Source organism: Rissa tridactyla, chromosome 16, assembly GCF_028500815.1.
Source record: "Rissa tridactyla isolate bRisTri1 chromosome 16, bRisTri1.patW.cur.20221130, whole genome shotgun sequence".
Lineage (NCBI taxonomy): Eukaryota > Metazoa > Chordata > Aves > Charadriiformes > Laridae > Rissa > Rissa tridactyla.
The window spans coordinates 1,109,303-2,193,957 of record NC_071481.1 but is presented as its reverse complement, the minus strand read 5'-3'; the positions used below and the strand labels follow the sequence as shown (position 1 = coordinate 2,193,957).

Here is a 1,084,655-nt window from a genome sequence, read left to right as displayed (position 1 = left end):
CCCTGCCTAGCAGATGGGAAAATCGTCAACCTGGTTTTCCACCGTGTGACACCCTGCATCAGCATTTGCGTTTATGCAAAATGAGGATTCCGCAGGTATAGAATGCCACCGACTCTGGATTTGCCAGACCAGTGCGCTGCTGGTTGAGTCTGACACCGGTTTGGCGTGGCTTTGTATCCCCCGGAGCTGGGAAGCAGCAGAGATGCTCCCGCAAGTGCTCGACAAATAAAGTTGGTGCTTTACTGAACAAGAGAAAAGTGATTTTCACCCGTAAACACTCACCTCTGACACACTCAAGCTTATCAGCATGAAGTGAAAATTTGATCTGGGGCTGCAGACGTGCCTTCCAGCTCATTTTTCCTCTCAGCATCTTATATAGGCAATGCTGACACTTTTTTTACCTTAAAGAATAAAAAGAAAAAAAAAAAAAAAGAAAACCCTATGCATCATCATACACAGAAGTTATTCTAAACGAAGAAACGTATTTCCAGTAATCTTTATTTGCTTTTGGACATTAATGCAAACTACATAAGCTTAAAAATTATTTCCCAGTAGACAGAAAGCGGCTTCCAATCCTAAAATTACAGTATTTACTTACAGTACATTAGAGAGATTATTTTTTTTTTAAACAAGAGCTGTTTGCTTGAAACCATTATAATAACCATTATAATAACTGTGAGCATTAACAAAGAAGTTCATATATACGTTTTAGGTACAAAAAGAAGAAATATGAAAGGAGTAGAATTACTGGGACAATGTCAAACTGTTGGGAGCAAGAACCAGTTGTACCAAGTCAATCAGAGGAAACTGGCCGTTTCTGCAGGGCTGTGCCCCTGCGTGTTTGGGATGCTGGAGACTGAGTCTAGAGGCAGATCTCCTCTTCTAAAGTGCAATGCAAAAGGAATTTTGATTATGCTTAAGCAGGTTTTTTTAATGTGTTTTTTTTTCTTCTTTGTATGTTTTTTTCTGCAATTATTAAATCATATGCATGGAATTAAAATCTCTGCCATACGTATATTCATTAATGGGCATTATTACTGTCTTATGTAAAGGGTTTATTTTGTTATGCAGTATGCATAAAAATGTTCTCAGCCTTATGATTTCCAGATCTGTATTATTCACTTATTTCTTCAAGGGAAACTAAATAATTTTAGCTTCAGTTGATCATTGTGCATTTCAAGCGTCTCATGTGCTGTGCTGCCACGTCAAGAAATTACACATAGAACAACCCTATTCCCACCCCCACTGCCAGCTTCTTTGAAGCCTTACTTTTGAAATTTTGTTTGTTTGGGTTTTTTTCTCTGCTCTTTGATTGTGCCCATCCCCTTATGACTCAGCAAAAACCGGCACCATGCGGAGCTCTGGTTTTTCACAGGAAAAGCGTCCCACTTACCTGTGGCACACGACCTGGTTTTTCTTTCCTGTGTGCCCTGGGAAGCACTCGCGTTCGCTGGCACAGTGGCTTCTGTGCGTATGATGCTTTTATCCTCCAAAATTCATGAAATCTGCATTTTTTTTCAAAGGAAAAAAAATAGAACAGAAAATAGTCTTATCGATAGTAGATAGTCTTGTCAAACACCCAGCATCACCTCTGCTTCGTGCGTAAATGGGGTAACATTTGCAAGAAAGAAGCCTCCAAAATGGAATCACAACTATTGTTACAGCGCCGTGGTTTCTTCTTTTGCTGTGCACTACGGTCATTCTATAAAGCATAATATACGGCAAATGAACTTCACAATGGTCGAGGTTAAGACTCAATAGTATTTGATCACGGGAGTGAAAACATCCCAATAAAAATGGTTCTGTCAATTAAGGTTTTAAATCAGGACGAATAAAGAAGGTGCAAGAAGACTGGGAAAAAGGTTCTACACCAGCCGTTAATCAATGGGAGAGGTTTAAAGGATAGGAGTCTATCTCAAATAATTTTGTCTTTCCTAAATACACTTTAACAATAAAATATGAAATATTTCTGCAGAGTATATAATTTGTTTCTAATTCAGCATTCCTGTGCATGTAATTAATCTTAAAATTGCCAGAAGACAGACACAGAGACACTAAGTTTAGAAAAGGGCTGTCAAAACTGTGGGAATCTTCAGAGAAAAAAAATGTTAGTGAAGGTGCTCGAGGTGTGGGAGTTCTGTGTGTAATTTCTGTGTCTGCAACACCTGAAACAATCCGTAGTGGCCCCGTCAGGCGGAATTGCTTTTGTTTCGACTTACTGTGGAGTCCCTGCTGCATTCCAGTCGCACTCCGGCCCGTGAGTGTAGGAATTACAGAGTCACATCTTCTCATTTCATCTGCTCTTTAGTTTCCTTTAAGAAGTTAAAAGGGAGAAGAGGTGTTTCACATACAGGCTGTTGACTCTCCCTGTACTTAAAAATATATTACTTAATACTTGTATATTCAGTTTAATTACTCATTGTTTCTATTACTGAAAGAAGACTTAACGAAGGGAAAAAAAAAACCAACAGCAATAACATTCATATCTATGGAGCAGCTAACTAGTATACATAATATTCTGCTTTTCAAACAGAACTAGCCAATGTAAAAAAAAAAAAAAGTTAAAAGTAAATTCAACATGTAAATACTTTTTTTCATTTTACACTGTTGTATTATAAGTGTATATGGTGTTTACTTTTTCAAAACTTTCTTACCTGGTAGTTGTCTTGTTTTATGAGTTGTGTTTTTAACTAAGAAGAACCTTTGCTGTCGTTAGGAAAAACAAAACAAAATCTTTTTGCAAGTTTTAATGTGGGTTAACCTTTCTCCATCATTTGCATTTGAATTGTCCTTATTTTCACTGTAAAGTATTTTATTACCAAAAGGTAGATTTTCTTTCCATTCTGCCCTCTCATCAGTCCATGTGTTTTAGAGAGAAGTTTTTTGTTGGTTTGGTTGTTTCTTTTTTTTTTTTTTTAATCAAAAGAATTCACAGAAATGACATTTTTTCAATTGAAGAAAAATAAATCTTTACATTTATAATAGCCAATAGCATTTCAGCACATTTTTGTTATCCTGGTCTCTCCTATGCTGCTGCTAATGACAATATTATGACTTACTCTACTATTCTAGAACTATTTTTATGTAAGTAATGTATGCTTTCTTGTTTATAAATGCCTGATTTAAAAAAAAATAAGAAAAAAGCTTGGCATATTTATCTATTTCGCTGTGTACCTTGATAGTCCTTTTCCACCCCCTTTTCCACATCCCCTCCCCTTGAAGCAGATAATATTGTAAAATAAAGGACTTTATGAGATTATGTATGAAAATAGCTATGCTTATATACCACAGTGACTGAATGTACAGTGTATAGACGCATTACCTAAAATAAAATTGTTTGTCCAGAAAAAAATAAATAGATATGGGATGTTTTTTGAGTTTTGTGTGCTCGCAGCTGTGGCTGAGTTGTTCAGGCCAGGTAAAACGTCGGAGACGTGCAGGTGTCTGAGGAAGCACCAGGCACCTCTGCTGGAGGGGTCGGGGCTGCCAGAAGGACTTTAAGTTAAACACCACAAACTTAGAGAAGCTCTGCAACACGCATGCACACACAGAACCCTCCATACTGTCATTTCCTGCCATCTTTTATCTTTTCTGGCATACCAAAACCAAAAAATGCCTTAGCACTTAACGACCTGAGGCTGGAAACAGCACCTTCCTCACGTGGCTTCCCCGAGGCCTCTCCAAGGCTCCACTAAAGCGCCGGGCGGTTTCAGGGCTGCACCTGACAGTGCTGTGGGGAGAAAGGAATTTAATTGGAAACGATGCACAGCCCTTTGTGGGGAAATTCTAACAACGGAGTGAAATTTCTTTTGAATAGTGAGAATTGTAAGCATATAAAAATTTGTACCAAGTCAAAGAAAAAGAAATACAAGAGAGGAAAAATGCAAAAAGCAGAAGATGGAAACATATGTTAAAGTAATTCTCTCATGGTTTTCTGAGAAATGGCTGCAGAATTTCCACAGCTTTGGTACATTTCTTAACATGCCCTTGTAAAACACTGGAAAAGCCAGAGAATGAGCGGACAGCTTAAAAAGAAATAAATCTCTACTCGTATTTCTGACTCATTGCCGCCGTGCTTTCTAAGGGCTTGGTTTATTTCCTGTTTCTGCCACCTGGGCATCAGCAGTGGCAGAGCCGGGCTGAGCCGCTGCCGCTCCGTGGAAGGTGAGATCTGTCAGATGCTCCCGGCCCGGCGCACTGATGGAAAGCTCTCGCTGCATCCCCCAGCTCACCCCAGAGTCACGCCTCGACGGGCTGCTTCTCCCCTCGCCCCTGCCTGACTGGGAACTGCAAACGCTCACCAGTACAGCCAAGGAGCGCACAGAAGCTGGCCAGCTTTTTCAGCCTGCGCTTGTATGTTTGGCACATTTAAAGCCTTAAAGAACAGGATGCAACTACATTAGTAACTTCCACCCCCAAATGCCAGCAAAATGGGGATTCCACCCATTTTTGGTACCAAGTGGAACCAGTAAGGTTTTAAGTCTAAACGCGGGGCCATATCGTTCGTTCACTTGTAAAAAGATCTTGTGCCCCCATGTCAATTCATACACGTCCTTTCACTTGTACATCTGGTACTGTGATTTGGTTTCTAAAATTAAAAACAAAAGTTCAAATAAATTTCCTCTATGTAGTTAAAGTATACAGCTGATAAATCTTTTACGTTTTCTGATATACTTAAGAGATACACTTCAAGTAACTTTGTTCCACAGATTTTGTACACAAAGAAGTAGGTCTGAAGAGAGCAGATTGCCAGTCACTTTCAGGCAGACCAGCTGTGTTTCTGTCAGCACATCTCGTTGGCGTTTTCTTTCAAATTTTTCGTATCTTTGGAAATACCCCATTTTGGAGCAGAATGGCTTCAAAGAAAGGAAGTTGTTCTCCTGTCACAAGGGGCAGGAGCCACACTCCCAGCTCCGTAAAGAATTTACCAGCTCATTTTCTTAACTTGAAATAGTAGAATTCCTTTCAATTAGCAACATGGGGAAAAATTTCAACTTCATTTACCATTCTACTGCAAATCAGTAAATCAACCCAAATTCCCATAGATACAGACCCTACTGCCCCCACGCTGATAAAAGAACACTTCAAAATTATTATGCAAGGAGACAAAGACAAGAGACAAATTTTTCCACGCCATGAAAATGGCTTCAAGCTCACTCGACACCCAGTGCTGAAACAGCAAACGGATGGTTTGTCCCAAAGGAGCCCTTCCTGGCGGGAGAATGACGATTCCCCCAGAGAACGCGTGGTAGTTTTGCCGTTACAGACAGAACCGCACCTATCCCAGCCCTGGGTCAGTGCCAGTTGCCAGCTCAGGTAAGAAGGACACACCACTTCTGCAGTTTTCAAAAGAACCTGGGAGTAAACCTTGTTTGGTTTAGTTTCCTTCTGAAGTTAGCTGAGGCTAACTTGGAAAATAAGGCTTGGCCTGACGTGTGGAATCTCTGATGCCTGAATCCAGCTATCCAGCCCTACTGGACACCTTCTTTATTCTTGGACTATCCCTTTTCAGCTATCCCAAATTTATCTGGCTACTGGGCATTCTAGGAGCTTTCATTTATCTGACCTAGATTACAAGAACAAACACACAAAGCAAAAAACTATATTTCATTTGCCTGTCCTGAACTCAAGTCTTTCAGATGGGAGCTGTGCACTCGAGATGACTGTCACCAATCCCCACGGAGCTATGGGTTAAATTTTGGCAAATCTTGAAAAGACACATAAAATTACTATCAATTTTATTTTTTCTAACTGGCTTATATAGAAAACCAAATATCACACAAAAAAACCCAGAGCTTCTAATCTGCCAGCTACAGCTGTGTATCAAGGATGCCAGTTTAATTTGACATTGTAAATTAGGTGTTCACAAGTGGTTCACGAGTCTAAGAGACAGCTGGGGACGTACTGAGAAAAGCCGTATTTTCCGAAGGCACTAAGTCAGGTGCCTGTCAGAGAGTTTCTCACTGGGCAGCAAGAAATTGAGATGTCCAAAACACTCATATGGGCACTTTTCTTTTACTCCGTTTTCCTCACCTTTTCTGGATTTTTATAGTCTTTCTTTGGCATCATGCCTGTACCAATGCAGCTGCAGTTCACGCAGAGGCCATCGCTACCTCTTAACTTCATCCGTGTAGCACCTGAAACGCCCGTTTGCAGAGACAAACCAGAGCTGTCTAAAATACAGGGCAAATTACAGAGAGTGAAAATGGGAGAATGAAGCACATTCTTCGACGTTGCTTCAAATTCAACAATTAAACAAGACTTAATGAAGAACTGTTTAGTTCCATAGACATTCTTACTGCCTAACATGTTATATTAGAACACACAGCACTTGTCACCATTTGAGGCACCTGGCTATGTCTAAAGCAGAACTTTGTGAAGAGATGAGCCACCTCTCCTGGTGTTACTTCTCAAAGTGACTGACTTTTCATGCTGTTCCTGGTACGGAAGCAAAATAGAAAACCAGATTTGGATTGATAGGTGTTAAGAGCAGAGGCTGAAAACATTATTATATACTCTGTCACCAAGGAACTCTGAGTGCAACAACACATACTGGTAAGAAAGACCAGGCAAGCTGTCTTGTGGTTATGACTAAAGGGGTAACTGGGTTTTGAAAACTCCAGTTATTCTGCCAGAATAACTTTAATTTACTTAATACAAGAACCAAAACACTAGGAATCAGACATGAACCTACTCAGTCGAACACTTCTGAGTACCTCCAAAACCAAAAATGCATTCACATTATCAATTGATACTCTGAGTTCAGCTAAAGCTGGCAATGCCCACAGAAACCTGACGCATAGAACTTGGTATGCTTAAGTACCCCTTAAGTTCAACTTAATTTCACAAAGTGGAAACAGTTAAAAAGTCTAATAGAGGCCCCACTCCCCTTTCTGCTCAGTTCTCCGCAAATAATGAGCTACAGCTCCTACCCCAAACAACCTTCATTCCGAACAGGAACAACAAAGAACGAGGGGAAAAAAAAATCAATGGCAAAGTGAACTGAACTGACTGAAGCTCGAACTGTCTGCTGGAGATCAGAAACAAAAATCAGATTTCCTGAGGCCTGAAGTAAAAAGTCTTCATGTCTTATTTAACAGCTTATGTTATTCAGCCACCAGGTAAAATAGCCAACCAAAAACCCCACCCAAACCACCCCCCCACCCCCCCCCCACTCCCACTCTTGGAGCCGCTCACTCTCCACGGGGTGGACACACAGGGAATGCCAGTGCTTGTATGGAGCACAACTCAAAGAAATAGCTACAAAATATCAAAACTACGATTGAACAACAGCTCAGGGCTGCACCTCAGTCATTTCCATTTCGCTGTAGGCAGCACCCCTTATTTATACCTAACAGATGGAGCAAAGGGAAAACTTAACACATACGTAGCAGAGTGGAGGTTTGATAGGGATTTTCGGCAGAAATTATGAGAGCCCTTGTTACTGCCCATGGTATCCAAACCCTACTTTTTACGTGCTCCCACCTTCATTTGCTGAAAAGATATTAAAGAAATACATCTTGGCACATCTGCAAGGAAGGGATAAAACTTGCAGAAGATGATAGGAACCAGGGAAGCAGTAAAAACCCAGGAGTGTCAGAGTTAATGATGATATGTGAGTAATCCAGTTATAACGGCACTGTCAGTAGGAAGAGAGCACAAATATAATAAAACACAGCTGTATGACGTACACTCCAGTGGAATTTTTATTAGATGGCTTATGCGCACTTTAAGTATACCTGACTGCAATGCAAATTCCCACACACTTTTATTTGGGAGGGAAAAAAGTTTCCACAGATCTCTGCACTGAACTGATTTAGGTGAATTGTCCCGTACAGCATCCGCGAGTTTTCTGGCTCATCTTTTTGAATTTACTTTTGTATTTGTTTTCTGCTGAATCTGCTGAATTATCTGGAACCTTGAGAATTTCTTGCTTTTAAGTACTTCCCCAGAGCCCATTCTAAGCCAGCTATCCTAGTGCTCTGGCCCGTCTACCACTTGCCCAAATGACTACTCCCGTATCTCCCAGGTGTATGAACTGTAAGAGAAAAACCCGCAGGACAAGAGGAACCCTACATGGGTCAAAGGCAAACGAGGTTTTACTGCTTCAAAGGAGGACAGATTTGTTCAAAAATCTGCTCATTTCTGTAAACACCATAAAGACTATAAGCTTGAGTGATCATCGTTGCCTTGGGAAGAAAGCTTACAAACAGAAATTTATAAACCCGGTTTACCTACATGATGTTTTGAGTTCATGAAACAAGAGTGGCTACATGTGCTGCCAGTTCCAAGACCTGTATCACCAGATGCTCTTGAGCTGCAGAAACTCCTGTATTGGCTAGTTGTCAAAAAGTGTCATTAAACCCCTACATTTATGTGACCAAGGTATAAAACCAGGTACTACACAATGCATTAACAAAGCCGTTGGCCACACAGCCCACAGATTAAACTGATTCAACCAGTACACAAATGGATGCTTTTTTGTAGCATCCCAAGTGACAATCTCCCTGCTGTCATATATATGGATCTATGTTCTTATTTGTTCATATACCAAGTAGAAAGCACCTACCAAACATCTCCATAGATGTACTGCTGGCCTTTGCAATGTTGATTGCAAGCCCAGTAAGGGCAAGTGTCATTTTACGGATGGTAATACTGTTGTTAAGCACTCCTAAAACTAGCTCCTGGATTTCAACATTGCTTTGCAAAATTAGTAACCAGTTAGACATATAGAAGTCAAATTTATTTTACTTACCTTTCTAACCCGTAAGGTAAGTGAAGTGAGAAGCAGATATACTAATGAAAGAAAACACCAAAACCCCATAGCAATAAGCTAAATTTCCTTGTGTATTAAAAAACCCCAACCAAAACCTCTGTAGGTGTTGCCCCTGCCCCTGAACTCAAGACCTTCAGTAGATCTCGGTACTGAATAACATGTTATGCAGCACAACTGCATTGCCAAAAGATTCAACACATGCGTCATTTTTAAGCAACAGAGTTCTACTAGTACTGCCTCTGAAGTATGCAATTACTGTATCTTTGCTTATGACATCATAGTTGCTTCCTTTACAGTCCTTTGCATGTAAAAATTGGGATGTGGTGAGTTATGAGATACTTTTGGCTACACCAAAAAAAAAAAAAAAGGGATACATTAAGACCACAAGCAGAGACAAGTCTCACAAGTGGAACTGGTGCGGTTAGGTTAAAGGTTCTGTACGCTTTTAACCTCTGAACTCCTTCTGCACACGAGTCCCACTGACATTAGTGGATGCCCAAGAAACAGCAAGCGAGTGGAAGCAAAGCACCTGCCTTGCCCATGAACTGAGCTTACTATAAACAGATTCTTTAAGCTCTGACTCTCACAGTGCGTAAAGCAGGGATCCCATGCTGCTTAATTCAATTTGGCAGATAACATTGGTGAAAGGCATTGATTTCTTCCCTCACTCCCCCCTTCTCTTCCATCAATTTTCCCAGATAAGAAGCCTGTGGCTCAGACCCTGCTGGTGACGGATGCCTTGTAATTGCTTTGAATGGATTATCACCAGACATCTAGCAGGCATTTACAGTGCTACAGCTGTAATCAGAAACAGAGTCTCACCCAGCAGAAGGACTCGGAGGAAGAGACAGCTGTCTCTGTTGCCTCTGCCTGTCTCTCTGTTCTTATATTAGGCCTAACTTTATTTATTTATATTTTTAATACAGTAATATCTAGGGCATGCAAGTGAAGTCAGGGTCCAGATGGGCTAAGTGCCGTTCAAACCCTAAGAACCTATCTCTGCTTCTGACAATGTGAGTACAACTCAGGCTATAAGAGGGCTGTCCTTCCATGCTGCTGAAATCTTGCTTTTGGCTAAATAAGTATCCACCCATTTCAACGGGTAACGTTACCAAAAAATTGGGAAATCAAAAAATACATGTTCTGTTCTGGCAATTATTGGCTGAAAGACATTAGATAAGACACTTCTCTTCTTGCCTTAGCTTACTGCTGCTTTTCTCATTCTGCTAGACAAAGTTGTCAGTAGTTTGGTTACAAAGATCACAGTGCCATTCTAATTTGATATCTGGAATTCAATTTGTATGGCTGGGGGGAGAAATAACATGAATAAATAAATGAGACAGACTGTTACATAGGAACAAAATTAAGCAATTTGATCTACTGTATTTCATATTAATTTTGTACAATTATATGTAGCTGCCCAATACTAAGAGGCAGTAGATCCACGTCCCTGGTGCTTAAACTGAAAATTTAATCAACAACAACAAAGATTTTTGCCCTGCAAAGTTTCATTAGGGATAACATAAGGAATAAGCCTCACAATGCGTATCTAATTGTTCAAAAATTCACAATATCTGCCCAGGATTGTAAATACCCATCCATCCTGCACCACGAATATGCCATTCAAACTTGGCACAAAGATACTTGCATTTGGCTCTCTTTCCAGGGGTTTCTTCAGAGAGGCGAATGCCACAAGGAAGGGTCACGTGCCTCTCCCTGTCACTACCTCCCTTTCCTTTAGCAGACCTTCTCCCCTGATCAGAGAAACACGCTGGGACAACTCAACAGGGCAAAACAGATCCTGTTCTACATTTCCTGGCACTATCTGGAAGGTCTCATTCACCAGGGTTTCTTCCTCCAACAGGAGTTTTACACTAGGATTCCTACGGTATACAACAGAAACCATGCATTCTCCTCCTCAAAGAAATGGGGCTCAAACACTTTAATCCCCTTCATTTTCCTGATATGTAATTTTTTTTAGTGCTTGCACCATGCTATCAGCCCTGGTTTTAATTCAGTCACTCATGCAGCATCATAGTTTGGTCAGTCTATATAGGACATTTACATGGGCAACGGTACCTTGATAGGAAAGGTTTTCATGTTTAGTACGAACAGTACAAGCTTCACGTTTCCAATCTATAATTCTAACCAAAAATCAATTCCACTTTGAAACAAGTTTCATCTGTGTTCTAGCTTGAAGCTCCCTCTGCTATCTTCGAAAACATGAAATCTTCCTTGGAGCAAATGAAGAGTTGCTGTCAGTTTAGTGTTTGGATCATCAGTGAGAATCCTTCCCTGCATACTCCATACCTACTTGTCTAACAAAACACTGAAAGCCTCATTTTAAGTGATGCTAATTTCCCAGAACTCCAGTGAATGATAACTTACAATGTTTCACGCTGGCTTATTACATGTGCAGAAGTTGACTAATATAAAGAGGGAGCTTTTTAAAAAGTCATATGACACAAAAAGTAATACGAAAATCCTTTACAATTTTTGCACCTTGAAAAGAAGAATGAAGGCGGGGGAAGAGAGGACAGTGAATTTGCTACCACATATGTACAAACCAACTCTGTAGGGCTTGTGCAGCTGGGAGATAATGTGCTTTGCAGGTCACTGGCTCTTAAGCGCTGTGTTATCTCTCTGTAACATACACCTTGTTGTGTCTTACTGCTTAATTACAGCTGATATGCAGGCCATAATATTGCTTATCATTAGCCAGAGGATGACAATTACAATTTAAGATTAAACCGTTTTCATTTTTTCGTCAGCCAAGTCTCTGTATGACACTTCCTCAGCCCAAGAAAAGATTTCCACATGCAGAACAAATCCATATACTAATTGGTTATGTGCCCCTCATAATGAAGTATAATTTAGGAAGCATGCGTTGCATGGTGAACAGTACCCAATATTGCATAGAGCCTATATCTGAGCTTGGAGGGTCAGCCGGTCAGCTACACGTGCCTGAAAAATCTCAAGACCACAACAGACAATGAAATGCTGTGATCTTCTACGTGGGCCAGGTTCCAGCCTGGTGACTGTCAAGAGCAGTGCCTCAACTTGCAGTAAGCTCAGTCCTTCCCTTTAGCCATCACTTTTCAGCTTGCCTTCCACTCCATCAGCTTCACCCTCTCTTCTTCATTCCTCTCCTCCCTGTTTTCTACAAAGGCTTGCTAGTGTTTTAGATGACATCTGTCATACAGGCAGAGGAGCAGCTGCAGGCATCCATCCTCCCCCTATTATTCTCTTGCATTATGATGCACTGCAGAAATCCAGGGCTTAGTTCAGCAGAACACTGAAGTATGTACTTGATTTGAAAACAGTGTTTCATACATCCCAAAGCCTGTTTGCTTTATCGGGGCTTTTGTTTCAGAAATGGACACAGTTAGAGATCCTAGAGTTGGGAAGTAGTTTCAAAGACTGGACTATTAAAGGATCAGCAAAAAATGAGGAGTCTGCACAAGCTGAACTGTCATTAAGTAGCTACGCCCTTTTCAAGAAACAGACATGTGTTATTCTGCACAAACAACCCGAAGATTTAAAGATTGCTTACAAATATTCTGCACTAAAATCCACAATGGCCTGAGAGATTTAACTACTGATCACCAACAATAAAGCTTAAAGTCTGAATAAGAACTGTGCTTCTGTACCTCTGCTAAGCATTTATGAGATTCCCCCAGACCAAAGCCTTTAACGCCTGAACATAAACGTGATAACATACAGTTCTGATGACTCTTAATGTCAGAGGTCGATGGTTTAAATCTTGTATCCTGTAGTTTGTCAACTCCCATTTATCCTATCCAGCACAGCACAAGGGATAAATCTTCCAAAAATGCGTTCTGATCTTTCACCTACAGTAGATTAAAAATAGCCCAGAGCAAGAGCTTTTAGCATTCTGTCATAGCAATTTTTCTGTCAAATATGATAGATAGCCAGCTACATGGAAAAGAATGAACCAGCTCAGAAATCAGATAATGAAAAAGTCTGAATTACACCTCCAAGAAGCAGGAGTTTTACTCATGGTGGAAATCCCCACTTAGCTCACCCCGCTGAGCCTGTGTTGCAGCACAGAACATGCCATAAGACTCATCCAGTAAGGCATTTTTTTCCTCCCTGCGTATTTTTGATTTAAACCTCCTAACACTTTTGGGAGCTAAAGGAAGAGCCTTGAGTTCTGTTTTGGATTTTGCAGTCTTCTAGCATGATCTTGGGCAGAATGCCCACTTCAAGTTTTATTTAAATATAATAATTTAAAGACAGGTGCTAATTTTGGCTATCCAACATAATTATAAGAGCTTCAGCTTTCAGTTTCTGAAAGCCAGCTGTTTACAGTGTCTCAAGTTAAAAGCCAGAAACAAAACATCTTCCTCTAATCATCTTGCTGAATTACACTGTTGTTAAGCCTTGCAACTCTTCTAGGTATCTTCTGGTGACCTTGCAGCAATGAGATATATATCACCATTATTGAAGCATGTAACACCTCTTCACTACCAGTAAAAAGAGAATCTTGACAGCAAACTATCCTGATCTATTACTCCTAGGTACTAATGGTTTCCTTCCAAAAAGAAAAATCAAACTGAGATTTATACACCTTCATTTTCACTAACCTAATTTCAGACAGTTTTGACAATGTGTTAAATACTGATTTTACTGGAAGTTGCTGGATTTTGTATCATCAACCCTTTTATGAAACCCTCCCAAGAAGATTTCTACTCTTGTTATCATAATGGTTTTTACAGGAGCTAAACTAGTAAGAGAATGCCACAAAATGTACTCAACTGTCAGAAGACTACAATAGAGAAGATTCCTTCTGAATTATGTACATTCATTAGCAAGGCGCAATAGTTGAAAAAGTATTAATAAATCCAAAGAAGGACTTAATGGCCTGAAAGTTAATCTATTTTTCTAATGTTATCAGTTGTTTTAATAAGAGATACTGTCTATTACTGTAAACTATGCTTTACTTGTATCTTTAGATCACCACGGCCACAATTGCCAAAGTGGAATAGATGTCCAAAGTATTTATTCAGGAAACTAAAGCTTCCAAAGCTGCAGCTGCTTCCATATTTATTCAGAATGATGCACTTTCACAGCAGCTTATAAAGACTGGAACATCTGTTTACCAGACACCTTAATGACATTCTACCTCTCTGAGTAGTGTGGTAAGATTTAAAGAGTTATCACGTTAAATCCTGCAGAGGTGCTAAATAAACTGCACCAAAAAAAATGCACAGTATTGCTCATAACCCTTCCCTCCCTTCCTAGCCTCCATTCTCCAAAGACTCAGCAGCACAACAATCCAGGTATTTATCAAATGTAAACCATCCAGTAAAAACAGATACTAAATCATTTTGGCATCTCTGTTTCTCATAGATTCTACTGTGTATATGGTGCAGCACAGAACATCCATGTGAGCTACCAGAAGTTACTTAGACTGAAAGACAGAGAAGGTGGCCTGGGGGAGACAATGCACAGAAGAACAAACCAAACGAACCCCAACAATGCTTTGTACCTAGGAACTCTAGAAATGAATGAGAAGCTAAAAATTTGCACACGCTCTTCAACAATTCGGGTCCCAACTTTCAAGTTTTCCAGAGAGGTTGCCCTTTTACTTCAGACTGAACTCAGATTCCATCTTGTTAGAACTTAAGTAGACACAATATACTGTATTATATACAGTAACAGAAAAAAAGAAAACCAATTTGGGAAACCCTCAAAATAGCAGCTACATACATAGCATAGGTCTTACTCATGCAAGTAAGTAAATTCCTTATTCAACAGGAATACTACTTTTCAGAATCACATGAGATTAAATGTAAAACTGAGTTTCATCTATGAATCACAACTGAGTAAAGTTCACAGAATTTTACCCATTACCTTAAATTGGCTTCACTTTTTCAGAACACATTATCATTTTAATCAGACTTTACCTTTGCATCTGGAAGCTAGAGCCTGTCTGCTTTGTCTACCACCATCACAACCGGAATAACCCACGAGATCAGAAATTTCCACACTTTTCTAACTCATCAAAAAAAGAGACTTCACCTTGCTCTCTCTTAAATCCACATGCCGTCTGTATTTAGGGTTTGGACTAGGTGATCTTTAAAGGTGCCTTCCAACCCAAACCATTCTATGACGCTCCTAGTATTTGTGTTTATGTTTTTCCATAGGCTTTTTATATGCCTCATAAAGGCATTTGCAGGGCCAAAGTAATGCGTTCTTTGCATGATGGTATCACATGTTCATCTTGGTTTTGAAGCCTGGATCGAGAGAAGACAGCCTATGTTAATTTTATGCCTATGTTATATTTATGTTATTTTAGCCCCATGAATGGGCCTGTGGAAGGAAAAGAGTCCATGAAAAACAAACACAAATGCCAGGACACTTGTGTTAATTCAGATTTAGCTGAAGCCTACAGTATTCTTCGAGCTAACTCCCTTCGAGCTTTGGAGTTTGGAGGAGTGGGGCAGGGGGTGGCATAGGCTCTTCTAGTCCCAGACAATAACAGTACAGATTTCTATTTGATATTGCAGTGTTTTCTGGCTAACATAGTCACGTAAGAAATTGTCTATCATGCAGAAAGCGGCAATTTCACATAACTGCAGCAGTGAAAGAGAACACATTAAAAAAAGGTACAGCTGCTAAACTTCACACCAGAAGCCAATCCAAATGGAGGAAACATGGGTGATTCAAGCCAGACACAAAGGTATCATTAAATGAAAGATCAAAAGAGAAAATAAAAGAAAACATGTTTATCACAATTATACCGAAAGATATTTGTGATTTTTATTACTCATATTTTGTTGATTATTTATATTTGGGTAGAATTTAGAGGATCAAATAGAGTATGAGATTCAGAGTCAGGCCCAAATGATTTGTGATGTAGATAGATATGTCAAACAAAGTAGCTGGAGAAAGAAAGGCACTGAGAAAGGAAGGAACTGACTCTTCCAACACCATACAAGTCAGCAATGAAAACGCAACACATCTCCTCCGAGAGCCATCCAGTGCCTTCTAGTGAGTGCCAAAACAGGCAGCACTTCCCCATTTTCTCCCAGCTGCCATTCATCATAATACCTTCTCATCTGTATTCTCAAGATAAATCCCATATGCATTAGAAACCAAAGGGCTCTGACAAATTCTAGCTCGTGTACAGTAAACAGCACAAGTGCTAAGGGAAACGATTTTCTGCCTTTGCTCATAGAGCTACATAGGGTCTCACATCCCGACCAAGTCATGAGAATCCAGTGGATCTTAATAACAGAGACCAAACACCCTGCCCTGTCGTCCTCTCTTCCTGTGCTTAAGTCACACGTCATACTAAGTTTCCTTTTATAAGCACTTTATATGGAGGCAATAAACTATTCACAGATGTTATAAACATTTTACAGATTGGGGCACTACACATGCTAGGGTTAACAATTATTTACTAAAGCAGCTATTAACCATTTACAAAATGTATATGAATTGAAACTCGGTATAATTCATTACTATGTATAATGGCTGTTATCTTGGCTGACACACTGCGGATCGGTCCAAGGATCTCTGCAGTTCAAAGATTAATTGTACATCTAAGGTTAGAAACAGCTAGGATTCCCAACAAGAAGCTGTGACAGGCTCACACCTATCACAGGCTGGATTCACAAAACTACAACCAATATGGGAAGTTAACTAAGACTTTTTACTGAAAGAACCAAAACATTGCTTCTTCAAGAACACATCAAATTTCTCGGTCCTGATTTTTTATTATCTACAGTTTGGATGATGAAAGCAATCAGATGCTAACCACCCATTTGTACAGATATAAATGATTGCACTGAAGTTCATGGATGGCAGGGACACTCAAGTCCCCTGAATTTTAGGCATCCTGTTATGACTGGTGCTTTTCTTGAAAAGCTGGGAGTACTCCTTCGGAAGGATACAAAGGAATAGCATTCTTTCTTTGGCACTTTTATTGGGATGAATAAGAAAGTTGTACGCAAACTCAAACTGAATGTACTGCTATTTTCAGACACCTCAAATGCTTCTCTATGCCATGAATGATACACCTATCTCTTTTTAGACAATGCTATTTATCTGTCCGAGACTTGTGTTCCAACCAGCCACGAAGCAAGGCAGCCTATCCAGGGAAATTTTTCTGGGGGAAAAGAAAAAAAAATAATTCTCCTCCCTTTTCACCAGAGACCCGCTTTTATCTCTTGCAAGCAGCTGAAATTCTGGGGAACCAAAGCCCTAAGCCATCTGGCAGAAATCACCAAGGCATGTTTTCAACTCACTGTCGCAGGTCATGACCTACAACCATTGCCAGTGTTCCAGGGCTTTTTTCTCTCCCCCTTGTCTTCCCCAAAGCAAACTCAATTACAAATTGGAAAAATCCTGCAGTGCAATTTTCCCCTCATGGGGCTGAATGTCTGTCACCTCTGTAAGAACACACTTCGTAAGAATTCCACAGTTGTTGCTTAGCTGTCAGTCCCAGTTACATCAGTGATTACAGAAATATTGAGCATTTCAGGTTGGAGGGCAAAAGAACAGGTGACCTACTACTCCTTCCACTAAATTTATGCCCTGATTGCTAACTGCGCAGGCTGTGTTGGCAGTGAGCATTGGTGTCACCTCTGGGTTTCTACAACCCAAGACCCTTATAAAATATAAAATGTCTCTTTACTCTAAAAGCAACATTACTTTGTCCTGGCAACAACCTGCTCATTGATTGGGTTTTTCTGTGGATTTTTGTTTTTCCTCAGCATGAATTCAAATCATGTGCACTTGTGCCACATTTCTATTATCCGTTACATAAGTGATCTTCCTGCATTAAATCTGATTTAGTTAGAGTTTACAATACAGTGCATCTGTGCAACAGCACTTTTTTTCAGCACAGTATTTTCCTCCACCAGTATTTTTCATGCTTCAAAACTACTTGTGTACTACCAGGAAAACTGATAGTTCCTCTTCCCGTAATGCCACATACTTTTCACATTTAACTATGCAACCTATTTGCATCTTGACAATTATATCCTTTCTGCTCCTTTACAGAAGAATACTTATATGATAAGACAGCCAACCTCAAGCTCTAATTCAAGGAAACATTTAAGCATATTCTTAACAAAGCAAAAGAGTAAATGTATTACCACTATATGGGACTATTCACTTGCTTAAGCACGTGCTTAAACACTTCCCTGAATAGAGACCGTGTTAACCTACAGGGCAGACTAGTCTTTAATGTAACCCTGGAGATACAAGAAGAGTGTCCAGGCTGCATTTGTGCAGTCTGATAAGCACTAATCTGATAAAGACTTAACCACACAGGCTATATGCGTCAATGAAGACAGTGTAGCAAGTGGATATTACAAGGATACTTCTTATCTAGCTGAGAACAAATGAAAATTAATTCAAAGAACTTGGTGCTTTAAAGATAAAAGCTGGGGAGGTCTTGTAGGGTGGACACTAGAAGATGAGGTTATCAGAACGACAGGCAGGCTTAAAAAACCCCATCTCTTTATTACAGTGGCAATTAAAAGATAAAGTTGCAGACCTTCAAAAGATATAGAGGTGTCTCATTCTAATTTAAATCATTGGACATTAAAGCACTCAGGAGTCTTTAAAATCTGGATCCTAATGGCACTGATTTTTAAAGTGTGGTCAAATTTATAATATACTTTTCCAAGAAATTGTCTGCTCTGAATTACTTCATCGTGAGTTGTTGGAACAAATGAATCTGCAAATATATGTTATAACAGGAAGAATCATAAGGGAAGCATGCTCCATATTTCATATTGTCCCACACACAGAGAAAACATCTAGAAAGCATATTGTAATCCTTAATTTGATAGTGCCACTGACATATTTCAGGAAATTGTTTACATGTGCTCAGGGAGTCTGCATATGTAGCAAAAAATACAAGCTAGTCTGGTAAAAGGTCCATTATAAAAAATATTTTATACAATCTGAGAAAAGGGACACTGCATGGCTATGTGGCTGCCTGAAGTTAGATTTCTTCTAACAAAAATTCAAAGCACCATCTCTCTGAATGCTACTCAGGTGGACCCTTTTACTGGGATGCAAATCTGCTGTGATGCAGGGAAAGAACGCACTGTCAACTGTCCAAGGCTGGAGCATGAATTAGTGAAGAAAGCTAATCTCACAAGTCACTGGGCTCACAATTTGCAAGTATGTAATTATGCACCATATTGGCATCTATATTCCTTGAATTCATTGCTCCAAGCAAAGATAGCTTTGGTTACCTGAGAAACTTTAAAAGAGGGGAAGAGTTATCGTTGGCTTCTGTTAGAACTGGTCCGCACATGACTGGGGAAGTTCAGGAGCTGCAGGCTCAGCTCTACAATGCTACTTTCCACGGAATGCTGCACAGAAACATCTTTCTTAGATTTTTATAACACACATCTCCAGTTTCACACCACTGTGTAACCTAGTGTAATAGGGCAAAGACACAGAAAGGGCTAGTCCTCCTCCCATTTGTTAAAACAAAGTGGATTAAATAAATGTCTGTAACATCATAAATGCTTTATAAACATACTTGTGTTAATTTTGGTTTCCAGGTCATATTTCAGGCTTTTTTCTACACCAGGATCTCCTAGTTTCACTGACAGGTATGAAAAGTCTTCATGTACTTTTGCTTCTGTAGTAGAACACCAGTTCCAAGCAGGATCCCAGCACTGAATATGAGCCATTCAGTTTGGAGTGTGACAACAATTAAGACATCTTTGTTCATTCGTCATATGATGAACATCCATGTCTCTCTCCAGCTGACTCAGTGGCAGCCACAGGGACCCAATGCTTTCAAAAATCGTGCTAAATGTCTCTCTAAATTAAGCCACTGACAATTAATTCTGAAATTTCAAACAAAAATATTTCCCTTCTCAGACATGCCAGGGCTAAAGGAAATTTAAAATAACTCTTTCTTCTTCCTATATCTTGAAAACTTCTCTCTAATGAAGTCCAAACCATACAGACAGGCCTGCTTTCTCACCTAGTGAAATAGAGCACCAGCCAGTTTCATTTCCCCAACACTGAATGCTTAAATTCCCTGCTTTACAGAAGAATTGCAACTCTGAGCTAGACTCAGTGGTTTCAGTTCTCAGGAGGTTTGCTTCCCACAGCTGCTCTTCAGCCAAGCTGTGAATGAACCTGAAAATTCATTTGAAAAACCCTCTATGGTTTCTCATGCTTTCACAATTACATTATAGCTCTTTCCTCAACATTTACCACCACCCCCTGCAGGGAATTCCCCCAACACATGGGTAAAATTTACCAAGAAGGCTTGTAAACCTTGATAAGCATTTCATCTCAAACAATGCAAAAACTTGGTTTCAAATGAGTCTGGGAAATTTTCTTTTAGAAGCTCTGTGATTTTGGTATGGAAGCTTGGACTTTTAAAGTTCTGTTCTGTGACCTGGATTCAGAGCCCACTGAAGCAACGGGAAGGACTCACATTAATGTTCATGGGCTCCAACTTTTCAAACTGCTAATGTCTGTCACTTTGTCAGTGACTCAGTAGGAAAGTACTCTGTGAACTAAGGCTGGGGACAACCATCCTCTCTCTGATCAGAAGTTGAGTTAGTGGCTGGCGTATTCTATATGAAATGTCAGATGACCCACTCTCCGGGGGTTAAAGTTTCTTCCCTTCCGCAGATAAGAACGGGGCGTGCAGGTCTCAGTGCAACAGTGTCAGACCTAACTCTTTACCAATTTTACTTATATTAGTCCTCAAGTGATCACCGAGGTCACAGCATTTGCACATCAGAGTAGCAGTCTCCATGGAAACCAGTAAACTGGCATCTGCTTGATGTCTTGTTTTAAAGGAGCAGTGAAGCTGCTTGCACTTGGGTAGGAAAACCTCCTGCAAGCGTGCAGCTCCCATCACTGGAACGTTTATTTCTTTCATATCTCAATTACACATTCCACTTTCCAGCCTTGCCCTATTACTGGTACATTGTTTATTCTAAATGCACCAGACGCTCTCATTCACCAGAATCACTCAGGCCCGTTTACAACCACTTCTTTGTTAATGGGTTAAGATTCTACCAGAAGCTAACATGGAGTCAACACACAAATTCACACCACAGAACCTAAGGACAGAAGCACTCATTTTTAACTGATATTGACAAATCAAGCAAATTTCAAATTATTCAGAATGTGTAAGCAAAAGCTTGATCATCATCATCTTATTCATTATAATTATACACTATATATAAAAATCTATCTTATCTATATTATCTATAAATCTAGCTATTTATAGTCAAGGTAATAAATTTAAACAATTGTAACATGAAGAGCCACAGTAACTGTTAGTTTCTGATGAACACATTAAAAAAAAAAAAAAAAAGATGTCTGCAGTCTATATGTTGAGCCCAGACCTATTTCACATTTTCATTATTACAAGATCCTGAATTTTACATTAGCCACTACCCTGCATTTCCTGGACCCTCAAATAAACAAAAGACTGAACCTGAGATGTTTCTTTTGTAGTATTAAACTTAATACTTAAGTATTAAAACTGTAGTATTTTGGAGGTGGGAACTTCCTACTACATATGAACATAGCTCTAGAAAAGTACATCTTTGATCTTTCTTTATAGCCAGCACATCACAAAAAAAATAATATTGTTCAAAAGTTTATTACATATTCACACACACTGCTGCATAAAGTTCATGTCCATGAACACCACTTTAAATCACCATAAGTATTTCTGCCTGATCAAAGGAAATAACTGAACAGAGAATCAGCTCCAATGATACCCGCTGGAGCAAAATTTAAAATAAACATCATGTAAACAACCTCCTGAAATATGTTCAGCAGTACAATCACATTCTTTAAAAAGTAAAGATAACATGAAAAGCAAAAGGGGAAAGAGGAGGGGCTTGCCAGATTTTAACTTCATGTAACAGATAGTTATACTAGTAAATTAAATGTGCATAGGAATGTTCTCAAACACAAAGGGCAGTTGACAGAGAATGGATCATGCCCGTATTAGAAATCTCTTAAGTCTCTGAAACAGGGTGACTGCATATAAACTACTTGCTGGAATGGTCTCCAACTTCAAACCATACCTGGGAACCGTTTAGAAAAATACTAGCTGGCATGGGCCAAAATTCTGCCAAGAAACATTCCAGCACTTCAGTAGTACAGTATCGTGTTCCACGTTTGAGGAACGTTCCTGGGAACATTCCCAGGCATCCTTGATTTTACTAGTATGGACACAGCCTAAGATTTCCAGATGCTTACTAGAATAAAGCTTTGCTACTTGGACACTATCTTCTGAACAGAAAACCCATGCAAAACAAAAAAAATAAAGGCTTTACTATGTCAGAAATGAATATTACAGTTAACAATACTTCCTAAAAGGGATTCCAGGTCCAGTTTGGAACACGCACCATTTAGCACTTGCCAGAAAGCTGTATGCTCATTAGACCTTTATTCTACACCCTCACTCTACTATTGTCCTGGAATAAACAATGACTACAGTACTTTAGACAGACAGCTTGCAGATTCAACTCAAACACCACACCACTGGCAGAAGATCCTAACTTTGTAATTAAAAAAGGGAGCTCAAAGCAGGACGAATCAATACCAGTTATAAGGAGAAACGTTAAGTCTCTGCTAGTGAAAGCACAAACAAAACAATGCTTCCTGCCCACAAGTCTCTGAGACTTCCCTTTTCCTCCTTTTCATCTCCTTCAACCTCTTAGTCCCTTTTGGTAAGTACAACAAAAGGGTAATTTTAAGACAGAGAGAGAAATGAATTCTCGCTGCCATGCAGCTACATCACCTTGTAACAAAATGTTCTGTGAAAACAGCATAATACTCAATGATGTTCAGAAAGGCAAACAGAATGTGAGGAGTCACTAGAAACATTTTTACATCACTAGGTAAATTTACGATTATGTCCACATTCGGATTCGTACTGCCCTCTTTCCCCCACTTTTAAAAAAAAAAAAAAAAAAAAAAGAGAAAGAGAATAGTAGAACTGGAAAAGGTACAGAAAACGGAGCAAAGGATAGTTAAAGACACACAACAATTTCTAGGTGGAGAGCAGTTAAGTAAACTGAAACTCTTGCCACAGCATGTTGCAGATGCTAAAACTCAAAAAGCAATTCGACAAACAGAAGAAGAAATATCAACAAACCCTACATACAATAGCAGCACTTTTGGCTGAAGACCTCGAAACACAGAAACTGGGAGTCCATACTGGGTAGGTATCACTATAAATTTGCTCTGTTCTGCTCTTCCCTGGGCACATGACCGGAGCAATTCTCTGAGACAGGATATTGGGCTAGGCAAATCTTTTGCCTGATGCTGTATATTTGTTCTCATGTTGATTTAATTTAGCCAGCGTGGAGAGACACAGTGGTAAGGAGCTGGTACCACAGGCATCCTCACAGCTTGCCGAAGGGAGTATCCTGTGTGTTGTCCCCCCAACAATGGGTCTGTATGCCAACAAGGTCTTACATACTTCCAATAAATTTTACTACAGTCTGGTAAGGGAGACATCATTATCATTCACTTCACAGCAGAAAATTAAGGTAGTTTTGGTTTTGTGTTTTTCTTGTGGTTTGTTTTTTTTTTAACATTCCTTACCTAATTTAGTTAAAAAAATCACGCATTTGAAACTTATGCAAAAAAGGACTATCAGAGAAAAGTATTCAAAATAATTAATCAGACCATGAAACACTTTCTATATAGAAATATTTTTAAATGGCTTAAAAATCTTGAGAGTTATTTGAAACAAGTAAACAAAATTTTCATTTGCTTCCTATGATTTCTAATTCTTGATGTCTTGGGATCGCATTTATGTTTGTTTTTTTTTAATCAAACTTCAAAGCCATAGAAACTCAGCTTTTCAAACATCAAGCTAATAGTTGTAGGACATGAATCTAGAGGTGGGCTTGACAAAAAACTTCCAAGTATCACAATGTTAAAAATCAAAGAGTTGGCAAAATACCTCAAATTTGAAGAGGTGAAGAAACATGAGTGGCACTAGACGGACTTGAACAGCTGTACATATTTCAGCCCAAGATTTTAAAATTTCTGTCAAAATATTGCAGTGAAAAGCTAACATTCTCCATGGAAAGCAGCTATTTTTGGTGAAAATGCTATTTTATCGAAACTCTATTTTCCATTAAACACAGTTTTGACAGAAATTTTTCAACTATCCTTATTCAGTGTTATGCTCTGTCGTTGAAAATGTTAGCAGTTTTTTTAGGCTGTCTCTACAACTGCAAAGATTTATAGGGACTTGGCAAAGATGGAAAACAGAAAAAAAAAATCTGATTTAAGAGTAGTATCTCTGTCCCTGCATATTACACACATTCCTAGAAATTATTTTTACTTAAGTTTAATATAATACATGAGCAGCATGCATTAACAGCATTGCAATGCTACCTCAACAAAACAGTAATCCTTCCTTGATTTTTTTCCACTAAATAGTACTGACAAAGCATGTTTCCTCTATTAGTAAAGCACCGGAGACTTTCATTTTGGCTTAACGAAGTAGGGGGTAATTTTTCACCTAGATAGGTCCCGGGACCACTGGTCAGTGTGTTGGGTTTGGGAGTTCACAGAAAAGCATTCAGGGCAGGACTATGCAGCCATGTCTGCTGGAATTACGCAGGACTCCCTAGGCTATGCTCCGAAGGCAGGCTGGCCGCTGCTGCCTGGTTGTATCATATTACAGCTCAGCCTGAAGTAAAACTGGGGGGAAAAGATGAATCAGAGGGTGCAAAACAAATATATTTGGAAAATCATTAACCCACTATTGGAGAAAAGGAGAAAGAAGGATAGAGAACTTCTGAGTATCAAATTGTATGCAGCTTTTTTTTTTTTTAAGCTTTCCAAAATGTATTTACAAGGTTTGAACCTTGCCTAAACTAGCTAGCACTTAGGAACAAGGTTGATCTCGTTAGTAATGAGGTGAAATGGAAGCTATAGCCCTGACCTTCACACAGCTTAGTCCTGGCCTTTGCCTGAGACTGCAAAGGGAAGATTAACTGGCAGAGGCCTAGACAAGACTTACAGCTATTCCATCCTTGGTGCTCCTGATGGGCTGCTTCTGTCGTACAGAAATAAAGTGCCGGGATATCAGCTGGGGTAAATCAGTGTATCTCCAACTGAAGTCAGGGGCCACCTTCATAGCTGCTATGAACTACTGAAACATTAGGGTCCATGGAGTCATATGATGTTACAGCAACTCAAAACATGACCTGGATTTTCCTGCCAATATTAGAATACATAATTCTCATGCCCCTTCTTCCTCTTCATCCCCTGCTCAGATGAACTTATGTAATCACAATTATTAGCAAAGGTACCTAAGCTAACATTCAGTGATTGCGTGACAAGAGGCCGTCTGTAAGATCTTTTTAACCTGACACAATTACTCATACAGCCAATCTGCGAGATATGCGTATGCCAGCAAAAGGCAGGCATAACCCATATACAGAACACTTTGGACCTAAGGAAAAATTAAAAAAAAAAAAGAAAAAAGAAAACCAAGTCTGAAGGTGGATCTGAGAAAAGGAATGCTTCTATATAACGTCTCTGACTAGACTAACTAAAAAATGATGCAGGGAAACAACAGCCTATTTCCAAATCAGAGAGATGTGTACACATGTACACATACAGACACACAGAGTTTTTTTGCTACTTGTCTCTATGGAACCCCTAAATATCCACTGACATTATTACAAATCCTTCTTCCTTCCTGCAAGCCAGCATTCCCCAGCCCATTCCATCTCTCACTTCCCCCTCAAAAATGACAGACTGACTCTAATCTCCCACCTGCATAAATCTCCTACAGACAACCACAAATATTTTAGCTATGCTGATTTATGGAAGCACAAGCAAGACTAAACCAGGAGATATATCCTCCATGCACAATGACTGATGGCTTGCTGCAAATCTTTCCATTTAAAGCGCTGTCACTTTTGCAGTTCCACTGAGAGAAAAAAGAGGAATAAAATAACATGCAGTAATGCAACTTATGGCAGCTCCTGGGAAAAAAAGCATTTGTGCAACCTGATTTCTTCCAAGTTTTCCTGCATAAAATCCTTGCTACTAATTCAAGAAATTCTATTTGACGGAGGATATGAAAACAGCTGCAAGACCCCGCAAGCCCTCCTCCTCTCCCCCAACCATCCCATTTTCTGACTTTAACTGACCATGGCAATCTTGATCTACAGCCAATGGGAAGTTGTCTTTTTAACCAATGCTTTGCAGCTGACGCTGCCTGCTTTAGTACCCATGGACTGAAAGAATGAATGAATATGAGGATTCCCTACTCAGATTTAACTACAGCAGTAAAAATCAGGCTGTAGGTCCTGATTCCAGAATAGTTAATGGCAAAGACATCCCTGAATTCAGTGGACTAAGCTTTGAAGGCCACTAGGCACAGGCAACTCCCCTTGACCTCAGAAAATATCCATCACAGACGGGATTAGTCTGACAAGAGCAGGATCAGGACCACTGAGTTTACTCACGGCAGACAAACAAAAAAGACACAAACTGTGCACAACGAGAGACCCGTCAGCATCTGGTTCAGTGTCTCCATGCTGTGTAAGGGCCCCACAGAGGCAAGAGCTTTCAGAGGAGATTGAATTCATTTAGCTGCTCTGAGCCATGCTGTTTTAAGATTTGTGTTTTGCATAAGGACGTCAACAGGGACAAATAATGCTGTTGTGGCAACACATTATTACTCTTCTGCTGAGTACTGACAGTTGCAGTTCCAAAGAGCTGGGCTAAGACCTGAAGTCACAGAGCAAATAAAGGGGTTTCTGAATTCTAGGCTCTACCAACAACATTTTCCCAGCACTCTTTCCTCCTCTGCACCTTCCTTGCAGTGGGCGAAGTCTCCCCTGCTAGCCTGTTGAAAGCCACAATTTCACCTGTTGTCACAAGCATATTAGTGGTAATGTCTGATTGAACAGCTGTATGCTTCCTGCTCTGCTGCAACTAATTGACTAGTAAGTAAAGCCTTACACAGCAGGATCACTGATCATACTCCTTTTGTTCAAGTCTAAAATTTAATTGACTTACCAAAAATTTTGCCGGCGCAAATCATCTGTGTTTTCACATCCTGGCTCCACGATATTAGCTGGAAGAAAGAGGCACAGTTGGTTAAAAAGAAGAGCAGCAGGTATTTTATTTCTTCAGAATGCAGAACAACACAGGCATATCTGAAATGCAATGGTTATTTTAGGGCATGTTACATTGTCTACATGGTCTATTATACAGAATTCTAGGCTCAATTTCCTCTCCAGGCTCTGTGAATAATCACTTCCTTTCTCTAGACCTTAACTTCCTCAGTCAGTGAAATGGGGAAAATTATATATACCCTCCTTAGCAATGCATTTAATGACAAACCTTTATGTAACAGCTAATTGTCCAATATCATTAATAAAGGAGGAGACCAGCTGCCAAGTATCTTGGGACATACTCCCATCCATATCAGTGACAAAGTTATACACATTTGCTTTAGGTTTCTCATCCAATACTTACTAGTGAAACCTGAGAATACCTTTTCTAACAGGAAACTTTGCTTTCTCTTGCTATGAATAAAAAAAGAAGCAAAACAGTGGTAACATTTTGTACTTGTTTTCACCATCTTGTAAATCCAACTCAAAGACATGAAAAGAAAATCGTTATTTGAGAAGGAAATAAAAAAAAACAGATCTCAGTGACAGACACTCCAGTAAGGCCCTAAGACTTAATTGCACACGGATTTTCTGTTAAATATCATCTGGATTTTGCTCTAAAAGTAACTTTGTGGACTGCTTGAAGATTTCCTTGGGTCACTGCTTGAAGTGCTGAAATAATACTGGTATTAAGCAGGATCTTAATAAGAAACAGTATCAAAATATTTTAAAAAAAAGGTAAATGAGGATTTTGAAAAGTTTGGCAGTAGGGCAGACTGATCGTCAACATGAGCGTAGCAGAATGTTCCCCACCTTTCCACCCCAACTATCTTTTAGCATGAAGAACTTTTCAGTTCATGTGTCAGACTGACAGCAAGTGACTTGGACAATTTTGACAGCTATTTGAATTTGTATCATCTAGCGTGTAACCTAATAAATTCTCAAATCTGCTCAATATGGCAGATATTGGTGAACAGCGCTATTACAAAGCAGGTGCCCATATAAGGACATAGAAGCACGATAAGGCTTAAATTGATGCTCCCAGGGTGACACTTTGTTCCTTACATCCCAGAATCCATACTGTCTGTCTCTGTGATAGTCTAGTTGGGCTAAAGAAAAGATTCATTCTGCTAAGGCAAAAAACCTGAAGGCACAGTCTTTGACAAGCACAAATTTTAATTAATGTACTCGCTGTGAAGTAGCTGCCGCCAGGAAAAAATGAACAGGATTTTGGCTTAAATAGCCTAGACATCAAAGAACAGTTCCAAAGAGGTCTACATAAAAAGCTGTATGGTAGCAACTCAAAGGAAAAAATAGAAAGGTCTTAGCCAAACCATGAAACATCAAGGAAACGGAAAAGAAAAAAAAATTACATTGCTTTTTTATTTCTGCTAGCCTTCTTTTGGACACATGGGCAATGATTTCAAATAATTGTACATAATACTACTAAATCCTTGGGTTATGTGTGAACCCATACATTTCAGAACAATAGACAATAGTTACACAAGAAGATTATCACTATGTGAGAAATGCACGTACAAAGTACAAATAGGTGTTATGGTCAGGGTTCAGGACTGAGCCTGCCAAATATAACTAAGAGACAGAATACCACTGCTAACCCGAGTCTTACTTCAAATTCTGTCTATTATTTGGAATGGATCTGAGCAATTTTTGCTGAACATTCTTTTATTTCCCCAAACAATATGCTTGAGGTCCAAACTTGTGTGCAGACACACACATACACAAGATAAAACAAAGGACACAACATTTATTAACTTAAAAATGACTTCAACTGACAGCGCGATGCCAAGACATATAGATGAAATAAGTTTCCATTATAATTCTATTCTGCCTGCAACTAAGATTGTCATAGACATTCAGCCTCTTGATACCTAAAGATGATTCTATCACTGATAGAATGAAAGGCTAAATACAGCTACATGAGACGCAGAATATAGGATCTGATCACTTAACATACACAGAGCATGGAAGTAAGCAACATGCTGTTGATAGTAAGGTTAGAGCATTATTTAGGTGGTTAGATCACATTCCCACATCGTTCGCAATTACAAATTGACAAGTCAAGACAGACGCTCCTAAAAAGAAGTTGTTTTGAACTTTTCAGGAAAAGTTCAGTAGTAATTTTTAGAGGCGACAACAGCAGCTGCTGTCAGGCTTCCCGCAGTTTAGACAGGAATTTTTCAGTTGCATGCAGTGGACTATTAGATGGCCATCAAGCATAATCAATTATAAACCAATTCTAACATAGTATGTAGGAATGAAATTCTTCAATTTTTTCCTAAGAAAAAGGCAAAGCTGTTCTTCAATAGCAGTAACAGTGTACCATTTTATTATTAATACTTAATCACGTGGGTTATTTGATTGGCTTAGTTAATGAAAGGGTGTTGTCCTCCAAGATTAATCCATAATTAAAAGTAATAAACAAGGGTTTTGCCTTATCAAGATGCACTATCAACAACATTTACCCTTCTTTAATTTTAGAGAACAATTCAAAAATAGAGCAGAAAGAATGTATTTTTACCCTTGTGGCCACTGCTGCCACAAAATATTGAAACGATCCTCCACTACATAGCTGAGAGGGGAATAAAACACTGTACGTTTGAATTGTTTGAAGAGAGCAGTGAAACCAATTAGAAATATCTATAAAGGAGAAAAGCGTATTACAATTTTATTGTCTGAAGTTCTGAGTAAGTAAGCATTGGTTCACAGATGTACAATAAAAATTTGAAAAATGTGACTTCATCCAAAAATTAACTGAAACTGAAGATAAGAATGTGCACAGCATATCCTAACTATGGGCACGGCTTGACTATCCATTGTTTCCACTCAGGCATGACCACCTTTACCATCTAGACAGAACCTAGACCATCAAACAATCAAACTAAAACAGAATCACAGAATCTTCATGGTTGGAAAGGACCCTTAAGATCATCGAGTCCAACCAAACAACCTACAATCTCTGTCACTAAAGCATGCCCTGAAGTGCCACATCTAGACGTTTCTTAAACACCTCTAGGGATGGTGACTCAACCACCTCCCTGGGCAGGCTGTTCCAGTGCCTGACCACTCTTGCAGTAAAGTAATTCCTCCTAATATCTAATGTAAACCTCGCCTGCCGCAACTTCAGACCATTTCCTCTGGTCCTGTCATTATTCACCTGGGAGAAGAGGCCAACATCCACCTCTCTACACCCTCCTTTCAGGTAGTTGTAGAGGGCAATGAGGTCTCCCCTCAGTCTCCTCTTCTTCAAGCTAAACATGTCCAGCTCCCTCAGCCTCTCCTCATATGACCTGGTCTCCAGATACAACTCCAAGACGCAGATGACAAGTTGCAATGCATAAAGTTAAAGCACCAATTTAGAAGATGAACGTGGAAAAAAAAATTAAAATAAAAAAAATCAAAGTTCATATTCAACCTTCCTCAAATGTCAACAATTTACTAAAAGAAGCAGTAAGTCAAAAGCTAGACTCACGCTTTTCACTGCACGATAGTTAAAACTGAAGGAAGTCGGAGGAAGAGCAGTTTGCTTTAATGAGTTTTGAGGAAGGTAGGTAGAGGTCCATCTGGTAGTTGTTACTTTGTTCTGGTAGAAGACGCACAATTTACCGGTCATTGTGTTAGATGCTGGACAAACATGTAACGGAGACATGCTCAAAGGACCCTGAGTATTTCAAATGGGTCACTGAAATACATTTAATAAAGATCTTACGCTACAGCTCTGCACCCTATATTTCTCCTTGGTAAGGAAAAAATAATTATATTTTTTGTTTAATTGGGTTAAATAATGATACTGCAGTTCTAGTACATCCAGGTCAGCGAATGAGGAGATGCTGTACATCCTGCATCCCAGCTAGAAACATGCAGATGAAGCCAGAGACATTTTCAGTTACTCAAGCCTTTACAGGATTTGTCTACCAATGACCAAAATATACTGGAATAGTCTCCCTGTCTCTTGTCTCTGGTCTCCTTCAACCTGATTCCACTGGCACCTTTGTGCTCCAAGCAGGCCCCCTCCGAGCATGGAGCCCCAAACAACTCTCCCGGATACAAGGGTTTCTCCTGTAGCTATGCAGACTGAGATAGCCCTAAGTAAATCCTTAAATGTGGTTACACAATTTACATACTCTATTCAAAGAGGTGCTACAACAGTAACACTTCCAGAAAACAAAAGAAAAGTTAGAGAAGAGGAATGGAAAGAATAATTTGTAAACAACTGAATGGAAATTTCTCTTTTAAGAGCTTCCTTTTGCAGATTATCCTCTTCAAGCTGAAGTACGATGCTACTGAGAGCCTTTCTGATTTAGGCCTAGCATGTACTACCTGTGTTTTCTGCACCTAAGCTGCCAGTGCTAGACAGAATGAAGTAGGTGATCTCTCCACTCTGCATTCTGGAAGCTAAAATGGTAAAATAAATGGGGGGTCCACAGAGTCTTCGCAGTTCATAGATTTGACCTACTTCAAAGAAAAACCAGGAGGGGCAGTGTCAGGTTCATGCTGTGAAGAAATTGTTGCTGCTCCGACCCACCACACCAGACTGTAGGATGCTGCTGTGAGGTCACCTGAACAGATTCACTACAGAATTCAAAGCCACAAAGTGACCTATTTTACGTCTGATAATGAAATAAGATGCTAGGAATCATTTCCAGAGAAGTACCTGGTCACTGACTGCAGTAAAATCTCTGTGTAGTTAGCACAGCCTTCTCTAGCATTGCCTGTACAAGTTTGTGTTAGAAATTTGCTAAACACTCAACCATGCTCACTTTTAATACATTACTTGTTTACATGAGAGACTGACAGAGCACATATAATCAGAGACAATCCATACAAGGACAAACATTATCAGGGTCAGTTTCTAATCTCAGACTCCTCTAAGTCCAAAGCTTTAGCACTGTTTTGTTAGCACATTTTTCTTATGCTGCTGGGTGCACTTCTCTTAGCATCCAATATTTTTGGTTTTGCCTTTAAAAACAGGAAGCGTAACAGAGAGGTTGGGAGTATTTTTTTTTTTTCCAGAGGAGAGGAAAATGTATTTCAAACTGAGCAAGAAAGCTGCCATTCCAAACACTAAGAGGAAAGTTTCATGCAAGAAAACTGTGTATGCTATTTTGCACTTGTAAGAAAGTTTTGACAAATTGAGGGAGTCTGTAAGAAAGTTTTGACAAATTGAGGGAGTCTGTAACTTTGCAACGTGAATTTTTACCCCCCATATAGGGACCAAGGGCACCGCTGATGTGCTCCAGGTGTGGATCCTGCATAACAAGAGAGACAGATTTGTTAAGTATCAGCTGAGTATGCATCTGCCTGCTCCTTTCGCTGCAGGTTGCAGAGTTGACGTTGTAATAGGCAGACTTCAAAACGGCAAAGAACACTCCTTTAAACACAAGGGTCAGATGGTTCTGATCAAAACAAAATAAATCAGAAAAGCAAACAAATGCACTCAGTAAGCCAAGTTTCACCATGAAAGGCAAGAGGGTCTTTTTTTCTTTGCCTGCTATTGCCCTTATTATCCTTAAAATAATGGTTCTGGGAAAGAGATCTCAATATATGCCATAAAAAAGCTGTGGCCAGCCTACAAAGCATGTTAAGCAGTGGGAAGGGTAAACTGCTCTGGATGTTCTAATGAATGAAATGATTTAATAACATCAGTTGGTATAGCTCACTTATAAAAACTTTCATAAGCTTTAGCACTGTACTTTACTCACTTGAGAATTCTTGACAGCTGCTAAGACACTTTCCAGCTATCCAATTAGGGCAGAGGAATGGTACAGTTCCAATAATTAATTTCAGAATTTGTCAGAAAATTAAGAGAAAATTATGACGACTTTTTTTTTTTCCTTTTAAAGAAAAAGGTATCTGACAACTAAAATAGTTCTTGAGGAGGGGTACTAAGGAAATATTTGCACACGGCAAACAGGCTGAAATCTGGGCAAGAACAAATCCACAATGGTTCACAGGGCTGATGGAAGTACTTCTCAAGACAGTCACAGACAACTAGGAAGGTCTGGTGCAGGTTTTATTTTTGGCTTGGTTAAACGTGATATATAATCTTATCGGATGTACTGCAGAGAGATAAAACAGTAGAGAACAGAGACAAGATCTGGGCTATTTAATGAAACACCTTCTGTTAAAAATTCAGCTACATAAAAGGGCTGTATCCTGCAAACCTCTATAGGCCAAGCAGAGGGTCTGACCAGCAAACTGTTGTTTGTATTCAGTGACGAGTTTATCTAAGTACAAACTTCTTCCCATCTTTGGATAAAACTGGTAAGCAGAGGGACCTACGACACTAAAACCTGGCCAAAACAGGGACCACCTCTCTGTCTTACTACCAAAGGCAGTTTATGACAGCTTAGGAAAGACTGACCTCCAGACCTATTCCGCACAATGAATTGCCTTGCACCAGGCACACGGCCTCGTCTTGAAAAATATCAAAAATAGATAGTTTGGGAAAGATGGAACTACTACTACTACTGCGATCACAAAGCCTGATGTAGTGCTTACATCCAAGTTCTTGGCCTATGTATTACGGTCACCAGAAAAAATGCAGTCTATTTCTCTGCAAGGTAAGGCAACTCTGCATAATGTTGTAAATGCCAAGAAGGGTGAAGGTACAGGGCCTGAGAAACAGAGAAAATATTACTTCACTGTGCAGACAGATAACCCAGAATTGCTTGCAGCAGGGCAGGAAATCATATCCAAGATTTCTCCATGATATTGGCACCTCCCACACAGATCCTCATCCTTCCTACTAATGCTCATGGAGCTGGAATATTGCAACAGCTCCTGCGCTTGTCCAGTGGGACAGGGAACAAAAGCCTTGAGCAAAATGATCATGGATGTAAGTTGCTGATACTGTCTATGTGGTAAACTCAACCATTTCTCTAATGTCTCAGCTTAGAAACAGTCAGCTGTTCTCTGTGTGGCCGAGATAATGAATCTCGCTCACAATGCAAGGCAAACAGAGGCATTCTGAAGAAAGAACGAAGTGATATGAAGTCAAGATACATGTTTTAAAAAGATTGGGCCAAGTGGCATATGCCTGTCCGGTAATTCCTTCTGCCTTCATCTTCTGAACTGTGTAATAGCGTGTGACTAATATCAGTCCTCCCACTTCTTCAGCCTAGTCATTTCAGCTGATATTTTAAAGTGTACCACACTATGTGCTGACATGCCTCCACCCTCTGCTAGCTTTCCTGTGCTAGAGAGAGACAGAGAGAGAATGACTCATGCATCTCTCCTACTATTCAAGCCTTTTAAGCAAATTCAAAGGAAAGTTTTAAAGGTGCTCTCTTGATTTGGGAATGCCTGGGTGGGGTTTTCTTTTTCTGTGTGTGCTTGTTTTGTCAAATTATATGTAATTTTCCAACCTCTATGATGCTGAGACATTTTAATAATTCATGAACCTTTCTGACACTGTCAAATTGCAATTTGGAAATGTCAGAGGTACCCACTGGTATAGGCATTTGTGGATGCCTATAGGAAAGGAAATGGAAAAAAAGAAGGATGGTGGAATTAGGTTGCTAAATGCCATGTCTGGCTTGTACTTTATTTGACAGCCATAATTAAAAGCTGAGGTGGTGGAAAGAAGAAAGTGAAAAACCTGAAAGTGAATGCATTTTAGACGTGATACCAATGCTAACTGACTTCAGAATGTTCTGAGAAAAAGAAATACTGTAGATTTTTATTTAACTTACAGCATATTTATGTCAGATTTAAATGCAAAGTATTTTATCACCAACTCTAGGCATCTTCAAAAGACAACCATATGATGCTTACAAAACCAAAGGTAGAACAGTCATCAATCCCAACTGCAAAACGAGCAAAGAAACAATAACACCGTCAGGAAACATGGACTTGAAAGTACACCTCTAACTTTCACAAAACTTGAGCTATTTTGAAGGAGCAGGCTATATTTCAAGAGCAGATTAAAATCCTCATCACTAAACTGCCTGCCTGCAGATCCTGCTTGCAGCTTCACCCAAACATGGCTGATTATAACAGTAATGGGATCATACAAAAAAAGGGCTGGATCACAACAAAGGCAGATCCTCATCCCTTATGGTTTTACAGGTCAAACTGACCTCCATCTGGGAGCTCGCATGCAGCCAGTGGATGTGCTATGGTCATGTGGCCATAAGGAAACAGATGAGTTGACACTTTGCTTCTTTATCGTGTAAAAGTATAATAAAACACTAATAAAACACTATTTAGTAATAAAGTTAACTCATGTTAAGAACTCTTAAATAGAACAGAAAACAGCCCTCAAAAGCAGCTACTTAGAATCAAGAAGCTAAAGAGAAAATACTGACTTTGGAAGAACCGTGTTACTTTGTTTTTAACTTAGACCCCCCTCAAAAAAGGGAGAGGAGAAAGTCATTAGGGAGATTACCAAGAAAACAAGTCAGCTCTGAAATTGTCTCCTAGACTTTTTTATTCCAGGTCAAATCTTGACCTCAGACATGATCTAGAGAAAAGGACAATCCATTGATATAAACAGCTTGCTAAATGGCATCTAATGTTGTCCCCAGGAGGACTCTACCTTAAGATACCCAGATGTCTTCCTGCTCTACCAGCAACAAGCTCCTAGGAATTGAGATGTTTGTTCTTCTGGAACCTGAACATCTAGGAAAGACCTAGGAGGATGAGGAGACAGGGGCGTAGGGGACTGATATTGGATAACTTGCTTCAAGTGTTGAATATCCACATTCTTAGTTGAGATGATAAACTGGGAGGTACGGCATGCTTTAGGGGTTATGTCTGATCTTCGAGTACATGGGCAACCTCTGCTATAGGGAAAGATGCAAGTGGCTGAAGAACTGCTGAGCTATCTCTTGCTCTAGACATAAAAACCCACTGCCTGCCTCTAAAACAACCCAAAGGTAGATTCTAATAATATACTTCCTGTCAGCCTCACATCTTTTATTCAGTTCCTTCTCTTATGACAAAGAACTTCCATAAACTGCCCTGAGGAGGAACAGGTCAAAGCACCATCCTGTGGCAGACTGTACAGTAGATGGCCCCTTTGTGGGGACAGCACGAACACCCACGGCACGGGCCACTGTCACCTCAGTGGTGCTTCCTTCTAAACTCGGCACCACACGCAGCAGACCTCTCAGAGAAGGAAGTTCTCCACTTTGCAGTTGGCTGCTCTCGGCTCTAGACCACATGCAAGTGCAACTGGGACTCCCTCGCAGGGAAGGGCCTTTTTAACTGCTCAGCTACTTTCTTTTTACATAGCTTTCCACACACAGTTTCCAAACACAGCTGCCGTCTTCCGCCACCTTCACACCCCTCAGCCGCAGCAAGACGAAACCCTCAGTAGACAAGAAAACCAGGCTGCTTCTGACAGGAGCGCCAAGCACAGCAGTGGAACCAGGGCTCCTCCAACGCCTCCCCACTGCGGGGCGGGGGTGGGTCCCTCCCTGTTGGGAATGACAACGGGCCCTGTGCCCAGCCGCGGCCTCCGACGAGCACCCGCGCGTGTGGAAGCCACTCGGGCCCAGCCGGGCTCCGCTCGGCCTCCGCCCGGGGCGACATGGCGGCCGCCGGCGCTCCCGTCGCCTCAGGCCTTTCCCGCGCGCTGCCCCTTTAAAGGCCTCTGCGGCGCCCCCTGGCGGCCGGCGCCCGCCCCCCGCCGCGGCCTGCCCCGCCGCGCCCCGCCCGCTTCCCCCGGCGGCGGCGGGAGGAGCCGCGGCCGCGCCGGCACCCGGGGCGCGGGCGGCGCCGCCGCCGCGGCCGCAGACGGGCGGAGGGAGCGCGGTGGGGTGACAGCCCTGCGCCGCCTGCTGCCGCCTCCCGCCTCTCCCCCCTCGCAGCGGTGGGGCTCTGCCTGGGTGAAGCCCGCCTGGGCTGACAGCGGGCGAGCCCGGCCCACGGAGCGTTTTGTTTTGGTTTTTTTCTCCCTCATTAAACCCGGCGCTCCATCAAACGCCGTACCTCCATCTTAGGCCCGTTTCAAAACCGAACGGGTGCGGGAAAAGCAGCGGGGCCCGACCCCCCGCACGGTGCTGGGGCCGGTGCCCCTGGTAGGCCTGGCGCTCAGCCTTGAGCGCAGATGTAGGGACCGGGACGGAAGCTATTCCCAAACAGCTGCCTGAAGAACCAGGACAAACTTCCCCAAAACCTCTTTGCAGCTAGAGCAAGGGAAGAACGGCGGAACGCTTTCCAGTTCACTCTCCCAGACCCTTCACGGGGCAAATTTTTTGTTGTCTCAGGGCCACAACTAAATTGTTAAACACACGTTCTTCCATTCTGAGGTTCTCATGTCAATGGTGCCCAGGAGTAGCAGCCTCTCCCAGCGGGGCTCTGAGCAGACATATGTCAGTGACTCACCCAGGCGCTTGCCAAATCATTAGACCATGAATACCTCTTAAAAAAAATAAAGAAGGGACACCGATAAACAAACTGCATCAATGCCCAGCCAGCCTCCCCCTCCTCGCGGGCCAAACTATTTGTCTGAACTGGGAGGCAGCGTTTTATCACTTGGAGATTGCAAGTTCGATTGCGAAGTCTAGTCTGATGGCTGGCTGGATAATTTGTCTCTCAGCTTGGAGAGAAATGATGGAAGTCAATTTGACAGCTGCGAGGCTCCCCAAGGATTCCAGACCCAAAGTGCACAGAGCAGTGACAGACACGGCGATGCTCTGAATATCAATGAAGCTCTGCCTGGGAATAATGCTGAGGCAATACAAATTGCACATGTTCAGCTGGAAGGTTATCACTATCATTATAGTTATTAATTATTGTTATTATTACTTCTATTATTAAGACATAAGAGAAGCCAAAAGCTCTTCTTGGTCTCATAGAAGACAGATGAGTTCCCGATTCTGACCCACATGCTTCCCTCCATTTCATGCAACCACATCAATGTAAGTGGAGCTACAGAGGGTTAAGAAGATCCTGCACCATAAAAAGCTGTGAAGCTTTCCGCTCGTTAGAGAAGGCATGGGACTTAGTCTGAGGTCAGGGAAGAAAATGACTCATTTGGACCTAACTTTTCTGTGTCGCATACAGGGCGCTGCGAGTGGAAACATATTGCTGTCTCTTCCCAGGGAGCTGGGAGCTGCCCGGCGGATCTGTATTGACGAGACAGGACGCCAGGTGAGGAGCATCGGAACCGAAGCGCAAGAACCAAAGTATAGGCAGTTCTCCTGGTGTGCCTTTACACCAACAACACAAATCTATTGAGCTGGTAACTGCAGAACTTACAGCAGAATTTGGCCTTCAGTATCTATCAGACTTTTTTTAGCTTTTTTAGTTTATTAGCTTAAAATAATAACATGCAGGTCCCTCTTGCTTGGTTTCTTGGATGGGCAGCAATAAAACTGAACATTCTTTTCTGCCACTTGCAAATAAAGGTGATCTCATGTGAAAGCCAATTTAAGTTCTTGGCTTATTGTATTTTCTTAGGCTTTCTTGGGAAGACTTGGGCAGTTGGCTCAAATATCTTGAAAGTTGCCATCAAATGCAGCATTTAAAAAAAAGAAAAAAAAAGAAGGAAAGAAAAAAACCCCAGACCGCTAAGCAAAATGGCTTTTGTGCTCATATTCAAAACGGTTCATTTTGCCATTGGAGAGAAGAGAGGTCAATTAAAGCAATATACTAGAACCTGCTTACGTAGCAAATTTATTCCTGAAAAATAGATTTACAAGGGAAACTAAGCTCAGTGGCAAGACCATCAACTCAGTCAGAAGAAGCACAATTGTTTGGCTAAAACTATGGCAACTGTACAGATACTAACATGCAATCCTGCTTTATTAAATCAAACCTCTAGTGAATCTGTTATCACCATAGTAACACTGTAGTTATTACATGGAAACATGTTGAACTACAGTTTGATATTAGCATCTGGTTAGCATCTGCGCAGTTTCTTATTCACATTACTAAAATTATAGTCCAGGCAGAGAAAAACTTAAGGAAAACTATAGCTTTAAGGCCAAATCCTGGTCTCAGGTGCATTATATTTAACATACAGGTCCGTGATGTGTACCCTATATCTGGATTTATAATTAGGGTCTTGATGTGGTATTCAGAGGTTAGTTTATGTATCTCCTAGGATGCAAATACACACACACTGTGTGTTTGTAATAACAGCCATGCAAAAGAATTGCAAAACCATATGATAATTGTCACTGACCTTCTCACAAGTGCTCTCCAAAGCAACCCAGGTTTGCAGAGACCGCTTCGAACATTTCAAACCTCCAAGCGGTTTCAAACAGAGCTTGTTTTATTCTTATTTATTTTAAGCCACCTGCCACAACATTTTTCCTGTCTTCTTCCTCCCACATAAAGTGTGGCACTTTGTATTCAGGCCAGTGCCATTTTGTGAATAAAGTTAGGAATTTTGCAATCCGAGAGAAGTGATAGGTTTAAGGCCCAAAAATCTACGCACAGTTGGGATGAGAAGTGGCTGAGTTATATCACTAGAAAGATGTACTCCTGGGTTACAAAAAAATAGAAAAAAAGGAAAAATAATGGTTTTCTTTTGGGATAATAATAGATTGTGATATACTTTTTTTCCTTTGGCACCAAAGCCCATGTACTTAGACTCCCAGTAATCACATTTTTAGATTTACAGATAGAAGATGGAAACTAGTAAACATTCTTCCAATTATTAGAACATAATTTCTTTTTTGCAGGATGTGGCATATAGAAAAATATAAGATGGAACAAAATTCCGCACACTATTCAAAATACACCTATTCTTGCCAGGGCAAAGTTTGCTATTCTGTCATGCCAAACACAAAGATGGAGGAACAATTTTGAGTACACTACAATCTTAAGAAAGTCAGTAAATTGAAACACTTACTTTCTCAATGTGTCTGTAACCATGTGAATAAAGTATCAGAAGTCAGCAGAAATAATCATACAAGTAAAGCTTATAATATCAAATTAATTATACAAATAACAGGAGAGAGAGGTGTATAATTTTCACCCGAGAGTTAGATCACCTATCTGCACTCTCCATAGGTCTTCCTTCTCAGAACTGGACATTATAGCATGCGAGAAGGCAGCACCACACGGAAACATGAGTGACAGAGTAGAATACAATTTCTAGTAACGATTTGCTGCTTCAAAAACCACCGTGTAAAACTAGGTATCTTTGTCACTTGCACGTTCTAACAAACTTACCCTGTACTCCGCTGATCCCCGTTTAGTGTCAGCTGTTACTAACCACCTCTCTGCTATCCCCGCTCGCTCCCCGCCACGCAAGGCAGGCTAGCTTTTAAGGAATACGGCCTGTTCCAGGCAGAGTAAAAGAACAAACACAAGACAGGTTGTGCCATTTTCTCTTCTCCTCGATAAAGTAAAGATCTCATAAGCAAGAAAACAGCATTGCTTAACAGCTGGGTCTTACATCTACATAAGAGAATGCCTTTTCTCAGAAAAAATAAACACATTTTGGGGACTGTATATTGCAAACAACTGGAATAGGTGGCATTTCATTCCTCTCCCACCACAGAAATCTGTTACGTTACAGATTTCATTTCATGTTCTGTTGCAAAGGCAACATACGTGATCCCTGTATCATGAAGTTATTTCCATATGGATCACAAACCCATTTCTTTGAGTGCATGCAGGAAAGATGCATAAATTAAGCTAAACTGACTACATGGGCTAACTCGCTACTACCCTTGAAGGCATGTAATATAGACGCAGAATAAATTACAGATAAATAGCTGGATTAAAATAAGTACTATCTTAATATTCCAATCTTCAAGCAAAGCAGAATATTTTGACTGGGTTACACCTATCCTCCACTTCTGTAATGAGGCAGAGTACATGGCAAGTGGCACAGGATTAAGTGCATAGCTTTTAAAAGTGTTTAAGTATCTAAACCCTTAGATAATACTTAGATTTTCAGGAGCACACAGGTGCCTACCTGCCAGTGAAATCAGTGGGCAGTAAGATATCCCAAGTGGTATCAAAAATCCTGCCAGACAGAGCAGCTTTTCTAAAGAGAGAGCAATACCTTTTAGTTAAACCAGTCCTATGTATTTGCCAAGTAGAAATATATTTAAACAAGTTTTTTTAATGCTTTGCTGATTATAGCAGTCCAAGATTTCATCAGTTATTTGTTGAATATCGGTAGGATTCGTGGTTTCAATTGCAACAGGAGACAAACCGCTGTCACAGCTTGCCCTGCCTTCAAAATTCAGAAAGTTTATTCAGTTTTTCCCGTCTACTACCATGGAAGGTTTGATGGAGCTTATGGGTGACAAAAAGTCAGAAGAATACTGGAATCCATGAAATACACAGCTATGAAGCTTTCTGATCTTTCCAGAGGGCGTCTGCTCAGATAACACAGCACACAATAGACTTGCGTAGCCCAAACAAAGTGCTGTGGCTGTAGCAGCTCCGGAGAGCTCAAAGGGGCCTGCTGGGTTCAGAGATAACAAGTCTAGAGAGCATCTTCATGGGCATTTACTCCTTTTTCCTACGTAAGCCAGGTGAAGCAGTTCCAGTCAGTAATTACTGCCCCTGAAGCGGTTACTCCTCTCAGCTGTGCAAGTGAAAATGAGCAAGGCTTTGGGAAACCCTGTGGGGGGAGGAGTCCGTATTGCTTAACTATGATAGCAGGTGAAGCAATGCTGGCACTATTTTGGAATGAGAGTAACATTATTAGTGTTCTACATATACTTACTTTCTACAGTCCACAATAAAAAGCATTATTTTGGCTCAAACTACTGCCACAAACTGAGATTCAGTACAATAGGCCCTACAGTAACTAGATGCAAGCACAGAGCATCCATTGCAACCTGCAAATCTGAAACAGTGCATTTTTATTAAAAAATAAAAGTGCCAGCACATAACTGGAAAGATAGCATAACAAACACCACCACTAAGGGCAAACAAACAGAAATAATGACATTTGGAAGAGGGATTAAGACCTGCAGAGTTTTTTGTGCTTTTAGTCACACATTAAGTTTATAGATACTTTTTCTGCTTAAGTATTGGTTCTGTAACCCCCTCCTGCCTCCCACAAAAAGCAAGAGCTAGTCAAAGACACAAGCCTTCTCTGCATCCGACAAGGATGAGAGCAGCTTTGACAAACACAACAAAGTTACGCTATTAAAGAGCCAACATAAGAAAAGCTTTACTTTGGAGTTCTTTGACAACTCAAATTCAACTTCCCCAACACACACAGACTCTCTGCAAGGAAAACACATCGCTACAGACTTACCGGGAGCTGAACCTGCTGGGACTGATCCTGCCTGGCCAGCTTCATGGGAAAGCTGGAGCGCTGTGTGTTCACTGGGCTTTCCAGCACAGCTCACACAGGTCGCTTACTCTAAGGCTACTTCTTGCTTGCCGCCCCCTTTTTTTTTTTTTTGGAAACAGGAAGAGAAGCCCAACAAGGACCACACTGAGCAGTCACATCTCTCAAAGTACAAAAGATACCTCATACATACCCCTGCTTCAACAAAAAGCAACACCATACCAGAAATGATCTTTTGCTGGTTCTCCTCTCACTCTGATCCTTGGTGTTCCCTTCCCCACTCCTCAGCTCACCTTCCAAACTGCAGCTTCCAAATGGCAATTTCACAAGCACCTGTGAGAGAACTTCATTGGAACTAATTATCTGTTGGTTGTCTGGGACCTGAGGAGTCACAGCAATTACTTCAGTCAAGAAACAACCTGGTGGAGGGCGTTGCTTCTTTTCAGAAAAATGAACTAAGCTACTCCCTAAAGGAAAGTTCTTAAAGCGATGGAACCTATGAAATACAAGTTAAATACCAGTCAGTGAAATCACTGCCACCGATGATTTATTATTACCATTAATAATCACATCCCTAATGGTAATATGTATATGCTCATCAAAAATAGCTCTTCTTGTGCTAGTTTTGATATGATTATCAATATGGATAATTTTGGGCATGGGTCTAATTGGAACTTATTTATCTGCATGGAGAAAAAAGGAAAGGCAGAGGGGAGAGGGTAAAGAAAGAAGGAAGCTTAATAGAAAAGGCTGTGAGTTGGAGGAAATAGTCGTGAGCCCAAAGCAGAAAGAATTCAATGAAAACTGCAGAAAATTCTCTGGTGATTTATAACCGTACAGTTCTTGCTCTATGAAATAATGATAAGTGAAATTAAGTCCTCTTTCAACACTACAGGACGTTTCCTTTGTGATGGAGATGAATCCCTTAAGAACTGTGAGGAGGAGCAGGAGCCATAGTGAAACATTACTGTTTTAGCCAAGAGAGAGCAACATCCATTTGTAATATATGTTTGCCTGTGTAGCACAGGTGCATTTTAACCAAGTCTCCAGGAGATTTGCCTAAGGCCAGACTGTTGCTGCATAAAAATAATAGAAAAGAAATATGTTTAAGTAAAAGCAAAGGTAAATTTGTCTGGACTGCTGCCTAATGGGAGAAAGAAGGAATAATACAATTTTTTAAAAGCAATTCTCCAGAGGCTGGCTCCCCTTAGACTTCCCTGCAGCCCACGTGCTCAGGAAGATGCGAGACAGATACTTATTTTCGATTCTGTTGAAACGCAAAAAGAAAAAAAGATAGCCCCCCTGGAAACATAAATAACTAATTCAGGACAAAGCAAAGAAGTTTACAGAGTACATGGTTTTAGTAGCAGGCAAAGTAGAGGCTGTAAGTGGATGATATCAAGAAGCATTAACGCAATCTTTACACTTAGCAACTACATTCTTAAACCAATTTAGCTCTGACTTCAGTGTCTGCAGAATCAAGCAGAAGATGACCAAAGGAGGAGACAATGGTGGTATCCAGTGGTGCGAAAAAATGCCAGCAAAAGGAATAAAACTGTGAATACATTTTTAGGGCAGGAGTTGTTTTGCTGGAGGATGCTTGTGTCAGTGTTGATGATGGCTGGGTGACAACAGACAAAATTCTCTTCAGATCCAAAACATTAGCCAGAAATTAAATTTTCAGCGAACTGTGGGCAGTCCATGAGGTCTTACGCCCAACACACTGCCTAAAGCAATCGGAGGGTCTAACCTGTCTTCTTTCTTTCAAGACTGGATGAAGTCATTCTCTACCAGCTGGCAGTTGATAAGGTCCAAGAGCCCACAGGGATTCACTTTGCTAAGGAGTGTTGAAGACTTGGACTTTGTAGGTAGCTCTGAGAATCCTACCTGCTTGAAATCAAAACGCGTGGCCGTGTTTCATGGTAGACTGCATCAGTAAAATTTTTTATCATGCCTTCTGTCTGTTGGGTAATCTTCATTAAACTTGACAAAAACTTTTGATAAATTCTACACCAAGAGCAAAGAACAATGAGGAGGAAGAGAAAAGGCCAATTTTAACAGCTTATATATGACTTTCCATAAAATCCATGATTTTCCTTCCTGCGTAACTTACACAAAGACCTTGAAGATGATAAAATAGGGGAAAGGGAATCAAAAATTATTTGCATAAAATGGAAACAGGAAAAATAGACCTATACAGAATATGTTATATTCTACTCCAAGGAAATTCACAGACCTGTTTCTATAATCTTGGGAAGGAAGCCAAAGAATACTGGAAATACACAGAAAGCTTTAAACAATTGATCTTACTGGGAGGTTACACTGGTACCTTTTATCCTCCTGGTATCCAGATGTTTCAGAAAATACCCAGAAGTGAAACGCTTGTAGGTTTCTAGGAAATAAAGCGGAGAATCATTCTCATCTTCCCCTTCCAGCCTGCTGTCAAGCCATCCATCTAGGCTCTGGTACAGGTGGACAAGTTCTCTGTGATACTGCAGACAGCCTGCCTCAGGCTTTTGATCTTTGATCTTACAAAAGCCGTGCAAAGGTGGATGGAGTTAGCAGCTCAAAAGGAGCATCTTGGGGAAGAAAATGTGTGTTGCAGCAATTGCTGCAATGGTGTCTGGGGTGGCACTCCCGACGGAGAACAGTTTGTGTCAAGGAATGCTGTGCTGCCGGACAATACTGTGTTTTCCAGAGAAGAGGTAAGGAGAGCATTTTGACAATTTGCGCCGTTAATACCTTGAGTGCAGAGCTGTTGGAAATGGCTGTATTTAGCGACGGCTGATGTTATGCCTTTACAGCTTCAGACCTAGTGCTTCAGTTACAGACACTGCGTTATTGCTCCAGCTTTGCCCTCAGAATTCTAACTGCAGTGGTCCAACTGCTAGATGCAGACCCCAGTCTGCAGGATATCCAGTATCTCCAAGACAAGACCCCAATATCTCCAAGATATTATTTTAACTACAACTGCTAAGAGGTCAGCATTAGTCTACCCTACCAACTACAATCAGATGTGCCTTCTTGAGACAGATTTCAAGAAGAAAAATCCTCTGACAACCCCTGCCCCCTTCCAACGTAAAAACTGGAGCATGCCGCTTTAAAACTAGCCTATTTAGGCCACAGATGCTAAATGAATTCAGCAGACAGACGGAGTAATGGAATGTCAGTGTTCCAGTCTGCTGCCTTGAAGCAATAGGGGTTTTTTATTATTAATTTCTCCTCTCATTTTCCAATGCTGCCTCTGGGCTCTATGCTTTAGATGCAGTATTCTTGTCAGTCTCGCTAACCCAATTTGGAAATAATTAAATTTTAAAATATTAAAGGGATTATAAATACTTCCCACCCCACTTCCCCCACCTCATTCCCTTTTATGCTGTCCCTCCAAAACTGCTGAATTTTGCTTCAGGACTTAAAATGTGTTACTGCAGAATCTGATTTGTTACTGCAGTTTCCTTTGCAAAGGCTGGAGAATATCTGAAGGGAAAAAAGCCCAGAGTTAATTCCAGTAAAAGGTGCCCAGGAGCTTTATGAGATAAAGAGCTTTCTGCCATTCTGACATCTTGGAACCTGATCTCACTCCCAGATAAATTAATGTTAAGACTCTGAAATTCTTAGAATGGAAAGATTTTTGAGTCACATGTGAGTCCTCATGACACAAACAAGGATGTAGTTTATCACAGCATCACTGAGGTCCAAGCACCCTGCCCGAGCAGCGTCACCTACAGCAGTTTGCTCAGCACCGTGTCCAGTTGGATTTTGAAAATACCCGAGGATGGCGACTCCACAACCTGCCTGAGCAACCTGTTCCAGTGTTTGACCACTCTCACAGTAAAAAGCTTTTTCTTGTGTCCAGCCTGAACACAAGAAATCTCTTTCTTGTACTGGGGAGTCCAGACCTGGACACAGTACTCCAGGTGTGGCCTGACCAGTGCTGAGTAGAGGGGAAGGATCACCGTCCTTGACCTGCTGGCAATGCTCCTCCTAAGGTAGCCCAGGATGGCGTTGGCCTTCCTTCCCGTGAGGATGCATTGCTGGCTCATGGTCACCTTCTTGTTGCTGAATATCTGGACACTTACACAGGCTTATAGATTTTTAAGGCTGGGAAGAACAGTCTCCCCGTGTAGCACATCTCAGACATTAGCATCAGGTATTTTCTTCTTTTCCTGTGTCTCACAAATAGATTGTAAAGGTATGTATTTACAAGTCCCGAAATGGAAGCTGAATTATTCTGATAATGTGCCTCCAGCTCTGACTATTGGGATCTTTTAAAAGACAGTTTCCCAGGTTTAGAAAGGCAAAGTCACAATGTGAATCTCACAATAGATGAAGGTTTCCTAACTCTCAGGCTTGCCCTTTTGTGGGTCCAACACGCTGCTATTATTTTAAAGCTACATCTGGAATAGAGCGTACAAAAGAAAAGATGAGACCATTACCAGCTCATCTATGCCATCTTTGTCCCACATTTCCATCTTGAAAGCATTCTGTTTAGCTTCAGATCTTTCTGGGTCACCAGTGGTTTGTTTCAACAACTGTACTCCAGACCTCACTGAGACTCAACCAGGCATTTTTGTTTATGGTTTCTATTTCCTGTATATTCTCCTCATTGATTGCATTTCCCAGTTCATGCCACGTCTCGGATGGAAAATAAAAAGCGGGGGAAACAAAGGGAATCCAGCACGTCACACATATCATGTGTAACACATAAGCTGAGGTTAACCGGAGCATGAGGATGGCTGTCTAGGAACTTGGACTTACTTTTGCCTGGAAAGGAGTCAGTAGAATCCAACCTAGCTCAGGTTTGTCTAATGATGTAGATGCAAAATACCGACGCCATTGAGAAAAAACAAACAAACAAACAAACAAGGTCACTGGACTACTCCAAGGACTCTGGGGACATACTAAAGAGGGCAGATCTGTGGTTTTTCGCATCCAGAAAATGAAATTATAGAACATGGAAATAGTTTTATATTGAATATGGGCAGGGCTTAGTGACCTTCAGACAAGGTACCAGTCAAGATGTCACTGAGAACCGATACATAAAAAGATGTGAACACGATAATTTTATTTGAACCTGAGTTACAATGAATTACAGTTTATAGTTTATACTGGAGGAAAACCTATTTGACTTTTTTCTCTGTTTTACAATATTGAGGGAAGTAGTTTGGTTCGGGCACCAGAACTCAGAAGAATACAGTTCTGTTCCTTACTCAAGCGAAATCCCTAGGTACTATTGGGCAGGTAACATTATGCTGCTCTTCTAGAAAAGCCAGACACTGGTACGCACCATGTAGTAACCAGAAATGTTGTCCGTCCAGCACTTCTGAAGATGACACCTCTATAAGTTTGTTTACCTTCCATAAAATAACTGTTGCTTTGTAAGAGGATACAAAGATCTATTCTTTAGATTACTTGAATTTCTCAGTTCTCATAGAATCAGTGACTGTATATGAATCACACGTTATATATGAATATTTAGGTCAGAGAAAAGCGTGCAAACTGGCAACATAGTATGTAAAATTAAGGGCATTCTTTCAATTTCTCTGTGACATGTTTTTCTTCTAATTAGTAAACCTTCCTACATTGTTTATTGTTTTTCCAGAATCAATATAGTTGGATGTTAAGTAAACAGGTTTTTTAATCAGTGTAAATCCTCTGCATTTTTCAGAATAATTTCATGACATGACTTAGGAGAGAAAGAAGCCTCAGTTAAAGTGGAAGTGAAGAGAACAGCAGTGGCCGCATCAAAAGGACAGGAAGACTACACTTACATTCTTGTAGGATTATGCAGTTGTAAAAGCATGCGCTAGTCTGTCTTGAAATAAAGGAACTCCTAGCTCAGAGTCCCTGCTTAGGCGTATGACAGATACCCATTTATTCTGCATCAGGCAAAGAAGGGATCCATAATACAGTGAGCTATACTTGGGTTGAAGAAAAAAGCTTTTAAAAGATAGCAAGTGATGCCATACGTTTTCATTATGGAGCATGCTATGCAGAGCTGGGTAGTCAGCTCCCACCAACCATCTGGAGAGAGAAGTCACTCAAATTTAAGTGCTGAACCTGCTGTGGTAGACAATCGGTGCCAGTGAACCACTCACTACTCTCCCCCTGTCTGTTTTCCTGCCTTTTGCTGCAATAGAACCTTAAAATAAAATAATCTGGCTACCACTTTCCAAACACCCGCTTCCAAACACCCCAGCTTCCATCTGCAGAGTGCACTTCATTCATTGGACAAAGTGGGACACTTCCACAGAAAAAGCTATACTGCAGGTCCCACCAAAAGGGAAATGCCAGAGAGAGGAAATAACACACGAAAAAATCGCTTCTTCTTTACCGAGCTCCTCATGGCCCTGTGTTAAACCCTAATTTCTGTTTTATGTCTCCCCGATTCCTCCCCAGTGCTTAATGTCTCTTTTGACTCCTATTAAAAGCTTCCTGGGGCTGAGATCTTGGGAACCCAGCAAGCTCACTGGGTTTGCCTTATGAAAAGTGACTTTAAGTGCCAGGGAGGGTTTAGCAGCTTCGAAATAAAAGAACTTTCAACCATGTTGCCATAAATTGCTTTGTTGCCTGTAGTCAGCAAGAATCAGTTTGAAGACTTCTGGAGCCTGAGGGTATCAATTGCTTTGTTTTTTCCCTCTATCAAATCTACCCTCCAGTGACTTGTGTTACACTGCAGGCTGCTCTGGGATGCTCAGCAGATGCTAAATGGGGCGCAAGAGACACATCAAGCCCCTTGGCACGTATATATTTTTAAATCAAATAGGCAGACATGGGCAAAAGAATCTGTGATGGTGAATCGAATGTTCCTGGCTTGCTCTGTTGTATACAGTCATCCTCCCTGTAGGACTAGACAGTGAGTGAGTGACGAAAGCCTAACCAGCTTGGGACCAAGTGCTATAAGCCTTAGTCTTGTAAGTACCAGTTCCAGTGGGCTCACTGGGACAGCTTGTATTATAGCAGGTCATTTCATAGATGAAGACCTACGAAGAATATTTGTAGGTGGGAATAATCTAACAAGAATAGAATAGGTTATGTCAATTACAGAAACAATTTGGTGCACGTCAGCTGTGAATTAAAAACAAGTAGGATACGGAGTGCCGTTTCCACAATAGCAGCTCCTAAACAGAAGAAGGAATACCGAGCAATTTAATAGCATTGGGATGCCCATGCTTTTTCTACTAATCAATAAGATAAAAATCTTACAAATAAAGGGGACTACTGATGGCTTTTTCTCCTTTGAACTTGCCTGCATGCATAAATTGCACAGAATTAACCTAAATTAGATGGGGGTACTGGTAGCAGTCTTACCTATCATAACTTTTACTAAAAAGCAAACAGGAAAAAAGATGAATGAAGGAAGATGAGCTTGCTTCATTTTAACAGTTGACTGGCTATCTCAATACCTACCTAAAGGTAGAAGACTAAATCCTGTTGGGAGGAAACCTCTGGTATGAATGAAACTTATTTGTGAAAATGAAGCTGACATAACGGAAACATAAATAATTAACTATAGGTACAGATGCCATATTTGCTGTAAATTATCACCCAGGGAGAATGTTGTATGGACAAAGTGAAGCATTCAAACTGCATAACATATTTTTAGAATTTGGATCTCTGCTGCTGAAGAGAGAGAGCTGCTTAGCAAAGCACAGTGAAGGCCGGTGCAATGATTACACCAGTAATGCAGCAGCTGGGGAGCTGTATTCACTCTCCTTTGTCGACACAGATCTTCCATATGAGCTCTGCCAACTGATTTAGCTTTCCAGGGTGTCAGATTCCTATCTAAAATGCTGAAGGAACAATTCTCTCCTATTTAACAAGGATAAGGAGTAGGTAAATACACTATAGATTGTGAGACAGTCAGGCACTATGGTGGTGAGCATCATCAAAGCCCCTGACACGGGCCGGGAGCGTTACGTGCTTGAGAGCACGTACTGAAGAAATGGTAGAATAAGGTTATGGGAGTCCAGCATTCTGTGCTCTAATGCCACCAAAGAGAATGTGCTTGCTGTAAAAAGTCTGAGAAGTCCAATTTCACATTGGTTAATATTTGTGGTTCTGGAGCTTCAAAGTCGACAGAGATTAGATGTATTTCACTGGTAGAAATAATAGCTGATTTAACTATGTCATCTGCCTAGAACTCCACTGAAGCCAGTACAGCTGTAGGAAATAGCTACCCTAAAAAAATGGTTCTTAGTAAATAAATTCCTGCTTGGAACAACTTCATGACTGTTGTTCCTTTTTCACTTCCATCACATCCTCACAGAAGGGCCTCAGCTTGCCTTGTGCGCTGGTGGGAAGTTGCTGCGTGACAGCAGTCAGTAGACAGCCCTGGCTTGCTGCTGCTGCTGCAGTGTCTGCCTGGCTCCGTGGCTCAGGAACATGTGCAACTCCTATTAATAAAACAGTGTGTACTGGTGGAATAATGCCAAATCGCTCTCATCTCTGTGTTTCCTAATTTCTCCTGTAGCCCTGGCCCTCCAAACAGGGACAAAGATCTCCCCTGTCTCGTGTTGGTAGCTGTGGAAAGGGGCTGTTAATTACTCAGCATGTCACTTTGATGAAGGCAGCATGCTGGGAAGCAAACCAGCCTCTTGCATGACCACTAACCCAGCCCTTCCTCTTCCTCCCTCGTCCTCTTCCCCCAGAGCAGACAGACGCTGAGTTCATGGGCCCAGGTGCACACATGCAGGAAATAGCGGCAGTCAGCGTCTCAGACAGCAGCCGCCGGGAGGTCTCGGTAGGATTAGGCTTGGTTTCTGCGTGAAACAAGAATGAGACAAGATGACAGACTAGGTGCTCGTTTCCTGTAGAAACGTTGGACAGCAGGAGTTGTCCTCAGCCCCACCAGTGCAGGGCCAGGCGCCTGCCCCGGAAAAGGAGCTGCAATTAAATAGCGGGTCCATGCTGTGTCATGTACCCAGTTCTGAACGTTGGACCTTTACTCTTTAGAACATGGAAAGTTTAAGTGCAAAGAGAAACTCTGGAAAGTTTACAGCAAGGGGCATGGGGATGTTTCATGTTTAGAGAAGAATGAACCAGGAAAATCCAGAAACTGCAAGTCACAGACAATTAAAACCTGATTTAGGCTTTCCTCACTGTTTGCTCAGGCAGACTTCCCAGCAAATCTGCCTTAGTGAAGAAGAAAGAACTACAAGTTTGACAAATGGTGACAATACCTTTTTGCAGGGAATATTCCTAGAGGAGAAGAGCACACTGTAAATAATAATAATAATGTTTCCTGAGAGGTTATTTTGCATTTTGCAGAGAGAGAAACTGAGGCGCCAAAGTGCTGTGACTTCCCCAGGGCCCCCCAAAAAGCTAGGTGTCCTAACATGCACCTCTGCATACAAGCTAGTAGTGGAACCTTTTTTTCATTTCTGTAAACAAAAGAAGCGTCACTGCTTTGGTGTTTGCATCTGATGGTGGAAACACAAATCTAATTTTCCAGGAACTGTATGTTAATTAATTGAGGAGGAAACATTATAGAAACCAAGCAGTTAAACCAACCAACCAGAGTCCCCGCCATTTGTATATAACCAGCTAAACGATATTCAACTTCTCGTATGTAATCCTGGGTTAGTGCTGGCAAGTTTTTATAATCCTAACAGGGGAACAGGAGGAAGGTGCAGATATCTGAGTGATCCCAGCAGGCTAAATCTTCTCCAGACAAGCTGGCTATCCATAGAGGAACCATAGCAAGGCAGCAGACTAAGTGAAACTGGGCTGCTGAGTTCATGCAAAACTTCATCAGCTGTAAACTTACTTTGCAGAATAAAAGAAAAGCCAGTTCAGGTAAAGATCCTGTGTACTAGATCATGGGAATATTAAGTGACATTAACTGTGTAGTTTTGGTTTAGATCCAACATATGAAACTCTGTAAAAGCATAAGAAAATTAAGTCCAGAGATAAACAAGTGGGTCAAAAAATGCAGGGTCCTAGAAGGTGTAAGTCAGTCTCTGCAATAAAAGCAATTGCAGGGAGCCATTCTAAGAGTGATGATGAGATTCTGAGCATCTATCAGAATCGGATTTTGTGTTGGTAACCCACAGTCTGTTACAGGCACAAGGAAACAAGGACCTCTTGGTAGACTCGAACCCTTAGAGTTTTTCCAGTGCTAATTACCTCACATAAAGCAGATCTGGGGTAGGCTGAAGCCCATAAGTGATTTACTAAAGGCTATGAAAAGAACCAGTGGCAGTTCTGAACAGAGCCAAGACTGCTAGTTGCCTCATCTTCGCAGAACCCCACACCGTTTCCCCCAGGCTTGTCATCTTCAAAGGGCTGTGCGCGCTGTCGGGAGAGAGGAGGAAGGATAGCAGTGCGTGTAAACTGCTTATTAATCTTTTCTCAGTTATAGAATTAGGGCTCAATGAGCTAAGTGGTCCTCAAGAGTTATGGACCTGAGAACTAGCACAATAATCAAATCAGTGATCGTAGCTAATCTTATTCTACAGTATCAACCTTGCGTGGCTGCTTGCCGCCCACAAGCAGTAGTCAGCCATGGCGATTCAATCATAGCAGCCTTCAGAGCCTTGGGGTCCATCCATGGCAGTTAATGGGGGCTCTGTGAGCAAAAACTGCATGGTACAGCCTGTGTTACTGTCTCATTTCCCCTCCTTAGTTGACAGAAGCATCAAGTGCACTTGTGCTCCGAGGTCTGTCCTATATAAATATCCCCAGGAAATAAATAAATGCCAGTGCACTTGTGCATTTCCCTCAGATATTCTTCTCCCCAGCTGCTGTGCTGACAGTACTTACTAGGAATCAGGCACTTCATTCTGGCTCACTGTTCTGCTGGAGGGAGATGGGAACAAGATGCTCCTGCGGCAGGGAAGGGGAGGGTAGCAATTCCGTTACCAGAATATTGGTCTGTTTATTTATAGATGCGCACACGCACACAAACCTTTGTAGAAAACTGGAAAATAATTTGTTCTTACCCTGCAAGTGAAGGGGATAGCTGAAGACTGAAATCTTATTCAGGGGAAGAGTTGTGAGAGAGTAGAGGGGAGAGTTCAGGACTAGGGGTTTAATTATCATGCAGATGGGTGCTGAGACTACATACCTGTTGTGGGGAGTAAAATAGAAGGGGATTGTCTTAGCGATTCCGTTTTCCGGCAATTCTGGCCACAAGCCAGCTGGTTATGATTGGATTGAGTCCCCACAGGACATTGCAGATGACAAATAAAGTGTCCCCAGGACAGGTGTCAGCCCGCCATGGTGTTCAGGAATTGAACAACTGTGACTAAGTAGTAAGCTTGCAGGCTACTCTTCTCTCAAAAGCAAGCCAGGCTTACAGCCATGTCCATTCCCCACCCACCCCGATCCAACAAAACTGTGCTAGAGAAAAGAGACAAACAAAAAGGAGAATTTAGAAGGGAAGCTGAGAAGCCATGTGGTCTTGGCTAGAGACCCAGGGAAGCCTGGTTCCATTTCCTTGGGGGCAGAGCTCTGAACATCTGTGGCTTTTCCTACCCTCTATCTTATGCTGTACCTTTAGTGAGACTGCTGGAACTGCCTTTCACTGGGTGTTTAGCACTTAGCAGCACAGCAATTTTGACTTTTTTTGATCCTTAGTTTATATTCTAATATTGTAACAATTAAATGAAACCTATGAATGGGTTGACTCAATTATTCTGTATCAGTCTGTGGCTTCATGTCTGTCATGTGTGATCCTCTGCCCCACCTTGCAGTAAAACAGAATTTACTGCCCAGAACTGTCCAGAACTAAGTACACAACATCTGCTTGGCTGTGTTTACCTGCAGAGTCACCAAGGTCTTTGGGCCTGACCCAGAGCTCTACAAATGCCATTAAATGAATTGAATAGGTATTTCTGAACACCACCAGAAGACACAGTTAGACTTCTATTCCACGCTCTATGTCTTTTTTGTCCTAGGTAAACTGTGTCACCTTTGGATGACTCCTATCTAGAGAGTAAGAATGCTCACCTATCTTTCTAGAAGTTATGAATTAAATTATTGAAATGCAGTGGAATCTTCAGAGTCCTTTGGAGCAGAGGCACTGAGAACTCAAACATCAGGATTATGCATGCAAGAGGAGCTGCGTTCCTGTGCCAGAGCAGCCACTCACCGCTGATCAGCTCAGCACAAAGTCTTTTAACCCGGAAACTCAAGAGTGACTCTGGACAGATGAGCCTGTTGCAAGCTGACAGCCCTGGCTCTTGCTTGGCTTTGTGTCTGCAGGTGGGTCCGAGCCAAGGAAAAGCCCAGCCAATGAGGCTGCTCTGGCATTACCTCTTCACAGTTGGTCACAAATGACCTTGCAGTGAATCTCATTCCGTGGAACAGAGGCATTCCCGCTCTTTCCCTGGAGACTGCCTCTGGGCAGACAAGAAGTCACATTCCACCAAGTTCTCACATCAGTCTGGGTATTAAATACAAGGAGTGCAAATGGTCTCTCCTGCGTAGAGCCTGCAGGATACATATACTCGGTGAGAACAGTGAGGTTTTAGGGATGGTTCTCCAAAGGGAGACAGACCTTCTCAATTTAGCTCCCCATTAATTATTGTCAGGTCATCTGGTTAAATCTCTAATAATAACAGACACACACTGTTAATTTCTATGGCAATCTGGATTCTGCTGTCGACATAAGTTCACTTGCCAGTGTTCATCACTCCCCGTGGCCCTCAGACTGGGCTGAATTACCATTTTAGCTGGAATGTATTCAATCAATCAGAATCGATGGAGACCGCCCCAGAAAACAGACACTCATTCACAGGTGGGGTCTGCAGCGCTTTCTACTCTCTGTTCCACACATCCTGCATTGTTGCAAAACTTAACCAGTATCAGTTTCACTAGAGAGTTATGCATGGCAAATTATTGCTGTTTGTTAAATTTTTTCTCTTCTGTCCAGTATTGTAATGTAACGATGCACAAATATCAGTTTATCCAGTGGACTAAAGTCTCTTCATTTTGGAGACACCTATGAATTCTGTGGTTTGGTCCTGGTAGTTAACTGTCATATAATAAGACTGTCTAGAACACAAATCACCACACCTCGATATAACCAACAGGTTTCGATCAAAACAGGTCTAAGGTCTAGAACAGCAGGAAATACTCCAGCCTGGGATGAAGGCTGAAAATAGCTGGACAACAAGACCTAGGTCAATGGGACGGCCAGGAAGGGGCACCAGTACTGGAAAAGCAGATGGTTAGATCTGTGATGCAAACATGGAGGCATCTGTGTACAAGTGTGGGAGTGCAGGACTGCTGCAGGTCAAAATCTGTGTGCATTAATAAAGTTCTGTGTGTGTGAGTTGAAGGCAGATTTTAAGTGGAGTAATAAGGATATAACAGATCAGAGCTGAAGTGTTTCAGAAGAATTGTGTGGCAGCTCAAGCGGAGATAGACGATTCTGCATACCTGGTTAGGACTTGATGGAACCAGCCCACATACCCTGCGTCTACCCCTTGCTGTCCTTTCCACTCATAATCACTCCCAAAGCAATCACATATAAAACCCGGGCCTCTTTGGATTTCTTTTTGTATGTTGTCTTACATGAATGAAAAATGGATGCATAAAATGCTAGGGAACATCCCCTCTGATATGATATAAGTCAATATGATTTCAGTGACCTGAGATGACGATTTTTGCCAGAAGATCCCACTCCAACGCTGGAACTGCAGCACAAGATTCTCTTTCCTCTTTTTCATTATCCTTTCGCTCCGAACCTAGCCATGTCCTTCTTACTTAAGAATTGACCCCGGCTCAAAGACTGACTGGTGGAATGAGAAAAAGCACTTGGTTGCTGACCTCTCCCTCTTCCTGAGTCTGTCTTTACACAGGGATCTATGTGTTTTGTCTAGTGCTAATGAGCCGGCCTGTGTTATCTCTAATGTCATTTTAAAATTAAATTAACCCCAGACTGTGGGTGTGTGTTTGCATGGCGATAGTAATACGTTGGGAAGGAGGATGCCTTGGGCGCACACATGAAACCTGCAAAGCTTCTCTGTCGGCTTTGGCTGCTGTGCCGACTGGCACCACCCCAGGGGAGAGTATGCCCATGCATCACAAATTTGCTTTTTGGTTCCCCTTCCACCCACCCCTGAGCTGAGTTCTCTGCCAACTCAGCTTCTGTATAAATCAAAGGGAAATATTCTCCCCCTCCTGTTTTTTTCTTTTCCTGAACAGATTGGATGTCATTATGTGCAGCTGAGCTTGCTGAGGCTTGGGCGGGGGAGGGACAGGAGGAGTGATGGAAAGAAGAGACGGGTTTAGAAAAAATGCTTACAGTCCATCAGAGGGGGAAAACAGCCTCCAGCTACAAGTAACCAGCACTTCACACACACACTGATTTACTAGGGAAACCCAGAGTGCTTTAATATTTAAAAATAGAATAGAGAGTCAGGAAAAAAGAACTAGAAGGGAAAGGATGTTATCCCTATTGATGGAGCAATGAGATAGACATCCTGGGGTTGTGATGGAGGAGCTGAATGTCAGAACACCTTCCCAAGCTGCCTGACATATTGGGCGTGCTCAGGTGGGGATTTAAAGAACGCATGCAATCTTACGGACATTAGTCCACAAACGGACTGCGATGAATGGTCTCAATCATTATGTAGAAAGGCTCATCTTTTATGAAGTGAAAAGGAAAAGCACCCTTTTACTCAGTTTCCCATCATTATTGAGGGGATCACTACATGAGAAAGAGGGAAAAGAAAGGGAAAGGGAGAGGGGAAGGGGGAGGAAGAGAGAAGCGGGGCAGGAGGAAAAAGGGGGAAGGGGGCAGGAGAGAGAGGGGGAAGGGAGAAGGGGGGGAAAAAGAGGAGTAAGAGGGCGAGAGAGGGAGAGAAAGAGGAGGGAAGAGAAGGGAAAGGGAGGAAGAGAGCGAGAGAGAGACAGACAGAGAGGAAAGGAGGGGTGCGAGCCAAATGCATGGCATTCAAAAGAAGCAGCTTTCAAAAGCTTTGGCTGGGATGCAGATTTGCAGAATCTCTGGACCCATAATTCCCTGGCATACAAAGCTTGCTGGAGGCATCAATGTGCCCAAAAGGGGCTTGCAGAATAAACAGCAGATAAAAAAAACCAACACCCACAACAAGCCTATGAATTAAAAATGAAGGCAAGGGAAACAGCTGTACTTCCAAGCTGCAGGTGACCTCATTGTGCAAGCTGCGCACTGTGAGGCATGACCATGTCCAGTGGCTCTGAAATAACAGGTATGGACAATAATAGCTGGCAGGAAGAATACGCTCCCCATCGATATTAAAGAGTAGGTAATTGCCCTTCTCTCCTGCCAGCTGTATTTTAATCCAGAACTAAATTACTCTGAACATTCTTATAAACTTTTATGTTACAGCATCTCCTAAAGCCTCAGTTGACACTACTAAAAAATACTGTTCTCACTTAAGTTAAAACAGCCAGAAGGATGATTATCCACTAAGATTTGCCCAACATCACAGAGTCTGTGACAGTATCAGGAAGAGTCCACATTTCCTCAATCTCAGCCTTGTGCCTTAAGCAAATAATTACTTTCTCCCTGTTTTTAGATGCTTATTCAAATGAGAAAAGCTTGCATATGAGAAACAAAAAGGACCCCTACCCTAAAATTCAGTTCATAGATGCAGTTCTCTGGTTAATAATTATCCTCAACTTCAATTACTTTGTACTGCAGCAGAGTGGTATCCTGTGACATCAGATAATTAAAAATAAGGTAACGGTGTTGAATAAATACTGTTGACTCCACTTTACAGATGGGGAAACCAAGTCAGAGGGTAGAATAATTTTCTTCAGTGTTCCATAAAATGTCAAAGGCAAAAGACAGAAACGGGTGTTATACATCTGTGTTACGTGCCACCAAATCAGAATTTTCCATTCACCAGTTTCACTGGTAGTATTATGCAGCTGGTAACTGAGGATGGAAAAGGGTGGACAGTTAAGCGAAGAGCCATGCTAAATTGAGACATCTTTGTACTCTGGAGAAAGAGTCCAAAGGAATGCACTCTCTAAAAAGACCATATCACTTCCCAAAGGTTGCCCTTAAACTCCAGTATTCAGGTTTGATATAAAGATTAACAGGCAGAAAAGTCCTGAAATATTTCCAAAAAAGAGACTGCTAAAACTGTGGAAGTGATTTTCTTGTTTTTAAAGAACAACAATTTTCCTGAGTTGCTGGATAGAGAAGATTGACATTCGGAGTGGCAAATCCGGAGGATACTGGGTAAAAAAGGTCTAATATTTCAAAACTTCAATCTTCCGTCATTTGCTATGAATGGAATCGATTCCACAATGAACTACCGTGGATCAAGTAGAGCAGCCCGCACCCTTGTTGGGTGGCTGCACTGCACTGAACCATCTGTGGAGATACTCATGGCAACTGACGGTGTAAAAGCAGCAGACCTGTGGCAGTAAATTTCCAACTGTTTTTGCCTGCTGGATATAGGAATGCCTGAAAATGCATAAATGTTCAATAATCACCATCTTCCTAAGCACATACTAAGTCATGACCAACTTTCGAATGAAAAAAAAGCAGGATTTTAGAAAGCACATTCCTTTATTAAAGACGCAGAGCAATGGAGGATCAAAGTCTTCAATTTTTAGAGAAGAAAATGACAAAGAATAAGAAACCCACACGGGAATATGAAACAAAAGCAGTCATTAAAAATTGCTTCTGAATCGGTAGGTTTTTGTTAGAGAGAGATAATTCCAGAGCTATTTGAAAAAATCAATTCCAACTGCAGTTCTTGTTTGCTGTGCAGAGAACGGGAATGGTGTAGCTACAAAAGGGGCCTCGATCCCTTCCGCAAACGACCGTCGGTGTGCACTGGGTGCACTGGGAAGCATCCTGCAGTTCTGTCACAGGGGCATTAAAAATAGTCAGGGATCATGTACCACCAAGTAACAGTAATTTGCTGCTACCAAAATAGTTTACAGTATTTAAAAAAAGCTTAATCTAGAGATAGTTCTCTTGGCAGCAAAAATCTTTCTTGTGCCAAGAGAAAAATAATTTGCATCCCTGGTGTCAATGGTAATACTACCATGTTGCCTTAACGCTCCAGGAGACGCAGCCAGCTCAGCACTGCATTCAGAGAGAAAATCTCTGAAAATAACATGCAGAAGAAAAGAAATTCACATTGCAGTTGCATCAGTGATGAATCTGACATCAGCAGGCGATGAATCATTCTGTAGCCGAAGCATTTATCTAATGAAACATAACCCCGGTGTTTGGGATTGGGGTTTTTTTCTTCATTTCAGTCTGCTGTTAACAGCCTCAAAGAGTTAAGTTTTCAAGAATATGGTTGCCTTGGTATTATGCTCTCAGCTGTGATCAGCAATATGTAACAAACAAAACAGTACTTAAGTGGATTTTTTTTAAAGCATTCCCCACTGTAAATGTGTAATTAATTAGCCTTCCCCTTCCCCCTCTGCTCACACGCTCAGACCCGTAGGGACCCTCCCCTTTTCTTCCTATCAAATTCAGACAGTGACTAGGATCTGAATTATTCATTCAGCTGTAGGTGTAACACATCCATTTAAGTGATTTAAAGTTTAAGCAGTCTTGCTGCTGTTCAGCAACACAAAAAGTTTAAAGAGAAAAGTAGAGCCCAACAGGAATTTGGAAGGTTCTTTTTTCTTAAACCACTTGTTTGATTACACAAACAGCGCACGTTTTCGTGAATCAACCTGCTTGAATGAAAAAGTTTGTGAGAATGGCAGGTAAACAAGAGCACCTGTCACTCATTAAGAAAATTCCACGATTATATGCATTAGTTACAGCTTTTGTTCCAATATGTTGACTATTCTTTGCTGTGATAGTTAATTTATGCACGCTTTGCTAGAAATACATGGCAAGTGAATTTCACATTGACAGTCACAGAAAATCATATTAAGATACTTATTTATTCCTCATTATCATTGTATCAGAGAACCTCATGCTAAAAATTATGTACAGCCAGTCAAAGAACAAATTAACCATAATTAACAACACTTTGTAGCACTTCTGATTAGATCTCCAAGTGCTTCAAAGTCTTTAATTTTCTGAACATTTCTGTGACAAAAGGCAGTGCTGTTACTCCTATTTTAAAGCTGGGGATGTTTAATTTGGGGCAATTTGGGAAAGTTCCCTCATGCCCATAGCAGGCAGCGTAGGGGGAGTTATGGCACACCCTGATCTAACTGAAGAACCAAGACGTGCCCCCCAGTTTACACGTGTTCCACAGTTGAGGTTGAATGTTGATTTTCCTCGAGGTAACACCAAAAGTCCATGACAAAAAGAAAAGCCAGATGTAAACAGGAGCCTTGTGTCATAACCACCATGAGGTGCCCACTAGGGCACCGACTAGACTTTGTGTGTTAGATGTACTTGCACCCAACGTGACATGTCAGTTCACCGTAATTCAAGGAGTGAATACAAATTCTGAAGACTGTGATTACATGAAGTACTGTGTTGCCAGTACTTACAATTTTATTAGCAATACCATAATATGTGCTATTTCTCTTGAAGATGCAGCTGCTTGAATGTCATCTGAATACCTCAGCCTTTATGAAAAAGTGTTCTATTTTTAAAGTCATAATTATGCCACTCATGATTTTGAAGTACAGGCTTATGCCTTTATTAGTATAAGATTGGCAATACTGAACTTAAAAAAAGCCCACGTCCTGAAATACCTGAAGGTATTTTAAGCAAAGGGAAAGCTGGAAAGAAACAGGTGACAGGCTTCTGCTCCCGGCTCTTGCACTGCAGAGTCCACTGTACTCCCATTCAGGAAGGAAGCCACAGGCTCTCACCAGTGAGGGCATGTAGAAGGAGCCCCAAGAAGCAGCAGCAGCCTTCAGCAATCCTGTGTGATGCTTAGTGCTTTGGGCTGCTTTACATTAAGCAACTACTCAAGGCTGCTTAAATAAGTCCTCTGGGTTCTAGACCGCAGGATGGATCATTCTGGTAGAAAACACGGGTTGCTTAAAACGACTGTATTCCCACCATTGTGAAGAGAACTGGAGGTTGCATAGCGCTAAAACACATCACCAGGAGCCAATAAAGATGTGTGACGGATCGCACGCACCCGCGGCTCAGTACTGCTTTGCATCGCTACAGCTACCTTTAGGATTCCGCCCGGCAATTGGTTCTACCCACACAAACTTCATTGTGGAAGCAAGTCTTTTATTTCTGTGACTCTTTTTTGATCCAGATTTGAGTGGCATCGTCTTCTTGATTAGAAGCCCCACTTGCTTAGAGCGGAGTTTTCCTGATAGTTTTCTTTCTATGAATTGCTCCATCAAAGGACTGTCATAACAGACTGTTTGCCAATTTGAAATCCAACAGTTTGTCTGGTGTAAGTGTTAAAAATGTTGTCTTGGCAGTTGGGTTTTTTTGGGGGTTTTTTTTGTGCATTAAATGACTTGATTTTTTTCTATTTGCTTCTACAGTATGTCAAGGAAACTGGATCGTTTTAGTAATCAAACCTGCTTTTTTTCTTTCACTTCAAGTAAAACTCAACACTTAACCTACGAATTCAGGGAGTAATTTTATTTTAACTATATAAACTCTGAAAAACTCTGCACGTTTTTTGCTGAAACTTATAGTCATTGCTGGTAAAATACAGTAAATTGTTTTAAAGTGGGATTAAAACCAAAAGCAAGATAGATGCGTGTTTTATTTACTGAGAATGAAAGATTTGAAGCTAAGAGTTCCCCTAGACTTCAGTCTGTGAGATAAGGGTCCTCTGTGATGACTCAAGTCAGATTTTTTACCAGTTTACCTTTTCATTCATTACAATCGTTAAATGACTAAAGCTTTACTATCTACTTACGATGCAAGAATACTCACTTTATGCTCATGGTCTCTAAACCCTCTAAAAAACCCACTGAACTTGCTTCTCTGATGGCCCAGACTGGTCCTAACTAGAACAGTGCTCGATTCACAATTTCAATTGCACATTCATCGCTTCAGGTGGAGGAGTCCTATGTGGACCCGGGTGGCACCAAATGATTATTTCTAGAGAGGTTAATATAGTGTGAATTTCATGAAACTCACAATTTGTTCAGTACCTGAGAAAATATCAGATAGGCTACAATAGAAAAGCAGCAACTATTCAAAATTAGTAATTGGAATTAACCCCTGCTAATAAAGATGAAGAAATGCTTTACAATCACCTGCAACGTCTGAGTAACTCAGCATCCAGGAGAAGCCATTTATGTGGGAAGAAAGCAAAAGGATACCTGTACAGGCTACCATACAATCAACAGGAACCCCAGAACATACTTCAGGACAAAAAACAAAGTTCAGAAACCCCTCTGCTCTGCTCTGGGGAGACCCCCCTGCTGTCCCCAGCTCTGGGGCTGTCAACATCACAAGGACACGGAGCTGTTGGAGCGGGGCCAGAGGAGGCCCCGGAGATGCTGGGAGGGCTGGAGCCCCTCTGCTGTGGGGACAGGCTGAGAGAGCTGGGGGGGTTCAGCCTGGAGAAGAGAAGGCTCCGGGGAGACCTTCCAGCCCCTTCCAGTCCCTAAAGGGGCTCCAGGAAAGCTGGGGAGGGACTCTGGAGCAGGGAGGGGAGCCATGGGACGAGGCGGAACGGTTTTAAACTCAAAGAGGGGAGATTGAGATGAGATCCGAGGAAGAAACTCTTTGCTGTGAGGGTGGTGAGCCCCTGGCCCAGGTTGCCCAGAGAAGCTGTGGCTGCCCCATCCCTGGAGGGGTTCAAGGCCAGGTTGGACGGGGCTTGGAGCAACCTGGGCTGGTGGGAGATGTCCCTGCCCAGGGCAGGGGAGTTGGAACTAGATGATCTTTAAGGTCCCTTCCAACTCTTACGATTCAAGCATGGGAGGTTCACGGTGATGAGGCAGGTCTGAGATCAAGCCAGGAAGTCGCTATGAGTCAGGATACATGAAGGTCTGCGTAGGTCCACAGCCAGGCACAGCTGTGACACAGCTGAAATCAGGTACCCCTACACTGCAGCTCACGCACAGGCTGGGTGCCTGGCCCTGTGCTTAAATGGCCCCTCTGGGCCACGGGTATGTGGGTGAGGGGTGCAGGTGGGGGTCCCAGAGGCTGCTCAGGAGCTGCTCAGGGTGCTTGGGGCACAATGAGGAGTTTCAGAGCTGTCCATATAACTGTTACCTTGTCACCCTGTCTTAAACAGTTTATCCCCCTTTTACAACAACAAGTTGCAACTGTGTAAGTCACTGAGGTCATACTAGTGTAAAAGTCATGAGAGCAACGTGAGAATCAGGCCTCCAGAGACTATGCAAAGCAGATACAAAAGGTTCACAGCAGAGGATTGTTCCCACCTCCCGGGAGCGCCGTGTGGGTGGCTGCAGCCCAGGGTGCGCAGCAGCAGAGCGTTACGAGCCTGTGTGTGCAAGAGTACCTGCATCTGCCAAGGGTGTGGGTAGAAATTAATTGAGTATGTTACAGAAGTCCTAATTTCAAGTTATGAGGACGGTGAGTGAAAGGAAGTGCCTGTCTCCACTTCAGGAAGCAGGTCCCCTCCCTGTCTCCTGCCCCGCGCGGTGGCGGCTGCACTCACCGGCTGGCAACGCTCCCGATGGTGACGCTGTCATTCTCCTTACAGTGGGCTCCGCGTGTGCTATTTCTTTTTAAATGATTCATGACTCCCACTTCTCACTTCATCTGCCTTTGTTTTCCTCTGCAGTGCAATGTGTCTGATACATGGCAAAACGCGCTGCGCTAACGCCAGCACTGTGAATGGTTATACATTAATGTCAAGGTAACGACGTCTGCAGATAGAGCAGGGTGATGTAAATGGGCTTGAGAGGGTTTGGATTCCACTTCTTTGGCCTTGTAAAATTATACAGAACAGGAATACAAACAGCCTCCCCACTGAATCATTTTTCTTTGGTGCAGTTTTTTTCTTTTTCTTTTACCGGTGTCCTTCTGAACTCATTTTTAGCAAAAGCCCTTCCTAGTACTTCACCAAATTCCTGTTTCTTGTGACAGTAAAATCCAGATGTCAACCAGTATTTTCCTACACCAGTTTTCATACGTCTTTACAAAGAATCAGCAACCCTCTATAATGATGGAAAAACCGAGTCACCGAATCAGAAAGTACCTTGGCTAAAACCATTCAGCAAGCTAGTGGAAGAGCTAAGAATATAATTATGATTTCCTGATGTTTAGTCTGATGCTCTATGAATTGGACTGCCTCACACTGAGAAGGTGCTCAATGATCAACTTTATTTATATATTTACTATTCAAATATGGCATGTTCTCACATCTTTTATTTTCACATTAATCATGTTGTGGATCTTCTCCACCCACCCCCCATTTCCTTTGGTACATTTGTTCTATAGCTATTTGTGTAGAAACCAAGCAATTTCTGCTCCACCTGCTCATAAACACAATGAGAGAGAACACTATGTTACAGCACAGCCACTGCCTTAGCAACAGATTACAGCATCGCTGGGAAAGGAATAGAGACCTTCTGGAGAGGAGGAGTGCCCTTTATCTCCCTGAAAAGCTACAGCAGGCAAGTTCTGCCGTTAATTATATTTCCTGCAAGCCCCCCTTTAGCTTTAAGCAGTAGTTGTAAAGAAAGAACATAAAAACGGAGCACAGAGTTTGCTCCTCGCACTCAGAAAAGACAAAGTGGGGTTAGTGAAAGATTGTGAGCAGACTGGCTTCCAAGCAGAGTATGCAGACCCATATTGAAGCACTCAGCTATGGCGAGGTGTAAATAATTCATTCTGTTTAGATACCAGCCCACTGGTATCTCCGTGTCTGGCAGGACAGCTCTCTTACGGAAGTACAGAAGGGAAGTAAAGCAGAGCCCCCAGCCCACAGCCTTTGCTGTCAGTTTACTAGAAGCTCATCTATCTGGAATCGCTGTCATGAACCCTCTGCCCTACGGAAAGATGCGTTTCAGGTAGCAGGCATAATGGGAGAGGCAAAGGCTGCTTTGGCAGAGCATATCTGACATGCAGGTCATAGAACTGGCACCCTTGATATCTCCTGTCAGAAAATTAATCACGACTTGATGGACCAGTGAGCTTAGTGGCACCTGAACGTATTTTTAGAAAGGCAACTATTTGTGTAAAAGCAAAGCTATTTGATCTTAGCCTTCTCCCAATCAATTTCAGTAGGTCATGCATTTTAGACGGTGAGCTCTTTAGAAGCAAGGATGATGTTTCTGTGTTTGCAATAATACAGTCCTGATCCTGAAAGAGGTCTCTAGATGACAAAATATAGCGATACAGTAATAACTTATAGGTAAAGAACAGAAGTATTGTCAACTACATTTGCATTGCTTTGTTAAAAGGATGACATTTGGGCCACTTGACCCATGAGGGAGACAAAAGGCAAAGAACCATACCTTCCACCTTGGATTCCAGGACCCCAAACTAGAACGATGGTATAATCATGAGCTGTGTAAAAGATCAGTAGCAACATAAAACAAAAAAACCAGACAAAACATTTTTTTCGTTGTCTGGGGATTAGATATTTCATTAAGCTGTCTGCCCATATTAGAGAATTAAGCCTATTATCTGCTGAAGGATTTTTATGCCAAAAAAACCCGTCTGGGCTCATAGCTCATCCAGTCATTATATGGCTGGAAATAGGAAGCAAAATATGGAAGAGGTAAGAGGAAATACAGAAAACCTCTGGCATGGAGGCAAGAGTGAAAAAGATTGTGGGAGAACAGTGAATTGCATGCGTGAAGGCTTTAGAGTTCTCATTTGACATCTCTGACAAAATATGGTGTCCCTACAGTATAATACAAAAACCACAGGATTTATGAAATCTGGCCACAACGCTTTTTACAGATGGCAACCTGAGGATGCCTCACTTTACCAAATGCATAGTGCAGTGACAAAGACTAAACCGTTACCTGGCGCACAAACCTTTACCCAGTCCACAGTGTCATAGGACTTCCACGTGATACGCGGATGCAGCATGAAACATCACTTACAAATCTACCATGCAAAATCTGTTTTTTATAAAGCACCTACAATCCGTTTCTGTTCACGGGCTGTGAATGGCATTGTGCCGGCTCACAAGGACATTAGGACTGTCTCACAAGGAGATGGATGTCACATGGGTAAGGATTTGCATGGGCAGCCTACATAACTCAGCAAGTGCCATCTTTCTGGAGGAAGTCCCTCCTCTGACGCATTGACACCACCTGTCTCTTTACACTTGATGGCATCTGTTGGCATTTTTTATGTGCCAAAGCATTAATATCAGAACAGTGCAGAAAAGGAAGATACCAAGTTCTTGGGTACTTAGAGATGCCAAACACCTAGGCTGTACTGCATCAGGGAACTGGGCTTCCCCTAGCGTCGCCTGTGGAAGCAAAACCTAGGGGACGGCAAGTCATGCATTTGGCTCCACTGTCTAAGGCGCCACTTAAAAAAAAATGAGTGTCAGGGGATTAAAATGGTTTGGCATGGGGAAGAGGAGGGATAGAAGACAAATTATCTTAAAAACAATAAAGAATATAATGCCAGGATCAGGTACCAGATGGGTAGTAGCGAAATCCTTGACTTGTCCCCAAAAAAGGTAAAGCAGACAAGCTTTCCTGACATTGCTCAGTCAACCACGAGGAACCACCAAGAAGAGGCAGATGGTCATTCCATCTCTGAAACTATCTGCTCCTTGGCCTCTGCTGGGAATATATGGTGACGTGCCAATTACCAGCACTTTGAATAGAGACTTTTATGATCCAGACAGCCCTTAATTTAATACTGTACCAAGATCCATCAGACTTGTTTCACAAAGAACAGGTTTGATAATCATCCAAAATAACTAACTGTAAACCCAGGCAAATACCTTTAAAAATAAAACAAACAAACAAGTGCAACAAAGTGATGCCATATAGTTGACAAGCAGTTCCAATGAAGATGTCAGATATTATTATCTGTCTCCTTTTGTATTTTGATAAGAGAAAACAGTTCAGAACCCCCTAATGAATCTCTAACCAGAGAAAATAATTTGAAGAGTATCAGAAATTTGAACAAGTGATGTCAGCTGTCCCTTTTGAAGCTGCCTCTGCATTTTCTGGTAATCCATATTAGGGCTTGATTCTAAACCCCTTTAAGTCCACAGGAGTTTTTCAGCTGATGCAGTTGACTTCTGTGAGCCCTGGACATGTCACGGCTTTAACAGCCTGAGAAAAATTCTTCTCCTGTGATTTCTGCAGGCAGGGAAGACTAACTTCCATTCATGTTCTAACCCAGTTTTGTAGACTGTGGTATTATTTAACTGCGATGAGCACCTCAGTGTCCTTAACAAAATCAGAAGTCTCTAACTGTGCTGGTTTTGAAGCATTTGGGCAGTTGTTTCAGAAGCAAAGTGACCATCGGACCGCAGTTTGTTTCTTTTTCCCCTTAAAGAGGGGCAAAGGTTGCTGGTATTCAGTTACCAAATATTATGAGCAGTGCTCTCTGCTGGTTGTGGAATAACTTTTTTCAGTCTCAGCCCACTTCTCCATGCAGAAGGGTTCCTATATGAAAAAAATATCTTGGCCCTGGCTGGCTCCCTGGCAGGGCTGTCAGTGACAGAGACACATACGCCATTAGATCTCGCTAAAACACTCACGGGCTGGAAAAGGTCATTTTACCCTACATGGCTCTGTACACATATCCTCATGAATGAGACAACTGCGTCCTCACTCCCACGGAACATCATCAAGAAGAGCTAATGCCTGTTAAGTAAGGAAAATTAGCAACCAGGTGAGCTTGCACTATCCCTTCCCATTTATATTTTCCAGACAAATAGAAGTGTTCAGCCTCTAGTGTTGGCAATAAGGTTCCTTTCAAAAGCCACTAAAGTTTGCAAAAAATTAATGAAAGAATCTGAATCAGACCTCACATTCTGGTGCTGCCTGTCAAGCCTGTCCTTGTGTGAAACTGCTGAATAAGTCAACACTCCCTAGTTTTTACTTTGACAGCGAGGCATATTGCGATGTGCTGTACTCGGGGCTGCACCTTAAATCTATCTGTGAAATGAAGCTGGTATAGAATGCGGCAGCCTGTTTATTAACTGGTTCCCAGCACGCCAAGATCTATGTTGACAGCCTATTGAGTTATATGTGGGGTTTGACGATTTGGTTTTGACCAATAGTATGCAGAAAAGCCTCATATCCGTTTGCTCGAGAGATCCTGTCTCTTCATATGCTGCTGCTACAGGTACGGATGCTTTGGGGTGACCGCTCCCTGGAAGGATCCATCCTCTTCCAAGGTCCAAAGTAATAGGTATCAGATGACCTATTTGGCATACTGGAATGCCTAATAGAATAAGGTTTAACTCGTCAGATGGTTAGTTAAAGTGTATGAGGAAGCAGTGCTGCTATGCCCTCACTGATTCTCTGTGCTTTGGGGCGCAGAGGTTGGTGCACAGGGAAGCTGTACTGGCAGATACAACATGATTTAACCAGTGGGATGTATTTCAAGTGACGGACAAGGATGGGGGCTTTTCATAAGGATAAAAAAGAATCTAAATCCCAGTGCTCTGGGATTGTCTATTTAATGAACAAATGCTTAATGTCATATAAAGGCTTGACTCCTATATAGTTTTACAGGTAGTTTTACATCAGGATTAATCTTGGAAGGATAAGCAGCGATAGTTGTGAAGGTGCAAACATTTAAGCCTCTGTACAGTACAGCTATCTGACCACAAACTTGGGGTTCTGTCAGGTTTTTACAGACCACACTGAAGTCTCTGTCACTGAACGCTCACTGTGGTTATTATTCAGTCTAATTTGATTAATGCTGTTATGGACTTGCGTGTAATACAATTTTACCTGCTTGCAATGTCACACACCTATTGATAATAAACAGAAAATAAAATGGTAATACTGGTCAATGTCCAATGTACTCTCCCACTGATGGTAAAAAAGATGAAAATAGATTTACTGGTGAGGATTTTCCTCTCACTCATTCTGGGTATCAAGAAAGTAATAATGTCCTGACTGGAGAATCTACTGTCACGCAGGGAGGAGTACAATCATATTAAAATTCAGAGAGCAACAAAAATTCAATGATACAGACGGCACACTGACAGAAAAACATTTGCCAGGAGAGTAGAGGAGAAAACCCACCCCATGTACCCTCAGTTATCAAAGGTTACCACCCTCAGCGGTCATCAGCAGTGTAATAGGAAAATCAAGCTACTTTACAAAACAGCATAAATTAATTTTGAACAGGACTCTGTAACTTCCGCAAAGACACGGGGAATATATTAATTAATGGCTTTAGTCATAGTACCGCTGTTGCTAGAAGATGTTGAGATAAATGTGTAAACAGAGGAGCCTTGGGAAAGTCACAGTAATTTAAAGTACATAAACCTTCAAAGCACTGCCTGTGATAGAGTGATACGTTGTCTTATAATTGGGCAATTGCTTTCATTCTATGATGTAATTAGCACACAATTATGGTTATGTGAAAAATCGTTCCATCTCCCTCCCTTCCCATTTGTGCCTGCTTAATCTAAGTAGAGAACGTATCTTTTTTGCTACATTACCAGTAGGTCTACTTTATTCTTACTGTCCGGCTGCAATAACAATGCCTCTTACCTGACCAATGTAATGATCAAATATTCAAGACAGAAATTGAAATCATCCTATTTGTATTAAATATTTCCTCTTATTATTTTTTCCACATCCTAAAAATATACATAATGCTGCACAACATAAAGTTAGGTGACTCATAGCGCAAGCACCAGTAATCAATGCAGCCAAAACTGCAGTAGAATTTATATGCCGCAAGCGCGCTGCATGTGCTCGCTATTCAGGCGGTGCTGGAAAGGCCAGTTTAGGCTACAACATCTTTTGCTGAGGGCCAGTGTTCAACCAGCAGTGATTTGCTCTGAAGCAACGTGAAAAAATTTGGGGTTCCAAATGGCAGAAATCTCACTTGATATACTGACTTCACACTCTTTCTGCTATCTCAGTGCATGAAAATCTTTCAAAAGCAACTCTTCTATTTCCATCACATCTTCCCTCTACCTTGAATGAAATACAAAAGGGAAGCTGTATTGCTCCTGCAAACTGATACAGTACTCGAGGTTGCATGTGCCAGAACTGAAGTTGAAGCTAAGAGCTCCTAGGTTCCAGAAAAACGCTCTACAAAATAATCTTTCCTCCAAGATGCAAATGTTTTCATAAGCCTTGTGCAAAGCATGTGTTTTTAAATCAACAAGCTATGCCCAAGTTATGGCACATACGTTATATCCTTGCTTATTCAAACGCGGGTAAAAGGTATATTCCATTGTTAGTCTTTAGGTAAGTTGTCTCTGAAAACTCTCACTTGATTCCCTACCTCAGAACACACTCTTGTGTGAGGTTTGCTCGCTGTGTTGCTGTTATCAGCAAAGGGTGGGAGTCCCTCTGGCACACCTCGGAGAGCACACACTGCAGAAAACAATCTCGAGCTTGAGTGTAGTTATTGGCTATTTCCTGCAGCTTGAAAGAAATCCCAAGAGTCCTTCACAGTGTGGAACTCACCTCTCCAACTGCCTCAGAAGGAATTTTTATCTTCAGTAGAACTGGCTGGATTACTCTCAATCAAATCTTAAAGAAAAAAATCCCTAGTGTGTCTGTTTATCCTATGGAAGAAACTAACGTTAAGATTTCTTGGACTTTGCTATGCAGGAGCGAGGGTGAGGTTATTACCTGACTATAGCGCTGAAGCTATGTATCTATAGCACGGTCCTACCTGATATCTACTGTCTCCCACTCTGGTTTTGGTACCATGGTCTCAATTCTAAACTTGTAAAACTTGGAATACAATTTCAAAAGTACAGAGTAAATGCTACAGGACAAATACTGCAAGCCATATTCAAGTAAAATTCCATCAAAGAAGTCTAGGGCATAACAGAAAGGAAAAGGGGAAACTAAAAAAAACCTTTTATTTTTATTTAGCCGTGTTTATTGACAAAAAGAAGCCAAAAAATTTCTGCATCATTAAAATATACTTTATGAAAAGTGTTAAAGAAAAAAAATACTTACATTTTAAAAGTACTTTTAACTATTTCTTTTTTCTTTAATTATCCCAAATTCTCAGTAGTGCTAGATGGAGACAATATGAATTAGATCTTCCACTACATTGTATCCCAGCTGTTGAACTATTAACTCTAATCTTCATTTTTTACTGCCCAACCTCTTCGTGCTGTTAGCACTCATAAAGTGACCATCAGTCACAAAGAAAGGGCAACGACTGGGCAAAAAGGACCCTTTATCCTTCTGGAGACCAGACCCAAGCTACCCTGTTTTTCACAGCGTGAAATGGCTGGGATATACCTTCTTACATCTGTTTGCTAATGGAGAAATCATCGCAGAAATATGAGTTTATAGATATAGCCGTGGACTTTGATAAAAAGAAAACTTATGACTCTTCTAAGGCAATTTTGTTTTGTAAGATTTCCAGTTTTGCACACTTAAAGGGGTTAAATAACTCCCGTCACAATGCCAATGCAGAGATGCTATGCCAAACTGAACAAGATCCTGTGAGAACGCTTGTCCTCTCATACTCATAAAAAAAGACACCTCTGACTTTCTGGAGATTTAAAAGTACATCTCCATTGACACTTGAAATTCCACAGTGACAGTAAAAAAGAAGCATTGTTGCAAAGCACAAAGTAAATTAACTGAAACCCGTATGATTGTATACAGGGTATAGAAGTGAGCTGGGATAAGAATCAGACCAGCATAGAACAGAATCGATTGGTACACACATACTTTTGCCCACTCCTGTTGCTCATACACACAGAAAAGTCTTTCTCCACAATGCACTATCCAGAGATTTCCCCCCAACTATCCCTTTTCTCTGCAAACACATACGTATCCATCACTAGCCACTCCTTTTTTTCCTGTACAGTTACTTCCCACATGTATCCATAAAGAGGGGGCAAGCACGGATGTGAATTTAAGGGGGGAAAACGCATTGCAGGTGGAAAAGAACAACAACAACAACAACCTCTCACATTCTCTAGAGTCAGTCCTGTGGGAGATACTTATCTACGGGAAATGCTTTACAAACTCTAAGTAAATGAAAAAAAATATATTTTCATAACATTTGGGAGGAAATGCATCTTAATGGAAAATAGCTAGAGAAAAATAATAGCAGCTAGTGAGTTGAAGGAACTATATTCTCACTGACATGCAACAACAATAGAAGCTAATGCGAGTCATTTGTAGAAGGAAAAGTGAATAGCTGTGGCATATTTGCAAAGAATATATGGCAGTTTACCAAAGGCAAAGCTCCAAGGAATACCAGCTGGGACATAAGAAGGGAGCTATCAAAGGAGGAGGGAGGTATAACAGCATCATGGAATGGTTGGCACCATTTCTTTAAAGCATTCCGTGAAACGAGACGTAGCTGTTCAGAGAGGGGAGATCAAGGCGTTGGTGCCACCAGCTCTGGCTCATGGCAGGTGGCCGAGCAGCGTACAAGAGACACACACGCACGTGTGTGTTTTTAGCGTGTTGCAAGTTGGCAAATTCACCAGTTATTGAAGCGAAGTAGTGAATTAGATTTTATTAATAACTAGACTCCTATTTTGATCAGAAAGCATTTACTTCAAATAGCATTTAAAAAATCAAATCTTTCTAATTAGAACACATTCCGTTTGTGGAAAATTACATCCTACTGACTTTGTACCTTGACCTTATTATCTGAAGACTAGGATGGCCTATTGTTTTGTGCATCAGCCCTGCATCTTAGCAACACGGCGCTAAAAAGCTTAGTAAATAAGAAGGCATCCAAAATGCCATAGTAACATACCATTTATCCTGATGCTTGCAAAAAGTTGATTTCCATGTTTGGATTTGTCTAACTAAGGACGCTGCCTCTGCAATAAAAAAAAAAGTACATCCTAAATTTTGAAAAAAGATTGATAAACTTATTCCTAGCTGAATGCAGATTTTAACCAACATAAAACAAAGTGTGCATGATTTTCATATCCCAAATAGCATTACATCTCAGTTCCTCTGTATTTTGTATTTTTTACAGGCAAGACAAACTTGAGGTGTCTTACAGTCAATCCACTGCCCCATATTCTTCACGATTGCACCTTCTCGGCAGAGTAGCAGAGACCCTGGCCCAGCGACAGCAGCTATCAAAACTCGAACGATGAGCGCACTCAAGTCCACTTCCAGAAGTACTGAGGGTCTGGATTTTATGCTCCAGGACCTCAGTGGCAGTATTTTTTGTCACTTCTTAAAGAGCATTTGGCTACAGCTCTAGGATTCCTCCTTTTCAAAGTTTCACTAAGGGGCTTAAAAACTGCAACAAATATCTTAGAAAAGATAAAAAAGAATCCTGTCGCTCTACTTATTGTAGTTATGGTGCAATTCAGTATAATGTGATAATTAGTCTCCTGGAAATCATTCCTCAAGTTCATACTGCAATATAGCATGAAACAAATCCGAGCCAACCATCCAGTTCTAATTCCAGTGTGCTGCCGTCAACTGGTATGTTAATTCGATTAACGTGAGCTTGTTGGTAAGAACAGAAGTTACACAGGTTGGGGGGAAAAAGGAGGGGATAAAGTTTGTAAGTATTAGTAGAATCCACTTTACGTTCACATCTACAGCTCTCTAAATTACAGATACAAGATCTTTGTTCAAATTACTGACAAGGTTACCAGCTGGAACTTTACACTCAATTCAATTATTTTATATTGTACCTTCAGGCTCCATTCCAAAGTGACTCTTAAAGAATAATCAGACTTATTCAATAGGCAATCAAAATGAAATTACTTTATGTAAGTACAACAAGGTTACAGACTTGGTGCAGTCTATAAGTTATATGCAACTAATCTGCAGTGCTTTAAAATTTTTACCCTGATTATCTGTGATGCATCAGCAACCAGGACAGAATTTCCTCACAGCTCAACCTTTTTGCTGTCTCCACCATATCTTGAGTAAACGGGTAGAAGCTAACAGTGCAAGCAAGGAAATGACAAAGCAGTTGAATGTGATGCTTTCTATTGTAAGTACCCGTAGAAGCAGTCGCTGATGGACACCCCTCCTTGTGACAGGCGTTACACAAATCTAACCCATAACTGTAAATCACAAAAAAGCTCAGAGTAATTGTTCTTTAGCTTAAACTTCCAGATACTGCAATAATTTGAATGAAAAGATAAAATTAAATTAAGTTTAATATAAAATTCAGGTTCAAGTCTTCGGAGTTTGATTTTGAGCCTTTTCAACTAATGTCTATGGTGAAACTCCCACGGAGAGTGCTTAGGGCGACTTCCATGAGCACACAAATTGTTATATCTTAGTTATAAAAAAATTCTAATATGATTTTATGTATTAAACCCCTTCTATCTCTTTTTGAGGCAATGGAGGATGGGAAGCCTTGAGATCTACATTCAATTTGTGAAATTTAGAGGAAATAAAGAAAACTAGGAAGGAAAAGAAAGTACAAAACTCAAGTGAGTCAAGATTAAAGGTGATATATTGATAATAACATTTGAATTCGAGCTAGATTAAAAAAAATTAATGAAAAAAGTCTGTTTGATTTTGTTTGACACTAAATGGATGTTCAGAGATTCCATTTTCATTCAGCTTAGTGGCATTACTACTGTAACCACTGACTTTTATAAGTTGCAGTTCATTTGCTGCAACCGGCACCATGACCTGCAGTGTTTGTCGCCAGCCTTGCACAACTGAACCAGTTTTGGGGACAGAATATGGAATCTGTAAGTGCTCCAAATTGAGAAGACAGTGTGGAATTTTAACAAAGCTTCGCAGGCAAACAATAGATGATACACATTTGTATCAATAGGAGATCAAAGCATTCCGGTGCACACCCTGAGGGGGTCCATCAGTCACTTTACATCGAGAACAGGGACGTGTACAACCATGCTGAGAATATAGAACTCCTTATGTTTTTCCTAAGCAACACGGATAACCACGGCCCACAAGATCTTCTGCAAGGTACTGGAGACATGTAAGTAAAATACTTGCAGGATGAGAGTTCTTTCAAAGTTCTCTATACTGTACTTCATAGCTCAGAAATCTGTCTCTTGGAAACACAACAACTCCTAACACTGTGTTTCATGGATGATTCTGAAGCAATTATAGGCCCTACAAAATTCTGAAACTGAAGAACCAGTTATATTTGGTATACCGAACGGAAAGGAGAAAGATAACCATTCTCTGTAGCGTGTGCTCCTTCCCATTTTAAATAGAATCTTTGATATAAAATAACAAACGTAACAACCCACACTCTTTCCTAAAATACAGCCCCATCAGACTTCTGAGATGCATACAGCTGATGACATATACCTTCTCCTGTACAGGAAAAGTACAGCGTGTAAAATCACATAATGACAGTCAGACACAGCCCCGATGAGCTTTTGTCTCAGGAATGTTCTTCCTGGTTTCGATGGCTCCGTTTCTAGAAGATACCAATCGAAACTCCAAAGTCTGACTTGAGCCCTGTAAAACTTGAGAAGTCTGGAATGTATCCAGACCTCAACAGTGCAAAGGCATCACTTCGGATGCCTGAACTGGGAGCACCTGAGCATCACCACAGCTGATGTCCGCAAACATGTCAGTGTAGAAGCTCTGCAGTACCTTATTCAGTGGGCCTGAGGGTTTTGATGCAGCTTTCTTTACAGGAATGTAAACAGTTCTCTTTGCAATGTCTATGTTATGTCTCTGGCTTGTTACAATTTCCTGAAGAGTGCTGCTGCCAAGAACAGGAGGAGTGAAGCCATCAGGAGGAGCGGCTCTTTCCCTGGGATCTGAGCAGGCTCTGCGGGAGCCCAGGGTCACGGATCTTGCAGGACTTGGGCCATTACTGGAGATACAGTGGGCTTTTAGGCGGCTGTTATTTCCACTGCCATTTACATACAAATCATGTGGTTGGGGTCTCAGGCTGGTGATTCTTAAAGACATTCAGAAACTTCTTCAGATGAGACAGGGCATCGCTGGGGGAGAGGCCGCCGGGCGCAGCACCGCACCCTTCGCTCTGCACCTCTCTCCGGAGGCTTCGACTGCCCTAAACTGGGCGAAATTAGCAGATCTGCTTTGTCAGGCTGGCACAAATATGGTTACACAGTATTTTGCCATTTGTTTCATCGTTTTCAATCGCACAAAAGAGATACAAGAAATGAATAATCAAAATGTGAATTTGTATTAGAAGTGGCATTTTGCATTTACCTTGACTAAAAGTAGATGTCTGGACTCAAGCAGGGGCGTAAACTACAAAAGAGGACTACACAAGGTAGTGTAAACATAAAAAAAAAGTCCTTTTTTGGATTAGTGGGATTAGAGGTTGGAATTCTTGTGAAACTTAGTAGTTTAAATGCACTGTAAAATTATAACATTCGATTAAATGCACGAAGCTTTACTAAAGCTCTCATGGCACTGAGATGCAACTATTCCCTTCAAAGGCCCTAGGATATGCAAACCCAGAGCTTGATATGGTTATTATTCCTAACCAAACTACAAGGATAATGAAAAATTATTAATTGTGCATCATTTTGATATAAAATCATTAATCTGGCTTTGACAGGGGCCGTAAATAGGCTGAACAGTTTTCAAAGACGCTGCCTGTCCTCCTACACAGTGCTTTCCTTCACGACAGCAGCTGAAAAAAACAAACTCATCTTCCTAATACATTTAGTCTTTGGAAATGCATTTTCAATTATGTATCTCATTCTTCCTGTTGGTCCACTGGTAATCAAGTTTACTGACAGTGAAAGATCCACTTTTTCATGTGACTGGTTGCCTGCAAAGAGATGGGTGAAGCTGGGTCAATGAACTGGAGAATCTGATTCTTAGGTTTATTCCAGCTTTACATCACTTTGAGAAGTTGCTCTGCCTCTCCTTTTTTCCATTTTATACAAACACCAAATCCATTCTCTGTCCTCTCATACCAAACCCCTTGGCTGCTGCTTCTGATCGTAATACTTGGTCTATAAAAGATAGTTCTCCTTAAAGACCTTGCTTCTCTCTTTTAACAGCTATCTCAGAATTCTATCTTTTGCCATTCAGCTACCTCCACAAAACAAAAAGTAAATGGCAACAACTTTTAAAATTGTGGATTTTATGATTTTATGTATGCAAGCTGATTTAGCAGGAGAATAGCAACAAATGAGAAATGGCAATTAACACTCCCAGAGTAAAGCCTGTTATTTCTCATGTTCTTCAACCCTTTTCTCACAAAATGCTTTCAGAAAGAAGGCAGCTGATTCTAGCAAACAAGACTACACATTTCATAATTCCACTCCATTGCTTTTCCAAAAACAAAAATATGTAGGAAGAACATTTCAGTATAACTAATTAGGAGGCTCTGTGTCCTCATCCTAGGTAATTCAAGGGACATCTCTGAAAGACTCCTCAGGGAGAGCTTCTGCTGTTATAATTTTACGCCCCTGCTTGAGTCCAGACATCTACTTTGAAGTTCTGCAAGGAATAATCCCCATGAGCACAAAGGGTGAATATCCAGGTGTGACTTGAGAAATTGCCCTTGTCTTCATAGGAATTTAGCACGTACTCTAAATAATAGGTCAGGTTATGGAGAGTTGCAAAGAACTGGAAAGAAACGTTCCCACCAGTCTGTTCACAACTAACAAACTCAATGTTATTGTGGCTTCATTTTATAAAGCCCAGCTCTTGTGTAATGGCCACAGAAACTGAGCCACTCAGCAACACTGTCCCTAACTCTTTCTCAACCTGTCCCTGAGTCATCACGTAACAGCTCTTTGTGCTGAGCGTCACCAGCTCAGCCGCTGTACAGCTACACAGAAACTGAGGCATCAGCAGTGGGGAGGCCCTTTGGATATTTTCACAGAATAGAGGGAAATAATTTCCCACTTTTGGAGAGAAGGTCCCTTCTGAAAGGCTTCAAGAGCAAGATCTGTCAACATGCAAGAAGGGAGGGAGTCCTGACGGATTCACTAGTTGTCTCTGTTTGGGAGGCTGGAGCCTGACACAAAAAAGAAACTAAAAGAGCATCTTCTCTGTTGATGATGCAAAGCACCTACTGATGAAGAAACATGCAAGAATCGCGCACAATTCACTTCTTTATGTTCTACTCACTCTGTAAACTTCACTTTCTATATGGTTTTATTGCTTTTAAATATGTTTTATTCCCTGATAATAGGAAAGTGTCAAATCAAAATTTCCACTGAATTTCCTTGTGTCTTCCCAACAGAAAAGAGAGATGTTCCTGACTTTTCGGTAAGGTTCCAGTAGTCATCCAAGTCTACTTCAGGTAATGAAATGACAATGTTTAAAAAATTAAATTGCAACTTTTTTACTCACTAAGTCAGAACCAAATTGATTGTGGAAAATGAGCACAGGTTCCTAGACAACGTAATTCTCTGAAACAGTTTCCCTCCATGGAAGTCATAGAAGTGATTTCCTTTTCTTTCTGTGCTTGACTAACTTGTCCCCCTTCTGCCCTGGCAGGGGGTTGACGGCTCCCGTTGCTGTTTCAGTCATCTTTGGCTGTTAGCACAGATCCACTACGGACAGAGAGTTTTGATAAGACCCAAAGAAGCTTCACTGTTGTGGGAGTTCCTCCAAATAAATTATTTGTGAATTTCAAACCTTTTGAAACTGGTCCATCATTAACCTCTGAGATAACATGGCACGGAATAATATCTGCTTCACGTACATCACACAAACGGGGGAAACATCTGTGGCTGTGTGCCTAAATAGTCTTTCTTCACTGCTATTTTGAACGGAGCTATGAACACATTCGGGTAGGAAAGAAGAACTTAGTCAAAAAAAAAGAGAAAATCTTTGGTAATGCAGAGAATTTCTGTAAGCTCCAAATCACTAGAGAGTTCTGGGGCCGTTGCTGTCTACTATCAAGCGAGCCAAATACTCATTTTTGCGTGCAGTTTCTCCCTGCTATCATAGGCAGGCCAGCCACCAGATGCTCAGAAAGACTCATTCCTCCGCAAATTAGTTCACCTCATTTCATGGCCAAATCATTCACTTGTCAATTTCCCCTTTGGCCTTTGCAGTTAATGGGATCTGCTATTACTCACTCTGGGGGGAATTTCTTGCTCCCATTATGAAAAAAAAAGCACTATGAATTCAAACGGAATTCATTTTCCTAAATATACGACCACAAGTTGCCACTCTTTTGTTTTAGACTAGTAAATTCAGGAGTGTTTTGAGTTGATTACAAATGAAAGATGACTTTAAAACTCAAAATGAAAAACGTGCTGGTTTTCATTCAAGTACATCCTGAAAAGAAATACCTTTTTTTTTTCTTAATTTTTTTTGCTTTTATCCCTCCCCTCTATATCCACGGTTAAAAAAGGTATTGTGTAGTGTGGCAGGCCGCTAGCAAATGAAAATGCAGTCTTATAGCCATTTGTAACAATAGGCAAAGATCAAACCTTTATACTGGTGCAATATATCACACTCCAGTGGCTATAGCTGGACGCCATGGACCAAGAGGTCCGAGCCCTGTAGTCGCCACTATCAATACAAATGACCTTGAGGGAGTTACTTGAAAGTATTGAACGAAGAACTGATACCCGTTCCTTCCGTTTTCTAGGCATATTTCACTCATGGCTTAATACAGTGCACTGTCACTCAGGCCTCGGTGTCCAGCTGTGTAAAATGTGACATTTGCCTTGTAAATAGAAGCCTCGAGGGCTTTGTTCAGTGGCACAGCAGCCTGCACCCTGTTGAGAAACTCTGCTACAATCTATGGCCAAGAACCCCCCCCATTTTAAACTTTATATATATGCTTTTGAACTATTTTATGAATCGGGCCCTATGTTTCATGCCAGGCATCTTGCCATGTGCCTCATTTAGTTTATATAAACCTCTAGGGCTGGCTTTAATCTGCTTTCCCAGTGTCCCTGGGTTTGAAAATGTATATAGCAGGAAGAAAGAGAAGGGAAGGAAAAAGAGAAAAGAAATCAAAGCACAAAGGGAGTTCACTTCTGTATATCTTAGTCAACACTGATATGAGGGCTTATTTGGTTTTGCCGTCCTCACCCCTTCACCTCAGGTGCTGAGATTAATGGGGGACTGTTTTTCCCCTTTTGATTGCGTAAATGAGGAAGCTGTTGACTCGCATGGAACTGGAAAGACATATGTGCTTCATTATCTGGATTCCTTGTATTGTTTCAGCTTGTCGTTGCTGGCTGGGAACGTGCAGCCTTGAGCTGTTCCCATTTTTAAAATGCACTTTTTTCTGCCCCGGATTATTGCCAAGTGGAGATTTAAGTACACTATTACTTTTATGGAGGACTATTAAGAGTTATTAGATCCCATTAGAGCAGACTATGCCCTTTAAAAAAAGAATCCTTTCCTTTATTTTTGAACAACCATTTATATTCATTTAAATCTGACAGAATGTTTGTATGAATGCAATCACAGTTAATTATATCTTAGATCAGTAAGAACGTTTCTTGTTTATTTTTAAAAAATGTTTTACTAGTCTCCCCTAAAGACTGTGTGCTTTACTTATGTGGCTTTAAAGCCAGTCTGAACCATCATGGGTGCTAGGTGCACTGGGTGTTCTGGCATGGATGGCATAAGAAGAACTGGAGAAAAGTGGTTGGAAACTGAACCCCAGCACAATCTGTACCTATCTTTTTATTAGGTTCAGATGAAGTCCTCTGCTCGTGGACACTAAAATATCAAGGGGAATCTTTGTATAGCAGAAGCAGGACCAGACCCTACACTACAGTAGGAACATGAGCTAATACTATTGGCAGAAGTCACTACCAGTAAGAACTGCACATAGCACCCATTCCTGGGTGGTTGTGATTTTTTTTAAAGACAGGCTGAATGCTTGGATTAATTGCTAGTCTGTTCCAGTTTAGTTCATGCCCACTCCTTCCATTACAGTTTACATCCAGTTCTCCAAATTTCTGTGCATTACTCGTTTGTCTCCAGTCAATTTCAAATAAAATTAAAGAAACATGTCTCAAAGGAGTAAAGAATTATAGGTGCTGACACTGTATTTTCTGGGAAACATCTGAGAGATTAGCTCTGACTTTATCCCTTCCCTTACAGCAGCATTTGTTGTAAGCAACATTCTCAGTAGCCCAGACCTACGGGTTTGATCTGCCTAAAATGTAATTTGTATAACGACTTTGGGAAGAATTATATGTCTACCTGGAAAACATTCCCTTCCCCTTCCCCTTCCCCTTCCCCTTCCCTTCCCTTCCCTTCCCTGACACACTGTGAAGAGATGACTAAATCCTGCCACAGGAGGGAGAAAAACAAACAGGAAAGAATGAAAAGGGCCTCGGATAGGGCTGTAAAGCAAAAGGCATAAATTATTCAGCTCTTCCCCTCCCTGAGCTCCCTTGCAGCAGCACATCACACCACCTCCCTTCTGGAGGAGACTTTGGCATGCCCGGCAGATCCCATTAACGCTCCATCATGTCAGTGCAGCAGAGCATCGCTTGGCAAGAGGATGCAGGCTACTCCCTCCAGACAACTTTGAAAGAACAGTGCTGCACGGCTGAACTAGGTAGTGGAGGGGAGGGAGGGAGAAAGTGGGAGGGGGGAGAAACATCTTGGTAATGTGGGGAATCATGTCTGAAACGGCATTTCAGACCATAAAGCAAGTCTAGGTTTAGAAGCAATTGTTTAAAAAACTTACAGGCTCCTGGAAAGCTACCTGTAGGGAGTTGGTGCAGGAAAGAATGCGGTTCCTGTTTTTCCTTTCCTTTCAAAGATTTGCTTTACAAAACAATCAGCCACATGAAAAGGCAAAGAGCAGAATTCTCACATATGTTGTTTGACTTTTTCATGATTATTCTTATGGCATGCTCTAAGGAAGGCAGTTGGAAGAACAGCACTTACGCCTGAATCATACCTGTCCTGCCTTAACTCCGTCCTGTCTTAACTTGGTCCTTCTGTGCTCAGTTTTTAGAGCCCTTAGGTTTTGTCTAGGCTAGGAAAAAGGTGGTTTTTTCAAGAATTATACCTCAATTGAAGTTGTTTAACTAAACAAAAGCCAGCCATTGAACAACATTTGGATCATGGATTAGCAGCTTTAGCTCCATTCAAGATGTGGAATAGAACTAAATTAGGTAAACTGTACTAACTCCTTCAGCTTTTTTCCTAATTAGACAGGCTTTAAAAGTTTGCTAGAGTAGCAGACTGAAAACCTTAGGAAGCTTCTGAACACAGCTGGGGCTGAGCATCAGCAGGATCCTTCCATCTAGTTCCGCCTGGAAGACCAGGAGAAGAAGGGAAGCAGGACCTTAGTGGACTATTCAACCTCAATCTACCCACCTATCTATCTATCTACTTGGCTTTTATTATGCAGTATTTGGATGTTGCCTGACTGAAAAAACACAGAGGAAGCAATAATATTTTTCCAGGTGATTACAAAATATACTGGTAACAGTGCTGAGACCCACTCGACTTCTGTTCTGCTGAAGTTCTGGATCAGTGAATCATTCCATTCTTCCCACAAGGAGGGACAATGCAATACGATTAGCCTTTCCTCCACTGTTCATTTTCATTTTGAAATCTCCTCTCAGAAAATGTACTAAGTAGATAATAAATTATTCTTCTTACGCCAGGAATTTTCCATTTTGACTTTTATCTGTTGCTGGGTTTTGGCACCATTAAACTGTTGAGGGTAATTTGAAAATAATTGCGAAACTGGCTTCCTGGATTGTAGTTTTGGGCTTTCCTGCAGAATACAAACACTGATTGATTCACAAAAGCGCTCTGATTTTTGATAAAGCTCACAAGTATCTGTTGTCGTATGCAGATAACTAACTCTACTTGGTTACTGATGACCTTTCTTCTGCCTTTCCATCTCTGCATCACATGTTTTCCAGTAAGACTGCTAAGATAACTTGACTGCTTTATTGTCTTTGGTTTTATACCTTTATTACTTTAGATCTTTCTTTGGCAGTTGCATCTACCTACATGGATAATTACTCTTATTAAAAAGCTTAGTAATGGTCTGAAGTAAGTGTAACCTACTTTTATCAGTACATATACGTGTACTTTGAATTTCACTACAGAAAATTGGGGGTATGAGAGTTTTTCGCTTGAGTGCTTTTTCATTTAGTACAAACTGGAAGACTCTTGTTTTCAGACTGGAGCAACCTCCAGTGTTGATCACGTTGGCAGTACTGGCATAATAGGAGTAGAACTTGGCTTGGATCAAAACCCAGCCAACATTACCTGAATCAAAACTTCATTTTTGTTCAAGTTAATAGTGTATTAGGGGTTGGTTTTGTTCAACACAATGTAGTGAAGAGAAGAAAATGTAGTCTTTGCTCCAAGAAGCCTGCCGTCTGAACTTGAATAATTCCAGGGTAGTTCATCACATACAAACTAGTGAAATATTTTTTTAGGATTAATATAGTTGGTTTTGTAAAACTAGAAGATCTACATAGATTGTGACTGTTAGAGGAGTAAGGTTTAGGAGACCATTTTAAATAGTATAGTAGAGACCTTTCAGAAGGGTTTCGGAAAGGCGGAGAAGAATTAACATGGAAAACAGTTTGAGGTGAAAGAAACGAGCAAGGGACACAGAACCATGGAACCTTCTGCATTCTGCTGAAAATCTTGAAACTGATGTTCGGTAGCAAATGGCTGCTAATAAGAAGACAGTAACCTAGTTGAAAAGCTTTGGGAAAAGACAGAGAACAAGGAATTAACACAGAGGTCAAGAGTAAGATTTAGGAGAGTCACAAGGCGTGGCAAGAATGTTGGATAAAGTAGAAAGAGATAAAAATATATTTATTTTGTATTCTAAAGGAGTCTGGCAGTGAATACATCACTGTGTGTGATAGTGTGCATACATATGACAAGAAAATTGGTTTTGCCTCAGAAAAGATTAAAAAATTATCATCTAATATCAGACTACAAAAAGATCAAACAAGTTATAGTAGAAATCTAACAGGAAATTGTACAATATAGATTTTTAATGGGTTTAAGCTTCAATTTCTTTACTTTCCCGACTAGTATGTGTCAGCTGAAAGGAACACCATCTGGACAGGTCAATTCAGCAGGAGTGGTAGTTTACAGAAACTGGAACAAATATTGGAATTATAATCTTTTTTTTTCCAAGGGAAGGAGGGGAATGGAAATGGAAAAAATGTCAGTGAAAAAAACCATATAGGGCCCAAAATTCAGAGCTGAGGAAGTCTGCAATGGAGAATCTAGTTGAGACAGCTGTGCTGAGGCTTACCTAACCTAGGGCTGACCAAGCAGCTTCCATGACGTCATATTTTGCTCTGATGGGCCATTAAATTAGTTTGTTGCTCCAGTCGTTGCTCCTGACACCTATTAAATCTACAGCTTTTGAGTTTGGAGTTGTCAAGATAGCACTGCATCGGACACTAACAGAATCCATGTGGATTTTGGGGAATGAGACAGAACCTGCACAGAAGCCCTTTGCTCTTTTCTTGGCTGTCTTTTTAGGATATTTTTTTCTATGCACATTCTAGGATTGGTTTAGAGAACCAAAGGAATAATTTACTATCTGTCCTCTGCAGGTACTCTTTAATGCCAGATGAAGCTGGGAAAGCTGGTTTCTGGGCTTGGGCCTGCACTTTTCCTCTGCAGTCCTGCAGGAAACATCCCTCTTAATTTCAAAAGAATAGAGACAAAATATTTAATTCTACAGTGTTTATATTATTAAAAGGCCACATAGAAGATTCATTCATATTTACAACAGTCACAAGAACTTGCAAGTATTTAGTGTCTTTCATCCCATAGGAACCCACAGTTACCTGCTTTACATTTGCACTGTAGGTAACAGAGATCTTACACAACATTGTGAATCGCAAGCTACTTGTAAGACATAACACTTACTGGATACAGATCCCATCTGCTTTTCTTGCAGCAGAGAATCAGGGGATTTTCTTAAGGATGCCAGAATCCTCACAACAACAGGCCAAACACTGTCCTGCCTACTTCAAAGAAACTGTTCCCAACAAATATTATGAGTCAAGAGAGTCAGTGATACAACTAGTCCTCAAGAGAACAGCTACACGCTCCCTTCTGTTCATTTCTTCCCACAAATCTAAGCTAAACATGGAGCGTGTGGCCCATACACACCTTCATCGACCACCAGGCTTAAACTGCCCGCTTCTGTTTCCAGTAGCACATCCAGATACTGCAACCTGCTACTTCGTGTGGCTGGAGAAGCAGAGATGCAGTCTTGCAATACTCATTCTTCTTGACAAAGGTCAATTATTTTGAGCAAGTCTTTTAATGAAATAAAAACTGACGAAGAGACTGAATAATAAGTTGCTTCTCGCTTCCACCAGGAGCATTGAAGTGCAGGACAGAATCCAGGAAAGATTTTCTGGAAAGTGAAGAGAGACCCAATAAAGTCTCTAAGCCTGGGCAAGTCAATAAACTGTCACAGTTGCCCAGAAGGAATTGGCTTGTCTTAGATAAACTTACAAAAGACCCTGAAAAAACAGAACTTTTTTAAATGGCAGAGATTAATTTTCTGACTTCAAAGTAGTATTAATGCAGAGCTTGGCTAAGGTTTCCTGTGCAAGCAGTTTCCCCCCGAGCAATGATTTCAGAATCCGCCTTGTTTTAAGGTTGGCATTTGCTGCAGCTGCAGACCTGGAGTATTTTCGATCCCCTCTGAGTGCTGGAACACTATCCAACAATTAAACCGCAACCCAAAAACAATCAAACATCTGTTTGGAGGCAGGCTGCTCAGTGACTGACGTTCTCCTGCCAGCATAAACACTATAGCTGCTGAGTGATTCCTGTCTTTTGTGTATGTGTGTGTATGTATGCGCTGCTTGTGTGGTTTTTTGTTCCTGCAAGCAGCGAGATCTCGTACGTGTAAATATGCTGAAGAGCATTTTTATTGCAATATATGAATGCGCCCATATAGCTTTTTTGGGGAAGTATTTTTGTTGATGAGAACACACATGTTTGAGTGTCAGCTTGAGATTTGGTCATTTGTGTGCTGGAGGTGGCTTTGCAGAAAGCAAACGAGGATGTGGACTGTGAGCCTGGAATCAGGTATGTGTTTATGCAGTGGTGTGTGTTGGTGTATGTTTACTGTACAGACACGGACTTGGTTTTATATGGGCAGAATTAGCATTATGGCTGCATGTAGTTTTATGTAGAGACAAGTATTTTGAAGTGTGTGCATATGTGTGTTCTTACAGAACTGTATCTGTTAAAGTGTTTGTGCTTTTTGATGGACACCTATTCTACACCTGATCTTCAAGTTCTGCCTTTGAACTAATCGGCTACTTGGGCCACAGGAGCTGACGTCCCTTATTGTAGGCCCAGGAAGGGAGATAATAAACTGCTGGAAACAGTTCCGAATTGGGTTCAAAAGATCAGCCAGGTCTACTCCTGATGAAATCTCAGTGTCTCTAAAGTTAAACTCCCTGATTTCGAGAACCTTCTTGGGACTATGGCAGGGAATCTGAGGATGATTTGACTCCTGGGCTTCGGGAATAGGGAACGGGGTGATGAATACTGATGTTAGGTCTGTCTGCCTAGAGGACAAATTACTCTCTTTCCTAAAAGCACTTACAGGCTCCACACAGGTAGCTGCTTTTGTCCTACTTTATTTATAGACTTCAAATAACCATGGGCTGTTGATGGCCAGGGTAAAATAGCATGCAAACAGCATTCATTCCCAACAGGAACTCCCTCCCTATAAAACTAAGACCAGCTTTCAGAAAATGCAATTGTTCCCACTCCCAGCCAAATGACAGCTTGTGCTGCTCCTACCAGTTCTCCCTGAACCCCCAAGGTCTAGAGACTGCTGCTTGCCATTTGTGGTGTCTTTATATACCTAGCAATATATGAGTCACCACAGTAAGTGCTAGCCATAGCCTGCTTGCTTGAAAACATCAGTATCGCAAGTGACAGAATCTGGGCCACCCACTGGCTGTATTTCTGGAGCATTCCTCTGTCGAGGAGCGAGCAGCTGGAGTGTTTTGCTTTAGCCCATTTCTCAAATATCCCGTTGCTGAAGTATAAGAACATGCCGTTACAGGAAAGAAAGATTTGATGATCTTCCCACCATGAGCCCCCCAGCTTAACTTGTTGTTATAATCACCTATTCTTTTGCACCAGCCTTATTTTTCTTTTTAGCAGTTTAAGCTGAGAAAGTTTACTAGAAAATAGCTTTGCCTCAGAAATCAGAGGAGGTTCTGTTGCTTCGCAGAGGGCAGACTATACAGGGTAGTAGTAAAGCACAGAGAATCAGTGTTCCTCTGTCGTGTCTGCTGCCCAGGTGCTGTAGAACATGAAAACCATTTTATCTTTGTTCGACAAAATTTCCCTATCTGTCAAATGGGGAAATGACCTACTGCGGTCGAGAGAGACTTATGCAACGTAGCATTTACTACTTTGAGATACTTGAACTCAAAAAAGCTACAGAAGAACACTATTGCTATTACATACTGTACTGACTTGTATGTACAACTAAATTGCAGACAACAGAGAAAGAAAGCTCTGCCCACAACAGAACGCAGTACCACGTAAGCTCCAGGATCTGCCTCTACCTCTGACTCCCCAGTGGTTGCCCTCCACACTGTAGTTAGACCCATTAAGATTCTGTCAAGCATAGAGCTTGCGGTTAGGCATAGTCTAGCACCATACCCCATCTATTGCTAGAACAAGCTGTGTGGTCACTGAACTTTGAAGCTCCTGTAGGTGAAGGTGTTACATTCTCAAGGTGTTACCTCACACATTGCATGAGGTATGTCCACTTGCTCAGGGACAACAGAAAGACTGCTCTATAACATGCAATGCAATTTTCACTTTTTCTAACATGAGACCCCTCAACAGGGTATAACATGATGATCTTGACAAAAAGCCCTTCGTCAGCATTAGCAGCTGCTCAATTTCTAACTCTCGTTTTCCCACAAACTCCAACTCCAGAAGAACATGAAGTGCAACTCAAGGAAGCTCTCAGCTGTCTACCACTTTGTTCATTTCCAGAACAGATGTGAAATAAATTTCGGTCTCTCTTCTATTCCTGTCTTGTCTGTCTCTAAATTTTGATTGTAAGACCTTGGAACTTTGAACTGTTCCCTCAAAGTTTATTCCTTATTTGTTGCAGGAGGTTTGAGTGATATTTGAAGCTCTGGAGCTTTGTGGATTAACATATTTACTCTCCCACTAATTAGTCCAAATCTCAGAAAGCCCCAAACTTTAACTTTTGTCTCACTATTCGGTCAACCAATAAATAATGTGAGAGACGTGAGAAGAAATGTGAAAAAAAAGTAGGAGTGGTATTGCTCAGTGAAAATATAACAGCATAAATTCAGGAGCAATGAAATGAAACAACGCAATATGAAATCTCAGAATGACGACTGGGAATAACGTATTTGAAGCTAGTAGAATAGCCTCCCACTGGAAAGGACAAACAACTAGTCACTTGAACAACTGTGGACAAACTAATAAATGCTAGAAATCTTGTGTGCAGAAGTTACTTTCACAAAACCAGGCTGCAGATGCTAAGTGTGGTTCCGAGAGTCAAGAAAAACAAGTAGAAGTTATATGTGCTACCAAAATTTTTGCTTATCAAAACTCTCTGATGTGTGCATACATTCCCAGCCACAACTGTTTGCATTGTTCTGCCCGTGTTGTACAAAATTTTTCTTTTTAGTCAATAACCTGGATCAAAAATCTGACATATATTCCTTCTGGGAATAACTCATATAAAAGAGCACCTTTCTCTTTGAGAAAGTGGAGGTTATTCAGATCTGGAAAGGTATTTGCCATGTAAAGTCTCATATAGGCTGAAAACAGCAGCTTCCCATACTCTGTCCTGGGGGGGAAAGGGGGTGTCGAATCCTCACATCTGCCATCTCAGTGCACAGCTGTGAGTTGTTCAGGGAGAACCATCCCTGCTCGCCCAGCTGCCCTTCCATTCACTGTCACTCAACAAGTAACTATTTCACAGTCCTTATGGAAAACAATAGGACCTTTCAGGAATGAAATGAGATCTTGACTCTGATAGGAAGGCAGCTGTGAGACACATGAAAGCTTCTGCTCGCTGTCTCTTCCTTGTCTCACAAGGTTCAGATTCAAAGAAACCCAGTAAAACATCCACAACCCCTTCAGAAGGTCAGTGTTGTAAAGGAGACTCTAAGCATTGGGTACCCTGCAGAAAGACATGTAGACAGACAGATAAACATCTCACTAACGATTCAGATGGACAGGGGAGGGGGATGAGCATACATGGAAATAGATGGAATACAAAAAGAAAAAATAGCCCAAGAAAGAGCATTGACTTTATTGCTTTTTCATTCCCAATACAAGATCCCATGCTTTATAAACTTGAGGCATCATTTCTCCCATCACTGATATTTAGTCGCCTCTGGGACAGAAGGCAGAAGCTTTTACCAGCACTCAGTTACACGACATACCAGTCTGCCGCAAACTCCCCCAAATTCGTCAGGGTATTGACTACTTTATAACCTTGGAGGGAGGAGCTCACCTGTTAAAATAGCACCATTATCAATAATCTCTCCAGTTTCCCTTAAAGGCTGTTTTCTCATGTAAGAACTGATGAGGTCCAACACTATTTTAGCTTTCTAATTATTGTAATTTCAGGACATTACTGTCGCTGATTAGGAAAAACACTGCACTCGGAAAATGGCTGAATTTCATTCCTAAGGGCGTGTCAATGCTGCGGAACAGCACCCTTGGAGTTCGGTGTACAAGCACAGCAGTCAGGGGGCAGGAAAATCAAGCCATGTGGAGCTTCGTGGTAACATGGCTAGATGGCTTCCAATACCTAAACTCACTTATTTACAAGCACATTGAGCGTTTACGCTTCACTGCTGCCTGTAGCATAAATTATTCCGAGAAAACCAAGTGTAGGGGAATAGCTGCTGTTCACACAGAACTACGGTCAATAAAAAGGCTCTTTTTTTATTTCAACAGAATATACAGACTACTCTTCAGAATGGTACAAAACCAATACATACACTGTTTTATCAGGGATTGGCCAGCTTATGATCTCTTTTTCTCTTCTAAATACAGAGCTGTTTCCAAGCACAGGGACAGTTCAGTGCTCACATGGCACACACAACGTATGCTTGACTAGCCTAGAGATTAGCCACGTGTTACCCTCCCCTACTGCTATTTCTTCACCTCATCCTTATTCTTGCAGTCTCTCTTGTTCTTTTTTTCTCCTATATCCTGCTTACATTCTCTCTTCACTCACCTGTCTCCACCAGCTAAGCCCTATTTCAAACAAAGGAAAAAAGAGAAAACTAAAGTTTTCTGTTCCAGGCAACACCATGACTTTAGCAAGCTGCTGTCTCTGCAGCATGACATGCTTTAGTCCCCCTCTTTTGGATACCTGTTTGCCTGTCCTGCATAGAGACGGAAAATCTTCATGGCAGGGCAGGCTGTAAAGTGGGACAGAGCTGTGATTTTACGGAGGTCCTCCAGGCCCTGACTGGTGGGAGAAGCGCTGAGGCCGGTCCCTGGAGCCAGCAGGAAGATGCCCTGCAGATGCATGTGTGATTTAAGTGTGTGCTCAAGGGGAAGGAGGTTTAAGGCCACAAAAAGGAGAATTTCTGCTGTACCACATGCAAATATCACAGCCATTCAAAGAAACCGTGAGACTATTTCCTCCCTTACAACTGGACCATTTGCTTCCCTTCATAGCAAAAACCAAAATACACATTTTTCAATTCAAAATATCTTATTTTAGACCAAGAAAAATAATGACAATGAAGTAGACATAAAGTCTCCAGAGAGATCCCAGTAGCACTTTGTAGGAGAGTAACCATATACGTTTCTCTTTTACAAGAACATACGGCAAGTTATAGAAATGAATCAGTTATCCACAAGTACAGCATTCAGCTGTGATATAGAGAAAACAAAAGGCACACCGTGTCTACTGCCATATACAAACAGCTCTTGACTGAGGTCCTTCTGAGCACTGATAAACGAAAAGAACAGAAATTATCCAGGTGAATGCTGATGGCACCTTTATAAGCAGCCTGTGTTTGACAGTGAGGTGATGGACAAATAATGCACATTTCAAACACGTGATCTGCCTGACTCCTTCCTCCTGTGCTACTTTCAGGATATGGGACAAAATTCAGAAGCCACTGATCTGCTTTCTCTGTGCAGAATACTATCCTGCCCAGAGCTAGTAGGTCACACTTCAAGGCTTATCCAGTGTGATGCCAGTTCTAAACTCCCATTTTCACACTGTCTTCCTGTCCATTACCACAGCAATTGCCAGCTCCTGCACTCACCCTGAAACGCTTCTCTGCTTCTCCCCCTGCTTCCTCTGTTGCCCACTTTGGACTTAACTAAGAGTAAGTCTGCTTATGCAAAAATGCCTGCTCTGAGTAGTTACTTATATGACAAATAACAAACATCGAGTGTTCCTTTGTCTTTCCCCTCTTTCATTTCTCAATTTCGTATTTCAGTTTTGATTCGCTCTTATATTTTGAACAGATTCCTATATTCTACTCTTGGATAACACTTCTGAAAAAGCGTCTCGTTTGTGTAACTGCTCCCTGCTCTAGCACAACTTGCAGCCTGTAGCTGCCTTACTGATACTTTGCTGACGGGGGGTAAGATTTTGCTCCTGATAATAGAGGCAAGAGCTCTTTACATCCTGTAATTCATGAGGTAAGTGTTTAGGTTTTCAGCTCTGAAGCTCAAGAGCTCAATCCCATTTATGACCCAAGGGAGGAGCTGTTATACAGGATCCCATCGCTGATTTCCATCATGCCAGCATTGCCTTCTCATCATCATCTATTTGAAATGTTACCCTATATATCATGTTTTCCTTTACTAGAGAACTCACAGTTCCTCACACCAGAGAAATAAATGTCTACTGTTTAAACATTTGTTTGAAATGGGTAGGAAAAATGTATTACAGCGAGTGATTTCAATCTTTGTACGGTCTGCTCGAAGTTTCATGCTGCCAGAAACACACAAACAAAGAATTATTCCTGTTTACAAATGATACCCATCATTTCCTCCCTCAAGAACTATTGTATCTGTCATAGTGGAATTTCTGAGAAATGGAAAGAAATTTAGTTAATAATAAAAAATTAGTAGTATTGGAATATTATTTGATTACATTTGTTTTGAGAAAATAAAGGCTGAATCAATAATATACATACTTGCTGCTTTAAAGTGGACAATTTCACTACAACAAAACCAATTATAAGACAAAAAAGCTTAGAGGGAGTAACTTAAAAGAAAAATGTGAATAATATTTGCAAACTATAGAAGAGCATTTACTTATTGGGAAAAAAATGCAATCTCACCAACAGTAAAGAATTTTAAGTTAGTTAAAACAGATAAAACCATTTATAAAACACTAGGGATGCAAAAGTCTAAGACAGCTAATTCCACAAAAAGCAGAGATGAAATAAGAGAAACTGAAAGCAACAACTATAGAGTTAGAAAGTGTAGAAAATTTATAACAGAAACAAAAGGAAACAAGGAGAACAATGAACAGTACTTATCACCTATAACAAAAAATATGAGTAGCTCTGTAAGGTTTTGTCAGAAAAAAATATTTTTTTATTGTATTCAAGTCCAGGCTTATATATTTGTAAACAATGAGAAACGGCAAAAAATGAGCCCTTAATGCAATAGAACATTCCGCTTCCAGCACCACTACTGAATCCGAGACAGGAATGAATAGAGAGAAATTACACAACAGATCATATTAGAGAATGACAACAGTCTTTTCTGGTCTTAAAATTCATATATCTATTAATTACTAGGTAGCTAGCCCGACTGTGCTGCTGCTAGCAAAAGTGCAGCTGCATCATTACTGGAAAATGGGACGAGCTATGTACACAAATAGCGCTAGCGCTCAAGCACGCCTGCCCAGATCCTCTCTGCCAGTCCATTTAGTGCATTCTTCTGCCTTTATCATTCAAATGCCTGCACTAAAATCTGCTGAGCTTCACTATGTTCTGGATCAGGGTTAATGCAATACCTCAGTTCCAATGGCAATTAAGCAGAGCACTCTTTTTTTTTTTTATACCATGTCACGCATCTGAAACGTAGCGTGCTGTAGTAAGCCCACTCACAAGAAAACCTCTCTCGTGGTTATACTGTGGTTGATAGGAGCACCATAAGAGCCCTTGAAAACCAGCTTGACTGTAAGACAGTAATTAACTTTACATTTCATTCCTTTGGCTACAGTTCATCCTATAGAACTAGTCCACAACAGTAATCTATCTTTGCTCTTCTTAAGCATTGGGGAGCATGAGGCAGATGAGAAGGCGGTTACTTGGTTTGTAAGTGAGGAAGAATTGGCGAGCAATAAGGTTCAATAAAGAGGCCACATTGGGGTCTCAAATATCCTTCTGACAAACGTGACTTTCAGTTGGTGTAAAAAAATCTGCAGTCTCACTGATGTCAATTGTTCTCATTTATTGATCTCCTGAAATTATTCAGGCTGTGGTCACTAGATGCAGATTTGGCTTCCAGACTTGCAAAGTGTGAGGCTGGGCTAGGATTTGGGCAGTGGGATGTTACTGAGAGGGGAAGCCAGAGAGACCTAAACATTTCTCCAGGAATTGCAATAAAAAGGCAGAAGGCAGATGTGAAAGCAAAATTCTTTCAATCCCGTATAACAGAAACAAATCTCTATTTCAAGAAAATTGTTTCATACCGTTTCCTTATAGCAGAGGAAAAAAAATTTCTTAGACAACTTAAGCTTTTTTTTTTTTTCCCAAAACTGCAAACTTCACAAATTGCAATAAGTCCTACGTTTTTTTAGCTAATTCACAGAGAAAAATTGGCCTTCCCAAGACCACGACCATATGCCTTGCTTGCCCTTTGCTCCTTTGGGCTTGATTACTAGCCCAGTTAAACAAGACATCGGTCAGGTTTTAACACACCATCTTACCTTTTTTTTATTTTGCTTTCAGCTTTTTGAAAGGTTTCCAAGAGTACCAGGCAAGGAAATGAAATCTTCATCCCAAGGAAAAGACCCCTTTCCAAAACTATTAATCTTTCCTTATGACATGTTTTGGAATACAAACGTACCCAGAGGGGGTTTATTCAGCAACGTGCTGTGTTCACGTAAGTGATCAAATTGGGGGTTTATTACAGCAGTACATATGTTAACAATAATTCAAACTTCTATTCCCCCCGTTTCACCACTGCAGCTGCTCTTGGTTCTCCTTATGGCCCCACCCAGGGATACTTGGAAGACAAGCAGATACGGGGATGTATTACAGGGAGTGATGCTTTACATTGTTATTAGAGAACCAGGCTTCCTTTAGCATGCAATGTTATCATAACTAACTCATAACTACACACTTTCTAACTGTTGCTATATTACATTCCATATATGCTGGAATCAGCAGAACTAGAAAGCAGATCTGGTTTGTACACATCACTTCTGATTAATTTTTTTGCATTACAGAGACTGGAGACAACTACAGAACCTCTGGATGATCCAGATTCCAGCCCTTTGCAGGTCTGTCCCACTGAGCAGCTTCAGTGAAGCCTCTTACTAAGTTAATATTAAGTGGCTTATAAGTGATGAATATTTTCTGCAAAAAGTCTTAAATAAAATTTAACATTTCATTTTTTCAAAATGTGTTGATAAAGATTAAATGGAAAATAGTTGTTGCACTTCCCTTTTCAGTCCTTTCTTGTGTCTTTCTTTTTTTACTCTAACAAAACATTAGCAAACACAGCTAATGGGATTATTGCATGTATAAATACAGAAATAGGCATTAGAAGGATGAATTTAACTTTGCATGGAGCACTGGTAATACTAGCATATCTTATAAAACTTTCTAATAACCGTATTTGAAAAAATAGAAACAACACGATGAATTAACAGGACAAAATTATTTGAGGTCTGGAGAAAACAGCTTGGACTAAGATAATTATTAGACCAAGAAAGCTATTTAATATATGGAAAAGAAGATTGACAGGTTACCTAAATACAGCACGCAAGATGAAAAGCTTAGGCATCAGATGACTCTTGAGCCTAGGAAGAAGCAATGGCTTTAAGCTGAAGCCAGAAAAATTCAAAATTTGAAATACGTTCTTTGGTTTAAGCCCATATGAGCTTACCTCTTACCCATAGCGACGCACATTTCTCCCGAGCTGTACGCTGAAATATAGGTTGTTACTTTCTCTAGTCTTTTACCTGCTCTTTGAGCCTGACAGACTTTCCCACCGGGTAAGACCTTGATTATAGTAAATAGTTTAGGATTCAGCACTTGGCTGATGGCTCACGCTTGCTGTGTATCCAGGCTTACATTCAAACTTCCTCCCACTACCATTTCCTCAGATGAAATCCCCAAAGAAACATCAAAGGAGGAAAATGTTTTTTTATTCATTCAGAAAGAGAAAGCCTTACATGGCACTTGTTTTCTGCTCAGAAAACTGAAAAACTGCAACTCATTACATGGCCAAGCATCTCCTGATGGCTCCCACATTTCCATAGTCTCATCACCAAACCTCTGCTTGCTCTCCCTGCTCCTTCCTCTTGGGGCACCCATCTTCAAACACCTGGAATGCACTTGCTTTGCATCCTGTGACATTGCCCCATCCAGAATGTTAATGGCTCAGAAATGGAATCCAAGAACTAGGCAGCATGCCAGCGCCTGAGTCATCTTCGCTGTTCATCAGCTAATGGGGCTGCACTGTACTGGGGGACGGCGGGTGCATTAATAGAGACTGAACTATGACATACGTGTCAAGGAGGGCACGTTTTACTCATGTCTTGATTCTACAAATGCTTGAGCAGTGCACAGGAGCAAGCACACAGCTGAATGGAAGTTGTGCTAGGAGTCCTTTCCATTTAATCTCAGCTTCTCTTTTCTCCCTATGACCATGTGTCCACTGTCTTACAAAAGTGTTAAATGAAACAGGAACAGAAGATGGACAGAAAAGAGATGTCCTTGTAGGAACTGGTTCATATGTAATTCTGAAGAAATCAAGTACTTCTGAATTCATGCTACGTTTTGCCCTCACTGTCCATGAGGCAAAACAGGATCAGGACACTCATATAAGACACCCAGTTCCTTGGCTTTGAGTTGGGAGAGTCTGGCAAGACCCCATACTTTCCCTACACATATGAGCAAAGCAGGTTTCATTTTTTCAGGGTCACTTCTCATTGTCTCCAGAATTAAGGGAAAATCAGGACTATTTCTGGTGGTTACGGGTTCAATGTCTGGTAAGAGCAGGAAATCATCAGCAACATCAGAAACAGAATGCCATTCCCTTACATCCTCCAGTTCATTTTGGCAACACTGCTCTCAATATCTAGATCCCATCCATTTTTTCCTGTATATTTTGAAATGTAAAATAAAAGCTATGTTCCTGCACCATTTAAAAAAAACAAAGAACAACCAACCAACCAAACGAAAAAAGGGACACATACACACTGTATAAAACAAATGCTTGGAAGCAATATAAAACATTGCTTTCATCTTCTGGATTGGAAGAAAGATGCTGCACTCCAGGATACTCATGGAATTCAGGTTCTAGATCACTGTCTCTACAGTTGCAATGCTGACGAAACAAAAAAAAATAAAAATCAAAGCCTATATTACTTGGTACTGTACGAGTACGTAAGATGACAAGATACACGATAAAAATGTTGATTTTTCTTCTAAAAATTTGATGCTAATTTAATCTTCTCAAACATTAAAAGATTCCTTTTATTATCTTCATAACCAACAACAGGTTGCTTTCATCTGTATTTGTCGTAAAGAGGATGCAGGTCCAACTTTTTAATGCTTTTTACATCTTAATATTAATTGAAGTATCTATGAAGTAGATATCTCAATTATTATAAAAGTATGGGGCTTAGCAACATGAACAAAATGCTACACTCACTATCTGGCTGACATCGCTCCTGATTACTAATAGAAAATATAGAACGCGTTACAAGTCCCAGATGAGCAGAAACTCCCACAGCTTTCAAGACTCCCTTGCTGGATGAAGGAAAACTACAGGAGGAGTCAATACTAACCATAAAAATCTGTGACTCTGCATCGGCAACTTGATGGACACAGTGCCTGGCAAACCACTATTTGTTGTGTGTGCAATTTATTACAATAATCTCATTGGTTTTGTTGAAAAAGAAATTTGGCGATGGATACGAATGTGTCAAGCCCCTTTGGGTCTTTTCATCTGACACGTGTATGATATTATATAGATAACAGAATAAGATGATACTACCTCATGAAGAGAGGGGAGTGTCCATTGGTTCGCACGCTAGCTTGTGGTTCAGAAAACGCATTTCTGTCACTATCCTGACTTTTTGGAAGCCACTTGATGAGTCTTGACAGGGACATAACAATGAAAAAAGCCATCTCAGACAGGAGAGTGTTCTGACACAAGAGCAGCTGGACTCTATGTACAGATAGCTGTGGTAGACAGTAGTCACTTGGAGAAAGAGCCCGACAAGCTTGGAAGTTCTTCCACAAATATCAGGTATTGACAGTAAAGGAAAAGGAAAATGGGAAGACTGTCAGGCTAAGTAAGCAGCCTTTTACTTAAATACTCTCTTAAATACCCATCAGGGCCCCTCACCAAAATCCACTCACGTAACTGAGGCTCACTGCATATGTTTTGGCAGGATAAATTAAAAGCAAAAATACAGATTAACATTTCTTGTTGGAGTCCACTCTGTTAGTCAAAATTTAGCCTTGATTTCGCTTCTGGTGAAACCTCTTCTGGTCTGAGATTTAAATCACATACATATAAAAAAAAGAAGGGGGGCCTGGGGGAACACATTGAATAAAGGGATGAATTTAGTCACAGATTTATTTAGCTTTGAACAGCTCCTCTCTCTGTCAGTGGGGCTGCCTTGTAACTAATTAAGATGTTGTTTGGCCTCAGTGTAATTGCCGCTGTCTGCTGACAGGGCACTTCTGCCAACCAGATGTTTTTTATTTTAAGGAATTGCTATTTGACAAAACTGTTCTTAAATCATAAATAAAGGAAGAAACTTTTGCATGGGTTCTATTTTTCCCTGTAGCAATTTAAATTATTGGTAATAAAAAAGGTCATGGATTGAATTTGACATTTATGTAAAAGAATCAACACAACATCCTATGCATCAGTTAAAAGTTTTCTGTACTTTGGTGGATCTTGCAGATTTCCTTAATGAGCACTTCTTTCTTGTTAGATGGCAAAATGGACATATCTCATGGATCAACCACTTGGTGAAAAAACATTTGTTACTGGCAGAAACTGTTTTTGTAAGCATGCAGTATAATTACAGCTATATGAACTTCAAAAGCCGTACAGGTTTAATAAACAGTGAAAATCCTGAGATCTTGACATTTATCTCATTTTCCTGAACATCTGTCTTCAGTGCTATTTTCTGTATTTCTTGGGGTTGTCTTATACTGGAAACACATAATTATACTCTCCCGTAAGACATTAATTTTTCACTTTTAGGGCCACATAATTTCCATATGTGCAAAAGTCATACAGAATATCAACTAAGTATTTTCAAAACTAAAGTGGCCAATATTGATTTGACATTTTGTCAGTATTCAAATTTGAATGAAATAAATATTCTAATTTGGCACCAGGTGATGAAACTGGAGTTTATTATTTTACATTTGTATTTGCCTATTAAGTGTCTTTATCACCCTGTTGCTATGTGAAAGACTCACACAGAGAACACCGAAAAGCAACAAGACAGAAGAAATGCTAGGTGGCTGTTCCTAAAAGTCGCTACAAGAAGATGGTAATTTTTTTTCTACCTACACACAACTTTCTTCTTGCTTTAAGCCTTTTCAAAATGCTATTTGACAAACTAATAGCTAAAAAGAATCTTTGACACTGGATGAGTGTACATTTCAGAACCAAACAAGGAACGTTACAAATTCACCAGCAGCTAGCTTTGGCAATATGAATTCTGAGAGTACCACTAATTTTTCTTTTATTCCCTCAACCCAGAAGCAAAAGACATTTTAAACCAGAACCATAACTGTTTGCTGATGACTGGGTCCCAGACAGTTCAAAAAGGCTCTTTAAAAACTTTAATTTTCCAATAAAGCTAATATTCTAAACAGAAAGGAAACATGCCATGAAAGACAAAAAACCTTCTTCAAACACAAACCTTAAAAACCAGGCTTTTGAATGCGCATGAAATCTGAACTCCCAAACGAAACTGCTTGCTTTTCTTTTGCAATAAAGAATAGCATTAAGCTGAACAATATTTGCAGGCCTTAATAATAAACATCAATCTAGGCCATTTCAAAACCTTAGAAACAATAGTTGGTAAGTGAATATGTTGCTAATGAAAACCAGAGGATGTATCATCGTAGCTATGTATGGGGATAACACGGGGATATTTTAAAGACGACAGAGACTGTCCGTCTTCCTGAGAATGAAAGGTTAAAGTTATCAGGGAAGCACTGAGCAAGGAAGCTTCCCCCTTCCTCCGAACCTGGAGACGTACAGCACAAGGACAACGCTGAGGACACAGCAGATACAGTCTCAGTTTTTCTAAGTGCTTAGAAAACACTTAAAGAAGTTGGGATTGTGTTGTGTGCAAATAACAGCAAGAGTCACGTACTGTGCATGGTTTATACACCCACATATAAACAAAAATTTTACACCATGACAGTTTAAGGAGGGTATGCAATGCCTTCAATCTAAAAGAGCAAGAAAAATTCTTCCAAGATATCCTGAAGGAGCCAGGATACCTACCGGGTGCCTAGAAAGGTGTATTACTCCTGTTTTTTCTGCAAATATTTACTCATTATTCTTAGGGAATATTACTCCACTGAAACATTATTTCACAACATACAGGATCTAGTTTGTTCTTTTCATTATATTCATAGAGAAACCAAGTAAACTGTTTCTTATTATGCAATTTTCCAGTGTCTAAGAGATGGGGTCCTGATCTCACTCAGGGTCCTGGGCTATTACAAGTAAACACTGTAATGAAACCAACTACACCAGTTCTCGTGCAGCTATTTTGCTTTTTAATTCTTAGGATCAATAACCTGAATTACTGAAAAAAAGTCAGACACAAGCTTATTTGTTTACTACCCACCATAACTGTCCACAAATTTACTATAGTCTGTCCCAGGGCAACTCAGACATGCAGTCAGACCTTTGCTGTTAGAGAAGGCAGCAATGCCTGTGGAGTCAAGAAGGACACTTAATTTTATTTGGTTTATTCCAACTTTGGTATTCTCCAAATAAAAATTAATTATGCACTTGACTGGTCGACTGTGCATTTCCTTAAACCATCTCACAGACAATAATTTCAAGAAGAGACAAAATGAAAGCTAATTAGACTCATGAATCCTAATTGCTTTGGCAAAGGCAGGCAGCTTACTGCCACAGCCAGTAAGTTGGCAGAGACTGCTGAGCACCAGCAGGGCAGTATTACTGCAGACACCTTCCTTAAGCAGTGGAGGGGAAATTCCTGCTTTTCTACCTTATCCAATCGGGCTAACCTGTGCTATCATGAAGCCCAAACTCATAAACGCAAACTCATTTAAGTAGCCTTTATTCACATGGGTAATTGCATATGAGCAGGACTAGTTCTAATGAAACGCTATTTCTAGCCTACTTCTCCTCCAGCTCTTCACAATACGCCAGACCTCATTCACAGACCATTTCAGAGCCTGGTTTCCATTTCTGTGTACACAACTTCAATTTACTCATGTATTAGCACAGCACCACTGACCTGTTGTGATGGTAAAAGTCACATACGTTATATTACAAAAATATGACAGCAAAGATGTAGAAACATACAATATTTTCAAACAGAACTGCAGAGAATAAAGGAAGATTTAGGAAGTCTCTAAAAAGAGAATTTGGAAAGAAATGTAAAGTATCAGGTTTCAAAGTGCAATCTGCAGTGACTAAAGACACCCTGGAGGCTGCCCGCTACACGCGCGCTTCACAAAATACAGGACTTTCCTAGGAGACAACCAGCAGTGGCATTCCAACTAGCATCTTACTGATAGCATAGCGCAGGCTTTCATTATAATTAGATATTTGGGATTCTAAAAAGTATTATTTCACAAATTAAATAATTTAAATTAAACTGAAGTTCAAAATAATACCCTAAAAATGTTTGCAAGTATTTGCCACCTTGAAAAAAAAAAAAAGCACCCCAGAAGTTTCAAAAAACTCTGAATGTTCCTGAAACGGTGTAATTATTCTAACAAATTTGCCTACAGAATAAACAGCTACTCAGTAGGAACTAGTGAAGCATATTATCGTGAAAAAGGTGGTTTGCAAGTATGATTGTAACGTCGTGATGCCAGCTATAAAAGGTCCACTATGCCATTGCATTGCCAATTGCTGTCCAGGGGAATTCCACATGCAGGTGTGCTGCTGGTGGTCAGAGATGGTCCCCACCGCAGGAGGTACCACACTGGCAGATGCAGAGGCTGAGCAAATTCCCAGTTGCACAAACCCATGTATAATGCAAGAAAAAGTAACAAACAGCAACAGGACCTTCTTCCGTAAGTGCAAGACCACGCATGCGAACACAGTAAGAAAGCTTTTCACAAAGAGCTATAAAATGAAATGGGACAATCACAGGAATATTCAGGTACAGGATAAGAATGACCAGTTCCCGACTCAGTAGTCAAATCTTTTAGCCTATAGAAGAAACATGCAGAAAGTATCATGTGCATCAGTAGGCTCACAATCATAGAATCTTCATGGCTGGAAAGGACCTTTTAGATTATCGAGTCCAACCATACACACACCCAAAAAAAAACCCAAACCCACAAAAAACCCACAAACAACCTACAATCTCTGCCACTAGAGCATGCCCTGAAGTGCCACATCTAGACGTTTCTTAATCACCTCTAGGGACGGTGACTCAACCCCCTCCCTGGGCAGGCTGTTCCAGTGCCTGACCACTCTTTCAGTGAAGTAATTCTTCCTAATATCTAACCTAAACCTCCCCTGCCGCAACTTCAGACCATTTCCTCTGGTCTTGTCATTCTTCACCTGGGAGAAGAGGCCAACCCCCACCTCTCTACAACCAGTAGTCTATATTCACCGAGCATACTGATGAATATGCTTTGAGGAAAGTCTTATCATTCACAAAGACGACCCAAAAATCTATCATCCCAACATTGGTATTTTCCACCTATAAATCAGTACTATTAAAAAATGACAAGGGACAAATGACCAAGTTTTTCATGAAATCTGATGAAAGGATCTACCCCTCTTGCCCAGATTCCTATTCATCAAATATCTGCCTAATTGTTTCTGTACCTCCGTATAAATCTCTGGCCCTGTGCTTTGCAAAAAGTCAGACCACATGATGATACACGGGTCCTGTAGATATGGATCTATAAATCTGAGTTTCAGAGCCCCATTTACTACAGCAAAAAGCAAAGTACTAATTAAGGTACAGTGGGTATACTATGTCTGTCCGCAACGCAGGAGTTCCGCGGCAGTACAGTAAAAGGAGTAGAAAGCACCCCTTCCAGTGAAGGAATTCTGAATATCAGGCTGAAGTTAGGAGCAGAGTTTTGCTGACTGAGATACAACACAAGCTCGTTTGAAGGATCTCCAGGAAGATCTACAGAAAGCATGTAACCTGTCTGGCAGCATCTGATGAGCTCCAAAACCAGCCAATAGCTGCAACAGCTCTGAGACAGGAGTCCCACCAAGTCTGGAAGAAATCATTACAAGTGAGGAGAGCAATGTTTGCGCTAGAGGAAACGATGGAATTCATTAGAAAGGCAACGACCGTTCATATTCCTGACAATGAGTAACCAGTAAAATGGGGGGTTTGTTTGTTCATTCATTTGCTAGAATGATCTTATAGCAAAATAAACACCAAAAATTGAGAAATAGCTTACAGTGATGAACTCTGGTAAATCCAACCTCTTTTACAAGGGAATACCAAAGCAGATTTTAAACATTTGGCAGCTTATCAGAAGCCAGAAGAAGATTAACTACGTGAGTGAAAAAATCAGGCCAAGAAACCAAAAACAGCCTTTCACAATGAAGGCAAGCCAAGGAGGAACAGTCTAAAAAGCACTTGGAAAGAAATTTTAAGATCATTTCACTCTTAGGAAATAGATCATTGAAGCAAGAGGAGTTTGAACTCCTGGAAGCGTGCAGGTATTTATTAAGTTACTTGTAAGATTTAGAGAGAGTATGGAAGTACTAACAGTATCACGACTCTGGCGAACAGGATAGCATCGCTCAGGAACAAGAAGTGTGTGAGTGCTCCCACGGGTACTACGGCTGGTGGTATTCACAGACAGCACACAGACACGAGACGGTTTCTATAAAAGTCACCAAAATGGAATGCCTGACTGACGCTCCACCCCTCTATGTAGGATTTGGCAAATCTATGCTGAAGTTCCTACATTTGAAACCATCTCTGAACTCCAGCACCAGCTCTGCTACTGACTCCCCTCTGCGGCCCCAGACATCCCATGCTGCATCTCCTGTGCTGCTTCCACGTTTATAAAAGCTACATAACATTCCTTTATACAGACTCAAATAGCTCATGGTATTGACAGCACACTGATTGTAAGTGCAACTTCAAGGTTGAGGATTATTTTGTTTGGAGTGGTCCATTCTCTCTTTCCAGGAATACAAGATGGCTGAGAATCCCCAAACATAATTTTCGTAAATATTCAGAGTTCTGTGCCATCTACATTCAAACAAATTTATATGCCAACCACAGAGAAGGCAAAACTGCAACACAGTTGAGTCTGGAGCAGCAAAAATTCTCTGTGTGGAAAGAATATAAACCTGAGGACTGCACCAAAAGGTAACATGAAAAAAGTTATCAAGAATGAGTACAGTATGCTGCACTCAAAATAACAAGTGAGTAACCACGACGAATGGAACACTGGCTTCTGTCTAGCAGAGAAGGCACCAAAAATTGTGTTTAGACTGACCGAGACATGGTATTATTAAATGGAGGCCACTCTTTCTTGCTGTGGTACGTCATACTCACAGGCACTTAGGTTAGGAAAGGCTTCCTTCTGGGTGCAACAAAGAACAAAACATTCATTACCACTTGATGTTGTTACAGAAGTGACAGCATGAAAAGTTTGGGTTTCCAGCTCAGTATTCAATTCCAAACGTAACAAACACATTCCATTTCCTACATTCCCATGGAAATGCCAAAGCCCACAGACTCTTCACTCTGTTTTAAACATTTGTGTTTGAAGTTAAGAAGTGTTTGCCTTCCCCTTCAGTGGTGGATGATCCCTGCATACCTCTCACAGGCTTCCCTGGAGGAGTTGTGGGGTTCACAACAGGCTTTATGTTTTCAGATCTGAATCGCTACAGACTCTAAACTATATCACTGTGTCCCTAAGACTGTATGGTGCATTAGCTTTTAAAGTCCCAAAGATAAATATAGGTTCCTAGTAAAACCTTGAACTTGCCGTATTCCTTTTAAGGAATTTTAATTTTTTCAGTGGAGTAAGACTAAGCATTACGCAGATTTCAGACACACTTCTTCACGTACTAGAATAAAAGAGAGAGAATGGAAGCGAAGCCAGAACTTCTCTGACTTTTTTCTGGCTGATCTCAAACCGTAGGAATTCCCCAATCATGAAAATGTTCTGCTCTAGTGAAGGAAATGATGTTGATTAGAAAAAAAAGTTCCAGATGTTAACCCAAAGCAATTTCAAGATGAAGGGAAAAGTGGAAGAGAGGGAAGGCATCCCTCTGAGGTGACCCCAGCCTGGGCAGGAAACCTGGGGAGAGCCCTACACCCTCTCTGCTTGGGATGCAGCCCAGGGCTGGAAACGCTGGATAGCTCTCACACTCCTCTATTCTCCTTCCCCCTCCAGGCAGTAACTAGAGCATTTCCAGTTTAACCTCATCAATTCTTTAAATCCTTTCTGATTTACATTATTAGGTAAACATATAAATAGATCAGAATTAAAGTTATAATAGGAAGAAGGGTTTTTTTGTTTGTTTGTTCTTTTTATTTTTTTCTTCCAGAAGAAGCAGAACAACTTATTTTTCTTCACAATTCCCACGCAATTTCTTCCTTACATCTTTATTAGGGTAGTGTCCCTGACTGAGATCCAGAAGTATCTCAAAATGCATAATAGGGTTAAAATAGTAAGTTCTTCAAGAGAAGACACTGCAGTCATAGCGAAAACAAACGTCTTAGTTCTTTGTAAAGCTAATGTGATTTAACTCTTTGTGGGGTTTGGAAAACGGCCAAAGTAAACCAGCTGCTCATTTCTCTGGGGGTGGACTACCACTGCCCATTGAGAGTTCTTCTATTCATCATGTTTGTTCTTTACTACCTGTCAGAATAATGCTACTTTAATTAGATATGTAGGGAAAAGAAAGGAAAAAAATTAAAGTACTCTGGCCATAAAAATCTACATGCGTTCCTAAGATTGAGATTTGTCTTATTTTCTTCCTATTGGAAAAACGTTCATTATAGGAAAAACCTGTTTCCTCTTGCAGAGACTACTGCACTGATATTAAGCCCAACCAGAAGCTAAGCTCCTGAGGGAAGCTCTCACCTACTTATTCACTATTTCACAATGCCCTAACAGGAGCACCTTTTTTTTTTTTTAAAAAAAACTATGACATTCTCATCTTTCCAACAGACCGTGAAGACTGTATGACATTATTATTATTATATAAATGCCCCTGAAAACTTTCTAAATCTGATAATTTACTCCTTGAAAATGAGGACATAAGGGATTTTTAATGAAATAAATATTTTATTTTATATATTGCCTTGCATTCTGCAAGATGCTCAAGTATGCTATAATGGAGGCACAAGCTTTATGACAAGGCAGTTGCTGCTGAGCAGCAGCATGGGTTTGGATTGATCAGAGACTTTCTTCCTCCCTCGCTTTCTTACTACGTACACATGGTTTCACAGAAAGGCAGGCAATGCTGCTGGCGGTCTCCCTCGACTGGCAGGAGCGCAGAGAGGAGAGCAGCTCCCGCAGGTTACCAATTACTCAGCAATCCCAAGGGCCTTCTGGAGAAATGCCTGGCTGATACGGGGACAGCTGAGGTTCACCGCAGCACTGTGGGGGCAGCACCTATTTCTTTTGTCTAGAAATTTAAAGGAAACTTATAAAATTAAGGTCATAAGTGGCAATGAATATTTTTCATGATGAGACGCAAGAGTAAAAACAATGTAATGAGGGTGTCATTCTATTTGAGCCACATATTTTAATCTAGGATCTGGCCAGAATGTTTTTCAGAAAGACAGATATAGAATATCCAAAAGTTGAAGTTAGCTGTCTTAAATCTGGATACTTCTGACCCTTTCCAAGGGAAAAATCCCTGTTTTTCCAAGTTGGGGCCTTTCTGATAATGACAAAATCATAGGAACATTGTGGTTGGAAAAGACCTTTGGAGTTCTAGTCCAATGTCCCTGCTCAAAGCAGCATCAAACAGGGGAGGTGTCTCGGGGCCTTGTCATGGTATTTTCAGTATCTTCAAGGACAGAGACTTCACAAGCAAGCTCTCTGGGCAAACTATTCCACTGTTCAATGACCCTCACCATAACAATACACAATATTCTACTTACACTTAAGAAAAAGGTATTTCAGTTTGTGTCCATTGTCCCTCAAAAGCATAAGCTTTTTTTTTTCCCCTGTCTGAAAAACTCTGACAGATGAACCCTACATTCACAGAAGTGATACACAAAGATCCCTAGGAAGGAAATTAGCATACCCTATGAAGAAAGTGTTTCTGCCCTACTCACAGAATATGTGAAAATTAACATATGGCTGCAGATTGAAACAAGGGAATTCATAGGCCTGTGTTCTCCAAGTCCCAAAACCCAGCTCCTCCATGTCTTATGGAAATCTGCTACATTTGAGTCTTCTCACATAGTCTGCTTGTTTCTAACATGCAATTGCTACACTGGAATCAAGCTCTACAGAATTTTATCAGTTCTTGTTTGAGCGCAGTGCCGTATATATTTGTATGGAGAGTTGTCAAGTATTGCAAAGTCTGATTTACCAGCACTGCAGTCCTTTGCTGGCCTCCTCCCACAACCTGGCTTTCCCTTCCAGTGGATGGGAGGGACTGTGCAATTCCACGCTCCGTGCTCTGACCTCGACGTGGTCAACACAATACAATAATGCAAACGCATTACTTAACGTGAAGGCAAAGAGAGGCGGTTCAATGCAAGGGAATGTTTGAATAATGGGCAACCATCACTTGTCAGTCTGGGGAGCAGCAGTACTCACACAATCGATTAGAAAAATCTTTCCTCTGGCACTTAAGCAGCGGAGTGGAATGTAGAGATGAAATTTTCATACCCAAATGAGTTTAAGTTATTAAACAATCCTTACAGACAATGGTGATGAACACTGTTCTTCTTTAGCACCATCTATCCAGGAATTTCAGTCTCCTAGACCTTCACAAAGGCTTACTGAGAGAGGCAACCTCACTGCCATTTCATCTGACAGTATTTACACATTGCAAGCTGTGGCACAGAGATGGAATTACTTATGATTCAATAGTGTGGCCAGGGTTAAAAATGAGACTTGCCTCCTGCATTCGTTGCCAGACACACACTTTCCCTGCTGCCACGTTTGTCACTTAAACTGGGTTAATTTTAACCTATCAGGGCATATAGAGTGTCACACGCTCAGTACTTAACCAAACCAGTTGTCACTACAGTTCTGGGTCACTCGAAGCTGCTTGTGAAAGAACCATAGACCAAGAACTATTCCTAGAAACAATTCAGCAAATTGCCAGTAAATACACAGAAATAATGAACTATTTGTAGAAGACAGGACAGGTGAAATTTACCACAGAAATTCTTAGCTGCTGTTTACTTCCTCAGTCAGTTACCAAAATCAGAAGATGCAGGTTTGGTCCTAAACCCAAATAATTTATTCAACAAAAATATCAACTGCTCTTACAGTTATTAATATTTGCATTACAGGAGTAATACAGATACAATCTGGCCCTGTCATGTTAGACTAAAACCAGACAAGTGAACGGTACTTACTGAGAACCACAGGAAAGGCTTTGCAGGCCTTTCAGAAGAACTCTCCAGAACTAAGCTGAACAACTCACTGGAGAACACGCTGCAGGGAATCGTTATGAACTGGCAGAAGAGACGGACAAGATGACCTAATAGGGTTTTTCCATCTCTGACTTCTGTGACTACACAATTCCATCTTGATATGGGACCAGAGGAGTTGACAGTTACATCTGCAGTCTCTCTTAAAATTTATTGACTCTACCCATGGAACAGATCAAAAATTTAAGGGGAAAGCATCACACATGTATTAGGAATTGAGGGTGTGCATCAAACTCTTCTTAAAAGCCAAAAGTGGAAATGAAGATGCAATGAAAGCAAAGATTGGTCTTGGTTTAAAAGCACAGCAAAGATGTGACCAGGTGATATTAAGCAGAAAAATGGCTTATTAAGTGAAGTTTAGCACTGCTACAAAGCCATAATAAAGGTTTTGAAATCTTATTTTTTCTTTAGCATATAGAAGAAAATGTCTCTTCCCAAAGCAGAATTAGTTTCCAAAATTTCAGAACTTTTCTGCTCCTGCAGGTGTCCTTGTGTAATATATTTTCGAAAGCATTTTAAAATTAAAAATAATAAAAACTCTAATGGTGCCTTCTTGGCTATGGAAATCAGAATAGTATGAAAGAGCAATAAAGCAGCCTTTCTCTTTTAGCTGCCAACAACTCCAAAAACATGTTTGCTGGAACTCTGACCCCTTACATAGAAAACATTAAAACAACTGCAACTTGATACAATTAACTGGTATTAGATTCAAAGTTTGTGAGGCCAACTGGCTTTTATGATATATTTCTTGGTACTTACATACTAATGGAAACACTCCAAACTTTTGACAAATATATTCCAGATAGGCTGACTTAACTCATTTTTTTAAAGCAACTGCTTTAGCAACTGCTCGTCCTGTCTGCAAAGAATGAAAACCAGACGGACACAGCGTTTCTACTGCTGTACACCCAAGAAACTTCTCCTATCTGCATTCAGCTCTCCCTCAGAATATATTAACAATGGCAATATTTGAAGTGTTACAGATAAAGCTTTCATTGCACTTCTCAAAATACTAGTATCACAGTTGTAACATTTCCCATTCCTTCTCTTCAGTCACTTGCTTAATATTAAAAGAGGTACCTAAATCTCATTTTAAACCAGAAAGCCTTCAGCTACAGCCTGCTCTACATGATACACTCTTTCTGTATGGGCCAGAGTAATAACTGTGGCAGAAGGATGACGGCTGGAGATTACAAAGCTCCTAGAACTGTAATTCTTGTGCATTCCTTCCACCTGTGTTAGAGAGGGGCCTGCTATCGATAGCCACAGGATTAGAGGCAGAAGGCTGAATTGGATCCTACTAGCTGAAGGACCACAATTGTATAATTGGTATTGCTGCGAATTAACCAAAGCGATTCAGCAACAAATGAAATTGGTTGGCTTTTGCTGGATATTCAGTAGATTGTTTACAATGATTTGGAAAACTCAACCCAGCTGCTAATTAAGAGGTGTTTATACCATACTGGCACTGGTAAGCAGTCTGGCTGGCAATCTCAACAGCAAAAGCAAAAGGAACTTTCCAAGGTGGAAGCGACAAGTTTATTCTGCTTCTGCTCTTGAAATCTCTCTTGAAACCGTGTACAGAGCTGTCGCTCCAGCATTACCCAAGAGCACGCATCATGTAACGCCGCTGAGCACTCCTCCCATTACAAATCCATAAACAATTAAGACAGTTTCTATGGACAGATGTGTACATTCACATTGCAATTGTCTCCTGTGCTTTCAACTTTTTTAGGCTAAGTCTATAAAGTTAAAAAAAACCAACAACTTTGATTCATTTTCTGTATTACCATAAACATCAAAAGTTTCACTTGATGTTGGTTTATTTTTAAATAAATTGAAAGAAAGCTAAGGAAATCAGTAAAGCAATAATTTGAACATTGTGTGGGAAACAACACCAAGTACTTTGACAAATGAGCAAGAGTCATTTACCTCATTGATATACACAGCACCAAAGAGAAAAATGAGAAAGACTACGCTTTAGGATCACTCTCTTAGGTACACTACTGCCACAGCACACGATCGCTAAGCTATAACAAGGTCAGCTCTATGCCCCTATTTCCATAAGGAATTAATCTGTCCATCCATCTTACTTTCTCAGTTAGTAAACTATCCACTGTTGTAATGAAGTGCAAAAACTCCTCTCACTACAGGCAAACTTTCAGCATGGCCTGTCAGAATGAGAAACATCACTAAAAATTTCCCTAGGCTAGAAAGTGAATGCTGCTGAATGCTTCAGAACCTTTGTAAATCCGTGCTGCTCTGGCCCCAGCAAGGTTTTTCTGATTTAGCTGTTAATTATCTCACCTTTTTCCTTCAGCAGGGTCCCCAGGAATCACACACAGCTCCATTTTCCATTTTCCTTAACTTTGTACGTATATTCTATTTTGCAATAGTAAGGCAGCCGAGACACTACGCAGTTCCTGCTCCTATAGGAATGCAAAGATCTCTTCAGCCTTAGCCCATCACTCAAGCTCTACTTTGAGCACCCAGCAACTGACAGCTTGCTTTTATTTTTTTGAATGCTGGATCACAGGGAATTGTTTTATATCCAACTTTCCTTTACAGTAATGGAAAGAGATTTCTCTGGACTCTGCTCTCTGATACTAAATGACAGCCCGACAGACAATGGAGTTACCTCGGAATTAAAGGTGGCGCAACTGAGAAAAGACTGCGCGCTTAGAAAATTTCTTCCCCCCAGGTTTTCCAAACTACCTGACAAATCATCACAAAGGGTTACTTTTACATCAAGTTCACTAGGAGTCAAAGAGGACATAATCTTTCCATGCGTGTTTTCTAGTACACATGTGTTTTGCAACAGAAATTCAGTCACTGAGAACAGGATCTCTCTGGTGTGCCTGTCTGTGTTGCCATGCCATGCATTAATGGCAGGCTGCTTTCTTAGCTTTTCAAAAAATTTACAGGAATGATTAGGCAAATGTTTCCATAACAAACATTTACAGAATTTCCTACAGATGTTGTAGCACTGACATAACAGACAGAAAAATCCAGGTCTGCCATGTTTACAAGTGCCATAGGAAGATTTAGATAGTAAATGCTCTAACTGGAGAGCAGGGGGCTGGGGCAGGAGTGGGATTTTTTAAAATTTTATCATCATCATCCTTTTTTAAGTCCTGAAAAATTCCTCCCACCAGGTTGAGATGATGCCAAATTTTTTGAAAATTGATTGAATTACAAGGAAAACTGATATAATTCTTTATAATCATCAAAGGAGTGTGCCTATAGCATAAGGTAATGTAGCAGTGTTGTGAAAGGCTCGCTCTGCAATTCTGCCATTGCTTACAGCAATTAAACTGCAGCGTTATGTGCTGTTTGTTAACGTGAGTGGATTTGGAGTTACTCTGACAACAGCTCCTCTTAAAGTGCAGTTCAACTTTCATATAACTTTGAAAAAATCCTGGTTTAATGCTTATATCCACACTACTACAAAACCTGACTTGTACACAGTGACAAGGACAGTCCAAATGCACAATGTCAAGATGTGCCATAGTAACATTTCGCATTCTTTACCCAAGATCTCAAAGTGCTCAGAAACGTTGAAGACTTAAGCCTTTCCATCTCAATACAGGAGATATTTTACCCTTTTCTACTGCTTTTGCTTCTCAAATATAGATTATTACTCAACAGCAGCAGATCTGCAGCAGGTGTAGGTACAAAGGTCATATATTCTAAGTTTCAGTTCTGGTCTGTGTACCCCTACCCAGCAGTCTCTCTCTTCTCCATAGGTCAGGGATACAGCCTGTGAGACAACGTTGGAAAGACAATACCAAAATCTCATTCACGGTCACTTAAAATAAGCTCAGGAGTGCTTATGATTTAAGAGAGAATGACTACGTGTGTGGCAGATACTTCCAAACACACAAAGATGGTTGTCTTTATGTCCATGTAATTTACCATGTAAATCGTCACATAAGCCTTTGTGACTATGATCAAAACTCACAATAAACACAACCAGAGCAGGATCTTCACTTATGCTTTTGGCCAATGATGCAACTATTTATAGCACTCATAACAAAACATGTACCTTACCATGGCAACCACAGCACCCGTGTGCTATCACCGAGACAAAATGCATTGCCCAATAGAAACGCAACAACTAGTGTCAAATCATGCTTCCAGAACAATTTGTTTCCCAGTTTCCAAGCACATATTCCTCATCATTGATCATTATGGAACATTATTTATTGCTTTTCTCTGTTATACATTCGTCTCTTATTTTTATTTTCTTCATAGAAGCAGAAAAGGATCAGAAAAGAAAGGATGGGGGTTTCTATTTGGCAAGCCAAGTATTCCAATCTTATGTATAATTTTCAAGTATGAATTAACAAGGTTATCTGTACCAGGAAGCGTAATAAATAGGAGAGGTTTGTATTCTGAAACTTTGTGCTATACCCGCATCTCTACCAAAGTCAGCTGAACTATGCCAATATAATCAGATGCAGTGTTGGACATTCATCTTCAGCTATTTTTCTATTTTCTTCTATTAGGTTGTTTTAACCTTAGACTTCTTTTAGAATTCTGCTTTTCTAATCCGGGATGTCCCTAAATATTTGACATTCAGGTTCATAGTATTATGTAGTTCTGGATATCATAATTTGGCAAACAAGATGCAACTTTGGTGGTTTTTTTCCTCACCTAGAATAAAACAGATCAAAAGTCATCAAGTTCACTGTATTTCCTTACCTTCTTCAAGACTTCTGAATAACTTAATAATAGGTAAGTACTTGAAATTCACAAAATGTTCACAAAACCCTACGGATAAAAAATTCTGTTCAACCAGTCAGAAGACAGTACTTAGTTGTACATAAGAGTTGTATATTGATGCTGAGACACATTGACCGTTTACATTACCATGCTCTAAAGGACACTTTAAAATGCGATGTAGCTGCGTCTCCTATGATTGTGCACTAGCAATATTCAGTTTGAGTTCCTTCTCCCATTTCATACTGAGTCTCAAAGTATACTGTGTGATAATGATCCACTCTGCACATCTACCACACTAAGAAGAGACTTGCTACTTGTAAATATTGTCAATCTCGAGAAAGATGGTAGTCAGCAGGAGATTCAGAAATTTCAATTCAAAAATGTGTCTCGATATTGGACTAAGAGCTAGCAATTGCTTCTTACCAGGGACTCTCTTGGGACATTACTCTAAGCAAAGTGCCTAAGCTTTACATGAAAACAAAATCCAAAACTTGTTGCTAAAACTGTCTGTATATTAGTAATTGTTAAAAAAGGGTTTTATAATAGTAAATTAGTACATGAAAGGTCAAGCCACTAAATACTCTTGTCTTGCAGAACTTGTTACCTCCCCTACACCCTCAAACTAAGCGTTCAAACTTAACAGATAGCAGCATGCAGTTTCCACAAGAAGGAAACCCACATGGAAATACTACAAAATATCAAAACAGCTCATTTATTGTTACTTTTTGACATTTTGAGATCTTGGATCATATATATTCTCCATAATCGTAACACACAATCCAACAAATGCCACTGGGGAAAGAATCATCAGGAATTTCTGTTTCTTTTGTTTTACTGAGCTGGTGTCTGCATGGTAGCAGGGAAAGGGATAGTCATCTAGCTGGCTGAAACAACACATTTGAAAATTAAGACTTCTAAACAGATAGCCTGAGAAAGAGCGGATCCTGCTTTTCTAAGAGACTTAGTTTGTCCCAAGAGATACGATGTCAGAGCATGTAGTTGTTCAAAATCAGCTAGCTAGCAAAGGCCTACTGTTAAAACTTGATTAAGTGAACTGAAAGCACAAGACTGATTCTTCATAGTGAAAGCTGCCATTACATCAATAGGAAATGTAGCTCATTAATCTGGAGTCTCAAAAGAATTCACAAACTGCTGATTATCAAGGTCCACTGGTACAAAGACTTCATACTCCAGGCCTTCTGTTCATTAAAAAAGCATATTTCAGAGCATAAATGAAGAGATAAAATCTGGAAAGAAATGTGAAATAACTCTAGCCCTCCCCTTTACAGATATTGTCAACCTCTGATCCATGCGCAAAGGCACTGGACTTAAGTTAGGAGGCTTTTAGAGGATTCCTGCCTTATTCTTAAAGTGAAAATTTTTTCATACAGTCAATAATATGGACATTAATGCATAGGAGCAGAAAAACAGAACTGATAAATTTTAATCTGTATCTCAAATCTCGACAGAGAAGATATCTTTTCTCTTCTAAGATGTTAATAGTAAGACAATGACCATGATGTGGATCTTTAAGTCAATTATTTTCTTGGCTATTAGAAGACTGTAATTTTCAAAACTGAAGTCCCATTCCTGCATGACAAAACCTTACAAGGGTGACTGGGATGCAAAGACCGAATCCAATTTCCACTGCATTCTATGGGAAAAATTCCATTGACTTCAGTGTCCCCTGGATAAGAGCCCTGGCTGTGGGGTTTGATCCTTTTTACTTGCTGGTGACTTTGAAAGAATCTTTGTTCTTGGTTTTGGTTTCTCTGGAAAATTCAAGAGTTTGAAGGCAGGTGTGGGAGTCTGGCCCAAGAGTTGGGGCATGGTCACTTCATGGACCATAAGCACATACTGGCCTGAAAAAGATAAGGGAAAGTTGGGAATTAAACATTTCAAATGGGGAAAGAATAAAGCAAAACCACCCCCAAACAAAAGCGTTTCAGTACACAAACAGGGAGAAATGACAGGAAAAGGTTTATCATAATAACAAGTATTAAAACAAAGTACGAAAAAAAATATACAGTCCTAATGCCAAATTCAGTTATATCTACTAAATCACAAATTGAAGCCAACTGCAATTATTGATTAAACAGCATGGCAATTTGTGCTACCAATTAGGACTACCATTTATTAGCATATACAATAAACTCCCAAGACAATATACAGCCAAAGCAGCAAAGACACTGCAATGGTAATTTAAACAGCGACTGATGATAATATAGGATTTTCATAATAGCTGGTGTATCTGTAGCATACTTTCTCTCAAAAGCTCTCAGGTAACAAAATAAACAATTGGCCAAGTCCTGTAAGCACGTATACATGTACTCCCCTTCATGCATATGAACAATGGTAACAGCTCCTATGGGACTATTCATACATGTAACATCGGATAAGTACCAACATACACACAACACCCATGAAAAGCTGCCATGACCATGCAAGACTAACACAAACAGGCCGTCAATCCACTACAAGATTTGTAATCATAAGAAAAGCAGTGAACAGAGAAAGTTCAACTGAGGACATTTATGAAAACGGCCCTAGAATCTGTAGTGTCCATGCACACCAGACGCATGAGTTCAAAATCTTCTAGAAAATAATGACAGCCTTCAAAACACTGACAAACAGACAAGACGACAATCATTGTTCTGCCTTAGCAGATGGAAGGCTAAACTCCAATAATAGAAATGCATGGTGGTGTGTAGTGTAAAGAGCCATAGCTGGAAAGTCTAAAAAATCAAAGCAGATATTACAAAATGGAAATAATTTTAAAGGAATACTGCTTTCCCCCCACAGAATAAGACTGAAAAACAAGAAAGTGCAACACCTCTGAAAGGAATATTTTTAAGACACTACATACATTGCATTGACACTAGAAAGAAAATCCTAACTTATAGATCGATCAATCTCTGACCCTGAAGTCTCTTCACATGCAAACCTTTAATGGGACTTCAGGCTGCAGCTTTGGGTGCTAGTTATGAATTACGAACAGAAAAGGCATTTCTTATGGGAACCTATGAATCTGTAGGATGCCAAGTAAAACTACCTAACATCTCCTAAAACTCAACTTCTCCTGCCTGTATTATGTGTTTCTTTGCTTTACTCTGTGCACGTAATAAGGATCAAAATACAGGGTATTTACACTACACCTTATGGAAATTATCCACTAGCTGCTCTATTTCTGGTGTAGTACATTATCCGAACAATAGTCTTTTTAAATATCTGTGCACCATGTACAGTATAGATCTTAAACTACCATATATTCCGCATATTCCAGAGAGATAAACAGAAGCACAGATTGTTTATTCTCCAGTATTTTTAAAGATAACATAGTAATTTAACTTTTTAATCTGAACTGTTTTTATTTATAGGGTTGGGGTTTTTTTGTTTGCGTGTGTGTTTGTGTGGTTTTTTAAGAGTGTAAAAGCTCCTATAACTGTTAAGCAGATGGACAAAATGAAATTAGGATCCCTCAGATTAGATAGAAACGTTTTAAACCCTTAAAGAAGTAAAACTGAATGGAATTAATGAATGAATTACTATAGCTCTTTGAGTAATCAATTCCAATCACTATTAATAATATAACTTTCCCTTCAAAGAATTACTTTCACCTTATAAAGTCAAAGCTTGTAACCTCCTTAATCTTTAATAGAGCCTGCAACAATTACGGTAAGGCATAGAGGATCTACAAATTGTAAGCCCTGTGCGATTATCTCTTTTTCCAACAGACTCTTTTGACGATCATAAATAACAGTAAAATTACCATAAAAATTAATAGTACTACAGTTAAAGAAAATCATTATGTAAAGGTTTATGAATTTTGCAGCCATTAATAGACATAAGTTAATGAGCCATAGGCTTTCCAGAATACGATATCAGATATTTTTCCACCAATGAAACTTTCAGAGTTCCAAATCCTTCAGAGGTCACCAACTTCAAAAATAGAATAGAAAGTTACTGTTTAATACTAACGTGAGTAAAAATGAAACAGAAGTATTATAGCAAGTATCATGCATGGCAATTTGAACTGCCTAATAAAAAGAGACAAGGAAAAAAAGCTTTGTCATCAACTTGAAATGAAGAAATACAAAAGGAGATTATGGAAGATGAGTAAGATGCATTTTGAACATTTTCTGCATATTTAAAGTCCTCATCTACGCAGATTCATAGCTTTAAGTTCAAAGGGAAAGTTAGGATCAGGGCTCATCAAGTGATGGAGAAATTTATCATGCCCCTTGGAAATATGTTCCAAAAAAGGTTATTGTAAAGGATGCGCATTTTGACAGCAGCAAATACAGCTGATACTCCCTTCCATTACTCTTATGGTGTATGCACAGGATGCTTCAAGCTCACAGTAACAAAAATATCAAGGAAGCATGACCTTTGTTTTTGTCAGTCATGTTTTTAAAGAAACAGCAGATATCTGAGTTCTTAAAACAACTAATAAAACTACAGCTCAAGAACCAAGTATACATCATCCACTTTAAGAAAATAAAACGCTATTTGATTTTTTTAAAATCTTTTCCCTCCAGTCAGGAGATAATACTATTTCCCCTTGGACAGTAACTGCCAGTTTCGTGAGTTAAACAAGCAGATACAACCTCACTAGCATCAGTCAGTGATATTATTTGACGTGAACTGGTGATCTGGACCCAGTGGGTAGCGTGTTGTGCTGCTGCTCCTATTCCTCCATAGCCTTAAGAACAAGCATTTATTCACACTTTCTCATGCTATTGCCGCGTATTTATTTTCAAAGTAAACTTCAGTGAAAGCTTCCTGCCGTATGTGACTTCGCTTTTAGGTGTTCTAAGAGCAAGAGACTGAAAGCTCCCACAATCTTGTTTATAAACATGTACAAGATAAATACAATCATTTTGAGAATATCAGAAACATCAGAACCCTAATTAAAAGTAGCACCCAAAGTTGTCAGATACACAACATATTAGACACTTAATCAAGACATTAAAGATAAATGTTTTGAAGGAAAAATTTCTAGGAAAATTTGACTGGTTTTCTTTACTGATCCTGGAAATAATTTAAGAATTGACATAATCTTCAAAATCAATATGTTCATTCCTGAAATTATACTAGAAACCAGCTTCTACAGCTTTTCAGTTGATGAATATGGTAATACAAACAGGGGGAAAAAAAGATCTTTACCTTGTAATGTCTTAGAATTCTTTATGAGGTGCTAATCCTTTTGTAGCTTGTATTCTTTGGATGTCATGCGAGATCTAAAGATTAGAATAAATACATTATTACTAACAATAACAATGCTTACTTACACGTTGATGAGAGCTTGCTGTTATTAGGTCATAAGACAGTTCAAAAGTCTTCCTCAAAATGTTTTGTACTGTTCACTTTAATGTGAAATACTCAGCCTCTTTTAAAACATCATAGTAACAAGCTTCAGATCACTTAGGCTGGGTTTTCAAAAGCATTCAGTATCCTGAAGCCATGTTGCCTTCTTTGTCAAAATAAGCCAAATATTACCAATTGATGTAACAAATTAAGAAGGTGTAAACATAGATTAAAAAATTACACTTCAAAAATTATAAATAAGGAAGTGTCTAACAAGTACTCCCCAAGTCACAGTCACAACCATGTTATGCTGTAGACTACAAAGCCACCTATATTAAAATATGTACATTTTTCATGTTTCATAGTATACATGTTGATACTTTAGTATTTGAAACTCCTTGTACATAAGAAAGTTTAAAACATACTGAAAAAAGCTTGTATTTAAATAGTTATCCTTGTATTCTGTAAAAATAAACACTCCTCACTACTGATGAGCAATGAAAAAGGTTCTCTCTCCTTCTACCTTCTTTCCTACTTGAAAGTTACCAGGACATACATAACAAAGCACAAAACATGATTATTAGGAAGGTACCTAATTGTGTCCCATCAAACCCAGTCTGATATAGCAACAATACACTGTACTTTGTGGGATACTGGATTTAAAGGAGATTATGTGCCTAGCTTTTTATTTAACCAGCATTTCAACATCATCCTTGAAAAACTCTTGGCAATTAAAGGATTTTGATCCTCGAGGAGAAAGCCTCAAGACTGTTCTATGACCCGTGATATGAGATAGTACAGGAATGGTATTTTTTTAAAATGTAAATAAATTTGAGATCCACTATTGAATGCAGGTAATGAGTAAGAATCATATACAAGGAAACATAAAATGGTTTATGTGACCTAGTTACTTTGTTACACTTAGAATTACAATTACAAAAAATTAGATACTACATATTAAACACACACGTTCAAACTTTACATATATTTTTTTATAGTAAAACATAAAGGACAAAAGATAAAAATGGCTTCACTTTAAACAGAAAAAAAAAAAAAAGCTGTGTCCCAAGAGTCACGTTAAAGATTCAGAAGTCAAGGCTAGGAGGGAAAAGGAAGATAAATAATTTAGCACTAAGCATAACTAAAGCCTGTCAGTCTGCCAACTTTAAGAGAAATAAAAAGGTTTACAAGGATCCTGAGAGTTTTTACAGAACCTCTAGGGTTTTGAAAAAATAAATCCAGAACAAGAAAAGAGTTCTGAAGTATTCCGCATAAATAGATTTTAAAGTCACTGATTAGACCATGAGAATAATGCTATGGAAAGATTCCTTTAGTTCAAAATTAGCCTGTTCTCTGGCGTGACGTTTGCCATCCCGTATCATCACTGACTGCACCATCAGTAGGGCTGTCTTTTCCCAGACGCATCACCTTGTCAGAAGCCAGGGAATTTGTGCTTATGGGAGACCAAAACATACCAGTATAATTTTAAATAATATGGAAAAGTCTATGTTTGGCATTAAACATACAGGCACTGCACAACATATACAAAGTTATTCTTTTAAGATGAACCACATGGTTCATGCTTAAATACCTATTCTGATTGCCTTTGAGTTGAGTAATCGATGTGTTTTGGAGTATTAATATTCATGGCTTAACGTAAGACAACTAAGCAAATAAAAATCTCAGTAAGCCTTGGGCACTCACTCTTTCATGGGAGGGGGGCAATGCAAGGGGGGAGAAAGGGGAAGCTTCACATTATTTTCTTCTACTTTAAATTTAATTTTTTGCTCTTACTTTTTTTTTTGCAATAAGAATACACAGCAAGGTGCTTTGAATTGCATAAAACCAGGAGTTGAACTGCAAAACCTGCACACATGTAGGAAATTTTAATTCCATATCATGATCACTTTTTCCTTCAAACTAAGATGTAACCTTGTACTTCATTGCTCAGACAATGTTAACTGTAGGAGAATCACAGAAAGGAACGAAGTTCGTTTAAGACATAAAGCAATTTTGAATTGCATTGATTACAGTGATCAGTCTATCACTTTAATGTCATCTCAGCTGGCATTTATTAAAAAGACATACATGTGACAACCCATTGATCCTTAACACTCTAGCTGAGATAAAAAGTCTATTTGCAAAGGAAAATTACTTCTTTAATTAGAAATGGAGTATCATTTTCTCTTTTCTTTGTCAGAACTTCAGCAGCCACAGATCAAATATATCATGGGAAGGGTTGTAGAATCTGCCATCTAGTTTGATTTAAGTCTCCATAGTTAATCATTCGAAATGGTACAAATGAGCGCTTGAGATGGGAAAGAAAACAGGAGTATTCCACCTGTATGAAGGCGCTCCAATCCGCTGCTGCTTAGGAAAGGTCCCAGAAGTGAATGCTCTCCTCTTTGGTGGACTCTGCCGTAACACTGAAGTTCAGGGGACAGAGTCACTGCTGCTGCAAGTCCCTCTCTACACATGCAGTAAGGCTGCAAACAAAAACAACTCCACTGACTTTCTGTAAGATTTTCAAGGAGTTAACTATGGCTAGACACATACCTCTCCAAATGGCAAACTATTTAATATAAGTATTTGCCGAAAAAGAACCAGCAAATATTTGCCAAAGAATATACTGTAGAAATGACTGGATCTTGACAGTCACTTAATGTATATGGAAAAAATAAATCTCAGTCTACCAGAAGATATTCCACAAGCAGATAAAAGGATAAATGTGGCTGATACAACATGCTATTATATAAATTCCAGGAGGATTCCTTGTTGGTGAACAGAATTTGAAGCCAAGTAATTTAATCTGTGGACCTATAAAATCCTATTTTTAACATTCTGTTTTCTCTTTGTACAAATCCAAAATTACATATTTGGAAAACCTTACATTTCATACAGTGTCTCTCTTTGTAGTCTTAGTACATGTTACTGTTGAAGTGGTATTCTGACTCAGAGCTATGTATTTACAGATATAAATATAGAGCCTAAATTAGCAAATTCTATGTAAAGATATCACTTTATGCCTAGAACTTGATAAAATGATTCCCAATACTTTAGAAGTATGAAAAAGTTTCTATTCAGGATAGTGGAAGGATTTGAGTTGAGCGATTTTTAATATTATGAGTTTACATAAGGTAAGTGATGTATAAGAGATTAACATGATACAATACAACAACAACAGAAACCAAGAGTCTCAACATCCAGAACCACCACTCTAAATACAGGATACAGTTGCTGTACAGAAAGAATGACTTATATGAAAAAACTAATGGATGGAAATCACATCTGCTCCAATTCCAGAATCTAGTGTAGGATGATGCTGATATAATCTAATAATATCAGGATCAAAGATGAGTGGAATAAAACTTCCAATTTTAGATGCTCTTTATCTGCAGGTGTGAATGTATAATGAATTCTCACCACTGGCTCCCGATTATATATCCAATGATTTTGTACTCTATGACAGCAGTTTCTACAATTTTCTTTTGGCACAACCTGCTTGGAATATATGACAAAACTGCAGGGTGCCAAAATGTTTTTCTAAATGATCTACTTTGCAAGACAGCTTCCAAGTGTGACCCTGATGAATCTTGTCATTACTCTTGGAATAGAATAAACATGAAAGAACCCACATATCATTTACTTAAGTGGGCACTTCTTTGTTTCTTTTACATACTACTTCACATCCATGCCAAAGTATTAATTCCAGCATACAAAGCATTTTAAACCCAGGTTAAATAAAAACACACTATTGGGTAGGACAGAATTGCAGTATGCGTATTTTTGAACCCTGCTGTCTCAGGAAAGTGTAATGATTCATTTGATGTAATCTCAATTACCGTGTTAGCTCTAATCAACTGAATTGCTCTTCCTATCCATTCCTTGTATCGAACTCTCCAAATTAGATGGCAGAGTCTTTTCCAGTGGACAAACCCATTCCCTGGCAGAGTACAAGGGTCAGGGTTTGACAAGATTCAAGCCACAGAATAAGGCTGGATCACTCCATACTTTAACTGAGTATCAGATCATTTTAACGGTACAGAGGGGCATTTCATTGCAATTTATAGTGATGACTCAGCGTTTACTTCAATTGGGAAGAACTGTTTATGTTCAAAAGCTACATTAAAAATGGGGAGGGGATCATTATACCTCTTAAAAAAAAAAAATCCCTGAATTAAGGTAGATTCTAATTTTTTCATCTTAGCATGACATGCCTTGCTGCAAACATCAAGAAACAGGCAATGAGGATTAGTAGAATGCACTAAGAAAGGTTCCTGAGGTATTCCTACAAGTGAAGGAAAAGTTAGCCTAAAGAGAGTTAACTGTGGTTTGTTCCCTCCTCCTTCCTCATTCTAGGAACCCTTCCATATGCTGTGTTCTATTTATTATTTCTGCATTGCATCAGGAGGGAAATATTCACACTGAGCCACAGGGATTAAAGACTGAAGCACTAGAGAAGTCAGATCACATCCGTCATATCCAGCTGTTTTCAATTCCAACACCTCACACCTGCTTTTATTTATTATTCCTGGGCAAGACAAGACAGGGCTCATTTTTCAATCTTTAAAAGCTTTCTTAAGACAGACACAAATCAATCTATTCCTTTCCCCTTTGCCTCTGCAATAGGCCACCAAGACAACACTACAACTACTGACACAGGGAGGACCTGACCTAATGGGAAGCCACTCCACTGCTGAGGTTGGGCAGCTCCACCTCTCAGCACGGCGACCACACGACACACTGCAACAAAAACGCCATCAAGAAACACTACAAGAATTTGCTGTTAGATTAGACTCTTAACCCCATTTACTCCCACACACTTCAATTGCCTTGTTTTTAATTTACATTGGAAATGGACTCAAGAGGTTTGGGTGGCAGTGAATTAACGAACTAATTCATGTACTACTTTATGCAGCAGGATCTCCACTTGTACTTATTTCAAGCTGCCATTCCACAGAGCCCATGTGTTGACAGTCCAGCTGAACTGCTTTCCTATTCTCTATTAGGAGATCACACTGCCTCAGCATTTGATTGCCCCTTTTTTAATCAAGTAATTTTTCCAGACAGGGACTCATAAGTCATTCTTTTTGCCATCTTCTCTCATGTCACAGGCTAGTCCTACATTAGGATCCTTCTAATTATTACTGCTCAGCATTAATTATTCAGTCACATCTAAAATGCAAACCAAGTGTACCAGACCTCCTTGTACTTACTGCACAGACACTCCCATTTGCAGTTTGTCTCATACCAGGCTATTATTCAATGGAACAAACTTGTATTTCATTTGCAATTCATTCAGTTGCTACGGGGGAGACATTCTGCTTCTTTCCTTCCTTGCAACCTGATGATCGGGATACCCAGAGGAGCTAGACCATCTGACTCACCAAGCACTATGCTTTAAATAAGGACAAGCACCAGAAAACACAATGGAACATGGGGACATACAGGTGACCATGGAAGCCAAGGAGAAAACAGCTAATTGCTTTTGAAAACTTTACGCTTGGATACTTCTTGCTTTCTTGATAAGTGAACATGGATGGAACGCTACGGAGTTGGCAGATGGAGTTGTAATACTGCTTCTACATAAGCACAGAACACAGACATTTTTGTTCTACGCTCCTGAATATAAACAAAGCCTACTAAAATGATTTTCTCTGCATTTCCTGTACTACTGAAGATTTTCACTGCTCCCACCCTACTTTCCATAGGTCTGTTTAAGTCATAAAAAGCAGTATAAAAAAAAAAAAACGTATAAAACATTTGAAACTCTTGCATGAAACTTAGCCCTGAAACACAAAGTATTATCATTTGTAATAGCAAAATACATTAGGAGATGCTGAATACATTTGCTTTAGAGGGCAACTCTGCCCCACTAGTCTTTAAAAAATAAAGGATGCTCCATAAAGAGAACAATCATCAGTCTGAATTCAAAACCAAACTGATGCATTAAAATCTGGATAGCATGTAATAAAACATACCTAGAGTTGCCATAATACTGATGTGCTGTAAATGCTCTCCAGTTTTTGGAAGAGTAATGTACACTTACTAGACAGACATCAAGGCAATTGCCCATGATACAAAGTTAAAAAAAATAGATTGTACGGTTTGCAGTAGCATCAAGTCTCTATTCAAGTGTAAAAAAATTAATTGACTCCATCTGTATTGGCCTAATGACTGATTAAATGACTAATCACGGAAGTCTTAATTAAAATCATTTTTCTGTACAGAAGAGGATGGAGGGAGGAAGGCAATCATTAATGTGTTATAATGTATGTCAGATTCCATTTGTGCCATTTACTAAGAGCCATCAAACGAGTAATTATGCACAAGGTCATTCTGTAAACTTTCTGCATACATCAGACTGATTGGATTAGGGCTTGGTGCTCGGCTTGGTTCTGCATGTGTCTGCTTTTTTTCCAATCACAAAACAGGTAATTAATATTGCTCAGAATAAATAATAAAGGATGTTGACATTTCCTCTTCCATTTTCACACCAGCCAACGCAGTCAAAGATTCCTATACAACTTTCATACGTTGTTGGGTAGAGTCCCATACCTCATACGTTAAATCAAGCCCATCCTCCTCGGCTATTCAATATTCTTCATGAATTGACAGGGATCTCCGTCACACAGTGAAATTCTGTAATATGCAAGGAATTTTTCCTGCATGAATAAAATGACCAGGCAATTAAAAGAGTCCTTTTAGAGTAAAGCAAGATGACAGTATAAAATTAAAAGATTATTTTAAGTTTTATTTGCCAGACACCTGACTACCCTGATGCATAGTGACCTTTGCTATGGAAAAATAACAAGCTGCTTCTACCTCAACAGCTGAGACCAATCTATTTAAAACAATGTATTAAAATGAGTAATGGAAAAAAAAGCGCATCTTGAGATTAGATAAACCAACTTTCCACTTGCATGTAATTCATACATAGGACCTACATTCTTGATGAAACATTGCATATAAAGTGAAGTCCAAAGTATAAATTGTAACATAGAAAATATGGACTGACTGCTAACAGCTGACTGCTGTCCTGAAATTTCCAGAAAATCTTATTTGCAGCCACAGCAAGTCTGCCATAACACTACCTGCAAAAATTCTCCATATCCCAGATGACAGTACACTATCTTGTGTATAAAACAACTTTTTAAACAAAACTAAAGTTAAATATGTCTTAATGGAAAAAAGATAAGTTGGTATAGCCCTGTCACTATTATCAACAAATGTCCAACTCTGTAAACATTGCTTTCCTTCAAAGTCCTGAAATCAAATGTGTAGCACTGATGTGAGTTACAGTTGCACAATTAGGTGCCAAAGAAGTTCCAATTCTTCTAAAATAACCAATAATCAACTTTTAACGCTGAGTAAGTTTTTTGAAGTTACTGTTGCCTCTTTTTCGCCACAGAAGTATTCTGACCAACAATCCCAATAGAAGAGATCTCTACAGTGACACTGAGAATGGACATCCCCCTGCAAACACACAATGCGTTGCTTTAAAGCGTACCCAATCGATTAAAAATAGCGCTCAGAATATGGATGGAGAAGCTAAAGGGACAAAAAAAAAAATGTAAAGAATCTTAAGTCATGACTATGTAACATTCAGTTACACTTCTGGCATGATTAAATACTGCCCTGTCCAAACTATTCAAAATCATGCATGTCACAAAAAAATTTATGTAAAGCTGTATCAGCCAGCTTCATCCAGACTTCAACTAAATACACATTTCGATTAGTCTGAATTCTTTATAACACCAAACGTAGTCAAACTTGACCCTACTTACCACATAACTGAAGAAAACAAAAATACGTGACAACAAATCTCTGCTTGCAATAACTCATGTGACACTGACACATACAAAAGAAGACTGTTTTACTAATAAAGGGAATAGAATTGACTGATAGTTTTAAAATTAAATTCAGCTATTCAATGTAATTCAGAGTTTTAAGGTGGCTCTCAAGGCTTAAAATCAGCACTGAGACTCAAATGTGCCTTCTAGAGAACTAATGAATTTTAGTTTCATCTTTATTTGAAGACACATCCATTTAAAACAACGACAAAACCCATCACCACCATACCAGAACACTCCAAAATAAACAACATACATTTTTATGGAATAATTCAACACAATCTGCACTATTCTGCTAATGCAAATGAAAACTTGCACAACTACCTAAATTACAGGGTGCTGTGCCATTCTTAATCTTCACAGAAATGTAGGAGTTCCTGTTTCAATCATTTCTATTGTTTGAAATACATCCGATGATAATGGAGTGGCTGCCACTGTAGGCAGAGACTGACTTCGAGGTGAAGCTAATTAATGACTCAATGTATGACTTACTGTAGGTTTAAAGGAATTACTAGACAGTGGTGAAGATCGATGTGAGACAACTACAAGTGCATTAAGTGACCTGTCAAACTTCAGCATTGTCTTTTTTCAACATACATTGATTATAGACGTTATTCCTGATCTTTGATTGTGTAAAATATTTAAGACGACGTGAAGCATTTCAAGTACCTCTCCAGTACTTGAAAAGCTAAGATCACCTTCTCAGCACACAAGTACATACACTTCACATCATAACACAGAAGTTCAACTAAGCTTGACTGAAAGGCAGCCTCTCTCCCTTCTTCTATTTCTTCAAGTATTAAAAAAAGAAAAAGTTAAGGTATCTTATGCCCAAAGACAGACCACAGAAGAGATGGCATTCTATGTGAAGGCACCTCCACCTATTCTAGATCCAGAAATCTGGGAATTTGCAACTCTCTAGACCACTTACTAGGATAAAGCCAAATAGCTTCACACTAAGGGTCTGGAATGCAGCCAGACGAAGCCATTTGAGGAAAAACACAACCAAACAAAAAAACCCCACTCTACACTGAATTCCCTGGTCACTGCTGCAAAAATGAAGGAGACAGTTGCTGCATGTGGTAAATGAAGCACTTTTGAAAGTGTTTTAAATACTTAGGTACATCTGATTTCTTTTATTAACCAGTGCACACTATCCTGTCTCTTTTGACATAAACATGACTTCTCATATTGGTTAAAGATGACAAAATACCCTGTCTGCTAAAGAGAAGCTACTGCAAACCAGTGGGACCAACCCTGATTAGACACTGGAATCACTGTGCCTGCTCATGTCAGCAAGCCCCATTATAATTATTTTATTCTTTACTATCAGCTGAACTAGTGAAATAGGGGAAGAATCAGTCATCATGGCAGATCTGCTCAAGTCAGTATTTTAAAAAGCCTGTAACCTATTGTACAGTAAATAAATTAAAGCAAACACTGGAGAAGTCATCAATAAGCAAGCTATAGTAAAAGTCACTTTCATCACAACCCAAGGTAAAAAAATACCTTTCCCTTACTGTTGCAACTCTCATCCGTCTCAGAGGGTATCTCCACACTCACTTTGTTGGTTAAGAAACGCAAATTAGAGATCCCCTATTCTTCTATTTGTTTTGTACAGTGAGCACAATTTCTGCATGAACGTCCAACTGTATTTCCATCCTCTTTGTGTCACAGAAACCTCATTTACTAGTCATTCTTTTCCATATGAAAAGATCTATAATGAGGAGCCTTTCTGTCATTACCCTACTCCTCTGAGTCAGGAATTTTCATTTCCCCCTAATACTTGCTGCTGTAACTGCAATTTCATTTACTGTCATCTCATACCACAGCCTTAATGCAAGCACATCTGTGGCTGGATCATGGAAGAGATTCAGTATTGCTTTCAGAGTTGTGTATCGATTAAAGGGTTAGGAGAAACCAGACTTTTTATTTACTATGTTCTCATATGGTACTTATAAAAAAGGAAAGTTTATTCACTGTACTCGAAATGACAGGATATTCTTCCAGTTAGTCACCTAGCAAAAATATCTGTATGAGAATACTGAATACAACAAGTAGGACTAGGAGGTCTACTTGCACATGCGTTTTCTCAGAAAACAAACGAAAAGACAAAGTTATCCAAAAGCTAAAAATATGTTTTTAATTCACATCTAAGCAGTATCACTAAAGAAACTGAATACTTTTTGTTTTGATGAAATTCTGTTCAAAAAAATATTTCTACTATTCTTTTCTTTTTAACACACATACAAAGCAATTTACACATGCTGAGCCGAATTTAGATTTTCTGTGCTTAAGTAAACTGTAATTTTTACATTGCCACAGTTGTTCAAATCACCCTTGCAAAACTTGATGAACCTAGTAAGCAGAGAAGTTTCTCTTTTCTATGTAATTCTTTTCTTTTTAACTATCTACCTCATATGTAATGCAATTATGGAGGTTCATTTAAACACACCAAACAGTTTCAAACTAGCAAGGTTACATATAATTACTCGGTGTAATCACAGCAACACAGAAATTGGAGGAGACCGCAAAACTACGCTGAAAAAAACAGACAGTAGATTTGATGGCAATTTTAAGGCTGTAATGAAACCTCCCACAACTATTTTATTTGAAAGAGGGGAAAAAAGGTCTAACAAAAGAAAAGCTCTTAAAAAACCGCCCCAAACATCCAAAAAACCCAACATCAAACACTCTCCAAATTGAAGGACTGAGAAACGTTGTTCTTGCAAGTACAAGCCCATGTTATAAGGAAGTAAAAGATGTATTGGCATAAAATGTAAAAGGCAGTACTATATTACAGTGGTCAGCTAAGAAAAGGACAGGGCCATTTGTCCAAGAGAATGACACCAGTCAGAATTGGTGCTTTGCAAAGAGATAAAAACTGCTTTCGGCAGACAGCGTTCTCCAGCTGAGCAGTAGGAACACTGATTCACACATACCTGCTGTCTTTCATTTTCTCCTGCGAGACTGTCATCTTCTCAGCTTTCTCAGCAGATATCCTGCCACTTGGCTTTATGCCTCCTTTCTGCAGGAAAGAAAAAAAAAGAAAAAAGAAGTATTTCTGTAGTGCTTAAGGGAAGTGCCAAAAATGGTGTAATTTATGATGTGCCAGTGTTTTCCTTTGCATTCATAAGTTAAGAACAAATGCAAAATCATCAGCACTTGAATACAGTGAATTTTGATTTACATATATTAAGACTCTCTCGTGATTTCCTATTATTTATTTCTGTAAACAAAATTGGATCCTGGTCACTAGACTATTAGCATCCCCTACAGTAACTCGAGCCAAACCACATAAAAGATAAAAGCCAGAATGTACAACTCAGTGGAAAGAATTTGTAATCAGAAGTTGTATCAAATTGTCTGATCTGAAACTCTTACCTGCTCTTCCCTTTTAGAACTAAAACCTTACGGGGAATGCAGCAAACAGTTACCTGTACCTGTTATGGTACAGGTACTTACGGAATGGGCGCATCTCACTTTCTCAGTTCAAACAATACTATCTAGGCTTTTCCCTAGAAATTTCCCAATACAGTTTCAAGCCTTCAGTTAGTACACTAAGTTATTTTCTGGACTATTTCCTGGAATTTTTAAATGCCTACAGCATTGTTTTCTTTATTTTAGTGTATTGTGTTGTATCCACGCAAATACAGTATTTTATATTAAGACTGGCTATTGCCAGTTTAATAGAAGTTTAATAGCTTTTACCTTTTTTCCTTTTCTGAAACTTTCTTCAGGATCCCACTCTAAGAAGTACTGCAAGGTCTGAGAAATTACATTGACAGTATTCTGCTAAATGGGGCTCTTTTTTCCCCCCTGTCTTTTCATTCAGGTGTAACAGAACTGATGCCATCTTGTATGGGTTTTGTCACAACCAACATAGCAATTACATAATACTGCAATTACTCATGGTAACTTTATACCAACCCACGCGGCAGCAACTCACAATTCACAATTAAGTAACTTCTGTTCTGTGAAAAACCTGCAAGAAGGCTGTTTTGGTCATGTTCTTAATGAGTAGAAACTTGAAGAACCATTTCAGAATACAAACTAAAGACAGGAGAATGCTTTGGTACGTCATTTCCCATCCTGACAGGAATATTTTGTATTGGAAAGCTATTCTTGAATAATTCAGGACAAAACCTAAAAATAGTAGCGTTTGTCTCAAATTCTGTGGGGTGAAGTGCAAAAGAAAAATAATATTCTAACTGTAATACTTTATCCTAGCTAGAATACCTTAAAGTAAGAAATTTCTAGTGGTGCAAGCTGCAGTAATCCCCACAGTGCCATAGCTATATCGTTATATGGCAAGATAGAAGTGAAGTCTTTGCCTCTGCCAGGATATTAAATAACACCTTTCTCTCCATTAGCTTTTGCTGTAGTAGCAGTATTTATTCTCTTGGTAATGAATGAGAACCACCCTGCTTACAGAATAACTCCAGGTTCCTAATGCACTAACAGTTTCAGAGAGGTTCCTGTGTCACAAAATTTAACCTTTTTTTTTAAAAAAAAATTATTATTAATTAATAGCTCTTGTGCCACACAGTTTCGAAGGAAATGTTTAACACTGGGAAGATACTTTTAACAGTGCACTACAGTCACAAGACCCTCAGGAACTGGAAATCAAGTTAAAAAAAAAAAAATAAGGAAGCCCATTCAGCTTTCCTCTTTTAACAGTGCAGAGAAGGAACACCTTCTTTCTTTAGGGAAGAAAGAAGAGATGCACATTTCTAGTACAAACATTCTCCTGTTTGACACAAGCCTTCAAGAGGTTTGGAAATAACGTCTTTATTTGCACAGTGAGTGCCAAGATACTCACAGTAACAAGTAAAGACTCAGTTGCTACAGTTGGGTGATCCACGTAAGCACTAGAAACACACAACTCTTCAATTCACGCCCCCATTCATTGTATGGCCCAGAGCAAGTTGCCCTACACTGATGCACAGGGAAGTGACAGCACACACCTGGCTTAGCAGGAATGGCAATTTAATTGTCATTAAGCCTACAGTTGTGAATAGTCTTTAAAAAGAGTAAGTGCCATAGCTGTTAGGCCTATAGAAGACTTACTGCATCACCTAATCCTTCTCTAATACACTTGTAAGTACACAAAGCAAATAAATATGCCTTCCATAGGAGATGGTAAATGCAACTCCCACCTTTATAAATAAAGTCTTCCCACCTTTCCAAGGGAGTCGCTTGTAGAATTTTGCTCCCTTGTTTATTTAAGAGCCTCTTCAACATCAGTGGAAGTCCTACATTTAGATAATCCATTTATTTAAAAAATTCTTCATGCCAATCTTTAGCTGAAATAAGCTCAAAATAAGCAGCTGTTCAAAGAAAGGTCTTTAAGATCAATGGTTTCAAGGCGCCTGACAGGATTTCACATTAGTCATCTCAGAAACCTTACACGTATATAGTTGTATTTCTGTTGCCCCGCATTACTGATAAAATGGCACAAAGAAGGTTTAGGCAGCAAATCAGATACCATTGTGCTGGGCATTAAAAACATACTACCCAGACAACTACCTCATAAGGTTTATGAATTCCAGTTTCACATGCTTTCAAAGTGAAGCTAAAGCACCCAAGTCAGACGATCACTCCTTAAATATCCCCTTCATGTTAATTTTAATTACAACAATTATTACTATCAGCAAGACAAAGATCATGTTCCACCTTCAAGGGATAAGTGCCAGCAGCATAACTACTTTCATAACAACCATTCAAGATAGGGCAGCTTGACCTCTCTGGGAGTGAAATATCAATTAATTATCTTTTTACAGCCAATTCAATTACAGCACATTAATCTCTTGTGTAGGACATCAAGCCAGAAGTTGGGGGCAGGTGGGGAAAGGAAGGAAAAAATATTGGCAGTGAACAACCCTCAGTAAGGACGACAAGGCAGTAATCTTACAGTTGCAGATGTAACGTTTATTAACATCATGCAAACGCTTATTAGCTGTACGTAGCAGACTAAATGATATAATATCATCCTCATTTAACTCAGCTTTTTAAAAAATAAAGTTATTGGTCTTAAGGGTAATAGACATTTAATTTAAAGGTGACCAGACACACTGCATTAGTCTTTAATATTAGAGAAAATTCAAAGAGCTCTGTTCATTAAAGGGGGGGGGGGAAAAAAAAGAGAGTAAAGATTACCTAATCAGCAGAAAGCAAAATATATTTAACTTTTGTTAAATAAACTAACATTAAATGAGAACTATTTCACTACTATACCGATTCCAAAGAAAATTATCAAGTGCAATATACCCACAATAATGCACTCAGCAGAATATTATACAAAACACACGTAAGCAAACAAACCAAAAATTTGAATCCATTTCATCTATAGCATTCACAAAATAAAATGGCAGAAAGGAGTACGTTAAAGGATCTCTTCTCACATGAATTTCTGCAAAATGAGTCTTGCACCATTTAGTTCTGCATAGATAACAGAACCTGAAAGAAAAGTTACCTCATCCATATCTGAAACAGCAAGGGAAGACTGCTCCTTTCAGCAGTCTTGATGGACAGAATTTGAAGTATAAAAAAAAAATAATATTTTGACAACATGGTTGCAGAACTTAAGCACCTAACAGTAGTATGCTAGAATTCTCACAGTATGGCCATCGCATAACTGACAATGTCTTTGTAGCAAAACTCTTCAGTCTCCCTTGCCAGTATGGGAACGATAGCAGTGAAAGACTTGCACGTAAGTTGAAAGAATTTACAAGGAACACTGGCAGTTTATTAGCCTTACTGCGATTCATCTTCATTATTATATTTTTTAATACAGCCTGATTAAGGCTAAAACACATATCTATGCTCCAGTGACACCTTCAATTTCTTTGCAGATAGCATACTAAAAGTCATTAGCATTTTTATTCCTAAAACACAGCACTGAAAATTCCATTACGGACTACAGATTAACTTCTGTAAGCAAAAAATATGATGTACTATGCATCCAAGGAACAGAACACAGGGTCTAATCTTTCAGGGGTCTGGATCTCTTAGGATTTTAGGGGCATCCATATTCAGGGGGTTCCATATCAAGAGAGTTTCAGAGAGGCTACGTACATAACTCTTCTGAATCTTCACAAGTGCTTTGCAAAGAGGAGGATCATATAAAACAGATGTTAACTCTGCAAATTCAAACAAAAATATTATACTACAGCAAAAGAGAGGAGCCAATGTGGATTTCCCCCCCTCCCTGTTCTGTAACATTAACAGTATGCTTTTACTTAAGAGCAGGTTTGTCTTTGCCCAGTGCTCTTTAAAAAGTATTCTGAAAGAAAAGCACTGTTTGTTCCACCTGCAGATTCATGAATGCATGAAAGAACATCCTACTGGAATTTCTCTTCTACTTTTGTCTATTCTATCCAGATCCTTACATTACAATCACTCCTGCAGTATCTAAAAATTCTTCCTTAGTATTCCAAGCAACATAACCAACATCAGTCAAGAGTCTGTTCTGTGAGTGTCCCTATTAAGAGACGTTCTCCTATTTAACACTTGTTTTGAGACAGGTTTGTACATTCTGTACTGCACCTCAGCCAGAGTTACCAGTACTTTCTAATCCAAAAGATTATTCCACACGTAGTGGTTTTTTTTTTTAATGTTTTGCAAATGGTCAAAACACGGTAAAACTGAGGAACTATGAAACAGTATTCCCATAGCGAACATCATGGCCATCAGAATTAAGCAAACTATTTTTTTTCTCCTTCCAACAGAAGTAAGCATCAACCTGTGATAATATCAGCTTCAGATCTTCTAATTCAGTTTCAAAACTTCTCTTTCCTTAGGGCCGCATTTCAATAGGTCTTAAACTAAAAACCATATAACAACATATGCAGTAATATAATTATGTCATTATTGATAATTGCATAAATATATTTTCATATTCATATTTTATATAAACAGTCCCTCTTAAACTAATGTGAAACAATGTCTGTGGCTACACCTGGCTGCTAACACAGGAAAGGCTATTGTCATCTGGGTTAAAACTTTTTTTTAGAAGAATGCTACATTTTGCCACTGTTTTGAAAGGACAAAATCCCAGTCACAGTTCAGCATCAGGTTACCTTTGGGACTGGCAACTGTTTGATACTCAGTGACCAAGTTTGTTAGCGTAACCTTTCAGAACTACAAGGCTATTTCTACACAACATTTTATATCAATCTAATATGATACCACCAGAATAAAATTTACATTTGAAGGGGCTCCGTCAGGTGCAAACTGCACAGGTAGTATAATAACACAGTATAGTTAGTGAGAATCTGTGCCTGGCTTGATAATAATGCTTAAATAGTTTTGCTCTTTTTCATCATAAATCTTGCCTGGGAAATTACTAACACCCTAAAACAGGTATGCCATTAAATCAAACCTGCATTATTTTTTTTAAACACACACAATAAAACAATTACCAGGTGAATTGATCTCTCAGTGCTGCTTTAAAAATACAGCCAATGTTAGAAAATGGTACTCAAATTACCTGTAATAAAAAGAAACCACACACAGCTAGACTGCCAGAGTTTCCATAAGGGAAACCCATTGCATGTTTCCAATAGCAAAACCCAAACTTCCCTAATGTAAAACACAGACAACATATTTAACAAATAGTTTGCTTTCACTGCTGGTTGAAAAACATGAACCCATGAAGGCAGCGAGACTGAAATCAACTGTTAACTGAGGAAACTCTGTTCCATTAGTGTCTTGCAAAGCTAACTTCAATTAACAAAAAAACCCAATAATACGTCAGAGCAAGATTTTAGGTTAATTTGACAAAACCCAAAGCATTTTAGAGCTAAGGGTTCTATACTACCCTTAGTTTATGCTGTTGAGCCCGAGCTGTCTTGCCACATGGTAAAGAACTTATTCAGCATACCCACACGCATCATAAAACTTTGAGAAGAAAAACGAACTATTCCTAGCAGCAGTATAATTGTCGCATAGGTAAACATAATCCCCAAAGTCCTGAACCAGGGAGGCTGAGTCAACAAGCATTCCAAGTATGTAGCTCCAGTCAGGGTTTACCCCCCCCAAATTATCTTCTTAACAGCTGCATTTACATTTTCATACACAGTCGACAAGCATCAGAAGAGTTAAAATCTACATTTATATGAAAAAAGCTGCATCCATTTAGCCCAACAGGCTCATGCTATCTTAGTTACACGAACAAGACAGTGAAGAAGATAAACTTATTCACCAGAAGTACCAAAAAAATCCCTGGTTCAAAAGACCCTTGGACAAGTTGAGTTTAATCACTGAAGAACAGGTTTATTATATATATGTTCAACAGGACCTGGAAAGGAAAGGACAATCTTCCAGTAGGAGCAGTAACTCCTAGGCAGAGCAGAAGCTCTACTCCAGTCAGCTTTTCACCGCTGAAGTTTTTAGCCAATTAAAGCTGAATATTCACTAAGAGATGTGAAATATTACACTCCACGCAATTTAATCTCCACTGATTTTTTTTCTTGTATTCATAATATTGAATAATTTTGCTTCAAAATAAGCCAAATTAACTATTTCAGGGTGAAGTTAAAAGAAGAAAAGTATCCAGATCGCTAGAACTTCAGTAACTACATCCAGACAAACAGTTATAAAGGGGCACGAGGAAACAGCAGTAAATCTTTCATTCTGTATCTTAATGTGAACCCGCTGGAGTTAATCACTCTTACCACAACTAGAAACTGCAAGAGTTACACAGCTACATCTCCACAAGGAAATTTCTACAGCAAGCAACCCCCGAGCCAAATCCTGCTCTGCTGAGAAAGCCACGCTCCCAGGCAGGAACTGGGGACTCTACCATTGGTCCCTGCCTTTAAACTGTTAGAACAGCTTTTTAGTTTGATCTTTGGAAATATTGAATTCAAGTGTTTTCAATTAAGAAAAAAAAAAAGAGAATAAAAATCCAAACCCCACCTTACAGTGAAGACTACAAAAAGCTTCTATTTTTGACCCTAAATTTACCTTCTTTCTCTGTATAGTAACTTCAGTTAACCAAAGATTTTTCTCGTGAGAATGACTCTCATCCTTATTAAAGCATTCTGTAGAAACAAAGGCTTCACTCAGAGGGAGGGTTCATCAAACCCTCTAAAATTATAATCATTTAATAAAAGTAATGACTACTCTGTATTTAAAATATTTTCCCAGGCAGCACTTTAGCATATTGTGTATTCCAAACAAAGTGCTATTGCATAATCATTAACTCTGCACTACGTAGATCTTATGAAGCATATAATGAAGATTCTAGTGAAATAAAGAATACTAGGTTTTCTTATGGATAGAAAAGAGATACACATACGCCAATTAAGATTATAGGACAGATTTTTGTTGGCTGTAATGTAGTTCAGATTAGATGCAATATTTTGAGATGTATAAAGGAAAAGTAATGTCATTATTTTATACAGAGAAAAGCAAGACTAGAAGGAAGTAATCTGTCCAGTATCACTCAGATGATCTAGGCTCAGAACACAAACCTCTTTTTTCCCCTCCCACTCCCACGTCATATTCACTGGATCACGATGTTACACCAGACAACCGTATTTTCGGAAACTACTAAACAAAAATTTCTATAAACATCCAAACCCAAAGGGGCTAACAGACATTTTAAAAACTGCACAATAGCTGCTGAACCTTAGAATCCGACAGTGAATACTGCTGTAAAACCATCTCGGAAATGAGACGAAAAATTCTTCCAATGTTTTTCTTTGTCAATATGATGTAAGGTTATCTTCAAATAAGGGATTTATTTTTTTAAAGTGTTCTCAAATCCAATTTGAAAATAATTGTTTGAGGCATATATGCTGCAGCCAGTCAGACAATAACAGTTCCGCAATTATCGGCACCTGCAATACAATTCAATGGATTTAAATTACCAAGGGGCCATGGCGGATACCCTACTGACAACAATTAGCATAAAAATGTTCTACAGTTTAAAGCTGTGGGTGGGACTTACAAAAGGTTAACAGACTAAATATAAAAATCTTTTTGAATATAAAATCAATGTGCTTTGTTACTGAAATCTGGGTACTGTAATTTAACCAAAATAGGGTTTAGAGTATCTGGCAATCTTCCATATGCGTGAGCTTGGCTTTTCTTTTAAGAAAAATGCTGAGCAGCCAATCAGAAAGTTTAAAACAAAACAAACCAAAGACCCAAAGAAAGGCAAGCATTTTATTTTTTTTTATTAATTATTTTCTTAAGCTTAGTACTAAAATGAACACCACTCTTACCAGGGGCTCATAATGATCCTTTTATATGGTCAGATTCAAAGTCCCAAATTATTTTATTGCGTGATTTAGAGAGGGAAATATTTTAGTGGTCAAAATAAAGTATTCTAGAAGCTTCTGCACTCAGATGAACTTTAATAGCAAACGGGTTTCTCAAAAGGTCATCACTACATTACAACATCTATATTTTCAGAAGTGGCTTCTACTCCTGTGTAGCTACCAGAGGAAATAATAAAAATAATCTGGTTTTCATAATGCCTGGGATCACAACTTTGTTTTACTTAGACTTTAGATACAAGCAGAACAGATGAAAACACAGAAATTCTGCTCAGCAGAAGCACTAAATAAAAATGTTGAATTTGATGAGAACACAGAAGTATAACAGACATCAGCAAGAAGTATCTTCAGTAAAAATACAAACTTGCTAAATCTAAAATTTTATCTAGGTTACCCTTTGTGTTTTTTGTTGACAAGATAAATCGTCAGACAGGAACTTTACATCTAGAAAAATTCAGAGTAAGAACTTTGACCGGAAAGCTTAATTCCTTTTACCATCCAATAATTTATATTTTTTAAAAAAATTAACAAGTCTTAGAATAACATAATTACCCAGGAAACATACCATAGGCTATAGAAGTTGCAATAAAGCAAAGCAGATAAGAGACTTGTACAGTTAGAGTCTAACTCCAAAGTGATGCCTCATTAAATTGAGTTGACGTGGATGTGCTTGACGCATGCTGGGATCCCTTTTATCACAATTACTGCCACATCTCCAGCGCTCCTTGCAAGTCTAATAGAATCAGCATGTTTAGGACTAGCCCAAGGTTTCTAATTGCAAAATCAGCAAACATGTTAATCATCACTTTGTTGCCCCATTGTTGTGAAATGAGATTACAGATGTGTATTAGAGATTATAGAGAGGAATCTAACAAATTGATTTAGCTACTATTTCAACATGGTACTGTAAGATGCTTTTGATAATTCCTTTTAGATATATTTCTGTAAGGCTACCAGTGTACTAACATTTGTCTAAAAGGTGAACCAGGTTACCAACTTTTATACACATTCTAGTACACAGCTGTACATACAGGACTTCACTTCCTTTTTTTTCCCCCCACAAAGATTTCCTAATATTAGAGCATACTTATTTTAATGAATATTAATGAATAAATTAATACTTTAATTAAGATTACAAACCCCACAGATGAGAAGCAACCTCCTAACTACAAAATCCTTATGGAAAAAAGAGGGGGGGTTGGGTACTGTAGGGGTGAGCAATAGAGTTTCACATGGGCTAAAAAAAAAAAAAAGTTGAATGATGACCATAGTTTGCCTTTTTTTTTTTTGAACTGCATTTTTTCTCCAACATTATCGGTCAACTGAAGTTCCCAGCTTTAGCATTCTTTTTTCCCTTTCATCATCTGTTAGGTCGTCTGTCAATAGAACAGGTTCACTCAGTCTTTTTCCTCCTCAAAACCAAAAAAATAATTATGAATAGTGGTGATATTATATCTATTCCTACTTTTAGGGACATACACAATAATTGTTTTAACATCTGGAAACAACACATTTTTCCAGCAGAGGAAAGTGAGAAAATAGAGAAGTGAGAAAAGAGAGCAAATAAAACAGATACTTAAAACACCTAAAAGCATGACATTAGAGACACCTGTATGGGGCTCACAAAACTTGGTTCTAGTTTCAGAGTCTGTACGGTTGTAAACAGCAAAGTCAGTGTACCCCTATACCTGTTCTTGTCAAACATGCAGGGTAACGCTATAACTTTTCCCTTCTAGTATTACTTTTTAAAATTTTGCACATAGTTTTGTTATGTAAAGTATCCCTCTAATTTGTCAATATTACTGTGCACATAGAGCAAATAGACTCAAAATAAACATGGTAATTTCTAAGAGTACTTATAACAGTGCTTCTGATGCCCCCTCCTACCCCCTGCTCTTTTTTTTTTTTTTTAAAGTGTTTACAGAAAACCCTGGCAATACAGCAAAGATCTGGGATGAGTATTAGTAACATTTTATTCCAGCTGCTACAGAGGCAGCTGAGGAAACATTCAACATCTTTCTTTTAGGTCCATTAAAATAATCTTTTCATTATTATTTGAGTAGTAGATTTAAAATACATGTAGATATTCAGAATGCAGATTTCCTTTCTAACTTTGAAAATATTACGATTAGTCTATCTGTGGACTTACAAACCTAACCGCTGTCATTTTATGAAGTGGAAAAGGCAGATGCTGCAATTCCGTTACTAGCATTACTTCAAAATCTCATGAGACGAACAGTGAAATACTGCATACCCACACTTTGCTCCGGCGAGCACAATCGGGATCTCTTGAGATACCACAGCTAATCATGAGACAGTGTGCTCTGGCCATGGAATTATATTGAGTCTTTTGTCCTGACGCTTGTCCCAAGGGAGTTAAATGTGTACGTTTAAATTCACAGAACTTATGTACACTAAGACTAATTTGTTCTTTCAAGCAACCGCCTTGTGGCACTAAGAAATCAATGGGAAGCAGTGATTCTCAGGAAGGGCCGCGCATCAGTGGAATGCCTAACTGTGGGCTCTAACAGGTTCTTGTTAATATACCCAAATGAGCGTCTTTTCAGACCTTTAAGAGAACTGAAGCTGTTAAGAAAATAAAGTTATTGTATAAAATTTAGATATTAAATTTACATATTGTTCCTAATGAAAAATTATTTCTCCTTAGGTGACTCTCATTTACATGAGCTCCAAACCTAATATTTCTTTTTCTATGCCATATGTAAAATCAGGCTTCTTTACTTTTGAAATATGGTGATTACTACAGTGATGGGTTCACATAAAATTCCAGATAAAATGATCAAAATTACAATAAATATCTACCGCCTAAAAGAAGCAGAAACTGCTAGCCTATATGCAGGCCAGAAAATAACAAAACTAAATAATAACATAGGGAGAAATCTAATTATAGCTGTAGTTTCCCCTTGCCCCCACCCAGGAGAACATACAAAATGACAGATTTAAAATAATCTAATTTTGCAGAAATTCTTTATTTATCAGTGCCCGCAGGAAAGAGGGGGTAGAGTCAAAACCTTTTTTTCAGCAGAATATTTGTCTGTAGTGGAAATTACTACCAAGTCTTCAAAGAAGTCTCTAATGATCCTCAGGCTACCTCTATTGATGATGTCAAGAGTTTTAGCACTAAGGGCTTCAGTGGAGAAGTAGGAAACATGGATGGGGAAGGGGGCTTTGAAGTTAGCTCAGAGAAGCTGACAAAATATAAAATAAATCATGTTAAAGCTTGATCATGCAAACACAGATGTCAAAGGCAGAACTCCTATTGACTTCAAACATGAGCAGAATCAGGTCCTCAACAGTGAATCACAAAATATAAAAAGACTGTTCTGAGGCTTCATGATTAAAAAAAAAATATCACTGTCTTTAAAAAAAAAATAAAATAAGAGGCACCTGATAGTGTCGTTATTCCATTGTTTAATGCAGATTCTGTCTGGTCAGCTGTCCAGACAGAGTATTCTCTAATATGATTAGAAGCCAAGTATTCAGAGTTGGGGTTTTTTGTTTTTAAACATACATACTTGCTGTTGCTTCCAGTAATGGACATTATCATCTACAAAGCATAATCTTATTTCTGATATCAAAACCTTACTTGTGTAAGGAGGATAAAAAAATTAAATCATTCATGCCGCCTATGGAACACGTTTCATGCCTTTTTACTGAAAACAGTACTAGTATGCATGTAACTGACCTATTACATTGCCTTTTAAGATATTCTCTTGGAAATACAAGTGGTGAGTCAGTTGTTATGGTAACTATGACAGTCTATGTGTCATCTGGTGCAGTTCCTGAATTAAGTTGAGCTTAGAGCTATGACATTATGATGTGAAGACTAGCTCTTTTTTGTTACCTTTTTTGATAAACAAACTGCCTACAACTCCATGTGCTCCAATCTTGGAAATCCAGTCTTGTTTGTCTTGTATCCTGTTTAGCTAGTAATTTTAATGTAGGTCTATCTGAATTATGATCTTTCTGCTTAAACGACCAACTAAAATTATCAGTTACTACTTCACCCAAGAGTGTTTGGTTCCTCATTCAAATCCAACATTATTAGTTGAATACTCACAATGGTAAAATAAGAAGGGAATCAATTCATCCATAATGAACCTTCAAAAAAGTATCTCAATTAGATATACTTTTAGTGGAACTCAAGGGAGTTAGTGGGTGAAGGAAGAAAAAGTATCAAATAGCGATAAACTTGAATTAGATGGCAGAATACTTAAGGCTAAGCACTTGCAACCTAAACACAGTAGGAGCCAAAACTTCCATTTTTTACAGCTTCAATCTTCTAAACAATGAACCAATGATACATTTGAGACGGCTTAATATGAAAGCTCTGTACATTCCTAGCCCTGGTTTCAATTGAAAACCAGGTCTTGGTCTTGTAAATTCCCCTAAATTTAAGACATGTAGCACAATAACGATCTTCAACCCAGAAATATGAAAAATATTTTAGCTGATGCAGCAGAAATGTGATGATATGAAGCAAATGTAAAACAGAGGGATTACAACAATCTGGACAACTAGCAACATTATGTCACTGTTATCGGTGCCTAGAGATTTGTTTCTTTATTACACTGTGATGTCTTGTAATAACATCAAGAATACAGAGAAGAACATTTTCCAACATGCACGCATTGCTTCCATTACTGTAGCAAACTGAAATAACTAAGATAACATTGCTACTCTAAGTCCATTTAGTAATGTATCTAATCCTACATTAAGCAGTCATTATTATCTTTTCTAAGAAGAGTCCTGGAAAATAATTAATACTGAAACAAAAACGTTGCAAAAATACATCACTAGTAGTAAGGAAAAAAGAAAACCACACCACAAAGAGCTGTATTGATAACAAGCTTACTTGCTTGGCCATCATCACGGAACTACTAGAAACTAATTTCTAAGCATAAGATTTATGTTACTAAATAGTAACTAAAGAGGCTTTCCTGTCAAATTACATCCAATGCATCTTTCACGGGTGTGGATCTCACTATCTATTTGAAATATGGAAAAACATCCATATTTAAACAATAGCTACATATATATTATTACTAAGCAACAAAACCTCCTGGAACTCTTTCACTGACAGCTCATCAATACTGGGTAAAAACTGGACGATTCTGCATCATTGCATGATTATATCCATACTATAGGCAGTGATGCATGAAAGCTTTGAGGATCTCATCATTTATCCATCAACAGCAGTTATTCTGCTACTCAAGGTATTTTAAGAGTTAGCCAACCTTTTTCTTCAAACACAGAGATGAGAATCAGAAGAGCAATCAGTAGAGCAATGGCCAGAGAAAAGAATATTTCAGTAGCTCTTCAAATGTCCTTCATTTTTCTCTTTCTTCCCTACTTCCTTTCTTCTAGTCTCCTAGGCATCATTTCCCACTCTTTCTACCACCTCTGCCTCACTTCATCTAGCTTGCCTTCCATTACCAATTATTCCAATGTCCTTGACCAAACACACAAGCTGTTCACCGAAATCAATGACGATCAGTTAACTCTGCAGAGTCCCACTGTTTATCTGCCATGAACACTCAGAAAGACAACACTATCCTAAATACAATTCAGACAAAAGAGTAGTGGGGTCCTCAATACTCTGCTGCAGCTGACATTTTCTAATCACTGAGCCCCAAGTACAGAAAACGTTTGTGATTGAGGGACATTTGAAAACAGACTAAAATTCTGTGTCCCAAGAAATAATTGTCACATTAAAAGACCATGACAAACAGGCATGTGTAGGGTAGCTTTGGGCGAACGCGACCTGTGAATAAGAATGAATATGTGAATAAGAAAGAATAGAAATGAAAAATACCATGTCCTAAAGGTCCAGATTTGCTTCCTCTGACCTCACATGTGATCAAAAGCACCTGAGCTTATAATCCTTCTTCCTTTCATAGAAGGCTGATTACTCATATACATAATTATACCAAAGATTTCAAGTTTATAAACACACAGAAATCAACCTGCATTGTTTTAGTAGAGAGCACCCTTGCCACAGGATACAGCAACATGGATCAACTAGCACAAGTGGATGTGCACATGCACAGAAACATGCATGCCCAAGGTGTGACACTAAGACTAGAAAACTCTGGTTCACTGCCTGTAACAACAGGATGCCTTGAATCCCCAAATCTATCTTTAGCCCAGTGAACTATGTAAAAGAACTACTGGTTTTGTTTTGAAGACCTGATATTTAAAACAAAACACATTTTCTACATTTTCTCCGCAATGCCATCTTTCCAAAACCACTGAAATGCCTCCTCTAAAAGTGCTCTTTTTCTGTTGCAACATATGGTATCCCATCCAGAGAGTCACAAGAGATTTTATTTCTAATTGATTAAATTGCATGAGTCACAGACAGGATTTGCACAGGGACTGCAAAAGCAATGGCTTGGTTTTCATGCATTTCACAAAGTAATGCATTGCTAGGACAGTTACCTTTGCAGTCCCAGCTACCAAGTCGTCAAAAAGCCCCCTCAAAAAGCATCACATTTGAAACTTCAAATCAAAATCACCAACTCTTCCGATTTTATTACGTGGCCAGCAGTATTTTGTGCTTTTTTCTTAAACCTCTTTGATGCTATTAGGGAATCAAGTGTTACATCTTCTAGTGTTATGGATACAGAGTAAAACTCTGTCAATTCCAATGTTTCAAATCTCACAATGTAAATAACTGAACCCAAATCCACCATCTTTAGAATCTTAATATAATAAGCCAAATCAGAGCTAAACATTAGTGAAGGATATAAAATCTGGACTCCAGATTCAAATTTTAGGCCTTATTTCATTCTTAGTAAATTAATTAAGACTGTAGAAATTATACTTGAACCCTTTTCACCTCAATGCACACCAGTATATTTTCCCTGATTAATATAACTGAAAAGAAACCTAGGAGGGACAGATTTCTCTTATAAAATAGAAACAAAATAATTTTATGACATTGATTCCATTTATTATGAGTAATTCAGCACTGTGCTAAAAAAAAAATCACTTAAGAACTTTCTCTTTGTATTGCAAAGGCAGTTTCTTACACTCTCAAGTTATTTCACTGCTATGCAAAGATACTTTTTCATTTTTCAGTTAGCTAAAAAGTTGAGCATTCAACTAATCCATCATCTTTACTTACCATGCTGGCTGCTTCAAACATCTCCTGCTCCATATAGCGTGTCAGATCCAGATTCCAGCTCTGTCTCCCTTAGGGACTAGTAAATCAGCCAGTGCAAATCCAGAATTCCTAACAACAGAAACAGTACATTTTAGTTCCCAGTTTCCAGATGCAACATATTTCAAGATAACTTATACACTCAAATCCAGTGAAAGAAAATAGTTTTGACATTTTTGTTTGTGCTGATAGGTTTTAAAACCTTAATTAGGTCCACATATAAGAATAAATTCACCATGAGAGCCATTAAGAACGTTTACAGCTGGGCATGCAGCAGAAAACATACATTAAGAATAATATTGAGAACTACCTCTCCAACAACTGAAGTCTATCAGATTTTGTCAAACTGGAGATACAGTTGACAAATAGGGATATATAATTCTTTTAGTTTACTCCTTGTGTTTTCCAACTTCTGTTAAAGTGCTGCACAATCTCAAAGCAGTGACTTCCCAAATAAACAAAGAATCAAGTTTCACAGCTTTAGAGAAAAATTTCACTGTAGATTCTATTTCATCTGGTACTGTACTTCAAATAATTATTGTTGAGTATTTACAGTTCTGACATCAGCTATTATCCTTGATAGGGGAAAAAAAAAAAAGGAAATTGTTGCTATAAAAATACACAGAGAAACCACATGCCAGGTGAGATTTTTAAAAGAAATTTCAAGGAGATTTAAAGGTTCTTGGCTTCTTAGAAGTACTAACACATTCAGCAGTTTCCAGGGACTTTAGTGGATTTATCAATACTTCAGAAATAAATTATTAATTTAGGATTGCAAATCAGTATTTAGGAAGATGATTTTTATGGTCCTGTTTTTTGAAGGCAGAGCTTGCTGTATTTCCTTGATTAGAGAATTCTTCATTGCATCATTGGAAGCCACCAGTTGGGGGCAGGGGAAGATGGTAAACAACTTGCACTTTTTAAAGGCTGAATATTACAAGTATATTTGACAATGACAAAAACAATTCAGCACATTAAAAAAAAGGTATTTGAAACTATTTTTAGGATATAACACTTGCATATTTGCTGCAATTTATGGAGTTGGCATACTATGTACCCAGTTTTAGATTACTGCATACACATACTAATTCAGGAAAACATATAATGAACTCTGCTCTCCCCCACACTACGTACACAGGAGTTAACAGTTTTCCTCTCAGTTTCTTCAATTAACTCAAATGTTGGTTGCAGAACTTGATGGGATTTGGTGGCTTCTAATGCCAGCCCAGATCTCCAGACCACAGCTATTCACAGCTGATCATCAAGAGACCAATAAATAAATAGCTAGTATGTCACTATTATATATTAACTATCTCTTACTGTTACTATGTCACAATGTTACAAGTTCAGTTAAAGTTTTTAAGTCAGAGTAGAAAGCACTTATTGTACTTCTTACTCAAAGAGGCAATAGAACTCTCTATTTTGGTCAGCAGCATTAAACAGTGGAAAGTCAACGGCTGATGATGATGACTAAGGTTAAACTTCAAAAGAATGTTAAAAATTATGACTCAGGTGAATGAAAATATCAACCACATCAGAATCAACTGAATGGAATAATCCATTGTAGCTTTATTTGTTGTATCTTTCACAGCATTTGTGGTGGGTTGACCTTGTCTGGCTGCCAGATGCCCACCCAATTGCTCTCTCACTCCCTCTCCTCAGTAGGACAGTGGGAAGAAAATAAGATGAAAAGGCTCACGGTCAAGATAAAGACAGCAAGATTGTTTACCGATTACCACCACAGGCAAAACAGACTCAGGGAAAATTATATATTGCAAATAAAGATAGGCTTGGATAGTGAGGAAAAGATAAATTAAAACATCTTTCCCTCTATCTCACACCCTTTTTTCACAGGCTCAAATTCACTCCCTCATTCCCAACTGCTCTACCTCCTCCCAAAGTGGTGAGGGGGATGAGGAATAGGTGGGTGTGTGTGTCCATGCGACACAGTTCCTGTCAAGAGAACCTGCTCCTGCACGGGCTTTCCATGGGCTGCAGTTCCTTCAGGAAATATCCACCTGCTCTGGCATGGGGTCCTCCATGGGCTGCAGTGTGAATATCTGTTCTGCTGTGGTCCTCTTCACAAGCTGCTCAGAAATGCCTGCTACATCATGGTTTCTTCCAAAACTTCTACAGTCTGCGAAGAAATACCTGCTTTGACATCTGGTGAACCTCCTCCACCCTCCTCCTTTTCTCACCTTGGTCTCCACAGGATTGTTTCTCACACTCCCCCGCCCCCCCCCCCCCTCCCCGCCCCATTCCTCACTGTTGTGCTGTGTTTTACCCCTTCTGAAATATGTTTGTGCCACCAGCTCTGCTGACAGGCACAGCTTCGGCCAGCAGCAGGTCTGTTGTGGAGGCAGCTGGAACCAGCTGGTCCAGCACAGGGCACTCCCTGGCCTCTTCTGTCAGAGGCCACCCATACAGCCAGCCCATTCTCAAAACCTTTTCAGGTCAGCATTAACAGTTACTTCAGTTAAAATATTATTCAGAGGGAAAAATCCATGAAGAATAAAATTTTTTGCTCATAATTTTATCTTTATGTTGCTTATTTAAGAATGGTGGACTCAGAACAGCAGGTTCTTGCATTAGTCCCCTGTAAAATTTATTCTCTCACTATTGTTGTTTCAGAGAATGGGAGAAAGTGAAGGAAATAATCACGATCTTGACTCTCTCCTGACATAACCACCGTAAAATTGAAAGCAATCATATGTTCAAGATAAATACAAATGCTGCTCAACAACTAAACAGTTCACTTATAAAAGTAAAAATCACTTGAAGCTTTGGTAGATAAGTCTGTTGCAAAGTTCCAATGGAAAGCTAGCAAACACATATAGTTAAAATGCTGCCCACGACATCCAGAGTCTCCAACCCTTGTGAAGGTGAATGTCTCGCAAAGAGCAAACGGTATCATCTGTACTTGGACACCCACGACACTAAAATGAGCTTGTCTTCCCAAACAGATGGAAAGATGATATACATTCACTCCGTTTAACGATCAGTTTCTTCACAAAAGCCAAGCTATCATTCTACCTGAACTACTTATCTAGACATTTATTTTAAACTGAAGTCCTGTGAATAACCTTAACTTCCACAAAAATGCATTTTAAGAAGATTTAAAAAACAATTAGGTTTTAGCTATAAACAGGAATATCATGCTTTCTTAATACAGAATGTAAGTGATTGCACTGCTGAGAAAAGGGAAAATTAAGTCTTCTAAGTACCCAATGAACAGGAGTGGAACAAATTTTCCCTCTTCAAATATATCCTTATAGTAATCTGAAGAGAATACTTCCATGATTGTGTAGAGATTTCTTCAAGACCTATTCAATTCCTTATTGTTCAGCTTACAGTGCCAGAAAAAAAGGCCTGTTAAAGTTAACATCTGCTAACTAATCATGAAACAGACCATCACAATATTTTATAGGGTTTGAACATAGCTATGAATTTTGATTACTACCAACTTTGACTGGATTAAAGAAGCGCTTTACTGTGAGTCTTACGAAACCTACAAAAACTTATTCCTTTAGAGGAAATGCTTCCACAAATAAACGTTTTCATTCTGGGTTCTGAAAATATGAACTAGCATTACAAGTATGTCCAATATTAAAGATAGAAATAAATCAATGAGGTGAATTATATTATTTTGATTTTTTAATTAAATATTTCATTTTAGGGTGTTAACATCCTACAGTAGAGATTCTGACATGCAAATATTCTTAAAATGGGCTGCTGCACAGATCTGTTCTTCTGAGTTCCATTCTGTGTTTTACTGCTTGACACCAAGACTACATGCATATATGCTGTATTTTGAGGTTTTCTGATAATTTCCTTTGAGGCGATACATTCATATTTGAGTAAGGCAATACAAAAATCTACTTATGAGGATCTCTTGACCAGCAGCACTCAAGCTGGAACTACAATATTCTGTGTTAACAGTCCCCTCATGCAGAAGTCAACTGGATTAGAAAAGCTTTCTATTAAGCCATTGAGTCTATACCTTTGCATTATGATGGGATTCATTTCTGCTCTGTGCTTAACAAATTAAAACCTGCTGAATAATTCTTTACTATTTCCAGTGACAAAGTTTAAACTAACTGGGATTATTCTCTTATGCATACCGTGCATGCACACACAGTTTGTTTCTTTTGCTATCTTTCCAACTTTTTAATTCAAAAATACTTTCCCTTTAAAATTATAAATCCACATTATTAAAACCAAAAACCTCTCCCTCATCACAAAAAGAAAAATCCATTACAAGAACATTCGATACCTCACAGTAGTTCCGCGTTTGATTTGAATGAACAGCTCCCTTCCTTCAGGAAGGGTCTCAGTCAAATAGCTGTCCCCCTTGCTCCACAGAACTATGCATTCTAGGAGAACCGAGTACTCAGAGGATGCTAAACACTATAGTCAGATCATATTAATCAAAAGAGGGACAACCGAAGCATTATGTCAAAGACTTGTTAATAACTGGAGAGCATAATGAATGTACGTACCAGCAGGGAAGCCATTGATCCACAGTCCATCACAGATGTCACCAGAACAATTAACTATAGCACCCCATTCATTGAATACGTCATTTCTCCACTGCCCCTTTAAACAGAAATACACACGGATTTTAAATTTCGACAACACCACAGCTAAATTACAAAGAAGGGATTATTTCAGCCAATTTTCAATAGCGAAGTGGGTGGTCCTCAAGGCTTTTTATAAATACCCTTCCAACATTTGTGTGAAAAGTTGAATAGGAGACCACACAACAACCAAGGATTATGTGGCACTCCTCTAAAGGAGAAAGGGGGGAGAATCAAACAGTTTTTGCTCAAGGTTTGTTACTGTGGGATACTATTATGTGAGGTCCTTCAGTTCATATATTACATCGCATTAAATTACATGGCAAGAATGAATAACTGCTTTGTCACATACAGAATCACACATTATTTTGCTTTTTAAAGATTGTGAAGAGTGAAATAGTGTACCAAACTCAATTCCAAAAAGCTTCAGTTAAATCTGGACTGCGTTTCACCCAAGATATACCCTTTCCATAAAATAAAAGTTTAAAGATTCCTAAGGCTGCAAAGCCAAATACAACAGAAGCTTAGGTATGAGCCAATTAAAGTTTCTAGCAACATTAAACTTGCACACGTAATCATGCAATTTAATATTACATCATGATGAACGTGCAGTTTTTCAAGTGTACCCTTTCCTACTCAATATAGTATAATCTTGAGATTATTAGTTCACAGCCACAATTTTGCTAACATTAACTGACAGCAGAGTCAACAGATTCCTCTTTGTGGTCCTATACTACAGGAGGATAGGAAAATTTGTTAGACATTTCACAGGTATTTGCTGACAGGACAGGGAAGGTCACAATCAGGAATGTTGGTTTCAGTTTCAGATGCGAGAAGAAAGTATAGTATTGTATATGGTAGTATGCGCTTTTATTCCAACATACATGTAAAAGTCATCTTGAAGCACAGAGCTGGCACTGAATATTATTTTGAATTGTTCCCGTATTGTTGGAAGAGTTTACAATTGAAACTGATAAGGAAATTATCAGGCAACGATCCAAGAACAGTCAAAAGTCCAGGTATGGTAAGTAAAACAACTCCGTAACAAATACGTCACTTGTTTTACGCAGTACTAATTCCTGTTTAGCTATCAGACAACTTTCTTTCAATGTTAGAGTACCTAGGGAACTAGAAAATAAGAACATTTAAAATCCAAAGTGATCATTCTTCTATTAAGTTGGATAACTGGCTTTTCATGTGATAACAGCAGAGGTACCAAATAAAATGCTACTATAATTCTAAAAGGTGTGCGAACCCAGCTGAAACTCCAGATGGATATAGTGGCTAAAGTTCATCACTTTGTTTACACCTTTAGCAATTAGAGATGTAAGCTAGAATATAAAAGCAAAGAGAAAGCAGTTCTTTGGAAATATCCTTCTGATACTGCTTGCTTTGGTCTATTCCTTCCATCACATTAAAGCACATGATGCTATCTTCAGCAGTTATCCCAGGGACAGCACTATTGTTGGTAACTAATGTACGCAAGCTTCAAGCTCCACTGGCATTTTCACAATCTTCTCTGCCTTGTAGAAGAGACCTTTAAAACAGTAGTCAGCTAGTCATACTCCTACATACTTCTCAGTAGAAAACTGGAAGAAGGTCTAGAAAAAACTCACTGTAACTGGAATTGTACTCAAATCATAGGGGCTTTCATCTTGCATCACTGTATGCAAACACGCAATAGGATTCAGCTGTGTCCTGCTTCCTCTAGGGAAGCAAAAAGGATGGGGGATATAAAATATGCAACCTTTCTCAGTACTTCCTTATCACTACCTGTAAAGGCATTGTGCTTGCTTTCAATCAATTCTTATGATTGCCTACTATTAATGTCACTCATTCTCTTAAGTAATTAAGCCACCTCTTTCTTAGATTTGCCTTTGTCTCTCTCTGGCACATTTCCTTGTCTAATCCTCTTTTCCAGATGGCATAAGGATGAGAGATAAGTGTTGCTAAAAGTTGCTTAGCAATGCAACACATGCAAGGTTTGGAAATGCTGACGTCCACATAAGCACTATCTATACATCACACATTTATGCAGCGAAACAAAGGCGTGAACAACCAGAGCAACATAGGGGCCTCCAGAAAAAGAGCTACCAGTTAGTACACAAAGGGGAGCAGGAAATGGAGAAAAAGAAAAAGCTCCAAGCTTCCAGTGATGGGCTGTATTATGCTGTGGGTTTTTTCTCATTTGTGTTTGTTGTTGTTTTTTTTAAACTGGAACAGGAAATTCTGCTATAAAACAAAACCCTTGAGTTTCAGTAAGGTCCTGTATTTTCCATGATTCAGAGACATACAATGCAGTAGACACAAAGACATTGCGATCTACTAATAGAGGCCAAAACAGAAAAAGAAATTCATGAAGAAAAGTAACTGATGAAGGCAAAGTTGTTTATCATCAGCTGGGCATCAACCACAGAAATCCTCCTATCCTAAAAATCAGTAATAAAGAATTTATTCTGGTAACTGCACAATGTAATTGTGGATTGTTTCTAAACTCTAAAGTAAATATGTTTATATGGAATTTATTTAAACAACAATTAAATGTTACAGGTAGTAAATAAGAACATTTAGTACATGAACAGTAATAATTTCACAAGGTCATATTATCATATTAATTCAGTTTTTCAACAGCTACTTAAATAGGTTAGCACAACTCATTTTGTGTTTAAAAAACCTGAGAGATCGGAATTTATTCATCCTGGGTGACAACTTCAAAACAACTCGTTCTAAGAAAACAGCTGAGCAGTAGTGAATTAACTACAGAAATTCGCATGTAGCTTTACTAGGGATAGTTTCTTACTAAGCAGGATTTTTCAAATACTAACTTTGATGGACATTTGTTTATGAATATACAAATAGATGTGGTAAATAGGTCATAAGTACTTACCACTTCGTTTTTATTTCAGGAAGCGATTTCCAGTTAATTGATGAGGTTTCCATTTTTCAGTCAGTGGCTACTACACTTCTTATTGCAATTAATTCTGTTTATTTCAAATTCAATTTTGCCTGCCTCTACCAGTATATGATTTCCACATGCTCTAATTTAGGCTTTTATCAATCATTTTCATTGTTTAGCTTCAACCATTCATCAAACTTATTTGCATGTGCCTGATCTTAAATATCATGTTAAAATTACTTAACAGATTCGAGTAATGACGGAACCATGCTTTCCTTTGTAAAAGTCTTTGGCATTACAGCATACAGCCTCAGTTGACACTAATTTAGACGAACACATCCATATTTAAATACACAGAATTAATTCTCCCATATCTCGACTACTTACCAGGCTGAACACGTTCAGATAGTTCATTCTATATGGCCTGTTTCAAGAACTTGGGAGAATATACATCTATTTCAAGAACTATAGTTTCAAATGTAAATCAGTTTATGTCAATACACACACGAGGTTTTATTTCCCCCTCAAACTTCAAAGAGGTCTGTACATTTCAGAAAGTTCTTGACACTCAAATAGTTTTAATAAAAGAAAACACACGGGCTTAATACACATAAAAAGACAACAACTTTTCAATGCTTTTGATCCTTGAATAAGGAAATAAATATAAAGTATTAATATAATTTTAAATCAATACATATTTGAGAATAATGTTTTGCTGGCATTTTTTATATAGTAACTTGTGTGATCTGACAGACTACCTTATCATCAAATCAGCGTGCACTTTGGAATAAGACCAAAACCTGAAATTCTGCAGGCACTTCAGTACCCACTTTAAAGAGAAGTTTCTTCCACAATCATTTTTTTTCATGGGTTTCTTTCTAGTTTGATAGTTTTCATCAAAACCTTACTTTATCCTTCTCTGAAGGTCTTTCAAAATCCATCTTCTGAAGTGAAGGTAACAAGCAAAGCCCTGATGATTTCTCTGTTAGGCTGAGTCAGGAAAGCCTTCAACAGTGTTTCTCTTTAGCAAGACAGACTACCGTAATACCAGTCTTTCAACAAATCCTCAGTGTAAAATGCTGTATATTATGGCAAAATCTAGATAAACTACAGAAATAGCAGTTTGGTTGAGATTTGGTTTGCCTTTTTTTTCCTCCCCACCTTTACTGGTCTTTATTCTTACATGAAGACTGCTAATTACATCTTCCCACTGTCTTCTTAGCACATCTTATTATCAAGCATCAGAACCATGTATCAGCTTAAGATCACTAAAAACCACTCAAGAAGGCAATTAAATATACAGATTACGCATTCAGAAACATGTTCAGCACACTTCCAGGCCACTCCCGGGACACAGTAATTTCTAAAAATTACTAGAGCTATGAGTGATGCAGTAGTCTGTGGTCCTATCCACAAGCAATTAAAATAGTAGAGCTCAGCATTTACTAGTAGGGAGACTCATTCACAGTCTTTATATCCACAATAGCTTTATTTATATTTTTATACCATATATATCATTATATTGTAATTATAATCAAGATTTGGGAAGATTTATTGCATCTTCAAAATTTGTATTATCATCTAGTATGCAGTATAATTCTGAAAAACTGAAATTCCAATAGTTTAAATATTTGCATCAGAACTGAAACAACTATAACTCTTACAAACAGGTAACTCAAATGGATTCTAGGGGGAGGGCAGGAGAACAAAAGCCTGCAGGTGAAGAAGCCCATAAGGCTTGCCACCTGTTTAGTGTGGTTAACAGGTGTATCAAACAGCAGGCCTTCCTCTGGGAAAGAAGACAAACTAAACACAGCCAAAACATATGAAGAAGTAGCAACGGGGACAGAATGGAACACAGCATCTGCTTACTGGGACTTTTGCAGCAGCCAGAAATGAGAAATCACAGAACAGAAACACTTTCATGAAGAAAATGAGTCTTTTACTTCCTTAACCTCCACAAACTTCATTGTTTTCTTTCATTCTCAAATGCGTGCACATACAAATGCACTAAAACCAGACAGGCCACCACAGGTCACTGGGGTTTTATTTGTTTATTTATTCAAATCAGCAGCTTTCAGGGGTGTTGTTTTATGTTCCCTAGTGTTCAGTTATAATTTCTATCTAGCATCTCTTGACAGCATTTTTACCCAATTTTTAAATGCTTAATTTTACATTTAAGCAGTAGATGAATTAGAGTTATTTGTTATTATTGGACTCCTCTATTGACATAGTTATAATTATTGCTTGTTTACTGGACATAAATTGACCTGAATCTCTGAAGGTTCACAGACTACAATATGCTATTAACTGGCTGAATCCACATGCTAAAAATTTATCACTTGCAAAAGCTTGATCTAAAAATCTAGCCTACAGTTAAAACTGAAAAGGTAAAACAGACAAATTCAATATTCATGCCATTATTCAATCTATCCTGTACCACATAGAAGTAATGCTAGAACAATACCCTAGAGCCTGAAATATTTGCCCATGTTCTTCTTGTTCTAGCAGATTACTTCAGTATGTCCAAGGTACTGTTTCACTAAAGGAAAAAAATATAAATCAGATTTTTTCAAAATCCCTACAGTTACGCACAGTTTACAAGCATAGAACTATTTGTACAAAGTATGGGTACACTAACTGATTAGCAATAAAGTTTAATATTCACCAAGCTATCCAACCATATGAAACAAACTTCCAGATCTCATGCGCAAAAGTTTATGTGGACAAAGCAGACAGAATTTCTAGACCTGTAATTTGAGTTTTGTAGTAACTTGCCCTTTTTTGGGCGCAGAACCAAGTCTTACCATTTGCGTTATGACTGGGTTTGTATCCCCTGCTCTGCCCATACATAATTCTTCTAATTAGTTTTCACATATTTCCTGTTTACTTCCATATTACGTAGGCGCATGTTTTGCTGGAGTTGTACCTTGATTTTTTTTTTTTTTTGGACTTCAGAGCATACTGATCTATTACCATATCTGTCCAGAATGTACTGGTATAAACTTAATAAATACTGTGTACACAAGCCCAATGGCTAACCGGTCACATAGTTTTTGTCAATTTTTCATTGACAAAAACAGATCATTAAAGCAGGTGGTAGATTCTGCTAGTTACTTGCACTATGTCAAAACCAGCTGCTGAAAAAACAAGCAGTACTGAAAATTTTATATCCATTAAGGTCATGATTATTATTCTCAAAGTACATTATTGTTAGCTTTCTAATCTGAAATACACAAAGTGACCAGGGATACTATAAATTTTGTCAGAGAACAACAGAACCGTAGAAGACTTAAGATCTGAGACAGTGTTCGGGGCAGAAAGACAGAAAGGAGAATAATATACTACCACCACTCAGGGGAACGGCTCTACAAACAGCACACTGAAAGAAATCAGAAGTGTAGAAACACGTGGCTAAATCATTCACTTGTAAGGTTAGGTCACAGGTATGTCTTAGATCCTTTTCAGGAGGCTGGTTAGCTCTTTTTTAACCTGGTAATAAGTTAAAAAAGAAATTTAACCTACTATTTTGCCTGAAAAAAAGTATTGATATGTTTTTATTGTTTTATGTTAAATTATATAACTTGAAAGCAGTACATGCTGAGTAAACAGTTGCATTAAGTTGTTGTCTTTTGTTTTCTGCATAATATAAATAGTAGCTCAACCAACAAAATACTGTTGTCAGTACTATCAGGATTTTTTTTTGGCTAAAGTACCTTGTCACTTTTGAGCACATATCTAGCATAAACTTAATTATCATACTAAATGCTTACAACCCTAGAGACAGACCAGTTACTGAACAAGTGTAAGCCTGAAGAATTTACTAATCCAGTCTTAAAACAAATGCTAGAGAGTCACCCAGTGGTATAAAACTGTGTGTGCAGGCCCGTGCACACAAATATATATATATAAAGTATCTGTCTTCAATGTCTCAAGAAGTGAGAAGCTATTATAACCTGAGCTTGTGGAGCGCTTCATACAAGCACAAGTCTGCATATGTGTGCATCTCTGAAGGACTGAGACTGTTATCAAAAACTGATCATACGTATTTCTGGTTTCTACCAGTAACACATTTGATTAACTTTCTGAGGTGACTGAAAGTTAACTCAGCCTAAATTGTGAGGCCAACAAGAAAATCCGAAAACTACAACTCTTCAATAAACACCATGAAAGACTGCCAACTTGAACTAAATCAGTTTGGATGCTTATGATATGTATTTATGTATCAGATTTTAATGAGTTTTTTTTCTTTTTTTTAAAGGGTATGTAATAGTTACAGGCTCACCTGATGCCTAGTATTGAAATCCATTCCCCACAGTTTCTCCATTAACAAACTTGCCTTCATAGTAACTTCCATCTTTAAAGAACAGCCTGTCCTGACCTGGAAAATAAAACAGTACTTCCAATCCCTTTTAACAGACAAATTTGCACCTCTGTTTTCAACTCAAGTCAAAACTTTCTCTATTTTTCTCCTTTACATGATTAAATTTATACATATGTATTGTTAGCATGTTCACACACTTTAGACTTAAGACTTACTGTCTTAGCATCTAAACACTGACCCCAGCTGAAAGGATTTACAAAGTATATACAACGCAGAAATCCTAAAACCACTAAATCAAGTTTTTCCCTATTGGCTCTAACAGAACAGAATAGAACCACAATTGTTAAAATTCTTGAAGTCAAGGACCTGACTTTCACAGCAGTCTGTAAGCTCTACATCTGTCCCAGTTTTACAGGTAATGACCACTTACTATATTGTGTAAAAAGGAAGGATCCATTTGCCTTCTTATTCTGTCTTATAGCATACAAAGAGCTTAAGATCTACAAGTGAAACTATTTTTCAAAAGAAAAAGAGGAAACTAAGAGGACTGTTGGAAGCTCAATACATTCCTGCTCCTCAGGCCCAGGCCCTGAGCAGACCCCGCAGACCCCATTTCTTCCAACAAGCCCTACTTGAGGGCCCTACGCACAGCCCTGCCCAGCACACAAAGAGAGAAGACAACTGAAATTATTTAAACAATACAGAAAGACTAGGCTGAATATTAAACAACTAGTAATACAAAAGTAAGAGTGCTAACTTTACTCAGGGATACCTATTTTAAAGTCTCAGTATAAACAATTACGTGAAGATAAGTATATTACTTTGCTTACTATTTATATTTACTTTACATTGTAACGGGAACCTGGGCTCCTAAATACCTAAAGGCACCACTAGAAGCGTTCCAGACAACGCAGAGAGCGGCAGAAGCTGAAGCGTTAGCAATTGCACTGCCCCTGCATAAACCAGGAACGCTGCCACAGAAAACACACCAAACCCATCGAGGAAAAGCATTTGTATTTACATTCGCCTCAACACCGGAGCTTTATCCTCACGAGAGGCCGGATTCGGCAGCAGCAGGAGGAGGAGACTCGTCCTCGCCCTCAGGCGCAGGGCCGGGCTGAGGCGGGCCCGCCCCAGGGAAGGCTCGTTACCACAGGCGGGGCGGGCAGAGAAAATGGCGGCGCTCCGGAAGCGGAAGCGGATTTCTCCCCGCCGGTGACGCCACACTCGGTTCTGTGGAAGCTGGGGGGAGGGGGAACGGAAGGAAGAACCCGGCTTGGGTGTCTGTGAGTAGACGGAGCCCCGCGTCGGCGACCCGGACGGGGCTGAGGGCGGCTGGGGTGGGAGCTTGTGCCTCTGGGCTGGTGGGCGGAGGCGGTGACAGTTCCCGGTCGGGAAGGGCCCCTCCGGGAGCTTCTGCGGGCTTGGCCGCCGCTGCCGTACCCGCGGCCTAGCTGCTCCGCCGGGGCCGCTGCCGGGGGACCCGTGTTCCCTCTCGTTAAGGTGCTGTTTGCTCTAAAGCCCTTCACAGGCCCTCCTCACCTCAGCGGGCCTCGCTCGGGTCCTCTCCGTTTGGTCTCTGTGCCGATACAGCGCCGTTCTCCTGCGCTCTGAGTGTCCCCACAGCGTTGCCTCAGGCCCCCCGCGTTTCTCTGGGGCCGCGCTCGGGGTGCGGAGAGCCCCCAGGGGCCGGGCAGCTGCTGCTGCTGAGGCAGCCGCCAGTTTCCGACAGGCCAGGCCGCCGTTGTAATGGATAAAATCAAACAGCGCCTTTTTTAGAGTTAAAAACCAGTTTGCACAACGAACGGATTATTTTCCTGTGGTTGTCCATTCACCCTGTTGTTGATAAATTGCTTTAGTGTGTTGCTCTTCAAAGGCGTTTCCACTGCGAGATAAGGAAACTTGCATGAGCAGGAAGGTGTTTTTGCTAGTTATGTGCTTCATTTCTGTTTTAAATTTAAGAATGATCGTGATCAGAGAGTTGTCTAAAAATTCTGTACGTCTTTGTATGTAATGAAGTGAGGCTTAAGTTAATATGTCTTTACAGCCCCAGGTCCTGTCTTTTTTAAGAACTTGGCGATGCAGTGGTATTTGTAATGATGTTACCATAACAATTGTGGTAAAAGGCATAATTGTTGAAGGTCATACATTTGCCTACTTGGTATTTTTCAGCAGAGAAAAACGTTTTAATATGGTTTAGTTTTAGTACCAGTCTGTATTCTGCTAGTAGCAAACTATTCAATTGTTATATTAATCTTTGTATATCTTTCTAATTATTGGCTTTACTGAAGTGGCTGAAGGGTTATCGTAACTCGTTATGCTGAATAGTAAAGTCTTATGTTACTTATGAAAGAGGGTTTGCTACTGTTTAGATTTAATTATTCCCTTAAACCAATAAGATCTGACTAGGGTTCTTAACTGTAAACTACCTTCAAAGCAATGCCAATGACTGCTTTTCTTGATAATAGTCTAATTACAGATGTTCTTTATGAAAATGTTTTAATGTGATAAAAAATATTAACCTAAATTCTAAACTATGTCACGTGATATACTTCAGTCTATGCTACTTAAACTGAGCCAGTGAGAGGTTTCTTTTCAGTAAAACAGACAGCGTTGGTTGTATTTCTTGGTCTCGTACGTAATCACATACAGTGTAATTTTTTACACCAAGACAATTGCCTACTCCGTCATAAAGCCATCAGTAGCCTTAGATATGTGAATCTTCACTTGATCTGCATAGGTTAACATTTAAAAGATTGTAATGTTAGGTCTACTTATAGCCCATATCGCTATGGATGTCTCTGTAAAATTAATTTTGAGAACATGGGAGTTTTTATGTTTGTGATCTTCAGAGAATTTCTATCTGATCAATAGATTGAATATATTTTTGTTATGGTTTTATACTTCAGGACATTTCAAAAAAAACCTCAAAATAAAGCACAAAATTATGCTCAGCTAATAATGCTGAGTAACTTCTTCCTTCTGCAGTGCAGTGAATGGGGAGAATAATAATTACTTCCTTTTGCCTGTAATGAAAAAGTCCATATCTATATTGTATGAGTTTCTATTTGATTTTTTTTTTTTTAGCTATAGCTTGAATCAAAGTGGACTGAAGCTCCTGAAGCCTCATAATGAATCCCCTTATCCCTTGAAGTGGAACAGGGCTCCCTTTTTCTACTTACTAATTATTCCATAGGATGTAGTTTTCAGATGTTTACAGAAAGAAATGTACAACTTCAAGGTTCTGTGCCTCCCCGGATTGTCCTCGGTCTCAAATTATTTTCTGTATTGCAATATTTAAGATAACTTACACTTTTCTCATTTAGTGGTATTTCATATATCTTTATTATCATCTGAGGCTCTTGAGATATTAATATAGAGCTGAAAGTACTCCCACTATCCCAGAGTTATGTAGTCCCACCCACAGATGGGGACTCCAGGAAGTAAAGTCAGGGATTGCTTTTGGTGATGTGGCAAAAATGTTTCTGTTGAGGATCTGTTTTATTTTGTTTGCTTTATATCTTGAAGTGAACTGTAAAACTTAGTTGAGCTTAACTGAAAAGAAAAATAAAGATCTTAAATTGGTAGCAGAAGCATGTACTAAAAAATAATTCCCTTCGTTTTTTTTTACTTGACTTCAGAACCATGGCCCTTTTACTATACAGTTTTGCTCATGCGTAAAACTTTTCTGTGACTGCTAAGCTTTTTGAGTTCAAGAGATAGATAAACTCATTGAATATTTCTAGCAGTGGGCAGTGATTTGGTTTAGGTACTTACGGTAGAGTTTTCGTCTGTAACCACTGGTGTACAGAGTCCTGAACTTAAACTTCTTCACTATCTAGTTACTCAATAATTAAAAATCCTAAGCAGCTTTTAAAAAAATATTTATTTTAGTTTTGTTCTTTGCCTCTAGAAACTGAGGTGACAGGAGGGTGGTGCTGCAGTTCGTATCTCAGTGCTTAGATGTTATAACTCTTGCCTTATCAAGGTGAAGATGTCTAATAAGGCTCATTCCTGCATTTCTGTATGGACCTTTTTTCCCCTCCCTAAAATGGATTGAGTCCTGTCTTGCCTTTGTAAAATATACTGTTCTTTGCTTTGTTCACAATATCTTTTGGAAATTAGTATCTTTGGGAAATTAGCATCTTTTGGAATAAACGTCCTCTCTTTAAGAATTAAAAATAATGTTTCAAACAAGGCAATCCGAAAGAGTATCATATGTAAATGCTGGTTCAGATAATGTGCCGTAAAGCTTCACTGAGCTTAGATTTTTGTTTTAAATGTTACCTATGTATCATGTTTTGTTTCCACAGCAACCATGTCAGAAGGGGACAGTATTGGTGAGTCTGTGCATGGAAAGCCTTCTGTGGTCTATAGATTTTTCTCAAGACTTGGACAGGTTGGTTTTCTGTAGAGTTTTTCTGACTCTATTAGAAGCAGGTCTCAATGAAACTTCTTAAACTCATTAGGTTTTGGATCAGTTGTTGAAATACTAAAATCTATACAAAAGATTTCTTTTGAAGCCTTTTGAAAATAGGCAACAGATATTAATATTATAATACATAGCTTAATGGAATATTTAATGTGTGTATATGTGACATTGCACAGTGAAAATATATGTTGTTGTCAAAAAAGAGGAGTGACTTTGGATTTCATGTCAGATTCATCTTAAGGAAAATAAACCTGCATAAAATATTGAAAATTTAAATTGCTTTACAATGCCCCAAGCATTAAGAAATTATGTTTTTTTGCCTTTGTAAAAATACAGACCTTTTCAAATGCTTGTATGTTTATGTTTAATTATTTGTTATAAAGGATATAAATGTTTCATGTTACTCTCCTTCTCGAAATACTCTTCACAAATGCCTACTATTTCTAATACTATCCTGTAACAAACAATATTCATTGTGCATCATGTATTTTACACATGTACACTTTATATTTCTTCCTAGATCTACCAGTCCTGGTTAGACAAATCTACTCCATATACTGCAGTGCGATGGATTGTAACTTTGGGTCTGAGTTTTATCTACATGATTAGAGTTTATTTACTGCAGGTAAAAAAAAAAATGGATTTATTGCTAAAGTAGTTTCAGTTTCATTACTGTTCTGTTTTTTGTGTTGAATGTTTTTGAAGTATGGTATTACTTCGGAATTACAGATGGTGTCACATCACACACAGTAGAAGGTAAATTAGTCTGAAGTAAGAACGCATCTTTTTGGTGTTAAACTTACTGCTTCAGAATGGAGAATGTGTGACTGCTTGAGGATATTAATCTGATGGCAACAAAAAGTGGAAATACTCCATTGGTTCTGATGAAATTATATAATAAACCTCTGAAAACTCAGTTGCAATTAAGTTTTTACTCTTATTTTTAAAGCTATGTTAGAACATGTTCAGGAGCCAATGGTTACCTTCTGTCATGCAAACCATAAAGAATTTGCTTTTTCGGCATTTTTATCGCTGCAGGTCAGTTATTCCCAAAACCCGAAGATTACAGATTGAATGTGAAAGCTGTGCAGGTGGTAGTAATAGGAACATTTAGGAGACTGAAGCCTGCAAAGCTTTCATATTAAATCTGTTGATAGATGAGGGATTTACACTGTTGTCATGTTCTAAGGCTTGTTTTGATTAATATATTAGGTTTACAGTAGTATGCCTTAGAAAACGTGGCTTAAAAAGGCGAATAGATTATTTTTTTATCTATATTGTGTATTGCAGTAAGTTCAGTCAATATTTAGGTAGCTTTAAATGGAAATTGTTACATTTGTTATCTGTCAGTATACAAATAAAAGAAATAGATTCATAAAGGTGCTTTCATCTTTTCATAGAGTCAGAATGCTTATTTTCTATAGTGAGAAATTTTAATATTTCATTTAACAAGTCCAGAAAAATTTTGTGCTAATGTGAGGATGTAGAAGAGCACTTACAAAGGAAACAAAAAACCAGGTTGTTTAGCCTTGTTGAAAAATAAGTATCTGAAAATGTTTTTCAGGAAGACTTTAATCTTAGCTCTTTTTCCCTCCCTGCTTCAGGGTTGGTACATTGTGACATATGCCTTGGGAATCTACCATCTAAATCTCTTCATAGCTTTCTTATCGCCAAAGGTAGACCCCTCTTTAATGGAAGATTCAGGTATGGTGAATAGTTCATTTTGCAATAACTTTGAGTTATTGAGTAGTGTAAAAATGTGTGATTTCAGCATGACATTGTATTTTTAGACTTGCAAAAAATCTATACAACTTGAAATCAGGAGTTACTATAAAATCTGTCTTTTTTTTTTCTGGACTTAAACATATTCCATATTTTGTTTTCTATGTTTTGAAAGGTTTATGTGACTGAAGTTCTCCCCATAGTAACTCAAGTGACCTGGCACTCATTTCTGTTACCTGTTTTCTTTTGGGAAATCAATGTTAAGTTACACTAAAAACAGCCACTGTAACTGGAATCTATGTGTAACAGTGAAGGTTTTCCTTTTTCTTTGTGTTTTTTTTTTTTAAGGTAAAAAGTGAAAAAAAAATCTGGAGTCTGAATAGTGTGGAAAATAAATGTGAGGGGGTTTGTGGTTTGGAGTGTTTTTCCTGTTGGCTTTTTCTTTTTCAGATGATGGTCCTTCCTTACCTACAAGGCAAAATGAAGAATTTCGGCCTTTCATTAGAAGGCTCCCAGAGTTTAAATTCTGGTGAGTGGATCCATCTGCCCATGCTGTTTTTGAAAAATATAAATATCTGCATCAAATTAGCGGTTGCCGGTGTTGAAAGATTAATTGTTAATATTATTTTGAAGGCACTCTGCCACTAAAGGAATCCTGGTTGCTATGGCATGTACGTTCTTTGAGGCTTTCAATGTTCCTGTTTTTTGGCCAATCCTTGTGATGTACTTCATTATGCTATTTTGTATCACGATGAAGAGGCAAATCAAGGTAAGTTGCCAAGAATAGATAGTAGCTCCTGTGATGTCAGAATTTACAGTATTGTTCCAAACTGTCCATCCAGTTGAGCACTTCAGAGGTGTTAAATGTATTGCACGCACTTCTTTTAATAGAGGAACTTGAACAACTAACACTTGAACATTAGTTCAAGTCCTGCATATTTGCAACTTTGAGCAAATATAGACAATGGAAAACAAAAATACTTGGTAAAAGAAGTCTTCCTACATTATATTACAAAACCTTATGCTTGCTTTCAAAAGGTTTTGCTCTTAGAATTCAGTATCTGGTTTTTATGCAGGATGAGTCTTACAATTTCTCATCCGCTTCCTTTCTTCAGTTAACTGGCTATTTTTAAGGAGGAGGTCTTGCAGGATTTCTGATGGGTGAAAAGGGAAGTTCTGACAAGTTGGTGTGAGAAAGTAGATGGAGAGAAGGGGACAAAGAACATAGGCAAGCCATTCAGGCCATTTTTAACAAATTACTCATGGTTTGTTGGCATTTTAAAAAAAGAACCATTTTTTTCCCCCAGACATGCAGAATTTTGCATAGGTACTGTTATTCAAAGTTGTAAATTAAAGATTAAAGGGTAGTAAAGAATTAACACCTGTGTGCTCTCTCCAGTTTCCTGTGATCTCACAATCAGTAATCGTCACTGCACTGTATAAGTTGTTTGATATACCCAAATTTGAGATTTGTAAGATTGGGCACACCCAATCTTATAATCAATACTGTTGCATGATCAGCTGTTTCATTACCTTCACAATACTGAAGAACTGCCTTTCTAGAGGACTTTATAATTTGCAATGTGTATTATAAAACATTTTTGTAAATATGTAAGTTTCTTGCCTCAAAAATTGATCTTTTCTCTTTACAGCACATGATAAAGTACAGATATATACCCTTCACACACGGCAAGAGGAAATACAAAGGGAAAGAAGATGTGGGAAAGACCTTTGCTAGCTAGAAGATGCAATCAACCTGTTGACCAATTCTACTTCTAACTAAAGGAACGATTTTGAGCCATTGTAACAATGCCTTTTTTCTTCATAAAAAAATGATTGAGTGGTGACAAAGCAGTTGAATTTTCATTTTAAGAGGATCTCGCTATTTTTATCTGAAATATCAGTTTCTTGAAGAAACTGGCATTCTAACCAAATTGCATTGAGTTTATTATCTTTTGTAAGAAGTTGGAGAAACTTTGGATAATCCCATGGATTTGGGATAATGTATTTTGTTCAAGATCCATTGCACTGGAGAGATTAATGGCTTAGAGTTGGATATTTTTACATAGTTCTCTTGCTCAGTATGACCCTGAAGTGCTGTGCACGTATATGGAGGAAAAATGTAAGATGGCACACATGATGCTGTTTTCTGCTTCATGGCTGTGTGCTATTTTCATAGAAAAATTCAGTAGACCTAAATAGATGCAGAACTTAAGCCAGTTTCCTAAATGCATGGTATTACTGAGTTTAACCAACCAAATATATATAGGAGTAAGAAAAAAATACTCATATAGCTTCTAAAGCAAGTCATTTGTGTTGGGTTTTAATGCCAGTTTCACCATTACATCTCTTAGCAGATGCTAAAATTGGACTCTCTCATGATCACTCAAAACTGTGCTCAAACTCTATCACAATTTCCTTTGAGGACCTGGAATTATAAAAATATATATTTTAATTGTTATTAGTTGGAGTTTCTTTCATACTTAAGGGTTTCTTCATTAATTTAAGCTGACTTTATGCAGCCTTTTCAGAATATACCCAAAGTGGTCACAGCAGACAAACCGTGTGGGTTTTAACACAGCTTTTCATTTTCTATGGGGAAAAAAAAAAGAGAGATAAATGACCTGCATGTAAACTTTTTCATGTGATACAACTGCAGTTTTATTAAGTGACTTTTTAATTCCAAAATTTATTAAAAGACAGTGTCCCCCTTTACTTGTTCTCTATCTTTATATACCTATATTGATCTAACAGTATTTATGGCTCCTTTTCAATAATGGTTACCCTCAATTTGTCTTCATGCAATGCCTTTTTCAACTCTTCAGGGAGCATTCACTTGCAGAAAGTAGGAAAAGATTAGCTCTTTGAAGATTCTGAATGGAGAATAGTGGCAACTTCAACAGACACCTAAATGGAAAATGTATGTAGGAACCCTTTCATCTAATTTTGTCAAATGAAGTCATTATGGAGCTCTGGAATTCATCCTACAGTAATCCTGGGAAAATTACAGGTAGTTTTAGTTCACATTGACCTGTTGTTTTTTGTTTGTTTGTGTGTGTTTGGTTTATTAGCAGTGTGGAAACTAGTAATGTCAAAACTTAAAATTATGGAAACACAGTATCAAGAAACAGCCTTATGAAAGGTACCAGTCACGGTTGCTTGCAGTTCATTGCCTAAAAATCTGAAAGCCCTGATTTGGAGAAGCTGTCTTCAGGTTTGCTGGAGTTTCTGAATAACATGGGAAAATCAGGGAGAAACATACGATGTTCGTTATGTTAACATTAAATTTAGCAAGTGGGATGACTCCTACTAAACAACAGAGTGTTAATGACATCCGTTGCAAATCAGACACTTTTATCTCCACTTAATTTGGAAGTTTAGTGGCTGTTTGAGATTAATGCCTTATCCTTCTTAGGTAGGTACGGATGCTCTACATCCAGTGGGATTAACAGTTTTCAAATATGGATTGTAGATGATGTTGGGACAATGGTATAGTTCCCTATCTGACTCTTGGCAACAGCCAGACAAGTTTGATGGCATTTTGTTAAACTTTGCTCTATTTTTATCACTTACGAGTGCTAAAAATAAATTACCCTTACAGAATGCATGAAAAATTTGGCTTGGCAACTTCACAGTCATCGGTTGCTTCGTATTTGTTTTTATGTGCAACTAAATTCCTTACTATTGTCTTAGTAAAGAGATCAGGCAGTGATTTCCTTAGGTAGTCATGTTTTGATTCATGATATGGACTGGTTTTCTTCTACTGTTGCCTTGACACTTTTAAATAGGTGAGGGATGCCTGAAAGTTTTCTGGTGTAAGAAAGGGATGGTATTGCAGCTCTGAAAAGCACTTTTGTACAGTAACGATGAAGTGTTCGCATAGTTACCAGCAACTATTTTTTATTCCATTTATAGATATGATGAAAAGTTAAACTAATTTTATTGGTGTTTTTATGACAACACTTGGAGATTTAATTGTTAACTGGCTAACCACAATCTCTGCAGTAGAAATAACCATCTTAAAAGAAATGCTCTTACTGTAGCACACCTCCCTCTGCCGCCCCAAGTCCATATTCAGTGCCACTTGTGAAAGATTTATTGAAACTGTAACTCATGATCCAGAGCGGATCATCTGGCTTTTTCTCCCCATCTGTATTTAAAGAATACAAATAAATTCTTCTTGTACATTTTCTATCATGTGAGAATGCCAAGATATTTTAACAACTAACAATCTTTTTTCCCTGCTGCTCCGAATACTTGTATAACTGAACTAATAATAACTTACAGGAATAAACCTTGATGAGGTGATGCTGCTGAATCCCTCCTCCTGAAATATTGGCTTAGCTGAAATAGAAATTGCCATAAAGAGCGGAGAGGGTCTTGTGGCTGAAGTCAGCTTCTTCCCTACCTGTGTTAGACTGTAGAAAACACCACACAGAGAAAACATAAGCTGTGTTATAGAAACTAAGCTCAACTACAAAGCATTAGTTTTATTAGTATACATACTAGGGCTTTTTTGAAACAACGCATCTTACATTGCTGTAGTCTAAATGTCTAGACTACTTGATGAAAAGTCTTGCTATCTAATAGTGATAGAAGAGCTTTCAGTTTGGAAGCTGGATGTTGATTGATCAGTGTGCAGAGTAGTCTGCATTACTATGGGTTTGCATTTGTTGCTTCTGTTGATCTAAGGGAAATTTAGTTTGTCAAATCAAGGAAACTTGCTTTATTGTTAACCTTGTTATGAGAACAGAATGGTATATGACATACATTTATCATCAGAACTTCCACTGCAGTTAAACTAAGGATTTGTGTACAGCTTTTGTCCTTTTCCCCTGAAGTCTACAGCATGGACTCACGTTACAGGAGAAAGGGAGTCTTAGAAATCGTAGAACTACTAATACCTTATGCATGCTATGAAATGTTGGAACACTCATTATCTACACTGACGTTTAGAGAATGGAAATCTGATTTAAATTTTTCATTGTTCAAAGTGAAGAAAACTATTACCTTTGTGTTAAGCACTTTTTAGAAAGACACATTTTTAATGTGGTCAAGAACCACGTTAGAAGAAACAGAAGGGTAGAGACAGAAATAGATTTATTATGTAAAACAGAAATGAAGTGCCACCTTGCACAGGCAGTTACCAGTTTTATAATAAAGTCTTTTTCTTGGACTAATTCAAGCTGTATGACAACTTCATAAAGGGTATGAGAGCTGAGGCCCTTGTCATGAAAGAGAATAGATTTTTCCTTTACAGTTGATAGTGACGTAAGTAGATCAGTTTCTGAGGATGAAACTTCTCTCTGCACAGTGGACATTCTGTCTACAAAAAGAAAAGAAATTAGACAGATGTACTGAATTGCTGTATTTAAACACCACTCGTTTCTAAAACAGCTGTAGTAATACATCTGAATTCTAGCACAGACATAGTCTCTTGGCAAAGATTTTATTTGTAACTTAACACCCAATGCCTCTGTTTCTGGCAAGCAGTTTTCACTCTTTAGAGAAAACAAATGGACAATGTCTTATTGCACAATGTCTATAAAAACCTTAATGGATGAAAACTATTGTATTTCATTAATCCAACGCAAAATTCAAGTTTAAAATACCACACGTAAGAGCTAACTTAGTTTGGTTGTAACCTATTTATTCCTTTTTACTGGAAGTCAGGTGAAGAAGACTTCAGAACGTTCTCACTCCCTCTTGTTTCTTTGCAGTCAGAATTATAGCCTAGGTCTGTAGACAAAGGACTTTTCTCCCTGTCTGACTTCCAGAGTAGCCCAATTGCATTTCAGTGGTTGGGACAGAAAATTGCTCACCTTATTTACCTCATCTATGTAATGCATAGTCATTCTATTCTAATAAAATATGTAGGTTCTGGCAAAATCTCATGTGGGGATTCTGGGTGCTTTAGCTAAAGGGTATTACTTCAACACTCAGGCTGACAGGTATTGTCACATAGAAATTTCATCACATTTACCCCTTCCGGTCTCCATTTGTCCTTCTGTACTTACTCTGGTGTTACACCACTCCGTGATGCATTCCCAGCAGAAGAGGTGCCCACAAGGTGTGGCTGTTGTATGTCTCCGTTCTTCCAAACACAAAGTGCAGCGGGAGTGGCGCCCAGTAGTTTTTTCCTTGGTCGTATTTCTAATTAACATAGTTATATATTACTTAATTTTATTTAGCCTGCTTGTAAGAAATATTTGATAACAGCATCTTAAGGTAAACCCCTTCAAGTATTAATCCTTTTTGTGAAGCTCTCAAAAACATGAAAGCAAAGCATGATGAAATCTATGAGATGCTTAAAACGGTGAGGAATGCAGCACAAGTTACACTGCATCAGGTTGTAACTTAAGTCAGAGTGTCACTACAGGGTTTTCCCTGTTCATGAAAGGTATTACATTTCCCACCATTGCTTCCACCTCTTTCCTAGTAAGTAAAAACAATCATACTTTTGATGAGCTAGGTTGCGGTGTAGTTTCCATTCGTGCCTTGCTCTCTGCTTCTGTTTGAAGCTGTACATCTGAACACCAATTGTTAGAAGAAGATGGAAGAGTGAAATTATTCCAAGAAACTTGTAACTTGATCGAATACTCTGATCTTCTCCTTGCAGTCCTCCAAAATGCAGCTACGTAGTTCACAGAAATAGAGAAGTTTTGTTACTGGGGTTTTATGATACTATGCCCCTCCCCATATCAATAAATTCTTGATTTAGGATTCTCATTTCTGTCCAAAAAATTGACATATTTCTAGAACTTATCAACCTGTTGTCTCTCAGGACAGCTAGTATGTCCTGGATGTGTCTCATTCAGTCAGGCGACACTTCAGTGCTGTTTGTGTAGGGATCAGTTGTCTTGAGTTAATCTGTCCACCAAAACTGCTGCTTTGATAGGTTTGGCTTTGTTATGTAGCGCTGAGCAAATACTCAGACACCGCTCTTCCACACTGACATCAGGAATTGTTGAGGAGTCTTCTGTCTACGCACATTTTTGGGCCAGTGGCTGATGTTTTTTGGAAAGTTACTTATTGAAAAGACTGTGAAATTAAGCTCTTTGTATAGAAAAATGGTATCTAAATGTGTACTGATTTTTGTTCAAAACTATATTCAAGTATTTCCCATGGATTTATTAAGCCACTTTTTCTATGTATGTAGAAGACAGACTGGACTAGACAGTGTTCTGGATGTTACACAAGGTATTAACTTCTGACAGTGCATTCACATTTATTATCCATAACCTTTCAACCACAGGGACTCGTAACCCCTCTACATACTATTAAAAATTCCCCTCTCACCCAGTCTGCTCTGCCCATGTTATAATCAGCTACAGCCAAATTCTATATCCCGTTTACACACGTGGCATTCCAAAGGAGGCCAAAAAAACTGCAGTGAACACTACCTTCAAACAAGAAATACATCCACTTACATATGTGATCCCTGTAATTCTTTTCGACAGGTGATAAAAAGTGCCGCTTATGTAGAATACTGCCAGATGTAGTCGATGAAGTAAAGGTACGCATTGTTTAAGAACATACACAATCTGTAAGACTGTTTTCTTCTGCTGTTCCGTAAGGTCCACAACTTGTTTCTGTATCCAGTTTCGCATTAAGGTCCTGCTGGATAAGCCAAGTGCCAGGTTGCTCTGTGAGGTTCTGGAGTCATCAGCTTCTCTCTGCAGCTCGCGTTCCAGATGCAGCAATCCCTTTTCTAAGCAATAGGGTACCACAGCATGAAGAGCGATGAAGACAGCCCGCCGAAGAAAAGAAGGTACCCTTTTCTTGGTTGAGTCAACTTGGACAATGTTAACATACTCTTCACCCAGAGTCTGGTATCCTAAATAACACGTGTAACAGAAAACATGCAGGGTAAGATGGCAACAGCAATGTCACTGTCATTCTCCGTACGGTTGAGCAGTGGTGACAGGCTGCTCAGGTCAGAACACATCAGCTTTTGGAGTTTCAGAAATAGTTGCATTTTTTGTGTTGAATGAGGTGAGCGTTATGTTCACATCAGCATCTGCAGCACCATATCTGCAATGGTTTTAGGCTTAAAGCAGGGATACTTTTTCATAGTGTTGTGCATCCCTTTTTTAAAAGGAACTTTTGCTTTCAAAAGAACGTGTATCTGGGTTGATAAACTGCTGCATTTGAACTCAAACTTCTGACAATTTAGTGGTTTCATATTTAATAAGAGGCATTTATAGAAAAACAAACAAAAAACCAAACAAAACCCCCACATTAAACAAATCACTGTCAAGCTGCCTCACTCCGGTTGGGGGTCGCCATCAAACAGCTGCTGCCCAGGACAGAAAGCTCACTTTTCACACTGGCCCAGGTTGCCCAGAGCAGCTGTGGCTGCCCCATCCCTGGAGGGGTTCAAGGCCAGGCTGGACGGGGCTTGGAGCAACCTGGGCTGGTGCGAGGTGTTCCTGCCCAGGGCAGGGGTGGCACTGGATGAGGTTTAATGTCCCTTCCAACCCAAACCATTCTGTGATTCTATGAAACGCCAAATGGGCAGTTTCTCAGCACAGTACCTGACAAAGTGGTAAGGACGAAGTAGGCCACATCGGAAAGCAGTTCGATCTCTTTCCTCCATTCCAGCCACTTCTTGGCACCTGCGGGACGACGGTTGCGGTCACTTGACATGAAATTCCCGCCTCTGATTTTCTCCCCGACGCCCCAACGCTGGATCAGGCCCCCCTCCGCCAGGGATAGGCCCACCTCCCTCCCCGGCCCGAGAACCGTGCGGTGGCACGAAGCCGGGAGGGGGGCACACCCGCTGCTACCGGAGCACTGACGGTGTCGCCGCAGTCCCGTCCCCCCCCTCCCCGCCACAACGCCGATGCCGGCGGCCCACCCTCTCGGTAGGGCTCAGGGTGGAGAGGGAACCCCTCCTCCGAGGGAAGCTTTACCCGCCAGCCCGTGCAGCGCGGCGCCGGCCCCGCTGCGCAGCCCACTCCGGTGCAGCTCGTCCTTCTGCCCGCAGCGCACCAGCCGCGCCGGTCCCGCCGCCGCCATGGCGGGCGGAGGGAGACGCGACCCCGCGCGGCGGAGCCTCGGTCCTGCTAAGGGAACGCGGGCGGTGCACCGCTCCGCGCGCGCGCGGCCGGCGTAGGGAGCCGGTGTCATCGCGCACCGCCCACGGGGAGGGCGCGCGGCTGAGGGGAGGCCCCGTGAGGCGGCGGCGGCCGCTTCCCGCCGCCCCTTTAGCGCCTGCGGTGAAGGTAACGCGTTAGGGCCTACGTCAGCAGCGTGTCTGATAAATTGCGTCTAGGTGCTGTTTTATTTAAGACTTGAGCTTGTTTAGGCATAAAGCTTATTGGCCTCTTGATGGAGACAGCCAGAATCCATTGCCTACTATGAGGCTGTTGCAGGTGTGACTACTGCTTAGAAAAACACAGAATTTTTTTTTCCATGTTCTCTACAAACAATGGCCTTTTTAACAAAGGTAACAGCTTTCTGAAAATGTTTACTACCCATCTTGAAGCCTGATACATTCATTTTTGTCAAAAAAAGTTTCTTAACGGATTTTAATGTCATGTAGTTATAAAATCAGTTTTGCAACATGCTTAAGTGAGGGGGAAGTTAGAGTTCTACAATGTAATTGATTTATTTGGCAAAACTACTTCCACTTGGATTAAGATAGATGTTTTCCAGAGGATTTTATGGACTAATATTGTAGTAACTCACTTGAAAGTAATGTGAGAGAGTTGGAGCTTGACTTGGTTTTTTTTTTCCTCTCAGTGCTGAGAAGCAGAAAGGTTACCTACAAACATAAATACAAGTAAACTCGATCTTTGTAGTTTTTATTAAAGTTTTCAGTAGTCTGTTATTAGCAACACAACCTGCGACATCAAAGTTCTAATTTAACTGTACCAAAAGTAAGTTGTAAATTGTAAGTAAAGCTGCGGTGAATCTTAGGGTTAAGTAATGCATTCCTACCCCTCCCTCCTTGCCCCAGGTGCAACTCAGATTTTTATTTGCTACTGTATGGAAAGGTGTATAGCATAAATGAAATTGCAGATTGTACAATCTGTAGCTGTAAAATCAGTGCAATCAACGAAAAACATTTGAACGTTTTATTTATTAAAACAGTAGGGGGAGCACCCGTATAAGAAAATATCCCATGAGAAATGGGATATTGAATGTAAAATTTTTACATCTAGTATGCACTTAAATCTTGATGTATCATGATGACCTGATATGTCCCAAGTTAAGAAACCTGAAGCTGCTACCCTAAACTATTGCATTTATTAAAAATATGAAAATGAAACCAATTGACCAATCTTTGGATCATTTCATTCAGAATTCAAATTCACCGCGTACTCCCATATGTTTTGATTTTTGTTTAAAATGACAGCTATGATTTCCATGCTATCTTATGCGTCCAACATCTCAATTGTTCAGAAAAATACCAACCATGGAAAGAGCGTGGTTAAAATTAGAGGACTTGGTAACTTTCTCACCACAAAAGTGCTGCTTGCTATTTCAACATTGCAAAGGCAGTGCAACAAGCGCATCCTAAGCCCAGTTTAATCTTTCTACTGACTGTGATAGGTAGCTTTTACTTTGTCTTGTATCCTATGATTTCCTTCAGCAATCAAGAGGTTAATTTCTCTTAAATCAGTTGCACCTGAGAAATCTAGGGGGCGTTAAGAGCAAATGGTGATATTTTGTTAGAGCTACTAACTTAGCTCAGGGTGATGTGTGCTGGGTTGTGAGCAACTGTTGGGGAAGTTGATTAGAGTGGTAGGTATAATTTCTCATTTGTGCTCTGTATGAGATACATGTTTTGCTAAGTGTGCAGGATAAATGTTTGTTGCCGTTTTATCAAAGTGGGTAAAGACTGTTTTCTTGTTTTATAGGTGAAGAAACCAAAGAAGAGCTCAAGAGACGTTTTTAGCAAAGCTGAAATGCTGGCTAATGAACACTTAATTATTAGACTGGAAACCCTTTATAAAGCTGAAGATGAGTTTAGGCTTCTGAAGGTCAGACTTTCATTCCTTAGAAGTTTGTTATTTTGTTATATTCTATTTGTTATATTCTTGGTTTGTGATATTTTGAAGGGTGGGTGTTCTGTTGAGTATGGCAATAAATGTATGTTCTTCTTTAAAAAATAGGAGAGTTGTCCAAATCTAGAAAATAATTCAAAAATATTTTTTTTGTTTTGAACTGAGGAGATGACATCATGCCAAATAACCTCTCCATTTTGGGTAGACAACTTTCATTTATATACCATTGAGGAGAACTGACCTCTGTTTCAGTTAGCTGCTTGCTTGCACTGAAAGTTGTAAGTAAGAGAGGGATAGAACTCTCTTTCCACCTCTCGCGTTGTAACTGATTATTGTAGTAATGAAACACATTCTTCATTTCTTGATTTCCAGCATTGTGAATTGTTTAGGTAGCTGCTGTGTTTCACATGAGAAGTTGTATTGGCATGTGTGTATAACAGTAATGATATTTCTATAGTTCTTTTTTTTTTGTCACTAAAATACATAATAAATCAATGTCATTATCTCTTCTTAGAAGATGGGATAAATTGAGAAACAAAGAGGTGATATGATATCTAGAAACTAATGAATTGGAAATACTCCTAGTTCAGTGTTGTGTCTCCTGGTGCAGCATTGGGCTATATTTTTAAGTGCTCTGGAGTTTTCGAGTGTGTATGTCAATATGTTGTTTATGAGAAAAAAGAAGTACCTAAATATATTTATTTTTAAACCTGACAAGCTCCTGAATGCTCTCAGGAAAAAGGAAGTCGTTTGTATCCATGTTACAGCTACTCATATGTGCTTTTGGACAGTTCGCTGTTCTTGCAGGACAAACCCTTGCTGCTGATAAGAAGTTGCAATTATAAATAGTTCTATAGTGGACAGACTTTTTTTTTCTATTAGTTCTTTATTAAGGGAATGTTCTGTAGTCTATGACTTTGCTCTTTGTAGACAAGTAACAGTTAAGAAGTGTGAATATTCAGGGAAAAATGCAAAACAGGCAAATTAAAAAAATTAAAAGCATGGGGTAGGACTGTTAGCTGAGAAGTAACAAAGTGAAATAATTTAATATTAAACATTCAATCTAGCACACTCTTGGTGAATTTCAGGATACTTGGCTAGTGAAAGAGATATTTTTCTTTGGTCTGCCTTCCACTTTTACCTTTTTTGTTCTTTCTCTCACTTTTTTCTTCTTATTAGTACCTTGGTAGTTATGCTGCCATATGTCATGTGATGAAATTTCTTCTCCTGAAACTAGACTTTGCACGGCAATAAAAACCACTGCCTGTTGAGGGCCAGTGTTGTGCTGCAGGTGTCAGTCTAAACTCAAATTTGTGTTCATTCTGTGTATTTCAGGTAGTTTCCCTTCCTCTAACAAGGTTTCAGGAAACCAGTTGTCTTAGTTTTTATTTTAGATTTTTTATTTTACATTAGATGTGAGGCTGAAATGCGTTGGTAGTGTATTGGTAGTTCTTTACAAATATACACTGAAGATGATGATGTCCACTGATATGTGGAAGTGAGGAGCACTGGCCAATTCCTCATGAACTGGCAAATGTGTGGTGTATTCAAGGGAGTTACACCTTACTTCTCCTTCCTTCCATTTTCTCACTTCCATATGATTTTGCATACTTCCTTTTTGAAGAATAATGATTTTGAAAGAGCAAGGTTGTTCTATGAAAACACATTTGTAAGTAATCCTTTCTCAATAGTCATACGAATGTGACATGAGATGGCTCCTGTTCCAGTGCTGTGCGGTGTTTCTGTGTGTTAGTGTAGCTGGGGCTCACCTCTCACTGGTATTCTGATTTATATTGGCGACTGCAGAAAACTGCCATATCTTTTAAAATTTAGCTGCTGTGTTTTGCTTAACCTTTGGCAAGGTGCATCTGTGCAGACTTTATTTCCATTGCATGCTTCTCTACTTTTCCTTATAACAGACCTGATAAGGGAGTGAGTTGTTTCACTAACGTTAACGTAAGGAAGTCCAAAATGTAAAACAAACTTGGTGCACAGCAATGATTAACTTTTCCTCCCACATGTTGCTTGTCTGTGCATTATTAAATATGGTTTTACCTCTGCAGACCTGTTAGTATAGAAGAGGTTTGGAGTGCAGCTTTCAAACGCGGCAACAGGCAGATGTTTCAGTTTCCAACCTGAAGAACAGGTTCTGCACATGGAAAAGGAACGAAATGGCTGTTCAGGATTGTTACCACCCTCTGGTTCCTTTTGCCTCCTCCCACTTTGAACTTGTTACCCTGGAGCTGAACTGTTTGAATAAGGACTGTAAGAGCTGCTTTGTGACCAGTGAGCTGAGAACCCTTAACATGTAAAATGCAGGGGCGGAGCCTTCGCGCTCAGACTTTGCAGTTCCCGCCCCGGTTTTTTTTGTCACGCTTATGGAGGTTCCGATGCACCGTGCAAAGACGCTGGGACAGCTTGTCTGCACTGTCCGGAGAGAAGAGACAAAGGTGCGTGTGGGGGGGGTGTTTGGTTTTGTTTTATTTTAATTTGGTACTTTCTCTTTCAGGAATCATTTTGGTGTACTTTTAACACTTCTGCTCACTCTTAGAACTTAGCAACAAATTTTGTAATATGCTACCGCAGGAATATATGTAGTTTTATGATTGCAGCAGTTTGCTACTACTTTTGCTATTGTCTTTTTTTAAGGGAGAGAGAGAATGGAAAGAACATGATGTCTAATGCTTGTTTTATTTTGGTAATGCTTTCTCTTGTTTATGAAAATGTTTGGGAACCTTGGAATTCTGTTAGTCCTGAGTTTTTAGATTCTCTGAGCTTGTAGAGATGAAGCAAATCACATTTGTGATTTAAGTTTAGACTTTTCTAACTGGACAACTGCTTTCTTCAACACAAGAGACTAGTGCATTCATTCTGAAATGATAACCTGAGCCTTAAGCTTTCACAGGTACGCTAAGCTAAAATTAAAACTGACTTGGTTAAGAGAAGTTGAATGTAAATAAACTTTAGATATTTGAATAAAATACTAGATAACATAACCTGGCTGATTCTGTGACTGAACAGTTGGTAAGTCTTAATTTGGAAGGAAGGACACACATGACCCTTTGAAAAGGGTATGTGTTGTTTGGTTTGGTTTTTTTGGTCATTGTTTTTGGGTGTGGAGAAGGAATTTTCGGTTCTTTCCTTGCAAATAATAAGGATGGCCAAACTGCTAGTGCTGTGTATGCTTCAAATACCTTGGGCTCCAGAGTTTAGAATGTAGGTCTTAAACATACACCAAATCCTAAGGGTGATAATTTCTAGAATCGTGTTTTGTTTCATGGTAGAGGTAGGTTCAACTGTTAAAAAATAAAGTAGAAATAGAGTAGGATGCACTACTGACTGCGGTAAGGTTGAGATAGGAAACTGATGCCATCTTTGTAATCTAGCTCAAAGTTAAGTTGTTTCTTTATTGTTCAAAAAAAATTAGTCAAAGTTTTGTCTATTAATAGAGCTTTTTCTGTTTTTACTGAGGGGGAAAAAAACTTTAGCTGTGGAGAATTCTTTTTTGCCTAGTAAGATTATGTATGAAGGAACTGTTTAGTACAAATGAAGGACAGAGGTTGTGAGGGAAGGTCAGTGACTACTGATGAAATGTGCTAGTTATCTAAATGTGGGCAAGATTGCAGGGTGTCACAGTTATTGCATTCTAATGACCTCAGTACCAGTGTGTGAAGAACAGAAGAATAAATGGTCACTTGTCTCTGAGCTCTTCAGTAGGTGGACTACTTTTTTTAGGTTGTCTGCTTCTGGGCACTGAGGGTTGATTATATAGAGGCTAGAGACCATGACTGGGTATAATAGATACATTTGACATGGCAGACCAGTTAACAGTGGGTTCTTTTATTAATAAGTAAAATATTTTACCAGATCTAGTTCTGTCATACATGCTGTATAATATAAGCCTGTATAACTGAATCTTGAAACACTAAGGGGTTGCTGATTCTTGTATGTAATGAGTACATTGGGAAGATTAGCTCTTATAATGCAGCATGTTTTGATTCTTCTCAGCCCAAAGAATCTATCATTCTGATCACCTGCCTAAGGTATTGCTTCCTGTCTAAAGCCAGGAGAACTTTAATCTGAGTACGTATTTTTTGTTAGTTTGTCTAATCCTTACATTAGTCTTGGAAAGTTAATTTTTTCTCTGATTGTCCTTGCAACTCATGGAGAGTCTCATCTTATAGAACCATAAGTCTTCTAGGGCCACAGATGCATGGATTTTTTTGTTAACTTATGCCTTGTCATTGGTAAGCAAATGAGACTTTACAGTAGAATGTCTCGCCTGTAAATTTGTGTAAAATTTATTGAATTCATGCCCTAGAGACCACAGCAAAATTTTCAGTCATACCTTGCTTTTGGTTGTTTTATGTTCTGGCTTTGCAAAAATGACGATAACTTTCTAGTTTATGGCCAAGCTCCTTTTACATTATCTGAAAAGGCTTTTGTTTTCTTCTTATGTGGCATTCATCATTTCTGTAATTTATGCTGAATTAAAAGCTACTCCGTACTTAGCCTAAATTGTCTGAGTGTATCTGAGTGAATGTTGCTGCAGGAAGTCCTTCCCACTGTGAGAGCTTGTTGGTAACATTCACATATTGTAAAAAGTTGTAGAGGTGGAAGACTGAAATTCTTTTGTAAAAGAATCTTTATTCTTGGTTAGGAATAAAAAATATAGAGTGTATGGTTCTTTTAAAGTTCTGTATTCACAGTTTTGGAACACCACAACCTCACTTTGGTTTTAAAATAAAATGTACAGAGCACTCGGTTCCTAAATATAATTCAAAAGGGCCAACTTATTTGTGAACATCACTGGAATTTGTTCTTGTTAGTCCTGTTAATTTGTCCAGAGCTGAGAAAATGATTGTATAAATACATTTCAGTGGGTAATAAGATAAGGCTGAAGAGGTTTCTCAGTAAAGAAGGTCTCTCAGTTACTATGCATCATCTGAATTTACTGCAATACGTTTGTCGTGCACCAAGATATCTCAGTTCTGCATTAGTTATGTATAAAATGACCCGCTGCTTCCCATGATAGACTTAAATTAATCTGATCTTACTATTGAAATATATTCTCCAGTGTTACACCTGAATTTTCTTTCACTTACTTCCACTGTCTTGGTCTTATTTGTGAGTTAGCCTCTGCTCTCATTGATACCACCGGCCTCGCTAAATGACAGCAAACCTTCCTGTATGTCACTTATTGTGAATAATTCTTAATGGCATATACGAAGTGAGTAGTAGATATAGACCATACATTCAGGATCAGATGATAGTGAAGAAAAGGGTTCTATAACATGAGCCAAGTCCTTTTCCAAAGGGACAGCTATTCTGTCACCCTGGCCCCTGAACTAAGTATAATGTACGTGGCCACCTTGTAGAACATCTCAGCCCAGTATTTGCTGCAAGTCATTATGAAGTTCTGGACTTCCACGTTACTGCTTAGAATACAGACTCTAAATCTGTAGGGAATTTCCAAACCTTTTATTCATTGTTTAATCTGTCTCCATTTTGTGGGCGTGGAGTGCTTGCCTTCAGCACATGTAAGTACACAGTAAAGTCATTGGATAGGTACCTGTAAACCTGCAGGCTGTGACAAATCTTTACACATGCTTAGGCAATTCTAACTTTCCTTCCTGTTGTTTTCTGTACGTTACTATGTGGCAGACTACATGTGAGTCTGTGCATTATTGATAGAAATTTTGGATGTAGACGTCAAGTCAAGCAGGTCTAATGCTTCAGTACTTTGAGAATCTTGGCTTCTGTTCTTCTGCAGGAAGTACAATGGCTAAAAAAGGAACAGTGGTAGCTGGAGTCCACGCTTGAAAAATTATTTCTTTCCTAAATAGGAATTGAACCAAAATCCTGAAGCGTTCATTAAAGAGATGAGAAAATGAAGAAGATAGGGTTCGGGATGGGGAGATGATGTTTCAGGCTACATGCCATGACCAACTTCCTCAGGTGCGAAGTGGCCACAATAAAATATACTCTTTGAGAATAAAATATACTCTTTGAGTCGAGTGCGTCAGTCTCTTTTGGTGAGAAGAGCTATGTAAGAATTCTGTTGCTAAGCCTCTAGCTGCTTGATGCTAACCTGCTGGCTTTTGGACCTCGTTTGTTAAAGAGCTCACTGTCTGATCCATCTGAGGTTGGATTTCAGGCAAGCATGAGGTAAACATTAAAATACACACTGAAATAATTTTAGAAGTGCCATTTCTCCATATCCGTGGCATTAACTGAGTGAAGTTTCAGATCCATTTGAGTCAGAAATACAGCATGCAACTTGAGAGATTGATTTTTGTATACCTGGTTCTGACCTGGCCCTGTATTTCTCTTGTTCGTCACAGCCTTGCTTGTTTCCATTTAATTAAGGAATGGCTCCTGGAGAATCTTCTGACAACTATTAAGATGTCAGGGAGCTCTGGATTGCCTCAGAAATGAAGAGGGAAATCAGGTGGGAAGGTAAAGGAGCTTTACACGTTAACATTCCTGGGAGAGATTAAAACTGCTGCAAAAACTATGTAGTTCCCATCCCTTCCAGGTGTTGTTTGCCAAAGGCCATTATGGAGAAACTTGCAATACCACTTTTTGTGTTGAATCTGATGTTAACAGGATGTCTCTTCATAGCTCTCCTTGCAGGACTAGTTATTGTAAAATAACTTAAAAGAAGCTCCTCCCTGCCTCTTCTGCCCTTCAATGTGCCCCCCTAGCTTGTTATTCCAGATTTCCTAGTGCCCTTAGATGCTGGAACGTATTTTCTGGAAGTTTTCTCTGCCTTTAACTGAAAACGTGTAATTCGTGTTCTATGTATTAAAAAAAAAGAAAAAAAAAAAAAAAGCAAGGAATGGAGCCTGAGGAAACAACGGAAGCTTGCAATTGAAGTGCCTAGAAGAAGCTATATAGCCTGCAGAGGAGAGAGAGAAAAACAGAACTTTGGGATGTGTGATGTGCTGGTATTATTTAGTGGGATTGCTGCAAGAACTAAGTGAAATATATTCTACTTGGTTTGGTGTGTCAAGGATGTGACCACATTGAATTGTACAAAGGTAGCTGGCTGTGAGTGGAGCTGAAGATAGGTTGTCAGATGACTGAAATGGCAAGAAAGACTGCTCAAACTCCACTGGCTTTGGAGTGAGTCTTTGATAAAGATGGGGTTTACCAATTGTTGTAATGCGCGCTTAGAGTCGGCCTCTGGTGTGTAGATTTGGGGTTTGTGTGTTTTGTTTACACTTAGAAACCACTTAGTGGATGTCATAGAATCCCAGGTTGGAAGGGGCCTCAAGGATCATCTGGCCCAACCTTTCTTGGCAAAAGCATGATATAGACAAGATGGCCTGGCACCCTGTGCAACTGAATCTTACAATGATGGGGAATTCACCACTCCCTGGGGAGATTATTCCAATGGCTGATTGTTCTCATGGTGAAAAATTTTCCTCTTGTGTCCAATTGGAATCTACCCTGGAGTAACTTGTACCCATCACCCCTCGTCTTTGCCATGCGACTCCTTGTAAAAAGGGAGAATCCATCTTCTTTGTATCCGCCCTTGAAATACTGGAACATGGTGATAAGGTCTCCCCTAAGCCTTCTTTTCTCAAGGCTGCACAAACTCAATTCTCTCAGCCTTTCCTCATATGGCAGGCTTCCCACATTTGGTGCTGTATGCCTTGGATAGTGAGACTGCAGTCTAGGATCTTGTTTTTGGATCATCCTTCGTTAAATAACTTAATAGGTTTTTTGTATCCTGTAGAAAAAACTGACCTTTCCCACTTATTTCTTCCCCTCCTAAGAGTTTAGACAGATTCTGAATGAGATGAGGTTATTGAAGTAATGTTATTTATTGACTAACAAAGTACTAAAGTCCAGGATGACGTGGTGAACAAAGCAGGGCTGGACTTTGACATCGATTGGATGAAGCCCTAAAGACTTGGTACCGTGTAGCACGTCCATTAGTTAGTGTGTGTATCCCTGCTCTCTGTTTGACAACATGAGAATGGATTGAGTGGTTCCCAGACCCCTTCCTGCTAACGGAGAAGGAGATTAATTAACTTAAGAAATGAGTTTGGATGTTTGGGGGGAAAAAAAAAATACAGCTTTCTCTTTAAGTTGCCAAGTATAAGTGTGTTTCTCTTATTTGCAGTATACACATGTAGCAGTCACTTTCACCAGTTCAGTTTCCATCTTATAGTAGGGTGGTGTGAAGAAAGACCAACTTGAAAAGAGACCATGCTTTTGATTCTGTTCAGGTTCCTTACTGTGGTGAATTAAAATGTTGCCAGCTGTGCAAATCCTGATAAAACCCTTTGCCCAGCCTTAGGTCCAGGACGGTGACTAAGTTCTCAAAAATGTCTGAAAGATGATCTTTATAGACATTGACATTAGGAGAGTGCACAGAAAACAGTATTTTTATCAACTCATTTCTAGGAGCATTTATTGGAAATGAAGTGTGAAATGTGAACCAATAGAATCCAATGCTCCCCAACTCAACTGTTTCTAATAAAAGGCACTTAAATATAGATCAATTATTAATCTTAACAAAGAGTAGCATGTGACCCTAAGGACAATGCAAATAGATTAGATTTGAGATGTTCAAAGGAGCATGTTGGGATTCCGAAGAGTGACCAAGACTACTAACATAATTGAGAGTATTAACATTATTAGTGTTATAGATCTCTTGATTACAAATGGCATTGGAACCTGCAGTCTGTGTCTCCTCTTTAGTATGACTCACAAATTCCCATGTGCAGTAAATCTTAGTTTTTCAGCAGTAGTCACTTCCTGTCTGTCTCCTAACAAGGCGATCTTCCTCTCCCCATTCCTTCTCTGAGGCTTTTTGGTTTTCGTGGTCTATAGTACGAAACTTGTATTTTCAAAGTACTTTTGAGCCAAGCTATTGGATGAGATTTAGAGCCTTGCTTAATTAGTTCCCATTGCTCTTCTAATAAAAATTTCTGGTTCTCCCTTGCTAATAAGGACTGCAAATGTTCTTAAGAAGCAGGAGGCTGCTGTGTGCTGTGTTTCCATTGTCATTTCAGATAGGTCTGGGAACAGGCTAGCAACAAATAACGATTATGAAACTTGAGAGGGTTTCTGGCAACTTGGGATAAATTGGAATAAGGGAAGGGGATTACAAGTCTATCCCCTGTATATAGAAATTGTTGCAAATTTCAAGTTTTGTTTTGTAAAGTAAATGCTGAATTCATATGACACAGTCAATATAAGCCTGAAATAAATTATTTGGATTTAATAAGTCATCTCCTTACTTGCATAAGAAATATTCAGTTACATCATTCAGCAAAAATGCAGGGCTCTACTGCATGTGCAGCTCTAGTTCAAGCTGTAAGGGGTGGGTGAGGAAAAGCTGACAAATGTTAAGTGTTCCTTTTAAGTGGAATAACTGTGTTCTGGGTGTAAGGTGAATACATCAGGCTGCCAGAAAGATATTCTGATGTCCTCTTTATTGCCTTTTCTGTACTCCCCCCCATATTTTTAACTGAATTGTTTGCTGGAGAACTCTGTATCACATGCCAATTTGTTCTGTGTGTGCTCTGTCCCTTGGGAAAAAGAATGTTGTATCACACCCTAAGGTGTGGGCTTACCCCCATGTTCCATAGTACTAAAACAGACTTCTTTCATTTTGCAGTTGCTTTGGATGTGAAGTAACGTGCCTGGGCGTGCAAGTTATCTCAAACGGAATTGCCCAGTGAATGGAGTTGCATTCTTTAAAACGAACAGCATGTCATAGTGAACCGCAGTAGAGTTTAAAAGCAATCCCAAGTCTCAGATTCAAATTCTTTAAAGAATTTTTTTCTCCCAATTGATCTTTTATCCTATTGATCTGCTTCCTGATCAAGCTATTCAGGTTCAAGTGATGGCTTAGTTTATTTTATGTTTCATCTACAGTATCAGTGTGTCTTTTCTGGAGGGATATCAGAATTGTCTGAGTTCTGGTGGGTGCCATGTGATACCTCCCTGAATGCAAAAGCAGATCTTTTGGGCTTAACCTTAAATACAACAGTGATATAAAAATGGCTTGTTCCACCACCTCTCTGGAATGTTCCCCTCTGGAGACATTCAAAACCCGCCTGGATGCGTTCCTGTGTAACCTGCTCTAGGTGACCCTGCTGTGGCAGGGGGGTTGGACTAGGTGATCTCCAGAGGTCCCTTCCAACCCTATGATTCTAAAGGATTGCTAATGGTGCGTACAGCTTTTTTTGTCTGTTAAGTGATATCTATCCTCCTTCTAGGGTTTTAAGTCCAGTTTTCTATAGGAATATGGAACCTCACACAATAATACTCAGGTGGGGCTCCTAACCTGAGCAGTCAATTTAAATCTTGTTCATGTGGTCTGAACAGGTACAGTTGCTCTCTTCTGGCTATTTTGTGACTCTTGTCAATGAGCTATGCTGCTCTCAGAGGCCAGAGTGTTTGCTAGTATGAGAGAGGTGAAACATTTCCAGAGAATGTAACTGATATTTTTCATCATACAATCTTCTCAAGAAATTTTCTAGGAAAGCCAACTGAGCTTCTTTCATTTACTTTAATAGGAAGTCTGGTCCCTGAATTTTGTTCTGAGATACCAATTTGAATCCTGCTATATTTTTAAGGATCAATTGTGTACTTTTCTATTGTCTGCCTAGGATTTATGGGTACATTCAGCTTGCTGTTTTGGAGAGAAGGGCTAGGCTTTGTTATTTTTCTCTTTTTAAACAATATAGGTATGCTGAAGAGAAGGGGGGGGGGGGCGGGGAAGAGAGGGAAGTCTGAGGACCTGTACAGAAGCTCTAAGAGGTGGGACTGAGTGAAAAAAGAACATCTTTTGCGTGAAAACAGAAGACATTTGGAGACCAGCTGAATGACAATAGCTTCACTTTCAGATCAGAAAAAAGAGTAAAGAACATGAATTTGACATGGCTCAAGATAACAAAATATTCAGTGAACCACATCTTCATACAATGTAAGGTCATCTGCTTAAACTGAAATGATGCCAGTATGTACCAGCATGAACATCTGTGCCCATTAAGTCTTCCTCACTCTTATGGATATGTTCTTTGGTGCATAATGAGTCACAGTGATTGAACTTCCTGCAAAGGAAATGACCTCTCAAAAAAAACCCTAAAGCAAAGAGGTGAGAGAGTCTGGCAAAATAACTACCAACGAGTTCAACTTTCTGAAAAGGAAGTGGATAGATCTTGTCTCAATGTTAAAATAGTTTCATCTGTTCTATGGGCTGTGGCTTCCTGGATTAATCTCAGGGTTAAACATTTAATGCGCATGTACCAGAAATGGCACTTTGTGGCTAGTGGGTATAAAATTGTGGTTAGGAGAAGTTGCCGAGATGACCGAAGCAGACAGATAACTCAACTGCTGTGAGACAGTGTCTGTCATCTGTAGAAGTCCTTGCTCAGAATATGCAATGGAGTATCTCCAGAAATGCTTTTGAATGCTGTTTTGGCTTTTTCAGTGGACACAGTTGATTTAACTCCTGAGATGCCTTCTAATGTTTAGTTTTGGTTGAAGCTACTTTACCTCATGGCTTTCACGCTGAAAGGCAAACACAAAAAAAGGATAAAGGATCTTATTTTTTTCTTTTTTTTCTCCCTCCTTTGGCGACTTCAACATCTGCTTTGGATTCTAGAATCCTCCAAAAATTCCATGTTTGATAGTTGGGCAGGAGAGGAGAGAGCAAAGCACTATGACTAGGTGTTGATATTTTCTGTTGTCTGTGGTGTGAGATGTGTGTAGGGATTGGATTGAATACAGGTAAAAGGTTGCAGGGTTTCTTCTGTCCTTGATTTTTAAAACAGCCAGTAAAACCATCGTAGTATCTAGAATGGGTTATAGACTTGATACTCTCAAAAGAGAATTCTGGTACTGTTAACCTTCTGTTAGAGCAGCATTTAGCAGACAGCTTGTGAGACAGAATTTGACCAGTAGCTGTAGGATGAGTTTCTCATATTGTCACCTTATATGGAATAGATAAATTAACCCAGGGCGTGGGGTTCAGTTTGCAAACTCCATAATGCTGATAAGACGTAAGTTAGTGGTAACTAGGAAATAAGTGTTGTCATGTAGCAGCTACATCTGAAAATACGAGTGAGACTGTCAATGTGCTTTTACAGAGTGGTCGAGATAGCAGACTACAGTTGTGAGTTAGTATTCTGATTATTAGGTGCTTGTTACACGTGCAGTGAGTTGCAGCAAAAGGTTGGTATCTGCCCCCAAATTCTATTGGTAGATAACTCAGGCTTGCTGCTGAGTTGAGTCCGGCATCTACTGTGTTTGACACCTACTTGCTTCAAGTACCTTGTTCCTACACCTCCTCGACATGCACAGTATTTGTTCAGCTGAACACAGGCTGCTATGCCATTCATATTATACTCATGGTAGAATACTGAAGATGTAGCAGTGGTAATAACTTCTTTTTACCAGACAGATAAGAGCTGAAAGAAACAGGTTTAGTTTCATCAGAACATCCCCAAATGAAGTGTAGCAAGAGGTGCACCTCCAATATTAAAATGGTGTATGTTGTCAAGAAAGAATTATGAGTGCTTACCTTTTCTCTGGTGTCATAGTAGATATAGCTTATGTGTAGGAGCAAGTAATACTGTAAGTCAAGGAGTTGTGGCTGGACTTCAAAAAGTGTAAGAATGACAAATGTGCCTTAGTAAAGGGTCTAGTGAAATCTATACACAGGATAGAGGAGCTTTGAATGAGCCTTGACAAGTCAGCTCTGTGTATGCATATAAATATATTTTTGGTATTAATTTGAGGAGTAGCTTAAAGGAAAAAAACATTTATTTTGGGATGCATAAAATGAATACATGGAAATATATGAATTGTTTTTGTTCAGTCTAAAGCAGAATGTTTGCTCTGTATTTTGTTAACTAATTATGTTTATGTATAGATCAGACTACATATCTGTATTTATCAGATGAAGGGATACGATTACAGAGACAGATGATAGGATGTACAAGGATGTATATTTTGGGGGGGGGGGACAGGGAATATCTTTGATAACCTATTACCTGCCCTCCCCTTTCAGTCCAGTCAGTTTGTGAAATCTTTCCTAAGTTTATAATTTTGGTTTTGGAGATTCTAGCTGTGTTTTGTAATAAACTTATTATTCGCCAAATGAATTTCACCCACTGATAATGCCCACAATTATTTCAGAGTCACAGGATACCCTTTGAGATATTTCCTGTTTAGATGAGGAAACAAGTGATTTTAATGATACTGAATTTCCACAGGACTAATATTGCTAACCACTACTGTCCCATATATGAAGTTGCTATGCATTTGGCTCCATGTATGGGTATTAGTCATTGACTGACATGCTCCCTCTCAACAGAGGAGATTTTAACAAGATAGAAAATGGAAAAGGCAGGGCTTGGTGAAAAGATAGTCGTTGAGAGGAAATGACTTCCCAAAGAAGCTGAATGAGGAACCAAAGACAAGAAGAGAGGTACAACTTCAAACTTGCAGATGCTGTAACATGGACATCTCTTAGTCATTTTTTGCTACAAATGTCTCAACCCTCCCTCTATTTCTACTCCCTGTGACTTAATAGTGATGCCTCATTGCCCTCTCTCTTTTAAAATAATGTCAAACTGGATCTGTGCTTTCACAACAAAACATGTTAGGGCAATGTTTCAGAGCTCAACTTGTAATTACAAACTGAAGGAGACTCCCATAGATTCAAACAGTTACCAGCACACGGTAGGATCCCAGGTTTCTGTCTTGTGTGATTGCTGTTTTGGAGTGAGCCTTTGACCTTCTTTCTCTGAGGAAGGTATCCATCTGAAAGTTTTGGAAAGGTGAGTCTTCTGTAGCCAGTGGGCAGGAGATAGGTAAGAAAAGGGAAGGAGAATGCCAGGCAATGATGAAGAGATACAGTATGGAGACAGTTGATGGTGTGTAAGGGGAGAAAAGAACTTTAAAGGGTAACAGACAGAACTGAATGAACAAGCCAGCATCGCAGCAGATAGTTCTCAAAGCTGTCCTTTGGGAATATAGCAGATACATTCACTTATGTAGAATGCTTGAGTTAAGTGTTTGTGTATATATTATATGTATGTGTATCTATATATATGTCTGTATGTGTATATGTATATATATAAAAAATTAAACCCAGCATGAGTAGTTTGGTTACTGGAGAAGTTGCTGCTGGCAAAAGCATAGTTTTCTATGATTATAGAAAATACCGGGGTGAGGGAAAGAAGAGTTGGTGGCTTCTGTTATGTGACGAACTATATGGGTATAAGTAACTGCGGAGATCAGTCTGTTGCATGTCATCTAGCTATGTTCCTGCAGTAAATGTTGTATAATAAACAGTTAAAGCAACTTCCATTATTTAAAAACTAATTGTCTTCTCCAGGTTTGCCACATGCAAGAGACCCTGGGAAGATATACTGAATACTTGTAACTGTTTTGCTCCTGGGAAGGGCCATCACATCCGTTCTATCAAGACTGAGCTCAGTGGTAGTTCTTTCTCCACACTGATACTATAAATTTTATTCTTCAATGCATGGAATATGTGTCAACAGGATTAAACCAGGACTGTCTCCTGAATGTGGAATTCCAGAGAAGGCACTGGCAGTGACTTCCAAAGTAAGCCAACAACATCCTGAAATTTTTGATTTTTCTCAGATACTTTTATTACTCAACTGAATATTTCTGCAGACATCTGTTCTGAAATACTTTGACTTGGAGCAAGCACTGTTGCTACGTTGATCTGAAAGCTTGAAATGGCTCTGACTTCTCCAAAATCTGTAGCAGGGGATTTGACACAAAGAGAAGAACTCATGCTCAATGATGGAAACTATTTCCATTTCCTCTCTGCAAACATCATCACAATAGGTAAGTGAAAGAATTCTGAAAGAAGGCAAACCTGCCCATTTTAAATTTGGCCATTGCGTTTTTAGCTGCCTCCCTATGCTGGTTAGCAGAGATGATTTTCTGAGAGATGAATTAGTTGGAATATCTTCAGGGGATAATAGTTTGGTGGCTTGGAACTCCCACTGACAATTAATGTAGAAACAATACATGTAGAAATTAAGCTGACAAGACATGTAAATGTAGATGAGAGACAAAAGGAACAGAAGTCTCAAAGTCTCCGTGGTTTTAAAGATAAGCACTGGAATTTAAAAGGAATGTGTATCACTTTTCTTTAGACAGAAGTTAGCCAACAAGAACTGGCTCTTGAATCTAGGTAGAAATGAGATCTACAATTTATTAAGTGGTATCAATCGTATCCATTTTTAGTGTTTAATCCAGGAACTACTAGAGGTAAGGAGGAAATCTTTAGATATTAGTAGAGATAAGGAGGAGGTATTTTCATATCTGGCACTGCAAGCTTTATTTCCATAGATCTCTGAAGCACCTTGTGCTGGTCACTGATCCTAAAATAGGAAAGACTTTGGATTTCAAATCCACTGTTCTTAAGAACATGGTTTTGAGGAAGGAGGACTGTAGGAGTGGACAATTTGTAAGAATTTCAGACTGTGGTCTATGCAGCTTTGGTAGAAAAAATGTTTGTGTCTGCTGAATTCCTCTTAAGAAGGTAGTGAGGTATGCTGAAATTTTTTTGTGAGACAGAAAATTGTTTTTCTTATCAATGCAATTCATACTAATATGAAAGAAAGAGCGGTAGCCCTGTAACTTAGAATTGTCCTTTCTGTGGGTGATTCTAGTGCAATTGCCTATCAGCTATTTTTTGGCTGTCAACCAGGTTCCTTTATTCAGCAGCACCAAGTACTCCTAAATATTTTAGTCTTTAATCTTTTCCAGCTATGTTCCAGAGTGAACCCTAAATGCTGGGGAAACCAGGAGAAATCATAGCAGTAAAACGCAGCTAGGAAGGCCATAAGAACAGCAAGAAAACCCCAAGCTCTTTCTCAAAGCAAAACATTAAAAAATGTAGATTAGTATCATCAGATGAAACTGTCAAAACTGATTGCAACTTTTTTCTTGATTCTCTCAAGTGCTTCTGGAAAATCCTTCTTGAAGTTGATGGGAGCAGGATTTATACTGCCTCAGGTTGTGGCTCCGTGCCATGAAGTTGTCTGAATTGAGCTGAGAGATACAGAGCTCAAAGAATAACTGTTGTTATCTGTTGCTCTTTTTTGAGTGTTGACAGCTTACGCAGAGGAAAATGAGCTCTTCTCTTAGGAAGCTTGGAGATTACAGATGTGATTTTGCACATCAGGTGTTGACTGGATATTGGGTGGGAAGAAGGGAATTGTGTAACTGATGTCTGTGGCAGATGAATTTGTGCTACAGGAGAGATCTGAAGGAGGAGGATCTGGTTTGCTGCATTTAAAATAAAAAAAGTTTGATTTAGCCTAAGATTTTAATTGGAACTTCATGTATTCAACACAGGACTCATTTGCTTGAAATGCATTCTTATTTACTGCCTAGAGTCATGAAGTAGATAACACTAAAACTTTCGACTGGGCTCTCACAGGAACTAATTTCATCATTTTGGCAAAATTTCCAGCAATTGTGAGATCAATTTAGCTTTCTGCTGGCTTACAATTTGGGATGATAAGTATATTTCTTACTTGCATTAATGGGGTTGAATAGATTTGTATTGTATTAAAAACAGCTTATCAATGAAAATATAATCCATAATTAACTGCCATTAACACTAGTTCTTATCTTTATCATATATTTAGTGATACTAATTTTTTCCTAGTAGAGGTAGCCATCATATGTTTGATCATCATCTAAATGTGCTTCTTAGGTTCACTGTATGCAGTAAGTACTTAAATATTCTATGTTTTTTCTTGAATTTATGCAGGTAAGTGGAGCATCTGTTCACAAATACATTATTCCAATGACTGCTTTTTTATTTTTTAAAAATAACCATAAAGCGTATTCTTAACTGAAAGGTAGTCTAAAGGAAATGGACAAATTTTTAACTTCTTACAAACAATAACTACAATTCTGCTAGTATGCATGTGTTAAATGTGTAGGCATTTTTTTCAGCAGCATTTTAGGATGTTTTTGATTCTCTCAAAAGTCTGTTCAGCCTCTATTGGCTAAATGAAGCTTGCATTGAGTGTCATGATCACTAGCAATGGAACTAAGCGTGGGCTGAAGTACTTTGCTAAACTGGGACCTTTCCTAAAAGGTATCATTCTTAGCTGATAAATCTCTTGAATACTGAGTGTCAGTAGAAGGATCTTTAGCATTCCACTGTCCTCTCTTGCCTTTGCAAAACTCTTCAGTTCTCCTGTCCTTAACTCTGCCAGCTGTTCGATTTGTATCTTGTGGTTCCTCAGCATGTGAAGATACACTTGCTCATATGCTCTGGGGAAGGTTGCTCCAATACTACTTTTATAGCATGTCAATAGAAAACCAGAAATATGTACAAAAATTGTTTCCTGCCTCTCACCTGCAGATCATACCAACAATTCTCATGAATTGGTTTGCAAGGAGTTTGAAAAAGAAAAGTGCAGAAATTTACAGGTGAAATAGGTGTATTATATCATCTGTGTGTATAATGGCACTACAGAAGTTAAGATGGTATGTTCCAGTTATTGCTATATTATATAAACTGACTTTTAGGGAACTGTTTTTATTTGTGGGATGAATTGTAATTTCTTGCCTCCTGAACAAGAATTGTCCATTATATAGTTCTGTACCTAAAGTTCTATCAGCGTGTAGGATGAAGTGCCAAGAAATGGCAGAAATAGCTGGAGGAAGAGAAAGTCTTCATTGTGCCTGTGCAGCACTTCCAGCATTCCAATGCAAGTGGGTCTCAACCTAAACAAAAGCTGGTCTGCAGTTCAGGAATCCCTTTGCAGAGTTGTTCAGAACACCCACTTGAGTTTGTTCTTACCTCCCTAATTAACTCTTTATATGACTCGGTTTAAATGCTGCGTAGTGCAGTGACAGGTTTTATATTTATTTGCCTTTGCATTGTAATAAATGCTTAAGCAATCCACATGGAAGTGGTCATAATACTGTTGAGCTGTTCTCTTGATTGAGTAGCCTATGCCTTCAAATATGACATTTCTGCTGTATCAAACCTGTGCTTTCAGATGTGACACTTCAGCTTTCTAATTTAGGTATATATCTGCAAGAAAAATTGGGAAAGGATGGAGCTAGAGATTTAAATCTCTAGTTGGAATAAATCCATGCAGTTAAATAAAAGCTCCTCAATCGATCATTTGGTCCCATAGTATCATAGCTACCTACAATTACTTCTGTACCATACTGATTAATCTCAGATGTCTTGAAACTCAGCATTCTTCTGCAGTTTTCAGACTTCTTTCATCAGTTGAGACAAACAGTTTTCAAAATGTTTTCTTTTTTTTGGAATAAAAACTCGGCTTTTCTGTGTAGGTTGTATATGGATGAGGAGTAAGATTGCTATGTAAAAAGGAAATCTGAGTGGAATGCAATTAACTTTTACATAATTTTGCTGTATAATGTGATTCAACATTGTTACAGGAGCATTGGGAAAGTCCAAAATCAAGGAGGTATATGGCAAATTCAGTAATCCTCTATTTCTCAAATATGTTCTGGCATGTCTAGACTCACTTTTCCCTTGTAATCTGATGAAAGTGTGTTGTGCACAGACATGCAAAATCCTGTTTGCTTAGATACCTAGTACATCAGATTAGCCTGGAGAAGTACTTAAGGTGGCCTTCAGCATGTGGCTCTAACATGCTGTCTGTCTACATGAGCAGGGCTTCTGTCGTGGAAGGGGGTTTCCAACCCCCTGATGACTGTTTTCCAACCAGATGATTTTTAAAGGTCCCTTCCAGCCCAAACCATTCTATAATACAAGTTTAGCGGAAGAACGGGCACACAAGTGGTGATAGGTGAATTGGCATCAGCTATTTGAAAGTAACTTGAGTTGAAGCTAGATTGCTGTGAAAATGCCCATCAGTTAAAAAAGAATGTGAACTGATAGTGTGGTTCTACTAGTTCTGCATGTATTAGCAACTGACGGAAGAATGGATACTGGTTTGGGTTTTGTTGATGCAGTTTGAATGAAATCTGAAAAGACACTGTTTATTGTAAGCGTTTAAGTTTAAACATGTCATTCTCCTTGATTTGGTACCACATAGGCAGTGGATACTACAAAATTCTGACACCAAATCCTGAAGGTTTTATGTAGTCTCAACTTTTAAGGATTATGTTTTCAACACCTTGTTTCCTTCCTGAATGGAGAGTAAGGCTGTAGCGTAACAAACATTGCAAGCTGCTGTTTGTCCTCCTTTTTGCTGCAGAGGCAGACATGAACAAATGAGGCTTGCAGAACTCACTATTGTTTCCTTTGTTGGTAGTGTCAGCCTATACTAATTTAAAATGTTCATGAGTCCATGGACTGTTGTAATAAAGACATGAATCTAAGGATGTAATACTCAACTGTCCAGCAGACCCAGAATCTGGTTCTGTTACTGACTTCTTGTTTGACTGTTTTTGCAACTTTATTTTGTCCTTGTTGTCTCTTATTTTGATTATGAATGGGAACTGCTATTCCTGCACGACACAGTTCCCAGACATGTTTGGGTCTTTACTACCTGTGATGAAATACAAATAATAATAATAATGATGTTCAACCTAAACAATTCAGAAATGAAATCACTACAGTAAGATCTTCTAGACAGTGACACTTGTGGGTACTGATATCAGCTGCTCGGGAACTGTCCTGCAAAATGCAATTTATAGACCCCAAATGAGTCTGAACCCTGGAAGTTTTGTGTACCTAGAAGTAGTGAGTTAGGTGACAGTAAGTTTGGTATGTTATTTATTCTGTTTCCCACCGAAAAAATCAACCCCCCCAAAAAAATAAAGCCCAAGCCACCCCATCTAGACATACAGCTCTCTTTAAATTAGATTTAGATGTCTTTGTGTTTAAAAAAAAAAAAAAACACAAACCAAAAACAAAAAACCAAAACAGAACCAACCCCCCATGTCTTTTATGATGAAGGGCTGCTTAATAAGTGACGTGTCTGTTGTGTAAGGCAAGTGTTCTTTTAGTGCACTGATTATGTATTCTAGGTACCAGTTGGTTCCACTTAGAGATGCCTAATCTAAATCTACGAGGGACAGACATGCTAAGAATGGGAGGGAAAAGGTGCTATTACTTTTCTCAGGTTAACATTTTAAAATGTTGGAGAAAGACCTAGAGTAGGGCTAGGAGAGCTGTGTATCTGTGAATTGTAGTGTGAACTGTACACAAGGATGGCAGTTGGCATTCTGCAGATTCTGATGCTTGCTTTTTGCAGTTATCCTAGATGAGCTGGATCCTTGCTCCGTGCCTGACACGAGTAAAAGGGAGGACAGTAAGAGACCATCTGTGTAGCAGTCAGTTATATGTGCCTGCTCCAGTTGAGAGACGTTTCCTTCTCTGGGTAGAGAGTCCCTGCAGTTCCTCTCAGACTAACATTGCACCTATATGCAGGCTTTCTATAAAGGCTATTTCTATAATTCTGTCCCTCATGGTTTCTTTGGAAGTAAACTTGTGTGTATTTGAGGGGCAGAATTTGTCCTGGAATACATAAATTTAAAAAAAAGAAGGTGCAAATAGAGGGCTTAAAACTGTTTCTGTGTGTACTGTACTGGATGAATTTCCGTTGAGGCTTCTGGGCGAGTAACAAATTAACAGTACTAGCTTCATTTGCAGAAGAGGTGTGAACATTTAGACGTGCATAAGTGTTAGACTTACGCTGTGACTGACACACATATCTGCAGCTCTGAGGTTTAGCACTCTCAACCTCAGTACCTGAGAGCTGGAACAGTAAAGCTAAATAGATCAAGATGGGTTTCTACATTATGCTTGAGCCCGTTTCAGCCTAGAATTTCTTGAGGTTAGGCTTTTAATGCTTCCTAATACAGATTCAGAATGTGACTGGCAATCTCTAGCCAGGCTTTCAGTTTTTTGAAACAAAATTTGTTCTATTTGCAGGCATATATGTGCAAATAAGGAGACAAATGTTTAGGTGGATATTTTGCCTAAGAGTTCACAAACTGATGTATTTTCATCTCAGGTGGTGGTAGTTGGGAGCAGATCTGAGAACTTATGAAACACCGAAATGGAATCAATTTTCAGTTTATGAAAAAGGCTCCACGCTCATGTAGCATTCTTTAGTAGTATTAAAGTCTTAGAAGAAAAAATGTTTGAAAGAATTCAGTCTTTGAGCTGTTTTATCTCCCATTAAGAGATGACAAAATTCTAAGAAATTCTGCCATTTATGTAATGTAGTGTGCATTGCAAAGGAGAAAGTATCCTGAATTACTTGGTGACAGGAGCAATTTATGCTCCTTCGAGTCATTTTGCATTACAGAAGGTAATACTTGACTGTAATTTAACACTAGAGGGCAGCGCTGTTCTTAATATTATCCATGCATTCATTACACAATATACATGCATGTTCCATGCATAGATATCTACATCTGATGTACAGCAGAGACTTGCAGATTATATCTGATGGAAGGTACCAGGAAGAGATGTGTCTTGCAGACAGCTGCAAATGTAGCTTACCAGAACCCTGAACAATCACTTTTGTCGTGGCTCGTTAAAGTGTCTCTTGCAAATTATTTCAGCAACTTTCACTTTAAAAAAAAAAAAAAAAAGGGAGAAAAGTCACTAGAACTAAATATTTGCTTAAGTGTACCTCCCAAAAATTAAGATTTATGAAATCATTTGAAATTTGAGTAAGATACAGATGATGACTTGGGTTATTTTTTGTTTGTTTTGAGATATTCAAAGATATGTAAAGCAGCTAATTTATATTTCAGATAATTTGTGCAAAAATTAATCTTGCTGTATCTGAAAAATTTAAAATGCAAATGGGTCTAATAGGGCTCAAAAGTTCTCTGATTTATTGCACAATGAAAATCTTTCTTGAGGCTGCTAACGTTCATGATAAGCCAATTAAAACTCATCTGACTAAGCATTTCAAGATTGCAAAAGAATAAATCTGGACTATCTCAGTCCAGTTTAATGATCTTGATCTGTGCTCCCATGATATGAAAGCAACATAAATCTCTAACCATTCTAGCTTGGGTTTAGGCTAATGCAAGCACTCCACAACCTGGATTCTTTCTCAGCTGTTATCTTCCTTTATCTATTTACAGAGTGGCCTTACAGTACTACTATTCTGGTTTATATCTATTTTGAATCCTTCTATAGGATAAATGATGATACAAGGCATAGCTCGATAGTAAATCTGGATGAAGCAGTGTATGAGGACCTTGCATTTCAATTTGACTGTGCTGAAAATCGATACTTTGTCTTTCAACTGATGTGATTCATATATTCCTTTTTCCTGTCTCTGAGGAATGTATATTTGTTTTCTTAAGGATATTAGTTTGGATCAAATGAGCTTTTTAAGCCTTGCCATTTTGCCCAAATAGATTCAACAGACAATGAAAAACTGTGAAACTTTCTTTTAATTTCTTTCTTGGTTTTAGTTGCTTGGGTTTTTGTTTGTCTGTTTTTTTAGTAAAGTGTATAGTAATGTAGTTCTTGGAGGCTCTGTGCCAAGATGCCTAAAGGTGTTTAGTCTCCTAACTCCTATTTAGGCACATTCCCACTGAAATGTGTTGGAAGTTAGGAACCTAAATATTATTGAAATTGACACCTGCAATGAAGCAGAGAGGTCTCCAGTTTGTTGTCTCCAATTCACACACCCTTTGACCTTGCATAGTGATTTTGTTTTAGAACCATGAAATATTAATAACTATTTGTCCTTGTCTTAGTGGAGTTTTGTGAGGATAAATGCGTGGAAGGTTGTGAAACTGTCAGAAATAGCAATGGGAACCATAAGCATCCTTAAAGACAAAGGTCTGATTTGTTGGTTGTTCTCTGTTGTCAGTAGGAATATTGCAGTTTGGCCTCACCTTTCTTTCCTGTGCGTGACTGAAGTCATGCGACTATAATAAAAAGGGGAGAGTTACTTGGATAGCCAATTTATATGCTAGCGCCGTTTCTTCTGTTGAAGTTAACTAGTGAAAACAAGATACAAGGTACTGACTGAACTGTGCTGCACAATCAGTGTTTTTTCTGTACTGGGGAAAAAAAAGCAGCGTACTACACATGTAGGTATAGCCATACGTTAGCTTTTAGTAGAAATCTGCATCTCAGAATTTCATTTCTGTAACTTAAAATCATCAGGCCATCACTTTAAAGGTTGAAAAGGAAAGTAAACATAACAAATGGCAGGTTTAATGGGTTAAATCTTTCTAATGAGCAAAAATTCAACATAGACTGCCTTTTTTGAGGTGCTAAAGACTATTATATTACTCTAAGACAATTTAAATCTCTTTAGAGAATCTGTGGGCAAGTTATATGGCCCTTACAGAAGTAACCAGTCTTGGAGAGGAGACCGACCAAGCCCCTCTTTACTTTAGGCTTAGATTGCAGCAACTGAGTAATATGCTATCAGTATCATAGTATTGTCTGATCCAAGCTATTGCTGTGATGTTAATCGATCTATTTTTGTGTCATGTGTGGAAGAAGTGGAATTATTTTGTTGAGGTAAAGCCCGAGGCATATTACATTTTTGGTGTGCTGGTGTTAAGAGCTTTTGTGGTTGAACATGGATTAGAAACTAGATCACCTGAATGTTGCCTTCCGATTCTTCTTTCACCACCACAAAAATCTTCCCCCTCAAGTTTTCTTGCTCTTTCTCTTGTATATCTGTTGCTGCCTGTAAAGAAGTGTGTAGTGGGAAATGGGACACTTCAAGCAGAAGAAATAGTACTGTTTGCACACACATTCCAGAGTCTACCATAAGAATATTGCTAATGCAATGGTCTGTCTGTATCGCTATTGCCATCTACTGGATGAAAGCACAAATGCTAAGCTGGCATCATGAGCACGAACTAAAAAGGAGAGAGGAGACTTTATTTTTTTATATATATATATGTATCACTTCCATGGTTATTAAACAGTACAGTGACAAAAACATGGTGCATAAATACAGCTCTTCTACCATATACGACCAGTGCTATGCAGGCTTCCTGTGAAAGAGAAAAATCACACAAGGCTGCCCTGCATGTGTGCTCATATTTACATAACCTCCAAACATTCATCCTTCTAGAATGCAGGTTTGGAAAGTTTCATGCTGCCTTGGAACCAGTTGTGTCAGAGTACTGTTATTCCTGGAGCTTTTGTACCTGGCATCACTTGATGGTTACTACCTAGGGCAACTACTACTGTGTTCCCTCAGAACTGCTGCTAGGTACAAGGCAGAATAAAAGTACTTGATAGTGTGAGTATCTGGTAGCGGGGAAGGTACATTTCTTTATAGTTTGATTCTTAGAAACTACTGAAATAGGTAAAAATAGTGCTCAGTCAGATGGTTAGAGGTATGTTTAGAGGTAGTAAACCAAGTTCTGGATTGACTGAACCAGTGCTGGAATAATCAAAAATAAAGTCTTTTTAATATTGTGAGTAGAAAAATATGTTCCTTTCATTCATTTGTATGGGGCCTTAGCCTGTGTGTTTATCAAGGATGGGGGGAGGGAATCCAGTGTTCTTTAGCAATGTTCAACTATATTGGCATTATCTGTGGAAAGTTCTTAAGATACAGCCATTAGCTGTGAATGAGTCTGTCAATCAAATCAGCTCAGAAAGATGCTGTTCTTGTAAGCACTGTAAAGAAAGATGAGTTTCTCCCTCACACAATTTATTTATTTGTGAGAAAGTGTATCTGATGACAGTTCTGATAAACTTAATCCCCCTGAAAGTCACTGAATGCAGAAAGAGCCACGTGACTCTTAACCATTCTGTCTTACAGCATGGACTATGTCTGCCTTTAATTTTGCAAGGAATTTTGCAAATGCCTTTTTAAAATCCAAGTCATCCCTGTGATGTGAAAGTGATAGTGTGAAACCTGCCTGGCTTTAGGTATTGCTTACCTCCCAAAACATTTAAATGCCCTTCATCTACAAGCAGTTTTCTTTTTATCTTTGTTCACATCAGAATCTTATCTGTTGGTTTGATCTGAGGTTAAATACTTCATCAGAGAGAGGAATGCTTTGTTTCTTGAGAGAACAAATAACTTCAGTTGTCTTTTGAAGCTAATCATAGTGATTTTCTACAGTTAATTAACTATGAGGAACTGCTTTATATGTGGCTGCTGCCATCTTCTAGGCAAATCCAGGATTCTTCAGCTGCGTCACTGGCTATATAGTAAAAAAAAAAAAAATAAAAATGGCAATACTCTACTCTTAAACCCATGACCTTGGAGATAAAACCCATGAGTTAAACTGGTGTAGCGAGTGTGAAAAGAAGCTGTTCTATTATGGACCTTTTATGCTGAAAATGCTCTGAGGAAAATAGAGGATCTGTGAATGGTTTATAGAGGAGAGTGGATGAGATTATTTTTGGCAATATTTTAAGGTTTTGTTAATTTTTTTTCTCAATGTGAGACAGACTCCTTAGCTGGTGATCAGAATGAGTCTCAAGGATCATGCTTGCAACAGAGGGGAACCATATTTCTTCTCTGAATGCTTGAGATTCTGTAGTATTAAGCCAAAAATACGTTAAATGGTTAAGGAGGTCTTTCTGAGAAAGATATCTTTCTGAGTTGGTGCAGATGCTGTTGCTGAGAAACTGATGTTACATCTAATGATGAAAGAAGTTCTTCCCCTTCCCCCCCAAATTGCTGGGAGGGTGCCTGATAGTGTTCTTTCTCTTAGACAGGAAAGAACAGTGCCATGCAACAGTATGGTAAGAGCCTCTGCAGATAGTGGACCTGCACTGGCATTCAGATCCATGATTGCAGAGCAAGGCTTTGTTCTCATCATTTACTAGTAGAAATAAGGAATAGATGAACAAAGAAAGTACTGTTTGAAGGGGGGGGGGGGCGGGGAAGGTTTATTTTTGCTTAATCCAGCATGCTGTCTTCCAAAGGAAAATGGTTAGTTAGGAAAATCTAGTTCTTTTGTCTCGTTTTTCTCATGCAGCTCTAGGTAAAAATTTGCATCAGAGTCTTACTGTGGGCAGGCATTAAAAAGTTAAAACCCTCTTGAGGGATGTAAATATCTACAGAGCATATAGTTCTCCCAGGAAAACACTAAACTTATGAAACCTTTGCAGTTCTGGTTGATTGTACTGAGCTGGCTATGAGGCGGTGTTACTAAACTGTGGGGTTTTTACTAGAACAGGTGTTCAAGAAAAGTGGAGCAAAATCATCCTTTCATACATGACTGTAAATTCACAGCAAAGGAACAAACATTCTGCTCTGCTACTTTGAAAATTTGGTGTTTGGGGATGAGGGTGGTATATACAGGTGCATCCACATTTTATTTTTCTAGAGGCAGTGAATTTGTTTTCATTGCAAATAATTTTGCTCTGTGATTTTGGATTTTCAGTGTTAGAGGTTTTAAATACTCTATCTGAAGAAACAGCAAGCATTAGCTGGTGGAGATTAAATCTCTATTAGAGGTGTTTCGAAGTTTTAGAAGCCATTAGAGATTGGGGATCACAGTAAACTTAGTTCATAGGATTTGTGATCCTAAATCACTCTGGCATAAAAGGGACACCTCATATGGTTGTAAGAATCATGGCTATGGCAGTGTCTGGCTGTAGCTCCTTGTTAATCAGTGGAAGAGAAAAGCAGAGGAAATCTTAAAAGAAGGAACATGAGCATTAAACAGCTGTCATAAAGAATTCCCCGTTGCCTTAGAGGAGTGGATGTTTTGGTGTCAACTGACACTAGAGATAGCGGGAAGGAGATGTCAGTCGATGAAGAGTTAATTGTTCCAGCAAAAAGTAGTTTAGATAAAATCCTACCTCTTTTCTCTCCCCGCTTACTTCCTCGGGTGTTGTGTACAGTACCATCGTGAAACTGACAGTGATTCCTCAGTGACTGCGCTAATAAATGGGATGAAATTTAAACTGCCTTCTCACACGAACAGAAAGAGGGACTTGCAGAAGAGGGAGCAAGACAGAGGGAAAATGCAGAGTATTTTTACATTCTAACATAGGCAATTGAAAAAATATTCTTATTTCTGCAAGACAATGGATTTAGGAAGCCCACCACAGAAGCACAGTAGGTGGATTTATTCTTTTTACCATATGCACTGGGATTTTATTTAGAGGATAAATTGTACTCATGTTTATGTGCACAGTTGGTTTTTTAGTAGTACTTTCGTAACATCACATTACTTTTCCTTTTTCTTCTCACTTGTCCAGAGGTATTTATTTAGCTGTTGTAGAGGATAATTACTTTTTTTTTCCCCCCAGACCTTATCAGCACACTGTCATTCAAAAAGCTCTTTTATCTCTAAGCAGGCATGTTTTATTAATTATGGCCATAGTATCTAGATGAATAAAATGACTGTTAAATAAATGAAAATCCATTCCGTTTGCTGGAAATGAAATATGTACTGTTTCAGGGCAATGGTAATGCTAAAGATAGAGCAATTCAGAATTCTCTGACAAATTTGTTTACTTCAGAGCAGTTTCATTAGCTATAGACGTTAAATTTGGTGTACCTTGCAAACTTTACTGATGGGGGAAATGAAGGTTGACTTTTACATAAGATGGACTACATGCAGTGTGCTAAACTCTAAACATCATTTCTTAATGTGATTAATCATTGCTATCTGGAATGGAATGCTTTATGCTAACTGCCACACACTTCTGATGTACCTGCATTCTCCCAGTGATTATACAGTAGTTTTGCTCTTGTAGGTTATGCTGATCAGTTGTGATTGTGCAGTCACTTTTACCTTTGGCTGTGGTACATAGGTCATGTAAGCCATTAACATGTTTAGATCTTAAATTTGTTGTTCAGTGTTGTGTGTTTTCTGTGGTTCTGTATATGCATATGTCAACTGCATGTTTTATGACAAAGCCTATTTGTATAGAGGATGATGTTATTTGTATCTTTGTTCTGTTTGAGGATAAAGCTGTCACATCTTCAGTGGTGGTTTAACACTTAGGTATCCTGTATGATGAGCCATTTTGAGTAGATAATTAATAAAGTAAATGACTGACAAGTAAATTACAGCTAACACATGGAATGCATCTAACTGTTAAAGCACCTGCAGGCATTCAGGTGCTGTGCAATGCCAGGTCCTCAGAAAATGCTAAACGGGGAGGTTAGCTTTTATTCTAAGCTCTATTGAACAACCACTTAACTTTTGCAGGGTGTAGTTCTGCCTTCTTGTTTTTTCTGTGCCCACAAAACCAGTGACCTTACAGATATTCTTCCAGCGAAACAGTTCTATTCTTGCATTTTTCTTCTCTCTGTGGGCTTTATATAACCTTCCCTGCTCTTCAAGCATGCATTTGCCACAGTACTATTGAGATACTTATGATTAATCCTCCACTGGGGAGAGCTTTTTTTAATAGTGCAAGTACCAGATGTTAGATTCAAGCTTCTTACAGACAGGTAGGATAGGGATTCTCTGCATTGTGTATCATGGCCATGATGTCTCGTAAATACAGTTTGGGTATCAGAGTGACTTTGCCAATAACTATCACCAGAGAGTCTGTGCTGGGTTCTTTACTGACTAGTTTAGAACAGGATTTTCTTTCCTACTGTGAATTTGGGTGGCTTGACTGATGTGCTGTGTGCAGTTTGCTACTCACTTCTCAGTAAAAGTTGCTAACTGACATCAAGTAACATCCAAGCTATGCAGATTTCCTGCTTTGATCAGACAATTTGAGGCAGTAATAAAAGGGAGAAGTGTGACGGAGTGGTGAGTGTCCCATGCTACTTTTTTGTTGTGAAACACGCAGCATAATGAGATAATTTAGGGACAAGGGATGATGCAGTGAGAGACTGTTCCATTCATTTTTATAATGGAGAAATATTTATCTGTCCTCAGCACCTGAGCAGGTGATGCTCAAGCTCTCAATGGATGAGACATGCTAAAAAAGTAAGGAGGCTTGTCAGTTTCCTGGAAGACACTAGCCTGCATTGGCACAGCGCTTTATGTCTAAGATTTATAGCTCATGCAGTGGTTTGTGCACTGAATTCTTGTGTCCTCCTATGCAGTGAAATAATTAAAGACATATTTCCAGTTTCTGTGAAGATTGAACAGTCTGTAGATGTGCCATTCTCTGTTTCTCTTCCTGCCCTTGACAGCAGTTGCACTTTTCGGGGCCAAGTCCAAGCCTGCTGGGAGAGCTTTTCTTTCCGTGTGCCAGCAGCGTGTCCCTGTGGCAGTGGGGGTGAACTGCACTTGGAGCAGCCTGGGCAGGATGGCCGGGCGGTGGAGGGGGACGATTGTTCCCTCCTGAGCAGTGCTTCTGAGGCCCCTTCCAATACTGCTTCCAGTTTTGCTTCCTCAGCACATGGGTGATGTCTCCAACTTGAGACTCTAGCAGTGCTTAATTAGATGTTATGGGTCTGGAGCATATGATGTGCAAGGGAAGAGGGTGAGGGAACTGGACTTTACTGGCTTGGAGAAGCATGCTTCTAGCAAGCTGCTTCTTTTGGGGTATCATTCTTTTCCTGCATTTCTGGGCAAGCTTTCATGCCATGCTCCTGCTGTTTAGCCATTCATGTTCATAAGAGGTTAGTTCTAACCCTTTTAAAAAATAAAACCCAGTTGGGGTCAAACCTGGTAGCAAAGCTTTGATGCTTGCTGCTGTAGCGCATGATTCAAAGTTTAGTTCCCCACAGTTCTCTCCCTTCAGAGGAGTCTCTTCATTTATTCATACATTATTTAGCTGGTGATTTGAGTAACAGATGCGTATGGGGGGGGGCATTCATAATTTATTACCAAGAATGAAGAAACCATGGCTTGTGGACAGTGAGGACAGACTACATTCAGTGGAGTGTTGGGGGCAGGGGTTTTCCTTAAAGAAAAAGTCGGGTTTTTCATGCCTCAGGGCCATTGGTCACCTTTAAGTAAGCTCAGCTTTTAGTAACAGGCTGATCCCGGGCATTTCTAAGGACTGTGCCTGAGAGGTCAGAGCAAATAGAACAGGGATACAGGACATTGCTAAGAACAGTGAAGCTGCTGCATACAGGCTGTTTTTTTTGTTGCTCGGACTGCCTAATAGAATAAACGGAACCCTGGGCTTTCATTTAATTAGTAAGAAATAGCTAAAAAGGGTGACAGTACTTTTAATTTAGCAGTGATATGTATGTCGAGACTTAATTTGCAGCAAGTTCCTGTGTTAAGCTATGAATTACAGCATCTCTGTGATAGCGACAGGACAGCCCTAAGGCTGAGGATGTGACAGGGCCTAAACTCCTGTCTGTTGAACCCTCTTATCAGCTCTCTTGGATTTTCGTTTAGGTTTATGTAGACTTTTTTTGTCTCTAGTCAGGAAGTACTTAAAAAGATCATCTTTTGTTAACTCCCAAGACTCAAACAGGTCCAAAAGAATCTTGTAGTAAACATCCAAACTAGAGATGGCTAGAGTAACTTGAATGAAATCACTTACTTTAGATCTACGGAGTTTTACCAAATGTGAAATGTTTTGTAAAACTGATTCTTTTTGTTTGTTTGTTTTTCATTTCATATTAAAAATACAAAAGTATTTCACAGAATGTTCAAATCTGTTTCTTAAGTTTTAGAACAAAATGTGCAGATTTTTGGTTGTTTTGAAACATCTCACCTCATTTAAGGAAATATATTAGTATACAGTATGTATAACTTACACATTACTTATATTACTTACATATACTATATAATATATAGTATATGTATACTTGTAATATATACTACATACTACTATCTCAGGAACTATTTTGGTGAAACAAAACATTTTTATTCAAAATACATGTATTATTTTGTGCACATTCCTTTGTACAAATCCTGAAAGAAACCCTTCCCAATTCTTTCACAATTCACTGCTGCAATACTGTCCGCTGATGTTTCTGATACCTGAAAGAAGTGGTGTGAGATGATCTAAGCAAATACAGTTGCTCCAAGGCATGAACTATGACTTGTAACAGGAGTAGAATAAATATAATTGCTAAGAAAAAAAAAGGCATTTTGGAACAAAAATTTCCAGTCCCATATGCATTAATCCTGTGCTAGCCTGCACTTGTTTCATGCCTGAGTCTTTGACTCCTTTCAGGAGGTAAACCAAAGTAAGACTTTGGCACGCTTACTGGTTCTTGGAAAAGAATTTTTTTAATTCCTCAGTCTCTTCCATTTCTAACTTAAAGCCCATCAGTGTAAGACCAACATTCTGAGTTACGGTTTTGCAACACAGGTCTATTTCTGCTTCTGATATTTTTGTCCAGAGCAAATTGTACTGGTAGCATGAGTGTGATTGACAGGAACTGAGACACAATCAGTTCTTTTACTGCTGGGTTTTATTGATAAATAACAAAGATCAAGATATTGTAACTCTTTAATTGTGTTTTCATGACAGTATGTGTGTTAAAAACATGTCACTGTGTATTTCTACTCTGGAATTAGAATTAGTACAGTATCCACACATGCATATGTGATAGAGCAGTTAACTGCAGCAGCTTCTGGTGTGAATGTTTGCCTTTTAAAGACTGAAGAAGGACACAAGATGTTCTCTGAGCAGAGCATTACCTGGTACCCGAGGAACAAAAAAATGCAGCTGAGGGGAGAAAAACACACTGAACAGGGAACTGCAGTCCTCTCACTGCCTTTCTGACAGCACAGCGGGAGCGACCTGTAAAAGGGAATGAGTCTGTGACTTTATAGGCAAGCTCATGTGGAAGATGTCACGGAGCTGCTTGTGGATGACAGGGCAAATGAATGCAATTACTTTATATAATAAAATGGACTGGGTATTTTGTGGTAATGGTCTCTGACTGACAGCTGGGAGCAGGGTGGGGAAAAGGGAAGGTGAACTAGCTTTCCGGTATGAAACAGAGCTTAAGACTTCAGCTCTGTAACACAGTTTAAATTCCACATCTCTCTGCATCTTGCAGAGAAACCTAATTTTTTAAATCTCCACAGGCTTCTCAGAGACAGAAGATGCTAATTTTAGAAATGTGGCAGCTCGTCTTCTTCCCCACCCCCTTCCGTTTGCTGCCAGAATGCTTAACAGTCCAGTAAACAAGCTGTGGAAAAAACAGGAAAAAACCTCAAGAGCTGAGGTAGTTGGCATCTTGTCAAAGGCATTTTTGGGGAAGGGCTTGCCCCCCTGCCCTATGGGTCTTGAGTTTGAAGCCAATATAAAAATAGCAGAGTAAGAGTTGAGCTGACAGTAGAAAGAAATATTTAAAGGTGTAGTAATCGGGGCAAGCAGTCTGCTTTCACTGACCTGATTAATTCTGTGCCAGCAATCAGGATAGTTTAAATTAAATCACTGCATAAGAAGAGTGCTTGAAAGTAAAGAAACAAGCCCTAAATTTTCAAGTAGGAGTTGGATATCTCATTTTGGGTGTTCATCTATACACTGGAAATTGCACCCTTTTCCCCATAGTATCTGCTTAGGGAGTATATTATCTATTACAAATCAAAAAGTACACTGGAATAACTTCTGTTTTGACATGGCTTTTTACTGTGCAAATAGGTGTGTTACTTTGTTAATTTGTGCAGTTGGTGAACCATAATTTCCACACTCTATCCTAATTTCCTGGTGTAGCTGCATTTTCATCAGTTGCTTCAATCTTGTGTGTGAAAACAAAATTTGGAAAATATTTATCCAAGTGTGTTAGAGTTGCAACTATCTAAATACGAGGCCTTATAGTACAAACTGTTATGTTCTCATTTTGGTAGCAGGTAGAGTGGTCTCGAGTGTTTTAGCAGGAATTTTCATGATGAAACTTTTTATTTAAGAACTTCCAGTGCAAAGTACCCAAAGCTCCCTTTGGCTTACAAATGCCCAACACTTCTGGAAGTCTCTTTTATTGTAACTGCTCTTGCAGGCACTTGAAGTTGTGTGTGCGTAAATAAAAAAGCTATAGGAAAATGTTTAAAGTTAGGCATTCATTCTTACTTCAGAGTATCTACATGACTAAAAGTTTTCTGTTAGACCTACACAAGATACACGTGTTTTCTGTTTAGAAAATTTGCTATTTTTAAAGTAGGAAATGTGAGGCAGTGAAGTGTTCATTACATTCAGAACACGTGGATAATAAATCTGCTTAAATTTAACATGCATCATAATTTCAAACACCCTCGAGTGTCTGGAAAGTTTAACAAAGCATAAATGCTTCATCTACTTAGTGCTTATACAGAGCAATGCATTTATCTTTTTCAATTTATTTGGAACAATGGAGCTGAGTGCAACACAGCTGCTTTTTATATATGCAAACATATGTTGTATTCTATTACTAATTAGTAATTGAGACCACCTCACTATATGCATTTTTCAGCCCTTCATAGCTCAACTGTCTGAAAACTGTATTTCTGTTCAGAAATCCAGGTCATAGTTGTGACTGAATGAATTGCAAGTTTTGATGTTGGGGAGAGAATTAGTGCAGGACAGGTTTCACTTCCAAATGCTACTTACTACACACATTTTGTCATATATGCCGTATGTTCTGTCAGCTCTCTCTTCTGAAAAATGAAAAGATTGGCTTGTTTCTTTGCTTCGTTCCTGCCTTTGGGTATCTTGTATCTTGTTCCCAGCATACAACAAAGATGCAATTTAATAACCTGAAGCAATAACATGAAGCATGTTATTACTTGTGTATACGGACAATTCATGTAGTTCAGGCAGCCATGATTCTCTTCTGATGGTGGTTGTTTTGTCCCTGTTCCACAGCTCTCTAATAGTGCTGATACTACCGTCTTACTGAGCTTTGCAGACAATAGGCTGTAGTGTGAAGGTATGTCAAAAGCAGTAACACGAACACGCACAGAGACAGGAGCTGTGAGCATGCTCTTTTCCACTACCAGCAGAAGAAAAATGGAATAAAGGAATTGTGTTGGGATGCATTCAAGCAAGAATCTTAAATTTATATTTTTAAGGGAAGAAAAAAGATGATGCAGAGAAATGAAGGGATCTGCAGTAATTTAATGTTAATCTCTGGGAGCTGTGTGTCTCTGCTGCCTGGATGCATCTGTGATAACCTGGCCCGTGCTGCAGTAGCTGAGGTTTAGCCTCTCACCTGAGAAGTTTACAAAACTAAGTAAAAAAGACAGGGAAAGTATTGGGAGGTAGGAACAGCAGAGTGACCAAGAAGCGAAATGCTCCTCGGGTTAGTAACTGAACGGGGAATTTCGCCTAATGTCCAGCTCAGTGCTATATATACTCAAACACACCCCCTTTCACAGCATCGTAGAATGTGTGGAAAAACAGTCCTTTCAGATATGCATACGTTCCCCTGAAGTATTTCTCAGACTGTAGTTTGTACTTGATATTGAATACAGTCCTGTTGTGCTAACAAAGGTCAACGAGAAGTACCTCACAACTGGTAAGGAATGCCACCTACTCTGGTCTTCCCCTTTAAGATTGTACTTGAAAGGTGTGGCTATGGAAGTAGATGAGGTTTATGTAGATGAGTATATATTTATATACTTCTTTGCTGCTTCTGGCCATTTGGATTTAAAGAGCAGGCTATAAGCCAAGAGGGAAACATTCAAACAATTCAGTAAGTGAGTATCAACGTTGCAATCCAAAGTGGCTAATACAGCTGTTTCAGTAAGGTTTGACTTGGTTTTGGTTAATGTGAATTTGAAATTCAGTTAATGCAGCTTTCAGAAAAGTATGCAAGTGGACTTTATTCACTTGATAACTGAGTGCTTTGCAATTTGCCTAAAGGCAGAAGCTTAAAAATCTCTGTTTAAGGTTGGATGGATTTTTAAATTATTTGCATTCCCAGATACAGGTAGGCAGCTAATGCAGTCTTCAGAAGTTCTAGGTGACTGAGTCCTCTCCGAGTAAATAGGAAGTAGATGCCTCTTTGGTTCTGAAAATTAGGTACTTACATACATGTCTACTGGCATAAACATCTTTTAAAATCTGGTAGAGAGTAATTAAGTGGCTTATGGCCTTTCTCAGGAAGGCTGACAGAATGAGGATTTGACCGTCTATCTCTCCCAAGTCTGTGATTGAAGCTGAACAATTGGCAGGTGCATCTGGGAAATGTCCTTCCTCTCATTTCTTCAAGGCTCTTCAAAGAGGGACAGTAAGACTCCAAATTCTGAGAGTGACCTTTAGAAAGGCTTGGTAGCTTCTAGTCTTAAATAGCAGAGGCGTGAAAATTTCACTGACTGATGCATTCTAGTAAAATACTTCTTGCTATCAGGTGGGCACTAGTGATTCTTCACAAGTATTTAGAGTGGGAGTGTTCCTGCCTGTATACTTCCGCTTGTCTGTATAACTTCTGGTAGGGACTTCCTCTTTGTGGGTGAATAAAAATATTTTGCTTCCTCTTTTTCCCCCTAAAGTCTAGACATTGGGAATACCACAGTGCAGGGTCGTACTTCAAACACAACTCCTTCCTAGTATGCCTTTAAGCTCTGCCTTCCCTTAGCTGTCTGATTCCTAAAGGCATATAAATGTCTGCCTGAGAACTCTGTTTGTACAGACTTAATACATTTTGGAAACTGCTGTGGCTAGAGGCGAGGCATGTGCATAGCCATGTAGTCACTCCCAAAGGTTGTTTTTTACTTTGAATATGGGCTGGTTGTAGTTTGTTAGGTATTTAACGATATTACGGTGAGAGCAATTGTACAGCAAGATATAACACTGCATTTGACTTTTCAATTATAAAGCCAGAAGGGACAGAGAGGAGCAGTAAGACAAAGGATTTTTATATTTTGCTTTTAATGATCTTAAAATAAGTAGCACGCGTTCCAGCAGAAAACAGCCTAAGCCTTCTATCTGTCTGTCTGCAGCTGCCACTGGGACAGATGTAGATTTTATCTCCTGCAGACAATGCAAACTACTTACCAAAGTGTTTTTGCTTAATCAAGGTGGCCCAGATGATTGTCTTTCTCTCATTTCTATATTCTTAGTCAGAAGCCTGAAAACATGTTGGAAACTTGTTTATAAGACACTGCAGGAAATGGAAGTGCAGCATGAAGTCTTGTGGTATACGTGTTACTGAAGTTGTAGTACTCATCAAAGCGGTTGAGAACTCATCAGTACTAGTTCAGTGTGGTAGGTAGTTCAGCTTTCGTTCTTAAGGCTTTCTAAGACCCCAAGATCTATTTGCAACTGCCTTTCCCTTCTTTCTCTATTGCCTTTCCCCCTTGGCTAGACACAAGCATCTTCCAACCTTGCTTAAAACAGATTTTCTTGGAAGAATGTGGGTTCCCTGACAACCTTGAATGGACAAGAAGATTTATGAGTCTTTGAAGAAAATGTGCCAACAAAGTATTTTAGTTCTTCCAGTCTCTGAATTAGAGAAGGAGCTAAGACTGAAATAATAAAGGTTGTGCATGTCATTTATTCAGACACGCTGTGGGGAAAAAATCAGGTTAAACCAGCTCAGTTAAAACAACTTTCTCAGTATTCTCTTGCCTTCTCGTCTTCAACAGAAATTTTACTTGTTAGACTTTGAAATACAGAAATACAATACGTTTTAAAAATCAGTAAGCCCACCACAGCTACCTTTGAAAGGAGTGGACTTTGCTGTCAGTACCAATTATGGAAAGATTGTGCACTTGGTTAGTGGTTCATTTTCTTGTCTGGAAACAAGAGCTGTTTGCCAACCCACAGAATATTGCATCAGTAAACTGTATTCCTACCTGAACTCCAGTGTTGTGGATGGTTACAATATAATGTCAATTATTAGTATGATGCTAAGCTAGAGGATATTTTTTTCTCTATTTTGAAAACGTCCTTTACTCATAGGGTTCCTAAGCTGCTAGCTCCTCACATTTGTGCTGTTCCTCCCTTCTCCCTGTCTCAGCACCTGATCTCTTCCTGCCAATGCTGTCTTTTATTTGCTTTGTGTGTTTCATATTCCTTCTCTGGTTGCCATTGCCAGCCTAGCAGTGGGGGTTCTGAGAAGCTGCTGGAGACTGAATGCTTACTGTAACGGTATCATTTTGCTAGTGAAACTGGTTGATAATCCAGGATTTTACTGGTGACCTAAAGTTAAATTTAAAAGCTGCTTTATGGCCTGCAGTAAACAACGTGGGTTTTAGAACAATTAGTTTTGACAACAGCTAGTACAATGGAGAAAATACACTTGCAGCAGAAATTATGAATTGTTTTTTATTCCATCTTAATTGTCAGAGGGGCAAACTGTTCTGAGATTAGCAGAACAAGGAGCTGATACATATTTTCTTAAAAACCAATCTCATTATGAGTCTAGAACATTAGAACCCCTTCAGTACAGTAATAAAGATACTGGAGCTCCAGAGGAAACCCCAGAGAGCTTCAAGTGGATGCTTGCACCTTAGATTAAAAAAGAATGATGGGTAGCTTGCAAAATACCAAATGTTGACATAAAGCCGCTGCAGCCATTACTGTCATATAAAGTCTTGTTTCTTCACCTGAAGAGCCAGTGGTACAAATCAAAGTCAGTCAATCTACTTTGTGTCTAAGCTGGTGGAAGTGGAGAAGAGAATTTGCCCTGTTGTGCCTAGTGGAGGCTGTGTAGGCATAGTTCACTTAGGCCACTATAAATTGGAAGTGTAACTGAAAAAGAGAAAGATGGTTTTGTTTACTGCAATGAAATGAGACTGAGGAGATCCATATTCCACTTCCTGCTCACTCAGTCCTAAATGAATCATTTAGAACGTGTAGCAGAGCCCATTCTCAGAAAATCCTGTTGGCTTCTGGGATCTTTGGGCAAGAGATGTATTCTTTGTGGGCCTCTATTATTTCATTCATAAAATCAGAATTGTGATATGTTCCTAACGCTTTGAAGTTTTCAGTGATGTTTGATGAAACTTTTACATGTCACATTAGGTCTGGGTGTAGCAGAGTACTACAGGGAGGTGCTAAGGCAGAACAGCTGGTAAAAATACATAGGACAGCGTAGTACCAGCTTCCCAAGCTACTAAAGGATGCAGTTAAGGCTGAGGTGCTTCTCAGAATGCTGTCTAATTCATTGGATAATGACAGTAGCCTAGAACTTGGAACTTTTTTCTTTTTTTAAATTTCTCATCTGTACAAAGTGTCTGCAGAAAAGATATGGCAGGGATTGAACATAATCAAACTAAAATTCATTTTCAAGTTAAATCTAGTGTTTATGGACTTTCCCCTTCGTCTTTCTTACTGCTTCAAGAAGTTAATTATAATAAGCCTATTATTTAACATTTGGAGTTTTAAAAAGAATCCATTTTCTGAAGTTTCAATGCATGTCATACACGCAATGAACGTAATCCATCAAGGGACAAAAAGGAAGAATCCTGACAGTGACCTGTCAGTGACTGAGTTGCTGTGGTGAGCAGAGGCTTAAAATCCCTGTGATGTGTATTTGGAGTAGGAGATGAGGATCTCAAAAGCCAAAGGAACAGTTGTTATCTCCGTGTTATAAATAGGCTGGTGAGCCCCAGAGAAATGGACCGGTTAGAGTTCCAGAGGATTTCTATAGCAGAAAGAGAAATTTACCTGTTAAGTCTAATTCCTGTCCTGCTGTCATACACACGTGATGGTAAGTGAGCCTGTAGGCAGTGGGCATGTGAATGACATTAGCTTTGTTCATCCATCCGAAAAAAAGGCAAAAGGTAATGGGCAGCACACAGTATCACAACATCTTATTCTAGTATACAAAAAGTCACAAAACATATTAATGCAAGGCATCGTGTTTTTATTTGCAGCACGTTCAATGCCAGAAAAATGTCAGTGCATTTTGCCGTCTATTTTTGTGGAAAATGGAAAAGATATTACCTTGCAAGCTGTGATAGTTTTGATAGGAACCTTCAAGAAAATTGTTGTTTTGGTTGAACAGACTGTTGGTGGTTTTTTTTTACTGTTTTTATCCTACAAAGATAATTTTATTGCAAGAAATCTATCTTGTACACAGTGTGCTATACTTCTTTACCTTTTCTCTGCAGAAAGCATATGTAAAGATGTCAGGGGGACCTGGGGAGCATTTCAAATTACAAAAAAAGAGGAAACTGTATTTCTACACTAGATTGTATAACCCCATGGCATCATCAGATGCAAGGCTGGATATTTATCATTTTACTGGATGTTGTTGAATTTACTGTCGGCTGAGTAATAAAGGTATGGAAGGATCCTATAGTTTGCTGATCTGATTGTGTTAGTCTTGTTACGTATCTGTAAACATTTGGCAATAAATTCTTATTTTGAAACTTCCCAACTCTTCCTATGTTAAAAGAATGGTGATTTTGTTCTATGTCTAGCCACCTGCTGTTTTCTCCTGTGGTAAAGTACATTGGTATCTATGGGAACAAAAACTTAAGAACAGACACCCACATGTGTTGAAGTTGATTTATAGAAGGTCTTGAAGTGATGCCACGAACTGTGAGATATGGAACTGTCTGGCTTGGAGTTTGATGGCTTCTGATGAGAGCAAAGTATTATACTCTCATAAGTTATTTAGAATGTCCTTGGCATTGTGGATGTTACATTCTCCACTTTGTCTTAACTGCAGTGTAATGTGGTTGTGCTGCATTTTGCAATTGCCGCCTTTTATCCCTAGAAGTGGTAACACTCCTCCCCTGGGTTGGGCAATAAGATCTTTTATTTCTATCAAGAAATAGGGCTTAGAATGTGATAATATGTGACAGCAGTACCTCTTGACCCTCAGGATGAAAGATGAATGTGCAGGTGAATATATAGTCAAATTTTAGTGTAAACTCACAGTGTGTAGCACTATCACAAGACGCCACCGTGGTTATTGGTTGAAGCTTTGGTAGTTTGTGCTGTTGCTCTACAAGTGCTTGGTTCCTTTCCTAGTTGGCAGCCAGGATGGTGGCCAGAGCTGAAGAGCTGTGGCTGGGTAGTAGAGATCTCTGATAACTTGTATACTATATCGACTGGGGACATTTCTCTGATGCTTTTTCTGTGACCCTTACCTTCATAGCAAAAAAATCACAGAGAAATAAAACATTTTATTTTATGAAATTGGTATGATACAGTAACAAAATACTGATTCTGAACCCATTATGGTCTCAGATGTGAGTAGTTAACATTTATTTTAAAAAAAACCTGGAAAACAGACCTGTGGAAAACCTTTTCCACAGACCTGGAAAAGCAAGACGTTTTGATCAATTTGAGAGGCTAATCAGTGAATTAGTCGGTCAGTCTTAGCTGTTATCATTTAAATTGCTCTCTCTCTTGAGACAGTCTGAAGGAAAGATGATGTTGAATGGGAGATTTGTCTCTAGGCAATGTATTGAGCCTGTAGTGTGAAAGCTTCCTGTGCCTGTGCTCCCAGAGACATCTCAGAGACAGTTTCAAGGCCTCAGCACTTGCCCCACATCTCCCTTAGGATGCAAGACAGTGATTTGTTGATAACCTCTACTTGCCTACAGGAAATAAGAGCAGTGGCACAGAAATGCTAGTTACTTTTAAGATAAACCTGGAATATTCTATTAAATGCGTTGCATGATGTAGTTGTCACTGGTAAGAGCAGGGGCTTGTTGGTCCTGTGAGTGCAAGAAACCTGATTTCTTTCAGTATAGACAGAAATGCAGTCTGGAAAGTCATTTTATAAACAGACTTTCTTGATAACAGTAGTCTGGGTGTAAGGGTAAGATGTCGCTTTCATTGTTATTATCTCTGTTTCTGATTTCTTCTCTTTCTGAAGTTCCAGGGCAGCATATGAATAACTACACAGGTAGGATTCAACACAGAGGAAGAAAGAGAAATTAATAATCAAGAAAAAAGGCAAGATAATTTGCCACACTTAAATGGATTATTTTTCCACATACCAACAAATGAGATCAAAATTTCATCATGTTTGTGCTCTTACCGTTGGATTTTGATTAATTTTCATCATTAGTTTTGGAGCTGCCTTTCCTATGGACTTAAAAAATAATCATCACATCAAAATCCGTTAGCTTGCAAAGGTGAAGTGTTACCTCTCAGAATGCTTATTTTCTCAGCATTTTGTTTTAAATTGTAACACTTCCAATACTGAAAACCTGTTTTCCTCTTGAGCACAGGATGATGCTATGTCCTTCATAAATGTGTTTTACCTGTTAGGTTAGTTTATTTAAATTAGATATGCAAGTCTAAATTGTATGGAAAACACTAAAGGAATACTGCATTCTGTGAGGATTTGGTGTAGGCATTTGGAATATATACAGCTACTGCCTATATTTTGCCTTTAAAATACTCTAAATTAGTTCTTGACTTGCTTTTGGTGAGGACTGGAGTCTTTCAATAGCAATTAATTTACCAGCATTGCTTTCTGTATAAAGAATTGCCCCTGATTATCCTTAAGTGGTGTAGTCAAGTAGACTATATATGAAATCATCATCTCTTTCAAAAGCTTGGAGGATGATGACTGCCAGAGCTCAACCTATTACGCAGAAAAAATCATTATGATGTATGCAGTATCTTTGTGCCTTTTGCTGTTGTCACTGTCATGTATATTGTGTCAGCCTCAGTTTGCACAGTGCAGTACAGCAGCAAGGGTCCTCAGTATTTGCCCTGATAAGCAATATTAAAAATGCAGTGGATGCAATAGGAATAAGACAAATGTAATGTGGTGTAAATACATGGTGCCCTGGGAGGCTCCTGGAATAAGTGCTCCTCAGGCACTCCTCAACAGGGTTGCTCAGGAGATGGTGTTTCAGGGGACATAGCCCGTGTTGAAAACGAGTAAGCAAGAGGGATAATATCTTGCTGAAAACAGGCCTGAGCCGAACTCTGAAATCATGCCTTAGATGGTAAGGACAGTGGGATTCATGCCTAAATGAAAATTGTAGGGGTTTTGTGTCAGATCTTGCGAAGATTTTGATCTGTCTGGAATGCTGACTGATGTCTAAAACGCAAAGATGATATAGAATGAAAACAGCAGGACAATTTATCTATAACAACTGGAAACGATGAATGAAACTCAATGTTTCTAGTTTGGAAAGACTGAGTGGGGTGGGAGAAAGATAATTGTAAGCATTACACAGAGCCTCGCGTATGTACTTAAGTAGGTCGAGATTGAAATGAGGTGTTACAAGGCAATGAGCAAGGTCAAACAGCACAAACGGATTGACTTCACTTCCTGCGGTTGGGGTGGGGAGAGGATCGAGAGCAGCGATGGCTGCTGAATCTGTGGGGTGGTTGCCTGCAGGGTTCTGTAGCAGAGATGACATATATTGTGAGCAGGATACTGTTACCCTTGTTACCTTGCCCCATGCAGCAGTTTTTCTTTTCTGAAGGACAGCACAATTTTTTTCCAGTCATTTATCAATCCTGTCTATTTAGATGTCAAGTACTCAAAGGCACAAATTGTCTTATCCTGTGTATTTCAGTGGCCTGTAGGACAGGCAGGAAGTATTCCTGGTTGGAACTTTTAGGCAGCACCATCATATAAAGATGCTGAAATTATTCTCTAGGATTTAGGCAGACCTCAAAGGTCTGCATCTACCTTCTCGTGCATTGTGTTTTGGAAGACAGCATGCAATAATGTGTGTTGTTTGCTAGCCATTTTCCATTAATTCTGCATTAATATTTCCTTGCAAGTTACAGAGAAGGGAAATATATGGTCTTTGCCAAGAAAAGAAATCAGAAGTCCAAAGAGAGCAGCTTCCCTATTTTTATCAGTAACTGTAGACTTGCTTTCTCAACTTATCAAGTATGGGAGGATACCCTAACCTTATGTAGGATGCTGTATGGACACAGGGGAGGCATGAAAATAAAAAAGAATTTTTTTTCCTCCTTAAATGAAGTAGCACCCCGTTGATGTTTGTTGCCTACTGACTGAAATACATCCCAGAGGAATTAAAAGTGAGTTATCTTTTGTACTTATTTCCTAACATCCACAAGTTTCCCCTTCAGTTCTTTTTCGAAGGAGTGAAGCAAAATACATCCATATATCCTGTCTGAGAGTGGGGACGCAAAGAGTTAATAAACGATTATCCCAGGTGGCTGAACACTTGAGTTGCAGTGAAAGGCTGGTAACATTCATTGACTCCTGTGCTGGTTTCTACCTGTCAGCAGCTCCTGATATACTACTATACAGAGAATAAAAAATGAGCTTGCTCAGACCAGAAGCAGCAAGCATCCTTAGGAACCTTCTGATGTTACATTAAAGACCAACGTGTAATGTTATTTTTCTCATTATTTAAAAGAGTCTTTTGAAATATCAGTGATGTACATATGGTCTTTGCTGCTTCCTCTGGTGTTTTTTTTCACTTGATTCTCTCACTGGAATATGGATGATGCAAGCACCATTAAATACCTCAGCCCAGATAAAGGTAAGGGGAAATGTTATTTTAACCACCTTTTTGAGGGAAATTAGTTCCACTATAGAAAAAAGTATAGTTTACAGAGCTTTCTTGGACACTTGTTTTCTATTATTCAAACTTAAATGCTTAAAACAAATATATAGCAGTTTCTTAAGGCAGCCTTTGCTGTACCATACCTTTTCCTCATGTTACCACCAAACATTAAATAATACATGCATCTCAAATGGCTGCATCTTCCTGCATGAGGAGTGCAAAGACGGAGTGCACCAGGTATATATTCATGTCCTTTTTCTGCTCGCTTAAGTAACTGGCTGTCACCGTAAAGAAAGGCTTTCTATTTTTAACCATAGACCTTCTGCTACCCACATTAGAAGAGAGAAAAGAGACTCCAGTACAATTGCGAGTCAGCTGTATTGTTTTAAATTTTTTAAAATACGTGATTTGCTTCTAATTAGATTTAGTTTCTTTATACTCATCAAACAAGAAGAGTGCACGGAATCAGTTCGGGTTGAATTTGTCCCTGGTGGAGTTATACCAGGGCTGAATTCAGTCCTCTCTCTGAACTGCTTCAAGCTGTTAAAACTGTGCTGCGGTTTTCTGCAATTTGAACTTGTAGGTCATACCTCTGGTACAGATGGCTTCTTAAGAAATATTCATTCAAGACCAATACTCAATAGCCCAGTTTTTATTTTTTAAAAGCTTTATATTCTCGCTGATTTATTTGGTAAAAGCCCAGAGAGAGAAACCAGTACCTATGATATATTTTAATTGAATCAAATGCCTAGTTGCTTGTCTCTATGCATTTGGTATTTTATGCCTGTCAGGCATGTGGTTTTACAATAGTTATGCAACAAGTAAAGACGTATGACTTTGGTGTGTTCAGAAAAGCTGCTCTGTGTGCACTTGGATACTGTTCTAACACCCTCACGTCTCTGGGAAGGCAGATCAGTAGCCCTGACTCCCTGTATTTTCAACTAATAGAACACTTAGTCATATTCATACCACATCTTTTGAAGGAAGCACTCATTAAAGTTTGTTGTTCTTCTGTAACATTGGCTGAAAATATCATATCTAGATTAAAATTTTACTAAACTGGAAAAATGCTTGGATCCAACTGTTTAGGTGTTGGAACCAAACCTGGTATCCATTAACTCTGGTTTTGAGTCCTCTGTGTCTTTATTATTAGCATACTAGAATAAGGTAAAGCAATGCTATTCATTCGGAAAGTGAGAAAAAGTGATGCAGCCAGGTGTGGCTGTACCTGTGTAGTCACTGCAGCAAATACAGTTCCAGTAACTGAAGAAGGATGTTAACGTGGAAATCAAAGCAAATTGACTGGGAAGGGGCTTGTTATAGAGCAGAACTGTAATTTAAAAGAAGATTATGTCCAGGGAACATCACGTAGAAAAATCTTCTATTGTAAATAGAAATGGCCATTGTTTTTTCTGTATTTTATGACCATTTTGGTAGTGATATTCTTTATTAATAAAAAGAATATCAAATCCAAGAATACTTCAATACTGTGACAGATTTACTGATTGTGAGAACTATGCAAATAATTCAGGTAAATAATGAAAGAGTCTCAGTCTACATCAGAAGAATATGAAAACATTAACCAATATTTTCCTTGAGATTTCTTAAGAATGAAGCAAAGATGGTGAGATGCCTTTAGGCGTTGTCAATATTTTTTTTTAGATGGGGAAAAAACTTGAAGCATGTTTTAAAACTTGGCGTAAGGGTTTATTTACCTGTGCCATACTGCTGGCGTAGAGTCTAGAGATTTGGAAGCATGCAAGCTTTAATTTAACAAGATGCTAAATAGAGGGGATGGTGAGAAACTATTTCCTATGTGCAAGAAATTTTCTTGTTCCAAGAAAAGAAGGTGATTTTCTTAAGCCTTCATAAACTGTAAATCCACAAATTTTGGATTGAAATCATTGAAATGGTACAGTTTGATTGAAACCTTTTCATTTAACGTATTTTTACTGATTGCATTTTCTAACAGAAGCGTTTCAGGACTGAAAACCAAAATATTTTGGTTTTGAAAATGTCATGATGGGACAGTCCGAGTATTCTTCATCTCATTATGCTGAGACTAAGATTTAAGGATGTTCACCAACTCCGTGTTTCCACCAGATGGTGTCGATCTAAGATAGCTAGTGGCAGCACCTTGAAAACAAATGGGGTAACTTAAAAGAGCATAGTTTCCATAAGCTGAAGCTACAGGTAAGGCAGTTGAATGCAGTTTCTTTTTAAAGGGTGGCCACCTTCTTGCTGTCATCTGTAGCACTAAAAGGAAATGTGATTATCCTCTTGCTTTAGGTGTAAAACAGTGGTGATGCAACTGAAACCAGTAATTCCATAGCATACAAATGCCTCTAGAGGTCTTCCTATGATGTCCTATGAAAGCATTCATAATGAGCGGTACTAACGTGCTGGCTCTCAGTACTTCAGTATTGTAGTTACTTGACATGCTCACTTATTTTTTAAGAGGTTCTGGTTGCCTAGAAGCTGAGTCATAGATGATAATCTAAAAAATTGCTTGCTGTCAGTAACTCTGAAATGTTCAGCTATCACTAAAGAAACGATTTGTACCCAATGGGCTACATACTGAGTAAAGCATCCTGTCTGGGAAAGTCCTTTACGAATGTGACAGTTGGCAACCATCTTCCAGTGTAACACCTCACAAAGCTCTGGAAGGCCTAACTAAGGCTTGTGTTTTCTCTTGCTCTGGTCAATTTGGTAAGATTGTAATTTGGGAGATTGTAATATTGTACATCAGGGCAACCTTTCTAAAATGAGAGGTTCTACATCATTTTAAGGATTTACAGCATCTTAATGGAAAGCAGAATCAGATCCACACCTCATAGTGACAAGCTGGTAATGAATATGAACAGTGTGTCTGTAGTATCTTTTATTGACACTGTAGTTACCCAATTATTTCAAAGCCTCTTTAGTGCTTCCTGTAATTCATTTCACTATACTTGATCCTGGCTGGTCATTTAGCTCATGCTAGGGGATAAATACCTTTTGTAATGTTTCATGTCCTCTTCGGTTAGTCTCCTTTACCTTTTGTACTGAGATTGCACACCATTTCAGTCTTAGTGAAATTATTTTCTGGTAAAGTTCCTGTTTGTGAGAGGGACGAACAGCTTTTCTTTCATTGATGGAGCAGGAGGTTTAGATTAGTTCTAGTTAGATCTGGAGAATAAAAATGTGACTGGAACTCAGCTGAAGAAGCTAATGTATCCAGCCACCTTTATTCGGCTTGCATCAGAGAGGAAAAATGAGCATCGTGCATCTATTATCCGAAGAAGGATCAGTGAACTAATTAGGATAAAAAGCTTATTTTTGTCTTCAGAAAACACTTCAGGCCTGATTTCTTACTGACTTGCACCTTGTGCACTCAACTGTACTTGTAAAAAGCAATAGAAAAATGTTTCCGAAGCTCACTTCTCACCTCGCATCAGTGGAAGTACTTATCAAATCCACTTTTCACAAGCAGAAATGATGACATGAAGTGCCTCCATGCTTTGGAATAGAGATCTGACATTTGCTGGAACGTACCTTCTGCCTTCCTTACACAATTCTACCTGTTTGTTACCAATAAAGTAGGGGATAAAGTAACTAATGTGAGTCTAACGGTATTAAACACTGGGAAGAAGAAAGCATGGTGTATTACTGAAAGCATAGTGATTTGATGTATTTCTCATTTAGTGAAGTCCCTAGGCAGCACAAAAGGCATCATTCTCAGGCTTTTGTCTTTTTATGTGCCTCTGGAATGGAGATTACTTACACTTCTTTCCCTTTTTCTAAACACTCTATTAACGTATTTATTGCTCTAATAAAGACCAGTGCTATTCTTAAAAAATGCACATGTGAAACTAAGTGAAAATCAAAATGTGAAACTTCACAAATTCAGTATATGGGAGAAAACTGGGCTACCACTCATCTTTTCCTGTCAGAAATTTTTGTTCTTATCCAAAGAAAAAACTTTGGCTATTTTTCCTGATGGATTCAGACACTGTGGGAAGAGCAAGGATTGTGAACGGCCTATCCAATTTGTAGTTTGAATGCATTTCTTCCTGTGGCATCATCTTCTTTGATATTGAGTAAATTGGATATTATTTGTACTACAGAGTAAAAGTTAAGGAGTGAAGTAGAAATCAGATACAATGAAATGCTGCTCATTCAGAATCATCACCCTTTTATAATAGAATGAATTTATTTTTTTAAGGTGATTGAAATTCTACACTCTGTCATTCAGTGTCCCATTAGTTGAACCGAGGAAAAAGCCTGCAAATATAGTGCATCCAAAAATAGGTTCTCTATTTCTTAGTACGAACTAATGTTCTCAGCTGTATTTCTCAGTTGAATTTATAAAGAATATATCTTTTCAGATTTTGTTCTGTAGCAATTCTAGAAATTTTAAGCAGATCAAAAAATTGCATTTTTATTTCTGGTCAGCTGAAAACCCAATAACTTTCAGTATAAATAACTTAATTGTACAATTTCACACAGGGTTTCATGAATGTAGGATTTAATTTTCCTCTTCATTAACGTTTATCTATGTGTGGGATAAACAAGCGCACAATGGAAATGGACACTGCACAACAAATTAATTTTAAAGGAATATTTTCGTTATTCTCTTGTAAATGACCAAAATTATTTCTTGTGGGACTGCTGTTGTATGCATATATTTATGTTGCAGGAATTTGTTTATTTCACAAGAACTGATTAGGGGAAAAATAGCATAAAATATTCTATGCATAACTATCTCTTTCTTGCTGTGGTTTGTTTGGGGTTTTTTTATCCAGCTAATTAGAGGCCTTCATCATATGAAAGGAAATTATTAATATCTACCTTCTAAGAGGAAGACCATAATGCTTCCTTAAAGGTACACTTAGCTGTTGTGAATCCTTGTCTAGTTTTAGGATTGTAAATCAATTTCTCAGTTGAGAAAATGTTTTGTCTTTAGTATAAACAAAAAAGTTGTTTTTATCTTCAGTAAGATGTAAGAGAGTAAGAATAGTCCTTGTTATGGCGGGATGGTGAAAGATGAGGTGCTTAGCAAGCACAGGTTTGGAACCTAAAGCATAATGTGGTTTTTGCTTCTTGATGTATTTCCGTTAATTTTCCTATCTGGCGGTTGTGACATCTTGCAAGTTCTTCTCAGGTCAAACTTCATGGTGAACAACGTAAAACATAAATCAAGATGGATCCTTAATTTTTACAGTCATAGAAACCTTAGCAAAACAAATTCACTGGAACAGCTATTTTCATGTTCACTAACATCGTGGCATGTCTTCCCCCCCGCCGTTCTGTATTGTCCCGTAGCGGTAGCTGCTCCAGACCCCGTTGCAAGTTGACGTCGGGAAACAATAAGGTAGCGGAAGTGCAGAATTTCTAAGGTGAAGGTCAGAAGCATCAGTAATGACATCATTCTCATCTCAATTTTATGAGAGTTGTTCATCTGCTGTTGTGTTATGCTAGTTTGACACTGGTGATATAAGAAGCGAGGGAGAAGAGATGATGCATTTGATGCTGATTTTTATATACCGCAACTGGCAGTTGATATTTCTTTCAAATATGCCCCCATGGTTCTTTCTCTTTCTGTCTGGGTTCCAAAAGGATTTTAACTTTGAAATAATTGCTACTCTTTGAATAGCTTGTTATAAGTTCATATTAAGGTGTCTTTTGATTTGTGGAATGATTATGGGTTTGCTTTTCAGTTATGTTTTTAGAGACTTTTCTAGCAAAATTTAAAGATGTCCCTGCTTACTGCAGGGGGGCTGGATGAGATGACCGTTAAAGGTCCTTTCCAACCCAACGTGTTCTATGATTCTATGAAAATTATTTTGTTTTTCCTGTTGTCACTGTCAATGTTAATTTTATGATGAATTGAAAAAAACAGTAAAAAGGAACCAGAATTTGCTTTTAAGGTCCTGATACTCACATGGCTTATAATTAAACTGACTTACACAGGTATGATCCACCTTCTTAGATATTATTTCTATTTCACCATTTGCAAGGGTTCTTTAAAAGTCTCATGGTGAGGAGTTGATACAATCAAAGTGATTATTCTTGGAATGTAGGTCACCAAAGAAAAATCAATACACAGGTGTTCTCTATTTCTCCAGCATCATATCTACTGATTTTGCCTTGTTACTAAAGATGCCCACACACACTTTTTTTTGCTGTTCTGACCTCAATTATAGATGGTTTACAGATGCTTCGTCTTCAGTTTGATTTTAAAAAAAGGAGAGAAACATTGCAAAGAAAATTTCCTGTTAGTGCTAAATGGACAGCTTAAAAACTGATACCTTACATGCAGATTCTTCTGATTAATATCCCTTCTATGCCTAGATAGAATCGTTTGTATGGTGAATGTGAATTTAGTTCAGCTAAAAGGGAAAGCTTTACCATTTTAGGGAATTACAGAAGGAGGGATAATCAGTATTGGCATCTGCAGGTCTAAAGGCGTTACATGGCAGAGAGCAAGTATATTTTGTGGCATGATGTGGCCTGACACAGACTGAATGCGGACCAGCCCAGTACTGAACAAAGTCCAGAAACACTGTTAAATGTGGATCTCTGTAAAATATTTTCCTGAGAGCCCATTTTCTCAGTTCAGCCAGCATGCTGACTCTTTCTCCGGCCTTCAAATGCTGTTTATCTTCTGGTTCTGAACCCTGGGGGGAAATGAATCTGTCAGACTGCTTTGTTTCAGACTGAGGTGGATATTCGAGACCATAGCAAAAGATAGAAACACTTTTTCCTGTAGGAGCCCAGAAGCAATTACTTTATTTCCTGTATGTTTACCCGAGCTATACAGAATCCAGGAATAAAAAAAAACAAAACAGGCAAAAGCTATATTGTCTTGCAGTCATTGACCTTGTTGTGGATTTCAGCTCAGCAGCCTGCACTCACTGGGCAACTCTGCTTCTTGCTGTTTGTGATCTTTCCTCTTCGGGGACTACAGCAGGTGGTTCCTGCTTGAAGAAAACCACAATTATGGTCATCTTTCAAGCTTACCAAAAGACCTGCAGTTGGTTTCTAAGATTTACAGATGCTAGCTTCTGTAGAGTGATATATTTTTGAAAGGAAAATAAGAAGTTAATGAGTGACTGTGCTTTCTTAATGATTTTGTCACAAATTTTAAAACCTCCAACTTCTTTGGAGTGGAACTTGAGGCGGTGATCTCCCATTAAAGTGTATTTGCCTTATTTTAGCCCATGGAAGATTCAGCTCCATTTTAACCTGCACCTTGCACAGTCTACATAGTTGAGCATTACAGTTACAGGCACTATTGGAAATGTCAGTGCCCTCCCTCATTTTAAAATCATGTTTCTCTCTTCATTGCTCAGTGCTTCATGCTCTCTTTTGTTCAGAATACGTGCAGTATATTGTAAACTGTGGCATAGATTCAGATTACAAAATGATTGCTTTACCTATTCGTTTCAGTTTCATGAACAGTCACCCATTAAAATGTTAATAAGGGATGTGAACGTGGCCTTCGTGTTTTCTTACAAGGTAGAACCAATAAAAAATGATTTATTTTCTGAAACAGAGAAGAATTAATGAAAAGTATATTGTCACCTCCCCGCCCCTTCCAAAGAAAATATCCAAGATGAGGTAAGTCCCTATGAAGGTGTGGCCACGTTAATGGAGTTCAAAGCCAAAAGATGGTTGTGAGCCAAATCTCATTTTCTTCAAGTTGTATATTTGAATATTGTATATTTGAATATTGTATATTTGAAAAATATTTGAAATTTAGAAATAATTCTTGTTTGTCATGCCTATCAGGAGGGGCTGGAATTTTGTAATGTCCCTTGTGATGGGGAAGGAGCATGCCTGATTATTGTAATTCACAGGAAGAAGCCATGAGGATGGGAGGTGGATACATTTCTTTATTGAAATTCCTAGACATAGGACTTTCTGGGTCCCAGATTGCTTAAATAAAATCCATCAGCTTTGCCTCACTGCAGACAGATTTCTAATTTTTTGTGTGAATGATTCTAGCATTTTGTTTTCAGCAAAGGATGGACTGAACTAGCGGCTCTAGAGGAAGCTCTCCCTTCTCCCCTGTCAGCTGCATCTTCCCAGAGTGACCCTTGCTAACTGAGCAAGCACCTGGCAGTTTCTTCTTTGTACATCTGCAGTTGCGTGCGGCTGCGTAACCTGCCTGTATTTCTAAGAGAGAGCATGACCTTCATTGTGGATTTAAACTTAATCCCACTGTTTTCTCTTGATTTACAGTATACTGTCATAAGGCTGTCTCTTGCATGACACAGAAGCTGAGGACAGCATTGAAGGAGGACAGAGGCTGGGTATTCCTGGAGACAATGCAGCTCCATTTTTTTCCGTCTTTCATGAAACTGGTATATAAGAAATAAGGAGTCTGTTACATTTTTCAAAATGTACATGGCACAAAAGGAAGGTCTAGAAGGGTTCTGAATCTTTTGCAGGTAGAATATGTTAAAATTCAGCCCAAGTATGGAAGCAAAGTTTGTGAGTTAAAATCAATTTGTGGTGTGATGCATTTCAGTAGCAGATGGCTTTTCTGAACGTCTTTCAATCTGTCTTTTTCCTGTACCAATTTTGCCTTGGATTCTTGAATTCTTAGAGGTGTTTTCATAGAAGGCGTTCAATAATATTGATGGATTTCTTCCCTCCCAACCTGCCTTAATCTCCTTTTTAGTGTTTGTCACCCATGTCACTGAACAGATGGTAAAGTGCTGAAAGATCTTTAAATGTAAAGAGTTTAAGATCTTACTTCAATTAAGTGTGTAGGGACGTTTTCTTATACAAGTCAGGGGTTCGAAACAAGGTGACCTTAGAGCAACATTTATAGTCTTAAAATCTTTATTTTATGTTGACGTTTTTCTGCAATCATAAAAATTTCATTATTACAGCTTTGCAAGAAAAAGAAGTTCAAATAGCTTTTAAATCCTTTTTACTAAAGATGTCTTGGAAATTGCATTTCCTTTGCTATACTGGCATCAGAATTCTTAGTAGAGTTTGTTAGTAGACTATTGTCGTTATACTTTAATCACTGAAGGCAAGAATTATAGAAATACCTGAAAGACGGTGCATGTTTTAAGGGAAGAAAGTTAATAATATTTCTACAGTTTCCTTGATAAAACATGACACAAAAATCTTCATATGTTTATTAAAGAGTCTTCCTTAATGCAAAACCTACTTGAAGGCTCAAAACACAAAGCCTTTTCTCACTTAATTAAAATAATTGCATAATTTTTTTTCAGATGAGCTCAAGAGAACTAAACATCATGGAAGGAGGCAGGCTAACCATTGTTGTTACGGCAGTGCTGTGGTTGCTAATAGGTCCGAGTTCCACAAATATTCTTTCATGTTAATAAAGTAATTTAAGGGATTTCGGGATCAGTTCATTTTAATAATGCAACTTTCTAAACAGTTTTGGAAAGCCCTGGAAATATTCATATTTGTGGTTGCTTAGCAAAAGCAGCTGTCTCAGGGCTTACCCATTGGGAATTCCCGTACTGAAAGGATGCACCCGGAGAGGTGATGTTACAGCCACTGCTGTTTCTCCCAGTGGAATTAGTGGCCTTGTAAGTTGATGCCTACTGAAGAGAGATGTATTTCAGTCAAACTGAATAACTTGAGTATATTCTGAGCCAGTGCAAAAATATTAAGCTTTGGAGCATGGCGGGTGAGAAGCAGAAGCTAGTAGGTAACCTGGCTTCCACTTGCCCCAGGCAAGATGTGTGGCGTTAATCTTGAGTGTGGATTACTGCATTTACAGTTGCTGTCCAGATGGTCTGCAGTCTATAGTAGTCTATAGCTCTGTGTCCATGCCAAAGGTCAGTAGAGTGGGGTTATGTTCGAATTAAGGAAAAGGCAGTTTATATACAGTTGGCATAATACTGTGGCCCAGCCAGTGCTCTGGCATTTCTGTGCCGGTGAATGAGTCATTGAGGGAGTGCAGGCAATTTGGTTATGACTGTCCATGTATCTGAATTTTTGCCTGCCTTGGAAGTTGCCAGAACTGTCTGGAAGTGATTGTTTTAGTGAAGTCTTTGTACAACTAATGCAGAAGTTTTTAGTTATCAGACAAAATTAGAAAATATAACAGATGTTGTCTATGCTCCATCAGCACATACTTGCAATATCCCTCTTCTTGGGAAGAGTTCATACCAGAAACAGGCAGCTGTTGCATACAGACATATAGCAGTAAAAGAACATGGAGCGCCATGGAAATCCGAAAGCGAATGGAAACTGAGTTGACTGGTCTTGCTGTCTAGATCATGCTGCTTTAGACCTTTAGGAAGCAGCATTTCTGGGGGAAAGGGAAGAAACACAAATCTCACCTTTAGTAGTAATGCATGAGCATCATGACTTCGGTTCACCAAGTCAAGCTTTCTGTGCTCCTGCTGTTCATGTTTGTGCTTATGTATGTTGGGTTTTGAACTGTAATTCAGATGTCTTTCTAAACTATATTTAGTGGTGTGTATTTCAACAAGATTGGTTTGCTTTTGCTATTCCCTTAAAAATGTATCGGCATTTAGATACTTCAGAAGACAGTAACAGGGCTGCTAACTCATACGAAGATCTTAGGCTGGGTTATCTAAGATGTAGCTGTAACCGTAATTTCTGCAGTTTTCCCAGGTCATCTTGGCTGGTGTTTACAGCTGAAAGTGCAATGGGGAGAGTAAAAGTGAGCTAGTGAGAGAGTGGACCGATAAATGGCAGTGTGCCAGATGACATTAAGAACTTCTGTTTCCTCCTTTTATTTTGACTTGTGTTGTGGGTAGGCAATTGTTTTCTTTTTATTCTACAGCCATTAGGAGTAAGATTTCCCTGGATGGGCAGTGGGAAATAGTGATACCTGTATTGAAGTTAGTATGTGTATCAGTAATTGCTGTCCATGTGTTTCTCAGTGTTTTAGAATCAGCTGCTTGTGATGAGGTTAGTTTGTTAATCTGGTAAACTGGGTCTGTAGTGTGTTCGTGCAAGGATAAATGGAGTGCATCGCTGTGAACCTACAAGTCTAATCCTTGTGGATTTACAAGTCAATTACAGTATCAGTTCTGTAACATTTAATGTCTCTGGTAATCAATATACTGAACTTGGAAAATCAGTTTATTAAGTACACCTGAAATATTTTCTGTGACATCTTCAGCTGGTGGCAAGCTGAAGAGTAAAAATTGTGTCTGCATGCTGGTACCTGATACGTTCAAGCTTCTTGCTCCACTGTGAGCCTCTTTTACCTCTTATGTTGCTGCTTGGTTTTGTCTTCTGCTTAAATCCTGATGTACAGAAGACAAAAGAGATCAGAGTCTGGCCTATGTATTGAAATTTCCCACATGGAAATTTTTTGTTTTGTCCTCTCTGCTTTGAGGGCTACAGCTGTTTCTGTATGTATTAAATAATTTTTAACACTTTTTCCTTCCCTCACCAATAAAGCGTGCATGTTGGAAAGTAATACATCCATCCTGATGGACTGCATTAATGATAAACTCATTTGTCTCAGGAGTCTCTCCATTTTGCTCACTTTTCTCCATCTTCCAAACTGTATGTATGTTGTGCTCCTCTATCTTCTGCAAGATGCTCTTTCTCTGTATGATGGAGTCTGGCTTTTCTGCCATTCCTGAAGCAAATTTCTTCTTTTGCAAGGCTTTTGACATTCTAGCATTGTACATCAAGTGTTCTGAGTTCCGCTTTTAGCTAAGCCACAGGCCAGCCGGCAGACTCAAACATTGTTGGTTTTCAAATCTTTTTGTGGCATCAAAAGCGTTTGTTACACTTAGAGAATAAGTTTCCAAAGTGCCATGGAAAGAAGTTTTTAATCTGCATGTTCTGTCAGGTGAGCAAGATTTTTCTGACTATGTCAAGTGAGGCAAGAATAGAAACCCATTTCAATAGGCTTATATCCTAAGTACTAAGCTCAGTACGCTTAAGAGTTGGGAGAGGGATTAGGTCACATTTAACCCTTTATTATTGCCTGTTGCTTTCCCGCACCGTTACGTAGTGTGTCCAGCTTAGTCAGTAAATAGAGGGCCTTTTTGAAAGATTTTATTTTTCTCTGTTTATGTGATCATCTTCGTAGGAGGTCTGAAGGATGGATTGATAGTGCCAACTCTTTTAGTTTAAATCCTTTTGATTTAAATTAACCTTCTCTGGGTGGGCTTTGGATTACAAATCTAACTTTAACTTGAACATTGAAGTAGTTCTTCTCTTCTTGTGCTATAAATGACTGGCATTTCTCTGCTATAAATCACTGGCATTTGTCTGTACTGAAATAAAAACAAATCCCCATTCGAAGTCCTGCTTGTGCAGAATTCTGGTTCTGAACTGTGAAACTAATATCTTGGGCAATGCTGCCGTAGGAGTTACGTTTCACTCGTTTTCTCACTTCCTTTTGTCCCCAGGTTGATAAAACATAAATGTTTAATGGAGAATCTAGGATGTCCTTGAAGAATTAATTTTTGAGTTTTAAAAGGAGTACCTTCTGCTGCCTAGCACACAGAGTGACAGCTACTGAGATTCTGTTGTAGGTACAACCTGGAGACTGCAAGGAATCCTTCTGAATAGTGCTGCAAGAGAAAGAATGGAGCTACACAGCCACAATACTTTTGGCTTATTGCAAAATCGTACCTTAACTCTGTCTCCTTATAATCAAGAGCCTTAAAGTTTAGTTGTATTTCCTCCTTTGTGACGTACAACAATGTTGTTGTGCCATTTAAGATGTTTTTTCTATTGCATGGAAATTACCCACAAAGATGTTTACAGCTTTATTTAAGAAATTCAGAGAAGCATGTGGTAGAGCAGGTAATTAAGCTCACATTTCTCAGGTCTCATTCTGGCCCATGCTAGATCTTGCTTCCTCTGAAAAAAGGATTAGAATCTTTAGAACTATACTCGATGGATTCTCGCCTTCTGTGTAGCAGTTTTCTGTTGTATGGATATATGTTTCTCAGCATTTTACAGAAGTTGCCCCTCCTCTGATGACAGTTAGTTTGCAGTCATCTCACTGAATTACTCTTGAAAGATGCCTTAGGAGTATGTAAGGCTATTGCCAAAGTGGTTGAATAAATAGCAGAATGTGACAAGAGTGTATGCAGCATTATTGCCACTGTTGACCCTTAGTGCAGACCCAGTTTGTTTTTTTCTTTGGAATTAATCTGTGGTTAAATTCTGAGTCCAGCCTAATACAAGAACTCTGGGCATAGCTGGTGAAATAAACAACTTCTAATTGAGAGTGAATCATCTCTAGAATTAACTACTCTAAAGCTTTTTCAAACTGTGAAAGGAGGAGTAGGAAGCGCTTAATGAATGTGTTTTTAATCGGGCAATTTGTGTTTAGCTCATCAAGCTAGAAGCATATTAGGCTCCTTGTACAGATCACAGATGGCAAGAGCAATTGTATATTGTACTTAAAACTTAATGTAGATTAAGAGGTTGTGATAACATACATGACAGATTTCTGTATTTGGAGTTTAATGGATGCATTTCAAATGTAATGATCTAGTGACTTAGTGCTTTTTAAAAGTTAATCCTTACCTGCTTTTATCTCAGTCAGTTTTCAAGCACCCTCACTGTTCCTGGTTTCTGGGTGCAGCATTTGTGCTGTGCCGTGTAGCTGCCTGGCTTGTGTCCGAAGCAGGCGTCTTCTGTGGGCTTGTGTCAGTTTGCAAAGACATTCCTAAATGGGTTGTCAGATGGAAAGATGCTGCTAACGTAGGCAAAAAAGAAAAGAAAAAGAAAGCGCTTTTTTAAGGCCGTTTTTTTTTTTTTTTCCCTACAGCTGTAACATGTCACCTAAATCCCTTGACTGGATAGGGCAGAACCACGGCTTTAGGATTAGTGCGTATGATGGATTTAGGATTTGAAGCAAACATGTGTTGCAGTGTTTGCATCGCATCTAGTTTTTACTGCCTACAGAGAAATGTTCTTTCTTCTATCAGTCATGTCCATTAGAATACTGAGGAGAACCTTCTGAGAAAAGATGAAGACTGGTGCAATGGTATTTTGAAGAGCTGTATGAGAAGAAAATGTGATTGTTCTTTTATTTTTTTTAGACCTGGAAAGAGACTGAAGAGCTTAAGCCCCTGGATACAGATTCGCAGTGAAAGGCAAGGGTGGCTCAGGAGGGCAGAAAGGGGAATGGATTGTACTATTAACTTTGTACTTATTTACTGCAATGGATATTGTTGGTTGGTTTTGAAGAGCAAGTAGAGCCCGTGGCAAGAGCGGGACTTGAGAATCTGTTAGTAATCAAATATATAAAAGGGGTACCTTTATTTAGGAATTGCTGTCAGAAGGAGGAAGCAGCATGGAGAAGCCAACAACTGTGAACTGGTATAATGTTTTGGTGGGTGCTGAGCAGCTGGTAAAGTAGCAAAGGAAAAAGAATATCATCATGAGGCCTTTTTGTCCAGAAATGGATTCATCTACATGCAGGTTTGCCTCATGGCCCTGTCTGTGTCCATCGTGTGTCTTCTTTAAAATGTTGAACTGAAACCCACCCAATCCTCAAAAATAGACACATAGGTACGTCACATAGAATAAAAAGGATTTTGTTGGGATTTTAATATTGTAAATCTGGACAGGGGAGGCAGCCTAAATTTACTGTGAAACTGGTCTGTTACGACCTGAAAAATACCACTGGATTTTGGAAATCACCGATTATCTCATTTTTTTCCTGACAATATTTTTATGCTAGTACATTGAAAATGTGTACTACAGAATCTTGATATCTCCTGAGGCCGTCAGTGCCTGTATTCAGTTCTGAAGCTGTCCGTTGTCTCAAATATGGATGCCTCAAAAAGTCCCTTGCTTCAAAATAAGTTCTCAGTGGCCCGTCTGGCTGAAGAGTTTTTCTGGGTTGGTGGCAGCATCGTAGCTTCTCCAAGATGGAAAATCGGCCACATTGGTAAGATGCAGGCTGAATACCTGCCACTTAGTTGAACAAGACTGTATCATCTTGAAAGCTTTAATGTTTAAATATTATTTAGTGACAACTTTGTCTAGCAGTAGTTTGGGGGAGTGGAAAAGAAGGAAGAACTTGAGGCACAGCCCTAGTCCTATGTTATTTTGCATGGCTGCTAGTGCAGTTCTTTTGGTCTTCAAGAACCTCCCAGTTCTAATTTCATGACTGATTTCTTTACATTCTTCTGGAAAAGCAAATGTGAAGTTGTACATTTTGACATGTGCAAACCTTTTGAAATTTTCGATTTCATAGATAGAATCTGTTTCCCTCCCTATACCCACAGTAAGACAGGTTTGCTATCTGCCAGAATTTGTGTGCCTCTCAACTCTTTGACTTTTCATGCAATATTTGTAGTTTTCAGTCTTTGAAATGAGCATTTAGAAGTATCTCTGTTGTCTTCTTCGATAATAAGTCACTGGACTCTTGGGAGGTTGTTTTCTGAATACTGAGATATAATGGCAAAATTCTTAGGTTTCACTAGCTGTCTGAGAAAAGTCCCTTTTGCTTCATAGCAGCCTTTCTTTTAAACAGGTAATAAAGCCAGCAAACCTGGTTGGAAATGGCCAGAGAAATGAGATGTTTCTGGTTCTAGTAAATGCATTTTAATAGCAGTCCAGTAAGGAAATCTGCGGTGGCCTTGACCAGAACCATCTGTTGCCTTGGAAGCATGTTTTTGTTCTACTTGTCTGTCAGCTTCACCAAAGATACTTTTTTTAACAAGACAGTTGGAATCATAGAATCTTCGTGGTTGGAAGGGACGTTTGAGATCATCAAGTCCAACCATACACACATAAAAAAGCCCCTACAATCTCTGCCACTGGAGCATGCCCTGAAATGCCCTGGAGGTATAGATAGCTTAGAAACTAACGGGAATTTTTGCAGAGGTCTAGAAATGTCGTGCTACTCTGCTTCTGCTTTTCTCTGGATCCAGATGGCTGATAGAGTCTCAAGCGAGAGATGGAGAGCTGACAGACTGACCTCGAATTAAGCACCCTAATTTCCAAAGGATTAAGAGCATCTCTTCTCCCATTAACATCTCATTTATTAGGGGTTGTGCGCTTGAAGGATGGATTCAGTCTTACATTATCTCTTGTACACAGCAAACACTGTCCCAACCGTTGCTGGCAGAATTATAAAGAAATTTTCTTTTCAAAGATACTTTTAAGATTTTTCTTTGCCAATGAAAAGAATAGTAGAGAGTCCTGAGATTTAGTGAGGCTTGAGTCAGTGAGAGCAAATAATGGGGAGAAAGTTCTTGCACTAGTAATAAGATGGTTGGTTTAAAAGGTGAGAACGGCCGGCTCACAAGGCTGCAGGAATGCAAAATGAAACAAATGAAGATTAATGAAGTTGGATGTGGTCTGGTTTTTAATTGGATCCTGGCATAATGATGCGAATCTGCCTGCTGTACCTGATCTATGAACCCTGTAGACAGAAAATACCTTAGGTTAACTCTTGATCGTGCCACTCACTGCATGGCAACGTCTCCTTTTCTGGTTTTTGTGTGTTTTGGTTCTGGTTTGTGGTTTTGGTTTGGGTTTTTTTGTTGTTGTTTGTTTTTTTTATTTGGGGATTTGCTCTGTGTGTGTATGAAGTAAAATCCACCCAGTAAGAACAGTCTAGTTTTTATGTAAGAGAAAACTGAACCAGTATCTCCCTCAATGAGTTCATATTGTAAGGAAAAGACTGTACTTTAAATATGTAATAATAAAGAATAAATATAAAATAAGTACAGTATAAAGGCTAAAAATAGATAAATAAATACAGATGGTTCGCCTCCATTATGAATCAGAGGATGCTAAATTCTCTGTGTATCTCTATGTACGTTTAGCGTATTCTGTATAAGGAACAAAACCAGGTTGCTGTAGGCAACACTTAATGTTAAAGCTTCTGTGATAAGATCATTACTTGAGTGAATGTCTTCAGGGTCAGAAGTGACATTCTGGGAGACTTTATTATGAGGACAGTTCTATGATGAACTGTCAGAGATTCCGCAAGCTCACAGAAATCAATTGTACAGTTCATATGCAGAATTTTCAAAACATCATCTAATTCCAAGACTTTTCAGCTGAACAGAATTCCCACCACACTGTACTGGATATACTTTATATATATATATATTAAAAAAAACATATTTTATGTGCTTTTATAATATTATATTTATATATTGATTTTTTTAAAAAGATTTAATGCCTCCTGTCTAAACTGAAACTGATATTCCTGGCAGGAATAGTTGGAGCTGGTCAGTTCTTTGGTTTACCTATTGATGAGCCAGTTATAGCTGCAAAACCATTTCCAGTGAGACCGTTTAAAAAACGTGGCAATTATTATCTCTTCAATGGATTTGCAGTGCTGAATGTATGAGAAGTGTGGGAGTCCTCTGCTTGCATGTGGGAAAGCTGGTTTTGTTTGGTAATATTTTAAGGGATCCACTTGCTCTTATAGTGCCCATGTACTGGAGGGGTTTCTCTAGGCTCACAAACATGCTGCATCTTCTGGAGGCCCTGAAGAGAAATAAGCCTCTGAAATCTATTTTTCCCCCCTTCCAGCATTTAGAAGAGGGGTTGTTTTGAAACACGCAATCAGGATGCGTCTTGTCAGAACCGTTACCGGGGCAGAGCGGGGCAGAGCTGTGTGGTGGTGGCCGCCTGACTTTTCTCAGGGGACTGGCTCAGGCCAAAGCTGTAGGACGTAACCTGGGGCTGTGCTGAACTTTGGACGTGAATCTTTTGACAAAGCTGCTCCATGTATAAAAATACTCAATGACTCAACCCTTCTAACTTCTTTTCATCCTCACATGCTAAAATACTCCCACTCCTTCACAGATTTACATCAAACCAGAAACTCCTAAAAGACAATAATGCTACTGAACCATAAATAATTAACAGACATTAGAACATCTTTCTAATAATAAGCATGAAATTGGGCTCTCTTTTTTTTTTTTTTCTTTTGTCAGGACGAATTGTTGGGATTTATGATTTGTGTAGTTTTGTTATTTATTGTTACCTTAAAACTTTTTGTAGTAACTATAAATATTACTATGAACTATGAAAAACCGCTTTGAGTCTTTTCACTGTGTCAGTCACTTTGTAAGAACACAAGAATGGAACTAAGTGTTCTCTGTTTCTGTTTCCTGCTCTGTTATGATATTCCTTTTTGCCGCAGTACAGAGATCTGTCTTCTCTTCATGTCTGTATTTTGTCCGGATGCAAATTGAGGAAACTCATTAGATCAAAAGAGAGTCGAACCCCAACTGAATTCTGCAAAAAGGTGCTATTGAAGTGCAAACTATTACTTCACCAAGAGGAAAACTTCAGCCTTAATTGAAGATAGTTAGGAGCCATTTCTTCCCCAAAAAGATTCATTGCAAGGCTGAGGGATTTTTATTTGAAGTATAGAAATGAATCCTTAAAGAAGGTATCTGAACAATGGTAAGGAGAAGCAATTATACTTGCCTTCTCCTCAGTGTGCTGTTCTCATTGACATGATGTGAAAGACTTCAGAAAAACAGATTTTATTTTTTGTTTAATATAAGTACCACCATGCTTCCTCCCCCCCCCCCGCAAATTTTCCTGCCAGTCTCTCTAGTTCTCTAAACTTTCAGTCCTGCAGACAGGTGAGGGTGTTTGTTTCAGTGCACGTACATCTGTAGAGATGTGGAAGTGCACTTTTCGCTTCTCCATCTCCTGGCTTGGTCTGGCTACCCCTAGCTGACGCCTCTGCATCACCTCAAAGGTTTTCCTTCCTGTCTTGTTGGTAGCGTCCAGAAAAGCTGTTGTTCTGACACAAGAAGGAAAACATTTCTTGCACTTTCCTCTCCTTGTGTCACCAAAACCAAAAAGATATTAACGGATACTTAAAACAGGTATTTGGTGTGGTCTGACCATTCAGCTGCCAGGGACACTGAACAGAACTGAACTCAGCTTTATGTCTGTAAACATTAATTGCAATTGTGCCTTGAATTACCAAAGAACAGTCCAGTGACCAGATCAGCTGGAACAGGCAGCAGGGCAGCTGCTGCGCTACCGTATACCCTGGGTAGGTTTGAGTGAACAATCCTGCAACAGAAACAAACAGCTGCATTAAAAAAAAATAATCTGTCCAGGGATGCTTATTAAAATTTTAACAGCTGAGGAATATATTCTTACTTCACGTAAAAGCAAAGTAAATGTGTGTTTTATGAAGTGTGCTTTTATTTTGGTGCTTCTGGTGTTGTAGTGAATTCCAGTAATGCTTCTGAGCTGTAGCACAGCATTTGCTTTTATGACTAATACCTGCTGACCACATCGATTTCATCTAAGGGCATCTGTGGTTGAAGCCAAGGTATCAGCTTTAAGAAATAAAATGTTACATGAGGGATTATCTTGTTCTTAATTTAACACCTTCTCTCCGTAAATATTTTATTAATGTAAACAATGTGCTCTACGGAATTGTGGCTTAAATTTAGTTGTATTATTAGTGATCTGCTTTCAAATTAATCTGCTTTGTTGAACTTTATTTTCCTGAGTAAATTGCCTGCATACAAGCTCTAAAGCACAGGAACATCAATGATTTTTCCATTTCTTTTACTCTACCTTGCTTTTCTTGGGTGTTTTTGCTTTTGCCCGAGAGGTAGACTTAAATTACCCCAAAGAATTGTGTGGGGTTTGATGCACTTTGGAATACATGGAATAAGTGTTTTAGTTTGGAGACTGTTTTATCTGTAATCTGTATGTACAGATTGATAAAAGCCTGAACTCAGGATTTGCTTGTGTTTATAAATCTGTACTCACTAGAATATATATTTTATATATTAGCTTTCATTCTTCCATCCAGAATCGGTGAAGTAATTTACACTACTCATCTCTAGGTCTGAAAAAAACAGATAAATACATTGGACATGGTAATAGTTTTAAATTTACTTAAACAGACCGGGCAGAAAAGCCACGGGAACACTGAGTCGCAGACTATGCTCTGTCATTATGGGAGACCTGGCAGAAAATAGGAGTCTGCGTTCATTCCTGGGACGTAGCCAGTCGGTAACGGTTTGCATTGATGTTGTCAAGCTGAGTTCCTTGCACCAGCTGAATTTCAAAGTTCTGCCTCTGCTCGGGGCAGGCCCAGGCACGGCCCCAGCCTGGCTCCCAGGGGCGTCAAACGCAGGAGCTCTTGGAGGGAGCTGCTTCCAAGACTTGTTCCTTCTAAGGCCTCTGGCTGCGCTGTCTGTAACGCAGCCAAACCCCGAGGAGGGGCCCAGGGACAAAGTACAACACAGGGGAAAGGCCTCCTCCTAGGAGAACCTGGTTTTCAGTGATTTGGAAGAAGAAAAATCTGTTAGGTTCTTGCTGCAAGATCTAGAAGCAAATGTGTAGGATCAGTGACTTAATCCATGGAAGAAACGGGAGGAAAAGCTGATAATCCTTCTTAACTTTCTAGATTTACTATTTCCAGAGTTTACTATTTCCTTTGGCCTGGATGGCAAGTAAAAGTGGGATGTAAACAGCAGACAGATGCAATGCCTTTGTGATGGCTGTGTGTGCAATGAAAATGGGCATTCTTGCTTCCAGAGAGAAGCAAATGTTCGGGCTATAAAGCTTTTGTGGGGTTTGCAGAAGTCCTAGTGTTGTTCTGTCATGCTAAAAATGTTGTATTTTTACTAAAGGAGTTTCAAAATAATGTTGCTGATAAATTTAGCTTAGCTTTGCCTCAGACTCGTTCTCTTGTGAAAGATCAAATGTTTCCTTTACAAATCTGGTTTCCTTTTTGCAGACATGCTGTGATACCTTGGTATTAACGAGCAAGTTAGGAATATTGTCTGAATTTCCTCGTGCTTATTCTAGAAACCGATACATGGTAGTAGTTTGATTTAGAGTGTGATCAGAAGGTGAATATTATTAGTTCAGCTAAATCCCCCCAAATAAGTGTGCTGCTAGTAGTTCTATTATACTCTGCTTATTAATGTGTTTTTAATGTGCTTTGTGTTTCATCAGTCATGGGTGTTGGCAAGCAGTGGCAAAATGTTTATGAATTAGGACCAAATGCTAAAATATAATTATATAGATCTGCTAGGCTTTTTAGGTCATAATCTTTTAACTGCTTTAATAGGCAGAGGTTTCTGAGTTTGCTTATTAGGATTGTTCGCAAGCTTGGGAGCAGCTTATCTGGGTATGTATTTGTAGAATTGAGCTTCTGAACTTAGGGTGCTTATGAGAAAATTACAGATCTTCCATAGTCCCAGGTTACGGCTACAGATCCAACTTTGTTAGCATTCAGTGTTTTTTCTAACTCAGTCATAAAGAACTATCGTTAACTGATATTTTGGATTCACTTTAATCCAAATATGGGGATTTACTCATAATATATGTTACAGGGCAGAAAAAATATCAATAGTTTTTTATTTATACTTTTCCTTGTTGTATTTGAGTGCCTTACACAAAGCATTGATCAGTGCAAATAATATCTGCTCAGTATTGCTCTTTCAGCTTCTTCCCAAGAAGAAAACTTTGGAATCTTTTTAAGCACAGTAAAATACTATTTATATTAAAGAAGGCAAATCAAAATAATGCCCCCTTCTACTTGTTAGGATTTTTGTTAGGTTATCTATGTTTACCTGACTGGCGTAGGATAAAATGACTCCATTGTTGACCCTAACTGTAGACCTCTTTATAAGAACGTAGCCTTTGAATCTGGCTTCATCTTTGCAGTCACACGCTGGGTTCTAATCACTATCCTGCTGTTAATTTTTAAGGCAGTGAAAATGGTTTAACTCTTAAGTCGTTTGTACATAAAAGCTTTTGAATTATTTTTAGGGTTCCTAGAATACTTCTGATGACCAAGTTGGGTAATTAAATTTTTTTCTTAATTGGATTCAATTTAATTGGATAGACAGAATGCGAACTAAACTGCTTCATAAGAAGCCGTGGTACTTCTAAACATCAATACTGCTGACAGGAACTCTAGAATTTACAAAGAGAGAAATGTGAAAAAAACTTGTTATGCCACAAGGGTTCTGTATGTTTAAGAGGCAAAAACACGAGGCATAATGAAAATAACTTTCCTGACGTGGATAGAACTGTGTTAGTTTTTTCTGGCCAAGGATCCAAACTTCCAGGTGAAATGTCATACTGTGTCCAGCACAAGTTTTACATATTGTAGGAGCTCAAATTAAGCATTCGAGTTGGTCTTAAGAAGGATATGTACCTTGCGCCAATTCCAACATAGGTATGTTTCATACCTATTAATATGGGAATGAAAACTCACATTTGCAGGTAAGTCCACAATTGCCAAGAATCTTTCTGACTTTTTAATCATACCTCTTATATTAGACAGTACAGGAAATCTTGTCCTTTGACTCCAACTGTTAATTTGGCAGCTGCTTGATATGTTTTCTTCCTGTAAAGGTGATTTTAAAGGGAGCAAGACCTGACTTACTAATATCACTTTATTTCTCTCTTCAGTGGAAAGATGTATGAGTTCCATGCAAGCTGGTACCCAAATGATCAAACTCCGTGGCAGTTCCAAAGGTTTGGTCCGCTTCTATTATTTGGATGAGCATAAGTCATGTATTCGCTGGAGACCCTCTCGAAAGAATGAGAAAGCCAAAAGTGAGTGTCAATCACAGAACCTTTCTTCTGATTCCTTCTAGGGTATTGCCCTCTTATAAACAAATGAGTATGAAGGATTTGGTTCATTCAGAGGTGATCAAGAAGAGTGTTGTACTTGAATTTAAAGGGCACTAAATTATTTTAATTAATAGTTTATGAAGACCAAGCTGCTGTTGTTAGCTCTACAGGTTGCAGTAGTGTAGTATGTTGTAAATGAGTTGCAGGGAAACCCTGTGTGAATCGGGACCTTGCAATGTGAGGTTTGGGCCCTTCCTCTACAGAATTTTTCTACAGCATAAATGCATCCTGTCTGCCCTAGGGCATGCACACAGTCATTAATGAACTACATGCTTTTGTCATTCTAGTTTCTATCGACTCTATTCAGGAGGTTTGCGAGGGGAAGCAATCGGAGATCTTTCAACGCTATGCCGATGGCAGTTTTGATCCCAACTGCTGCTTCAGCATCTACTATGGAGACCATATGGAATCTCTTGACCTGGTATCTTCCAGTGGAGAGGAAGCACGCACCTGGATCACAGGGCTAAAATATCTGATGGCAGGGATCAGTGATGAAGACAGTCTCTCAAAACGCCAAAGGACCAGAGACCAATATCCTTCTTATATTATCTGAGAGCATTTCACAGTTATGGAGACCTATCAGTGGCATAGGGTTTCCTTTAAGTATTTATTTTGCTAAAAGTAAGCATTAGGCTCAAAGCTTCAAAGCAGTTCCCATTGTATTCTCTGTTTCCAGAGACAGAGAGAGGAGTCATTGGAGAGGATTGTTCTGGGCAAGATTTGGAGATGAATGACTGGAGTGAACTGAAAAACATACAGGTATATTCTTTTAGCTCTTCCTCCCTGTGTAAAGCTGACCATTTCATTTGGTTATACAGGACAAAGTGTCATGCAGTTTGCTCAGAAGTTAGTTCTGTGCTGTAGCATGGGTAAATAGCTTGTGTTGCATGTTGAGCATAGCAAGTCTAGAAGCTGTTACTGAAATAACATGAGTTATATATTACCTTGAATTTTCTTTCATTGCTGGCCTCATATACAGTCTTTCCTAACATGAAAAAAATAATATATACATAACGTTCAGTAATATCCCTTGATATTCCATGCTGTTCCTTAACTCCTGTTCAATGTGGTTGAAGCAGACATTTGATGAGGCAGATAAAAATGGTGATGGCAGTCTGAGTATTAGTGAAGTGCTCCAGCTAATGCACAAACTGAATGTGAACCTGCCCCGACAAAAGGTCAAACAAATGTTTAAGGTAAGAACTAAAAATGTATTTTTTTCTAAAACAAGGATTGAGCTGCTGGAGGTTTAATGTGAAACCTAATAGAAGAGATGGTAAATGCTTCAGCAGCTGGTTTGTTTCCACTCTGATGAGAGATACTACACAGTCCATTTGGTAAATTGAAGAGAGCTCCAGAAACACGTCATAGATAAATTGTTGTTCATAGAAAAAGGCATTACACCAGGTACCTTCTGGTGTTACATAACAGAAGACACACACTACAAAGACTGATTTTTTGCTATAATTTTTGACCTGAAACTCAGTAGGGTTTCCTCTTCTGATTACGTTGTCTGTAATAAATATTATCCAGTAAAGTATACAATATCCTCCAATAACTGGTACTAATAAAATATCCAGTATGCAAACTTCCCTATCTGTCATGTTTTTTGCACTGCTAAGAGCTATTTGTTTGGCATTGCATTCTACTGACCTAGACCTGATTTGTTGGGGAACTGAACTATGGAGGTGCATATGCTTTTATAATCAAAAAGTCTGTTCTGTGAAGGACCTAAGCAGAAGTTGAATCAATAGTTTTCATCATAGTGAACTGCTGTGACTTTTGCACACAAAAAAACTTGTGCTTATTGGTTTTACTGTTTGTAATCAATGACAATTACTACACGTATCGGGTGCTTTAGAAATGCTATTAACAAAGAAAAATAGGTTTGCTTTTTCCACAAGCAATGCATAACTGAAAATTATTTCAGTCTCAACTGAAAATATAATTGCTGTTTGATAGCTTAGAATCAGAATATTAAGCAGCCTTGAAATGAAAAACAAATCTCTTGGTTAATGAAATAGCTACACCAAGTATTATAAGATACAGTAGGGTAGATTATATGTAGGTCTTGAAGGAAGTTACCTTGAATATTAATTTTTCTAGTTAAAAAAGTAGTGAGTTGTTTAAAAAAGTGTTGCCATAGTTACAATAGGAAAAGCCATTTTTATTAGTTCTTACTCACAAATTCATTGTTATTTTCGCCTGGCACTCATTTCTGAAGAAGCTTCTTCTATGACTTCGTGACTCCTCATTCTTCCAGTCACTTTCTCCATGGTACTGGCAGCTTCATGACACGGGCTCTGGAACTGCTGAAGTGTGAGACTGGAAGAGAGATAAAATAGTGAGGTCTGTCAAGATTAAAGAGTAGGGAGTAAGTGCAGGGTGTCCTTTGGGAACAAGGAAAGTGGAGGCTGTTCGTGTAAGTTTTTAAAAATCTCTGTGGGTGCATTAGAATAAACTGCCAGGTTGTGGCAGTACTTCGTTCTTGGGCAAATAACTGCGAATTGATGCCAGCTTGCCAGGACAGCAGGGCCTTGGGAAGGCTGCTCAGCGCTGCTGTCCGTGGCTGGGAGAGCTTGTTACCAGCATTTTCCTCAACTGATACAAGTGCGTTTCTATGGCAGTACGTGAAGGAGATTCAGTGAAAAATATGAAGATTTGGTAGAAACTTGCCTGATTTGGTTTTTAATTTTGTGGCCTGAAATGTGTGTAAAAATGTTTACAGTGACAGTGAGCAAAGAAATATGCTGATAACTCCTTTATTGAGAACAGAGTAGGGAGTGCTGGATAAGCTTTTTTTCATAAAATGGGCGAGTGTTGCCTATCCTGTTTGGGAAGCATTGCAGCTTTGCTTTTTCATACTTTCCCTTGGCAGAATTTCTCATTCATTTTTTCATGCTTCTAGGACAGGCTTTTAGGAAACACGGTAATTCCATAATCTCTCTTCCAAATAGTTACAATATTGTGTGGGTCCCATTGTGACCAGACTCTCACAAGATTTCTTTGAAGAAATTCTATCTCCACTGTGTGCAAACAGTAAGTAGGATTGCTGATACAGCTGAGGGTGGTTTGGATCACAGGCTAGGGCACCTGACCCCAAAAAGTAAAGAACCAAGAAACATGCGTGTTGTAGGGAATAGATATACCAGAGAATATAGTGTCATTTACTGATGATTTTTTCTTCACTTGCAAAATTAGTATTCTTGCAGATCGTATAGTTTATGGCTCACAAATCCTGGATATAAAATAAATTTCAAGATGACTTGGGTTCTGATGGTTTTATGAATGGGTAATTCTGCCAGACGTTTGCAGCGTACACTGTCTTACTTCATTGCCATAGACAGAAGAAATCCTTCAAGCAGGGGTCCTTGTGGAACAATAAAGACCTTAAAAGTTTTTTCTTGTCTCATGTACTAATGCATACATTTAAGAGGTTCAAAGGGGAAAGCTGTGCAAAGCATTCAAATGACAAGCATCAGCCTGATAAATCAATCTGTTGTAGCAGACCATACAGTGAGTAGCCATGTCAGGCAGCATCAGCCTGCATTTAATTTCAGTGTTGCTTTGTTCTCATGCAGGAGCTTGTTTATCCAAAGTTTGTTCAGGCTATTGCTGGGCAATTGGGTAACTCATTGCCTTATTGCTGTGTAATGCAGGAGGCTGATACGGATGATAACCAGGGCACGCTGGGCTTTGATGAGTTCTGCGCCTTCTATAAGATGATGTCAACACGACGTGATTTGTACCTGCTAATGCTCACCTACAGCAACCACAAGGACTACCTAGATACCGATGACCTGAGACGCTTTCTGGAGACTGAACAGAAGGTAGGCCCAAGCCAGGAAAAGACTTCCAGTCTGCATGCCTTTCTGTTTGCCATTGGGAATGCGTTGCCTTTTTAAAGGGGTGAGAACTTTGTTGTCATGTGTGTGAAAAATAGACAGTTAGGTCTGTCTGTACCAGAAGGACATTCATCCATTGGAAGAGGTTGCCTGCAGAGGTTTTGCAGTTTCCGTCCTTGGAGGTTTTGAGGACCAGACTAGGTAGCACCCTAAGCTAACTGATGTGACCTTGTAGTTGACCCTGCTTTGAGCAGGATTTGGGGCCGGATGACTTTGAGGTCCCTGAATGATCCTATGGTCTTTCATCTGGAGACTTGTGGATGATTCTGAAGTGAGGAAAAATAACTGGGCAGGAAGATGCAGTCAATGCAGGAACAAATGCATTGGTTCATCTTTGCCTTTTTCCTCTCCTCATCTCTTTTGAAGCTGGATGCCTGTAAGTCATAAATCTCCATCGGTGCCAAATGTTGTCTAAGAAATGAATGAATAAAAAAGCCACCTCTCTGGCACTTATCATTTTAGATAAGTGGGGTATGTTTCCATTTCATTGGTCAATTGATCCTCCAGATGGTGAGAGGAAAATGAACACTCCCCACAGGACACAAATCAGCTCAGCTAATCACTGATGTGGACAACTCATGCCTGTGGGGCTTCTCTCCCTTGCCTAGTGTTACTCTTTCTCATACAATATGTACAGGGGAAGTGTTCATCTGCGCATTTGAAGCTGTACCAGAAAAACCTGTTGTTCCAGAGATTTATCTTTTGAACCCACCAAACCTATAATGTATGGGCAAATAAAGGTTTAGGGTTTTTTTTCTTCCTCTTCTTTTACTTTTATTTATGAGGTTTTAAATTACCCCCAGAAAAGGCATTGATCTGGTAGCAGACATGCTGGTGGTTTCATTTCCCCCTAAGCAAAGACTCCTATGTTGCTAAAACAGTCATCAATTTGGTCACTTTATTGGCAGTGCCCTTTGCTGACAAGGGCTTTGCTGGACCACGCAGGACGGGAATATTAAATAATAGCAGGAATAATAATTAGAGGATAAATCAACAGTAAATAGCAGGAATATTAAATAATATTGTTAATATTGAATTATGAAAACACTGCAAGGTAAAAAAAGCTACAGCTTATCATAAATGGCCCTCTTTTATTAAATGACAGCATTTACAAACATGTATTTCCCTTTGTACTCTTTCCTTTTTCAGTTGAGAATGCAAAGCAACCTTGAAGTTAACAGATTTCTTCAAGGAGCTTTCTGAGAGCATTATGTCCTGATTCTCTGTTACCCTGCTGGTAACTGATTTTTTTATCTGCTGCATGAAGATGAGCCATTTTCTTGTTTTATTTTAAAGTAAAAACCTTTTGATAATGCAAACTAATCCTTTAATCCTACAAGACAAGAAATCCCATTGGTTTGTGACAAAGCTTGTTCTGTTTGGCTGCTCTTTGTGCCTAATAACACTCTAACCAGATCTGACCTACAAAGCAGAACTCTGTCTTTATTGGCTGTCACTGGGCAGCTGCCAATAGGGCAGAAACTTTTCACAAGGCAGTTTAGTTCTTATCTGACGTGAGACTGATTGACAGGAGTGAGAATCTCACTGGGTAACTGGAAAACCTTAGTACCACTATTGATGATCTGGACAGTTGTTAAACTGTATACGGGGAAAAGATCTAAGGGAAGATGTGATTACTACTTAACACTTCATTTTTGCTACTTTTACAGATGACAAATGTGACTAAAGAACACTGCCTGGAAATCATCAGCCAGTTTGAGCCTTGCCTGGAGAACAAGAAGGAGGGAGCTCTGGGGATTGACGGTGAGCTGGCTGGTGTAGCTTTTGTAGGAAAGAGGCAACTTTTTAAATGCTTATGAGAATATTGCATTCATTTGCATAATGTATAGTCATAGAATTTTGTCGTGTTGTAGAGTATGTTTCAGAAGGTGGGGTTTTTTTTCAATATCTATTATTTGCTGAGGAACCTAAGGGGAAATTGGTACTCTTTTGAAGATTTTTAAAGGTACATATCATGATGAAGCAGCAGTCATTGAAAGTCAGCTGGAGCTGGATGCGTCTTTATTTCTGCTTTTGGAAAATACAGTAAAATTTAGTTGCATCATTCCTGCAGGTATTTTTGGAAATCCTTTAAGTTTTGATAAGAGGAGTGATGTGATCCATAGTAAACATGTGAAGTGGGGTGATAGGTGAAATTTGTCTAGAAGTATGCTTTCCTGATTTCTGGTGCTAAAGCCTTTGCTCTGAATATAACAATGTTGTACCATCATGATGGTAGCTGTTATTTTGAAGACTGATTCTAAATCCTTTCCCCTAAATAGTAAATCTGCCAGATCTTGTTGTCTCCAATGACAGAATACATTCCTCAGGAATTAGATTCTGTGTAAAAATTCTAGGACCTTTTGAAAACTAATCTTGTCCATTTCTGTCGGTGTATTGTCATAGTGAAAAGTGGCAAAATATGAGTTCAGTTTGGTATACTGTGTGAAGTGGGATATTGTGTAAGATGGTTGTGGGGTTTTTTTCAAGAAACGATGGTTGCAGGGTTCTAGTTTTTTTTTCAAGAAATGATGGTTGCTTAGGATGGATTTGGGTCTGTTCTACTTCCAGACTAAATTTTAAGTTTATTTTAAAGTTTACACTAATGCAGAGTGAGTGTAGCAGTTCACATAATAATGTTTTTATTTACTGGTGCTTTACAGTCAGTGGCAATCACATAAATAATGAATAATCAGGTCCATTATCTTGCCTTCCTCTTAGCTAGAAAAGCAAAACTAGGCTTTCCAAGTAATTCTATTTTTTCATACTGGAAAGAAAAACTGTAAAAAAAACAGCCTAATCGTTAAAATTGCTTTGCCTAAGAATGGATGAGCAAACAGTTGAGAGCTTATGTGTAAGGACTAGAGAGCAGTCCAACATGGGTGACGTTCTGCTGGGTGTCTGCTCCAGATCTCCTCATCAGGTGAGGTTATTCTGAGACAACTGGAAAAAGCTTCACGTTAACAGGCTCTGCTCCGTATGGGAAACTTGCTGGAAGTGCAACAGAATGGAATGTATCTAATCTAGAGCTTAACCAATGCAGGAGATTCTGGAGAGCATTGACGATAACATCTGAACAGAGGTGGCTGAGGAGCTGACAAAGGGCACGGTGCTGCATTCGGTACTGACAAAGAAGAAAAAAATGCTTAGAAAACGTAGATCTGTGTCTGCATGCATATACATGTACACTTATGTGTGCACACACAGAGAGAAGTTATGCTTTTCTTGGCTTTGTGTGTAGTTGAGACTAGGTAATTTGTGTGTAATTAGGCTAAGCTGAGGTTCCCTAGGATATTGTTCAAAAAGTTTTGGCTGCTATTTGTATTTATCAGCTCTTCTCCTTTAATAAAGCTTTCATCAACACAAAATGTAAAGCCTATAAGAACAGTCAAAAAAGTGACATTTTATTTCAAATTCTATTCAAGCTCATTTTCTCTGTGTTCTGTAGACCAGTATTCGAGACTGATTTTGAGGACTGGAGATATTTTGCCTTGTGTAGCTTTAGTGAAACAAGGGACCAGTCTGTCACTGTCAGAGAAAGTGAGTTAAGACCTTTAGAAGTTTGGCAGGATTTTTATATGGGCACTGTTTTATTTATGGAATAATGAGTGAAATGTCATGAGAATTAGAAGTCTTGAAGCAGAGACCTTTTGAATAAAGACGACATCACTGTCAACAGCTGTTAAAGCCAGGATGTCAATGGAAATCTTAGTCTTTCATTGGTCGTGAATGAAAAGAATTTTTGGGAGACTTGAAATGGAAGTAACAGTTTTTAATGTTAGTCTGTCTTGTAAAAGTGTCTGTGTGTATGTGATCAAAATGCCAGGATACGTCTGCAGATCTCTGGAGGCTTTTATGTGCCATGCGACCTAATGTCCCAGTAGAGTCTTTTGACAAAAATTATAAGCCTAAAATATCAGGTTTCGGTTAAATAGACTTTTTTTTTTTTTCTGGAAAGACATAGAGCAAGGAAATGTACAAAGCAACTAGAAATTTCTTGAAAGCAATAATCGCAATTGTGATAGGATGTAGTAGTGTTATTTATTTATCTTACATTCATGAACATGTAAGTAGGGATACATTTTTAGTCTGGTTTTAGGAAGGCTACAGCAACAAAAAGAATAAACCTGTATTATTTATAGTATTATTTATTTACAGGTTTCACCAATTACATGCGGAGTCCGTCAGGGGACATATTCAACCCAGAACACTACCAAGTGAATCAGGACATGAGTTATCCTTTGAGTCACTATTTCATTACCTCTTCACATAATACCTACCTCATGGGAGATCAACTGATGTCCCAGTCCAGGGTGGACATGTATGCATGGGTGCTACAATCTGGCTGTCGTTGCGTAGAAGGTAAAGATCAGAAAAAGAATCATCCGTAAGCTCCACAGTTTTGTTTCTCCTCTGTAAAGGAAGACTCGTTACTTCTGCAGAAGACGTGGTAATTGGCTAGAGGAAAAAGCCTAGTAAAATAGTGTCTTCCTTTCATAAAGAACAACAAAATAATGTTACCATATAATGGATGAATTTCTTGAGCATGGAAATTAGGCAGACATTTGAAGAGCAGTGGTGTTGGTACTGAGGAAAAAAAAAAATGTAAAAATATTTTTGCAGGGAGGACACTAACGTTCAGTGGAATGTATTGGTGTATATGCTTTCTAGCCGAGTGTATGGCAGCCAAGCGGGGAAATGTGGCAGGGCTCCTGGTGAGGGAAGTAGGGTTCTGTTACGTGAAGTGCTGACGGCCTCTGCAGTGACCAGGAAGCCTTTATGTGAAATCCCTTCTGATGTTCGTAGTGCCTTTCTGAGACAGTACCTGTTTCATAATCATTTTTAATAATATCCTGACCATCAAAGTATTTTCACAATTTTTCAAAAGGCCCTTATTGTAGTTTGCTCAGGTCAGATTGTGGGCATGCCAGTGGGTGCTTCGGAGGAGTAAAATGTTTTGTGGCAATACGTTTGTAAACATATTAATTAATTAATAAGGTTAGGCAAAATCCAAAGAAGGCTAGAGATGCCTATGTCTCGCTTTGCATGTGGTGTGAGAAGCTTGGTGAAGATTCTCCACTTTCCTTTTCAGGTTCAGCTGTAGTGTAATGAAGGTAATGCTATGCTAGGTCATCTCTCTTCCTGTCATAATACTCTTTAGCACTTGTCAAAGGAGATCTTTTTTGCTTTTTTGCTTTCTCAAACAATGGGACCAGTCATCTGTACACAGTAGAATGTCAAGGCCAGGAAGTTTCTTCAGAGGAAGGACATTCAGCACAGTGAGGAGGGAGACAAAGATGAAGGGTGGGGATGAACCTATACCCTGCTTTGTTGGGTACATGTCTGGCTGGGTTGCTGAAGGGAATTGCAGGGTCTCATAGTCTTCCACAGATGGTGGCCCCAGATGTTACTTGTCTGACGGTTGTTGTTGTTTCTCTTCTACAGTTGACTGCTGGGATGGGCCGGATGGTGAACCAATTGTCCACCATGGATACACTTTGACTTCCAAAATTCTCTTCAAAGATGTGATTGAAACTATCAACAAATATGCCTTTATCAAGAATGAGTATGTATACACTCTGCCAACTTTTGAGTCTCGGGACCATAAAGTGGAGTGTTTCCGAGCATCCTTGTAAAGGCAGTCAGTGAAAATCTAACCTGGTTCTACATATGCCAGACAGAATTCTGAGTTGTTTTCTGTGGGAAGAAAGCCTTCAGAAAGAAACAGCAAGGCAAAACTGACTGAGTAGGGGCATTCTGCACATAGTTGTGGGGTTGTCTTTATCCCATTCATAGAAGACAAGAGGATCAACATGTTTTGACAGTGAATGTTTTTAGCGAATAGCTGGCAGTTTAACCACATATCTCTGGATGTACTGCTCTGTTGCTAGCTAGAAAAGTTTTCATGGAAGAACTAACACAACAGGTTTATTACTTGGTTTTTGGAAGTGCGAAGTTAAAGACAAAGCCCCTTTGGGGATCTTTTCAGTTCTTGGAACCTTTATTTATTAGTGGGGCTTGTACTAGATGACCTTTAAGGGTCCTTCCAGCTCAAACTGTTTTATGATTCTATGATTTACTTCTACCTGTGAGAGTACTAAAGGGCTGAAGTACTGATTGGAGAGGAGAAATGAAGGCACTGGCTATTTTGGTTTTCCTTATGAACGTCTTGCTAGAATCTCTTTGATAGGAAGTGGAGGTCAGGGCTCAGTAGTGAAGGAAGGCGAAAAGCATGCTCTGGAAAAAAAGGCATCAAATCAGATTGCAGAAGTTTAACTATCATGTGGCTGTCAAAAAGTTGACCGTTGAGTTTGCAGTGAGTAGTGGGGGTATCAGTCCTGTGCCCACACTGATTTATTTAACCCCTGGGGGTTTCATTGGGTTTCAGTAATAACCCTTATCTTCTTAATGCCATAAAAGCTAAATTTGCAGTTGATGATACTTGCTTATGTCTCTGACAGGTACCCTGTTATCTTGTCAATTGAGAACCATTGCAGTGTCGTTCAGCAGAAAAAGATGGCTCAGTATCTTACAGAAATTCTGGGAGACAAGCTGGATCTGTCTTGTGTGCACAATGATGATTCTACCAAGCTCCCTTCTCCAGCAAGTCTTAAAGAAAAGATACTAGTTAAGGTAAAAACCTCCTTTGTTTGTTCCATCCCTCTTTTTGTTTGTGATTTCTGTCTAGTTATCACTTATACCCTAACAAATCATTTTACAAAAAGCAGTCTTTAAGAACCTGGTACTTAAGGTTCTGAACAAATGTCTTCTCAATCAATAAGAACCTGGTTGCATGCTCTGAATTATTTATTTATTTATTTATTTATACTAATGTGTGGTAGCAAGAGCTGCACGCTAACCTACCTGTGTAATCATTTTATCTTCTAGGGGAAGAAACTTCCAGCCAACATCAGTGATGATGCAGAGGAAGGTGAAGTTTCTGATGAGGACAGTGCTGATGAGATTGATGATGACTGCAAACTAATGAATGGAGATGTAAGTTAAGTGACCATTTGAATGTAAATATAGGTTCAGTTTTCCCATGCCTGCGAGAAGAAACCTTGTATGAGTTCTCTGGAATGTGAACGTGGTCTAATCTTTGGGATTCATCACAAGTCTTGTAGGTTCTAAGCCTTCATGGGCACAGATTTGACAGAAGTGCATACTAGGCAGCACCAGTTCTAGTGGTTATGTTTCATGTTTGGAATTTTGGTCTTTGAATATTTTAAATAGTAGTATCTCATGATTCTTTATTGTACCATGGTATTCTTCCCCCCCAATGCTGAAGAAGAAAAGAAGAAAAATTCTACTTATGACAAATTGTCGTCATTGTTGCAGAGCACCCTTTTGGTTTGCTGAATGCTAGGTTTAGTTGATTTTTACTGTAAGGATGTGCTAAAACGGAGAATCTCTGCTTGCTTCAACCTGAAAATCTCTTATTTCTTCATCCTTTTTAAAAGCTAATTTTTTTTGTCACTTTAATCTTCCGGCAAGTGACATTGCACCTTACAGAAACAATATAAAATACACAGCAAAATCCTTTCGTAACATAAACTAGGTTGCCTTGGAGAGAGATTGCATTTTCAGTCCTCTCTCCCTCAGGCTATTTCCTAATTTTGTATTATAGATTTGATCTTCTCCATCTAAAACTAAAAGAGAAACTTCTTTATGAATAAGTCCACCAAAGGGGGAAAATAATTTGTTTAGTTTTTTAAATTATTATGGTTTAGTATTTTAAATTATTATGTTTCAGTATTTTAAAGCTGAGATCTGTGGTGTTTTAACACTTCATATTTTTTACTCTTTCTTCTTACATGATGCATGTTTTCAAAGTGGAAGGTATTGTAAAGCCAGTGGTGACACAGTTCAGTTCAGCAGGCTTTCCACCTAAATAAGATCAGACCCGTATCAAGGCATGAATGACCATTTTGAACAAGGAGAAAATGAGTTGAAAGCCAAACCAAAAACTTTTAAAACCTGCTTAGTGGCTACCTGTGCAGCTGACTGTACAGGGAAACTAGAACTATGCAAACTGAAAAAAATGAGAATTGCACTTTTCTTGACTTTGAAACTTCACTGTGATCAACAAAGTTCTCTCAGCTTGTTTTCCTTTGTTTTCTAGTTCTTCTGTCTGTATCCCAGGCATGGCAGACTGTTTCCAATATCCAAAGGAAACAAGGCAGGTGGTTTGACAACCCTGCTGAAATCAGGGGCGCTGTGGCACTTAAGATCCTGATTTTGCAAGTTTTCCAAATAATTTCTAGGCTTAAAGATGGTTTGTTTCAAGAGGATCCTAATGCAGATGCTTGAACAGGCAGAAATGTTAGCGGGTCTCTCATTGCTGGAAACTACTTTTGCCATGGTTCTTTTTGACTTCGCCCACACATACGCTATTTATAAAGAGATGTCAAATAATGTTTATTTTTCTTCCATTAAATGGATGGAGAAATGAATGCCAGTAAGAAAGGTGTCATTATTCATAATAAAATTAGGTAATAACATGTTACGGCTGAGTGTATTATCTTCACTAAAGGCTCAGTAGGCATCGCTTTGCTGACCTCATTATCTCTGTTACTAACGGTACACTTTGCTATGAGGTTTACTGATGCTTTAAATCTGAGATTTGCTACATCTGGTTTGCTTTTCAAGCCAAATTTTGAAGAGCTCAGAAAATCATAACTTGTTTCATGACAAATTTAACTGGGAATTCTTAAGGCCTACTGAGAAAACACAATCTGTCACCTCTTAAAAGACCTGGGATTGTGAATTTATGCCTAATGGATGAAAAAGAAAACTCTGTATTTCTATTTTTGTTTCCTCTAATTCCTCGCATGGGCTATGATGTGCACAGACGGAGATAACAGTTCTCTCACATTTTGCCCTTGAACTGCTGAAATCAAGATTCAAAAGCTTCTCCCATTCCATCCAACAGAATCTTGCAACTATTGTAGCTGCAGAGTCAACCTTGACATAGCACGTGAATGCTGTCCATCATCCCCAATGTGTGAGAGAAATACTGTATACTCAGAGTTTCCACACGTATCCATTACTGTTAAATTTCCATGATGAATGGCTTATTGGGCAGCACAATGGAATAGATCAGATTTTTTACTAAATATGTACTGCGAAACATAGCATATGTTAATCCAGTTCAGTATGGGGAGTCATCTCAGTAATAACTACTTCTATGTTAGCATATCCTTGGCTTGTAACAGGCATTACATCTGGGTGGTTCTGCTAACAGGCAGTCTTGGTTTAATTAGAACTGTTTTAATTAGTTTTATTCTCTCATCACGTCAGACAATCTGTTTATACTTTAGATCTAACATCTACTTCAGGGCCTCATGTGCTTCCATACCTTACATGAAGTTTGATACCGAGCTGCAGATGATGGCTTCACATTGTGCAAATGAAGAACCTCTTCTTTTTTTTCTGTGTTTCCCCCCGCCCCCCGCCCCCCATCACTGCCTAGTTTAATGATTCTGTTTTGTTTGTAGGCATCTACTAATCGGAAAAGAGTGGAGAATATAGCAAAGAAAAAACTTGACTCACTGATAAAAGAATCCAAAATCCGTGACTGTGAAGATCCAAACAATTTTACAGTTACCACTCTACCATCATCAGGAAAGGCTGGTCTAAAATCAGACAGTAAGAAGGTGAATATGTTTTACTGTACTTTTCCCTAGATCCGATTGTTGTTTTGTTTGTCTCTATAGCTACATACTACTGTTATTTTATAACAATAATGCTTGTCCTTTCAAAGGTGGGTGTCTAAAGTTGGGCTTTTAAATCTGTTTTGAGACTCCCCAGGAGAGATAGCTCAGTTTACCTGAGGTGTCTGCAACTATCGTAGTACTAATGAAACTAAAGAATGCTCAGCACTTCCCTTAAAACAAGAATTTTGCAGAGTCTATTTGCCATTAGGTCCCTGTCCCCTGTCTAGGTTAACTAGAATAATACAACTCAAGAGTAATCAGATTGCCAAAACGTTCACCTGGGATGTGGGAGATCAGGTTTGTGTCCTCAGTCAGACTAAGGTGGAACTGGGATTTTGAAGCTGTGTTTTTCATTTTTGGATGACTACCTTGACCACCACATATTTGGCTATTTCATTATCTAAGAAAACACATTCCCTTCTGTAATATTTTCTGTAATATTTTGTCATGACATCTTATTAATACCTCATGTTGCTTATATAAAAGCTATATTATAAGTAAGAATAAATTTCGCATTTATGTCCATTTAGTAGAAGCTTCTGTTTAATTTGCTGATAATGAGATTTTAACTTTAGCTGGTTTTATGATTCATGCTTGATGCAGAGGGACAGTCTGTTACTGCAGATGAATAATGAGATGTGGCAGTCCTTCAAAATATAAACTGAAATGCTAACCACTTCTTTCTCCAAAGTCCGATGACTTTCTCCTGTGACTTCGGAGAAACAGGTGTTTTAGCAATTCCATTTGTTGTCTTTAATAGCTTACTGAATAAATCAGAGGTTATTGACTTCAGATTCATAGCTGAATTCATTCAGTTAATGATGATGCCAGGTGAACATCACTGTCAGATACACAAAGCTTTTTTTCTTGCTCACACAGCAATTGGAGCATGAAATATACACCTGAAATGACTTTTCAACAGAAATAATTTTATTTTCCATTATAAAAAGTGCATATGAAAGTTGGGCTTTTCTTCCTCGGTTCTCTATGTTCTATGCATTTACATTTGTACTTTTAATTTTATATGTAACAATGTACTCAGCCCACAGACTTCATGAACTTGAAGCATTGTCATTTTAGAATTTGTAATAAGCCAGAAAAAGCTAAGGAAGATTGTTGCATGCAAATGAAAAACATTGGAGATCTGCTAATAATGAGCAGGTGTACTAACGAGGGATTAAAACTCGATGAGAACTGAAAATCAGCTTCCCAGAACTTCCTATGGTATGAGTTTTGCATGCACTTTTCAGCCTAAGGATTTACATAATGTATCGCACCGTTTTCCTTGTAAGATCCACTATGAGGCCAAGACTTCGGGAATCCTTTTGCATAGGTGTTAACCAGAATAGGCTGTGTTTTATTAATCTAGGAAACAATGAAACTGTAAAGTCATGTTAAAAACCAGTGGCACCAATGAGTATGTACATTTTTAGGGATTAACGAGAATTGTGTGTGTTTCTTACCATGAAGTATCCTAGTAAAACTGGGCAATTGGCAGAAATAAGTCCTGTTAAACTATGCTTTTCAAATACTAAGCTACAAACCAGTCTGTACCACATACAATGAACGTATGTGGTATGGGGGTATTCAAACTTTGCCTGGATGAAAATAAAGTTGGGGTTAGGTTTTTGTGTGATTTCTGCCTGCTCTGAAAGTTCCCATGGACAACAATGATAGCATTTATTGCTGGGATACAAGGCCTGGTACTCAGCTTGTGTTTTGCTTTGGTGTTTTTTTTTTTAAAAAAAAAAGTCTGCATTGGTCTGGTCCAGTTATGTCGACACTTTAGGGAGGATTGCTTCCCAAGCTAATTCTGATTACATTCAAATATGCTGTCTGTAGCACTCTATTTGGTCTGCCACATTATTCTTTATTTGGTCTCTTTAGAGTAAACTTGAAGATGATGTGGAATCTGGGGAAGACTTCAGTACCAATAAAAGGCACAGTCGGTCATTGATGGGCAGTTTTTCTAAACGCAAGGTGAGCCACTCGGTACATTAGGTCTACCCTAAGTATTCTTGGATAGGTTTTTCCTTTGCACATGGTGGTGGAGAGGTGGATCATAACTGCGTTGTCCGGCAGAGGCTTGCTGTCAGACTGTTCACTGAATAGGTAGGCTGGATAACTGGTTATAATTGTGCATAACACATATTTTCAGTTTACATCAAGGTCTAAAAGTATCCAGGATCTAATCTGAAAAACATAAAAATTCATTTGCACCTTTTATCTGAGGATTTGTGATTCGTTTATAAAAAGGCTCTGACCTTGGGCCGAGTCTTCCCCATGTGCATGCATATCCTCCTGCAGTACTGTTACAAAAGCTGTCATTTACCATTTTCTGTAAGTAACGTACTCATTGGCATAACAAAGCATAATTATATCCAGCTGCTGAAACACTGATCAGATGGCTATGATGTTACGGTTTTATTTCCTTGCGGCACAGAAAAAAGGAAGCAAATTGAAAAAGGCGACAAGTCTGGAAGAGGGTGAAGATGATTCGGATTCTCAAGGAAGTTTAGCCAGGAGCTCTGTACATTACAGCAGGTTTGTTGACAAGTAGTTTGGCAATTTTGTTTCTAAAAAAGACACCTACATAAATGTACCCAATAAATAGATCTGCTTCAGGTCTAGAAGCCAATTTGTGGAAGGCTGCAGGCACGTGACAGGAATCTGGTGTAAGGGTAGGTCTGATGTCTGCCACAAGATTTGGTTGGTTTTTTTTTTTTGTTTCATAATTTGCCAACTGAAGTTGCATACACATCCAGGTGATGATTTTGATCTTTCTTTTGAAATTGCCTCTTCAAAAATCCTGACGTCAAAGATCCTTTGCAGAATGGTTGTGTAAGCTTCAGGCTTCAAAAGTAAGAAATCAGATCAAGCAGTTCTCTAGGATACTTTGGAGCTTTCTTTGGGAGGTTAGTAGATATGGTGTTAGTTACCGCTTAACCTGAAGCAAATGAGGAGGATCAGCGCATTACTTTCTAACTGTTTCTTTGGGATTTAAAAAGTTTTTTTGTTAGCACTTGACTTGAGAAGTAAATATATATGTGAATAGATACTGCACCTTTTGGTCAAAGCAATTTAGAGTCCTTCCCACCACATCTTAGAAGGTGAATACTTATGTCTGCCATTAACATGTAAGAACAGGACTTACTCTGTATACTTTCATGCCGTTGGTTCTATGACTTCTGTGCTTTGACAATGAAGCTCTATGTGGCATAAAACTATTAAGTATCTCCTTCGTGGAAGAAAACCTTCTTAGATTTCTTTACCCTGATTTATTTTTAAATATGAAAGATAAAATTTACCCCTTAATCCATGCGAAATTATTTTTTTTTAATTTTCTTAGGATAAACCGACAGAAGAAAACAATGAAGCTGTCCAGGGCACTCTCTGACCTGGTGAAATACACCAAGTCTGTTGGCATCCATGATGTTGAAACGGAAAGTAGGTTGAACTAAAAGTCTGCTGAAAATAATTGCTGTACAGAGAATTCATTCAGAATCCACCAAGTGAGTCTAGAGTTGTGTGACATTTTCCATAAAGGAGAAACAGTTACTACAGGTAGTAAGTAGTGCACATGTATTCTTTGCTAGCTTGTATGAAAGCTGCAAACAACAAGCTACACAACACTTACATCCTGGGAAATAACAAGGGACTTAGTTATGCTCTTGGGCAGAATGGTCTGAAGAGCATTTCAAGCTTAAAGTTCAGATTTTTAAGTCAAATCTGGTGAAATATCAGCACTAATTTCTAGAATATTTCAGTCCTGTTTCTAAGTTTTCTGCATCTTATTTTAACAGGAATCAAGTGTTAGTAAAAGGTGTCAGAAAGAAAGAATTGCTTGCCAGAAAACATACTTTCCTTGAGCAAATTAAAAAAATCATACAGTATTTTTTTAAAATTTCTTAATGAAGATTCAGGTCATTCATTATATTCATTTTCCCAACCATAACTCCTCCGATAAGCACAATGATTTTGCTGTAATATAAGGAAAGCACAGTTCTCTCGGAGTGGGATGTATTCAAATGATGCTTGACAGTTATAAGGAACTAGTGCTATGTAGTTTTGAATGCTTTACCTAGATAATAAATAAATAAATAAGGAGAATTACCTCTTCCTTTCTTCTTTGTAGTCTCTTCCAGCTGGCAGGTTTCATCTTTCAGTGAAACAAAAGCCCACCAGATATTGCAGCAAAAGCCAGCACAGTATCTACGTTTCAACCAGCATCAGTTGTCCCGCATCTACCCATCTTCTTATCGTGTGGACTCTAGCAACTACAATCCCCAGCCATTCTGGAATGCAGGCTGCCAACTTGGTGAGCAGAAAGAAAACTTGTTTATTTTTGTTTAATTTTGGGAGGGAGGTTTTAATAGGAGCTCCGGAATCACCCCTTAAAATACTATGAGTTCTCTGCTCATCCAACTTTACTGACAGTCGAGTCCTCCTCGGTACTCTCTCTGTTGCTACCTAGATAAATTACCTCAAACATATGTCTTGCGTGCAAATGGAAATAAATGAATGTCATGGTTTGGGCTGAACTTATCAAATGCAAGAGGACTTCAGAGTTCAGACTCTTTTATAGAGCTTCTCTCCCTTGAAGCTCTGATTTATATGATATAAGAGAATTCTTTTTAATAAAACACTTGAGTTTTTGGATCCAAGAAATCAAATGTGAAAAAGTATTTAGTGTCCTTCCTTTAACTTGGTTCTACAAAGAAGAATGTTGTTAATGTACTCAGTAATGTACTCAGTAAGTAATATCACTTTTTTTTTTTTTTTTTTTTTTTTTTTTTTTTTTTTTTTTTTTAAAAAATAGTTGCACTAAACTACCAGTCAGAGGGAAGAATGCTGCAACTGAACCGGGCCAAATTTAGTGCCAATGGGAATTGTGGTTATGTCCTCAAACCAAACTGCATGTGTCAAGGTAAGCAAATTGAGCAAAATAAGTGGGTCACTTATTGCATGAGAAGAGTGGGTTTGGATCCTTATTATTGTTTGTTTAAAAATGCATTTCTGATGCTAGAAGCAAATAAGCCAGAAGGTATCTATAATTAAAGTCATCCCCAAAATTGCACTTACTTCACATTATGCATCTTCCCATTCTTACAGGTGTGTTTAATCCAAATTCTGAAGACCCACTGCCTGGTCAATTGAAGAAACAGCTGGTTCTAAGAATTATCAGTGGTCAACAACTCCCAAAACCACGTGATTCCATGTTGGGAGACAGAGGAGAGGTATGGGGCAATTGGTGATTTTTCTTGTGTGTTGGAGAAGGTTTATTTCCATACTGGCTGGGCTAAGGATGAGGATTTAACTTCCTGCAATTACAGCTCAGGAGACATACAACATGAATAAATTAGGTCATATAAATTAGGTAGAACTCATATGTTCCTTTTGTTTTGACCATTGCCTTGTCCATTGTGCCATGATGATTTTCTAGATGCTGAGACTTTTAACAGATGATTCTTGTTGGGATTGTTTTAATGTTGCTGCTTTAGAATATATTCATCATACGTGTCCGTTTTGAATGTATTTTAAAGCTTTTACTCAAATATTCACTAAATTAGAAAGCGTTCATATGAAGACCAGTGTTTAAAGTTCATTTTAGAACAGAGAAGTGATCACAAATGCATAAAATGTGATTAGTCTAAATTATGCTTTTAGATAATTTAGACAGAGATCTCTCATCAGCATAATAATCCGTTACAGAAAGGCTCAGGACCAATAATTATTAAGACTATAATATACAATGCTCACATTGTCAAAGCTATGTGCTTGAATTTCATCTTTGTCTCTTTTTCTTTTCAATATTTGTTACTTTCTGTTTTCCAGATTATAGATCCATTTGTTGAAGTAGAAGTTATAGGCTTACCTGTTGATTGCTTCAAAGAACAAACTAGAGTAGTTGATGATAACGGTAAGATTATGTGGGTTTTAGGGTTTTTTTATGACTGAAACATCCTCTTCAGGCAAGTTTTGTTCATAAAGATCCAAGTAGATGAAATTTGGTGCCTGTTAGGGCAAAGCACTGAAAAATTGATTTAAGTGTTCTTGATGTTAATCAGACTTGGGCCTTGAATTCTTCAACTGAGTTGGTATAATGTTGTGAAGGTCTTGGTGTAAGACAGGTCATTTGTCTGACTTCTCACTGTGTGTGAGAGAAGGATATTTGGAGCTTGCTGTGTTCAAAAGAAGGTCAGGTTGTCCTGCTGAAAGCGTGGACAACTTTAAGTAGGATCCAACTATGTTTCTTGCAAATTCTTGTGCTGTTGTGTCTCCTACTGAAGTGAGTGGGAGTGTTGGATTTTCGAAGAACAATGATCCAAACTATTAGGAAAACGAGAATAACATTGCAGTTTAAGCATTCCTTATGTAGGCAGTCTTCTTTCTTCTTGCATCTTGTGAATGAAATATCTAAAAGCTGATTCCTTCATTCCGAGGTTTTAACCCAATGTGGGAGGAAACGTTGGTGTTCACAGTACACATGCCAGAGATTGCACTGATTCGGTTTCTTGTGTGGGATCATGATCCAATTGGGCGTGATTTTATTGGACAGAGAACAATAGCTTTCAGCAGTATGATGCCAGGTAAGACAGAAATGGTGAAATCCCAAATCTTTTGGCTGGGACTTTTTTCTGTGATAACTGAAGCTGCAAATGCTGGATTAATGTGTGTGCATGGGTCTGCTGCAGAAATTTCTAGTTAGAACAAGAGACTGGGAGTTCGGGCCCTGAGTTCTCTACTTTGGTCCGCTACTGATTTATATGATGATGAAGGCTAAATCAGTTAACTCTGGGACTAGATTTTCAAAAAATGGGTTAAGCAGGATGGTTAAGTATTGTGGACTTGGAAGACTACCATACAGAATCTTTACTCCTGTTATCTAATACAGCTTTTGCCTCTGTTTTCTTCACACCAGTTTTTGAAAGACATTAGAGTTTTGATTGGTTTTATTACTATCAGCAGTAGTTTAATATAGAATAGGTAATTTCCTATTCTAATGATGGGATCCAGGTTATTAAATGCCATTTTCTGTCAGTTTCCAATTTCTGTTTTCAATTCAGTCATCTTTCACTTTAAAGCTTCTTCTGTATATATTTTTCTTTTCTGTCAAACTAAAGAAAAAAGTTTGTGTTTAAGGTTGAAAACAAACACTCGGTTTCAATAAAATGAACTTGGTTGAAATGTGTGCAGTATTAATAATGGACTGTAAGTCCCCAAGATAGAATGTAGTCAAGCTTAAGTCAGGGATTGACAGCAGTAATAATGGACATGGGACAGAAACAGGACGTGGCTTTTTTATAAAATAAAGGGGATTAGAAGAAATAGCAGTGAAGTTTGTGAGTGGTGTGACTCTCAGATCACTGACTGGCTAGGTGATGTGCAAGCCTGGATGCTTGCTGTGGGGAGAAGCTGGGAAAAAAAGGGGTTAATTTATTTTGCTGTTTATGAAAGGAGAGTCTCTAGATGCTCTTCCTGTCATCTGTTTCCGCTCCTTCTCAGCTTTGTTCTCTCTGTTTCAGGTTACCGACACGTGTACCTGGAAGGTATAGAAGAGGCATCCATTTTTGTTCACGTGGCTATTAATGACATCTGTGGTAAGGTGAGTGCCTTCAGTGTAAGATAATACAGCTTGCGTGTGTAAATGGACTGGTGGGATTTCGTATAACACGAGGGAAGCTAAGTATCTTACAGTGCCTTGAGAATCTCAAAACCAGTTTATATTCACTCGCAATGGCGGGCTGGTTTCGGTAGTCGCAAGCTGTAGTATCGGCATCGTGACAGCAGGAGGCGGCGTTGAATAGGCTGGGAATTCTGAGCTCCTTTTCTTGCGGTGCTGCTCGTGTAAGAGGAAATAAAATCATTCTTAAAAAGGAACACAGCTTTTTAAATTGCTAGATCTTAATAAAAACTTTTATGGGGTGAAACAGAGATAAATCCCAGGAAAGCTTCATTTTGTATTTATAGGAAGAAGGGCTGTTTCTGCAAAGACATTTTAGCTTAGTTCCTGCTTTTTTTTATTTGATGTCTAATGCAAAACCTTTAGGCAGATACAGCTTCATCCTGACAGGGAAAAGGAGCCTTGCCTGAAACTCCCTGTGGTGGCATTATGAATCTGTTTAAATTTTGCTCTACTGAGCAAGAGCCGTTAGAAGCTTTAGGTGAAAGAGAGGTGGTTGGTGTTGGGCCATGCAGAACACAGCAGATGAGCAGTGTTTAATTTCGGCATGTAGGGCCTGTCACAGAGAAAAGGCTGGCGCCCAGATCATGGTAAAAAGGCCATTTAGTCCCAGGCTTCAATGAAAAGTGATGGCAGGCTAAGATCTTTCCTGACTTTATTTTTGGTTTTGTATAGGATGTAAGTCATGCCTGTTTGACTGTGGGTAGGGATGTGATTGTCTCAGTTACCTTACAGACACTTGCTGGACGCATGTGTTGGCACTGCTTCAAACAGCTTTAAATTTTGTTATGAACTTCTTTGGAGTTCCTGTGTTCAGATCTATTGCTCTTTCTTGAATAGTTCTGTCAAACTCTCCATGCTTGTAACAAGAAAGTCAGATAGCTCAGCCTTGGGAATTGAATTGATCTGATTAGTGATGGTATCCCTCATCTGTGTGCGTTAATGAAAGCAGGCATCTGTTTGCTGTATGCATCCAGCAGAGAAGATGACTGCCCTGGCCAGCCCTACTCATCCTTTTTGTGAATTCTTCTTTTCTGTTCTATTCTTAGTCAAAATGATGGATAATAGGCAGCTTATCCTCCTCTTCCCAGTGTTGTGTGCATTCGTGATGCTTCATTTGTTTGCTGCTTTCAGGTGATGTCCTCTGTGCTGCTCTCTCCGTATTGTAAGGATAGCAAATACTTCACTATCCTTCATTGGAAGTCAAAGTCTGTAGCTTAGTATCCCCTGTCAAATGGGATTTTTAAATAACAGACAAACTGGGTCTGCCTGCCTTAATCACTGATTGGTTAACTTCATCAGCTTCCAAGTCACTGCTCTCAATAGCAGTGTTTCATGAAAGAGACAGTGTTCATAGTCTTTGTGAATGTTTTACGAGTTTTCACCTCAGATCACCTTTGGCAATATTGCAAGGCATTGTCTGTCTTTTATTCCTTACTTTACCTAGCTTTCCATAATATTTGCTGTCATTGGCTTCTTCATGAGTAACTGGCTGGTGATAGTTAGAATTTGCAGTAGGCCAACATGCCAATTTAAACTTTGGCAGCTATTTTGAGGACATTAAATTTTCTTGGTAAGTGTTTTGAATGACAGAAAGGCCCTTGTGTATCATGGTGTCTCCTCCCTGCCCTTATCCACTAGCTTCCAGTCTACTGCACTGATTTTTTTTTTTGATTGCTTTATTCCCTTTTCATATTCTAAGTCTATTAGACATTCCTTATTGCTTCTCATTATCATTGCAGTCTCTGTGAGTTTGCTGGTGTTAAGATGCTGGTGCTGTGTGCTGATGTGATTAAAATACAAGGATTCAGAAGGAAAGTTTGCATGTGGGATTTTTTAAAAATTTGTAATTTTTTATAAAAACTACTGAAAATATGAAACAAACACTGCACAGCCCTTTCTGTTTTGGTCTTTCTGAATCATGTTCTGCTTTGGTTTTTCAGTTAACAGAGTTCTGTTAAAAATAGAATTATTTCTCTGTTTCCACCGTCTTAATTATGGGCAGAAAAATCACCACAGTTATCAGTCTGCTTTTACCCATACTTTATTAATCCACATATTCTAATGCAAGCATTAACCTTTTGGGGCTTTTTTCTAGGTGTAGGTCCTCCACCCTCTCAGTTGCTTGAGTCTTAGATTTTTTGCCAACTTAACTTCTGTTTAACTGAAATCTCTTTCTAGATTGCGCTGTTTCCTGGAAACGCTTTTCGTTTGTCTTTCTTCTGTAGTCTATTCATGTATTGCAGAATTTCTTGTGGTTTTCTAGATGTGCATATCTCTGAGATTCTCCCTCACTGTTATTTTGCCTTTACTCTGTCTGTTTGTGATTTCAGTGGGCTTCTCTATGTCAAAAAAGTCTACTTTTAGAAGCAGAGCATTTTTAGACGCCTTGAAGGTACCCCCTCCTGTCTCAGGGAGGTGTAGTGACCACAACCACACACCTGCATGCCTCTAACTAGTTGCTTCATTATCATGAATGTTTCCTTATTAGCATTTTGAAGCTCTTGAACTCATGTAACATGAATTGTAACATTTGACTTGGTCAGTTCTGTTGGGTCATTGATCAGCCAGAAATCCCTCCATGCATGAAGGAGATCCAGGATAAATTCCTCCTACACCCTTCCTTTGTCGCCTCTTTGAGTCTCTACCTCTACTGTCTTTTCTCTGCTGTACTACAATTCAAACTACTCCTTTCACTTGGAAAAGAACATTAATAGTGAATTGTTTGCTAAATTGTGGGAAAGCCTCTTGTGCTGTTCTTCGAGTTTGCTTTCAAGAATGGAATAGCCCTGTAAAAGCTGGGCTAGAAGCTGAAAACACATGTTCTGGATCTCCGTCAGCTCTCTTTTTTCTCCTTTTTTTAAAACTTTTTCTTCCTAAGTTAACCAAATTTGTCTTTGGGTTCTTGAATCACTCCATTGATTCAAGCAATAGTGGCTAGCTTAACAGTGACGCACCAGATAAGCTAGAATGATACCTGGGGCCCTGCACTGCGTGTCACCCATTCCATCAGTGTTGCTCTTTTCTTTTCCTTGGATGTTATTTGTGTGTGTGTATGTATGGCAATTTTTTCTGGGTTTTGCAAATATTTTTGTTGTCTGATTTTTATAGCAATAAATTAATGTACTTGCCAACTTGTCTCAATTGGAGCAGGATGCTTTTTTCCCTTCAGTCCTTACCAAATGCTAGATCTCATTTCGAAGCCTTCTAGTGAAAGTGAATCCACAATGGTCCAAGCAGACTGTTCAATAGTCTGGCTTTCACAGAAGGGTTTATTAATATTTAAATTATATTTTCTCTGCCTTGTTTGGGAAAAATCAATCCCTACCTTCTTTATCTTATCCCGTATATACTTGTAAAGTCCATTTTAGGTCTCTCTTTAATCATCTCCTCCTCACACTGGATCTTGGCATGTGGTAACTAAACTTCAGTCAATTAGAGGCTGAAATAATATTCTGAATGCTTTCACTGGGCTTCGTGTCAGACAAATAAACCTTGATCCCATATGCCAGGTTGCACAGGACACTCAGGAATAAAAGCAGCTTTTAACCCAGGCTTACCGTACAGTGCGGCTAATATCTGTCCATTAAGTCCTACAAAGCAAAATTTGAAATGCATTAGCATGCACTTAAATACTTTGGGGTGAAAGATAGCCTGTTGTAATTTAAATGAGACATTTCAGTGCCATTGTTTGGCACTGCAGAAACGTGACCTCACGTGACATCACAGGGTAAAAATGGAACTGACAGCAAGTGCCACAAGCATGATGCTGAGAAAATTTTATCAGGGGTTTCTTACAATGCATTTCAGTCACAGGCTTGTGTACTCTATTTTTATGCGTTCTTTATGCTACAGCTACTAAAGAGAGTCTGATCGAACTGGGAAATAAAGGGAACAAAGGAGGAGCAGTAGATTAGAAGGGAAATACCCCTTTCTCTGCTTTAAGTGATTTATGTGTACGAGGCTCTACGAAGAGAGCAAAACCAGCGCACTCTGTCAGGCATCAGTCTGTTGCTTTAAAAGTTGGCAAGTACACCTGGAATGTTTACAGGAATGCTGAAACTCTGTTTCACTGAAATGTAAATCAATTGTATGATGGTGGGAGATTTATGATGGTGAATATATATGTTTAATGCTTAAATAAGTACTGAAGTATATGAAGTACTGTATTATCACCCTGACTAACTTCGCTTGTTTATAGTGTGTTTCTTCAGTGCTGAAAACAGACATGAGTGTCTTTGGATAAGTGTTGTATGGTAGGAAACAATCAAAATGTAGGTACACAGGTAGAAAGTGAAATATTTGATGATCGTTTGTCATGCATAGTCAACTGCTATTCATGACAGTGCTCAACTCGAGTGTTGATCTCCTAAAGAATGTAAATCCCCATTTGAACTTCCGATTTATTATTATCTGTTTTAAGTCAAGAATATTCTTTAGCTTAAGAGGCCCCTGTCAGTTAAATTCTGTAACCACTTCATGTTGCATGACAAGTAAAATTAAAATTATTTTAAAGTAACTTTTTAAAATTACCACCATTTCTATGGCTTGTTTTTCGGATGTTTTGTTGGGTTTTTTTTTTCTTCAGTTTCTTCCTCTCGCTTAGTCAGAGCATTCAGTTTTGTTCCAGAGCTGGGACCTCTGTTGCATGCCACAAATTTCTTGTCTAAAATATGAGTGCTAGTTGCTATCTCCAGTTTAAGAGACAGGAAAAATTAGTTTTGACAGCATCTGATGTCCAGTTCGGCCCAAGTATAATGTCCTGCACAAGGCAGATAATTCACCTCTGTGTTTCCAATTTAATTGAAATCATCAGCAATTCTAATTGGCCCAGTCCTAACTTATTTAAGTCTACAAAAGTGCATGTGATTTATTTTATTGAAAAACATGCATAACTTTTTTTTTTTTTGCTACTGCATTTTCCAGCTAGGCTTAATTTGGTCAAGGCCCCAAAGCTAGTAATGACACTTTAGATAACACAAGCTTGCATTATTTGTTGCTTTATTTTTATTATGGTGTGATGCAAAAGCCTTGCTCAGGCTGGTAGAGCACAGTTTGCTAGAATGTGAATTCACGGTGCAGAAGCTTGGTTGTACTCTTCCTCTCTGGCCACTCAGAGGAAGCTGTTACACGATGGATTTCAAATGTGTGTGCTTTGGGTGCAATAAATCTGCAAGTCTCCACTTACCCTTGGATTCCTGTAGTGAACGGGTGCCTCCACCAGGCTCCAGTAGAGCCGTGTCATTGAACCGTTGGGACAGAATTGTTTAAAATGTGCACATTGTGTTGGAAAACTGCCCCGTACCTCACAGAGCTTTGTGTTCAGAAAAACAGAACCAAAACCAAACAACAGAAGCCCAGAAAGCTGTATTGCTAAAAAGGAAGCACTTTGATATTAGTCTTAAAGAGTCTGAAATGAGTGGCATTATGAACACCTGAAGCTTTGTGGCTTTTAACACACACTGAGAAACTCTTCAGCTTTCAGAATTAGATCCTTGTAGACTGAAGTATTTCCTGGTTTGTTTTTTTTTTTTTACTTTTTCTTTTCAATATCTAATGTATATATTTATGTTGTAAGTAGCTATGTGCTAGTAAGAAAACTATGACAAATGCAGAGATAAGCCTGGTTGGAAAATATTACCTAAAAACATAGTTGAGCAAAAAAACTATGAACTTCTGCAAAGCTACTGTTACTGACTTTTTCCATTTTTGATTTCTGTTGTATTTCTGGTTTAGTTCCCAGGCTGATGGTAGGGACATGGCAGGTGACTCTGTATGTGCGTGCATATCTGAACTGATCATTTGTACATGACTTCCTGTGCCCAAAGGAAGAAGCTTGCATTTTCTATTAAGGGCTGTTAATATGTTTTTTTAAATTTTTTTTTTCCAAATTTTCCAGGCCAAACAAGCTCTAGGTCTAAAAAGCCTGTTTCTCAGAAATCCCAAGCAGGCCTCTCTGGACAGTCATGCTGCTGGTCAGCTCCATCGCAAACATTCCTTTAGCAGCCACATCTTGAGACGAACAGCCAGTGCACCCACCAAAAGCCAGAAGAAGAACAAGAAGGGCTTTCCTGAAATTGCTTTTGACTCAAAAGACAACAGCTCTGAAGGGGCCGGTGAAGACCATGAAGTGGAAGCTGCCTCACAGCCTCGCTTCGAGCAAGAGCCAGAAAGCGCTTCTCTGTCACCAGCTCCCAGAGATGGTGCCAGTGGGGAGGTGCATGGCAAGGGGTTGAAAGGTAAGGCCCATAGTTCTCGTAAAGCCAAAAGCCAAAGTTGTGCTCAAGGGGGTGCTGCTTTCAGTGAACCCATACAGAGGTCTAACAGGGTCCGGCTTCAGGAGCACCAGAGCGAGAAGCAAAGCGTCTTTGCACGCTGTGCCATCAACAGCTCTGGTAGGATTGGAGTGGCCACCAATTGCATGAAATGTATGATTGGTTCCAAAGAAAGCCCAGATCTAGAATGCGAGTGGAGTGACCATCCTACCAGGCCTATTGCTAAAGATATACTTCACCATGACCAGTATAGCAGTATAACTGGAGAAGAGAGGTTAGAGCTAAAAAACTGGGGTGTTAAAGATCAGCCCATGCGGCAATCAGATTTGCAGTCTTGCAGCAGCCCTGGAACTGCCGATGATCTAAGAAGGAGTACCCAGTCCTTTGTGACCCCAGGGAAGAAAAATGTTGAATCTAAATGTCATGGAATAAAGACTCATTCCCGGCAGCGGTGGCAGTGCCAATCAGGTGGCAAGTATGGAAGCACTGTCAACTTGGTTGCAGCCAGCAATGGCTCTATATCCTCCAACTCCAGCAGTCTAGAAAGCCTTGGAAGCCCAGAATTTCCCAAGCGCTGGTCTGAAACTTCTCGAAAGCAAGTGGGCACCCTACAGAGGGAAATGAACGCCTTGTTTGTTCAAAAATTGGAGGAAATTCGAAGTAAATCCCCTATATTCTTTGCTGGTAAGACCAGATTTTCTTCACCCTTCTCCACCTTAGATCACATCATTGTCTCAGCTTCTGCATAGCATCTTTACTTAGAAGTTCCTGTATGTTGTTTTGCTATCAAGAGCTCTTTATTTTTGGCAATGACAGAAAAAAAGTCTGCATAAATTTTTTTTTATTTTTTTCCTAGACGTGTCTGGTTTAGATTAGTCCTGTCCATGCCTAGTTAACCGTCTGCAGTAGTAAAACTGTCAGTAGTCCATGAATGCTTGGGTTGTTTGTTCAGGGTTTTTTGTTTCCTTGTTTGTTTTTTGTTTGTTTTTGTTTTTGTTTTTTTTAGTGAATGTGGTATGATACTAAGTAAATTTTAAGATCCAAACCAGAGCATTAAGTGGAGGTTGAACATGGGAAACCCATATTAACGAACAATATTTCCATTATTGGTATTTGTGTTTCGTTGAGAGATAACCACATCAGCAAAGACATCTAATGTGCACTCTGCTAACAAGAAAGCCAGTTCCTTCCTTGAAAAACTTGCAAAATTACTGCCATCGATTCAGGGATTACTGGATGGAATTCTCTGGCCTGGGTTATTCGGGAGATCACACTTTATGAACATAGCAGACCATTCTGGTCCTAAATGTATAAATCCCCAGTATGCAAACGTTTATAGATGTGCTTAATTTTACATATATCATTTGATTGTGACCTGAGGGCACAGTTTCACAACATAAAGAAGCACAGTATGTGACCCAATGTTACTTGACAGGGGCCAAGCTAGGTGGACTGCTAGCATTTCCCAATTGCAAAATAAAATACGCCCATTTAAAGGACGGCGGCTTAAGCTACAGCATTTTATAGCTGTTTCAAGCCAGGAGTATGCATATGGTCGCTGGGTCTTGTGACCGTATCTTTATTCGTGAACTGTACGTTTGTAAAGATGGAAAATAGGAACAGAGGCAATCAAGGTATATATTTTAATAAGGAAAGTGCCTTTTTTTTCTCCTGATTTGACAGGGAGGGGAGGGAAAGGAAGAGATTTTGACAAGATTTTCTCTGTTTCATTGAATTGTGAAGAGGAAGTAAAGAAATACAGCTTTTGTCTATGACTACAAGAGCTTCTCTTCAAATCCCTCCCCTTTCCCCTTAATTTTCCAAGGAAATTGGACATTGATGGTTACATTTTCAGGATCAGTTAAGTGATTTCAGTGCTTCTCAAGATGTAATCCCTTTTTTTAGTAATAGATTCTGACTGCCCACCTATAGTGGGCTTCTTTGAAAGCCTAATACAGAAATTTAAAATATTCTATTTATTTGATTAATTTAATCTGGTTGGGTGCTTACAGTTTCTCTTTATTTCTCTTTCTTTCTCTTTTTTTATTCTTTTTTTTTTTACAATATCTGCTTTGAGCTTTTAGGAAAATACTAGGACCATGGGAGGGTGAGGGAAGAAGTTTGCCGGTTCCCATGACTTGACATTAATCCAAAGCAGCAGAACTCTTTCTATGCCTAAATTATTGGCATTAGGCTTTTCATAAACTCTGAGAAGTGTGACATATGAAACCATTTCCCATTATCAGTGCCAGCTCCCCCGCCAGCCCCCCAAGTCACTAAATAAATATTGTGATATGCTTGAAATTTGATTAAATCCATCTGACTTCTCAAGCATGGAATCAGCAAACCTTTAAAATGGTGAAAGAGTCACTTGGACTGGATGCTGATGATCCAGGGACAAACACTGTGTTTGCACAAACAGCATGCTTTCCCCATCCGCCTGCTATTTTACTGCCTTGGGCCAAGAAACCAAGGAAACCAATAACGTTAGCCTAATATGGCTGCATTTCATAATTAACATTCTGTTGATGGGAAGTGCCACAAGGATGAGGCAGGAAACTATAGTCTCTAGTTGTTCCCTTTATGGCAACAGCATTACCGTTTCCAGTGTGCCTTAATCTGTGCTGATGGCCTCGCCTGGATGGGGAGAAGGAGAGAGCTCATTAGTCTGATCAGCTCTGGACTCCTCCCGATACCTCCCGATACCGGAAAGTCTGCTGTGTTGTGAATGGTGGATTTTGCTTATGGGCACATGTGCCTTCTTCCCTTTTAGCACCCCCAGCTAATGGAATATAGGCCATTGAACAGCTGTCTCCATTGTTAAGCTTCTTGTCACTAAGCTGGATTGGAAATACTGGTGCTGGAAGGAAAAGCACAATATTTCCTTGGCGTTTTTTGATAATGTAGATGATTTTTTTTTCCATAGCATTAGGAAAGGGTGTTGGAGAAGAGGAGGCTAGCTTCCATTCCCCAGTCCAGTGGAGTGTGTTTCTTGAACAATAGCAAAAATTGCCTTTTATTATTCTATGACAAAATAATGGATTTAATATCTGTCCATTTATGGATTCCATTGAGTGCTCTGGTTGGTCAGAAATTCTTAGGATCCTACAGAAATGTGTGAATATTTGTCTGTTTCCCTTCCCTCCCTCAGCACTAATTTATCCTGTTATCTGCACCTGCCTTCCCTACATTAACTGGATTTTTCCTCTGTTCTGTCCTATTGTTCTACATGCACACTCTCTCTCTCTAGTTAAGAACTGAAAGGACAAGCAAGTCAAAGGTAACTGTCTACTGAGTGTCACTGATTCAAGCACCTTGTTGCCTGTAGTCCTGGTCTTTTTTTGTTTCCTGCCTTATAATTGTCTGCTCCGATATTCTTGAGGTGGTTGCCTGGCTAGGCAGTGCTTTGCTAGTTCTTGAATGCATGTTTGCATTGTGGTATTGTGGTTTGGAGATGTGGCAAATAGTCTTTTTGGCATGATTGCTTTGGCTTTTAGGGTACAGGTAATAAACATTGCAGACAGATGGAGCATATTCTTCAGGTAATTTGTGGCTGTAGGGATTCTTCAGGATTGTGCTGCCAGTCTGGTGTTCATGAGCCATGCATCCCTATAGTTTCTTGAAAAAGAAATTACAAACTTTTTAAGGAAAGTAAAGTTGGTTGTCTTAAAGTTTTTGGTTTGTTTTAGAAGTCGCTTTGACTACATTCCATTGTATGTATGCAGATCATTTTATTTGTAATCTACTTCATAAGTCCCATGCTGCTTCTCTTCTGAGTACTTATACTTGGGATCTTACCTGTTGGTTGGGCAGTGGTGTTCTGATGGTCTGATTATGAACTCATATACTGACGTGTTTGAGTGCTGGAAGGAAGGAAAAGAGGAATTCAAGCAGTGCTGGATGGTGGAGGAAGAAAAATTAGTTGATGAGAAGGGATACAAGGACACAAAGAAATTGATGGGTACAGTTATTTGAAAAATATAATCAGAAAAGTAATATGGTGCTGGTATGCATGGACTGAGATTTTTTGAAAAACAACAGGGCTTTTGGGCAGCTAAAACTGAATGAGCCGGAATTTTTGCTGCCTGTAGCCAAGTGTTTGAAATCATAAAAATCATCATTAGTATATGCAACTACTACCTTAAAAACAAAATAATAAAGAATAAATCTTCGGCTAAACTGCAACTTGTAGTAGCTAATTAACCCTGTTTCTCTGTTCTTCTTGTTTCTTTCTTTTTCCTGTCTTTTCCTGTCTCCCGAGTAGATGTCCGCCATTTCTCAATACAGAGGTCAGTCACTTCTTTATGCAGCCTAGAAACTATCACTGAAGAGCCTGTTATTGCCAATGAAAACCATCATGCCAGCCTTTTCTTCCCTCTACCCGTTACTCCTTACAGTGATTCTGAAGAAGGGTCTGTGTCTGATCATTCCACTGAATCTCGATCAGAAGTAAGCAGCACATCCAACCAGCCTCAAGAATCTCTACTCACTAGAGAGCAAAGAACAACTCTGGCTGCAGAAGACCAAGTGCAGGTGGTCACAAGAGCAGCTGACACAAGTTTAGCAGTGCAAGAAGATGAGAGGACAAGCATGGCAGGATGTTTCAAAGAAGCAAATGGTTGGACACAGGCATGCAGTAAAGCTGGAGATCAGTGTGGGTTGGCAGTGCATGCTCAGAAAGCCTGGCTGGTAGTGGCAGCAGGTAAGACCACTGCCCAACCTGTTGAAAACTGCCAGAAGCAAGATGACCAGCCAGGTCAGGTATTAACAGACATGAAAAGCACCACTGACTCCAGAGGCCAAAAACTTGGTGCAGCAGCTGTTCCACTGCAGCAAAACAATGTGATTAACAGCACACAGACAACTTTGCCTCCAGATACTTTCCAGAAAGCCCAGGCTGCACAGGCTCTGCCTGTTTCTGTTTCTCAGACGAACTCTTACATGTTAGTAAGACGTTCGAAGAGTGAAGGACTGAAGATGTCAGACTCCTCAGCCTTAATAAAAATTCCAAGTAGCCTGTCTCCAGCAGCAGAAGTATACTTCGATGCCACTGTTAATGACCGGATCTGGAGCAAGCTAGATTGCAGCAATCATCGTGACAGCATGTCTTCCTCTTCCAGCATGTCCTCCAATGACACTGTGATAGACCTCTCTCTACCCAATCTAGCTCGCAAAAGCCTTCCAGATCTTGGCATCCGTCATGAAAATTTTGAGCCCCTTGCCATAAGAAAGGGTATGCGTCCACGATCTGCTACAGCATCCAGTAATGAGATGCCAATGGTGAGCAAGAGCAAATCCAATCCTAACCTGAGGTCTGGCCAGCTTCCAGCAGATGAATTGTGTCCCCGGCCTCTTGCCAGGAGCCCTCAAGATGCATTCTCATCCATTCCTAGAAGGCATACCTGGAACAGGCTGTACATGGAAAGTCTCAGACAGTCTTCTAACAAATCCAAAGCACAGGATATGGTTGTGAATAACCAGGCAAAATCCAAGAGTCTTGGAGATCTTACCTCTGACGATATTGTGTGCACTTTTGAAAGCAAATACCGTAGCATCAGCAGGAGTTTTGTCACTCGGTCAATGCGGGAGCAGCGCCGCTCTTCAGGCCTGAGATCCTCGGTCAAATCCCAGGATGAACTGACTGAGCAGCTAAAGAAGCTGACAGCCTTTCAGCAGGAAAATGATATCACTTCCCCTATTAGTCTTGATCCAACTGAATCTGAAGAGGAAGGGGAGAGCTTGGGACTCCTCCGCAGGTCTTCGTCTCGCAGTCAGAGCAGGGTGCGGTACATTGCCAATAGGGCCAAGCAAGCTCAGGAGAGACAGCGGCTGCAAAGCCTCGGCCAGCTTAGTGGGAGCCCCATTGAGGAGAGAGGAAATCCAGAGGGAGCCTGCAGCGTTGCAAAAGCAGGTTGTATGGATGTAGCTTCTCCTGCCGTGTTTACATCCCAGCCTAAGAACCAAACTGATTATAACGCTGACACAGAAGTCTTCTTTATGCTGAAACTGTAATTCTGGGGAGCACTGACTAAGGCAATGTTTACATTCCTGTCAAAACAAAACATAGTGACCTGAGAGGCACCAAATATCCTCATATGGCTTAGTGCTTCCTGGCCTTCCCTTGATTGCAAGGGAACTTAATAACATGACTCCAAAAGAATAGATGACTGTTAAATTTGTCAGCAGTTTGTGGAAACAGAACAATCGAGTGCAATCAGCGACTTACGTTTTTACAGTCCTAATGATCAGACCTCCTTTGGTTTTTTTAATTATGCTTTTCCCAGCCTCAAATTTGGCCTCCTTTTTGTGTGACCACTTCTTTGCATTTGCAGTTTGCTCTGTGCAAATCTCATGTTCTTTACTAATTTCAGTAATTGCTTCTTAAAATAGGTAAACATCTATGTGATGTTAATGACAGGGAAGGTAAATTTTGCCCTTACAAGTTGTGGATCCAGGAAAAGAGGCTGGATTTAAAATCATGCTCCCTGTTCTGTTTTATTTTTTGGGAGATTTTGAGGCCTCTGAAGTTGTCTTCTCTGGGAAGCATTCAAAATTGCAGTGTAATTGTTTCATGAATTAATAATGTACTAGATAAAGTGCATCTTCCATTGTGGACCTGTTTATTTCAGTGAAAATCCGTATTGTCTCACTCTTTGAAGAAGAGCTCTCATTATGTTCCAAAGCAATGCTTTTTTAAACCAAGCTTGTTTATATATATAAATATATATATGTGTGCGTGTGTGTCTGCAAATATATGTCTGCACATATATGTACACATGCACACACTTAAACCGAACTGTGACTGTTCCTTGTCTCAAAACATAATCTGTGGGAATGAGACAGGAGAGAGAAGGGAATTACTAAAAATAGACAGGAAATATCTTCTGAATTTAATTCAGAAATGTCTAAAAAGCATGCTAGTCTTTTCTTGAAAACAGCACTGTCCCTTCTTTATGGTATTTTAACAATGCTGCTGTACATAGCACTTTTTGGATGAATTTTACTATTTCTGTATTGCACTGCCATGCAAAGTTTTCAATGATATGTTTTAAAAAAAGAGATATTTAATTTTTTTTAGATGGACATATTTAGAATTAAATAGTAACCTAAACAGAATAATAATTTTTCCTCACCATTTTTTTACTTTTTATTTTTAGGGACATTGTCGTCCCCCCCCCCCAGTTATTATGTCATTTATTATAGATGTACATTTTATCAGTGATGGAGAAGAATGTTTACTGAAATGCATTTTAAAGAGAAACAGAGGTTTAATTTTATTGCAGGCTGCATAGAGTCCCTATTATTGAGAGGATATTTTGCTTTTGTTTGTAATGATTCTTTTGTGTATATTGCAAAACCTAAAAATTTGTTTGTAAAACCACCTTACACTACTAAAATAAACATATTTAACCTTCCAGCTGTTGACTCTTTAGCTGTAACATAATGCTTTTTCTATGCTGTCTAGAAGTTTGTGGTATACAAACATAGTTAATTCTATCTGCCTTGTTTTAAACATTCCTTAGTGGATAACATCTAATTTTACTCTTTTTCAGAGTGGTAGCCATTTCAGATCCAGCTCAAATTTCCTCAGGCCCACCAAAACACATGCAAGTACCGGTAGGGACTGGCATCCTGTTGTTGTGTCATACACAGCACTTACGACGAAGTGATGTCTCTGTTTGGCAGCCAGCAGTGGCTGCGTAGATGAAAATTCTTGAGCAACTCATGTAATTAGCAGCCAAACAGACATAATCCAAGGACCTAATCTATTCTTTTATAGCTCTCCAAGTAAGATAGATAGCCCTGTTTCATCACTGAGGTTGTTTTAAAGTCTGGCTGAAAATACAGTAGCTAAAATTTGGTCATCACCTGTCTCATGCAAAAATATCTTCTCTTCCTGTCCCAGTAAAGTGCACTGTTAAAGTGTGTGTTATTTAGTTCGCACTCTCTCCTGGAGGGTCCGTCAGCTTACTTGTGGATTGCAGGACTAGAAAGGAGTTCTGCGTTTCTAATTTTAGTATCATTTGTCCACAAACATTTAAACTCTGAGATATCAAAATGTGAGGCTAGGTGTAGCTAATGAAATCATCACGACATGAAGATTAGGGGTTGGGAGGGGTTAAATTCTGTGAATAAATCCTTTCAAATGGTCTTCAGTATGTTTTGTCTAAAAATATTCTCCCAGTTTTCCATCCTGGCTCAGATCTTCATTTCTTGTCTTCCTAATTTGGATGAGAGGCCTTTGAGGTTTGTGCAACAAAGGTTTGGAACATGCACCGAAGTAACCCTGCAATATCATTGCAGACTCTGAAGGAAAAAAGGTAAATCAGCAGCAGAATGTGTGATCTGCCAAGATTAGTCTCACATTGTGTCTTAGCACAAAGCAAATTTCATTAACATTCTCTAGACGAAAAGTCACTCTGTACTACTTTAGTCTTGGGCTGAAAAGCTGCAGGGAGTTGCTGCATTTTTGTCTTTAAAGCAAGAAAGAACATGCAACTTGACAGCTTTAGGAAGTTAATGTTTAAAAGGTCTATTTGTGTCTTCTCAAAGACCAAGTTTCACATTCAGGTTATTTCTATCTTTAATTGATTAAGTAATACATGTTAAATTAATGCACCAACACTTGTTAAATTAATGCACCTCACAGAAGGCAGTATCATGTAGCACTTCAAAACATTTTTGTTCAAATTTTTGAAAAACAGTCCCTGGATTTAACTTACTAGGGTACATGTGAATTTTGCCCTTCTGCTTCCAAATTAATAGTAACTACACTTGTGTGTTTTGTTACACTACGTAAGACGTTGTGTAGTGTACATTAATGATGTGTCCATTTATTCCTATGAATGGAATTTATTTCCTGGTACCTACACTGTTGAGTAGTGGAAGCTTACTGAGCAGTTTTGCTCTTCACTCATCGAGGAAGAGGAAAATTGCTTATTGAGATCTTCTCAGCAGGCAGGGTGCTGTCTGAAATGGTAAGGAAAGGAATAAAGAGCCGGTAACAGTGGAGAGCCAGGAGCTGAGGTTCCAAGCAGCACTGATTTTCGTGTTACGAATGCTTCATTGTTCTTACTCTCTTTATGATCTTCTCTACCATCCATATGATAATCAAAAGAAGATTCTCCCTCCTCCATGTGAAATTGTGGGCAGACACAATGTAGACACAGCTTGAGCTTGAAACCACAGTGGTCAGTGCATGCCATCTTCTAAGGTCGTGACATTCACTTTGCAATAATCACTGCTTGCCTTATAGTAGCTGCAAATTTTTAGTAGACTGGCACACCTGCAGTATAACAGACTTGGGAAGCCATAGGAGGCATCCAAATCCAGGCTCTTGCTAACACGGCACAATGTTTGTTTGCTCCACCAGGATGTCATGCAATGGAACAAAAGCCTGGCAGATGTGAAGGCGTTCAGAAAGGCAGTTGAAATCCTTGTTCTTCAAGAAGGTCAGTGACTGAAAAGCTACCGCAATAGGTCTGATCATCTGACGGTCTGACAAACAGCTGAATGGGGATAGGGAGAGAAAGGCAGCGAGGGTGGGAGGGTTCTACTAATGTGTGAGAACCTTTCCTTGGCTATTCCTCATCCATCAATCAAATCGGTAACGCTGCCTAGAGAAAGCCCATTTTCTATCTACTCCTGCTGGCTTGCACAGAGACAGCACGTATATGCCCTTGTTCAGAGCTCAGCTGAAAGGCTTTATATTCCCTTGTTCAGGTGTGAGGCCTCAGACTCTTCTCGTATATGTTTTTCTGTTCATTAAACTGTAAGATCAGAAGTCCAAAGTTTCCAAATTACAAGCAGTGTATTGTACGTGGCTGGATTTGGGATTTATGGTCTGTATTCCTCCAACATAGTGTTTAAGAACGCTAATGATGAACATTTGATTGTATCTTTAAAAACTGATTTTGTCTGTGCTGAGATGCTTTCAGCTGCTTGTAGTTGAGCTTATCAGCCCTTGTTAGCTGCCAGCTGTGAATATATTCATGAAAAGCTAGAAAATATTCATGAAAAGCAGCTGGAAACCTCAGCTTATCGGACTTTTGCAAACTTCCCCCTACATGCAACCATTTGCCAGAATCCCTAGGGCACAGCTTTTAGGTGAGAATGTGAAGAACAAACGGCATTCAAACTATCAAAGATTGCACCGGGAGATGAATCTGTAACTAGGTCAAAGCCTCTGAGAGAAATCCAAGGTGAATAGATCTTGCTGGATTCTTTTTCTGCTTTGTCCTATAGAGAGGATGTAATTATCCTTTATAACGCATCTTAGCATCTTGCCATAATTTATATGGCAAGAATGATTTACGCCATCTGGGGTCTGAAGTGCATTAGAAGTGATCTAAGGACTAATTGCAGTGAGCTGTGAGTCAAGCCCTTGAACTCTGTTAGGGCAAGCTCCACCAAATGCAGTCTTCTAAGCATTTTTTTATTGAAATTTAAGCAATTTTTTACTCTGCAGAAGGCAAGCTGTGTTGATTGTTTAATAATTGCTTTACTCAGTGGCAAGTATAGAAGAAGCTTAGGGAAGAAGGCCAAGACGTGCAAGCTGCTGGAGAGTTTTCCATCTTGAACAGTGCTTAAAGTCGAGTAGGGAGTAAATTTTTGTTTCTTTCTTAAGCATGGACATGTTCCAGCTTCCCTGCAGGATGAGCTGTAATCGTTTGCTCTGATGAATTCCTGTGAAGGCGCTTCTTTGTTGTTACAGTGCCTTGATGTGTGTATTTATAAATGACCTGGCCCAACAGAATCAGCCACTTGGCAGCATGGTACTTTTGAAGTGAAACTAGTAAGTGGAAGGAGGAAGGGGCCAGGAATTTCACTTCTGTGCCTGTGTATTAAACAGAAAAGTACCAGAGAGAAATTTAATGGTTTACCTTGAAGCTCATGCCTTCCTTCAGCTGTTTAGGCGTTGTGAGGAAATACTAGATGCAGGTAATGGTTTAGGGGTTTTTTTGGTGTTATACATGAGTCCTCCAGCTGATCTCCTGAGGCAGCCACTGAGTAGAGAAAGGCTTGAGCAGCTTACACTATGGACAGACAGGAGAGCTGGGCACAGCTTGATAGGACACTACTGTAAAGAGAGAGGACTTTCACAGGACCACACAGCAAGCCAGTAGTAGTATTTTCTGAGTCTCCATGTAGTATTCAGCTGCTGGACTAAACTGCTTCCAAACATTGTCTTTTTTGCTGGGTGAAGTCTCCTCTTCTCTTTCCCAAAACCCAAGGTGCCCCTGGAGTCCGCAGTACGAGCTGGCATGTTCTGCAGAAGCCCCTTAGCCTGGCTCCTCCCTCTCTTTTATCTTTATAACAGTGTTGGATGCCTGTGCGCGTTCAGTGTTCCAGCAGTTTCATTGTGCCTGTTCATCGAGTTGCTTCTGCTGGTGCCCAGTCAGACAAACGGAACTAGGAGAGGCTGAAGGAATTGCTGTAAGTGAGCTACTGCCTTCAATCACTGCTCTTCTTCTTCTAGATCCACGGATCAAAGCCTGTGTGCAACAGGCTGTCTCCTTCCTAGCTGGTGGTTGTTCACCTTTTCCACTGCTGTTTTAATACTGATGCCTTCCTTCAGCATACAGAAGACTGGTTGAGGAGTAATGTTGTCTTTTTCGTTTACATTTTGAAAGACTGAAAAGGTTCTGAGGAGTGAGAGCCGATTCCAGCAAAGTAACTTTTTAAATCCTTAGTTTGTTTTGCTGTAAAGCCAGCATGAGAAAACTTTGTAGTACCTCCTCAGGTAGATGGTGAATGGATATTGCAATGGTTAATTTAAGCAATACCTAAGGAATTTTTTACGCACTGGGAGGCACTGACCCCCTCTGCCCTCCTGTTATTCTCTCTCTACCTTATTCTGTTTGCCCTTAAATGATTCTAGTACTAAATTAGAACTAAGGAAGTGTATTAGTTTCTGCAAAAACTCTTTTTTGCACATATTTACACTCTATTTGTTTAGACAGTCAGCAGCCAGTGTGTTAATAACTCTTTCAATTCAAGGTGATGCAAGCAATATATTACCAGCTCCGATTAGCATTTTTTGAAGGAGGCCACTTGAAATAAAGATCATTTTGTAGTATGTACTGAATTGTGAGAAAAAAGTAGCAGTAATTTACAGGTTAAATCTACCCAGGAAAAACACCGTTCCTTGCTGGCTCAACTTGAAGACTGCTGCTGCTTTTCCTTGATGTGCTCTGGTGGGTAATTTAGCTGTTCAGTTCATGTGCTGCTCTGGCACAGAGGATCAAAATATTCCCATTCCTGAACCTTGTTTGACACTATGACAAAAAATACAATCAAAAATATTGCGGCAGCTTGAGACTTAATATAACCTGGCATTGGTTGTTTTTCATAGTTCTGTTGCTGTTTCACAATGGCAAATGTACAATATTTTCAGGCAGAAATTTTGTTGCAGAGTTTGAAATTAAAAAAGTTAATAAAATATGCTGGTTCTCACCCTCGTCCCCACTACACCTTTTTCCTTGTTCGGTTGAGAATAGGAGGTTGAGACAAAAGAGGGCTTCAGAAACAATTTCTCATGTCTTTTGATGCAGGGTGAAACAGCTTTGTTAGAGATCATTTTGGTGCAAAATGATCTGATATTTCATTTGACTCAAATGAAATAAATAGTTTGTTTATTTGTTCATTTATTTCCAAACCAAATGGAAACTGAACTTAGGGTTTTGCTTTTAAGCCCCCCAAATGAGAACCTCCTGGAGGAGGTTGTTTTATTAGTATCTCAACTGGCTACTGAAATGTCTTTAATTTCACATTTCTCAGACATAATATCGTAGCACTCGGGAGCAGTTCACTTCAGCTGTGTCCTTTCCTTCCCCCAGCCCCATGGCGGGGGGTGTGCCCCTCGTTACTGCACCTACCTACACCTGCCCCTTTCCAGAGCCTGCAGGCTGAGTCTGGCACGCTTCTCCTTTGGGGAGAGAAACAGGGCAACAACCAGTGGATAAATCCACTTTACAGGTTGGTCACATCCTTTTTGCTGCAGCGAAGCATTCACCAGAATCTTTTCTTTAGTGTGTGCTATGGCAGTGACTGTGTTTTCACCTGGAGACCTTTGTTTGAATTGGGACTCTTCAGAATGAGGTGCAGAAAATCGAGGATATGCTGATTTTAACCCAGCAATGGGGAACAGTAAAACCAGTTTAACTACTTGCCTTTCATCTCTAGCAGGAAGTTTCCTTTACAAAGTAGATATTTTTGCTACAATGGACAAAGGTCTTCACTTCACCTTCCATGTGATTACAACCATGCTGCTCCTGAGAGGATCAAGCCAGGCAGGTGAGAAAAATGATCCAAAAATGTGGGCTGCATCCAAATCTGGTTTTGTTCTTTACTGAGTGTTAATTCTTTTAGTCTTTAACTGCTAGTGCATATAGGATTTTGTCTTAATCTAAGACTTTGCTTTTAAATTGGGGTGTCACCAGGGCCTACTTCATTGTTACGGCTTGTGATTGTGACTTTATCACATTATGAGTGTTGTTACTAAGTGTCTTTGCTGCTCTAGATGTAAATCGGATGGCAGAGATCAGGGAAGATGAAAAAGCCTAGAAAAGGGGTGGTTAGGTGTTCTTGACCACCGTTGTTGTGGTTAAAGCTGCACTCTTTTGAGTCTATGGTCTCTTGAATCGCAGCAAGATACGCTGATTAACTTGTTCTTCTGAGAGTGATATTTTCCATGTTACTTGTTTAGCTCATGGCATGTTTTGGGAAGAAGGGGGGATTTAGCACATTGAAGTTGTCAGCTCTGTGAGTCCCCAGACATTTTGTAGACAAAGGGTAACACTGCATTCCCCCCAAAGTTCCGAAGGGACAGTAACAGGAGCCTGCCAGGGACTTCTCACAGTGGTTGGCCAGCTGGATCACACTGCGCTCCCAGTGTGAGGAGCTGGGGAACTTGCTTTTGCAACTGAACAACAAATGATATTGTTTCTATGTTACTGTGGCTTTTTGGTGCTCTACGCCTGGAGTCCAGACTCAGGCTAAGGAGTGGCTTGACCTTGCAGAATCACTGGGAGATGAAAATTGGCTCTCTGTTTAGAGGGTTGGGAGAGCAGCTTCCCTTCCTCTGCTGCCTCTCCTGCCCGTCTCGCATGCCCATCTCCTGCTGCCTGGAGCAGGTAATTGCATGGCTGTGGTAGCCACAGCTCACCTCGGGTTACAGGTACTTCACCCATTTGTGTCTCTGATGATGGTAAAATTCTCACATCCTGAATGTCCCAGTGTACTCCAGAACCATAACCCACCTAACCCGTCGCCACCTCTTTTTGTTCAGCTGTCTCTGCTGGTCACAAGCTGCTAAAGGGGAAATGCTGGCAAAGGATGCAAAGAGAAGGGTGCTAGCCTGGAGAGGGAGGATGGGGTGGAAAATCGGTGTGAGGTGGCCAGTTCTTAACAGTGCTACAAGATTCTCACCAGAAGTTAGGCAGGGAGCCATCTCCGGTTAGGCGGCCGGGCTTGCTCAGGGAAGGCGTAAGGACAAGGCTGGTTGTTGCAACCACATTTCCTGCAGCCACCGGCCTGTGTGGAGCAAGAGTGGAGGGATGAGCCTATTTTCTTTGTCTTATGTTTTTTAAACTCTCACAAAGGATCCTCACAATGAGGACTTGGCTTCTGAGAAGTGTCACTGCAATGAACTTTGAGTTAGTGCTGCAACTCGATTACTTATGGTCCTTTCAGGGGTTCTTACAATGGGGCTTTGAACAGCTGCATCCAGCGCCGCTGTGGGGGAGCTGAAGCCCTCAGTACAGACTGTTTGCTTCCAAGAAACCCTAGCAGGTCTTCAAAATGAGCCTCAAAAAGCTTTTACTGGCTTTAATAAGTTTCCAAAGGGAGACAAGAGAACTCCTTTGTGAAGATTTCCAGCTCCCATGGAGAACTGTAGTGGAGAGGGGAAAAAACAGGTTTTGTTCTGCAATAATGTAGAGTTCAGCACAAGGCCAGAAAATGCAAAACCAAAGGATGAATAATAAATAATGAATGAATACGTTGTTATATTTAATGAAAATCTCGCAGCTTTTGCTTGAACGAGTGAGAACACCCTAAATTTTTTGTTTTATCTTTGAGGGATTTTTGGCGTTTACACTGTGAATTTTTTGATTCCAAGGAGCAATGCTGTGCACATTCTACAAAAAACATCCTGGGCAATTAATGGGTCATATATTGACACAACTTTGGTTTTAATCTCCATCCTGGTAGTTTAGCTCTCTTGCAGCTGGGGTGGGTTTGAGGTATTCTCCTGAGTATTATGAAAAGCGAAGCTCTGGATCAAATAATCTAATGGGACTTGTTAAACGTAACACAGCAGAGCAGAGTGTAGAACCCAGAAGCACGATTAACCTCAATAATAGTACTTCTATGGTGGATCTTGGTGGTTTTAGCGAAGAGGGGAGTATCATTACCTTGATTGTACAAATGGGAAACTGAGGCACAGGAAGAAGTAATACAGGAAAGGTCAGTAGCAGGTTTGACAATCTGACGTTTGGTGTTCACTCCAGTGCTGTCTGCAGGGTTGCACTGGCTCTCATCGCGCTTAAACTCTTTATCGATTTTATGTACTTCCCTTACTCCCTATTCCTCGATGCAATACAGAGAACAGGCAACACAATACAGGCTTCCTCCTCCCTCTTTCTTTAGCTCTTGGTTCCTGGTTTTGGTCATGGCCCTCTTGGAGGGTTTAATTTTCACAGGAATGAAAAGTCAGGGTGCTTATAATTTGAGGGGGGAACAGAGTAGGACATGGTGGAGAAGGGTTTCCAGCCCAGAGGTTGCAAGTCCTTTGGCTGCTTAGACAGCAGGAACCTCTCGTAAGCAGGGGAATGGAAGAATAAGGAAACCTAGTGTCCTTGAACTTAGTGGTGATGAACTTATGGTTGTTTACAGAGCTTTTCCTATAGACAAGGTTTTGCAGGAGTTAGGGGGGAAATCTTAGTTGTGTGAAGTAGCAGGAGCACCTCGTTGGGGAGGGCAATAAGGAAATAAGGCAATGGATTCTGAGGAATCCGTTCCTCAATGTGTGAATGACAGCCATAATCATTTAGTTACAATTAGAACCTTCTGCAGCCTGAATCCGGCTGTGTCTCTTTCTGCTTCTGTTTGCTTGGCACTAACACTGGGCTGTGAGTGAGGAAACAAACTTGACAAAACTGCTGCGAGTCGACTGCGCTGTGGGCTTGTGAGTGGAGGATGATCATTCTGAAAGGAGGGGATGAAACTTCACTTTTAAGGAGCTGCAAATAAAAGCCCTGCAAGAAGTTGATTTTGTTGTTGTATTTTTTCAGGAACTACAAGGAATGATGATGCTGTGAGTAAGGTATGTGTAAGTTCGTTGGTGCAGAGCTACCAATGAAGGCATATGTGCAAAAGGTCTTATGTTTTAAATTCAGAAACAGAAGTGGTCATAGTGTGCAATGTTTTTAATCTGTGAAGAGTTATTATTTTAAATATAAGTTTCATGGCTATTGATGGCCATATTCAAGTCTATCTGTGTGCCTATGCTTTTATTTTTACTCAATCTTTTTCCCAGAATTCAAAATTCCGTCGTGCCCCGAGGAGGAATCTGCCCTGTCTTCATGGCTTATAGAATTTAGACCTCAGAATTACTGCATCGCTTAGGATCTTTATAAACTTCTTAACACTGAAGAAAATTCAGACACATGTGAACATGCAGAGATACCTTTATTAGTTCTTAAGACACATGTTTTATTTCCAAAAGTTTGCATTTAACATAAAAAGGGTCAGACTTTAAAAGAAAGATGGCAAATGTCACTTAAATTTTAACCTGCTAGAACATGTAGATATTCATATGATGCAGGACTGTATTTGTGCCAAAGACTTTCTGATGAAAAATGATGGGAGAGTTGGCGATGGTGGCACTGGGAAATGGAATTAGTTGTCCAAATGGTGTAGGTAGAGACAGAACTTGTCTTTCCAGTCTCCTCACTGCACTTTTATACTCAGTCCCTTTGGAGAGGCAACAAGGCGGCAGAGGAGGTTGCGGTCGGTGTTTTCTGGTTTCTGCTCAGTTGCTCCCGTGCAGGTTCCTCCACTGACCGCAGCCCCGTTACAGTTGTCCCTCCTCCTGCATCCCCTCTCTGCCCCTCCTTGGGGCGGCTCTTGGGCTTCTGCTCTTGCTTGAGGTGGTTCTTCTTCTTTGGCCTTTCTCCCCTCTCCACTGTCCCTCCTGCCCTGGCAGCTTTCGCATTTCTCCTTTACCCCTGTTTGGGCAACTCTCCTGACCTGCCATTGTCTTAGTGGCTCTTCCAGCTCTAGTGTTGTCTCTCATCCAACAGTTACCACCCTTTTTTAAAGACATTTTTGCATAGGCAGCGTCAGCCTGTCTGATTCATTCAGTTTTGGTGCACTGCAAGTCTGTTTTGTTCATTTCTAAGCCATCTTGAAATGGCCATGTCCAGCACTGGGCAGCTTGTGACCTCCTGCAGATGTCACTCCTGTGCCACCCCTACCCACCCTGCTGCTACCAAAACCCTGGAACTTTTACCCAATAAAACACTCTTCTGGTATATTTACAAAAGTTGTAGGGCGGTGTTGAGATTTTTTTGAGAACCACTTTGAAGCCTTAACAATTTGTGGGTGAAGCCAAGTGAGAGGGCTAGGCCAAGGATTGTTTGGTCTTATGTTTTATTCACTCTCTTGTTCAGTAGGCATAAATATTTTAAACAGACCTGAAAAGAAGTGTGACTTCTTTGCTTTTATCTGAGAGCAAGTTGTAGCTTCTGCAGGAATAGCAACATTGCTTCCAGAACACTCTGCATTAGGTAACTTCTGATCACAGCTTCAAAGGCAAAGCGCATCCCTCAAATCCTTCCATTGCAGAGAGAACTGGAACAAGATCATTCAGCTTCTGGAAGAACTGCAGCTTCTTTTGCAGATATTGGACTGCATATATATACACACACCCACAGAGACAGTCGTGCTTTCTCACTCTGTCTAGAAACATTACTGTGTAATTTTAGAATAAAGGGATACACTGAAGACCAGCAAATCTTAGAGAATTAGGCTGTTTTACTGGCAAAAGCTTGAATTGTTCCGCAGTAGTACTGATCTGAAATCATCTCGACTTGTGTGACTCTGAGGTTGGAAGATGTACTCTTGAACTCAGGGTTCTGTGCAGAAGTGAATCCATATTTCCTCTCCTCCTCCTCTCAGGTTTCCTACTGTTTTGTGTCTCCTGGAATTGCTCTGTAATGAGACCTTAATTGGCTGCTAATTGTTTTGTCTGCAGCATTAATTGATCTCTTTGGAAGACTGTATATACTGTTTATGTGAAGAATTGAGACAACATTTAAAGTGATTTTTATTAGAACAAAGTATGCTGACAACATGCAATAAAGTGAAATGCTTTGATTTGTTAATTGCTGTCAGGGAGCAGTCCGTTGAGATTGCTGCAGTTTACAGGGCAGGTTTACAGCTGGTTTAACACCTACACACACCCCGACACCCCCTGCAACTCATAATGTAACCCTTGCTACATGGGGCCGTGTCTGGCACTTCGAAATCCAATTATTTCTTCATTTTTTGATTTGCAGGGCACTGACTCAAGGGGACCAGGAGAGGGTCTTCCAACTTTGACTGTCACAACAATCTTGGTAAGGCAGTGACACAGCCACTGGCTGGGAGATAGCAGGAATTACACCTCACCTTCCCCTCTCCCCCCCACCCCCACCCCCCAGATATTTGCAGGTTTTTGGGCTTTGACACTGATATCCCTGTTCATCGCTGTGGTTTTGTAGCGCTGGCTCAGTGGTGCAGAGGTACAAGCTCTCCGTAGTTTGCAGTGGGAGGATTTGAGGGCTGTCAAGTGCATGTCTATAGATGACTGCTCTGTGGAGACAGCCAGGCCTCTTCACTGTTTGGCTACATCTAAGGGTCGTCACGTTACCTATATGTTGTTTCTGCCCTGCAGTGGGAATATGTAAAGATCACCCATGTGCAGCAATTAAAAACAGGCTATAAAAAAAAAAAGGAAAATGCATTACCACATGCGGCAGACAAGCAGGACTATTCAGAAGAAGCTGCAGCCATACATTTTCTGATTCTGATGTCAGATCCTGCACCAGCCTGTGACCCTCGTCTGATGCTTTGGTGGGCCACATGAAAAGTATTTGGGCTTTTAGATTGAGGAGAGGTTATCGCTCACTTCTGTGGTACACGTGGCTTGCAGGATGCAGCTGTCCTGCTGGAGCTGTCGTCTGTGAGTAGTGGTGGCACATGACTCCAGTGAATATCTTTCACGATTGGAAATGTTCTTCCCCCGATGATGTGGATAGAGGTCTTTGGGGAGGGTTTGCCAAAAAAATGGTTTAATTCACGATCAGTTGCACTCAGTCTGGGGGAGCGTGTAATTGAGTATTTTTCCCTCAATATGCAGGAAGATCCCTATGTCATGGTGAGAAGCGCAGAACTGGAGGGATACTGCATTGATTTGCTGAAAGCACTTGCTGCCATGCTTCACTTCAGCTACAAGGTGAAGGTGGTGGGAGACGGGCAGTACGGTGCTGTCTCTTCCACTGGGAACTGGACAGGGATGATTGGCGAGATTTTGAGACAGGTAATTTTCAATTTATATTTTTGACAAACTGCAGCTCTAGAAGGAAAGAACAGCGCTAGCGGGTCTTGGACTTCATTAGAATTTGCTCAGGGACTGAGCAACTTGGGGTCACCCTGCCTCTTGTGTAGAAGTAATGAACAGCAAGACTTCTGGGTGGTTTTGTCGTGCAAATATGGAAACTAAGGATCAAGGAGACAATAGCCATAGCAGGAAATCATTGTTACAACAAGGCGCTCCTGGTGCAGTGCTTGTCTTGTCTCAGAGGCTACCCAGTGTTTCTTTGTAGGCTGAGGGACTGTACAGGCGTCTTAGCTCACTAATGAAACAAAGGTAATGGCTTTAAGGAAAACTTACCTTGAACTTAACCAGTAGGTGAAACTGGTCTCTTTCAGAACGGTCATCCCCTAGACTCTTCAAGGAGGTGTTTGAATGCACGTCATACCCCGTCATGGGCCATTCCCTATGGCTGGCAATCTGTCATCTGTTGGTAACACTTGAATTAAACCTTCTTTGCTCCCCTGAACTCAGTACTGTGTCCAGCTGTCAGTCAGGTGGATGCTGCAGCCAGAAAGAGAAAGGAACGTGCCTTCTGGTTTTGGTAAACAAAACCAACGTGGTTCATGGTGCAGAGCCTCAGCACGCGCATGTGTGTGATGCTGTAGTGGGAAACCAGAAGCCCCAGATACCAGCCAGCACCCCACTATGAACAATGCAAAATGGAAAACTGTCCTCTTTCTTGGAGCTCACAGGCTAGGATGAGAGCTGTCCGTTGACCCAGAGAAGTGATTTGCCGTGTGGGTATCTGCCCATTCAGCCTGAGAAGCATTCTGTTTGAGTGACAGAAATCTCCAGGTAGGTTGGATGGTTGATTATTTTTTTTTATCTCCATTGTATAGGAAGCAGACATTGCGGTGGCTCCGTTGACAGTCACGTCAGCAAGGGAAGAGGTGGTCTCCTTCACCACACCGTTCCTACAGACTGGGATTGGAATCTTGCTTCGAAAGGACACCGTCTCTCAGGAGATGTCTTTCTTCCACTTCCTGGCTCCTTTCAGTAAGGAGACCTGGACTGGCCTTTTATTTGCTTATGTGCTGACGTGCTTCTGCCTCTTTCTTGTTGCCAGGTATGCATGAATTTGTTTCACAGATTTTAATTTTTTTTAATGCACAATCTTCATGGGTATTTGTTCCAAGGAGCAGCCTTCAGTCGGATATTGTGGAACAGAGCCAATATTGCCACTCGGGTGTGCCAGGGAGACTAGATTATGCCATGGCTCGGGAAGAAAGTGTCTGGCAAACCTATGACAGGTTTGCTGCTGAGCCGTCACTGCTGCGAATTAATTGAGGCATTGAGCGGGAGTGCTTTCCCTGCACTGGTTAAACTGGAACTCCGGTGAAGGAGGAGCTGCCATGGAAGGAAAGGGTGTTTCCAGCCTATCTGCATGGCTGCAGTCACCCTGCAGGATTAGTTATAGTTTTTCCCCGAGTGTCTGCTTTTATCCTGTTGTTTTCCCACAGACTGAGCCCCTGTGAATGGAATGAGCCCAAGAACGAAGAGAACCATTTTACCTTCTTAAATAGCCTCTGGTTTGGAGCGGGAGCCCTTGCCCTGCAAGGTGAGCGGGGAGGACTGCAGCAGAGCGTCTCTGGGAGCAGTACTGGGGTTTTTTAAGCTGATTGTGTATCCATCTCTCATCCGTCTGTAACACCTTGTGTGCTGTCCTGCTGAGGGAAAAGATGTTCCAACAGGGACACTGGGCAGCACTAGAACTCCCAGTTTGGGGAGTTTGATATGGACCTTTTGGAATTGTACAGATGGCTGGCTTCAGTTGAGAAATGTGTATTTTCTGCTGTAACAGTTGCTCTTGGGAATGTCGAGCTAACCATCGTACTGCTGCTTTGTAGAGTGAAGTTTCTTGTTGTTGCTTTCGGCCACTGACGTTCCTTCAGCTCCACGTCACGCGCAGTTTTGATGCAGTTCTTAGTTAGTCTTTTCAGGCTTGTGCAGTAAGTAACTGCAGAGCAAGTTTTGCAGTTTGGCCTTTATTTAAAGAGAAGTCTTTAACTCAGGCTCATGGATCTGAAGTTCTTCGGCGCTCTCTCAGAGTATGTCACCTCCCATACCTTCTATCGGCTCCTCTGGTCATGCAGGTGTCACCCCTCGGCCCAAAGCGCTCTCTGTGCGGGTCATCGCTGCCGTCTGGTGGCTGTTCACCATCGCCTTGCTGGCTGCCTACATCGCCAACTTCACCGCGCTGCTGAGCTCCGGCAGCGAGCAGCTCCCAATACAGACTTTTGAAGATCTTGTGAAGCAAAGAAAGCTCGAGTTTGGGACACTGGAGGGCTCCTCTACTTTCTACTACTTCAAGGTGCAGAGAATCTCATTGTGCACATACACACGTGCCATAGAGCTGCTGAGCTGGGGCCAAGTTGTCTGCTCATGCCTATGAGTCCTTACACCACCCCCATGGCTGTAGACTCCATCAGTTTTCTGTAATGCTTCAAATAATCTGATTGGTGTCTGTTGCTTGTTCATCTCCTCTTCCACCTTTTCTCAGAGACAAAAGCCTGCAGAGGACTATATTTTTATAGTCTGTTTTCATTTAAGAAAGCAGTGCTAGTTCTCAGGGGTTATCCTTGTGTACCTTGAATGAAAGGACTGACATAGGCAATTTCTGTGTACGTTACCAGGATGCCTGCAAAGGTTGATTTCGGGGGGGTAGGGGGGAATTTAATACTTATATCCCTGTAACACTGTGCATTAGAGAGGAAATCTGTGCTAGCTATGTGTTAGTCCTCAGTTCAGAGGGCTCACAGGACAATGGTTTAAGTACCCTTATTCTCCAAATTGTTTTGCAATCATTGCACACGTATGCAGATTTTTTTTGGATGATTGTTTTACACTTCAGTTTGACACTTGGATTTTTGGGCTGCAGAACTCCAAGAATCCCATCCATCAGATGATCTACGAATACATGGACAAGAGACGAGACCAAGTTTTAGTCAAAACCTACCAGGAAGCAGTTCAACGTGTGCTGGAATCAAACTATGCCTTCATTGGTGAATCAATCTCTCAAGACCTCGCGGCTGCCAGGCACTGTGATTTGATCCGGGCCCCTGAAGTTATTGGAGCCAGAGGATTTGGCATCGCCACTACCCAGGGTTAGTCACTGTGCACCGCTTCTGTCCCATTTCGCTTCGATTTCATGGGTCTGAAGTAGCAGATTGACAGAGCAAAAAGCCTGGTACAGCCGAGTCCTGAAACTTGCAGACATCTTCTGCATTACCACTGATAATCTAGTTATGAACAAATTGGCAACACAAATCGGTAACCCTGCTCTGCAGTTCTCATTATGTAGATGAATTGTCACTAGCACTCACTAACTCTTATTTTGAACTGTAATATGCAAAAAAATGCAGCTCTCGGGTATCATTGGTTCCTGTGGGGTGTTTTGGTTTTGCCTGTGTCCCGGTAATGCAGAGCTCCTCGGGTGGTTAGCAGCGTAGGCAGTTTGTTCTCTTGTGGAGCATGACTTGCCTGTGTTTCTCAAAGTACCTTCACTCTGTCGTTATTCTGCAAGTGTTATCATACTGCTGATGGGTAGGACAGGAATGGTCGTTACCTAAGAAGAGCACTTGGCTTCAGCTGGTGCGTTCTGCCCGCAGAATGACCCTCTGAGTTGGGAAGCAGCACCCAGCTAACCACGTGGTAGCGTAGCAGCAGATCGCTTGGGAATGTGACAGTGGCTGTGATCTCTCCCATGCCCTTCTCTCTCTTTCATTCTACTGCTGCCAGCATCCCTGTGGACTAAGAAGCTCTCCGTCGCCGTCCTCAAACTGCGCGAATCGGGTGACCTTGACTACCTGCGTAACAAGTGGTGGGAGACCAGCTGCCTCCACAAAAGCAGAGAGCGCTGGAGTCCGCTGCAGCCCCAGGCTCTGGGTGGGCTCTTCCTTACTCTTGCAATTGGCCTTGCCCTGGGAGTGATTGCGGCTGTGGTGGAGCTCTCGAATAAGAGCAGACACGCTGCTGGACACGTAAAGGTAGGAGATGGTCATCGTCTCCTGTCCTACTTCCTTGTGTCCCTTCTGTTTGGCACGGCCACGCTGGGCAGCAGCGCTGCACTGTGGCTTTCCAACAATGCCGGCTTTCCATAGTGACCTCGCTTCTCCTAAGGAAAGCGATGCAGCGTGGTGAGGGTGCGGGGGGAGACGTGCTATGGATTTACTCTTTAAAGCGCTGAAATTTCATAGCTTGGGCCGTGGGATAGTTTTGTAGCCTGAACAGGGCAACAATAACAAAATAACTGCTCCCCTTCTCCCCCCAGTATTAAGTAGAAACATTTACTGTAATTCCTGGGCAGCCAAACTGCATTTCAATATGCTGAGTGTGTACAGAGCACAGTAAATCATCAATAACAAGTTTATTCTCAAGTATGGCTGTTCTTAAGTCATTTGACAAGCAGGAAAACACACGTAAATGAAACTGCACTAGTATCTGAATGTGCACCTTGGTGTTCCTGTTCTCCATCCGCTCCAACGGATGGGTTGCGCACACTCAGGTGGATGCCGTGACACAGAACAACTCACGGCCTTGTTTCATCCCCTTTTGTTTTTCAGAAATCTTGTTGCTCCGTTTTCACAGAAGAAATGTGCACTCGTCTACGTATAAAAGAAAATACAAGACAAAGCCAGGAGACTTCAGGGAGGGCTAACGCTTAAGAAATTTTTGCTCGAGGAATGAGCGTGTATTAGGTTTATACCATATATATTTCATAGGAACTACATCACCGTAGAAAGATGTTTTTCTGCAAGTCTAGAGTGTTAGTTTTCTAATTACGAACATACACAGAGAGCACTTCTGGATGGGTGGTGGAGCTGGATACAGAAGAAAATTAAGTGTCTTGGAAGAATTTAAATTGATAAGGGATAGAGTGTAAGTGTTAAAAACAAGGGAGGTTACAACTTGGTAAAATAAAGTTGAGATGGCTAAAGTGGCGGATCCGTATTTAGTTCAGAAGTTTACCGGGGAAGTACACGAACGGCTGTAGGAGTAAGTGACTTGGGATAGGTTAATATGAAGCCCCTGCTTACTAATTAGAGTATGAGGTACAATCTTGAAAATTAAAGCTCTCGTCTGACTGTGCTAATCAAGAACAACTGCTTCTTAAACATTTTAGTTATAAATAGACTGTACTCCTCCCCTCTTCTAAGCAGAAGATGCTGGTTACTGTGAAAGTCATTTCTGAATCAGAAACGACAGTACTGTTGCATAAAGCCCAAAAATGCAGGACTTGACTGCATTCTCCGCAGAAAGCGAGACCATGCGATTAAGGAACTACTGGACTTACACAAGACACGGACTTGTCCTTTGCCAGTTTCCCATCACAGAGAAGTTCCTCTGTTCAGCTACAGAGGGTGTTTTGTCCCAGTTAACCTGATCAAGTACTTAGGAAGAAGACCAATAGCTGAAATCCGGCAGTACTAGAGCATGAAGTTTGGTAATCAGTCAATTAAAACAAAACACAAGTTCCCCAGGCAAGGGCGAGGCAGCGGGCGATGGGTGCTTCGCATGGCTCTCTTGCTCTCAAAGAAGAATCTTTGAAATTCACAGGGGACAGTTATCTCAGCTGCATATTAAATAGTGTTCTAATTAAGCTGTTTTTCATTTCAGAGCTGGAATGACTGACGCATGCACATGTTGGTTTGCAAATTCATGGTTAAATTACTCCATTTATGTACTGCACCTCTGAGGGAGAAAAAAAACACCAGCAAATTAATTTACTTGGAAATGGCTTTAACTGCACTGCACGAACAAAGAGACTAATTCTTAGCAGTCCCAGCATTAAATAACTGAAGGCAACAGAAACTAACATGCCTGCACCAGGAAAATAGCTGGGTCTTCCTGAACAGAGCACCACACATTCACTTTAAGGGTAACATGGTGAGACTCGGCCTCCACCTACTGCCTAGTAATTTAGTGGAGTTGCAGAATTCCCCTCCCAGCCAACTGGTACCAAGAGCAAACCACGGAAGCACGAGGAGTTACACGTTCTTCCAGCTGTTGGTAAACTAGTGCCGGTCGGTGGCCTGCTACGTGCGCTCAGATCACCAGAGTTCTGTTTTAAATAGGGCTTAAGCAATGGTGGTGAGGTTAGAAGGTGGATCAGTCCTTCACGCAAACTCACTGCAAAGAGCATGAAACACTTTAGGTAAGTTCAAAAGCTGCCATGGAAAATGCAGTGTCAGGTTCACGTAGCACTTTAAAAACCTATTTGGTATGTGCCATGTCATTGCTGGCAGAGTAGGCAGAGATGTATAAAAAAAGGTTTCATTGACATTTAAATATATTTCTATATGAATGTCTCACAGAACAAAAAAATAAAGTCTTTTCATCACAAATACTGCAGCATTAAAATAAACACTTACCAAAATAAACAATGAGTGATATACATATATATATTTGAGTGTGTATACTATAGAGTGAATCATATTGTTGCTTTTTAAGTCACAAAAGCACAATATAAATACGGAATTTCCTGTGAACTCTTTTCCCTGTTGTAATAAAAATACATTCTTTACAGTTAAAGTAAAACTAGTGCAAGTCCATTCTGCTGCTCCTGTTCGCCCCGTTGACCAGACGCGGATCATTTACATGGCACTTCATACTTAAAAATGACACTGAAAATTTTCCCCCCGAGACGATCAGCAAGCCAGGAGTTTTTGATGACAGCGAGCTTGAGGCTCTCGCACTTCAAGGCGGCGTAGTAGTTGGTGTGGATGGCGCGCCCCATGCCTTCGATGATAACCAAGTCTGTCTTCCGCTCTCTGACCAGCACGGCCAAACCTTTGTCCAGGCGGCTGAAATGAGAGGTCTGGGTTGGAAATGGTCATCCTTACACCCGCTATGAAGACAGGCTGTTCTAAGGGCTTTATCATTTACATAAAATGTGGTGGGATACGGAATTTTGGCTGGAATTACTGATGCCAATAAACAGGAACACTTTAAATCAAAGGAGATGCGACTGAAACATGGTTTTAAAAGTTTCATTAAATGCATGCAGAATTGGGATTTCCCAGAAAACACAGGTAAGTTCTGTCTCCAATAGAGAGAAATTAATTAAAAATAAATAGGTTAGCAACATGAAATGCCTCTTAAAGTCCCCTCTAAAAGAGGGTTTCTTGGTCCTGTGCAGGATTTTACATCATAACAAAGCTGCTCATGGAGCTGACCCTGTGTCGATCCTGAACACAAACACGACAAATAAGATGTCCAACAACTGGTAAGGCTCGATGAATATTACAAGTCTGTAAATCCAGACTAAGCAGCTCCTAGTGGTTGTGCGGAAGTGGTTGGTGTCGGGAAGGGTGGCTGAGCTACGCCAGAGCCAAGGCTCTGAACATCCTGCAGCTGATGGAGACAAGTAACAAACGGGTACTTTGCCAACGTACCTTAGATCTAGACACGGCGAACTCGAACCTGTCTGAACCAACAGCAGCTTCTCTTCCTTAAGTGCAGATCTTTATTTACAAAAACAAAAAAGACAAAAAAGTTAAACAGGTGCCTCAACAGGGTCATGCAAAGCTAGTGACGAGCCAGACAACAACAAATATCTAAATATTCTTTGCAAAGGCTTCCTTTCCTGCGAGGACATCACGACAAAACATCACGTTTCCTTGAGCAAAAGGCTTATTTAGTCAGCTACGTGCCCTCTGCTGGGGAAACTGTATCTGAAATAAACGTACTTTCCTCTGCTCTTTTTAACACAGAAGATTTATGTTTTAGTAGCTTGAGTGCTTAGGGATGACACAGACAAGAAATATAATTATGGATGTTCAAGAAAGATCTGATTTCTGAAGTTTTCACTGTAATGAAAGTAAACGATCTGCCTTATCTTACTGCCAGGTTGCAGATTCCAGACACTAATAAACAGTTAAATATGAACTAAGTATGTAACAAGGAACTTGCTTCTTCCTTCTATGTACTGTGTGATACATCATGAAGACTGGTTACGTGCTTACTGAATAACGGGATCCATTGCTGCTATCCGCTCAGTAACAATCAGGGATTCACTGTAGGTGACGTCATTTAGGGCAGGGCCAGAGTTACAAGCCAGTATAACCTGCGGTAGAGATGTCAAGAGTCCACCAATTAATGCAGTCGACGTATGATGTTAGAGCTGCTTGTCTGTTTAACATCACCATCGCTTGACTTTGCCAAGGAGGAGCCGCAAAGAGAAAGGCTGGAGCCCAGGCTTCCTTCTCCCTCGGTAAACCAGCTCCTTCAGGTCCTCTGACATTACGGACCCGTGTCCAGCAGACTTAGGGCTGACAGAGGCTCGTTTTGCTTCGCTGCCTTTCGCAGTCTACTTAAAGATAGACTTTGGAGTTCCAGGGATTTGGTTTATTCCCAATTTAGATGTTAGGAGCCAGTCTGGTTAAGTGTACTACTGGCAGGGCGTTATCATCCTTCCACTAATTACCAAAGCTCTGTTACATCGTGAATTCACAATGAAAACCACTTACCTCTGTCCCTCTAGAAAGGAGCTCTCTGACAAAAGGAAAGACGCCTAAAATTATGTCTATTCCACTGTTATCTGCGAAAATTAAGGCACATTTATGAGGGGGACCCTCCTGTAAGAGAAAACCAATGTATTCAGGATTGAGTTCACAATTCATTTCAGTGAAGAGTTTGTGTTATTTAGGACTATTCACTTTACGACACCCCCCCCCCCCCATTTTATACCCTTAAATGACTGGCAATTTTGGTTCCCTAAATAGTAGCAGCGTAACTCATCAGACATCACCTACCCTTAATCTTGCGAGCACTCACTTCCCCTGACAGTGTCTTTGCACAGTTATTTAGCACAGCCTTTAGTACGTTACTTTGTTTGAGAGGCGTCTTTCAAACTGCAGTAACAGAAGCTGCATCTGCCAGTGACGGACAGGCCCTGGCTCCTGCAGCTCTGACGGGGAACGTGGGGAGGCTGGAGCACGGCCAGCGGTTTGCCATGTGGCTGGAGAATTCCGTTCTCCGAAACAGAAGCAGCAGCGTGGGCAGCTGCCTACGGGGACGGGCCGGTTATCAGGGCAAGCCCCCGTGGTGGCTGGGTTACGCTACCGCGCAGCAGGGTGACGGCATTCCCGTCTGCCAGGCACGGGCAGGATGGGCTGCTGGGGCAGTGACCTCCTGAAGTGAAAAGGTATTTCCTGTTCTCCACTAACCTTTCAACTCGTTCTAAAGCTGACGTTATGAAACTTTGTTCGCTCTAGTTCATACCAGCAGAAGAATTTTTACAGTGAACGATGCGTAATTCCTAATACAAAATTGTCAGGCCAGCGCTTGAAGTTCCTTAATTATCACTGTTAGACCAGGTTAGCTGATACTTTCGTTCTAAGATGTAATACCTAGTGATTTGCAATAGCGTCTTCATACCAAACCTTTTGGCTGTCATTTCCCACATAGAGATTTACACAAAGAAACCAAAACTTTCCCATTAACCTTAATTAAATAGTAATTGAGATCACAGGCCAAAAAAAGCTTTGCTAATTGAGAAGTTAATTACTTTCAGCAAGCTCCTAAATTAAAGTTGGTTTTAGGTTGGCTACTCAGATGGAGGAACAAGCCAAACGTTGCACTTGGGCCCAAGTTTTCAAAGTTTGGGTGTAGCTGTAGAGAAACAAGCGCCCTGATAAAGCAGGGACACAACGCGGTTCCTTGGAACAGCTCTGACAGCGGCTGGGTTCCGAGTGCTGCAGTTTCTGAAGGAATTCAGCAAAGGAACTTGGTAAGTGATGAAGTTTCAGACTAATTCTTTTATTCCTTTCTTTATGGTAAGGCTGCTGAAGTACTGTGTTACCAGAATTTATTTTGAGTTGTCTGAACAGAGTTCTGTTAAAAAACCATGATTAATAAGGTGGTTTTATGATTAATGTTTTTCATTGATCAATGGTTAGTAACAATCGTGGTGTTGTACCTTCAGTCGCTCTAGCCACTGACTGTAGGAATCTTCTAACCAGGGCCGTTCTGTGTCACAGACAAAATCATGTTAGCATTTCCCTGAGGCAAACAGAAATTCTGTACATTACAAGAAGCAGATGTCTCGTTACAGATGCTTAAGCATTAAAGCATTTGAGCTAAAGTTTTGAATGTTAAATGTGTAGATTCAAAGAGTTCATGAGCTCTCAATTATCCTCTATTACACCAATCTTAAAATAGAATTTTCATAATAAAGCAATAAAGTCATGCAAGTTGGCTATCGTAACGACTTATCCTAGGATGGACAGTGTTGTACCTCCCAGGACAGTCTTTCCCTGACCGGGTCAGAACAGGCACGAAAAATAGCCTGGGCAAGAAATTCTGAGTATCTGTGTGGGTAAGGCTTCTGCCCGAGGAGAGAGGTGTTCAGGTTTCGATTCCTTTGGAACACAAACAGGAACATTCCAACAAGACTCTGTAGCCTGTATTTCAGATAACCCCAGCAAGTACTAATGATGTCTTGTCATCTGGGAGCAGAACTGCCACAACAAACACGTTCGCACTCTCCTCCACTCTCATATCAACACACTGTCCAGCTCCAACCACCACCACAGATCTCCCTATACCTTGTAGTTTTGACTTGGCTTCTTCAAATCCAAATTGTGGCTCAGATTCCAGAACACTGTATCAGAAGAGAAATAAAGGGTACAGAGTTAAGCAAGTTCATCTCACGCAAACAGAATTCAAACATTTCTTTAGCAGGTGGTCAGCAATTTCACTGCATTGATTGTAATGGGAAGTGTGGGCAGGCCCAGTGACTGAGAAACAAACACTTTGTGCTTATGTTAAAAACAAAAGGCGCAGATGTACATTAAATTAGAGCTCTTACGCTAAAAGAAAAAAGCTTCAGCAATATACAAGTGTCTGCAGGCACTAGACTACAGGCAAGAGAGACATCTTTTGGTCTGCAGATCACCATAAAATGTAGTCATGATCTAAAACATCTGCACAGTAAAACAGTGTTTTACAAAGTCTAATTTGAAGATTGGTCTAAAAAGTTTTTTAAAGTTGTACCTATGTGGGAATAAAAGGAATTAAAATAACCAGATACAGGTTTTAAAAGCTACTGCTATTGCTATACGTGGAGTAAAGCAGCCCCAAGGTGGCAATGGGGATTTACATGATGAGATGGATAGTTCTAAGCTGTCAGTTAAAGTATCACGCCATGCGGGCGATGCTTGCCAGGCAAGACTCCTCAAGTTCCTTAAATCTAGTTCTAAGCGACGTTTAACTCGGTCTGTGTCTCTTAGTCCCCTCCTTAAAGAGAATGAGCACTACACGTAGCAGGAGCGGCAAGCAGACCGACTGCTCTGACTGGTGTCTGTTCAAGTTTCTGGGTGTGGGCGACATCAGAAATAACACGAGACTAAGAATGCCCACGGAGCCTTGAATCACCTCGTTTTTAATGGTCTTTTTTTGATTTAATCAGAGGGAAAACTCCTCAAAAGATGTAGAAAGGGAAAGGAAGTGCTGAACAGCAGCTACAAAACAGCATCCCTCTCCCGTGCTCTTGGATCTAGATTATCAGCCCCACAAGAATAAAGTTCTAGAACTGAAAAATCAAAAATATTTAAAGCCTGTTGGCATTAATATCCTTAAATGAACTCGCGGCTGCTGACAGGACATAAGGAAAAAAGCTCTCCAAATGGTAACAGAAACATATGTTGATCAAAGATAATTAGTATTTAGCCATCGTGAGACCACTCAACCTAACGACAGCCCACTGAATACACCCTGAGGTATCAGGCCAACGGGAGCTTGCAGGAAAATCGCATGGTCTCTACGCTAGGAACACGGTACAACACATACCCAAACGCAGTGCCAACAACAACGCTACCAGCAAAGCAGCCAGACTGGAATATCAAACGCTCCATCACTTAATCCAAACAGTCACAGTGACACGTCTGCCAGATTTGAAGGGTGGAAATGTAAACTTTCCCACACCACCACAATGCTTGCAAATAAACAACCAACGTTTGATTAAGGTGAAATACAATCTACAATTAAAGTTAGATTGGTGCATTTATTATTTTTTTTTTTAAAAAGAACAATCGGATATTCTGTATCTTAAAAGGGTGCTTTTAAAATATTTAACACCTACTCTGAGACTGCTTTTGCTCCCCAGTCAAAGACATTCCCCGCAAGAAGTCCTTTCACCAGAGCAAACTGCCTCTCCTCCCAGCCTAATGAATCCAAAGATTCGATTACGCTTTGAAAACATTTTAAGGCTATGCCATTTTCTTTCTGCTTTACCTGTAAGAAAAACATGAAACATTGGATTTATAGACAAAAATTTCTTACCCATTATTGGTTGTTTCAGTCCCAAGACCACGTTCAAGCTTTCTCCTCTACGTTCATGGCCTCTAATGGACCAACAAGTTACTGTTATCAGCATGCTTAGTATCAACAAGAAAAAAGTTTCCTGGGATTCTAATAAAAAGCTTCATTAGTGCTAGGATGTCATCTGTAGCCCAACAATTACTTTTCTTAGTAAGTGAGAAGTACAATTGATCTTGAGCAGATGGGCGAAGGGGAGAGTGGATGCACACAAGGAGCTTTAGCAGTGACAGGATCCCCCGAGCCCAGGCGATTGCCGTGAGAAGGCTGACCCCGAGCAGCAATTCTAACACTGGAGAAGACTATTTTTTATTTTTGCATCAAGAGTTTCATCATCCCATCATGCCCAGAAGCTCTTGAGTTTGTTCTCTGCTGCTACCTCCAGTGAGATCAGCATTACATAGCTACTTATCTTAAAAAAACTGAAAAGCGATACTGGGGACCATCTTTACATCAAGATCTTTTCTTGGCGGTATCTTGTCTGAATTACCAAAAAGCAAACATAAGTAAAAGAGACCTCATGTATTTTATACCTCTTTCTTAGAGTGAATGTAACATCTGACAATAGAGGTAGGGAGAACCTTCTATCTATTTTGTAGAAATATATCAACGGTCAGAAAAAAGTCTCTAACCAGACACTGGCACCGTTATTACTTATATGCCCACAGGCGAGTGGTGAGGATCGGACCTACGGAAAGTTATTTGTGAGAAATACTGGCTTCACGTGTCCTCTCCCCCGACCATAGTATGTTACAGCGTAAAACACAAAGGGTAAAGAGCTGCACAATGGCAACAAACGTTTTAAAGAGCTAGAGGTTATGCATTTGTATACGCTCCAACCCAACTCTGCTCAGTTATCTCAAAAATTACAAAAGTAATCAAGAATCTTTTTACAGCACAGCAGTAAATTAATCCAGAGACAACATGCAGGAAAGCAGCACGGTTTGGTTTAAGGAGAGGCTGCCTCAGCAAGTGAGGGAATGTGTGAAGGGTTGTTTTTTTCCCAGGCTTTTTCTGGACATGATGAGGTGGGGGAGGACAATTATCTGGTTATGAACCCACCCACATTTCCTTTTCTTTCCTTTTGGGGGCGAGGAAAGAAAGGCAAACGCACTTGAAGGTAGTTAAAGGACTACAGAAATGTGAGTTCATAGCGTTGGTGACTTTGCCTGGAGCCGCTGAGATTGTTATGATCTACAAGTTAACAATGCCAAGTGTCTTTTACAACTGTCTGCAATTTACGTATTGATTGGAAAGTACTTACATAGTTACACACAGCTTTACATTTGAAAATGGTTTCCACGCCATGAAGAGAATTATGAGAATGAGGAGGAAAAAAAGAAAAATTCCTGAAATTTGCTAGACTGCAACAGTAGCCTCAGTATAAAGGGAAATAAACTGTCAGTCCTCAAAACTGAACCTCTCCACAATCAGAAGCGCTGGCTTCTGCACGCAGCTTCCTCAGTTCTAAACTGAAGGAAACGCCTCCTCCCTGAAGGAGCAGGTTACAGCAGGAGCTGACGGCAGACACCATGCGCTCATCAGGAACGGGACTGACACCGTCAATTCACCTCTCCGAAGTATCAGACAAGCGAAGCTGGTAATACTTTTGGTCAGCTTTATCCTCACCATGAGCACGTTAGAGGTCAAAGGCTTTATACCCCATTACCCGTCGCTGTTTCTGCTCAGTGACAACCACCACCTGGTGACAACTGCTGCAAGGCAGCCAGTTACTGATCTCTCCCCTATAAGCCACTACTTAGACAAAGTTTCAGAGTATGGAAAAAGTGTCTTGAACTTACATGTTGTCCGTCCTGTAAAGCAAGAACAACTTACCTTTGAATAGGGATCCGGAAAATTGAACTCGTTTAAACAGTGTTCCCTTGTATCCAAAAGGCTTCTAACTGTTAAGGTACCATATGCACTTCAAAAAGGAAAAAGGGGGGAAAAAGAGAGATCAACTACTTCAAACAGAAAAAAGTTATTTTTTCCTCTGTAAGTCATAGCACACAAGCACTTGAGTTAAAAAGCTTTGCGTGCCGCATGTGCTAAACGCTGTCTCTAAGTGGTAAATCTGCTACAGTTTATTTAAACACAAAGAGGGAAAACGTTCAGAAAACAGCTAGGTACTTGAATTAATATGCTACCATTTAATAATGGTCATTTAATATAATGATGTAACAATTTTTAGTTATAAATTTTCTGCTGAGATAGAATTTTTCTGTTACATTCCAATGTACGAGATCTGAACGTTCTGTGCAGAAGACCTGATGTTTGGCACATCAACTTCCTATTGCCTTCAGCCTACTTAGCCTTCGGTTTGCTCTGCTTAGCTTTTATTTAGCGTTTAGTTAGTTTTCAGTCAGCTTTGAACTTGCTCTGCTCACAGAAGCAGCAAGTGATGAAAAAGGCAAAACGAAGACACTTACAAAGGCTGCTGCCTGAGCGTCTGGAGCTTATTCCAGTATTTCTGTCGGAACTTTTCAGCTCTCTCCAGTGCATCAACAGAGTCCGGCTGACTGGCCGCAGCTCGCTTTGCCACCTGGTAGAGAAATGAGGCAAGGCTGAAGTTACCAAATGAATTCTTCCTTCATGTAACTGATCTGAAGTTCAGCCTCAAAAATAACCCCTCCATCTGCTACACTGTCCAGTGCCTGCATATTACCTGGTCCCTCCCACACAGCACCTTCCAGCTTTCCTTTACTCCAACCACCAAAGAATAATTTTAAATACCTCCTTTCTTCTTAAAGTTTATTTTCAAGACTGTATTTTCAGAAACTAAACACAAGTTCTAACTACTTATCAGAGGGGAAAACACACACAAAAAGAGAAACCGGCAGAAATTTAACAGTCCACATCAACCCCTTGTGTTCTTTTTTCTTTACTACAATAAGGTCAAGTCCCCGTTTTGCCTGTGTTTTTCCCAACCCTTTTCCTCCTGACACACACTCAGGAAGTTTCTGATTTGCATTTGGTTATGAAGTATAGGTAGCTCTTAAGTACTAGCGTGCACTGACTGAATCAGTTTCACAGTGCAGAAAAAAAGAACTCGTGTCTGATTAAATCGTGCTCTTCAGATGTGAAAGCGGCTGTATATTTGCAGGTGTATTTTGCAGGTATATATGCAGGTATATTTTGCAGGGTAAACATGTTGGTCCACAGAACATTTATTTGCTAAATATTTGCATCACTCAAACATATAACGGCCTAGTGACACTTACCCCATCCAGCGCCTCCTCGAAGCAGGTCAGCCAGTACTTCCTGGCCATGGCATCGTCTGTGAGGTCAACAGTGTCTGGGATATAGGTTGATGGGTCTTTCAGCAGCGGCAGGTTAACAAGTGGTCTCTCCAACCTATCCATTTCGAGCATGTCAAACTAGGTGAAAAATTAGAGAGATTTATTAGAACTTAGTCAGAAATCGATTCATAACAAATTGTACTAGTACCAGGGCTACAGAACTCCATGCACAGTTAAGACTAATAAATTAGAGTATATGCCATCATAAATAATCCACTCCCCTGCACAGATTATTTATCCATGCCCACCCTATAGACAGAGATTACCAAATTTCATGTTGAAAACTTACTATAGGCCCTCTTATTTTATGATTTTCCTTCCCTTCCTCCCCAGTACTGTCAAACCTGCCTGGCTATCAGGTCCAGGCAGGAACACAAAGCACTGAGCACAGGTTTATCTGTCAATGAATGTTGCTATCCTGCTTTACAACTTCCTTTTACAATCCTGAGAAAGTCTCCAAAACTTTTCCTTACACTTTGTGAAAAAAAAGGCTGCGGACCAAACTTCTAAGGATAGAGCCTAAGTTCATGTGAAATAGGTATAGTTACACAGCTCTGTGCATAAAGTGTGCCTTATTTCTTGCGTGTAAAAAAACCTGCACACATTTATCTTTATTTTATACAGCTATCTAATCGCGTTGCATTTGCGAACACGGCATGGCCTAGAAACGTTCAGACTAAGATTAAAGCCCACAATGTAACAAGACTTTGTGTACATAAACCAAAGTGGTTGCTATAGAAAGATTGTCTTCTGTACTAATTTCACTGCTGAAGAGCGGACATTTCTGAACCAGGATCGTTGCAAAGAGATTTCGCTTTATGCGAACAAAGTGAGTGCCAAGCAATAGAAGAATTCAAAATGGAAAAACTGTGGACAGTACATTACAGCTGGCGTGAGACTCCTGTACCACTGCCAGCATGGAAAAAAAATAACCTTTTCCCAGATTAAAGGCTTGACAAACAAGAGAGCACCATTACATCTGCATAAATACTTTTTAAAACCTGTCACATATTTTATGATTAAGAAGGATCATGTTATTATTTTTTGGTCATACTCGTAATCCACAATTTCATTACAATAATTTCAGTTATGGCAGAGCTTAAAATTAGATATATTTTTCATATATATGCACAACCCACAAAATCCATCATCTGCAGCTCATAGCAGACTTACTTATGTTAAGGCTTGGTCTGGGAAACCGTTCAGTGAGAGTTCTGCACCCCATCTTCAGGCCTACAAAAGCCTAACAACCAACAGAAAAAACTAACCACAGGCAACCCCTGCTCCTCCCCCCACACCCTACAGCAAGTATAGGAAACTAACTCCTGAAAACTGGGAGGAGATAAATCAATGATGGAGGAAATTAAAAAAAAAAAACAACTTGACATGAAAAACACTGACATGCGGACCGGTAAAAGACAGTAAAACACAATGAGCTCCACTATTCTAGCTTCTTTTCAAAAGCACTTCAGTAGATGCAATATTAGAATATTTTAAGAACCTTAATGTATTTTCTGATTCCTTACTGTATGCCAGTTTCACTGTGAAATCGGAATTACTGTATTGTCAGTGTATTTAAGAGATGACTGGGCTGATGCTCTTCTGTCCAATTATTTATTTCTCTTCTCATAGGAAGTAAATAAACGCTGCTTAAAGACAGTGGAACATCAGATTCAAAAATTCTGAAGCACAATATTTCAACTGTAGCAAAACCCAGCTACTTCAGAGAAAGGGTAAGAGATGAATGTTCCCCCCCCAGCTCTGGTGAAGGAGAATAAGACAAAGTAGCAGCCACAATCTGGTTTTATGAGACATTACATCAAACAAGACACAAGACGACATCACACATGACACAAGACACTGTATTAGTCACTTCTTTTGGTAAGCAGGAGTCTCAGGGGCAAGAAGCAACTAGCTTGAGAATAATCATCAACTTTCAAATCACCATTACTAAGAAAAGGCACTTAGTTCTAGAAAGGACAACCACATACTGTACCACTCCTTGTTCTTTGCATAGGGTAAACATCAGGTGATGTGCTCATAAGACCAGAACTCCCAGCGTAATTCTCTCCCCAGCTATACTGATTTGGATCTACAAAAGAGAAAGAGAGAGAGACACATAATCTGAAAATAAAACTGGAAGTACTCCCATGAGTGAGTCTAGAGTTAGCATCCCTTCAGAGAAGCTCTTTCACTACAAAAGCCATTTTCCCTTGTCTTTATAAGTAAATATAACTTTTCCCTCTAGCCCCCAAAGAAATGTTTTAACCACTCAGTGAAGTACCTAGCTCTAGAGAGCTTCAACCTCAATGAGACACAGGACAATTAAAGTTCTAAAATTCTTTTTTTAAGCCCTTTTCCTTGTCACTAAGGGCTATAACCAGCATGTCTTCAAAGCACTATCACTGATCATAGAGTCAATTTCTTATTTCTAAATCTAGATCCATTATTAGCAAAATATAATTACAAAACTCTCCAAGCACAATGTAAGTTTCATATAAACACTAAAGATATTTCTAGATTTTTTTTTTTATTTGAGAAAAAGTTTAATCCCGTTCAGATGTACAGTACATGCTGCAGAAGCAACATCTTTAATTCCCCAGTAGCTGGTTCCTCACCCATATTTATAAAATAGTTATGAAAATAGTTCCATATCCATTATTCTGAGGTATATTTGATGTTTACTAAAACTAAATACCATTAAAACCCTCACTATCTGTTCTACTATAACTGATATGCCGAATGGCTTGCTAGTATATCAACAAGAAAAAAGAATATAAAATTGGCAGAATTCGACCAAAGCAGCCTGTACCCAAAGAATGCTGGACAGGAGTGTCTCATCCTTCACCAATGTCTGTGAGGCTTTCCACTCTCAAACGAACACAGTTTTGAGATGCTGGTCTTCTTCAGTACATTACCTGAATTCAGAAGCTGGCCTCTTAAAGAGGGGGAAAGTTCTCAGAAACCACATTTCCCCAATTTGATTTAGAGTTACGACTGCTCTTTGCAGAAATGCAGAAAAGAGAAGAGCCGAATCCTGCTGCCTTCTCAAAGGTGAGCAGGAAAAACAGGGAGAAATTAAGATGTCCCCACCAGAATACATAAAACCAAAGCCCAGCATCTGTGTTTATTAGTGCCAAATGTATTTATTTAGGCAACTACTTACATGCAGCCTCTTAAGAGAAACTTGGACATTACACTGACATTTCAGAACACAGCATATACAGAACATAGCAGCGCTGTACTTACTGTCTTGTTCAGCTCCTTTTAAAAATGCCCCAATGGCTCCCAGGTAGCCTTCATGTCTCAGGAACAATGCCTGAACCTCTCCCTGCCACAATATGAAACATTGCAATTGGATGGTCCCTGATGGCTAATATGTACTTCTTTGTCACTAGTTTTACACTTAGATTTAATAGAAACAACTAGAAGATGGTAATATTAATTTGTGCTACATTCTAACACATTCAGTAACTTTAACGGTGCTTCTGAAACACAGCTTCAGGCGGAACCGCTTACATACATCATTCCACAATTATTAAACAGCTGGGGAAAAAACACATGCAGAAGTGGTGTGTATTCTAAGCCTGCACAACCACAGAAGCAGAGGGAAGGCAGTGCCTTCACTGGAAAAGACCGGTACATCATTCCATGAATATTCAACTCCTCTTGCTTGGGCAGGCTGGAAATACAAGGTCATCTCATTTCGAGGTCATCAGCCTATGCCTGTGCCACTGGGCACCAATGCTGTCAAGACATTTGCTCATTATCTTGATTTCCTTAAACTGCTATTTAACGTTCAACATCATACAGACATGGTATATATTATCCACGCATCGCCCCCATCAAATTAGTTATTTTAACTGTTAATATAATCCAGGAATGCTAGAGAGAATACGAACACCCTGGTCCTAGCGGCAGGGACCCTTAGCTTCCCCGGGCAAGGCTGGGTGAGACACTGCCTCCTCTAAAGGACACTCAGCTATGTCTGCAGCAGCGGCTGGAAGAACAATTAACGCTGAGGTAAGCTATAGTAAAAGACCAGCTACAATTCACAGTGAGATCTGGATTTGAATCATGATTTGAAGCTATTCTTACAAAAATCTAAAGCTGCAGTTTTGCAATAGTTTTCTTGAAACCAAGCAAGGTTTTACAGAAAGGGACTGCAATGATATAATAAAGATGAAAAGAAGTAGTATACAGGAGTCTCTTGCTTGAAGCACTGAGACAAGAAAAAAAAATGTCATCTATAAAATTGAAAAGCACAGGAACTAATCTACTTGTAATAACCATTAAGTAAGCTTTTGGACTTGATAATTTTTCTAGTGAAAAATCTTCAGTATTTTCCACAGCTTCAAAACCTGCAAAGAACTACAGCTTGGTTGTTTTTTGGGGGGTTGGTTTTGGTGTTTGGCTTTTTTGAACAACAAACAAGCAACATAAAAACCCCACAAACTACTATCTCAGCAGAACAATCCCACATTGCATAGCCTAGGGGGTGAAAAGAAATAGATGCAAGTCAGCAAGAGGAATTGAATAACAATGGTAGCTATCTAAGAAAATAGTGAAAACTCATTACTTGGCAGCTACAGGACAGACTGTCAATCAAAACAAAAAAAAAAAAGGAGAAGGAAGGAGGGAGAGAGAAAGAGAGGCCAGACAGAACTCCCAGGCAACTCGCATTTATTGTACCCCTCCCACAACAGATCTTTATAGCCCTGCCTTACCTACCTAAACAGCAGTCCTCTAAGCTAACTTTGTGTGCAAATTAATTTATTAAAGTCTCACAACATCCTAGAAAGGTACCTAAATACATGACTTTGCTATTAGGAAAATCTCTGTTTTCGTTACCTTGGAGAAGAAGTTGATACTGTAGGTTATTGTGCGCATGGTAACAGGGTGACCCCGAATAAAGAATCCTCCAAAATAGATTTTATCTAAGTTATGGAGTTTGGCATAGAGGCAGGCAAGTTGACCAATGTCATTGCTGATCATATGTAACAAACTTTTTGCCATATCTTCTTTGGAAAATTCTTAAAGGAAAGAAATAGTAAACCAAATTAAATGCAGCTGAAGAATGCTCAAACGGACTGTACTTTTCTAACAGACAGCCTACAGCTGGAGAAAAAACAAAAAAAGTTTGACCAATCTCTTTATGTGTGTAGAAGAAAAGTGTTTCCCCCCACCAAAAATCTTTCATGAAATAAGTACTTCAAACAAGAAGTAGTGTGTATTTGACTGAAGATATCATGAAAAAACCACTAAGCCTCTGTGAAATATTGCTGGAAATAAACCTGCTTGAAAGGCCAACAGCAAATGGCAAGAACTCTATTTCTTCTCTCTAAGAACCACAGATGATGATGGTTCATCCGTCCGTCTTGACCTGAGATGCACTGCAAGCATTTTATTATAATACTGAAACTAAAATTGCAAGTTATAGTCCATCAATGCCATGGGTCCTTTTCTGGACCAAGAAAGCCACGTATATTTCCCACATGCAATCCCAAACCAAAAATGTGAAGAGCTGCTCGTAAGACAGTACTATGTAGTATTTTTAATCAATAAAATGTCGTGCAGGTAAAACACGTAGGCAAGATCATGAAAAGGACCGGCTTCTTCCAGATCTACTTGGTAGATCATTACAAACATCAGATTCCCAAGGGACAGAGGAGACGGTTGCATTTCTTCTCCTCATTAGTTTCAAACAACAACTCCAAATAACTGGAGCACTCAAGCAGTGTTCCATGTCCCCTCTCAGCCCAGCATGCATAACATAGGGAAACGGATAAAGAAAGATATGGTTATGCTGATGAAGTTGGCAACTATTTTTCCATCCGTTTAAGTGTTCACAGGATGCTGGCACAAGCAGCAAATCCATTCTGACAGGCAATATAAAGTGTAAACTGCATAGCAAATCTTGGGTCAATGCTTCATATACCGATACCTTTATCTGCTGTAGTAGATTTCCCAAAGCTGCTGGCTATCAGATTTCCACTTAGCCCCAGGGTCTGGTAGGCACCTCCATACACATCTTTCACCAGCATGTCAACGTTTGTGTGCTGTCCCTTTGAAGCCAGTTGCAGCAATTCATCAAATTTCTGAGGACGAGAAGAAGAATTACTCTAGCTTTCTTGGACAGCCAGAGAACGTTGTCCATAAATTCAGAGTTCTGCAGCATCTTTACTGACCCAAACTGGGGGGTTTGGCTTGTCCTAGAACCAACCCTGTCAGCAAAAGATACATTATTTCTAATTACAAGGACTTATCCAGAGTCCATATCTTATCAGACAGACTGATCTTAAATGCAGCTCCTTTAATAATGAAAAGCACAACCGTCCTCTTCAGTTATCTGCAATTATCTGCAAATAATTTGTTGAATTTCCCCTGAAAACTAGAAATGGATCAGCACATAGTCAGAAGCCTCAGCCATCTCTTCTCTTGGAATAAAGTCAGAAACACTGTAACTATGTCTTCTCAAGGCATAAGAAAAAAATTGTTTAAAATCCAAAAGACTAAGTCTGCCTTTACTATTGCAGAAATGCACTAATGTCCCTGACATTAAACTTGCACGCAATCTGCATTATACTAATGCTTGATTTATAAGTCTGGTAACCCTAATTTCATTTTCTACAAAATCAGAGAGAATTAAGAGCAGACATTGTCATGTTTTAAGATTTCTTTTTTAAAAGCATCAAATAAAATATTGCAAGTATGAGTCTTCCCTTTGACATTTTCTTATTTGGTGCACATGTAACTCTAGCTTTTTCTACACCGCTGACATTTAGAGACACCTATTTAAGCCATCTGGATCTTCAAGACAGGAAAAAACAGCGTGATTTAAGAGCTGAGTTAGGCAGAGCAGTACTATATCAGGCCTTATTCTGGCAGATTACCAACCTGGGGTTCAAGTGATGAACCCCTGAAAGCATGATGTGTAACAAAGAGAGATAGAATCCCTCTTCTCTGCTCCCAGACATTTTGCAGTAATTGGGTGCTCTCTGCTTTTCTTCTGCAGATGATATTGCAAGAACTAGGCAGGCATTTCACATTGAAAAAGAGTACAGAAAATTAACAGACCACTTTGAGGCCTGTTATTATAGACTTTATTTGTCCTTGTCAAAAAACTCCTCGAGACCCAAACAGGATTACTATTTTGCCACTGATGAGCACCTTATCATTTTTGTCCCTATATTCTACTAGTATCTTTTTGAATTTAAAGCTTCCTTTTATGCATCGGAAGCCTTGAGAATAGGAACATAAGTCAAGGACTCGGTTTTGTTATTAACAGTCTAGGACCACAAGCACCTAATGGAGAGTATTAAAATTGTCCTCAGCATTGCAGAACTGCCGGCTCTGTTTCTGCACAAGTGTAGCAATTCTTTGAATAAAAGGTACAACCCCCACAAGAGACAGACATGATTTTTTTTCATCTTCTAATATACTAAAGTTGGACTTCTGGTTTCCCATACAGACATTACTTAAAATAACTATTTCTCCCTACTCAAAGAGTGTTCGGCATTACAACATTTCAAGCTTCCTCTTAGCATCTCATTTAATTCCACGCCCCTTAAAACTGACACTTCGATACCTTTGTTTTTGTGAGCAGTGCTCCAAGACCCCAGAAGGTTCCACCTCCAATTGAGCTCCCTCCAATCCATTCAAATTTGTCTTCTGTTTCTACCTGTCAATAAAACAAGGCAGATTTGTCTAGAAAGTCCCATAATGACTATGAACACACAGTTAGATATGAGAGTGTGGGGGGTTTCTTTAACAGTGGAATTAGTGTAGGTGAACTATTTAATTGCATAAATATCAGGTGAGAAGTTCTCCAGAGGTGCATGTTCCACATATACCACAAGCAGTTTCTGAAATCTTTGTATTTAATTCTTAGCCAATAATCCTAAATATAGACATTAAATTTGGTCCCCTCAAAACAACCAAACAAAAACAAACAAACAAATAAATATTAAAAATCACTCTGATCTGACAGCTTTTGTCCTCATCAGTTAATATAATAACTTCTCTAAACACTGAATTAAATGTGATTACAAAGAAACTATGTTAGTGAACGGAAAAGCACTCATAACTCCGTAAGAAATGGAAATTAAAAAAACCCCAAACCATTATTTTCTTTCTAAACTTTGTATTACCCTAGAAGAAACAACTACAAATCTGAAACAGTAAGATGTTTCAGATCACCTTTATCAAATTCTACAATAAAACAGTTAGCAACCACTTACCTTCACTATAGAAACCCCAGAGCCAATATTCACCAGTAAATAAGGGAAAATATTTGGGTGGTTCGTCTGAAAACGGAATTCTGTATCTGAATCTTTCTGGTACGCAAATACTTCATGGGGTATGTTCCTTAGTACGAAGTTGCATCCTTTAATTAGGCAGGTCATTACATCTTCTTTATCTACCCTAAGGGGAAGTGGGAGAAAAAACCCCTTACATAAATTCCACAGTCCTATTGATAAGCAAGTATTATTTTAGAACAGTAGTTTTTAAGGACTTTACAAAGAGGAGATAGCAACCCACACCACATGGTGAAAGTCCAGATCTCTGAAAACATGAAACCTACATCTGCCTATCTTCTGATGTTCATTTTCCACACCAGAACTCACAGTCCGAAGTTACACAGTAACCTTAGTCTTACATTAATCATGTTGTCATTGAAAATAATCCTGCTCCCCTGTTTGCTTGTTTACACTGTCTCTTTAGTGCCCTCGTGCTACCACAAGACAAAACAATTTCCTAACATGGAAAAATTTTCTATTGCTCTTCCCCTTCCTTCTCAATGAAGAAAAACACACCCCCCTCAACATTTCAGCACTCAATTATGACAGATTGAAGTGACCGCGAGGAGCCTACTACTGGGATTACTAAACACAGGGAAAAAAAGACTTCTCACAAGAATAATAGGATTCACAACAAGACATTATCATGAGTATGGCGTCTGGGAACATGACACATAATTTAGTTAAGATGAATGATGTAGTTATGTCAGCTAACACTTACTGAGTTCTCTAAATTTCTGTATCTTATGTATTGTTACTGATCGATGGTAAATTTCTTGAATCAAATATGCTATATTTCCTACATGAAATATCATAAACCTTGTTGAAAACACATAAGCAAAGCCCAAGCATACACCTCAATTAACACAGCACGCTTTATGTTTGTAAGGATGGAGAATGTGCTGCTTTTTCCATACCAATTAAGTGTGTAATTACCAAATAAAAAACAAAGAAACAAAACCCAGGTGTGCCACATGAGAAAAGCTGGAAATTGCCTCCTTGTCTTGATTAATTGATCCTTAGGAATAGCCAATAAGGTACTGATGTAGGCTGGTTTGAAAAACAGTTAACAGAATCCTACCTATCAGAAGAATGAAGTTATTTGAAAAAGTAGTATAAAAGAAGATGAGCACAGTACCTCAAAGACTGAACTGTGTGCTACACAGAACTACAGCATAAGAGGTGCCTTGATGGTCTCCCCAGTAACATTAGGTATGTTTTAAATTTGTGTAAATTAATGATATTTTTATCTCCACTTACAGCAGCTTTTTCAGCATGTGGTGTTTGATAAAGATGTTTGAGTAGTAAATTTATGATGCTGTAAATTGATAAGACTGCCCTTTAGTCTCCTGCATGCCTATGCTCCTACATGAAGTTTAGGTAGAAGCTATGCTGTTAAGTTACTATTTATATTAATTACTCACATCTTAGCGTGCACAGAAAAATGTTAGAAGCTTTTGGAACTCCAACTTGAGAACTTAGGCAACTATTGAGATTAGGTACCTCCAGGAAAAAAAGTGTCTCCCAACAATACTTTGGCTTTTAATAATAAAGTTGTCTTGTGGATTTCATCCTTAGACTTTAAGTAGAGAGACTGATGCACTTAAGCACACCTCATCATAGTGACTAAGTAAAGTGTCTCAATTAAAATTCTTGTTAGCAATGAATTTACTTAGTACTTTATTTTAAATATTACTTAGTTTTATATACCAGTTTAGGCTTTGTGTATCTGGATCTCTACTCCAGTAGAGTTCAACAGTATGTCCAAAGCATGCTATTGATAGCTAGGACACCATCACTGAAATGCTGCCAGTCATAAGGTGAAAAGTAAAAACGACTACTATGATAGAGACTAATTTAACTTAAAAAATGGAGTAGCTGCAAGTTAAATCCTTTAGAGAAAAAAAAGCTGTGATAATAGCCTGCTTTCCTCTCTTTACTGTCTTTCTCCTGAACCCTGTGTTCCTGTCTGTTTTCTCTATTCCTGCTCCTCTGCCGTGTCAGTCAATGATACGGTTATCTTTTTGCAGCTTATGTTCACTAACAAGTCAATTCAGCTGGCTCTGACCAAGACGCATGCACCCATTCTACTGCTTCACTCTTGCGGTGTAGATAGCTTTTGAGGGCAGATGGGCAAAATTGAAAGTTAGTCTACTAAAATCTATTCAAAGAAGAAATACGCTCCTATAACTAAGTTTAAACAATTCCACTTACTTCAACCCCAATTTCTTCTCAATAAGATCTTTGAATTTATAGGCACCACCACCTGTAGCTTTGATGACTTTTGTCTCTGTGTTGACAAGATGGTCTTTGATGAAATCTAGGCAGGTTTCAATATAAGTGTTTTCAAATTTAATGAAGTGAAGTCGAGCTGTAATCTCCTCCTGAACTGATATTTCATACAAAGGTTCATTTTCTATGTCCTTTAAAAGAGAAAAGAATTTCTTACAGATTATTCAGACTCCTAGGTTATATGCTAAACTACTGAACATCAATACCTGTTTCCTTTGAAGCTGTGTTAATGCTATTAAAAACATAACTTCCCAAGCCACTTTCAAAGAAGAACATAGTTTCAACAGATCTTAATATTCTTTAAGTTGAGAATATAATCAATTCTCCCATGCATTAGACATGCATGAAATATCCCTGTATGAGAAAGGGTATGTTTACATGGGAGTATGGGTATTTTACAGAAGTACGATACTTACCTGTCTAGAAAATAACTATTTCAAACACTACCTGGCAATTCAAGCACTTCCAAGAAGGCAAGGAACATAACTGAGTTTGCCTGTGCATGGGCTGCACAACTCTGAAGCCCTGCAATCAGACTTTCAGTAAAGAAAACATATGGTGTATCATCACATGAATTTATATCTAGAGCTATATTCAGCTTGTAAAGCAAAAGTAATTGCCAAACACACGCTAACAGCTACTTCCCCCTGGAATATAGCAAAGGATTATCAACAGGAGCCACACGTTCACCTGAGCTGCAGTACAAATGCTTAGGGGTGGCTGTAAGTGTCAGTACATACTAAAATGTATGTTTAAAATAAACATCTCAGTTGTGAAAACTTCCGAGTAACAGACATTACAGAATGTCATACTTCAACTACAAGACAGTTCTAGGTAAAGTTAGATGGAGAACAAGTTACTAGATGCGTTTCAGATGAAATTTCTATTCTACTATGAGAAGTCAGTCCAGTATTTCACTCTTAGGAGTTAATTACATGCCACTGATTAATGATACAATTCTCACCTTTCCAGAATGATCAAAGGATCTCACTCTTGCCACTTTGTGCTGCACAGTTGAATAATAAGCCAACTTGGTTAATGAACCACCTTTAAATAAAAAGATGACAAGATATGATTAATGCCTCACCTTAGAGCAAACAAGGTAACTTATGTTTACATATGCCTTACCTCAGAGTTCTTGGGTTTTAAGATCTCCTTAGCTAAAGCCAGATATAATTAAGCTAAATGTATAACGCAGTGAGACAAAGAACACGTGTCTGGAAACTGATTTGGCATGGTTAACTCTGAATGCACTACTTACAGGGGAAAAGCTCCACAAGTTGAGCTTATGCCCAACTGATGTGGGGACGAGTGAAGATGAGCAGAAATAAGTGGAAGTTCCTAACTGGCTAGGCTAGCACATATATCACTGTTATTTATCTTGTTTGAAAACTCTTTATAGAAAGCCCTAAATCTGCTGCTTATAAGAAGATTTTATAAGTAGGTTTTCTGTAATTGAGCAATGCATGCTATATGCACAATTAAAAAGTGTTTCATCAGGAACACTTAAGTAAATATTCTTAACCTGCTCCCAAGGACAAGCTAAAAATTCATAGCTGGTTAGAAGATGACTTTATGTACCGAGTAACAACTACTTTGCAAGATTATTCTTGGCTTTGGGGTAAAGAATGCTTTATGTTCATCAAGCATAGCAGTCAGTGATATTACCAACATGCAAGGCTGAGCAGACCAGCCCCATCACCCTTTTCTCTTAAAGCCTCGAGTCTGCTTACATCAAGACAACAAAAATTCCCACTCTCACCTTGGAAACAGAACTTAAACACTTGCCATATCTGTGCTGTCTTTGCATCTGACATGCAAAAGCGAATTTACGAAGTTACACTGAATAACTTCACTAACTAATTTTCCTTAGGACATAACAGTACCTGCTGGTGCTTCTGATACCTCTGGTATCTTAACCAAGTAGATATTTGAGTCTGGAAGTAGGACATTGTCAAAGCCTGCTTATTTTTGTTAAAACAACTCTTAAATATCCACCCCACCCCCCAAAAAAGAAAAATGTCTCCTCAACTACTCATGAGTATCAAGATCTGATTAAGGTATCAGTTTGCTTTATAAACCTCAAAGCTGCTTTGGCTATTGGAGAAAACCCCTTAATTTTAATTCTGTGTAAAAAGTACCCCGGGCTGCAGCCTGTAACAGCCCTTATCTGTACAGAAAGTCACTTCTAACTTTGCATCTGTGCTCTCAGAATAGGAGCACAAGGCAGTCAGGTGGTCTGTATCTCCCAGTGCTACAGGCCTAATGTGTAGTTGAATTTAAGCCTGCATGTGTTATTTGCCCCTTGCCAAAAATCTGGCATGTTACCCCTTTCAGCAAGTTTACCATGCACCTCATAGAACATCCTGTGTACAGGACAGGAAGTAATTACAACAAACCACTGGGTTAAAATTAAAATCCTAAAAGTAAATAAAAACCTGGCAATGTTAGATCATAGCATAATTGCTAAATTCGGTGGCCCTATACTCCGCCTTAAACAAATGTAATCAGGAAATGCAGCATTGGCAAGTGAAAAATAATCGGCTAGTGCTTATAGCTTTGTCTTCATAACAGTACTCATCTCTTCCGTAGAGCCCAAATAAACAGGAAAATTTTTACAATCTGTAGGAGAAAAATAGGTGGCTTTCTCCAGCAAAATTCAAGTGAGGTCAACTTAGAGTGTCACTGACAGACGCTTATAGTAACAAAAGCAATAAAGCTTTCCTGACCTCAGATCTTATTTCAGTGTACTAGCCAATGCTTTAAAGTTTCTTGTAAACAAAATCCAAACTCTGTTCTGCTAGCTCATTGCTTAAAGGTGAGATTTTTCTTAGCTTTTCGTTTTGTGCGTTTTGGTTGTTTGTTGGTTTTTGTTTTTTTTTTTGAAACTAAACTCAGTAGCTCTGCGCTGTGAGGGAAAGCTTCCTCCCAAACTTCTAAGTGGAAGAATCATGAAGCCTGTGTTGGAATGTCATATTGTTTGTACAACACTGATAATGACATAAGCGCTCCGGCAATTAATTTATCAACAGATAAATGGTATGTAAAGCTATGCTTTGTATGTTCTCCTCTTCCTCTCCCAGTTTTTAAAGACTTAAATCCATTCAGAACACCAGCTGAGACATGCAACTAAGCTTTATAACTAATCCCACAATTCTAATTCCACTCTGACCCACAGAAAGGACCGATTCCAGTTGTTATTTTAACAGGCATGAAACAAGTAGCTTCTGAAGGAGTTAAGCATACTTATGATATGACAAGATTGTATACTATGGCGCATATATTCTTCCCACTACACACTAAGTCTACACCACCCAGAGCAGCGTTAACCAGAGCACTAATGGAGGCTCACACAATGGTGCTGTGGCTGAAGAACACTTTCCTCCTGACTTCCCAACTAAATAGTTCCACTGACTTAACGACTGCAAAACAGAAGCAAAATGTGTGAACTGGCACTTTGGGTTTTGCAGATCTCCACAGAATGAATGCTAATCCCTGCACAGGTGAAACTATTTTTAACAGGCCCAGCTCAGCTGTGTCCCTGCATGGCTGCCCACATCAGCACCGTTCCCTGCTGCAGTGCTCAGGTGTCACGTTGATGTGCATTACTCTGTCCCTTGGTGCAGGCTGTTGCACACCCAGGAATGTTATATTTTCAGGCTTACGCATAGGACACAGTGTGTTTTGGGGGTGACCGAGGAAGCAAGTGCAGTGAGCTAATGCTATAGGCCCCCAGCCCATGCCAAACCCACTCATCTCCGCAGCCACCTGAGCAAGGGGGACGGCATTTTTCCCCAGCCCTCTTTTTTCCTTCAAGGCCCGTCTCGAGAGCACGGAGTGGCCCACGCAGCCCACTGCTCGCCGCGGCCAGGTACGAGGGTCGGGCGGAGGGGCGATCCGTAGCGCTACCCCTCAGCCGGGCCTAGTGCAGCCGGAGGTCGCTGAGGCCCCCAGACCCCGCCGCGGGCGAGGTGGGGGGGGCGGGGGGGGCGCGTGGGCCCCGTTCCCCGCCGGCCGGCCACCTCGGCCGCCAAGGACAGCCCCAGGCCGTCCTTAGTTCGCTTCCCCCCGCGGCCCGTTAGCCGCGGCGGACGGACGGCACGCTGGGCCTTGTAGTGCTGCTCGCCGCCTCCGTCTGGCGATCGCCGGCCGGCGGGACTCCCCGTCCCGTCGTGCCCCGCGCCGCCCGCCCACCGCGGTGCCCGCCGGGAGCTGTAGTGCCGCTCGGGCCCCGCGCGCCGGTCCGGGCGCCTCAGGGAAATACATTTCCCAGCGTGCCCCGCGCCCGGCAGACCGCCCACCCCGCCAGTCCCCTCAGCGAGCGAGAGCCGCCGCCCGTTCCTCCACCATGGCCCCCCGGCTCCCCGCCGGCCGCCTCCTCCCCGCGGCCCCCGCCCGGTTACCGATGTCTATGGCGAAGCGCTTGGCGTTCTCCAGGTTGCGGAAGATTTCGTCGGGCGGGAGGGTGATGCTCTTGTCCAAACTGCCGTGACCGCCGCTGCCGCGCCCGCCCCGCTCCGCCATTTTGAGCGCGACACACTCCTCGCCTGGCCTCATCGGTATGCAAATGTATGCGCATACATCTACATACTAACAAGGCCGGGCGCATAGATTATGCGAATGAGGCGGGAGCTGGGGCGGGCGGACGCCAGGGAAGGTTGCCGCCCCTCCCGCTCACGGGGGCGAGTATCAGAGCCCAAGGGGCGAGTGTCACAGCTCGGGGGGAAGCGGGGAGGTGAATGTCACAGCCCGGGGTTGGGGGGTCACTGCCAAAGTCACCCAGGACCTGACTGGCAAGGGCAGGGCTGCTGCTGGCATCCCCGGTGTTGGCTCTTCCTCACGTATATATACACACACGTATTGAGCAGCTATACATGTCTCCCATTTAGGAAAAAAACCCTACGTTTAAATTCCCTGCGTTTCAGGCTGTTCTGTGAGTAGGGCACATGCCACGAGAACATGAAATGTAACATAAAGTGCCTTGGCAAACTTTATCTATTAATCAAAAGCATTTGCTATGTTTGGGAGTCAGGCATAAATTGTCTTGAGTTCACCCTCGCTGTGACCTTCCTTGACAAGTCTCTCTGCCCTAAATTTCCCAAGAATTCATGGGTTAGGCATGCCTCTATTTTTGTCTTGCAGTGAGAGCGCTAGGGTTGGCTAATTCGGAGCTGTGTATGTGGAAAGCAGCATTGCAGGGGTTTCGAATGGACACAAAGCTGGTGAGTCAATTAAATACCATTTCTGAATATCTTTCCTTTACTGAAATCTTTGTCTCATGTCCTGTAACCCCAGGGACCACAGGGAAGTCAGCTATGCAAACTACTCAAGAAAGAATAACTTGCTGGATTTATTAAATAGATTTTTTTATTATTATTTATTTTTGTACTGTTAAAAATTTCTGCAACCCCTGAAGTTCAAGGTAACTTCTGGTACAGGTTATACAATTGGTGCAGCTCGCACATAACATATCACAGCATCCTCCAAGGACAGTAATGAATTCACATTCTCCCCTGGTGGTAGGGTACCCAAGAGTAAATATAATTTGTACACCTGCCTTTCATGAAAGACTTTGATAAATATTTCTTGTAAAATCGACAACATAGCCGTAACTTTCTTTCCTATAAGGATATCAAAATGAGCTTTTGCCTTTATAAAAGGCATACATATCCTGAACCTCACAAACAGTACTCTGATTTTGTGAGCAAGACATCCTGAGGAATTTCCTCTACGTAGTTTGAGTTATGGTTTAACCATTGCCACAGCATGCTCAATACAGTCTACAAATATCATAGAACCCATTACGGCACCCGTAGGAAAGCTAAGTTTTCAAATGTGTCCAGTTAGACTAGCCGCTCTGCGTGAGACAGCTGGGGCCCCCACAGCCGGGCAGCAGAGGTGTGGATAGCTTGGGACACAGGAGTCCCCAGTGGGGCAGGTCAGAGGAAAAGGCTCCTCCTGAACGGACACTTTTGAAAACACTAGCCCGAACATCTTAGAAGTTACCGCTTTCTCAACAGAGGTACACGTACAACCTCACTAAGGTTAAGAACAGTCAGTGTTCCTCTCTGAACAACTCCTCTCAGTCCTCCTAGCAGGAGGATTACATCTCACATTCTTTTAGAATAACTTTCTCTCCACGTGGTGGGATTGTGTCAGTCCTTCTGGAAGAAGGGAAGCGGACATCCAAGCACAGTAATGCTCTGCAAAAGGAAATCATTCTTCCCTACTCATGAGAGGAGTGGGGGGGACTTGTATAGCAAGTCATGATCTCCTCCGGAATACAAGCAAATGTCCAGGAAACACGTAAGCATTCTCTTGGCCTACCAAGGCCTCCAGAGGCTGCAGGAGGGTTTCAGTGCTGCTTGTTTTGCAGGGGGCTGGTGGGTGGAAGCGGGTGCAGAAGAAGAACCAGAGTCCTTAGGCACTGGTTGTGACCTCTGGAAATGGCAGATCAGCTTCATCCGGGTTTCTGTGCTCGCTGAATGGAGAGACAGGAATTGCAGAGCTTCCTTGAGGCACCAGGCGTAGCCTTCACAGTAATCCTGCTGCAGGCTTTTGGCAGATGCTGCAAAAGCTGCAAGGGCAGAAGAGAAGTGTTACACAGGGACACTCAGTCTGGAGTTTTGCCTAAAAGTAAGGGCAGCAAGGGTGATCGGGGGACGTACTAACCTCGGCTGTATTTAAGATAGCTGACAGTCATCTCCAGGATGTCGGCTTTCTCCAGCTTGGAGTTGGGCTGGTGTCTCTGAAACTCCTTCTCCAAGAGCAGTTTCAGCTGCTCAATGCTGCTGTTAATCCGATCGCGTCGCAGTTTCTCTACAATTGGTTTCCTGAGCTGTAACACAAAAGGAGAGGAGGACAGTTAGCAGTGAGACTTTCCCATCTCTATATAACCTGCTGCTAAAGGAGTTTGGCCCGTCTCAGCTTTTTGCTGTCACAGAGACAGCAGATACTTACTCTATTCTTCTCTTTGGGTGTTAGGATTTCCAGGGAGAGAGCACTGGGTGCCATTATCCCAAGTGCAGGTTTCGGCTTGGAGCTTGCTGGTTAGCTGGTGGAGAAGGGAGCCGGGAGTTCCTCTATTTATACGCAGTGGCTGCATACAAATGTATGGGTCCTGAGCGACTTTGAGTTTCCCACAGTCGGTAGCCAATCCATGCGTGCCCTGGGACAATAGAGAAAGCATCTATTACAGCATGGCAAATTGACTGTGAATTGCCTGGGGATAATACCCTGCTCCCAAAGGAGCAGGTGGACTGGGGAGTGTGTGACACAATAGAGCTTGGCATTACGGCACTGGGGTAAGAACGTGGGAAAGCGTTTGCCATCATTATAATCAAACTTCTGCCTGATGTTGGGAACGTCAACATCTCAATGTGCTGCCTTTTCCCAGGCTGTGGTGAAATTAAGCACAGAAGACTGATCCCAGGAAGAGATAATGTTCTGTGCCCACAACCAAAAGAGAGGTTGAAAAGGAAAAGATGCAGAATTAGAGGGACTAAAACCTTTCTTTGACATTAAACCATGCTTAGATGAATACAGTACCAGATAATTTTCAGGCAACTAAAGACTAAAATCGATGGAAGAACCTTTAAAACAATTTGCACTGAGCTTGAAATATTTTCCTCTTCATTGTTTAAATACTTAAAGTCCCTCTGTAAGTTATATTCAGAGCTCTTCCTTGCTTTTGTTTGGGTAATTTGGGCTTTCCTATGGCAACCCGTGACATGTAATGATTATGATGCCTTTCCCAAACATGTCCTATTTAATTTCATGCCACTTTGCAAATGCCTCACTGTTTCCTTGGTCCTGAGGCTCCACATAAAGTGCCTAAATATATTTTCCCTTTACAGACAAGTGAGATGCAGTGAGAAATCAATTCTTGTCTATTACTGTGCTTGTATTATCCCACTTGCAGAATGTAAATACAGGTGCTAGGATATCCTGTGACTGCTAAATCTCGGGCTTTCTCAGTGTATGTGACATGAACACAAGTAACGAAGTGGAAAGGACCAGATAGAATCTAGGATTAAAGCTGCCTGTTGGAGATATTTTTTTCAGGCTATTCTAGGTTGCCTACTCAGGTCCACTGCTCCCCAAAGCACAATCCAATACATTCCAAGATTTGTCACTCAGGCACGTGAGGCCTCGTATTGACAAATTCCCAGTTATGCTTTATGTTACATCTGTTTCAGCTGTAGCATGTGGAGCTCCATGCGTTTAAGGAGAGTTATGCATGGGCATAATTATTTTTCCTTAATGCACGTTCCATGGTCAGAGGCTAGAACAAGAAGTAAACCTAGATTGTTGCTAGTAGGCTAGCACGTTGGGTGTGTTATTTTTTGAATACCTGTTTCTTACCACAACAATATTCATGAAAACTCCACCTATTTCCTGTGTCTGCCTTTCAAAACCAGAAAGCAAACCTTTCATTTGACTACCAACTGCAGTCAGCCTGTCTCACCTGCCCTCAGCGTCCCCTCTCAGTAAGCCACCGCCGAAACCTGCGTCTGTGAGTACATAGATAGCAACGTGTTCCAGCACACACAGGGTTGTTGCATAAAAGGATATGATCCTGCAAAGGATGATCCTGTAACTAGTTATTAACCTGAGCTTACAAAGCCCCTTTTAACTTCCTGGCTTCTCATGGCTGTGACTTTCATAGGTCAGCCGTTCTCCCGTCCTCCCTTTCCAGCCCAGAGAGATTTTACATTTAGATGGATCACTGATGGTGTAACAATTCTAATTTTTAATGGTTGTCAAAAACCTATAATTGAACAGGGAGTATTCAGAATCAGTTGTCTGAATTATTTTGTCAGCTTGTAGTCAGCAGTATTACTTGGGATTGCCCTGGCTGCATGTCCTCGTGCCATTATTGGAGCCTGAAGTCGAGCAGAGGGCTTTGTGCATCTCTCTCGGGGGTCACAGGGGATGGAATGGACAGCAGGTCCTGCCACACACCGTATGGGGAGGAATATGTTTGCAGCAGCAGCAGGCACAGTGAGATGGCAGGGAAGCTTTGACCCAATTTTCAGTTCTGGAAATATGAAATGAGTGGTTTTAAATAATGCCATCCTATCCCCAGCACAATGCCCCCGGACTCCAAAGGGCTAAACCAACTCCCACTGATTAAAGCATTATCCCTTCCTTTAAGTGCTGGGCAGATGGTGCAGCAGGCGTTGGCTTTCTTCTCAGGACCCACAGAGGCACGCTTCTTTTGTTGACAGTTTAACACTGTGAATGGGGCGATGTGGGAAATCCTCGGAGCTGTGGACCCACACCATCTGATGTGAATGGTGAACCAGGCACGCTGCCTCGCAGCGAGCATGCAGAACAACAGCCTCCGGGCTCACAAACTCCCACTTCTCTCCCCCTCTCTCTGTCCGTTGAAAAGATAGCAAATCTTCAGTTCCCCCCTTGCCTCCTTCACCTACCCTCTGCATACTGTTGATGGATGAAAGAAACAAATATATCACCCCCCCCACCCCACTTTGGTTTGATTATTAAGGCCTGAAAACTTAATGGCAACGATATCTCCCAACTGACGTTTCGCAATGATAAGTTTTCTAGACTAAAGGCTGTCCCTAGAATATATTCGTTATGGAACTGGGTGCAGTATGAACTTTCTGCAAGGATTTCAGTAAGAAAAAAAGAATCCTGTGCTGTAGGCGGTCTGGTTGCTCTTTGTTAAAAGTCTGTAACTAGTTTGGGCTCTTTTAAAATTCAGCTGTAAGCGCAACAGTCTGTCCCACTGAAACACGCTTGTGATCCAAATCCTTGTTACTATCCTTCATATCCGTGGGAGGAGTTTGTGCCTGCCTCTGACTGTTGCTGCAGAGCTGGGATAAAAGATTGATTGTCCGAGGCCCAGAAGCAGGGGTTTCCCTGTTTTTGGAATGAAGGATTAAAAGAAACAAATACCCCAAATTGCCAAACATGTGGCGTTGACTAAATAACGTGACACAATAATTCCTTTCTTTGGAGGATGGTGTGAAATCTGGACCCGCTCTTGAGAGATGACAGCTATGCTGTGGGCAAAGAGACCTGCTTTCTTAGTGGCCTTGTTCCTCTGTAAATCATAGCACACTCATGAGTTGTACCATGAAGATGCAGTCTTCAAAATCACGCTTGAAAAGAGGGAGATGTCTCCACTCTCCCTTGGTATAGATACCAGAAAGTGTAAGGGAAATAGAAAGCGGGAAGCAATTGTCGATGTCTGTGCTTACAGACCTTGAGTGTCAGGCAGGAGTCCTAGCCTTTCCTAAGGCAAGAACCACCATGTTAATCGTCTCCAACCGTAGATGCTCACCATCTGACCCTGAGCTATGGTGTGCAATCCATGCGCCATAGGTTGCTTTGAGTTGAGGATGCAGGAAAGGTAATCAACCAACCCCAAGACTATCATCACTAGGCTTTTGTTCCTTATAGTCCATAAATGAAAACAGCTGGAGAACCACTGGCCCAGGAAATTCGTACTGGGCCATGGGGCTTTCTGCTTCTGGTTTGCAGGCGGTGATTTCAGCCCAGGTGCAGACTTAGTGCACATGCTGTTTTCACAAAAGCTGCTACTATTTCTAATACCAATTGGCAGCTTTCTTAGCCCGTCTGATACTGAGCTTTCCATGGAGCAGAACCCAGGGTATTGCAATGCAGCGACAGGTCTGGAGGAAGGTGGGCTATCAGAGAAGAGTACAGAAAGCCACAATTGCATTGTCTGTGTTATGCAAATCTAAAAAGAGGGCTCCTGTATGTCTGGGGCTGTACTTAGAGCGCACAACTCGATGGCTTAAAGCTTTCCTTTCTATATCACTTATAGAGCATTTTTATTTTAGACTATTTCCTACATTCATGTCAGCCTGTCTTACAAATGCTATTGATGGTGTTTTTAAAGAAATAATTACGATTTTTATTTTTTCTGAGCCTTCCTTAAATGGTTTAAAATCTTTCTGACAACGCCTCTCAAGACACCTATTTAGTGTCAAAGAGCATAACGTTCCCAAGTTTTAAAAGGGCTCTGGCATAATACTGATCGATCAATGTGCTCCTTGGGAAAATAGCTCTCCAGATGGTCTATCGGGACAGGAATTGCTGGTCATCACAATGCAGAGCCAAAAAGCGTCACTAATGTGGGCTGTTGTGAGGCACGCTTCCTTTGTGGTCCCTTTGAATGTCATAAATAGGGAAGAAAGTGTGGGAAACTCTGAGAAACTCAGGCCCACACTCTGAGGTTAATAGGGGCTTTGTCAGGAGACTATTCCTGGGCTGTGGGATCAGCATAATAAACAACATTTTCCCTAAGGGTGGGAATGTGTTGGAGCAGGGGAGAGTCACCCCAGGGGATAGAGGAGCAATAAGCAGCTTTTCGTTCAATTATTATAAGTGATAATAACTAATAAATTGTAAACATAACCTTTGCTGTGCTAGGACTGGTGAAACCGGAGGTCTGGCTTTTAGCTCTCGAGTAATTGGTAAACGAAAGCCCAGAGGGGCAAGTCTTTGGCTAGCGAAAAACAGAAGTGGTGCAATTGCACCAGCCATGGATCTGACCCCCTGCGGCAAATGGAGGCTTTTTGGTGGGGTTTGGTTTCTTCCCCTTGCCCAGAAAGGAGGCGCTTACTGCTTCACTCCCTTCCACTGCTCTGCAAACAGTAGGTCTGAATCTCCGGCACCAACAGCTGAGCATGATCCACTCCCCCGGTACAGCCGGAGTAATGCAATATGGCCTCCGTGTAAATGAGAATCAGCCCTTGTGGTTTGAATGACAGTAGCTGTGTCTCTCCAGATTTATGCCGATATGGGTGGCAGGAGTTCTGGGCTGAGGCGTCTGACTGCGATCTCACACAAGTTTTGCACAGTTGTCATTTCTACGGCCTGTTCCTGGGTTAGCCTAGACCTAGAGCAACGGTTCAAATCCAACAGTCTTCAATTTGTGCAGCTCTTTCGTTTCCTTTTCTCTTTCTTGTTTATGCTGTCAGTTTTACACAAGCTGCAAACCACATTCACAGCGTGGTTTGCTTGGGTGGTAGCACACGAGCTGCAGAAGATACCTGTCCACATTATGTCCACATAATAGCAGGTTTCTCTGTGCTGCATGTGGCTCCCTTCCCAGTCCCTGTGGTGCACAGTCAGGTTGCGGCGTGCTTTGGGCCACATTGCATTTCGACTGAGTCTGAACTCCCCCAAGCTTCCTCTCCGCAAACTGCCTTAATTAGGCTTGATTTAAAAATGCCCAGGCGTGGTTGAACAGCTTGAGTTTTGCTGGGATTCAGAAGCTTGTACTAATTGACAAAGACAAGTTGAGCACAGCAAGGTGAAGTGACTTTTTCAAGATCACTAAGCAACCACAAAATCTAAAAATATCTCTTCTGAATGATTTAGTCGTTCATTAGGAGAGCAAATCTATCTGCACCTTTGGTGTCAGCCCCTGCTGAATTTCAGAACTGTACCAAAACCCCACCTTGCCTGCATTGGCAGACAAATGAAGAGCACTCAACCAGCTCATGCGTTCAGGGTAAAATACTAACCAAAATGATCCGTGCAACCTTGATGAGGTAGGGCAATATGTTCTTGACCTGGCTGCCTGCCTTTTTGGTCCTTTCCATGTGTCTAACAAAGGGTTTCATCCCAAACCAAGTGAGCACGGGTCAGGTAGAGCTAGCAGTGTTGGAATGCGGTTTGATCTGTCAGCCGAGCAGATCTGAGTTTGCTTAACTAAGCAGCCATTTGAAAAGATCAGATATTCTAGGTTTCCTTTTGTTTAAGGAGAAAAGCATATGCTAGAAATGAAGTTTTTCAAGGGCATTTCTCCCAGGAGAGCTGAAATTGTTGAGCGATGGTATTTCATGCTGTTACTGTGTCTGTGGAAGAATGAGAGGGTTCCCTGTGATATATCCAAATCAATGTGTTACTGTGGTTAGATCATAGTTTTGTGAACTGATTATTCGTGCAGATTTATTTTACTTTGAAGAGAAGGGCAAATAAAAGGTGAATAGTCCCCACAGCCATGAATGGGAACTCTCCTAAGGAAAAGTGAGTGAATGTTATTGGGGAAAGTGCTGTGTTTTGGAGAGACTGTTGGCATTTAAGGTGCTCATGGGTGGCTTTAGAATCCCCTTCTCGTGCGTGCTTTTCTTCCTGCTTCCCCAAATACCTTCTGAATTCCTTTTTGCTTGTTCACCTCATCCATTCTGTCTTTGTGTAGCTGTGTGGGAGAAGGACAAGCACATGCTTTACAACAGGTGCTAATCCTCCTCACATCGCCAGAGCGCAGCTGACTTAATCCCCAGGAGACAGGAATCCCGTTGCCTGGTCACAGAGAATTGCAGAAGTCGAACAGGGCTTGAGCCGACACTGGGCAGGGATGCTGCAGTGCTTCTCCCTGCCGCCGCGGGAAGCCCAGGCTGCTCGCTTTGGGTCACCCAGTTGGTGCAAGCCAGGTAGGCAGGCTGTCGTAAACCTCCATGTAAGAGGATATGCTAGATTTGTTTTCTGAATTGAAATGGGGTGAAAAAATCAAGGGAGGATCATTTAAAAGATACTTGGCAGAGAGATCATCTCTGCAACAGGCTGGATAGAAAAAAAACCTCTAAAGCCAGTTGGAGTGTTGCCCTATTCATGGCGTGTTTTGGACCCTTAGGTGTAAAAGGAATAAAATGTTTGAAGAAGAGTATGGGGAAATAATTTAGGAGAGGAAATGCTTTTTCAATCTCTGCTATCAAATTAGGTATACTTTTAGCCATATACGGGCAGATTTCACTTCAGTAAAGGAAAGAATTCTGTTATTGCCTAACAGAATTTGTGTTCAGGTAACAGAAAGTGTTAAAATTAAAAAACAACAAAAACTAGTTCAGCCCATTGTAGGTAGTTTCAAAGAGGAGCATAAGAGTCCCAAGGGGAATCAGGTCCCGAAGTTATTAAGAGTTTTGCATGTTGCTATCTCCTAAATGGACAGAAAGCATAAGACTGAACTCAGGTTGGTGGGTAAATTATTTGGGGAATGAGGGGAAATAAACTGGCTGTGAAATTAGTGATTTGCTGAAGTCTGAATAGGTTGCTGTTAAGTATCTGTGTCTCCACCTCTCGGTATCTAACTTCAGTTTCACCTCCATTTTAATTTGTGATAACTTTTCTAGAGTTTGCTTCTTTGCAGGATCTGAAATCCTGTTTTGCCAAATGCATTTCACGAATATAGACTATACTGGAATGAAGGGCTCAGAAATACGACGTCTCCCGATAGTTTCCCCACTGCAGGAGGACTCTAATGCACCACTTCGTCCAGGAGTATCAGCCATTTTACTCATTTCAAACCAAAGGAATAATGACTAAAACAATTTTTATTGTATTGTACAGTGAACACACCAAAGTTGAACATCACACAGGATGAATACATCACAACTTTATAAAAGCTTTTTAAGCCCTTTAGCACCTTCAGTGAATGATTATAAAGTACTTATTGCCTCCCTTCCTCTCCCTTTTCCTTAAGGCATCACAGGCGTTTCCTTTACAAAAGGCATCAATTATCCCTCAACTGAGAGTAGCACATACTGACATTAAGAGAATTCTCCCTAGAGCTATCTGTTGTCATCCTAACTCTCTGTAAGAAGGTGTACTAAAAATAGCATAGGAACTTCAGAAGAATCAGCATTTCTTAATAACAACTTTCACTCAAAAGGTAAAGGCTCAATACTCTCTTTATGATACACAATACGTTCTTCAAAGTGCTCCTTCTTTAGGAAGGTCAATGCATTATCTAGAGATAATGGAGCACTTGAACCGGTGACCCAGGCAGTTAGCAGAAAGATTTCCACCGACAGCCACAGGCTCAACAGCCTTGCCAAGCAAAAGCGTGATGGGAACTGAACAGCATTTGGCTCTCTAAATCACCGCAGAACTTGGTCCTCTCTTTGGCCAGGAGCCACCAATAAAAGCAGCAAATTTGCTGCAAGATACAAACACATTCCTTCATTATGAAGGGAAACTACTCAACGACCCTCATTTCTTGTGACAGAAAAACAATAACCGCCCCCCTCCCACCTTTGGAAAGCAATGTTTCCTACTTTAAAGAGGAACTATTAAATCACAGGTCCCTCTAGTTTTTGTAGCAAAACATGGGAATAAAGCAAAGTTCCGCAGGTCTACCAGGGTCTCCAGATGGTAGGAGCAGCAGCCACAGTCTTCTGGGCAGGTTGCTTTCTGGCAAACAGACAGGGCGACAGAGGTGGACTACACAGAGCAGGAGCGTACAGGACATCTGCACCCATCTGGGCTTTGCAGAAATGCTTGATTAGCTGCACCTGGGTTTCCTTCTTGGGTTCATAGTAGGACAGAAAATGCATCGCTTCCTTGAGGCACCGCAGGTACCCGCTGTTAAAGTCCTGCTCTAGGTTCTTGTGAATGAATGCTGGAAAAGAAAGAAAGAAGCAAATGCAGTGGGTTAAGATCATGGGATTCATGCACCGATTTTCTTTCAAGAGCCTGAGTCCACGAGCCTTGCTCGTGTGCCTAGCCCTGGCGTGTTACAGGCCTTGCATGCCTCAGGGGCCGGGGCTACCCGGGAGGGCAAAGGCCGGTGGGAGCAGACTTCAAGTGGTTGCAACACATGCTCTGCACTCACTTTGGTGCTGCAGCTGGCTCTGCTGCTTCAGGTAGCTGACAGCCACTTCCAGGATGTCGGCTTTCTCCAGCTTGGAGTTGGGCTGGTGTCTCTGAAACTCCTTCTCCAGGAGCAGTTTCAGCTGCTCGATGCTGCTGTTAATCCGGTCACGGCGCATTTTCTCCACCACCGGCTTCCTCAGCTGTAAGAGAGGTGGAGCAGATCGTTAAGGATTTCTCATTTCCCCTGGTGATGCCCTGATGCACACATGTTCAAAGATGCTTTCTTTTGGTAGGAGAGCTTTGTGATGCTGCCGATCTGTTCCCTGCTTAATTTAATTTTTAAAAAATCTATATAGTCTCCTTTACCTCTCTAACCCATTTGCCTTCCCCCAGACCACTTTCTCCCTCCTTATCTTTTCCCATGTAGCATTTATTTGATTGAGGCAGCCCATTGCATAGAGCGCAGACCAGCCTTTCCAATCCTGTCAAGGGCTCTACTTACTTTGTTCTTTTCTTTTGGCAGCAGTTTCTCCTCCATGTGCATCATGAGAGTGTTACTGGGAGCCATTCTTAGTGCTCTCAGTCCTGGGCACGGACCCGCACCTCGGGCTGCTGTGCTGGGCGTAAGACTATGCTTTGGCACGTACCGACTGCCTCTATTTATACATCAGGGAGCTCCAGCAGATATGTGAGTCTGGGGATGGCTGGTGTTTCCCACAGCCGTTCAGCCAATCCAGGCACGCAGCAGAACAATAGAGGAAGCATCTATTAGTGCATGGTACATTGATTGCAAATGCCCCGGAGAGAATAACCTTCTGCCCACGCTGACTGGTGGAGTGTGCAGCGTGGCCCTTCAGGGCTGCCCAGGGATCTGGGAAAACACTGACCCTCCAGCTGGTTGTCTGGGATCAGTTGCGTTCCCGAGGCCCTGCATGTGCCACTCATATTTGTGGCATGGAGGAGGCACGCTTTTGGGGGGAGGTGGGAAAAGAAGGAGGAGAGCACTGTTAGGGTCAAAATCAACAGCAGCGAGGACTTCTCTCTGCTCTTTCTAGAGAGGGCACTTTGCAGCCAGCCTCCCAGGTGTGGTTTGCCAGAGCGGGTGTATTTCCGCTTGTCCATACAGTCATTGCACTTTTAATGGGTGAGCCAAAGTGCTGTCAGTGTGAAATGACAGGTTTGTTTGCATGGTATTTCTAAATGCTGTGGAGAATCTACCATCAGGATGGTGGGATGTGGACAGACAGGGTGAATAAATAGGGAACGGGAAGCAAATGGAAATGGTAACCTCTGTTTCTCTCTTCACACACCGAGGTCTGCGAGCCCCTTGCACCAGTGTTCCCGTTGCCTTCATTAAGGACAGCCACACTCCTCCCAGCAGAACCAGGCCCATGCCTAGTCACCCACCCCTGTGGCTCTTTCTTTTCCCTTTTCTGCGCTCTCTTTCGTACAGATGTTTACTTGAATGATGGTTAAGATGGGCTAAAGAACAGCATCAGAGTCAACCCAGAAGCCCTACGCCTTGGGAAGTCAGAGGCAGATCGTGAATGGGATTTAGTAGCTGGGGCCCATCTTCGGACCCCAGCAAGGAGGTCAGTTCTGCTTCTTGTCTGAGATCTCTGGTGCGCTCTCTTCTCATCTGACCAGAGCATCACACTGCCCCGTTGCAGGCTGGACCTGCCTCACTTTGCAGAACATGAGATCTCAGAGACCACGTAACTGCCTCTCTGTGTAACATTTAGCATGTCATCCCCACTCCATTTTCTTATCTGCAAAATGGGGATAGTGGTGCTTGCTTGTATTTGCATGAAAATTTCAATAAAAATTAAGCAAACATGCTTTTGTGGTAAAGGCAAGAAAAAGAATGAAGCTGTGTTGTCACTTTAGGTCAGTTCTGGTTTTGTCTTACAAGAAGAATCTCGTCCTGAATGCGGTCCTTGGGGCAGCACCGAAAATAACCCAGAACCTACGTGAGAAAGGCTGTGCCGCGTCCTGCCCTCTGAGGGTCTACAGCTTGCAATGCCGGGGCAGAGGTGTGCTGGTCTTTCCCAGCGCCCTCCTTGTGCACGGGAGCGTGGCTGAGAACCTGGAAATGGAAACGGTGGAGGGAAGTGTGCAGTGAGGTAAGAAAGCCAAAGACAATTTCTTACTTGGAAATGCTGAAGTGAAGCCTGAGTTTAACGGGCAGTTGACAGGAAGGAGGGAGGTGTCGCTGAAATAGCCAGCTTCGTGGGTTTCATTGTATGGGCTGAATGGGCTTAGCTCTTTGTGAAGGGCAGATGTTGTCCTTGGAGCCCTTTATTCCCTGCATTGTGGGAAAGCCAGGAGACAAGACATCTCATGAACACTTTGAAGCAGTCAAAGGATTATGATACAAAATAAGATAGACCTCAGAGACCATGCCCTAGCTTTTGGCAGCTCTAATAAGGTGGTGTCCTTTTTCCTGTATCCTTTGGCTGGCCTTCCTCCAAAAGCTGGTGTCCTGTGTTATCCCTTTCCTAGCAAGGGAGCAATAGTGGCAGGCCTTGAAGCTAGGAGCTGACAGGTAGGCATGTACCGAGCTGGTTGAAGAGACTCTTCAGTGTCAAAAAACATCTTTTTCCCAACTCCTGAGAAGCAGCCCTGACCTTTATTGCTGTATTATAACTGATAGCCAGATGGTCTTTTGGGAGTTGGATTCTTTCCCTTTAAATCATTCAGGCTCAAGCACCGTCACTAATGTCGTGAGTAGTTGCAAGGCACACTTCTATTGTCCCAACAAGAAATGTTATCAATAGGGGAAAAGTATGGGAAACGCAGAGAAATTCAAACCCACACAGCCTGGCGCTAATAACTCCTTTGTGGAGCCTGCACTTCTGTCAAGGCACGATGAACTCACATGGCTTTTTCACCGAGTAAGGCTGAAAAGCGCATGTTTCACCGTGCAGGCAGGGGTTTCGCAGAGATCTGTGTTTACCAGGAGAAAGGGGCAACATGGGGCAAGGGGATAGAGACCCTGGTTCCCACAGGGGGGTGGCCAGCAGGAATACCGAGCTCAGGGCAGCGCTGGCTGTCCCAGGGGGCTGCCCATTGGCTTCACCGTGCCTCAGTTTGCTCTTCTGGGAAATGGGTTGGAATCAGGAGCAGTGCCTGTGTCTGCGGTGGGGGGTAGGGGCAGGACAGTAGCAATAAGAACACCTAGCAGGGTCCCAGGTAGACCTGTTCTGACACATCTGCATGGAAATTATGTTTAAATGCTTGATGAAACTATTGGTCTGTATGTTGTGCCACACTCATTCCTTACTATTGCTGGGTGGATGTGTCCTAATGTTTAAGATTCCTGGATTTTAGCACCACAAATCCCTTCATCATCCTCATACTCTATGACTCATTCTGTGTAGGTTTCTTGGATAAGGTTTGAAAAGACAGGGTGCTGTCTATTTGAGGTGAACCCTAACGATCCTTTGACAGTTTTTAACTTATCAGCTGCTGCTTGCTTCGGTGTCACAGATGAAGATCCCTTCTCCCAGCCCTCCAGGTGCACCTAACCCTGCCTACTGTGTTCTGCTCAGGGTGTTTCAGTGATATGACATACTACACAGTAAATAGCTTTAAAAATGGCTTAGGATAGGAGGCAATATATAAAGAAATTATCCTGCAAAACTTGCTGTTCAGGATTGACTTCTTCCGCTCTCACAAGCCAGGCATAATTCTGCTGTCTGAACTAACAGAGTGGAAGTGGAGGGAAACCTGCCTCTTTCAGGGGAAAAGGTTGTGTTGTTATTAGACCTATTGTATAAAATATTCCATTAAATGTCATTAGCAGGGCATTATTTTGCCTCCTTTAGACATTACAACCCTGGCAAAAAGGGGTCTTTTATTACTGTAAAGTACATTCTTTGCAGGTTTAACCCTTTTTAATTGGTTCTTCTTTAGATCCAGAATGCTTAATATGCTGCCATTCCCAGGTGCATAGGTGAGGGAAAGTGGACTTTGATCATTAAGAAACATATGAGACAATTTGATCTGCATTTTCAGGGTTGTTGGAGGCAAGAGCAATTTCTATAGTTGCTTGTGTGGGTGACCCTGAAATAGTCATGCACCAATGGTATAGTCTTTCTGCAGTGCGTATTACCAATAATTAAAAATTAAGGAGAATTTATTATTTTTCTGCCCAGCTGAAATTCCCACAAGTCACCTCTCAGCATATTCAAGAGTGCACAAGAGGGATTTATTATTTCCTGGTATATTGACTCTGAAAGGTCTGGGGATTACAGCTGCTTTGCACATGAATAGCTGGAGTGTGTTGTACAAAAGGCATGGTCTGTGGGATAATGGGGCTGGATGTGGGAAAGCGCTGACCCTGGGGGAGAGCAGGCTGGTGCCTGATGGCAGGAATCAATTATGTCTCAAAGGAACACATTGCCCTGGGAGCAGGCTTTGCGGGAGCCACCATGTTATGTGTTTACCACCCTCCTCCTTCATAAAGCCATATAAAACAACCACAGAATATATCCTGTCCTTCTGCTTTTACCAGGGGACTCAGCTACACCTTGCTCTATAGTTAGGTCGGTCAGTGAGAAGTTTGTTACCATCTCGATAACGTAGCTGTTCCCCAGCTCTGCGACGGGGCTGAGACCCAGCAGCGTGCTCACGCGTGCTACCAGCAGGTTTTGAGTTTTGCTCTAAAGCACCCCAGATGCTGCTGACTTCGGTGGGAGCACACGCTCCCCAGAAGTCCTCTGGAAAAGGAGACCCCATCAGTCAGTCCCTGCTTGGCTCTGGCCAAGGAAGGAGAACAGCCTGTCACTAACAATGGAGTGGAGGGAGCAAACTCAGAAGCTGCTGAGTTCGGGCACTTCCTTCATTGTTTTGGGTGGGTTTTTTTGGAAGACAGTGGTATTCAGTTCTGACAATGGGCACAGCATCTCTGAGGATCTGGCATTACTGCCAAACTTTCTAATGTCAAAATTTGGACCTCAAGAAACCCAGAAATGGGCTGAAAGTCATAGGGATTTAACAAAAACATTTTGATGTTTCTAGTAGAAGTATTTTGATGGATTTTTTTTTTTTTTACTTGCTTTTTGATTATTGAGCATTTGGACTTTGTTTGGATCAATATCATTAATTTTCTCTCTTTATTGAATCGTAAGGCTTGGATGTGAAGTCTTACTGAAGGCCATAAGTATCATGAGTCTTGGGATAAAAATCACAAGACTTTCCAAATAGTGCTGCCCAGCATTTTGGCAAGGAGAAGGCATCCTGTAGAGAGAATATTTCAGAGGAGCAGGTTGAGAATTGGGCGTGTGGTTCCTGAGGTCTTGCTGTCATTGACAAGATGGGAACGGTGTGTTCATGCCAGATAGGAGGGCAGTCACCTCGCCCCTTCTGAGCAGCAATTAATCCTATCTGCATGTGTCACATATTTAACCGCTCAACCCTAGCTAGGGCAGTGCTGGAGAGGGGAGATAAGAGTCACAGACTCCCCTGGCGTCCCCTGAGCCTCATTGGATTGTTCCCTGCCTTGGGAACAAGTTTGTATGCTGAAGCTGATTCTCCCCATAGACTCTAAAGAAAACAGTCTAGAGAGGGTTAAGAATAGGACCAGGACCCCCAGAACATCTCCAGTGTAGCTGGTAGCACAAACCATGTCCAGCAGTCATCTGCAGCACTAGGTACTGGGAATCCGGCACGATGTCCCCAGGAGCTGCCGTCGGGAGACTCTGCAGACACCTTTTGCGTACGACCAGTGATCAGCACACAACACTGTAGCTGCAGATAGCAGCAGACTTGTTAACTAAAGCAGTATGGCTCCTTTCTCATTTCTAAGTCACTGGTTTTATCCAGGCCAAGCGTCTAGGGCCTGAACTTCCCTTACAGACTCTGAGAGCTGGTGTAATTCAGGGCCCACTGCATCCTCTGCTCGCTGCAAGCCCAGAATAACCGTAACCGCTGGGAGGCACCTGGTCACAATGAGATGGCTCTGACAGACAGATCTGCACAAGGACTAAGGACAGCTGTAGCTTAAGACAGGTCTTGGTAGGTCTTCAGGAGCATGAATAAACAAATAAAAACTTAGTTTACTTTCTAGAGACGTCAAGTCAATTTCTATTGAATAGATCATTAAGTATTTCCTGATCGAGGATTTAAGTGCATCTTCCTTTTCAGCTATTTCATGGGCTTGAACAAATTGTACTAAACAACATTTTCAAAAACCACTGCTGAACTTGGGTACAAAGGAGAACTTTTGCATCTGCTTATCTAGGTGGTGCCTGACTGCGAGTGTGGTCCAGGCCAGTAATCCAAATTCTCCCACAAGCTAGGGAGTTGCCCCCTTTTCAGCGATGCCGAAGCTAATTAAACCAAAAGTGGGTGCTGAGCATCTTTGCCAACCAGATGTCTGAAATAGCCACTTGGCAATAGAAGCACTGCAACCAGTAGGCTATTTGAAATATTGAAATTTTGGTTTTCTGCTGTCTGCCTCATTTTTCGTCCTTTGTAAAACATTGCTAATAATACATCCTTATCTCACAGAGGAGGTTGCTGAGAATTCATTAGCTGGTATTTGTAAAGCACTTTGAAAATGCAAAGCCAGTGCATTATTCCTAGTCTTCTGGATGCTTTCCATGTTATTAAAATCAGGATTTCAGAAAGGCTTATCGGGGATCAAAACAGCATCCCAAACTTGAAAGGAAGCAAGACTGTTAAACCATCAACTGTCGCCTCCCCCTCCAGCCAGATGTTAAGCCCTAAAGAACTGAAGTGGCACAAGGAATTACTTTCCCAAGTTCCCCCAGCTGGGCTGACAGGCCTTGATCAATGGTTTTCTCCACAGTGAGTGCTATGCAGATGGTCTACCCAAAGCAAGGTTTCTGTGAAGTACAAAGGGAAGTCAAACACCATTTCTAATTCAGCTTGTAGCATGGCACACTTCCTTTATCCTCCGCCTGAATGCAGTGAATAGGAGAGCAGTGTGGGAAACTGGAAAGAACTCCACACTCACACAGTCCGTGGGGCTGTAAGACACTCCCATCCTCAAGCCACATCTGCCTGTGACAGACAGAAGGGAAAAGAGTGACAGAACGAAAAACCAGATTATAAAAACTTCATGAAGGGAAAATGACCCCCGAGTAAAAGGGAAAAAGTGAAGGAAGCTACACAGACAAACAGAAATTGTGCCAGACTCAAACAGGGGACTGCCGAGCAGCAGAGCGAAGGGAGGGTTGGAGGAAATGGCAGGGAAAGGAGCTGCAGGAGCAGAATCTTGCTCACCCACCAGTAAGGCCAAAGAAAATTGTCCCACTGAAGGTGGCAGAGGTGGTTTCGGCTCATACTAAGACTTCTGAGCCACATACTCTGTTCGCCTCTTTAATTCCCCAGATTTGTGTATGTTCAGGGAAACACAGACCCTTGATATTAGTCAAGCTGCTCATAAGCTCGCGCAAACTGTTGCAAACAGATACAGAAGGTCTTCCAATCCCTAATTGCCGTGGCATGCTAATCTGAATTGCTGTTTGCTGTAACTTAAATATGGGGTTTAAATACAGGACTGATTTCCTCCTGCCAGCTTGGAGATCCTCTGCTGTAGGTGAGGCATTGCCTTGGTCTAACTTTGCCCAGAATAATGTGGGTTTTTGCTAGGGCTGCCCATGGAGTCACTGGCAGAGACCAAGAGACTCCACTACCGGCTGTCACAGGACAGTCAGGCTGCCCATACCCCAGGTTGCTCAGTACTTCTCTTTTGCTATTCTTTATATCAAAGGCTGGCCTGCCCAAATACAAGGCCGACCATTGCAGCACATCTCCCATAATGGTACAGCAGGGCACTGATTCCGTAGCTCCGCATGTCCGTTGGCATACTTTCCTCGAGCAAACTTGGAAATGCCAATGCAGGTCCCCTTCACAGCTGTCACTGCAGTTCTGCAATGGGATTTTTGCACCTCTTTGCTGCACAGTGCTGTTGCGGGCAGAGTGAATAACTCCACTTGTAAGAGAGTAGTGAAATGTTTATTAACATAAAACAGTGATTTAACAAAGTTAGTAGTGAATGCGACAGCGTTTTAGGAGATTCGATGCCAGGGTACACTTGATTATTTACTGCATAGAGGCCAGGGTCAGACAAGCTCTCAGGGAGACCCTCCCGTTGAGTCCCGAGGTTCAGAAAGGACCCCCTGGCTTTCTAAACTCCGTCTCAGAGAGGAGTCTGGCTGCGGCTGGATCCAATCCTAGTCCCAGACTTGGTCAACGGTTTATGTCTGAAGAATTATATAAGCGCAATCAATCCTTAGATCCCTTAGCTAAGATTTCAAAGTTTAGCATGCTATTTGTCACTTACCGAGAATCTGTTGCAGCAAGGAATCTCTCAGCCTCGAGGAGAAGAACCTTAAGCGAGCGTCCCCGCTCAAGGGGAGGTCCTGTCGTGCAGCCCGCTGCCGTGCAGGAGAGCTCAAAGGGCTCTTGGGCTGTCCACTATTTATGGAGTAAGATGATTGACCTATAGTCATATTCTCATGGGAACAAGATAGCTAGGTTCCCACTCCAGACAGTGTTTTGGTTACGTTGCCAGCCATCTCCCACAGTTCAAATGCAACTCATCACAACTCCCGCTGATGGCCACGGCTTGAGCAGGAGCCAGGGCGGGGGGAAAAGGGGAGAGCACACCGCCGCAAGTGCTAAGGGAAAAAGACAAATCCTGTGGCCCATGAGGATATTGTGATACTTTTGTATGATATACATAGATCTATAGGAACTGGGCTTGGCCTTTAAGAAAATTAGATCAGATTTTATACTAGTAATACTATGGGGACGCTTTTCTCTTCATTAATACTTCTAAACTACTCTGTGTTGCTTGGATGAAAGAAACGGGAAACAATAGACCAGATTCTGGTATTGGCATTTGGGCAGGTGACAATTCAGGCTCAAATTTTCCTGATTAGGATTTTGATAAATTCCACTGTTGGTGTAGAAGTAATTTGTATTTACACCAGTTTACTGGGCATCAGGAAATAGCTCTGGAGGTGCAAAAGCTGCAGGCCAGATCTAGCAGTCTGCTTCACCCTTCACGGAGTCCAAAGTTTCTGTTGACTTCAGTGAGGATCCAGGTAAGGTCTTTACGATTGGACCCATTTTATTTTTCCCCTGGAGCGAGCTAATTGAGTCTCCTCCATTTTGCTACCTTTCCCGTTCTCTATTCAGAAGCATTGCTCTGCCCCTGCTCCCAAGCGTTTTAGCTTTCTGAATGACTTACTAACATAAGGCTGTGGAAGTTTGTGTACCTCTGAGTTTCCCACACCATTTCTTAACTATATTCAATCCCCGTCACAAAGGAAGTGTGCCTGACTACAAACCACATTAGCAACGGTGCTTGCCTCAGCATTGTGTTCAGTGGGAAACCCTGCTCCCAAAAGGCCATCTGGGCAGCACATCGCAGGGGAGAGGCAACGGGAGCAACGACCGGCTCTCAAGACTTGGGAAAGGAGCAGCATCTCTAAGTCTTCCTAAAGAGCGAACATCTGGCAGAGATTCTGGGGGCAGCCTGTTGCTAGTGCTGTATTTCAAACATGTTATCCAGATCCAGTACCTTGGGATCCTTATAAGGTTTCTGTGCAATATTGTGGATGTTTGGAACCATAGCAGAAGGTGTGTAATTCAGAATTCATTATCCTTAGCATAAAGTCCACTGGCTCTGCTAACTTTATAACAGGGAGGGATTTTTTTTATCATTTTTCTTTAGGATTTCCAACCGAAGCAGAAGCACAGCATCTATTTTGGGTAACTGAGCATCTAATTTGAATAATTCTTCCAAGATGGTTGGTAATTGGCTATTTTTTCCCCTCACAGACTGTGAAACCAAAGAGAAAATAAAAAGCTATTTTAAATACATGTTTCTATTTTAGATGCTTTAAAATTCATGTGTGACACAGAGTGAGGAAGTAGGAACCTCAGTGGTTTTACCATCTGGGGGAGATTTTGCTACATTCACCTCACATACGTTGAATATTGTAATTTTTATTACCACACATGTTCTAAATACGTGGGGCCTCCAGCCTCTATAGCTTAGTGAATTTCTGGTGGCCACAGAAGATTATTGAGCATTCAGCCTGTTCAGTAGCAGCCTTTAGGTCAGTTTGTATCCGAACGGAGAAGTTTTGAGTGCGGACCTCCTGATTGTGCCAAGTGCCCAAGCACTACCACAGGGCCACCAGGCGAAGGGTTGGCCCAACTGTCTCCTGCTCCTTTCCATTGGGCTTTGGACTGGCCAAATATGGGGCAGCAGAGCTGTTCTGGAATCCCTGCTAGGAAACCTGTTACTGCCTTTGCAGGTTTTTTTTGAGTTTTGGTTTTCTGTTTTTTTTTGTAAGGGACCTGAGCTCACATTGCTCTCAAGCCAGCAGGAGCTAAACTGAGGGTACAGGCATCAAGGGGGTTGTCACATCCACGCAGAGTGGGTCACGGAGCGTGCTCTGCCTTCACCAAGGCTGAAAGCTTGGGTTACACCGACAATACTGACCATGTAATTACTAAACAGCAGGAGAAAAACAGGTCCACAAGCTGACACTGTAAACAGACATGGAACAGGACTCAATGCGTAGGAGCCTGGAAAAATAGCAAGTAGGCATTTTTATCCCCTACAATTCATTCCTTCAAGAAGGTATATGGAATTTACTTTCTTGGAGCAAGAAAAGAGGTAGCAGTTTTCATTTTGTTTTAACTTGAGCTAAATGTTGTAACAGTGAATTAAGCAAAATTTCTACCAAGACCAAGGAGAGTAAGGTGGTTCAGGCTAGCATGACTGTTCCCGTGGAGTTAACTTCGTAATCCCCTGGGTGCTGAGTGAAGAAATGAGAGATCCATGTGTAAGATCCTGCTGTGGAGGTCCCAGTTGGAATCAGCAGTGGGAGACACGGGGGTGGCAATGCCTGGTCTGGATGGGCCGAGGGGCTGCAGCCAGCGACAGCCGCTCTGGGCTCCTGCCTCTCTCCCTCACGTCTTCAGAACCACTGGGCAAACCTGGACACAGCCAGAGTCTGCCAGCGTGGCAGAAGGAAGCCAAAGGCAGCCCAAGTAACTCGAGTCACACATCTGCTCTGCTGCAGTTTTATCACGGAAAGTTCATTTGTCCTTCCCCCAAATAAAAGTCCTATGATGCAGGGATGCAATAATGCACAGATTTCTGAGAAGTAGGCTTGTTTCTCCTTGTGTACTGGGGGTAACTTCAGGGAAGGCATCTGACGCTTGAAACAGCTTTGTTGGACTAAAACTGGAGTGCCTGTTTTGTGTGACTGTGCTGGAAGGGGAAATTATTGCTGTTCTTATAGCTGCTTATTAGCGAGTTAATCTGGAAAACAGAAACTGTCCATCTAGCAAAACTGCTAGTGGACCCTGCCTATCATGGGACTGGCACGTTTCTTCTTCATGCATTTGATTAATGAGCTCAAGAAATGAGTTTCTACTCAGGAGCTTCTGTTTCAGAGAATCTCCCCAAGAGCGATGCACGGAGCAAAAGACTGGTTTCAGAGGTGGCATTACATGGGCTCAAAGATAATCCACAAGCTTTGAAGAGAACATGTGAAATGGTGTCACAAAAGCTTTCCCACAACTTGACATAAAAGACTCAGAGCTCAACAGCTGCTGCTCTGTACGAAAAGAAGGGAGCCTATTCAAGAGCAGTACAATGAGGATGGAAGGGCAGATCCTGGAAGAGGTCATTTAAGCCTTACCTGGTCTTACGAATAATGAGTTGCAGAGTGAGAGAGAAATGTGTTTGCGTGTATCTGTATTCACAGTAAAAGACATGCTGACCACATACATATATATTAATATAGACATGAACACACGTGAACGCAAACAGTATTTACTTACTACCTTTTCTTTTTCAGTAAGAGATTCCCAAACATAAGCCCTAACATTATTTGACAGTGATTAATCTGATTATTATTATTATTATTATTCCTGTGTTGAATCTTATAGAGGGAGATACTGATGCTCCCAGAGAAGTGTGTTGAACTGATCGGGTCATGTAGCTCACTTGGAGTAAATCTGGGACCAGAACGCGCGGTTCTAGACGTGTGGTTAATGCTGCTGCCGGCCTGCTTCGCTCTTCTCGGGGTATAAGAGGGCACCGTTGCTATCAGCCTTGCTCCACCCCATCCAGGGTGCCCATCCAGAGGATGCAGAAAACACTCTGCTGCCATTTCCTTCTTCAGCTGCTCCTGTGAGGTTAGCGATCATAAAGGCAAGCAGTACTTGCATGGGCAGAAGGCAGGATAAATGGAGGCAGATGTGGTTCAAGTTTTCCAACCTGAATCTCTGGCTGTGTGTTTATGGGATACAAATAACAAGGCTGTTAACCCTTCCAGCTGCAGGCATCTCCTGGGCAAAGGCTGTGCATCTCAATATAGAAACTGCCCCAGTGGAGAATGAGGAACCAGAAATTCGATTTCTAATAATTTTATGGGCTACGTGAATTTCTTCTGCACTCAGTTTTCCTTTGTGCATAGATTAAATTAAAATAATTAGAGTAAAACATGTTTTGGGGAGAAAGTGAGAAAGCAGCATGTGAGTCTGAACTGATCCCAAAACACTCCGAGATCCTTCTCCTTGCGGATTTATCTTGTAGATATTTGAAAACAGAAACATAAAGTGATTGTGACATAGTGTGACATAGAACGTTCTAAAGAGGTGCATAAGATATCAAGGAAGAGAATGAAGATCAAAACAGTAAATGTTTTCAATAACTGTGTGTACATACGATTAAATGTATTTATTTGCAGTAAGCCAAACTGGAAAAACTGTTTTCTCTTTCACATGGGCAAAACTCGTGTCACAGTCACCTGAGGGAGAAAAACTAGCTCTGGCTTACTAAGAAAACAAGGTGAGTGGATATAAAGAAATCCTGCTCTTTACCTCAGGCAGCCAGAAACGGCTCGTGTGTGCGTGTGCATTTGTGCACGCTGCAGCGTGTGCCTCCCTGCGTCTCTGGAGAGGAGCGCAGCCCCACGCAGCGCTGTGTTTCGCGCCATCGGCAGCTGACCTGCTCCTTCCTCCACACATGTGAACCCAAGACTGCGCCTGGAATGCTATTGATCTGTGGCATTAGTCAGCAGCCTTTTCCCATTGAAGGCCAGCTCTTTCCCAGCTTCTGACGCGTAATTCTGATCCCAGCCTTTCACGTACCACACACTCCCCACCTGCTCATCTGGGAGAAGGTCATTATCCCCAGCCTATTCACCGGCAATGGAGCATGCAAGAATAGATGCTTCTCCTTTTGTGCTGCTTATCTCCCTGATTGGCTCCGGAGTGTGGGAAACTCCACCAAGCTGGAGACCCACAGACTCTCAGGGAGGTTGCACAGTATAAATATCGGGCAGAGGCAGCTTCCAGCAACACGCTTCTCCTGGACTTCCACTCCGAGACCTTCCTTCCTCTCTCAGGACAGATGGCTCCCAGCACTGTGTTCATGGAGCCCGACAACCTGCTGACGCCAAAGGAGAAAAACAAAGTAAGTCCAGGCACAGCAAGGCAGCTTTGAGCCACGCTCTCGGCTGTTCTCAGAGCAGCTGGGAAACTGGCCCACATGGTTTAGGAACAGCGATGGGCAACAGACAGCCCTGTGCAATGGCAGAGAGAAGATCCTCCTAATAACATGTCTCTTTTCCTTTGCTTTTTACAGCTGAGGAAGCCGGTGGTGGAGAAGATGCGCCGTGACCGGATTAACAGCAGCATCGAGCAGCTGAAACTGCTCCTGGAGAAGGAGTTTCAGAGACACCAGCCCAACTCCAAGCTGGAGAAAGCCGACATCCTGGAGATGACCGTCAGCTACCTGAAACAGCAGAGCCAGCTGCAGATGAAGAGTGAGTACTGAATTTTGTTTCAGTCTCTAGCTTACTGCAAATCTGCAACAGTTTTATGAATCTCTAGCCGTAAACGATTGATCTAAACTATTTTTTCTTCCCCCTCCCTCTTTTCTTTTCTAGCTGCAGGATCCTTCCACAAAAGCTCTCAATTTGACTTCAGAGAGGGCTATTCTAGGTGTTTGCAAGAAGCTTTCCATTTCCTCTCTCTTCATAAAGTACGAACTGAGACACAGACCAAACTTTTAAGCCACTTCCAGAAGAGCCGGTCAGCTGCTACGGAGGTCGCCTTTTCCCCTGGGAACCCCAGCACCCTGAAGCAAGCGTCTCCGAAAGATGCTGGTACGCTCTGGAGGCCCTGGTAGTCAGGGGAGTCCTCACGTCGCGGCCCTTTGCCAGTCCAGAGGAAGGATCTGACTGCATCTGACAGTCCAGCTCCGGTCCTCTCTTCTGTAGGGAATGTTATTTCCCCGTGTATTTTATTTATGTGTGCAAAGAATGGCATACTTTTGACTTTTATGGGATCCTTTGGCAAAAGTGCAGGCATTCTGTGGAGTGGTACTGATGCTGTGCAGAGGCTGGTGACGACAGCCCACAGCACGCTGCCCCGTCAGGGGCGAGTGTCTTCAAAATGAAGGAGGGTCTTTTTGTAAATGTTACAGTTGTGACGGACAAGGATTGCTGTAGGAGAGATTTCTCTAATATTGCTTGTAAGAGCCATCAGCTTTGCTCTGGCTTGACTCGCGACGCTTGTTTGCTCGGTCACTCCAGAGGATAAATTTACTACTCTCTGGTTCACGCGCACTTGATTAAAATCAGTTTCCCTCTGTTTGCTTTTCACTTGTACAGCAGCAAAGATGGTTTCTGTTTTGCTTTGGATTTTCCCCCAGTGACCCTTCCATAGTCCTAGTACATAAAGTGTGGCAGATCAACAGAAGCTAGGAAACTATGTGGAATATTTCTACTATTTTGCTGCTTTTTTCAATTTAGAAAAAGAGTATGTTACTGCTTTATGTTAAAGAAAAGGTAGTAGGTAAAAGGCTTAATTGGTCAATGTTATACATTTTGGGTGTAAGCTATGCTTTTCCTAGCATTTTCATTATAATAATGATTTTTGTCTGTATTAAGTGATTTAATTCATGGTGGATAATGTATCTCCCACACCTGGGACAGCCCTATGGCTTACCTGCATACTGTGTATGCGTCTCTGTCTTTGTAGAGAGCAATAAAATGCATTTGTGTGCAACTTCTGTCTGGGTCCTCTCCCTCTGAGGGATTCGCAACCACTTGCGCCCCTGAGAAACACTGTTTGTTTTCCAAAGAAGTGGGATATTTTTGTAAAGCGAAAGGAGCTCATATTCTCGTCCACTCTGCATATTCCCGTGACTCCCACCACGCAAGTACCTTACACCCTTAACCCCAAGAAGCGAGCGAGGACTACTGTCACACAGATTCTCTCAGCTGAATCACATTGAGCTGCCCCTCAGTCCCTGCCCCTCCCACCACACAAAACCTTCTCACCTGAGGAGTAAAGCTCTACACCTGGCCGCCCGCCCGCCCTACGGGCAGCACCTGGGATCCAAGTCCTTCTTTCACATGAGTTATTTCACCTGATGCTGAGAGGAAACGCAGTCAGTGGCTGTAGTGCTGCGTACCCTCTGATGCCTTCCCGCGGTTTCTTCTCTAAGAGCTCTCATCCCGCAAACCTTGGGACAGTGCTGTAGAGCTGTGGGGGTCCTGCCACCGCCGACGGGTGAGTGCTGCCCTAGTGGGGACACACAAACTGGGCCTCGTGTTGCTGTTGTGCCCACCTGAATTAGGACGTCTTGAGTGTCCCTCAGTGTCTGTGGGAGATGTGCCTGAGCCAGCACTAAGTTATGTCCCTCAGATGTGTCCCCAGGCCAGGGAAAATACCTACAGCTCACCTTCGTATGACAATAAGCTGATTGTGATAATGAAATGAGTTTGTGCAAGCAAACTTCTATCTTTTGATAGAAGAAATGTGATTGATAGTTCTGCGATTTACAGGTGAAGTTATGGAATGTTTTGGCTAGAAATGCGTAATCCAGTTATGTTAGCCAGAAATCACACATTGCTCGCTTATGCAGGTTTTCATTTGTCTTTTGTTATGACAAAGAATGATTTTTTTCTGCCACGTTTTATCACTGATTTGTCATATATGTGCTTTTTATTGCAATAGGGGATTTGGGGTCTCTGGTAGGAGATACCATTAACTGAGAGAGTTCCTATACACGCTTCCACTCCTGGCAGTAGCGTGGTAAAGCAGTAGGTGTTTGGGGATTTGAGATGTTACTGTAATGGAAACAGTAACAGAAGTAATGACATAAAGTTGTTACTGTTATCCAGCAAATGATTTGGCTTTTGATACAGAAACCTTGCTATATAAACTTCTGTAATTATACAAAATGATTGTCAGAGTATTTAGAACGCTAAAAAGTCCTTACAGCAAACCAATATTTAGATATATACAGTTTTTTAATATTGCAGTATGAATACAATTTCATGAAGCTAAAGCCCTTGCAAAGTTTATAAATGATATTTTAACTTTTTTTTCCATTTTCAGCCACCAGGGGTCACAGTTACTGTGTTCCCCCTGGATGAATAAAGAAGTCAGTTCAAGCAGAATTTTAGGGGTTTTCAAGTGCATGCCTCGTGACTGCTACGTTTTAATGATCAGATGTCAGTCAGTGCTGGAAAAATCTTTTCCACCTACCAGTTTCTGTGCATGACATTGTAATTGTTTGTATGTGGCCAGATGAATAGGGTACCTTGATGAGGCATAAAAGTGATGTAGAGAGTTTATTTTTTCCAGCAGTATTGGAGTAGAATTATTTTAAAATTTAGTTGTCTAAGCTGATGCATCAGCTACTTTCTGTCACTTCTCTCACTAGTCTTTGAACTGCATCTGTAAAGGACAATTTAAGCAATTTCTTTATGCTGTAAAACTTGGGACTCTGCAGGTCGGTGGCTTCCATTTACACTTAAAGGTTTTGCCCACACAAAATGTTACTCAACATTTCCACACGAGAGTCCTTTTAAGAAGACACCACTGATGTATTACTGACATACACTTATGTATTCTTTTATTGTTGCTTCCTAAAGCTAGAGCTTTAGAAATAATCAAAGTTAGAAGGAACAAAGAGTTTTCTCTGCCCGATGCCTTCAATAACACTTAAACTGGAGTAATTTCATTTCACTCTATGTACCAGGGAATATTACTTTTAATTCTGGCCACGTTTTCCAGGTGGCTTATATGGGTCTGTCATGGCATTGCGGTGGGGGAAAAAAAGCACTGGGAAAAAAACCCCACCAAAAGAAATAGGAAACGAAGCTTTAAAAATGTGCAGGATGACTGGACCATAGACTACTATGCTACTGGAAACACATTTATAATGCTGTTTGCTTTTTTTTTTTCTTAAAGGGGTAGAATTTGACATTGCCTGTGTTAATGGGAGTCCAGCATTACCCGCAGCACCTTTGTAGCTAGTGGATCCTGCTGTGAAAGATGAATGTACGGTCTTCATGTGCTGGTCGGTTCTCTCAAAATACAGATAAGCTGTGTGCAGTCTGCTTGCATCAGAACCCTCTTGTTCCTTATGAATGCAGGTAAGGCGTTCAGCAAAATCTTCAGCCCCAGGCATTAGACATCTGAATGCAAATCTGAGCATGTAACAATGGGATGGTGATAGAACTGATTTGCATTCTCCAGCCAGAAAAAAGCCCCATGTGAGCCATCAGCCTACACTGAGAGATACCTGAATCATCTTACAATGCTCTTCGGGTAGAGAGCACCCTGGAAATGTTCTGTAGGTGCTGTCCCAAACCAATCATGATTATACCATGTAATCCAGAGTTAGATGGACGTTGAACTGAGGCAGATTCAGGATTCCTGATCTGGGAATCACAGCTTTGGGCTGGAACCAGCCAGAAGGTTCAGGCAGGTGCAGATGGACCGGTGGCTCTGGCCCCTGTCAGCGTGGTGAGCAAGCAAGAACAATAGGAGATGCATAAACAGATGTGCATAAACAGAATTCCTGTCACTTAGTCTTGAACTAATCCCCTCTTATCCCCTGCCCAAGATCTAGAGTTACTTTTTCCCCCTCTTCCTTTTCTCCTAACAATGAAGGCTCAGACTCTAGCGTTGGCTGGGGCTCTGCCTTCCACACCTTGCAATGCCTTTGCTGCTGGGCAAGGGCACATAGGTGAATCTTCCCAAACCTGACACAGGAATCTCTAGTTACAGGACTGCTGTTGTCCTACTTCATAAATTGAATTCGCCAGTCACAGGATCTACTGACCACAGCCTCATGTGAACTGCATAGCGTGGTACAAATAAAAAAATTGCTCAGTATTTTGGACGATTGTATGAGGAAACAGCATGCGTGTTGGCCAGTAGGAATTAAGATGTCAGCATAAATTAAGTAGGCTTGTAGTACCCTGCTGTGCAGTTGACCTGGGGCGAGGAGGAAGCAGAGAACTGTGGTAACAACTTGCAAGAGTTGGTAATTCAGATCCTCACTGAAAAAGAACACAAGAGCAGGAAAACCATAACCAATTTGGAACTGATTGTCTGGTCACTCCAGGATGCCACAGACCTCGTTTGCCTCTGGTGTGTCTAATAGAGATATCTTACACGGCTCAGTCTCACATTGCCTGCTTGGGCAAACTGAAAAGCACAATGCTGTGCTGCTGCTGCTATCAAAACAGGAGCAAAAAAACAACCGAGACTGCATGACAGTTTTAACCAAACCTAAAAGACAGTTGGAGGTCTCAGGAATAGTATGTTGACATGAGTTTGGGAACATGGGCAACGAGGTGGAGAGGGAGATTCAAATTTGCTAGTCCCTTAAGGGGAAGACAGCAACAGGAACTCAGCTTTGTTGCTGCATACTGAAGAATTCAGAGACGAGAGAAATGTTACAAGTCTTTCCGCCACAAGAAAAGCTTTGATCAGAGCTTGTACCCTATCAGGCACAAAGTGTTTTGAGTGTGAGACATAAAGCTACTGGAAACTTGTCCTTGTAAGTTCCACTGCTCACAAGCGTATTTGATCACAACAGGAAATGTATTTCTTCATTCTCAAACAGGCTGCATTGTCTATTAACTTTTTTCTCCCCCCCCGAGGTATTTGCACTTAAAGAGCACAGCTGTTACATTTCAGTCCAAAAAAGCAAACAGAATTATAAGCGGTTAAAATAACGTGAAGACTGCTACTGTCTTAACGTCCAGGCTCCCTATGTCTTCTGGCAATGACAACAGAACTAAGGAATCAGGCTGGTGGTTTCTAACCTTCTGAGAAGTGGTCGAGGGCACGGAGCTCTGGGATGCCTTTGAACACAATCTTTATAGACAGCACTGCAAAGGTAAATCCCGGACTAAGGATGCTGGTGTGTGCGCGTGTGTGAAGGAAGGGATAGTGGTCAGAAGGAGGGGGAGAAGGTCTTTGCCCTCCTCGTAGTCCTAAAAGGCTTCTCTTGGGACCTATTTTTTCTTGCATCCTGTAAATCAGTATTAAATAAGTTGAAGATAATAGCTACTGTCCTTCAGCTCACCAGAGCAACGTTTCTGTACCTTAACACCCAGGAAAGTCCTTTTGCTTGGGAAGAACCAGGCACAACCAATCTGCGGTTGTTGGAGTCTGAGGGAAGCTGGTGTGTATCTACACCAGGCTCAGGTTTTTTGCATTCTGAAATGGTGATGGGGACATGGAAAAAAAAAAACCAAAAAACCCACAACTTGGCCCACAGTTAGGGAGACAAGTCAGGAATGACCTGATTACAGGAATACTGCTGAGCTAAATGCCTACTTCCCACCCAGCCATGAACTGCAGTTTACGCAGGACAGCCCCTCGGTTTTCCCAGCTGCTGTCAGATCACAGTGGTAGACAGCACTACAGAGTTCTTGCTGAAAAAGTTAGTGCTATATTAGCGCTGAATGCTGGCCACAGCCCGAGAGGTTTCTAACTGTGAAAATCCTGCTGCAAATGTGATGATACCAATGAATTTTGACTTGTCGAACCCATTCCAGGGCAAGGCAAGGCAAGCTCAGACCTTCCCGTCACATGAGCAGCTACTGTCCTTTGTCAGAGAAGCGTGATCCTCCATGTCAAGTGAGACCTGAAGCAGCGGAAAAGAAGTGGTGATGTGTAGGAAACCCAGGCAGCTGCCGGAAGGTAAAATCAGTTCATGTCAAGAAACTGACTACATGCGGTCACTTTACAGTGGAGAAAAGTAACTAACTCTGTCCCTCAGCCACCAAATCTAGAAACCCCCACACTCTGTCATTATGAAAAAAGGAAGCTTGACATTCTTGTTTCACAATTGTACTTCCCTGCTTTTCATGTTTAAAGGAGCTTTTGCTTTCTTTCAGCCCAAATAGCTATAAAAGTTAGCACAGTCACCTGAAAATCAGAGGAAAGGTTGAGCAAACTACATGCACGGTGCACCATCAACCCAAGTTAGAGACAGGGCTTGTGCTTCACGTCCCAGACTGTTGGTCACACACGGTCTGCGTGCCACGTGCGTGCCAAAGCCGACCATTCCCGGCATCTCCAGAGCCAGCGCTGGCATCGCCTCTGTCTGACTCACTGCGTGGCCTTTGGCAAGCCATCCCAGCTCGCTGTCACCGAACACCAGCACACACACGCTGCGCAGCAAAGCCATATTACTGCCCCACTCCAACACCTCCCGTTACTGCAGGTGCCATAAGTGCTTTGCAACTGCAGAGTGCAATAGGCTGGGGAACGGAGAATTGAAACTGATGCTATAGCTGACCCTTCCACCTGCTCACCAGAATCCATTCTAGCCTCAGCCGTGTCCCACTTCCCGCTTGCTTTGTGTGTACTGGTAGTGTGGTGGGACTGGTGGAGTGGGACCGAAAGGAGACAGTCCTTGTCTTCCCGCAGCGCTGCTGTTTGGCGCCAGTTAAATGGACTGGGGATTCTGGGTGTGCTTGCCCTGAAAAGCTGAGGTGTCAGCAGAGTTATGAAACGCTAATAACGAAGTTTGACGCCTCTTAAGCTAGCTGCCTTTGCTATGCAGGCAGGTAACGGACTTTTTAACAGATATGGAGTGAAAATACGATCCCTGACATGTTCTGGTTGAGCTGTTTTCAGTTGGTGGACATCTGGGCGGAGGGGCAGATGTGCAGCTCCCTCCTCTCGCAAGCGCTCGCCTGCTCCGTGAGATTAGCTGCGGTTCTGAACCCAGCAAAGCCTTGACAAAAAGCTCATCTCTTCGCGCTGTGTCCTGCTGCAAGAGATGCTGCCTACTCGTTTTAGAAATTAGTAAAGTATTACCACTTTTTTTTTTCCCACTCCTTCAAAGAGAGGGGGAAATAGGTATTTACATAAACGGCTTCCCTGCAGTATTCGAGGAACAGCAACCCATTTCAGCAACATCTTTAATATTCGTGACAACAGCTGTTTTTTAAATACTGCCTCCGCTTTTGGTAATTCCAGCGTCTGTCGGGAGGCTGAAGCTGACTAAAATCCAGACCCCTAACTGGGTCAGCGGCCCAGCTCGCCAGCGCCGAAAAATAAACAAGAAGTGCTGAAAGAGCTTGAACCAATGTAATGGCAGATGTTGACACTTTGCTTTTAGGCCGCATAATTTACCAGTTGGGCAGCTGCGGCAGCTTTTTTCAGTTTTGGACCGTTTTTTGGTTACTCGTGTGCATTTCTGAACGTGTTTTTGGGAAGGGCGGTACAAACGTGGCCTCTCGCCCGGGTTTTGGGATGTTCGCTGACCGTGGGGCCCGGCTCTCCCTGCTCGGGGCCCGGCTCTCCCTGCTCAGGCCCCGGCCCCGGCCGCGCCAGCCCCCGCTCCGTTCCGAGGCCCCTCTTGACCCTTCTTCACGGCGGCCGCACACGGGGTTAAACGGCTCGTCCGGCCCAGCTCCTCCTTCCTGCTTCCCGTCGCCCCGTTCTTTCGCTTTCACCTTCGCCGCGGGGGCCGCGGCCCCGGCCCGGCCGGCCATGAACCTGGTGAGTGCGGGCCCGGGGGCAGGCCGGGCCTCCCCCGCGGCGGGAGGGGACGGGGAGCGGCCTCAACCCCGGTCCCCGCGGGGGCGGGCTGGCTCCTCGCACGGGAGACCCCCCCCCGTGCGAGACGGCGGCCCCGTGGAGAGGCGAGCCTGTGGCGAGCAGGCTGTGAGGTGGAATTCCCTTCTTGTCTCGCCTAAAGATTTTTGCCATGGTGCTGGTCGCGCAGCTGGACGGTGTGGAGGGTGTGAAGTGTGGGCGGGGAGAGTACCCCGTAGGTGCCGAGTGCTGCCCCATGTGTGGTGCCGGTAGGTAACCCTGGGCTGCTCGCCCTCCCTCGGCGCGGCAGCGGGCGACGGCCGCCGCTGTGCCCTGGCAGGGCCTCGGCGGCTGTCGGCGTCAGGCCAAGGTGACCTCCTCCGGGCTGAACTTACACCCCGCTTACAGCCGCGCACGGCCCCGTCCCTTCCCTTGGAGCCTCCAGAGCGGATCGCCAGTCTCTCTGCTGTGGTAGCTGGTAATATCACAGTTGCCGAGGACTTGCGCTTTGCATCTGGTTTCTGTTTTAGGCTTGTCTCTGCCGCTGCTATTGGGATGTTTCTGAGGCCCTTGTAGTTTATTTATAGCAGTTACAGGTGGTTTGATGCCAGTGTCAGCCCCTGGCCAGGTAAGCTTTCTTTTGAGGGGGGTTGTTTCTGGTTTTTAGGACTTCGGGTTTACAAGCATTGCACTGCCAGTTCCAGCACGACATGCATACCGTGTGTTGCGGATACATACACAGATCATCCCAATGGTTTAGAACGCTGCATGGATTGTAAACTGTGTGATAAAGGTAAGGAGGATGCTAAAGAAACAGTTTAAATGGATTTTTCATACCTTTCGTGTGTGCCTTCTCCCCATTTTTCTTGCTCCGTTTGCTTGATGAATTGGTTAGCATACAAAGAGCAGAGAGGCTCCTGTCACGGTGCAGCCCTCAGAATGCTGTCTGCTGGGTGATGGAAGGGAAAAACTGTCACAGATCCTCAGCTGGCACCACTGGGGGTTTGATCTGCAGCCTCTCCTTTAACGTTCACAGGCTGCTTCAGATCGCAGCCTGGTGTCTGAAGAGCTGCCTGGGAGAGCTCCACCAGCAGCGGCACAGCTCCGCCAGGGCAGCTCCTTTCAAAACGTCTGCGTTGGGAATATTTTGCTTTTGCCGTGTGAGTCACTTAGGACAGACTTAAATATGACCCAGGACGCTGTGTCTGTGAGGAACTGGGCTCTTGTCACGCGTCAAAAAAGGAGTCATCTTCACTAATCTGTTAGTTCTGGTGCTCTTCGCCAGTGCATCGAGGCAAGGCTAAATGTTCAGTTTTGCTTTTGTATGTGTTGATTGTACTCCTGTAAATACTGTGGCTGTGTGTGCAAATTTCTCTTAGGAGCCAACCTAGTGCCAGAAGTAGCATGTACCTATACGAAGAATACTGTGTGTGGCTGTCCACCTGGGTACTTTTGCAGTTATTTTGGGACTGAAGACTGCGAACTTTGTCAGCACTACACTGTCTGCTTTCCTGACAGTATGGTAAAAGTAAAGGGTAAGCCAACATAGCATCAATAACACCAAAGCCAAAGCTTTCTTATGGGGAATGCCTTCAGAGTTTGATTTTGAGGAGGCTGGCTGTCAGGTCATCCAGCAAAGATGAGTGAAGGATCAGAGTGAATGGGTAGGGCCAGCAGCACATACGAGGTGTGGTGTATACTGGTCCAGCGCACTGACTGCCTGTCAGAGCAGCAGCGCACAGCTGAAGGCTTGCAGGGTCCGAATACGTCCTAGGTGCTGAGGTAACTGATGTGGCCAAGAATGCTTTTTTTTCCTGTCTGCAAAGACAGAAGTGTTTGAAGTTTTGTCTGTTGGTGGAGGGTCTCTGCAGTGATCACTTGGTCATTTACAAAGACCATGCTGAACTGAAGCTCTCCTTAGCCACAGGTGCAGGTGGAAATCATTTGTCTTCTCCCTTATAGGTACAAAAACCACTGACAATGTGTGTGAAGCCTGTCCTCCTGGAACCTTCTCAACAGCCAACATGCCTTACAATTGTACATCACAGTCCACGTAAGCAGCTCTTGCTCTTTATGGGCACGGGATTAGTCTCTTTAACCTTTGGGTCTGCATTTTACTGCCTTTGAAGTAAGGCACTGAGTGTGGAATCCTGTTCCTGTGTCCCACCGTTCTTGGGAACAGCTTAACTTCTCTCTTTATAAACTCATTAACGTGACAGATTTAGCCTCTTGTCCTAGCTTGTCACTGCATGGGAGACTCAGACAGCTCTAACGGAGCTGGATGTGGACCCATGAAGAGCAGTGCACTCCTCTGGGTACCTGGGTTTCAGCCGACGCGTCCCTTAGCTATAGTAGAACAGGTGAGAGTTTGCTTCTGAGGAGAATCAGTTTGCATTTACAAGCATTAAAGAGTTAAAAAAGCCAGCTCCTTCTTGGATTACCCACCAAGTCAGAAAGCCCTTGGATGTGGAGGTGTGATCTTAAAAACAGTACAGCAGTTGCACTGCAAGGTCTGCTGACAGGTTCTAAGAACACGGTTCTTTCTTTTCTCACATCAGACGTCAGGAGGACGGCCTGGTACAAGGAGAGGGCAGGAATACCCCCTCTGCTGCAGTATTCGTTGTTCCTGTTGTTGTAGTAGCCCTGCTAGTTGCTACAGCCAGCCTTGCATACATCTGGCAAAGGAGGAGAAGGAAAAGCCGTGTGCCACGTAAGTACGAATAGCACGTGTATAAAGGGGTAGTTTTGTGATAGTATTTTGAAGAGTGGTCTTCGTTTTGCTAGATGTGGAGCTGAAACCTTAAAAGGCAGTTAGAGGTGATCTGCAGGGAAACACGTATGTTTCGGTGTGCCGCAGTTAATCTGTTGTAACGAAGCCTTAGGGGGTGTGCCTGTGCGGGCTCTCTGCCCACCCACTCCTACGTATGTGTAAAGACAAGACAACATGATTAGAAAAATGCATTAGTATAAAGTTCACCTTACTGCATTTTGACGGGACTGTTTTCTTTTCTTTGCAGCGGTGCAGGAATCGGGGGTGAGTATCTGCTTTTTTGCCCCCCTGCCCCAATATGTTGAAATCTGAAGTAGGTTTTTTGTTTAGTGTTTGTGTGTGCTATGTGTTTGATGGGCTCAGTGTGTACTGGAGCAGCTTGTGGGTACTGGGAGCATCTGTGAGTTCTAGAATCCCCAAGACTATGCAGTATAAACTCATTTATGTGATTCTTGTTAGGAGGCTTTGGATCTAGTCCCAAGGCCATTGTTGTCTCCTGACACTGTGTAAGACTGAATATTTAAGGGGATTTAGGAGACGGACTCCTACTAAAAAATACGAGTCTGTCTTATGTGACTGAGTTTATTTCTCTCTCCATCCTACAGTATTAGGTACCCCCTAGGAGTTCCTGTTAGTGATTTGCAAGGTCTGGGATCTGTGCAGACAGTGATGTGTTTCATAGGAAGAACGCTGAATGGACTGTGTAATTTGCACTGCTGATTTCAGAGGGGACCTGCCTTCCTTGCTCTTAAGGAAGAAGCAAAAGTCTAGCTGTTAGTAGTGAAAATAGCAGGCACTTGCTAATGAAAGCTGACTCTTCATACTCTCTGTTTTCCTTTGACATGTTTTAAAGGGTGGACAGCAGGGTCAGGCTTTGATACTAACCACGGACAGTCGGGACCAAACAACTGTTCCTGTGCAGGAAACCTGTGATGATCCAGAGGAAACCCGGTCTGAATAGCCATTTTTGTTTGAACTATTGTGGACAATGGAGATTGTTTAAAAAAAAAAAAAGACAAAAAGGAAAAGACACCTTGAAAATGAAAAGGAGGATCTGCAAGGGAGCTAAGGAAAGAGCCAAGTGGCATCTTCTGAAGCACGGAAGTTGGAAATAGCTGATTGATCAAGGCGTTGGTTGGTATCGTCAGGGGTTGCAAAGCTCGTTCCTTTTCCATTGCCGCTTTATGGAGCAGTGGCTCATGTGGTATGCCAGGAGCTTCTTTCTTACTTACCAGCTGGGACAGTTACCACCTGGTGTGCATGCAACTATTCCAACATGTGTTTGTTAGTGGAAAAAAATAGCTTTTTTTCATTTTAAAAGAACTAATACATAACACATTTTCTAAAGGCATTTTGTACAAATTTTTCCTTTTTAGAAGTAAAGATCAGCAAGTTCCAACCCCCTGCCCTGGGCAGGGACACCTCCCACCAGCCCAGGTTGCTCCAAGCCCCGTCCAACCTGGCCTTGAACCCCTCCAGGGATGGGGCAGCCACAGCTGCTCTGGGCAACCTGGGCCAGGGGCTCACCACCCTCACAGCAAAGAGTTTCTTCCTTGGATCTCATCTCAATGTCCCCTCTTTCAGTTTAAAACCGTTCCCCCTCGTCCCACGGCTCCCCTCCCTGCTCCAGAGTCCCCCCCCCAGCTTTCCTGGAGCCCCTTTAGGGACTGGAAGGGGCTCCGAGGTCTCCCCGGCGCCTTCTCTTCTCCAGGCTGAAGCCCCCCAGCTCTCTCAGCCTTTCATGAATGACTTACACACTATTATGGTCTTTTGCTTGTCACCTCTGGTCTAACCTGTACTCATGTGTTACAACACAAAAAAGTTAAGGTGACTGTGATGTCAAGAAATAAAATTCTTACTAATGAAAACACATTCTCTCTGTAAAAGAACTTTGCTGTTACCTGAAGTGAAATTGCCAAGTTCCTTGGCTGTTGGCATTATCTTGAGGAAAAGCATTGTTCTTAAAGAGCATCACGGTGGACCTAGATTTTTGAGGAAGGATTTGGTGAGGATAGTAATGCTTTATTTATCGGCTAAGCCTGAGGTGAAGAATTGTTTATAAAATGAGATGCGGAAGAAGACGGGGAGAGGCATGGAGAAACTGCAGGATGGGTGCAGTGGGAGGGCTGGGAGGAGCTGCGGGGGGGATGGACTGAGCAGATGCTGAGATTCCCTCTGGTCGTGTTGCACAGGGCGCAGAGGGAACCATTACTGGAACTGGAGAGGGGCTGACACGGGAGGTGTCTGTGCATTTCCATTCTGAATGACCCTAAGGAAGAGCAGAGGAGTGGGAGGGAGACGGGAGAGCAGCTTACAGGAACGGACACCGGTTGCCTGTGTTTTTCCTTCGTTCACGCGGTCCCTCTGAATCCATGTTCACCCAGGCCATGGATCTGGAGACTGCTGCGCTTTGACCAGCAAACTCACACGCCTCTTCCCCACAGGACTATGAGGAACGGAGGAAAATGAGAAAGGGTTGTCTTTTTGCTTAGGGAAAATATGACAGACAACCTCTTCATTTTATTTTTTTTTTTTTAAAGTCTGTCATTCTGCTCAGCAGAATTAGTTTTGTATTTTTTTTGCAGAGTAAGGTGACATTTCAGAAACTCAACTTTATGTTTTGTAAGAGTGGCTACAGGTAGCTGTATAAAAGTACATCTCTGTTGTAAAATCAAGCTGCAAGCAACACAAAGGTTTCGGAGAATGCTTTAAAATTCCTTTTTAAATTTCTGCTGTGTACGTGCAGATCTGTCCGTGGAGTTTAACCTTCTGTTAAACTTATAAGAACAGAAATGTTGTGACTTTCAGTGGTTTTTTAAAGGTCCTAATAAAAGGCATGTTTATGAAAACCTTTACATTGCAATAATTGGAGAAGGACAAACTCTACAATTTCTTTTGCTGCTAGCTATTTTTCTATAAAAAAGGGTGCCCGTGCTATTTACAATCCCAATGTTAAAGTTCCAAAAGTCTCTGAAACTAAAAGAGATAGAGCCTTTGTTGGTTCCTGTGTCTGCTGAGAGGCACAAAAAAAGAGGGAGCCCGGACTTTATTGTGTTTTTAGAATCCGCTTTACTTTTGATGGTCAAACGTGTGACAAGTCAGTGAGCCGTTTGTAACATTCGGACAGATCAGTGGCACCCAGCAAATGCATTACTGGTTTTTTTGGTTTTGCCAGTTTTGTGGCTGGTCTGATATGACTTATACGTGTGGGGTAAACACTATTTATTTTTTTTTCTGACCTTTTTCCTCTAGATTAGTAGCTCGTTAATGTTTCACAGGGTTTGATGTTTTCCAGCATGCGGCTGACTAGAATTTGCTGATTGTTAACCGCTGCTTCTTCCTCCGCTATAATTGTGTACGAAGGGTTACTGCCAGCGTTTAGTAAAAAGCTTTCTTGAGTGGTTTCAAGATAAAACCAAACCCCCAAACGGAGAGAGTTCAGAGAACAGTGACGAGGAAACTTCAGCCTTCTCTGTGCTACCTGCAGCCGTGGGGTAAGTTCTGGCTTTTTCTGATCTTCTCAGGAGTTAATCCGACTGTTGAAGGGCTCCTCTGGCAGGGGGAGCTCCTGCTTTTGCACCTGCACGACCGACGCTTTCAGTGTGGCTTTGAAGAGACTTCAGGCTTTGCAACTCCCAGCACTTCTTTAAGCTCACGGGTAGCAGGTCTCACTCAGTACCTCGCTGCCTGCCATGTACATTTTTTTTTTTCTTCCAAAAGTGTGAATTGTGCAATTCATTACCTGGCAGTAACATTCCTGAGAGGGGGGCTGGCTTTTCGGCAGGCGCGGAGATTGTTCTCAATACGGGGGGGTGTGCAAGTTTTGAAGATTTCACTGCTCTTCGTTTCTGCATGATCCAGATCTGTTAATTCTCACCTTGGGTTAATTAGAGTTTGTAAAGCGTGTTATAGACCTCAGCGGACAGGCGCGAGGCACGTGCGGACCTTGTACAGGTGCTGCAGGTGTGCCGAGGGGCTGTGCTGGACCGTGGGCTCTCTGCTTGTCTTACAGTCTGTGGTTTCTAAAGTATTATATTGGCATACGCTGGATCTTAAGTGTTATTTTTTACTGAGATGAACTTTTAATTAAACAGCTGTGAAAGCAGATGAAGATCTTAAGAAGGGAGAGGAGTTAAATATTACTGTTGTTTGGTGGTGTTGTTTGGGGGTAGGATTTCTTGTAGTGTTTAGGCAGCAATTGCTCCAAAGGTGTTTCGTAAAGAAATACCTGTCCTCCAGCCCCATAATTGCTAGATGATGGGAAGCTGGAGATGCGTATCTAAACCAGCGCAGGACCCTTGCTGTTTCATCACTGCTGAGGCTGGAGAGGCAAGACGTGTAGGAAGAGGTAACGTGGGATTAGAATTCTGGGGCCAACTCCACAGAGAACATTTCAGCTTCTATTTCCTGTTGACTTGAGAAACCCAGTTTGTCCTGGTAGAGCCTGGAAAGACTCCGGAAAAGAAACTGGTAGGCAGTGGGGCCTGGGCAGGAACTCTTGGTTGCTAGGACTCCAGTTGCAGTTGGAAGAAGACGCTGTAGGTAAGCTGGGAGCTCTGCGCCGGCAGGTAAAGAGACGGGATGCAGTGTCAGACCAGCATCGGCGATCTACCCACGCGGGGAAAAAAAAAAAAAAAGGCATTTTTTGGGTGCCTGCCATAGCAGCGGTGTGTTTAACGTCTACAGCAAGCATGTGTTTGATGGAGTCTGAAAAAACTTGCTCATGTTTAAATGTGTCTTTTGGTCTGTTTTAGAAGTTGGAGACGGATTTGTCGGCAGGTGGCAGCATGGGAGAAGGAAAGGCTGCGGTTCCTCTTCCTCTGGAAAACATGAAATCTGAATCTTCCTTGTTTTCCGAAGTATGTAATAAAGCTTCTCTGACGCTTAATTGCCTGTGAGTCTAAAATGGAGCAGCAAAACACCTCTGGGTACAGTATTTTCCACTAGGCTAAAGTCTTTTCTGCGCGAGCTTCTAATTTTTGTCCAGTTCCATGTTATTTGTCCAGTTCCATGTTATTTGTCCACTACCGTGGTCCTTGCTGAAGGGGCTCGTTGTGGTTGGGGTGAGGGCTGTTAGAGGGGGCTGGAGGGGTGTTAGAGGGGGCTGTTCCCCAGAGCCTCTGGCTGAGCCACATAAACATGTTATACATCATTTAGCCTGGGAGCGGCTGGAAATGGAAGAGCAGCGCGGTGTGTGTGAGTCAGTGCTGCTGCCCGCCAGCCTGCGGGGGTCTGGGCAGCGCCGGACGTGCGTGGGGAGCACCATGTCTGAAAGCTCTGCAGGCTGTGAGTGCGCGTCCCACTGCTGCTCAGAGTGCATAAACCCTGTTCCAGTACTGAAAGTTCTGGATTATTGAGAATTCCTTTACAAAATATTACAGACCTTGTTTTGGGGACAAACTGTTTCATTCTTACCTAACACCAAATACATTATTTTCTTGTGCAGGGGGAGGAAAAGATGATCTTGTACGGGGCTCTGCTCCTTTGAAAAGAACTAAAAAGTCATCGCAACTCTACAGCTGCTGAGGAAGGTGTGAAGCTTCGGGTAGGAGCAGGTATTGCTTGTAGCTGAAATCGCTGTCCTGATTTGAAGTGGGGAAACCAGTTGCAGCTTAAACTTCACCTGATTGTGGGATAAATGATAATCAGTGTCTTGGGAGCACAGCACATTGTCCCTGTACCACCAAAACGGGCTCCCAAGGATAGAATGCTGGTAAAGCTGTGTTCTGTCACTGCCGTTGCTGTTCACAACCCGAGTACGTAGCTGCTGCCACCAGGAACATGCAACATAATGGTCAGATGCCAGAGAGCCCAGCAGCACGGCTGGCCGGTGGGATGAGTGGTTGTGCCACGCGATACTAACGGGCTGTGCTGGAAAACGTTACCTGGCAGACGGAAGGTTTTTGAAGTTCAGCCTGGTCAGGACCTGGATCCTCCTGGAAAGGCATTACCATCCCTGCTCTGAACTTTGAATTGGCACTTGCATTAAACTGGGATGGAAGGGAAGCCTACGGATGGCACAGGTGTCAGATGGAAACTGAATGCCACGTGGTGAACTCGGTGCACAGGAACAGACCCTGCTTAACGAGCCACAACCTTCATTTCAAAGTCCTCTGCATTTCTCCCTGTAGATGTTCACGTACTGATAGGTGACGGTCCGAGAAACTCCGCTGCTGCCCCTGTCCTCAGCTTGAATTGTTTCTCACTGGTGGTAGCAGCACATCTCCTCTTCTGCGGCCCTTGTGCCGTATGATTATGGAAAAGTAACGTGGTGGTCAATAGGGAGTGCCAGTTCCTAGTTGTTTCGAGCCCAGCTCTTACTCTGTTGTTGTTTGCTGGAGGCTGGTGGCAGGAGTGCGATGGAGGGGGCTGTCCCCGGAGTGGGGAGGTGGATGCAGCAGGGGTGAAACAGAAGGACACGGGTGGGACTGTAACGGGAGGTTGCAGCTTATGCACTCGGGCTGTGCTGGCACAGGCACAGAGCGACAGATGGAAAGAGTCTTCCGCAGGTGGGAGGCGTAATAAACTTACATGAAAAAATAAAGTAACTTCCATGTGCTGTTATAAGAACTTGGAATAAAACCTCCCAGGCACGTTTTAATTATCCCTTTAGCAGTTGCATATGCCAGAACTTCTAATGGCACATCTCCGGAGCTTAATGATTCAGCGGAGTAATTAAATTGTCAGCCATGTGAACCTCCTCCACCTGACCTCTGCACGCCTGCGTGCGGTTTCCCCTGCTTGGCATATATATTCCGTTGTCACTTGCCCGAGTTCCCTCACGGCAGCAGTGGCTGCCAGGCAATCCAGTATCAGGCAGTTTCGTAGTCCCTCACAAAGTATAAAATAATGCAATTCTCAAGGCCAGAACCGTGCTATGAATACGGTAACAAAGAACAATAACTTGTATTTTTAGAGAAGGATTATATGCAAATCTGACCTCAGACTATTTCTGAGCTCTGCAGAGTACATGCTGAGTTAATATTACTGCAATATTTGTAGTATATTTCTAGCTGTTCTAGCCCAACTAAGACAGTTACTAGCACTGTGTTACCGGTCACAGCTTTGGTTGACTCTTCTTCCGTAATCTCACGCGTTTGTTCTTGTGCTTAACTCTGACCTGTCTCGCGAGCAAGGGACCTTTCCAGCATGTTGGGAACGTACCGAGCTGTAGACCCTGCTCCCCAGCCGTAATTACTTCTGTATTTCTTACAGTGCAACGAAGAGGCCTACATCTGATAACAAAACCCAGGAGCGTGAAGTAGTTAAGCAGAAATGGAGGCGCAAGGACAGTCTTTGTTCTGTTACTCCCTGTTTGCAGCGAACTTGCCTTTTGGCATTAATGGCCTCGTGCGATAGCTGCGCCACTGCAAATATGAGAGTGTGTTATATGGAAGAGATGCTGTGCCAGATTCTGTCCTTGAATTTGTGACAATGTTCATATTGGCAATCAATAGTTTGTATTTATTTCTATTTTTTCCCTTTAGATATTGTCTCTTGTATTTTACATTAAAAAGTTACTCCTCAAATTCTCTTATTTTTTCTAATATTGTGCTGCTAAAAGATGTAGCCTCCCCAATTTTTCTGTCCCTAAACAATTCCAGCTGTAGTTTATCCTGAGGTACCGTTAGTGGCGACTTAACAGACAAGCTGAACTACTGAACAGTGTAGTAGTTTAAATGTTGTTCTCTTCTTAATAGCCCTGGAATGAAAACACTTTCAGATGGCAGGCAAACTGCCTGACCTTGCGTGAAATCTGCGATGGTCAGGCTGAGCCGGACCTGACTGTTAGGATGAGTCCGAGCGGAAGGTGTCAAAAGGAATCGTACGTTCAGGGCAGAGCAGGACTCCCCCGAGGAGGCCGGGGAGAACTCCCTTTTCTCAGACCAATCTGCGCAAACAGGTGTCTGTTGCTGTGATCTCTCGGGGACAAATATTAAAGGCATCTCAGGCCAGGACGCTTTTCTTGGAGAGTCCGTTGCACTGTAAACGCCCGGCTTTTAAAGGAACGAGAGGACAGAGGCGAGAAAGGCACTTTGGCCAACTTCGCTTACGGGAAGTGCCACGATAAGACACGCGCTGGGCAAGGGGAGAAGTTTTTATTACCTGGGTGAGCTTTGCTGCGTGCGTGCAATCTGGCCTGGAAAATCTGAGTAAGTGAAGATGGACAAAATGCAGGTAAGGACGGTTTATTTTGCCTGCCACCACACACAAATAATTAAATAACAAAACCCGATTTATCAGAGCACTTGACTGTCTTGTAACCAATAATTTAATATTAAAAATAATTAAAATCCTTCCAATAGGAAACAGTAGTCAAATGATCTTTCCACAAACATCAGTTCTAGATGAGATGAGAAAGGTGAACCGCACTTAATGGCAGGAACAGAGCTTGGACAGCATTTCATACTAAGGAGGGCTGCAGATCATGTCAGTTTTCATACAGATAAAGAGCAATTTATTAAAAAAAAAATCCCTAGCCCGTTACACGTACAATTCAATCCAGGAGCAAGTACAAACCTAGTTTGTGCGACAGTCAGTTTTAACAAGGCGCATGGGACGTGAGCGTTTGGTTAATTCAAGAGTAAAACTCTCTTAAAGTGAACAAAAACCAGAATGGAACATAATTAGGCTCGTCTTCAACATCCAGTTGCAAACACCTTAAAGCACTGTTGTTCTGCGGAACTTGGTCTCTGTCATTCTCACCATCGCTGGTGGATTGGCCTCTCCCCTCTCTCGTGATGGTGGGGCAGAAAGTCATAAAATTGGCATGAAGCCTGTTAGCACATCAGGATCTCGCCTCTCACCAAGCCGCTCCCACATCCCTAATTTAACTACGTGGTTCTGGTCCTGGATGGAGTCGAGAGCTCGTGTTAGTCATAGTTTGAGTTGAACCTTGATTAACGTCTAAAGCACGGCCTGTCGGTTTGTGTTTTACAGAGCCTGTGTTGCCTCCTAACTAGCTTTAACTCGTATCCTCTTGGCTGACCTGTAAGTCGCGTGGATGATTGACTGTGATATTCTATGAAGTTGCTGCTGTTGTGTTTTAGTAGCGTCATTGAGTCTGACTTCAAAGGGTTTTGGTCTTCAGTATCAGCGAGAACTGGAACTTACCAGAACGGACAAGTATTAAATACAGAATTAGGTGTAGAAAATTCACTACTGTGAATTTGTGGGGGTTTGTATTCTAAACTATTCCAGCTCTGAGGTAAAGTGCCAGGAACACACAGGGCCTTGTCTGACGATCTCACAGGAAATAAACATCCCAGTACGTGTCTCAGTAGAACCTGAAGTTTTAATGCCTGAAGCCCTTCAAACTGTATGGAGGCGTGAGCAGGACACGTACGCGCCAGGTTCTGTACCTCCGGGTTTCCCTTAAGACAGTTTAAGTCACTTAAAGGGGAGTTTAATCCTGGTATATCGTATTTTTTTTAAAGGGCTCTCAGAGCTTGTTAGTGCACTCTTCTACTCATCTTTGTTGCTGCTGTTTTAGTGTGGGTCAGCCCTAAAGTTTTCAGGCACTTAAATATGTGAATCCAACAATTCCCACCTGAAAAACCATCCTTTCCTCCCACTTCATCTGCTTTGAATCAGAATCTTTGTTAGAATTAATGCGGTCGAGCGCAGCTCTCCTCAGGTAAGAGACACAGCTGAAATCAACCCCAAACCAACCGGGAACTGAGGCTGCGTTCCCTTTCCCAGGTCTGTGTATAGTCATCGGAGCTGCAGCATAGAAAGAATTAGATGTGGAACAGTTTGTCTATTATTATTACCTGCATTGAAAGCCAAATTCTATGCTCTGCGTAATATTTGTTTGCAGTGGGCAACTCTCCCGGTGGGTGCTGAACAGTCTCTTCTTAGTCTTTTGAAGAGAGATTAAATAAACACAGCTCCAACTAAAGGCAGTTCCTGCTCACCCTCCCTTTCTGCGCTCAACTCCAGACTGCGAAGGGCGTAGAAGAGCGGTTAATCCCTGAGGTAGCGCTGATTCTCCAAGAAAGTTATCTTCCAAGATTACTTTTAAGGTAAAAATAAAATGTAATTGAACTATATATTCTCAGCTCCCATAAAAGCGGCGATTTATCGGCAGACTGATTTCACTTTTGCAGGTAAAATTCCTGCAAAAATCAGGAAGGTTTCACTCAGCGATTTACCAGCTCTTAAGGTCAAATGGCCAGAGTAATTCAGCGGCGCATCTCTTTGGCAAAGCTGCTTCTGTTACGTGATTTTCGTTTCCTTCCCTGTTGTTTCGATAATCAAAGCGTTTGCTAGCGGTGCGCTAACGAGATCTGTGAAGCACATGAACAGTGGGATGTGGCACTTCCTAAGCTCAGCACTAGTAGTTGCTGTCTTGCCTTCCAGTGATTTCTGTGCTAGAAAGAACAGCATTTGATGAAAGAGTATTTAAAATTCACTATTAAGTGTCGTCAGTTTAAAATATTATCATTATATTGGAATGCTCACTAAGGAAAGCCACGCAAAGCTCTCTACAGTAAAATGCTCGCTGAATTGGCTACCGTGATTTTTTTTTTTTTTATTAAAAATTAATACTTGTTACATTTTCGAGTGTAAATACTGAAAAATAGCCTATGGCAAAATGAAAAGGCACAGGATTAAAACCAGCTTAATTGTTTCCATGGATACATGTTTGCTATTTGGCAAAAAGTATTTCATACACTTTCTACAAGAATAAGCATCATTTTAAATATATCTCTGAAGGGAGGGACCCTGCAGTTTTAACCATAACAACAGAATTTGCACTCCTTGAACTGTGACTTTTCTATCTAGTAATACCTCACGTGAGGGTGACGTTACGGTTGTTCTTTGGAGCAGAGGAACTCGAGTGCAGCAGAATTAGCGGCCGACGGGCATCGTAACAGAGAGCTCACTTGGCAACATCTCAAGACAAACAGCAATCTCGTACAGCAGCGGGTGAGCGAGGGGCAAGGACACAGACAGCACGGGAGTTTGAACTACCTCTAACCTGAATTTGGGAAGAATGCACCAGAAACGGAATCAGAATACTGGCAACCGGTTCAGTGAAACAAACGGGTCTGCGGAGTCTCAGAAGGCGTAGTTGTAAGACGTACTAAAATTATTGTTCCTTTCTGAAAAATAGATATATAGGTGTTTGTTGGTTCTGTTTTCTATTTAACAATTAGTCTTTGTAACCCTGATGCAGTATCTTGATAACAGTCAGGATGTCATTTGAAACAGTCGTTTCTCTTCTGGAGCACGCTGTGGCTTTCGGCACGGCCCGTCAGTCACTGAGACACCAGTGAGCTTCCCAGTGGAACTGGGAGAGCTGGAGCGCTGTAGTTTCCTTGATTCCCACTACAGGAGCTGCACCATTAGCCTTGGCTGTGACTGAATGGGAGAACACCAGGCACATCATTGGCAAGAACTGTTTGTTGCGTTACCGGAGCGTGTGTCATCCTCACCAGCGTTCTTTTTGGTTACCACACTCTGCATTTCTCCGCAGGGTGCATGGCTGTGCCGCTTTTGCAGTGGAACACCTCTGAGAAGGCTTCAAAGTTCTGCAAAGATCCCATCACCCTAAACAGAGAGAAGGAACTTATTTACATGGATGCGATGCATGGGGATTGTTGCTCTGGAAAACAGAAAGCCGTGTCCATGAAGTGATTTAGTCTCACAACTCAATTACCGTCCCAGAATACGTAATACTTTATGCAAGAACAATATAGCTAACACGACAAAGGAAATGCTAGAACAGAGCACACAGTAAGTGGGTTCTGGTCCGTTCTCTGTAGACTGGCAGATTTCCCAGGCCAAGTAAAGGAATGTACCTTCAGCAGCGTCCTACAAGCCTCGGGAGAAATCCTCAAAGTTATTCTGGCTTTATCTTGTCCGTTAGAATGCAGCTGCTGGCAAGGAGCCACCCTCCTTCTGCGCTCCGTTGGTGCGATGGGTCGAACCAAGGAAGTTACCAATTAGTAAATCAGTTCGTAAAACCCACCTGTATTTCAGAGGGCTGTGAACATCTGTCTTTATTGACTGGCTCGCGTATTCTGGTCTGTAGGAACCACACCAAACCTAGACAAGGAGGATGAATGATTAGTGGGTCAGTATTAAAGGGAATATCAATTTAGGGACCTTCTCACTGTTTTTCAAAGTTTTTCCTAAGAGCCATCCCAATTTTTCACAACACAGTTGGAATATGTTTTATAGAGGAGGCAGAAGAGATGTAATTATTTGCTAATTAGTTTTTGTTTTATTGAGTTCTTAGATCAAGATCTGATGCTTTGGGACAGATATATTAGCTCTTGATTTCACCCGTGTGTTTCCTCAACCAGATGAGCTTAAGTCCAAGAGTCTGAGGCACACCACTACGTGTGCTGGCTGCTGACAGGTATTTGACCTACTCTTTTGTTTCTGGGAGTGTAAACGCAAGGGAGTTCCTCACCCAGGCAGAAGGGTGAAATTCAACTCGGCAAACTCATTATTGTTGCATTGTAATGAAGTGGTATAGAGGAAAATGTGTGGAATCTGTGGCAACATCTGTGATCTGAATACGTATTCCTGTTTCAGGGCTGCTGGCTTGGTGTTTCGCAGGCATTCCGTTTTCTCCAGCACTTGTTAAGAAACGGACGAAACCCTGGCTGTATCGAAAGCAAAAGGAGATTTCTCCTAAATGTTAGTGGCACCAATGTTTACATGAAATGGCAAGCTCTTCAGAGCTGTCCCTGTCAGCTGCTGTCTGACGTGCCTCTCCGTTGGCAGGTGCCCTGTTTCTCTGTATCCTCACTCCAGCAGGTCTCAGTAGAGCTATCAGAAAAGTTACTGAAACCTCTTTAATCACTAAACCATCTTTTTCACATCTGTCTTGAGGTCGTTTTGATAAGCGCAGTCAACAGTGAGTCCCTGGCCAAGTGCGGCTTGGGACTGATTTTCTCTCTAACCTTTAGGATAACCTGATTTAGACTTTCATGCAGCGTGCAGTGGCTGCATCCGAGTGTTCTTACCTGGGCAAAGTTGAGGAAGAAAAGCTGTTTGTGGGACAGATTCAGTCCAGGCAACTTTGGCTCCTTCCCTTCCCGCTCCAGCCATTTTAAGTAGGCCTGGAAATGATGATAGGTTCAATTCAGAGAAGCGGCAGAACGGCCTCTTCAGCATGACGGGTATTTTGAATGGTCATTTGGGGTGAGAGGTTTTAGTCACAATGTAAATGAACCCCGCATGTCTTCCCTTCTGTATTTTTTTTAGTTTTTATCTTTCTAATACAAATAGTACAGGTAGTTTTATGAAAAAGCTGTTAAAAGTACTCTGTTGACTTTTCTACTAAAAAAATGAAACACAAAGATAATTTGCATTCAACTTGCTAAGTACAGTAATCTCTGAACGGAAAACTGCTATAAAAGAGGAAAAAATACCAAGCGTTATGGGAGCGGAGTTTTAGAGGAGTGGTTACTGTTGGCCAGTTGACCGTCACTGCCAGAGGCCAGGCGTGTTCCTTACGGAGCGACCTGGAGACCTATTCTGGATTTCTCCAGCAAGGTGGCAGACGCTGGTTTAGGCAAAGGGGTGCCGCTGCCCCATGGGCCGTCGGTCTGCTCTTGTGGCGCAGCGTGGCTGCCAACAGCGCGGTTCCGTGCAGCTGGCGGTGGAGATTAAATCAGTAACGCTACGGAGACTGAGTGCCCGCGGCTGCAGTTTGAAGTAAAATCATCAGCTTCCGCTGACTTTTTCTACAGGAATTTGTATCTGGAAATAAAGTGTTAAGTCTTCTCCACAGTTCTATAGTGATGATTTTTCTCTCTTCAGGTAACTGCTCATAAAATAGCAGATAATAACCTTGCTCAATGTTAAATCCATTACCTGTTATTGTTACACATTAATTGGCCAATTTTCTTTTTTTAGGTCTATTGACATAATGGAGACAAGTTAATGTGTCCTCATGCTGCTTAATTTCAAATGTTCTATTCCCTTCTCCTCTCGGGTGCCGAGATAGTCCCAAAGCACAGGAAACGTGAGCGGCAGAGCTGAGCGTGAAAATACAGCCAGCACCACGGAACAGAGGATTCCGCGTGCAGGCGCTTTATGTCATACCACGCTACTCGTCCACATTTGTAATAGCTTTTAGAACCAAGTACATATTCACCTTGACGAAGTAATTAATTTTAATGGAATCCCTCGGAGTCAGAATTGTCAGCTTAGATTTCTGAAAATTCAGGATGTTCTTCTGTAAACACCCTTAACTATTGCCATATTCAAAACACCGGAGATAAGAAGTTTTACCACAACGTCTGTTAGGATTATTTGTAGAAAAGAACGTTCCATGCTCACACCTGAGCTCCGCATGGAAAGAGCCTCTGTGCTGAGAAGTGCTGTGCTCCTATTTATAATGGTGGTTTGTAAATCTGGAGGATTAAAGATACTGGACTCCCCTGAGTCTGGAGGCCGACTTCCCCTGGTAGGGCAGGAGAAATAAGGTGATACGCAATAGTCTTATAATAGATAAAACCACGCTGAACAACACAGTTTTTCAACCACGGCACGGAGGTCGTGCTCTGAAATACCAGGTGCGTTCCTCTTGTTTTGACAATAACAGTGGTTGAAGCAACCTTTTCCCTTGGAAAGAGGCAGTTCTGAGATTCTCAATCCCTGCTTTTTTATTCTGCTTTCCCGCTGCATGGAAAATACATAACGGCAAGGTAGAAGGGACTTCTCTGTGTTATTTTCCTAAAGCTTATAAACACATAAAGAAAGCAACAAAAGGAGCTAGGCTTTTAGAGACGGGTATTTAGTAGATATGATCTGTATCCCTCTTGGGAAAGAGATGGTATTTCCATTTATTCTTTTCATGTCCTACCAGATGTGTCACTTCTGAGATCAAAGATGAAAAGCGTGAGAGAAATAAACTTGGAAAAAACAGTTGCTCTGCTTCATAATATCACCAAACTGTGTTGCCAAGAAATTAGCGCTCTGTTGCCATGTGACGAGCTGTTTGAAGTCTCAGCTGCCATTTTCAGATTAAGGGCTTTATAAAATGGAGGGCGTTGTACCTCCGTACCTGGCTAATCCTGTGCCCGTTTATGAATGTTGCCCTTGTTTCCCCGAGACAGATGGATGCAGCATCAAGCACTGCAGCACATCAAAGCACAGGGAGGAGAATGAGGTGTCCTCTCCCGGGTGCAAGAATGCCAGCCATCCTACAGCGTGGTTGCATCGACAGGCGCATCAGCTTCCAGATATAATTGAGGCTTTAAGTTTTTGAATATGGTAATAACATGTTAATTGCCAATTTTTTTTATGACAGAATAGGTAACGCCATTGCTGAATCCCAGGGGCAAAGTTATCTCACAGTCTATTTGAAAGTTACCTTATAAGCCTGTCGGACTCCTCCATTATCTGCAATATTTTCTCCTAATGTGCTTATTCCACTGACCTGTGAAAGAATAATCATTCATTTACTCTGCAGTCGGTAACATTAGCAAGCCTAAGAACCGCAGGCTGAAGCACAGTCATCCATCACAGCCCCACAGCCATGTCTGGAAGAGAAGGAGGCAGTGACTTGGTGCTGGGGCAAAGAAAGGGGAGTGAAAATAAAAAATTAATAGGAGAAAAGCCGTAGGTTAGAATAGAGAGAATATGTACGGATATAACCTGAACAGAATATGCGCTGCTGGGCAGAATATATGCTAGCAGGACTGGCAAAGTACAGAAGCAAACACCAACTTTCACCCCCCCTTGCAAAAAACATCTCACAGGGTCTGGCACACAGGGGCCCAGTTCACCATTAACACAATGACACACAGAGTGCTGGTTTTCCAGGCTGCACTAGAATCCCCCATTTACAAGAAACAACCCCCGTATCTTATCTCCAGAACAATTAGCCTGTAGCATGTGGGGTTTTATGCTTATCGTCTGTAGAGATTCTCCATTTACATTCATTATCTTTCCGTATTAAAAACCAGCGGTGTGGAAACGGCTGGTTTTACTTACATTTTGTCCTCCAGCAAGCTCCCATGTGTAGTTCCCATACTGATAAACCATGCAGCGAGACTGCTCCTTGAAATGCATAGCTGAGAAATTGCTCCACCAGTCAAACATATTGCCATCTTTATCAAAATTCCTACCTGTACAAAAATCCAAGAAAAAAAGGAAAGTTTTGAGCAAGGGTACGTTAAAGCAACTGTTCTTCCAGTGTTGCAACTGCTTGTTTTTAACGTTAGAGCTGCACTTCCTCCTCTTTCCTCCTCTGATTTAGATGGTCTGTGCTACAGAGATTTATCAGAAAAAGTTTTTGGCACAGTTGATTCTGCTTTGGCACACGGGAACGGACAAGATCGACTGCGATCGTTTTGTCTCTATTCTTGATTATTCCGTGATTTCCTGCTCAGCCAGCAGCCCCGACTTCACTAAGGCACTAAGGCCTAGTTTTATTTCAAACTGGATTATGCAGACTTTGTGTAACAGAACTTACCACCACTTTTGAGGTGTCTACGGTGCTTACTCTGTGTGTCCGGGTGACAGAACTGAGCTTCATACAGAATTAATTACTTTGCCACAGCAGCAGAAAGCTGGAATTGCCGTTCCGGTGTGTGTGTTCTCAGCTCTCTGGCTACAGCACGCTTTTTAGTCACTATAGATCTAGATTTCTGAGGCTTCATTGTGTGCCTGTGTGTAATCTGCACAAACTTAATTAACACAAAAAACCCACACTGAAGAAAACCTATGTATAAGAAATTACTGGCTTATTGTATCAGAAGTGAGGTTTGGCCCAAAACTAAATTACATAGCATTCTAGAAAGATAATAAAGTCCATTTACTTCAAACATTCGTGTTTGAAAAAAAAAAAGCCTCCCGTGATTTCATGACACTACTGACAGCTCTTCTGTCCCGAGACTTTAGTGCACGGATTTCATTTTACTTCAGCAGCAGCGTATCTGCCCGCATTGTGTTTCCGCTCTGCTGATGCTGTAAAAGTGACAGCTTTCCCTGAGAATTGTCATTGACTCAATTTATTTTTAACATCTGCTTGATTCTTGCGTGACCTGCTTAGGTAATGAAATATTCGCTGCCAAATGTTAACAGAGTGTGAATAGTGCGCTCCCAGATAGCGACATCTGGCGTGTGCAGGGACACTTCAGTCACCGCGCGGTGGAACTGTAATTTCTTAGAGTGCAATGAGTGCAGCTGAAAGAACATATTTTCTCCGTTATCGTCTCACCATTGTCGTCAAACCCATGAGTAATTTCATGGCCAATAACCATCCCGATCCCTCCAAAGTTCAGGGCTTGTGGCTGGTGTTTGCTGAAGAAGGGGGGCTGCAGAATCCCGGCAGGAAAAACTGCAAAGAGCGGAAGAGAGAGGGAGAGCCGGTGAGGTACCTCTGGTTTTGCAGACTTTGCAGACAGATCGTTCGCTTGGTTTAAGGATCAGGAAGGAATTTAAAATATCCAATGATGAGAAGCAACATCATGCCTCCTCATGTGAAATTGTTTCTCTCTTGAGAAATGGAAAATGACAAGTTAATAAAGGTTTAATTTAGCACATCTGCAACTACAGTATCTCCCTGTTTGAGAACCGAGCATCATTTGCATTTCAACTTCAGCCTAATTTGGTCTCTGCTGTTTGCTGCAGGAAGGCGAGAACAAAACGTTTAGTAACTGTCTTTTGGAGACAGGTACAGTTTGTGTTTTAGAGCCATTTTATAGGGGAATTAATGGATGGTTTATTGCTTTATTTTTGTTAAAGAAAGGTTAGCAATCATACGCCGATTACCACCAGTGCTCGGCATGTACCACGTGCACAGCAGTAATTCCTACAGACACCAAGTGCCCTTGGATGCTGGTCTGGGGCAGGGGGCGGGCAGAGGAGGGCTGTCCTCCTCCCTCTGCTGGCAAAAGCGCTAGGTAGAATCCATGGGGTTTAGTCTTTGTCCCACGTACGTAAGATGAAACGCATACATGCTTCTAGAGGAACTCAGACTGCAAGCAATTCATTCTAATAAGATACTTTCTAAGAAGTAAGATATTGAGATGATATAGCACATATTTCATTTAGAGAAAAAAACTTTTTTGACTACACAGAAGGTTTTATCCTTACATTTTTGGGGAGAAGTATGTAAGACACACTGCAGTAAGACAGGAGGAGGAAACCGAAAGTACCGTGGAAAACTATTTTCCTCAAACTAGAGACAGGAAGAAAGAGGATTTAACTGACACCCACACTGTTGGGGGTAGCTGTGCTTGGACTTTTGGCTCACGTATTCATCTCCAAGTTGCTTAAAGCAGTTACTGCCATGTTACTCATAAGGGCAAAGTGGCAGAGGAACCAGTGTTCTTTAAGACCCGAGTTCCCTGCCTGGGAAGCTGGCTCACAGCTGATTATGATCAGCATAAAACCACGGTGGATAAATAGGGAGCCTGAGCTCAGCTCCAAGGCTGGCTCCGAGGGGAGAGGCAGCAGTGGGCTGAAGGGGCTCCTGCTCGGGCTGGGGATGGTCGCAGCTTCTTTGAACCTACAGTATGGAGGTAAGCAGGAGCGATGCAAATGGAACCTGGTTCTTGCTGCTAAGGCTAGAAGACTAAATTATGAGTACTTTGTATGTTTTGCTATTTTTGTTTAGGTAAGTCTGCAATTATCTAAGTTTTCTCTTGTGATGGTTGGTTGGGTTGTTTTCTGACCTTTGCCCTGTGAGCAGGGCACAGCTGCTGTCTGGCCTAAAAAAGGCACGCTTTTTCCCTCTTGTGGTATTTGGAGTACTCGCATAGTAGATCTTGGTAGTCTGGGAATTTTAATAAGCACCACTTAATAGAAATTATTTGGTTCCTCTGCTGTTTGGGGTGCTTGGAATTCAGCAAAGCCTCTACAACATCTGCAGCCTTAACCTGAGCTTCTGGGCACCTGCACGAGCTCTGGGAGTACAGGGAGCCAGGAGGGTTCACTGCCTCCTAAGGCTGAAGATCTTCCCTGCTAAGAACAGGAAAGGTCAGCCTGGCAACCCTACAAAAAGGCGCAGCTCTGACGTCCTGTAGGAAGAGGGGGGTTTCTTTGGTCTGGTTTGCCTCTTACCAAGGCAGTTCCAGTACCACCTGTAGAGACAGCAAACTGGAGAGCTGCCCGTGTGTTTATCGGGAATGTGGAAACACAAGGACAAACAGCCCAGAACACGCCGTGAGCGTTCTCTGGGCTCTGAGCTGGCACTGCTGTAGTAGCAGTTACTGTCTCAGGCTTTCAAACACAAGGCTCTTCCCATCACAAACTGCGCCTGCCAAGGGCGGGGAAGCTGAATAGTGACAAAGTGACTGCTTGAAAAGAACAGCCTGTCTACCTTGCCCAGGACTTCCATCGGGGCACAAGCAGGTTTGCCTCTGGAGAGCAGACGCACACCCTTGTACAAAAAAATGAATCACTAGTTCCATGCAGCTGTTTAAAATTGTTGTAAACCTACCTATCTGGTTCCGATTGGGGGAATAGAATGCGTTCACCACTGCAGCTCCAATTATCCATCTAAAAATAAATGTTGCACACAAAGTTAGTCACGGCGTTTTATTTTTTTAGACATTCTTTTTATTGAATTTTTATGGTTTAAAAAATGCAGGCTGCATATAAGGACAGGACTGAAGTAGGGAAGAAGGGTGCCATTGGACACAGCTGGGAAGAAATACTAATACCAGGAAATAACTGGTGTCTCATTTATGGACACGTTTCATTCTGAACAATGACAAGTTACAGTAAGAAATGCTGTTGCTCTTGACTGTGGAACAGCCCCATTGGGGTGGGATGTGGTAACTGTTTACCAGCTCATCTTAACACTATCTAATCTTGAGAAGAGGTTAATAGTTTGCATTCAAAAGGAAATTAGCATTTAGAGGATATTTTGAGCAGCAGAAGGCAGTTACTCAAATTGGAAGTTTCTTGTCTCTTGAAAAATTAAAACTGAATAATCACTCAGATATATAAATGTCTGCGTCTGGAGTGAAATACTTCGTAGATAATGAGTGTTAACTTTGAGAAGTGATTTTTAAGTAGGCCGCTTCTGGAAACTTTCACCAATAGCTTGGTTAACTTTTTATTCTCTGTATGTCTCTTCCTCCTCTCCTTCTCTTCTACCTCTGACAACCACTCCTAGCCAGCCTGCTCTTGCGAACCATGCAGTACCAGTCTGAAGCCATTAACTCACGAGAAGTATTCACCAGCATCAGCCTGAGATATTCTTCTTCCCACATCTCTTGTCCTTACAGTATCTTGTGATGCCCTAGCTGCAGTATCTGTTATATTTTGACACAACTGCTTGTGGGCTGCTCTAGAACGGAAGCAAATTTCCTGCTTGAGAAATACAGCACACATCTATATCTTTCAGTTTTTGAAAAGCTGCTTATTCTGGACTAACAGAATAGAGAGAACTGCTCATCACAGCCTGGGGACAGGAATAAGTGGTAGAAATGGGTTGTGCTGATATTGCCAGGAAACTGAACTAGTATCAGCAACATACACTTTTTTTTATATACTATATATATGTTTTATATACTCTCCTTTACAGCTAACCGGACTATTTAAAGTTCAGATTGTCTAGCTCGTAGCTCTGGAAATCAGGTCATATTCCAAGGCATTTGTTGCTGAATGTGCAAGCCAGGGCTTCTGGGACATGTCCGTGACACGGACTTGGCAGGAACGCAACTGCACATGAAGGACTGGAGGGGTTGTCCTGGTGATGTGGTGAACTAATGCTTCTTAGTGGTTAGTGCTGCCAACCGCTCACCTTGGAGCGGTTAGCTAACAATTTATGAACATGCTCCTCTTATTTGTGTGTAGTTTTTTTTTTAAGACTAGCACTAGCTGAGGATTTGCCTACGAGCAGAGAATGTGAGGTATCAGCTCAGGCAATGCAGGCTCAGACCTGAGACTTGCGCAGGATGCATTCAAGGAGTCAAAGAAGGGATCAGGACGCAGCCAAACCTGTGCCTATGACAGGAAGCTCCTGAAAAGTACATTTATACTTTACTAGGTGCGGTGCGAAGTAATTGGCTGGGAATGGACATAAATTAGATCTTGTGCTCAACTTTCCCAAGATTGGGCATATTTCCAACAGAAATCTGGCCAGAATATCTTAAGCTTTTTTTTCCCCCTGAATATAAATTTTCAGAAGTTCCATGATAGTGTATATCTCATCTCCTCCTTGCTGAGTTGTCAAAGATCTGTCACTGCTTTTGTGTTAAGTAGCTCCAATGTAATATCTGAATGTGAAGCAGCTTGATGAAGAGAGATTCCAAGAGACTGGATCAATTCCTACCGCAAGAGGCAATGAACTACTTGTTTAATTCCAGGAAATATCTTATAAGATCTCAGACATAAGCATTCTTGGCTATCCATAGCACAGGACTTAAACCCGATAACCATTATGTCAGAATTTAGGTTGTGTCTGTAGCGTGCACTCTGGAAACTTACATATCTTGGTCAACTCTCTCTCGAAGTTTTTTCAAGCTCTTTTGGGCTCCAGCTCTCAGGTTTTCCAGAATATTTTCAAAGTAATTGTTTTCACTGAAGTTTACCTAAAGAAACAGATATCCAAGCATATTAGTAAGCTGTGCATGAAGAGGAATTCTTCATACCCTTGACTGTATCGTCTAAAAATATTTTGATTGCAAGGTATCACTTAATAGTTAGCTCTTTGCACTCATTTATTAAAGTGTTCAACACAATCAATTTTGTATGCTGTTGAGTCACTTGGAAATGTGAGTTTCACAGGTATAAGTATTCCAAGTGGCAAGAAAATAAGTGTAGGCTTTTACATTGAGGTATGCACTGCATACTTACGTTGGCATATTCCTGATCTAGTTTTTCATTCTGATCTTCCAAAATATAATCTGGATAGCCAATTTGTTCTTTAATTGCCATTGCCTAGAAGAAAAGAGTTTAATGTTTCCTCTTAATTGTGGTTTTTGTTGGTGTGGGGTTTTTTTAAGTTTCAGTACATATAATAGTTCAAATTCTTTATTGCTATTGTCCACCTGCTTGTGAGAAACTGGATGTAAATATTTAAAGACCGTGTTCAAATGCACCCTATCGCCTAGTGAGACTTTTCTTTTTAATATGGAAATACAGTCTTCCTCTCATCTCCTGGTGTGCAGCCATTACGGTAGACTTGCAGACCCTACAGCACCATCCAACAGGGCTCGGGCTTGACCCTCGTTTAGTAGCTTTTTTTTCCCCTTGCTATTGGAACAGTGCTGAAGGTCCTAAAGTTAATGAAAAGTTTGAAAGGTTTTCTTTGGGGGATTGCATTGTATTCTGTTGTCATTCTAGTTAGTGCATTTGGTGCCATCTTCTCATTTGTAACATGGTTCACAAGAATCATTAAAGGAAATAAAAATGTATGGGAGCCAACAAAAATTACGAAGAAAAGGACAATGTAATAGGAAAATGGGTAACAGGGTAGTGAACATCAAAGCTTTCTCCCTCTCATTTGTAGAAGAACTGGGAATAGTGATGCTACAAAACTGCGAAGATTTCATATTCATGATGGAACACTGAAATTCCTCATCTCTGACCTTCTCACGAGCTTTCTGTTTAGATGCCTCATCCATCCACTGTAACTCATCTAAAGTCTCGATGAACACTTCACGAATCTTATCTATTAAATCTCGGACCTAAAAGAGAGGTAATAAGAAATTTATCATTTATATGCTATTTTTCCCAGGCACGGCTAAGGAGGGGTGAAAAGCTTCCTACTGAAAGATGATATCCCCAAATTGTATGCTCTAAAACATGGCAGTTGGCATTTAAAAGAGCATCATAACTGAGTTCTTATGCCTTCTGACTTTCGGCTGATGGATATCTTTACCAGACAAAATAGGTTAGGAGATCAGACAGAGGGGAATGGGCACTGTAGACACATTGTGGATGTACGGTAGAATGAAGGGTAAACTACATACCATCCTCTTGCTCTCACCAGCAAATGTCTCCCTGACATACATTGCTCCCACTGCGTTCTCCATGTTGTTGTTGACGTAACTCACACACTCCCTCCAGCGTGCTTCTTCCAGCGTTGTCCCATAAAGTGCCTGCAATGCAAAATGCCGCAGGATTCATTCTGCCTACGCATCTCTCTTCTAAATCGTTGCCTAAAGGGGAGGTTAACCTAAGACAGAGGTTTCCATTGTTGTGACTGCTGTTCTTAGATTTGTTTGGGGATTGTATTGACATTGATTTGGTGATTGCGGGACACATTTCCAGTACTATGCTCTACAGTCTCTTTAGGAACAGAGGAAGTACCTTCCTGTAGCTGGCCCGGGCATCCTTGAAACGCCGACTCAAGCTGCTGACTCGATCAATTACCAATCGCCAAATGAGGTAGTTCTGGATGGTGCTGTGGGGGAAAGCAAAGCTGAGTTTAATTCCCTGTAAAAAAGCAACACTAGTGCAGACAGTCAGAGGGGATCTTACTTTTGAATGGAGGTCAGAAAGCAAATGACTGCTGCCAGTCATCAGTTTCACAGCATACAGGTGACTGTTCTTATTTAACGGGCTGGCTAACTGTAGGGGCATCCAGCCTGAGGATCTACTACCATGTCTGTTCAGGGATTAATTTCTTATTTTTTTTCTTCTAGAGTGTAACAAGAGCTAAACCTGTGACTTTTTTTTTTTCTTCCCATTTAACCTTTTCTGAGCGTGTGAGACGCCTTAGTACCACAGTACTCTGGGACCATAGGACCTTAGAAGACATTACCCATATCTTACAGAGAGGTGGTGTCCCCTTTCTCAGAGAAGCTCCAGCAGAATTACCAAGCAGGCCCAATAATTTTACATTTCCGCAATACGTTTGTGACTTTTGTCTCGGATATTGTCCAGTTTCTTTACCTTGCAGAGTACTTTGAGATAATTGCTTTCAGCTCTTGCAGATAGGGCATGCCATATACAACAACTTCTTCTTCTGGGTCAACCTGAACACTTACTGAAGACATAACACCTTGGATGAAGAAGGTCCAGTTAAATTCCTAGGCAGACAGAAAGACACACAACAATGCTGGGTGTTTAAGTGCCTTAGTAGCTGCCTGGACTTTCTACTCTCTATGGGATTGAACGTAGTTGTGGTGTTCAGTAGGAAAAAGCATTTTAAGAGACTCTGAAGACAAGATTAAGAATGGGAATCATTTTATAGCTCTCTTTGCACCACTGATAAATTCACAAAGCTGTTTCCAACTGGCATGGTGATAAAAGGAAGCCAGAAGTATTAGACTGGTCATTAAACACTTACGTTCAATGCAAACTTTTCCTGTAGCTCTCTTAAGGTCATCTTGTTGTACAACAAGGTTACATCGTGCCTTTCTTCTGCTGGGGTAGTTGCCTGAAGACATTCACAAGGTTATTACTAGGATCAACTGACATAAGTGTCAATGGCTGAAATTGCGTGCATGCATGTGCACATATGTACACTCAAACAATATGCAAATAAACAGTGTATTTTGAAAAAGAACGCTAATTTGATGGTGTCCAGTGCTGCTTTCTAAATTTCAGTACGGAACTCAGCTCTCCCGCACCCCGATTCAGTAATATGTTGAGCCAAGCGGCTCCATCTGTCGTCTTCAGAATGGAAGATTAAGATCTTGAAGATTTTTAGGGTGCTGTAGACTCCTAATGATGTAAGGGAGCTAGCCCTGGGGTTATCACAGTGTACGTTTAGCAGAAGATAGATTACCCTGCGTTAGGAGACTTCCAAAAATAAATATGGTTAGGACTAGAGCAGACACAGTAGCAGTGTGTACAGTAGACATAACTATACACACAGAAGCTCTGGTTTCTGGTCTGCTCATGGCACAAGTCATCTTCCCCCTGCTTTCTTCTAGGCCATGAGTTTTCTGCTGTATTGAAAACTGCTGCACAAAATGGCAAGAGACTCTTCCCTTGCCTACCACCCTACACCCTGAGAAGGTCTTGATTTCTGTACTCACATTTGCAATCTCTGTTTCAAGCTCCATAACCTTTGCCATTTCCTCTTGGACAAAGGAATCATCTTTAGACATATTCTTGTCTTCCCGGATCATTTTGGCAATGGTGATCATGAACTGCAGGTAAGCTTCTCTCACCTGCAGACAAGAAACAGAACGCGTGTAGCGTTGTGAAGAAAAGGTTTGCTGTTTATCACTTCTCATCCAGCAAACTGTTTTTCTTATTCCAGCTTTACAGTGTGCTGTGAAAAAGTCTGGCCCAGGGGGTCACAGCCTCTGCCCTTGTCTCCAGTGCAACCCTCCCTGCTCCATTTTTCTCATCTGTTTTTCTACTATAACATATACTACTGCAATTCCTAGGACCTCAGGTCATCCTGGAACACCTTACGCTGCAGTTGCCAGTCTCAAAATACATAGTGAAAGCAACACTTTCTGCTTCCCTATGCAATCCAACTCTGGCGTCCTGGGTTAGAATTACTACTTGAGCGAAGAGAAAGCTTTGTGCTTTGAGTTACACTGTGGGAACAGTGATCCCTACTAGTCAAAATACCAGGGGAAACATGGAAGGCTTAAGTTCTCTGAAAGTAATACCATACATCTTCTAAACTCTGCTCTCACTGTCTGAAATAAAAGCTCTGTCTTGAATGGTTCCTGGTGATACCTTTGCTTTATTTCTAATAGGAGGGTACGGCTGTGATTTATGCCTCAGAATGGTCCTTGGAAAGATATCTGGCTGCTGAGGGAGTACTGATCTCTGACATGGGAAAGCTTAATACTACCTATTTTTGCATACTTTTGTTCCTCCACAGACCTTGGAAACCAGATAAATACAGTAACTGTTGTGAAATTGAGTCTGGGCACTTACATGATGATGATTTGTGTTTTTAGGCTGAACGCTGAGGCCTTAATCAGGCCAGACTCCCACTGGCCTCAGTAGGAGTTTTGCCAAAAGATGCTGGACTAAGCACAGGGGGAGTTTGGGTCATCAGAGTTGGGTTCATTGTCTATGGGAAGTGAGCTGTTAAATAGCAAATAAAAAGGGGTTGTGTCTCCTCCTTATTCATGAAGATTAAAAACACAGCCTTAGCCCTTCTTCTTTATAGCTTCAAACTAAAACTGTATTAAGCAGTACTGGTTTTCTTTTGCTAATTTAGGATGGTCTATGTACCGTACCTGATTCTACCTCCTACAAGTCAATCTAAGTCTGACTTTCATGCAACAATGCATATATGTCCCTCTTTTCTACTGTAACTGCCTCTACATATGTGAAACTTGCAGAACAGAATCCCAACTCCAGCCGCTATCCGCAGTTCCCAACACAACTACGCGGAGATTGTTTTGTATCATGAGACAAATTAACAGAAATTGGCACTTTATAAAGTTGTCCAGAAGGTGTGGAAAAAATCTTGTAAAGTCTTCACAGGACTACATACACAAAAATAGAGTCAAATACACTGAAGTAAGAAGAAAACTAGTCTCACTGATGTTTTCATCTGCCCTTACAACCACTAGACAAAAGAGTCTAAAATGCTGATTGCTGTCTCTCTGTATTCCCTTCCGTTCCTGTTAGGAAAATTAGTTTGATGTTAGGCTGCAAGTCCTCTTTGTTAGTATAACATAATTGAGGAAAATAAAATGTACTAAAGCGGTGTTTTCACCTTGGAAAATTATCTGCCTATGTTTGTGACAGCTTTTTATGTATTTACAGACACCCTCACATTTTTGCTCTGAGCACTGGCAGAGAAAAGCAACTAGAAAATAATCTCTCACAATTTTCACGTAACTTTTGGGAAAGGGGGGGAGTAAGTGACAGCAGATTCTTACCAGCTGAGTAGCTGTTCCATTAACACAGCTTTTGCTGCTCCATGGAAAACACTTTATTTTTTTTTAACTTTTTTCCCCTGAATGAACATGTGAAAAATCCTGAATATTTTGGTATTCAACAAAACACTTTGGGGTATTGTACGCTCATATATGACCCAGTATGAAAATTCTTCTCACATATGTAGAATTCATCTTTCCAGTACTTTGTAAAATAGTAGCCAGCACCAGTGACTTTAGAAGATGCAAGCAAATCCAAGATAATGTAAACCTATCCTTCAAAATTAGACTGTTTTAAGCTATAAAACATGATGATTTTATTTTCCCACAACCTTCTCATCTGTGTGAATTGTCCAGTTCTGGGGAGGCTTGATACTTATACAGTCGTTCACTCCTTTTGTGAACTTTACAAAATTCTGGCATAATTAGGAAAAAATGTAGCAATGAATGTCACAGTCTAATTGTGATCATTACATAGCATGAAGATTCATAAATTTGACTTTTCTAAGACACGAGGATAAGTAATGAAATTGTTCTAGTAGCACGTAGTAAATAAATTACCAGGAATACTTACTCTTTGATAGTTGCCCCCATTGAAGTAGTAATCCCTGGACGGCATTCCCAAACTTGGCTGGTCAATCTGAAGGAAACGATACACAGTTCTTTAGTTAGTGACGAACAGGAATTGGTGTTGTCCAAAGGTATCCTTGAAAGGCAACACAAAATGCTGCATGTGCCACCCTTTCAGTGTTGGGATGACAATAGTACACTCTTACCAAAATATTAAAGAACTTTAGCTTTCTAGGAACTGGGGTGAGACAGAAGGCACAACTTTTGCCTCTGCATTTCCAGATATGGACAGGACGGATACTCAGTGTGGGTTATTAAGCAAAATCTTTCAGTAACCATCGAGATCTAAGAATAAATTGAAGCAACTTAGAAAAGAAGCTGCTTGACTTGAGGGCTAGACTTCATGCATAAGCATACGTGAAGTAACTCTGAAATATTATTTACATGTTTTAAAAACATTGTTTCCTGCTATATATTAAACCTCACCATCATTTTGTAAGTCACAAGAATTTACAACCCTTAAATGCTGCAAATCAGCAAAGAGCTATTGATTTTTATTTCTTTAACTGAAACAAAAATTATGCTACTGTAAAATGTTTTCCAATATGACTTTGAGGCAGATCTGCCGGTTGGGGCATGGAACTGTTGCATACGTTTTACCAGTATTGTCCATACCCACTGACTCATGGAAAGCTAATCTCTTTGCAGTGTAAATAGCTACCAGTTATGACTCTGGCAAACTAATAATTCCCTGCAATTTTTTTCTTACATAAATGATGTGTCTGCTGGAATCCCGGTCATCGTTCCACACAAACATGTCAATGAGGACACGCTTGTTAAATCTGGAGTTCATTATGGAGAGTTTTTCTTCCATGCTCCAATTTGGCTCTGGAAGATAAAAGCGAAAATACACTTTATTTATCAATATGTATCAGGACTGGTTAAGTTGTATAGTTTGTAAGCTTATTGATGAAATTGTTTAGAACCAGACTGGACGTGATATGACAATATTTGTACCGAACATTTTTAGACTGGCGAGAAATGGCCAGACTGTTCTTAGTGTCCTCATCTGTCTCAGTGATATAATGCAATCAATGAATGATTTATACATATATATCTATATGCAATTGTCTATGCATAATATAAATCACCATGCCTAGTTAGGCAGTTATGCTCCAAACCCTAATTAATATGCAAGCATTAGAACACAGCTATACTGGTTATATTGCTTTTGTTTTCATTATTCACGTTGGCCCTTTAGGTTTCCTACCTGTCTTAAAATGCACACTGCTCACGAATGAGATCTTATATATGGGTATTAAATTGATACTATCTTATTTAATACAGATCACTGCATGCTAAATAGGGATGATGCCCTGACTTTTTTTATGAAGAAAAAGTTAAAACAGGGGCTCTAATACAATGACAGTAGTCTCCTTAGTGCAGTAAATAATTCTGCCTTAATGCTACTGAACTCTTTCAGGCACAGCGTTACCTTTGGTCTTATTCCAGTCTGCAGAAGCCACTGGCCAATCTCCAACCATCGTTAAGGCCTCTAGCAGAGGCAATGAATCTCGTTGCTCTATAAGACCTGGGAGAGGAAAAACAAGTGCTATATTATTTTCATAGAAAAAAAATGAAGAAAAATGGGTAATGGGCCTAACAGTTCAAATCTGAAACTGAATTTGTCATAGCAGAAAACAAGAGATACCAGGAAATCACTTGTCTCCTACATTAGTCTTCAGAAAAGTAACGAAAATAATTCTGTTGACTCCAGTACTGATTTTGGCTGAATGTGTGTGGAAGGGATGAAACAGGACGTGTTTTTGCATTCAGAAGGGACAGCTTTGCATTGATACCAGAGGCAGATAACCAACATCCATCCTTTCCACATCCCAGAATGCCTTAAACTAGGGCATCTTCATCCATCTGAAGATTAGCTTTCCAGGCAAGGCCACGCAGATTAGACAGATATTGACTGGACTTTTGCTCAAAAGTACATTGGTACTTTTGTGCATTTGGTGTAGAACAAGAGAATCAATGGAAGAAGAGACTTACTCTCATTCATGCATGACTTGTAAAGTATTTTAGCTTTCCGAAATGCTTCTCTGTCCCCTTGATCTGGAGTCTCCAGCACACCTGGGGAAGGAACCATGGCAGTGAGGTTTTTGCCCTCGGAGAGCTTTGATCTTTTCATAGAAATCATTGAGAATTCAGAGCTATGATAATACTTGTTACTGTAGGCTTCAATTACTGAGAAACTAGAGTGCTCTTTAAAGGAGCTATTAATGGAAAAAGTGTCAGGAAGAAGGACACGCATACAGCTTGTCCTGCTCCCTTTGAAGTTAGTACCAAATCACCTGTGGCTAATTTTTTAGTGGGAACAGGATGTTCCCACAAAATGGATGTAGTAAGAGATGTAGAGATTAAAGGACTAGAATAAAAAAAATCACAATCAACGCTTCTGGAAGTTTATTTCTCTGTGCAGTAAATAACATCTGAAACTGAACACAAGTGCATAACCAAGGATATAGTAGCCACATTCCTACCTTTTAGGATGATCTCTAGCTCATCTCTCAGGATGTCAAAAATGCTGTATCTGGAGCTAGTTTCTGGGATAACGTGCCGGTTCAGCCAGCCCCCACAGGCGTACCGGTAGAAATCCTTGCAAGGGTCAGCTGTTGGGTCCATATTCTGAATTATTCTAGCAGCTGGGTATCAAAAAATTGGAGAGTTGAATTCCACAGAATGCCCAGTAATCTCTGGGACTACCAAAGACTGGCAAGAAGGCACCTTGCTTATGCTGCTTGTAGTGGATAACACTCATTCTTGTGTTGTTGTGACTCAAAGGATCCTATTTTCTGCTTAAAAATGCAAGGAAACATTTGGCAGCAGACACTTGCAGTGTAATTGTACTGTTTTCCAGGGGAAGCCTCTGAATGGCAGAGTAATTCTCCCACTGCCCAGTGCCCTGCCTGGGGCCCCGGCTCAGGCACCTACCTGTGGGCTCAGTGTCTCCAGGGGACAACTGGGAACGTCTGTGCTGGAGCCTTACCTCTCTTGATGGCATATAATGGAGTGTACAAGTAGATGCCAAAAATAAGAAGGTAAATAGCCCCATGTGTAGAATGCATTCTCTTGGAGAGAGAATTTGGTCTAAGGGGATTCTTACTATAGATACAGACTGTGTTGGTCAATCCACACCTCGTTGCTCAGGCCGGAGCCAGAGAACTGTTGACCATGCTGGCAATTTTCCTGTACTAATTCCTTTTGAATGATACCCCTGGTGACAAATGAAGTATACAATGGAGAAGTAAGAATAGGGGTTTTTCCTCAGTGTTTACACATGGAACTGTATTTCAGGACTCCTGTACTTGCTGCCTTTTGGCAGTAATAGCCATGTGTATCTAGCCCAAGGGGAAACGTCATTCTTTTTCAACTTCTTCAGTCTTAAAGCTTGAACTATTGTTTATTCAGGTTTGGTAGAAATAATAACATGTGAAACATCACCTCTGCAATAATCATTCACAGTAACAATCATTACCTGCTGTAACACATCCAGGCGTGGTACATACGTTGCCTGAATTGGTGCCAAAGTGAGAGCCTGCAGGGAGAGGAGTAAGAGAGCAGATAGAATTAGTTGTTTTGGAAAGAAATTGCTACCAATGTCACTCGCCAGCAGCCCAGCCTCAGTGACAGCTCTCTTCAGTTTTAGAGAAGCAAGTGAATATTAGTGCCAGCGAAAGATACCAAATGACAACTGTGAAGATTTATGAAGAAAATTTATTGGAAGAGTCTTGACAGTGAGTTTTAACTCTTCTGGAAGGAGAATAAGACCAGTTTTTGTTTTAGTTTTTTTTTTATTGTACATGTCAGCTGCCTCTGCAGTCTTTCTGACACATACTGAAAGTATGAGATCCCTTTCTAGACAATCTGCTGAGATGCTCTGAGTACCTGAGCTCTTTCATGAACTTAAAAGTCACTGTCATTGAAAGCTTTAAACGGGGCAAAAAGCCCATAGCTGGATTACTGCTTTCACACTGTTTTGAGCCACAAAGATCAAATTTAAGAAAAGATTCCCTAAGTGTGTGCGTGTGTCTGTGGGGGAAGATGGGTAACAGACCTGTGCTTGGTCAAAATTTCAGATATGGCCTCTAGGGTTACTCCCTGCTGCGCAGCAGAGAGGTTGCTCCCTCATCAGTAATGGTTAGGGCTGATGAAGTAGTGTATAACGAAGGAGACTGGACCTATGCTCAAGTCTGAGTTCTGTCTTTGAGATGACCCTGGAAAAGTCCAGCGAAGTCATTATCAGGCATCGCAGGACTCCAAGCAGCAGATCTGAGTAAGTGTAGGACAAGCTGTGCGAGGAGCCGATGGATATTGGCTGTCTGGGTTGTGACATGAGCACACCTCTCCAGTAAAATAGGAGTTTTGTTCCATTAAGACCTTGGCTCAGTCCTGCTGCTCGCTTTCCTCAGTCACCTGAAAGCAACCAAACTTAGGAATTCTGGGGACCTCCATTACTTGCTGGTTTCAGCCCACAGAGAAGGAGGGGTGAGTGATGTGACAAGGAATTTGAGGGGGGGTACAGGCAATGAAACCTTAGCAGAAGCATTTTGCTGTGACTTCTAAAATAGAAGAATTTGATGTGTGCCTCTACATGAGGAAATGGGACTGTATGCTCGTCCCAGCAGAAGCTGGAAAGTTTTACTCTTGGCTATTAATTTTCTGTGCACTTCTAATGCATTGGTGGTAGGCAGAAACTGAAATGGGAACAGTCTCTAACCCTTATGGCTTAGTGGAACTCTGCTGGGAGTTTGACAGCGACTACAGAGGGTCTTGGTGGAACTCTGCTAGGAGTTTGACAGCGACTACAGAGAGTCTTGGTGGGAATTCACAGCCGTAAATTCTGCTGCGGACTTACACTGAAGCCTTTGTGCATGAACGCGTAATTTTTTATGCTGAGTGCTAAAGTGAAGGTGTTCGTGATGCTGGTCAAGTCACCCTCCTCTGTGCTCTTCAGTATGGAACTGGAATGGGAGGTATCTAAGCACCCCAGCCTGATGAGTGGCCTTGGCCCTGGGTACAAGAAAATTAATTTTGCTGTTTTATTTTCCTACTTGTGAAAATGGACTAACTTAGTATCTACTTATGTTGAATAGGCGCTACTTGGTTCCACATGGAAAACAAAAATGTGACACCCTTACTTTCCAACAGGATTAGACATGCTTTTAAACTTTTTTTTATGGATGCTTACACTATGATGTTTGCAGAAAAGAGTTAGTAAAAAAAATTCCTTGCAATGAAAACAAGTGTTTTATATGAGAGCAAACAAGATTACAGTAATTCAGATAGAAATAAAACAGTAGGGAAGAAAAGAAGGCTTTGAAGTTCATCAGTGGAAGCAACATAAAAAGCCCCCACTGTGATTGGGAACGTAACATTCAGGGTTCAGCCGCATGCTGTCGTGCTGCGTGGGAGTGGATCTGCATTAGAATAACTGCATGCCTTATTATGGCTTAATTCTAGCAATCTGAACACGGGATGCGCAAAATACGTGTAACAATGGGAAGCTTCACATAGAGGGGTTTAGCGCTTTTATTTGATGAAGCTAAGCCCAATTTCCAGAGTTTCCTAAACTCTCTAATAATTAAAAAAAACCACCAACAACCAAAACTTGAAAAAAACCCCTAAAATCCCAGGGTATTTCCAGGTTTCTTTGGGGAAAAGAAACTAGTAGTTCCGAGGCACATGGAAATCTTCCATAAAGTAGAAATAGCAATGGGCAAGGTGAGAAAGAGATAACTGTACTAGAAGTATGCTATATTTCTCTCACTATTTTTCAGGGACTAGGTGAGACTCAAATGAAACCTTCCTTTTTTTTTTTTTTTTGTAATCAAAGCTTCTCTTTTTAATATAACCTGACAATGTCTAACTTCAGCTTCCAGAACCCAACCGCTTTCAACAAGATTCTAACTTCACACAGTCAAAAGCCCTTGTGATTGTGAAAATGTAATTGAGCTGTATAAACAGGGAAGCCAAATCCATTCCGAGACCTTGGCTGCACACTCAGGGCTCTGAAACTCAGAGAATTACAAATGGCTGGTGAGGGGCGCTCAGTTTACTTCTAAAAGTGGCTCCTTTGTTTTTCTATCAATTATCTCTTTTATGCCTCAGTACCGTTCCTGACAAAGGACCAAGCCAACCTGCCTCTGTACGAGATATGACCAACACTGCCCTGTTTCACTCCACAATGTATTTGTTGGGTCTTTGCTCACTTGACTGAGGCTCTGTCTGCTGCACCTCCTGAACTTCAAATAACTAGACACAACGGTAAAATGCACCTTCTAAAGTCTCAGCTAGACAACTCTGTGCTTCATTTTCTGGAACTATTTTGCTAAAAACAACTGCCCAAGCTTTCAGTATAAATATAGGTATATATTCATATTTTCTTCCCAGATTAAATATTACTGACAGGTTGAGCTATAATGATATAGAGACCCGTGCTTTGGCATGCATGGACAAAGACTGCTGCAAGTACAGATGTGGGAGGGACAACTCGGGTTAATATTCTACAAAGCCTAAAAGTTGAAACAAACCAAATGTCTAGCAGGATTTAGATGGATGTGATGGGAAACTTCTGAATGTAAAATCATACGTGGGACATGGGCTCATGTTTGACAATAATGTAAGGCATGAAGATGATGATGTGTAGAAGAAAATTGGCACAGATTGTTCAGCTCTGGATCCCATGTTCCCCCTGCTGCATAGAAAGTAAAGACATCAGTGGAGGGGTTTGTGGGGAATCAGTTCTTGTCTCTTCTATCAACCCTTACCTCCCACTTGTCTTCCCCCACAGCCAAGTTCATCTAGGATCTAGCTTCTTACAACATTTTTTTTTTTCTCTTATAAAATTAATCACTCCACTTTACTACCTCTTTCTTCTGAGATACCCTTCCCAGGGTACAACTTTTAGAGCTATCAAAGAGGAAGGTTAAAAGAACAGAAAAGGGCCAGAAAGATTTCACCACTGGAACTACTTTGTGCAGTACTAAGTTCCTTTATGGCTCACCAAATTCAGGACCTCTGCAGTATCGCCCTTGCATTTACTTAATTGAGAAAGTCATGCTCTGTTGATAGTCTTGTAAGTAGAGAAGAACCACTGAACCCTCTGCAGACTGAAGGCTTTCCTCACTTGCAGTTTGATAGAGCACCATCAGAGAATTGATAAGGGAAGGTAAGCTTTAACGGAGCTAAATAAAATGACCATAGCTGTGGGACTACTCCAGATGGAAGAAAATGAGGGGAAATAAGTACTCCAGACACTACTTCAGAGGTCAACTGCTCCCCTGAAAAATGCCAGAGCTGGGACGTGATTCAGACCCCACTGGATTCACTGTAGAGAATTCTATTATCTTAAATTGACTTTAAAAGAAGGCACTGAAGCGTATTGCATTTACTGATCAGCAGCAGGATATAAAAATAAGTTCTGAGACCTGTAAAGCAGTGTAGTCTTCTCCAGCAGTTCATCTTTTGAATTACAATTATTTTAAAAGACAAGTTGCTTTTCACAGCCGTATTAAGTTCCTTTTTAGGCAACAAAAGCAAAGCAAATCATTCTGTACAGTTTCCGAAGCAAACAGTTTGTGTTTAGTGTTTTCTCACTGTGTGTTTGGAGGACAACAGATGGCTGGGGATGGCACACATGGAAACAATTAGCTCCACAGTTGTCATCAGGCAGTCAAGTGTGAGCTTTACCTTTCAGCACCTTATCTACTTCTCACACGGATTCATCTGCAGAAGCGCCGTCAGCACTGCAGACTGCCTTTGTTGCTGTTATAACAGTGAATTGTTTGCAACAAGTAATGTAATTGCCAAATTTAGCTCTTCTTCCTCTGAGAGGGCTGCCTATACCAGATGTCAGTGTCTTCAAATGGACTCCATAACACGAGCATTTGGTTTTTATTCCACCTTTCTTATGATTTCTTACCTATAGTCTATCTATAAGCATGGCTGAGACAGAATTTCCTGTGAGAATCAGTAAATGGAGTATTTGCCTACTTCTGCAGCTCTGTATGGGCCTGTACTTCACATCACGCGTTACATTCGCACAGCTCCGTCCGAGTAGAAGCGAGAAGAGTCTTGCCACCCAAATGTCATTTCATCATGACTTTTGTGTTACTGCCACTTATTTAAATTCTCCATCTCCTTTGAATAGATGCCTCATTAATGAACATTCACAAAGTCAAAGAATGAGTAGGCATCGGTCTAGGAGACAAGCCAGACCTCAGCCACAACCTTTTCTCAGTGTCCCAGTGACCAGTTTAGATGTCGCCTCTAGGCAGCAGGTTCTTGCGAATCTATTATTCAAGTGCACATTAATTGCATTTGCAGCACAGGAAATGCTGGACCACAACATCGCTTTTTGAAATCCACTCCCAGAACAAGGTGCTGCTTAGTCCAAGAGTTGTATTTCTCTTTGTTTACTTGTTTGTAGCCTGCCTAGCAGTCTGTGTAATAGATGTGACTAGTGACAACCTGCGGGGATGCAGACGCAAAAAAAAGTATCTGCAAATCTTGCTTGTGAGAAACCCTACAAACTCAGAAGCTAAAAAGTGGATAAAATATCAATTAAACTAATAACATGACTTTTGAGTTAGTCAGGACCAGCAGTTAGGTGAGAATGTAAGCTGTTTGTAACTGTAAGTTGGCTGGAGAAGTCACTGACTGTGACTTGGTGTGTCAGCTACAGTAAGTGTTGAAATGTTCTTCAGACCTTAACCTTTCCAACGAGTGATGAGATTTGGAGTTTAGTAAATATTTGTAGAACATAGCTGAGCGAGAGCTGTGAAAAGGCTGCAAAGATGTATGTGTGGGTGTGATGGAAAGATTGAGAGCATGGTGTATTCAGATTCAAAACCGAATGATTTCAGTTCTGTCTGCCTCCCTTTCTATGATCACCCAAATATTGCTCTGCTATTCTTACTATATTTTCCCCTAGGTTATTTAGACAAGGTTTTATGGGTACGAAAACTTTTTTGGATGTCAAAAATGACCAAACTGCTTCTAGAGCTATACAACTGCATTGCTGTGAGAGCTTCAGTGTTTTTGTTGTCTGGCTATAAAAATCAGTCAGTATGAACATACATTACATGCATCATTGCTATAGCCAGAGCCCTGCTTCAGGCACCACAATGCTCTTCTGCAAGCTGTATAGAACAAAAATATACTCCCTGAACCACAAAACATATATATGCCTTCCTATATAAAAAAAACCCAGAGAACATAAGGCAAGACAGGTAATCCTTTTAATTTTCCATTAGCTAAACAGGATTATTTTGTAGAAGCCTGTCTGGGTAGAGTCAGTCTGATAAAGGACATACAAAGATGAAGTGCTGAATCTGAATCTGCTCTTAGTAAACAATCCAGCATCCCATACACATCCCAAAATTAACATCTGAGTGAAATTAAAGAATCCCAAGGATAACATTCTTGGTTCTATCACAAGAATGCTGCTGCTCAGTTACATTTTTTTTTTTCTCCTGTTGCTGTGTAGGATTTATATTTATGTTGCACAGCTTTGAGCAATACGCCCTTTTCACTTGCTAAGTCTGATACAGACTTCAGCCTTTTGCCTGGGTATGAGCCTAGATGTAACACTGAAACAGAACCAAGTGGAGTGTTTGCATGAGATTTTCAAGCCAAAAAACGTTCCTGCTCTGCAGGAACATTCACTGGTTGCACTGAAGAGCTCTTGCTTTCTCAGTGTTAGACCCAAAGAGTGCACAGATGCACTCATCTCAAAGATGGTGTAAAGTTCCTGCTGATCAATTCCTACCTGTGAATTCCTTAAAGGTTGTGGCTACTCTAAGACACGACCAGGTTGTGGTGTCTCCTGTTGCAGTAGTTCAACCATGTACACTTAAATGTAAACTAGGAGAGGGCGAAGCTGGCTCTAGGTTGGTGCTGAAAACACCCCTCCAAGGCAGGAGCAAACAGCGGGGAGCAGCTGCACACGGTGCAGGACGAGCAGCTCATCAGCTCTGCCATTGCTTTGCACTCATGTTTTGCTCAGGAATGTCTGAATCTGCGAAACATTCCCTGTGAAAGTTTAATTGCTGATACGAGCCTGCAAAATATTTAGATTTTGGAACTGCTTTCTCACAGATAAGCCTTTCATCCAAAAAAAATGTAACAGCACTTGCTTTACATGCACACTCTTCCTGTGGATTTGGATGCAACACCAACACTTGGGCAAATATTATTAATACCTGAATTCTGATGTGCCAAGAAGCAAGATGTAGAGCGGACTTCTGAAATCCGTTATGCATGCAAGCAACAAAATTCTGCAAAGCTCAATGTTTTGATACAGAAACACCTACTCTAGGACCTAGCTCTAGGGATTTTTTTCCTCCTGTCTCCTGAGCTGATAGAATAAATATAAGCAACTTTCTGATTAGTATTATGAATACCAAATACGCAGAAACTTCATCTAACGCTGGAACAAATGCTGGTGCCATTCAATTGCTGGTAGCAAAAGGAGTAAACAATAAAAAGGGTTTTCTCATGAATTTTTGCTCAGAATTGTGCAGTGTTGTACTTACAAGTGAGAGCAGTTCACTGCAGGCAGGGGATGCAGAGACAATGTAAGGAGGAAACAATGCCTTGCTTTTTAAATAGCCAGTTTTGCTATTCATACTTCTCAGGTTTATTCCCTGGTGTTTCAACAAAGCCCTGAATCCAAGAGGCATTCATGGAAATGACAAACGTGAGGCAGGTGCTGCTACCAATCATGGTGATTGCTTCACAGGATTTTTAAGTAGGATGTTGCATTTGGTGTGCTAGTGGAAAAACTTAGTTTTGAGAGTAAGCGTGTTCTGCAGTTAACATTTAGGCAAAGCACCTCAAAGTGATACGCCTCACTGTCAGGTTCCTGGCATGACATCTGCATTAAAGTCACCGAGCCAAATCTCACCTAGAAATCAAATTGCTCCCTTTCCTCAGCAGCACATTGGCTTTTTTTTTTTTTTTTTAAAAAAGCTTTCACATCATAATAAGCAATCTCCCCTTTAGATCTGCTAAGCAGCTGTTGCTTTATAACTCCCAGTAATAATGAATTTTGACTCAGGTTTCTGTAAAATAAGGAAATGTCAAGCCTTACACAGACACACCTTCCCCTCTAAAATAGTGCAACACTTTTTTTTTTTTTTACCTTTTTCAAAACGATCCTGAAATCAATAAAATGCATAGAATTAATTGAAAACATAGAATCTTACATTACATAATTTAAAAATTAAATAAAATCCAACTTAATCCTCTCTATGCATGAGCTTGGAACGAGGCAGGTGTAGCCAAGTCCCTCGCAGAGGTGACCTCATGGTCTCCCCGTATTTTTGTTTTCATTTAGCTCTGCAAAAAGACTTGTATGTTATTTGCAGAGGGAAGAGAAGAATTATTCACAGGTTCCTTACCTCGGCTGCTGGCATACAGGATCACCAGGGCGACCACTGCACAAGTCATGAGAAGCAGCAAGACAGCCAGACCGATTGCCACAAAGCTCCAGGATTTCTTCCCAGATTTTGTTGATTTTTCCACAATATCCATTTGACTTTCTGATTTCCCCATTATTGTAACTCTAAATTGAGGAGGGGAGGGTAAGAAAGAATTAACAGCACAGCTAAATCAATATAGGGATAAATGCATGACAAATCAGGGAGAAAAAGGAAGGAGAATAAAAGCAAAGAGAAAGAAAACTTCCAAATTATTACATGTATTTGTCCATTTGATTGTCCACAGACTTGCCAACCTCATTCTCCATCTCCTGTGCCCACCAGACTGCCTGCACTGGGGGTGTGCTGCTGGGGGCTGTTCTGAACTACACTACCCCAGGCTCTCGGCGGTGCCGTGTCGTAACTTCAGGAGCCCGCTTTGGGAAGTATGGAAAAGTCTCATGACCAGGTTGGGCAACTCCTTTCTCCCAAACAGGGAAGGAGGGGAAAAACTGCCTCCTTCCACTCCCCACTTTGAAAGCGTCTTGCTATTTTGAAGAATTTTCCTCTGTGGCTGCGAGTAGGTGTGCAGAGCTCTGTTAACACCAGTAGAATCCAAAAAGAGATCCTCCTTCCAGGTGCGAGTGCTTTTGAGCTGTGTCTGCTCCCTCCTCAGCAGAGATGAAGGGTTTGGGAAGTAGAAGGCTCCTAGAACACGTGCCAGCTCCTAGGTCTGCAGGAGTTTGTGACCTCTGGCTTCTCTGTCTTCTCCGAGCCATGCTCAAACTTGGGAGCTCAGCTGTGTGCGGTTCCCAGCTCCAGGCGAATGCTCCTGAGCAGCAGGAGGAGGAGGAGGAGGGGTTGCAGCACGGCAGCAGACAGGGCTGGGCGCTCGCAGCCTGGAAGCCGCACAGGCTCTGCGCTGCCGCAGCTCCTCCGAAGTTTCCTCCAGCTTTCCTGAAATCCGCCGCCAGGTTGTTTGGCTGCTGCACTCGCAGAAGGAGCGTGAAGTCAGAGGTGTAAACCCTTTGAAAGCCGCCACCTCTGAGAGTGCTGGCAGCTTTTGGGTGCAATATATAGGAACAGCTTCTTGTTTGAAAACACAGTTTTATAGCTTGTTGCAGGGTAGGCACAGAGTTCTTTTATGCTACTGCTTGGAAATCTATCTGGTAACAACTGAGAAAGGCAGTAAAAGCAAGGGCAGGATAGGCATGTGATTTCCCTTGTCTTTTATTTTATTCTTCTTTTCCAGAACTGACTTTAGAATGAGGGAGAAGCAGGTTGGTGGTTGGTTTTATTTTTTTCCCTTCTGGTTTATTGAGCTAGTGTAACTCCCTGCCAAAATTCACACTATATAAATTTTAAGGTTGGTACCTCTCTCGACTTGAGCGCTTCACCAGCACTCCAAGTTTTGAGTGTGCTCAGGAGGAAGTGCTGAGGGCAGAGCAGGGATTTCTTTGCAGTGGTCCCATTTACAGGGAACGCACACAGAGAGTGTTCCAAGAATGTGAACGCAGACCTGTTTCCCTGAATGGGGTAGGAAACAATGAAGGCCAGTTCCTTCTGGCAGGAGTCTCAGACTCCTCTTCCAGGCAGTATTCTGCCTCAAAACCCCTATGAGAATTTGCCTGTTTTCTCAGAGTGATGTTATCTTAGGCTTCTGTGAACTGTGAAGGCAGCTATTCTCATCCCACCATCTGAAGAAGAATATAAGAACACAAAGATCTGAAAGAAATGGATGCACTTGCAAATCCTGGGTGTCCATATGTGAAAACTAGCTACAGACGGGAAGGTTGCTTATAAGGACAAAGCTACACGTTTAATGATGAGTTAAGCCATCTCTTATTTCTGTTTGCCAGAAGTTCTACAGCTAGCAAAAGATTGGTTTCCAATGTATGTGAATCTCCCTTATTGCTGAATAGTTTTATTGTTACCGTACAATGTCTCTGGCTCTGAGGAAGGTCTACCTCGTTAAGGTCCATAATATTGCAATAGACAAGTGCCTCACAGGATTTAATGTAGTTATTCTTGTAAAATGGCAATAAGATACTGAAGGGCATTCTTATGCCCGTTTCACAGGTGGAGAATGAAGATGCCAAGAATCTAAGGGCTTTATTCCTCCTGCTTTCTGTGCATGCCTACTGTAGCCACCGTGACCACCATGGTCTCCGAGGCTAGGAGTGCTGCGAGTGATTTGGGCTGCCTGCTACTCGGGGTGCGGACCCTCGCCCCCATGTAACCAACAGACAGACGACTTATAAAGTCCTAAGTAACATCTGTAATAAATGATTCGAACGGGGCCTCAGGCAACTTAACTGAGGTCATACATGAGCACTGAGGATGCAGATCTCTCTTATGTCCCCAGAAAACTCATAGATTCCCTCAAAAAGCATTAACCTAATAATAAAGAAAATACTTTTTTCCTTTTTAAGTTTTGGGAGGAAGTGGGAACTATATCAAGAATCTCTTCCTGTATCTTTAATGGCTTCAGTTCCTTCTAAAGCTGAGGAAAAGGTGTACCCTTTCCAATAGGAAGTACAAGGAGCTCTGGATGGAGCAATGGCTTTGGCTTGCGTTGGCTAAAGGTTATGTTAGGCCCATCTGAATGTTAAGCTGGAAAGTCAATAGTGACAAGTATTTTGTATTTCTTTGACTCTTGCAGTTTACCTCTGAAATAAACTGCTTAGCATTTGTAATGAAAATACTTCCACTGGCAGTTCTCAGGCAGGTATCAGTGACAAAGGGGTTAGGTAGTGCTGAGCCTGTTTTGGGTTACAGAGTGTCAGAAAAGCGAGAAAATGGATTAGTAAGTTTATCGTGTTCCTTCAGGTCCTATTTCAAATGACTTCTTTGCCTGTTTTTCTACACTAAGTCAGCGTTTGGGTGAGCAATAGCAGTGTGGAGCCCAAAGCAGTCATCCAGAATTTTGCAGTTGTTGCAGAGAAGTAAAGGAAGTGTCTGAATATCAAGAGCATTTCTTATTGGGAAACGTTTTTTATCCTCTTAAGATTAAAATTTGCACCGATTGGCAAACACAGCATATAATTTAAGTGTCTTGTTCAGGCAAGTGTAAGCAAGTCAATTGGAAGGCAATAGGAAGCGCCTGACGTCGAGGCAGAGCCAATGCAGGCTCTGAATACGGTCAGAACAGCCCATAGGCTTCGGAGCAATAGTTGCAGCTAATGAATATCCCATCACGTGTCCTTTCAGACAATTAAATGATACAGAATACACAGAAAGCAGATAATAAAATCCTATGTGCGGGACCTAAAGAAGCTGAAATTCGTTGTTTTCTTAAGGTATTGGTGAAATAAACGACTGAGCACTCTTGCTGATTAAAATAGACCAGGAAAATTTGATATGGACATTCCTGAAGGGAATCCTTTCGTACCTTTGAACTCGGAAGGAAATAGTTTTTCTTCTACTTTTTGCATCTATTGGCAAATTCCCCCCTAAGGAGCAGCAAGCAGAGCTAATATTAAAGGCAGTCAAGGGAGCGATAATTATGTACGTCAGAGCAGAATTATGGCTTAGTACAGGTGTGCTGAGGGAGGAAGACTTGAATGTTTTGTAAAGGACTTTTATGAGTGTGAAAGGATCTTGTGACATGATGCGTTTCTGGTCCGTGACATGAGCTATAAAATACACAATGACAGACACAGAGATGGCAATACTAGACAGTGTGATTTTGATTTAAGAATAACATATCTTGCTTTTATTAGATGGTTTCTCTTCTTGATGGGAAATCTGGTAATAAGTATTTAAGTTGCTGTGCTATAAGAAAGTTAAAAAAACCAAAACCAACCCCACAAACTCACAAAGGTGCTCCTCTTCTGTATGAGGAGAAGCACCAGCAACTGTAAAGGACATATTTACAGAATCATTAATTTTGATTGTCTTGAGCAACTTTGTGTGGTCACTGAAATAGAGCAATCTGTTATTTTGACAGTTCTCCACTAGTGCAGCGAGGTCCCTGTTCTGTTCGTTGCTTCTACGGGGGAAGATCTATTTTGGTTTCCGACACAGTCTCACTATCACCTTGTAGCCTTTTAGGACAAAGGAGATCTAAGGATGGACAGTGGGAGTGTTTTTTTTTTACTATTTCTTTTTTATTTCCTAAATCTCATATTTGGCTAATTATTCTTAATATTTTTTTCTTTCTGCAGTGCATTTCAACCAGCAATTGCTAAAAGAATTTCAGTTCTTTTATCACCTGATGCAGAAACTGAGGCACGGGAAAGTGTTGTGACTTGTCAAAGTTACAATGGCAGCCACTGCCTGCAGCAGTTTTCTCGTGCTAGTCTTTCATCTGCTGGTCTAGTTCACAATCCATTAGACCCTTATTTTACAAACTAGCTTAAAAAGCCGAATCTCTATTTGCAATAATGTGAAGGTGAACACTGATCTGGGGATTTCTTCTTCCAGAAACTGAGAAAGAGTAGGGGTTTTCAGCTATTGGAAAACCTGCTCTTTCCCCAAAGCAATTTAGACACAAAACGTGCAAAGCGACAAGGCATTTGTTGTTTGTATTGGGTTACTTTGAAAGGATTTTTCCCTTTTTGCTTGCTTTGTAACTAGAGGAGGTTCTTCTGCTACTGGAATTTGGATTTGTAAAGAGCTTGCAATGGCAGGGCCGCAGTTTTTAAAAAGCCTCAAATCATAGATTTTTATGTGTGGATCCTGGAGGGGTGGGGAGTGAGTAGCCCCATCTGGCTGACTGTCTCCTTTTAGGATGTTTTTACAGTGAACTTTAAGACCCCACGTACGACTCTTTATTAAAGAAGTGCTCCCTCAGGCATACGGCACCCCAGACTGCACAGAACTACTGTGGCTCTGGTAAAGAGAGAGGGAGCTGGTCGGGAGGTTTTATGCAATGCTTTTCTTCTTGGGAAAGTCTTTCAAGGCTGGGAGGAATTTATGGCCAGAGAGCTTTAGTCCTGAACTGCAAATAGTCCAGCTGGTGCCTCACTTGCCTGTGAAACTGTACTTGATCCAGGGCTGGGAATATTTTTGTTTTCATATTTCCCTTGGAGAATCTGGAATAACCATGGCTATACTTGGGACGCTGTGCTGGGAGAAGATAGTATTCAAGGATACTGCTGTCTTTCTCAGAACTTTGGTTTTGCTATGTCTTAGTTGCCTACAACGTCAAACTAGCCTTCAACTCTTCATTTAGAAGGAACTGAATCTAAAGATAAAAATTTTGAAGGGTTGTGCATTTTTTTTCTTTGCATATGTTTGCTTGACCATCGGTTATGGTACCTCAAAAACTCTGGATTTGGATTATATGAGAATATATTACTTAATTCGGGATTATACGAGAATATGTTACCTAATTTAGTTTCCTGCCACCCTGAGGTTTTGCACAGTCTTCCCTCAATGCTGACTGTGACCTTCTCCCAAAAACTTATTCCGGTTGCACTAAGACAATTTCTTGTGTTTAGTATTCAAGCAACTGAATGTGCTGGGTCATCTGAATAGATGTTCTAACGGTTGCTGCTCTCTGTATACCCCGAGAAAATCAGGGACTGCACGAACAATAGGGTAGTTATTTCCCAGCCAGTGCTCTGAGGTTCTCCTGCAGGTATTAAACAGCTACATCAAATGTATAAACAACTCAGTGTCCTAAAGCAATCAAAACCTAATAGGATGTGGTGCTGTCATCATTTTTAGTATTACGTGTCTTAAGTATTGTTACCATGGAAACAAGGTCTCCATCTCTATCTGTTACACATTGCGTCTCCTTGTAAATTGATCCATACTAAGATGTGAGAGAAAATCACATACCTCTGGATGCCAAGGTTTTGTGCTTTGCCCTGAATACTTTGCCCATGCAAAAAGTCACTTATAAATCTTGATTTTTAGGCAATCACCCAAAGCCTTTAGCGTGATGTGGGTACACAACTTCTGTCATGAAATCACCTCTGTACAAGGTGGTTAACCAATCAGTTTCATACTTTTTTCATACTTTCATACATGTCTGCTTTTTCCTTTCTGATTTCTTTCTGAGCCCTCTCTTCTTTCAGTAGAGGAAAATGCAGTAATGTGGGCTGTTGTGTTCTATTTAACTTATTAGAGTTTCAAGGACTGTGTGACACCTTAGTTCTAGTGGGGTCACAATAAAGGATGTAAATGAATGTGTTAATAGGCAAAGCACATGCTTATGTTACCTTGCATTGCAACTTTTCATTTCACTTCAATTCTGTTCTTTGAATTTTGCTACTGATGGATCACAAATATTTCACACTCAGATGGATCAGTTAAGAATGGATTTTTTTTAAACATGTGAAATCTTTGTTTTTTCCCTTTCAGTCAGTTTTGTTCACCATTTATAATTCAGCAGCTGTATCTGTCCCCATGTGCCGGTAGAAGTGCAATAGCAGATGTGAAGTCACTTGCATGTGAAATATTTAGCATTTCTTCTTTAGTGCAGATTAAAAATTACCACTTCCCGTGCGTGTGTAAGAGAGGCAGGGAAATGGAGAGTAGCTTCAAAACTCTTTGAAGAGACTGCTTAAAAACTCTTTTGTAGCTTACCTCTTTGTCTTTAGTACAACAAAGAACCACAAGTCTAGAAAGATCACATAATAGATCAAAATTGCTAATTTCTGTTGTGACCTGAGTTTCAATGCTCAGGTTACACAGATACAAAGATAAATTTCTTCTGTGTATGTGAATTAATCTAAATAGGAAAGCTCACCTGAACCAAAATTTATAATTCCTGTCTAAAACTGTCAGTTTTACTATCAACATCAGTAGTTTTGTTTAGTAAGCAAAAGAGTATGCACTATTCCAGTACTGTTGAATGTTAGTAAATGTCTTCATTAACTTCAGTCTAAGCAGTTGCTTTCTGAAGAGTGAAAGGAGTATTTAAGGACCTGTGATAGAAATAAGGCTAGTGTACCCTTTTACCTTAAATACAGAAGACAATCTGGAGCTACAGAGTGACATTAAAAAAACAACCAACCAAAGAGCCTGGCCCCCAGGAAATCAGCGCAATGAACGACTCCAGGACAATGACTGGACGCTACCCTTTGATTTATTGTAGCAGGGATGCAGACTACAGAGCATAACTCATTGTGCTCAAAAATAATGGGCTTGTCTTTGAAAGCCAGTGTAACCCTGTCATCTGTCAATTAGCATAAAAAAAATAATCGGTACTCAAATATCATCTCATAGCTAGTTGGCTGCTAGATGTGTGTAGTATAAATAACTCCTCATAGATGGACATCTGAAGCAGATCAGAATGGGGAAAACCTTGAAGTTTAGATGACATTTCAAAACTCTTCCCACACCCTCCTTTTAGAGATAATGCTCTTTTGAACATCATCAGAAGAAAAAAATACCAGACACTAGTGGTATCAGGTATAAAAGGTATGCAGTGATTTCTGCAATGAATTTCTACATGCGTGCACTTTGCACAGAGAAGCAGGTAAAAATGTGAAGTTGTCTTACCTCTGTCTTGTGGAGACTGTTTTTCAGCTGCAGAGGTCAGGTGGCTTGTGGAGTTTCTGGGATGCAACTGGCAGGTCTACATTTCCTGGCAGTCAGAAACAGATGCATGTTCTTATTATAAGCACTGATGTCTCGAACAGGCTCTCCCCAATAATGGTCTTGCAAAGTACCGTGCCTGCATCTCCCCCTCTCTTTCCCTTGTACGTTCACTGTCACACACAGGTGGCTTAGAATGCCCAATGAATTAAATGCTCTACTCAGAGACTTGGCAGGGAGAATTAACCCTTTCCACCATATATGAAATTGCTTGATTTTTATATGCAGACTGGAAAATAGATTCTGCAGTAGGCACAAGCAGTGCCGTCCTTAAGTGGACAAGATGATTTCCTAGCTTGTTAGCATTTAGAAAGGTCTCTCCTATTACAGTAATTCATTCTTAGGAAAGTTCTCATTTTACATGACATGCTTTACATCTTTACCAAGAGATTTTTCAAGTATCTATAGCAGGAAGACTTCTTCTGGAAGGCAGCGTTTCATTTTCCATACACTTAATTTCAGTACAGTGATGAATATTGCAATTACAGTTTTAATGACATGTTTTAAAATTATATGCGCATGACTTAAAGGGTATATTTTTGCATTATTTTGCTGTATGGGAAGATGGATTACAAACAAAATGAATTTAAGATATTTTACTTGAAATTATTTTTGGCTATAGAACACATACAAATTTCGGCTGTAATAGCCATTAAACGTACTGTTTATGTCTTACAAATGACAGAAGATAGCTCAATTTTCCAAGGAGAGGTATTCAGATATGTTGAAAAATTTAAAGTATGTAATCATAGTCATAAATGCATTTAACCACCATGTACGTATCATTTAATTGAACATAGAAGACCAAACCATGAGATCCTCTTCAATAAATTGCTACACTTCATTTCGGCAAGACTGTCCATGGTGTAAAGTCCTGAATTATCAAAATGCTCATAAAGGCACTTAAATTCTAGCAAACTTCCCCTTTCATACCTTACCTCTTTCTTGCGTGCCCACTGACGATTAGGACACTGTTGTAGAAGCTGGAAGTTTTGCATCGTTCAGCCTGAAGCTGTATTGAGGCTGCATCCTGAATGAACAACGGGGGGGTGTGCGGGACGTGGCTGTGGCAGTATCAGGAGCTGCAGGATAAAAGAAGGTAGAAAGGGCCGGTCAGTTCTGCCACGTACTAACTGCTGGAGGTGCCTTCCATCAGGAATGGAGCCTGGCTCTGGAGATGCAGGGAGGCACCTGGCTGCCCCCTAGAAAAGGATTTGGATTCCAGATGCACCTCTGTGGTTGGAGTTTCCCTTTAGGTGCCAGGGGGCTGGCGCATGGTTCACTCTCAGCAGCAGCCAACTTGGCGTGCAGTATGGGCTGTGCCTAAGGCACGTGGATTCCAACGTACAGCAAAGACTCTAGTGCTAAAACTAAGGCAAGTATCATGTCTTTAGGAAGGTATCTAAATGTTTTTATTGTTTCTTAACCCTTGCCGTTGTAAGTAAACACAGAATCCATACCAGCAGGCTGCATGCTGTGGGATGCCCAGATGCTTTCTTGTTCCCAGTGAGGGCTGAGGCTCTGCCTTGACTTGTGCCAGAGACAGTTGTACAGATAAACAAGTGGGTATAAGACACAGAAGAGAGGGGTGACCTTTACCAGCATCGCTGATTGGGAAAAGTGTTTGATGAGAATCCGTAGCTCTTCTGCATTTTACATTATTGTAAAAATAATGTCATCTTCAAAGCACATAGTGACAAGCATCTGAAATAGAGTATTATCCCCATGGTACAGATGAAACAAAGTCACACGGATAATCAAAGTCAAGATTATATTAATAGACATTGATTCCAGAGGAGCTATTATGTCTTGCCTGGCATCTGGCACAACAGAGCAGAGAATTTCACACAGATTACTCCATGAAGTCTATAACCTCTGTTTGGGTTTGGGAAAAGACCTCCAGAGCTGACACAAAGACACTACATCGTCTATAAGTAAGTTGGTTGCAGGGCACTATTGGAAGTTTGGATCATATTCCAGTATAAATTTATTTAACTTCTAGGGCTGGTGAACCTGCCCTGTGAGGAAAGACTGAGGGAGTTGGGGCTTTTCTTCCTTGTAGAAGGGAAAGCTCAGGGGGCACCTCGTCACAGTATTCCAGTACTTATAGGGTGGCTCCAAAGAGGTTGGAGGCTCTCTCCTCGCAAGGAGCTACACAGAAAAGACAAGGGGCAACGGGTGCAAGTTGCACTGGGAAAGGTTTCATCTTGATATAAGAAGGAATTTTATTTTTATTTTTTACAATGATAACAATCAATCACTGGAACAGCCTCCCCAGGGACGTGGTAGAGTCCCCATCGCTGGAGGTTTTCAAGATAATCTCATCTAGGCTCCCTTTCCCACAAGAGGTTGGCTCAGATGATCTTTTGAGCTCCCTTCCAACCTGGGCTATTCTATGAAAAATGTGTTTTGGACAGGAATTGGCTTAAATGTGTGCTTAAAAGGTGTGTTGAATCAGGTCTTGGATACCAAATGCACCACCAGTTATAGTCAATTAGAAGTTTCTCTCTTGAGAAGTGATTTGGGTCTTTCAAAATGACACACTTTATTCTAAACTGTCAGTTCTGTGGCATTTCCCTCTACATCTCCACTTGATGTGTGATTATATTGCAGTTCATCAGTCAGGTTTATTAGGAGGCTTAATTGGATTGCATTAGCTGGCATTTAAGCCATCCAAAACAGTTGAGAATGCAATCAATTAAAACATCCAAACACATTAATGATGTAGTCACAGGGCAATTTATGTAGATGGCTAATTACCTGTTTTTTCCAGTAAGTAGATTTTATTGCCCAAGAATGGATAAATGATGCATGAGAAGAAAAGAAACAGCATTGCAAAAATACTGTTGGCAAGGTTGCAAAAAAGGAAAATGGCAAGGTATAAATATTTCTATTGTTAAAACTCTATACTAAAAGAACAAACCCCACACTGTTGCCAGCACTCAGAGGTGTTCCTAATACTGTAAGGTTTTAATGTGACTTTTAGAGAACATATTGAATATATTACCAGTGTTTGAATGCCTTATAATATGACATCTGAGGTTTCTAAGCAATCAAGATGCTCCACGAGATGGTCATTTTAAGTGGGAAAATACTAATCGCTGTCAGGTTTTCATTTCATCCACTACTGATCTGGATATGGAAGCGTGGCTCCCTTGTGACTTCAGATCCCTGCGCATCGCGCTGTGTGACACCCATGAAGCGTATTTGCTAGGTTGCATTAGGCATATGCAGCACTGGCCTGCACATGAAAGTACAACTGAGGGGCATAACAAAATGCAAACCAGGAATGGAATGGAATCATTAACATCCTCCTGTGTTTCCTGCTCCCTTCTACATTCCCCCTCTGGCTTTACAGCTGAATTTTTCTCATTTACTGTGATGCAGTTCAGGAATGAAACATGCAAACTTATTATCAGATACTGTTCTTAATTTCCGTTACAGTCTGTGGGGAAATCCTTACGCTAGTTTATTCGCTGTAACTCTTGGCTTCTTGGAATCATGTAGGGAACATACAAATACAAAAAGGCTCGGGTCGGTGGTAAGACACCTAAAGCCCCAGGTAACCTGCCAGGTTAAACTCCTCTTGCATTGCAGAACAAGTACTCAGTGGTTCTCGGGAGCACAGAGTAGACTGGTCAAGGTCTCATGTAGGTTTTGGCCATGCATCATATGCCCAAAATAAGCCAGAAATGCAATTAATTTAAAATTAAATAGTTGCACGGGTCTTAGATGCGTAGGTTATGCATCTGTATTGAGGTGTGGAACCCAGAGGGTCAGTGGCACCAGGCTGTGACGAAAGGGAAGGCCAAGGCTGGGCAATGGCAGCTGACCAGAAAAGGGACTATGTTTTCTCACTTGCCTATTGCCAGTCCATTGGTGAGAAACTGAAAATAACATCGCTATGATCATGATTGTCTTCCAAACTCTGCTCACCTATATTTGGGACCGGCTCATGTTCTCTAACCTGTCCTCATGCATTCTCAACTGCTGAATGCTACAAACAGCGACATCATCCTGTGTTTATCTTCTAACCTCCAAGCACTCTTGCGACCAAATAAGCCGCTGGTCCTGTGCTTGGGGGTGTCAGAGTCGCACACATCTGTGAGGCAGGTGCAGGCCTGCAGTATTCTTTGGCATCCTACAGAACAAATGACATTCCTGGAACCCACAGCAGGGGTAGGAGGAGAAAAAGCCTCCCGAATCCCACAGCTTTGGAGTGCTGTGCCTTTTACGTAATGAGACACTTTCCTTAAGGTGTCATTGAATAATGGCTGACTGAACCAGCAGATTCCAACATAGACCGGTTTAGCTGAAATATGATCGGAATAGCCAAGACTCCAAAGGCAGACTGTAATGCCTGTGATAACTTCACGTAACACGTTAAATTAATGGTGACAGTGACTCCTCAGAGCCCAGGCAAATTGGAAATTGCTTGATGCAGAAGCAGTACAATGATAACACAGTTAATCTTCCGCAGGGAGATGACAGTAAAAGAAATGGCTTTTAGATTAGCTGTCATTAAGGTGAAACATCTGCCTCTGCAAGTCAAGTGGAATGTCCTTACTTAGGCACACGGAAACTCATTAAAGTTATTGGGTTTGCATGGCTGTAATCCAGAGCCAAATTTCCACTATGATCTCAATCTGGGAAGCACAGTGAATTAGACTGAAAGTCAGGAAGATAGCTTCCAAAATGCATTTGATGGGTTGCTGAAGTTGGCTGATGTGTTTAGATTCTCTTAGTACCCGGGAATGCATAACTAACTGAAATAGGAAAAATAAATGGGAGTGATATGATTTTAAAGGAAATACGACCTTTTGAGATCACAAAAGTTCAAAGTTTATCTCTGTCTGAACTCTGAGGAAAAGCTTCCAGTTGAAGATTTAATTCCAAACAATTTGCCATCATTTCTAAGCTGTTCTTTGCCTGCTGGACTGCAGAGCATAAGGTCAGGAAACTTTACTTGTGTAATTGTATTTGTGATGGAAATATTCTCACATCTGATTTTCCTTTTATAGTCTTGTAAGGAACGTTGAATACTTCCTAGAGCCAAGACTGGCAGGCAATCATTTGTGTAGAAACTTTGTGAATCGTGACTTCAAAGTTTTCTTTCATTATTCCTTACCTGGTGATAATGTGCAACAAGGTGGTCTTTCTGCAATGATTACGGCTGGACTGCTACATTACTAGGGCTGCAGAATACTTTAAAGGAACAAAGTTCACAGGGATCAAAGAAATACTTGGTAGTCTCTGTATACAGCTCAGAGCTGAATACACTACAGATATTTAATCTTTCCTTGGAATGAATGTAGCTTCAAGCTGGCTTACAAATAAACGAGTATCCAATTCCACTATTTACGTAGGGTATCAGGCCATTTTCTCTTCTTGATGACATTAGTGTTGATTCGTATAAACAGACTTGAATTCTTCATGGTTATCTAACATTTACAGCAGCGTGCCATAAGAGTACGTCCTAAAGCATGTTGCACAAGAGACTTTCAAGGGCCAGGTGTTACAATACAGTTCCTTTTCTAAATAACTTCAACCATTGGCTGCATGCACAGAATGAGGGGTGCGTCTCAAAGCGCTTGGAAAGAGCTCCACAGTCCTTGACGAATTGCAGCTTAACATTAAAGAAACATACAGAAATGACCACTGCAGTTTTTTCTACCCAGATTCTTCAATCTGGAAGAAGTGGAAACAATATCCTGTTAGAAAATGGCATGTATATAATGAATTGATTCAGCTGAGTGGTCCCAGATCCTGACGTGGGTATGGCAATAGATAAGAATGAGATTTATCAGCCTGGAGGGGAGGGAGATGTTTGTTGATAAGTATTGATAGATTTCTGGTGCATAACTATTGCTGGCGGGGGAGACTGGGCTGAAAGGAAAGCAGCCAAAGCTTAGCTCCCTAGCGAGAAGAATGCCCTCTCTGCTGATTGCTGTGATAGCTTGTTTAACATAGCAGCAGTCTGGCTAGAACCAGACTCAAGTGCAGTGATCCTATTAAGGCATCTTAAATGGTCTTCATGGCCTCTCCAGCACTGAATGAAAGATCACAATTAGCCTGAGTTATAACCGAAGCCAGTCGTGGTGACTGTCTGTTAAGAACGCTGGCTACTCAGAAAGGACTCCTTCCCTGCAAACTGCAGCATGTTGTTTTTTGAAAAACACCATCTTCTGGCAAAGCGTAGGGTGGTGGAGATATGGGAACGTGCAGGCACTGGTGTGCTTTTGGCCTCTGGGTGCATGGGCTTGGCAGAAGCTGAAATAGATGGGTCACACGTAATCCTATCTGCTCCCCAGAACTCCAGAAAATGAGTGTCAGAATGGGTTGTGATGAGTGTGAAATTGTGCTAGGCATGTATAATGCAGTGACACTGCTAATCAAACCCCTCTCACTGTGACTAATCAGAAAGATCTAGTTGATATTCCAAGGAATTATTTCGAAGAGCAAGCACATATTGGAGAAATAAAGAACAAATCAGAAGCTTAGGCACAGGCAAAGATAAAGAGTTTGATCACAGTAGTTTAGTGGGCACAGAAAGAGGACAGAGAAGATAAAAGAAACAACTAAAAATGCTGATGAGAACAGTTAGGATCTGCTGAGAGAAGCAGCCATTACTATAGACCACGAAGAATAGATAAGAAGTACGTGCCTTCCTGGTGCTTAAAGAAACAACAGCTATAGGCACCTGAAAACAAATTCCTCCTCAGCATAACTCTATTGCAATCTTGCAGGGATGCATCTTGTCCCTGTTTTTAAAGAAAAGTTTCTTTAGGGGCAATAAATGCACTCAGAGCAGCAAAGAAGAACATATTACTTAAAAAACCCAAACATGCCCAAGCCCCCCAAACTTCCTAAGAGGCAGCCCAGGCCAATGGATGGAATGTTAGCCTGGGAGACAGGGCAAGTAGATTGTCTTCCCAGTGCTCTCCAGGACTTCCAGGTGGTCTGAGAAAAGCTGAGTAACGTGGTTTTACATAAAGGAGAGACTTGGGGCTTTAAGAATATCTCAGTTCGCTAGAAATTACGCAGTAAAATTCAGAAAGTTGGCAGTGCTGCTCTCAGTAGAGAGGCTACTAATCCAGTAGGCTACGCAGACTGTCTTCTCCTCTTTCTGATTTAAACTCTGATCCTTTCTTTGTACAGTTTTTGTACTGCTATTATTCCTGTCTGTCAGCATGGATAAGTGGGAGGAGAACCAGATTCATGGTCTCTCTGTAATGAAGTTATTTCACTTGAGTGCAGCTGAGCATCTGTGTGTCTGTTCTTTGCATGTCTAGATTTCCATGCTTAAATAACATCTCCAGCAATATTAATTGTGGCGAAGGAGACTATAAATTGTCTCAATTGTCTGTACAATGTGAGTATAGACGTAGGCATCTCAGATTAGATATTAGGAAAGTTTCTTTACCGAGAGGGTGGTCAAACACCAGAAGACGCTTCCTAGAGGTGATTAATCCCCCGAGCCTGTCAGTGTTTAAGAGGGAATTGGACAATGCCCTTAATAATATGCTTTAACTTTTGGTCAGCCCTGAAGTGGTCAGGCAATTGGACTAAACGATCATTGTAGGTCCCTTCCAACCAAATCTACCTGTTTCTAAAACCCACAGAAGGATCTAACTGCTACACAGAGAAACTATCAACTGACACTGAACCAAACTGCAACTAAAAGAGGTGGTACTAACAGAATAGAAACATGACACTATAAAAAGATTTATTATTCGAGTCAATCAAAAACCCAAAACAAAAATCAAGGCGGGGGGGGAATTAAAAAAAATCCATAGCCCTAAACAACTGCTCAGAAATTTCAGCATGAGACACAGAGAAATTCCTATGTGTTGATTACTATTTGAAGAAAAATTAGCAAAGTTATTTCTTTCAGCTTGCAAATGTAGCCAAAAGTTGTTTAAGGGTATAATTTCGTGCTTGGAAAGAAACTATCCTATAGCATCTTGATGCCAATTAGGAGCAAAAAGAACTCATCAGTGTCACTAGGATTAAAATCAGAGTAACTTTTCTTGAATTTGAAAGGAGAGAAGCCTACTCTTACCTGTGCTCTTAGGGAAGAAAAAAAGGAGCATGCGGAGAAGAAAAGGAGATGTAAGGGTAGAGATGGTATCACTGCCTGTTGGGTTGATTGCACGGCTGTTGAATGAAGCTTCACTCCGGAATGTTGTCTTTCAGGAAACAATGTAACAAAACAGAAAATGTTCCATTTCCCTTTCATCGTAATCAAAGCAGGAGAGCAGTTCTCAGTATTTATTTAATCTTTGTTTTCAATAGTAGTTTCTATTTTTCTCCACGGTTGTATTATCACAGTCCAAAAACATTGAGACAAATTCAGCTGGAGCAGTCAAAACAAATATACAAGTCTGTTGGGTTTGGGCCTCACCTCATTGTTTGATATTTTGCAGAGCACAGGCGTACTGCCTCCAAATTAAGCTACAGACTCCCACTGCACAGATGAAATGCCCAACCATGCAGAAATTGGGTATATTGGCGCTATCGCTGTGCTGCCCCCTAAGTAAAGCTGTCCTTACAGGTGGTGACAGCAGGCAAAGCCCTTCAGAGCACGTGTGATGTCGATTCCCATGCTGTCCAGCAGGGATGGCAAAGAACAAGTGAGAATCACTGCAGAGCAATCACATTACCACCTTGGCTGTTGCCTTCAACCCCGACCTCCTACTTTTACATTGATCACTTCTTGATTAGTTCCTGCTCCGGTGCTGTCTTCTGTGCACAAATATCCAGGAGTGTGAAAGATGACATTTGGCGGGCTCTCGTAGACACCCCTGCTGAGAGATTGTCTCCATTATCGGCACTGGCAAACTGAGACACGGGGGTCTGGAAGTCCAAGGTGAAGTCTGGAGTATAGCTGCCTGTGCGTCCCAGATAACAGGGTATTAGTCACTCGATTGGACGTTTCATCTCTGTTGAGTCTCATCCTTCATATTATCTATGTTCCCTGGGACAGAAAGAGTTTACTTGGCGTTTGTACTGCTCCTACTCCCCCATATTGGTGCTGATCACTGCAAATCCACTAGACACTGCCAAGGGCAGTCCCTTCCATTCCGGAGTGGGTCATCTGAGCAGTGTAACGCATATGGTCCTTCGCAAATATAAAACACGTTACAAATGTTACTTTTGAGTGATCCTTTCGAACTGGCCCATAAAAATAAGACTACTTAATTGAATGGTATGTGTTAAAGCTAATCAAATAAATAGCAAGGAAATACATGATTATTATTCATAAACTGCAAGCTATTAGAATGTTTTCCTTCACTATGATTGGAACCAATGGGTTAGAATTAGTTCAGTTCAGGCAGACAAAACACTTGCTTCACGAGGAATTACATACATGCACAATAATTTCAAATAATACTGAATAGTCCAATTTGCCTTTTTCTCATAGCTGTCTTGACCAGTTTTGTTTCACTACCTGAAACTTTCTGTTCCTAATCTTGCTGTACCATGTTCAGTGCTATGTCCGTTGCATCTTTATCATGAGCTTCTCATTTTTCCCTTATTCTTTCAGTCTCACAAACAATCTAGAAAGCAATCAGACACTGGAAAGTCCCAAACCAGATAAATAAAAAACATCAATGTATGCTACAGCTTGATGCGTCTCGCTTAAGTCTTGTTTTCAGCTTTTTAAGTTCAGTATTTTTATCAATTTTAAGACCATAGTCTGTGATTTTCCAGGCCTCTTCATAATGCTGCACTTCAAAATTATATTGTGCAATCTTATGAAATGTTTTGGTTAAAATTTCAACGCCAGGGCCATTCGTGATGCAGCACAATGCCATAGATTCGTCTAACTGCAGTGCCTCAATATACTCCTTAACTGCTGCTTCTTCCTCAGCCATTGACAACAGCAGGTGTCCTTTCGAGCAGTGGTCCTCCACCCGTGTTTGAAGGCTGCTATGGCCATGCTTCTGGATCACTTTCTCCATATCTTTTAAAGCTTTATCATATTTTTTCAGGTGTGTAAGGCAAGCAGCCCTCTTTCTGAGATACTTTGGATTATCTTTGCTTGTCAAGACAGCCAGGGTGTAATAACCGAGAGCCTTCTCATAGCGATATTCTTTAATCAGCACCTTTCCTTCTTGGGCTGCTACCTGTGGACAGAAAATTACTTAATATTAGTTATTAGAAGTGAAAAAAGAGAGTAAAATATCTAGTCTGGACTGGCCACAGGTGGACACAGACACTAAGAAATTTTGCATACTTTTTCAAATGTTGAAATTACATCTAGTTAGAGAACATATAGTTGGCATATTTTTTGCATGCAAATGTAAAAATCTTGGATCAATGGAGACTTGCTGTTATCACAAGAGTTTCTGAACCACTCTTTGTTTCTGCATGTTTTGTTAAAACTTTCTCAGAACGTTTCTTCTGAAGTTGTTTACGTGCCTTAGGAATGATACGTGAACTGAAAACTGAACGGACCAAACTCTAAAAGTAGACGGTGTTCCCTTCATGAAACCAAATTTCTGCCACGGTCTTCTCTAATGGGTGACTAGACGGAAATTGCATCTTCTGGTCAATAGTTAGCCCTATGTACTGCCCCACAAATATTTGCATGTGCTAATAATGAAAGTTGATCTCTACTGAAGTTTACCCAAGCTATAGGAAAAAAAGGCCAACTGATGGCTTTGATGCTCATTAATCTCAAGTGTAAGTGAACTATCTGCCCTTATCTGAAGGGAAAAACAACAAGAAAATAGAGAAAGCAGAAAGAGCCACATAATTTTTAGGTTCATAAAGGTCAATAAAGAAAACTCCATTAGAACTATTTGCTTCAAATGGATTTCTCATTATATCCCTTTATTGGTAACAAACAAAGCTTTTAACATGCTGCAGCAGAGTGAATGTTTAAGTTATAAACAAGGCTGTCCCCAGCAGCGTAGGTCTTACGGACGGCTGAGCCGAACAAGCTGAGACTTCAAGCACAGGATAAATGTTTTTATCAGTCTCATTCCACGGGATATCACACCTTGCCTTTGGATGCTTGTGGCTCCCCAGAATTCGGTTAGTCCAGCCACTGTCTCCATAGCCACGCTTGACAGCTCAGGTCTTGAGTCTCTTTGTGTGCCTCGTCTTTTTATTTTGGTTGACTTAGATTAGAATTGATTGCTGCTTAAGAGAACTAAGGAAAACAGGTTCTGGATGAAACGGATCGATATTGCAGGTCAGGTGTGAGCACCTCATCTGAGACCAGTGGCATGAAATCATTTAGCCATTCTTTACAGTTTATGAAGAATTCTACCCCAGGTATCTTGCTATAAAGGAATGTAAAATCCTTTATGTAGTCATATTTATTAGAGAGACTCTCAGCTTGCACACATAGTAATAGAGATAGGACCTCTCCCCAAATAGTGTCAATCACTGGCTTTAATAGTTCTGGCCATAAATTGTAAGGCAGTGTGTTCAAAGACATCTCGGATGTCTGTCTCTGTATACATTTAAAGAGTAGCAGATTTAGTTTGTCCTTTCAAGTACTTTTAAGGCAACTAGTCAATGCAAGTGTTTTCTCAGTGGCAGGATTTTAACAGGGGATCAAGGTGGAATTGCATCTGCATGTGAGGAGCATCCTGACGAGTTTTTTTTTTTTCCTAAAAATTCTGAAGTTCTAGCTCACATTGTTCTAAAGAGCACAGTGCAGTTCCTCAAAATACCTTGCGTTTGTATAGTTAAATTGTAATTTTCAGCCTTGAAAGTGCATTTGTTGTCTCAGTGGCAGGAGAAAATTATAATTTTTGGTGTTCTCTTGCATGACTAATCTAATGCTGAACCTGCTAGTGCGCTAACCAGGATCTTTTTTTCATTTTACTGTACCATGTACAATATTGCCACTTATTAATGGAGTCACTGCTTTGACTTCTTTGCATTTCACTGACAGTCCCCAAAAGTAAGCAAGCCACAAGATTGTGGATTTCCTGCCATACTTGGAGGAAAAAGGCACATTTGAGAATAAATGATTCTTTCTCAGCCTCTTTGCAGGTGACTTTGGAAAGCCAAGAGCAGGCTATGTAGTCCATTCACCGATGAACCGTACTCCATCTTCAGACTCATCACTACAGATTGATTATAGCTTCCAGACTGAAATAATTCTGGTGCCATCTGGAAAGGGCTTGGCAGGCCATAAGTGACTGGTGATTGGATTCCTTCATGGATTAGGTCTTTGAGTCCCTTTCTACCATCTTGTTACCTCACTGTGTGATAAGGGACCAAAAATACATGTATTTTTGTTGCACTTTTTGTTCCGGTCCCTGGTGACTAATTTTATGTTGAAATTGCCCAAGGTTCAGTTCCTTAGAAAGGAAATGAATGAGGAGTTTAATGGATGTGGAATTATGGCCAGGGGTTTGTCTCTGAGCAGTAAATACCAGAAGATAGACCGAGAAGCGTTTGGAAGAGGGCTGGATGTTTTCAGAACAGTTTGGAGCAAGTCCTTCCTTCTTTACCTGCAGACCTTATTTGGGGTCCACATACCATGAAGGCATGTGGAAAGGCAGCTTCTAGCTTGGGCTGATGGTATAATTCCGACACAGACATTATAACTTTTGAGAGCCTTTCCGTAGGAGTCAGCTCTGGGTGTCCTATGGCATGTCAACAGCCAACGGAAAGCACAGCTCCGAGGATCTGGGCAGGGAGCGACCAGTCATGCATTTAACCTTTGACATAGGAAACTGAGGGGTTGAAGCTGCACTAGCGTCAAGCAAACTCCCTTCCTCTGACCTTTTGCAGTTTAATAAATTTTTCAGATTCCTATTCCCATGTGGCTCTCCCAGTTGTTTACAAATTTCTTAGCATGGGACCCCTTAGACTATAAATAATGGAAGAATTTTATTGCTTTGTTTTTCATGAAAAAAATCAGTACATCAAGGAGCTCTCCTTCCTCCACCCTTTCCTATTCAGCTTATGTAGAATTATTTTTAGCTTTTCAGACCAGACTCCAGGGTAATTATGACACATTTCTATAATGCCTGTAATCTCCAAACACTCTAAAACAACGTGGCAGTAGTACTTTTGTTGCAGAGACCGCTGAGACTGAGGGCTGAACGTAAACGACTGAACTCTTCTTTGCTTCAGTCTCCTTACTGCTGAAATGGAGGCAGCAGGAAGAACGCCCTCCCCTAGAGTGTAGTTAGGAGCCATGGCAGAGTAAGGCCATCATCGGGGTTTTGGGCACTAATTCTGTCTGTCAGCTGTTTTGCTTTTACTGAGAAATTCCTTTCATACACAAACTGGAATAACCTTGCAGGCAAAAGGAAGTGCTACTGGAAAATCCTTCAAGACACCGGACAGGTGAATTAACCAATTCCTTTCCCCTGCCAAAGTACATACTTATCCCCTTGTCACAAAATACATATTAAAAAAATATGTTGTGATTCTGGGCTAATCAGTAATAAAAGTAAGCACACCCAGTAAATCTTTGAACATTAGAGAATACGAAAAGACTCTCAAGGTGCTGGGGTCCAAATGTTTATCCAGTTGAACAAAAGCACAAAATTAAAGATTAAAAAAAAAAAAGAAATTATTTTACTTCCAACACTGGTATTGAGTTCCAGTCTTGAAATCAGTCCAGCCCACCCCTATTCTCTCAAGTGGCAGAGAAATCTTTCATGATAAATAAGCCACAAGTAAGGAGTTTTTTTCCAGACCCTGTTCCACAGCTGCAAAAAAAAAAAGACAGAAATAAAGTGTCTCTCCTATTTTAAAGGTTTCACTAATCTGTGGCACCAGTGAGTTCCTAATACATCAGTGGAGTTTAAGCTGTACAAAAATTAGCTTGGATTTTCTTTCTTCTCTTTTTCTTTTCCTTATTGCCAGCACAAGAAGACCCCTCCTGTAATTTCTCGGAAAGCAGCATGGGTGAACTTAACCGTGAGACTTCCGTATGGAACGAGTGATGCAGCAGCAAGGGAAATTCAGCTCTAAAATGTATCTTCATTTATAGACACCTCCTCAGGGCCTCCATAGACGCATTCTTGATTGTACCTTTACAACTTTATATAGTGAAAGATTGCAAGTTGGCTTTAAAATCCTCCAGCTCTTTCCCATAAGACTGAACTTCTTACATTATTCAGAAGAGACGGGCTCTTTTCTCTGTAATGGGGGATGTCTAGGGACCGGTAAATTAATACTTGTTTACTTATATGCTCCTGCTGTTTTGCTAAAATACATACAAAGTACTCCTCTCAAGATGCATTAAGTACATCAGCATGTTGTTTGTTTTATAACCTGGGAGAAAGCACAACAATATAGCTTCTCACCAGGGTGCACACAATCTACAAATTGAATAAAAGGAAGCAAACTGATTCTCAGAGCACGGAGCTTCTGGGTAATCAGAATTGCAGATGCTTGAGTGAATGTTAAAACTCACCATCAATCTGACCTTGTCCTGCCTTATTATTGGAGATGCTTTCTCCGAGCTGGATGTACTTTGGGGGAGAAACTTGAAAAAAATACTGAAAAACACATATTTGGGTGGACTAGAGCAATGTGGCATTTTTGTGTCAAACAGTTTTAGCTAAGAAAACCGATACCAACTGAAAGGCTAGTAATTTTATAAAAATGTGAATATATTTAAAATTCTAAATGTTACACAAAAGAGCAAAAAGGATTGAAGCATGTAATGTGACTGAATCAGAACCTTGAGTTTAATTTCATCAAGAAAATGAACAAAACATGAATTCCCCTTCCCCAGAAGCCCACTATGAGCACCATGTAACTCATACCGAGTACAGTACTACCAATGGTCTTGTTAAATCTCTAGCTGCTGTCCCTCACATCTCCTGCATTTTAGTGTTGGGATTAAACAGGTCTCATGCTAGGGAGACCAACAAGAAATTCCCCCAAGGGGTAAGAAGTGGTAATGATGAATTATTAGAGACTGAAGCAAGGTCACTGCAATGAAAGAAGTTTGGATTCGGCTCCCTGTTCTGGCTGAAGTGAAGGCTGGAGGAAGAAGCCAATTTGTTTCTTGTTCATCTGATAAACGGTCTTCCCATGCCCTTCTGTTCAAGACAAGGCAGGGAAAATTTCTGCAGCCTAATACTGCTTCCTATTTCTTTCCCCACTGAATACACAGGTGTGGCATCAAAAAAAGATTGTACCTGAGCGAGATGCTGCTGTTGCTTGGCGTCTACAAAGTTCAGGAGAAACCCCAACTCCTCTTCATCTTTCTTAGCCAGGATGCTGAATGAGTGAGCTGCCACTGACACATTCCTCCTCTTCAACTGCAGCACAGCTAGTCTTGCACTAGCGAAGTCATCAGCAAAAGAATGGCCAAATGCTTCATGAAGGTGCTGGAGGGCCTCTTCATACCTTCCTGTTGGTTAACACCAGTACAAGCTATATAACCCATTCCATGTGGAGAAAGAGATCAAGAAAACTTACTAAAGCAGGACTTAGGTCGCCTGTCTGCATCTAAAGGTATTAAGTACTTCATACTCTTTCCCAAAACATTTGCAAACTTCTCTTGAAAAGTACCATACAACAATACACTTGCCATTTAACATTCACTTTAATTTACTGCTCATTCACTTAGTCTGATCAGCTATGTAAAAGAACAGGAACTTACCATTTACAATCAAAACATCTGCATAGAAGATGTGACATTGTGTGTCCTTGCAAATTTTAATTAGGGCTTTTGCAATCACAAGAAGATCCCCACAGGTTTCTTCTTTTGACAGGTCTTTAGTAGCAACTAGCTCAGTTAATGCAGTCCTGCCATGCCGAAGAAGCCATTGAGTAATCAGCCCTCGGGCTTCATGCTTTAAAGACAGGATTGCTGGGATCACTACTCCTGCCTCCACCTTCAGTGCCGAGATCAAATCTTGCACTGCCTCCTATGTAAAAATGAGACCAAAAAATGAAATGGTAGCAATAACTATGCATTGATAATGTGTTCTTTCAGGTGCTTTCAGTTGTCTGCTGTCCCACTGCAAGGTCAGCTGCAAGCTTTTGGAAGCTCTTTGCTCTTCCCTGTCCTTGTGCTGCATCTTTTCCATTTGTAAAGCTGATAGAAGAGCATAAAGACAGGTCTGAATGGCTATTTGCAAAGTGTTTTGGACTGCTCAGATTATCACTGAAAAAAAAAAAAATTCTTACAACAACAAGAAAGAGATGCTGTGAATGATTAAGTGCAAGCAGGATTTGGCTCAGCCAGGACAAACCATCACAAATCTGCACACCCAACTGGAGATGCACCATTTCAAATTCACTGCAGGATTGCTGCGGTGTGCAGGTAAGTCTGAGGCTATTGACCGTATTAGAAGCAGATAAACCAGGCAAACATCTGCCATGATTTCCAGCCAATGATACACTGCAATCGCCAAAGTCCACTATAACACTCATTGCACACGTGAGCTTTTCACAATAGAGAGGGACACACTAAACCTTGAAACTGTTCTTTCTTTTTCCTCTTGTTGTTGCTACATTTCATCTAACACAACATCATGTCATGAAAATATGAGATCAAGTATAGGGGAGAGTTTGCAGCATTGCAAACCAACGCATGGTAGTGACAGTAAAATCGATGATTAAGGTTTAGTCTTCCTCTCTCTTGACTTGGGAAAACAAATCAGTAATGTCAAGTGGACTACTTTTACACCTAGCCAAAACAAAAGCCTTCACCAACCAGATCACCAGAAAATCAATACAGTGATAATACCTTCTGCTGCTTCAGAGCAAGGTAAATGAATCCTCGTCCACTCAGAGCCTGCACGTTCCTAGGGTCCTCCTTTAGGATGGCATTATAGTCAAAAATAGCAGTTTTCTTCTGACCGAGGCGCCCATAGCATCGAGCCCTGATGAGAAGGCAATCTTCAGCATAACCACCTGGAGGGGAGAAATGCAGCCATGCTTAATCGAAAGGTCTCACGCCTACTGGTGTAACACAGGGTGCAGTAAATGCCAGTGTGTGCAGACCACTAAGCCCCAGCGAAGGGCTTCAAAGCAGCTAAGTGAAAAAGATGAGGTAAACCTACATGTTGTGTTACGGTGACTGCAGGAATGACAAGTGAGTACCACTTTCTTCCGGGCTGTGGCAAGGGTGGAATGAGAGGGGCGTGGAAGCAAATGTGCTATGATAAGAAACTGCAATCCACAGATGTCACTGGAAGAAGAATAAGGAGAGTGCTGGAGAGGCTACCCAAGGATACCAACACGAAGCTATAGAAAAATTCCACTTTGCCTGAGGATACCTGATGAAGTACGATGAGAGTACTTAAGTGGTAATTTCCTTTACTTTTGTTGCCAGTGGAATTCCTGTTGCATACTATCAGTTCTGAGTTGAAAGGTAAAAAAAAGAATCTATGTCAGGTTGGTTTCCACAGCACAGTACTGATTCAGTTAAGTGTCCTGCTGAGGCTAGCAGAATTCTGTCAAAGAATGATTTTTTTACCAGTGGAGTCTTGAAAGCGCTTTCTGGTGTGTATTATAAAGATAAGGATACTCTGATGTTCTGGGTCTTGTGGTGTACATGTCAATGTCATTCTGCAGGGAAATGGTGAGTTGTGGTACAGTGGTGCTGCTCGGGACTGGAGTTCAGTGTTTAGCTTTGCTTCAAAATTCCCATCAAACCTCAGAAAAAACACACAATTTCTTCGTATGTCATCATCTGACTTGGGAAACACATCTTTCGTGGCTGGTTGGGATGTCAATGTGTTTGACACAAGCCACAGAAGCGTAGGCACGCAGAGACAAAGCAGTTTGGGTGTTATGCTAGCCTAATACCAATGTATCCCCCAGAAGCTTTCCCACACAGCCAGCAGGCCCACGCACCAACGTGAGCGTGAAGCTGGTCTTTCTCCTAAGGCTAGCCATGTTTCTCACTTATGGATGGCTGACAGCAGAAACCAGTGTATCTTTGTACTTGCTCTATGGGCCACCAAGGAACAGGCAAACCTGGACCAATAAAAAAGTCTGGGCTGCAGTATGTGCAAAAAACCTTTTCAGAGCGTATATTTTGCTACTAAGGTGAATGTTTCAAAAAAGAAAGATTCTGCATGTTATGAAAGAACCAGTTCTGGAAATAGCGAAAGAGATGTATATATATTTATATTTACAGAAAGAAAAAAATAATTCTAACAGTGATTTACAGAAACAAAGAAAACTTTGATGACAGCACTTGCGCGGCTGCAGTTTAATTTATAACGGTAACTGTCCTACCGCGACTCAACTCTGACTTTCCAGACAGGAAGAGGAACTACACTGTGCCAGGCACACCAAAAACACAGGCCCCACTTCAAAGAGTCTTCGGTCTAGTTAAACATGCCAAAAGCACATTGTAATAAAAAATTGAATGGTTGGAAAAGGTAACAGAATTAAAATCATAAAATCACATTGCTCCTCTGGCTCAAACGCGTCCTGGTTTCTAATAAAAACAGATACACATGTCGATCAACACTGTCTCTCTTCAAATATCCATGACTGCTTTTCTGATTGCTTCAAGGTCTCAGCAAGAGTGGGTCTCCACAGGAACAGCCAAAAGAAGCAAAAAGAGTGGCGTGCAATTAAGTACTCAACCTTCCCATGCAGGTATATTTTTTTCCTACCTTCTCTGGGATACCTAGACTCAGCCAGCTGACCGTATACAGAAATTCCGTGTTTGCCAGTTGTCATGAAACTACTTCTATCTATTTTTAAAGATGTCTGGAAAGCTTTGCCCTTTGTTATTCTGCCCTAAGGTCTTCCACGCATTTTCAAAGGGAGCTCTAAAAGACAGCATTGTGGTGCTGCCCTGGAAAGCAGCAAAAGGAAGAGGAGGCAACTGTAAAAGGGAATGTCCTCATATCTCCACATCTATCCCTCCACCATGCCTTTCTCCATAAACATCATTAATGTGCAAAAAATGGAGGCAACCTACCAATGACAAGACCGTCATCTCAGGATCTGAGCTGGATTAGGATCCAATTCATTAGAAGGAACCCTTGGAGATTTTAGTACGCTGGAATAGGAGCAGCACAAATGAGAGAAGAAAGCTCTAAGGGGAAGATACGTGAGGACGGAGGCACGAGGCCATTTGGCTGTTTTAATAAAGTGCAGTCAGAAGGTACGCATTGTTTTGCATAAAACAGTAATCCAGATGGGACTGACCAATTTACTGCCACACTTAATATACACTGGGATTTGTGATACTAAGATTCTTTTTTCTCTGCTTTCAAATAAGTGCTGCCCAAATAAACAAATACAGTTGACAATGAAAATCATGGTCCATTCATTCACTGGTTGCAGAGAATATATCTTTCTGCCCCTTCCTTTCAAGGCAATTTTTATAACAATCTTAATTTGCCCAGGGTTGCCATCAATAACTGTGCCATCCCAGTGCTGGATGATAAATCACCAGTGCCACTGTAAATATTTTTTCATAGGGAGGTCAGCAAATGCAGTGTCTTGCAGCTGCCTGCAGAGGTGAGCCAGCAGGCAGGCTTCTAGCAATTCTTTTACAATAATGAGGCTTTTTCTCCCTCCTGATATGCTCCAAAACTTCTGTACCAAAGGTTATTATTGCTCTGGAGCTCTATCAATTGGATCCCATAAAGACAGTATCTATTTCTTAACAAGCATCTGTTCTAGCAGGTGGGGAGTTGATAAGCTGGAGTGCATGGGCTGTGAAATGGAACCATCTCAAAGCAATTAACAGGTGGGTTTTTTTCCATTTTCATACACCAGTCTCTCTTCTTCTCAATGCTGCTGTCCTAACATTTTCTCAGAGTGAAAGGCAGATTGCCATAAGAGCATGGTTTTACTTGGAACATTCCAGAAGCATTTCCATGTTAGCCTGATCTCTCTCCTTAGGAAAACCTAGGATAATGATGCATGTAAGTGGGTGCATTCAGTCTTTTGCACTGGAACTAGACATTCATTGGTGTGTTGGAACAAGAAGGCAGGTTGTTCGCTGCAATGACTGTATTTACAGCATGTTCATTTTGATGAAACAGGAGGTACCAAATCAGTTTTATTGGTAGGGTACTAATTGATGTAACAAACTGAGGCTGAAGCAGGGGAGCCTTCTACTTCTACACTGCTTGTCTAAAATGGCTGAAGCTGGCTCTGTTTCAGTAGCTTTTCCAAATTACCAACTAGCATCTCCTCTAAAAGATACACAAAATAAATAGGATGGAGGCTTCTTTCTTCCGAAAGGGGGATTTCATTCGTCTAGATGATTTTGTGAAGTGTCCCTTCATTCACACTCTTTCAAAGACTAACTGCTCACAGGGACCAAATTTCCCTCTCATTTATCACAAGTTTGGCTTTGATCTCTTTAAGAAACAATTATATTGTATTTTCAAAGAAGATCTCATCTCTTTCTAGATCAAGTTTAATTCTCTGGGGAAACATTCCCAAAAATATAGTCATCCAACCTAGCAGTTGGACAACAGGATCAAAAAGCCCTGACTTCTCTTGATGTTACCAGGCTTACGGCTTACCTCAGTCACCTGTGTGCGGAGTTACTTACTGAAAAATCAAGTTTTATAGAAGGAAAAATAAGCCTGTAAGATATCCTTGAGACTTTTCTCTGTATTTTGAGCATATATCTGTTGCTGTGATAAAACAGCCTCCCTATATTAAGTACAGAAGAATCCCCTTGCCGTTCTGCTTTTCCTTTACTAGTGGAAGAACAGCATTGCACTGCTTGTCCTAAAAGGGTCTTTTTTTAAACCACAGTAAAGGAGGAAAGCATGGAACATATAAAAGGAAAATAATCTAATGGATCTGAGAAGATAGCACTGCTAACATTAAAACATGTAGTTTGTTCAACAGCACAGCCGTGCTTGTGAGAAAATCTGTGACTATATGTATGAAAAAAATTACGGTTACAGATCAATTTGTCCAGACCAATTACTCAGAAGCAACCTACAACAACTCAACAGTTCATTGCAGTCTGATGTTTGGTAACAGGTCTACAAAAGACTGTAAAGGGTAGAGAAGACATACATTGTGTTTCCTGTACACTCTACACATTATGTTTCTGGAGCAGGAAATACAAGAAAATGATTAGAATGGAAATTTCAAAGCACCAGCTGGAAATAGATGGATTCAGGATGTTAAAGATCTTTTCCAAGTTATGAAGGACTTGTGGGTTCTCTGTGTTGATATGACCCGGTAAGGGTGGTTTATGCCTGAACTTAACTTTTAGCATGCAAACAATGCAATTTAAAATAATCTTCAGATGTGCTCCAGGAGGATTTCATGTGCTAAACAACAGAGCAAAATCACACTCTGGGTCTTCTGGACAAGTGAAGAAAAGGTCTGCTGTCCCTACAGAACTGAACTGAACCCGTACAACCCATTTCAAGTTCACAAGCTACTTATGGGACAGTAAGAACTGCAGTCACTGTTTAATTGCACTACTTCATGGTCCAAGATGAGTTGCTACTTTAGCAAATTTTACCCCACTCTTACTTGCCTTCGTAAGTCTACTGTTTCAGTCTTCTCCAATTGGGGAAATGACAGATGAGAACTGGTCGGACATGCTTGCCTACCCACTGATCTGATTTCCCATAGAAGTCAATCTCCTATCAGGATCTTGATAACCCTACCTGAAGCGATGATGGCAAAGGAAAGGTAGGCAATGGCCTCTTTGATGTCAGCATCCTCCTGTTTGTCCTTCAAGATGGTCAGCGCTCTGAAATGGCAGTGAGTTTGCATCAACTTCCTGTCTTCATCTTTGAAGATGTCCATGATTGGCAGGAGGCAGGAGGTATCTCCAATTTTGATCACTTTCTTTAGCAGCTTAACAATGGGAGAGAAAAAGGCAGAAGAGAAAGATTGGTATGAAAAGATAAATGAAGTTATGCTAAAGCTGGAAATATTACTGTCTCGTGAGACAAGTATGCTCTTACCCAGTGCTTGACATATGGTATCTTTGCCTCCATTCACTATTCCTTTCTCTATTTTTATTAGAGATACAGGTGTCTGGGCGCTGACAGGCAGGTGGGACAAAAACATTTTGAAATTTTCAGTGACACGTATGTTCCATCTAGAACTTGTAGCGGAAGCTGCAGATAGGAATCCAACTTCCAAGAGCAATATATGAACTCTCATAAATTCATGTTATTCATTAATAGCCTTCCCAAAGGCAGCAAATTATACAAAATTTTTATTTTTCATAGGGAGTAGTGAAGTGGTGACAATAAAACCTTTCTCTTTACAGCTAGTAGAATTTGTATGGGATCTAAAAAAATGCAATAGTTCCCTCTGATGGTAGAACTTGGTAATTCATCTTTGTAATCCTTGGTAGGAGAATCAACATGTTGGAATCTCTTTCACGGTTTCAAGCACAAGTCATTAGCCACTAAAGAAAGAAAACTGCAGACTGATATTTAAGCTTCTGGTTTTGTTTCTTTTCCCACCCTCCCCTACAAGCTTCATTAGGATAATCAGTTAGGTAGTAGTTCTGCCTACTTTTCTCTAGGGGAAAATTACCAATCCCATCAATATTGTCACCAGGGGCAGGATGCTCAGGCAAGCTCTGCCTAGTTAAAGTCTCTGATGAAAAGTGCCATTAAATAGCATGTGATGAATGGGCTGTATTTAGCTGGGAGTCTTTGTGTGGCCTGTGCTACAGGCAGAAAGTCCTACTTATGAGCCCTGTATTTACCAGTTTACCACGATTCCTGAGAAATACCTTGAAGCACAGGTTGGGGTAGACGCAGACCCACTGGAAAACCCATCACAGGTTGTGCGATGGGGTGGGTTCCAACTTTGCACCATGTGTTCAAGTGGCCTCAGTGCAGCTTGTGCCCAGAGCCTTAAAGTTGTCATGTAACACTGAGGAGCATGACCAAGCAGAGCACTGTTCTGGGAAACTGAAAGCCCTTGGAACACCCTCTGGCAAGCCTATGTCTCTAAAGCAGCCCCTCTTAAGTTCTACCACACATCTCCTGTATTAGCCAAAAGGGCTGTTGACCCTCTTCACCGTTCCATCACTGATCATTCTCTCATTCTCTCTGCTAGCCAGGTGCTCCTTACCTGGTTGCCATCATACATGAAACCCTTCTTCAGTTGCAGAAGTGCGAGTCTAGCCAGGATAGGAGACCTTTGTGGATTTCTGGAGAGTGCTAGTAAGAGGAGCTTGTGAGCTTCTTCTGCACAGCCCATCTGGTACAGGGCATCAGCACAAAGGATCTGTGACGCTTCATCAGAAGCATCCAGCTCCACCAAGAGAGAAGCCAGCTGGTAAACCCCAGGGGCATCTCTGTAGGGAAAAAAAAAAAAAAAGGGAAAGACCACCTTCAAGGAAAAAATGCTAATGAGAATAACAGAGCCTCTTTGTCTCACCTGGAAGCTAAGAAGCAGGTTATCGGTCCGATATCAAAACGGATGATACATTTTACCATATCCAGCAGCACAGATATCTCTGCCACTTAATTCCATAATCATAATCCCTCTTTATAAAAACATGTTCTTAAGCAGTTGCGGCTCTAAAGAAAGGTTAAAAAAATCATGATTCATATTTGTGGTTGCAGCTGATACCACAACAGGAAAAGGAAAAAGTAACAGTGATAGTGAAAAAACCTAAATAAAAGATCACCATTTCTAATGAAAAGCTGCGTGTTAAAATTTGCATGGACTGGAAAGAACTGTGTTTCTAGGTAGCTTCTTGTTCCAGAAGCAGTGACCTGTGTCTAAGCGGGCCTGTGTTTGTGTCCTGATCTGCCAGTGCAACACTGAATGAGTTCGCACATTTTTCTGTCCATTTGTTATCTCACTGGAGTGCAGGCCCCAAATACTGAGTGTGAAATGAGCATCACACAATGGAAGAAAAAGACCATAATACTACTAAAATTATTAAGAGACTAAATAAATGTGGGTGTCAGCTGTAACTACCTGAGATGAACTTTCACATGCTATTTCCCACTTCAAATTTTCAATTTTTCCCCTGAAATATTAGTATTTCACATGCAGAAAAAACTGAGAAAGTAACATAAAAATCCTGCTTTGGAGAAAATGGAAGACTTTTCCTGGGGTGGTATCAGACAAAACTTTGAAAATGAAACATTGAAACTTTTACGTTTAAATAGCAGCCTTTTTTGTGTTGGAAGAAATAAATACCTAATAAAGATACTACTTTGATGAGCAATCTCTGTCATATTCCTTCTAGCATTTTGCTTGCTCCTAGCTTAGACCAGTATTTTGCTGGAACAGCCACACCTATGGAATTTAATTTCAACCTGTTATGTTTATTCGGAACGTTAAACGGGTCTATATCCTTTTCTCAGTTATCTGAACCAAGTACCCTCTCTACTCCTCAAGCCACTCTCTTTCTGTTAGGAATCTGCATAGCCCTGTTTCTTTTTCTGCCCACAGGCTGAACTGCCTCCTAGGTACCTCTTCTTCTGGAGCATCTTCTGTCCTTCTTCTTGGAGAACCTTTAGCAGCAGTCCCCTTTGGTTCCACGGCACATAGGACTTGATTGTGAAGATGGTTTCTTCCATCTTTAACTGGCAAGCTGTGATATAATCCAGGGCTGTCAAGTAATGGCTGCCACCAGAAATCCGGATAAGTCCGCGCCCACATAAGGCTTTAATACAGCTGTTAGGATGTGGGGAATCATGCTCAATCACCTTTTGAAAGTCTTGCAGGGCTTGCTGATGGTCATGAACGTGAAGGGAGCAAAATCCTCGCAATGCTAAGAGAGTATTGCAGTAAGTTTTCTGCTCTTCTGCCAAGAGGTGGTCACAGATATCCAGGGCAGTTCTGATGTGTCCATGCAGGAGATGGCAGTCTGCTAGCCGAACACGGAGCTCACGTTTGGACCCTGGGGAGATCTGAAGGAGGAACTGGACTGTCTGGATGACAGAAGGGAGCAGCTCAGTACCATGACTGCTTCTGAGTTCAGTCCGAGTACGCACAGCCTCCCTGTATGCTGCAAACTTCACCTCCAGGACAGCTCTAGCCTGTTCTTCTATCCTCTCAGCATCACGTGGTGAGAAAAGCTCTTCAAAGTGTTTCATTGCCTGGGCAGGGGTTGCTGCAAAGGCTTCTCCTAAATCCTGCATCATTTCCTGCATCCGTCCACCCAAGAAGAAATATGCAGCAGCCCGTTCCAAGAGCAGACCCGAAGCTTTCTCATCTTTGAGATTATTATCAGCTGAGAAGCCCTTGAGGGCCTTGCTACAAACTGCCACACACTCCTCAAATTTGCTTTTTTTAAAGAGGTAAGCTGCCTGCACCCTGCAAACGCAGACATCATCCGGTGCTACTGCAGACAGGAAGTCATAGCAGTTGCCCAGCCACTGGTCCAAGGAACTGTGGTCTGGACTTTCTTTCTGGCACGTTGAGAGATAATTAGAGAAGGCCTGGATGACCTGTGGCAGGTGTTCCTTTTGCTTAGTACACACATAGGCCACTGCTTCAGCCCGATCCATCACAAAGGCCTGGATATAGTCTGCAACTCCCTTCCTAAGTTGTGTTCCTGACAGCACCCGTGCCAATGCCCTCAGCAGCAGCAGTTCCACTGAATACTTTGGGTTAGCCTTGAGCAGGGTATTGCATTTACTCACCACCTCCTCCGAGCATCCTCGCCTGAGCAGGGCCTCCAGTTTATATAGCGAGGATACCACGTTGTCGGGACTTAAGGTGGAGAGAAAGATGGCAGCTATTCCCACACTGAGGGAAACAATGGCCAAGTTCTTGCTCTGGATCTTGGGAATCTGACTCTTGCCTTTGCACCACATTTCCAGGGTAGCTATCACTTTTTCCCAGAGCCCTTTGTCTAAGGAGTTCACACTCTCTACCGCTGTCGGGGCGCTGCAGCTGAAGGCGGCTGTGTAGAAAGCAGTGGCTATTGCTAACTGCTGCTGGGCAAGATGGTGGTCCCCCTCTTTGCAGAGCAGTGCAGCAAGCTCCTGAGGTGACATTTTATGCACTTATATCTTCACCAAGCAGCATCACACAGGTAATGTGGTTTCTGCCTGTAAAACAGAAGATCAGCAACATGAGGGGCTGTGGAGCACAGGTTTTTTTGGCTTGGGGGGCAGCTTTCCAACTGACGGCCACAAGCAAGCCTAGGACCTGCGAAAAGCCAGCGTTTTGTCACTGACAGGCTTACCAGGGAGCAAAGCCACCAGAAAAAGCGCTACAGAGGTTCTTAGTCCACAGCCACTTAATATTGGCCAGAAAGCAGCCACGCAACCTTGCCAGTGTTCCCTGCCCCGCTGATGTGGGGCTCGGGGGCCTATCGGGCTTTGTCCTCCCTGGCTGAAGTGTCAGTTTGATAAGTTTTTAATCATCAGACAGTATGTCAGTACTGGTGGTGGACACGGAGGGGACAGAATAGCACCTTGACACTTTGCCCACCACTTGCCTTACCTCCTTTGCATTGAAGAGGCAGGAAAGCTAGGAGAAAAGGTGCACCTTCTCCCTGTTTCCACCTCAGGAGTCAGTGGGAAAGATGGGGTTTAGTGCCAGCACCTGAGCTCCTGAGCCAGTCCCCACACACCTGGGGCCTAGCCCTCCCGCTGCGGGGCCCTCCGGAGCGAGGCGGTCGGCGGGGGGCGGCTGCGCGGCGGAGAACGCAAATACCTGAGAGCGGGGCCTCAGCGGGGGCCACTGCGGGCCTGCGAGGGGACCCCAGCGCGGCCTTCTCCCGCCGGGGAGCTCCTGGGGCGAGGCGGGCTGAGCTGAGGCGACGCGACGTGAGGCGATGTGAGGTGAGGTGAGGCGAGGCGATGGCAGCCGTGGACCGGACGGGGAGTGGGGCCGGGCGCCCGGTTGCCTGGAGACCGCAAACACTGCCGGGGAGCGGGCAGCCGCCTCAGGCCTGCGCGGCGGCGGGGAGCCATGCCGCCTGCCCGCGGGCGCCGGGGGCTACCTCCCGCTGCGGCCCGTGAGGAAGCCAGGCCCGCGGCTGCTCGGGCCGCGCGTTTCGACCCCGGGGCCGTGGCGCCTCCGGGACTGGGCCCGGCGATGCGGGCCGGGCTGGGCCGTCCCGCCGCAGAGCGCACGGCGCTGGGAGCGGGGGCGGGAAAGGAACCATTCCCTCAGGGAAGGTGAACCAAGTTCCTGCCCCCTCGGTGGGACTAGAGAAAGTGAATTAAATAGTTACCAAAACCAGCAGACTCCGCCTGTGGCGTGGCCTGCGTTTTTAGCTGTATTTTTTAATAATAAAAAATGTTTTTAGCGGTAAATCACTTGTGTTTTTAGGAATGTTTAGACCCATGATGTTCCTTTAAGCCAGGCCCATTTCTGAAAGTCCAGCCTTCTCCTTCTCTGAGTTTGTTGGCATTCAAACGAGAAAAACCTTCTATGATTAATAGAGACTTTTTGCCATTTTATTAAAGAGTTTGCCTATTACTTTGATTTGATTACTTTCACTTTAATTACCCTAATTAGGCATCATGATATAATTTAGCATTGCTGTCACATCAGGCCACAGGTGATATTACCAAGAAAGACCTGAGGGCATAAAAAGAAACGGTTCTGAAGTAGAAATCCCATTAGAAGGAGCTGGGCTGATCAAACGCATGTGCCTCTTGGCCCCTCCACCGAGGTTCAAGCACAGCTTGTGGGAATAAAAACGAGTCTGGTGTATTCAATGGATTGTGATCTAGGCTGCAAAAATCATTACCCATAATTTGACTTTGCTGCATGACTGAGTGGTGTGGAAGTTGCTTCCAGCCACATTTTGCCTTGTAGATACAAAGAACGTGGAGGATGCCAGTGTCCTCCATTCATCATTTCTAGCATAAAGAGTCCCCCTTTAGTTAAGAATCCAGTGTGCTCGCTGCCATACGTGGATGGTTTAAAGGATGTTGTTACAACCTGTGCGTAGAAAGGTAGCAGCAACATGAAGAAATAATTTTGTTAATGGTTATATAGCAGGTGGTATGAATACAACCAATTTTAAGTTGTGCATCAAACTTAGGCTTGGATTAATTTAGATTCCTAACTTTGTTCCTCAAAGGAATAAGAGGAACAGTATCTACGAGAGCTCAGTGCTGATAGAAAAAGAGAGTATCTTTCAGGTGGAAAGGACTGTGGCCTGATATGATACCTGAGGTGTATGAATTGAGTCCAGTATGAAAACCTGTTGTTGTAAGTGGCGGAACCAGCGATGTAGCAGAGGCCCTGGGTCCTAATGTTTTTCTCAAGCCACCAGACAATTTGCTGTTATTTGGTGCAGATATGGCAAGCCCTGTTTCTAGGATCATAAAAACATGGGGGCGGGGGGGGTAAAAAAGTGTAGAGACGTTTATCTGAACATTAAATATTAAGTATGCTACACACTCATTAAATATTAAGTATACTACAATAGCGCCTCATGATGTCTTTGATTACTGATAAATTTTTAAAGGGAGGTGGGTGGGGAGGGAGTAAACGGCACTACAAGTGGAGGGCTTTGCAAAGCAGGAGATGCATTAAAACATGTCTGCAATAATCCCTTTCAAAGAGACATGGCTGAGAAATCTTGCACTTGTTTCTTTTAAAGGCTCTCAGTGCCTGCAGTGCATGTAATAAGTTCCTCCCCTTAGAGCTTTTAAATGCTAGATGTAGCTAGGACTGAGGGTGAGAAACCAGTAATATGTGCGTTTGGTACAGAAAATTTGGCTTAAAAAAGAAGAGAATGAAAGGACCGTAATGGGGTGGGGCATTAGTAACTGGGAAAAAATATGTGATTTATATGACTAACATTCTTCACTCTGAGCTGTGCCTGGGTTGGAGAGCAGACACCAAATTCTGCTCTCCTTTAGGCTGGTGTAAGCGTGCGGGCTAGGGAACGAAGATGGCTTGTGCTAAGTTATACAGGCTGGGTGAGTGAATGCCCACAGCAGTGAAGTCAAGAAGCTCTGGTGATGTACTAAGCCGCTAAGCCACATGATGAAATTTCATCCCTAGGCGTATTTAGTTCCACACCCACAGTCTGCCAGGAGGGTTAGGCTGCTGGTAACTCTGTTGTCAAACTGAGTTAGGATATTCTTTTCTTGTGAAGGAAATCTGCACCCCTGGCACTGTATCCCCATGACCACAGCTGCTGCTATTCCTTTGGGTTAGAATAGCAGATTTCAAATGGAGACCTCTAAGCTTTGTTATTGACTTCCTAACATTGTTTGGTAGAAAAGCATATGTGAGATGTTTCTTTTCAGGATGTTCGAGTTCTCAGCCACCCTTTTATACGTGGTTCTTTACACAATATGATAGACTGTTTGCTCAAACCTTTCTGCACCCCAGATAATCACAGAAGTATAACACGTTCTAGGAAAACTATAAGGTGATTAAATCAGTGTTTGTAAAGAGCTCTGAAACATGTGGGTGAAAGGGGGCATAGGTCAGAGAAGTGTGAGCCTTGTCATTGTATAGACTGACACAATTACTCTGGATCTTGTTGAGTATTACAAAATTTATCCCTTTGCTCAAGCTTCTCACTAAGGCCTTGAGGAAGTGACTGTCTTAACTTTTCACTTGACTTGGCTGGGCTTAAATAGAGATGTGTTAATACATTAAACATCCTAGCGTGCTCTGAGTGTGTAAAGGTATATGGTCACAGAAAGCCAAAATTATTGCCTTATGCACTGGATTATTTTCATCTGTGTTCACCCCAACAAGAATGATAATGTAAAGGATTGCAGGGCTCCTTGACAAAGAGTAGGATTAAAATGCACTTGAGCAAGATTACAAGAAAAAGGTTGTCGCTCCATTAGAGAAAGAAATAATCCCTTTGTTTATTTTCTAGAGATTAAAGCAGTAACAGCAGAAAACCCCCGAAGGTCACCACACACATACTTTGCTGTCTCAGTTATTTTTCTGTTATTTGACTGTGGGATTCAGCAGTGCAATCGCATAATTTAATCAGTTCTCCTTGTGCTGGGCGTCCTGAAGCAGCTCTCTGTATGAGGCAGTAAAGTGGATCTGCTTACTCTGCAGACAGATAGGCGTGCTCGGTTTTGAACAAAAGGTTCATGATGTGAATGGAGTGTTTCCAAGGAGTAATAGTAACTTTAAAGTTTAGTTGCTGAAACTGCATGTGGTTCTTGAACACCTGTGAGGCGTTCAGCCTTCTGCAAGGTTTCAGTTTTCCTTGTTTGCTCCTGTAGGTATGATGTGTATGACCCTCGGAAATAATTACCTTTAATAAGCTTGTGTTCAATTGAAAAACAATTGTCATAACTGAAGAGGACAAGCCAAACATTGCGTTGTTTGAGACCTGAGAAGGAAAAATTCCTTTAAAGCAGTTAGAAGTTAGTCTGCTTCCAGAGGATGTGTACCAAGTGTACCCATTCATGAAGTGTCACCTGTGTTCCCCCGATGCTCATGAGTCAACACCTCTCTTCCCTTCTAATGACACATTCTCTGATACAAAGGCTCAAGGGTAGAAATTTCTGGCTGAAATTTCCTGCTCCGAGTTATTTCACTAGCATTTCCCAGTCCAGCTTTGCAAGTACAAGATTTTCTAGATGGAGACTGCTGAAATCAATAGCAGTTGCGCTCCGTATAATCGGGGAGCAAGGCTAGCCTCTCAATAGCAAAACACTTCACCATACTACATTTCGCATCTCTTGTGCCCTAATAGTTAGCCAGCCAGGCTGATTTTTCAACTAGCTCAGCACCTTTGTGTGCAGCGAAGAAGTCATCGGAACAGGTTTGCTTGAACGAAGTCCTCAATACGCCAAGCAAATGGTGGTCCAAAAAAGTAATCAGTATCTCTGCTTCTATTCTTCCCAGTGCAAAACGGCCATTATCAAATTTCAGTTTTGCGATACGTTGTTTGCCATGTTTATTTAGGATATAAGCTTTTGAGGCCAAGGATAGTGCCTGGTATGATGAGTACGATGGGAGGAATCTCGGAAGGGATCTCCCTGCACTGCTGTAATATGAGGAATAACAAACCATGAGGTATAAAGAAGCTGTTACAACATCTCAATAGATACACTGCCAGCTCAAATTAAACAGTGTTAACCAGCCCACTTTATTCCTCCTCTGTTAATATTGAAACTTACTGCTTTTATTTCCTCTCATTCCTTCCCTACTTTACAAACAAACAGGGATAAGAAAACGTTGTTAAGGGATAACTTATTTGGTTACACTAAGTTTCCAACTCATAGTGGTTTGAACTAAGTTTATCAACCAGCCATGGAAACATTAATCACCCAGAAAAATAGCACACAGTGAAATGACTTTTCAAAATGTCGTTGGTATAATTATCATCTTGGCCATTACATTAAATGCCACCATTTATAACTGTTATGTTTAAGTATGCAAACAGTAATTAACTTGGTAATGAACTGAGGACCCCTGTGCCTCTCTTCCCTCAGCTAATTTGCATGTTAATTATCATTAGCAACCAGGGAAACAAGTTATAAACAGCTTAATTAGCAGCTTAATCATTTTTACAAGAAAACGTGCTGCACTTTGATACATGAGCAAGAGTTAGATTAATGAAGTCAGATGAGTGTGTTTTTTCAGTGTGCTGTTTCCTGGTGCAGCACTGGGCTTGTACCTGGGCGATGGGGGTGACACAGACATGTGTGCACACACACACACATATAACGTGTGTGCGCACACTCTGCTCCAGGTGTCTGTGCTTCCTTTCACAAGCAGCGTTGTTTCTGCAGGAGGCTCTGTCAGCGTTCTGAGGGGAACTGCCCTTCTCTTCCCTGCCTGGTAGCAAATAGTCATGTTAAATAGACACTAGGAAAGCTGAAATTCCAGCATGATCAACCAAAACACCATGAGTCTAGTCTAGTTTTGGTAGCAATCCTCACTTAATCCTGTTGTTTCTAGACACTTTTTGCTGTGATTTGGTTTGATTCCACTTGTAGTCCCTGCTCAAGCAAACTGTGTTTGGACCATTGGCACCATCTGGGACACGGGCAATGCCCAGTGTACAGTCCCCACTAGCTGGGGCTCTGTGGGTGCCATCGCTGTGGGCTCCATGGATGGTGCTCCAAGTGGGTGTTTCGGAGCTGATGGTGCTGTTGCTCCAGGTAGGGCTTTTGCATTTTTGTGAGCCCGGGCTCACAGTCGAGGGCTGAGCTTGGCTTCCAGAATAGCATTAATTATGAATGTCTGAAGCAGTTCTGAAGTTCATAACAAAAAAAGAATTTGCTCTCTCTCTCTTTTTTTGTTTCCTTTTTTTTTTTTGTTTCCTTTTTGGCAGAAACTTTCTGATGATTTAATGGAAAATTTAGGTACAAATTGAGATTTTATTTTTTGCAGGTTATGATCCTTCCATTCCCCAATATACATGACAATAAATAATAGCTAGCTCACATGCGTTTTCCAAGTTTTTTTAAGACTTTTTTAATTACATCCACTCTTATTACTACGAAGGATGTCATGATTAAATCTTAATAGGAAGGAGAAAGGAGAAATGCAAACTGTGGTTTATAGCTGGTGTAGCCCGGTATGTCTGATGGCAGGCATGTGATGTAAATGGGCACTGATCTGTGTGGAGTTTGGATTTCTGTGCGTGTACTGAGATCCTCGATGGGCAAGCTATCCAGATGAGCCTCACTCCCTTGCTTATACAATGGATAAAATGTCAGTCTGGGAATTATTCCACATTAGTTTGCCAAGAGCACTTTTCATTTGATCAAGAATCAATCATTTGATGAAAGGCAATAGGAATTTTGTCATAACATGAGAATGCATTGTCCAAGAAGTTGTGGAATGTCTGTCACCAGGGATTTTAGGAACGGGTTAGATAAACATCTGTAAGGGATGGTTTGGGTATTGTTGATCCTCCTCCAGGATAGCAAGGTAGACCTACGGTCTGAAAGCAGACAGTTTTCTCTGATGTGGCTGCAGAATATCAGTGATGCTCGATTGGGAGATTTGGAATCTTGACAAAACTCATTTCACTGCAGATGTGATCTAAAATCAGGCTGGCTTCCTTATTCCACAGGTATCTAGGATTCTCTCCGTCATGGTAAAGATAGTCATTGTTACGATGTGTAACGAAATATATGTTTGCACAAAATTAAACTTCAAAGGTGTTACAACCTTGATGCAGCTCTCATTATTGGTAATACAATGCCCATCCTTCTGCCATGACAAACCATTACCAGTAGAGGGTACCAGTGCACTGTTTGTAAGGATAGAAATTGTTATCTTTGGAAATCTTTTTTTTAATTATTTTTTTAATTTTTGATCAACTGGGGATAATGCAAAAGCAGGAAGCTGCTACCTTGTGAGGTCTGTGAGTTCAGCACACAGAATTTGCCTCGAGTGACTGCTTGCAATATCCTGTCTGTTACAGACAGAGCGAAGGAGTTAATGTTGGGGGCTCAAACATCTTTCCTTTTTTTCTCTCCCTGCCTCCCCCCCGACAAAGATTTTGACTCTGGACTTTTGAATTCATCCGCTGGCACATCACTAGTCCTTATTAATTCAAGATAGTTTGTAAGGATGAGAAAAATCTGAAAGTCCCAGCTCAGGCAGGCTTTGAGGTTTTTATACTGGAGAGTGAAGAAGTTCAGTGAACTCTGTGGAGCTAAGGAGAGTTGTGTTTCTGGCTCTAGATGATAGTTGAGTGAGATCTTACACTGCAGGAGCAGCTTCCTTTCAAACTAGGACTAGGAATTTAGCCAGACATTTTTCTTCTTAAGAGCCTGTGTAATTTATAATAATGCAGAACATCTCTGAGGAATGCCCTCCAGAATGCTTTGGGTTTTGTGTTTACAACTCTCCTGCCTCCTAAAAATGAAACACAGCCCCGAATCACTGTCTGTGCTGAACACTGTATTCCAACGCTGTTCAAATCAGCTTGGCCACTGACAACTCTATAACCATGTTTTTGGTTCTGAAAGTTTGTTTGTGTGGCTTTGACCCCAGCCAAAGTGAGCTCTGCTTAGCAAGTGGTAGTCCTGTCACTAATGATGGTCTACTGTGGTCGTGCCTTAATAAGCCATGGTTCCCAAATAAACAACAGCCCAGAGATACTATCCACCTTGAAGGAGTTGTCTGTTGAACTGAGAGGGTAACCCAGGTCTCACTTTTACAGTCCTGTTGCATCTTTGAGTCTGCAAAAGCCCAGAGCTGAGTGCATTTGGAGACAGAACTAGCTGCTTCCTGCTACAATTAGCCCATACAGTTCAGGGCTCACCTGGAAAGGGACGAAGCTTGCATAAAGTATTTGTTGATTTACCTTATCTCTTAATAGCCAGATGAGATACTGGCAATTCATCCCTTTTCCTCAGATACCTTGAGAAGAATTGTCACATCTTTTGCAAATGCACACACAGAAGACATCTGTTCGGGTAGCTTACCAACTGAGATGATGATGGCAGCAGAAGGGGACAGCTGAGAAACCAGAGTGCTTGTAGGTTAGTGTGTAATTTTACCAAAGAAAAGACTGTAAAGGCTGAAAGGGGAACGAATTGTTGCATGAACCAAGAGTGGCAACCAAGTCTGGAGTGCTCCGCAGCCCAGCATGGCTCAAGGAATGGCCCGGCCAGTGAAGCATGGCTGATTTACACCAGCTGAGGATCCATCCTAGTGCATTTTTTCTCCTCTGCCACTGGTCCCCATCACTTCCTTGTGAGGGGCACTGCCCTGCGGAACGGCAGCCAGTAAAGAGAGGGCTTCCTGTGCTGTGTTTCATGAATTCTTTATCAGCTCGTGTAATCAGATAGCATGGCTGGATGTTGATTTTGTTACGGTACCTGGAGCGAATCTCTATATGTTAATTTAAAGCCATAAAACTACAGCTTAGGGTTTCAGCATCCTAACTGAAACTTCCTCTTCTTGGAGGCATTCATGCTACAGCAGAATAATAATGATCATAAAAAAGCAAGATGCAGATAAAATAGAAAGTGCATTGTTTCAAGTAACCCGTAAATGCCAGGAAAGCTCTGACACCTAGTGCCGAGCGTCCTGCTGTCTGAAGGGTCTCCATTCGACTTTCTGCTTTCTTTTACCAGCAGTCCAGTAGAAGCTCCATAAGGAGATGTGTCACTGTCAGAAATGTGTTGTTTGGTCTTCCTTACCAGAGAGTGTCCTCGTTTGAACTGTCACTGCATGAAGAGTATACAGTGCTTGGCACAGTGGGGCTATCATTTCTGGTCAATGCTATTTAATTGCCCCTTAGACTTTCTGCTGTTCTGCTGTGGAGATGCTGCTGAGGTCAACAAAAGAACTGAAGAGCAAGATCTTTGTTCTCAAACTGTTAAATCTGGACCCTGGAAACACTCGTTGTCATGGCAGCCATTTACAACTGCAGATCGTGTCCTTAAGGTCTCCTGTCCGTTAGCCAAGAGTGGGATAGGGGAGCATCACGTGCTACACCCCCCAACCTCAGGGTCCTGTCTCCAAAAAGACCATTTCTGCTTAGGCAGGGGTGCAGGCCCTCATGCTTGGAAGCAAAGCAGAAAGGATAAGGCAGCACCAGGCTCCTGACTAGACTGTGAACCAAATGCTATAACAGATCAAAGGGAAAAGTAAATCATAGATTGATAGATGCCTTTAGTTTATAAGTTATTAAGCACCAGGTAACAGGTTAGATTAATATTGTGCCTGGAGGTTTCTTTTTTGCTTCTTTTTTTCTCTCTCTCCTTTTTTAAGAATTGGAGAAAACAAAATATTTTTCTAATTAAGTAAATCTACAGTGCTTGCTAATGGGGCCCGTCTGTGTGCTTGTCACAGGGCACAGAGAGAACTGGAATAATGATTTTATTTTTTCATTAAATAGAATTATAGGCAGTTACTCAAAGCAACTGTGAGTCTAATTGAAAGAAAACCATTTCTTCTTAATTTACTTTCACGGTTCTGGATGATAAAAGAGTGTGTTCACTGGAAAATTAAATAAAAAACACAACATGAGGAAGCTTGAAATAATGTTGCTCGGGCACAGGTGGGCAGAGAGAGCACAGTAGTTTTCCTGCTAGTTGTTAGTGGTTCAGATACTAGTGCTTCCTCTTGCTCCCCAAAAGGTGCATTTCTCTCTCAGGGCCCTTACCAAGGTTTTGTTTCAGCTTCTCCCCTTTTCACTTTGTGTTCCAGTTTGGTCATCCGCCACATTAACAGTGTGAGCTTGCCTCTTCCTGCAGGGATAGGCTATTACTCCCCCTCTCCCTCCATGACTGGCAGTAGTCAGATATCCTCTGTATCCCAAATGATTCCCAACAAGTTCAGGCACTGAGATAACCAGGGTCAGCAGGAAGAGATGGGCAGTGAGCAGGTTGCGTGGAGAGCTGGAGCACTAACCCTGCCGAGGGCAATGCTAGACGGTGCTGCTAAAATCCAGAAATCGCTATAGGTGAGTTTGAGAGAAACTAGATGCAAAATTCAACTTGGAGGAGTGCATGTAGAGCTACTCCAGGAATTATTCTTGATGCAGTGCGGGAGATAAGTGCGTCTAAAGGCACGTACCCAGAGAGAGGGTGTGAAGTCGCAATCAGAGTAGGGATTTAGGACTCTCAGCTCCAGTGGGTGCTTTGTGAATATGTTGCTCTGGTGAAAAGCGCAGGGCAGCGAGCTTTCCTTTCACTGGCATTATGAAGCCCTTTGGTTCCAAGCACCAGCCTTAAGCTCGTGGATCCACCTTTCTGCCTCCAGGCTCCAAGGGCACCTTACAGAGTTGCCAACATCTCACAGGTTGGTTGGACTTCTATTCTCTTAGTAGGGCTGCAGCGAGCAAGTGAGGTTTGATGGCACCTTTCTCAGCCCTGAATGGCCCCAGCAATCTTTAGGTGCCGCACAGTCCCCTGCACAGGCACATGAGGGGTTAAGAAAATGGGAACTGATTTATTCCATGGTGAGGGTCCTTATCTGGCCCTGGTGCTGTCTCTGAAACGCACACATCTGGTAGGGTCACAGCATCAAGGAATGGCTGCAGCACTGAGGCAAGGGTCTGTTTCCACTAACCATTTCTGCTACTTCTTACACTAAGTACTTCCTAAAAAAGGCACGGGATAATGTTTCACTGTGGCTGCTGTTAGATTTACGGGGATACCATTTGCTCCAACTCTTGGATTCACTCAGTCCGGGACAAGATTAAAACCAACCCTTCAATTTCCTTTTTTCTTTAGGAAATTAACTGTGGCTTTTCTGCTAATGAAAGTCCAGAGACACTAGCTTATTCAGGCTCTCTGCTGGCTCTGTGTGTGTTTGATATGTCTTCAAGGTGCACCTGAAGGAAACAAGAAGTTAAGGCAGCAAGGCAGCCATTGGCAATTAACGCTAAACATTATTTTCTGACTTTTATGAATGCCTGCATATGTAAAGAAGCCAGAGCAGGGCTTGGACTTGTCACTTCAGGAAATGCTCGGCCTTTTCTGTTTGAAAATATGGTAAAGAAAAAGGCAGTGAAAACTTTCCATGAACTAAAAAATATTTTGACTCCATCTACAGATGTCTCTGCTTCTGTGCTCCTGTTAAACTAAAAATCTGTTTCATTCCAGTTTCATCTTTTTTTCTTCACGTTACATAATAGAAAACTAAAGAAGTAATTTCAAAACAAATGTGGAATCTTCTCTTGTGCTTCTATTGAAATATTTCTAAGAAATGTTTTTGTAACTAGCTTTACTTGAAAAGAGCTGCTTCTTGCAAAGCGTTCTGTTGCTGATGCCATGAGGCATTCAAGGGAAAGAACATCCCTCTAATACTGCTTGATCAGCTGTGTCTTGGGTCAGGACAGGGCAGTCAGTCAGGATGATTCAGAGCAATGGGACAAGATATTTATATTTTTCCCATCGGTAGAATTAGTTGGGAGTTTTCTGACAAAAAGCGTTTTCACTGGAAAGTGCTGGTTCAGCAAAAATTATTTTTCTTCCATCTCATTCCCAGAAAACACTGGTTTCTTTGTTTCCTTCTGCTGCTGGAGAACCTGGGCCTCTGGGATCAATGGTTCCAATGCTGTCCCAGTGCAACCGTATCAACTCCTCCCTTTGGAAAATATGAAGCCTTCCAGGTAGTCTGGAGGAGAACTGGACACTATAAAAATCCCCATGGAGATGAGTGAGCTGTGACTCTGGGATCCAGCTGAACCCTGCCTTGTGTTGGGTTTGCGAGGGAGCTGACAAAAGAAGGTTGTTGGGATTTTTTTGTTTACTTTTCAGCAGTATCTGAATTGATGAGTTTAGTTAAAGAGCATCCCTAGTCAATAGACACACTGTTTTTTACTGACAGATAATACACTGGGTGGAATGGATGACCAGGCCCTTTAAATTAGGTGCCTTTTTGGGTCTCAAAACATACTTCCAGTCCAATTTGTTGAGATGAACAAAAGTGAAGAGAAGGTGCTGCTGAATCTCCTGTTCTTGTTAATAGGGAGGCTTCCCCCTTTCTGAACATCTGGCCTAAGTGCTGTGAAGAATAATGAACTAACTGATAAATGCTTCTTTCAAAATAAAGATTATTTTTTTCCAAGCTCTTTAATACCTTTCTAATCTGAAGTACAATTTTTCTCCTCTATAATCACTATATTAAAATTTAATATCAAGTATTAATATAACATACTAATGGCAACCTGTGTATTATTCTGAAGATAACTGCCCTGCAAAAGAGTTCCATGAGCTTGCACAGGAGAGTGTTTAACTCTTCCTGGGTACTCAGTGGGTAGCAAAGGTGCCTGGTGATAGTTGCTACCACACGGAGCAAACTTCAGTGCTGGGAATTGTGTTGGCGGGTTGCAAGTAAGGAAGGTATCCTCTTCATTTGTCTGCCGGGATCACATCTGGTGTATAAAACGTTTCTTCTGTAACCATTCTAGGAGGGAAATTTAGACCGGCAAGATGAAGGAGAGGGTGGAACCATTATGAAGGGAAGGCTGTTACTTAGGTGAGTGTGTTTGAATCACGGCAGGGTGAGGATGAATGAGTGAAGAAGGTCAGACCGTTCCAAAAAAGAGAGAACTGCAGAAACAGGAAAGGAAACTTGTTTTCTTGGTCCACACAGCAGCATGGATGTTAACTGTTTTTAGCCCGACTGCCACCTGGGTTGTGTCTCCATGTATGTGTGGGTGTGGACGCTGCTTTTATAGCAGGAACTGACCCATCGAGTTTCACTGTCTAGGAAACGTGGATATCTGGCTTTTAGGGTTTGGTATTCTGTAGTATTTGAGCATCAAACATTCGTATAATTTCCCACCAAGGAGCCTTAAAAAATAGGCATAGCCCCAAAATGATGAGGTTGGCTTAAAACCACAAGATTATTGTTGAAAGTTATTGTTTGAAATTTTGGATTTTGAAGCTTTGTATTTCTACTCTTCAAGCTGTGGACCATAACACAAGAGGTAGAAACTTGCTATAAAGGAAAACTGCATTAGCATATAAACACAGACTTGCAAAGCTCCATCTTTGTGTAAAATGCTGAAACTCGTCACAAAATCTGTGTGGCTGACAAAGCCATAAAACCTCAGATCCACTTAGAAGAATGAACACAGGAAACAGATATTTCCATGCAGGTTTGATTCTGCTGGTGCCCCAGCCCTTTTGCTTGACTGGTTTATATGAGTGTGTTCTGAGGAGCTAAAAGCAGCAAGAGTTAGTTCTTTTATAGTGTTGTGTGGGGTTGGTTGTTTTTGGTTTTTTTTTAATAGAATCACTGAGTAAAATATTCTCACCTGGAAAGAAGTCTGTGCTGAGATGGAGGGAGGGGAAAGAAATTAGAAAAAGAAAATAAAGAAACAGGCAGTGGGTGGCAAAAGGCAGAGAGGTACACAGTGGTGAGTGTGAAGGATGACTTGGAAAGTAGAGGGATGCTATTGAGGAACAGCAGTAGGAAGGAAAAGGGGGGCTGAGGGGAAAGGCAGGAGACATGGTAAGTTAAGTAAATTCACATTTATTTCTGCAAGAATTTGCTTCAAACGCTCTTCCTGCCCTTGCTGAACATTTGCTGTTTGGACGCCCTCCACTACGGGGAGGAACAAAACGGCTCTGTTCAGGCCCCGGCGGTGGAGGTGAACAGCAGGTCACTGGCAGGCTGCTGCGCCGGGCTCCGCGGGCTCCACCTGAGGCTCTCCCTGCCGCAGAGGGGCAGCCAGCAGCCTCGGAACCTCCTGCCAAGGCTCCCTTGGGTCCTGCCCGTGCCCGTGGTCTGCTACGGAAAACCAGACTCCACTGCTAATTACTGGTCATCTCCAAAAACTCCGTGGCTTTCAGGGTAGCTCGTTCCGATCCCTAGGGTGCAGTGGTCATAGTAAGGTTTATTAGCATCGTCTTGACAGTGTTTAAATGCATAATGGACAAGCTAGACCATACAGCTGAAATTCTATCCCGCGCTGCCAGTCAGATGTGCTCAGAAAGAGATGGTCCCTGTTTAAATTAGGGCCTTGAATATCAGGAGAAATGAAAGGGTTTTCAGCACCAAGGAGGACAGAATTATTTTTACCCTTAGCTAACCTCCCTCTTGCCTGCGCACCAGATAGCAGATATGTTCCAGCTTATTGGGACTACAACCAACCTATTGTTTTGGTCCAGTGTGAGCTAAAGAGAACAATGGGAGACATTGTTGGGGATCTCTTGCTGAAGGTTTTTAAATGCATGTTATGCTGTGAAGGCATAGGGCATCTGCAGCGTAACTGTCTGGAGACGTTACTGTACAGTCTCGAGGAGTCTCCTTTACATGTGAATTGCTCTGTTTTAACCAGGACTTCCCATTTCCTGTGGAATCCTACATGATTTCAGCTTTCAGTACTGTGAGTTTAGGGGCTTCTCTAGACAAAAGCTGTTAATGCTTTAATGATCATTAATCTGTTATACTTTGCCTACTGTGTACTCCAGTCATGGATGTATTGCATGGCAATTGCTGTTCACATATCCCATAGGCAAGCAATATTAGCCTAATAGGACTGTGCTTTTATAAAAGCTATGCTTTTATAAAGTATATTTCCCATTAAAATTGGCATAGTTGTTCTGGGCCAGTCTTATTTCTAGGTGTAAGATCTTTACTTCCGAAGTATGTTGCATAATGGCATTTAAGAAAAGAACTGTTCCACTTTCTGTGTCCAGTAAAAGGTACCATTTCACTCCTATATACCAATTAGTCCTTTTTGAATGAAATCTGTAATTTAAAAATATTTTAGAGACTTAGTTTGAAATCCCCTGTAAAATTTATTTGGCCTTATCACCCGCAGAGAAAGGCTCTTACAGACAAATATTGAATTGCTTTCTGAGATGGGGAATACCTTCCCTGCCACATGAGCTGGAAGAGAATGTTTTATGTAGGCCAGCATGACTGGCTGATGGTCTGACAATTGAGCAAACCTAATATTTCATCCAGTGCTAGTCTTGGTTCCTGTAATGGGCAGGTAACATGCTCCTTCCAATAGGTAACTTCTCTCTTTTGAATGTAGGATCTGCTGGTTTTTCAAACCAGATGTGGCCACCCTGTATCTCTGGCACTTGCAGTAATGGCGATGCCAGGAGTACAACAGTTGGCTAGCTGAGCTCCATCCCTCTGTGAGAGCACTAGAAACAGGGACAAGATTTTGCAATATGGTGGGTGAGGGTGTTGTGTGTTAGGGTTTTTTGGTATGTGCTTCATTTTTTCTTTCTTTCTTCTTTTTTTCTTTTGAAAGGGCGGCTGATTTATCCTTGTTCCCCACTGGCAAACAGGCTCCTCTAGCCACAGTGCTCTACGTGACTACCAGGAAACCAGAACTTGATAACCTGTTTCATTGATCGGTTATCAGTTACTAAAGGTGGAGGAGGTTGAAACAAGGGATACTTCTTATGCCATTCATCTGTAAAGTTTCTGGTGAGCCCTGGAGCCCCGATAGGTAATACAGAGCCAATCAGGACATACAGCTGGATGACATTTTACACACGTTTAGAGTGTCTCGCAAGATGTTCTCCAATTAGTCATCATCACTCACAATATGTTTTACATATTACCACACAGTTTACAGTCAGTCAGACTAATACAATTGCAGTGCAGCTGCTCACAGCAAGACACAAAGGTTATGGCACTGTGTACATAAGCAAGCTGTGAAAGTTACAGCCATCCAGCTCCTTTACCCTCTTATGCTTTTAAAAGCCAACAGAAGCAGAAACAAATAGTGAGTGTGCCTCTCATTTCAGCCCTGGAAAAACATTTGAAAGCATGGAGCGAAAGGAGGGATTTTGTTTTTATAATTTGATTCCCATTGCTGCAGCTGCAGCCAAAACCTTTGGATTCTGGAAAAAGTTCAGAAAGTGCTGCTTTTTGGAAGAGGTCGTGTTTATTGGAAAATTACATCTTGCCCAGTAAAAGCTGACAGTATAAGTACTCTAGTCTATTAAAAGCTACAGAAGACACCGTTAAGAGTTTATTTAATGATTGCTGCAGATGGGGTTTGGGAACTTGGAGCCTGGCATTGGTATATTGGGTTTGAGATTGTGTTCTGGGAACACAGACACCATCAGTGTTTTATTACTGACCCCTCTCATCCACCTACATGATTGAACTAGAACTAGCTGCCACAACTAGGCTCTGACTAGTAACTAGGTCTATTTTCCTGAAGAAAAAGAAAAAGGTATTGGAGGTCAACACAGCAGCTAAATGAGAGGAGCTGAGACACTGTGATCAAGGAAGCCCAAAGCTGGCAGACTTGGATCCTAGCCTGAAAGTAGACTCTGGCTCAGACCAGGGCTTGACCCTGTAAAGTTTCCTGGAACTCTTTGGATTATGGAACAAAAACACATTGTGGAAAGAGAGGAACCACTGCTTCAAATGTTAGACCTGATCTAAACTCCATTGGAATGTCATGAGCTATCAATAGTTTTTGAACTGAGCCCATAAAGCACAAACCTTCCTTGCCTCCGCACTGCTCTGCTCTATTCTGTTCTGTGGGCTTCTCTGCTCAGCTCCCTGGAATGTGGGGGCTTTTCTGGAGTCTGTTTAGGGAGCAGCAATAACATCTTTCAGGTGTTTGTAGTTTATTTTTTTTTTTTTAAGGAAAGAAAATGTATGAAATAGTATTATGATTTTGGAAATGTTTTGATAGACATATACACGCGTTGCCTGTTATTTTCATTGAAGAAAACAGGATAAAACAGTGACATTGATATTTATAGCAGAACGTGATGAGCACTATGAGGTCTTTACTTTCTGGAGGACAGGCACAGCCATACACACATCCTTTCCTCTTCTGTGGCTGTCTGTTTTGATAGTCCTTAATTATACATGGTGTCTTTTGTGTTTTTAGAAACACCTGAGTATCCATAAAAGAGATGGGTCAGGAGGAAGTCCCCTACCAGTAAGTAAACCCCGAATTGTCCGTAATGCGCGTCCCTGGTGCTCTGTGATAGCAGTGCAGAAGGGTGCCATGTAAACACTTTCGCATTGTCTTGCATCTTGCAAACAGCTTGCATCTGCCTCTTGCAATTCTGCTCAGTCACACTTCACTGGAAAAATGTATAAGCCTTCAGCAAGTAGATGCCTCTCCAGTGGTATCAGATGTTTGAGTCTAGTCCAACCCTGCCGATTTCCTCTTTAAATTCTAACTACTGTATTTGCTTCAGTGGTGCCCGCTCTCTTTGGGCTTTGCACCCTCAGACAGATGTATTGCCTGGAATTTGTACGGTGCTCTAAGTGTGTGGGCCATTAGGACTAAGTTCTTGTGTCAGGACAATGGCAGTGGTATGAAACTCAGTGTTACGTTTTGGTTCTGGGGTCTGTTGGCCAGAGACTGAATGAGATTCCAGGGACCCAGGTAGGCGGTTCTCCCTGTCTCTGTGATTGACCTGGTGTTGGATCATCTATGACTATCTGGAAGCCAAACTTTTCTATGAATTCTCTCTTCTCGCTTGTTTCACTGGCTCCTGAGACCTGGATAGAGTGGATAAGAGACTTCCTGTGCTTTTGAGAGGAGCTACCTTTCCCCTGAGCATCAATTGCAGTTTTACTGTAGCCAGCAGAGTGTGTGTGTGTAAAGATCCTAACGTCACAGCTGTTTAGAACAAATTCAATGTAATTCAGTTTTACAAGCAGTGTTAGGCTAAATCCAAATCAACATTGCTTTCAGCAAAATACAGTTATAATTCTTTTGGCCCACTAACAAAGTGTGTGTTGCCATATTTGTCTTTCGGAAGCAAAATAAAATATGACAGTTACTGACAGCCTGCTTCAAAAGTGGAACAGCCTGATCTCACTTACATGCTGAGACTCTGGAGGCAATCCATTATTGCTCCTGATTCCACGGGTAGGGCTGCCACCAGAACATAACCCACTGCAAAGAGGAAAACTCATCTCACAGGAGGGGCTGTAGTCTCCTGTAAGTAGATGACTTGCTCTGCTGGACTATGTTTCTTTTGGGAGTGATACTTTCAGCAGTTAGATCGTATGATGGAGCGAATTTTGAAACTTCTGTGACTTTCTGGTAGCTGGCACTGAGGCCAGCAAGGTGTTAGTGCTTAGTTCAAAGCTAGCAAAGGGGCAGAAATGCTGTGGATTTTTATCTTATGTGCTGGGCTCAAGCTACCAACCTGAAAAGTCTCGAAGGCAGCTGCAATTCTGATAGTTTTACAACTGAAAAATAGATAATTCAAAGTTAGTGATATGAAGAATGTTGTGTGGCTCGTAGGACATCCTCGGAGAGCATCCCTCAGATCCAGGGTTCTCACCATTCACTCAGCATCCCTGTCTCTGTTCTTTTTCTGCTGTGGGCAACATCTCTAGGGCCTCATTTACTCAGCTATTAGAGGGGTTCATTCTCCACTGGAAATAGCCTCGTTGGCCTACATACTTAGATATCATCTTGTAGTTCCATTTGCCTCCCCATCATTAAGCCTGGAAAAAAGAGGGAAAAACAGATGCGTGTGTGCACACAATTGTGTTCTCTGTCCCTCCTTCCCTTGGAGGTACTCCTCTTGGATGCAGACCTCTTTGGACTTTCTCCTACCCAGGCACACGCTCTCCCATAATACTTTCCCCTCTGAGCATGTGCTCAGAAGCAGAAACCCTCCTTTGCTAGCCCCACTTTACCTCTATGGTATTTGGGCAAGTTAACAGCCAAGACAATGTTGGCTGCTCTCCTAGCATTATTGTGGACCTCTTCAAATCTTGTTATGTTACTTTGGTGATAAATAGTCATAATAAATTCTTTAATAGTGTGAAGATAGGTCATTACTCATCACAGCCAGGCTGTGAGAACATCATAAATCTGGAATAAAAGCCATTCGTTTGGTTGGAGAATCCAAAGCTTCACTGTTTAGAAGGATTCATTTCCACCATCCCCCTCAGTTAATCATTCTCTAAGTCCTCATAAATATCACAGGCAAAGGAAAAGAATGACCCGTTGTTGCTGTGCCATAAAATGTATGATGTTGTGCTATGAGTTTTTACTTCTCAGCTCACATGTGAAAAATTCAGCAGCGAACTAGAGGTTGCAGTGTGGAGTTTCTTGCTGACTGTGCTTTCCTAGGCCAAGAAGGAGGTGGGCATAAATGTGTTCAAAGACACTATAATCTCCCAGGAGAAAGAAGAGAGACAGCAAGGATCACATGTGTGCATACATATGTGTGTATTGATGCATTTTCTCTTTATAAAATCTGTATTAGTAGTACAAACTTTAAAAATACTGCACCAGACTACCTCAGCACTTCCAGCAGCTTGACTTAAAACAAGCTCGATTATTTCTTTCTTTTATCAACCTATCATTCGAAACTTGGGGGGTGTTTCAAGCTTGACCCTCAACTGTAGAAGGCAGAAACATTTTTATTAATGAAGGGTGAGATTTTCAGGCATTTATTAAAAGTGTCTTATGAAAGACACTGAAATAATGACAAATGAGTCATGAAGATTTCCATACTGGGGGAAAAAAAAAACACTGGAGGAAAGCACGTATTGTATTTCCATTATAAAGAAAGATTAGGAGCACTTAAAGCCAAAGTGTGAGTGGGCTTCGCGCAAGAGTAAGTGCAATAGCTCTAGTGTCTACTCTGAGGATCTAACTATGAGTCTGCTGCAGTTCTACAGGTGGGACTGCTGCTAACTAGACCCCAGTTCATGAGTTAGTGTTGGCCAAGAATTCATTATCCAGATGTGCAAGTTATTATGTCGTCCTTAAAATGCCAGTTTTCCTTGTGGGAAAGGCTTCTGACAAATTCTTGACTCGGATTGTGTTTTGGAAAAATGCTTTGACTTTGTCAAAATATGTTATTTTGACATTTAAAAAAATGCAATTGTCATCTTTCTGGTTTAAATCACTTTTTGCTTTCAAACTTCAGTGAACTGAAGTAAAGATACTTTAAAAATGCTCAAAACGTTCAAAAATGAGATGCTTTGAAATATAGAAAAGATATTTTGATTGACAGAAGTGATAAGGTTTTTTCAAGTGTTTCCTTCAGGAATTTCCAGATTTCTAGTTTTCAGAACATTTAGTCGGATCAGTGTTCTCCATATTTTGAGATTTTTTCTGGCAAAAAAGAGTATCATCTATAGAGCTACAATCCAGAACTCCTGCAGCATTCACCCTTTCTGGGACCATTTAAAGTACCTCGTAATTTAGGTATCCTAACTCGGACGGCTGAGAACAAGGACAAGGAGCCTCTTTTCTCTGAGCTGTAGAAGAATCCCAGGGGGATTTTTGGGCTAAACCAGCTGAGCTCTGGTATCACCTCCCCTTGAAAAGGTGTTGTTTGCATCTGCAACGTGTGATTCTTCCCCTTGTTTTTCCTTCCTCTCCAAAAGGGAGGAAACAGTATGAGGAAATACAACTTCATTTAGGCAACTGAACATCCTAGATGGTTGCGGTGCTGCGTTATTCCGTTACAGAAAGGCGAGACTTCAACTGTCATCTACCTTGAATGAGAAAGGGGCAGGTTTGTGGTTCCAGAGTTGAGGTATATTTTGGTGATGTGAATATCTGCTCCGGCTTCTGGTTATGGGCAGTCATTGATAGTTCTGGTTGCTTATGCCTAAATCATAGAACTGCTGGTGATTATTAAGACCATAGCTAGTGTTTAATGTGAATGCACCTGTCTTCCCTTCTTTTGCCGATCATCAGCTAGCCCAGTACTGATGCCATCTGCACTGCCAGTGCAAGGGAGGAAGACTCTTCTATGTCTGCTGTCCTGCTTCAGAAGGAAGGTGATGTCGGGAGGGTCATTTTGGGATGCGTGTGCTAGTGCTCAGAGAAATCCAGAATGAACTTTGGGGATGGAAAGGAGGGAGGTCGCTGCGGTGGTGCTGTGCAGCCTTTCTCAGGGCTACAACAGAGAAGTTCAAATGAAATGTATTCAGGGGAGCAACCACTGTGATGGATTTATGCACCTAGCTTTGAACCAGAAACTGTATAAGCAAGCAATAAATCACGGCACTGGAGGAAAGCAGAAGCTATTGCCTGGGACTCGGCAAGTTAGGAGAAGAAAGTATAAAAAAAAAAAAAAGGAAGAGAAAGAAAATTGTCTATTTTTAATAAATTGTTTGAGCTTCAGTATTAGTGGGCTAGGCTTTGACTTGGGATTAGGAGCCAGCTTGGGAACCAGGGAGTGCTATCTTTGCCTTCATATAACCTCATTAACTCTATAATGTTAAACACATTCTTCAGCTGGGCTCCTCAGTTGTGTCTCTGTGGCCTGCCTTCCTCCCAGGGTAGCAGCCCATCTCGTAAGCATCTCTGTGAAACCCTTGTAGTAAATGTTAGCGATCCCTTCTTAGCTGTTATTGTCTCTGCCTCCAGATAACTAAGCAGGTATACACTTAAATCCAAGATAAACACTTCCTTGGCCTCTCATTTATTGCAGATATAAACTCCTATAAAGCTCGCCACTGTGCTAGCTATCATGCCCTCTATCGCCTTTTTGCAAAATGTAATCCATAAAATGCTTTCATGGTAACCTTATACATCGGCAACCAGTGATAACATCTCTAGGCCCCCGTGACAGACAGGAACTCGCAAGCATGGAGTTAATAATGCAAACTTTCAAAAAATGAAACTGGCAGAAGGAGACGAGGAGGGGAATAAAAGGGGCCGGTGTGGCTGTAATTGGGACCATGTGAGCTTCCTTAGAGAGGGATTAAGGGAAAGAGACAGGCCTCGCCCGCGAAGATTAGTTTCAATTAGACGGGCTGGAGGCGAAAGTCAGGACTTGGTGAAAGATTAAAACAAGAAGGGAGAAAGTTTCCATTGCTTTTGCTCCAGGCCTACACAAGAGGGTTCAGTGAGATCATGCTAATTGAAGGCAAAGCTTGCATGGAAGTTAGGAAGAACTCGCATTAATTGATTCGATGCTGCGATTTTTTTCTTTATCCGCAGTGTTCTTTTGGGTTGTTCTTTTTTTCAGTATTCTTTTTTTTTTTTTTCCTTTTTTTCTTTCCCTTTCAAAACCTAAAGAGGGAGAAATCATCCACAACTTTTGCTGTGGTTGAAGTGACTCAGAAGGGAGAGCAGTGGACTGTTGCCTGGTGCCATCCAGTCAGCACTGTGTTCCACCTCTGTGATGCCCTTTCAGTTTACTATCAGCTATTGGAACCAAATTGATGGTGTCGTCGTTACCACTGTACGGCTGAGCTCCTTGTTTCACAAATTTAAAATTCTGTTCTCTTGATGGATTTGTTTTTCCCACAAGAAGATGCATCATTTATAAGTACTCTCTGAAATTTACAGTATGAGAATCAACAAGGCTTGCATTTTCCTGAGCTTGAGTAGGGAAAACACATGGTTTCCTTATGGCTACCATAAAAAGGTGCTCTTCGGGAAATGGCAAAAGGTATTTCAGTCCATCTCTGGTTGAATGCAGCACTCGTGTAACTGTGACCCTAGTGAGGAAATTCATTGTTTTTCTCCTCCTGCTTCCAGTTTCAGTGAAAAAGGAAATCATGGACTCATAGAACTGAGAACTGGGGAAGATGGGCTTGTGTCGTCAGCCAGTGCAGCGTTCCTCTCTGGTGTATCGTCAGTGCTTTGTCTGGTTTTCAGTGCAGTGAGCACTGAAATTACAATTACACCATTTCCTTTAAGAGGAAACTATTCCAAATATGAGTAGGTTTCCATGTTAAGAATTTTCTACCCTACCCCCTTGATAATACTGAAAGCTATAGGAAAATGTATATCCAATCTTTCTATATTAGATCAATATTTATATTCCATTAAACTTGTCTCTGAGGGGCAAGATACATCATCTTTTGCCAGATTTCTGTATCAGATTGTCACTCTGTGGATTTTTGTTTCATAAAGCTTTGGAATTACAATGCCTAGTCAATTATAGTTAAATGCATTTTCACAGCCGGCCAGAAAAACATTAGCACTAATCAAAAACATCGCACCAACAGGGATTCCCAAAGAGATTTTTTTGTTTTGTTTTGTTTTATGAAAATGTTCTCTCAGCTAGAAACATCAAAAGACAACCATGAACGCCATCCACTAAAATATGAGAAAAAGAATTTGTGCTCTAGCTGCATTGAGATCCGTCTTTCTTGCAGATGACAGTTGACGCAAAATTTTTGCGTTTAAGCTAACATCAATACTCTGCAGGGGAGGTCACTCATGACAGCTCTAATGCTCTAATAATGGCTTGCTACCATCCTCTGTCTTCAGCTTCACATACGCACACTGGTTCATTTCAGTCTCTTGGTTCCTGCTGCATTTTTCAAATTCAGGATGAAATTAGATACTGGGGGCTAATTGCTCAGTACCTTTACATTTTTCATGTTGGAAAATGGAAACAGTCCCCTGTAGGGTCTCACCCGGCCACTAGATGACTATGTGATGTTTCGGGCACTAGCGAGAACAAGCTGGAACTCGGGCTGTGTGGAACAGTTTGCAGTGGTGTGACTGTTTTCTTTCCTAAGTATCCCGTGTTTAATACACCCACCGTATCAACACGTCACGGCATCGCGTTCTTAGGACGGTGCTGCTCAGCTCAGAACCGGGGAAGGCTCCGGCTCCATCCGGGTGGTGTTGCTGATGGTCCTGTGCTTTGCTGTCCGCAGCTGACACCGGACCTGGCCTCCGCGTCTGCCGGGTTTTTCCAGCTATGGGAATGACGCTGTGGACATTTTTGAAGTGAATACAAATGCATCTGGGGTGTAGGAGGCTGCAGTTGACTGAATATAAAATCATAAAAGTTCTAAGACTGGACTATTGTTCAGATATAAAATCGCTGAGCAGAACAAATTGACATCATCTGCTACCTGAGAATGGCACCTAGACACAAATGTTACTTTGTAATTATGATATTTCTTGTAAATGGAAACATTGACAACATTCCAATTTTTCCCTGTTAAAACCTAGTATCCCTGATTTCCTCTCCCCACCTACCTCCCCCCTTTTTTTTTTGGCCTGGAGTTGTTACTTGGAAGCCTGATAAATGGATGCTATGAATGAATGTTTTCCAAACATTGTAGGAACTATTAAGAAAGTGGTTTTCCTTCTTCCCCTTTTTCCTTCCCACACTCCTCCCCCTCGCGCCCCACAACTAATAGCACACAAATAGCACTTCATGTAATTTTGGCTACTCTCCACTATTCCAGGCGGACTTCAGGAAATCTCTTGATTTATAGTTGGGGCATCCAAAGGCAGCATGCTGCCGGCTTCCTTAAGGGATGCCTATTGGTGACATTTAGTAAGTTTGAGGTGCAGTATTTCAAATAGGCAATATCCATATTTTAGTCAGATAACTCTATGTTTATACTTATAAATTGATTTAGTAATGAAATAAGCTCCTTTCATGATGCTTGCTGGATTTAGGGTCTTTGTTATGGTATACTCGGACTGTTCCTGAAGTTTAGTTTACCAAAGTAGAGCCAAAGCTTTCTATCTGTATTCCCATAAGCAGTCCAGCCGAATTCAATGGGGCTATTCACATTGATAGGTAAAGCAGGATTTGGGACTCAGTTCAGAAAAACTATCAAGCATGTGCTTAAGGCCTACTGTCTTTTTGGTTCCCCACTGCTGCTGTTGGCTACTCCAGGAATATCAGTTCTGAACCGCTCTATTAGGTGGTTAGTGGGTCGCATATCTGGTCTCCTGCAAATGGGATGCTTGAAAAGGGTGTAGTTCAGGCCAAATCTAAGGCTACAGCTGAGTGATTTGCCCTTGTATTTGGTTTTTGTCTTCCTCTATGGATTGGTGATATTTCACTTGTAACAGTCATCAAACTAATAAATTCCCGGATACTTGTAGGGTGTTAGCACTGTGCTTGAGTTTTCCTGTTCTCTCTTTTAGTACTTTAAAAAGACCAGTTCTTTTTTGGGCATTGGGACTGCCTTGTGGCACAGGAAAAGACCTGAGATTATTTTGACTATTATTTGACTTGCATGAGCTTAATGCACATATAACATGTTCCTAGTGGCGGATACAACGATCCTAGTTGGTCCCCTTGCATCCTGGTTGCATTTTTGGGGTATTAAAATATTGCCCAGGAAAACCACCTGAGCCAGCTGCTAGCATTGTGATAGATGCTCAAAGGGCTGTAGCAGAAAAATATCCGTGCCTCAAGACAGACAGGATGAAAGAAAGAAAAGCAACATTACTACCCAGTAAGGCAACTCTTCATCTCTCGCTCCTGTTCCCATCCTTCAAGTTCAGGATTCTGACTCCGTTTCCAAGTGGGATACTTGTATGAAAATATTTTGGCTGTTCCACAATATTAAGTGGTCCTTTGAACATATCAAAATCATGCAGGTACAAAAATACCTTCCCTGGCTTTCTTAATATTAGGAATGTGAGACTCTTAATGCACTGCTAACAGGAACACAGTCTAACCAGGTAACACAGAACGTCCCTCATCCTTGACTAAATCTACCCTTGTCTCTGACACAAAAGTTATTTGGAGAGGACAAAACTTACAAGTTAATTGTGTGCTCTGCAGAAAGGTTTCCTTGTGCACAGTGATCACTTCAGATTACCGTGGATCACAGGAGGATCAGAACCAGTAAGTTGTGTTTCATTGTAATTATTTAGGTGTCTGTCTTTAAAAGACTTGCATTCACCTTGTGATATGTTCCCTAGAAGTAAAGAGTAACTGCATACATTTTAAAGGAGCAATAGCTCATCTTGTGCCAGAATGGGAAATCTGTCAAACCTTGCCGTTTTCTTTAAATGAACTGGGAGAGAAACCCTTTAATATTCTCAAATGCTTTCTACTATTTTTGAAGAATGGTTTTTCTCTCGCATTTCAGTTGTTGTTAGGACAAAAATGAGCAGAGGTCTCCAAAGAAGTCTTGAAAGCATCCTTCTTCACCTCTTCAAATTCCTTTTTTAAAATCTTATGTTTATTTTCTATGGTAAAAATGTCCTTATGTTTTTTTTAAAAAAAGCCTTCCCTACAATTCCTGTTTTCTTCTTGTTTTAACTGTTCTTTTAAACAAATTGAAGACATGTTTCAAGATGCTGAATTTTGAGTTCTGTTGTTTTAGTTCTGGGTTTGAAAAGCTAGAGTGAAGCTCAGTATTTGTGATGTTCCTCTCTGATGTAGCTCGTGTGCTTTAGTTCTGCTTGTGTTCTAGCACCTTCTACTCCACTTGCTTGCTTCAGCCAAGCTACCTATCGTATTCTCCCCTCCACTTGGACACCTTTTCTTCTCGGGATCATAAAAGGTACCTTTCCACCTTGAGAGCTATGATTTTGACCCTAATTCCTTGCAAATGTTTCCGTCCTGAAAGTACCTGTTGCTACTAAGGCTGGCACTGAACCAAGACTGTCTTTTCAAACTTGCAGGTGCCCAAAGTGGGCATCAGTGCGTGGATGTTCTGTAAAGTTTAGATGCCTCACTCTGCTACTTGCTATGTAATTTCTGTCCCCAAGTCCTGAATTAAATCACAGGTGGCATCTACTGCTTTATGGACTCTAAGTGCTACCTAAGGGTCACCAGGTGAAATATGAATAAACTTCTTGTATTTCTAGGTTCAGATGTTAGAAGCATTTCAGCAAGTGACCTTGCTGATATACCATGATGGAACATGGCAGAGATTTACCAGCTCACTTTCATTGGGGACCTGTAAAATCTTTCCAGAGGAAATGCTAGAATAAGTAAGACTTCAGTTTGGACTCTCCTTCATGTGAGACAGGACTGTCACTGTTGTGTTTGGAAGGAGTTTCTCATGACATCTGCTCCTGAGCTGGCCTAGTCCTGGCTGCACGAGGAACGTGTTTGCAGAAGGCAGACAGATTGTTTATGGCAGAGAAAGAGAGGTGTCACTAAAAGTAAAAAAGAGTTGTTTTTTAGACTTTCCTATCCAACTTCTTGCCGTGAGTGAAACGTTAATTGAAAGATGCAGCTGGATCTCACCTGAATTCCTGCAGTCCCAAGCTTAGGCGATGGCTTATGACTCGTGATCAGGGTTTCCCAGTCTCGTTTGAATTAGATTTATTTACTCCATTTGACAGTGTTGTTCCAGAATTTTAGTCCATTTTACAGATTGGACAAGTGACCAGTGACATTCACTTATTCTAGAGATGTTCTGAAGTGCCTAAATACAAGCAGTGCGCAGCCTTGGTTCTGCCGACTGCTTTTTAGAAGGTTCTCAACCTCGGATAAAATAAAGCCTTATACTGTGAAAACATTATTATGTGTTACGCCAAGCTGTGGCATCCTTGGACAATTCTGGGACATCAGCTCCCCCTGAGAGCAGCAGGAATTACCTGGTTCAAGACATGTTTGGAATTTTGCCCAGAGTTAAGAACACTTTTATTAGTTTAGACTTGTTTTTGAAGGGAAAAAGCGTAACTGCACTCACAGGTATCTAAAAGCTCTTTTGGGGATGTGGCCTCAGGTTTCCCACCAATATGAAAAGTGTACTTATCAATGGGTAATATTTCTCTTTCTCTCATTGCAATATATTTCTCCTTATATTGTCTCTTTTCTCCTTTGCCATTCCTTCTTTATCTTATATGGAAAAAATCCCACGTGAACCGTGAAACAAATGAGTTAATCTTTTTCCATGACATTCTGATATTTCGTATATCTGCATTACTTCCTGGATTGTGACAACAGGTAAAGCTTCTCCCAAGAATTAGATAAACCGTGCTCTCACAGCCATAAAAATCAGAAAGTTTTTTCAATTAAATCTTGCAGTCTTGCAGTGGGCAAAACTCCCTGACAGCTGTGCTCCCAAAAGTATAACATGATGATACCATGTCAAATTTTTTTAGAGAAGTTTGAAGAGGAAAATTTAATGAAGAAATAGAATGCAGGACAAGCTCCAGAGACTATTCCTGCAGTCTCTTTGCAGAGCTGTGTGGGACTGGGGCCTTTGTCTATTGAAAAAATGGCCCAAATAGTCCCTTCTCCTCTCCCACTCCTCCCACGGCTTCAGTTAAATTCTCGGATCGTGAGGGCATGTAGGGAACAGCTGCTTATGATCTCTTCACAAGTGCTGGGTCACTGGTAAACAACCATCCCTCCACCCTCTCGGAGAAAAAAAAATTATACAAAAAATGTATTCATTTTCCTGATGATGAAGAGTAATGAAGAGCACGTGCATGCTGCACTAAGAGAGAGAGAGAAAAAAATGACAAATTAAATCATGTCTCGTTTGACAACCCTTTAAGTGTAACAGATCTGCACTTGTGCTGTCTGACAGGCATGATTGATACCACGGAGCACTCGTCAATTTTTAAACACACAGACCGAACAAAGAGTCACTTCATCCCGGTTCTTGTAGTTTACAGGCAGCCCAGCGCTGCGCAGGGTAAGCACCCCTTCATGCAGGGGTGTTTTACTTGGCAATACACTGCATCTCACTGTTTGGACAACTATATTTATTTTTATGATCCTTAAAATATTGTAACCCAGTCAACTCAACAGTCATTTAAGGTAATTTCTGGTCTGAACAGCATCTATTTTCTAGACAACTTTACAATAATATATGTTTGCTGTGGGCCAAATTCTTTGTGTAGGTACCTCTGTTTCTGTGCTGTATTCATAGCTGTTAACTGGGAGAGAGTCACAGTATCCAGTAATTTCTAATAACTTGAAATCCAAACCTCCTAGATGTTTTTGACCAGGCTATTTATAGGTTATATTTAGCATGGCAAGACAATGTGCTTTTCTTTACATTTTATTTGTGTACAAACAAACGAACCCATCGATAAGCTATTTCAGATTTTGGTTTTTTGGGGGGGAAAACTCAGTCTGAAACAGACTTTGAAAATCTCAGTCTGAACAGCTCAAAGTGCTAAATGTAAAAAAGAATACTACTGTAAAAAGAGTCGGAGTCTCTAATTATCAGTGTTTTGCTATTGCACCGCGGTAACACAATTACTATGGGTCTTTTAAATGTACCAATAGTAATTGGAGGATAATGCTCTGTTGAATTTTACATCTCCTTCTGGAAAGCTGTAAGCATCTACACTTACGTATCTTTCATCCTGAAATGACTGTGCAACATCATGAGAAAGTTTTACACAGGAAGGCTCATCCGTCACTGGTGCTCGTACACCTCCGTGCCAGGACTTGGCCGCTGCTCTATCAAAAATGGCTCGGCAGCTCAGAGCAGCCAGTGATGAATTTGTTACGGCACAGAAGTGGAAGGGAGAGCCTCTGCGAGAGCACTCTAAATGGAATAGAACATTGGTAATGCTGAGGAAGGAGACAGAAGAGTGGAATAGCTTTGATTTTTAAGGACTTAAACTAATCAATCCAAAGCACATTTTGTGGAGCAATGTCCCATCTTACCCTAGGCCAGGAGCTGTGAAATGAGAGGAAGCGGTGATGGTCTCTCTTGTCTCTAGCTGTCCTTGACTCATGCTTTCATGTTTCTATGAAAATTATTTACTAGCAGGGAAGAAGAATCAGCGCAGCTTTTAGTGGGTGTTGTGAACTGAATCCATGGTGTCTGTAAACCTGAGACCCTCTTTAGGCTGGGGTTTAGGAGATGCTTATGTACATATCTGCCGTGTCTGCGCAGGGATGAATTCTGTCATCTAGGCTTTCATTTTCTGTATCTTTACTACTTGTCCTGGGCCCTTAACTCCATTAAGGGTAGATGCACAACTCTGTTTATTTAGGGCTTTTTAATCTGACAGTTCCAATCAAGCTAATTCATCCGAGAGAGACCAACAATCCTTTTATTTATTTTAAACTATTTTACCAAGGTAACCCAATCCAGACCATCTCCATATCTTGTTTACATGAGCAGCCTTGGTGACAACATCTGTCCTGTGTAAAATGTCAAAAAAAAAAAAAAAAAAAAAAAAGAGAAAACAACAAAATGGAAAACCTAGCAAAAATCATAGAGGTATCAGAATTGTTGCTTGGACACACACCCAAATGAGCCTCCAACATCATATTCAGAGAAGAGGGCAGAAGCAGGTATTGGAGCTGTGGTGTCAGAGCCCGTGTGGGCTGGGAGTCAGGCTACGGTGCGTTCCCTGGAATTTGTTAAATGCTGTGAGCGGTGGCTGGTCAGACCCTGGGATCTCCGGCAGGAGGCCGTAGTCTACTGGCGAGATATAAAATTGCTAAGCATGTTGTCGTAGGCTCTACCTTTCGTCTTTCTCTGATGTTTCTTGGTAGGTTTTATGTATGTTTTCAAAATAATAAAAATATCATCAACCTCTCTTCTACGCAAAACGCTGCTCTTTAACAGACAACTTCCAAATCAATACTGTGCACAAGTAGAAGGAACCTGTGGAAGAAATGATTGTTTCATGCTCGTAAAAGTGAATTGTTTATGAGGTAACAGGAGACAGTCTTTTCCTGATGTAACCGATCAGATACATCCACAAGAGAAGGTTAAAAGGAAGGAAAAATGCTGTAAAAATCAGTCTTTGGGCCCTCTGATATCTGAATGGTCAGGAAGCGGTTTGCACCATGCCTGCGATTATTTGCATGTTAAGCTACTCGTAAATTCTGGACTGCACTGAGGGGATTTTACGCCTTGCTAAGTGAAAACTGCTTATTTTAAATGACGGTACGAAGGAGCTTTTGCCATCTGATAAATGAGGGAAATTCTGATATAGTTCCGTTATAAGAGGTTAACTTGCACTAAAATGACGATTGCAGCAGGACATTTAAAAGTACAGCAGCAGTTTAAATGAGGTAACTGGCGGTAAGGGTGGCAACACTTTGTGTTCCACAGAAGTGGAGGAAAGCTGAGCAGCTCCCATTGCTGGGATGCTTTGGCAATACTCGATGGCTTGACTTGATCCTTGCTGATCCCTGAAAGCTCTTGTATTTCAGGAAGAGGTGGAAGCCTGTGGAATTTATTTGTCACTTGAGCTAGTGATGACCATCAGGAATGAAACCTGCATAGTCCATTATTACTTGCCATTGTGTTGTGGGGTTACTGTTTGAATTCACTGCTGCATGATGTGTGGTTTGAAGTGAAATTCATGCTGGTGGAATGCTCCTTGTCGACAGAGTGCAGAGCAACGTTTTTGGCATATGCCCAGAACAGGTAGTACGTGTGGACGGCAGTCGCACGCGCTGCCTCGCTGCCTGCCTTGGCTCAGATTTGACCCACTGTAGGGCCAGCTCTGCCCTTCCTGAGAAGGGAACAGACCCCGTGGGTACAGCTGGCAGAAATTTTGTGTTCCTATGTTTTGGGGAATTCCAACACATCTCCAAGCCAAGCAATAACAAAATAATTATTTTGCAAATCAAAACTAAAATACCTGTTTTGGTCAAAAAGCCATTTCTTACATGAAAAAAATACCTTTTCATGTGAATGTTGTATATCTGACAAATATCCCTTTGCTACTAAAACTGCAAAAAAGGATGGTAAATTAGAGAGAGGAAAAATTGCCCCACTGATCCTTCAAATTTCGACCAAACCTGCCAGAAATAAATCTAATGAAAAACACTCTGTACGTGTTACAGAAGCCAAACAATCATACCTGAGAAAGCTCTTTAAATGTATTGTGATTGAGACTTGCTATACACATAAATGAGCCACATCTGCTCTTGGTATTGCACTCGCATCCACGTGAAAGAAAAGATTAAAACAAGATACCAACATAAAAATAGATTGATACAGGAGAAGCGAGTGGGAACTCCTGGAAGGAGATTGTTAGATAGTGACTGCTTGGAATAAGTCCAAACCCAATTGCAGCACGGAGAAATTGGCTTTCTGTTGTACCATGTTTTCTGTAATGCAAACCAGTGTGTGTGTATTGGGGGGGGGGGTATGTGATTGTCATTATGAAAAGCTTTTGCCAGCACAGTAGCTCAGACACCAGGGGATAATGCCTTACACACTGATGCTTTCCAGGACACTGATTCTAAAGCAGTTGTGGTGGGTTGTTTCTGTCGCAGGATGTGAGTTTCTGAGCCACGGTTTCCCACAGGGTGTTATCTTGGCAGTACAAGGTTAAGATCCTTCCAGCCGAGAAATGCCCCCACCTTCCTGTAGTCCTCAGGTTTCACCTAGCACCGCTGCGCTTTGAGGTTGGAGGCAGGGGATTTGTATTTCAGACAATGGACGGAACAATTGGGAAAGCAACCCCCCCCCCTCAGTTTGTGTTACAGCCTAATCCCAGCTGGCAGAGGCGCTCACTTGTTACTCCAGAGCCACCGCGTGCTCGACCACCCTGCTGAGATTAAAGCACCTCCAAGAGGAGATGTGCCACCTGCCAATCTCTGCTGGGATGGCAGCTACTTCCCTGGCAAAAGCTTTTCTCTGTTCGACCGGCTCAGTGGGGAGGGCTGTGGCTGGGGTTGGGCTGGGGACCCGCTGCTGTGGGTACCAGGTGATGGGGGGGATGATCCGAGGTGAGGGAGCACCCCCAGAACTGCCTTACAAGCTCTGGCATTTTGGGGATCCAGTGTAAATATAGGGACCTTAATCACTTGTGGCCATCAAGGAACTCCTGGAACACTGGCTTTGCGCTGGGTAGTTCTAAGATTAACAATTGACAGAAAATGAGTAGTCACGTGTTGCTAAACCTTTACCTTCTGTAGTTTCAAATTAATGCAATAAATTTTGCTTCCTGTCCTCGACTAGTTTGCTGTATGCCGCTAGACGCTGCCGCGTTCCACTTCAGAGGTAGCAGGTGCTGATTGTTGGGAAACTTGATCCATATATCAATTGTAACACATCTTAAAAAAATTTAACTTCCAAAAATATAAAAGGGAGTCCACAGAATGAGATTTTCTTCCTTCAGACCTGGAAAACCTGATGGTGTCTGTGGTTTTGCAAAACCTCTCATACTTTATTTATTTTTATTCCTCTGCTAGCCCTTGGGTACAGATTACTTTCAAACAAGCTGGTTTACTGTTTGCATAACACAGGCTTAAATTCAGTTAGAAATAGATCATTTTTCAAGTAAAATTCCCCAGAAAATAATTACAAGTATTTGGGGGTGTTGGGGAAAACATCAGAAAACTTTCTCGTTAAGGTCTGGTGACACCTGGCAATTAAAAATAAAAATCCATTTCTTGATCCAGACCTTCCTCGCTCTCCTTGGGGACAAATTAAACTGAACTGCAGAAGTTTCAAACATACTTCTAAATCCAGCATCGTTTGCTTCTGGGTAGATTCTACATTCTACAAATTATTTCTTCCTGGGAAAGTGTCTCAGATTCATATTAATGAGGATTCCATGTTTGTGGTTAGGAGAAATTTAGTCTTGTGGCTTAAGCAGCCTCAGGACTCTCATTAAGTGCAAGAGGTTAATAATCTAAACTAGCAGTTAACTAGCTATGGTCAGCAGAGCCTTATTGCTTTTGGCTCACACTTGCTAAGCTGGTCCCTTGTCCTCTGCAGTGCTAGAGATGCAGGTGGAAACACAGAGACCAAACACGGCGAGCTGCAGAGGAGCCAGTTCTCATCTGAGCGCTGGGGGAGATGTTCTGAAATGCCGGGAGTGGAAATAAGATACTGATGGGAAAACTACTCTGCGTGCGTTTGGCTGGAGGAGGAGGCGGATGAGCTCTTCGTTCAGGTGTACTTTGTGCTCTGGTAGCTGGAGATCCTTGTCCAGCCAAGTGCGATGCACAAGCAGCTCAGGTGAAACCCTCTCTATCTCTGTGGGAACAAACGGTCACTTCTTTGCAGCACAAGAAAAATAGGCAGAACTCCCAGCTGTGCTTGACTCACAACGCAGTGTGGGGAGTCATTTCTTGTAGCATGTGTCCAGCATATCAGGCACTCTCTTAACTGGACATTAGCTGAAGGAAATCATAGAATTACAGAACACTGGTTGGAATGGATCTCTGGAGGTCGTCCATTCCAGCTTGCAGTTCAAACCAGGTCTAGTTAGAACATAGAATCATAGAATTGTCTAGGTTGGAAGGGACCTTTTAGATCATTGAGTCCAATCATCAAGCTAATCAGTTTGCTCAGGGCCATATCGAGTTGAGTCTTCAACACTGCCAAGGACAGATACTCCAGCCAGAACCTCTTTGGGCAACCTATTCTAGTACTTGACTGCCCTCATGGTGAAGAAGGGTTTCCTTGTATCTATTTGGAATTTTCCATCTTCCACCTTGTCTGTTGCCCCCATCCTATTGCCATGCACCTCCAAGAAGAGCCTGGCTCCGTCTTCTCCGTATCCTCTCATCAGCAATGAGGTCTCCCCTTCGCTTTCTCTTTATGTTGAGCAGACTCACCTCTCTCAGGTTCTCCCTGTAACTCAGGTGCTCCAGCCCCTATCATTTTGAGGGCTTGTGGCTAGACTTGCTCCAGTCTGTGGATAAGTTTCCTAAACCAGGATCCACAAACTGGACGCAGTGCTCCAGACTCAATAGGAATAGAGGGAAAAGATTGTTTTCCTGGACATGCTGGCTGCATTCTTACCAGTACAATCTGGGATGCGGTTCACCTAACTATTATCAGGATTAAGATGCTTTGTGGGTCAAGAGCTTGAAAGAAACAGTGCAGGTATTCCTGACATTGAAGAATTGCTGCAGAAATTGGAGGGCAGTCACAAATTAGCTCTATCCTTCTACAGGCGGTGGAAACTTTAGTTTTAATTGCACAGACCCCAAGCAAATTAAAAAGAAGCAACCAAATCAGTTATCAGGCTGGCTTCCTATAGTACCCTGACAGGTCCCAGAGGCCTCCGCAGATAGGAGATTTGGCTGGATTCTGCGACATCCTCTCTGCCTAGTGTTTAAAAAGGTAAAAAAAATTCTAATCTGTAAGTGATCTTTGTGCAGTTATGGAACAGACTGTTCCCAGTGGAAAAAAAAAAAAAGAAAAGGACATGATCAGGTATCTTAAAATTATGCCCCCGTTCCTTTCTCTTGTGTTTTAATTCAAGGATACAATTTACTTTAGCATGATGTCTCTTACTGGAGCATCCATGGATTTATCTTCTGGCATTTTGAAAAAGAGATCCCAAAATATCCAGAAAAGTTAATTTCCTGTAGTTTCACTAAACTTTGGTCTGAGAACATGTATCCAAGGTGTTGTCTAGAAATCCAAAACAGTATTCTGAAGAATCAAACGGAAGCACGGTGTGCCTGAATAGACGTATCTGAAAGAACAGATTTCTCTTTCATCGAGACAGCATCACGTGCTGGCCATCCCGTGCTAACATCAGCTTACACCACTCTGAAGCATGCCCTGAATTGGTGTGCAGGGAAGATGCCTGCTGTAAAAGAGGAAGGAGGGTCATTGCCGATCACTTTTGTAGAGATAGCAATGCTTTTGCTGCCTGCAGTTCACATGGGACCGTGGTCTCCAGGAGGACAGGGCTCTTCCCTGCTTTATCAACAGGCAGCCGAAGTTTGGTTGGGGCAGGAGAAGCTTCAGCTGCTCATCACAGAAAGTAGAAGTGCTCTAAATGCATGGGAGCCCCCAAGTTAATGCAGTTTGGGTCTGTTTCTGAAGCCTCTCTCTTCTTATGTCAGAAAAGCCGTCTCTACGCTAGCAGTTCCCCTTGGGAAGAAGTGCCTGGGACTCTAGCCTAGCCATACATCTCTGTCAAAATCTCTATGAATAAATTAACCTTTCTAAAGATTAGTGCACCCTAATACCTCAGGGTTTTTTTCTTGTTTTTTAACAGAACAAATGCTAAAAATGCCTTGACAGACCTCGCTAGGTTTTGTGCTGTGGATCATCTACAAAGGATTACGCTGCGAGTGGTGTTAAAGGCACAGCCTTGTGCTTATGGAGAGTACTGACTGGCCTCCTCCTTTGGAGAAAGGCTTTAGCGTATGGCAAAACATGTGATTGTGAGTAGGAAATCCTCGTTAGGGCAAATAATAAAAAAGCTAATGAAAACTCTCATGCTTTTCCTTTTAAAACACCTCAAATTGAGACATGTCGCAGTGCTTCACAACTGTTAGTTCACCAGAGCAAAGACATTACCTGACTCAAACACCTTTGAAGATTTTTGGTAGCTACGTTTAACGCTCAGGTAGCCAAAACCCTGTTTGCCGACTGACTCTGTGAAACAATGGGCTCAGTGTCAGCAGCCCAATGGGCTTTTGCCTGTTTCTCCTCTTGGCTCGAGCCCTTGCTTTGGTGGAGCAGGCGGTGGGAAGGTCAGGTCTCTGTCGCTCTATTCTCTTGCCATTGAGTTGCTGGAATTGATCTGATCCTTTCCAGGCGGCGGGGGTGGGAGGGGGGGCCCATTCCAAAGATGGTAGGGAGTGTTTTGATTTTTGATCCTTTTGAGATGAATTATGAGGAGGAAGCTGTCTGCTATCAGAGGAATTAGTCAAATTCCTTGTCAGATGTGCAATCCCATTAAAAATGCATTATCTGTTTTCAAAGCTTAAGTATGGGTGTTGGTTGAGAGTCTTTAAAATATTATTGTAAACTTTCACTGAGAAAAAGTATTCCTGAGTCTTTCATGAAGGCTAATCCCACTTCAACTACCGTAAACCATCAACTTCTGGGGTGGCCTTCCCAAGCAATACTAGGCAAGAGTATGCAATTATTCTGGGAAAATCCCCTTGGAAGATGCATACGTTTGCTTTATGACGTTGTTAGCAGCTCCCAGCATTCAACTGATTTGTTCTGATAATGATTGTGTGTCTGCAGGCTTCCTCACATTCTCCCTTTGCTTTTCTGTCTGGCATCGAGAGTTAAAATAACTATCTGAATCCAGGTCTGAATGTGTCCTAATTGAGATCCCTAACTCTGGTTCCTGCAAAGAGTAACTTCAGAATACTTAAATGTGTGTGCTCGTAGCTTGAATATCTTAAAAGGAGATGGAAGAAACCTGAGTCAAAGCTTTGAAGTGTGTATCTGTGGAGGATTAACAGGATATCCTGGAGCATGCAATATCGCTCATTCTTTGAAACACATTCCTTGGAATTTTTTTAATAAACATACAACGGTGGCATGTAAACTTCTCCCTTTAAAGTAACTGTTAGTTGCAGAATCACATACTCTTCCTAGTTTTTCTTATTTTTGACATGTAAATAGGATTTCCGGGAAAATCTCAAAGGTTTCTGATGTCTCTCACTGACATTCGCAATGATAAAATTATGGTATGGGTTTACGGTAGCCGTGGTAGATCATAAACAGCGTTCTCTGGCCAGCTGAACACCGTTCCATGGGTTATTTGCTTAGACCTTTGCTCATTTGAATTGTTAGTGTCTTAAGACAATGCTATTTCCACCATTTCTGTTTGCAGTCCAACAGTTCAACCTCAAACTTTCTTACACAAAGCAGTTTAACCCAAAAGCTTAACATCAGAGCAAGATGGGATTGTTTGTAACCGATCTACTTTGCTCGGCAGTGCATTACACAGGTCAGGAAAAAAATGCTCTCGTTTCGTATGGTCTCTTTAATACCTTTCTCGCTGCGTCGTCTGATCACAACTGTAATAGCTAAGAATCTGCTAATCAGCCTATATAATAAAGGTATGTGTTTTAGTGATAAAAAAATAGGGTGGCCACCTTTTCAAAGGAAGGAAACGGCCTCGGCTGGCAAGGGATTCTTGCTAGGACTGGGCCAGCACCGGGGGACATGTTTCATGCTGCTTTGTTTTTTCTGTTCCATGAGAGGAGTTGGCAGAAAATAGGCAAATTCCTCAGGTCTGGCTGAACGCTTTGGCACCAGACAGTAACCATGTTTCCTGCCCGGTTCTCTGGCAAGTGTATGGGTTTCTGTAACTCCTCCGGTCCCCTGTGTCATTGCAGGCAAATGAAACACAGCTTGGTGCTTATCTCTTGAAATACCAGCGAAGTTATGGGTTCAAATGGCTGTTAGGCGTCATTGCCAATCCACCTGTTAAAATAATTTTCAGACAACAAAGTATGGAAGGAGTACATGCACATCATAAATATTGGGGATAATGTGTTACATTTGAAGGGTTTTACAGTGCTTTGATTTTATTTTGATGGTGGCTGAACTCCCAAGAGATCATATTGGGACCTGCAAACAAATGCCGCAGAATTAAATAAATTGTGCGGGAAAGTGAAAACCAGCTTCTCTCTTTCTTTAGCCAATCCCTACAAAAATCAGTTTTGTGACTGAGAGTTTAAAGGGAGTTTCCCTTCTCTTCTGCTTGATAAACGAATGAGCACTAGCAAATATTCTCATGCTCCCTTCCAGGTTCGGTAAGCAGTGAATCTTGAGAGCCTGAGCTGGTCTTTATCTTGCAAAATTTCCACTACTCTTTGCAGTCTTGGATCCGCAGAGTTCACGTTGCCACAAACATCAGAGGCAGGCCCCAGCCTGACGCTGTCTAGACAGCTCTCTAACCAGATAAAACTACAAGAAAAGTAGTTTCCTTGTATTCTAACTCTACTATGTACTCGCAAAGCAAAGATAGTCCAACCAGTAGGAGCACTTCAAATCTTTTCCTTACCATTTTCATCAAAGCAGAGAACATGTGGTCCTCAGGTCTTCTACAGCCCCCTGTGTTTAACTACGGACTGTGCGAGGCAGCTGCAATGCAACTTATTGTAACGCTGTAAAGCAGGGACGGTGGCATTTTAATGTTTCCTTTGCTAGAATAGGTTTATCTCAAAATTTTATGTTATTTCAACAAAGTGGAGTGTTTACCATAAATAGCAGGGCCTGCAGAAAGCCTGTTGCAACACTCTTCCTACTGTGAAGCAGCAGTACCTCAAGCCTGAACCAATTTAGGAAGGCATTGGCCATATGATTTTAATATTAACAAGTGGAGCAAATTTGTGAGTGGGTTGTTGGCCGGTTTCATAGTGAGGGGCACCTGCAATCGATCAACACGGCTCGTACAACAAGGTGTGAATGCACAGGCAGAATAATAACAAGAATTTGGTGTGTGCAGGGATCACTCAGCTGGTGGGGAGGTGTTAACATGCGGGAGAAAAGAAAACATTATGGTGAGACATGGTTATTTGTTGGTTGGTTAGCAATCGCATAATTCTCAGAGACGTGAAAGAAGTAGGGAAGCCATTAAACGTGGTGAGGCAGGTGAAGTATGGCACACCTATGGCTTCTGCTGCCCGCTGGAAAGCTCAGAGGTCCGTAGCGTGAGGAAGAGGTAAAGCTGACAGTGGTCTAAATGCAAGTCCTCTTTAAACGGGCATTACAATCGAGTCCAATCCAAAGGCTGGTGAAAGGACCTGAGTCCCAGGCTCCTTCTCCTTGGAAAGCTCAGGTGCTCAGCCCTCAGAAGCATCTAACGTTGGCTGATAGGGTTCAGGGGAACCTATTGTTGCAGGGACTCTGCTTTGAACACAAGTGTGCTCTGCTGTGATAGAGCAGGGCCAGGAAAGAGCTCCTGATTTGGTTTCCTCTCCACATGCGTTCCCTGGCTGAGGCTTTCCCTGGGAGCCAAGCCTGCCTCTCCCGTGCTGGCTTTGTGGGGGGCGGCAATGCCTAATGCCCAGCTTTTCACCCCTGTGCCCAAGTTCCATGGTGTTTTGACAAGTACAAATGACATTGCAGGCAAATGCTGGAAAACAGATCCAATCTATGGACATTGGCTTGCCTCTCACAGGATGCGACAGAGGAGGAGATGTGAATGGGCACGTCCGTCTGCCAAAGAACAGAAGGACAAGGAACAGTCACCTCTGCAAAAAGTTTTGGAAATGCAGGAGGGGTAGATCTCTTAGCGTTGTGTGAAGTGGAGTGGACTCTCTAGAAGTCACTCTAAAACTTCTGCTCCTTAGGAATCATCCTTCCCGGCGGTGGCCTGAGCTATTACTTACATTTTTTGCAGGGATGTAATTTCTTGCCCTGTTTCATAGATTTCTCCCTTCTCCCAACATCCTGAAGCATGTTGTTATGCTCTTTCTGTTGCGTGCCAACTTCAAGTATGTATTTTCGTTTATCTGAATAAGCATGGAGCTACAGTGACACGATCCAGGATTAGAAAAATATGGACTGTCACAAAAATGTAGGCCTCTGTTTGAAGGAACACAGGTCACCTCCTGATCTCACCTTCCCCTCTGACAAATGTCTGGAGCTGCTGTGTCCTGCTTGAGTTACTTTGTCTGTTTGCCTTTACCTCTGTTGTTTTGTTTCAGTGTTGCTTAGCTAGTCTTGACTTAGCAGAATACGTATACTCCAGTTCAGGTGGTTCATACGTGCTATTGGCAACGTGTGCTAGCTTTATTGTGCTAACAGTGTGCTTTTCTGCACATCTGAAATAACACCAATCTCCTTTCTCCCTCCAAAAGAAAAAAAACTGAGCCTACATTCTGTTTTGCCAGTTGCTGTTTCCTGTCACTTGCAATGGCCTCTTCCCAGGAGGTAAGAAAATAACCTGGCGTACTTTTTGCCAATGGTAATCTGTTGTTTTGGCATTCTGTGAATGACTGGTTTCAGGCGATTCTGTCAACGTACCTTGCCAGCAACCAGGTTTTGGATGTTTGCTTTGGGAACGTTTTGTGGTCGAATGGCTGTGTTCCATTCCACATGTAAACATGGGCAAAAACGCACATTTAACAGTTCTAAACAGTTGGACACTGGTCAAAGAGGCTACTCCCCTTCTCTTTAATACATTGAGATTTTGCATAAAGTACAGAACAATTTAGTAGCAGGAATGCCCAAGTCCTGCCAAACGTATGATTTTGTTTTATTTTATTTTTAAAAATGCCTAGCACAAAGACTGAGCCTTTATTTGGAAGGAGATGTCAGGCAAGCAAAACTTAATTGAATCTCAGACTGTACAATTGGAGTCATGTCTAAAAGGAAAGCTCTCTTTTCCCTCAGCATGCACTTGTACTGGGGGCCAGTTTCCACTCTCATTTGCATGAGTTTCAACCACAGTAACTCCACAGGACACTGTGCCAGTATGGCTTGAGATTAGAATTGGGTCTTCAGCTATTTCAAGCTTTGTTTTCACTTTCTTAGTCATCTGATGGATCACGGTGATGCTGGTCTGGTTACTTGCCGTAGCCAGGCAGAAGAGCCTGGCCGCAGCAGCAGGACCTGGCTGTGCGCTCAGCGCTCTTCAAACTCCAGATCCGTGTTACTGAATGTTGTGTGCTGTGCTCCAGTGGGAACAGGAGATACATGCATCCTTTAAAAAACAGTAACCACTGTGGCACGGGGAGCTTGTGACAGCTCTTTGCTATGGGTAACTTTTTCTTTCAGCGGTTTTCTAACCGTTCAATAGAGGTATCTGCCTCAGCTCCTCAGATAATGAAGCCCGTCTTCCCTATAGAGTCATATATAAGCTGACATCCACTGTGTAATACAAAACACCATTTCCATACCTATTTTAGCTCTAAACATGTCCTCTAGGTCTCTGAAAGTAGGGCTTTTTCTCGTAAGGGGTCCAGGAATAGCATAGCTCAGGCATTTGCAGTTTAAGGGCACCTTCTGGCTTGTTGAATGTCCCTGGTGTATTCTGTCGTGGGTTTTCATGCGTAGTCTGGAGAGTACTGATGAGCTCTGGTAGCACTTGTTGGTGCTCCACAGATTGTCTGATCACATGATGCTGGCATACTGCCTTATTTCCAGCTGCTAAATTGCATTCAAAGGCCATTTTAAATACTTTCCTAATAAAACTTGCCTATAAAAATAGTTACTATAGCTGCTGCAAGGATGTTCTAGGAGCTGGTCCAAAAAGACAGTCCCTACTGAGATGAGATCCACCCTACTAAAAAAAGCTGAGAAATTTCAGCCTTAGCAGAATTCCAGCAGAAATTAACAGCAGCAGCAAAGTGGCAGCGGAAGTGTTAATCAAATTGTGTGCTTTCTTAGTTAATGCACAGTCACTCCTGCAGCTGATGAGTAAGATAGGGAGCATGGCTGGTTGGGTAGAGTTTCTAAACTGTTTAAATATGTTACAGCTTTGCTTTTAAAGTAGAAGAGCTTGGATTAATTGAGTAAGTGGCACTTAAGAGATTGCAGGTTAGGAGAATGCAGAGTGTGGCTAAATGCAGCTTGGGTGTTTGATTTTTTTTTTTTAAATTATTATTTATTTTTTTCCCCCCTCTTTAAATCAGTGGCTGCACTTTCCCTGTAGCTATGGGGTTAGGACAAAGCCGATCAACTGCAGGTTTTATTGCCAGCGAGCTGAGACATGCAGCTGTTCCAATTCTTTGATCACAGAAGATAGCAGAACAAGCAGACCCAATGCTGATGCAAACTTCTTTTTTATTCAAAATCCCTGATCAGCTGAGTACAGCTGCGTGGAGTCCCAGAAGGTGGCAGGGACGGGGAGTGGGGGCCAGGGGAGGGCTGGCAATCCACGCGTACAGTGTTCTCGTGGCAGATGGTACCTGCTGAGTTGTCTTTCTGGCCAGGTGTAACCAATCCTCTGCCATTTCATGCCAGTGCCCAAGTGTGCTGGGAATGCAGCTTTTTAAAAAGTTATTTTCTCCTTATGCAGAAGAACCTCTTGGAAGCTGGCATGCTTCGCTCTCACTGCAAAGTGCCTTGTTTCCGTTCTTATAGACGGGAAGCCTGTCTGTCTACCTCAGCCTTATCTAACCAGCTAGCTCGATGCTTTAACTTACCCGTCTGTTATCGTTAGTTCATCAAGGGAAATTCTTCCAGGACTTTCTGACTCACATCCTGGAGAAACCTCTCTTTCTTCTCAGTACTTTGGCCCAGGATGGAGACTGCTTTTTTTCTTCATATTTGGACATGCCTAGCGTATATGCCAGATACCACAAATAGCCCAATCTCTCTTCTTCATTGGGCAGTATCTGGACTTTTTCCTTCTGTGTCATTACAGTCGTAGACTTTGACCTGGATTCTCTGCTACGTAAGGGGTAAGAGCAAAAGAACGAACTGTCAGGGAGCTGGTCCCACTTCATAGCTTGTTTGAGAACTGGATACCTTCTTGTGTTCTACCGGAGGATTTAGAGGCAAACACTACAGGCGCTCTTTCTTTCCAGACTTAAGCCCATACCAAGGATATAAGAGGTAGAGGAGATGGTATTTTTCAGAAGCAGAGGGGAGTTTTCCCCCAACAGCAGATTCCCGTGTTGAACCAGCACAGGTCCTCACCGTGAGCGTGCGTTTCTAAATGGATTCACCTCGGGCGTGTCCCCACCTCCAGTTGCCTCTGTCCCCAGGACCTTTCTTCAGGGGATTGTCACTCCATTGTCACAAATTTTATTGGTCTCTGCACAGATCTGTGCACATCTCCAAGGATGCCTGTAGCTCTTAAAAGCTTTCTACTGTGCTGCGCTTTAAAAAACATGGAATAGTCTGATGATGCACAGCAGCTGCTGGAGAGTCACTATGGTTTTCCAGAAGCTCTGAATCCTTTTGGAAATGGGCTGAAAGCTTTTCTGTAGCACCCTCTTCTTGCTCTCTCCACATCTTTGCTTGTGATTTCTTGAGAGAACAAGTTGCAACGCTTTGCCCTGTGGCGGAATCAAACCCGGGACATTCTGGGTTGATGCTAATAAAATGACAGCGATGGAGCAATATGAGGTGTAGGTTTTCTGTCTTTGGAATGGTCTCTGTTGTGCTGGTTGTGTGGAAAGTATCTCATTGGGGAATGTTAAAACAACGATTTCCAGTGCTAGCTATTGCTTTCTGTTAATTTCTTCTTTTTTAAAAAAAAAATTATCTGGCTTTGACACGTTACAATTAAAATTTTTTCTATTGCTAATTGGACTATTTTAACAAAACCTAAGATTGCGTAAATGGTCTCTAAGATGGGTTTCTTCATTTTTGTTTTTATGGGAAAGCTGTAACACAGGAAGCGATGGGGTGGTTTTTAGTGAATTCTAAGTGAAATCTAAGAACTCTTCTTTTCAGAGTTGTCTAATTCAGGTGTGGGAATTTAGAATGGTATTTTTCCATCCTGTCTGATTTCTAACTGCCTTAATTTTTCATCTGCCATATGTGGCGAAACACTTATTTCATTATTGTGCATTACCAGAATATGCTACTTCAGACTTTTGGGATCGCTATCTAACAAGGGCTGTGTAAGGCTGATTATCAAAATTAGGACCAAAAATCACTTCAATAAAGCTGAAGTCTTCTGAAGTACCGTATGTGTTGGAAACGTAAGTCAACTCCTGATGACTATGTGTGCAACTGACATTTAGGACAGTCTTAAGGGTATGATTTTATAATTGCCAAGGATGGAGGTGCTCACATTGACTTCAGTGATACTCAGCCTGCATGGAAATCAGACTATGTATTTAGGAACCTCACTGCAGGCGTGGAGTTCCTAGTCAAGGCACGAGCGCTGTATGGGTTCTTGTCCTGACATTACTATAACAATCTTTGCCAGTAGGTGGGGTTCCAATCCTGTTATAAAAAAACCTGGGAAACCTTGTCTAAAAATGCTTGCTCCTCTTGCACTTACATACACAAGCTGGCCACATCTGGAAATGTTTGATTTGATATAGTGTCGTTTTACATTGCAGAAATGAGCGTAAGCGGTTTTTTAACCCACCAAGTGAGAAATGTGATCTGGGTTTTACTACCGACCCTTTAAATAAAAAACAGATCGCTTATTAAACCATTATCTATCAAGGATATGGAGAGGGTTAGAAATATCCCAGGATCAGAATCAAAATTGAAACGGACACATTTCTGTCTACTGTCCGATCCTGACAGTGTGGTCCGGTCCCGCAGAAGCGCGGAGCTGAAATACCTCACAAGAGGAAAAACAAACGTCGAGAGACAGGATAAAGAAATAAGCTCATATCCTATCCCTGGATCTGTGTTGGCTTTGACCATTTCCATTCAAGTAGAGGGCATTGCTTATAGGAAATCATTGAAATGTATTGTCCTGTGTTGCCTGGTAGCAAGATTTGGATAAAATCTTCTCTTCTGAGCTTCTTGAGCAGCAATAGATCAGGGAATGCCAACCGGGTTCCTTGCAAAAGCCACTGTATTCACAACTGCCTCCTCTGTGAGGGCAGACAGCGAGGGGAGCAAACCTCTGCCTAGTAAAATTCAATTCAGAAATACCGCGCACTTTCATGCTAGTTTTGAATGTGCCAGTTTCTAACCCTGTGTGAATTGCAGCTGATCTGTAGCTCTTTGGGTTCCAGTTTAAAGGATGGGTGCTACCTAGTGCACCTAATTCACTGCCATGCTTTCACCCCCGGCTGATGGAACGCTGCTTCCCCGCTGACGCGGGCACATCCCACTGGCTTTGATAGAGCTGCTCACGTGAGCAAAGCCAGAAGGATTTGACTCTGTGAATTATGACAGTTGGCATCTGAAATGAAACAAAGATCAGATCTGAGATGGATTTTTGCCATCATGTTGCATTTAAAAGCTCATATTACTTTGGTTGTATTACATTGCATCACACTCGACCGAGTCAATGTGTCATAAAGCTGCCTAATGTAATTGTACACTGCATAAATGCAACAGAATGCCTCCGAAAAGTGATATTTCATGCTTGCTAGCTAACGCCTCGGCAAAGATTAAATCCACAAAAAGTAGGTATGTCCAATTGTTCGTTTGGATCAGCAAATAATTCATTACCCACATTATCTTTTTTTTGAAATGTCACTTCATGTTGTAAATCACTAAGGTCCTGCTTAAAATGCCAATGCAGGGTGGCTTTTTTTTTTTAAAGAGCAAATTAAATTTTAGGGCCAATTCACACAGTAATTTTCCCCTTGAAGCAGAGTTGCCCATCTCCAAAGGCAAAATGCCTGGTTTTAGAGCATTTGCCACCTTTGTAATTAGTGATTCTCAACAGACGCAGACCATTGAATGGTCTCAGAGACTCCCTCTCCATGGGAGCTTTTGGAAGAGAAACTCTGAGCCAGCCTGAGAGGACCAAACTAGGTATTGTGAATTGTGATCTTGGAGCCCTCTCTCTGCTCTCCCTTTTTGAATTATCTTAGGGCAAAGGGCCATCCTCTTCTCTTTGTGCCTCAGTTTGCCCGTCTGCAAAAGCTCGGGAGATCGAATTCTATCTCAGCGATGTGAAGTCAGGCTTTCATAACTAATTCCTACAAGCTGTGATGAAGGTACAACGTTGGGTTATGGGTGACAAGCTGGGAAGGAGGAAAGGTGAACTAAGCAGTTGGAGTTCCAGTAGTTCTCTTCTTGAGAAGAAGGGCAGGCGACTTGATGAAATTGTTCAGAATCTCTGATTCAGGTGGGAGCTGCTCCCACGTGCGGGGAGGGAAAGGCAGGTCCCTTCCACTGCTGTGGGAATGGAGGTTCAACAAGGGAAAAAGGGATGGGAGGGGAAGAGAAAGCCAATGATTTTGTGTTGCAGTTCAGATTCCTTAAGGGCATAGGGAATGGGGGGGGCTGGGGCCAGGCAATGCCCTTCTGTCTCACTGGGGGCGGTGGGAACCACTGTGCTGGGGAGAGTGGATGTTCTGGCAGGTTCAGAGCTGACTGATGGGTGAGCAAACAGCAGCGTGACCCTTCGGGGCACCGTGGTGATTTTCAGTGTGTGCAGCAAGTCACTGGCATGGTATAAATCTGAGGGAATTGCAAAGGTGTTCGGCGAGGATCAGGGTGCAGGTTGGTGTGTTATGAAGGGTTGCTCTGTGGAGCACATTATCTTTCAGCAGAGATTTCCAAGCTCAGGATGCGTTGTGATTTTAACAGCGGGCTAGGAATTATCTCAAGAAATGAGTTTCTCACACACTGCCAAACTGAGGAAAAATATAACCCAAGTCACACCTTATGCATGAAAAGCTTTATCCAGCCCTTAGAGCCTCGTCCCTTCGTGGGAACTGGCCGTCAGAGGGCCTGACTGCCGGCCACACGCCGTGGCTCAGCTGTGTCCCCCAAGGCAGGGGCCGATGAGCCCCACGCAGAGCCAGTGACCGTCCCTCCTGCTGCCAGGCTCGGGACGCTGCCGGCTGGCGTGGCCGTGGTGGTGCCACATGCAGCATGGCGGGGGCCGGGGGGGTCCAAACCATCTGGCAGGAGCACGTGCAGAGGCTGCTGCACAGAGAACGATGCCCGTTGTAAGATTTCCCAACAAAAAACGCCCACTAAATCCGCAGGATTTCAGTACGTGCGAGGCTGGCAAGGCGGAAATCTCTTCCCCGGCATGTGCTCGCTGCGACACGCGACCTTTCAAAGCGCGAATTGACCCCTCTCAGCAGTGATAACTGAAATAGCATCTCGCTGTATTGTGAATTAGGGACATTTCAGCGACTGCTGCCGGTGTTGGGGGTTTCCCCCTGTTCGGACCAAAGGGGGGTTGGGTCCCTCCCGTGGTGTCACCCCTCCTGACATGCCCCGGTGCCTGCAGGGGATTGGCCGGGGGCAGATTTATATCCCCCTGTCACGGCCAATAGAAAGAGCGCGTGTTGTGAGTCACTGTTTAGTTACAGTGACAGAACCCTGATTGGGTGAAGCCTTGTGATTTATGGGTTTTTGCTGAAGAGTAACTGAGTTTTATCAGAACATAATGATGTGGTACTAATGCTCATTGCCAGGCAACATGGCTGACCGGTTTGGAAAGGTCGGCTTTTGACCTTGTCTGTGGTTTCAGTAAATCCCGTTGTATTGCGTGCCGGCTGGGGCTGCCTACTCACGGCAGACAAAAACCCAAATCACGTCTGTCTTTGCTGCGCCCGTGGCCGACGTCACCCCCGCCCCATCCCAAGGAATTCATCTTAAAGGTTGAAGGGGGTTGAAGCTGTTCAGGTTCGTGCCTGTGCTGCGGTTCTTGCTGCCTCCATGAGGTCAATTCCTGAGGCGAGGGGGCCGTCCCTTTCCAGAAAAAGGTTCAGCTTCCATTCTTCAGTTTAGGAGAGGTAGGAGCGAGAAAAGGAGACGTCTTGAAGAAAAGGGTGGAATCCAAGACACCCACTGTAGGAAGCGCCAGGATGTGATCGCAAGGCAAAGACCAGTTAGTGGGCACAGGTAATTAATCCCAGGATATGCTTCTCAAAATACCCCTAGGGATGAGTTTAATTCGGAAAGGAAGATGTAGACAGGTAGTTATTACTGTTTAATTGCTGATATTAGTAATAAGCCTGATCCGACAGTAGAAAGTGAACATCTCTGTGCTGTGCTGGCCTTGTTTGTTATGGCGTCCTTCAGACTTATGGTTTGTTGTTGTTGGGAATGTCGGAAAGTTACACTTGTTGTGAATAAAGCAGGATTTATTTTCTGCATTAGTTAATAGCACTTCCTTTCCTCAGTCAGCATTCAGACTTGAGGGTACAAATCTCAAGTCGAGCAGCAAAACTCTTAGTAACATTTTAACAGGATTTATTAAGTTTGTTTGCTTGAATAAACATCAGGATCCTCAAGCACTTTCTTTTTTGAAGATTAACAAGCAACCCGATTGCCTGACACTGCGATTTCAGCACGTTGTGGGTGTCTTTTTTCCTCAAGTCCCTTTACAGATCCCAATCTTATATCTTTTATTAGGTAGCACAAGGGACATCGACCCCGAAGTGTACACCTGTATTGGTGAGTTACTGAGCTCACGGGTAACACAATATTTCTACAGCTGGTTTTTAAACCATTTGCAGTCAAGTAGGTTCAAAAGATTCTACGTGCACATAAATCTCAGTGTCACCAATACACACTAGGACAAATTTGCAAGATGTTTACACAACACAAATACTGTTACATACTAATTTTATGAGTCATTTTTACATCACAGAGAGGAAAACATCACACACCTTTACTGCGAACATCAGTTTGGAAGAAATAATATTGTAATTCGTGTACATGCATAAAATGGTATAGCTATTATTTAATGTTTGTTACACCTCAGTTCCTATCTGTGCGTGGAACTTGTTTGCTCTGTGTGTTTCTACTTGGACTTTACATTCAGTTTCTGACATCTCTCTCCTGCTATTTGCCTTGCCCAGGTAATGAGCTGTTTCACATTTGGTGCCAATTAGGAGACATTCCAGGCTACTGATACAGTTACAAATGTTGATTCTCAGAAATGCCTGAAATGTGTGGACCAGATTCTGATCCATTAATTCCAAAGGAGAGCAACACCAGTAACTTCAGCTGAGTCACTCTTGATTTATAGATCTGATTTATACACAATAAAAGAGCCTGGCCCGAATTATTTCCCTCTTACAGTTCTGTTTGCTTTGGGGGACTAATTATACTGTACGCTGCAGCTTGCAGAGGGCTGACTGAGCTCGTGGACCGAATGCAGATTTGAATATGCTCTAGTAGTTACGAGGAAGCCCCTTTGGATTGGGTTTGGAGCTTGGGATTCATAGGTTGCATTCCAACTCGGAGTCATCCTAGGCAAGCTGCTAAACCTCTTCTGCTCTAAACCTATCTATTCCATTTACACAGTAGATAGAATGTTTTTTTACAAAACCCATAGGTACTGACCAAGATTCTAATTTTTGAAACAATCTGAATGCCTCCAGTTGAAACTTTCTCATTTTGAACAATCTTTTTATGCCTGTATTGAAAATATTAACAGACTGTTTGTGAAAAAAGGGTTTCCATTTCCATATGGAAAATGACTGAAGGGTATGTACAAAATTAAGGCCTGCCTGTTGAAACATTAACAGATTTGTCACACTGTTAGTCTCAGGGCTAATCCATGCGAAGTTGAGAAGAAAGCAATTCAGTGTGGATTTGGAAGCTCCTGACTGTGTGAAGGGCTGTTCAGAATGCTGAGCAGGGATGTTCCCAGTGCCTTGGAAACTGTCTGACCTGCTTATTTGCAGCTAAACAGTCACCTGGTAGGGAAATTTGCTGCATCTATGTATTATAATACAAAGGATGCACTTTAACTTCTATGTTTAACCTGTGAAGGGGTATCTGGCCTTTAAGCCTGTTTCTTTTCAACCCATCAGAGATGAACGGGATACTGGAATGTGCCACTGATGCCAGGATCCCCAGGAAAAGGGGTGTAAAGATCTCTAATGGGTCTGGAAACCTGAGAAAGGGAAACAATTGAAATAATGCACTTGCACTTGGGTGTTCACTCCTGATGCTCTGCTATTCCTACCATAGCAATGGTCATATTCAAACCAGCTTTGATGACATAACTAGACTGAAATGTTGTCCAAATTCCAACGTGTCTTTGTCACAGCTGCATATGAGGGAGACCCCAAAGCAATGCAAGTTTGATCTGCTGTGGGTAAATGTGCAAGAGACCCAGTACTTTGTACTGCCTTGTTTGACAGTGATCAACCTGGAAAATAGAGTGGTAGTCAGGGAAGAGTAGTTCTTCTGCCCTGACTTACACTGGCTCTAATATTGTACAAAGAAAGGTCTCTCTCTTAACCAAAACGGGAGACGATACAAAGAAATATCATGCACAAATATATGCAATTTCCCTATCCATATGCTGACGCTGGAATTGTGAAAACTGCCTCATGTTCTCTAGCATTGGTTAGATCCTGGTGCCATGGGCTCCATCCCTGGTTTGCAGTTCTTCTCTTCAATTGCATGCAAGTAAGCAGAGAGAGCTACCAGGGTCAAATCTGCTCGGTAGATATTCTTAGCCATTTGCTGCCCATGTCACCTGCAAAAGGTTCTGGCTTTGCCATGGTAAATGTGGCAGGCAATCCAGCAAAACAAGTAGCACTGTATGATAAGATCACTGCCACCTCAGAGGGAGAAGACTGGGACATCGGTGCGTTTTGCTGCATCTCCCACTGCATATGCATGATTAAGGATAGCAGCGTATTCCACGCTGAAGCTGTACTTTGATTTCAGGGTATTCCATTTTAATTTCTGTTTTGTTAGCTTTTATCCCCAAATCTGCCTGGAAACTGGGGTTTTATGCACACACGTAGCTTATGTATGAAGCATGGGCCAAAAGAGACAAAGGCTGAAATTTACAGGCTGCAGAAGGCTATCATTTTTCTTTTGTTTTGTTGTGTGGGTTTCAGGGTGTTTTTTGTTGTTGTTGCGTTCCAGTTCTGATCCTGTCTGCTAATATCATAGCTTGGCTTCACTCCCTCGTAGTTTGATGTCCCAACTTTTCCTTGTTAGCACCGGGAAATCATAAGCTTATAGTGAGTGATGGCCAGTAGGTCTGGGATTGATTACAAACAAAAATCCGAGATAAGATCATGAATTTAACCCATCCCTGTGATGTGATCGTATCAGGATTCAAGTACGTCTAAAAGTTGTTTCCGATTTTCAGCCCCTTCATCTGGTTTCCATACATCCCAGCTGGGAGTAAAGTACTCTTGCGGTGGACTCTAATCCATGCCAGCCTGGCTTGGAAGAAGCCCTCGTTTCTGTTGTTATTGTATTATAAAAATGGAAAGAAATGCTTTAGACAAGATGGGCATTTCAAGGAGGATCAGTTCAACCGCTGCTGAGATAAAATTGATAATACGGAAACAGGGCTGCTTTCCCACCCTGCTGCCGTCCCTCCCGTTCCCTTACTGAAGTTTAGCTGCATTGAAACAAAGTCAAAATGGTGTTTTAACACCCTGAAAGTCAGTGGGCAAACACTTGAGATAAAACCAGCACTGGATAATTGATTAAGAAAAGAAGAGCAACTGAAGCAAACCAGACGCGGTCAGTCTCAGCAAAACCAACCGCTGTGATGTTTAATGCCTGCTTCTCCGTTTCAGGAAGAGATGTTTGTGCCCAGCTCCCCATCCCTCTGGAACTACTGTTTATCTGTTTTTACGCGCGTCCTACATGCGAGCTGCCTGCTTTCCCCTGCTGCAAATGACCGCTGGGATCCCGTCCCTTTGCCTGAAAGCAGATGGAGCTTTACACCTTCTGCAGCGCCGAGGCCGATGCTCCCATCCATCCCCTCGCCCCGTGGTACCAGGTGATTTAATGTTACTGTTGCTTTAACGGCCTCATCGCTGCTCTGGCTACACAGTAGTTGTCTCCTGTGTGACTGTGCCTGGGAAAATCTATTACTGGAGTGCCATTAATCTGAGGCTGCCGCCTCTGGCACTTTCTGACTCTTCTATTTAATGGGCCTCTGCTTCCGGAGCTCTGGAGACATGCTGTTTTCCTCTCTTGATCAGCTTTGTTTAATTATCAAAATATTTGATGCAGAAAATTGACATTAGTTGTGAAGGTTTCTCCCTTCCTCCTCCTTACAGCCTCCCGCCCTGCTTTGTAGTGACATTGAGATCTTCCGCATGTACCACCTTCACCTCAAAGTAGAAAATCGCTTGAACAATCATTTGCTTCTCCGGGCACAAGCTGCATTAGCAAAGCTACAGGTAGAGCTGCAGAAACCCCTGTGCCGTAGCACGGTGCTGTGCCTCGCCCAAGCGTGAAGAGAGTCCACCAGACATGTTGGGCCTCTGTAGGACCTTTGTCTCCATGCTGCAAAATTAGCCCTGCAGCCAGCTGGCACCTCGGAAAAGCTCCGAAGAGGGGAGCCCCATGAATTCCTGTGCCTGTCTGCAGGGTGAGCTCCTCAGCAAGTGAAGGCTTGGCGAGGTTCAAAATCACGAAAGTCCCTTGGGAGCTGAGATTTCCCATCTGGCTTCCTGCTCCTGTCTTCTAAGCAGGAAGGTTTAGGTGTTGCAGGTGATTCAGTTGTACTAAGGTCTTTTGCTTACCCAGTGACCGTATCCCTTGTTCCAGGACTAGGGATGGGCCTATGTGAACCAATACTTATTGCTAAAATGGAGATCCAGGGGCAATATGGTGACCACATATAAGTATCTTCACAGGTAGAGAAGCCAGAGTCCTGAAGAAGTCCTCACAGTACCAGAAAATAAGACCACTGGTGAGGAGACCAATTCAAATAAGGTAAATTATTCTTGTCACTGGAAGTCCTTAGCTGCTGGAACAGCTATCAAATGGAAGTGGTAGGTTTTCTGTGCCTGAAATCTTTAAATTGAGACTGGGTGCCATTTTGGAAAATGTACTTTTTCCAAGCGTAACTTAGTAGGTTTAGTGCAGGGTAAGAGGAGGAAAGTGCCTGGGCTCTGTTGTTCTGGTCAGGCCGGAGGAGCTGGTGTTTCTGTTTCAGTACTTGAGTCTCTGCTTTTGCCACGCTCTTCTCAGCACCGCCTTGTTATGGAGGAAAAGGAACTTCAAAGAGGGTCCTAAATTAGTGTCCCTCTTTTCACAAGCCATGTCTCTTACTTCTGCTGCCTTTCCGTAAAGTGCAATGAATAATGAAATATGAATTACTGAGATTTGGGGCTACTGGGAGACAAAGCAGGGGAGCTGTGTATGTAACACTGAAACACACGAGTACCACTGTTGTATTCATTCCTCATACGTATGCCTGTTTGCTCCGCTGGACTTAGTTCCTTCCTACTAACATTAATGCCCTCTCTTTCTCCATTACGCGTGCTGTACTTCCCGCACAAGACACAGACAGGCTGTAAGGGAGGTGAGTGAAGTACAGATGGGGCCCATAAAAGTTATCCAGCTCACCATTATGGTGACTTTCAACAAGCAAATCGCATTCTGGCAATAATTATCCTCTTTTACCAGCAAAACCTTACACGCTGCTGTCACCATCAAACTGGGATTAATTGCTGTTTGATGTTTATATGGTTTATTTGGGTCTCACTATGTATATAAATATTTTCAATTCCACTTACTAATTCGTATTGAAGGAATGATATTTACTAATTAATTCATATTAGAAGGCTATTAGAGAAGCTGGGATGTTTGAACAAAGCACTTTATAGTGAAAGAAAAAAGATTTAATTGAAGCTAGAACGTTTTGCAGAGGGACATGGATTTTGATGAGGAAGTTCCTTGGCATCAGAGTGTATTCTCAAGACAAAGGGACACACTGAAAGCTCCGTAACAGATGACCTGACACAATTGAATTTTGCAGAAATATTCAGATGGGTTTGTTTTTACCCCCATGCAAATAGAAACAGTGTCCAAGATCTTGAATCCTTGCAGTGCTGTGTGACAGTATTGCTTTCCAGCTGTTCTTGTGCTCAGATGACCCCTACCAAAAGAAGGGAAGTGTGTGGGCCACATTCTTACCTACCTCACAGCTTAAGTAGTGAATACGATTGACTGTGTTGTCTGTTCCGTGTTGGACAGTTGTCTTTCCTTTATGGTGTGTAAGAGACACGTCCAGGAGCGTCGAGGAGATGTGCAGGCAAACTCAGAACTGTCCCTCTGCTCTGTGCATGTTCCTGCCAAATGAGCTGGTGGACTCTTTGTCCCACATCTGCCCCCATGGATGATACCAAGATAGGGCCAATGCAACAAAGGTGCACGGGAGTCTGGGAACAAGGTGGGGAGGGAATATTCAGAGAAATGCATTTCAGTTTTTCTCGCCAGCAGATCTGTGTCCGCAGCTTTGTCCCTCCTCCCTTTGGTTTGAGGTGCAAAAATGCAAAACGAGAGGGGAAGGATGCATCCAGGCTCCCAGCCTTGAGAGACAACCAAAATGTTACCCTCTGGCCTCAGGTATGTTAGCAAACTTTTCATTAGAGCTCCCATACTTCCTCAAATAAAGGGGCAAATTGATGATTCACAAAAAGCCTGACCAGTTAGCTAGCTAGTCCATGGCTGTATAATAATAAAAAAAAAGAAAACAGAAACCAGGTTTTGTTTGTTTGCTTTTTCCCCTCGTGCTTGCAAGGTTTAATCTTGTGTGGTTTAGTTTCTTCAACCTCTTATCTCTTGTACTGCTTTTGTACTAGGAATATTTCTGGTGAAGTCAGTGAAGTTACCTATATCTAATTCTGGATTAATCTATTGAAGGCAGCTATGGACCACTCAGGTAAATAATGAATGCACTGCGAGACATAATGTAGTTCAGACTCTTCTTGTGAATATCCACTGCTAAAGGATCGGTTATAAGCCTCCATGTGCTTTGGGACTCAGAAATGCAAAGCTAGTCTAGTAGTAGGTGTTTGTTGCATCACAAATTTGGGTATAAAGAAAAGGGTTGCCTCTAGCTTCATTTATGCTGCAAATGAAAAGAATCATAAAGATACAAACCACCAAGGTGCAAAATGAGTTTTCCAATTCATAAGCACAAGCCACCACGAGTTAAAATCTCTTGGTTTCTTCCCATAGTGCCCCAGGCAATAGTTTTCATATATATTTCTCCATGGTCAGAAGTCAGAGCAGACCACTGCTATCTAAGACCTTGACTTCTTTTCCCTGACAGTTACAATTATTACAGCCCGGGGGACTCATTTTCTCAGTCTGGCCACCCGCTGACCTAGCCTGCAACCAGAATACACTTTAAAACAAACAAACAACAGCTCGGCTCCCCTCTCTTCACTTCTCCTCCCCCAGCTCGGGAATATTTTTACACCGCGCCCCTTGCAAAAGGATATTAGCCACCATTGCTGAAGGCACAATCACATTATCAGCACCATTCTCTCTCCCTTTCTCCCTCTCCTCCCCCCAAAGATAAATTTTTTATGTTGCTATTTTCTTCTCTTTTGTATTTGGCATTCGATATTTACGTGATAAACTGCAGAGCTGCTACTAAATGTGCCCTGATACAACTTAATAAATACATAACAACATCCAGACTGCACTGCATTACTTTGCTGTGTCCTGGGCTGCTAAGGATCCTTGGAGATAATGTCTGTGAAATAAAGTTATGCCTTAGTGTAGGGAAAATAGATACTTATTTATTCGGGAATAATTACTTGTGCATTAAATGACTGCTCTTGAAATGAGCTGGCTGATAATCCCATCTCTCCCCGTTTGTCTTTCTGAAGTGCACACGTGCTCTCCCGCGTCCCCAGACCCTGGCTGTGTTGGAGCACCTGCACTTCTCTGGATGAAGACGTAAGTAATACGCAATGAACGATTTTTCTGCTAGGAGGTTGTCTGCTGTTCCAGCCGGCAAACGTACCCAAGCAAAACCTTGACATTTGTAGGCTGAACTTTTAGAAAGAAGTCTGTGTTTAGGTGCTGGGCTGAACTGGGGTGTGATTCATTAAGTGCACAGAGCAAGATCCAAATACAAGGGCTGGGCCTCACGAAAGAAAGATAAGGAAGGAGATATAGCAAAAAGTTACAGGTGGAGGTAACTCACTTTCATCTAAAGTGCAGAAACTTCTTTATTCTCAGTGTCATAATTAAACATTTCTAAAGCTTTTTGCCATATTTTTGCATCTTTAAGTTAGTTTTCTTTGCATATAGAAAGCAATTTAAACGGGGTAATTGCTAATCACACAACGTACAAAATACTCCTCCCACATACGCCAAGCATGGACCAACATTCCGTGAGATTTCCCAGCTGTGCTTGAGTGATAGGAGCCATCACGCAGTGTCCTGGAGACACGCCTCCGAGATCCCCTTTGCACCCAGACTGAGAAGCTGTTCCCAAAGTGCCGTTTCTCCAGGTGTAGGTACCTGGCATTTCATTAGCCTTAGCCAGCGCTGGGGTGCCTTTTTGTGGAAGCAGCATTTCCCCATTTAATTCTGTGAATAAGACGAGTCAGAGTCTGAAAAATTAGGATGGAGATAACCTATGAGAATTGTACATCTACAACTCACATGAGGTAACATTAGTTCCTATACTACATATAGTGGTGTTTTGTTATCTTTCCAGGAAGAAAGGAGAATTTATTCCAGAGTTTGTATCAACCGCAGAAAGAACATTAAACAAAATACTTCAGCAATCTCTAAAATCTATGTGTTTTGGAGATGAGCTGTTTTGCCTGTGATGACACAGACGCAGAGAATGTGTGCATGCATAAACACATGCATGGACACACGCAGAGGTACATTCAGGAATCATTCCTCTAATCTTCACATTCAGGAATCGTTCCTCTAATCTTCGCTCTCCTTTTCCAAAATGGCTGGTTTTTCTTTACCAGAGCCTTTTCCAACTCTGTTCTAATTGCTGAAGCCATCAGCATAAAGTACCATCAACCAAAATGAAGCGAGGCAGACTCACACAAGCTGCAAAACTTTGCAACACAAAGCCACTTTACAAAGAGTTTGGCTCTATAGAAACCACAGTGAATGCTAGGAGGAATCCCAGAAAACTTTGCATGATGCTTCAAAATGCACCACAGGGATCCCGTGCTTGTTACCTCCTGACACCATCTTTCTGTAAAGGAAAAAACATAGAGCGCTCTGTGGAGCGATTACCCTGGGGTGCTGGGCATTCAGCGCTAGTATTGGAAAGTTTCAGATCTCACAAAGAAGACAACAAGGACCTTTGATTGCCCCTGTTGAAGCTCCCGGTAAGAAGCAGGTCACTTCCCTCCAGCCCCTCCGAGCCTGGATGTGTGGATATTTTCATGCCCACTTGACAGGTGACTGTTTTACCAGACAGGGTTGTCAGTGCTGCTGGGGGTTATCTGGATTTAGCTGGAGGCAGGAACTGAACCACAATGAGCATTAAAAAAGCTCACTGTTCTTCGTTTGTTTAGAGACAAGCCATCTCAAACTTGTTTGAAGCCTTTTTTATTGAATTCACACTCCTGTGCCAAGCACTGAAAGATTTACTTTGGCTATTGCTGTAAGATGGAAAGCATATGAATGCGTGGCCGGCTGCCAGCTATGGGTGAGCAGTGAAAGGTCTGGTACAATGGACGGTTACATGGAACAAATGTGAATGCAGTGGGCAGACGTGACTGAAGAAAGGCTTTGGCAGTCAAAGAACTGCTTGAGGTTTAATCCAGCGACTGAAGTAGGGTCAAGAGATAACACGTCTAACCTGCAAAGCTTTTAACTGCGCAGCAGCTGAAAAGTAGTAAGCTACAGGTATACACACATGTGCTCTGAAGTAATGGCTGCGTGTCTCCCTCCCCTCGTGGGCTCCAGCTCTGCCACAGGCTCCATCTGCAACGGCGAAGACCCAGTTGGACTCACCCAGTGCAAGGTACCGCAATTGCTGTTGTATATTTCTTGCAGATGCTGCCATAATTTTGTTGTGGTACAATTTGACATACGACTCCCTGCTGCATCCGAAAGGGGCACATTATCTCAATTAATGTTTCACAGCAAACATGGCACTGATAGTATTCATGGGACTAAAGACTATTACCATTTGCATGGTGACTAGCACAAGAATTATGACTATGTGTGTTTTCTGCAGCAAAATTTGCCCTCAGGCTCCCTTTTTTTTTTTCTTTTTGGCTTGTGACAATGTTCCCTTTTTCTTCCTCCTTCTGTTTTGATTTCTACTTAAAGTTTTATGGCTCTGTCCCCTCCAGGGTGCTATTATCTTGTATGCTAATAGGGCTATGCATATTCTATTAGCGTTGTCAGTGTGAGATAAGAGGCACATTCTGTAAGGAGCACTCAGGGGGTAATAATCACAGCAAGGGGTCTCAATGTTAGTACATTATCAGTCATCTTCACATTTCAGTGGAGCCTGTTTATGCACCTCTTCAGCTGCGCAACTCAGACACTGAAAATTGCTGAATGTTTACGGAAACTGTTGTAGAGGAACATAATGGGATTTGAGATTGACTTGATAAAGGAGCCTTCTCCCTTGTTGCTTCCAGATACAAGATGTTTGTAACTGTATGCAATAAGTAGGCTAATATGTTATATGGCAGTTAGCAGCTAAAGCAGACTCAGATCTGTATTTGAAGCAGTAGAGCGGCTATCTAGGAACAGATTCCAAAAGGGTGCACACCGTCAGTGTCTCTTCAGAGATTTCTCTCTCTTCCTCACTCTTTACGTGGTAATGCGCAAATGCACGCACCTGCTTCACGTCAATAGGAAGGCTGACAATTTTTACACCCTTTAGTCTTGAACTTGACTGATTATAAGTACATAGGCCCATGGAAGGAAAATTGGTGACAGCACATGAAGGGCAAATGAGTGACTATTTGCAACACTCTTTGTTAGTTAAGTAACATTCCGTGGTTGCAGCAATGGGCAATGGCATGGGAAATAAGTGTCAGGCGAATGGTTTCTTCAACTGTTGATGACGCTATGGGCGGGTGAGGCAGAGGGGTTTCTGTTGTTGGATGTGAACTGGGAGAAACACCAGTGGGAATTTGTGTTCCCACCGAGATTCACAGGGGCAGTCACGCTGCAGTTACCATCGTAGCCATCCTATGGCAGGCATCCGTATGCCCGACTGGCAAGTGTTCATCGACTGGGGTAAGGTTCTGTTCCCACCCTCCACTGGGGCTTTCTCAAACTGGTAACCAGCAAGTCCATCACTTACAAAAATTTTGGAGAAATTTGGTCCCTTCTTCTACTTTTCTGACATCACACTTTAGAGGGAACCTTTCACAGTGCTACATTTTCAATGGAACTTGTAGGAGAAATGGTAAAGCACAGTGCTAGTTCTTTGTATGTTGTGTTAGAAATATATGCACCAAAGTAGTATTTTAATAGGGTTGCTGTATATTTCTCAGTAATTTAGTTACTTCTGTTCCAGCAGTAGCAGCATATTTATGTGCTTTCTGACACCTGAATTATAATGGGACTCAAAGTTATCATTTAGTTGAGCTAAGGATGGAAAGAAAAGGGGATTTTGTGCTTTTCGTAGGAAGGTGGAATCTGTAATAAGGTGTAAAATCAGGGACTTTGTAATATATTCAGTGCCTGATTTTGCAGACCATGGGCAAATAACCTACTGGGGAATGACAAAAAATACAGAGGTGGGGAACTAATCTTACATTTAGAATGAAGGAACAAACAATTTTTGGAGACAGGGAACTTTTACTGTTCGTACAGTAAAACTTTTCCTTTCTACAGATAGAAAACTAACCACTCTGCCATGGGCTAAGCTTTTAGGAGAGCATTAAAATGTGTCTCAGTATAAATATGCAAATTCCTAAATGCATAGGTGCCTAGTTAGGTGATCTAAAGTTAATTCCTGTGAAGTAGCAGCTGTATTCCTTGCTACAGCCGAACAGTCGCGACAAGGAGAAAAGGGCTGTGTTTTGGATCACTTCTGTAGTACTTAAGATTACACATGGATATGAACACTCCTTACTTTAAAAATATTTGTCCTTGACATTTCCAGACACATGGCTCACACCAAATGTATGCAGCTCCATCTCCTGAGGGTCTTGAGATTAAAACCCCTGCTTTCTCACCTTGTGATCTGGCATTAATAGCTGATAGAAAAATCACATACATGACTGACATCTTCCTAGAAATGTGAGACTGTGGAATTAATGAATGCCATGCTGGAAAGCAGGGGTCAGTTTGGAAATAGGATTTCTGTTGCCAGCCATCCAGTCATGAACCGGACAATCTGCCGTTCGTTTTTTTCGCTTTAGCATTGAGGAAAATTGGTCTGGAGAATAAAGCAGTCAGAAAATAAGCAGCTATGTTTCTTTGGCCACTGGAGGTTGATGGACTTTTACGGCTTGTGGAAATCAGGCTGGCTTCTGTTTTACAGCAGAGCTGTTTGCGCGTTCTTCATGGCTGCTAAGTTCTTTGTCCTGCTGTTATCTGCAGGATAAATCTGCAGATCGAGAGGCTTTGGTGGCTCAAAGGGCTGATGGTCAGGCACCATGTTATGGTCGGGCCAACAATGGTGGTGTTGGCTGAGCTACCAGCCTCTGGGTGCTTAATGAAACGTCAGGGCAAGGGTGGTGGGAGAGGGGCATCTCCAGCCTGAAAGTTCATCAGCCGATTGAGACAACGGGAGAGAATGGGCCATGGAAAACTCTGTTCTGTGTGATTTTAAATTACCTTCAGCAGGGCAATATGGGCAACGTACCTAATCGTGATGTTTGGAGAACTCCTATCGCCACAGCAGCAGTGCTAATATTTTTGTTGCCTGTTTGCTACATTTTCTGCTGGATCTGTCTCCAGTTTTGGCATCAGTGTGTCCGTGATGAAATTACATTAACATGCTGAAATAATATTATTCATTAATGAAACCCCTCTACAACTGTTTTCACTAGCGTGGATTTAAATTGCTGGCAGTTCAGTGCAACTAGTGATCATCTCAATGAAAAAATTGCACTTTTCTAGAAACTAAAATGTTTCCTCAAAGAAACAATGTCTTTCTGCGTTTTTTTTTAGCATGAGATAAAAACTTGGAACCATTTTCTTTGGGGAAGATGGATTTCCTTTTCCCTTTTATTTCTTTCCATTTTTCTGTTCCCTGTCTCTCTCCAAGAGCAAATGAAAAAGAAGGAAAAAAGGGAGGATAGATACAAAGGGAGCTGGAAGAGAAAGAATTGGAGAGGAAAACCTTTTAGGTACAATTTTTTCGTAGTAAAAAAACAGGAATATTTGAACAAAAATACAAAAATGCTGCAAACATTTCATTTGAGAGTGACTTGCCATTTCTCGTTGTTCTGTCAAGGTGTAGCTCCTGCTCCCTCCTAGCTCTGCTGCAATCGTTATTGTTGCTTCTGGGTGCGCACCGGTTATTTTGGCTTCCGCAGAGAAAATGCAGAACTCCTGAGTCTGTCAGGTAAGCCAGAAGACAAATGCAAAAGGAAAGAACGGCATATCTTCTTTTTGCTGCTCTTTCTACATCTCGTCAGAAGAAACTGCGCCCTTTCTGCATCCACATTATACATATGCGCTGAACGGCATTAACCTGGGCAAGGGTTAAACCTGGACTCCCTCTAACGGGGTTCCTCACTCTAGGTGTACTTGAAGGAAGGTTTAATTTAATCAAAAGGAGTTTGTGTTCCGCTAAAGCAATCATTGTAAATAGACTTTCTTTTTAAAGGGCCACGACGACTGCATTTGTAAGAACTAAGGGGATAAAATGGGTAAAAGACCAGAAGACATATCTATCTAATGTTTTCTGCGAGTTCGTTATTGTTTTAGAGCAACTTTGGGAAAAATAAATCCCAAAGCATCCTGTTTACCTCAGTCTGTGGGATCTTGAGGTGATATATGAGAAAAGCACAGTGCTGCCAGCATCCTGCAGACAGCCTTACCCTGTCCGAATTGTCAACACCCCCACCCCCGGCCCGAGAAACTGAACAGGTAATAGCCAGGGGCCCGGACCGATCCGCCTCCGAGAGCCCCGCAAGAGTCACGATGCGGGAAGACAAAACGGGACCCGCGTTCACTTACGTGTCTGAGAGCCATCTCACTTCCATCAGTGAGCACATGAACATTGCATGGGGAGAAATGTGGAAGCAATTACTTTAAGAGCCGTCTTTTGGGCAATTCCCAAAGAGACATCAGACCCTGTATTTATGAAGCCTATTGCATCGGGCCCTAATGAAGCAATTAAGCAAAGGGTCCTCTGTGTTTGATCTAAATGTGGTAATTTTTACAAAAACATCGCCGAGTGATAGATACCCATAACTCAGAGTCCTTAATTGTACTTAATTTGTTTGGAATACGAATGTGCATTTAATTAAGCCAGGGCTTTGCCCACATGTTTAAAGAAGGGCTGTCAAGGAAAATTAAGACCCAGTTTGTTTTCAAAGTTACTGGTTTTTATCAGGCCAGGACAGCGATCTTCGAACAGAAGGTTACAGATAATTAAGCAGAGACCTCAAGCCAAAAAAAAAATTCAGAGACACTGTACAGCTGAGAAAGCAGGAAGAAAAACTCCTTGATGAAGAAACATAAGAATCGGCTGTTCACGTAGTAAAGTCATGCATGGCTAGGATTTACCAAATGTGACCTGTTGGTTAAAATGTGTTTTGCGTTCTTGAACTGCAGCAAAGAGGATGGAGACTGGCTGTGTTTAATGGCAGAAGCAGCTGGCTCCAGGACCAGAATTCGTGCCGCCCTCAAGGACCGCTGGATACGGAGAGCTGATGGCATCTCCAGCAAACGACACGAAAGCGGAAAGGGCAAAAAGCATTTTTCTTGTGCGCCCGGATTTACTGAGTCTAAAGCATTGGCTGTGAGAGCTGGTTTTAAAAGTGTCCCTTTACCAAGCACAGAAATGCAGTAGGTGCTTCTCATCCTCCCAGGAAGAATATTACTCTGATGCATGGAAAGGGAGTTTATTCCTTGATGAGTCGTGCTTTTACTTGCTGGTACCCTTAGGGAAAGCAGCACAGTGCACTTTTTTTTCACACCCCAAAATATTTCAATAGAAGTGACGTATAGGGAGGAAAGCATGTAACCAAAAATGTTGAGAAAACTGTGGATTTAAATCTGTAATTTTTCCCTTCTTGTTTAGTGAAAAAACAAAGAATGCAGTTAAAAATTAATAATGCCTCAGCACACATGAAGAAAAGGCAATTTTTGATATTGAAAAATTAGTCTCTCAGCACAATAGCAAACAAAGTCCATGTGTGGACACTGTAACCTCCACTTTCTGTGACTCTTTGAGAATCTCATGCTGGTTATCAGTTTCTCAACACTGTCATTTTTAATGTCATGGTGAGGCATTTGTGTCAGGAGATCCTTACTGTGGAAAATAGTTGCCGTGGTGTTACCTTGCAGCCTAAGTGGGTTACCTGGCCAACAAAGCAAGCTGTGGACACGGCATTGGCGAGTGGTGAACCAAGTCGCAGAGGGAGCAACTTGTCTACAGAAAGGTGGGGCATCTGTAACAGAGCTGAAAATTGAACCCAGATTCCCTGCACTGAGGGAATGTAGGGTCTGAATCCTGAAAATCATATTTTCTTGAGTGTTTCGATGGGCTACTGTGCTGATGACAGCTGCAGTGGCTCTTAATTATGGATCACAACACGTGCGGAGAATCGGTAGATTCTTAAACAAAAATATAACTCTATGTAGTATTATCTCCTGTTTCTGGATCTACCTTTAACTGATTTGCAGCCAAATGATGCTGGCATCTCACTGTGGGATGGTACCTGGCCTTCTCTTCTTGGGTGGCTCCATTCAAAAGTTGGCAAAATACCCAGAACAGCATCAGACCTAATTTAGTATAAAATTAGTCGACTTAAAATAAACAGAATAAAATAAAATAAATCTGATGGTATTAGAGTTCTCTTGGCTGGATTGCCGCATGCCTAGCGAAGATTTATGGTGTGCTGTCGGGAGAATGTTAGAAGGGAATGTACGGCGCAGAAGGACCCTGCAAGCCCTTCACTGGGGTCCTCCCGGCTCACAACACTATAGGCGCATGCAAGTTTGGAGACCCCAAAATAAGATGCTGAAGGGGAAGAATGCTGTGGGGAGAGCAAGAGGGTGCAAAGTGGTAACGGTGAGGCAAAACCAAGGCGGGGAGGTGCCGAACTGCGGCTGATCCTGGGGTGCCATCGTGCATTCCAAAGCCCCTCCGAGGAGGGTCTCTCTTTTTTGATGTATCTGCTAAGCACATTGAACCAGTTTGCAAAGGCAAGCCCAGAACACAATTCTTCTCATGGTAAATGAGTATGTCAGCCGTTTCACCCTCTTACCGGTGTTTAAAATTTTTGCAGCAATAACAGAGAATTTGAAAGGACATCAGAGGTGGATTTACGGGACTCCTGGGAAATCAACTGTTTCCTGTTTCAACAGCTTCTTCATCATAACTTGCTTTCTCAGTCACTGAATGATGTTCTATTAATCTTGGTGCGCAGTGATTACTGTTAAATGCAGAGCTGGGTTGAACCTCAATTTTGCAAATAACCTTTTTTTGTCTCTCTGGCAAGTCCAACATAGTAAACTTTGGGGAGAGGTCTACTGACCAAGTGGATAATTGTGTTCCAATGCATCCCGTGAATAATGCAGATAAAAAAACCTTGAGTGAATAATTCATTTTGCCTCCACTCATTTTGAATTAGCCTATTCATGTATGTATCCTTTCCAGTCTGCCTGTCTCTCTGCATGCATGTATTTACATAGCAATGTTGTAATTCGCAGGTACTTAAATATCAAAGCAATATAGCTACTACTCCCTGCATATGTTCCTGACTATTCTGTGGGATCGCATATGTATAAGTAAGCATTGTATATTGTACCATAAAAGTCAGGACTTGATTTTAAGATGAAACATGACACATTGTATTTGCTGCTGCGATGGCTATCTAGGATTAATGTTAAAAAACTTGCAAATGAGGGCAAATTATTTTGGCCTGTCTATAAATTACGGAACCAGTATTTTGGCCTGTTCAATGTTCAGATGCAAGTTTTCTGCAGTGATGTGTATTGCCAAAGATCCAGTCACGTACTCACAACTTTACCTTACCTTTACCTTGGCAGTGACTTCTGGATCCTGGGTCAAGCAAAGCCTGTGAACAGCAGGAAGCACTTGCCTTTAGCCGTGGCGTTCTCTGAGGGGAATGGACAGCACTGAAATTGCCTGAGCATCGTTGGTGACATGCCTGTGGCTCGAGAACGTCTGTAACGGGGTCAGCTGAGAAGCAGAGAGGAGGAGCCTGTTTTCTGATCAGGTCAGATTTGTCAGAGAAGTTCTGAGAAGCATCTGAAAATTGCACAGACGTCTAAACTGCACATAGTTCTGGTCTAGCTCTGGAATATGTATCATTCACACTTAAAAACTGTTGCTCAGTGTTGGTGGACTCATTGGCCAGCCCGCTCAATGTATGGCTCTGGAGGACAAGGTACCGTGACAAGCAGTGGAACTGACTGAATGGCCCAGGTTTCGTGGGAATTCCAGCGTGGATCCGTTTGCTGTGCGTTCTCCTGCCTTGGACAGCCAACAAGTTGTGAGCATGCGGCTCCTAATCAGGGCTGGCAGGGCAGATGGTTTATCTTTGACTGCCTGAGAGTTCCTGCTCTGCAGAGAGAGGCAGACACTCGTTTTGATTCCTTGTCGCAGGCTTTTCACTTTCCAGTCCATTACAAGTGACACAGCCGGTAAAGAGCCTGTCTGTCAGTGTTGTCCCTGGAGGGGTGAATCTTCGTCCCGCTCTGTACTCATACCAGAGCTGTCTGCTCACGCTTTTTCACATCGTGCTGGGCACCAGGTGAGGAGGACTCTGCTGGGAGGCAGATCACAGCTTCCCAGCCCTGCCAAGCCCTGTCCCACACAGCCTCTCCTGGCACTTCACAGGCAATGGCAGCTCTAGAACAAACCTCTTCCCAAGTGGGGATGTTGGTGCTTAAAATAAATCACTGCCTATCATTTTCTGAGTGGTCAGAAGAAGACTTGTAAGGCTGTGCTGTGAAGAGCTCTAACCCACTGCTTGGGAAAGGAATGTCCCAGCAGACAGCATTGCTCTGGATCCATCACCCGTGAGAGAAAACAAGGAAACAAAAATCTGACAGCTGCGGCCAGTTGTGATCTGTTTTGTGCAGTCACATATTGGGCATATATGGCTCCTTTAATTTACAGAAAGTGGGCATCCATGAGCCGATCAAGGTCATACGCGCTTCTCGGTGGGAACTGCTATTCCTGTTTTGCAACAGGGAAAGAAAAGGGTAGATCTGCACGGAATTTGTCTGCGTTCAACGGGGACCTTGCAGACGAAATCCAAGGGGGTCTGCGTGGCAAAGTCTGTTCTGCCAGTGACTTGTCCGTGGCCAGCAGGGATTGCGCAGCAGAGCGGGGAGAGAGTGTGAGGGCTTGCATCCCAAACGTTGATCTGAGCAGCTTGGACTGAAATAACATGTCTAGATTTCATCGCTAATGAATAAGTATGCTACTGTTTGCTAGTCTAGGCCTCGCCTTTTTTCTTTCTAATTTGAGCTGAACTTCTGTACCTTTGCCAGAGTCCAAGTGTTACTTTCCAGTGCCCATTTATGAGGAATAAAGACAAGGCAGACATCTGTACATATGCGTGTGTATGTATATATTTGTTTAAGTATTCTCCCATATCACATAGTAAGCTTCCCTTTCTCGGGCTCTATAATACCCTCTTTTTTCCTTATTATATCCATTTTAATTCAGTTCATTAGTTTGGTGTCTGATATTCAAAAAATTATTTTTCTAGGGTTAATCCCTAACCCCCAGCAATACCATTAGGAAAGCTGCATGGCACGCTTGAAATAGTTCCTACTTAGAGCAAGCAGCCTTTTCAAGTCGTAGAGATCTTTAGTTATAATCACGGATTGGAGAAACTGGAGCAACAATTTCTACAGTATAATGCATTACTCTGCTATAGTTTTGTCTGACAGACCTGTGCTAATTACTCTGTGTGGTTTTGATATAGAGCCAAGAATGGGTTGTAGAAAAATGTGTATCACTAAAACTTAGGTCCCCAAAGTCAAAACTAAAACAAACAGTGAGAGATCATTATCTGCGGCAGACCCTTACTAGCTGCGTACAGAAAAAAGCCATTCCCATGTTTTGTGTTTCTTTTTTTTCCTTTAGATCCAAGTAGTATTTCTGTCTGTATTTGGAAATACCTCGAGTTTCTACAGCTAGGGCTGACAGCGCGTTTATTCTGCTCTGTCCCCTTTTTCTTCTCCGTGAAAGACTGTGGCTGGCTCTGCTGTGGACTCTTTGTGTGGCCTTCAGCAAGTCACTTAACCTTCCTGGGCATCAGTTTACTCATTTGTAAAAGGAATATTATTATAATAGATACCCCTCAGGGGCTCTTCCCGATTTAAATAATTAATGTTGGTAAAGCAGTTTGTGAGCCTCAGATTAAAGGTGCTAAATAAAGGCAATATATTAATATTTTTTTTACTCCAGCTCCTTATAAAAAGAGCAAAGCAATAGCCTGATGAGTGTTGGATTTTAAAGTTGGGAGTTAATGTTCCAGCGCTCAGAGTATATTTTAATTTCTGTGGTCCCAATCCAGCAGAGCTCTTAAATCCATCCTTAATTTTAGGAAGACCCGTTATTTCCTGCCGGTAAGGCTCCCAGTCTGGAAAGCTTTTTGAATCCGACCCTGTAAGAGCAGTGATAGAAGAGGAGGATCGGCTGTGCGTGTCTGTATCTCTGTGCGGTTATCCCTTTGCGTTTATGACCTCAGCAAGAGCATCGTTGCCACAGGAATATAACCAGGAAGTCTCATAAGGCTTGCAAAATTCATCCAGGATGCAAATCAATAAATGTAACAGGAGAGAAACTACAAGCTGTGCATTTCCATGGAGGCTGAGATTTTGTGGGATGGATAGAGGCTGCTGAGCATGACCTAATGCCGCAGGAAAAAAAAGCAACCACAGACCTCAGCATCTAACCAGTATGAATATTGAACCAGAGGTCCTTGAGTAATTGTCCTTTCTTCACTCCAGGGGTGAAAAGGGTACATTAGACATTCACTAGCAGCAAATGGCACCTGACATCTCTTTAAGTGAAAGTCAGCTCGGAATTTTTTTTAATGGCCAAGCATAAATCTTTTAAATTATAAATCAATAAATAGTTAATTCAATAATAGGAATCTTTTAAATATTTAATGAGTCATATGCAGAATGGCTCTATAACTGGATGTTGATGGAACTGTGTCAAAGGAATTTGAATCAAACTTTTCTAAACTCCCCATATTAAAATAGTATTGATTCAAACATAAACGATGAAGACTGTTGCAAAAGTAAGGGGAGGTGGAGGGCTTTGGCATACATTTTCTCATCCGAGAAAACATGGAACTAGCAGCTTATTTTTAATGATGTATTCTTGAGCTTTTCAGGTTGTGCTAATGTTCTTGCTACAAAAATGAGTAAGAACCTGTGCAGACAAGATCTTGTGTGTGCGCATTCATTAAAATCCTGTTCTGATGGCAGCTGTGCTCTTAAATAAAAGCCGTGGCAGCCGGCCTCTCCTTAAAAGAATCTGCTGACCGGCATTGACATTGATATCCTCAACTGTCTCCACCTGGAACTGCCCAGAAGTTTACATTTATTTACCAGAGTTTCCAAGGGAAAGACAGTGGGAGCTGTGTCAATGTACACGAGACCTGAATTTGTTCCTTTATAATTTTCTCTGAGGAGATCTGTAGTCCATCTTCGCTCTTATTAACTATGTGCCGCTGTAAGTCAACACTATTCTTAACTACCCTAAATTAGAGGCATTTTGTGCTTAATCCTCAGACCACATTCAGTGCACTGTTATTCCACAGCAGACGTGGCATCTTCAAATTTTGTACAGTCTAACCTTTACTTTAAAAATAATAGTCTAGCTGAGTGTTGATCTCTCTTCAGATCAGATGGTGGAAAGGATGGTGCCGAGACCAGGATGTAGGAGCTGCCTCAGCGGGGGAAATGCAGACAAACAGGTAAGAAAGGCACAGAGAGGCAGAAGAAAGGCAGAGAGTGTCTGGCAGATGAGCTGAGATTGGTTTTTTGCAGTTGCTGAATGGTACTAAGTTTGCTCTGGATATGTTTTATGTGTATTCGGTGCCACGTATTTCAGAAACAGGTCCTGGTATTCGAGGACCAAAAAAGGCTTTAATGCAAGGCTTGTTCACCATCTCAAGAACTTCCTACGTTGAAGCTACTCAGAAAAAATAATCGGTGTCTCCACGCTCCTTTACCAAAGGTAGCAATGAAGGTATTTGATGTTGCCTCCTGAAATAACGAAACTCCTTCTCGTAACACCTTATTGTACCCATTATACAGACAGGTAAACACGTTTGTATTCTGAGGGGGCAGAGGATGTCTGCACAGAATTGGTCTCGCTGCCTTTGAGGGGTGGGCAAAACTGGCCAAAACCCAGCTTCAGCAGTACCTGACGCGGGACCCGTTGTTTGCTCTGTACGCTCATCTGTAGCCAGTGGTAGTTGGTTCAATATTTGTAGCAGATTAGAGTTCCATTTGTATTCTGCACACCTCCGCTTTCCCCTCTCAGTGTGTGTGTATATATATCCAGAAAAGCTGCCTGCATATCCTTGGTTTTTTTTCCCCGGGATGACAGATACTGTAACAATGACAGTAGATTAATATCTCCTTAATCAGCCAAATGAACATGACATACAAGGGTGACAGTTCAATTTGCTGCTAACAGATTGTGCCTATCAGAGCCCTTCCATTCCAACTGATGTTTATTTCTGGCAGAGATCGTTCGGTTCGGGGAGGACCCCAGCTTCCCACCGGCTCATAGACACCCATTAAATACATCAAGTACCACATAGGTGTTACTCGCCCGCCTGTCAGGACACTGGCTGCTTGGGAAATTAAATGAGCCTTGACACACGCAATGGAGAAATGCTGTCACTTAGCTGGGCGAAGCGGCAGCATGTATTATTGACTACGCGCCGCTGCGGGTCCCTCTCTTTATTGCTTGTTATTTTTTGTTTGCTTGTGGACCGTTCGCCATTGAAACATGGATCAGACACCGAGTCTGTCTCCTGGGGAGATGCATAAAGAAACGAAATGGGGAGGAAGTGCGGGAGCGGGGGTAGAAGCCGCGCGTTAAATCTTAGGCCCAGAACCGGCTGTGCTTAGAGTTGGTTTGCAGGTGGGATTTCAGGAGGATCTGGTTTCTAATTCTGAAATTCAATCTGCAGGGTCTAATTCAAATCTCTCTTTTCCTGCTTCCTGCGGTATTTCAAATGAAGTAACCCCGGATACTGTACAAAGGGAGGGCGAGCCCTTCCAGAGGGCTGTCCCCACTCCTCCCCGCGGCTCAGCCGGGCTCCGGGCGCTCTTGGGCAGGCTCGAAACACAAGCGCCTTCGCCTGGGTGGGTACCACCACGCAGGAATGGAAGTAAAGCTTGGAATTTGCCCAGCTGTGTTTCTGCGAGGGCGGTGCCGGTGTTTGGGAGCCCGTCCCCAGCCGTGCACGGGGCGGCGAGCCCCGCACGGGGGGACCGAGGTGGCGCGTGGGGTACGGAAGGCCCAGCTTTGCCGCTGATGTGTAAATCTGTCTTCAGCGCTTCAAGGTCTGATCCTGCGGCCCTCGCGGCTCCTCGGGGACTGTCGTTGAACAGGAGAGGTTTCATTTGCTGGATGAACCCCGGTTATTTATTTTCGTAGTGACTCATATCAGCCATCTGCCTGCTTTTGTTTAGACACCCTTCCCGTGCCCTTCCCACGTACATGAAACTGCTTGACTTTGCAGTCCCACCCAAATATATAAATCACATTTGTAGACCTCTGCGAACCCCATCCACAGGCAGGGCTTGCTCCAAAGCCGACCAGCAGCCTCATTTCGTCACCCTCTGGTTTTCTTGTGGAACTTTTTTGCACAACTCCCAGCAGCTTGCTTCACAGAAGACAAGAAATGTGTTTGTTTTTGAAAGACGAAATGCAAGTAGTTTCAGTGGAAAGGTTTCCAAGACGAAATTAACAATATATTACCGAAACAATGGCATTAAAAGATATCCATATGATTGTAATTATGAAGCTAAATCCTTCCAAAGGAGGGTTCTGTCATTCCCTATACTTGTTATAATCGCTGTCATACAAATGTATTCATTATTTTTATCATTTTTTTTCTTATTATTACAGGTTTTGTCATAAGAATAACTCATCAAGGTTTTATGACTAATAAATTCTCTAAATTACAGTCCAAGGATGCATTACTTTCATTTTTTTTTCCTCCATATTCTGTTTTTAATTGCCATGCTATTTCCCACTTGCCTTTTTTAATGAGTCGTTAGGCTTAAGGGGAAAGAACAGAATTTAGTCCACCTAAGATCTTGCATCAAGTTTTGGACACCTCGGAAGGGAATGAGGAGGAGAAATGTGACTTGTGTGTCTCGAGAGAAGACTTCAGATTTCAAGTATTAAGGATATTCAAGGCAAAACAAAACAAAAATTCTTAAGAAAGCCCCAGACCAGGCATCGTTTGTTAAAGCTATTTGAACAACTATTTCTAGATAAGAAATGCATTCAAGATGTACATGATTTTTGTAAGATATAGATGTATGCATAACCTTTAATGTGGGAAGAGGTCTACTGGGATTGTTTCGGAGTTCTGAAGATTAAATTTAGACGTGTCCTTAAAAACCCTGGGAAATCAGGACCGAAGAGAATAAAGGGTGATGTTTTTGGTTACAAATTCTTCACGCGTGGCTGTCCGCTGCCCGCAGGGAGGTGTTGGCCGAGTGCCCCCGAGGGCAGCCCCAGCTCCGGACACCTCCTGGCTCCCCGCTCTGGAAGGAAAGGAAACACAACCCCTTCGGAGTGTGCGAAACCCCCTGCCCGTTCTGGCACCGCCGCGTGCTGCCAGAAATGGGCTCCAAGACACCCACCGTGGTACCTACGTGAGCAATTGGTTTACTGTTCTTCGTGTAAACGCCCACGTCTCACACAGGGATAAGAGCCTTGCCTTCTTTTTAGATATCAGAGGGGTGTGAGCCCCAGGTAAAATATTATCCACAAATTCAAGCTGAATAAAGCCGTTTATTATAGGTGCCCCTAGAGATCTGTTCTTCTGCGTGTGTCGTGGCGACAGGGGGACGCTCTCCCGGCTTGCAGCGTGTGCCCGTGTCACACTCCTGCGGGTACCCCCACAACACCCAAATACAAAATAGCTGCAGCTGAAATTTTGGCAGGATGTTGGAACCTTGCGAAATGTTGGCAGGATGACCTGGGAAACTCACTTTTTTTTCTTCCTTTACCTTGACAGTGTTCTTAAATTGGTCACTGATTTTTATGGGCCGTCATTGGCATAGATGTTTGTTGTTGGTTTTTTTTAAGGCAGTGGGATATCTGATAATGGGCAGATACAGAGTGGGAAATCCTTAACGCGAACAGTCGTTATTTGTTTCAGGATTGCAGCAGGGGCCTGGCTGTGCTGGGGCTGCTGTGAGGACACCGAGTTTGGCCACGGTGCCGTAAGAAGAGCCCGTTCTTGTGACACGTGCAGGCTCCGAGGCACCAAATATGATGGAGGAGCTCCGCTGCTGGCTTTTTTTGGCCCCGTTTGTGCTGGTGGCTTAAAATTTTTTTAGGAAGACCTAAAAGGCAAGCTAAAAGCCCATTGACCACATGCTAACAAAAGCAGAAAAATGAGTTTTACACTTGTGACTACCATACAAATCTCTCTAGAGGGAGGCAGAGAGCTATTTCTCCAGGAAGATTTGATAGTTTGTGTGCGCAGCATAATCAGCAGCAACAAAAAAGCACTCTTTGTCAAGTATGTTTCAGGTGGCAGCGCAGGTTATGCTAGTGGCAAAGTCCTTAAATATTCACCTCCATCACTGGCTCAGCAGGATTTTGCTCTTGCAAAAGCCGTACAGCACTTTTCCTGCAATTGCGGGTCTCAGATTGTAGCCCTTCTAGTGCAGAACCAGAGGGTGCTTTGAGAAAGCTGGCTCTGAATTGGGTTCTGGCTAATCAAGGCTAGAAGTCATAACGAAGTAGTCCAGCCCTCACATCTGTGCTTCCAGGATGGTGGCTAATTATTTCACGAATGTGAGTATTATTTAAATGCGCTTTGCAGTATTTTTTCCTCCCTCTGCTGATCGGGAGCAGTTTGCTGCGAGTGTCTTCCCACGTGTGTTCACCAGGCGCTTGCCCGGGCTTCGTTCACAAAATCACAAATTTTGAAAATTGCACTGGGTACTCGATGTGAGATAAAATCCTGCCTCACTGAAGCTGATAAAAACCTGCTTGTTACCTTCAGCCCAGATTTTCAGAAAATCTTCTCTTTGCTAAAACAGTTTCGGGGTTTTTTTTCCCCATCTTAAACCGGCACAACAATCTGGTTACTAAATAGATTTTCCTTAATATCCCAATTTTTGTCAGCACGTTGCGTTGTGTTTTTTTTTTTTTTTAAATTTGACTCATAAAGGATGCTACTCCCTGCAACGTGGCCATTCCGTACACCTTATGCCTTGGAACCGCCCCCGCTGGCGGGTGCTGGAGCCGGTGGAATTGGCCTGGCGCCCGTCTTGCTCCTCAGGGCGACCCGAGCGTCGTGAGATCCTGGCTGGGAGAATCCGAAAGGCAGGTCGGTGCAGCGCGCACAGCGTAGAGCTCTGCGGCTTGTTCGCTGGGAACAATCCATAGCAGTAAACTCTGGGTCACACCAGAAAGTTTGCCGGAGCGCTGCCCCAAAGTGACGCGGATGCTGGCTTAATTAAGGGTCTGAAACATCTGCATGCCTGTTTGCAGGCCGTGTTTTCTCTCTGGTAACTCAAGTCCTAATGTGCATTAACTGTTTAAAACCAATTTCGTTGCAGTTAAAATTGAATATGACTGTTAGTCTAGAAAATACGGCCTATTTCCTTTTACTAGTTAGCTTTTAAAGGTGTTTTACAATTCAAATGAGCCATGCAATTAAAGGTGACATTGCCAAAACTGGACAGGCTAAAATTAGACATTCCTGCTGTGTGTTAGAGCTTGGCCCACGTTTAGATCATGCTGTCTTTGGGCTGTACCTGTCTGCTCCAATCTTCTGAGTCAACAGGATACTGAAATGTTCCAGAATCCTGTTCTTTGTGTTTTTCTGTTCTTTCTGTCTTCCAGTATTACCCTTTCCTCCTTTCTCTATCGAGTATTTTATGCTTGAGACACACTCACATGCGCACGCTCGTGCACACACAGCAACATTTCAACATTTTAGCATTTTTTTGCATTGAGAATGAGGAAGCACTTCATTATTATTACACTTACGGACTAAAACCTGTAATTAGAAAGAACCCCTGGCCTCATGGTCCCTGAGTTTACCATGCGAATAGTGGGCGGCGGGGTGGCAGGCTCTGCTGCGGGCTTCGTGGCTAACGAACCCGGGACCAAAGGGGAGCTTCAGTGGCTCTAGATTGGGGTCACCGTCGCTTACGTGTGCTTTGATCCCCGTAGCTTTAACGGAACGCTTCAGTGATGAGGTTGTTGAGAGCGAGGACGTCTTTCCACGTGTGGACGGGAGCACGGAGGGTGTCGGGCTTCTTGAGGAACACTCAGAAGGTCACCGGCAGCAGCAGCAACGCTGCCCAGAGTTCCCGGCATCCCACCTTCTGAATAACCCTATGCATTAATTAAATACCTAATTACACACTCCCTAGGTAATCAGTGACATGATTACCACTAACATTTACCAATGTAAAGCGTTCTGCCACGGTTTGGGAACAATGTGTTAGTGTGAAGACTCCTGGAAATTTCTCTAGTCAGTAGCTGAAGGTAAATTAGAGAGTCAGAAGCGAGGAATATCTCCCAGAAAAGGCCTTTGGCTCTTTGTGGCCATAAAGAAGATTCTCCTTCGTCTCAGGCTCAGCTCAAAGGATTTAATAGTGGCACTCCTCAGGTCAGCGGAGTCGGGCAAGGCCTGATTGAGCCCACTGAAAGGTTGGGGAGCTGGAGTTAATCCTCTCCCATCAGTTTCGTATCAGTACAACTGAATCACCTGGCGTGATGCTCGTCCTTTATAGCAGGAAGGTGAAGAAAAATAATTAGTTTCTCTCTGGTGTTTAATGTTTACAGTTGTGCGCGGCGTGTGCAGATACGTGTGTGCGCCTCAAAGTCAGGCAGAGGAAGGATATTCAAGTTCCGTGGGGAGGAACGGTGCAAAAAGCCCCAGAATAGAATAGCATAAAGCGTATTTTAAGTTACCCAGTGGAGCTCCCTGGCAAGAGAAGATTGTGTTCTACAATACATAATAATGTAGTGTTTGCGTAGCGCGTATAAGGTACTAGGTGCTTTACAATGTGCTGTTTAACTTCTATGTTATAAAATAGCACATAAATATGCTAAAAACTAGCTGTATTGCCTATCTCTTTCTGAAACACTTTTCACTGTGTATTATTGGAGTGCTAAAGCCTGTCACACGGAACACGCACGGAACAACCGTCGGACTCCACGAGCAATGAACTTCTTTTAAAAAAAAAAAGTCACTTTTTTATGGCACCAGTTACGAGATCCAGCTCTTTTCCCACCGGGCCAGCCATTTGAGTCCAGGTTGGTAGTTATGTCTGTGGAGTGACCTGCATGAACAGAGCTCTTGGTTTCAATCCAGATCCCCATGGAAAGGTGCCCAGGCTGCGGAACCAGCGACAGGGAGAGCCAGGAGAGCGTCTGGAGCAGTGCCCGCCTCGTGTCAAGTCTGGAACACACTGGAGACGGTGACACGAGGTATCTGCCGTACGCGTCCGCGGAAAAAGGCTTTCTCCAGCGGTGTGCCACTCTTCCCACTTGCTCTAGAGGACTGGCAGGTTGTTGGGTTGCTGCTAGAGAGCAAATGCTTGAAAAAGTTCAGTTCACTGTCGGGTGCCAGATTCATCTCCAACCATACAGGGCTCTTCTGCGCAAGTAATTCCTGGGGTGAACGAGATATTTGTGGAGTGTTACAGCGGTGCAAAAATAGCAGAAACTAGAGTGCACATATCTGAGGATGAAGATAATTTACTGTTGGCATCGTCTCCTGAGGGACATGGCGAACTCTTCATCTCTTGCAGATCAAGACTGTTGTCTAGTTCCAGAAGAGATGCCGCAACCCAAACAGTTAGAATCACAGAATCATAGAATTGCCCAGGTTGGAAGGGACCTTTCAGATCATCGGGTCCAACCATCAACCCAACTCTTGACAAAAACTGTCACTAACCCGTATCTCTCAGCACTGTGTCTGCCCGTCTTTTAAATGCCTCCAGGGCTAAGGGTTTGACGGGGAAATGACTGCGCGGCGTTCTTTGGTTTGTGCTGTTTAAGAGATCATCCCGAGTCACCTCTTTGAGCTGGCCTTAAAATCTACGAATCAAGTGGCTCTTGTGGATGGAAAGATTGGCATGTGGCAATATTTACTCCAGAGGTTTTATTGTCAGCAGGAAAATGCCCTTCTGTTTGTCCTTCAATAGCCGTAGGCTTCGGATCTGAACTCGGAGCTCTTTTAAAGTCGGGGGTTAGTGTGTGTTAGTGCTCGGAGCGGAATTCTCTGGGCAGATCCAGCAGCCGTGCTGGCGTGACTCGAGGTTTCTAGATGCCCACCGGGCCCTTATGTGACAAGCCAGAAGGTCCCGCGGCATCTCACCCCCGCCTCTGCCATCACGTCGGCAGGTAGAAATGTATTCCCCGACAGAAAGACATGTAAATCCCGACTGTCAAGAAATAAGGCAGTTTTTAAACTTTAACGAGCAGAGTAATGGAAATAAAATACAAAGGAAACGAAAAAAAAATTGACTAAAATGTTTTTTGTTTTAGTGTTCTGCGGGAAAAAGTGTGTACACTAAATAATAAATAAGCCATGCAATGTTTTTACAGCTTCTTTCATATGCGTGAATATTTAAAACATGCAAAAATGTGGAATAGGCATTTACTGAGGACAAAAGAAGGGAACTTATTTTATGTAGAGAGAGCAAGATGGGGAAAACAGAGAGATGCATGTTTAATGGATTGCTGTTCACAGAAGGGAGATATTTCCAAGTGTGAACATATTTGTAGACAAACCAATCTGACAAGTTCGCTTGGGGATGATGTATTACAGCAGAATTGGCCTGGGAAGCAGAATTTTGTTGTGCGGGTGTTCGCTGGTGTAAACAATGCCTGCTGGGTTTTGGCAGCCGAAGCCTCGAGTCTTCCAGCTACCGTGGAATGGCTCAGACCTGGGTCTGGTACCTGAGAGCTCCTTGTCGTGTGCAGCCAGCAGCGACACGCAGCTTCTTTTCATACCTTTATCACGTTTGAAGCCAGAAAGGACAAATAACTGTGACCCCTCAAGCTGTTTTTTAGGCAGGGGAGAGCAAGCAAGAGGGAGGTGTAGGTGCAGGGCTTTTTTGGCTGATACAGACCATAAAGGCAGAGTATTTCTTTCAGCATCGTAACAGGTACCGTGTGAAGCACAACTGCAAGGGGCCAGAAGCCCGACGGCAGGTCTAGGCTCCTGTACCAGGAGAACGCAAAGGGCAAGGCCCTCGATGCTCTTGGTTTGTCTCGGTGGTGGGTCTCAAGAGGCCCAGGTTCAGCTTCTGCTTCAGCCACGTGCTGTTGCCCGAGACCTGGGGCCGGTCCCTCCCTGCACGTCCTGTCCCCTTCCCGTGGGTGACACAGGCGAGAGAAGGTTCTCCCTGCCATGAAGACCTGTTTCTCCCGGGGGCGTTCGTGGCACCGACCGCCGGGGAGCCTCGTCGTTGGCTGGGGACATCCCCGCAGGCAGAGGGGGGGACGCCCATGCGGCAGCCGAGGGAAGAAAAGCGCGTTTTCCCAGTAAAACAGGGGGTGGTGGACTGGGGAAGTGTGGCGGGGGAGTTCATCAGGGACCCGCTCCGTGGCTAGCTTGGCTCGTACCGTTGTGCTTGGAAGTCGCTGAAACCAGAGAAAGAAAGGCCTGTTGCCATGACTGGCAGGGGCTCATTATTCACTATTCCATGGCTTATGGTTTAATGCTTGTTTAACTGGATTTTATTTTTTTTTTCCTCCTGACTTTTGATTTCTTTTTGCCAACTTTATATTTTAATGCATGTTTTTATGGAAATATTTATAGTGCACATGTTGCATATAAAACACCATCATAAAGCTTTTTTGCTTCAGTCCTGTTGAAATAAATGATGTTATTATTATAATAATTTCATAGGGTTATATCTGTTCTGTAATGAAAAAGACCTGTGGCTGCTTGAACCATCAACCCAGGCAGTTTTTACAGCTTTCTGTAGCTACAGTGACCTCATGAAGCTGCTGAAACTTTTAAAATACTCCATTTCCCAGCTGAGCTGGGCATAGAAAGCAGAATGAGCAGATAGAAGAAAAAGGACATTTGCATGCTGCTGCACAGCCTGTCTGGTCCCCGATCAAGAAGCCGGCACTGGCTTAATATTGCACACAACGGTAATGTTATATTTTATGGTACTTGTTATTACAACACCAAAAATCATACTAGCTGCTTTCCAAACGAGGTGCCAGGGAAAGTCTGGCCCGGAGAGATACGCGGATGAGCTGCTCTGGTTCCCAGCAGTTTCCCCTGTGCCTGGCAGCGTGGGCATCGCTGGCGTTTCTGTTCCTGCGTGCGCTGCACCGCTTTGTCTGGGGGAACACCCAGAGATGCTGGTAACGCCCGGGGGATGCGCGCGTTTGGCAGCCTGAGTGCCAGCGCTTTTCAAATGTTACCTGCGACGTACCTATTTCAGTCAGACTGAACTAGAAAGTTCCTTAGGAAATTCCCTTCTTCTGCGCTGGTGTTGCACTACAGTAGGGATTGCAGTAAACTTCTGCAGAAAGTACGGAGTGTTCGTCCTCCTGGCTGAGCATTAACCTGAGGTGTGGGGTGAGCTTTGCTCCTCTAACTCTAGAGATAGAGGTGGAGATGATGGAGATGAGATGGAGGTGGAGATGATGGAGAGAGAGAGATAGATAGAGGTAGAGAGAGATAGAGATAGATAGAGAAGAGATAGATAGAGATGAGATGGAGATAGAGATGATAGAAGTGAAGATGATGGAGAGATAGAGATAGAGAGAGATGGAGATATTTCGGGGTCAGGAGCTTACCTAGCAGCAGAGCATTCACCTGATAATGATGGAGGACAGATCTCTGGACTTGCAAAGGCCTTATTTTCTATTGAACGGAAGTTCAGTGCTTATAATTTAAGCACTGAAGAGAGAGACTTCTTGTCCACATCCAGCTTTGCAGACTTTCAGTTGTGTTTCTCAGCAGGGATAGACCTAAGCGTATGTTGGAAGGCTGACACGCCATGCAGGGGGAGCAGGTATCAGAACAGAAAGGTGAGGACTAAATACATGAGCATCTGTTTGTATAAGTTTCTATACATGTGCCTGCACGCTCACAAGCTTTAATGGTGGATTTGAAAAAGGCTAGGCAAACAACTGCAAAGTACTGTGGATTTACAGGAGGTTTTAAAAATTAATACTCCAACATGAAAATGCTTTATAGAAGAAAGGAACCTTTTAGTAACTTCTGCATCCTAGAAAAAAGTATAATGAATAATTCAACTCCGCACCAAGAAAACCGATTTGCTGAACAAGTGTAAAATAAATCTGAGGGAGAACTAGTCCAGATCACCCAAATTGAGAATCTGGTTCGGGAATGATGAGAGTAAAGCTACATACGTAGCATGAGAGTCACAGTAATATTGTTAGTGGTGGTGTTCTTTATTACCATTAGTCTTATTTTTTATGGTAGTGCCAAAGAATCTTGGGTTTGTGGCTGTTGTGAGAGGGCCTTTAGAACCCCAGCAGCGGAAGGTGCTGCGCGTCCCGTGCTCGTGGTCCAGGTTAGCGGGACATGGGGCGGGAAGGGGGATCAAACACCGGCCAGCAGCGTCCCACGTGCTGGGCTGCTGCCAGCGGGGAAATGGAGTAACGCCGGGTTTAGATTGACTTTCAGCACAAGGAAAATAAGCAGCGAGCGAAAGTCACCGGCACAGCACATGGATTCAGCAACATTTGCAACTCCGTGTAACTTGGCCATGCCATTATCCTGAAGAACGGACCACAAGATTGCTTGTGGTCCATAGATACCACAGAAGGATGATCTTGAAGAAGGCGGCTGGCATTCTCTCATTTTTGTCACAGTTCACAGTTTGAAATAATTTACTTGAAATAATACGCAACCTTCCTCAGCAAAGTCAAGCGTAAGCTGAAGTCCCGTGGAAAGCGGTGAGGTTAAATCATATGTTAGGAGAGCTTTGCTACTTGGCACTGGTTTGCCTGTAGAACAGGACCCAAATTTTGTTCTCTTAAGAAATAAATGCCTTAGTTATCCCAGAATAACCTAAGACACAAGGCAGCAATGAGTCTCTAATACTCGTTATGTTCTGTCTCCAGAAAGGAGATGTAGGTCAATGGCTGAAGCAACGTTGATACCAACACTGGAAAGCAGAGAGGACGGTGCGATGTCTCTAACAGACCAAGGTCATTGTCCTCAGGAAGTGGTAAAGGGGATGTGGTGAGCTTCAGATCGAACAAAGAGACGGTACAGACAGAGAACAGCAAAAGAAGAAACCCAAGTTAAAGTGTTCAGGGGGTGGGTGGAGAGAAAAAGTGGAAACTATTTGGATTTGGTCTGAGCCTCCACATAAAATGTTTTGTAGTACTGAACCTGATTTACTCTCTAATTTTCGTGACTATCACATTCTGGGCATTTATTATGGGTCATTCTATGCTCAGGTATATGAATTGCCAGGAGCCCAAGTCTCCTTTTAGGAGGAGATCAGTCTGTTTGCTCCTAATGGTGCTCTGGAGCGTCCTTCTTAGCTGTGAGTGAATCAGACCTGAGTGAAGACACTTTAGATGAAGACCTTTGTCTCTAGCAAAGGCTGCTTAAGGTTGCCCATGGTTTTCTGGCAATGACGTTCCTCACTGGCATTACGGTACAAGGCCCGGGCTTTATGCAGTCACCTTCTCTTTGACCTTTCTGGTGGAACTGTGCATAGGTGGGGTGAGGAGGAATTTCTAGCAGAAAGGACTAGTGTTTTCTCACTTGTCAATTTAACTTCAGACACAAATTCATTTGCTGCCCTTGAAGCAGCTCGGTCAAGGCTGTGTGGTCCGTTAGGAGGCCCAATCCTGCTTCTGATTCATATGAGGTGCTCCGCATAGAGTGAGCCCTTTTTCTGCCATGCTATAAAAGAGCTGGGTTTTGCGTACTGCGCTTTGGAATGAGCCCCTCGGAGGAACAGGCTCCATAAAGTTTTTATAACCCATATTTTATAAGGTATAGTGAGTTGGACGAAAGGAGTTTTTTCACGTGTATGTGCGTGCGTATGAATCAGAGCTAATACACAAGTAACTCAGCCTGGCAAAGCAGGTCGGGCCGCGGTCCCAATTTCTGTGTAAGCTGAGCCCTAGGATGCGGAGGAGAGTAAGGTCTCTGGGGACGGTGTGGCGATGGTTAGGGAGGCATCACAAAAACCTCTCATTCTCATCGCAGGAGAAAGAACTCTCTTCTAGTACCCCCCCACATCCTTGAGTGATGCGGTAAGAGGATTTCGCCGGGGAAGGACCAACCTTCCCCAGATTACATTTTGTGGGTTTGAAGAATTTCTTGTAAGAAATACTCAGAAAGTGACTATTCCTTATGTATCAGGTTTTTAAACCTTACGCTCATCATGGGGGACGGTGTAGGTATATTAACGCGCTCCTGCCGTGGGGGTGTGAAAGAGAAAAGGACACAGAGGAATGCTTCTCTTTTTTTTCCCAGAATGAACAGTCACTCCAGTAAACCCAGAGCTCTTGTAACTTGGTGCATCTCTGAGTGCTGCAGTCCCTGTATTAATGCTGGGCACACGGCACATTTATGCATCTTTCTCTCTCAGGGGCTCCACAATCTGTATTTCAGATGGTTAACTGTTATTTGGTGTTTTCTTCAATCAAATATGCAGATTAGAAATGCCTGCAAGCTGTACGTAGAGAAATGAATCGTGGATTTACTGTTCAGAGCAGTCTGCCTGGCAGTTGTGGCACTGATTTAAAGCATGGGCAGGGATTTTTAACCTGTAAAAGCCAGAAAAACAGTAAAACTGTTCTTGTGATTCTTTTGTTTGAATTGGGTTTGGGCTCTGAGACCTGGCCCGTGGTTTCAGCTGTTAAAGGCAGCCCGGAGAGCAAAGCTCAGGAGACCTGGAGCGTAGGGCGGAGGGCACCCGTGACACCGGCTTATGGCACCTCAGGAGGGGAATCCTCCTCTGCGCTCGGTAAAGGGGTGAAATTCCTCCACGGAGTATCAGGTTGAGCAGTTAGAAGTTATATCTGGGGACAAGAGACTGAACCACACGATGCCCTCAGCACTGTCTGGGCTGGAGCGAAGCTCTGCAGAAAGCCATCAGTCCGTGCGCATGTTCTCAACTCTCTGCTCCATGTTTCAGGTTCTCTTATAAAACACAGATTTTGCTTGTGGGACAAGTGCCTACTGGTGACTACGCGGAAAAAGCAACACCTGATTCACATTCGCACCCTCAGCTTAGTGTAGGTGAATGCAAGCGTGAAGTAATCCTGAATCAGGCTCCGTACAATTGTGACACTTCACACATAGAGCCCCTGGCCCAGGTTGCCCAGAGAAGCTGTGGCTGCCCCATCCCTGGAGATGGGCCAGGTTGGACGGGGCTGGGAGCAACCTGACCTAGCTGGAGATATCCCTGCTCATGGCAAGGGCGTTGGACTAGATGGCCTTTAAAGGTCCCTTCCAACCCAAACTAGTTGATGATTCTATGATTTGAAACAGTTTTAGAACTTGAATTTTAAGGAGTGACGTGCTCAGCCTCAAAATCTAGCAGTGTCTCCACCCTCCTCCGTCCCTTCTGCCACAAGGACGACCACAATCCTGGTGGGACCACACGGCTCCAGCAGCACCAGGCAGAGCACAAGACGTTGGCCCACCACAAAGCACTTTGATGTCTACCAAAGGTGTAAAAAGCTCCTTCTGACTCAGCGAGGAACTCTGCTGTGGAAGAATTTCAGAATGTTGTCTGTCATGGTACAAGCTGCAAGACAGGAGAGAATTTGCTCCCAATATTCTGTAGTTTTTTTAAAAAAAAAACACCCCGAAACATCATTCTGCAACGGTAATTTAGACATGGTCAAGATTTTAGCAGTTGTAAGGAATATTACCTGCCGTAAAGTTTGAATGGTGTTGAATTTACAAAAAATGCCTGATGTAAAATCATACTGTCAGGAACAATTAGCCATGGTGCGTAAAAAACCTCTTACAGAGATTACACTTCCCAGATTGTTTTACAGAAAAACTTTGTGTTAATGTTATGCTTTGAATGCCTTTTGCCGTGAAACATTTAAGAAACAACAGTTTATAGTCTCTGATCTTTATGGTTTGGAAGAATGAACACCCTCCTCATGTTAGGCCAAATTGATGTTTCAAATTCAGGAGAAACCCCATCATGTTATAAAAAGGAGAGAATGTCCTAAGAAGAAAGTGGTCAAATCATTCCAAGATGTTATGGGTTTAAGGCTTTTTTTCAGCTTTTTTTTCCTACGGAAAAATTTTCATGATCCTGGGCATATGGTCAAAAAACACAGAAGTGAGATATTTTTAGACAAGCACATTTGGTATAAAATTACCCACTCCAGTGTGCGGAGGGACAACCTGGCCCGTCCGCAGCGCTGCGGGCCGTCGGCGCAGGAGGGTGTCCCTTCTCCCTGCTGCTGGACCGGACACGTTCCGCTGCGGCAGAGAGGTCTGGCCCAGGGAGGCAGGAGGTGAGGGTGCAAATCTTTCCCTTCTCCTGCATTGTCTGTTTTCTCTGTCGGGCCGTGTGTGTTCCAGGGCAGGAGGGACGTGCTGGCCACCTCAACCCAGAAGCAGGATGGAGAGCAAACAAACGCCCGCACAAGGCAGGACCGCTCCACCCGCCTCTCCTTCTCCAGCCCTGGCACAACAACTGCAGTGAAAGGGGATGGGGAACGGGTTGACCAGGTGGGTGAGGGACCCTCCCGTCCCCTCGCCCCGAGGAGGACAGCCCGCACCCACAGCCAGAATTTGTGGGGCGCAGTCGTCCTTCATCCCTCGCTACTTCCCAGCCTGCGCATCTCTGGGGCCCCGTCCCGCAGCTCAGACTCATTCGAGTGATTCAGGATCCAACTTTCTAAGATCCGCTTGTAGTTTTTTTTCCAGCCCTGTCAGCACCGCGGAGCCAAGGCATCCCTGGCAGCTCGGGCTGGATTCTGTTTGGCCTCACGCATCATCACCAGTCTTGCCAGTTAATTCAGGCGGAGGGTGATGATGTGTGAGGCAGAAAAAGCACAGCCTGGCCTTCAGGTGCTGGGCACAGTCACCACAAAGGCAGGCAGGAAAACGCTGTTTCCATTTGTACACTTGAGCAAGCGTGACCTGGGAATCCTTGAGGCTGGAACGGATCCTGGACCTCGGTGAGGTTTACTGCTCGGCCGCGGGTGCGTTTGGATTACTGAGAAACTACCCCGGGCGCGGGCTTGTGTCACCGGGGGCCGTGCTAACACCCGGGTAGCGCCTCGAGCCCGGGTGAGGATCCTCAGCAGAGAGAGACTTTTTTCAGCTTGGTAAATGAGTGGTGAGGCTCTTTAAGGTCTCTTTAATCCCAGCCTTCAAGGTGGGATTCCTCCGGAGTAGAGCTGGAGCACCAGGAGTACTTCCAACTTCAGATGATGTGATGTATTAGTTTGGTCTCGGAAGCCACAGCGCTTCCATATTTCGGCGTGCATTCCTGCCAGCGCGCCGGCAGCTGGCTAGCCAGCTGGGCTGAGCTACGGAGGGTCACCCCCTCCATCCCCATGGTCTGGCCCCCATGATCCCCCCTCAGGGGGGCTTCCTCGATGCCTTCAAGCTGAGATATCCGCGTTGACCGGTTGTTTTCCACTGCTGTGGAATACGCTGCATCCCCCGGCGCGGAGGGCGGCGGGGGACAGGTTTCCTGCAGCAAACCCCTGAGCGCTGGTGGATGCCCGTCCTCCGGCAATGCCTTGCCACTGCAAGGACCAGCAAAAGGGTTTTCACCTGCAGGGCCGGCAGCGGGACCCCAAACCTCTCCTCTGCTCTCCCCGACCTGGGGCCGTGCGGCCCTGCCATCGTGCGGGCGCTGCTGCGGGAGGACACGTGGGGTCGGGGACACGTGGTTTGGTGTGTGTCCCCCTGCGGGGACGTGGACGTGTGTGCCTGCATGAAGGTGCCGACGTGGAAGGTTTTGCTCGGTTTTCATTCCGTTTAAGGGATGCCCTACTCTTGATGGGCGTATGGCTATTTTTAGGAGTGGCCAGCAGGACCCTGGTGTTACATTAATAAATACATACCGAGATGAACTCCTTGTGGTATTTTCAGTTCCCACTGCCCCATATTAGGAGACATGGGACCAAAATAACTGCAAAAGCCTATAGCCATGCAAAGAACACAATATAAAATGCAGACCAGGAAACAGCCTGAGGCATGATCGTCAATAATGTTTAAAAGTCATAATCCACACAGTTTCTGGCAGGAGTGGAATAGCAAACCACACGAGATCCCGGAATATGTGTGCAGGTATGCACTGAGTTTATTCTGGCGCAAACCAAAGTATGGCCCTAATAAAAAGTCCACATGTCTGACATTGTGTGCTGTTCTTCTGAGCTGACAGAGAAAAGGTTTATCAGGACGGCGACCGCACTACGTTAGGCTTTGGATTCGTAGCTGACTAAGCCAGACACTGGTCTGCATACGTATTTTCGGGGGTTGATGGCATCGCATGCGATCGCAGCCCTGCAAATACTCGCGTGTGGGTAACGAGACCAGCGCGAGTGAAAGCAGTGAGGTTCCCTCCTGCGCCCAGTCATTCTTCTGCTTGTAGGCTCAGGTTTGCATCCGACGGAAGGAAAAGGGTGGGAAGGAAGGCATGGATCCGTGAGGAGGGTGAAAGTTGGGAGAGAGCCCTTCTTTTCTTTCCGTGTGGTATTTGGAGTGACTAAGGCTGCTACGAACAGCCGGGACTTGGTCCAAACCGAGTGATACCAGCAGCAGCCTTTCCGCCAGCTTCCAGGGGAGCTGGATCTGCATTCACTTTCTCGCGATGAACTCAGCGCTCGGGCAGAGCTGCTGTACACGCGCAAAACCAACCCTAAACTCGCCTGGAAACGCTACTGTTTGCTCCTTTTTTTATTAGTTTATTTATAGAACCTAAAAAAAACTCTCGCCACAAAAGGCTTCGCAAGACAGATGGTGGCACTGTAAAAACCAAAATACCTCAATTGTGCTTGTTTGTTAAAATACTTAAAGATTACGAAGTCAGATGTCAGTCAGGCACAATGCCTTTAAGGTGGGATTCCTCCGGAGCAAAGCTGGAGTGCCAGCAGTACTTCTTTCAACTTCAGACGATGTGATATATTGGTTTGGTCTCAGAAGCCACAATGCTTCCTTATTTATGTAGCTTTGATCTAAAAAGCTGTTTATTTATGTTTTATTGAACTATAAAATATCCAGTAAACATGCCTTATGCCTTTTTTATGTCCTACATGAATTCTGTCATGAAAACGTCAAGGAAAAATAATGAAGATCTTTATTGTGTTGCTGCTGGTGTCTTCCTTTGGAAGTTCTTACGCTTTGTGTTTCTGTTCATATGACTGTAAAATTCATAAGGCACGCAGATGTCTTGCCTGCTAAGCATCTGGAGGAGAAGGAAGTTTTCCCTTATGAAAGCCCAATGGATACACTACCGAGGGCATTATGAGAAAATAAGGATTTGACATTTCTCTTTGGATGCTGCTTGGTAGGGTCTCTATCATAATTATCTGGATGTATTAATTATTGTGGTGGGAATTACTTTCTGTGCTCGGCTACCTGCGAGATGTTCTTGCTGTAGGGCACGCTCCTTATTCGCGATATCCCACAGCGGCCAACAAACTAACGGGGAAACCCCATCGAAACCCGGGGCACAGGCTCTGGCCCTGATTGCACCCAGTCCTCCCTTGGGTAGGAGCTCCCAGGCTTTTAGAGCATCAGTAATATCCCAAATTATCAACAGTGGTTCTTTCCTAGCGATAGCGTTACCAGCGTTGTTTTAATAGAGCCAGGGTGGAAATTTGTAGATTCGGCATGGGCCTAATTGTCCTGTGCCGTGCATTGTAGTTTGATCTACCTGAGGAAGAATTAACCTTCTCTGCTAATTAACTAAGGGGAGGCCCAGGTGAGCTGCAGGTAATTTCCTGGCTGGGGAAGGCAGCTGTGGGTGCAGCTGGAGCTCTGATAAAGCCGGCGGGGGCTGCGCCTGCTCCTCCTGCTGCAGAGGCTCTGTGCTGCTGGAGCTTTGGCTGGTATGTCTTTGCCTTTCCTCTGGGAACCTGAGGGGCTTCCCTGGCTCCCTTCGCTGCCCGCCCCTCTAGCCAGAGAGGTTTTGAGAGTTTTGCTTCTGTGTCCGGTGGTTTGTGTGGGGAGGAACTTTCATGGGCTGGAGCTGCTTGGTTTGGGCTGGGAGCTTTCTCGCCATCTCGATGCAATGCTGTCTCAGGCCTTTGCCTGGGGAGTCTTGGACAGACGGGAGAAGTTGCAGCTGTGTGAGGTCTGAGGTGGGCCATGGGAAAGCGGGAGGGAACCTCTGGATGTGCCCTCCTAGGCTGGACGTAAGAGTCTCATGAAAAACGGTGCCTCGGGAGTCAGTACGCAGCCCCTTTCTCTCACAAACTGATGCTAGCGTTGCTGCGCCCTGTCTCACCCTTATTTCGGAAGTATAGTTGCTGTTGCTCGTCCCAAGCCCCCAGCCCAGTTAATTCAAGATGAGAGCCTGAAAACAAGACAGTTCTCCCACAGGAAAATAGGCGCTTACGGGGCACAGGGTTCTCCCCACAAGCAGGCAATGGGAGCACGTTGCTACTAAGTCAAAGAGGGTCTGGGCCAAGGAAGAAGTACCCTGGGTGCTGGAGGAATTACTCTTTCGTGTTCAAGTTCCCCATCATGGAATCATCATAGATATGCAAGACCTGGCAGTGCTGGAAGGCGAGCTCATTTTAGAGAACGGAATGGGTACAAAAACAGATTCGCGTTCCCGGGCTGCGTGTGGGGAGAATGCAGGGCTGGTGCAATGGCCAGGAAGGGGCAGAAAGTCGAGTTCTCTTTCCAGTGCCCCTTCTCACCACCTCTGCTTCTTATAGTAATTTTTTTTTTTTTTAAATTTAAAGGATTCTCGTCTTCCTGCCACGCAGAGGGCCGGAGAGCTGTCAGAGACGCTTGTACCCACGTTAGCCGAGCAGGTCAGTTGTGGACGTGTGAGGGGAGAGGTGAGTTATTGAAGTGAGGAGGTGTGGGAATCTGGGCGGCTTCAAACCTAAATTACTATGGCTGCGTATTTCAAAAGTGTAATATCGTGCCAGTCAGGATCTGGGTGTCACAGTGTTAGTTCTTTCTCCACAGAACGTGCTCTTCAGGCTTCTCCGAGGCCAGCGCGCGCAAGTCCCTTTTGGGGTTCTGAAGCGGGAGTGGTTCAGAAATGTGAAAGTTTGCTTCCTTTCCATTTGAAGGGAGAGCAAAAGGCTAATTCCATTTTACAGTCATCTTTGTACCAATATAGTTTGTATGTTGCGTTTGACCTCCTGTAACAAGGTTAAACCACAAGGATCCCCTTGAGAAGTTGCTATTCATCTTTTATATGTGAAGATTTTCAAGTATAGAAAGGGGATAAACCTAATACGGTGTTTAATGGAAAAAAATTATGACACCAATAACACATCTGTGTCTGTAATTTCACAGGTTTTCTTTCTGTGTATTTATATATGTATATATGTATAATTTAATATCAGCCTCAGGGTTGTGGTCTCACATGTCATCAGCTTGCAGGAAACTGGATCCTTGGACTAAGTATCAGATGAGTTGCTAATGTTTGGAAAAAAAGCAAAAAACATGTTTTAGGTCTCTGTTTTATGGCTGTTATTGAAGTAAGAGTTTGTGATTGTAACCTGATGCTTGCCTCACCAACATGTTTTCATTATTGTCTGGATAATTGAAAGTCCAGGCAAATTTGGATGTTAGGAGATATTACACGTGAAGGTCTTGGTGCTCAGCACAGCTGAATGTTGAGGTGGTTCAAATTAAGGATGACTACGTCTCACCGTTTTATGCAGGCTCAAAGATTGTTTTATTCCCCACCACCGCCAGGCCAGACGCGGGCTGATTAACGGGTTGTCAGTTTATTTCCAGCTCTGGTTATCCAGCACACCCAGGCGGGCGTACGCCAGCTCTCCCTCTGCTGTCTCGCGAGCAGAAGTAGGACTTCTCAGACTTATTTTGCAGCAGTTCAGAGCAAACTATCCCCGATAATGCAAATTATTCTATTCTCTTATTTTGCCAGGAAACGCGCAAAGGGAAGGGAGCTCCCCTTTGTGGCAGGGCTTGTTGTGGGCAGGGCTACGAGAACATTTCTGTCCGTATCTGGCCAGTTCTTGAAGGATTTCTGCTTGGTTTTGTTTGTTTATGCGAAATGGGTGGTCCTGGGTCAGTTTGTAGGTGCCAGGACTAAAAATCCCAGCACTTGTGGTTTGTTGGCAGGAGTCGATGTTTGTTGAAAATCCTCGGAGCTGGAAGGACAGATGATGGGGACCCAGCCCAAAAGGTGGTCCTCTGCGTCAGGGCGAGAAGTGATGACAGGGGCACCTCTCTGCCATGGCCCAGGCCTATTCCTGTTCCGTGGGTAAACACATGATTTAAATCTGCAGGATTTATGGATCTAGCAGTTTCCCCACTACCTTAACTCAAGAGCTGACATACACAGAAAAAAGGTAAATGAGGTTTTTAAGCTAATCCCTATTAACTGGGCATAACTGGAAAATTAAACCAAACAAAAACTTTGTGTGGCTTTGAAAAACACCATGGGACTTTTCTGCCAGATTTCTGAATCCTTTAATTAGATGCACGTGTCTCCGCTGACAGAAAAACAGGACTTGATCATTCATTAATCTTTGCGCACGAGGGGCAACTGGTTCCGTGCGGCGTTCGGCCACGGAGCAGGCAGACACTGGACAACGTGAGAGCAGCCCTGCTTACTGCCAACCCGCTGTTGGGTAAAAAGCCTTTGAACAATTGGGAAAAGCGCACTCCGTATTTGAGTTCTGCAAGGAACTAATTACTTGCCTGGACTCTACCCACATACCAGCTTCTACCCCCATAAATCCACCGAACAGCAGGCATCCAGGAAAGTCCTCCACACTTCTTTTCTGAATCAGGTTCTTTATGTATATCTCAACTTGCTCGCGGAAGATTCATGGCCCAAGCTGCCTTAAGTATTTTTGTTATGAATAGGAACCCTTAAACATTTCCTTCTCATTTAATTTATCATTTTTTTTCAGGCTTTCAACACTGGGTGCAAGCTAGAAATAATGGGAGGCAAAGTTTGTCCCTGAGAAAAGTGCCTTAAAATAATAAAATATACACTGGGAAGGAGAGGAACAAGGAAAATAAATTAGCCTTTTACAAGACGGGAAGATTTTTATGTTGTGCGGCTGCTACGTGGCATCCTGGTGTCTCTAAGTATTGACTTGATTCCTTGTCGAGTGGGCTGTTAGGCACGAGTAGGGGAAATAGTGAAAAGAACAATGACAACTGTAGCACTTGTGTTCCGAGCTCGCTGCTGGCGCTGGGGTGTGGAGGGGTGTGGAGAGGCCGCTACTGCCGACACGTCTCGCGAGGACGGCTGTAGCCAGAGATACACGCAGCTCAGTAGTTCCACTTCTCCAAGGTTCTTGTTAATAATTAATTATTAAGTACTGGTGATTTACTTACGCTCACACCAGTGGGTTGGTTTTTTTTTTTTCTGCCATGTGGGCTGGGAAGGTTAAAGCTGTGTTTTGAATTAGGGGTTCAAACAAAATCTGCTCGGCTCAAAAGGAAACAGAGTTGAAAACACTGACTTCCTCCCAGTCAGGTATCACAACAATAAACCTACTGAGATTTCACTTGAAATGGGTTGTGGAGTTGCTAATACTTCTAGTAAGTCACATTTTACAGCTTGGTATGTACACTAGGCTCCTAACAGAGCACAAACCCTAATACTAACAATATCTGTAGTGCTTAAAATAGAGTCATATTTGGAGTAAATGCTTTGTTTGCTGCATCTTGAACAGAATAAGAAAAGGCAAAATTTGAGAAAATGCAGATGAGGTATAAAATAGGCTGTTCCAAGCTATACGTAAATCCCTTCGATTATACAGTGAGGAAGACCTGTGTACTCATAATAACGTCTATGAAAGTACGACATGCGAGTCCTGCCCAACTGCTTCACGTGCAGCTTGGCCCGCAAGTGAAATAACAGACTACTTTTCTCAGCTGCTGAAAGCACTTTTTTCAGGGGCAATTTAGCTCTCTGCCTTTTCAAAGGGAAATTTTATCCATCTTATTTTTTACTGTGTTCTGTACACACGTGACATATGGACTTACAAATGTGCAAATCATCACCAGAGCAAGAATGAGCCGTACCATTAGCAAACGGCGTGGGCAATGTAAATTTTCAGGAGTTTCTTGGTTAGTCGAACCATGCTTTTTTTACAGACTCGGCGACAAACCTCCAGTTGTCTTTGTGGGGAGCGGGTCTTATCGCGTTGGTGAGATGAGTGCGTTGGGGTCGCCTTCCTTGTTGGTGCCCACCGGGCAGTTCCTCTGCGTCTTGGACGCTCCAGCGTCTCTGTCAAGCTAAGTGTGGGAAATGAGGTGCCCGGATGAAATGCGGTCGCCTTCCCAGAAGTCCAGGCTTATCACCTCCAGGGCTGCTCTGCTTTCCACTGGCTCCGAGGGAGAACATTTTTCACTGCCTGTTCCAAACCAGCCAGGGAGGTTGAAGACAGCCGATATAGTTTCATCTAATCTGATGCTGGAACTCAGAAAGCATTGCATCGGTTAGCTATGATTCAGAATGTTAACCACTAAATCAGTTAGAGGAATTTATAATTCATTTCGGCTATTGCAGGATTTAGTACAATAAGATCATTACTGCCTTGAGATATCCTTCAGGTCGTTAATTTAAATTAGAAATGCCTTCAAACAGCATATCATGCACAGCTCTTTCCATAGATTTTAGAGCTTAAATAAGCTCAAGAAATACTTCCTGCCAGATACTATTTTTGCAAATGTGAATCACGGCTTCCAAGCAGCGTAATACCTGATTGTTTACAGTTGGCAAAGGTGGTGTTGCAGTAAGTGGCAGATGTGTTCTTAATTGTGCTAATTATTACTGCTCTTTTTAAAGGACTAAATTCTCCCATAACCGAATCGCTCTTCAACGTTCTCTAGTGATTTTTGCAGTACAGAGGTGTAGTTTGTTGCTTGAATAACTGGATTCAGGCTAACAGTAGCTGTGACCTTGTAGATGAGGTGGACGTGACTATGGGGGACGACTCCTGCGTGGCACGGGACCGTGGCAGGGAGCAGTACTTGGCAGGGGAACCTCCAACAACAGGAGGCAGCAGTACGGGGTGGCGAGGTGCTGAGGTTGAAGAAAGAACTGGGAACAAAGTAGAGGTGATGGGTGGAACTGTGAATGAAGGTTGTGAAGTGCCCTAAATACCTGCAGCTGCAGAAGGCATCCAAGAGCGAATACAGGGTTGGTGTGAAGGCAGCCTTGAGAGTCAGGCAGCTGGCTTGCTCTGGGGATGGAAATATTAGTATGAAGACTATCAGGAGAAATAATTTGCCAGAATGAACTGATATGGCACCAGCCACCTGAAGGTAGAGTCTGCAACTTACGCTCTTTGAATGGGGAGGACTTATAAAATGGGAGGTTGCTCTCACCATGCTATCAACTGAGGTCTTCCACAAACCACTCTCCTCTCTTCTCCAGCACAACCCAAACAACCGCTCACTGGGGTTCAGAAGTTCTGAGTTGAGATCACTCCGTTCTTTTCCTGTTTCTCATCCCTTGTTGGGGGGTTTGGGGGAGAGTGAGGTCTTTCACTGGGAACAGCACGAGCACCTGGGGCACCTCGGCGTTCAGAGCGAAGGGACATGGTCCTGACAGCGGGGACAAGGCAAAACCACGGAGGGCACAGCAGGGCTTTGCTGCAGGATGTCACCTACGATGGCCTGTCTGTGCAAGGGGGACTGCGCGGGCTTCTCTCTGCAGCCGTCAGGGTGGAGGGTGCTTTGCTGCAAGAAGGCAGGGAACACCATCCCGGGTACTTACGCTCATAATAAATGGCAGTTTTACGTTGTTTTTCAGCATCTCCAACCAAATTGTTTTAATTAAAAATGTGTTCTCTGCAGTGGATTTTCTCCCTGCAAGACTGTAGCTGGGGCGCGGACATGGATGCGCAATGAGCGGCGCCCTGTGCCTCGGCCTTTGCAGCCAGTGTCTTCTGCGTTGCTCAATACCTGAGCAACCTGATCTTTAAAAAAATCTTGTCCCAAAACTTAGTACAAAACCGTGCTGGGAGGATCAGCAGGAAAAGCTCACCAGCATTTAAGTTAACAATTCTGTTAACTTAATTCTGTTAACAATTCTGTTCTGTCATTGACAAATTGCGGTTTCTTGGTTGTTTCAGACAACTGTTTAAGCCTGTGATTATTATTTTTTTTTTCTTTATTTCCTAGTCTGAATTTCCCATTCAGAATTAGGATTACCTCACTGCCACGGTTTCTGTTTCACCTGGATTTTTGAGCAAAGGACGGCATCGAGCCGTCAGTACGACAGGCATCTGGAGAAATCCAGCGTTTGGGTCTGAGCACCCAACCTGATGATTGCAAACGTACCTGCAGAAGTGTTTTCAGTGAGTGTTAGGAGATCACAGCACAACCGCGAGCTCGGGCAGCTCCGAAATCCTCCCAGGACTGGGGTAGGAACCCTTCACTTCTGGGAAGCAATTGCTCCCGCGTTTGTGCCCTTGTTTTAATATTTGGTAGTTTTTGGTTCTTCCTGGACATGTTACTGCTCAGTGGTGGAAGAAAGGCATTTGCTGCCTGGCCTGTGCGGCACGGTCCAGCCTGTTTCTTGGAAAGCCGCAAGTCTAAGCAGAGACGGATGGCCAGTTGTAGATATATCTGATTGGGGGTTTTTTGGGTTTTTTTCTTTTCCTCCTAACCACCTCTGCGCACCGGAGCTGCCCCAGTCCTCCCTGTTGTCTTCCCATTTCTTGGCTAAATGGGGAAAGGAAAGCTCCTTGGCGGCTTGCCACGCTGAAACCCCCCACCCCTGATTTATTATCACCGAAACCAGCTGCAGATGTCGGCTGGGCCAGCGCTCTGCTGCCAATTAGGGAGTCTCATGCAGAGATTACTGCGCGCTTTGCCTGGCATTCAGAAAAGAGCACGGCGGAGAGGGAGTGGGTCTGCGCAATAAAAGTGAATTTTAAAAAGATGAAAAATAGGTGTCACCTAGGCAGGTAGCGGCTGGAGCAGCGTTTCGTGGCAGGGGGAGGTTGGGCCAGATTTTAGGGGTTTCATGCGAGTTGCCGTTTCTTAGGTCTTTTGCTAATGAACTCTAAAATTCCACACTGAAACTCGCCCAGCCCGTGCGTGCCTGTGTGGTTTGGGGGCTTGAAATTTATCTCGGGTTCACTGAAAGTCTGTCCGAACTGTTCCTGTATTTAAAAGAAACTTTCAGTAGAGCTGGCCTGAGCTTTCAGTAGCCAACCAAACCTCACCTCAGCCTGCCTGCGTGGGGAAGCGCTCTGCAGCGCGGTGTGTTTTTGTTCTAAAGCCATTTTGCTGTGCTGCTGCTGCTGTACGTGGCAATAGAAAAAAGTTTTCAGAGAACTCTTCCACAAAAATATCATTCCTTACAGCTATGGAGAAGGGGAGAAGAGGAAGAGACACAACACTGAAAATGTTTGTAAAGTACATACCAGTCTTAAGATAGATCTCCTCTTCTGCTGCTGCTAATCCATCGTTTAAATCAAGCTGGTCACAGTTCTAGATCGTCTAATTCAAAATTAGTCTGATATAAAACATGATCTGTTTTAATCCCTTTATTCTACTTCTATTACGCTTTTGGTCTCTGATCTATTCTTGCAATTTCAACAATAACTTCATAGTACTGCATTTCCACTGCTATACGTATTGCCACGTGACCTATTGTACCAAAAAGCTGGGCTATGTATATTAACCTGATGAATATTGCCAACTTATATATTCAGTGTTGTGTGTAGCATTGCAGTTGCAGCTTCACAAAGTCAAACGCAGTTGAGAACCACGTGAATCAAATTGGGGAAAAATTTATCTGAGTTCAGAGTGACCTGAATGTATAAAAAATTGTGGAAGAGTGAAATCTGAGACAGTCTTATTCATTGATACCATTAGCACCTGTAATGGTAGGATGCTCCTTTGGGTAAAAACAGTTGTGTCCCCTCTAGCCCAAGCAACAAACTTAAGTAACTTATTTTTCCTCAATGTGGTGTTTTTGAGTCTTGCCTAAACCTCTGCAATTCAGCAAAACAGAATCTGAAAGGCATTCTGCCACTTACTTTCTCTCACAGACCTTTTTCGCGTAGGGTTAATACTTATGCTGTGTTCTATAAACAAATATTCCAGAAGAACTTAAACATGCCTTTTCCTAAATATTTACCCCTTATTGAGTGTCCTTGTGCATTGTTCTATATGCTTGTTATCATTTTTAAAGTTAATAGGAAACAAATAGAAAAAATACTGGAGTATTATCTTCTAAGTCTTGTATTTTCAGATCTTGATACTTGGTTTTAGAGGAGCTGGTGCTGACCTACGGGGGTATCTGGTGCTGACCTACGGGGGTATCTGGTGCTGACCTACGGGGGTATCATCTGGTGCTGGGCGCTCCAAGTGACACGCATAGGCTGATCTCACCACTCGAGCGATTGGAATGAATTCCGTACATGCGCGAGCGAGATCAGAGCCCATTAGCAACCAATATTAGATTAGACGAGACTAAACATTACATAGGGTGATTTTTTTGGTTGTGTTTTTTTTTTTTTTTTTACTTCTAGAAGCAGTTTATTCTCACTCTAATGCAAAGCACTTCTGCGCGGCTGGAGGGTTCGGTGTCTCCTGGGCGCTGTGCGTGGGGCGCGGGAGCAGCTCCCGCAGCCCCGTGGCTTATCTGGGAGCAATCTGATGCGCCGGCCCCAGAAGAACAGAGGGGTGAAACCTGATAACCAGGCTTTACTCAAGCTTAATAGCAACATAAAAGGCTTTATTTTCTCTTTTAAGGTTTGAAATGTATTTCGCTATGAAAATGCAGTGTTACGTTACCATAATGCACGGAAGGATTTTTGCAAGCAAAGCCTTCAATAAAGTTCCAGGGCTACTGTATCCTGGGGACAGTTGGGGTCGGTGAGGCGGGACACTTGGGAACGGCCGAAAACATGCACCTATAGTTAAACCAGGGAAATAAGTTTGGATACTGTTCAAGATTCCCTGCAGGAGAAGTGTCCTCACCACTGCTGAAATACTGTCGTTTTCGGTGTGTGGGATGGAGCACTGGAAGGATGATTATTTGTTTTGTCTTTGCTTTGTTTATTTATTTGGGAATCTGGAAATTGATTCCTTCAGTGGGAACTGCTGTTTGCCAATGGGACGGGTTCGGCCTGTTTGGAAGGCCATTGTTTTGCTGAGCGAAGAGTTGTGCTTGCAGCAGAATCGGCTTTTTTTTTTTTTATGTCGGGATGACATAAAAATTGTCTATTGGATCTCACGAGGGGATTAAGTGATGCTTGGCCAGGTGAGTTTTGCCTAGACTTCAGGAAGCCATGGGGAAACATAGCAAAGATTGACACAAAAACTATCTCTTGTTCTTTTCTGTCTGTATTCTTGGGAGGGGAAAAAAAAAAAAGAAAAAGAACAAAAAACCCTCCCCACACAACAGAAAACAACCAACCCACTCCTCTAGGCTCTCAAGATTCCTGCGATGTTGAACGTCCAGGGAAGCACTGGTGGTTCACAATCAATGATGAAAGCTGAGCAAAGCAAATCCCACATTCTTCTGAGATATATGTATTTTTTTTGCAAGCAAAATGTGATGTTGTGGTGCTAGACAGAAATGCTGCCAAAAACCACATTACGTCAAAATGCTGCATAAAGCTAAGTCAAATTTTCCTGAATTTCTGTTTCAGAAGCAAAATGTAAGCAAAACGCTGCAGCAGAATAAAACATACCATGTTCGTACTATTATCAAGTGTCACTATGGATTTTCAGTGATTTCTTCTATTTTTTTATTTTCTGTAGTAGAGAATGAACATATACTGCTAGAAATTTGAAACTGAAGTAATGTTTTGATGTAATAAAATATTTCAGCCAATCCAGGCTTTAAATTACTTAATAGCTTTTGGTATTTTGGAGCTATGCTCTCATCTAAAAATCCATGATTTTGAAAATCCCAGAATTCTTTAGGAATTGGAACTCCCTCTTCTGCGTAGACCTGATCGTCCCCTCCTTTGAGGTAGCGCCAAAGTCTCTCTTGTGGGGAGTGTGTGGTTCATACACAGCTGCCGTAAGGTGTGTGTGGAGGACGGTCCTGCAGAGCAGCACAGTCAGCGCCTGGAGTCGTGGCTCCACGGGTCTGTGTGCTCCAGAGCCAAGGAAATAGAATTAATATGTATTTAAGTAGACACGAACTGAAGGGCAATCAACCCCAACTCTTGAATAATTTTTTTTAGGATGAGGTGAATTGTCCCATCTACCTTCCCACAGGCTCGGGAGTGATTTCAGTAGTTTAGTGAGTAGCTTAGACCAGGCACCCGGTTATCTGGATGCTAATGTGGCGGGGGGATGGAATCCCATTAAGTGGTTTGCATGGGGTCCAAGGGACATCATCTGCAAAGGAAAGAGTGGTCTTGGATCTCCCAAATCCTAGTAAAGTGCCTTAACCATAACATTATTATTTCTTTTGGTAATGCTGTGGTGTATGGAAGCGTTTTATTAGTATGTGGTTTTGGACAAAACAGAAAATATTTGAGCAGCCCAACAGCAGTTGCACTTGTAGTGTTTGGTTAAACTGAAGACAAGCTTTTATTACTTAGTGAGCCTTCACGGGTGACTTTAACGTCTCCAGCTTTTGATAGAAAGTGCAACCTGAACAGAAAATCTGACAGCAGGTTGGCTTTTCCATTGGATGAGCGGGGTGGGCAGCTGCCTGGTCTGAGGGACAGAAGCCCTGTTTGCTGAGACCAGGTCCCCTGGGTACGGACGGGTGCTGCTCCCGCGGCGACGCTGCCGGGCGCACACCGGCGGTAACACCCACTGCCGCAGCCGCAGGTTGCGCGTTAGGTGGGAACCCATAAAACCATCCCTATGGTACACAGAAAGAGAGGCTGGGTGGTTAATGGTGGGACTCTCACCTGCTTTGTACAGCAATCTTTTGGTTAACAGCCTGCTACAATGGTGTAAATTCGCTGTTTAATTACAGACTGTCAGAATTCACGTTCCTATTTGCAAAGCTGGGGTAATTCTCTTTGCAGTATTTGTGCTTCTCAGTCAAAACAGGAATAACTTTCTTTCACAGCACACGGGTTCATAGCAGCGTAAGATCGATGGGTGGAAGAAGGGCACCTACTATCGGTTGTTAACCTAGGCATTATTCTGCTACTAACAATTAATTTTGGGTAGGCGTTGAGAGAAAGAGAGAGAGACTGAAATGGGGCAAATGCGTTGTAAAACAACACGGAGAAAATTTCCCCCCAATGAAGCGCTAGAGTGTAATCCCTTCTAAAGAACAGACTTAGCAAAGGCGTCACCAACAAAAGAGGACCCAGCAGAAGTTGGTGGGCCAGGCGCGACTTGAACATCTCATCAATGCACTGGCTTTAATTGAGTTCTTTCACTGCTTATACAGTTTTAATAACATTTGGAGACGTAGAAGTGGAGGCAGCGGCTTCTGTTTCTGATAGATTCCTTTGCTCTGAGATTTAATGGATTAGCCAAAATGATGTGAAAAAATGGATCTCTGATTTATTACCTGCAATTTTTCGCTTACTGCAGCATTTTTTTCCTTCAATCAGTGTTTTCCACCCTGTTAAAGTCTTGTGTGAATAAGTGCTATGTTGTGTTTCTGGATTTGCCCGGAGGGCTCATCAGACGACCCTTTGCCTACAGTCCCCACCAGGCCATTTAAACAGGAAGTTTAATTTTATAGTATTAAAAAAGAGAAAACGGTACTTAATTATCTGGCTGTGAAACAGCAGTACTCTTTCTTAATTTTAGTAGCTAATAAAATGCTGTTCCTGCAGTTAACTACTTCTGGTCCAAATGCACTACAATTTTGGCTATTTGAATAGAATATTTTATGAACTGTTATATATTGCACTACAGTTTTTAAACTCCACTATGACATATTTCTCTCAAGATTTATTAGCATTTTTTATTTAAAACAATATATTAAAGAGAGGAGAAAGAGTAATCTTAGCTAAAATTCAAATATTAGAAAAACATAACATAGACCAAATCTTTTCATTTAACTCCCCCCCCTCCTCCTCTCCCACTGTTGCTATAAAAAAGTTTTTTGGAACAACAACCCACACCTGCATCATTAATTCAATATGTCTTCCAACATGACTCAAATCATAGTATCAGTTTCAGGGGCCATTTGCTACTTAAATGACTTTATGAAAGCAGAACAATGAACTACCCCTATGCAGTCCTTACTTTAACTCTGGGTAAAATAAACTTCAAGATCTTTTATATCCCAGTACACTTACTTCTTTACTAACAGTTGCCTTTCTGCTTCTTGCCCCCTAAGCAAACAGCCTCTCATTAAGTGCGATGTCTGTTGTGCTGCAACTGTCTTTATAAACTTGTTAATGCCTAAAGCATGGGCAGCATGTCTGCGCTGGGACAGCAGCCCGGCTGGAGGTTTTCTAAATGGGAAATTATTTGGGGGAAAGGCCCTTTGTCGCAGCCGGTGCTGCTGGGGGCTGCCGGCCTGTTGGCACGGGGACAGGCGGTGTGACCAGATGGGGAGGGACTCTGGAGCAGGGAGGGGAGCCATGGGATGAGGCGGAACGGTTTTACACTGAAAGAGGGGTGATTGAGATGAGATCTGGGGAAGAAATTCTTGGCTGTGAGGGTGGTGAGCCCCTGGCCCAGGTTGCCCAGAGCAGCTGTGGCTGCCCCGTCCCTGGAGGGGTTCAAGGCCAGGTTGGATGGGGCTTGGAGCAACCTGGGCTGGTGGGAGGTGTCCCTGCCCAGGGCAGGGGGGTGGAACTAGATTAGCTTTAAGGTCCCTCCCAACCCAAACCATTCTATGAAACCAAGCCAGAATTTCATATGGAAATGCTGCACAGCAAACATGGGCAAAGGACAGGACCCTCAGCCTGGGGCTCATCTGGAGCATCTCTGCAGTGGCAATGGAAGCAAGGTTCCTGCAGAGAGCTTGCTGCCTCTTAGGGAGGAAAACATGGTTGCCCTTTCTCAGCTAGTGCTATGCAATGACTTGGGACTTGATCTGGAGGCCTCCCATGTGGCCGGCGCTGGTCACTCTCCAAACTTATTTATGTGTAGTTCTTGGGTGCCTTCCGAGACAGTAATGTGCTAACGTTCTCAAAAGTCCCACTACCATATTGGGACCATTCATCTTTCTAGCTAACATTTACTGCAATGCAATTTCAGTGGTGCATCAGCATGTGAAGGCCCTGCAGGTGCTGACTCCTCTCACAAGCTGTTGAATAGAGGAGGGCTGTTAGCTCCACTTCACCAACTACAACTGAGATCTGAATCCTCAAGTATTTAGCTCAGTAGGAACCATAGTGGTGAAAGCAAATGGGTGAGAAACCTGCTGCAAATTATGGTATTCTTGTAGACAGTCAGATGCTTAAATGCATGTGACGGACTGAGAAATCTGCCAAAGGATGCTCAAGAAGGCTGCGGTGTGGGAACAGAGTAGGAGCATGGTCTTTGGAGATGCAGGTCTGTGCTTGTCATGACTTCCTCTCAAGTCCTTTGCTATGTCATTAATCTAGGCCCGTTTGTCTCCTCTTCGTGGACAAAGAATTGCATGTTCAGTACGCAAAAGCCACATGGTCAGCACTATCCTTTCAGGAGTTTGTGACTTTTCAGTAAGACATTCTAGATGCAGGTCTCCAGCTTTTCCTGTGCCAGGACAACAGAAGTTGTTCCTGTTATCACCTCCAGCCAGGTACAATCTCATTAACTTCAGCAAGGTCCTTCTTGAGTTGTAGAGAAGTGAGAGTCCCTGGGTGTCCTGTCCAGTGGGGAAGAAATTCAGAATAGGTGGCACAGCCCACACATACGTAATTCTTATGAGTCAGGTCGCTTATGAAGGAAATTATTGTTTGTTTGCATAAGGGATAATACCCTAGTGAGCATCTGCTTAATCTTAGCTGTCACTTAGCAATAGAGGATATGCAATTCATGCTGCCTCCCACTAATATGTAGCAGCAACCAGTTAAAGAGGAAACCATTGTCATCAATTACCTGAGTCAATGCTTTAGAGAAAGCATCCTTCACAACTGGGTTTCCGCCATTTAGTTGTGTGTAGTTAGTTAATTTGCAGGCTTTAAGAGACTCGGACAACTATCAATATTAGCCTTACGAGCACGCCGTATACCGGCAAAAATAAATGAGGTTATCATTAACATACAGTGGAGTCTGGAAAGCATGCCGTACGGGAGATCCCTCCTCACGTGTGCTCTTTCATGGATACACAGAGAGGAAACGCATCCAACAGCCTCCAGCACTGCAAAAGCCTTGCTTTTTGTTAGTGATGCAGCTTCCAGACTGCCCATCACATATCCCACTATCCCAAATCCAGCTATGAATTGCTCGGGCAGGGGGGAAAAAGCTGCCCATTCAGTTGCAAAAAGCTGCTGCTTATTATATCCATTCTGGTTTAGTCACCCCTAATATAGACATATCTAAAAAATCTTCCCAGATCTATTTTGAGGACTGTCTGAACACAAAAATATTTCTTTGATGACAAAAAGTGTCTTGTTGGTATATTTAAGAGTCTTCAAGGGCTAAATGGGGATTGGATGGGATCCAGGTTTCTGAAGCGCAAAGGCATTGGGGAAGACTTTTATACAATCTGTATCAGGGAGGGCAACAAAGTTTGTCAGATTTAAAAAAAAACAAAAAAACCCACCAACCAACAACAACTACTACTACAGCCAAAAACCCCCAAATTCTGGTGGAAACTTGGAAAACTGTACAGAAGATGCTAAAGTAATTGAAATCAGAGTAATGGGATTCAAAAATGGGCTTTAAATCTGCAACAGAGAATGATACTAAAAATAGTTTAAATTCAGCGGCATTGTTGCTTGTCATCTGTGTTACGGTTGCCTTGACTTCTAGGTCTAGAAATCAGAGTTGAGAGGAAATGTGTTAATCGAGAAAGGCTCCAAAAGATGTCTCTGTGGGACAAGGTACCAGCAGACAACTGTCTGCAGAAAATCATGTGCAGCCCTAAATTGGCAGCTCTGGATTAATCAATGAATGAAACAAAACCAGAGCCTCTGACAAAAGAAATCACTCCTTGAGTGCTCCAGGAGTCTCTTGGCCAAGGGCGTTGAGAGGAGGTGATAGATCGAAGGGAACTGAAGCAGAGACCGTGGCCTTGTCAGGTGGCGTGTGGGGATCGTTACCAGCCCTCTGCAAAGTGGGGCTTCGCTCCACAAGCACCCACGGAACCCAGGCAGGAGTCTGAAGCTGTACAGCAAGCGTCAGCCGTCTTTTTGATCCGAACTCTAGGATGGCGAAGGGACTCGTTCGCAGGCGGATGGAAGCCTTTAAGCGCTGGGGTAACAGTAATCGATTTCAGAGGAGTGGAGTAAAGAGCATGATGTTAATTGGTAATGGCTGGGCTTCATTAATTTTAGACAAAATGCCTGAGACGCCATGTAAATTGTTAGTATTAACTGTTGCAGTGGTGGTTGCTTAACTTAAGGGCATAGGATAAGGAAGTCTGGTTAAGGAGTAACCCGATATTAGATGCTAGACGATAAAAATCGTGCACATCCTGCACGGGGCCGGGGGCTGGTCCGTGGTTCTTCCAGCTGGGCTGGGCTGTGTGAAAACCTCGGACACATCCTAGCACCTCTTGTGGGGGGGAATTCCTTGCTATTACCTGAATAATGCTGGAAAGAAAGATGTTTAATAGGCATGCAGTTAGAATGTAAGGCCCACAAAAGCAGCTATAAATAGATATGTAAAGAGTCCCTTGTATGGCTGTACTGGGAAAGAAAGCACAAAATCCAAAAGCTGGCCAAGTGTTCTTGAACATCAAACTTGACTGAAATTTTAACAAAAAAAAAATTTACTTACACTTCTGAAATCAGACCTTGACTTTCTCAGCAGGTTGTGGTGAGATGGGGTAGAGAAGCTTCTTGCTGAGAAATTCAGAACTTTGATTACCAAAAATTTTTTTTACTCATAACTGCTTAGAATGAACATGGTCTGCATATTTGAAGGCCTGGAGTGGGATAATTAAACTCATCGCTGTAGGTCCAGCCTTGGCTCTCCCTATCTTGTATCTCCTGCCCTCCTTGCTTCCTCCTTCCTGGACTTAACTAAAGCTGTGCCACTGGTCGGGTGAAAGGCAAGAAAACATCGCTTCTCTGCTTGTTCCATTCATCATTCTCAAATCTTCCAATCGGTTTTAAGGGAAAGGCCCTAAAGAATTTGTCACAATCAGGTTGTGCCATTTCAGTCTGTGTAAGAGCAGTGTTACAGTAGCTTGAGGCCTGTGGTGAGTCCACGGTCTGGGAAAAATCTTTCTGGCAGCGTGGATGCGGTGCTGACTTATGCATTGAGTCGTCCAGAAGGAATGAGGGATTCAGGAAGCACTAGGAGAGTTCAGGGCATGCATTTGGCAAAATATTAAACTATACAACCCTAACGAGCCTTTTCAGTGTTACTGTCTGTGACTGGACGAGGAGGTCTCCAATCCTCCCAGACCTACTCTGTCCCCACGCCACAGAAAGCAGCACACCTCTGAAGAGCAGGAGGCCTCTGGAAGGAAGCGCTTAACTCCAGTGACGCCTTCGGGTTTTGACTCCTTGTAATTTTTATATTAAGATAATGCACCATTAAGTAATGCCCTGGCCAATCGGGCGCCGATTGCTTGCTGTTATTTCAGACATCCGTCAGTGCTAAGCAGCCATTAGTATTTACCCACCTGAACCTTATCACTATGTGCACTTAGTAACCCGGATTCGTTTGCCATTATGTAGATTTCTTCTCTTTCTTTTTTCTGTGGTTGACACACTCATTCTTTAAAGCCAACAACCCAAATAAGTCTATTATAGCTGTGAGCTTGTCAGTGATCCTGCTAAGCGGGCTGAAATCAGAATGTTTGCACTTTGAATTTGCTCAATTGGTCCTTTTCCATTATTCAACCTGGATTGCTTCTGTTCGCCACCCTTGTCCACTGCATTAACTGTCTATTACCTTGTTTACCATGGTCGTGCTAAATGCCGGCTTATGAATGTCAATTTGTTCTCCAATTAGCTATGCCTTATTGACTTGCCCTTAGACTTTCAAACATAAGCTTTCTGAAGTGCCTATCGCTATAAAACTGATTTGTTTAATTTTTTAAAGGGATATAACTTTAATGTGCCCTTTTATTTTACTGTTATCTTGGTTGCCCATATTTAAAGTCTGTTTATGGAGCGGGGTTTATTCTAATAGCTTCATATCTGTGTTAATATTTTGTGACAGTTTATGTACTTAACTAGTGCAGGGGATGCATTAATTCTCTTCTCCTGGCTGTGGCACGCTAGCAGCAAACTGTTAAAGATACAAAGATTTCCTAGAGGTCTGAAAGGTAAATGCGGATGTGTTTTGTGGGAGGAAAATTAAGAAATCCATGTACTTGAGCAACTCTCAGATATTTCCTCTGCCACGTATAGGAGCGGAGGCACCACGTATAGGTGGTGGGTCTGAGGATGCCGCAGGGGAAGAAGGGCACAGAAAGCACAGAAAGGTCTGGGCTCTGCAGGACCAGGGAAAAGACACAACCTCTGCCTTCGGCCTTACGAGAGTATGAGAGTAACTCATTCCCCTGGGAAGTACTGAATTAAGAAAAGAGAAATTGCATCACGAAGCAAACGTGCTCCTTCCTCTGTCCGCCCAGGTGCAGACAGGGCTCTGTAAGATGCGGAACATGCTGTAGAGTTGTGCAGGGTTAAAAGTCCCCGGCGTCTTGGGGCACGTCCTTGCCCTGGCACATCTCGGGGATAACCGTGGTCTGTGTGCTGCCCTCCTGGGCTGGAGGTGAGGTGTGTTAGCTCAGGAACAAGCTGACTTGAGCGTGAGGCTCTTGGATGGGTTCGCATCCCCCGGCTGGAAGCAGCGGCAGAATGAGCTTGTGTCCACCCATGGGGCTCCTCGTCAGCAGGTGTGCACGCACTCCTCCTCCTCGGTGGCTGGCGGTGGCAAGAGATGCTTTTGCTCTTGTACCCCTGTCTCTGGCAAGGTGTTTTACTAATGGGAGGACCTAAACTGAAGGAGGAGAGGTGATGGCTTTACACTGGAAGAGGGGAGATTGAGAAGGGATATCGGGAAGAAATTCTTGGCTGTGAGGGTGGTGAGCCCCTGGCCCAGGTTGCCCAGAGCAGCTGTGGCTGCCCCATCCCTGGAGGGGTTCAAGGCCAGGTTGGACGGGGCTTGGAGCAACCTGGGCTGGTGGGAGGTGTCCCTGCCCAGGGCAGGGGGTGCCACTGGGTGGGCTTTGAGGTCCCTTCCCACCCAAACCAGTCTGTGATTCTATAAATTGTATCCCTTGCTTAGTCTTTTGAACTGTCTGTAAATGACCTCCTGCGTGGGCCACCAGCAGATGCTAAACTGAATGTCTGTTATCACAAAACAGTGACTGTCCCTGAGCTGTAGGAGGCATTTTCTTCTATAGAAATCAGCAATACGATGTTTTTTTCCCCCTCTGTGTACGTCGATAGCTGGAGGGACACGGGGTGTTGTGGAGCGTGACTCAGGCGTGTGCTGCTCCTGCTCTTGCAGGAGGGTGATGGAGAGCGGAGAGCTCGGGGCAGCCTGAGCTGGGGGTAAAACCCACCCAACCTGGTCCCTGAGTGGTCTCAGGTTTCTCAGAACAGTCTGCTCTGGACATCTCCGGCAATTATCTCAGTGCTGAATGTGCCCACAAGGGGTGTTTGGTTTGGACTTGCTGTTTGAGTGTTTACTGGGAATTACCTGTTGTGAGACAGAGACAATAACACGCTGGCACAAATCGTTTATTTTTCTTTCTCCGCTCTGAACTTCAAACATCATTTTCTGCCTTAGCTCCCCTACTTCCAGCTAGGAGAGGTTCCTTCAATTTAGAAAATAATTCCTGAAGAGATGACGCCGGTAACGTTTTATACTGAGCTCTTGTGGCTGTCTAAAGAATGTTTAATTGTCAGTTTTAAAGGCTGTTGACTGGAAATTCAGAAGCATTAAATTAAAAAAAAAAAAATAAATTTTTGCTCAGCGCTCTTGAGAGGGGGGCAAAATTCAGTTTCCTTGTTTTAGACTCAGTTCATGACGCCCTGAAGGAAGTAGGCCCTAGTAATCTTGGGTACCCACCTCCACGCTGGTGTGATGGTACAGAAGTTCAAGCTGTTTGAGTGACTTCACTGACCTTCTCCGTACCCTCAGCAGCGCTAAGTGGTGCCTGGGGAAGCACAGCGTTTGAGGGGTTCACAACTGTGAAGCCGCTGCTTGCAGTGTTCAGGCTGTTATTTGTGACTCCCGCGCGGCTAGATGCAGTGAGCTGCATTTAGCCATGTGATTTTAATTGCCATCAACTGCTGAGAGTCAAGCATGATGGAATATATAAGTTGAATTAGACTTTTTATTTTTCTAGTACCTCGTTTCCTCCTTTCTGCAGCAGCCTGTCTTCTTATTTTGCCAACTATTCTTTTTTTAATACTACAGTTGGTAGTACGGTTTGGTTCACTGGTTCCCCAAGCACCCCAAATATTGCTTTCGCTCGTTGGTGTGTGCATTCCAGGTCCGTTCTGATTGATTGTATTGGTGCTGCTGAGAAAAGAAGCAGAAATCCAGGTTGAATTCAAGTCAATCAGTCCAAGATTTCCCCTGCTAAGGAAATTGAATCCAGTCTCTGAAAATAACACATCTCTGAAAGTCATCCTTAGAGCTTTTCTTTTGTTTTCTTTCTTAAGCAAACCACCTAAAAAGTTACTTTAACTTTCCAAAGAAATATCTCTGGGGCAAAAGCACACAGAACTCTTAGGAAGGAAGAAAAGCAATGGTTGTGAGGGGTTTTTGCTGCTTTTTAACGAGTAGAACTGTATAAGACAAGTGGTTTTTGGCATCAGAGCAGTGTCAATAAATGGCTTTTGCAGTTATCTAAATGCTTTAGCTGTGCTTGGGCGTTTAATCTCTTGTAAAAGCTGTTTATTGCCTTCTGTACCGCTCTGCGAGGCACGTTATCCCTTAAGTATATGAATGACACAATTAGTCCTCTTAGAGACTTACCAAAATGCAGTTGATTAAAGGTCAAGCATAAAAATTCAGATGCTACTCTCCTTAATTAAGAAAACCGGCCCTCCTGCATAAAGATCAGTATCAGAAGGGAAATCATAGTGACGGGAAGAATCAAATGGATGGGGTTCTACGGTGGGGATAAATGCCCCGTGGCCATGTTTGGTTTCTAGGGAACAAATTGAAATCGCATAAGGTGTTCATAAAAGTCCATTTGACTATTAGTGATCTTCTCAAAACAGATTGTTAACTTCAATATGCTGTAAAATGTAAGTGGCATTTATAGGTGGCATCACAAATAACAGGCAATCAAACCTCATTAACACTGTAGTTTATAATTGCAGATTACTGTAATTTGTGAGGTATTCAGCATTTTGCAAGGGTGTTATTTCTACCGTTGGGAGCTAATGAACAGCGGTAGAAATTTACTCTAAGTTTAGTCTTGTATTCTTCTTTAGAAAACAATTGACTAAATAAAGACTTCAGCCTTTGGTTTGTATTCAGAAAAAAAAGCAAACAAACCAACAAGTATTGCACTGAATTTTGTTTGTGGGGAGAACCCAGACATTTAAAGTAAATGGATGCTCACCTGCTTTTAATCCCTCCTTTTGCAAGGAAAGAAATGGAAAGTAAGTAACGCACAGAGGAGCAGAGCGGCTCATGGCTGTCCTTTGGACAACTTTCTTATCTCTAGCAATTTGATGAAAGGAACTGATTTTGGCTTGCTCTTTTATTTTCCATTTTTTACTTGTAGGCAGCAAGATAAATCATTTCTTACAACCCTTCTTTGTGATGTCAACAACATCGGGCAGCTCAGATGGCTGTCTCCTAAGTGTTCAACTTCTGGGTATACATCCAAACTCTAAAGCATTTGAGGTTAGCCCCGCATTTATTTGCTTTCAAGTAGCATTTGATTGGTACAGTAAAATGCGTGACACATGTTCTAACTATAAATTAGGTAGATGTCCTAACCTTCCGCAAAGGTTAGAGCTGAGTTACCGCAAGTTTTAAGGATGTTCATAATTAGGGACTTGAGCTGGCTTTGTATGATCTTTAAGGGAAGTGTGAATTTAGGTCTTCTGAACCGTTAAATACTTGGGGTGTACGCACTTCTGCCTTGCTGCTGATGGAAAACCTTTCCTGCAAATGGAAAAGCAGCTTAGATTTTTGTCTGTGGTTCTGTTCTTTAGCACCAAGGGTTGCTTTGGTTTAGTCTGGCTATAATTGCTGAGGTAGATTAAACTTGTAATCACATTGACCCAATTATCATACAGAACACACTGTTTCCCTACCCTGACGCTTAGGGGATGTTAATAGACTTCATAGCTCCCTTCATCCCAGAACCAGTTATGTCACCGTTGCTAATGCAATTTGGTCTGCAGGGCTGCCTCTGCCTATTTTTTTTTTGGTAAGCCTCTCTGTTCCCTCCTCCCTGAGAATGCCTGACCCACAAACGTAATTCTTCCACAAACTTTCTCCTAAAGTTAAAAATAAAATTCATTTTTTCAAAACAACGCGAAGGGGCGCCGCCACGGTGGGCAAAGTGAAGGCATCTCTTCAAAGGAAGCCCACTGCTCAGCAGAGTTACAGTCTAGCAGTGGACAAATATCCTTTGATATCCAGGGCACATGCCAGCTATTTCAAAGGCAGAGACTTGTTATAAGAATTAGGCTGACTTGCAGGTTTGCTGGGTTTTGGCGCTGTCAGAACCGCTGCGGGCACAGAGGTACTTAGCCGGTTTGAGACTTGGAGGTTGTTGGGCTGCACTGGGACAGCCTGAGCATCCTGCCCGGCTTCCAGAACGCCAGAGATTCAGGCTTCAGTATCTGCCACCAATAGTAGCTGCAGCAAGAGCGAGCAATCCTCCTAAAAATAAACAAAACACCCCACAACCCAGAGCATCTGTGTACTGTCATCAGCATGCCTGAGGATAGCCTGCAATTGCTTGAGAATTTTTTCTGTGCAGCAACGACACTAAAAGATGTACAAGTTTTATTTTTTGACTGCATTCATGGTTCACAGGCAGAAATAAAAATGCAAACCCTCCAATTTAAGTCCTTCAGCCCAAAATACGTCAAGTTGCAAAGCAAAAAATAGCAGTCGCTGATATTCTTGACAGATCTAGTTTTGCTAATTTTAGGAGATATCGCTAAAGGTGAGCTTGGAAGGATGTCATATCTGACTCTTATCTTTGAATCCCATATACTTATGTTTATTAAAATCAATATAATCCATTAGCCTACATTGTTTCCATTTTTAATAATCTATTGATATATTGCCTGGGCTTTTACGGGACTAAACAAATTTCCTCTTTATGTGCCCTGTAATAGCCGGAGGTCAGGCTGGTTGAGAGCAGTTGCTGTATATAAATGTTTATTTACTGCCTGACTACTGATTGAGAACATATCTGGTCCACAGGCTTCAGATGGCTTTTAAACTAGAGATTTATGGCTTACTTCCTGTTTTCCAGACATAGTACACCATTTTTAAATAAAGTAATGAATGCAAGGTATTGTGAAAATAACAGCCAGGGATTGCCCCAAACTCCACATTTGGGAACGTGGACTGTCGGGACCTCCAGTATTTCATCATTCATTTGTTTTCTGTTGGAGTGGGTTTATGTGTGTTGAACACTCTTCTGCTTCATTTTCCTTTGTGCCAGTATGTCCTTTCGGTCCGTTGCCACCCCAGGGCGACCGAAGTGCCCACCGCCGCCTCTCAGTGGCCGAGCCAAAGCAAGTTGGAAATCCGTAGTGAAGAACTGACCGACTTGCGCATGGCAGCCATCGCTCTTGCGTAGCTTCTCTTCCCTTAGCCCCCGGTTTGGCAACGCATTTACACTTAGGCTTGGCTTTAAGCATGAGCCCAGGTCCCTTCTTTGCGTGGTTTCTTGCCTTTCTGCTTCTAGCTGACAGCGTCTTGCAGAATGTGATTATTTTTAAGTCCTTAAAAGTAACTATTGCAATAGAGTTGTTTGGTTTGGAGCTCTCTTTATGTATTTTTTGGAAGCCAAGTTACATGACACATCAAATAACTGGGCTTGTTTGAGTCCTGTATCCCGCGTGGGATATGCATCTGCTTTGTCTGTTAAATGTTAAACATGCTCTATCTCTACCCCTGCCACCTAAAGCTGCATCCGAAGTAATGAGCGCCAAGTTCCTTTTAGGCTTTTGTTCTCCAAAAGCGTGAACATTCATCTACCCCACAAAACACAAATAGCTCCTTTGTCCCTGCTGTTACAAGGGAATCACATTTTTCATTTTATTATTGTGATAAAAGCACTTACTAATATGGTATCTTAAATTGATGACAGCAAACAAATGGCTAATGTCGTTACATAGCTGTGACAATGGGATGTCTGTAATCAGAAGTTTGCGTAAGCTCTTGGTCTCTGGCTGGTATCTGCTGCACAGCCGTAGTCAGAGAATTTCACTTACAGATCATAGTTTCATACAAGAAAATTGGCCGTCATTTAGGACATTCTTGCCGCACAGGGATTCTTCCATGTGTAAATCCTGATAGTCTAAATTTCTTGGCAGCAAATTGGATGCGAGTACAAGAGCAATTGACTGTAATTGTCCCCTGGGGATGGGATCGTTTATTTATTTGTTTGTTTTTACAATTTTCATTCACCCAGTGAATATCACCTCCCTCTGGACATAATGTGGTTTAGAATCATCATTGTTAAAAAGATGCTTTACATCCTTACGGAAACCTGTCGATTTAAGGGTCGAACTACCGCTGGCAGGAGACGGCGATTTAAGGAGGCAGACGAGCAGTAGGCGCACCGCCGAGCGGGCTGGGGGCCATGGCACGCTCTGCCTCCTGTACTCAGCCAAATCTGACATCAGTAGGTGAATTTTTCTGCCGATTTCAGTGTGTGTGCATGCGGGAGGGGTTATATTTACAGCTGTGAATGCCTCTTCTCCCAGACTGTGCCTTGGCGGTGGTTTAGATGAAAACCATGAGGGGCAAGGGCTAGTGGTGCATGGGCTCAGCAGCCATGGGGTAAGGCGGCCCCTGTTTGGATGTCTTACAGTCACATCAGCCAGATCTCTGGAGGCTTTTTAATCAAGATCTGTCACAATGCTATCGTGACTGTGCAAGCTCTGAACAAGGCTGTTGTGCGTCCCTCCTGCTCAGAGGGCAAAGGCACTCTGGGTTGCTTTCTGTGGTCTGGGGTAACTGCACCCTGCGGGAAAATCACCAAAGTAAAGATGTCTCGTAATACCAAAACAGCTCGATTGCGGTTTGTTTTCCTGCTATAAGACATTGCACAGTGCGTTGCTTCAAATAAGAATAAAGCAGTGGGCCACTCGCATAACGGACCGTGGAGCTCACGAGCAACTCATTTTACAGGATTCCAGGAGCTTCCCAAGCTCTGCAAGTGTGATTCCTGGTGCTGATCTCTGGCCCCTAGATGATGCTGTTCATCTGTTGGGGAAAGCTCTCGCATTGCAGAGGTCTAAGTGTGCCTTTGACAACAATTGGGGTATACTGGGCGATGCTGCAACACGACAGGAGTTGGAACAAACTACTCACTACTCCCTTTCTTGGAAGGAGAGAAGAGTGAAGAGAAGCGGCTGCAAACACCGCGTGTTAGAGTAGCCCTGACGCACAAATGTAAGCCCTTTATGTGAGTTTTATGTGCATTTTTAACCTGTTATTCCATTAAAATGAGTCCTAATCAAAGCAACACACAGCGCAGCGTGGACTGTATCCTGCCTGGGGGACACAGCTCCTTCATGGAGAATACGCTTGTTAAAGTGTGTAATGACAAACATAACTCCCCGATATTTTGTGTGCTCATTAAATGTCCAATATCGGCATTTTCTATAATAAAAATATGGCATTCTTTATTAAGGTATTTGGCACCAGCAAAAACGTGGCAGGGAGGGGCAGGTGGCTGACTGCCCTTCTTGCTCTGCTTGCAAAAGTTCCAGGAGCGTTCTCACCGCGTCTCTGCATAGAAGAACCACAACCGTTACGGTGGGGATCTCTCTTTCCTTTGGACTGAGAAGCATGGATCCCAATACGCCTGGGTACTCACAGGACAGCAGTAGTGAGGGAAAAGTCAGAAAGCATCAAGGGCTTGATTCAACAGCCGTTAGACTCAAGTGGAGAGTGACAGATTTTAAAGGGAACCTACAGATGCAACAGCTACTTAACAGGATTTTCAAAAGCACTTGGGTGTCTAATTCCCATTGATTTCACATGAGGGAATTGGCCATCACTTATAGGACATGATTTACAAACGGAGGTTCTTCCATGTGTAGATCCCACTGATGTGTAAATTGCTTGGCAGCAAATTGGATGTGAATATGAGCGCGATCGGCTGTGATGGCCCCCAAGGCATGGGATAATTTCTTTGTTTTTACAACACCCATGATATCCAGTAAACACGGTTTTCCAGAAGGGGTGATACAAGGGGTTCCAAGGAGAGCTAGGCTCCTGGCTGCTTTTGAACATCCTTGTGTTTATTTTTAAATTAATAGCTTTAAAAATGTGGGGATCTTCCCGTTACCTTCTGGAGCAATACTCAAGAGTTGGGAGGCTGGCCTCGACTCCTCAGTTACGAAGAGTTGCTGGTAGTGACGTAGAGGAAGATTCAATTTCAGAGAAGTCTCTCCTCTGAGGTGTAGAAAACAGAGGATTTGTCTAATAACTTCCAGATTCTATCTGCTGCAAAAAAAACCCCAACAACCAAACAACGCTTAAATCTGTAAATAAGTAGAATACATATTTTTCATCAACTTCCAAATCTTTAGTTGAAAATTAATTCTTTGCAAAAGACGAGTGATTGTATTTCAGTGAATATTCTCACTGTGATTAAACTGATGCTTTGTATTACACCATCGTGCACAGCAGTTGTAGATTCCAGCTTATCTGCAGCTCCCAAAAGCAGGACAGAAAACTTTCTGTGCTGATGCATGTTTTTCACATTTACCTTTAGCCTCTACTTTATTTCAAAGTGATCAATAGTTTGAGTGTGTGGGATAGGAGCATGGATGTGATCTGAACTTCTCAAACATCTGCCAGACGTCCTTTAAAGAAGGCAGCGAGCTCCGTCTGTGGGAGACGGTGGTGAATAATCTGCTGAGCATCTTCACGTACGCTGAGCCAGTTCAGCCCTCCCCAGGTTGCTTAGGTGGCCGGAAGCTTAGCGCTTACAGTGTTTCTCTGAAACGCTGTATTAACCGAAAATAACCCTCCTTCATGGTTATTTCACCTTTTGTGAGAATGTCCCTTTTAAAGATTTTTATGGGGCGAGCTGCCTGCCAAGCGCAGCTCTGTGTGGTCATGGCAGCCAGGAATTCGCCAGCCCGACTCCTAGCCAACGCAACTGTTCTGTCAGTTCTCCAGTCTGCGTTCCAGCAGCTCGGATGTCTTCACGGGGGAAAGCAAGAGATGTCTGCCCTCGGGACAAAGCTGCCAGACAGAACGAGGTCCCTTTCCCCAAAGTAACCAATGCTCAAATGCAGGAGCTAGCGATGAATCTGAAGAGTATCAACCTCTCTCACCTAGGCTAATCCGATCAGAAACTTAAAACCGTTACATCACAGAATAATTAACAGCTGTGTAACTAGAGTAAAGCAGGTGAGACCTTACTATTCACCCTGGACATGCATGCAGAAGAAGCAAACCCTTAAAAACCTTTCCTTCTGTCTCCCAGACACAAGTGATCAGATGATGTGCAGGGAAACGTTGTGATGAAGCAGGATGCACCAGTGAAATGAAAGGCCTGAAGGAGGTGTAGTAACTGTGGTTTAAAAGATTTGGAGTAACTGGCCGCAGAGATCGAGGAAAGCTGAGAAGAAAAGCAAACGAACTAACTTGTTATGAGCTTTAAGAAGCTAGAGATGGGCTGGAGTCAAATACTAGTGATCCACCTGCAGGTCAGTCACAATGCCCACATACAATAAGCATGTAATAGGATTTCTGTAGGACGAGAACAATTCTTGCTACCCCACCAGAAATGAATAATCACTTACTGACTCTAAATCCCATCGTTTGAATACAAGAGAGAGACTTTTGTGGTCTGGTGGCCAGTGCTAGGGCACTCTGCACCAGAAACTGTCCAGCTGAGCCGCAGGCAGGCAGTCCTTGCTCCTGGAGGTTCGTGGTCTATTCTGCACATGGCTGAAGGAATCCGTGGTGGATCTGAACTGACTTTGAGGGTTTTGCACCCCAGGTGAACTTGGCTTAGAGCATTTCTAACCGATTACTTTCTCCCCTTCCACAGTCAACAAGCTGTCAAGCTTCTATCCTTTGTCTGGATGTTAATGATTTCCCTGATGACAAGATAATCCAAATTAACTTTTTATTGCCCTGTAAAATCCAAGTAGGCGAGGATTGCACCCAGTGATTTTGGAGTTCAGCAGCATGGCTGCCCGGGAGCTCCGACAGCAGATTTTGGTGCGTTTCTTTCTCCTCTCTCTCTGTTTTTGAGAAAGGTCTGGGGCTGCGGGTGCTAGAATGAACACTATCCAGCAAGGGCAACGTGTAAATTTTGAAAAAATATTAAACATGTGGTTTGTGTTTCAAAACCCGGAAAATATTATGAAAGCAATAAAATATCCCTACTGCAGGCAGCCCGAGAGGGCTCTCCCTTTGTGAGTACACGCGTTCAGATTTAGTTCTGTGTCATTCTCCAGCCAGCTTCATTTCAGGAGAGCCAGACCTGGGTCTCGCATTGCCTTCAGCCAGGCTATCAAAGAAACTGTGGAAAACATAGGAGCAGCGACTGCACTGTGTCCCTAATGGAGCCCATTCCAGACCAAGGTAAAAGGAAGGTAACGAAGGTCTATCTCCACCCATGGAGTTTGTGCGGTACACCGGTAGCTCTGCCAACAGGGAGCCTCCCAACAGGTTGACGCATAAACTTTCCGACAGACTTGTGGAGAGCATGGGTGCCTTTTAAGGTCTGCAATGTTGATAATTAGTAATGGCCACGTGGCTCATGTTGTCCGTTTTTCAATGGCTTGGTCGTCAATAGGAGTTAGTTCTCTCTGGCTGAAGTCCTACCCAATACAGGAGAGCAACACGAGAACTTCTCCAAAAGTAATCCGCACTGTCTTTGAGCCGAGCTTGGGTGGTGTCCTGGCAAATCGGAGGGATACGTTTCATTGTGGTGACTAGATGTTTTGGCCCATACATACACACAGAAATTCAGTGGCCTGAGGGACGGCTAACAGTATCGTGAAGCGTCATACGAGAACTTGGGAGAGTAATAGGCTGAGTACATTAGCCATAGGATTCCCATGTTGTTGTGGCTTCAGATTTAATCAAAGCTACAGTTAAACAAATCATTGTTTAGGGAGCATGGACGCTTTCTTTTTTTAATAGCCTGTGACCTGCGATAGAATTTAGGTTGGGTGTTAATGACCAAAGGTTTTGCAAGTAATTAAATTTGTGGAAAGCGCTATCCCTGAGAGGCTGAAGAGTGTATTTCAGAACAGGCATGCGTCTGTGTGTTGCTGGAGTCTTAAACTTCCATAGGCTAGCTGTGCCTAACTTGAATGGAGCTGATGCTTGTCAATCCAGGTGGCTCTTTCAACCTAAGTCTTGAGTTAGACATACGACTGCTGTTGTATTTCATGAACTTCGTAACGAAATTTTAGGAAACTGACGTGCACACTTAAATCACAGAATATGACTATCTCATTTTTTTCACTGGGGAAAATAAATGCCATGAGTATACATGACATGAGATATAACTTGTATACATCATAGAAAAATGTTTAATATATTCCAGTAGAGCATAGGATACACTAAGTATGTGTGTGTATATATATATCTTACTCACACTTTGCAAAGAGAAGACTGTTGTGTATGCTATTGTGCATTCCTAAACGTAGCTTTGTAATACGTGTATTGTTTTACGATCTGTGAATCTCCGCGAGTAGTGAATCTTGTTATCTTTCAACCATTCTGTGTGTTATAAAGTCACTGTCATCTTCAGCTAAGCCTTTGTGCTATCCTTCAGTAATCTGATAGGCCACCATATTTCACTTAGTGTTGTACCTGCATGACAATATTTCAAAAATGAATGGGAGATGTCGTAGATAAAATAAGAAACAACTTTAAGTTTTACCAGAAATCTCAGATCACATCCTTTTTTTGAGGGTATGAAATAATAATAATAATTAAAAAAACCATTAAATTAATTTTACTTTGTAAATGCTGGTTTATGTGGACTTAATTAGGCATGAATTAAAAAGAGGGGGGAAGAAAAGCCACAGAGATGGTACAAAGAGGGGGTGCTGCCAAGACAAGCTACGCAGCAGCCTGGGATACTATGGGTTAATTATGTAGCATTTCTGACGAATCAGAGACACGCTTGGGTTGGGTCTAATTAGCGCTGCTGAGCCCTTGCACTGCATAGGCTGCAGGAGGGTGCTGGAGGGAAGGGAATGGAGGTGACTGGGGAGGAGGGTGAAGAGTTGGCCTGTGATGGGATGTTCAAGCACGTGGCTGAAGATGGAGGGGAAACTCCAGTGATCCGGTTTAACCTGCCAACGTGTGTGACCCTAATTCCTGGGTAAAGCTGTTTGTGCTAGCAGTGGAGACTCAATTATGGTCTTATTTTTTTTTACCACTGCTCCACCTTTTAAAAAAAAAAAGTTTTAATACACAGTACTGGACGTCCTGCAGGACAAAGAACAGCAGTGCTGCCTGCCTTTCCATTTTGCCCCTTTTTTCTGAGACTATCTTGCCTAAATGTGCTTTGTATCACAGATTACATCATTCAGATTCATGTCCTTCACCCTTCTTTAGACAAGCTGCTTGAAAGATACCTGTAACACAACTATTAATTGAAAATACAGCAAAAATCAAAACCATTCTTCTTTTCCCCATACCTGCTGGGTGTGTTACAGCCCTACAACATGTTGGGTTTCCATGAACTGGCTGGTCCGTTCCCTTCATCAAACCCCCGAAGCTCAAGTGAAAGTTTATCCCATCGAAATGCCAGGGTTTGCATGGTCAAAGGACTAAAGCACATTATTAGGTTTCAGTAAAGGATATTATTAGGAATTCACAGAGCAATGCTTGTATTTCACCTTAAAGGCTAAAGGTTTGGGGATTTTGTAAGTTGCCAGTGCAAAAGCCTTGGGGTTTGGACCTAAAGACGTCTAGTGACTGGTCAAGTAACTCTCTTCTTCTGACCAGACTCCTAATGCTGACCACGAAAGGCTGTCTGTCCAGGCCCTGGCTGTAGCAGCCTCCTTAGCTGCAGGGTTTGCATCCGTCCTTGGACCCGGTTACCATGTGCTGGACGTGGGAGAGATTGCGTGTTAGACGGAGCTGGGTGCCATACGCCCGTCTCCTTTGTGGCTTGTCTGGGCTACGAGAAGTCTCCAGCAAGAACAGGAGCATTTAGAACCAGGAGGTTTTCCAAGAGAAAAGCGTGGGTTGTTGTTTTTTTTTTCTTCTTTTTTCCAGCAAGAAGGAGGGATGGGGAAAGGTTGTAAGCACATAAACTCAATGCATTTACAATGTTTTGTGCTAAAGCTTTGCATGCAAGGTTACCTACTGTGTACTGTGTCTTTAAAACACTAATGGCCCGCTGAAAAAAAAAAAAAACAAACCCCAACCAAAAAACCCCCCAAACCCATGACAGTCCACTAGAACTAGCACACTAACAGGTTCTCATCTGACACCAGTAGGGAACCGAAGATATTTTATTATTTGGAAACTCCATATAGGGAAAGCCAGCCTTGAATCTGTCATTACTCCAAGAACCGCACCTCCCCTGGGAGTTAATTATTTTCTTAAAATGCAACTTGTACTGTTAGTTTAAAACATTCCAACTGTGTTCGCACTCTTTAAATCTTCTGTAAACCTTAGAGTTTAAATCACTTGCAGATAAGAGTAATTCTATTAGAAAAAAAAAAAGTTCGGTGGAAGGGGAAAGAGAGGGAAATAAAAGGGCATTGATAGAAGCGTCCTTTGGGTGCCCATTGCCCTGTCACCTTTAGAACTTGGCAGGAGTTGCAGCCCGCAGTAACTTTATAGGTCCTGGCACAGAATGAAACAAAATAGGTGCATGCCACATTTTCCCTCAAAAAAAACACCAGAGAGAGAGACTTACCTCCTTTGTAAGAGGCTGAATATCTGAAAAGGTACGTTAAATTTAAAAAAAAAAAAAAAAGAGGTTAGTGGGACCGACAGGTCATAGCCTTTTCTGGGCTCCTATTCTGAAAGAAGGTATTGGGCAAAGGGCTGCCTCTGGCTGGAATCGCAGTTGGTAACTGAAGGGTTTGGAGAAGTGTTTAAATATAGGGCGCTACTGCAATGTTTGACCATCTTAGCTCCTCTTGCTTTGGCTCCTTTCACTGCTTTCATGGGAATTCCGGGGCATTAAAAAAAAAAAAAAAGACCTCATTGCTATGGGTTTGCCACGAGTGAGCCGGGGAGAGAGTGTATGTGTCATTTTTGGAACTGTCTGTGCAATCATTCGTATGCCGTATTGGCCCGGCTCCTAGAATTAAGGGTAATTCAGTGGTTCCAGAGCTTGGCTTTTTTTTTTTTTTTTTCTCCCTCTTGCCCTCCTCAGCCCCCCCTCCCCTTCTCTCTCCAATTTGTTTGGGCTGAAAATCAGCTTCCCAAACTCTTTGAGCACTGTTTTTCTTTTTTAACCAGTTTTCTTTCGCGAGAGCGTTACCGGTGGAGCTGTTGTTTTCATCAGTGGTGAGAACCCAACAGCCCACACCTGTGGGAGCTCTTCGTGAAAGGGGGGAGATGGGTAAAAGCCCATCATTAGTGACGCTGGCTGTGGCTCCAGTGGCACAGCTGTAAAGAAAGAAAGGTACCTCTATCTAATCTTCAGAGCCACCGTTGACTCCACACCCCGCTGCTGGGTGCTGCCTGCCCGGGGATGGACACGGGCTGGGAACACCATCCTCCGGTGCCCAGGAGCCAGCAATGGTGGTGTCCGAGTGTTGCTATGGCCTGTTGAGGCTCTCCAGTAGCTAAAATAATAGAACTCATTATTTCATGAAGCAAATTCCACGCTCCCCTCCAAAAAAAAATATAAAAATGCTGGATTTGATGGGTCTGTTAAACTCGGAGAGACCTTAAAACTGGCACCACCACCCCCAGCCTCTCCCTGGGCCAGAGCCTTTCTAGAAGGAGACACAGTTCTTACCAAACAGGGATTTCTGCAGGTAAGAGCACTGCACAGCGTTATCTTCTCCTGTCAGTCCCTCGGAATCTCGGCTCATAAAAGTGCATTGATTATTACATGCTTGGGTAACTTAAGCATTCACTGAAAAAGTACGTGCTGTTCATTTCTGACTGTATCTGAGCCCGTGTGTTGGGGGTCTACGCCAATGGGCGAATTTGAGTGACTCTAGTAACAAACTAAACCCGAAGGGCGTGGGGTTTGTTCCAGGGAGGCAAAGAAAAAAAATGTCCCATGAATTTTTGTATTTTAATAACTTGTTCTGGAAAGAAACACCCATGATGCAATACATACATTTGTCAGATGCGTCTCCTTTCGGGTCGGTGGGTGTCTTTATGTGCATTCCTAACTTGAACCAGATGGGACACCAGTGCCGAAGAAGTGAACGTGCTCGTTATGCCCGTGCTTGTGAACAGCTCTGTGCACAGTGAGGTCGTCAGGCCGCAGAAGAGGAGGATGAAGGTTACACCTCCACGCGCAAGAGGGGGGCAGGGTGATGGATCCTTGTGCGCGTTGATGTGTAGCTCAGCGTTGGCCGCACCCTGGGGTTTCCCGTCTCTGATGCACCATGTCAACAATTTATGTCTTAAGAAATCTGAGTTTTGCTGCGGCATTACCTTGGCTCTGCCAGCGGCGCCGTCGCCTACGGGCTAGGAGGTTATTTAGATTCTGCAGCAGGTTCTGGGCTGGTGGAAGGAGCAGGGAAAGAGCTGGCTGTGCCGCACGCGGGATGACACATTGGGAAGGTGTCTCCTGTGGCTGTGCCGACGGGACATTAATCTTTTGTCACCTGGAAGGAAAGCAAAGTGTCAGGCAGAAGGAAGGATCCCTCTCACATATTCAGTTGCATCTTCTCTGTTTGTTCTGCCTTTTTTTTTTTTTTTTTTTAAGTGCCCTGTTAAGTGGGTGTTAACTGAGGTGCTGCGTGTCAGCAGGGATTCGCTGCGCGCTACATCACCTGCACTGGCAGAATTGGTGAAATCACGTCCCTTCGGCTAAGTGTATTGCCTGGAGGCTGTTCCTTGGGTACGGCTCTTTGCAGCTTCACTCACCACTTTACAGAGCAACAGAGGCAGAGGCAGAGCACGGGACAAACCCCTCTTGTGGACTCGAGTGAGAATCCGCTTCGAGGGGCTTTGTGCCATCGCACTGCCTGTGGCTGAGCACAGAGAGGATTCAAATTCCTTGTGCCGCCCATACCAACGGGGCTCTCTGATTTAAGCACGTTGGAAGTGCAAGAACCTGCAGGAAAGAGAGATCGACATGTTCTGAAAAACTGATCCCGCCAAACCTCCCTTCCTGAATGAAATGACCCCAGAGTCAAACCATGGGATGTGGGAGGAGACGTCTGAGAGCATCTTTGCAATGCTGGTCTCTCATTTAAGCTGAAGAAAAAGCAGAAAGAACCAAATAATGTATGTTCCAGATGAATTTCTGGTTAGACTGCATGACGTAGTAATGAAGCTGCTGCAAGAAAAGTCTGTTTTCATAAGATTTTTTTTTTTTTTGCATCATTTTGCAAATGCCAGAAGATTTCTGCGGTGTGCACATGCAGCTGAAATTTCAGATCTCTTCTATCGGCATGCTGTAGGTCTGCACCGACCTTCTCTGGTCTTTATTCTATGACCATTTGTCTCGGAGTCTCTTGAGACCTGGGAAGGTGATTAAGTTTTGTGATGCAGATAGAGTTCTTCTGTTCTGTAGAAATAGCACTAGCAGTATAAGCGACGAAAGAATTTTCTTTTCTTCCTCAATCTAGTCTTATTGAATGAAACTTCTTGCACATAAGTTAAATTAGAAGAGATTAAGAATATTTTCTTGATATATTTGTGACTTTCTCCAGTTCACTTCAAGTGAGTAAAACATAAAGGATTCTAACATAAAGCACAGAACAGTCTTTATATAGACGACTATCAGCAGAGTAGGAAACGTAATTACGTTTTTTAGGCAGAATAAACCTATATAAAGGACAAATTTCCTCTTAGAACTGAACCGTGTGTAATGAGACACAGGAGCCCACTGAAAATAATGAGCTGTTAAAGAAATAAACAGTTAAAATAATAACAAAAGGCTAAACAGCTTCGGAAAGACAAAAAAACCCTCAAATGTGATATAAAGACACACTTACTTGCTTACAGAGAGTAAGGTGATCTGCTTGAAGTGCATAAACATGAGAAGCCCTGGGTAACATTGCTGCTGTTTGCACAGTTTACCCAGATGGGCTAAAATATCCTATTAATAATAATAATTTGCACTCAGAGCTTGGAAGTGCTTTGCAAAGTTAAAATATCTCTTTCAAATCTCCCTACGACTGAAAGCGATTCCACTTGGCAGCGCTGGAAGCGGTGCGCAGAGCTGCCTACGCTGGGGAAGGCCGTGGAGACGTAGGATGTGGTGGTGGCCACCGGGCTCCGTGGCCTCCCAGTGCATGTGCGTGTGGTGCGATGGCAAGAGATGGAGGTGACAAAAGTTTTATCTAGCATTGCCATGTGAATCCCAGTTGACTAGTAACAGACAACCTTTGTCCAGGTGCTGCAGCCGCGGAGGCTACTGAAATGACTAACGCTGTGGTGGTTTCTATTGCAAGAGATGGTCAGAGGGCTGGAGCCCCTCTGCTGGGAGGACAGGCTGAGAGAGCTGGGGGGGTTCAGCCTGGAGAAGAGAAGGCCAGGGTTCAAGGCCAGGTTGGACGGGGCTTGGAGCAACCTGGGCTGGTGGGAGGTGTCCCTGCCCAGGGCAGGGGGTGCCACTGGGTGGCCTTTAATGTCTCTTCCAACCCGAACCATTCTGTGATTCGAAGAGCAAACAAAAAAAAGTGATCAACATGCTATTTTTTTCTGTTTTAAAGCAAAATTGGAAAAAAGTGCATGTTACAGAAGATTATATGACATTTTGAAAGCTCCCGGTGCACCAAAACCCCCCATCCGAGGAGGGTGACGTGAGGATTGCCCACAGCGCCTTGGAGCCGTCGCTGCCCGGTGCCATGCTGCCGGCCACCGGCGCGGGGCACTGCTTCTGCGGCTTCCACGCGGCCTTATCGCCCTATTGATTTACAATTAATCTTTCATGCTGTTTTGCAAGGACCTTGGGATAAGATTCTATCACTTCTGTTTATCAGAAATCATGACTGTCCTTGCTGCATAGGTGAGGCGCGGAAAGTACACAAAGAGGGGGGGTTTCAGGATGCAGAATCTATAAGAGCTTGACTATGCTGGGGACGTGAATTGTGTCTGAATTGAAAATTCACTTGCCTGAATTTTACCTCTTTCAGCATGTTTATGGAATACCTTGTTTCTGCAGTAGAGGCTGTCATCAGTAGTTTCTTTCCTGTAGAGAAAGAACTGAGTCTATTATTAAAAATCTGTCGGATTTGCATTTTTAGGGGTTGTGTTCATCTAGTCAGGTGCTCTGCAAAATAGTCCAGAGGCACTGTGAGCCACCGTTGCCTTCTGAGCGTGAGCCAAACGGCAGCCAGAAAGCTGGCTGGGCCCTCGGCTTTTTATTAAAAGCCTGGTAGATGCTGGGGTGGGCAGTGAGGGCACGTCCCCCCTTCACTGTGACAATATCTGACGATGCTCACTAACACGGTGGAGCAAGGCTAAGGCTGAGGCTGGGGCAATGGGATTGCGCCCGAGAGCTTGGCCACTGAATGCTGCCTGGTTTTTGTTTTCCCACTGTAAAAGAAGTTGTCCACAGGCATTAATTCCTATCCTAACTTAAATGGAATTTCTCATCCTACTGGAGCACAAAACAAGGAATAATTAGTTTTAATGTATCTACAGCCTCTTCAACAGAAAAGAAAAATCTCATACCCTTGGCTCTCCTTGGTGTGACTAAGCCTCATTAAGGTTCTTGAAGTCAAAAAAAAAAATACAAAAAGAAATGGGCTTTTTATGAAGGAGAAAGTATTTCAGGAAGAGACCAGAAAAACCTAGAGGCTGCTTGATTACTCTCTTCATCAGTCTTTTTTACGTTTTTAATGTTAAACAGGGCACACTTTTATGCTTGGTGACCTGAATATTGGGCACACATGTTCTAGCACTCGAGTGAGGAGACAACGAAGTTGGCTGAGGGTACGTTTAGGAGTTGGCCAGCCTTTCCAGCGCTAGCACACTGCTCCTACTGAAGAGGTGAGGCATCCAGGGAAGTTCATCCTCGTGCCAGCTTTCATTGGCCATGTCTATGAAAGACATATTAAGCACTATTTTTCACATCGCATTTGCTTGTTTTTGTTTCTTTCCCCCTGTTGGTTCCGTTCCAGGGCTGTTGAGTGTATGAGGATGCAAGTAAAGCGGCATTCTCTGTTGCCTTAATTTTGTCAGTTGGAAAGCTTTAAAAGTTAATATTTACATGAAATGATCTAAAATTCGTCTAGCTTGATGCATGTTTGTTTAACGTATTTAGGTGATGGCTGTATTTATTTTTTTAAACTACTTGCACGTTAAGGTCCTTCAATGATGCATGCAATTTTAACAAAACCTATCTTTCACTAAGCCCTTATCACAGTTGTTAAAGATTTTTATGTTAGTTCTGTAATTACACCTTTTAAAAACATGTATAGGTATTTCTCACTTCAGGACAAAAAAAAAAAAAGGCATTTTAACATAAAAGTCCTTCAGAGTGAATAGAAAAATCAAACTTTTTGCTGGATTTTGGGCATTCTAATGGGTTTCAGAATAAAATACATTTCAGATGCTCCTGAAAGTCTTAGGAAATGAAATTCCATAGGCCAGTTCTTCAACCTGTAGAAATCATTGCAGCATCATTGGTTTGTACCGGGCGTATGCTGACCCAGATACGTCTGCTGAAGGCCCGCAGGCTTCCTAAATTCCTAGAGAGCTGTGCAGGTCTGAACCGGAGTTAGCTCCCTGGGCTTCCTCTGTAAGGGAGCTAGTGGTTTTCAGGATTTGCTGAGAAAGAAGAGCAGTACTGCATGAAATAACATTCTAATCAGAATTCCCTCCTCACTTAAACTCTGTTTAGATAGACAGTTAATTTATCTCTGTTTAACTGCTGAATCAATCCATCCATCAAAGCTACAAAAGCTAATTAGCCGGGGTAGGGTACGTAATACCTTATAAAATTGCAGCAGGGGACACGAGGCACATTTCCCTGCATGCGCCTTAGAGCTGCCCACGAGGCCGAGGCACCCAGTCCGGTGTTGGTAAGGACTCTGACCCGCACGGTCCCTCAAGGACCTTCTCCTGGTGGCCTCCTCCCGGGCACTTGGCCTGCCTGGTCCTCCGGCCAGCCAAGAGGGCTGTTGGCCAACACAGCTGCTCTGCTGAGCCCAGAGGCCATCCCTGCCGGTCCCTGTTCCCCCGCCAGCAGGGACCGAGCACCTTGCACAGAGGCCAAGGGCGACGAAAACTTCGGGCGAAGGAAAAGTAGCTTGTGGGCTTGGAGACTGAGCCCAAAACGTTGCGGGCAGTCCCTGTAGCAGTACCCTCACCTGGTCGGGACTGCAGCCGGGCAGTATGTTAAGAAGGAATATTGCCAGCGTGCTGTGTTGTTGGAAGTACAGCTTGTTTCTTGGGATTGAGGCTTCTTTTGGGCAGAGCCCTGATTTCTGCGCCTGGTGCCGTAGGGAATTTCCACAGGACTGCTACTGCAGTAACCCGTTTTTAACTGGCTGTAGACAATGAGCAACTATCAAAAAAAAAAAGTGCCCATTGAAGGCACAAGGCTGAATACCATGGGGAAGAATAGTCTGTGCATGACACGGAATTGTTTCCCTTGGGTGTTTCCCAGGGGTGTTTGTATGCAAGCTTTCTTTTTTATTACCCAACAGCAGACAGCAAGGCAAAAACGCGGGGACAGCTGACAGCAGAAACTGTCAGAAGCGCAACATCTCGGGCAGATTTGTAGAGGTGATCTGGGTGAAGGGAATGAGGCACTTCTGTGGAGATCCAAAAGCAAGGAACAGCAAACCCCAGAAAATCTGTATGTGTCTTCTCCTGGCACCAGGATGGGCCAGATATGTCAACTTTTTCCCCTGATAAAAATCAGAAAATAACATGTTAGCCGTCTCTCAGGTGTTGGAAACACATTCCAAAAGCAGGGCAGCTCTTAAGAAACGTGAACCTTGTTTTCGTGCCACCCATCAATAAATACCACACTCTCAACAGTTATTTCTTAGCAGAATGTCTTACGAATCTTTCTCCCTCCTATAGCCTTTCTCCACCCCTAGTCAATTAATTGAGGTAAATATGTACTGCTTATTAATATCCACTCTCATATCATATGCAATATGGTCGATTTAACACCATGTCATCTTTACTGACTATTATTGTATACCCATGTCAGTCTTCAAGCTGTCTGCAATAAATACGCACTTTGTCAAGTACAGAACACCCTGGAAAAGTCCCACTACCTGCTGTGGCCATCAGTCTGAGGTCTAAAGCTACCCAAGGCACCACCCAAAAAAGTGTGAACGTAGTCCTCGTCTGCTTTAAGACTTTGAGGGTCCTGTGTTGCCAAGCTTCAAACCATTATTTTCATCCCGTGGAAGCAGCGTGGCTCACCATTCTTGCGCATCGTTTTACACGCAGTCGTTCTAATCATTAAATATGGCGCCCATTAAGTCCTGATAAATCGCTCGATGTGCCATTTGTCATGCTCTCAGACAGCACGCAGTCTGTGTTTTCTTAACACGTGTTCCACGTTAACTGTTTTCATTGACTATGAATCCATAAAAATACATGTGGAACAGAGGGTACACAGTACAGTCATGTCTGCCCGACTCCTTCCCATTCTAATTGGGCAGCAAAGCTGTTTAATAGAGTCTGTGGAGTCTGTTTAACTACATTCTGCCAGAACAATGCTCTATTCATGTTTTCAACAGAACACTAGTGAGTGGACTAATATCTTTAAACTAGAAAACAAGTCTTAATTGGAACAGATGCTGCAAATACCGATGCAAATGGCCAGCTCTCCTGTGATCAAAACCAGGTACGGTCCATTGATTTGTTTTTAATAGCAGCTTTCATTTTTTATTAGTGTACACAAAACTCACTAACACTATACAAAAAGTCAGTAACAATATTCTGGAAAATCATCTTGTTTAAAACAGACTCTGCCATGCATTGTTTCTGGCAAGGTGCTATTAAAGAGTTTCCGTCCTATTTTGGCAGCTCATGTTACCGAAACACTCTTCTCTACTTTCCTCCCTTCTAGAATTTGAATGATCCCGGTCATTTTTGTAGAAAAAAGCTATTGCTGTTACGTTTAATAATCTGTTTAGATATTCGCTTACATTACAAACAGGCATTCAGGTTAGATTAGGCTAAACAAAGCCGCAATCCTGGTACGTATGTGTGTGCTGGATTGTGATCCCCTCGCCTTTGGTACGTGCTTTAGCCGAACACGGCGTGCATTGCCAGCGCCTGAACTTTTCTTCTGACAGCGTTTGTCCTGGAGAAGCTCTGAAATGTTAAGAATGCAAGGAGTTTCATGCTAAGAATAAAGACTTTCAGTGACTTTCTAGAACAAATTGGCTTTATCTTCAGGTTGTGTGAAATATTGGATAGTAGCAAGAATATCAAACGCCACTCAAAGTAGAGAGAGATTTATTATGGTACACCTGGCACTTAGGAGGGGTCTATTGGTCTGGTTTTATGTGCAAATATTTTCAGTTACCTCACTATCTGCTGCTTATAATTGGAATATATAGATATGTATATACGTATGTGTATACACGTATATATTTGAAACTGGCTGCCGGGATAAGATGCTGCTTCAGTCAAAACGAAGAGAGAATTTGCAAGCAAGAAAATAATAGAATATGGCTCTTGTCCTTATTTTTAAATATATATTTTTGTATTGGTTTTTATTTTGAAAACTTTGTGTCATTCAGCTTTGCGAGTGAATGTGTCGCAGAGGCTTATTAGAACTTGGTGTCTGTCCTCTGATGCTTTGGTGAGGTACAGCCGAAGATGTGGGGGTGGCGTGGGGAGAATGAGCCTAGAAAGGGGACCTGGGACACTGGGAGATCTGCAGTTGCAGCTTGTTTGTACTATAGCTAGCGAAGCAGGTGATGCAACTAAAGAGTTCCAGACTAATCCTGGAGATGACGCTTCTCTCTCTCTCTGCCACTGGCCCAGCTGGGCTGGTGGAGCTGCTTTTGGGCTGGAGCACGAGGACTTTGGGCAGTGGGACCGAAGGCCACGCTCGCTGACTTGCGAGGAGGCTGCTCCATTCATCCACCATCATCACCGCGATGACATACAGACTATTATGAGCCCTGGCTGCTGAGGTGATAAAAGAGGAAAAGCCATCCATTCGGGTATAGTTTGAGGTCTTCCACAGAGAACAAACCTGCAGCCTCGCCCCGCTATTGTCGAGCTTCCAGCAAAGCCATTTGAGTGCTCAGCCTCAGCAGAGACAGAGCCAAGGTGTGTTTTGTCCCGCCAGGTATGTTGAAAAGATATGACATTCGAGGAGGGCTGGGGATTGACCTGATGAAAAAAAGGCTTTGCTCGCTACCTACCGCAGCAGGGACGGGTCAGGAGCGGGACTGGAGGGACGAGATTTGGACGGGTTTCAGGAGGGGCGTCCCAAAAGGCAGCTGGATTGAATTTGGCCTCCTTAGGAAAAGGCAGGCACGTCAGTCATCCCCAGCTTTGTAAAGAAATGAAAGGTATTGTGCTGGGCCAGCCAAAGGCACGGGGACACCAAGCCCGTGCAGGCATTTGCAATTCAAGCAGCCGTCGCTGTGGGATGGGCAGTTCCTGCCCCATCTGCTTCGGCCGGTGGGTTTTATTCCCCAAAAGATGCGGACGGCATGGTTTGTGTTGGCCATTGCTGCTCCACGGGTAGAGGACTGTAGGTTTTGCAGGAGGGCTTTTCTAATATTATCTTTTAACGTTTACCCAAAGAAAATCCGGTCTTGTGGCTTGATACGTTAAAAAAGAATCTTCTCTAAGAGGGCTGGTACAAAAACAGTAATTGCAGCCAATAATCAAGGGGCAGCGGGTAGCTGTTTGAAAGTCAGTCTCTTTCTTGATATGCTTCTTTTGGATTAAAAACAGCTCAGTACAAAAGCAGAGAATTTCTCCTTTTATTCTGAAGAACATGTGAAAAACTATAGGCTTGTAGCCAAAGAACTGGTTTGGTTCTGGGTAACCAGTTTAGATAAATCAATGTATGTGTATATGAATTGATTAAGCCTATGTAAAATTATTCAGAGGCTCTGAAATGAATGATGATGCTTTGAATAGATTTGGTGAGCTCTGTTATTTTTATTTAATGCTAATATTGTTGTAGGTGTGCACAGAAAAGATTGCGGGTTCAGTGCTGATATGAATCTGAGTATAAGCAGCCTGCTGATGGTTGTGCTGTCACTGCCTCAGCTTTCCACTTTCTGATTTTTATGCTGAGAAATTATATGGAAAATTGCGTTCTACCACGTTTGCGAGTTCTTCATACCATGGCCGGTGACACGGGTTTTTTCCCCAATCCCTCTGATTTGTTCCTCTTTCCCAAAGATGTACTCTCTGGTGGAAGAGCCCAGCTCTGCCAGGACAGCTCTGCCGTCCCCTCCTCCTGTAAACGTGCTGCCCCTGGGGCTGGCCAAAGCCAGTGCTCCGCAGGCTTCACTTCATGCCATAGCTAATGAGTGAAGTGGCGGTCTTTCGTTTTTATTAATAATTTTCAATGTTTGGATGCCCACGCGTTTGGTCTGCGTGGAGTTCGGCAGAGATCGCTCCCAGAAGGTTGTGCAAACATTTCCTTTGGTCAAGCCGTAGGTGACGTCCTCCTGCCTGAGTTTCTCTTTGAGATTTCGGCTTGAAATTTCATCTGCGGGCCGAAACCAGCGGCTGGCGTGTTCTACAGGCTTTGAGGCACAAGTGCAGAATTTCTGGCGGGCAGATGCACAGCCTTGTGTCACCCCTGAGTCTTCAGCTGGGCTGATGTTCGTGCGGGGGGAATATTGTTGGGAGATGTAGCCTGTGGCAGGTAGAGCGAAGCTGCACAGGAAGGCATTTTAACCCTTTTTTGCTGGTGTCCGTAACTTGTGACAACCTGGGCTAGCAAAGGCGTTTCTGTTGGCTCCACACCACCTCCCGAGAAGCTCTACCGACATTCCAGGTGGGAACAGGCAGAGCTGGCACCTCCACAGGGCACCCAGCAGCTTCCCACACACACATCCCAGCCTTTGACTCTCACCAGGTTGTTCCCTACTCCAGTTCTGAGCTAGCAAATGCAGAAGGGCTTTTGCAGAAGACTTCAGAAAGCTTTTCACCAGAGCTAAGCTGGGAACAAAGTCTGATGCTAGCTTGGAAAACATGGTCTTTTTTCTTTTTTTTTCTCCAAACCCACTTCCTCCTTTCACTAGGAACTGGACTGCAACCAGCCAACCACACTCAAGCAATAACCGTTTCGAAATACAAGTGAAAGTATCAGCAATGCTGGAGAATAAAAATACCAGAGCCATGGGAAATGCTAGGAAGGTAGCCAATGGAAAGTACAGTCCCTCCTGTAGGGAGCGTGATCTACTTGTTGAATTGCTGAATTAATGAAATCTTACCAATGAGGTTCATTTCGCAGAGTGCTGAAAGGAGCCCAGATTTCTTGCGTTGTCTTAGTGGTTGCACTCTGATCCCAGATGGGCGGATAATAATGTTATAAATGATTTACTGCCGTACAGTATATGTTATGGGAGGTTTATAGAGATCAAATCGCACAGTGAGCTGGAAAATCCTCTCTATTGTTGAGGCTGTTCCCTGGCTGCTGTTGGCAGTAGGACGTTAATGGCATGTGAGGGAGTTTGCCTTGTTCAAACAATAGCGTAGGCATTATAATTTAATTACTCCCATCATTAGGCCAGTTTTGTTAGAGAGAAAAAAACACCCACAAATGAAAAAAACCCCAAACCACTGAGTTTTTTCATAGCTGCGTTTCATGAAGGACTCCCGGTCCTTTCTGTAAGAAGTCTTCTTTGCAACACTGTATTTTACTGATGGTGTAACAGCAGATTTTCACTTTCCACTCCTAACGTCCTCCAAAGGACCAAATTTCCTCCCCGGTTGTCTTAATTCCTGAAATTATTTGCCAAGGATTTCCTGCGCCAAATTTAGTAGCCTCCGATCTGCAACCTTGGGATAACGGGTAAAATTTATTCCTTGGGAAGGACAGACTCCAGACTGGGAAGAGACAACTCATACGAATGTTAAGTATGGCAAATGTAGTGTAACAAACAGCGAGCATACAGCAAGAATAACGAGCAGGAGCGAAGCGTCTCTTGACCCGTGGCCCCGCAGGCAGTAACGTGAAGTCCATCTCTGCCTCAGAGCCAGGATCCAGCGGTGCAGCTTGTGATGATGGTCCCACAGATAGTAGCACACTTTCCCTTTGATGTGTTTAAAGACTCCTTTCATCTGTTTATTTTTGCTGTCAAATTACTTCACTCAGTCCCTTGTGCACGCCAGGTACTGCAGGATATTATTACAGTCAGTAAACAAGGAAGTGGAACCCGACACCTGAATGACAGTAAATTAAGTTATTTGCCGGTCGCAAGGGGCCAGGTTACACATGTGCGGGACTTTACTCGGCGGCAGGTCCGACGCACAGCCCTTCGGGGAGAGATCCAAGCTGTTTGCTGGCTGCCCTGCTCCATGGAGAGCTTGTGCTTCCTTGAAGGCACTTAGCTCTTCACCTGCCATGGATTACACGGCATTTCTCCCGGTGAACGGCTTCACGCTTCGGATAAATCTGATGTTTTCAGGTGTCTTAGCGCAGTCTGACATTAAGCAGGTAGACAGTTCTGCTCCGTTCCAGATTGGATGTGGCTTGTCTGATCCCATTCACCAGCATTTTATTTAAGCGTATGATCTGCTAGCACCATGGGGACACGACTGACTTGTGTGGAAAATTTTTGTCAGTAAAGTATTTGTATTATTCGTTGCTTTCCACTATAATTAAGCAGCTGACAATCCTCTCGGAAGAGAACTGAGAGGAGGAGGTAGTTGTTTGGAAACCGTTTTGAGGATCCTGATTGTCATGTGCAGTGCAGGGTCAGAGTTATCATTATTGCTTTCTACTGCTGCTGCCATACTTTTGCGATCAATACTTCTGTTCCAGTAATAACACCTCCAAAATAACTTATGGCGCAACCGAGGCAGGCCACCTCTAGCCAAAAAAACAACGAATGTGGTTAGTGGTCTTGATTTTAACACCAGCATGGACCCGTCGTGCCCGTTACGTGAGGGCAGTGTCCTCCGCTGTTCCTGAAGAGGGGAGGGGGTTCTGTCACGGGGCGAGCACGGCCCTTTGGGGTGCCCAGCGCAACTCCTCGGAGCGTGGCACCGGTTTTCCTTCGCGCAAAGCGGCGAGCGAGTGATGTGCATGGAGCCGTGTGCTGATGGAGCCTCTCCCCCGATCCCCCTGCGGCCGATCCCGCTGGGGAAGGCTCCCCGGAGTCCCCGAGCCGAACCGAGCAGTACCCGGCGTGCCGGGATCCAGCGCTGGGGCTCTGCTGCCAGCTCTAATCACCGCTCTCCGGCGTTCTGCAGCGTGAGCCTCTTATTTGCTTTGTTTATTCAGTCTCTCGTCACCCTGTAGGCATTTATTCCTTGCCCCAGAGTCACGATTGCTGCTTTAATTATTAGCATTTCCTTTGCCAGCAGTTCCATAGCTTTCGTTCCCTGAGTCAGCAGGGCCTGCTGCAATTGAAAGCCTTGAGTGCTTTACCCTACCGAGACACAACCGTAACTCGACGAGCCATTTGCAATGGCAAACTCATTTTTAAACTCCCAAACCTGAACAGCCTCCCTTCGGTAAGTGCTGCTGCCAGGAGGCTTTGCAAATAATGACTTTTCATGTCAAAGACCTGGATAATTTGATAGGACAATGAGGAGTAGTTCGAGGTCTAAAGTTTGAAATACCTCAAAATTACTATAATTGGATGTGTTGCAGCGGGGAGGGGGGGAACCTCCACATTTCAAATACCTCTCTAAAAACCAAATTCATCAGTCAGATTCTGAGAACTAAGCAAGCAAATCCCATGTTTATTTAGGACCCAGGCAAAAAACCCACAAACGAGCGGGTTCTCTCCACTGGTTCTGCAACAGGGATTAACGTGCAAAGACTGGCCTGGGTTTTGAAGTCCTCGCTCAATTTGTGCTTGGACAAAACTTTAACTGAGCTGCCTCTAGATGTCTGGTTGAGCAGGTGGCAGACGAAGCCTGATCCAAAAGCCGAGAGGAGCAGAGTTTTGTGAATATATAATTAAAAGAGTAGTCTCCCGGCGGAGGGAAGACTGCCGCAGTTGCATTCAGCAGCTGCTTGGTGCTTTCTCTTTAAAATGGCTCATGAGATTTTGGTTTTGGAATTAAACGTCTTTCTCAATATGTCCCAGTCTTTAGACTTTTGGGCCGATTTCTGCAGTCACTGTTCTGGCTTCAATGATCTTTGGTTGGTAGGACAAGAATGTCAGTTGCTCCCTAAACATCCCAAGCGATTGGAGAAAAACAAATCTGAACAGATACACAAAACCTGAGAGTTTGAAAACATACAAGGGAAAACCTTCAGTGTCCATTCAGAGACTTTTTTTCAGAGCCAGTATTTTTGACTAAAGGAAGTTTTGAGTGTTTCCCACAATCCTTCTGATTACAGCATGATGAATTTTACCTAATGAAGTTCCCAATTGCTCATGATTTTTCAGTCAGGTGGATCCATTTCAGAACTCATCCATCTGCATTAGGTGCTTTTCCAGTTTCCATAGTAACTAGGCAATTCATCATCTTCAACGTATCTAGCCTTCAGTATCTTACAGAGAGAAGTCCTGTGTCCATTTTATAAATGTGCAGCCAGAGGTATAAGGAACCAAGTGATTAGCCCAGGGTTACGGAGTTCATCTGCAGCTGAATAGGGTAAGAACATTGCTTTCCTGAGTTCCAGGAAAATGCCTTAACTGCCAGGCTGTCCTTTCCCAGGGAGGTATTTGCTGTATCAGATCAGCACCAGCTGAAGGTTGTTTCCCAAGTGTTCTTTTTCTCAGACTCGGAAAAGAGACTTTCAGAAATGAGGAGGTTGGAGTTTGAGTGGTACGGAACAGAGTGAGTAATGAAACAAGAAATCAAAACTTGCAAGTAATGTATTCAGCATAAATGCCAGCCGCGTTCTTGGGATAAATAACTTGCAATGAATAATTCAACCGGCATCATCACTACAGGGCGAAGGAACAGGATTGTTTTTTAATCATTTGGCTTTTTTCTTCCTGAAAAGTTCAACCCAGATTCAGACCCTGGTGCGTTCCAACTCTGGAGCTGGGTTTTGCTTGTGGCTTGGCCAGAGATGGCCTGGGGTCAGATTTGGGCCTGTGCTGAGCACCCTCGCTTCTCTTTGAAATCTAAAGAAACTCCAGGAATTTGGTATCTTACAGGACACAATTCAAAGCCGCCCTTCAAAAAAAATGCATCTGTAGCCTCAAAACCTTGTGAAAATAGCAAAACATTGAAAGCTGTTGAGGAATCCTGGATTACCAAAGCTCACAGAGCAGGGAAAAGGCTGGTGGCCTTTGGAACAACTTCTCACATTAATTTTCTTCCAATGCTGACAGCTTTGATTTATTGCCTTAAGGCTGGTCAGAAAACACCCAGACATGAGCGAAGCCAGGAGTTATGGAAAGAAAAGGAAAATATGGTAAACGTAGTGATGGATGGCACTGGTAGATAGACAAACACTGCTCTGCACCCAAATATTGTCTTAGAGTGAAGATGGGAACAGAGGTTTTGCTTGCACTTTCAGCGTTTCTTCTTTCGCTTCTAATATGTTGAATATTCTGCTAGAAATCCTCTGGGAACCACGGGTTTATTTTCTTTTTCTGTCAGCTGAATGCCAGCTGGAGCACCAGCCAAAGGGGAACTTTGAAAATGAAAGAGAGAAACACAGCAGCGGAGAAAGTTCTTTAAATTGTCTTGTTGTGAGAGTCCAGTGTAATGACTCCTCACCTTTCCTTTTCTCTGACACTGAACAACACTCAAATGGGCTCCGCATCCCGAGAGGCGGCAGCTTCTGCACCCAACCGCCCATCCCATCTTCTGCATCTTATGGGTCTGGTTTTTCTTCCATTTGAGTTGCTCTTATCCAGTTCTGAAATGGGACTTTTTTTCCCCAAGACTGGGTTCAATCAAGACCGGCCATTAAAACGCAGGCTAAGCTGGCACCGTCCCCGGGCACACAACACACTGCTCGAGTGTGTACAGCCCTGGCAGCGCTAGCTGGAATTGCTCTCAGACCGAGGAGAAGAGGAAACTTGTCTTGGGATTTGCTGCTTTATCTTCTGTCGAATAAGGGCTGGTGGCGGTTTGCAGTCGAACTGACGACTGGCTGCGCTGGGGAGAAAGCAATGTTGCTTGCGAGTCCTTCCTCTTTAGAAATCAAAACAAGGCGTTATTTCCCAACAGAAATCTGTTAAGATCATTTAAAGAGGGTTTTCTTGGTCACCAAAATTGTTTGCTGGGAATCCCTGGCTGCTCGGTGCTCTCACGCTCCTTTTTGCTGTATCAAATTCTTGTTTACAACAGAAGAACCGTCCCTGCAAACCAGAATGGACGAAATAACCGAGGAACACAACATCGTGAAAGTTGTCTTTAATTTCATCAATGGTTTTAAATATTTAGAAAGCACAATGTAAACATCTGAAGAGCAAGCAGACAGATTTCTCTTGATGTTCAGAATTGTTGGGATTTATAAACAGAGAGGCAGTTCTCAGGGTGTGGAACCGATGTTTCAGACTTTCCACCAAAGTTATATATGCTCATGTCATTACGGCTCTTCCTTCAGCCCAAATTGTTGGCCCAGCGTCCCGAAATGTTTCTCATTAGTAAACTTTTCATAACCTCCAAAACGGCAACAACTGTAGAATAAAATGTACCGGGATGCCAGCTGGAGCTGGCACTTGGCGCGGGGCTCTCCGAGCTGTTTGCTTAGCTGGATTTGAAGGATGTTCCGGACCAGCTAACGGGGCATGTGACTGCGTTTTGACCTAAACGGCTGGCCCGGTTCCAGCAGTCCTGCATACTTCATGGGAATGCTTTCCACTTGTCGCTTTCATACCTCAGGCACAGCTTTTAACAATTTGCTCGTAAACCCAAGTCCGACAGCCATTGGAATATAGTTAGAGGTAATGGTACTTGGCTATATAAAGTAACAATGAGATTCCAGAACAGCTCAGTGTGTATTTAATGCTGAATTAACAGTTTTCCAAGAGTAAGAGAGCCCTGCTTTCCCTTTTTTTTCCATCATAGAGTCTCAAAGCTCCCGACAATTTTGATTTTTTAAATTTTTTTATTTTTTTTTTACAAAGGCTCTTACCTGAGCAGACGGGGAGCCACACATGTGACAGGGAATAGCAGGCAGGAGCTGCACACAGATGTCAAGGGCCAGCTGCAGACCACGTCTCTGTGCCACCCGCTCGTCCTGAAGGGCTCTGAGCGGGGACTGCTCTTGCAGGGTTACAAAATTGCTGCTTTGCTTTTGTTTTTGTGTCAAATGTTGGTCTCAGTCCTGGTCTTGTGCTGAAAGGCATCAGGTGGAGTATGGTGTTGTCCATCGGAGATGCAGGAGACGGTGTGAGGTTGCTGGAGGTGTTTCATGGGTGCCCACTGCAGCGCAGAGCTGGAGAGACGCGGCCGCGCTCAGGCAGGAGCCAGGAGAGCGAGAAATGGACCGCGCGGCTCTGTCAGCTCCTCTGCCTGGGCCTCAATCCTAAAACTTGCCTTCTTCCCATTAGTATTCCAGGGCAACCTGCAGGAGATGGAGTTATTTCGGAGAGTGGAGCCAGGAGGCCTCAGTTCTGCCATTTCCCCAGGAAAGGTTAATTTGTGGGTGAGTGATTAGGGCTCAGCTTAGTGAAATTGTTTTACCTGATTCAGAGTGTTCAGACGATAAGAAATATTAGTCTTTTCCTGGACTTCTCTTCATTTTCAAATAAGACTATTATTTTAAATACCTGAATTTTCAACCAAGACTTTTATTTATGCATAATTTATAATTGTTTCCTAGGAATAGGTCTTATTTTCTTTCTTCCAACATGGAAAATAACATGTGAACTCCGAGTACTTCTCAGATGCTGAATTCCAAATCATCTGAATTAAATTTGAATCCCAGTGGGTTCTGCACCTTCCCGGTTGTTCATCACTTGCAGAGTTTATTACATTTTAGATGATACTATTAAATCCAGCCACCCCTAGAGATACTGGTTAGACTTTGTGAGTCTAAAGAGTAGAAGACCATGAGTGAGTCCCCAGAGCTGTTCCAATTTAGCAGTGCAGTAATTTAAGTTTCCTTTAAAAGGACAATGCTTTGTAACTTTTTGTATTTTATAATTTGTTTACGATTTCGGTTTCCCTCCCTGCAATACCTTTTAGGAATTATAAAATAAATGTATTTCCCCCCGATTTAGATACCTTTTTTTTCTTTTCTATTTAGCAAACATTGATTTTACTCCCTTCCCCAGTGCTTTTGTTCACTGCCAAAATTAACGCGTCTTTTTGGCTTTGCTTTCCAGAGGGTCTGTCTGGGGGCATCAACAGGAGTGTGGGTCCTGGTGGAGGAGCGGGTCCTGCTCCCTCCTCCCCGGCATCGGTCGGTGCAGCCGCCCACGACACCACTGAGGAGGTTTGGTGCTGAAAAGGGTCTTGGAGCCCAGGCCCGTCTCGTCCTTTATAGGGACTTTTATAAGACTGTTCACTTGTAACAGTAGACGCTAAAACACAGAGTTTTAAAACGTTTTTGTTTCATGCCGCGTGGTGGAGGGCCCAACCTTCCTGGCTCTGAGTTGCTTACTGAAACCTTTTATGGCCCAGAGCCGCAGACGTTGGCGAGACGCATCGTCCCGAGCGACTCGACAGCATCCACATCCAAGTGCCTGCTCGCCTGCCGCTTTCGGTAGCGGGACAGGCAGCTTGTTTGGCCCTGCTTGTCTTAGCGTGACCCCCTGAGGGTGGCAAAGCTCTGAACTTGAACCTCGGGGCCACTTCATGTTCCTCAGGAGCTGCAGCTGAGCCACACGGCCAAGGAGTCCTCAATGGATGAGAGACCTCACGAGTTCAGCAGTCCAGCCTGGGCCAAAGGAAGGAAGAGCGCCCCTAATCGTTTCCAATGGGCAAAGGTGTGGACTCCTAAAATCTTCCCTTGCTGCAGCTTAAGCCCACCTCTAGCATGTGGAGATCAGAGAGAAACCTCCTCTGGCCAAGCTGCTGCACCAGGGCTGAGCTCCTGGAGCCACCCATGGCTGGGACGGGCCTTGGCAGCGGTTCTAACCCCGAGGCCAGCAGCACACGCAGGGTTAACTGCTGGGCTCGAGCATGGGAAGCCCGTGTTGTAAGTCACAGATCTGCAAGAAAAATTGAAAAGGAGGATTTGAGCCATGTGGTGCCCATAAAAATGAACACAAAATGTTTCAAAAGTATATGAAATCTGCAGATAGGTGTTTTTTTTGATGTTTCAAGTGTTGAATATTAAAAAAAAACCCTCAACAGGAGTTTAAATAAACACAGGCAAGTGAGTCAGCAAGAAGATATAAAATCATCAGGAAAGGCCGAGTTTGTTTTAATATGGGGATTACTGTAAACACTAGGAGTGCATGGTAACAATTTGTAGCCCATGTGTTTTGAAATATCATAACTGGTGTCAATAAACACATTAAAATTCAACTTCAAAGAGCTTTGTGGATGTTTGGAGTGTCACGAAGACATTGCAAAATGGGGATTTTAGGTGGAAACAAGTATGGGAGCAATCAAACACAGCTCCTATGTGAAGAAAGGGATCTTGTCAAGTTGTTAGAGCTAAGCATCTGTGATGGTGATTATTGCTTCTTACTGGCTAAGAACTGCTCTCAGCCCCTGATTTCTTTCACACTGTCTCCTTTGCCTTCCACCCTGTTTGTCTCACCCACCTGTTCGGTCTCGCTCCTCAGATTCAGTTCTTTTGAGCAGGGCCTGCCCTTTGCTGTTCGCTTCTGCAGCCCCTGGGAAAGCCCCACGGGTTTCCAGGCACTATCTCGATATAAATAATAAAATTCGGTGGCTCGTATCTCTACCTGAATGACTTGTGGCACAGCGTAAGTGTTGTCCTCGTGTGCTGACAGGCTGACTTGGTGAAGGCACCTATTGCCACCGCAGCACTGGATGCTCTTGGTCCTTGCGCGCGCGGCGAGCTGTCTCTCCAGGGCATGGGGAAGGCTGAGCAGCCTCCAGCCTGTCTTCCCCACATTCGGTCCCAGTGGTGGCATTCAGAGCAGAAAATTTTTGTCCCTCCTCATTCAAACTTCCACGGGGTTGAAAATACCCTCTTTTCCTCACCTCTTCTCCTGTAGTATTTATTTCTGATGCATTTGGATTCACTCCATAAATGCACTCCTGTTTGTTACACAAATCATATCCGTGCTCCAGGGAGAAGGTTCTACAACTGTGATCTTTCAGCTGTAAAAGCACAGACTTCTAACGCTTTAGTTTTAGCTCTTTCATAAATCCTTTGGTTTGTTTCTGGGATATCCCAGGAAGTGCTAAATTACAACTGTACGTAAAAAGGCAGTACGCTTCTGTTTACACCAGATTCTGCCTTGACGCTCATGTCCACCACGTGTCAGCCTCTTGTTTTTTCCCTCCCTCGGTCTCTGGTCCTACTTGTCTCTCTTCTTGGTAACACTTTCTAAATGGGGAAAGACATTTAGAAATGTGCTACGGCAGGTGTTACACATCAGTCGGGCCCCTGCATTTACATGGGTGTAAAGACTAGGAGTCGGCTCTGGTTTTACCCCACGTAGTCAGACCTTCCAAAGCTCATCGCCCTTTTCTAGGTGTTTTCCAGCCTGTACTGGTTCACTGGGAATCTGCCCTGAGTTCCGTGTTTGTCTCCAGAAGTATGCAGGCAGAGGACGGCCATGGAGAGCAGATAAGCCCTCCAGGGGGGTCACTCTGTGCGGGCGACACAGTCAATAAAGCAAAAGGACACACGTAAGGAGGTGAGTGAAAATGTGTGCTCAACACTGACATAAAGCGAGTGAGACCGGCCTAGAAACAACACGTTTAACTATCTATGGCTTTTTACAACCCAGCATCTGTGGGACAGAGCTCATTTATGTTTGGTATGTTGTGGGAATTGCGTTATTACTGCGTTCCCAACGTGCCTCTAGGCTTCGAGTTCATATTCCGCCCCACTGAGAGGTGACGAACAGCGGATACCATCTAGTCAAGACGCCGGTGGCTCCTGTGGAATGGATTTGCTCGTCTCAGTCCAGTTCCTCACGTGTCTCCCTACAGCTGGCAGCCCCTGGCAGACGTCAGAGGCCAAAGACGGATCGACTCTCGGAAAATGAGCTGGTTTCCCATTCCTGAGCGAAATCTCGTCATATCCACGTAAGCTGTACCGCCAGGTGAGCAGGAGAAATTTTTGATGCCTCATATTGTCTCTTCTACGAGCTCAGTTTACAGCACTTCAGTTAAACACAAACAGCGATTTCCCTTCTTGCAAACCCTGTAGTAATAGAGTTAATTCACACGTGCCCTTTTTGAGGTGATTTATGACAGAACCAATATGAGGGAACAGAACAGCGTTCCCGCATCTAGGTTCAACTGCCATTTAATAATCACAGTCAATATTCCCTTGTTTTAATACTCGCCACCGCGTTCAAACCAGAGTGCTTCGCTGTGCGCTGCATGCAGACCACGCAGGATTAAATGGGGCTTCTAGTGTGATGCATATAACAACCTCTTAAATGATTAGGACACCTGTTGACATTAATATAGAAGCGCACCTGAAAACAAGTGTGCCACACACCGAAATATATGTACACAAATATTAAGAGGATTAGAGAAATTGCTAAAATGGATAGAGTGGCATTTAACACAAACATGTCTGGAATCTAAGCAGAATGGAAATAACACACGCAGAGCTGATTGTTAGATGGGTTTTTGGGGTTTTTTTAGTAGTTCATCTGGGGTGTAAACGTCTCTGTACAAGGAGGTCGTTTGCTTACACTTAAAATTTCTTTTTAATATGTATCTTTGTTTGTAATTTGCCTCTCATTCATAAGCACCTTCATTTAGTAGCTGGCACCTTTGCCATGCGAGCTGCAGGAAAAAGTAATTAAATTTAATAGAAGGCACCCTTGCTTTGAAGCTGCCCTGGATTTAGAGCCGCAAGGAGAAGCAATTAAACTCTGGCAGCCGAGGATTCAAACCGAAGTTATATAGTGATTTATTATTTTTTTTAGAAAGGAAATTTTCCCTGTAAATGGATTTGGATTGTCAGGTCTGATTGGATTCAAAGCTATGGAAATTTTCTTCTTTGGGAAATCTTCTCTTGAAGGAAAATTATAAAAAAACCCCAACCATTAGATGTGCAATGAGGATCAGTTGTGAAGATCTAGGATATTTTTAATCCTTCTAAACAAACTTCCAGAAAAGGGTTTGTTCTTCTCAGCAAAGTGCCGAATGGAAAAGGGAAGCGTGGAAGGAAGACATCTGCATGTCTGTTTATTTGCAGGCAGGTCAGCTTGTCAGCAGCCTCCGACATAGATTCATTAAGGGAAGGAATTTCTCTGCACTAGAAGGTATTATAAGCATTGTTTAAAGCTGTCAGGGTTTTTTAAACCAGCAAGAGGCAGAAATTATTATTTCACTTTTGTGATTTTACCAAAAAATAACCTGTAAATGAAGTAACAAGGACAAGGAAAAATATCCCAGAATGCCATCATCAGTGCCAAACATAGTTCAAGCTATTTAAAAGTATTTTTAAGAGTTTCCTATAAAGGATCACAAAGGATTCAGTTCAAAAAGGTCTGCTTCCAGTGCAGACGTTATTCAGAAAAGCAAACTGGTAATTCAGTTAATACAAGGAGGCAAAGTTGTCCTAATCTTCACCAACTCTTGGAAATACTTGTAGAGTCTTAGCTAAGCCAGCGGCTCGTGTGAAAATTTTAATTATTGTCATGCATGTATTTTGCAACGCAGGACTTTCTATTCTGAGAAATAAATGTTCTTAGGCTCGTTACAGGGATACAGTCATGGTCCATGATCTGTGGATCCGTCTCGGTGAATTGATGGTCCTGTGGCTGGAGTCCAGGTGAAGCTACGCTGGCCATACCCAGGTAACTTGCTGGGATCAGGTAACTTGCTGGGAAAATGTATTATTGTGTCACTGACCGTTATGAGGTAGCCGGGGTCAGACGTGTTGGGAACGGCAAGCTGTACATCCCCGAGAGGGCTTCCTTTGCAATGGTCACCAGCCTGTAAAAGGGGAACGGGCAAACAGTGCCGGGGACCACCAACCCTGCGAAAAATGTCTGACCCCAATGTTTTGGCTGTCCCAGCTGTACTCTTTGACAGTGGGTCTGGGCTGTTCAGTTGTGCTACGGAGCTTTAGACCCCACCCAAGAAATGAAAGCAAAGCCAGAAGAAATCATGAAAGAATACAGATTGCCTGACAACAATATCATCCAGGCAGGCAACCAGCTATTTCCTGCACCACAGACCTTTTTTGTGCCTGCAAACATTGGAGTTGAAGCTCCTGGTGCGCACAAAATGATCTTCAACACCATCATGAGGCATGGCATTGATGTGCTCAGGAGCCTCTGTGGCCTTCGGTGGGGTCCAGACTCTTCCCTGGCCTGGAGTGGACCCTGAAGGAGATGAAGCTGCAAGTACCTGCTGGCATGTTTGTGAGCATCATTGAACCCCACCACGAGAAAATACTGTGTGTGGACTGGGACCTCCATCCTCCCCTGCCTGACATCTCTCAAACAGATGTGGGTCACCGTGAGCGATAACAAGGATTTGGGGGCATGTCAGTCACCAGAAATGCTTTTAAGGAGAACGTCCGACCGACTGCATGGCTTTCTGCAACCACTCATGAGCAAGAAACCCTGCTGAGAGCTGACGGATCTAAAAGGTACCGCAGATGTTTGTGTGTTTATTGGCGGCCAAAACCTGTGTGAAAATAAAGCACTAGAAACACTGGTAACGAGGATCTTTTGTTTATCATCTCCCTTCCCCTCCGCAGAGTTTACAGGTGTGCACATGTCTCGAGGAAGCAGTAACTCCGGAACGGAGTCGCAGCCTGCCTTGGAACCGTATGGGGAGCGGCATACCTCCTCTGCTGAGATTCTTCCCTCTCAGGTCTCTGAGATATCTGGGGTTTGCATTCTAAAACGAGCTCTCACGTTATTTTTGACCTTATTAAAAACATTTCCTTTAGAAACCCAGCAAAACCCCAAACAGAATCCAAATATAAATCAATGCAAATGCAATTACTGTAACCAACCCTCCTCTGTGCCTGAGGGTCTGAAAAAAAAATCCATTGATTCTCTGCTGTAATTTATCCTGGAAGTAAGAACACCCAGTTTCACTTCCAAATACAGGCCCTGAATCACAACGCTCGGCACCGCCGGCTCCCCAAGGAAGCGGCGCTGCCGGTGCAGCTGCGGAGGACGGGGAGCTCGGCGGAGCGGGCCCTGGCTCAGCTGGGGGCCCTGGGACATCCCATCGATGCTCTGTGCCAGCAGCCACTGCCAGGGATGGCACCGTCCTGCGCAGGACGGCTGATGCTGTGGCGGCAGGGACCCGCACGGTGGTTTTTCACATCGGCTCTGGACAGCGTAAGGCAACAGGCATCCCCCCGTTCGGTTATTTCTGCCGTTGTGGGATATCCGAAATTCACACTTGTCATGTTTGGGGCGAGTCATAAGGACCGCTATGTCAGGGAAGAAGCTCAATCCAGAATGGGCGTTTTGTCTTTTACTTACCCAATGGAAAATGGGGTTGTTACATCCTGGGACGACATGGAGAGGATTTGGAGATAACTATCTGAACAAGATCTCAGAACAAAACCACGTGAGAGGCCAGCACTGCTGACCGAGACCCTTCTCAATCCTTTGTCCCATCAAGAAAAATGGCTGAGATGAAGTTAGAAAGCTTCCAGGTGCCTGTCCCTTTGGTGACTCTGTGACAGCCCTGTTCGCTGGTGGCTGCACAGCGGGACTAGTGGTGGACAGTCGCAGCAGTGTCACTGTCATGATCCCTGTCTACTAAGGCCATTACGTGCTACGCGGCATTTCCAGGCTGGATTTTGCAGGCAGAGATGTAACCAAATGCCTGGCCAGGCTCCTCTCGGAGACCGGGCACTCCTTTGTAAGCACAGCAGAGAGAGAAATTGTCAGGGATATGAAGGAGAAGCTGTGCTATGTTACTTTAGATCCTAGACAAAATATGTAAGAAAAGCCTGAAAAAGTTATATGCGAGTACATTCTCCCTGACAGAAGGGCTGTCAAGGCAGGAGAGCGGCTATTCTGAGCTCCTGAAGTGCTTTTTGTGCCCGCAGAGCCAGAAGTCCCAGGGCCAGGGGTTGGGAGGGTGCTCCTCCAGAGCATCCCCAAGTGTTGTGACTATATCCAGTCCAACATCCTAAGGAACATGCTGCCATCGGGCAGATCAACTCTTTTCCGAGGTTTCAAGGAGAGGTTTCTGAAGGAGCCCCAGGCAGGAGTTCCCAACGCAACTCATGTCAAGACCATCTCGCCACAAGATCAGATGTAATCCGTGTGGATTGCTGCTTCCACCCTTGTGCCAGTTGAAGAGTGTTTAGGAATATGTGGCTTACCAGGGAAGACTATAATGAGGTCGGACCAACAGTATTCCAGAGAAAATGCTTTTGAAACTTTCAGTAGGACCATCCAGGAATTTTTTTTTGAGTGCCAATCTGAACATCTGGAGAGCAGTTAATAAATCAGTACAAAAATAATTGATTTATAGTAAGTGATTTTATAGCTTACTAAAGAAAGGTCCCTTGTGCATTGGGTTGAAGAAAGAGTCCTTGTTCAGAGCGTTTTTGCTATCCAAGATGTTGGTTTTAATTCTAGAAATGTGTTGATCCCTGCTAGAACTGCAAACAGTTTGTCAGAATTTTAAACACTTGAGAACAAGCCACCTCCATCCTATGCCCGTGGGCGCTGGCTCCCTGCCATCCGCCGTAAACTTCCAAGGAGTGGAAAGAGACCTCTGATGGAGAAATAGAGGGCTCAGGGGGATTGCTGACCCTTCGCCATAGTGCTGGAGATCTCCTCGAGCGGCCCGGGAGGATCTCAGAGGGGACTGGGCTTCTAAATTTGTTTTTGCCCACAAAACGAAAATAAGTTGATCCACCGTTAAAATGGAGCTCTCAAACTGGGAATATCTCCATGCTATTAGCGGCCTTGCCGCGTGATTCGCTATGTCACATCACATAAAACGTTGCCTCCGTTTGTCCATCGGTGGGATTTCATTAATATTCTAGCATAAGGACTACATGAGACTGCAATTAGATAACTTAATAGAATGTTAATTAAAATTAGTAAATTAATCAGAGAGCACAGGGTGAAAGGTATCTAGTTTGGGTTTATTCTTAGATGACTCTTGAACAAATATTTTTGTTTTCATGTCAGGCATCTAAGAGAAAGTGGCAGCGTTGGTGCCTGGCTGTCAGGGATTCTCTTTTGGGAAGGCTGGATGTGTTATTAGGAGGAAGAGTTATTCCTCTCCTGCATCACCAAGAGCTAGGGAAAGCGACAAAACAATCCTGCAAATATTTGCTTGAACTACTAAGCAAATCTGCCTTGCCAAGCTCGATTTTTATTAATAATTCCACCAAATAAGCTTACCTAGCTTAAATACCACGGATAACTGATTGGATTTCCAAAGTAAACTGTGAAAACTCATGACAAAGGTGTGAGTTTTCAGCAATGACATTCGCATTCAAATAAACAACTTGAAAACGATGCATTTACAGTAATCATCTTTATCCACACCTGCAAATATATGCACCGCATCCAGTCAGGCAGTGGAAAGCTCGTCATCATTTGTGAAACTGATAAGCGCTGTGATATTCATACTGTTCAAAAATTATTTGGAAAAAAACCCACAACCTTAAGATATACCTGAGAACTTCTTGCATTTGTTCAAGAATAACATGAAAATGGGAAAAGAGCTGAAATCTGTCTCGTTAATTATTCAGTACAGCGTCTGGCTATTTTCATTCAGCTCCGGAGATGAATCTTCAAACTCATTGATGCCCTCTGCTGCCTTGGGACTGATTAGTCATCTGTCACCTCCTCTCGCTGCCCTTTGAAGGATCACGACACTCCTTTCCTTTTCTGCAAGACGTTTGCAAGTGCTCTGAAGAGAGGCACATCCAAGGCCGTGTTCTGCTGCCCACCGAGCCCTGGAGCGCTTCCTCGGCAGGGCGATGGGAAAATAAAACGGGCTGAAAGACCCAGCAGCGGGAGGAGGGCAGGGGAGTGGGGAGAGTTTGTGGATGACCCCAGCAGTAACTACAGCAAGGCCCCACCTAACCCCATTTTCCCCAGTGACCAGGGTGAAAGCACAAAGCAAAGAGTCTGGAGACAAGCACGTAGCTTTCCTGCTCCGCTTGGGCCCTGCGGCTTCAGAAAGTTGAGATATGAGACTCCATCAAGTTAATGCAAGCATGCAGAGCGCTTTTAGAGCTGTTATGAAATCAGAATCAGCAGTCTTGGATCCTTCTTCTATTGCAGTATGTTACCTTTTAGCAGCCCACTGCAAATGTGTAAACAAACGAGGTACAACTGTAGACAGTTTAAATATTTTACAGCTCACAGACTTCCATATGAGGAAGGATTTGCAGTAACTTAAGTGTTTAGACTCCCGCTCCAATAATCTAATGCAAATAAAAATGCAAAAAACAGTGTGCTGGGAAGGAGGGGGAACCTGGGCGACCAGTGCACCGCTAGGCTGTGGTCAGGAAGGAGAAAGGAAAAGCAAAAAGCGGGATAACTGTGCAAACCCCGATGCAGCCACGAAACGTGTTTGGAGAGTGACACCTAGCAGAGCTCTGTGTGTGCTTTGGATGAGAGTTCCCCCTCGCAGAGCGAGATACTGCCTGATGTAGCCAGGATGGATTCATTGATACCAAACTGGTTTTACATCGAGGCACCTGGTTCAGCTCCTCCCAGCTGAAAATCATTCAACAAACCATTATTACAGGTATGTACCACCCACAGTACTGGTTTTGCCCGGCTGCTTCCATTTACCTCTTAGACGTGACTTTGCTCAAGGACACACAACAAGATAGCAGAAGTTGGCACGTGTTCCCTGGCTCTAGACTCGATATCAGCCTCTTCGGTCTCTTGGTCACCTTGCGTTTCCATCCCTGCACAGGGCATTGGAAATTCATGAATTCATTTATATTTCACTTTTGGATTGAAGAGGTCTGAGGTCTTAATCATTTGGGACCTTATTGCCTTGGCCCTCATGCCATAGGAAGGGAATTGCAGGGACCCTTCCTCGGATCTATTTCCACCTGTGCTCCACCTGTCCTCTGGATACACAAGGGATTTAAATTTAAAATTTAAAATTTACAATTTAAAATTTAAATTTTTTTTAAAATAAAAAAAAAAAAAAAATCTTTCCCGCCTCAGGAAAGCAACACTGGTCTGGGGAATTTCGGACTGGTTGCAGGGATTAAGGAGGTATGAGTTAATTCCTAGGTTTACCAGTGATTTGTTGTGGAATGAAAAGTTTAATCTTGGGCACATCAGGCATCGGTTCCCACTTATAAACACCCTTCTTTCGCTCCATCCTTTACTTGCCCCACATGCTATTTGGGGTAAGTGCTCTCCCTTGCTTTAAGAGCACGTATCAGCGCAAAGACCTGCGACTCTGGGGCCACGAGATCAGAAACACAAAATAATTTGTGAAGTTTGCACTGGAATTACGCAAAAATCTCAACCTGCTCCTGGTAATTTTTTCCCTCCCTCCCCAAGCCTCATTTAAGGTTCAATCCAGCAGCAGCTCTTTATTTTCTTTTAAATGTCAAACAATTCATCATTTTGCACTTTCCCCATTCCCCGTGAATTTAAAGGTTTTATTAGTATGCAGTAACGTCAGCCTGGGACAATGCACACTGATTACCCAAAACAATGCGGTTCTTATCACCCTGCCCAGTTTTGGTTGCAAGCTCTCGAGAACCGAACAAGAGCTCCTGTTCGCTCCCTCTCCTCACCGTTGTCGTATGCGCAACAAAAAGGCTGGGTTCAAACATACACTAGACAAATAATTATTATATTTATTATTCAAATTTCCTGTCCCCTGCCCTCATTCGTGCTGGGCTGTGTGAGCACGCTGCTGGGAAAGTGCGCTCACCCCTGCCTCGGGGATCACAGAACCGTAGAATCGTCTGGGTTGGAAGAGACCTTGAAGATCATGGGGTTCAACCATCAACCCAACACTGCCCAAACCACCACTACCGCACGTCCCTCAGCACCGCGTCTGCCCGGCTTTTAAATCCCTCCAGGGATAGCGACTCCCCCACTGCCCTGGGCAGCCTCTTCCAATGCTTGACAAGTCTTTTGGTGAAGATATTTTCCTAATATCCATCCTAAACCTCCCCTGGCGCAACTTGAGGCTGTTTCCTCTTGTCCTATTGCTTGTATCGTAGGTCTCGGGCAGGACGGTGATGGCCAGCTTGTTCTGAAAGAGGCTGGGTAGAGAGTGCCAAGCGCATCTCTTCAGAAGGGGCATGGACGAAGGGAGGAAAATGAGTCCCTTTGTTTCCCCGGACACGGCGACGCTTAGGGCACAGCACAGAGTTCAGAACCGCCGTGCTCACGCTCTTACCACGCAAGAGCTGACAGCCAGGCTGAGCAAGCAAGGTCAGAGCCGAATTGTCTGGGTAAATTAGGCATTTCTTCACCATCCATGGTCAGAATGAAGCGATGCCAGCAGGCCAGCGGTGTGCAGCCTACCAGTGACGGAAACACCAGCTGCCTGTAGGAGCCTGGCGGTTGGCAAAGATGCTCGGTGAAGATGCCTGGCAGTGTGGCGGCACAGAGCAGTCGCTCTCCCAAAGGCCAGCAGAGCCCCGGCACAGCAGGAATGCCTAGGAAGGAGCGGTAAGGCCAAGGCTCTGCCCTAGGCAGACTTGGCAGGGTGAAAACAAGCTCTGAGGACATTTAGAAGCGGCCAGAATGGGTGACGGGGTTACCAAAGGCAGATAAACACCAGTCCTGGAGTCGCATTTGGGCAGCTCTTTCGGTTCATCTGCCAAGTAACTGGCAAGCCCACCTCCATTTCTCCAACTTTGGAAACACCCGGGTGAGTACCCGAATGTGAGGGATTTGATGTGAAGGAGGTAAGAACATTCTAGAGCTTTTCCCAGCGGAGATGTAGCCGCGTGGAGTAAGATGTGGCTCTGGCTGAGAGGGTCAGCAGTCATTGTACACACCCCCACGCTGACACATGCGCGCGCACACACACAGATTTTATTAAGCCATTCCGTGCAAGTATTTTATATACCTTTTTTTTTTTTTTATTTGGAAAACTTCAGAGTGCTTTTTTTCACACACAATAAAGTTAGCTTTGCTGAGATTCATTAGTCCCCTTTCCCCCCGTGTGTAAATGGATCTCTCTCAGTTATGCAATGCAAGGGTACACAACCATGAAAAGTGCAGATGCAGCCAAAAAAAGCATTGTTCTGAACTCGGACGTGTAAAATATTCATATTCAATAATAAAAAATAAAAAAAAAACAGCCCTTAATAAAAAATTCACGGCGTAAAATATGCATTGTCGTCCCATCCCCAGGGCTGCAGCAGTTTCCAGCCCAACATGTTACACGGGTTTTCGCTGCCTTGTTTTACTCAATTAATTCAAAACCAATTCACTCACAGACATCCCAGTATTAGGTGCCTAAATTGATTCTGATTTCTCTAAGGGCAGTGTATCTATGGCTACAGTAATAGCTGGCAGAAGCGGTGGCTGTTCGAAGCATCCAGTGCGTAGCCCCAGCAGTGTTGGGGGCAAGGCGGTCCCTGCTCCTGGTGGCACCTCCGTGCATGGGAATGCCGTGCTGGCCACGAACGCACAAGCCAGCTCTGAGCAAGCAGGAGAGCTCTTTTTGCAGGGTGCTTGGACCACCTCCATACCCTTATTTCTTGAATGAGCAAATTAGCCAACTCTTACCGTGGCTGAGGACCTCTCTGTAGAAGAGGGAGCACGTTTTGGAGCAGCCGAGGTGCCCCTGCAGAACCACCTGCAGAGCTTCGCACGCAGGGCAGAAGAAAAGAAATAATCTCGTCACTGTTTTACCAAAGGGAAACAGAGACAGGTGGAAATAACCGCCTGGCTCAGGTCCTGACCAAAGTATGTAGCAGAGCCAGGAATTCAATTTAGACTTTTCTGCATCCCCATCTACTGCCTTAGCTGCGAGGCCAAACTGCCCCAGTATGAACATGTGCACCCCAAACGGTAGTGGGACGGGACAAGGGGGACTGAGGCACCGCACTGGCAGGGTGCACAGGTGCATCTGTTTCTGCTCAGGAACGTGTCTCAGGCAATAGGTCTAAAGAGACGCAGCACAAGCCCTCTGATCCAAGCGAGGAGGGGCTGCTGTTTTCACCACTCAGCTCATTTTAGATCACAGAATCATAGAGTGTGTTGGGTTGTGAGGGACCTCTAAAGGCCATCTAGTCCAACCCCCGGCAGTCAGCAGGGACAGCTTTAACTAGATCAGGTCGCTCAGAGCCGCACCCAGCCTGGCCTTGAATGTCTCCAGGGATGGGGCCTCCCCCAGCTCTCTGGGCAACCTGGGCCAGTGTCTCACCACCCTCAGTGTAAAGAACTTCTTCCTGATGTCTAACCTAATCCTGCCCTGCTCTAGTTTAAACCATTGCCCCTCGTCCTATAGCTGCATGCCCTTGCAAACAGTCCCTCCCCAGCTTTTCCGTAGGCCCCAACACGTCGTAGATCTCCAACACGTTGTGCTGCTCGGCTTTGCAAAGGGTGATGCTGAAGCCCCAGGGGGCTGAGGGTCTCACCCTGGGTTCTGTCACCTGCACACTGATGCCGGTGGAAGCTGACGTTTCATGAACCGCATTTTTCACACGTAGTGGCAAAACTGGAACTAAACCAGCGATGCCCCGCTTCGATGGGTGCACTGTGCTGCCTCGTGCAACCAGGGGCTGTGTTGGTCCTGCGAGCCCAGCAGCAGGGGAGAATATTAAAGTGATATTAGAAACTTTGCTATAGAAAAGAGAACTCAGGAACAAGAGGAAAGGTTCTGAACTTAAAATATTGTGCCTGGCGCTTGAATTTTATGAAGATATATGGGAGAAAAGAATGAGAAACTCCAAAACAACCAATGCTTCAGATGTTTCTTTTATCTAAAGTACAGCTAGTTAAATGTTTTACATAGAACAAGTCCCAGGGAGCATAAATCAGGGGATGTAAGTTATGTTTTATAAAGACCTCAAAATATAAGTTCTTTACCTCCCACATTCTCAGGCCAAATATTTTAAATGGAAAAGCATGTGGGACAATAAGCGTGTATATTACCCACGTCTTTAATGACCATTCCCACCAAGGTGATTTGTTTTGTGTCCGCAGTCTGATATTTACAATCAAGGAAAGAGAGGAACGGAAGAAAAAAAAAAGAAAAACACTGATGTTGGAAAAATTGTGACCCCAGTTGACAGTACGCAAGTCGTGAAATGTGCTGTCATGTGGCAGCTGTCACTCATGTTTGAGATTTTTCTTCTCGGTGGAGAAAAGCTGCAGAAAGTGTTTTTTCTCACTGGAAGCTTCAGATATACTTCTAATGGGTGTCAAATTTGAGCCGCTGGGCTTCCTTAAAAGGGGACTGGGAGAATTACGTATCTTCTCTGACTTTGAGTATCATTCTCATTTGCCTGTTAATTTTCCAATGGTTTTGGATAATTTTTCTCCTTGAATTGTGCTTCTATGTAGTTCACATAAAGAAAAGAAAACGACCTCGCCAAGGATCTAAGGGCTGCATCGCGCAAGCTAAAAAAGGCTGAAATCCCGGGCCTGACTCCTGCTGCTGGGGTGGTTGGTGAAAGGGCAGAAGAGCTGGTGTGGCTTTGCAGTGGGGGGAGCGACAGGGCTGCCGAGGATGGCGACTGCTGAGTTGGCTTGTGACTGCTCACCGGAGCGCTCTGCTGCCCTCCAGAAAGCTGCTTTATCCTCTGTGGCTGAGCAGAGGCAGAGTGTGACACGATAAGGAATCCCTCTATTTTGCAAAACTTCCTGACAAGGCGTTTCCCTCTCTCTCACACACTTGCCCGTGCTTTCCTCCTCTATTTTTCAGGGCTGGGTGACAGGAATGCGCCCGAGCAGCAGGAATCTCGCTGGGAAAGTGAGCCGAGCGCTGGACCCCGTTTGCAGGCCCCGAGAACGGCGGCAGGTTTGCAACCCCACCCGCCACGGTCACCTCGGGTTTGATTTACTATGTCTCATGACGCTATCTGCTTCATTCCCGCGTCTGAGGAGGGAGGATGCTCTGAGAGCCTTCACATGGCCGGCCACACCAAACCACATCCTCGCCGTCCCAAAGTTCAGCACATCTGTCTTAATTTGTCTGGCCCTCAGCGCTGCGCTCTTGCCACGTTTGAGAATTTACTGCTTGTTTTTCGCAACGAATCTCTCCCGGCAAGGATGGAGAGGGGAATTTGGTGGTGTTAAAAAACACTACCCTCCCTTGCGGTTCTCAAGATGCTTCGGATCGACTGTAACCCTGCCTTGGACAAAGCGAGGAACCGCTGGCGAGCCACTTAGCCCTTGTAATGCGGCTGAGCTGAGAAGATTTGGAAAGACTCAGCTCTTCAGATCCTTTGCTACCCTGACAAATCCGCCAGGAAATACACGCGTTGCCAAAGTTGTTTCTATGGGTCATTCCTGAATTCCAGCAGAAAACAGCATTTCTCAGAACAACACGGCTGAACTATTAAACGGCGCTGGTGGTCTGATGACATTCTCTGAAGTACTGTCTTCCAGCCAAAGTAATATGTATTTCCTAGAAGCACATCCCCCTAGAGGAAGAAATCATGGGCTTTTAAGGTATCCAAGACAATAGTCCAGATGCTGATTTCAGCTACACTGTTTTAATCCCGCTGTATTCAGTGGATTTACTTCGAAACTGGTTTTTTTTTACTGATGTGAGATCGTTATTCCTTTAGGAGGGGAGGAATGGATCCCCGCGCATCCAGAGTAACTGGATAACCTCCGGCTTGCCCTCTTGGGGGTTTCATTTCCAGCTCTGTCACAGACTTTCTAGGGCAAGTCACCAAGATCTGGATTCCTCCCCTCTAACCTTTTGCAACTAAAGCAAATAACTTTAAACTCCGGTTAAGGTAAACAGCGGAGAGAGAGAGACTTCACCTACCTGCGGGCTGCTGGGCTTTCATCACTCTCCATTTACTGAAGAGAACAGCTTTTGGGACTGGATTCCTGATTTAATTCTCTTCTTTATGTCTATGAGTGAAACCGAATCCGGGGCTTTTTCTTCCTGAGCGTCAGTTCCATTTCTGTGATTTTAAATACTGTGGAAAAGATTAAAGAAATTTAGAGCATGTATTTTCAGAGAGATTATTTTTGTTATTAGGAAGTTGTGTCTGAAGGCTGGCAGAAAACGAAGACAGAAAAATGTTACCTAGGATATTTAAAAGCAAAAATAAGTCCAAGTAGTTGCTGTGTGGGGCGGTGATGTTGTAGGGCTGAGCTGTCTCCTGCCTCAGACAGGGCCCGTGAAGAGCGGGGGGTGTTCAGAGCCAAAGGGCCCTTAGAATCACTTGCTGTTTCATCCTCAAACAGAGAAGAGTGGATCACGCCAATAATCAGAATTTGCTCAGCCCCAAATCGCCAGTGTTATACACTCAAATAACCACTCTCAGATATCAGGCTGCCTGACTCGTTTAATAGCAGTTCCACCAGTTTGACTGATGTCCAACTGCTTTTATTTTCAGTTTATGTTTAGAGGGAAGCGTCCGTGTCGTGAGCAACTAAATGTGTGAGGATTTTCTTTCAGAAGCCACAGAAGGGATTAAAACTACCAGTAACCCATGAAATTACTTCAGAATTTTTTTCTCCTCGAATGTCCTAAGGAATTCCCCGACTCCTAACCTGTTCCAATTGGCACCATCATCCACTTGAGCTCTAATATCAGTGGAGTTTGTAATGTTTCCAATTTTTCTGGTGAGGGATTACATGAAACCGAAATAATTCTTTCCATGGGGGATTACATAGCCACTTTTGTTTCTAATATTCCAGTCCATGAGCGAGGAACTTTTTCTCGGGTACCTGTTCCTTCTTCGGCTGTGAGAGCTAGTGTCATTTAGAATATCCAGACATAAATCCATTTCAATAATTTCATTCCTAATAATTTAATTCCTAAAGGAACCTGATTAAATAGCCTATCATAAGTCCAGTCTTTATATTTTGGCTGAGCGCTCTTGGACTACTAATTTCACATAAATTGTATGACACAGTGTTCCCCATTTGGGTGATTGAAATGCATCCACATAGTTAATTAGATAAAAGCTCACCTTGAGGAACTGTCAGCCACTGATGAAAATGACTCATATTTGAGGGGAAAATTGCTACTGATTTACAAGAGTCTGGATCAAATGTCTATTCTCAAATGTGGGTTTTTTTCTGTTCAAGTACCAAAGTGCGCTTCGGGGATTTATTTGGCAGGGGTTTTAGAGCAGGAAAATAGGAAATGAACTGGAAAATTTGAAGACTGCAGCAAACAAGAAAATCCTGGAAGGAACACACTCTATGGATCCACCCTAGCCATTAATAATATGGAAAGATTTCATTAGAAAAGGAGAGGGGGAAGAGAAAAAGAAAGAATGTACAAGGCAGCAGTGTTAGCACCGGGGTGTCCTCACTGCTCCGACTCACAGACGGGGCTTGGCCGGTGCCCTGCGGCCGCTGTAGGCTATGGTGGCTGTACGCAATACATACACCATGCTTCTGCGGAAACCGATAAACCCCACGCGCTGTAAATTATGGCAAGCGGCTTTTGAAGCGGTTCCGCAGGGGCCGATTTGCTGGAGGGTGTGTGGAGATGAAGGAGCACAGGTGAGATGCTCTAAATGCAAACCATCACACATGCATCTCCTCTTTGTGCCAAATAAAGCAAATAGAATTACGTTGCTGATGGAAAAACACCCTCTGCCCAGCCTGATGGGTGCCAGGCAGGTGGAGCAGCCCCCCCAAAAGGCACGGCTTTATTTCAGGGGGGCTGCAAGAGGGCATCCTCTTCCGCCGGCCCCTTCCTCATCCACCGCCATCCACTGCGAAGGAGCAAACCCATCGGGAACACGGGCAGCGCTGGGACACAAACCCGGTCACCTCGCCGAGTGCAGCGTGCTGCTCCCTGCTCCGCTCTGCCCAGCCCGACAAAATACACGGAGCCCAGCAAATTGCTTTGTAAAATGGGAAATAAAGTCCTGTCCCCTCTCACCTCTCTGTAGCACGTATCTGCCACCGCATCACCACCACCTCCCCCCGGCTTGGGGGCCCTTGAAGGGCTCCCGGCGGCCAGAAAGCACCCATCACATCAAACGCTTCTGTTTGCTGTAACCAACAAACAGCGCACCGAGCTCAATGTATTTTTGTCTGGGAAATTGTTCTGTTCTTTCTTCCCTGTAACACACTGTAGGTGATTGTCTGTTCTTTCGTGTCAGTTCTAGGCAAAGTGCACTGCATTAAAACTCCCACCACAGCAAAACAGAGCAGAGCAATTTAAAAGCCCTGTTCTTGCCAAAAGTTTTTGCACCATTATGTCACGTCCTATACATCAGAATTTGCTGGGAAAGACTTGGGTTTGTTGGGGTTTTTTTGGTGTTCCTGTTCTCTTCTGGAAATAGAAATATCAGCAGGCTGAACGACATTGAGTTACGTTCTACGTATTTCCACAGTATGGATGAGGAAGTCGCCTTTACACTTATGAAACATACAATCATGACAAATAAAAGAATCCAAACATTGGAAGCGTCATGAATACTAAATGTAGACCCTTTGGGGTGCCTAACGGTTAACTCACCTCTGAGACAAAATTTCTCCAGTTCCAAGTAACCATAAATATATGAAAGGGGAGGGGATATGTGTGTGGTGTGGGGGGGGGTGTGTGTGTTACTTGGATGACACAAGATGAGCTTCACCTGTCACTGGAAATTATTGGCAGCCCACCTTAAATTCATTAATTGCCTGGCTTTTGGCTTGGTGGGCTGAGTTGTTTCAACACGTGTGGTTTATCTCTCTTCATAATGAAATAAATCTCCATTTCTTAGGACGTGCGATAGGAATCGACCCATTAGTCAGTATGCTTGGAGAAGGCCTCCACGGCAGCAATTTTATCTCCTGTTTCTCAGCCACTGACACATCCATGAAGAAATTGACTTCACATGCCAAGGTGCCACCTCAGGGGTGACAGACACGTGTGTTGGTGGCCGCCCTCGGAGCGCGGCTCACTGGGAAGCAGAGAGGAGCAGTGGGATCCTGCTGCTCCACACGGGGCTCTCCATGGCCAGCTGACTGCCCTCATGCCGCACACCCTGGCAAAACCCAGCCCAAGACCTGATGAACCTGATTGAATCCAGCTGGCTCCACTCACCTTAATCAGAGCACCTTTGTGAAGTCAATTAATTCTATATAGGGGTCTCTGAGCCGCCTTCTGGAAGGGTCAGTTTTCTGTTGGGGGGAGGTTTGCTGCACGTGGAGTCCTTGCAGGACTGATGCATGAGCTGGGAGGCTCCACAACATCTTTGAGGTTGGTATGTTCTTCAGCTACAGTGGGGTGGTGAATGGAAGGGTGGCTCATGGCTACAGGAAAGGGAAGCAGAGCTGCAACAGCAAAATACAAGCTGTGTTATATTCTTGTTTTGCGCATCTCTATTGTGTACGTGCCAGTAAAGTCTGTGCTGAAAGAATTGCTCATGGGTGATGGGCAGCAGCGAAGGGCTGGGTAACCTGTAGCTCCAGCAGGAGCCTTTGGAATGTTTGTAGCTTCCTTACTGTGTAAGCAGAAAACTCTGCTACTTCATGAGTTTTAGAGCCCCTGCCCCGACAGGGGTCAGGCTGTGGTGGGGTTTGGGGGGAAACTGCTCTGCTACAAGGGAATAAGCTCTTTGCTTTAACTTAATGGTGCAATGTTTCTTACAGACTTGATGGGCTCTGGCGTTATCAGTGTGGATGCCTAATGCCAGTGCATCAAGAGACACCTCTTCACTGCAGAGGAAGAAGAAAACAGCAGATGCAGACACTGTAAGTAGGAGAAAACTTGTTTCCTTTCTAGAAAACGTGAAGGATAGGAAGTTTGAAGGCTGAGAGCAAATTAAAAGAGAAGAGGAAGCAAGCGGAACTTAAGAGCTAAGGTAGAAAGTGGTGTGGGAAACCTGAATTACTGCAAGGGCCTCTGTCCTCCGCTCTGATCGAAATGCTGCTGTTTCTGGGGTGGAACACGGTGTGCATTCAGCAATTCTGAGAAACAGCTTTGGTCGGGAATTTCAGGTGATAGTATCTATTGGAAGCATCAAATGCAGGTAGCTGGTGGCTGTTGCTGGGTTAAGAAGCAGAGACTGCTGCTCTTGAGAAGTGCAGCCACCAAGACTCCTGAGCTTGCCTCAGTTGTAGTATTTTGTGTATGTTCAGATTAAATGCTGGAGAGATGGTGTCCCTCTGAATTAGTTATTTTGAAACTTCTGGCTCCTGGTAGGATGTTGTGAGATTTTTGTGAGGAGGAGAGAGAGCCCTTGGTGATTTCCAGACTGGGTAGTTACAGGAGACCCTGAGGTTTCTCTCCGAAGGGAAGAGGTTGGATACAGACGAGCAGTCAGGCTCTGGTTGCTGCCTGGTGGTGACAGACCTGACCCGGCTCTATCAAGGAGAGCCAAGTATCTTCCCTGTGCAGCCCGGGGGTAACGTGCAGACGAGAGATGGATAATTTGGTACTGTGTATGCAACAGAATTTGGAATTTGTGCTCAGTGGTCACTGGAGCTAACCTTGAAGCTTTTTGTGATGCTGGAGGGCAAATGGCACCTGAGCCAAGGTGCTGGAGGGTGAAGGAAAACTGTTGTTTCAGTCTGGGTGAGAATTGTCAGGATTTGTCCTTTTCTCTCTGAGAACACAGCCATGTTTGAGCTACAGTCATCTGCCTCTATTAAAGAAAAATACAGCTGCTTTCGTACTGCATTTATTGTTTAATTCATTCATGCTGCTTGTTGGAAACACCATCGTTAAAGTCCTTCTGGGGCACAGTTTGTTTTAAAGAAAACTCTCCATGGAAAAGACTTTCCTTTAAATTTAGTACAAAAGAAAAGCCCAACTAGTTTTATTTATAGATCAGGGCATGAGAGATTTTCGCTTTTAAAGCTAGCTCTGTATCTCTGTTTCTCCCATAAAAACATGTTTAACATTTTTTCTCATCCTTCCAGAATAAAATTCTTTTATTGTGATTTTCTTTTTTTGCTAAAATGCAGCCACTAGAGTGACAAAAATGTTGGGTTTACCCATTGAATGGGCAGTCTGTGAGTTGTGATTCTATTCTGGGATGATGTATTCTGGATCTTGGTTATTCTTTAACAGACCATCTCTTGCTTCTGTGAGTTTGTGACAGTTTATATGCCTAAAGTTGAGTATTTTCCAGATCTGTACTATATGTATGATTATTTTGGGGTGTTATTAATACAAAAGCATCTGAAATTTCATTGGGCAATATATGCTTGTATGAACAGTGAGAAAATGGCTAAATGGTGAAATGGTCAGAAATATGACTTTCTGATAAATCCAATTAAGCAATCTCAGTGTTAGTTCATGTGTGTTTAATGGGGGGGGAATGCTAAACTGGTTTGGGTGGAAAACCAGCAGTGTCTAGGTGAACGACAACACTGAGAACATAAATGTTGTTTTCTAGTATTTATTTTTAGTAAGATGCAGAGTTTTGAATGGCTTTGTTTAAAGTGATAGTTTTCCCTTTTCTGGTGGAAGTGTGGCTGGGATAAACAGCTCCAGCTGTAAAAAATTAAAGGCTGAGGTGATTGCAATGCAGAAATCCGGAGCTGCTTTGCTGCCAGAGCTCTTGTGAAGCTGAGTGTTTGTCTCCAAAAGGGCAGCAACTCCTAACTTTTTGAAAAGAAGTCGGGGACACTGGTCATTTTCCCTCCTGTTGTGACTTCACTGTGTTTTACTACTTCGTGGTGATCCTTTACCCCCTCGTGCCCTGCCAGCCCAGATCCAGTCGTCAATATACTCAGCAATAAAGTGTTTCACTGCCTAGACGGTTCATTCAGCTGAGCTTTGTGACAAAATAATTGATTAAGACTCAAATTCCCTTGAAAATGTCAAGTCCTTTGTGATCTTTAATTGATTCACATTCTGGGTTGCTTAAGAGTGGAGTTAAAAAGCTGTTAGTAATAATTTTATAGAAAATATGTTCCCCGTGTGAATGAGCAGTCCCCCTCGTAATGCACCCAAGTGGCTGGAACTGAGAAAGCCTCCTGTTCCTCAGGATGTACTTGCTAAATGCAAGCACTGCTCTTATTTGAGCCATTTAAAATCACTGTATGGGTGATCTCACTCCATTATTTCTAAAGAAACTTCTTAGTTCACTCTATTTAACTTTATACTTCAGAGAAATGAAACTATTTCCCCATCTCATTTATACCGAAGGAACAAAACTGCAGCTGAATGGTAGTCAAGCAGCGCATGATGCAGCTGTTTCAGGGTACTAAAAGAATCTGGAGTGAAAACATGAGAAGGTCTTGAGGTACAGACCAGGAAGCAGTGCTGTACGTGAGATCGTAGCGAAATGCTGAGAAATACGCGCGTTTCTCCCGAGCGGAGGGCAGTGTACGGCAGTGTTGTGCAGAGCTTCTCTGTAGGGACTCCGATTTCGGAGAATACCCTGGGTAACATCAGACAGCACACTCTGACCGCAGGACTTGGGGCCGGAATATTTGTGTTGCTGCCGAATTTGTTCTGGTGCGAGGGGCTTGTGTGCTCTCTTGGCTCTTTGCTGCTGTTTACACGGCAACTCCGGAGTGTACCTTTGCTGTTGCACGGAGAGTATAAGTATCCTACCATAATACCGTTGCTCTCCTACCTTCTTTCATCAGTGAGTCTGGAAGCTGCTCTTCCAGCAGTAGAGTGGGGAACTTTGGTACAAAAAATGAATAAAATAAGATTCTAAGAAAAAGGCCTGCAAAAATGAGATGTCCTTTCCTATTGAATGGATTCAAGTTTGCTGCTTTTGTATAAAACACACTTTGTACTTTTGGGGGAACTTCGTGACGTGGTATTTCCTTCTTTTAGTGGTGACAACCTCATGAGAGAGCTCTGCCTTCACTCAGCGGCGTATTCTGCCAACCAGCTGGGGAAAGGTAGCAATTGGGACTCCCTTAGTAGATGGATCAGGGCAGTGGGCCTGGCTGGAAGGTATTTTGCTTATTTTTAATGGGAAGTGTCGCAATCTGTGACGATCTTTGCCTTTTGGTGTATAGAAATGATGGGGCAGAGTGGGTGTGAATCCCGAAAACAGTGCCCATGTGGATCCCTGAGCTGCCACTTGTCAGACCAGCTATTACCTGGAAAGTTCTGCATCTTTGGTTTTTCCACTTAAAGAGAGTAAATAAATACTAACCTTAACGCTTCAAGACAGTGCTGGAGGTGACTGGTTTCTGAATTTCCTTATAATCTGGGTGGAATTGTACCTGGGGGACTCTGCCAATGCGGATATTTCGTAGCTGTTAAATGAGATGTGCTAGAGCTGAAATCACACAGACGGTGTCTACAAAGTGAGAGGCTTGGAAAGGCATCCCTGGCACATCCCGGAGTGGTGGGCGGTGGCAGTCGGAGCTTGTGGGCAGCTCTCACCTGGGGCTTTTCTATTGGGAAGGTAGGGAAGAAATTCCCCTGCGGAACCTGGGACCCTGCAGCAGTCAGACCGGGCACATGGTTTTGCTTGCGGCGTGTTACTTGGGAGCTACCACTTGGAGACAAAGTGATTCTGTGATAGGTACTTAATTTCTTCTTGAATTCAGCAAATACTACCTGCAAGCGATGCTAAGACTTTTTTTTTTCAGGGAAGTTTGATTGGAGGGGCTTCAACAGATCAATAGAACGAAAGTAAAGTTAATCTGCCATGCCTTAGCTAGATAATTTATCAGTTTGTTTCCTCCCTGAGTGTATTCCTCTAGGAAGACTATTTTTTAGGTATTGAGTAAACACTATTCTTCAGCAAGACTTTGTTTGACCTGGGTATCAAATTAATTCTTTACTTTTAATGCTATACCAATTGCAAAAGCCATTCCCCTACATGGGATGTAAATCAGTGTTTTCATTTTTTGACAGGGAATAGTGGGTATGTCTGGTGCTTTCCAAAATGTAGTGTTCCTTCCCCAAAAGGTTCTGCTCTTTCCTCTGTTTTAACACGAGTCTTCACAGGAATGAGCCCAATGGAACATGAGTCACTGTCGGAACAAGCGTGTGGGCAAGGTGGGCTCCTGCCTTATAAATGGTACAATTGTAGATACAGAAGTGCAAAGACTGTGCTGGTTGGAAAGCTGGCTGGAAAATAGCAGTCATAAGGTAGACAGACATTTATATTCAGAGAAACCATTGGCTAGTTTGTATATATTTGCATTTCATTTTCTAACCGCTCTTTTTCTTAAATGGAGCTTGGTTTTTAACCGTTCCTCAATTAGCTTATCACCAGCTATGCCTCGTGGTTCTAACAACAAAATACTGGGCTCCTCTGGGACTGCCACAAGTTCTCTTGTAGCCAATTTGTGGGCTAAAAACCTAACAGTGAGGTTGAAAAGACTAACGATCTGCCTTCTAGATGTTTGATATGGTCTTTGTGCGTTAATAGAGGTATGGGAGGGTCTGTGTGAAGCTTTAGCTCCTGAGTGCAAAGACCAAACCCCTGACAGGGCGTTAGTATTTGTCTCTCTATTGCTCCCATCACCGTATCCTGAGATTTCATCCCAAATCTCTCCAATTAAGTAGTTTATTCTTCCAAGTGTAAAATAAAACACCGTTACCGCAGTGAGTGCGCATGTGTGATTGGAGAAAGATTTCTCTATCGATTACTTAAACATGCTGCTTTCTCCTCTGCAATGAATTGCATCCCTCAGTGTGAGAACAGAGCTGGTTAGGAAACATTTCAGTGGCTGCAAGAATTCCCATCTCCTCCATGGAAATTAAACCAAAACCTTGCAAAGTTTAACACTAAATACATGAGTAAAGGAGAAACAAGAACCAGCAGCAGGACAAACGGCCAGGAACACAGGCATTTCTGCAGAAGAGCTTCTATTTCTTCCTCCCCGTGCCCTAACCACTAAACTGTTCTTTCCTGCACTGGATCATGTTGTCTTGTGTGTGTGACTCTGTTTGGCTGAATAATTACTTGCAACTGATGTGATTGGGGGGGGGGGGGGGGGGGGGGGGGGGGGAATATATATTTTTCAAATCACTATTTTCCAGTGATGAAAAAGATTTTTTTAAAAAAAATCCCGTTTAGCTCTGTCTAATGCATAATAACACTGAAGATCTAATTAGCTGGACGACAGTACATGAAATGGGGGGGGGAACAAGATGATCCAAATTATGCCTAGAGTAATTCACTTCAGTGAGTTTTACTCAAGGAATGAAGTTGACTCATTCTTCCTGGATACAATCCACCTCTCATGGAAATCGATGAAATTCTTTCTGGTGCGTTTTAACACATGTTCTTACAGTTTCTTTCTACAATAAGTCTTCATTAATTCGTAAATCTAAATGAACTCTTGGTTCCCTAGAGTTAAAAAAAATAATAATTTATTTTTGGTCGTGGTGGCTTTCTCTTGGACTGGGATATATGGAGGCGACACCAGTCACTTAAAGGGTGCTATTAAATACTTTCCCATCTCTGGTTATGATCTACAAACCCGAGGACAGGAGCCCTTTGTACTCCGTGCACACTTATATTATTTCATGGGAGGATTTATACCGCTTTTAAGGTTAGCGGGGGAAGGACTCGGAGCTGCTGGTGCTCTGCTGAGGCAGGAGGGTCTCCGGAGATGGAGAAATCGGGATGGCCCCGAGCGGCTGCCTGGGTACGGGGGGGGCAGCGGGATTCTGGGGGGGGGACACTCAGGTGAAGCTGGGGGGGGGAATCCCCCCAAGGAAAGGGGTGGCCGGGGCTGTCACCCCCCCCCTGCTCCGGAACACGCATGGGGCTGGGGGTCCCGGGGGGGCCGGGGTGGTCCTGTCTTCCCCCCAGCCCCCCAGCCCAGGCTGCTCGGCCGCGGCCCGGGGCGCGCTGTCCCCCCGCACCCCGCGGGGCGTTGCGCACCCTCGCTGCCGAGCGAAGGATCACGGCAAAATCACATCACACCCCATAAGTTGTTGGGTTGGTTGATGGTTTTTTGTTGGTTCTTTTCCCCCCCCGGCCCTTGAGTTTTGCTCTGCGCCACGGTTTTTTTTAAAGTGGTTTTTTTAAAAAAAAAAAAAAAGCTGCTTTGTATTAAATGAATAAAATATGTGCGTGTCCCGTCGGGTCCCTGTTTGCTTCCATTATGCACCTTTATAGAAAGGAGTTAATCATAAATGGGTTGCCACTGGCTTTTTGCAGTTTATCGCGTTCCCAAAAGGAGTTCTGCGTCCTCAGCTCATTGGATCATCTTCTTTTAATCTTAAAAAAGAAAAATGCGGGGATGGGAGGGAGGGATTTGAAGGCAGAGATCCTGTCACCCTTTAAACAGCTTTTGAAAACCCAGGAAGAATTGTAATCTGCGTTTATTTTATGCTTGCAGAGATGCTGCTAGCTTCGCCCGGTGTGAGAGTCTCACTGCTTTAATTTGTTCTGCTGTAGATGGACAACATCTATTCAGCACCGAGAATATTTTCAGGTGTATTTGTAACAGATAAGTGTTTCCGAAGAGGAGAACTCTGTTAGTGTTTAAAGGAAAAAGGAGCATTTGGAAAGGGGGTTGATTCTTTACTTTTCCTGTTTGCTAGGAAAAAAAAAAAGTGTTCTTAATTATGACTTGGGGGGGCGGGCGGGATGCTTGGAAAGCTCTTCCAGAAAAGTAATTCTAAACAGTGAAAAAGGGAGAGAAGAAAAAAAGAAACCAACAACTCTATGATGTTTTATTTTAATAATCCTTTGCAGGCATGTGAGCCGTTCTCTGGAAAAAAAAAAAAGTTTCAGGAAAAAGGCACGAACAATACAGCCTTTAAAACCAAATCTGCAAACTTCTGAGAATATGCCCTCTTATTGAATACACCGGATTTCTCTCCCTAGCAAAGGGGAAGGTTTTGTTCGTTTGGACAGTCTTTGAATACTGTTCTAAAACTTCTTTCAAGTGGGAACTGAAGAGAGAAATGTTAAGTTCTGAGGGGAGACAATAAGTTAGCATCTTTGAACGGAGTCCCTTGCATGCAAATCAGGCTTTTGGCAATTTGGGGGAAGTTTAATTGGAAGGTGGAAGCGTGTAAAGATAAGGCTATATGGAAACTGAATCGGTAAGAAGAACCCCACTGCTCGATGGGGGTGCGGAGCGGGGGGAGCCGCCGAGCAGGCCGGCCCGTCGCTCCTCACCTTTGCCGGGCACCGGCTCGGCGGGGCGAGCGGGGAAGCCCGGCGGTAGCCCTGAGGTAGCCCCCGTCGCCCCCTGCCCGAGCTGGGCATCGCCGTGAGGCGCTCGCACCTCTGCCCCCTTCTCCCCGCCCCCCCCCCCGCTCTCGAGTGGCAGCCCCCAAAGGGATCTCGTAAATAAATCCATCGGTTTAAAGTTTCTATAATTTTCACCTAATGAATTTTTTTCGCTAATGCTTCCCCCGCCCCCAGGGGCATTGTGTCAGGCCGGGCCCAGCCAGCCCTGGATGGCTTTTTCATAGCTCTTGGCTGTGCGCAGACCCTTCTCGGGATTAGTGGTCGGACTCCTCATTTCCCATAGCCATAAAAGGTCTTGAACTCAATTAATAGCTAATAATTATACAGCTAGCTCCGCTGCAGCCGTCGGTAGCCGGGGGAAGCGCAAGCAAAGCGGGCGCGTAACCCGCGCGGGCTCCGCACCTGCGGAGGGCGGTGAAGGCGGGGGGAGAAGCGGGGCCGCCTTGGCCCCCCCCACATCGCCGGGCTGGCGAGGGAGCAGCGCTTCGGGGACTGATGCCCCCCCCGTACGCACACGGGGACCGGGAGTCCCTGTGGGAGGGATCGGGGAGCAAGGGGGGGGCTCCTCCGGGGCTGGGGGAGCATCAGGGGAGGGAGGGGGGGTGTCACCCCCAGAGCTGGGAGGGCACCGATCTTCGGCGAGTGAAATCTGGACGGGTTTCGGTTCGCTCACCTCCCCCCGTAACATTTAATTACAGAAATTCTCCTCCCGGGTCGCACCCCCGGGGCTGGTGCCCGAGCTGCTGGCGGTGGCTCCGGAGCCGCTGAAGAAGGGCGGGGGGGTCCCTCCGGGGCAGGGGGCGTCCCTCCGCCGCTGCCCCCCACCAGCCGTTACCGTGCCCCGTCCCCGCCGCGGGTTACAGCTCGCTTGGACCTTTCAGGCGGGGGCAGTTCTGTTAATTTCGAGAAGAAAGGCGAGAGAGATCGTTTTAGCGTCTTCCAAATACCCGATTTCGGTTGCAAAATGTTTGATCGAAAAATTGCTCGCCGAATACCCGCTTCCCTGTGTCACCCCCCGCGGCAGGGGACCGTTCCCGAAGCCCGAGGGGAGGGAGAACCCTCTGCCCTGGGACGCCGGGGACTTGGGCTCCTTCCATGACAAAACTGTTCGCAGAATTACAGCGCCCATCATTTCCATTTTGCTTTCATTTGGCAAGCGTTCTCCGGGCAAAAATATTTTGATCAAACGTCTAAAAAAATTGCTATAAATCCTTAATTTCCCTTCATTCCGCGAGACCGTCGTGATTAAAACTGCTGTGTTTACATCCTCCGAAAACTGTCTGTTCATAGGCTGGCGTTTTAAAGACAACAGTGCACTATCTTTTACGATTGTAATTATAATACTGTTCAAGTTAGATATTCAAATGTAAATGTTGCTTTTCTTTTTACGACTTTTCATTTTAGGACATGCATTTTTACCTTACCCTGGACCAGCAAGGCGTAGCCTTGCATGGTGGAGTGTAACGAATTCAAAGGAATTCTTATAGCTGAACATGTTTTTTGAAAAATCTTAAATGGCAATTTACACGGTATTTTTTCATGGCCAGAGGAGCCAGTGTTTTCTTCTAGAAATAAGGAGGAAAAAAAAAGTCTGATAAACGCATATTGATGCAAAGACCGATTTCAGCGTAGCTTAAGTATCAGGAAAGTGAGCTGCAGGACAGTAACATACATGCACAGATTTTGCAATGATATTAATATTATCCCCCCCCATGTATTTCATTGCGAAGAGGATCGGTAAGGGTGACTTTTTTTATGTACAAAATGCGGACACTTCTGATTTTCTCGGAGTGTTTGTTCTGGAGCTTCTCAAAGGTTTTCGGGTAAAAAATGTTTTTAAACCAATGAGTGTGCAAATAGGTTTCTTCAGGAAAGGAGCCACTCGGGTGTTTGGGTGACGATGTCCCTCCCCGGAGCGACCCTAAATCACTGTTTACCTGGGTGTAAGGAGGGACTGAGACCTGTTCCCGCACGACTCCCTCGGGGGGTGCCGGCCCCTCCAGCCCGGCTGCGGGGATCCGGCGAGGCCGGGGGGGTGAGCCCGGCTCGGGTGCTCGCCAGCCCGGGCTTCCTCCGGCTCGTAACCGCGGGCAGGCTGTAGCCAGCCTTTGATACTTTAATTTTTTAACTATTTTAATTTTTTTTCATTTTTATTTCTCCTTCCCTTCTCCCGCCGCCTCGCCCCAGCCGCGGAGCGCCGGCAGCGGAGCCGGGGCTGGGAAAGCAAACAAACTTTCTCCCCGCCGGCCGGCTCGGCGGAGGGCCGAAGGCTGCTCGGTGGGGGCACAGCCCGCCCGCCCCCGGGGGGCTCCCGGCCCCGCTCCCGCCGCTGACCCCGCGCTCCCGGCTGTCCTTAACTGCCCCCTTGCGCCAGCATCACGCAGGGAACGGGGGCTTTAAACCGCGTCGGAGAGGTGTTGAAATTCCTTGGCACCGGCGGGGATGAAAGGCAAACTGCTCTTTGATTGCGTGGATTTAAGGCAGAGCCTAATTACAATGTGGCGGTTGTGTGTGTGCTTCCTCCGCTTATTAATGGCAGATTAGAAAGGAAAAATCTCTAGGGAAGCGTGTGACATTCTTACCGCCTAATCTGGCCGGGGCTCGCTGACCCTAACGGAGAGCAGCCCCGTCGTATGCCACGGGGATCTTGCGTAGTTTAAAATATTAATTCTTGGTCTAATCTCCCCGCGATGTTGCGCAGAAACAATAAGTAATTTATGCGAAAATCCTTGGGAAGGGAAAGGGGTGACTCTGTATGTGCGGCAGCTCCCGGACAAGCCGGACTATCTCAACCATTTTAATCTTCTTTACTGCTTAAAAATGCTCGTGCATAACAACTCGCAAAACGCCTTTTCCCTCCCCCGTCCCCGGTTGCCGGACGGGTGACAACCCCGAGTGCCCACCCGCACCCCCGGGACGGACACACGCAGCGCCGTTACATCTGGTTTGGAACAAAATCGATCCGGGAGCGTTCTCACGCAAAAGTTTCACCTGGAGCAGTATTTTTCAAAGCTGGCTTCATAAAATACCTAGGAAATGGGGAGGGGTGTGTGCGCTCTGTAGCGAAAATACCAGGCAACCCACCCGTAAATTACACCCCTCCCGCGCCCCCCCGCCTCGCAGCGCTGCAGCCCCCTTGAAACGCATGTGGCACGCTGCGGTGTTTGCGTGTTGAAATGTCTATTCGCCGGGCGAGGAAGCGGAGATGAAGGTGCAAACAGGAGCGAGGGCGGATGACATAAACTTAGAACAGGCGCATTTCACTGCCCTCGGCTCGCCTGCACCCCCAGACCTGCCCCCCCGCCCCCGACTGGACTCTGGTGGGGTCCCTCTGCCCTGACACGCGTGTGGCGGGAAGTGGAAAAGCTGCTCGTTTCCCCGGGGGACATAATTATCAAGGTTCGGCGGAAAAAGGCACGCCTCCGGGGGGTCTTCCCCCCCAACTCCCAGGGTCGCCGTGGGATTTTTTCCTCGCAAACTCGCCCCGGGTTGGGGACCACTCGTGTCCCCCCGGGCGTGCGGGGCCGTGGGCTCCCTGTGCCAGGTCCTTGGCAGACACCGGGGCTGACCCGGGGAAGGAAGGAGGACGGGGGAAGGGAGTCGAGAAGCTTCCTGGCCCCTCTCCCTTCCTCCACGCTAATTAACTTGCCATTTTCCGTGGAAGCGACACTCACTCAGACAGGTGCAGGCTGTAAAAGCCGGTGGCAGCCGCAGGATGCTCGGCTGGCCAGGCAGGAACGCCGGGGGGAGCCCGGGGCGGGGGGGGCTGCGGGGTTTTTCCCGGCCCCCAGCTGCACACCTTGCTGGGGGGATTTGCTGTGCCCACCCTCGGTAGCCCTGCTCCTTCCCCCTGGGGATTCCCGTCTGGAATGCAGCAAGGCACCCTTGGCAGCCATGGATCGACCTCTGTAGGCGCAGGACGGAAGAGCGTGTCCCGAGAGGGCACACTGCCCCCGGAGCACCCCCCCCGCCTCCGGCTCCTGCCCTGGCTCCCAACCGTGTCTCCTCGAGAGCGTTTTTTCCCTAAAACGAGCTTGTGAAGCGGGGCCCGTTGCCGGGGGCGGGCGGCCGCTGCCGGCGGGGACCCCGCTGGCGGCCCGTCGCCTCCCGCACGCCCCGCAGCCAGCGCTCCCCGACACCTCCCGCTAAAAATTCGTTCCTTTTTTTTTTTTTTTAAATTTCTTTTTTCCTGCTGCCTCGATAAAAGCGGGCCGAGGCGGGGGGAGCCCCGCTCCGGCCCGGCGAGCCGTTCTCCTCGACCCGGGAGCAGCGCGGCCAGAGCGAGGGGAAAGGCAAGGGGAAAAAAAACCTAATCCTGATTTCCGAGGCGAGCTGAGGGCAACCCCGACCCTCGCCTCGGCAGGGCTGGTGCCAGGTCGCACGGTGACTTTTCGATCGCTTCTCTGTGGCTTCGTTTGTAGAAGCATCAGCTAAAGGGTTGTGGAACCCCCCCACCCGCCCCCTCCGGACACCCCCGAAAGCCCTTTGCGTCCCCCAAAATATCTGCGAGCGGGTCCGCCGGTGCGCGCTTATTTCCCGCGGGAGCTGTTTCCCAGGGGGAATCTGAACGCTGGGGATGCGGGAGGTTTTGGCACGAAAACAAAAGCCGGGCTAGTGGCGGAGGGCGGCGGGCGAGCACCGGCCGCGGGTCCCGGCCCGGCGGCGAGTGGCTCGGGCCCTCCGTGCCCTTTGTTTTCCCGGCTCGGGGAGGGGGACGCGGCCAGCGGGGCAACCTGTGCTGGCTAGCCGCGGGCTTCGGGGCTTGGCTTCGGGTCGGGGCTGAGCAGGTCCGGGGTCTTCTGCCAGAAAACCGCCGGAATAAATAACCCGGGACGATATTTTCGAGCTGAAATCTGTCCGTCCCGCGAGGGGCTCGGCGGGGTGGGTGCGGGAAGCAGCTCTAGCGCCCGAGGTCGTTGGGAGAAATATTTCAATGGATTGGGAAACATTCGAGCTCCTGTTTCACCGGCGGAGACCGCAAGAGCTTGTTTTTCCGAGCTCGGGGTGCCGGCCGTGCGGTGAAACGGCTACCTGTGCCCCGCGCGTCCTCGGGGAAGGAATTCACGGGCACCATTTCAACATTTTAGGCGACACGTGGCTGCAAGTTCCCTTCAAACGTATTTATTGGGCTCCTGCTCCGCCACCCTTCCCTTTAGCGCTGGCTCCCAGGTAGCATCTGAAAGGGCCCTGCTCCCATTTGCAATTAAAGAGTTTATTGAGGAGGGGAAAACCGGTAATTAGCAAGAATATTCCCCCCTCCCCTCCCCAGTTCCACCTGCAGGGCAAAAGTGCAGCTGGCAGAATGGCTTCCAGCAGAGACCTGACGCACCCACAGAAGTTTTGCTTTGTTTTTGCAATGCCCTTCAGGGAGAGGGCTCCCGGTTTTTCTGCTGGCTGAGCCCCGGTCCGGGTTAGCACCTCGAGCGCAAATCAGAGCGCTCTCCCCTCGCCCGATTATTTTATTGAATGTTTATGAAGGCGCGCGCTTTCTCTCTCTCTCTCCATATTAATCTCATTAAATCCTACCTTTCAACCTTCTTCCGTGACCATCTGACCTGGCCACTTGAATTAAAATAGTGCTTTCTCCGCAGTCAAAGACAGCACATCAATCATCGGGCTATTTACACTTCGCTCCTTTCTTCAAAGCCGGGGCTCTCGCTACCTTCGCTGCCGGGGCCGGCGGGCAGGTCCTGCGGGATGGCTCCAGGGTGGCTTTTCCTTCCTCTCCCCACTTTTCCCGGGTCTCCGCGCCTCTCCCGGCTTCCCCCGTCCCTCGGGAAGCGATTCCCAGAGCGCTGCCTTCCACCTGAAAGGCAGAAGAAAAGCGGCACGGTACCCGCTGCCCGCGGAAGCTCCGCGCTGCCCGGCGGGGAGCTCGGGGCCCGGGGACCCTCCACTCCGCATCCCGGCTCGGGAAGCGCGGAGCTTCCGCGGGAGCGGCGGCGGCCGGTCCGCGCTCCCCGCTCCCGCCCCGCAACGGGAAAAGGGGAGCGAGAGCGTGGGGTTCGCGTTCTGGGTCAAAAACGTTCATAAACACAGAGAAATGGAACCGCACCCGCTTCCGAGCCGGTGTTGAGCTGAAATACGCCGGTAGAAACGCGAGAAATGACGGCGAAACACAAAAGCGCAAATTACGTTATTTTAAAAGTTATACACACGCACACACACCCCTCCTCCCCGAGCCGAAGGGGGCAAGAAAGGGGGAAAGGGTAAAAAGGAAGAAAATAAGACAGACACTGATTGAAAAGTTACTGTAAATAAATATTTTTCAGATCAAAAATAAAAGCACGTCTAAAATCGGTACAATTACAAGATGACATCCATTAACAAACTCTTTCTATAGCATTGCGATTTAGTAGTAGTAGTAATAATAAGAATATAATGATAATCACCTCTTTATAGGATGGCACCTTGATCCTTAAATATTGTCCAGTGTGTAAGGTCAGTGTGCGGAGGGTTAGGAGCGGAGAGGGCTGATTTTTCTTAAAGGGGCAGATCAGGGGAAGGCTGTGATGGTGCCGGGAGAGAGGAGGGGGCAGAGATAAGTGGTCTGAAGAAGAGGATAGGACAAAAAAAAAAAAAAAACAGCCCACCGAAAAAAAAAAAACCCAACCACCCTGATGATGATGAATACATTGGAAAGTTTTTTTGGCCCTGGTGAGGGTGTCAGATTGAATGCTCTGTGCGCATGTGCGAAGGTGTCCAAACTGACAATGCTTGGGAGATGAAGATAGTGTGTAGCTGCTTCTGGGCTCAAGGAGGAGGAGAGGAATCCACAAGCCGACACGATGAGATCCAAGGCGCGGGCGAGAAAACTGCCCAAAAGTAGGTCCTTTCTCTCCATTCTTCCGCCTCCCACCTCCCCGGCGGCCGGGGCGGGAGGGCTCGGAGCCGGGCCGGGGGCTGCGGGGGCTGCAAGACCCTCTCCCTCCCCGTCTGCGCGGAGACCGGGTGTCCCGCGCTCCTCCGCGCCGTTCCGCGCTGCTCCGCGCCGCGCTACGGCGCGCCGCGGAGCAGCGCGGAACGGCGCGGAGCCGGGGGAGAAAAGCGAAAGTTAGCTGGAAGTTGACGAAAGGGGATAGCAACTTTTTTTTTTTTTTTTTTTTTTTTTTATTGAGTCGTTCCAAGTCTTGTGAAATAATATTCCTGGCTTTTGAAATAGTGGGCGCTAGAGGTCTGTGTTTGGCATCTGCCGGAGAGACTTAACGCTGGAGGGGGGGGGGGGGAGAGAGAGAGAGACGGGGGGGGGGGGAAGAAACCCCTTCTAGTCTCGGGAACAATTATCGAGGAGAGGGAAGGAAGAGAATTTGTAGCAAAAAAATGGATCCGCTCTCAGTGAGGGGCTTTGGATTCGCAGGTCCAGAGGGAAGATCCTGAACGCAGCTCGGGTGTCCCAGCTGGGGGTTAAGAAGGTCTGGGGGAGGGGAGTGTGGGGGAGTGTCTTTAATTTTTAATTTTTTAAAATTTACTTGGGGGTGGAATTGCAGCTCGTAAGTCTCGCGCAGCTTTTTCCTCCGTCTTCCACCGGACCCTTTTCCCTTTCTGTCTTTTCGAATCGTTTTTAGGCTGGATGTTCAGAGGAGGAGAGTGTGGCTTTTGTAGGAAAGACGGGGCTTTTTTGCCCCCGCAGAGTCCAGCCGCAAACGCTCGGTCTCTTTCCTCGCCGATTCACTGTTAGGCAGCAGAGGATCCCGGTGCCCGGGCAGCCTGTCTGTACTCCTCTACTATTATTACTATCGTTATTATTATTATTATTATTTAGTTTCTGTTTCGCTCTGTCTCTGTGCGAAATATCTGGAGGCTGCAGAAGTTCCAGCGCAGTCTGCGCCCTGCTAAAAACTCTGGTGGTAGCGCTCGGAGAGGAAGATGAGGAGAGTAGCGGCGCCCGGTTGGGTTAAATCGCTTTCGGAGGCTTTCGGGCGGACGTGGAGGCGTTAAGAGCTGGAGGATGCGGTCGTGGGGGGCTCCCCGGCACCCCACCCCACCCCCCCTTGCCGCAGGTCGCGGCAGCTCGGCGGGGATCGCTTCCCGCACCGCGTCCCCGGCCCTGCGGGGAAAAACGCCGGTTTGGGTTAAATCCCGGGCGCCGTTTCAAGCCCCGGCTGGGGAAGGGTCAGGGGCGGCGGGAGCGAACGCAGCGCGCTCGCACGTGGGCTCAAAACGTTTATTTTGTAATTCAAGTTCGTTATTCGGGAGCCTTTTCAGCTCCTCAAGGTCAGCGGGCATTTCTTGCTGCGGGTCTTGGTCCCGGCTCCCGGTGTAAGCGGCAGCACCCCCGCCCCGGAGGGGACACGGTCCCTGCCCGGCAGAGCACAGCCCGGTTTGCTTTAAAAAAAAAAAAAAAAAAAAAAACAAAAACAAAAAAAAACCCAAAACGGCTTTGGGACCGAGTTTGCTGGCGGTCGCCGAGCACCCACCGCCGCTCCGCGACACGATGCGGCGACCCCGAGGCCGCGACGATTTGCCTTAGTGTGGCCGCATTTCCCAAAGCGCCCCGTTCGGGTGCCCCCGCTCCCCACACCGCCGCGGCTCTGGGGGACACCCGGACGCCTTCCTGCCCCCACAAACGCTGCTCGCGGGCGGGATGGTTCACAGTCCCCGTGATCAACATTGTCACCACACCGTTGCCACGCCATTTGGGAAGCTGTCTTGCAATCAATCCTGGGATTTTTAATTTTTTTCCCGATACACATACTCTTAAAACGGCCCCGTTCAAATAATAACTTTTTTTTTTTCCCAAAAGAAAAAAGTCAGCACTTAATGTTTAGGTTGTTAAGGGAAAGAGTAATTTTTAGAGCTCTCTTGGCTGTGAAAGCGAGGTTGAATAGAGTGGAATATTTCTCTTTTTTATTTTTCCCTTTTATTTTATTTTTTCCCTCCTTCTCTCTCTTTTTGCGTCTGCAAAAGGCACGGATTTTTTTATTATTATTTTTTGCAGCTGGGTGCCCGTGTGCCCAGTGCAGGGTCCGGGTTTTTTGCAGCTGGGTGCCCAGTGCGGGGTCCGGCCGCGTCCCAGCGCGCTGCGAGCCGCGCACATTGCGCCGGCCTCCCCCCGCGGTGAGCTCCCCTGGCTCGGGGGCGGTAAGCGAGCTTCTGCCGCTTGAGGACCGGGGGGTTTTTCAGCGCCTGGCTCTCTGAAGTGCTGGGGAGATGAGCTGGGACTTCTGCGCCTGGGAGCAGCCACTTCCCTTCAGCAGCAGGAGCTGCAGCCCCCAAAGCTCCGCTCGCCGAGTGAGCGCTGCTAATACCGACTGGAAGTGTCTCTTTGGAAGGCTGAGCTCTGATTAAAATCAGGTGTTTAATACAATACAAGGCCCAACGGTTTATGGGGTTTCAGCTGAGGATTTTTTAGGGATCACAGTTCAAAACAGTAGTCCAAAGCTAAGGTTTCAATATCCCAGGAGTATTTATTTGCAAAACAGATTAAACACGGACACGAGTGTACGGATCTTGCTGTATTTACATCGGCAAGGTAGCGAGAATTTGAGTTAGGGCACGAAATAGCTCCGTCCTTGCCCAAGCACCCCTCTCCGCCCGCACTTCGGGGTGCTGCAGCCTCCGCCGGCGTGCGCTCCTATTGATTAATGCCCGCACATATCCCGGGAAAAGCGACGCACGGCCGGCGAGCCACGCAAGGCAGCGGTCCACAGTATATTAAAAACACAATATGTTGTAGAATTTCATTTCATTGGACAATATTTTAAGCAGATGTGAGGCTCCTCTGGGAATTCGACTCTATTACCTGGCTTGGGAAAGGGAAGAACGTGCGTGTGCGCGCTGGGGTGGGGGTTTGGGTGAAATTCTCGGGAATTTTAACCCGGCTCCCCAGGAGAAAGGCAGGTACCGGAGGCGGCGGAGCTGAACCAGAGATGGGGAATGGTTTTCGCTCGCTTTATCGCTCCCCTCTGGGGGTGGAAGTCTTTAGCGATGGCTGTAAATCAGGAGCGGGGCTCGGTCGGGGTGCGAGGAGGCGCAGCAGGCCCATGGGCGCTCCAGGTGAGCGCTGCCGGCGGGCGGGCACCCCCCGCACCCCCCTGCACCCCTCGGGCTCTTCAGTTTAGGAGGGGCCCCGAAGGCTGGTGCATGTGCCCGGCGCTCCTGGGGGGCTCGGCGAGCCGGAGCCCCGAAGGGGTTTCTGCTGGAGCAGGCAGGTAGCAGAGGGCCATGCCGTGCCCCTGCGGCCGGTGGGCCGCCTCCTCTAGCGAGAAAATAAAATACTGGTGACCGGGGAGAAGCTTCTACAATAGCTGACGGTCTCTTTTGTATTGGTGAGAAGGTGGAGAGGCGGCAAATAAATGGGTTCGGCGCTGCACTTTTAAAGGAAATTCGTTCCCGTTCGAAATCCCTCAATTACTTTTGCAGAGTGCAAATATAATTCCGACCCACACACGCGGGTGGGAATTTGTTGGGTCTCAGGTTCTAAATAAATGTTGGTGCTGGAAAAGGCTGGCCAGTGTTTGTGCAGTCCCGCTTTTGCCTTTCGTTACTAGGAATAGGACAAAGTCAAAGTTTCGAGCCCGAGTTTTCAGCCAGCGCTGCTGCATCCTCCGGGGCGGGCTGGAGTGACGGGGAACCGGCGGCGATCCCGGCCCCGCCGGCCCCGGTACCTGCTCCTCGGCTGCAGCCTTCGCCCTCGGAGGGGACCGGCTTCCCGCTCGCTGCTAGTTTTTTAATTAAGGCTGATGAGACGGTGGAGGGACAAGGGAGCGGGAGAGCGGCGGGGGCTGGATCTCGGTACCGCTTCTCGGCGTGCCGCTTGTTTGTGCTTGAGCGGACGGTTCCCATACCGGAACACGCGGAGAGCGAAAATTTGCGGCGGTTTCGGGGTTTTAGGTATTTTTTTTTTTACATCTCCAAGCCTGCCGCCTCCTCTGCCCAGAGCTCCGGGAGCCCAGCTCTGACAGTAGACGGACAAACCGCCCCCGGAGGCGGCTGAAAGGCGGCGAGGAGCCGCGCTGCCGCCGCGGCCCGGGACTGGGAGCGCCGCGCCGGTGTGCGCGGAGCCCCGCGCAGCGCTCCGCAGGTGCGGGATGGCGCGGAGGCCGCCGGCGCTGGGTCCCCGCCGGCGCTTCGCCCTCCCCCGCCCTGCCCCGGATCTCTTCAATTAGGCAATTAGGGATGCCGGGCAGGGAAAGGGATGGGGGGGGTGGGGGGGTGATCCGCTAATTAAGGTGATGTGTAATTAGCGTTTCAACAAAAATTACCGAGGATTTAAGATCAGTTTAGTCTTTAAAAAAAAATAAAATAGGGAAAAAAAATCCAAATTCTACAAATATAATTTATCAATTCACCCGCCCTCCCTGCTTGATGTATTTGAGATAGAGCAGAGGGAATAACTGCAAAGCGCTTCCTTCTCCCTTGTCCTGGGAAGGAACTTGGCAAACGGGAGGAACGAGCTGGTTATTTGACGTGGGACACACTTTGAACTTGCCCGCAGACTCGCAGGTTTAAGGTGCCAAAGTGCCAGAACTGAAGACGCAGAAATTGGGGACTGAGTTCTGGCCTGCGATAAAGTCAATGCTCGCCGGTGTCCGTGCAGTTTGTGTGTGAAGTGCGGGTCACGTTTTATCCACGTGTGTTTGTATCACATCTGTGTGTGCATTTGTGTGTGCGTATATAAATGCAAGTTTATAAAGTGCATCAAAGAATGGTACGTTATTCCAATTTCACTAAATTCCTGTGTCCTCTAAAAACACCGTGTGGATGCAAAATGTGTCTATGCAAATGCATTTGTCTGTCGGGCTGACAATGCATGTACAAAGGTCTTATAACACATGGTAAAATCTCAGGTACTGTGTGATCATGAAGCAGCGTGTTACTTGCAGGAACTGTGACTTGTATTTTACAAACTTTGTTTAACAACAAATAAAGCTGCCTTATTTTTAGACTTTGTATTGGAACTGCAGTATAAGTTCAAGTTCAACAACAGCAAATTAGGTCTTTAACGAGCTAAGGGGAAAAAAATTAAAGCAAGCGTATTTCTAAAGGTTGCTATTAAAAATACCTGATGAAGACACAGATCAGAAAGAGCAAAGAATTGCTCTTCTGTTCCCCGCACAGAGACACCGGCCAGTGTTCAGTCATACATTACTGGTCTAATAAGACTTTGAAATGGGCAGGATTCTGAACCATCCAGCGGGAGAAAGCCAAGTGTACCTGCGGCACACACAATCTCCACTCGCTTCTAGGCAAAATGCACCGCAGGAGCTAGGATTTCACAACACAGGAGCAGTGTAATTCATCGCTGCTGCTCACTGTAATCATACCCCGGCTCCTTGGTCGGATGTAACCGTTCCATGACCGGTGCTGGAGGAATGCTCCCGCCTGCCGCCGCGCAGGGCTCGCACCTGCCTGCAGACGGGCTCGACTCCGAGCCCACATACCTGGAGGGAATGACAAGGGCGTCTTCTGTTCAGGAGGGAAATATCCTTCTGTGGCACGGCTGCCTTCATTAATGTCTGTAAAGCACCCTGAGATTCTCAGACGGAAAGGCCCTATTGAGTAAAAAGTATTATTATTGTTATTACGGCTATGATTATTATGGATTATGTATTTTATAAAAGCCCTGTGCTATTTAATACAGTGCTTCAAAGACAAAGGCCTAAAGAAGTTTGCAAACATTAATGAGGCAAAGCTCAGTAGCCACCCTGACGGTGGGGACGTGTGTTAGTTCCGTGGCAGAGCTGGGGAAGCGGAGGCAGCGTGTGTGATGGACTTGATCAGGAAAAAAACCAACATTTTTCAGATCTGCTTTTGCCCTTCTAACTGTAAAACTTAAATTCTCTCTGTTTTATTCCCTCCCACCCTCTGCTGCAGTAAACTGCTGTATGAAATGGTTTAGTGAAAGAAAAATCTGTATTTACAATCTAGGCCTCTTCCGTAGCGCAAGGCTGATGGCATCTAAGGCTGTACGTGCTCTCTGTGGGCCAGGGCAAGCTCACGCTTTGTTTCTACAACTTGATGGCTCTCCCACTATTACTGGATATGTTTATTTTTTTTCCAGTTAGAGATTATTTAAATGATAAACTTGTGCAATTCCGAATGCTAACTGAAAGCATCAAAATCTTAGCTGAACAATGATTTTCTCCTGCCTATTTCCCAAAAGATATTTTTAATCCTGTTAGGGGTGAGTACCCAGCATATCAAGAAATACATAGGCATACGATGTCCGTTGGCAGTTAAGAACGAAGACATCTGAAGGATATGTGCAAACACATTTGTTTCCACTCTCTGGATAACAGCCTGTTGATATGTCAGTACTGCACGGCATTCCACACCAAAATTACTGCTGTGTTTTCTGATCTTAAATATGCCTCTCTTTTTTTTTTTTTTCTGGAGGAATTTCAGGTCAGGGATGTCATAGTGGAAAAGATCTATGACCTTATTATTTCTTTTATTTTCTTAATGGATTTTCATGCATCACCACTACCTACTCATGGGCTGTTTATTTATATTTTTATTGCAGTAGGTTGTGCATTATGTAGCGTCCAAATCTGTAACAGAGCGTCCCTGTCCTGAAGACGTTTTTTTTTTTTTCCTTCTCTTCACTCAGTGAATGATGTGACCCTCTTTGCTAATAAAAATGAAATATGATTTTCATCCCTGGAACGAGTGTACTTCTTCGTGCTTCTGAATGCTCATACCCTGGATAAGCAGCTTGATTTTTTTATTTTTACTTTTTTGTGATTGGGAAGAAATTTCCCTGCGGTAAGGGTCGTGATGTGTGCTTGACACGGGCAGGTAGGGCTAGAACCTGAACTCCTTTTTCATGGAGCAAAGGGTTTCTCTGTGCAGAGGTGCCGGTTCCCAGTTGCTCTGTTCAGCAGTGCTTGGTGTGCAGGACAGCGGGAGAAAGGAGAGTTTCTCTTCAGAGGGTGGACGAGCTTTCATCACGTCACCCCAAAAGACGTGCTTCACCCAGGTTTGGGACAGAAAGTGAGTAAAGACTTTTTTTTTTTTTTGTGCCACCAAACCCACTCCTGCACTGCAAACAAGGCCACTGGCCCTCTCAGGGAGACATTTTCCAGCTGAAAATGGAGTGAGACAGCCAAATTATTTCCAGTAGGCCACAGAATAATGCTTCTATCACGGTAAATCTCGGTCTCTGTTGAGCTGGTGTGGAAAGACTTCATCTTCTCTTACCCATTTGCTTTTTGTAACCCCACGGGCAGAGCTGGGGGAGGCTGGACCGCGGCTCTCCGGGAAAAGCGACTTCCCAAGCGTTCGGGGTGAAGTGTCAGAGCGAAATAAACTGGGTGGCGATTTATTTTTTTGTGTCTCGATAGTTTTCCATCTTTCAGGTGTTTTGCTTTAAGGTAATATTTGGATGCGGTAGGTTTTTTGCCGGTCTGCTTTTTTTGGCTCACGAATTCTCTCACCAAAGCTCTGAGACACAATGCCCCGGCGTCAGTTATTGGGATCAATTTAGCCATCATTATTAGATAACGCTGTCAGCCCGTTTGAGATACATATTTGTTTAATAGTTAATGTTCTGTACAAAATACAGAGGGTGGGGAGAAGTCAAACTGTAGTGAATGCTCTGCTTATTTTATATCCACTATAACTGTTTTTGTCCATGAAAATTGGCTTAATTATATCAATGGAATGTTTCTTTTTCAATTCTGTATGCAATTAGTCCATCTTGCTGGCTGCAATTTATTTTAATAAAAAAATAAACCGGTGGCGTGTTCAGTTCCTCATCCCCTGGGGACAAATGCGATTGGTGTGTTTAATTTCATTAACTACAATGCGGCCTACTGGAAAAATGTATAAAATCAGCTTTATACAGCTTAAACACTGGCATTTGAAACAAATCATTACTGCATTAGCTGTCACACTGGTAATTCTAGAATCCAAGACAAAAATATTATAGCTGTTTTTATAACCCTCTGCAAATACACTGTTAAAATAATTTGTAATCATTTTTTAAACATGCCCTGATGTTTTTAGTTAAAATATCTTATCACCACCAAAGAAGGCTGGCTATTCATTATCGCGTGTATGTTTTATTGAATGATTCATAGGTTGCTTCCCCTGTAGAAAAACCCCGCCTGTCTGTCTGACGCTCCCCAGTTTGAAGATGGGCTGTTGGGACCCAGTGAGACACGCTTCCCTCGGGAGTTTGTTTTTAACTGAATTTACTTGTACCAGTTTGCCAGGCCAGCTTTTGGGAAGGCGAGTGCAAGGAGCAGTTTTTCCTAGCAGCGCAGACGAAGAACGCGATGAAATCCAGCATAATTTCAAATACCGCATCCCCCTTTTCTCCTTTTCTTTATGTGCTGCCCGGTGTGCGGCGTCTTGTAGCACTTCTGAGTTTTTCTTTGGTCTCCTGAGGGTGGGAGGGGAAGAGGGGAGGGTGCCCGCATCCCTTTCCCGGTATGTTCCCAAAAGTGGGTTTCTGTTGGGATTCCATGAGGTTGCGGCAAAGGCCAAATCCAGCCCCTCTCCCGTGATGCGGAGCCCCCCAGGTCTCAGTGGGATTCCCACCCCCGCCAGTGCAGGGGACAGAACTTGGCTCTTTCTCTCGTTCACAGCTCGATTTCCTGCACTTCATTAGACAAGGCATTTTTCAGACACCACGATTTCGCCACAAAACTGTTCTTTACTGTTTTCGTTAATACATACGTCTTTCATATGTAAGTGCACCCAGTCTGGGGTTAAATGCATGTATAATCAGTGAATAAGGCTGAGCAGAACACATGTGCCTAATTCTCTTCTGTGAAAACTGAGGTTAAACTGACAAAAATCTGGATTTTTTTTTTTTTTTTTTTAAATGAGAGGCCAGATCCTCAACTCATGTAAATCAGTATCAACATCAATGAAACTAATTTTCACCAGCTGAGGACATGACCCAAGAGGTTTTGTGTGTATGTGCATAAAATATCCAAATATTGGTATATAGCTGGTTTAAAGGGATCCAGTTTTAGCACCTGCAGATCGATATCTGATGGAGAAATGTAGCTTTTTTTTTTTTTCTCCTCAACTTCTGGAATGATCAATTATATAACCTCAGCATATTTGAGACAGATTGCTGTTTTCTGGAGTGGCATGGACTTCCTTTCCAAAGGAGTAATATACAGAAGATGGGCCATACTGGATATAAGCCATCTGTTCCCTTGCATGCATGGGTTTTTTCGCCCCCCTCTTCCACTGCTGTCATAAACAGTAGTTAGTTTTCTTTTCCATATCTTTAACTTTATAGCGGCGGTGTTTTGGTAGAAGTGATATCGAGTTATTGCTTTATTGGTGTTACAGGGGGGAAAAAAAAACAACCCAGCTTTATTTCCTACTTGATATAAAATCACTTCAGGGGGGACTAAAGAAGGTAAATGCGATTTTCCTCATCAGGCGGAGGAAGAAACTGGGTCTGGAGGAGGCAGAGGCAGGAGACCCTTGTGGAGACCCACGTAGCCGGGGTGGGGATGGGACCATGGCTGTGTCTTTGGTGTCTGGTTTGGGTGTCTGTCCCTGCCCTGTGCTGGGGCTCGGTGGGATGCAGAGGGAAGCGATAGGATGGGGGAAGAGAGCAACTCTTCCCTCATTGCCACAAAAACCTTCCTGGCAGAGCAGCTTCACCTGGGGTTTGGGCACAGGATGGGGCTGGGGCCATCCCCGCTCCAGCATCAAGGCTGTGTTTAGCACCTGTATTTATTCTCTCAGCCCAGCATCGCTGTGCTCTCAGAGTGCGATTCTTTGGCCGTAAGGAAACATGGAAAGTTGGATGTGAAGTTTTGCTCCGAACATGGAAAAGTTGTAGAATTGTGCAGGAATGGAACTGGGGGTGGGGTCCTGCCCTGCTATTATTAAAACAAACAAAAAAAAAAAACCAAAACGCCCACCAAACTTGGAGCGTATTGAAACGAGATTAGTTGATCAGAGGTTGGTCTGGGATGCAGAAAAATCATGAGTTATGTTTTTTGGCTAAGCTACTGAACAAACTTTACCAGTTTAAGCAAATAATTTACCCTCAGCTACTTCATCTGTAAAATAGGCGGGATATACATACCTGCCTTTGTGATTTCTAGATAAACGTCTCGTTAATGATCTTTGTGTTTGTTCCAACTCCCACTGAGGTTGTTGGGACGTTTTTGCTGAATTTACTGAATCAGATTTTTTTTTTTTGCATGTTTCAGATTTGACTAAAATCTTTTATTCTGTCTCAGATACTTATAAAGATGCTTTTGTTTACATGTAGTCTGGCATTTTCTTTCCTTTCAGGATAGTACTTAGTGTTTTTTATTTCACAGTGAATGGACCTTTTGGGGTCAATCACGTAAATTAATTTTTAAATGGCTATGCTTGAAGTTCATGTAGTATAAAATTGTTTTACCATTTTTTTATGTTTATAGAAAAGGACTGGTTTCATTTTATATTTTATTACATAAATGTGAAATAAAGAACATGCACAACTTGCAAGTGATCATGTATTTTATTTTAGAATTATCACATAGGAATAAAATAAATTTAAATCCCTACATGGCACAATAGTCATATTTAAAAAGCAGTTGATACCTCACGGAGAACTTTGAAAAGCCCCCTGCTCAGAAAGAGTTCTGCTCATATATCCCATATATAATGAATAAAAAACAGATCTTTGTTACTTAGGGAGTTCTTAAATTCGTCCCGCTAGAATGCTCTTCAAGTATTTATCCAGAGAAAGTTCAGAACAGAATGTGGTTCTTCATTTTCTGTTCGTGACAGTATGTATCAAGGAGTGATTCATCAGCTGCTCGGCACCCGCGGCTGAAGGTGAGCCCTCGGGGAACCCAAGTTCCCTTCAGGGATGTGTCCTTAAGGAAATGCCTGTGGAGCGACCGATCTTCCCCAGGCTTTCGGAGACGTGGGATTTCCCAGCCCAGCACAGTGTCGGTGCAGCTGAGGCCCGTTAGGTAAATTCTAGTGCTTCCTCAGATCGTTTATTGCGGGTGCTTTATGATTATTTATTAATACATTTAAAACAAAGCACGCACCTGTGAAGCACATTGGGTATCGACCCGTTAAATGTGCCTCAGCAAACTCACTTCTGCCTTCTCTGTGGCTCTTCAGCCAGGCAGGTGGATGAGAGGGATGTTAAAGGCCTACCTGTTTCGAGGTACATGTTTAATATCCTCTTTAAACTTACGTATTACTTTTTAACTCCCGTTTCAGATAAAACAGCATTTTTGACTAGTTCTTCGGTCAATGCGTAGATCTGTGTGTCCTGAAAGAGCACAGAGGCCTGGTGCAAACCGTCGCGCGCGTAGCCTCCAGCCATAATCGGAAAGTTCCGTGTACGATCCCGGAGTCGATACCCTAGCTGAGTATTGATTTTTGTAATAGCGCTGTCTGTTCCAGTAGATCAGGAAAAGGAGCCCGCGTTTAACACCTATCTATAAATCTATTTTTACCCAATGGACAGTAACTGGTTTGGGGTTTTTTTATGAAGTATCGCTGTTAAGCAGTTTGTCTTGAGGCGTTAACCAGAGAAATGTCCTGCCTCAGAATTAATTCTATTAAGCGTCTTTTCTGCACGTCTATGCCCGCGCTATCTGGGTCACTCGTGTTATATTGGTGAATTTTGCTTCTCAGCATGAAGTGGTGGCAGGAAGTACCTGCTCGGCTTGGCCGGGGAAGGTGAGGTTCCCATAGGTCAGTAATTCCGCCCAAATCCACACCTGGAAACCAAACACAGAGCTCAGAGAAATGGTCCTCCACACCCAGAGGCTTCCCCCGTCGTTACTGAAAAAGGCAGAACTTTAATAAACGAGGTGGGGGGAAGAGAACGAAGCAAAAACCCGTGAAAGATTTCTGGAGCGTTGCTTTAGTTTGGAACCCTCCTCTCTTTCCTAATGAGAATTCTGAGGGCATAACTTAGGGCAAATTGATGCTCCTGTCTAACTCAAGACCAGGAAATACGAATTCCTTGCCTTTAACTTCCTATAGCTGATCGCTGTCGGAAAGGAACCTTCACCATAGCTGGACATTTACTTCCAAAAGCAGCTTTGTGGCCTCGCTGCTCAGAGCCTCAGACCTGCTGAAGTTCACGGTAGTCTTTCCATTGACTCCGCTGAACTTTGGAGCAGACCCTCAAGGCGCCGAACTCTTCAGGGCATCAATGCTATTTGCATATAAAGATTTTTTTTCTTATATCTGAGTTTGCATGTAATGCTCGTTAATGATTAGCTACCAAGGGTCTGGTATAAGATACAGCTATTTCCACAGATGAAATCAGATGTGCCTTTGTCTCTCCTTCTAAAGTCCTTTTTCTGGTGTGACCTGGCTTTTAAAATATTGATAAACAAATAGGGTTTTTCTACCTGTAATTTGAAGAGCTGTATGCCTGATTCTCCTCAAACAGCCTAGAGGATTGCATATTTACTGCCCCTTCAGAATCCTAGCCTAAGTGGAATAATCCCGTTCCGTAGTCACATTTCAGTAACTGAAGACTGAAGAGACAGCTTTGAGGACTTCCCTGTCGAGATATACATGTATATCTAGTTCACAGTCACAAGCTGTAACTATGTAAGGGGTATTCTTCTTGTTGATAATGACAGATTCTTAATCTTTCTTTTTAGTTCTTTCAGTGAAATTCCATCACACGTGTTTGAAATGAGAAGAATCCCTGAAAACACAGACAAATATCTACCTGCTGATCTATCTGTCTAGAGACTAAATATTGGACGAGCGGTCATTTAGATCAATCTTGTGCCTCAGTGCTCGCATTAGAACAAAAAAAAAAAGCACTCTTGAAAAATTACTGAATTCTCCTTGCAGTGTCAGGTTCCAAGATAATGATGTGTCTGTGTGTGAAAATATTAAATTGCAATAACATGCAGAGTGAGTGGCTTTCTGAATGGGGTATTCAGTTCACAGTTTGGACTATACATAAAGCTAGTGAGTGACAGAATACAAATGGTGTCATAAAACATCAGGGGAATTTACAGCCAGTCTCAATCTTTTTGATCTATATTCTATCTATGGAGCACTCTCAATCTATCTATCTTTAGTTAATGAAACAGTTAAACATATTTAATTATTTATCACTGTTTAATGTCAAGAGTTATCAAAACAGATTGTTTCCCCCCACACACACTTAAAGGTAGTAGAAGAACCCTAAATTGTATGTACTGAAGTCTGGGATGTTTCCTGTCCAAAGATAATGCTTTAAAATGCATCTCTGCATGTAGATGTTTTTAAATCACAGTTGTTTGGTGAAAGCAGACCCTTTTTTTTTTTTTTTTCTTTTTTTGCCTGAGAGCATGCTTTATTTCTAAAACTTTGGTTGTTTCTTACACAAACGGCTTTTATTCTTCATAGGAAAAACAGGGAAATGAGAATTCGCTTTCACTCAGGATGAGAAATGGAATAGAACGGGGCAGTTCTCAGAGGGTATATATGTTGACCCACCTCTCTGTTATGGCCCAACAACAAAGGGCCAAATTGAAAAATCATTCAAAAAGTAAGGCTGCCATGGCCACCCTCCTTGTGTCTGGAAATCTGCCCCAGCAGAGTTTATAGAACTGCATTAATGATCACGTCTCAAGACTAAGAGCTCCTCGTCTTCTTGTGGCTTACCCTGCCTGGGTCTTCTCACGCGTGTATGTACGTATGGTAGATATTTTATGGGAGTTCTTCAAGCAGACCCCTGAAGCTGCCACCCGTCGCACGGCCAACCTCGCCTCTCGTGGAAGGCAACGTCAGCATCCCAATCCTCCCAGGCTGTCGGGCTCTGCCTCTCCTCCCTCCTCCCCTCTCCCCCCAGCAGAGGTGTTAATCGTCACCCTCCGAAGGTTGTGCCGAGCTGCTAAAAGCCACTGGTTGTTACTGAATCTCATCTGCTAATTCTGGGCTGGAGGTAGGTGTTTGGGATGCCCCTCTGCCATGCCACCTGGGTCTTCTCTATTGGCAGCTTGGATAAGAAATCGTTCTTTCTTCTCTACCTAAGCTCTCTCTTTACCAGTGGTTTTAAATTGCTTTCCACTCCTGACAGACTACCCTCGTTCAAAGAGAAATGTGGAGGAGGTGGATGGTTCTAGTAAGTATTAGGAGTCCATTACCAGAGGACTGAATCCTGTTGGGATCTCTTGGGAGACAGCCCTCCTTGGCCCACCAAACAGAGTGTGGCATTGTGAGCGGAAAGGGCAGGGGGATAAAGGAATCCCGCCTCGCTTCTCTCTGACAAAGAGACCTCAATACTTTTATTCAGTGGAAAATGGAATAATACTTCTGGGTTTGCTTTGAAAGCCACAGCCACTGGCTACTTTCTGCACTGCGGATGGTTTCTGTGTGAGGAAGAGCATTTTTTTTTTTTTTTTTTTTTTTTAAGGGGAGAGGACTTTACATGTGAAATGAGATTAAAGGCATCTCTCTGCCAACATGTTAAACTTCTTGGGGTTTACAAGAAATATCAATGTTTCATTGCAGGCATGTGCCAGCCAGGAATAAACCCCCCCTGCACTGCCGCACAGCACCGCTCACCAAACAGATGTGTGGGAAGCAACCTATCCTGCTGGAAATAAAAGTTTTATTATATGTCACGTTCCCTTTAAAATCCACCATGCAGTAATGTTCTTTGGGTAAAGGTAGGTTAGGGACTACTTTGTGTGTTACAGCACTAGCTTCTATTTTGTCAAGAAAGGGGAAAAACTCACCAGTGCATCCACTGGTTCATTGTATCACCTTTTGTTATTTTTGGTATTGTAGGCCAAAAATTCACTATGCTGTTAGATTAATTAGCGTATTAGATCTTATGACGACAGATGATAAAGAACAAAATTTTTAATGCGAGGTGTCGGAGCCAAAGGAAAAGTTTTTAGTATCAGAAATAAATGATGAGGCACTTCAGATAAGGTTTTCTGCCCTCAGTGTCCTGCAGGTAGTTTAATGACGGTAAATCTGGGGTGTTGTAGATAAGTGGGCTTGAGTCTGAAACGTGAGGAATCCCCGTTTTCCTGTGGGGTGGGAGTTGCTGGGACGGTGTCTCCAATGAAATACCCACAGGGGATGAACTGGGCAGAATGTTTTGATGACTGTAGTCCTAATTTCGCTCCTGAACTCCTCAGCAAATGTGTATTTTGGAGCAAGTGGCATTATTTACAAGGGTAAAGTTATGCTTGCAGCGAAACATTTGTGTAATGGAGCCCGAGCTTATGGTCCTCTGTTTTCCCACCTGCCTACTTCTTGCTCTCAAGAGAGCAGGGAGAATAGAGATAAGGGAGGGAATGGAGAAAAAGGCTTCGCTCTCAAAATAGCTATTTTATGCACGCATTTTTCTCTGAATTACATAGACCCTTGTTTTTTCCAAGTCTTTCTCGCTACCCTTTCTTATCTGACTTCCAAACGCCATTGCTAGTTTATGTTTTAAACAATATAAAGTTGTGTTGGGAAGCGTTGCCAGTTTTTAAATGCAACTGAAACGGTTGTGACCTTTAGACCCTCCAAAACTGGGCCTGGGAGATCCAGGACTGTTTGCTCGTGCTGCTAGCTTCAGTCTTAAAACTAAATAAATGTACATCTAAAAATCAAATTTGATTTTTGAAATGCGTGAGCTAGGCCACTCGGATTAAAGTGAAACAATTTTTTCTGTCCTCTAGAATTGATATTTTCATTTCTAGTCCTTTAAAATCTGCAATAATTTTGGTTGTTGCACCCAAGTTTGCACACAGAAATATGTGGTAAAAGTAAGCGCTGATCTCGCAGCTTGTGCTGCGCTGGGCCTGGGGGAACTCCTCTGCTTGCATTCCGAAAAGGAAAAAATCAACAGAATTTTGTGTATGAGAGAGATATCGGGCTTTGGATTCCCTTCAGACTGCAGCCATTACTTCAGTGGGTCCCGTTTCCTTTTAGCTTTGTCCCTTGGAACCAAGACCCGGTTCTTCTTAAGACAAACGCTTCAAGAATGTTATTATTCCTCTTCATCTTTCTCTCCGGTGGCAAAATGGAAATGCTGAGATCCTTCGCTACAAGCTTTGTAGCACCTCAAATATTAAAAGATGGGAACAATTGCTGTTTGAGACACCTGCCTGGAGGATCGAGTCCTTTCTGATGCCATCTTGGTTAAAACAGGGTATTTTTTTCCTGTCGAGCCCTGGTGCCTGGAGAAGGCAGCTCTCGGCACCGGGTAGCTCACCCACAGCGTAAGCCGTGGTCAGGATGAGGAATTCTTCCAGCTATTCAAGCAAGTTACCTGCATTACTGCCACTGGTGTTACGCGGAAATTGCGGAGCTAGTGAGAAGAAAGGCATACCGTGACACATGCATGTGCCGGGAAGTTCTTATTACCAAAGGAAGGTCAAAAATACACTTTTGGGTTTTTTTCTGTGCTGTGTTACTGATACTTTCACTGGACAGTTTGAGGTTTCTCCCGCAATCCAGCCTTTCCCCTGCGGTTCTCAGGACCTGTGTGGCACCGACCAGATCTGGGCGTTTCAGACCTTTCTTTCAGAGGTCAGCCCTATGGACGGAGCTTTCTCCGGTGCAGTAGGGGATTATTTATAGTACTACAGATGTCTCTGTGGAAGAAAAATCAGAGTCCATAACGTCATATTAAAAATATTGATAAATTATTGATTATTATTTAGCTCAGGCTATAAGTGCCTGGTTTCCATAAATCACCTGATTCCTCCAGGACCCCAGTGGAAGGGAATGTCGCTGTTGCGGCAGGTCTCATTTGGGAAGTGAGAGTCTGGCTGCGTTTCAGAAGGCGATGAGTGAGGCTGGACGCCCGGTGCCAGCTACCGGGGCTGACACAAATGCAGAATCCAGATGCTCGACCTGTTTCGCTGCTGCGTCTCTGCCAAGACAGGTGATAATTTCTAAACGGTTCTGATGTTTGAGTAAAAGGTTGCTCAAAATAGGATCTTTCACTCAACGTGTTTGTAAGGCTTAAGCACGGGGCGGTTGTGTCGGCGGCGATGCTGCCTCCAAAAGGCCTCCCAGTTCAGAGCTCGCTGCTCACTCACCAAGAGCATCTTTAGTTTAAAGATGAATGAATTCTGAATGAATTCTCTCTACGCAATTATTGCAAGAGCAGTTTCTGGCAAAAGGAGCTCTTGCGAGCCAGATACTGGGATTTTAGAAACAGTCTGTCGGGCTGCTATGGAGCTGATTTGCACTATGTGATAAATAGACGACATCTAACTGGCGTTGTAGGACAGGGACAGCTGGAATGACAACAGATACCAGCGTTAGAAGGCAAAACTCTGTCTGCAAGGGAAATGAATTCTGAGAGTTATTTTGCAGTTGCAGAAAAAGCCCAAATTCTATCCCTATACCTTGACCTACACATTGTTACAGATATGTAAGAAGAGAAGTTAGAATTAAAATTAATGCATGGCTAAAATGAGATGAGAACTTTCTCATTTTGGTGTGAGCAAATCTTTCTTTTTTTTTAAGTGCATTGCTCTTTTCCTTAACTCTGTCATCCAAATAGCTGTTAAAATGTTAGTGATTTTTAATTTTAAGGCATTATTTTATATTATTTTATCCTGTGCCAAACTTCAAAACAACCATATTAGTTGTGAAAACTGTACAGAGGAGGAAGCAAATGAAAGAAAAAAATAATCCCACCATTGACCTAAAAGTCAGACATTTATTCCTGTTCTTTCTCAGTTTCATTTCTTGCTTCTCTCCTTCATTGCAAGAATCTGTCTTCTGTTCGCTGTTTCCACACTAGGAGAGGGAAAGTGCTGTAATGTCCCTGTGTGCTACCGATTGATTTTTATCAAAGTCCCGTCACCCAGAGTCACTTGGCTACGTACTGGTTTTGCTACATACAGGAGAAAAACCCCAACAACAACAAAACAACCCCAAAGCCCACCGCTGCAGTGAACCAAATGGATCTCCTACACTTTATCTAGATAAAAGCCCTGAGAAAACAAACTCAAACTGAAAGCAGAGCAGCTTTCCTGGGAGAGAGGAGATGTTTTAGTAAGGAACTGCAGACATGTTCCACGTTGGCATTGCGATGTGATGCAATATGCTGATACAATTGCTCTTGGCATGAGGTGGAGGGACGGGCCATGCCCACCTTCCCTCCCTGACTCCCACTGTGGGTGTCGCATCCCCGGACACCCCCACGCTCCCCTTGTTTTCGACCACCCGTACCATTTTGCAGGGACCCGGTTCACAGTTTTGGAGGCTTTGGGGCTGACTTCACTGCGAGAACGTTGTGTGAGTGACTCCCAGCGCAGGTTTTTTGCAGGCTGAAGAGGTTTGGAGGAATCCCGGCGCTCTGGCAGTTGTCGGAAGCAAATGCCAAAGCTTTTGAAGTTTCCCCATTTACATGCGGCATGAGTTTCCCATTTGATTAAACAAATGATGCTTTGCCTAATTTGTCTATGTTGGCTATTTTTATGAAATATGCACTTAATTAAGTAAGAGAAATACAGAAACATGTTTATTCTCAAGATTTATGCGAAAAATGAGAACCCCACTGAAATTTCCAGTAGTGAAGCAATTAAGTAATGGAATTCCACAGTATAAACATAGTATAATTCAACTATAAAAACGTTGTCTAAGTAATGTTAATGAGCTGACTTGAAGCTACGAAAGCTAGAAAAGTTCACAGTTACAGATGAAAATTGAATTTGTTCAGGATTAGAACCGAAATAAAGTTAGTTTGTGTGAGGAATAGTCTGTGGTCCAAGCTCTGTCCGTGTGTACAATATGTCAAGCTAAACGTCAGCTGAATTTCGCTGTAGTGAAACTGGTCAGGAGCGTCTCTGGGTTTTGTATGCGTAGCTCTGACCCATAACAGCATTATTATACAAATTATAATTTGCTCCACTGATAAGCAGCGTTTGCCGAGAGAGTTAAGGGAACAGGAGTTGTGGGAAGAAAATGATTTTACAGTTTTACAGGGCTTCCTACAAATTACCAGGTCCAAGGAGCAAACAAGTCAGGGTCTTAGTGATTTCTTGTTGCAAGTTTGCATAAACCACTAGCCCCTAAAAAAAAAGAAAAAAATAAAGCACCCTCCCTGGCCCTCCAGAAAACAGAAGAAAGCAACCCTATTCCTCTGCAGTCACAGCCCCCAGACAACTTCCCCATGGTTTGGACTGACACTTTGCAAAATTTGCAGTTGCTTGTTTAAATTTTTTTCAGAGTAACGACAAATTATTTATTCTATTTGCTGAAATACAATGCAGACCCTGAGAGCCGCGAACCAGTAATCATGTATGTAGGAAGAAGCTCGAACTAATCTGATACTTTAGCAAGCTTCCAACTTGAAAATTGGCAAAATGTTTTTTTGGATTTATGTTTGAACTCTGAATTTATATTGAAATTTGGCAATGTTGGAGCAAACCTTGTAGCCGTCAATTTTAATCTCGGTTTTCTGTATAATCTCCCCCCTCACAGCCCTGTGTTTGCGATGGCGTGTTTCTGTAGCACAACGGGAACAGGGACGCTGTGATGGCTCCTTCCGAGAACCTGATTTTATTATTATTTATGGATAATTCTCACCCGAGGTTTTTTTTTCCCCCCCTTTTCTAAATTCTTATCTCTTTTGGAAAATTTCTTTGAAATCCTTTTCCAGAGTATTAATGAAGCAGTTTGCTGGGAAGGTGTGTGTTTACAGCGCTGAGGTAAACTCTACCAGCCACGGCTCTGCAAAGCTCAGGCAAACGTTTCCTTTAAATCCGTGTTTTTAGCCAGGTCCCGGGGGATTTTGCCGCACTCTGGCCTCCATGCTACATTTTCCTTTCTTTTCTCATTCCACTTCAGAATGTTGTTTCTGTCACCTTCTCAGCCTAGTAAATAGCACGCTGAAGATTTATGATGTTTAAACTTTTAATGCCATAACATATTTTATGTATTTTTTACAGTATTATTCAGACGTGTTATGTTATGGTTAGTTCAAGTTCTAGTGCAACTGCTCTGAGGAACTCTTTCCTTGTGGGTAGTTCCTCGTTGCCAAACAGTATTTGCACTTGCTTCAGAGGAGGAGGAAAGGAATGTTCCATAAATGTTGCACAGGATTAAAGTTGTAGATGGCCAAACCGTTACGGATGGAGACTAAAAGCCTGAACCTGCAGCCTGGAGGAACTAGGAACCAGAGTTCTCTTTTGCGGGACAATCTGTGCTCGCTGCTTTTAGGCTTTCCTCGTCCAAATTTTAGTGCAGGATGATTCTACCAGTGTCGAGGGAGGATGGTAAAGACAGACCATACAGGGGTCCCGAGGAGAGAAGCAGGCAAAGAGGTGGTGGGTTAGTTCAGAACTTTCCCCGTATCCCTGGCAGTTTTGCTGACTGCCCCCTCCCCAAAGTGGTGCCGAGCATCCTCCGTGCCAGCGGGCAAACGGTCACCGTGGCTTTGCTGCTGGGGTCACCCGCTTCTGCTGCTGGGAGGGTTTTCATCATGCAAGCGCGCCGGCAGACACACAGGCAGAGAGGAATAAGCGACACACAGTGCTAAGAAGGGCTGGATTCAGCTTTCGTTTTGGGAGAAGTCTCAGTCTTTTCTTACACTGTCCCTATTGAATATATGACTATTAAAAAGAAAAGAAAACAAGAAAACCCACCTAGAATTAATTAATTGTGGGGCACATCTGCCTGCCCTGAGTTACTCTCACAGTGATACTAATTCTTCTGTGAAGTTTCATGAGTTTATAAAACATTAAGTGCTTCTACAAGAGCAACAAACATTGTTCTCTTCTCGCACAGGTCCTAAAACCCCGCTACCAGATGGACCAAGGCCCATACCCAGCAAGGGAATATTAATTTTGATGGAGAGAGACTTAGTGTTCTGGGTATTAAATTATATGCCTTGGGAAATGCAGCACAGTAGATGTGTGTTTGTACTGAGTAGTGTCTTTGTCTTTCATATATAAAAACACTAATTAAAATATAATGTAAAAAACTGAAGTATGCTGGTTACGTTTTAGTATGCTGCTAAGGTAAATAAAAATGAAACAAAAGATATATATATTGGGTCATTAAAAGTGCATTGTTAAATCGCTTTATGCCACAAAATTTCCGAATTAAAAGCTGAACAGAAATACATCTGGAATTGGACACAAAAGCAGATTACTGTTACTTTATCCAGAGTTCTGCATTTGGTCTATGGTTCATTTGCGCTGCCGGTAACCACTGTGCAGAGAAACACAAGCAAGCACAGCTCCTGGAACTCTACCTTGCAAAATTTCCTTTTTACAACATCTCCAGTGGTCCAGCATAACCCCGAGCAGTTTTACCCTAAGGCTCGGAGAGCTGAACTCCATATGCTGCCTGGTGCTTTGGATATAAGGTCCCTTTTAATATGTTCAAAACAGAAACAGCTTGGAATATTAACTTAGCTGTACCTCACAGCTTACAGCGTGTAATGAGAAAAGTAGACAAGCTGTCAAAGTTAGCAATTAAGACTGATCCTTTACAATTTAAAATGTGGAATATCACATATAAAACCGAAGTATTTGATGTTGTTTAATCAAAGCATGTTTCTGATGGCAAAGCAGCATGGGTTTACAGTGCCAAATCAGCACTAGCTTACTTCGATTTACCTTCTGTGTAAGTGTGTGACCTCCCTTATGCTTTTCGGAACCGATGTACTGCATGCGTTTCATCATTGCCTAATGGCCAAAGCCAGTGGCAGGGGTGGAGAGGGACCCGTCCCCTCCCACTTCGCAGGAGGTGCTCCAGGTCTCTAGCAGAGGTGGTGGAAACCTCTTTGGGATGGAGCACGTGCCTGTCACGCATCCAGCAGGCTCCATGCTCTTCCCTGTCAAGAGCCCTTTGTGCAAACGAGTGCTCTGCACGGGGGATAGCTGCTGTCTGGGGGGCTACCCACTTAGGAATTGGGCACCTTTCATTTGGGAACTCAGCAGGAAGGCTTCTCACCCAACTGTTGGGAACAGACTGGAGCCTGGAGCAAGACAAAGGGCCCTTCCTCCAACAGCACCCCAGCAAGCTTGTGATGTCTTGTGACCATGGGGTTCTGAGTATTGCCCCTCATTTAGGGTCCTGCAGAGCAGCTGTCTGGCACAGGGGGGTCATCTTGGCGGCTTTGGAGGGCTTAGTCCAAAGCCCACCAAAACCTCTAAAGATCTTTCTATTAGAGTCATCCAGTTTTGGATTTGTTCTTCAGTGTGTGAACGTAGTAACTCATCCTGGGTATTGCAGTATCGGCCTCCTTATTAATAAGTGTCTGTCTGGGCAGAAATCCAAGGTTCAAGGCCTAGGGTACAATAAAGGTTACCAAAGGTTGCTTTATCACCACTCTATTGCTTTAACGGTATTTATTTAAGTCCCCTCCAGAATCTTCTCCCAGTCTTCCTGGCATAGGATATGGCCACCTTGGTAAGGAGAGAGGGGAAAAAAAAATAAAATCTTTCTTTGTGCCACTATCCCCCTGAAGAAAAAGCTTAACATCTGATTTAAGTTTACTGAAATAACAACAGATGTTTATCTTGTATTGTATGGCACATGGCACTACATCTCATAAACCCCCTCCTGGAGCTTAAAGCAGAGTTTCTGGTCCCTCATTTGGACACTTGCAGGCTTTGTGCTCTTTTTTAAATGTTTTCATTTCTCTGGAGCTTAATCTGCTACCAAAGTATTTATAAGTATCACGTTATAAACCGTGAAACGAGGAATAGCAAAGGAGATTTTCAATACTTCCTTCCACTAAGCACAGGACTATGCAGCTACTTACCTGCAGCCTCAAATAAGGAAAAAATTGTGCAAACTTTCTGCAGTTTTTCATTAAGAAGGATCCACTTTGGGGTATGGGATTCGGGACAGATCAATAAAAAAATCATGCCTTGGGAAAGCAAAAGCTGGGAAGGAAAAATGTAGAAAAAAAAAATCTGTTTTTGTGGGACTTGTGAAAAGGGAAATATTTTCACTTCTAAAAATCTATGTATGTTTTACCGTGAAAATAGTGAATGGCTGTAGTTGGTGTAATTTTTTTCATATTTATACACATGGATACTTAATTCCGCTCGTTGCAACTTTAGGAAACTCTGCTGCATGACAGAAATGACAATTTTCTTCCAGCACTAACCCGTAAGCGTGTTTGAAAATGTCAATATTTTCATGGAAACAGTAGTGAAATTCAAACTGGTAATTTCACGCGACTCTTCTTGATGCATTCAAGGTTTAATGCTGGGTTAAACAGACACTCTATATGTGTCAGAAGGTAGGCTGCTGCTAGTATTGCATGTGACAAAAACAAATAGTAGGGATTGACAAGATGTACCTAAAGAAGCCAGTGCCCGGGGAAGAAGACACGTAGGTGAGCATCCTGATACTGCCGGGCAGGTGTGGTTCTGGTAAACCCAGCACCGAGTCAAAAAGGGACCTGTGATATCTCAGAGGGGACAAAGACGTGGAGGAGAGAAAGCCAGAAGGAAAAGAGGAAGCATATCGCCTGTATGCACGCATTCACTGTGCTGTAGGTTTAATTGCTCTCTCCCAGCAAAACGAGTGGCTGAAAGGCAGAGCAGGCGAGATGTCGGTTCCTTGTTGACCGTGTCTGGACATCTTTCCCTCAGGATCTAGACAGACAGAATCTATGGAGCAGATTCCTTTCTCTCTGCAGAATATTCTAGAGATGCCACACCACTGTCTCCAATTGGGACAGATTTTTCGATATTTTCTAGATTTTTCTGTGCTCCACTGATCCATGAATACTGTGGCTTCTTTTTTTAACATACTCTCTGAAGGCATGGTTTATTTTATGTTTGAATAAATGCAGTCCTCCTTTGTTTCCTCCGCCGAATTCTTTATTTATTATTTCCTAAAATGATTTGATTTTCCCCCTCCTTCAAAACACATATGATTGCAATAAGCAGATACAAAATAGAACCAAGAAACAAAAGGCTGAACATGCTGATAATGTACATTTGGTTTGTATTTATCGTTTTAAGATGTGTTTTAATTGGTTCACTACCAACATCCTGTAACTTTCAGTCAGTCAGAAGAGAAACCTGTTTCATTTTAAAGTCAGTTCACTTCTTCCCTCTTTCAGCCGAGAGCAGCGGGTAAGACCCTACTGCAGTATCTTCAAATTTAATTTCATTAAAACATTTAAATAAAGAGGATTATAATACATCTTGCTTTGCTATTCTCTGCTGATGATTAGGGGCTGGATTTCATTGTGAAACGGGTTTCTAAAAGAGCAACACAAAACACATTTTGTTGCTTTGTAACATAAGCCTTCATGCATAATTTCTAATGAAAACGTGCAGCTATAAACCTAGAAATAAACAGTTTGCCTGTTATTCCAGAAGCTTAATCGGTTTAGTTGAACGAAGAGAAAGTGAAAAGGTGACATGAATGCCATCTTAAAGTACTTAACTGACAGCAAAATTTGATTCAATAGACTAAAGGTGTGACAACACCCGATTTAATACAAACCTTTATTTAAAAAAAAAAAAAAAAAGTAGGAATCAAAGACAAGAGGATGGGAGGAGTGATGTGAAAGACCGACCTTCCTGGAAAACGGCAACACAAACTTTACCTGTTTCTGCTGGATGTTTGTTGAGTTTTTTTTAAAAACTGCCCAGGACAGTGTTTCCACACTCGGACAATTTGCCAGTGCCTTGGAAGTTTATTGCTTACAATTTAAACACTGAGGTTGGATGCCTCGGAAAAGTTCTGCATGCACCAAACAGGAATTAATTTGAGGAAGTCTCGTTGTACAGGAGGTCAGCCTGGGAAACCACAACACACTCCCTTTTGACCTTGCCTTTTATGAGGTTAGTGCCACTATTATTTTGGACCATCAGCCTCTATCTTCAAGCTATAATTTTGGATTAGCAGTTTTCATAAATATTTCGTATTTTAAAAGGGTAAAAGCGTTCTTTTGCTCTTGCTAAAACCAGAGCTGGAAAAAAGAAAGCTAGGCCTGAAAGAGGATACTTTGCGTGTATGTCTGTCTCCTACCTCATTGTAACCAAAAGTCTTGACTTTTTTTTGTAAATGGTTGTTCTGAAAGCTGCATATATACACAGAACTTTCGGGTCTAGTCAACCCAAAAAGAGAGCCCGTGTCCAGCGGGGTTTGCAGGGTGCTTTTAAATGTGGATTAATTACCACAGCTGAGGTCAAAGTGAGACCTGCGTGGATGCTGAGGGTCCTCCCTCATCATCAGTTTTGGCCTTTGTCCCCAACGGCTTTGAGATGATTTCATAACTGTCAGGGTCTTCTCCCGGGTAACTCGGAACCCGAGGTTCACGCATGGAAACTTGCTTCTCCATGGGAAAAAAGGTGTCCCTGAGCAGCCACACTCCTGTGTGATGGTGAACATTTCTGCTGCTGTGGCAAAACTGTTTCATGTGGTTAGTCCAAATCAAGAAGTTTATTAACAGAAGTGGTGAGGTGGTGGAATTACCTGGAAGTTTACCTTGGTTGGTGTCGCACAGTGCTGAGGGGACCTGCAGGAGCTGCCGGAGCCCAAGCAGGGCACGAATGGGGCCGTGGCTGGTTGGGTGATGGAGCGCAAGGGAGATGGGAGTGCTTGGGGTGAGCTGGGAAAGATTTGCCCCTGAAAACCAAGCAACTTCGGAGGTTTCAAAACTAAGGTCTTGAAAAGGAGTTTTTGTGTCTTTAGGGAGGGCGTGTAGTTGGACACTATTCAGAAAAACATATGGAAACTTTTGTTTTAAGAAACGTTACAGAGTTTCTCTTTTCCGTTTGGCTACTGGAAATGTGGGGAGGGGGAAAGATGGAAAAAGATTCATTTTGTTTGCTGGCCAATTAGGTCAAAAAGAGTAAAAACTGGGAAGCGTTCTTTTTCCTTAGAAGTTCTTGCGGAAAGCCTCTGTCCAGCTCTGCAGTGACCGAGCCCTGGCTCCACAGGGAGCTGGAACCAGGAGACTCCCATCTCGCCCAGACGTTTCTGCAGCGTTTCTGTGATTTTGCAGGAGAGAGAGGTGCAAGAGCAGTGAAATGAGCCCTGATTCAAGCCACGGTTTGAAAGGCCTGAGTTAAAAATGAAGGGCCAATATTGCACCACTGTGGTATGTAGAGTTGCTCCAGGAAAGAGTTATCCCTCGGGTGCTGTGACGACAATATAAATAGTTCTCTGTGCTATAAAACAAATACAGAATCACTTATTTAGTTCAGCGTACTGGAGTTTTGCCAAGTCCGTGCTAATTATATTGTCTCTTGTTTTTATCATATATATTATAAATGATTTGTTATGCCAAAACGGCTGGACGCTTCTTCCCCAGTATCATCTTACTAGTTTAGGTTTCTGACCATCGTCTCGCTTGTATTGATTTTTCCTGTAGTTTTCTGGAAAACAGTCTTGTTCGTTACCTGCTACCATAGCAATGCTGCCCATTCAGGTTCTCTAAAAGCGTGTAAGGAAGGACGGAGAAAAGGTTGAAGCGCATCATGAGACAAACGCACCCCGCAGTATATCAGTCTGTGGCTTACGTGTATGAACCTGTAGTATGTGTTTTCTCCTTTGGAAATAATACAAGCTTTACTGCCCCTGAAAATTTTGCAAAGAGTAGCGTTAAATCTAGAGCAGCTGTACAATGAAGGAAATAGCTTTTCTCTTATAATATTCAGTGAAGAGGTAGATAAATGTCTTTGAAAGTGGAAGGCAAAGGAGGGGTGGGTTTTGGGCCAGAGCATTGCAGAACTTGGAGAGAGAAGAGCTGAAGCGATGGAAGATAAGACCAAAGAGGATGCAGAGTATGACCAGATGCAAAAGGAGAATAAGAGGAAAAAAAGGTGGCTAGGACAAATCAGGTCAGAAGGGCACAGAAAATAAGAAGTGGAGGGGAGGGGGAGCATTTCTATGCTACAGGTTATCATGAGATTTTTTTAAAACAGGTCTCAGTTTAAAACATTAGCCTCAAAAGCAATTAAATTTTATAATTTCAAGGACAGATTCAGATTATTTTTTTTTTTTTAAGTGAAACTTTTCACCTTGAAAGCTTTAATAGGAAAAGAAGTGATTCTCACTGCAGAAGCAGATGATGCACGGTCGCCAGAGGTTCTAGACCGTTGGAGGGCCTGGAGGGCTGTGCTTAGGCCGGGTGTCTCTCCTGGGCTACACAACTCTGCTGCGCAGTCCGTGCTTCTGTGCAGAGAGCCCTTTGTCGATAGCAGGGATCAGTGTGGGCGCAGAAAACAGCCAGAGAGTTTTGCAAAGGAGAAGCAGAACTTCAGTGTGGCTCAGGAAGAATAGCTTTGCTGTAACTACCCATCAGATGCTGTGTGCGTATCCAGTTCACCCAGAGATGACAAAGGGCTCCTTACTCTTGAGGACTGAGATGCTGGTGAAACGCTGTTTGAACTGTTTGAGGTTTCTTTGGTTTCTTTCTTTTTCTCCTTTTCTTTTTTTTTTTACTTGTGGGTTTTTCCTTTCTTCCTAAGAACAAAAAAGTAACGTCCCATGCAGATCTAGTCTCTACAGGACAAGGACTCTTTTGAAACTATTTTACATCCCATCCCTATTCAAAGGAATCTTCTTGCAGCTTCCGAAGGAGCCCTGACAATATTACATCTGGGTAAAGACAGAGCGAGCCTCTCCCTTATGAGGAGCACAGTGGCTACAACGGACCAAATCCCACCGCAGGCATTCCTGGATGACAACGGCAAGTTTGCTTTGCCGGATTTCACTGTTACCCAGCAGTGGAAATAGGCCTGAATACTGAAATTCTCATGAATTTTAGTTTACTCATCTGAACATACGTGATAGAATTATTCTTCATTAGTATTAGTCAGGGTTACGCTTTCTATTACAGTAGTGTGCGCAACGTCGTGCTGAGTCTGAGGCCTCTGATACCAAGAGCCACGTCCAGAGTAGAAGAGATTCCAAACTGAACTGGTCAAAACCAGTCTTGTTTTCCATGCAGACTTCTCAAATTTATAGTTTCTTTAGCAAAGAGATTAAATCTACTCCTATTCAAAAAAAAACCCTATTTTTTTCTTCTGTGGATAAAAATAAATAAAAATAAAACATTTTCAGATTCCCGTAGGATCTGAACATCTGGGTGGTTGTTCTTTGCCAATTCTCCCCTGAAAAAGTTTGTATCCAGAAGGAAATTGTCTTTGTGCAAATTTATTTAGCCCAGATAACTTTGGAGGGTGAAGCTCTATTGAAAGCTAAGTAAAGGGTGACAGAAAAGTGATACTGAATATGGCGAAAATGCAGAGATATGGGCCTTATCAGCGAACACACTGTTATTCTGTTTTTTCACGCGGGGAAGCAGTACCTATTGTGGAAAAAAGTGCAGCGCTTCTGCTTGGCAGGGTTATTGGAGATTTACATTAATGGAGACAAGACTAGTTTATTGATGATTTTAGATTGCGAGATGATTGCTGCCCTTCAGGAAGCTTGCTGGTGGATGTACAAATAGAGTGAGCGTTTGCACTGAAACAGCCGAGAAATCTAATCCTCGCAATGCGGAGGGCGCCCGTGCCAGCTGCTCGCCAAGGATGCATTTCATCCCTTGCAGTACTTAAGGCATGTTTAGCAGGTCAGTAGATGGTTAGCAAAAGCTTGGTTTGATAAGAAGTTGCCTAAATTAGGCTAATGATGGGTTCTCCTGGGTAATGCAGGGGAGAAAAAGTTCAAAGCCTGGTATTTATGTGCACAAAGTCCAAATACCTGCCAAGTCTCTTTGATGAAGTGTCTTTGTCAGAACGATTAAATGAAGGTTAAAAAGGCCAGACCTTTTCTCAACATATTTGACTTGCTCTTTCTTTCCTCTCTTCAAGGTGTCTTCATGTTACATTTATTTGCTTCATGAATTCTTTATTACACTAATCAGTCCTGATGTACAAACTCATTAGAAAATGAGCTGGAAATGTAAGATCTGTCAAATTTCAGAGACTTCTGACATTGTTAGACTCAAGGGCCTTTTTGCAAAGAAAAGAGAGAAAGGAAAGAAGCTAATGAGGAAATGTCAGATAATGTAGAAGTCAATCCGTTTGGGGATGAAGTTTTACAAAGTTCAGAGAGAAAAGTTGTAGCGTTGCCAGGGTAAACACCTAATTTTTTTTTAATGTACATTTTGACACAGAGGAATTTTTTTTCTTGCTGGTGTTACTGAACACTTCTGGTTTGGTTTTGTAATCGGCATCTTAAATCATTTGACCATGTTACTTTTTTAATGATGACACAGAAATTAAGGGAAATAATTATTTGAATGGGATTTCCTAATTACATGAAATACTAATTTGCATTTTGGGTCTTGTGCCAGTCTCAGCTGAAATCACTGTCCCAGCATGCAAGGTGCTGTACGGACGCACAGTGAAATAAATGGTGCTGTAAAGCAGGCTTTGATCCAACTTCAAAAATCAGGTGGTCAAAGATCCCACCATTAGCCTAACCTAAGAAGAAAAAGGTGAAAAAAGCAGCAGTGGCGAAGAGAGAAGTAACTTGCCTGCGGTCATACGTCGGTCTGTGGCTCAGATAAGGAGAGTCTCAGTTAGTGCCCTGCTCGCTACGTCCCACCTTCTCCCTCTGTCTGGTAACTGCTGGGAGAAGTGCAGTTCTTCTTCCGAACCATCCTAAGAGTGAGGAAAAATGGATGATTAGCAACACAGAGAATAGTCGAATACTAGTGGAGGTAGTGGCCTGCCAGCCTTTATGCAGCTGTGGTTGCATTTGCACTGGTAGATCAAAATGGAAGAGGCTTATTTAAATTCTTTATTGAGAAGCTCAGGATACTGTTGGAAAAATTGTGAGCTACGCGCTGCGCTCTCCAAGGAGGAATGGTGGTTACTCCGTCCGTTCAGGCAGCACAGCGAATGGGAGACTGGTTAGATTTAGCTGTCAAATCCTTTTTTTTCCTTGTCAATTGGAACATGGAAATGTCTACTGTTTCCATCGTCTGCCTTACGGACATCAGACTGTCAACTGGCAAGGAGCGCATCTGTACCGGTCAGCGACACTGTTACGCACCTGTGAAACTTAATCGTATACAAGAGGAAGAAAATGAAGACTATCACGTCTGACAAGGTGGACTGGGATGCAGGACATCTGGGATCTGTTCACGGTCTTGTTATGAACTCCCTGTGTGACCTTGGGCAAGTCTCTTCATCTTTCTCTCTTGACACAGGCTGTGCTATGTGGCACTTGCCACGTACACACGGTACTGTCTCAATTACAGCTGGGCCTCACAAACAGCAATTATAATACAAGCATCAAAAATAGATTGTTCTTGCTTTGAGATGATTTTTTTTTTTTCCTGAGATGGCTATAAAAACATCCCCCTTGGATTCCACCTGGGAGATACCGAGGGGGGCTCAGTTTACTGAGTACAACTGCTGGGGAATGTCTTTAGCCCTTGAATGAAGTTGTATTTCCACATAGAGCGTAGAGCAGGCAACTCGTCTGTTCGTATAAAGTAGGGCAGAGCTGTATGCCAAGAGAAACCTTTCTCCAGAGCCTGCTCTTTCCCCCTTTCATTGGTAAGGAGCCAGGTGGCAACTCAAATGTTACAGGTCCAGAAGACTACCTACTTCTCGGGTTGTGTGAAGTTGAGGGTCCCAGCTATGGGTCCCCAGTTGCTCAGCCAGTTTGCGTATTCCTTAAGGACGCGCACGGCGTCCTTCCTCAGGGTCTGCTTCTCGGAGGTGCTGAGCTGAGCATCCCTGCCCTCCTACCTCCGACCGCAGTGGAGGCGAACAGGAGCTGTGGTTGCTCAGCACCTCATAAAAATCAAGCCCCTGTGGGTTTTGGGGGGATAAATGAGAGAGAAACTGGGCTCAACGAACAAGATAAGTTTGCTGGCAAATTGTTAGTAGCAGCGAAAGCAAAACCTGAGGCATTTACATACCCATTAGAGGGGGATTTCAAACCTGGACTCTGGCCTGCTTTGAAATCATTGGTCTCCAGGGGCCACCTCACCGTATCCGGCAGACGCTGTGCTGGAGGGCAGCTGCCATTTGTGTCCATCCTTTTGATGGCACTTTAAGGGCCTCCATCCTGGGCTTGGCCAGGGTTTATGGCCACAACTGCTCCCGCTGTGCCCTGCGCAATGCTGGGGAGGTATCTCTGGAGCACGGCGCAAAGGTGAACATGCAGAACCCCTCGAAGGCAAAACTGTGGCAGAGAGCGATGATTCATTTCAAGGAGTTCTTTTAAAATCAGATTAGACAGGGTAGGCTAGCGAAAGGGAAGGGGGTATGTTCTGCTTTGCAAATCTAACTCCATCAAAAAGGTGTCAAAGAACTGGTACTTCCTTCTTAGTTCTTCCCCTCTTTCCTTCCTCTTTCTGTCTCTAGCTGTTGTCTTGCCATTTTTGCAGACAAAAACCGCATCTCAAATTCCTCCTCTTTGAAGCCTAGGGCTGGTCAGGTGAAGCGATGTCATTAGGCCCTTAGGAGAGAGCCTTGGGTATTTCCTTTACCCGGGGGATGCGGCTCTGACTTCTGAGGAGCAGTCTAGGTTTCTCTACGGCATCAGACCCATACACACAAGATCTGCAGGGCAGTAAAACGTGAGGAGCGCTGGATCAGACTGGCTGCTAGCACAATTCTGGTATGTATTTCTGTTTGCTTTACTGAGCATTTTGTTTTAAAAGTCCCTTTATTCAGGAAAAAAAAAGAAAAAGTAGGTGTTTCTGTACACAAGTCTGCTTTAAATCATCCTAAACTCTCCCCTGACTGTATCATATCACTGTGGTGTTACCAGACGCATCTTTAATTTCTAGTGTTCTGATCAGTACTGGCTTATTTGTCTTCCAGCATATCTGCTTGCTAGCCTCTAACATCCTACTGCTCCAGGCATTTCTCCTGCCAAATAAAAACCACTTCACTGCAGGTATGAAATCTAAATGCACACCTCATTTGTTGTTGTTGGCTTTGGTGTTTTACAGCCCTTGGCAATCCTTCATTTTGTCTTTAGTCTCAGTTAGAATTTCTTTATTAGTTAGTTTATTCCTTGCCTGTCTTACCTGCTCTTCCCTCGTCTACCTTCTGCAACTGGGACAGCCAGTGATGGGAGGTTGGTTAGACGTTGCATAATCTTTTGATTTAGATTTGCACCAATTTTTTTTTTTATTTCTGTAAATAAATAAGCAGTTCGCTATCAAACCAATTACATTTATATGAAAAATCTCCTGATACTCTCTTTTATTTTTTCCCCTCTGTTGTTCTGGAAAGATACCCAATATGCTAATCTTAACAGAGTTGTTCTCCTCTGAAAACTTAGAAACAGTATATGGAAGAAAAAAAATTTTTTTCCACGTTATCATATACCTGGGTTGCCTTTCTTACTCAGAATCTGAGGCTGAAAGGGGGTTTTGACTCCTTGAGACATCTTTAGCCGGTTTTTCAGTAAGTTCAAACAAATTTATGAAGCCATATATGGGGAAGTTTACATTTCTGCCAAGTGCGTGTTGATAAAGGGGAGACTTTGATCCCTCGGCCCGTCAGTTGTACCTCGTATGTGGTGGGTCAGGACAAAAGTCTAAGTATATTTCCCTTAACAAATGGATTACGCTGCCTCTGAAGCACTGCATCTGTGTAACGATCAGTAGTGAGTTGGCATGATTACGTTCTGAGAGATTTATCTGGGGGAAAATCCTCTGTGTAAGAACTGATTCATAACATCTAACATTAACCAGGTTAATATGAATTGTCAAACAGCTGACGATGGGAAACAATCTCTCTATTTATAGAGACTCTGTAGATATTTAGAGGCAAATGCACACACCTGCATGTTCCACTGAAAGGCCCTATAAATAGAACACCTGACACTATCTCAATTAGGAGTTGTGTTAGTGCAGTGACTGCAGCTTATATAGACAAGGCTTTTTCTATATATATTTAAGCGGATTATTTCAGGAAAAGAAGTAATTTCATGAAGAGTTAGTGCTGCTGCCAAAATGCAGCAGTTTTAGAGCAAAGAAGCTTCCTGAATACTCGTGCTTTTATGTTTGCCTGACCTGGGGCTTGGGAAGTTAAGGATGCTTGAAACAAAAACCTATTAGAAAAACAAGGTGAGCTTCTATGTATAATAGCTATCGTGTCATTTAGTGGCTTTGGGCAAAGACTGGTGAAGGGCAAAGGGTTTTATACTTCTTGTTAAAGTGCTTTGTGCTGCTAAACTCCAAGGCAGCAAACAAACCGCTAAACTAGCTTAATATTAAATGTAACCTATAATGCAAGCAGTGGATGCTGAGATTTTATTTAATTCTATTTAACACCTTTTTGTTTGCACTCGGGGCAGAGGTGTGTGGTTTGGACTAACCTGTTGGTAGCTAGGATAGCTTTGTGGATTCAGGAAGGCGAGATTTCTGGCTCTGCTGCTACCCTGCAAGACAACCTTTGCGTGGTCATTTCTTCTCTTTGCACTAGTTAACAAGCAACATAAGGATCTGCTAGTTCTTCAGGGAAAGGACTCTCTCACTAACAAGTGGTACCGTGTCCAGTGTCAGTCCGAGGCCCCTGGGGATTTCTGCAGCAGAAATAATAACCTTAGATGAGTTGCGGCGGTGTCAGCTTGGTTGAGCAGTATGTGTTAATTTGCTTGTGGGCAGTGCTCCACTTGGTCAGAAATCCAAACCAAAAATACCCACAAGCAGCATAAGGTGGGGGTTTTTTTTCCCTTCCGGTCTTGTCTCCCACCTGGGTCACCTGGATCGCTGGCTTGACTTTGACTTTTAGCTCTGGAACCTCTCTGTGTAAGCGTGCTAATAATAACCTGGGGACCAAATAGAAACGTGGTGCCACACAGTGTTGAGTGAGTCCCACAGATTTGTCTCGGGAACTGTAGAGGGTGTGCAGAGCCTGGAGAGCGGAGACCTCCGTAAAGTGGGAGCAATTGCTGGGGAAGTGGGTCTGATGTGATCCTGATCTCCTCTCTCAGCAGCTCCTCAGAGCAGCCAGCCTGAAGGAGCTGAAAGCAGCCATTAGAAATACTTTCTTTAAAGTCAAGAGGGTGAAGGGACGCTGGTTATTGCAGATGTGTTGCTTTCCTTCCTGAGAGGAGCACCTCATCCCCAGAGGGCTCCTCTGAAGGCCGTGGTGAGCTGGTATTTACCATTATCACAGGGTATTTTGACACCTACAAGTGGAAAATCTTCTGAGTTGCCCAGTTCAGGGGCAGTAACTAGAAAGACATGCCATGCTGGACTGTGCCACATTGCCGGTTCTTGTACAATGTTGCTTGTTCAGCAGCCTTGGCCTCCCAGGCTTGAGCTGGGGTTCAACCCTGGCAAATGGGAATCATGACTTGGGCTCTCCTGGGAACAGATGCAGCTAAGGGACCACCAGGATATGGCTAATGCGATGCTGAACTGTCAATCGAATGACATGGTAATGATCAGCAGACTCTCTGCAACGATGTCAAATGTCTGACACTTTGGGGGTCGAAGGTATCGCAATGTCTGACTCATCAGGCTTGCGGCACGGGCTTGGCCCTTTGGGTCTGAGATTACCCATCTTGAAGCAGGGGAACCCATTGCCCTGGGTCAGAGCCTGGTACGATTGCTGCAGGAATTACTTCACGTTTGGAAGGGCATCAGCCTGTCTCCACGCTCACTGGCCGCTCGCTCCTGTTGTTGCTGGCTCCTGTGGGAGTTTTCCCCGCTCGCTTGCCCGAGAGGATGCCCTAGCTCAGCCCACCGTGCTCACAGCCCTCCGCCACTGCAGAGGGTCTCCTTGGTTGTGGTCCTGTTGAGTGGGGACCTTGGTGCTTGCTTTGGTACTTGTACCGCTTGTACCGTAAATGCGAGAGTGAGGAGGGAAAGCGTAGCTTCAAGTAAAGGATGCAAAAGCCCTCGCTTTTGGTTCCAGAACCTACTGCAAAGATATCTCTGAAAGAAGAAGGGGGGGTCTCTGCAGGGTGCAGGAGCTCCTATGGTTTGTTAACCACCAGTACATCCCTTCCCCATACAGCGATGGGTACGGCTGGGTGTGGGGACCAGAGTGGTTGGGGGGGTTTCAAAAAGAATTTGATTTTTTTTTTTTATGGTGGATTTCTTCTAAATGCAGCTCTGTTTTACCCTACTGCTGCTACCACAAAAGTCCCTCGTAGTTTTCAGGAAGCCTGTACAACATAATTTTCCTGCTACTTTCCCCACTTCCTCTAAATGCTGGGCCAGACAAAGGTGCTGTAAAATTATAAGCCACAGTTTGATCTCTCTAAGTTAAATGGAGTGACTCTGGGTTCACCGTGGTTGAGACGACATGGGAATTGGGCCTTGACATTTGTTTTTCTGTGGGCTCCCTATATGGTCTTTTTATTTTAATCTTATTTTTGTTCCTCTCGTGTTCTTTCTTCCCTCCCCTCCCTCCTCCCTTGCATTTACCATTTAAAATAGAACAGAAAAACACTGTTTGAAGTAGCTTGGAAGGCAAGACAGAGAAAGTATTCCAGGATGCCTGGGTAGCCCCAGTTAGCAATTTTCAGCGGGCCCAGAGTTGCTGGTGGGTCCCAATGCTTTGCGGGGGAGGAGAAAGGGCCGTGTCTGCCCAGCTGCAGGCAGCATTACTCACTTGCCAGAAGACACTGGTCTCACACACGCCGAATTTACATAAAGTGATGTGGAAGACAAGGCCTTTATCTTTTAAGAGAGAGGTGCAGCAAAAGCAAGGCAAAGCCCTTCCGCGCCTGGAGCCTGCTAGGGGATGTACAGAGCAGCTCAGCACGTTAAAGGCCTGTTTCAGCTCCGTATAAAGGTGTTGAAAAGGCTCCCAGGAACTACAGTGAGCCCTCAGAGGAGCCTTATAAAGGAGTTCACAAGAGTCAAAGACAAAGGGAAGAGGGCGAAGAGTGCAGACAGGGAGTCCCTGGTACGAGATAGTGGACTGTATTAGCTGTTTAAACACCTCTTGATGGCATTTGCTTTATAGACTATAGGCTTTTTATTCCACAAACTCCCCATTCCTGTCCTGAAGGGTCCTGGAGGCATGTTCACAGAAACGCTGGCAAGTGAGCAGTGGTGGGCTGGTTGTCCCCAGCGTGTCCCACTGTGCAGATTGATTCTCGTCAAATTCAAAAAACCACAAACAAAAAAACCCAAACAAAACCCCCCAAAATAATCCCAGAACCTTCAAATATTCTAGAAAACCTTTTATTTTCAACCCATTTATATTTAAAGGCCACTTAAAAATTAAAAAAAGAAATAAAAGTCACTTAGCTGATCTCATTAAAGAGGCTAAAGAACTTAAGTGACTCCTCAGGGACTTGAACTTGTGGTTGAAGGAACTGAGAAGTCCCAAATACCATGTTAAGGAAATCTTAAACTATACCCTCTAATGGCCCCATATTAATGTGTGTTGAGGCTTAAAGGCCCTGATCATTTTCCATGTTAATTTTCTTAATGCAGAAATAAAAACAAAATAGTAAGGAAAAAAAGTCTACCATGAAGGTGCGTTTAATAGCAATGAATGGTGTCATGTGTAATTAACGTACCAGCTTCCGTCAGCTGTATTGCTCTGAGACTGCTCATCTCCTGCCTTGAACAATCTTGTAGACTTCTTCATTTATTATTTTTTTTGTTGATAACTGAAACCTGGAAATTCAGAAACGTGGAGATTCAAAAGATGGGAAAAAGGAGGCAAATTACTTGTGATAGCCGAGGCCATGTTTAGGTAGCAGGGTACACGAGACCCCGCAGACGAGGCTGAGCATCTCTGCTCACTGGGGCTGTTTGTCAGAGCCTCCGGGATCACCCCTCGGGGAATGGGAAGGCACATCAGTGTCAGCCCACGCATGTTGTTTGGTTTCCACGGCTTTGTCCCAAAAAATTATTCCAACTGGAGAGAATATGGTAGCAAATATTTCTCCTCACTGTTTGCAAAGCCCCCCCAAAGCGACCACCATTGCAAAGCCAGCCATGGGAAGGGGAGCGCTTGCATGAAATAGCACCATCTAGTGATTTCCCCCCCTTTTCTCCTCTTTGTAAAGCAATAAACCCTGGGTCACTTATTAGTGCCATGTTAATTGAAATAGTAGCCCCCTCTCTCTTAGTGGACTGAGAGAGTATTCTCTGCGGGGAGGAATTTGTGCCGTCCTTTGGGCACCCCGTGTGCTAACCGTGGGCACGTCACTCTGTTGGTGGCCTGGACTCAGCTGTGTCTATTGGATTACACACTCCAGGCTCAGTGCAGGGAGAAACATATGCTTCTGCTTTTTGGCTCAGCTGCTCCCAAACATCCACATCAACAAAGGAGAATGCTGCACCATTTATTTATTTATTTATTTTTCCCAGCTGATTGAGTCATCCAAATATGCAGTCGTGGGATCAGAGAATGAACGATGTGCGATAGCTAAGGCAAAGCATCTCTGAGCCAGCGCACGGGCCGCGGGGAAGCAGCTCCGTGTTGGCGCGTCTGGCAGAGCGACCCACGCCAGCTCACACCTCCGGGCTCGGGCTGCTCTGGCTGGGCGAGGGCAGCACCTGGTGCTGTTGTGGGGTGGCCATGGCCGACGTCTGCAGGTACCACAGTGCAAGTGACACGATCTGATGGGACCGGGCCAGTTGGGAGTAGGAAACCTACAGAAGAGCCCTCCATCTACCTCTGTAGAACCTCTATCCTTATGTTACGCAGTTTCCTCGATTCTTGCAAGGCATCCCCAGTGGGCAGGTCTCAAGACTGAAGTAAATGATTCTTCTTTCAAAAGTAAACATGTCATAATTTTCCTTTTTTAATTTTACAGCCGTTTCTGTGCAGCAGTTCTGTTCCACTTGATACTTTGCTTAGTGTCTCAGGTAGTAGGCACCAAATTAGGATCGCTAAGGTATTTATCAACCGCAACCACCTGAGCTGCAGAAGGCTTTTATAGGTCTGATCCAGTGCCCTTTGAGAAAGTCGAAAGGCTGGATGTTTACTCCCCTTGCAGGCCTGAGCCTTGGAGAGGAACTCCTTGGTGCCGTCTCCCTGCTCGGTGTCACACGGGCTGCTGTCATCTCCTGTGGGAGTTAAGAAGCCCTGTGACAAAAGGTGCATATAGCAATCCAATTTTTACCATAAACAGAACTCTTAAACACAAACTGACAACAAAATGCCACGAAAATGAAAAATTACATGAGTTTGGCAGGAGCTTTTTCCATGTTAAAAGATCTGGACGCTGCAATGCCTTAATATTGACCATTACGACTAAATTGGCATAGAGTTACTGTAATACACATCCACTCGGAATAGCGTGATATTATTTTGAGGCTAAATCTGTATTTCTGCTTATTACCACAATTGCAGTATTGGAGTCCGCAATATTTTCTTTCAGTAAGAAGGATGCTAAATGTTTTTTTGTCACAAAGACTAATTTAGAAATTCGAGTAACAGCAATGGTTGCCCCTCAGTAGAGATGTGAAAACTTACTGGTGCTTTTTCTAATGACGAAATAGCCTTCATCAGTAAAGTGAAATAATCTATAGCGCTTTGTGCAATGCCGGTATGGCGATAAATGCCTCTCTTGGAAGGTGGCGGTGTTTCCGATGCGCTGGCTCTCTGTGTGGTTGTCTTCTGCTATGGTATCTGAGAAGCTTTGCTAGTAAAGCGCGGAGCTTCAGCTTCTTCCTCTAAACTGCGAGCGCGGTGGCTGAGTTAAGAGCAGGCTTCAGAGCGTACTTCGATTCCTTCCTTTTTAGAAAAGCCCTTATGCTTAAATTTAGGCAGCACGTATCTCAGGACCAGTGGATTCCAGCCTGTGACAAGTGCTTTTCTAAATAAAGACCATAATGAAATAAATGAGGAGCTTCTGTTTGTTGAAATAAAGCAATAGGGCCCTGCCCAGCGCTCTCCCAGAGGTGACAATGCCAGTATCCATCTGCTTTGTCAACCAGCCCTGCCTACTGCAGATAGCGCTGGCATCTGTCTGGGCCCAGTCTACAGCATTTCTCCTAGATGAGTTAAACTTTTCCCCCCTCCCCTTCCTTTCTCTTCTTCCCACCTCCCTCCCTCCCTTCCCTGGTCCTTGACAGAGGCGCAAACACTCTTAAATGAGAGATAGTGGCTTCCATCCAATGGAGCCCCGGTTAATCACCGAACATCGTGGGAAAAGCACAAGATGAGGGCCGAGAAACAGCCCATTGTCTGGGCAAGATTAAAGCCCCAAAAGCCGTATTGTCTACTGAGGGGATAAATCTTCCTGCTGTCACTCAAGCACTGAATTAAATTCCCCTTCATTTCTAAAGGGGCTTATCTGTACTGAATAGGCTGTTGCGCCACAAGCGTAAGGGAACGTATTAAGTGAGCTCCTGTCTTGGGCACCTTCACAAATAGACGAAAAACAGGAGCAAATCTGGAAGGGGCGGGTGGGAGGGGGAAGAGCAAAAGTGCTTTGGACTGGGGAAAAGAGGAGGGATGTTAATTGTTGTTGCAGGTCGTTATTACTGGACGAGGTAAATGAAATGGCCATTTTGCTTGACTCTCCAGCTTCCTCGCCATTGAAATAAATACGAGGTGGAGTATGAGGAATGAGCATCGCCCGGTGCAAGGGTTGTTCGGGCAAAGGGACGTCCTTGCGTAGTCCAGGGAGTCCCCGAATGACAGGGTGATCCTCTTGCAGGGTCCCCAAGGGAGGGACCAGCCTTTTGGTGACGCACGGGCTATAGGTGCGCTGCCAGAGACCCTCTGCCACCCAGGTCGTCTTGGGAGGGATGGCTGCAGCGGGCTCCAGGGAAATATTTTGCACGGGTTTTGTAACACGTTTGCTCAGCTGCCGGAGCTGGCTTCCCCTTAGCAGGCGAGGGGCTGGGCTCTGGTGGGAGCTGCAGGAAGGAGGAATGTTTTGAGCAGATGTCCTGTCTCAAGGAGCCCACAGGCAACACCACCGCTGCTGCTTCTCTGAATGCTTCCTCTGGCCTTTGGCAAAGGCCCAGCACTGTGAGGATACAGGACACACGCAGTCACTGCTTGTATCACTGTGATCCTCTCCTCTTCCTCCTCTTCCTCCCCTTATGCTCACCCTTACTGCTTTCCTCACCAAACACTGGTGTGCTGTGGCATCCCGCCTGTAGATACCTCAATGGGAACGAACATTGTCCCATTATCTTCGGTGGGTCAAAGAAGTACTTTTGCAATGCAGCAAACAGGGACGTGAATGCTTCGTTGGTGGACCAAGTGTTAGATAATGAGCTTGACGTGTTCGGAAAAAAGGCATTGTGCGGGGGTCTGTTGTTTGTGGGATCCTGAAGGTTGGGTACAGCTTCCTTTGCGCTCCAGGTGGTGAACTGTCATTCTTCTCCAGGATGCTTATAACCCAGAGAAAGGGCAATCAAACGTTTAAACAGACATCAAGCATTTTTCATGTTAGCTGTTATTCCTTACTGCCAAATTATAATAAACGCACCAAACCCATTTTTAATATTTGCAAATTGAGGGTGATTCATTCTAACTCTGTGTGGTGAGACTGAATTCTGTCTCTTTGATTTGTTTTTTTTTTATGATTGGAATTTATTTTTTTTTATGAAATATTACTTTGCCTTTGGTGATGATTAGTGCGCTTGAGGTTGTGTTCATCCACAATCTTTATTGGTAGCCAGGTCAGTTTATATTTCTGCAAAATAAAGTGCATAAGGAAGAAGTTCTCTGTTGCAATTAAAGGTTGGACAGTAACTGTTCTTCAGTCCAAACTGAGCATAGTACTGATCGCACACGCAATGCAAACATCAAAGGACAGCAACATTTGTACATTTCTATTTTAAATGTGAAATATTAACTATGCAAAACGTGCTCAACATAGCGATCAGTCTTCTCTGTTTAAAAAACCAGCTGATTATACTTCACCTTCGTGTTGGTATATTGGATTAGAAGCAGACTGCATTTCGCGTTTGGTACGATTTGGTAAGTGCTAAACAGGATTTTCTGCATCCTGAGTGGAGTTTCCTCTTGTTGATAGGGTTTAATGCTCCCTTGTACAAATCTCTTACTGTGCAAATATCTCCAATCTCTCCTTTTAGCAACCCAAACCATTGCTTAAGCAAGTGGGTTTACACCTGCTTACCAGATTAATTTAATTAGCCAAAAATAGAGTGAAAGAACTGGCTTGAGAACAATAGTTTGCAAAGAATACTTTTTTCTATTTCTTGTTGAATCTGGTAATCTATGGAAAGCTGGATTGAAATATTATTCCTCTTAGTTTCCTGGCTTCTTGGTTTTATATACTAACTTGAGAAAATAAACTGATCAAAATAAGGTTTTGAGTTTTTTGTATTTGAAATAATACAAAAAACTTTTTCTACTTTTTCCAGCCTTCGTATGAAGGAGCTGATCTAGCCCTTTGCTATTCCAGGAAATCCAATTTAATTGCTGTCTCATTTCTGAAGTTTTGCTGGAGGAAAACCTCGAGCTGATCCCTCACAAAACTTGCGTTGTTTCCAGAAGCCTGCATTAATGCAGAAAGGTTTGTAATTACGTTGCTAGAGCTGCGATGTGTATTGTGGTGTGGTTTTGTACCCACTGCCCGCTCGTGTGCTGTTGACCAATGTTGACCGCGGGAAATGGAGTTTGGGGGCAAAACTGCCGCATCCACCCTATAGCCCAGCACCGCGCGGTGGCTGGCGGTCAGTGCTGTACCTTGCCACGGCCAAGAGAGGTTTTGTTCTCTTTCAAGCAGCCTGAATTGGGTTTGAGCAGTTTTTTTTTTTAAACTGCAAATTGTTAATTGTTTGAAAAAAATGGATTTTGTCAGTAGAAAGACGTTATTTCAGTAACCTCAAATATTTATTTCAATTTCACCCTTACTTTTGAAGACTCTTTTCCTTACAAATCAGGCCTCTTGTTTTAAGCAGACAGCGTTTTGCAGCAAAAAAGGAGCTGCATAGTAAATGTCAAACGGTCTTTTCACACTGATCCTCCTTGATCTTTTAAAATTTTCATAAAAAGACACCAGACAAATTCTTGTTTTAATAAATCCCCATTTTCTAATAAATACAGTTATTTAGAGGTACGCTGGATTGGACAATTGTAAAACCACCGAATTACATACATTAATTTGGTTAGAAATCAGCTGGTATTTTCCTATTGAATTGAGATCACGGACTGTTCCATTCATTATTCTTCATATTCTACAATCATTTGGAAGAGGCACAAGATTTAAGTAAAGCACCTTCAGAGTCCTACATAATGCTACTTTTAAAGTAATTTGTATTTAAAAAATAATAATAACAAGCAAACAAACTTGTTAGCCCATAGGATGCTTCTGCCCTGTGGCTTAATGGCACAGGTCTTTATACATCCAAATCCAGCAGCTTTCAATAACAAAGGATGAAATTCATGAAACAAATTGCTCCTCTCTTCATAAGTCGCACACTCATATGCCAGGGTAAAGATGTGTTGATAACATTAAAATAGTTTGGTCGCCGATGAATTGTAAATTCCCACCGAGACTTGGGCCTCGCAAGTGAGCTGCTAACAGCATGATGCTGGACACAGAATGCATTCAGATTGTGGTATTCACTACTTCATTTTTTATAATATTTTTAGGATAAGAGCTAAGGAACACCACTGGGAGATTTTGGTAGGCAGCCTTGAAGGGAAAAAAAAGAGCGAAATACGCAGAGGCGATTTAATGAACATCCACGGTTCTTTAGTGCTGTACTGGTGTAAATGCGATCTCTGCCGACTGTGACTTTTGGGGGCAAGGGAACAAAGGACAAATTTACATGAATTTCCTTTCTGACAAAAGGTAGCACGTTGGCACTCTTTAAGCAGAGAGCTGCTCTTCGTCCACAGGAGAACCCTACGGAACAGGTACTGCTGGTGGCTGCCTCCTGCAACGCTCCACCAAAGCGTCTGCTTTGGGAGGAGAGAGAAGTTTGGTTTTTCTGGCCCCTTGGGACTCTTCTGCCAATGCGAGTAAAGGAACACGGAGGTGCCTGAGACCCGGACCACGGAGCTCCCAGCTCCTCTGCCCCCAGGCACCAGAGAGCTATCAAATGAGGGTGTCCTTGGGTGGTATTTGCATCTGCAGAGGCTTGGCGGGGGGACTCTGCCCGTGGGCCCCCACGGTGCGGTACAACAGCCCTGTCTTTTCCAAGGTGATGTAGTGACGGCTGGTGTTAGTGTCTCGCTTGAAGAGCAAACCAGCTCCCGTGTAAATGTGACGGGGTGGAGTTGTCCCAATGCTAGGACAGACCCGTGCCCAGGACATTTGTTCGCAGGATTCCACACTGAATCCTTGAGGAACCACATATTTTAAAGAAACGAAGGAATAATGCTGCAGTTCTGCTCTCTACTTTTCCCTCGTTACTGTTTTAATCAGATCTTTGAATTATCCAGCACAATTTGAACCCGACCGATTTACAAGTGGGGAAAAAAAGCAGTAATAGCTGGCTTGCCATGCCAGTTTTGGTGAATACCTCCCTAATTTCAGCAGGTTTGGAGGACAGCATTCAGCCTGCCCTCTGCAATTAGAGCCCTGAGCTCTGCCGGGGGATGCTGTGACTTCAAACCCCGGGCAGGGGAGGGGGACCCAACAGCCTGGAGTTCTTTGCGCAGGTCAGGACACTTTGGCAGGACCCAAAAGGGTTAACAAACAAACTGCCTGAATTGCTTTGTTCACTGGAAATCTAATCAGATGTTAACCTACAGTCTATATCCAAGCAATCCTTTCCTTATGATAGTGATTAGTATTACACTCAGAATGAATAGACCAAGGAAAGATTCCTATGGTAACCTTCAAAATGCATTCCATCGGCAGGCTCTGCCTACTCACAATAATTACATTCTTAACTCGTCTAACAAACGGCATGCTAATTAGCTGCTTAACCAGCCTCAGCTCATTATTACCAAGGTTGGGCAGGCTTGAGTAAAGTGACCCAGAGAGAACAAGCCCACTTAAAAAAAATAATAGTAATAATAAGACATTTGTCAGATTTGCCGTGAAGATGGACCTCCTCCGCTGGGACAGGCCTCTCTTTGTGCGGGGATTGGCCTTTTGGCCAACTAGCGTACCCTCGGCAGCACGCTTCGGCTTCCTCCCAGCTACGCCTCCCGCGCTGCATCTGCTGGGGGTTGGCATCTGCCGGTCTCAACAGTGAGCTACAAGAGCGTCACTGGGGATTGTCCCAGGCTCACTTGTCCATGAGCAATGGCCTTGCTCCAGGACAGGCTTGATGCTTGTCCCCAGATGCGGCTGGCCCTTGCTGTCTTAGCTAAGCTCTCTCCACACCTGGGAAATCTAGGCGAGTTGTACCATAACCATTGAACGCAGGTGGTTTTTGCTTCCACGTTCCTTCATATTTACCTCTGGAAAATGCCTAGTTTTCTCTGAGGGTTGAACACAGCACCCGGCGTGGTTCAACAAAGCAAAGGTATCTCAAACAGGGTTGAGGCAAACATCATCCAGATCTGTACTGCAGACTAAGGCTGTACTCGCTGGTTCCCAAAAGTGTTAGTTGGAAGGGATCTCTGGAGGTTGTCTTGCTGCCTGAAAGATATTAGTATCTTATTGAGTACATTTATAATACCAACATGTAGAGAAACTGTTTTCTGAGAGTTTGTTTCGTACTGGAATTTGTGCTAATCTGAGTTGTCTAGTCAAAGTGGTTTTATTTTCCTGAGGATCGGTTTAAACTGAGCTGAAGTATTTCATGGACACTGCTATTTCAGATTAATCCAGGCCTGGCTTGATTTAGTTCAGTCTAGCACAGGTGAGCTAAATCGAAGCTGGATTAGTGAATAAATCACGCCTTAGCACAAAGGGCATGTACAGAAGGAAACTGAGTTTCCTACGTTCCTGAAGCACAGCAAAAGCATGAGGATGCTCATCCCATCGGGCACCGTGCTCTGGGTGCCCTCTGGTTTCAGAAGGCCTGTTGTGGTGGGTTTTTTTGTGGGATAACCTGTTCAGGGTCTTTCCCTGGGTGCCACCTTCTGCTCCTGACAGCCATACTCCATCCCGCTCCTCCATTCGTCCTCTCCCATCTATTGTGGTCCATCTTTGAGGAGGAAGGAATTTCCTGTGGTTTGGGATTTCATCCACTGCCTCCAGATTTAGGCAGGGTAGGAATGGGCTCGTCACCTACTGAAATACACGCGCCATCGTGCATCTTTGCTGTCGGTTTTAGGATTGTCTCTTTCATCAGAAAGACACTAATCTGAGCCTCACCTTGTGTTTCATCAGCTGTATTTGCTTTGTTTGCTGTCGTTGTTTTCTCACAAAACGTTTAATTTCCTGCTGGCCCACTGCAGTGATACACTTTCGGCACATGGAGAATGAGGAGAACAGTACTTTCATCGCTTCTTTTGGAAAGGTGTGTGTGGGGTGGGTTTCTTTTTCTTTTTCTTTTTTTTTTTTGTTTTTTTTTTAAATGTTAACACCTGAGATGTGTGGAAGTCCCAACTGGTTCCATTTCAACAGCCCTTGCAAAGGCAGTCTCCAAACAGGAGCGCGTTTGGGAGGCTCCTGCTTAATAAAGGACTCGAAATGCAGTTGTCTTTATTGCTGGTCAAGTTAGCTTACAGTAGCTAATGTGGTTAAGAAAAGATCACAAAAGTGAGGGGTTTTAAAACTCTTTTTACAGTTCTTCAGTGTCAATCCACAAAGTTAATCCTAATGTAAACAAAGAATAACACGATTTATATGCCGCTAAATGCAAACTTGTGACATTGCAGAACACTGTAATGGTGAGGTTTGCTCTAAATACAATCTGTTCCGTTTTTATGTCCTTACACCAGCTGGAAATGCAAGCTCTCTTACCGTGATTTCAAATATTGATTTGGTTAGCATACATCAAAACATTACCTTAATATATTAAGCAGAATGTTTATTTTTGGGTTTCACACTTTCAACCCTTTTAACACCTTAATGTGCTCTTGCATTTTGTTGTGCTCCTAATTATTTTTCCCCTCTTCACCTCTGCAGTTTATTCTTACATTGTTGAAACCTAACCATATGAATAATGAAACAAAGCTAGGCACGTTGCCTCCATCAGAATACGGTTTCCTCCTTGTATATGCTTACAGAGAACCACGGGCCACAGAGTACAGAATTCCAGTAGAAGAAGTAGCTGTGTTTACAGTTTGAGTAATGCATTTGACTGTCCCCAGATGCTCTTAGGTTGAATGTGAGGCAATTTCATACTGCAGTATAGGTATATACAGCTTTAACTTTTTAAAATGCGTACTTCTCTTATTAACAACAGTGACTTCATCTTTACCTAGCAGTGTTTATCAGTAGAACAGAAATGCACGTGTCTTAGAACAAAATATATTATTATCTCTTTTCCTATTCATAAAATGTTGGCAAGCTTTATGTCAGAAAAACCTGGAAATGGTTTTTGTCCCCATGTGTGTATGTGCTGATTTTTTTCAATTGCTAATTCACGCCCTTCTTTGTAAAGATGGGGTTGGAAAAGAGGTGTGTACAACTCTCTAGGCAGATGTTAAAAGGATTAGGATTTGCAAAGTTTCAAGGAGTCGGACACCTTTTAACAACCCTGTAGGTGCTCTGTGTTTTTACTGTTCCCATAAGCAATGGCTATTTGTGAACCAGAAAATATCAGTCCCAGGACCGTACAGACAGACCAAGAATACCTATTTTGGTCATCAACTTATTTTTCTCCAGCGTAATACTTAATTATATGTATCATGCTAGATTTATCTTTATCTTGACTGGATAGGAAATACATCCTGGTGATGGTTTTCACAAATATCTGCTTGGATTCTGACTGTGTTTAGCCCTTTGGTTTTCCTTGTTAATGACTCTCCCACTAGCTGGTCTTCCCTGCAGGTGGAGCAGTGTTGGGCAATAGTGTGTGTCTGTGGTAACAGAACTTAAATTTCTATTCGACCATAAAAAAAAATCCCCAAGAATTTGCGTCTGAGTTCCTGTATATTCACCAATTGCAGAATAGAAACGACACCATGTGAGTGATGCATCCAACCAAAAGAGAATAACGGAGCTCATATTTCAGCTCTTGTTCGGAAGCTGCTTACTGCTGCAAGTTGAGACCTAGGCAAGCAAAGCGATGCAAGGAAATTATACATTGCTTTCAGGCCAACTCACATGTAGAATTATTATTGCATGTGACTCTGCTATGAGTGCTTGGGTCTGCTTCAACAGCTGCAGCTACGCGCCGTGGTACAAAAGGGAGAAAAACCTGATTTTTTTGGTTTTCGTACAAAACACAATAATTTTACCCAAGTTCTGTGTTGAACGGTGAATATGATTTTAACCATTATGAATGGAATGAGTAGTAACCAAAGGTTTCCACTTTGTAAAGAGTCCCTATCGGTCAGTCACAAGTTTGACAGTTGTGGTGGCTCCTCAGCAGAATGCAGCTTGCTGAATTCCCGTCTTTCCACTGGAACGTAACAAAAGCTCAAGGAACGTGGTCAGTGGAGAAAAGTATTTCAAAAATCATGCAGGGAAATATAAGCTTTCGTAAATGTTTGGGAGGGGGCTGCTTGTGTTTTGCGTTGGTAGCAAGTAGGGCAGATGGTAGTACTTGCTTTTTGGAAGGCTGAGCAGGTTTGTCCCTTCCAATCCCTACCGTTCTGTGATTCTGTACAGATGTAATTCTGAATATTGCATTCATGTTAGATTTGCCATGGACCTTCCAAAATATCACTGGTCTCTTCAAAGCAGTATCATGCCCCCCTGCACCCTTGAAAAACGATCTTTCCATAGAGCCATGAAAGCAGCAAAATGATAAATTCTGCCTGGTTAAAAGAGAAGAGAAAACAAAGTGCCTGGCTTGACCAGATAATCAGAACATCCTCATATCAAAGGAAGATTAATTACATCTGTTCTTATCTGGGCTTTGTGTGGTACAGCGACATGGCATGAAAATCTCTTCTGAGAAAGGACCCATGTTCCGGTAGTGACAAGAATCATGATATTTCTCTATTTCCCACCCCCCGGCGGCATACAGTTTGATGCTAAGAACTTTTTCCTTACTTGATGAGTGGCTTGCTTCTGCCTACCGTTGCTCCTCTGTCCCTTAGGCTTGATGCTGATATACGTAAATCATTGCATTGATGCACGCGGGCTGGTCCGGGTCACGCTAACAGATCCACCAGCAGGGTCGGCAACCCAAGCCCCTGGTCCCCGGAGGGGGCAGCGCTGGCACGGGTGGTCCTTGGCTCTGCCAACGCGGGCTCCTTGTGACAGGGAGGGTCGGAGTAGATGTACCAACTGGGATGTGAAGGGCTTTTATTTCTTCCAAGTCGATGCGAAGTGTTAGAATTGTGCAGCGTACCATCGAGAATAACCCAGTGAACAGGAAAATAAACAGCTAAGTGGATGCAGAAGACTTCAAGTCATCTGGCCCCAGGTTTTTCAACAGTGCCAAGTGATTTTTGTATCTAAGAAATTTCCTTTCACTGCTGACTCGAGCAGTGATGTGTGTTAAGAACCAGCTGAAACTTTTGCATTTAACCCTGCAGAATCTCTTATTATTTTGGAGAAATTCTCTCCCTCTCCCTCAGACAAGCTGTACCTTCTGAATTTCCCAGCCCTGCTGGGGAGGGAAAGTGGAATTACGAGCGAGGAGATTCTTAATTTTCTAGAAGTGAACCAGAAAGTGCTCGAAATCTTCCTCGCTGCTCGAAAATTGGTGGGGTTTCAGGGTGTTCAGCTGTCAGTAGCCAGGGCCCTGCAGATTTGGGGTGCTTGTTTGAACGGCACCTCCAAAGCTACGGGAGTTATCCCTCCTGACACAGCTGGAGCCGGTGGTTCTGGATGAGCCGCGAGCTCTAAACCGGGGCATGTTCACAAACCCACCCCCACTTGTGTAACGCAGGGAAGGAACAAGGAGTATGAAAACACAGCTTCTGAGATCTCTGTGAAAGATTCTTATTATCCTGCCCCAGATGGCACCAGCTGTACTCCTGGCCCAATACTAAATGACTGTGGCTTGTGCCAAATATGTACTTGAGTGGGTTGTACATGCCCTTTACAAATAGAAGTTGAATGTTAATAGATACTGAATGAAACCCATTGCCAAACCAAACAGAGCCCCTGGATATATACAGGGCATGCAGGGAAATTATACATTTCAGCAACGCTTGCTGCAGACTGCGTGCAAAGGATTTCAGAGTGTTGGTGGATTTAATGGGGTCGTTGCTAATTCTCTGTATGCTAATGGCTGCGTGAAGATGCAGGAAGAAGAATGAGGAAAGGTTAAAAGACCACTGCACTGATATCATGTAAATTCGGGACAGGGTCAGCGTATGGTGTTGTAAACAACATCACATCTCGGAGTACATGGAGTTCTGATCCTTTCAGGTATTCGAGCCTTTGTCTGCTGATATAACGCTTGCCTGTCAGCCCCACGGTCAGAGGCCCAATCTTTTTTTCTTCAGTTGCTGAAAAGGTCCCAGCGCCACATCGGGGCAACATACTGGCTGCCTATTCTCCTTCCCTATGGAACGCAATCACTGGACAACTCTGCTATAATTCACTCCCTGGCCAGCCCTTTGAAAAGGTGGGCTGCCTCAGTGCTGTTAGCCCAGCAAGATAAATCATGTACTCGAAATTAACTTCCATTGAAAGGAAGGGGTGGAAGAAAAGCCGACTGGTCAGGCGGAGCATGCTAAAGAAAAGATGACTAGAGTTGATAAATGTCATTGCGGATAATTTGGGGGCTGTGATTAAGATCTTATCTAGGTAGGAAGTAAATAGAAAAGACTTAATAAAAGTCCTACCCAGGGATCCGTCCTTATGAACTTGTGAAGTTTTAATTTTTTTTAAGTGAATATTGAAGAGAGCACCAGAAAGGTCTTCATTAAAGGGAAAGTTGTTTTCTGGGCGCTTCCTAAAGAGATTTGAAAAGCGCCTGGGTGAAACTGTACGTCTTCCGCCCCCCCCACTCCTTTTTCTTTTCCAGAGGAGAAAGAAAGCATCTTTGTCTAAAAATTCCTTTAAAAAGTTAAAGGATAAACAACTGGGGGAGAACTGATGAGGATTTCTGGGTAACAATCATCTGTTTTTTCTCTTCTCTTTTTCTTTCTTTAATGATTGGGCTTTACTGCCATAAAATTCCCTACAAATAAAATGTAACCTTATCCCCAATATGTGTAAGGGAGAGAACGCAGAGGCCTGTTTGTCCATAAATTCACATACTGTTCGCTCAGAAAGCATAAACTGCCTCCTATTTTTATTGTACTGGCTAGAATGTGCTTTTATTATATTATTAGCAGTAGTTTGCCTTTTTTTTTTCTTTTTTTTTTTTTTTTGGTTCAACCAATTACTCCAGCAACCTGCAGCAGTGAGCGGAAAGCGGCAGTAAAACGCGGTTAACATCTGGGAGCGGGAGCGAGGGGCTGCGGAGCGCGGTGCGAGACGGGAGCCCTCCCTCCGCCCCCGGCTGCAGCGGGACACGCAGCGCCCGTACAGCGCGGGGCCATCCCCAACAGCTGGACAGCTGTTTGCCGGGGCCCGACTTCTGTTAGCTAATGAGAACGTTTAAAATTTTATTGAAGAGTGTATCCTGTGATGTGTAACCTGCCTAATCCAAATCTCTAAGGGATATTGAACTGCTAGAGGTTTCCAGAACCCTTGAAATGCCACCTCCTAAATTACCCAGGCTTCTTATTTACTTCCTCCCTATCTTTTTACTGCTTTCCCCAGCATATACAACATATTTCAATATGAAAACTGGGTAAATTACTGTAAAAAAAAAAAAATATTAAAAGAGCAGATAAGGGCACATAGAAAGGAGATGTGAAGAGCCAGGGGTGCTGTAGTATTGCCTAGACTTGAGCAAATCAAGTGTGGAGAATTTGGGAGATAGAAGATGATGTTGGTGTGTCTCTAATGCCTCTGTATCTTCCTGTTCTTCCAAAAACAAACGGGGGGAAAAAAGCAAGAGCGAGTAGTTACAAGTGGTATGTCTTTCAGAAAGACTCTGATATTGAGTAAATTATTATACAGTAGTGAAGGACAAAAGCAGAACCTGCAGTGGCCAAGTGCTGTCGCTGCGCATTGGGACCAGCAGCTGCACCCCGAAGGAAGCTGTGGTGCGATGGGGACACTTCTACAGCAAATAAGACATTTCCAGAGCCGGGCTGAAGCTGGTCTCCAACCCAGACAAATTTTGCCGTGTGTGCAGAGGTCAGTGTGACCCACGCTGTGCTTCTGTTGGCTAAATCTAACGTTAGAGCCCCCCACCCGGTGGGGAGGGCTGGATCCCACGCAGGGAAGGCAGTGGAGACACTCTGCGGAGCCTTGGGAACGGCCAGGGATAACCAATATCGTCAGGCTTTTACGAGCGCTGTACAGCTTTACTAGGCACTGCTGGCGAGAAGGTGCCTTAGCGGCAGCTCCAGCCCCTAGACGCCTGCAGCTTTCTTTGTAATTAAACACTTACTTAAGTGTGTGACTGCGTCCTTGCTTTCTTAGCCTGGGGAGTTGTCTTGCTTGTATTTATTTTAAGATCCTGCAATAACAAAAACTTGTGAAGTTCCAATGGAAACTGCAAATCTAAAAAGTGCGTATTCCGCTCCACAAAAACATTGAATTATTCTGTAGGAGCAAGAGCTGAAAATTCAAGTCTTTTCTTTCCGTTTGTAAATTCCCCGTGCGCTGATGCAGATTTTGATACGTGTAGTCGCTATTTACAAGTATGAGCCAAAGTTTAGAGTTTAGCGCTTTATTAAGGGAAAAGTCTGCCTCAGGGAATCGGTTTGGCGCTACTTGCCATTAGAGTTGTCCTGGTCACTTGAGCCGCAAGAGACTCTGCTGCTCCTGTATGGGTTATCTGCATTAAAAAAAAATAATCATAAAATGGCTATAAATGTTGGCTATCAGTTGACAAACAGGTGCTGTTCTTGGGGTGCTTTTCATGCCCCTACGTGTAGAAATACCAATGGTTGTGGTAACAAAAATTTCTGTGCAAGCTAACTACCGTTTATAAAGGTAGTGGTGAATGGTAAGGTAATGAAAATGACTTAATGGAACTTTCATCAGATTTTGGGGAGGAGTTTTGTGAACTGTGTTATGAGATGCAAACATCTCTTAAATATGAAAAGTAAAAAAGAAAACCGCGAGTTTGTTATACACCAAGCACACAACGTGCGTCCGTGGTTTATGTATCTGACCATCGTCTGCAAGCTGTCTGCTCCGCTCTTCGCAACTGAGCTAGGGCAGGTATTTCCATTCTTCCTTCAAAGAAACGTTGAAGGCAGTTACTGAGCTGACTGTTTTTCTCGAGTGTTCTTACTGATTCACTCACCGGCCAGTCTTCTGCTGGCCTGTCCTTTGCACGTGTTTGCTGTAGAAAACTCAACGTTCTTCAGAGATTTCTCCACTGAAATCTAGTTTCGAATACAAAACCCACCCTCGTCCAAGACATATTTGGAGTCTAACTCATGAACGCTTTCCAAGCTATCGACATCATCATTTTCCAGTGATCTCATCAGCATGTCAAAATCTCCCTTGTTAATGGCTCTGAGAAAACTGTGGACCCAATAAACTCCATGTCAGGTAAAGAATACAGCGAGGATTGGAAAGTGACAGATAAAGCAAATATCCTGCTCCTAAACAAACACAGCAGGACAGGAGAAGATGACAAATGATGGGATTGTGTCAGCTTGAAAACAGATTGGACTAATGGCATGCTGGACTTTGCACTCCGGGGGATCGATACTCTATCAGGCAAGAGAGCTCGAGACCTTGTGAATAGCGTTTGTAGGGACAGAAGAGAGAGATTTGCTGATAGCGCGTGCGCTCAGTGCTCGCACCGTGCCGCCTCCAGTGCCCGGCGGAGCTCGGCTGCGGGCTGGAAAGGGGAATTCTGTGCCCTGTGGATCTGTACGGGCTGAGGGGAACTGTTTCTTCTGGGGGTCCATCCCTCAGCGCAGGAAACAGAGATGTGGCAAAGCTGCTGTCTTTCAAGCCTTCTCTTTTTGTTTTTTTTATTTTTTTATTTTTCTTGGGGGCCGGGATGGGCAATTGAGTAGGTATGGAGAGAGGAGAAAAAGGGTTGTTTCTTGGACTTTAAGGGAGGCTGTGCGCATAAAAAGAATACATTTTTTACTTTGTCCACTTCTGCTCCCAAAATCTCACGTTGGTGTAAACCAGGTTCACTCTATACAGATCTCAGAAAAACGGATGGGATGTGATTTTTCTGTGCTATTTAGCTGCGTGATGCAGGAATATGTCCCTTCTTCAATACAAATATGCTTTTACATAAATATGAGGGAAGAAAATAGCTGACAGTTGTTTGGGATAGGCAGATCTTGCCGTATGTCTGATCCCCAGACGGCGGGCGCAAGGCGAGAGGGGTGTCCCAGTGCCAGCACCCAGGAACCCTCCCGCTGCTCCCCAGGCGCCGTCTCCTCGTCCGGCAGCGTTTCTCTGCTACCTGGCCCTGCTCTAATTTTCACCTAAAGAAACATGTCCGCTAGCGGGGGTCACCAGAGGTGCAAGTCTAAAGGTTTGGTTTCGAGAGCCATGTTCCTTTCAGCTGCTGGTTGCACTGAGGACTTAAAGTTTGTGTTAAGCATTGTGCTTCTCCGTCTCCCGCCAGCGAGGGAGGCAGGGGACGTCTGCGGGGGCTCTCAAAGGGAACGGTCCTCAGAAACGAAGAGGGGAGTTCCCGGGGGATGAGGTGGAAAGCAGTTTTAGGGCTTTCATTGTTGGCAGTGGAGGAAGAGGAGTAAGAATGTGTGCACATTTACGTGCAACACTGAAATGTCCCTGTAACAAAAGGAAGGGAAGAGTCTGGAAAACGCCTCGAAGTGAGGGCCGTGGAAGGCACCCGCTGCCTCGGAGCAGAGCCTGCGACTCCACATCTCCTGGTGCCGGCAGGAAAGCTCCGACTCCCTCTCCGCGGAGCAGCCTGCACCTGGATATACCAATTCCTGGTGCTCAGGAGCCTTTGGCGTAACTCTGTTGAGCTTTTAAGTTTTCTGCCCGCCGCCACCCCCAGCTGACACATGTTTTTTTAGGGGCCATTTTGGGGTTTTTTTGTTGTTTTGTTCTTAAATAAGGCTCTCGAGACTCCTCCCCGAGCAAGTCCAGAGTCCTGCCGCGATTGCCACCCTGGGCTGCGCCCTTCCTTTCCTTCCTTTTCCAGGGGCTGTGGGACATCCCCTTTCCTTGCACCCCACCAAGAGCGAGCGGCCACCCCCGGCACGGGGATGCTGAAGCCTTACTGGGCAATTTTATATGTTAGACAAGCAGCAAAGGGATCGAATCTGAAGCTGAACGCTTCCTGATGGGCCTCTTTGGCGTTTGAGCGCTCAGACTCAGTCCTGTCCATCCTCTTCTCACACCTCAAAAGCCTCCGGCAGCTTTGGGATGCTTTTGGGAGGGGGTTGCCCGGGACCCACCTGCAGCCTGCAGGGGGGGAGCGCATCTTCTTCTAAAACACATCTAAGCTGCTATCTTTGAGTATGTTTTATTAAAAATACACGTCCCTGTTGTTTTGAGAATCTTCCCCTTTCATCTGGCATGCTCGAAAGGGTTAACTGTTTTCTGATAAATGGCACTCTCTTTAATAGCTATTAGTTGTTTACCTGAGCTAATAAGATTAATGTCGTATTGAACATGGGGGAAAAAAAAAATCCCTTGGACAGACCAACACATGCTTTTAGATTTATATGCTAATCATCACGTGCATGAAATTAATGCTAAGGAGACATTGCAGGAATGCTTTTGCTTGATCAAGAAAACAGAAAGAATTAACAAACTTTGGTACGACCTCCTGTATCCCGTCCTACAGCTCAGGCTGAAGGGCTCCCAGGAATGGGATCAGTAGGGCTGCTCGTGTGAGCGAGGGTTTGCAGGAGCAGCCTTGAAAATGTGTATTTTTAACTTTGAAAGGTCAGGTTCAGAACCCAGGAGATCCGTATATTGCTTGTGCTTTTCCAAGGTGTTTATTCAGCTTTAAAGTCTCTTCTGAAAGAGAAGGAAAGAAAGCCTCTTGTGTGCCTATCAGTTTCTCTGTTGATATTTCTCTCTACCCATTCGATATTTTAGATAAATAGGCATTATCTCATCTGAAGGAACTCTTTGGAAGGCAGAAAGTATTTTTTAATAGAGTCTAACAAGCTGCTATTTTAGAAATCATATATATATAACTATGCTATGGAAAGGCGGGGTTTATATGAAGGCCATTTAATAAAAAAAGCAAATTAAATTCCAAGAAAAATAGATAGAAATAAATCATAGAGATATTTAGCTATGAACAGTGTAAATATTTTTAATGGTGTAGTATTTAATTAAAATCAAGTACTCTCAGTTTGCGTAGAGGTATTAGAGTGAGCGTGAGTTGCAATAACCTCTATGGACACTTGGTAAAATAAAACAATTTAAAAACAAGTGCATTTTGGCCTCTGAAAGGGTGTGCACATTCCCCCTACTGTCCTTGTCTCGTGGACACTGACGCGATGCAAATTTAGAGTTGATGAAATTGATGAAGCTTAAATGGAAACACGGTACTACCGGAACCGTGCAGGAAGAAGAAGCTCTGCAGGTACGTGCCGTGCACACACGTCCTGCATAAGCGTGAAAGGTTTGATTGAATTCTTCAGGATGGGCTAAATACCAACTTTCACTTCCACTTGCTACGGTTGCTGCACCTCCGAGTCACCCAGCGGCACCCTCACTGTCGTTCTCGCCCTGCGTGTTCCCCAGTTTCATCTTGCGCCGTGTCTGCGGGTGAACTGGGAAACTGGGAAAGCCGGGGTTTTATTCCCACCTGTACCCTTGGTAAAGGCAGAGCCTGCAACGAACCCGTCCCAGTGCCCCTGCTGCCCGCGAGGCTGGGGGGCCTGTTGTCATTCCAGTAACACATTCCGAGGGCGATACAGAAGCTAAAAGGGAATTGCTAAAGCATAAGCGCCGTTACGAAGCTGGAAACTGCTTCTTAAATACTTTTTTGACTGTCACCGTCTTTCCAAGGCTACTGGAGGAGAGGGAATGCTCATATACCTTGTTTTTAGTGCTGGAGGCAAGGAGGTTAGAGAAGAGAGTTGCCAGTTAAGGATCTGGGCTCCGTGGGAGCTGACCTGGCTTAAAATCAGATTTGGGGACGTGTACCGGGGGAGGGGGGCAGGCAGAGAGCAGTTTAGTCTCAGTATTGTCTGGCTGGCTTGGTTACTGACATGATCTCACTGCTCCTGGTTGTCAGACAGCACTAAAATAATAGAAATGATATGCTGAGAATGAGAAAGTGAAGCCATTTTACGTATATTTCAAACGTTGCCTGTTTTTCTGAATTTTCCTGAACCACCGGCAATTTAAACCAACTAACAAGCAGAAAACCCCTCTCTTATTATCTTTTCTTTTTTCTGTAATTTATGCACAACGTGTGCTCAAAGAAGCTAGAGGAAAAAGGAGTGTTTTGCATTTATTTTGGCTTGTCTTCCCTTGTAACACGGTTGCTTGGGCCAGAGAAATTGCACGTCATATGGGTGGTGGGGTGGGGGCAAGCTTGGAGAATCCCAAGAAATGCTCACATCTCTCTTCTGCTCAGCTTTAATAATAAATGCATTGCTTCACCGAGGCATTAATTGGAATCAGTTGATGTGTATAATAAATTAAAGCTAATTCCCCACTCAAGTATCTCAAAGGAATCTACTAATTTTGTTTTCTTTATGAAAATCAGAAAACTTGGCGGGGTCTGTGACCAACACTAGTGACCGAAGGATTCCTCACCTGTGCAGCAGAAGGGGTTTACATGCCCGGGTGTGTTTATTGCACGGAATAGGGACACTTCGCATTTTCAGAAGCATTTTGTCTAAAATCGGAACTCTGCAAAGAGCCTGGATCCACATTACGAGTTATCTGTGGCGTATCAGGCTACTGCAGTGAGTTACCTTAACAGCCAGCTGCACATGAAGGAAAGTATGTGTGTTGTATTTGACAAGTAAAAATGCATTGAAGCTGCCACAGTCATTTGTCTTTATTGTAGCCCTAATTTGAATGAAAGCAAGTGCTAATAGAGGACACGGTTTAAGAAAACTCCACACATTGGCATAAATATCTTGCAGAGGGAGAAACTTGTAGTATGATTTAATAGCCTGGTTTATCTTTGCTCCTGGCAAAGTTTGCTAGCGTGGCGACGCCGGTTCCTGCTGCAGTTTTTATCAATGCATAACGCTCCCTATTCCCCCGCCCCCTCCAAACTTCCCCAGTGAATTCATCTAGAAACATATCGATTCCATGCTGCGAGAGCGCGGGACGGTGCCCTGCTCTGCAGAGAGCTCTCGCTGTTTCCCTTTTATGAATGGTCCCAGACTGCGTCTGTCAGCGTCGCTTGTCCTGCAGTACGTCTTCCTCGGGCTTCACAATACGGGCTGCTCATCAAGGCAAGACAGACGTGTTAAATAAAGTGCCATCAGGCCTGCTCGCTTGCACAGTGGTAGCCCATTGTGCTGCCATACGGGTGAGCTGGGGATGGGTTTGTCCCTTTGGAATCCTTTTTAATTATCTTTAACATGATTCCAGCTTGAAATGATATTTCCATTGAAAAGAACTCGGGGGACAATTACCTTCTTCCGTGTCTTTGTAAATATTCATGCGCTGATTTGTTCAGATGGGGAGTGGGGGTAGGAAGTGGGGACAGGAAGAAGTGGGAAGAATCTCACAATTTTAAGTGTAAACATTAAGACCTTGGATGGAGTAGAACTAGAACGGAAAGCCACCTACTTTCAAACGTGTGTTTTAGGGTTGGTTTTTTCCCTTCCTTTTAACTATTTCTAATGCAACATAAGGCGAAGTGCAACTATTCTCTGACCAAACTCAAAAGTGCAAGGGCTGCAAAGATCTGTTGTGCTGTGGGGGGAGGCAGCCAAATGATAAAAACTTTCTTGTGAAAGTTTTTTGTGAATAAAAATTAGCTGCTCCGTTTCCACCTTTTTTTTACTCTCCCTCCCTCCCTCCCTTCTTCCTATCTTCCGATATAGATCCTAATATTTTACACCGTATTGAAGAACGTGATAAATGACTCCTTAAGGTCTTTGAAATTGGTTTGGGAATTCTTCTAGTTTTGGTGACCAAATGGAGGTACCTGAAGAAAGCTGCAGGTTTTGCCTCTTAAATTCTACTTAAGCCTTTTTCTTTTCTCTCTCCCAGTTTACCCATACCCTGCATGAAACCGGGTGGTCCTTTTCACGTGCAGACCTATGGTAGCCCTGTGGGCACCCCGAGTTGGGGGCTTCCCTCCAAGGGACGCTGCTGAGTAGATGTTGAATTCCCTTGTGTTGGTAACTCGGCAAGTTTGTGCTAGGTAGTATCTGAAGACCAAGGCATTAATTCAGCTCTCTAGAGAAAGATGCTTTGTGCAATCAAATCCCTCCCAACCCTCGAAGAGCAATGTTAAGGCTTTTAATATCATCCTTTCTGGGTCCCACAGGAGGCTGGGGAAAATAGAAAGACTTTTAACAGTCAGGTTCTACTTTAAGAAAAAAAAAAAAAAACAAACAAAAACCAAAAAACCCCCCACTAAACCCTAAATAATTATAAAGATGGATACAGTCTGTTTTAGACCTCTTGTTTGTTCAGTATTATTTAATTTCACAAATATTAGGTTTCCCTTTTCCACCACCACCACCCCTCCCATGGGATGCAAGTTACCACCAATTCCATTCTTCCGAAGCCTCATTAATGTCACCAGTTGTTCGCTTTGACTTATGGGCTTAAATTACCAGAGACTGGAACAAGTGTAAATATAGTTGGGCTGCCCTTGAAAAGCCCATCCACACTTTAAAATTCTGCAGTAAACAAGAGCTGAGAAAGTCAGGAGGCTACAAATGTGGCTGGGGTATTAGGATAAATCCCTCAAAAACTCCTTCACAGTAGACAGAACCTAAACCGAATGGTGTAGCGATACCAGCAGTGACAACACAGTAAGACCAGAAAATGCACAGGTACTGGGCGCAGAAGAAATACAATGCCAAACCCGCAGCTAAAGCAAGGTAGATGGCTAATTGCTGACTGTTCGTTCCTCGCTTGTGTTTGCAGCACGGGGACGGTTGCTGCTGACAAGGAACACAGGTGTCTGCTCTTAATTACATGAAGCATCTGCGGCAAAAGTTAGCAGGGTAGCGAGGATGTAAGGTTCATATTAATGACAGCAAAAATCATGGATTAAATGGGAATGGTGAGGGATGTGAGACATCCCTTGCCCCATATTTCTGAAGTTGCTTCCCCCCGCATAGCTCGAGCCCACCCACGGGTGAGGGTGTAGCACCGCTGGTTTCTCACGGGGGTTTTTCTGCTGTCCCAAAGAATACTTACTTAAATGCCAGGGAAAATACACTAAAACTAACACAGAAAACTTGTTGTCATTCTTTACTTTCTCCTTAGATGTAGTAGTTATGAAAGCACGTGTTTTGTTCTATGCCTTTTAAAGCTTCAAGCTGTAAAATAGAATGTAATTACTAAAGAAACACAAGCAAGTACCAGGGGTGCTCCAGACAGGAGCATCACATGAGCTTCAAATGGGAGGAGGCCGACAGCTTTACGGTGAGGGGAAAAAATGGGCTGCACGTAGAGACAGTCCATGATATTAAGCTGAGCAACACACGCTTGGAAATATTTCCTCAACCTCACAGTTTTGCAAGAGGGTTCATAATACTGGCACCAGAGTGGGATGATGATTTAGTATGAAAAAAAACTGGTTTTGACTCACGTGCTTGTGACATAATGAACGTAGCCACAAGAGTTAAATAATTTCACATGCAGACATTAAGCTGTTAGTGCAATAGTTAAGTGTTAGAGGTTTCATCCTGGCTATTTCTTCTCCGAAGAAGAGCTCTTTGGTATTTAGATTAGCAACAGGATATAACAAACTCGTTAACATGTCAAAAATCTTGTGTTGGGAAACCCTCCGTGGCTGCTCTGGTCTCTTTAGTTTTGTCGTGCAGTAAAACGCAGCAATTAGTGCTGCGACTGGAGAGGCTGGAGGGAAGGAGCCAGGCGCAGGCAGGGATGACTTGGCAGGGCATTCCCAGGAAGTCCTGCCTGCTTTCCAGCAGAATGCCTAGGAAGCCAGTGAGACATGAAAACGTATGTTAACAGAGCGCTTGCACAAGTGTAGACACATAAAGAAACCAGGATCTCAGCAGTACAAATGCACTGTGTTTGCAGATACAGCCACGTATCGCGGACGTAAAAGGACGAAGGACAAACGGCATTTTCTAGTACAAAGTTTTTCCGGTAACAGATAATATAGGTTTTTTGCTGCATCTATTTTTTTTATTTGTTTTGAATTTGCAAGCTGTTTGGGCAATTGCAAACTACAAATGTTAATTAAAAACAAAACAAGCCAACAACAAGCAATAGGAAAAAGTTCCTTGATAGGGAACAAAAACATTTTTGTTGAGGCCTAATAGAAGTTTGAGCTTTGTCCTAAAGCTCTCTCTAGTCTGCAGTGCCTCTCGCTTATTGAATAAGTGAAATGAAGCCCTTGGCGAGAGCTAGTAAGTGTGGGACAAAGGGCAGCAATGAAAAATGAACACAGTTTCAAAATGCAGAGAAACAGATGTGAATCTGCAACAGAGAAAAGGAGGAAGGGAAGCCCATTATGGAGACCATACCAAGGGCAGAATTTAAAGCTGCAAAACGTTTTGCTTACTGTGTTGCAAGCACCACACAGTATTTTACAGGCTCGTCCTCTTCATTATCTCCGATACTGGGGTATAGAGAGGCCGCTTTTCAAACAATGTCGAACATCTGAAGATTCTTGAGGAATACGCATCAAAAGACCTGGGGCAGGGCGGGGGGAAGGAGAAGGTGGGCGCTTATTAAGTCCTGCTAATGTTAGTGATGTATTGAGTGAAACATCATGAAAAATGAAAGCAAATCCTACTATAATCTTGACAGAACAAAAGGCTTTCAGTTAAAATAGAAAAATGCTAAGGCGGTATATATCAAACATAACTTTTATATTAAATGTGCATGTGGTAGAATATGGATCACATTATAAGAAATGTTGTTTGGCTTTTTTTTTTCTTCAACAAGCACCTAAAGCTCTTGCTTGGGAAACATTTGGACAGTGCGCTGCTTTCTGTTGGTAAAATTAGATTTTTCTTGTGTTTTGTAATTACAAGGGATTTGCCCATCTGCACTTGGAAGAGAAAAAATTTTGCTCATCAGTCATTAAGTACAAGGTTTACATGTCCAGCCTGAGTGAAAGTAGCTGTACTTCTCATTCGTCTTTCCCTGACAGGATAAAACCAATATATTGAAGCAGTTTTTCTTCTTTTTAAAAATCCCACCTTTTATAACCACTTAATGGTATCAAATTTATCTGATGATTCGGTTTCTTTGAGTACAACTTCCCCAATTCTAATTACTGCAACCTTTTGTTCTAAGAATAATAAAATATAAGCCAGAGTTGGCACGGGAGCAAAGTGCCCCCTAGCAAAAGTCAAGTGCTTGCAAAGAAAATAAAACTCTCCCAGTTCCTCCTTGAAGTCCAGTAGCTCTCGCAACAGCAGTTGTTTCCTTTAACGCATTTAATTTGTCACAACTGGAAAAAAATCTTTTAAAATACCTCTATCCATAAAAGCGGCCGTAGTCCTCTTTGGCTCATCCAGCCTGGTGCCGAAGTCGTCGTCTTGGCAGTGAAGAGAATTCACGTATTAGTTTAGGGCTCAAGCAACATAAACAAAACTCAAGTGGTTGGAGGGAAAAAAGGATCATTATGTGAGTGAAAAAAATTAAACATCTTGACTCAACAAATGCTACAGTCCTGTCTTATACCAGACTGTCTGTATGCCAAGTTACAAAAAAGTCATCTGACTTACGCGGGGGGAGAAAGGGAAACGGGGTATATGTTTCGGTGTGCAGAAATGTAACACGGTAAAAAAAGCAGTAAGGATTTTTCTAAATATAAATTTTTTCAGCTCTTTTATTTTCTTTTTATGTTTTTAGAACCGTTTCACTTTAAATATAGTTGTGTGAAATGCATATAAGGGTTGAAAATGAAGTTTATATTCCTTACGATAGCGGAGGAAAAACAAAACAAAACTCAAGCCGATTTCTTTATGACCGTCCAAGGAGGGCATCGTCACATGGTGGGCCGTCCTCTCGAACGAAACCATGACAGATTGGAGGGAAAAGATTTCTCTATCCATCTTGTTATGTCACCTCTTATAAATCAACATATCTTAATTAATTACATTCTTTTCATACCAAGACTTTAAAATTGATGAGGGTGTGCCAGTGTGTATTTATTGCTCATTAGCTGCATGACTCTACAGAGTTTCTGTACTTTATTCCCACATGTTTAAAAACTCCTCGGCGTACTGTGGACATCTCATTTTACTGACTGTATGGATAATTGTCTCGGTCACGGTGACTTAATTGTACTGCTATCCTGCAGCAGACATAGGAGATGCATAAAATTATTCTCTCTGTGTGTATGCGTTTTTACCTGTCACATGCACGCACATAAATATCTGTACCTAAATGGGCATACACGGGGACCTCAGATTAATTCCACTGAAGGACAATGGCATATTTGGGAGGCTGCAGATGCATGTATTTTGATTGCTTCTCTCGTTTGTAAATTAAACATGAAGTCAGCAGCCAAAGAGTTAATTGTGTGTGATATCAGCAATAACAGCTCCTTAGACAACCCCACAATGCAGAAGGTCGCTTACTAAATATTTCTGCCTCTCATTCTGACGTGCCAAAACTTACTTGAAAAAGAAATCAAAATGAAGCTGAAATGGGTCTTTTAACTTAGCTAATAACTAGGCACATTTGATACGAGCTACAGTCTGAGCTGCCGAGATTGATTCGAGCAACTAAAACAAGGCAAAGTTTAAAGGGAAGCAGTCTAACATGAGTTCTCCTGGTGACACTGGAACAGAAATATTTAAGGCTGTGGGTACAGATCAGCGTAGATATCTGGGCAGACCACGCTCGTCCTGTCTCATTATTTCGCCAGTTGTTTGAAGAGCAGTAGCCATCCCTGCCAGAGCCGCAAAGGAAATGGTGAGGGGAAGAGGACAACATGGAGAGTTTCCCAGACTACAGCTAGCATGGGGAGATAGCAACCAGATGGAAACTGTCAGTAATAGTGAGGATATTGCTACTGCCATTTGAAAATGGACAGAGGAAGGAATGGAGGAAAAGCGAGGGGGAAGAGGCTGAGTGAAAGATGGATTGGACTGAAGAGCGCAAGAGGAGAGAATGAAAAAAGAAGTGGGGAAGGGGTGTGGGAGACCGGGGTTAGAGAAGCCTGGCTTCACAGCGTGCTAACAAGATTTTTGTTACTGAAAAGATAACCATGTTTACAAAATTTGTTTTAAATTCACCCAGAGACAAAATGGAGATCTTTTCAGCATTTGCATTAAAATTCAGACAGATTTGGTGTCTAAAATAGTAAACAGGGCAATTGCTTGGGATGAAGGGGCAGGTTCAGATTTCTGTCTGCTTAATCAGGAGCTGGAATTTAAACCTGGGTCTCTCCCTCAGCCTTCACCTGCCTGAGAGCAACCCCACAGAGGCAGATGCAATGCCTCTGCTGCAATAAACACCAGTTCCCCGGTGGAAGGAGGGCCCTGGGGAGAACAGTTTATTTTCCAGCCTGGCAGTACAGCATTTACCTGGAATGAGAGGGGTGTAGGTTCAAATTCCCATTCTCTACCAGGCAAGTTCCCTAACATCACATTTTTAGCTATTTGAGGTGTGGAGCAGTGGTTTGGATGAGAAACTGAGAAAACGTAAACACAAGTCCCTGCCAGGTGTACCCAAGACTTTCTCTCTATTCTTGGAGCTCAGAAATGAAGAGTGGCCCCAAGCAGGCACCAACCAAGTCCAGTTGGTCTGTCAAAACCAGCAGTGCTTCCTCTGTGAAGGTATCCTCACTTGGCGGGGGGAGAAGGAGAGCAACTGAGGGGGGGCAGGTCGCTTCCTAGTCAATACTGAATTCAGATCTCAAAGTCCAATTCACTCGCCTGCTCGTTACCTGTAAGAGTTCCCCATGTGGTGGGTTTTTTTATGCTGAAAGATGGCTTCTGTCACTCTGCTCTCAGCTCTGAGGTCCTCATCACTGCCTGGGCGCTGCAACGCCCCGCATTCATGCAGTGATCTTGACAGTGCTGGGTGCACCTCCCTAACCCCTGGACCTTGCAGTCAGGGTTGCAGCTCAGTGTTTCTACCAAGGATGCATCTCTGATGCTGTCAAGCATTATTTAAGATACAAGGGAGCTTGGGAGACCAATTGCTTTAAAATGCCGCTCACAGGGGTGTGAATCTGAGCCAAAAGCACTGAGGGTGAAGTAGGGCTGCTGATGCTTTGTGATGGGAACTGAAGCACTGGGACTGTTATCAGCCCAGATGTAGAATTTGTTTTGTCCAAACACCAAATCTCTGCATCAAGAGCCAATAAACGGCCTGATAGTGGAAAACAAACATCTGGTCCTCAAGAGAAAAGAAGACCTGAATTTAGCTTGTAATAATAATTATTTCTTGTTCTGTTAATTGATGCTCGGCATTTTGTAAAACCTGCAACCTATTCCATCTCACAATTTAAGATGCCTGACAAATGAATGTTTTGCAATCTGCCAAAGCACCCTGGCATTTTTTGTTTCTGCTGCAAAATACAAAAATATGCTTTAATAATTTGTTTAAAAGAGCTTTTATTTCTTACATTATATTCTTTAATCTTTGCACTTTAAGAATGAGTTGCTGTACCTGTGGTCTAAGAATGTGCTTAGCTTTGTCTGTATGGGGAGCTCCCCTTAAATCGTATCTATGAGGCTATAAACTGTTGAAAAATTAGGAACGCACATAAGCATTTTCAAGATTGGGACCTCAGTTTTTAAGAAAGAAACGCCGGTAAGACATAGTTTGTACTTGCACCCATTTTTTTTAAGATATGAGTTATTTTTATTGTGCTACTAGATTTTTTGATACATCTTTGTATGCAGAATTCTTCACTCGAGTTACTGGGAATTTCTTTAAACGATGTCAAAATAAGGACTGAAATAAGAACAGTTGAGTTTGGGTGTATCCGGTACAACTCACCCTTTGGTTTAATTACTTTGTTTTGACTCTGCTTCAGTGGAGATCTCAGCCTGGTCTCACAACTCGTTCATGGTTTTTTACTTTATCCAAACTTGTCCTGTCCAGCAACATAATACAATTTATGTATTCTTAGTATAACTGAAAATATTTTCCATGCGCTATAACAGTGACTCTTCAGATACGAACATGTTAAGGATGCCAAGATCTCTGTGCTGTCTGTAAACATTATTCCTGAGAGGCAGAGAAATCAAGGCCATTTTCTAGCTTTACTTCCTTTCTTGTTTGTTGACATGAATGATGGCTATTCAGTAACGGGGAAGATCAGTGCATTTTTAGGTGATCTCACATTGAGTGAGATTCCGAAGTGCAGTTCTCAGGGTCTGGAAGCTCTTGTAAAGCAGAGTTTTAACTTGACCTCTCATAACTAATGATCATGCTTTGCTCTCGGCGGTAAACTGAGCAGCTTTTCAGTGATCCCCCTCGCTGGTACCTGCACCTGGAGCTGCGCCGCTCTGTCCGTTTGTTGCCAAGATGAGGGGGTAACATTAAGAAGGGATGAATTCGGTTGGAGTAGTCTCTTTACTTTGGAAATGATAAAAGCAGCTCACGAGATGATGAGCTGAGGTAGAGATACATAGTTGAAGTCCCCCATGGTCAGGGGTCACAGTGGCTGATGGCTGGGGCTGGGAGTTTACAAAAACTTCAGGTTTTTGCAGCAGCGTGAAGCTCAGCGCACCTCAGCGCCCTGGCCTGTGTGCTGCGGGGCTGGAAACGGCTGCTGGATCCACCGCCATGAAGGCCTGTTCACCGCGAGCCGGGCCTCCCTCTGCCTCCAGCCCTTCGTCCCGAGCGGGCAGCAGCCACCCACCACGGGGTGCCTTGTGCCGGGGCCATCATCCCCGGTGGGGCTGGGGGGCCGGTGGCAGGGCTGACCGTCACCCGTGACACCCCAGGAACAATTCCTCACACACCGTTTCCTCCCCCGGCCCCTGCGAGGAAGGGGCCCTGTGCGTTTCACGCTGCTAGATGCAGCTTTTCCTCCCCGGGAGCCTTGAAAAATCATGCGGCTTCGTCTCTGTGCGTGCGTGCCTGCTGAAATAAAAGTCACGGTTAACCCCCCCTGGGGCGCGAGCAGCACTCGCTCCCTGCCGCCACCCTCCTGGAGACTAATCTGTGACAGGCAGACAAGGCCCCTCACTCAGCGGTTCACCGGTGGAATTTCTGCCGGACTAATGGAGTGCGGAAACTGGAGTCCCTCAGCTGGAGCCACATGTTGTGCTTCCCCCCGGCCGGGGGAAGGGGCCGGGGCCGGGGCCGGGGCCGGTTGCCCCCCCGCGGGCCGGCCCGGCGGGCGCAGGTGAACGGGCCGAGGCGGCGGGGCCGGGGAGCGCCTTTCTCCTCAGCTTCGGCACTTTTTGCTGCCTGCTCTGGTAAGTGTTGAACATTTGTAACTTGCTTTTTTTTTTTCTTTTTTTTTTTTTTTTTTCTTCTTCCCCCCGTGAGGGATGATGAAATGATAATGAAATGCCGCCCGCTGGAGGCGACGTGCCAGTGCCCGGCTCCAATGCCGGCATTAGCCTAATTCAGTAAGTGCTAGATGCCCGCTTTGTTTGTGTGGAGCTTGCAGCCCTATTGATGTCAAGCAGGCTGTTAAAAAGCATAATGACATGGCATTAGAGACCCCGAGAGCAATTAACAGGCTGCTTAATTAGCAAAAGGAATTAGAATTTGAGTGGCTGATCTTTGCTTAAAGACTTGTAAAAAAGCTGGAGCAGTTATCTGATTATGCATTGATCAAACAGGCTAACCCTGTCCTTAGGTAATTCTCTTCCCTCCATTGTGGTCTTTGAATATACAACTGTTTAAATATTCTGACCTGCCCCAAGAAACCAGAGGGGAGCTGCGCCCTGCAGCGCCTGGCCCCGGGCTGGGCTACCAACCCTGGCCTGCGGGCCACCGCCGAGCCCAGGGCTAAGGCCTACCTTGGGCCACCTGCCTGGGCAGTAGCCGTGCCACGCGCTCATGCTGGCCCTGGGGTCCAGGGCTACCTCTGCCCGCACACCTGGCTGCCAGCGGGCCAGGCCGGCTGCCCTTTGGCGGGGCAAGGGGGCTGCCGGGGGGCACGGCCGAGCGGGGACCCGAGCACGGGGAACCTCAGCGAGTTTCTTGGCAGCCGGGCTGAGCTCGGAGGAGCCGCGGGTGGGGATGGCAGCCCCGAACGGTGCTGGCCGGCCCCCCTGTGCAGACGCAGGCGCGCTCTCGGCGTCTCCCCTCAGCTGTTGGCAGCCGAAAGCCAGAGAAACCCGGAGTGATTGATTTTTACACAAACACGCGCACACACTGTATTGTTTGTTCTGCCTGCCTTTGGGTTTGATTCGCTCCAAGTGTGTTATGACACTCTCCCTCATCAAATAATTGTGGAATTGCAGTTGGGGAGGGAGCAAAAAGGTCTGGTGGGGAAGGGGAGAAGCGTGGGCATCATAAAATGCTTGTGTTTATTTTAGGTGATATTTACAAGAGAATAACCATGTTGAAGTTAAGAAAAAGAAAACAGACCAGACAAAAAAGCAAGCTAGAAACCTACCATGCTACTATGGGAGATTATTTCTGTGGTGGTTGCTGTGGAAGGTCAGAGTTAGACGATCACAGAATTTCTTTGGCTGTAACATGTGTGTGACACTTGCTTGACCTTGCTGTGCTTTTGGCAGGTGGTTCCCTATTACTGTGTGGCAGAGAGTTATTAAAAAATCCATTAACGGTTGTGTTTGTACTTGCCAGAAGCCCACCTTCCCCAAATTTTTTTTACACAGTTTTTCTTGAATATTGTTCTCCTCTTTGCTACACATAATTTTGGCTTATTGGGAAGGTGTTATTTAACACTACTTGGTGCAGCGAATACATCCTTTTTTTTTTTTTTTCTGGACTTGTGAGAGTGAGGAAAGAGAATTAACCTTTACAAGGCAGGGGAATTCTGCTGTACCCAGTATAGTTTCATTGTTTTACGTGCAAAAGTTTTGTTTGACCCAAGTTTGATTGTGTTTAGTTCCTGACAATTTTATTTTGGAAACGTTAGTTCTAAACATAACTGCCCAGTCTCTAAAAGGCCACTATTGTTTATTGTTTTCCTTTTAATAAACTTATTTTTTTTCCTGTCTTCTAGATGGCTAGAAAGAGAACAAAAATCAACCCACCCCACCCCCCAACTTAGTGAATGAAAAACATCTATAATAATTTTCTTACTGTGGATACTGTTCGGGAGTGTAACTGTACTGTAGAATCCTCTTGCAGTGATCTAAGTTCTAGTGAGAGTCTGACTAGTTTTTAATGCTCTGAAATGAGTAAATTGCAAATTGGGTAACAGTAAATGTCTGCTTACAGGAAAATTATTCTGTAGGGGAATATTTATTACTTCACTATGAGTTTGTGTGAGAGAGATCAAATATGTATTGTATTTCATGCCACAGAATTCACTGAAATATTATAGAATGTTATTGGACTGAATTTAATCAGCTAACCCGTAGCTCATTGCCAATACATCTCAAGTTCACTCCTTTCACACTTAACTATACTGAATGCAGCATTTAGTGTGGTTTTTTTTAAGTTGGGATTTTTTCTTTTTATTCCCCCCCCCCCCCGCCCCCCCCAGACGTACGAGTCACTAAAATAGAAAGAGGAGGGGGATGCCTGCCTGTGCTTTCTCATATCACTAGGCTGTGTGATGCAATTGCCAGGGAAATTTCGAAGCTGACATTCCAAGGTCTTGATCTAGACATCAGCTCCATGTAGGCAGAGCTCTATGCTCATGATTTAATTGGGATTGCTTATGTCTTCAGGGATCTGTCCAGACGGGCACCAGTCTGCTATCAGAGAAAAGCCTATGTTGCATACAAGCATTTCCCTCATCTTTCTACTTTAATGACATATTTCTCCAAGAAAAATGCTGAATCTTTTCCAATAACTGCGAAAGTGTATTTGAAATAAAAATCTCCTTCCTCTGGAGACTTTCCTCACTGATAAATGGACTATTATGCTGTTCAGCCAAAGGAGATATTCATATCTTCCAAAAATTGAAAGAGCATACTAATAACTGATCCTGTGTCTTAAATCCATATTAAGTTGGATAAAAAGTATTTTTAAGAAAAGGAAATGACAACAAACCCACATTCGATACGCATCACTGGGTAAATAAGTGTGTAAAGTTATGCCTGTGTGTAAATGTTTCTAGGATGAAAAATGAATTGCTTTAGGCCTCCTCCACTAAAATTCTGTGGAACGTCTGACTTTCTCGAAGCCCTTACCCTGAAGCTAACTAGAAATTTTGATAAAGCCTTTCCTAAAGGATTTTTCTAGTCATCAGGATCGAACTGATCGTGAGAGGGAGAAGCAAACACCCAGCCCATGATATCCCACTCAAACCAGAGACTCCTACCTTTTTCTCTCGTGACTCTTTTTCATGGAGTTATTCGTGGTTGTCTCAGCCATTTTAATAGAATGTAAAAAGGTTCAAAATTTTAAAATTTGTATCTAGAGAAAAGAAAACTTGAAAATATCAGCAGGATTGGTAAATCACCTTCGTCCTGACTCTGCTTCATTTTGCACCGCTTATTCAGGGAGCGGATGCTTTTGATCTTCGTATAAACTTCAGCATACGTAATTTATTGGTGTTGCATTGCCTCTCTGAGGTAGCACTGTGCTGCCGTCCCCATTTTACGGCAGGGAAACAGAATTCCGTTATGAAACTTTTAAAGTGAGCCATGGCGGCTTCTCATTTTCTTTAAAACACGCTGTGAACTGCGGCGGTTCAGGAGCCGATGCACAACATCTTAGACATCTGCGGTGCCGGGGCGGGCTGATGGCTGTGGGGCAGTAACCCTGTCAGCCCTCCGTGCTCATCCGTCAGGGGCAGCCGGTCAGCGGAACTAACCCCACTGCTGCTGGGGTGGCTGCAGCGCCCGGCCTGTCCTCACCTGCTGTCCTTCATCCCTGAATCTGACAGTTTAACTGTTCATCTTACCTCTTTGCAATCAAGAGTCTGTATGTTACAAGAAGGCGAGTCCTTTTAACTTAATTGGTTATTTTTATGCAGATAATTTGATAGAATCAGTAAAAAGCAACAGCTAATGGGGCAGTGCGCTGGATGGAGAGGTAATGGAGAGCAGTTGGTGTTAACACTTGATCAGGTTCAGCGGCACTTGGGTCAGTTGGTCTTGCTGGTGAATTAACAAAGGTCACAGGAGAGGCCTGTGGCAGAGCTGGGAACTCGTGTGCTAAGGTAGCATCTTAACTGTTTCATGGTCTACTACTGCGTCCCCATTCTTATAGTCTTGAACTGTTCCTTCCTCATACTTTAACATCTGTTTAAAATTGATCTGTATTTTTAAAAAAAATTATCTGTGCATTTAAAAAAAAACCAAACAGAACAAAACAACCCCCAAACCAACAATTTGAAAATGCGACAGTTTTACAGATTTTTGAACCCTGAATCAGTCAAAATAGATGTAACTTTTAGGAAAATCAAATGCAGATTAAACTGTTAGCGTGAAAAATGGGTAAAACAGGTACTTTAAAAAATATAGCCAAGCTTCTTCAGAGATAGAAACAAAAACATGATAGCACTTAATTGATAGGAAACCAGAAAGTCTGCTGGCCATAAGCTGTATGTGGAGCTCACCAGATTTGTTTTTATCCAAGCCAGGCAAAATGCAAGTGGGCAAAACTAGCCAAATAGTGAAAATAAGAATCTGTGTGTGGGGGAAATCTCTACAATCTTAACATTCATATTTTGTAATCCAAGGTGCTTAAAACAATAGGAAAATACTGGTTTATAGGAACTGATTTTAGTGTATTTTCTTGAGAACTGCCTGTCGCATCTTGATGATGATGGCACATCTTTGTATACAATTTAATTTGCTATTAAGTCTTGTCTTTCAGGCCCTTGTGTGTATAGGCACTTTTCTTTTCTTATGTTTCATTCTATGGCCAGTGATGATGATGGAATTGGTCATGTGAATAAATGTTACCATGTTTTTAAATAATACCAGTTCATTGATTTAGGCTTAGCAGGTAATGTCGTTGACGTTTTGCTTAGTCCATGCAACAGCAAATGCTATTTTCATTCTGGTTAGTTTCTTGTATCACTTCATAATTCCAGTTTTAGTAGTATAATGTGATGCACTTCTTTCCAAAATAGTAGAATTTAGTGAGTATGATTGTGTTTGTAGTTTGACTCCATTTCAGAGGCTGAGGCTACTGTATGGAGAATTTCAGAAGCTGAGATACGACTGAAGCTAGAATTATCTGCTGTGCTTCTGATCCTTTGTTTTGATAGATATGATTCACTAAAATCTCAACTCCCTATTGAGGGATGGTTTGATAACAAAAGGTGTGCCTAAAGGACAGGTTTCTCTGAAAGCGTGCCCTGTATGCAGGGCTTTTTAATTTCACTAGCATTGTAGAAAAGATTCATATAGTTCAATTATGACAATGCAGAATGGTCACTTACAGTATAATTCTTAGTGCCTTGTCTCTTCAAAATATGCAGTAATAATAACAGTACTTTGTTTTGAATCATTTGAGTTGGAAAACATCCTGGTGTAATTTAGCTAGTCATTTCCCTCTCTCCTAACCTGTCTGACTGTTGGTAAATGTGGAAGCCCACACGCAAGAAGCATGAGCATATAGGAGAAATGTCCTCAATTTGAGTCAAAAACCAGGACTTGTCAAGATACCTACAGCTGATATATCTATAACCTGCAGAATCTGAGACATCTACCATGCGCCTTTGTGAATGGCAGTTTTGCTTGGAGTTTGGGACATGCTCCCTTCAGGAGCAGTGGTCAGGCTGTGAGCAGAGCTGAACATCAACAGCGTCAAAGTTTGGGCGTTTGAGGCACAGACAGGCCTTCCTAGGCCAGTGCAGCTTACCTGCTCGCTGTATATTTCGTAGGAGACTGAAAGAAATCTGCCTGATTTCAGCTCAGGTAGTTAGCTATTGGGTAGAGTCATGAAAAGCAGCACTGACAATGGTTTTGGGGCTGTGGATGTAATGTGGCTCAGCAGCACTTCGCAGGCTGTTCACACACTCTTAAAACAGCCAAGTGCTAAAGTAATGTTTTTTAAATGCTCTGAATTCAATTGGTCTTGAATGTGAAGTCTTAAGAGCATCAGGCGAACTGGGGTAACATAAATTTGCCGACAGTTTGCTGTGTGAGTCTGTACCCCTTTTTCCCCAAAAAGCTGTCATTTACCCATGCAATCGAGCGCGGTTGTCCTGAAGTCAGGAAACGTTACAAAAGTTTTGTGCGGTTTGGACTGATACTGAAGAGCAAGGGCAGAATCCCTTAGATTTCACTGCAGCATTCATTCAGGTTTGGTTTTATTTTGTTTGTTTGTTGTTTTTTAATAATAGTTGCCCACACACTTTGTGCTCTCTAGGGGAGTAGAGAGAAAAAGGGAATAAAATTCCAAGCAGTGCAACTTTAGGGACAGGAGGGAGGGAATTTAAATTGAGTTGGTGGAGTCATACCGTTTTAGGTAATCTTGACCTAATTAGTCTAATGGAACATAGTCCAGCACTAAGCATCTGTGCTCAGATTTTTCAAAAAGTAAAGATTAAATTTAAAGAGATTAGACAACTTTTTTTTTCCCCTCTGCAAGATATTAGCTGTTCAAAAATGACAAAAATGTTCTTAAGCCTCTCTGAAGGAAGGGTGACCAAACAGACTGCCTTTTGTTTAGCGATGGAGCTTGCCTGCAAGCCACTGAGAGGTGGTGTCCGGTCACTGTGTGCGGGACCCAGAAACATGACTTATCTATCGCCAGTAAAGCGAGTCAGGCTGGGGTATTAGCAGGGGGATTAAAAGTCGAAGTTGCTAGTGCAGCAGTGAAAACACTGGCCACCCACAAGGTCTGGTGGAGAGACAAGTTTGTAAAAGCTTTTTCTAAATAAGAGGAAAAACTGGGGCAATGATCTTCCCAGTGCTAATGTAAATGAGCCTTAGATTCATTATATTAATACTGACCTGGTGTTAAGGCACAGATAACAGATGACACTTGAGTTTAAATAGCACTTAGCCTTCTGCATGTTCATGTGACCTCTGAAAAGCAATACAGGTTCCTAAATCTTACCCTTAGGTAGTTTTGAGACCTTCACGATATGCACATGCAGGTGGGAAATGTTTTAAGCAGCGGTATCAGGGAGGAAGTTAAAGGCTGATTTTGCATGAGGTACTAGCGGTCTAGTGCCTAGTATGGAAACAGGTCTTATTCAGATGGTCGGGTGTTAATTTTTTAATGTTCCACTTAAGGGGATAAAAGCTAGTCATGAATATGCAATACTGTGGGGCTTTCAGATGGCCACTGTAGTTCTTTAGTCCACGTAGGTCATATACAGGGCATTGTCCAAAACCTTTTCCTCCTGTCCTTGGCTGGTGGTCTGTGTGAAATGAGTTTGTGACTTTAAACTAGTTCTTGATAAACATAACTGTATATGACAGACCCATCAACTTGATGTGCAGTAATCGGCTTCCATATTTTAGTGATTGCACTGGCCATGAAGGATAAATTGTATTGTCATTTTATCTTGCCTTTCATTTTCTGCCTTTCTTTTGGTAAGGATATTGCAGGACCTTGTGTTCATAGTCTAATGGACTTTCAGGTAAGTGCAGTACTTAATCAGGTTCAGTCTAGCCTGGTGTATATATGCACATGTATATCATATGTCTAGTGGTAAACTCCCAGTTTCTGAGAAGCTACAAATGCCTATAGTTAAAAAGGACTTCTTCAAAATTATGATGCAAGATTGAGCGTGGAGGTATTTTGGTCATAAACTGACCAAGGGCAAGCCGAGTCCTGTGGACCAAGAATGAAGCAGGGTGTAGTCAAACCTGATTTAAAGCAGTTGCATGGATTTTACCATTTAAACTAGTAGCAACAATCAGATTTTCTAATACTGTTCCTGAACAAATTCTTATATTGTGTGTCTGTGTTAAGATGTTAGAGCTTCAAATCATCTCAGCCAATGCCAATATGGATTATTTTTTTTTTTAAGTATGGCATTTTTCATAGCTTTATCTTGTGTGTTTTTATCGTTGGCATTAAACAGCATCACTGCCTGAGAATCACTGGTAATTATAGGGGTCATATTGCCTGATGAGAAACAGGTATTTCCATACTATCTACGAATCCCTCAAAGAGGTGAAGCACACAACTGCAGCACAGCTATTTTGCTGTCAAACTTCAGCAGAAATATTAAGATGGAAACCAGCTACCTAAATCTTCCTTTTACCTGTGGTTAAAAATAAGCTTGATTTTTCTCTTCCCCAAGATCAGAACCTTAAAGAATTATTTCTAAGCATTTTACCTTTGTGTGGTGCCATTCACTGTTCTGTCTCTGTTGATTATCTTCAGACCTATCTAGTGATAGTCAGATTTCAGTTGATTTCATGCCTAGCTGTATTGTAACATAAGATTTTGGGATGTGTAAGTGTTGTCTAAGGGCTGTTGTACCTCTCCTGCTTTCTCATGAGCTTGGTTATTAGTTTGGACTATGCTTACTTTCTGCATAATACATCGTTCCCGGCACCCAAACTTGCTACATCTTGAATCTAGAGAAAATAATCTCTGGAGCAAACAGGTAATGAAAATATGGGTGGGATTATTTCTCAACCAGCTCTGTAACACACCCGAGGGAAGTATAGCACTTCTCTCCAGTTCCTGACAAGTATTGCAAAGAGTTCTTGACCTGCAGAAACCTGGTTTTGTAGCGTGCAGCTCCGCAGTCTCCTACCCAGGAGCTCTGTCATCTTCTCTGCTAGTCCTAGGGGCATACGACAGAACTGTTTGTGCTGTGGCAGAAGCTCCTGTTGCGTGGCTTAGCTACGGGACGTTCTTCTTTCAATTTGCACTCACTTCTCCCTAAGTATTTTGTAATTTTAAATGGACAGATTGCTGGTGGGGGTTTTCTATAACTCTGGAGCAGAATCGTCCCAGACAATTCTACATGGAATAGCATTAGCAGTAAAGATGTACTCAAGCAGTAAATGCTATGGAAATTTCTTTCTGTAAAATTATGTAAGTCAAAACATCAGGGTTCCAGATAGCTGTAAGCCTTAGAATTGTAGATTCAAACCCAGAGGGACCAACTCTGCTTTCCATGGGAAACAGGAGAAATGGTGAGACCCTGGGACTGCCGCTTTCAGACAAAGCAGTTAGTGTTAGTTATGTGTAGATATTTTAGTATCAGTTTTTCTAAAGCACGTGGAAGAGTACAGCAAAACAGAATTGTTTTATCTGCCTTTTTGGTAGTTTATTAGCAATCTGGTTATCTACCTCCAACCTATTCCAGATGTAGCTGGCTGCGGTCTGGTTGAGCCTGGTACATAATGAGAATTTGTAAAGTGCTTGTGAGCTGCTGTGGAGTTCTGTGAGGCTTTTCTTGAAGTAACTAAGTAAAACTTTGATACGGTTTTTCAAACTTGACTTGCACTTTAGCTTGGCCAGGAGAATGCCGATGCTTGCAAGCTGGATGACTACATGAATGAGATCTTGTGACAGGCGGTGTTGGATAGTTAACGAAAGAGGGCACCTTAAGTGGTATGCATTTCAAAGTGACTGTGGACACTGGCAGCCTCCACGGAGTTATTGATGCGCTGTAAATTTTTATACCAAGTTGATGGCCTGGGAGAGTCTTATTCACATAGCCGTACCCTGCGCATAAATCCAGCCTCTCAGGAATCGGAAAGCGCAGCAGACCTGGCTACAAACTTAGTTCTCCCTGTTCACTCCTTTCAGATCTCTGCTTTGACTTTCATGATTTGAAACCTCAAATATTTAGAGAGATTAAAATTCTAAAAATCCTTGCGTACAATGGAAAATGTCAGGTGTACTTTATACACATCTCTCAAACTGCTTACAAAAATACCGGCTGCTTTGTGCTATACTGATTCTGATAGTCTGGGATATGATGTCTGTCACCATGTCCCAAAAATATATATGTGAGTGGAGTCAAGACACTCAGTACGCTGTGAGCCTGTGCTGTCTGGAGAAAGGAGAACTGGTTTGGCTAAGATAAACTCACGGCAGCTTTTTGCTTGTTTTGAAGAATTGATTTGAACCCACTACCATCAAGGTTATGACATGGTGAGAGCAATATGGTTAACAAAATTGGGATCATTCACTTCCACTTGTTTCCAGTAGCTCATTATTGAGACAGATGATCTGGGAAGGCTTTTGAATATGGTTTTGAACTTGTTTAGTCTTTACATTTTGTTGGTTTTGGGGAGGTTTGAATAGCTTTTCTGCACAACTTTGCACTTCCAGGTTCTGACAAGCCAGAAGCAAAATGAAAATGTCTCAATTAGTTCAAAATGTGGTGTTTGTTAAAAATCTGGTGAGAAACTCCCTTCTTTTGACTCAGCAAATTTTGCTGGACTTGGAAGGATTTAAGTTATCCCAGAGAGTTTTAAGGCTCAGTCATCTAAGGTGGAAAGGTTGTGAGACCCTTAACACTGCACCCACACTCCCACAAATAAAGCCTTACCCTTGCACCTGTGCCTCTTGTGGTCCTTAAATATATCTATACAAAAGAATAAGGAATGTTTGCAGTATCTTTATGAAGCCCTGATTCTATCAGTAGGGTTTTTTTTTTCTTTTTGGTAACAAACCCTTTGATTTTTGAAGCCTCAGCTGAAATACTTCTTGACCTTTACAAGTGAATCGGCGAGACACTAACCATGTGAGGTGGGTCATATGGAACAGATTTAGATACAAACTCATATCATCCTACCAGAGGAATGCAAAGTCTCTCCCGATCCCTTCCACAAAGCTGCATCATGTGTGTGAGATAAATCCAAGGGACATAAGGGGTTGCCAGACAGCGCAAAGGACAATAACTTTGCTATCTCAAACAAAACAGACAGCGCTGCTTGGAGATTTCACTCTTAAAGGTGTAGTAGCCTTCTCCCTTGACCATTGTGAATTACTAAGTGAGGATGTCGGGGAGTGGAACAAAGAGGGATTTATAGCTGATTTATAGCTGTTTTGAATCTGTGGTTGTCTAGCAAAATGTGTAAGGGACCACATGAGCATAAAGGTGCCTTTGGAAAGCTGTGTAAGTTTTAAGTCGGAAGCAATAAAGAGTTCAACTTTTGTCTGAATCCCAGAGCATCCTGAGAGAGAAGGTTCCATCAGTTCTTGTTTTACACACACCAAATCATTTCTTCTTGCAACAAATCTACAAGGGTAACAAGGGCTTTCCTGAGAGCTCGGAGGTGAATTTTCTCCCCTTTATATCATCACCTGTCAAAATGCTAAAATGCATGCTGTTTGAACACTCGTATAGGAGAGGTTACACGAAATGGGTACTGTGCTGAGAAATACACCTTACGTGAAGTATAAAACTTATACTTCCACCGTAAGTTAAGTATAAAACAAAGAAAACTGTTCAGGTGTGAAGTATGTGGAGCAGAGAAAACAAGGAACAGTGGAGATCACGAAGTATCATCCAGCTCAGTGTTTCAGGTGTGTAGGTAGCAATGTGGATCCTCAGGATGTCCGTCGTAATGAAAGTTACTCTAGTTGAGATGTGCTTCTTGCGTAACTCTTCTGTACAATAACCCTCTTAGGTACTAACCTCAGACATGGGGCATCTCACTTTCCTTGTTCGTTTTGACGACACTGAATAAAGGTTCTTTGGATTTCAGAATTTTTTTTTGAGAAGATGCAGTTAGTATTTTACTTGCTCAAAGTCTGTTGTTGAGAAGAGTGTCTTTAAAGCCTTAGGCAATAGTTTAGCGGATTGGGACATTTTCTTGTTGTCTCACTTTCTGCAGGAGGAACTGCTTCACAGGAAAGGTTGACAGTATGCAGGCCCTTGTGATTAAGACATTTTTCCCCAGTGAAAAAAGGAAATTACGTCTTCCCTTGGGAACGGGAGGAGGAGTTACACAACAGAAGACCATTATGGTCATCTTCTGCCGCTCATTTTGATGGAACCCACAAATCCACCTGACAGAGATCGTGCTTAAGCTCTTGACAGAGATTAAGCTGAAGGCAAACCTGTTCTTTAGCATTTTATTTTGACAAACTATACAAAGTTTGTCAACAAACAAAGTGCTTCCCTGCTCAGCATCATGGTTCTTTACAAATCCTCATCTAGCTTTCCCACTGATTCCAAAAGGGAGGGTAGAAGCCTAATACCAGTAGCATGTCTAAAAGCCGGGCATTGTGATGTGTTGTGATGTCCAAATTCCATTTCGGTGCTGGGTAACAGCTTAAGTTTTTGGAAGATCTGGGTGTGCAGTGGGTGTTGAGTTCTGTTGGAAATCTTGCCATCAGTGTGTTATGATGGGAACTACCGAGGCACAGCGCTTTAGCGGTTGGGCTCCTGTTGGGACTTCTGAACCCTGGGTGACCTGCTTTTTTGCTGGTGAAAGGTAGGAAAATGTGAGCATCAGGCCTGCTGAGACAAACCTTTGCAATTTTAGTTAGAGAGGTGTCAGGCTCTTGACCAACATCATTCTTCATTCCCTTATTTCAGAGCTTTTTCTTTCAAAGTGCTTTTGCCTTAGGACTCTACAACTCTGACCTCTAGCACCAATATTATACCTTTAATTATGTCTGCTAGACAAATATGTCACCTTCAACTTATTTTAGTCATGGCGTGCTATGAATCTCCCTTAGCCAATGTACTCTAAGGTTCTGGGGTTTGACAATGCTATTAGCAGGGAAGCATTTTAAGCTGTTCATTGTATAATCATCCCTGTAAGGTGGTGTTTTCCTCTAAATTAATCAGCAGGGCTTGTATTTAATCAACAATGATACATGTATATTTTTTCCTAAGACTATAGACCTCTGTCTCTGTTTCATGGTAAGCTGGATTCTGCAGTTTATCTGATTTGTGTGATTTTAATAAGTTTGGCCTGCACATAAGTAAATGTACGCTTGACCTTGAACGTAACAGTAGAAGTGGAGTTATAGCCCCCGTTGGTGTTGCTGACAAAGCAAACAGTTTAAACAAGGAAATAAAAAATTTTATTTTATTTTAGTATTTATCCTTTTTTAGTTAACCTATGGCAGAAGAAAAATACAACTTGGGCTATATCTGCACCAATCCTCAGATTATTAATATTCCTATTAAAGAGCAATGAGGATAAAGAGCAAATAGGAAAGAATAGGAATTTCGTTTGCTGGCTGGCACTACAGCGTAAAACATTATTAAGATGATTTGTTAAATAATAGAAAGGGTTTTTCATTTCCTAATTTTCCAGCTGCAGCTAAAGCTATCTCCCGGCAACCTGCTTCTCATTCCTTAATATTTAGACTTATGGACCAATTTGAGAGTATTTTCTTTCCTGCCATGATTAATGCTTCTATGAAACAATGTCATCGCAAGCCATCTACCTACCTTGTCAGCTTGGCATCAGTCTGGCTGTGCTGTGCTGTAATTTATGGCTTCAGCCAGTAATTTGCAAATCTAATGTTGGGGAGGCTATGAGGATCTGAAATTTGAATGCTTTTTACTGATTTGGTAAATATCTCCCCCATTAGTAAAACAAATGGCACAGGGATCAGACATCATCTCCAAGGCTCAATAAATATTTTATCAGCTATAATGGAAATTGTCAAATTGATCTAATTGTACAATACGTTATCAACAAGATATCAAAGTTGGACATGGCCTCTGCCCTTGTCTATCATTTGCAGGCTTTTGTCTTCGATTGCGACTTCCTGGGAGAAAAGTAGGAAAGTGCAGAGTTCACTGCAAAGTAGTGTGAATAACGTAGCGAGTGGATATCCATTCAGAAGATAAATTCTGGAGAAATAATTAACTCTCCCCTGCTTGACTATAAAGCAGGACTGCAGAAGGTTCATGTAAATCTCCCAAATGGTAACTGATATTTTTATGTTGATCCTATACGCATTGGTCTAATACCTAAAGGCAAATTATCCATCACTGATACTGCTTTTGAGGTAACATTTGTGGCTTCGTTTTCTTCTAGAAGGGACTGAGTGAGTGAATTCAAAAGGAAATTTTAGTTCTCTGGCAGCAGCCGTAGGAATTGTTTAATTAATTTATTAAGAAAAGTTTAGGAGAAAAATGACCTAACTTTAGCTAAAATTGCATGTAATTATTACTCTGCTTGAATTCGGTGGAAATTGTCAGTCACAGGAAATCCAGATTCATAAATAATTAAAGACTTATTTGAATGCCTGATTTTAACAAGGTAAAATTAGAAGGCTTTGCCATGCTAAAACGCATGCTTGTAGAGTTGCCTTGTTAAACTTCATCCAATAGAGATGTTTATTATAGCTCTTTTTAGATCTTTTTTTGTGTGTGCATGTGGGGTGGGGAATCACATCCAGATAGAGAAAAATCCTTTTAGAAAAAAATGATGAGAACCATTTCTCATTTAAGAATTTCCTGAAAAGTAACAAGTGAGGGGGGGCTGTGTTTTACTCTGCCTAGGGGATGTTCTCCAGTTGCCTGTTCGTCGCAGTAGGTGTAACTGGGCAGCCAGTATCCTGAGGGGCTTTGAGGAAGCTTGGATCTGATGGAGTAAATTTCTGATATTTCTCAAGGTGGAAAGTCTTGCTGCCTTTTCTTTTTGCAAGCATTTAGTTTTCAGCCAGCCTGTTAATATTTAATGGATAAGGACACAGGAAGATAGCAAGGCTGTGCGCAGATCCACTCACAAAGAGCATGTGACTGCCTTAAATTGGTCAACCAGTATACAACTTTTTTGTCTGTTTTTATTTTTTTCCCCAAGTACGCATTGCCTAGGAGCCATAGGATGCATTTTGGATCTGTTTTCTCTGTCTCTCGTGTTAAAAATGAGAACGTTGATACCTCGCAGCTTCAGTGAGGTTGTAGACATTGCCCAAGTGCTTGAGATCTTTGAACAAAAGGTGCAGAAGAAATGGAAGAGTCTTCCTTTCTTTTTCTTGAAATTATTGTCTGTGTCTCAAAATACCCAAACTTGCCAGTGTCTCATGCTGGGTAACTAGCTGAAGAACGTCAGTAGCCTTTTCATAGTTAGAAATCTTAAACATGTACTTGGATGCAGGCCCTAGTTACGTTTTTCATTAGATCTCTTGGAGGCTTAAATAGAAGGTCTACACTTGATGTTTTTGGTTTCCTGTCATTTTGAATAAAAATAAGGATAGAGAATGTGGTCTCTTAATACGAACCTTGAGTGTAAGTACCTTTAGGTAGGGCTGTCTTTGAGGAAGTGCTTAAAATTTAAGCTATGTAATGTAATTCACTTTTTGCTTAAGAGGTGACATACCTAAATATTTGTTTGACTCAGTTGCAACATGTGCTCGTTTTTAGAGCAACGTTTTCCTAGGTCTGTTTTCAGAACAGCGCTGTGGAAGAAAAAGAAGTGGCCGCCTTGCCTGGCAATGCAGGCAAATGTGAAGTGTTTTTGTTAATAGTTCTTCCCTGTTAAAATTTAGTAGTAGGTGAAAGTGGAGAGTCTTTGTGTTACCGGGGAGCTAGAGAGACAGTGGGGGCTTGCAGCGCAGACCATGCATACCTGTCTTGGGAAGGAGGCAGATGTTCATAGCGGTCCCTGGTCAGCCACAGGCAGAGGGACAGGCGAGAAGTAGAGCTCCTCTCTCTGCAAGGTGTCTGAGAGAGGTCAGTCATTTAAAATGTGAATAGTTCTAGGCCCCTGCAGGGCCTGTTAGACGACTGACTCACCCTGTGGATGGACCCAAGAACACACAGTTTAGGAATCCTTAAACTGCTCAGCACTTAGTGATGTAAATCTGAACAAGAAATAGTTACTGAGGACCAAGCCAATGTGATGCGTGGTCCTAAAGGAAGGAATAAAGAGCTTTTATGTGGCATTATGGCTTTTGATAGTCTCTTAGCAGTGCAAGGTCAACCAGGAACCAAGTTGTTAGGCATATTTAAGGGCAAACAGTGAGTGAGAAGGGCTAGGACAAGCATTAAACTGACACTGGCCATACATCAGGAGTCTTTAGACATCTTTTGTATCAGAATATACCGATCTGCCATCAGGAGAGACATGAGCCACACTCAGCACAGATCAGTTTAGATCTCATGGTCTTGAATCTGTTAATTTCTTTCATCTCCACCACTCTTGGTAGAGGGGAACAGATGCTTTATAGACTGGGGAGTTAAGGATTTTTCCTCCTATCTCCTGACCTCCCCTTTCCCAGTGCCGACATCCATGAAGATGATGTACACTTACCACTTTGTGGAGCAGTGAAGATTTGAGGCATAAAATCCCAATTATTGGTTCTTTTTTTTGCCTGACTGGGGGGTGACTAAATTCCCAGTGTCTTGCCTTCTGACCGTCGTATTCTCTGTAGCATCTTAGAAGCACTTGCAGTATTTTGTTTCTAGCACACGTGCACCAAGCTCACAACCATTTTTTTGAATGATTCAAGTGATGACAAACTTGTGGGTGTGAGCAAGCTCAGGCCTTTGTGCCGATGATCTGCTGCACATCAGTTAACTTCGGTGAGAGCACTACTAATTTTTAATGCAAGGTTCGTGCAGTCCTTTTCTTTGTATCCCATGCACACTCCCACCTCCAAATCAGCAGACCTAGATTTTTATCTGTAATTGCTTCTGGTGAGAGGAAAAAAAAAAAAAAAAAAGTTGTTCTTAAGCATTCATTTTCTAGGCCAACAATAACCCTAGCCTAGACGAATAACTCCCTCCTAGTTCCTATGGAGAGAAGTGTTAGACTACACAGACAGTGAGGTCATTCATAGTCACTATTGTTTCTTGATAACCCAATTAAGAAAGTGCAATTTATCTAGCCTGTTTCCATTTAATTATCTAATTTGTCTGACCGAGTCGCACTAGCTATCTCTGCACTCTGGGGTTGCTATCACACTAAGGACTTGTTCCTGCAGCGTGCTCCCCAGGTGCTTTTCATTCATTTGACCTATAGTCGTAGACAGTTATAAATCAGGAAGGTGGAAAGAGCCATCGCATTGCTTCCCTTACTTTATCATTAGGGGGGAAATGTGTGCACTAGATTGAGAGTCACAGTGCTATTGCCCTCTTGCTAATCTCAGACCAAACTTTCATAAAGATATTTTATAGTCTTCCATTTAGAACTAAAGATGGCTTGAAAAAAAGGTTTGTGTGTGGAGAGAAAGATTTGTCAATGTGGATGTTCCACAGCAAAGGGTCAAACCCACAATATTTGTATCCAATGGAGAAATTACTAGTACTTGTGTATCACTGTTATTAACATGCTCTAATGAATGTTGTGTTTTGCAAATACTGTCTTTACTGTGGTTATCACTGCTGCCAAATGTGCTTCTGGAGATACCTATCTGAAGCAGAGGAATAATTTCAAATGAACAGCCCATTACCTTCAGTCTTCTGAAGCTGTACAAATTAGCAGCTGAACTGCCAGAAGACTGTTTGTTGAAGGTTTCTTCTTCCTTGTTGCTCTGTCATTTTACCCAGAGCTTTCTCATTTGCAATGTTCAACTCACAGGTTTAGGGATGTTGTTCCTAGAAATGTGTTTAGTAAACTTAATGTGGTTGGTGCAAGACACTGAGGTCTGGGCTCATGGGTTTTGTTTTCTTTTTTTTTGCTCTTACTGAGTTGTGACGGTCTGGCTTTGCACACTGGGTTCCACTTATTCAAGTGATATAATGTGTTAAAGGTGCTTGTGTTCTGACTCCCTGTAAGAGCGGTAATGATGTCCTCAGTTTATCCACCCGGCAAATTGGTGTTGATGCTTTGGGAATTGATGTTACGGAGCAGACCTGTGGTTTGGCTAATCTGTACCCTCTGCCTAAGGGTAATAGGTGTTTTAGAGATAGGGAAGAGGGAGAGAGCTTGGGAGGGAAAGTTACCTTTCAGATTGGGGGTTTCATCTTAATTCAGAGAGCATTTCCATGACTTAATTCACGTTTTGAGTGTGAAGGACATAACAGTAAGAGTGACACCGTGCCCTCCCACGTCTCTGATATGGTGCGGTTGCTATTGTGCTGCTGGTGTTTGTGGTTCAGTCCTCTTTGCTAGATACACTGCAAACATTTATCAGAGATAATAACTGCCGCAGAGATGTCTAGTGGAAAGACAACTTTTGAGGCTCCTGGGCTTAATGCAGTGAAAATGAGCCACCTGAAAAACTCTGCTTTGTGGGGATTAGAGAATATTTCAGGTTCTCCCTGTTGTCATGTTGACTTGTAAGTACAGCAGCAATGATCTCATTTACATTGTTTTTTGATTTTTGGAAGCCAGGGACATCCACCCTTCCTAAGGCTGTGGGTGTGTGGGTTTTCTTTTTTTCTGAAGTTGTTTGAGCTGCTGCTATTTCTGAAGAGGTGTGTTCTGTGCTACTTGAAGTTAACCATGAACTGCGCTATCTGCTGATAGAGTGGAAGTTTTGTTTGCTTTGCTGCAGTCCTGTGCAGTCCAAGCAGGTGGACAAATACCTAAGAAGGGTTTGGCTTTGTTTGTGTTGTGTTGTGTGTGGGTTTCTTCCTCTCGCCTCCCCACCCCTGTAACCCTGTCGCAGAAGCACTCTGCACTTCCAGGTGTGCGTGTTTTGTCTTGCTGAATCATGTTTAGAGAAGAGTTTAACAGTGTAATCAGAAACTTGGCGCTCTGCATGTGTTTCCAGAAAATCACCGAACACTGTGGCTAACAAATTAGCCAAAGGATCGAGGAGGAGCTATTTGAACTTATCTGACGCGTCAACAAACGAGTGTCTCATGCCATGTTTGTAGCCTGTTATAATTCAACATAATTGTTTGGTATGATTTCGTGTCATCTGCCCTCTCTGTTTAATAGGGATTATCAGATCACATGGTTTATACAACGTGTTGGGAAATAGCTTTGGAAAAGTTTCTGAATGTGCTGATTCTGTGTTACGTATTCTCAGATACTTAGGTATTTGGCATATTGTTAAAATAATGATTATAATGCACTGATAACCTATTTCGTCCATAAAGGGTGAATCACCTAGGTGCTTCCATTATGCAGGCGTGCAGATTCATGTATGGAGAGCTATGTCTGTCCTGGGTTTATGCAAATATTAAGATGGCTGTATTTCAAGCCCTGTACTGTTGCCATCTCATCAGGTGTTGCCTTTCCAGTGCCTGACAGTGTGACAATAATGTAGGTTTTTTTAAGAGGTGTGATTCCTGAAACTGATTCTATTCCTAAATACATATCAAGATCTCTCCCTTCAAGTTCTGTGTCTCCCAGGCTTCTAGATAGAAGCTTTGAGGCTGAAGTGTAGGTCCGTGGCTGATTGTCCCCTTGCCAGTGTTAACAGAAACTCTGTATGTACACCATATGATTTCTTCTGCTGCTTTTCAAGGTTCATTCCTGTATTTTTTTATTAAAATGGAGATTTTTGTATTGTTTCGCCTTCACAGGGGCAATAGTGATGTGATACCTAACAGTTCTTCTCAAAGCTGCAGGCAGAAGTTTCAAGCTCCAAAAAATCCAATCCCCTCTGGCCCTGTCCCAAATATGCTGTATAGTAATAGTTCATCTTTCATATTCTTCTGCATAAAGGGTGACGGTGGCAAATTTCAGCTTCTGTGTGACGCTAATATTTGGGGCTTAGCAGAGCATGTGCTTCAGGTTTCCTGGAAGCTATTAATAAAGCTTAAAGCCAGTTGCTAAGTGTGCAAAATTATTGCTTGTGGCTTTATTTTCTTATTCTTGTGTGTAAATGGTGGGTTATAAGATTGAAAGTACTGTTTTGTCTTGAATTAACATTTTGATCTGTCTTTAAATAGTCAGCCATGGCTAAAAATAGATTTGCATCATGTTAACTTGGTATTTCTCTCTCAAAAGTCTGTTGTCAGGTTAGTCAATAAATGAGGGTTTTGTGACAATGTAAAATGGTTTTAAATTTAAGATCTGCTTTGTTATTCTCTTAAAAAGAATTTACATATTCTCTCTTGAAACACGGCCTTTTTCAAAATGCCAATCAAGAGGATGTTGCTTTCCCTGGAACGAGTGGCATCTGTGTCTGTAGTTTTGCAAATACATCTTAGTTCTTGCTTAGAACCTCTTTGGCCATTTCTTAGACCTTGAGGAGGGTGTGTGTGTGCTTTTCTGCTCAAGGATCCAAGGTCTCCAAGGATCAAGTAAGATGGCAGAGCTTCCCCTTCTACCTCTGACCTCGTATCTGTAAGGTTTTTTAACACAGAGAACGCTCATATCTTTTACACCCGCTATACCCAGTGAAGGCGTGAATGGTGATGTGAGTGCAGATGGAGTGTAACCTCCCCAGTATCCTGTTGCCATTGTGGGAATGCTCCAGACTGCCTGGTTGACGAGTTGCCCATTGAGTCTTCTCTGAACATCACTGCTACTGACGGGTGCTATTAACAATTCAGTTGCATTCCTCCCGTGAGCTGGGAAGGATGTTATGTGTCTTAAAGTTCCTGTACCTATTCATCTTTTCCTAGAGAAATACCAGCTAGTTTACTGTAAAGTGTAGAGAATTAAAGGCAAGACAAAGCACCACAGTGGAAATCACTGCAGTAATACGGACTGAGAGATTTTTACTCCCATCTGAAGAATGGGGTAAAGTGATTTGATCCTGACACACATTTTGTCCAGCAGGATAAAACCTTGTTGGGTTCGTAGTCCCTTGCCAGAAATCATGAATTTGCCTAGTGTGATTCAGAGCAGAAGCAGGCTTACTAGTCACAAGCAGTCATACGTCTTCTCCTCCTCCTCAGTATTTTCTTCATCCTTTTGTCTCTTCAGTGTGATATTTTTTTGAACTTTTCCTCTGGCTAGATAGGAGGATGGCTAGCTGTCTTCTGTGAGTTTGATGAAGTCCGAGTCTCTTCTCACAGCCTCCTACATCAGGTGCCCTACTGTCTAATGTACCATTTCACGTAGATTTGTGCCCTCCATCCATCGTGGAACCAGAGCTGTCCAAAAAATTGTTAGGAGTGTTAGTTTTGGAGTGTACCTGAAATGAAAAAATGAAATGGTTGTCTTTTTTGCACCTGTGGTTTGATTTGTGTTTCGTAGCATAATATTCTGTTAAGTGCTTGGCTGAATGCCAGGAATTTGGAAAAATGTTTGTGAATCCTGAAAGCTTCACATATTTCTCCTGAATGATTATTAGTTCAAATATTTATACTGTGCAAAGACAACAGTCATTATTTGTTATTCTCGTTTGAAAAGGGTGGCCGTCCAGCTGGGGCACCGTTTGGCACTAGTGTCTGCGGTGACCAGCCCCCCAGCTCGTGCAGGTGCCATCTGAAGGGCCACTGGCACAGTGTTGTGTTTGTGGTAGCACTTTTGCCATTGACTGGCAGGAAGAAACCTCAACAGCAAAAAGCTGAAGCGAACTACTTGAGAAACTGAGTGCGATTACTCTGACCATTTAGCAGATACTTTAAAAATCAAACAAATGCAGAGAAAACACAATCTGTTAGCATCGTTAGGGGCTAAGTTTGTAATTAATATAATCTCTATCCATTTGAATCCCCAGTGGATTTCAGATCCAAATGCAGAGGACCTACTCATCGGGTCACACGTTGGCATGCTCGTCTCCGTGAAATGCAGGAAGGGCTCTTTCAGATTACTGGGGGGCGGCATCCAGCAGAGTATGCGTAATACTTAGGCAAGTGTTAATTCATAAAGTCCAAGAGTAGATTGATTTCTGGGTCTTGCTAGCCTTGCAGAAGTGGCTCTAGTACCCTCAGTTAGCATCTTATTTAATTCTTCTCCCCCTGCTCTCCCTCCCCCATCATTCTGAGGAACCACAAGAGTAAAGTCTGCATCCTTTCATATGGCAAAAAGCCTGAGAAGGATCCTGTGCTCGTTTCCATTATGATAAAAGACAAAACAACTAAATTAAATTGGAAGCAATCTCTGCATTACACAAGTCTGCATACTCCAAAATTCTCAAAACAAAAGAGGTGCAGGGGAAGCCAACTGCCATCGGAAAGGAGGGAAAAAGTGTCTCTGGACTAGAACTTTTACTGTTCCTTAACTCAGAACTGAAATATTTTAACTCCTCCGCAACCAGAGGCACTTAAGTTGCAGGATGCAAACAGCAAAGCTAAAAAAGTTGCGTTGAATCTGGATGTTACCTGAATTTTGTGCTGTTAAGGAATTACCTCATTTCGGAGCAAAAATGCCTGTAGTTGCTGACGGTGACTTTGCTGCGATGGGACTGTCTGAAGCTGCAGTTTGCACGTGTTCACTGGGGAGATGTGTTACCCAGCCAGAGGGAAAATGTGCGAGTGACTTGGCAGTGTAAAAATGCAGAGGAAATCCAAACTGTCTTCTAGCACTCAGATTCCTTTTTTCCCTTTAAAAAAAAATAGTTGAAACTTTGAAAGACTAGACTATTATTTGTTATGGTTAAATTGGCCACTGACCCACTGGCGTAGAACACAATCTTTTGTAAAAAGTTGTTGCTAGATTTTATTTCATTGGAAATGGAGGAATGGAAAAGTTAACTGATCAGGTATCTTGCCTCATCCAATTTAATTATTTTGAGAAAAAAAAAAAAAAAGGTGATTGCAGGAGGAGGAATTCCTTGGAGCTCAAGTCACAATGTTATTATCAATTCAAATTCAGGGAGCTTTTCTGTCCCTTGAATCTGAATGGAACCTGATCTTATGAAACGGAGATGCTTTACCTGATTCTGTGTGTGCGTGTGCATATGTGCACTGAAAATCATTGCTGATATTTTTAGCTTTCTTTAATCTTTGTTAGAAATAAATGGAATAAGCTACGTTTTTTTTTTTTTTACATTAAAATACAAATTATTTGCATTTATATAGGTTTGGAGTGAACTTTCAGCCTTCTCAAAGATCAGAGATGTTCTTTGTTGTCTACTTGTGAATTAAATTTTCAAAAGGAACACAGGAATATCAGGTCACACTGTACCACATACCTAAACACGTTGTTAGTGAAAACCTTTGCCAAGATGATACCCGTAATCTTTAAGGAACTTTAAAGTTCAGCGCTTGGAGAAGGGGTACTTCTGTTGACCTCACCGAGCGGATGGGATGCTTCCAGGAGAGGCGCTCAGCACTTTGCAGGATCATTCCCCTTTGCAGAGCACTGCATGAATCAGGACAAGGACTGGTTTCTGCTCACATTAAAGGTGACCTTTGCAGCAAAAGCTTTAAAATAGGATTTAGTAAAAGCCAAGATAGCTCCCTAGCCCTCGCTCTATTACCTTGGGCCAAATCACTTCATATCTCCAGGGTTTAGTTTCTCATCTCTCACACTGGAATAAAAAATCTATGGTTTTCTGTTTGTTTAGGTCTAAAGTTTTTTGGGCACAGATCTTGTTTAGTTTTTCTCCCTATGGCATCTAGCACAAGAAGGTCTTAATCTTAGTTGTAGCCTGTATAAATGACATTGCTTCACACACAAACTGTAATTTGAACTGGGGCTAGGTGCAGGCATTTGAGGATGAAACCCGGTCCCTAAAATGTATCTGCAAAGACGTGCAGGATACCTGGAAAATCTCTTGAGCCTGCAGTTAGTTCATGGTTCTGAATTTTCCTCCCTGGCTACAGCTGACAATGTCACCAAAAGCTATCCCAGTGTGTGAGGAATGTGGCTTCCTTTTCTGTCCTGGCTGTAAGAGATATCAGCAACTGTGGAAAAATACAGAATTTGGAAGTTGAGGGTTGGCCGGTAATAATTCACCTTTACAGGTTTCTCAAGAAGCACTTTTTGCAGTGGATTGTTCAGCGATGAGACCAGCATGGCATTGTGTTTAGTAGATCTTGAATTATTCAGGATGAGTTCAGAGGTAAATGGTGCAGGGATTACAAACCAAATCGAGCAAAAACTTGGTTATTTCTGCAGATTTTCCCATTTGAGATGACGACAATGAAATAATATTTCTGCGGAAGTGATGTAATCCCATAATAAGTTTGTGATGAAAGTGCAATTTGCCTTTTCAAAAAGAGGGGGGAAAGTATCTGCATTTGGAAAAATCAGCCTTTTTATAAAAAAGCATTTCAAACAAACCGTGAGAATTCCAGGTTGTGTTGATAGACGCTGTAGTTACCTGGCTGTGTCTCCCTCGTGACTGATAAGTTACAGCTTTATTTTGATAATGTCGGGGTGGTGAGATAACTGAGACAAAGGAGGGGCTTTCTCATCTTACAGAAGTGGCTCCCCTCAGGTAAAGCAACTCAGTTGTTCATAAATTGACCCATTGACCTTCTAATCACTGACAAATTATCCACTGCTTTATTCTACAGTCTTCATTATGCACTGTTATTAAACAGACTAATTTCTTTTTTATTAGGACAGGATCACTGAGGTGCAATAATGACCCTTTTCATCAACTTCAGTGAGGGGCTATGGAAGTATTTCTGTGATATTTTTTTTTTACATAAATTTTAGTATACTGCGATAGTTCCCGTGGCAATTTTTCAGATGTTTACGATGCGGAGAGTGACACTGTGGGCTTTCAGGTGTTGTATTTTATAAAATGTTAATGTTCTAAAAGTTGAAGTCCCTACAGAGGAAAAGTCTTCGTACAAGGTGTTCCCTGTCCCAGAAATAAGAAAATCCCACAAGTTACTTCCACGGCCCTTCCTCCTCCTGCACACACGGGAGCCGCAGACCTGGGCAGCCCCTCTTGGCAGTGCCGTGGCCTCGTCGGCAGCGATGGAATGCGCGGCTGGTTTGGTGTGCGTGTGTGTTGCTGAACTGGGTTAAACTCTCCCCACATAGACCTGCTGCACCGGTGTAAGCTGGAAGCTGGGCTGGAGCTGCCTGCTGTGGTTACTGTGCCGACACCAGGGCTTTGTACAGGTGGAGGAACTTCTACAGAGGGAGGTTTGTACACGAGTAAAACCCCAGTATGAGTGACCTCTCTCACCGCTGATTGACAGAATAGTCTGAAGCCTGAGCTCTACAGCAGGCTTTAAGTAAGTCTGAAGGGAAAAAAGCAGGAAATATGTTTTGCCTAAAATAACAGAGATAACTTGATGTTGCTCGCATGATATTTTTTAAGGTTTCCCATCAGTCTTTTCACTAAAGCATTTCCAGTTTTTCAAAGGATTTATTGTGAAGGTATAGGGAATATGGGGGAGGGCAAACAAATTAGGGGTTTAAAATTACTATTAAGTATCTTACTTTCAACCCCCTTGACTGAGATCCTCAGTTCAGAAGGAAAGAAATCAATGGACCATAGTCTACATTTTGAAAGGGAACTAGTGAGCTTAAGTTTCCAATATTAAACATCTTAAAGAAACCCAATTTTTCGGAAGGCTGTAAGTACCTGCGTTCTACATAGACGTTTTCTTTTTGATGTTTCTAATGGGGTAGCAAACGCTGGGACATCTAAAATCAGTCTTGAAAGATTAAAACAGTACGTTTGTTAAGCACTTGTTTCCCAATGCCCTTTCAGCTATGAAAGGATGGAATTTTTTATACTTCACAATGTATGAGCTAAAAAAATTCCAAATCTAACTATTACCCCAAAATTTATTTTAAAAGTTGATAACTGGGAGAAGTTACCAACAGCACTGAGTGAACAAGTCAGAATTTAGCTTTGAGAAATTTAGGATTTGATCTTTTTCCTCCTCCTTTGTTTTTATTTGGATTCTTTTGACTCTGAGCTGTGTCATCAGGAGCAGAAGCAGAACTATTGTGTGCTCAGATGGGGTATATTCAGTATGTCCTGTGCATAAAATCAAAGGATTTCACAAATTACCATGCAAACCTTATCTGACCTTTCAGAACAAAATTTCCACTGTTCAGGGGTCTGCTTTTCACCAACTGGGTTGGTCCTTCTTTAGTCCCTTTATTATGGGCATTAGAAAGCCTGAATTTATGGTGTAGCACCTCAGCGGAACACCCTGGCACGTTGTAAGAAACACTGGGTAGAGAAATAGAAACGGGGCTCAGGTGACAACATGCGGTACTAATACTTGATAAAGTGCTTCTCTTTTGAAGGACAAAGGCGTAAAGTGCGAGAACCTGTCAGTTTGTGAGTTGGTTGTTAATCCCTTTAAAACTGGGAGATTAACTTTTTTTGTCAATGGGAGCGGGAGTAGGTGCTTAATCTACATTGTTGTAATGCTTAAATGGCTGTCTGGTTAAACCCTCCATTTTCAAACAGAGTCTCAAGTGCCTAAACCCGCAGTGATGCAGAACACGGAACAGAAAGCTCGCATTTTCAGACGTTGCTGTTGTGTGTTCATTCCAGTACTGCTCGTCCTTAGTATCTGTTGAGGGGCCCATGCTTTCCCTTAAGCAAACGGAGAGGGGATCCCAGGGAAATCTTTGCAATCCTGTGTCTCATCAGTAAGCGTTTGTAGGATTGAGCTTAATCTGAGCAACATACAATCTCTGCCAGTGAAAAAGCGCAAAACAAGACTAGGTTTGTTGAGTAGGTGAACTGCAAATAATTCAGTTGCAGCGTAAGAAGTGAACTGGTGATAAATTCTTGCAAGTGGGTGGGTATTTTTTAAGCCACTGGTAGGGGTGAGCTATGGGTATTTTAGTCCTAAGTCTTTTGTTGCAAGATTTAAAAAAAAATAAATCAAGTGAAATCAAAGGCTTGGGTTTGCATGATGGGAGCTATATGGAGATTGTGCCTGGTGATTAGCGTCTCTCACAAAAAGTACTCTCAGTTCAGGTTCACAGAATTATTTCCCTGTTATCTTTGTTGTCGATGGCATGATTGTATATAGATTTCCACAGAAGTGTTCTGTTATTTTGGAGTAAAAGGGACCTGTTGTATTGTTTAAAACGCACTTGTTCCAATTCTGAGTACTTTCCATCTGTTTTCCTTTTTCCTTCCTCCTGATAGGAGCAGCATTTCCTCCCCTTCTTACTCTGCTGGAGGGGTGGAGAGGGAGATTCTGTGCAAAGCCTCGCTTAGCTCTGTGCTGTGGGATAGTGCCCAAGATTTAAGCCCTGTCTTTGGGAAAAGAGGGGAGAAGGAATAATTTTTGCATATATGGAAGGCTTTACAAAAGAGGGCCTAGATAGAGTAGGATCACCATTTTTGCTACCTTAATAGCTTGTGGGTGGCCCACGCGATAAAAGTTTGGGCCCTAGTCCAGGTCACGGTGAATTAAGGGTCCACAGTGGCGGAACCCTTCTTCAGCATGTGCTAATTTCTCCCACCTTCCTCTCCCATCACCACACACATTTCTCTTTACAATTCCAGCGGATGGCCCAAGGTGCCCAGCTGGCAAAGGAGGAGCATTGATTCTTCTCTCACCCTTGAGAGGTAGCTCCTTCCATGCCCCTCAGTGGGAGTTGGAGAATAATCCACGTTTGAGGCACGCTGGTCATCTTTCTGCCCACGCTGTGTCCAGTCTGAGATAGGCAGAGCTCAGCTAGGCTGTCAGCCGCCTCGTGCCTGTGTTAAATAAAAGCAAAGCAAGAAATTAAGAGGAGAAGAATAGGAAAGAAATGCAGATTTCCATGAAGGCGCCTGGGAGACTGAGCGTCGCAGGGTGATGGCAGCGGGGCTCTGTCTCCAGCTGACCCCCAGCTGCCGATAACGGTTCTGATGTAACCTTGTCTTCCCCTCAGAGCTGTATGGTATAATGGATTTCTTTAAATTAATAATGCGTAAAAGGAGATTTACACCGCAGTGCTAAAATATTGTCTTTGCCTTTTATTCATGCATTTGTCACTGTAATCTCTAATAGAGGTGTTCAGTGGGGGGATAAATAATGAAGGGTAAAAAACTCTGTCATAATCCAGAACCATTTGCAAATTCATCACCAATATTCTTTTGGAAGCAGAGACAGAGGGAAATGAAAAATATATACTGGTGCTAATATATCTCACTGATTTCCATCTCCCATTTATTCAGAGAACCTACTTTGAGCTATGATAGAATGTGAATCCTAGAAATTGCCATTCCTTTTTAAAGACGAGTCTAAAGCTGCTACTGAGCCTCTCAAGCAACAGATTAAATACAGTCAATGAATACTAAGTTAATGTACTTTCTAGTCAGACATAATACACTTACCTTGTGTTTTTTGATTAATTAGGGTTTAAGTTATTGTGTACAGAAGGGTAAGGGAGTTGTAGCAATTTTTTAGCCTTTAAGCTGTTGTGAATGCTGTTTGAGACACATTTAAAAAGGCAAGAAAATAAAAGCAAATATTCTAAAGTAGAAATCCTGTGAGGAATTTTTTATTCATTATTAAAAGTAAGAATGACCGAAGTAAGTTAGAAGAGCCATCCCAAAACAGATGCAATTTTTCATGAAGTTCAGATTCCTTTAACCGTCATAAAAAATGTTGCAACTCCAGAATTTTGAAATTGTGGTCTTGGGACAAAAGTAAATGTGTTGTTGCAAAAGAGCTTCCCATGGCATATTCCCTGGCCATCTAAGCCTATGAATTATTACAAAATTTAGAGGGTAAAGACTCTTTTTTTTTTTTTTTTTTTTTTTTAAATTTTCCACAGATGATGTGTGGCATTATTCAGGGGTTATTTGGGTGAGGTCAGGGCATAGCATAGTATGCTTATACATTAAGTTAAAACTAAACACAGGCCATTTTATACCTTTTACTGGAGCGTTTATGGTTGCCCTGGTACCAAACTGGGTAGTTTGATCAGACCCAAATAGTGTTCCTAGCACCCAAATAGTGAGTGGGGAAGGAAGGAAGGGAAGGGAAAGAGGAGGCTCAGCTGCCACTGGGTTTCTGCCGACTGTCGGATGGGTGTAGGGCAGCAACGCTGCAACTGGTGTGTAGCTCTGGAAGATGTTCCAGGGCGTGAAAGTTTGGGTCTGATCTCTCCCCGAAGGTAGTGACACTGGGCTTTGTAGCCCGTGAGCTCAAAAGTGCCTGGACTTAATGGAATCTGCTGTTCTCTGTGCGATTGCTCCCTGCTGCCAAGCCGGGGCTCGGTTAGAACCAGCAAGCAGAGTGAAAACAGAATGTAGTAGCACTGTGAAAAGGGGGAGAAGATGAAATATATCACAAGATAATAAGAAAATAAACCATTAAAAGGCTCTGTTTCCTATTATCATGTGGTTTTATGTTAATGAAGTTGTTCCAGGCCTGTTTGAGTTTAACTCAAGCAGGGGAATATGAGTAATATGAAAAATATGTGGGGATGAAGACCCTAAGTTAAAAAGTCTGTGAAACATTTAATGTTTTCATTCACCATGCATTTCAGAAGAAGATATAAAGCAGCCTGAAAGTGGTACGGAAAAAACTTTAAGTGCCAGATTTTCCTTTTTGTGATCTCTGGATCTCTGAATCTGTGTTTACAAAAGCAGGGCAAACTTGACACGATGCTGGTGTGGTCCACGGGGGAGATGATCCGGTTCAGATCCATTTACTCAGTTCTCCCATATTTATGTAAATGCCGTGATGAATCTTAGAATTCTAGAGAAGATGACACGAGTGATAAATTGCCATCTCTGTGTAGGGTATCTGTCCAGATTTAAATAATGTTGGGGTTTTTTAAACACCTAATTGATTTATAAAAGAAGAAAAAAAAAGTATTGGAGGTAGAATTTGGAAAGCAGCTCCAATCAGAAAAATGGAAAACAATGAAAATGTCCAAACAGAGACTTGAATATTTTTTATAGTGTTTTATTTCAGAAAAACTAAAAAATTTAGCTCTGACCTGAAATGACCTAAATTTCCAAACAGAAGAGAGAAAGCATGAAAGGACTAAGATGTCCCAGATTTAGAAAAACAGATTACATTGTGAATTGAGTTTATCTAATTATTTTTTTTTCAGTTAATCGAAAACTTTGGAAAAAAAATGCTGTCATTTAACATGCATTGAGCTCTTTAAATGAATTTTTGTTTTGAGAATGAGCTAAAAACTCATGACCTAGGATAGCAAGGATCGTATTCAGGAGCTGGTTGGAAAAGGTTTGCTAACTTGCCTTGTGGGGCAGCAGCATGCTTTCACAGCTTTTATCGTTTACTGTACATCAACATGCTGATTTTTGCTTCTCGCTTTTTTAGATCAGTAGGGTCCAGAGCACAGATCTGAGAAACAGGGACGTGCTGCAATTTAAATAGTGAGCTCAGCTCAACTGGAAGAGCTCTCAGGAATGGCTAAGAGCTGACAAAAATAAACAGAGAAGCTCTTTTCATTGTTCACCATCTCAGAGCTGTACTGGCTGCTAGTTGTGCATCGCACCATGCGTTTGGTCAGCAAAAAGAGGCTAGGAGGGGGTTTTTCTTGTTTGTTTGTTTGTTTGTTTGGGTTTTTTTTTGATTTTAATTAACCTTCCTTTCTATCTTCCTGCTGGTTATAACAAGAGCAGTAAAGCTAGGGACTATGAATCTACACCTTGCCCCAGGCAAGTAAAAGATGATCTTTCTCTCTTTCAAAGCCAGACATCTCTTTTCTCAAAGAAAAATCTCTTAAAAATCAAAGCAGAGATAAAGAACCTATCACTGATTTCAGGAAAGTAATTTTTAAAAATGTTATTTCAAAAGAGAACTTTCTGTAATAAGTTCCATGCATATAGTATTCTAAATCAACCGCCTAATTAAACAGTAGGTAACATAGGAAGGAAGGCATTGCGCACAAAGACAGGTAAGAAAATAGATTTTTCAGATGAGATGTAAAATGACCTATTGACAGGGGGGCAGAATGGCAATGAGTGGAAAGTTAAAGGAAAGGCTTAGCGCCAAACTGGGTGCAGATGTGGAGTTTGATGAAGTTGGGTGCTGCGTGACCTAAGTTTAAACACCAAAAAGATACAGAAATTGAAATTTATTTCTTTATTTCTAAAAAGTATTCTTTACAGGGTATAGAGCTTTCTTGAGCATCCAGGAAGAGGGTTTTTTTTTTTGTTTTGTTGTTCCGGGTGGATGATGTTACTAATAGGCAATATTAGAAGACAGTAGGTGTATTTGGTTCTAAATAAAAATATAATGCTAATTTTGATTGGTATATTTCCAGTGCATCTGCATTTTTTCCTGAAAAATAAACAGTGAAAAATAACAGTCATTTAGACACCTAGTTGAGAGCATAAGAATTTTTCCTCTTAAAGAGAAAGATTTAAGTTCCCTTTGGTAACAGTTAATATTTCAAACAATGTGGGACTATTGCTGGCCAGTCAGAAACAAAATGTAAAAATATTTTTATCTTAAATATTTTTCTTAATAATAGCTTCAAAGGCAGAAAAATCTCTTGTTCAGCTGCAGTTGACTGTTGTGTGCTGTGGCCTGGCAAAGTCCAAGCTGTAGGGAAGAGAAGATTGTGCATTTTGTTGGTGTTATTGGGCAGCCTGGAATGTGAATGGTTTTGCCATGGTGTATGGCCCAACAGAAGTGTTTCCAGCAGGAGTAATACAAGAGGAGGAAATGCGTTGTGTAGATCTACGCATAGAGATCTCTCCAGGACTAAGAGTTGTATCAGGTTTTATAGTAAATCCTTCTGCATTTAGCTATCAAGTCTCAATGAAAATCTCCCTAATCGACAATGGAGAGTGTAACTAGCCTGTGTGCCAGTGGGCTGGAAAGGTGGTGGAACGGAGAGGCAACCACCAGTTGTTGCATGGGACAATTAACTTTATTTCATTACTCTGACCGGTGATCTCCTGCCCGTGAGTGAGGAGATGGGGATGCTGAATGCGATGTTACGGAGGAAGCTGGAGAGACTCATGGGGTCGCTCTGTCGGAGAGGCTGTAGTACAGCTGGGTCTTTCTTTCCCCATCCCTTTCCAACTCCTCGAGCAGCTGTGCTCGCTGCGTGAGCCAAGGGATGGGACAGGGCGGGAGGAAGGCTCCTGCCTGAGGGAGACGGATGCTGCAGGCTGCCCCAGAGCCCCGATTTTCCAATCCTCCTTAAAACCTGGCTGGCTTGGATGACACTGCTCAGCTAGTCCTGAATCAGGTGACTCCAGACAGGTGTTCCACGTGGCACAAATTTTAAGTAGAATGCTGCTTTTTAGTGTTAATGCTATTTTTGCGTCAAGACTGAGTTCTTAAAAAGTGAAAGGTAGTCGATTGTATCGTGCGTAAGGCCACAGGAGCCTCTGCTAATCCAAGTGGATGAGCAGTCTGCTGTAGAACCAGGGTTAGTGGTTTGCACCTAGACCGGTTCTTGCTCCTTCTTTGATGTTTAAATTCGAAGAAGTTGTAAATGGGACAAAATGGCTTCAGGGTGGAAGAGTATAAATTGGCACAAGGTGGGTACTTGGTGCTGTCAGTGGTGCAGGGAAAATGGCAGCAGATGGAACCCCTTATAGCCCCTGGTTATTACTGTACCTGAGTTGCAACATTAAACAGGAATATCACCTTGCCTTCTGTTTTGCTGAAATGAATTAACTGGCAGGAAATCATGGATTTCCGAACCCGGCTTTCCTTACGACATTCCTCGCTGCAAAAGGAGAATTAAACCGGTGAAAGTGAGTAACAAGAAACAGGTTCTAAAATTATTCTGGATGGTAAGAGTGAAACAACACCAACCTGTTTAGTAGCAGTTCTGCTGCTTTTGAAAAAGGGTTTTCAAGAAAGAGAAACTGTGACTGAGGGAACTGAGAGTGCAGAGAATTGATTAGTAGATGGTGGGATGCAACGGAGGCATAATGTCTATTAGAGGTGGTGATACACCGCGAGCACCCCAACAACTGCTTTATGGCACTGGTCCTCCCAGGGCTTATTCCAGCAGCCCTAGTTACAGTCTTTTGCTGTTCATGCTTTCATAACTGGTGGGGGGGAAGAATCCACTGCGCACTTCTGAAAATTCTCTGTTAGATCCCTTATTAGGTCATGAATGGAAAAAAAGCAGTAAAAACTTTCAAAAGAGATTTTTGGAATTCTCACCATGGTTTTATTATCTTCATAACTTTCAATGGTCTTACTGTTGAAACTGCATTAGTGGGAGTTACGGACTGATGGTACAGGGTAAGACTGAAAGAATGCAGTTTCTTTGCCACTGCTTGTACAATACAGCAGGAACATTCAAAACTATTGCAAAGATTCATTCTTTTCCCTGTTCTTCCACTACCACAGAGCATGTGTAAGTCTCCTTCCTCAGGCATTCGTACGGGAACTGCGTTTCTTCAGATTTCCCTCTTTGGCTGTTTCTGCTGACGCTGTTTTTCAATTTATAAAATGGCAATCAAATGCGTGTATTGTTTTTGATTACTGCAGCACTGTCATAAAAAACACAAAGACCGTGCCATTTAAAAAATTCAAGTTTTCAAAGAATTGTAGTGGTTTGGCTTGCATCTTTTCTGAATATTTTGCACAGTTCAGAAAGTTGAAATCAGAGGCCACGTAAAAACAAAAAAATGGGGGCTAGATGCCAGAAAGCGCCGTGTGTTACACTGACAGTTTCTTTCAAAGTGTTTCCAGGCACAAGTGGCTGGTGCTCTACGATCTGGAAGCCAACAGCTTTCAGAGACCGTTATTTTGGAAGTAGGATAGGAGGATTCATTCAGTTCCTTATGAAATGTGGTTCCGTGAAATCTTCAAGGGGAGAGGCCTCCAAGGATTTCCATTCCTGCCTCTCTCTCCCTCGGACATTACTGGAGGAATGGCAGAATTGGTGGTGGATATTCTTCTCACCCAAAGCGTTACCTTCTTTCCCACCACTGCTCGGGTTTCTGTTAACAGCCGAAGCTGCAGAGCGTGTGTGGGGGTGACAATTGGTGGGGAAGGGCGCGCAGCTTGAGACGGAAACTTGAACTGAGACTGCAGCAAGTCACCGCAGCTCGTGTGGAGGTTTGCTACAGCCTGGTGAAAGTGGAATAGGCTCCCTCAACCACCTAGACAATTAAAAAGAAATTAATACACGGCACTTAATGGAAGGACTTTTGAGTTGGAGTAGGAGACTTGATATTTCTCCTTCTTTCCTCCTTCTCTTGGAACCTTTGTGCCTTCCTCAGTTTTCATGTGCAGCTTGCTTCTGCTCCACTGTTACTGTCTAATTTCTCTTTCTCTATCCCTTTTTTCCCTGCCTCAGCAGCTTAAAAAAAAAAAATCCTTTCTTTCCTAGCCCTGTGGCTGTGCTCTCCTTTCCTCTGCTCGTGTCCCAGAGCCGTGCTCGGGTCAGCAGCAAGCTAACGCTTTTGTCAGCGTGATTAATAGCGCTGTGGATTGTCGTTAATTCACTGGCTAATGACTGCAACTCTGGCCGCTCCTGGAGTAATCGGGTGATGTATGTGGGGAGCGCGCACCTCATGGCAGAGGTGAAAATCATTTCGACAAGTCAAATATTGTCACAGGGAACAAATGGCTCTCCCTGTTAATAAAAATTAATGAATTTTTTTTACCACTGGCCTGCTAAATGAAGCTGTGGAGTGACTGAGTGGAGGGGACAAGCTTGGTGGAATTAAGCACTTTATTTGATGGTTAAAACTATAAACATCTTTATTACGGTTGTGATAGGATGTGGCAAGTGTTGTTGGGGGTTTTGTTTGTGTTCCAAAGAGGTTTGTTCAGATGCACAGAGGCTTTTGGAAAGTTTGTGTCTGTGTTTGCATTGGGAGGGAGAAGAGAGAGACAACAAAAGAGGTGTGATCTGGCACAGTGGGGATGAGTGTTTAATATTAGTATGTCGTGGATCCCGCCCTCCCTCCATGCTTTCAAGGACGTAGCCAGAGTCCGTGGCCACTCTTGGGCGCAGAACTTGGACAAAGCCACCTCTCTGTGCTTGCCGAGCGCTGCTGGTAGCTTCTTCCTTTCCATCAGTTCCTTCCCAATCAAGCCTCCAATCACCCGAGTATTCAAATCACTGTTGACACTTGTTGCCAAGCCCAGGCATGGCATGGTCCTCGGGGAGAGGTGGTTCTTGTCCCTGGTGGCTTTTGAGACCAGACTGGAGAATGGGGTGTGTTGGGAAGAAATGACAATGCAAAGGCAGCATCCTTGAAGAAGTCGGCAGAATTTTTTGATGCTGCAGCGGGACCTGGTACTTGATTACCTGGTAACTAGTGAGCTACGTCTCCTAGGTAATGACAGAAGAGTTTGGCTCGGTTTCATGAGGACTCTTGATTCTGTCTGTGCTGATGAGAAATGTTGGCTTCTGTTAGTGAGGTAATTGCCTTCTAGACGCAATCTATAGAGCATATGACTCTCAATGTGCAAGGTGGGAACACTGCTTGAGTCCTGTGGTGTTGGTTTTTGGAACTGCTGTAGATGGATGCACCCTTACGGATGATCAGGGAGCTTTGATCAACTCCTTTTTGCTCGCATTAGCCACAATTTTTATGCTTTTGCCAGGCTGTACTGTTTGAAAGGACCATTTGAAAATCCTAGTATTAAGTAGAAAACAAATGTCAAATAACCCTGCACTAAGGCCTTATTTGTTTTGTCAAACACGTACAGGAAATCATCTTCAAGCAATTTCACCATTCTAAAGTCACTCACATGAAGAGAAATACCACTTGACATGTTAGGGATCTTTAAATCTTCCCAGTTATCATATATTTGGCTATCTGGGGAGCAGAAAAAGGGAAGGTTTAGAGAAGGAAAACATGGGGAAGCTTTAAAACAAACAAACAAACAAAAGACCTCAATGTTACGCTGGAATGAATGTTACGTGACCGGGCTCGCTTTGCAGACCGGGGCACAGCAGCGTCCTGCAGCTTTGCGCGTGTGGGCGCTGTAGGAAGGGGCTGTCTTGGATGCCACGTTTCTTCTGTTTCCTGCAACGATGCTCTGACAAAGACCATCTCAGTGAACACAAGGAGAAATATTCATACTACTTAGAAATGCATTACTTTTTACAACAAGGTGTAGATGTTATCTTGGGAGAAGTAAAGGCTTTGTATACTTTTGGGTTGTGTCTCCTTTAATGAACTTCTTTTTCTGTCTGAATTTAATTTTAGTGTAAACATGTTTGCTGCATCTAGGAAAACAATCTCAAAAGAAGAACCACAAGAAAGCGGAATGCCATTTTTGTGATTTTAATCCACTTTATGCGGATACAATTGCATGGATAGCAAAGTTTAGAAAAGTGTTTAAATTGTTGAACAGTAGCGAAAACTTCCTGCATCGGGGATTATTAATTGTCATGCAGTTCAGGGTGGAGATGCTATCTTTCAGATTAAACGCTAAGCAAAGTCTTGATTGGTTTTGACTGTTAAAGATCCCATTAGGATCTTAACTCCTCTTTCCTCCGTGAAAATGCAGTAGTATATGGGATAATGATGTATTGTCCAGGTTCAGTGTTTCTCTTTGAGGTGGAGTGTTCTTCCCTTCTACTCTCAGCTACGGGCAGCGCTTCCGAGTGCTGGTAAATAAGGAATTTGATTCCAAACGTGACCAATTTAGAGATGTCAAAAAAAAAAAAAAATAATTGGAACCACCTAGTTTATAATTTATACATTGTATTAGAGACTGTGGGGATTGTATAAATGCAGGAGAACAGCAAACAACTTCTTGCTGCAGCTCCTGCTTTCGAAGTATATTTTATTCGTGTACTTGAACACTGGGGTTGACCTGTATTTCGTAGGAAAGTCTACCCTATTTGTCAGTGAGAGAGACAGAATAAATTAAAACTCGATGAAGCAATCCTAAATCTGGGTTAAGTGTTACTGTGTTTAAAAACAAATTCTTTGTGGTACACAAGAACCAAAGAGCCTGTCTTTTGAAAAGACTTTGAAAAATATAAATTTAAACTTAGTAACTTATGTAATAGTCCACTGGTACTTGCTTATATAAAACCATACTATGTCAAATGAAATACACATTGTGTTGGCCTTGTCTAGGACACTGTAGAATCATTCATAGTTTTAATAACGTATCTGTGAATTTACACACAGATATCTGGTGCTAGGAAATTAGGTCAAGAACCAGGTGTGTTCATTGTAAAAAGTTTTCTGATGGGGCTGGACAATATTTGTTGAATAAATTGCTGTGTGGGACTTTATCAGTGTTATTTAACTTGCAACAAGAAAAGGCATTTTTAACAAGACTAAAATGCTGGTTGTTCCATAAAGTTATGCTGAAATAACTTGAAGTGATTTGGCAATGTTGAACTGAAGTATTTTGGAGCATGTTATTAAAGAAAAATCTGACCTCATATCTTTCTTCCAATGAAATAAAATTTCAAAGTTGTATCATTTTTTATGGGATCGCCATGAGAAGTTTTGAAAGAATAATATTTCTCCAAGCACTTCTGTATTGGTTCCTTGTTCTGTAGGTACTGATGCAGAAGGGAGAAGTCTGAGCTGCACAGCGAAATTTCACTGGTTCATCTACGTGTGAACATTTAAGTCATTTAAGTTAAGCTTTGGACCGGTACAACTCAGTATGCCATAATGCTACAGTTTGTTGCTTCTGTTGGACTCCTTAAGAGGTCCTGGAAGGTCCCTGACGGGGGCTCATGGCAGGATTTGGTTTACGTCTTATTTCCAGAAGAGGAGGCTGGAAGTGTAACGTCACTTGGGAAAAGGTTTAAGCTTTCCTACAGCAAATGCCGCTATGGTGGATCTCTGTAAAAGAACCAGTCTAGCACCAGTCTAGCAAAAGAATGGTGAAGCCGTCAAGACTCATGTTTCTTTTCTCTGTTGTCTTGTGGTTTTTTGTTTTAATTGTAATTTTAATCATGCCTTTTACTTGAGGGAGCCCTGCTCTCTTTATTTAGAGTCACGGGGCTCTCGCAGCCAAAGTCTGCTTATCCAGTGTTTTGAGCCCATTAGCTATCTGGACTGATTTGATTTTTTTTTTTTCTTTTGTATACTTTCGTTAGCCTGGAGTTTTTATTTAAAGAGAACAATGATAATGTTTTTTTTCCAAAGCATCCATGCTGTTTTTAACTTACATTGAGCTGTTGCTGGTACATATCTATGAGAGAAGTATTTTTGGTGGGGAATTGGAGCTTCCACAATGCTAGATATAAATTCTTATATGCTTCATTATGTGTTTTTTCCATTTATATTATATTCTTCTGCAATTATCCTTGAAAAGTGTTTCTTAAACTCCATGAATGAGATTGAAAGGTGTCAGCTGGGCAGAAGATACTAATTTTCAAATTTATAGTAAATAAATACCTGGCTGCATATACCTCTTTCAGAGACGGCTGACTTTGCTTCAGGTAGTCAATAACATTAGCCAGAGCTTCTCCTTCCTGCCTTGCTCTTAATCGCTGCCGTCTCCTTTGCCGTAGCAGATTGACCCGTCCTGACGTGCATCTCCTTAACGCGGCCATGTGACTGTTCAAATCCAGGAGCTGAAGAGTTAAGGCACAAATAAAATCTCAAGTTCAGACTGTCAGCTTAGATAGTGCTTAGCAAGGGTCGAGGAAAAAAAGCCAGTTGTGATTTAGAAGAAAAACAGTGAGATTTGACCAATTCCATGGAATACCTTTCTTAGCCCCAGGGCAAGTGGAAGTGGTATATTAACCAAGGAATAGAGCAGAGGAGGAAAAAGGCCAAATCACATTTCTTTGAAACAAAGAGGCTTTTTACCAGGAACAAGCCTTGATAAAAATTACAGTGGCATCGCAAGTCATTTCACCCGCTCTGCCTCAGGCTATATTAAAGCAGTGAGGAAATAGGGGATGCAGCAGCCCTGAAATACAAATACAGTAGTCCCGGGAGCGTTTTTAGTATAAATAATCCTTTTTAGAATAATGTAGTGGCTTTAAATAGGGCCAGGTGGTGGGTGCAACACCCAAGATTGCTTTGGAAAAGAGTGGAGGGAAGCAGGATAGCGTACCTCTGCCTGGGTGTGGGTATGTGCCCTGCAAACGCCGCGTCTTTCTCCTGCTTCCACGGCTTCCCAGGTTCTGACTGAAAACAGAATCTAGTGAAATCAGCTTAAAAATCATGTTAATGGATCTGTCAAGCTAAGCCATAAGAATACTGTGGTGTGATTGTGAATTGAATGGGTCTAAAACTCCGCAGAGTTCCCTGGCATCGGGTGAATTTCCATTGGAGACCATGAGATTCCTGGGAATGTATCTGCTGTTGCTTGACATTTATTCGCAGCTCCTTGGGCGAGTTCCTGTAGCCCGTCTGCAAAATGCTCAGGAAACCCACCTGTTTAACCGCATTTGTTCACACAGGGGGAGGGAAGGAGTGTATGTAGTGTTACGTCCCACCATCGTTTGCTGAACTAGCCGTCATTCCTGTCCCACATTTTGCAGAAAAAGTCTAGGAGCACTTTCTCAGTCAGAAATGACTTGTAAATAGACTTCGGTGGAAAAAAGCGCTAGGATTTAACATATGCTTAGTTCTTTGTCAGGTACTTTTGTTTTTCTTGTAGAGAGGAAAGCCTGTCTTTAAAGAGCACTTGAGTGATCAGGAAACAAATGCCCCAAACAGTCTCTGCAGAGGTGTTCACAATGCAAACATTTACTGAAACCAGGATGTGAAACATTTTGAGGACGAATAGACAGAGATCTCTGCAGAGAATGGGATTTTAAAAAAAACATTTGTGTTTCTTACTGTCATTGCTTGCCCTATTAAAATTCCATTTTTTCGTAGTAGTTACACATTTCTGTAATCCATCAGAACACTGGTAGCTGGAGGAAAGGCGCTTGGCCCAGGAAAGGAGTTCCATTTTGTTCCCGTGATGTCAATAACTTGACTCCTCAGCCTAATAATGGTGGGAAATATTTGCGAGACCTCTAAATCAGTCTTTGCTGAATTTTCCTTATTTCCATGTTTGAAATCTGACAGGTTAAACGTGAGCTGGAAGTTGACTGAATGGATTTAGGCAGAGGTGCATCTCAACCTGAGATTTGCATCGGACCTTTGTGGCTAAGTTTGCCATTGTAGTGCTTGATTGTTGCGGTGTTTTTCCCTCCGTAAAGCTGCAGCATCAGTTTATGGGCAATTACTGTTAAGGAAAAGCAGTTGGTAATTCCTGCTTTTAATAGTTATGAAAAAAGGACTGACAATACAATCACGAGGGGCTCTAGATGCCCAGGACACAGAGAAAACACAACTATTTGTGAGTCTGATTGTGGTTTCAAGGCTGCCGTTAGGGTGGTGGGCTCTGGAGGCGAGGTACGGCTGTGTGCCATCGCTGAAATCAGACGCAGCCAGGGGCTGGCTGTAAACCCCCCCAGCATTCCGCGGGCTTCGGCAGCCAATCCATAGAAAGCGGGAAAGCCATTTCCAGTTGATTTTTGAGCAGAAGCCTCTGCTCCCAGCCCCTGTCTAATCTGGGAATGTGTCTCTGTGGTTAACGCCTCCAGGAGGGAGCTCTTCGCTGCCTGAGCAGAGCGCCCTCTCCACACAGCCTGGCGGTTATTAACCGCAGGCTTGGGACGGGGACACGGGACTGTGGCCAAGCCACGCTTTCTAAAGAAGAAAAGTTGAGGGTTGTGAGTAGAAACTCGGGAGCAGCAGCCAGAGCCAGGGTGCTTTCCAGTAACAGGTAAAGAAGCCTGTGCCTCCAGACCCACGGCGTGGGGCAGCCCGGGGGCTCTTGGTGCTCGGCGAGGCAGAGCCAGCCTCGAGGAGCTCGGCACAGGGATGGTGCGGTGCCATGGCCTCCGCTGTCCTCCGTCTGGGGATCGTAGGGTTTGCTGCCATCTGGGCACAGAGACGGCGCGCGTTCTTTCAGTGTGCCAGTTAATGCGGTTGTATAAAATCTCCAGAAACAAAAGTTTCAGCTTAAAGTTTGACAGCCCTTGGTATAGCCTGTTTCGGGGGGAACAGACCCTTCTGTACAAAGAGGAGTTTTAACACAGTTTTTCGCTTGACTCTCAGGTCTGGAAAAACCATGATTCTTAGGTTAAACTGAAGTTTGAGGCTGCTGCAAAAATGTGTCCATGAATTTTGTGAATAAAAACTCCATCTGTCATACATGGCCCTAGGAGGACTCAGCTCCGTAAGCGAGTGGGATTTAGGCTCTGCTAGGAGTCTTGAGCTGGGATGGTTTGATTTGGTTTAACCAACACAGACATTGTGCAGTGGATAATCTGGGAACCTCTTTAGCAACAGGGCTGTCCATTTGCCTTCTGCTGTTCATAATTAAAAAGTATGTGAGATAATGATAAAGGCTTTCAAAGACTGAATTTTAAAAATTTGACTGGGCTAATCCATTAGAAAAAAATGCAGCAAGTTTTACGGATTTTTTGGGCTTTAAAATGTAAGGGCTAAGTGGTAGAAAATAGCCTGAGTACAAGACAGACTTGCAATACAAATCTAGAAATCTGGTACATCTGCGCATATCTGAATTAAAAAAAAAAGAATCTATACAGCATTATGAGTGTTGAGGAAAATACAGTTTGTAGAGTACAGTGTTATTCAGGATGGTAAAAGTAGTATGAAGCAGTTTTTCACTGTTTTTGCAGAGCTCTGCTGTTTGTTATGCGATATAAAATTGGTGAGCTTCACTGGAATTTTTTTGGCCAGGGATGGAAAATCCAACTTATATTGTGGCATTAAAATGTGTGCCTCTGTGCCTCGGAAAATAGAGCTCTGCTTTTGACACCCACCTCACGGCTCAGGCTCTGTCCTGCATTGATTCACTGATTCCCTTTTATTCTGCGTAGTCTGTTGCCACTGTCCCTCTCCTTGCTCTGCCCGCCCTCCTCTCCTCCACGCCTGGGGTATGTTTGTCTGGCTCACGTTAGGAAATATAAATTGTTATCGATTAATATTAATATTTAGCATGTTTGTGGAAATGTCTTTTCCCACTGCTATTAATCTGCTATGTTAATAATGCCAGGGCTCCTGTTCTGGACCCTGGGGAACCCACAGTGAGTGGAATGACAATGAGACGGTGACAACAGCCGAAAAGCTTTCACTTGGCAAAGATGTGAATTCCAATTGCAAGGTCTCCTTTTGGAGACTTACAAATGCTTTATTCTTGTTCTATGGTTTGACATCCAGGACTGAGAGAAATATCCAGCATCAGTTGTTAGTTTTTGGAGAGCTCGTCTAACTGCATTTATTTATTTATTCTAAATAGGTAACACTTCTCTTAGCGGAGAGTTTATCTTGCAGTCATTTTTAAAGTTCCACTTTCCTGCATTTCCAGCAAAGAAATTTCTGTAGAATTGGAGCATTTCTATAGTTTTATAGATTTTTAAAGGGGAGGTATTTCGTAGCAAAAATAAGCAAACTATTGAAAAGCAATTATGATTTTTCTTTACGAAGTGGAGCGATTTCTTTAGGCTTTCATCTCTTCCTTTGCAGATTTTCTTTCTGTTGTATTATTTCTATAGAGTCTTCACAAATGTTTGTTACGACTGTTATGTTTAATACACTGTACATTTCTTGTGACGCTTCATTGGAGCTATTATGTTGTAAATAGTTTAGAGACAGAAATCCCAAAGGCTAATATTTTTTCCAGTGCCTTTAATAATGAGATAATAGAGGTTTTTTGGCTTAAAAGAACCTACTTTATCTGCTGCATCCAAACATGCACTGAATTAATTTTTTAACAGAGCACAATTTGTAGAAATGTCATCTTGAATTCAAATATAAACAAAATCCTGAACACAGAGAGATCGGGTGAAGTGCAGTTATGGACAACAACATTTTCTTAAGAGTTGGATTCTAAAAGGACCTTACGTGGAAACATTTTTGATGCCTGGTTGAACTAGACTTTTACTGGAAATATAAAACTGGCATTTAGTGGAGAGTAATTTGGACACTTTCCCTGCAGGTTTTACTAGAGGAAAATGTGCATTAAGGAACACATTGAAATACTGTTTCAAGCTTTATTCTTCATTTCTGCCAGCAGAAATCCCTTCATAAAAGAAAACAATTTTTTTACTTAAAACTAAAGGCACTTTAAATCCTTAATACCTGTTGTTCTTACAGCCAAGTTCTGAAGGAACTGGTTTTTTAGAACGCTAATCGAAAAATACCTCTGATTAGCTCTTGTGCTCTGTACTCAGTCACTATCTGTTCTTCCAGCTCGTTTCTCATGGAAGTTGTTTTCTGTTTCTTATTAGTAAAAGGACTTGAATCTACTTTTAGGTATAATTATAATCAAGACAAAGCAGACCATAAATGTGAAACTTGAAAAAAGAATACACAAATGAAACGTGGAAAAGGTGTTACGTTTGCAACTGTTTAGTTTTTATCATAGTCCTTCTCCTTTTCCTTTTCGTTCGTCCTGTCTCCTCCTGCCTCATCCCTCACTGTCTCCATCTCTGAATAACTCGGCAGTTCTTAGTATTCGCCGGGACTAAATTGTTTTTTAATGTATTCTGCAGCAGTTCTGCATTAGGCAGAGGTTCAGGGAAGTTTCGTGTATTTTGTTCTTAAACAGCACTTGCAAAGATGGAGTAATTTGACAGACCGGGACACTCCGATACAGCAGGAACTGCGAAAGTTTCCCGTGGTGAGAGAAGTGGGCAGAGCTTCCCCCTGCCTGACATTTTACAGGAGATGTGTTAAAACTTGTCTCTCCTTTGGACTTAATTTCAATGACGTATAAATAAAAATTTCCATGGATACTTCTGAAAATGTGAGTGTTTTGGGATGGCATAATTCACATGGTTCGTCAGCAGAGGTGCTAATTACCACAAAGTGATGTTCCTGATTTACAGTGAGCTTGGCAATCGGATTTTTGAACAGCCGGGTCTGTCAGGACTGTGTTACCTGATCCCTGATTTCCAGGATCCCTTATACAAAATCAGCATCTTCCTGCTTCTTGAGCATTCCTGAAATACCGTGCTTTGTAGCGTGTAAGGAAAATGTACATACAGTGTTCTAAGAGAAAATACAGACCAACAAGAGCTGGAGTTGGGATGTGCGCTGGAGCTGGGGAGGAAGGGTTTGTTACGGTGTCAGCTCACGTCTGCCTCTGTGCTCACGTGATTTGAGGTCAGCAAAATCTGAATTTTATCGGCGCACCTGTTCAGTGGAATTCAGCTGGAACAAGGACAGTAACCTGTGACTTACCTATCGCAACTGTGCGACCGCTGCATCTTTAGCAGGGAATATGGAAGGGCAGATCTTCGCCTGGAACCATTCTGATTGTCCCCACTTCTTTTTGATTGGAGCATTTTGGGTGCTTTCACATAATAAAGTCAGGGAGCCTGTGAAAAACCTATGGATGCGTTCTGAAGAAGAAACAGTCCTACTTCAATGTGAAATGTATCTAATGTGCTTTATGTGTTAGTGTCATCTGTTATTCAAGGCCCAGGATTTAGGGTGGGGGGAAAGGGGAGATAACTGAAGGAAAGGAATATTACTATATCAAGTGGATATTCTAGATACTATTTCAAGCATCTGTGGAGGAAAAAATAGGCAAAATCACAGCAAGTTATAGCAGAAGTGCCCGTTAAACTAAAAAATTAAATAGAGGATTTTATTAGGAGTATAATTTCCCAAAGATTGAAACGGATCGTGTGGCACTCCTTTGGCACGGTGGCATGTTAGCTAAACCACTTCCCATTTGTGACCACTTCCCTCCCAGTACATTTACTGCCCAAGTCTTTTTTCAACTGTAAAACTTGTGAAGATGAAGGGTTTTCATGAATGAACGAAAGAGAAAAAAGACACTTCTCAATGTTCGTTTAGAGCAGAATTTACTTTTCCTCCCGCGGCCGTTAGAGTTGGATGGAAGACCTTCGGGCGCGTTGCTCCGTGGCCTGAGGCCCGTGCAGAGCAGTGGCCCCGCGTGTGGGCAGCAGCCTGCTCTGTGGCACTGCCTGTTTTCGGTGCTGGATGTGATGCTTTCTGACCGGCGTGCCCCAGCAAATGCTGCAGCTACCTACCAGTACAGCTTAGATGGAGGAGAGGGTTCTTGCGATGAATGGGAGGAAGAAATGGTGTGACAGGCTCAAGAATCTTAAGTAACCGATTCTTTATTTTCCTTGCTTTACAGCCATTACAATTAAATTAATATTGTCTGTGGATGGAGGAAAAGCCATTTTTGTGTGGCTATGAAACATTTAGTTGCTTCATCCCCATCCTTAATGAAAGAGGAATAATTCTTGTCACCATAGTTTTGGCACTAAATTACATCCTTTCTGGCAGAAGGAAACCTAAATATTTCAGATGAGCTTCCAGAGATGCTATTGCACTGAATTTTAGGTCTTTGGCTTATGTATGGAAACTCTTTGAAGTGTTAATAATACCAGGCATTCTTTTCTTTAGTCTGAAGACTCCCTGTGTGTTGAGGGAAGTGTGCCTTTGTAGGTGAACTGCCTTGCCAGCAGCTGGTGGTTACCGTCACCAGTGGAGTGACTGGGAAACCATCTCCAGATGAAGTGAATCATGGAGCCTTGTTGAGGATTGTGTTGGACACCTTGACTTTTTTATTTTGATGCTGCTGTTTGCAAAGCACGCTGCAGGAGACCTGCATCCTACAGAACGCGAGCCCGCGTGAGAGGGGATGCCAGTTCCTGGTGCTGCAAAGTGCTTGAAATGTGTGGCAATCGGGCTTTGTAACCAAGGCCAGACTGATTCAGCCCAAGTAGGGAGTAGGTTTCTGATTTTCTATTGTATTTCAGCTGTGGCCATCAGGTGGCAATCTGATCACTAAGATCATTCACTGTTCTGAGGTCCCTGTTTGGGTGGGTGATGTTTGGTGCTTTCCAGTGGCCTTTGTGATTTATAGATGTGTCTTCTAAGTTTTGGTCCGCGCCTGGCTGTTGGCTTTCTGCCTGTTCAGGATGAAGTGAGAGCGGGGAGTGGGGTTCATGCAGAATTCCGAATGGCAGGGTATAGGGTAGGTACTTGTTATAATTTACCTGAAATAAATTATAGATGGGCAGCACAATATCCAGAGGTAATGAAGCCTGTCAGTTGTTGGCAGTAGTTAAGCACATACTTGCTTAATGTAAGTATTTGCACTCTTGGCTGATTTAGGCTGTAATGTTGATGATTTGTTCCAGCTCTGCTGGTCTACAAATCGGTCATAAAAACGACTTTATTTTTGCTGATGAAACATATTGACTGTACAGCAAATAGAGACAGAATCCTGTCACCCCGTGGTTAAAAATGTAGGTGGTCTTGTTTTCCAGAGGTGTGAAGTATTCCGTGCTTTCTTTCTAATATAGCAATATATCTGGATTATTTTTTTTTATTGTTTTGTTTTCTTCCCTGGGGAATGTCTCTAAAAGAAAATCCATACAGTGCAGGAACCTTGATATGTTCCCTGGAGTTGTAAAGGTGGTGGCGATGTCCCTCTTCGGCTTGGAAAAGATGTTTGAGGTCACCTGAATCCCAGGGAAGTCCTGGCCTAGCGGGTATTTTTCTAATGATACCTTTTATATTATAATAGCCCAAACCCAAACAGTTCTAGACAATACTGTGGTTTTAATACCGTATGCATTTCTAAACAGCTAGGAATGATTTGCAGAGTTTGAATAATTAAGTAAAAAAAACTTTCAACAGCCAGTTAATCCCTAAGGAAAAAGAGTCTGTCAGTCTGTCACTGTGTGGTCTCAGTCTTAGGTACGAAGTCACGATTCTGTGTACGTATTTGTATTTTCTACTTCTTTTCTCAAATTTTTTTCTTGGGCCTGAGATTCCAGGTCAGCTTCCGAGGCAAAGGATGAGTTCAGTGGGTGCCTGTAATTCTTCTCCTTGTTGTTTAGAAAATGAAAACACCTGTTTTTTGCGCATATGTTGTATTAATACAGACAAATTTGACAAGAGCATCCTCTGACTTGGCAGCATTGTGGACTTCAGCCTGTTGTTGTTTTATGCACAAGTCAAAATGAGCTGTTTTCTGCGAACATCCCGTTCTGGAGCTGTCTGCCAAATCTGAGTGTGGAAAGTCACCCGGTGTCAGCCAACAGCTCAGTGCCACGGAGTGTGACAGAAGTCTTATGGGCTCAGTCTGGTGTTCTCTTTGCTCTTGCTATTCCCATTGCTCTCCGTGGGAGTTCTGAGGATGGCAGGAATGTAGGATCGGGCCCAGTTTTATATTTATTTCAAGGTCAGTGAAATTCAGGGCAGCCTGTGCTTACTGATCAGACCCTGGTTGCCCGGTATGAATTCATTCTTGGTGTTTTCTGTCAGTGTCCCTAGCGAAGGAGCTGGAGATGTTCTTTGCAGTGTCTGTGAAAGTAGAAGATGCTTAGTCACTTCAGATAAGTAGATATTTCTTTAGCAGAATTTAATATATAAAAATAATAAGTATATTAAAAAAAATATGCAAAACCTACAAAAAAAACCACCCGAAATCTAACGCATTGTTTCTTTTACCACCATTTCCTTTAACATCAGACTCTTTCTTTCATTATAGCTGCTAAATATATTATTCATGAGATCCCTACCAATACCAATGCATCGCTCTCATTGTTGCGAGAACCTCATTGGTGTCACACAGATTTTAAGCCTATGCCTATATCTGATTATCTGTGGAAACAACCTTTCAATGGGTCTTTTTATTGAGTAATTTTGCTAGTGAGCTTTGAAGGACTAATTTTAGTTTCACGACAATAACAATAAGGTCAAGTTGTATTTCTGTACTGCTTTTCACATAACCAGACATTCCAGAGCATTGAAATACTTGCCATTAGAAGAGGGGCAGACGTAGGACAGCATGGTTGTCACCAGTGAACGGCCACATCCCACAGCTCTCCAGCAGCAGCCAGCCGATTTGTAGGGAAACTCAGCAGAAATGAAGATTGTTCCTAAACAAGATGTTCTCTACTTTTTTTTTTTTTCTTTTTTAACCGGTTGTGTTACATCTCGAGTGACGCTGAGAGGAGCACTGGGGTTGATAAACGGTACAACGTGCACTGAGGGCAATCTAGAAGATTCTGCAGTGCAATGATTATAGGCCTACCAGCAATGCAATAGCCAGAAATTAAGGAGGTTTGATCAATGCTGAAGGAGTGGAGCAAGTAGTTGGACTTGTCACACATGCTTCAGCTTTAATCAAAACTAAACCCCAGCTGCTAAATTTGCCTAAAAAATCCCTAGAATAAACATGGCCTGTGGAGAAGATCTGTGAGCACATCTGTATGCTGTAGGGAAATCTACCTTTTAGCAACTGAAAAGGCAGAAGGAAAAGATTACCTGTGTGCAATGATTTCTCTTGAAAATATGAAGTCAGTCAGATGCGGGTTCAACTTCAGAGTAAATTAAAATTCAATTTGAACTGGCTTGATTGTCCCATAGAAGAAATTAAATGAGCAGTGTTCAGTAGCGAGGTGTCTTTATACTTTACTTGTATCATTTGAAAATTTTCACAGGTCGTGCTCCAATAAACCTAGTTTTGCTTTTCAACTCAGTTGGAATTCCTGTTTCTTAAGTGCAAAAGAGGCTAATCATAGAGTAGAAAATAATTTGACTTGCTAATACTAGGAGAGAAAACATTTACAGCAACCACAAGTATTTTCAGGATTATGGAGTATATCATACTTACGAAAGCTTGTTTCTGGCGACATGTTTGAGTAAGGAGGGTTGCACTTTTTAGCAGAGGAAACATTTGTAAGCTGTAGCAGGGAGTTCTCTGTATTTCTCAAAAGCTGGAGCGAAAAAATGTTGGCAGAGGAATCAAAATCCTCTGCTTTAGTAAAGTCTGCCACCAGGTTTCTTAGGCATGAACTCAGGAAAATCTTTATTAGGCATAAAAAAAAAAAGAGGAGGAGATGTCTTTCACACAGAAGGTGTATTCTGAGGATATAGAAGAGATGCAGTATGTATACCTTAAGTCGTGCCTTGCTTTTTCAGCTATTCTTCCCTGATGGTTTCTGTTTGGCAGCAAGAACTGTCTTCCACGCTGCAGTGAAAACTGTAATTTTTGTTGGGTGCTGTTTCCCCCCGATTACATCAGGGGTCAGTCATTAATATGCACTGTGGGAGTCCCTCTCATTTCTGCATGGTCCACAATGGGGCGGTTGTTGGACTTGTTATCATAGTGGAAACTACTGTGCAATGAAAGCACAGTCATGCTGCCTCATGTTTAATTGAGAGATGGCAAATCTGTTCCCAAAATACTTCAACTACTTGTATTGTATGACAAATGTGTTTTTCTTTTCCCCTTCATCTGTTACCCTCCCCCCCTTTTTTCCTTTTTGGATGAAAAAAAGCTCCGCTTTCGTTACATATGAATGTTGTAGCTTAGCAATTGACTCCTCTTGGAAAAATCCCCAAACATTATTACCCTCTGAGTCTACAGTTTTCACTCTTAAGCTTTCTGTCTGTTGTGTATTTCAGGCTCTCTGGAACTTGCCTTTTTTTTCCTTCTTTTTTTTTTTTCTTTAGCGTGTTCAGAACTGGTGGTGTAACTTGCTTCTCAAGCTTATTTCATGTTCATCTGATGTTTGGCATCATCGTAGGTGTGTTCTCGTAGGACGTGGTCAGCAAGGGATGCCTCTACGCCTCTAGAGGGTGAGACAGGCCACATGCAGAGAACTGCCCTTGAGTACTGTATACTGCTGTATAGAACTGTAGTCTGTATATGTAAGGCCCGGCTCTCAGCTTGCTTACCCTGAATCTTTCTTTACCTACCAGAGCTCTGTTGACTCTTCGTAGTAAGAGTTGATGTTATGAAATGCCTGGGCCAGCTGAAAGATGCTTCCAGACCGTCACTACTCTGTTGGGAGTGCTTGATAATTACTTCGGATATCGCTTATTTTTTTTGATCGGGAGCAGCTGTTCAGTCTATGCGTAATTTTCTGATTGGTGAAAACTCTTTAACATTAAATTAATAAATTGGACCGTCTCTATACCAGTTTTATTCCTATCAGGTAGAATTTCCAGAACGGGGACTGGGAAGCTCAGCTGATTTTCTGGTCAGTGCTGGTCACTTGCTCAGAGCTGGCCGTTTTCCAAGTCAGTTTATTCATCCATCTCAGTTGCTTGCAACTTCTTTTGCATTGTTCCCTCTGTTAAATCTGACTCTGCATTTCTGCGTGCCTCTTTCAGAGGTTCTGTTCTGAGGCTTCCCTGTTAGAATAATATTTTGGTGCATAAGCAAGCAGTGTTTGCAGTTCCTTGAGATGCTTTCCCTTTCAACAGATAGGGTATCTTTTGTTTAGCATTAAAAAAGTTGGGTGCTAGCAAACATCCCTTTTGCTCTGTGAACTGCAGAATTGGAAGGAAATAATAATCCACGCTGAGTTTCAATTAACGGCTGAAGTTGTATGCTGCAAAGCTGATGCACGAGCTAACGGGAATACTTGCATTTTTGTTAATTCAGATTAATTTGTGATTAATAGCTATGGATGTATTATGGTGTAGCTGCAACTAACTTTCAGTAAATGCCATTTTATGTGAACCATTTTTGCTTGAGACAATGAATCTTAATTTTCTTACTGACTGGTATTTTGGAATATTACTTTACCATTTCACCCAGCTTTCTATTACAACTACAGTTTTCTTGCCAGCTAAACCCTGTGAGGTAACATAAATTCTGCTTCAGTTTGATATGAGGCATATGAATATCAGTTCATCACATTTAATTCAAATAGAGTATTCTAATATGCTAACAAGCACTCCAATTAATGTGGCAAAAACTTTGAAGATACATAGTAATTACTTTTTTATTTCCTAGTAGCTTTCAGAGATTTCTGAAATTTACTTTCTTCTTAATCTCAAACAATTAGAGTGAAAATGCTCTTATTTAGTTAGAGTGAAATTTCATTAGTGTGGTTTGTGCACTGGGAAGTTGGACCTAAATATATATACGTATACAATTTTTCAGATATAGGAAATATGATACATGAGCACAGTTCTATAACTGTGATTAAACAGTTTATGATGCCTGAGTAACTGTTCACTTAAGTACAGTGTATGATGTTAAAGTATTATACTTTGTATGATAGAGATTGTAAAATCTGTACAAGGCCCTGTTTAGCATTAACAATCTGAAGAGGTAAATGCATCCCAAAGATTAAGGCCGTCATCCTCAGTGGAGTGCCTTTGGAAAATTTCTCTCTGGATTTAGCATTCACTTGGATGACGCTGGAATCCTCTAGCCTGTTCTAATATAGATAGTTCAAAAAAGTTGTTGAAAAACCACAGATGGTTCAGTCAGGAGTCTTTAAAGGGTTGAAAACACACATTTGAGTGAAAGATATTCTATCCTATGTAGCTCATTCAGGAGGTTAAGAGGTGACATCCTCAAAAATTGAAAAGGGAGAGATGTTGAATGCAGAAGGTAAAAAGGAGGCAGAGTGCTTGCCAGGGAGAGAGGAGACAAAGGGCCTTATAATTCCCCCATTAGCCCTTGCTGTGGAGCCGTGTGCTTTGTGCGTGTGCGGTGTGGTACAGGCCCTTTTCCCTTAGCAGTAACCGCTGCTGGGCAGAGTCTGGTAGTGGGGTGTAAGAGCCGAGCAGTGTCCCAGGGCTTGTTGGCCGTTGCTGGAAAATCTTAGTTGGGTGGGTTTTTTTCAGCCTAAAAGACAAGCTGTGTACCACCTTTTGGTCTTGAAGATGGAAGTAATTCAGAGGAGTCCTGTGGTCTGAGTAATGCAGGAGGTCGTATGGAATTAGCGCAAATTCTCTTTTCTTTCCCTAAAATCTATCAATGACATATCTATTTGCAAATCTGTTGGTTTGTTTACGACACATCTCTGCACCGCTGTGTAGAGGCTCTCTAGTGCAGCAGACCAGCTTGGCTCGGGAAATCACAGGCTTCGGGCTTTTATAGTCAGAAAGCAGATGCTGCAGTGGATAAGAGAAGCCAGTGCCAGGGGGTTTGGTTTTGCTTCTGTTGACAGCAGCTTGCATATTTTTTTCTGTTCACCTCTGAATTCCTTCTTTTGGCTAGCCAAGGAATGTTTCAGAATGATCACTACAATTATAAACCTATAACATCAAACCTTAAAATGCCAAAGAGTTTCAACATTTCAAAAATGTAAATAATGTACTATTGTCTAGCATATTTTTGGAGTCTTAAAAAGAACTTTGAAGTTCTTGGCCTTTCAGCATGGTAGGAGGGACTGATTGGAAACACTTCTGTGGTAACCGAAGCCTGGTTAGCGGTGACCGCAGGCCTGGGTTTGGATTGCAAACTATGGAGGTGCTTCTACAAATCGTAGAATAGTTCGGGTTGGAAGGAACCTTAAAGATCATCCAGTTCCAAACCCCCTGCAATGAGCAGGGACATCTTCAACTAGATCAGGTTGCTCTGAGCTCCATCCAGCCTGGCCTGGAATGTTCCAGGGAGGGGGCATCCACCACCTCTCTGGGCAACCTGGGCCTCTGTCACACCACCCGCAGCGTAAAACATTTCTTTCTTAACTCTAGTCTAAATCTTCCCTCTTTTAGTTTAAAACCATTACCCCTTGTCCTATTGCAACAGGCCCTGCTAAAATGTTTGTCCCCATCTTTCTTATAAGCCTCTTTTGAGTACTGAAAGGCCACAATAATGTCTCCCCGGAGCCTTCTCCAGGCTGAACCCCCCCAGCTCTCTCAGCCTGTCCTCCCAGCAGAGGGGCTCCAGCCCTCCCAGCATCTCCGGGGCCTCCTCTGGCCCTGCTCCAACAGCTCCGTGTCCTCCTGATGGGGACCCCAGAGCTGGAGGCAGCGCTGCAGGGGGGGGTCTCTCCAGAGGGGAAGAATTCTGCTTGTCCATGCCCTGCTCTGTGTTTGTCCACTTTCGGGGGGTGGGGTGCGGAAATCACCTCCATTCACAGTTAATGCAGGTTATTTGTGAGGTCAGAAGTTCTGGTGAAGGTACTTTCTTCAGACAGGAACTGTAATGGCAGTCTTGCAGCCTGAAGCCTCTTTGCTTTCTCTTCTACCTGTGGAGTGAGGAGGAGGAGGCTTTCCTCACGAAGGTGATCGGCTAGGACCTGGGCTCATTTCCCAGCTCTGTTAGCAACCTCTTTGTTCTCTCTGTGGCTACGCGACTCGACTGTAGGACTCTATAAGGCATTTCGCCTTCTGTCTCTTTGCAAGTTCTTTGAAGAAGCAGCTCCCTTCTAAGCAGGGCTGGTTAATCGCACTGCACAGGAGCTTTCAGCACTAGTATCGCAGTAATAACTGCATTTCATAAGAATAAGCGTATTCCAAACACAAGTACATCAGAATGTGGTTTGACTGGGGGAATTTCACACCAGTCCAAGGAAAAATTGGTCAAAAATGAGAGATTTCTGTCTTTGGGGAATTTTGTAAAAAAAATAAATAATAAAAAATAATTACAAAATCCTATTAATTTTGTAATTAAAAGACTTAGATTTCAAAATTTTGTATGGTCAGAAAAGCAAAGGAGGAAAGCGGACAATTAATTTTGAAATGATTGGAGTGTTTGGTTCTGAAAATAGAAAACCAAGGTGTATTTGTGGGTTCCGAGGGCTGCCATCCGCTGAGCCGAGATCCCTGCCACAGAGAGGGAGGACCCAAAGTGGAGCTCCAGCTGTGGGGTCCAGGCTCCTCATGTGGAAATGTGGCCGAGTCTCTGTTAGAACTACGGGTCCGGGGACTTGTGGAATCCCATCTGCGCAGCAGGGAATAGCTGGGGGAAGCCCTAAGAGCCCTTACAACAAGGCTCCCTTGGAAGGTTGGCCTCTTTGGTTGATCCATAAATGGATTTGGAGGAAATGTGGCAGTTTCTTAGCAGAACTGCACCCAGCAAGCAGAATTCTGCCGTGAAATCACTGAAATGCATGTCCGAATGAAGCATTTTGGATTCAGCAGACTGTCATTTTCCTGTTAAAAGTATTGTTCTGAAAACTTCTTAGCCAAATCCTGTGCTCATAGACTTTTTTCTTATTTAGTTTTCTTTCAATGCATTCTGGTAAACATCTCTTAGATTTTTTGTTTTTGGCAGGTGATGGAAGAGGAAGGGATGTTTGAAGAATATTTTTAGCTTGTACAAGCCAATATAGAACCAGAAAATAGATGCATGTTGTTACAGTTTTAATAATGGAATTGACTTGTAATTCTCTGAAGTGTAATAATTTGTTGCTGGAAAATGAAGCTTAAAATTTTTTTGGGGTGGTGATGGTGGTGTTTCTTTTCCCCAACCATACACACACTCCCCTCCTATCCTCCAGGCTGATTTGATTCCCGGTCTTCCGTAGGCACTGAGCTGAACAGTGCTGTGATCATACTAAAGATACTAAGCATGAAAAATTTGATCTGGTATTTCTGACTGGACGCAGTTGTCAATTCTGGCTAGTAATGTTAACTCCTCCTACTTAAAGATTTGCCTTTATTCTATATACATCCCCTTCAAATCTTCTTATGTGGTTTTTTTTCTACTACCTTACACAACTGAAGAAGTTGAGGTGCAAGAAAAACAGCTGCAGTTCTGCTGATGCTTTTGTGGAAAGGCCACACAAATCATTATTTTAAGAAAGGAAAAAAGAAATAGTGACTCGCCTCTGAAATTCTTACATCCTGAATAGTATGAAATTAAATAAGCATTTTAGGCCCACGCTTGTGTTTCTTTTTAAGGAATAATGTTGTAATACTACTTGGGTTAATCTGTTTCTGTCTAGTTGATGAGACGTAGCGTGGAACAGAAGGAAGGGTACAGCTTTTCCCTGGCTTTCTCTTTGGCTGTTGTAGCGCGATTGCAAACCAGATCCCCTCCTGTGGCGTTCATGAAACGATACCTGTACCGTGGTTGAGAGTGTAGCTTAAAATGCTCGCTGTTGAAGCACGTAGGACACATTAGTCTTAAAGCAGTGTGACAAACCAGCGATGCTTTTGTTAGACCTGAACTGGTACGTTGCTGAGGTGCAGCTGGAAGGTCACATCAGCCACAGCTTCTGTCGTGTGACGTGTTGAACCCAAGAAACCCAAATACTAGGCCAGCAGTTCTTGCCAAACTTAAGTCGGATTTTACCTTTCTGTTTCCCCTACAAAATATACCGAGCCAGTTAAAACAATAAATGGTTATAGGGAACCTCGAACACCTCTTCTGTGTGTTCTTCCCTCTTTCCGCTATTGAAAGACAACCGCTACGGTAACCCCGACCCAGTATAACGTGAGGGGCCTGCAATTAGCTTCCATCGCATCCTTCAGTAGCACCGAGTATTGTGCAGCCAGTGTGAATATTCTTACCTCAGTTCTACCTGAGTTCTGTAGGTGAGGATTATCTTTTTGTTCTGCCACTACTTCTATCCTCAAAGCATGCGAACTAGGATTAATGAAACTTTGTCCCAGGAAGAGATTAACTAATGTTCAGCTGAGTATTTCAGTGTGTTTTGTTCTGCTGTTTCCCCTTTTAGGTGACAGCGAGATTGTAAATAATATGTACGAGACCGACCCTGATCTCCTTGCTGGCGAAAGTGCAGAGGAGGAAACAGAGGACAGTATTATGTCCCCCATTCCTGTCGGACCTCCATCACCCTTTCCCACCAGTGAGGACTTCACTCCCAAGGAGGGCTCACCTTATGAAGCTCCCGTCTACATTCCTGATGACATTCCAATCCCACCAGATTTTGAACTCAGAGAATCTTCGATCCCAGGGGCAGGGCTAGGGATTTGGGCCAAAAAGAAGATTGAAGTTGGGGAAAGATTTGGACCCTATATGACAGTACAAAGGAGCACATTAAAGGAAACAAACTTTGGATGGGAGGTAAGCGTGCTGAGTGTGACAATCACATTCATTTGTCTTCTGTGCAAACTGTTCATAAAGCTAGGCTGAGTCCTGACTGGCCTGGGGACAGGAGGCGTGACTTCGCTAATGCCGTATTTCCCTGCGTTATTTTGCATCCCCGATTACATGCAGTATTTAAAAAGCAGCAGAAACCCTTTCTAAGATAGCTTCTTGGGCTACAAACAGTGCTCCAGCACCGTTTTAGAAGGTTGGTTTTAAATGATGTTGGGTCACTTCTTAAAGTGCTTGTCATTTTCAGATTGTGTTCAGAACTTGTCACAAAGGAAGAAATATGATTAGTCGCATCATGTTTTGTAGTTGGGTGTGTTACCTTTGACTTCCAGTCCATGTTAGCTGTGCAGGCATTATTAACTGGTCATAGAAAAATAGCATGTACCCATTAACACCCTAGATGTTCTTGAGTTCTTGCTCTGCAGCAAAGATAAAGAAATGTGAAAGTCATTTTTCCCTAAGAGCTAAACAAAAGCCAGTCTTCACTAGGAAAAACACCACTATCGTAGAACTCATATCTTTCTCCCTGCTTTTCTGGGATTGTCACAGAAATCATCTTAGTCTCTTCTGCTATATTCTTGATTTGGAAATATCCAAACCCCTAAGAATTATCATAAATTATAGTAGATTCTGTGAAAAAAAATACAAAACCACCCTGCTAAAATACTGGAAATACTGGTCTGTTTCGGAGGGGCTGCGAGTATGAAACAGCTTGAGATCACCTAATGTAATGGTCACATTAAGGTCCCTCTGAAACAAAGCACAATTTTACTCTAGGAATATGCAATATTGATTATTTGTAGCTGCAGTGTGAAGGGGCTCCTATGGAAAGGTGAATTCTCTTTTTCTGAACCTAGTATTTATAGGTGGCATTTGGTTGTGGTTTTGTTTTTTATTTTTTTTTTTAATTTTTTTTTATTTTATTTTATTGACAGTGATTTTTTTGGAACAAAGTGCTATCCTCCTTGGCTGTTAGAAGTCAGACCAAATTTGAGTAACGCAAATCTTTTTTTTTTCTATGACCTTGGCGAAACTTTGTCCTTGTGTTTTATATTTCTGATAAAAGTTTGTATTTACATTAATGTTTTTAAGAAATGTTCCCTATGCCCATTCTGCACTGAATGCCAGGCCTGATATAAGCCGTATCTATTAACTTCAGCCTACGTTGACTTTGCGATACTATTTATTTTTGTAACGTAATTGAACAAACTTTCTTTCTCTGTGGTGCTTCTCACATTTCAGCGGTGTTCTTTTGTTCTCTGATTTGGCAGGTACGTTTCATACCTGAAAGGAAGGACTTATTTGTCCTCCATCAGATGTCCTCAAACACTGTCTTAGACCCACCCTGACACTCTCTCTTTTGACCTTGCCTGTATTTGCAGATACCTCTTGAAGTTTTCCACTTCCCAGTATGTTTAAAGAAAGTTCAGAAATCTGGTTTTAGTCACTCAGTAACTTCATCATTTCGCTTGGGGACAACATACACAAATACCTTCGTGTGCCAAACAGGAATTCATGTAATAAATACTATTTCTGCCTGTCTGTTGGTTTCTAAGCTGGTTCCTTTGAGTGTAGGGTTGGAAAAGCCTTCAAGAGATGTTCTAGGCAGCTTTACCCCATGTTACTTGTGCTAGAAAATTGTCACTTGGGACGTGTTTGCACCCTCTGTTAATACAATTGAGTAGGCAGACGACTGGCAGCAAGAGAACAAAAGAAAAGGAGGGGAGTTTATTGTCACCCTGTAACTTGTTGACTGGGCTTCTGCCTCTGTGCTGGTTCTTACAATAGTGATGAGGCTGACATTGTGGCGTACCGTGAGAAGCGCTCCTTATGCAGTTTGATATCATTTTTGGACAATACTTCTCTGTAACTTGTAGTTTTGTCTTTTAGTGACTTGAAAGCTGAATGCTGTTGTAAGACTTCTTACATATAACTCCTTGTTCCTGGCTAATTGAGATATTACTGTTATACTTGAATTGCCTGTTCCTGTTAGTTATTAGTGTTTTTACTTTGGGAAAGGTATCTGTTCTTCACACTCAACCTTCTTCTCTATTCTTGTTTCTCGGTTCATTTCATATAGTTTATACTCTTGATAATGCCACTTCTGTGGACATGCCACCCCCTACCCCCCCCAATCCTGAAAACCTGGTCTGGTTTGGTTTGGTTTTGTTTTTAAATGTAAACGTAACGTTAATAGTGTTTCTGGCTTTTGCACAAAAAGTTCTTGCCCTTCATCACAGGAAATTTGTTGTCAGACTTTGACCAAACTAAGAGTGCCGCTAGAAGTGGTAATATCTAAGAATGCTTTACATCGCATTTTGAAGTGGGCACCCATTAGCCCATCTTGGCGAGAAGCTGCTGGTGATGTTGTTGTTTAGGGCACATCTTTGCGCTTAAAAATGCGTATCTGGCTTCTGAGCGTGGTCAGTTTGCAAGTTTCTTAATATGCTTGGAGTCGTGCCCATCTGTAACGGCCCCCAATCTGCTGTAGGTGGCATAAAGGATGAAACGGTGCCGGGGAGGCTGCAGTCGGCTCTTGATGTGTAGGAAGGTGTGTTCGTATTGCTGGTCTGTGGGGGTTTTTGAGTTAAAGCTTAAGCATGCTAATTCAGCATGTTAAAGTACAAAACAAATTTTAAAATGCTGCAGTTTGTACTTCTCAATTAAGATCCGTTTCTTTTGATTTCTGGAATTAAAAAAAAATTCATTTGGGGGGGTCTGAAAAAACGTGCTATTAAAGGGCATTGATTTGAAAATGGATCGGTCTTCTGTCCAAGGCATTAACACTCCAGAAATAGCTTCCTCTTTTCAAACTTCAATGAGACCAGATTTGCGAAAATAAAAATGCAACAAAACAGTTAACTGTATTTCTTCAAAGTCCTGAAGAAACACGGGCTCCTGTTTGGAGGTAGGGGCCAGCTCTTTTTTCATCTGAACTGTTGGATCCCGACCTGGCTCTGCTGTAAAACATCTAACTCCAGGAGGGAAAAGAAGAATGCTATTTGCTGAAACTTTCAGCTTTACTTGTTATTTTCCCTAATAGCCTAAAACCTCATAGGGAACCCAGAATGTCCTCGCTTTCTTGCCATACCTTGGAAAAAAGATATGCCATTTTTTTATTATAGAGGTTTTTCCTTTTAGCTAGACAGGAGGGACTGGGTTAATTCTGGGTGAATACACGTCCTGCTTCAACTGCAGCAAGTCTTTACTATCTTGTTTCTTTATATGTTTGTTCTCCAACATTTGCTTTGTGGATTATGTTTTAAAAAATATTCTTTAAATTAAACCACACCTATTATTCAAGGGCTTTTTTAACACGGGATGGCAGTGAGTGATTCATGCTCATTTCATAAAAATAAATGAGATGTGTCGGTCTTCCGGCCCCCGCCCCCTCCTAGAGATGATTCAGTAAGTGCTTGTATAGGATGGTGGGCCGTGTTTTCCCTCTGTGCCTCATTCCCTGACACTGCTGTGCTGAGCATGTTTACCTTTTTTTCCTTAAAAGACACCACCCAAACTAAAAGCCTGGTGATTATTTAGTGTGACGTGATTGCATTTCTGCTCTGCTCTCCTGATCCTATTACTTCCTTGCCTGCTGACACAGAACATACCATTCACAGTACCCCAAATAAATCACAGCGTGTTTTCGCTTTATTGCCTCTGGGACCTAAAATGAATAAATAAATAAATAAATCGCATAATGATTTTGATCACTTTGAGTAAATAATGATATTTATCATAGCACTGTTTATTTTGCTAATTGAGAGAAGACTAGGAATCGCATCTGGGAGGGAAATTTAGCAACTGAATTCTAGGGAATTTGGAAGCAATCAGATTTGTTTTTCGCTCAGTTTGCTTCACAGGGTAAATGCCATTAACGAAATCTAGTTATTAGTTCCTTTGTTTTAATTTATATTTTAAGAGCAATTCTTTGCTGCAACGCAAGAGACTTCTCTTACACTAAAGTGTAAGAGGCAGGCGGCTTCTTTACATACGAAAAATAAGTGCTTTCATTTAGTACTTCAGGGTGGAGATAGAAGCTATCCCATGAAAGACAAATAACTGTGGAAAAAATAAGAGCCGGCAGCTAAGGATGCAGCGAGCATTCTTGGCCTCACATCTGTGCCAGTGGAAAACTCTGCTGCTTTTTGAGCATGCTTTATAGCGTCAGTGATTCATAGCAGCTCGACCTCCCCGTTCCCACAAAATAGAATATTTAAATTTTGGAGGGTGTGTGTGTGTGTGTGTCTTTTGTTTATTTTGTTTGCTTGTTTTTTAGAAATACCAAGTGCCAAGGAGGATTCACTTCACACAACTGGCCTTGAGTGCTGAGAGGAGAATTATATTGTATTTCCTTGAGTATTAAAAATATTGAAATAGGAAGGAGGCTCTAAACATTCTTTTAACTGTGATGATTTTGTCATGCTTCCCAGTTAAAAGAACATACAGCCCAAATTCCCCCGGTTTGCTAAAGCAGCATGTTCTTGTCTGTCCTGTTTCTTAACAAAAGATGCTAAAAGAAGTACGAGTCCTTTAGATGAGGAAAGAAATCCCGAAACCTGTCTGCGCTCATCTCTTGCTAACGTCCTTTCAGCTTTCAGGCTGAAGGGATGTGATGACATTTCCTTGGAGTTTTTCTTCATGTGTCTTCTGATTCATTCATTTTCTCTGGCCTCTGCCTTTCCCTTTGGCTTGAGAATAATGTTACTATAACAGCCTCTATCGCCCAGGGAAAAAAGAGCTTCTGAATCGCTGTTTTCAAAACCACATCTAATGCTCTTGCAGGGAATGAGCAGGCTTGGAAATTGCAGAAGAACGGTGTGCGTGGCCGTGCCCTAGATGGAGCGTGTTACCTACGCAGAAAACATTTCCCATGCAAGGTTGCTTCCCAGTTTCTCAAAGTTTGGCTTGGCTAGAATAATTCTGAAAAAGAAACAATCTATGGGTTCGTAAGGTAAACAGAACATAAGAGCACCCGGGGACTTCCCAGATACGCCCTTAGCCACTGATAGTTGCTACAGGCATCCATAGGTAGAATGTATATATATATATATATATATATGCATATGAAACTGTAGATAAACTTTTGCTTTAGACTGAAACCTGGCGCTTAAAGTGAAAAAAATGAATCTCAGAGTTCAGAATTTACTGAACTCTAAATATTCTAAATACTCTGCAATTCTGGGCCAATAAAATTGCTCAACTTTGTACGTGCTACATGCTGTCCCCTTTCCAGGGAATAACTGTGGTGAGAACGTCGACACTTTAATTCTCTCCACAGTCTATGGCCTTTGTTCTGGTGTTGGGAGACCATCACGAGGAAGGGGAAGAGTCAGCTTCCAGGTCCTGTCCATTGTTAGACTGTTTTCCTGTGCCTGGTGTTAGAAACACCCCAGTGGGTGCATGCTCCTGGCTTTTGATTCAGAAAACGATGCAACAAAGAAAAAGCAGGGAGGGGTGTGGGGGCACTGCTTATTGTATCAAAGGCAAAATCCCATTCTCTATAACTAAATCCATTGGAGAGGTTAATTTATTAATTTTCACCCTGGATAAAAATGAAAAATGCACTTTATGACATCTAAGTGAAATGACTGAAATTTGTACCATTTTTTGATGCTTCACCAAATGCTTCAATGTCAGAGTTAAAAGAGTAAGTCTTTTTTAGGCCCAAGAATGCCAAGATATCTTGCTCTATCTTAGGCACTTCTCTAAAACATGGGTATATAAGGAATTAAGAAAAAAAGAAGAGACAGGGGAAGGGAATGACTAAGAATACCTCCTGATATTTCTCCTTTATTTCCATAAGGGGTAATAACTCATGAGCAATCCGGCAGAGGGCACTTTCTTTAAATAGAACATTCTGATTCACAGGCAGAAAAAGGAAATAAATATTTTCTTTTCGTCTTCGAGAGACATCCATGAATACCAGCTTCTGAAACAGTATTTTATCATCCACACTAAAAAAAAAAAGAAAAAAAGGAGGAAAAGAATATCCCATGAAAAGCTCGGTGGTGACCACAGGGTTTGAAAAATAGCTCTTTTCATTGTCGAAAGCCTTGCAGAATACAGGGCATTATTTCTTCCTCTGGAATGTTAACCTACATAGAAATCCAACCTTTATTTTGTCCATTCCCAGAAAAGCCTGGCTGATGGAGCATTGGAACACAGTGGGCTTTTGTAAAGGAAATGATCAATAAGTTAGAGTTAAACCATAAATATACATGGGACTTTAAAGGAGGCATCGCTCTGTGGCCTCTTTCAGTTGCAGTTTGAGAAGGTGGAAGCAATGCAAAATAACTTGCTTTGCAGTTCTTGGGCTGCTTCTACCCGGTGATCAGGGATGCGTGTGCTGTTTGAGAAGACAGTCCTTGTGCCGCACACTAGTGGGTAACGTGTGTGTGATTGTACGGCACCGAGGGCTCCGGCGTGAGCCACCAATGTGGGAACGGACCCCAGTTCTCCACGGAACTTGGGAACTGCCTGCTGAGGTCCGACCTGTGGCACCGCTCCTGCTTACAGGCACCCCTCGCTCGTACTGTCCTTGCTGTGCAAGGGACTCTGACCGGGTGAACGTTTTAGGTGTTCACCCACTTATTTTCTGGCGTCCTTTTTCCCTGTGGCTTATCCCTAGCCCCTGCGTTCCAGTAACCTTGTGCTAAGACACCGGAGAAAGTCATTACTCAACTTTGAGTCAAGGCTTAAATACTGCGAGCTGTGTTTAGACTCCAAAGGTTTGTGACATTAGCAAACCTTTCAGTGAACCTCATCTGTGTTCCTGGTTAATCATGAAGGCTGAAGGTTTTAAATTAAATTTCTTTACCTCAATCGGTACAATACAAGAAGTAACAACAGTGAATTTTCCAGAGTACGTTAATTACTTTTGGAGAAAGGGGAAATCACATTCTCTGCATAATTTGGCACCATCCTTCTCTTCCCATAGCAAATACGGAGCAGCACCGCAGATTTGGAGAACTGCTAAATGTAGCAACACTTACTTTGTGGGATTTAGCACTTCACACGTTTGGGCACTTTGCTTGCTTCTTATTTGGCTCTGGAAAAGCAAGGGAGTTGTGTTTTTGTACATAGAGGTGAAAATGAAAAGTTGGGTCTATCACTCTTGCTGAAGCAGCGGGACATAGGTGGATCTTTGTTCTTCAGTTTTTTAACGTATCATTTAGTTATTCATCCTTCCTTCTTTTTGGGTATTTCATCACAGCAAAGTACTGGGACCTGTACAAAACGAGACAGTCCTTGTACTGAAAGTTCACAACTTTGAAAAACATGGTCTGTTTGTCCAAGGAAGGTGTGAATCTGAGTTTGAGTCACATTTAGAAACATGAATGGGAGAAGCACGTCTGCAGGAGGAGGTCTAGTGGTCAGACAAGGTGGCGAATGGGCCGGTCGGGCTGGAAGGAGCATTTCTGTGCAGAGGGCTGTCTCTGGAAATTTTATTACTAATTGTGTGCTCTGGTTCTCAAGTTGTGACTAAGGGCAGATGCTTTGCAAAGCGTCCTCGTAAAATACCCACCTTGATGCATTTGTGCATCTCCCTTCATTTCCTGGCTCTCCCTGTCCTCTCTGCAAGCAAACAGGTAACGAGATCATCTCGGGCGCAGGCCTGACTGGAAGCTGGTTGGTGTAATCGGGTTCCAGACTGGAAACACTACGCGGTGACCGCTGAGCGTGTCTGCATTGATCAGGCACATGCACATTCAAGTGGGATGTGTAAATAAAGGAGAGGCATCTTTCCCGCGAGGGAAGTCAGTCTGTGTACACATCGGGAAGCACAGGCTGGAGAGCGGTTCGTCAGAACTTGTCATCACTTACTCCCTTTGCCCCAGAAATGCACAAAATGTGCATAAAAAAATAAAAGTGCTTTTCAGGGAGGAGTATTCTCACCCAGCTGTCCTGCTCGTGCACGCTCTTTAGTGGGGCTTATTGAGGCTGCTCTTGGCAACACGTTGCTGGTGCAGTGACTCCCCAGCGTGTCCTGGAAGCAGTGCGATGTCTAGTAAATGACGCGGTAGTTCGGAAGCCCCGATCTCTAAGAATCACCTTTGTGTTTAATGCACTTCATAACCTTTCTGGTATAGAAAGCGCAGCATTCAGCCCACTCGTGCCTGCATTTGTACTGCGCCAGTTTGTTCAGCAGACAGAAACGGGTATTTTCTTCCTTTTGATCTGATTAGCGAGCAGTATGTTTCTTCACTTTCAGATAATGCCTGGGCAAGTCATTGCTTTAATTGTACATCTTATTGTGCCATCCCTGTTCAATCATGTTCAAAAATACCTACATTTCACCCTTGTCCCCCACCTCCCTTTTCCCATTTAGATCTCACTGAAGTCCATTCTACCTTATCAGCACAGTAATTTCATGAGCAGAGCTAGGATTTCTGCCGTTTAGGCCCCGGCCATTGTCTGTCGCAGCTGCAGTCAAGATAAACCCTCACCCAGAACAAAGTTGGAATGACCTTTTACAAGCAGAATCTGCCTTGTTTCCCTCCAGACTAATTTATCAGCCTTCATTTCAGCCTAGTCTCTCAGCAGAGGCCTGAAAGAACATTACAGAGAGCATGAATGAACAGGGGGATTAAGATGCTTGGCTAGTCCCTCTTTTTCATCAGACACCTTCTGGATTTACTGAGATGTAAGCTGTAAATGACCGTAAGTGGTGAACTGCCTTCAACTTGGAGGAAGGGAAAGGGAAGGGGCCGGGGGGGGTGGGTGGAAATCACCACGGCCAAATGTTTGGAAAAGAAGAGTGATGTGGGGGAACTGGATAAACCTCCTGTCTTGAAGTCGGAAAGTGGTAGGTCTGAGCAGTAAGCGAGTTCCCCCTGGCTCTGCGGGCTGCCACACGGAGGGCTGCGTGGTGGAAGGGCCAGGCTGTCCCCGAGAGGCGCAGGGAGGGGGTACGGGCTGTGCAGAAACCGCCTCCAGTGAGACGGGCTCCAGCGTTTTCAGAACTGTTAACGAGGGGTTCTTTGCAAATTTAAATCCAATTGATTGATTCAAAGCAGAATTTAAAAAATGGGTTACAAATGTATGTTCTAAAAGTATTTCTGTGCAGCAGATTAGCAAAAATTTTATTGAGAGCATGATTTTAATGGTGCAAGAGCTGAAATTGTTTTAAAGTGAACTTGGCAAGTGTCAAAGAGCCCAATATGAAATAAAAAATCCACTTCTGGCTGACAACAGCCACAGTCTGAAGGACTTGCTGTGCAGAGGGGAGTAAATGTTTGTCTCTTGAAGGAGGGGAGAGTTGTGGACTACAGTTTAGGTGACCGTCCTGTCTGTACGCCATGGGCAACTCTCCTTCGCTCTGGTGGAACTGGGTAGTTCCACCCCTAATACTGTAACACATCAGGTGTCTTTTTAGTGCTTACACCTTTTAGCTTTCTTCATCTTTTATGTAATGAAAGAGAGGGTTGTTTAACAACTTTGAAACATCACTGTTAAATCACAAGCTGCTCGCTTGTGGTGGTCGGGGAAACCCTTGTCTGTAAAACTTGAATGGTTGTGGTGGATTACTTTAATTGGGTTGACTTGAAAGCTTTTGCAAAGGAAGAATTAAATACAGCTCCAGTGGTTTAGCCTTTGATATTGGTAGTGGTGGTTATTACTAGTGCTGTATTATTGCGTGTATATCTCCTACCCTCATCCGAAGCTCAGAGCCGGGCTGGGAACCTGCCTGATGCCACGTCGTCCCGACCCACCGGGCAGGAACGCTGCTGTGCCGGGGAATGGGGCGCCGGGTCCAGCCCAGCGGCAGAAACCTCTGCATACAAAAAATTAATGTAAGCAGCTTTCCCCCCTTGGTAGATTATTTGAACTTTTGGTATATTTGAGCGTTTTGGAATATTTAAACTTTTGGTGAAAAAGACGGAAGAGGCATGGGATGGACTCGCAGGTGTGGGGGGAGTGTGGAAGCTGTCAAGTGAGCAACAGGGCACAGACACGCCAAAAACCAGCTTGTGGAATTCATATTGCGGCGTCAAGTGATGGCGAGCATCAGCCACAAGGTGCTTAGAAACTGGATGCGGATAAAAGGCTAATGTTTTGAAATTATTTGAAGGTTATGGAGAGTTTAGTCTATTCACTGGACAAGCCTGGCATTTTGGCTACGAGACTTTCAGATTTTCCTGTGACCATACATACCAATAAACCCTACTGCGATTATTGATATTTTCCTTTCTGAGCAATAAAAGCCCTCGAAATGCAGTGGCTTGTGATTATAATAGAAACATCTAGACTTTTCTAAACCTTCTAGACTTCTGATTTATTTTAGATATTTGGGGGAAGGTTCAGGCTGTGATTTCTTTATATCTTGTGTTGCTAATGCAATTTGTGCCTTTGCAGTCTTTTAGCTAGTAATATGGAAGTCGTAGGATATTTAGAGTTGATGCAGTCTTTTTTTGCTCTCAGCAGGGGTTGTGTTTCATCTCTTATTGAGAGAGATTAATAATGCAGAAGTACTGCACTGTTATGAAGGTTGCACCTTGTAGATTTACTCGCTTTCAAACAAAAGGTGTGTGCATCTCATCTCTTAAATACTAACTATTGTTCTTAGTACTGATTTACAGCCACTCCCACTCTCAGAAGTTAAGTGTCTTTTGCTATTCGTAAGTGCTTATATCATCTCCAAAATGAATTTCAGCAGCGTGGAAGGGAGATAAAAAGCTGCCTTTCTGGAGAGTTGTTGAGGCAAAATGCAGATACTTACTTGAAACAGGACAGATTGGTTTTGGCTCTTGTCCAGTTTCCTGGGAAATGGACAGAAAGAAGCTTAATTTCTTATAGTCCGCTGCAGCTGTGCTTAGGTTTCAATAAGCATACAAGCTTGATTTAAAAAATAAAAAAATCCAGGAAGTTCAGACTCTTGTCGTGTTGTCTGTGTTCCTTGGAGCAGAAATTGGGTTAAGACATAAGTTAAGCATCAAGGATGCTGCTGACCGAAATGTCTCTAACCCTTCGAAACTTAGTGAATGGGCAAAAATGATTGCAGGTGAACTTCCATTTCGATAAATGTAAGGTCACGTAATTTAGTGTATCCAGGGAAGCATATTCCAAGCTGTGTCTGTGCGGTGCTGAACTCGAGACTGGCAGACAGAAGGCAGGGACGAGAGCTTGTGGTCTCTGCTGAGAGCGCTCTGGAGTCGTTGCCTCAGTGTGCAGGGGCAGCCAAAAAAAGTCAATGGTGCCCAGGGCGTGCCGGGAAGGGTGTTGAGAAGATGACAGAGGACATCGTCATGCTGCTGTGTAGACCTTGGTGTGCCTCTGTCTTGCTGCTCTGGTGTGTGAGAGGTGGAGCAGAGCTGGAGAAAGAATAGGGGAGGGCAAGAAAAATTTTCAAGAGGATTGAGCAGCTCTTCTAGGAGGAAGAACTAGAGAATCTGGATTTGCTGAGTTTGGAGAGGAGAAGGTGTAGAGCAGAGCAGACACTGTTAAGTTTACAAAATCCTGAAAGCAGTGGATAAAGGGAATTTGGAGTTGCTATTTAAGGGATAATGTAATACTTGCAGTAGAAGCATTTGATGAAACTAGTAGAAAAAGTGTTTAAATTAAATACAAGCAAGTACCAATTTATGTAGTGAAAAGTGAATTCCAGAATGTGCTACCTGTGGAGACAGGTAGATCCAGAAGGTTCAGAGAGGACCGGGATGGTGTGAATCCAGTCCGTGAATGGATGTATCAGCAGGAGTAGACAGGGATATTCTCTTGAATATCTCTCACGCAATGGCTCTGGAAACTGGAGGGCTAGAAGGCCAATGCAGTGGAAATTGGGCAGGCCCACATGTGTGCCCTAAATACTGTATCCAGCTTTTGTTGTCGTCACTGGTGTTGTCATAAGGTCAGGAATGAGCTTGAAGCTCTCCTTTGGGAGGCGGGGGCATTAAGGGCAGAAAAAACCCCAAACCAAAAACCCATGGAGAAATTACATGTTTCTGGGTGATAACAACCTCCCCACAGGCAGGAGGTGTGGGGTCAAGGGACTAAAACAGGGAACACACCAAACCGTGTCCCCGGATAAGAGCGGGACGCTGCCCCGCTGGGGCTTCTGGGCTGGGCAGACCCTTGTCTCCTCGGGGCATTTCTTACGACCTTACAAAGATGTAAGTCGTCCATTCCCTGCTCTCCGGCAGCGCTGCGCTGGTGTTAGTGGCGCACCAGCATCTCTATTGCAAATCTAATTTTCAACTCTTTATTATTTTTGTGGATTAAAATCCACAAAGTCCAAGCCAACATTCGCAGTGTAAATTCTCATCTTGCCTGCAGTTTATTACAAGATTTTGTAGTAATCTGCTGGAAATTTCAGATTTAGAAATTTGAGCCAAAGTGACTTCTTTTCCTGTCTTTTTCTGTTTTTCAAAGTTGCTTTATTTTGTAAAGGGCTTTTGTGTGTGTGATATATATCAGTAAATGCATGTGTAAATTTACTGCTTACTATAAACTGTAATTGGCAAGAGTAGGAATATAGCAAATTCAGATTGAGAATGATAAAATACTGATACTGTATCCTTTAATTTATTACCTGTATTATCCACACTCTACGTTTTCCACTCTGTTCTCTCTCCTTCATGAGTTGTGTTTTCACTAGACTGGCGTTTTCCTACTCTGATGAATTAACTGTCAATTGAAGTTAGTGAGATAAATCAAAACAAATGGACACCCTGCTCCATATTGACTTTCTCACTGCCTGATTCTGAAAACCACTTTCTGAGCACTGTGCTGCTATTATGCTCACTTGGTTCTAAGCAAATGTACAAGAAAGAAGGAATTGGGGGAGGTAGGTGTTTAATAGCCATCAGTTACGTTTTCACTATCTTCGTTTTATCTAGGATTGGTCAACACTGAGGTTGGTGCCATTTACCTAGAAAGAAGACACTTGGCGTTGTGTCAGAAAATGAAATGTTAAATGCCTCTCAGGAAGCATATTTTGAAGTTTAGGTCTTTTAAAATGTGGTCTTAATCTACACTAGAAAAGAGGTTTTGGAATAAGCAGTTTAAGTAAAAAGGAGGACGCTTTTTTTATCAGCGTGGGCTACGTGCAGACACTCACCGTAATAGAGGGGAGACAAGTCCGAGGCAAGCGAGGTTTATTCACTTTTGCTGTGGGAATTTTCTGTCGAACATTACAGAGTTGTTGGATGGGGGACTTCAAGGTGTTGAAGTCTTGGCTGTTATCCCAAGATAGCAGAACTGTTTCTAGGCTGGGTTAGTCTATTTGTGCAAGTAGATGAGTGATGATCAGGCACGCAGTAACTGGGACCATCTCTGTCCCTGGTTAGACCAAACGGTGTACTAAAGTCACCGGTAAAATAGATCTGAAATCCGGACAAGTTTAAGGCTGTTATCACTTACAGACATGGTAGAACTTTGACAGTAAAGAACACGTTGCGTGGGTACAGGCATTCATTTTAATGTCATCAAAGGTATAATTGTATGATAGAAAAGTGATTGATTGTTTTTTAAATAATGAGAATAGAAAATCCATCTACTTGTCCTAGGCATTGCTACTGCCGGGCTGCGTAGATCAAATACCAGCCATACCTCTGGCTGACCCTAGTTACTCTGCATGGTTTCAGTAATAAGAACAAGCATATGCCTGTCATACAGCAAGTATTGAAATTCTTTTGTTATTTGTTTACTTGTATCTGAAACATCTGCGCCTTCATACTTGGCTTTGAAATGCATTCTAGATCAAGCAGATTATTTTTTCATAGCTATCACCTGATCGTGTGTGTTATGTCTTCCTGTGTAACCAGCACCACATTTAGCAAATAAATTTAACGCCTTCTCACCTGGAAGAGATCTTACAAACTTTAATTCAAGAAGTAAAAGGTTAAAAAAAAAAAATGTATGTGCAGAGGAATGGATGGTGGAAAGGGCTAAAGCCTCTCAGCAGTAGGTTAATTGGAGAGTGGAATACCAGCGTAGATGGGAGCACATAGTTTCCTTGGACAATGTGCTAAAGAACTGGGAGCTGGGAAGGACCAGCTGGGATTGTTAGTGAATTAGCTGAAGTCAGAAACTGCTGAATGGAGCAAAGAAGTAAAGGGGAAATGAAGGTTAGGGTATAATTCAGTCTAAATTAGGTGGGCCATTCACAATGCATAAAAGGGCTCTGAGCTTCCTTTCTTGGGGAAAATGGGTAGGAAAGCTCACTTTTATTTGGATGCGTGTTGAGTGGTTGATTTTAAGAATGTGCATACCTAGAGCCTACTTTTTGGAAGTGCATTATCCCACATGAGTTCGGAGGAAGCATTGAAAATGCCATGAGCCTGAAAGACAACAGGTTTAGTAAGAAGGACTCACAACCGTCATGCTGCAAAAGCATGTCATTTTAATCTCTTATGAACTGAAACAATTCCTCCTGATTTATTCTTATCTTTGCTTGCTTGTTATTATTAAAGGTGGAAACTCTGATCACCTCAGAATCCTGGGTGCTTGAAATCCACTCTGGCTTTGGCCCATCTTTACTTGTTATTTTTGAAGAGATTTATTTTAGCATTTGTGTACTCTTATTACTTTCTAAGTTTTGTTTCTCAATGGTTATACCACTGAAAGTGACGTGGCAGTCAACGAATGTTCCTGGCGACTGTATTTGTTCTACCTTAAATTACGAAACAATAGGGAAGCCCCTCTCTTGCATGAATTTAAAATACTAATCGTTAATTTCAAAAGATATCTCAATTGAGTATAAGGCATTGAGCATGCAAGGGGAACCCTTAGGTGATCTGGTAAAGCTCTGTAAAGTCTCATGAACTTAAGCAAAATTAGAAACAAAGGCAATAAACATTTATTTATTTTTTATTAGGAAATGCCAAGTCTAGAAGCCCCCGTGATATTTATTGATAGAAATCTGTAGAGGGTGACCAGTGGCCTCCCCACAGCCAGACAAGTCTGGGCCGAAGGGGAGCAGCCAGACTCAGGCGGCTGCCGGCGGCATTCCCAGCCACGCACAGTCAGGCCCATTTCAGCATCCGTTTTCCTCACCAAAATCCTGAAGGAAGGAATGGATTCGCAGCACCCTTGGAGACAACAAATGCTGGCTATTTTATATGAAGTGGATAAAAACATTTCAAAGCTGAGGGTTTCTCAGAAGAATCTTCTCCTTGTCGGAGCTGACCCATGCCTCTGTGTCCCCAAAGCGTATGATAATCAGGTACAGAGTCACCGGAGTCACCTCTGATGGCCTCAGTTAATTCATCTAGTGAAGATTGTCTTTGGCGTAGGGGTAAATACAGACAACATGCTAAAGGGTTATGCAGGGTGAGCACTTAGTGCAGGATCACAGAGGTAAATGCAAAGGAAGTTTGTGGTTACCGATGGTTTTTCTTTTTCACGTTAAAAAAGATATCTCGCAGTGATACCTGTCTGCGGTGCATTGCTTTCCAATTAGACGGGAAGAGTTTTGCTTCTGGTGTTGTGGCATTAGGTGTCTACGTGGACCTTCAAACTCATTTGCCCTCAATTTGCTTAGTATCCCCCAGAAGTACCTCATCCATGTAATGACAAAAATTTACCGTTTTTCAACTTTGCCCGTATTTCAGAGCTGCAGAGAGATCAGCGTTGCTCCGATTTGGGTGTTGTCTGTGAGTGCAGTGATGGTAAGGTCTATTTAAGCAGCACTGTGGTCGTTGTGGCTGTGCAGAGCGTGCCGCAGCTCCGCACCCTTGAGCTCCACAGACAGACAGGTCGTACTCTCTGTGTCAGAAACCTGGCTGACGCCAGAGATGCTCCGCGTGCTGTGAACCTGCCTCCAGAGACGTTGTGCTGGGTCGTTAATAAGATAAAGCCTATCTGACTGTCGGTATTCTGGTTTTGTGAGATATAAAATGCTTAATAAGGACTGTTTTACTTGGCTGACTTTATCAGTGTGCAATTCCAGAAGTGCTGTGGCTGGAGGTGTTTTCCCCCTCGTGCCGTACCTGACACAGCCCGGACTCGTTTCTGCGTTCTCTCTAAAGGCTTATGTCAAGCCCAGTCAATTTAAATGAGATTCAGAACTGGAACAGCAATAAGTGTTCAATCAAAGTATTTGATAAATCACTTAAACAATCTTGCAGATTGCAAATTCTGTAAGTGCAAGTTCTGCACTTATTCAAAACTAGTGAATGTGACAAGACTAAGAGACAGCAAAGTCAAAACAGCAGGAAGAAAAACTCAGATTCTTTGATGAGATTAAAATACCAGCAATTTAAGTGGCAAGCAGGTAGGACTGTGCTGCTCGCGTAGCTTTCCAAGCAATACTTGAGCGTTTACAGGAGAATATACAGATGGGATAAAGAAGAGAAGGCTGATTTGATGATTGCAGCATAATTTTACCTTTACTTTGGGTATGTGTGTTTTCCTTAATGTCTTGAATGGCATAATTTAGATGGTCAGGAAAGTTTTCTCTCTTATTAAATGCAATGACAAGTGACTGTAAAAGCGGGAGAAGGGAAATCTCAACAAACCCCAGATTGCTTTGAATGCTAAACAATTTTTCTTTGGTTAGTCAGATTGTAGCATGAGCGTCCTCAGGGGGAATTTATTCTGATAAGTGTCTCCACATAAAAGGTGAAAACAAAGTGTTGAAACAAACTCTTTGACTTGACTTTAAACTGGTTTCTTACCTGCTGCAGCCATGAATATGGCCAACTACATATTTAATGATTTTTTTTTAATACAATTTTGATTATCTCAAAGAAATATGGAAGAAATTAAAGAATTTTTTTTAGTAGCTTCCAGAATGAGACCTTGCATTTTCTCCTTTGACCTTTTTCCTTCTTATTAATGAAAGAAGTTTACCAAATTCTGATGGGAGAGGAATACTCTTATTGTCGGTGCCAACACAAAGGCAAGAAGCAGGAGTTTTCATGGTTACCAGAAAGAAGATGAAAAATTGCATCATTTTAGACCATAGCTAGTGTTGGTGTTCAGCATTTTAGTCTAAAAAAGGGTTGTTGGTTTTGTGGGTGACTCACCCAATGTTCTCTTAACATCTTTGTCCTTATTTGTAATACTAGGGGTGTTTTCCTTAGGGCCCTGGTGCCGAACTTTTGTTTACAGTGTGTTTTGCTTGCTTCCACCGTTAATGTATTTCTAATCCTCAGAAATCAGGAGTTTGCTCACTTTTTGTTAGGGTTGCGGTAGGAGCCTGAAACTTGGGCTGGTCTCTTCCCAGGCATTTATTTCCAAGGACATTAGCCAGTGACTAATCTCTTTGTCTCCTTTTCCTCACCTGTTTTACTGCAGAAATGTCTTAATTGGTGCTTAAAACATGCATTTGTAAACATATACATGTGTTTTCAGACAGCAAGAATGTTTTTAGGGACTTCTGAGATTCTTGAATGAAAACTACTGTACTAATTGCAAGGTATTAAAATTACATGGGATACCATTTTGTCCAGCTGTGGAGTTGGAGAGGTTTGTGTTATGCGGGACTTACACACATACATATATGTGTATATACCTACACACATACTTACACATCCCAAACAAAAAATGCTAAATGGTTCCTAGAGGTCTTTTGCGTCACTTCTAATAGGCTTGACGTGACCTCCTGCGCTTGGAGAATGTTCCAGGCAATTCTCTCTTACTGAAGCTAGTTTTCCAAAAGCTACCCAAATACAAATGATTTTAATAAATTAGTAAAGATTTGCATTCTAGACCAGTAGCTACTGAAATGCCTTATTCTATTTAAAAAAAAAGATAATTTGAAACTATGCTAAAATCTACTTCGCACGTGTGAACATATTGTTAAAAAAATTTCCCCCTTCACTTGAAACCAATTTTTTGCTCTTAAAAAAAGGGTTATTTTTAAGACTTGCTAGCAGTTCGTATTCTTTCTCCCATAAAATATGTATGTTTAGCTCTTTGAACACACATCAGTTAATGGAAATCAGGAGCTGTAAGGATTCATATAAAACTATACGGTATGTACAAGGTAGAGTTATTTCAAAATCTGTTTGCTAGCATGATGCCTGGGCCTTTATTTTCTGGTATGTCTGTGGCTCTGTCTAGCAGATTTGGAGAGGTTAAGCTCTGTGTGTGCGTGCGAGCGTGTGTGTGCATGCGTCTGTTGTTTCTTTCTTCTTGAAATGCTTCACCACAGTAGGCAAAATGGATGAAACATAGAAAAAGAGAGACAATAAATAGTTTCCTAACCTGGCTTGGATAATAGAGAAAGTTCGTTAGATTTATTAATCCTCATTTTCCTTTGGACTGTCAGGCTTAGAGTGACAGTAAAAAAGCTTGTGACGACTTTGGCTAATTTGCACTCCATTCACTTTCTCATGAAAACCCATCAGGATGACTGAAGAACTGCTCTGCAATTGACCTTATTCAATGGCAGAGTGATATACTGGGAAACAGGCCAGTTTTTACAATGCCGAAAAGAGCAAATTGGACGGAATCTTTGTTCCTCTCTTTTTTTCTCTTTCCTTTTTATGCCAGTCTTGCTCTAGTTAAGCTCTCTCATTTGTTCCAGCAGTAGCTCTAGGGCTCAGGTCACCCTCTGTGGCTGCCATTGCAGGTGATCACCGGACTGCTTGTCTGGATGCAGAGAGGAGAGAGAAAGGGAAACGCTGAAGACTCCGCCGTGGTGAAAAAGTCTAAGACGTTGCTCTCAGCCAGATGTTCAGGGACAGGAGGCTGGTTTTGTCGTGGCGCACAGAAATCACTGGCACTCAGACAGGTTGCCCGCATCAAACAGCCAGGAGGCAACCGATGTCCACGTGGAGTAGTTTTGTGTTGCTCTTTGGGTGAGGCATTAAAGCCGGTGGCTGGCTGATGGTGGTCACGGCAGATGAGAGGCCGGGAGGAGATTCTGTACTCATCTGTGAAACTTTTCTGCCTTCCTTTTATATACACGCCAGCAAAACCAGGATCTTTCACTCTCCCCCAGTGAAGGGAAAATGGGACATGCTTGGAGCGGCCAGCAAGCTGGAAGGGAGGGCTCTCGCGTGGGATGTAGAGACAACTGTCCCCTTAAATGAACATTTAATGTTTTATGCAAAAGAGAACAGCCATGAATGAGAGTCTGAGTCAGATTAGCACATGAACAGTCAGTAGTCTGGCAGATATCGAATTTATCTGGAGCGGTGGAGAAGGGCAAAACAATTTGAATTTGAGTCTGAGAACTCGGCTGTTGCCGTTTTGGGGTGGATTCTCTCCCTCTCTCTGAAGTTACTGAAACTGCAGCTTTATTTCCAGGTTTCATCAAGAGTGGTTTCTGTAAAGGTTTCTGACTAGTAAGGTATTGCTATTGATGCTTTTAATAGCAATAATTCCAAGATATACTACAGGTCCTGTCTGTCTTTACTGCTGTAGAAACCGTGCTGTATTTCACTCCTAAAGCAGCAGGTTTTCACTTGGCGGCTACAGAGTTCTCGATACATCACCTTGTTTGATGAAGCCCTTTCGAGGAAGCAAACTGAACGTCACTCGGACGAGTGTAAAGCTTTGGAGACTTTGGTGGCTGTTTTGGTTCTGCCTGAGCCAGCAGGTTTCAACTTTCTTTGCAGAGGGCAGGATCCAACAAGACATGGATAAGAGTTACTCGTTCGAACGAATGCTATTCAATTCCACCTTGAAACAGCAGAAGCAGCAAACACTTCGTCTCTCTTCCACATACTAGAAAGAGCCGTGTGAGAACTCTCTGCTTGTATCTTACGCTGTGTTGATGCTCTCATCTTGTTTATCTGGATCATCCAAAGTCTAACCATGTGCGGTTCCCGGATCAGTGGGGCACAGCTCGGCACATAGGCCACCTGGGAGCGGGAAAGACCCACAGTCGGTTCTGGAGCGGGAGGGGGAGAGTCATGTCTTTCGACCCTTTGGCCTCGGGCTCCTTGGCCGGCCTCTCTGGGGACAGCCATTCCGAGCAGCAGCAAGTTCTTTTGTAGGGAAATATGCCTGTGGGCCAACCGGGATGTCACCTCAGGGCTCACGTCTCTTCCCCCTCTATCTGTAATCCTCGGCCAGATGGCATGCTCAGCATTTATTATTTGTATCGGGTTATTTAACACTGTAAGGAAATCCTTAATTTTACTTAGGATATTATTTTCAATTCATCTACAATTCCACAAAAGGAGACCCAGCCCATTCCTCTAGGAAAGGCTGTGCCTCCTGTGGGGAACTGCCCCCCCAGTCTGAAGTGCTAATTAGGGGTGTAAAATTTGTTCTCCAGCTATTGCGCTGGTTTGTGGCACCTACGGGAAATAGTTATTTTGTATTCTTGTATTTTGAGACTAAATGAGAATGTTTCCATGTGGTCAAACCAGTCTTTTCATATCTCGCTCTTTGTAGAAATGTTACACGTAACTTACAGAACTATCAAATCCGATATATTCTTAAACATAAGATTTTTGTTACTTAGACTTAAGCTTTTTGTTAGTATTGTAGAACATATATGATAAAAACAAGTATATTGGCACCTTGGTGAACAAGCAGATAAGAATGATACTAAGTTTGAAGCAACAAATTTCAAATTCTCTTTAATCACATTTAAGTGCTTTTGTCTGCTACGTTCTCAAAAGAAATCTGAAGATTTTCTTTCTGTAGGCACATGCCCCAAACTTTCAGCCAACCCCAAGCATCTCTGGCGTTTGAGTGTGTGAGTGTTATTCTTTTCTGACCAGCATCAGTACTTCTGGTTTGTTTGCATGAGAAAATAAAAGACATCCTACTGAAATAATACGATTTGGAAAGCTCTGCTCTCTCCAAAGTGGTACCGACCTGGCCCTGCCCTAAAATCCAGAAAACCTTTGATTTGAATGTTCTTTTTAAGCACAGTCATACATGGTTTAGGCTCCTGCAGAAAAGGTTACAAACCTCAGGGTGTTTAGGTTTTGAAAGTAAACCAACAGGGTGGAGACTGAGGTATGCATGAAAGAACAGAGGAAGCAACAAAGCTTTTTCTACCGATATTTTTGGGGGCAAATGTTCACACGAAGGAAAGCGTTATGTTGACACAGCGAGTCTTGACGTGAAGGGTGAACCTGGGGAGAGGTGTGATCCTCTCTGAAACGCCCCGCTGCCACTGTTAGGTCTTTCTCCTGGCGGAAGACGACTCTGCAGCGATGCCGGGTCTCTCGGGGTGACGGCCCTGGGTGGTGCGACTTCCGCCGCTTCCACATACTGCGCAGAGTCACTGGCATCGTTCTAGTCGTCTCTCTGTCATCTCCTTGCCCTCCTCCTTCTGGTGCCCTCAGGTCCTCCAATTTCCCCTTCTCTCTCTATCAAATTCTGCCCATGTCCGCACCCTCATTAATCAATGTCAAGTCACAGAGTGTACAACAAGGGCTGTATTCTTCAACTGCCCCCTCAGCCCTCATACATCCCATTGTTCCAAAAAACTGATTCAGATGGCAAGAAAACAGCCGATGCAGCACATAAAAGAGATGAGACAGAAATGAAAAGAATCAAGGAGGGGAAAAAAAAAAAGAGGAGGCATTTTTTTCCCCTGAAACACTCGAATAAATACTCGGCAATGATAATTTAAATTATTCATACATTTATGAAAACATCCATTGAAAAGTGAAGTGTATGATGCTCTTTGTCTACTTTACTTGTCTCTTGTTTGTGATTAACCTTTACTGTAACTTGGGCTGGCAGTGCCACGATCACAAAGACCAGACTTTTCCTTCCATGGGAAAAAATGTTTCATCGTATCCAAATGAAAAATTAAGTGGAGGTATTTACTGCTGATGTGGCAATTTGTTGCAAAGCATTAAAGATGCAGTATTATCCATGTCTGTAGTCCAAACACTGCCAGTTAAAAAAAATAAATTAAAAAATAGACAAAGCCGCCTTTTAACAGCGTGTTCCCGTATACAGCGTCGTTTGACATATATTCTACGTCCAGTCCCATGACGTCCTTCAGGAGCCAGAGAGCTTGACACCAGGCAGCGTGCAGGAGTGGGCGCACTCCAATAAGGAGAATCTGCATATATATATGAACACTTACAAGCAGTCTCAAAAAATGAAGTGAAGAAAAAAGCAACTCAGTTATTCTAATTACAACTCCTAAGATGCGCAAAGTATGTGAGAACTCAATCATAGAGTAGCATTGATAATTTCATCAGTAAATGTGAGACGGTTGAAACCCGTCAGTCTGTGAAAGTCCAGCTGACGACTTCTTTTGCCTTTTAGATAGAATATTTTGCTCAGACCTGGTGGTCACTGCCTTACTTTAGAAAACCTCAAGAAACCTTTAGAAAACTGCGGCAAGATGAGCAGTAGAATATTAAATGCCAACAGTGATAAACAATCTAAAATCAGGAATAACAATAATAACTTGAGAGGTTTTGGAAAACTCAGGTCTGTGTTCTTTTGGTATATCCCTACAGTTCTTACTGTTTTGCAGAGACCAAGAGAAATATTCAAAGCAAAGCTTCTCTTATAACATTTGTGTCTTGCTTGTAATTCATCAAATTTCTATCCAACTTCCAAACCAGAGAGGTCTGGATAATGTCATATAATTTATAGATAATCATCCAAACATTTTTATTCTCAAGTGAACATATTTAGTCCTGCAAATATGCATTTATGCCTTTCCATAACTGGTTGATTACGTGGGAGGGGGAGCCATTGTCTAGCAGTCAAAGCCAAGGGATTTTAAGCAAAGATCTAGTTACTCTTGTGTTGACTCTGCAGTTGACTCTGTGTGTGACCTTGGACATGTCACTTATACTCTGAATGCTTCGCTTCCTTCTGTAAATGGATATAACAGTTTTGAGTACATGCAGAAAAGTGTGTCTGGAACTTAGTAAAGCATTTTGAGATTTCCCTCATAATAGGTGCTATTGGGTCTTGGCAATTGAAACTAATAGCGCTCTTCAGTAGCGGGGTTTTGTTAGGCGTTATTATTGTGGCACTCATCTCGGGAATTTTGTAGATTTTCTTTGATGCCTTTTTCAGTCACTTTCCACTTTTGCATTTCGTCTTCTGGTTTTTTTTAGTTTTTCTACCTAGCAATTTCTGTACAAAATGACTCTAAAAGTTTTTCTTTGCGTCTATCTTGTCTAGGATTTACTGGTTTTGTATTTTAATACCGTCTCTGGATTTGTCTTTTGCCGAGGTGAAGCATGTGCCCTTGTTTCAACAGAAAACACTTTTAGTAAATCCACTAACGGATAAATCTACTACGAGAGGCTGTCAGCCGTAGGATACAGTATTTATATAGAAAGCGTGGTGGAAAACTGTATATTAAAAGAGGAAAGGAGCTGGAGCAAAAGTCCTAAATCAAACTGCTGGCAATACACTGTCTTGGTGTGTATTTCCTGCTAGGCTGTGATTCCTTTTTCTTGGAAATTATCCAGAACTTCCTGGCTCAGTGATCTGGGATACTTTTCAATGCACTGGATGTATTGGAGCAGTGGGCAAACTTCAAACAGCTCTGAGATTTTTTTGGGGTATGGAGAGACATCCAAAATAGCGGTTCCTTTTCTCTGCTGATTTGCATAAATCCTTCTTCACTGCTTCCAAGCCTTCCTCTTGTTTCTGAGCAAGAAACAGGCATCAGATCCCTCCCTCCAGTTCACACACCGAACCAGACTCTTTGGGATCCGTCAGGCAGATGCGGAGCCCACTCGTCCTACAGCAGAAAGCTTTGCACTCCTTCATTACGGACTGGGCAAAGTTACAGCTATGTGTAAATATCCTAGGTTACACTAGTAATCTCCTGTGCATTCACACCCACAAAAACACCCCGTAGCTTCTCAGTTTTAAGTTTTGGATGAAGATGCCTTAATTGGGTCTGGTTATTCTAAGCACAGAGTTGCCCTATTACTCGACCGTCGGTGCCCATCACTTATAGGTAACCGTTGCACCTCTTTTTTCTGCCGGGCCTTTCTAGAGCGAGGAATTAAGAATATGTTCTTCAGTTCCTCGCATTGGAGTGGTTTAGAAATAATTCCTGTACGATCCCTTCCCTCTGCGGCTGTTTCGGGGCCAGGCTGGGTCGGGCCAGTGCGGGTCTGTCCCTGCTCGGAGCGCAGCGGCGGGCTCCCCCCGCAGCCCCCAGCGCGCTCTGCCCATAGAAGGTCTGGAGATGCCTTGTGCAGCTCCCTCCTCCCAGCCAGCCACCAATGCTGGGCTCTGGGAAGGTAGCCAAATGCCACTGAGGACACTGGAGCAATAAATCATCCTCCTTCCAACATCTGCAGGCCCCAAAGGCTACCCCCTTGCCGATGATGATCTCGCCTCCCACCCCCTGCTTTTTATCCTGTCCCTCTCTGACAAAACACCTATTGTCACAGCCTGAGTGAAGAAGAGTCCTTTTTCCTTTACAAAGGCCCTCTGAAGCCAAGTTGTGAGCTGCCAGAGAAGATGCCTATGTCTCGGCAGGGAGTCTATATCTCACTCTTTTTCTCTGTAGTTCATACTTTTTCTCTCTCACGGGGGTCACCCAAAGCCTTTCACTCTGGCTTCATATTCACATAAAGACATCAAGAAAAAGAAAAACCACACCAGAAAGAATTATTAGGCATGGCTGTCAAATGCTTTATGGGGGGGGTGGGTGTAGGGGGGAAGAACAGTAACTCTTTATGTGCTGGCATTGTTATAAGAGCTAATGTACGACTGCTTGAGTGCAGTCTGCAGGAAGACGTTACATGCCTTAAGAATTACAGAGACACGTTAAACTAAGATATTGTATTTCAGCAAAAGGGCATTTTGTTTTCATTTCTAGGGGTTGTTTTAGCAGGTTTTTCTAGGTTATAGGTGGCTCTTTCCTCATCCCGCTTTCTTGAAGAAGTTTTTTTTATTTGAAGAAGTCTTTATTGAGTGCCATTTGCATGCCATTCCTGAACTGCAGCGTGAGTTTTAGGATGGAATAGATCAAACTGTCCCCGGTCCACTCTTGCATGTGAAAGGAGTTTAAAAATCCAGACACTGTCACCACCAAACCCTGCCCGAAGTATTTATATTTCCTCGGTGAATGGGCAAAGCTGCGTTAGTGCAAATGAGCTGAAAAATGGAAGAGGAGAGTCTCCCCGTGTCCTTGCCCCCCCCGCCTTAGAGCAGAGACCTGAGCCCATTGTTGCGCTTTGTGCTGTTTGGAGCGCGAGTCCTGCGCTCATACGTGGGTTCGGGATTATGAAATTGCCCATTTGTGGCAGGTTAACGCTGAAAAGCATTCCCGGATCTGCTACCCATCTCTCTGCACCATGCTCCTGGGGAACTTTGGAGAGCTGTGAACTGAAGGCTTCGCAAACAAATCGCCTGCCCGAGGTTCATCCAGATGCCACGTAGCCATGTATGTTTTTAACCCTTTGAAGCTGTGTTCCTTTTCTTCGCGTACTGAGATGTGGGCAAGCTGTGCTAGGCACTGCTTTAAGAAGATCCTGCTGCCTCGGAGAGGAAGATAAATTAAAAACTTCATTTAATCCCTTGGAAGGCTGAGACTGTAAAGTTAACAGTCGAGCAACCTATTAAAATTTTTACAGTGCAAGGCATCAAAACAGAAGAAAAGTGCACACGTATAAAGTTTAAAGCATCCTTATAAAAAGCCGGAAACCTAACACTGCATTCCTACAAATTATTCCCTTAGCAAACATTTTTATTTCCAATTAGTAAAAGAAAAATTGCTAATTTGCTGCAGTTGGACAGGCCTGACGTCTCAATCTGCAAAGTGTCAGTGCTGTGAAAGGAAATGTTTCACACTGTGCTGGAGAGAGAGAGCGGCTCTAAAGAGGGTCAGGGCATTGGGCCCAGAAACCAGATTGACTGGCCATAGTGCTAAATTACTCACACAAGACATACATTGTCTGCGGTGCCAGCTACAGAGTACTCACTTTCTCATTCTTTCCCTTTTTTAGTTGGTGCTGGGGGGGAGGCGAGGGGACGGTAGGGTACAGCGGGGGGGCACGGCAGAGGAGAGGGAGGAGGGCTGCGTTCAGCCAAGTGCACGGTCTCATCCTCTGCTCCTGTCTGACACGGAGACCCCGACTGCTGCAGGGAGGTGAAATATCCCCCATCCATCTGTACCCGCTTGGGGAACCAGCCGGTACAAGCGGGCACCCCTTTGTTACAGCACAGGTATTGGACGGGCTCAGGCTGACACTGTGCTGGAGATCAAGGTCCACATCCTTAACAGAACAAAGTGGCACCCAGCAGCAGCAGTGGTTGCTTTTCGCAGATAGTAGTAGTATTCCTGCGTGTTGCTTGTGTAAGAGGAGCAGGTTTGTATGTCTTACCGCGTGAAGAGCGTAACCCTTGAGAACTGCTGGAGGATGCCAACGACACGACAAAGGGGCGAGAGAGGAAGGAGTGGGGAGGGAACAGTGCAAGTGTGCTGGGTAGGGAAGGCAAATATAAAATCTGTGTTTTTCAGCACTATTGCGGTTCTCCATTTAAATTATCTATGTTGTATTTATTTCATGGTCTCATCAAGATCCTTTGAATCCACGCACTGTTTAAAGTGTATTGTAATCCCTTAACCAGGATATAAATCTGGACTTTAGGAAACTCTTTACTGATCTGAATCATCTACGCTGACCTTTGAGAGATTCAGAAGTCACCAGCTTTGATTTTTATGACTTCACCTTGATACTTTCCTGTTATACAGCTGCATTGAGCAGAGCCGAGACTAACACATTGACACGGCTCATTTTTACGCTATACAGGCCGCTGTTGGAATTGAAATAATTATTATAGTTGTTTTATTCATTATGTAATGAAAAAAAAGGAGACAAGGATCAGGTTCACAAAGAATTACTACTGTCTAAATGGCCATCTTCTTATCTGCCTGTGGAAAAGTTTCTAATACTTTTGGTTCCTATTTCCCCCTTGCTGCTCCCACCCCACCTTTTGCCCTACTTCTGGGTGTTGTGGGGACTCAGTAGCTGCACATGGAACAGTGATATTGAAGGTATGAAGTGCTCGTAAACTTTCGTCATTGTTTTGATTCGTGGTGATGGGCAGTGCGTTGCAGCACTGGGATGTATGTCAGGGATGAACTTTGCACACTTCTTAATAAGCTGCTTGAAAGCAACATTTTATTTTGCAAAGATACTGGTACCTCTTGCAGAGCAACTGCAGTGTGCTGGAGAGACGTCTTAATTTCTCTTTCCTTTCTACAAGGCATCAGCATGAGGCAAGCACCAATTTATTTGTCCTAAAAATCTTAGATGTGGGCACAGAATTCCAGTTAATTTGGCGGAGGAGACTGCTTCACAGCAGCAGCTTTCAGTTTTGCCTGGAAGGAAGCTCTTGCACCTTGACATAACAATCTCCACAGCCCCTCTCCCAGCTAGACAGGTTCTGGGTTTCTTTCTGCTGATAATCCCTTCAGGACCTTTGTTTTCTGATAAAACTAGATTCCGCTGGAGAAAGCTAAACACATTAGAGGCTCCATTACATCCTCCGCGTACTTCTTAAAACCTGCCCTCTGCTTCCTGTGCGTTAAACTGAGCAGATGCCGACCCGGTTCCTCTGTGGCACAGTCCAGTCCAGCCATCACCGTTATTGCTGATAGCTGTGTACAGCTGCCACGATAAGGCAGTAACATTTTCAATGTGCCCCTATTAAAAAAAAAAAAAGAAGAAGAAGAAAAAACAAGACTTGCCTTTAGTCGGATAACTGAAGTAGGAATGGTTTCTTTTGTCAAGAATGAAGATGCTATTCATTCTTCGTTCACATGAATCTCAGTTCTTTATGATCTGATATGAAAATGGTACCGCTTAGTTGATACAAAGAAAGGGAGCGAGAAAAAGCAGTTTATTTTGGGTTCCAGGTTTGATTGCTAGAGAATGGAAGGCCAAATATGTGTTTCCTTTCTGAGACAGCCCTGTCACAGTGCTTACTGCCAGAACAGGGAGCTCCAGCGCTTCTTGCGTGAAACCAGGCCCATCAGCGAATCCAAGAATTAAGTTTCGTTTGAAGAGGCACATTCTAGCATCTAGTACAGGAAGGAAAGGAAAGGAGCGAGTGATTCAAACTTCTGGGAGGATTTAGGAAGTTTTTGTTGGGTCTGGGTGGAGAGATGTGCGAGCCACAGTCTGTACTGCAGTGAGTAAGTAACCGCAGTTGCCTCAGTTGCATTTTCTTTGCCTTTTCTGGGTCAGAACTTTTCCCTGTAGAATTTGAAAAATAATTTTAAGAAGAACCTTATATGGGAAGCAGCAATAAATACTTAGAAAGTTGTTCTTTTTTTTTAATCATTATCCTGCTCTCTGAGGAATGCAGAGGGAGAATGGTGGTGGACGGCGTTCCCCCGGCGGCTGGGCTGGCTCGCCGCGACCTCGCGCGTGCGTCGCTTCAGTGAGGAAAGCGTTTGTGGACAATCAGTGCTGGAGGGAGCAGTACTCATGGTTCAGAAATTTTTCAGCATGAAGGAATTTGGTTATTTCTCAAGTCAGATGAAGTAAAAGACACCACGTCCCCTTGAGTCGCTTGGTCATTTTTTGTTTCTTTGTCAGCCAGTGAAAAGGGAGTGCTGGGAGCACGAGCCGAGAGCGATACGGGGTGTGCTGTCCCACTGTGTGCGCAGACGTGGATATACACCCCATGCCAGAAGCCAGACGCGGCGGCAGAATTAGCCTGAACACCGTGTTCCTCCTGCACGCGCTTTTTTCTCCGTTCTGTAGGACTGGAAGCAGTCCAGGGACTTTACATATGCAAACACCTTCACCTCCGAGCTGCTGCTCCCGTCACAACGGGCGCATTCTGTCAATCAGTGCCCGTACACGGAGCAGGGCAACAGCCCTCGCCGCTGAGGGTTACTTTGAATTTGTTTCCACGCATCTGGGAGCTTGTGATGTGTGCTACGGAGGGACGTCGGTCCTTCCATCATGTAGCGTTTCCTGCTTTTTTTTGGTCATCTTTTTTTTCTTTTTGTTTTCTTCCAGGCCTTTATTGTCATCCTTCAAGCCAAAAAAATATGTTCATGTTCTCTACAAATTGTTGCTATAATTACAACAGCGCGTGGCCACACAGAGATCCTTTGGAAACCAGATGTCGCATGTTTTAACCTCTGCTGCAGGAATAGCGGCTGGCCACCTAAACTTTACAGTACATATACTTATCTTGTAGTGGAAATAGCCTTGATGTTCAGAACCAGCTAAGCAAATTGGCCTTTATCTGTAGTTTTAAGAAGAATTTGCCCTAATTCCCTGTTGCTTGCGGTCTTCTCATACTCCTTTTTCTCGGCGAGCTTCACAGTTCAGCAGCCCAGCGCTGGCTGTCCCTGATGCGTGGCTGGTGGCTCTGGGGACCCACGTGTCCAGGGCTGGGAAATGTGTTCCAGCAGCAGGAATCTCCACGCGGCTTTTCTGAAGCCTCATCTTTGGCAGCTGGCGCAGGTGCTGCTGCCGGACCAGTGAGGACTTTTCCGACCTGCTCTTACAGGTCAGCCAGGGGTGGGTCTAATACCCTGAAGAGGAACCTTTAATAAAAACCCGGGGGGTTGCAGGGATCGTGTCGCTTGTTCTTCTGAGTCGATGCCCCAGGGTGATGTTCTGGTGAACCCAAGCTATTAGAGTTGACTTTTCAAATAGGGGCATGTCAGAAACTCGTAACTGGTATTCGCCCTAGTTTGATGACCAGATTTAAGCCTGGATTATTACGTTCTGCGTTCTCAAGTGCAGCCAACACTATCAAATGGAAATGCTACTCAAATATTTGCCATTACCTCTTCTGCAGGGTTGCTTTGGCTTGTTAGATACTTGCTGTGGTTCCTCGCTGAAGTTGGTGACATTTCAGTTAGTGTTTAATAGGTTCCTCTACATGCAGAAACTCTAAAGCGCTTTGGGCTTTGCCAGGATGGAGGTAGCACAGAGAAAATTTAAAATAGTTCTGACCGGAGCTGTAGGGATTTTGGTTTTCTTTTTTTTCTTCCTTGATTGTTTGTTTTTTACTGAGGTAGCTCTGTTAGTTATAGTGGAGGGGACAGTTACGCTACTGCGAGATAAGCCCGGCTTCAAAGTCTGAATTGATGTGTGTATAATTCTGAGCTTACTGGGGTCAAAGGTGTTTGCATCCGAGGAGGAATGACAGCCTTATTGTTAAGATTAGGTCTAAGGAGCTTGAAACTCAATTTCTCAATGCCGGAGACGGTGTGATTTGGACACGTCATCTAATTTCTTGTCTCGGTCTTGTCTGTAAAATTGGGATAATAATCCTTCTCTTTTTCTGTTCTCACCATTTATCCATTGCATTTACTTATTTCGCGAGATCTTTTAGGCAGACTCATCTTTGTGTTTCATATATCATGTAGCTCCATTGGGCTTCAGTCTCTTGTCCTGGAGGCTTCTGATAATAAATGGTGGGAAACTTGGTGAGGCATCGTGCTGCAGCAGAAAGTTCACGAGGTTAGCGGACGTGGTGCCTCCCCATTGCTGGGGAATATCGCATGTGGGGAATAACAGAGAAAAATTTGTCCCTGTCTGAAAGTTAAAGTCAATGGCTTATCAGCACTGCTTTTTTTTCCCTATGAAAATGACGGGGTTTATTACTGAGGTTCTCTAGGTCTACCTGCTTGAAGAGAAGTTTTAGGTATTTTTCCTCATAGCGAGCAAGAGCAGCACATATTAAGAGAATGATGATTTTTCTCCTGCTCATTTCCTGCTTTTCACAAAACATGCAGAACTTGCTGAGACTATACATCGGTTTGAGACAAATTTGCTTTTTGAAACAGACCGAAACAAACTGTACTGGGATTTGGAGAAGCAGTAGCAATGGAAGCTGGTACTGGGTTGTCCAGCCACATAAGGCATTTCTTCAAGTAAATCATCAGATAAAGGTCAACTTGTGTCGCCTTAACCATGACGCAGCTAACAAAAGCGTTGTTTGTGAAGCAGCTGCTGATTATCATTGGTGAGCAAATGTCTTTGAATTTTATAGCTCCTGTTATCTGAAACTAATAAAAACGCAATGCCAGTGACGAGTCGAAGGTCATCTCATCTCTCTGTTGAGGTGGGTAGTACTCAACAAAGCTCAAGATTGCACATGCATTTAGTCTGAGATAGTCTGTAAATGAAAGTTTTTGAATGAGGGAAGTAAATCAAGGATGTGTCCTGTCTTTCCATTAACACTTAAACAAAAGTTTTCTGTTTTCACATATTGCTTCCTAACCTCCGTGCTCCAGAAGATAACAGAAAACAGGTCGCATATTTCAGACTCGATCAGGTGCCATTTCGTTACCCAAGCACTGGGCTGGTTGTGAGCCACTTTTGAAAAATCAGATTTAATAGAAAATCTATTGAAACAATCAAAATGCTCACCTTTCAGGGAAGCCATTGTGCCAAGTGCAACGTAAAGAGACAGCAATAAATCACCATGCTATGCACCTCAAATAGATAATCAATTTAATTGAAAGCATCAATAATCATAGTTTGACATTTATTACCCTGTGGATGTTTTATCTTTTAGGCTAGGGGACAGCGGGGCAATGATGAATACCAGTTCTGCCATGGAACACAATTATATGGTGCAGGGAAAAGGATTTTATATTCTGCAAAAAAAAAAAGCAGTCAAATTCATAATTGAACCAGATAGCTTGAAATCTGTGAGAAATAAATGCATATAACTCAAATGCATTTAACTTGAATTCTAGCGTTATGGCTCAGGAGATAATGTTGCAAATGCTGCTTTGTGCATTCTTTTTAAGTGACTTAGGACAGCAATTCTTCAGGGCCCAGTCTCCCTCTGCAGAATATCATCTTCTTTCATACATGCACGAGAGAAAACCGAAAGTAAGGCTGGATTGTTCCTTCTTTGGCTGTATTTTATTGTTTGTGCTCACTTGGTCATTTCATTGTGCATCCTCAAAGGTGAAAAATAGTGTAAAAGTTGCACCGGTTGTAGAGATGGAAAGCTCTGAGAGCAAAAGAGGGGTGGAAATGTTCTCTCGTGCTTATTTTCCAGTAAAGGAGCAATGTTCCTTTGCACCTGAAGGACTGTTGCTATGTAGAACGCCATCCGATGAACCGTCTGAACCAAACAGCAGAGTCGATGTGCTGTTGAGGTTGTTGGGAAGCCCCCAGGGCGCAGGGCCGACACCGCCCGCAGGCTGACGTTGTTCTTCCAAAAACCTAAATTATCGCTGTTAGTTTGAATAGTGAGCTTATTATGCGTCAGTCGAAGCAAGTATTTTACCTTTTTTTATTTTTTTTGCTTTTGACGACTCTTGTGTAAAGAGCTTTTTTTCAGAAGAGCGCGTTAAACTCTTAGTACTTTCATCAACGAGTACAGCCTGGATACGCTGTTGTAAAGTTCTCTTTTCACTTTTTATTATTTGAACCAAAACACAATTTAGAAACGTGTAGACCGGCAGATAATGTTCCTACACTCCTGGCAAAAGTGAGAGCACAAAAGTAAGTCTTTTGAAGGTGAGGGATTAATGAAGTTGAGCTCCTGTCCCAGCTAAACGTCGGCCAGATTATTGCTTTGGGTATAATTTTAATATTCTTCTAACCGAAAGGCTGAATGCCTGAATTAGGGAAGGAGGATATACAATTGTGAATTAAAAATTTACAGTCAAATTGACAGCCTTGGCTGTAGCAAAATAGATAATTATATACTGTAGTATGGTTTTTTATCTCGCTTCTCTGCTTTATTCCATTGCTTCTCCTAATACCAGATATCATTATTTTGTTGTTTTAAACAAAACAAACAAACAAATTACTTCTGCATTATAAAAATGCACATCTTAAATACAGGGGTGGTATTTAGGAAGCCTGGAATGGAAGGATGTGATGAGGAAGTGTCTTTTGAGAAACTGAAGACACGACAAACTCAGCCCGGGCATCAGAGTCCCTTGTGGAACTGCCTGAACATTAGCACAACCTCCAGTACGATGCCAAATATTCAAAGCAGTAAAAAAACCTTCAACAACAAACACATGAACGTTCAATTGAGGATAATCATGTTTTTCTGTGTAAAAGCCGCAATATTCGTTTTACAGCTGTTCATCCATGTGTGTGGGAAGGAAGAGCGGCTGGGGCCATCCGATTTGCCGCGTTTTGGTCCGTTTCCCACTTGGTGCGAACAGGTGCCGTGGGCAAGCCGGGGAGATCACCACAGCCTCTCGCTAATGAGCTCATCCTTCCCTTCTGAAGTCAAAGCAGGCCCATTGACCCCGCTGACCCAGCAGTGCCGACGGACAAGCACTAGGGAGTTGGGTTGCTTTTCCAGGGCTTGCTTTACACTTTCTCGATCCCAAGAGGTTGAGGGTGTTGAGGAAGACAAGAGCCAAGTTTGCGAGAATGTTAAACTGCTGTTATGTTATTCCCACAAAGCAACGGTTTCCTTGATGGCACGTTCAGATTATTTGGTGAGTAAGATAGGATCTCTTAACTATGCTCAAATCAGTCATTATTTACTTTGGGTTGGCATTAAAAAAAATGCTTTACTTCATTAAACACTCTTCAGTGGCTTAAACACGTTTTGTTTCCAGCATCTGGATACATTATGGACATTTCTTTGTCTATAATCTATTGGTGGTAGTTTTTAAGATATAAACAGAAATGCTATTTGGCAAGATCGTGTATGGAGCCATCTTTTAACCTCAATGTTCCTTTTGGCACAAGATTAAAAAACTCCTTGTAATCAATACTTAGAGCTGGATCTCTCAAGATTTTCTTCAGAACTCTACTTGGAGCGTTTAATAACAATGAGGGCTGTGTGTGCTTTTCAAAACTTTTAATGAAAAGAGAAGTCCTGTTCTGAAGGAAGCTCCAAATGTCAAATCTGTTTTAATTCTGATAGCAAACAACTGGAGCTACGAAGGATCAAATATGGAATTTTAAAAAAATCTAATAGCTATTTTGCCTTACTTCAGGGAAGTCTTCTGCAGAGATTTCAGAATTTTGTGAGCACACACTCTGACAGGTAGGACGTTGCTTGAAGCTCGCGGTCAAAGTGTGGGGGAAGCGTTTTGGCAGGTGTCTTTTTGAAGTGGCTGGCTGTGAGGTCTTTACCGAGAAGATGTCTAATCAAGAGAACGTGAGCAGACAGATAATGGTCAAGTTCTCCGACCTCGAGAGATTAAGTGCTCACTGTATTTATAAGCTCATTTCTTTAGTGATTCATTGGCTCTGTTAATCAGCGTTCTGTCTAGGTAAGGGCTTGCCTCTGTCCTGGGGAATAAAAGCCCATTTCTGTCTTGGAGGCCAGAGTGGTCCTGGTGGAGAGGGTGGGCGCTTCTGGTGTTCTTAAAGAATGAGCAAAGCTCGTTTGCTGCGGCACACCTATGCCGGTACCAGAGAGACGCGTCCCGGTTGTGTGCCAGGGACCTGTGTACCTCCCCAGCAGTGCAGCAGGCTCCCCTGGTGTAGCTGCAGGGACAGATCTTCACTTTCTGGATCTATCACCTGCCATCACCCCAAATCCAGAGTCCGGGCAGGAAGTGATAGTTGGGTGCTTAAAGGAGAGGTCACATTTTAAAATCCCTTAGGTTTTCTGGAGGCTCAGTGGATAGTAGCCTTTCTCATGCAGTGCAGCCTGTTGTAACTGGTGGTGTGTTGGAAGAAGAAAGCAGCAGGTTGAGCTACTGAGACGGGTGTCTCCCCGCTTGTGCAGAGAGAGCAGAAGCTTGTCTGGCCCGAGTACGCTGCCTGGAGCTTGGTGGAAGAGGTGCTCGTGGCATCCCAGTGTAAGGGGCCATAATGAGCTAAAATCTTCACATTCCTTCATCTTTGAAGGTCTTGAGAGGCTCAGTGCATCCTTCCACTTCTAACCAGGAGGTTTTAGTCTTCTCTCCCAGGAATTACTTAAAAAGCCTTTGAGAGGCTTTTGAGGGATTTACTCTTAAGGTTCCATCCTTTCTAGAAGCTTACTTGGGACAAATGCCAAATATCTACATAGATAAAAGTTCTTTCTCTCACTCTTGAATTTTTTTTACCACCTTTGTTTTTGGAAGTTTTGGAAATGGGACCAAACCAACTAACAGTCTTGTAGCCGTGGAGCATTATGTCTCCGTTACTGTTTTTGTGTACTTGAGAAAGTGAAAACTGCGTGCCTCCTCCTAAGCTCATGATACCCAGCGTAGCTTATGTTACATTGTCGTAGATTTATTTTGAGAAGTGGTTCGTATTTATTGTTTACACAGATGCTCTGAAGATTAAAAATTACCTTAGGCTTAATTTTTTTTAGCTTGCTGTTGTAATTCTGATTTGTCAATTCCTGAGATGGAGCTGCTTTACAAACCCGCCCAGAGTGACGCTACACACACTAGAAATGACATTCCCTCCAAAGAAGCGCTGGAGCGATACCCAGCCCTGTTATATCATGCCCTTGAACACTCAGAACACAAATTCCTACCTGTGGAAGACATCAGCAGCCCAAGAAAAAGCCAGAAACTTATTTCCGTTTGGACTCCCTGAATTCCTGTCTCAAGAAAATGCATTGAAATTGCCACCCACTCTCTGTCTGGCTGATTAAATAAAATATTGACCTTTTCCAAACACAATATTATCATTCCAAGCATAATATTATCCAGTTCTGTCTGAGATTGTTTCTACGGCTCTTAAAAGGGAACTCACCTGGCACCCCCTATCAATTCAGATAAAACAACACCATATGCTTTTTAAATAAGAAACTGATTGTGCCGATGTCTGAAGTTAGTCCATAGAATAATTCCATGTTAACTTTTCTTTAGAGAGAGTATCATTTGCTTAATATTACTTCCGAATAAAGGAAGACGAAGTGCCCTTTTCTGTCCCTCCATTGTTCTTGTTCCTTGCACAGAACATTCCTACAGGGAATTCCTCTCCAAGTTCACGTACCAACTCAGAATCCAAGCGCGTATTCCGTCTTTGAGCGGCAGTGTGTCTTGAGGACAAGTGGCAAAAGAGTGGCGCATACGATAGCAGAAGCTGCTCCTGGTGGTTGGCACAGATCGTGCCACGGACGAAACACACCAGTACAGAGAATGGCCCTCCTCTTTAGAGCCATGCAGGGCTCCTCATGTCTGCACTTTATCAAAGACTTATTTTGCTAAATTAAATGAGTTAAGCGATGTAAACTTCGTTCAAGCTGTCTGTGGCAGGCACCCGTGGGGGCTGCGCTAGTCACCGTCCTCTTAGTTTCCTTTCAGACTCCACCTGGTGAGATGGGCCCTGCAGAGGAGCGCTGGGTGTCTGCGTCTTCCACTAAAATAAATAGGACTTGAATATCTCATCATCAGCCTTATGTTTCTCTTCCAGTTCTTCTCAGGCTTTAATGGGCCATTTTTCTTACTGCATCACACTGACTGACTATGACCTCGTCATGTTAAAGTGACAGCGAGGTTATCCTGCTGATGGGTATCAAATTGACATATCCCATCCTTTCTGTCTGGGTGCCAGGCAGGGATACATTCCCAGACAGCCCACGCTCCCCCTGGACGGTACCAGCTATTAGAAGGGCTGCTGTTTTCATTCGTCCCTTTCACAGTGTGAGCAGCAAAACTAAGCTGCTAAATGAGACAGTGCATTTCCCACTTTAGACTTTTGAAATTGGTGGGAACGTTGCATATTGGCTTTATTTTCCTTCAAGTGTGATTAATGATCAAAAATCTACATGTCACAGCGTAGCTATTTAGCTCTGGTGCGCTACTGTGGTTACATTGAAGGCCATTATTTTGATGGAACTGAGGATAAGCTCTAGATATAGCTGCTGCTTATTGAGCTGGAGTTTTGGCAACTTCTGTATGCGGGGAATTGCAAGTTGGCTTTTATGTTTGTGCTTGTGATTTGACATGCTTGCATGTGGGGAGCTAGAACACTTTGAGTGAGCTCAGCAAAGTTGTGTGTTACTCGGGCAGAGAAAAGCCTTGCTTTTGAACCAAGACAGGCAAGCGTGCCTGTGAAAAAACGTATGCGTCATATACTCCTTAAATGTGGTAAAACAATTCATAATGCTTATCAGTGTGGTTGTAGGCTGTGAGGAAGATAATGAAATGAGGTCGTTTTTCTCTGTTCTTTCTCAAATTCTTAACTGTATAATTATTATGTTTAAATAAGGGTAGGGGCTGTATCGTTCCGCACGGGCGATGGGGAAGCCAGAGCTGTCTGGCCCCACTCTGTCTCTTGAGTTCTGAAGAAGAAAATCTTTTACCTTGGTATTTCTAATCCTCCTCCTTCTCTTTGGCAACCGTACACATGGAGAGATTGAAGTGCTGAGACTTTCCTGTTCCCTACAGTATTGGTGCCAGTCACTTTCAGCATCAACGGCAAGACTTTGTCTGTAATGAAGGGGATTTTGTAAGAAAAAAGAAACAGTATTGATGTTGCCATGTAGGTTTGAAGGTTCTTAACCTCTGCCACCAAAGGGAGAGGGGTGGGGTGTTTCTGGAAGTCTTAGCAACGGACTTGGAAGTGAACGCAACCCCGGTGATACCAAGGACGAGGCGCATCGGTGATTATCTGTATGTGAACCTCACGCACAGGGAGGCATAAATGCCTGGTGTTCCAATATGCGTTATTCTAGGGACTAGATGGTACGTCTGTGGAATCCATTTCAATACGCTGCTTCCCTTTGAGGGTATTTTCTGGGATACCCTAGTCGATGCAGGTATGAGTAGATACCAAGATTTGAGTGCATTGCTTCATACGGATTTATATCTCAGCGTGTGTCCTGCACTGAAAGGCTGCAATTTAATATGAAGTATGAGCTCCTCAGCCGAAGCCCAGAGGTCCCCATACGTCAGCTCAGGCGCATGTCAGCACTGCCATTACAAGAAGATGTATGATCTCTCTTTATTTACTTATGATTATTACTGATCATCTTAACAAACAGGTTATCAATATATGAAGTACAGAGGGAGTTAATTTATATTATTCTGTCAATATCAAGGTCATTTTTATAACTAAAAAGGGTCGAGAACAAAAGATAGATGGATGGTCTATGACTAAAGCTAACCATCCAATCCATTTACATTGCTGCAAACAGCAGAGCTTTATCTGTTAACCAAAACATTACACTTCACTCTTCAAGATGATTTTTTGCTCAGATAATAAATAGCTGTAGATACATTAAGTGATTGTGTTACGTGGTTCTGTAGAATTTAGAGTTGGTGCCCCTAAGCTTGCATCCCACTACTATTTCCTCCCCGGTTAGGGTGAAGATGTGGCTGGTTGGCAAGTCAGAAGCACGTTGTGTCAGAGGATCTCCGATTTTATTTAGCATAAAAGCCTGCTGGGCTTGCCCCCGGGTTTGAGGGTGAACAGAGTGAATCCAGATACAGTTCAATACTTCTCTTTTAATCCTGTGACTGCACGCACTGCTCCGCGCTAGACAGAGAGAGGTGTCCCTTACATCTTTTCAGAAGTCAGTTTTATAATGGAATTTCCCTTCAGGAAAAAGGAAGTGCAAGATAGTACTTGCAAGGGTATTTTAAAAAGAAAAACGTAATTAATTTCAACTTTTTTTTTTCCTTGTGTGGACTGTTACATATTTATTTTCTGGGAGGTGTTTCAAGAAGTGAGCAAATTACTAGACAAAAGGCTTACAGGCTTACTTTATTAATTAGGACTTACTCTTCTTTCAGGAATCACAGTGTGTTGCAAAAGGGGGATGCAACGGGTGTGCGCTGACTGTGTAAATGCTTCCTCTCCGCTCCAGGGTCCTTAAAGATCTCGTTTTCTGTAGATGGTAATAAAACCTGTTTTCTTTCAGTGGTCGTAGTAAATAGATGGTTGCTAAAGGTGATGTGGGATTGCTGAAACGGAGGGAAAGAATAGCGGGAGGTTAGATGTGGCGCCGTATGAAAGGGGAACGCATCTCGAACGTGGATCCAAGGAACACGTCGTGAATGAAATACGTTCTCTGTTAGCAAAACTGCCAAACTATCGAGTGCGTTTCTCATGCTCATTAACACTGGACTTTAAGAACCCGATAAGAATGCAATATAAAATCAAAGAGCCCCTAAAGACTGTGAGATTATATTTAATACTCTCCTATCACCAGTCCCTGAGTGCTTGGCAAGAGAACCGGTGACATTTACTAATCAGTACCCTCTCTTATTTGTCTTGGCTGAAAGTCTCAAGTCCTCAGCTTATTGAAGTTATTACAAATGCTCTCCATTAGATTCTGTTTAACTTCCTGGTATTTGCAGTTGAACTTGATCACAATGTCACGGAGGAGTTATGTCTTTAAAAAGCGATACAGAAGTCGCGATACCATGTATGTAAATTGCAAGTTTATTTTCTTCCTTGCAGTCTTTGTTCTTAAACATATTCTTCATGTTTGACATTCATTCTTCTTACCATTAACTACCCCTGACGTTTTCCTGCACCTTTCTGGCTGCGTAGAAGTTTGTTTTGTGTGAGAAGAAAATGCTGTTTCTTACTAAAAGATGACTTAGAATGTTCCTTTCTTTTGAGCATCCTTTGGAATAACCCGTAGTGATTCACCCCAGTAAACTGCATTTTGTTCTCCTGAAAGCTGGCAAACAGGAACAATTCCTCGGTAAAGCCGTGCAGGACGCAAGGCACGAGCAAGTGCAGAGCTGTTCCCTGCGGCACGTTACAAGAAATTTTGGGCCGCGGATCCCTCCTAGTTTTGAACGTTTTTCCTGCAGCACTCTACCACCTTTTTGTTCAGACTTTCAACTGAAAAATAAATGGTTATGAAGTGGTCTGTGGAGTGCATACCACGGCTTTGCAGACTGCTGCTGGTCCACAAACCACAGTTTGGCTGCTCTACAGTGTTCCCAATTGTGCTGGGGTTGCCCTTAGCAGTGAATGGTTGGTTTATTCTTTATACTCTGTTCAGCCCTTGGCTTGTTTCTTGCCAGCCAGAGTAGTGCTGTTCATCCTCCTTCACTCACCAGCCAGGAAAGGAAATTCTTCCTCTCAGACAAGAGCTTTCCTCCCTTTCCTCTTAATTCCGGGCACATTCGTTTCAAATTCCCAAGACAGTATATTGAAAATTTCCTGAAGTTAATAGGGCTTCACAGATTTACTTACTACAGAAAATGTGAAATTTTGGTAAACTCTTGGCCAGAAAGGGCTATAAAATCCCTGTATTTTAAAAATACGGCTAATAGAAAAAAATTCTCAAGTGCTGAAATGGTTTTCTGTGGGTTCCTTCTCCCTCCAGCTCTACTATGAAAGGGCATGGTCTCTGTGACTCAGCTGTTGTAGGTCGTTAGCCGATGCCTTCCAAAGGGCTGATCCCATTTAAGCCCAGGCTCACAGGCGTCCCTGGGGTGAGCCCATCCCGCGCTGTTTGCCGTTTTCCCGAAGCTCGTCTCGCGCGTCCTCCGTGAAGGGTTTGAATAGGCTGATTCTTTAGCAGTTTGTGCAGTGATGGGGCAGCTTCCCAGTGGAAAACGAAGTGGCCGTAAAGAAACACAGTGTAAGCCCGGCAATCCCAGGTTAGGTTTAGGTGTATGTTGTATGTATTTGCTTTAATGCCAGGCTCACGCGGTCCTTCTCCTCATGAACCCACCTTCCTTCGAGGTCTGTTACCAACAGAGTTAATCTTGTACGCACAAATAGCATTGTTATAGCACAAATAGCATATATTATCAAGCATTAGAGTGCTTTTTAATCAACTCATTTGGCCTACATCAGCATAGATAGTTTCTGACCTTTTCCATAGCTCCACCTTGGGGGTTTTTGGGATGCTCATGTTTTAAAGGCATTCCTGGGCAAGGCTTTCCTAGCTTGAGTGACAGTGTGTTTATAAAGACCAAAGCAGCAAGTATCAAAAATGGGCATTAATCATTACAGTGTTCAAGAAACTTTAGGAAGCTCGGATGAAGAGAGTCTCTTTGTGCTGGAAGGTAAAAACAGTTATCCAAACTACAGGTGAAAATGTTTACACAGAAAGCGTCTGGATTAAAATTAATATTAAGACAGCTCATTCCCTGCCAATACTCAAATAACATCATGAACTGGATTAACACCCGTGATGGTTTTTGCACAGGCTGTTGCGGCTCGTGAAGCACATCCATAGAACAGCTGTGCAGAGAAGGGAACTCATAGTTCTATTTGTATTTCAAGACTTGATATTTTGATGGCAATAGATCAGTTTATTCAACTGGGAGACTCCATAGTCTGTTAGTGAGGGCAAAAGGTTGAGAATTTTGCCACTGATTTACCATGTAACTTAAGGCAACTCAATATTTGGACCTCAATTTATAGGTTTTCCAAGTAGAGGTTTTTCTTCCACTTAGGGTTCAAAATTTACTGTTTGATCTTTTTGTGTTTATGTAATGATTGTTTGCAAATTAGTTCAACAGATTTTGTATTGGTTCTGTGTGCCGTTTTGAAATTCCGTGGTGTCCAGGATAATGTTTGTACTTGGTTAGCGATGTACCTAAAGTGTGCGGTAGGATGAGTCGCTGCGCAGTAGCAGTGAGTTTTGGATAACTTGGCTCTACGCTACGGGAGACTTCTCCATACAACGCCGAACTTCGTGGAAGAACTAGAAAAGCAACAGCTGTTGTGACAGGTGTTGCATTTTGCACGAATCAGCTTTTGGGTTTCACTTCACAATTGGCGAATTGTTAATAAATAAACAAACCCTCTCCTGCTTGGGCATTCGCTATTTGCAGCGCGCAGAGCTGTTGATGGCAGGGGTGATTAGCTCTTTACTGCTGCGGCAGCGGCATTTGTCAATATAATGAGTAATGGCTTTTCACGTCTCAGGCAAATAGTAACGATGAAAAATACTTCATGTGCTTTTTTTTTTTTATCATAAAATTGTCCTGGGGCACCAGGGAGTGAGACTGTTATTGTGATATTTGCTAAAGCCAGATCGAGACAGGCAGAAAGTGATGAAGAGTCTCCGTGCGCGTCAGAGCCAAGTGAGCCAGCGCGTGCGAGCACCCAGGTGAAAAGAATCGGGTTTTTTATACCAGCCCCACCATGTCCCGCCTCTCACCTCTGTTGGAGCTGCCACAAGGGGGGCAGTTCTCCTGTGGAGACGGAGGAGCTGCAGGCCCTCGCGGGGTGTCTGGGGGTGGCCATGTGGGCTGGTACCTGAGAGAGTGCTGACGCTCTGTGCTGGGGGGCTGTGTCCCATGGGGCGCGTTGTGCTCCTGGCCTCCGTCCAGAAGAGCACTTATGTATGCGAACAATTCTATTTGTTTCACTGATACTACTCGCTTAAATACCTGACTGGGTCAGGGCCAGCACTCTCAGGACTGTGCAGGATAAATCTTTTAAAGGAATAATTAATGGAAATTATGAAGAACAAGATTTGTAGCTTAATAACAGTGTTCTCCTCTGAGCTGAATTGCAATCATAGGATGGTTTGGGTTGGAAAGGACCCTAAAGATCCTCTAGTCCCAACCCCATGCCTTGGGCAGGGACACCTCCCACTAGACCAGGTTGCTCAAAGCCCCGTCCAACCTGGTCTTAGAATCATAAAATCACAGAATGGTTTGGGTTGGAAGGGACCTTAAGGATCATCTCGTTCCAACCCCCTGCCCTGGGCAGGGACACCTCCCACCAGCCCAGGTTGCTCCAAGCCCCATCCAGCCTGGCCTTGAACCCCTCCAGGGATGGGGCAGTCACAGCTTCACCTCCCTCGCCCTGCTGCCCACGCTGCCGGGGATGCAGCCCAGGCTGCGGGGGGTTTCTGGGCTGCCAGCGCACGTTGCTGGTTCTTCTTGAGCTTCTCATCCACCAACACCCCCAAATCCTTCTCGTCAGGGCTGTTCTCAATCCATTCTCCACCCAGCCTGGAGTTGTGCTTGGGACTGCAGGACCCTGCACTTGACCTTGTTGAACTTCATGAGGTTGGCACAGGCCCACCTCTCCAGCCTGCCAAGGTCCCTCTGGATGGCAATAGGATAGAGGTGCAGAACATAAATGAAGCATGTGAACACCTGAGCTGCTGTCTGTGTGTTGGACAGGAGAGGTCCTCCATGGAAATACGTGTTTTAACTGGTGCATATTGCAACTGGTCAACGGGTTTTACCTGCTTAGAGACCGTTCCCTGGCAGTGGCAGAGGCCGATCAGGATTAGGATGCGCAGTATCGTGTTGGTGTGGTTGCTGTGCTGGTAGGAACGTTTCTCAGTAGCGCAGCTGAGACATTTTTTAAAGCCCATAACGGAAGAAAATGGGAGAAAATGTTTGCTGGCTGGAAGAAGATGTTTGCTCTGTGTGTGAATTGTTTGCGTGTGCGCGGGGTGATCGTGCAGACAGCGCGGTCATCGCATCTTAGTGAAGCCGGGGAGCTCGACAATTAATGACAGCAGATTAGGCACAGTGGGGACAGAGCCTGTGATTTCACCTGAAGTATTAATGTCAACTTGTGCGCGAGTAAGAACCAGAGTCCCTCAGCTAATTTAAGGCAAAATAAGTGTTTTCAGGATATTTTTTTTTTTGTGATGGGGCTGCATGGTGTTTCCTGAAGACAAAGCAGGGATAAAACAGTGTGGGTGGCACAGCCTGGGTTCCAGAGCTGGAAGTGATGTCCTCGTAATGGTGACCTGGGATGGGCGGTGCGAGGGGCTCTCTGGAGTGGGCATAGAGCGGGACAGCTCGGGAAGCGCTGCTTGGGAAGGGCAGACAGCTGGGCGCTGGTTTAAACAGGGAAGTGCTTGCTTAGCCTTGGTCTTACTGACTTCAACGGCGACCTATTGAGGTCTTACTAAAGAATCAGACGATAATGCAGAACAAGTTATTGAAACAAAGTGCTATTATCTGCATACTGACTTCTGTGGAATTATTGGGCGTTCTCTTCTGTTTCCAACTTGGAGCAGACGTGGAAATACTTCTTAAAAATCCAGATGCACAGCGATACAGCAAGGGCAGGTTCTAATCTGTCATCTTCGTCTTTAGAGTTTGCTCAATGCATCTAAGCCACGCTATTTTAGTTTTGGGGTTTTTTTTTTTTGGTTTTTTTTTTAAATGACAGTTTATCTGAGCTCAGGGAATGAATGGATAACGTTACTATTTACATAAGCTCATTGTGATCTGTCTCGGTAATGTAATCAAATTAGGGTTAACTGCAGCTGGAGAATGCCAGCTTGTAAACTGTTTTTCAAAAAGAATCACATGGTGTTACTTGACATGTTTAGTATACATTCAGGAGGCTTTGCAAAAATTATAGCACATCCCTAACTAATGTAACTAAGTCGGGATTCTGTTGCCACCAGTTCGCTGAATCCAGGAAATGAAATGCAGCAAAACTCATCAGCAGTCGGAGGAGATACACCTCCAACCAGATTCCTGAAGCACAAGTTTTTCTGACGTGGCTGCTGCTGACATGTTGTCTTTCTTTTGGCTAAAATCAACATATCAGTTGATAGAAGAAGCATATGGTGTAAATTTTGAGTACATTTAAGAACATCTGTGTTAACTGCAAAAGTGCAGCCCACTGTAGACGTCAAGCACTATATTTAGTCTTATGGCATTTGCATGAGATGAAGTCCAGCCTGGGCTAAGATTACCCAATGAGTAGATTTTCAAAGTATCTTTTGTTATTCTTATTAATAAACATCGCATCTGGTACTCACTTTCCCTCTTTCTCCCTTTCTCATGTAATTAGGAGGTACTATTTACATCACAGAACTGCTGTCAGCAAGTTCTCCTTTGGTCGCAGAGAGCCATCTCCCAGGACAGTCCTTGCCCCTCAGAGCTCTCAGACACTTTTCATTCCAAGCTGGGAATGCAGAAGAAGAATTTTGAAATTTCCTCTGCCATTCGGGAAGGTTTCCGCAGGCTCCGTCGGAGCCTGGGCGCTGGTTTGGCAGCAGGAGGTGTTGGGTTCCGTCCCCTGTCCCTACACGCACGTGGGACCCGCCATACCCCACCCGGAACCAAACCATCCCAGCGCCAAACTCTGGGCCTGGTCTGTTCACTGGGGAAAAGAGGAAATTCGGACACATCCAGGTATGGGCCGTGTCCAAGTGGATGCAGAAAGTCTGTGGCAGAACTTAGTCCTTACTGTTGAATTTTGGAGATAGTCATCTTTCTTTATAAAATTCCAGTGTAACGGAGAGGTGGAAAGTATAATCTTGTAAAAAGAGTTCTTAGTCTCCCACTACTGCTCAAATATCTTTTCCCACACATAAATGGTCTGATAGTTTGAGTGTGGAGATGGTTCCATCAAAACTAAAATTCTTCATGGAATCAGGGTTTGTTTCCCCAGAAGTACTGCGATAGAAAGAAACTGAAAAAATATTTCACCTTGTCAAAAATCAGCCATTTTGAAATATTCTGAATGACCGGTTAGATAAACAGCCACTGCTGCTTTTCTGTAGAAGTACCACTTTTTGAATACATATGAAGTACTTTTTACAGAAATTCTGTTCTCTAAGAATTTTGAAATTCGGGATCTGCTGTGAATTGAAGGGAAAAAAAAATAAATACAGTTTGAGAAACAGAACTTGCCCCTTGAGCGCAGATCTGTCCAAACCAACAAAAGGAAGCTTGTGTTGGCATTCGGATTCAGACTCGGGAATTCCTGACTCTTAAGCCTGTTTATACAGGACTATACCACAGCCCAATTTGCACTTCATTTTAATTTTTTTTCCCCTCTACGTTTATGGTCATGTTGAACGGGTGGATTATGCACTCTGAATGCACATACTTAACCAATTGTATTTAAAGATTTTTTTGCATATAATAATTATAGTTAAGTGTCTTCATTTGGAAGCAGCGGTCTTCCAGGAAGGCTTTTAAGTCATTCAGCATAGGTGTATTTATATTACAGCTCTGAAAGTTTCATGGCCTAATTCTCAAAAGGCTTTTGAGGGTGGCTGGTTCCCGGTGAAAGTAACGGGAGCCGCGAGTGCTCTGCACTCGAGAGCAGTCAGCGATTCCCCAGCAGCTCGGCGACACGTGCTCCTGACTGCGCGTGATACTTAACTTCCAGTATTTCAGGCTGAGATTTCAGCATGTGTATGCGCACACAGGGGCGCAGGAACACACACAGATTTTTATTGCTCTGGTATTCACCTCTTGGTCCTATTTCTTTCAGCTACTTTCTAAACCGCAATTTCAGTATCTATTAGTTGTAAAATACAGAATGGTTTAGGATTCTTACTATTTCAAACATGACACGGTGTTATTACAGCTGAGCTTGGAGATATTTGGCAACATTTCTGAAATTTGTAAATTGGTCGATCTCACCTGGGCATGGTCAAGGGGGTCCAAGAACTTTGTGCCAAATCCTCAGCTGCTGCAACACAACCGAGCTTCCTTGATTTTGTCAGAATCAAGTCAACTTACACCAAGAGAAGACTTGGCCCATTATCGTTTTATCTTGGGTTTCCTTGCATTTTGATCTCTGTTCCTTGGAGCTTTTTTCAACTCTTCTTTGGTAGCCAAAATACATTGCCTGGGCCCAGAAGTCTTGAGTCCCTTGACCCCACCCTGGCACTTGAGTATATGTTTAACCTCAAGACATCTGAGGTCCCCGCTGAGGTCAGTGAAGCTGCTTAAATACGGCTGCTCCGTCAAGTCCGTGTAGAGTGTGTTTATCCTGATTGGGGCTACCCAGTCTGATATAAAGTTTAGGTGCTTGACCTCCCCGAATGCCTGCTGACCTAGATCTAATCAGAGGTAGAACACAGCAGCGTTTTAGTGACCTGTATCACCCCACCCCTGTTGGAGGAGGAATTAAAGAGCTTCCTGGGCAGCTGCGGGAAGCGCTGAGGGACCGAAGCATCCCCGGCCCCACGGTCAGTCCCTGCCGTTGGGATGGGGCTGCCGGTGCGCTGGGAAGCTCTTGGCTGAGCACCTGGCTACAGGAGGCGAGAACATTCGTCTTTGTGCGTCTTTGTCCCAGCATTGCACAGGGACGCTGAGAATGCGATTGTCACCAGCCCTGCCCCTGTCGCCGCTCCCGGTGGGGCGCTGGCAGGTGGCTTGGGTCACTCGCTTTCAGAGAGCCCACAGGTCTCCATCCTCTTCGTGCCCATACTCCGCATCACCCGCCATTCGGGAAAGCAACGCACGTTCTCGTCAGACAAATCTAAAGAAATTATTTATAGAAGCTACAGAAAACCTTAATATACGTGGGAGAATACAATAGTAGTTCTGGTAGAAGCCTTCCATCTAACTTCCAAAATGTCTGTGTCGCCCTTTTGCGGTTGGGAGTTTTGGCCTTTAAGCATAATGATGATAATAATAAAAAGTACTATTTTATAACATTCTTAGATGCAATCCAACTTAATTTTTTTTCTATTTTGTTTTTTCATAGCAAATACTGACTGATCCCGAGGTGACGTCCCAAGAGGGCAATATCAAAAAGGTAGGATACGGATCAATCTTATGCAAGTTGTTTTACTGTCCGGCTTTGAAATACACCCAGACACTTTTTTCTGTACTTACTTTTGAACAAAGGTGTGTATCGGAATGGCGACGTAAAAGTTTTCCAATATTTGCTGTTGCTTTTTTGGATTAAGTATTGTGGTTCTATTGGCATATTTTTCTGTCTTTTTGTGATTCCAGTATTTATGAAAAAGAAAATAGCAGTTTGAAGTGTTCCTTGACTCAGCTACAGTATGAACAGCTACCAGTCCAAATCGAAAAACCTCATTTACCTCTTTTCCAGTAAAAGAAAATGTTGGTCCTTTGTTAAAAGTGCTAAATTTTTAGAGGTCACTTCACCATATAAATGTGGCTTTGGTGAAGTCCAAAGGAAAAGGAACAGATATATGAAAGGATAAAATGTAGCTCATATGATGCATTACCGATGCTTTTCATCACATTGTGATGCTTAAACTATAACACTGACCAGAGAAAAATGTGTTCCAAATACAGCCCAGCTGTATAAATGTCTTCATAGTAGCTGTGAGGCAGCCTCAACACTACGTATTTCGGTAGCCAGTCTGCTATTTTGGTTGGGGTTATTCTCAGCAACACTAAAATGACATTTTTTCCGTGGCTGTCTTTTGGTTAACGGCTTTACTGAAGTGAAGTGTTACAAGCCACATTTGATGATAGCCTCTCTGGATGTCTAGAGGTAGCGCGTCCTTGTTGAAATAATGAGCCGGCTGTAATTCTTTTCATATGCAATTGTCTTCTAATGGCTTTTCACAGTTCTACTCATAAAATATGAGTTTTTGAAAGTGGAACGTATTTTAAATCGGAACTTGCAGCAGCTGCCATTTTTATTCATCCATTTAGGCCAGCTTCAATACTGTTTCTTAGCTCTGAAAGCTAAAAGGAAACACTTGTTTCACTCTGACAAACAAAGTGAAATGTAATACTTGTCAGGCTCCAGAGTTAGTTTGGGAAAAGGTATTTAGACACGCGTCCGGTATGGACCATTCTAGTCTTACCATGTCGAGAAAAATAAGCTTTTATTTTAGAAAGCCAGGCCACCAGTATGAAACGTCCCTTGACCATCCAATGACCTTGCAAAGGACCTGTCGCAATACGCCTGAACTTTTTACCTTGTTCATCTCCATAACTCATTTGGTGTTTGTCTCTGCCTCTGTGGGATCCTTTTGTCTGAACAGACATGGTGACAAGGTGGCAGGTTCTTATTATCACAACGCACTTACCACAAGGCTGGAGTGAATTCTCCATGGCTCGGGACTGCTCAGCTATTTCTTTCTCAGTCTGTAATTACAATATCACAATAAAGTTCTACATCCCTACCTCACAGAACCCACATTGCCCTAAAGAGAGCAGGCTTTCCAGGAAACAACGTAGAAGGAAATGTTGGACTGGCAGCTCTGTATGTTCAATACATGGGTTTGTATTTAAACTTCATTACTTTTATTTCAAAGGAGAATGTTGCAAAAACTCTGGGTCTTTGAAAACTACTGTGTCCTTAAATATTTTCCCGTACAGCAGGTATGAAACTGGACAATGATGATATTTGACAAGGGGGGAAGGACCGGCCTTCCACTTCTGTCTTTTAAATGCATTGTAGAGAAGCACTAGTGGGAGTTTATGAGGTGATAAATTTATTGAAGGATGGGCAGTAGGGTTTTACAGCTAGGGTAAAAAAGGTCAAAGCAGTAAGGTAAAGAGTTCAAGTCTAAACTTTATGGCTTGTGAAAAGGCTACTGCTAGACAGCTTTTCAGTCAGAAGAAAATGAAAAATAAAGAATGAAAAATCATTCTGTACAATTTTTGTAGTATCTTAAAATTGTTTGTAAGTAGTACTCTAGCATTTTGCTCCAGTGGTACAAAACCCTCTTGGGAGAAGATTTCCTTTTCCAACCTCTCTAAATCATTCAGTTGTCATATCCCTGAAGACACAATAGTTGAGATTTGACTTCAATTTATTCCTGTTCCTTCAGAGATAAGTTGGTGGGGAGAAGGTGACTGAAGACAAATGTAACTGTAGTGGGTGGGCGAATTCAAACGAGGAGAGAAGGAAGTCGGAGCCAAACAGAAGGACCGTCATTTTCAGTGGCTCCTTTGACTGACTGTTGTATCACAGGTTCAGAATTGGGTAGTAACAAGGACTAGAAGGAGAAAAAAGATCTCTAGAATGCAGAGAAAATCTGTAAAAATAGTAAAATAAAAAATAAAAAAATAGAGCAGGGAAGGGAGGCTTGATAGGAGTGGGGGGTAGAGAAAGATGCACAAGAAGCAATCTCTGCTCTAAGAATTGACCCCAGGATTATTTCTGCTGTTCGGCTGCCCGAAAAAAAAAGCTTGATTATGTAACGTTTGATAAACTAAAAGGCTGTGAAAAGTCTGAAGATGCAGCATAGCAGGCTCTATTAATATATATTAATATATTACACTATTGTATGGTAAAGCAGGTTCTTTTTTTGGCTTGCAGCAAAATAAGAAATATTTTCCCACTATGCCCAGTATTTTTCAGTTTGTATTACTGTTATTTCTGCTGGGACCACTAACACCAGAAAGCTGATTTGTTTGTTAGTGGTTGTCTCACAAGAATTAAGATTTCTAGCAATATTATTAAAGGCTCTATATCCAGGATCATTTTTCTGTATCTGGAAATGTGCCGTGCCGTAGACTGAAGCGTGGTTGTGGTCCTACCAAGTTTTCCTTTTGTCTGCTTCGCTTGCTGGTATTTAGTTTTAACTTGCACAAATGCACATCAGCTCCTCATGCTGTTCGTTTAATTTTAAATAATCGATTGTGGAAGTAATGCTAAAATTGGAGATTTACTTTTTTAGTGAACTGAATGCACACATTCAGAGAGGTGCACAAATATGTAAGTTATACCTGTGGGCACGTTGTCCTGTATTCCCAAACGTCTTTTTTCCCAAGCCATCTTTCTGCAGTCTGTTTATTTTCCTTAGAGAGCAGCTCACACATTCTGTTGCTCTGAATTTTCTAAGCTTCTCCACTGCATTCAATACGTTGAAAAAATCAGGTTGTTATCATTATCTTCATTGTCGTTCTGGTTTAACTGTGAGAGGGAGATGAAGGACGTAGACTTCCTCTGGCAGGAAGCAAGGCCAGTGTCCGTTACGAGACACCTTTTTTCCAAGGAGCCATGCTAGGTGTATTTATCTCTCCTCTAAAAGTCACTTTGGCTGATGGTTTGGGGCGCGCAGTGAAGGAGGCTCTGTGTATAGAGCTGCCGGCCAACCTCCTCTGGATGGGCTGTTTTTCTGACCGTGGTGACAAGAGACCTCAGGGACTTCTCTCTTCTGTAGACTCTCTATTTAGTTTCTGTTTACTTAGAGGGAATAGCCTGAGGGGCTACTGGAGAGAAAACATCTGTGGGAGATAATCTATAGAGTTATCTATCTATCACTCTTGTCGACCCTGTCTCCCCTGAGAGCAAGCTGAGAGACTTGTAATAAAAAGGCATCGCTGAAGAGGCTTTAGGGACAAATAAAGAGACATGTTAAGGGCCAGCTGAAAAAGGATAGAAGACATTATTAAAGCTCAATAGCCGTCTTATCAAAATCCAATAGGATAGGCATTTGGCAAAAGGCTTTAAATTTATTCTTTGACTTTCTCGAGAGCTTGAATTTATCCATTAACAAGAATGTAGTACACAGGGAGCGGGAGATGCTATCGGCTTCAAAAGAGTTGGATTCGATCTGGTATTGTACAAAACGCAACAACAAAAACTGAAGAAAAAACCATTTTTTCCCCCTACTTTGGCTGACTTCATACTTACGTTGCAAAATACTAGAAGCTGGTAACGTGTAATGCTGGTGACGCTATAAACTAAAAGTAATTTATTCAGCATGGTAATTTATTCTCTACTCCCAAATCACATGTTTATTTTTTTTAAATAAGGTTACTTTAGAAACTGTGTGAGATGAGAAATCTTGACCTCTTAGAAAGCATCAAGTAGTAAACAAGGAACCTAGGTAGATGGAAAGCTTTTATTCCTGAAACAAAAGTAAAAGCCAAATAATGTTTTGTTACTGCAGATACAAAGCGGGGTAGGGCCATAAATCTCTCTAGCTTTATTATTATATACAAAATGCTACAGGTCACAGGAACCATCTGATACTTCAGAAACACATTGTTCACACAAGATGATTGATTGATAATTATGATAATTTGCAAAATGATTATTTGGGTATTATAACCATAGTTTGTCCCACTGGATTGCTGTGAAGACATTTTCTATATCATGGGCCGTCAGAAATGGCCTCCGGCAACAAGGGATATGGCAGGGTCTGGCCGGTCTCTCCCGGTGGGACCTGTAGGGCTGATGAATGATGACCCAGAGGAGTAAGAAATCAGACTTCAATAAGCAGTCAGGAAGGTAGTTAGAGAAGAGCAAGGGAACTGTTAACTGTCTTTTGTGGAGCAATTACTGGCTGGGCCATACACCCCCAGGCCTCGGCGCAGGCTGTCGTAATATTCTACACGCAGAGAGAGATCGACTTCCAGATTTTCACCCGAGCTCTTTAAAGTTCCTGGATTTGCGGCACTTCGCATGAAGTACATTTGCATTTCTGCACTTTATATACATTAGGAATATATTTATTCTCTGTGTCTGGTAAAAGGTGTTCTAAAATTGGTAGTAAAGATTTAAAAATCCGAATTTCAGTGATACTTCTTCACCTTTCAGTTCTGTGTATTGAAGAATCAAACTCCCAATTCTAGTGGTTTTAAACCAGTCTTCATACTTACTGAGAATTTACACTAGTAACCAGACCGAATCGGTTTTAAAATATCACCTGCTTTTGTGTGCTTAAAATTAGCTTAGAAAAGGAGAGCGTGTGGTTATAAAATGTACCATTGAGAGCTGGGAGACAGGGCTGCGCGGCGACCAAAGCTGGAGGTTAATGATGCTTCACAAACCCCTGCGAGATTGTGGAACAATACCCAGTTATCATAGTTAAAGTCCAGTTTCAACACGATCACTGCCTTACAGTTACTATTTAAGAAAGAGCTTTAATTTGCTTGCTTTATAGGTTGTATCTTTATGAAATAAAGGTATGTTTAGCTGCCACAAACAGAGACAGCTTTGAGTTGATTTTTATAATCTTTTCTTGAATAGGCTTGCGTCATTCCAATAAGCCCTGGACAAAAGAGTGGACAGTTGTCTGAGAGTCTTTTTTATAACATTTCTCTCTTTCCATTGTTGGGGAGCTGCTAATAAAAGAACCAGGAGTCCATTAATTCAGTGAATGAACATATAGTAAAGTCAGTTCCCTCTTGAGAACAATAATGTTGCGGTCAGCTTAGGTTTCCATGGAAACTAAGTACTTCTAAGAAGTTTGCATCCTTGATTTTGCTGAAATGAAGCATGTAAAGTAAAAAAAAGGTGTAAGGCTGGCACAGAAAAGTCAGCAAAGAAAGTGATGGTTAAATTATTTTGCAAGAATAACATTGTACGTTTAATTTCTGTGATACAGATGTTTGGGCTTGATTGTATAGAGCGTGTGTATGACAAATGATTCCGTAAAAGGCCTCTGGGGGTTTTGGACCTATAAATCAGGCCACGTGAAGAAGATGAGCAGTGGTTAAGTTTGCTCTCTCTGTATCTCCAGTACGTTCCAGTCAACTGTAGCCACGTGCATCGCAAGAAGATGTAAACAGCCTGCCCCAGCACGGGGCTGTGTTTCCAGCGGTTTCCATAGTACAGATGATGAGGGTGGTTAATGGCAATGTACCGTGTTCTCTCCTGGCAAGTTAATGCAGAGTATGGATATGGTGTGAAAGCCTCATACAATTTTAAATAGGACCTTTTTGTAAATCAAGTTGGTTCTTTTCCTCCCATCCACTGGAGGCGAGTTCATACGTAAATCACTCCAGCCACCAGTGCAAACCAAAGAGCAATGGTGTTGATTTGTTCTTTTAGCGCTAATTTAGAACCTGCTGTCTTATGTTTGTGAGTCGGTGAATTGCTGTAGCTGAGAGGAAAGTGTCCGAAACGTATTGCCGAGCTATTTATACGCATTGTTCCAAATGACACGCATCTCTGCTGAGCAATATCTCTTAAGATAAAAGTGTCCTTTCAACTTCAGGCATAGACGGTTATGAGAGGTCACCTTGTCTTCTTATAATGCATCTCAGCGTAAACACGCAGGCGTTATGGTGGCCTCGAGTGATTAACAAAACCAGCTAAGTTTTTTGGCAGTGAGGAGGCGGGAGGCTGTTCCCTTGACAAACCAACCCAACCCACCCGCATGGGCGTGCGTCGGGGCTCTGCTGCATCCCTCACTCGGAAGCGCCAGGAGGAGAGGCAAGGCCAAACTGCTGCCTTATTTAAGCCCTGGCCCCACCAGTGGTCTGCTCGAAGGGGGAAAAAAGCCAAAACCACTCCACTAGTAATTTATAATAAGTGTCAGGGTCATATTTCAGCATCAGTGCAACCTCATCTCGTTAGGGCAGAAATGGTAATTCATTAGCTAGCTGTCAAGTAATTCATTCTATTCCGTTTTTGTGCAAGTGCTTCAAAATATCTTACGTTCTGTGGCCGGGCATTCGTAGAAGAGCCTGTTCAACTGCCCGTCCACCCCAGGTTCTCCACCCGGCTGGGTCGAGCTCTCCGTGGGAGCTCACCTGAGACCTGCGCTTCCCGAGGGCGGGCGGCTCTGTGAAACGATGCCCATAAAGGAGAATTTTTGGGACGTTCTGGCGGAGTAATGGGTTATGCTAAAGATGTATGCAAATTTCAGATGTAGAAACTTTTTTTAAACCCCACACATCTGTACTTTGGGTTTGTGAAAACAATCACAACCACACGTTAACAGTTTTAACAGTTTTCTCATAATCCTGCTTCTCTCTGTGTGTATATCATTTTAGTGATTCCTTGTTGAAAAAACACATGCCATATCATATGGGAAATGAACAATACTTTGCGTACGTGTTTATTCATTTGAATCAAGATATGTTTTTAATTGTGTGCATATCTTTGAGCACGTACTCTTTTTTTTTTTTTTTTTTCTGCTAACAAAATGAACTGCAAACTGAAAGACTGGCATTTATGTGCCGCCTGTAAGACGATTACTAGTGAAATAATATTCTGGATGATTAGGAGGTATTACAGCCTCTACTCAGTTTAAAAATGCCAGAATGCCCCAGAGATCCCCATGAATCTGCTGCCAGCCGGCCCCTGTCAGAGCTGAAGGCAGCACTGTCTGGAGCCCAAAATCAACTTCAGGAAGGTCATGTGAAAGAAAATCCTCAGTCATCAGGAAGCCCTTGGCCTCGTGGCCTTTCTGACATTTTCTGACAAACCTTAAATCACCAGAGTAGACAAAACATCACAAATTTTGGAATGATAGCCTCTGGGATTTCAAAACTGTATGTTAACGGGGAAGGTAACCCCCCCTCGGTCCCCTCGGCGGTTCCTCCTTGGCTGCAGCGATGCCGGAGCGTTCCCGGGACCGGGGCTGGCTCGGAACCGCGCCGGGACCGCCGGCAGCACGAGGGCGCTGGGCCCGGTACCGCGGCCATGAGGGAGCCGCAGGCACGCCCGCGTGTGCGTTACCACCAGTTATTTACACAGCACTGGGAATATCCATCAGTGCTGTAAGAATAGATTGCAGCGAGCGGGACAGGTTTCTGTTCCAGGCTGAAATTCGGAATCGGGATTTATTGTATATATTACATACATTAGAGAAGCCAGATGGTTCTGTTAATGTAATCTGTGATCTTGAAGGTGTGTGCAGTATTCGGTTAATCACATTGTGCAGCCGTTAAAGAGAATATATATCAGGTAGGAGGCCTATTAGAGCTCGCGAGCTAAAAAGAAAAACCTGGACAGTAATTGGGGAGGAAAGAAAAGGGGGGGGAGTAGCAGGGAGAGTGACTCAAAGTTGGCTCCTTGCACCTACGGTGCTGCTTTAAAAAGGAAAAAAGAAAAGCCAAAAAGCCAGGGAACTGGATGCCAGTGACCTATAATTAAATATATATATCATAGCAAAACCAGAAAATGCTTTTGTTCTTCCCCCCCCCCCCCCATATTTTGCTCTAGAAATATATCAAGGGTTTACAAAGCAGTAAAGATATGACTGTTGTCCCACGCACGTTCCGGGAGTGCCGTATATTTTGATGATGCCAGTTAGATGGGCTTTTAGATTAGATGAGGTTTTTATGAGATTATAAAATATGTGTTCTGAATAAAACCCCAAATTTATTTTTCATAGGGCAGTTTTGGGAGGCAAAATAATTACTAGAAGTCAGCTATTCAGTGATGTTCAGTAGTACCTTCTGTCGTTACCCATGGCCATTTCAGCATGCAAGAGCAGCGAATTAAGTTCATTCCCTTTGCTCTTTGTAGTAGACACAGCAGTTGCATGAATGAGCGCTGTATGCTAAAACCTGCATATAAAACCAGACTTATTTGAGGGTAATGAGCAAATTTTGGCCCCACGTCTCAATGATTGTCTTCAGAATTTTTTTACTCAATATGGATGTTTCTTTTCCCAACACCATGAGTTTTCAAAACTTTATTTCATTTCGAGTTGGGCCAAAAATACTTCACTTAAACCTAATTGAGTTATACTTTCAGATTATTGCCTTTAACTTCTGATAAATTTTAATTTCTGTGAATACTTTGACTTGATCAAATTGTAACTTTTCAACAAAGTAGTTTTGGGTTGGGAAACGTACAATCAAATTCTAGTCTTAGCTGTAATTTCTACTCCAGTAGCAGTGAGCATTTATATAGTACTTAAACTGATGGGGACCTGCCGAGTCCAGAGTCCAGAAGCCCCTGAATGCTGATTCAGAGACACAAGAGCTTGTGGGGCTGATTTTGTCCTTCCCAAGGAGGAGATAAAGCAGCAGTTGAGGAAATTGCAACATCTCCAAGATCCTACACTGGCATCATTAATTTTCGGACCTACCCGTTCAGCCGGTGTTAGCCTGCGCTGGCCGGGGCAGTGAATCTGTGTGCCCTGGGCTGGCAGCTCCGGCTGGCAACCGAGATTGCGCCATGTCCAGAAAAACGGGACGTAGCCTCTGCTTGCATGGATCCGCTTCCCATTTTATGTTCGGCAGGTTCAGCGTAAGGGTCAAGGGACCTGCTGAAATTGGCAGATCTGAGTATTCTTTCATGCGCGTGGGTGTATCTCAGAGTAATGGTGAGAAGAGGGACAAAGTCTGAACAAAACTAATGCTATTTATAATTACCTCAGAGTTGTTCAGGGTGACCTACGAGTTATTTCTTCGATTGCAACCGGGAAGACAGACATGTATTTTATTTTTCTTCTGCCCACTAGCTGATCAGCAGTTTCTAAATTTAGCAGCTCGTGTCAGGATTCGTAACCAGTAAGAAAGGGGCGTCCGATGTGGGAGCCCAGCGTGCGGCGGGGGGGAAGCGCTCGGCTCCCCGGGAACCGCCCCGAGCCCACGGGGCTCCGCTCACACGCCGTCGCCTGCCAAGTTCGCAGCCCCACACACCGTCCTTTTGACATGGCACCGCTCTGCAGCGTGTAATTCCCTCTCCTGTTGCCTTTGCTTTTACCTTTATTGAACTGGCAGTAGCTCCTTTCTGACAGACACACAACCCTGAAGATAAGATAATGGGGAAAAAAGCGTGAAATGTGAACATTATCTTTCCATCTTCAGTTATGACTTGAGTAATTTGCACTGATTTTCCAGCTTTAGCTTGGTGTTAAGTTTTGAAGGTCCCCTGATTAAATTCCTGAGCCGAGAAGAATAAACATCATCTCTTTTAGTGCTGCAGAGGGGGGTTTTGTGACGGTTTCTGGCCAGTCGGGCAGCTGTGGGGATTTGAAGATTTGAAGTCTGGTTACTTTGAAATTTACAGTTTTACCTGTACTATTTGATCAGCCGTTAATGCACACAGAAAGGTTGCACAGAAAAAAAAAAAAAAATAATAGTAATAGTAGAAGTAGAGGAACTTAATTAAAGTGCTTAAATCCTCACTTGGCTACCCACGTGATCCATTTATTTTTTTCTTCTTCTCCCACTCCCCCCTGCCCCCCCCATTTTAAAATACAATACAGAGGTACAGAAAAGAAGTATAGAAGGCTGTGGAATAGATTATAAACTAGTTTATAAACTTCAGAATAAGTTTTCCTCATACTTCTATTTAGACTTAATGTGTCCTGTAAGTAACTGAAATGAAGAAATCTTCTGTCATATGGAGGCGTCCTCTCTCCTGGTCTCCAGGAGTCAGCCGATGATTTTAGGGTTAGTTGAAATGGATGCTGGCCTCGGAGCAGAGGGAGTTTAACTTGCTGCTGAGCATTTTTCCAGATCATTAATAATTACTGTAGAGATAGTTATGCGTATCTGCTGTCAGAACACTTCAGACTCTGGTTGGTGCAATAATTCCTTCTGTTCCAGGAGAATAAATCGAAGTCCTAAAGGAATTGTTTCTCTTAATTTCCACTGGAATTTCATTCTTAAGCTTCAGCTTGCGTCACCCAGAAGACTGGCCCTTCCTTCTACGCGGTCTGGTGGGAACTCTGGAAGTTTACGTAAATGCTATTGCATCAAGGTAGTTTTTGTGATAGTGCTAAGGTGGTATAATTCTTCTTTCCTTAAGAACTAGATTTAAAAATTAATCAAGAGGAATTTTCACTTTTCATATTCCCTGCTGCAATTACATATATTTATATATAAAACCAGAAAAGTATTGACTTCCATTGTTCATTCACTTCCCTTAATATCTAGTTAACTTTTTTTCTCTTTCTGTAGTTCTGCCCAGAAATAGCTTGGGGCTACCTGCTGCGTTCTGTTGGCAAACCCAGGCAGTCTCTTACTCGGCTACCGCTGCCTGGAAATGGAGATTAATAATTTTCTTTGCCACGGGAATCTTTAAGAAGGTGAATCCTGAAAATCTTGTGGAAAGAGTTCAGCTATGATGAGGCCCAGGTTGCCATGTAAATCTCTACACTAAGGAAAACAATCTTCTGAGACGCTCGGCTCTACTTCGGTCTGTCTCGAGTTATAATGGTCATTATTCTGACATAATTCCCTTTCTGTTACCTCAGATGCTTAATATGGGTGGTTGTTTCTTTTTCACCTTATTTCCTGTTAGGAACAGAGGTCTGGAGCAATCCTGTCGGGTTATTTTGTCCAATTTCCTGCAATTGCATGCAAGTGAGGATGTGCGGTCTTTCATGAGTAGACTGTGCCCCCCCTTAAGTAAGATAATTTCTTTCAGGCTTTTTGTTTTCTGATGACTAGAACATGTCTTCTAAGTTCCAACGTAAATTTATTCCTGGCAGTTTATATTTGCTGGTCCTTTTGCCAATAAAAACTTTTAATTTGAATGGTATCCCATCTTCCATTCCAGTTCTGATGCTCACCATATGCTGGTTTGTTCTTCGCTCTGGTGGGCTGACTGCAGGCAGCGCCGTAGCCCCTGCTAAGCAAACCCGGCTTTGTCTGTACCGCCCTTGGTAAAAACTGGGCAGCCCTGGCGTAGGGCAATGTTAGGTGTGAAGATCATACTCCTTTTTCCAAGGCTTTCCTGGATTGGTGGATGTCTGATGTCTTACAGTAGCGGCATCCAGCAAATCCCCATCCTCATCCTGAACTGGGATGTCTTCAGGCAAAGCACTTCACTTTGTGCCCAGGCTGCTATTCGCACAGCTGTACGATGAATTTTGCTTTTTAAAGTTATTTAAGTCCAAGACAATGAGTTATAATATTAAGAAGTAGATGTTTTAATTATTATTATCCAGATAACAAGCTTTTCTCAGAGTAAAGAAGTCAGAAAAACGAGGTTTAGTATTTAATTCTGATGCATGTCGATGTTATTTCTGAACCTAGACCAAGGCTTTAGCCATTTGCTATATGAATGTTTGCGTTCTCGTGACTTAAAAGTGTTACACAGGCAGAGGCTAGTAAAATGACCATGACCGTGAACACAGATTATTCTGAGATGATTTTAAATGGCCCTTTTTGCTGTACGATAGGAAGGTTGGCAAACAAGTCACTGATGAATGTCAGAGTTTGCTGTCTTGTTTGGTTTGGAAACTTTCTCAGAAGTTTGGATGCATCTCTGAAATTCATCAGAACCGCTTTGGTCTGCAAAACACTGATGAAAACCTTGCACATGATTTTTTTTTTTTTTTTTTAAAATTAATTTCTTCTAATTCCTCACACTAACTGGGCTGGAAATACCCAAGAAATAGGTTTCCTTGTTGTATTTTCTCTGTTCTGTTTATAATGCCAGCCAAAGTCTGAAAGTGTTAGAAGCTTATGTACATAAATAATGAGAAAAGGAGCTAATGGATTTTGTCTTTTTCTCTAAGGTTCAGAAACGCCTTAGAGCTGGACAAGGCTTTGAGTGTGTTTTCCTTCTTGCAGAGGTTTAGTGGAATTAAAGAGCAAGGACCATTTTCTTTTAGTATATTTAAATGGATTGTTCCATAACAAAGCAGAACCACAAACGTAGACATGGTTGGCAGAATGAGCAGATTTTAGAAGAGGACTAGATAGTAAGTGAATGGTAAATGTTAAGAATAACAATTGGTTTATTGTATAAAGGTGATTTATTGTATAAAAGGGGCGGATAACCAAAACATGCCTGATTGCAGTGCTGGGAGATTTGGCCCCCACCTCAAACTGCCTTCGGAGGGATGTGGTCCTGCGCGGATCTCTTTCAATGACTGGAAACAATTGCTTTTACTGTCATAATATTATGCCAGAGGAAAACCCTTCACATTTTTGGGCTTTGAAGAGGGAGAATATATTTTTCAGATATGTGGCTAACTTAATATTTGGTGTCAATCAGACAACGAGCTGGACTCCCTTTGGGTAGAAAAAAGCTGCTGTCGATCTCATTCACCGTGTCATCCTGTATCTCTGCTTGTTCTGTTAGCCTTGTGCTTTTCGTACTCTTTTTCTATGATGCTTAAATATGTCAAACGCTGAATTATAATAGCCATGTGTTTGGCAACTCTGCCGTTTGTGAATAACCATACCTCCCTCTCTCTGTTGACACAGCCACGATCTACCTTTGTTAGGAGCCCTTCTTCCCCCAGTTTGTTTTCACTAACGTAAAGCAGTTCACCTGCATTTACCCTGCTTACACAGTGCTCCTGCTTTTCACGCTAACACACCACATCAAATATTTGCTTGATTTTTCTTTAACTATCTACCTAAATGAATAACCGTTTCCTTTTTAAAAAAAGGAAAAAAAAAAATGGTGAGCATCTTAATTCGTGGGTCACAACTGCAGAGGGACCTCTTTAAAAGAAACCAAAATACTTTAAATAAATAAGTTTGGTCTGATCGCGCTTCTACTGGAAAACTTCTTTAAGATAAGCAGATGTCATTCCATAAAATAAACAGCTGAAGCTAAAACTCATATTCTGCATTAACCTAAAGGGCGATCACCTGTATCACACGTCCATCAGAATAAGAAGAAGCCAGCCTTGTAGCAAAAAAGATTTGGGTTAGATGTTAAGAAAAATGAAATACTAGAATAGTTTAGTACCTGAGTAGACTCTCTGGGGAGGAGATAAAATACCTGCCACTGAGGGCTCTTAAGAGGTTTAGAGAAATACCTGCCAGGCTGGACTAGATGGACACAATCCTGCGCTAGAATAAGGGACAGCCTCGATGACTTCCCCAGATCCTTTCCAGCCTTGCTGGTTTTTATGGCGCTTGCAAGGTTATCGTGTTAGTCAGTGGGAAAGCGAGCGGTGGAGGGAGCGCGGCCAGAGACGGAACCTGCCTTGCCTTCGCTAGCTCGGCTGCGTGTGCGTCCCGAAACATGTGAGATGGGGGCCCTGAATGCTTTTCTTCTTATTTTAGACTTTTTTGCCTTTTCTTTAACCGTACCTCGTAAGTTTTGTGCTCTTTGTTTTCAGTATTCCTTATCAGTCAAACATTTATCTCCATTTTCAAGTGGATTTGGTGTGCAGGAGAGCTGGCAGGTTAAGAGAGAGTTGATCTGAAGGGCTGGACATTACCTCCTAAACTCCTGTGTAGTTGAGTTTCCCAGTATGGAAACTGGTTGATCCAGATTCTCAAATATGTCTTTATACACACCTGAACAATAGACAACCAGAGAACAAGAAAAGAAAGAAGAAAAAAAAAAGTCCTGGTTTTTGTAACTGTAAGCGAGATTTCTGAATTCATATAATGAGGAAAAAGGATGATAGACTGTGGAATAACAGATGCGCTGAAGGATAGCAGATTAATGCTGAAATGCATTCCGTGTTCATCAAGAAGATTTAAGGTGTCAAAATATTTTTCTGTTTCAACATGGAGGTTATTTGTCCTTGCGGCTGACATTGCTCAGTTTCTATGTATCGTTGCAATGGGTGGAAACATCCTTTAACTGCCAGACAGCACTTACCGATAAGGCAGCCAATTAATAATGTTGATTTGAAAAGCCCAAGAATAGGTGAGAAAGCAAAGTCCTTTGGTAAGTCATATTTGCACAGTATTAAGAGTCCCCTTTTACCTACCTGATCTAGTAAACATGGTATTAGGAACTCTGTGCTATTGAAAGGTTGAGAGACTATAATGATACGTGTAACTGATAATTGCCACTCCTAACTATTCAGCACCCACTTATCATGCCTTTTGTACATACGTGCCTTTGAAAGAGACAGCTTATGGCATATGTATTTCTCTTTCCTAAATACTGATGGGGTGACGTTTTTTCCGATACATTGACCTGTTTTATCGAAGAAGTAAATGTAGAAGAGGAATCAGCGTTTCCTTCGAAGTTGGTGGCCCGCAAACGGTAGACTTTACGTTAGGTCTGGGTGTGCAAACAGCCGCCCTCTGTTTGCTCAGCTGACGCCACGGTCTGCTCTTACCGCATTGCTGCGTGCGCTCGAAAGACAGGATGGATGCAGTTTCCGATGGAAACAAAAAGTGATCTAAATCTGTGAGGAAATGCAAAAGCAGTTCATGGAGGTAACTGTAACTAATTCCACGCAGCCGCTTGTTGCTTTCGGTCTTTGGCGTGAATCCGCTCAGCCGCAAGCAGCAGAAAGGCTGAAGACGTCAGACGGTGACACACAGGACTAGTCTGAGTCACGAGGGAGGCTCGCGCGGAGTGGAAGTTGTCAACTGGCAACAGAATGTACTCCATCGTCTGTATCTGTGTATGTTCCTGTACCCTTAAAAAGGCATAGAAATGGAATTAATTAGAAGTAGACGAAGCTGTTTGATTAAAGGGCTTGTTTGTTGCCTAGTATGTATAGGTATAGAAATGCAATTAGTTTGAGAGTGCCATTAGCAGTGTCAGAGAGCAGAAGTAATAGAGCTTAACCCTCAGGAGAGCCGCGCGGCAGAGCAGGGCGTAGCTGTGATCCCTTGCTGCGGGACGTGCGTTATGCCACAAGAACCGTTTTTACCTCTTAACTCTTTCTGTGGAGCGACTTCCAGCAAAAGCCATCCTGTTCTGGGCAAGTACACCCCGTGCCAGCGCCTTCCTTCCTGCAATAGACAGGCTTGAAAACAAGAACTGCGTCAAAGGCTTTCTTTAAAATATGCAAAATACACAAATTCGTTGGCTTTCAAAAAATGCCTTAAAAGCGCGGCTCTGAGGATCGCACAGGGAAAGGACCTACTTAAGTGTCTGCTTATGTATCGTTGACCTGCAGCTGTTTGGTGTGAGAGTCTGATTATAATCCGTAGGGATTAAAAGGAAGTCTCCCCGAAGCGACGGTATTCGGGTGCTGTACGTGATGCTGCCTTCAGCAGTTTAACTTTATCAGTTGCTACCTAAATTCACATCGATGTATTAGAACTTATCTGCTTTTCTGGTCAGAGAGCGGACTTTGAACGCTGCTGGGATCTGTTTTAATGTGCGGCGTAGTCTTTGTGCTCTGTCGTCTTCCTCTGTCTGCGGGTGTGAAGAGGGGAGCCCTGGCAGAACGTGACCCGTGCCAATGTCTGCCTTGTCCTGGCTGAGTGACTTCTGAGGTTCAGCATTTCTGCCCAGTACGTTACGTGTTGCTGCTCTTTAATGAAAACACTCTTGACTTAAGTGCCGTAGTGTAAGTGTGCAACCACACGGTTCGCCGCTGCCAGCTTGCTAATATGTCGTGACGGTCCACGGTCGTGAAATGCTGGAACGCTTTCCGGGGGAGAAATATCAACGTATGTGTTACCCATCATGTGAGAAAACGTTCACCAACATCAGTCAGGGTTGGAACAAACCCACCCTTAATCATCATAAACGTATATTATATATCTGTTTGTTCCCTTGAGAAAGTGCCTTACTTTAGATGAAAAGAAATGCACTTCATATTTCAGCTGATAATGAGAAGTTAATAAAATTGGGATTTTGTGCAATGCAGGACCTCTGACATCTTAATCTTTATTAAAGAGACTTAAACTACCAGGAACTGCTGGTGCTGACTGGCACAGCCAGACTCGAGAAACACCAGGAGAGACTGGTCAAATGAACTGTTAAACAACTCTTCCTAATCCATCAGGAAGAAACAATAAGTGCTGGAAACATCTATTTACCATGCATCAATCACGCTTACCTAAGCAATTTCTAAGTAATTATACTTCTGTTATATAGTTCCTGAGATGACTGGTCTGAATGAGACATTTGCTTTATTAAAACAAAAAAATTTACTTTAGTTGACATATCAAATGGTGTTTCACATTCTGACAAAGTAGTAATTTTTCTGGACATAACCTCTGCTAATTGTAGTGTTAAAATCCTAACTGGAATTCAAATAGCTACTTTTCCCTTTTAACAGCTGGACAAAAGGAGGGGTTTAAAATGTTTAAGTGATAGAGATTTTGTCTGTTGAGTTTTGCTAAGTCAGTAAAAAAGTGTTTGGACCAGCTTGCCAAGGTGTGACCTATGGGAAGACGATATTTTGGAGGTGGGGGGATAATAATTGATCTTTGCTGCAGTAAAAGCTTATTGCCTTTTCTCTTTCTCTCTTTCTCTCTTTCTCTCTTTCTCTCTTTCTCTCTTTCTTTCTCTCTCTTTCTCTCTTTCTCTCTCTCTTTCTCTCTTTCTCTCTTTCTTTCCTTCTTTCCTTTTTTTTCCTTTTTTTTCCCTGCTTGCTTTTATCCAAAGGCACCCATGTAGGGGCAGGGAGAGATGCGCTTCTCTCAGAGCCTCTGGTGGGCTGCAGAGCAGAACGAGTGGTGTACGTCCAGCTCTTCTGGGTCCTGGTGCCGGAGGTTTAAAAGTTTTGCTTATATTTTTCCTGATCAGTATAACATTCTAGACTAATAGATAAATTAATGAAGAGCAATTTGTATCTCCATTTTATATAGCTATACAAATATAGTGTCTTGTGTCCTGTTGACCTTTGATGTTTGAACGTTGTGGAGTTATAAAAACATATATATATATATATGTGTGTGTGTTTTACAAACCCATCATTGTGTGGGGCTTTGAAATGTCGTTTTCTAATCCACTCAGAGAAAGGGGAGGGATAGAGTCTTTGTCAGTATCCAAGCAATTAGGATAATTAAAAAAGAAAGCTTATTGGGTAAACATGCTCTTAGATTGTGACCTCTTAATTAATGGACTACAGGGAGAAATTACAGCAGTGGCAAGATAATTAACACATGCATTTAAAAAGAACTGTTAGACAAGGGTATTATAGGATAGTAAGACACAGACTTGAATCACCGAAGGACTATGGAGGTGAACAAACACAGTTGAACGAGACAAGATTTGCATGTGTGAGTGCCCCGGCACCCGAGAGGGAACAGATCAGGTTCACTTTGGTATCACACGCAGCCGCTCTTCTAGCGGTGCTTTCCCTTCACTGAAGCGTTTTAAACGTCCGTGCTGATTTTTGTACGTTTTCCACAGGGAGAAATTCTGAAGTTCTGGAGTGTGTTGCCATTTCTAATAATTCGGAATATTGCCAGTAGAGTGTTGGAAATCTTCCTGCTCTCCTTCGTACAGCCCTCGGTACCAGGGACGCGCTACGTAGCAGCATGAGAGGGGCTGGGGGGTCACAGTAAGTCCCTGAGCAAGGCGGTGGTGTGGCATCTTGCACGGGTCTCTGGTTTCGTTGCTCTTACTAGTTCTAACAATTCCAGTAAATATTTTGGAAAATGTATCAGTCATTTAAAAAAAAAAAAAAAGCAGCTTAGGAACCAGACTGTTTAGAAATGTTCTGCATTTCCAGGAGACAGAGGAAAACTGCTGTCACCTCAAGCTTTCTATGCTTTAAGAGATCTTCAGCTTTGTGACATCACAAGCACATGTATTTTTCTCTCCCTTCATCTCCATGCTGAAACATCTATTTAAATTTTAATCTGATAAATTTCTGAAGAAAACAGAGTAGACTGTGTGTGGGGCACAGAGGAGGAGGAGGGACTCCGCTCACAGCCGGAGTGGGGGAATTTCACCAGTTTTTGGCACACCCAAATATCCGATAGCTGGTCACTGAAAAGAAGAAGATTATGATATTTTTGGCTGTAGTAAGCCCGTAGGAAAGCGTGGAAGATGGTGAGGATAAAAGCTAGCATATTGTTAATGAACGCCGTACGAGAGTATTGTGAAGCAGCAGCCTGCTAGGACAGGGATCCTGGGAGATCTTCCTGAAGATTGTAGCCTTGTCCTGAAGGGAAACTGGAGATCATTTCCCTGCCCTAGGTAAAATTAGCCCATTACTGGCTTCTGCTGCATCATCACTGCTGAAAGTAACGTGGAGCCACCTTTTTCAAACGTCCCAAGCTGAGCGTGGTCCCACTTCCCCAGTAAAGGTAGTGGGTCTGGTTGACCCTTACCTCTGCCAGCGCTGCCCAGAGCGGGACCTGCTGCGGTGCTCGTCTGTGCCCAGGGGAGAGGGAATGTGGCTGTGCCAGAGCATTTGCTAATTCGCATCCCCCGAGAGAAGCCGTGAGTGCGCTGCCCAGAGCAGGGGCTGGTCCTTAGCTGTTCTCCCGTGTGGTTTCTGGGAGCCCTCAGTCACGGGCAGTCAAAGCCGACCCCTCGGAGAGACAGCAATGAACAACCTCCTTTCCTTCCACGGCTGCGGGCGGCTCGAGGAGAGCAGGGCAGGGTTTTCCTGCTTGCAGAGGGCTGGCAACCAAAGCTCAGGGGTTTGCAAACTTCTTGGGAAAATGCAAAGTGGGATTTGTGGAGTTTGGGCCATGTGCGTGCCCAGCAGCCCAGTACAAAGTCATCACCCCCAGTGTGGAACTAGCTCAGCCCAGACAACCCGAGGTTCCCAAACCAGATGTTGTGGCCTTGTTTTGCCCCTTTCTGTCACTAAAACGGTCTCATTCTTGGCAATTACAAAGGGGGCCCATGCAGGCTATCGAGTGGGATTTCACAGGCCTCTGTCTTTATGCATGAGCAAGTAACTTGCACCCAAAATGGTGGGAGCAGCTTAGGTCTGTGACAGTCATCAGTAATGGTTATCGATGATTCAATAACTGTAGCTTTTAGGAAGCACTCGGTCACTGAAGGTGCCTGGCTAGCGAGGAGCTGAGCAAGAAGCTCACCTGTGATTATTTTTCCCCCCTTTGGACTTAACAGCCATTTTTTTCAAATAAGGGTACAATTACCTGTAAAGATCAAGCTGTCTGTGATCATCAGAACTACCTCGAGAGGATGCTTTTTGTCTCTGCGCAGTGTTTCTGCACTGGCTGTCGGGACGTTCGCACCTACTCAGTGTGGGGAAGAAAAGCTCACCCCGTCAGAGCTGAGGTCTGTCTGGTGCAGCATCGTGCGTTTCGCGGTGACCAGTAGGCAGTGTCTCAGGAGGAGTATAAAACCATAATAAATATGTGATGACAGCACATAGAATGGGCCATGAATGCAGGCAAAGCTTGCCCAGACTGCAGCCAGCCTGCAAGAAGGTGTGAGCTCTGGACGGGACAGGGAGGTGCTTTGTCTGCGTGGAATATCTCCTGTACAGGGTGCATGCGACAGAGCAGTTTCCTGTGCTCTCTAATCATTAAGTCTCCTGAACTCTAATTTCTGAAAAGAACAACCCGCAGCAAAGTCTAAAACCAAAATGATTTGTGTTAGGAGATCAAACCTCATGTTATAAATGTATACACCAGCCAAAAGCGAATGATTACGTACAGTTTAAGAACAGGCGATTTGCATAAGTCCCCACTCCTCACAGTATCGCGGGGAACAAAGAGATGCTCTGCCGAGCCAACATTTCCCGTATCCAACCGTGCACTTATCCCAAATCCCACCCACTTCTTGGTAAGTCTTAGTATTGCTGCTTTTGTCTGTGTATAAATGTCCCTGTTCAGTACAGTGTTCATCCTACCTGGAACATTAAAGATTCATGTTAGACAAAAACATAAAAAGCTTTATGAATGTTTGATTAGTGACTTGGGCCCCAAATTTTTAACTAATTGAGAACATTAAATAGTATGTCTCTGAAAGACTAATACAAGACACTTTTCAAAGCTTCTTTAATAAAAATTCTATTTGGGATTTGACCATAATGGCTATCCTTGCTTGCCAAAACATGACTTCTTAGCAGGTGACTTTCATCAAGTACATCTGAAATAGTACCTAAATGAATTAGCAATAAAATGGACTTAGGCCTAGCAGTAGGAGCCTCCATTAATCTTGGGTTAATCACTAAAGAGATGCCATTCACTTTTCTTAAGAAGTCACATTTTTCTCCCCTTGCTGGCGACCAGATTTCATAAAGTAACATATTTCTAATGAAAGGGCTCTGCTTGAATTAAAACCCTGAAGGTTTATGCAGATTTTAGTTTTGATTACTGCTGGCATGGGCTCTTAGCAGACTCCGGAAGGTAGGTCCGCAGTGAAAGAGTCCCAGCATGCAGTTCATAATATTCTTTGAAATAAAATAGTGCACTTGTACTTAGTGGCTTTAATCAGCTCTGACTTTTGATAGTCAAACAATAGCTAATTACAGTAACACCTGCCTTCTAAGTCATGTCATGTAGGTTATTGCCAACAAGAGACCTTGTATCTTAGCTGCATGATTATTATAGAGTCTAAAACCTATCTGTTAAAAAAAGAGGGGGGGAGAAGAGCTGAGTTTGGTAGCCATTATACGTATTTTTATTGTCTGATGCATTTCTGGCTTTTCTCTTTGCGGTTTTCTGTGTTTGAAAGGCAAAGAGTTGGTGTTTATGGCCAGATTAGAGATCTGAGTTGCAAGGAAAAGGATTCGGTTTTGCAGCTCTCACTTTTCTGTGAAGTAACGATAGACAACGCTGAATGTATACATTTCTGAACGCATTTGAATGTCTCTCAGTTTTCGGTGTAGCACAAAATTTAAAATATGTTGTGAGTTGTTTGTATCATGTGATCTCTGGCATGTAGCCACGGAGTAGAATTTTATTTCACTGTCATTAAATGCAGTGATACGGTGAGGGGGACAAAGGCCCATTTATTTTAACCTTCACCAAATTTGGAAGGGTTTCATACAACAAAATACCCAACTAGGAACCTGATTTTGAAATAACAGAAAATGTTTCTGAAAATAAATCCACACCTTTTTTCCCTAATATTTGCCTTTACTGTGAAGAAGGCAAGTGAGATGAATTTCCCTGTACGTGCTAGCTGCTGCGGAAGCCATAAATTATTGTCTCATTGAAGACGCTTTTCTCATTAATTTTGCTAGCAAATGAGGCTTCGTTTTCACAAACTCAGTCAAGTGAATAATATCAGATGTTCGCCAGAGGCTCGGCAGCCACTGTAACAACTCTCCAAGAGTCAGAACCACGGATCCATGTGCTGGTGTTGCGAGGGATGAACCCTCTTCCAGACCCTAAAAGATAATGGGCCAAATTTTACACCCAGTTCTGCCAGACTTGAGCTCCAAACTGTGTGCCCAGGGAAGCTGACGGGGCATTTAATAACCTGAGCAGTCAGAGAAAGCCTGCGGAGGAAACAAGGGCAAAACCCAGGCATAGTTAGATCTTGTTTTACAAAGTATATTTGTAAATGTGCGTGTTGTAGAAAAGCCATTGCATTACGCTTAGGTTGTGCACAAGGTAGAGGATGTCATCGCTCTTTCTTTCTCCATGGTTTTGAAGGCAAAAAGATGAAGTTCTGGGAAGGGTATCATTCTCGGATAGCTCTGCTCAGACTGATAGCAGAACATCTCAAAATATTTGGGGACTTTGACCAGATGAGATACATCTCTGCTCTAGGCTTTTCATCTGAAATCTTTCCGTTGCTGTCAGCAGTGGCAGAGCAGCTAATTGAGACAGGACATTTGCATATTGACCTTTATTATTTCAGCTGCAGCAAAATCCTCACTCAGGATCAAGGCCTTATCGTGTTTGACAGTCTATGTATTCTTCCTAAGTGACAGTCCAGGCCTCTTACAATGTAAGTACAAGAGACAGTTTGCGGGGGACGGTCTGCCCGAGGTGATCTACAGGTGGCCTGGGAGCTGTGGGACAATGTGCCCTGTAGCACATCCCGGGACCAGGGGAAGGGACAGAATCCACTGTAAAAACCACGGTCCTTCATCTGCGTTTGGCCGATGGAGAAACTGAAGTCAAGGCGTGCAAAGGCTGCTGGAGGCTGGAGGGATCAGGCAACGCTGAGCGGGAGCAAACCGCGGGGTTTCCTTTCCCGAGTTCAGCCCAACGCTCTGCCGTGCTGCTCCCCCGGAAAATTTAAGAAAAGGCCAGTTTGAAGTTGTGTGTAGAGCGCTGTGCTGGCTGTAGGCAGGTTAAAACTCCAAACCCCAGTGCACGATACCACTTGGTCCCCTGGGACAGAACAGTTTTCTGTCTTTCCTGCCCCTGAGCACCTACCTTAATACAGAATTTGCCATTTTATGTAAAGCTTTATACAGAACTTTGATGTAAAGCTGTACATTGGCCACTCTTCCCATTTTGGAGAACTGACGCGCAGTCTCACCTGATGCTCTGGCTGCCGTATGCGACAGAAAATGAGTCGTGAAACAGTGCATTACCTGCACTGGGAACCACCGTGTCCGAGTGCTGAAGAGGTGCATAGGTGGTTTAAATTTCTCTTTACAATCAGGCTGTATGTTTAAAAAAACATTCCTTCTGGATTAGACAAGGAGTTTGCAAAGGAGTGCGTTCAGCGTTACCTTAATGAACAGGGAATATAAGTGCACGTTAAAAGGAATTGTTGTTAACTCTGCTTCCCAAAGCTACTTTTAAGTTCAGCGTTTAATGGGCTGTTTTTCTCCCCTGTAAGTTATTCTTTCTCACTCTGTCATTTGTCATGTTAACCTCAAACTGTGTAGTAAGAAATCTTCTTTATATCAGTTACCATGTTTGCCATATCTGATCAGTTTGATTGATCATTGCCTCAGCCACAGGTTGGTAATAAGCTGTTTTGAGAGAGACACACATTTCCCATAGGAGAAAATTGGCATGACAGCATTATAAACTGGCCATTTATCAACCTTCTCCCTGGTGGTCACTGTCTGAACGCAGTTAGGCAGCAGGCGAGCGCCGCTTCTGCGGGGCTACGGGGGGGACAGAATGGGAGCCAGTGGGCACTGCAGTGCAGCTAATGCAAGAGACAGTAATAAATGACACTGTATTTGAATCAAAATCGTTAGTGCAAATGTCACGCTTAAAGTCTACCGACTTCCTTTTCTAAAAGCCGCCCCTCCAGACGCACGTCAGATTGGGCTCTTTCCTCAGCTGAACGGTCCCGCTCCAAACGGGAGCAGGTCAAAGCTGCCTGCATGAGGGAAGAGCCGCTTCAGAGGGAACGAGATGCTTCCCCATACCACAGCGGGAGGAGGAACGGGGAGATGCTTCCCCATGCCACAGCGGGAGGAGGAACGGGGAGATGCTTCCCCGTACCACAGCGGGAGGAGGAACGGGGAGATGCTTCCCCGTACCACAGCGGGAGGAGGAACGGGGAGATGCTTCCCCATACCACAGCGGGAGGAGGAACGGGGAGATGCTTCCCCGTAGCACAGCGGGAGGAGGAACGGGGAGATGCTTCCCCGTAGCACAGCGGGAGGAGGAACGGGGAGATGCTTCCCCGTACCACAGCGGGAGAAGGAATGGGGAGATGCTTCCCCGTACCACAGCGGGAGAAGGAATGGGGAGATGCTTCCCCGTACCACAGCGGGAGGAGGAACGGGGAGATGTTTCCCCATACCACAGCGGGAGGAGGAACGGGGAGATGCTTCCCCGTACCACAGCGGGAGGAGGAACGGGGAGATGCTTCCCCATACCACAGCGGGAGAAGGAATGGGGAGATGCTTCCCCGTACCACAGCGGGAGGAGGAACGGGGAGATGCTTCCCCGTACCACAGCGGGAGGAGGAACGGGGAGATGCTTCCCCGTACCACAGCGGGAGGAGGAACGGGGAGATGTTTCCCCGTACCACAGCGGGAGGAGGAACGGGGAGATGCTTCCCCATACCACAGCGGGAGGAGGAACGGGGAGATGCTTCCCCGTACCACAGCGGGAGGAGGAACGGGGAGATGTTTCCCCATACCACAGCGGGAGGAGGAACGGGGAGATGCTTCCCCATACCACAGCGGGAGGAGGAATGGGGAGATGCTTCCCCGTACCACAGCGGGAGGAGGAATGGGGAGATGCTTCCCCGTACCACAGCGGGAGGAGGAACGGGGAGATGCTTCCCCATACCACAGCGGGAGGAGGAACGGGGAGATGCTTCCCCATACCACAGCGGGAGGAGGAACGGGGAGATGCTTCCCCATACCACAGCGGGAGGAGGAACGGGGAGATGCTTCCCCGTACCACAGCGGGAGGAGGAATGGGGAGATGCTTCCCCGTACCACAGCGGGAGGAGGAATGGGGAGATGCTTCCCTGTACCAAGGGTGATGGTCCTCCCTGCGCTCTCCTCAGTAGTGACTGTAACACACTCATGCGTCGGGATTTTATAGACTGTGTTTGAATATGTGTGTGTGTGTAGAAAAAGAAAAAAAAAAAGACACCCACTGCCTTAAAACTGTTATGCAATATTCTTCACTTACGTTTTTATTTAGTTAAAATCCAGGGATGGCAGAGGTGGTGCAGGGCCTCCAATGCGCTGTAGTACGGTCACATCTCTTCTGGCACCGGGGCAGCTCCTCTCCATAGCGGGGCATGGGGAGAGCTGGGAGTATTTTACTTTAATAAATAAATACATACAGCTGCACGCCTGTATCTTGCACTGTTACACTTCAGCTGTGGGTCCCCAGGGTCTGGAGGGCTGTAGTAACTCTGGGAACTTAGTGCAGGTACTGTGAAGATCAGTAACCAGCCTGTCAGTAACTTCAGGCAGAGGCTTAAAGAAACACTGGCAACAGATGAAATGACGGCTTTTTCCCTTTCTCTTTTTAGTACGTTTCAAAGTATCTTTTTACCAACCCATGATCTGAGCGGTTCTTTCACCAATGAAGAATTATTAGGGAAATCACCCATCCTCCTCTCAGCGGCAGGCTTAGAAAGGGAGTGTGAAAAAGAACAAGAATTCAATTCCCTGACTTCGAGACATGTGTCCCCAAGCTGCAAGCCTGTGTTGCCTATATTTTAATTAGGCCTTGATTAAATTTGATGCAGGAGTTGAAGAATCCCTTTAGTTAGGACTTCAGAGTGAAACAGGAGTGGAGAAGTCCACAGTTCCCGTTAGTGGCTGCTCCTGTACCCACCCTGTTACCTCTAAACCCATCCTGTTTCCCTGCTCCATCCCTTAGCTGAAGAGGTGACGTTATGGATGTCCTCCAGATGCCACCTTACCCACGTGAGCTACAGGACTATGATGTACGAGTGCATCCCGTATTTACTTTTGTGCACAAAGAAAAAGCTAGATTCAGCTAGAAATAGAATACATCAAAGTAGTACCCTCAGTACAAATCTTTGGAAAATTTTTTCTAGTATCTACTCAGCACAGTGTGTTAAGCACCCTTGACTTAATCTCCTTGCAGCAGGCCGTGCTGCAATCTTGAATAATATTTTTTTTTATTGAAAAAAATTTGATATATTAAAATATTGCAGATTCCTCATTTATTGCCTTGCTCTGCAATACCCAGACCAAATGGTGTTCCTAATGAACTAGAAATTCTTGTATCTTGCAAGAGAATGTCTGCGTTGCAGGAAGAAAAGCAGTGGGAAGATGACTTTGCACTAAAATGTGTATTTTATAAGATCTTTCTTGATTAAGAAAGGTATTTAATCACATGCTTAATTTGACTCCAGTGGAACTGCTGGCATGCGTGGAGGTAACACAAACTTACGTCCTCTGCCGATTCGAACCCTGGGTTTTCGTTGTGCTCTATGTCGTGCTTGCTTTAGTGATGCTTCCAGTTTGTAAGGTTTCCAAGTGCTTTTCAAAAATCTTTCCATGTGTCTTGCTTTTCTGGACATCTTTGGCTTGGCAGCAGGCGTGATGCACATTAGAGGATGAAATCTGTCCTCTGAACAGAGCCGAGTAAGGTGTTAAAAACTTTTCTTCTTTGAACCTGCTCTGTGTGTTGTGGGGTTTTTCCCACAGAATTTTGGTAAAGTGACTTTTATTTTACAGCTTGTGTGTGAAGTTATTCCCAGACTGCACAAACTGCAATTTTTAATCTTAACGATAGATTTAGTGACCGCTGAAGTGTAAAATAAACTACTGTGGCCTAATCAATCAAATCTGCATAGTTCAGAGAAAGCACCTGGATGAGGCTTTTATATCAGAATGTCTGTAATGGTAATAGATGTTTATTAGCAACCATAAAGCTGTTTGCATTTAATATCTCTCTAAATAACACCAACAGCATTAAAACAAATCTCTAAAGCAAATGCAACTGCGCCATAAACAGCCCACAATGTAAGGCTTAAAAGCCATTACAAGAATCCTGTGAGATTCATGGTTTGTTCTGTGGCTTTGGACACTCGACAGTGAGTGAAAAAACCCTGCAGTTATTGTAAAGAGCCCCCAGAATAAAGCATTGCCCGGATATTAATGAATTGATAGATTTTGTATTTTAGCAGAAATTGTATACAGCTGTCTTGTTAAATGGAACGGACAGCGGAGGATTCTAACAAGGCAGTGCTCACAATTCAGCTACATCTGAAACGTCTTCCAAAATCAGGCTGTAAATTTTACAGCATCACGTTTAACCCCAGAGCCTCCTGTGACCTGCTGAGGACTCTGGGGTTGTTTCGAAACACCAAAGAGGCTGCAAACACTCCAAACTTGTCAGATTACAAAGCCTTCATAGTAAGGAGATGAGTACCTCATCAAGTACCTCATGAACTGGTTTTTTTTAGGTTTTCTTGGCACTTCTGTATCCGTGGAAAACATACGTATGGTTATAAGAGAACGGCATAACAGCAAACCCATCAATAAACCATTAAGCCCTTGGTAATACACTTCTGAGGATTTAAAAATACTCCGGTTTTTGAGAATTGGGAAAAAGGTCGGGTTTTGTTCAGTTTAATCAAGAATTCTTCTTTGGTCCCTTGTTTTACTGGAATTTTTAAAACATCCTTGGAGATGGCTCTAAGCTGGAAAGCTCTCGGACAAGCTGCTTCGAAATCCTGGTCTGCTTCTGCTGGCGTTTCAGGTCTGGCCTCGTGCAGCCGAGCCTTCAGCAGGGGGCTGCATCTCCCGTTCCTCACCGAGGCTCCTCGCGGGGGGTGGTGCGCTCTACCTTCTTGTTTGTGCCTGTGCCTTCTCAGCAGATCAATATTCTAAATTTCATCTGGGGCCATTTTTAAAAACTTACCAGAATGCAACTTTTTTTTCCCCTGAAAATACAGTTTTGGCTGAGTGAGGCTGCTCATGGACTAAGCTCTGAAGTGTTTAAGAACAAGTAAGCCACCCTGGGAATATTGCGCTCGGCCTCTTTATTAAAGGATCAAGGGGAGTTTTCCACAGAGATGTGTGGACAGTGGCTGGATGAACCAGGTCGATGGAGATGTTACTTAGGTGGAATAAAGCTCTTCTCCTTGAGCAGTGAAGACAGCCGTCAATCTCCTGCACATTTATAGGGTGTGGGAGCGAATAAAACGTTGTTTTGTGATACTGACGCAGTCTGAGGTCGGGGCCCCCAAGAAGCAGTTGTTTTTTTGGGTAAATGTGGTCAGATCAAAGCGTTGGTAAAGAACAAGACATTCAGATGCCAGGAGGTCACGGCCAGGTTGGAGAAGAAGGGGCGGCAGTGTTCAGCCAGCGGCTGCGGTTGGCGGCCGGCGGCTCTGGAGGTGGCTCCCACCGGAGCCCTGCGGGCAAGCAGAGCCAGCGAGAGCCAGCATTGAGGAGCTCTGTGCTCTCAGCAGCAGCCTGCCAGCCCCCGGGGGTGCATTGTCCAAACGAAGGGAGGCCCAAATGGGGATTTTTCCTAGCACGGAGGAGGAGAAAAGAAAAGAAAACCAGCAGCCTTGTACTGGGAGTGAGCGGTGACGGGGCACCCGATGCTTAAGGAGCAGGGCTGAAATCTCGTCTCTTCTGGGAGGGACTGGAGTAGGAAGGAAACTCCTTTGCAAACAGGGAAATTAAACTTCAGGACAAATTTTTTTGGTATTAGAAAACCAAGTCAGCCTCCGTAGTGCTTTCACTGGCGCGTGGGATGCTCACAGCCTGCCTGGCGTAGCTGCCGCTGCCAAACGCTGATCCCGGTCTGTAAGGAGTCTGGCAGACAAGTGCACGTGGTACCCCATTGTGGTAACCGTTGTGGTGAGCTCTTGGGACACACCGGCTTTACCTTTGTGCTCTGCGGTGTGTGAAGGCACCGTCTGCACCGAACAGGGAACACCCCGGTCCCGCTCCCAAGGGTGGCACCGAGGAGCCCCCGAGGTTGGGGAGGAGGTGGGAGATGGAGAGAGAATCTTGTCACGTACGAACTCCCAAAACAACTGCGGGTAATCCAAATGAGAGTTACTTATCGTTTCTAGGAAGTTAAGGGTTGATATGTGGCATATGGAAGGTGTTAAGAACGAAAAGCTGTGTGGTCAGGTCTGCTCTCCCCCTCCTCCTGGGCACCAGCAAGTGAACAGCTTTTCCTCAGCTTTTTCAGTGCAGCTAAATAAGAACTCTGTGTAATACAGAATGGTTTCTCTTATAAGCAATCGTTCTTATTTTGCTATAAATTACAAAACACCAACCACTGCCACCCCCCCAAAAAATAAAAAATCTGACTCAAGTGAAAACAATAGCAGGAGACAGCGAGCGGTGCTGCCTTCGTGTGATAACGAGCCATGAGCTCAGCGAGGCCGAGGGGGGGACAGGCCACCGCTACCAGGGAGTTTCCTTTCCATCAGGGAGAGAGAAATTTAAAGGGAAGGCAAAGGAGGATGAGATCGGATACTAGAAGCCATAAACCAGAAAGAGCGCCAGTAATTGTTTCAGGGAATTAAAATAATGGAGTTAGTACTCAGACGAATACATTCTGTGTTTTGTTGGGAAACCCACCAGTAACAGGAGCGAGGATTTTGTGCGTGTTCCACGTATCGCCTGGCAAACTGTTCACTACAGGCAGGTTTAAGTTTTGCCCGGCATTTCCAGCTGCTGTTAGTCTTGTGCCGCACTCACCCTTGCACCCGTTGGCTTTTTTTTTTCGGCCAACGGTTAAGCGGGAGAGTTTGCCTCAATCCCCGGCATCCCCACGCGTGATCCCAGGCCTGGAATCTGCAGGTGCTGGGCTCAGGAGCAGAGCCCCAAACCCACAGCGACCTGGGATGGGTGGCTCATCTCTTCCCACCTTCCCCGTCGCTTTGTTGCATCTAACTTTTATGTCTCTCTTCACTCTTGACTTACTAATTCCTTGAAATAGGACCTATTTTCTTTGTCACTTGACTACTTGGCATTTCCAACAAGGTGCCACTCGCCGCCTGAGTTTCCTTGGTGCTCTGACACTGTACTGAGGAATGCTGCAGGAGCTCCTCACTGGAAATACAGTTATTTTTTGTGAGGCAAGCGTGAAGTGCTGGAGACAGAAACAAGATGTTCTGGGTCTGTTAAGTGGTTACACTGCTTATTGTATAAGCATTTACAGTTGTGTGAGTAGCTGGGAGCAAAGCTTGCTTTGTGTCTGCTGGTTTTCATACTCTCCGCAGGATGATAAATGAGTGCAGCGAGCTCAGCAGGTAGCAGACTTATCTTGCAGCGAGTGCATCAGGACGAGGGAAATTAAGTCAGGAAGAAATGGAGAAGCTGGTGTCCAGCCTCCCCTTAGACGTAGAAAGACAGTTCAGTCCTACTTCATTTATCCCTGCTTTCTGAACTCACCTTTTAAAACCATTTACCGTTTTGTACATCTTGTCCAGAAACGTAGTCCTCACCGTATCGAAACGTGCCCTGTTTGCAGCGTTCCAGCGTTAAATGACAGCGCAGACCAAGGGTTGGGAACGCGCACATCCAGCCTTAAGCAAGGACCTTAGCGTGTTGCGCGATGACAAGACCAATCCTTTTACCTAATCAGAAAGTTATTACTGGTGCTTCAGAAAGGGGAGAGCCGCTTCCGTGGGGGTGTCAGTGCGTCAGAGGAGGGGAGGCGGGAGGCTGGGGGCTTGGGGGCCGTTGGGTGTTCGTGAGCGAGGTTCTGGTGACGCAGCTGGAGCGCTTCAGCGCAGGGATGCGCCGTGGGTTCCCAGGGAAGTGGTCGTGTCCCTGCCGTGCAATGCAGTTAAAGCCGTAGAACTGCGATCTAAAAGACTTTATATGAGTTTTGTGAAAAAATAAATGTACTGTCCAACCACAGCACTCATTTTTCCAAATGAAATAATTTGTCTTTAAAACGCATTTTTTTTCTGCTTCTTCGAGTAGAGCCAAAGGCCTTAGTCTGCCTGCAGGATTAGCAGCCAGTACAATTTCAATTTATAAATGAAGCCCTTTTTGATTTGCAAATAAAAAGCATCTGAAACCACTAACCAACTTGGCTTTCATTTTTATGCCTATAAAAATGTCTGAACCATTTGTTTTTTAAATTTTCTAACTGTAAAATGTGCTCCTGTGAGCAAATATGTCCAAGTTTCAACTGGAAGAGAACTCTCTTTTGATGAGAGGAGTTAGAAAATCCTCACATTTGCAAGGAAACTCAGGGCAATGGGTCCTCTAGAAGTAGGCTGACAAAGAATTTCATTTTAAAATAACCACCCTTAGCCTGCTGCTGCACCTGCATCAGTGACACGAAGGGCTAAAGGGCTGGCTGTGCTTGGATCCAAAAATTCAGGTGGAAATTTGTGTTCCAAGCGATGTCAGGAGGAGTTTTCACATGGATTTGAGTGGAATCGGGACCGGTAGGGTTTAGCTAATCCAATATTTTGATGGGAGCCATCACGCCCGGTGTGATGCTGACAAAAATACCACAGGGCTGGGTTTTCTTACCAGGTTTCTTTGGCTCTGTTTGCGTGTGGAGCCATTGAAGAACCACTAGAAATACTAATTTTCAGCCAAGTGACTGCAGTTTGGTTGCAACTTTGTCAGCAAAGCTTTGTCCTGGTGTAAGGGCTGGCCATCAGAGGTCAAACATGGCACGCAGGAAGGGCTCTTGGCTAGAAAGGCTGCGGGTTTTTGCTGGCGCAGGTCTGTCCGTCCTGCTCCATACCTCTTCTCTGCACCCATCTATGCGGGTATTTTGGGAATATTTTTGTGGCCTTGTTTTCATATCAAAACAGGAAAATACAAGGTGCAAAAATCACATCAAAACACGGGACATAACTTCTTTTTAAATGTTAACAAGTTGATTCGGGCTCGGGGCTGGGGCAGGAATTCAGGTGAGTCCTCTGGTTTTCGTTTTTCTTTGAGTCAGAAAGACTTAAGCAGTTGCCCCTTTTCTCAGGTCCGGTTTCATAATTTCTTAAATGCCAGTTTGAGAGTGGTTGCTGCTGCTGAAAGATGACGGTTGCTCTGCCAGGCAAAACCCCTTGAAACAGTTAGAAAACTGTTCTCTGCTCAAGCGGTCCTGAGGCAGGAGAAACGGCAGGTTGCAGAGGGTACCGTCTGCGTTTGGTTTTACTTGTTACTTTTCAAATAAATGTAGCTGGAAAAAAAAATTTATAAACAAACAAAAAGTCTTTACTTCCAGTTTGTTTGTATTTTTCTGGTTTCAGGCAGTTATTTTCACTCTTTCGCAGCTGGTTCATCAGTTTTGCGTATTGTTTGTGGGCATCCCGGGGAAGTGTGACTGGAAACCCACAGCAAATTGGCCGGAGGACTCTGAAGTGTGTGGGATCCCTCCGGGGCCTTGCTCTTCATTTCTTCTTCCGAAACTGTTTAGATTCCATTGTCTCTTAACACTGTTCCAAAATGTTTTTGTTTGGTCTGTACTGCCCTTGTGAAGGATTCCTTATAGAAGATGTATTTTTGTTTTTAACCCGTGTTTAAAAGCCGGTGGTGAGTGGCAGGGCCGTGGGGCTGAGCCCCATGTGCCGGGCTCGTCCCCGTCACCCCCCGGGATGGATCCTGCTGGGGAGGGAGAGCCTTGGGAAAGCTCCCCTTGGCCCCGTGCCGTGGGTGCTGCGCTGGGGGGAACGCACCGGGCCTCGGCGTCCGTGCAATAATACGCCAAGATATATAGTAGCTTTGGTCTAGGATTAAGTTAAACTATTCTTAAAAGAAATCAATGCGGACCTCATCAGAGTTATACGCGATTAAAACACAAATGGAATTTCAGTGCGGTGCGGGAGATGGAGAATGTAAACAGGCGCATATCGCATTTTTATAGCGCCGGGCTGGACCCCCCCCTTCTGCGCCTTTTCCCGACTGGCAGGCGATGGGAGCAGGCGGCCGGGGGGGTGCGGGATACACAGGGGTCTGCTGGGGGGGGTGCTGCTCTCTCCCGGCCCTTCCCTGCGGGGGGAGCAGCGTGCGGTCCCCGCTGTCCCCGCGCCGGGGATGGGGGGTGTCCCCGCCGCGCCCCGCCGCACGGCCTGTGCGAGGGCGCCCCCTCTCGGCGGGAGGCGGGCGCTGCCGGGGCCAGGGCTGCGCCCGGGGAGGTGCTTTAAAGCTTCAAATAAAAGGTGGGTTTTTCTCCCCCGCCCGCCGTCGCCGAAGCGCGCTGCCCTGCCCGGGGCGGTGAGCGGGCCCGGGGCCGACTGGCCCCAGCGCCGGGTCCCCTCCCCACCGCTCACCGGCCCCGGCCCGGGCTGGGCGGCCGCGGCTCGGCTCCGCGGCGGGATTTACCCGCGCTCTGCGGCCCGGCCCGGCCCGGCCCGGCGGGTCCCGCGGGGTCGGGGCTGCTCCCCGCGGCCTCGGTTCCCCCGGGCGGGCCGCGTCCTTCCGCCTCCCCGGGGAAACTGAGGCAGGGCCCGGGCCCGGTGACAAGGGAGAGCAGAGTGGGGACCCGGGCTCGCTGAAAGCCGGTCTCCTGTCCAGCAAAGCACGCTTTGTTCCAGATGTGAACCTTAAGATAACTTTGTGTTTTAACTTGCCTTCCGTTGAAAGCAAAAGCTTTAAGCAAAACCCTAACGAAAGGTAGCCTGTGGCTCTTGACAAACACAAATGTTAACGGTCCCAGCGTCACGGTCAGTGTAACTTTATTTCAAAGTTGTCCTTTGGAAAAGGGAAAGTCCCCTGTTTTTTACTTACTTTATCACGTCTGGTCAAAGATACTGGTCATAAAGGATGATGTGGCTAAATCCAGGTCTTGATTACATAGGTGTTTCTTTTATTGGGGGACTTTTTCTCTTTTACATTGGTGTAAGTGGGAGAAGAATTTCCTTCAACAAATACGCTCTTCTGTTCCAAAGTGTCAGTTTCTAGGAGGGTTTGCTTTCAAAGGAGCCATGTAGTAGTTTATGTCTCTATCAAGTCCGAAAGGATTGTGGTTCTGTTCCTAATATTGGATCTGTGAACACTACATCAAAAATGACAGCACTTTTCTGGATATTATTATTCCAATAAAATAAACTGTTCCTGGATACATGAGTTCCAGGGCACTGAGAGCAGAGCTGTGCGGGAAGATTTGTTAGAAATGAGATACAGCTTAGAAGTTCATTTATCCACGTTTAAAAACAAACGCTAAAACAAACACGCAAACAAAACCCCCAGAAAATCCTGTGATGCTTTTAGTACTAAAATACTTTAGTTTTGTGCCAGAATGGTGATTTTCAATTTTGCCAAAACAGCAAAAGATTTAACTAGAAGATTTCCCTGGAAGTAGCTAAATGTTGCCTTGTAAGTCAGTTTATTAAATTATTCCAAACACTGTTGAAAAAATACCACTTTTTGCATACCAACGCGAAGAACTTGGCAGCCTCGCCGACGTGGAATTTTTTTGCTTTGTTGTATGATTACATATATTCCTTCTTGTATTTGGGGGTGTCTCCCGAGAGCAGGGATGGCCCGGTGATGGGAGCCCCCAGGATGCCGCCCCCGGGCTCTGGCCGCCCTGCGCGGAGCCGGGATGCGGAGGGAAAGGGCTGTAATACGGATATCAAGTAGCTTTGGTAGCAATGAAACTTTTCTGAAATTCTAGATTGATTTCTCGAGATATTAGAGCCTGCAGTATTTTGGGAAAAGTTCCAGGTTTTGAGAATGTTGAAATGTTGTTAGACATGTTCTGAATTTGCGGTTAACTTGGAGCTGCCTGAACCTTGTTTTAATACCGCGTGGATCCCTTTAACCCCTGAACCATAGCAGAGTAAGGCCCTAAGCTAACAAAATAACTGGGAGCGCCCTGTTCCAAATTGTTCAGATTTATAATGGCACTGGAAATATTTCTACGGCATGTGTGTGTGACATTTGCTAAAATTTTCTTAGACCTACACTTGAAAATGATTTCACAAAGGGCAGAAGCAGGAAAATCTTGATGAACCGTTAACCAGCCCCTTCTTAACAGCAAAAGCAGCCACTTCTGTGTAACAACTTGAATGTATTCAATGATGATTTTCTTTATCTGGAAGTACTCCTGTTTCAGAGCAATGGTGAATGCAATTCCCTTATTATTGCTACTTACAAAACTATGTTTGTTTAGTCTTTTTTTTTTTTATAACGCTTACTGGAAACAGTCAGAAGGTTTTGTCTTCTATCGGAAATGATGATACTTCTTTATACACACGTGCAGGTCTGTAGGCAAACGCACAGGTATGGGCAGGTGTTTGTAATACTTCCAAGTCATCAGTGAGGGAGTTCCGCCTCTCTCCTAATGTTCGTAATCACCTATTTCCCTGTTTTCCATTAATTTGTGAGACATTATTAGGTGTTTGTTTTTGTTTTTTTTTAATGCACCTGTAACAGTTTATTTGAGAGGCGATAAACCTCCGGTTGCAGATGCCTGATTTACCTGAGTGTGTTCAGTTTGGAATCGTACCCAATCTCCGCCAGGTAGGGGCTGCCCCCGGGGATTGCTGCTCCATCCCGTTCACCTGCGCACCGAGAGCACCATCCGAACATCTCCTTTAGCGTGACTTTCCAGCTTCAGTTAGACCTGAGGAAAAGGCGCAGAAATCAGTCTGAAGCTGAGCGATGTTTATTTGCTGATCCTCCTAGGTTTCGTCTGATCCCGTTTGAAAAAATTGTGAAAAAATCATGCTTTATGGATGTGAGTTTAATTGGAGATAAGCAGGGAAAATGGGAGGTAAAGGATCTCGGCTGTCTCGTGGCAGATTTCAAGCGGTTTTTCTCGGTGAAATTAGCAGAGTTTGTAAAGACGATTTCAGGTCACATAATCATCAAAGGGTTAATTCTAATTTTGAACTTCCCAAATGTCAGCGCTCTTCTATCCAAAAATACAGCAACTGGCTTTATCAACATATGCTTTTCATTACCTACAAGACTTACAATATTTTTGGTGTCTGTATCAACTTGATTCAATTACTGGTACCACTGCGAGGGAACATTACCTCCAGGGAAAAGGGGGTGAATGCATCAGTGCCCATGGATACAGTGTACGGAGCAGATTAATATAACAGATTTACATCAAGACTGCTGACTCCATTACTTTAAAACTCCTGTAATTGACTTTTTTAAAAATGACATTAGCATTTAAATGGTACTATCGTTACAAGGGTGAAGGTTCAGCAGAATATGATCAATTTATTGAGCTCTTCAAATGTTCTTTTGATATTTATTTTTTGTTGTCATGCTGGAGGGGTTTTTTAGTGTTTTGTCAGACACAGGAAAAAGTCTATACCATTGAGATCTTGGTCTGCGCAGCTCCTGAGCAGAAATGCATGGAAAGCTCCCCTAAACCAGTGCGATATCTTTCTCACCTTCATCCCCCGCACCCCGCAGCTTTTTCTGTTACATAAAATTCCAGTATGACAGAAAGAAATAATTTCCAGAAGCTGTCTGTGAGAAGGGACCAGTGTTCGTGCTTCTTCTGCAGACGACAGCCAGGGAGATTATCCACCATGAAGTCCCTTTTCAGCATTGCACGTCAAAATTATTTCAGTTGCATTCAAAACGCATACAGCTACCAGTTCAGCCAGTGCAGCTACCGCCGCGAGGCAGCTTTGCCCAAAATTTCACGTCGGCTTGGGAGAATGGTATGCTCCGTATCCCATTGCCTTTGGGTGCCTAACGCCCTGCGTACCTTTGCAAAAATCTCCGCGCCGTGCAGATTTTCTTCTGGGACATTGGTTGTGCAGAAGGTCCGTCCCAGTCTGGCCGCAGGGTCGTGAAGGACCGTGCTGCAGGTGAGAGGCTTCGTGTCCACTGGGCAGACAAAACTCTGAGATTTACAGCACTAAAATTTGGAACGGTTTCGTTAGAACAAATGACTTAAAAATGGTAGTAAATGCTCAAGAGGATAATCTTACAACACCTACCACTTTGCGGTTATAACTCCTTAAAGACTGGATTATCGTAAGGAAATGTTGTTCAGATGCCTAACAATTCGAGTGTGCGGCTCCAAAGTGTGTTGGGCAAAATCCCTCGTGTACAAACGTAGCGGGACGGAGCCTGGATTTCCAGCCCTGAAGCCTGGGGTGGCCAACAGTTGTCACCTACCCAGGATTGATGCCCAGCAGTCAGCTCTGATGGACACATCTCCCTAGACACAGATGTACCTGTGTGCACGTGCGCATGCCTGTGCATAGGTACCTGTAAAATCGCCTAATTCTAGTCTAATATTCTGATGTCGTCTGTGAAGTAAGGTTTTGGAGATCTTTCAAGACGGATCACAGACTACCCACGAGACTGAAATGGCCCAAGAAGGGCATCGTTTTCAAGCCTGCAGACTAGGCAACGGTGGACACTTAAGAGTAGATTTGCGGTACCTCACTGGAACATACCCATTTGTGGATTAACAGGCTTTAAGTCTTTTCCTCCTGGGCCGTCTAATATCACAAAACCAGGCACGAAAATCTAACAGTCCACAGGGCTTTGATGAGCGATTGTTTTCTCCAGTTTTAAAAAGCAAAATCTAAAAGGAGAAGAACAACTGCGTTGGTTTTTACAGTGGTAGTCGGTGGCTCTTTGGCTGCCGCTGGTACAGCTGATGGATCCCAGCCCCGTTCTGTGCGGAAGAGCAGGTCTGGGACGCAGAGCCAGGGTTCAGACTGCAGAGGCAGTAGGTAACTCGGTTTCCCTCCTGCTTGCCTCGCTATAAAAATGCTTGGTAATGACCCGGTTCGACCCTGCCAGCTCTCCCTGACCTCCTCCTCTTCAGGATGCTGCTTAATTTGCACTAATTACATTCCATTCTGACAGGAACTTGGACATTGTCTCAAGCTTTCAGGTATTTTCACTGCCATATTCCAGTACAGAGTACTCTTGAGGCTGAGTACGGAAATGGCAACAACTAATTTATGAAACTACGTTTTGATTAATATAAAACGTAAGTAGTTTGCATGTAGTCTAATCTATACGCATAAATACCCCGTCAAGTTTGACTTTGGGCTTCAGTCTTGCATTCTTACTAGGATTGAGGAGGGTTGGTTAAACCCAGCAGCAGCAGTTTTGAAGAATTAACACAGTTGTTGGCTTTGGGCTTTGTTGTTTTGGTTTGGGTTTTTTTTTGGTTTGCTTCCAGAATCCCAGGTTAAATTCCTAATGATAATTCTGGGGTTGATGGCCACTACAGAAAACACGGCTTCAAAGGGGTCACTAGCGTAGGAAAGATCTTCTGCAGAAAGGAAAAGTTGTGGGACCGATTCAGCTTTGCTTCTTCTAGAATCTAAGTTGAGTGCGGGTGTCCGTACGTGCGTATGAATAGGAATAGACAGATGGAGAAAAATATTACCAATTGTTTTTTTTTTTTTTGTTTTACAATAGAATGAATGAGAAACCTGTCCAGCAAGTGGTTTGCAAAATTGAATTGTGTCAAAATGTCTGCTTTGGCCCAAAAATAGCCTTTTTACTGAGGAGGGATGGGGGGGCCTGGCACCAGCGTGTGTGTGTGAAAGAACATGGGCCTTCTCTCTCTTCCTTTGCGTGAACTCGGAGTTTCTGTTCCCTGATCTGCGTGGAATTTGTTGTCCCAGGTCCCTCTGCATCGCGGAGAAGAACTTCATTAACAAAAATTCGCAGAAGTTTTCCTCCTTGTCGGGGCCTTTGCGCGGAACCGCCCCAAACCCCTGCGTGCCCCTGGGTGCCCCTGTCCGAATCAGCTGGCCACGGGTGCCTTCGGCAGAGGATTTGGCGTTCTGAGCGGTGTGACAACCGCAGACAGCGAGAACCTGCTCCCGGGCTGCGGAGCGTGTGTTCCGCCCGGCTCTCCCAATGGAAGCGGATCTCCGTACCGAGCCTGCGAGCGAGGGTTGAAAAAGCCTCAAGCACATGCCAAGGCTTTGTATTACTTTCAAAAGAATAAGATACGAGCCATTGTTGGAGCTGCGCTGAGGCTTTTAGGCACAGACGGTATCAGTAAAGTAGTTGCATGTTTCAAAATATTGTATCATTTTAAAGTGCAGTGCACATTAGATCGGTGAAATGGGATACGCCAATTTGAACCGTGTCGTATAAAGCAGCTCTGTGTTTGGAGAGACAGAGGCACCCCGGACCCAAAATCCCTGGAGCTGTCTTTCAAAGAGTGATAGTTACGGAAATTAGCAGTGCAGAAATCCATCCTAATCATTCATCGGGAGCCTTATTAACTGTCTTACCAGTGTTATTAGGAGAGGGCCCGGCCCCCAAGCGCAGCACCGCAGCGTTCCTCCTGTATCTCCGCCTCTTCCTCGCGGCGGGAATCGGCCTGTGAACGACTGTGGAATGGGGGAGAAATAACCTAATCTTCACCTGCACTTACGCGACACCTCGTTGTGCCCGAGCATCTGCCGCGGAGCAGAGGTGAGACTCGCTCCTGAGATCGAGCTCCTTCTGCTCCTCCCTGAGCACCTCGGTCCTTCTCTCCGTCTTTCCATCCAAAGAGGGCTGGAGCAGGGCTTGCTAGCGGGGTGGCAACCTGGAGAGGACTCTGGTGGTCACACAGGCCAGCTGAAACATCCTGGTGCCTGTAGTTCTGCTGGGCTGGTGTGGCTTTGAGTAGCGGTGGCTGCAAATGGGCAGGTGCCCTCAACTCCCAGGCTGTGTCTGTAATAACGTGTTTAATGCGCTGGGAGTTCCCGTAACCTCTTTTTACTTATTGACAAACTTTACCTAAGTAGGAAAAATACAGTAATACTTGGCCCAGCTGAGCTTCCCATAGGGAATTTTGCATTCAGCTTTGCACTTAGTTTCATCAAACAGTTTTTTGAGTATCAGCTTGAGACCTATTCCTTCGGAAAAAGAACGCCTTAGTGTTTCAGAAGGGTGAGTTTCAAGTTTGACCCTTGCTGTTCCCATCTGATGTTAGTTTCAAATGAAAGAAAATTAAATTACACACTCGAGTTCAAGGATTCAAGTCTGTGAATCTTACTCTGGCTGGTATCTCCACCATAAGGGAAACAAAGAACATAGAGGAGATAAATAATACTTGAAAAAGACAGGATCTTTTTTGTCTGCTTCTTTATCTGTAGTTTGACTGTGTGCCTTAAGTGTTGAAAGGGGCACTTTCTTGGCAAGTATGACACAAATAACCTTCACCCTTGACTGCACTGTCTGAGACAGTTATAAATTTGAGGATAAAGGACACGAACAAGAGTTACTTTATATGACATTTTCTCATGATAACAGGGGATGGAGGAATGAATTGAGTATTTCCCTCGCACTTGTCCTGGGATTGTTTTGTCAAACAATCGCATCCGGAGCCCGGCGCTTTTGCTGTGTGGGAGCGAGCCGCCTGTACTGGTTTTAGTTCCTGTGGTGCCGCATGGAGCCCCTGCCGGGTTCTCCCTGGGTTTTGCCCTGTTCCTGCAGCTTTACCCGCTGATTTTCCTCCAAAGGCAGCCCCGGCCCTTCCTGCAGCAGAAGCAAAGCGTGTGGGGAAAGGAATTAGAGATGTGATGGCAGGATGGTGCGGAGTAGTAAAAACTCCGAGGTGTTGGCGTGACCGCGGTATTTGTGGGTATGAAGGTGGTAGTCACAGCAGTTCGGTTGTGCCGTGCACTCTGTGGGACTCCGGTGGAGATTCCAAATGGCGTGTGAAGGAATCGTGTGCCCAGGCAAGGGGCGAGCTGCTGGGAAGTTGTGCCTAATTCCTCAGGAGCCCTTCCGGAATCTCAGCCTCCGCATTTAAATAATCTGATCTAGTCATCTAGAGTCCTCCGCTGGGGCTGGGGAGGGAGTTTTCCTGGCATGACACAGCTTAAAAGAATCATTTTTTCAAAGAAAGTGTTTGTAATTTTTCAAATTAAGCCCTTTCTGTATCATCTAGAATTTCAGTGTCCCACTGAAGAAAGATACTGCACGCTGGTGTATTGGAGTAGTTTTAAATGAACACAAGTGGTTGAAAGATAGTCATTAAATTTATCAGTTATATATTCTCAGAAACAATTTCGTAGTCCTTTTAGATGCATTCAAAAGCGTTTCTCAAGATTTTTCACTGTTCTAACCATTTTTGTTTAAATCACAGCAATCCACAGCATATGGTTGTATTTATGCTGTGAATAAGCTTAGGGTATTTTCTTTCCATGTATTCCTACTGTAGAGCTTTTTAGGGAATCTTGAGACTTTTCTAAATGCTTTTTTAAGATTTTTTTAAAATATTTTTTTGAAGGATGATATTTCGAGAGTTGTAAAAAATCTGCATTAAAAAAGCACCAGTAGCATCACGTGCTTGACAGAATCTTTAAGGGAGCAGCACTGGCGTGGTCGGGGGGCTCTGAGTGCAGTTTGGGGGTTTATTTCTCCTCCTGTCTCAGCGCTGGGGCCGGTGCGGTGAGTGCACGGAGCCCAGCTGGGGGCGGGTACTGCCCCCACCCCGACACGCTCTGCAAATAATTTGTCATCGGCATTACAACTGAAAACATTCCGGGATCTTGGATACAATAATCAGCATAAACATTTGCATCTCAGCCCCACACCTAGGTCGGGTATTATAATGAAACCCTCTGGACGTGCCACGGACACTGGTTTTGATGATGGTGTCGGCTGGAGCCGCGTCGGGAGCTGCGGAGCGACTCGGCCGCCCAGGAGCCAGGCATCAATCAGAGGCGCGGCATTGCCCGGGGCGACTGAGAGCACTAACTTATCAAAGGCGCTGAACTTTGATTCCGCGCTTTAAATATAATTCCATTATTACTTCATAAATAAAGAGATGAAGGTACGTAGGCCATGAGCTGGGGATTATATGGGAGTGCAGTTTAGGTAAATTCATGAGTTCTGTTTGGTTTGGGGAACTGTTTGTCTCAAGTGATATTATGGACTTGTTTTCAAGGAGTTTGTTGAACAGGTTTTTGAGGGATTCTGGGCACATGGAGCTTGGCAACACAGAGTACCGATGGCTTTGGAGTCTCCGTCCATCTTTCTCATCTGTTTCCTTTCCCTTAAGAGTTGTGATTATTTCTCATGGCCTTTTTTTACTGTGAAATCTTAACTGTTAACCCAAACTAAAACCCAACCAAAGGCAAGCCCATCTTCAGCGGTCGTTTCTAATTTGTGGTTACTTGAATAATAAAATTTATTCCCACAATGAAGAAAACTCCCCAAACATTTACTCTTTACCTCTTACCTCTACTCAAACACGTGTCGCTTATCCGTAACACGCACAAGCACTTGAGAAACCATACACACGTGCACTTTCCAGCCAGGTGGTCAGCAGAGAGCTTTTCCAGACGTGGAAAGGTATCAGTGCTCTATCGACTTTGCTCGGCTGTATTTTCTTTAAAGAAGATGAGGTCGGTGCGACTGCGCCGGGAGGTGGAAAGGAGTGACTCCATCTCCTCTGCTCCATTTGGGCCTGTTCCTAGGTGATTGGTTTTTAGTTTTGTAAGACAAAAAATACGGTCCTCTTCCATTTCCATCAAGGGTTCTATTATCCGATAGTTTCACCTGACAGTGAATTTAGTTCCCCACTGGCTCTTAACACCTTTTGGGTGTTTGTAAACTAACATCGCTGTGAGTTATGCGAAGAAGTACAAGCAAATAACACGTGTGGCTGTGGAGCTAGTGATTTTGCATCAAGGTAGGAGAGAGGGAGGGAAAAGAAGAAAAGAAAAGAAAAAAGGTGTTAGGCATCTTTAAAGCAAAACTACTCATTTTGAAATGAGATCTTTCATAACAGGAAAAAATTTGAAAATAATTAAACCACCAGTGAAACAAATCATCCTGGTTTACACCATTTATCTAGGGGCTGCTGGGTTGCCCAAAGCCCCAGCGAGAGGGAGTGAGGTGCTGGGTCTCCCAAGGCTTGTGGAATCTGGCTGTATCCCCTTCCCAGCCCCATCATCAGGGGAGCAATAGGACCTTGGGATTAATTTTTATCTCCCATCTGGGAGAGACTCCTGGAGTTGCCTTCCCATCAGCTGTCGGCACTGACGGTTCAATAGTGCAGTTTATTGGGCAGGGAACGTAGCCATCCTCTGCCTTTTTCCTTACCAAAATCCTGCTTCTCCGCTCCAGGGGAGCCTTGCTCTGCAGACAGGCGTTCCCTGCAACCGTCCCCCTGCGCGGAGGGGCAGTCACTGAGCTCGGAGCTGCTGGCGAGCAGGTTTTCTATTTACTGTATTCCTGTGGGATCCCAGCACAAGGTGTACAGCTAATAAATTCTTTAATATTTCCGGAAAGATTATATACGTACATGCATTAGAGCAAAACACAATAATATACTCCACGCTTATTTTCTGGACTGTTTGGATATTTATTTTCACAGGGAAAAGGTTTCCCTAAAATAGGAGGAACTGTGTGGCCTTTCCTTCCAGCAAATGCAATTGTCCTGCTTCCTAGAGAAATGCACTGGGACTTTCCCCCTCTTCCTTTTGTTTAGTCTGGACTGTGTTTGGTTTTTAGGCTTTCTTTTTTCCTCTAGAGCTCTGTGGGCAGAAGAGAGCACGAGAGGAGCCAGCGGTGACAGAATAAATCCCTACATGACAAAGTTCCTCCTCTCCCCGGGGCAGCGCGGCCCGGATGGTGTCGTCTGGAGGGGCTGGCCCCGCTCTGTGTTCGCTGGAAGCAGGTGTCAATGCATCTCTTCCAGCATTTCACATACAATAATTTAACCTTAAACTCCCTCCTACACGTTACGTTTTTCAAATAGCCCTAAAAAATGTGGCTCTTTTCCCAAAATGCAGCAGGACGAAGCCCTGAGATGTTTCTGTCTGCTGCAAGGACTGTGCAAAGTCAGTCTGTTTTGTGTATAGGCTTTTGTTGAAAGGTTAATTTGAAATATAAATTCATTTTCATACCATAACACTTCACTATTGCGAATGATAACTTCATTTTAAGCATGTCTGTGTGCAAATGTCTTTGCAGAATGAGGAGCAATGTAGAACTCAGCTCCACAGTACTCGGCGAGCTCTTTCCTAGTTGTGCTTTGTAACTCTCCGTAGGAGGGTGTCTAGATTGGAAGCAGCCTGGGATGCTTAAACAACTTGTGCTGTTTTATTAGGAATTTGTTAAAATATATTCCTGGGGGAGATGATACGAATTAATTTCTCACTTTGCAAGTGTTTTTAAGATTGTAGAATTGATGCATTTACATTTACCCCGTTCATAGTGAAAAAATAAATTCTGCCTTAAAACGTATTTTCATTCCAAAATGTAAGCCACCATTTTAATACAGAGATTAATCCTACTTTATATCATCTCCGGCTCAAGTCAGTGGAAATCTGTAAAGCACGCTACAACTGTTCAATGTAAGTAGGAATTTCTTACTGTGCATAACAGAGCCGCGTTTCCCAGGGCTTTGAGCCCTGTGACAAAGGGAAGACGGGAGGAAGTACCAGAGGGCTCGATGGACCGGGCAGGGATGTCCCACTTTAGTTCTACCTTTGGGGTCTCTGAGCAGCTGCTTGAATTTGATCGGCCACAGTTGGGCCTTAGCCGTGAGATTGCTTTCCTGCGGTGGCATTATTTTCATGAATTGCAGTTTCAATAATATTACAGCTACTGTTTAAGTTTGCTCTGGTGCTGGCAAAAACGTCGCACACTTTAGAAATAACCGTGGTAACCTAAAGCTAGTGATGGATGAAAACACTGAGTAGGACAGGAACGCCTTGTTACGTGGTCTTCTCGTACGGACTGCAGTCTGTTTAACCTTCCACGCTGGGCCGTGAAGGAGGTCCTCTGTTCCTGATGAACTTCATTTTTTGTAGGATTATCCGTAATTAGTGAGGCCCAAAATTTCTGAAGACTCGAATTAGGCAGTTAGAGCAAAGCACTGTAGGTCGACTCTTGGGTTCCTGGCGGCGGTGGGCTGCGGTCCTGCCCTGCGCCGCGGCTCCCGTCTGCAGAAGGGCCACCGGAGCTTTCTGCCCCTCCGTCAGCAGCAGAATTCTATTTAATGCAGACCTTTAAGCATTTGATTCCGCTTAAGCATCGAGCATTCACATTTCCTTCCTAGGATTTCTTCTGGTCTTTATTAGCCGCTGTTGGGAAGCATGAATGTCTGGATTCCTGTTGGTGGGACAGCGCGGGCTGGGGCACGGGGACGTCCTCTCCCTGTGGGTGTCTCGGTGTCGGGGCGCACTGGCACAGGGCCCTGTCCTTGTCTTCCATGGGCACAATCAGTCGCTCTCGTTCCTTCTTTTCGACAGAAAAAGGTACTTCGCTCCCCTACTTCAGGGAATCCGTGGCTTTAATATGCACAAAGATATTTATCATCTTCCCCAAGTGTTAAAAAAAAAAAAAAAGCCCACTTCATCTTTGATGGATGTAATCTTTTTTTTTTTGACTCCCACGCACTTATAAGTTAGAGCAATATACTGTTGGGTTTGGGTTTTTTTAAAGAAAATCCCCCTTTTCCCCCCTGTGATTAATTAAAGCTGTATTTTGATCTGTATATAGAATTGCATATATGGCTGTATATAGAACTGTATTTTGATACAAAATAGATACTGCAGTTGAAATTGCAATAAGAAAACAGAGAAACAACAGGCATTGCAGAGATTGTAGCGCTGATTGGGACTGCAAATTAGATTTAGATTTCCTGAATATCTAACAGCAGCTAAGCATTTTTTTGTCCTTTGTGTATGAACGTTTCCATTAAAATTTACAAAGGATTTGAACTGGATTAGACTCCCACAGTCGCTTTGAAATAACAAAATACAACTTGGCTGACAGGGGCTGTTTAGAAACCTTTTGCAAAAAATTATCTTCAGAAACGTTAGCACTTAGCAGTTACAAAATGTCTACTTTTGTCTTGCCCCCTCTGCCAAGTTCCCTTTTTGTCTTGCCATGAGGAGGATAAATTATCCGACTTGCAGAGATAAACCACCGAGAGGTGAGATTGCTGCAGCTGAGTACTGGAAACTCCCCGCGCTCTGTCCTCCGCTACGGTTTGAATTTGACACCCCGTCTCTGGCTGTGTCAGTCAGTCACTTGATGAATACGTTACTAAACGTAGCTGTTTTTTTGCCTTTCTAGAAGATGCAATTAATGTTTTGGCTTAGGACGCCTCATTTATAATAAATGTATGGAGTGCAGCAAAAGATCTTTGAAGTAATTGGGGGAATTATCTGAGCAGAAAAAGGCATACAATGCATTGCTTTGGAGAGTCTGGAAGGCGCTGGCGTAGGGCAGAGAGGGGGAAATGCTGCCTTTTACACGTTGCGGTAAATCCGCCCCGGCCCGACGTGCTGCGGTTGTGCCACACATCAGCCGGGCACCGGACCGAGGGCGAGAAGACGGGTGAGACTCTGCTGCTGCCGCTGCCGTGGTGCTCCTCCGGGGCCTTTGTCTGCAAGAACGTGTTCAACGGGAAGGGGAGGGGGGTCTGAGAGGTTTCCCTCCAATATAAGGAAGAGCAGGATTTCCCTCCCAAGAGAACTTCTTCCAAACACCGGTGAAATGCAGACTGGCGGAAGCAGGAGGGGAGAAAGCAATGTTAGCAATAGGTGGTGACGGTTTCTTTTAATCTTCTTCATGTTCCACATGTACTAGTTTAGTGGCTGACTAACAATATCTTTGGGTTTATCTAACCAAGGAGCCTTTTGACAGCGTAATTTTTCCCTTTATTTATTTATCAAGATTTGCGCTCGGAGGCTGTGATGGCGGTGACGCTGGGGGGGTTCCTCTTTTTCACGGACAGGGACAGAGCTCAGGGCGCTGGGACAGGGCAGATCTGCCCAGAGCAGGTTACAGATCAGTGGAGGCGGTTGTTGAACTGGGTGAGACGATAATTTTGTATCTAAAATCTAGTCTGAATGGTTTTGTGAATACGCCCTCCTGGTTCAAAGCGTTGGGATTGGTAGGGAAAATGGCTTGGTGAGGAAAGAGGAGACGCCAGGAAACCGCATTTCAAGCAAAGGTTTTATCCTGGTGCGTTCTGCTGAGCTTTTCCGCCCCATGTAATCAGGAGGTGAATCAAACCTACTACATAAAGCTTGGACACTCTGTACGTGTTGTGTCTGATTCCTGTACTTGAGGCCAGACACTGACTGCAGTTTTCTTTTGGGTCTCTCGTATAACGTCCGTAGAGCCTGCCGTATCAGATGAGTCTGTCACTGACAATCTTACCCGCTGTCCATATTCGCTCCACGCGTCTCACCCACATTTTTTCTCATCTTGAACATACTCCAGCGTTGCAGTGGGACGCCGTGTGGGTGTGCAATGAATTTACTGCAGAATAAGGGGCTCTGACTGTAAATTCCTCTTGGCAGAGGCTGTGCTTGTGTCTGTGCGGACCCCCCAGGACATCGGCGCTGGCTCTGGCCCAGAGCTCCCAGCGCGGCGCTGGGCCGTCAGGATGAGCTCCAGGAGCAGCTCTCCCTCCTGCAGCTTCCAAACTTTTCAGCCCATTTGCACTGGATTCAGGGTCTGGAAAGGAAACGAAACCAGGAGTTTCATGTTTCAAAACACAAACTTCACACTGGTGTGTCTGGGAGGCGGTGCTGTGAACAGTGCTGTATAAAGGTAGGATATTATTTATAAAACTACCATGAGGAAAGTTTTAGGGCATCATAACCAGCTGCAGGTGATCTGATTTGCCTAAGTGACCCTGAAATCTGAAAAACATACAAAAATGTTGCCACGTATAACTGCATTCATTTGGGCCAGTTACTGCAAAATGGATGCATTTTGAAAAATCCGTAGGTTGCAAGTGTGCTAGTAGCCAATTACCATTTTTTAATGAGGTCGTCTGCCTCCCGTCAGGCCTGGGTGTGCTGCGCGCCTCTGGCCTCTTCAGTGTGAATTTTGCAGACCTTGCTGTGTGGTCCCCGGACTGACTTGCTTTTAATGCATTAAAACTAATGGGCGAATACTTAGGTCCACATCTTGCAAAGCGACCCTGAGCATGCCTAAAAAAATCTTTTATCCATCGATATCCAAGGGTTTTGTGTGTTGTGTGGACGGTGCTTGTGGCACTGGGGAGCACCATCCCCGGCAGAGTCTGCTGGGAGTGAGCTGCAGGAATTCTGCTTTTAAACATCTTTTGCTGACTGTGTTTACACCTATTAATTTATCCCATTTTAATTAATTAATATATAATGTAAATGGAGATGCTGGGAGGGCTGGAGCCCCTCTGCTGGGAGGACAGGCTGAGAGAGCTGGGGGGGTTCAGCCTGGAGAAGGCTCCGGGGAGACCTTGGAGCCCCTTCCAGTCCCTGAAGGGGCTCCAGGAAAGCTGGGGAGGGACTCTGGATCAGGGAGGGGAGCCGTGGGACGGGGGGTGACAGTTTTACACTGGAAGAGGGGAGATTGAGATGAGATCTGGGGAAGAAATTCTTTGCTGTGAGGGTGGTGAGCCCCTGGCCCAGGTTGCCCAGAGCAGCTGTGGCTGCCCCATCCCTGGAGGGGTTCAAGGCCAGGTTGGACGGGGCTTGGGAAGAAGTATCAAGAAGTATTCACAACCATGCACAAAACCAGTAACTCTGAGTAGTGAATACATTACAAAGGTCGACAGTTAATTCATAGAAACTTGTGAATAAACAAAGTGAAATTAATCCAGTAATTCATTACCATTGTGTAACTCTGGGATTTTATTATATCTGGAGAATGTGAAACTTGGACTGAATACAGAATAACAGTTTGCTGGTGAAATTAGTACATGCTAACATACTAATATGCTAGTATGAAATTAGTAAATATAATTTAAATTAGTGTATTAAAATAGAAGTTGGCAATTTGGAAGTTTTCACTGCTGGCCCTGACTTGGTATCTCCTTAGGAGTCAGTTCATTACTCTGTAATGTTTCTGGGGACCTGAAAGCCCGCAGAGAAGGAGATCCTTCTGTCCTCTGCTGGCAGGAGAACAGAGACCATGGGGGCTGTGGCTCTGGTGGCTCTGAACCTCCTTGGTGAGTCCCTTCAGGACAGCTTTCACAAGTGCCAGATTCACCTGGAGGGCCACCTGGTCCTGCAGAAGTCAACCTGGCTTTAATCTGTTGCATGCAACTTTAGCCAATTTATAGATGTGTGTTTGTCTATATATATATATAAGTATAGATTATTTTTTTTCTTTTTGTGTAAAACAGTCTGTGCAGCCCATAATCGATTTGTAAATTCCTTCCAACTCGAGACCAAAGACAAAAGCCTGCCTAAGCACTAAGCCTGGCTACCAACACTACCTGGAGCGACTCCGTTCTCTCCTGCCTGGCCTGCGTTGCCCCTCGTCAGCCCACGGTCTGACGGGAGCGGGCAGGACCTGGATGGCGGCGCCGCTGCTCCTGGGCGAAAGGGTTAACTGCCAACGCAGAACACAAACAAGAGATGCAAGCAAACAGTCCCCAGCAGAAATTGGACCCATCACTTCCCTCTAATGAAAACCAGATTCACTCCTACAACAATCATTCCACTGTTCCGAGATACCATTCCTAGCTTGAGAGAAGCATTATTGTTGTTTCTATTAAAAAAAAAAAACAACCAACCCCGAGCCCATACATTATATTTCTAGAGTTGATCTATTTTATCATCTGGTTTTCTTTCTGAAAAAGGGAAAAATAAAGTCAAAAGGTTTGCCAGGTCTGAGACTCAAAGCGAAAGAAAAAGGGAGGGAGTTTGCAGTGCCATTGGTCCAGAACCTAGTGTAAATTAGCTCAGCCAAAATAACTGAAATTGCGGTGTTTACAGAGGGAGTGTATTTCGTTGTGTTAAGCAAACGTTATTCTCCTGCTCTCTGCCCCATTCCTTCCTCTCTCTGAGCTTCACTTCCATACCAGACTGTGCACCAAAAGGGAGCCTTGACCTAAGAAATACTTACTTTATAGTGCACAGTCAGACTGTCAGATTTAGGGTGAAAGATTGGAGTTTTTCTGGACTGGATCTCATTGGCCCTTGCACGGACCAAACCACTGGTTTCTCATCTCGTTAGGCAGATATAAAGTGACTACAACTGTGACATTAGATTTTTTTTTTTTTCTTTAGAAAAAAACAAGTTTAAACCCAGCCTAGTCTAAGCAAAACCTTGAAAATACAGTTTTCTCACAGGCTTTTGCTTGAATTGCGAATATTTTTGCACATCCTTGTTGGGGTCTCACATCTCTTGCGCCTGTGTTTCTCGGATGACAGATGAAGGCTTTTGTGTGCCGTCAGCTCGCTGACCTTGTGAGCACCATCAACGTGGGCTTCAGCAGCCTGATCAAAATATGCGGTGCTGAGGCTTTTTTTTAGCTGTTGGTTTAGATTTCATGCTTTGTAACTGATTTGGTAGAGGATAGAACGCCATTCTGATTTGACTGCAAAAGAGTCAGAATTCCGACTTTTATCTTACTGAGCATTTCCTTTAAACAGACAAATCAACTCTGAGGTCTTTATAAATTTATCCTGCTCCTTGATATCTCTCAACAGTCAGGCTGTTCTTCTCTGAAGGCTAGTATTTCAAACTTACACAAATATCCCAATGCTTTTTAAACATATTCCAAACAGACATTTATTTTGGCTACAACAATATTTTCCTTTTATTGCTGTTATGAGATTCAACATTTCCAGAAATAACTTCTGAAAGGTGCTTGAGAGAGTCTTGGGTATAGGTGTTGTCAGATACGGCGGCGACGTGTTTTACAATGCACAATGTATACTAACATGTATTTTGGGAGTACATGTGGGAAACTGAAATAGTTTATTCAAGAAATTTCTTGTGAGTTATTACAAAACAATATGTTTTCCTGCCCCCCCCAGCCTTGTTATGCCGTAAGTTCCCTACATTAGAGTTTACGTGGTGCATCCGATGATCACTGACCGATGCTTAGAGTTTTGAGTTTCTTCTGAACGTACTCGGTCGTGTACACGCGACGATGAGGATGCCATCTGTGAAGCTTTCTTTGGGGGGTAGATTTAAGGTACTGTGTGACATTTAATTGACTAGCGATATAGGAATCAACAAATTCTTTTCTATCTTCAATCTAATGGCATATTTGGCTCTTCCCGTTTTCAATGGACCGTGCAGCCAACAGAATTCCCGTGTTCCCCCTCTCACAACCCCGAGCATCAGCATCCCTTCTGCAGGTGCCAGACCGAGCTGAGCGATGCAGTCAGCGGCCGAAGGCCAGGGTGGGACATCAGTGCTGTAGCCCCAAGCTGTGCCGTTCTGAGGTGCTCCTGGGCCGCCGTCTCCAGTGCAGGCTGGTAGGGGATCCTGCTTCTCCCGGTTGCTGAGCAATGCTGGTGTGCAGAGGCTGCCGAGGGATGAACTTCAGCAGTCGTGCGTGAGCACATGGGAAGCTGTTTGAGCATTCTGCTATTTTTTCATGGCATCTTGCATTCTCTGGGTCCTTCTTGTGGGATCCGCGTTCTGGTAGAAGACAGTAAAACTACCACTAACCCCCCAGTGCCAGGCTGGAGCTCTGCTCTTTGACAGGAGCTGTACTTCTCATTTGGATTCTGGTTCCCTTTCCCCTTGCCTTCCTACCCAGCGGCTGGGGGTTTCTCCGGGCTTGCCTGGAAACAGGTAGTTTGGGCTCAGGAAAAACAAAATTCCACTCTCTGCCCATTTCAAATTCATACTAGTGTCTGCTGCAAACATTTCTTGAATGCTGCACGATTGTTATTTTTGTGAACGGCCTGGTTAGTTTTTACAGAAGCGTGTTATTTAGAGTCATATAGTGGTGCTTCTGTAGGACTGAAAGACAACGTGCAATGCTGCATTTCTCTATGTTAACTTTAGGGTTTTTTTGCAGAGCATTGCACAGGTGTGCAGGTGTGTACACCTATATATCTGAGCGTGTAAGGGCTGTGAAGAGCTCTCGCCGCTGGAGCCTGGTGCGTGAGGAGGACCCGCATCCCTTCCCATTCATTCCTCTAACGCTCCGAAATCTGCTGACCCAAGCCAAAACCTCTCCACTCTCTTCTGCTCTTGGGGAGGAGTTAGGGATTTGTGAATGTGTGAAAGTATTAGCTGCCAGTTATAACTGGAACCAAGCCTAGAGGAACCCAAATCCTTCAGCGGGAAAGTTTGTAATACATTATCTCTGGAATTGGCCCAGCTTTCAAAACCAGGAAGTATTAATAGGAATAAATGTGAGCGCCATTAGCACTTCCAAAGGCATGATTTATTATCCATTTTGGTTGCAAAATATTGTTTAGTTGCATAATCTTGTTCATTTAAATAGGAAATGTCATTAGTGGATTAGTTTATTAAACACGCAGACCTGAAGGCGAGGGAATTCCTTTTACCGTGTCGCCTGAGCCGGCCGCCACTCACACTGTCTGCGCAGAGCGAGCGTTTCCAGCCGTACTGTGCCCGCTTTCAGAGGGGGAAAGCATTAATTTTTCTGCCTAGAAGAGATTTCTGAGCTTTGTAAAAGGAATGGAAGCAGAGGAGGGTTTGGAGGGGGGGTGGCAGGTCTGGCGTGCTCTGGCCGTGGGGATGGGGCGGGCGTGCGGGGACGGAGGGACCGCGAGGTTTGCGCCGTGCTCAGCCTGGTCTCTGCTGCTGGGTTCAAACTCCGGTTTCATTGCGGACGAAACTGGGGATCTCGGTCCTTCCCTGGCTCCGCGTAACCCACGGCAGAGCAGGAGGCTGCCGGGGTAAGGAGTGACGAGGCGGGTTCAGACGGGGCTGGTTTGGGGTCGGGGCTGCAGCAGTTGCCTGGGGTGTCCCAGCAAGTCGTCGGTGTCTCGGATCTCGTGTGCGCTAAATGTGCCGAGGGTTGTGACGATTCTAATCTTGTGGCAGTTTTGTTTTCTCCTGGTAAATAAAAAGCAAGTTTTCCAGCATTTGTACGTGACTAGCTATTGTGACTTATAGATAGAATTTACTTAAATAACATCAACATGTTCTACTTCAATAGGAATAAACAGTTGGGCGGTGATCATTACATTTAGTTACCTGCTAAGTTTTACTTGGTATCTGACTGATTCATGGAGGCAATGCTAATTACACTGGCTTTTTCTACTCCAAGATATTTTTTTCCCCCTAATGTTTTGCCCCTGTAGTCAGTCTGTTCCCTGTAAAATCCTCTCCTTCCCTCTCCTCCTTTGATCTGCTGGTTCGGGTTCACCTCCTTCATTTTTTGCAATTACCAGTCTGGAGTGAGGATGCCCCTGACCTTTTACCAGCAGTCTGGCAGACACATGGGACAGGAAGCTTGGCTTTTATTTCAGGCTTTTCTACTATTCATCTTGGATGGATTACACCAGTAGCAGCCGCGGCTCTCTGGGAGCCCTTTTTGTGGCAAAGCGAAGGTAACCTCGCCAGGACGGGAGCGCGCTGCTGCTGCCTGACCGAGCGAGCGCCCGGCTTTGGCGGGTGATCGGATGCAATAGCCCCTCGTCTTCTATATGTTGCTACACTGGGAAGAATTTCTCTTATGTCACGTTCAGCAGCAGTTACCCCAGAGCGCAGTCTGTTCTGGAGAAGAATCTATGCAGATGGCAATACAGCAAATGAGTCACTTGCTCCAAAAAAAAAAAGGGACTTGCTTCTGTTCTGTGGCTGCTTTGCTGCATTCTTCTGCTTTCAAAGTTTTGAATCTCCAGCAGCAGCGGAACCGGCAAGATAAATCAAACTGCCGTAAATACTTTGCAAAAGATTAGGGTAGAGCTTGGGATTTATGTTTGAATTTCGAGAAGATGGGTAGGTTTGTCACAAAGGAATGCCGTTTCTGCCAGTCTTGACTGAATTGTGGTTTTCCCACCTTGCTGAAGTAACGGGAAAAGCTGACGCTGTGGCTTCCAGCAGCACAGCTCCGCAGTGAGAAGTGGCAGTAACTCTTACTTTCCCTTCTGTGTTAGATAGCTTAAAAATAACAAAGAACTCGGTTTTTCATAGGTAGTTTTAGTAGGCAGGTGATTAAGAAGCTCTGTATGTGTGAGCTTGCTTTTCTCTTTTACCAGTTCATGGCAAAATATCCAAACCCAGGCAGACGTCTCCAAAGAAAGAAAATGCGATAAATCCTTTAGAGGTGCTGTGATTTATAACAACGAGAAAAAGCGAAGACAGGCTCGTATGGGACAGGAAGGGGGTGGGGAGCCGGAGAGATGAGCCTGTGGAATGACATTATAACTTTACCTGCTTGCTGAACGTATCTGTGGATTTAAATGACATCTCAGGGGACAGTATCAAGCTTCTAAATTCCATTCATCCATCAGATGGGAGAACAAGACCTGGCTTTCAGTCGGGCAGGAGCTGGAGATTTCTCCTGGAGTAAATGAGCTCAGACCACACAGATAAAGAACGTCTTCTGTTCCGTTTTAAAGCATTTCAGGGGAGAATCATCTGTCACTCGGCTCCGGGCCGGAGGCCGCTCAGCCCCGGCTGAGGTGCGGAGCCCACCGCAACAGCGACGCTTTTCAAACTCTCCCCAGTCCCTTGTTCCCTTTTAACTTCCAGAATTTGCTTCACAGCTTCTCATAGATTAAACCAAACCGCCCAGCGCCCGGGGCTACAGGCCGTGTCGGTGCAGGCAGGCGTTCCCCGGGCAGGCGCTTGCTCCCAGCTGTCTTCCAGAGCTGCTGTTCCGTGAATTTTGTGTCTGTTCTCTTTTTTTTCCTTCCAGCAAGTATCTTTCCATCCTAGCCAAAACCAAAAAAGAAATAAACCAAACAGCAAATGAAGTAGATTTTGTATGGGGAGTCAGTTTTCCTGGGTGGATCCTCAACTCGTCCGTGTTGTCTCGAGTTTTATCGAGATTCAAATGTGGTTCGTATTATTAGAATAAATGTATTAGGGTAAATCTGCCAGTTAATACAAATGCAGTGTAGACAGTGACCTGTACTCTTCATGTAGCATAATTCCTAGGAAAGAACTGAAGCTTCGTACGTTGGCCAAACTAAGAGTGTCTGTGATACGCTTTTGGAAAGTTTTACACGTTTTATTATACTGCTTGTGCTCGTCTAGTCCAGACAGACCTGCTGGTACTCCAGACTATGACAGCTTTTTTTTTAATGTTAAAAACTCTTTGTTCAGCAGGAAGTTCTGTTTCAGGAGGCTGAAGCTAATCACAGATTCGGTCAGTTTTAATGGATATTTTTAAGTGAAAGAAAGAGGAATTTAAAAATGTCAGAAATCCACCGATGGATTCAGAGAAGGATCCTGAACATGAATCCCCCCCGTGTACTTTTCCTTCACAGTGACTTCAAGACACTCCCCCTTGGGGCTCTCTCAGACTCCCGTGTTTAATATCTCCGTCTGTCTAAGTAATGACGGTTTTATTTGGCTGAAGGGAGGATAACAGCTTTGACGTAGTAGAATGGAAATGCCTGCTGTGTGCGGAGGAGAAGGGGACACAGGCAGCGCGCACAGAAAGGAGGAGAAACTGGTGGCCTTTTGCCCGCCGCGCCTTGAGGGGTCGGATGGTGGAGACTGGCGCTCAGATCACCCTTTTCCTCAAGAAAAATCCTTTGAGCCTGCAGCCCAGCAGACGGCACGTCTGCAGGTTGTGTTGGGCGGACGCCTGGGCTCGGCGGTGCTGCGGGTGGGTGCTCCTGGTCGGTGGCTCACACAGCGCACGGAGCTGCTGCTGCATCCGCCGCATGGTCACGGGCTGGAAGCTCCCACCGGGGTGCGGAGGGGGTGCTGCAGGAGGGGCAAATGCCCAAGGGCTGGGGTGAGCTTTGTGCTGCATTTAATTGCCCTGAAAAGAAAGGGTATAGAGGTGGAAGAGAAGTTCTTCCAAGACAAACGAAAGTACATGAAGAGCCGACCTGGTCTCTGGCTTCATCTTTAACGAGAAGCAAAACCACCAAGGTGTAACGAAATGCCCTCCGAGTCCCAACGTGTCAAACCCAAGAATCGCTGGAAAACTCTAATGTCTGGTTTTTTGTTAACTATTTCATCTTGATTTCCAGAACAAATGAGTTTGGGTAAACTGGAGATAAGGATCTGAAATGTGAAGCACTGGCTCATTTCATTGAGAGCTACCATGGAAACATATCCCCAGTTAACTTTACTGTCTACAGAGGCTCAATCAGTACATATGATCCTAATGATTTCCACCCAATTCACAGCTATCTGGGTCAGGCACGATTTATGTAGTATCACGAAAGAATGTGTGCCTTAGGTATGTATAGTGTGTTTTTCCACGCGGAATGAGAAAAATACACTGCGGGGAAAGAAAGGGGGGGCATTTCAAGCAAAACTTCATTTTAATTAAAATAAAAAGCAACTTTTGAAATGCGAAATGTCAGGCTGGTTAACCTTGCATCCTGAGTCTGGAAAGATACATTTTCATCTTTGCAATGCCTTAGTTAGTGGTTCCTGGCACATTACATTAACTAATTTGAGATCGAATTATCAAATTTGCTCATTGCTGCTAGCACTAATTTGAAACCTTACAATAAAGAACAGTTTGAGAGGCAGATGAAAGGTTGCCACCCACAGAGGCTCCAAGACCTGTCCCTGGTGTATCACAGCAAGGTTCGGAAAGATTTGGGGTAATTGCAGTCATGAGCTGGAGTTGATTGAAGAAAATTATACCCCGGTTTTTTACTACAAGCTTTTTTTTCCCCTTTTCTTCCTTTTATTGTGTGTGTGGCTTTTCTTAAATTATGCTGTGAAATACTATTGCAAGGAAGACAAAGTATTGCATTTTTAATAACTTTATTAAAACTTCGCTTACAGCTTGCAGCTTTAGTACTAGTGAAGTTTCTGAAGAATTCTTTATAAAAAGGTTACCTGTATTTTCCAAGAGTTTTTCAATTTTATTGCATCTGAGGTTTTTGTCTTTGCTAAACTTTTAAACTTTTAGCAGATAATATGTTAATGGTTTCAAAATTATGTAAAATCTTTTACATTCTTATTAGCAAAGATCTGCTGGCCTTTCCGAGCCTTCCAGTTTTATGAGAAAAGTTTCTCAATTCTAGGTTTAAGAATGGCAATTGTGAGCTGAAGGCAATTTTCTAAACACCGGCGTTTCCTAATTGTTACAGCAGCGATGCATCAGTTTCTCCCTGGCTTGCTTGAATTCCCGTCCTCAAAGAACTTGCATTTTAACAAGTTATAGAGGCTGAAGCAGCAGGGGTCCTGAGAGAGGCATTTTCTTTCTGACCTTCCTGAGATAAATAATTAAGATGGAGTCTAGATAAAGATCACTGTCAAAGGTGAGGGGTCAACCTGGCTGCCTGACCTGGGAGGTAGAATTGCCCCTCTTGCCGCAGCAGCAACTTGAAGGCAGCTGCGTGTCAGCAGGAAACTCGAGTTTTTTGCTCCGTTGAATAGGCAGAGCCTTGAAAAAGAAGAGACGGGGGGAGTAAAGGTCTTCTATTTACAGTGTATATCCATCAAATGGTGTTTATAAAAAAAAATATATATTTCCTTCTCTGGTCAAGGTTAAGGGAGCAGATTAGGGGATGGTAACAAGGCTTGAAATTTGAAGAGTGCAAAGGTTAAAATGTTCTTCTAATTTGGAGCCTGTAGGCATACCTGCTTTTAGAGCAGGCTTTTCAGCCGTTCAGATTTTGTTCTGTGAAATAAGTCATTATCAAACACATGCTTCTGTATCAAACCCTCCCCTGGGGTCTTTGTTCCGGTGAGCGCGCTTAGACACCCCGTGCCTCCGGGAGCGGGGCTCAGCAAGCGTTAGCCCAGCAGCGGCCGACACTCGCTGGGGAGCTGCCTGCGGCGCGTACCCGCCTCGTGCCCACGCTTCTCGCTCTTCCGGACCTTCGAAGTCACATTTTCCTTCGAGAAACGTCCTAAGGGAATCACAGCAGGTCCTCGGATGGGAATCACCTCTTTGGGTTGCGCCATCGCTTCTTGGAAGGGAGCGTGTCCTGGAGAGTGCACGTCTGCAGCGGGTACCGGGGAGACACGTGCAGCAAACCCCTGGGATCAGCTGCCCTGTCCCTCCCTTCGGCCGAGCAGATGCCCAGGCTGGTCCCTGTGGCTGAAGGTCACTCACTGACTCTCCAGACAAAAAGAAATTTTATCCAAATTAAGGGGCCTTAGAAGGAAAATCATCCCTCCTTGCCCTGCTTCCAAAGTTGTGTTGCTGTTCAGTGGACATCACTTCATGAGCCGGTGGTCACTGAGCAGCAATTAAATTAAGCTGAAGGTTTAGGAGCAGTTTGGAAACTGTTTATAATGAACTAATCCATTATCATTAGAGAACCAGAACGTGAGAGGGAAAAACAGGAGGGGGAAAAAATCCACCTCCTCTCTCCAGACCGCCCCGGCTCCTCTGTTCCTGAGCTCGTTCCTGTTTGCAGCGCTCTGCTTTGGGACGCGTTCTCATCGGAGAGCTCAAAACGTTGGGTTTACCCCGCTCATAGTTGCGGGTGCGTTTGTCCCCAGGATGCAGCAGACCCGCACGTGCTGGCTCCCCGCGGGCAGGCGCCAAGCTTGCAAGCGCAAGTAAGCACGATGTCTCGATTTCTGGGGGGCCTTTGGGCTGCGCTCCCACCCTGGGTGCCCGTGCGGTGCCACGGGGCGAGGGCTGGCCCCCCCCTCAGCCCAGGCACAGGGGGAAAAGGGGAAAAAGGAGCTGCGCCTTTAACCGTCCCCGCACCGAGCCTGCGCTGGGGCTGGCTCTGTTTTGAAGAGGGAGTGCTTGGGGGCTAGTTCCAGAGCTCAGTGACAGAGAGGAAACAGGGCCAGGAATAAATGGCCTGTTGATTTACTCAAGTTACATCATTTTCTTCCCCTCAAGAGCCTATAAATCTCACGCTCCTTGTAAAAACAGAATTTAAAAACAATTGAGAGCTTCTGAGACGACCCCATAGCTTCCAGCCGCTGTGGCCTCTGAATATAGAGCTGCCTTTCACAGGCTGGGCCACTTGTTTCATATTAGATACTAGGGGAGCCCTGCTTCCAGCTAAGCAGCAGAAGCTGTTAAGATATTTTATAGTCATCCTAGTGGTTTAGATAACACTCTCCCCATACATATCGCGGGGCTTTAGCTAAATAGCAGGCTTCCTGACTAGGCCACGAAGCTCAGAGAGTCATTAATTCACACGTTCGGGTTTCTCCTCTCTTCAATAATATTTCTGATCAAAGACACCCAGGCTGGCAGAGGTGCCTCTGTTAAAAAGTGGATTCTTCTGATTATTGTACAATTTATGGCTTCTTTGCTCTAAGGGTTTGCATTTTAAGAAAAATGCTCAATTGTTGAGCTTGCTACAGTGCTCATTACTTTTGCCTTCAATCTCACATCTGAAGAGATTTTTTAATTCAGCGGGGGTTTGTGTCTTATTATTTTTTCATTGCTAATGGGATACAATGGGCTGCAGCTCTTTCCACGGCTGGGTTAATCTTTTGGATGGTTATCAGCGTTCTGGAGGGTGGAAAAGGGACTTAAATGCAACAATGCATATTTTAATGGTGCGGTGCCCCAGAGGAGTGGCAATTTTCCCCTTCTCACCCACGAGCTAGACGCTAACCAAGAAGAGCTGGCATTTCACCTGCCTTGATGTTAGAAGCCGCGTCTTGATGGTAATTTTTATTATTGTTGAATCGGGCCGTGGAGTTTGTGGAGAAAGGACTGCAGTTGCTAAAGCTGCGCGGGTCCTCGTTCCTTAATCCGTGGCAGTAAAAGCTCCGGTTCAGAAGCCTCTAGGAACCTTGAAGAAACATAAGGGGCTTTTCTCAGTCTATTTGCAGCCTTTTGCCACCGTTTGTAACAATGTGATATCTTGGTAATGGTGTCAAAGAGGCATTTCTTAGCCTGATCCAAGCTTTCCAGTGGCTAACATCCAAGCCTTAACACCAGAGCCTCACGCTCTGCTCTCTTTATTGAAGCTGATAAGCACTAAAGTGGCTTCTCCACTAGTAGGTACGTAAACATACAAAAATCTGTAATTTAAAATACTTTCTTAGCTGTACGCTGTGAGTGAAGATTATTCTTTTCATGCAATAAAAGGGAGAGTAATGGTTACTGCACTTGGCTGTGCTGTCACTGGCTAAACTTATAGATGGAAGAGTTTGTATTTTACTTATCAAGGGATGCTTTGATAATGATATTGTGGTTAAGTGCAGGAAAAGCAGAACTAAATAATGAAACCAGCAATTCCTTCTAGACCGATTTTTTTTTTCCCTGAGAAAAGAAATAAACATTCAAGTTGACATAATTCAAAAATGCTAGTATTTGCTCGTTTCTGGCTTGCTGCCAGCCCAGAGTTAGCACGGGGGTGAGGAAGACGGAATCCCTGCAGACACAATTCATATAAACTAAGTGGATTTACTTATCATTTATGAAAACAAAAAGAAGGTATCTGATTAATCACTTTGTGGATTGAGGTCTACATCGTGATGGTTTAAGCAGCAGTTTATCGTGTGCTGTGTCCTCACTACTTTCTGATTTCAATTTGCACTTTCTTTTTAGAAGTTTCCAAATGACTCAATGGCTGGGTTAAAACATCTGGTGGATGCCTTCCTCCCCAAAGCTTTTAGCCTGATGAAACTCTGTTAAGGAGAAAGGACGCCTGTAGATTATTAAGATATACATGATCTTGTAGATGTAAATTTAAGGTAAAATTTGTCATAGAATCATAGAATGGTTTGGGTTGGAAGGGACCTTTAAAAGTAATCTAGTCCAACCTACCCCTGCAGTGAGCAGGGACATCTTCGGCCAGAGCAGGCTGCTCAGAGCCCCGTCCCAGCAGTGTGTGTGTACACACGTACATGTACGTGTATTTGTGCAGTGATAGACGCGTATGGATTGTGGAAGTCTTTGCACCGGAGAACACAATACAGGGCCCCTTGTAATACAAAATGTGCCAAACCCAGTGGAAAGTGTGAGGAGGAACAAGAGCGAAGAAAGGTGCCTGGGTAGACAAGCACTCTCTCTGTAATTTCACCCTGGCCTCCATCAAGATTGCGTCATGGAGCTGGAACAGTTGTTAAGTATTTATGTGAAGGTATGTAGCACGCTTTATCTCAGATTAAAAATCTCATTTGTGTGCCTAAAAATATTATGGCCGTAATATCACCCAATGATTCCTTAACGCTGTAAACCCAGCCATTTCTCTGGGTGAAAGCTGGTGAGGCCATGGCTGGTCACCAGGAATCTCGGCTTCCCTTCCTCTGAGAGCCTGATTTCAGTGAAAGGCATTTGAGGCTTCAGAGTTTTCGGTTTATGTAGTGGGCTGCCTCTTCCTTGTAATCAAATACAAAGAGGAAAAAACTTCTCTTTTTACGTATTTTTAAAAAATGTGCAAGTGGAAGAGAAGTTACCTCAAGGCGCGTAGCGAAGTGGAGGCGCAGGATGGAGCAGCACCAGATGAAGGGTCACCCAGTGTTTCTTATTCAAATAAGATGTTAATTATTTGGGGCTCAGGCTGAGAGTGTTGGGTGAGGGCGTCCTTCTGGCCCTGGGTGTCAAATACCAGAGACCGCAAGACTTGACATAGCTTGTCAGAGTGACGGGACCGTAGCCCACTGGCTGCCGAAACAGGATTTTCCTAGGTTGGATTTGCAGCTGGATTTGGAATTCCAGTGTGTGCCGAAGGGAAATGCCGGGAGCGCGGTGGCTGAGGAAGCGAGCTCCGCCACTCGGCTCCGTCCCCGCGCTCCTCCATCAGCCTCCCGACCGGTCAGCTCGGAGGCTGGGAAAGCGTCGGCCCCCGTGCAGGCTGACGGCTTCACGTGGTGTTAATTGCTTCTCAAGTCCTCACTGTGTTTTAGTGTAACGTCACAGAAACGTTTCATTTTACATAGCGAAGACTAGGTTGTGCTTATGCCTGTAACGGCACTTGATGTGCCCGTCTGCCACCTAAATATTGAAGAAATGTTTTGTCAAAGCTCTCACTCAGAAAATACCCCCAAGGAGGCATCGGGCTGACTGCGAATAGCCAAGTCATTTTGTAATACCTGGAGTTAAGCCCTAAGAGAGTGGTAGGGATTACTGCAGATATCACTCTTGATTTGTGTGTCTGGCATCCATATTCTACCTGCACATCATCCATTTTACCTAAATTATAGTTTAATCAATTAATAGTCCTTGATGTAATGGATCCACAATTTACCCCAGAGAACTCATAATATAAAACTGATTTTCTGTGAATCTTTTTTAAGGAAATACTTGCCTGGTACAATTTGTTGCCCTGGAATTTGGCATAGACAGACGTTTCTGCTTTGTTCAGTGGTAAGGTGTCAACCAGAGGGAACACGAAAGGCAGAACCACCCAAACTGGGGCACGGTCTGCCCGGGACAGTGGCGGTGAGATGCATCGTGAGCTTGTAGCGAGAGCTTCATGAGAAGCTAAGGACAAAACATTCCCAGGGGAGAGTAAAAAGTTAGAGGAAACTTCCAGGAGTAATTTGAGACGGAGTCTGTGCAGTTCCCCCCGTTCTGAAAAAAGACTGTCTTTCATAAGGAAGACAAGTACTTGTAACACCGGTGAGCTCCTCGTCACAAGCTGCCTAAGAAAGCCTGCCAAAAGCTTTTGGGAGCAAAAAGGACTTTTTGGAGCAAAAAAGGCTTTTGGGAGCAAAAACTTTCTGCGAACTAATAATTTTGAACTTGACTTTGCGTTACCCTAATGGCACTGATTTTGCATAGAGATTTGTAGGAGGGTGACATAATCGAATCTGAACTAATCCACCTTATTCTTATATTCAGTAGTGTGAGGGACTGGACGTTACAGTCCTCGTGTGTTGATGGAGTCTGCTTTCTCTTCATTCTCAAATACTATATAAAAAAATGAGGAGCATTCTTCATGTATTTTCTGTAACTTAATTACCTTTATTCTTTCAGTGAAAGGGACTTTAACTTTTTTTAATTGGAATGGAGGTGTTTTTCTTTCTATTGCCTCCTGTTGCTAACATCCTTGTTGGCGCAGCGTATTGGTTTATGTCCTCCGAAGGAGTTGAAATGCAGAGGGTTTGTTAGATGCGGTGTTGAATAAGCACTTGATTGACCAGCTGCAATCTCCAAACCAGAGAGATGTGGATCGTGTAAGAGAACTTGGCTCCTGAGGGCAGCTGAAGGTACTTTTGGAGCCCGCGCTAATAAACCGCTGCCCCGGAAGGTGTCATGGGGCAGAATAACTCAGGGCTGGTTCCTTGCAGCCGTGGTGTTCAGCTTATGCTGGGGAGGAAGATGTAAGGTTACCTGTTTCTAGCGTGTAATTTCAGATAGTAGTATACTGTTTTCTTATGTTCATCTACGCTGTCTTTGATCTTTTTAAAAATACTTCTATAATTTTTGTGTGTGCTTTACTTACAGTTTCTATTCTGAAGTCAGCGCAAACTGCTTTGCGAATGGTTTTGTGTGGAACTTCAGTGGCAAAAGGCTTTAGTAACAAGCACAACTTCTCAGCGGCGCAGGGTGTTGTTTTGTGACTGTGATACACATTTATAGTTCTCTTTGGGTCTGTTTTTCTGTCCCCGTGAGCCCAGCGCTGTAAACCAGGTTGAAAATCTAGTTCACAGTCACGCCATCGGCGGCAGAATCTGCCTGTTTCCCTCCCCTTTCACGAAGGACAATGCCTGCTTCCACATCTCCAGGAGCCACCCAGTTGACCAGCTCCCGGAGCGTTTGGTGAGTAGAAGCAGGTTCTGAATCCCACTGGTGCATACACAGTATTTTCTTTCACCAGGGTATTAAAAAGCAACTAAGAAAGAGACCTCACAGATGCCAAGAACTGTTGAGCATTGAGTTGTAGCCTCCATGGTGCTTCAGTTCCTCCGCTCGGCAGATAGGCAGCGTTTTTCATGCTGTTTGACAGTTATCTCCTCAGCGGCATTACTGGGCTTATACATCTCCTTTCAGCAGCTCCAGATAGAGCTGACAGCAGGGGGATTCTGTTTTGTCTCAGCGAAGAAAAAAAAAAAGGTGGTCTTTTGGCAGTAGCCAAGGCCACACTCGAGCACCAAGGGGCACAATGTCTCCTCTGTCTCGGAGAGAAAATAGCTTCTGACAGGAATCAGCTTTCAGTCAACTGCCAGGCATCTCTCATTATGGGAGGCCCGACCTGCAGGCTGCTATGTAGATAACCTGTTATCGTAGAAGATTGAATGCGGAGTTAAATTGCCTCGTGCGGCTGTTGCTGCAGGTTCCGGGGGAAAAATGTAAAATATTATCCTTAGCAAAATTTGTCAAAGTTGAAAAAAGGGCAGTTGAAGGAAGGCAGTGCCCCTCGGTGGGTGTACGGCCCGTCAGAGCCTGCGTGTGCCGCTGCTTGCTTTAATACGCCGTTCTGATGGGTTTAAGACAGAAAAGCTAATCGTGTGTATTCAGTTTATTGTAACAGGCGACACTGCTTTGGAATGAGCTTGTATGGAATATGAAGCTGATATTTGGACTTTTTAAATTCAAATCTGAATTTTTTCTGATTATAACGTGAAAAGTCTCCGTGTCTCATTGTTCTCTAAAAATCAATGAGCCAGCCCCTGCAACGCTTTTCCGAAATGCGTACAGCGACTTGGGTAAGCAGCGGCAGGGCGGCGGGACGGACACCCTTGCAGAGGTGCCGCAGTTCTGGTGCGTTCCCGCTGCCTCCCGGTGCACCGCAGCTCCGTGCTCCTGAGGCGTTGCGCAGGGCCATCCCCTCCCCGTTCCTCAGATGCGGGGCACGCAGCCCCACTGACAGCCACAGCCTTCCGTGTCGCATCTCAGGCATCCAAAATCTCCAGGCACTCTGAAAAAAAAAATCAAACCCAAAACTCAGAACGCAAAACTGATTGTGGCTTCTGCAAGATCAACGGGGAATGCAGCGACCCCTGATGACGGATAGCTTTAGGCCAGCTTTTCGTAAATTTGCACTAGTCTCAATCCAAGCATTTTCCTTAATCCTTGTGCCTTTGCATCTGGTATGAAAGGGGTCAGCTGCGGCACCCGTTTCATTGAGCCCTTCCCCACACACCCTTTTGCGCGCTGGGAATCATTTTCCATTGAGGCCATATACAATTTGGGCCAACAAAGTTAGATGGGCCTATTATAGTAATTCTGTTTATGCTGACAATAAGTTATTTGACCTTCAGGCTGATCATGTTTCTGATACGGAATATATCAGCCCTCTGACTTACCTGCTGATAACGTGAAATCCATTGCCTCAACACCTGGGATGCTGCAGTCGGACTGTGTTTAGAGGCAGAGAGGGAGCATCAAGGAAGAATATCTCACCCTAAAACAACTTTTACATCCTCTAGTAAAAATGTCTTGAAATTAGGACATTTTTCTTTCTCCTGGCTGGGGAGAAAGGTCTTCTGAATAATTCATTCCAGATTACCCGTAGTAGCTGTTTGCTCAGGCTGCCTGGAAAGGTGATAAACCAATTAAGAGGGGATGAAAGTGAAGCTGAAAGCTTCTGCTAATCACCTGTAGATGCAGTTGAACGTTCATAAGTGGAACTGGGATGCTTTAATTACAGCAACATTTTGAAAAATGTGTGCCATATTAATCTCACCGGAAACGTTCTTCCAAGCTCTTCCTTCAAAGGCTCTGATTCTTCCCAAATGTTTAATGCAAAAGGGATGTCCACTCACGGCTCCTCTACGTCTGCTGCAGAGAGCCTTTGCGGGGGGGGCCTGGGTTTTGCGGGGAGCGCGGGGTTTTGTCGGTGTACCGAGGGATGCGTCGTGAATGGAAACTCAGTTTCCCGCTAAAGAGATGACCACGAGTGGGCAGGCGGGACTTCAGCGTCATGTTCCTCGCTCTCTCTTTTGTTGTGTGATTTTAAGCCCGTAATTTCTCTTTTCTCTATTCTCTGTTGTTATGTACAACTTGCTACAGGATTCTCAGGGAAGGCGAGATAGTTTTGAGAGAGTATTTATGCTTTTCTGTCTTCATATCGAAGTAAAGGAAATAACTGTGCAGGCAAAGAAGTTCCTTTCTTCTACCGTGCACCCGAAATCCTGCAATCCTTGTGTCATGGGATCAGACCTGTATCGGTGGCAGCAGCAATGTCTGTTCATCTCTCCTGCCCCTCAGACCGAGTGGCTGTTGCTCCTTGCGCCCTTGTCTTGATCTTTTTGCACCACCTGCCTCGGGGTCTGGAGCAGTTACAAAAATAAAGAGGAGAAAACACACAAAGCTCATCACGAGTTCAAAGGACCACAGACACTTTGTTAAATGCAGGCTCTTTGTGCTATCTTGTACATGACATAGTTTGCTGAACAATTTGGTGACCACTGTACACTGTCAGCCATCACTGTCCCGCCACGGGGAGCTCTGAATGCAGCGAGGAGAAATGCTTTCATGTCACTTTTATCTGACACTGGACGCCTCAGACAAGTTTGCAGAGGTAGGGCTGAATTCTTTTTAATAAATAGTTGTGGGATCCCGCGCAGCTTTCCTCGGGTGCGTGTGTGCTGTCCTGGTTCACCGGGTCACCCATCTGAGCAAGGACCTGTAAGATCATCCAGGCTGTGGGATGAGTCCCTTGAGGAACTGTTTCCTCCTGTTATCCAGGTGGCTCTGGGTAAGGCACGGCGGGGAACATAGAATCACAGAATAGTTTGGGTTGGAAGGGACCTTGAAAGGTCATCTAGCCCAACGCCCAACGCGCCCTGCGGCCCATGGTTGCCGGCTGCCGTGGATGTGGATACTCTCAGCTTTTCCATGGAAGCACAGCTCTCGGGGTCAGCTTCTCGCTCCCGGGATTCGGAAGGAATGGTCATCTCACCGAGGCGTTCCTTCCGTTTGGGGTCTAGGCTGCGCCTGCCAGCTGCACAGTCCAAGACGGCCGCGGCCATCACAAAGCAAAGGCACGATGGCGGGCGGCAGCTCCGCTCGCTGCTGGTCCCTGCCCAGGAGCCGGGCCCTCCCGGGGTGCCGTGCCGCGGGCAGGTCCCACCGAGGTTGGCGTGGGGACATCCAGGGACTCTTCGTTGCCAGGCTGGCTACCTGCCTGTGGCCCAGACGGCCTGTCCTCGGGTCTGCTGAACATTCGGGTGTCTCCTGCGCTGTCTCTGCTGCTTGCCGTTGGCAGGCGCCTCTTCCCTGGCCTCTCCCCCCGTGCCCGCTTACCTCGGTGCGGCACTTCCACAGTAAGATGTATGTTAGAAGAAAGGTAACAAAAGTTTTAGTAGCCATAAATATGAAAAGCAATTTTACTGTTAGGTTTGGAGGTTTTGTATGCTTTTGATTTGCGAAATACTAAGGCTGAATTACGGAAGTCGGCTCAGGCGTAAGGACGGTGCAGTGCCGCTGAGCAGGGAGTGAGGGCAGGGCGTGAGCACGCAGGGGCAGCGCGTTCTTTAAATACGGGTTTGGAAAACAAAAACAACCACACAGAAATCCGTAGGCTTCTGAAGGCTCGTAGCTCATTTTGAAGGGTAGAAGTTTCAATGTTGTCTCACAAGTAAATGTTTTTTCTCCCACATGATTAACGTAACACGTCTATTTCTGCCACTTTACATTTTCCTGGGCACTCACGTTGTAGTTACCTTAATTGTCTCGTGTCCTTTCCCCACCGAAGCTTCTCAGCTCAAGTGGCGTGGCTGTGAGATTGATAACCCTCCTTCAAAGCCGGGCTAAGCATGAAAGTGAGTTACGATAAGGGCTGGTGTGTAGCGCGTCTTCAGCGAAGCAGCTACTCGGCTGACAGCCACTTCGGATTTTGGGCTTCAGCGAAAGAGAAGATTCACTGAAAGCAACCATTTTTATTGCTGAAAACACTCAGAATTTGAGGTGATTCTGATTTTAATGCAAGTGTCCTCCTAAGATCTGTTTGTAAAGGGTAGATTGTTTTAAAGGGGTTTTGCAGGTGGAGATTTACTCTATTCAACACAACAAAAATATATTGTAGGGTGGTGTTTCTTTTATTCTTTAAAGACACAGAGCCAAAGGACTTTGTCACCTGTTAGCTGCCCAGCAGAAAGAAAACCCTGTATTTGCAGCCATGATTCAGGGTCAGGAGGTAAGGAGATAAGGCCCGTCTTTTGTGAATGGGGGCTTGACTTTCAGCGAGCAGGAAGTGGGAATGAATGCGGGAGAATGGCAGGAGTCAGGATGGTGAAACTCCAGCCTGCTCTCATCTGATAAGGGAGAGACACTAAACTTAACACTGACAGGGCGACTCTGCTGCGAGGCGCAGGGGAAAGGCAGCCTCTGGCCTGCCGGGGTTTGTGTTGTGTGTTTACAATCAAAGCAATACTATCACTTAGCGTTGGGCAGCAGGGATAACGCTGACCCCTGCGCCTCTCGCCCCCACGCCATCCCTCTCCCCTCACCGCTGGCCTTGCTGCAGCAGCCCGGCGTCGTGATGCTCGGGGCGAGCCCGCGCCGGGAGCAGGAGGAGCCACCAGCCGGGTGCGACAGCGCTGGGAACCCCCGACTCTCCCTCTCTCCACCTTAGGCCTTTTTTCTTTTTTTTTTCCCTTTCTAACCACATTTTGAGTCTGAAGGAAGACCAAACTTCTGGTACTATAGGCAGAAGTTTCAGGGAGATTTTAGACATCAGTCCATGAATTATCCCTGCCAAATAACAGGCTGTGAATGTCAGCATGTTCCAGGAAGAGCCATATATATATAAAAATATAATTTTTTTTATATATATATATATGTTTCGCTCTGAGTCTCAGACCCATCCTGCCTCAGGGAGGGCAGTGATGGGCTGAGCCGAAGCTTGGGGCCAGGAGGATGAGGGGATGGCAGAGGGTGCCGTGTCCCGGAGCCACCCCCTGCCCACGCTGGGCTGAGCCCCGGGCAGAGCCCACCCCGGGGTGGGTGAGGAGAGAGGGGGCAGCTTTCCTTCCCCCGCCCCCGCCTGCAGACTGGCGCTGAAACACAAGCCTGTCTAAGGAAAATAACACAACGTTACTTCAAAATCTATAATGTGATTTCAGGGTGGTTTTTTTTCCTAGGCTGTGTAAATGTAATTAGAATTTGCCTGCATCAAGCAGCAGTTCCCCAGAAAATCATCAATTAATTGATTCCAATTACTCGTAATTGTTTCTCATACATTTCAATTAGTCTGCTGTGTTGTTACCAGCAGTACTAGTCAATTATACAAGTAATCAACATGCCTTTAATAACTGTCATGAAAAGAAGTTGTGAAAAAGAGTTTAGGGAGGAAGGACAACATTCTGGATGTCAAAAAGTGCCTATTACACTGATTTATCGCTCAGCTGCCGTGATTTCTAGAGACAGAGCAAATAACCAAACTGTACGGTCAGATGTGATTAGGGGGCGAAGGACTCGGAACCGGAGCTAAGGGATGGCACCACCACATCCCTGTTATTCCCCAAATAATGGACGCGGTTAAGGCTGAAAAACAAACGGGCTTACTAGTAATGAACATAAAATACATTATCTCATCACCTGTGGAGGGCGATTATATTTGTTTTATAAAAAAGGAACTCAAGGAGCGCAGGGGCCAGAGTTGTGAACGTGTCTGAGTGTTGTGTTGCCCCCCTGTGCTGCGGCCGATCGTACAGGGCACCGCGATCTATCAGAGATGTGAAAATAAGCGAGTGCAGGTTTGCAGACCTCCCAGCAAGTTAAAAAGTTAAACCGCAAACCTTTTTGAATGGAAAATGATTCTAAAAACCTCTTTATCCAGCAGCTTTTAGGGTGGCCTGTCCCTTCCAGTTTTCTGTTGTAAGCGGATTCAGTGCGTTCACACAGAAATTCACGCGCTCACTGGGACCAGTTCAGTTCGTACCTGTCTGACATGAAGCACTGCAGCCTGTGAACAAAACAACAGCCGCTGGGTGCAGCTGGACAAAAGTTTCTGTATTTTGCCCCGCTGTGCCAGGCTCTGTGTGTCCGAAGGATGCTGCTGCCGACGTGTGCCTGATACTCCATGAGCTGCAGGGTTGCGTTTTACAGGCGTTTTCGTGCTGGGCTGCCCGGCCGTGCTGCTCACCAGCAAAACGGGATTTATCGTGCGGCTTCTCTCCTGAAACGCCCCGCGGCCGCGGCGGGGAACGCGCTCCCTGCTGCTGAGCGCACTGAGGCCCAGCACTCGTGTCGCCCGTGAGCTAACTGGGGAGGGTAGGAAATATTTTTACTAAACCGTCCTAATGCCAAGGCAGTAACACTTGCCGCCGGCACTTCTTCCGTCTGCGGGGCCCTTTGGAAATAGGGAAGGCACTTCTCAGAATGGCCTTGTGCCATTTGAAAAGGGGTTTCTCCCTCGAGTGGCATCAGCTTGCCATAAAATTCTGTAACCTTTTTGTTGGAAATCTGGTTGCCACAGTGGCATTATAGGATGGCAGCCCGCAGCCCTGTGGCGCTTGAGGGCTGGCCTCGGTGCCTCCCCCGCGCGGTGCCAGCCTCAGGGACCGCGGGATGAGCAGCAGCGACCGGAGCTTGAAAGGCTCCGTGTCCTCTCAAGGAGTGGCTTTGGCCCTACCTGCTAAAGATTGTATGAACTTTCTTAACTTAAATTATTCTTATATTTGTGCCAAGTCCTTTGAATATGTAAAATGATCCTTTAGACGTAGCGGGAACTGGTCCATGGGGAAGGTGGCTTCTCAGTCACACCACCACTCATGAGAAAATCACTTAAAAATTGTTCAACAGCAAAAGCGAGCGAGTGCTGTTTCACAGGAGCCCAGCAGCTCTGCAGAGCTGTGGCAGTTAACCTTTGAGTTTGGACTTCAGGAATCTGCGGACAAGTTAATCTAAAAGGAAATTCCAGTGGAAAACAGTGCACGTTGCTGAGTGTGTCCCGTTAGGGTATTGCACCGCTTATTTACAGTAGCTGCTTCTTTGAAAGGGGAAATGCAGGTCAGTCTTAAAGTTTAAAAGAAATTTTAGTATTCCTACATGTCTGCCTCGGCAACCTTTAAATTAGGCATGAATCTCACTCCGTATCTTTTGCAATATAACTCAAATTATTAGGCTCTTGTTCATCCAGACTGCACCTAAGCATCCTGCCCCCACGGTTCCCTGCCCCAGATGGCAAACGTCACTGTGCCGTGCCCCGATCCATATTGAAATCTGGAGGACTGAAAATTCAGAGATTTATCAGACCAATAAAGCTAACAAAATAATTAACAGGAGAGGTATTGAAATGATCGTAATAGATATTTTCGTATTGGTTAGAGTTGTGGTTTTATTACGAATATTTAAAAATCGACTCCCAGCTGCAGTAGCAGCTTCTGCTGTCAGATGTCCTTGGAGCAGAGGTCCCTGTTTGCGCAGAGCCCTCGTTCTTACCTGCGTTACTGCCGTAGGAGAAATCGCGGGATTGCGTGTGTGCGTAGCTGTTGCCAGGGGGGTGTTACGGTAATATAACTACCAATGTTTGAAGGGGGACACTGTGGAGGGGAAACGTTTCAAGTTGCTTCCAAGTCAGGAGATTTCCACGCTTGGGATATGTTTAAGAAATGGCAAACTCAGACTGGATTCGCTCACGAGTTGGTTAGACCTTAGGAAATTCTGCAGCGTTGAAAAAGTTGGTTTTCACTGGTTTTGCTTTTAGAGTAGAGGTAGGAGAGGAAGCTACAATTCTTTATTGTTGTTGTTGTTATTGCTATTATTTACTCATTTGCAGTTGTTTTCTGTCTCCACGCCTCTATCGTTGCCTGTAGGAAGCAGACGGAGTTGGCTGCGTCGGCCAGTCCTCTGCGAACAGCCCGTTGCAGTCAGCAGCGGAGGGGCAGCCAGATCGCTCTCGCTGGTGTGACAGCCAGCCTTGGCCGTGAAAATTTAGAAGAAAACGTCTACATTCTGAATACACTCTCTAGATTTGGACAGCACTGAAAAATAAAAAAAAGGAGGTATTCATACATCAGGCTTTGGAAAATTCCCTTGTAAAGGTATTCTCCTGCAGCTGTAGCAGCTTACGTGTGCCACAAATGGCTCTTGCAGGTGCCCGTCTAATTCTGATAGAGTGCTTAAAAAAGTCACTCGGGAATAAAAGAGGATTCCCAGATCCTGCTCCGGGTTCTGCCCGGCCTCGCAGTGCCGTGCAAGTCACTTCCCTCGATGGATGCCCTGTTTTGCCGTCTGTAACAGTTTTAGCACGTCAGGATTGAATGTTTGCAGTATGCTGAGGTGTCCCTGAGAAAAGAGTGTCACTGATCCCAGTTAATACCGTTATTCCCATTATACGCGCTTATAAACCCCAAATTCTGTTACTTGGAGCCTCTTGTGCCAGACATTGCCAGAGTGTCCACATGGCTGGAATATGTCACTTTGCCAGAATATCCATTTTGCAGCAGACTGCTAATATTTACGTATTTAATAATTAGGTTAACTATTTTTTCCATTAGCAATAGAATCATGTAGAATCTAAATATGTGTCTGTAGAGCATTGTGCCATGCATAGATAGATTTTTAACAGGTTTCTAACTGTTATGATGTAATAAACACTAATTTAGATAGGTTGTGGGTAAGATGAAAGAAAGTATGGGAAATCTAATATTTTGAATGTTGTCAGTAGAAAAGCGTCACTGAGGCTACTCGGCGTGGCTTGAAAAAGCCCATTATTCAGTAAAGTGATAACAGCATCTGTGATTTAATTAATATTGGTGATTTTTTGATGTGTGTGGACTCCATTCTCAACAGAGTAAAGATGTAGCACTGAACAAAGCCCGGGGTCCTTAGGTCAGGGACTGTCACTATGGAGCTGATATCAGTTACAGAACAGACAGGAACAGATTTCGTTTATCTGACACTGAGCATTGTGTTGGAAAAGTTGGCAGTGCTAATAATTAGAGATGTGAGTGCTCGCTAAAGAAACCCTGCTTAGCATGTAATCAATCTTTACCGAAAAAAAAAAAGAGAAAAAAAAATGAATCAACCCACACCTGCAAGGTTACAGGGAACTTAAAAGGAACGGAGAAAGTAAGATCCCATCTTATGCAAACACTAGAGGCTTTCTGGGCATTCTAACCACAGCTTGGAATATTCGAGAGAAAACAATCCGATTCAGGTTTTCGGATCAATTTCCTGTGCTGCTTTTTGTTGTCATGACTGGCGGGCGCTTTTTGGTGATCCTTGCTCCCTTAAATAACACTAAGGGCGAGGTTAGTGTTAGTTCAGGTCAGTGTTAAGGCAGTGGCAGGATTCAGAAACATCACGTTGAGATGTGAATTTTTCCATGTTTTTATCCTTGGGAACGTCGGGGGGAAAGGTGACTGATCCTCAGGTGAGGGGTTTGTGTTGCCAGAATTCATTGTCGTCTCTTTGCGAGGCAGGTGGGCGACGCACCCCTCCAACGACGCACCCCTCCAACGACGCACCCCTCCAACGACGCGCCCCTTTATCACCCTTGCGCTTCCCAAGCGTCAGCTTTAAGAGGCCAGTGTACCAGTGTATCAGAGTGTCTTGAACATTCCCTGAGAGAATAATTATTTTTGGCAAACTTGCCATCGATCCAGTCTAACTTTTCAGCGGTGTGCTCTGCACAGCAGGTATCCTTTGCACTCTCTTCTATGTCTTCAGGAAATAAAACTGACAGAAAACTCAATAAACCAACTGTTTTCCCATTGATCATATTTTGATTCAGAAAATTCAGCAGGCGGCACGGTGCTAAATTATTAACTCAACGTCATCATTCACAGGGGACGTGTTCTTTCGGATGGTCTTTAGAAAAACAAAACGATCCTTTACTTTTAAGAGACAAAGGAATATCAGCAGCTAAGGAAAAGGACTCCTAGCATGAAAACGAATTGGAATGTGTATTTGAAATCAAGATAATTGTACGGAAAGGGAAGAGGGCGTATGGACAAAACCCTGCCTAGTCTGTGGGTGGGTATTGCACTTCCTGCAGGCTGTGCCGGGGTCCCTGTGACTCTCCACTTCCACGCTCCAGGCTGGTGTCGGTGCCGTGTGCTCTGCGTGGACGTGGGTTGAAAGGGCAGGAGGACGCGCGGGAGGACTTTGGCCCAGATGAGACCGTGCGGGGTCTCCGCGTAGTGAATTAGTGAGTTCTGGTCGAGAGCGAAGCCTCGTGGTACAACCCGTCGAGAAACGGCTGAGCTGTCCTGTGGCTCTGGCTCATAAGGCTGTGCTCGGCTATCAGGCAATTCTGTATGTATTTTGACTTCTAATAAAGGCTGTATTAGGCCCTGGAGACATTTGACATAATTCGAAAAATATGACATAAAAAAAATTCCCCAACTGTTCTAATGCCAGAAAGCCCACATACCTTCGGTAGTAGTGGAGGTGACAAGAAAAAGAAAAAATACTTCCACGTTGAGGTAATACTTCCATAATGCCTTAAATTCTGTGGCCATACAAAAATAACGATCAGATATTCTTTTTTGGTCTTTTTGGTTTTCCTTCTGGGAAGAAAAGAAAAGTTTAGAGAAGCAGGAATTGGATCAAAAAATTGAATTTGTTACGAAGTGAAAGGTCATTTGGGGATCGGGTTTTCATCATGGAGACGTGGCCAAGGAAGAGCTGCATTTTATACAGATAGCTCCTCGGAATAGTCGCTGTCGGAGCGGGGCCAGGTCTGGTGTGGCTCGGTCTGACAGCAGCGGAATTCACAAAGCCGTGGTGCTCAGCCTGACGAGGGCGGGACATCCCAGTGTCCTGGAGCGTGTCCTCAGGGGCAGGCCGGAGAGCTCGCCGAGACCTTCCAGCTTCCAGAGCACCCCTGAACACGAGCAATTAACCATGACACCATCGTTATGATTAGTGCCCGCAGAAGCTGCCCCGCGGAAGGGCTGAGCGGAGCCCCGGGGGTGGCAGGTCTCTGGTGGCGGTGGCCGCGTCCATCCATTAGCCAATGCTGCCTCTAGAGTGCACCAAGGTGCAGTGACCGTCTGCGGGGCTGCAACAATGTGGGCTTTGTGATCCCCCCCGCTCCTCCTGCCCACGGGGAACCTTCTTCCAGCAGCCTGATTTCACTTTATTTTTCAAAAATTACTTTTCCTGGCACGTTGGGTATGGAGAATGTTTATCGGGTTTTGCTTTTGTTTATATCGCTTGAGAAAAGTCATTAGGATGTTCCTGGTCCGTTTAATCCACGCAAAATATGTCAGCCCGATGTGTTTATGTTTTCTGCTCCGTGCATTTAGTCAGCCTCTTTTACAGCTTTCAGCAGGACACGGAGTTTTTCTGGCAGCTCATGTTCTGACATGGTGTTACCCAGCAGGGGAGAAATAAAGGGAGGATGTTTAGGTTAATGTGGTTTAATAAAAGATCTGGTTTTAAGTCTGGAAAAGGCATAGAGAAGAACCTTTATCCCAGTGTTGATTGTAAGGGATCTTTTAGTCTCCAGACTCAGTAACAGTTTTTGGATACGAGAGAATAAGATGGAAGATCGAGTGATTTTTCATAGTTCAGCTGTTGGGAACCAAATTGTCAGACTTGTGAATTTTCCAGCCGTTAGATCCCACAAGTTGGTCTTTCCTAGTTATGCCGTTAGATCATTTACAAAAGAAAAAATGTACCTGGGAACAAGATGCTCTTTTAAAGAGCAGGGAATAAAAGACAAGCAGAAAAAAGAGAACATTTGAGTTGGTGTGCGAACTACATTTTAATATTCCACAGATCTTAAGGCGGTAGGAAAAGCACCCCATATAATTTAAGATAACTTGTATTTTACCAGTAGTGCCACAGACAGAACCTGCTCCCGAGGGGGGTTTCAGCTGCCCGATGCGGCCGCTGGTTTTGGTGAACTCCTCAGCTCATCTCCTGGACACAAACCAGGCAACATTAGGCGGGTGTTTTGCAATATGATGCCAGCTCTCGGGGGAGGTGGGGGGTGGTTTTGCCTGTTTGTTTGTTTGTTTTTAATTCTAAGCGGTGAGTTAATTTAGCAAAATCTGGTGTTTGTCTGGCGCAAAGTGTTTAGGTGGTCTGGGGCTTGCACTGCCTGTAGTTGTCCTGGGTGTAGGACGAGAGATCCTGCGATTGTTCCGCATGGGAACTGTATTTTCAGTTTTCAATCTGTAGAATGGGAATTTTAGGGTTTATCTGCCTCCTGTAATTATTCCAGAATGACTGCTTCTAACGGCTAGAGGTCTAAATCAAGTCAGAGAGAAGATTATTAACACGATTTTATAGATGAAGCGTTAAGAAAAAAAAAAATCAAAGAACTTTCGCGAAGTTGCAGAGAGCGTCAGTGACACACCAGGGCACGTGCCCGAGGTTTTTGTCCTCGCAGTCCAATGCCTTGAGCAGCAGATCATCTTTCCTATTCATTGCTCTAAACAGAGTGGGCTTGCCAGCTGCAAGCCCAGGGAGCGAAGACCGCGGGGTGTTGCTCCGGTCTGGGTTTGACAGGACGCGCGATCCTTTCTGTGCCCGTTGCCTGTTCGGGGCTGCTGAGCCCTCCTGGTTTAGTCCCTGGTGCCCAACGTGCCCTCAGTGTGTATCCTGTTAAGTTTACTTCGATTTGAGTCCGAGGAATTTTTCCGTGCCGTCTGGGTTTGTTGGTTTTTTATTTGAAATACCATTTAACGGGCCCATTTGAGTTACTTTAAAATATGTCTGTCCGCTGTATTTTGTTCTAAGACCAGCAGCAAAGTGTGCAGAGGGTTCCCTGTGACTCTGAAAATTCATATACTGGCGGCTTGAAACCAGCCTGTCCCTCTGCTTCCCTCCCGGCCGCGCTGAGCTCTCCCTGTACATTGAGAGGAATACGCGGCTTCTGCCATGTAAATGTGCCATTTGCCTAGCAAAATACACCTTATAAAAACCATCTTTAGAAGAGTAATACTGGGTAAAATAAGGTAAGATATTCTGGCGTTGTACTAATCTCCACTCCAGCTGGCTGGGAGCTGCTGTATTTGGGGTGTGCTGCTTTTGCTGCCGGTGTCCAATTTGAGATGCAAAAGAAGGATTTTTATGTGAAGGAACTGGGAGAAAATACAGTTGCGATTTTCAGATATGGGAAGAGAATTCCGCTGCCCAGCCACCGGGAATAAGTCTGTATGTTTGTAAATGAAAGATGCTGGCCCTTGCTCATGTAAGGGTGATGATGGGAGAGTGAAGCAGCTGTACGCTGGATGCAGAGTGATGGAAGCGTCCCAGTAGCTTTGGTCTGAAATTACAGTAATAATTCTTAAATTATAGCAGTCAGAAGTTAATGTATTTCTGCTCAGTATTGTCAGTGGCAAACCAAAGCCCATTAATTTCCCACTCAGTGTTTGTTTGAGAAATCATCCCCTGTCAGCTGCTGCTGGTGAACTTGTCTCCGAGCTGCATTCCTAGACATGCTCTCTGTCTCCCAGCGAGGGTCCTATCCCTGCAGGAGATAAGATACAACCGGTATTCACTATGAGGTGTCAACGGGCTGCTTTATGACACATGATGAGTGATAAAGGCTGTGGAGAGGTGCTGATGTGGCCACATTAGTTAATGAGGTCATAGCTGAAGTTGCTGCCCCACTGATAACCTGCAAATCCAAATAATGTGAAGATATCAGTGGGGTGTTTAGAAGTCCTGTCCCCGTATTCTCTTGCTGTCCATCACATTCAAGCATCTGATCAAAAAAAAAAAGAGACGATGCCTCCAAAAGGGTAACACTCATTCTTTCTGCAGCTCCCAGAGCTGGGCCAAGCTCTGGGAAAGCAGTGGGATACAAGAAATTTCAGCCCAGGCTGGGTGGAGGGCTGTGGTAGAGAGCCCTGCATTCTTTTTGTCTCTAAGAAGAGAATTGTTATATTGGTTTAATAGTTCTGAATCTGGTTGAAAAAGCAGGGCTTCAGCAGGCTTTGTGCATGGGTTGTGGAGGGTGGTAGGTTCGGCTTAAGTATACTAAGGCTCAGTGAAATCCTTTTCACCACTAAAGGCGTATCAAAGAGTTACTATCCTCAGACAATGATCTTTTTCCTTTATGGTTCTGAATATGCAAAGGGAACATTCCTCGTGTCTCACAAAAAAAAAAAAAAAAAGCATTGGATTTCAATAACAATATTTTTGGTCGGGAGCAGCCGGAGCGTCCCTGCCATTCCCGCAGGGGCTGGGGAGGATGGGCCAGGGGCAGAGGGATGGTGGGAGCATCACCCGGGGCACCGGCAGCATCCCGGGCCTGGGAGATGCCCCAGAGTGCGGAGGGAGGGAGGGAAGGAGAGAGAAAACCAGCTTTTTAGGACACACGGAAATGAGAGCTCCATCGTTGTTTGTCTCTCCTCCGTGCGGAGGATGCTTGGCTGGTCCCTTTTCCCTCTGCATCGCGGTCGTTGCTTGGCAGCTGTCAGAGCCGTGGAAGAGGGCATTGTGCTTGCTTTATTCAAAGATCACATGTGATGTCACAGATTTGAAAATCGTATTGTCGCTTAATAATAAAAAATGCCCAGAATTTGGAAATCTGTTAAAACGTGCTAGTTTTTCCCCCTTTTTCTCTTGGTAAACAAGTCAAGACCTGGCAACGTCTTGTCGTGCTGGTAGTGAACTTTCTGTCCTTCCCTTCCTAGCAGCTCAGGTCTAATTTATTTAATCATTGGAGCAAACTTTCAAAGTGCTCCGTGCCTCCTCTTTTGTTTCTAAGGTTCAGATGTATTTTTAGCGCTTGTTACTGAACTGGGTCTGTGCATTGGAGAAGAATTAATTATTGTTTTGGGTTTGTTGTTATTCAGACGTTCAAAAAAAAGGGGGATTTGCAGACTTTGAACACCTCAGGGGCTTTGTTACATGCCGTTTGTATGTTGTTGGGGTTTTAATGATGATTTGGTTTTTAATATAAATGCAGCACTGTTGAAAGGTGACGGCCCTACCAAATCAAGTCCTCGGTTGCCCACGTAACCGCGTTAACCTCGGCAGCAGTGCAGTCTGCCCCAGGAGGCCCCAGCAAAATCCGCCCGCTGCCTGAGGACAGGCTGGGAACGCGGGAGGAGCGCGCCCTCTCCGCTGGGAGGAAGGAAGCTCGGTTTAAGAACCCAGCTTTCACCAAACGCTATCAAAGTAGATGAAGTTCCCCTTTTTTTTTGTAAACAAAAGTTAGCGATTCCATCACGCTGTTTCTACGTGTTGGTTGTCTCCAGCGTTGCTAAATAGAGTAGTTACCGGTTGATCAACGTGCTGTATTAACGTATAGCTAGGCTCGTGTTCATGGCAAGAATGCTTAGAAAGTATGACGTATTGATCTTGTTTATTGCTTTTGTTTACATTTTGTACCTGTGGAAGAAAATAAATAGGTGTAATCTGAAAGTTCACTACCAAAATTATAAAATGGGAGAGAGAAGAGCAGTCGCAGTATCTCGCTGTACCAATACTTCGGTTCCAAATGGAGGAGACGTGCTGGGGCGGGCAGCAGAGATGCCGCTCGGGCTGTTTGTGCCGGGTGCTCCCGTCCGCCCCGTTCAGCCCGGGCCGCTGCAGCTGCTGCTCCCCATGGGGACATTTCGGCTCCACAGATTTAGGAGAGCATAAAGCTTTCCTGCCTGTAAGAGCAGCTCAAAAACTCACAGCCTGGCCAGTCACCCTGTGGCCCTGAGCCTACACAACCTGTGAAAAGCCATGTTTTTAAAAGGCTTCATTTTCGAAAGTGCTAAGTACAGAATTTCTGCCTTCGCCTTCAGTGGGAGCTGCTAAATGCTCACCGCTGCTGAAAACAAGCCAATTTATTGCAGAGTCTTAATAGTTTTAGGAACAGAACTTCACCTGCCCAGGTTTGTGGATTTTAGCCATTTTCTTCAAAGGAGGAGGAATCCCTACTCCGTTTTGCTGGCATTGCGTCCTTCTCGCTAGCTTGCTTTGTACTTTATAGCAGACCAGGTGAGTAACGTGTAACATTTTAATGGCCCAACTGGTCCCATAAAAGGTGTCACAATCCATTAATCTGTTTCCCTTGTATAGTTGGTCTCAAGGAGCAACAGCATCGAACCTTTCTATTTAGCATGTAGATATTTTATAGCTTTTCTTCCCAGCGCACAAGCTGGGTTTCCCACTCTTGTGGTTATGAAGCCAGGTCTGAAAGGAGAGCCCGGGCTCGGGGCTGGCTCCTGCCGATCCTCCAGCCCTGGCCCCTCTCCTCCCTCTGCCTTGTCATGGTCGGGAGGGCAGGGAGCTGCTGCCACGACGGGCAAGGGGCTCCTCGACGGCGGGGCAGATGCTGGGTCCGAGACGCCGTGTCCACCCTCCACCGGCGCCTTTTGCTGCGGGGCTTCTCCTGGGCCCAAGGGGTGGGGAGGGAGCGCGGGGGCTGCTGTCGGCGTTAGGCTGTATGGAACGTCCGGGGATTCTGTTGGTGGTGATGACTTTATTTTGTCAGAAACATTATGTTTCTCATGACACAGGCATGTAATCTGCTACTTAATGCACTCTAAGACTATTTTCTGGATAATGGAATAAATACCCAGCCCTTGCTGAAGGTCCAGACTCCAGTAAGATGAATTTACCATCTCCAGGTGGTTGCTTTGGTATTTCTCCATGGTGGAGAGAAGGTTCTCCTGTAGTCCCCAGCCCTGCGCAGGACCACGGGCAGAACTGGGGAGATGGTGGTGCAGGTGCTGTTTCAAGGATTGTTAATATCTGAAACTTCTGAACAGCGGAGGAAGGGGCGAGAGGAAAACAATTAGCAAGTGGAACCCCAGGAGGCAGGTAGGCTGTGTGAGATGTTATTGCCCAGCCTTTAGTGCTTGCTTCTGGAGCACACCATTTGAACCAAGCTGGGTCTGAGCTCTGTTCCCTTGAGTTAAGCTGTGGCTGCGATGGCAGGTTCTCCTTCTCCTTGCCCACCCCATGGAGCACATCCCTTCCTACAGGCGAGCTGCGTGCTCCCCTCCGTGTCTCCGTGCTTTCCTCTGTGCTCTGATCCTAAGACAGAAACGGCAGAAAATCCCCACTCTTTTTACTAAGTGCATTGTCCCGAGTTCTTCAGCCACAAACGTGTCCCTGCACTCGGGACTTCCAAGCTCAACATCCCTGTGCAGCCCCCCCCCCACCCCCCCCAGTTCGTTCCAGTGGAGGATGTTGAATATTTAATTACACAGATTATGATACTAGCCTCGCCTGGGAGATCATCTACAGTTCTTTACCCAGAGTCATTGATTGTAGTCATAAGAAAGATGCTGTCCTGCTGTGCCAAGGGTCAGGAGGCTGCCCAGGATTCAGCCCTGCTACGCTTGAAGCTCTCGAGGTTCCCGCTGAGTTATGGGGACCTCAGTTGGGCCTGTGCTTTGTAATGAGGTTTCCAGCCATCCAGAGGTGACACTGACTCTATGACCTAATAGCAAGGCACCAAACAACAGTAATGACGTACAAAGCCTTTCTCCGGGTGGCTTATTGTCTCTCATTTCTCTCCTGAAACTGTTTTGACCCATTTTTCCAGGGCCTGCTGCCCTATCAAGCGCTAGCATTACCAGTTCTGCTTTTGGTCTTACTTTGTCTTTCTAAAATTTCTGCTATTAGACCGTAAGTCATTCACACCCTCAGCTCTTTGTTACTGTCTCGTACAGTCTTCTAACCTTACCTGCTCTGGCTTTGAAGAGGTTTTCTGTTTGAATCATTTTTGGACACAGATTTTAAAGAAAACCGCAGCCGGTTTCGTCGCTGGTTTGAGCACGAGTTAAACTGTGCTCTCGTGTACCTCTGGTCTATCATTCTATTCATTCTCTCCTTTTTTTGTATCCCGCTCTTCCTCCCTCCATGGGCCCAGCCTCTGTGATTAAGTCTGCAGCTCTCCTGCTGTTTTTAATAGGCCTGTGGACCTGACCATCTGATGAGAACCAAACTGCACAGCGTGCTCCTGAATACTTTCACTGGAATCTCCTAATGCAGGGTATTAATCATTACTGTCAAACCATTCAGGCCCTAAATATGTCCACCCAATATAAAATTATACTAAACAGGAGGGGAAAAAGGACTTGGCCCACATTAAAACCAGACATTAGACGGTCCCCTGACTTCCCAGGCACGATGGCCGAGGGCACTGTCCGGTTTAACAAACAATAGCTTATTCAGCGCGGGCAGCTCGTGATTGACGCTCATAAAAGTTTCAGAAAATAAGCATAATGAGTTAAAGGAAATATAGAAAGGCGTGGCTTCCTCTTTCATTTACCAACACAAATTCCTGGGAAATAGTTTGCTTGTGTGCGTAGTTCAGATGCATCCACCTCGGTGATTTTAATAAATACTTTGTGCGGTTGGGTCTTCTTTTGCCGCAATTTGAAAACAATAATTGCTAAATTAGTTGCTGTCATACTGAGTTATTGTATATACAGAGCTCGGGGATTTCTTGCTTCAGTATATCACTTGGGTTTGATCCCGGGAAGTGCAGAGCGCAGCGTGTTAGCAAAGCATGGGGTTACCTGACGAGTCTCAAGACAGGTAAGGCTGTTCCTCTGTTAGCATGTTTTAAACTATATTTGTTCTTGGTATTTCTAAGCTCCCAGGGAACGCAGCCCCTAATATTAGAATGTGTCTTTTTTCTTTTTTCTGGTTTTTTTTTTTCTGAAAGGCTGTTTCCAATTCTCTGCAGTAAGAATGCCTTTATTCTTTGGAGTTGGTAATAAAAGTTAATCGAGTGTAAAATAAAAGTTACATAAGGTGAGTGGTAAAATTTTATTATTACTGATGTTGGATTTATTGATGACTCCATTCGGTGTTATGAGCGACGGCATACCACCGCCCCCCGACCGTTAGGGGCTGCGCTGGGCAGAGGTCCTCCGGCGGCGCTCCGCGGGGAGGACGCCCTCCCTGTTCCACACCGAAGCGCCCAGATGTGCCTGGCGTGGCCGCAGGAATTTATAGGGAAAGCTCTCCACTACCAATTGCACTATTCTTAGGTAAACGCAGGGAATTTTACTGGCAACCGAGAGGAATTACTGTTTATCCCAGTAAGGCCACTGCTCCATGGGTGTTTTGACTGACAGCATTAGTGAGAGAAGACTGCGACTGATGAGCCTGCGAGCCCTTATCCTTATGGGCCAGCCTGAGTAGCTTCCCTCCCCTCCCCACGGACATTTTCCAAGCCAACCTACATAATTAAGTAGCCCACGGCGTACTGATCAAGAATCCTTTTGCACAAGAAGAGGGAGGGATAAGGTTAAGGGTACCCGGTCCTGCTTTGGGACTTCAGCAACAGCCAGAAGGTTCCCACTTCTCAGTATAATTTATTTTATTTGCTTTTCAGACAGCACGTCCAGGTCTTCACTAATCTTTCCCTGGTTTTACTCAGAGCCCATCAGAATAATAAATAAAACCAGTAAAAATAAAATAAACCATCTGTATATCTATTGCTGTGTACAAACTGAGAAAGTTAGCTTCTTTTCATGTCTGTCATTACCTGTATTAATTGGTTTGGCCAATACAGTAGTGTGGTCATTACTGGTTTATACATTTAGTTTGGTAGGCTACTGGTTTAATGTTCTTTTTTTCTATTTGGTTGTGTCTTTGATAAATATGGCTTAAAATGTCAGGGTGCTTGGCACTTCTGGAAATCTTGCTAAGTTTTTCTTCCTTTAATAGCTTTTACATTTGTTCCTCTAAAAGCCGATTGAAGCAACAGTGACAAATAAATAAGCCAGCTCATACTGGAAAGAACAGTAACAATGCAGCGTTTCCTACCCTGACTTGCATTTCATATTTACCATGCTGTGACAAAAACCCCAAATCCTCCTAGAACTGTGGTGCGGTAGGTTAGTTGTCATTGATCTCGGCAAGAATGCTTAAACCTGCCAACTGTGTTATATGCTTGAAGTCTAGACAAAGATGTAGCAACCGAGCGTGTTTCAGCTGGGTTTTGCTTTTGAAATTAAGCAGATTCCAGAAACTGGGCTGGAGGTCAGTGCTCAGAAACAAGAACTTCACAACTCTCCCTAAGAAGATCAGGATTGTTTACTTATCTGAGAGGGTCCAGCTGCCAAAAGAATGGATTTATGGTGGAAATAAGTCGTCTTTCCCTTCCTCTGCCATCTCCAGTGGTGCCACTGAGCTCTGGGGATGAAGGAGCTGTTGGGACGGTCACAGGGACATCAGCCGAGCTCCCGGGGCTCAGGAGGTGCTCGGGCAGGTAGAGCCATCTCTGCTCCGATGTGGGATCTGCCGAGACGTGCGGCTGCCAGGTTTCAGCTCCGTTGTGGCGGCGTAGGGCTGGGGGGTTTAAGTGACCGTTGATACAATTCAACTACAACTACTAGTAATGACAGTCATCTTGCAGTTCCCCGTGTGTTGGTGCTTCAATACAACAGGATACAACAAAGTGGGAACTCAAGCGTGCAGCGGGGTTTCTCTGTGGGACCGTGCTTAGCCAGCGCCTAAAGTGGAGGTAAATGCGGGAACGCACACAGAAGTTTTGGAGCAGGTGAGGAAAGATAACATGCCCGAGTGCACGGGCTGTAAAGCATTGGGAGCCAGAAATGTTGAACGTCCAGGTATCAGTGCATTCTTCCCTGGCTTGCCCTTGGATGCCTTTTTGCTAAAATTTGCCATAGAAAAAACAGTATGGAGAAGGGACCGCTGTTGTCAAATAAGTTCCAGTGGTCAAATAAGTTCCAGTGTTGTCATATAAGTTCCAGTTGGGTTAAGTGAGGAGAAATTAAAAATTAAGGTTTCCCCCTCCGTGGTTCACATTAACCTTTATCCATCATAACCGGGCTGTTCCTGCCCCATCTCTCGTGCCGGGTCGCCACCAGCAGCCAGCCGGGACGGGGGGAAAAAGGCGGCTCCCTGATGCCCCCAGCCCCTGCGCCCTCCCTGCTCACCCCCATTTCCAGCCATCCCCAGCGCTTTGAGAAGCGCCAACGGTGCTCTTACGAGGGGACCCAGGCGGGGTTCACGACAAACAAACCTCACTTAATTGTACCCGTAGTTACTGCAGATAATTTAACCTTACAAAAGGGCATTGTATATGATTTTCATCTTATTTCTTTCCTCTACCAACGCTCTACAGTACGCGCGATGATTCACACCAAGAGAGCGGCGAGGATAGTGCGCAATTCAAACCATTTTGAAGGAAATGGACTCTTGGTGGCCTGAATAAAATAGAAAATTGTTAATAGCTGAAAAATGGCAAAACGTTCCTTTCTGAAAAGTCATTGTGAAACAATTATAACCACTAGTGCTAATATTGTCGGCTTACGCTTTCTTTTAGCAAAGGTGAAGGGTGGGAAAAAACCCATTTGCCAAATGCAGTCTTTAGAAAATAGAGAATTACTGTTCTCCAAGATCAAAAGATCAGTGGCTCAAGTTAAAGACATGCCAAGACCGAGCATTCCCATCATGCACATGTACACGCACGTACGGGAAGCGAGGTACATTTAGAACTGGGCCTGAATATGAAGGACTTAAAACGTTTAAAATACGTTTTAAAACTTATTTTACCAGTTTAAAATACGCATTGTTGCTGGTTCCAGCTATGTGTCTCTCGATCAGCATTTTATGGATCCTGTCTTGCTCTCTTAAGGGGACGACTGATGGGTGTTACAGACCATTTATTCCTGAGGTGTCTGTCCTGGTGTAGCGTGTTTCCATAACTGTATTATTAGTTTTGTCCAGCCCGCAGGAAAAAGTGATACCGTAGCTGGCATCCCAGTGTTAGGTCATATTAAAACCATCTGTAACAAATCTTTATTTGCAGTTACTTTGGAGTTCAGATTTCAGCTTCTACTCCACCTGTCATCAGTGTTTATCCTCATAAACTTTCACAGCTTCTTTTATTCTGTTTCTTTTTTTTTTTTTCTTTTCCCTTCTGGGAGACCTTTTCAGGGTTTTTGGCAATCTTGCCCTTACTTTGCCTAGCAAAAATTTCACTCTTGATTTAGAAAAGATAGGGGTTTAACGCATCTACAATATCTTTAGGAGAACAGAATATTTTTTTAATGTGAGTTCTAGGGAAAAATAGCGCTGCTGTTAGTTGTGATTTCTGTGGCATGGGAAAATAAAATCTTCAGGGGAGTTGTCTGCAAACTGGTACGGCAGAAGCGTGGGTTTGGTTTGATGTGGGTAAATAATTCTGCTCACGCTCTGAAGAGCTGTGTAAAGAGGAGTCTAACGCAGCGTAAAGGTGGGTTCATTCAGATCCATTTGGTTTGCTGATTAAAATTATCACCAGTTGTTTTTAATATTGTCTAGCAAAAGGTAATAGCAAATCTAATTTAGAGCATTATCAATTAAGTATGGGGTGTGTGTTTCTCGCAGTGCTATTAAAAAAAGCTTTATTTGGCACCACCTAGGATAAATTGTTCTAGGAACAAGCCTTAGTAAAAATGGTGTTTGCATTTTGAGCCTCCTAGAAAGCACTTTGTTTGCGGAGACCACTTTGGTTTGTACCTTACATAGGGGCAGACAACATAGGAACCGCTGCTGCTGCAGGCGATCATCAGAGATATAGCAGTAGGTACCTAACTTTGTCCATCCTGAAAGACTCATATTCTCAAAAAAAACCTTCTTAATCTTCCACGGTGTTTGACTTTGAAAACTAAAAATTTCTCGTGTTATTTCCTTAAAACAGCTATTATCGCCTCTGATGGCTTCTTGATTGGAACAAGTTATCAGTCTGACATCCCGTTGCCATTAGAGGAGGGCTGAGCTTGACAGCCCAGTTCAGAGAAAATGTGAATTTGAGGGAAGTTTTGTTCCTGTGATTATGCTGTGATGGCTGTCTCGTAACAATCCAGATTAGAAATCTAAATTTCAAATTCATCTTTAACCTCTGGGTGGGTAGTGACCGGGGTTCATGGGAGCACCCAGCCACTTGGAGCAGGCAGGGATGGGTGCCTGTCCCAGGAGCCACGTCCACCTCCCCGGGACACCCGTCCCTGCCCATGTCCTGGTGGGCAGGGGACACTTGCTGGTCACCAGCCAGGGAGGACACGGGACTCTGGCGGTGGCCGAGGAGCGGTGCCTGAGGTGCCCCAGGCTGGTGCTGATGGAGGGGTGGGTACGACGGGCACCATAACCCACGGTTTGTGCGCCTGCCTTTGAAACAGGGGCTGTTCTTAACGCATTTAAACTTTCCTGTATTAGCGTCAGTGTCCATATTGACTCCAAAGTCCTGCCTTTTTATTGATGCTATTGACCGAGTTTGGGTTAATTCGCGATACGATCGTCTTACAGAAGGTTGTGTCTGGCTGTGTTTCCTATAAGGCACAGTGATCTCGGAGGTGTTGGCTTCCTGGAAAATACCGAAGAGATGTTGTTTAAAAGTCAGAGGTGGCTCTGGTGCTTTGATTCCAGTGGCTTGCTTGAGGAAAGGGCGGCTGCTCGTCGCCTCCTTTGCTGTGTCTTCTGCGTGGCTGTGCCTCTGCCCGCACCTTGCTTGGTCAGGTATCCCGCGTCGAACAGGGCAGCGCTCTGGAACAGAAACTCCCTGGCGTTAGCAACTTGGAAATTTTGGTATTTAGGAGGTCTGTTTTCGAAACTGCTCGGTGTATATGTAAACTTTTGTGGATCGGGCTCATACACTGTAAGAGAAAGGTTTTAAAACCTTTTTTTCCCTAATTTGTGGTTTTCAGTCAACCCCCTTGGTCTTCCCAAGCAGAACCATCTTTAACTGATGATCATTTCCGACTGTAGTTTCTGCCGTCGGATTGTTGTGGTGAGCAAAGATGGGCACGCCAAAGAAAACAGACATTCTACTGTACTGGAAGAGTTGCGGTTTCAATAATTCTCCATAAAGTGTGTTTTCCACTGTGATATCTGCTGTTGTTCTTTCAAGCGGGGTCTGGGGAACAGTTAAGACGCACATGTTTTCTCTCAGAGTTTCCAGAGCTGCCCCGTGAAGTAAAGCCAGTAACTAACATTCCTGTATCAAACATGGTACGATCTTGAAGGAAATAGGACACTCTTACAACCGTTGGGGGTTTTACCACGTTCTCAATAGTATTGTAAACACGCTGTGAATCAAGTGATTGATTTGAGGATCATATATAACTGTATTAAATGAATGAACCCTTGGAAAGAAAGCAAAACAAAAGTCACTTATTCTAGAGAAAATTGCTCTTCAAATAGCTGATGATCACAGTCATTGAGATTATTACGATACACGCTTGTGTAAATAATTTGTCACGTTGACAAGCTGCAGCCAAAGGAGGAGGACCGCGCTCCGGCTCCTCAGAAGCTGGGTCTGCCCCGCGTCTGGAGCTGGTGTCCCCTTCCTCGTCTTTTCCTCCTTCATCTCTTCCTACCGCAATGCCGAGAACAGGCGAATCTCAGGGCGACAGGCAAGTGTCTCAGGATTTCATCCAACCTGTCGTAGGAGCAGTGTGTTTTCCACCTTGAGACATATTTTATTTTCTCGTGCATTGCTGCGTTTGATCTTTTCATTATTTTTTGTGACGCTTTTTGCCTTTTATCCCACAAGTCAAGTTTCTAAACACTCAGAATGTCTGAATGCAGCTGATCCCAAATCTCCTCATCCTTTTAAATGATCGGCATAGCAGCGCCTCATCCTCTGGCTGAATAGAAACATGTTTTTGTTGGACTTGCTGTTTAATACAAGCAGAATGAAGCGGAAGACGATGTTAAAGAAATCGCTGGGTGAGTAGCACATAGCTGAGCTCAACAGTGCGTGCAGGGCTGTGTGGGGAGATAAGAGCTCCCAAAAACTTGCCAGGAGAGCAGTGGGGTTCCAGCCACAGAGCAGACAGGTTGCTCAGCGTTCAATGCGATGTTCAGTGCTCCGTGGTGTGCTAACAGGAACACCGTCGCATCGTCAGAAATCCCGCACAGGTAGCCTTCGTCTCAGCCTGCGCTGCTGCGGGCTGGGCACAAGTAGGAGACTAAGCACTGGGTGGGAAGGGACACGTTAATGCACGTGGACGTGTCTGAAAAATACGAACACTCGAGCAATTCTGGGCGGTGGTTCACATGCCTGCCTTGGGCGATGCAGATTTTGGTCACTTCTTCAGCTTCGGCCCCGTAGCGCCCCATATGGTTTCCTGTCTCCCGTGGGAGACACACGCATCTAACTGGCAAGACAAAAAATTACACAAAATACTGTTTAAAATTTAAATGCGGCAATCTGTATTTAAGCGGACTTCTGTGAAGTATTTTAAAGTCCGTCGAGTTTCTAAGTAGTTTTGTTGGTCTCTGCCTTTCCTGATAGCAAGCAGAAAGGAAGGGCGAAGCGGGGGTAGTCTCAAAGGCAGCCGACGGTCGCCAGTGAAGTGCCCGCTCACAAACCTGGCTCTTCCAGCTTGGTTTTTAGTCAGGCGAAGCACAAACGGCCGCATTTTGGATGTTTAAGCAGAGCTCTAGAGCTGCTTCTGTCACCATTCCATCTTTGTTGGCTTTCTTCTGATATATAAGTAAATACTTACATATATACACACACACACACATATATAATGGTAATTGCTGTTGTCTGTCTTTTGCGATTTGTTTTCTTGTTTAATGATTCACTTTGGGGGGGGGGGGGGGCTGGCTGCAGCCATAAAGTGGACAGAAAACAAGCTTCATCTTTGTAACCCAGAAGAGTGCATTATGGATGTTTTTAATCTCTTTGACCTTGTGGCAGAGAAAGAGGGAAGTGAAGAAATTGTGACAAACACCAGCTCTTTAATGCCAGGTTTGTTACTGCCTGGAGTGCCCTAAGGGTTAATGTAACAGTTTTAAGTCCTTCAATCACACCCACCCCCAACTACAGAACACTTCCAAATAATCCCTTTATAATAGACCCTTTTCCACAGATTGTATCTAACCCATGCATTAATGGGGCCCATTGGTGTCAAGCATTTCAACAAATACGGGCCAGCCGACTGCGCTGGGAGCCCCTCTTTCTACTGCAGACGTTAATGATCTTTTGCCCCTCTGACTTAGCTCCCCTGCTGCAGGGACAAAATTAAACTACTGCGGATGGCAAAATAGTTATTTGCTGCCCAGGCAATTACATACTTCCAAAACTCTCCATCGCGGAAGGCCAGATGGACTTTATAGAAACCAGACCCGGGCCACAGTTTTAATTATCATAGTCCTGTCAGAAATGAGTGAAATTCTGAATGACCGCATGAAACGAACCAAAAGCCTTACACATGGATTTTTTCCTCAATAAAATTTTATGGCTTCTTAAAGAAACAGCATTCATATATTTTACGAGGCCTAATCATTCACTAATGCCTATATTAGTGCACCTGTGGCACTCGGCCCCATGGAAATTACAGCACCGGTCTCAGCTATGTTCTCGTGCCTGTTATTACAAACCCCTTGTCGGAAACCCAGCACATGTTCCCGGGATAAGCTGGGTTCGTTTTCCTTAGCTAGCAGTCATTGTAATAAGGGAAAGGGATTTATGCACCTTTATCTGCCGAACGTTTTGTTTCATTGCGTGGGTAAGACTTGTATAAATAAAATCGCCCTTCGTAATACAAGTATTGGTAAAATTCATCACGGGGCGGTATGCGTGTTTGAAGGGGTTGGATGTCTTGTGTTCCTGTGCTAATTCGATGAGAGAATGAATTTCCACTGAATGCTTTCCCCTCAAAGAGCAGCTGAAGAAGCGCTCGAGAGCGGGACACGGCTATTTCCAGGTAACAGCCGCGTGTTCTTCATCTGCTCCCGGCTGACCGCGCCGCTTCCACTTCAAGTCATTCCCATGGGCTTTGCTGCGAGCTTCTCCGCAAGCGCACCCTCGCCGCCGGGGTGGCCCTGGGGTACCGGGGGTGCGGGATCCAGCCCTGGGGTGGCCCTGGGGTGCTGGGGGATGCAGAGGGTGTCCCTGGGGTGCCGGGGGTGCAGGATCCAGCCCTGGGGTGCCGGGGGGTGCAGGGTCCGGAGCACAGGTTCAGCGTGGGGCAGGCTGGCTCACAGGCTCACACCTTCTCCCTCCTCTCTGGCTCTGGGCTGTAGGTCGGGGCTGACACCTCTCTCCCGGTGTCCTCTTCTCTTCAGCTCTGGTCCCCAAAGGACAAAGATGTGCGACAAATTCAATTGCTTCAGATTTTCCCCATTGATGAGGATTCTATTTTCTGTGAAAGCCCTAGTTAAATCAGTTCATGATTATTCAAAGCAGGTGTCCCAATCATTTTATTTTACAACACATTTTATCATACAGAGGCTGTAAAGCCACCTCATCCAAGTCCCTGACCAACACAGGATCTCCAGGGCATTTGGGGTAGATATTTGACCCGTTCTTTGCAGACGGAGGCTCCACAGTCCCTTTAGGTGATTGTCCTGTTGTGCATCGCTCCCTCGACTGTCGGGCAGCGTCCTAATGTCTGAGCTGAAGGTTTGTCGTTACATCCCATCACTCAGTCTCCTCAAGGCTGAACAACTCCAGCTCTTCCCAGCTTTCCTCACCAGGGTGTTTCTGGACCTCGGCTCATTCCCCGGCTCTGCCCTGGGCTGTCTCCGGTTCTTCTGCCCCTTTCTTGGAGCGCGCTGCCCCGTCAGGGGCCGTACCAATGCCATGTGGGATGAAAGTCTGCATCGTCTCTCCTGAGGGCTGTGCTCACTCCCTTTGTGTACCCCAATATGTTGTTATTCTGCAGAGGAATTTTAATTCTAACCAACAGAGAAAGCGTTTTGTTTGTGTGCGGGGGGCTGGGCTGTGACAGACCTGACCCGCTGTGGCATTTCGTGCACCGGGGTGTCCAGAGCTGCGTCCCCCAGCTGCCGAGCAGACGTCTTGTGCTTCAGGTGAGCCCTTCATGTCCAGCCTTTTCCTTCATCTTGTCATGTCCCGGGCTGGTGTCACCAGTGTCACCAGCTGCAGGTCACCTTTGGGGACAGCAAGAGCTCGGATGGGAACTTTACAGCAGGTTTCTGGCCCCGTGAGCGGTGGGGAGGATGAGCAGGGCAGAGCCGGCTCGCCGCGGGGGGAAGGTGGCACCAAGGAATGCCTCTCCTCTGGTTGTTAAAGTCAAATTTGCTAATGAGGTCCACTTCAGCGACGTGCTGACAGCCACAGAACATACTGGGTGCGTTAGCTCCAGCGGCGCTGGAGTGAAGTCAGCGCTCTCTCCCTATGCTTTCTCATTACTTCATGCATTTGGCAGCTGCTAACAGACGGGACAAGCTTAGCCAAAATAAGAACTGATGTAGAAACATGGAAAAGACTATTTAGCATTTCCAAACATTCTTCCTGGGGAGATGGCAGGAGGGGGAGGAGGAACTGCTCTATGTGTGTATTTTCTTTCCGCGGTGCTATCAGATGTGAGCGGCTCTTTGTCGGGGAGGAGGAGGATGGGGAGGAGGAGGAGGAGGGCAGGAGTCTTCGCCAGGCACGTGCTCGGTTTCATCCCTGGCCCCGGCGAGCTGCCCTGCGCGGCGCTGGGGCTGCAGGTACAAAGTGTGCTTGTATTGAACCCATCGGCTCCGAAAGGGGCTAGTAGGAAACTGAGAATATTTGGATAAACTTGCTGGCCCTCAGGACTAGAAAAGGACTTTTGTTCATGTAAAGAAAAAGACTGTTACATTACCATAGGATGGCTGGATACGGTCCAATAAAAACTGAACTTGAAGTATAAAAAATGATTGGGAGTGTCAAACGAAGGATCTTTTACTTGAGGTCAGATATTTACTTGTATTTATTAGAATGTGAGATCTACATCTAGGGCCCAGCTCTGGTCTGAAGCTCTGTCTCTCTTAGAAACAGTGTCCCGCCGCGCCGCGGTGCCATCGCTTGCGCCAGGCACCCAGGGTGTCCCCAGCTTGGCCAGTCTCCGGCTACCTGATTCCCAGTGACAGGGGCAGTGCCGCAGAGTGAAATGCTTCACTGCAGCACAATTTGCTGTATCCACTCTCGGACCTCAGTGGGGCTGGGGCAGCGCGTCCAGCCGCAGATGTACTGGTCTATGATGGAGTGGTTTGTGCACACCCGGGTCTCACCGTAGCGTTGTTTTCCAAACGCTCTTCCATCCCCAAAGCAGTTTACAAGCATTTATATGGTTATTTACAGACTCTTCCCTTTTTCTCTTCAAAACAGATAGGACAGTTGAGCTGGCAGAGCCCCTGCCAGTTAACTCTTTCCCCGGTCCACCAGTAACCGTGTACTGGTGCACACTGGCCGTCACGAGGTGGGGTGGGACGGGGGTAGCTTTGTCCTCACTTGGCTTGTTTTCTCAAGCTAACGATGACACAGCAGAGACCGGGCTGCAGGGAGGCGGCCGTTTGGGACAGAAGAGGTAGGTTTGTTAATGGAAGCGGAGCGGGAGATAGCTGGAGCCGTATGAAATCACCCGCAGAGGTGCAGCCAACACTTTATTGAGTCCATGCGCCTGCGTAGGTCTTTTTTTATGATACGCTTCAGTGTAAAATGTAAAAGACATATTTGGTGCAAATGTTTTCCTAAGATTTATTTTTATCTAATCGCTTATGAAAGTTTTACTGACTTTAAAGAACAGATTTGCTAACCCACCCATAAACCACGTTTTTCTGCTTTAATTAAACCATTTTTGTCCATGAGGTTTTGTTCACACACTGACAACATCAATATAAATACATCTCCGCCAGAATAATTAATAAAAGCAGGCAGCTCAAGGGAGAAAGCATATGTGTCCTATCATCTTTGTAGACTCTACTATTGTATCGTTCTTCCAAAAAAAGTTAAGAATCACCCCAATTAAAATGTTATGTGGCTTATGTATGTTCAGATTTAATTTGGTATAATTGAATTTATGTTCATCCTTAGAGAACTCATGGGGCTGCCAGATCCAGGCAGGAATCATTTATACCATGGAAATGCTATGCTATTAGATTTTTTTAAAGGCTGTAGGATTAGGTCTCAATAAACTGTTTCAACAGCATTTCAAGGCTTGGACGGTCTCTCCCGCATACCGGGTGGGTATTCGCAAAGGGAATGAAGACAATAGTGTTGTTTTCACCGCATTTTTCGCTTATTTTGCATGCTAAAGCCCTGCTAAAAGTGCGATGTGGTGCTTCCTACTTAGCATAAAATTAATAATTTTTATTATATTTGAAAGGACATTGTGAAGTCCTGGCTTCTATAATCAATGATTTTTAACTTCCGAATAAGTTAAGAAGAAAGCTGTCACAGAAGAAGTTTCTCCAGCTGTTAATGAAGAAGACTTTTCAGGTTGTTGTCGGGTGGCCCTCCTCAGTACCTGAGGTCTTCGAATTCTTTTCCAAGAGTATTTCAGCGGGGAGAGTGCGTTCAGTTTGGAGACACAACCATCCTCCTGTTCAGTGTGACTGAGAGTTGACTTGGGAAAATAATGTCGTTTTCTGGGCTGCTCCTGTATTAGAAAATCCTCAAGCCTCTTTTTCCGGGCATTTTCCTTTCTGTCCTGTCTTGTATTTGATGGACACAAGTTCCCAGACTGTATAAGGGCCGTTTTGGAAAGCAAATATTTGTCATCCTCAGCTGTGTCTTCTGGATTGAAGCCTGGCTTTCTGATAGTTGAGAAAATTGTTGTAAAAGGCAGATGTGATTTTTTTTTTTTTTCTCTTCCATTTGGCTTCAAAACAGCTCATCTTAAAAAGAGCAGAAGTCTTCTCCTCTTGGATTAGAAGGTGGATCAAAATGCAAAATGTTGGGTTTGGTTGTTTGACAGTGTCCCTGAGGCTTGAGACGCAGGTGTCCAGAGAAGATAAGAAATTCCGCGTGGAGGTTATCAGAATCTCCTTAACTCAAACCTGCCTTGCTCAGGCATTGCAAGGTATATGGTATGTCAGATTATATATTGTTTTGAGACCCGCTGTCAGAGAACCAGATGTGTTGGAATTGCCTAAGTAAAATGACCTGAGCTGAGGCATCTGTGTACCTTTCATTTGACACTTCGCTGTGGCTTTCCATCTGAGCAGTTACCTTAATGCCCTCATCCTGCTGAACTGTCGTTTGACCCAGAGATGGTATAAGATCCAAGAGGGAGATTTTGAAATGTTGTTTCTCAGCGTATTCAAAGGGCAGATGTATCATTAGAATCAATTCCCTGGAATATATCATTTCATAAGTAGGTGAATTGGCTTGGGGTAAAGTTCATCCAGGCGGCACTTGGGACTGTGCAATTTACCCTTGTACTTCCTTATAACTAAGATTTCAGTTTGTGATGTCAGACAAGATACTTGTTTAGTTTCAGCTGCAGAGAGGCCAAATCACCAAGCTTTGGAAGAAGATAATTGAGTCCGTCCTTCACTGGTCATAATTTTGAAAAGAGGAACAAGTTTTGGCTTGAAGAATTCTAGAGTTTTCTTTTAAAAAAAAAAAAATAATTCTGCATATTTGGGTGGGAAAGGTAATAGTCAAATTTCTTTGGAGGATGCAAATGCCAGAAAGGGCAGGCAGTTGTTCTAGGACGGTGTACGGGAGTAAAAGGTGTGTGGGTAAGAGGCTCCCTGAGCCGAGAACCGTGTGTGTCACCTCTAGCAAACAGCGTGAGGAGCCGTTGTCTTGTGCCAGGGTTCCCTGGGACCGGTGCAGGAAGCATCAAGCGGAGGTAACGGGATAAAAGGGGGCAGTGGGCCTGGGCTGCGGCTCCTTTGCCTCCCCTGGGGCGGTGGAGCCTCCCGGGCTGGAGCCGTTGAAAAGGCGATAGGAAAAAGGGCTGGGGAATGATGGCAGGAATAATCCTCTCCTGGCAGGGGGATGGACCAGGTGATCCAGCATCTCTCAGTGTGCTGGTTCTATAGCAAAATCGCTGTATTCACTATTACTGTATTCACTGCATACATTTGAAGGAAAACGACTTTACTCGTTTTGTTTGTGTGTATCTGTTGTGTGAGAATGATGCTGACTTGTGGGTAGCTGTCAGGGGGTGGCTCCCCTTCTGTAAAAACACTTTTATGTCTTCAGATAAGAAGTGACTCCAGAAACTTGTTTTCTGGTGCAGAAACAAACCACTTGAGGCAAAGATGTCCACCCCGGTGTCCCCAGTTCTCATTTTAGTGATGTTTGGACTGAGGATGAACCGTGCGTAAAAACTACAATTGAAGAAGTTCTCCTTCGAGATGTAGAGCATACGAACAGCCTTCGTCTCCCTCGGGAGGCAAACCAGCCCAGGAGCAGATTCTCTAGAAGCTGGAAGTGCTCTGAGGATCAGCTTTCCTTACCTTGCTCTCGTTATTCAGCAAATATCCCCATGCTCCAAGGCAGAGGATCGGGATAAGCCTGGATGTGTCACCGCTCGCTTCTCTAAGCCCAGAGCAGAGGAGGCTTTAGCTGCGGAACCGCCCCCTGCTCTCCCAAACCGGATAGCTGTCCTCCTTGTCCCTCTAGCAGCCCAAGGCCAGGTGAGCAACTGATTATTGATTCTCCTTCCCAGCCTGTCTCCGAGCTGCTCCGAGCCCCCGCGGGTTTGTGCCGATGGGCCGTGGCCGGCTGTGCCCTGCTGTCACCGCCCTGGGACCTGCCGCTGCTGTCCTGCCCGTGCCGCGGAGCATCCCCCGGGAGCAGGGCAGGGACCGGACCTCACAGAGAATCGGTTCTGCCTTTAGTGCGGGGAAGGTCTCTTGCGATCTTTTTTGTATGTATTTCTAAAATAAATCGATGGGCAGTTTCATGCAGGATGTAGCTGAGCGGGGCGGGAGCCGCCGGCGCTGCTGTGGAGCGGGCGCGCAGGCTTCATCGCAGGCTTCGTCGCCTCAGGTTTGCACCTTCTTCTGGTAATGTTTTCGGTAAATATCAACTATAAAGAAATCACACATTTCAGCTTTATGAGAAGTGCGCAGCACAGTGTTACTACATCAAGAGGTTTCTCTTTGCCGCGGTGTGAGATGGCTGCTCTGTTTTCAAAGCCCTTTACGCGGGGCACTGCTGTTCCTGTTTTTGATCAGCTGCGTCGGTCAGGAGGGAAACCTATAATATCCTTTCATTCTTTTTCTCAGTGCCAACACAGTTCACAAACTCATCTATTTCACACCTTCTAAAGAGCACGAGAATAGTCTGCAAAGCAGCTGCCTCCCTCGTTTCTGATAAGAAAGGTTACAAGGACCGGGCTTCCTCGCGCGATTGCGGCACCTTTGGGGGTTTCCGGTGCGAATGGGCCCCGGTGCAGCTGCGCTCGCAGCCGGGTCGCCGGGGAGGCACGGCCTTGCTCTGCTTCACGCCTGCTTTTTTTTCTTTCTTTTTCTGTTCTGAAAGTTGTAAGGTCATGGCTAAAGCTATGATAATATGCACCCTTTTGGCCTGTAAATTCAAGGCATTTAAAACTAATATGTGGAAAAGTATGCACTTCCAGGTGAATATTCCTAGACGGCTTGATTACCATGGATATACGCTGATGTGAAAAGTAAGGAGGGATAATAATCTTCTGTACTAGGCATATCTTTGCTGGTAAATTTTGTCCTAGAATAGCATGATACCTGTCTTACCTTAGGGCTTGCCTTCTCTTGCTTTGCTGCTCGTTGGCAGCCCTTTGGGTGGTGGTGCCCCTCTCTCCAGGGCTGTCCCTAGCTGTGGTGTGGTGGCACATGTCCGTCGTCACCAACCTGAGCCTGGTTTTGGTAGCACCTAAGGCACGGAGCTCGTGCACAGACACTTCTGCGCGTGAGACAGGAGCCACGGGTGAAGGTCGAAGTGGGACCACCACGGTGTTTGTCGTTGTGTGCGTGTAACTGCCACCCGTCACGTACAGAATAAACCTCATGTCCTTTTCCACCTCTCAGGGCATTTAACAGCTGGGTCTTGTGTTGCTTACAGCCTGCCCTGCCAGTAATTTTGATTCCTGGCAATTTTAATTCCCTGACAGAAAGTTTGGTTAGTGGTATGCTGAGGTGTTCAAACCGTGGCCCAGCCACCGGAACCAGGTGGCAGGAGAACTCCAGATATTGAGCTTTAAGAATAATTCTCTTCTCAGTTTTAGGGAGCAAGACACAGAAGGTGCATCCATCAGTTATACCACAGGACGTGGGCTTAATTATCTGTGCGTCACTTATCTACTTGAACTTGGGCCATATATCCCCAAATCTATTAATTAAATGGAAAATACTATTTCAAGAAACCTCAGCTCTCTGAATTCATTCACCTTACCATAGGGTGCCTGGATAATCGATGTTAGAATTTGTTTCATATATTGTTAATGATTGGGTATAACCTGAGAGCGCGGGGTCAGGGATTGGAGCTGCCCGGGCTGTCGGACGAGGGGCCGGATTCTTCCCGAGGAAGAGGCTCACAGGAGGCCATAGGACAATGTTGCTTCATGGGGATCTTCTGGTGCCAGGCCCTTCAGTGGGCTTTGCTAATGCTGTAAAAAGGCTGGTATTCTGTAATTGATACTAGCACTATGAATGGGCATTTGAAGTCTCTGCTACTTTTTTGGCCAGAGTGTAAAATGCGGCAAATGGTTTTGGCACTCAGTGCTTTCAATAAATCACTCTGAAGAGGGCTACATGTTAGTGGTGTTCCACAACTCCATTCCCAAAACGTTATTAAAATAAAGTTGTAGTAATAAGAAATGATTTAAAACAAGCAGCAGTAACCTCCACACATCCTGATCTAGCGAAACGCCCGAAACACACCTAGAGAAGCTGATGAGAATTTATTTTGAAGGTTGGCTGTGTTTTTGTTACAGCGGTAGCACCTTTTGGGTATGAATAAGGGGAAAGAGCCAATTTCTTCGGTTTCATCATGACGGGTGATGCATGTCTTGCCACTTTTCACGTTCAGTGTAAAGTCCCAGTTCCTGGAAACAAGCAATTAGTGGCGGACCTCGGGTTTCTTAATTGCTGGGCGCAGGGGAACCCCAAGGTGAATTAATTACAGGCAACAGACCCAGAAACCAAAAAGAAAGCAAAAAGAATCCACGAGCGTTTTTTATCATCTCATGAATTTTGAGACAACCATGTGATTTGGGACCCAGATTTGCAGAAAGTAACGATTTTGTACTGCGTATGTTGCCCTGTACCTGAGGATGTTTCATGTTCGCTTTAGCTCAGTCAAAAACGGCTCATCGTAACTTCTGTAGAGAATCGTTCATTTTCGGTCGTCGGCAGCACGTGTGAGAATATTTCTAAGAAAAAGACCTGTGTGTAACCAGCATCTCCACTGCGCCACACGACGTGGCCTGCCGAGGGGCCACAAACACTGGGCAGGCAATACGGAAAAGTGATCCGAAAGAGGGTGGCTGGACTTCCCTGGGCACCTTCCTATTTCTTTGTCACTTTAGCACCAAGAATCAGGTGTTTGTAGGACAACATCTACCATTTCCAGAAGGCGTGCGTGGCTGCTAAAAGTGGCAAAATTCCCCGAGGCTCAGCGTCATCGAGATGCGTGTAACGAGCCTGTAGAGCAATGAGCTAAGACCTGGAGTCTTACAACCTGCTCAAAGTAATGGTGGGCCAGATGTTTCGCTTGGTGAGCGCTCTGGAGCCATCAGCCTCCACGCTGCGCCAGGGTTGGAGGTTGCTGGTGTTTTTGTCCTGTGCCGCTGTACTGTTTAGGGAAATTTAGGAAGAAGTCTTACGTGTCCCGCTTTGCAGTGCCTTCTGCTGGATCACGGGAATTGTTTGCTTTGGAAAAGCAGCAAAGCTCATTTAGCTGGAGCTAAAGTGGTGAAAAAAAGGCTGAGGAAAGCTGTTTGGGGAGCTGTGTCTCAAGTGGTAGGAGGACTCTGGGAGAAATCAGCATCAGAAGTTGTCCTCGTCTTAATAGAGTAAGATTCTGTTCGGCTTCTGTGCCTGCGTTTGCTGCCTTTTGCCAGGAGTGCTGCTCTGGTCTTCCTTCCCCTTGGCTCATTGGCACTCTTTCATTTTAGCACCACGTCTTCCTTTCGAAATAGTACCAGGCTAGTCATACCCTCAAGCATTTCGTATCTCCACGGAAGGTGTAAGATGCTACTGAATCACGTCTGGTTTAATCCCTTGGAACTGGAAGTTCATGGCGGCTGTGCGTCGTGCTGCTGCTCCCTCTTCCGAACTAAAGGGAAATTAAATGTCCTGAAGCTCTAAATCCCCATCTGCCTGCAAGCAGTCTCTGGCTTTTGTTTATCAAATGAAGACTTTTCTCAAGTTCCCATTTATTTTTCATCTATTTTAGCTTGTACAACTTTACTATTTTTTAAAATGAGGCAAAACGAAGTAGAACACAAAAGCGTGATGTCTTGAAATCTTTGGGGGGGGGGGACAACTTCAAAGTTTTTGTGTGTGTCTGTAACAAAGAACTGGAAATCCCTTTCCTGACCTGTGTGTACAGTATCTGAGGCAACCCTGTGATTTGATTCAAGCATAATTTTTTACGGTTTACTGTTTAATTTAAATCAGTGTGGTATGAATTACGTTACTAGTGAAAAATGAGTGTTTGTTGAGATAAATGCCTGCCATCATCTTGAAAGTCGTCTTCTGTTTTGACATTTTTCCTTTAAATTTTTCTGTGTGGTGATGAGATGTTGCTGTGCAGGCTTAGCCGATTGCCCTCCGAGAGGATGAGGGTGGGAGAAAAACACGAGAGGGTGGAATTGGTTTCATGCATCAACAGGAGTTGGCGTTGGCAGCACCTTCTGTGTCATCCTGTGTTATTCGGGGCTGTCTTCTGGGTAGTAAAACTACACCTCCAAAGCAAGAATCGAAGGAGAGCTGTGTATGGGAGAGGGAAAGCAAAGCCAGTGTTGACTTTTCTCAAGGGTTCTTGAATTTCTTCTCTTTACCACTTTGCACAGAACTCGCTCTGCCGTTGTCGTCAGTACGGTGTCTGAACCGCTGTGCTGCCTGTTGCCTCAAGCCGCCTTGTAGAGCAGGAGATGCTTTCGTGGAGATGGTATTTAATGAGCTCTGTAAATGGTGTGCTATGTAATCATTGCTGCTGTCGGTTTCTCCGGTGAGGCTTTGTATTTATGGTGAGGTCTGATGTACGTTCAGCTGGAATGAATCTGCTCTGCTTGAAAGACACATCGATGCCACTGCAGTTTTGCAGACTTTTTATCCTGATGCAAAGCTAACGGACACATGGGAAATACCGGCTGGCTGGTTTGTGCTGGTACGTAAGAGAATAGCAGTTAATAATGGGCAGACCTTCAAAAGGCTCAGTTGGATTCAAACAGGCTCAAGAAATTCAGCCTCGCTTACAAAGCTTGTGTGAGGAGCATCCAGACTCCTCTGCTCTGGAAACCGAACAAGGCGTTTTGGTAGAAAACAGCCTTGTTTCATGTGATTTCTCCTGTTCTTTAGATGTGGTGGAAAAAAGAATGAGGTTATTTTTTCGTGACAGAAGTATGTTTCAGTAACAGCCTTCCCTGCAGCTTGCTGATATTTTTCCTTCAGATCCTTCATGAAACCAGATAATACGGCAGCACAACAGCAGACTCAGAAACGCATACACCAGTGGAAAATCTCCACTCCAGACTTGTGGCTTGAGTGGGAGTGAAGCTTCAAAAACACTTGTTCTTTGAAAAACCTGAATTGGTCTCTGTCCCCTTGGCCGCAGTGGCGCAACTGCCTCCCACAAGCCGGACGCAGCACTGGGCTCAGACACGGCACTGGGCTCGGACATGGCACTGGGCTTGGATGCAGCGCCGGGCTGGGACACGGTCGATCCTGCCTCTGCCCGGCATCGCAGATCCCGCCGGCCCCAGTGCAACCCATCTGGGTTGTCTCATTCTGCTGAAAATCTGACAGTCTGCTTGCAAACAGGAGCGAATGTGGGTGCCAAAGACACCTCTGAGGACGCCACACGGCCAGTGCATGGAGCTGGACAGTCAGTCGCAGGTGAATTAAGTTCTCTGGTCCCGCAGTCATTTACTAGCACTTAGAACTGGAACCTGGAGTCCCCTGGACCACATGTGTCCACGTGGGCGTGCACGAGTGTTTGGAAGAGGAGGGCATGGGTGGCTCGCGCAGGGCGATGGCGAGAGGTCTACTGCACGCGTAAGTTGAAGCACAGGTAGATGCTTTCAGGGAATAGCAGTTTCTCTCCCTATCATCTGGCATTTCTGGTGGTGGGGAGCTGGCTCCAGGCTGTGCTGAAGGACCTTATGTTTGGACAAGGAATTTACACAAAGGAAAGTGGATCTCGCTGAATATCCTTCGAGCTTTGCTTGTGGCCCTAAGCTGGGGGCAGCAAACAAGTTGGGCTTGGCTCAGCTGCTCTTCCCATCGGTTTTCAGTGCTATGACCTGTTTTTGTCTGACACGTTTCTCATTAACTCTTTGTCAAATCACCAGGAAGCCTGCTTAATTGCAGGCAGAGCACTGAATTTATGAGTTCATCTAGGCTTCATGTCTACACATTGACAGAGGTGTTTCTCTGGATGAAGTCTTTTTCTCTTCATTTTGTGGCAAGAATGGACTTTCTGTTTCAGTTACTTCTGAAAGTCATAAATTGTAGCAGTCCCTCCCTCCCCTTTATTTAAAAGAAACACAACAAAACTTCATGGCAACAGTTTATTGCTCTAAATCAGCTTGTGGGTCATTAAAGCAAAAAGGGGAAAAAAAGGAAAAAATCTCCCTCTAACTCCTGCCAAATAAAATGCGTACATCAGCCAAACTGTCAAAGGCAGATCCTGCAACTATGGGATGAGAAGGTTTATTACACTTTCGGCTTCTGGGGAGGGATGTTATAGCAACAGGACGCTGGGTCACTGATGGCAAGCTCATGGTTGCTTCGTTTCTTCATGCACACTAGGAATCCATTAAGCTAACTGACGACAGATCCCCAGGCATTCCAGTCCTACAGCACACCTCTGCCGAGGCCAAATGTTGGACGCTGCCCATTAAAACGTGAAAGAAACAACCCAACAGAGAGCCCACAAATTAGAGAAGCAGGAAACCTCAAATGATGTGCAAAAAAAATTGTAAACGTTCAAGAGAATTTTTCCATAACTTGTGCTTCATAACTCAGCATTTCTGATGTTAATAAATTATGAAACAGAGCCTTTGCAAGATCAATGAGCCTTTTGGATTCAAAGCCCGAATGCTGTTCAGCAGACAGCAGATGAAGCTGCAAAGTGAGTCCTGGAACATGACAACAATTTCCTTTTGGCTGGCTGGAGATGAGTCTGAACCACAACCACAGCCAGAATTCTGGGTCCGCATCCAAAATCCGTGTCTCTGCAACGGGCCAGTTTAAACCCCTGGAATCCACATGGACATGAAGGTGCATTTGTTTTAACCAGATAGACCGAGGAGGAGAAGGATGGGGACTTCGGAGTGGGGAAAACATAGCAAATATCTCAGCAAGACAAAATCGTGGCCCTGGTACCGGCGAGGAAGGGGAGTGGAGCTGGGAATACTTGGATGAACTGCTGGATTTGAAGACAAAAGTGATGGGAGGTGCCTTGGGTTAATAAAGAAAAGTATATACTGAACTCACCATCTGCAGCAGAGGGAAAAAAAGACAAACTTAGTTTTTGGCACATTCAGTGAAAAAAAGGCAGCGAGAAATCCATGAGTGGGTGGGTGGGATAAAATGGAAGGCGGATCAGAGGGAGATGAGGCAAAGGAAGTGCTCCCACAATAATTAACATTACGAGAATGCCCACAGGCTGCAGGCCAGACGAAAGCTCGCTTTGCCAACAGATCTGCAAGGGCACACGTCTGTCCCAGGCGCCTGGAGTTTGACCTGGGGAGAAGCTGAGCCAGACGAAGCGTGTTCGTGCACCGAGCAGCCCCGGGGGCGGTGGCGCTGGGCTTCACACCTCCGACAATCAAGAAGGTAAAGTGCATTGCCCTGAAACTGGCTGGAATATCAGCACGTAATGGTTTAAAACTTGCAAAATATTACCAATTACTAATTATAAATTTCTTTTCTCTTTTCTTCCCCTCCCTTATCTTCCCCCCCTTTTTTCCCCCTCTCCTTTTCCTCCTCTTTTAATGTCTAAGCCAAATTACCCATCAGAGAGACCTCTCTCTACTTAACTCACTGGTTTCGGAGCGAGCCTGAGCGCACAGAGCAAGCAGAAGTACAGCTATTAAATTTCAGCTACACCAAGGCAGATTCCTGCTCATTACTCCTGATTTCTGTTGTTGGTTTGGTTTTTTTCTTCTGTGGCATCTTTTTTTTTTTTTGCTGTGGGCGCTAAATATCTGATGTCGGCCTTCACCTGCCCAGGAAAACAGCGATGTCTGTGGATGAATGGTCTTACGGTTAAAGCTCTTGATTAGTCCTTGATAGAGATCAACGCAGTTCTGGTCTTAAGTGTGAATAACCAGTTGCTTTAATAGAGCTAATAATAACTGTTTTAATGAGCATATCCCAGATCAGGTGGCTGTGGTGAACTGCGCCTCCCAGCAGTCCCCGGCGGGATGAATCCCTCTGTGCTTCCTTTTGCTATCTTGAATTTACCCAGAGATAATACTGTTTGCCTCCCTTTTCTTTCTCCATTTGGTCTCCTTCAGAGCATCAGTTATCTCGCAGTGCTGGTCACGCCGCTTCTAAAAAACATGGAAAAATGAGTGATTTATGTGCATTCCAAAAGCAAGCCTTCAAACAGAAAATCTTTTCTGTTACTGACAGTGACTTGTAAACAGTTGGTTTCAAGAATTTTGGCAGAGGAAATTTCTGATTTCCTTCTGGTCTAAACTGGAAGAAGATGTGGTAAAAGGTTTCAGTCTGTTTTTCTGGAGTTTTTTAAGGCGGGGGAGAGGGACTTGGAATATTATTCTGCATGTACATTTGACAGAGGAAAAAAATATATACGGCAGATAGTAGTTTGTGATTACTATTGGATTTGTCATTACTTTTTAAATTGTGAGGTAACTTTCATATATAGCATCAGAAAGGCGCGTGAGCGTGTGAGGGTGATCTTTAGTTGGAGGTGTCAACCACAGAAAGCTGGACCCACTCAAGAATACTCCTGCTCTGTACCCGCTCCTGCCGCACCTCGTGTGATGGGTTGATTCACGTGCTGTATCTCACCCACTCTGAGAAAAATCGTCCTTTCCAGAAAGTTTGACACTTTGTTAGACAAATATTGAAGCATCCTAGTAAATTAACATTTAAGGCGTTTGCCAGCCTTGGAGACACCTGTATTTCTTACTTCAGCAGTAGGAGAAAGGCGTATGCTATGTGTTTGCAAATACGGATATTTTTATGAAGCAATTGTCATTTAAAGGCAGGATTTATGAGACTAGCCCGTGTTCTTGTAGATAGTGTCTTGCTTTTATTTTTGCATCTGTGATAAATTGCGAGTATCTAATGAATACCTAACTGCCAGGGACTAAATAGCTAGTAGTTTAACCTATACTTACCTTCGTTGCTCACGGATCGTGGGCACACAGAAAAAAATGCTATTATTAATGAGGCAGATTATGTTCCGTGAAAATTAGGGGGCTAGATAAAGCTAGACTTACAAGGGTTTACACAAGTAAAACTGTAGAGCAGCCGTTCTAAACAACTTTGCTAATTATCTGTTCCACGTCATTACATCCCATCGCGATTGATTTGTACTCCTTCCTGGTGCGTCGTTCTTCCTCAGAATTGGGGCGGGGGGGTGTGAAACTGCAGCACATGGAAGTGAAAGTCAGAGTCGGGTCCCTGCGTGAGTAAAAGGTAGCACACCTAAAATGTATGGTTTTGAATGAGTTTCTGCTTCTCTGCCTGCACCGGGGGCGGCAGTGGAAGCCCCGAGGTGGCAGGTGCCGTCTGAATGCAAAAGGAGGGATGACATTCCAGGAGGACACTGGCGGAGGTTGAGAACTTCATCCCACGTGGCTCAATTACAGGCTCAGCCTTTACGTGCTGCTGGGCAGCGATGCCTCCAGGGGTCTGGGACGTGACGATGGTTCCCCTCCTTTTGAGCTGGGTTTCAGGTGCTTGTATGTTCTGTAGATCTTCCCAGAATTGGCCAGCCCCAGGTGCAGATGTTCCACTGCACACGACGCTGCCACGATTACTGTCCACGGTTACTGTCCATCATTGCTACCGGGGTCTGTCTGTCTGCTCGAATGCAATCTGTTGTTTCAGCTTGAGCTGTAGCCCCCCATCAGTGGGCTGCCCGCGTGCTTCCAGCCCATCGCAATTAGAAAGGAAAAACGTGTTAGCAAAAATCCTAGGAAATTCCCTAGTTAAAAATAATGCCTTTTACTCGCATATGTAATGGGATAGAAGAACTCGCATAATTACTTCACTGTGGTTCAGCTGGCAAGTGATAACTTACCGCTGTTTGACAACGGTATTGCTGGTAATACTCTGTCCACTCCCGTCTACCTCCATAACATTTATTTTGTTTTCCAGCTGTTCCGATTTCAAAGGTTCCTTATGGATAACAGCAGAAGCAAGCCATTCTATATGGGCTGGCAATGTGCAAAGTACCGTTCAGTGATGCTGCTGGGCCTTAGTTTGTGATGCCTCATTCTATTTACGGAATAGAGTGAGTGTGTGTGAAAAACAGGGGCTTAAGTTCTCAGGGTTTCATACAACCTCTTTTCTCATTTTGATCTGTGAGATTTCACACCCCCTCTTTGGTTTTAAAGCTCCACTCAGATGAAACCACAGAGTTTCGGGTGATTTCTAGCTAAGACGGGACCTGGTTCTGAAGCAGAGCTGCCAAGCCTCGTGCAGGGGCCGTGCAAAGCAGTCGGTGAATTTGAGCTGAATTCTGGGTTTTCCCGGAGCTATCTGAGTGTCTCTAACCAAACAATTCCAGAATATGAAAGGGGGTATCCGTAAGTTACAGCTATGAAATAAAATAGACTATTTGCGTAGTGCTGGAGTTTGCCATATTGTATTCCCAGGGTGACTTAATGTCACTGATTGCTGCTGTATAAATTACTGGTACTGGGAGGTTCGTGGGCTGCTGGTTATTCAAACCATTAAAAACTGTATGCTGTATACCCAAAGCGTTCAGTGGCTTCAAACCAACAGCTGAACATTGACGATTCATCTCGGTTTTGTTTTCCAAGCCATTTCCATGGGAGCTGTTACCGCTTTCTGCCGAGGTGTGTCCCCGCTCCTGCCCCTCAAGGTGCTGGCCTGGCTGTCCTGCTTCGTTAGCTAATTCGGGGTCAGTAAGGCCAAGACGAGTACTTTAATCTCAACAACAGTCAACAGCTTTAAGTCAGCATCCATGTTCCTAGAGGTTCCCTGAGATAAAACAGAAATTATTGTTATTTTAGCTGGAGTAAACTCAGTAGAGTTTTTCAACCCACATTAAGAACACTTTTTTGGTTGTTTTTTTCTTGCAAAGTCCAAACTACCTTAAATTGGCTTCCTGTGACATTACTGCCATGCATCAGGCCTTCGCTATTACGAGTAGAGCTCAGCGGGAGGTAAACAAGGGCATCTAGAAAGTACCAGTTATTGAGAAAAGGTCTGGTATGGGGAGAGCAGGGGCTTTGGTGGGGTCTCGCTTCCCCTCCCAGTCGCTGAGGAGGAAATTCAGCACTTCCAGGTGGTTCTTTCAAAGTCTTCAGGTCCCTGAATAAATGCAACCAATTTTGAGGGGAGTATCAAAAAAAAAGCCATCAAACGTACTCCCAAAATCCCTTTGCATGCGGTATGTCTTTGGTTGGGTTCATATGTGTATTTCAAATTTGACATAAATTGGTGGTTCCTGACTGGGTTTTCACGTTGTCCTCTGCCGTGGGAGGCCGCCCCGGTGCCTTCTGGCAGGCGGAGGGTTCGTTGCAAGTGCAGAGTTTCACATGTTCAGGGTGGAAATGCTGCTGGCTGGACCCGGGTCTGTAGGGGTTCCTCACCACGGGGCCTCGGGGCTCCAGCACTTGGGGGCCACTGAGAACCTGCAGCAGCTCCTCTTCGAAACGGGGGGAGCTGGAAACCCCAGTGCTCCTCGCTGTGAAACGGCTCGCACACGCCGTTGGGTTCAGCTCTTGGCTACGTTCAGTGGCACGTTTTAATGATCTGAGACTCGTTTGCCTAAGGAAATTCCTCTATTCCCTTTCTTTCTCCCCATAGAAAAGGGAACTGTGTTTATTGTGGGAGAAGAAACCAGGAGAGGCCCTGGTTACGGTAGAGAAGGCAGCTGGGAGATGAAGAGAGAAGACGGGGGGGCCTGGGGTGGAGTAGTTTAACTGGTGAGTGCTGGGAAGCAATGGGATTGAGGGCTCGGGGGGGCTGTGGGGACGGAGCAGGGAGCGGGGAGCCAGCCGGGGCTTTGGAAGTGAGGAGACACGGTGCCAGGTACAGTGGAGGGGGGAAGGAGGGAGGGAGGAGAGAGGCTGCAGGGGAGCAGCGGGGACCGAGGCTTGTCCTGGCGAGGGGACAGGCAGCGGGGACAGGAGAGGAGAGGTTGGCCGGCTCGAGAAGATGCACTGGGGTGAGACAGGGAAAAGATGCTAGGGCTGGCGGGCAAGGCACCCGGGATTTGGAGAAAAACACCTGAGCCCTTAAAGTTAGGGCTGCCTGGCAAAATGCTTGGGACTGGGGTCCAGAGGCAGCGCTGGAGCATTTGGGATTAACTAGATGGGGTGAAATTCGTGGAAACGGGCAAAAGATTTGTGCTCACTGCCCTGGAGTCCTCGAGTGCCTGAATGTACGTCATTTACCCTCTGCCCGGCCACAGAGTCCGGGAGCCTGGAGGGCAGGGAGCCTGGAGCCGTCGGGGGGACGGGGACCTGCCGCCGTGGGGTTTGCTCGGCCGCGGCTCTGCTGTGGCGCGTCAGGAAACCTCCGGCAGCAGCGAGCCACGTGCGCGACGAGAGAAGGCACAAGGGGGATGGCCGCTGCTAGAGCTTGCGTTAAAAACAAAATGAGCGAGGCGAAAATGAAACAAACGAGTGAGAATTAGCTCACATAAACCAGAATGGGCTAATATAATTTTAACAAGGTGGACAGCAGACAATGTCTTGCAATGCAGTTACTGCCGTGTGCGTGGCACATTGGTTTGGACGGGCAGCTCGCTCTCACTGACCGATCTGAGCAGATAGATCTGCTCTAGAAATGAAATGGGGCGGCGTGGCAAAGGACGTTGCCTGTGCAACTCCTGTTTTATTTACTCAGGGCGCTGGAATGCGAGGCATGAACAAGGCAGGGTTCTCTCCAAGGGGAAGGATGGTGTTTCGTGGCCAAGACAGTTGAATTGAGAACTAACCCCTGTCACTGCCTCTGCTGCTGTGTTCCGAGGAGGTCATTGGAGCCAAACCTGCCTGACGTGGCCACTAATGGCACGTTCCTCATGATCTTTGTCTGAACGCTGGACTTGAGACCCGGGGCTCTAATCCGCCAGTGTCAGACGGGGCTCGGCTCCGGGTGCGGGATGCGAGCCATAGCCTGGAAACATCGGAACACGCAGGAGTGCTCCAGGTGTTCCGTGTCCGTCTCTTTGTCTTGTGTCTTGAGCTATAAAGTGAGTTCATAAGGAATCCTCCCAAGCGTGTTATAGAACTAAAGGACAGTTTGGGTGCGTGGTGTTGCTGTGTGTAGTATGTTTAAAACACTTCTGTGCATTACTCTAACGCAGGCCTTCCGCGCGTTACTGTTGTTAGAGACAGAGCCCATCCATTTAGCTCAGCCTCCTGAAGTCTAATCGGTAAGCAGCTGCTAGACTATTCCCAAGCAGGGGATTAATGAAAGTGAACACAGAGAGGGGTGTTCCTCTCCCCAGTTCTGTCCCCAACACACACATATTCTGGGGGAAAATGCAGCATTTCACCGGAGCTTCAGTGCCATATTTTGATTGTGAAGGAAGAAGCCAAATACTAATGGTGTTATTTTCCCTTTGTCCATTTTAATACACGTAGCTCAGCAAAAAAGGGTTCGTGCTGGCAGTGAGAAGCCGGGGTATGTCTGCTGGGATGGTGCAGGGAGGTGGGAGCTTTCCTGGGGATGCTCCGAGCTGTCCGGGCTGGTCCTGGCAGGTGGCAGAGCCGATGCTGGCGTGGTCCTGGCACTGGTGGGTCACAGAACCGATACTGGAGCGGTCCTGGCACTGGTGGGTCACAGAGATGATGCTGGCATGGTCCCGGCAGGTGGCAGAGCCGATACCGGAGTGGTCCTGGCACTGACAGGTCACCGAACCGATGCTGGCGTGGTCCTGGCACTGGCAGAAAAATGCTGGCGTGGTCCTGGTGCTCCGTGGGTGTAGAGACTTGGGAAATGAGTCTCAGCTGGGCACGTCGCGCCGACATTTCTCAGCCTGAACCTTATCCTTGATTTGTTGCTGCCATCGTTTTAATTTTTCCTTTCCTTTGTTCCTACCTTTTCTTTTTTCTCTGTCTTGAAATAGATGGGAAAGCATTATCGTATCCCACGAGATTTTGAGAGAATTAATTGCTAGTAAAAGCATGTTAAGAGCTTTTGATGACTGAAGTAATTTGCAATGACACAGGGTCTAGTAGGGGTAGAGGGAAATCTAAGTCTAAGGCAAAAAGGAGTTTTGTACTAAGGAGGCCCACTTAGGAGCAGAACACAGTCTCGCCAAACTGAGGACTCAAAGGGCTTTTCCTCGCTTTGGTGGTGTCCTGGGTGATTTTTAAAATGTACTTTTTTGAGTGAGTTGTGAAATGGATCGTCACAAAGGTTGGTGTGGAATGCTGAGCGTCTCTCCTGTTTCTGTGTCATTGAACCTACTTTGCTGTCTTAAGAAAGAAAAAGTGCTAAGTCTCTTCCTGGAAAACCGGTGGTTTTCTTTAGACCACAACCCTTTAATTAACCCTTTTTTTGCCCACACGCGGACTTTTAAGTATTTGAGGGTTTTTATTTGGAAGGATTTCTATTTTGCACACTAGTCAAATTTTATCTCATCTTCAACCACACAGATCCCCTGCTGTCAGTGAATTTCTAGGGTTGTAGTTGTAAAAATGAAGGCAGCATTTGTTACAGCATTTTAAAAAATACAATTTCACAGCACTGCGGAAAGTGACCTCTTCTGAAAGTTTACTGAAAAAAGGAATGAGATTTTTTATTTATAATAAAAAATGTTCCTGCATGAAAGGATAAAATAGATAATGTGAAGATGGAGCAGTTTAAGGGCCTTGCCATTAAAATGAATACGGTTTGGAGAAGGTGTCTGCCTTGATCCCTTCAGCTGGTGTGGGTACTAGAACCGTGTGTTTGTCCCCATAACAATTGTAATCCTGAGCCTGTTGCTCGTGGGCAGCTCTGGTGTATGGCCTTGGAAGTTCTGCTAACCAGGAGCTCCAAATTATGCCGAAGAGCTGATTTTAGTCTTGTCATAAGTCTCTATTAATTATATATATCAGCCAGCTTTCTCCTTTCTGTTTCTTGTTTGGAATCCTGCATTGCAAATAATTCTCCCTTCTTCCTTCTTTCTGTAGCAGCCATTTGATATCAGCTGACCCGTGTGTTTCTTCTCCCGTTCTACAGATTGCTGATGACCTGGGAAATGAGAAGTTCTGCATTGATGGTAGCCAGAGCGGAGCTGGGAACTGGCTGAAGTACATCCGCGTGGCCTGTTCCTGCGATGAACAGAATCTCGCCGTGTGTCACGTTAACGACCAGGTAATTAACGACTTTGGCAATTCCTAAGTGGCTGTGCTCACCTCACCACACAACAGATGCTGGGGTGGGTTGGTCGGAGGACAGCGGTATCGTGGCAGCACTGAAAGAAGCGACTGAGGGACTCATCCATTCAGCAGCTCCGCGGCACCATCCCTAAAATGTTCTGAAGCCCCTGGACTCATGTCGTCTTCCAGTCCCTGACTCCTTCCATGGTGGGGAAGGTGGTGTGGAACGTTAACACCTGGTGTGAAACACAGGTTATGTTAAAAAACACGAGACAAATGGAAACCGGTGTTGGTATTTTGTCACCATCCAGACTGTAGAAAGTTTATCTTTCCAGTTGCCCATGGTGGGTTGGGAGCGCGATTCCGAGCTGTAAACTCAGAAGTTGTCTGGATTTAAGAGGGTAGTGAGAGTGGGAAATCATTTGGGAATCTGATGAGGAGGAAGAAAAGTCAAAACCAAGTAGACGTATTAGAGAAATGCTCGTAGAACTGTCTCTGGGTGGGGGTGTGGGCGAAGGATGGTACATGGGATTAATAGGATTTTGATAATGTTAGCTAATGTTTGTAAAGTTCTTTGAAGCTTAAATTCCAAAAATGGATTCAGGATGAACAATCCAAGTTGGGAATGTCACAAATCTCAAATTAAGTACAATTGAAATATAAGTTACTGTTTCAGGCCTAACTTAAATGAGAAATGCAGTCTTCATGTTATTACCAGTCAGCAGAGAGGCGTATTTGGATGCACACAGAAACTGAGGCGAGGGTGGAAAAATACACTCTAACAAAAGCATTTAAAAATCTGTAGCTGACAGGGAAGGTCGGGTCGATGTGAAGTAAGCCGGCTCACGTAAAATGGGAACAGCTCGGGGTGTGCCACAATGGCAGCCCACTTCGTGAACTTAGTTCCTGTTTTAAAATGCTTTTAAATAACTTAACTTTGGATGCAGGAAAAAAACCCAACCACAATACAAAAATATCACAAATGTTCATGATGTAAGCAATCTAGAAGAGATTGAGGCACAAAGCTCTAAATTTCAGCCTGCTTAGTCAAAATGAGCTGCTGATTGCTCGGTGCCCACTCACCGCGGCTCCCAAGGGCTCTTACAACAAGGAGCCCTATAACCAAGAGCCAACATTTATCATCAGCTCCTTCTCTTACCCCGCGAGCGGCTCGGTGCCTTCTGTGACACACACGGGGCTGCTCCTGCGTCTCAGTTTCACGGAGTGACAGGATAAATGTCTTGGGGGCCGTTGCGTTTTCCCTCACCTGTTGCTTGGGTCTTTTACCATCCTTCATTCTGCACAGAAATGCCGGTTTGCGGGAGGCCGGGACTGGCCCAGTTTCCCTTCTGCGCGTCCTGCAGCTTTTCCGAGCCCAGTGAGGCTGAGGGATGCCTTTCTGGGCTCCCAGAAGGTTCAAGTGGACCAGTGCGACTGGTCTATCTAACGCTTCGTATCTGTCCTAGCTATCCTATCGTACGCTGCCTGACGCTTCCCCGCGCTTCGCAGCCAGATGCCTTCACTCCCCAACGCTGCGGTTGGGCTCAGCATCTCTGCAGGGGACTTGGCCTGGCATTCACCCTCCCAAACCCATGGGGAAGCCGTTACTGAGAGTTTTTACCTGCAGCAGTAGAAAAGCACAAATATTAAAGGAAGGGAAAAAACCAAATATTTTTAATTTGAGTTTCTTAAGAAAAGTCTTAAGACTAGAAAAAGAAACTGAGTTCATACAAATTTTTTTACATGAATACACATTTTTTCTTTTTAAAGTGTTAACTCTTACACTGCTGGCTTTTCCCAGGTTCTTATAAATGCTTAGATTACGGGCTACATATATATCCAAAATTTGCCAGAAACCTGAAGGCTGTGTCACATTTTATTCTAAGCCCAGTCCGCTGTGTGTCCTTCTGTCCTTGTCCCTCATCTGGAGATTTTTGGTGGTGCCTATTTTTAGTGCCTGCAGCAATCTGACTGGGAAGAACAGCTGGTTATCGTACACACTCATCTTCTTTTCTGGTTTTTTTTCTCTGTAATGACCACTCTTTTAAAACTTCTTAATAAATGAATTTACTGAATTGACTAAAAGTCACATAGAAGGGGGTGGGCAGCAAGGAAACGCTTCTTCAGGAGGAAGAAAATAAAAAAGGTGCAGAATATAATGAAACAGTAGCAAAGCAAAGTGTTTTCTCCCTGTCAGCCTTCTTTCCCAAACGATGGAAGAGTCCTAGGCCGGGCCAGCTGGTGGGGATGAAAAACTCCAGTGTAAAGAGCAGCAGACGATGGTGATTGATAACTAGAGGCACTGGATGCTTTGGGGGGGAGGAGGAAAGTCCCAGTAAGGATCTCCGATTTCCTGAGCTATTGATGACGACAGCCTATGGACTCCTTGGAATGGTGGCGGTATTTACAGTGGTCAGCAGCACGTTAAAATCTTTGTGGATTTTTGTATTATTATTTATAGGAGACAATTTAACCACGTTTGTTCTGGAATTTCCTATTCATTCCAAGTTTTCTCTCCCACCACTGCGACACAACACCAGCTCTCACCGCTTTCTCTCCTGGAAAGTTTCTGGTGTTAGTTGGTGGTAACTTCTTTTATTGAAATGATAATGATTCTTTTGGATTGTGGAGCTTCAGAGGGTGAGGATGGCTGTGAGTGTATTTTAGTTGTCACGAAAACGAAGAGAGTAAGATGCAGATATAAATAGGAAAGAAAAACGTCCAACAGTCCATAAGGAGGTACGTCTGCGAGCTGATACCTGCTTTCACCAGTCTCAGTGAATTCATAATTCACAAGTAGCCAAGGTGCCTTTTGGGTACAAACCCCCTTATTCGAACTCTTAGGCACTCAAAATAGAATTACTGGATTGCAAAATCAACTTCTTCATCGTGGTCCTAAGAAACACTGGAGCACCAAATGCCAGCGCAAAGGTGGCAGACGTTTTCAAAGACAGTGTAGTTACACCTAGTTGGAGGGTACGATATGTTTTTACACTTCATTACTTTTTATTTCCCTATTAATAAAACGGGTGTGCGGGGGGGTGCGTGTTACAGATCATCTTCCCGCAGATGCCTCTGAGAGGGAGCAGTTTTTGTGCTTCACTGAGCCGAGGGTGCTGGGCTGGATTCCTCGTGGAATGCAGCCAGGGCTGTTGTACGCTTTAAAAATGAATCCCCTCGTTTTTCCTGTGGGATATATTTAGAAAACGAAATTTGTGTCGACTTCAAACTTTCTTGCTTGTGCGGAAGGGGGGATTCTGCTGGAGCTGGAGCATCCCGCGGGTGAGAACGGCGGGAGCTCGGCCCTTACGAGAGCGACTCCTAAAGCCGGAGACGTGTTACAAATGTTCGGAGTGACTAAGCTGATGTCTGCCTAGTGCTATCTCCTGACGCTGCTGGCTTTATTTAATTTCACGTTGCTAGCAGGGTACATTTTTTTTTCCGTAAGAGGGACAAAAAGCCAGGGGAAAGGCTTTCTCATGGCTGTTCAGTAGGCATGCGAAGATTTGGGTTCTGTTTGTAAGTACGTAAAGAAAAGGAAAGCTTTTGCAATAAAAGATTACCCACAAAATAACTAAGCAGCATTGTGATGATAAGAGCCAGGACAAGCTTTTAATCAAAACCATTTGCTTTGCAGGAAAGAAATAAACATGTTTACATGGGGAGATGGTCTTTGCGCCTCCCCAGACCACGTTCTGCTCCTCTTCACACTCCTGTAACATGGGGACATTCCCAGGAAAGTACGGAGAATTTTCCTGGATTTTTAGTGAAATAATTGACAGCAGAATCTGGACCTCTGAATGGGTATTTCTTCCCCATTTTACACATCAAAATGCTGCTATTTAGAAAGAGATTAGTTGAGTCATTTCTTTAACTATATTTCAATTGTGAAACCAATTTTCAAATGTAAAATAATGTAAGCCAGTTTTCTTTGTATTTATTCTTACTTGATAGGTATTTGAAAAGCATAGAAGAGCCTTGATTGACTGAGATAATTGTGTTTCTAAAGAACGTCTGGAAAATAATGGTAGAAAAAGGATATGATTCGCTAAATGCGTCTGGAAAATGATACGTGACTTCGGTTTTATTTTTTTCCTGTTGCTACCGCTGCCTTCATGGGGCAAACACCGCAGCAGTTCAGCTGCTCTGAGTCAGGAGACTGGAATATTAAACAGAGTATATGTAATAAATATCATAGCCATGAGCTTGCTCTCAGGATGATAGCTGCTGCTTTTGTCTGTGTTACGTATATTGGAAAAAGGAAGGACTAACAGGAGCTACAGGGATGGAAAAAATCGGGCCTCTGGTTAATAAGCCAGTCTTATATGTGTGTGTGTGTAATGGAGATACTTTATATGTATTTTATATACACGTTCTGTGACTCTGTTCAGGATCCCTAGGTATGTAATAGAGTGCCCTAAAAAGTGGGAATCAAAAGCAATGTGGCTTAGCTGAAACAAAGGGAAGGCAACTCCGGAGGAGGAAAACAGCTGAACAAAAGCGAAACGTGCGGCCCCGTTCTGGCCAGAAATGCAGGAGGCCAAAGTTTTGCGTGTTCGCTGCTCCCTGCGCCGGCCAGACGCACGGACAGCTCTGAGGCTTGTCTTAGACCAACAGCAGGTAGAAATATTTGCCGCCTTATTTCATTGGATTTCTCGCAGAGTTAACTGTTTGCAAGACAGGGGCGTAAAGCAACCGCTTTTCAGCTCGTTTGGAATTGTCTTTGTGCGTCGCTCCCGCTGCACACCGATGCCATTAGCGGGTGTGTTTTTTGATCTTTAGGTAAACACTGCAGCTGCTCTCTCAGTTCTCTAATGCTCTTTTTTCCCTAAAGTACAGCCGTGTTGCCGCAGTGAAGCTAAGATAAATAGTAGGCATAGCTCATGCAGCAGGTAAACAGTGCTGTTTCTTATGAAAGATACCGAAATAATGAGGTAATACTGGGCCCTACTTCTCTCACTTTGACGTGTTTCGTCTCCATCTCTTGCCTGACATTGCAAACACACAATTACCACATTGTTCCCGAGCTGCCTCTGTCTCAGGAACGCTTTTTCTCCGGGAAAAGATGTGCAGCTTCGCTGACGTTGTGCCACGCTCGGGGCAAGATCCGCCTCTGAGTGCGGCCGTGTGTTGCGGTTCTGCGTTATCCATACTTTCCGTGGTCATACCAAACGCGGGGTTTTGAGCTGCAGGACGCTCGAGCCAGCGCCTGCTTTCTCCGAGTCCGAGTTCGCATCCACGGAAGCCGTTAGAGAGCAGATCTGTGTGCCGAGCCCAGACTGGAAAAGGGGTCCTCGGGGGTTTTTTTAACTTTCCTTTTTTCCTCCTTTCTTTACTTCCCTGTGCCTAGAGTAATTTTGATAAAAATCAAGAAATGTCATCTTTTCAATTGGCTGTGAGAGCATTACCCAAACCCTAGTTATATTCTTAACTATTTTGTGTTAAATAAAACTGGTAATTAGGCGAGGTGCCCCTTTTATTGTGAGAAATAAGCAACAATAACTTGTGGGATTTTTATATAAATGATGAACATAAATGATTTATGAATGTAGGTGTTCTGATGGATTAATAAATCTGATCTTTCTCGGTGCACAACAAATAAAAAAGGAAAGGAAACACAGCAGTAGTTTTAATTAATTCAGACCATCAGTAGCATGATTGCAAGATGAAGTTAATTATTATAATGAAATGTTTGATGAAATTAATGTGACTCCAGCAGAATCCAACTTTTCACTAATCATTAATGAAGCTTGTACTATATTTCTTGAAAGACTGTAACAGTCTTGTTTTTAGGTACAAGCAGCTACTTTGTTCTGCGAAGGAACAGGAGGGGTGAAGGAGTTAAAGATAATGACACGGTGGCAACGTTCGCCGTTTAGAATTATAATTCTGAAGGATTTATCCAGTGTAAAATTTGTGAATGTATCTACGAACTAGGTGTACCTTTTAGATGTGGTTTGTATTTTAGTGCTCATTTGGTTTTGGATTACTAGCTGGAAGAGAAACCTCCTTTAATAGCTTTTTTGAGTTCTTCTCTTTTTTCTCTAGCCAGCTGCAAGTGATGGCACATTATGAGTTCTGTTTTACCCAGTCAAGCCCCAAGCTCTCTGCTTATTCCTAGTCTTTCTTTTGATTTTTTTTTTTTAGGCAGTTTTGCCATTAAACTCAGCGTGGTTTGGTCCTGGGAAAAGCTTTTCTTGAACAAGCAGGCAGGAGAGTTGAAGTTCAAATCTAAAAAAAAAAAAAAAAAGATAAAAAGGAGTATTTTATCCCACTTGTAGTTTGCAGTGGAATCCATAGAAATGTAACTATCCAATCCAAGTGCAATCTGTCAGAAATACGTTCACCGCCGTCCATCTGGACGTGAGCCTGTGTCTTGCTGTCGGGTCAGGATTTTTCAGCGGGGGATCCCGAAGCACTGCACGGCGAGATGCTGGGACCCTTCCAGCCACACGGGTCCCTTTTCCTGGTTGTACAGCGGCGAGACGACGTGCGGGGTGAGGCTGGATGTATCTCCAGTGGAAGAACTGGTTACAAACCAGTGGAAAATGGTGATGAAGATTATGCTAAGGATTCTGGCAAGTGGCAAGGATGGGTTTCTGCGCAGTTTGGTGTATCTTGTAAATGACAAGCAGTTAGATTTCATTTCTCTTCTTAAACGCCGGGGTTTGTGACCGTGTCACTGCTGCCGGTTTGAAACTCTCAGTAAGAGATTTCACGGCCTTTTCTGCCGGGCAATATTAATCCGTTTGTACACAAGGTATTAATATTTCAGTTAATTTGCGGGTGCAATCGCGGGGAGGTTCAGAGCATGCTTGGAGGAGGATAAACGGAGGCCAGGGGAGAAACCAGACACGTGGTGCCGATCTCGTTTTACCGAGCGGGTATTTTAAAGGCCGCCCCGCCGGGAGCCGCGTTACCCCGGGGCTGCGACGGCGGCCCAGCCCCTTCCCCGCCGGCCCCGGGGCGGCCGCGGCGGCACCCCCGTCCCGTCCCGTCCCGTCCCGTCCCGTCCCGTCCCGTCCCGTCCCTGCGAGGTGGGGCCGGCCCGGCCCGGCCCGGCAGGACGCGGCGGAGGAGCCGGGCGGCCGGCGGGGGATGGCGGCTGCCGCCGGAGCGGCCCGAGCCCGGGAGAGCCCACAGGTCAGGCGTCCCCCTCCTTCCCCGGGCGGCCCCCCCGGCCCGGCCCGCTCCGCCCCGCCGCGGCGGGGGCCGCGCTGCCGCCGGGCCGGGCCGGGCCAGGGAGGACCCCGCGGGCGCGGGGCCGTCGGCGGGCGGAGCCTGCCCCCTGCTGGGGCGGGCGGGGGCCGCGACCGGACCCACTCCTGACCCCGCTCCCGGGCACCGGCGCCCGCTCCCGCGGACCGGCCCCGCTCCCGCTCCCGGCAAGTTTTCGCTCGGCCCGGGAGGAGCGTCGGGAGCGCGTTGTCCCGCAGCGGGACCTCTGCGGGATAAATAACGCCGTTCATGGGTGTATGGGCGCAGATACTTCAGCGATACAGTATCTGGGACAGGTATCTGGCTTGTGATAAATGGTTGGTCTTATGTTTGGTTGTAACGTGGGGTATTAATCTGCTGGGAGTTTCCTGAACTCAATCTGGAAGAAAAGTTCTGAGCGGTAACTGGATTCCGCCATACCCGCCGAACCCAGCGAGGCACTCCGGGGAGCGATGCCGCATCGCCAGCAAACGTTGGCAGCATCGGCCCTCGGGACGGAGCGGGTGAGTCGGGGCAGCCCGAGGCCTCGCGCTGCCCAGCGAAGGGAGGAAGGAGGAAAAATGCATCGCAGTGACACTATTAACCCAGCCCGTGCAGGCATTTAGGAGTTTTGGGTCTTTGTTCCCCATAAAAGGTAGATTGGCAGAAGCTGAGTGGCAGCTAATTTAGGGAATTGTTCTGGGTAAGGTGTAGGTGATATCCTGAAAAAGAATTTTACGTATTGCTGCTAAAGGTAGTGCTAATAAAACTTTGGGGTTAATAATTATTAGCTGTTGCATTCTCACAGTACTGTTGTTAGAAGAGGACAGGGTCTAGCATACTCTAAAAATTTGTAAAACCTATGGAAGACACCAAGTCTCTTGGATTTCATGTAGTTCTGATCCTCCTCTTTGTCGGCCATGCAAACTCCAATCCCACTGTTATTTCCTTCTGCTGCTGTTTTTCGTGGCTTTCCCTGCGGAGGTCTCCATGAAACGCCCTCACAGTGGAAGCTGTTGAGCTTGGTCTCCACAGCCGGGACTGCCCCAGCCACCACCTTGCCTGGTACCCGCGAGCAGCGGGCCAATATGCAGACAGATTTCGTTCTCAGTCATCACAGGGAACCAGTAAGCGCTCTGCCTGCTAGTGCGAATAAGCCGAGCTCTGCCATGTTGTCAGAAGGAACAAGACGCCTGGGGTCCACCTGCGTGTGTCCCAGTTGTCACTGGACGTACTGTTGCGGTTTCCGTTTGGTTTGGGGGTAAAACAGTAAAGATGAGTGTGTGGTACCTATGAAAACACAGGCTGATATGTCGATGCCTCGCAAGTTTACACTTCGTTGCAGCTTGGATAAAGGGGATTTCTTTCTCATCGTGATATTGTCTAAGAAATGCATCCTTAGAGTAGTCTGAGAATTCATTTTCGTTCGGGAAACCTCTGTAAGGCCTAGGTAGGCTTTCAGCTATGTTCTGTGCCCTTTAAGCGGCGATGCACATGGGGCGTGCAGCTGGCAGGTGGTCTCTGCCCTTGTCTGAAGTCCGTTTCCATTTTGGTTTGCCCCCAGGTGCGTGGCAAAGGCCCGGTGACGGTGGGTGACCCGGGCTGCACCCGCTGCCCCTCCGGGGCCTGGGGTTAGACAGGAACTCTGGATGGGGGAAAACTCACCTGGAACGGTTCACATCTCGTCTTTAGGGGTCGGGTCCTCAGGCTGTAGGTGAGAAAAATCTACAGAATAATTCCGTGGAGATACGCTAATTCAGCTCTCTAACCGTCAGGCCAGTTGTGGCTTAGAGAAGCAGAGGTTGAAATGCATCAGTTCCATCAGTCTGATCTTCCCTTTGCCATAACAAATACACGAAGCTTATAAGAGGTAGGGAAAACAATGGGAAGATACTGTGTAATTTGAACAAGAGAGGCTGTTACCGTGAATACGACTTTATTGTCCAAGCCGCATGAAACACTGACACACATAGAGTAAAATAAAGGCAGAAAAAAAGAGCTCTCGGTAGCAATTATCACAGAAATCAAGTGACAGCCTCCCCTGTTAGCTGCAATAATTTGAGTTATTGGTTAAAATGTAAAATGCAAGTCTTTGCATATTTAACATGTCTCTCAATTTTTGTTTCTGATTCCCAGATCTATTATAAAGTTATTAAAGAAATTGAGCCAGGAGAAGAGCTCTTGGTGTATTTGAAGGAAGGTGGTTATTCACTTGGGAACATGGCGCCCAGCATGGAAGGTAAGGCCTCCTTTTGCTAGACAGGACCTTTTTGCACCTCTCACCAGCAAACCTAGGAACGTTGGGAACCTCAGTTAGTGCTGAACTGGGGCTAAAACCCGGTCCAGTACCTGCCCCTTCTGTAACTGTTAATATTTTGTGTTTATTTTCACTCTGTCTCTGGTAGGAGTAGCTGTCTGAGTCAATGATAGTAAGCGTTTATTAACCTCAAGGCACGCAACAGGTTCATTTCCTTCTCCGCTTTGAGGAACGTTGTGGTTTTGAATGTGACTGGAGGTGCCTTTTCAATCCCCAGGCTCATTGTGTTTCTTTGGGTGTAATAAAAATGGGCCAGACCATTCCAAGGCTTGCAAAACGCGGGTCTTTAGGGCTTTTGATTACACAGAAAAGGGGGATCCAGGCAGGGCACGGAAGAGTCATCGCTAGAATTATTATTGCTAGACTAGGTATTATTGCTAGATACTATAGACACCTCGGAAAGCCTGAAATGGTGCAGTGAAGGCCAAAAGAATGATGATTTTTAAAAAGGTCACGATTTTATTACTGCAGTGCCACTCCTCTCGCAGTGACAAGGGGCACAGCTCAATAGGCGGCAGAGGGAGGAGTTTCCTTAACGCGTGTTGTGTGTGGAGCAGCCTGAAAGACGAAGCCTTACTCACGTCTTCGGATGTTAGCGTAACCCCTTTCCTCTAAACATCCTGCTGTTAATTCCCGAAGTGCAGTCATCACACAGACTGTCTAGGAGACGGCGATGCTTCCCAGCTTAAGTGAGGGTGTTCTAGTAAGCCCGGGCAAGGAGCAATGCGCTGGGATTTTTGGATTCTGTTCCTGCAGCGGAACGGTGGTATGTGGAATTCAGGAGGACGTGTGGAGAGGGATGGGAAAAGAGAAAGAAAAGAGACTTTGAGTCCTTCTTCCTTTTTTATGTCGTAAGAGAGCGCTGCAGAGACCCAGCCCTGTGTGATGTACGCGGGGATCCCGGGGCGACATGAAATGGGGACTGGCAGAGTTGGGCTCTGTTTTCCAGGCCTCTCAGTTCCCTTGACGTTCGGTGACAGTGAAAGTTAGAGAACAACATCAAAGGTACATGAATTTTCTCGAGTGAGGAGATTACTAGGGCATATTACTGATGTCTTCTTCTGTTCAGTCATGGAACGGAGAGCCTCTTGCAGGTTTCACATCATTGTTTGATGATGAATTTCTATAAATATATTCTCATCTACCGGTCATTTTTAAACTATTGTTTGGAAATACTGCTGTACGTAATTAATCCCTGAAACGTGAGTTGTCTCACCCGGACATCCTACGACACATTTGTTTTCTTTTACCTGTACGTGAATATGATTTTCAGATTCAAATTTGCAGTGAAGCTCTTTAAGAGGATACATGCGATATGCACAATTAGTTTGTAATATTTCTGGGAAAAAATGGGTAGTTTGAGGCTTAGAGCAGCTGAAAGCCCTTTTGCTGAAGGCCCATGGGTGAGGTGATGGACGGGCGGTGCCGCGGCTGCCCTCTCGCCGAGATGTCAGGTTTGGGGTTATTTTTCGAGTGTTCTCCCAAAAAAAAAAAAAAAAAAAGAGGTTAATAGCTTTCTTGAAGCCAGCACACAGAGATGAATAATTTCTGTATTCACAGTGATGGAGTTAACACGCACCTTTTTTTGATGTCAGGGAGAAAGCAGAAAGGAAACTCACCACTGTTTTGCATTTCTGTTTCGAATAGGCTTTTATTTGAACAGGCAGAAAGTGCTCCTTGTTTCCCACCTTTGTCATTATAACGTTTATCTGTGTCTTCCTGGTAACGTCTAGTGCTTTTGCCACATAATTGCTTTCAAATTATAATAGGCCAACATTAAATATTTGACTTCTTAATACTTTTTACTTTCAGTAATGCCATCTTCCTGCTGCCTCGCACCCCCATTTCGATTCTGAATTAACCAGAAAGAAAATGCAAAATTGTTCCACACAAAGATAATTATCATAAAAATCTTTTATCCAAACCCCAGCCAAACAGAGCAGACCCCTTATCACTGCAGGAATTTTGAGTAGGGCACTTGAACTCCTTTGAGATTCAAGTCTGGTAGATTAGCATGTAGATGCCACATAATTGTGTTCCCCTTGGTTTCTCTGAAAGCTATTAGGCACTGATTTATTTTTCTGTTACATTCCTGCTTTGTCCTGAGTGTTACTGATGGAACTTAAGATAGACACATATAACCATAGATTTGACAAACAAGACACAGAGAACAGGCAGCAATTTTTTTGTAACTGGATTTTTCTTTGCTTTTTATCCCCTTCTCCCTGTAAGATACTGAAGTAGTAACCTTTTGTGAAGGGCAGTATTTCCATTTGTGCTGCTTAAAGAAAGAAGAAAACTTTAATGAGAACTCGTTTTGAAGGGCAGTATTTTTATTTTTGGTGCTTAAAGAAGGGAAAAAAAAAGACTTTAATGAACCTGAAGTCTACAAACTGATATAAAGACACAAAATTCATACCAGGTTGTCTTAGTTGAGCCCTGCGCCTGCGTTATTGCTCGGGTCTGCTTTTGCAGGGCGACGCTCCAGCCCTTGGTCCTTTCCCGCAGCGGTGTTCATTGAGCAGTCCCATCTCTAATCCCCGGAACTCCGGGCAGGGGGATGCCGGAGGAATGGGTGCTGGGTAGGGGTGCGGGATCATCAGCTGCTCTGCCAGCCAGGCAGTTCTTCCTCTCTTTGACCCCTCTGAGCATCAGAATAGTGTTTGCAGCCACCGGCGACGTGTATAACATGGAATTACAGGCTTTTAATCCTATTTTTGTCAGTTCTCCAATTCTTCTTCTCAACAAAAATTTCTTTTTCCAAACCCAAATATTCTGAAGCGCGTGCATTTCCTTTCTTATCATCCATCTTTTCTAGCTGTGAAGAAGCTGTTGTGTTTGATGCTAGAAGAGGAGCGTTGTTGTTACCGAAGCACGAGCCTGTACAAAATAGATAGGTTTTTTTCAATTTAGTGATGTGCAAGGGCTAGATCTGTAAAAAATTGTGTAGCTCTGAAAGTATGCAAATACCAAAGCAAAATATGCACGTGCCTTAACTGAGCTGTCTTGTTTCTTACATTTCTTAATAAAAGTCTGATGGGGCAGCTCAGTAAACGTAGCTCTGCCGGCTTCTGCCAGCCGAGGACGGTGTTATTTTCTGTGTGCTTTGTGTGAGATCTGCAGTTCTGCTGGCAAAGGACAGGGAGAATTAGAAGCAAAATCTCTTCTCTATCAGTTATTACTGAGGCTGTTAGTGTATTTCATCTGTCTGTCTGTCTACCCACTCTGTAATCTCCCAGAAAGGACAAAAATGCGTTATTCTGGCTGATAACAACAGGTAGCGCTCTGTCAGGGTGTGCACTCGCTGTGGGAGGGGGTGCTGGCAAGTTGTCCGTCTTCAGCCGGGTATATAATAAATTATTCTCCTTGGCTAGTTTTCCAAACTCAAAGAGGATTTCTGGTTCCTAGAAGATGGTTTGGGTGAAATAAGATACAATTAATCACGTAAATCTCAAACTGAACTTGGAAGAATTTAGTGTGGGTTGGCAGAAGGTATTTTGATGCGTTCTCTCTGAAGTCAACAAAAAAGAAAGCAAAAAAAAAAAATCTCTGTCCTCCGTTCCAAGTTTTCAGGTCGGAGGAATTCCCAGTTTGAGCTGGAGAGGTGCTGGGAGTTTTGTAGGAGCTTCTTAAAGTGGAGGTACCAGGGAGTTCCCAGTTCGGGGCGCTTTTGGTCACTTCTATAAAAAACCTTTCTCAGGTTGAGCCATCGCTGTATTTCCAGAAGCGCAAAGAGGGGAAACATGTGATTTGCGGGGTGAATTCTGAGGTAGAGGAGCAGCTTGCCAGAGCCGTTCCACGTTATCGGGAGTTACTGAGGGATTTATCCTGTTACTCCGCAGCTCAGTGGGTGCGTGAGTCAAGCGAACTCCCACCCCACGTACGTCTCCAGGAGGCAAAAGCAGAACAAAAGTGAGGTCAGGGGCGTTAGTGCCGACGACACTCTGCGTACAGCTTGACGCCTGGGGCTCTGGAAACCCAGCGTTGCAGCAGGCGAACACTGTTTTCAGAGCTAGTGTGAATTCATTAGCGGTGAGGAGAGGCGGCATGATGAGATTATTGCCTCAGCCCGCGCAGTGCCTGCGTTCGGGACGCTTGATGCTGTCAGGCTTGGCTCTCCTCACCCGAGTTATGGACGTGTGGGGAGGGAAAAGGTACCTAAGCACACCTCCTCCCGGCCCTCGGCCCCTCGCCTGCTGCTTCACACCAGGGACGTGTTTGGGCCGTAAACACGAGCAGATGAAATACTAAATTTTGCTGGGTAGCATTGTGTGCTTCATGCTGCTGTTACAAGTAAATGCAATAACAGGGACATAACATGATGCTGCAATTCTTTTTTTTTCTTTTATCTTTTTTTCCTTTTTCCCTGTAAGTAGTAGTTTGGATTATTTTAATGGTAGGTTATACACGGTCTCTCGGTACCGCTAGGTAGTTTTTTTATATCTTGATTTCCAGGTTTCCTCCCCCAGGGACACATGAGATACATACTGGTGCTGTTCTACGAGATGCTGATAAAGAGAATTTCTTGAAGGGGTAGAGCAGGGCCTGATCCCACTCTCTGTGGGGCTGCTGATAGCAATTTCAGAGTGTACGATCTGTCAAAACTAGTTGAAATGGGAAAAATATGGGTATTTTCTTCCCTTAGGTCTCCTTTTTTAGTCGATATCCCCCTTCTTCCCCAAAGGAAAATGTTGACTTGCTGGATTTTATTTCTTCTTACGTCCCTCTCTTCTGCAGTTCAGGAAATCCCGAAGCATCTCTGTGTTTTATTCATTCCCTGTGTAAACTGGCTGCAGTACCACTGGCCGTGCGGCTCGGATACAGAGCAAGGCTTTGCTGATTGTGTCTTAGTGACATTTTCCTTTTTAGCTGTGTTTGACTCTTTCCAGTTCGTGGGCACGTCGAGACTTTCCGTGTAGGTGTGGACCACTTTGGGTTTCGGCTGCCCACGTACTCACTGAGGCAGCTTGTGGGATCTTCTCTCTCTTAGTCACCGCAGAAGCAGGTCGCGGACTCCCCGAGGCGCGGGGGCACGGGTCAGAAACCACAGCCGGAGCTTAAACGGGCTGCACTGAGAGAGGTGGAGAAAGGAGATTATTGCCCGAGTGCAGGCGGGGAAGCAGCGGTCGCTGGGGTGACACTGCCTCTGCTCGCGTCCCGCTTTTAACAAAATCAACCCTGATTTATATAAAACACAACTTCAGGCCTTAAAGCACAGCCTGAGTGGCTGTAATTGTGCAAAACTTTGGGCGGGCAAGTGGCTGGGGTGCTTTAAACCGAGGGTTTGCTGAAAGGTTGCAGATTTTGAGAACGGCTCCTGGCGGAGGAGTGGCCCCGAGGATGCGAGTGACGACGTCTCGTCCCCTCGTCCCCTTTCCCGCAGAGCGGCAGCGCTCGGGGATGGACCAGCTCCATCACTGCCTTGGCTTTTGGCTGCATCCCTTAGAAAGGGTATTTCCACACTTCCCCCCGAGCTAATGCATTTTACCACAAGCTTTCCTTTCGAAAGTAAAGTTATCAGAACAAGAGAATAAAACTTAATAGGAAACAGCCCCGGAGCCCAGAGGAAAGGGTAGAGGAGGACAGGGAAATGCGGCAGCGGTGACTAAGTGGTGGCTCGGAAGCTTCTGTTTGGAGCTGGCTGCTGGGTGGAGAAACCCGGAGCGATCCCAACTCCCTCGCAGAGGTCGTTCTCCTGGAAAATTTACAGCTCAGAGCTGATTGTTTGGCTTGGCACCATGGTCAGGATGCTGCCTTGTAAACTTAATAATAGCTGCCCTCCTTTTAATTTGTTTGACCTTGACTACAATAATTTATTATGTGCATTAGATCTTTTTTTTTTTTTAAAAAAAAAAAAAAAGGCAAAACAGCACAACAAAGAATTTGGCTCCCTTTCCTTTCTTCCGTGGTACTCTGGTTTTGAACTCCTCGGGTCTGATGGCGCACTGAGTGTCTGCAGTTGGGCAGGACGAGTTCATAGGGTGACATTAGAAAGACGTTTTCTTAGAAAGAAGCTTCTCCAGGTTTGTGCTGTGGCGATTTGCTTTTCCCAGTGTCTGCCTTTATGAGTGTGGTTTGTTCCCTTTTTCCCTGGCAGCCCCTTTTGAGGAAAAGCTGGTTCATATTTTCAAAAAACCTCGTTGCAAACAAATGCAACGCTCCAGAAGCAGCCCCAGAATTTTGTGTATCTGCTAATTCTTGTAGGTGTCCCTGTCTCAGCAGAGGCCAGGACACAGAGAAAACAAGATTCTGGTTCTGTGATTTATTTTTTTTTTTCTTAATGCTTAAAGTGAAAGCAATCTGCTGGCACAGCCTACCTTGGTTTCTCTCTCCTGTCACTTGCAAATTTCCTTTTTGTTTCTTTGTCTGAGCGATCCTCACAGAATATTACGTTTTCTTTACGAGCCCAGTGTTGGGTAAAATAATGAGGCTTGTCTGAACGTCCCGATGCCCAGGCCAAAACCGTCTTCTCTGTCTGTTGTAGAAGAGCACACGTTTCGCTGCGAGGACTGCGATGAACTTTTCCAGTCGAAGCTCGACCTGCGGCGGCACAAGAAGTACGCCTGCACCGCCGTCAGCTCCCTCTACGAGACCCTGAATGACGAGATCAAGCAAGAAGGTCTTGGAGATGGCCAGGTCTATGAGTGCAAAGACTGCGAGAGGATGTTCCCCAATAAATACAGGTACCGGAAAACTGCCAGACCCTGCTCTGGCCTGCCCCACTCCCTTCCTCCTGTGCCGGCCTGGCCAAGGATGGGAAACCTGGGAGCAAGGGGGGAGCAGGGCGGCTCAGGACACTGCGGGAATTCTCCTTCCCTTTCTCCATAGGCTTCAGGAAAGTCGTTTTTAGGATCCCTCAATGTCATTTGCTATTGGACAGTGTTTTATTTCACATTGATTTCATAGATTGGGATGCTTTTCGTTACCCACTGGTAGAAGCACCCACAGATTATTGGCAATATAAAGTTTAAATGAATTCCATGTGAGTTTTTCAGGGCTGTGACAGGTTGATAGACCTGGTTAGTATCCTTGCAGCAACCGCTCCCGTGTGATCCGATTCCGAGGGAAAACAGTGCTATTACCTTCTGCCAATATTTGCATGAAGACTTCTTATATATATAATTCTTGGTCATTTGAGATCAGTGGGTATTAAGAGGCGTTGTTGTTCTAAGAACTCTTAACATGGTCAGGAGTTCCTGTTTGATCCTGCAGGAGCAGTTAAAAAAATTCTATTCCGATCAAATTTTTGCTTTAAATTTTTTTAAACAGAAAATGTCAATGAAAAAATTTAGTGTTCACCAAGCATTTTTGTAATAGAAATGTGAAAAGGAAAAAAAAGAAGATAGGATATTCTCCATCTCATATTTTCATTTGCAATAACCATTCAATTGTTGTTATAAGGCAACCCTAAAAAAGAATTAAACTTTTTTTAAAAAGGAAAAATTCTTTGTCCCAATAAGTTCTAACAGGAAAATTCAAGCATAATGTAATGGTAATCAAATGCAGCTCTAAAGCAGAGATCTTTGAGATTTCTGATTTATTTGCAATGTGAGACTCAACTGGTTAAATATTAGGAGCCAGTTTTAAAGTCATCTTAGGACTGTGTTTATTTGCATCCTGAGCCTTTGACTCCTGGGCTGTGTTTTAAGCCTTTCTCCACAGCCGAAGGACTAGAGTTTTATCTGTTTACCGGAGGCTGAAGTTCTCTCATACTCACTTCACTTGACTTCTTAGATGAGCAAACACCACACAGAGCGAGCTTTGGTGTAGAACGATGAGAACTGGCGATCCTCTCTCGTGCTGTAGAAGTGGAGCAAAAGTGTTGAGCTTAAAGCCACTATAAGGGCTGCTTCATTTCAGTTAAAAATTCGAAAAGATGGTGGTTCACCAGCATTAGTCATTGCAAACTTAATTATCTTGTTACTTTCAGATTTTTTATCTAGGTAAGTGAAGAAAAAAAAATCTATTTTGAAAAAAGTAGAGAAAGGTGAAAGGTAAAGAACATTTAAGTGGTTTATCTGTATTGAAAAGAGCTTGGCTCTTGGCTGTGTTGTGGGCGGTTTAAAAGTTGGTAATAGATCCTGTCTGCCAGTGATACCTGTGCCGTGGTTCTCTTAGCACAGTGTGATGTCTTTATTCCTCACCTTGTGTTTCTACCTTGGCTACTTTAGATTAGATACCGGGAGGCTGCAATTCGCTTAATTTTTTTTTACCTGACAAGAAAAGGAGAACTTCCTTTAAGTGTTTTAAATATTTGTGACTTTTAGTAGAAATTCCAGTTCTTTTATCTCTCTATCTGTGGATTAGAAACTTTCTTCTCTTTAGCTTCCAGCGCCCTGTAGTTTTTATGTTAATTTAGGAAATAGCCTTTTGAAATGTATATGTCTCCTCTTGGTAACTTCTGTGTATTTCCCGGCTCCCCTTGGGGGCCTGGAGTGACGCTGTGTCCCTTCTGCAGGGGTTAAGAGAAGCAGAAAGACGTTAAGTCCCTTTTTCCCTTCAGTGATTACTTATCCCCGTGGGTAAGATGTTCAGAGTGGTCCAACAAAGCTCATTCTGTGTATTCAAGTGATGGGGCTGAGTTAAGGTCCCGGTTTCCCTTGAGTTCTTGGGAGAAGTGGGTGAGACAGACCTTGACTCGGTGTCACCTCGATCCCTCTTGGGAACATCTCCACGGCGAGCATCGCTGGCAGCGGAGCAGAGGGCTCCCGGTGCAAGCACTTCTAAGTGCGGGTAGGTAAAAGGGACGAACAAATGGCTTGTTCAAAGGTAGCTCAAAAACCTTTGGGAGGGCCGAGGACAGAACACCAATTTTACAAGCCCTGTCCTCATTTATTTGCAGGACCTTCTCCTGTTTTGATTTTTCAAAATCATCACTCCTAACCGTTACTTTACAGACCTTGTAATTAAGCGGGAAACGTTGACAGGACATTTACCGGTCATCGGTGTGCTCAGCACAAACATCTCAAGCTTAGGGCAAAAGTCCGTGCGGGTGCTGGCGTGGGTTTCCAATTTTTGAGCACCCCTGGGTGACAGAGAGGCTTTTTCAAGGTATTTCCAGCTGAACCCAGCTGGAGATGCTCCAGGTCTCTAGGCACAGACCTATGCACTTGGAAAACATTTGGAGTTATGGCAGGGACTCCTGGGCTCAGAGGCTGCATTGCCTTTGAGACCAGTGATCCCAAAGATTTGGGTTGGGTTTTTTTTTTTTAAGCAAATGATATGAAGTCATTTTTTGACGGAAAAGACAGAGTCAGCACCATCACCATTCGGTGTGCTACACACTGACAGACTTAGTGGAGCTGGGAGAGAATGTCCACATCTCTCCCTCCCCCATCAATCTGCAGCATTTTATGTACTGAGAAAGCCACTAAAACACAGAATATATCCGCTCAGCGTACCTAGATGGTCTCACAATTTTTCAGAAGTTAATACAGATCAAATCAAGAGTGCCACTGGGGAACTGAAATTGAGCATTTAGCAGCTGACTAAATAAATAAATGTTTTGCTAATCCCAGTAGGTACTTGCCTCTAAACAGCATATTAGTTTGTCCATATTTGCTCTAAATAAACTCATAAATCACAGTTAACAGGAACATATTTTTGTGTATGTATATGAAAGGTATATATTTCTTTGCATGTGTAAAAAATTTCGTAGTGTTAAGAACACCATTTCTTTAGCAAAATGAATATTGCTTCTTCAAAATGAGTGGATTGGCAGTTTATAAGGGGCATGTTCATGAATATTAACCGTCTGACTTGAAGGAAGAGGAGGTTCTTCAAGGGAGTAGCAGGCGGGTGGCTCCTCAGGTCCCTGCGGGGGGTTGCCAGGCAGGTTGCCGTCCCACCGAGCCCACTGGTGATGAGGCCACCTTCTACTTGGTTGCCCTTGTTCCCGTGCCGGCAAATGCCCTCAGGGCACGAAGGTTTCAATGCGGGTCGATTGTCAGAGCAGTCTGCTTTTACACTGGGAATTTCGAAGGTCCATTCTGCTCCACCTGCTGGTGCCAGGGGGCCTGTGGGCAAACGGTCCCACTGGGGATGCAGGTCCTGTGGGCGTCTGGAGAGAGTGAGTGAGAGCAGCGTGTCAAGGCTGAGTCGATTCCTAGGCTTCTAAATCCCTCAGGCCGCGTGGAAATGCCCAGGAGTTACCTGCTGCGAAGTTGTCCTGTCGCGTTTAATGAAGACTGGCAGGATTTTCCAGTAGTGTTTGGTTTTAATGTTCCTATAAAAAATATAGCAGTGCTTTAAAGTTCCATAGGAGTGGTTTAATATCGATCTGTAGGGGATTTCAGGCGGTAGTAGATTCCACGTAAGTTTGTCCTTTATCAGAATTCTCAGCAAGGAGGAGAATTTGTAATTCCCATTAAACTGCACTGAAGGCAGCAGAGGACTGGGGTTTTATTCCTTTGTTTCTCAGGGCTGGCCCGCGAGGTGCGGGCTTTCAGCCTGCTCAGTACGTTTTACAGCCCTTGGTCTTCAGCAGAACGGTTTCCCGGGCTCGGTGCCTGCCCCGCTGCCGGCGGCAGCGCCTTCCCCTGGCTGTCGCGGCTCGGTGGCCCCGCGGAGCGCTGCCTGACCACGCAGGGCACCAGGCAGAGCACCCCGCGCCTTCCTCCGGGGAGCCATCCCGGCCGTGGCCCCGCTCCAGCAGCCGCTTCGGTTCGCCATCATCCGTCCTCCTGGCTTGGGGAGAGGCTGCCAGTTGGCAGGAGGTGAAATTGCCGAGTTAAGTAATAAAAGATGTCTGACATTTAGAAGTGAAATGTGTTTGCACCTTATCGTGTTTCTTTCCAATGTTAAGTTGCTGTGTTCTGGGAAGCTGTGGGCTTTGTGCCCACGAAAACGGCAACGTGATAGTCTCAGCAGCAACAGCTAATATCTTGTCTTTCCCTGCGGGGATGCCATAGAAGCCTTGGTCACAAAGTGCTCATTTTTCCCTTCAGGAACCTGCAGGGTCAGGGCTGGTTTTACCTTCCTTTTCCTCCTTGTAAATGGACTCGGGTATTTAATAAGAAAAATCATAAAACACGGTGATGTTTTGAGGTGGAATAGGGCAGCTTCCATCTGCGAAATAAATGCCAAAAGAATAAATGGTACTTGCGTGTCGCTGCACCGCTCGTGGTGGATGTGCTGCTCCCCTCCTTTTCACAAGGGCTCTGGGGCAGCAGGGGGTTCTGGAGACCCCCCGGGCCCCCCGGCCTGGTTGTCTGTCGCCATCTCCAATCACTCTCTCGGGTTCAGACCTCCCTGAATTGGGGCAGGGTGCTGTAAAGTCTCTGCCTTGACCGGGCGCTGGGAGCTGGGCTGGGGCTGTGGGCGGCCGCGGGAGTCACCCTCTGTCCCTTCCCCAGCCTGGAGCAGCACATGGTGATCCACACCGAGGAGAGGGAGTACAAGTGCGACCAGTGTCCCAAGGCTTTCAACTGGAAATCCAACCTGATTCGGCACCAAATGTCTCACGACAGCGGGAAACGGTTTGAATGTGAAAACTGTGTTAAGGTATGGCGCGGGACGTGGTACCCGCGGTGGGCGGCTTTGCTGGGAGAGGGTGCTGGGACCTGGGGGAAGGGGTCTGGAGGATGGGTGACACGTGCTGGCACAGTGTGGTGGCCCGGCCGTGGTGTGGAGCGTGGTAGCCAAGGAGAGCGGTGTGCTCAGCTATCTCAGCTTGGGTCGGAAGCTCAGCCTGGCCCCGGCATCTCGCCTCTGGCCTTTCCCCGGGTACTGGAGGTGCTGCCGGGGCGGCGGGCCGACAGGGGAAAGCAAAGGCCTGTTGCCTGCAAGCGCCGCAGGCTGCCGGGAGCGTGCCAGCAGCCGGGCAGGGCACGACGCAGCCCGGCTGGGCTCATTGTCTGCGTGCAGCGGGAGGTGAATATCCTGCCCGCCTAATGCTGGGAGCGGTGGCGAAAAAAACGCAAAAGATAGTCAAGCTTTTCACCTCTACGCTTGTCCCCCCGCCTGCTTTGTTTCCCTCCCTCAAGGCGTTTTCTCTTTCAGGTGTTTACCGACCCCAGCAACCTCCAGCGGCACATCCGTTCCCAGCACGTCGGCGCGCGGGCCCATGCCTGCCCGGACTGCGGCAAAACCTTCGCCACCTCCTCCGGCCTCAAACAGCACAAGCACATTCACAGCACTGTCAAACCTTTCATATGTAAGTTGTCACGGCCATCACAGAGCTCTGGCTTTCGCTATAATTGCACGTATCCTGCGGGGGCCCCCCAGTACTGGCTGTCCCTCTGTGAGCAGCCGCTGTAATTTTATAGGTCAGAGCACAAGATGAAATTCCGCAGTGATTTTTTTCTTTTTTTTTTTCTTTTTTTTTTTTTTTTTTTTGCATGCTCCCTGTTTTTTCAGTAAACATTCATGGCAGTTTTTGACTTTCTTGACAAGTTAAAAGCCGAGTCTCTCAGCAGTCCTAGCGATGCCATTTTCTCATATCTTTTCTTTCTCTCTCCTTTTTTTCCTTAATCATTTTTGAATGTTCATGTTGGTGACATAAATAAATAGCTGACACAGCCTGATCGAAATGTTTTTCAGGGGTGCCTCAAATCCCGTAGCCATTGTAAAGAATTCGGAATAGTCACAGAGACAAGAAGAAGGTTTTTAAAAAGAGTTTTTTCTTCTTTATTTACTGCATGCTTCATCTAGATAATGCTTGGATACCAAATAAATAGCAGATTAACTGTGTCCTTCGTCCTCCAGTGGAATATTTCCAAAAGGGCATTTTCCCTCGAGAGCCGTTCACCTCATTTCTTGTCATTCTCAGGGCTGTATATATTTTTAATTGACAGAGCACCTATTGGATTTTGATAACTGTGCAGCAAAGTGGATTGTGTCACAACAAAGCTCTAGGAACTTTGGGGGCTACTTCCTGACACTCCTCAGAAAGTGTGCTTCAAGCACGGAACGGGATCTGTGTTTGATTCCCGGCTTTGATGTTTCGGGAGGGAAGCCACTGAACCCACTTCTGCCTTTTTTCCCCTGTTGGTATAATGGGAACAGCATGCAGGAGCATCCTGGGAGACTTGTTTCATTAATGCGCTCCGAGATAATCAGATGGGTGTCAGTGGAGGAAGAAAAAATACTCTTATTGCTCATTTTGATGCAATCTTTCATTTGACGACGGGCACATGAAAGAGATAATTTGAATCTCATAGTATCGCTGCAGCGAGATGAATGATTTCTCCTCATAATCTCCTCACTCTCACCTCATAAGAATTAGGGGGTTGTCAGTCTAAATCAGTGTGGGGAACAACTGGGGGCTGATTCTGCCTCGCTCAGATGTGCCAGGTGGAGCCACGAGCGTGAGTATGGAATCCATTAGCAGCTTCGGCCGGCGTTCGCGGGGAAGTTTCCTCTTCAGTGGAAGAAAGGGGGATGTTTGTTTGTTTGTTTTTTACAATATTATACCTGGCTTTAAAAAACCCCACAAAACCGTAACTTTATAACTGCAGAACACAGAACAGCGAGAGAGGGCATAACGTGCGGAGTTACTAAATCATCGTACAACTGGAGACTTAACCCCAAAATTTCCACTTTTCCTTATTTTAGAATGATGATCTGAGCTCGCATAACTGTAGGACTTTTCTTTAGGAAATTTTGTGCAGCGTCATATGTCTAGCAACTCTTCCTGGGGCGGAAAATGGCAAAAAGGAACCTAATTCCCTTGGAAGACTTTGCTTTTGTTGTCCTTAGTCGTCTTATAAAGTTTTGCCGTGTGGGGACAATACAACTTCTTTTTTGTAATATTGCGAATGCGTACAATAAAACCGAAGGAAACGCCACACACACGGTGTGGAGCCGGTGAAAGCTGACAGAAAGCGCATGCGGTTGTGGTACAATCGGCACAAGCAGTTCAGCCGTTTGTTATAAGCCTGTGTGCATCGTCTAACCCACAGTATCGCATCCCCTGGCACGTGGCAGGGGAGATGGTTAAAATTAGAGAAGGGTCATTTTTTCTGGAAAGAAGAGCTTGCATTTTTAAAGAAATCCACCCAAATGCGGCTTTTTTTTCAGATATTAGTAATTTGAGAGGGAGCTTCCTTGTGGTATCGTTACCCACGGAGGTGTTTGCACCTGCCTGTTCGCGGGGACACGCACGGTCACTTCCCTCCCCAGAGATGACGGCTTTTCTGGGGAGAGAAACGCTCGTCCCTTCTGGAACCAAAGCTCCAGAAGGTTTTGGTCCCAGAAGTTGAAGTAGTGTCAGAAGCGAGAGGGGCGGCAGGGGTCTGTCCCTGCCAGCGCCTGCGGGTGGCATGTGGCACGTGGCGTCCCCCCGAGCCGGGCTGGTGGCAGCCGCAGCCCCCGCAGTGGCACAGCGCAGGGACGGCCCGGGAAGGTGGGAGGGGGCTGCGGGACTCGGGTGTTCGGCAGATGCTGACGGATCCTTCTGCTCGAATTTCTACAGAAACAGAGGCGGTTGTATCTAATCCCTGTTAGCTTTATGGAACATAAGTTGAGCGGTGTTTCCTTTAAGAACTCTGTTTAGGTATTTATTAAGAAAGCATTTTAAAATTGAGTAAAAAAACTAAATAAGCCCTTTCTTTGAAAGTCTAAGGTAGCTAAAATAATACGTGCAGCAGCCATAAAACTGTATGTGTATAATAATGGTCATTCAGAAGAACTGACACGAGTTTTTAAGGTGTGATTGCCAAAAACTAGGGATGGCTTTGGCAGACTCATTTGAAAAAGCAGTTGCTCGAACACTGAAACTCTTCTGACGACTTTCGAGTTCTTCTCTTTGTGCCTCCTTTGCAGCCCCTCGCTGTGTCTAAGCCCAAAGCAGAAAGGCCGGAACACTCTGAGGAAAGGCGGTTCGTGTTAAATCTCTAGTGCAGTTGGAAACCAGACCCTTCAGCGACAATCCAGAGTTTTGGGATGCTCGTTCGAACTGAAATGTCAAATCTGTTAATTTTTAATAATCTTTGCTTTCAATTTCAATGGAAAGGGCTTCCCCTTATATCTTCAGAGCTGCCGGTGAAATATTCTCCTGACGTTCATTTGATATTCAAGCACTGATGTAAATCTTAAAGATTTAGAAGAAAATACAGGGAGAGTCAGGCTTGTGTGTCCCTGGGAGTGGGAGGGAGGGGGGAGGAAGGGCCAGTTTGTCGCTGGGTCGGAGCGCTGGCTGGCAGGAGAGGCTGGATTCGGGTCCTTGCCTGCCCAGCTCCGGACAATCTACTTTCCCTCTCTTTGTCTCCGTTTCCATGCGTACAAAATGGTGATAACAGCAGTTCTCCGGTGAAAGAAGTGTGTTAATTCACTGAGAAGTAGAATTTATTCCTATGTTGAAAGAGGCATTGGATAATAAAAAGTTACAGTGTTTTGATAGATAGAAAAGTTTGGGTTGGATTTTTTTCTTGCTTTGCCCTGTTCCTTCCACACCAGCAAAGTCTGTAGGTGAAGGAGGTCATAAAAATCCACATTTTGAAAGCTTGGTATTTACAGGTCGTTAAAGAAAACACTGATGTAACGTTAACTTAGCATTGCTGGGTGTCTCACTAATGTAATGAATGCAAGATCTCACCCCGCTCCTGGCTGAACTGGGGCCTGGCTGGCAAAGTATTTATAGAGCATCCCTACGGGGTGGTTACTTACTATTAATGGCATTAAAGAAAGGGTAGGTTTGATTAAATGAGGCAAAGTTCTTCTCCCTTCAGCGCTCCCTGCCATGCCAGCACTACTGGGGAAGCAGACTAGCTAATATTAATAGAAAATCATAGAACCATAGGGTTGGAAGGGACCTCTGGAGATCATCTATTCCGACCCCCCTGCCAGAGCAAATTGCAGAAAAAAGCGGGAGCAGTGCATCCCTTCGGATTCCTCTAGTCGTTGTTGGGAGATTCTCTAGGAGGGGGTTTATCGGGAGGGAGGTGACTTTCTGGGACGGGAGCCTCTGCGAGCCCGGCCGGTGCAGCTGGACATGGATGGGGTTCAGAGGAAGCGTTTCTGTGGCTGCTCCGGGGGGCTCCCAGCCAGCCCCCCCTCCGCCAGGACTCCCAGGGCTGCCTCTTCCTTCCCTAGGCATAGCCAGGATCGAGCCGGGGGTGGCTGAGCCCTGTGTGAACATGGGAAGGGGGAGATGGCTTTTCCCTCGTGCGTGCAAAGTGAGGAGAGCAGATGGACTCGTTAGGGAGAGCTGAAGCACAAAGAAATTAAATGGTGTGCTGAAAGTTGGGGAGGGAGAGCAGAGGGAAGCCCTGGCAGGAGGAACATGGAGCTGGGCTCCTAGGGCTCCAGTTGGGCGTGTGGCCGCGGCCTGCTTTTTGCCTCTTCTCTTCTGTCTTTAGGGAAAGGGGGTTTCGGGGGGTGGGGGGAGGCCGCTGAAGCTCCGGGTGAATTCCCTGCCGCTTCCTGTTAATTTCATATCGCTTTTGTTGTTGGTTTCTGTTGACGCTTTAGGTGAGGTCTGTCACAAATCCTACACGCAGTTCTCCAACCTCTGCCGTCACAAGCGGATGCACGCGGACTGTCGCACCCAGATCAAGTGCAAGGACTGCGGGCAGATGTTCAGCACTACCTCCTCTCTCAACAAGCACCGCCGCTTCTGCGAGGGCAAGAACCATTACAGCCCGGGCGGGATCTTTGCCCCCGGCCTCCCCCTAACGCCCACTTCCATGATGGACAAATCCAAGCCCTCTCCCAACCTCAATCACGCCAGCCTGGGATTTAATGATTATTTTCCATCCCGCCCGCACCCGGGGGGTCTTCCATTCTCACCCGCCCCCCCAGCGTTTCCTGCCCTCACTCCGGGATTCCCAGGGATTTTCCCACCGTCTCTGTACCCCAGGCCCCCCTTGTTACCACCCACACAACTGCTCAAAAGTCCCCTCAACCACACTCAAGACGCAAAGCTTCCAAGCCCCCTTGGGAACCCAGCACTCCCTCTGATCTCTGCAGTGAGCAACAGCAACCAGGCCGCGTCAGGGGAGGAGAAGTGTGAGAGCAGCCTGGAAAACTCCTACCTGGAGAAGCTAAAAGCCAGGAACAGTGACATGTCCGATGGCAGCGACTTCGAGGACGTCAATACAACCACAGGCACAGATCTGGACACCACTACTGGCACCGGTTCTGACCTGGACAGCGATGCAGAGAGTGACAGGGACAAAACAAAAGATAAGGGCAAACAAATTGAGAGCAAGCCAGATTTTGTCAGCAGCTCTGTGTCTGCAAGTTCCACCAACAACACGAGTGAGATCCCCCTCTTCTATTCTCAGCATTCCTTCTTTCCTCCCCCCGAGGAGCACCTGCTGCCTACCACGGGGGCAGCCAATGACTCTATTAAAGCTATCGCCTCCATCGCGGAGAAGTATTTTGGGCCTGGCTTTATGGGGATGCAGGAGAAAAAGATGGGTTCGCTCCCATATCATTCCATGTTCCCTTTTCAGTTCCTCCCCAATTTCCCCCATTCACTCTATCCTTTTACGGAGCGGACCCTCAATCACAACTTGCTGGTCAAGGCAGAACCAAAGTCACCCAGGGACCTCCACAAAGTAGGCAGCACCAGCTCAGAGTCGCCCTTCGATCTCACCACAAAGCCAAAAGAGATTAAGCCAATCTTGCCGCCACCCAAGGTCCTGCCAGCCCCATCCTCAGGGGAAGAACAGCCACTGGATCTGAGCATTGGCAACCGCATCCGAGCCAGTCAGAACGGAGGAAGAGAGCCACGGAAGAACCACATTTATGGGGAAAGGAAGCTGATGGCAAGTGAAGTCTTACCCAAGATTTCCCAGTCTCAGCTGCCTCAGCAGCCATCCCTGCATTATGCTAAGCCATCACCCTTTTTCATGGACCCCATATACAGGTATTAACATACCCTGCCTTAAACGTTTCCTCTAACGAGCTAGTTTTCTAGCTGACATCGCATCTTGAGGCAGGTCGGGGTGTAGGTTCTTTAGAAAGAGCAGTGGCAGTCTGCTGCAGCTGATGGTACTTCCCTCGGCTTTGTCACAGCACGTTGCATGTCCTGAATCGAAGGGGCTGAATGATTGGGAGGAGTACTCGTAATCGATGTGTATAAAGAACACATCCTTATTTTGATAAAGAAGAAACTTGACCTATTTAAGGACTCTCCCACGAGCCAACACTAAGATGGCACTTCTGCTGGGGAAATTCCAGAGGTTTGATTCGATAAGAATGCAGAGTTCAGATGCCTCGGAGCCCAGGCTCTCATGGCTTGGGAATGAGTCAGGAGCCCTGGGAGCCTGGAAATGCAGCTCTCCCACTGACTGACTTGATGGCCTTTTGTGAGCCACTTCACCTTTCTTCCTCCCCACCCCCCTTTTGCTTTCTAATTCCTTTTCGTCGAGTTTTTCAGTTTGGAGGAACTGCTGTTGTGGGCCCAGCCTTTTTGAAACATTTTGAAGTCTGGAGTAACAAGTACAGTGTAAATACACAGTAGCGTGTTATTATCCGGATATATGTCCCGGATACGTTTCTCGCAGACTTACCTTTTGTAGAAGATAAAAAGGGGTTTCTAGTTTTTCTTGAAACGGCTGGTTGTTGAGGAAGGCGCGATGCCTGATGTCATGCCTAGAATGAGCTGAAGAGGGAAGGCACGTCTAAAGCAGGCTGGATGGAGTTATCCAAATGCCAGTTAAAATTCCAGAAGGAATGAATTCAGCTCTACAGGGAACACTTCAGTCTTTTCTTGTTTTAGAGCTTTTTGTAAAACCTGTTTCTAAAGGAAGATTATTTTAAGCTTTGCAGGGAGGGTACCGGTAAGTTTGTGTATTCCCCACCTGGGCACTGGCACTACCTTTGTTGTCCTCCTGCTGCGGATGAGATGGGTTTGGCACATAGCGAATACCGTGTCCTTGTTTGTAGTAAAGTTGGGTGAAAAGAGGTATCCTGAGCTACTTGATTTAGACATTAACATGGCAATTAATTCTCCCTTAGGATAGGATGCTTCATAGCATCCATTTCGGTAGGTGCAGCGGGCTCGTTGAATGGCCCGTTCTGGAGGGGGTGGTTTGTTCTTGGGTGACTTGAGCCCAACGTGCCCCGAGTGCGGCCGGGACCCAGCCTGCTGCGAGGTCCATGGACGTGCTGCAGAAGCCGGTGTTTCCGTAGCACTGGGAAGACTCGTAGTGGCCGCAGAGCGATTGTGTCAGCGCCGGGATGGTTCGCTTGAGCCTTCAAAGGGCTGCGAGCAGCAACAGGCGGCGCGACCGTCGCCGCCGGCCAGGAGAACAGCACCCATGGCACTGCCTCGCTGCTATTGTGCGGCTGATAACTGTGGGAAAAAATGATGTCAATGTCTAGGCAGGCCAAGGAACTGTCAGCCGAGATGAGGATTAGCGAGCCCTCATTGCTGGCTATTAAGAAAGCGTCTCTCGCGCTGCCAGCGCTCTCGGGGCTGACGCTGTGTTGCTTGCTTACACGCTGACCATCTGTGATGGAAACGGCTACATCACAGCTCGGGACGTGTAATGTATTCTGTCTGGGACCCACCGTGGTCATCTCCTCCTGGAAAAATAAGTCATGATGTAAATAGTCCGGCATTTATTTTTGTAAAAGGAACTTCTGGAAAAAAATAAATAAATGGGCTAGAAAGGCAAAAGCTTCGAGTTAACGTAGGATCCTGCCACCTCTGGGCATTCTCACTAGGAATGTTAAAATAACATGGGTCGGAAAAGCCGTTGCCAATTAAAATAGCGGCCTCGGGAAAACCGTAAAGGTCCAGAAGACAGATGGAAGTGAAGGATGGGGGCATCATTTGTTGCATTCCACGGGATGCATATAGTTTTAGTAATATATTAAAATAGAAAGCCAGCGGTGGAGTTGCTTGCGAATCAGACTTCTGATGTAATGAGCTAAACAGCAGAGCTTCCAAGTCCCAGCTTAAAAAATATGGAAATATTTTGTTTCTAAACTTCTCTTTATCAGACTCTCTCACATCATTTGGCTCCTTCATTTTTCTCCCAAAGGCCACTTAAATCCTTGACATTTTCTCCTGGTGATATAATTTAATGCAGCCAGGCAGACTGAAATCAGTGCAGTTTTTAGCTCAGCCTTGTTAAGGTAACGTTCTCAGGCACCGGGCTGAAAAGATCAGCTTAATCCTCCGCTGGCTGCGGAATTCGGCTCTGACGAGGGAGTTGGTCCGTTTGTCGTGTCCTCGTTCCCCGGCGCCGGGAGATGGTAACGCTGTGGCAAACGCCGCCGTCGCTTCTCGGCGGCTTTGGCTTTGTGCTGCCGGGGGGACGCCAGGGACCGGGGCAGCCCCGGGGCATCGCAGCGACCAGTGCGGCGCCCAGGGCAAAGCTTCACCGCGCCGGCTCTTGCTCCCTGTGATTTACTCTTTTACCTTGTGCCAGGGAGAAACTTTTTACGTATTGTTGTTTTTCTGAAAACTCGTGCCCATAAGAACACGTGCCTTCCGAAGCACAGTAATTCTGACTGCGTTTCAAATCCAGCTCTTCTCTTTTTGTTCTACCTAAGAAAAAAATTAAATGCAGATTAAATACAGTTCGCTAAATAGCACTCTGCATGACTCTTCTTTTAAACTCTTTGGTAATTTGATCCACGCACCAATCAGCTGAAATGCGGCAAAATAATTTGCTCTCATTTATGCTGGACTAATGTAGTTAAAATTACTCTTACTATTGGATTTCTGCTGGTTTAGCTGAGATGGACTCGATTCCAGTAATTTAAAGATGCAGCTGCATTTATTGGAGTCACTTTCATAACACTTTTTCCCATGGAGGACATTTCACTTTCTCTTTTTGGTGATTCCACACCACGGTTTCCCTGCAAGTAGAATATTTTGTGAAAGCAAAGCCAATATTTTCAAAAGTTTAGGATTGTTTCTGCATAATAAGATGCTTCAGCTTGGAATGTTGAATGGACCGAAGTGTCGTCAGAAGAACTCGGGTTCCTAAGTCGCTTCAGAAATCTCCCACCGGTTCCCAACTTTTAGAATTGTTGTCCACATATGCTTGCCAAAGAAACTCAATGCAAATTATATCTCAGCTGCAAGGGAGGAAATAAATATGAAACACCTAATGATTTCAGCACACTTGGGGTTGCAAAGCCTGACCCAGTGTTAACTCTGAAGATAAAGACAAACTCTCAAAGACAAATTTTTTCCATGCAGCGGCTGCCTGCTGTGGACTCTCGAGCTTCTCCCACTTAAGCATTGCTTTTGCTGTAAAGGTTTTTTTCATATTTCACAACAGTAGAGGCTTATAAACCACCATAGCGAAGGCATTAGTTCTCACACAGAAAGATCAAAATGTTTTCTTAGTCGTCAATCTGACGGCTAAAAAAATATTGCCCAAAGGAGGGGATCCGTTTTCATATTGTGCCTTTTGCGGAGTAACTTGTGGGTCATAATGTGTAATATCCAGTAGAAGGGGAAGACAGACATTTGTGTCGATAGAAGAGCCTCATATATATAATTTAGACGCCTCTGCAAATGGGTTGGGTGTTTCTTTGCTGCCTGTAGCCCTGTGAGGTATGTAACCCTCTGTCTTGTTGTCCAGCAGGGTGGAGAAGCGGAAGGTGACAGATCCTGTGGGTGCCCTAAAGGAGAAGTACCTGCGACCCTCCCCGCTGCTTTTTCACCCCCAGGTAAGGGCAGCGACGTTAGGAGGCAGCGTTGATGGAACGCCAAGGAGTTTGAGATGGAGCTGGTACAAACAGGTCACTTGGATCAGGCTCTTTCTCATCCAAGGGCCCAACTGGAAACTCCACTATTTTCCACCAGTTGCTTTCAGATACTTTTAATTTCAGACTTGGTTTGAGGATGGCGGTAGTTATGCCTTGCTGTTTCTTTTGCATCAACAGAAGGACAGGGATGGGGTCTGGGCAGCTCATGTGGTCTGTCAGAGCCCCCTTTCCCCTGCCAGACTGCCTGCGTAACTTTTCTATAGGGAACACCTGGAAGGCCCGGTGCAGTCATTTGCAGTAGTGCACAGTGGAGAGGGACTGCCCAGCATCCCAGCAGTAGCATTTTATACCTGCCTGACGTTCCCTTTCATCATCTAGAAAGCGTGAAAGTGCAGGGCAGTGGAGAATCAGGGCTCGGTTCTGCTCCAAAGGGTGATGGGTCACTTGACGGAGAACTTGTGTTCTCTCCTTCCTGCCCAGCTGCTCTAGGCTCTCGTCTTCTGACAACTCGCGGATATTTGCTCCCTCTGCATCTCCTTCAGGTGCGAGTCCCTGCAGAGCAGTGGGAAGCGCTGCTGGACAGCTTTCCCGCTGGAGAGCGGATGGGAACACCAGCCCATCAGCCCACAGCACGGCCAAGCCAGGCCTTTACCCCAGAGGGTGCAAAAGGCACAACTAAGTCCAGCGCAACCACGACTGTCCACAAGAATCAACCCCGGTGTACAAACCCCCCTATCTCATAAGCGACAGCCGAACTGTCCGAGAAGCGATGTTTCCCTCTGCCCGTAGCATTCCTTGCTCCGTAAAGAGAACGCGGGGAGTTCTGCCCCACGCTGCCCGACATCCCCTCCGGTCCCAGCTGTCCTCCGTCCCTCCTGCAGCGACCACACGCTGGGAGCTGAGCTCCGTGGGCATTATTGTACTCTCCTTTATATTCACATGCATTGTTCTCCTCTGATAATGTTTCCCACCTTAGATAAATAACGTGCAGGTTTGTGAAAGCTGGATCCTGGTTGCTTTCACAGCTAAACTTAGTTCCCTCATTGTTTTGCATGAGCCTCAGAGTTTGGTTAATAACTTCCCCCGATTTTTCCCTCGTAGGGGCTGGATAATGGTGACAGGCTGGCCAGGAACATCCTGTGTTTGTGTGAGTTAGAATAGTGGGGATATCTGCCTGTAAAGAATCTGATAGCGGGGAGGAGCTAGTGTGGCAAAGCAACCCAACACGGCGATGAGAAGCGAACAGAGCCTGAGCGGGAGCGAGCAGTGGGTGGAAGGTTATTAACATTGTTCCCGAAATCCTGACCACGTCCTCTTCCCATGGCAATGAAAAGATGTGGAAGGTCTGGTTATCTCTAATAGCTTATCACACAGAATAGCCGAAAATTTACAATCACTCGAGCCCGAAACTTCCTGATAACTAATTTTTAATAAAGAGGTTGCTGTGTACAGATCACTTGGTCTGGAGAGTTGCTGTTCCCATGGTGTGTCATCAATCGGGTATTTCAAATACAGTGAACGAAGACACAGGTCATTTGTTCAAGAGTATGTGAGGTTTTTACTCCCAGATCCCCATCCTATATTAACCTGGATCTTTTCCTAAGAAATCGTATTTTCAGAGGCTCCTGCGTGTCTTCTTCATGAGGACCAACGTTCATATACCGGGTCAATTAGAGGCACGCTCTACCTGTGTTTCTGGTCTGCTCTCAGCCTTTTCTTCTGCGAATAGTTCCCCAGCCCTCATGGAGGGCCCCGGGTGGGGTGTGATTAAGCCAAAAGATGTGATAAAGACACAGCGTTCAGAGGATGATTTCTGTCTCAAAATGAATTTCAGGCAACTTGTATTTCTTAGCCAGTCATTGACAGCAGTTTCTCTGCTCTGATGGGAGTTATTCTTGCATTGTCTATTTTAAATAAAAATCTGGACGACATAAATAAATGGTGTAACTTTTTGATAACTAATGGGAAACCTTTTCTCACCTGTTAAGTTTCTTTTCTTCTCCCCTTCTTTTTTATTATAACCAGGCAGTTGTTCCCTAAATAGCAAAGTGCCTTTACCACTGGAGAGGCTATGGCCGGTGTTTAGAATTTTAAAATAAGCCTACGGCTATCAAGCCAGCAAACATCTCTGACTAAGTGCCTAAAGAACAGGGCACAACAAAAGATATCTCCAGGTACTCCAGCAAAGGGCTGAGTGGCATAGCTCTGAAAGATCCGGATAGCATTTTAACATGATGGTTTTGTTACATGACTGGCAGCTGGGGCAGAGCTTTTGCTGTAAATGATCAAGTAACCTTTTCAAGTGGCTGGCGCTAAGTATTACTTACTATTTATCATGGGCTGGGAGCCTCCAACTAAGGGGCCGTGGATCTATTATCGAGAAATGGGTTTTACTACTCCTCTTTTTTACAGCTTATGAATGGTTGTCAGCCTTCCACAATGTATTCTTTGGTGATTAAGACAACTTTTTTTATAGTCATACATTTTAAACAATATCTTGGCTCTCTTTCCCCCCCTCCCCGAGACCAGTTTAATAAAGTGTAAACGTGCAAAAGGTCAGCCCTTCCTGTACAATAGAGCATCTACTTTTGATATATGGCTTCCTACTGCCTTCCGCTCTCGCTGTCCCCCGCGCTCGGGCTGACTCTCCGCTCGGGCTCCCGCTGCCCCCGGCGCTCCCGTCCTTCCCGCTGATGTCATCTGTGGCGAGGAGGCAGCTTTATTGCCGCCTTGTTTGTTTTATCCATGTTTTCTGCTTGGTATCTTGAAAAGTGCTCTCAAGAGTGCATAAAATCGAGCGCTGGAGATGTCAGCGTAGTCCTCCCAGTTGCGTTTCTCTCATGGATTTGGATTTCCTGTTTTGCTCTAATGAAAGTAAAAGTGCTTTTCTTTAGGTAGGATTTTTACGTGTATCCTTATTTTTGCACACAGGCCAACTTTTTTCTTTCCTTTCTTGCTTTCCCGTTCTCCTGTATCTCCAGGTTTTTCCCTTTCTCCCTCTTTGTGGTGTGGTGTTTAACCCCGTGTGTGCGTGAGAACGTGGCTGTTGCCGAGTCGTACGAACTAAAGCTGATAAAGGCACCCAGAGACGCTCTGTTTGGTGTCACAGCTCTAGGCCTGTGTGTCTGCCGCTGCCATCCCACCAGGCTTCCAGTGTGTAGGCTGTGGTCCTCCTAACCGTAACTCATCCAGCCGCAGCTCACAGAGAGTATTTTGGCTGGAATTCCCTTTCACTCCAGGAAGCTCAGCCATTTCCCACCCATCCTTCCATCACCGTTACCTGCTTCTGAACCTTTCTTACATATAATTAAAATATTAGCCTCTTTGCCAGGCAAACTCTCTGTGGACCCGCTCCATCCTGAGCCTGATCTTAATCCTCCTCTTCCCCCTGCTCCCTCTTCACCCCTCCAGCCTCAGCCTCTCCTCCTTCTCAGCCCCCGGGTCAGCGGTTGCGCATTCCCCGTGCTCCCTCCCGCTCCGCTTTGGCTAGGATTCCTCTGCCTTCTGCCCAAAATTCCCCTGTCCTCTCCAACCCAGGCTCTCTTGCTGACCTGCCTGCCCACGGCTCGCTGCTGCCGCCCCTCCGAGCCCTGCCAGGGGGACGGGTGCTGCATGAGAAATCAGACCTCCTCGTGTGCCAAGGCTTGGGTTTGGGTTTGAGGAGGGCTTGGGCGGTGAGTTCTACGTCCAGCAGTTGAACGCGTTGTCTAATTGCAGCATCATCCCTGGAAAAAGGGAAACCAAGCGTATTCTGAGATAATTTTAAATCTGAAATGCTGGAAGTAAACACGTGCACATTGCAGAAGGTAAACAAGTGCCTGATTTCTAAGATCTGATGGTTACTGCATGGCTTTGCCAGTCGTTTTGGAGTTCTCTGAGCCCGACACGCTATTTCTCTTTCCTGGCTGGATTCAGTGGCTCCATGTCACGCTGTGCAGCTCTCTTCTGAGAGTAAGAGCAAACATCAGCAACAGGCTTTGACCAACATACTAGTGCTAAAAGGCATGTTTTATGCATCAGATACTGTCCTCCCTGTGGGTTTTTATGACACGAGGTCTCGCCTTGTACTTGCAGATGTCAGCCATAGAAACAATGACAGAGAAACTGGAGAGTTTTGCAGCCATGAAGGCGGACACTGGCACTTCCCTGCAGCCCCTTCCACATCACCCCTTCAACTTCCGATCGCCGCCGCCCACGCTCTCCGACCCCATCCTGCGCAAGGGCAAGGAGCGATACACCTGCAGGTAAGGGACTGGCCCCCCAGCTCGGAGGGGCAGCCCTGGAGGATGGCACCCCGGCTGGGAAGCTCCATCAGACACCAGCGGGCAACGGAGCAACTTCCCATGGACATCTTTACTGTCTTGGCAGGGGTGGGAGGGAAAACAAGAAGCAGCAGAATTAGAACAGAGCGTTCTGATGACTAATTCACTCTGAAATAGCTTGTTTTGTCTGGTAGAAAATCAGCATCTTCTATTTTCATTGTAATTTTTAATAACCTTGAGAGCAGATCTGGAGATTCTCAAGCAAACAGAATTTTCCAAGCCAAGTCTCTCGTGTGTGGTAGCAAATGCCGCAGTTTCCAGTGTGAGTGCGATCTCAGCTACGTCCAATCTCAGCTATGCAAAATAATGCAATTTTAAAAATGCCATACAGTAAACCACTTTTTCAAACACAATTGTATCCACAGAAATACTTCTGTATCCGTTGCAGCTCTAAAAGCTGGTATCGGAGCAGATCACCGGGGAATAAAAACCTGTATCTGCTTACGCAGTTTCACCTGCAGCTCCTAGGTGTTCTTGGGGTGGCTCCCACCCCATTTTTCTTGGGTGCAGTAAGGGAGTACGTATTTTGTTTGACGTGGCTCTATGTTCAACTTTGCCACGGGCTCAAAATTCAGTTGAGTGTTTAGAAATTTGAGGTTTCTACCTACAACAGGGACTAAACTTACATTTAGATATACACTAGCAAGTCAATATTTGGATTTTCATTGTTGATTAACACTCACATTAACCATTCATCTCAAGGACGTCTGAAGGTGCTGAATGTCTCTTAAATTATGAAAGTCTACTCATAGCTTCTATCAACAACATTAAGTGTCAGGTTTCATAGTCACAGAATGTAACCCTTCATCCTTAATATTAATGTTTTTATTTATACCACCCTTCCTTTTAAGGTTTACTGTGAATCAGGTTTATGATGGAACACAGTTCCTTCTGTTCTTTCATTTCCCATTGCTGCATTTCCTAATTCTAAGCAGAGTGTGTATCCCGATAACAGTAACACCGTGCTGCAGCATTTATCCAAAAGGAAATTCTTTGAATTCCGAGAAGGATGATCAAGTAGATTTTGTATGATAAAGAACTAAAGATGGATATAAAGGAAATCTATAAAAATCTGAAGCGATGGAGAACGACGAGGCAGTGATAAAACACTCTGTCCTAGTGCAGAAGGAGGTAGTATGGGCGGCAGTCACGGAGCAAGAGGCTCAAACAAGCGGGAGGTTCTTTTACACAGCACAAATTCAGCAGAGGAACTCCTTGCCGTTGGAGGCTGTGGGTGTCACAAGCTCGCATGCGTTCAAAAAGCTTTTAGAAAAATAGGTGGAAGAAACTCAGCCAAAGGGTATCGCACACAACTGTTCGTCCTTAGGCTCGGGAGGATCTTCCCCTTCGGGTGGGAGCTGGGAGCGTGTTGGGGATGGGTCACTACATCCTTGCTGGGCTCCCGTGTGTGTGGTTTGGGCGTGGGGTCGGCGGTAGGTGGTGACACGGTGTTTGGGAACGATCCGGGGTGGCAGGACTCTCACGCACTGACGGTGACTTTGGCTTCCGCTGTCTAGGTACTGTGGTAAGATCTTCCCTCGCTCAGCAAATCTGACAAGGCATCTGCGGACGCACACTGGAGAACAGCCCTACAGGTGATGTTGTCCCCCACATAAAACCCCTTTCCCAACACACTTCTCATTCACCGCTCTTATTTTTTTTCTCCTTTCTATAAAGCCGTGCCAACATAATACTGCAGTCCTGTAGCATTACATATAATGATTCATAGGATTGTATATTATGTGTACCAGCCAAAAATAATCAGGCTTGGCAGCTTGAAGATAGACACTTAACTTATATTTAGATGTATGCTGGCAAAGGAGTGGCCTGATTTGCAGTGTTGGTTAACACTCACGTTAACCATTCATCTCAAGGACAGCTGAAGGTGCTGAATGTCTCTGAAAATCGGGCTGTTTTGAAGGGCTTGCCAGTAATTTAACTGCTGGGTCTAGCTAGACCTTTTTTTTTCTTTTCCTAAGGCATATCGGAGGTGCCTGGAGTAGTGGATCAAAAAACAAAAGCAAAGCCAAGCCCTGTAGTGTATCTGCATCAAAACCTCGGTTAGGGAGTGTCCTACCTGAAATCACAAAGTTTAAAGAGTGAGGGGGCAAACTCACGCGCTGTTTCACGTGCCGAGTTGGCTGCGCTACTGTTTTCTGCTGGTTGTGGACGAGGGGATCTGCTTTTTATACTTAGTTTGCACTGTGTCTGTGCAAAGGGGCACATGGAAAAACTGCCCATCTCCTCCCCCGGCCAGGACCCTGCACGGAGCCCCCGCCTGCAGCCTGGCTCTCCCCGCTGCTGGGTCTCATACAGGGGCTCCTCTTTCAGCGAAGGTTTTAAATTTGAATAAAACTCACAAGAAAATATAGGTAAGTGTGTGTGTGTGTAGGTGTACGAAGGAACATTTCTCGTGGAAGACCAAGTGGGAATTTTTCCCCCCAGTGTTCTTCTCCTAGTGTTTTGCAGTCAGTTTCAAAAACCTTTGGCAACAAATACACTTTGGTTGATTTCCTGTTAGAATAGGTACGTATGTGAGCAAAACTGAATGCGTAAAGAATTGAGAGCTCACTTGAAAATCAAGCATTGTGTTTTCCACCACGTGGGTAAGTGTTTTGCGCGTTGCCGAACAATGGTAACAGTTCCAACCGGTTCGGTTTTGGTAGCTAATAGTATGGTATTTCTGTACACAGGCGTAAATTCACAACAAACTAATGTAATAGTTATTATATAAAGAGGAACACAAACAAATTTATGAGCAGCAAAAGGCCGTGTGGTCAAATACATCAGATTTTTATGCTTGGTTTAAATTAAGAAGCTCTTCTCTCCCACATTGTAATCCCCGGTACATACAGAGTCAAATTTTTTTTCCATACAGAGCCATACAGAATTTTGAGTGTAGACATTAGGTAAATTAAAAATAAAAAAAACCCTCTCCAAAGCAGACATATATTTTGGAACCATTCCCCGTTCTGATTTTTTTTCAGTTGCGTTATTTGATATGCCTTGAATGAATACTGTGTATTCACTGTACACCCCTGTCTGACTAAAACGCTCGCTCCCGATTATTCAGAGATTGTTAGTGCAGTTTTCTTCCAAAAAAGGAGACTTGCAACTTAACAAAGGTTAGGAAAATAAAGATTTATTTGATCTGGTCTTCTCCCAGAAAATGGCCTGTGTGTTTTTTTTGTAATAGAGGTTTGACTTCTGGACAATGTTGCGTTATAATAGCACTCCTGAGAGTTAGTGCTACGTTTACAGAAGAGCTTAATTATCATTGATTTTGTTTTGCGCTCAGAGGACTGAGATTTCCAACTTTTGCAGCAATAATTGTTTTGAAAGCTTGTTTTTTAAGTGCTGACTTTATGCAGGTAAAAGGAGGTTGCTGACTTTTCAGTATTTTACTGATGTCTTTCTTGTAACTTCTCTTTTGATTGTTTAAATGTTTTTTCTTTTGACTGTGTCGGTGTTAAGTATTCATCCAAATATGAATTACAATGTTCTTAAAGCTAAGATAAACTGACCAAGTGTCCTCGTGTAGACCAAGAAACAGGCAGGCCAGAAGACGAGGTGCTTTGGTTTTGCTTCCTGGTTGTCATTGCTAAGCGATGTGTTCTTTACCAAGTCACTTAAACTTCCTAGGTGTCTATTTAATTATGTCAGAAGTAGGAATTAACAGCACAGGAGCAATAAGGAGGCAAAATAATTCTTTTTGTAAGGGAAAGCGCTGCATGTTTTTTGAAGAGTCAGAAATACCTGGTAATGCACTTTACTTCCTACAAATCCACTGCTTTGAAAAGACTGAAAGGCGATACACTGGCCAGTGAAATTCGCCGTGCTCTTGTTCACTCTTCCACACCAAATCTAAAATTCAGTAGTGTGGATTTCAAAACCTGGTGGTAAAAAGGACTATCAAACTGAACTCTTTCTTTCAGAGAAATGCAAAATAAAATTTGGGCTTGTGAAATCATGTCAGACTTAACGACAGAAACTCGGGTCGTAAAACACAGGACTCTGTTGTCATTCTGAGCTTTCCAAGCCCAATCCAGGAGGGGCAGTTTTTCGTGAAGCTCCTTATGCTCGGGACACAGGAACATAGAGGTGTGTCATAGCGGTGGGTTTGCTTCTTGGCTTTGTTTTCATTCTCTGCAATCACAGAATCACAGAGACTACCTAAAACCTGGGCTGAGGACAACTAAAAGCGGATTGATTCAGCAAGACTTTATTTTCTTCTTTCAAATGTCCGTTCCCTCCAGGATGCCATCTAATTGATTCTTGAATTACACCCAATCCTGACGCGTTGCCTGCCAGGCTGTGATTCCTCCTATAAAGATGTGCTTCCTGACGTCTGTTTTGAATTTGTTTTTCTTTAATTTCCTTTCAGGCCCCCGTGTCCTGTTATCTGCATTAAGCTGAAACTAACAACTAAAGCTGACATCTGCCCCTCACTTAAGATTGCACATAGTTCAATAAATACCTCTTCATTCTCGTTTTCTGTTTTTAAAATATAGCCTAAATTCATCGCTGGTATAAATGCACTTGAGATTGAGGAGTTGCTCGGAGGAGGAGTAGCGGTCCCTGTGCTTTATGCTTTGTTTCTACAATTCCGTCCTTACAGCTCACATTGGTCATCAAATAAGTGGAAAATTTTGCCAGTGCTGTCATGCTGTTGAGACTTTACAAAGGTGTTATCAAAGGCCCTGCTGTCTCTTTGGAAGCGTTACCGACCTGTCCTAGTGGTGCAGCGCTGAGCTCAGTCGCTCCTCGCGGGGCTTTGCTCTCTGCTGTCCCCCTTCCCGTGTCTCACACCAGGTACCCGCCTCCCCTGCGGCTCCGAGATCGCCTGCCCTTCCTCGGGGCTCCCGAGGTCCGGCTTTGGCTCCTTCTTAGCTATCGTTCACTCCCGCTTTGTGTTTTCGTAGCCCGTTGGTGTGTTACTTTAAACTGATAAGGAAGAAACTTTATTAGCATTTTGTCAGTGTGTTTACAAAGCAAATATCGCTTCTCTTGAGTTTTATTCTTCTCCTGCCTCTGTGTTCACCTCTTCCCTGAATTTAAGCTGGTTCCTCCGTCTGGGTCATTTATTTAGATTAAAACCAGCAGAGATCCAAGCACCGACCCCTCTGGGACCACAAATAACGCAGTACGTCTCCCTCATCCCTTTGCTCTCAGACATTAGCTCTTGCTCCTTTCGAATGCCCCTCTGTTTTCTATTTTTTTAACAAGCTCTTTATCCTTTCTCCGTCCCCTACCCTGGATCCACATAGCTCATAGTTAGAGCGGGGACCTGTCAAAGGAAACTTTTCAAAGACTTCCTGAACATCTAAATAAATCGACATACGGGAGGCCGGGTCTCTCCTGCCCGGCGCATCGAGCGCTGCCTTTGAAGTGGCTGGGACTGCGAGCGATGCGGGCAGCCCGTGTGCCGGGCACCGGGCACCGCGGGGAAGGGGGCTCCTCCGCGGGGAAGGGGCGCTCCGCGGAGAAGGGCCGGAGCCGGCGGGGCCAGGCAGGGAGGGGAGGGAAGCCCTGGGCATCAGCAGGGACGAGGAGGGGGCTGCGGGGGCAACCCCAGTAGAACCAAGCCAGGCAAAAGCGCTAATGAAAGTCCTGCGAGTAACAGGGATATGGGGGTATCGGCTATTTCGGACATTTCAGTGTTCGGACGTGCTGAGCAGCAGACGCTGTGGAAGCCTGGCAGCGGCTGACAGCAGATTCATTCATTGCCAGCAGATAGGAGGAGAATAAGAGCTGGAAAACTGTGCTTATTCTTGCTGATGTTCAAATAATGTCTTGTTTTCTTTACTTGTTCCATTCGTGTTTTTTGAAAAAATGAAAAAGAAGAACTTTTGAAGGCTGAGAAAACTGTGGTTTAAATAAGAGATTTTTGCTTTCTTCCTAGGTTAATCATAATAAAGGTTCATTATTTGAAATATCTTTATTCTTCTTGGTGATTTAACAGTAGGAAATTCGGAGGTGGACATGGAATCCATAAACATTCAGTGAGAGAGAGTGTTTCATAAATGTATCTCTGCTATTTCCAAAAATAATATCAATTTATTTTTAGAGACCAAATAAAAATCACAGCTGTAGCACATCTGGAAGTTGTGTGTGTGTTTCACAGCATAGATTTTTTTACGCTTAAACCTCCTTCCCGTATCTGAACCTGTTGTGTTTGTAGGAAACAATACTACGTCCTTAGTGTCAAGGCAAATCCAGTTTCATACTTGAGTGACACAGGCCCAGGACAAGGTCCATCTGCCCTCTTCACGTCCTGAGCTAGTGGCATGCATAGGTCCCTTCCAACCCAGAGGATTCTGTGATTCTGTGGTTCTATTCCCAAAACGTACACAAATGCAGCGCCATCTCCATGTCTTATCAAGGAGCGGCTCAGCGCGGTGGGACAAATTTTGCTCTGGGTTAGAGGAGCAGAGAGCCGTTCCGCTGAAGCAAGCGGTTTTGTTCTGGAATTACGGGGGCTTAAGACCAGTTTTTATTTTGTCCCGTAAGCGTAGAGGATTTGCAGAGGTCTGCAGCGGAGAAAGGATTCTACTTCTCGTGGGTTTTGGAAGTAGAGCCATGAGGAAAGCAGCTTTGTTGAGGTACAAATGACGTATTTAAAGGGAGATCTAATGAGGGATTCAGGCGGATTCAGAGAGGAATTAGATTTTCTGTGGCTTTAGTTCTGAAACTCTTCATTGTGGCTCAAAGCTGCCCTCTTCAGTGCGTCGGCTGCCTCCTCCTCCTGCGCTGGAGGAGAAGTAGAGGCCCAAGTTCGCAAAGCTCCACGTTTTAGCAGAGCCTTGTTTCTGTTTGGAGGGAATCTGAATCCAGAGAGGGGGGGTGCCAATTTTGAACAAGCGTCCAGCACATCTAGCGTGGGTCCTGCAGAGGTTTGCTTCAAAGAGGGAACATTTCTTCACTCAGCAGTTTCCCTAAACATTCTGGCTTGGCTCCTCGTGTTCCACATTTTTTCATCGTAAACCAGATATTCACTACATAGGAGTAAATCTTATCCTGTTTGGAAGCTACGGTGTATTTCTTGGGAGCTATTGTACTATAATAATAACCATAATTACCTCTAAAGGCACGCTGTACTGCCTACGTCTTGAGTACCACAAGGAATTTCACAAATAAATCTGGAGTTTTCTGTGTGTCCAGATAACTGTGTCATGTAGGGATATGCTAGCGCATAACTATTTTATACATTTAACCTCCCTTCTTTCTTCTCCTTCTGTCTTCTTTTTCCTCCCTCCACAGCCATATTTTACCTACTTCCCCTACAAAATGAGAAGGGTGGAAGAAATAAATTCACCTTTCTCATATTTACATTCATGTGTGGAAAAGTAATTATTTTGTTTAAAATTCTTATTTGTTTGGACGGCTCACTTCTTAATTAATCCTAATCCTTTCTTTGTGCTCCTTGAATAACAATAATATCAGATTTGTCTGGAATGATTAATGCCTTGTGCTTCCCAGGTCCTCAGCTGAGTAAAGATTTATAGACCAACATTTTCTGGTTTTCTGATAGTCAGATTTTTCTTTTTCTTTTTTTTTCCCCTCACGTTGCACTCTTTGGCATTTGCTTCTATTTTTCAGGTGTAAATACTGTGACAGGTCATTCAGCATTTCCTCCAACCTCCAGCGGCACGTTCGAAACATCCATAACAAGGAGAAGCCATTCAAATGTCACCTGTGTAACCGATGCTTTGGGCAGCAGACCAACTTGGACCGACATCTTAAGAAACACGAACACGAGAATGTTCCAGGTAGGAAGGGGCATTGCTGTGTGCTTATCATAGAATGGTTTGGGTTGGAAGGGATCTTAAAGATCCTCTAGTGCCATGCCCTGCCCTGGGCAGGGACACCTCCCACCAGCCCAGGTTGCTCCAAGCCCCGTCCAACCTGGCCTTGAACCCCTCCAGGGATGGGGCAGCCACAGCTGCTCTGGGCAACCTGGGCCAGGGGCTCACCACCCTCACAGCAAAGAATTTCTTCCCCAGATCTCATCTCAATCTCCCCTCTTTCAGTGTAAAACTGTTCCCCCTCGTCCCATGGCTCCCCTCCCTGATCCGGAGTCCCTCCCCAGCTTTCCTGGAGCCCCTTTAGGGACTGGAAGGGGCTGGAAGGTCTCCCCGGAGCCTTCTCTTCTCCAGGCTGAACCCCCCCAGCTCTCTCAGCCTGTCCTCCCAGCAGAGGGGCTCCAGCCCTCCCAGCATCTCCGGGGCCTCCTCTGGCCCCGCTCCAGCAGCTCCGTGTCCTTCTGATGGGGACCCCAGAGCTGGAGGCAGCGCTGCAGGGGGCTCTGTAGTTCAAGCCTGGAAAACATGAGCTTCCTTTGGCAGCTTCGAGCCATGAGATTTCTCTTAAATCATTAATACATCGTGAGAGGATTTTTGCCTAATGCTCCTCTTTTATTTTTCCTCTTAATAATAGCTTTGACAATACCTGATTATTTCTCCTGTTCTCTTTTCTTGTTTCTCTCCCAGTGAGCCAGCACTCCGGAGTCATTACAAACCACCTTGGGACCAGTGCCTCTTCCCCAAACTCAGAATCCGACAACCATGCACTTTTAGATGAAAAAGAGGATTCGTATTTCTCTGAAATCAGAAATTTTATTGCAAATAGTGAGATGAATCAAGCATCAACTTTAGCAGATAAAAGGTAGACAAGCAAATAAAGTTATCTGGTGACATGTATTGTTAACGTGGTTGAAAGACCCGTCAGCCTCTGTCCTGCAGTACTTGGTGTGAAACGCTCAAAAGAGAGAAATGTAACAGTTTGGGAGGAAAATGCATTCGACTTTAATCTCTAAGCTGTCTTAGGTCTTTTCAGAAAGTGGCTTCAGTTAGGAGGGCTGACACCAGGGAGGCACGAACGGTTGGGGACTGGTGGGAGCAACCAGTGGAGCAAATTTCTGAAGAGCAGGCAAGCAGGCAGGCTGCTGCCGCTGGCTCCAGCACAATAGTTGTGAGAAAACACCGTTTCTCTAGGTAAAAATGTGAATATTGAACCATTACCTTCTGCCGTGAAGCCACGTGGCCTGTTCCATCACTGGTCAGAAAGTACTGGTTAAGGAAACCAGAGGCACCTGCTTTTCTAGTCTATTAGTTTGTTTCAGATCTCTCCGTATCACAAACCGTATTTTGACGGAGTGATATTCCACCTGCTGCTATCCTGTTTTCACAATTAGCTGTTTAATGCCAATACTAAGGTTTAAGTCCAAAACGTAAGTGTGAGAAATCCACATGATGATGCGAAAGAACAGTGAGAAGCGTGGAACGTGCTGACGTAAAATTTCTGGTGAAGATGTTAGTCTTATTTTATGTCACTTGGTGGCATCCGATTGGGTTCCAAGTCCATAGCGCTCGTGATCCTGCTCTCGTTCTCTTAACGTAATATAAAACCGCTAGTTTGGTGGAGTCCACTAGGTCCGTAGGGCATGAATAGCAAAAGCAATCTGAGAGAGAATTCAGGCTGGCTGTTAGATTACACCGGGAGGAAGCTTCCTCCTCCTGGTTGCTCGAAGGGAGATTGTTCGAATACAGTAGCACGGAGAAGGAGGAAAGCCGCTTGTCCCACCAAGGCTGTATTCTATGAGATGGAAACCCGTCATTTAAATCCAGACTAGACAAAATTCTAGTTTGAAAAGCACTGGGACTAGTATATACTTGACGTGCTTATTAGCCCTTAAGACATTGTGAAGGCTGATTTTTAAATGTCTCAAACATGTTGGTTTTCATTTTCCTTGCAGTTTAAATAATATATATATATGTACATAAATATGTCTTTGTATTCATACATATGTATAGAATTATCAAGGTCTTGCATTACAGCGAAAACGCATGACTTACGCATTTGGCATCTTTTTTTCTTTTCTTTCTTTTTCCCCCCTGTGACCAAATATTTCAGGCCAGAAATCCAGGATATTGATGGCAATTCCCAGTGTCATGGATTAGCAAATGAGAAAACAGAAGATGTGGATGATGAAGATGAAGAACTGGAAGAGGAAGACGATGACAGCCTGACAGGGAAGTCACAGGATGAAACGGTATCACCCACCGCAGAGCCCCGAGGAGCATTTGAGGATGAGGAAGATGAAGAGCCCACATCTCTCACCATGAGCTTTGACCACACCCGAAGGTGAGGTGGGCCATTCCCTTTGAGAAGTCAAACGGGGCTCAGAGTTCTGACCCAGTGTCACTGGTAGATTGTGAGTGCTGTTGTTTTATTTTTCAAGCCATGTATCATACCTCCAGTTTGATTTAAGCATTCTCTTGAGAGATTCCATTTTCACCATGGTGGGGGACACGAAACAAGTGGACTGCAAGGAGAACCTGGGATGAGGTGTATATCCAAGACTTGAGAAGTTTCTATCGGGGGAACAGTTAGTCCAACACAGAAAACAGCATTTTTGGGGTACCACAGTTCTCTAAACACTGGTCAGGGCAAAGGAGGAGGCCCGTCTATGCCAGCCGATTTGTGCTGCTCTACCCCTTTGAATTGGAGCAGAATGTTGTTGACTTCAAGTGGAGTTCTCAGAGCTCTGGGAAAAAGTGAAGCCTTTTTTTTCCCGAGGTCAAGCCACATCTAGACACTTTTAAAATTGAAGTTTGTTGCACATAGTATAGGCTTAGCCTTTTTTTTAGCCTCAGTTTCCTAACTGGTATTTGTAACAGATGTCCCACGATGCAAAGTAGTATCTTACTCGATTTCAGTGCATCACTGTTTTCATTGCAACTCAAAGACAATGCGGCAGTGTTCCTCAGACATTGATCCAGCGTCAGACATTTCAGGGAGCGGACAGGAGCTGGACATCTCCACACACGAGACCAAAGTGAATTGTAGCCACGCTGACTCACAAATATCGATAGCACTAATGCTTGTTTGTGCATAGTCGTGCTCTCCACTTTTTCTTTGCTCCTTGCATTTTGTGTCGTTGTCGTGTTTGTCTGTCCGTCAGTCCATGCATGTGGCTTGTGAGCCCCCCATGGTATGTGCATGCAGGCACTGGGTTAGCAACACGCACATTGGCGAGATGTGAACGGTGAGACGAGCTAACAACAGGTCAACCCCTTCCCCTGGTCATTGGTACAGGTGTATTGAGGAGGACGAAGCCGGCTTGTTAGATTTGGAGCAGATGCCGAATTTTGGGAAGGGGCTGGATCTTCGCAAAGCAGCCGAGGAAGCATTTGAAGTTAAAGATGTGTTTAATTCCACCTTAGACTCTGAGACAATAAAACAGACTCTGTACAGGCAGGCTAAAAACCAGGTAGGTATATGACAGACCATTTTATCTAGCTTGCCACCGGCACGTACGGTAGGGTTAGCAGGCAGCTGGCCTCCTTTAGCTAAGGTTTATTTTCCCCTTCCAGCGAGCAGGAATTCTAACCGTAATGCCTGAATCATATGTGAACCGTGTCTTGTTGCGACTGTGCTAAAGCAGAGGAGGAACGGAGTGGGCATCAGTTCTAGGTCACCAGGTCAATTTATCGCTTAGCCTGTGCCGGGAGAACATGCTTATATAGAAAGATAGAGGCATCTGTCTGGTTTTATCTGTCTGTATAAATGTTTTTATGACTATTACTTACTTATACTTTGGGATGGGCCTTCAGTCGGTACATACTAAGAAACTCGAGGTGTGGTCTGCAGGAACAGTGATGAAGTATCCTTGGGTTTGATTGTAAAAGGTGTAATGGACAATAGCATTTCCAGGACTTGCAGTCCAGCAAGTCTAGAGAAATTCCTCATGTATCTCCCTGATTTCTAAAAGCAAACCATAAAATGGAAGTCTGCTTACTGAGCTAGACCAGTTCAGACCCACCAAAAAACCCAAAATGACATCTCGGCATCTATTGGAGTTTTGAGAAAAGTCTGGAGGTTTGGGGCAGATCCATTTGTGCTTTCTGCTTTTTCGTTAAACCAAAATGCTCAGTCCAGTTTTATGAAGTTCATATCTTGATCCCTACAAAAGGATTCTCACGAAAGAGCTGTTCAATGAAGTTACATCACTGGACTGGACTGGAGAGAGCATACTCAACCCTTCGTGGGCGATGAGTAGAGCTGTTGCCTTGGAGTCTCTTTCTAACCTTCAAGCAACAGAATTTGTCATTAAATCTATTTCAAATGTCCGGCAAAGCAGTAGCTTAATGCAGTTGCCAAGCAGAACATGATTTTTGATTTATCATCACCCAAAACTTGTGAAATTATTGTCCTTTTTCATAGTAGGTGCTAGTACTGAAGCTGGGGTAGGTCTGCTTGAAGATAAGACACAGCTTTTTTCCGGCTGAAACTAATTTAAACACAAGCCACTTGCCTGACTCTTACATGTGTCCTGTGACTAATATGCCGAATATACTAACACTTTAGGAACAGCTTGCTCTTTTAAAATTTCTACTACATTGTTAGGTGCTGTGCTTGGATGGGGTGGGCTATTTTTGGTTTTTGAACCAATTTTATAACGTATGAGATGCACGAATGGTTACACTTAAATCAGAATAAGTAACTTAAGTAATTTGAACCATCTCTTGTGCAGGAAATGTAATAGTAAAACAACTTTTGTGTGAGCTGCACAGCACTCCTTTGTGGCTGTCCTTCTTCTAAGCAATTTTAGAAGCGTGCACGCCTATAGCGCTACAAAGCTGTACCTCTTCCAGCACGCACCTACAAAACCTGAATGCGTTGGCTTGACAAGTAGATCTGACTCTCAGCTTTTGAGAGGAGAGGCTGAAGTTGGGTAATTGTTTGTATTGTCACCATTACAGTTGCGTTACTAAGGGTCCTGCTGCACTGAGCGCTGTACTGGTGTCCCAGATAACGTCTCGTCTTTGTCTGTTGCCCTGCAAAGGATTGGGTGGGTGGGTGCAACCTCCGTGAGCAGGGGAGGCCCCAATTCCATTGCCAAGTAGGAGCATACGTTACACCGGCTAAGGCAGACCAGGGAGCGTGGGGACCATGTCCTCCTCTGTCTCAGGTCGTGGGTGGCGATTACACTGGCCTTCACCTCCGGTGTGTGAGGTTATCATCTACCTAAGTCTTCACGTCACTTCTGTGGGCTGTGAAAGGACACGAAGGTGTGTGAGACAAGTAGTCTTGGAGGAGGGAGAGCATCTAGGTTACAAAGAAGCAAGCGGGTTGTCATAGAGAAAACGGACGTCTTGCTGCATTTTTCTCAGCAGACGCTTTTAACCGTTTCACTGCAGCAATAGATCTACCCTGCTAAGAGCACATGGACACACTGGTAATGCCAATGAGCATTTCACGCCTATATTCCTAAATAGCTGTGGTCTCTGCAGGCACCAGGCAGCTCATGCCAAGCAGTGGGTCAGGGTGGTTATCCTGCTGCCCGTCGGCCTGCAGCTGGCGTGGATGTTGCTTCGCCATTTCGGTGGCGTGTGATCGGGCACTGGCCTCACTTAGCCACTTGCTTGTCTGTAGAACAAAACAACACAAACTAATTGGCATTCCGCATGTAGCGGCTTTCCCCTGGGAGCAGAGCCTAGAATCAAGCGTGTGGGTTTGTGGCCAAGCACGGAGCTGGCACAGAAAGGGTTTGGTCCTATAAAAGCCAGTGGGAACGATGGCCTCTGCTGAGTAACCCTACCACTGCCTCTAAACTTGGTGGCAATTTGGGCAGTTGGAACGATGGTGTCACCCTGGCATGTGGATGGACATTTAGACCTGCTGGCAAGGGTCTCAGCCCCGGGCAAAGGCTCCGTTTCCCATGCGGTTGGTGTGCTGTGCTTCACACGGTTGTTCCAGCCTGTCCCGCGTGTGCACTCACACGTCTCCTCTGCGTTACTCTCTTCTCCTCCAGGCTTATGCAATGATGCTGTCCCTGTCTGAGAACGCTCCCCTCCACACGTCCTCCCAGAACTCGCTGGGTGCTTGGTTGGACATGGCAGGAGCAGCTTCAGAGTCGGGGACCTTTAACCCCATCAACCACCTCTGAGAGGTCACCAAGGCACTGGCCAGAGTCCAAGCGAGGAGGCGGTGGTGCTGCAATTATCCTAGCAAAAATCCTAGCAAGCAGAAGATGGATGAGAGGGCCTCAGGGAGTCGTCTGGACTTTTGGCTGAGAAGGAAACCTGTCGCATCCGACCTACAAGTCCTGCATTTTTATCTCTCCAGAGTTTTCACTTCTAATTTATCAGAACGAACCTCTCCAGAACTGGACAACCCTGATGCAGCCCTAGGAGTTCACAGTCTATAGGAATAGCACGAGCAAGACACGAATTGCAACGGTGCAATCAGATATTGGCCCCTCTAACGTTACAAACCAGTCTCACTGAGCCAGTAAAGCCTGCGTATTAATGAAAGCTTGAAACCATTCGGTAGCATTTCCTTCCAATTCAGCTGGATAGTGAAGTCATAAGGCAAGAGAGCCAGGTGCGACCCATCCCTGGTGCAATTCTGACCTAGTCACTGGAGTTATACCAGGGAAGGGTAAATTCAACCCATTGAATTGACCCCCAAAAGAATTTGAAATTCTGCGCTCCCACAGAAATGCCGTCCTATCCCTTGTTCCCAGTGAAACGTATTGGCACAGTGCAAAGCGTCTCAAATGCGAGGCCACGTTGCCTGCAGTCGTGATACACCACATCCAGCGCCCCGGGTGAGAAATCTTCAGCCTGGGGCGTTGCTGAGGTTGGGGTTATCGATGTACCGTGCAAATCTGTGGTTCACGGTCACGGCTGTGCCCTGGATGCCCTGTGTGCGTGTGCCTGCGCTGCGAGGTTAGGAGAGCTTTCCTTCTCCGTGCGCCCGAGCTGCCGCGGGGCTGGGAGCGTCGGCGTGTGTCAGAGCAAGGCGTGCGCAGCTGGTGAGGGGCCGGGGGCACCGCCATGGACCGGGCTGCGGGAAATGCTTGGACTTTCCCAGGCAGAGCGGTCCCGGGGTAAACCCCTGCCTGTGCGCGGGAAGGCGCGCGTGGTGGCCGAGGCTCGCCTTACGGGGGGCGATTCAGGCACATCTTCTCATTTATCTCCCAGGGCTTCTTCGGGTTTTCTTAGAGCGACATCCTTTCGGTGTCGATAGTATCCAGGAACTGTGGCAGAAATTTCTGACTCATGCAGTTGTTTTGGTATGCTGGATGGTTGCTCATGCATAGCACACCGCTGTTTGGCCTCTAATTTAAGTAGAAAGATTAAAATTTCCTTGCTTCAGCATCCTCAGGGGTACAGCCCTCTCTTCGAGCACACAGCTAAGAATCAAATTGTCTCTCTGACTCTAAAATTGCTCACAGGTATTTAATGAGTGATTTTTAAATCGCTTCAAAGTCTCATCTTCTTTACCGATACAAAGCAGCCTCCAGAAATACTGTGGTGTTCATGCTGTTCTACACTGCAGTTGCAATCTGCTGTTGGAGCAGCGGTTTCACAGGTAAAGCTGAATTACGGAACAGTCAGGAAAGCAATCGGACCTTGCAAAGAGTAACATTGGCCACACAGATAAAGTTTAGAATGTGTGTCCTGAGAATTTTTGTAAGTGCAGCATCTAAAGACGAGAAATGCCGAGGCCGGAGTGCTCCTGCCACTGAGGGAGGACACGTGCTGCGCTGCATCTCGCCCGTTGCAGCTCCACAGCCACAGCCTGGCTGGGCACGGGTCGCGTCCCGAGCCAGGGAGGTCGAGAGGAGCTTTTCCCACTGACTTCAGCGTATTTTAGTGCTGGGTGTGCTTCTAGTAAGTGTTGTATCAGGTGATAACTGCTTGCAGAACTGGGTTAATGGCCGATTTCAGAGAAACAACAGCCAGCGGTCAGTATATCTGCCTGTAAATACTTGACGTGCGCAGCCCCTCTGCCTTCCCGGCGTGGAGAGAACAGCCGGAGGCGTCTGTGCCGGGCCGGTGTGAAGGGAGGCGGTGGCGAAGCCTCATCCCAGCATGCCAAAACAAAGGCATCCGCCACTCAACTAAAGCGGAGGTTGTGTCAGGAACAAGACCTTTGTAACTCCCTCCCTGCAGCCAGGAGGCTGGTTTGGGATAGCCGGGAGCATCCCCTGTCGCCGGGGGGAAGCGTCTGGGGTAGCTTTGGCGCAGAAGGGACTCCAGGTAGATTGAGCAGCACCGGTGTGTTTCCCAAGAACGTTTACCCTTCCTTTTTGGTTTTCGGCAAGGCCCTGTGAAAGTGCCCAAGGCTCCGAGCCCACCGGTCGGTGTAACCCGAACTGCTCCGTGTATTTGCACAAGGCTCCGGGGTGAGGAGAGCCCGAGAGCCCAGAATGTCAAAAGAAAGCCGGCTCTGCGACGGGGCCGGGCCGTTCCCGTCCCGGCACATCTGCCTCCGCTGCTGCTGCAGCACAGCCCTGCCCAGGCGCTTGGCCTTTAAATTATTCCCACGGGGGCCAACTGAAAATAATAAAAGAATTGTGTTTTTTTTTTCCTGATGGAATTTATTTTAATCTGTATATAACTTGTAATTTTTTGCTAATTCTTTTCCTATTTTATTTCTTCCTTAACAGTATTTTTTGCATTAGATATCACTATTGTGAAGAAATAATGTTAATATAAGTATGTAGTGAAGGACCAAAATGGTGTAATTAAGGTTGTATGTTGTATGATTGATAACCAGGGAGTAGGAAGATTTTGTCCACGTGCCAAGTGACCCCGATCAGTCCTGCTAGCCTTGCTGCCGACTCTCCAGACAATCACACGGTCTGTTACTTTTGCCTTGAAGCGGCCGCTGCGTCAGACGCGGGTTTCTATTTATTTCCTCGGCCGGTTGGAAAAGCAAACGCAGCCTCCGCCAGCGAGCGAGCGGCCCCTTCCCCGCGTGCCCTTCGCCGAGCACGGCCAGCAGGACCGGGGAGGCCAGCAAAGGATGCCACCGTGCCACAAGTGATGCCACCAGTCTGACAAGTGATGCCACCAAGCTGCAAACAATGCCACCGTGCTGCGTGTCCCCCCGGCAGCCCCTGCCGCCCGCTGGGACTGGGGTGCAGCCCCAGGAGCTGGGGGGACCCGGTGCCTCCCCGGGTGCTGCAGCCCTGGGAGGGAGCAGCTGACGGAGCCGGGGGCCAGCGGGCGACTCTGCCGAGGGGACGCGGACACGGAGCTGGTGGCAGCGCTGGGTTGGTGGGGGCTGCCAGCCTGGCTCCCCGGCACAGACAGACTCATCCGGCGAGCGATGCCAGCACGGCCCGGAGCAGCGCTCAGCCGCTGTGGGACCGTCAGACCTGCAGGTTCCCAGACCTGCCCCAGGAGAGCACGGAAACGCAGCCCGGCCTTACGCACGGGGATAGATGGGTCCTGTCCGTTACAGCACGAAAGCCCGAGCTGCAGCCCCCTGGCTCCTGGAGTATCTGCTTGGAGCGAACCCTACGTCTGAGCATCTTTCTGCGGGGCCGCAGCGCTGTCTGCCCTGTCGGAACGAGATCTGTGGGTGACGGCAAGCGCTTGCGAGCTCTGGCCCGGTGTCGTGTTCATCGTCGCTGAAGCAACCTCTGAAGGCACCGCGCTCCTCGGCAGGAGGAGACAGCGCGGCCGGGGGAGCAGCAGGGAGCCGGGCTCCAGAGTCGGGCCCAGCACCGAGCAGTGCAGGCGTTCCCGTGGGGGTTTCTCTGGGGGTGTTCGTGGTGTCCCCCCCAGTGTCTCAGCCCCCGGCCGGTCGGGGTTTCTCCAGAAGCACCGTTTGTTGGCAGCTCCTGGCTCTGCCGAGCTCGCGCCGTTGCCGTCTCCCTCGCAGGCTGTTCTGCTCCCCGGGGCTCTGCGGCCAGGGATGGGGAGGTACAATCCAGCCAGGGATTAAGGACATTAAAAATAGCGTTTTTAAAATCATGAAATGATTTTTTTTTTCCTTTTCATATTTCCTAATTCAGTTTTCTTCCCGTTTTCTCTAGCTAGTGTCTGTTTGTTGTAGGATCTCCTGACTCCTCTAATTTAGCACTGATTACAAGTTTTAATTTTCCCACGGTTAAGATAAATAAACAGAAAGCCTCACTGAATCTCTATTTATCTTGTAGCTTTCATTCGATTGCACTTGAAATGTGTTGCAACTCCTGGCAGATGTTTTAGGTTTTGATTTGCTGTTGCAGACAACAGCAATCCCTTGTTCTGAAGGGCGTCTCGAGGCGGGTTCTGCCACCAGGGCGCAGGGTGACAGCTCTGGGTCCCTTGGCTTCCCTGGGCCATGGCTGCCACCATCGCCCGGAGCTGGGGCGCCGTGGCCCTGGAGCGGCACAGCGAGGCGTGGGGGGTGGTGACCGGAATCGCTCTTTGTTGGAAAGCCAGGGCACCGCTCGAGGTGGGATTTAAACCAAGAATATTCGTGTAGCATCTATTTATTAAGAGTATTTTCACATCTCTTAGCCATATCGCCACAAGAGCAAGGAGGAGAGGCGGGGAAAGCCCTGTGAATTTGGGGTATAACCAGCTAAGCCGACGGCCCCTGGCTGTTCCCGGGCTGAAGTAAAGCTGCCCTGAGAAGGGTCCTTGCTTCTCCCGAGCACGGCTGTGACCGCGGCTACGTCCTTCTGCCTGAGCCGGGTCGGGAGGGGAAGGTGGGTCTGACGTGGGTGATTTCCCTTTCTCTCGCCTGCTCGGCCCGCGGCAGTGGGGACTCGTGGGGATGGCTGTGGGTGATGCAGGTGCTGCGTGGCTGCCGTGCCGGGCTCTCCGCCGTGCCGGGCTCTCCTTTGGGCCACGCCAGCCCCCGCTTTGCTGTGTGCCGCACACGGGTGTCCCTGCGGGGCCGGTGCCTGCCTGTGACAGTGCCCCGGGCCGGGTCCTGCGCCTGGCGGGTGCGAGGGGACACGAGGGGACGCCAGGGGATGCGCAGGGCTCCGCAGGAGCAGCCGGGTGCCGGCAGCAAAGCCGAACCAAGCGGGGCGAAACGGCAAAACGCCGTCCGAGTTTTCTCAACTGCATTCGGGGACAAAACACAGCGCTTGGTTTCCGTCTTGCTTAGAACAGACTAGTGGAAGCTTTCGATTCCTCCCTAATCAGCACTTAGACTTTCAATAGACGCTCTTGAAAAACGGCTTCTTTTCCACTTCATACGAAGCATTTCGAAAAGCACTTGCACAACGACGTGAACGTGTTTGACTCTAAGCATCAAAGCACTGGATTGTGAGCCCCCCCCTCCCCCCCCCCTCCCCCCAGCCCATTTCAATCTACTGACTTACATTCGATTTTTACGTGCTGTATTTTGTGTGTGTGTGTGTGGCGGGGGCGGGGGGGGAGAGGGAGCGTGGGGGTGTCGGAACCTGCCCGATTCCGGGGGCGACGCATCCCGCGCGCGTCGGTGCTGGTAACGTACGGGCAAAACCCTCTGCTCCCAGGCGACGGTCAGTAGTGTTCTCACAAAGCCATGAAAACTTTTTCTCTGTAGTGTTGAGTGATACTGTGATTAAAATGTTATTGAATGATTCCAAGATTATTTTTTTTTTTCTCTTTCTTCTTCTGTCATTAATTCTTAGTACCACTTTGGAAAAAAGAATGAAAAAGAAAAAAAAAAAAAAAAAAAAGGCAGCTTTGATTTCCAAATGTGCAATTCACATGTGAACAAAGTAATTCTGAAAGTAATTCTCAATGTATTTTACATTCTCGTTGCTCTCTTCAAAGCGAGAGATGTTTTGCCCTGATGTCATTTCCAGCCTGCAGAAGATGTAATTTAAAACATATATATATTGTGCTTGCGAGAATCATAAATCTGTGCATCCCATGTCATTCCTTTTCCCATTGTTACAATACAGATATGATTTTAGGTTGGTTTTTTTTTTTCTTTAGAACTGTATAGTGTTTTTTTAAATCAATTGTAAATGTCTGGTTTTCATATAATGTTTAAAAAACATTGAGAAAGAGGATGGTGCTTGTTCCATATCATTCTTGATTGTATATTGCTTCTGTTATGTTTATAAGTAAACTGTGCATGACTTGTGTTTAGCAGTCATTATTGTGTCTGTTTGTGAAATTTTTATTAAAAAGAAAAAAATTCCGTAGATGCACTTATTGTATATGTGATTAGATTTTGCGTCCGAGGCTAGAAGCCTTGAACTGCCAAGGAAGAAAAAAAAAAAGTGTTGGCAGTTATTAATTAATATGAAATCGCTTTGTTGGGAGCATAATGAAATAAAAGATATGAAGTGTAGAAAATAATTAAAAAAAGCGATTTTACAGATTTCATTTTGATGCTTGTGATAAAAGACAAATGTACTTGTGTAGAGAAATTCCTTTAAAATAATGAATAGAAAAAGCTGATTTTGAGGTTAATGCTGTAGAATAGGAATGTATACCAAATGTAATCTTTCCAATGCTACAATGAATTTATACATGAGATTGATATGCAATAAACCTGTGTGCTTTTATAAGCAATGGTCCCCTGAGCTTTTTTTTGGTGGAAGAAGGATGGAGACCCAGCGTCGTGCAGAGTGACGGCGTTTGGATGGCTCCGTTTCTTACTCGGCCGCACGGTACGTTGGAGAGGCGGAACGCGGCCGGGCAAACCCAGGAACTGAAGGGAAGGACATGGAAATGGGAGCTTCTACGGGGGCGGTTTGGGGGCGTTTGGCAGGAAGAAACGGTCTGATGAAGAACTGGATTTCAGAACTTTTATAGACTGCAAAAATAACAACTTTTATTCCTTCTCTTCCCAAGCGGCTCGTCCGAGTGCGGCAGACGCCGGTGCTGTGCTGTGGGTGCTGCTGGCGACGCCGCGCGTCCTCCCCGAGAGCCCCCGGCGGCTCCGAGCACTTCCACCCTCTGGTGCCCAGCACGATCTTTGATTTTCTCTGTTGGTTTCCAGCGCGGGGGGTGTGAGCGAGCAGCCCCGGCAGGGGGGGTGTTGACGTCCTCCTCTGAGCGCCGCGGGGGGTGACCGCCTGCGCGGTGCCCAGCGCTGGCAGAGCATCCCTGTGTTGTGAATGACGTGGCAGAAGCCTAACGAGCCCTCACCGCCTCTGCGGCGACTTTGTTGTCTGACGGTTGATGTGCTTGGTTTGTAATACTTCAAAAGGGCTTCAAAAAATTAAATGATGGACGCCTCTCCTTGCTGCCGAGGTCCAGGAGGTGCCACCGAGCGGTGCCTGCGTCCCGCTGAAGGGACACGTTGTTCTTGCTGGGCAGTGTGTACGGGGAAGAGTGAGAACCTTCTGGGGTGGGGGAACGGGTCAGGACAAAGAATTAGTGAGCTCTCTCAGAATGTCAAGAATATTTCCTTTCACAACCGGGAGCTGAGAGTTAGCGAACTGTCTAGTGATAGCGGTCAGATGTTTCAGCGGGGGCCCTGGGAGCAAAAATGACTTGAAAGCAGGGGTTTTGAACTAACAACACGCATTACAAAACTGATGAATGGTCCGCGCTTCAAAAAGTCATTCATCGTGATCAAATGATGGTATCCTACATACAGCATAATAGCCCTTCCCTGGAGTTTGCCATGGAAGGGTTTCAGTCTTAGCTGAACTCTTGAGTGGAAACCCTCTGCCTCTCGGGGACGGCTGGCAACCTTTCTCCTTATTAGCCCCGGAGGGGAAGGAAAAAAATCTATCGGCTAAGAAAGCTCTGATAATAGAGCGATTGTCAGGCAGGCCTTAGCGAGAAGAGAACAGTCTTTTAAAAGAATATTGCTGACAAGTGGACTTTGTCATCCAGAAAGCACTTGAGATTCACCATAAACCAGCGAGAGAAAGGCTCCATTTTTAGGGGGGGGGTGGAATGAGAGCGGGGGGCAAAAGAGAAGGTCAAGGAAAAATCTGTTCCCAGTAAATACACAGAGCGCTGTTGAGCCGGGCCTTACTGGGCAGCTGAGTGACTGGGCAGCTGTCAACAGCCTGACCCTCGGGTCCTCCTTCCACCGGTGGCTCCAGCTCCTGACTTTGGTGGTACCAAAGCGTCCGACACTGGTGTTTTCTGCACCTGGAGGGGCAGCCTGGGGTTACGTTGAACCACTGAAGACGTAAACTGCTACAGCAAGGCTTGTACCAGCCTTCAGTGAGAAGGTCCCTGGGCAACCGAGAGTCTGCTGCGGCTTAGCCCCTGAGGACAGTCGGAGGCGCAATAGTTTGTCATTAATGTGATGGGAGGAAGATGCCAAATAATCCTGTAACCTTCAGAGACCTTGGTGAGGAGGCTTTTGGGAACGGGTGATCCTGAGAGTGCCCAGGGGCTGGGAGAGAAGTAGAATCGTAGAATCATAGAATGGATTGGGTTGGAAGGGACCTTTAACAGGCCACCTAGTCCAACCCCCTGCCACGAGCAGGGACATCTTCAATTAGAGCCGGTTGCTCAAAGCTCCATCCAACCTGACCTTGAGTGTTTCTAGGGATGGGGCATAGAATCGTTTTGGCTGGAAGAGGCCTTTAAGCTCATCAAGTCCAGCCGTTAACCCAGCGCTGCCAAGTGACCACTGGCCCGTGTCCCTCAGCACCAGCCCCTTTAAATACCCCCAGGGGTGGCATCTGCCGGGACGTGCGAGCGCTGCGCAAACACCTTCTTGAAGAGAGGGCAAGAAAAATAATTCTTAGTGAATTTTAGTTAGTTCCTGTTAAGCAGAGGCGGACCCCGGGTGCAGAAGGTGAGCAAAGCCCTCCTCGAGGCCGAGATGCCGGGGGTACCGGCTGCCGGCAGCCTCGGGGTACCGGCGGGTACCGGAGCGCTCCGGGACACCCGCCCCGGCCCGGGCCCCGCCGCCTCCCGCCCCCCCCGGGATGCTGGGCCAGGGGGCGCCGTCCCCTCCCCTCCCCTCCCCTCCCGTCCCGTCCCGTCCCGTCCGCTCCGTCCCGGTCCCTCCCCGGGGCGGCTCCGCGCCCGCCCCCGCCGCGGCCCGTCCCGCCCCGCCGCCGCCGCGCCGGGCTCCGGGAGCGCGGGGGGGGCGGTGCGAGAGCCAGGGGGGCCCCGGAGAGGGACCGCGACCGGGAGCAGGGCCGGGACCGGGCCGAGGGGCTGCCGGGCGTCCTGCAGATCACCGGCGCCGGAGCCCCGCGCAGGGCCCGGCCCCCCCCCGCCCCGCCGACCCCGGGAGGAGGAGGCGGGTCCCGGCGCCGGGCAGCGCCTCTTCCGCGCGGGCGGAGCGGGAGCCGCGGGTGAGTAGCCGGGGGGTCGGTCCTTCCCCGAGGGTCGGTCCTTTCCCCGTCCCGGCTGCTGGGGCCTCCCCCGGGGGTGGCGGTGCCGCGGTGGGTGCGGGGGTGCCCCCTCCCCGCACCCTCCCGGGGCGCGGGCGGGAGGCGTGGAGTTGCCGTCGGGGCTGATGGGAGCCCGGGCACGGCCGCCCCGGTGGGGCTGGGGGGGCCCCGGGGGTGCGGGGGGTGCAGCCCGGTCCGGCCCTTCGGTGGCACCAGAGCCCCGGGGCGGGGGGTGTCGCAGCCTCCGAAATGGGGCGTCCCTCTTTGTTGTTATTAGGGCGAGCGCTTAGGGTTGGCTTCGTCTGCGCCGAGACGGGGTTAGGAGCAGACCGCGGTGCTTTTCTCGTCCCTGGACGTTTGGCAGCTCTCTGGCCCAGAGGCGCGTGTCCCTCACGCGTGTGTCCCTCGTCCCAGGACGGGGAAACGAGCACCGTCTTGATCAAATGAGCTTTTGTTGATGGGTCCGTTTTGTGCTTCTGCCGGTCACTGATGCAGGGGAATACACTCAAGTCTTGGGTTCTGTTTCCTGGTCCGTGGCCTTTGGAAAAAGGAACAGCTTGGAGGTGGCGGTGGCATACAATGAGATTTCAGTTGAGAGGGATTAAACCATGTTTTTTTTCCTCAAATGATGTAAGGGGGTAGGCCGTGGGCGTAGAATGCTCTGTCAGGTGTTTGTTCTGGAGGTGCACAGGACGGGGGGTGGCTTGGGAGGAGACGGGAAAGGTTAAACGCGAGCGAGGAGCTTGAGGGAGCGGAGCAGGTGATTTTGCCGGCGGTGTGGAGCTGCTCCTCGGAGTGCTCTGGGACAGGTACGAGCTTTGAGGAGCACAGGGCTCACGGTGAGGCACCCACCGGGGCTTTCTCCACACGTCAGCCTGGGGGAGGTGGTGTGGAGAGGGTGGCAGCCAGGAAGGTGAAGGCTGGCCCCCGTGGCTCAGGCTGGTGGCACCCTTTGTCCCCAGAGGGGATTAAGAGGGGACAGGGAGATGCGGCAGCGGAGAGTCGGGGCTCGGTGGGGCTCCAGGCCTGCCCCGGCTGCGCGCTCAGGTGGGAGCTGCCTGGTTCCTTCTCCACAGCCCGGCTGCTCCCTGGCGCCGCATCCTGCACCGCTCTGCCAGCAGCCAAACGTGGGCTCCAGGAGCCACCAGCCCGGCCCTGACATATGGCAGGGCTCCGAGAGAGGTGTGTGGATGGTGAGAGCATCACGAGTGTGTCCATATGGGCTCTGCCGGTGTACGGCACCCGGGGAAAGCGGCCCCGCGGTTCCCCCTGCGAAGCGGAACGCTGGCACTAAGCCTAAGTGCCCTCTGCCTTACTGGGAGGAGTCATCCCATCTGTCTCTGTCTGTCTTACGCAGCGCTCTGGTTCCCTGTGCCGCCGCCATGTCTCGGAGCCCCCCTGGCAGCTCGGGGGATGAAGAGACCTTTTTCCTGGAGTACCGATGCCACCCGCTGCGGCCAGAGCCCCCCAGCCCGACCTCCCCCGCTGGGAAGAGCAGCTGTGCCGCGGCGCCCGATGCCACCTCGCTCTCGGCACTGGGCTCTCCCACCTCGGCTGAGCCGCGCCGCATCGTCCTCAGCACGGACAGCCCGGCCGCCCTGAAGGTGGGAACCCAGCAGCTGATCCCCAGAAGCTTGGCCGTCTCCAGCAAGACCAAGAACAGCCCCTCCCGGCACCAGAGCCTTGGGGCGGCCGGGTCCAGCCGGGAGCCCCCAGGCCACGACCCAAAGCGGGCGTCCGTCCCCAGCCTCTCCCGGGAGGAGGAGGTGGAGGATGATGGAGGGGGGACCCTCAAGCGCAACCTGAGGAACATGTCCTACCGCGCGGCCATGAAGGGCCCGGGTGCGGAGTTGGAGCCGGCGAACGCCGTCCCCCTCGCTGAAACCCGTGTCAGAGGAGGGCAGCGCCCGGCCTGACCGCAGCCCCGGCAGGAACAAGGTGGGTTTTGCGCCCGCTGTCACCCAGTTGCTCCCAGGTGGGGCTCAAGCCCCCATTTTCGTGGTGATGAGCTGCTGCCGGTGGATCTGCGGAGCCTTTTCCCTGCAACTCCTGTCAGCCACGGAGCTGAGCGAGCCCGGCGTGGAGCTGGCAGGGCTTGCTGAGCTTGATGACGTGACTTGTGGCTTGGGAAGCCTGCGTGTCACCAGCAGGTCCCCGGAGAGCCCGGAAACAGCCGACATGGCTTTCGTGGGGAGTGTAACTGGCTGCTGTGTGGCCCTCGCTGTCGGCAGGCGGCCGCGGGCATGTTTGCAGGGTGGGGTTGGCCGGGCGCGCGGCTCCGCGGTGGCGGTCGGTTGTACACAAACATGGGTGAAGCAGGGCTGGGGAGCGGGAGGCTCCAGTGCAGGCAAAGTCCAGGTGTGAGACAGAGAGATGTGAAAGGCGGCGGCGTAACTGCAAAATGGTTTAGATCGCGACCCCGATAACGCAAGGTGAAAGCTGAGTCACTCCGGTAAGGCAAACAAAATCTCAGACAAAAATCAGGCTGAAAGAACAGCCTGACGGGCCGCGCAGGTAACTTCTCCTCCTTCCTGAAGGAGCTAAACTTTTCCTGTGGACAGAAACACAGTGGCCGCAGCGTGTTCTCCTCTTCTTCCTCTTGCAGAGAACCTTTGGGCGGAGGCGGGTGCAGAAGCGTGGTGGCTCGTTCAAGGACCGTGAGTGCTGCTCCCGTCCTCCCAAGCACGCCGGCTCTGGCATCCCCTCTGCCTCGCAGGGCACCGGGCGCTTCCCAGCGGAGAGAATCCCTGCAAGTCCCTTTGCCATGTGGGCTGCTGCTTGTCCCGCGCGTGGGGCAATTGCTTTTGCCTTGTTTCCCCCGCTGCGAGAGGAGCATGGCAGCCCTGCCTTCCCGCTCCCTGGGGCGTGATGAAGCTGCCGTGCTCGCAGCTGGAGCGCTCCCGGCTTTGCTTGCTCCAGGCAAACCCGGAGAGCTGCGGGAAGCTGCCGGGAGCGGGAGCTGCTGGTGAATTGGAGCTGTGCAAAGTCCGACCTTGGTGGGGAGGTGCTGGCCCGGCCTCGCCGGCGCCCGTGGCAGGGCTCCTGGCGGCAGTGGGAAGGGAAGCCATGGGCCGCAGCTGGGAGAGGCTTCGCTGACCTTGTGCCTTTTCCCATGCAGAGCCCCGGCTGTACCAGGAAATCCGTGAGAGAGGTCTGAACTCCGTCAGCCATGAGTCAGATGACGATTTGCTGGAGGAGTCCATCCCAGAAGAGCCGTCCCCACCGGGTGCCACTATCGTGGTGCAGAGCTACCGCCCGGCGCAGGTGACCTGGAGCCAGCTCCCGGAGGTAGGGGCAGCAGCGCAGCACGGAGGGTCCGACAGGCCCCGCTTGCCCTGGCCGCGGGCTGTTCCCATGCTCGTGATGTCTTGTGGTCACAGCTGAGTGTATTTTAAAAGCTGTCTGAGCTGCCAAACAAGCCGTGAATGGGTAATTCTGCAGCGCTGGTCTTTGCCATGGGATGTTCTGGGGCTCTCCGGCCCTGGCTGGGACACGCAGGTTCCTGCCCAGGCTCGTCGGGATGCCGGCAGAGCTGCTGCGGTTGTGGTCGTGAGAGGTTCACCCGCAGATGGGGGAAAGGCAGATGCTCCTGCTGTGCGTACCTGGGCTTTCCCTGCTGGCCCTTGGGGAGAGCGATCTCCTCCTGCGGAGCAGCAGCAGCTAATCACTGAGGGCTGCGGAGCCGTGGGAGACGGTGATGCTGCGGTGGGAGACGGTGCTGCGGTGGGAGATGGTGCTGCAATGGGAAACGATGCGGCGGTGGGAGATGGTGCTGCGGTGGGTCTGGTGGGCTGTGCGGGGCTGGACTGCACTAGAGGGCGTGCAAGGACCGTCGGTCGGGGCGAAGGCGGCAGCTGATGCGGCCTCTCGCCCGCAGGTGCTGGACTCGGGCATCCTCCAGAAGATCTCGCCCGAGGAGCGCAAGCGGCAGGAGGTGAGAGGAGCCTTCGGCGTTCCCAGGAGGGTGACGTGGATGCCAAAGGCAGCAGGGACACGAGTGGCTGTGTCCGGGAGCTCGTGCACGGGGGTTGGCTCGGAGCAGGGCTCTGGGTTATGGTGCTGCTGCTTTTTCCAGCAGCTCTGGGACTGGGCAGCGCTGGGAGGGCTCACCCGCATGTCATGGAGGGGATGCAGGCAACTCCTTCGGATGCTGGTGGGAAGTAGCCGCTGGAAGGGAAAACGTCTTAGTGCTGTGGCTTATTAATGCCTGAGTGCACTAGAACATGCTGAAGTTACTGGTGTAGGTCAGGCAATGCATGAGATGATACAGGGAATGCCGTACCGTTCGAGCGAAGTAATTTCCAGTGGTTTTGTGCCAACTGAATGTAAATAAGATATACCAAGTTTTAATTCACTGCCTTGTTTAGTCAGTTTGTGCTGTTACGTCTTCACTGCCCTGCTTTTTTTCAGGCAATGTTTGAGATCATCACTTCTGAGTACTCCTACATGCACAGCCTGAGCGTCCTGGTGCGCCACTTCATGCGGTCGGAGGAGCTGAAGGGGACCATGACTCAGATGGAGCACCACCACCTCTTCTCCAACATCAGCGACATCCTGACGGTCAGCACGAGGCAAGTGGGGGCCATTGGCGTGGGGTTGGGACCAGGCAGGCCGGGAGGAGGGACTCCGGAGCTCTGTTTATTTGCCGTATGAAAACAACCATCCCTTGGATTTGTTAAGAGAATGAAACATCCCACCTATTGCCCTTTTTCCTAATCCCTTGTGTCGCAGCATGCTCCCCTGCGGTGCCTTCCTGCCGTTACATGCTCAGGACCTGAATGTCTCATGGAAGATGATCTGTTACTCTTACACCCAGTTTTTTTAATGGGTTATAATGGTGGTGCTCAGTCGTGCAGCTGCCATCGGGCACTGAGGGCTGGCTGAGCCCCTGTCCCCATGCTCGGGACACTCCTGTGTGCCTGGAGACTCCTCCTCGCGTGTCCTGGTGCTGCCATGAAGCTGAAACTGCCCCTTCAAAGAAACTGCCCCACCATAAGCGTGGCCTTTGCTGCCCGGGAGGTGGGGAGCGGGTGCTCGGGGCGGCCGGCGAGCCGTGTCCGTGTGGGAAAGAGCAGGAGGAGAGCGCGGGCCTGGGAACTGCTGCGGGGGCGTTGAGGGCTTGTGGCTTCCGCAGCTGGCCAGAAGCGGCCCTGGTGGGGCAGAAACGAATATTCCCGGAGAGCCAAAGTGGAGGCGGGATCTCGTGCGGGAACGGAGGAAGCGTGTGCGTCTGGGGCCGGGGGTGCTCGAGCGCTGCGTCCCCCGTCTCTGCAGCGGAGCTGCCGGGGCCGCGCTGGAGCCGTGGGTGTCCCAGCTGCGTGGGGCTGACCAGGGCCTTGTCTCCTCTGGGAAAACTGGGGAAAAGCAGCAGTGGGAACATCATTAAACATACATGTGTTCGGTTTGTCCGGCCCTAACGAGTGGCGTAGTGACTTTGTTTGAAATTCTCTCCTTAGCTTCTTTGAAGCGCTAGAGAAGCGACACCAGGAAAACCTCCTCATTCCTGACATCAGTGACATCGTGGAAGAACACGCCTCGAACCACTTCACTCCCTACGTCAGCTACTGCTCCAATGAAGTCTACCAGCAGAGGACTCTCCAGATGCTGCTGTGAGTGCTGCTGCGCTTGGGCTTGCGAAGGAGTTGCCGGCCAGGGTCTGGGCTCCAGGGCGGCCAGCTGGCTGCAGACGGGACTGCGACCTGCCCGCGCCTCCCTCAGCCTCTGGCTGTTTCCTTTTCCCTAAGGAATGCCGTCTCCTTTCTGAGCAGAGTTTCTTCTAGACCTCAGTGTGTCTGTGTCGGGTGATTAGCATGTGGTTTGTGTTGCGCAGTAAGAAGGGTGAAGGACGGGGAGAAGTGGGGGAAACGCTACCACGTACTGAAAGGCAGATGGGTCTCGCCAAGGTCAATAGCACATATGTGGTGTGTTAGGGACACGTGGGGAAGCTGTTTGCCTCCGGATCATGCTGGTGGTGCAGGTCAAGTGTGTGTCTGCTGTTGGTACGTCTACGGCTTTACCTGCCTTTTGGTGGACTCGACATCTCTCGGTGCTTTTCCCCCACCTCCTGACGGCTCCGTCCCTCCCCAGCCCAGCTGGGTGCTCGGAGATCAGGCTGCCCTTGAGCAGCAGGGGCAGAGCTGGGAAAAATCTTGATAACCGAAGAACAGAGTTAATGGAGCTTTCTTGTCCCGTTCCAGAACCACAAACCCCTTATTTAAAGAGGCCTTGAAACAAATTGAAAGGAAACCAGAATGTGGAGGCCTGCCAATGATATCCTTTCTCATTCTCCCTATGCAGAGGGTAACGCGGCTTCCCCTGCTGTTAGATGTAAGTAAGTCACAGGGTGGCATTGCTTGGCACCTCTCAAGAGGTGACGGTGTTATAGCCCGTCTTTGGCTCGCTGAGCCCGGGACAGCCTCCTGCTTGGACTTCCATCCCTCTGGGAGCCGAGGCTGGGATGCCTGAGCCTGTGTTCAGGATTTAGATCCAGAGCGATCTGCTTCTTGTGGGTGTCGGATGCGCAGCTTAAAGCGTTGTGAATAACGCTTCACGTCTCGGCACCATCCACTGGAGCGACGTGAGGTTCTTCTGTGTCCCGTGCTGCACCTGGGTACCCAGAGTGGGGTGACACGAGCGTCCCGTTTGATTAACAGTTAGATGGCCCAGGAAGGGAGAGCAGGTTTTGCACAAGCTTCACTGAAATCTGGGACTTGTGGACGCAGCTGCTGTAAACAGCAAAGCTGCTGGACGTGGGATCTCTGGTAACTGCTCCCGGTCTGTGGTGGGCTGCGGCAGAGAGGGCCAGGGGAATGCCCGGTGCGCCGGGTGATGCTCAGGCACGTATCTGATGTGAAAGCCCCAGCAGAAACCAGATTCACTGCTAAACCTTGCTTTGTGCCTCTCCCGCTGCCAGGCTGACCGTTGGGAACGGCTCGAGCCGTGCCACGTCCTGAAATCCCAGGGAAGTGGCTGATGCGCAGGTCTCTGTCTTGCAATGTCACTAAAGCGTCTTGTCTTGACATTCTAGACTGTCTGTCAAAAAACAAAAGCATGCACTGCAGCGTACGGAGCTGCCACCAGAGCTCTGAAAGCCATCAGCAAGGTGAGGCCCGGCCGCCAGCTCTCCACCTTTCCTCCCTCCAGCTCGTCACCCTGGCCCCGAGCCTGCCGTTCTGGCCTCTCATTTTCCCCCCTACATCGGTTCACTTGGGATCTCTCTGCCCCAAACAGCTGCTGGATCTACACGTCTTCTCCCTCGCTCGCCTTTTTCACCTGATCTTGATTTTTTCCTTTTTCTTGCCGTCTTTCCTTCTTTCCTCTTTGGCCCATCTTTTGTCCTTCCTTTCAGTGCCATCTTCTCCATTAGCGCTCTCTCTTCTCAGAACCTCGAGGTGACAGCGAGCTGTGACACTTCCTTGCCGTGGTTTTTGGAGATTTAGGCAAAGAGTAGTGAACAAAGCAAAGAGCAAAATGTAGAGGAGCGAAGGAGCATCGGGAGTGGTGGGAGTCGTGCTCCCCTGTCTCCTCTCCATCTGGTTTCCCATCTGGTGGTCACTCACGCAAGGCAATGCACCACGGAGATTATGGCCACCAAAGTGGCGGTGGCGGCTCTTCCTTTTGTCCCCCTAAAGCCCAGCTCTTGGCAGTGCACTCCTGCTGCTCGTGGTCTGTCCGGCTTGCTCATCCCTTGGTGGAACAAAATGCGTGGCCCCCATCCAGACCACGCTGGACCACCCTGCCCCGGGCTGGAGGGGTGGCCGGCAGAGCGGCATCTCGCCAGCGCGAGGGGCCGGGGTGCCACACAGCTGCCCGCTCAGTGTGGCATTGCTTCACCTGCCTGTGGAAGGCCTCTGCCCTCCCCTCCCCCTCTCTGGGCATTCATCCTCCTCTCTTAATTCTGATTAATTCTTCCTCTTCGTACTGCTCCTCGGTGAAGCTCGGGCTTGGTGCGGTTTCACTTTTGTCCTTCTCCAGGCAGAGGAAACGTGCCGTCTCTCTCCTGGAGATCTCCTTAGTGGCAGGAGAACCTCCAGCTGCCTTTCCCCAAACCTGGCTTGAACCCTGTGCCGGGGCTCGGCTGTTTCTGCTGTTGAGGGAAGCCGCTCGACCTGGCGGCGGAGGACGGGTGGGCTCAGCCTCCTGCCATTCTCCTCTTCCCTTGGGGTGTTGTTCTTTTTCTAGCTGGTGAAGAACTGCAATGACGGAGCGCGCAGTATGGAGAGGACAGAGCAGATGTACACCCTGCAGAAACAGCTGGAATTTGGAAAAAAGAAGGTGAGGTCTTGTGGAAGTGGCGGGAGGAAATGTTCGGGGGGCGTGCTGGGAGAGTGGCCCATCCCAGGCGTGTCAGACCTGTCCTGGGAATCCTTCCAGCTGGAGCATCGCTGCTGCAGGACCAGCAGCACCGCTCCATGCCCCGGGTGGCCTTTTTTTTTTTTTTTTTTTTTTTTTTTTTTTTTTTTTCCTGCTGTTCTGACTTAAATCTGGGTTTCTGGGCGCCCGCCCTGCCAGCTTGGAGGGTTCAGCAGAGCAGTCCTGGGTAATCCACGCTCCCTCACAACCCTTCGCGTTCTCTTCTGCCTCGGGCTGAGCCTTCATCTCCCGCTCACGGCGGTGAAAGCTGGACTCGCCCCTGACAAGAGGAGGTTTTCCCCGGGCGGATCGGCTGGCAGCGCGCTCTGCCCTGGCTGGCTGGTTCCCGGCAGACGGGCCCTTCGTCTGGCTGTGGGACTGTCAGGTGTGGGCAGCTTTCCAAAGGGCTCCGGTAAAGCCTTGACACGGTGCCCCGCTGCTGCCGTGCGGGGGGGCTGCGTCTCCAGGTGTGCTGCTCTGCTTCCTCACCAGCCTCCTGGAAAGTCTCCTGGAAAAAACGCTTAAAAATGTGTGATGTGTCCATCCCGACTGTCCCCGGGGTCCACTGCAAGTTCAAATACAGGTTCTGGGCTTGGTTTTGCCTGCTGCCGGTGAGCCAGTAAGTCAGGACTTTTCTTTGATCCGTTTCAGCCTTTCCCGCTGATCTCTGCGTCCCGCTGGCTGCGGAAGCGGGGGGAGCTGTACCTGCTGCTGTCGGAAGAGGCGGGCATCTTCCGCCGAGGCGCCGGCAGGCTCTGCTACCTCTTCTTGTTCAATGACGTCCTGATCATCACCAAGAAGAAGAGGTAAGGCTCGGGGGGGGACACCCCTTGCTTTCCCTGCATAACAACTAGGGAGGTTAAAAAATCTCGATTTCCCAAGCAGCACGTAGCCTAAGCGATTCCCGAGATTTCCCCGTTTTGACCTTTATTGAGGTGTCCCCTGTTGGCCAGAAGGGAAGCGCCCAGCCCCGCAGCCCTTGGCCTTGCTTCTGTTTGTGGCTGGCCGGCCGGCAAGTCCGCGGAGCCGTGTCCCACCCCCGGGCATCAGCCCATGTCCTCACCGTGATGGTCACCTCGGTGGTGCCCACTGGACTTCACCCGCCGGGGCTCTGGGCCGTGCCGGGGGGCAGCTCGGTCCCCGATGTCAGCACCTGCTCTGCGGCTGTGCTTGGCTGAGGTGCTGATCCCGTCCTTGCCGCAGCGAGGAGAGCTACACCGTCATGAACTACGCCACGCTGGACCAGGTCACGGTGGAGAAGATGGAGAACGCCGAGCCACCTTCCCCCCCGCCCGGCAAGGCGGGGAGCGGTGGCATGGCCCGCGGCGCGGCTGGCGGGCACCTGCTGCGCGTGGTGATGGAGAGGGACAGCGAGGGCAGGCGGGAGGAGGTCGTGCTGTCGGCGGAGACGCTGTGAGTGGCCCGGTGGCGTTTCACAGGGTGCACGTTCTTGCTTGTGGGATAAACTGGGGCCCTGGAAATCCCCCTCAGGCCTCTGCAAAGCACCTTTCCCTCCCTCCTCCTCCTCCCAGAAAGGGGGACCTGCGCGGGCTTCTCCCCTTGCTGTCTTTTAGATTTCCCATATAATTCCTGTATAATGCTTCCCCTGGTGCAAATTAAGCAAAGCGGCTGGGTGATGTGTACCAACTTGTGATGAATCTTTGCATTGAATGCTCTGACCAAATGCTTGTCCAGTCTGGCTTCCCGGGAAAGCCTTCATCCTGCTGGGAATTTCCCAGCTGCTGCCAGCAACAGGGATGCTGTCTCTACGCCTTCTTTTGTAACATGGGCTTTCCCTCTGCCAGGAGTGACCGGGCCCGGTGGATTGCTGCGCTGATGCACCGAGAAAAGGAAAAGCCGGACACCACTCCTAAAGGAGGTACCAGGATGCTGGAAGTCAGGGGATTAGCGGTCAGACTGGAGCCTGAGCATTTCCAGGCACAGGTTTTTACCCTGTTCTTATCCGCTCCTGCTGGCGAAGGGGCTGAGGACGTGTGTCGATGGAGGGAACACAGGGTACCACGTGATGGAGAGGAGAACTCAGGGTACCAAGCCTGGCTCATTAGGAGTTGCCTCCCATTAAGTTATCGGTCACAATAAACCTTCGGTACATTCCCTAGGAGGCACAGTGAAATTCCAGCGATGCCTCAGGCTGTAGAAGAGCTTTGGCTTCCCCTCCCCATGCGCTTGGAGGGGGCAGGCGGGGAAGGGAGCAGGGTGCGGGGCTGCGGCTGCCGGCCGTGCCTGCTCACTCGGGCCCTGCTGTCCCCCGCAGAGCTGAGCCAAGTGGAGATCACCCGCGCCTACCTGGCTAAAGAGGCGGACGAGATTTCCCTGCAGCAGGCGGACGTCGTCCTGGTGCTGGGGGGAGAGGACGGTGAGTGTCGGCAGCGGGGAGCTGCGGCCGGGGAAGGCTTACCTTAGGTAGAGCAATGGTGGGGTGGAAAAGCTTCAGTGATCCCACTGAACCAGAATTTTAGCAATTTCCAGAAGCTTCCAGGAAACCCTAGCTGCTGGCGGGGTCCGTGTCGCTGGCTGGTGCTGTGTCCCAGCAGATGACGGTGGGTCCATGGAGGCTGATGGAGGTGGCACTGCCAAGGGATGGGCGGCTGGTGTGTCACTTACCAGTGACTCCACGGCGCAGGCTGTGGCTGGCAGCCAGCAGCAGAGACCACAAAAGTCCGAGAAATAAGCCCCAGAAGCAATAAATCAGGAACCTCCTCCCCTGTGAAGCTTTCCCTGGCCACCTCTGGCCGGTGCCGCCGGGCAGGGCAGCGGTGGAGCCCTCTCCTTCCACCGCGTCCCCGGGGGCTGTGGCCCGTCCCCCTGGCGTGACCATCCCCGCTCCTCTCCTAGGCTGGTGCTGGGGTGAGCGGCTCAGGGACGGCGAGCGGGGCTGGTTTCCCCAGTCCTGCGCTCGGCAGATCACCAGCCGCACGGCCGTGGAGTGCAACGTCCGACGGATGGAGCGGCTGCGGATAGAGACCGACGTGTAGGGTGACAGCCGAGGAGAGATCCCTCTGCCGTGACTTATTTCAGGGGTCCTCAAACCTCTGCGGACTGAGCCCATAGCAAGAAGGGAGCGGGAGCCCCTTTCTTCTTGAATTTCGTTTGTCTTGAGCAGTCACAGGCGGCAGATCTTATCGTTCAGGACCGGTCTTTGTAGTGGCCGTGACAGCAGCTAATTAATGTGAGACCTGGCATCCGAGCGCTCCTGGCCAACGTTAATGACCTGGAACAGGCTTCAAGAGGCAGCCAAGGTGTTGGCTCAGGCTGAAAAGGCCACGGCCGTGTCCTGGGCTCTGTGAAGTGCCTCCTGCTGCCGTCCCCTTCCCTGCTGATCTCTGGGCCGATGCCTGGTGCCAGCGGCTCCACACCTTGCGAGGGAAGAGCCGGGGCATGGGGCGACCATACCTGAATCAAGCTAGTTATTCCTTGACTGAGTTTTTCCCTCCTGTTTCTTTTTTATTCTTTCATTTTTTTCTCCCCACCATTATTCTTGGTTCTTTTGAACACAGCTGTGACCTTGGCAGGGGGAGGTGATACCTTGCACTCACTTGCCAAAACATTAGGTGCTGGAGCCGGCGGAGTTGTCCTCGTGGTGTCAGGTCTAGGGCCAGAAAGGGGATGCTCCGGCCAGAGGGAAGCAGGGCGAGGAGTGACGCTGCAGCCCCCGGCTGCCTCTCCCCTCTCCGGGGGGGTTGTGCCAGGGCAGAAGGTGGGGGGTCACTCCACCGCAGTCATGGAGGGTCAAACCCCATCCTTCCCGGGGCAGAGCGGTCCCCTCTCCTGCCCTTCTCCCCCAGAATTAGCACCCACAGGTGATTAACGAAGAGGGCTGCGGCAGGGTGGTTGCTTTGTCGTGGCTGAGCTGTTCACAGCTGGGTTTTTCCCCAGCCAGATGTTTAATGCCGCGGGGCCATGGGGGGGGGGATGGCAGTTCCCGGGGCCGATGCTTGGCCTCAGGGAGGGGAAACGGCAGCGATGATTTTGGGGTGAGGCGGTGCCTGGGTTGGGATTCACAGGGGCAGCCGTGCTGTAATGTGTCTGTTCTGATTAGACTGTTAAAGGATTAATTGGATTAACAATAAATTGATGGATCCCAATGAAACGCGTGTTCTCCTTGCCCAAAAGGGAACTGCACCCACCATCAGCAGCACCGGTGGGTCCCTGTGTTTGGCCTGTGAGTGGGGATGGGTGTCCCCGAGCACGGCAGCTCGTGGCCGACTGATGTCAAGGAGCCAGGTTTCCCCATTAAAAGCTCTAAAAGTAAAGCTTTGGGCTGATGGCAGCATCTTTCTGGCCTCTGCTCGTTCTCGACACGTGCGCATCTTGGGACCGATCCCTCAGCACAGCTGACTAAGCCTCTGCTGCCAGCTGCGGCGCATCTCCAGGGTCATTGACTGAGAGAGACCAGATAAACAGAAATTCAGCGAGGCTTTCTGTTTATTTCTCTTAACTGTGGAAGAATTAAAATTTTTCTTCTGTGCTAAATCAGAGGAGATGGGATCCGCAAAGAGAGACACTCGCTGCATGAAAACGGGAAGCAAACAGACTGTATTAAGAAATACGAACAGGAAAAAAGAAAGTTATATAAAAAAAATATAGGTAGAGAGTTGCCGCGCTCCCATGCTCAGACGCAGGGTTTACTCCAAGCGGGGGCCAGGAGCTGCAGCTCAGGGATTCACGCTGTAACGGGACAGGACCGATGTATCCCCATGTTTAAGGCTGGGCTAGTTTTCCGCGTGCTCCTGGAGCAGGGATGTTGGTGCCGAGGGCTTCCCTGCACCTCAGTCCTGGGCGGCAGGGGCTGCCGGGGGGACATGTGGCACAGTGGCATCGCTTGTCAGACCGGTGGCATCACTTGTGGCACGGTGGCATCCCTTGCTGGCCTCCCCGGTCCTGCTGGCCGTGCTCGGCGAAGGGCGCGCGGGGAAGGGGCCGCTCGCTCGCTGGCGGAGGCTGCGTTTGCTTTTCCAACCGGCCGAGGAAATAAATAGAAACCCGCGTCTGACGCAGCGGCCGCTTCAAGGCAAAAGTAACAGACCGTGTGATTGTCTGGAGAGTCGGCAGCAAGGCTAGCAGGACTGATCGGGGTCACTTGGCACGTGGACAAAATCTTCCTACTCCCTGGTTATCAATCATACAACATACAACCTTAATTACACCATTTTGGTCCTTCACTACATACTTATATTAACATTATTTCTTCACAATAGTGATATCTAATGCAAAAAATACTGTTAAGGAAGAAATAAAATAGGAAAAGAATTAGCAAAAAATTACAAGTTATATACAGATTAAAATAAATTCCATCAGGAAAAAAAAAACACAATTCTTTTATTATTTTCAGTTGGCCCCCGTGGGAATAATTTAAAGGCCAAGCGCCTGGGCAGGGCTGTGCTGCAGCAGCAGCGGAGGCAGATGTGCCGGGACGGGAACGGCCCGGCCCCGTCGCAGAGCCGGCTTTCTTTTGACATTCTGGGCTCTCGGGCTCTCCTCACCCCGGAGCCTTGTGCAAATACACGGAGCAGTTCGGGTTACACCGACCGGTGGGCTCGGAGCCTTGGGCACTTTCACAGGGCCTTGCCGAAAACCAAAAAGGAAGGGTAAACGTTCTTGGGAAACACACCGGTGCTGCTCAATCTACCTGGAGTCCCTTCTGCGCCAAAGCTACCCCAGACGCTTCCCCCCGGCGACAGGGGATGCTCCCGGCTATCCCAAACCAGCCTCCTGGCTGCAGGGAGGGAGTTACAAAGGTCTTGTTCCTGACACAACCTCCGGCCCGGCACAGACGCCTCCGGCTGTTCTCTCCACGCCGGGAAGACACACTGACACGGGGATTTGCTGTACTGGACCACGCGAGAGCTCTGTGTCTATCCGCACAGTATCTCTGATTATTACACCTAATTTAGGCTTCCTTTTTGGTGGAGCAAAGTGGGCTGACGTACTCCTGGGATGAAAACCAGGCTCCTGCTGCCCTGCAGAGCCCGTCGCGAGCAGCCGGCACTGCCAGTGTGGAAGGCACTGCCTGTCGCCGGGAATGCTAACTGGGAGCTCTTGTGCTGATGGAGAGGGTCGGGCTGCGGGCACCGGCTCTGCAGGGTCGCTGGGGTCAGCGCTAGAGCTCTCCCCCACCCACGGCAAATGGTAATTTACAGTAAAAGAACACTGCAAATTCGAATTAAAAAAAAAAAAAAAAATCATTCAAGTGAGGCGGTACTTCTGTGGAAGGCAGGATCTCAGGAGGGCGGGCACGTTCAGCCATCCGTTCTGCCCCCACTGTTGTACAGCTTCCCATAAATACTGGTGCATAAATACCTATTTTGGCCCATACTTTCAGCCCCCTCCCCAAGCCCAGCACCCAAAGGATGAAGGCCAGCAATTCGCCACGAGCGATCAAAGTCCGCTGACCAGGAGCGATCGCTTCTGAACCGTTCCTTCTGGTCTCTGGCTGAGGGCACGCCCGGGTGCCGGGGTGCTTGCCCTTGCCACGTGCCCGGGGGCCAGCCCGTGCCGCCCCGGCGAGCCGGTTACCCTCGGCGCTTCAGCCTCGCTCAGACAACCCCAAAAGCAGCAGCTTAGTCCATCTGGCAACCATAACCACTCGCGTGGCTTGTAAACAAGTTCATTAAATACGTCGTCGTCTTCCTCTTCAGGCGGCTGCTTGGGGACACCGAGGGAGCGCTCCCGGCAGATGCAGGACTTAGTGCTCCACCGGCCGGAGCCCCCCCTGTGGCGGGGGTGAGCCGGTGGGCGGCGGGGGCTGCAGGGCTGGAAGAGAAGCCAGGACAGGTCAGGGGATGCTACAGGGCTGAGCGCCGGCACTGCTGCTCTGCTGGGGGCAGCCCCCACGCCCCGCTCCCCCCCTGCCCAGGGAAGGGGGGAGCTGGCCCCGCTCCGCGCCCGCGGATGGGCTTCACCTTTTTAGGTGACAACAGGCCACTGGTGGGGGGGTCTCTTACTGACCTGGGAGCAAGGAGGGTTGCTCGGCCGAGGGCAGACGAGGAGTACCACCTGCAAAGCAAGTCCGAGCATCCTGACACCCATCCCCGTGACACCCACGGGGGAGCTGCTCTGAGCCAACAGGGGCCATGATGGTTTGGGCAGAAATAAGGGTTTTTCCACCATGGCTGGTGCACAGGATCATTTTGTTCCAGTGTGCCCAGAAAAGAGTGGATTTTGTGTCCTGGCTTTACGCCAGGCACATTTGGGGTTAGGCTACTCAACAGCTTTATTTTCACAGCACTCTCAGCGTCCAGCCTGTGTCTTCCCTCGTGGCTGGGGTGACGGTGAACAAATCATCTCAAATGAGGGCCTTGGGAAGAGGCAGGTGCTACACCCTCTTACTGGTTTGAATTGACAGTACCACTACCAAACCCAAACCACCACGGCACGAGTGACAGCCCGGGCACGGGTACCACAGCATCCTTCCCGCAGCAGCTGCTTTTTTAGGCTCCCGTGGCCTCCAGTGGTACTCACTGCGCCTATACGTTACCTTCCCGACACGTCGGTCCCATGTACCCGTTCAGGCAGAGGCACTGGCCGTTCCGAGCGTTACAGTAGGAGCTGCTGGGGGCACACTGGCAGGCCAGGCTGCAGTCGGGGCCGTACTGGGTCGGCCGGCAGTCTGGAGAGGGGGCAGAGAGGGACTCCGCTGCAGGGCAGCCTGCTTCTGCCGTGAGCAGAAATGCCCGGCCATTCCCCGCTGCCCACCAGGCAGAGCTTGCGGTGGCGGCTGAGATAAAGCAGAGAGCTCTTTGCCTCGTCTCCCCCCAGCCTGCTCTCGATCTGCGGTGACACAGAGCATCAGAGCGTCCCAAGGTGGTCCTTCTGCATTTCAGCCTCAGCCTTTTGACGCTGGTGAACTAAATACAAGGGCACTGGAGGCTGGGGACTCAGATGTGACTACAAATAGAGGCTGGAGGCGTGACTGCCTCTGTTCAGAGACCCTCTTACTCTTTGAGGGGACACACAAATAAGAAAGCCCCATTCCATGAGCATTCAGCCCCAACAAGAGGGGTTTCACATCCATTTTAGGACAGGGCTTCTAGCCCACTGGGCTTCTAATGCCCCTCTTGCACGGTCCCCTTTCCCACCTTCCCAAGCTGCGGCTCCACTCACCCAACCCGCACTTGAGGCCAGTTTTCCCCGGCGGACACAGGCAGCGTCCCGTGGCCGGGTCGCAGGGCGCATCGCCGAGGCAGTCGCAGAGCTGCTGGCATCCCTCGCCGTACGTTCCCTCCTTGCAGCCTGTTTTGAGAGGGGAGACAGGGCACAGGCGCTACGACGCCGTGCCTTGGGATCCCACCGATGCCTGGGGAAGGCGGGGGAGGCCGTGGTACCTGTCTGGCAGCGCTCGCCGCCGAGCCCAGCGGGACACTGGCAGCGGCCGGTGGCTGGGTCACAGCCTGCTCCGTGCTCACAGTCGCAGCGCTCCCGGCAGCCAGCTCCATGGAAGCCCGGGGGACAACCTGCGATGGGGCCGGGGGGAGAGCTCGGTAAAGCACGGGTGGGTTGGACTCAGGATCAGCTGCAGCAAAGCCTCCGCCAGCCCAGCAGAGAGAAGCAGCGAGCCTCGCTGAGCACAGCCCCACGCCTCACGCTGCAGGCAGAGGGGTCTCCATGCAGGCGGCATGTAGAGAACGGACACAGCGCTCCTTTTTTCAGGATTAACTGCATCCCTAGTGGGATGGGGAAGCGGGACATGTTAGGACACGCAGCCTACCGCTTCAGACAAGAGATGGGACATGAGGGAGAGGGGACACGGGGGAGATGGGACAAATAGGACGGGATGAAGGATGCACTTACGCAGGCGAAGGGAAGGAGGCACACGAACAGCCGGGCACACACAGGGCCCATGGCCCACAAACGCCTCAGAACACAACAAGCGCTGGCAGATGTCCTTGCCCAGGGCGGGGGGGTTGGAACAGGATGATCTTTAAGGTCCCTTCCAACCCAAACCATTCTCTGTTTCTAGGGTTCTACGAATGCACACAGCTGCCCGCTGCCAGCCCCGGCTGTGGAGCGTTTCAGCTCCGAAGGTCCCCGGCGGTGCCGTGTGTGCCCAGCTGCCTCGGAGCGGCACCTCTGTGTCCAGCGCTCCCACCCAGGGAATAGGAATTACCTCCTCAGCCACTACTTCTGCTTCCCGGGCAGGGCTGGCGGTGAACACCAGTACAAAAGGAAGAGCCCGCAGGAGCGCACAGCCACGTGCGCGACACCAGCGGGTCACACCTCCGTCCTACCGTCCTGCTCGCCGGATGAGCTTTAGAAAACATTCCCCCCACCCTCACAAAGCCGAAGGTGCCTCCGCTGCCACGACTCACTGTGTTCGCAGAGGGGCCCGTAGTGGCCGGCGGGGCAGCGGCAGGCTCCCGTCCCCGGGTCGCAGGTGGCATTGTGCAGGCAGGCGCAGCGCAGCTGGCAGTTGGCACCGTACCTTCCCGGCGGGCATTCTGCAGGGAAGAAGCGGCGACAGAGCTGCTCAGCGGCCGGAGAGCCGGCCTGGCCCTGCTCCTGCGCTTCAGAGGGCAGAGAAGGCAGAACAGACACAGGTGGGGATAACAAACTGGACCCAGTATGAAACAGACTGAGCGAGCTCCACAGTTCCTGGGCCGGTGCAGGGCAACGCATCCAAGTGGGGTTTACCTAATTCACAGGATTTCCCCGTCCACCCGAGCGCACACGAGCAGGAGCCGTCGGCAGCATCGCACAGCCCCCCGTTGAGGCAGGAGCAGGTCTGCTGGCAGCCCACCCCGTACCGGTGCTCCTCACAGCCTGCGGGACAGGACCAGAGGAAATGGTCTGAGGTTGCGGCAGGGGAGGTTCAGATTAGATATTAGGAGGAATTAATTACTTTACTAAAAGAGTGGTCAGGCACTGGAACAGCCTGCCCAGGGAGGTGGTGGAGTCACCATCCCTAGAGGTGTTTAAGAAATGTCTAGATGTGGCACTTCAGGGCATGCTCTAGTGGCAGAGACTGTAGGTTGTTTGGTTGGACTCGATGATCTCAAAGGTCCTTTCCAACCATGAAGATTCTATGACGAGAGGCAGTGGCCGTGGGCACGGGGACCACGGCACGGCTCTGGCAGGAGCCCAGAGGTCTCCAGGCAAGGAAATCAGTTCCCACTCAGGACCTTTTTCCATCCGACTGCCTGAAACGCCTGCTTGTCCCGACGCATGACCCTGCAGCTGCTGTTTACCTTGCTCACAGGTGGGACCAGCTCTTCCCGGTGGGCAAATGCAGTCTCCGGTGATGGGGTGGCAGGTCGCGCCGTCCCCGCAGGAGCACAGCCGTGCACAGTCCTGGCCATAGCGACCAGCAGGGCATCCTGGAGGGATGGAGGGAGACCCTGGTCACGCCAAAGCACAGCTGGTTTGAGGGCTAGCGAGGAAGGACTTTGCAAGGGCACAAGAGCAGAGCAATGGGGCAGCAGGAGGAGTCCACAGCCCCATCGCTCGTGCGCAGTGTGGCTGGCGGACTGGGGAAAGAGCTTTTAGGATTTAGGAGCAGGGCGTTTTTTGCAGAGAGAGAGCAATACAGTGATGGCGTGATGCAAAGGCTGGTGTGTCAGGCCTTTCCCGGTGGAGAAACCATTTGTGTGATTCTCAAATGATTTTGAGAATCACACAAATTCTCTAAATAAAACAAACGGAGCAAGAAAATGTTTCCATGGTTCAGACAGACAGCAAAGGAGATCAGTGCGACTCCATGCCCACAGTAAGGCCGGTACTATGCACGGGGAGGGCATTGCTGAGAGCGCAGGCTGCACGGTCAGACAAGGAGCTCTTTTCCTGCCGACAGCCCCGTGCAGGAGTCGGTCACTGTAACGTGTCTCATCTCCCGCAGGGCCAGCACCCGGCTGTGTGCAGGATCCGCACTACCACCGTTCACCTCCTGCCGAGGAGAGCCCTGCGAGCTCCTGTCCCCCGGCCGGGTGGCCCGGGCACTCACCCACGCTGCAGTCCGCGCCGATGTAGCCAGCCAGGCAGTGGCACGTCCCTGTGGCAATGTCACACTGGCCCCCGTTCTTGCACTTGCAGGGCCTCTCGCAGTTGTGGCCATACCACCCAGGGGAGCACTCTGCGGGGAAAACAGAGACAATGGCCTCAGTGCCCAAAAAGATGAGAACAAGGTCCAAACTCTCTGGAAAAAACCACCAGATGGATTCAGATAGCCATTTCATCAGAGAGGAAGCCGACAGCTCTGCTGGGGGTGGGCTTGTGCCAGGCTGGCACAGTCGAGGGGCTACTGGTCCGCTTGGTAGCATAGAGCTGCTCCAAAGCACGCATGAGTCAACCAGCTACAAGAACACACCAAGGGTGTGCAACTCACACCCCCCATCCCTTCCACGAGCGGGTTCTGCGGGATGTGACCCGTCCATCACAGACAGCACGAGCTCCTGCGAGCCATGCTCCGGTGCCTCTGCCCCGACGGCGCATGCCAACATGCAGGAACGCGAGAGCTGCTCTGAGGGGCCGCCTGGTCAGCGGGAGCCAAAGAAAAGCCCAGAAAACACTTATAAATAATCTCAAGGCAAACTAGCAACAATGCCAAGGAGCTTCGGACTGTTCAGAACCTCTCTGCTGAAAATATAGCTGCGAAATATCCCAAAATGCAAAAGTAAAATGGCCAGAAAATGGCTGAAAAATGGCCAAAAATGGGCCTGAGTGCAGATGAGAATGACGTTTTGTTTCCATGAACTCCTACTTGCGAACGAGTCATTGAGAGACGCCGCAGAGATCAGAGCCTCCCTGTGCAGGGCCAGGCTTGGGCCAGGGAGCAAGAAAGCACTTGCCTGGACAGACTCAGCCGCGGGGCTGTAGGAGCTGGGCAATGGTCAAGAGCAGAACCAAAAAAGACCTTGGCCAAGCCGATGAGGACAAAGGCGACCACGGCAAAGACAGCCCGCCTTTGAAGGTGCTCCAGCAAGCTGGCTGCTCCCTGCGCTGAGGCTTCTCCGGCAGTCAGCCCACCACCATCCCCTGCGCTGGGGAGCCATGGCTCTGCACTGGCACCGCCAGCGTTCCCGGCACTGTGCCTTCAGCGCGGCCTTGGTCCGTGCAAAGGTCTGTGAAGCAGAAGAGGAGCCGAGAGCAGACTCACCCAGCTGGCAGGCGGGCCCGTGGAAGCCGGGGGCACAGACGCAGGCCCCGGTGACGGGGTGGCACTCCTGGGTGGCTCCGGCACACTGGCAGATCTGCCCGCAGCCCTCCCCGAAGGTCCCTGGCAGGCAGGCTGTCGGGAGAGAGGGCACCAAGGAGGCTCAGATTCACTTAGCGGGAGCGATCCCACCCCCCTGCGCAAGACCTTTTTTTTCCCCTTCCTATTTTAAGCCAGGATTTAGGAAGCCTTTTATGACAGTGAAAGTTCTCTGCCACCCAACGAGCAAAGGCACCCGCATGCAAACAGTTCCTCGACTCCACTTAAGACTTGGATTGAAAAGAAAACTGTACTTAAAGGCATCAGATGCCTTTGGCGATGCCAGCCCTACCTACCCTCATATCCCCGCCAGCTTCCATCCCCACAGACACGGCAAATACACCCCTGTCCCCCGGGGAAGGAATGCACTCACATGCCTCGGTCTCTTCCAGACTTGCTCATACCCACAGGAGCTCATTTTAATACTGATTTATTGCCAGTCCTCTGGATAAATACGTAGCTCTGATTTCCCACTTGGCTCCCTGTGCTTTGCTAACATTCTGTGGGCGAGCACCCAGCTGCCAGAATGTACGTGAGCTGCTCCTTGGCACAGCTCGCTGGCGGGGCTTTTTTTTTTTTAAACTTTATGTAGAAATTGCTTGACCCATCATGTTCCCAGAGCCCGTCAGCAGAACCGCAAGAGGATCACTCCCTTCTTCGTACGTTTCTCACATCCAGAGCCTGTAAAGCCCGGCGGGCAGCCGCAGCGGCCGGTGATGTGATCGCAAGGCACTCCCTGGGGACAGGCGCAGCGGCTGGCACAGCTCTTCCCGAAGGAACCCGGCAGGCAGGCTGCGGGACAACAAGCGGGGAGACAGATGTAAGGCCCCCGACTGGCTTTCCAGTTTGCGTTAAAGCATCAGAGCCCCAGGGCCAGCTCCTGCCCTCAGCGCCCGGCTCCCGCAGCGGGTGCCGAGCCGGCCAGGCAACACTTTTTGGAGCAGCCCAAAAGCCTCTTTCAGGGCAGACTGTCAGCTCCCCAGGACGTTTTGCCACAACTTGTTAAAAATGAAGTTTCTCTCCTCCCTAGGCTCTGCAAGGAGCCAGGGGTGCACCCAGCGGCACCTGGAGGCTGTGCTGCCGGAGGGACGGAGGGACGGAGGGATGGAGCGATGCTGGCTCACCTTTCTCGCAGCGCCGGCCCCTCCAGCCACGGGGGCAATCGCAAACGCCAGTAACGTGATGGCACGAGACGTTGTCCCCACAGTCGCAGTGCTCTTCGCAGCGTGCCCCGAACAGCCCCTCCGGACAAGCTTCAGCGATGCAAACATGGGAGAGATGACAAGTTATACCAAAAAAGGTGACACGGGTCTTTGTCACCGCAGTTTCTGTAGGCACACGCTTCACTTTATTTGTGTCCCTTTCATTCCTGCCAAGCCAGAGAGGTGCTGTGACAAGACCGGTGACATCTGCCAGCCGGGGATGGCAGCTCCTCTCTGCCCCACGGCACGTATGGCGTGGGGAATCGCAGTGTGACACGGAGCTGCACGGCACGCAGGAGCACGAGTGGCTCAGCAGCATCCCCGGTCAGGTCTGCCCAGGGTACCCGAGCGTGAAATGTCACCTAATTCAGTGTGAAAGTCTTTTCTAACCACGCCACATGTTTTCGGAAGTGATATTCCTGGCGCTGTTTAATGAGAGCTGGGTGCCAGCACCCTGTATTTTAATCACGGCAGCAAGCGTTTAGTTTTGCTGCTGCTTCTGCTGTCACAGAGGCACCTGGTTTCTAAAGCAGCTGCAAGACAAACTGTGCGCAGTCCCACAACTCTGCAGAAGTTAGCACTGAGCTGTAAAGGCAATGAACCTAACTTTCACTTCTGCTTCATGAATGAATGCAAAAAAACCCCAGTAAGTCCCTGTACAACTGTCCAAACAGGTTGCTTGGCCACGCAAGGGCCAGGTTTGTCCACGCAGCTGTGGTGAGAGCGGGGCTGCTCTGCACACAGCCAGGTATTGGCACATACACGCAGCTTCAAATACAGCTCGGTGGGAAGCCAAGGAGAAGATTCTAGCTCTTTTTATTTTTTTTAAAAATAAATAATATAGTTTGTGCATTTGCAGGTGTGTTTTTAAATACTTTATATTGAAATAAATTATAAAAGCGAACCTGTGGGTGAGCTCAGTGCAGGCAACTGTGGGCAGGGTGAGGTATGATGGCCAGAGCCACGAGGGCACCCGGAAGCCAAACCCCCCAAACGCCCACCCTTTGAAATCTCCACCCCGGCAGCTTAACGCTGCCTCGTGACGGGGACCGTGCTGCGGGGGGGGTTCTAGGTGTGGGGGTTTGGAAGCGTGTGACATGATGCTGGGAGGGGACGAGGTGCCTGAGAAGGTGGCGGAACCCGGCTGCTCGCCCTGGGCCGGCGAGGCGAGCTGCAGGTCGGGCTCTGTGGCCGAGTCTCGGCTGCTTACAGCAAAGGGAGACGTTCCTGGGAGGAAACCTCCGAGCACTTCGATGTGGCTCATGGCAGAAAGAGCGGCAGTGGGCAGCTCCCCTGCGCCAGGCGTCAGCTGCCAAGTAAAGACTAGGCCATGCCTTTTACACCCTAATATAAGGAATACAATAAGGCGTCATGACCCCTGAAAGGGAAGAAGCTGGTGGATCTCTTCGTGGTGTTCTGATACCGGGTGAAGTCCCTGTTGCTGCTCTTAGCGGGGCCAACGGCCTTTTCAACACTTCCTCGTAGCAAAGGGATTGCCAGGGTTTGTGTTACATTTAAAGATAAGGCGCACACAGGAGCCTGCCGAACGACAGACGTCATTATTTGCTGGGGCTGAGGACTGAAGCCAGGCACTTCGGGTCAGTGTCATACAGGGAAGTGCAGGAGATGGAAAGGAGATGGTCTTTTGTTACTCTTAAAATAAGTGGGAGAGAGGAAGACCTTCACTTGGCATTTTGGTTTCACCGCGCAGGTAGCGTGGGGGGTGTGGGGGATTGCTGCCCTGCCTCGCATCCCTGCTTGGGGCCTGGGGAGCTCTGCCTTCGGGCACTGCCTCCCCCTCCCGCCGGCGCCGGCGCAGGGTGCTGTGCGGCCTCCGTGCGCACCAGGAAAGCAGAAAGCGCAGCAGCGGCCAAAACCCAGGGCACGCGCGAGAATCACGGCACCCGCGAGCTCTCCCTGTGGCGCTGAAATCCAAATTTTATGTCTTTGCTTAAAAATCCCCCGCCCCACCGTCCCCCGGGGCAGGCGGTACCCGCGGTCAGCATCCCCGCGCCCCACTTACGGCTCTCGCACTTCTGGCCGGTCCAGCCGGGCTGGCAGAGGCAGTGGCCCGTCCGGCGGTCGCAGAGCCCCCCGTGCCGGCACTCGCAGCGCTGCCGGCAGTCAGCCCCGTGCTGGCCCTGCGGACACTCTGGGAGGAGGCACATGGTGAAACGCCACCCTGACACCCACCTCCCCGACCCACCCCCAGCCTTCCGAAGAAAATGAGCCCAAAAGGGGACAAGTTGGTGCCAGAGCCCGTTTCTCAGGGCGGCCGGCGCACCGGTACTCACCCAGCTCGCAGGCCAGCCCCGTCCAGCCCTCGGGGCAAGCGCAGAGCCCTGTGGCAGGGTCACACGTGCCACCGTTTTGGCAGAGGCAGCGCTGGCGGCAGTTCCTCCCGTAGAAACCCGGCGGGCACGCTGCGGGAAAAGCAGGCCAAGCGTCCCCGTCAGAACACGGGTCCAAGGGCAAACACAACGTCTCTGGTCACCTGCCAGAGCGATAAGTGTACGGCCTGATATAAAATGAAGCTGTTATGGCGTGCAATGAGAGGCAGGGAGAGGAGCCAACGAGACCCTGAGGCTGCTCAGCTGCCCTCATGGGGACGTTTGGTATTTCAACCTGCTCAGGTAAGAGGTGGCGATGACACAGGGCACTGGGTGCATGATCCCTTTAGAGCCTTCTTAGCCCCGGTGGTGGCAAATACACAAAAGAAAAAAGATTGTGTGAGTTCAGCAGCCAGGAGAGATGCTCAGCTGGCGGCTGACGCCCTCGGTCCTGAGCTGCAGAACATCCTCCTCCCCTAGACCCAGACAGTGCCAGTGCTTGGCAGAGAAAAAAAACCCCAGCCATTTAACCACACGAATAATTGTTCTCATGTGCCCAGTTTCACTGAGCTGTGCCTAAAGACATCGCCAACTTGGTGTCTGAATGCTCAGTGCACTGCACGATCAAGCTGTTCCTCTGTGTGCTGCTACGGAACTGCAAACCAGTGCGATTCCTGGTGCTCTTGGGGAAGGCAACCTCTCGGCTTCCCTCTTTGTGAATGAATCGGGAAGTGAGGAAGGGCTGCACACAATCACAGCAATCTGGCTTTGCTCTCGTACTGTCTCAGCTTTTTGTAGTCGCTACTCCATTGAAAACTCCGACCCAGCCTGAGAAATGGCGCGTTTAAGGCAGGCTGGCAGAGGAAGCAGAGGGCCTGGGTTCGGAAGTGACCGTGAGGCGCGTTACCTTGCTGGCACGTGGGTCCCGTCCACCCGGCGGCGCAGAGACAGCGGCCACTGACATGGTGGCAGGTGGCGTTGTTGAAGCAGTTGCAGGTCTGGCTGCAGTCCTCGCCGTACCTGCTCTCCTGGCACGCTTCGTGGGAGCAGAAGCAGGCATGACTGTTAGGCAGCAGGTACGAATCGCATCAGCCAGACTCCTACTAACCATCCCAAACGCACTTGTCTGGGAGAGGAACCAACACTGCTGTGTGGCTGCTTTGGACGGCTGTGTAAGTTGGGTTTTATGGTGCTATGGGGAAATAACAGCTGTGTTCTACAGGCGGCGGGCATCCAAACACGGACACTGTTGTTATCGCCACTCTTACATCATTTTATATATTTGGAAACTGTTTGCTGGATGCCCAAGGCCTCATTACATTCAACAACGTGCTCTAGCCAGAAGCCCCCAGTCCCTCTCCGAAACCAAATCCTTCTCTGCCACACAGAATTAACTTCCATGCAGAGAAACGGATGTGCGGAACAGACACCTAAACCTCTGGGCTCTACGACCGAGCAGCGCGAGAGACGGCGAGGGCTCCAGAGTGCCTTATGGAGGGCTGCTCCGACCTCGCCCTATCCCGTCCCATCCCGTCCCATCCCATCCCATCCCATCCCATCCCCTCCCCTCCCCAGGCTGCTGTGAAACCTACGCTGGCTGCAGCGGGGGCCGGTCCAGCCGGGGGGACAGTGGCACTGGCCTGTGACATGGTCACAGCGGGCGCCGTTCAGGCAGTCGCAGACTTCCCGGCACTCCAGTCCGTAAAATCCATCAGGACAGGCTGTGGAAAACAGAAGATAAATGCCCACAAAATGCCTATACAGAGAGCTGGAAATCTCCCAGCAGAGAGGAGATGCCTCTTGGTGGCCTTTTTTGCCAATATAATGCTGCACCAGTGTGACAGCCACATATTAATGGCTCTCTGCCTGGCAGGGCAGCAGAATATTGCATGCCTGTCCGTTGGGGACACTCAAGGTACAGGACAAAGCTGTGGTGCAGCAGAAGAGCAATGGCACCAGGTTTCTGTCCACGAAGCCACCACACAGGTTGGTGCAGGAGCCAGAACCTGCACCCAGGGACCCCCTGGAGAGGCTGCTCCGAGACCCTGCGTGGAAGGTGTATACGCACACAGCGACCAAGGCAGCTGGGCATTTACTCCCTGTTTGCACTTTGTTAGTCTTTTTTATTTCCTAGACCTTTTCCCTTCAGAGTTAAAACCAGAGACACAGCAGCTGGCGGACAAGCGGTTTTCCCCATCACCATCCCAAGGGATTCTCCTTGCTGTAGTGGGATAGCAAAGGAGTGCAGACCCTGCCGGCAAGGAGCCCGTGGGAGCCGCAGCGGGCGCTGGGTGCCCAGCACAGGTACTCACCGTGCTCACAGAAGGTTCCTCGCCAGCCCGGGCTGCAGGTACAGGCCCCGCTGACGTGGTCACAGGCAGCCCCGTTGTCACACTGACACTTGTGCCGGCAGCTCAACCCAAACCATCCCTCCGGGCACTCTGGCAAGCAGAAGCACAGCAGACTGAGGAGCCTGTCCTGTCCCGGCGTCCCCGGGAAGCTACGCTAAGGCTCTGCATGGAAACAACGGTATCTGGCTTTTTTATAATGACTAGTGGGCTCTACCCTCCTCCTTACAGATGTGTACCCATGTCACCCAACCACCCTCAGGACAGGACGGGACTGCCAGCATGGCAGGGCATGGCGACTGAACCAAGAAGCACTGCCAGAGAAATCTGCACCCCACCTCCCTTCGCTCCCTTTGCAGGGAGAAGGCTCCCGGCTGCCTGTCCGATGTCTTTCCCCTGGAAAACAAATCTGCACCCTCTGTCTCGGCTGAGGCGAGCGGGGCACCCGCGGGCAGCACTCACTCCTCTCGCAGCGGCTGCCGGCGTAGCCAGCCTCACAGGCGCATTGACCCGTCACCGCGCTGCAGCTCCCGTCGCCGTTGCTGCAGTTGCAGGTGTGAGCGCAGTCGGGGCCCCAGCGCCCGGCGTCGCAGGCTGAAACACAGCGGGGAACGGACCCTCAGAGGCTGCCCTTGCCCAGCCTCCCTGGCGCTGCCCTCTCCACGGGGCGTTATTCCCGTTGATTGCAACCGCTCCCTCGGGCAGAAGGACAAACATGGCTGCGGGTCCCAGAAAACCCAGTGGGACAGTGAGGGCGGCTGTGACATTAGCACGTATTTGATGGGAATTCATTCTGCAAGCGAGCCCACTACAGAAAGGCAAGCGGCTCCCGGCGGCGCTGGCAGGACAGAGCGGGGAAAGCCGAAGGATTCCAGACAGATTTTTCTGGCAGAGGCACAGCACGAAGATGACAATGAAGCAAATGACAGCGCAGCTCTGCACAGGTCAGTGACTTCTGGGAGCGATGACGGATAACACCGCAATACCTCTCTGACAGTTGTACCCCGTCCAGCCCGGTGCGCAGCTGCATGTCCCCGTCACAGGATGGCAATGTCCCTCGTTCCCACAGCTGCAGCTCAGCTGGCAGTCGGGGCCAAACCAGCCGGGCGGACACACTGCCAAAGCAGACACGTGCTCACTGCAGACACCGCCGTCACACTGCAGCAAGGGCTCCCCTCCCTCCCGGCAGACCCGAGGGGTGCCGCAGGGCGCTTCTGCGGAGCCACCATGGGCACCGACACCCCTCGGCCAAGCCTGGGTGCTCAGCGCTGGGCTGAACAGGCCGAGGGCCTTGGGGATTTACCTCCCTTTCTGCTGAGGGAAAAGCGACCGCTGGGAGGACAGGACTAGAGGGATGTCAAGGGAAGAACCCAGCCCAGAGTGTGAGGCACCGGCGGCGTGCACGGTGCTGAGCCCTGCTCTGACGAGCGCGGTGATGCCTGGGCGATAGCTGGATGCTCTGCTGACTACAGCAGGTACCCCAGGTCCAAGGAAATACCCCTCATCCCAGCCGGATCCCAGCCCTGCAGGCACAAGGGACCGAGGGCTGAGAGCACTCACCATCCTGGCAGCGGGGGCCGGTGTAGCCGGGGGGACACAGGCAGGCGCCTGTGGCGGGGTGGCAGCTGGCGTTGTTCGCACACTCAGGACAGATCTCCTGGCAGCCCAGTCCCCAGCGGCCGTCAGGGCAAGCTGGGGCAGAGAGAGAGAGGACACAGCGGCATCGGGATCACAGCCGAGGCGCGAGAGGGACAGCTCTACTTTCTGCTGCATGTCAATGGGTCCCTTTTCTCGTTCGTGTCCGTGCAAAACATGGACTTTTGTTTGGCAATACGTGGCTACTAGCAAGGACAACATTGCTTTGTTTGTTTTATAAACAGCGTGTGAGCCCTGGTAAGTGCTATTCTGGTCTCACTCCAGGACTTTCATGTCAATTTTGGATTCACATCTACGGGTGGGGAGCTGCAAGGGCTCCTTGCGAGGAAATGCTGCTGCTGGCAAAGGGTCTTCGCAGCTGCTGTCCCACTACTGGACAGCACGTCAGCACGCCCAGATCTGCCTCTAGTTGCAAAGGAGAAGCAAAAGGCTAAGAACTGATAAACTGGGGCAGGAATCCTTGTTTAACTGCTCCAGCGCCTGGAAAAAAGTCAGTTCAAAATGTATGGTAAGCACTGTGCACGTGTGGGTTTATTGCTCAGTCACACTATTAGGAGCAGGACATCTATATATATGACTAATATCTTCCAGCTGCTGCAATACTGTATAATCATGTGAAAGTTTTTAATTTAGGATTCTCTGGTTCACCAGCAGTTAAAGAGTAATATGGTGGAGGCAAGTAAAAATACACATCAGTAAAGAAAGACTCCTTTCCTATGTTACGGACTGCAACAAAATATCTCCATCTCTACAAATATCTCTACAAAAATATCTCCATCTTTTTTATTGCGTATGTTTACTTGTACTTCACTCAGCTTCACCACCAGGGCTGAGCTAGCTGAGGCTATTGTTTAAGACTTACCATCAAAAGCCGTTTTTTTTCCTAATTTTCCACGAAGTTGATCCTAATTTCCCTAGATGTTTTTAAAGCCAATTTTAGCAAAAGAAAAAGAAGAGCTGTACGCCTAACTCCCTACCTCGGTGCACTTGCTGCTGTTGCCTCCTCACCTTGGCCGCAGTCGTGTCCGGTCCGGCCGGGCGGGCAGAGGCACTGCCCCGAGGTCCGGTCGCAGGGCGCTCCCCCGCAGGGACAGGGCTGCCGACAGCCCGCCCCGAACGTCCCCTCCGGGCACTCTGCAGGGAAAACAGCGGGTGAAAACCGCCCCCTCCTCAGGTGCCTTTCCCAAGGGCGCGTTATCCACCCCCAGCCCCACACACCAAAGGAGCCGCCGGTTCCACGGGGAGAATCATAGATTAGAATCTTCATGGTTGGAAAGGACCTTTGAGATCATCCAACCAAACAACCTACAATCTCTGTCACTAGAGCGTGCCCTGAAGTGCCACATCTAGACGTTTCTTAAACACCTCTAGGGATGGTGACTCAACCCCCTCCCTGGGCAGCTGTTCCAGTGCCTGACCACTCTTGCAGTAAAGTAATTCCTCCTGATATCTAACCTAAACCTCCCCTGCCGCAGCTTCAGACCATTTCCTCTGGTCCTGTCATTCTTCACCTGGGAGAAGAGGCCAACCCCCACCTCTCTACACCCTCCTTTCAGGGAGTTGTAGAGGGCAATGAGGTCTCCCCTCAGCCTCCTCTTCTCCAAGCTAAACATGCCCAGCTCCCTCAGCCTCTCCTCACATGCCCTGGTCTCCAGACCCCTCACCAGCCTGGTCGCTCTCCTCTGGACACGCTCCAGCACCTCAATGTCCCTCTTGTACAGGGGGGGCCCAGAACTGAACACAGCACTCGAGGTGAGGCCTCACCAGTGCAAAGAGAAGCCCAGCTGTGAACAGTTTCCCTGCTGCAGAAGAAGACCACAGGCCTGGAGGTGACTGCACTGTTATCCCCACCTGCAGCCTCTTGCATTTAGGGGTTGACCTGCTGGAGAGCAGCTCTGCAGAGAGAGACCTGGGAGCCCTGGTGGACACCAAGTTGCCCATGAGCCAGCAATGTGCCCGTGTGGCCAATGGCCTCCTGGAGCGCATCAAAAAGAGCGTGGCCAGCAAGTGGAGGGAGGTCATCCTCTCCCTCTACTCCGCCCTGGTGAGGCCACAGCTGGAGCACCGGGTCTGGTTCTGGACCCCCCAGTTCAAGAAGGACAGGGAACTGCTGGAGGGAGTCCAACAGAGGGCTACAAAGATGATCAAGGGACTGGAGCATCTCTGTGCTGAGGAAAGGCTGAGAGCCCTGGGGCTGTTCAGCCTGGAGAAGAGCAGACTGAGGGGGGGATCTCATCAATGCTTATCGATATCTAAAGGGTGGGTGTCAGGAGGATGGGGCCAGGCCCTTTTCAGTGGGGCTCAGTGACAGGACAAGGGGTAACGGGCACCAGCTGGAACACAGGAAATTCCATCTCAACATGAGGAAAACCTTCTTTGAGGGTGGCAGAGCCCTGGCACAGGCTGCCCAGAGAGGTGGTGGAGTCTCCTGCTCTGGAGATATTCAAACCCTGCATGGACATGTTCCTGTGCCACCTGCTGTGGGTGACCCTGATTTGGCAGGGGGTTGGACTGGATGACCTCCAAAGGTCCCTTCCCACCCCGGCCATTCTGTGATTCTGTGACTTCCCAGCTCTACCTTGATTCATCTGTTGGAGTATCACTTCTCTGGGGGTGACTGTCCTTTCAACAAGTGTCTCTTCCTACAAGAGCGACCAGTCACATGCCCAGGAGCCAAGGCCAAACTGGTCTCCAAACTGTGAACATGATTCTCCCTTGCCCCTGCACCCCGGCGGGGCTCTGCCCCACGGCAGGGCTGTGCCCCACAGCAGCACTGCGGGAAAGGTGGGCTTTTGCTCTGCCGCCGAGACACATGGGCTCATCCCACGGGCATGAGAACAGCGGGTTCACAGCCCCCAAACCCGTGCCATCCCTTGAGTCCGAGAAGATGTTCTGAGAGCTTTTTACTGCCCTGGCTGAAAGCCTCTGGAATCTGGAAGCCAGGCTCTTAAGAGGCAGCAAGGTTTGCAGCAGGTACATCGATGTAAAGCAATAAAGGGGGAGCATCCTCATCCATGAGAGGAGTAAGCGCTTTTCCTTCCCTCTGCTCCCAATGCCAGGGTGGCACTGCTGGTACCAGAGCACTCACTTTGCTCTTTGTACCCCGTGACACGACTCAGCAATAGCTAATTATGTGCTGACTGAGGGCCTCAGACCTGAAGGCCCTTAAATCCTATTTGAGTCTCCCAGAAGAGCTCCATGCTTGCAGACCTTTTTGTTCACTTGAAGCCAATATTTCGTAAGGCTTCGGCAGACGCAAACACACCAGCATTCACAAATCAGGGAGGAAAAGCACACCAGCGCGTAGACTTCAACTGACACAGTGGAGTATTTGTTATTCCTCCTCTTTGCTAATTGATGGCAGATGTTTGTCTTCACCCTTTAATAATTTCCAGATCCGAACAACAGCCAAGAGCCTACTATTTCTATACAAATATTTGTGTTATTTCCTGTGACTCCCCCCTACAGGCTTAAGCTCCTTTCTTATTCTTTTTAAAAATATGCCGACGGAGAGCGCCCAGCCCGCCCAGGCGCCGCGTGGCTCTGGGGGCAGCAGCGTCCCGGCACGCAGGGGGGCAGTGGGACCCCCGCCAGGGGCACAGGGCCTGCAGATGCTGCTCGCACCCCTCCTCCTAACACTCCTCCTAACGCTCCTCCTAACGCTCCTCGGCTCTGCCAGCGCCTGCTCGCACTGGACCTTTGTGTGGCCATCCGCAGCTTTTGTTCTGACCAGCACACCAGCTATCTTCTACGGGGCGTGGGGTTATGCGAGATAAGCGCGCGCTGTGCTAGCAGCTTAATTAGGTTAATAGTTGTAACTGCTGGGTTGGGTGTGGATGGGGTGCATGGTTAAACATGAGTTTGTGCAGAAACTCCCGGGATGCCTGAGTGAAAATTCAGATGCTGACCACTGCAAGCCTCTTCGTGCAGTGTGCCTTCGCTTCGTGCAGTCTATCTTCTCTTCATGCAGTGTATCTTCTCTTCATGCAGTGTGCCTTCTCTTAATGCAGTGTATCTTCTCTTCGTGCAGTGTATCTTCTCTTCATGCAGTGTGCCTTCTCTTCATGCAGTCTATCTTCCCTTCATGCAGTGTGCCTTCCCTTCATGCAGTGTATCTTCTCTTCATGCAGTGTGCCTTCTCTTCATGCAGTGTGGCATCTCTTCATGCAGTGTGCTTTCTCTTCATGCAGCGTGCCTTCTCTTCATGCAGTGTGCCTTCAAGTGTGGACTTCACGAGTTCAGCTTTTTGTGTTTTCTCTCGGATCCAACCAGTCGAAGCGTGATTCAGAAGCAGACAGCCTCACAGGGGGAGGAGGTTGCCTTTTCAACCCTTGATCAGCTCCGAGGCCGGCAGAAGTTGTTTCCCAAGGACTGTGTTCATGTTTTGTAATCATCACCTCATGCCAATGACTCACTGCCATTAGGTTCACCCAAAACACCTTTGTTGGAGGAAAGTCACGCTCTCTGACACCCCAACTATCCCCCAGGATCCTGAAAAGCTGCACCCTCAGCGCCCGAGTGTCGCCCTGCACACCCAGAGCCGCGCAGGAGTTACCGCGCTGCCGACTGGCCCTTTATGTGAAGAGCAGAAAACTGCTCCAGGAGGGTCATACTGAGGCAAAAGTTTAAATCCTAATGTAAATTTTCTTTTCCACTTGAAGATCAAATAGAGTTTCAATATGGAATAGAGAATAGAGCGGAAAATATGATACCGTTCTGCTGGGCACGGATTGCCTGGAAGTAAAAGGACATCAAAGAGGGAGAAAAGATAACAAGATATCTATCACCTTCATCTACAAAAGCAAAGATGCCCAAGCGGCAGGATAAAGTGAGACCTTGTTCTCCTGTTCTGAATAAGCCCCATTATGCGTGAGAAATCCCGCTTCCCGCTTTGAAGAGGCTGCAGCGCGTTACGGAGCCCTGCAAATGGCAGCTCTGGTGTCCTCTAAAGCCATCGCAACTTCCCACTCCTTACACCAACTGCAGTGGGCGAGGGGGTCCGAGAGGAACTCAGGAGGCCCTTTCATGTTGTTTTGTGAAGAACAAGTCTGTATGTGTGCGGAAGGTGAGTTTGCAGCAGGCGCTGGGCCCCTGCCTTACCTTGGTCGCAGTCCTCCCCATGGTAGCCCGGGGGACACTCTTTCCAGCACTCTCCGGTGACATGGTCACAAGACACTTCTGGAGGGCAGCTACATTTCTTCTTGCAGCCATCCCCGTAATAGCCAGGGTCACAGTCTGTTAGCAGTCATAATTAAAAAGAAAGAAGAGCTGGCATTACTCGATGGCCCTGGAAGAGCGCGCAGCCCCAGCTCGCAGCGCTGGGCACTGACCCGAGCCGCCGGCTGGGGACAGTGGCTGGATGAGGACCACCGTCCACATTTAGGGGCACTCCCACCCGGCTGGGCAGGTTTTGCGTGCTGACTTAATGTTACCGAGGCTGACAGCAAGGTTTGTGCCTCATCGACATAACGAGAGCTCAGATTGTCTTAGGAGGGTGGAAAGCTGAGCTTTTCTCTAAGAAAAAGAGTTGGGGGGGTTCAGCCTGGAGAAGAGAAGGCTCTGGGGAGACCTTCCAGCCCCTTCCAGTCCCTAAAGGGGCTCCAGGAAAGCTGGGGAGGGACTCTGGAGCAGGGAGGGGAGCCGTGGGACGAGGGGGAGCGGTTTTAAACTCAAAGAGGGGAGATTGAGATGAGATCTGGGGAAGAAACTCTTTGCTGTGAGGGTGGTGAGCCCCTGGCCCAGGTTGCCCAGAGCAGCTGTGGCTGCCCCATCCCTGGAGGGGTTCAAGGCCAGGTTGGACGGGGCTTGGAGCGGTATGGTGTGGTGGGAGGTGTCCCTGCCCAGGGCAGGGGGTTGGAACTAGATGGTCTTTAAGGTCCCTTCCAACCCAAACCATTCTGTGATTCTATAAAACGTGTTAGGGGGAAAGAGGCTGCGGGAGGAGAACGGGGGATGCTCCGTGAATGCTTCTTGGCAACTCACCCATCTCGCAGCGCTTGCCGCGGAAGCCGGGTTTGCAGCGGCAGGAGCCGTCCCTCTTGTCGCAGTCCTGCGTGTTCTGCTGCTCGCAGCGGCACTCTTCGGAGCAGCCGGGGCCGAACGCCCACTTGGGGCAAACTGGAAGCGGAGGGAAAGAGCCGGTCAGTGACCCGCGAGCAGAAATGACACAGGGCATGGGATAGAAACTTTGCCACCCGGCGCTGGCCCTTCCCAGGGATGGGACCTAGAAAGGCTGTGATCTAAGAATAACATACACCTCATAAAAAAGCAGAGGACAAGCGTACCTAAATGGCAGTACCGTCCGTATAAGCCAGGATCACACAGACAGGCTCCATAAATCCGATGGCAACGACCCCGGTTGGCACAGTTGCACTTTTTCCTGCATTGTTTCCCAAAAAATCCTTTAGGGCACCCTAGTAATAGAGAGAGATTTTCTGGGAAGATGAGCTGATTTCAGCCCGTCATTTTCCACAGGAGAACCATACCAAACCCAAAGCTGTCCAAGAGCAGCAATGAACCTCGGCAAAGGATGCAGGGAGTGGGGACAGGACGGCTGGCTTGTTTCCTGAGCGGGAGCGTGCGTGTGTCTCTACGCAATATGGGAATGACAGGAGCGATCAGATGCGCTACACCAGCTCAAACTCGGATAGCTTCAGCCGCCGGCACTGCATCCACGGTCCACACACAGTGCATTTCACTTGCTGCCACTCGCCAGCCCCGAGGGCGCCCACCAGCTCCGCACCTCGCCCGGGGACACTGGCTGGGGAGGGACATACCCTGCAGGGCTCGGAGAAGGCAAGCTTTTCATAGGGGAGAAAGTAATCCATGGGGCAGTTCCTACTGATAAATAACAGTGATATTTGCACTATCAAGAGAATAAAATTATTGTTCTTTCTCTGTTATGCTAAAGATCTTAATATTAGAAGCACATGGCAGACAGACAGTGTCAGCAGAAAGCTCCAGCCAGCATCTGTCCAGGCAGCACGTGCCTCCTCCCGTATGACAGGAACCACAGAGAGTTTAAGCAGAGGAAAGGCCACCCTGGGACAACAGACCAGTTCTGCATTGTTTACCTTAATCTTACCTTCCTTTTTTTTTCTCTGTACCCCTCAATCACCTCCTTCCTACAGAAAGAAAAGGTCGGGGTATCTCTTGCATTCGTTTACATTCTGCTTTGGTCTCCTCCTTCAGTAATAGCTCCCAGATGCTCCTAACCATTTGTCTGAAGTCATTTTGTCTGAATCTCTTATCGTCTCCCTCTTTCTGTGTTTTTAGATTATGTCGCCCAGATTTCAACTCTTTGGGAGAGCAAATACCTACCAACAGCAAGTGACACCTCCTTTTGCAGTACTTCGGGTAACTGCTGTTGTCACAACTTTCCAATGCTTTGGCTTTTCCTCAGTGGAAAATACCTCCACAGTTCTGTAAATTTACCATTGAATATCCATTTCTGACATTCTTTTCTGTGTCTGCCACTGAATGTGGCAGACGGCTGCCCATGTCGCTGCTGAGCAGCAAACAGGAACTGCAACGATCTTCCAGCGCAAAGACAAGGCATACTACCTGCGGCACTGTTTTGTGGGTGAAGAATCCCCTTTACCATCTTTTCCTTATTAAAAGGACATTTTTCCACACAAGACTAGGTGACCCACGGAGTCAGACGGAGCAGGGCTGTGTTAGCGCCACTCACGCTGGGACGGGGCAACAAAAGGGTTGAAAGATGCTTTCAGTGCCCAGCTGCAAAGGCAGCGCTGTCAGGTATTCCATGGAAAATATTTTAAGGCTTCTGAGAAGCACAACTGGAACATCAAAGAGTGGCATCAGGGATGGCCGTAACAGCCATTTATCAAATTACATCAAATGCTCTACTAACACATTGAGAGAAACAGAAAGGAGGCACTTCTGCAGGCACGGGAGCATCACTCGCAACTCACTGTGGCTGTTTCCTTGTAGGAAAACGTTTTGGGGAGAAAAAGGAAAGTGGAAGGGAGGCCCCAGTGTTGTGTGCCCGATGTCAGGGCCCCCCAGAGATGCCGTCCTGCCTTTTTGCAGTGTGGTGAGACATCCCACTGCCCACCCAGGGCTGCGGCGAGAAGGTTGGGGATAGCCCCCAGCATGGTGAGGGCGATGGAGAGCCATGGGCTTACCGTCTTGGCAGAGCTCGCCGGCCACGCCGGGGGGGCAGCGGCAGGTGCCGGTGGCGGGGTCGCAGGTGCCCCCGTTCTGGCAGCGACAGGCCATGCTGCAGTTCCTGCCGAAGGTGCCGGCCGGGCAAGCTGGGGCGACAGGGAGAGGAGAGGCTCAGACGGCTGCCGCAGCCCCCGCACCGCCGCCGCCTCCGGCATCCCCGAGCCGGGAGGAGAGGAGCTCATCCCGCCGGCATCACTCACTCTGGTTGCAGAGGACGCCGGTCCAGCCCGCCGGACAGTCGCAGCCGGTGCCCTCCGCGTTGCACGTGCCCCCGTTCTGGCAGTCCTCGCAGGTCAGGCTGCAGTCGGGGCCGAAGGTGTGCTCCAGGCAGACTGCAAGGAGAGGCACTGCCCGTGAAAACCCTTCCCCAGGGCTGCCGCGGCATCTCTGAGAGTTTGGGCAGGGAAACCCGCCGTACGCGGGCTGCGGCAAAGCTAAATGCATCTGTGCTGTAACACAGGTCCTGTGTACATAGAAAAGGCACTCGACAACTCTTGTTGCTCACCAAACACAAATAAACCCAGCATGCGTGATTAATTCTGGAGACTTCCAAGGAAAGTACGTCATTTACCAGCGCTGCAAAATGCCCACCAAATTTTTCTGAAAGTGTGTGCTCTCCTCTTGCTTCCATCTCTTCCTCCTCTTCATCATAGTCGTCATTAAAGAGCTGGGTGAATTCATCTCGCAGGATTGCCACGTGAGGGATTGGGCGGATAACGGGGCGCTGACCATCCAGAGCTTCCACAGGGTGCTCGATCGCTGGGGAAGCAGGAGACGACAACATCAGAGTGGGAAAAGAGACAAGATCTCCAAGAGCTGAATAGCAGGACAGAACCTCTGTAATAAGAAAGGGAAACCAGCAATATCTGTGCTGGGTCGGTGCATCTGATCTGGCATGGTTTGCACCACCAACCTCTATATTGACGCCTCTAAAATTTTTGCAACTTGTTTGCTTGTTTGTTGTGGCTGGAATGGGCACGGGCCAGCTAAGTGACTTCAAAATCTATGGGAGAAGCTTTGATCTTGATCTCGACCTTGACACACAGCTCTGGCTTCTCAGGTCGCTGAGCTCACACTCACCCCATCACCTTCGCTCTGCGTTTTTCTGACCAGAGCCACTCGGCTTCTTTGCGTTTTCTGGTAAGTTGTGGGGTTTTTTTCTGGAAAATTCATCAACCTAACAAAATTAGGCAATGCATCTCCTTTTGGAAAGAGCATCTGTCAGGTACAGCTGCTGGTTCCCTTCCCTTGCAGGGCAGGCAAGGGTTAAACGCCGGGCAATCAAGCCGAGCAGAGGCACACTTGGGAGCCAAGGCAGGGGCTGCAGACCTATAAAAGCCACCAGCTGGAGGGGGCTCAGGTGTTTTGCCAGAGCAGGGGGGTGTGAGTGCTGCTCCTCTGGGTCCAGACCTCCAAAAGCCTTTCCAGGGGCCTGGGTAACGCTGCTGGGGGCCGGTGGCTGAAGCGAGTGGGGTGTTGGCCGCCCTGTAAGCGAGTAAGTTGGGCAATAGTTGGGCTTGGTGATGGGATAAAAATAATACTGCTTAAAAAAAAAAAAAGAAGAAATCCATTATTTCCTATAAGGGAAAAACTGTAGAGGCTGGTGACTGTGGAAAGGGGTCTGGTTCTTTGGTTGGTGTGGAGTCATCGCTGCAGACTACTGTAAGTGTAGCTGTGCCAAAATCCCTTAGATTTCTTTGGGAAGGCTGGAATAGGACTGGCCCTGTCAGGGGAAAAAGGTGGTGTGTGGGGCTAGTGAGCTGTGGCCTGTGCTGGCCCTGGCTCTGCTGGGGGGAGCAGGGTGAGTGACAGCCCCCCCTCACCCCCGCAGCGCGGGGACGATGCACTTACAGACACAGCTCCTTCGGTCCTCATCCAGCTTGTATCCAATCTCGCAGCCGCACTGGAAAGACCCCAGCTGGTTCTGGCATGTGTGTTCACATCCACCGCCGTCGGAAGAGCACTCATCCACATCTAGAAAACACGGGATGCTCCAGCGTAACGGGAGCTGGCCCTCGGTACAGGACAGGGGGCCAGATACATTTCTGCCCCCGGAGCAGGCTGATGGCATCCTCTCTGGGAGTCACGGGAAGCCATCCGACTCCAAAAACTGAGTGAGACTGCCCAAGAGGTTCAGGGAGCCCTGGGTTTCAGCTCACATCTCTCACTAACTGTGTAGAAACAGGTGGGTAAACCTGGGGTTTCACCTGTGAAATGTCATCGGAGAGCTTTGGTAGTGAGAACAACCCATCAGGAGGGAAAAAAAGTCCCAAATTCATTATGCTAAGAAGACAACTCATCAGAGAGCTGACAGGAGAACTGCTATGAGCTGGGAGAAACTGGAGGAAACGCCTGGCTGTTCACAACCAGGTAGGACAATTTCTTGTTCTCTTTATTAAACGCTTGTGTTAGTCACTGTCTTGGCTGTATTTTATACAGACGTTTTTATTTGCCTGTATCTCTTGGGTGAAAATGATGGGCAATGTTGTCCTCTGAGGTTGAACATAAAATTATTTCTATGAATTGGAGAAGTCGGACCTGGACCGACTGACTTTGAGATATCCTGGTTGGAATCCAGTGTGTTCAAAAGCCCCCTTGCTACTCCTCAGTTGTGCCGGGCAAGTGCACGGGTTAAAATAGCCGCGTTGCCTTAACAGCAAGTAAACTGAGGTGGCTGACAAAATACAGAAAACCAGAATGAGAGGAGCCCGTTCTGTGCGTGTCTCCTGCCGTGCTGCAAGGCTGCTTTGCCTGCAGGAGTCCGGCTAGATGTTTCTGCTTACCATCACACCCACAGCCATCTGCGCCGAGCCTGTATCCAGCATAGCAGGCACACTCGTAGCCCCCGGGGTAATTGTAACAGTCTTGCTGACAACAGTGAGAACCATTGTCACATTCATTGATATCTAAATAAAAAACAAAGGGCACTGGGTATTAATACACGTCTAGATTTGCAGTGGTGACAGTACTTGTTAAAATTGCTCCGTGACTAGTTCTGGTAAGATTTGACTGCTCTGAGTGCCAAATGCTGAGCTAGTGTTCTTGCTTTCCTCTGAAATAAGTGACTTTATGTTAACAGATCATCCTTGGCAACGTGCTCCCCAGCCAAGAGAGGAATCCTGAATCCTACGGGCCTGTGGGAAGTTAACCGTGATTTTCAGTTTGAGACTGTTCTTAAAGGTTCTGCGTGATTCCAACTGTAACACTGACTCTTGCTGTTGGATTTGCCCTGTTACAAACACCGTTGTCGATGGGTGAGAACTGCATGGCTCCTTCAAACCGCCTCAGAGCGCAGTCTCTGAAGGATGGGCTCTGATAACCGGGAGAAAGCAGAGATCCTGCACTTTAAATTTCAAGCCCCTTCTATTTATGGGCATTCATTTGCCCACAATGAAGTGAACTATTGCAGTGCCCGTGTAGTAGTGGGGCCTGTGAAGCATCCCCCGCCACCAGAGGAGGCTGGACCGGCAGGAAAACAAATAGCACTGCTGGGCTACAAATGACCTGGGGATTTTGGGTTCCTCTCCTCTGTGCTCCCCTTGGCACAAGCAGCAGCCTGCTAAGGAGTCTGTTCCGAACAGATGCCCTGGACAGATGTTCTCCTTGAAAAGTGCAGGAAGAAAGTGGTACCGAACAAAGAAGAAACAAATTCAAGAATTGTTTCCTGAGTAATGTGAACTGCAACTCTACACGGCACGGAAATGTGTAAGTACTGTTTTGCATCACTAAACGCTGTTACTTTTTGCTCGAAACCTCCTATTTGCTGGTTTTACAGAAAGAGAAGTCTTTAGGTATAAGTGCCTCAACGCACTGCCTGAGGCACAGACCCTCCACTAACCTGCAGGAAGGGCACCAGGATTTTATAGAATCACAGAATGGTTTGGGTTGGAGGGACCTTAAAGATCCTCTAGCTCCAACCCCCTGCCCTGGGCAGGGACACCTCCCACCAGCCCAGGTTGCTCCAAGCCCCGTCCAACCTGGCCTTGAACCCCTCCAGGGACGGGGCAGCCACAGATGCTCTGGGCAACCTGGGCCAGGGGCTCACCACCCTCACAGCCAAGAATTTCTTCCTGAGATCCAATATAAATCTCCCCTCTTTCAGTTTGAAACCGTTTCCCCTGGTCCTATCATTACACTCCCTGATAAAGAGTCCCTCCCCATCCTTCCCGCAGGTTCTAAGCTGTTTCTTACAGCTTCGGGCTGCCTGAGGGATGGAAGCACCCCCCAGCCTTGGAGTCTGAGCCACAGCCACGTGGCAAGCACAGGAGGCAACCACAGCCCACACGGGTGTGGGAAGTGTCTGGCTAGTGAGCGCTACGGGGGGTTTGTGACCGGGTATTTGCTGCAAAGGGCTGGGAGTAACGCAGTACGAAGTGCATGCCTCAACTTTATAGCACTGAGGGAGCTCGCGGAGCATTTCTCCCTCACCTCTCCATTGACACATACATTATAGAGCCGGATGGGGCTGAGCTACACTTGGCTTGCAGCTACTGACTCGCCCACATCACTCATTTCCTCAAATTACACTGCTGCTGCCTTTGAGATAACAGGCAAGACGGTACGTTTCCAGCATCATCCCTTCTAGACACAGGCTTAGAGAGATGCGAGTCCCTGTATCTGCCAGTGCTGCCTTAGACCAGTTTCAGCAGGGCAAAACTAACTAGTTCTGAAGTCAGCATTTGCTCTCCAAGTAGGTCTTGAGTGGAGGATTGAGGATGTCCTCAATTAGAGCAATGTCTCATCTGCTCCTAATTTGCATCTGCATCTAGCCTTGTTAACCTGTTTGTGGTGCATATCCACATAGGAACTAACATAGGGAGATCCTCATCATTACTTGAGATGTGCTTGTGAAAACAGGATCTGTACCTTTCCCCTTGCCTTACCAGTGCATGTCTTCTGGTCCTCTTCAAGCCGATAGCCAAAGTTACAGGTGCAGACTGGGCCAGAGCTGGTGTGGTGGCACGTATGGGAACAGCCACCATTGTTGGCTTCACAGCTGTTCACAATCTCCATTTCTATCCCTGGAAAAGGCACACTGGTTAGGATCCTTCCCCTGGCGCTGTGCCCGAGCAGGCACCCACAGCAGCTTCCAGCACGTGCATTTTTGTGTGCGCAGCCCTGCTGAGAAGTGATCTGCAGTGGGGAAAGGACGAAAATAGTTTTGCGCAGAGGCCGCTGCTGCGCTGGGAAGTGATGTGTAAAAATAAACCCATGGATCCCAGGCAACGCCCCACGTAGCCTCCGAGGGCCGGAGCGGTGGAGCAGGCTCTGGACAATCTCTGAGATGAACCAGACTGCAGACAAAACTGCTCCCGTTCCTGACAAGCTGCAGTATGTGCTGCCAACCAAAAGTTGGCTCAGCCTTCCCAAGTACAGAGCTGTGCTGATGCCAGCTAGAATTGGGAACAGCAGAATCCAGCTCACGACGGAAACATCCAGATGCCTACAGCTAGAAATGTTAGTTACTGACATGTCAAAAATGGTAGGCGCAAACATCAATAGCAGCCATATATCTTCTTAGCTTGGCAAAGTTTATGTAAACTTAAGTCTAGTTAATTAAGCTTTAAACTAAAAGGAACTTGTACCATGGAGTTGTGACTCAGTCACGAACCCCAGAAAAACAATTTCTGCCTTCAAGAACATTTTTGAGTTTTTAGTGTGTTCAGACCCAAAGAGGCTGAAAGAAGGGGGGCTTGATGCTTCCAATGGATTTGCGCCTGTCAAAACCAAAAGCTGTGCCATGGTGGAACACTGTCTTCCAGATTTCCCAAAATGAATATAGTACCTCTGCCTTTTTCCTTTTCATGCAAGAAGAACCAGGGTTTTGCATAAAAGAAACATTCTGGAAGGGGCAGGGAGAAACACTTTCATGCAAGAAGGCTACTTAATTCTGTAGTTGGCACCAAAGCAGAGGTATTGTCAGTGGTTGTGGCAATGAGTCTTAACTGAGGAGACACGCTGGAACATGAGTGGGGCTTGTGCTTCCACTGTCCCTGCTGTCACAAGTGACCCTCCAGGGCCGGCATCTCTTACCAGGGGCTTACCTGGAAAACCGAGACTTGAGCAGCAATAGAGCTAAGCTTTTTCTCACCTGGGGGACAGCTAGCTGAAGCCACGCAGGGTAATCTCCTTGCTGCATAGTCACAGTGCTAGGTGAGGAGGTAGCTAAGAGTTATTAGGCATAGGCCTGGCTTCCTAATCCAACCCTCTGTAAACCTTGCTGGCTATCGTACATCTTCACCCCAACAGCTGAAGGTAAACATGCAGTTGACCTGAAACTGAGCTATGGGACACTTTTTTACAGGATCTGCAGTGTGGGATAAACCATGTTCCTAGGAAGAAAGGTGTGTACAGGCTTAGGCTCTTAAATAGCGTCTCATCAGTCTGGTTCCTCACGTTGCTCTCAGCTTGATGCCCTCCAAGACCCATTTATGGTCTGCAAAGCCTTACCCCCAGACCCTTGGCCGGCTCCCAGGGAGAGCTGCAGGAGCTGCACAGGTGGAGCATCACAGCTTCCAGTAACACCAGCTGCCAGCACTGGGACTGCCAGGGTGGCTGTCAGCTGGGATGGGGCTGCTAGCGGTAGATGCTGATGGCTCTGCTTTGGACTGTCCCTGCTGGTGTGGATTAGCTGAAGGAAGATGGCCATCTGGCCATCTATGACAGTCTGGCTCACTCTTGCATAAGAGTGTTTATTTCTTTTCTTGATGGGAGCAGATGTGATCACTTCACTAGCTCAATTCCTCCCTCAGTTACACATCTGCAGCTGACTGAACTCATCCAACAAAGTCCCCAAGAGCAGAACTTGGCCTATTTGGAGCCAAATGGCTCCAAATAAATTGCCTAAACCAGCAAAAGTAGCTTCATGGTAACTTTAAAGATCGGACAAAGTTTTTTATCTTGGTGGGAGAGTAAACAGCGCCAAACCTGCTTGTGAAATTCTTCAAAAAAAAGATTGCTGTAACTTGGCCCCGCCAATTGGCAGAGGAGAGCGTGCAGACACTGGCCTGCAGAGCAGCCCTGAGCGGGGCTGCAGACAGTACTCACGGTAGCATTGCTTGCCATCGGCCCCCAGCTCGTAGCCCGGGTTACAGGTACACTTGAAGGAGCCGCGAGTGTTGAGACACTGGTGTGCGCACATGGCTTGTCCTGTCAGACATTCGTTCACGTCTGCAAGAGATGAGCAGTCTATAAGCAAAGCGGGTAGAGCCCCAAACCTTCTTTCAAAGGGACAACTGTTTCTATCTTCAAGTTTTTCACTGTTTTCTTGCACTCTGAGTTCTTCACTGGGGCCTGGTCCAACAAAGTAACAGAGCTAAGAGTTCAGAATTACTGCAAAGCTTCCTAGGAAATGGGATCACATGAAACTCGAGTGCTGTTCCAGCCAACTCGAGCAGGGCTCTTGGACAGACACCAACAGAGCACTTTCATGCCACCCCCCCAGAAGGCTTGTGCATCCCTCTCTTAAACTCACAAGCGCTGATAGTCACTCTGAGCACTACTCCACCCCCGACACACAGTTGTTTGTCTCCGTGAGAGCTTTGCGGGAGGCAGTTTACCTTCACAGGCCTTATTGTCGGGCGCCAGCCGGTAGCCGGGGTGGCACTCGCAGCGTGCTGTCCCGCGGTGGTTGTGGCAGCGGTGCATGCAGCCCCCGTTCCTGTCGGTGCAGGGGTTCCTCACTGCGGGCCAAAGCAGAAGAGGCAGGCTTGTTTCGCACTAATCCCGGCTTTTATTGGCATTACGTTTATGGGAGATGAGAGCACCGAGCAGTTATGCCTAGCAAAAAAAGTCTGCGATCTGTGAGGGACGGTCCTCCACCAGGCAGAAAGTCTCTGCTACTGCTTAATGCTCCATCCAGGCAGGAGGATTTACATGGTGTGATATCCTGCAAAAGGCAGGCACTAATCCGAGTAAAACCTCTCCAGCAGCAGCTTGGCATGGGCATGTCCCTCCGCAGAGATTACAGAGCGAGTACGAAGCAAATTTCCTTCAAGTGCTCCTGGGAAGAGGCTTGCCGATGCCCGACCTGCTCCGGGACCTGCACAGATCCTGCAAAACCCGGCTGACTGCTGCATTTTTAATACCCCCGTTGTTCCTTTTCCCTTAGCAACTTCACAGCTAAAGACTTCCCTCCTCCTCCTTCTCGAATGCCAACTGCTCTGAATGAGGAGATTAAACTCCTGCTCTACATCCCCTCCAGCGTCTCTCCCTCCTGCAGCCGGGAGCGGGTCAGCCAGAAAGCTGTCTGCAAGCAGAGGGAGAAGATCCCATCCTGCTGCGACATGCTGCTCTTCCTCCTCTTTCTCAGGAGTGTGTGCCTTCATACAACTTCATTTTTGTTGGCTACACTCCTTGCGCTCTTCCTTCCCTTGCAGAATAAGCTGCGGGGTATGTCTGTGGCAATATAACACGCAGAGTTTTTACGGGAGAGGAACTCCCCGCTCTGAGCTATTTGACATCTGAGCGTGCAAGTGGATGCTCCCGGTTCCCCCCAGCTCCCGGCTGCCCCCCGAATAACGGGCCAAAGCGCAGCTCTGCCTCCCCAGCTCCCCGCGGGTGCTCGAGGGGACTCACGGACGCAGCGTTTGCCGTCTTCCCGCAGCTGGTAATTGTGCCGGCAGCGGCACTGGTGCTGCGCCAGCGTCACCTGCACGCAGTCGTGTTCACAGCCGCCGTTGTTGAGGGCACACGTGTTCACAGCTACGAGGCAAAGGGACACAACGGTCATCACCAAAATAAGGGGACCAGGGCAAACGGCGCACACTTACGCAGAGCACTGCTAATGAGGATTTAAAATCGGGTGCTGAAGCGAGAAGTTCGTGGCAAATTTTTGAAGCGTGCTAAATGGGAGCCGTTGGTGCAAAACTCAGTGCTGTGCGTAGCGCAGGGGAGAGGCCGCCCACCATCGTGCCGGAGAGGGACCTCGGGCAGGGCCCCCCGAGATGGGGACCCTTGCCTTGAAAGGTAAGATCGGCTCACCAGTGCCGGGTAGCAGCTTAAAATCGCTCTTTTCTACAACAAGAGCTCCTGAGAGGTTTCTACAACAAGAGCTCCTGAGAGGTGAGCCCAGGACGTGGGGTCTGGGCTGACACCCAGCACGCTCCCAGGCAAGCATCAGCCTCTGCGACGGGTGCCCATGCCAGCAGGCAGGCTTCTTGCGCGGCGTTATGGCTGAAATTCTCCTAATTTTGTTCAAAGTCAGTGACTGCAGGTGCAGTGCCACCGCTAGATCAGCTTAACTACTGCTCGGAGAGAGTTGTGCTCGGGCGTATTCAGGTTTGCTTGTAACAAAATGATAGGGAACACTGAGTTTCTGGCTCCATACCATGCTAAAGACACCGATCACACAGGGCAAGGCCCAGCAGGTACCGTCAGTTCCTCTGGGAATGTTTAAGGAAAAAATGTTTTGCGATGCATTCTGCACATCCGCACTCCCACGGGGTGTAACTGCCCCCGGCGCGGTGCTTCGACTGGGAGATTTCTCCACGGGAGTCGGGATGCCTGTGCCCGTCCACGCCGCCAGGAGCCGATGCTGGAACCAGCAGAGCCGGAGCGCTCGGAGATGCGCTGGCGGGAACCGTGACTTCATCCTAAGCACAGGCGGGACTGGGAATCAAGATTCCCGACTGGAGTTCCTGGCCCTGCCACAGCCTTTCTGTGTGGCCTTGCGCAAGGCGCTTTCCTGCCCAAAGGATTTCAAACAGTCAGAAAACAGAAGGTTTTGCCTAGGCTACGGCAGAAAACAGATCTTGTGACCAAACATGTGGACTATCTTCTCCTTACGCGCTTGCTATCATTAATCAGCCTTAAAATAGCCTTCTCCTCCCCTCTCTCTCTGTTCTTATAATCCGGGAGTTCTCTGCAGGATAAGCAACAAAAGCCGGATGGATGTTTCACTGGAGATGTGCGCACCTTGCAACCAGCACACGGGCAGAGTTCGCCTGCTTGTTTTTCCCAGGCTGACGCTACCTGGGAGCACTCAGCTTGTATCCAGAAAAAAAAAAATTGAGCTAGAAAACAAAGCAGGGAAGGACTTTCTGGAGAGGGATGCACAGACTCCGGTAGATAAGCCATCTTGGGGTAATTACGTGCCTCTAAAGGGATGAAAGTCTCCTCTTAGACCACTGTGTGTCTCCTGAGGTAGCCTACCTACTCCTTAATCGGTGAGCATCCCAAACAGACTGCTCCAAAGAGCGGCGTCCCTTACGGGAACTGGCAAATTGGCCTTTAAAGTCTCTTCATCCTCTTGGGAGACATGGATGGGCATGAAGCACATAACACATCAGAGCTGCGTGGGTGCGACGCCGCTAAAACCCGGCCACGGCCCGAGACGGAAACCCAGACCTGGTTTCCATGAGCAGAAGTGTACGATGAGTTGTGGTCTCACACCTTTCTGACCTATTTTTCAAACTCCAGAACAAAGCAATGTGCTGACTCTGAGGAATCTTACAAGAAGGCTAAAAATATCTCCAATGAGAAACATCTCTCCACGAACTAACACTTCAGGTAATCCCAGTGCCCTCCACAACCGCCGGAGCTTTGCTGGGCCGGCAAGCCTGTGGAGCACGTGCTGCCGAAAGCCTCGGCAGTTAACGAGGTCTCTGGCTCCCCGGGGCAGCGGGGTCTGGCCGACACCGCGCGGGCAGCGCGCCTGGCGGCGGGCACCAACGCCTCGTCCCAGCGTCCAAACGAGGAGATTTCCTACAGACCAAGCACTGCAAGTAATTTGATTAAGCCTCTCGTGTACGTTAGTGAAATACAAATACTCGGCACGGGAGGAAAAGAAAAAGGCAAAGCTGTATATTCTATTTTTTTCCTGCACGCGGTTCTCCTGCAAAAAATATGCCTTGACTCAGAGCTGAGGAGCTCTCTCATTTCAAACTTTTAAATACCAACGTCCCTTTGTATGCCTCTAATTAACTGACCAACATATTTGGGGGGAATAAAAGTGACTTAGTAAGGTGGAAGTACTGCCGTGCACAACATAGGGCTGGAGCAAGAACTACCAGTTTATGTTAGTTGTGCTGACATTGTGTCCTTTAATCCATTTGAAAGGAAACAACAGAAATACTCGACGTTCCTGAAAAGTTATGGGTCAGAGTTACAGTACTCAAGCTTCAGCAGAGATGGGTGGTCATTTTAAAATATTCTGATATATTAAAGTGTTTAATAACATATATTCAAAAATACCCATAAATAACGTGCTTGTTCTTCTTGCAGTGTTTTCTTTTTTTAAAAAAGTAAAACAATGCTAATGACTGCCAAAACATTCCTTCATATGGGAAAAGTACTGGGCCAATATATAACGAGCCAACACATCCTACATCTAAAATAGCCTCCCAGTATGCAGTGATGCGGATGAATTTGCAGTCTAAATAACCGCCCTCCTTGCATACCTCTAAAAGACAACTTTTCAGAGTGGAAAAAATTGAAGTCCAGGTTCTTCTTTATCATACAAAATTCAAGCAGACAGAAATCCTGTAAGGTTGGATACAGCAGACCTTCCAAAAGGATTATTTCTACATGTTAGATCATCAACATGTCTCTCTGAGGCACAATACCCGCCCGACGCCCCACGGCAGGCGTGTAAGGATGGAGCTTTGCAATGGCAAAACCCATTCCTCGAAAGGCAGAGGAAATTTCAGACACACCTGGCAACACTTGAGCAGGGTACGGATAAGAGCAAAAAGGACACACGTTCCTCTACCAGCGCATCCTCCTTGGCCAAGGCCTCTAACACAACCGAGCGCCAGAACCACTTACGCAGACTTTAACCGACACCATTTGGGGATCGCTAAGAGAATGTAAAAGGTGAAGCGGCAGGAGCACAGGGCTCTTGCAGAGCATTTTCTTTCCTCTTGTGTTTCTTTTAGTGAGGCTTATTTGCTAGCAAATGTGCTCCTCAAGACTAGTAACCCCATCTGAGCCTCCCCGTTCTGCGACTGCACATGATGACGAAGGGGCCGGCGCGCGCTGTGGGCTCAGCCATCGCGGGGACGTTCCAGACCACTACGGGTAATGGGAACCAGCAGTCCTTTTCTGCCAAGAGACTTATGTACAGGGAAGAAGTAGTCGGAATCTCAGGCTATATGGTGCTCGTAAGCTATACAGCACTCGCGGCACACGCACAATGAAAAGAGCAAAGCAACCGCGTCCTGCGGCATCCTGCAGAGCCACCTGCAGAGCACCGGCGTTTTGCTAAGACACGAACTAATTCAATTTAAAGGTCGGGAATAATAAGACAAAACAAATGAAACACGTTACAATTGTTCTGGGTGTCTTTCCACCAAAGCAAGGGCCTTCTAATTCTGGGTCTCCTTAGCTGGCTTCTTGCACAGTAACAGCCAGTAGACCTCACTGCTGGCCTTGTTCTAATTACTGCTCTTTTTTTTTTTTCTGTTTACAGAACCGCTCTAAAAATATTTCCATTCCCAGATGCTTTTCCTAGCTTAACATTTCTGTGACAACGTTGCCAAATCCAGTGTCATCTTCTACATCACACAGATTTTTGTAATTAAAGCTCAGACAGATTTTCCACAGATGATATTTCATCGTCTGCAAGAGGGACGTTGCTTCCATCCCCTCGGTCTGAAGGGAGCGTGGTGCTGCTGAAAGATGCCGGCTCCCACAGCCTGACCCTCGTGGGCCCAGGAAATGGATAGAAAGGGGTGAAAAGGACATTATTACTACTGGTTGCACGCGGGGAGGGTCTAAGCAGCAGCAGCCTAACCTCTCCTCTTTCCCATCTGTATCACCTGTCCAAGGAACTTGCCATCAGAAGCAGTGAGCTAACACTTCCAAAGGAACCGTAAGCAGCTGTAACCAGAATGGAGCACGACATTCCCTTTTACAGCATCACACGAACCCACTGATTCTAACAAGCAGCTGAGAAACACCTCACTGGGCAAAGAAAAGGTCAACTTTTCTAATGCATGCAAGTTGCCTGGGCAATGCCTGCGGATTAAAAACCTCTGCGAAGTACACACAGACCACTACCCTCCGTGCACGTAGTTCAAGCCCACACAACCTTTACGGCACAGTCCTTCTGTTCACTATATAAATCGCTGCTATATTTTGAGATTTCTTCGTTTGAAGTACTCATAATATAAATAGGGATACATCGTGTAATCCCAAACCGATTTATTCTAACCTCAGACAATTTCCAGAAACATGTTGTGTGTTAATACAGACCATCTCTCTACTCTGCAGGCCAACAAAAGCAATTGGCTCAGATTAAATTCTCTGCCTTGGACCGGAGTTCATCCCTCCAGAGAAACAGTGGAGAAGGACCTGAAGATGTCAGCCTCCTGCCTCCTGCCCATGTGGTTCTGATAAAGACAGAGGTAATTTCAGGACGTCCAATGACTCTTTTTGTTCTGTTTCACTTTCAATAGAAATGTCTGCTCTTTCCCCCCTCCCTTCTGTATTAAAATCCTCAGTAACTTGCTATATTTGAACTACAAAGATGCAAGCGATGGGGCAGATGTAGCGTTCGTGAAGGAAGCGATCCCAGGGTGCGAGGGGACACCGGGAGTCTGCTGTCATCAACCGCCCTTGATTCTCCGGGCGACGCCAAAGATGAGATTTAAGAATCCCCTGCTGGACTGTGCACAGAGCCAAGCTCTGCTTACACTGTAAAAGGTGCCAACACCCTCCAAGAAAAACGCTTTTAAAGGCAAAATATCTCTCCCAGTCCTACAAAACACAAGTGCTAATCTTAACAGCTCTTTATCTGGAACTGCAATATGCTCCATAAGGAATTGCTTTTAAAGGTGCCCAAGTAATTTCTGAAAACTTTTGCTGATTTTTGCCTGCATTGTGCCGTGCTTTACCCTCTGCAATCCTAAACACAAAGGTGCCAACAAGTACCACGGGTGCAAAGCCCTCAAAAGAAAGTAGCAAAAGATTTTACCTGTTTTCCAATGCTTTGACATCGTCAGGAAGAAAATAGGCTTCGACTTCCCATTGCAAGCTTGGAGTAAAAGTTCAGCCGGAGGGTGGACAAGGCCCGCTGGCCCCGAGCCGCCCCGGGAGCTGAGCCCCCCGCGCTCCCCGGGTTAACAGCCCCCAGGCTCCGCAGGGGAACACTGGAGCGCCCGGCTCCGGGCAGATCCACTGAGTCTTTGTGGGTTTTGTGGGGATCGGAAAACATTTAAAGAATTAGACCCGTGGTTTTACAGACCTTAAGTAGAAACGTCAGGGCAATAGTCCTTTTCTGCCTCCCAAGTGCTTTCTGCCCTGCGTTGCTGGGGCTGCCAGCAGCCCCCTGCAGCCCCTCTCCGTGCTGGACCCAGCGCCGCGCTGCAGCCTCCCCCCAGCCCAGCGCCAGCAGCCGCCACGGGCAGAGCCGTCCTGGAGCAGAGGGGAATGGATGGGAGACTCTCGCCGTCTCCAGTTGTCTTTATTCCTATCCGATCCCATTTTTTTAGTGGCTTTTTTTTTTTTTTTCTGTTTTATCAGGAAAAAAATCTTACTTGTCCAGCAAAGTTAGAGGATACCTCCAACTTGAAGAGAACCACATCTTTTATCAGCGTACCCAATCCCTCGGAGCCATGCAGGGAAAAAAAAAGATAATCTTGGCTGCAGTCCATCAGTGCCTGGAACTTCACAGGAGTGAAGAAACGTGGCTCAGGGCTTCCTGAGCAAAACCCACCGCCTCTTGCTCCCTGCAGCCCCAGAAAGCAGCTGCCAGGCACCGCACCGTCCCCAATCCATGTCCGTGCAAGGGAGGCTCCCTGCCCAGACACACACACCTCTGCCCGGCACAGCATCATGCTGCAGCTCTGGCTTTGCCGTACACCACAACCCATCTCTTCGTAGCTACCAACGCAACAGCTATAGAGCAGTTCGTTAGCGGGGAGAAGCTCAGCTGTCTAGTTGTACCCACAGAGAGAGGCTATCGCATCCCCTTTCTGCACAGCCCTCACCCAGCCTCCAACGCACCAGTGAGCTCCTCCGCTCCGGAGGGGACACCGGGGGCTCCTCCACTGCTGGGGACATGGAGAGATCCTCTGCTCCGAGGGAGACAGCGAGAGCTTCTCTGGTCCAGGGAGACATGAGGAGCTCCTCCCCTCCGGGGGGACATGAGGAGCTCCTCCACTGGGGGGGATATGGAGAGTTCCTACATTTGTGGGGGGACACAGGGAGCTCCTCCACTCTGGGGGGACAGGAGAAGCTCCTCCGCTCCAGAGGGGGACACCCTGCTGTGGGTCCCCAACATGCCCATGGCTGTGGTAGGCGCCTGCGCTCTTTTCCACCACCCAGTTGTGTTGCTCACCCTGCCTGTTACAGCTGGCATTTAGCACCAGGAAATCCCGTCCCCATCCCGGCGGTGCTGGGAAAGCGCTCCTGGCACCCGACGATGGCAGCGAGGCCGCCTGCCTGCGCCCCGCGGTCGCTGCTGGTGACTCGTGTCAGGAATGCTGGCTTAATAAAAACCGTCTGATTTCCAAGATCAAGTCAGAGCAAAGCCTCTGACTTCGCACTGTAAATATTTACGTAGACTGAGCACTAAAGGAAAGAACCACTTGCACGTACTTGTGGAGACACCACAGAAAGCGAGCACACGCTCAAGGGCCCGGGATTACTGCGATGTGACCCGCAGAAAGCCACACAGATGGACCGCACGCTGCTGCCGGGCTCCTGGGCTCGTGTCCGAGCATCGGCAAAGGCCAAGAACAGAAGAGCACATCCCGCTGCAATGACCAAACCCAGCCGAGAACATCCCCTTGGTGGCCTCCACGTTGTCACCAGCCGCGGTGCTTCCCTTGCCTGGGCTCTGCTCGGGGTGTGCTCCTTCCAGGGGCACAAATAGCCTGTACTTACACTAATCAGAGCTGTGTGAACTCCAGCCCCGCGGTGCTGGGCTCCTCCAGGGGGAAGAGCTGCTGGGCTCCGGCACCAAGAACCACCTACGGAATCCATAGGGGCAGAAAGGGGCAGTCGGGGCATGTGGGCACCCGTGGCAAGAGGCGACCGTACATCTGCGGGTACATAAACACCGTGGGCAGCCATAAGCACCAGCAGAGGTGTAACCTCCAAGTCTGTGCTCTGTTCTGCCCTTTAACAAGAAGAATAAGTTCACTTCCACCCCTCTACGCAACCGGCTTAATAGGTTAGCGCAGAGCTATTACGAAGGCATGTTATATATATATATAGACATTTATGTCACAAAAGTGTAAAGAACAAAAGCCACCCGTCCTGAAGCGAGAAAGCCAGATTGTTAGGTCTGCTCTGTTGTTATTTTAGAAGCAGTTTTTGGACAATTATGCAGCGGGAGTTTCCACCCGCCCTGCCTGCTCTGCATCCGCTGCCCCGCGCGCTCCGGGGACAGCGGGGACACGGGCACAGCTGGACTCGCGCAGCTCCTGCCCGCTCCGCTCCCCACGGCGTCCCCAAAGCGCCCCGGCTCCCCGCCTCGGGAGCAGGTCAGGTTTCACGAGCAGAGACCCCTTAATTTTGGCAGATGGATTCCAACGCTGTGCGCAGCCCGGCAAATACTTGCTCAGAGGTTTAATGCAAAGCAGGTTTGCAGGGCTCGGCACGCGGAGTGGGGAAGCCCTGCCTGCCCCGCTCCGCACATGGCAGCCCCACGAGCAGGTGAGCCTGAAGAGCAAAAGCAGAGGATGGAACCTGCTTTTAAGCCAGAGATTCCTCCCTATAGTTATGCCTTTGGTACTTTCTTTGGAAATTGTTTCACCTTCTGGGGCTGACCCTGCTGAGAACACCAGAGCTCCCCGATGGCTGGCTCATGCTCTATTCTATGAGGCGGAGGCGGCAGAATCACCACAAAAAAGAGAACTACATATTATAAAGACACCCATTAGATGACAGACCGCATGCACGCTTCCGTGCAAACAGTAGCGATGCGTAGCCATGCACAGCAGTTCTCGTGCTCAGTGCTAGAGCGGCGGGCTGGGAATGGTGGCTTTGTTTCTTTATTTGCGATCCTTTTGCTTCTGGATTTTCCCAGCGAAATACAGGGCACTCGGTGAACCCGCACCCCAAGCGTAGGTCTCGCTGCTCTCGTTAGAGTATCGTCAGCTGCAGACGGACGCGCAGCCTGTGCTGCTCTGGGCATGGCGGGTACCATGGCCTTAGATGGCTCTTTCTTCTGCTCACATCGCCACTCCCAGCTGGCACACACAGCCTCACACCGGCATTTTTAGCAAACTTTGGAACGTGACTATACTCGGAGAAAAACCAGCAAATGGCCTTTGTAATACCATCGCCCGGGAATTCTTTCCACTTGTATGAAAATATCCCTCAAAAAATGGAAAAATGTGTCAAATAAAGCCGTGAGGGAGAAGGGGTTTAATAAAAACAAGAGCAGCAGCAGATGCTGGAAGGCAGGCTCCAAGCTCCACCCCGGGGTTTCTGAGCCTCTAGTTTGGGGCAGGCAAACAACAGTATTTCAACAAACTGGCCCAGAAATCAGCTGCAAGCCAGAGCTGGCATCAGAACGGCAGCGTCTGGACACGCGCCATCCAAGCGGACGCACGACCAGCATCCCAGGGAAGAGGGTTTGAGATTGTTATGGCCACAGCTCCACACACAGCCAGGGTTATTTTCACTTGTTTGTGAAACACTCCATGCGGAGTAGGGAAATTAGCTGAGGTTAAAAACAACTGACTTGAACCTCTTCATAATCTAGTTGAGGTATTTGTTCTGAAAATGGTGTATCTGATACACCCTGCATCAAAAGCAGAAGCACCAAAGCACTGGACGATGCTGCTCCTGAACCAGCATAAACAGGAGCTGCAAAGAAGTCAAAATTGTCCGTGTCCACACTGAAGAACAGCAAATGTCGTGAACCCAGCAACAGAGGTGTGTTAGGGAAGACCACCAAGATCCTGAGAAACAAAGGACCACGCAATCCACCACCGACACCTCAAATTCCCTGCACGTGCCGGATGGGGCGGGGAAGCCAAGGGAAGCATCTTCTGTACAACGCCACGCGTTTGCAGGCAGGAAAAGGGCTACGAAGAATTAGAGATTCTCATGAAATTCAAACCCATGACTTACCAATGCAGGTCCTGCCGTCTGTGTGCAGGCGAAAGCCTGGCTTGCACTCGCAATAATAAGATCCCAGGGTGTTCACACATCTGTGCTGGCAGCCCCCGTTGTGGACCTGGCACTCATCGACATCTGCGAGAGCAAAGGCAAAGGGGGAAAAAGGTTCAGAGAGGTGGGCACGATGGTACCTGGGGCCAGGAGTATTTATCCTCTGCTGACTGACTCCAGATTGGAGGAGCGAATGCAGAAGGAACAAGATTGCCATTTTGTTATGTTTAATCAGGCAAGCTGTGTAAGAAATTTCAAGGACAGGCATGCGATCGGGGGGGGGGAAGCATCTTATTTGTCAATCAGCATAAACCATCCTTCATCTCGTTCACCTCACAATGGTCACTTTTGCCATTTGCTCAAAGATTGACGAAAATTTTACACGTTATGCGTTGAAAAGAGGCGGGGTTAGTCCATTTGGTCCTTATACGAATGGCGGGAGCAACCACCAGCCATTTCAGGCCGGGGCGACCGGCAGCAGCAGGTTCCTGCCTCGCTGGGTCAACCTCCTCCTCTTCAGTGGAGAAGCTGCTTCCCCTGAGCTCAGCCCCCTGCCAAAGGTGAGGGGCTTTACCGTCACATTTCTCACCTCAGTGCTTTGCAAAGCATTTAAGACATTCACACCATTTACGCCCCGAACTGCCTTGACCTGCTGCTGAAATGCAGCAAAATGTGGGGTATCGGGTGGTAAACTGCGCTCAGAATTGCTGCGCATCGCTGGAGACGAGACAGAAAACACGATGATACCCAAGAGAAAGTTATTACAATGGATCAATTGGATGATTAGCAAGGATTTGGTCATAATTATACGATACTTAAGAACATGGTGAAGTCCAGCTTGACCCCAAAATACAAACGGGGAGCCCCTGACCGCGGGTGCCCAGCGCTCTCCCCCAGCTCCACGAGCAGGCAGCCGCTCCTCCAAGAAGAAACCCACTTGGCCAACAGCACTCTGCATCTCCATTTCTGCTGGTAAAACCACAGCCCCTCGGACAAACAGCAGTCTCTGAGCCAGAAAAATCTTCTGCCAAGTGCTGAGCAATCTTTCCAGAGCTGAAATGGGAACTCGCCCATGAGTTCTTGGTAAAAAAAATACCGTTACATTTTACTATCAAAGCTTCAAAACCAGGGAGGTAGACGGCAATGTGTTACTGAAAGGGAGACTCATTCCCGTTTCACAGACCTTAAATTGCCTTTCAGTGCTGGGAATAACTTCCAGAACTGAGAAGAAATGTAAAAAGGTCTGGAGCGCCCAGCTACATGGTGCTAACTAAGATGCGTATCAGAAGCTTGTCAAAGGCAATTTGAAGTTTCTGAGACATAAGACTCCTTCATATGGCTATAATTAGAAAAAATAGAGATGTTTGTGGATATAGCAGCAGAGTTCCTTAAGTCCTGCCATTTGTGTGTGTGTGTGTACACGTACGCACGTAGACTACCTGGCAGACTGGAAAGGATCAGACAAAGATCCTTTGGCGTGATCCAAAGGTCAGATGGAGGAGCCACACTAGGAGCAGAACAGCCACCCAGCAATTCCTTTTCCCCTGGAGAGAAAACACCAGTAGCTTTGTGTCTCTTAGGGCTTCTGAGCACTTTTTGCCCTTTGTGAAGACGCCTTCAGCACGCACAGCTCTCCCCCGCCGGCATGGCGGAGCAGCAGGACGGTACGGAGCCAAGCCGAGCAACGAACCAGTGCCTGTTTCATCAACGACTGTTACTAATGAGATAAAGAAACATTTCCCCAATGAATCACGGCAGGGTGTTGCCCCTGCCCGTGTCTTTGCACGCCGGCGGCGCAAATACCTGCTGAGGCCTCCCCCTTGCTCTGCCAGCTCGCCCGAACCCCGCTGCGGTGGCAAAGTGCATCGAAAACCACAGGAAAAGGGAGAAATGCCACCTTGCCTGAAGCCAGTGTTAAAATCTTACATTAATTCCATTCATTTTACGTTAATCGGATTAATTGCCAACGCAATCGGCTAGCAGCAAGCAAAGGGACTGGGTCAGGGAAGAAGTGGGAAGCGAAGTGGGAGAGGTGATGCTGCTGAGCTACACAGTAGTAACAAAAAAATGCTCGTTTTCTCTGCATACTTTTCTTTAGAAGGTTTCTCACTGCTTAAAAAGTTAAACCCAAAGGATCGGGGCACAGGAAAATGGCCCTCTAGCCCTTTCTGCCCCAGCGATGGCCAGGGAACCCACGGCCTCGACTTCTGTCCTGCGCAGTGGCCGTACAAGGCTCCTGCTTCAGAGCTCCCCATCGTACCCACGGTCTGCATTAACCCCGCAGAAAGTGACGGCTTCTGTAATGCCAGGCCTTTGCTCATTCAGAAGGACTGCGGATTCCTTCTCTGAGCATTTCAGAAGGTTTTGGTATTTTCTTCCTGTTTTTTCCATAAGACTTAATTTTTAAAGAAAGGAAAATGAACAGATTTTTGAGGTGAAACATAAGCTTTAAGTGATGCTCTCCAAAGAGTAACCCAAATCCAAACCAGCTTTTCAGAGCAGGGGGAAAAAATGCTGTGGCATGAATCTGAGATGCCTGTCAAAGCAACCTAGCCCAAATTAAATCATTTTCATCTGCGAAGGCTTGACACAATTTGGATGCTACGGAGCCCTGGAGCCCCAGCTGCGCTCGCTGCTCGTGGGGCAGGGCAGCGAGCCCCAGCCCTTGAACTCGGGCGACGGCCCAAGCTCCATCGCCCACTGGAAGGGGGATGACTCCAGGGAAGGACACTGGTCTCCCCGCAGCTACCTGGGGCCAGAAGAAAGGCACCGTCCCTAACTTGTGCGGTAGAAGCCTGGGCACAGCAATTTTTCCCCTTTTTTTAACATCTCTATGGGCAGAATTAGCTATTCATACACAGAATTGGCTCGGTTCAGCCAAAGGTCTACCAGTCTTAAACACGGAGTGAAATCTGGCCGATACACCGAGCCTGTGAGCATGGGCCCAGCACGCAATAAATTGCTCGGTTTGTGCAAAAGTGTAAGCACATAGAAATGCTTTTCAGTGAGACTCTGATCTATTGTGTCTCTAGGAAGTGCTGGAGAACAAGAAAAATAGAACAAAACTAAAGAAAAGACTGTTTGATGAAGGAATAGAGATAAACAGTTATCATGAATTATGATGATTATTCCCAGAAATTACAAAAGCTTGCCTTGAGTAAAACTGCTCTGTAATTTTCTGGCAGACCAATTTTTCTATTGGAAAATGCTGCTGAAAAAAAAAAAAAAATCACTTCTTTTGCTTAAAAGCAACACTGCAATTTCTATTCTGCAGGAAATATTAAACTTCCATTTTGACGAGGACCAGCATTTTCTATTTTGAATTTGGTGAAGAATAGGAAAACTGGGGTTTGGGAATATTCTATATAAAGCAATAAAGTTCTTTGGTCTGGATTTAAATGACTATTCCACTGCTTCCCTTCAACTCTAATCTGAAACCATAGAGAATTTACCATCCAAAAAAGTTAGTGATGTGTTGAATAAACTTCTTGCTTTCACCCCATTACTCATACTCAGTAATTATACATCTCCTCTCTAAATATCTCTTCTTCCCCCTTTGTGCTTTTCACCCTCTAAATCTCTGTAATTAGAGAGGGCTGTCCCCACCCCGGAGCCCCCCCTGCCCTGTCCCACCTCGGCCCGGGAAAGCGGCCAGTCCTTCCTCGCGCCCCGGCTGCAGAAACCCCCTCGCCTCCGCCTTCCACGGGACCCGCTGCCTCCCGTTTTCCCTCCCGGAGCCTCGCTTATCTCCTTCTGCAGCAACAGAGAGACTTTTGGGCATGTGCTACTCGATGGCGTGACTGAAATGAAACGTCCCATCCTTCGCGCCCCTGACGGGAGGGCACCAGCAGCATCCAGGACCGGGCTGGACGGGGCTTGGAGCAACCTGGGCTGGTGGGAGGTGTCCCTGCCCAGGGCAGGGGGTGCCACTGGGTGGGCTTTAAGGTCCCTTCCAACCCCAACCATTCTATGATTCTGTGATCCCCCAAGAAATCTTAGGTTTGTATCTCTGGAAACAACACACCTGTGCAATTTGCCCAAACAAGTTCAAACTCTGGTTTGAGCACACAGAGAGAAGAGGCACCAGCTGGGCAGATGCTCTACGGAGAGCTTGTATTTTTTCTGGTGGGGAGCAGTTCCCTCCCAGGGCCAGGACCAAGCGTCGTGGCGAAGGGCCACCTTGCCCTCGCTGCTCGCCTTGGCAGTACAAAGACCCCAAAATCTACGTGACGCTCTGCGAGATGCGGTTTGTGGCACGCCGAGGTTATTTTCCTATTGGAGAGCTGACAAAATCTGGATTAAATTAATATGCCAAAGAAAGAAAATGAGAAGCATACAGGCTTCTAATGCATGCTGCAGGATGGTAGCTGACACCGAGCAGCCCAGAGCCACACCAGGACGGACCACGCCGAGCCCACGGGCACGGATCAGGCAGCAGATACCGGCCAAAGCCCACCAAGACAGACACGAAGCCCAAACCCAGCGAGAGCCTGGGAGTGGGAGCCGGGTTATTGGATAGAGGAACTCCTCTGCTGCGTAAGGAAACCGGAGTTCACGTCCTCACCTGCAGGGAAGCAGCTGATGCTCTCATCAGCCTCTTCCCCAAACAGAAACAATCCATCGGACCTCAGATACCGGCTACATGGACCAACGGGGCAATGCTGCAATCGAATGCAGGGAAGGTGAACACAAGACCAAGAAAAAGAGGAGGGTGCAAGGAGAGGACTTTGGTTAAGTGCACTCCCTGACCACGCACAGGTCCTTCGAGAAGAAATACTGATTTATCTCCAACAAAAGCTCCATGTCAGAGGAAAGAAAGTGGCAACAGCAGCTCTGCAAGTTACTAAATATTTGGTGGAGAGGCAGTTTATCTCCTCTGAAAGGCTGAGGAGGAGGAGATGGATCCCAGCTGGGAGCAGAGGCAGCAGATACGCCGCTGAGGTTCACTCTATCATCTGGCTAAAGAGCAGTGCCAGGCTTTAATCCCAGCGGCAATTAGCCTGGATTACAGAGCAGGCCTGCAGGGAAAAGGTTAATTAAAATCCATCAAGATGAGCATGTGTGGGATTTAGGGACTTTATCTTTCCGGTACCAGTTTGTTAAAGCCAATTCAGCAATTTTAAAGAAGTAAAGAGACTGGAAGGACATGAACCAACGCATGGGTGCCCAGAGCCGAATGCTCCTGGGTGGAGGAGCACAGGGTGACCGCAACGGCCCCACGCCACCGACACGGCTTAGAAAATCAGGGTGCAGAAGGGTGCCATGATGTGTTAGAAGGGAAAAGTTATTCCACACTCCCCTCCTAGACCGTGCAGACAGGACTCAGCAACGGCAAGGTCCAGCAGTGCAAGGGAGAGGAGGTGCAAGGTCCAGTGCAAGGTCCACCAGGGCAAGGGAGCCGTGGGAGAGGACGATGCCTTATCCCCCCCTCTCTGCGAATTCAGACGCCCTCCCTTCCTCCAGGACGAGGGCGAGGAAGAAGAGTACCTGCCTCAGGCTGGTCTCGGCTTGGAATCCCAGTGACTCAGATTCAGAGGAAAGAAGAAAGGTCCTTTTGGGTGGTCAAAATGCCTCCACACCCTCAGTTTTCATCTTGTTGTGTAACAGGCATTTGGGAAAGCCTTGAAGGCTCCTAAAATGCTCCACAGAGTTACTCGGGCTGGCATTCCTTCCGCTGCAGCCTCTCCCAGGCAGATGGAGATGCCCGCAGCTTTCCCAGGCTACCTGCGCCATCCTCAGCAGCAGCAGTTTCCAAAGGCACTGCAGGAACAGAGGCACCGGTTTTACAATAATCTGATGCAGTGAAAATGTACCAGGGAGCTATTTTGCCTCAGTCACTTGCTTTGTCCTCAGCTCACCTTTTTTTTGCCTTCAAGCGCAGCAGCCGGGAGGGTCTCGTTGGTGCTCACATTTCTGTCTCTGGCTGGTGCTGGTAGTGAGGCATTACTCAGAGCGGAGCAGAGGTGCACGCAACAACAAGCAGGCAGCCTGCTCCTGACGTGCTGCTGCGCTCACCCTCTCAAACCTTCTTTCGGAGCTTTGTTTTACCCGGCTTCTCCCTGCAGGATGCCGTTTTGGATAGCAGACGTCCCTGTGCAGAGGCACATCGGTGTGGTCCCCGCGCCGGGCTCTGGAGCCAGCCCCACAGAGGCAAACGCAGACACGGACCTGGCAACGGCACCGACCGACGGCAACGCAGGTCGCTGCAGAAGGAGCTCACAGGCTACTGGAAACCATACAGTCAAACAAAAGCCACCAGCTACGCTCTATGCTGTTTTCTGACATACTTTAGAGGATCACAGAGAGAATATCGAGGTACCAGGTCAACTTCCCCGTGAGGATTTAATGCAAGTCCCCAGCAGAGCTCAGTGCTCTCTCCTGTAAAGGTTCACTGTACAAGGACATAATCCATAGCACTGCAATTAGCCACTCTGCGCTAACACGCGCATCCAGCAGAGCACTGTTTGTACACAGAACGCATTTTAAGGCACTCAAGACCTCGGTGAAATGTACACCGCTATTACCCAAAACACCTCTCCACCCAGACGATAAGCCCGCTGGGGAAAGGCACGTCCTGCGGCTGGCTGTGCTCGCTTCGCTCTTGCAGAGGGAAGAAACTCGTCTGCGTAGAAGCGTGCGCTGCCTGGGCTGGCAAACGGGACGCGCTCCAAGTAAAAATCATACGGTCAAGAGAACGTCTGCTACCTGTCGAAGAGAAGCTCAAGGAGCGAAGGTAAAATCACCAACCAAACGCATGGTAATACCAAATTTCGGACGAGCAGCGTGTCTGTGATTGTCTCCTCTGCCCTGCCAGCTGCAGAGGTGACGCCAGGTTCCCGCCATCCAGCTCCCACTGTCCCACACGCCGTGGGGTGTCCGCCTGCATGCGCGGGGCTGCGGAGCAGGGACACGTCTCCAGGGAACCCCCCCAACACCTCCTCTCAGGTCACTTCTCCTGAGCACCTACTTGCACTGAAAAATTCCCTGAAAAATTATCTCGTTTCTTGTATTGACACCCACAGAGAAGGTCCAGACAGCGCCTGTGGCAGGGCAGGGACACGCCAGCAGCTCCGAGCGCTCCTGGAAGAGTGGAGGCCAAAACCCCAGCGCCCCGCCAGTGCCTGTCAGCGACGTGCGCAGAAAAGGCTGGTCCTGCCGGAGCAGAGAACCGAGGTGTTGACCCGCGTCGCCTTCACCCCTCCGTCTGCCCGGTCTGTCAAAGGTACCGTGCAGAGGATGGGTATTTCGTGCAGTAACATGCCAAAAATTCACTTGTTCTCAGGGGTGGAAAGAGAGAAGGATATTTTTTCTTGGGGTTTTTTTTGCCTTTTTTTTTTTGTTGTTGTTGTTGTTCTCAGCTGGGTGGGTCTGAAGGCCCTGGTGAGTTGGATTGGGTTTGGTTTGTTTTGCAATCGGCACCTACTTCATAAACTATGTTAAGAATATTAGACATAACTTAGAAAGACACATCTGGCTTAAGTGACAGACTTTGGCTTGCAAAGGTCCAGAAATGAGGATGAAAAGAAGACGAAAAAACCCAGGCTCCTGGGAAAGGGGCCACAGAGATGACACCCTTTCCAGTAGATACGTTGCCCTCTTCCCCCAGGCGCAGAGGAAGGCTAGCCAAAAGGCCTGGGGGAAGGCGCTTTGCTTTTCCAGTTGAAGCTTTAAACTACATTCTTCCTGAACGGGAGCAAAACACCTCGGCCTTGCAGACTGAAAGGTATCTCACACCAAAGTCAGGGCAGACCCCGAGTGGGCACGGAGCCGCCCGTCTGGGGAGCCAAGAGAGGCAGGATGAGGGTCGGGACCAGGTGCACCAGGCAGCAGGGAAGGGAAGGCGGGAGGTTTACATTCCAGACACAGAGCTGGATCTCAGGAGCTTGTCTTGGAGAAGTCACACGAGACAATGTGGTTGAATGGAGACAGCAAATGCAACCCGAGTTCGAGACAAACATCTCATCTCTAAATAACAAAACAGCAACTCACCCTCACTGCCCCATTTCTGGCACATCTCACAAATCCACTGATATCACTTTTATAATCGACTGCTTGGGGCATTTATTTATTAGGATTATCTCATGATGAGATAATGCATTCCTTGATGGCTACATTACTCACAGGCATCCAAAGTCTTTAGTGAACTTTGCATATTCTCCATTATTTCCTAAATCTTCAGGCAACCTCAAGCTTTACCTGCTGCTCAGTCAGCTGAGCACACCAACTGGTGTGTGTGTACTTACACCTCGCTCAGCGTCCCCATCCAGCATCACACATAAGCCAGTGCACATAAACGTTCAACAAAAGCTATTGGAAAATGGCAAAAAGGTATTTATTGCCTCCTTGCAGTGCTTGATACAGTGCAGCATAAAGTGCAAGTTTCATTTCAAAAAAAAAAAAAAAAAATAGAAAAGTACACCTATCAACCACAGGGAAGAACTGTGTATTTTGCACCTTACTGCCTGCGAAATGGAAATACAGAAGTTGATCGTTTACCTTCTGGTATGCTGCAATATCCATCCACTATTAGCAGACACCGTCCACTAACGCTCTGACTGTCTGAGGGGATGCCGACGTGCTGGGGTACCCTCACCACGTGTGCGACGGGAGAACAGAGCGACTCCAGCCCCTCCACCTCCATGGGGAGCTCAGGCTGGCCAAGCCCTATCCGCACCGCAACGGGCTGGAGACGCCTCTGTTGGGAATTTGCTCCCAGCAGACACTGGTGAGTGCGAACGCTCAGGTGCAGAGAGGTGAGCTGTGAGACTCCTCTGGCTGCATCTCCCACGCGCTCCCCAGCTCCCGGCTCCGGCCGCTGCTGCCAGAGCATTCCCCTTAGGCGTGAAACGCCACTGAGCACTACTGAGCTCTGTCCTTTGCGAGACTCCACTATACAGCACTCACCCAACCAGACGCGCTCAGATAGTCTCTCAGAGAGAAAGTCAGATTTTTTTCATGATGAAACAGTATCATATTTCATTTATTACCCTGGACCGGGGTGAGATTCTTTGGAACTGAGGAAAAAAACCTAATCAACATACCCTAAAAAAATGCATACATTTGGTTTTTAAAGAATATTGCACAGTGGCTCTCTTTAACTGAGCCACACCGCTGCACAGCAGCTGATGGAAAGAAACAAGAGTTTTCTTTCCCCCTCTGCCACCGGTGACTTTTCAGAACGACAAATCTGCCGGAGGCAGCCTGTGCCTATAGTCACGCGAAGGGACGACACAAACACAGGCGGACGTACAGCCAGGTCACCAGTTCGTGACTTTAGTGGCTGCCAGCCCGGGACTCCCACCCGGCAGCAGCAGACCCCTCCCGAGGCAGAGCCCTGCAGAGACCCCCAGCCCGGCCACCAACCGGCCACCAACCGGCCACCTACCCGGCCTCCGCTCGCCGTGCCCAGCGCCGTACCCCGCACGCCCCAGGTAACAGGGGTAGCAGCTTCTCCAGAGGTAGTGGTAGTGACTGCCAGCGGTACCGGGGATGCCACCCAAAAAGCCGAAGCAGCACAGCAGCATCCAGAGCCGCCCCCGCTCCCGTCCCATGATGGAAAGCTCACGGGCATCCAGACGGGGAAAAAAAAAACACGGAAACGACCCCACAAAACGCAGACGAGAAACGGAGACGAAACGCTGCCGAGCTGCAGGAGCCGGGGGGGAAAAAAAAAAACCACCGAGCGCAAACAAGCCCAAAAGCGAAGGGAGCGCGGCGGCGGTGCGCGGGGCGGCGCGGAGGAGCGGCTCCGGCGCGGACGGGCGGTCCCGCTCCGCGCCGCCCCCGCCCGCAGGTACCGCCAACCCCGGCGGCACCCCTGTCCCCTCACCATCACCCCTGTCCCCCCCCCGGCATCACCCCTGTGCCCTCCGCGGCACCCCTGTCCCCTCACCATCACCCCTGTCCCCCCCCCGGCATCACCCCTGTGCCCTCCGCGGCACCCCTGTCCCCTCACCATCACCCCTGTCCCCCCCCCGGCATCACCCCTGTGCCCTCCGCGGCACCCCTGTCCCCTCACCATCACCCCTGTCCCCCCGGCATCACCCCGGCCCCTCCACATCACCCCTATCCCCCCTGCGGCACCCCTGTCCCCTCGGCATCACCCCTGTCCCCCCCACATTACCCCTATCCCCCCCCAGCATCACCCCTGTCCCCTCACCATCACCCCTGTCCCCCCTGGCATCATCCCTGTCCCCTCCATAGCACCCCTGTCCCCTCTGCATTACCCCTGTCCCTCCAGCATCACACCTATCCTCCCCGACATCACCCCTATCCCCCCGGCGGTACCCCTGTCTCCCCCCAGCATCACCCCTCTCCCCTCTGCAGCACCCCTGTCCCCGCAGCATCACCCTGGCCCCTCCACATCACCCCTATCCCCTTCGCAGCACCCCTGTCCCTCCCCCGGCATCACCCCTGTCCCTTCCACAGCACCCCTGGCCCCCCGGCATCACCCCTGTCCCCCTGGCAGCACCCCTGTCCCCTCCTCATCACCTCTGGCCCCCTGGCATCACCCCTGTCCCCTCCGCAGCACCTCTGGCCCCTCGTCATCACTCCTGTCCCCTCCACATGACCCCTGCCCCCCCAGCATCACCCCAGGCCCCTCCGCCACCCCTGGGCAGGGGAGGGAGCGCGAGCTCAGGGGGCGCTTTTTCCCCATCCCAGGCTTGGACGCTGCTGGGCACCGGGGGGCAAAGCACCCAGGATACCACCGGGGCGGACAGACGGAGGGACGGGTTCTGCAGCGGGAGGCTGGTTGTCCCCGGGGCACACGCCTGCAGCCACGTGGCCCATCGGAGGTGAAGGACCTGCCGTGGCATCAACCCCCTGGGGACGCAGCCAGAACTTGAGCAGAACCTTCACCGTAAACCAAAAAAACATGTATTTGCCCAAAATATACCACATGAGTGATCAAAAGCAGCCATTGGTGGCCAGGCCCTGCCACAGCAGCCCGTCGTGAGCCGCCCCATGGAGTGGCGCGTGGGGGCTTCTGCTTTGCATCAAATCCGTAATTTTCCCTCTCCGCAGCACCTGCTGTTGGGCGAGTGCCCTGTTATCATCGCACCTCCCTGAAACGACCCTCAACTGATGCAACTGCAACAAACAGAAAACCTTCACTGGGCTTCTCTTAAAATAATGGAAAAAAGAAATTTTCATCAACAAATTTAAGCTCAAATGAGGAACAGCCACCGCCACGACTCCAAAGAAAACCATAATATTACCGTTTCCTGTAAGACGGAGCCTAGAATTTTATTTTACCTTTTTCATTAAACAAGAAGTAAGAATAGCTTATTGGATTTTCCAGAGGCAAGCTCAAAAGCCTCATTTAACTTTCTGGAATGTTTTGAAACAATGCGCTCGCAGGGTTGAGCTGGGGGAGAGCAGGGCCTGCTACTTTGAGACGTTTTAGCGGTATTATTTGGCTGTAGTAAAATTCCAAATTAAAACTTGTGGTTTAGGCTGCAATGAATAGCGTTCCACGAAAAATTTTGAAACACAGAGAGAAGCCGAATCCAGGAAGAAAATAACAACTTAAGGCTATTGCTGCAGCGGTTTCCAAAGGAAGGTGGACTCTAGTCACGAGTCGCCTTTGCAGAGCGTTCCAAGCAAGAGCAGCTTCCTAACATTTCATGGACCGCTTCAGCCCATCTTAATACTCACCCGTTGCAACGGCCCACATGCTTCTCATTAATATTTTGAGTTTAACAAAAATACCCGACCCAAAAATTTGTGGAAAAAAACCCATAACCTTTCTAAAAGATGCTGCGAACTTTCAGAAAGGGGCTGCAGGAGGAAAATCCGTGCGAACTGCTGCTGTGCCCCAGCCCCACGGCTGTTTGACTGACACCGCGGCAGGTCCACCAGAGACCCCGAGGGGATGCCCAGCACCGGGGGAGAGAGGCCACGGGGCAGAAGAGGGGCAGGAGGAGGGGAAATGCTGCGGGGGTGTTACTGAGAGGCACCAGAAATTCCGCCCGCGCTCCTCAAACCCCGTGATGAAGCCACTGCCCCGGTGCGTCGCTCCGTGCACAGTCACACGCTGCCATCCTGCTGGAAGCCACTTTCAGATCCACCAAGTGCTTCACCCACTCAAAAATAACCCCTTGGCAGACATTGTCAGCTGGCATTGCTGGCCAGGCCCAGTGCCGCGGGAACAGTCCCTCCGAGCAGCGACATTTGCGCCGTCACAATGGCCAGTGTTGACACTTTTCCTGTAAGTGTTTCCAGCAGTGTTGACACGCAAAAATGAACGTTGCCACAGAGCTATGAAAAATGGCTCAGGCCGACTTCCTCAGTTCAGTAATGTTATTAAGACATTGTCTACATTAAATTATCCTTGCCTGGAATGCAGATGAATCACAGCGCGCGCAGCTCTCCAAGTGACTCCCTGACTCCACAGGCACCAACCGAAGGGACCTTTCCACCGGCTCCACGACCTGGAAATTCCTCCCACCCGGGCACACGCGGCTCCCGACACAGAGCCCTCGCCCCTTGCCCTGCACAAACAAATGCTAGCACAGCCGCTGGTGCTCAGCAAATTATGTGACAAACTTGTTCAATCTCGTATTTTCTTAGACTGCTAAAAAAAAAATAAAAAATTAAAATAACGCTGAGAGGCCCAGCCTCTTCCAAGCGGCTCTGTGGTATAATGCACGCATCAAAAGTACATCGGGCCGGAACATAAACTGAATCCTGCTTATGTCATAAGTTATGCTTGGCCAGGTTTGAGCCAGCTCGAGCTTCCTTGTCACCTAATTTACTTCAGCTGATTAAGTACGAAGAGTTGCTTTGAGTACAGTAACACATTACGATCAGCAGCAAATCGTTACTGCTTCCCGCGGAACTGCCAAGGAGAGCAGGGACATCCAGAGGGTTCTTTAAACAGGCACCGAGCTGGACCGAACCTGGAGCTCTCATGGAATTTCATTCAGATTCAAGCTTAGCATTCATAAATTCTCATAAGAAACCCAAACAAATTACCGCTGATGATGCGGTACTTTGCCGTTCAATGGCATGTTCAACCCTGGAGTTCATTCATCCCTGCGCAGACACAGGTCAACCAGCTTAGGTAAATACGAGTGCTTGAGTCTTCAGCCAAAAATTACCCAATCTTCAGCCAAAAATTACCCAAACCCTCAACCAAGTTTCTTCTGACATTTTAAAAAGGATTCCTTAAAACTTAAAAGGAAATAGCCAAATGGAGAATGTGAAAGCAGCCCAGAACACCGCAAGAGGTGGAACATGGCAGGGGACTGAGAGGACTAGGCTGAGGCAGGGGGTTTGTGCCCTCGGGGTTCGGCACGGCAGGAGCCATGGCCCGCGTGGCACACGGCAGCCTGGGGCCGCGGCAGCGCAGGACAGTGACACTGCCGGCTCCTGCACCTCTGCCCAGCGGAGGGGCCAGCAGTGGAGGCACCATTAATGATTCCTGCTTCAGCATTTTGTACCTGCGTCACCCTTCCGCGGGGGACGGTTCCCCTGGTGAGGGTTAGCTTTTCACCCTCAGCTACCTGGGAAACAAGTTTTTCACCTTATTCATCAATTTTAACCAATTCAACCAATTTTAGCCACAGGACTGGCTCAGAGGAAGAAACGGGAATGAGTACAAACGGGAAAAGCTAAGAGCTTTTCATTTTTCCAGCCTGCAGAGTTTGAACTCCCTCTTCCAGCCGGGAGTCGGCTTATTTCAAATGAGCCATCGAGCCCTCCTTGATCCATTTCCAAGGGAATTTAAAGAGGGGAAAAATCCCACAGTATGGTGCTCGGGACTAACCGGCCCATGGCGCTGGCACACGCTAGTTCCCTGAACTCCTCATCAAGCTAAGGCTTGTCTGGCTGGAACGTCAAGGTAAGCTACTGGAATGGTTTCAGGAGTTGGAAGTGGAAGGTTCCCCACCTGCAGCCAAAGGCTTCCCCAGACCAAAAGCTTCCCCAGACCAAAAGCTTCCCCAGACCAAAAGCTACCCCTCTACCAGACCATTACGCTTTAGGGAGTTCCCGCCCCACTTTTCTGAGAATCTTTCAGCTGAGGTCAGGGAGAGGTTTGGCACCACCTGGATCTATCTGTCTGCATTGGGAGGAACGTCAAATTCCGATCTGCTCAGCCCTGACATCTCGCCACGGTGGATTAGCAGCTCGGGCGCTCGGTCGTTGTGCCGTGCCGTAGCGTTGGCAGATGAAGAGTCGGATAAACAAACAGCGCAGGGAATTTAACACATACCAGCCACGGGCTGCACGCTGAGATCTATTCCAGACAGATTGTTGAACCCCTCTACATGTGCATAAGGAAAATGTTAGTTGGTAATTAAATGAACGGAGCCCCCCGTGCGCTGAATTAGGTTTATCACACACAGTCCAGCTAAAATGTGAATTTTCATTTAATTTTGGAGCTTATGCCTTTGTCCTAAAAAGGCTATGAAAAGTTCAGATATGCCTCACTATCTGAAGTGGCACTCGGAAGATAACATAAACAACAGTTTGTGAGAATCATAGTTTAGAGGTTTGGTATATGATGCTTTCTAAGAGCTCCATCCACTGCATTCTTGGCTGAGTGCTCCCCATCACGCCTACCGCGAGCGCATACCAGCTCTTCCAACAGCATGTGCGAGAGCGCTGGTTTTCTGCAAAAACCTCCTGCAGCAAAACAAGAAATCTGAAGGCGAAGGATGACTTAGTACCACTGCAACAACAACCTCCTTTCCTGGGATGTAACCTAAACCTGGACTGATGGTGGCCAATGGAGCCAGACAAAGGGGCTTCCGCGCCTTTCGAGCCCCTGACATCCCCATGTCCCACTGTGCAGGGCAACCTCCAGGAGATGTTCAAGCAGAACCTGAGCTCCCCTAGAAATTGCCATACCTCAAAAACTGTTGCAAAAAAGAAAACCTGTTTGTTTCCTTAAAAAACCCAATACACACAATGTCCACAATGTCCCCAAACCACTCTACAGACAGCTCTTCCAGTACAGATAAAATCAGAAATACAGAAGTACTATAACTAGCACAACCACCCTATATTCAATAAAACAGTACAAGCACCTGATCAGCTGTATACTATCGATGATGGTAAATCGTACGATGATTACTATCGTTTAAAATGTATTTCCTTGCAAGTCTAGATCACTAGCTCAAGTTCACCCCACGTAACTAAAGACGAGAGCTGGTACCATCCAGGGACTCACTGCTAGTGAGCTTGTCGCAGCGATCCCAGGATAAATCCATGGGAGGATTTTCTTTCTAACTATAACCCCTTTAGCTCCAAAGTGAAAATGGAGTGGAGAGCCAAACGCTGCTGCTGCCCTGGTGCCTGTTTTGTAGACCAGTTTGGATAAGACCAAGCTGGGAGTCATTCCGTAAGGTGCGAGGCTGGGGCTGAGCCAGCAGCGTGCATGGACACGCATGGACACGTGCACAGACATGCATGGACACGCACGGACAAACACGGGCACACACACGGACACGCAGCCCAACCCCATCACCAGTGCTGGGAAATGGCAGGCAGCGGGAAGCAACCGGAGGGTCCCGCAGCTCCGAAGATGTCGCATGTGACCATCCCTACTTGTCATTGCCAAGCTCTGGGCAGCCAAACATTTAAAGAATTTCTCATGTTTCTTCGCAGTGCTGCGGGAGGACCCTGACACTTGTGTTAAGATGCCAGTCATCAGCCAACTAGTCGACACCCTGGCATGAAAGAAGTTCTCCTTTTTGCCCCTTGCCCCTGCAACGGTCTCCTCCATCTCCCACATTTCTACTGCGAGCGAATCAACACAACTGTAACCGATTCTGGGCAGGAAAAGCAGCAAGCTCTCCCCCAGTTACACCACCCCTCTCTTTCTGAATAGAGCTTAGGGTGGGAAGTCCTCCCGAAGCCAAGATTACATTTTTTTCTTCAAAAAATTTCCTACCTTAGCAGCAAACACTGGGACCTGTCCGTTTCTGCCTCCCCACACAAGCCTGCTGCTGCTCTGATTGCGCAGCTGTTTGTTCAGCAGATGCTTCAAAGAGGAGGACGCCGAAGAGGCAGCTCGAGTCACGCCGAGCCAGGCAAGAGACAGGAATCAAGTCACCAGGGTGAAGAATAAACTGCCGGCCCCTGGACCCGCCACTCGCCTTCTCGGGCCACCCTCAGGAGAGTCGCACGGTCCAGACCCTCCTGTCCAACATGGAGCCGACAAAGGGCTCCAAATCTTTAACCTCACGTTGTGAAGCCCAGGCTGCTTTATTCAGGCTCCGTCAGGACCGCAATCATAAAAGCTGAATACTTTGCAAACTGTAAACATAAGGCCTTTTGCCTTTTCTAACCTCCCCGCTCTGTCCAAACACGGATCTCATCCCGTCCTCTCCTCTCCATACGTGCATTAGCAGTCAGGGAATTTGGAAAGAGCTTCTTATCTGATGTAAAAATGAAAACGAATGTAAAAAGCGGTGAGCACAGCAGGGTCCGTCAGCAGTAAGACTGATGGAGAAGAGCAAAGCCCGGGGAGGACGGCGAATGCCCGCTTTGCTGGTGCGTAGAGATTTGCACCTGACGAAACGGGAGTATGAGCGATGTGGCCCAAATGCAAATTCTAGTCTCGGTTAATTTTGGGCTTCATCTTTTCCATGCCCTTTACTTGCGCGGTGAAACCCACAGACAGAGCAAAGGCACGCAGAAGGAACGAGGAGCTCCAGGAGGACGATGGCCGTTGCTGCACCCCATGGCCCCCCGGCACGGCGTCGGGCAAAGGGGGGGACCAGGGCGGGTGGCCACCTCCATTGCCATGAGGGGGAAAGGGGATATGTGCGGGCTCTGTGGGCACGACTAATTACAAATAATTCCAAGAATATATGCAAAGGGATTCACACCATCTCCCCTTAAAAACAAACAAACAACCAAAAAAAAAAAAAAAAAAAGGAAAAAAAGAGAATTGTTTGTTTGCACCAAAATCCTGAACCTCTTACTCATCCAAGAAGCTAATCCTCACCAGGGGAATTCTGGGGAAACTGAAAATATTTCAGCTTGGCTAAGATAAGGGCAGAGCTGTTTATTTCACACATCTCTACAGTGGTACAGAGCCAGGAAATACTTTTCAGTTATTTTCAACAAAACAAGACAAATGTACCAAATTGGCAAGAAAGTGACATTTTTCTGCAGAATTCTTTAATGTCCAAACCGATATCCACAGAAATGACTCTTTCCCAGTGTGTCAGCAATCTTTGTTAATTATTTTGAGCATTTTTGTACTTCTGCTAAGCAAACCAGCGCCGAAAATACGTGAGAACTCCACCACAAACCCATGACCATGCCGAGCACTCGATGGCGTACCCTGCAGCGGGCACGTTAACGGTGCCCGAGAGAATGCGTGAGCCCCGGGCGTCTCGTCTGCAGGAGCCCGGAGAAGGTGTCTCTGATACCGCCAGCGAACCCTGGAACCGCAACACACTCCAAAAAAAAATGTTTCTTGTTCTTGGCTCTGATAAGCAAATAGCTTTTTGCATTTTTCTGACTCTCAGCTCCAGCCGACTCAAACTTGCGCAGACGATAACACCCGGCAGAACGGGACGGGGAAGCCGCTCGGAGCACACCACCACGGGGCCGAGCCGTGGGAGCTGAACGGGCCGCACGACGCGAGCCTCGCTCTTACCACACCAGTACAAATCCCGCCCAGTATTTCCATTTTACAAACACAGAATTGCGTCTCCTCTTCCACTTTGGTTTGAAAACGGGAGATTTAAAGTGGAAGACAGGGTGCAATGTGATGATACAGATACTGATGGAGAAATCTCAACTCTAATCTCATCTCTTTTGAAGCAAATAAAATACATGCCATCGACTTCAACAGGGCCAAGATCTCACCCTGAAAACCCCACTTCTCTCCAGAGTTAGCACATTCTGTGACTGTTATTTATACCTCTAGGCATGTAGCAGAGAGAGCACTTTCAGAGGCACGTGTGATATGAACCAGGAAAGGAAAAACCCACGAGACCCTCCTCTGACATCGTGTCCAGGACCATCCCTGCACCAATTCCCCGTGGTCCCTGCCCTGGTCCCCATCTGCGCCCGCCGTCCCCCACCGCAGCCCCACCGTGCACCTGCAGCTGAAGCTCCTGACAGTGTTGCAGCACTGGGACCTGCGACCACCGCTCCCCACCTCGCACTTGTCCCCGTCTGGAAGAGAGGGGACGGGGCAGCACGGGCGAGCTGCGGCGCCCGACCGAGTGGGGATGTGGCGTGAGAGCAGAACCGACCACTTTTATTACAGCTGATTTTCCTATTATTAACTTTTCAGTGCCAATAAGAACGAGCGTTAACCAGTAGGAAATGATCCCCCTCGTTACATGCTCAAACACTTAAGACTGAATGGTTTGGGTTGGAAGGGACCTTAAAGATTGTCCCGTTCCACCCCCTGCCCTGGGCAGGGCCACCTCCCACCAGACCAGGTTGCTCCAAGCCCCGTCCAACCAACGTCACTACCCAAAAGATTCCTCTCCTGGATGAACACCATCACGCACGTGGATAAGAATATATTCATTATCTCAACACGATGCCTCACTCTAATGGCCATCTTGTTCATGAAAGACAAAAGTTTTTTTACATCAAAATCTGTTGTTTTCAAAGTTTTACTTTCTTGTTTTAAACCGGAGTGGTAGAACTATTATACCTTTCCACTAAAAATCCTTCCAATAACACCACACAAGTTGCCTGAATAGCGTTAATCCAGAGAATACTAAACTAAAAGGTTGAAAAATTAAAATATCCATGTAGTACACATTTTCTACTAATCTTTGTAATTCAAGTCCGGAACAAATCACGTTCCCCTGCCGAAACCAGAGATTTCTCTTGCCCTCAGCAGGGTGTGGGCCAGGCCTTTCAGGAACACGGAGCACCTTTCTCAAATTACCTTGTAAACAGAGTGAGTGACTAATCACCAGGTGAGGATGGAGGAATCGCCACCCCCCTCATTTCCCTTGTTACCTAAACACAGCCCCCTCCGCTCCTTAGTTCAGCTCCAGGGATTTAACAACCCGGGACCCAAACGAGCCGAAACCTGCGCTTCCCCCCAAACTCCGCAGCAGCATCCTCCCAGAAGCCCATCTGGAAGAGATTAATAAGCGCCAGAGATGTTTTCCATTCAAGCATTTTCACACCTCACCAAAATACACGATAGCTACTTTAATTAGTCAAAAAAAAAATAAAAAAAAAAATAGACTGTGTGAGTTGCCAAGGCTCCCAACGTACAACACACCAGCTGGCCTCGGAGCCCAGACTCACTGAACTCTCTGAAGTCTCCAGTCCCTGGGAATGGTAGCCCACGAGCCCCGGCTGCCCCGGGCTTCTTGGGAAGATGGGAGCTGGCCAGGGGGATGGGGAGCCTCTGCCACAGCCGGGCTGCAAATCCCCGCTCCCCACAGACCGTGCGGCCCCAGGCCCTGGGAGAAACGCCGAGTGCTCAGCTGGGAACACCGGTCCCCCCCACAGCCTCCGAGACCCCGTCTGCTACAGAGCGGCACGGGGGACCCAGACCTGCAGCGAGACAGCGAGGAGGAAACCTTGCACCGCACCAACACATTAGTATTTTCAGTTACAGAACAAAATCAACCCCAGATTAGGAAATGCCAAGTTTCAGTTAGACATGTGAAATATATGGGGAGGTTTCAAAAAGATTTATCCGTTGTTGGCGAATTTTTGACATTTGGCACTAAGCAAGGCACTCTAAAAATGCATTTGTGCTTAAGGAGCTACATTTTTTTGCTCTGTAAAGAAGCGTTTCCTTCTTAAAAGAAAGTAGAAGAATGGAGACAAATACTGTTTTAAGGCGTTTGGCCTGGATGGAAGAATAATGAGCTGTAGCCTTGCCAAAAACGCGTGCTTCAGCCATACTGTACTCTGTACATTTCCTTCTGCTACTGCAGATAAATCTTGGTTTTCTTTTGCTCACCCAGAGCCGAGAGAGCTTGCGGTCTGCCGGGAACCAGCCCCGTTTCCATCTGAGCGACTGGAGCTCTGCTGCCTCCGCGGCCAGAGCCCCTTGGCGAGCCGTGGGGAGCCAGGCTGGGTCAGCAGCACGTCTCCACCCCCCGGCAGGCAGCAGGACCGGGATTACTTCAGGATGCTGCAGAAGTGGCCCGCAGGCAGCTGGACTGCTGCGGAGCAATGCACATATTATTAGAATAAAGGAAGATAAATGGTATCAAAGTGAGCCATCGCACTACACTTTAAATTAGTGGTCTGCCAACCAGGGATCACAAAGCAGCACAGACCCCCTGCGTACCACCCACGCGGGGCGATGCTCGGGCTGCATCCCGCCGGGTGCGGGTGCACGGGGACGACGAGCAGCTCCATCCCGCTGCCTCCAGACAGGAGCCACGGTGTCCGACACCCGCTGTCTCGCACCGCACACGGCCGTGATCTCACTCCGTTTAACGAGTGCACAGGGAGCACGTCTCTCCCGCGAGCGCCACATGAGATTTCACTCCAGATGCAAAGAAAGGTGGACATCGAGTCAGGGGGGTGGCACGATGCAGCACAGCAGCCCTCGCTGCAGGTGGGACTGCAGCAGCCATGGGGACAGGGATGGGGACAGGGACGGGGACAGGGATAGGGACAGGGATAGGGACAGGGATGGGCAGAGCCACCACCGTGCCCAGCGCACCCACCACTCTCTGACGGCAGCGCTTTCTTTGCCCACGGACAAGCTCTTCGCAAAGGCACCCCTCGCAGTGACGCTCTCTATTCAGTATAAAGCAGGCACTAGGTCACTCCTGCCACAATACCAAAACATGTCTGTGGGTAGCGCGCAGATCTGTCAAGCCATACAGAATTAGACGTGTTACTGGCCAAGAATGGAGTTAGAGAAGGACAGTGACCAAAACAAGGCTGGTGTGATCAAAGAGACCCAGCATTTAATTCCCTCGGTGTCTTTTAATTCGGTCCTGTCTGGGCTCGGAGTTCCCTGACTCCTGCTGGAACACCAGACCGTGCAAGTTTTGGTTTACTTTTCAGAAATCCTGAGACCTGCTAGAGCTTAACGAAATCCCCAAGGGTTTAGAGTTGCTTAATCCCCCCATTGCAGCAACCTGCCAGCCTTAGAGACCCACGCTCATTCCAAACGCTTGTGGAAGGGGGAAGGCTCCCAGGTGGTCAGGAGAGGCCCCCCCTTCTCTCTGGCCACGGATTTTCACACGGGAGCTGTTAAAAGTGTGAATTCAATAGCTGCATAAATTTTAATTAGATTTTCATGTACTGTAACTGCCTGAATGCAGTATGTTCGAGGAGAAGTATGTTACTGTCACAACTTCTATAAGACGAGCTTTTAAAACCAGTTCTGGAAAATAGCTGTTCATCAGTTAAAGGCTTTCCTATCTTCACCAAAGATCTGGCAAAAATTATATGGGCCGACTGTGACGTGCTCTGAAGACAGAGGCCAGCTCTGGCAGCTACACTAACCGGGACACGATGGACCCTGCTTTACACGTTGTAAGAAAAGTGGCTCTAAGTGCTGTGGGCAACGCTCACAAACACCAGGGAAAATTCTCGTTCCTGCTCTGTCCGTTGCTCCTACAACCTTTATCACACGGTTTCTATCCCCACACCCAGTCCTGCCGGCTGGACATCGACTGGGCAATGCAGCGTTTCAAAGAAATACTTCCTGACTTGTTATGGAGAGCAGAGGGGGAATTAGGAAACGCAACCCTGGGGGATTCCGTAAAACTTACAGAAGGCTTAGGAATTTGAAAACCCGATGCTTTAGAAGCTAAAAGGGCAGCTGGAGGCAATGAAGCATCTGTCATGACGAGTTAGACGAGGAAAGAGGAGTGAGAAAGGCTTCGCGGCGTGAAGGTCCTGCCATAATGGAAGTAGCCCGCGAGGAGCGCGCAGGGAGACGTTTACGATCCACAGTTTGTCTGTCTCAGTCCTGCTCACCCTCGTAATGTTTCATGCTTTAAAAAGCCTCTTGCTCAGCGTCTCACACAGCAACAGCGTAAAGCTACGCCTGTGACATCGATCTACCGCCGTGGAGGAGACCTTTCTGAGGCCATAAATCCAGGTTACCACCTTAGGAAGGATTAGACAGAAACCATAAGGAGAGGGAGAAAACAGCTTGAACGCCAAGGAACAAAGGCAATTTGGGCAATATGAAGTGCATTTACCTGGAAGGAACCCGCAGAGAACAGCAGCTGCATTTCGAAAGGATTCGAGCAGCTGCTTCTGTGTGGGCTTCGCCCGTTGGGTCTCACGCCTTATGTTCCGGAGGAGAATGGAAGGAACCCCAACCGACCGGAGAGCCGGGTATCACAAAGGTGCCTTCAGCTGAAAACCTGGCCTTTTTGTGGGCCCCCACCAGGACCCAGTGCCATCCTACTCGGAGAAAAGCCACAAAGCAGCTGCCGGCTCTTCGCGAGGCTTTGCTGCCAGGTTTCACAGGCTCCGACGGAGTAACCACAGAGAGGAGTTTGTCACCGAGCCTGGAGGGCTCTGCAGCTTTGCTGGGTGCGTGCTGGATACAGCTGAAGTCTAGCATACTTGAAGGGGGTTTTTTTATTATTATTTTTTAACAGCAGCTTTTCTATAAACTTCCCTTTAATCTTTTAAATGGACACAATCTCAGCAGCTTCCCCATAAGCCATAAGTTTCCCCAGAAGGATACAGCGAGAGCAGGAGTTATTCTTGCCCCCACGTTTTGTAAAAATAAGCACTGTGGTCAGACTCTGCAAACACCGCTTTCGGTTTCTGAGAGCTTGTATTTATCAAAGCATTATGAAACTTCCCTTCCAGCGTTCCTCATCCCCCAACTCACCGCCCGCTCCGGCGTCCCCGCTCTGTCTGCTTCATACGCCATGGTCCCCCACTCTCGCTCCTGCCCTGCGGTCGGGCGTCTGCCCGGGCTCTGGTTTGGTTTCCCACCAAGGAAGGCACCCCGAGGTGCCTTATGAGGAAAGGCTGAGGGATTTGGGTCTCTTCAGTCTGGAAAAAAGACGACTGAGGCGGGACCTTATCAACACTTACAAATACTTCAAGGGTGGGTGTCAGGAGGACGGGGCCAGGCTCTTCTCAGTGGTGCCCAGGGACAGGACAAGGGGTAACAGGCACAAACTGGGACATGGGAAGTTCCATCTCAACGTGAGGAGGAACTTCTTTGCTGTGGGGGTGGCAGAGCCCTGGCACAGGCTGCCCAGAGAGGTGGGGGAGTCTCCGTCTCTGGAGACATCCCAACCCCGCCTGGACGCGTTCCTGTGCCACCTGCTCTGGGTGACCCTGCTCTGGCCGGGGGTTGGACGGGATGATCTCCAGAGGGCCCTTGCAACCCTGACCATTCCGTGACTCTGTGAGGTGCGACAGGAGGAACCCCAGCCGCCTCTCCCAGTAACCGGGCAAAGCACGACAGCTCCCGACGGAGGAAAGCCCTGTGCTGCCCAGGACGGGGACTGGGAGGCTCAGTGTTCCTGCCCCACAGTTTCTCTCAAACCTCAATCACTCCACCACCAGAGCACGCTCCTGTCCCCTGCTGCCGCTACCACTTCATCGCACTCCAAGGGCACTAATTGCCAATCATAGCAGTAAAGTGGCTCTGACAAACTAACAGCCCATCCTTGCTTTGAAAAGGGGGAGAGCCTGAGGTTAACCATTTTGCTGTCATCAACTAGATGACCTGGAAGGTCCCTTCCAACCTGAACCATTGGGGCTGTTTGGCCATCCTGAGTTACAAGGTCTTTGGACAAAGGATATCTTGAAGTTGTAGTCAACCCCAACGTTGTAGTGTCACCAACACGAAGTGGTAAAGGTTGGTCCCTACCTCAAACCTGGACCTCCTGAAGCTGCGAGATACCCCGGAACAGCTGGGCTGGGACCGGTCCTCACGGGCACTCGGCAGGAAAGATTACAGATTATTCCCTGGAGGTTGTTGTGCATCTGCGGAACAATTCATTAGTATTTCAGAAAGGTGTGATGCCTTTCTGAAATACTATTTGCTGTACAGATTTTAGGCATGCATGTCATGTGCCACCCAAAATGACAAACGCCCTCCTCTTCTCCTTCCCCCCAAGGACGGTGCTTTGGGTGCCAAAGGCAGAGCTGCAGGAATGGCGTGGGTTTCAGGGGCAGGTTGTGGCACAGCCCTCACGGCCGACACACCAAACCGCAGCTCTCTGAGCCGACGCTGCTGCTTCCCCCCTCTGAAGCACCAGCCTGATGCAGCCGAGACCCGAACCCAGCCCACGACCGCGCACTCCTGAAATCACCGACTTGCCTCAACTTTTTTTTGCCACACCATCAATCCTGCCTAGAGCTTTCTTGAACTCGTATTTCCCGACAAACTCAAAACTCAGTTCAAGTTCACTGAAAGGTCTGAAATTCTTTCAAGGAAGGCAGGGCTGCATTTGAGGATGAAAAGGGCCAAGTTGCCATTTCCCACTGAAGCCGTGCAAAACTCGCAGATCCTTCGTACCGCCCGGAGGGAATCCAGTCAGAGTGTGTCATCCTGGCTGAAGTCTCAGGCCTGTCCAAACCCCATAACTCAAATCCAGCCGGAGAGACTCTGATCCTCACTTGGACTAGAACATTGCACATTTTTTTACAAGAAACTCCTGGGGAAGAAAAGAGCGCAAAGTTGCGTGTGGCTCAACAGCCCGGTGTGAAATGACCGCAAAGAGCCCGATCGGTGCTTGGAAAGGCGACTGGAGGTGCACAATCACCCCTGAATGTTATGGATGAGACCCTTCAGGTTGGCTCCTCTCCGTAGGTTCCCTGCAGACCCTGGAAACCAAGTATGGGTCGCCTCAAATCACACCCACAGGCTCCACCTACACTTGATTTCCAAGGTCTCACTCAGCAGACATCAAGGAGCTCCTGGAAACCCACTCCCCGAAACAGGCTTCTTCCTACCCTTAGCTCTATGCGTACATTACTGAAGTGCCACGTAGATGCAAATAAATTCAATTTTAAACTTCTTACAAAATTTCTGTAAAAACTTGGTTTCGATTAATCTGTTTGTAAAATGCATATGTTGGCTTTAGCTTTTTTAAGAAACAGTTAGGAACAGGTAAGAGCATATTGTACTGAACTTTCACACACATAACACGTTTTTCCAGATGAACCGTGCTTATTTAAAAACACCAATCTTCAGACAATTCACGTCCCCACTAAATTAAAGGTAGGCAGGAATAGGCTGACTAGAGGAAAGACGAATGTGGAATACAACTGGTAAATATCTGTTTTGTTTTCTGCTTGTTTCCCAAACAGCTCCCCGAGAAAGGAGCACCCCTTGCGCAGGGAGACGCAGCGGAGCCCGAGTCCCCGCGGCCCCAGGCAGCTCTTCTTGTGCGTCTCAGCCCCGACCAGAAACCTCTAAAACCACACACACAGCACTCCGATATATTCCCATTCGGACTTCAGCTCTCACCTCGCTCTTCCAGCTCTGTGCTCCCTCTCGGCAGTGATCACTAGAGGTTTTGAAGCATTGCAATAGTTTATATTCATGCTCGTTATCTTTAGCAATTGGCTACTTACCTATGCAGTGCCCAAGCCAGCCAAAACCGACCGGAGGGGTCCTGGGATAAAATCACCACTGAACTGTATACTCCTTCCCAGATACAGCCTGACCTTCAAGCGTTCAAAGAAACGCACGACTTTTTAAGTCACAGGGCTGTGATATGAAAAGAAATATATCATTTTATCTACAATTTTAAAAAAATCCATCCATATTTTTACGCAGCTTTACAGAAGAATACTTAGACTTTTTACTGACGTTCAGTCACACCCAGCTAATGACCATGTTTCTCATAAAACTAAATTCATCCGCTCTGGAAGAATTTCATACTGCTACTTCAGCCTTGCACCTGTGCAAGATTTGTTTCGAACTTATTTCTCAGTCCCCAGCTGAGTCCAAATCCCTCCCAGCATCAGGAAGGCAGCGATGAACTCTTTGCACGGTGCCTTTCCGCCTGCGTGGCGCCCTGCAGCTCGGCCTTCCTGCATGTCTCGTCCTTCTGGCATTTCTCTCAGTGGTGGCTCAGAAACGTCCGTGTGACCCCATCAAGGTGCTGGTCTCCTGCCCAGACAGGACAGATGGACAGAAGACCAAAGGCTCGGCTGGGTTTAGGGCTTACCCTTAGGGCTGCTGTGGCGTTAGCACCAGGCTCAGATGCTCCCGGGACCATTTGGTGTCCTGCCTTCCCCTTGGCTCCATCCAAACCTGGTGCCCACCAGGAGCCCCTGTCCCCGGCACTGGCCCTGCCCAGCCCTGGCGAGAGGCAGTGGGACCGACAGCACTCCAGACCAAAACGTGAACTGCATTTCTTGGGGAAACTAAACACTTTGGAGGATCTGCATTTTTTGCACTGGGATTTGGAATTACAGGTGAACCCGCCTTAACCCGAAGAGTTCAGAGCCTCAGGACCGACGATGGACGCGATGGTGGTGGCACCCACTCTGCATCAACCTGGCTACTGCGCTCCGGGATTCACTAACTCACTTTGGCACCTTTTGCTAGAAAAGGCTTGAAATAAAACACTGATAACAGTAGGTATTCCTATTCTTTATGCGAATCCGAATCCTCAAGCCATTTTAAGGAAAACAGATTTCAAGCACATCTGGTATTTTATTTATGGAGATTACACACTCCCACATGAAAGAAACCATCCACTTAAACTGATAACAAAAACCCCCCACTTTTCCATCTGCCTTTGGGCTAAGAGACCATTAATATCCACAGCCTATTGTCAAGCGACTTTACAACATCTTGTAAAAAGGCCTGAAGGAAGCTCAAATGCCAAGAGGCCCCGGTTTCGTAGCATCTGGCTTTGCCTTGAACAATGGCTGCCCCTTTCCAGCATACCCAGAAAACACACCATGACGTGACCGAGTCATCTCCCAGCGCCAAAGCACACACATCGGCCAAGTTTTGGGGACTCAGGGCAGAGAATGCGACCCTCGATAGAAAAAGGAATGTCTTTGTACATTATTCTGCTGACCCATAAAAGGTAAGTGCACTCCAGACGACACCAATCATCTCAGCTATTTGCATATTCACAGTTCCCTAGAAAGGAGGACCAAGGTCCAAACTTTGCTGCCAACGTGCCAACCTCCTCCCCATCCCAGCAGGGTGAGTTTTCACTCGGCTCTATTTCCCTTAATTGAGAAAAATCACCCAATGAGGCAGGTGAGAGAAGCTGGCAGGAGGTTTTTTTCTCCCTTCCCCTGCCACCTCTTCCCGGCTGAGGATGGCAGCCCTGGAAAGTGCTGCAGTAGCGATGCACTAGTGGGTAATCAATGAGTAATTACCCACAGATGGCAGTGATGGGTCCCCAGGACACCACTGTCAGTCCCCGAACGCTGAGCGGGGCAGCCCGGGGCGCGGGCAAAGCCTGGGGAGCATCTCCTCCTCTTCCAGGAGCCGAGGGCACCAGCCGGGCTAGGTCGGCAAACGGAGTCCCAGTGTTTGCTTGAAAGCATGACCACGGGACCGGCTGCGAACGCGGACATTGACAAATTCCCACTGGTGCAGCCGGGATTTTTTTCCCATGAGCCACGAGAGGGACCCAGACGCTGCCGATGCTCTGCCTGCAGCCGGGATGCTGCAGCTCTGCCCATAGCCGGGATGCTGCAGCCCCGCAGCTCTGCCCGCAGCCGGGATGCTGCTGCAGCTCTGCCTGAGAGGGAGCAAGCAAGAAGCAAAACCTCAAGTACAAGCAGCCGAGTCTGCACTGCTGTCCTCATTCTCATTCCTTCTGCTTTCGTCAGCCCATTTCCTCACCTGGGATAGAGCAAGCAGGTTGGACTCAATACCACTATTCAGGAAAAAAACCCCTTGCTGCGGGGACTCTTCCTTTTGCACACCCTCTGAAGGCTGCTGCAGCCACTCTCCTCCCACCGGTGGAAATCTCAGCAGCTCACTAACCTCACAGCCGCTCGCACGCCAACGGCTCACTACTGGCAGCTCTTCTCCCTCTCTTCACTTAAACACAGTCTTGATTATAAAGATAAGGGAGTATATTTCCGAGATCAGCCGCGCACTCCAAGCAAGGCGGCTGCACAGCTTCCACGCTCCTCGCTGGTGAACCATCATCCCCAGGAAAACAGAATTTCTCATCTCTAAGATGCAAAATTCATATCCTCGAGCTGGCTCAGCCCCAAATACCTCTCAGCGATACTGACCTGATGCCTATACAGAAAATAAGCTGTGTAAGTGGTGGGTGGACATTTCTGCTCCGTGACGGTCCAGAGGACGGTCTCGCTGCCCGGGACCTCCTGCCAGCGCGTTCTCTCGGGCTACAAGAGAGATCTGATGCCGGTCTTGGCTGCAGAAACACAGCGTGGGTGTCCGACCAAGTGTTCATACCGATGCTTATTGCACCGAATAGGTCAGGAGAAGAATGATTTTCATTCTCTGTTTCAGAACCCGTCTGTCCTACTCGACCCCTCTGCGATAACCCCGGGAGAGCAGCCGTCGGCGCGGGGAGCGCCGGGGCTGCAGAACGTTATCTAGTGAGAAACAGCATCGCTGCCTTTTCCCATCATCATCTTGGTCCCTTTTTTTACTAAAAGAATTTTTAACTGCCTAATTATTTGTTTTTGCAGGGAGGGAGAATTTCCATTTCCTGACCATTTCAGGCCCCGAGACCTGTCTTTTTCCTCTTCAGCACGTACGGTTACAAGCAAGCACAAGCTGGCCGCGCAGAGAACTGCCTGCTAAACTCCAGGTCAGGCTGGTGTCAGGTTGAACCTTCACATTTAGTATTTATAAGACTAGAAGCTTTTTGTTGTATACTGCTGGTAGGGCAGCACCTGCACCCGGACCAGACACTGGTTTCTTAAATACCTGCTGCAGGTGGAGGGTTCAGGTCCCCAGAGCTCACAACATGCAACGTGCAAGCCAACGAAGGCTTGTGGCTACCTGTCCAAATTCTAATTTCTTAGAAACGATTCTCTCAAAGTACAAAAAACCTGCAAAATCTGTTTTTCCAACAGAATCTGCACGTACATGTGTAGTATTGTATGCATACACATATGTATAACTTCTAAGTCTAACGGTTTTTTCCCCTAAAAAAACTCTATAAGTTTTAAAAAAGCACATTCCCCCCCCCCTTTTTTTTTGTAGGGAAGTGACATATAATAAAACCAAAAAAAAGAAACAAAAGCTGCCGCATTTTGTTTGATCAAAAAAACGAATTAGAGAGAAAACTGCACATAAAGTAAAAGTGGCTAAAATTGGGATAAAATCATTTTTATCTAATTCCAAAGGGATCGATAACCCCGCAGCTCTTCAACGGGAAGAATTCTCCCCACAGCCAGAGGGTGAGGCAGGCGCTTCAAGCAAAATCCCAGCTCGGAAGGCTGGTGTCCCAGCAGAGAGAGAGACTCTACCCCCTCCCTCCGGCCGGAATGGAACGGAGCAGGATTAACAGCCGCCGGGAAGGGCCACTGCCAGCACCGGGCAGAATTCGTTCACTTCTAAGCTGAAACTTTGTGGAATTATTTTCTAAAAATCAAATTCCTGTAGCACACCTTCTATTGGGAAAAAAGCCGTGATGTCCTGAGAATTTGAGCTACTCTTTTATAGCCTTTAACCCGTTTAATAAGGTTTCCGTAATAGTCTCCCAATAACAATCTGAGAATCCAGCATCCGATAATCTAAAGGAAATAAGAGAACACGCCTTACCTACTACTAAAATGTAAGCAGTTAAGCGTAGCAACGGCAGAACTGCGCGGGTCCGACAGACGCTTCTGCATGGCTGAATTTGGGTTGAGAGAAAATATTTTCAATTGTTTCTCTGAAAATCTGCCAAAGTGATGAGCCAAGAGCAGGCTGCTGCACAATCACGTCAGTGTTGCAGCTTTGCTGCTTCCCCACTCAACTTATGCTCCGTAAATTCGTCAGCAAACCAGAAATTACACACAAAATCCATGCTTGGTGGGGATTTTTTTGTTTCTTTGTTGTTTTTTTCATTTTGGTTTGGTTTCCCTTCTTTACAACTCAGCACACTCTGCGATTTGGCGTCCAAGTATCCAAAAAAAAACCCCCCTCCTTCTCCCACGGTATAACCAGGACGTCAGCCAGTGACTGCTCTGCTGCCTGGAGAGCGCGTGGTGGGGTTGCAGACCCGGGGAACACGTGTCCCCGAGGATGTCACCGAGGGGGAAGATGTTCTGCCCCGGGAGGGGGAACTGCAGGGACGGGGCTCGTCCTCCACCGCTCAGTTCTTGCTGCAGAAAAAGCAGCGATGGAGCCCCTGCTCCTGGTGCAGAAGGGTATTGAAGGTGGGAAACACAAGTTGCAGAATACAAGGGTAAAACCAGAGTTGTAAGAAAGAGAAATTGTAAGGATAATGTATCTATTTTCCCATCTTTCAGGAATTCCTAACCAGATTCTCATCCTTACCCACCTAACTGTCCATAAACTCAGTATCACATCAAATGCTCACACAACCTCAGCCTGTCTCCTCCCGATCCACAATAACAGAGACATAATAAAACAGCCGTGACAGACAGCGCCTCCAGGAAATCTCTTTTTTTACCAAAAAAAAAAAAGAAAAAAAAAGAAAAGAGCCCAGCCTTTCAAGAGCACAGGCCTGACGCGATCTGCCGTGGTCTGCGGGGCGCAGATGATCTTTCACAACTCTGTAGCTTCCCGCAGGGCTCAGATAAAACTTCCTCAGTGCAACGTTCGTTGCTTTTCACAGGCTTTTTTTGGTCACCCATAATTTCTTCCGTAATTCTCTGTCCAAACCGACATCACCCTAACTTTGCTGGTCACTTATGTGTAATTTTTCAAACGCTTTAGATGTATCATCTGGTCTTTTTGTTTATCGTACTCCTTTTGTCACAAACTGCAGAGCAGAGGGCTGGACCTGCTATGGTGGGAAGGGCAGTGTGCCAGCCACTTCTCCGATGCTTGCTAAGACAGGTTGATGTAGAAAAGGCACATGATGCATATAAAGATTCGCACACACACACACACGTACCTATGTGCACTGCCTGTTTTAAGCAGAGGTCTGAAGAGTTCCGGGAGAGAGGGACTAGAGACCGTTTTATCCCAGCGGTATCACTCCCACACATACCAACCCTCCCTGTGCAATCTTAAACCCCCTGCTCAGTGATAGCCAACCTTCCCAGAGTGACTGCAGTATCATTTTTGGCTCCCCTTAAACTTCTCATAAATATGGAAGATGGCCAAATAACATTTAATCAATATCCCAGTTAGGGCTTTAAAATTTTATGAACTTAAAGTTGCATAAGACAGTGAGTTGACCTACGCTGACCACAAGCTTTGCAGGTCTTTTTTAACTCGACTCCTGGACATGATGGGCTGAGGATTTTGTCTACTCTTACAAGTATTCACTTTTCAACAAAGAGGGAAATTAAGCTCAAATATTTCAGTGGTTCGGTTCAGGTAAACAGGGGACAGAGATGCATTTCTGCTCATCGCCTTTCTCCTCCAAGACAAGGTAATTATCTTCTCAGCGAAACTACGACCAGGGGCTTCCCAGAAGTCTCCCTCACCTAACGGAGACTCAAAATATCGTTTGCGAGCTCTTAATCTGCATCGAAATGCAGAAGCGAAGCGGTTGTTGGGATGGCTCCTTCCCCGCTGGGACGTGCGCAGGTACCTGCCCGACCAGCACCGGCTCCTTCTCTCGGCTGCTCGGGAGGAAGGAACATCTGCAAGAGATAACAGCTCCGCGGAGCTGAAAGTACTTCCATACACGTAACGAGCTGTGCCCGCCATCCTCCACACAGCTTCCATTAAGGGGTGAGACAGGGATTTTCATCAAATGTGCTTGCTCTGCTCAGAACACACACATTTGTTCCTATTGACACTGTATGATGCTCTACTTCCTTAGCTTCTTGCCCATTGCAAGCCTCAGCCAGACCAGCCCACATCACTATTCTCCTCTTTCCACCCCTTCCTATACTCTGTCACTGGTTTCTGCTGGGGTCCTTGCTCGTTAGTGCCATGCCAAATTCATTCACAGTTTGGGCAAGTTTCCACTTTATCTTCCCGAAGGTCCTCGGGAGACAGAGGCGGGACGGGGAAGGCCACCAGCCGGGCTCTTTCTTTGCCGAGTCCACCTCCCAGCGAAGCCCGTGGCAACAGACTGACTAGTCTCAGCCAGAGGAACCTCAGACTCCCAACTTCTGCCATAAAACCTGATGGACTATAAACATCTCTCCAGAGTGGAGAGAATTCCTTTCTGACACATTGTATAATGGATGCAATAGAAAGGCACTGCGCTTGGCAGGCTGCGCAGGGCTTCCCTTCGCGGGCTCAACAAACAGGCTGGTGTTTGATGATTTTCTTTCCACTGTACGGCCACAACTGCATTTCACGGCAAGACGGCTCTGCCGGGAAAGAACCTGTATCGCTCTTACGGAGAAGCTGAAGAGACTTCCTTCAAAGTTTCCGAGCGTTTGAAGTGACCTCAGCTGCATGAGCTCGCGGATGTGTTTGCCAAGTGTATGAAGGTGTGAATGTCGGCGGCGGTTTTGTCCTGTAATTAATTGCTTTTTGCAGAGAAGCCCATGGCAGGGTGAAGCTCTGCGCTCACCAGGCAGCTGGTGATCCTCATCCGTGTGTCCCCGTGGCACTCGGCCCATTGCCACCGAACGGACCCCGGATAAGCAAAGCAGCCGGGTTCGGCCGGACTCGCCGCCAGGCACCTGAGGAGACGAGGCGGGAAGAAAGCGTGGAGCTTTGTTCTCACTCGTTACGTCGCCCTCATCCAAAGCCAACGAGATCCGCCCAGAACCAAGGAAAGAATTATCAAAACCTAGTTGCAGGGTTCAAAAAGAAACGCTGCTGCAGCAGGCCGAGCTGCGAAGGGCTGAGACAGGGAGTGGGGATGAGTGAACTGGTCCGAGAGCCAGGCGCAGCAGGAGGCAGGAGACCTGGGCTCCAGACGCGGCCCAGGTCGGCTGAATGGCCCTCCCGCCGCCCAGCCGCGTACCCCGCCGCTCATTCCTCCAGCCAAAGCATCAAAAGACATACCTACTTCTCGAGTCCTTCTAGCTGTGATGTTTAACGCGCAGGAGTCCGCCAGTGGCTTTATGAGCCGCAGGGCTCATCCGTGGCCCTGCAACGCCACGTCAGCACCAGCACTGGCTTCTCCCGCACACCCGCGGTTAAGCAGAAGACTAACCAGGGTAAAGGAATCAGAGTTCTCCTCTCTCATTTAAAAAAGGAACAAAGCATTAACTTTAACATAATTATTCCTGCTCTACAACATTGCACCCGAAAATGGCAGTTCCATTTCCCTCCTGTAGACACCAGCGACACGCAGCTCCTTTGTTTACAGCAGCGCTGCAAAATGAGCGCTGCCACGGAAAACGCTCTCTGTGAACAAACGAGGTGCACCTGCAATTTGGCAAAGCTGCAGGGATCGCTACAGACACACCGAGCCCAGACTCTCCAGAGAATTCAAATGAGAAGCGTCCTAACAGACGCCTGTAAAAACCCAAGGTTTTTTTCTAAGTTCTTGGTTATTGGATTTGGTCTTTCTCCAGGAGAACGAGGATATAGTCTGATACAGTACCCATAAATCTCTGCCTGTCCCCAACAATGCAAACAACATAAACCTCTTGGTTTTGGCTTAAAACCAAACCAGAACCACTATCTCTCATATAGCGCTGTCCTAAGAACGTGTTTGACAGCTATCTTGAAGATGCTGTTGCACACAAGTAGAAATAATGCAGATCAAACCATAAACAGAATACAAACAGAAATATCCAGCAAAAGCTGATGTGCTGAATATCCCTTCTTTGACCAACTAACTAATGGTTCTGGCCTCGCCGCAAACGGTCCAAAATCAGCGATTTGACAGCTCCTCTGAGGAGCTGAACGTCACACCTACCACAGTCTCACAGGGCCCTCTCATTAAGCTGCTCCCTCCGGCGCTGCCCTTGTCGGGCAGGACTGCTTAAGAGGCTGACAGAAGATAATGTGAATTACAATGAGACTTCGCAATATGACTTTACGGCCTTTTTTAAAGCCAAAAGCTTTAATGAAAACTCTATTGACCAGACACTGATGATGACCTGGCAAAGAATGCTCAGCTGGGGAGATAAGACTTCACAACAGATTTTCAGGAGCAACAACGACAAAGGAGAAGGCGCCGCCAGCAAGGTAAGAAACAAGGGGTACAGGCACGGAAAGAATGGGTTTGACATTCAGCTAGTTCCCCAACCAGGTTTAAAATTACTCGTCTGAATCAGAAGCTCGAGGCGCCACACTCTTTATTCAAAAGGAATCCCAAACCACACAACTTCCAAAGATCTGAAGCATTGACCATCAGCTGCTCCTTCCAGCAAACCTCTATTTTTTGGCTGGTACAGCGTCAGAAGTGCTGAAATACCACAAATAAGGTTATTATCTCAGGTAGGAGGGTAATAACCAGGATGGTCAGCTATGAGAGTCTGTGGAGGATTTTGACGGTACGGCAGAATACCTCTGTTTTGAGGCCTGCTCACTCAGCCACCAACGCACAACGGGCAGCGCACGTTGTCTTCTAAAGAACTGGGAAGTCCCTGGGAAAAAATAACCTTCTCCTGGTCTCTTTGTCTCCATATAATTAAGCTCAATACTACAAAGCATCCACGGGGGGAAGCATTTTATGAGGTTCTCAAGAGCTGCAGTAACATTTCTCCTACGGGACGGTCTATGTAAAAAACTACTGATTACTGATCTCATTATTTATCTTTCACTACAAAAGTCACTCCTGTTCCCAGACGCATAAGAGGTGTTAAGAGTAGGAACCTTGAAAAATAAATTGAAAAAGTTACAATAGCAAATGGCTTGTTTATGCCATAATTGGTATTAGGCAATTAATGGTGGGATGAAACATCACATTGCTTCTGAAAACAAAAAGCAATACTGTTTAAAGAACATTTAATGAGCACGTTTTATGTTGTCCTCAGCAAGTTTACTGCCAAGCCATACACACTTCTTTTGTCTCTAATGAAAGGGTCATCGCTACTTGCTTCTTGTTAAATTCACAAGTTAAAAAAAAAAAATAAAAGGCACAAATGTAATGTTTTAAACTTGAAATTCACCTTCTCAAGAAGCAGCTGTTTAAGTTCAAAGACATTTACTCGGCAGAGACCCAGCGCTGCGCAGGCTGTCAGAATTCCAGACAAACCAAACACCTCCATGCAGAAAGATGGAGTTCAGCAGCCGCCTGTCACAGAGATCTATTGTATAGCTCTGATACCCGGATACTCCAAATATTTGACATTCCAAAATCTTCACTATTAATGAGGTGAGATCCTGAGCAACCGGGAAAAACGAAGGCGGAAATAATGTGTTTATTTGCTAGGACTAAGTATTCTGCTGGGCAATTCAGGGCAGTTTCCCAGACCGCAATAGCGGGGGATAATGCCTAAATTGTTTTAAAGCAGAAAACTTACCTGATCTGCTGGTTCCCCAAAACCATTTTCTACATCTGTTTCTCCTACGCAACTCCAATGTCACCGCTCTCTGCTGTTACATTAGAAGGGGTCGAAGCCAATGCGCTGCACGAGCAATGCGCCGCGTTTCCAACTACGGGAAGTTTCCATCCCGCAGAATGGGAACCGGTGCTACAACCACCTCCAAACCCTTTCCTTTCAGGAGATCGGGGTCCTTTTCCCTCATCTCCCGCGACCTGGCGGTGGGAGCAGCGCGCAGATACCCAGAGGGGTCCCAGCACCGGGCTCTGCCCTCCCCCCGGCACCAGGCTCAGCCCGGCGGGAGCTCAGCAGAGGAGAAAGGTGGTACCAGCAGCAGGAGTTGTCAGCAAAGTCGGTCGGTTCATTGTTTTCCTTACAACGAGCCTTTTCTCTAGGTTTGGGAAAAAAAAAAAAAAAAAAAAAAAAGACCATACTAACCATTTCAAGAAAATAATATTTTGAAGTGTTCTGTCTGGGAAATAACACGCAGGAAGGACTGAACTTCAAAAGCCTTAGAAAACGGTATATTCACAGAACTAAATAAGTGCACTAGAGAGATGTATCGAACAACACATATGGATTCTCACATAAACCTCAGACTCCTTCTGATTAAAAGCCTGTATAAAGTATAAATATTTTCATAATGAATTTATCCCTAAATATGCCGTGATGCCTTCTGTATTCATACTGTCTGCACAGCTTAATGTTTCTTTTTTTAACCATTTCTTCTGTTTAAAAATGTGCATTTTTAAAGAGCGTATCCTGTTACACTAGAGACTGTAAAGTGAAAAGCCATGTCTTATTCTCACATAAGTACAAAACCATCTCTGGCATTCTTTCACTTAAATCCTTGGAGTTTTCTAGGGATTCATTTTACAAGTTAAATGTAGAATATAATTTTCCAGGCAAGTTTATCAGGGCAAATCATAACTGAGCTCGTGAACAAATACAAACCAAAATACATTATTTGACTTTTCCATGTGTTTGGGCTGCAGAAGGCCATTACTTACCAGTTAGAGAGAAGCCTGCTAACATCCGAGCTATCAGTAAATTGTGGGAATTCAAGCTTCTCATGATGAAAATGTACAGTAGAGGAAGTGATGGACAATTTGCAGCTGGTAAAAAGCGGTATCCTCTAATGACATACATCTGGCCCCCATTATCTCAGCATCTGCTGTGCTGAAATCCAATATCCCCCACCAAACGCAATGGTATGCCGAGGAAAGGCACGACAGCCCCCGCATTCTCTTTAACAGCTTAAGACCCACCCGTCCCCTTTATCCACTGCGCACTGTATCGTTAAACCGGCGAAAGGAGCCCAGCATCCGACCGATCGCTTGCATTTATTGCGCAGGACGGCGTTATTTTGGCCCTTTGATCTCTGACAATCAGATCAGGACCATGAATCAGCATAACCGACTGCCATTATCAGCGACGCAAACCAGCTCCTGCTGGAAGAGCCAAGAGCTGCTTTGGACCTTGGGTAATGATCTACCGAGCCTTTATGCAAGCTACTTAAATCTCTAAAAAAAAAAAAAAATAAAAAAAAAATTCCCTGTTTTCATCTGCGAACATGGGCTGTTCTACTTCTTTGTTGTCACCGCTCGTTGGTGTCAGTGCAGCCCGTCAGCAGCAGGTCCCACCTCAAACCAGTGACGTGAGTTTTAGGTCTCTGCCACCTACGAGACCTCTTTGAGAAGCCTGGACCGGAGGCACCCCAGAAAGGCAGATGCACTTGGCAGGGTGAAAAAACACCAAAATCTGCTTCCACTGCAAAAACTACTGATGGCCATGGACTGTGCGCAAGCGGGGCTGGACCAGCCTGCGCGATGGCCTGCACGGCGACGTGCGAGACAGAACCCAACAGCGATAACAGTCCCCTCACCGCTGCAGCACGCTGGGCTCCCCAGCTGACGTCCCAGAATAAAGGGGAAGTAAAACACAAACACCTTACTTCAGAGAGCAGCTAAAGGCCAGCAGCCCCGGCGCCTGGCTCCCGAGCGTGTAGCCGGCCCGTCGCGGAGGAGGGGGCTCGTTTGGACCCCCGGCACCCCCCCGCCTGCTGCTGCGCATTGAGTGGAGCGTTTCCAGACTCAACTGCGGGTTTTATTTGCGTGGGGAGGCGGGAAGACAGACGGTTAATATGCATTCACGTACGGCAAGCCAGAAACACCTGCTGGCCTTCAAAAGAGTTTTTTGGCTGGTTTATAGAGCCAGAGGGTCTAACAGGTGTCCCTGTGGCTGGGGGGGACGTAAAGGCATTACAGAGGCCCCACGACCATTGAATTATGCAAAGAAAACCCGTCTGCATAGCTATACACAGCACACGTGTCCGTGTGCGCAAGCTGAACCACGAGAGAACGAAGCCCCATAAAATTCAGCGTGTCTGGGAGGAAACAGCCACGCCGGGGCTGGGAGAGCCCCAGGGCGGCGGCGAAGGGGAAGGTAAAAGGCTGGAAAGGTAAAGAGTCCCCGGTCAGGTAAACAGTCACTCCACTGCAAATCATTTCCATGTTTCCAGTGAGGGGATCGTTAAAATGCAAGACGTATTTTTAAATATTAGAATCATAAAATTGTATTTTTAAATATTAGCTATAGCTGGTATTACTATACTATAAACCATGTATGTACTGTGACATCCTACCCTTCACACACACGCATGCACATACACTCGCACTACGGTGGTGATTTAAAACCGTACCACAGCTGTAATCACCGAACGCAGGCTGAGCCCAGGGGAAAGCTGGGGATAAAGGAGCTTTGGAGGCACCAGCTCCCTGAGCTTGTTCTTTGAACCCGGTGCCGCAGTCTCAGGAGGAGGAGGATTCCCATTGCCAGAGACATCATTTTTCATTTGAATTTTGTAACCTACCTAGCAGTAAAAAGTGCTGGTAACAAATTCCATTGCTGGTGCCACCCTTGGTTTGTTTGGGGGTGTTGTCAGTGGGCGATTTTCCTCCTCCTCCGCCTCCTCCTCCTCCTCCTCTATCAAAGCACATCGTTTGGGTTAAGGCTGCAGAGAAGAGCAAGCTTCAGCCCAAGTTAAAAAACCGCGCTGCGCAACAGGAATGCACACACGCACTTCAACTCGGAGCAAGGACATACGGAAAGTGTCCTCCCTTTCTCACATAGCTCCCATTAATCACACCTACCTCAGGAGCGGGAATCCTCCGAGCACCTTCCCAGGCAAAAAAAAAAAAAAAAAAAAGCTTATTTGTAATGACTGGAATCTCAACATATGTTTGTTTCTGGAATTATTGCACAAATTATACTGTAGCACTGAGACCGTTCAGCAAAGGAGAGGAAATGGGCTGAAACGCAACAAACGACGCAAAAATTAAAGGGAAACCTGTGGCTGAGGTGGAGATAAGGAGTTTCATGGGCTGGTTAAACGATGTTATCACCTGCTGGAGAACACGCTTTACAAAGAAGTCTTGGAGAAGGCAGCACGTAATGAATAAAAAAAAAAAATGTTTTCTCCAACCTTTCCAAACCCAGAAATTGAAAGCATAACATACTGCGGATTTATTACAGACCGTACTATGTATTTCAGCATAAATTAATTCTAAAAATTCCAGGCAGCAACGCTTATCTTTCCTGCTTTGGCCGTCGCTCCTCATTTCCCTCACTAAAGCACCGATTTCGGCTGGAACCTGTTCCCTCGTGCCCAAGGCCAGTGTGGAGCCCTGCGCCGCCAGTTTTCACAACGTCCCCAGAAAACAGGGGAAGATCCTGGGAACTCAGCGTCCTGTCACCTCTATTCCATAACAAAAACCAGCCGGATGCCAAGGGAGAGCCACTGTGGGCCATGGGAGAGGACCGGCACATCTCAGACCTGCCTCCAGAAAGGGTTCTTCTGCACAGACCCGACCAGGCTACGGGTTTTATCACCGTTCTCTCTTGTTTCAGTAAAGCAGCCACCTGGGTGAGCGATGGCAAGCGTGGGATGGCCCGTGGCTACCTGACCTGGGGGATGGCCTCGTCCTCCCCAGCAACAGTCCAAGGATTCGGCATTAATCCAGTCTACTTGGCATTCACGTACCAAATTCTTCTTATTACCAATTACACGATGGGATCCCAGGGGTCCGTTTTTAGACTGGAGTGTTCTTCATTGCTCGGAAAATAATCTGTTCTCCCATACAAATATCCCTTGACTCACCTCCGTGCTTACAGTCTGCCTTCCAGCAGATGGTTTAGGAGAAGAAAATACCGAGGGCAGACTACACAGCTCTCAAAAATGTAAAGTTCCTCAGACCCGCAGCTCGACTTCGCGAGTCGCTGAGGTTTGGCAAACACAACCTCCCCCTTTTTAATTGGTCACAGCTGGCTGCGACCAGCCGCGGAAACCCTTGCAGGGAGATTAGAGCAGGGCTGACACTTCGCCATGGTACCGGCACCGTAATAATTAGGGAGGTGATCACGGGAGGTGCTGAGGAGTTTCAAAATCCTCGCTACAGGGAAAACACGCATCGCTTTGAAGATGGCATCAAGAACTTCACATGACTTGGCCCGAGGTATGGATCCCTCAAAACAAAGCGTAGATTTGGTCTTCTCCACATGGCATGATAAGCAGCTTCCTTCCAAGCTTTTCCTACCCCTGACACATCTTAGCACAAGGAGCGTTAAAGATCTCTATGAAAATTTCAAACCAGTGCAATGTCAGTGCCAGGATTCCTCTCATTTATTTCCCAACATCTAAGCAGAGGGCTGCAACTCATCTAAAAGACTTGAGCCATGCGTTTTCTGTCACCCAATATAAGCGCCTCTTCAAATGATAATGAAATCCTTAGTTCTTGAGTTCGACCCAAGGAAAGTTTGAAAAGAACAAAGAAAGCCATATTTCGAATTCACCAAAGCCTCTAAAGATTTTAGTCTCTTAAGATAGCGGCTCTTTTTCACCCACTATCATGTGCCTTTAAACAGATGTGTCAGTAATATTTTTGCCTACGCGTATGCTCCATCGCTCATTGATGAAGCTGGACAACTTTAAATGTGCTATAGCGTCTGTCCAAAAGGCCGTTTGCTGTACTCCAGTTAACATTTAGAAACTCAAATCCTATGAACTATGAAGTTATCCACAGAGTAACTGCCCTGCATTTACATCCAGGTTTGTGGGACGGAGGCAGCTGGCGATGAACTCCGTGCTGTGCGTCTCGGTGCAGGACGCTGGACCCTGCAATTCCCCATAGATGGAATTGCGAGGAAACTTGCTCCAGAGGTACAACCCCAGCTGTTCCCCCAGCCTCAGCACATTTTCCTTTTTCTTCAAAACTCACTTCACAAAAGACTTTTTCTTTTTATTTTCTTTCTTTTTTTTTTTTTTTCTTCACTGAAAAAGCCCCTACATAGCCTTGGCTTGTTTCCTCTCACTAACGTTTTCAAAGAGTTCAGCACTACCTGTTTGCCAGCTATTAAATACCTCACGTTTGGCTGATGGACAAGCAGATAGCGCAGGACGAAGCCCAGTTCCGCACAAGCCGCCCTTGTTCCACCGCTTCCCCAGCCAAAGGGAGAGAAAACCCCGGCAGGCAGAGCCGGGCTGGCAGAGACCTCTCCGGGCTCGGGCTCGTCTCCCCTCCCCTCCCCACCAGAAGGCTGAACCTCTGAATGAGGGGGCTGTTTATAAATAAAAGTATTCGGACTTCTTGGCTGTTGGAGAAATGCTCTGCTTAATTTAGCCCTGGTATTATTAACAGTGGATTCTCTCCAATAAACTGACAGCTGAAGAACAATTGCTGCTATTTAATCCCACAAACGGATTTTAAATCGGCCTTGTGAACTGTAAACCCATGAAACATCGAACACAATATCTTGCTACTGTCGTTCTGAAATCGGCACCGGGGTCCCCTTGGAGCAGGGAAGTCACCCGAGTCCAAGCAAGCGTTCTCGCACGTGCACACTCGCTGGGGGCTGCCCGTCTCGGGGAGAGGCGTCTGGCTCCTGCGTCCAAGACCAGTCCACAAGGTGCTTCCCTTTGCCGCCAAAGACAAAACCTTTCCCCGGTTGACTTCAATGCCTTCCCGTGCTCTGCACTCCCGTGTCACCCTTTGGGACCCCCCCCAAACCTCTCTCTCCCAGCCCTCCCCTCCGCAAAGGCTTCCAACTGAACAGCCCGGAGAGATTAGCAGGAGAAACAGGGTCATTAGTCAATCAAACAACACTGAGGGCATGTCAAATGCTTGCGCAAATGAGGGCAGTGCCAGAGAAGAAAGAGACAATAATGGTCTCCCGAAGCGGCGACAAAGCCCTTTCAGCTGGCCTCGCCAAAGCAGACAGTAATCACGGCCCCGCTTGCCTGCGGCTGACCTCTCCTTTGTGCGAAGCCCCACAAGGGTTGGTCGGGCCGGTCCTTCCAAACGCAGCCGGGCTAATTAGGGAGGGTCCCGGCCCTACGGCGCAGCCAAGTTCCCACCCCGGAGCCCCCAAAGCCCGAGTGGGGCCGCAACGATCCACTCCGCCGGGAAGTCCTGGGTGAGCGGGCGCTGAGGACAAGCACCTGATTTACGGCGCGGGGTGCAAATAACAACAGCCTCTATGGTCGCCATCCCGCCCGGACAGCCCTGCCGCGACGCGGGACCCCCGGGCGCAGGGCTCCGGGTGCCGCGGTCACCGCAAGGTGGTGGGAGGACCCCCGGGGGCAGGCTTGGAGCGGAGCCCAGGCTCTCCGACATCCCCCCTTTCCCAGCACAGAGAGGTCATTCATGTCCAAGCCTGGAGAAGGGAGCCTCAGCCCAAACCAAACCTCAAACGCTCCATTTACAACCCCTTTCATCTACCAGACGTGGGAGATGATAACAAAGGGTTTGGGGACAACCCAGCTGCTTCCTCACTTTGGAGCCCGCCTCTGCAGTCACTGCAACGCTTCGGCTCAACCTCTGTCCTCCGCTTTGCTGCTCCAGCACAGCCCCGCTGACGGCAGGTGGGCAATGGCATAAAGAAGCTAAATCTCTACACTTAACAGCATCAAAAAGCCACCGAGATGCAAAAGGCAAGAGAAAAGGCGTTGAAACCCAGAGGGATCAGCAAGACGTACTGCAGACCTTCCTGCAAGAGCCCGCGCAGCCCTGCGGAGGGGTCTGCCTTCAAAGTGAGATGATTTAATGCAGACGGAGAGTGCCCAAATACTATCACTTTCAACAGCTGAGGAGGGCGGGAAGGACAGCATCGCAGCCCTGGAAGCCAGGCCCGCTGGGTACCGCCTGTTTTCCAGCCAGGGTAAACACAGGATTGCTGCTGCTCTCGGCTGGCCAGCAAAAATATCCCCTGCTGAAAGGTATGACAAGAGTCTGGCCAGGAGAGAGAACGTCCTGCCTTTAAAATAAACACGTCTGTATTTCTTTCCAGAAAAGAAAAAGTGATGCCATTAAGATCAGACACAGAGATTTCTGGAAGGCGAATGACACCACGGAATATCACTGCCGAGCGACTTCATTCACTCTGGGTTATTTTCATGTTGTTTTCATCAAACAGCCTCATCAGAAGCCCCCGGACCTCGTCCGGATTCATCCTGGGAAGACGCCAAACAGCTCCATTTTGGGGAACTATTTCTCAAGAAGGTATCGTCATCTCAAATACCCAGGACAGCTTCTTTTATAGGTGACCGATGAGAAAAAATGATTCACTGATTAACCATTACGCGCCTTTCCCCAAAGCTGCCTGCTCTGAGGCAGCCGCCAGCCTCCCGTCCCACCATTAAAATCCCACAAGTGTTGGCTGACCGGCACAAAAGTTACCCACCCAGAGACCCCTTAACAGTGAAAGAGAAGATGAGAATCCAGACAATTAGGCTTCTGAAAGAAATTTGTCCGAAAAAAAGTACTTACCAAGAAAAAAAACAATTTACAGTAGTCAATAAAAAATGAGGATGAGTTTTTGTGGCTGGGATGTTCCCGTATCCTCGATCAGCACATTCTCTGTGGAAAGGACCGTGGCTTTTGGAAAATGCTATGAATAATGAAAAGCATCACGAGACAGACCAAAAAAAAAAAAAAAATCTATTCTCAAGCCGGGGCTAATAGAGCATTTCCATTGGGGTTTTTTGAGTTTTTCAGGAATAACGGCTGTTTAAAAGCAGGATGGAACAAAGGTTAAAATGAAACTTGAAAGCCAGGAAAGCTTTCTGAAGATGCTTGCTGAGTAACTTGTCTTGCAATATGAACACTGTCCCCGCTCTGTTCTACCTATACGTCCCCTCCAGCCGCAGGCGATGGAAATGCCCCATCACGTGCAGGGTCTGCGGCAGCGGGTTTGGGGTTTGCTTCAGCAGCGGCCGAGGCTCACGGAGACACCCCACGGCTCCTGCCAGCGTCTCCCACCTCCACCACGCGCCCTGGCCAAAGGTGTCACTGCAGATCCGAGCTGGTATCGACCACGTTACGTTTGCCACTGCTTGACCAGGGACAAGAGAAAGGGTGGAAGCCCGGAGCCGGGCAGCGCATCCTGCCTGGGGCTGGGCTTTCACAGGTCCATCTCCTTCCTCCCGGCCCTTCCAGTCCCCAGACCACCCCATCCCGGGACAAGGTGCCTTTGGGATGTTTACCGACAACAGGCCTCGGAAGCAGCGATGCCTCGTCCCAGCAGAAGGGGATGTCAGGGGTGACTTTTGCCCCGAGTGTGGAACGTAAATCACTCGGGAATGAAAATAATTGGAGGTTGCAAACGCAAAGGAATGTTCCCGAGTCAGCTGGGCTCTGCTGCTTGAAAAGGCAACAGAACAATTAACACTTTATAAACTGAGGTTAAGCAGCATGAAGAATGATTTATCCTCTCTATTTCACATTCTTCCCTATTGCTTGTAATTAGCTCACTCTGAAATAACGAGTTTGGGTTGGTGCCTTCCTTTACGTTCAGGTAGCAGAGCCCTAATTCGCGCGTCCTTGGCCGCCCCCGTTTGCTGTGACGCAGCTGCCTCCAGCGAAGCTCTGCCGAAGAGGGAAGGTAAAGATCTGAGCGCAGGTATCCGGGATTTCAGGCATTCCTTCAAAATTTGACAGGCGCATTAGAGATGTCAAATCGGGTAAGGAGCTTCTCCGAGCAGCCACTAAAAACATATTCTGAGTAAAGGCATTTCAAAGGTTCAAAATAAAGGTCAGAAATTCAGTAAGTTTCTCCGTTATTATTTTTTTAATCTAGTTTTACATTTTGGCTCTTTGCTTCTAGGTCCCAAGGAGAGGCCCACATCGAACACCACCACTGAGGTCAAACGTCCCGAGAGAACGGTTCAACAGCCAACTCACTTGGAATTTAAAAGAATTAAAGCACAATCAGAATGGCTTAGAAATACAAGTGACAACCATGACGTGGCCACCTCAGGCTTTGTTAATTGGCAGAAAAATCTTGGATTTATTTTTTTTTAAACTCAATTTATCACTTCCAAAAGGCTCAAACATTGTCATTCTTTACATGATTGCCCAAACTGCAAGTACTGGAGGTTCCCCCACACCTCATTTTTAACCAACAGCTATAATTTTCCCATTTCTCTGACTAACAGTTTCTCAGACCAACCTTTTAAGACCCAAAGCACTGACTTTGGGTCTCTCACCCGAGGGCGGGGGGTAAAGTTAGTGCAACTACAGATGTATTTTCTTCCCCTCCAAAATAAGCCAGCCGTTTCCCTTTCAAAAAATATTTGGGGGTCTCAGAAATGTGTGCTTTGTTTTCAAAGCTGCGACCAATTACAATTGTGGGAATTGCTAAACATTTCCAAATGTGGAAGTGCTTTTTACCTCTCAGGTTCTGTACAGGAAGACGCCCCACGTTTATTTTACAAATTTGTACGAGAGGAGCTACGACCAAAAAAAAAACAAGTCGCGGGGACAATTTAAGGGCTGTTTATTTCCTAGAAAACCCTGTAAGGTGAAAACACAAGCCCAGGCAGCAGGGCGGGATCGTGTACATCTCCAAGAATGAGCCATGCTCTAATCCGTCGGGCGTCAAAGGCTGAGAGGGAAGTGGGATTTTGAGTAACGTGGTTAAACGGCAGTTCAGAGAGTCACCGGGGGGGGAAATAACTTGGACTCTCGTTACTACTGTCCTGCAGCATGGCTATTTTAGAAATATAAAGCAAAAAAGCAAATAAGCTGGAAGTTGTTTTTATACTAAGCAGCACCCTCTTCACCTTACTTGAAATGTAGAATTTCAACTGCTAGCATCAGCCCAGCCACAGAGGTTCGCGTGACCAGCGGACTGAAGCCGGATTGCTCCGTTCCAGGGGGTTTGTGCCCCACGAGGGCTCCGTGCCACCTCTGCACCAGACCATGCCCAGCCTCCACTGAGGTCATTTGGCCGGTTGGTGCCAAATGGAGCCCGAAGAGGCTCCGGTTTGGATGCCCTGCAGTGAGAGAGCAGCCGCCAAGCTCAGGATCTGCACGCCTGGGCTCTTCTTCCCAAGGAAATTGCTTCATTTGGCTAATCGAGAACTTGTGTGGCACCGGGACGCGGGGCAGGGGACTCAGAGCCATCACACACAAAGCACTGTCCCAGGGGAGCGCGAGGAAAGCCTCCCACTGTCATAAACACAGCCCCAACTCCAGTTAACGACGCATACTAAAGAGCGAGCAAGGAATTAATACAGCCTAAAGTCAGCAGCATCAACGAGCGTTGCCCAGTCTACAGTGCGTATCTGACAAACTTTTCTTTAAAGCTATTCTCTAAAGGCGACTTAAGGGCCTTTTAAGCGCTTCTAAATTGACTCTTGTAACAACAATTGAAGTTCCTTAAAACAGATGCACCGTGAAAAATGCGCAAGAGCCGGCTGGCTCAGCAGCTGCAGCCCAGCCCCACCACAAAGCTGTATCGTCTAACGATAATTCGAGTAATTGTTACTGCCCTGTACCTTGCAGGCTTCGTTAGAGGGACGAAAGGGACGGCCGTTCTCTCCACAACAGTACCAGGCGCAGCTTCTCTTGCCGTACACGCGGCATGGAGAACCATTCCAGCTTCTAGCAGTTGTTTGCTATAGACTATCGTGTTACCAAATCAGAACATCTCTGAATTACCAAACACAGGAAACTCAATAACCTTCAAGAGAGAATTTGTATATTGCACGAAGGTTAATTAAATAAAGCTTAGCAGCCCCCAAATAAACCCTAGCCAAAGACACGATCCAGCTAGTCAGAGCTTAACAATTTTCCCTTCATCGCCACGCTCCCCCAGGCCGCGCTCCGCTCCGCAGGCCACGACCCCGGGGTTTCTTTGTTTGACCCAACTTTAATCAGCTTCCTTCTCCGATTCCAGCAAATCCCTCTGCGGATGGCGGCCAGGAATAAAGGCTATTGTACAGTACGGAGCTATGTTTCACGGCAAGTCATGATAAGCATTTCCTTTCCAAACACCCGAGTTCCCCAAACATTCGAAGCAGTGGCCACAAGAGCAGAGAGCAGATTATTGGAGTTTTGCAGATAAAACAATGGCTAGGATAAAAAAAAAAAAAAAATATTGGGGCATCCCTCACTCTTTATCCTCTCTGCTTCCGAGTGCAAACGAAAGGCTGACCGTGAACAGCCTGCTTACCGTACTGACAGCGGGGCCCTCGGAAACCAGAGGAGCAATGGCAGAGCTGCGAAGATCCCTCCATGCAATTTCCACCGTTGAAGCAAAGCCCGTAAGCGCAGACAGCTGCAAGGAGGAGGGAGAGAACAATTCCTGAGAGCGCGGCCAGGAGCGTCCACGCGCTGTCAATACCCACTGAAGTTCCCACAGCCCTGCACCAAACTTCAATAGTTACAAAAGCACTGTAGAACCATTTTTGAAAGGCAACTTTTTTGGCAACGTGATACTCAAACAGTACACCAAGTCTCTCAAAATTTAGGCTGGGAAGTAAAATACCTTAGGCAATGTCTAAGGGCTTTTCTTAAAGTGCAGCTAAGTGAGAATTCACAGGGGAACATCAGCGGAGCTGCAGGGTTGTTGATGAAATAATGCTTTTCCAGCCGACGAGTGGGTAAAATAGCCAGAAAATGAGTCATGCAGAATCATACCAGATCTTGTGGCGACAAAGATAACTCATTTATTTGGAAATTGGAGGCATCTTTCTGGCGCAAAGCACTAGAAGCTGCTTTGCACCCCTCTGCTGGAGAGCTGGGTACCCAAACGCAGCGTCACCTTCTGAATGGGAGAGACTGAAATGGAGCTAAACTGTACGTGAGCCCGAGCAGCCCCCTGTCTCTGTTCTCACCAAGCGGAGTGTAAAATGTACACAGAGACAGAGAATGCTCAATTAGGCTTCTGAAATCCACCTTTTCCAACCATCTAAATAAAACCAGAAACAAGGGTATGTTTTTTTCCAGGGAAACATATGCTTCTCACAACTCGTGAAACGCGGCCAATATTTTATATTTCCCATTAGCAAATGCTCATCTGAAAAGGAGAAACGTTGTTAAGTACTGATGCCATCACGTGTGCCGTGCTTTGTCAAAGTGGAAGGACGCAGATCAAGTGCCTATCCTCCTTTTTAAGTCCGTTTAAAAATTCAGGCAATGAAATTTTCTCTCTGTCCGCAAATCTGGACATTCTGTGTTGCCGGCCAATTTCTCTTTTCTTTCTTTTTCCTGCACCTCTTTTTTTTTTTTTTTTTTCCTCCCCTTTTCACTTTCACTGAACAAACTGTAAGAAAATCCAAAAACGACGGGATCAGGTAGGAATACATTTCACAAAAGTTGCGGCAAACCAGATAACGGGGAGCAAAAAGAGCGTCACCCGTCCCCATGGTGGAGGGATGTGGGGTGATACCTGGGTCCGGCAGCTCCCCCTCGCCGGCCCCGAGCTCCTGCCCAGCCCAGGCTGGGCTACGGACCCAGAGCAGCGACGGGACCGACGCGTTACAGCTCGCACATCCCGGGAAGGAATGCGCCGCCACTGCCAACCGCGGCACCGTCACCTGTGTTAGGGGCCCGCGTGTCCTGTTGATGGATCCCGAGAAGGTAATTATTTCAAGTAGCTGAAATTACAAAAGGCAGAGCTGGCAATCCAAAACCCGTTGGCTCAGAAATGCGGATTTACTAGGAAGCGCACAGAACGGGGCGGGAGCAGGCGAACGCCGGCGCAGCCAAGTGCGGCTCATGCTGCGATTTACTGCGTGCCGCGGGCCGGCGGGGCCAGGCTGCTGCCCCGCACGCTCCCCGCAGGAAGCCACTCGCCATCGACCTGCAAACACACACGGCATCCGTGGGGAGATGCCAAGCCCCCTCTGCTGAAGCAAAGAGGAGATTTGTCTTTGGCTCTAGTGGAAAAAATAGGGGGAAAAAACGAGTACAATGTTTTTTTGCTGCTAGAAGAGTCAGGGGTTATTCCAGCCCCAAGGCACTCTTGGTAGCGGAGCTGCTGGTTGGTGTAAGTTGGTCCAGGGACCCCACTCCAGACCCACCACCAGGATTTGCCCCGGGAAGGTGCCGCGGGCTTTGCCAACACCGCACACGTACATACAGCAATTCTTCACGCTCAAGAAAAGCGCCTCCCAGAAAGATAATCAGAACTGGCCTCTCCTCCCACCTTCGGCAGTCACACTTCCTTTCAACCAGGGGACCGCACGGGGCAGGGTAAAGAACGTTTTCAAGGATTTCACTTTGTAAAGAGAAAGTGACATTTCAGACCGACTGCACCGTCCCGCGTGCCCCCGGCCGCTCTCATGACGTGTCTGCAACTCCTCACACGGCCTGGGCAAACAGCGCAGCAGCATCTCCTGCGCTAACATCACCTGGGCTCACCAGTGCAGACAGACTAAATGAACGAATAAATGAACGAATACGTAAAAACTCCTGGAAAAGCCATTTTTACTTCTCTAAAGCTGCAAGGCTGCTGCGTCTGCACGTCCTGACCGCCTTAAGGAAAAAACTGGAGAATTAAATACATCTCCAGCAGGTACAGCCTGGGAAGTGGCCATCAGCCACTCCAGCAGGTTCAGCAAAGCCCCCAGGAGACAACGGTGGCACCGGCCGGTGGGGGTCCTGGGCACGGGGCGGTGGAGAATCCCCCAAGCAGGAGGCTCCGGACCCTCCTCAAGGCCAGCGACAAAACGGCCCCTTTGCAGTTACCAAACAATACACAGCCTGGGATTAAATTACAAACCCACCTCTGGTACGGGACCACCTGAAAACAATTCTAGGAGCGCTCACTGGATGAAGGCTTCCCCGCGCACCCTGTCTGGAACTTGTCCCTCCTCTTTGCGAGCTGGGAGCCCCCTGCTTTCTCTTCCTGTTCCAGCCAGAGCTGTAACTAATTAGTAACAGAAAAAGCAGGTCTGTGATTACACATTTCATTTCGTGTCATTATAACAGGGGAGGAAAGGCACCCCGCGCAGACTGCAAAAATGGCTCCAAATACTTGGCACAAAACACTCCGTGCCTATTCCAAAACACCAATTGTGCATTCAGAAAAAAAAAAAGAATCGCAGATGGAAACAGTGCAAGGAAGTGTTTGCATTTTGTGGGCACATTGGCAGGACATTTTGTGCACACGAAAAGATAAATTTGCAACATTACCAATGCATTTTCAAAGATAATTTGGATCTTTAAGACATACGCACAAAATCAGAGGCGGGAAGAGCAGGTTCTACCTGCGCGAAAGAAACCCAAAGCTCGTGTCCCCAGAACTCCAGGGTTTCATCAGCTGCACAAAGCTCGGGGGCTGCTGGCGTGAAGCTGTTGGAATACTCTGCCTCCCGACCCCAGTTTGGAGAGACACAGATCGGCACTTTGTTTTGGGGCTCGGGGAAAGCCAAATGCCTGGGTCAAACCCTGGGGCACCGCATCGTCAGTGGTTTACCCAACCCTCATCATAATGCAATCGCTTACAACCTGCTCTACGGGGAAGTCTAACAGCCAGCCTTCCCACTATTCTCCTCCTACTCTTGAACCCTCCATATATCAAGTATTGGCTCCGGTTTTTCCTACAGAAACACAACCGACTTCCTAATTTCCCCTCTCTGCTAAATCCTGATACTGCCTCACACAACGCCTGCCGCCTGCTCCGCGGTGTTTAAGAAGGTTCTGTGAAAGTTTAGGTGAAAACGACGTTCTACAGAGTCACATGTTTGCTAGCAAAACACACACTCTTACTAGCCAAAGCCATGCACCTACTTCATGGACGTTTGCTCTATCGCTGCTTTTCCAGCACACGGGTGGGAGCCCCGGGATCAGGCCGGGCTGTGGGACACGGCAGCTCCCTCCAGCCGAGCCGGCTCCGCTCGCCAGCCCGAGCGAGAACCTCAGCTCCTTCCAAGTCTCATCCCCACCGATAGCCGAACTCCCCAGACTTTGCACCTGAGGTGCACCAGAGCTGAAATACTTAAAGCCCCGGTGTTGGCTCTTTTAAGGATCTGATGATTTTTCAAATCTCCCCTCCAAAAAAAGATTACTTATTAATACAAAGGTAGCATCGAGGTCCAAATGCTCATCTACCCAAACTAATGAAACAGCGATGAAATGTTGTTTCAGAAATCCAGTTACCTTCTCATCTAATGTTTTAGCCACTCTGATAGCCACACGTCCTTGGGGAGCATGGCGATCCCATATCAATCCCGTGCTGGCCCGCCGGTGTGGAACACTGGAATTTGGGAAACTCCATCATCGCCAGCATCCCGCCGGGCTGAGCGGCGCCGTGCGATGCCCGGGATCGCCAACGCTCCCCGGCGTGGCCAGGCAGGAGCAGCCCCCCACAACTGCCTTTCACCGCAACTCCCCACCCCCAGGGACGGCCAACATTTTCCAGCCTTAAGTTTTGGCTAGCTCTGGTCTTGCCAGAAGGGCTGTCTGCTGCTTTCCCCCACTCCTTCAGGACTCCATTACATAGAATTGACCAAGTGGCCAAATTGCATAATAAGGCGGTTTGGTTTTCCCCAAATCTTTCGCCTGAATCACCTAAAAACCAGCCTTTAGGCATGGTCCCGGTAAGGCTCGGCCCGGCTGCACGACGCCCTGTTTGCCAGCCGCGCTCAGCCCTCGGTGCAGCGAGACCCAAAGCACAACAATGGAAAATATTAGAAGCAATTGCAGCGACACAAATCAGGGATTAGAAGATACGGGTGTTGTTCTTGGCTGTGTCCCAGATTTCCTGAATGACCCGGACAATTCCCTGCTCTGTGCTCCGGGCTGGCACATACAGAGTGGAAACCATAATAACCTACTTCCCAGCCCAGTGGGGCTGAGGGGCCAGCGGGTCTCCCTCCCCTGCGCTTCCCAAGCCTTCTGCAAACCCGCTCCTAATTCAGAGCGACATAATTCAATGCGATGGAAATTCGGGAAAAGGGTAGCGACACTGCTCTGGGAAACGGGAAAGAAAGGATAAATTACGGAAAGCATCGTCGCCTTCTGTTTGAGAGGCTGGACAAGAGCTTTTGCGAGGGTTTAGCAAGGCAGGATTCTGGGGAAGTCAGAGACAAGACACTGATTTTAAGAGGAGTGATGGAGAACTGCAGCGTACGGGCTCACCCAAGTACAGCAACTTCTGCCATGGACAAAGACGGTCTCCCAGGGGAGCGCGCGTTGGAAGTTTAACCAGTACCAGGCTCGATCCCAGGCGAAAGGTTCAGAAGTTCAGTCAAAGCCTTTCAGCTGACAAAACAATGAGCCTCCAGGAGCCAAGAGGTGATGTGCAAAGGAAAGCCAGCCTAATAGGGAAATTAAATTGTTAACCAAACACATTTCCTGCCGAGCCTTCCAACCTGTATCACATACATGACGGAGCTGCTCCCCCAGCCCCTGCCTGGCCGTGCACCGTGCCTGCGGGCTGGGACCCAGGGCGATGGAGCCGCCAGGCTCCGGGGCGATGGAGCCGCCGGGCTCAGCCGAGCCTGCAGAGCCAGGACAGCAGCCGATCCCGGTGATGGCAGCCGGCCCCGCCGTGCTCGTGCCCCGCTGGCCGGGCGATATGCTAAAGCTAAGCAGAGCTGGCGGGATAGAAACGCGGTTCAGTGCAGGGTAACTCGCTCTGGAGCCTTTTAATAGGCCATTTGTGGCTAATAACAATTTCTCTTTCAACGAGGCGATTAAGATTCAGCTGCTTTGTGCTCAGTCCTTGGGGATGCTCGGAGGGGTTTTCGTCATGTCTGAGACTCTGATGCTTCCTCCCACCTCCTCACCAAACGAACAGTAACTCTCGCACTGCCTCTACCTGAGCCAAAAACCAGAGCAAAGCGTGATCCTAACGAGGGCTGGATGAAAACTCAAGATAAAGATAACGAGGGACAGTGACTGAAGCTTTAGACCGAACTCCTCCGGCAGCTCCATGGAAGTCTCCGAGCAGCAAACTGAGCTGTCTGGCCACACGGCTGCTCGACGGCCAGAGCTGGCCAGATGACTCCTTGGCCAGGCTGTGCTCGCCCAGGCTGTGCCATGCCCTTGCTCCAGCTCAGTAACAATCAGCTCGGTTACTTCCACCCCGCTCCAGCAGAGCCGGGCTCCCTCCCCAGCTGCAGCCCCAGGTCTCCCGTCCTCGCTGCCCTTCCAGCCTGAGCAAGGAGCCCGTGTTTTCCACAGGGCAGAGCTGGCGCCGCCACCCCCTGCATAGCTCACAGGCAACATCGCAACCGTGACAAGGTCACCACGTACTAAATCTTCCAGTAACGGCCTCCTCACCATCCTCGTCCATATTTATTGCTCTCCTTGGTGCCTTTCTGCCTCATCGTGCCATTTCTGAGCGTGGCAGGGGCCGGCCCAGGAACACAGACACGGTGTCTGCAGCTGAACTCCAGCTCCTCCACGCAGACCAAGAGCTATAGACTTGGTGGGACTCGGCTTTTCAACATCTCGAGCTGAAAGTAGAGATCACGGGGATTACCAGACGTGCAGGCCCCTTGTCCTAATCAGCAAGGGCTTTAACCGTGTTATTGAACCCGTGTGGAATTTAAGTAGCATCTCAGAGGCCACTTGAAACTGAGAAGCTTAGTCTGAAAGTCAATCTATCAGTAACCAGGCAGGGAAAGAACCTGATGCCATGCTAAAAATGCAAAGGGTGTCTTGACTTCTGACCTTTTTTCCTTCCCTAACGGGACTGAGCGGATGAAAGCTCCGAGGCGGAGGGCGACGGCACCGCAACAAGCCCTCACACTTCTGCTCCCAGCAGAAGAGACGGGACAAAAGGCAGGGACGCTGCGAGGGCGCCGGGCAGCGCCTTTACAAGGTGCGATCTGACAGCGCCGGGGTGTCGTGAGCAAGCCCAGCTGCCACCCGTTCAAATGGCACGGGAGGAGAGGAACAAAGAAATCAAATATTCTTTCAGACTCGCGAGCTCTCTGTGGAGCCATTAGTCTTCAGACCACTTGGCTTCAGCGCTGTTTTACAGGGTGTTTCTGTGAAACTTTCCATCTCTCTCCAAGCTCCTTGCTCCCAGCAGAGCCCACGCGCTCCGAGTCACCGCGTACTGTCCTCGCAGCCCTGTACGGGCCCTTTTCTCACCTGTAAGTGCTTATAGAAACACAAAAGTGGGGAAAAGGAGCACACCCCTTTTTTTTTTTTTTTTTTTTTTTGCTACAGCCAGCCACCAACCACGGCAAACAATGAGGCCAGTTGTCACAGCGGCCGAGATGGGGCAAGCTCTCTTCTTCCAGGCTCCAAGAGCCCAAACAGCTCGACTAACTGGTACCCACAACGTGCTGGGGCCTCCCACTTCACACCGCTATTCAACATTCCCGACAAACGTCGGGCGGCACGTCACGTTCAAGCAAGAAGAAAGCAGCAGGCCTTGGCCGGCTACACACAAGTCTGCAGTGGTGAAAATTTCCCCTAATAAAACATCACGTGGGTTGGGGCTTTTTGTATTTTTAAGGCAAAGCCATGAGCAGTCCAGCATTTGGAGCAGGGAGCACTGCGGTGAAAAGATGCCACCCTCCAAGGGAAAGCAAGGTCAGCTGTCCTTACCGGAGCGATTCCACCCCACGGTGTCCAACAGCTCTAAGTAAACTGTCAGCAGCGACGGCCTTCCCCACCCCTGTTCTCCTGGCACCCCATCGATGATCTCTGAAGACAGACAGGAAGGGCCACAAATCCCGTTGACGTATTTTGGCAGAGCTTCCTTGCCTTCAGCAGGGCTGCGCTGGCGAAGGCAGGCTGACCCGCCGTGGCTGTGCACAAAGCAGAGGCTCCGCTAACAACCGCGACGCCCTGGCTCTGCGTCCCTGCCTCAGCACTTCCCTGCTATTTACTGGCTCTTTTCCCCCACCGGTCCTTCCTACGCCCTCTTCTCCCCGTGAATGCGTAACACAGAAGGTGGAACGTTTATATTCTCAGCATCACAAGAGTATTAAAAAGACTTAACTGTCGAAATAAATACAGGTGTTTGTTAGAACGCAAACTCCAGAAAGGCGCCTGCGAATCCAATGCACGCTTCCTTGCGCGCTTATGCCAGGTACGATCAGTTCCCTCCGACTCCGGGAACTGAACCCTCTCTGCCATAACCACCAGCCCCACGCTGCCACGGCGGGGATGCTCCTACGTTCTAGTGTCTCCCTCCGGCCATGCCAGAATTCCTAGTGAAGTGGTTCTAAGCCAGCCGTCACCCCCCTGGAGCAGCGCGTATATCTCATCCAAATTGCCCACCCCCCCTCAAACCCCCACCGACACCTCGGCAGCGATTTCTGCTGAATTTCTGGAGCTGGTGTCATTGTGCTTTTGCAGAGCGCGCCAGGGCCGGCTGTCCCTTGGAGCTGTTAAAAAGAGACAAAAGCAGACAAGCTGCCTATCAGGGGAGTATTACGGACGATGCTCTGGGTGCTGGGGAGCGGGGTGAGCTGCCGGGAGCCAGCGGGGCTGGGAGGGGATGTGCCGTGGAACCGGCGCTGAGCCAGGGCACAGGGCTCGTTGCTGGCCCCGATTTGCAAAGGTTAACGGACGGAAGCAAGGGACAAGCAAGGACTTCGTAACCTGTTCTTCAGCTTATACTCCAGCTGCAAAACATCGACCGGCTTTCCTACTCTTGGGGACAATACGCAAACATGTAAACAAGACCCATTCAAAAGAGAGCAACAGGAACTACTGCCGGACGCATGGCAAGAAAACAAACACCAGCGGCTTGCCCGTCCCGTTGGCAGCAAGTTTGAAATTAATGTGGAGAGGCAAAGTATTTTGTCTCCAAAAGAGCTGGGCTTTCCTCTCGTTTTTACGGAGAGGAACCCTGCAGCGAGCAGCCCGGTGACGAGCATCGCCCAGCCCCTGCGCCGGTCCCGGTGAGGATGAGGAGTAAGAGCGTGCCCTGCGCGGCAATATTCCCTTTTCTCCACTTCCTTCCTGGATGGAATTACTCACTTCCTCGGCAGGAAAAATCATTACAGGACCCACTTTTATGAGTTCATCTGAGGTTATTATCTGCTCGCTGACAGCGGGTTACGAGGCAGCCACGGAGTTTCCTCTGGCACAGTGGGGTTGCTCTCCTGTGTTCCAGGCTTTTGTATAGGGAGAATAAAGATTGGTTGCTAGACACATCTTTTTTCTTTTTTTTTTTTTTTTTTTTTTTTAAACCTTTGCTTCAAGCATCAAAGCACAGGGAAGGTATAAGCAGCCTCTGCAGAACAAAAGCTGACTAGCTGTGGGAGACATTTTCCTATACTGTAGGTCGATTACAATCACCGTGGCCTTTGCAACGGGCTTGGACACGGCTGGCTTTCATTCCCTTGACGGCAAGGCAGGTCAGATCCCAAATGCTTTGTTGGTTCGCCTGCCTTATCACTTAACACGAAAGCTGCTTTTCTACACCCAGGGTAGGAGTGCACCTCCAAAGTCTAATTCGGAAAGGATCAGAGCTCCACCACGCAACGAGGCAGAGAATTAATAATGGATCGCAGGGAGCGTGTGTGATTCTGCCTTGGTGGTGACATTTATTTCTACACGTATGCTCAGATAAACCTCTGCTTTATTCAAGGGAAGATTTTACTTTGCTCTCAACGTCTCAAAAGCAAAGTTTAAAGTTAAATATTTCCCCAGCTGGATGTGGCCGCAGTGTTTAGGGGAAGGAGCCGGGAGCTACGCAGCATCTGCCTGGAGGGGGAGGCGGAACATGGGGCCCATGAGGATAACGCTGCCTCTGTCTTCTGCAATAATAGCATAAAATCATCTCATACACTACTGTTTGCACATCCCTTGCCCAACTCACGTGCAAATCTGAATACATACTGGAGTCTCCCCGCACAGCTGGGAAGTAGATACTTCCGTGCCTGTTGTGCAGAGAATTACCCCAGAGCAAACACAGAAGGGGAGGAAGGAGAGCCACAGAACCCTAAAGCCTCAAGTTCTGGGTCTCTGCTTCAGACCTCGTGAGTGCCATCACCTCACCCAGGCTGGCAGCTTGCGTTCAGCTCTGAGGCCGATGCTGCGACGGCCCTTGCTGGGTCCCACCAGTCCTGAACCCACCCGCTCACATTTGGCTTCGGAGGGGGCGGGCGAAGGGGAGCACTCGGCGGTCTCTGGCAGGGCTCTCTCGAGCTCAGCCAGTCTTAAAAACAACAGATCTAGTACACGACACACACACATCTTTCCCAAGTAGCTGAGGAGCTGCATCCCTTTACGTGCGTTGATGAGTTCAAGGCCAGGTTGGACGGGGCTTGGAGCAACCTGGGCTGGTGGGAGGTGTCCCTGCCCAGGGCAGGGGGTGCCACTGGGTGGGCTTTGAGGTCCCTTCCAACCCGAACCAGTCTGGGATTCTGGGATTCTATGACCAAGCCCCGCTCTCAGCAGCGAGGAACACGCTCCAAAGAGCGGCCACACGCTGCCAGCCAAACCCCGCGGCCTTCTGCAGCCCGGCACCCAAGGCCAATTTCTCAGCCCGTGCGCAATTAGTCAAAGGCCGCCTCTTCCAAGGAAGCAGCTCTCACGAACGCTGAGTAAGAGCAACGAGACGGCAAATTAGCCATCACCGTGCCCGTTCAATCACACGCAGCAATTATGGGGTTTTATAATGAAAAGTCCACTCAGGGCCTGGATTACAGCTTTCCGGAGCTTCTGCCAATGGCATCATTTGAAACACCAGGTTTGGGCTTGATTTTAAGTGTCTAGTAGCATTTGGCAACTGGATAAATGAACGTGACTTTGAAAGCCCTTTCATGCTGCGACAAGGAAATTCTCCAAAAACGGAAAACAACAAACAGCGCTCGCTGGGAAGCCAGAGAAAAATCGTCTGACACACCGCTAAGATAAATAAAAATAATAAAAAACCCAAAACCCTCAGTTCTTTTTACAGGCATAAACTTTTCAAAGTTTATCGCTTTGACTGCAGGCGCAGGACTCGAAATGAGCACCCTCGGCCAAAGCCCCAGCAGTGACAGTAGGAAAAGAAGAATCTCACCCGAAGCGCGCGGTACTTACGGTAGAGGCAGCCAGCATCGCCCTCCAGCCGGGACCACCCCGGGCAGCACCGGTACGTGGTCTGGTGCGTCACCTTGTACACCTGCCTGTAGCCCGTGTAATACGCAGTTCTGAAACGTAAAAAACAAGGTACCACCCAGACAACGTTAATTCCCGCAGGAGGAGGAAACTGGGAAGAAGGGAAGTTGTAACTCTAACTGGGGATGTAAATAAAATGAGGAATTCGGTTTTCAAAGTTGCTGACTTTTTTTTTTTTCCACCTGGTCTAGCAATGATCGCTGATGCTAAGAAAATACTTCTTAATTTACTTTAATCGGGCACACGAGAGACTGGAGTGTCCAGGTCCTCATAACGCCCCTTCCAGGGTAGGCGTCGGGGCAGTAAAGCGGGGATTGATCTGAAGCATAAATAAATACAAGTGACACTTTTTTCCCCCGGAAATTTGATGCTGTGTGTACGTGAAAATTGAAACACAGATAAAACTTTTGAAGCCGATTTTTAAAAAGCTCCTTTGGCAGAACATGAAACTACTCCACCAAAGCAAATCAGACAAACAACAACAAATATTTGGCACAGCAGATGTGTTGTGCAAGTCCACTGAAAATATTTACCCTAACTCGGTCTAGTTGTTTGATTTTGTCTGAATGTTTCTACAAAAAACCCTAAATAATGGTGAACCATTGATTCCTCTGAAGGCAACCTTCGGCTACTCTCCTGTGCCAGCCAGCATATGGAAGCACAGCTGAGAAAAATAAAAGCAGACACTGATTATTTTTTTTGTGCGAGCTGTTAACAAATTATGAAGGAAATAGTCACGTTCCAGAAGCAGCTGAGAAAGCAATTTGCAGCCGCTCAGGCAGCAGCAGGGCGAGCAATCAGGCTCAGGTCCATCCGGATGCTCTCGGTACCGAGGGCCATCGCCCAGCCCCGGCTCTCCCGCGGTGCCGGGTACAAGCGGACACGGTGGGTGCGGGGTGGTGCTAACAAGAATTCGCTGCGTGGGCTGTTCTGGAAAACATCGTCCTTTTCACCCAAAAGGAGAAAGACTGCACGGCGGCAAGCAGCCTCCTCCACCCGCCCTGCCCAGGCTCCGAAACGAGGAGGGAAAGGTATTCCGAGAAATAGCTCGGTAGGACAGCTCGGGACTAATCCCGGCCTCCTCCCTGCCCCCAGCAGCACCCGCAATGCCCCGTCTCCACCGGCCTCGCTGGGTTCCATCGGACACTTCAGATGCCCAAGTCGGCCCAAGGGGGTTCTCAAGGAGATGCAAATATTTTGACAGCCCCAGTTGCCTGTGGATATCTGGATGCTGCAGACTGGAAAGAACCACAGAGGAGATACTTTATCTTCAGTGTTTCTGTTTTCTTTTGTGTTTTAAGGAGTCCCTGGCACAGAAAATGTTGAATGAGCCAGAACTAATGGAACCCAGGCTTAAAAATCCTGCTGTGTCCTGCTGCTGGAAAAATCCGCTTCCAGCCCCTCTGGGATAGCGCCGTCATTCCTACAAGTTTCGTGGCTGAGGCTGAGCAAAACCACCTTCTGTTGCTACCTAATTCGGGAAAGGGACACAGCCCGTAGCCAAACCTTCCCCCTCCCGGGAACGAGGGGCAGCATCCCAGAGGATGCTCAGCTCATCCGCCGAGGAGCCGACGCTGCCTCCGGGAGCGGGCAGGGCCCGAGTCCCGGGGGAACAGAGCAAGGTTTGTTCCAATTTTTAGGAAGCATTACAATTCAGTATTCTTGGCATAGACACAAGCCTTATAAAAACAAATGCTACCGGTTTTGGAACGCACAGACTCAGCAGACGACTGCCCTCTCCACTGCCCCTTTATCCCTGCCCTGCCGCGGGCTCTGCTCCGGCCGAAAGCCGCATCCACGCTGGCAGCGGCACTCAGAGCCCGGGCAAAGTGCTGGGACCGCAGCAGCATCTGCAGCAGCCCGAGCGTGCCCGGGAATTTTAGGAAAATTAGCTAAGGAGGATGAACCCCGCAGACAGCGGCTCCTCGCCAGGCGGGTGGGCTGCACCCAGCGCTGCTCCGGGGACAGGAGAGCAGATGCTGGATTTTCCTGGTCATGGCCATAAACTCAAAGGCGCCGAGGCCAGTTTCAGGCCGGCCCTGTGTGTGTCAGCTCCTGGAGCCGTTAATTTGCTTCCTGAGCCCCGTGCGGCCGGAGCCGGGTCCAACTGGAGCCGGTCCAGCGGGTGAGCCGGAGGCTGCGCGGCATCCCTGGGAATGCCGACACCGCGCGCTCCGCCGCCCTCCATTGCCCAGCACAAGGGAGCTTGGCAGGAGATCCTCCAGCTATTGGAATAAGCTTGCTGCGATGGGAACTCCCGAAAGGAGTTTAGAGGGAGGGGATACGGGACAAAAATCTTGTCTGAGGAAAGTTTTGTGACAGTCCTTTTCCTGCACTTGCTTTTAAAACTCCCTGGGTGAAATCCCTCACAGCACCTCTAGGCTTCACCTCCGTGTTTTCATCAGGGACAGAGTTTTAGCACCAGCCTGTGCTGATGTTTATAATGAAGCACGACAGAAAGTTTTTTCATTTCAGTTCCTTGACTTACAATGTCAAAAATACACATTAAAGACCTAAAGGGACAGCTGGGTCTGGAGAGTTCCCAGCCTTTGAAGTAGCAGCAGACAGAGCACCTACCATTTCAAAGTCCTCTCTTTAAAACGCGGTCAAAAGACGGACTCTGTTTGCTCCTTTATTACCGGTACACAGATATCATCACCAAGATAATTACTGGCAATTACAGGTTAGGAGGAATTCCTAAAGCCAAGACTTAAAAGCCGTCTCTAGTCCAAGATGCTTCTTTGAAACTACTGCTATCGTGGTTATTTTGTCAAGGCTTGTAACCGCCTCGTGAGGCCAGGGAAGCGGGTGGGGGACAGAGGACGGGGCACACTGTAGTTCGGCTGCTGTGCGGGTAAGAAAAGCGCATTATTTGCACTCTTGCCCGTGTTCACAGCCCTCTCCCTACACCTCCTCCGTGCTTGGTCTCCCAGCTCCCAGTAAGACCAGTCAGTGGCTGAAGGGACACTGCAATTAGCTGAACGAGCACATCAATTCTCCGCTCAGAGAACCCCCAAACCCCTTTTCCTGCCGGTACAAGCCAGGCCCCGCTGGGCCGTCCGCCCCCCTGAGCTGGGCCTGAGCACGGTGCCACCACAGCACCCTCCCCTCCTCCCGCAGCGGCACTTGCACAGCGCCCACCTTTGTTGATTTTTTTTTCAGACCGTGCACAATAACCCTCCCTCGGGCTCAGCAACTGCCTTCAGCCCTGTAAAATTTTACCGGGGCATCGAGATTTTTGAAGCTGAGGCATCTAAAGACACAGGAATAACGCACGTGATGGGATTAAGTCACTCCGTTAACATGCTGTGATCGTAGGAAACAGCTGTAATAGGCTGCCAGAAGGCTGGGAACAGCTAACCACAACGACAAAGCTTCTCTAGAACAAAAAGACATATAAAAGATATAAAATCTTCTGTTTGGGAATTCCTTAACAGCTTAAAAAACTCTCGGTGTCCCAAAGATGGCAGGCAGGGCCAGAAGCCCATAGGTGCACTTAGGGTTTACAAAATCTCTTACGGTCTGCTGCCTTTAAGAGAAGTAAATATCTAGAGAATTTAGACAGAGAATTTAGATAGAGAAAAATATCTAATAAAATAACTTTACAGCTAATTTGTGGGTTCGGAGCCACATCTCTCTCTGCCCGTTTACATCGACCCCTGTGTCAATGGCTTTGGTGCCTTCATGCCAGACCCGCTGAAGGTGGGGTACCACCACTGGGCGCTTCTCCCCGCTCCCTGCAGAGCCGCCGGGGACCGAGGACAGCCACAGCCATGCTGTCTGGTCACTAAGACCCTTCAGAGGGTACCAAGCGGTTGTTGAGGCTGTCTCCCATGCCGGACCACAGCCTGGGCGCAGGACGGGCACACGCAGGGCTGTGCCCAGACACCGCCGGCACGATGGGCAGCCGCAAAGCGAGCAAGGAGCTCGCTTCCCCACCGCTGCTGGCGAGCAGAACCCATTGCCGCCACGCAAGGAGCAGGCCAAGGAAGGAAGAGGACGTACCTCCGCTCGTAGCCCGCGCACCACTGCCGTCCCCCGCAGCCCTGCTTCCAGACCTTGAGGGTGCGGGTGAAGGCCTGGGCGCACGGCTGCCGGTGTCCCACGATGGCCACCTCCTGCTCCGCGCAGACGTTTGGCCTGGAACAGAGAAAATGGGGTGTGCGGGGGTCTGCGGGCTGCCGAGGGAAGGCTGCGGGGCTCCCACCGCTCCACCGGGCGCCAGTTACGGGCAACTTCATTTCCTTGCTGAAAGAGCGGGGAGAGCTTACGCAGGACGCAGTATTCGCCTCCTCATTTCATCAAATCCGTGCAAAGAAAAGAAATCTGCCCAGGTCGGCCCACCACAAGCAGTTGTGAAGCACAGCCCGTCCATCCCCCCGCCCCATAACTCTTGGGGTCCGTGCCCTGGGGCGCAGAGAGGGTGCTGAGGGGGTGGCACCCACCTCCACACCTCGCGGATCGGTTAAACCTGGGAGAACCGCACGGTGAGCACCGCAAACCCACGTTCAGAGATGGAAAACCGCCGTCCGGCGAGGACACACGCGGGTGGGGGCCACGGGAACCCGCCGCGTGCGGAGCCCCCTCCTTGTCCCCCCCCGAGCTGCAGCCGCAGGGGGCTCAGCCGCAGCGACAGAGACCCAGAGCTGCAGCGCTCACGCCACGGCGAGGCAGCGGCGCCGGGGGGATCCCGGAGCTGCGGATGATTCGTACCTCTAGGTCCTGGGACCCGCTACCACCCGCTTGAAAAATGCAGCGATTGCTTTTGCACTGACACCTTACGGCTAGTTTTTTAGCCTTAAAACAGAGAGGATGCATCAGAAAAGAGGCAGCAGCCGACGTGATAACGGCAGCACAATAATTCCTATGTTTGTCCATTCTGCCCACTCTCAGCTAACGAAGAATACACACGCTCTCTTTGCACCTAGGGGATTGTTTTCCTGACTGTTATCCTTACAAACACCAGTATCTGCATCTTCTGGCAGTGTTTGGGGAAAAAAATATATATTCTGCCACTAGAAATGATACATCATGTCATTAATACTGCTTTAAATCAGAATTCAGTTTGCTGTCTTAGACGTTTTCTCACTCGTTCACAGCTAAGGGCTGCAAGACTAATTACAGGAAATAAAGTGAATATATATAATTCAGTGAGCAAGAAAATAAGAAAAATACCATTTCCAATTTGTTCCCTTTCTAGTCCTAACTCTCTCTCACCAAATGCGAGCCAGTAGTTTTAACTAAGAGGGAAGTATTTGTCCCTGACTTAACAAGTTATAAGCCATTTATTATTTGGGACTGCTGCTGCCGCCTCCAATTCTTCAAAAGGGACCAAGAGTTTTCACAAAAATACTTTCTGTAAAAGAAGTTAAACTAAATAATGTGGACGTGGTGAAGCACAAGGATTGCAGCTGGCATCTGGCAGCTCCAAGACGTTTCAATTCCCCCGCTGTTGCAGCACATGCCTTTGGGATTACCGGCGTGGTGCCTTCCCCCTCCGGCTCCGCTCCGACATCTCCTCTCCTCATCCCCACGCGTGGCCGCTGCCGGGCTCCTCTGCTCGCAGAGCTGCGCGCCCATCGCTGCACCGGCACAGCCCTCCCCAGCGCTAACGCTTTATCCTGCCGGTTGGTTTTGTGAGTGTCTCCGTAGGGAGAGCTGGAAGCTGGTGCCCAGCGGGATCTCCCTGGAGCATCTCCCCCTCGCCGCGGGCTGCCTGCGCCCCCAAGAAACGGGCTGAGAGGGACCAGAAGAACAAGGCTGGCAGCGGAACCGCCTCGCTGCGATTTATCACAGCGCGGAGAGGCTCCTGCGCGCCCCGGGGAGCGGTGGGGTGCGTGAGGGGCAGCGCCAGGAGCGTCCCGTGGGAAGCGACGCCACTTCCCAGGCGCTGGCGTTTCTTTTCCCTGACACCTTGGCACGTCTCATCGCTCGCGTCTCATCCAAGGAGTCCTACAAGCACTTGTCAAGGCAGGAGCACAAAACCCCTGACGCAGGGAGAAGAGGCGTCTTCTTGCCAAGCCTTTATCGGCTGAAAGGGACCCCTTTTCAGCCCAGAAGCTCCAGAGGCCAGGCCAGCAGCGCGGAGGCAGCACACCACGCCACGCTGGGCTCATTTACAAAAAGAATTAGAGCAACCCCCCTGCACCGAGAGATCATCTTCTGGCAGGGGACCAAATTTGCAAGGAAGTTTTCCAAAGAAGCCAAATAATTAACACCAAACTGGAACTGTAAAATTTAATTAAAAAGAACGGACTACGTGCTGCTGCAGTAACAGCAAAAGGGGGAAAGAAACGTGCAATAAAAGACAAAAAAGAGATACACGAACTGCAATAAAAATACCAGTTCTGTGAAGAAAGGTCAAACTATTTACACAACAATCACCTCTTGCGCTCACACGACAGCAACGTTTCAGTTAAAAACAGCGAGTTAGCTCCTACAAGCAAAGACTACGCAGATTTTCAGATTTCTATTCACCTTTATGTACCTCTGGTACCAGATAAAGAGACACAGACCAGCCCTCCCTCCCCTCCACTCCTCCCTTCACCCTCGGTTTTAAAATACTGTATTTAGCTTCTGCTTTACAGTTCCCTGCCCCATAAACACCCTCGGGTTCCCTTTTCTTGCTACTTACATATGGGGCTGCAGTTTGCTGCCAGAAGCCAGAGAGGACACCCGCAACGCGAGGACGAATGACAGTGCCACCGCACGGAACTCCATCGCAGCAGCTCCTCGCTCCCCCAGGTGCTTCCCAGGGGCGCCCAGAAAATCTCACCGCCGTCCCACGCGCCACTTGCACCTTCACGTTCCTCAGAGGAGGACGCTCCCGGCTACCGCCTCTTCCCAACTTGCCAGTGTCTCTCTTTCTGGCAAAGGACAATGCTTGCGGAGCACACAGGAATTCCCGTGGGGGAGAGCAGACTCGTCACTCCTGGGTGCTTCCTCCCGTATGGGTTCAGTTCAGCAAGTTTCTTCAGACCAGGGGAAACGATTATTACAGCGCAGATTGTCACTGGGTTTTTCCCAAAACCAAACGTGGCTTCTTACGCTCCTTCGCTCGCGGCGAAATGTACCGAAGCGACTTTTCCTTCTGGGATTTGCTTCTTGACAAAGCCCGGAGACCCCACAAGCCCTGGGTTCTGCCCAGCAGTGAAGCCCCATGTGGGTTCAGCCGACGCGGAGCCGCGAGCCACTTTGCCAGGCGATGTAAAATCCAGCACTCGGCAAGGGACGGGAAGAGGAGGGGGGCTCTCCTGCACACCGGGAATCCCACCTCCCAGCGGGCCTCTCCAAAGGCAGGCAGAGCGCTCCTTACCCCAGCCGCGGAGCCGAAGCCATCCTCCTGCCGCAGCTCCCCACCGTCCTCCGGCGACGGGGCACGCAAGAGCAGCTTCCCCGCATCGCAAGGGAGTAACGAAACTTTCCTCCTGCCTTTCGCAGGTCCGGCTCCTTTCCCTCACATGCTCTTGTTTCTTTTCTTGCTGACAGTCAGAAATCCCTCCCACCAGCCGTGCCCAGCCCCGGCGAGAGGAGGGGGAGACGCTGCAGAACAGTAGCAGAAATGAGTTGGGTTTGTTTCTCCAAAGGCAGCTCTTTTGCACTACCCAAGGCCAACTCCGTACACACCACCCAAAATCCCTTTCCCGGCAACTCTAAAAACATCCCACAGAGATTTAATCCCTGCTCCGCTGCCCCGGGGCGGCTCTAGGCAGAGCTGGCCTTTGGCGAAAACGGAGCGTAAGGAGGGGGCTCGGATGAAAACGAAAAACGTAGGGGACTTACAAGTGGGAGTCGTTCCTCTGAGCGTTGCAATGAGCCCCCAAGAGTCCACATTCTGCCCTGGGAATCAGAGAGAGGAGAAGCTGTGCGTGTTCAGGTTCTGCTTTGAGCGGTGCAGAAGAGGACGGGATCTGCAGCATCCCACCCCCACCTCGTGTTTTGTTGTCTCAGGCAGAACGGAGAAGAGACGCTCACCTGCTGGGTGCCGACCCCCCCACACGTGGGGTACCGTCCTCCCTCCCGAGCAGCTGAGAGAAAAGGGGAAGCAGCGAGGAGTGCCCGCGGTCATTGCACGGGACGACTGGCTGCACTGAAGCACGCTCAGAGGAGGGAATAAAAGGCAGGATCATTTTAAAGCAAGCAGCTGGCTAAAACCACCACAGAACTCGGATCTTTCAGCGCTGCCCTGGCAACGCCGTGAGACTTCTAGGACAGAAACCCAGAGAGCCACCGAGAGCCCCCGGCGCTCTGGGGGAGCGCGTCTCCCGGTGCTCACCTCCCGCCACGGCCAGCGCAGCACCGCGAGCAGGCAACCAGAGCCGCAAACCCACACGCCTGCCCAAGGGAGCAGAGAGAATCCACGTTCTGCCAAACACACGGAGAGAAGATGGTTAAAATAATACGTTTTAAGAAGGAGGCTAGCACAATTTATTAATGCTGATTTCTCGAGCGAAGTAGGATAAGGTTTGGGTGGTTTCCGTGCCCACACCATGCACACATTTCATCGTTAAATCAAGACTAAAGTCACTACAAGCCATGCCCAAAAGCCGGTACTTCTGGAAGAAACCGAGGCAGCTGCTTTTCACAGCTAAACCCTTCCAAAGCTACGGCAGTCGCGTAAATCCCTCAGGTCAGAGAAAAGGGCAGGTAAGAGGGACAACGCTTTCACTTCGAAGCATCTGCCAAGCCTTAGAGGTGGGAAGACGGCACCTTTCAGTGTTGCTGGAGAAGAAAGGCAACTACTTAAAGATGTTTTATAACGATAGAGCGAGCTCTGGGATACAATACATTCAGGCCTCCGTTTTCCTGTCAGGACTTTAAAAGTTAATACTTTTCTTACAGTCGGAAAACGTAAACTTAAATACTTCGAGGGTGGGTGTCAGGAGGACGGGGCCAGGCTCTTCTCAGTGGTGCCCGGGGACAGGACAAGAGGTGACGGGCACAAATTTGCCCATGGGAAGTTCCATCTCAACACGAGGAGGAACTTCTTTGCTGTGGGGGTGGCAGAGCCCTGGCACAGGCTGCCCAGGGAGGTGGGGGAGTCTCCGTCTCTGGAGACATCCCAACCCCGCCTGGACGCGTTCCTGTGCCACCTGCTCTGGGTGACCCTGCTCTGGCAGGGGTGGGACTGGGTGATCTCCAGAGGGCCCTGCCAACCCTGACCATTCTGTGATCCTGTACGACTGCTCCCACTAAAGCTTTCAGTGCTGACTCACTGCCGCAACCCAAAAGTGTTCTTTCCGCTTAGCTGATCCTCTGTGTGGGCCCAGCTTTGGCAAACGCAGTGCTGGGTACGCGGAGCCTGGCCTCAGGAGACATCCAGGTAGGATGAGGCACCAGGCGGCCCCAGTGCAGGGGAGCGGGCAGAGCCTGGACTGTGGCTCCCTCTCCAGGAGCCCGGGGCGAGAACTCACCCAGCGCGAAGCCAACGCCGCGATCCGTCTGTAAGTGGCTTTAAAGCCAGCCGTGAGCCTTTCCCAGTCAACAGGCTCCCGGGAGCACGGGCTGCGGAGCGCGCGGCAGAGGATTCATGAAACACATGTGAAAGATGGATATCTGAAACCCAGCGCTGTCTGTGAAGTCAGTTTAACATGTTTTCAATTTTGCACCGTTTCCCAGCAGAACTGCCTGCCGAAGATGTCATCCTCTGGCTCAGGGTAAAACAGCCCTGGAAAGGGGTCAAAGATACAATACGGCTCCATAAATAGTGATGATAATATCTGTAATAACGCCAGAGACCACAGAAATACAAATATTAACTTGCCATTCATTCCCCAGCACTATTCCATCTTTGCTATCAAGTATGCTGGACATGGCACGGGCTTTAGGGCTCGAAACTCGCATTTCTGCCCCAGTTCGGCATTGCTCTGTCACCCCCTGTGCTCCTCTGCCACACCACGCCTGGAAACTTGCACCAGGAGGTATTTTAAGGAGGGGGAAAGGAAAGGGGGGAAAAAAAACCCTTGTGGGTTGAGATAAAGACAGGTTAACAGAACAATTATCAGAGAAGCAAAATAGCCATAATATTAAAAATAATTGTAAAAGAATATACAAGAGGCAAGTCACTCTCACCACCCAGTAAACTGGTGAACTGGCACCGATCGCGAGTACCCACACCCCAGCTAACCCCACTTATATACCAAGCGTGGCGGCTGTGGCATGGAATATTCCGTTGGCCATTCCATGTTTCTGTCTTGGCTCTTTCTCACCTCCGATGGGAAGCTGAAAAAAGGCCTTGAAAAATACAACCATCAGCCGGGACCCCTGCCATCGCTCACCTCCCTGTCCCAAACCCGCGCCCTCTGCACTGCGCTTTGGGATAGAAATTAGTGTCTGAAAAACAGACAGAGAAGGTTTGACGTGGCCTGGGGTGGCTGCGTCATATCGCTATTTCTGGATCGTGTTAACTCAGGAGTTATCGTCTCATTACAAACCCCAGCGTAACACAGAATTCACTCATGCGCTAAAACCAACTAACGCAGCTTTAATGAGCTCCTGCAGTGCCGCCCGCCGGCGCGGAGAATCATGAAATGGTCTGGGTGGGAAGGGACCTCAAAGCCCACCCAGTAGCACCCCCTGCCCTGGGCAGGGACACCTCCCACCAGCCCAGGTTGCTCCAAGCCCCGTCCAACCTGGCCTTGAACCCCTCCAGGGATGGGGCAGCCACAGCTGCTCTGGGCAACCTGGGCCAGGGGCTCACCAGCTTCATAATGGAGAATTTCTTCCGTATTTTTAATCTCAATCTCCCCTCTTTCAGTGTAAAATTGCTCTCCCCCGTCCCATGGCTCCCCTCCCTGCTCCAGAGTCCCCCCCCAGCTTTCCTGGAGCCCCTTGAGGGACTGGAAGAAGCTCCAAGGTCTCCCCGGAGCCTTCTCTTCCCCAAGCGCGGAGCGCGGCGGAGAACGGGGCGGGGCAGGGGGGCGGGGCAGGGGGCGGGGCAGGGGGCGGGGCAGGGGGCGGGGCAGGGGGCGGGGCAGGGGGGCGGGGCAGGGGGGCGGGGTCGGTCTCATCGTCAGGACCCCGCCCCGCTCCGCCCCGGAAGGCGGTGAGAGCTCGTCCGGGCCTCGCCGCGATGCTGCAGCTGCGGGAGGAGGAGGAAGAGGAGGAAGGGGGCCCCCCGGCGGTGCTGGCGGAGGAGGAAGCGGGGGTCCCGGCCGTGCTGGCGGCCGGGGGGACCGCGCCGCCCGTCCCGCCCCCGCAGCGGCTGCGGCCGCTGAGCGTGCGGAGCGCCGGGCGCGCCGGGCGGCTGCGGGAGTACTTCGTGTTCCGGGTAGGGCCCGCGGGGCGGCATCGGGCGTGTCTGTGGGTGTCTGTGTCCCCCTCCCGCGCCCCCTGACCCGTCCCTTCGCCCCCGCAGCCCGGCAGCATCGAGCAGGCGGTGAGCGAGATCCGCGCCGTGGTGGTGCCCGGGGAGGACGGGGAGGTGCGGAGCGTCTGGCTGCTGGCAGAGTAAGTGGGGCGGACAGGGGGGACCGCGACACCCCGGGACACGCTCGGCCCCCCACATCGCTCACCTACCGGTTCCAAACCTGCGCCTTCCGCACTGCGTGTTTAGATAAAAATCTTGTAAATATTGGTGCTGGCACAATGGATAGAGAAGGTTTGACGTGGCGTGGGGTGGCTGTGTCATATCCCTATTCCTGGATCATGTTAACTCATAATTTATCTCATTACAAAACCCAGTGCAATACAGAATTTACTCGTACACTAAAACCCACTCAGGCAGCATTAATAAACCCCTTCATCACCCAGTTACAGACCGTCAGCCCTAGAACTCACCAACGTGCAAACTGTCAGCTCCCATTCTGCCATGCATCCGGACGAGGGGACGGGAGCAAAACACGAGGCGCGTTGCTGCCTTCATTGGATCTAGGCTTGGCCACATCCACGAGCCCCGAGCACTCCCCGGGGCCAGCAGGAGGCAGGGGGGGTTGGTCCTTTCACCGCGGCACAAGGGGAATGGGCAGAGAAAGGGTGACGGCTGGGGGGAGCGCGCCAGCCCGTTGCCTGGTCCCACTGTTTGCAATTACCTCACGCAGCGAGGATGGCTTCGGTCTCGGCAGCTTTACCTCAGCATTCCTGCTGGAACAACAGACAACTTTAAATTTTTGTAAGGAAAGGCAGTTAAAGCAGTTACACTAAAAATAAGCCATAGCAGATACCAAAAATGGTAGTTTAACAGCTGAGCTCATTACCCTGAGCGTGTTGGGTTGCCCTTTAAGGATGCAATAGTGGCACAGCGGTGATGGCCCAACAGCCTAGTCTGGCAAAACTCAGGGAAAGGTAAGATCTTTTATTCATGAAATTCGAAGAAACCAACCAGTTTCTGAATGTACAGACTGTTCTTCCAGGGGAAGATACTAAGTCAGACCACACAGTTAAAGAAAACTATTTCTCTCCCCTGAACACATGCAAATGCAACTGATAATTTAGCAAATGTGGCAACACGCTCACAGCATGGGATTAAATGCTTACTGGAGTAGTTGGAGACACAAGCTCTCAAGATCTTCAGACTTACTCTGATTTTCTTAATATTTTCCTATGTTGGGACATTCAGCCTCTTACCAGACTTGCTGATTCAAAGCAAAGGCCGAGATGGCAAATACAGCATTACTAAGACTTCTGCTTTGTTCTTAGCGACTCTCCCATCCGTCAAGCTCTTGGGTGTTTTTAGCCAGCATCAGACCTGCTGGAGCTCAGTGCCGTTCTCTTACCAGGATCGATCACTGGAACAACGAGAAGGAGCGTCTCGTTCTTATCACGGATCAGTCCCTCCTGGTCTGCAAGTACAACTTCATCAGCCTGCAGTGCCAGCACGTGACGAGGATCGCCCTCAGCAGCGTGGATACCATCTCCGTAGGAGAGTTTGAGTTCCCACCTAAGTCTCTGAACAAGTAAGTTGGCACAGGAGTACTGTAACGTTCTTGTAATTCTTGTATTGTCACTGTAAATGGAGCTGTCAACCTTTGTCACTGGCCAAGTTTGAGGATTCTTCCTTTTGCTCACGTGACTTCGTGAACAATTACGAAGCCTCATCAGAGCAGCTCGGAGCAGCTGCTGTTCTGCTGGAACAGTTAGTAGTTACGTTAAAAGGGAGTTTCTCAAGGGCTTTCAGGGTAGGACGGATAGATGTGGGAGCAGAAGTCCATCACCAGTAGGTAACGGAGCAGCACCACCTCAGCATTACTAGAAAGCCACGTGTAAACGCCAGGTCGTACATAAGCGCAGGCTGTCACGGGCCATAGTTCAGGCAGTGTCCCAGGTGTCTCATGAGCTGAACCTTTTTGTACTCAGCTTAAAAAAAAATGTCCCTTTGCATATTTCAGGGGCTGAATTCTTCTATCTGCTACTTACTACCAAACTTATGTTTCAGCTCCCAGTTTTAAGCAGGTCATTTTCAGACAGTACATTTCTAATTGAACTTGCCTCAAGGACCCAAAGGCCTTACCGCCTTAATTCTGCTGTCTCCGATATCAGGCGAGAAGGCACCGGTATTCGAATCCAGTGGGACAAGCAAAGTCGCGCCTCCTTCATCAGCAGATGGAACCCGTGGTCCACCAGCATCCCCTACGTCACCTTCACCGAACATCCCATGGCGGACGCCAACGAGAAGATCGCGTCCCTCTGCCTAGTAAGGAACTCACCGCTCCTGTTCTACAGGCCTTGTTGATCTCGTAGGCTGGATGCGACTTAGATTATTTTGAAAAGATATAGCGGTTAAATCGAAGGGGCAGAACTTCGAGCTGTAAGCTACATTTCTCCATTCTCCAAATTTTGACGTGCAGGGCAGCACAACTGTCTGGTTTTGCCATATACCCCTAAATGGTTCAGACAAGGAGGAGGCTGAAACTTCCACAAGTGCAGAGTCCTGTAAAACCCCAAAGAAAATTGATCTTGGTGCTACTCCTGCTCTTGCTTACCTGACAGGCCGATGCCTGACCTTTTATCTAGGGCTGCCAGCTAATTAAACAAATAGCTTAATTGCTAACTGTGAGCCTTCACTTGGGTGGTTCTCAGTTTTTCTTGCAATAGTTGCTTTCCTCTGAAGGTTTCCATGAAACTAGAACACTATGGTAGCGTAAGTTCAACACATCAGTGATAAGGGCAGGAGAACTACAGTCAGAAAGAAACAATATTAGTCCCTGGTAAGTCTTTGCCATCGAGCCCATGTGTTTAACACACACGTAAATAGCATCCTCCTGTGCAGTTAACTGTACCGTCAGGGTTAAATGTCACAATGTGAAGTTTACCATGGCCTGGGAGATCCATGACAACTGCAGCTTCAGTGTTAATCCTTCACAATTCAACATCAGCAGCTGTTAGCCTAGCAAGTTTTAAAACGATGGGAAAACAAGGTGATTTTTTTTTTTTTCTTTCAGCTGGAAAACTTTAAAACCCAGCTGATTCAAGCTGTGAAGAAAGCCCATAAGGAGTGTCCGGTGCCAGGAAGGGCTAAAGGCGTGCTGGTGCTGGAGCATCCTCTTCTGATCGAGACCTACCTGGGACTGATGTCCTTCATCAACAACGAGGCCAAGCTTGGCTACTCCATGACAAGGGGCAAAATTGGATTTTAAAATCCCTTGCGTTTAATCTTTTCAAGCGAAAGTGAGTTGATACTGGTCTCCCGGGGAGAGCCCACCGTGCGGCAGAACACCGGGTAACCAAAGTGGAGGCGTCAGGGGAAGGAAGGGGGCAGCTGTAATCTACCAGTTCACGGGAGGCCCTGGTGGTTCTGGTCAGGTCAGATTAATCTGAAGCAGACACAAGGTAGTGTCATTCTTGCATTTTGTATCTAATTTACAGATCCTCCTGGTTCTTCTACAGGGCTAGCGAGCAGCAGTATTTGCCATTTCTAACTAGGTGTTCTTCCCTGTTAATTAAGCGCGATTGGTATCTGCTACAAACATTCCGCACACACATTCCAGACGCAGCAGAACGTTCATGCCCTATTGCAGTTGTATCCCTATATATGGTGTCAAATCATGTGGTGTGCTTGGGACTGATCTGTGGTGTTTGAAGAGGTACCGGTGTTCACAATTACAGTAATCTTAGCGTTTTGATTAATGCCTGTTAAGAATTTTGAAAGCCATGTCAGTCATTCTTTAGCAGCAGATTTTGTTAGCGCTGTACTGTCGGGTCTGCTCAGGAGCCGCGTACCTGAACAAGTACTTTGTGAACTGAAAAATATGGCTGAACGTGCGTTTATTAGCTTTTTGTAAAAATATCTCCCTTCCTAATAACTTCCTAATTTCTTATGTGTGTTTTCCTGCTGCAGCAATAGAATAAAGACTCTTTTGAGAGAATATTGCCAAAAGCCTCACAAAAACATTTGCCTTCAAAGCTATTATTTATAAAACTGAAAAGGAATTCTATTTTGATTAGATTTATATTCTTAGCAATTTTTCTTAAATCTACTCTAATTTGGGGCAGCAGCAGCGCAGGACTCTTCAATGGAGACAGATAAAGCTTTAAGCACTGTACAATCTGGATTTATACATTCTTGCACTGAACCTCATACTGAAGTCCAGTACTGACATTCAGAAGCAGCATAAGAGAGGCTACAACTGGAAGTGCTCCTGAGGCCCCTCTACCAAGCTTTTTCATTGTGTGTGACCTTTTATCCATGCCATTTTATCAGAGCGTTTATTTGCGCGACTGCAATGCTGAATAAATGCTGTGCTGCAGCAGTGGTTTTTTGATCTTAAAGTAGCCGTGTGTTTCTGAAACCGCTGTAAAGTCGCGATGGAATGCAACCAGTTGCATGTCCCTCTCAATGCATTTTCTAAGATATCTATTTAATTTTCATTAATCTTACAGTAAAGTTAAATTTCAGCTCAGTTTGTTCTTCGTTCTTCGTTTTGTGGAGACTGAGGCTGTGAAATTTAGTGGGAAAAGAAAAAAACATCCAATAAATTCCTAAAGAATGGGCTCCCTTCCTCTGAAGAAAGCAGTGGCTGGCCACCCGGGTAGAAGGAGAGTCCAGCTCCTCTTTCCCTGCTGAACCGGCCACTCCAATTTGGCACCAGATAGTTGGGTCAACAGCTCCCCTTTCAGTTGCCTGTAACATATCAGTTTTGAGCTTTCTTGTAAAGATTCACTATAATAAATCTGTGGGGGACCAGGCACAGCTACTGTCACCTGTTAACATCTTCGTCTGGAAAAGCAAAATTATTACAGATGACTTAATTTTCTTTCTGAAAAAATAAACTGTTTTGCTTTAACAGGACTTGATTTTCTAGAAAGTGTCTTACTCATTTATCTACTTCTGCTAAAATATTTAATTCTAATGCACCAGAAAAATCTGTTGTCTTAGAGGACTAGATAGAAGCTGTACACTGTTGTGTGCAAATCACTGTTCCCTTGTGCTGGGATAAATAGCTACATAATCACACAACTGATAATATACAAACAGATTTCAGAATGGAGAAGCACAGGTTTATAGTTAGAGTCATACCAAGTTTGTAACTATCAAAATATTTATTGGAAATTATAAAATTTAAATAATGGCTATACATTATATACACACAGCTACAATTTTAGCAAATAAGGTTTCGTGGTTGACAAAGTTCAAGAGAAAGTTCAACTACAGCAATACTAAACTTTTCTTGAAATCCAGACTTCATTCTCTACGCTTCAGTTGCTACATCACTTAATTCAAACGCAATCACCGTACTTTACACATTGGAGTTTGGGTACGCTCCTTCAAATAAATAACTTATAAATACAAAAGCTTCGGATTGGGGAACAGGGTTTGACCCCTTTCCTCATTCTTCCTCAAGCTTGTGAGCATTTTTAATGCAAATGATTGTTATTTTACCTCTTCTCTTTCTAAGTAACACACACAAAAGTTGTCCTTACTCAGAAGCGCCACGGAGTCTCCACTACAACGCCAGGAGAGAGAGACGATCTGGAAGTCACCTGCAGAAACAGATCAGAGTTTGTCAGCAAGAAGCTGCCAGTCCGTCCTCGTACGCTGGGAAAAGGCGCCTGGAGTCAGTCACACACAGTGCAGAAAATACCCTCCCCACCTTGGCTCTCCTGCAGCAGTACCAAAACCAAACACCCCGCTAAGGCTCCCAATCTGTTCTCCAGTACAGCAGCACAGACAAGCTGCGTTACCGACTTTTCCCCAAACCTACAGTTACTTTGTACTCCCACCGACAAGCACAGATTTTGTAGACTCATCATTTTAATGCAGACAGGTGCCATGCAGAGCTGCGTACCCCAACGATATTGCTGCTCCTTGTGTAGGGAGGAAAAAGTTGAATCTTTGTGATTCCTTTTCTGTTAAATATGCAGAAAGGGATTTCTGGGATCTAGCTAATGGCCATGTATCACTACTGCCAGCCGTAAAACTTCTCATCACGCAGGCTGACTTAGAGTCCAGGTGCACATATGTTCTTATCTTTCCCCATCAGATTTACCACGCTCATTTTCCCCCCGTAGTGTTCTGTTGTAGTTCAGTTGTTTTCAGAACCAGAAAACATTATAGGCATTTCAGTCTTTATGTCAACACCTGGCATTCTGCACAACTACAGCTTCTATGTAAATAAACTGATACCAATATAAATCTTGAGAAAGAATTCAACATACTATACAAATAAAGCAACAATTAAATCCTTGTTAGCCCCTGTGCTATCATGTCTTCATTTCTTGAAGACAGAAAGAGGAGTTTTTAAACGTTTTCAAAAAGTTCCAAGAGCCCATCTGAGCCATTTACATGCTAACGCTCAGACCGATTTATAAGTGGAAAAATATCTGGTAACCAAGCAGCTGGTGACAGCGTGTGGAAGGTACTGCCGGCAGCCTCACCTTCCACTGGAACCTGCACTGCCACGCAGCCGGCTGGGGACCACAGGTAGACTCTGCTGTTCCCCGTACAGACGGCAAGTCGAGCCTGTCGTGGATCCCACTGGAAAGACTGGATCGCACACAGCTGCTCCAAGACCACAAACAGTTTCAGCTTTTGAATGTCCCAGATCCAGACAGCGTTAGGAATGTTATCTGTCAGAAAAGGGAGAGGTAATCATGTGAATACCTGAAGGATAAAAAGATCACGCTTTATTTTAAAGAAATGGGCATTTAGGTGCACCACGAGTTTAAGGCCACTAGAGTTTTGCCTAGCAGTGCCTTCAGTTTCACTTTGGAAAAGTTACGAAAAGGATAAAAGAAGTGACTTGGTTTGCGTTCCAGTCCTGCACTGGCTTTTATCAAGTTATTCGCAATTATGCTACTGTTGGTGGCTTTTGCCTCTGAACCACAGCTGCATCCAGACATAAACAGCCCTTCAGGACCGTCAAAGGAAAATATTAAACGTTAATTCCATGACTTCCACTATTTGAGGTAACCAAAAGCCCCACTACTACAGGTTGTAAAGAATTCTGCCTTTCAAGAGACACTTGGTGTGATGGGAGGAGGAAGGATTTGTGTATTTCACTTCCTAATACAATGAGCAAGCATACATTTGAAGAAATAAGAAGTATACTGTTTTCATTAAAACCAAAGCCAAGACCAAGTTAACGCACTGATAAGCGGTTCCCACGCTAGAAGACAGGCTGGATTTCCTCTGTAGTGACACGTTTGCACAACAGAGAACTGATTTTAAATAGGGCCACACGTCTTCCCATAGTGAAAAATAACTGGCCAACTATCGCCCTCCTTTCTCTTTTGAGAACACACCACACACAACCAGCAGCTTCCCCCTTTCATATCGAGCAGCAGGAACTCACCATTTTTGGTTGCCAGGAAACAGTTATCTGGACTGAATGCCAACATCCCAATTCCCATTTTGGGATTTGCCCTGTCAGTCACTGGTTTGACATACTGTAAAGAAACTGGCACCTGGGAAATGTCATCTGGAATTTGAAATGAAAGTAGTTTACTAAGGGAGCCTTAGTATTTAAAATAATTAAATTTAATATTTAAAATATTAAAATATTTAAATTCCAGCTGTTAAAAACCCCTCATCTCTGAAGCGATATGACCATATTTTACTCTTCTCCAATATGTTCCAATCAAAAACTTCAGTTGTTTTCAGATACTGCATCTTCACGTTAACAGCTTACTGTTCTTGCCCTTCTACAACAAAAGAAAGGCTGGAAATCCAGGCAAGTCTGCAGATTAAACTACGAAAAAAAGGAAAGATCAAGTTTTCCGCTACCTTTTAACTAGTATTTCAAACAAACACCAGTGCAAAGACAGAGGTGATTTGCAGTACCACAAACAATGAGACAGTAGAAAAAAAAAATTAATCATACCTTGTCTGCCATCTCTTTAATATTTCACAGCCTGTTGTCTGAAGGCAAGTTTAAAGCATTGCTATGACTACAGCTTCTCAGACAGAAGCCAAATGGCCTTTTTCATGCTCTCTTTTTTACATAACCTCATACCTAAGGGATTAACTGCTATCCTATAGCAGACAGCAAGACAGTAACACCTTCTGATGATTTTTTTTTTTAATTATTGGAACTGCCACACGCTATGATAAGATTCTTAATTGTTAGGATCAGATGAACTAGTGCAATTATCTGCATCGCATAGATTGAAAAAATCAGAAAAAACATCCACACAATGTTAAGACAACTCTTGCAAGCAGCTCCAAGACTGAGATCTGGCTGCTGTTTCTACACCCAAGCAATTAACGGTTCTTTTCTACAATATCCCGCTAGTCTTTAACCTGCCTTGAAGCCACCACGCAGGCAGCATCCCCTCCAGCGGGGCGCTTACTGCCCTCGGAGCTCTTCAGTTATCTTGGGAGCCTGGAGCAGAGCATCCAGAAGACCCGTTCCAGTATCAACGAGGCAGAGTTCGCCTATAATGTTTATTTATAGGAAGACTTCGCGTGGCAAACTCAAGTGTCTCATTTTAGTAAACTTTGGCTTACATTTACTTTGTGTGCTGAAGAGAGAACTAGCCAATGCTCTTGTTGGAGGGAAAGAAAGTCTCTCTGTTTCAACAGATGGGGATTTCTCCACTTCTTTATACACAATCTACAAAGAAACAAGTGAGAGTTCTACAGAAGGGCCTCAGAGAATTTGAACATGGGCTATTACCAAGTCATCCCCATCCCACTAACTCATTTTCAAGTGCATTATATCTCAGCATCCCCTGGTTCATCGATGGAGGAAAGGGCTTCAGCTGGCAAATACCAACTCCAGCGTTCTCAGTGAATCATTTGCTATTTGGAACCACAATCAGGAAAACACTCCTGTGACAAATAAACGAACCTTGAAGTCTAGGAAGAATGAGTCTGCCAGAGTACACCTCATTCATTATTCCTGAGAGCTAAATCTGGCAGTACAATAAATCACCTTCATTACAATGGGAACATAGATTTCATTTTTGCAACAAAGAATCTTTAATTGGATACTCTCACAAATAAATGCAAACAAAGTGCAACGCTGCAGAAGGAAATAGCAAAAACATTTTAACAGTGTGACTACAGCGTATTATTCCCCAATACAAGCACCAGGATAAGTGCACCAACTGCAATTCCTGTCTGTATAGTAGAGATTAACAGAGCTATTTCCATTCGTTTTCCATTACATATTTTACACCTAGCTGGAAGGAAGGGCATTTTTCAGCGCTGAGAAGCTTTGCTGAGGTACGTTTAATGGGTCGTGCCTTGCTTCTGGTTAAGAGGCATCACCACAGTCACATGAATAGTGCAGACTTACGGTCTACACATGTGAACTCTTCGGGGACTCTGCCCAGACACAGGACTAGTCCCTCCTCTGCAGCAGCACGCAGCACTGCTGCACTCTCTGTTCTTTTACCTTGGCGGATGAGAACAGCTTGTGATTTTTGGAACAAAAGCTACAGCTCTCTGCCTGCTGCCAGCTACCCGGAATCTGCTGGGCCTTGCATATACGTGCGTGCAAGGATAAAAATAAATGATGACAGATGTTTACAGGAAATGCTCTTTAGGTGAGCTGGATGAGCCTGTACATACAAGATGTAAATCTGATCACAATCCAGTTCCAACGCTGTTTAAAGTCACAAATTGTATAAAGCTGAGAGAAATCTCTCCTGTTAAGTTTCCCAGTTGGTCATCATCTGCATAGCCAAATCTGTAACGCAATCGCCATCTACATCAAAATACACTGGCAAATGACAGGATCATAGGTGCATATTCCATCAAATTTGAAAGAATTCCTCTATTTTTTCTTACATCCCCAAATGTTCATGCAATTTCCCAAGCCCTATGTTTATATGAGGAGGGGGAAAAGCAAGGTCTCCAGAATGAAATAATTCTATCTTTCAGATACAAATAGCAGCGTCAAAGCACCGCTAATGATTCAATGGGTTTTGGATCCGTACTTACAGTCCTTTTGTTAACAATGGTTGCTGGATGCTCAAACTCTGTGATCTTCTTCCAAGTTACATGGTTCAAGATACGCACCTAGTTCAAGAAAGCATTGCAAGATAGAACTGTTATGACAGAGTTCTACAAATGGTTTAGGTAAAAGAACGAACATAAACATATTTCTTACCTTTTCGTCATAGCTGCCAATTGCCAAAAATTGACTGCTGGGACTCCAGGCGATTGACTTTATGCCTAGTGACCATTCATAAGCCCGGTACGTGGACAGCAGTCTGCCATCAAGGGAGTACAGCAATATTTTATACTGAAAAATAAATAGATTAATTCTAAAGATTAACAATATTGTTAAACCCATAGACAGGCAAAACCATTCCTCCCAAACTCTCCCTGCTTAAAACGCAGCAAGTGAAACACAAAGGGCAGGGCTTGTTATCTGTGACTTGAGACAAGAGGCTCTAGGCTTCCCGCTGGCTCATTTGGCACTCCCAGGACACATCCAGCCTCTCCCCAAGAGCACAAAGGCCCCGAGCCCAACGCTCCACAGCATCAGCAGAGCCTTTATGGAAGACTCGCGCTCCTTCAGCATCTGAAGCCATCCGATCAGGGGTGTACAACCCCGCCCGTTCCCGGGGCTGTTTGCTTTGATCTTGCTGCCCATAACTTTACAGCTATACCTGGAAGTTCACCTACTCAGAGCAGAAAGGAGAGCAATGTATGTATTCCTTGCTAACTTTCTGGATGAGTACCTTAACTGTACAATTACTGTGCAGTGTAAAATAAAGTGGTAGAAGAGCCTTACAGAAGAATTCTTTCATTATGTCACTAGTGGCTTCTGCAATGATTACAGTAATACTTTTTTTCCCCAAGATAAACAGAAAGAAAGCTAATAAGATAATTTACTGTCATTAAAGATTTACACAACAGTTTGACATACACTTGTGAGGACATCCATTACCAATACAACTAAAATATTTAAAATGGTTTGAGTTCAGCTTTTGTTACGTTTAAAAGAAAAAAAAATTATAACACTATTTTAGTTACTGCTTTACTGGTGGCTACAAACCAGCTTGAACTCTTCAAGAAAATAATCTGCTTCTTCCTCATACCTCCAGACACGTATCCCACACTGCCAGAACACAGCCATTAGGAGCCCATTCAATCCCAAACAGATCTTGTGTTTCAGTGTCAAAATGCTGCGCCCAAAAGAGAAAACACAAACCCATTTGAAATACTATACTAACAAACACTGTTGCATCTGACCTAACACAGTCCTCAGTTTTATCCTTTTAAGTGCTACCACAAATGCAAGAGCCTTTTGCATGCTAGCTTAGAACAGAAATATTTTCTTTTGCATTAGTATCCTGCATTCACTGTTTCTTTGGTTTGCCTTTACAGAAAAGGCAAAAAGTTGCTCCATCTTAAAATGAACAGTATTTCATAAGAAAATAAAAGCAGTTACACTGAATCAGTCAAGAAATTTAGCTAGCCTAATTCCTTGCCTCAGAAAGGCCGGTACAGGATCATTAGGGAAGAGCTTGGGACCGTGACATGCATTTAGTGGCGTTTCCCAAATTTTGCTATCAGCTTCTACTGAGACTCAGAATTCCTGAACTAGAGGTGACACTATGTACTGACTAGTTCTTAATGGGTTTTAATTTCTCAGATCCATCCGGTCCTCTAAGTCACGCTAGTGTGCATCCTCCACAGACTAGTCTCATTGTTAAACAGAAAATATGAGAATTCATATTATACGTCCCAAATGATCACTTTATCAAGCATTTGATACTTTCAATATTAACGTAGGACAGTTTATTGTAAATAAACTCATGCAAGAATTTAAAGGTGAACTTTTGCGTTCCATCAGAAATTCTTTACGCACACCTAGTAAATATAGAGAATACTGCTAGGGAAGTCTGCGGGCAGGCCAAGGAAGGAGCCAGGTGCTGGACAGAAAATGCACTGGCAAGTCTAGAACCAGACTACCGAAGTGGCAGAGCCTAAGGCAGCGTGCAACACGTGCTTTAGTCTGCCCAGAAGCGGTGGAAGGCAAGGACCCCTCTTACTCTCAGTAGCTGCCAGTCGCTGCACACAAAGATGCTAATGAAGTCCTTGCAGTCACGTCTTTCTGCTACTGCCATATAGCGGCCATCCCTAGTGAAAGCTATCCCTGCCAATGAGAGAAAGTTCATTAAAATTAAAAAAAAGGGAGAGAGAAAACAAGACAGAATAGCTTACAAATCTTCCATGAAAAGCAGTTATTGCCAATTCAAAGGAGAAGTAAAGACAGGGAAAAGCATCTTCACATTAATCAAGGCAAAGCGTAGTTCTACTAATTTGCTTGTGTTGGCAATTCTTAAACTCTGAATATATTATTTCTAAGGGTGCAGCTTCACAACTATTGCAGAACTTCAGCATGCTTCAAAAAACCATGTTTGATTACTGACAGACAGTTGTTTTATAAACCCCACAGATTTCATATAACCAGTTCATTTAGTCTAGCTAAAGGGATTAGCTATGCAAGCGTTGGTACTCCCAACTTCCAGGCACTGGTCCCCATCCACTCTTATTTTATACGCAATACATAATTGTCTTTGTCGTATATGGGCCATTGCTATATACAAGCCTCAGGCAGGAAACTGCTAACCACAGCCATGCGGCTGGACAGCCCTGACACGAGCTTCCTTTTCAAAGCTTTTCTTGTGGAAAAGATGACAAAAGCCACTTTGGATTAGTGTTTTTCATCACCAATGCATCCAGCTCATTTTAATGTCTTAAAGAACCCTTGAGAGGCAAACACAACAGGAAGATGTACATCTGAAGACCAGGCACGTGGCTCAGATGTAACCCTTCAATCCGGGAGAACATGACAACCCCGGGGCACAGGTGGCACACAGGTACCCATCTCAGAGCCGCGTATCCCTGAGGGGAGCAAACCCCTCAGCAGGGAGGGCGCAGAACCTGCTCCGAAACACGTGTTTCTCCATTACACATCAAATTGATTTTCCCCTTCCTGCCATATTAAAAAGATACCACTGCTGCGTTAGATGTGCGACACTTACCCTGCTGACAAGCTTTGGGATACTTGATGTAAGAGACAGATTTCGTACACAAGGACCACACAGTTATCCGCAGCTGTCACAAAGAGAAAGAGACAAGGAAGTTATTTGTTTATTTTTGTAGATAAAAAAAATTGAGTAAACAGAAACCCATAAACCTAATTAAACAAAACAAAGTAGATCAATATACCCTCTGTGGTTAATTAAACTGTGTAGCTCTTCTATGTAGCTGAAACACAGAGCCCTGACAAGTAACTGCAAGGAATTCTCCCCCAACTGCCTTCAGTTAGCAAGGTTACGTATTCCAAATTACTGTTACAGGCACACTGAATACTCCAGAGGGGTAGGAGCTGCAGAACACCAACATGGGGAAAAGCTCTTCATTACCATTAAAGTTACTGATATTGGCATGAATCTAGCTACATAATTGCCAAGTATCGCACACAGACACTTTGCAGTTGGAAAAACCACAGTTTTATCGCAGAATCTGGAACAGAGATGAGAAGCTTCTTGCATTTATCAATGGATGAGATGTTACAGCAGCGTAAGAACATCGTATCTCTTGGGACAAGGCTACTAAGCATGAAAATTCAGCTGTATTTTTCAACTTTTAGACACGCTCAGCTTTGACAGCTAATTTGCATTTTGCTCTCCCCTCCTCAGCCACCCACAAGAAGGCAACATTACGCAATTACTGAAAGAGTTAGAAAAGAGCCAAAATACGCTATGCAAAGCAAGGCATTTAAACATCACGTTTGCGGTATTTCTGGAGGCTTGTGCATCCATAAAACACAAAAACTGCAGAGAAGGCAGTCAGCTGCAAAACAAGCCTCTCCACAGCTCTTCAAGGTCACAGCCTGCATTCTGGAAGCTCTGCGTTGCCATCTGCAGATTATTCAATTAAAAACAAATACTTACTCTCCCTTAGCAACGGCAGCCACACCAGACATATGTGCATTAATCAGTATGTCATGTGAACCTTTGCATTTATATCTGGAGTGAGGAATGTTTCCAGTGTAATTTTTTTCTTGTGTTTTCCTACATTTTATTGCACCAAGGTAAGAGATTCTAGAAGAGATGCAGGTAAAACTATTTTTGCAATAAAGCACCACAGTCATAAAGCTTCCTTTCCCAGAACTACTGCACAACAAAATTAGTTCTGATTCATTATATATGTAAAACTTCAGCAATATCTACCATCTCCTTATCCTCCTGCAGCGGGTGCAGCCCATTCCCCAGCAGTCTTGGGCAGAAGTTTCTGCTACACTTTTTTGCACATTTGTCCTCAATACACATTTCCCTTCCCTGAAGAAACTGGTACTACTCAATGGTGACAAAGGACTCCAAGGCAGCAGCATCCCATGTACGTGTTCTACCTGGCATCACTACAGGCTGCGTTGCAACAGAACTTGGAGGGTTTTTTCATTGTTGACATCATAATTTTTGCCAGAAAGCACGATTCAAAGAATTGTCACGGTGTCCAAACCAAGTTACAGAATCCTAATTAATGCTGCCTCCCTCCAGAGATACATGGAGTTCCAAAGCAAGAGAGCAGCATTAGCTGTTCTCCCTACTGCTTTTTATATACAGAAGAAAATTTTGAAATTTGAAGAGACAACACAGAAATCAATTATTATTATTTTTAACTTACTACAGGAAAGAGCACAAACAGACCAGATTCCAGTCTGCTTCTATCCAAAATCAGAAAAAATACTGGACCACTACGTAATGCTCTTCCTTTATTTTACAGGTATGAAATTACAGCTAGACATCTGCAGTACCGCCTTTAAGTTTAGCAGGTCTTAGAGGAATCCACTAGATGAACAACATTAATCAAGTTTTATTACTGCAACTGCTCACTTCCGGACATACAAAAATACAGCATTGTTAGCCTGCTCTTCACGCAAGATTTACTTTAAAAATACCAACACAATGCCTACTCACATTCTTCTATAGCAACTGCAATAGTGATATGCCGCTTGCTCCTATTAATTGCAGTGTTAAATGAGCTTGCTGCTGTTCCTCCCTTGACCAAAACACGTGGCATACACAACACGCATTCTACAGCCACTTAATATCAAGCTTAGCAGCTGCAAGCTTTGAATGCTGAGGTCTGGATCATAATTTTTCCTGACAAAGGCATCCAAGTTTACATTTGTGCTGCTACTTGGCCTCACAACCAACTCACCTGGCCTGCTGCGCGTCAGACACGCTTATCTCCTGGACCACAGAGGCTGGCTCAGAGCCCCAGAACAAGGCTCCCATCAAGCTCAAGTACATCAGAACAGAAAAATCTCTAGCGGTGAGAAAGAGCGTATCACGTGCAGAGCTCCTACTGTCACCTCTGCCTCGCCTGACACTCCACTGCGGAAGAGAAAAGGCAAGCGCATCTTCATTTTGAGAAGTCTTTCTGCATCCATCTCTGCTTCACCCTTGGGTGCAGCCCTCTCTGTGCTGTTCAGACAGCACCTTCTCTAAAAGGGCCAAGTTCTGTAACTCCCCAGAGAAGACACTAATCACGTTTTCCCTGTTCATGCTTGTCTTGTTGCACTTAACTGCTGAGCATGCGCTTCACTGCCACCGAAAGTTTCGGTAACATTAAACGCTGACGTTGTTGGAGTAGCCGTGTATTGCCCAGGTACCTCCCCACCACATCATTTCTAGCAGGTACGACAGAAATTGCAATAATGCCATTGCAGCACTGGGGAGAGACTACGGAACACAACCAACACACCCCTGTGGAGGGCTGTTTACACCCAGTCAACAGAAGACCCACAAAAATACACCTTTGAAAACAAAGGCCTAGTATTGTATTGGATGCCTACAACCCTTTGATAACCAAAGCTCTTCAGATTTGATCTAAAGCAGTGACAGCAGGCTCATAACAACTATTAAGATCCTCTACTCAACTCCAGGCTCTCTCCCAAGAAGGCTGCATGCTAGCAAGGGAAGCAAGCTATATTCTATTTGTGTACACTCAAACATTTTTATGAACTGAGAAAATTACATTATATGCTTAACATATGAACTTCACACCTATCTTAGATGGATTAACAATATGTTTACAATTAAATTGTGACACAAAGGGAGACCCTTCATATTCCCAACTGGAACTGAAACATTAACCCACAATCTTGCCCAAGCTGCCAATCTAAACTAGAGAAAGATTTCACAGCTAGCAGATATGATTATGAGAGACAGAAACATAAAATGCACAGACGGTGAAAAAAAGAAAGCCAAACACTTTAAAAATTACAAAAAATCGCATTGCTCTTATTTGCTTTTCTCAGAGACACTGTGGGGAAGGGACAATGGCTTTTACAGCAGAATAGATCATGATCAATTAAGTCTGCAGCAAGCACTTCACTGCTCATTTCGAGGGGTACTTTCTCTTTAGTGCAGATGACTCGATTAAGTGGAGTTGTCAAACTCAAATCCCAATGATAATGGTGTCTGAGTAGTTTTCAGCTGTTGTTTTGCAGTGGAAAACCAAACCAAAAGCAGAAGCATTTTTAAAATAGCCTAAAAACAGCTGAGAAATAAAAAGTATTTAGATGGTAACGTGATAAACAGTCTCCAGTGCTGGTGGGTTCAGGCCTACATCCCAATGTTGACAGCTATAGGCAGGTGTAGGACTGGTGATTTTCAAAAGATAAAAACACACTTTTAAACAACCTTGCATCTCAAATGACTGTCAACTTTTGTCCCAGACTTGACTGGGTCACAAGGCCTCCTTACATAGCAGTGTCTGTCAGCACCGGATTTCAGAAGATTATTCAGAGCACATTCCTCGACAGAAAGCATTTTTCAACCAATGTAGCCATTTACAGTTACTAAGGATTAGCGCCAATATACACAGAAACACACACTTTTTTCCCGCTGCTGTAGTACGAAAGGAGCTTCTTAATGCTTCAGTACCTAAAATGGTAGTGGAGAAAATACAATATCTGTAGTTTATAAGTATGTCTCTTAAAAGAAACACTCGAGAACAATGCTGCTGATCTTCAAACTATTTATCACAAAACATGAGAGTCACGAAGAAGCAGAGGATCCATTTGCTTTCTCTGTATCTTTTATCTGCAGCTCTTGTTTATGGTCTACATGTGCCTATGAATTCAGGTGGAACGATGGCACTGTAAGAGGAAAGACACCTGGTACGACACCTTCCATGGGACAAACTGATAATGCGGAATCTTCCAGCAGTCAGCTTGCTGTGTTACACACTGCAGAACTGCCTCATGGACTGGATTGCAGCAGGAGAGGAAGCACCCACTACAAAATAAGTGACAAACGATAGCTACGGGACAACAAACTACTTTCCAGCGCACTGCATGAATCAATATAATTAACATGGTGCTCCAACTCTTCAGATTCCAGATAGCAGGATTTCAAATGTGTTTTTCCAACTAATTTAGATTTGCTCTTGATCAGTTAAATGAGGGAAAAGAATACCTCCGGTTTTTTTCCCCAAAAAAAACCCCTGATTTTCCTAACAGAACTGTACTCTAGCTTGGTATAAATAAGGTGATGAAAAATCAAGTTGAAACTATTCTGACCACTTCTCACCTGTACCTGTAAGATATAAGCAGACAATTAAAGAAAAAAAAAAGCCTTTGATTTTGGAAGTACCTTTGAATATATCCAGCTGCCCAAAACTGGGGTTTGCCTGGCAAAACCAAGCAAGTCTGTATCTCACCTTGCAGAGAATCCTCCATAGCAAGAGTTTAAGGAACCAGCCTACATATTTTCTACATTTCAGCAGGATTTCCATCCTCGATGCGGACAGAATGACCCCTCCACACATAACACTTAAGCTAATATACAGCACAAAGATGCTTTCGAAATTTTGGGGCAAGTAACTCAGTACTAAACACACTTTTGTAATTAAGCACAGTAAATTCCTCCACATCTGCCAGTAATCCATTATTGTGAAAAACAATCCACTATCAAGTGAAAGGAGAGCGTCTCTATATACCTCCTCTGATAAGCCTGTACCATTTAGTTGCCTTGTACGTCATGCTGTTTATTGCAGTAAATGTGTAAAGATTTAGACAGGTACCTGTGCCATTCAGTATTACTGTACATTGTGTAACAATTCTGGGACCCGAAAACCTGCACATTATTACAGACTCATCTCCAATAAAATGACTGCATTTGCAGAGTTATGTTAATATTAAGTGCATATAGACCATTGCTGCCCATCTCAAAAGACTGAACAGAGTGAAAATGGACTTTGGAAACGCGTGTCACAATTCTGCTGCACTCACCTCAAGTTAGGAACTGCACACCAATCACATCAAAAACCCCACAACACTATTCACTATAATGCTGACCACAAAAAGGATGTAACTGCAAGTTAGCAGATGAATAATTGTTCTGAGGCACTAGTAAGTATGGATGGCTAGGAATAAATTAGCACGACCATATCCTTTAAAAAAAATTCTAGGAATAAGAAAGTTATTTGTGAGCTTACAGTGGAACTCACATGTTGACCTGAAGAATTACAAGTATGAGTAATTAGTTGGTGCTGTTTGAAAATGTCAGGCTACCAAAGCCAAGCTGCAGTAGTTGACAGGGAACCCCTAAGGCCTCCAAGCAACCGCTGAATTTGATAACATACATAACACACCAATATTAAGTATCCTGACAGTTTCTGTCTCGAGCACTACTCGCGCCTGTCCCACCAGACTATGGATTTAGCAGAGCAGGAGTAAACACAACTCAGACAGCGGCATAACCCAGGCAGCTGTCTGACAAAAGCTAATTTAGCAACCTGTTTACAGCTGGAAAGAAAACTTATCCCAACACAGATGCCAACTTGGCAAAGGCTTAATGAAATCCTCTAAGGTCAAACCAAGTTCTGTTGGGAGGCAATAAATACTTGCTAGTCCACCCCCACATGCACGTGCCATGAGATACTCACTTGTAGCACATAGCACCAGCCCTCAGTTTGGGTTACTGACTACCGCGCTTCTGCCTGACCAGCAGGCATGTCTTTACTGACTTCAGGTTGAAATTCTGGACCCATTTTTTTATTTTAATACTACCAAGGCCATTCATTCCTGGGAAAAGTAAGGGCTAAGTTTATCACTCCTCCAAACCCACTATCTAAAGGGGTAGGGGAATGGAAAAAGATTGCTTTACAGACAGAAAACCTCTACCCCAGGTCAGCACTAAAAATCCCTGCTGGAGAATTCTGCCCTGTGTGCATCAGGAACAGTACCGTAGCTGTACACAAGTTTATCCACAGCTCCCTTGAGAGCACCAGGATCTGCGCTAACTCCAGTCCACACACACAGATGACAAGGTCCCCCATCTATCTTCCATTGACATTGGTATTTGCACAAAAAAAGGAAAAATCTTGCAGTGTAACATTTGAATTCAGTGCTAGCCAGGGTTATGACACAATAACCTGTCATCTAAAATCCATCTATAGCTTTGAAAAGATTAAATACAGCAAAGAGGAAAATGTCTTGCATGTAGTTCTTTGCTATTTTCTGACTGTTCTTCATTGTACCGAACAACATGAACTGTCGGCTCTAATCCAAAGACCGTAAAGGTGGAGAGTCAGACTTCCACATGCCTCCCAACAAGCTCAGTATCCAGCATCCACAAACTGATTTGGATTCTACCTTAGTGTAAATTCCAGAACATGGCTCTCAATCATAAGCGCTTACAGGCATTTGAATTTTGAAAGCAGTTCTATCAACAGCAGTCTGACTCCTATGTGTAAAATCAAACCATTATGAAAGTATTTACAGGATATGGATCTAAATCTCATCTCACAAGTCAATAAACCTAAGACCATACTTTTTTAATTCCATGGCCACTCTTAAATGTTTATGGTTTGGGGGTTTTTTTGCAAGAACTGCTGAGCCTTCCGTAAGCTACAACCAACAAATCTGATTTCTAAAATTGCTTCACTGAATGCCAGTTATCCCTAAACTTTTCTCACATAATTTTGTGAGAAAATTACGCTCAAAGCTAAGTGTCCATTTTCTATCTTATCATCAGAAGCAAGAGGAAAAATTGTTAACAGAAGAACTAACATCTAAACTGGAATTAACCTAGGTTACATATATGAATACAGGAGAACTATTCCCACATTCTTTACACCACTACAGCTTTAAGAGCTTTAAGTTATTTTAAGAGGCAAAGGGCAGACAGTGACATCTGATACTGTCGAGAGTAATCATGACTTCACACTTACATGGAACTCTGTTGTATTGAGAATGTGACGACCATCCGGACTCCAGCATGAAGCCACCAATCCTGCTGAGCCCTCGTCTATCTTACAGTGCCAGTCTGGCTGCTCCAAGGACCAGACCTAGGGTGGAGAGGAAACCAAACAGACACCAGCTCATCAAAACCTCTGCTTACAAGAGTACACTACAGCTGAGAAAAGGTTCCTGCATCGCATACCAGAGAGGGCAGGAAACCTCTGAAAGCCTGTTGCCATGAAGGACTGGCGCTGGATCCCACTACAAAAGTAAGCCCCACACCTCTGTGTGTCAGTAAGAATTATAAAGTAAGATGGCTTGTTTGGTTGGTTTTTTTCCTGTGACAAATATTCTGAACATCCAACACTAAAAAAAAAGGTTTAGTCCATTTAACAAGTTTGCATGTATTTATTTCCTAGTGAACTAAGAAATCACTAAGACAATCTCCAGCTTTTATTAGTTTTGATACTTATTTTTATTCTAAATTTGGGGGTTGGTTTTGGTTTTGTTTTTTCAAACTAAGATGTTTGTCATGGTTTTAAAAATAATGGCATGCTGGGTTATCCTCAAACCGTGCATTTTCAATGACAATGTCAGTTACTTCAGCAAAAGCATTGAACCAGCACTTGCTGTTAAGAAGCTCTCACTGAGTGAGAGCACACACAAATCCCCACTAGGAAACACACTCTGTCTTGCTTTTGTCCTTACCTGAACAATCCCTCGCTTGTACATGGCACATAATATGAACAGGGAATCAGAGGACCATTCGATATACTGGATCTGATCCAGGCAAGTGTAGAGCTGGAGGATCTGGAGGGTGTTCACATCCCGGACCACCAGACGGTACTGCACGCACGAAGCCTGGACAAGAGCAAACCCAGAGCTGAGCCAGGGCACCGACCCCGGCCGAGGACCACAGCCGTGCCCATGCCGGGACGAAGCGCTGTGCGAGCAGGGCTTTTAATTTCAAAAGGCTTGACGTGTGCCGCGCTCTACTGCAAACTACAGCAGAAATAGTTAAATCAGGAGGGAAGGAGGGGTGCGTGTGTGTATATTAATGCAAAGAATCCTCGTTCATTCTGGTTAACTAATTCTACTTTAAAAAAAATTATTCTGTGCCTCATAACTATTATTTTAACTGATTAACCTTAATCAGGTCTCCATTATAGAGACCCTTGTGGAGTAAAAGCCTCTCAGCCAGCAAGCCGTCCCGCACACATAGATAAGGTTTTGTTATCGCCGCTTCTTCAGGGCCCGGCCCAGGCGGCCTGAAGGCCGGGCCGAGGCGGGGGGACGGGACACCCTGCCCCGGGGGGGAGCCTGCCCTACCCCGGGGGGGTTCCCCGGGGTCCCGGCGCTGTACCACACATGAAGTTGGTGCCTGGCGATCGCCAGGCCCGGGCCCAGGGTTCCCGCGCTACCGCTTCACCCAACGGTCTCCTCAGGCCGCGGAGCCGCCGGGAGCGCGGCCCCGGTTACCCCCTATCCCCCGCAGGCGGCGGCCCCTACTCACCAGGCACTTGCCGTCGGGGGAGAACCGGCCGAGCAGCCCGGAGAGCTTGAACAGCTCCGAGAAGTCCATGGCGGGGCCGGGGGGGGCGGGACGGGGCCGCTCCGCGGTTCAAACCCGCCCGCGCCGCCCGCCGCCCCGGCCCGCGCCCCGCGCCGGAAGCGGGCGGAAGGGGCGGGAGCGGTGTGGCCAGGAGGGCCAATCGGAGCAGGCGGGCGGCGCCCCACGGCGCGCCGGGAGTTGTAGTCCCGCGGCGGGGCGGGGCCCGCGGGCGGCGGGAAGCGGGCGGGAAGCCGTCTCGTGAAAGTAATTGTTATGCAAATGAGGCGTTTAATGAGACGCGCCCGGCCGCTCCGGCTAATTACTCCTCCCGGCTAATTACTGACAGCGACGGGAGAACAGGCGGGGTGTCCTGCAAGGTTCCCCAGCTGGGACAGAGGGACTGCGGATTGCAGTAGAAATACGCCAGTAAACAGGATGCTGATTGGAATTCGAACGAATAAATAAATCAAGTTTGGGGAGAAGGAGCGCAGGGTTGTGGCTGAGGGGCAGGAGCCCGGGTGTCCCTTCCTAGGGTACAGATCCCTTTGGGAAAGCCCCCAGAGCAGCGGCTGCCAGCCTGGGCACAGGACAGAGGATGTTTGCGTCCTAAAAATGGTCCTTCGGGCACCAAGCACAAAAGCTGGAGGCCACCGTGTCCCTTCTCTGCCAGCCAGCACTGGGGGGGGTACACAGTCCTCCTCGCTGGGTCCTACCAGCCTGTCCCCCCGACATTTGGGGGTGGCAGCCAGCCCCGTGTGGCTAGCAGCCCAGCTGCCGTGGCCAGTGAGAGCGGCGCTCCGGCGGGATCCCACCTTCTTTGGGGAGTGCATTCACTGTCATTTAAAAAATAAACCTCGGGATCAGAACAAACATCCGAGTCCTGTTCTCGTTACGGTTTAGGCATTTATCCCCCCAAAAGTGGTTGCAGCGACTGCGATGTGTTTCGGGGCTGGTAAAAGCGTCTGTTTTCTGGCGCTGCCCGTGAGGCAGGGACAGGAGGTGACAGCTGCTCTGCAGCCACCATCTGCCCCGGCCGGCCCCGCGCGGGCGCCTGCGGGCAGGGGGTGGCTGCGAGTCTCCAAATGGGGCCGGGTGACCCCAACGTGCAGCCGATGGTCTCCCAGCAATGACACCGCTCCCCCCGTTCTCCCCAGCGCAGGCTTTGGGGCGAGCGGCCAGCGAAATGGTAGCTTTTGAGACGGGGTGACAGTGAGAAGGTGTGTCAGTGAGTCTACGCAATGCAGATAGTTGGAGTCTCCTGGCTGGTGGGTTTTTATCAGAAATGTTCCATCTTCACCCACTGTCACTCCCCTTGTGTCCTGACAAGCCATTTTCCCCAGCATGGGATGCAGCGGGGTGAAGCGCGGGGCCCTGGCTGGTCCCTGGGCAGGCTGTCCCGGTCCCCCGCACCCCTGGAGAGATGAGCTGGTCATTGAGACCAACGCAAGCACAAAACCAACCCAGCCATCAGCGTGGTGCGGGGAAGAGCCTCTCTCGGAGCGGCGGTCTACGTCTCCTTCCCCTCTCCATCGGGATTAACCCCCAGCAGCGGCCTCAGGCGCAGCGCTGTTGGGGGGCTGCTGCCGCCGCAGCCCCAAGAGGCAGCTTGCCCCCGAGTCACTTTGGCACTGGTGACCAGCTTAATTCCCCGGCACGCTTGGCTGAGCATTCCCCACCCCCTTGCAACTGCCTCCTATTCCAGGAAGGAGCGCGCAAGCCTTTGCCTCACTTTTCACATAGCTTTCAACAGCTCCAATGTCATTGCCTAGGCGACCGGGACGCTACTTGATTGTAGTGCAGTAAATAACGTAGATCCTCAATCCCAGGCCGCTCCTGTCCACGGGAGACCTCCGGGGGAACTCGAAACGCTTGGGGAGCCAGAGCAGGTAGGAGGAAAAAAAAAAATGACAAAAGGAAACCCCTCGCTATTTGTGTGTGTGAGTTACTCAGCACGACCCTCTCTGGAGTGCTCGATAATGCAGCTGGGAGATGATTTGTGGCTGCTTTGCTTTGCAGACTACTTACACAGCACTGAAGCGGCTTGGAAAGTTTGCTCCCAAGTGCCTTAGATCCGGAGTTAAAGCATTTGTGGAGGAAAAGCTGGCCAAGCCTTAAATGGGAAAAGTAGAGTGGGGCTGGGTACCGTCGGGATACTGGGGCTGGGTATCGTCGGGATGCTGGTGTTGGGTACCGTCGGGATGCTGGGGTTGGGTATCGTCGGGATGCTGGGGTTGGGTACCGTCGGGATGCTGGGGCGGGGTACCGTCGGGATGCTGGGGCTGGCCACCCACTGCCGCGTCCCTACGCAGGGCCGATGCTCAGCTGCCAGGGAGGGAGGGGGAGTTGGCTGGTTTAGCCTCCTGCCCCGTCACGAACTGCCTGTCCACAACTCCATCCGTCAGAGAGGATTTCTGTCGAACCTGCTTGCTCCTTGGAAAGAAAATTGTGAATCAGCTGCTGGACCCGAAGGAGGGCTCCTGAGATTCGAGTGTGCTGCAGGAAAGCTCACTTGCTCTTGGTCTCTTTTACAAGCCTTGTTTCACAGGTGTGAATTTAATAATCTGGGAGAAATGAGCAATAGCACAGGGTAGCGTTGGCACCGTGGGCTTTGTCAGCATTTTGCAAATATTAACTTATTTGCTGCGGGCTGGGTGAGCCTGGTGGTTCTTGTTGTGCAGAGGAGGGGAGGAGAGAAGGTCCAGGGGCCGGTTCACAAGCCCTCAGGCAATACACAGCAGCTCGGCGTGAGGGTTGGAAGTGGCTCCCAAAAGTCTTCCACGCTCAGGATGGGCCAAGAGTCTTGAGGGATAAGGAACAGCCCTGTTACACAAAGTTTGTGCCTTTATCTCCCTTTAACGTGGCTGCAAAATGCTGTCACATTTCATTCGGGGCTGTTAGAGTGGCAGGGCAGCGAGGAATACGTTATTGCGAGGTGAAATAGCAACAGGCATTTCTAAGTGCCTGAAACAGGCTTAAAGTTCATGGTGAGATCGAAGATGCTCCTTCTAGAGAGCACAGAGCCTCAGCCGCCAGGCATCCCCCTCAGCTAGGCTTCAGCCCCTCGTTACGCCTGCGGTCCCCGTCACCTTCCTTATATTGGTGAAAGAAGGAAGTTGTATCTATAATAATTCTAAGAATATATTCAGACTGTGGTTAAAACACAAACCATGGGCTGAGTGAACTACGGTTGAACGCATGCAAGTTCATCTGCTCTGCTTCTCCAGAGAGTTGCTCTCCCATCTCGGGATGGCTTTAGTGGACCTTGGTGGGTGCTTTTCACCTCCTTGTGTCCCTGGGGCTGGGGCAGAAATGGCTGCTTCAGCTCAGCTGGGGCTGACCTGGCCCTTCAGAGAGAGCCAAAGTCACGGCAGTGGGGAAAAGAGCTACGACACTGCCTATTTCCATACCAATCCTTTGGAAACCACTTCGGTGGCAATTCCCAGGGAAGGTTCACGGACGGAAGGGACCGGTCCCCGGAGGGACCCAGCGCCGGGGGTGGCAGCCCCCACCTCAGTGCTAAGCTGGCCGGGGGCTGAGCTGAGCCCCAGCGCGAGCAAAAGTGGCGGATCGCCTCTTCGCGGGCTTTGTCTGGGTATTCCCAGCCTCTTTTTTCCGAGCGCGGTTTCCCTGCAATGCCCTGACTAGCAACAGAGGGAAGCAGCAACCCAGCCATCGGCAGAGCCGGCTCGGGGAGCGCGGGGAGCGGCTCTCAGGTGAAAACAGGCAAATCACGGCAGCTGCCTTGGCCCTGGTCCGCACGGTTTGGTCTTTATTCCTCTAGAAGCCTGCAAAAAATCTGGTGCACGTCCTGCCGCAGGCTCCCCATGCCAGCCCTGTCCCGGATGGCCAACCCAAGCATCCCCTGTCACCTCCCGGCTGCGTCCAGGCAGAAGGGACAGAGGATCCCTTGCTGCACCGTTTCCTATGCAAAGAGATCTTAATTAGGTTTAATGAGCAGGTTTGGGTCTCTGGAGGTGTTAAATCCTCCTGGCGGGGGTTTGGCTGGAGAACCGTTTCTGGCAGAAGTAGGGGTGACACCGCAGGTCCCTCCTTTGGTGCTGGGAAGCAGGTGACATCAGGGAGCTGTGACAGTTATGGCAGAGGCATAACAGCCCCTGAAGGGCCCTGGGGGCTGGAAGCGGCAGAGGAGCCGAACCTGGGCCGTGGCGGATCTCAAGCTCGGCCACTGCTGATGTGTTGAGCCCCAGGTCAGTTGCCTCCCAGCACCATTTAAGTAGCCTGTAGGCACTGGGGAGGTAATTACATCCAAGCCATCTCGTAATGCTTCGCTAGCAATGCAGAGCTAGTCTCTGAGGCTCTTCCTTGTGCACCTTGAATTAAGCCATGCCACAGGGGCACCAGTGCTTCTGATGGGATGCTTTTCCCTTCTGCTGGACCGCTTTCCTGACTTCCCTGGATGTGAATGCCTCCACCGTTCGCTGCACAACGGGACTCCAGGTGGCACCTTGTTTTAGAGTAAATTACACTGTCATGGGCACGACTGCCAACCTCGGGGAACACAATTTGCAAAGTCATTTGTGGTTCTTTATCGTCTCAGATGCCCGCTGCCGGGCTGTCACTCTCGCTGCAGAGATGCTTTCCCAGGATGGGCCGCGGTCGCTGCAGCAGGGACGCGTGTTACCGGCACCCACAGCCCGGGCTGCTCTTTGCACCATGGAGTTTAGAGCTCAAGTGTGAGAAGGCACCGGCCTGGCCTTGCGGGCGCCGGTTGTGCTTTGAAAGAGAAAGGGAACTTCCGAAACGCCCTTAAGATAGTCAGATTTTTTTCCTTTCGAAAACGAGCGCAGCCACGTGGTTAGTGCTGGTGTCACCCATCATGACCACACAGCCGGGGCGGCGCGGAGGTGCCGTCTCTGCTGGAGGGAAAGGCCCGGTTCCTTCCTGAACCTGCGGCTGCCCTGGGCCAGGGGAAGCAGCATGGAAGCAGGGTAAGGCCACCAGCAGTCCCTGCCTCAGCTCTAGGCTTTTCCTCTCCTCAAAGCGGTCGCGTAGGTCCTTTCCTTTCTCTCTGTGTCCCCACCGTGGGGCGAGGAGGGATGGGAGGACACCAGACTCTTGCCGCTGGCTCTTCTGTGATGAGACCCGCGGGGCAGGAGCCCTCCTGGAGGAGCATCTGCGGGCGCCGTGTCTCGCAGGTGCGGCAGAAAACAGGCACCGTCCTGCTTTCGTTTCACCCCCCGGCTGACTCAGAGGGGCCCGGGCGACCCCAAGCATCACTCAGTTCGAAAGCGGCTGCCCTCGCGCTCAGCGGCTCCTGCCCCAGAAGCAGGAAGTTTTCGGGCTTTCACTATTAGATGTCGGGACTGGGTTGAGACGAGATGCTAACGCTGGCGTGCGTAAAAGGAGTAACCGGATGGTGCCTGAGGCACGTCCGTGTCAGCCAGGAGAAGCGGTCCTGATGCTCTGGGGAGCGGGAGAGGGAAGAGGAGGAGGAGGAGGACCGCATGGCGGGGCTGCCAGCAGAGGAAGGCAGCGTGGGGCTCAAGATGGCTCCGCCACATCTGCCGATCCTGCCGCTGGGGCCGGAGAGGCGCTGGGCACAAAGGGAGAGCCGAGGGACGCTGCGGGCTCCCTTCCGTGTTGAAAGAGGCCAAAAACGTTGTTTGGGGGTAAGAGGAATAGGTCGTATTGAGGATGACCCCAGCTATTATTCGCAGCAGGGTGAGGAAGGCTCTGGCTGAAGAATGGGCTTTCCCACAGGCATCCCGTATGCGATCCGGGGTGAACGGTGTTTGTTCTCCCGGTATCACTGCCCCGTCTGCAAAACAGGGGCGACTTTCCCGCCTCGCATTGCCTGGGGGGCGTAATATTCCATTTAATAATGTTTGCAAGTTGCTTAGAAGTGGGAAGGTCATTTGAGTCTCTGAACAAGTAAGGTTTAGGATATCTGCCTCGTGGCTTCACCATAAACTTCACTGTTCCTCTGGGTGTCTTAGCGCTCTTGGTGCCTTTATGGATTCACGGGCATT

General features: G+C 44.4%; 16 protein-coding genes, 2 long non-coding RNA genes and 1 pseudogene across 46 annotated transcripts; 9 read left to right on the top strand and 10 right to left on the bottom strand.

Moving 5' to 3' along the window:
• Positions 1 to 110,361: 110,361 nt before the first annotated feature.
• Positions 110,362 to 157,349, bottom strand: LOC128918325 (uncharacterized). 5 transcript variants are annotated; one of them, XR_008469502.1, is made up of 8 exons: positions 157,210 to 157,346; positions 156,150 to 156,245; positions 148,891 to 148,987; positions 146,358 to 146,528; positions 144,356 to 144,463; positions 128,860 to 128,945; positions 117,924 to 117,997; positions 110,362 to 114,619 (listed from the first exon to the last, which is right to left on the bottom strand). It is a non-coding gene; the product is annotated as an uncharacterized LOC128918325 (long non-coding RNA). The 5 variants fall into 5 exon arrangements; XR_008469500.1 differs by having other exon boundaries at positions 146,410 to 146,528; XR_008469501.1 differs by lacking the exon at positions 156,150 to 156,245 and having other exon boundaries at positions 146,410 to 146,528; positions 157,210 to 157,349.
• Positions 149,654 to 165,057, top strand: RER1 (retention in endoplasmic reticulum sorting receptor 1). 3 transcript variants are annotated; one of them, XM_054222397.1, is made up of 7 exons: positions 149,676 to 149,992; positions 160,502 to 160,528; positions 161,141 to 161,245; positions 162,225 to 162,324; positions 162,793 to 162,871; positions 162,976 to 163,111; positions 163,995 to 165,057. In XM_054222397.1, exons 1-7 carry the CDS (start codon positions 149,777 to 149,779, stop codon positions 164,082 to 164,084), a joined length of 753 nt encoding a protein of 250 aa, XP_054078372.1. In that variant the 5' UTR covers positions 149,676 to 149,776; the 3' UTR covers positions 164,085 to 165,057. The 3 variants fall into 3 exon arrangements, with proteins under 3 accessions (XP_054078374.1, XP_054078372.1, XP_054078373.1); XM_054222398.1 differs by lacking the exon at positions 149,676 to 149,992 and adding an exon at positions 157,410 to 157,474 and having other exon boundaries at positions 160,502 to 160,587; XM_054222399.1 differs by lacking the exon at positions 163,995 to 165,057 and having other exon boundaries at positions 149,654 to 149,992; positions 162,951 to 163,088.
• A 1,982-nt stretch (positions 165,058 to 167,039) lies between these two features.
• On the bottom strand, positions 167,040 to 171,421 carry PEX10 (peroxisomal biogenesis factor 10). Its single transcript, XM_054222396.1, has 6 exons — positions 171,258 to 171,421; positions 170,880 to 170,960; positions 169,773 to 170,179; positions 168,801 to 168,976; positions 168,360 to 168,495; positions 167,040 to 167,668 (listed from the first exon to the last, which is right to left on the bottom strand). Exons 1-6 carry the CDS (start codon positions 171,361 to 171,363, stop codon positions 167,597 to 167,599), a joined length of 978 nt encoding a protein of 325 aa, XP_054078371.1. The 5' UTR covers positions 171,364 to 171,421; the 3' UTR covers positions 167,040 to 167,596.
• PLCH2 (phospholipase C eta 2) lies at positions 170,036 to 274,471 on the top strand. Its single transcript, XM_054222395.1, has 24 exons — positions 170,036 to 170,113; positions 173,211 to 175,807; positions 187,729 to 188,210; positions 238,914 to 239,060; positions 239,426 to 239,669; positions 240,205 to 240,334; positions 242,798 to 242,968; positions 244,714 to 244,807; positions 247,202 to 247,405; positions 248,489 to 248,609; positions 249,505 to 249,676; positions 249,932 to 250,039; positions 252,541 to 252,699; positions 254,647 to 254,739; positions 255,203 to 255,303; positions 256,109 to 256,206; positions 256,895 to 257,077; positions 257,579 to 257,686; positions 257,872 to 257,996; positions 258,595 to 258,679; positions 259,203 to 259,349; positions 260,286 to 260,365; positions 266,343 to 266,682; positions 270,983 to 274,471. Exons 3-24 carry the CDS (start codon positions 188,099 to 188,101, stop codon positions 272,728 to 272,730), a joined length of 4,770 nt encoding a protein of 1,589 aa, XP_054078370.1. The 5' UTR covers positions 170,036 to 170,113; positions 173,211 to 175,807; positions 187,729 to 188,098; the 3' UTR covers positions 272,731 to 274,471.
• Positions 274,472 to 278,085: 3,614 nt separating this feature from the next.
• On the top strand, positions 278,086 to 292,598 carry LOC128918344 (probable glutamate receptor). Its single transcript, XM_054222453.1, has 11 exons — positions 278,086 to 278,154; positions 279,904 to 280,014; positions 283,014 to 283,045; positions 285,282 to 285,341; positions 286,124 to 286,303; positions 287,200 to 287,426; positions 287,821 to 287,918; positions 288,454 to 288,671; positions 289,239 to 289,464; positions 290,099 to 290,346; positions 290,923 to 292,598. The coding sequence occupies exons 2-11, from the start codon at positions 279,942 to 279,944 to the stop codon at positions 291,022 to 291,024; spliced, it is 1,464 nt and encodes a 487-aa protein (XP_054078428.1). The 5' UTR covers positions 278,086 to 278,154; positions 279,904 to 279,941; the 3' UTR covers positions 291,025 to 292,598.
• Positions 292,599 to 292,736: 138 nt separating this feature from the next.
• PANK4 (pantothenate kinase 4 (inactive)) lies at positions 292,737 to 317,126 on the bottom strand. Of its 6 annotated transcripts, XM_054222440.1 has the most exons (19): positions 316,973 to 317,126; positions 313,534 to 313,616; positions 312,492 to 312,700; positions 310,218 to 310,401; positions 309,566 to 309,658; positions 307,922 to 308,075; positions 306,829 to 307,010; positions 305,227 to 305,308; positions 303,969 to 304,069; positions 301,900 to 302,055; positions 301,108 to 301,220; positions 300,515 to 300,602; positions 298,443 to 298,594; positions 296,908 to 296,963; positions 296,280 to 296,329; positions 294,829 to 294,936; positions 294,325 to 294,425; positions 293,755 to 293,823; positions 292,737 to 293,163 (listed from the first exon to the last, which is right to left on the bottom strand). In XM_054222440.1, exons 1-19 carry the CDS (start codon positions 317,124 to 317,126, stop codon positions 292,950 to 292,952), a joined length of 2,349 nt encoding a protein of 782 aa, XP_054078415.1. In that variant the 3' UTR covers positions 292,737 to 292,949. The 6 variants fall into 6 exon arrangements, 4 of the variants coding, with proteins under 4 accessions (XP_054078415.1, XP_054078411.1, XP_054078412.1 ...); XM_054222436.1 differs by lacking the exon at positions 296,280 to 296,329 and having other exon boundaries at positions 294,829 to 294,899; positions 316,973 to 317,104; XM_054222437.1 differs by lacking the exons at positions 305,227 to 305,308; positions 306,829 to 307,010 and having other exon boundaries at positions 316,973 to 317,104.
• LOC128918343 (transcription factor HES-5-like) lies at positions 317,005 to 343,227 on the top strand. Of its 10 annotated transcripts, none has more exons than XM_054222444.1 (7): positions 317,035 to 317,138; positions 317,712 to 317,791; positions 329,620 to 329,758; positions 330,054 to 330,289; positions 340,919 to 341,646; positions 341,818 to 341,998; positions 342,122 to 343,227. In XM_054222444.1, the coding sequence occupies exons 5-7, from the start codon at positions 341,584 to 341,586 to the stop codon at positions 342,361 to 342,363; spliced, it is 486 nt and encodes a 161-aa protein (XP_054078419.1). In that variant the 5' UTR covers positions 317,035 to 317,138; positions 317,712 to 317,791; positions 329,620 to 329,758; positions 330,054 to 330,289; positions 340,919 to 341,583; the 3' UTR covers positions 342,364 to 343,227. The 10 variants fall into 10 exon arrangements, with proteins under 10 accessions (XP_054078427.1, XP_054078419.1, XP_054078417.1 ...); XM_054222442.1 differs by having other exon boundaries at positions 328,690 to 329,758; XM_054222443.1 differs by lacking the exon at positions 329,620 to 329,758.
• Positions 318,720 to 319,612, bottom strand: HES5 (hes family bHLH transcription factor 5). The gene is made up of 3 exons (XM_054222455.1): positions 319,530 to 319,612; positions 319,242 to 319,407; positions 318,720 to 319,146 (listed from the first exon to the last, which is right to left on the bottom strand). The coding sequence occupies exons 1-3, from the start codon at positions 319,581 to 319,583 to the stop codon at positions 318,893 to 318,895; spliced, it is 474 nt and encodes a 157-aa protein (XP_054078430.1). The 5' UTR covers positions 319,584 to 319,612; the 3' UTR covers positions 318,720 to 318,892.
• Positions 327,707 to 328,781, bottom strand: LOC128918345 (transcription factor HES-5-like). The gene is made up of 3 exons (XM_054222454.1): positions 328,669 to 328,781; positions 328,186 to 328,366; positions 327,707 to 327,972 (listed from the first exon to the last, which is right to left on the bottom strand). Exons 1-3 carry the CDS (start codon positions 328,732 to 328,734, stop codon positions 327,707 to 327,709), a joined length of 513 nt encoding a protein of 170 aa, XP_054078429.1. The 5' UTR covers positions 328,735 to 328,781.
• A 6,548-nt stretch (positions 343,228 to 349,775) lies between the features above and the next one.
• Positions 349,776 to 354,681, top strand: TNFRSF14 (TNF receptor superfamily member 14). Its single transcript, XM_054222441.1, has 8 exons — positions 349,776 to 350,003; positions 350,203 to 350,308; positions 350,707 to 350,832; positions 351,419 to 351,574; positions 352,002 to 352,092; positions 352,598 to 352,749; positions 353,057 to 353,073; positions 353,663 to 354,681. The coding sequence occupies exons 1-8, from the start codon at positions 349,995 to 349,997 to the stop codon at positions 353,768 to 353,770; spliced, it is 765 nt and encodes a 254-aa protein (XP_054078416.1). The 5' UTR covers positions 349,776 to 349,994; the 3' UTR covers positions 353,771 to 354,681.
• Positions 354,682 to 363,328: 8,647 nt separating this feature from the next.
• On the bottom strand, positions 363,329 to 392,393 carry MMEL1 (membrane metalloendopeptidase like 1). The gene is made up of 23 exons (XM_054222435.1): positions 391,883 to 392,393; positions 391,586 to 391,749; positions 383,659 to 383,718; positions 382,664 to 382,825; positions 382,173 to 382,253; positions 381,610 to 381,705; positions 380,884 to 381,002; positions 380,119 to 380,184; positions 377,727 to 377,861; positions 377,033 to 377,122; positions 376,636 to 376,772; positions 376,051 to 376,144; positions 375,711 to 375,839; positions 375,327 to 375,425; positions 374,593 to 374,676; positions 374,224 to 374,327; positions 372,227 to 372,285; positions 370,001 to 370,120; positions 368,773 to 368,906; positions 368,150 to 368,215; positions 365,793 to 365,888; positions 364,787 to 364,863; positions 363,329 to 364,365 (listed from the first exon to the last, which is right to left on the bottom strand). The coding sequence occupies exons 1-23, from the start codon at positions 391,930 to 391,932 to the stop codon at positions 364,266 to 364,268; spliced, it is 2,322 nt and encodes a 773-aa protein (XP_054078410.1). The 5' UTR covers positions 391,933 to 392,393; the 3' UTR covers positions 363,329 to 364,265.
• Positions 392,394 to 408,765: 16,372 nt separating this feature from the next.
• TTC34 (tetratricopeptide repeat domain 34) lies at positions 408,766 to 425,043 on the bottom strand. The gene is given in 7 exon segments (XM_054222673.1): positions 408,766 to 409,284; positions 414,289 to 414,503; positions 414,756 to 415,023; positions 415,848 to 416,014; positions 420,721 to 420,913; positions 422,153 to 422,376; positions 423,438 to 425,043. Coding segments are annotated over 7 exon segments (3,192 nt in total).
• Positions 425,044 to 568,286: 143,243 nt separating this feature from the next.
• LOC128918450 (actin, cytoplasmic 1-like) lies at positions 568,287 to 568,833 on the top strand (annotated as a pseudogene).
• A 20,986-nt stretch (positions 568,834 to 589,819) lies between these two features.
• LOC128918321 (uncharacterized) lies at positions 589,820 to 595,598 on the bottom strand. The gene is made up of 3 exons (XR_008469497.1): positions 595,477 to 595,598; positions 594,611 to 594,890; positions 589,820 to 589,977 (listed from the first exon to the last, which is right to left on the bottom strand). It is a non-coding gene; the product is annotated as an uncharacterized LOC128918321 (long non-coding RNA).
• Positions 595,599 to 595,802: 204 nt separating this feature from the next.
• PRDM16 (PR/SET domain 16) lies at positions 595,803 to 929,414 on the top strand. Of its 3 annotated transcripts, XM_054222393.1 has the most exons (17): positions 595,803 to 595,909; positions 716,800 to 717,149; positions 764,261 to 764,311; positions 874,756 to 874,890; positions 884,229 to 884,331; positions 890,894 to 891,092; positions 895,764 to 895,911; positions 896,410 to 896,563; positions 900,820 to 902,221; positions 905,904 to 905,991; positions 910,105 to 910,274; positions 911,870 to 911,947; positions 917,952 to 918,121; positions 918,842 to 919,016; positions 920,265 to 920,495; positions 921,450 to 921,624; positions 924,169 to 929,414. In XM_054222393.1, exons 1-17 carry the CDS (start codon positions 595,873 to 595,875, stop codon positions 924,301 to 924,303), a joined length of 3,801 nt encoding a protein of 1,266 aa, XP_054078368.1. In that variant the 5' UTR covers positions 595,803 to 595,872; the 3' UTR covers positions 924,304 to 929,414. The 3 variants fall into 3 exon arrangements, with proteins under 3 accessions (XP_054078368.1, XP_054078367.1, XP_054078366.1); XM_054222392.1 differs by lacking the exon at positions 921,450 to 921,624 and having other exon boundaries at positions 905,907 to 905,991; XM_054222391.1 differs by lacking the exon at positions 921,450 to 921,624.
• A 4,180-nt stretch (positions 929,415 to 933,594) lies between these two features.
• ARHGEF16 (Rho guanine nucleotide exchange factor 16) lies at positions 933,595 to 945,860 on the top strand. Its single transcript, XM_054222702.1, is given in 16 exon segments — positions 933,595 to 934,590; positions 934,766 to 935,279; positions 935,281 to 935,346; positions 936,014 to 936,065; positions 936,527 to 936,696; positions 937,286 to 937,342; positions 937,819 to 937,979; positions 938,865 to 939,017; positions 939,606 to 939,735; positions 940,436 to 940,510; positions 941,590 to 941,682; positions 942,412 to 942,566; positions 942,964 to 943,173; positions 943,566 to 943,639; positions 944,036 to 944,137; positions 944,617 to 945,860. Coding segments are annotated over 16 exon segments (2,172 nt in total). The 5' UTR covers positions 933,595 to 934,570; the 3' UTR covers positions 944,757 to 945,860.
• Positions 945,861 to 946,200: 340 nt separating this feature from the next.
• On the bottom strand, positions 946,201 to 1,056,283 carry MEGF6 (multiple EGF like domains 6). 4 transcript variants are annotated; one of them, XM_054222108.1, is made up of 42 exons: positions 1,055,655 to 1,056,283; positions 1,054,929 to 1,055,182; positions 1,053,791 to 1,053,879; positions 1,053,298 to 1,053,354; positions 1,052,150 to 1,053,057; positions 1,049,521 to 1,049,655; positions 1,045,438 to 1,045,547; positions 1,034,663 to 1,034,767; positions 987,719 to 987,841; positions 978,269 to 978,394; positions 977,251 to 977,373; positions 976,739 to 976,861; positions 974,575 to 974,712; positions 972,475 to 972,597; positions 971,543 to 971,665; positions 970,283 to 970,450; positions 969,892 to 970,023; positions 969,649 to 969,777; positions 967,786 to 967,914; positions 967,484 to 967,618; positions 966,602 to 966,736; positions 962,510 to 962,635; positions 961,406 to 961,537; positions 960,832 to 960,960; positions 960,308 to 960,439; positions 959,810 to 959,938; positions 959,090 to 959,218; positions 958,405 to 958,533; positions 957,462 to 957,590; positions 957,191 to 957,319; positions 955,090 to 955,218; positions 954,629 to 954,757; positions 953,870 to 954,001; positions 952,718 to 952,846; positions 951,966 to 952,094; positions 951,412 to 951,540; positions 951,090 to 951,218; positions 950,106 to 950,234; positions 949,885 to 950,013; positions 949,259 to 949,390; positions 948,730 to 948,777; positions 946,201 to 948,534 (listed from the first exon to the last, which is right to left on the bottom strand). In XM_054222108.1, exons 5-42 carry the CDS (start codon positions 1,052,233 to 1,052,235, stop codon positions 948,467 to 948,469), a joined length of 4,719 nt encoding a protein of 1,572 aa, XP_054078083.1. In that variant the 5' UTR covers positions 1,052,236 to 1,053,057; positions 1,053,298 to 1,053,354; positions 1,053,791 to 1,053,879; positions 1,054,929 to 1,055,182; positions 1,055,655 to 1,056,283; the 3' UTR covers positions 946,201 to 948,466. The 4 variants fall into 4 exon arrangements, with proteins under 4 accessions (XP_054078083.1, XP_054078086.1, XP_054078085.1 ...); XM_054222111.1 differs by lacking the exons at positions 1,034,663 to 1,034,767; positions 1,045,438 to 1,045,547; positions 1,049,521 to 1,049,655; ... (3 more) ...; positions 1,054,929 to 1,055,182; positions 1,055,655 to 1,056,283 and adding an exon at positions 1,009,658 to 1,009,688; XM_054222110.1 differs by lacking the exons at positions 1,034,663 to 1,034,767; positions 1,045,438 to 1,045,547; positions 1,049,521 to 1,049,655; ... (3 more) ...; positions 1,054,929 to 1,055,182; positions 1,055,655 to 1,056,283 and adding an exon at positions 1,007,673 to 1,007,748.
• A 258-nt stretch (positions 1,056,284 to 1,056,541) lies between these two features.
• TPRG1L (tumor protein p63 regulated 1 like) lies at positions 1,056,542 to 1,061,740 on the top strand. The gene is made up of 5 exons (XM_054222125.1): positions 1,056,542 to 1,056,784; positions 1,056,872 to 1,056,963; positions 1,058,232 to 1,058,408; positions 1,058,992 to 1,059,145; positions 1,059,894 to 1,061,740. The coding sequence occupies exons 1-5, from the start codon at positions 1,056,587 to 1,056,589 to the stop codon at positions 1,060,086 to 1,060,088; spliced, it is 816 nt and encodes a 271-aa protein (XP_054078100.1). The 5' UTR covers positions 1,056,542 to 1,056,586; the 3' UTR covers positions 1,060,089 to 1,061,740.
• WRAP73 (WD repeat containing, antisense to TP73) lies at positions 1,057,533 to 1,078,774 on the bottom strand. 4 transcript variants are annotated; one of them, XM_054222122.1, is made up of 13 exons: positions 1,078,627 to 1,078,774; positions 1,077,822 to 1,077,974; positions 1,077,104 to 1,077,220; positions 1,069,897 to 1,069,969; positions 1,068,901 to 1,069,004; positions 1,067,944 to 1,068,030; positions 1,067,007 to 1,067,141; positions 1,066,838 to 1,066,915; positions 1,065,398 to 1,065,503; positions 1,064,244 to 1,064,369; positions 1,063,327 to 1,063,518; positions 1,062,373 to 1,062,432; positions 1,057,533 to 1,057,593 (listed from the first exon to the last, which is right to left on the bottom strand). In XM_054222122.1, exons 1-13 carry the CDS (start codon positions 1,078,693 to 1,078,695, stop codon positions 1,057,580 to 1,057,582), a joined length of 1,314 nt encoding a protein of 437 aa, XP_054078097.1. In that variant the 5' UTR covers positions 1,078,696 to 1,078,774; the 3' UTR covers positions 1,057,533 to 1,057,579. The 4 variants fall into 4 exon arrangements, with proteins under 4 accessions (XP_054078097.1, XP_054078095.1, XP_054078096.1 ...); XM_054222120.1 differs by lacking the exon at positions 1,057,533 to 1,057,593 and adding an exon at positions 1,059,144 to 1,059,382; XM_054222121.1 differs by lacking the exon at positions 1,057,533 to 1,057,593 and adding an exon at positions 1,059,452 to 1,059,627.
• Positions 1,078,775 to 1,084,655: the final 5,881 nt, after the last annotated feature.

What these genes read in the sequence shown, in the direction of transcription:
- LOC128918344 (XM_054222453.1), top strand. Translation starts at nt 279,942, where the DNA reads ATGGACAAAGGTCTTCACTTCACCTTCCATGTGATTACAACCATGCTG. An exon ending in ATGATGATGCTGTGAGTAAG is followed by an intron (nt 283,046 to 285,281) that starts GTATGTGTAAGT and finishes TTTGATTTGCAG; the next exon opens with GGCACTGACTCAAGGGGACC. An exon ending in ACGCTGCTGGACACGTAAAG is followed by an intron (nt 290,347 to 290,922) that starts GTAGGAGATGGT and finishes TTTGTTTTTCAG; the next exon opens with AAATCTTGTTGCTCCGTTTT.
- LOC128918345 (XM_054222454.1), bottom strand. Translation starts at nt 328,734, where the DNA reads ATGGCTCCCAGTAACACTCTCATGATGCACATGGAGGAGAAACTGCTG. An exon ending in TGCCAAAAGAAAAGAACAAA is followed by an intron (nt 328,367 to 328,668) that starts GTAAGTAGAGCC and finishes CCTCTCTTACAG; the next exon opens with CTGAGGAAGCCGGTGGTGGA. An exon ending in GAGCCAGCTGCAGCACCAAA is followed by an intron (nt 327,973 to 328,185) that starts GTGAGTGCAGAG and finishes TTTCTTTTCCAG; the next exon opens with CATTCATTCACAAGAACCTA.
- LOC128918343 (XM_054222450.1), top strand. Translation starts at nt 341,584, where the DNA reads ATGGCTCCCAGCACTGTGTTCATGGAGCCCGACAACCTGCTGACGCCA. An exon ending in CGCCAAAGGAGAAAAACAAA is followed by an intron (nt 341,647 to 341,817) that starts GTAAGTCCAGGC and finishes TGCTTTTTACAG; the next exon opens with CTGAGGAAGCCGGTGGTGGA. An exon ending in GAGCCAGCTGCAGATGAAGA is followed by an intron (nt 341,999 to 342,121) that starts GTGAGTACTGAA and finishes TTTCTTTTCTAG; the next exon opens with CTGCAGGATCCTTCCACAAA.
- WRAP73 (XM_054222119.1), bottom strand. Translation starts at nt 1,078,695, where the DNA reads ATGGACTTCTCGGAGCTGTTCAAGCTCTCCGGGCTGCTCGGCCGGTTC. An exon ending in ACAAGCGAGGGATTGTTCAG is followed by an intron (nt 1,077,221 to 1,077,821) that starts GTAAGGACAAAA and finishes TCTCCACCCTAG; the next exon opens with GTCTGGTCCTTGGAGCAGCC. An exon ending in TGTGGGATACGTGTCTGGAG is followed by an intron (nt 1,067,142 to 1,067,943) that starts GTATGAGGAAGA and finishes TTTATTTTTCAG; the next exon opens with TATAAAATATTGCTGTACTC.
- HES5 (XM_054222455.1), bottom strand. Translation starts at nt 319,583, where the DNA reads ATGGCACCCAGTGCTCTCTCCCTGGAAATCCTAACACCCAAAGAGAAG. An exon ending in CACCCAAAGAGAAGAATAGA is followed by an intron (nt 319,408 to 319,529) that starts GTAAGTATCTGC and finishes TTTGTGTTACAG; the next exon opens with CTCAGGAAACCAATTGTAGA. An exon ending in CTATCTTAAATACAGCCGAG is followed by an intron (nt 319,147 to 319,241) that starts GTTAGTACGTCC and finishes CTGCCCTTGCAG; the next exon opens with CTTTTGCAGCATCTGCCAAA.
- PLCH2 (XM_054222395.1), top strand. Translation starts at nt 188,099, where the DNA reads ATGGCTCTGACTTCTCCAAAATCTGTAGCAGGGGATTTGACACAAAGA. An exon ending in TGCAAACATCATCACAATAG is followed by an intron (nt 188,211 to 238,913) that starts GTAAGTGAAAGA and finishes TTCTCTCTTCAG; the next exon opens with TGGAAAGATGTATGAGTTCC. An exon ending in CGCCAAAGGACCAGAGACCA is followed by an intron (nt 239,670 to 240,204) that starts ATATCCTTCTTA and finishes CTCCTGTTCAAT; the next exon opens with GTGGTTGAAGCAGACATTTG.
- RER1 (XM_054222397.1), top strand. Translation starts at nt 149,777, where the DNA reads ATGTTGGTTTCAGTTTCAGATGCGAGAAGAAAGTATAGTATTGTATAT. An exon ending in TTAGAGTTTATTTACTGCAG is followed by an intron (nt 161,246 to 162,224) that starts GTAAAAAAAAAA and finishes TCCCTGCTTCAG; the next exon opens with GGTTGGTACATTGTGACATA. An exon ending in CTCTTTAATGGAAGATTCAG is followed by an intron (nt 162,325 to 162,792) that starts GTATGGTGAATA and finishes TTTCTTTTTCAG; the next exon opens with ATGATGGTCCTTCCTTACCT.
- PANK4 (XM_054222440.1), bottom strand. Translation starts at nt 317,126, where the DNA reads ATGAGGCCAGGCGAGGAGTGTGTCGCGCTCAAAATGGCGGAGCGGGGC. An exon ending in GTATCAACTTCTTCTCCAAG is followed by an intron (nt 305,309 to 306,828) that starts GTAACGAAAACA and finishes ATATTGTGGCAG; the next exon opens with GGAGAGGTTCAGGCATTGTT. An exon ending in AAAAGGAGCTGAACAAGACA is followed by an intron (nt 304,070 to 305,226) that starts GTAAGTACAGCG and finishes TCTCTTTTGTAG; the next exon opens with ATCCAAATCAGTATAGCTGG.
- TNFRSF14 (XM_054222441.1), top strand. An exon ending in CTGCCCCATGTGTGGTGCCG is followed by an intron (nt 350,309 to 350,706) that starts GTAGGTAACCCT and finishes TCTGGTTTTTAG; the next exon opens with GACTTCGGGTTTACAAGCAT. An exon ending in AATTGTACATCACAGTCCAC is followed by an intron (nt 352,093 to 352,597) that starts GTAAGCAGCTCT and finishes TTCTCACATCAG; the next exon opens with ACGTCAGGAGGACGGCCTGG.
- PEX10 (XM_054222396.1), bottom strand. Translation starts at nt 171,363, where the DNA reads ATGGCGGCGGCGGGACCGGCGCGGCTGGTGCGCTGCGGGCAGAAGGAC. An exon ending in GAATTACAGGGATCACATAT is followed by an intron (nt 168,977 to 169,772) that starts GTAAGTGGATGT and finishes TGAACTACGTAG; the next exon opens with CTGCATTTTGGAGGACTGCA. An exon ending in CGCAACCTAGCTCATCAAAA is followed by an intron (nt 168,496 to 168,800) that starts GTATGATTGTTT and finishes TATGTTAATTAG; the next exon opens with AAATACGACCAAGGAAAAAA.
- PRDM16 (XM_054222393.1), top strand. Translation starts at nt 595,873, where the DNA reads ATGAGATCCAAGGCGCGGGCGAGAAAACTGCCCAAAA. An exon ending in AAACAAACTTTGGATGGGAG is followed by an intron (nt 717,150 to 764,260) that starts GTAAGCGTGCTG and finishes GTTTTTTCATAG; the next exon opens with CAAATACTGACTGATCCCGA. An exon ending in TGTGTCACGTTAACGACCAG is followed by an intron (nt 874,891 to 884,228) that starts GTAATTAACGAC and finishes TCTGATTCCCAG; the next exon opens with ATCTATTATAAAGTTATTAA.
- MEGF6 (XM_054222108.1), bottom strand. Translation starts at nt 1,052,235, where the DNA reads ATGGAGTTCCGTGCGGTGGCACTGTCATTCGTCCTCGCGTTGCGGGTG. An exon ending in CGGCAAGCGCTGCGAGATGG is followed by an intron (nt 966,737 to 967,483) that starts GTGAGTTGCCAA and finishes GACTGCTAACAG; the next exon opens with ACTGTGACCCTGGCTATTAC. An exon ending in GGGGTACAACTGTCAGAGAG is followed by an intron (nt 960,440 to 960,831) that starts GTATTGCGGTGT and finishes GCTGTGTTTCAG; the next exon opens with CCTGCGACGCCGGGCGCTGG.
- MMEL1 (XM_054222435.1), bottom strand. Translation starts at nt 391,932, where the DNA reads ATGGAGAATGAGGTTGGCAAGTCTGTGGACAATCAAATGGACAAATAC. An exon ending in AGACTGGAATAAGACCAAAG is followed by an intron (nt 381,003 to 381,609) that starts GTAACGCTGTGC and finishes TTTATCTTCCAG; the next exon opens with AGCCAAATTGGAGCATGGAA. An exon ending in AGGAAAAGTTTGCATTGAAC is followed by an intron (nt 376,773 to 377,032) that starts GTAAGTGTTTAA and finishes CTGTCTGCCTAG; the next exon opens with GAATTTAACTGGACCTTCTT.
- TPRG1L (XM_054222125.1), top strand. Translation starts at nt 1,056,587, where the DNA reads ATGCTGCAGCTGCGGGAGGAGGAGGAAGAGGAGGAAGGGGGCCCCCCG. An exon ending in GGGAGTACTTCGTGTTCCGG is followed by an intron (nt 1,056,785 to 1,056,871) that starts GTAGGGCCCGCG and finishes TCGCCCCCGCAG; the next exon opens with CCCGGCAGCATCGAGCAGGC. An exon ending in CCACCTAAGTCTCTGAACAA is followed by an intron (nt 1,058,409 to 1,058,991) that starts GTAAGTTGGCAC and finishes CTCCGATATCAG; the next exon opens with GCGAGAAGGCACCGGTATTC.